The sequence below is a fragment of the Pleurodeles waltl genome, chromosome 4_1 (assembly GCF_031143425.1).
Source record: "Pleurodeles waltl isolate 20211129_DDA chromosome 4_1, aPleWal1.hap1.20221129, whole genome shotgun sequence".
NCBI classification, from domain to species: Eukaryota; Metazoa; Chordata; class Amphibia; order Caudata; family Salamandridae; genus Pleurodeles; species Pleurodeles waltl.
This window is the reverse complement of record NC_090442.1, coordinates 570,775,348-571,588,037: the sequence shown is the minus strand read 5'-3', so window position 1 is coordinate 571,588,037 and position 812,690 is coordinate 570,775,348. Positions and strand designations below refer to the sequence as shown.

Genomic DNA, 812,690 nt, shown 5'->3' with positions numbered 1-812,690 from the left:
AACCCCTGCTCAACCCCTTGGTAGCTTGGCATGAGCAGTCAGGCTTATCTCAGAGGCAATGTGTAAAGTATTTGTACACACACAGTAACACAGTGAAAACATCATAAAGTTAAGAAAAATAGCCATTATTTATCTGAGTAAAACAAGACCAAAATGACAAAAATCTTACATACACAAGCAAAGATACGAACTTTCACAGACTAAACCTTAGTATAGCGCTTAGAAAAACAATAGATCCAACTGGGGCTATCACAACATCTTGAGAGAGTGGTTCCCAACAGTCCGAAGCCACTCACGAGGGAGTGTGGGCCTCTCATTGAGTTGCACAGACCCCAGATACAGTACCTTGGACAATGAGGAAACAAAGACGTTGCATGGAGTTGTGGCGTTGAGGTGTCGTTGGAGCCAGTGCGGTGTCGGTTCCTTACTGCTACCAGGGAGGTGAGGCATTATTTCCTTACTGCTAGGTAAGGGAGGTGAGGCATTGGTCACTTACGGTTGTAGGGGAGGTGATGCAGCTTTGGTGGTGAGGCATCTGTCTCTTATGATGGGGGGAGAGGAAAGGGTCCAAGAAGCCAGTAGGTCAAGACACGAGATGTCAACTTTGCAGTGTCGAAATCACACCATAGGGCCACAGGTGCTGTATCGGAGTGACACTGCATTGGGTACTCAAGCTGTGGGCAGGATTTTGGGGACACTGTGGCAGCGTCAGGCCTGCGGCGTCAGTCACGATCATTGCACTCAGTGGGGACTACAGCTCTAGTGCAGGCAGCGGTACGGAGTCCGACAGCAGGCCAGTTCTGAAGTTGCTCTGGAGTCAATTTGCTTGTTTCTTCTTGGTTACACCAGAACTCACTCTAAAGGGCCCAGGAGCTGGATTTGGCACCACATGGCAAGTCAGGACTTTAAGCAATGGAACCAGGTCCTGGCAGGTGAACTTGTTGATGTCCTTGAGACGTCTTAACAAGAGGCAAGCTCAGTCCAAGCCCTTGGAGAACCTTTGGAAGCAGTATGTAGAAAGCAAAGTCCAGTTCTTTCACTCCCAGGACAGAAGCAGCAAAGCAACAGGCAAAGTGGCAGTCCCTCCTACAGCAGCCAGCTTTTCTTCCTTGCAGAATGTCCTTAGCCCAGAAGGATTCTAACTTTGTGGGGTCTTTGTATTGCACAAGGCCCTGTCTTTCCTGCCTTGGCCACAGACACTCTCCAGGGGGTTGGAGATTGCTTTGTATAGGGAGAGGCAGAGCCCTATTCAGGTGCAAGTGTCAGCTCCTCACACCACTAGCTCGGGATGATCCATCCAGGATATGGAGGGCGCACCTCAGCTCCCTTTGTGTGACTGTCTAAAGTGAATTCACAAACAGCCCAACTGTCATCCTGACCCAGACGTGTATTCCACAGACAGGCATAGGCACAGAATGGTTAAGCCAGAAAATGTCCACTTTTTAAAAGGGGCATTTTCAAACTTACAATTTAAAAAACAACTTCACTAAAATATGTATTTTTACATTGTGTATTTACAGACCTCAAAACTCCATATATATGTCTGCTCCCAATGGGACATTACACTTAAAAGATATTTCAAGGCACTTCCCATGTCACCCTATGGGAGAGCTAGTCCTTGCAGTAGTGAAACCCCAATCTAGCTTTCACTATCAGGACATGTAAAACCCACCAGTACGTAACCTACCTTTTACATACACTGCATCCTGCCGATGTGGCTGCCTTAAGCCTACCTCAGGGGTGTCTTACATTTAGTAAACGGGAAGGGTTGGACCTGTCGAAATGGCAGTTTAAAACAGCACACACAGACACCGCAATGGCAGGTCTGAGACATGTTTGCAGGGCTACTCGTGGGTTGCACAATCAGTGCTGCAGGCCCACTAGTAGCATTTGATTTACAGGCCTTAGGCACATCTGGTGCACTATACTAGGGACTTTCTGGTAAATCAAATATGCCAATCATGTATAACCAATCACCAATATCATTTAGACAGGTAACACTTGCACTTCAGCACTGGTTAGCAGTGGGAAAGTGCCCAGGCTCCTAAAGCCAGCAAAAACAAAATGCAGTACATAGTCAAAAACAGGAGATCAAAGGCAACATGTTTGGGGATAACCCTGCAAAAAGAGCCATTTCCAACAGGATTCCAGATGTTTAACCACAGCTTCCAACTCTGTGAGCCTGACATTAGTCGATATATTAATTATAGGTATTGATACAGTCAAGTAACCTCCTAAAGTAGCCCACTAAAGGTATCCCATAGAATGTGAGCGGGTGGGGGTGCAAGAGCGCACATTCTCTGTCAAATAATCAGGTATTTACCTTTTTAATTGAATTCAAATGTCTAGTTTCCAACTAGTATGTTGGCTAGCCTCCAATCCACAGTTCGGCTAGTTTATGGCTGCACAGTATCATGGTGATACAAGCATGATCTGAGATTGTCATAAATTCTATGTGTCTATCCAATTTGACTAATATGATCAGGTAGATTATTATTTAGTACATATTATGAGAGAAGGAATACAGTTAAATGCACTTGTGTCAAGATAGTGTATCGTCCAGCTGACTTTTAGATCAAATTGATCGTAAAGTTTCCACATCGGTTTGTGGAATTATGAAGAGCACATTTTGTTTGTCTATTTGCCAAGTGGCAAATTAAACTCTCTGTCAAGAATTCTTGTGGAATGGTATTGTTTCCTTATAAAGGCACACAAAAGATGATACTGCCAACATTCAAACCATAAATGTTGGTATAAATTTCCTTCTCATCATTTTCTAGTATAAAAATGAACTGTCTGCTTCCACAGCTATAACTTCTACTTTCCCTTGTTACCTGTTTGACATTTTTCCATTCTATTTGCTCCTGGGTGGGGAACACAATGCTTCATCAATCCAACTGTTTTTAAGATAATAGTTTCTTTTCATCCTATTTTTGTTTCCTGCAAAAAGATGATGCTCCCTTTCAGTTTGTAAAATTATTCAGTAATCTTCTTTCTTTTCCCTTTGTGTTGAGAGACAGAAATGTAAGTGACCCTATACCAAGTCATTACATTGACTTAAATCCTAAGGCCTAACTCCATTTATAGCACATCCGTCTCTATTTTTAGGTAGTGTAAGTCGCCAACTTTCCCAGTTTATGCAGGATCATTGCCCTTTCTGCTATTGATACAGATGTCGTCTGAATATATCTTTCTAAGAACTGAGAAAGTGTCAAGTCATTTGTCTAATGATATTGATATAAAACCCAATGCAACATCAGCCTGAGACAAGTGTTTACTTATCATCAAGGGCACATAAAAGCAAATACAGACATCTAGTCAAAATAGTGTACTGAATTGCTGTTACCCTAAGTAATGGTGCTTAATTTGCTGACCTCTGAAGGATTGAAGCCTGACACACATTGCCAGGATTTATAGTTGTGACCTCTATATCACCCCTAGTTGCAGAAAAAAGGGTTTAACCCAGATCATTACTTTAACCTCTTCAAAATAGTGGTTTAATTAAGGAGCCTCTCATATTAAGGTAGTGTGACAAGAACACCTAAGTCCTTTTGGGGTTTAGGTCTTATATATAAATGAAGACGTTGTTGGAAGCTGAGCACATTACCATTTCAGTGACATGATCATCTCATGTATCCTTTCATCTGAGATTGGACTCAACATTGGTGTTTTTATGGTTGGCTTTTTTTGAGTAAAGACCTGTTTTGTTCATACTTCCCCCCCCCCCTTCAAAAATATTAGAGGCCATATTATATATATTGTTTTAGAGCACAATGGGGAGTTGCATGTGCTTATAGTACCCCTGGGCTACATGGTATTACTGGAGGGACTGTAGACACTTTTGGAGCCCCATTCTGTAACATGGCTCACACTAGCACATCTTACCTCAGCGTGAGGTAAGATGCCAAGGGAGCATTGCCCCATTTAGATTGGGGTTTGGACCCATGTAAGTGAGGCAACCCTTTGCCTTCCTGCATCATAGTACAGATGTAGACCCAGGGGCAAAGAAGCTATTTGGAGGTCTCCCACTTCAAGGGTGCCACTTTGTTTTTGGATACGGGGGTCCCAGCAACCTTTCTCTCCCACCTCAGCTACCTTCCTGCAGGCATGTGCAGTCACAAGGGAATCCCTGCTCCTCAGGCAAAGTGTGGCCGTGTCATTGTCTCTCACGAAAGGCAGAGTGGTGAGTTCAAACAGCTGGTCCAACTTTTATTAAACTTGTCACAGAATGTGGGAGCTCACTTTTGAATGATGAACAGCACCATTTTTTTGTTATAATGCATGCTTCCCTGATCCACAGCTCATTAAGAGGGTGGCACACTACAAACGTGGACAGCGAGTATGAACTGTATTTCAGTCCCACAAGTCCCCTAATTTTTATGTTTGCAGAAATCACTGGGAGGTCTCCATTTAACCACCGGATCTGGCACTGCCAGCACCCATTGAGACGACTGGGTCTTCCTACTCTCGAATTGAGGTTTTGCAGTAGCCCTTACATCTAGCTAGTCTGAAATGCTGTAAAGTGATGAACTGGCATTGAAAAATATATGGAGTCTCACCAGTCTACATTTAAGTGCATCTTTTTGCTAACCCAAAAACTAACATAATTCAGTTTTTTTCATATGCCTTAAATATCTCATATACTTATATTCCAAAACCAGCTCACATTCTGGCTTAAGAGTTTTGAGCAATGATATTTAGATTATACCCAGTGGACTCTCCCATTTCCTAAGATTCTGTGCACTTTACCACTGCTGACCAGTGTTAAAGTGCATTTTCTGTCTACTTAAAACATGGTAAAATTGGCTTCTTCACAATTGGCATATTTAATGTACTTGATAGTCCCTAGTAAAGTGCACCATATGTGCCCAGGGCCTGTAAATTAAATGTTACTGGTGGGCCTGCAGTACTGATTGTGCCACCCACTACAGTAGCCCTTAAAACGTCTCAGGCCTGCCAATGCCGAGCCTGTGTGAGGAATTTCAAACTGCCATTTCGGCCCAAACCTATATGTAAGTCACCCCTAAGGTAGGCCCTAGTTAGCCCCAAGGGCAGGGTGCAATGCATTTAAAAAGTTGGACATGTACTTTTTAAATTTAACATGTTCAGATATGTAAGAGTTTTCTTTACTTTGTTTTTTCACTATTGCAAGGCCTATCTCTCCCTTAGGATAACATTGAGATTACCTTAAAACATCTTTTAAGTGTAACTACGAATTGGGAAAAGATAGACACATAGAGTTTGGTATCTCTGGACTCACAATTTAAAATCACAACTTATGGTGAAGTTGGATTTTACATTTTAAGTCTGAAAATGCCACCTTTAGAAATACACATCTGGGGAGGATGACAGCTGGGCTTTGTGCATCCCCTCTAGAAACTCACGCACGAAGTGAGCTTGGGTGTGACATTCCGATAGCCCACCACCAAGCTGATGGGCCATTAACTGGCTTGATGGGTTGGGGGGCGGGAGAGGCAGAGCTTAGCATTGCTTAACTTCGTCCTGAATAGGGATGTGCCTCTCCTCACACAAAGGGCTGCATAACCCACTGTAGAGTGTCTGGGCCAGGGAGGGTAGGGCAGGGACCTTGTGGACTTCCAACGGAAGTCCTGGAAGTTTTTCCCACTTTTCAGAACCAGGGCACTACAGTGTAAATACTGGACACCAAACCCCACCACATCAGATCTCTCCTCGAACTAAGGACACTCTGCCAGGGAGAAGGACTGCTGTGCTACCAGGGAGGGCTACCACTGTGCAACTGCATTGTTGTGTTGTCCTACTGTTTGCTGTGCTGTAGGAGGGACTGCCACTTTGCTGTTTGCTTTGCTTTATTGGCCTGCTGCTTCTGTTCTGCAGTAGAACGACTGGACTTGTTTTCTACATCCTTTCATTCAGAAGTCTCCAAGGGCTGTCTGGCTTGCCCGCTGTTCTTCTGCGGTCTCAGGGACATCAAAGACTGCTTGCAAATCTCTTGGTACTGCTAGACTATGCCATCTGTGAATCCTACCCTTGCCTGAGGTACCCCCTGCAGTCATGGGCCTCAGAAGTGGGTTCTGCAGCTGCAAATTTCAAAAAGCGACGCATCACCTTGAGTGCGGTAGAAATATCAGCACATTGTGTCCTCGTCAGTGACGCTTTTCTCCAACAAAGGTACTGTTCAGCGGACCTTGCGTGGGTTCTGTAGCCGGCCTACTCTCCATCGTGGTCAGCCTGGATTTTGAATTTGCACCAGACCCTCGCTATCTCAAGTAACCTTTTGACCGCTGTAGACTTCTAAGCACTGTTTCACATTTAATCTTTAAAAAAAACATATCTCGACTTCTACTGGTTGGATTTTTGTTGTTTTGGTCTTGTTTTATTTGCATAAATATTCTTTATTTTCCCAACCTGGTGTGGAGTCTTTTTGTGGTGTCTTTCCTTGTGTTACTGCTATTAAGTGTTGTACAAATACTTTACACATTGCCTCTTAAGTTCAGCCTGACTTCTCTGTGCCAAGCTGCTAAAGAGTGGGCACAGGTTGATTTGGGGTATATATCTGACTTACCCCGAGTAGGATTGTGGTCCCTACTTGGACAGGGTTCATATCTCCACCAGCTGGAGACCCAATTTCTAACACATAACAAAACATTTAATTTGGATTGACTGTGTAAGGAGATGTGGTCTTTATGTATCTGATCAAGGAATCATTATCACTACCTGTGGCACAGGTGAAAATGTGCAATAGTCAAATGTTATCAATCAATTCATGTAAAGCCATTCATATAAACATTTAAGTATCAGGAGAGTTCAATCATTTCTATGCTGTCCGTTCAATTATCACAGATTTCCTAGAATTGCTTGATAGCTGCCACTATTTATCACTTGCCACACTGGATGCTGATGTTCTACAACTAAGCCTTTAATTTGAAGTAGGATCACCCCTCCTCCCCCTCAGCTGGACTACTCACAAACTCCCTCTGCATCGCAGAACCAGGGCACCAGGTCTCCTACCTCACTCAAAGCCGCCTGCGTTTTTGTATTCTGCAAGAAAATGAAGACCCACCTCTTCACCTAGTACCAACCCTGTCTCTGCCCATAGAGCTCCGAGTCCATTGGCAGGATACCCTCTCGGCTCAGTTGTGTGCTATAGAAATAAACATAACATTGAATTTGGCTTAACTGTTAAGAAGATAGGGTCTTTATCTGATCAATGAATCATGTTCATTACAAGTGGCACAGATGAAAACGTTCAGTATTCAGATATCATCAATCAATTCATTTACAGCCATTCTTGTAAACGTTTACCCTGCTGGAGACTTCAGTTATCCCTATACTGGCCATTCACACACCTACATTGCAAGATTTCTTAGAATTGTTTGATAACTGCCATTATTTCACTTAACACATCGGATGTTGATGTTCCAGGACTTAAATTCAGGTAGGATTCCAAGTGTCTTGATATGAATATTGGAATCCAAAGATAAGATTTCTGATATTTAATAGTTCCATCTTTAATTTTCTTTATTTTGTATGGCCATCTTGAACATTTCTGGGATTCAGATAGACATTTGTGACACTCCTCGTGCATAATTCAGAATAATTCTGAAAATGTAATTGATGCAACAGGCTCTGCACAGTGCATTTAGAGAGAGAAATATTATTTTAACGAGTTTGCATCAGCATTTGCCATAATTGTGAGAAATTGGATAATACAACGGTTAAATCATTGGAATATGCTGAGCCAGAGGCATAACTTGCACAAAAAACACACTATGCTTTACAGATTGTAATGTAAATATGCAATTCTGTGAACTATTTACTCTCACAAAGACAGTGTTGTGCAAATGGGCAAGCTTTGCGATGGCGAAAAACAAAATTGCATTGCAACAAGCTAGCGGTACGAACCACCAATAGCTGCAGCTGTGATTACTTCAGATCAGAAGGGAAAGGAGGGGTAAAGGACAGTTCCATCTTTTCTTTTCTTTCACAAGTAAAGGTATCAAGAAGGTTATCAACTGCCTGTATTATGTACTTCCGAAAATATTAAAAATAAGGTCATTTTTAAAATTCACAGCAGTTCCTTTTCATTTAGTAATTCTATAAAACTCATGTGTTCCGATGAAGTTCCATGGTAGATTCTGCTTTTGCTTGAAGTGCAGATTCTTTTACTTGGCAGCCCTGGTACTTGTGATCTGTGGAGCAACTTTTCCAAGTGCTATCTGCTGGATGGACGAGCCGAATAGTAGCGAGTTTAGTGTTTCCCCAAGGTTTTTAACATCCGGGCTAACAGTCACAAATACACAAGCCTGTAATGGAGGACAGACAAACTAAGATGATGTATATAAACAGTGATGTGTTAATCCGTACATAGACACATAGGCATTAAATTAGTCTTAAATTCTGCATATATTAGAATACTTTTCATTTGAGTAAACCAAGCACACAATATCAATGTGTATTATTGACTAACACCTAATTGCAATATGGCACTTTTTGTTCTAGGGTTTTATAGCCCATAATATTGTCTTGCCCACTAAGGTCTCTATTTTTACAGCTAAGCAGGGCAAGTTGCGTTAGTGAGAATACACTGCATTGAGATAGTAGACGTTCCTATGCAAACCAACTTGGGGGGAATATCTTTGATGGAAGAGCACATTTTATAACAGGTTAAGGGTCTTCATTTTATGTATCTCTATTATTAAAGCTTTATTTGGCAGGTTCTTTAACTAAATTCATTTTCCCATGATGCGTTTCACTGAAACAGTAAAACAAAACGACACAAACCAAAATTAGGCTATAGAAGGACCCCAAAACACAGCCTCTTCCTCTTTTCTCACTGCTGCGATATTTAAGTATTAGAGCCCGTACAATTTGCTTTATACAATACTCATTTGTTTTTTCCGTGTACTATTATTTTCTGTGTATTATTTGTTAGTAAACACGCTGTGTGTGATTTTGGGTAAAGTCCTTGTCGTTTTTCTATTTGTTACATGCCATTTGTTTTCTTAAACATTTTCCCCTGGGCACTTTCCCTTCGTACTTGTGCATAGTTTATGAAGCACCAGAGGTTTATCTCCCTGCTGGAGAAGTCAGTATCTTCGCGCGTGGCTGCTTGAATCAGCGAGTCTCTACACAGGAAGTCCTTTTGTTTTCGTCCCGGAACAGGCATTTTAGGTTCAGCCAAGTGAGGCTCTTTCACTTACTCATTTTGGCAGTATTGTTTTCTGTAGTTTAACCCTTATTTTGGGTTTTTAGAGTCGAGCCTCTGAGAGCATGCACTAGCAAGATGCTGCTGTTAACATAAAGCGCTTGGAGCCCACCCGTTGCTTAACATTTTTTGGCGTGTATGGTACTCTCCCTTACAGCCTCGTAGTTTGTCACTGCAGGCCTAGCATCAATTCCATTCTTCCCTGTGGAGCAGGAACCCAACACTGATTGACTCAACTTAATCTGTGCCCGTCCGCTGCTCTCTATGTGACTGAGGTACTATTTTGTTCTTTTAACTTTTAGTGCCATGCAAACAGAAGATGTGACTGGCAAAAAAGTGCTCAGCAGGACAAACAAAATTACGAAGATTTATTTTCTATGATTAACTCTTTTATTTTGCCAGGTCTTTTTTTCTCACTTTGCACTCATGTTTTCTTTTGTTTTTGCTCATGTGCTCTATTCTCAAAAGATGAAGATTATCTTGTTCTAAATTTTGCAAAGCGAGATTGTTTTTTATGTGTAATTTCTAACATAATGCTCTAACACAAAATCATGCAGTTCACGCCACTCCTATCTGCCCCAGTCCAATCCACCCTCGTCCAGTCCACCCCATCCCACACCAATCCAGCCCACTCAATTGAGTACACTTTAGTCCACCCCACTCCAATACTCACACACCCCACTCCAATATGCCCACTCCAATCCAAAAAAATCTGCCCACCTCCAATCCAAAACAATCTACCCCACTCCAATCTGTCCCAATCCAAAACAAACTTTCCCACTCCAATCTGTCCCATTCAAACCTGCCCCATTCCAGTGTGACCACTCTAATCCACTCCTTTCCAGTCCAAAACAGTCTGCCCACTCCAATCCACCCAACTCCAATCTGCCCACTCCAATCCAGAACATTTTGCTCCACTCCAGGATGACTCACTCCAATCCAAAACAATCTGCCTCACAACAGTCTGCCTCACTCCAATCTGCTACACTCCAAGCCAAAACAATCTGCCCTCTCCAGTCTGCCCCATTCCAATCCATCCCTCTCCAATCCACCCCACTCCAATCCAAAACAATCTGCCTCACTCCAATCTGCCTTATTCCAGTCCACACCTGCTCCAATTCCAAACAATGTAACCAGTCCAATCCACCCCACTCCAACCTGCCCCATTCCAATGTGCTTGCCCTAATCTACTCCACTGTAATCCAAAACAATCTGACCACTCCAATACAACCAACTCCAATCTCTCCCACCCCAATCCAAAACAATCTGTTCCAGTGCAATCAATCCCTCTCTATTGTGCCCACTCCAGTCCAACACAATCTGCCTCACTCCAATCCAAAACAGTCTGCTCCACTCTAGAGTGCCTCACTCCAATCCAAAGCAATATGCCTCATTCCACTATGCCCCACTCCAAACCAAGACAATCTGCTTACTCCAATCTGCACCACTCCAATCCAAAACAATCTGCCCCACTCCAACCCATCCCTCTCCAATCTGCCCCACTCCAATCTGCCTAACCCTAATCTGCCCCACTCCAATCCAAAACAATGTGCCCAATCCAAACCACCCCACTCCAAACCATCCCACTCTAATCTTTCCCACTCTAATCCAACACAATCTGACTCTCTCCAGTCCAATCTACCTGACCCCAATCCACCCCACACCAACCCAGTGACACCCAATCCAGTCCAATCTACCCCACTTCAATCCACCTCGCTCCCTCTCTAATCCACCTACTCCAATCAAGTCCACTCCACCCCAAAACAATATGCCTCACCCCAGAACAATCTACCCCACTCCAATCTCCCTCACACCAATTTTCCCTCACACCAGTCCAAAAGAATCTGCCCCACTCCAATCCAAACAAATCTGCCCTACTCCAATCCATTGTATTTCACTCCAACCCAATCCAGGCCACTTCACCCCAAACCACTCCACCCCACTCCATTGCACCTTACGTCAGTGCAAACCACTCCAATTCATCACACTCAATCCATTTCACCTCATTGCAATCCAGCCCACCCCAATCCACTCCACACCACCCCATTTCAATCTAATCTACCCTATCCAGTCCACCCCACCCCACTGCAGTCCAATCCACCTCACTTCATTGCAGTCCAGTCCACCCTACTCTACTCCAGTCCACCCTACTCTTCCCCAATACAATCCACCCCTCCCCAGTTCAGTCCACCCCACTCAATACAATCCATCTAACCCGACAAACTAATGTCTGCCCCAGTCCAATCCGCCAAACTCCCATCCAATCCACCCCACTCCTATCCAACCCACTCCAGTCTAATCCACCCTATTCCGGTCCAATCCACTCCAGTCCACCCCTCTCCAATCCAGTTCACTCACCCTCCACCCCAGTCCACTTTAACATGCCCCACTCCAAACTACTCTATTCTAATCCACCCCAACCCAATCCACCTACAACAGTCCAATTCAATCCACCCACACCAAACCACTCTAATCCACCCACTGTAAACCACCTCACCCAATTTCAATCCACCCACTCTAATCCACCCCATCCAGTCCACCCGCTCTACTCAATCCAACCCACTCTATCCCAATCCAATCTAACCCACTACCTCAAACTACTCCACCCTATTCCACACCACTGCACTCTACGACACTGTACCACTGAACTGTACTCTCTTCTACCCAAACCTACAACCCTTTACTTCCCCAATCAACTCTTACACCCCACTCCCACAAATCCAGTCTACGACACTCTATCCCCCCCCCCAACTCCACTCTGGGATGCTCCATGCCACTAACTTTCAGCCATGCTGAACAGCAGCCGCACTGCTGTACAACATGGCAAAAGTACATTGGCAAAGCCAATCGCTCTTGCATAGGTGAGACCAACTGATTTTGTCAATGCTTGTTTTTTTGTGTGCAATTCTATCATTTTGTACATTTTTAATCATAATTACAAATGCAATCAAATATATTTGCCTCTTTCGCACATGAGGGGGTTTTAATCCCTAATTTTCTGTTTAAAGTTCCCAAAAAAAAAAACGTATTATAATTTTATAGTGTGATGCACTCAGGGGTTTTCATTCCCTAAAGACTGTATCTAGGAAAAAAGTGAAAAATATATATATATATATATATATATATATATATACACACCCATTTACATATATATTCACTGAAAAAAACAAAGGTTACAGGGATGTTATAGCTAGGTTCTGAATTTACTCGTACAAACCCATAGAAATTCAGCAATTATAGTTAGTTATTTCAATAACTATAACTCGTGCCCTAAGGTAACTATAACTAGCGCCCTTGCCCTGCACAGTTTTCTTATCAATAACTTTATTGCAAATGTTGCGATGATAATATTCTAGTCATGGTTATTGAAATAAGTCTAACTATAACTGCTGAATTTCTATGGTTTTGTACAAGTAAATTCAGAACCTAACTATTATGTCCCTGTAACCTTTGTTTTTTCAGTGAATTTCCATGTTTTTTTAACGTAAAGTAATTTTAGTTACTATACCTTAATCCAACCACTGCTGTGCATGGCCCTGCAGCCAAGCCCTAATAACCATCCAACACTGTGCCGTGCACAGTCTTTGGCAGTGCTCAACGGGGGTTGGCCACAGGGCCTGTCTATTTCAGTGGATCTGTGAGTGTATGCATGAGTGTCTGAGTGGTTCTGAAAGTAGGTGTATGAGTCTCTGAGTGGGTCTGAGAGGGTGCGTGAGTGGGTGCACAAGTCTCTGAGTGCATGTATGGGTGAATGAATTAGTGTATGAAAGTCTGTGAATGTTGATATTGCACATGATGAAGAAAAATCATTTTAAACCCATAATTTGACCCTAAACACCCCTACTTCACACCTCCACCCTGACCCCTTATATAACTTATTTCTATTTTCAGCCCTGTGGCCCACCCTGATTACATAAAATGGCAGCCACAACCTTCTTGTCAGGTTGTGGCCAGCCAATTACATCACTTATATTTTTGCGCGCATTTGCAAATATATATGTGATCTATTTGCGGCCAGAGATGTACAAACTTGTTGTCCCTTTAAAATCTCCAAAACTACTGCACAGATTTATACCAAATAAGCAAAAGCAGAATCTGCGTACCGAAGGCTAGCATTCTGCCAACTTTGGTGTAATTTGGTCCAGCGGTTCGGACTGTAGTCGCATCTAAAGGTCCCATGGGAATTAACACGGGAAATGCAACTTTTTTGACCCTCCCCCTTTTTCTTGGCCCCCACTTGATGGATCACCCTGAAACTTTCCATGCGCAACAAGAATCACCAGCACACTTTTTTGGGGGAAAATTCCGTGAAGATTTGTCAAATGGTGCCAAAGATATAGGCAAGTCAAAAAACGCTTTTTCCGTGGATACATGGTCCTAACTATAACTACCTACTGGCAGGTGCCAGTAGGTAATATATATATTATTTTGTTGTGCATATTGATTCTTAGCCATGTCCCAGGGGCAGAATGTTTTGTTTTTAAAGAGAACTTTTCAGATTTACTGGATTCCTGTGTATCCAAGGCTGGTATGTCTTCTTTTTGGGTGGTGGCATCCGATATAGACCAAGCTGTGGCCTATGTAATTTCTAACACATTCTGGGGGGAAATGATTGCATAAAACTAGACACTGTAATGAATTATCATTAATTATCCTCAATTATTGGTTCAGACAGTGCTCAGTTGATGGGTCAATTTAAATGACCTTTCGATGTGTTATGATGATGATTCCTATTATGATATTTTTTGCAATATTGATGATAATACCAGCCAAAAAAAGAGATAACACTGAGCTCATTCAAGAAGAATTTGTGGATGCTGGGGGTAAAGCGATCTTTAACCCTGGGCTTATGCAGCATCCTAATTTTAATTAACGGTTTCTAGCAACTTTTATTGACAAATATGTTGAAGCTAAATTTAAGTCTCCATTAGATTTCTCCACCACAATGAAGATGCGGGTTGAGTGTCCAAGGCCATCCATTTCATATACAGTGGCAGCAGTGCCAATCTTAGACCTCAAGATTGCCACCGTTCTTAGTGTATAGGGTAAGGACAGTAGAAAGGGAATAGACCAGGCATAGTCCTTATGCCAGGACTAGGTCTTGGATATCCTAGGCCCTCTCACCATGATTTAGACTCGGGAAGTTGTTTCCTAGTGGGCTTAGATGGCGATCGGTTTTTGGACAATGCCACAATTTATTTATCTTTTGAAAGATGTAAAAACCTTCTGTTGAGAATGGACCACAAATAGGTAGAAATGATTAAATCTGATGCTGGAGGTTTGGCACAGGATATACTTTTTAGTGATGAATGTGTAAGTGAAATAAATAATTGTTAGACCTGACAGCCTTAGGCTGGTCCCCCCTAACATTTTGCCTGCCTCCCTCCACTTTTTGGATACTGTTTTTGCTGGTTTTAAGACTCTGCACACTTTACCACGGCTAACCAGTGCTAAAGTGCATATTCTCTCCCTTTAAAAATTATAACCTTGGATCATACCCAATTGGATTATTTAATTTACTTTTAAGTCCCAAGTAATGTGCACTATATGTGCCCAGGGCCTGTAGATTAAATGCTAACTAGTGGGCCAGCAGCACTGATTGTGCCATCCACCTAAGTAGCTCCTTAACCATGTCCATTGTAAGGCCTGTGTGTGCAGTTTCACTGCCAATTCGACTTGGCATCTAAAAGTACTTGCCAAGCCTACAACTCCCCTTTTTCTACATATACGTCACCTCTAAGGTATGCCCTAGGTAACCCATAGGGCAGGGTGCTGTGTAGGCAAAAGGCAGGACATGTACCTGTGTAGTTTACATGTCCTGGTAATGTAAAACTCCTACATTTGTTTTTACACTGCTGTGAGGCCTGCTCCTTTCAGAGGCTAACATTGGGGCTACCTTCATTTACTGTTTGAGTGGAAGCTGCTGATATGAAAGGAGTAGGAAGGTCATATATAGTATGGCCAGAATAGTGATACAAAATCCTGCTAACCGGTGAAGTTGTATTTAATATTATTATTTTATAAATGCCACTTTTAGAAAGTGAGCATTTCTCTGCACTTAAATCCTTCTGTGCCTTAAAATCGACGTCTGGCTGGGTTTAGTTGACAGCTCCCTTGTACATTCACTCAGACACACCCTAAACACAGGATACTCAGCCTTACTTGCATACATCTACATTTTGAATGGGTCTTCCTGGGCTGGGAGGGTGGAGGGCTTGACACTTAGATGTCAAAGGACAGTAGCCTGCCCTCCCACAAAGGACTGCCACAACTCCTACTGGGACCCTGGCAGACAGGATTGAACTGAAAGGGAACCTTGTGCACTTCTAAGCCACTCCTGAAGTCTCCCACACTTCAAAGGCACATTTGGGTATTTAAACAGGGCCTCTGCCCCTACCAACTCAAACTGAATCAGAATCTGCAACCTGTCAAGAAGAACTGCCTGGCTGCCCAAAGGACTCACCTGACTGCTTTCTGTGAAGGACTGCTGCCTTGCTGTTGCCCTGCTGCCTTGCTGCTCTCTGGCGTTGCTGAGAAGTGCTCTCCAAGGGCTTGGAAAGAGATTGCCTCCTGTTCACTGAAGTCTCAGGACCAAAAAGACTTCATCTCTGCAAGAAGGACTCCTTGTGTGGCGAAAATCAATGCACAGCCTGCTAGAAACGACGCACAGCCTGCCTCATAGTGAACAATTCACCACACGCGGAATGACACAGCCCGACTTCGTAACAAGAAGATCTGCGTAGTGCCAAGAGATTCATCGCATGGCCCACTGCATTGACGCACAGCCAAGCTGGAATGACGCAGCCTGACTTCCAGAGAGGAATCGACGCAGCGTCTGCCGTGCAGTAGAAATTTCCACGCAACGGCCACCAGATCGACGCAGCCCCTGTAACTTTGTCCTGTCGGCGCCGGAAATCCAAGCATCATCCCCGGGGCATCCGAAAACCCCTCAACCTGAAGAGGATCCATGACCGAGCTTCGGAAATCGACGCAAAGCCTTCCCTGCGTGAAAACTAAACGACGCATCGCTGTGTGCGGCCAAGAAATCGATACACACCTCCCTGTTTTCCACGCATCTCCTTCTCTGCGGTTCTTTGCGGAGATTTTGAACGTAAAACAGGTACTTTGTGCTTGAAAGAGACATTTATTGTTTTTAAAAGACTAAAGACACTTGATATCACTTTTACAGCGATAGCTCAACATATACTTATTGCATTTTAATTGTTTTGACTTGCATTTTATCAGATAAATATTATATATTTTTCTAAACACTGTGTGGTGTATTTTTGTGGTGCTATGCTGTGTTATTGCATGATTTATTGCACAAATACTATACACATTGCCTTCTAAGTTAAGCCTGACTGCTCAGTGCCAAGCTACCAGAGGGTGGGCACAGGATACTTTGGATTGTATGTGACTTACCCGGACTAGAGTGAGGGTCCTTGCTTGGACAGGGGGTAACCTGACTGCCAACCTAGGACCCCATTTCTAACAATAATGTCAAAACTTTCACTACTCTGGAAAAGGCTCACTTCTCCCTCATGCAGGTGTTTGGTCAGGTCTCTCCTTGTGCTGGCAGATAACAGGGTCACTTCACCACCCTAAGGGCTATCATAGACCCAATTTAGACAACAGGCAAACTCCTACAGGGCTGTCTTCTTCCTGCAGTGATGAAGGGGTGGAAGATTCAGACCTTTCTCTGAACAGGCAACGGGAGGAGGAGATCCAGGTTAGAGTGCTCACCCTTACAAATGTTTAAGTTAGGGGTAGATTGACCTTTTGTTACCAAGAAGTAGGAGTGTCTTTCTCAAGATCCAAACTGTATGAGATTTTCAAATAGATTTTCTCTCTGCCCGTTTTCAGAACAGGCCTCCTCTACCAATGTTTTTCCACCACAAACAGGCTCTTTTGGTATCCAGGGAAACCATAGAGAAAAGCGTTTTACACGCTCAGGGGTTTGTGAGAAGAATTTCTTAGTTCCCAAAAAGAACAAGAAATTCAGCCCTGTTATAAATCAATTCAAAGTCTACATGCATTTCAAGATGGAAACCGTGGTGACTCTGAGGGACATATTGCTGTTAGGGGACTGGATGATGACGTTAGTTTTAAAGGACCCATCTCCAACAGTTCCTGTCTTTTACCCTCACAGGAAATATCTTTAGTTCCTGTGAGTAACTCAAGTGTTTCAGTTCACATCTCTTGCTTTCAGTCTTTTCTCAGACCCTTTGTGCTTTATGAAGCTTTTAAAACCAGTGACAGCCTTTCTCATGTCACGGGGAATCAGAATGGTGGTGTATCTGGATGATATGATCTTCATGACGCAGGACAGAACTCTTGATTATGCAGGTTCAGGAATCAGTGGGCCTACTCCAAATAAGGGTTTCGTCATAAATGTAGATTAATCCAGTCTGATACCTTCAAGAACTATGGAATTTGTAGGGTTTCTGGTGGATGCAGAGCAGGGTCAATTGAAACTTCCAAAAGCAAAGCTCAAGCCTATCTAGATGGAATTGAGAAATGTTTTGAGGTCTCCTTACATATTTCTACGTCATCTCGCCAGGGTTAGTGGGTGTTCTTGCCTCTTCGATACAGGCAATATTTCCAGGCTGTTACATTACCGAGCACTTCTTTGATTAAAAATAAGGCGTTTACGAGTGGGGTTAACTCATTCACAGATGGTTCTCATAGAAGCTTTAGAAGAAATAGAATGTTAGTTAGGCCATATGGTAGCCTGGAACGGTTGTACCATTTTCCAGACCTAGTATTAGAATCCAATGCCGGTCTTCACGGCTAAGGCGCATAGTGTGACAGTGTTTGTACTGGAGGATAACGGTCAGAGAGAGAGTTATAGGGTCAAATAATTTGTTTACAGCTTCATGTAGGCTCCTTTGCAATCTAAAGTTTGGCAAAAAGAAGATGTTCGAATCTCATGCGCATGGGAAATTTAACAGCAGTCAGAAGTAAACAAGTTGGGGGACACACAGTCGAAAACTTTGACACAGATTGCTAAAGCTCTGTGGGCCTACTGTCTTCAACATTACTTGTCTGTGAAGGCAGAGTACCTAGCTAGAGGAATCTCAAAGCTTATTGATATTCATGGAGTCTCTTAGACCACAGTGAATGTAAATGTTTTCAGGCCCTTATGTTTCCTTTGGGGTCCCTTTGATATTGACCTCTTTATCTCAAGGTTAACACCACAGTACCCAGGTTTTTCAACTGGAGGCAAGATCCAGAAGTACCTGCTTCAGATGCTTTTCATCAGGACTGGTTGAAAGGGACGCCTTATGCATTCCCCCAATTCCTTTTAATATCCAGATTTCTAGCACAAATCCACTGACAACAGGCAAGGGTGGTTGTGGTAATCCCTTGTGAAGATCCAAGCCTTGGTTCCCTCTGTTGCTAGAGTAATCGGTGGACCACCCAGTGTTCCTTTTTTAATGTCTGCTCCCATGCTGATGAAACCACATGGCCAAGTGCACAAACAAGTAGTATCCAGCAGGTTGAGGTTGATAGCCTGGAACCTCTTGGAGCATTTGGTGGATTGTCATAAGTTTTGGAAGTTGTTTCTAGTTTTATTGAGACTTCTTGGGGTAGGCGATCCCTGAGATCGTATAGATCAGCTTGGCATTGTTGGTATAGCTGGTGTTTGGAAAGGAATCATGATCCAGATGCAGGAGATATAATGATGGTTCTTACTTTTGTGGCCTCTTTGATAAGCACCCCTAAATCTTACAGAACAGTGAACTCCTATAGATTTACTATTTAATGAGGGCATGATAAAATAAAAGGGAAACCCATTGGGGAACATCGACTGGTTTGTGACTCATGAGAGGCATTTGGTTTACAAACCCTCCAAAATCTAGATACACTACAATGTGGGACACATCCAAAGTTCTAACTTCATTTGAATAGTGGACAGATAACAGTGAGTTGTCCTTTAAGTTCTTGTCTGCTAACTTGGTTACACTTTTGTGTCTGGTGTCTTTCAGAAGGGTTTCTGAGGTTAGAGCTTTAAATATCCATGAAGTTAGTTTTACACATGGGAGCATCTCTTTTCATATAGTTAGACAGAGTGTGCCTTGACACACATTTATTATCCTAGGTTTTCCTTCCACCCAAAGCTTTGCGTGGTGAGGTGCCTTACTATCTATAGATTGCACTAAAGATCTCAGAACTATGAAGCCACATTCTTTGATCGCCTTGCTTAAACCCTATTCTTCAATCTCCCCAAATATACGAAGTCAATGGGTTAAGTACGTCATGGTTCTAGCTGTAATTGACACAGATAAGTATGGTATCCACTCTGTTAGAGATGCAGTGGTGTTGAAGGATTATTTAGTTGATGCTAGGTTGGAGGATATCTTGAGGGCTGCAGATTGGTCCAGGGTATCTACATTTCCTACTTTTTGCAGTGGAGTGTCCTGATTTTATTAATGACAAGAGGTGGATATTATCACTTCTTGTCTTACCACACTAATATATCTTTTGTCTTTATGTTCTAGCTTACGCGGCCACTCCACCATCAAGCTAATCCTCAGAAGACTGGGATTGGATGTCACAACCAGGACTTTCCCTGGACTTCTCAAACTAATAATCTTAAATCGTGGAAAGACATACTTTGGCTGGGAATGGTGTTACGTTTGTTCTTTGTGTTACTCCACTTCATGCATGGACTTTATTACTTCCCCTTTTGCATCAGGAAAAGGAGGAGGCATTGTTTTGGGGTCATTTTATAGCCTCATATTGGTTTGTGGTGTTTTTCCTGTTCTTTGAAATTAATTATGGGAAATGTAGGTTTGTTAAAGAAGCTGTCAAAGAAAGCTCTCAGATTAGACATGCATAATATTTGCCTATTGCCCTTAATAAAATCAGAACTCTCCTTCAGAACCAGCTAGGAGAATCTGCAATTAATCCACGAACTACTAGGGTTGTTGTACTCACAGACGGGTCATTTCCCTGCCACCTCCCACATGCATCTGCACGTCGCTAAATAATGTCCTTCTATTCTTTTTCTCTGCCCACTCGAAGGAATACAAAAAACCTAACCTATTCCTTGGTTTTCTTTTTTTAATGGTTACCTACTGGTGTAACTGTGATGTAATAGAATGTTCTGCAAACTGGGTGTTTTTGTTGCATTCATTACAATATATGATCCCTTGTAGAATGCATTTACCAGACCATTTGCCATTCTCCGATATCTATTTCAACTGATCCTAGTGTCACACTCTGATGAGACCAAAAACTATTTCCTAAATAGTTAGAAATATTTAAAGAGGAGTGTGGGCTAGCTGGAAACCAAGTTGGTTGCACAGTAAGGAGCTCCAGTCAGTCATGGAGGCCTCTGGGCTCCAAATCTTATTGACTGGGATGTTTCTTGTTAATTTGGACAAGGGGGGAGGGTGGTTAGAAACATGCTGGTGTTTGCCCTGAGCTGGCTATGTAGTGATACAATCAGTGGATTCATCATTTGCTGCCCCTTCCTCACCACACTACATGGCACAGATCAGTGCACAGGAACAAAGTAATCATGAACCACATTTGCCAGACACCAACACTGGGGAATGAGACAAGTGCTATAAAGTGAACCACCTGTCCGGAGACAGAGACATGATGGCATTGGAGTAAGACATGCTTCTGGGCTACTCCATCTGCCTGCCAAGGCTTAAGTATATATTAGCCGAGTGCGGGCCCCCATTGGTGCTGCTGATGGAGAAGGGGGTCCTGCAGAGCCAGCTAGCTTGGTTAGGTGCAGATTTCTGGGTTGAGAGCGACTGCTGCGTATTGACAGGCTGGAGGTTCTACGGAGCCTGAGCCACACAAAATGGTGGGCACTGCATAGCAGTTGGTGATGGACTAAACAGTGGAGATGAGGCGAGCTGTATGCTGGGTTCCCCTTAACCCCAGAGCATAGGATGCATGAAGAGTGCAGAATTCCAGGTGGCGACACATGTGGGACACTGGACCGTGGGTAGGATAGGAGGCTGGGATGATCTGACCTGGGCCTGCATCTCTGCACTACTTAAAATGGCCCGGCACGGGAGAGGAAGGATCGTACCTTGAAACACGTGCTCACACTCCCAGCAAGTGCCACTGATGATGGCCAGCAGTCCCAACATGCTGTGCCCCAGTGAAAAGAGGGGACAATGAGGCCTGCTAACAAGGTAATTTATGGAAACACTCTTCACCTCCCTGCGCAAGGGTATTCAATTTGTCAAACGCTGGCCCATCCAGGACTTCAGGGGAGTCAGACCTGACTGAAGTGGTTGAGCAGGTCTCCATGCTTGAGGACAATGAAACAGCAAAAGGAGAGGAGCTAGAGCACCTGCCCCAGGAGGTGCTCCATCTTCAGGAACAGCAAATTGTTCTCCAGGCCCACAGAGACGACTTGGAGAACCACTCCTACCAGAACAATACTCGATTCAGGGGGGTCCCTTCAGGTACAGAGGGAGGGGACATTGCAAACTTTGTGATATCCCTCTTCTGAGATATCCTAAGTTCAACTTTAGAGGCAATCCTGTAATTAAACAAGGTACACAGGGTGACGCACGTTGATCCAAATGGGACCCCTTTTCCCAGACATTCTTGCTTGTGTCCTTGAGTTCCAGCTCAAGGAGCAAATCCTTTGGAAAGCGAGAGACGCCCAGCCGATCCATTTTTGTGGCCATAAGCTTGCACTCCACTAGGACCTCTCTGCCCTGACCCTCCCAAAATGCAGGAATGTCCACCCTGTCACAGAGTTTCTCTGGAGCAAAGGCATTTCATGTGGCTGGGGACATCCATTCCACTTAATCTTCTACTCGGATGAGACCCTATATGAAGTGAAAATGGTGGAGGAAGCCTGCTGAACCTCACAGAAAAATCGAAATGCTGCTCTCCACATGGATCCCCCACACCTGGTGCATGCCATGGGCCTCAATGGCAATGTGTCAGAAAATCACCCACTAGTCTTTGCTCAGACTCTGAGAACATTGCCTGAGAGAGATAAGCAGTTCTGGAAAGCCTTTCCGAAACTTGGTAGCTGACTCTGACTTGGCTTTTCATGCCTTTTGGAAGAACCCGCACATCCTGGGTGGCCGGCAGCGGAGGAGCTGGAGTGTGCTGAAGATACAGACAGATGAGCATAAGCCTGCCTTTTCTCTTGGAGCTAGCCATTGGACAGCTTTGGCTATCACCGGGTCATACTGGACAGTTCAGTTATTTTCCAGTTCTTGTTTTTCGGGTTGTTAGAGTTGTTCATGGGGCTTGTACTCACACTTCTGCACATCAACCTACATGGGCCTGGCTTTTCCATACTCCTGGGCCCATGGCTGACCTGGTCCCTGTCCGCAGGTTTGGACCCCAGTTGGATGGGCCACCACTGACATGCACATACATGAATGCCCAACCCTCCAGAGCTAAATGTTATTAGCTTCAATGTCCGGGGTCTCAACAGCCCAGACATTGAGACTGTTTTCTTTTTTTCCCAGAAAGCCAAACATTGATATGTGCACTCCAAGATTAGGGAAACAGGAATGCAAGAGTATAATACTGAGTGAGGCCTACAGTTTATTGTAAGTGGTAGACTCCACAAGTTTATATCAGGTCTTTCCACATCTTCTACAGAGCTTTCCTGCTTCAGGCTTCTATTGAGAACCAATTATCACTCGTTTGTGCTGATCTATCTATCAACCTAGGCTCATCCCATTACCCTCAGAGTACCCAGCGTCCATTATGTTGCATAGTTGCAACCACTCCCCATTACACAATAGCTTTAAACGTGGTATGGTTAGTGGGAGTTAAGCGAAAGGCGCTGCTATCCTTTGTGGAGCATAGCAAAAGAGACATCTGCCTTCTCTGAGAAACCCATCTGCTGTCTCAGGAGTGGCACAGATTCAAGTTCCACCACTGCCCACACCAATACTTTTCTTCTAACCACACTAAGGTGGGAGGTGTAGCTATATTATTCACACTTTCTTTATCCAGAATGATAGGGAATAGGGTGACAGACATTCCGAGGGAGGCTCCTAACGCTTTATTTCTAAAAAAAAAAAAAAAGGTGCTTTCCCTTACCATAGCATCTATCTATACTCACAGCGAGAATGGGCTGTATTTATCTAATGCAGCGTATTCCTGACCTTTTCCCCTGCGCTGACGCCCTTTTAACAGCCTAGCGCCAACACAGGCAGCCTTGCACCATGGTGAATTGGTGCCTGTTTTGCATGCAGGATGGTTTTAGTTCAGGAAGGAACACCTTCCGGCTCCAAAACAATCCTGAGTGGCTTTTTCCTCTTTCTGCGTGTGCTGCAGACTGCAGCACATATAGAAAGAGGAATAGGGAGGAGAAATAAATATATTTCTCCTTGTTATGCCTCTACTGGGTAGGCATAAGGTTTTGGTGCATTTGCCAGGTTTACAAGCCCTTCTAAATCTGGAAATGCGTCAAAATCCATTTGAGTTGTGTAGGAACACCCACCGCTGACCCAGGGCAGAATAAGACAACGCAGCAATTTGCTCTCTGTTGCCTTACTCCATATTTTTGAGGCCATACAAACCCATGCAAAGTGGCTTTGCATGGCTTCAAAAATATGACTTAGTGGTTTGCACAATGCATGTACCACGTTGTGTGGTGCAACCCACTCTTAAATATATCCCTTAGCCTCCATTTTAGATTTCCTTTTTAACTTTAGCTTTTTTTCTGAAGATGACTTTTACATATTTTCCTCTAACATAATTGTTAGGTATTGGGTTTCTAGTTGATAGTGGTATGCACCCTGTCCAAGTAGGAACCAGAATCCTAGTCAGGGCAGGTCAGCTATACCCCCTAAATTAACCTGTGCTCACCCTCTGGTAGCTTGGCACACAGCTGTCGGACTTAACGTAGGAAGCAATGTGTAAACTATCTGTGCAACACTTAATTACAGTAACTCACCGAAAGGCACTGTGAACAGACTCCACACCAGTTTAGAGGATATTTATCTGAGGGAAAGAAGACCAAAACAACAAAAATCCAATCAGTAGATGTCGATTTATGGATTTTTAAAGATTTAGGGGGTCTTTACAACCCCGTTGGTCAGTGTAAGAGTGGAGGTATTACCGCCAACAGACTGGCGGTACATACCTCCACTATTATGACATTGGCAGTTTGGCCAAAGCCAAACCGCCAAGTAAACACACTGACCACATGGGCGGCCGTCACTAGGCCGCCCATGGCATTTTGACCCCGCCCACTGCCATGGTTTCTGTGGTTTTTGTACCACCACGGAAACCTTAGCGGTAGGCAATATCAGTGCCAGGGAATTCCTTTCCTGGCACTTAAAGGGGTCTCCCCGCTCCTCTACCCCTCCCCAGAGTCCTCCCCTGCTCTCCCCATCCCGCCGCCCCACATATACACACACCTGTACATACACAGGCATACACACATTCACCCACGCATGCATACATTCATACACACTCACAGCAACACTCACAAACATACATCCAGGCACACACTCAATCACATGACACAACATGCACGTACACACACACTCATGCACACACGCATTCAAACACAGTCACACTGTCAACACCAGGGCAGTACGCGCTCTTGGCGACTAGAATGCAAAAACCAAGCACTCTCAAAACAACGTAATTTATGCATTGTGCTGATATGTTGTTGTTTAACCTTTTGCATTGCAGAGTTCAATCCTGAAGACTTATTTTTAATGTGCTTACAAATGCTATTAATTCGCAATGTATTGCTGCAGGCTTTCAGAGTGTGTTAGGGTGTGGTCCCTTTCCAGGGCCCTCTAGAGACTTTCCCTGCAACATGCCTGGGTGTGGTTGTGGGCTGGGCCAAGACTCTATAAAAAGGTGCAAGCCCAGCTCCACGTGCTCACTATTCAGAGGTCCCGGTGCAGAGCAGCAGCTACTTCCTGAGCCCCTGTCCCGGTGGCCTATTTGATCTTCCAGACATCTGACTTTCATTCTTCATTTGGAGATCCTTGTTCTGGGCGGTAAGACGGTGGTTGGGCTGGCCTCCCGACGTCGTTATCGAGAACTCTCATGTTCTTGGGCCTACTTCTTTTATGATTTGACAGAGTACTTTGCACGTGTGAAATATGTGCTTGACTGTTTGTGACATTTGCAGGGTGACTTGCGAATTGGCAAGACGCGCGATTCGTTTCATGATAATTTAATCTTGTTGTTCATTGCGCGCTACCATTTCTTGATATTTACATGGTGGCTTAAGAATCGGCAAAAGACGCGCGATTCGTTTCATTGTACTTTGATCTTGTTATTCATTGTGAGCTGTTATTTCTTGCCATTTACATCGTGGTTTACGAATCGGTAAGACGCGCGATTTGTTTAATGATGATTTGACTTTGATATTCATTGCATACTACCATTTCTTGGCATTTTACATGGTGACACTCGAATCGGCAAGACGCACGATTCTCTCCTCGAGTTTAATTCATGTTGTTTATTGTATGCCACTATTCTAAGATGTTTATCATGTAATATTCGAGTTGACAAGTTATGTGATTTATTTTCCTGAATCCATATTGTGTTATTCATGGTGCACAATCCTTTTATGGTGTTTACTATATATATATATATATATATATATATATAAATCTACAATATGCGCAATTTGTGTTGAAACATTTTAAGAGTACACAGAAGCTCAGAGTTTCTAGATGCAATATTGTATAGTCCTAGCATGCATTCTCAAAAAATGATTTATATGACTGGTTTAAAATGTAGTCAGAATGTTTTTCTGATTCTCATGTAAAGGAAAGTACTTGAATAAGAAAGTTTTAATTTATTCCATCTTGATTCCCTTACAGGTATCCGGCCATCTTGAAACTTAGTCATTTTAAACTTAATTCTTAGATTGTTCATGTTTTCAGAATAACTATGCTTAGAATCATAGTCTAGTATTGATTTCAGGAGATATAATTTTCATATTGTGTGTTCTAACCTTTTTCTTACTACAGGTCTCCTTCCCAGCTGTTTCCCTTCCTAATCCCCTCTTCCCCTCTTGAACTCTCTTAGCCTCTGTGATTTATCTATCAGAGTCTTGGAGCTGTTCAGTGGTGGACGTGTTGGGAACGTGCGCAGACCCCGAGGATCTGGTGACTCTGACACACACACACCCTCACATATTCACACAACACCCCCTACCCCACTCCTGTTGGAGAACCTGACTTAGCTGCTTGCAGGCGGTCCTCCAGCAGGAGACGGGATGCAACGCTGCTGCCAGCAGCAGCGTCCATCAGCAAAACACCGCCAGGCCGTATCATACTGCTGTCCGCCGCCATGACCGGAGCCGGAATTCTGCAAGCCCTCTGGCGGAATTCCGGCTACGGTCATAATGCCATGGACGGTCAGTAGCCACGGCAACGGTATTTTGGCGGCCGTCGCCATGGCGGTAGGTGGAATTTGCCGCCAATCTAATAATGAGGGCCTAAATGTGAAAACAGTGCTTAGAAGTCAATAACGGTCAAAAGGTTACTTGAGGTTGTGAGGGACCAGTGCAAATCCTAAATCCAGGCTGACCACGATTGAGGTAGGCTGGCTGCAGATCCATGCAGAACCCGCTGAAAAAGTGCCTTTGATGGAGCAAAGCTTCGACATCAAGGGCACGATGTGTCTGTATTTTCCACGCAGTCGGGCTCCACTGAACTGAATGCAATGCATCATCGCCAAGCTGCACAGAGCATCCTGGTCAAGCTGTGCAGGTTGTAAATTCAAATTCGCTGTCGTTGAACAGCCGCTGCGTCGTCAAAGGAGCGATGTGCTGATTTTTCACACACAGTTGAGGCGTTGCATTGTTTTTTGCAGAAACCAGCTGCAGAACCCACTTCTGAGGCCCAGGACTGGAGGGGGGTACCCCAGGCAAGGGTAGACTCACAGATGGCAGAGTCCAGCAGCCCAGGAGCGTTGCAGGCAGTCTTTGATGTCCCTGAGAATGCAGGAGAACAGGGGACAAGCCAACAAGCCCTTGGAGAATCTTGGGTTCAGGGATGTTGAGAACCATTCCTGTCCTTCTCACTGCAGGCAAGAAGCAGCAGGCAACAGGCCAACATAGTAAGGCAAGTACCAAAGTGTCAGTCCCTCCTACAATACAGCAAGCAGTAGGCCAAACACAACAATGCAGTTGCACAGTGGCAGTCCCTCCTGGCAGCACAGCAGTCCTTCTTCCTGGTAGAGTGTCATGGCTTCCAGTACAGTTTTGGTTTGGTGGGTTTGGGATTCAGTACCTATACCCAAACATGCCTTTGAAGTGGGTGAGACTTCTAGAAGGCATTTGAATATCACAAGGTTCCTGCCCTTCCTTCCCTGGCTCTAGACACTTCACAGGGGGTATGCTGCCTTTTGTGTGGGGAGAGGCACAGCCCTATTTAGGTGTAAGTGAGGCAGTGCTAAGTTCCACCTCCCATCAAGCAAGTTAATGGCCCATCAAGTCACACCTAAGTTCTCATTGTACGTTACTGTCTAGAGAGAATGCACAAAGCCTAGCTGTCACCAACCCCAGATGTGTATTCAGAGACAGGAGGAGGCACAGAATGGTTAAAGTGAGAAAATCCCAACTTTCTAAAAGTGGCATTTTCAGACTTACAATTTTAAATCCAACTTCATCATAAGTTCTGATTTTAAATTGTGAGTCCAGAGACACCAAACTAGACTTAAGACTTAAAAGCTGCTTCAAGGTAACCCGATGTTAAACTATGAGAGAACTAGGCCTTTCAGATAGTTTTTCACTACCAGGACATGTTAAACTTAAAAGTAGACATCCAACTTTTTTAATACACTGCACCCTGCCCTTGGGGCTGACTAAGAGCTGACTATGGCCTACCTTAGGGGTGACTCCCATGTAGTAAAAATGAAGTTTGGGCCTGGCAAGTGTGTGTACTTGCCAGGTCAAAATGGCAGTTTACAACTGCACACACAGGCTCTGCAGTGGCAGGCCTGAGACATGTTTGAAGGGATACTGTAGTGGGTGGTACAATCAATGCTGCAGGTCTACTAGTGGCATTTACTTTACAGGCCCTGGAAACACATAGCACACTTTTCTAGGGACTTATAAATAAATTGAATATGCCAATTGTGGATAAGCCAATATTACCACATTTTAAGGAGAGAGCGCTAATACTTCAGCACTGGTTAGCAGTGGTAAAGTGCACAGAGTCCTAAAGCCAACAAAAACAAGGTCAGAAAATGAGGAGGAGGAAGGCAGAAAGTCCAGGGATAACCCTGCAGAAAGGGCCATTTCCACCAATAAGAATGTGCTACACACATATTTATTCTTGGTAGGCATTGTCAACCTGTAGATTGCACATTTAGTTCCAGGGTTGTGCAATCAAATGTGATGCCTTTGTTTTATTTTTCTGTGCTTGTTGAAGACAACTCTTTTATTTTAGACAAACTAATGAGCTGTTCTGCACCTCTGCCACAATGTGATAAGGAAAGTGTTTTTATTATATAAACAGCATCCATGTTAGGCTTGGTGAGAGAAGCACTTCACACTGAGGTTATTATGAAACTGCAGTGAACTGACTGAGATGCAGCCCTTCTGAATCTGACCTGCACACTGGTTTCCTGACACATAATACCAAGGTATGTGGGTTAGACTAACCCAACAGCTCTGACAGAGGGTACTCCCGTTATACGCTCCTTAGTATAGGTATTATTGACATATAGGAGTAGAGTAACATTAGTAACAATTAACATGCTTGAATAGTTTGTACTTTTCATCAATTTAATAATGCTTATTACAAGTATGTGTCATTGGCTTAATCATTGCAGCTCATGTTTTCTTTACAAGAGTACAGTCATTTCCAAAATGTTTTAAAAATGCATTTTCATATCTTTTCTTGTTGACACCCTGGGCATGCAAAAGTAACAAAAGAAAGAGTTAGATCTGTTTCAACAAATTTCTTTGGAATCAGAGGGGTCATGTTCAATCTATGCAGATGTTTTCCTCTTTCTATGTGTGCTGCACAATGCAGCACACATAGATGAAAAACTAGTAGAAATATAGATATTTCTCCTCCTTAAGCCTTCTCTGGGGAGGTGTACAGTTTTGATGCATTCCCAGGTTTACAGATCCTTGTAAATCTGGGAATGTGTCAAAACCTACAACGCCTAAAGAACGCCCCCTGACACAGTGTAAAGCAAAGCAGCAACTTGAGCTACGTTGCCTTACACCGTATCTACAAGGTAATGAAGAGCCATGCAAAGTGGCTTTGCGTGACCTCGTAGATATGGGTCTGCACTCTCCGCTGCTGGAGCATTAAAAAAATAATGGACCAGCAGCTCAAGGGGCTTGCAAATATGCCCCATAGTCGAAGTTCTTGTTGATGTTATAAACAGTCCTACTAAACTTATAGGAACTGTATAACATGGTGCCACTAAAGTTCTAGGTCAGGTACTTATTTGATGGATCTCCTAAGTAGTTTTCTTGGTGTGCCCCAGGCTCCTTTTCAGCTTTATTCGGAGACATCCATAGTGATAAGGATTTATCCTTCTCAGCCTTATTAGGAAGTATACATTTATGGCTGTAGGTTGTTGATGCTTGGAATTTTAAAAGGATTACCACACTATTGTGTTTCCTTTCTTTGAACTCTATTCATTAAATCTGGTGCAACCAGCGAATAGTCCTGTTAACTGTAGACAGACTATCAGATAGAGACTTCTAGTTGCAGATTCCTTACCTTTGAATTTCCCTAGGCGTCAGTCTGGATCCCGAGATTTTTCTTCAAGCAGTGCCTCTGCGCGCCGTCAGGTGGCGTCGGTCGACTCTGCGGGCGTTGTTGGCATTGTGGTCGCAGTGATGACGTAGTGGTCGTATAGAGGTGCCACCCTGGCGTGCTGACGTCACTTTCCTTTCACGACTTTCCACGTCAGTAGCGTGGAAACATGAAGAACACTGAGAGTGGTGCGCCAAAACTAGGGCCTTTAAAGGGAAGTTCCTGTCCCTAGAAATCAGTACGCAGTGCGGGGAGGATGGGCGGGTCGGTAAGGAATCTGCAACTAGAATATGTCTCTACCAGTTATATTGTTACCGAAGGTTCTCCCCACTGAAGGAAGAGACCTTGCACCACCTCCGGATGGAGACTCCATTCGTGATCGACCATGCATTGTTGGCTGAATTTGTCCAGATCCAGTCTGATGCCTGGGGAAATTCAAAGGTAAGGAATCTGCAACTAGAATATGTCTCTACCAAATATATTGTTACCGAAGGTAAATAACTTGTACGTTACTCCTCACTTTCACATAGGCTTGCCAGTGGCAGTGGAGAAATTACCTTCTTGGTTGAGGTACACAAAGCTTATAAATGTGAAGTTTTTTTATTCCTGGGTTAATTTTTCTGTAGTCAGTGCTAGTACTCAGACATTTCACACATACACTGCAGCTCCATTTCCAGCTACTTGTAGTCCTTATGAATATTTAAAAATAGCATTAACTTACCAATAACATCAAAATTGGTTCCAAGGTGCCATCCCACATTCTCTTCAAAATGTGAGTCTGGGTCCTCTCAGTAATGAGAGGGCAAAGTAGCCAGCCTTGGCAGGATACACACCATATCCAAATGCAGAAGCATTAAATCAGCATCACACACTTGTTCTTTTAAATCTTTTGATTAGACGGTATTGACGTGTGATGCAATTTATTATGCATATGTTGACTACTGCCCCAGAAAGGGCTCTTCAAGGTGGGCAGCCACAGTTAGCTCTGTTTACTGTTAGTCCAGTTACATTTAATGCCATTATGAGTAAAATCCTTACTAAATGGGTTGAAATTTTGTTTTGGACTGCACAAAAAACAAATCAGCTTGAAGTGGTGTTTCCCCATTTTGGACCCCATGAAACATTTTGAATTTTCACTGTGTGTCTTCCACCTGGTATGTTTTCCCCAGTTGAAGATTGTACCACATGGGGAACTGTATTGGCTGCCATGCATTCCATTACATATGGTACCCCATCAATTGCTGTTTTGCCTAAGGTGCTTAGGCAAATTCTAAATGAACATGGGGCAGCCCCTGCCCTGGATTTGGGGATGAAACTATTTGACAATTCTGCCATGGTGTCCTCGGTAATTTTAAGTAATATTAAAAGGGGGCACCATCTTGCATTAGTTCCCATTGCAAATTGGGAACGAGAGCTACCTCAAATAATATCTGAAACCTACACATTGATAGGTCAGGATAGCTTGAGAACCAGGCCTAGTAAGCCACAACTTAAATCAAAATCTGGTATAAAAACTACCAAGCAGACACCTGAGACTTCTAAAAAAGGACTGGGATAAAAATAAAGATAAAACTAAAACACAGACTGGATCTCTGAAACCGGACTTCTCTGTGAAACGTGATAATTTACGTGACCGTGATACAATTAAACAGCCTGATAGGTATCAATATTCTGATGCTTGCCCTTCTCATTCCTTTCAAGACTCTTCAGACAAAAGGTCAGAAAGAGTGGGACAAGGCAAATGCACACATGAATATGATGTGAAACCGAAAAGGGACTCACAATGCTCCTCATCTCGTCATAAAAAAGGAAGAGAAACTTCGACAACAAATACAACAATTTAAAAAGAAGAAAGTGGTAAGAATTTCCACTATATATGCCGCAAATACTTAGAACTCTTCTTCTGAGCAAGACCTTGAAAAACACTGCTCTGCAGCGCAGCAGAAGTCACAATAGTTCACCAGACTCTTCAAGAGTTTCTCATGGCGAGACCGATAAATGACTATATACAAGTTGAAACTCCAGGGCAGTGATAAAACCTCCTGATAGACTTTATGATTTGGACATCCAAATCAATGGTGATATACTGCGTATTATTAAAGTAATTTTCTGGCAGAATTTGAGTAATGCAGATGACATTCTCTTGGCTGAGGTAGATTGGTGTTTGGTAGAAAAGTCCCTCAGGGGGAGCATGTAATACTGTCATCCTTTTCTGTTCTTGTTCCTGAAGAAGCTAAAGAATTCTTGTTGCTGCAGAATGGGCTCTTGTAGATGCCCCAGCATTATATCCCAATCAGGAACATTGGGGTAAGGATTTGCCTTATCATGTTGAACCTAAAGGTCCAGCTCGGAAGTGTATCCACAATACCCTATTAAACATGAAACTAAATGCCCTGGTAGGGAGATTTCCTCATAATTAGAAAATCAAGGTGTGATTAAGTTTTGTATCTAGCCTATAAACAAGCCATCCTGTAATTAAATCAGGTCATTCCTATTGTATAGTGTTAGACTAACCAGGGCTATAAATTCAGTTGTCCAAAATGTAATATTGCTTTTCTCAGTGTCCTGTTTTTAGGAAGGCAGAAGCCTTGCATCACACTTGGTAGGGACGAGTGCTCTCTTAAAACCACCAAATACCTTTAAAAAAGCTTCAATCATCTTTGGGCTTTTTAAACTTTGGTAGAAAATACATCCCAGATTATGGAAAATGGGTTAAACCATTGTACAATTTAATTTGTCTTGATTTTTCTAGTCAACCTTGGACCCCTGAACGCACTACTATTCACAGAACATTATTTACATGCTTGCATCTACACACTTAAAATACTCATGTTGAAACTACTAATTTGGTGATCCGCATAATTGTGGGTTCTAGTGGTTACACTTGTCACCTTTAATGAAAGTTTGCATATAAATTGCATTTATACTCCAGTGCAGAAATGTGTTTTGGTACAACAGAAAAAAGCTGACTGCAGTTCAAACAGTTGTCCTAAAGGAACATCTATTGGCTCAGGGGAAACGCATACTTGCGGTGTCTCCCATTCCAGCTTTAGGGGCTGTCACCAAGGCAAGCGTCCCTGCCCTGAAAGCCTTACATCAACAATGGATCCAGTGGGCCACTTCCCTAACAGCAGCTACTGGTGTAGATTATGTTTTTGACCCTACTTTAAGAAAACAGGAATTTCTCCAGTGTGATCAAGAATACTCCACGTCTAGTGAAATTATGCCTCTAGATAAGTATGTTTATGTAATATATACTAATGATTCATCCTAGCCTCCAATTGGCACTAAAGATAAATACTTGGTTGCACATGCTTCAGTAAAGGGTGTCATTAAAGATGGTGTATTTCACGGTACAAAGAACATATACAGAAACTTTGGGTGACTGTACCACTTAGCTTTGGCTATAGCACTGTAGAATATGAATCTAGAATTTTCCACAGAGTGTGTGATTCCTATTATAAGTCCAATCTTTTAATGATAATTTAGATTATTGGTACTTGAATGGATTCAGAGATTCTAAAGGTAATGCTATCAAGCGTAAGTTCGCCTCTCTGAAAGATGTTTTGCCACGGGCTCATGCCAGTCCCACATTGAGTCATCAACATGTTGGTGTGCACATTTCAGGGAATTCATTGATTGATGAAGCGGCCAATAGATGACATTATGGCTACAATCACTGCTTCGGCTAGTGGTGCACCCCTACCAAAAAGCTATCCAATAAAATACTCCTATCTGTTGAGCTCTCAAAGTATTCCCTTTGCCCGCATTCCTGGGGTGGGTGATTAAGTGATACTCAACCAGGACCACAGGTTAGAACTAATAATTGCTGCTCATGAAGGATTAGCATCTGCCCGAGCTGGTATGGCGGCTACAGTTTCCTTGTTACAGAAACACTACTGGTGGCATGATCACTATAAAACGACCAAAAATATGGCCTTTGTTGTGACATTTGTCAACAAATTGAAGGTTCCACGGCTGCACACCTACTGAAGACACAACTTTTAGTCTCAAATAAGCCATTAAAATATGTCTACTTAGATCATTGCAGACCACTCCATATGAATGGCACTTTGATTCATGTTCTCGATTTCTATGGGTGTGGCCACAGTGATCGGCTGACACTTGAACTGTTATTAAAGATTTGCAGGTCTTTATTGGTACATATGTAATGGTGTGATATGTGATGGTGGCATTCCACTTGGACCAGGGACCGGCTTTTACCTCTAAGGCTGACCAGGATACCATGGGCACCCTGGGTGATCCTGTACATTATTCTACCTCCTATCATCCTGAGGGAAATTCAGTAGTGGAATAGAAGAACTTGACTTAACTCTTTCTTAACAGATAGAGTATTAGGTTCAAGTCCTAGTTGGATCTATCACCTGTATGGAGTCCAGTCAGCTTTAAGCAATCTACTTAGAAACCCTTTGGGTAGTCAGATTCCCTAAGAGGTCCTTTTTGGAGTCCAAATGTATGTTCCAGATGTTGATAACCTTGGCACGCTGGCAGCAGTTGTGCCCTTCGACGTCAATGAACTTTCTACAAGACTTCTAAGATGAGCACTCGATTTTATCTTTTAAACGTTCTGCTACTGATTAAGAAAGGGACCTACAAGCGTCTTCTGGCTGGTTTCCTCAAGTTGGGGATTTAGTATGGGAGAAGATTGCAGCCAACAAAGAGTTTGGACCTTCCTTTCAAGCACGGGTGCCTGTCTTTGCTGTTCAAGGTATTCGTACTGTGATTTTGCCATTGCTTCCTAGTTGTACATAGAAACAAGATGTTTCCATTGATTTGATCAAGTTAAGTCATGTGGCCAGTTCTCCTCAATAGGCCATGAGGCTATATGGGTACTTCCTTGTCTCGCTACCCTGCAGGAGATCCCTCTACGTGCATTAAGGAGTCCTAATCTTTTTACTCCCTGGCCGGGGACTTCCAATGCTGAAAATTCACTTATTTGTGTCTACTGCCAATGCTGGATACATATCTGATGTGAGTTTACAGTTTTCAACTGCTGCACCTAACAATGAAATTGTGTATTATCAACCTCCTTTGAAGGATCTACCTGCTCTCCTGGCCTATTGAGGTCCCTCTTTTTATCAGACTGCCTCTGGTTATTTTGCCCACATTGATGATTTTTCCTCAAGTTCTTTGCATACCTCCTTGCATGGTGCACATGCACTGTTCTTTTGGTTGAAACAAACTCCAAATGTCATGGTCCTGCATTTGGATTCTTCTTAATTGTTTTTTCTATTCATCTGGATTGGGTTTATTAAAGTTTTCTTCCTTCTGGTGAATGGACACTATCTCCCAGATCACTCCCCTCCAGATATTATAGCTGAAGTGTTTATGCCTCATTCTTCTTCACATAAGGTCCAAAGAGACTTGACCCTTGTGAGCATTACTGCATTTCCTGTCTATGACGGTATTGTTTGGGATAAGGTATCCTATGTCCTATGACATTTTTAATCCTACAGAGACTTTGCAAATTCCTTATATCTTTAAGATTGTTGTGGACAATGTTATTACACCAGGTCCCTTTTATGATGAATGGAATGATGTGACTATTTCTAATATGCTATCTGAATTAGAATCATTAGATGCACATCACTATTTACACAGAGCTAGTAGTCTGTGTGCTGTGTTGATTACACACAATGGGAACACTGCCTCACACCGCATGTAGGTATTTCTAAAACATACTTTAAAAAGTTCACTTATTTGTCTGGTCATGTCGCTAAAGACCCAGTTTCCTTTTATTGTAAGCTTACACCTTACCCACTGACTAAAAAATGCTGACTTTATTTTCCAATTGTCCCTAAAGGGTTATGAATAGTGGAAAGACTGGCAGGTCCAAGGCATTGATGATTTATTAGGGCTTGTCTTATCCCTCGACAAATGATCTTTTAAAATAAGACTACTTGTGCTGGATTGGCTAATATTACAAATTTGAATACGCCAGACATTTCCTTCTGTTGCACAATTTTACTATTGACAACAGTACATTAATTTCACAGAAGAACAGTTTAATGAGATGGTGCAGAAAGGAACATTCATATCTTCACTTTCTGGTTCAGATGGGTGGTTAGTGTGGCCAATTGACACTAATAGCTGTAATTCCCATTTTTTAAACACAGAGTTTAAAGCAAGCAGACCAGCCGGTATATTCAGTCACAACACTCAGGTGTGGATACTACCTATAGCATAGGAAAGTTACGCTCAGCAATGGTTAGAACATTTCATCTTGTCTGGAGTTAAGGAACACTTATTTATCCTTTCTGCTGACCATTTACAACAATATTATAAGGAGGATTTGGAAAAAGCTTGGACTGTTGTGGATAATGGCATAGGTAGATTGTCAGTTCGTATTTATTCAATGACTAATAGTTTAATCTGCATTTAATATCTTACAAAATGACATGTCTATGCTTCAACATGGCCAAAGTTGAGATTCATTTTTGCAAATGAGTTGGACATTGCAAGTTTTAAAACCGGATAGAGTGCCATGGAAATATATGAATGCAACTGAATTGTTTTTGCCTTATAATTTATCACATATGCAGCACGTCATAGAAAAAAGGACGCGGCCTACACTATACTTAATATAGAACACTTTAAAAAACTGCATTTCACTGAGCAGAAACTCCATCTGCCATCTTGCTTATTCATGGTTTCATTCCTCTACCAATTTCTACATTTCATTTTACATCATGTCGGAAACATTATTAAGTACACAGATATAAGGCAATGGGTGAACATTTTTTTAAGGAAGCTTGGTCTCTTCCCTTTGATTACAGATGTGTGCGCAGGGACAAAGAGGTTTCTATTAGTGGAATTGATTTTGAATTTCTTTGGGCCACCCTTTAGTCTATAAAGAGATAACACTTAAATGAGTTTGAAATGAGTCCAAGACTAACTTAGCTTGCTATTTGAAGGAAGTTCCCATCCCACTGAACAAGTCAGTATTTTTGTTACTTTCTAATGGAAGCTACTTGATTTTAAACTATCAAAGTTGCTGCAGAATGAAACCAGGTGCCCCTCATGTAGTTACTGTTTAAAGGGTTGTGACTTGTTATATGACTATTTCATATCCTCCTACACTTACGACTTGTGGCCAACATTCCCTATTTCTAAACTTAACTTTGATGAGTTAAGCTAACTGAAAGACTTATTGTTTAAAAAAATGTGCCATTAACATCTGCTAAAGAGACTTTTGATCTCCAAGTTGCTTGATCTTCTTTGAAAGTGCCATCGTTTTTGTGCAGTAACTTGCCAAAGCATTTTGGTGAGCTTGTACACTGCATTTTTAATGCTTCTAACACCACTGGAGTGGCACACCTTTTGAAAGTGGTTGGGTCTGGATTTGTTTTCACGTTTCAGGCTGTACTTGGAGTAATTCATTCTTTATTTTATTCCTTGTTTATTTTTTTTGGATGCATTCTGCTTGTGTTTTTCTTGTTGATTGCTATTTTGGTTCTATTTTTGTTGCTCTGCAATAGATGTCCCACAAGAAGGCCAAATGGTGAGGTGATGGAATTGCCACAGATCCTACTGTGTTGTGAATGCATAATATAATACTTTGGAATGTCTTTGTTACTGGAACTGAACGAGAACTGGTCTTTGTCCTTCTGGCCTGTGTAGTTTCAGAGGGTACAGCCTGTGTTTCACTCTCTATCATGCTTTTTTGAGTGTGTTCTAGACTTATTCTCACAGTCTGTGTATATGAATCTGCTAGTGTATCCTTTACAGGTGAACCAACAGTGCTGTCCTATGTTGCTTCCTTTGCTGAAAGATGCCTATTATGAGCTGCTTTCACCAATACTGATTGATAAGTTTGCTTCAAGTTTTGTGGGGTTAGACTCCTCTTCTGAGGCTGCACTCCTGGCACCGATGCCTTTATCTTCTGCTGAATGGGCTGGTAATGACCATGTTTGCTCCTTGGAGCTTACTCTTCAGGCCTCTGTGGATCTGCTGTCTACAGATGTGGGTTCCTTTCTGGACCCTAATAACTCTCTGGATATGATGAACATTGCAGGGATGCCGTCCTGCAATTTGGGTGCCTCGTAGACTATTTAATTTGACACCTTGTTTTTTAAAAATTTGTTTTATTCATTTAGTTTGCATGCTTTTTAATTTGGCATTATTTATGGCTTTTAGTGTCTGCTTAGGTTATTAAAGTACTGTTATTGTGTAATGTCAGGCTTTGTATATCTTTTTAGTGCTATTCATTTTTATAGAGTAGTATCTTTTCCGACCAAGGTGAGAGTGTTGTAGGGCCCATACTTAGTCTCCATTTTAGATTTCCTTTACTTGAAATCTGTTTGTAAAGGTGACTTTTTACATATTTTCCTCTAATACGAGAACGTGCTACATACGCATGTATTCTTGGTAGGCATTGTCGCCCTGTAGTCTGCATATTTAATTCCAGGATTGTACAATCATAATGCAAACTAACGAGCTGTTCTGCACCTCTGCCACAGTGCGATAAGGACAGTGTTTTATTATTTAAACAGCATCCATGCTAGGTTTGGTGAGATGAGCACTACATGCTGAGGTTATCATGGAACCACTGTGAACGGTGACTGAGAGCCCTGCTGATTCTGACCATAATCCTACAAAGGAGGAAACCTGTTTACTTAGATCAGCTTCCTGGCACATAATATGGGGTTAGACTATCCCAACAGGTCCGGCAGAGGGCACTTTCACCATGCTCTCCTTACTATAGATACTGTGTCAGATAGGAGTAGAGTAACATTAGTAAAAATTACCATTGTTGAATTGTTTGTATTTTTCACCATTATAATATTGCTTATTACAACTATGTGTCTCATCTGCTTAATCATTGCAGCTCACATTTTCTTTAAAAAAATAGAATCATTACAGTAATTGTTTTGAAAATGCTTTTTTTTATATCTTTCTTGTTGACACATTGGGCATGCAAAAGTAGCAAATGAAAGGGTTAGATCTGTTTCCATGAATTCTTTGAGAATCAGAGTGGTCATGTTCAAGTGTACTAATAACATCTATTATCCTGGTCAGGTTATGGTTTAGATGTGGTACTGTGAGCTAGCCAAACAAGACTAACATTTACTGATGATATAAGTAGGCTAAGTCTCTATATTCTGAAGTTCTTGTTGATATAATACACATTCTAATAAAATTTTAGTCACAGTATAGCAGCTATACTAATTTGGGGAGACAGGTTTTGGGGACTTATGGTCGTTAGTACACCCGCACACAAGAAATTATATCTACTACTTCCCCACCCACAAAACCTACTCACGTCTGGATTACTTTTTAGGCACTCATCCCTTGTGTTCTAAAATACTGACAAGAACTATTGAGCCATGGGTGTTATCAGCCCACACCCCCATTTGTCTCACTATCCAATTTGCCCCCTCCAAGAGACAAGGGGACTGTAAATGTTGAGAGATAGCCTGTTGCACTGCCCAGACATGGTCATCAAGGGTGATCTCTGAGTACCTTCAGACCAATGACAAGGGGTCATCTCAGTGTTGATACTGTGGGAAGCACTTGGGCCCATATTTATACTTTTTTAGCGACGCATTTGCGATGCATTTTGATGCAAATTGTATTTTGCAAATTTGTGCCGCTTTTGCATCAAAAAATGACGCAAATGCGGCGCTACAAACGTATAAATATGGGCCTTAATCCTACGGTCAGAAGAGAATTTATCACCAGCTCTCTAGCTGACAATAGGGTAAGAACAGACACACAAAGGCAGCTGGAAGAGCAGGAACTGGAAACTATTCATGAACGCACTGGGGCGCCAAGAGTCTGGTACCAACTTGAGCCCATCTACGCCCAACTACTCAGCCTAGACATGGACAGGGCAGAATATGCCCTACTTAGATTACAACACATGTTCTATCTAGGTGGGGATGAATGTGGGAGACTTCTGGCACATAATCTTTGGGATAAACGCCAAGCAGAGAAAGTGGCTACGCTTGTTATCACCAACAAGAGCGAGGTCACAAAGGATACACACATCGCACAGCCTTTCAGGACTTCTATAAGTCCCTCTATGAGGCACAGTATCTGCATGATGTGGACATCCATGCCTATCTTCAAAGACCCCAGACATCGCAACTAACTCCCCAGCAAGCAGACTCACTGGACAAACATATCCAGACTAATGAAGTCATCTGTGTGACAGCCAGACTGATGCTACATAAATCTCCCGGCCCTGATGGCTTCACTGCCTTAAATTACAAGACTTTCTGTTGCATTCTTGCTCCTACATTCACCAAACTTTTTAACTCCGTTGTGGATAGAGGTACCTTCTACCAATCCACACTAAAGGTCTTGATCTCGGTCATCCCCAAGCTGGGGAAGGATGTATGCAATTGTGCCTCTTACATGCTGATCTCACTTACAAATGTGGATGGCAAGCTATTTACTAGCATCTTGGCAGCATGGCTTGGTCCCCTCATGCCAGGCCTGGTGTGCCCTGACCAGTCAGGATTTTAGCCCTCAAAGCCACTGCGGGGACAATACTAAGTAGATTCTCCACATCATAGAGAGGGTCGGGAGATTGGAAAGTGAAGCATTGCTGGCTATCTATGATAAAAAGGCATTTGAGGCTGTAATGAACGTGATCACAGTAGCATGTACAAAAAATGGGCACTTTTGATGACACGCAATCTCTATGGAGATAAAGGTGCTGCAGTTCAAAGTCAAGTTTATTAATAAATACATGTATGAAACAGATAGATGCCTTGATGAGCTGGATCGGCACGTCAGTGCTGGACCGGACTATGGCAGTGAACTTTGGCAACTAAAGTGTAAAGTACTGGGCGTAAAAGATCGCTCGCATAGAGTAAATATCTGGTTCCATCAAATATTAGAGTAAAAAAAGGCTCTCATACTCCAGCCCTTGGGTATACAGTTTTCCAGAATGCTTTAATTTCATATGACATGTACACTGTGGTCTAGAAGCTACCCTTCTAACAATAAACCAAGAGCTATTATTTCACGTCTTGATAGTCATCTGCACATGAGAACACTTTTACAAATGGTGAATAAGCATGGGTGCCCTTATACATATACTGGCATGACTGTGCACATTATGGCAAACATCTCCCACAGACAAGGAAGAAGTTCTTGCCACTACTCCCGTGGCTGCACCACCATTACATCAAATGTTAACTCCTAGAAAGGCAATTAGGATTGTGAAATTGAATCATTATACCTTTGAATTTGAGGACCCAGAAGAGCTAGCATATTTTTTGGACTCATCTCAATTGACATCCATGGAACCTGGCTCATTTTTGTGTAGATCACAAGAACATACATATTAAGGGGCACAAGTGAAGTACAAGTGCCCGAACAAACATCACTTACTCCTGAACGGAAGCTATACTCATCTGAGGTGCTTGGACGAGAACAGCCTTCAGCAAGTGGTAGAAGCACGATAGGGATAAGTTACAAATCTCTTTTGAAAGAGCAGACTTACAGGCTATTCAGAGTAAAGATGAAGAGCAGACTATAAGTATACACTCATTTTCAGCATTTCATGAATTTCTATATTTGTAACTGTTTCACATTTTGTTTTTTCCCCAGAAAAGCCAAACATTTATATGTACCCTCCAAGAGTAGGGAAATAGGAAATCATGAGTATAATATTGAGTGAGGCATACAGTTTACAGTTTGTTGTAACGGTTAGACTCCACAATTTTTTATCAGGACTTTACACATCTTCTACAGATCTTTCCTGCCCCAGGCCCTTATTGAGAACCTATTTTCACTCATTTGCTCTGATCTGACTAGCACCATAGGCTCATCCCATTACCCTCCAATTACCCAGCATCCATATTAACACACAGTTGCAAAACACTACCCATTACACAATACTGTTGAACCGGGTAATGCTATAGGCAGTTGACAACTGTTCCCATATGATTGCTGTCTATGAATGTAAACCGGTTATAGAACATTGTCAAAAGAAAGAAGATCCTAGACTATCAGAAAAGGAAAAATGCACTGATACAGGAATCTAATCTCCTGCCACACAAAGCCATTAATTGAAAAGTAGCTGGTAGATAGCTGCCGTACCAGTGCAGGACAGAAAAAAACAAGATAGCTCCCTAAACCCCTCCTGGAAATGCCGGGGTAACCATATTCACTCAGAAGTCTCTCCCACCTAGGTTTCTTCAAACATGAAAGATACGTCAATGTGAAGTTAAAATTGACGGATCACACATTTTCCTCACTGATATCGCCTATCGAGGGTCCTCACTCTAACAACTGTCACCCTTCTTTCGAGAGACAAGGTATGGTAAAGAAATTCAGAAATTCATCTTCAACATCAAAGACATCATCTTCTGAAGCTGCAAATATTTTTTCATAGCAAAAATCAAATGCCTTCGCAGTGACTTCAGGGTGAGTTTGGAGCTGTGCTTTTCCATTCCATATGGCCACTTCCTGTCATTGCAACTAATAGGCCTTTTCTGCCCTCTTGGTTTAGTATCAGTCGTGGCTCGCTGCACTTACTAGAGGTGGGGCGGGTGCGGCACTTGGGGGTGGGTGGGTGTAAAATGCAATAAAAAAAAAAAAAAAGTACCGGATCCGCCGCCGTGCTGGGCCTCTTTCTCCTGTCGCTGCAGGCACAAGCTCCCAGCCTGACCTGTGGCCAACCCTGACGCTGCTCAGAGCAGCATCAGGATTGGCTGGGAGTGCGCAGCCAGGGTGCTGTCAGGCAGAGATCACACTGTGCATGTGTGTTTGGCCGGCCCGAGACGGCCGGCCAAACACACATGCACTCTGAGGGGAGTGCACAGTGCACTCCCCTCACTGCTCGCCACCCCCCAATGCCCTGCCCCTTTCACAACCAGAGGATAATAATCATTGTTTATTATCCTTTAGTTGTGAAAGGTTTTGCAGCTTCTGCTGCTGGCAGGAGGGGGGAGGGCGACGCTCCTCCACCCTAACGGAGGAGCTAGTGCTGCTTAGTATGCATTTTAAGCAAATGTTTTGACTTCTGACTTTACAAAATCTTTAATCCCCAATACTAAATTAAGCCTTCACAGAAGCTGAATGAACAGGTTCCCTGGGCCTTATTCCTAACAAAGTGATCATAACACTCCTGCCTAAGGAAAGAAAAGATGCTATGTGGTGTAGGCCAGAGTCAGATTTCCTAAATTAATGTGGTTATTAAAGTATTGACGTTTTGTCTCATCCACTGGTGATGCTCCGCAGCAGAAGACAGGGTTGTCCGCTATCACCACTGCTTTTTCTGTTGGCTTTAGAACCTCTGTCTATTGCCATCAGAACATCAAATCCCATTGTGGGAATACCCTCCAAGGTAGGAACAATCAAGCTTTTATTTTATTTTTTATATACAGATGACATCTAAATGACAGAGACGAAGCCAACATCCACTATTCCAGCGTTAGTGTCTCTTCTTGATCTCCTGGGTTATAAGGTATATTAGGGGAAGTGCAGAGCTATCCTTGTGTCCCTATTGATCATTAAAGCATGCATAGAGAAATTCAATGTAAGGTGGGTTCCAAAGGGAATTAAATATCTGGGGGTATTTTTGTATAGGGATGTATTTAGTATGCCCCTCCCATTGACAGCCAAGACTCACAATAGCTTCCTACGATTGTCTCACCTTCAGCTGTCTTGTGGGAAAGTGTCAAAACAATTAAAACAGTGATAGCACCAATGTATGTTATGTTATCGGAATGCTACCTACATCAATACCCAAATCTCTAATGAACTGTGTAGATCATGATATTAAAACATTTTATATGGGGAGACTGTAAACCAAGATTTAAACTCCATGAACTATGCACATACGGAGAGAAATCTAAGGGGCCTCGCCTTCCTCATATTGGTACATACTACCTTGCACATCACCTATCCCACCATCAGAGTTGTTGGTATCTTAACCCACAGGGCCCTCCTAATTAGATGGCAGTTTAAAGGGATCTCCTATCTGATGATACACGTCAAGAATCTTGTAAAAATACGAACAGGTATTCTTACTATTATACATTGATAATTCTATCATTAAAATATGTTCTCACTGTGAAAGCAGACATGATCTACTTAAGAGCAACTCGTGGAAACACACTTGGGCACCTCTCTGGAACAATGTAAGTCTGACTATAGGGTGGACAGTAATACATTGCAAACAATGGAATGTCAAAGGGAATGGGTGCATTTATCAACAGTTTTCCACCTAAGGTCTTAAACATTTCCCTGATATGTGTACAGAATATGGATTTAAGAGAATGCACACCTGGCAGTACATGCAACTATCACACTGCATGCAAAGTAAATAAGGAATATACTCGGTGAATGTCTCGAATTTGCCAATCTGGAAATATGTAGAGAGTGCCTTCTCTGGGCCAAACGGTCTTCTACCAAACCAAGTACATTCAACACTCAGCTCATAGAGGCAAGGTTACGTTTTCATACTTTAAACTATTGCACATCTGATATAGGTCCCTTCCTAGACTACACATGACGGGCTGTTACCACACACTGTCTTCTGGAGATGTAGAGAGACTGGCTATGTCATTGTACACATACTATGAGGTTTTGTGAACCTAAACTTGTATTGGGACTCAGTGTGGCAGACGCTGTATGAACCGATGGTTACACCATTCTCCCTTTTAAAATTGGTGTTTCTCCATTGCTTGGCCGATTGTGTAATCCCCACAAAGCACAGACGGCTGGTGACAGCATTAGTCACCGCAACAAAACATGCTTTCTGCGGGAGTGAGGATCACCTGCCCCCCTGATGCATTCTGAATGGTTAAGAGAATTTCCAAAGTTGTGGACTCTGAGCGAATTAAATATATATGACCAAATTGGATTGTTTAAATAGATAGAAGAGCCTTTGTTACATCCACTAGAAGGGATCGGATGAATTACTTGAGACCCCTAGGCTCATATCCTACATCATTCTTATGGATACTTATCATGGGATGCTGTCAATCAGGAACTTGTTAGTTCTAATACAATCTTATCCTAATAGACTTTGTACTGTGGATGGTTTTGGATACCATATGGCATCTGGATATGATGTGTACACAGCTCAATTTGGAAACCACCAGTCAAAGCACGTACGATCCTTGTGTTGCCCAGAATATTTTCACATCTGTGATCCATGCCAGTGAAGTAGAACACTTCCAAAGTTAGGAGTAAGGGTGGGCAACATATTCTTTCTTCAAAGTATCTTTTGCTGGTGGCCTGAGGTATTTTCATTGGCATCGTGTAGTGAACCTCTTGCTTTGAGAGTTGTAGGAGAGAGTTGGCAGTATGAAGCCTAGAATAATCTGCCACACTGCTTGTAATATGCTGTACTTTTGTTGTCATGAGTTTCAGAATTTGGAGGGTAATGGCAGGTTGGTGGTGGAGGATCTGGGTTTAAAGTTGATTTTGGTCGAGTCTATACAGAGTCTTTTGGCAAGTACACCCGTGTGTTTTATAATGTACTGATATCCCATAGCATCTTTACACTTTAGTTCACCTGCTATCGTTTGACTTGGAACTTGTTCAACACTATCGCTGTGATTACACAGGCAAAATATGTTAAAATCTTCAGATTTGTAAACTGGTTCAAATTGTAATAAAAAGAAATATTGCATAAAAAAGAAATCTTTGAACCATGTTTATTGGTACTGTTCCAGTTTCCTCTTATGAGCATGTCATTACAGTAGGCTCTACATTTAATCTATATACCATTCTTAGTTCCCTGATTTCTGTTACAAGATGTAGACTTGAACCTGTATCTCGCTCACTTGTCAGAAGTTTCAGCTGTAATGGAAAGTATCCCACTGTTTTCTCTGTGTGTGGCATTTGTCTCCCTTTCCTAATTATACTCTTCAGTTCCTAAAAGCTTTCACTGTTCTATTTAGTCCGATAAAATGTATTCTGCATCAGTTTCCATATTCTAGTCTTCCCATTTCTCAAACCTTATCGGCCTGGTCGGATGCTGGAGCCACGTGTCCTGCTAAAGTGGAGTCTTGTGAGTCAGTTTACCACACTATCCCTTCCAATGAAGATCCCTCATCCAGCAATTTATGACTACCCTTGTTATGTGTGGGAGTGTCCGAGGAAAGGAGGAGCCATACAATAGTGCCTGCAGTTAGTCTCCATCTAACAGGTTTACCTCAAGATGAAAGGCCACGTCATCTCTGTGTACAGAAAGCTAATCATCTATATTGACTAGCTGGGCAATCATTTTATATAGGGCCAGTCTACCCAAGATGGGTATTTGTAATTTATTTAAGTTTATTATTTTACAGTTCATTGTTTCTAGTACGAAGGCCATAGTAAGGTCTCTGTATTGTTTCTCACCAAGGGTGATCTTGTTGCCCAAGTGTTTAAAATTGTTAGGTTAAAACCTCAGCTTACCTTTCCAGCTAGTCATTTGCCCCACCGCTGACTGATTTTATGGTTGATTTCCCCCATTTGACCTCTTTACCTCCAGAGGCTTTTCCTTACAGCCTGAGAATATCCATTAGTCTCTGTCCTTTCCACTGTGGGTAGTATAAGAGAAGCATATCCTCTGCATACAATGTTAACCGGAGATAGATGCCCCCATTCCATTGGAAGCCCTACGCCAGAGCATCACATCTATTCCTAGTGCAGAGTGGTTCTAAGTGCAAGGGCAAAAAATAAGGGTGAGATGGGAAACCCTGTCTCTCACACTGGTAAATCGCCAAGGGGCCTAATGACACTCGTTGTCCCTCTCCTTATTTCAGGCCATCTAGCTCTGTGAAGCAAAGACTTCTTACTAGGGAGAATTCTCATGCCTGGATAAAGCCATTGGAACCTGCCTGATATTCCAACCCAGCCTGAAGCCAATATGGTCCAGGTGTATGAAGGAGGAGGTTTCCTTGACCAGTCTATTTATTAGAACCTTGACAAAGATCTTCATCTTTGCATTGAAGAGTGAGATAGGACAATAAGTTGTGCACTGCTCTCGATGCCTGTCGGCTTCAGAAGGATGGAGATTGTTGCCATCTCAAAATCCTTTGGCTGGCTCCACAGTGTACCATTTCACTGAATAAAATTAGTGGATGTAGTGTCAAGAGTGAAGTAAACAACAGGGGGTGTGGCCAAGATGGCAGCTGCATCGAACACTTTGTAAAGAGCTCCGTGTTTGGCCTGTTTTATTTCCTTCATCTCACCCACCCTTTCAGCGTCTTGAATACTTGAGACTGCTGCCTCACTTCCCCCCGAGACGGGACAACTGTGCAGAGAACAGCGACTCGCCCACAGGGCTGTTGATGCGAAGGAGGTGCAGAGTGGGCCAACAAAGCAGGTCTGTGGCGTGGTCTACTGCGCTGCAACCTTGCGCCTGCCCGGTGGCAGTGTGACCAACTTGTCGGTGCCTACAGTACAGCCATCAAGAGAAGTGGGAATGTCTGGCCCCCCTACCGCTACATCGAGTACAAAGTGGCTCCTGCCACGGGCTCCCATGGTGATTGAACCCACGCTTAATATGAGGACACCAGGAGGAGGGGAGATGGCCTACATTTGCCTCTGAGGGACTATGGCTAGCAGTGTGGGCTTGCCTGCTCCCATCTGCCTTGCCATCTGCTGAAGTTGCGGAGCCTCTGGGTGGCACTGAACACAGCATTGGGCACTGCATCACATGCCTGAACCGAGTGGAGGGGCCCAACCTGTTACTTCATTGTGTTGGGGGCTCGCTGACAGTGGTGCCAGGCTGGTAATGGAGCACTGCAGTCTGGGATTGCCTGCTACCTGGGATCACCCCAATTGAGACTTTGAAAGCCTCCACTGTTATCTGTGAGCCCTGCGTGATGGCAGACGCTATGACGAATGATCCCAGACGAAGGAGGATGACCTTTGGGTATGTAAAGGGCCCTGGGTAGTTATTGATGCACTTTATAACTGGGCTGGGCCAACCACCAAAGTTAAATAGTACAAAGTGCCCCTGGGATACTTGATGCCACCCTCAACCCCCATACATTTATGGTGTTATCAGCGCAGGACCACTTACTGGCATGCCGGGCCCTAACGTTGCCCAGCCTGCTCACTCTCTGGCCTATTGAAGGTGTGACTGCTGATTGGACCCTTCAAGCAGCAGTCCATCACTGAATATTGTTGTGCACGAGTTTACCAGGAGCGGGGAAGTGCCCACCCTTGTTCCTGCTGTGGGGCCTAGAGGGTATGGATGTGAACAAATCACTCAATGATCGCACAAGGTGTGGAGGATTTTGTGATGCCTTAATTGGGAGACCAGTGGTGCACTAGTGTAGACTCTGCAATGCATGCTGAGCCTCTTTCCCCTGGACTGCAGCACAGACTACTTGAACTCTCTGAACCTATCCTACAGACAAGCAGACCGCAAAATACCTGTGGGGCATGCTACAGTAGTAGAGGTGCCTGATCTGCAGTTATGACTGCTAGTGGTGGGGTTTGATGGGGACCCCCCCAGTATATACTGCATGGGGGTATTCTTTGCTCTGGTGTGAAGATGGTTAAGCCTAAAGTCTCAAAACCTACATTACCTGAGCACTTGGGACTGATGCCCTTGCCGGTGACCCTGGACTGCACCTTGAGTGCTCTCAAGCAACTGGAGATCACTTTGCATGGGCACTCTACACAGTTTGAACGAGTCCTGCAGGCAATCATGGACACTAAAACATCCTTAGAAACTAAAATCAACAGTCTGCCAGGATGTGAACCTCCTTCGCACTGATAATCGTAAATTGAATGACAGAGTGGAAGAAACTGAGTCGTCCCTAGGCACTTTGAGACCTACCATTCGTGAACTGCAAGTGCAGATAAAGCTCCTGAGTGTAGAGGAGGTAACACTGCACTGGAGAGCAGAGGATGCAAACGGCAATCCATACGAAACAATGCTCGCTTCCTGGACTTCCCTGACCGTGTGAGGGCCCAAGCATGGAACTATTCATTGAGAAATAGCTGATGTAGACTGTGTTGGACATGATGCTGAAATTATTTTCGATTGAACGGGTGAACAGGATACCGGTCAGGCCACCAAGACCAATTTTCCTTCGCCTACTAAACTACTGGTACCATGACCTAATCCTCCAGCGCTTTCAAGCTCAGAGGCCCTGGAAATTTGAAAATGCCTCTCTCACTGTATACCCCGATTTCACAGCAGAGGTTCAACAACAGCAAAATTCTTATGCCAAATTTAAACAACGCCTACCTGACCTGAATATTAATTATGCACTCTGTTTCCAGTGGAGCTCAGGGTTGTTGATGGTGGGGAGATCCACATATTTTCCTCCTCGGAAGATGTTGGGACGTGGCTGCATGCCAAAGGACTGGCTCAACCTCTGCAGGAGGGGAAGACTGATGGTGACTGGCTCACTCCTCACCTCTGTCGATGGCAGCGCACATTGTCCAGGGCAAAACCCACAAAAACCCAGGCGGCAGAGAGGCAGGCCGAGGCGATACAGGAGGCCACCCAATACACCACAAACTCCTTTATGGTATTCAGGAAAGAACATCTCTAATTCTGCCTCCGATGCAGGGAGCTCCCACTCCCCATCCATGGACACCACCAATGGACCAGCAATCACCCCATGCACGGCCAACGACCCATGAAGGAGACACACAACCCACTTTACCGTAGCTCCTTGGTGTGTAACTTGATCCATGTTCTCTGAAAGATACTTTGCAGCCCAGCTGTTTGAGCGAGAACGGCTCATGCCTTGCAGGTGGACTGACTTTGAGGTTCTGTTGTAAGACTCTGAGAGCCCCGCAACCACATCCCGTTGCAACATACAAAAGTATCCGGTGCTGTGGTTGAGTACACTCATCAGGCAGAGCAATGCTGGTTCCCGGCAAAAGCTATGGATGTAGTGCTATTTATCCAGGGCCGACACTGCGGGGTAAGATACACCCTCAGATCCCACACCCTGCGGAAAGACTTCCACATGGACAAGTTCAACCCCTTGTATGGATTTAGGTATACACGTTACTGTTTTAAGGGGTCTGGCAAGTGGTTTGAATACTACCTGCCTGGGGAAGTGTTATTTAACACTGTCCTATGCATTGTTACATGTTTGTTCTGGCAGATTCCGGGGGTGTCCACTAGAGGGGAATGTCCAAGTGATAAACTGTTTTGCTTATATCGCTTGTAATGAGCACACACACTGACACAATATTTCCACACTATAATGTGCTCACATGTAACGTGCAAGGTATGGCGACCCCTGCCAAAGGACATAGAATCCATGCATACCTCAGACGCCACCATGGTGCAGGCAGGTTTATGGCACAACTTCCTTGGCGTTCGACCGGGGTGGGTATTTATATGGGTAGGGCGAGAGGTCCCCTACACAGTGGAGTGCTATAACACAGATGTGGGAGGGCAGGTATATGGTGTTAGAGGGCCAACTTGATGGTATGCCCTCAACTACAAGCTCAATGGATTTCTGAGTACACTCTCACCAGCTCTTTTTCGCAACCCAGTGGCCCTATGTGCGTGGGGGGAGAATTATGTCATGGATATTAGCCTTCATCAGTCTTGCCCACCACTGCCCGGGGCATCAAGTGTGAGGGTGTACCAAGGTTTTGGTGCATGGCTTGCTAACAGAGGGCTTAACGATATGTTATGCATCAGTCAACCATTGGAGCGTGAATACTCATATTATTCCCTAGTCCATGACCTCCACACAAGGATCGACTTGATCATAGGTATACCGTCCCTGAGGTGGATGGTGGTGCGGGCAGAGTATTTGGCTTGCACTCTGTCTGATCATTGTCCCCTCCAAGTAGAATTACAATGGGGTAGTCCACACCAGTGCATCTCCACATGGCGACTGCAGACTGAAGCACTATATGATCCTCCATTTTGGGAGGAGCTCTCAACATGTATTGGACAATACTTCAAGCAAACAAAGGCACCACCTCCATCTGCGCCATGGAATGGGATGTTCATTAGGTAGTGGTGAGGGGCCATTGCTTGTCCGCAACCTGGGGAGTGTGTCACCTATTGCACAAGGAAGTGCCGACACTGGAGTCAGAATTCTGCCTTCTAGAGAAGGAGGTTGCAGCCGGAACAGCAGAGCCCACATGCCTGTCAGAGTCACCAGATCCTCGGGGTCTGTGCACGTTCCCAACACGTTCACCACAAGACAGCTCCAATACTCTGATTAGAATGTCACAGAGTCTAAGAGAGTCCAAGTGGGGGAAAAGGGGATTAGGTAGGGAACAGCTGGGAAGGAGACCTGTAGGAAGCAAAAAGGTTAGAACACACAATATCAAGATTATATCATACTAATCATTACTGGACTATGACTCTAAGCATTGTCATACTGGAAACATGAATAACTTAAGCATGAACATAAATAACAAGACCTCAAAAATGTTTTGAATACCTGTGAGGGAATCAAGAAAGATTAATACAACATTCTAATGAACCACTCAATGAAATGTTCCACATGAATTAGAAACATCAGCCTTTTCTAGAATTACGCTTTCAAATTCAAGCATAGACTTTGGCATGAGGACAGGAAATAATCTGAATGATTTCTTATAACACCATATGAATAATACTTGAGAGACTTGGTATGCACATACAATATAACATCTAGAATTTTGAAACACTTTCGTTTTCTTTGAAATGCAGGAACATGAATTGCTCACATTACAGATTTCCACAAAGGTTTGTAACTGTCATGACATGATTGTGCACAAGGAGTAACATGAATTAGACACGAGAAATGAATCGCGTGTCTTGCCGATTCAAAGACCACCAAGTAAATGCCATGAGGTGGTAGCGCACAATGAACTTCGTGATTTTTAACACAAGAAATAAATTGCGCATTCTGCCGATTCGAATGTCACCACGGAAATGCCATGAAATGGTAACACATAATGAATATCATGAATTAAACACAAGAAATGAATTGCACACTTGCCGATTCGAAGGCCACCATGTGAATGCCAAGAAATGGTAGCGCACACTGAATATCACGAACTAAGCACAAGAAATGAATCGCGCGTCTTGCCGATTCGAAGGCCACCATGTGAATGCCAAGAAATGGTAGCGTACACTGAATATCATGAATTTAGTACAAGAAATGAATCGCACGTCTTACTGATTCAAAGGCCACCATGTGAATGCCAAGAAATGGTAGCGCACACTGAATATCATGAATTACGCACCAGAAATGAATCGCGCGTCTTGCCGATTCAAATACCACCATATGAATGCCAAGAAATGGTAGCTTACAATGAATAACATGAATTAAGCACGAGAAATGAATCGCGCGTCTTGCCGATTCGAATGCTACCTTGTAAATGCCATAAAATGGTAGCGCACAATGAATATCAAGATTTGTACTTGAGTAAAGAATCGCGCGTCTTGCCGATTCGAATGCCAGCATGTAAAATACCATTAAACATCAAGCGCACATTCACACGCACGAGAGCAAAGTAGTTTTATCATGCTAATTAGGCCCAAGAACTCAAAATCCTTCGAGAATGAAATCGGGGGACCAGCCCGACCTCCGTCTTACCGCCCTGATCAAGAATCACCGAGCAAAGTGAAAGGGCGAGACATGGAAGATCAAAGTAGGCCTCCGGAACAGGAGCTCTGGAAGTTGCTGCTGCTCTGCACCGGGACCTCTGAATAGTGAGCACGTAGAGCTGGGCTGGCTCCCTTACATAGAGTCTTGGCCCAGCCCACAAACCACACCCGGGCATGCTGCAGGGAAAGCTTCTAGAAGGCCCTGGAAAGGGACCACACCCTGACACACTCTGAAAACCTGCAGCAATACATTTCAAATGAACAGTATTTATATGCACCTTGAACATAAGTCTTCAGGATTAAACTCTGCAATGCAAAAGATTAAACAACAGCATATCAGCACAATGCATGAATTACGTTATCTTGAGAGTGCTGGGTTTTTGCATTCTAGTCCCCCGTAGAGCGCGCACTGCCCTGATGTTGACAGTACTCCCCTCTCCCAGATGCGCTCTAGGGCCTGGTTTGTCTGGATTGAGACGATGAAAATGCCTCACAAGTACTGGAGCATGAATATCAGATTCGGAAACCCATGAGTTACTTTCAGGGCCATAACCGTTCCATGAGATTAAGTACCATAGATTACGCCCTCTCAGTTTGGAATCCAACACCTTCTTGACTTCGTATTCTACTTCCCCCTGTACTAGAACTGGAGCTGGATGAGGGCGGTCCTTCTGGACTGCCTTTTTCTAGAGGGAAGTGTGGAACACTTGATGAATCCGTAATGATTTTGGCAATTGCAGTTTATAGGTCACAGGACTGATTTGCTGAAGTACTGTGTAAGGACCTACGAATTTAGGGTTGATGGGTGCTTATTCTTGAAGTCTATGGTGGTCATTACAACCCTGGCGGACGGTGTTAAAGATGCGGTAATACCGCAAACAGTCAGACGGACAAAAAAAGGGAATTATGACCCTGGCGGAAACCGCCAACAAAGACAGCCACTTTAACACTTCGCCCGCCACAGCGGTACAGACAAGCAGCGCGGCGGTCACCGCCAACAGACAGGCGGAAGACAATGTACCGCCCACAGTATCACAACAGGCCAATCCGCCACCTTTTCCGGGGCGGATTCACAGTGGATAAAAACACGGCGGAAACAGCTTTTGCTATGGGAAAACGCTCACCTTCTACACATCCCACGAGGAACGACGACTTCATGGACCCGGAACTCCAAATACTACCTGCCCTTGTCTTTCTGCTCCTTCACGATCAACAGCGACGTAGGCGCAGAAGATACCGGTGAGTACAGCACCTACAACACGGGGAGGGGGAAGGCAAAAGTTAGGGGGACACCCACCAAACACCCCCACCCTCGCATATTACAACATACACACCAATGCAGTCACAAAAAGAACAGTAACAACCCACAATCCCCCCGGAAGAATGCAAAGACAATGCGAATTTCGGTCAAACTTTGTAATGTGCCACTATACATGTCATACAAAAATATACAAATATATGTATTCTAAAATCACTCTTATTTACATATACAATCCGAGAAGTAGTGCAGATATGTACACAACAATGTCCGTGCACAAACAGTCCAAAAATGCATGGCCGAGGCCCACAATAGATACCTGACCAAAATCGGAGAGAACACTGCTGGGGCATCAGATAGAAACACTACAGGCACCTCAGGGGGAAGGGAAGTGGGGGGCACCTCAGCCACATGAATGCAAAGCCAGATCCACGACGGGGCTCCATGCCCATTGATGTATCCTGGGGAGTGCAAAGCCACAGTCTCTCAAGTCTCACAGGTGGGTGGTTTGCCCACTGTTCAATCCTGGGGAGTGCAAAGCCACAGTCTCACAAGTCTCTACAGTGGGTGGGTTGCCCACTGTTCAATCCTGGGGAGTGCAAAGCCACAGTCTCACAAGTCTCTACAGTGGGTGGGTTGCCCACTGTTCAATCCTGGGGAGTGCAAAGCCACAGTCTCACAAGTTGATGCAGGTCCATACTGGTACTGGGAGGTGACTGTTGCCCAGACTGGATGAGTCTTCCCCTTGAAAATTAGTGTCCTGTCACTGTCCCAGCTGCACATGGGATAAGGATGCCTGATGTGGTGGGCCATTCATTCCTACCCGGTGCATTGCCCTGTTCAGCGGTGCTTTGTCATGGCGGTCTTTGCCCTGTTCAGCAGTGCTTTGCCATGGCGGTTCAGGACTGTTCAGCGGTGCTTTCCCATGGCGGTCTTTGCCCTGTTCAGCGGTGCTTTGCCATGGCGGTTCAGGACTGTTCAGCGGTGCTTTGCCATGGCGGTCTTTGCCCTGTTCAGCGGTGCTTTGACATGGCGGTTCAGGACTGTTCAGCGGTGCTTTGCCATGGCGGTCTTTGCCCTGTTCAGCGGTGCTTTGCCATGGCGGTTCAGGACTGTTCAGCGGTGCTTTCCCATGGCGGTCTTTGCCCTGTTCAGCGGTGCTTTGCCATGGCGGTTCAGGACTGTTCAGCGGTGCTTTGCCATGGCGGTCTTTGCCCTGTTCAGCGGTGCTTTGACATGGCGGTTCAGGACTGTTCAGCTGTGCTTTGCCATGGCGGTTCTGATACGGACATTGGTGTGTGGCATGACGATCTCCATACTGGACATTGGTGTGTGGCATGACGATTTCCATACTGGACATTGGTGTGTGGCATGACGATCTCCATACTGGACATTGGTGTGTGGCATGACGTTCCATCATTGCCCAGCGGGGCTGTGGCATCCTGGCCCCACCTGGGCTGTGACTCCGGCGGTGGTCTCTGGACCAGTGACGATACTTGAGCCCTCCTGGGCTGTGACTCTGGCGGTGGTCTCTGGACCAATGACGATACTTGGGCCCTCCTGGGCTGTGACTCTTGCGGTGGTCTCTGGACCAGTGACGATACTTGGGCCCCCCTGGGCTGTGACTCTGGCGGTGGTCTCTCGACCAGTGACGATACTTGGGCCCTCCTGGGCACTGACTCTGGCGGTGGTCTCTGAAGGTCAATTTGACAGAGGGACAGTTTCTGACGAACACTGGGATGGGTAGCTGGAGGGGGTCTGGGAGTGGAGGAAGAGGAGGTGGTTGTAGGAGGTGTCACTTTAGCTGTTTTGGGTGCAGGTGCAGGTACTGGAGGCTGTCGTGAGGTGGATGGATGTTGGGTGAGTGATTGCCGGCGTTTAGGTACTTTGGGAGAGGGCGTCACAGACACACTGGGAGAGGACACAGGGGACGTGTAAATGGCAGTGGAGGTGGTGAGTGCAGGTGAGCGGCGTGTGGTGCTGGGTGTCCTGGTGCGAGTCCTAGTGCCTGTAGATGTGGTGCATGCAGGTGTGTGTGTAGACGAGACTGGGAGAGAGGAGGGAGAAGAGGAGGAGGGGGACACAGTGGAGACAGTGGATGTTGCTGTGTCTGTATGGGTGTGATGCTTGTGTGAGTGCCTGTGGGATGTGTGGTGCCTATGTTTGCCTGAGCTACTTGTGTGTGTTGACTTGTGTGCATGCTGGTCTGTAGGTGTGCTTGGGATGGGCTGGGATACCGGGGATTGGGTCTGGGTGGAGGAAGTTGGAGGGGGGAGACTGGACACAGGGACAATTGCTGCCATCAGTGCTGAGGCCAGAGATTGCAGGGTTCGCTGAAGGGCAGCCTGACCAGAATAAATGCCCTCCAGGAATGTATTACCGTGTTGCAACGCCCTTTCTACACCCTGGATGGCATTCACAATGGTAGACTGCCCAACAGTGAGTGACCTGAGGAGGTCAATGGCCTCCTCACTGAGGGCAGCAGGGGTGACTGGGGCAGGGCCTGAGGTGCCTGGGGTGAAGGTGATGCCCACCCTCCTGGGTGAGCGGGCACGGAGCGAACGCTGAGGGGCTGCTGGGAGGGCGGTGCTGGTAGGGGGGGTGGCGGCTGTACCTGTAGAAGTGGGGCGCACAGATGGTGCCACCACCACAGGGGAGCTCACATCGGCGGACGAGACTGTGTCGCTGGTTGGTGATCCGGTGGCCGACGTGAAGCTCCCCTCGCCCTCCGTCCCACTGGTGTATTCAGAGTCTGTGGTGTGGCCCTCCATGGCCATGTGGGATGCAGCTCCCTCGCGATCCGGTGCCACTGTACCTCCGCCTGTTGATGCTGATGTACAAAAGGACAGGGAGAGCAGGAAAAGGGGGGGAGACAGAACAAAGAGAGTTTTAGTGCATGGCATACAGCTACCGTTGGCGGACCAGACAGACGCAGCAGCCCCATGCACAACGCCGCGCTCCTGCCCTCTGCACATGCAATTTCATGGATATGGCCCACATGGCAATGGTGGAAATCTGCACACATGGATGCCACAGGGGCAACTATACCTCAACTCGCTAATTTTCTGAGGTGGGGTAGAGTGCCACATGGCCTACATTACGGAGGGGCCTTGCCTAACTAACTCACCCTGGACTACGGACACCCACAGCCCACCTCCCCCACCCAGACACCTCCACTGCACGCAAAGTCCACAGAATGAGGTTGTACTCACCCCCTTGTGTCTGCTGTGATGTCCTTAAGCGCCCATCCAACTCCGGGCAGGCCACCGCCAGGATCCAGAACATCAGGGGGGTCATGGTACGACGGGCACCCCTCCCACGTTGGGAGGCCATCCCCAGCTGAGCCTCCGCCGTCTTCTTGCTGTAGCGGCGAATGTCCTCCCATCTCTTCCGGCAGTGGGTGCCCCGTCTCTGGTGGGCCCCCAGTGTCCGGACCTCCTTGGCGATGGCACGCCAAATGCCCCTCTTCTGGTGGGCGCTGACCTACATGACATGCACAAGGGAAGAGGAACAGTCATTACCAATTGCACCATCAATGTGTGTGGCCCCCTCCATCCTCTGACCATGTGGCCCATTTATTCCCATACTTTACTGTAGTATGACTTCTGCCCCCTTCCCTCTTCCACCCAGCCCTGTCCACCTAGGCCTAGCCCCTACAACGTGCTCCCTGTGAACTAACCTGTTGGTCTGGAGGACTATAGAGTAGCGTGTACTGGGGGAGGACCCCATCCACAAGTTTCTCCAACTCCTGTGCAGTGAAGGCAGGGGCCCTTTACCCAGACGCAGCAGCCATCGTCGCTTCCAGACTTAGGTCACAGCAGCACTAGCAGTGTAGGTCCTCTCCTGTCGAAGGTCAGGTATCTAGTGATTGAACAGATAGAAAATGGCGGTGACGTCCACGGCGGGGCGCATCATCACCGCCGGCGCACCTGTTCATTGGCTCCTGGGACCCATAGGGTCCATTGTTAACCAATGCAGCATTGCGCCGCGCTCTACGACCGCCTACCGCGACAGTGTGCAACGCCAGCGCTGTTACCCCACAATCCCATTGTCCCACTTTAGAGGTCAGGCAGCCGCCATTTCAGGGACCCACATGGATTCATTTTCAACTGCGTCACACATAGTGAGGCCTACACTCAACACACATACAGGAAGGGTTTATTGTCTGGTGTACTCTTGTGTGTGACTGTGGGAACATACCTGGAGGAATAGTGACTGTTTCTTCGCTGTTGTCCTTCGTAGGCACCGTCAGCTGGGACATATGAGAAGATGGCGGAATCCGCTGGTGTACCGACCGCTGGTGGACCTGTTGACAATGGAGGAGCGACATTTAATTGTGACCTACAGGTTTGACCGTGCCACAATCCAGGAACTGTGTACCCAGTTGGAGCCAGACCTGATGTCACCAATACGCCATCCGACTGGAATCCCCCCTGACGTGCAGGTGCTGTCAGTGCTCCATTTCCTTGCAAGTGGGTCTTTTGACAACAGTGGCCATGGCATCAGGGATGTCCCAGCCTATGTTTTCCAACGTGTTGTCCGGAGTGTTGGCTGCCCTGCTGAAACACGTAAGGAGATACATCATTTTCCCTGAGGTGGAGGATTTGCCTACAGTGAAAGGTGACTTCTATGCCCTTGGACATATCCCCAACGTCATAGGTGCCATTGATGGGCCCCATGTAGCTCTGGTCCCCCCCCGCAGGAGTGAACAGGTGTACAGGAACAGGAAGAGTTATCATTCGATGAATGTCCAGATGGTCTGTTTGGCAGACCAGTACATCTCGCAGGTAAATGCTATGTTCCCTGGCTCTGTGCATGACGCCTACATCCTGCGGAATAGCAGCATCCCTGATATGATGGGTGAACTCCAGAGGCACCGTGTATGGCTATTGGGGGACTCTGGTTACCCCAACCTTTCCTGGCTATTGACCCCAGTGAGGAATCCCAGGACCAGGGCAGAGGAACGGTACAACGAGGCCCATGGGCGGACTAGGAGGGTTATCGAGCGCACCTTCGGCCTTCTTAAGGCCAGGTTCAGGTGCCTCCATATGACAGGTGGATCCCTATTCTACTCACCGAAGAAGGTGTGCGACATCATCATCGCCTGCTCCATGCTCCATAACTTGGCATTGCGGCGCCAGGTGCCTTTTCTGCAGGAGGATGATCCAGATGACGGTGTTGTAGCAGCTGTGGAGCCTGTGGACAGTGATAAGGATGAAGCTGAGGAAGACGAAAACGACAACAGGGAGTCAGTCATACAGCAATATTTCCAGTGAGACACAGGTGAGAACATTTTCTTTTTTACCATTACATTAACTTTCACACATCTACCTCTATCCTGTACCGACATTTCACTCACTATTTGTTAACTGATTTGTCCCCTTCCATTTCAGTTTCACAAATGTGGTAACCTACGTGTCAACTGTTTGCATCCTTGAAGGGCTTGTGATTTGTGACATAGGTATGTTAGCCTTCCAATGGGTAACCCATTATGAAACTGTAATTGATAATGCAGATTTACAAATCATAGACTGACTCCATTTTTTTTTAGTGTTTCAAGGGTGTTTATTTAAGTGCAAAATAATTAAGGGGGGTTGTAAAATGGTGATGGGTGATGGTGGAGGAATGTCCATGGCAGAGTCCAGTCTATTAGTCTCACAAGTACATTGCACATCTGGGCTTTGGAAGTGGAGCTGGGTCAGTTCCGATTTGGGCAGGGTAACAAAGTGGGACAGTGGGAGGACAATCAAGGTGGTCTTATTTCCTGGCGGGGGTCTTGCCATCTTGCTCTGTCCTGTTCCTGGATCTCAGGGCCCGCTTGTGTGGTGGTTGTCCATCTGCAGGGGATGGGGTGCTGGTGTGGTGGTCCTGTGGCGGGGCGTCCTGTCCACTAGCGCCGACAGAGGTGGTGGGCAGTTCGTCGTCCTGGCTAGTGTCAGGGGCCCCTTGGAGTGCCACGGTGTCCCTCAAGGTCTTTTGAATGTCCGTCAGCACCCCTACGATGGTGCCCAGGGAGGAGCTGATGGTCCTGAGCTCCTCCCTGAACCCCAAATATTGTTCCTCCTGCAGACGCAGGGTCTCCTGCAACTTGTCCAGGACCGTGGCCATCGTCTCCTGGGAGTAGTGGTATGCTCCCATGATGGAGGAGAGGGCCTCTTTGAGAGTGGGTTCCCTTGGCCTGTCCTCCCTCTGTCGCACAGCAGCCCTCCCAGTTCCCCTGTGTTCCTGTGCCTCCGTCCCCTGGACCGTGTGCCCACTACCACTGCCCCCAGGTCCCTGTTGTTGTTGGGGTGTTGGGTTAGCCTGGTTGCCCTGTAGTGGTGGACACACCGCTGATTGACCTGTCCTGGGTAGGGAGGTTTGGGCCCGCTGGGTGGGTGCTGTGCTGGTGTTACCAGAGGGTATAAGCTCGGTGTTGGGCTGTGGTTGGGCAAGGGGAACCGACTGTCCTGAGGCCCACGATGGTCCGGGCTGGTCATCAAGATCCAGTGGGGCAGAGCTGCTGTCGTCACTGTGGGCCTCTTCTGGGGGTGGAGTGGTGTTGTCTGGACCCTCTGGTGTGGTGACGTTCCTTCGGGTTCCTGCGGGGGTATAAGTACATGATTATTGCATGTGTGTGTTTCATGGTGTGCAATGGTTGGGTGTGCGTGAACCCCAGTGCAGGCATTCCTGTGGGGGGGCTTGTGTGCTGATGGTTGGGGGGTGTTCTGGGTCTGTGCAGTGGGCATGCTTTGGTGATGGGTGTCCATGCTTAGTTATGTCATGCAGGTCTTGGGGTTGGGATGGGTGGTTGGTGTCATGGGTAGATAGGTGAGGATTTGGGGTGATAGGGGAGGGTGTGATGGTGGGGGTGTGTGATATCATGCAGGTAGGGTGGGGGTTATGATAGTTAAGATTTGACTTACCAGTGTCCGTTCCTCCAACGACTCCTCCGAGGCCCTCAGGATGCAAGATGGACAAGACTTGCTCCTCCCATGTTGTTAGTTGAGGGGGAGGAGGTGGGTGTCCGCCGCCAGTCCGCTGAACCGCGATGTGGTGCCTGGATACCGTTGAACGCACCTTCCCCCGTAGGTCGTTCCACCTCTTCCTGATGTCCTCCCTATTTCTTGGGTGCTGTCCCACAGCGTTGACCCTGTCCACTATTCTTTGCCATAGCTCCATCTTCCAGGCTATTGATGTGTGCTGTACCTGTGAGCTAAATAGCTGTGGCTCTACCCGGATGATTTCCTCCACCATGACCCTGAGCTCCTCCTCGGAGAAGCGGGGGTGTCTTTGGCGTGACATGGGGTGGTGTGTTTGATGTGTGGGGTGGTGTATGTGTTGATTAGTGTGGTGAGTGTAGTGGTATGTGGTGTTTTGTGCTTGGATGTTGCGTGGGTGATGGTGTTGTGTGCCTCTGTGTGATGGGGTTGTCTGTTCTGTGCTATCTCTCTGGCCTTCGTTCGGAAATTGTGGTCGTAGGGGTTTGTGGGTGATGTGGGTGTGTGTTTTATATTGTGTTGGGTGTGTGGGAGTGGTGTGTGTATGTGTATCAGGTGTGCGTATATGTAATTGTCCAATGTGGCGGTGTTTTGGAGATGTGTGTGTATTTTGAGCGCGGCGGTGTGTACCACCAATGGAATACCGCGGTTGAAAGACCGCCGCGTGGATTCGTGGGTCGTAATGGCATGGGCGTGTTTCTGTTGGCGTGGAGGTGGAGGATTTGTTTCCGCATGTTTATCGCTGACCTTTGGTGTGGCGGTATTGTGTGGGTGTCTGAATTTTGGCGGATTCCGTGATGTATGTCATAATAGCTGTGGCAGTGTACCGCGGCCACGGCGGTGTATTGGCGGTCTTCTGCACGGCGGTAAGCACCTTATACCGCCAATGTTGTAATGACCCCCTATATGTTTTGTAGAAAGCCATACTTTATCACCTGGTTTATAAGGCGGTCCCTCACAGTGTTTCTTGTCATATTGCTTTTTGTATTTTTGTTTGGCCTTTTCTAAATGCTGTTGAATCAATTTCTGGGTTTGATGAAGATGTCGAATGGTTTCTGACACAGCTGGTGTAAGAGAACTTTCTTGAGGGATTGTGATGGGCAAAGTGTCAGGATGATAGCCAAACAAGCCAAAAAAGGGTGTAACGCCAGTAGAAGTGTGGAATGAGTTATTGTAGGCTAACTCAGCTAACCAGAGCATTGATGTCCAAGAATGAAGTGCCCTTTCTGCGTAAGCACGCAGGTATTGCTTCAAAGTCTGATTTAGTCTCTCCGTTTGACCATCTGTTTGAGGATGATGGCTAGTAGATAGTGTGGATGTCACTTGAAGTGTTTTGCACAATGTCTTCCAGAAATTGGAGGCAAACTGCGATCCTCGATCGGAGAGGATCATTTTCGGTAGTCCATGATAACGAACCACTCTATTCAGTAAAATAGTTGCCAGTTCACTGGAGGTGGGCAATTTCTTACAGGCAATGAAATGTCCATATTTCGTGAGACTATCTACTACCACCAAGATTTCTGAATGTTGTTGAACCACTGGTAGACCTGTAATAAAGTCTAAAGAAATGTGCTCCCAAGGACAACTCGGAGTTGGGAGTGGATGCAACAACCCTTTCCCTTGTTTTGAGCACAGACTTCGCAGTTGTTCACCATTGCTTTTACATCTTTTGTCAGGGTAGGACACCAAAAATAGCGTTGGATTAATTCAAGAGTTTTAGGAGCACCTGGATGACCTGCCGTAGGTTTAACATGTTACCAATGAAATACTATCTTGTGAAGTTTGGTAGTGGGCACGAACAAACGAGGGTCATGAAGTGGTAATCCTTGCTTGATTGACCTTGTGGGATCTGCTTGGGCCCATGCCTGCCATTTCTCAACAGTGAAAGAATTGCGGATGTCTTCAAAGAAATCTTCAGTTTTTATGATACATAGGACTTTGTCTGGAGCAATGATAGCTCTGGAGGTTTGAACTGCAGGCAACTTGGTAGACTCTTGGTGGGAGAAGGCGTCAGCTTTGCGATTGTCTTTACCAGGTCGGAAAGTTACCACAAAATCAAATTTGGCAAAAAACAGCATCCAGCGTAATTGCTGAGGAGTCAAACGTCTGGTGAAACTCATGAACTGGAGATTGCGATGATCTGTATATACTGTGACAGTGTATTTGGCACCCAACAAATGATGTCTCCATTCCTCTAAAGGCGTCATGAATCGCCAGAAGCTCTTTTTAAGCAATGACATAGTTCTGATCGGCTTCGTTCAACTTCCGAGACATGTAAGCTACATGATGAAGTTGACCAGTGTCTTTGTTTTGTTGTGACAAGACTGCACCTATTGCCACATCTGAAGCATCAGCTTCCACTATGGAGGGACGGTCCGCATCAGGATGAGTCAAGACTGGGGCAGTGGAGAAAGCTTCCTTCAAAGTTGAAAAGGCTTTGTCAGCTTCTGGGGACCATACATATTTTTCTTTCTTTCTTAATAGCTTAGTGATTGAAGCCACTGTCTGGGAGAAATTATTTATCAACCTCTGGTAAAAATTTGCAAACCCCAGGAAACATTGTACATCACGAACAGTCTTTGGGGTGGGCCAATCAGGTACGGCCTTTACTTTCTTTTCTGCCATCACCATAACTTGAGGGGTAAGGATAACCCCTAAAAACTCAACTGTGGTAACATGAAACTCATACTTGGTTAGTTTGCAATATAAATGGTGCTTTCGAATGGCTGCAAGAATTTTCTTGACATGTTGTACATGTTCATTTTCATTGTCTGAGTAGGTCAAAATGTCATTGATGTAGACTATGGCAAATATGTTGAGGTACTCTCTAAGAACGTCATTCAAGAAAAATTGAAATGTCGCTGGAACATTACACAGGCCAAAAGGCATCACGGTGTATTCAAAGAGGCCATATCTTGTCTTGAACGCTGTTTTCCATTCGTCGCCCTCTCTCATTCTGACCAAATGATAAGCACCTCGAAGATCAAGCTTTGTGTAGATTTTTGCTTTCTTTACTTGTTCCAGCAAGACCGGAATTAGGGGCAAAGGATATTTATTCTTGATGGTGACTTTGTTCAATCCCCTATAGTCGATACAAGATCGAAGTTCTCCATTCGCCTTTGGAACAAAAAACAAAGGAGAAGCTGCAGGAGACTTAGAAGGGCGAATTAAACCATTCTCCAAGAATTGATCTAGATACTTTCGTAAATGTTGATTTTCATGTTCTGACAGGGCGTATACACGACAGTTGGGGAGTATCGCACCTGGAACTAGATCGATTTGACAGTCATAAGATCTATGAGGAGGCAAGTTTTCTGTTTCTTTCTCATCAAATACATCTTTGTAGGATGAATACTGCTTGGGCAATTTAACTTCTTTCTCCGCGGCAGCGGCTATGTAAGAGTTGCAAACTTTTGGTACTTGAGACTTTTGGAGGCATTGTTCTTTACATAGCTTTGATGAGAACATGACCTTTTGTTCTGCCCAATGAATCTCAGGATTGTGATGAGTTAACCAGGGTAAGCCAAGGATAATTCAATACTGGGGAGCATGGATCACGTTAAGGATGAGTTTCTCTTTATGTTCTTTCCTTGGTTCTTATCCTCACAGATCACTGACAAGGGAACAGTCTGAAGTGTTACCAGATCTCCAGTCAAGAGTTTTCCATCTACTGCCTGGATGATTTCTGGGGTCTTTTTCTCAATACATGAGATCCCCCCATGCATGAACTAATTGGGCGTCAACAAAGTTCCCGGTAGCCCCAGAGCCTACTAGGGCCTTCTTGAAATAAGTATTTTTCTTTACTTGAACCTTGATGCCCAGCTTGTGATGTCTGGATTGTTAAGGGTCCACGGTGACACCCAAGAGCAACCCTTCTTTACATCTTGGGTGTTTTAGTTTTCCGACTCGACTTGTGCATTGGCTGCAACTTTTTGGACAGGACCTTGTTTGCTCTTTGGTTTGATGGGACATTCTTTGGCAAAATGACCCTTGCGCCCACAATAAAGACATTGCCCATTCTTTCTACGTAGGTCCTTTTAGTCTTTGGTCAATGGTCTCCTGATTGTTCCAATTTCCATAGGTTCTGGCGTCCTTCCTTTCTGAGTTCTTGAGTCTCTATTATCGTGAACACGCCAGGAATATTTTTCAGTATTTTTGTGTGTTCTCCTCCATTCTGTTAAACGATGATCCAGTCTTAAAACAAGGTTTATCAGGTCTTGACAGTCTGTAGGCTGCGGGTCTATTTGAGCTATAATATCTTTTAGCTCCTCTTTGAGTCCCTTGTAGAACAAGGCCGCTTGCTTTTCTTCAGGCCAGGATGTCTCGGCTACCAGCCGGTTAAAGTTGGCTAAATATGATATATTCCAAGGCACTTACTCCTACTTTCATTCATACCTTTATTATCCTACTTCACCGCACTGAGCTCATTACATTTTGCAATAACCCTTACGTTCCCTACTTCATTACTGTGAGAAATTGGGTTGTTAGTTGACTGGGGTGTGAGCCTTGGTCAAGCTGCAGCCACAATTTCTTGTAGGATGAAACACAAAAATTACTAAATTAATCTGTGCTTAACCCTGGGTAGCTTGGCACAAAAAGCAGTCAGGCTTAACTTAGAGGTAATGTGTATTTATGCAGCACACAAACAGTAATAAAGTGAAAACACAAAAGCAAATCCCAAACCAATGTACAAAAGTAGAGTAAACTTTCGTATATGATTTCACGCTAAAACGACCGAAATCAAATTAGTAGAACTGGAGTTATGAATTTTTAAAGTTGTAAGTGAAATCTACTGCCTAAAAGATCAAAGCAACAACCGAGGACATCTGGTCGGGCTAACTGGGTCAAACTCGAAAATTAAGCATTACCGTGATGGAGCACAGTTTGGATACAAGAAGTAGATTGGACCCGGTCAACTCTTACCTTCGGACTTAGAAAAGTTCTTGAAGAAAAATTTCGGAGAAGTTAAAGTCCGGAGGGGCAAGGCTGAAGGGGGTGTCCAAAGAGGGAGCACTTTTTGGCCAACATTTGTATAAGTGCTCAGTTTTGGAAATTGGTCATCTGGCACCTTAGCACCATAACCAAGAGTCCACGTCAGGAGGGACACCTCTTGTTATGTCCCAGTGGCTCTAAACTGGAGGCCAGCAAACTAGCTCTTGGAGCCACTTCTGGTAGTGTAAATGAAGGGCTCAACAGCAGGGCTGGCCTCGGAGGGTTCAATGCAGGCTCCAGGCAGCAAACCAGTCCTTCCAGGTAAAGCAGCAGTCTGGCCGAGTAATCAGCAGGTTACAGCAGCAGGCAGTTCTCTGAGAGACCGTCAGCAGGTACAGTAGTGAACTGAAAAGTGGGTCTGAATGTCCTATTTTTATACCATGGTGCCCTTCCCCTGGAAGGTGGGAGAAGCTTCTGAAAAAGTTATTTGAAGTGCATGGAATTTCCCAACCCCTCTGTCCTGGCTCCAAGCTGGCTGCAGTGACAATACAGGGTAGTGAAGCCCTTTGTGTGAAGGCAGAGCACAGGTTATTCAGGCGTAAGTGGGGCTGAGCTCCCCCAACCTGCCAGCAGATGGACCACTCAGGCATACCTAATCCCTCTATTGTGTGACTGCCCGGGGAGGAAAGGGGGGCAATTCACAAAGTCTAACTCTCAGTTACACCCAAACATGTTACCCAGGCTATAGGCAAAAAAGGGATAAGGGCAGGAAAGTGCCAAATTTCTAAAAGTGATATTTTCAAAATTGTAATGAAAAATCTGATGTTACCACTAAATATAGTTTACCATTACAATTTCATAGGTACCCAACATGCCATATCTACCTGCTCTCAATTAGCTCATGAAATGTAATAAGGGATCCCCAGTGTTATCCTATGGGAGGGGTAGACCTCACAGTAGTGAAAAACGAGTTTTGGAGTGTTTTAGTTGCAGGACATGTAAAACTTAAAATTATAAGTCCAACCTTTAAATTACACAGCACTATGCCTTATAGGCTACCTACGGCCTACTGAGGGATGCCTTATATGTAAGGCTTGGCCAGGAGGTTTAAATGCCAAGTTGACATAGCAGTTACAACACTGCATTCAGGCTGCAATGGCAGACCTGGGACATGTTTTGGAGGGCTATGTAAGTGGATGGCACAATAAGTGCTGCAGGCCAATAGCTTTGTATCTAACTGGGTTTCACACACGGACAATGGTTGAATTTAGGTCATTTTTTATTTCGAATATAGGAAACCCAAGTGCTGGACTGTATCAAATATCATTGATTTCTGTAATATTACTGTGGGTTCCATATTGTTTTGGACATTGTTTTGTCTTAATTTCAAGTTTTTTACCTCAATGTATTTTGAACTTTTTGTTGTGTCTCACATATAAATGATTCAAGTGGTACTTTTTACGGGGCTGTGCTTCTTCCATTAATAGTAGAGTTCCCTTTCAATTGTCCTACAATAGTCTATTTAAGCAATTGTGCAAACGTTTATTAAGTATCCATATATGGTCAGCTAGGAACTACTGTTTTGAAAAATGCAGGCCCACTCGTAGCATTTAATTTACAGGACCTGGGTATATGGTATATCACTCTACAAGAGACATATATGTAAATTAAATATGCCAATTAGGTACATGCCAATCAAACCATGTATGGGGGGGTGAGTACCTCTTCTAACCAGTGCTAGAGTCTAAAGGATAACAAACACAAAATCTTGCCAAAATTTTAGCTAATTAGACAAAAGGTCTAAGGGGGGCACCCTAAGTCTAACAACCACTATCCACAACCACAGTATCTTCAAATGCCTTAACAATTCTCTTTTTTGTCACATCAAGTTTGAATCACCCTTCCTAAGTTTAACCTTCAATTGAATTTTTACCACATCCACTATGTTATATTTCTCAACTACAATACCAGTTGTTCCCACATGTCTGTCTTTGCATATTACTTGTCATTCTCTCGCCTTATCTGCAGTCTCATCACTTTTGCAGACTTTTATCACACATCGTTTCCCCTCTCTCTTACCTCTGGAGGTGCAACACATCTTCCCTGAAGCAAACAAAACACAATTTCCCCCTTACCTCAATTGGGTGCTGTGAGTTAGCTTTACAACGTGTTCCTACTGCCCTCCTTAAAAACCAATTCATTCTGCAACAACATCTGCAAACACTCTTCCAGACCATGATTAAAACGTTTTCCTAAACCATTTTTCTAGGGTAATATAAAACAGTCCTGCAATGCCTTAGTCTTTGCTTCATCAAGTATAAACTTTTCTCAGAAACAAATTACGATCCATTATTTAAAAAGTACTTGCATAAAGGTTCTTTTAGAGAGAAGGCGAAATTACTGTAGCTTGGTAGATGTATTTACTATACAATATCAATTAATCAATAAATACTTTTATTCAGTTCATAAAACAGACAATACATGCATAAAATATATTAAAATCGTTAAAACATATAGGGGGTCATTCCGACCTCGGCGGTCTTTTCAATAGACCGCCGAGGGACCGCCGTACGGAAGACCGCCAGTGCTGGCGGTCTTCCGCATGGGCCATTCTGACTGGTGCCAGCGCTCCGCCCGTTTCCGGACGAAGAGCCGCCAACAGCCATACTGGCGGCAAGCGGGGAAGTGGGGGTAGCTCCAATTCCACCGCCACGCCAACAGAACACCGCCCAGCGAATCACGACCTGTGATTCGCTGTGGTGGTGTTCTGTTGGCGGAGCTGCCCGTTCCCTCCCGGAGGATCACCAGGAACAGGTAAGGTGATCGTCCGCTAGGGAAGGGGGGTGGGGGGGTGTTGTGAGTTGTGTGCGTGCATGGGGGTGTGCGTGTGTGTATATTGAGGGGGCGTGTGAATGCGTGCATGAATGCGGGGGGTGTGTGTATGTGCATGATGAATGCGTGCATGAATGCGGGGGGGTGTGTGTATGTGCATGATGAATGCGTGCATGAATGTGGGGGGGGGTGTATGTGCATGATGAATGCGTGCATGAATGCGGGGGGTGTGTGTATGTGCATGATGAATGCGTGCATGAATGCGGGGGGGTGTGTGTATGTGCATGATGAATGCGTGCATGAATGCGGGGGTGTGTGTATGTGCATGAATGCGTGCCTGTATGTGTGTATGTGTGTGTATATGTTGGGGATCGGGGTGGGGGACGGGGGTCCTGCAACCTTTTGGGGTGGCAGGGGTGGTGGGGGGGGTAGGGGAGGGAGTCGGGGTGGGGGTTGGGGGTGGGGGAGACCCCTATCAGTGCCAGGGAAGGGATTCCCTGGCACTGATAGTGCTTACCGCCATGGATTGAATGGCGGTCCCCAACCGCATGAAATCCATGGCGGTAAACCGGGGTCAGGCGGGTTGGAATACCGCCGGCGGTATGTGACGACCACCGGGCTGGAGACCCAGGTCTCCAGCCCAGCGGTCGTTACCGCCGTGGCGGTCGGAACGTGAAGCAGCGGCTGACCATGGCGGTCACCGCCATGGTCAGAATACATGAAAAAAGACCGCCAGCCTGTTGGCGGTCTTACCGCCGCTTCACCGCCGACCGCCAGGGTCAGAATGACCCCCATAGTATAAAAGTATTTTATAGGAGATAAAATCTTATTCATAGAGCACAATTTCCAGATGTGTTAGACATTTCCTGAAATAAAGGAGGCTACTGCATGATATACTTAGATATGTTCCATTTTATACAAATATAAACAGGCTGATTTACAACCACTAATGCTTTTACTCAACAATATTGGTTTTAAATAACGTTTTCTTGCAAGTATGTACAATTTACAAAAAAGTGCAAAGGGCAGGATTGATTGTTTTGTTCTACCATCACATGGACGAATCTGACTTTCCTTACACCGGCTTCCCATTTTGGGGAGTGCTACCATGTGAATGGCTAACCCCAACCAAAAACATGTCAAAATGTAGCAATGCCTTAAATTATGAATCAAGGAAAGGTATGTGCAATACCACCAACTTGTGTATATGACAACGTTGGACTGTACATTTCATAATTTCTTGTATTTTTCTCTGGCTTTCTTTATGATCCAAGAATAAACGTTTTTACTTCCCTTCTTTCAGTTGACATAAGAGTCTGAATTATGAAAAACAGATACAAGGTTATTAAGTTCTAAGCTCATTCGAATACGAGCTAGCCACTGAGCTTTTTGGGCACGTTCACCTTTGAGGCAATCCTTGACAATATCTTTGTTAAGCAAACCTTCAGCTTTAGAGCAGACTGCATGCCAGAGGAGTACTGATTTTGCATAAATAGTGTTTTCCAGATATGGAAAGCTCAGTTCATTATGCATGACGAAAGTCGAAACAGACCGGGGAAGAGCTAAAAACCTTTTTGAAAAAGTAGTTGTTTGCTTCTGTAGAACACCAATATCGGAAATACCACATATGCAATTGATTTATTTTTATAGACTGTCAACATTTCCTTTAGCAGTTTCTTGCCTAACGTTTATGCAAACCTAAACACCATCTCATTTAGGGCAATAAACTATGATTTTCTAACGTTCTTCAAATGCCCCACCCGCCAGCGGCATCAAATGAAATACCAAAACATATCCACTCTCTTAATATGTTTCTCATTTATTGTGTGGAGTCGAGTCTTGAGTTTCCCATGCCACAGATCATGACAAATGACTTTTTATGTTTATCCTTGTTAAACCAGGCATCCTCGATGTAGTTTCCCCTGTCTTTTTGCCTCTGCTTCCTATATTCTTGACTGTGTGCTGGACTTCGATTTTGCTGGTTTTTGATACTCTGGGCACTTTACAATTGCTGACCAGTGTTAAAGTGCAAGTAATATCTATGTAAATTGTGATTATGATTGTAATATAATCTGTAATATGGGGAAATAACCCATAACCAAGGACCCGGGTATACACAGTATCAGACGCAAATAGTCCCCAAGGGGGAACTGTTGTCCTTGACTTCCACTGCCACTCTTTTTATTGTTCAGGAACCCTTCTTAGAAGGAAATTCTTTGAAGAATATATACAATTTTATTAATTTCAAAACAAGAATGCCATAAAATCATGATACTAAAGGTGCCCCTATACAGTGACGGCGCAGTGCAGGGTGACAAGGTGAGAAAAGTGCACTGGTACTATATATAAATATACCATGAGACTGGAACAAATGATGTGTTGTGATAGGATATCTGTCCTTTGAATATGCCCATTCACATCACAAACTTTAAAAAACAGTCCTTCCTTATGTGTTCTGTCGACGTTTCAACCCTAATAACAAATTAATCAGACACCAGAGAATATCCAGTTATTCTCTCTTGCTCCAGGTTGAAGAGGCTTCTCCATCTATCAATTTCTGTAGACTCTTAATGGGCACCGATATATAAAAAATGAGAATGGAATTATGAGCCGGGAAGCAAACAACCGAGCTTAGTAAAATTGTGTATAATCTTCAAAGAAGTTCCTTCTAAGAGTGATTATGATTGGTCATCCCTGATTGGCATATTTGATTTACTAGTAAGTCCCCAGTAAAGTACACTAGAGGTGCCCAGGGCCTGTAAATCAAATACTATTAGTGGACCTGCAGCACTGATTGTGCCACTCACATGAGTAGCCCTGAAAGCCCTGTAAACATGCCTAAGACCTACCACTGCAGTGTCTGTATGTGTAGTTTTGCACTGCCAATTCGACCTGGCAAGTGTGCTGTCTTGCTATGCCAAAATCTTCCCTTTTAATACATGTAAATCACCCCTAATATAGGCCCTATGCAGCCCCATAGGCAGGGTGCAGTGTATTTAAAAGGTAGGACATGTACTGGTATGTTTTACATGTCCTGATAGTGAAATACTGCCAAATTCATGTTTCACTATTGCAAGGCGTATCTCTCACATAGGCTAACATGAGGACGGCCTTTAAATATCTTTTAAGTGCAGTCTTCCATTGGGAGCAGAGGGAGATGTGGAGTTTGGGGTCTCTGAACTCACAATCAATTTTAAAATACATCTTTTGGTAGAGTTGGCTTTTAGATTGTCAGTTTGAAAATGCCACTTTTAGAAAGTGGACATTTTCTTGCTCAACCGTTCTGTGCCTCTTCCTGCCTGTAAAATCCACGTCTGGGTCAGACTGACAGTTAGGCTGTTTGTGGATTCACTCTAGACAGTGACACAAAGGGAGCTGAGGTGTGTCCTGCATATCCTGATGGGTCTTACTGGGCAAGAGGGGGAGGGAGGAGCTGACACCTGCACTTGAAAGGGCTGTGCCTGTCTTCACACAATGCAGTCTCCAGCCCCCTAGAGTGTGTCTGAAGCCAGGCCTGGGCAAGGCAGGATCTTGTGAACAACAGAGACTTTCCTTTGAAGTTTGCCTACTTCAAAGGCAGAAGTGAGTATAAGTAGTGACCCATAACCCCAGACCTTTAGAACGCTACTGGATCAAGAGGAACCTCGGCCAAGGAGAAGACCTGAAGAGCTAAAGGAGGAATACTGCCCCTTTGCTATGTGTTCTTTGCTGGGTTGGCCTGCAGTTGCTGCTTCTGCCTTAAAGAGGACAAAGACTGGACTTTGCTGTGTAGCCTGCTTGTGAAGTTTCTCCAAGGGCTTGGACTGAGTTTGCCTCCTGTTATGAAGTCTCAGGGACATCAAAGACTTCACCTAACAGCCCCTGGTTTCATTTTCTGTAGACCCTAACTTGCCAGGTGGCACCTATTCCAGTTTCTGGGCCCTTGGGAGTGAAAGATGGCCTAAAAACAAGAAGAACCAGGTGCACCGACTTCAGGATCATCGCCTCTGCCCTACTCTGCGACGACACCTGCACCTGAAGCCATGGTTCCCACTGGAGTGTGACGACCGTGACTGACACTGCAGGCCCGACAGAGTCCAGAGTGCTGTGTCACCGAAGTCCATGACACCCTACTCCGCTGCGGGCCTGTAGTCCCGTTGTGTGACGCCGACCCTACCTAAGAGGTCGCCTATTGCATCTTGACCGACCTGATACATCGGCCCTGCCGGATTGGCAGGAACAGACGCCTCATCACCTCCCCTGCTCTTCAGTAAGGAACCGACGCTGCACCAGATCCAGTGATGCCTCACCTCTCCGACTCTGTGCACCGACTTGTTTTCTTCATTACCAGAGATACTGTACCTGGGGTCCGTGCTACTCCGTGACCGGCGCCGCCCCCCTTGTGAGTGGTGTCGGATTGTTGGGAATAACTCCGTCAATGACACCGTGATATCCCAAGTTGGAGGTATTGTGTTTCTAAGTGCTACATTGAAGTTTAATTTTTTTAAATTCATATTTTTGCTTGTGTATGTTGGAGTTTTGTCATTTTGGTCTTGTTGCACTCAGATAAATATTTGATATTTTTCTAAACTAGTGTTGAGTGCTTTTTTGGTGTTTTCACTGTGTTAATGTGTATGTTGGTACAAATACTTTACACATTACCTCTGAGATAAGCCTGCTTGCTTATGCCAAGCTACCAAGGGGGTGAGAAGAAGTTATCCTAGGTGTGTATCTCCCATATCCTGACTAGAGTGAGGGTGTCTGCTTGGACAGACTGCAAATGACTGCCAACCAGAGAACCCATTTTTAACAATTCTCATATCAATTTCTTCCATGTAAACGGTGAATAGATCAATCAATAGCTGTAGAACGTTTGGAATTCTGGATAAGAGCTCTGCATCATCTGCATATAACAAAAATTGGAACCCGTCTTGTTCCATTTCTGAGTGACTCAGAATTTGCAAGGTGCAGTTTCTTGTCAACCTCATTAATATATAGTGAAAAGAGGAATGGGCCACACACACCAAGGCATTACCCCTCTATTCACCTTGAAAGGCTTGGCACATTCCCAACTTGCTCCATAGCGGATTCTAGCTGTTGACCTTTCGTAGAACATGGCCAGTATAGAGATGATTTCCATCAGGCCTCGAAGCGATTTTGAAGTCTCCCAAAATTTAACATGATTGACAATAGCTAAAGCACTGCTAAGATCCATAAAACAAGAGATGTAAATGGCCTGACTTCGACTTGGTATATTTTCCAATGAGCAGGTTCAGGTTTATACACTGTTCCATTGTACCCGCACACCTCCAAAACTCACACTGGTGTGTCGGTAAGGGTGAAGTTGTCTTCTGCCCACATTCCCAACTTATCAAAAAAAAACACTACAAGTTACCTTCATGGATGAATCCAGGAGAGAAATGGGTTGATTGCATTTAAGATCGGTCCAGTCTTATCTGTGTCATTACCGAATCTCAAATTGTATTTACATAGTACACAATTCAGGGTTTTACCATATGGACTGAGCACAAAATGCCTTTGGCCCTCCCCCCTGTACGTCTAGGACCCCAGGGGATTCCTCGCACAGAGAGGTGCAATGTGTAGCATTAAAGTCACCGGCCCACAGGAGAAGCACGTCCCTGTCCCTCATGCATAAAAATTGACCTAAGTCCTTTCCATGTTAGTGACCACCTCAGAGTGGTTGGCGTCAAATCTGTTATCATAAAAATTAATTATTACCAAATCAGGGTAATTATCTACCCCCAGCAGACCAAACTGATATAAAGGTTAGTCTATGAAGGTAATTTTTATTTTAACAGGTACTTAGACCACGATAAAGACCTCCAACGAACCTTTCGTCCATCCTGTCATGGATGCTATGGATGGAATCCCAGGGGTAATAACAGACATAAAACCCTGATTGTCAAAGACATTAAACCCTGGATGTCAAGGTTTTCGGTCGTCCAAGTTTCATGCAGACAAATTACTTGATGTTTGGCTGTGAAATTAAGCCATGCACTATTATCCCCTTTTATTCATAATAATACAGGCAATAGTCCAAGAGGCAAAATATAATTTTACAGTATCCCTCGGTTGGGTTTTATTTCTCAATGATGGCACGTTGGGTGAGAGATCACCGCCCATATTAGTTTGGGATTCATGAGTTTCATTCTTTGATGGGCTAGAGGGCCTATTGTTTCCCCTTGCATGTCACTCTACTTCGGTGATTAGCTCTAATGCTGCGTATCTATTTACAGTCAATAAATTAAAGAAAGAAATGCCCGGTTGTCTTGTACGCATGTCTTATAGGATGGTTAGGGGGACAGTTTGTTGTATCAAATGGCCACAAAAGACTTAATCAGATAGCTTCCCCCACTGTGCTATGGTTTATAGAAATAATCTAATGTTACCGATACTGTATTGCCATAATGATTTTATTCCGGTCGCTTGGAAAAATAGAGCCTTTTTGTTAAAAAAAAAAAAAAAAAAGAAAAAAAAAAAAAAAGCTAACAAATTGGGGGTCACGAAAGTTTATCACTATACAATTTCCTGGATATGTTTTATTGTAGCTTGATCAACGTATCTACTATATACCTTTTAACTTCACCACTTGCAGTGCAAACTTTATTTTCTGACTCCTTTTTTATAATAGTTTGAGCTTACAACTTAACTCTACTAATGCAGTCTGTTGAGTAAATGGGCCTTTTTATTAATATTTATAAAAAACACATACCATTTTTTAATAAACCATTCTTTTTTCTTCCTCGATGTGTATATATTTTTGTATTCAATTCTCACGGTGAATTGAAAGCAAAAACATACATGTGAAAGGTGTTGTGTGTCTCCTTAAGAGGGTCCTAGTTAGGAGAAAACAGCCACAAAGGGCAGAAAAAACTTCCTGTGCAATATGAATAGTTCTTGATTGAAGGTGAAGAGCTTTACAGGTGTTGGTAATCTAGACTGCTTTATTTTGCAGAAAAAAATTATGCATAGAATAAAGAAAGAATCTGCCATAATCTTATAGCATTATTTTCCAGTCTGAAGAATCCAGTGGACAAATACAGCTGTAGAAAAAGGAGCAAAACAAAGCAGGGTCAAAAAGTACCTAAGTGATGAACTCAGTAAAGTATATGGAATTAGAAGCATTGTGACACGTCTTTCTCAGATCCAAAATGGTCAAGCACCATCTTAGACATGAAAGCACTTGCAGCACAAACTTGGAAAATGCCCATCTTAGTTAGGGATGACTATAAACTTAACCACACCATCGCAAGGAAATGGATTTGTCCTTTTGGAGCAGCCATTAGAAGAGAGATCGAATACTGAACATCCTGTTCTTGATCCTTCTGGTGTCTCTGATACTTGTACCACCACAGTTCTTCTCTGCACTCAGCCCAACACCCTGTGCCATGCACAGCAGCAGTCTGCTGCCAGCAGAAACCCTTCAGGTCTACCACAGCTATGGGCATACCAACGATGGCCTGGGCAAAGCAGACTGGAAATCCAGCTGAGTGTACTGCCTCTGCAGAACGAAGGACATTCTCTGGTGAGTTTGGTCTTTGAATGTAACACCAACACCAACACCATCACCACAACACCAGTTCAACCAATACCACCATCACTAATTCCACGTCACCTCCACCAATACCATTACTACTGATACCACCTTTACTACCAAGCATTGTCACAGCTGGAAAATCTAGGTTTCATGTGCTGTTGCATAGAAATATATTTCTTCACGCCTGGATTTGCATGTGTTTTTGCATTAAAAACAGACAAACAGGCTTTGCCAATGCTTGTGCTGTTTTACTGCAATAAATTCTCCCAACATAAGATGATGTTGCAGTTAAAACATAGATCTCATTCCCACTTCGAGTCAATGAACCTTTCGCAATCTGTTTTAGGGATGGGTCCAGCACAAGGTCCTGTTCTCGCTCAGTCTTCGAATAAAGCGAAGTTGAAGAAATGCCATCATTGTTAGAAGGCCGAGGGGTATTTCATCTGAGGCTACCACTTGAAATCAGATAGGACGGTGCCAATCAAAGGATCATATCCTACAAGCATCTTGTGACCCTGATCTGGTCTCGCATTTGGTCCTGGAATGCCCAATGTGTGAGGGATGTCAATCCCACAGCAAATTGCAGCCTTCATAGAGGCCACAATGACGCTATTTCAACGGATCCCTGCTCCATGTGGCACATATTTGAATGTGTCAGAATGAAGGTGTCCAGGTGGAATTCCACTTGACACCAACTGACCCCTTGGACCAATGGCAGTTCGTCATCAGAAGTTTTAGCCACCCGCAGACAGCTGCCTCAGTGTTATTTCTCTTGTTCCATCAGTTTGCACATTAAAGTCACGTTGATGATCTAAAAGCATTCGCCATGTTTGAATGTACCATTGTGCAGGTCGGGCCGCTGTGGTCAAGTTAACAAGGACAGTCCAATCTACTGTCACTCCATCACGATAGTATGCCCAATGAAGCAATGAGTGATGGCTGTTATCTCATGAATGATTTGAAGTGCGCAGGTCATGTGAATGAGTGGATAAGTGGGTATTAAGTGCTGCCATGGTTGGTGACACGCCAGGTGAGGATGGAAGAAGAAGCACCACCTAGGTGAGAGGTGCCTTAGATTCTTCATCAACTAAAACATTCAAATGACTGATCTGCTCAGCGCTGCGGGAGAGCCCGCACCCTCGCAAGGCTAGAACTTGTGCCACATAGGGCCAGATGTAGCAAAAATCCAATTTGCGAGTTGCAAATTGCGAGTCCTTCCGACTCGCAATTTGCAACTCGCAAATTGGTATGCAGAACGGTGTCTCAGACACCGCCTGCGAGTCGCTATGGGGTCGCAAAGACCCACCTCATTAATATTAATGAGGTGGGTCGCAAATTGCGGCCCCATAGCGACTATGGGCACTCGCAAACATGGAGGCCTGCTGTAGTCAGCAGACATCCATGTTCGTGACTGCTTATAAATAAAGCAGTTTTGTTTTTTTAAGTATAGCCCGTTTTCCTTAAAGGAAAACGAGCTGCACTTAAAAAAAAATCCGAAACCTTTAGTTTCGGTATTTTTTCAGGGCAGGTAGTGGTCCCTTGGACCACTACCTGCCCTGAAAAAATAATTTGTGGTCCATTCACAAAGGGGAAGGGGTCCCATGGGGACCCCTTCCAATTTGCGAGTGGGTTACCATCCACTTCAAGTGGATGGTAACTGCGACACCATTTGCGACCGCATATGCGGTCGCAAATGGTATTGCATACCACTGCGAATCGCAAATAGGAAGGGAACACCCCTTCCTATTTGCGATTCGGAAATGCATTTTGCGAGTCAGTCCCGACTCGCAAAATAAATTTCTGCATAGGAAACTGAGATTTGCGACTCGCAAACGGCATTTTTTGCCATTTGCGACTCGCAAATCGTTTCCTACATCTGGCCCTAATTCTCTTATCGCTAGTCAGCTAGAGCACTGGCTTGCAGTAGCCGCCCATCAATAGGAAACATTGCAGCTTTGTAACGTGAGCTTATTGTTGAGGAAATAAACCGCACTGTCACTTAATTATTTAAAGGCCAATATATGTAATCTTCACTATTAACTGCTTGTCGTGTTTTGGGGATATTTGAAATGTATTTGTCACCATCTGTGGAGATAGGCCCTCTTAATGCGTGCGTTGTAGTAAGGTGGCATACTTTAATGAAATGTTTAGGTATCACGTAAATTCTTTCAGCATTGTTTGGGTGGAGGGGCGGGTTGATGGTTGCGGTAATGCCCATGGGGCTACCTAGGGCCTAAAATCTTGCAGATTTACTTAACTTAAAAAAAGAAATTGAGCAGTATTTGTTTGTTGGAAAACTAATAATGCCGAGTTTTTCCTTTCATTAACAAAAGTCGTTTGCAGGGCTATTGGTACCTTATTGGCTAAAATCAAGAAAGAAGCCCAGTGATTTGTTAATCCTCACTTATTGTTAAAATCTGTAATTTTGTACCTTAAATGCACTTCTGCAGTTAAGGAGTGCTCCTAATAAGACATGTCACTGATACCCAGCTTATGACTCTTAATTTACCGACATTGGAAGGAAGGAAGGCCTGGATTCAAACTCATGACTTCAAGTACAATTGTCAGCGGCACCTATCGAGTTCACTAAGCTGTTCCATTCGGTGGTCCATATTACTGTGTCCGATCTCTTCAAAGACAGCGACATTTTATGTTTTCTTACAGTGTTAGGCAGCGCCATATGTAATTTTTAGGTTTCGGCTTCACAGCGCTTGCGAAATCTCTTGTAAATTAAAAAAATAAATAACTAAAAAGAGGCTTAGAGCCCGGCCTGCACTTACCTTTACTTTCCATTGGCTGGTTCCCATGTGGCTACTACATCGCTTTACTTACCCATTGACTGGCTCCCAGGTGGGTCTCATTTGCTTGCTTCTTATTGGTCAGGGCCTCCTCCTCACCTCTGTCTTCCTCCTGGGCATCTATGACTTCAGCAACACAAAAGTATGATGGATGGAGTGCTGAAACATTTCAAACACTCACCTCCAGTCACAGATCTGGGTTTTATCCATCGTTCTTTTGCTCACCATGCCACCCCAGTTTGGACCCAGCCATTTGCAAATCCGTCTTGATCCTATTCCCCATGGGAACAGTCCAGCCCGAACTGCCAGGCCAGGTCCTCCCTGCACTGGAAACAAGCATCCTGAGACCAGTTTAAGGGTATCAGCCAGGCTAGCTTGAATCCAGTGGCACATTAAGCATGGCACCCACGTCTGGGCATACCCTTCCCACTTCAGGCGACTTCAGCAACACAAAAGTATGATGGACTGAGTGCTGACACTTTTCAAACATTCACACCCAGTCACAGATCTGGGTTTTATCCACCATTCTTTTGCTCACCATGCCACCCCAGTTTGGACACAGTCATTTGCAAATTAGTCTTGACCCTGTTCCCCATGGGAACAGACCAGCCCCAACTGCCAGGCCAGGTCCTCCCTGGGCCGGAAACAAGCATCCTGGGACTGGTTTCGGGTATCACTGTTCATCAGCCAGACTAGCTTGAATCCAGTGGCATAGTGAGCACAGGACCCACATCTGGGCAGGACTGTTCCCATGGGGAACAGGGTCAAGAATGATTTACATATGACTAGGTCCAAACTGGGTGGCAGGCAAAAAAACAATGGATTAAACCCGGATCTTTGTGGCTGGGAGTGAATGTTTGCATTGTTCAGCATTCTGGCCATCATCTGTTCCTTTTGTTATGTCTTCATCCATGCCGTGCTTGGACCAAGTACTAATTTTTTATTTTTTATTTACTTTTGCAAGTGATTTTGTCAGCAGTCACTTATCTTCACCCATGCCCTCTCCATTGTTTTCAACCGTGCCACCCCATCCTACTCTTCGTTGCCTTTTTAAACCAGCCCTTCACCCCTCCCATTTCAATGTCATAATCGCAGCTGACGCAGCACTTAGAAGTATCCAACAAATATTGCATTGGTGTGCCAACAAGGAGGACTCTTGTCCGCCTACCCCAATCACACTGCACCCTCATCTTGCTCCAGCACCCCACCTTCTCTGCTGTTTCCCCAGCCACCTGGGGCTGGGGAAAGCTTAGATTCTGCAGCCCACCTTGCTTCAGAACCGGCTTCCAAACTGCTGTGGTGGCTTTCATCCCTGGGGGAAATCGGAGCTCCCTGGGTGACAAGAGTCCACACTGACGCAGCGCTTAGAAGCATCCAATGGATGTTGCCTCAGTGCATCAGTAAGGAGCGCTTGCTGCATAAAGCACTCACCCACCCAGCATCCATAGAATTTGGCTGAGTGTGCTTCTGTACCTTTTCTGCCGTTATTAGGACCCTTGACACATTCTTGTGTAGTAGGCATAGGCTACAGACTCTTCTATCAGCAGGCACCTACACAGCCTGTGCACGAACATTTCAAAATGAGAGGCACAGTGGCTTCAGAGCAACAACCCCAGTTTTACAGCTAACACCAACCTCCCCTCATCAGCTAGTTAACTCTGCAAGAAGGATGTGGTGTAACAGCCAGAGCTGCTAACCGTGGAACTGGGGAAACAGCTTAGAGTCTCGAAGTTGTCTCAACATCCTCTGATTCTGGGCAAATTACTTAGGGGTATTTTTATACTATGTTTAGGCCGAATTTGCGTTCTTTTTTTTTTACACAAATTTGGCGCAAACTGAACTCCATATTTATATTTTGATACTAGACACATCTAGTGTCAAAATATTTGAGATACCACTATTTTTTTAGATGGGTACACCTATCTTGCATTTCGTTGATGCAAGGTAGGTGCACACATCCAAAAAATGGTGCTATCTCAAATATTTTGACACTAGATGTGTCTAGCATCAAAATACTTAGCCATAGCCCCATATTTATCCCCCGTGCTAAAATGATGCACGGGTGGGAGGAGGGGCTAAATAATGCTGCAAAGCTTGCTTTGCACCATTATTTAACGCCTGGGTCAGACCAGGCATTAGGGGACCTGTCGACCCATTTCCATGGTTAAACACCATGGAATGGGCCCACAGGTGCCCACCACAAGCCCCAGGAACACCCCCACCCACCCCAGAGGGACACCAGAGGATGGGGGACCCCATCCCAGGTAAGTATGGTAAGTATAGGTAAGTATTATAAAAAAAGTTTACGTGCCATTGGGGCCCTGACATGAGTCCCCCTGCATGGCACTGGGTGCAATGGCTATGCCCAGGGGACCCTGGTCCCCTGTGCTGGCCACTGGGGTGGTGGGCATGACTTCTGTCTTTTATAAGACAGGAGTCATGTGGTATGGATGGTTTTGCGTCAGGAAAGGACCCTAGGCTGGTTAATAGCATTTCTTTTGCCTCTAACCAGCCTAGCGTAATTTTTGGAGGCAAGCCCCCCTTCACCTGTACCACCACCCCCACCCGGCTAACGTCATTTTTTTCTGACGCTAGCTCAACCTGAGTGCCGGTTTGTGGCATTCCATAAATTTGGCACAGAGCTGGCGCTTTGGAATGATGCAAGCCGACGATATACTTTTTGCCGCAAAACTGCGTTTGTGCAGTTTTGCGGCAAGAAGTATAAATATGGGCCTCAGTCTCTCCCATGCCTATAAACAATAAATGTTGATCTACTGCAATGTAACTGGTGCTTATAACATGCGTCCCAATACCTTTGGGTCGAGTCCACACTAGATAAAACTGCAAAAAATAAACTAAAGATTTCTCAAAATTTATATCTCCTTTCATTATACAGTAGAATCAAACACTTTAAAATAGAATTCAGCAAAGGCACAGTTTTTTTCTCATTTAACTCATCATTGCTAACAAAACTCTTCTCCAGGTCTTGCAGGAAGGGGGTACTTTCATTTTCTCCATTGTTCAGGTACCGGGCTTCTGCTGTATACAAAGCTTAGTCAGAAGCCTACCAGAGGGGGTGTCGAACGCAGGCCCATGAGGGTGAGATCCATGCCAGGAATTCAGGGTACCCACACAAATAAATGGACAAACAAGTAATATAATGGGAATTTATTTACTTAATAGGTGTTATTCTGAAAATCTGGCATGGACCCGGCGCCCCTGAAGGTACATTGGATACCCTTGCTTGACTGTGTCCTTCAATTTACATTAAAAAATGTGGTCATGCGGTTAATGCTTCCTCACAGGAGATGGTTTGGGGTTTGGTCTTAAATACTACATACCACAGAAGGTATCTCATTCAAAAAAGAACAGAGTGCTAGGTACAGGCATAGGGATTCTAAAAGAACCGTTCCAATATGTAGACCAAGCCCCAAAAGTATTGGAGTGCTTTTACAGGAGCACCAGTTATATTACAAAAGGCCAAGTTACTTCTTATTTATAGGCCAAACAATGCAACATTTATCAAGGTATTTTATTCAATCAATACACACCATCCATCATACAATGGTTGACATCCTCATGCATTGCTTCCAGTGGCTAGTACGGCCTCCCACTTACTCGAATTGCTTACCCTCCCCCCACTCTCTGTGCTCTTTTAAAAAATATTTTTACTGTACTATATAGTACCAAATTGCCCCAAAGGTATTAGAGCATTTTTACAAGAGCACCAGTTACATTACGCAAGGTTGGATTACTTCCGAGTTATAGTACTTTTTTGTATTTTTTTTTTAGTTTAAGCCATGTTGAATAACATATATGAAAAACAATTGACAAAGCCAAGAGATGTCACTTAGGCGACACCTATTGGCTTTGCCAATGCTTGTTCATAGAAGAAATTTTTAGGAAGGAATGTGTCTCATTTGCTTTGTTTCATTGGTTTACTGTTCCGCTGACTGCCGCCTTCAGCACATTCATAGGGCTTCTCTGGCAGACGGCAGCTAGCTCAAGCATAGGTGAATCCGAAAGATGTAGCACTGCTGTAACGCCAATATTAATTTATACAACAGATCGTGTATGCGTAAAACTGTTGTGCTTGAGTAAGGGGCTGGTTTCTGTTGTGTTATTCAGGATCTGTTATAATATTTGTAGGGGTCCTTGAAGGCTGAAGACAACACAATTGTAAATATAAAATTAAAGCTAGGGTTTTTTGAGGCTGTGCTAACAGCAGTGTATGCTCTATATAAAGTCATGTAACATAACACAACATACAGGTATTTTATTTCTATGTCTGTATGGATGCAGGGGACATCTGTTGATCTCTTGATTATCCATGAACCTTATGGCTTTGGCTGATATTGTTCACTTCCCTACAAAAACGGCAGAACAGCATGACTGCAAACCAGCTTCACTGACATCATCATGGACTTTGTCGCACCACTTGCCCTTGATGCTAGCAATTACGTCCTACATGGAGACCTGACCATCCATCTGGAAGACCACATCGACCCCAACTCAAAAGCACTCATCAAAGACCTTACAAGCATTACGTAACAAATAATGGTAGGCACCCATGTTGCAGGACACCTCCTGGACCATATTTTCACTATTTGACAACATCAGTGTTGAAAAACTCACGCCAGTCTCATGGACAGGCCACACCCCTATTAAGCTCAGCATCCCCATTCGGGCTCAGCGCAAATGCACCACTGCCAGACCAGCCCACCGCAACCGGAGCAGCATCACTGATAAGGACTGAAACACTGCTCTCAACACCCAGCAACCTCCCCAAAGCCATTAAGAATTTAAACAATTCAATTCAATCACCTCCTGCACCAACTCCCTGTGTTCCTTCAAACACAGAAACACAACAAGATCTAGACCCCAGGCCAGCTGGTACACGGAGGAACTCAAATTGATGAAATACCACTGCAAACAACTGGAGGGCGAATAGAGAATGAGCCCAGACAATACAGACAGGAGCACGTTCAAATCCTCCATGAGATGCTTTCACCAAATGGTCCAGACCACAAAACATGCCACTCTAGAGGACCGCATTGAAGCCAGAACCAGCAAAAGCTCTGCCAGTGTGAGGGATTTCACCTCATCAGCAGCTGCCTCCAGTTTGATCTACTCCTTGCAGTATATCTGTACAATCTCAATTCTTCAGCAACAAAATCACTACAATTTACAGCAACTTCAACCCACCTTGCTAACTGCCTCCTAATCTTATCCAAAATACCAATGGTAACCACTTGGTCCATCATCACCCCAGGAGACATTGCTGCCACCATGACATCCATGCACTCAGGAGCCCAATTGGACCCTTTGCCCAACAACATCTACTTCAAAGGACTGCAACCTACCAGTGCCATGCTCACACACATTTTGAATGCCTCCACCACTTTGGTGCCATTCCTGTCATCCCATTGATAAAGAAATCTTCAACTGACCCTTCAACGTTCGCCAAATACAGACTAATCTCCCTGCTATCATTCCTGGCCCAGGTCTTAGAGAAAGTCATGACCGAATACCTCAAAGACCACCACCTTCGCAACGCCACTCAGTCTGGTTTCAGACCAAACCACAGCATGGAAACCCATCATTGCCACCAGAAATAAAATCCACATGATTCTGGACAGAGGAGACACAGTGGCCCTCATCCTCCTGGAACGCTCCGTGGCATTTGCTATGATTTCCCACTCCATCATCATCCAATGGCAACACAACATCTGAATCCAAGTCCACACTCCAATGGATCTGCTCCTTCCTGACTGAAAGGACCCAGTCAGCCTTGCACTCTACACTTCGGATGGCAGCAACCTCATCGGTTCCACAAGGATCATCCCAGAGCCAGACCATCTTTAGGGCACACATTATGCCTCTAGCCAGCATCATCCGCATTGACAACATCAGCAGCCTATCCTACGCTGACAACATGCAGCTTATTCTCTTCTCCTCAGACAAGAAGTCCAGTACCAAAATCAAGATCTGTGCCTGCAGGACTGAAATTTCCCACTGGATGTAGAACAACTGTCTACAGCTTAACACTGACAAGACCGAAATTGTGATCTTTGGGAATAGCACTTCAACATGGGGCTCCACCGGGTGGCCAAAAGAGATAGGACTGACAACCACCAAAAGTACTGGGGTCGTCAATGGCAGCAAACTAGAAATGACTCCCCAAGTCAATGCCATCACCGCCTCATGCTTTCATACTCTGGGGATGCCAGAAAGATTTTCAAATGCCATGGCTCCGAATCAGCACCTGGAAAAACATTATGCATGCTCTGGTCACAAGCAAGCTGGACTACAGTAACACCCTCTATGCCGGGATCAACACAAAATTCACCAGACAACTGCAAACCATTCAGAACTCAGTAGCCAGAATCATTCTCAACTTTCCACACCACACTACCATCACACCACACCTAAAGGAGCTCCACTGGCTCTCCCTTCAGAAACAAGCACAATTCAAACTTCTCACCCATACTTTTAAGGCACTACATAACACTGACCCACCATACCTCAACAATCTCATTTGCTTTCACAAACTTTCCAGACACCTCCGCTCATCCGGTATCCTAATTGCACACATCCCATGTGCACAGAAAGCCATATACAGTTGTGGAGTCTTCCCCTACATACTCCTAAAGCATGGAATGGCCTGCACATAAGAGCCTCCTCCTCACTGCTTTAATTCTGCAAGAAACTGAAGACCTGGCTTTTTGAGTCATCCCTCTAGGCCCTAGGTTTGGCTAGGCTCACACCTGCTCAGTGTCAGGAGCACACATGGGCAGATTTCCAGCTTGCTGACATACCAAGGAACGGAACAAAGAACATCACAACAAGCATACATACTTCGTGGCAGTTACCTTTGTGCGGCTTCCAGTGTAAGCATGTAGAAAAATAACTCATCCACAAACTGGCTGTTGATCTAGTCTGTGATGTGACAGTGCCCCTGGATCACTACAACCTCTAGAGGTGCACAAGTACCACCATCACCTTCACTTCTACATATTGGTTTGCCTTTTCTTTTTCTCAAACAGTGCTGCCAGCAATTTTCCATTTCCTACCGACACATGTTAAGGATCCAACCACCTGATTCTCAGCCCCACTGCAAACGCTGCAACCATTTTCATTGATCAAAGCCTTCACCCATGTATTTAATGGCGTAGCTGCCATTGGTGCAGCAGGTGCAGTGGCACTAACGCCCAGAGCCCCTAAGGGGCCATTTTCCTTATTTGCACCAGAGCCCATGGAATCCTTGTAACTCTACTGCATTGATTTGAGATTTCCCCAGCACACCCTGTACAGTCAGGGACATCTTAAGGAGTTGGGGGGCCCTGGGACAAGCATATTTTGGGTGCCCGTTTGGAACATTTTTGAATTTATGATGCAATTTCAGCTCTTTCATACCCTCTTTGGCCGAGTCACTGTCAGTGCACAGACACGTCCAGATTTTAAATGTGTTTACACCTAATAATATGGGACAGTGACGTATGTTTTCAATATTTTAACACAGCAGCAGCTCACTAATATTATTGCAAATGATCCCTTTGACATCCTCCCATTTCTCTTACTTGAGGTGCTGTTTTGATAATTAAAGAAACTTTTTTATTGATGTTGCATGTAACACTTTGCCATGACTGAAAGCTTGAAATCACCTTTAAATCTTTTGGATCCCTCAAGGCAAACAAGCAGTTGCAATGCAACGAGTCTCGCATTTGCTTGAGTTAGAGCTATTAGCTTCATAAACTCCTAAATGGACTTTTCTTGGTACACAAATTACAAGAAACAAACCACAGCGCGATCGCGCTTTGTAAAATGCAGCGCGATCGCGCTGAAATTGAAAACGGAAAAACCGATCCGGAAACCATGCTGAAAACATTGCACCTCAAATGGTTTCGATAGTGTACCAGTGCTGTGTAGGTGGGCTAAACACCGGAAAAGGAATGCCGTATGCATGCCTTTCACAAATGAAAGCAAGCGGATTTTAAAAGGCAAGCCCACGAGCCAATGAAAGTGACTGACGTGACCTGGGCGTGGTTAGAAGCCCAAAGAGAGATTACAGCTTGGACAGAGCGCTTTACGCGCGCCAATAAAAATGAATCATGGAAAAAGAAAACAGAGCCTAAGTAAAAAGTCTCACAGAAATGGAGTCCCCCAAATTATAAAAGTAAGGACTGAAAAAATATAAAAACAACGGAAAAGGTGCAAAGCAGCACACATAACCAAAAAAACATTTATGCCTCTGACAGTGCTAAAATGTCTAACTGTAAAATAATACCCCACTGTTATTTTATCTTTCTCTTTATTTTGCAAATCCTGTTCCTTCTTTTCACTTTCTTTCTCCACCACTCCCCTCTCCATTTTGTCTTCCACATTAATGTGTTGTTTCTCTTCCATTGTGAATCATACCTGCCTTCTTTACTGCGGACTAGCTGAACATGGAGCCCTGCTGGGATATGAATAAAGTCCCTGCAAACTCGTTGCTATACTTTGATTGTGTCCACCATCTTTGATCGGGAAATGACAGGGTGAGGCTACAATGGAAATATGCATAAGTGCATAACTGAATGCAGACAAGAGTGTAGTGATACCTAGGTTGAAAGTGATCTATCTGACCACCAGGAGAATAACAGAATACACAGCACACTGAAAGGTGTACTGTTAACCCCTTTGTTGCCAGGCCATTTCTCCCTCCTGTGCCAAGCCTTTTTTGGGCTATTTGGGGCAGTTCGTGCTTAGGCCCTCATAACTCTTTGTCCACATACGCTCCCCATGCCAAATTTGCGTCCTTTTTTCCAACATCCTAGGGATTCTAAAGGTACCCAGAGCTTGTGCGCTCCCCTAGAGGAGACCAAGAAATTAGCCAAACTACAGCTACAATTGTTTTTTTTTTTTTAAACAACGGGAAACAAGGGCTGCAGAAGAAAGCTTGTGTTTTTTCCCCCTGAAAATGGCATCAACAAAGGTTTGTGGTGCTAAAATCTCCATCTTCCCAGCCTTTCAGGAACAGACAGACTTGAATCAGAAAACCACATTTTTCAACACAATTTTGGCATTTTACTGGGACATATCCCATTTTTTACTATTTTTTTGTGCTTTCGGCATTCTTCCATTTAGTGACAGAAATGGGTGTAAAACCAATGCTGGATCCCAGACAGCTAAACATTTCTGAAAAATAGACAACAATCTGAATTCAGTAAGGGGTCACATTTGTATAGATCCTTCAAGGTTTTTCTACAGAAAATAATAGCTAAAATAAAATAATATTGAAATTGAGGTGAAAAGAGAGCCATTTCTGTCCATGTTTTCTTCTATAACTTTTTCCAGCTATGGCAGATGTTTTAAAGCAATATACTGTTTTGTCCGCTGGACTCTTCTGGTTGTATGGATATATAGGGCTTGTAGGTTCATCAAGAACCCTAGCTACCCAGAGCCAATAAAGGAGCTGCACCTTGCAATGGGTTTTCGTTGTATACTGGATATATAGCAACTCAATTGGTGAAATATAGAGTGAAAAATAGGTATCAAGGAAACCTTTGTATTTCCAAAATGGGCACAAGATAAGGTGTTGAGAAGCAGTGGGTATTTGCACCTCTCTGAATTCCAGGGTCCCCATACTAGCATGTGAATTACAGGGCATTTCTCAAATAGACGTCTTTTTTACACACTGTCTTACAGTTGGATGGAAAATATGTACAGAAAGACAAGGGGCATGAACAATTGTTTTGCTATCCTGTATTCCCCCATGTCTCCCGATAAAAATGGTACCTTACTTGCGTGGTTAGGCCTACTGCTCGCGACAGGAAACACAAAATGTACACATCACATTTTTACATTGAAATCTGACATGTTTTTTGGAAAGTGCCTAGTAGATTTTGGCCTCTAGCTCAGCCGGCACCTAGGGAAACATACCAAACCTGCACTTTTTTTTAAACTAGACACCTAGGGGAATCCAAGATGGGGTGACTTGTGGGACTCTGACCAGGTTCTGTTACCTAGAATCCTTTGCAAACCTTTAAATATGGCAAAAAAACACTTGTTCCTCACATTTCAGAGATAGAAAGTTCTGGATCTGAGAGGAGCCACAAATTTCCTTTCACCTAGCATTTCCCAAAGTCTCCCGATAAAAATGGTACCTCACTTGTGTGGGTAGGCCTAGTGCCCGTGTCAGGAAATGCCCCAAAACACAACGTGGACACATCACATTTTCCCAAAGAAAACTGACCTGTTTTTTGCAAAGTGCCTGCCTGTGGATTTTGGCCTCTACCTCATCCGGCACCTAGGAAAACCTAGCAAACCTGGACATTTCTGAAAACTAGACACCTTGGGGAACCTAGGATGGGGTAACTTGTGGCGCTCTCACCAAGTTCTGTTACCAGGAATGTGAGGGGAGCCACAAACGTCCTTCTACCCAACGTTTTTGGTCCTCCGTTCTGCAGCCACCTGGGGAAACCTACCAAACTCAGACATTTCTGAAAACTAGTCACCCGAGGGAGTCCAGGGAGGTGTGACTTGCATGGATGCCCTAGTGTTTTCATACCCAGAATCCTCAGCAAACCTCAGATTTAGCTAAAAAAACACATTTTCCCACATTGCTGAGTGGGATCACCAAACCGGCACAAATTTTCTACCACCCAACGTTCCTCTCAGTCTCCCGGTAAAAATGATACCTCACTTGTATAGGTGGGCCAAGTGCCTGTGACAGGAAAGAGCCAAAAACATGTTGAAATTATGGGGGAACCATAGCGAGTCCAAAAGGGCAGTTTGAAAAAAACATTTTAGGCTGACAAGTGGGTCAGAATATTCATCAGTATAGATGAGACAAAGCTGGGTTTTAGGAATTTGGGGGATTCCTGCAGATTCAGGAAGGTTCCATCACAAATATGTGGGGAAAATATGTGATTTCAAGCAAAGATGGAGGTTTGCAGGGCATTGTGGGTAAGAAAATGGTGCGGGGTTCATGTGAAGTACACCACCCTGGACTCACTGAGACGTGTCTAGGTCTCGTAGATTTTTCTACATGGCAGGTCCCAAAGTCCAAAAAGTGCAGCCCTGACCATTCCAAGTGGGAAGATTTTGAGAGTTAGGCAAGTTCTCATGGTCCAAATGTAAAACCAAACCCAAAATAATCAAATATCCTCTTGCTTGCCGTTGGGATAAGATCTTTTAGTGTGTGGGGAGAGAGCTGAAAGGCTATTACCCCCTTTAGTTGGGGTGGGGGTGTAATCATGCCCATACTGGTTGGTAGCCACCGCCCCACTATTTTTTCTTTTTTTTATTCCCTGGCAACTATTAGGCTTTCTGCCCCACCGGGGAGTGGTTTGGGGGTAATTGCCCATTCTGCACACTGGTGGGCAGAACAACTTTGTCCCCATTTATTTGGAGTGGAGGTATGGCATCTGATGAGGTCAGCGTGCGATCCGCACGCTGACGTCATCAGATGTCATTGGGGGGGTCAGAGGTGGAAGGGGAAGTGGTCCCCTTCCATCCCTGCCCAGAGTAGGCACCGAAGGTGTTAAAGGAAGCAAGCTTGGCCATTTGATGATAATTAACATCTGTACTGCTTTTTTCATTCTGCATTGACCATTGCTTTGTGGCAAAGAAGGCTACACTCCTTGTGTTCCCTTGTTGCTTGGTGCATCCCTTTTCCCAAGAAATAGCAGTATTTAGTTATGATGGGTATGCAGGAAGCATGTAATGCTCATGAGCCCTGGCAGCGTGCATGTGCTTATTGACTTTGCCCCTTTAGCACATCTTCATTTCTCTGTCAATCTGTTATACTAAGGTACTGGTGAAGTGTGACATGGTGGGGTGGTAAGGGGGCCGGTGGATACAAGCAAAGAGTACAAATTATCCTTTGAAAATTAAAAGTCCACCTACACATCCTTACTACCAGGATTCATTGGCACAAGAGACCAAACCGGTATCCACTGAGGAGGGGGAAACGGCTAGGTTTTATCTCAAAATTAACCTGAAATCTATTGACTGAAAGATTGATTATATGAATGTGCGCCTTGATCACATGAAGGAATGGACCTGCAGATGGTCACACTGGGTGAAGCAGAACAGCGAGTATCTGACCTGGAGGATAAGTGACCTAAAGGCAAAATCGATAACTTAGAAAAATCAGTCTTGATCTCTAAACCAGATGTGAGAACCTCACCCGAGGCACACTCACACTGCAACAATGTGAAAATCGTACGCGTTGTGGAACCTTCCTCGTTTGAGAAGGCTGGACCGTTTGTTAAGCAGACGCTTTAAGATTCCTTCTTGATGTGCTTTATTGTGGAGCATGTGTAAATTCTGTAATAGACTACATAGGAAGTGGCGCCAAGTGACTCCTGCAGGCTCTGAGCCCAGCTCCCAAGCATCGGTGTGGCAGCATTTTCCTATACTGCCACTGAGTGGTGCTACTTGAAGGCAGTCTGTGAGCCTGATTCCATCATGAACCCTGATTTAGAAACTGGGCTACATTTCAGTATTCATCACAGACTTTACAAATCCTCTTGGAAAACAGAGTCACTCCAGATTCTGTTCTAGGGTCAACTTATCAACTCCTAATGCTTTATGGTACGTGTATGTCTTACCTGAGCATGATAACTGGAGAGGAACCTTTTGGTGAATCTTATACTGCAACTCTATGTTACCGCTTCTATCATGCCCATGTGCTCTCTTGCATAAATTCCTGCCATATTCTGCAACAAGATCTGATCCTTTTTCCACCCTGAGGTTTTGTTATCACCACTGGTTATTTCCTGGAACTTCACTGCACTCCTTCAGGCAGAGAGTAAGGGGGTGGGGGATTTTACTTGCTCTCTTCTGCACTGCGATGCCCACACCTGTACTGAGTTCTGCCACCATGTGTGGCTGTGACCTGGAAGGTGGGATCTAAGACTGGCTTCTGCATTCAGAAATTGTGCTTCAGCTGCTGTTATTGAGTGCTACCGCTTTTGTCTCCAGTTGTATACGCTGCTGAACCTTTGATAGCTTGAGAGGAGTCCTTTTTCCTGCAACTGGTTTCTGCAGTGTCCTGCCTTCCTGTGGCTGCCCTGCGTAGCATTGTGTGTCATGTGTTTTCTTGGATTCACAATCTCACCTTTCTTTCTGCTTACCCTTTTTATCCTCATTTCCTGACTTCTGTGTTTGTGTTTTTCTACCACATATTTGCTGAGTTGGCAGTGGGTCTCTTTGCTTCTTTGTTCTGATTTATTGTTCTGAATTCCTGTGTTATTCCCCATACCCACATACCTTGCTCTGAATTCTAATTCCAGTGTCCCTGTATCCAGTGAGCAATACTTGTCCCAGTGCCTGTTGCATACCAACTGCACATGATACCAGTGTTCCTATTCTTGATTTCTGAAGCCTTGTTCATATTTCCTTTTCAGGTTTTTCTACATGTCTCCTTGCTGTCTTATCTGATTATTTGCTCCTCTCTTTTTTATATTCCATTCCAGTTTCAGTCCATGGTCTGTTTTAGTCCATATCCATTTACAGTTTGACCTCTGGCTGGGTCTCTTCTTTTCCAGTATGGGAAAGACTTCTGTTGTGCCTGGGTCCTTTGACGTCTTACCTGTCTCAGTGTTCTCATTTTTGGTAAATCTTGTACTGAGGACAACAGTCCCTATAACAGCAGGCCCAACTATGACTTCGCTATGTGACTGTTAAAAGCAACCTGCTGGTGTCAATCCAAAAGAGTTTCCCTAACCTACTATAAGAATTATTGTCCAATAACATTATATCCCTTGTTCTGATCAAATCCTAGTTCTTTTCTATCTCCTGTCCCCTCTCTACTTGCCTCCACTTATAGCCATCTTCTCTCCTTTCTAGTTCTCTGACCACAGATACACCTTAAATAGGTTGGTATTTAACTTGCTCTATTACCTTGCTAAGTACTACCTCTAGAATCACCCATCTGTTCCTTTGATCTCTGACACCATTGAATGATAAGTGCCCTCAAAGGAAATCTGGATGTTCTCTGGCCTAATAAGGAGAACACCTTTACTATATAAACTTTAATGCTGTATGTTTTTACAATAAAAGTTCAATACTTGAAGACTAGCGCTGAAGTCAAATATCTTGTTTTGTTTACAGGAAACCTATGTTTTTGAATGGTCAACACATCTTTCTATGCCTATGCTAGAACATAATTGCTTGAGCTGGAACAAAGCAGGTGGCTGACGGTCGTACATGCAACCACCAAATGATCTTAGTGTTAATGGCATTGGGGTAGCTACAATATTGGTAGGAGTGAACACAGTGGAAAGTGAGTAACATTGGCTACAGTGTTAGACGTTGTTAATTTATGTTTATCCATAGTGTGAACATGCTTCATTCCTACTCTATGCCCAGGTGTGAAAGGTTTGGCTGGTTGGGAGCCCTCCACAATCGCACAATGTAAGATGAACATTTAAAATAACTCAGTCCCTCATAGGAGTAAGCTAGAATATCTGAGAGCTGAATAAGTGAAAAATGTGAGGTAATACTGGCCTATTTAGTCAGTGTTAAGGCAAATGTAATCCTATTACTGAAGACCCACTTGGAATTTAAGCGACAATCATTCTTTGCTACTACTACGTGAGGTTCATATTGCTATTTTTCTTCCTTTAGCACTATGCAAAAGGGGTGTAGCAATTCTCATTTGACACTGTTGACTTTAACTTGAAAGGATCCTACTTGGATCCTACAGGGAGGTTTTTTTTCTCACTTTCACAGTTTGTTGCCACCTGTGTACGTTTGTCAATATATATGTTCCAAATGCTGATCTGGGCGTGTTAATAGTAGAGGTTTGCTTCTCAGCTACCAGTTTACCTCTTGATTCCCATCTGGACAGGACTGCCAGCCCCATGTAATGTGAGATGGGTGCACCCTCTACTCTTCCTCCAAGAGGATTTTACCTTACTTGATGTATAGAGATTTAAGCATAATTTTGATAAAGTTATTACTCTTCAGCACACAACAGTTAACTAGCCGACCAGTGCAATTGTGATCTATTAGATGGTGAATATGGACTATAAGCTTCGCACCTTATCAGATCACTCCCCAGTTATTTTGGGGCATGCCCTTCTAGTAACAATATCTCGTTTGGCAAGCTGGTGTTTCCTATCATTTGCATTACAAGAAAGATTGTTTAATGAGAAATTTGAGCCTTGATTGTTGAATCCTTTGACACAAATCATTTGGGCCCGGTCAAGCTGTATGCCACAGTTTGGGAGGCTTTCAAAGTCTATATTCAGGGTATAGCGTGGTCGAAGCAGGCAGGAATATTGAGAGATATTCGTACCCAGTTTACAAATTGTGAAAGGAATACAGCTACTTTAGAAAGACAGCATTTAATAGATCATGATGGCAAAACCCTTGTTGAGATTCATAAGAAATTGCTTGAGTAAAGGGAATGGGCAGAATGAGAAAGTTAGAAATTTGGGGAAATATGCATTTGCGTTTGGATACGGAGAGGGAGAGGGGAGAATCCTGGCAAGTCATTGACTGGTGTACTTAAGCCTTCATGTCCCAAGCTCCCTTCACAAATTTGTCTTTCACTATATGCAATTGTGCACTTCTAAGGTGACTAAGAGCCTGAAGGACACCATTGAATACTTTGAGGATGTTGCTGTAGCATAGGTGGGGGATGACTTGAGACTGACACTAATCACTCCATTAAGCTTTGATGAAATCACAAAAGCTACAATAGTTGCCCTTGGGAGAAAGCCCCTGGATCAGATGGGCTAATTGCCAAATTTTACATGTGCTTTGAAGATATTCCAGTCCCACATCTGCTTGGTGTTTAAAATGAAGCCCTAGAGCTGGACCTTCCACCAACCTCCACCAGAGAAACTATCCTCCTCAACCCCAGAAAAAGGGCTCATATATATCAGTCATATGGCCTGCTCCCACTCCTGAACATGGTTAATTAAAATTTGGGCTAAGGCTACTTTGACTAGATTGGTCTCCTGCGTGGAAAAATTAGTCTCACCTGAGCAATCTAGGTTAGTTCCATGCAGAGCAACTTCTAGTAACCAAAGATCACTATTTGCCATTATGCACCCAATATACTCGGAAGTAGAGGTTGTATCAGCGTACTTGGATGCAGAGAAAACCTTTGACTCTCTGGAGTGGTCCTTTCTGTATAATGTTGCTGTACATATGGGACACCTCAAATAAATATCTGTGAGTACACGTTAGCCATTTCAAAGATAGCCTAGTAAGGGATAATTATGGTTTTATTATTGACAAATTGATTCTTCAGATTTAAAAAATGGATCAGACTCTTTCTGTTGATGACTGGTCTCATTTCTATTATTAAAATGTTTTTCTTCCAGAGTTCATCTATCTCTTTCTAAACATTCAGATTGTTTAGAATGACTCAATTTTTCAAAACATTCGATCTCTGCTAACCAGCCTGATATGGGTGGGCAACCAGCTAAGAGACAGATGTGAGACTCTTTACCATGAAGGAGAGTAGGTTTGGTATACATGACATGTTTACTTACTATCTGGTCTTCCAGACTTATTATGCCATCTATTGGTGTGAACCTGTTGAATGCTGGCCCACCTGGTAATCGAAGAGACCAGACTGAAACAGATGTGCTGGAGCGTATACTACATACCAAACTACCCAAACCGACCCTGGAGAGGCATAACGTCCTGTGTACACTCTGGGCCTGGAAGACCCCAGCTTACAAGGCAAGACACAGGTTGATATACTCCCCAGCAATCTCAGTGTTTAAAAATACACAACTTCCTTAAACATTTGAAAAGAGGGTAGGAGCCTCTCCAAAGATGAGGGGAATTGAGACTCTGTGGATGTCAGTATAAAACGGGTATCCAAACTATACAAGATATGAATGATTAATAGGGGACATGCTACACATTCGGCCAAAAAGCTGTGGGGAAAAAGACCCGAGCTTGGTGTTGGAGGACAAGGTATGGAAATTCTGTTGTGCTCAGGCAAGAATGGTCTCTATAAATTATCAAGTTACTACACTTTAAACGTATTACCAGAATATACTACTCCCTGGTGTCCATGAGTAAATGTGACCACTCTGTGATCCCTGAATGCCAAAGGTGTCACCACGACGCTGCATATTTTCTGTACCTTACCTGGTGGAAATAACCCTCTACTGGGACAATATTAATAAAGTAATATAAGAAATTACAGGACATACATTGATACTGCCTACCTTAATGGCCTTACTTGGGTATGGAATTAAAATTACAAGAACAGCAAGTAGACTAATTAATTTGTTACTTTTTATTCGCTAAGTGTAGAGTAGCTATGACTAGGATGCGGGGTCCCCCACCTAGGGAGAATGCTTGGATATGTGATACAGTGTACTGCAATGACGTTGCTAATTGTTATGCAATATTACTACCACCATCGAGTAAACCTAAAGATATTTGGGCCCTGATTCATACTTTTACAAGCAAAACTGTGCTTGCTTGTGAAAGTATAGCGCTGGCTAGCGCCATTCCTGGGCATTGGTGGCGCCATATTTAAGGAATGGCACTACCCGGCGGTAATGCCTGGTTAGTGTCATTGTAAATGGCACTAACTGGGTGGGGGAGGCATAGGGGGAACCGGAGGATGTGCGCCGAATAATGGCGCTACACTGTTTAGAGGCAAAAAAAGTGCCTCTAGGCAGAGGAACTCCATTTCCTGGCACACAACCACCATGGACATGGCTCCTGTCTTAGTATAGACAGAGTCATGCCCACCACCCGAATGGCCATGCCCAGGGGACAAATGTCCTCTAGGCATGGCCACTGGGGCCAGTGCCATGCAGGGGGCCCCAGGTTAGGGCTCCCGAGAGGAGAAAAAAATAAAACAATTTATACTTACCGGGACCTACCTGCAGTGTCCCTCTGGGGTAGGTGGGGTGTCCCTGGGACCAGGGAAGGCCACTTGTGGGCTCTTTCCATGGTCTTTGACCATGGAAACATGCCCACGGGTCCCTTAACACCTGCCCTGACCCAGGCATGAAATAATGGTGCAAAGCAAGCTTTGCACCATTATTTGACCCCTCCTCCCCCGTGTTTGATTTTAGCATGGGGGGATAAATATGGCGCTAAAGCCATAGAGTCATTTTTTGCACGGGAATGCCAACCTTGCATCCCATTGACGCAAGGTGGGTCTCCAAGTCCAAAAAATGACTTTAACTCCATAACTTTGGTGCTAGATGGGTCTAGCGCCAAAGTATAAATATGGAGTTAGTTTTGCACCAAATTTGCGTTTAAAAAAATGATGTAAGTTCGGCGCAAAACAAGGACAAGATATGTGAAAACAAAATGGTGTATTAGATCGAAGGGCACAATGACGACGCAAAAAATGTATTACATTTTGCTATGGTGGACTTCTGTCTTCCTCAATATGATCTGTTCTACAACAAGATGCATTTGTCACTATATGACCGCACTACGCTGCTGTTACGTTTAAATTAAAATGTAAATAAAGTTATAAAAATGTTTGCTCGAACGCACAAGAACACATTTACACCCCACTACTTTCGAGGTTCAGCAGCCATTATACTGGGTATGATATGCTCAGGCACGTTTACGAGCAACACCAAGGGACAGGTCATGGCTTCCTATGAGCTTTGAGATGCTACGGCATGCAGCACAACCCACTCATTGGAGTGGGTGAAATCCATGTTTTCAACCTTCAGTAAGCTAGGAGTTCTGCATCAACCTGCCCCGGATTTAAACAAAGTCGGAATGGAGAGAAATGCCCTGCAGAACAAGGATTCCTCAGTCTGCTCAGAGGGCTGCTCGAATGGGGCCTCCAGCACTGTCACCGGGTGGATATTGCAATTACCTTAATAGTAACTATAATAAAGTTAATTGCAGGCCTTTGCTAGTGTGCCTCAAAGTAACCTTCCCAGCAGGGGAGCTTGTGTGTGGCATCTGCCTGCAAGAAAGCCAGCAGGACCTTGCAGGCAGGCATAGCACACATCATTTCTGGCTGGGTAAGTTGCTTTAAGGTGTACTGTCAAGGGTCTGGGCAAAGCATTCACCTTTAGCAGAAAAAAACAAATATGGTTCTGACTATGTGACTTTTTTTTTCCAGTCCATGGGGTAGAAGGCTCCACGGGAAGTAAAATAGGGCGAATTTCTTATGTAATGCTTTCTGCACAGGCATTTTGTCCACCTCTGCTCACCACGGTCTGCGTCTCCTGCATGGGACACCAAAGGAAATGACATGTCCCCCTCTCCGCTGGTACAAAGTAAGATCACTTACGTAGGCTGCTGTAATCTAGTCACCTGTGTCTTTTCTGTGGCGTTATAAATGAGATGGCCCCAAACAAGGAACATTACCCTGCTAGGGCAAGCATTTTTTGTTCGGTGGCAACCAAGGGAAATTTAGCTGTACAAACTAGAGTTCTTAAATTACAAGCCCCCTCAACCTATGAATATTCAATTCAGGAAGTGGTCACCAGCCTTGCTCTAGCCCAATATTTGAAAGATCAATATAAATAAAGTCGCATTTTCCAGGAATTGTGTGCCTGATTCACAATGTAATGCAGAGTTGCTCTTGAATTTAGAGAAAGCACCTTACTTTTTTAAGAATTCACAGATTCTTCTATGAAACCGTGACTGGTGAAGAATCCCAAAGGAACTCACATAGTGGTGTTTTGCATGCAGAAATGCCAGAAGAAAGAGGAAATAAGAGCTACGGAACACACTAAATTTACCACACAGACCTCACAACACAGGAGGGGAGTAACAAGAGAAATAAATGCATTTCTTGAGTCAGCTTCTCAAATCTCTGAAGTCAATTGAAAAAGCTGCTTCAGTAGAGCACTGTTATCCAACATTAGCAAACAGGGGTAGCTTGCATGCCTCAAGTTCACATCAAAGGTTTACAAAAAACTGAATAAGGAGGGGATGGGGCGCCTAATTAAAATTAATTAAGCATGTCACAATTTTTGACCCCCTGTAATTGGCTACAATGACAGTCACAGTGATGGTGTCCTAAAACTGGGCAGAAGATAACCATCCCTATGACTGTATTTCAAAACTGAAACAATTTAATTGGTTTTTTTTTAAGCATCACCATGCTCCTTAAAAGAACCTGGACTGATGTAAAGTGAAAAAAAGATTTCTATTTTGGACATTTTCAGTGAAAATGGTGTGATCAGGAACACTGCTATTCCCTCTGAAGCTGCCCACCGATTTCCAAAGGTGACCCCTTTCCGGTTGTGAATGAAATGCCATTCTAACTTGGGGTCCGGTAAGAGACCGCTAGTTTTTTACTGCAATGATACATAACCTCGCTAAGTCGCAATTTAGAAGGAAAGCCCTTAACACGCTAAATCATATTTTGTCGCAGTAAATCACTTTGAACATCAGGCCACAAATTCAGCAACACATAAGGTTTATGTGGCGACATTTTACCAAAAATCACGCGGTGGTTATGACAGTTCCTGATAGAAAAGTGTATCCATTAGCCTCTAGCGCGTTAAAAATGTCTACCGTGCTGTGAAGTGTGACAAGCATTATGGTCATTGGCTATCAGGCGTTTCAATTCATAGTGAGAGGTGGTCGGATGAATGTGACAGCTACTGTAACTGGCTGGCAAGAAGCTGCTATACATCCCCGTCTATCACGTTGCTTTAAAATGAAACCTACGCTCCTGACATAATGTCCATTACTTTACCTTTGCGTTGCCGCTGAGTGAAGGCTGAAGAAGATGAGTCAGCTTGGAGTTTCTGTATGGCACATGCAAAGCATTAGTCTTCAAAGCTGTAAATACCTGTCAAAGTGAGAAAAAAAATATGCAATATTAGGTTTGGTAAATCTGTTGTGATTATCACACTTTTCAGAGCCCACTTGGCAGCAGCATACTTTAATGTAAACTTTTGATAAATTTGCCTCAAGGCACTTTTGTGAACCTTAGTGTGTGCATTGAGTAAATCGTGGACTGCTTGTACTAGGAATTGCAGTCCCGAGCAGCAGTTAAAGCTAGCCTGCACTGGCTGCCAATGCAGGCCAATCCAGTTTTAGATCGCAAGGGGGTAATTTACACGACATAATACTTAAAGAAGGAACCCTCTCTCGAACAGTACTGCAACAATACCGTGAGGAATTTAACCTTATTTTGCGAGACTGATTACAATGCTGACAAATAATATTAACTGTGACTTATTTTTTGTTGCCAGAAAAATTATGCCACAATCACTGCATCAGTCTTCCTCGTCACACCCCTCACTTAATTAGGTAAATCCTCAACCTGAGACAGGCAGTGCATTAGGCGGGTATAAACAAAAACATGTCTACTCCAAAAATGTGGCTTTTTAAAAAAAACATATTTTCAACTAAACACCCCTGCCCCTCGGTTTTATACCGTCATCCTTTTTGTCTGCCACTGTTGGAAACAGCTCTCATGGCCACCTTCTACAGCATAACTCTTAGTTAAGGCCTCGTTCATTGTCAGAATTTATACTCAATTATGTATAATCCTCAGTATTGCAAGATATTTTGCACAGTGCTCTTGTGGATGGACGATTGTCTCGGCCTCTGGACCTCTATCAGGTCTCAAAGCTTTGCTAATCATCATCAGCAGGTCTCAGGGGTTGGTTGGCCGTCTTGCGATGGCCAGCCCAACATGCGCAGTTCAGACGACACCAATGTGAGCTGTGTTACAGCCGGGCAGACTTTAGCCTGCTCAGACCAATCATGGCACTACTCTCAAGCTGAAAACGGCATAAGAGCAGCTCCAGGATTGGTTGGGTTCATTGGCGCTTGACTTCTGAGCCAAGCCCAGAGGCTCCGTGGTTTCTGGAAACAGTGAATGGGAGTCCCGGCATCCTGCATCTCTGGGGCCTTCCCTGTACACCGACGTCGGTAAGTACTTTGTTCTTATTAATTGAAACAAAGTACATTTTTCTGACTCTTAGTTAAAGTAATTTGATGGGGCAGACGTGTGAGACTGGAAAAGGGCATCAATCTCAAACGTTTCAAACCTTTCAAGTTCACACGCTATTATCACCCATGGAAGTAAAAATGTGGTTTCTAGTGAGTTGGTTTCGGTATACATCGCCATGCATTTGAAAGGCCTACTCATGCCACAGCTCTCTGAGTGCAGGTCACAGGCAAGTGGGGACCGATGTGACATTGTGACAGCGTTGCCAGCAGGTAACTGCCTGACTGTTCAATATCTGTATTTTTCTTGAAAAGCAAGAGGGTATAATCAGCATGGCTCACTGACTTCAGTGTTTGCTACTGACATAATGCAACTTCTGAGGATGGGCATCTTGTGGTGGTAGGACTGGTTCTTTGGAGCTTGCTGGTTTTCTTTGATACTTCTCCTCATGCTGGTTTCATACTCATTCGGGGCCCTTCGAGAGTGGTTGCTAAGGTAAACACTGCTACAGTGACTTCAGGGTAGGACAGACATTTTTGGGCAGCGAAAGTAAGGTTCCTAACTTCTGGAGCCTCTTCACACTGTTTGAGATTGAGCATGATCTTTCTTCTGTGGTAACGTACATTTTGTATTGTTAACATATCTTCAAAAAGGGTTTTTAACAAAGCATTAAGGGCCAGATGTATCAAAGGATTTAATCCATTCTGTGTCTGTGGGAAAATGTGTTCGTACATATGGCCCTAAGTGTCTATTACAACTTTATTGCAACTCTATTTCATGTAAATGCTGATAAATATAAAACCACAATTTCCAATAATAGGGGTCGAACATACGCAGGTTGCTAATGCATGTTCCGATTAAATTGTTGACACCTTGGTTTTGGACCTTAGAAAATGGATAATTAATATAGAGACTCCATTAAGTGGATGCCCCTTGGTTACTTTAAGGGCTGGTTTATCAAAATACAAGAAACCATTAAGGGAGGAGGGCTGAAATAGCCCCAGAATGTTGTTGTATTACAACAGCAAGCTCTTTATGAGATTTATTAATATCTTCCATCCATCTGCTATATCCAAACATGTTCTAGAAGGCTAGTAATACATCTAAATTCCCTTCTTCTATCAGAGAAAAGTCTTCTCTCTCCCTCACAGAATGGTCCAAAAAGACTTCAAACAAACGGTGCCTGCTTGTTGATTGGTGTCTCTGTTCAGTGTGGGCCTTTGGATAAAACAATGTAGAAAGGGTTCCTATCAATCAATCAATTAGTTTGTGCTTGTAAAGCGCAGCTACTCACTGTTAGGGTCTCAAGGCGCTTGGGGGGGGGGGGGGGGGGGGGCGGAGTGTAGCATATACTGGTGAGGTGGCTTAAAAAGCCATGTCTCTAGTTCTTTCTTGAAGCTGAGGAGGGAGGTGGTTTGTCTGATATGGATAGGTAGGGCATTCCAGCCGGTGGCTTCGCGGTAGGAGAAGGAATGTCCTCCTGTCCTGGTTTTCCTGAAGCAGGGTACTTCTGCGAGCGAGAACTGCTGGCCTGCTGCTTCGTTACAAACTAACCTCTCTGTGAGTAACTGTATGTTTTCTATTAAAACCTTCCTCTTCCATTACATAATTAACAAAATCTACTTTCTAAGCTCTTTATTCACTGATGAAACCATCTGATATACACCTGCACAGTCAAACACAGAATTAGAAAGCTCCTCACCCCTCTGGCTGCTAACAAATGAATCACATTTTTGGTTAGATGAGCTTTGCAAAGACTGAATAAAGTTCATGGGAGATTTATGGCATAGTCATAGTGCACATGAAAATAGAAATTTTGCTGGGCACTCACAAATTCTCAAGTGAAATTCTAAGTAATCAAACTATTCAGTGAGTGCTTGCCTACCCTGGGGAAAGAAACCGAGTTACACTGTATGCATGCTTTTAACGCACCAAAGTGCATTGTAGACATGAAAGAAAGACCCTCTCAATTGAAAGCCAATGGAAAAAGTCAGTTGTTATTAAGCTTCACTAATGTGCTTCATTAATCTATATGATAACTGTTAAAGCCATAAGTACAAGGGAACGTGATCATTCACATTACAAGGAACCCAGTAAGGTTACAATGGGTTTTGATGAATTTATTTGACATTACATGCGTTCTGCTTCCGCTTGACTTTATGATTCAGTACTGCGCTTGTGTCAGTCGAACTAGTCCAACTCATGCGATGCATATACGCATGAATACACATAATGCTCGCGGTTTTGAAATATGAGAACTGTGGAAAGCACAATGTTATTCAATGAAAGAAATAACAAAATAACATGGGCACCAAACAACAGTTGCTCATACGTGTAAAAATACAAAAGTGAAACTATCAAGTAATTCATAAACACAAATGTAAAATGATGTACTTCTTACTATTTGGTTTATGACCGTGAAGAACCTAGCATTTCCCCCTAAACATGTATACTGTGTAGTGTATGGTGGTAACTAGTGTATCAGTCTAATTGGAATATGACATGTGCGGCATGTGGCCATGAATAACAATTGTAATGTTTATAGGAAACATATAATTTCCAACAAGACCATGCGGAAGAAAGCTATCTAAATATTTTATCCTGAATGTTTCTCTCTGGAAAAGAACTGTTTGTATGTTAGTGTCTGAATTGATGGTAATCTTTTCAATAACGATAAAACGAAGTTGAGCAATGTTATGATTGTGGTCCAACCAGTGGACCATCAAACTGGAATTCCTGTTCCTGGTTATGATCATGCTTTTATGTTCAGTTATCCGAACCTTCACTTTCCTTTCTGTCTTACCAATGTATAATAGGCCACATGGACACTTGATAACATAAATCACTTTCTCCAAATTACAATCTGCTGAAAGGCGGAATCTGAGTTTACCTATTTTAGGATGTGAAATTGTGTTGCCGATGATTACATTTCCACAATGGATGAAATTATGACATTTGTACCTGCCTGTGTGGCCGGGGACTTGTGAGATGGAACAGCTGCACAGCATCTCCCTGAGATTCCTTGAGCACAAGTGTGCAAAAAGTGGTTTCTGGCTAAAGAGACCTCTGAAATCCGGTTCCATTTGGAGTAAATCCCACATATTGGAACATATAGTGTACACATATTGGAATTTGATGTTTTGACAGCTTGACTAATGCTATGGTCTAGCTGGTCATCCTGATTGATACTTGAATTGGACGTTTGTCCTTTATTACTTAAGCATCCAATTGACTATTTGACCTATTCCTATATTTGCTATTCGACTGGCGCACTTCCCTGCACAATATTTTTTTTTATTCCTTTATGATGACTTGCAGCTCGTATATTCTCCCCTTGCCACAGATTTGTGAATTTTCGGCTGTTATTCAAGGCGATATTGCTCCACTTCCAAAGATGCCAACTCACTCATGCTCCAGAGAGTGGACAATAGGTGTCTGTCTAGTGGTAGTTGTATCTTAATTAAGCATAAACTCTTCCTCTACTATGTCAACAACCTATCAGGATACAAAATGGTATCAGACATTCCAATCTCTCAGTGAAAATTACTTGTAATAAAATTCCTGATAGAAGTTTTTAAAGAGTTATTAAAGCTACAAATGTTATGACTTCCCTGTCGGTAAGAACTTCAGCAGAAACAACTACCTAGTTGTGTCATGGGAATGTTTTCTTCCGATCATTTCCCTGTAGTCAGTAAACTAACCAAACACAAGCTAAGGACAATGGCCCTAATTAAGAGAGGGTCAGTGTTTTCAGCCCTCTGTGTAAACCTGTGTTTGCTTAGGGATTGGCTTTTTGAGTGGGGTGATAGTTAACACACCCAGAAATTACCAGGTACATTAAATACCTCACCCATCTTCAACTTTCAGCATGCCAAACTTGCTGGAAGTTAACAAGAATATGATGTAGGGTACTTACTGTACCATGTGGATTTTGGTGTTAAGCACCAATCAATCCAATGTTATTCCTCAAAGGCTCGGAATAGCTGCTATTTATCGCACCCAATAAATAACGTACCCCACAGTTTCGTGTTTTTTCAGGTGCGATAAGTAGCACCTATACTCAGAATCAGACCTCAGATTTAAATGGCCAAAATAAACAGTGAATTGTTGAATACAGGTATTTTCGTCATCATTAGTTCTGGATTGCCCTCTTAGAATTACTGTGCATTTGGCCATTTCTCTCTGAAGCACAGAACAGATAATATACGAACAAAATAGTTACAGGGATTTAACTTCCACTATGGAGAAATGGTAAACGTATAGCGTGGGTGTGACAAAGGATGGACTGGACAGGGATTACCCTCTCTCCAGCTGATTCCAACTGAAGACGGGCGTCTGGAAGTAATATCTTTATGTCTTTCTCTATTTTCTAAAGCTTACAAGTGAAAACAGACTGCCGCTACAACAGGTGCAGCCACAATCGTCTCTTAATAATATGAAAACTATTTTAGCCTCTAGAATGTGTAGCATGTTACACAATCTGACACAATCAATAGGAAAACAACTAAACACAAATAGCAACCGTATTCTGAAACTAATGGGGCGAATCAGAGGATAAGAACGTTTGGCCTAGGGTTTTTAAGCTATCCTGTAGTGTGTACAAACAAGATTTCCTTGCCTGCTGAACTGTTCTTCCACACCACTGTAACGTTAGAAGTGTGGTGCGCCGAATATTTTGGCGTTGTATAGAGCAGATGGAACCACTGCACACAGTCAGCTTGGGTCCAATGCAATGTCAGATATTGATCAGATATGGTATTCACATACAGCTTCCAAACGGATATAGGGCTGTCTGGTTATCTATTCAGATAAAACTGCTCTTCTGGTATAGAAGAAGTATATGTTGCTGGACGACATGTCGATGACTTGCAGCAGAATCGGTCATCTGGAAATGAGTGTAAGACACATAGGGGGTCATTCTGACCTCGGCGGTAAAAGGCCCTTACCGCCGGTCAGAAGTCCGCCATACTACCGCCGCGGCCACGGTAAACCGCCACGGTCATTCTGACCACCAACTGTGAAACCGCCAACAATCCGACATCCAAGGAAGGCCGCCGCATCAGCGGACTGCGGAAAACTGGAGATGACCAAACCTCCACCGTCACGCCAACACAAACACGCCCATGCCATTCTGACCCACGAATCCACGCGGCGGTCTTTCAACCGCGGTACTCCATTGGCGGTACACACCGCCGCACTCAAAATACACACACAGCACCAAAACACAGCCACATTGGACAATTTGAAATACGCACACCTGAGACACATACAAACAACACTCCCACACATCCAATCAACTATAAAACACACACCCACATCACCCACAAACCCCCACTAGTTGGAAATCGGAGCGAAGGCGAGAGAGAGAGAGAGATAGAGAGAGCGAGCACAGCACTAGAAAACCCCAACACACACAGGAACCCAACTTCATCACCCACACCACATCTACGCACACATCACCACATATCACCACGCACATCACCACAAACACCACCCCACACCTCATCCACACCACCCCATGGCACCCCAAAGACACCCAAGGTTTACTGACCAAGAACTCCGGGTCATGGTGGAGGAAATTATGAGGGTTGAGCCCCAGCTCTTGGGCACACAGGTGCAGCACACCACCATAGCAAGGAAGGCTGAGCTATGGCAAAGGATCGTAGACAGGGTCAACGCTGTGGGACAGCATCCCAGAAATCGGGAAGATATCAGAAAGCGATGGAACGACCTACGGGGGAAGGTGCGCTCGATGATCTCCAGGCACAACATCGCTGTGCAGAAGACTGGCGGCGGACCCCCACCCACTCCACCCCAATTCACAGCATGGGAGCAAGAGGTGGTAAACATCCTGCATCCTGATGGCCTCGCTGGAGTAGGCGGAGGAATGGACTCTGGTAAGTCGAATCTCAACTACTTCACCCCCCCCAACCACCAGCATGCCAACCCCCCCCCTCACCCCCAATCCCAACCCCCCAGCACACAACCTCCCTGCCAATGTCTCACCAGCACAACCCACCCTAAACAACACCAACCCCTGAATGCCAACACAAACCATAGACAGCCACCACCAAAGCATGACCATTGCACATACCCATACACCCCCCCCCCCACCACCCTCACAACACCTCCCACAAGGGAATGCCAGCACTGGGGGACAAGGGCACTCAAAATGCACGCCATGGCACGCACAGAAACAATAACCATACTCCTTTACCCCTGCAGGGCCCGAACGCCAACACACCGCCACGGAGGGTCCAGATTTGTCCATCCCACCCCCAGAACAGGCCCCCAGCGAGGACAGCAGCTCTGTCGACCTAGAACCTGATGACCAGCCCGGACCATCGGGGACCTCTGGACAGTCGGTTCCCCACACACAGACACAGGCCACAGCAGACCCAAACCCCTCTGGGAACACCAGCACAGCTCCCACCCAGCGGGCCCATGCCTCTGTCTCGCGGACGCGTCAATCAGCGGTGTGTCCGCCACTACAGGGCACCCAGGCTGACCCAACACCCCAACAACAACAGGGACCTGGGGGCAGTGGTAGTGGGCACACCGTCCAGGGGACAGAGGCACGGGGAAACAGGGCAACTGGGAGGGCTGCTGTGCGACAGGGGGGGGAGGACAGGCCCAGGGAACCGACTCTCCAAGAGGCCCTCACCACCATCATGGGAGCATACCATCACTCCCAGGAGACGATGGCGACGGTACTGGCCAGGTTCACCGAGATCCAGGCACAGCAGGAGGAACGGTACATGGGGTTCAGCAATGAACTCCGGAACATTGCTACCGCTATGGGGACCATAGTCCAGGCCCTCAACCGGATAGAAACCACATTGCGGGACCATGTGGCACCGCAAAGGGCCCCTATCACTAGCCAGGAACAGCCTACCACCTCCGCCGGCGCTAGTGGTCAGGAGGCCCCCACAGAACGACGGGCCACCAGAACCCCACCTCCTGCTGAAGAACAACCACCCCGCAAGAGGAACCTGAGATCTCAAAGGAAGACAGAGTAGGATGCCAAGTCCCCCGCCAGCCTAATATCCCCCCGGATGTCATTCCACCGTCCCACAGTGTCACCTTGTCCAACCTTGAACTGCCCCTGCTCGATCCTTCCACAGGCATATGGACAATGCACCTGTGCGACCGAGAACTGGACTCTGCCATGGACATAACTCCACCCTCACCCATCACCGTTTTAATATCATGTACCAATATCTAGCACTAAAAATAAATCACTCATTGCACTGAAATCATTCAGGAGTCAGCCTGTATTATTTACAAATGTATAACACATTACTGATCAATAATGTTCTGTTATTCTTGTGATGACAACATACCAGTGTCAATAAGCATTAGTCCATGGGCCAACCAAGCAGAAGTCACACAGTGGGTCATACAGCACTGAAAAGGGAAGGGAAAATCAAACATCAGTTTAAAGGAACTGGGGGGAAATACACAAAGTAAAGATGCAGGGGGCTTTCAGTAAATGTTAAATGGCGTGGGTGATTCTTACCTGTGTGCTACTGAAAATACTGTTGGATAACTCTGTCCCTGTTGTCTGGGTCGTCCTCTTCGTCTTCCTCCTCTTCACTCTCCGCAGGCTCCACAGCTCCTTCAACACCACCATCTGGACCATCCTCCTGCAGGAAAGGCACCTGACGTCGCAATGCCAGATTGTGAAGCATACAGCAGGCCACGATGATCTGGCACACCTTCTTTGGTGAGTACATCAGGGATCCCCCTGTCATATGCAGGCACCTAAACCTGGCCTTCAGGAGGCCAAAGGTTCTTTCTATGATCCTCCTAGTTTGCCCATGGGCCTCATTGTACCGTTCCTCTGCCCTGGTCCGGGGATTCCTCACTGGGGTCAATAGCCAAGGCAGGTTGGGGTAACCAGAGTCACCAATTAGCCACACACGGTGTCTCTGTAGCTGTTCCATCACATAAGGGATGCTGCTATTCCGCATCACATACGCGTCATGCACTGACCCAGGGAACTTGGCATTCACATGGGAGATGTACTGGTCAGCCAAACAGACCACCTGGACGTTCATCGAATGGTAACTTTTCCTGTTTCTGTACACCTGCTCATCGTCTTTTGGGGGTACTAAAGCCACATGGGTCCCATCAATGGCACCAATTATGTTGGGGATATGTCCAAGGGCATAAAAATCACCCTTCACAGTGGCCAAATCAACCTCCTCAGGGAATACAATGTAGCTCCGCATGTGTTTCGTCAGGGCAGATAACACTCTAGACAAGATTTTTGAAAACATAGGCTGAGACATTCCAGATGAAATGGCCACTGTTGTCTGGAATGAGCCACTTGCCAAAAAATGGAGGACTGACAGAACCTGCACTAGAGGGGGAATTCCTGTGGGTTGGCGGATGGGGGACATCAGGGCTGGCTCCAGCTGGGCACACAGTTCATGTATAGTGGCTCGGTCAAGTCGGTATCGTAGTATGATATGGCGTTCTTCCATTGTCGACAGGTCCACCAGCGGTCGGTACACGCGAGGATTCATCCGTCTCCTTGCAAGTCCCAGCGGACGGTGCCTAGGAAGGACAACATGGAGCACAGAGTCAAGCAAATCACAGGTACGTTCACCACAGCATGCATAGCACACGATTATCTATGTATTGAAAGGCGTGTATGAGTGGCAATGCTAGGCCTAGGCCTGTGTGACGCAGTACAAATTATGCCATGTGGGCCCTTGAAATGGCGGCTGCCTGACCTGTGAAGTGGGACAATGGGATGTGAGGTCAATGCGCTGGCGTGGCACACCGTGGCGGTAGGCGGTCGAAGACCGCTATACGAAGCCGCATTGGCTAACATTGAAGCCTATGGGTTTCAGGAGCCAATGACGAGGTGCGCCGGCGGTCGCGGTACGCACCGCCGCGGGCGTGACCGCCATTTTCTATCTGCTTAATCACTCGAGACCTGATCATCCACAGGAGAGGACCTATACTGCAAGTGCTGCTGTGACCTCGGTCTGGAAGTGACAATGGCTGCTGCGACTGGGGAAAGGGCCCTTGCCTTCACGTCTGAGGAGTTGGAGAAACTTGTGGATGGGGTCCTCCCCCAGTATGCGTTACTCTACGGTCCTCCAGACCAACAGGTAAGTACACTGGGTGCACATTGAATGGGCTATGCCTGTGTGGAGTGGGGTGGATGTAAGTTGGTGGGGTGGGGGGCGAATGAGGAGTGCAACGCACGACAGATGAGAGCATGTGCCATATGGCAAGGTTGGGGAGGGGGGGCCAATCGCATCTAGCATGCAGAAAATTGATGAATTTTTCCTTCCCACCCTGTACATGTCAAATAGGTCAGCGCCCATCAGAAAGTGGACATTTGGCGTGCCATCTCCAAGGAAGTCCGGGCCCTGGGGGTCCACACAAGACGGGGCACCCACTGCCGTAAGAGGTGGGAGGACATCCGCTGCAGAACCAGGAAGACCGCCGAGTCACTGCTGGGGATGGCCTCCCAACCTAGGAGGCGTGCCAGTCGTACCCTGACCCCCCTGATGTCCCGGATCCTGGCGGTGGCCTACCCTGATTTGGATGGGCGCTTAAGGACATCACAGCAGACACAAGGGGGTGAGTATCAGCACATTCTGCTATCTCTCTGCGCAGTGGAGGCGTCTGGGTGGGGGAGGAGGGTTGTGGGTGACATTAGGCCAGGGCGCTTTCTGTAGTGTAGTCCTCTCCTTTAGGCATGGCCCTGTGCTCCCGGCCCCCAACTCTGTAGGGTGACAAGTACAGCTATCGATGGTCCAGCATCACACATGTGCGCGTTTGTCGTCTCTAGACCTGTTGTCCTAGTCAGAAGTACTGAGTAGTGTACCCCGAATGCGCGGCTTAGTGCATGAGGCTCCTGTGTCTGTCCTCTCCGCCAACGGTGTTGACATTGCATGCACTCAACCTGGTCTTCGTTTTTCTCCCACCCTTCTTCTTCATCTTCTTGTGCATGTGTGCATTAGCATCATCAGGCGGAGGAGAATTGGCATCGGAGCACGAGGGAGCTGCAAGTCACAAGGCCCCGGTGGGACCAGGAACAGACACCGAGGGCACCAGTGATCCGGAGGGCGAGGGGAGCACCACTACGGGGACCGGTGGTGACACCAGCGACAGCGACACGTCCTCGGATGGGAGCTCCCTAGCGGTGGCGGCAACAACCGGGCCCCCCGCCTCTCCAGGTACAGCCGCCACCCAGCGCACCAGCCCCGCCCTCCCAGCAGCCCCTCAGCCTACGCTCCGTGCCCGCTCGCCCAGGAAGGCGGGCGTCTCCTTCGCCCCAGGCACCTCAGCCCCTGCCCCTGTTACCCCTGCTGCCCTCAGTGAGGAGGTCATTGACCTCCTTCAGACCATCATTGTTGGGCAGACTACCCTTTTGAATGCCATCCAGGGGGTAGAAAGGGAGGTGCATCGGAGCAATGCCTACCTGGAGGGCATTCATTCGGGTCAGGCTGCCCATCAACGATCGTTCAATGCTCTGGCCTCAGCACTGACGGCAGCCATTGTCCCTGTTTCCAGCCTCCCTCTTCTGACTGCCTCCACCCTGTCTCTGTCTCCTGTTCCTCAGCCTATCCCATCCACACCATCAGACCAGCCTGCACACACCTCAACACCCAAGGGCAGCTCATCCAGACACAAGCACCACAGAACCCACAAGCATTCACGCAAGCAACACCCAGATGCAGACATTCCAACAGTCACTACCACCTCTGTGTCCCCCTCCTCCTCGTCTCCCTCCTCCCTCCCTGTGACGTCTACACTCACACCTGCATGCACACCACCATCAGCCAGTGCTTCCATCACCAGCACACCCTCCAGTCCAGTCCGCACACGTGCAGTCACCACCCCCACTACCATTTACACGTCCCCTGTGTCCTCTCCCACTGTGTCTGTCACCCCCTCTTCCAAGACACACAAACGCAGGCAGACACCCACTCAACAGCCATCCACCTCACGACAGCCTCCAGCACAAGCACCTGCACCCAAAGACAGCACACCTGACTCTCCTACAACCACATCCTCTTCCTCCACTCCCATCACCACTTCTCCTACCTTTTACCTTGGTCCCAAGAAAGTTTTCCTGGCTAATCTTGACCTCTTTCCCTCCACTGACCCACCCCCTCCATCTGCAAAGAGTCCCAAGAGCACCTCAGCCACCACCAGCCCAGCTTCGAGTGTCACTGTGGTGCATGGGTTCTGGAGTCCACCCTTTGCCAGCAGTGACACTTCCATCAGCAGCAAGGGGACAGCCAGCCCCCACCAGGCAAGAGGACCAGGAAGCTAAAGGGCCGCCGTGAGAGGACTGACACGGCTGCCCCCAAGGAGCAAAGTTCGCCCACTTCACCAGCCACAACATCTAGGGGAGGCAAGGGCCCGAGAGCCCCATCTAAGGAGCGAAAGGGCAGCAGGGCGGAGAAGTCAGCCAGCAGGAGCGCGGAGCAGGAGGGGCCCACAAGCCCCATCCCGGGTGTTAGGAAGAACACCAAAGGGCCCAGGACTCCGTCACCGAAGGGTCCAGCAACAGCACGGTCGGAGGGCGACTGAGCAGGGAGTCCAGGCCAGGTCTGGCTCCCTTGACCGACTGGACGAGCACCGCTGAAGAGGGCCCCGCCGGGCAGAAGAGCACCGCTGAACAGGGCCCCGCCGTGCAGAAGAGCACCGCTGAACACGCCCCGCCGTGCAGAAGAGCACCGCTGAACAGGGCCCCGCCGGGCAGAAGAGCACCGCTGAAGAGGGCCCCGCCGTGCAGAAGAGCACCGCTGAAGAGGGCCCCGCCGGGCAGAAGAGCGCCGCTGAACAGGGCCCCGCCGGGCAGAAGAGCACCGCTGAACAGGGCCCCGCCGTGCAGAAGAGCACCGCTGAAGAGGGCCCCGCCGGGCAGAAGAGCACCGCTGAACAGGGCCCCGCCGTCTCAAGCACCGCTCCGCTGGGCCCCGCCGTCTCAAGCACCGCTCCGCTGGGCCCTTCCTGTCAAGCACCGCTCCGCTGGGCCCCGCCGTCTCAAGCACCGCTCCGCTGGGCCCCGCCTGTCAAGCACCACTCCGCTGGGCCCTTCCTGTCAAGCACCGCTCCGCTGGGCCCTTCCTGTCAAGCACCGCTCCGCTGGGCCCTTCCTGTCAAGCACCACTCCGCTGGGCCCTTCCTGTCAAGCACCGCTCCGCTGGGCCCTTCCTGTCAAGCACCGCTCCGCTGGGCCCCGCCGTCTCAAGCACCGCTCTGCTGGGCCCTTCCTGTCAAGCACCGCTCCGCTGGGCCCCGCCGTGTCAAGCACCGCTCCGCTGGGCCCTTCCTGTCAAGCACCGCTCCGCTGGGCCCTTCCTGTCAAGCACCGCTCCGCTGGGCCCCGCCGTCTCAAGCACCGCTCCGCTGGGCCCCGCCGTCTCAAGCACCGCTCCGCTGGGCCCCGCCGTCTCAAGCACCGGTCCGCTGGGCCCCGTCTGTCAAGCACCGCTCCGCTGGGCCCTTCCTGTCAAGCACCGCTCCGCTGGGCCCCGCCGTCTCAAGCACCGCTCCGCTGGGGCCCTTCCTGTCAAGCACCGCTCCGCTGGGCCGTTCCTGTCAAGCACCGCTCCGCTGGGCCCCGCCGTCTCAAGCACCGCTCCGCTGGGCCCTTCCTGTCAAGCATCGCTCCGCTGGGCCCTTCCTGTCAAGCACCGCTCCGCTGGGCCCCGCCGTCTCAAGCACCGCTCCGCTGGGCCCCACCGTCTCAAGCACCGCTCCGCTGGGCCCTTCCTGTCAAGCACCGCTCCGCTGGGCCCCGCCGTCTCAAGCACCGCTCCGCTGGGCCCTTCCTGTCAAGCACCGCTCCGCTGGGCCCCGCCGTGTCAAGCACCGCTCCGCTGGGCCCTTCCTGTCAAGCACCGCTCCGCTGGGCCCTTCCTGTCAAGCACCGCTCCGCTGGGCCCCACCGTCTCAAGCACCGCTCCGCTGGGCCCCGCCGTCTCAAGCTCCGCTCCGCTGGGCCCTTCCTGTCAAGCACCGCTCCGCTGGGCCCCGTCGTCTCAAGCACCGCTCCGCTGGGCCCCGCCGTCTCAAGCACCGCTCCGCTGGGCCCCGCCTGTCAAGCACCGCTCCGCTGGGCCCTTCCTGTCAAGCACCGCTCCGCTGGGCCCCGCCGTCTCAAGCAGCACTCCGCTGGGCCCTTCCTGTCAAGCACCGCTCCGCTGGGCCCCGCCGTCTCAAGCACCACTGGCACAATGACAGTGCCGGATCTGTCTCGAGCTACTGTTCACGGTTCACTGTGCCCACCATGCCCCCTCCTTGACCGGTGGAGACTGTTATCCACCTGATGGACTGTGGCTTTGCACTCCCCAGGATGGCAGAGTGGGCAAGCCACCCACTGTAGAGACTTGAGAGACTGTGGCTTTGCACTCCCCAGGATGGCAGAGTGGGCAAGCCACCCACTGTAGAGACTTGAGAGACTGTGGCTTTGCACTCCCCAGGATGGCACAGTGGGCATGGTGGCCCCTTCGTGGATCTGACGTCGTGGACTCCTGTGGCTGTGGTGCCCCCCCGCTTCCCTTCCCCCTGAGGTGCCTGTAGTTTTGTCATCAGATGCCCCTGCAGTGTTCTCTCCAAAGGACTCAGGTCTCCTGTGTGGGCTTTGCCCTTGTGTGGATACACTTTGGCCCACGGACACTTGGAATATTGTTAGATGTGCAGGACTTATTGCCTCGGTTTATCGTATGCACTGGATATTGAATTGATTTTTTGGAATTGTTATTGCTATTTGACCGTGACTTATCAGTGGTTTTTATTTCCCATAAATTTCGAGTCACAATTTAATTATGTCCTTGCTTTTTTTACAGGGGTTTGGGTGGTGTCACTGTGACTTGTTGCTCTGCATTGGTGTGTACATGGTTTGGGGGGGTGGGTGTATCGCGTATGTGTGTGCACGTAACCTTTCGTCCTCCCCCCTCCCCTGTGTCGTAGGTGCGGTACTCACCGTTGTCGTCTGCGCCAGCGTTCGTACTCGTGGTAGATGAGCAGGTAGACGAGAGCAGGTAGGATGTTTAATTCGGGTTCCATGCTGTCCTCCTTCCTCGTGGAGTGCGTAGAGGTGCGCGTTTTCCCATTCGTAGTCTGTTTCCGCCGTGTTTTTATCGGCGGTGCTCCCGCCCCGGAAAAGGTGGCGGATTGGCCGGTCAGAATAGTGTGGGCGGTACATTGTCTGACGCCTGTCTGTTGGCGGTGACCGCCGCGCTGTTTGTCGGTCCCGCCGTGCCGGTCGGAGTGTTAATGTGACGGGCTGTGTTGGCGGTTCCCGCCAGGGTCAGAATTCCATTTTTTGGACCGCCGGCCTGTTGGCGGGTTGGCCGCCGCTTTATCACCGTCCGCCAGGGTTAGAATCACCCCCATAGGCTGGGTTTTGGGCTTGAATAAGCCAGGCTAGAAGGTGTGATGACGGAACCACAAAGAGTGACAAGAGCGTTACACATTTCACACCGGCTCTGGACTGAACTAAGGGCCAGATGTATCAAAGGATTTTACCCATTTTGTGTCCATGGGAAAATGTGTTCATACATATGGCCCTAAATGTTTATCCAAAATGCGAAAAGACAATTCAATGAAGGGTCCCAGGGAGAGCAGACACACAGTCTCTCCATGGGATCCTTTGAGACAGGAAGGACATCACGGGGACAGGGGATTAGAGGGGAGGGAAGCAGGGGAGGGTTCTAAGAGTGGTTATAAGTAGGTAGGCAAGGGAGGGGTCGGACACTTCCGAGCAAAATTGAACGTCTGTTTAGAGCAGGTTGCAGTGAGTGAGGCAGTCGATGGGGGAGGGTGGAGAGCCAGATGCGGGCCTGGCCACTCTTCTGGGGAGGGGGGGTGGGTGGGAGGAGAAGCAGGTGAAGGATGACAGTGTGGATAATAGGTGAATGAAGGTGTAGGATGGGTGAACAAAGCAAATTTGGGGAACGAAATGGAAGACTGAAAGGTGGGGCGTTTCAAAAGGGGCGGTACTGAAAAGAAGCTGCGAAGTTGGAATGTTTTAAAGTTGTTCAAACGTTTTGTTATTAATTGCAACCCTGTCCTAATAAATGGGCTTTTACACCATTCCTGAGAGTGATGGTGAGTGTGTCAAGAAGATCTCTATGCGCTGTAATGTACAATATTTATGACTTGCTGTATTGACAGATTTATTCGATTGACAAAGTGTCTTATGTCCGCCTAATTCAATATATTTATAATGCAGGATGTCATTTCTTTTTCTTGTCTTCTTCAATCTCTATCTCTTTTTCTTTTGTGTCTCTCTTCAGATTAACTTATTTCTATAATTGTTTCTGAATTTGTACAGCTCATTAAAGTTAATACAAAGTGTGTGGATTTGGAACGGTGCTTCCTGTATCTAAATGATTAGGATCTTGAAATCCGCTATGCACCCTATATATCCAATGCATTTCCATACGTCAACATTTTCATATGTATATTCATGTTGTTATGAGTAAAAAAGTTGCCCAAAAACTCGTACTCAAAACCAAAACAATTTGAATGAGTTATGCGAGTATAAGAAATTGTTCATGAAAACGAAACACTCCACACTTTAACCATGGGAATACAAAGACAGTACAGTCAGAAACCTGTATTTTTCAATATGTTTGAATGTCAATGTAACACTTCCAAATTCTGGGGCTGAAAATGAGCTATGGTCAAAATAATTCACTCTCATTTCAATAAGCACGAATAACGAACAATATGCAACAGGAGAATATTACAGTATTTCATATTTATTCAATAAAAAAAGAAAATCTAAAAAGTAAGTAAAATGTGAGGTGGTCCAAGATAGCTTCTTTGTATCAGTTCTTTTTCTGATCTCTTGCACATGTGTGGTTCACAGTCACTGGAGGAAGCTTCATGGCAGAAGTGATAGTGAGGTGGCAGATACTGAGATGCCGAAAGCATCCTAACACTAACAGCACTAACAGTGGGAGGGCAACGTGGTAGATCTACCACTGATGAGTCAAGAGTGAACCACAAAGTCTGGGCTGGCCTCTCACCTATGAGCACTCAGTGCCTGCATGATCAGGCCTTTCACTGCTGCGCATTGAAGACTAAATGGTTGACGCATTGTTCTCAACTGTGAGAAGCAAAAGTTGGTGAAGATCTGGAAAAGGTGATGTTAGAGAGGGCTCAGGAGTTAGAATCAGGTCTTTCAAAACCTTCGTTTTTCACTGAAAGAAAGGCATAGGGGAGCCGGAAAGTAAAGTATAACCTCAGAAAAGTCTGGGAGGAGACAAAAAAAGGATGTGATCCTTGAGACCTTGAATCACATTATAGAGGAGAAGTGGTGGTCTCCTTTGGGGAGCCTAGAAAAACAAGACCTTTCACAATGAGACCTTACACAAAACTTTACAGTGATACATTTGTGTGTCAAGCTAGTGGGTTTATTTCAACTCAAACAGTGTGTGGTGCACTGATTTTTCCAACTACCGAATTACGTATATGGTTCCACCAGTCAAACAGGTGTCTTTGTTAATATTGAATATAGGCAATTATTTGCAGTATACATATGGGTGAGCTCTTCAAATGTATATGTGTTACTGGAGAAATGCCACTTAGAACTTCACACTACTTTTTTTTATCTGTGATTGAAAACCTGAAGCATCAGTACATGGATGTTGTTTGTTAACATAATAAAATAGCCCATAAATACCTGGCCCAGTGAAGTTAGAGATTTGTTAATTGCTGCTGCCTCCACCAATCTTTGACCAGTTGCTTCCGTCTTAGAAATACGTTCCGATCCCGCCAGATCACACAATGTCAGGGTGCCAAAGGAAGCCACTCCCGAGATGCTGTCCATACCACTCACTCGCAACATCACCATCAGGTGAGAACGGGAACTGCATTTAAATTGCAAAACATGAAAAACATTGTCAGCAAAGTAGGGTCTAAATCTGGTTTATACAAAATTGCCAAATCAACGTTGAATTGAGGTGTTTCTCATTCTAGTTTGCTACTGCTTCATTAAACAAAGAAATGGCACATAAGCAATGTATAATGTTTTTCATATCCTGAAAATCTATTGGCTGGGTAAAACAGTCAACTACTATTAGAGATGTTAATTTTGTCTGCTTTAAAATAAATACAGTGCTGAAGGTGTCCTAAAGAGAATATCCTCGCCTGAGTTTTTATCCTGTACATTTTTTAATTTATTTCATGCACCTAACAAGCATTTGAATATGCATGGTTAATTCATAGACCAGAGACAACACAGGCACAACTCAGGTGACAACACAGTACACACTTCCCCGGTACTCCTCCATCAATTTGCCTTTGCCACAGAAGAGAGAATAAACTTGGTTCAGTCGCCACTGTTTAGGTATATTTAGGTCAAAGTTTCTATAGGAAAAGCATTTTTTGTTTAACTAAAAACTTTGGCGCCATTTGATGAATCGTCAGCTCCTTCCAGGAAAGTTGAGGAGGATCCATCTTGAGGGGCAAAGAAGGAGGGGTGGGTTGCAAAATCTTGATTTTCCATGTTATTTTCGATAAGAAAGTTCGGGAAGTGATATGGAAAAAATGGTGGAACAGAGTTACACCAAATCTGGCTGAAAATGAGAACATTCTTCAGAAAGTGTGCTCTTCATTATTTGCTGTAAACAAGACCGGCTGATTTTGAGACAATTTAATTTAAAGGGGTTCTTCGGGTAGTCATGAAGGAGTTACAAAGTTAAATATATATACAGACGGCCGGGCCAACAGTACCACAAATTCAGAGACTGGGGCATGTTGATTAGCCGAAGAATCTGATTGGCCAGCCACAACATAGAAGAAAATGCCACAGTGGGCATTTTAGGACTCCGGGAAATAGTATAAGGGAGCAAGACAGGGACACCCTGACCACCCACACCTATGGGAGGGAACCCAGAGGGATCCTCACGACAGGGGGCCAATTGAAAAAAAACGAAATTGCGTTGCGGATACTGCAGCACTCCTGCAGGACTTAGCATGTCCCTCCTGTGAGGCACTATAGTACTCCTACGGGAATCACTGTCAAGCCTCAATCCCCATAGAGCCACAGGGCCATGAAAGCTTCATTGTGTTAAACTTCCAGGATTACATGGAAGCACAGAAGTGAAGCTTGAGCGGAGGAACCACAGGAGTACCACTGTACCGCAGTGGCTGGAGTTATGTTGCCAGAGTTATCAGCTAAATAAAACTTTCACCCCACCATGCATTGCTTATGACCTCACATATTACATCATTCATGACATGTTAAATGACAGCAATGACAATATCACTGATGACTTCATCAAATTAATGTGACAGTTTGCAATACACTTTTCAAAGTGGTAGGTTTTCAGCAAACTACACCTAGATCCAATTTTCTAACACTTCTGAGGTGCTAAGGAGTGTAAAATTTCACAACATGCATAATATGAAATATACCTGTGAAATCACTTGCATTTAGTAGACATTATCATCCATTTTTAGTGGTATTCAGGTGTATTTGAAACATATTGGCTCTGTAAACACTAATCCAATCAACTACTTATTAAACCTTAAATACCTTTCGAAAAATTGTTTGGTCATTATTTCTTGATAAGAGACCAACATTGAGAGTTATGAATGCCAGATTTGGCCTGATTCATCCTTTTCTTTTTAAAATTAATCACAAAGACAAAACAACCACTTATGATGACCCTGCTGTCTTTAAATGGTTTGCACATAAATGTAGAGGAGAAGAGGTGGAAACTTTATTTATTCGTTTTCAGTATGCCTAACATTCTCTAATATATTTGTAGACTTTATTACAAGCTTGATGTTTGTCAAATAGATTTTGCTTTTATACTGATAGCTTTCCTATGTCTATTCTGCAGGTCCTGATTCATGAGTGTTAATATTGATGAAAACTGGTCAATGTACGCCATGATATGTGTATGCGTAACAACAAACTCATATCACTGTTGTCGAATCCAGCTGATATGATCTCCTCATCAACCCTGAGTCAGAAATACGTGGTCAGGCAAGTTCAACACTGGCACCTTCGCCGAGGACTGGAAACACGCCGAAGTACACCACCTCCTGAAGAAACCCTCGACCGACCCATCAGAAGTAAAGAAGATCCTCAGGCCCATCTCACTGCTATGCTACCTGGCCAAAGTACTGTAGAAAGCCACAACACACAATTGCGAAATTTCCTCGGTCAACAACTCTCTGGTCGGCTCCCAGTCCAGGTTCCGCAGCAACCACAGCACGGAGACGGCCCGTCTTGCAGCCACGGATGACATCCAATCACTTGTAGACCACGGCCACACCGAGGCACTCATACTCCCTTACCTCTCAGCGGCCTTCGACACGGTCTCCCACAGCACACTATGCACCAGACTCCACGACGTAGAAATCAGCGGAACAGCCCTGCAATGGATCCACTCCTTCCTCTCCAGAAGGACTCAGAGGATCAGGCTCCCTCCCTACAGATCTAAACCCACAGGAGTCATCTGCGGAGTTTCCCAAGGATCCTTTATGTGTCCAAGTCTTTTCAACATATATATGACCCGACTCGCAGCCAACGTCAGAAGCCACGGAATGGACACCGAGTCATATGCTGATGACACACATCTCATCATTTCACCCACCGAAGACCCGGACACAGCCAAAAGGAATTTCCACTCCGGAATGGAAGCTGTCGCTACCTTCATGAGAGAAAGCTGCCTCAAGCTCAACTCTGACAACACAGAACTCATCATTTTCAGAAACGCCACCTCATCATTGTACGACTCCTGGTGGCCCACATCTCCCAGCACCCGCCGTCACTGGCTGAGCACACCTGCAACCTAGGGATCATCCTTGATTCCTCCCTAACTATGACCCGACAGGTAAACTCAGTCACCTCCTCCTGCTGGCACGCACTCCGCAAACTCCGGAAATTTTTCAAATGGATCCCAGCAGACTGCTGCAAGACAGTCACCCACACTTTGGTCACAAGCAAGCTTAACTACAGCAACACTCTCTACGCCGGCACCACGACGAGAAACATAAAAAAGCTGCAACTCATCCAGAATGCCGCCACCAGACTTGTTCTTAACCTCCCACGCCAAGAACATATCTCCCTGCACCTGAGGACCCTCCACTGACCCCCAATAGAAAAATGAATCACCTTCAAGCTACTCACCCACACGTACAAAGCCATACATAATGTCAGACTGGCATACCTGAACCACCGCGTCTCCTTCCTCACCCCCGCCATATCCCTCTGCTCCGCTCAAGTAGATCTGGCCACTATCCCTCGCATTCAGAAAACCACTGCCAGAGGACGATCCTTCAGTTAGATCACAGCAAAGAGCTGGAACAGCCTACCCTTATACCTCAGACAAAGCCCATCGCTCACCATCTTCAGGAAGAACCTCAAGATGTGGCTTTTAGATGGGGCTCCACCCTAACCCCCCCTCAGCGCCTTGAGACTCTCACAGGTGAGCAGCCACGCTCTACAAAAACTGATTGATTGACTGCAACCTAGGCCTGAAGCAACTGATTGACAGATCATAGGTGGGGTAACAGGTAGGCTGTGGACAAACCCGCATACAGGAAAAACCCTGATTGATCACTCAGATAGGCAGTGACACCACAATGGTCCTAAGAGACAGGCCCCTAATAAAACACATTTGACCAGTGGGGTGTGTGTTCCCAAAGCACCATAAAATTAGACGCCACATAAAGTTAGGAACATTTGGCTAATCAGAACACAATACGCAGTGATCATGCGCTCCCCATGCCGGACATCTGGACATTTTATCTACTGACCCGCAGTATGTCCAGGTAAGGTCAAGACCCACCTGCGCACTTTATCAGATGATCAGATTTATGACTCCGTAACTAGGTCCTATATCGTTTTTCCAAAGAATGCATAGAATTGTTTTATGATGCTTCGAGAAATATATAAGGGCACTCAGAACCAATGTACCTCGAGAAAGTCATCAAACCCCAACTCTACACTGCTCTCCTGGCCACTGCGTTTAATTAAACAAACTTTTCATATTTTGCCAAACACCTCTTGTCTTTCATTTCCGTAAGGTAAATCCACATTCGAGCAACATTTGGTTTTATTTGTAGCCTTCTCTCCAGCATTCCTCATTATCCTAGATGCATGAAGTGACAACGTTTTCGTCTTCTGGTCTCCCTATCCAACTCTGCTTTTTTTTTGTATACCTAGATTGTTTTTCAGTCATCATATTTTTGCTGTGTATTGTCTAAGTTCTTCTTTTTTCATCTTTCCTGTTCTTTAAATTTTTGTATTTACCTTTGATATATTTTTCTTTCTTTTCTCATGGATTTCTCTTCCTTTGCATTTTGGCATTTTGCTATTTCTGTTCAATGATATACTTTAATATTTATCTCCATAGATGTATTTTTGCAAATTGTAGAAATGTTTGTTTTCATATGTTTATATTATTGGTATGAATTCAGGGCTGTAGTCTGAACTGATGAAGAACTATAAAATCTCAATAAAAGCCAGAGGGCTAGGTCTTATTTAGCTAAAGTAGAGACTGATAATTTATTTATTCAAAACTCACATCTTTCTGAAATGGAAGCCATAAAACTTCAGAAATGTTGGCTAGGCAATGTCTTCATTTCTCATAGTTTCCTCACAAGGTTGTGATGTGGATGGCAGATGGATTATCATTAGGTTATTAGTTGAAAGCATATCACATGCAATTTTTATTATTAATGGTTCTGTTTTGGTAGATAATGTATTTTGGAGTAACATTTCTTTGAAAATACTAGAATATGATGATGATTATTTTATCTTTAGTGGGACTGTAAGCAAGTAAAAGATCCTTTGTTGGATGGAAATTCAAAAGTTAAACTCATTCCCCATAAAATGCATAAACAATTTTATTCTGCTATTAACCATACGTCCTTAGTTGAGTTTGGAGGTTATATAATATGGATTCATGAGAATTTACTTTTTTCTCATCACCACATCACACTCAATTGTGAATCAGTTACTTACTCCTAAGTAAGAGTTTGACTCAGACACTACTTAATGCTGAAATGGGTTCTGCTTTAATACCAGAACACACATTTGTTATTTAAGACACTGATTTCATATATGTTCACCCTCATCCAGGGAGATTGCTAATCCTTAGTTATTACATTCAAATTGTATTTCTAAATTTGAAGAGTTCCCTAAAGTAAATCTCCATTGTTTAGGATTCCCTTAGCTACTCGTGATATCATTATTAACCATGATTAGCAAAGGAAAAATATAAAATTCTTCTAAAGAACATTAAAAAAATGAATATTGAAATTCTAAAAATATGGTCAGACCACTTTCCAATTAAATTCCTTTGTACGGATATGATCCAGCTGAAGCCTCAACCCATGGCTGCCAAATGTTCTAGAAAACTAGGCTTGTGTCAACATCAACTCCTTTAGTAGCTTCCAGGCTAATTTTTTGCATAACACTAAGGATATCCCCAATAGACTGGATAAGGGTATCCTGAATTGGCTGACTAATGCTAGTGACTCTTATGCTCCTCTGCGAAGTACCAGACCACCAAGGTGTCACAACACATCAAAAAGGTTCTCAGAGGACCTGAAGTCAGCCAAATTGGAATTATGAAAGAGAAATGAGGGTAGTAAGGGTGAGAGGCGCCGCACCTCTAGGCAGTAAACAAATAGTTTTAACAAAGTAAAGAAGTACGAGCGAAGTTCGGTGCAAAACGGCCCAGTGCCTTACTTCCCGGTAGGCACCAAAACGGGTACTAGAAGTACCCTAGAACAAAATGGGACAAGATGGCCACAGCACACAGAGAGTAATGTCCAACAGTAAAACAAGAATAGATATTCCTGGTGTCGTTCTGTAGGTTGGGAGAAGTATGAAGTTGAAACGAGTCTCAAATCCTGTTTGCAGATGGTGTCTTTATTTGTAGGTATTTGGAAATCATTGAGTCATCATGGAGATACAGCCAACACGTGTTTCGTCACACAGGTGACTTCATCAAGGCTGGGGCAGCTGGCCAATGTGGGTAAGTGGTGGTGCTAGGTAGTGAAGTAGCTCAGTGATCAGTTGAGTGAGCTTAGTACAGTCGTAAAGCTGTAATTAGTACGACCTCGCGACTACTTCAAGCTCACTGCTACTCTTCTTCCTGGTTATGGTTACAGGCTTATCAGGGCCTCCTCTATCTGCAGTATCACACAAGCTCTCTACCTACGCACCTACAGCTGCTTGGCGCAGCCATACTAATTACAGCTTTACGACTTTGACGCCAACCTGACCATGAAACCTCAATTAGGGATTGTGATTTACTCATGTTTTTTACAATTTAGGAAAATCAGAAAGATCAGTAAACTTCTATCTTTTGAGGCTCTTACGCAGGTTATCATTGCACTGGTCCTTTCTAGATTTGAATGTGCTAACTCCCTGTATCTGGGTCTCCCTAAGTGTCTAAACCGCAGACTCCAGTTGGTCCAAAATCAAGCAGCCAGGCTGTTGTTCTATCAACCCCATAGTTGTCAGATCACCCCCTTATTGAGGACCTTGCACCTGCTACTTGTAGAACAGCCCTCCATCTTTAAGGCAGGGTATCCCATTTTTAAAGCACTCCAGACTGTCAGTCCTACTCTTGTATCTTCCTGTATATAAAAACATATTCCTGTTTATAACTTGAGGTTCTGACACGCTAACCTTCTTACCATCCCCATCTTTAAAAAAAAAAGACAGGTGGCTCCAGGCTTGCTGTACTGGCTCCTCGAATCTGGAAAGCTTTTTCTCCAGAATGCAGGTTCTCCTCATGCTACACCACATTTAGGAAACTCCCAAAGATAGTCTGGCATATAAGTAATAAGCTGTTGCATGCTATGCTTTAGTTACCTCAGTGCCAAGAAACTGATCTGGTGAACATGCGCCCTATAAATATTTGTATTATAACATAACTTCACTTACTGCATTATTTGACGCAAAGATGTATTTTAATTGTCTCTCTACTGAGTCTGCCTCTGCCTTCTTATTTGAAAGTAGTGCTAGATAGAATGGTGGACAGAACAAAATGGGAAAACTACTAAAAGTTAAAAAAAGAAAGAACTAAAATTGAGTCCATATCAAATAATAAAGGTCAAGACTTCTTTAAAGATAAATACATTTTAAATGAATTTGTTACTTTTTATAAAGATTGATACACACCACATAATTGTCCAGATATTTCAATGAAGGTAATAGTTATTGCTGTTTCCTCATTGAAAGAAGGAAACACTCCAGGCCCTGATGGATTCACAATAGAATTCTATTCTCAATTCTATAAAATATTATTTCCTAATCTTTTAGCTTTAACTTTTAACATCCAAACCTGCACAGGGTACATTACAGGAAGCTACAATATGTTTATTGCCCCTAGGAAAATCAAGATTTGAAACAATAAAAAAATTATAGACCAACATCTCTAGTCAATACAATCATTTTTTCCTAAAATTCTATCCCTAAGAATTGATCCTATGTTACATGATCTGATAATGTTTGGAACAATATAGTTTTGCAAATCGACAATTCGGAATGGATAATGCTTACATTTTCTTTTCCATATAAGGCCTCACAACTAGATTATCCTCTACCAGCTATCACTTTAGATGCAGAGAAAGCCTTTGATAGGATCAGTTGAGATTTTATTTTTATGCTCCAAACTTTAGAATGGTTTGGCTTTCAACACAAAATTGCAAACCTTATTCCTTTACTATATATTGCCTATGAAACTGCCATTTTTGCAAACAGTATTATGTCAGGTTATTTCCCCCTAAAAGGGGGTGAGGGGTTATTTGTCAATGATGACCCTTATCTCCTCTACTTTTTATTATTGCTTTAGAACCCTTCCATACCAAAATTAGACAGAATAACAGTATTTCAGTATTTTTTTTTTGTGAAAACAATTAGAAAAGTTTAGTATATGTTGAAGTTATTCTCATGTAGTGCTCCAATCCTGATGTATCTCTTCTCATGCTTTTAGATCATTTCAAACTTTTCCATACTTTTAGGTTACAAAATAAGTTCAGACAAGTCAGAAACATTAACTCTTAGTAAACTATGTGTCAAGCAGTCTTTTGCTTCCGTAGAATTTTCTTGAAAACCTGATATAAAATTTTAATATATTTTTCAAAAGATGGATAATTTGACTTTGAGATGGAATCCTTTATTCCTTTCTGGGTGGGGAAGTTAGAATTCTAATAATATAATGCTACTCCCCTTGATACTTTATACCATTTCTATGATTCTGATTTAAATTCCCAATTATTATTTTATAAAAAGTGATAATATTTTCTTGAAATTCTTATGGAGTAATAATAGATCAAGATGAGCTCTGTCTTGATGAACAGTACCAGGATGGTGGATTAACATCCCTAACTTCAAACAGAATCATTCTGTCTTTTCCTTAAAATGAGTTGCTCACTGGGTCATTTATGATGTACATTCCCAAGCTCCTTTGTGGTTATGGATAGATAACTCTCTTATTCCTGCTTTCAATTTTAGAGAAATATTATTGTTTACAACAAACAAAGGTGTCTAATTAGTCACACCTGTAACCTGCTAAAATCCCTGTTGTTCCCTGTTAATTTAACAACCAATAGTTTTCACCAGCACTTTATTGGGTACAATATTCTTATTAGGATTAAAAAAAAAGCATTCTTATTGGAAATCCTGGAGGGATAGAGGAATATATTTCGCATACCAGCAATCAGACAATTATATGGTTCTCACCCTTTTAGACTTTCTAAAGAAATTTAATTTGCCAAAATTATTCCAAAAAACATAATTTACAATGCTTTGTCTGATTCACTCTTGATGTTACAACAAACTGTCACCTCTCCTCAGGACAACAGGGCTGATTTATTTATAGAATCCACATGCAATGGTTCTATAATTTATACACTTCTAGACTCTGGAACTGATAAAGTAAAAAAACAGAGTTAGCTTGGGAGATTGACCTGTTTGTTGGTCTACAGACCTATGGAATACACTTTGATTTAAAATTCACAAATCTTCTCAAGGAGCTAATACTACACAAACATGGAATTTTGTTATTGCAGTTTATTGCTCCCACCACTCTTTCTGACTAAACTTACCAAAGATACATAATCGTCCTGTTGATCTTGTGCTCACCAACAGAGTAATATGAAGCATATTTATTTGTCCTAGCATACACAAGTTTTGGGATCAAATTGCTAAGATGTTGTACGTCAACATTCCACTTACCTTTCTGTACATTTTTTAGGCAATGGTGGGTTGAAAACATCCATGGTCACAAACTTGTGGATTTATTATTAGCAGTTGCTTTCCACAAAATAACTTCCAATTGATAAAATGCACTTAATGTTAATTTCCAATCTGGGTAGTATGCTTTTCATTTTCATCATAGATTAGATAAGAATTATGTATCACCTGTGCCACCACCTGTCAAAGGGATATGTTATGGATTCATGTAATGATGTTTCTGAATTACTCAAGTTCATTAGCTCATAGTTAGGATATTGTTCTTGAAGAAGTCAACAAACCCCCTTCAATCCTTTATATTTATATATCTGTCTTTAAATGATCCTTACCACTGTGTAAATACAAGGATATTTTCCTCTTAAATATATGTCTACATAAATATTTTTTATAGGACTTAAACCAATTCTCCTCCCCTTGATTGATTGTATAACACCTTCTCACCTAATTCAATCATGGGAATTAGTGCTCTTTTCTTTTAATATTTCAAAAAATTAGGTTATTTGATTCAGACTTTTTGTATGTAAACATCTTTCTTTATGGATTTACTATGAAAACTTATAGGGATATAGGGATTCCTCAAATATAATTTGTAAAAAAAGATAGTATAGCACTATAATAATGACATCATGTAGCATTGTTTATGGATTTCACAGTTGGTTAGAGTGCTCTAACAGCCAAAAAAGAGCTCACAAAAAGAAATTGAGATGTGGCCTAATGGTCAACTCAACACCCTGTGATTCTGGACAAATCATTTAACTGCCCTATTTGTACAAAAAATTGTAATGTAATTTGGTTGTAATGTGAAGTGCTTTAATGTCCTTGGGGCAAGTTCACACTATAAAAAAACTACAAAAACGTAGATCATGGTGTCATCAACAAAATTCCATGTGTTGCAGAATTTGTATTTGATGAGCCCACTTAGTTCTAGATTGAGCATACATTTTCAAAGGACACAAACTAACAACCCAAAAATATAGTAACACTTTAATAAAAACAAGACTTTATATTTTTGACACACAATGGAATTAGCCCTTTTTATATAATAAACCTCTTCTCTTCTTCCAAATAACATATCAAGAAGTTAATGAGGTCAGCAGCAGCGAAGCTACCAAGGGCCAGATGTAGGAAACTTTGCGGGTCGCAGCGCTATTTGCGACCTCGCAAAAAGCGAAATGGTATGTACCAATGCAATTTCGGAGTTGCAAATAGTGATGCAACCCGTTCCCGACTCGCAAAAAATTGCGACCTGATTTTGCGAGTCGCAATTACGAAGTCGCAAATTGCGAGTCGCAAACAGAATGCACAAGCCAGTCGCAAATTGCAAATAGTCGCAAAAAGCCCGTTTTGCACACCCAGATTAGCACTGATTCTGAACAAGTGGTAACCAGAACCAAAGTATAAAAGGAGACCCAGAAGGCACACGGCTTTCTCACAATGGCTGCACTATGCGTGAATGCATGGAGGAGGAGAGTCCAGGCTGCCCAGCAGAGGAGGAGGAGGCAGAGACAGGAGAGGATATACCGAACCAGGCAGACAATATTTCAACAAACTGAGGATGAGATTTATGATAAATACAGTCTGAGCAGCACGGTTATCCTAGAGATCATTGAACTGCTGAAACCTCAGCTTGAACGCCTGCCAATTTGCGGCTGCGCCATCCCCACACATGTGCAAGTGCTATGCTCACTGCATCTCTTGGCCTCGGGTAGCTATCAGGGGGTGATTGCAGTGGCAGGTGGGGTATCCCAAAGGGCCCTCTCAAGATTCTTCAGACGTTTTCTAGATGCCATTCTCGCACACATGTCCAGATATATATATCTTCCCAGGAATGTGGCGGAAATTAACAGCACCAAGTTGGACTTCTACAGAATTGCCAACTTCCCCCATGTAATAGGGTGTGTGGATGGGACACATATACCAATTTGCCCACCTGCAATTCTGGAATATGTGTTCCGCAATAGGAAATGTACCCACTCAATAAACATCCAGGTGGTATGTGACACCCATAATGTCATTACTGACATTGTGGCTAAATATCCAGGGAGTACACATGATGCATACATATTCAGGCACAGTGGGATACACCAATGCCTAGAACGTGGGGAGTTTGGTGAAGGATATTTATTAGGTACTGTGTAGTACACTCTGATGTCTTAAATACATGTTACTGCGTAACCCTGTGATGCCCTGCTAATTTTGCCTCTTTTGTCACACAGGTGACAGTGCATATGCCCTGAGACTATGGATACTCACCTCATACCTAACACCTGGCAATCAGAATGAGACAACATAGGACCTCGGCGGACCAGATCTGTCATAGAGAGGACGTTCGGCTCGTTGAAGTCACGATTCCGATGCCTGCACAAAAGTGGAGGGGCACTCCAGTATGCCCCAGAAACTGCATGCAAGATCGTTGCTACTTGTGCCATCCTACACAACATTGCCACCTGACGTGGGCTATATCTCACCCCTGACTACACAGATTCGGAGGATGAGGAGCAAGAGCTATTACACCAACAGCCTGGGGATGGAAGCATCGCAATGGAGGGCAGACAGAGACGGAACCACATTGCAACCCACTACTTTGGCAGGTACGTGGCAACTGTAACAACACTCACTAATATAAGACACACATAGCCCAATTGTGTAGTACAACAAATTATCCCTTTAATTTCAGGAATATAATGAAGAAAATATAGTCAACTAAAGTGCATGAAGAAAGCAAAAAGTAAAGTCTGACACATTTAGTTCATGTGCCTCAGTCACAACCAAGATTGGTAGCTCACAGCCTCCTGCGACTACGGCCACCATGGCTCAATCCAGGTTGGTCCCCTGATCCTTGCCGGGCACTGCTACTCCACAGGATTCGTGCATCAGTGGCAGATACACTGCTGACACTGGAGATCTCCTCACTATCCTGAGGGGTATCGCCAATGACCCTTGCTGCCTGGCTGCTCTCGAGCAGGTCCATTGCATGGCTGATGCGCCCAAGTCCTCTTGCCACATCACCTGCAAAATGGCCAAGTTCAACCTGCAGCTTCGCTGTGCGCCTTGACAGGCAGGTTGTTGTGGTTGCAAGGTGCCCAATTGAAACACTCAGTCTGTCAAAACGGGAAGCAGTGTTGCGCTCCCTGCGCCTTGCATGTGCCCTATCTGCAACCATTTCCCTGACCAAGTTGTTTATGGAACTGGTAAGGTTTGCCATGTTTGTGTTCATAGCAGTGAACTGGTTGTCCACATTCGCAAAACCCTGGGAGAGTCCCAACAATTGTTAGTCGGTGACATCCTCCTCACTCGCTGACTGCATTCGGCGTTGTCGTCTCCGCACAGAGCCAGCTGACCTATGTGGTCGACTCGCTCTCATCATTGGCCCCGGTGTCACGTTGGCTGCCTCAGAATCCAGATCAGGCTCATCCATGTCCTCTGGTGCATGTTGGATGGGTGGTGTTGTCATGCACTCCCCTGCAGTTTCTGTGGCTGCCTCGTCTTGTGTGTGTGTGGCTGGTTCATCTCCCTGCACAGTAGGGCTGTTGGTGGGTCCTTGTGGGAGACCTGTGGGACACAGGGGATACACTGTCAGTGCCTCACATGTGTCTGATGTATCAGAATAAATATTTCTCAATATTTGGACTACTGTACTACATTGCCCATAATGCACTGTTCTATAGGTTGCAATATAGGAATGGAGCTAATCTGGAGGTGCATGCTTATGTGTACTGTGGTTGTGTGCATGTGCATAGAGTGGTGTAAATAAGTTAATTTTGGTACTTACTTTTGGATGTTCCTGGAGCTGAACTGTCAAGGTCTCCAATTCCAAGTACTGCCTCCCGCTCCAGAGTGGTCTCCACCATGGTCTCTATGGCTGTAGGGGGTGGCATAATAGATGGGCCTCCTCCAGTGCCATGCATCTCCCTCATACGCTCAGCCACCCTTTCCTTGGTCCTGGACCGGAGGTCTACCACCTTTTGCGGACCTCATCTACTGCCAGATTTTTTTCTTTTGGGTGTCAGGGACACTCATTGCTGCCTTTTCAAACGATACATTATGGTGCAGGCAGCACTCCTCTGTTAGCACCTCCAGCTCCTTCTCTGAAAACTTCAGTTTTCTGTTCCTGCCAGCACTGGGTGTCTCCTTGTCCTGAGATGCCATTGTTGAAGTAGCTCCTCTCAGCTGGGTGTGACTCTGCTGTTTGGGCTGGGTAGGCTCCTTCCTGTTCCATGGGGGTACTTCCTGGTTCTGATGTCATCACTCAGACTCAGGAAGTGGGTTTTTCACTATTTTATTTGCACCTTCGCAATTCGCAATTTGCAAGGTCGCAAATCACGGTGCGACTCCGCACCGAATCGCTATTTGGTATAGAGATTTTTACGTGCATCTCGTTTTGCGAGTCGGAAATAACGATTCACAAGGAGTTGCTATTTCCGACTCGCAAATCTTTTTGTTCCTACATCTGGCACCAAATGTTTTTTTCAAATGTAATTTTGAGAGAAAATCTGAAATAGTGATAAATGCCTCTTTTTCATGTACACTATTACTAAAGAGAAATTTGTGCTCTACTCAATGAATATTACATTGTATTTGTACAGTAGGTGCAGAAAATCAAGCCACTTATGGCAAAAAAATACTGTTTGTTGTGAATGTTAGCAGAACTAAAGGATGCTGTTAAATGGCAGGATGCCATTGACATTCCCTTAGGAACTTTTTTTAAAGGCAAAGTAAGGACAACCCCAAAGAAGGTACTGAGAGCAAACAGGCGTTCCAAGGAGGAAAAATATCTTCATGGATGAACAATCTGATATGAGCAAATAGACGCAAACAAGTTTAGGCTAGCAAAAATAACTGGAAATAATCCTCTGCTGGTAAAGGAAACATGAAGAAGGATTAAAAAAAGGGCAAAAATCGAAGAGGGAAAAAGACAATGGTGTCAACTAACAAACCATCATAAATAAGACTAAAAGCACTGGGATGGCCCCAGCTGGAAAGATTCTTCCTATGGATATTGAACCAGGCGATACAACATATGATTTATCATGTTGGAATACATGTTCTGACTCTTTATTATTGCATCTTTCACCTTAGACGAGGGCGAGCCCACATTATCAAATAGACAGTCCAAATCTCTTGTGAGAGCTGCTCTCTACTATCTATTTTTAAGTGTTGAGAAGCTAGCCATCTGGGAGTGTGGGCTGGGTTAACGTGGAGAGTTCTCTTTCAGGTGTGAAGGTGCAGGAACTACCACAGACAGCCATCCACGACAACAACAGTCCAAAAAGCAATAAAGACATGAAGTCTTGTGCCAAAGAGACATGTAATGTTGAAGTGTATGGTGTTGCATGACTGCCCTTGTAGCATGGTCAAGTGCCTGATCACTATTGTGCAGAGGAACAAACCTGTATATTACACTACATTTCATTACAACGTAAGCTCCTGGTGTTCTGCAGCCCCTTACATCGGCAATATTTCCTTAGCACTACTTTAAGTTTAGAACCATCTTAAGGATGGTTTTAAAAAGTATGTTACTTTCTGAGATCCTGCAAGTAAAGGGACAGTATGCAATCTGATGCAGATATCATACTACTCTCTTTCAGTACACATAAACCCACCAGAATAGGGACAACCCATGCTAATGTGCTAAGTATGTCAGTAATGTTGTGAACTCAACTAGCACTAAAAACAATGTTCTTACTGTGATGACCCCGAAAATGCTGACCATAAGTATAAGGGCTCACTATATGAGAAACAAGGAAGTTATGCACCTTATATCCATCACGGGTATAATAATAGAAATGCAATGGTGGCATGTCACTCACTCTAAGAATGTCTGACAGCTTACTGTTATGTAAAAAGAAACACAATTAAGAGATTAGAAAGCTTGAAGACATCTGATAGATGCTTTCCCTTCCCGCAAGAAACAGATATGGGATCTACAGTAGCTTAGCTGGTGGTTAGTATGTATGTGTCATGGGAGAACGTTCGAGGTAGGCAAAAAAAGGCCCAGCAAACATAGCAATATACAATGTTTCAAAAGCAAGTGTTTAGTTACAATGAGTGTGAGGGAGATGAGATACATGTACCTAAAGTCAAAGTCCCAGGCATTAGGTTCAAATTTGAGCTTCCGGACGACATGTATGATATGTATGATAAAAAGAGGTGCTACAATAAACATAGATGGAATCATGTGGTTGCTGTGTTAGTAACAAGATAGAGTTAGAAACCTTGCAGGCAAAAAGCAAAACAGATTAGGTACAGATTATTCCTTCGTAGTAGGAGTAATTTGCTACACTGCTTCAATGGGGGCCACCATTTCAACATACCATGCAATATAGAACAAAAGAGAGTATTAGAAGAACTACCCTCTAAAATCTCTACGGCCAATATCATTGAAACCTAAGCAGACCCAGACCGATGGAGAAGAATATCAATCTAGCAGCCTTTTTTTTTAAGCGCAACACTATCACCCCTAGCTGTATCTGGATGCTAAGGTTGCTGTGTCTGCATCGAAAAGCCAGGTCTTGAGTTGTTTTCGGAAGTCTGCCAGGGTGGGCGCCATTTGGAGGTGGAGGGGTAGGTGGTTCCAGGCTTTGCCGGCGATGTAGGAGAATGTGCAGCCCCAGCTGTGGGTGCAATGGATGAGGGGGGCATGTGCGAGGGCGAGTGAAGTGCAGCGCTTGTGTCTCGAGGGAAGATGGAAATTCAGCCGGTGGTTGATGGAGGAAGGTCCTTGTTTGTGGAGGGCTTTGTAGGCATGTGTGAGTGTCTTGAACTGGCATCTTTTCTGGTCAGGGAGCCATTGGAAATTTATGAGTTGAGGAGAGATGTAGGAATGCTTGGGGAGGTCCAGAATGTGTCTGACTACTGCATTCTGTATTTTCTGGAGTCTCCGAGGAGCTGGGAGGAGATACCGTAGAGTGTAGATCACGTTGCCTTAGTTGAGGCTCCTGTTGATGAGGGCTTGTGCAACAATCTTTCCGGCGTTTACTGGGATCCATCTGAAGATTTTGTAGAGCATGCAGAGGGTGTGGAAGCAGGAGGAGGCAACTGCGTTGACTAGTTGTTTCATGGTCAGTTGTCTGTCCAGGATTATGCCTAGGTTGCGAGTGTGGTCAGTCTGTGTCTGTGTGGGTCTGAGTTCTTCCAGCCACCAGCTGTGGTCCCAAGCAGAGGTGTTCTTTCTGAAGATAAGTACCTCAGTTTTGTAGGAGTTCAATTTGAAGCAGCTATCTCTCATCCAGTCAACTACGTTGGTCATGGCATTGCGGAGGTTGGTTTTGATATTAGGGCGGTCTTTGGTGAGTGATAGGATGAGCTGAGTGTTGTTGGCGTAGCAGATGATGTTGAGTGCATGAGATCTGATGATGTTTGCGAGAGGGATAATGTAGATGTTGAACAGAGTGGGGCTGAGGGATAATACTCAGGGCATCCGCATATGATGTCCTTGGGAGTTGAGGTAAAAGGAGGTAGACGGATTCTCTGGGTGCATCCTAAGAGGAACAGGATGATCCACTTGAGGGCATGTTGTTGAATGCCGATGTTGTGGAGTCTGTCGATGAGGATGTGGTGGGCGACTGTGTTGAATGCTGCTGAAAGGTTGAGGAGAATCAAAGCCACTATTTCTTCTTGGTCGAGGAGGGTTCTGATGTTGTCTGTCATGGCAATGAGTATGGTCTTGGTGCTATGGTTGGCCTAGAAACCTGATTGTGATCAGTCGAGTAGGTGCTTTCATTCAGTCATGTCGGTTGATGGTAGTTCTTGAGGTTGTTGGGGATGGCACAGGCCTCTTTAGGAGGGGTCTGATGTCTGCGTGCTTCCATCCATCTGGGGAGGATGCTGTGGAGATGGAAGCGTTGAGGAGGTTGGTGAGTTCAGCGCTTACTATGTTGGATCTGAGGTTGAAGAGATGGTGGGGAGTTGTTGGGCGGGGTGTACTGTGTTTTCTGTGGCAGTCGGGTTGGAGAATTCCTAGACGATTTTGAAGAGTTCCTTGGTGTGGTTGGTTGCGGCCTCGATGCGGTCCATGATGGCTGCTCTTTTGGCTTCCTTGATGTGCCATGGTAGTCGCGAGCGCTGTTTTGTGTGCGGCTCTGTCAGAGGGGTCCTTGGAGATGTTCCATCGCTTCTTACATAGAAGACAGTTGCACTTGGTCGTTCTGAGCCAGGGGTGTACCAGCTGGCTTGTCTTAACATTCTGGTGGCTTTTGCAGGTTTCAGAGGGGCAACTTTGTCAGTGCATTTGCTGATCCAGAAGAAATTGTGGACGGCCTGGTTGAGGTTGGCTGACATGTCTAGTGGTGTGGTGCTGAGTCTAGGTCCATTGGCTCTCAGTTACTTTTCCCCAGCTGCGGTGGGTGGCGGTGGTGGTGAGGTGGGTCTTAGAGATGGTAAAATGGACGATTGTGTGATCAGTCCAGGAGAGTTCTGTGGCATGGGTGAATTTGATTCTGTCACTGGAGACAATGGTGTCTAGCATGTGTCTGGCTCTGTGGTTGGGTTTGGAGACTAGTTGGGTGAGTTCAATGTATTTGAGGTTCTCCAGTAAGGATGTGGAGTTGGCGTCCTTTGGGGTCCTCGATGTGGAAGTCGAGGTCGCTGAGCAGCACGTTGTGGATGGAATCTATGGTGAGGGGGGCCATGATGTTGCTGATGGCATCCCAGAATGCTGGCCGGGGTCCTGGTGATCTGCATGCGAGGGTACCTCTGATCGTTGTCTTGGCATTGATGTGTGGTCGAAAGTTAAGGTACTCCATGAAATGCTTTGGGTCATCATTAGTGGCAGAGCATTGGATGGTTTCCATGTATATTATGGCAGTTCCTCAGCTGTGCTTGTTGGGGTGGTCCCGGTGTATCATCTTCTATCCATCGGTTGGCAGTGGTGATGTCGGGGCTGAGCCACGTAACAGTGATGAAGGCGACATCTGGGGTGAGGGTGGTGATGGTGTCCCAGATTTCCGTGGGGTGTTTGCTGAGGCACCGGACGTTGAGCAAGATGCAGTGTAGCGGTTCCGAGTTGATGGTGGTCTTCTGAGAGGTAGCAGTGTTGAGTCCTGTGTGGGTAGGCGGTACTGTGTGGCAGGAGAAACGGCAGTGGCAAGAGGCAAAAGGTCTATTGGTCAAGAGCAGGGAGGATGTGCAGCAGCAAGAGTCTTGGGGTCCGTTGTTGAGGTCCAGGAGCTTGTCTGTTCAGTTGCAGTGGTTGGTGGGAGGACAAAGGGTCCTGGTACTGAGTGTGGTCCAGGTGCCCACAGGTGCCGACGGGTTTGCCTTTGGCACGGCCACTATGCAGTCACGCTGTGGCCTTCATTAAATAGGCCACAGGGAGGGAGGGTTTGCGCTGGGAAAGCAGAAGCTGGGCAGAGCAGGAGTGGGAAAAGGGCAGAGCAGGAGGTGGGAAGAGGATGGCGGGGCAAGAATAGCAAGGGGCCTGGAGGCAAGGAGCCTTGAGGAAGGTATGCTGGTAGTAGGCACAGGGGCCTGCTACCCAAGTTCTGCTGGCAAGAGGTCTTCTGGCTGCTGGCAGTGGGCAGACTCCTAGGACAGGAGCAGCTCGAGGGCAGTGGTGGCAGTGGAGAGAGCAGAACACTACTTTTCAAACCCACATCTGTAAAAGAGCAGAAGGCCTGTTACCACACTACTTTTCAAACCCACATCTGTAAAACTTAGCAAAACTCCAGAACTATAAAGACAAGAACCCCAGTGGAACAAGTTAATCACCTGAGAAACCACTGAAGTGGTGAGACTATCCTGGCTGACTAATTCTAGAGGAGAATGTGTGTGTGGGGATATGGGATATGTACAAATCTATACACCAGACCATTACGGGACTTGACATCAAGCATCAGGTGCCTCTCCTAGTGTGGGCCACCACAACTCACCATGAGAAATAGAGTTTTGGTTCCCCCTGGAAGTGCCAGAACACCATCCCAAGCACTACCTCTCATTTTAGCTCAAAGCAGTATCCAGCTAAAATGCACATGACATAAACTATATTGTGCCTATTCGCTGGATTCAATGCCAAGGTTTGAATAAAGTTTAAATTATAAATTTCCTGCTGAGTTAACATGCTTAACTTGGGTTTGTTCTGTTAGGCAAGCAGAGGAGGGAGGTTCGTGTTACGGGGACATGGAGTCTGTGGTACTTTTGGCAAACATTACAGGTCAATCTGAATGTGCACTTCAGGCGCATCCAGTGTTCGGGTATGTGAATATTATACAACGTGCATCAAAAGAAATGTGCTGTATCCCATTTTAAAATAGCACTGTCATGCAGTGCGCGATAGGGAACAATTATGGCACATCAGAGACTCAGTACAACCTGATAATGCTCCCTACTCAATAGCTAGCAAAATTGCAGTTGTGCAGGTTTCTCCACTAAAGTTCAGTTCACACCATGCTCCTGTTTTCCTGTTTGTTCTCCGGTGGCATTGGTTTGTTTCAGTCAGAAAAGTTTTTAAAATGTGTTTCTTCACATTGAAACTCCTTCTTGCTCCAGTGGGTCTTCTTGGCCCTTGGTCTTACCTACTGTACCCCAATGCTACAGTAAATTAAATTAAGTGGGTTGGTAGATAGCATAAGGAAGGTATATTCATCACAACACTTCAAAATTATGCGATGTATGCTTCTCTAATGAACGTCCTCCGATTACCGTGTTCCAGTTGTGAAGTCTTAGGCCCTAATTCTAACCTTGGCGGACGGCGGAGGCCGTCCGCCAAGGTACCGCCGTCAGAACACCGCACCGCGGTCGAAAGACCGCTGCGGTGATTCTGACATTTGCCCTGGGCTGGCGGGCGGCTGCCAAAAGGCCGCCCGCCAGACCAGGGCAAATCAACCTTCCCACTAGGATGCCGGCTCAGAATTGAGCCGGCGGAGTGGGAAGGTGCGACGGGTGCAGTTGCACCCGTCGCGTATTTCAGTGTCTGCTAGGCAGACACTGAAATACTTTGTGGGGCCCCCAGGGGCCCCGCGGCACCCCCTACCGCCATCCTGTTCCTGGCGGGCGAACCGCCAGGAACAGGATGGCGGTAGGGGGTGTCAGAATCCCTCATGGTGGCGCAGCAAGCTGCGCCGCCATGGGGGATTCTAAGGGCAGCGGTAAACCGGCGGGAGACCGCCGGTTTACCCTTTCTGGCTGCGGCTGAACTGCCGCGGTCAGAATGCCCTGCGGGGCACCGCCGGCCTGTCGCGGTGCTCCCGCCGACCCTGGCCCCGGCGGTCTTGTACCGCCGGGGTCAGAATCACCCTCTTAATTCCCAATTTTCAATATTTCCCCTGTGTTTCAAGCTTCAAGGGTTGTAATTTTTTCTTCAAATCAAGAACATTTAGGTGTTGTGGAAATGGCTGCATTCTGGTGAGTATGTGTTAAATGGCAGGCAGTAGATATGGACTAATACATGATAAATGCACCAAATCTCTTACGAAGTATGGCTCAAATTCCAAGTTAATCATGAGCTAAAATGAGGATTGTGTGTTAATGAATTAAAAGGCTAAGAAAAGTTACACCCTGTTAAATTGATTAAAATTCATCAGTCCACGATTATGAGAAGTTAAGGCTGGTACTATTCTCATTCACAAACCACAGATGAACAACTAGTTAGACATGGGGATACAATTTGGGATACAACCATTTACTAATAGGTAGCATCGCAAATTGGCTGTACACAGAGGTTGCTAAACAATCTGCCGAATGGATATTCATTAGGCAGGTTTGAATTGGTGACACCATTGTGATTGGCTACAAATGCAGGGATGAAGGCCTACAAGGGACAACAGACTTCTGTCCCTGGGTCTGCTTTCCCATACAAAAACATTATTATGCTTTTAGATGCATATTTGGGACAATACCGGAAGAGAAGGCGTTGGTCCCATGGCTGAAGCCTGCTCTCCTTGAAACTGACGATGATTTCCTTTTAGAATAGCTTCTTTTTTGTGAATCAGGGGTCGCTAACTGATCAATTGCTTGCAACAGCAACTGTGGCTACAACCCATTGATGCATCCCTTTCCGAATTGCAAATAGGAGGGGCATGCTTCCTTCAGGCCTCCTCCTATTTGCAGTTCAGAAATGGTAGCATAAGCCTTTTTAGGGGCACAAATTACTTTTCCAGCTCATAAAAGGACTTTCGTAAATTGTAAAAAGCCCCTTTGCATTTGCAAACCCCATGATTTACAGTTTTATCACCATAGCTATCTAACAAGTAAAGGATGCATTTTCTCCACTGAGAGGATGCGACTTTACTAAAGCTCAAAATATCTTTCAAGCGCCAGGAAATCAATTGTATCATTGTTCAAGAGAATTGCTTTAATGTTTTTTATACAACAGATCTCTTTTAACTGAACCAAAACTGCGGACAGGAACTGACCAGAGATCTCATGCAAGCTGAAGAGGAGGGAACTTGGCTTACACTGATGAGTGTCATATTTACAGATGCCACATCCAGTACTTTTCTGAACGCCGGTGCTGACTGAGCAACCCAAGTGTCTCCATGCTCACGGCTGAATGAATAGGTGTCCTGCAATCTGCTAGGACAGCAGGGCAAGGAGAGTAAAGGTGGAATTGAGGAAGACTGCTCTTGTAAATCAATTTCAAAGCTGAGGCTTCTTCTTTGTCTAATTAGAGACAGCCATAGATTTCAGAAAGGAAGTGTTAGACCTGACAGCCCTAGGGTGGTCACCCTGTATTTTTTGCCTGCCTGCCTCCTTCCACTTTTTGGATACTGTTTTTGCTGGTTTTTAGACTCTGCACACTTTACCACTGCTAACCAGTGCTAAAGTGAATATGCTCTCTCCCTTTAAACATGATGACATTGGACCATACCCAATTGGATCATTTAATTTACTTACAAGTCCCTAGAAAAGTGCACTATATGTGCCCAGGGCCTGTAGATTAAATGCTACTAGTGGGCATGCAGCACCCACTGTGCCACCCACTTAAGTAGCCCCTTAACCATGTCTAAGGCCTGCCATTGCAAGGCCTGTGTGTGCAGTTTCACTGCCAATTCGACTTGGCATTTAAAAGTACTTGCCAAGACTAAAACTCACCTTTTTCTACATATGTCACCCCTAAGGTAAGCCCTAGGTAACCCATAGGGCAGGGTGTTGTGCAGACAAAAGGCAGGGCATGTACCTGTGTAGTGTACATGTCCTAGTAGTTTAAAATTCCTAAATTAATTTTTGCACTGCTGTGAGGCCTGTTCCTTTCATATGCTAACATTAGGGCTACCCTAATATACTGTTTGAGTGGTAGCTGCTGACCTGAAAGGAGTAGGAAGTTCATATTTACTATGGCCAGAAGTGGTAACACAAGGTCCTGTTGACTGGTGAAGTTGGATTTAATATTACTATTTTAGAAATGCCACTTTCAGAAAGTGAGCATTTCTCTGCACTAAAATCCTTCTGTGCCTTACAATCCACATCTGGCTAGGTTCAGTTGACAGCTCCCTTGTGCATTCAATCAGACACACCCCAAACACAGGATGCTCAGCCTCACTTGCATACATCTGCATTTTGAATGGGTTTTCCTGGGCTGGGAGGTTGGAGGGCCTGACACATGTCAAAGGACAGTAGCCTGCCCTCACCTGCCCTCACAAAAAGGACTGCCACACCCCCTACTGGGTCCCTGGCAGACAGGATTGAACTGAAAGGGGACCTTGTGCACCTTTACGCCACTCTTTGAAGGCTCCCCCACTTCAAAGGCACATTTGGGTATTTAAACAGGGCTTCTACCCCTACCAACTCAGACACTTCCTGGAGAAGAGAACTTGAACCAGAACCTGCAACCTGCCAAGAAGAATTGCCTGGCTGCCCAAAGGACTCACCTGACTGATTTCTGTGAAGAACTGCTGTCTTGCTGTTGCCCTGCTGCCTTGCTGCTCTCTGGTTGTGCTGAGAAGTGCTCTCCAAGGGCTTGGATAGAGCTTGCCTTCTGTTCCCTGAAGTCTCAGGACCAAAAAGACTTCATCTCTGCAAGAAGAACTCCCTGTGCGGCGAAAATCGTCGCACAGCCTGCCAGAAACGACGCACAGCCTGCATTGTGGTGACAACTTCACCGCACGCCGAACCGGAATGACACAGCCCGACTTCGCAACGGGAAGATCGACGCAGCACCAGCGTAGCGACCGGACATTCGACGCACAGCCCACTAGATCAACGCACAGCCAAGCCGGAACGACGCAGTCTGACTTCCAGAGAGTAATCGATCCAGTGCCTGCCGTGTGGTAGAAATTTCCACGCAATGCCCACCGGATCGAGGCAGCTCCTGTGACTTCGTCCTGCCAGTGCTGGATTTCAACGCATCGTCCCCAGGGCGTCCGAAAACCCCGCATCCCGAAGAGGATCCAAGACTGAGCACCGGAAATCGACGCGAAGCCTTCCCTGCGTCGAAAATAAATGACGAATCGCCATGTGGGGCCCGAGAAATCGACGCACACCTCCCTGTTTTCCACACACCTCCTCCTCTGTGGTTCTTTGCGGAGATTTTGAACGCAAACCAGGTACTTTGTGTTTGCAAGAGACAGTTATTGCTTTTAAGAGACTAAAGACACTTTGGGGGTCATTACAACCCTGGCGGACGGTGTTAAAGCGGCAGTAAGACTGCCAACAGGCCGGCGGAAAAAAAATGGAATCATGACCGTGGCGGAAACCGCCAACAAAGACAGCCACTTTAACACTCCGACCGCCAAGGCGGTACAAACAAACAGCGCGGCGGTCACCGCCAACAGACAGGCGGAGGACAATGTACCGCCCACAGTATTACAACCTACCAATCCGCCACCTTTTCCGGGGCGGATTCACCGTGAACAAAAACACGGCGGAAACAGGACTTCAAAGGGAAAACGCTCACCTCTACACACCCCACGAGGAACCAGGACGCCATGGAACCGGAGCTTCACATTTTCCCTGCCCTTATCTTGTTGCTCCTCTACCAGGAGCACGAACGCCGGTGGCGAAGACCACAATGAGTACTGCACCTACAACACAGGGGAGGGAAAAAACAGGGACACACACGCAACATCCCCACCCCCACCCTCACCAACGACAACACACACAGTAATACAGCATGATACATTAAAGTTACACCCCCCATACCTCCCGGAAGAATGCAAAGACAAAAGGAAATGAGTGTAACCATTGTAATATATTGAAATCCAGTACGCAAAAATATATCTACACTATAAACAAATATATACACCAAGAATAGTAGTCCAGGGATTGCTCCATTGAAGTCAGTGGAACACTGGGCCCACACTGCATGGGCGAGGCCCACACTCAATACCCGAACATGACGGAGAGAACACTGCAGGGGCATCAGATAGCAATAAAACAGGCACCTCAGGGGGAATGGAAAAGGGAGGCACCTCAGCCGGTTGAGTGCACGACGCCAAATCCACGAGGGGGCCCCATGCCCACTGTCCAATGCTGGGGAGTGCAAAGCCACAGTCTCTCAAGTCTCTACAGTGGGTGGTATGCCCACTGTTCAATCCTGGGGAGTGCAAAGCCACAGTTTCTCAAGTCTCTACAGTGGGTGGGTTGCCCACTGTTCATTCCTGGGGAGTGCAAAGCCACAGTCTCTCAAGTCTCTACAGTAAGTGGTTTGCCCACTGTTCAATCCTGGGGAGTGCAAAGCCACAGTCTCACAAGTGGATAACAGTCCCCACTGGTTCTGGAGGGGGATTTGTGCCCAGAGTGCTACATCCTGCCAAGGACTGTGTGGGTGGATGTGATACTCCACTGGTTCTGGAGGGGGCTTTGTGCCCAGAGTGCTTCATCCTGCCAAGGACTGAGGTAGTGGATGTGATACTCCACTGGTTCTGGAGGGGGATTTGTGCCCAGAGTGCTTCATCCTGCCAAGGATTGTGTGAGTGGATGTGATACTCCACTGGTTCTGGAGGGGGCTTTGTGCCCAGAGTGCTTCATCCTGCCAAGGACTGTGTGGGTGGATGTGATACTCCACTGGTTCTGGAGGGGGCTTTGTGCACAGAGTGCTTCATCCTGCCAAGGACTGAGGTAGTGGATGTGATACTCCACTGGTTCTGGAGGGGGATTTGTGCCCAGAGTGCTTCATCCTGCCAAGGATTGTGTGAGTGGATGTGATACTCCACTGGTTCTGGAGGGGGCTTTGTGCCCAGAGTGCTTCATCCTGCCAAGGACTGTGTGAGTGGATGTGATACTCCACTGGTTCTGGAGGAGGCTTTGTGCCCAGAGTACTTCATCCTGCCAAGGACTGAGGTAGTGGATGTGATACTCCACTTGTTCTGGAGGGGGCTTTGTGCCCAGAGTGCTTCATCCTGCCAAGGACTGTGTTAGTGGATGTGATACTCCACTGGTTCTGGAGGGGGCTTTGTGCCCAGAGTGCTTCATCCTGCTCGTGACGGACTCAGTAGCATCAGTGCCCTTGGCGCTCATAGGCCAGCGGTGCTTGTGGTGGCGGTGTCCTGTCCAGCGGTGCTTGTGGTGGCGGTGTCCTGTCCAGCGGTGCTTTTGGCGGAGGTGTCCTGTTCAGCGGTGCTTGTGGCGGCGGTGTCCTGTTCAACGGTGCTTGTGGCGGAGGTGTCCTGTTCAACGGTGCTTGTTGCGGCGGGGTCCTTGGCAGCGACTCAGCTGCTGGCGGTCCTGTCTGGCCCAGCGGGGCTGGTGCTGGCGGTCCTGTCTGGCCCAGCGGGGCTGGTGCTGGCGGTCCTGTCTGGCCCAGCGGGGCTAGTGGTCCTGTCTGGCCCAGCGGGCTGGTGCTGGCGGTCCTGTCTGGGCCAGAGGGGCTGGTGCTGGTGGTCCTGCCTGGCCCAGCGGGGCTGGTGCTGGCAGTCCTGTCTGGCCCAGCGGGGTGGTTCTGGCGGTCCTGTCTGGCCCAGCGGGGCTGGTGGTCCTGTCTGGGTCAGCGGGGTGGATGGCAGTGGCCTTCTGGCCAACGGGGCTGATGGCGGTGGCCTCCTGGCCAGCGGGGCTGATGACGGTGGCCTCCTGGGCAGCGGGGATGATGTTGGTGGCCTCCTGGGCAGCGGGGATGATGGCGGTCTTCTCCGCTGTGCTGCTCTTCCCAGACTTGCTGGGTTTATTGTGCCCCTTCCCCACCTTGGAAGGTGTCGCAGCTGACTCCACACTCCCACCTGTTCCCCAGGAGCGGCTTTGGTGGCTGGAGTCTTCCCCCTCTCCCGCCGGGCACTGGCCAACTTTTGATGCTTGACAGGTGGGAGACTGTCCGTGCTGTGGCTCCTTGCCACAATGGCTGCCCTGCTGCCTGGTGCACTCCAGAATCCAGTGACTACTGGCACCACTGGTCCCGGAGATGTTGTAGCTGAGGTGCTAGGTTGGGACCTGGAGAGTCGGGCCCTAGGAGACTGACGGGGTCGGGAGGTGAGGGAAAGAGGTCAAGGGTGGACAGGAAAAGTTTCTTGGGAACACTGGGATGGGTAGCTGGAGGGGGTTTGGGAGTGAAGGAAGAGGTTGTGGTTGTAGGAGGTGTACGTTTGGTGACTTTGGGTGAAGGTGCATGCGCTGGAGGCTGTCGTGAGGTGGCTGGCTGTTGGGTGGGTGTGTGCCTGTGTTTGTGTATCTTGGGAGGTGGCGTCACAGACACACTAGGAGAGGACACAGGGGACGTGTGAATGGTAGTGAGGGTGATGACTGCATGTGAGCGTGGTGTGGTGGTGTGTGTGTCCTTGTGATGGAAGTAGTGGCTGTAGATGTAGTGCATGCAGGTGTGAGTGGAGATGAGACTGGGAGGGAGGAGGGAGACGAGGAGGAGGGGAACACAGTGGAGGCAGTGGATGTTGGTGTGTATGCATGTGTGTGATGCTTGCGTGAGTGCCTGTGGGATGTGTGGTGCATATGTTTGCCTAAGCTTCCTTTGTGTGTTGATATGTGTCCATGTTGGTCTGATGATGTGCTTGGGGTAGGCTGAGGTACAGGGGTGTGGGTCTGGGAGGAGAAAGTTGGAGGGGGGAGGCTAGAGACAAGGACAATAGCTGCCATCAGTGCTGAGACCAGAGTCTGAAAAGCTCGCTGAAGGGCTGTCTGACCAGAATGAATGCCCTCCAGGAATGCATTTGTTTGTTGCAACTGCCTCTCTACACCCTGGATGGCATTCTAAATGGTAGACTTCCCAACAGTGAGGGACCTGAGGAGGTCAATGGCCTCCTCACTGAGGGCAGCAGGGGTGACTGTGGCAGGGCCTGAGGTGCATGGGGCGAAGGTGATGCCCACCCTCCTGGGTGAGCGGGCACGGGGCAAAGGCTGAGGGGCTGCTGGGAGGGCGGTGCTGGTAGGGAGGGTGGCGGCTGTACCTGTAGATGCGGGGGCACAGATGTGGCCGCCACCACAAAGGAGCTCCCATCAGAGGACGAGTCTGTATCACTGGTGTCAGCTCCTGTCCCAGCCGTGGAGCTCCTCTCGCCCTCCGTCCCACTGGTGAATTCCGAGTCCGTAGTCTCGCCCTCCAGGGTCATGTGGGATGCAGCTCCCTCCTGCTCTGGTGCCACTACTCCTCCACCTGATGATGCTAATGCACAGAAGAACAGGGAGACCACAAAAAGGGGGGGGAACGACAGAAGAAAGACATGTTGAGTGCATGCATTACCGCTACAGTTGGCGGACACAACAGACACAGAAGCACCCTGCACTACTCCGCGCACTTGGGGTCCACTGTTCAATCCCTGGGACATGGCCTACAAGGCTATGGCCAACATCTGCACACATGGATATCACAGGAGCTTGACTAGGTGTAGTTGGCACTGTACACAGGTGGGGTGGGGTGCCACAGGATCTGCCAGAAGAAAGGGACCTAGCTAGCACACTCGCCCTGGCCTAGAGAAATCCACAGCCCACCTTCCCCACCCAGACACCTCCACTGCACGCTGAATCAACTGAAAGAGAGTGTACTCAACCCCTTGTGGCTGCTGTGATGCCCTCAAGCACCCATCCAACTCCGGGTATGCCACCGCCAGGATCCTGAACATCAGTGGGGTCATGGTGCGACGGGCACCCCTCCCACGTTGGGAGGCCATCCCCAGCTGGGCCTCCTCCGTCTTCTTGCTCCAGCGGCGAATGTCCTCCCATCTCTTACGGCAGTGGGTGCTCTGTCTGTGATAGACCCCCAGGGTCCGGACGTCCTTGGCGATGGCACACCAGATGTCCTTCTTCTGGTGGGCGCTGACCTACATGAATTGTACAGGGGGAAAAAGAAAAGTTATTACCAACTGCACCGTCACAGTCATTGGCCCCCATCCCTACCCTTGCCATGTGGCACATGCAGTCACCGTTGTTTCATGCACGCCTCAATCTCCCCCCCATCTTTCATCCACCCCACTCCACACAGGCATAGCCCATACAGCATACACCCAGTGTACTTACCTGTTTGTCTGGAGGACTGTAGAGTAGCGTGTACTGAGGGAGGACCCCATCCACGAGTTTCTCCAACTCCTCCGTGGTGAAGGCAGGGGCCCTTTCCCCAGACGCATGAGCCATTGTCTCTTCCAGACTGAGGTCACAGTAGCACTTGCAGTGTAGGTCCTCTCCTGTCAAAGGTCAGGTATCGAGTGATTGAACAGATAGAAAATGGCGGTCACGTCCGCGGCGGTGCGTACTGTCACCGCCGGTGTACATCGTCATTGGCTCCTGGGACCCAAGGGGTCCAATGTTAACCAATGCAGAATTGCGCTGCGGTCTTCGACCGCCTACCGCGACAGTGCACAACGCCAGCGCAGTTACCTCACATCCCATTGTCCCACTTTACAGGTCAGGCAGCCTCCATTTCAGGGGCCCACATGGCTTAATTTTTAACTGTGTCACACATACCTAGGCCTTGCCTCAACACTCATACATGCAAATTTCGGATTATGAATCGTGTTCTGTGTAAGCTGTGGGTACGTACCTCTGAGTTGGTTGACTCTGTGCTCGCTGTTGTCCTTCATAGGCACCGTCCGCTGGGACATGTGAGGAGATGGCGGCATCCTCCGGTGTACAGACCGCTGGTGGACCTGTCGACAATGGAGGAAAGACATGTGATCATCACCTACAGACTTGATAGTGCCACACTCCTGGAACTGTGTGCCCAGTTGGAGCCAGACCTGATGTCAGCTATCCGCCATCCCACAGGAATCCTCCCTCTAGTGCAGGTGCTGTCAGTACTCCATTTCCTTGCAAGTAGGTCATTTCAAACAACAGTGGCCATAGCATCAAGGATGTCCCAGCCTATGTTTTCCAATGTGTTGTCCAGAGTGTTGTCTGCCCTGCTGAAACACATGCGGAGCTACATCGTTTTCCCTCAGGTGGAGGATTTGCCTACAGTGAAAGGTGATTTCTATGCCCTGGGACATATCCCCAACATCATAGGTGCCATTGATGGGACGCATGTGGCTTTGGTACCCCCCGCAGGAGTGAACAGGTGTACAGAAACCAGAAGAGTTATCATTTGATGAATGTGCAGATGGTGTGTTTGGCAGACCAGTACATCTCCCATGTGAATGCCAAATTCCCTGCGTCAGTGCATGACGCTTACATTTTGAGGAATAGCAGCATCCCTTATGTGATGGGGCAACTCCAGAGGCACCGAGTGTGGGTATTAGGTGAGCACCTGGAAGCAAGTCAGTGGGAATTGTTGCCTGGGTCTGGGGATATCCCTACAGGTTAGTGTGTCTCTAACAGTTGTCCCTCGCCATTTGCAGGTGACTCTGGTTACCCCAACCTGTCATGGCTACTGACCCCAGTGAGGAATCCCAGGACAAGGGCAGAGGAACGCTACAATGAGGCCCATGGGCGAACTCAGAGGATTATAGAGCGAACCTTCGGCCTCCTGAAGGCCAGGTTCAGGTGCCTCCATATGACAGGTGGATCCCTATTCTACTCACCAAAGAAGGTGTGCCAGATCATCGTGGCCTGCTGTATGCTTCACAACTTAGCTTTGTGACGACAGGTGCCTTTTCTGCAGGAGGATGGTCCAGATGGAGGTGTTGTGGCAGCTGAGGAGCCTGTGGACAGTGAAGACGAGGAAGCAGAAGAAGAGGATATCGACAACAGGAACTCCGTGATCCTGAAATACTTCCAGTGAGACACAGGTAAGAATACAAACCTGCCTACTACTTGTACTTTAACACTACTACCTCTCTACTGTCTGTCGTTTTCACCCAGTGTATGGTCACTGAGTTGTCACTTTCCCTTACGATTTCACAGATGTGGGTCCCACTGTGTGACATCTGCTTTGTTTCCTCATGGACTAGAGCTGTGTGACATAGGTATGTTGACATTACAATTGAAAGAGCATTTTGACACTGTAATTGCTAATACACTATTTCAAAATCACAGACAGACTCCAGATTGTTTTGTGCTTTAAGGGTGTTTATGTAAGTGCTCAATATTGGAGGGTGCTGTAAAATGGTGAGGGGTGATGGTGGGGGAATGTCCAGGTCTATTAGTCTCACAGGTGCATTGCCCAAATGGGCATAGGAAGTGGAGCTGGGGCAGTATGAGGATGGACAGGGTGACAAGGTGGGACAAAAGGATGACATTCAGGGCGGTCTCATTTCTTGGCGGGGGTCATGGCATCATTCTCTTCTTTGTCCTGGATCTCAGGGACCGTTTGCAGGGTGGTTCTCACTCTGCAGGGGGTGGGGTGCTGGTGTGGTGGTCCTGTGGCGGTGCCTCCTGTCCACTAGTGCCAGAGGAGGTGGTGGGCAGTTCATCGTCCAGGCTACTGTCAGGGGCCCCTTGCTGTGCCACAGTGTCCCGCCTGGTGTTGAGGACTTCCTTCAGCACCCCTACGATGGTGCCCAGGGTGGAATTGATGGATCTGAGTTCCTCCCTGAAGCCCAAATACTGTTCCTCCTGCAGCCGCTGGGTCTCCTGAAACTATGCCCCCATGATGTTGGAGAGGGCCTCATGGAGAGTGGGCTCCCTGGGCCTGTCCTCCCCCTGTCGCACAGCAGCCCTCCCAGTTACCCTGTGTTCCTGGGCCTCTGTCCCCTGGACCATGTGCCCACTGCCACTGCCCCCAGGTCCCTGTTGTTGTTGGGGTGGTGGTTTAGCCTGGGTTCCCTGTAGTGGTGGACACACTGCTGATTGACGTGTCCTGGGGACAGAGGTATGGTGCCCGCTGGTTGGGTGCTGTGCTGGTGTTTCCAGAGGGGGGAAGCTCTGTGGTGGCCTGTGACTGTGTCAGGGGAACCGACTGTCCTGAGGTCCATGATGTGCCGGGCTGGTCATCTAGATCCAGTTGGACAGAGCTGCTGTCATCACTGTGGGCCTCTTCTGTTGGTGGTGTGGACATGTGTGGACCCTCCTGTCCGGTGACGTTGTGTAGGGGTCCTGCAGGGGTATAAAAGGATGTTTATTGCATCTGTGTGTGCCATGGTGTGCAATGGGTGGGTGACCGTGTACCCCAGTGCTTGCATTCCTGTGTGGGACCTTGTGTGATGGTGGTTTAGGGGGGGTGTATGGGTATGTGCAGTGACCATGCTTTGGTGATGGGTGTCCATGCTTTGTTGTTGCATGCAGGGCTTGGTGTTGGGATGTGTGGTTTATGATATTGGGATATTTGTGAGGAGTTGGAGTGATGGGGGTGAGGGCGAGGGTGGGGGTATGTGATGGCATGCAGGTAGGGTGGGGGATATAGTAGTAATGCATTGCCTTACCAGAGTCCATTCCTCCATCTACTCCTGCGAGGCCCTCAGGATGCAAAATCGCCAAGACTTGCTCCTCCCATGTTGTTAGTTGTGGGGGAGGAGGTAGGGGTCTGCCGCCAGTCCGCTGAACCGCAAGGTGGTGTCTTGAGACCACGGAACGCACCTTCCCCTGTAGTTCGTTCCACCTCTTCCTGATGTCATCTCTATTTCTTGGGTGCTGTCCCACTGCGTTGACCCGGTCCACTATTCTTCGCCATAGCTCCTTCTTCCTAGCTATGGAGGTGTGCTGCACCTGTGATCCGAATAGCTGTGGCTCTACCTGGACAATTTCCTCCACCATGACCCTGAGCTCCTCCTCAGAGAACCTGGGGTGTCTTTGCCGTGCCATGGGGTGGTGTGGGTGATGTGTGGGGTGGTGTGTGTTGTGATGTGTGGGGTGATATTTAGTGGTGTGTTGTGTGAGGTTCGTGGAAGTTATGTGGGTGATGGTATTGTGTGCCTGTTGAAGCTTGGTAGTAGTTTGTAGTGTCTCTCTTTGGCCTTCTTTTGGTATTTTGGTCATAGGGGTTTGTGGGTGATGTGGGTGTGTGTTTTATATTGTAATGGTTGTGTGGGAGTGGTGTGTGTATGTGTATCAGGTGTGTGCATTTTGATTTGTCCAATGTGGCTGTGTTTTGTAAGAGTGTGTGTATTTTGAGCGCGGCGGTGTGTACTGCCAATGGAATACCGCGGTTGAAAGACCGCCGCGTGGATTCGTGGGTCGTGATAGTGTGGGCGTATTTCTGTTGGCGTGACGGTGGAGGTTTTGTTTTCGCCAGTTTATCACTGACCTATGGTGTGGCGGACTTCTGTGGGTGTCTCAATTTTGGCGGATTCCGAGCAGTGGGTCATAATGACCATGGCGGAATTCCGCTGCTGCGGCGGTGTGTTGGCGGTCTTCTGCACGGCAGTAAGCGTCTTTTGCTGCCAATGTTGTAATGAGGGCCTTTATGTCATTTTTACAGTGATATTCCAAACTATACTTACTGCATTTAATCGTTTTGACCTGCATTTTACCAGATAAATATGATATATTTTTCTAAACACTGTATGGTGTTTTTTTGGGGTGTTCTACTGTGTTATTGCATGATTTATTGCACAAATACTTTACCCATTGTCTTCTAAGTTATGCCTGACTGTTTAGTGCAAAGCTACCAGAGGGTGGGCACAGGATAATTTGGATTGTGTGTGACTTACCCTGACGAGAGTGAGGATCCGTGCTTGGACAGGGGGTAACCTGACTGCCAACTAAAGACCCCATTTCTAACAGGAAGCATGGACAAACTCTCTATTCTTGCCAAATCGAATATGGTGGTTAGCCAAGGAAATATTAACAAAGGTTCCCAATCCAAGATGAGGCAAAGTTCTTCCTGTTATGTTACTTCTGGTCATTAGGAGCCATTTCTACGGGTTGGATGCATTTTTTCTATATTGTTTATGCTCAGTTCTTTGCTCCTTTCCTTCCATTTTTGTCTCTGATTTTTACTCCTAGCCTTTTGATGATCTTCTGGAATTTTTTTGCTTGGATTTCTTGCTTAGCCGTTTCCTCCTTCCTGATCTCAGGAGGAGTTTATTGTTTTGCTGATATTCTTCGATCAAATCTTCACCTCCAATAATGTGCTAGAAGATTGTTGAGGATATTTCCCCTTTGTAGTGTTTCCCTCTTAAGGAAACACTGGAGACTTTGCACGCCCACTATTCTGTTCAGGGTGCCACCATAGCTACTGGGAGTTGCCATCTAATCACACAATCAAGAATGTGACACAGCGCCAAGTCCTTGACAGCATTTTATGTATTATGCCACAAATTATTTCTGGGTGATTCATCGTTTATTTAAAAAAAAAAAAAAAAAAATTTTATATAGTTGTGATAAGCAAAGGAGATAAGTTTAAAAGTATCAGAAATAATCCATCAATGACAGCCACGTGTCCAAATAGGAAGCAATCAGGTTCAGACATACAAACCATCCTTCCAAATATCAGCCACACCGTCTTAAAAGTCTTAAAAGCATATCATATGAAATAAAGTACCTGAAAATTTACTACATCCCCAACATTTATCCTCAAAAGAAATCTCACAGTCAATTAGCAGCAAAAGAACTGTGCAGTACTTTATACACAAAATGTTGTATTTCGGCAACTTAAGATTCAAATTCATATATTTCAAGAGACTGCCATGTACAATGGACACCAAATCAGAGTAGTTGAGTTGTAGGTCCAGTTTGTCTGCCAAGCAGAAAAAAATTGGGAGCTCTATACATATATGAGTGTATAATGATTTGATAGGTTTACTAAATTTGGATGCTGATAAGATGCTTCCTCTAGGAACGTTGGGTGAAGGAACCTAATGTTACCTACCTCATTTAGTACATAGGAACCTAATGTTACCTGAATAACAAACAAACCATTGTATGTTTAATGATTTCTGTGTCTTGAAGTTTATACCTCTCTTTGAGTCAATGCAATAATATGAAATCACCATTCCAAAATCATTGTTTCACTACAAATAATCACCTCTTTGTCCACGATTTTAAGAAGAATACCATTGTGATATCCCAAACATTCAGATTGTAGTATGGAGATGAGCAAGGGTTGATTGTATTATTGCTAATAAGTCCAGAGGAGTCCAGCCATTCGCTAAATGAGGATGAAGCAGATTTTAATATGATTCTCAAGTTCCATCTTCTTGCCAGATAAATAGTCTGATGCTCAAGAGGAGCTCAGAGATTAGTTACCCTTTAGGCATCCATGAACATCTTTCATCCACAGAGGAGATCCACTGTGAAACATGATGCATTATTAATCCGGATACTGACCCAGAGACGGGAATCAAAGCCTCTTAAAACATGGTCAGCTTTGAAGATAGCTCAAGGAAACCTGGGTTTCTTTCTTGCTCTCCTAAAATGTCCCTAAAGACTGTGTATGCCGATGAAAAATCCTGCTTGTGATGAGGTAGACAAGAGACTATGGCCCTCATTATGACATTGGCGGTAGATTCCACTTACCACCATGCCGACTGCCGCCAACATACAGCGGCGGTGGCGGATATCAACCAACCATAGTATGACACACATAAACCAATCCGTCACTATACAGCCACACACACAAGTCCACCAGCCCAAAGGTCAATGATAAACTCGCGGTATCCAAACCCACACCGTTACTCCACCAGAACAATGCCCATAACATTATGACCCACGAATCACCGCAGCGGACATTCAATGGTGGTAAACCATTGGCGGTATATACTGCTGCTCTCAAAATACACGCACACACATACAAATCAACACCACATTGGTCAATTTAAATAACACACACCTGACACCTATACACACACCACACCCACACACCCACACCACTATAAAACACACACCCACATTACCCACAACTCTTTACGACTACAAACCATTGCCAACAGAGAGAGAGACAGCAAGAGCACCCACACAACCAGAGCCACATACCACCATCACCTATACACCACCCACGCACCTGACAGCACACACCCCAACACATCACCCTACACAACCACACCACTCACACCACACTCATGACACCACAACAACACCCCAAGTTCTCTGAGGAGGAGCCTAGGGTCATGGTGGAGGAAATCATCCGGGTAGAACCACAGCTATTTGGATCACAAGTGCAGCAGATATCCATTGTAAGGAAGATGGAGCTATTGTGGAGGATCGTGGGCAGGGTCAACGCTGTGGGACAGCACCCCAGAACAAGGGATGGCATCAGGAAGAGGTGGAATGACCTACGGGGCAAGTTACGTTCCATAGCAGCAAGACACCAACTCGCTGTACAGAGGACTGGCGGTAGACCCCCACCTCCTCCCCCCACAACTAACAACATGGGAGGAGCAAGTCTTGGCAATCGTGCATTCTGAGGGCCTGACAGGAGTAGCAGGAGGACTGGACTCTGGTTCAATTCCCTATTACTACCACCCCCCTACCTGCATGCCATCACATACCCTACCCTCACTCCCATCACTCCACCACCTCCCACACACCCCACCATCACAAATGCATGGACACCCCTCACAGACCTGCATGGACACCTATCACCACAGCATGCAAACTAGAGAGAATCACCTAGCTCACCAAATAACAACTGACACAAGTAAAAGCTGGCAGGGCAAATCCAACCAAAGAGGGCAACACACCCATGCACAATATGTCACACATAGAAACAATAACACTGCATTTACATCCCCACAGGTAACCCAGCCAATGTGGTAAAGAGGTGCCAGCAACATCCATTCCCCCCACAGAAGAGGTCCACAGTGATGACAACATCTCTGGTCCCCTGGATCTGGATGACCAACCTGGCCCAACTGGGACCTCCAGACAGTCAGTTACCCAGGCACACTCTCACACCACCACAGAGCCTTCCCCCTCAGGAAACACCACCACACCTCTGTCCCCAGGACACGTCAATCAGCAGTGTGTTCACCACTACAGGGTCCCCAGGCCACCCCACAAACACAGGACAATCAGGGACCTGGGGTCAGTGGCAGTGGGCACACAGTTCAGGGGACAGAGGCACAGGACAACAGGGAAGCTGGGAGGACTGCTGTGTGACAGGGGGAGGACAGGCCAAGGGAACCGACCATCCAGGAGGCACACACCATGATCCTGGGAGCATACCAACATTCCCAGGATGCGCTGGGCCAGATTCTGGACAAGTTGCATGAGAACATGCGGCTGCAGGAGGGACAGTACCTGGGGATCAAGGAGGACTTGAAGGCCATCAACACCACCCTGGTCTCCATTGCAGGGGTGCTGGCAAACATGGCCAACAGTATGAAGGAGACAGTGGCACACCACAGGGCCCCTGACACTAGCCAAACCACTGAACAGCCCTCCACCTCCGCTGCCACTAATGGATAGGAGGCCCCGCCACAGGACCAACAGGCCACCAACACCCCTCCCCCGCAGAAGGAGAACCACTCCGCAAACGTTCCCTGCGATCCAGGCAGAAGCCAGAGATTATTGCCAAGACCCTCCAGGAAATAAGACTCTCCTGATTGTCACCCTTGTGTCCCACTCTGTCCCCCTGTCCACTTTAAACTGCTAGTGCTCCCTTTCTTATGCCCCGTTGGGCAATGCCTCTGTCATACAAATCGGCTGGACTGTAACCTGGACGTCCCTCCATCATCACTCCAGCCCATTGCACTAACTGTCAGGAATCCCCAAGGTGCCTCCTGTGTTATCTGTCAGCAACCCCAGGGATTAGGGTTACATCATATCTCTGTTCTTGGTTAAACCTTCATGTTTCTCAGTAAACATAGGGGGTCATTTTGACCTTGGCGGACGGCGGAGGGCAGCGTACAGCATGTATGGTGGGCCATGTCTGTGCTAATGGGGATGGGAAGGGGCATGGTGGGCCATGAGTGTAACAGGCAGGACCGTGGGGCTAATACCTTTCCCTGTGTCTATTTCCCTGCAGTTCAGTGCCCATCAAAAGAAGGGTATAAGGTGTGCCGTCGGCAAGGACGTGTGGACCCTGGGGGTCTATGTCAGGTGGAGCACCCACTGTCGGAAACAGTAGGCGGACCTGAGACGCTGGGCACGGAAGACGGTGGAGGCCCAGCTGGGGATGGCCTCCCAACGAGGAAGGGGTGCCCGTTGAACTCTGACCCCCCCGATGGCCCACATACTATCAGTGTCCTATCCGGAGATAGATGGGTGCTTGGGGGCATCACAGCAACCACAAGGGGGTGAGTACAGTGCCCTAATTTACAACTTATGCCTGGTGGGGTGGTATCTGGGTGGGGGGTGGGCCCTGTGGGTGCCCCTAGGCCAGGCCTGGCATTGCAGAGTAGGTCTCATGTTGTGCAGGATTCTGATGTGAAAGTCCGCCAACCAAGCTAGTAGGCATGCACTACTGGGCAGGGGTCTTTGGGTCTCGGGTATGCTGCAATTTGTGTTATGTGCATTAACATCATCTGGCGGAGGAGCAGAGGCACCGGCGACGGAGGGAGCTGCATCCCACAGGACCCAGGAGGCCGAATCCACCGACAGTGAGGGCACCAGTGGGACGGAGGGTGAGGGAGTACCACGGCAGAGACTGGAGGGGACAGTTCAGACATGGATTCCTCCTCCGATGGAAGATTCCTGGTGGTGACGGACACCTCTGTGCCCACCCCAGCTACAGGTACAGCCGCCAGCCCCATACTAGCACCACCCTCCCAGCAGCCCCCCAGCGAGTTTCCCGTGCCCGCTCACCCAGGAGGGTGGGCATTTCCTTTGCACCTAGCACCTCAGGCCTTGCCCCAGTTAGCCCTGCTGCCCTGAGTGAGGAGGCTATTGACCTCCTACGATCCATCTCTGTTTGGCAGTCAACCATTGTGAATGCCATCCAGGGGCTGACAGCTCAAATGCAACAGTCCAATGCATTTCTGGAGGACATTCACACTGGCTTGACGGCCCAACAGAGATCAATCCAGGCTCTGGCCTCCTCTCTGATTGCAGCCATTGTCCCTGTTTCAACCCTCCAACTTCCTCCACCCAATCCCATTCCCCTCAACCCCAACCTATCCCAACCACACAGGCAGAGGAGCAGGCACCCAGGACAACACACAAGAGTGGACATGGCAAACACAAGCACCACACTTTATCCCACAGGCACTCACACAAACAACATCCAGAATCAGACATACCAACATCCACTGCCTCCACTGTGTCCCCCTCCTCCTCGTCCTCCACCTCCCTTCCAGTTGCGCCTACACTCACACCTGCATGCACCACATCCTGATCCATTACCACCATTACCAGCACACCTATCAGTGCACACCCCTCACTGGCAGTCACCACCCCCACATCCATGCACACGTCCCATGTGTCCTCTCCCACTGTGTCTGTGCCCCCTCCTCCAAAAGTACACAAACGCAACCACTCAGACACCCAACAGCGATCGACTCACAGCAGCATCCCACCCATGCACCTGCACCCAAACACAGCAGACTGACACCTCCTACCACCACTCCCTCTTCCTCCACTCCCAAATCATCCCCCTCATCCCACCCCAATGTCCCTAAGTAGCTTTTCCTCGCCAACATTGACCTCTTCCCTAGCCCTCCCCTCCATACCTCACGTCTGGCCACGGTGGTCAAAACCCAGGCAAGCACCTCAGCCACCCAGTCCACGGACACAGTAGTGACCCCAGCTACTCCAGGAAGGAAAGGATCCCGGCCACCAGCCAGCCAGACGGAAAGGGTGCCTGCCCCAAGTGCGTCAAGGAAGGGTAAGGAGGCAGCCCCAGCTGCAGGAAGTAAGGGCAAGGGGCCTGCAACAGCAGGCAGTAGAGACAAGTGGCCTGGTGCTGGGACTCAGTTGGAGCCCCCACCACCAACCATGGTGGTGCAGCCATCCGAGGCTGTAGGGGATGGGTTGGAGCCTCCCCCCACCACTGCCAGCACCGCCACCAGCACCTCCACCACCAATCAGCAGCAGCCCCAGTGGGCAGCTGTCCAAGGCTGCAGGGGATGGGCTGGAGCTCCCCCCCACCACTGCCAGCTCCACCAGCAGCACCACCACTGACATCACTGAGCAGCCGTCACCGCCGGCGGACCGTGTGTAGTCCTGTGTCCATGGGCTGTTGTGCGGACTGGCCCCTGCAAATGCTGCGGGTATGACACCCAGGTGAGAGACTGTGACCTTGCACTCCCCAAGATCTGCATCACAGGGCACGGTGCCCCCTCCAGAGCCAGTGGAGAAGCCATCCACTCACCTCATCCTCCCCAGGATGAAGCTTACAGGGCACAATGCCCCCTCCAGAACCAGTGGAGAAGCCATCCACTCACCCCATCCTCCCCAGGATGAAGCTCACAGGGCATGATGCCCCCTCCAGAACCAGTGGAGAAGGTATCCACTTGAGAGACTGTGGCCTTGCACTCCCAGGACCAAGCACTGAGCATGTTGCCCCCTCCAGATCATGTGGGCAAATCACCCACTTGAGAGACTGTGGCCTTGCACTCTCCAGGACCAAGCACAGGGCATGTTGCTCCCTCCAGAGCCAGTGGGCAAATCACCCACTTGAGAGACTGTGGCCTTGTACTCCCCAGGACCAAGCACAGGGCATGTTGCCCCCTCCAGAGCCAGTGGGCAGAGCACCCACTTGAGAGACTGTGGCCTTGCACTCCACAGGACCCAGCACAGGGCATGTTGCCCCCTCCACAGCATGTGGGAAAATAACCCACTTGAGAGACTGTGGCCTTGCACTCCCTAGGACCAAGCACAGGACATGCTGCCCCGTCCAGAGCATGTGGGCAAGTCACCCACTTGAGAGACTGTGGCCTTGCACCCCCCAGGACAGAGTGATGGGCATGTTGCACCCTCCAGGACCAGTGGCGTTGTACCATCTTCCGGCTGAGGTGCCCCCCTCCCATTCCCTGTCCCCCTGAGGTGCCTGACTCTTTGCGACCTGATGCCCCTGCAGTGGTCTCTCTGTGTTGTTGCAGGAGTGAGTTGGGGCCTTGGACTTTGTGATGTTGCCCTGTGGCCCAGAACATTGAGGACTGGGCAGTGTCCCTTTATTTGTGAATATGTATATACTTTTTGATTTGGATGCACATATTACTACTATATTTATCTTATCACACTCTTTTTACTCTATTGTAGTTGTCCTTGCATTATTCCTGAGGGGTATATGTAATGTTACTGCATCTGCTTGTGTGTATGGTGTTGGGGGTGGGGGTGTTGCGTGTTGCATGTGTGTGTCACTCTCTTTTTTCTCCTCCCTTCCCTGTGTGGTAGGCAGCAGTACTCACCGTGGTCGTCTTCGCAGGCGTTGGTGTTCGTAGTGGAGCAGAACATAGAAGAGCATGGGGTACACATGCAACTCAAGCTCCATGGTGGCGTGGTTCTTTCCTGAGTCTCCACAGGTGAGTAGTTTCCCTTCTCTACAGTGTTTGCGCCAGGATTTTGATGTCATTGGTACCGCCCCGGAAAAGATGGTGGATTGGTGTGTCATTATACAGTGGGTGGAACATTGTCTTCCACCTGGCTGTAGGCGGTTACCGCCATGGTGCCTGTTGATTTCGCCCTGGCAGTCAGTGTGTTAAAGTGGCTGTTTGTCTGAGCGGTTTCCGCCGTGGTCATAATTTCACAGTTATTACCGCAGGCCTGTTGGCGGTAATACCGCCACTATATCACCGGCCGCCAGGGTTGTAATGAGGGCCTATGTATAGTTAACTAGATACAGCAGATTGTTTTTTTAAGGCTACTTTTTCCCCCTGCTCGATACTAGCCCCTTATATCAATACCAGTCCTTTAATCCATTTCATATAACTTTTAGCACTCATTAAGAGTTGTGGTATCCCCCTCAAGGAGCATTAACTGTGGGAGGGATACCGGACTGGGTCAGCATCGAGCTCTATGTCTATAGGCCCTGGTAATTCTGGGATGAGAGACATTGGGCACAGTTTCATTGAGTTTAGTTCTGCAGCTGGTGAGGCAGCTGCAATAGCAGGGCAGGGGCAGCAGGCAGGAGTCTGACTCCTACAGAGCCACACCTGGTGCAGACAATGCACACCTAGCCTCAACTCACACTCCCTGCGCTTGCACTGATACCACATTCCTGCTGACCCCCACCTGCCTCCCACTGACAACTTCTGTGTCCTTATTATCCCCAGAATCTCGAAGAACCAGTATAAATATTCCTAAGCCTGACTGATTCTTCCCTGTTATGGGCAGGAAACTGTAAGTGCTGGATTGTGGTGAAGATACACCAACTGAAATTCGAGTTTTTAGCTCTGCACCAAAATCCTGTAGCCCCGTATTGGGGTGCTTAGTTTATAATCCTTTTCCATTTGTTTTTATTTCTTTACTGTTTAGGGTGATAGCCACTAATACTATTCGGTGAAAGGCTAACAGGCTTAGCTCTTATTTGAAGTGTACAGTCTTTCTCAATTAACTTGTCGGAACATAGATGTTGCTTTCTCAAGAGACCCACTATTTACTTCATAATTTGAAGTACTGAAAAAAGAAGGTTTCGGCAAGTTATTCGAGCATCAAAATCTGTAACAAGAGGGGTATGTCAGTTTAATTGCACAAATGTTGTAAGAGAGTGGTCCAAGATTTCACCTCTGGCCCGTGGTTTATTCTTTAGGAAGTCAATATTGTGTTGGTTAATTTACTCTCTAACGTTTTCTCAGAATCCTTTCTTTTATCACTTGAGAGACCCGAATTATTTTCTAACGTACGACAGGATTATTTAACAGATACTTTTAATGTAACTCTGGTACTCGCACTGAATTATTCTTCTAGCCAACTCGGTGGTGACAATATCTACAACACAATGAGCCAGTTAGTGAGATCCTTAGACATCCCTGATGTATGGCACACACCACATCCCTCCGATTTATAATACCCTTTTCCTCTGCTCCCCATTCCAGTTACTGAAGGACTTATGTTTTACTGTGTCATCTTCTGATGCTTGCTTATAGAAAGTTACAATAGTACATAGGTTCGAGGTCTTTCATGTCTTTGTGTTACGCAAGAAATGTGACTAAAAATCATAACCAGAATGAGAGTCTTTCGCACTAAGGATGAACATTTCTGTCTGGAAGCACCACTGACCATCAGAAGCAAATAAATAAGCCAACAAGTCCAGTGACTAGCGTGATCCATTCATGATGCCATTAAGAGGGATTACTTCCTTAATTACCTTTCAGTGTTCATCTTTGTAGATGCAACGGTTCTGTTCTTCTCGCCCAAAGTCATTATTTCTCTAATATCAGCTTCTGTTGCAACTTCAGTTTCTGTCAGTCCATGCACCGTGACATTTTTCCCTTGTGTTCTTAGGTCCAAAAGGTCGCCAATGTTTTTCGAAAGGAGATCTTTGACAGTTTCGTTATAGATTTCCAACATAGAGATCTGGAAAGAAGTCATGTAATTTAAATTGTGATCTCTTTGTGATCATTCTATGGTGCTTACAACATATTTCACTTGCTCAGCGTGCCACCACACACTCTTGATGAAGGCTCAAAATAATATTATTATTAGTAGGCAGCGTGTCTCATCTAAAATACATCTTTGCCAAGACAAACGTCTCCAACATTTATCTAACAAACACAGACACTTGATATTTACTTAATGTATTTTAAAGAGGATCGTACTCAAATACTGTGTAGCCACATACACCCAGCATACATAGAGAAAATGCACCACCAGTTTGTTTTATGACACTGAAATGGAATTATTCACAGCATGTGAAGGCAATATTCCTAAAGAAGTGAGGGCCTATTCTAGATAGCTAGGCGATGAAAGGCACTATTTGTAACTACATGCATATAATTAGTATAAACTGATATCTCCAGTTGCCTTCCTTTCACTAGCTTTACTTTTGTATGCATTTTTATGTAGCATGAACTAGGCTCAAGGGCAATAGAGCACTTTAAAGGAGCACCAGATTACTTTATATGAGCCAGATTCACTTTGAGGCATTATTGTGTTTTTGTGTTTTTAGGAAGTTAAACTGATGTAGGGAAATTGGTTCAGTAGTTTCAAAATTGGCATCTCCAGTTTTTTTCTTTCTCATGTTCAATTATTCTCTGTGTGTTATTCTTTGTTTTGCTTCTTCTCAGTGGGCACCAATGGCATTTGCCCACTGCCTCCCTCTGCCACTATTGCTCGGCATGTTATAACTTTTACACGAAAGCAAACAATTTCACACATCTAAAACTCTGTAATATACCCTTGCTAGCAGAAGAGGGCCTCTCTTGCTGTATTGCATATGTGTCAGGAGGGGGTTGTTGCAGCCCGGCTCACACAGACACAATACATATCTGACATGCTGCTCCAGTGTCAGGTAGTGCAGAATGTTAGATAATGAACCATCAGGGCTTGTCAATCACAAACCCTCTTACCATATCAAAAGCTGGAATAGAGAAAAAAGCTCTGCCTCTGTACCTTCAAACCTATTCCGACTTTTGATTGGGTGGAAGCTCCTGGGCCTCCCTCTGGTATGCTGCAGACAGATACAGACAGACATTGGAGTCAGAAATCATAGGCCTGCCCCAGGTAAGTTTTTGTGTTTAGCAGTGTGAGTGTGTGTTTGTCTGCATGCTGGGGAGTTACTTCGTATGCCTGTGCGACTGTATTTGTGTCCATGCCTGCAACTCTGTGTCCGTGTTTACTCTTATTAAGTGTGTGTATGCGCGTGCAATTTTAAAGCCTGCAAATATATTTGGCCTGGGGTCCGAAAGACCCAAGGTCGAGTGCTGGAGCGTGCTTTTGGGCTTCAAGGGTCCTCACCACTTCTAAAATCCACCAGTCGCCACTGATGGACTGGGGTTATGGGGCTGCTGCAAATAGAGTACGGCCAAAGGACACATTTTGAACAAGTGTGTGCGCACCAAAAGGTTTACTCAATGGATACTAGGACAAAGGTGCTTGACTTCAGAAGGTAAACATTACAAAACCAAACTAATTTACTAAAATAAACATTTAATAACGGGTTGTTCGATATGAAGATTAGTAACCGCTCAATATTTAAATCATACAGAAAATTCACAGAAACAAATTGCAGTTAAATGGCAATTACGATTACTATCTAAAATGTATAAATGACTGACATTTGTCAGCAGTGGTGAGCAACAACACCATATGCCACCCTTATGACTTCCGAAATAACACCAAAGAAGATGTAATTGGAATGGTGAAGGGCCCTGGTATACCGAACACCCCACCTCCCAAAATCTCACCTAATGCGAGATTCCAGTACTTTCAGGCCCTCATTTCGACCTCAGCGGTCTTTTTTAGAGACCGCCGAGGTACCGCCGTGCTGAAGACCGCCAGTGCAGGCGGTTTTCAGTGCAGCGTATTATGACTGCTGGCAGCCCTCCGTCCTTTTTCGGACAGAGAGCCGCCAGCAGCCGTACTGGCGGTCGGCGGGGAAGTGGAGGCTGCTCCACCTCCACCGCCCTGTCATCAGAACACCGCCCACCGAATCACGTCCCATGATTCGGTGTGTCGGTGTTCTGGTGATGGGTAGCTGGCGGCGGAGCAGCCCCCATGGATCCTGTCCTCTCCCGGAGGATCAACGGACAAGGTAAGATGATCGTCCGTTAGTGGAGGGGGTGGGCGGGTGTTGTGTGCGTGCATGGGGATGTGCATGTGAGTATGTAGAGGAGGTGTGTGAGTGCGTGTATGCATGCAGGGTGTGTGTTGTGTGTATGGGAAATGTGTGCAGGTCAGTCTGTGTTCATGTCTGTTTGTATGTGTGCGGGTATGAGATGTAGTGTGTGTGTGCATGTAGGGTTGTGTGTATGTGCATGTTGGGGGTGGGGGGTCCTGCCACCTTTGGGGGGTGGGAGGTGTGGGGGGAGGACTCAGGGGTGGGGGAGACCCCTATCCGTGCCAGGAAAGGAATTCCCTGGCACTGGTAGTGCCTACAGCCATGGATATTGTAACGGTTCCAAACCACCTGAAAACCATGGTGTATGCAGGGCCCTGATGCTGCCGGCGGTCAGGTGATGGCTGCCGGGCTCGAGACCGAAGTCTCCAGCCCAGCGGTCGTCACCGCCCTGGCGGTCGGAGTGGAGAAGTAACCGCCATGGTCATAATTCCATTTTTTTTTCCGCCGGCCTGTTGGCGGTTTTACCGCCACTTCTCCCCCGTCTGCCAGGGTCATAATGAGGGCCTCAATTCTTTATATTGCACAAAGCTTACCTCTCCCCACCCAGCTAAATCAGATATTTTTTCACAGCCCAAGCCCTGTGCCCTAGATGATGAGGTGATCAGGCCAACATCCAGCACATGGTATGGGACTGCCCTCACTTTACGGGGTACTAGTATAATGTTGAAGGCTATTGAATACAAGGTGGGCAGAAATTACGTGGGTACAAATGAGATTTTAATACTAGGCATGTAGAAGCAGAAGGCAAATAATAAAGTGGCCACATGCTTCATGGACTTAGCATTGCTCCTTTCAAAAAATGAACATTACCAAAAACTGGAGATTGCAAACCTCCCCCACGATACAAGCATGGAGTAAGGATGTCTTCCATTTGTCCGAAATGAAAACAAGGGCGCTATCTTGGGAAGAATGACGAGGCCTGTGCCAAAAAAGACAATCTCAGACAGTTGGGAAGCGTTGGTCTGCATATTCTAAACATCTCAGAATGCTGATCTCAGACCCCAATCTCCCTAAAAACACAGTTTAAAGGCTTTAATAGAGGGATTCCATTTCGATCCCAGATGCTTCGAACACGAGCACCCACCACCCTATACACAACAGAACACAAGTGTAATGTCAATTAAGCAACCCCTCCAACATTCAAAAGTCCAGAGGGAGTGAATTTCACCACGCTTATGGGTCACATCACCATAGTCAGGAAATCCTCTCATGAGGTGAAGTTATCGGATACTTCTGCCCAGCAGAACAAATAGTAGTATTAGTAACCATATCTCTTCTATTGCTTCCCAGTGAAGATGTGGGTGGATCAGGGTGGGATATCAGAGGGGTGTTAAATATGGGGAGTTTTTGTAGTGTAGATTGACAACACCTTCAATGTCTCATATGTTGATGTATGTCATTGTTGTGTACGTAACATCCTGGCCCCTAAGCGGGACAATTGTAGTATTTTGTTTTGTATGAAGAAAACAATAAAATTCTTTTAAAAAAACCAAGATGTAACTGATGTCACTGGTGACATTACGTATGATGTGATGAGTACCATATATAAATCACTTGTTCTGATACATATTATATGACAGTATAAAACTGCAGTTGCACTGATCATACTTGGTACAATGTTATATAGCAAACCAAAAAGCTACGATACCATTGTTATACCAGTTCATACGCCATCACAATTATTATATGAAGGGTATATGCCGTAGAGGTACAGTATCAAATAATGATAACATGCAATTATTTTAGTTTTTTTACTTTAAACTTTTGTGTTTTTTATTTTGCAGTTTTATATCGAGTAAAGTTGATCCCAAGGTATTGGAGTGCTTTACATGATCACCAGTAACATTACACAAGGACATATTCATTTTTTTTTAGGTACAGGGAGATTAAGTGATTGTGAGAATGTCATCCTTTTAGCCCTTTTTAACCCCATTATTCTGACTGATACTGGTGCTAACTGACTGTGCCCTGGGCTCCGCTAACCAGGCCCAGGGCCAGTGCTCTGCTTAAAAAGGTATTTGGTAATTAGGGACATTATCAGAGATTTACATGCCCTGGTGAGGGAAAAACTGCCCATTTCATCTTTCCCCATTGTAGATGCTTAGCTCCATAGGCTAACAATGGAATATTTTATTTAAGTACAAATATTGTAAGGAAGGAGCTAAAAATGACATTCAGGGACTTAAAAGATTGGTAATGATAAATCCAACAACTCGCCACTGTTGAATTTATCATAACTAATACAGAAGAGAAGTGATAGGACTTTCTTTTTTGTGAGGCCAAATACAGCCTTCTAGCAGCCTTCCCTGATTGGTCAGCCTTAACAGGCTTAGCCAAGCTGATTTGATGAGGTGATAAGTGGGCTGCATAGAGCAGAGGTTATCTGGTGGGGGAGCTCTGTAGCTGCAGAGAACAGGCCAGAAAGGGGGTTGGATAAATCAAACTGGCCTTCAAAGAGCAGGACAGTAAGGAATGCCAGCCAGGCCTTCCCCCTCTTCCTGTACCCCCCAACCAGGTGGCAGACACAGTAATGGAATTTGCAGGAGGGGGAGTGTTAATGGAAAAGAGCAACACCAGTAGTTTGGTTTAGCCAGGTCTTACTCTTCTTGAATTTTAAAGTGCAGTGCTTTGTGGGGCAAGAATACGCCACACTTTGGAGGAATCTGTCATGCTTTTGTGTGGCACCCTGTACCTTATTGGACAGGGGTGCATCCCTGCTTGTCACCCCAGATCATTGAATAAATGTATGAGAGCTGCCTAACAACTGAGATCTGCTGCCTGAACCTGCACGGAGAAGGACTGCCCTGCTGGAACCCCGGTCTGTACCCCAAAGGATTAAACTCTGAATGACTGCTCCTGCTGCACACTGGGAACTACATCCCTGAGGACTTTGCCTTTCTTCCAAAAGGATTAAGGCGTAGACTTCCTGAAAGCAACAAGCTAACAGAGCTTCCCTGCACCATCTCCCTCAAGAAATCCTCAGGCTGGAGTGCGTTCACTGGGCTTTTAAAGATTTGGTCAAGTGTATTGTAGGAATTGTAGTTCCAAATTTCCAAGGACCATCTCAGAGGCTCTGGAGCCTTGGATTTGTGTTTTGGACACTTTAAACCCTCAAGGGGAACTTCATGAAGACATTCAAGAAGTCTGGAGGAACTTTTGGAAAAAGCTCCTTTAGTGGACTGACCCGACGTCAAGAGTCAAGCCGACTACCTTCAACCGTGCCCCGGATTTCAAGTTTGTCCTGCTGAAAACTTCAGAGCTTTAGACTCCCAAGATTTGACCGGGGCCTCACAGTGAAGCAATATGACGAAGTTGCATTGAAATTGGCCAGGTGGAGGGGACCGCACAACATCAAAAGAAAATCCTCCAGAAAAGTTTCTAAGTCTGAAGGTAAAATTTTAATAAGGGGCCTCCCGCTTAGTGCATCTGACCAGGGCTCTATTGTGGTCAGCCTTCAACTTTGACTTTGTCCGGGCAAGCGCGACCAGATGTCTCAATTTGGTGTCATAGATTTTTAAGCACTAGAAAGTGTTTAATCTTTAAAAATTCATATCTCCAGTTCTTTATATTGGACTTTTGTCGTTTTGGTGTCTTTTTAATGATAAAAATATTTCCTATTTTTACATATTGTGTGGGATTTCTTTTGTGTGTTGTGACTTATTTACTGTATTGGTGTTTTTAAATGCTTCACATACCTATCTCCAAAGTTAAGCATGCCTGCTTGCAGCCAGCTGCCAAGGGTCGAGCCAGGGGCTAATATATTGAGACCTTGACTGGACCTTATATTGCATTGGTGGCCTTATTGCTAGTGGCAGGTGCATGCTTACCCCTACTAATAATCCACCTTCCAACCGAATTACAGGATGTTTCGGATAATGTGAACATGGTCATGAGTATTTTTTTTTTTACTGAATAGATGAAACATCAAGAAATGTAAAACGATGAGCGTAGGAATAAAGAGCCATTGGCATATGGAAGTGCCAGAAAGAAATACTAGCAAGTAGAGGTGTGCACTAAATGGAGGCTGAGAGAGGTGTAACTGAGGAGAGATGCAGCCTGAGAGCAATGTGTCCAAGGAGGCATACAGGCAGAAGGAAGTACAGACTGATCAAGAGGAAGAGGTGCAAGCGAAGAAACGTGTGGACAGTGAGAAGTGTGACTGAGACAAGAATTGACTGTAAGAAGTAATGGCAGGGAAAATAAGAGCTAGGAATGTTTGGGGCTGGGAGAAGTGTGGCCTGGACATACATTGTGAGATGTAGGGGCAGTAAGTGGTATGGGCAGGGAGAGGTATGGACAAAAAAAGTAGAAGAAGAATAGAATGTAAGTGGAGGTTTGGACAGAGAGAGATGAGGGCTGGAAAAAGTAGAGGCGCAGAAAAATACAGATAGACAGAGGTACAGGCATATAGATGCACAGCAAGGAGAAATTTAGGTAGAGAGAAGTAGAGGTGAGAAGAACTGCAGGCAGGAGGGGGCATCGTCTTTCACAAAGCAATTCCTGACAGCATTTTACTCTTTCTATGTGTGTTGCAAAATGCAGAACACGTGGAAAGAAGAAAAAATAATGAGGAGAAATAAATAAATTTTTCCTCGTTACACCTCACTGGGGAAGGCATAGCATTTTGATGCATTCCCAGATTTACCATTCTTTGTAAGTCTGGGAATGCGCCAAATCCATGGGTGAATGCATGGGAATGCCCATGCTCCACCCATGGAACACCATCCCAGTGCAGGGCAACCAAAGGCAGCACTGTGTGCTCCCTTACATTACATTATATTTACTAAACCACATGAAGTGGTTTTGCATGGGTTTGTCAATAACAAAAATGATTTTGGGGTTGGATTTGTGGTGGGATTTTGGTCACAAAAGTGACTCAACTCTGATGCAAAATCTTAATAAATCTTCCCCTTTGTCTTTAATTAGCTTCCCACTGTGTCAATAGCATACCATGAAAGAAAGAAAAGCTATGGTTAACATTTGTTGTTTAGTGCTTAAAACCATGTTAACATTCACATGTGAGAAAAGACGAAAGAATGTGAACAAATCATAACCTTAGAATAAAGAGCACTAGGTATGTAACAACTTTATGTGACCAAAAAAATACCACTGTGTTTTTATGTTGTAAATACAAAAATATGTTATCATGACAGCAAAGTAAAACAAGTAAATGAACATTAGAGATACGTGATTAGCACTGTGTAGTGCTATAGGTCATGTCCCACCTGCTGTCTAATAAAAGATCTACTTCAGCCCGATCACAAAAACATAAAAAGAACACAAATGGGGCAAGTAGCCATCCTTGAAATGACATGGCCACAAACACAAATGTGTCAAGTAGCCATCCTTAAAATGACATGGCCATCAAACTTTTGGACACTTCCAGGCATAAACTGGAATCCAGCACTGGCTTATATTATGTCAGATCCACTTTTAATGCAGAAGTGACAGATCATCAACCTGAAAGTCAAGGATGGCCATCTTGGATTGGGAAACCAAGGCCTCAAAAAGGTAGTGGACATTTTGCAACAATCAACCTCAATCCCTCTTCTAGTGACTATCACCACCATCCCCAGAAAATACTAAGTAGGGACTCCTAACACCCTGTCGAGAGGAGGGTGAAGCAGGCTGCAACTTCCTGCTAACCCTGAAGTCCCTAGGAATCACCTGGTATGTCCTGACAAGCAATATGAACGGGACAACTGTCTTAAGATCTTGTTCATGGATGAAAGATGTTATCCCATGCAAGAGTTATCACTGAAACTGAGGACTTGTGAACATATTTTTTGTGTGTGTGTGTGTGTGTGTGTGTGTGTGTGTATGAAGAGCTAGGGCCTGATTGAGACTTCGAGGGACAGAAAGTGGGAGTTGGTTTCTGAAAAACAAATAACTAATGACCCCCACCACCTCAGAGTTTCCTCCTCTGGTGTAGGGGACATTTATTTATTTTTTGTTGTCCCTCACTCTTAAGCTTTACTTGCAGTGGACATTACCCTAAATATTTTGAAGCTGTCTCTGCCTAAACTTCCTAAAAAATCCAGCCAGTGAAAAACACATTTCCCAAAAATCTGAGCAGCAAGAGATTTGTCAGTGACAAGACAAAGGGATTGATTTAGATCTTGGTGGTAACATTTCAGCTGTAAGTTTCTCAACAGAAAACCCGTCCACCAGCTTGGCAGTCCACCCACCCACCTGATTTACATGTTGGGGTCCCATAGGCAATAGACCACCTATGTTCTGCTGTCTGCCACAACGGTGCCTTTGGAAATGGTGACAGGTGGTGGGACTGCAGCCCCTCTGACCACCGAGTAGATTTTGATGTGCCTTAGCCAACTGTGGCAGTCTGACTTCCACATCTGAGTTGGTGTACTGGGGGGGCAGGGGGGGATCGGGGATTAGGTTAAAACTTACCTTTTTGTTTCCTGAATCCACTTCCATTTTCAACTGTACATGAAGGGACAGGACCATCTGTTGCTGCTGACACTGGACCATGGAGAAAACACCCCGCATTGCCTGTGTATGGTGTGGGGTCACTACATATGGGCTTGGGACCACTACAGTCATATACATGTCACAGTAATTTTTTTAAATTACTGTGACATGCATATGTCAGGAACACAGTTGTGTCAGACATGGATGGGGACACACTGGTACAATATACATATCACACACATACACAACTGTCACAACTGTCAGAGTGGAGGGCCCTTGCGGCGCCCTCCACCCCGGCCCAGTGCCACTGCGTTTGATGTTGGCCTGCCATTCTGGCTACATGCTCCTTGTACCTTGGTCCCGGGGGGGGGCGCCTTTGCTCTCCCGTATGGACTCCTTGGTGGATTGCCTAGGTTTCGTCACTCTCTTTCTTTTCTGTTGGCCCTCCCGCTCCAATGGGGCTATGACCTGGTCATTCACCCACTGTTTCCCTTGTCTGGACTCTTACCGCCTTGTTGTTTCTAACATCCTTTCTAGGACCTTGTCAAATTCTGGGGATGAAGTTGCTTGTGCCCTGATCTTTGCTGGTCCCTTGCATGCCTGCTCCTCTTCGGAGTCCTTAAATTGTGTGGGGTGCTTCATTTCTCACTGTCTTCCCAGTGCCTGGCTCCTGTCCTGCCATACTTTTGCCCTGTTGCACCAGTGACACCCTTCACAGCCTGTCTAAACTAAGGCGTTCATTGTGACCGCGGCGGGCGGCGGTCGCCGCCCGCCATGCGGTCACCGCCGAATGACCGCGGCGGCCATTCTGGCTTTCCCGCTGGGCCGGTGGGCGACCGCCAAAAGGCCGCCCGCCGGCCCAGCGGGAAAGCCCCTGCAACGAGGAAGCCGGCTCCGAATGGAGCCGGCGGAGTTGCAGGGGTGCGACGGGTGCAGTGGCACCCGTCGCGATTTTCACTGTCTGCTAAGCAGACAGTGAAAATCTTTGTGGGGCCCTGTTAGGGGGCCCCTGCACTGCCCATGCCAGTGGCATGGGTAGTGCCGGGGCCCCCAGGGGCCCCACGACACCCGTTCCCGCCATCCTGTTCCTGGCGGTAAGAACCGCCAGAAACAGGGTGGCGGAAAGGGGGTCGGAATCCCCATGGCGGCGCTGCAAGCAGCGCCGCCATGGAGGATTCCCTGGGCCCGGGGAAAACCGGCGGGAAACCGCCGGTTCCCCTTTTCTGACCGCGGCTTTACCGCCGCGGTCAGAATAGCCCAGGAAGCACCGCCAGCCTGTTGCCGGTGCTTCTGAGGTCCCCGGCCCTGGCGGTCATGGACCGCCAGGGTCGGAATGACCCCCTAAGTCTATTAATTATCTTTGTCCTCATTGTTTTTCAAAAGAAGTTCTTATATCTAGATTACAAGTCAACCATCCACTTTGCTCGAGTTGTACCGAGTCACCCGCAGTCACCTTCTTCTGTAGGGCCCCAGTTCCTATTGGTTCCCTGAATGTACCGCAAGGCCCTGTTTGCTGCTCTGCTCCACCTGCTTCAGAGAGGGAAATAACCACAGACTCACTTGGAGTATAACCCTCAACATCCGCTCTGAGGACCAGTAACATTAAACTTTAAGCCACGAGTGACTTCTGTTATAAAAAACTTTTACATCGGCTCTTCCGAGTGCTACCTTGTGACTGCAGCTGAGGAAGCTGCAAGGCCCAGCCCTTCTCCGAACACATCTCCTCAGCATTGAGGGAAGGGCTCCTTTCACCTGTACTGCTCACCTCCTCTCCTCCCGACACTGGATCGGCCTCACAAGGTTCACCGGAAAGGAGCAGCGTCCAGCCTTCCTTTGGACCCCTCGGGTCTCCACAGAGCTTAGGGAAGGCGGGAAGGCCTCCCCACCAGCAATGCCCACCTCCTCCTCTTCCGACGCTGGCTTCGGCCACACGAGGATTGCAGGGCCAGGCAGAGTCATGTCACTGCATTCCAGTGGTCTGCTGCCGGCACGCCGCTCTTTCCGGGTTACCCATGCTGGATTGAACATTGTGTCCCACTTTTCACACTGCACCTCTCCTTCCGTGCCTCTTGAAGGTCAGTGGTGCTCCGTGGGCTGTGCAAAGGAACATCACTGTAGACCAGTGGTGCTCTGCCGGCGCAATGATCCAGGTTCTTCTGAAGGCAGTGTCTCACAACAGGTGAGTCTGAGTCCAGTAATCCGCAGTCTGAGTTTCGTTCTGTGTTGCCGCAGCCACTGCTCCCCTTTTAACTTGGTCTGCGGCGCTGTGGTTGGCCAAATTTTTAAAGATGCTGGCTGTTAGAAATGTGGTCTCTGGATGGCAGTCAGTTTGCACTCTGTCCAAGCAGGGACCCTCACTCTAGTCAGAGCATTGGAGATACACACTCACATAACGCCTGCTCACCCCCTTGGTAACTTGACACAAGCAGTCAGGTTTATCTCAAAGGCAATGTGAAAAGTATTTGTACCAACACACAGGTAATATTTATCTATATCAAACAAGACCAAAACAACAACAATCCAACATACACAAGTCACAATATGAATTTTCTAAAGAATAAGAGTATTACTCCATAGAAAACAAGTGAAACATTGATTTTACGCAAAATGTGGTTTGTGTCAAAAATAAAACCTCACAGGCGGGTGTGCATCGAAAAAGTCAGCGATGCGTTGATTCCTTAGTCGCAAGTGAGGCAGTGCGTCGTTTCTTCTCCGGTTGGGTCAGTTTTTATCTCCCTTAAGAGAGTGATACGTTGATTTCCCGATGGGCAGCTTGGATCGCGCAGGCCTGCATTGCTTTTTGAGGCCCAGTGATGATGCGTGAGAAATCCGGTCGCACAGTGTTGGAGAACCGAGGAGCATGGGATTGTTTCGTTATCAGAAGCTGCAGGCTGGTATTCCATTGTTTCTCCAGCTGCGATGCATCGATCTCCCATCCGCGGTGCAGGTGGAGCGTATATTTTAGCCGCAAAGGGGGTGACGTGTCATTTTTTAGCTGCTTTGCAGGTGGTGCATCACAGTTTTCCCTGCACGGGTTTCTGTGCCTGGATTTAAGTCCTTGTTCTGTCGTCACCTCTAAAGTTCCCAGAGACTGGACAGGGCCGGCTGAGGAAGTCTTTGATGGCCCTGAGACTTCAAAACTGTAGGAAAGCTCAATCCAAGCCCTTAAGATTCTTCACAAGCAGGAATAAACTACCGCAGTCGGGCTGGCAGTCTGCATTTTGGGACGCCGGAACCGCCGGAGGCCGTTTTTTTTTGTCCTTGTTTGGCATTTTTTGCTGAGGTGTGGCCCAGGAGGCACATTTTGTGCTCCGGGTCATGCCGCAGCCCCTGGCAGCCTGCCTGCCTTTCCCTCCCCACTAACCTACTTGGGTCCTTTCTCTTTTTTCTTCTGCCTTCATGTCTTCTTTTTTCTTGGTCTTCCATATTGTCTACTTCCTTGGTGTTTGTCTTCCCAGCATTCCTTTTTCCTTTTCCTTTTCTACTTGGTCTTTTTCTCATTCATTTCTATGTGGTCTTTCCCAATCCAAGATGGTGTTGGCATTTCCTTATCCATGGCATATAAGCACTGCAGGTCCCTCCTTCCTTGCGTTGCAAACACTTCCGTCTTGGTGGTGATCCTTGCTCCTGTTTCCAATTTTCTACTCACTCCTGCTTCTTTCCTGGAGTATTGACTTCAATGTTTTGCCTTTTTCATTTTTTTCCTCTTTTTTTAAGAGTTCCTGTGATAGAGGTTTTTTTCCCATTACTGGGGTTTTTCCTCTGGGACTCCTTCTGGAGGGTACGGTCTGCGTTGGCATTTTTCTAGTCAGCAGCACCGTGGCTACTAGACGGGGTCGCCCTTATCTTGGCCAGTCCAGAACCAGTAAGAAACCAAGCATCCTTCCAAGTACTGCAGCCTACAGCGGTAAGAGACGTGCAGACCGTGACACACCTCATACGAATCATGTAACACGGCGCCACCAACAATTTAGATCAGTTACTTTTTAGGCTTCCGTCTACCAGACAGTTCAGCTGTCTGGTTTGCTAAAGACATCTTGGAGATTTTAAGAAAGTTGACCTAGGAATGCATTCGGACTGTTGATTACTATTGCCTTTGTGGTTTGTAACTCACATTGTTTCTCCCTTTGCCCAAATCATGTTTACTGTATTCCAGCACAAACTTGCTTTCTGTAAACATGCATTTAAATCTTGTTCTTATCTTGTCACATTTGCTGTGCATTTAAAGACAGTGGTTAAATGTCAAAGTGTGTCTTCCAGGGACCTCAGAATTTACTTTGCTTTTGGCTGACTTCAAAGGGAGAGGATCGATGTGGCAATCTTGCTGGCTCTGGAGAAAGTGCCGGAGGAAGGCTTTATAATGTTAATGTTTTTCCTAGCACACATCAAAATTTAAATATCTGCAAATCAACTGTGCTGACAACCCAATCAATTTTTTTTCTCAGGATCCCTTGGTGCCTGTACTGTCAGCAGCTGAAGTCTGCAGGTCCATCAGCTTCTAAGTTGCAAAGCTGTATTGTATGCCCGGGACCCCCAGCTCCCACCCTTCTTCACCCTCAGTGGCATGCAGAGGTGGCATCCACATCCAGCTGGCGTCTGCCACTACTCAACTGATACCACTTACAAGGAGACATATTGCAGACACAGTATAGGCAGGGTGGGGACTTAGCGAAGCCCTCTCAGCTACCTAAACAACACCCATCTGCATTGTCAGTCCTTGCACATTAACCCAAATGCGGCATTTCTTTTAGGTTGGGGAAGAAATAAACTGTTGCACATGTTTCATGTATGGAAACAACTTGTACGTTTTAAACTACAAACGATTTTAATTTCCCATCCGCACGGACCCGGTCCCTTTGGTATGCTGCAGACAGATACAGACAGACATTGGAGTCAGAAATCATAGGCCTGCCCCAGGTAAGTTTTTGTGTTTAGCAGTGTGAGTGTGTGTTTGTCTGCATGCTGGGGAGTTACTTCGTATGCCTGTGCGACTGTATTTGTGTCCATGCCTGCAACTGTGTGTCCGTGTTTACTCTTATTAAGTGTGTGTATGCGCGTGCAATTTTAAAGCCTGCAAATATATTTGGCCTGGGGTCCGAAAGACCCAAGGTCGAGTGCTGGAGCGTGCTTTTGGGCTTCAAGGGTCCTCACCACTTCTAAAATCCACCAGTCGCCACTGATGGACTGGGGTTATGGGGCTGCTGCAAATAGAGTACGGCCAAAGGACACATTTTGAACAAGTGTGTGCGCACCAAAAGGTTTACTCAATGGATACTAGGACAAAGGTGCTTGACTTCAGAAGGTAAACATTACAAAACCAAACTAATTTACTAAAATAAACATTTAATAACGGGTTGTTCGATATGAAGATTAGTAACCGCTCAATATTTAAATCATACAGAAAATTCACAGAAAAAAATTGCAGTTAAATGGCAATTACGATTACTATCTTAAATGTATAAATGACTGACATTTGTCAGCAGTGGTGAGCAACAACACCATATGCCACCCTTATGACTTCCGAAATAACACCAAAGAAGATGTAATTGGAATGGTGAAGGGCCCTGGTATACCGAACACCCCACCTCCCAAAATCTCACCTAATGCGAGATTCCAGTACTTTCAGGCCCTCATTTCGACCTCAGCGGTCTTTTTTAGAGACCGCCGAGGTACCGCCGTGCTGAAGACCGCCAGTGCAGGCGGTTTTCAGTGCAGCGTATTATGACTGCTGGCAGCCCTCCGTCCTTTTTCGGACAGAGAGCCGCCAGCAGCCGTACTGGCGGTCGGCGGGGAAGTGGAGGCTGCTCCACCTCCACCGCCCTGTCATCAGAACACCGCCCACCGAATCACGTCCCATGATTCGGTGTGTCGGTGTTCTGGTGATGGGTAGCTGGCGGCGGAGCAGCCCCCATGGATCCTGTCCTCTCCCGGAGGATCAACGGACAAGGTAAGATGATCGTCCGTTAGTGGAGGGGGTGGGCGGGTGTTGTGTGCGTGCATGGGGATGTGCATGTGAGTATGTAGAGGAGGTGTGTGAGTGCGTGTATGCATGCAGGGTGTGTGTTGTGTGTATGGGAAATGTGTGCAGGTCAGTCTGTGTTCATGTCTGTTTGTATGTGTGCGGGTATGAGTTGTAGTGTATGTGTGCATGTAGGGTTGTGTGTATGTGCATGTTGGGGGTCCTGCCACCTTTGGGGGGTGGGAGGTGTGGGGGGAGGACTCAGGGGTGGGGGAGACCCCTATCCGTGCCAGGAAAGGAATTCCCTGGCACTGGTAGTGCCTACAGCCATGGATATTGTAACGGTTCCAAACCACCTGAAAACCATGGTGTATGCAGGGCCCTGATGCTGCCGGCGGTCAGGTGATGGCTGCCGGGCTCGAGACCGAAGTCTCCAGCCCAGCGGTCGTCACCGCCCTGGCGGTCGGAGTGGAGAAGTAACCGCCATGGTCATAATTCCATTTTTTTTTCCGCCGGCCTGTTGGCGGTTTTACCGCCACTTCTCCCCCGTCTGCCAGGGTCATAATGAGGGCCTCAATTCTTTATATTGCACAAAGCTTACCTCTCCCCACCCAGCTAAATCAGATATTTTTTCACAGCCCAAGCCCCGTGCCCTAGATGATGAGGTGATGAGGCCAACATCCAGCACATGGTATGGGACTGCCCTCACTTTACGGGGTACTAGTATAATGTTGAAGGCTATTGAATACAAGGTGGGCAGAAATTACGTGGGTACAAATGAGATTTTAATACTAGGCATGTAGAAGCAGAAGGCAAAAAATAAAGTGGCCACATGCTTCATGGACTTAGCATTGCTCCTTTCAAAAAATGAACATTACCAAAAACTGGAGATTGCAAACCTCCCCCACGATACAAGCATGGAGTAAGGATGTCTTCCATTTGTCCGAAATGAAAACAAGGGCGCTATCTTGGGAAGAATGACGAGGCCTGTGCCAAAAAAGACAATCTCAGACAGTTGGGAAGCGTTGGTCTGCATATTCTAAACATCTCAGAATGCTGATCTCAGACCCCAATCTCCCTAAAAACACAGTTTAAAGGCTTTAATAGAGGGATTCCATTTCGATCCCAGATGCTTCGAACACGAGCACCCACCACCCTATACACAACAGAACACAAGTGTAATGTCAATTAAGCAACCCCTCCAACATTCAAAAGTCCAGAGGGAGTGAATTTCACCACGCTTATGGGTCACATCACCATAGTCGGGAAATCCTCTCATGAGGTGAAGTTATCGGATACTTCTGCCCAGCAGAACAAATAGTAGTATTAGTAACCATATCTCTTCTATTGCTTCCCAGTGAAGATGTGGGTGGATCAGGGTGGGATATCAGAGGGGTGTTAAATATGGGGAGTTTTTGTAGTGTAGATTGACAACACCTTCAATGTCTCATATGTTGATGTATGTCATTGTTGTGTACGTAACATCCTGGCCCCTAAGCGGGGCAATTGTAGTATTTTGTTTTGTATGAAGAAAACAATAAAATTCTTTTAAAAAAACCAAGATGTAACTGATGTCACTGGTGACATTACGTATGATGTGATGAGTACCATATATAAATCACTTGTTCTGATATATATTATATGACAGTATAAAACTGCAGTTGCACTGATCATACTTGGTACAATGTTATATAGCAAACCAAAAAGCTACGATACCATTGTTATACCAGTTCATACGCCATCACAATTATTATATGAAGGGTATAGGCCGTAGAGGTACAGTATCAAATAATGATAACATGCAATTATTTTAGTTTTTTTACTTTTACTTTTGTGTTTTTTATTTTGCAGTTTTATATCGAGTAAAGTTGATCCCAAGGTATTGGAGTGCTTTACATGATCACCAGTAACATTACACAAGGACATATTCATTTTTTTTTAGGTACAGGGAGATTAAGTGATTGTGAAAATGTCATCCTTTTAGCCCTTTTTAACCCCATTTTTCTGACTGATACTGGTGCTAACTGACTGTGCCCTGGGCTCCGCTAACCAGGCCCAGGGCCAGTGCTCTGCTTAAAAAGGTATTTGGTAATTAGGGACATTATCAGAGATTTACATGCCCTGGTGAGGGAAAAACTGCCCATTTCATCTTTCCCCATTGTAGATGCTTAGCTCCATAGGCTAACAATGGAATATTTTATTTAAGTACAAATATTGTAAGGAAGGAGCTAAAAATGACATTCAGGGACTTAAAAGATTGGTAATGATAAATCCAACAACTCGCCACTGTTGAATTTATCATAACTAATACAGAAGAGAAGTGATAGGACTTTCTTTTTTGTGAGGCCAAATACAGCCTTCTAGCAGCCTTCCCTGATTGGTCAGCCTTAACAGGCTTAGCCAAGCTGATTTGATGAGGTGATAAGTGGGCTGCATAGAGCAGAGGTTATCTGGTGGGGGAGCTCTGTAGCTGCAGAGAACAGGCCAGAAAGGGGGTTGGATAAATCAAACTGGCCTTCAAAGAGCAGGACAGTAAGGAATGCCAGCCAGGCCTTCCCCCTCTTCCTGTACCCCCCAACCAGGTGGCAGACACAGTAATGGAATTTGCAGGAGGGGGAGTGTTAATGGAAAAGAGCAACACCAGTAGTTTGGTTTAGCCAGGTCTTACTCTTCTTGAATTTTAAAGTGCAGTGCTTTGTGGGGCAAGAATACGCCACACTTTGGAGGAATCTGTCATGCTTTTGTGTGGCACCCTGTACCTTATTGGACAGGGGTGCATCCCTGCTTGTCACCCCAGATCATTGAATAAATGTATGAGAGCTGCCTAACAACTGAGATCTGCTGCCTGAACCTGCACGGAGAAGGACTGCCCTGCTGGAACCCCGGTCTGTACCCCAAAGGATTAAACTCTGAATGACTGCTCCTGCTGCACACTGGGAACTACATCCCTGAGGACTTTGCCTTTCTTCCAAAAGGATTAAGGCGTAGACTTCCTGAAAGCAACAAGCTAACAGAGCTTCCCTGCACCATCTCCCTCAAGAAATCCTCAGGCTGGAGTGCGTTCAGTGGGCTTTTAATGATTTGGTCAAGTGTATTGTAGGAATTGTAGTTCCAAATTTCCAAGGACCATCTCAGAGGCTCTGGAGCCTTGGATTTGTGTTTTGGACACTTTAAACCCTCAAGGGGAACTTCATGAAGACATTCAAGAAGTCTGGAGGAACTTTTGGAAAAAGCTCCTTTAGTGGACTGACCCGACGTCAAGAGTCAAGCCGACTACCTTCAACCGTGCCCCGGATTTCAAGTTTGTCCTGCTGAAAACTTCAGAGCTTTAGACTCCCAAGATTTGACCGGGGCCTCACAGTGAAGCAATATGACGAAGTTGCATTGAAATTGGCCAGGTGGAGGGGACCGCACAACATCAAAAGAAAATCCTCCAGAAAAGTTTCTAAGTCTGAAGGTAAAATTTTAATAAGGGGCCTCCCGCTTAGTGCATCTGACCAGGGCTCTATTGTGGTCAGCCTTCAACTTTGACTTTGTCCGGGCAAGCGCGACCAGATGTCTCAATTTGGTGTCATAGATTTTTAAGCACTAGAAAGTGTTTAATCTTTAAAAATTCATATCTCCAGTTCTTTATATTGGACTTTTGTCGTTTTGGTGTCCTTTTAATGATAAAAATATTTCCTATTTTTACATATTGTGTGGGATTTCTTTTGTGTGTTGTGACTTATTTACTGTATTGGTGTTTTTAAATGCTTCACATACCTATCTCCAAAGTTAAGCATGCCTGCTTGCAGCCAGCTGCCAAGGGTCGAGCCAGGGGCTAATATATTGAGACCTTGACTGGACCTTATATTGCTTTGGTGGCCTTATTGCTAGTGGCAGGTGCATGCTTACCCCTACTAATAATCCACCTTCCAACCGAATTACAGGATGTTTCGGATAATGTGAACATGGTCATGAGTATTTTTTTTTTTACTGAATAGATGAAACATCAAGAAATGTAAAACGATGAGCGTAGGAATAAAGAGCCATTGGCATATGGAAGTGCCAGAAAGAAATACTAGCAAGTAGAGGTGTGCACTAAATGGAGGCTGAGAGAGGTGTAACTGAGGAGAGATGCAGCCTGAGAGCAATGTGTCCAAGGAGGCATACAGGCAGAAGGAAGTACAGACTGATCAAGAGGAAGAGGTGCAAGCGAAGAAACGTGTGGACAGTGAGAAGTGTGACTGAGACAAGAATTGACTGTAAGAAGTAATGGCAGGGAAAATAAGAGCTAGGAATGTTTGGGGCTGGGAGAAGTGTGGCCTGGACATACATTGTGAGATGTAGGGGCAGTAAGTGGTATGGGCAGGGAGAGGTATGGACAAAAAAAGTAGAAGAAGAATAGAATGTAAGTGGAGGTTTGGACAGAGAGAGATGAGGGCTGGAAAAAGTAGAGGCGCAGAAAAATACAGATAGACAGAGGTACAGGCATATAGATGCACAGCAAGGAGAAATTTAGGTAGAGAGAAGTAGAGGTGAGAAGAACTGCAGGCAGGAGGGGGCATCGTCTTTCACAAAGCAATTCCTGACAGCATTTTACTCTTTCTATGTGTGTTGCAAAATGCAGAACACGTGGAAAGAAGAAAAAATAATGAGGAGAAATAAATACATTTTTCCTCGTTACACCTCACTGGGGAAGGCATAGCATTTTGATGCATTCCCAGATTTACCATTCTTTGTAAGTCTGGGAATGCGCCAAATCCATGGGTGAATGCATGGGAATGCCCATGCTCCACCCATGGAACACCATCCCAGTGCAGGGCAACCAAAGGCAGCACTGTGTGCTCCCTTACATTACATTATATTTACTAAACCACATAAAGTGGTTTTGCATGGGTTTGTCAATAACAAAAATGATTTTGGGGTTGGATTTGTGGTGGGATTTTGGTCACAAAAGTGACTCAACTCTGATGCAAAATCTTAATAAATCTTCCCCTTTGTCTTTAATTAGCTTCCCACTGTGTCAATAGCATACCATGAAAGAAAGAAAAGCTATGGTTAACATTTGTTGTTTAGTGCTTAAAACCATGTTAACATTCACATGTGAGAAAAGACGAAAGAATGTGAACAAATCATAACCTTAGAATAAAGAGCACTAGGTATGTAACAACTTTATGTGACCAAAAAAATACCACTGTGTTTTTATGTTGTAAATACAAAAATATGTTATCATGACAGCAAAGTAAAACAAGTAAATGAACATTAGAGATACGTGATTAGCACTGGGTAGTGCTATAGGTCATGTCCCACCTGCTGTCTAATAAAAGATCTACTTCAGCCCGATCACAAAAACATAAAAAGAACACAAATGGGGCAAGTAGCCATCCTTGAAATGACATGGCCACAAACACAAATGTGTCAAGTAGCCATCCTTAAAATGACATGGCCATCAAACTTTTGGACACTTCCAGGCATAAACTGGAATCCAGCACTGGCTTATATTATGTCAGATCCACTTTTAATGCAGAAGTGACAGATCATCAACCTGAAAGTCAAGGATGGCCATCTTGGATTGGGAAACCAAGGCCTCAAAAAGGTAGTGGACATTTTGCAACAATCAACCTCAATCCCTCTTCTAGTGACTATCACCACCATCCCCAGAAAATACTAAGTAGGGACTCCTAACACCCTGTCGAGAGGAGGGTGAAGCAGGCTGCAACTTCCTGCTAACCCTGAAGTCCCTAGGAATCACCTGGTATGTCCTGACAAGCAATATGAACGGGACAACTGTCTTAAGATCTTGTTCATGGATGAAAGATGTTATCCCATGCAAGAGTTATCACTGAAACTGAGGACTTGTGAACATATTTTTTGTGTGTGTGTGTGTGTGTGTATGAAGAGCTAGGGCCTGATTGAGACTTCGAGGGACAGAAAGTGGGAGTTGGTTTCTGAAAAACAAATAACTAATGACCCCCACCACCTCAGAGTTTCCTCCTCTGGTGTAGGGGACATTTATTTATTTTTTGTTGTCCCTCACTCTTAAGCTTTACTTGCAGTGGACATTACCCTAAATATTTTGAAGCTGTCTCTGCCTAAACTTCCTAAAAAATCCAGCCAGTGAAAAACACATTTCCCAAAAATCTGAGCAGCAAGAGATTTGTCAGTGACAAGACAAAGGGATTGATTTAGATCTTGGTGGTAACATTCCAGCTGTAAGTTTCTCAACAGAAAACCCGTCCACCAGCTTGGCAGTCCACCCACCCACCTGATTTACATGTTGGGGTCCCATAGGCAATAGACCACCTATGTTCTGCTGTCTGCCACAACGGTGCCTTTGGAAATAGTGACAGGTGGTGGGACTGCAGCCCCTCTGACCGCCGAGTGGATTTTGATGTGCCTTAGCCAACTGTGGCAGTCTGACTTCCACATCTGAGTTGGTGTACTGGGGGGGGGGGATCGGGGATTAGGTTAAAACTTACCTTTTTGTTTCCTGAATCCACTTCCATTTTCAACTGTACATGAAGGGACAAGACCATCTGTTGCTGCTGACACTGGACCATGGAGAAAACACCCCGCATTGCCTGTGTATGGTGTGGGGTCACTACATATGGGCTTGGGACCACTACAGTCATATACATGTCACAGTAATTTTTTTAAATTACTGTGACATGCATATGTCAGGAACACAGTTGTGTCAGACATGGATGGGGACACACTGGTACAATATACATATCACACACATACACAACTGTCACAACTGTCAGAGTGGAGGGCCCTTGCGGCGCCCTCCACCCCGGCCCAGTGCCACTGCGTTTGATGTTGGCCTGCCATTCTGGCTACATGCTCCTTGTACCTTGGTCCCGGGGGGGGGGCGCCTTTGCTCTCCCGTATGGACTCCTTGGTGGATTGCCTAGGTTTCGTCACTCTCTTTCTTTTCTGTTGGCCCTCCCGCTCCAATGGGGCTATGACCTGGTCATTCACCCACTGTTTCCCTTGTCTGGACTCTTACCGCCTTGCTGTTTCTAACATCCTTTCTAGGACCTTGTCAAATTCTGGGGATGAAGTTGCTTGTGCCCTGATCTTTGCTGGTCCCTTGCATGCCTGCTCCTCTTCGGAGTCCCTAAATTGTGTGGGGTGCTTCATTTCTCACTGTCTTCCCAGTGCCTGGCTCCTGTCCTGCCATACTTTTGCCCTGTTGCACCAGTGACACCCTTCACAGCCTGTCTAAACTAAGGCGTTCATTGTGACCGCGGCGGGCGGCGGTCGCCGCCCGCCATGCGGTCACCGGTCGCCGCCCGCCATGCGGTCACCGCCGAATGACCGCTCTGCGGTCAGGAGACCGCGGCGGCCATTCTGGCTTTCCCGCTGGGCCGGTGGGCGACCGCCAAAAGGCCGCCCGCCGGCCCAGCGGGAAAGCCCCTGCAACGAGGAAGCCGGCTCCGAATGGAGCCGGCGGAGTTGCAGGGGTGCGACGGGTGCAGTGACACCCGTCGCGATTTTCACTGTCTGCTAAGCAGACAGTGAAAATCTTTGTGGGGCCCTGTTAGAGGGCCCCTGCACTGCCCATGCCAGTGGCATGGGTAGTGCCGGGGCCCCCAGGGGCCCCACGACACCCGTTCCCGCCATCCTGTTCCTGGCGGTAAGAACCGCCAGAAACAGGGTGGCGGAAAGGGGGTCGGAATCCCCATGGCGGCGCTGCAAGCAGCGCCGCCATGGAGGATTCCCTGGGCCCGGGGAAAACCGGCGGGAAACCGCCGGTTCCCCTTTTCTGACCGCGGCTTTACCGCCGCGGTCAGAATAGCCCAGGAAGCACCGCCAGCCTGTTGGCGGTGCTTCTGAGGTCCCCGGCCCTGGCGGTCATGGACCGCCAGGGTCGGAATGACCCCCTAAGTCTATTAATTATCTTTGTCCTCATTGTTTTTCAAAAGAAGTTCTTATATCTAGATTACAAGTCAACCATCCACTTTGCTCGAGTTGTACCGAGTCGCCCGCAGTCACCTTCTTCTGTAGGGCCCCAGTTCCTATTGGTTCTCTGAATGCACCGCAAGGCCCTGTTTGCTGCTCTGCTCCACCTGCTTCAGAGAGGGAAATACCCACAGACTCACTTGGAGTATAACCCTCAACATCCGCTCTGAGGACCAGTAACATTAAACTTTAAGCCACGAGTGACTTCTGTTATAAAAAACTTTTACATCGGCTCTTCCGAGTGCTACCTTGTGACTGCAGCTGAGGAAGCTGTAAGGCCCAGCCCTTCTCCGAACACATCTCCTCAGCATTGAGGGAAGGGCTCCTTTCACCTGTACTGCTCACCTCCTCTCCTCCCGACACTGGATCGGCCTCACAAGGTTCACCGGAAAGGAGCAGCGTCCAGCCTTCCTTTGGACCCCTCGGGTCTCCACAGAGCTTAGGGAAGGCGGGAAGGCCTCCCCACCAGCAATGCCCACCTCCTCCTCTTCTGACGCTGGCTTCGGCCACACGAGGATTGCAGGGCCAGGCAGAGTCATGTCACTGCATTCCAGTGGTCTGCTGCCGGCACGCCGCTCTTTCCGGGTTACCCATGCTGGATTGAACATTGTGTCCCACTTTTCACACTGCACCTCTCCTTCCGTGCCTCTTGAAGGTCAGTGGTGCTCCGTGGGCTGTGCAAAGGAACATCACTGTAGACCAGTGGTGCTCTGCCGGCGCAATGATCCAGGTTCTTCTGAAGGCAGTGTCTCACAACAGGTGAGTCTGAGTCCAGTAATCCGCAGTCCGAGTTTCGTTCTGTGTTGCCGCAGCCACTGCTCCCCTTTTAACTTGGTCTGCGGCGCTGTGGTTGGCCAAATTTTTAAAGATGCTGGCTGTTAGAAATGTGGTCTCTGGATGGCAGTCAGTTTGCACTCTGTCCAAGCAGGGACCCTCACTCTAGTCAGAGCATTGGAGATACACACTCACATAACGCCTGCTCACCCCCTTGGTAACTTGCCACAAGCAGTCAGGTTTATCTCAAAGGCAATGTGAAAAGTATTTGTACCAACACACAGGTAATATTTATCTATATCAAACAAGACCAAAACAACAACAATCCAACATACACAAGTCACAATATGAATTTTCAAAAGAATAAGAGTATTACTCCATAGAAAACAAGTGAAACATTGATTTTACGCAAAATGTGGTTTGTGTCAAAAATAAAACCTCACAGGCGGGTGTGCATCAAAAAAGTCAGCGATGCGTTGATTCCTTAGTCGCAAGTGAGGCAGTGCGTCGTTTCTTCTCCGGTTGGGTCAGTTTTTATCTCCCTTAAGAGAGTGATACGTTGATTTCCAGATGGGCAGCTTGGATCGCGCAGGCCTGCATTGCTTTTTGAGGCCCAGTGATGATGCGTGAGAAATCCGGTCGCACAGTGTTGGAGAACCGAGGAGCATGGGATTGTTTCGTTATCAGAAGCTGCAGGCTGGTATTCCATTGTTTCTCCAGCTGCGATGCATCGATCTCCCATCCGCGGTGCAGGTGGAGCGTATATTTTAGCCGCAAAGGGGGTGACGTGTCATTTTTTAGCTGCTTTGCAGGTGGTGCATCACAGTTTTCCCTGCACGGGTTTCTGTGCCTGGATTTCAGTCCTTGTTCTGTCGTCACCTCTAAAGTTCCCAGAGACTGGACAGGGCCGGCTGAGGAAGTCTTTGATGGCCCTGAGACTTCAAAACTGTAGGAAAGCTCAATCCAAGCCCTTAAGATTCTTCACAAGCAGGAATAAACTACCGCAGTCGGGCTGGCAGTCTGCATTTTGGGACGCCGGAACCGCCGGAGGCCGTTTTTTTTGTCCTTGTTTGGCATTTTTTGCTGAGGTGTGGCCCAGGAGGCACATTTTGTGCTCCGGGTCATGCCGCAGCCCCTGGCAGCCTGCCTGCCTTTCCCTCCCCACTAACCTACTTGGGTCCTTTCTCTTTTTTCTTCTGCCTTCATGTCTTCTTTTTTCTTGGTCTTCCATATTGTCTACTTCCTTGGTGTTTGTCTTCCCAGCATTCCTTTTTCCTTTTCCTTTTCTACTTGGTCTTTTTCTCATTCATTTCTATGTGGTCTTTCCCAATCCAAGATGGTGTTGGCATTTCCTTATCCATGGCATAAACGCACTGCAGGTCCCTCCTTCCTTGCGTTGCAAACACTTCCGTCTTGGTGGTGATCCTTGCTCCTGTTTCCAATTTTCTACTCACTCCTGCTTCTTTCCTGGAGTATTGACTTCTATTTTTTGCCTTTTTCATTTTTTTCCTCTTTTTTTAAGAGTTCCTGTGATAGAGGTTTTTTTCCCATTACTGGGGTTTTTCCTCTGGGACTCCTTCTGGAGGGTACGGTCTGCCTTGGCATTTTTCTAGTCAGCAGCACCGTGGCTACTAGACGGGGTCGCCCTTATCTTGGCCAGTCCAGAACCAGTAAGAAACCAAGCATCCTTCCAAGTACTGCAGCCTACAGCGGTAAGAGACGTGCAGACCGTGACACACCTCATACGAATCATGTAACACGGCGCCACCAACAATTTAGATCAGTTACTTTTTAGGCTTCCGTCTACCAGACAGTTCAGCTGTCTGGTTTGCTAAAGACATCTTGGAGATTTTAAGAAAGTTGACCTAGGAATGCATTCGGACTGTTGATTACTATTGCCTTTGTGGTTTGTAACTCACATTGTTTCTCCCTTTGCCCAAATCATGTTTACTGTATTCCAGCACAAACTTGCTTTCTGTAAACATGCATTTAAATCTTGTCACATTTGCTGTGCATTTAAAGACAGTGGTTAAATGTCAAAGTGTGTCTTCCAGGGACCTCAGAATTTACTTTGCTTTTGGCTGACTTCAAAGGGAGAGGATCGATGTGGCAATCTTGCTGGCTCTGGAGAAAGTGCCGGAGGAAGGCTTTATAATGTTAATGTTTTTCCTAGCACACATCAAAATTTAAATATCTGCAAATCAACTGTGCTGACAACCCAATAAATTTTTTTTCTCAGGATCCCTTGGTGCCTGTACTGTCAGCAGCTGAAGTCTGCAGGTCCATCAGCTTCTAAGTTGCAAAGCTGTATTGTATGCCCGGGACCCCCAGCTCCCACCCTTCTTCACCCTCAGTGGCATGCAGAGGTGGCATCCACATCCAGCTGGCGTCTGCCACTACTCAACTGATACCACTTACAAGGAGACATATTGCAGACACAGTATAGGCAGGGTGGGGACTTAGCGAAGACCTCTCAGCTACCTAAACAACACCCATCTGCATTGTCAGTCCTTGCACATTAACCCAAATGCGGCATTTCTTTTAGGTTGGGGAAGAAATAAACTGTTGCACATGTTTCATGTATGGAAACAACTTGTACGTTTTAAACTACAAACGATTTTAATTTCCCATCCGCACGGGTGGGAGCCGGACCCAACAAATTACGTTAACACCGATTTGCGTGAAAATTTAACACCTGGGTCAGGGAAGGTGTTAAAATGTGGCAAACACGCCACTACTTAAGGAAAACAAACAGAAGCAACATTACAACCCACAGGACAAGATGGAGGTGATACTGATACACCTTGCTAGATGGCGCAGAGGACAGCAACAACTCCAGCAATCACCACGACTACAACATGGCCCACAAAGGCAACACAGAAGGCAGGAGAGGCTCTTCAGAACCAGGACAACCCTCCTTGGCCTCAGGGACCTGGACATAACTAGGATTTATAGACTCAACCGGCAAGCCATACAACATCTGCTGCACCACATTGACCTGCAAATTGTAGCCAGCCTGCAGATCCTACACAACATACCACCTATAACAAAGCTGCTCACTGTCCTGCTCATTCCAAACAATGGGTGCACTGGTTGCTGGTGTCTCACAGCCGTCATTCTCTGCATGCCTGCCAAAGGTCTTAGACGCCATCATCACCCTGACACCCTGCCAAATCAGATTCCCCAACACCCAGCAAAAGCAGCAGGAGAACAAACAGGGGTTATATCAAATCCATGGCTTCCTGCATGTGCTCAATGCAATGGACTGCACCCACGTCTGGCTTGTACCACCTGCAGCAACAGAGCACTTATACTGGAATCACAAGCGCACGCATTCCATTAATGTGCAGGGCATAGTGTGTCGCATAGGCTCTCATTATCCTAATGAGACTACTGGATTTTGAGCAACAAGATCATCCACAATGTGGGGGACTGGGTCTAACCCACAGTAGATGACGCTTGTCACTCCAAATCCGGGTTTTGCTCCGGCTAACTAGCAGTGCCTCATCTCTCCCAAATGGTAGAGACAATTGGGCAGCCGAGCGCATGACATCTTAAGACTTCTCAGGGAAGTCGTGGTCACTCAGGTCACAACCGGTTCTCTCATACACAGTGTGGTCTCATATATAAATGACAATAGAAGCAGTATAAGTTTTAAAGATTGGTTTAATAAAACAACTGCATTTTAGATAGCAAAGCGTGAGCTGCAATAACCAGAGCTACACAACACAGCAATATTAAAATAGTGACAATGAGAGTGAAGCACAAGAATAAAGCTATCATAGTGCCGCTAGTCTATTCTTTCTCTAAGTTATATTTTCGAGCACAGCAACTTAAGCTCTAAGCCTGCCTTTCAGGTTCCCCCGGGAGGACATCGACCCTTATACCTGAGCAAAGGCCTATAATCAGCATCTGCAACGGGGCATTCTGCATACAGTTGTGGGTCCCTGGCTGGAATCTCCCTTTTGACGTGTACTAGGACTAGAAAGTGTTTTTATAACTAACACGCAGATGTTCTAGGAAAATGTCCCTACGTGAGGATGTGTATTTTCTACGAACGCTGGAGACTAAACTTCTACCACGTTTACCGGCAATATACCAGACTGTAGCCTTGACTGAAGCACAGGGCGATCAAGAATGCATTATTTGAGAACACAGTGCTGAACTAAGCTAAACAGTGTGATAGAAGAAATTAAAACAAGACCGTAAAAACTGGTTATTGTAAAATAACAGTGCAAAGCCGAATAAAATATATCTAGGGCAAAGTGCACAGCGGGCTAGTATGTTAAACTAACGTGCATGAAGCCATATTAAAAATAGCTACACTATACCCTCCCCTTGTCGGTAGAAAGTGGTTTAAGCCAAAGCTAAAATGCCCTAAGCTAAAATATATTTAAAACCCTACTTAATTCTGACAAGTTAAGAGGACACACAAGCATACTACTCGGCAATTTAAAAGATGAGCATGCGGCCAAGAGCCAAATTCAAATGAAAATTTCCAAATCAAGCATTAGTCATGGAAAGCAGGAGATCCTCCACCTCGGCAGATGACAAAACCGGTAAATCCGCGCCAAAGACCACTAAGGAGCAGGTGTGATCCATAGCCCCAGTATCAACCAAGGCGGCATCCCGTGCAGTGCCTATTAACGAGTTAATGGTAACTTCCTCCAGGAAGGGTAGCTCGTAATCAGCTTCTCTGAGCAAACGCAACCGCAGCGCGCATGTCTGGTAATGAACCCTCAACGAGAACATCAACAGGTCAGCATCAATCACTGAGGGGCGTTGCTGAGAAAGACAAACTTCCAGTGCATGTTCAAAAGAGCACCAACGGCACCGAAACACGGGCTGCACACAATCCAAAACCGGTGTGAATGACAGAGACCAGTCACACCCCAAATGTTCCAGGAGTGTTGCTCCAAACTGCTGCATCATGCGTTCACGACACAGCTGCGCCGATGGGAGCACCTTCATTTGTCCTTGTTGCGGCGGGACAGCCATTGCGGAAAAACAACAGCAACAGCAAAATGCCAGCTAATAAAGCCAAAGTTATTGGAAATCCCCCAAAAATGCTTCCAAAAATTGAGTGAATAGCCGAAGGTATCAAACCGAATATAGAGGAAAAGGTGTGAACAAAACCAATACCAACAGCTTTGAAAAAATGTGCTAATCCAGCCGTGCTGGACGCATTAAATATACATCCCACGAGTTCACCAAAGTGTCTCGGAAAGTTTGTACTTAACAGTTACTGTATTTCTGCCGACGACCTTGCCACTTGAAGTGCGTAGGTCTTACGTGCAGATGTAAGGGCTACATGCTTCTGAAACAATAAAGCCTTCAGTCTACTTAACTTGTCAAAATTCACCTTGGAAGTAGCAATGTGAGGCCAGATATCAGCTACCTCCCTAAATTTAGTGGGGGGAAACAACACATTCCCGCAGCATGTGACAACCTTAGAGACCGCAACAACGTAAACTATTCCGGCCCTCATGCCACAACAGTCTTCATTATTGAGGAGGACGTAGCTGCCGTTTGAAAGCACCTGGAACGTGCGTTTAATCAAGGGGACTGGGACTCCCTTCAGATAGCAAGCCAAGTTTGCAACCGAGGCATTACACGCCCCATGCAAGGACAGCTGCTTACAAATCATCGAATGGCTGACTGAAGTCTCGCATTCACTACCGCTAAGAAAGACCTCTTTCATGCCATTGAGGCATTTGTACGAGAAGGGAAGCTCCCACACCTCATGGATGTAACTATCTCCCAACTTTTCATATCTGCCAACCGGAACATGTTTCAAACAAGAAGTGAATCGTAATGTAGAAATAGGCAGATTAATAACCCCGTGTATTAACCACTCTGCCGAAGGAATTTCGGCTACAGTGAAAGGCAGTCTTTCTATCTTTTCAATGTTAAGCATGACATAAGTCGCTTCCTTCTTAGCCATTAGTTGTTGTTGCCGCGTCAAATTAAAGGAAAAAAATATTTCCCTGGCACTGATGTGCTGCCACGGGACGCCGCCTTCAATGTCTGAAGTGTCCAACCCAACTGCATAATGGACCTGGTCTGACTCTGTCCATGATATAAAGTAGACATATCAGATCGTATAATGTCTATAGCAGAAGAAACAATGATGTTAATTGTATATGTCCGGTCGGACAAGGTGTGAATCCCATTATCCACAACAGCTAATGCCTTTTTCAAATTATCCTGGTCTATTTGCCTGAACCGTGCTGCAGCCTCTTGTTGGGAAAGCCTCCATATTTCATTGTATACTTCATACAAGAAACGCTTCCTACGTGGTATCTTCGGGCATGACAAGAAATCTTGTAAGTCAGTGTTGTTAGACAGGAGACTGACGTGCGTCTTAACCGCGTCTAGTGAGGATGATTTTAACCACTGTTGGCACAATTTTCCTACACTATGGCCCTCATTACGACCCTGGTGGTTGGCGGAGAAGTGGCGGTCTTACCGCCAACAGGCTGGCGGTAATTTGTTTTTAATTATGACATCAGCCACTTCTCCGAACCGACCGCCAGGGCGGAGACGACTGCTGTGCTGGAGACTTGGGTCTCCAGCCCGGCGGCCTTCACAAGACCGCCAGCGGTATCATGACCCGGCTGACCGCGGGGTTGGGCACCACCATGAAATCCATGGCGGTAAGCACTATCAGTGCCAGGAAATACCCTCCCTGGCACTGATAGGTGTCTCCCCCAACCCCCACCCCCACCCCTGAGTCCTTCCCCGACATGCCCCACCCCCCTGAAACTCCCCAAAGGTGGCAGGACCCCCCTCCCCACCCTTACCCCTGACATCACTACACAGACACACACCCGACACGCATGCAGACACCACCAACACACATACCCGCACACACACGAACAAACATGCCAACAGACACACACACAGTCATACACGCACATCCACATTCAGATATACATGCACACATCCATACAGACATACATACAGGCAGACATGCACACATTTCCAAACACACTACACCCCCGCATGCATTCATGCACTCACACACCCCCTCTTCATACTCACACGCACCCCCAGCACTGGCGGTCTTCGGCACGGAGGTCCCTCGGCGGTCTTGTGAAAAGACCGCCGAGGTTGAAATGACCCCCTATATGTTGTAATTATGCCAGCATGTTCTGGTGATATATAGCGAGGATCTGACCTACTCGTTTGGAAACCCCCCGAGGAGGTGACAAAACGTCGATGACACCTGTTGGTATGTATTGGCCACAATAACCACCCGCCTGGACGTGTCAGTGAAGAATTAAACGTACCATTCTGGACCCACTCATTGAGCTCATTTATAGTTGTATTTGTGTATTTCTGCCAATTATCAAATTTTGCAGGGGCAGGTATACTGGGCATGTTTAATTCTCTAATTGTGGCTAAACCTAAACAACTCGTTTGTTGTACTGTTTCATTTAAAAAGATCATTTGAACAGGGATGAGACATGCTCTAAACAATGTTTCTCTACCCTTGGTCTGCCAATTTTTTGTTCCCCAAACACTTTTCAAATCAACATATTTTGACCACTATTCATAACCTTCAATTGATAACCGGGAAACAAAGGAGTCCGAATATATACATTTTGTGTTGGTCAATAACATATGTATATCCTTGGTGGGGGTTACCTTAAAATAATATGACGCAGCATTTTTTTGATGATGCCCAGAAAAATACGCAAACTTTTCAGAATAAGTTTTTGAACTCCCTTTCGGGGGAGTTGGGCAATGTTCCCATTGTGTATAATTAAATATCGTTTTTGGACTGCTCGCTTTATGTATGAAGTGGTGCCCATAATAATTATAGCAAAGCATGTCACCATAATTTTCTTTAAACTGGTAAGCATCTTCGTTGTCATAGACAGTATAATATTGCAATTCTGTCATCATAGAATCAACTGTTTTCACATCCCAATCATCAGATACAATGCCTGGTATGACTATATCGTTCATGGATAATTTTAACACATACGGCACTTGAATAATCTCAGTGGGACCATATATATCAAACATTACTTTGTCCCACACAATCCCATCAGGAATTGGTACTGCAGAGATGTTCACAAAAGACAAGCCTCTTCGAATCTTATGCGATGAAAAATGTGGTTTCAAAACCTCCTCCACCTGTTCAACCGCTGATCTCTCGGGAAGAAAATGACCATGTATCAACAAGAAAAAGGTAATGACAAAACCAATCCAAAGCAGGAAGGCTAGGACAGTCAGGAAAAGCCATACATAGTTCCATGGAAAAACAAAATATGTTTCTTTAAGCCAATGTATCAGCTTACGTGCACTCGACAGGTCAGCAGTCGAAGAGGCAAATGAGTCCGATAGACCGTCATTGTAGTCGGCAAAGTAACCAGAGGCAGTTTGTGCAAATGGCGTTGCCGTGGTCAATGGAGGAGTTGGTGTTTCCTGTCGTGGTACACTGTAGACAGCACCATCCGTCTGGCTTGTAGTCATAGTGACTTGATCAAATGTTTCTAAATTGCTTGTTGTTAGTGGAACTAATGCAAGATCATCATCCACCCTCCCCAAGCTCGGAGAGGTGTCAGTGTTAGAATAAACAACTTGAAGCAGTACTTCTTCTCCAGTAGTGAGAGGGATTCGGGAACTACTGGACGTTCCTCTTGGTCGGCTGTGTAGAATCGGCCACATGTTGTAGTTTGACATTGTCAATGGAAACAAAGCGATTTTCTTTGGCACCTCGCAACGGTGGTAGAATAACAGTTCTGGTACTGTGTATCCCCAACACAGGGACTGGTGCTCGATAAGAAGGGCCAAATTCTTTTTTCACTGTGACCTTTTCACGCACAAGATCCCCAACCCTGGGAATTCAGCTGGTAGGTGTTACTGGCACATCCTTAATTCCTGTGGAGGCAGCACTTTTAGAAGAGCTATCTTCACTGAACTGCTGTAATTCCTGTAAAACAGTGACACGATCATTTATGTCAAAAGGTGTTTCAGCTGCCTCCATGCCAGGACCATCAAGATCCGGAACAAGCATTCGTGTTCCGAACAGGCACTCATATGAAGTACGACCCCCCAGGGACCTTCTAGGCAGGTTATTTCGTGCTCTCTGAACTCCATACAGTTGGGTTAGCCAACTACGACCCGTACCTAAGACTATGGCCGTTAAGGATTGCTTTAAATCGCGGTTTAATCGCTCCCCAACACTATTTCCCTCAGGATGAAATGGGGACGAGTACTGGAGTTGGACCCCCAACGAAGCCATGGTGTCCCTGAATGCCCTTGAGGCAAAAGCAGGGCCCTGGTCCGAATGGAATGCCGCAACTGCATATGTACCAACAAAGACTCGCAAATCTTTAATAACAGTCCGAGCGTCAGCCGAGCGTTGTGGCCACACCCACACAAATCTGGAGCAGGAATCAACAGCGACTAATATATATTTGTATGCACTATCAGGTGTTAATGGACCGCAATGATCCAAGTACACACATTGTAATGGTCTACTTGAGATTAAGAGGGGTGTCTGTGGCGGGCGCTTAGCCGTGGAAACTTTAATTTGTTCACAGATGTCACAACTAAGGACATACTGCTTAGTCTCTTTATAGAGACCGGGCCACCAATAACGGGCCTGCAAGAGTGAAATTGTAGCCGCCACACCAGCATGTGCAGATGCCACCCCTTCATGCGCTGCTTTAATCAATTGAGGTCTTACATCTTTATTGGGGATGTCGCGTACGCCTACGCCTGGAATCTTAACCTCAGCGTTCAGCATACTTCCCATCAAGTATTGATATTTATTAGGAAATCCTTTAGGATATGGCGTGCCATCAACCGTAGCTTTTATGGCAGCCATAATATCTGTGTCTTGTTTAGAACTCGAAAGAGTCACTGCAGCTACAGTGGCGATGCCACTGCTGACTTTGCGGCTTCATCAGCCAAAGTATTTCCAGCAACGTGTATTCCAACGTGCTGATGTCCAAGTGTATGCACAACATGGTCTTTGGGTAGCGTCTCTTTTAGGTCTGCTACCTTCCCCCACAGAAGCCTGTGTTTTATGGTGTTGCCTTTTGAATCTCTGAACCCATTCAAACGCCAGTAATGCAGGTATTCATCAAAAGACTGGACGCAATAATATGAATTACAAACAATCAGTGTGAACTGTGTCGGATCCGTATGTTCTAGTGCCATCAGTAGAGCTTTGAGCTCAGCCAATTGTGCTGTATAATCCCCTAAGGTCTGTGTATAGGTATGTTGGGGACAGAATTTCTCCCCCTCCATATACCCGCACTCGACTGCGCATGCAGCAGAATATTGATGTTTAGTTCCAATCGCTGGTTGCGCAGAGCCATCGGTGTACATGACTACATGATATTGATCAATAGGCAAGGTGTCAGCGGGAACTGGATATTCTACTTCGTATTGTAGAAATTCTTGAGTTTGTAACTTTGGGTCGAAAATATAGTCTACATCAGTGGCTGTTAAAGACGTAGCCCATTGTATCCATCTTGGATGAAGTGCTTTTGCGTTCGGGACGCTAGCTTTTGTAACAGCCTCTAGGGCTGGAATAGGAGAAACGACAATAATGCGTTTTCCTTGGGCAAGAGGTCTTTCTTTAATAACAGCCATCTGCACAGCAGTGAGAATTTTCTCTGTGGATGCAAAGCGTTGTTCAGCAGCTGAATACAAATATGATTTGTATGCAATCGGGACTGTCTCACCATCATTAAATGTGACATAAGTAAAACTGATGGCCCCAGCTATTACCCTGATGACCAAATGTGTCTTATTGTCCCGTGTGTGTAAATGTTTTGCTGCTAGCATATCTGCCTGTAACTCTCGAAGAGTATGTGTATGTTCAATTGTCCAGAATTTGCTTGAAAAATCAGGACGTATTAACTCATTTAATGGTTTTATACGTGTAGCATAATCAGGAATGTATGTTCTGCCAAAATTTAGAAAGCCCAACAATGATTGAAGTTTTTTAATCGTATTTGGTGGTTGCAATTGTGCACATTTTTCAAAAAATTGTGGCGCTAGGCTCTTCCCTTCACTCGACAGCTCATATCTCAAGAACAGGACGCTGAGGAAGGCAATTTTAGACTTTTTGAAGTTAAACTTGTAGCCGATTTCGGCAAACCCTACAACAATGCGGGCTACCCGTCTTAAATGTTGTAGTAACTCGTCATCCGTGAGATATATATCATCCACATATGACAATGCTTCAGGGTCTATTTCGTGTAAAATAGCAGTCACACGAGCTGCAAACAGACCTGGGCTGTTCTTATACCTCTGAGGCAAACAACAGAATTTTTTCTGGGAGCCTAATGCGCTAAAGCTTGTTAAGTCCCTGCATTCAGGCGCTATATTCTGGCAGAAGAACCCATTCAAGATATCTAAGGTTGTTTTGTATTTTTTCTGCACTATGTTGCTCATTAGTGCAGTGCTATGTGAGTTTTGTATAGCATATGTACGTGTATGTCCGTTGTAGTCTAAGACTATTCTATATGAATGGTCTGGTTTAGCTACAGGGAATAAGGGATTATTCATTGGTGAGACACAGGGCTCAATCACGCCCTGGTATTCAAATTGTGTCAGTAGCTCTCTCACTGGTGCCCTTGCTTCATGTTTTATTGGATACTGCAGTTGTGGCTGAGGTTCACTTTTAATGGGAATGACATGGTATGGAGAGTCCCTATCCCACCCTACGTGATTTCTATATAACGCAGGTGCTTGTGCTAGGGCCCATTCTATAGAATAGGACTCAGTGAGTTCCTCTGGAACAAGGGGCGAGAAGGAAGATTTAATAATCTCTTCTCCATTTGGGGAGGTGTGGACAAAATCAGGCGGGCAATCTTGTTTGGCCAACAAAATATCATATATTTTAACTACGCGGTCCCAAAACATTGCATGTATAGTGCGTTCAATGTCTCCTTCCAGTTGTAGAGTTACCTTATACACCCTATCCGGCTTGGAGACACGCATGTCCGCTGTTTTTACTTGTATAAAGTCATCAGTTGCTTTCACCTCCAGATGCTCTAGAAGATTCTGGCAAACTATTGTGACCACTGCTGCGCTGTCTAGCAGTGCTAGAGCCCAGTTCTTGTTCTTCAAGAGAACCCTGTTCCTGAGTGGCATGTCTAACTGAGACAGCTGCCACTTTTTTCTTTTAAAATTGTTGTTTTTGTTGTACGGGTTTCTCTTCCTTCTTAACAGAAACCTCAGAAGAGCGTTGTGATTCCTGTCTCAGTTTCACGTACTCTGTTCTCCGCTCTGATCGCCAGCCTCTCTCATTTCTCTTTTCCGATGAGTCCTGGAAGGAACGAGATTGGCGTGTTTCCGTATATTGATATCTATCAGGTGTTTTTATATTCTCTCTATTCCTGAGATTATATCTATTCTGTGGGGTCTCCACTCGTGGAGATTCTCCCCTTTCTTTTTTAGGTGTTTGTTGTTTTTTCTCCCAGCGATTCTTATTACCCTCAGGTTGTTGTTTAGTATTATCTTTATTAATTTTACCCTGAAATTGAGGTTTTTGTGGTCTAGCACCAAGGCTATCTCGAACGATACTTGAAAATGTTTCCGCTATTATTTTAGGCAGCTCTTGCTCCTGATCCTGTGGCGGAACGTCACGGAGCCGCATGCGTACTGCAAGTGCAACTGCTTCCCCTTTAAGGTTACTTAGGATGATTGAGGAAACTGTGGCAAAATTGCCCATCAGTTGCATCCCTAAATATAGGGCCGGAGCAGCCCCGTATTCATCTTGAATTTGTTTAAGCACTTCCGGTAGGTTAGCTAGTGTCGGTGTACCGTGTGCCATTGTATAGAGCGTGGCAAATACCATGCCCCATGTGTTACAGTTTTCAACTGTAGGGACCATCCCAAAGGGCAAGCACATAGTTAATATTCTATGTTTATCCTGAGGTCCCATATGGGGAAATACTGCTTCCAGCGGATACATTTTTTGTGCTAGCCAAAACTGAGTCTCCTCTCGTTTGGCCGGGACTTTACCCATAATAGAATGTACAGTCACCGGATTTATACCTGGTGTTACTGCATGTGGTTGTGCTGGAGCAGCACGCGCTGGGTTTGTATTTAAAGTCTGCATCACAAATTGTACTAATCGTCTGTATATTGCTGTTAACTCTATGTATAAACGTTGAACCTCAGCTACTGCCATATTTGCAACTGCAGGATGTGGTGTATATGTGGCCAATAAAGGCCAGGTAGGACCTCCATTACTTAGTGGACCTAACCTTACTGGTAATATTGTATGGGGTAGGGTGCCATCAAGCCAATTATTATGTTCTTGATAAGATAGAGGTATCTCTAAATATGCGTACGCCCTGTATTGTCCAGGCGCGTTCGCAACTGTATATGTATGAAATGTATTTGTGTTCCCATCAACTGCTGGAAATGTGACCCAAGAGTAAAAAAGTTCTGTTCTATAGGATGCGTGGGCGTCCACCACAAACGTGACTGGACCACCCTGGTGCGTAAGGCCATGTGCTAGTAAATGTGCTGTGAGAGGTTGTCTCATGTTAAGAGCTATTTGTACAGCCTGGGGATTCGCCATCATAGAAACACTAAGAGTTCAGAGGAGGCACACCAAGATGGGTTTTTTTTCCTTTTAAGGTTCAAGCTTGAACAACCACCTGCTGAAAATAGGATTACCTATATGGTGGTGGTGGAAATCCTCAGTACCACGGACGTCTCCGTATACGGAACTGAGGGGTCATTTCATAAAAATGAGACCGAGATGTGCCGGTGGACCTGAAAATTAGAGCCTGACCAAACGTTGGCGGCGTCATGTCACGTAGGCTCTCATTATCCTAATGAGACTACTGGATTTTGAGCAACAAGATCGTCCACAATGTGGGGGTCTGAGTCTAACCCACAGTAGATGACTCTTGTCACTCCAAATCCGGGTTTTGCTCCGGCTAACTAGCAGTGCCTCATCTCTCCCAAATGGTAGAGACAATTGAGCAGCCAAGTGCATGACATCTTAATACTTCTCAGGGAAGTCGTGGTCACTCAGGTCACAACCGGTGCTCTCATACACAGTGTGGTCTCATATATAAATGGCAATAGAAGCAGTATAGGTTTTAAAGATTGGTTTAATAAAACGACTATATTTTAGATGGCAAAGCGTCAGCTGCAATAACCAGAGCTACACAACACAGTAATATTAAAATAGTGACAATGAGAGTGAAGCACAAGAATAAAGCTATCATAGTGCCGCTAGTTTATTCTTTCTCTAAGCTATATTTTTGAGCACAGCATCTTAAGCTCTAAGCCTGCCTTTCAGGTTCCCCCGGGAGGACATCGACCCTTATACCTGAGCAAAGGCCTGTAATCAGTATCAGCATCTGCAACGGGGCATTCAGCATACAGTTGTGGGTCCCTGGCTGGAATCTCCCTCTTGACGTGTACTAGGACTAGAAAGTGTTTTTATAACTAACACGCAGATGTTCTTGGAAAATGTCCCTACGTAAGGATGTGTATTTTCTACGAACGCTGGAGACTAAACTTCTACCATGTTTACCGGTAATGTACCAGACTGTAGCCTTGACTTAAGCACAGGGCGATCAAGAATGCATTATTTGAGAACACAGTGCTGACCTAAGCTAAACAGTGTGATAGAAGAAATTAAAACAAGACCGTAAAAACTGGTTATTGTAAAATAACAGTGCGAAGCCGAATAAAATATATCTAGGGCAAAGTGCACAGCGGCCTAGTATGTTAAACTAACGTGCATGAAGCTATATTAAAAATGGCTACACTACAAGTGGACCACCTCGGATTATTCATAAACATTTTGGCCAAGTATCCTGGGAATGTCCGTGATGCCTACATATTCCGTCACAGTACGATCAATGAACACTTCCAGGACGGATAATTCAGAAATGGCCTACTTGTGAGTACCCCATTGGCTAACTAATTACTGTTCACTGCACTTGAATGTGTTGGACTGCTGCAGGCATTGCTTGTGGACAGGTTGCATGCAACCAGAATGAAGTGGCACTGTGCCAATATAGACATGGGCTTCACATATCCTAACATTTAACCAATGCAAGTCAGAAGTACGGATAATCATGCACATCCATATCACTAAGTCACACATTTCATAGGCCAAGGCAACATCAGTGCCCCAGCATTGTGTCATGTATGATAAGGTTAAACACTGCCAGCATACCATTTGTGAGTGGATTGTGGTAACTAAGTATTACAATCCATGTATGGTGCAATATGTCAGAGTTTCACATTCATCAGCCCTGCCATTATGTTTACAAAGGGGGAATACCCGCCTTAGCGGGTGCAGGCAATGGACCATTTAATGACATCAGCCAACTGTGACACATCAATCATGGATTACTCAATTTATGTGAATTGCAGATTAACTATTTAGCCGCTTGTCCTCCACAAAGTGCCTCTGTGTGCCTTGCAGGACAAGCCAGAATACCTGAATCAGTTGTCTTGCAGAGCACAAGGGTTGTGTTATTTATCTGTCACCCAGATCCCCCTCATACCATAGAGTTCCATCCTCTACATATTGGCCACACGTGGTTGTTGCAGGGTGTAGCACTACATGAGTCTCAGGCCCAGTGTAAGAGTGCAGATGTATGGCTCTCATACACCAGAGTGACAGTCTCATTGTGAGTATGCAGTGGTGTGTCTGTTGCACTGTCCACAACCTTGATGAATACCTCACTCTTCTGAAATAGTACATGCTGCCATGTGATGTCCACTAATAGTGATGTGATACTAACCATGGTTTTCCATCCACATATTTCAGGTGGACCTCTCCCCACACCATAGGTGAAGTGGCAAGATTTGAGGACCCATATGTATCCAGTAAGTGTGATTTTGTCTGTCCCGTGTAGTATTGAAGTGTTTAATATGAGTGAGTCATGAGTTCAGCACCCAATGCTAGGAGTGATGAGCTGGAAAATGATCAGAAAGCAAAAGAGGATGGATGGTGACAATGTGTCACATTTAAGTGGTTCCCGGTGCACAAGCAAAGAGTCATATCTTGTGAGGCTTCTGGTGCTCAATGGCCAGCATTGTGTAAACAAGGTGATGACAAGCTACATGTAGCTCCTCATGTGACTTAGATGTGCACCATTGTGTATGTAATGGCACTGGAACACACCGTCATTCACACAACACAGTGATGCACCATTTTCTTGTCAAAGTGGGGCATCCCTGTATTGTGATGTACATGTAGGAATGTGTGGGCATTTGTCCACTAGAATGGTGGCAATAATCTTGTAGCCCACCTACGTGGCAACTAAATGGAATGTGTTAGGCATGCATGCAGGTCAAGTACAATCGTATTTTGGCATGGTTATGGGAGTGTGAGGAATGGTTCTGGCTGATCAGGTATTGATGGGTGTCTACACCTGGACACATGAATGTAGAAGTGAGAGACCTATGGATACCAGCCTCATATTTTGTCATCACCTAAATTACGGTCCGCCACATGACTCCATGTATGAGTGGGCATGCATTAGTGGATGACCTGGACTGTTGAGATGTTGATCTGCATGGCCATGCGCCCTGGTGCACAGGGGGTGGGATCAACAAATGTGTAGTAGATGTGATGCTCACTGTGTAGGTGACAGTCCTTTTGATCAGGTTTGCATGTTTACCTATCAACACTGAACCCTTATGGTAAACAAAATCATCCCATACTCACAATAACAGCATCAAGTTTCAGGTGATGTATGTTTGACAATTTGACACTTAAGAAGAGGAATAGTGGCCCTGATCAATGTGAATTTGAAGCTGCCTTAGCATTGTCATGCATGGTGCAAAGTCTAAGCACATCTGAATTTGTTTGTTTCCTAATCTTGTTGTGGATGGCAATGGTGTGAGGGAAATGGTGCTAAGGCAGTGTTGTGCTTTCATCCATCCATCAGGGCATTGTATCAGCTGGAGTTTGATCAGGAGTGCATGTGATATTCAATGTTGATAATAAGCTGATTCACTGTACATACTCCATACAATGCTGCATCTGATGTTTGCCTGTCTCATTCTTACAGCTGCTAACATGAACAAGGGCCAACTCCGTGCATTTCAGAAGAGGGCAGTGCTCTATAAGCACATTTTGGCAGTGGAATCTAGGTTCAGGAGGATGGTACCCGCTATCGCTCGGAGTGATCCACTGGTGAGTGGCGGGCATTCAGCCAAGGGGGGCCCACACAGGCCAGACCAAGCACAACTGCTGTGCAGGGGCCCACAGCTGCCAACATTACCATTGCTCCAGCTGCTGCACCCACAAGTTTCATGACACAGCCAACCTCATCAGCTGCCATCGACATGAGTGCCATAAAAGATCTTCAGAGGGATGAACAACTGGTTCTCCAAAATTTAGACTCCATTGTTCAGGAGGTGGCCAAGAAAAGAAATACCCTCAAGAATATAGAAAAAAAAGATATTAAGGGGGTCATTCCGACTCCCGCCGGCGGCGGTAACCGCCGAATGACCGCACCGCGGTCAAATGACCGCGGCGGCCATTCTGGCTTTCCCGCTGGGCTGGCGGGCGACCGCCAGAAGGCCGCCCGCCAGCCCAGCGGGAAAGCGCCTTCAACGAGGAAGCCGGCTCCGAATGGAGCCGGCGGAGTTGAAGGCGTGCGACGGGTGCAGTGGCACCCATCGTGATTTTCAGTGTCTGCGTGGCAGACACTGAAAATCTTTGTGGGGCCCTGTTAGGGGGCCCCTGAAGTGCCCATGCCATTGGCATGGGCACTGCAGGGGCCCCCAGGGGCCCCACGACACCCGTTCCCGCCAGCAAGGTTCTGGCGGTCAAAACCGCCAGAACCAGGCTGGCGGGAAGGGGGTCGGAATCCCCATGGCGGCGCTGCTTGCAGCGCCGCCATGGAGGATTCCTCAGGCCAGGGGAAAACCGGCGGGAAACCGCCGGTTTCCCTTTTCTGACCGCAGCTTTACCGCTGCGGTCAGAATTGGCCTGGATGCACTGCCAGCCTGTTGCCGGTGCATCCGCGGTCCCCGGCCCTGGCGGTCTATGACCGCCAGGGTCGGAATGACCCCCTATGTCAGTTCTCCCAACTTGACTCCCCTCCCTCCTATTTTTCTACTTTTATGTGTGGGTATTAGGGGGTTAGTTGTCAGTTAAAATAGGTTAGTGGGTTAATTAGGATAAGTAGGTTTGGGGGGGTTAATACTTTTATATTTGACTATGTGGGTTTGATGTTGGGGCTTTTATGTGTTTATTAAAAAAAAGTAAAAAATTAAAAATCTAAAAAATATATATTTGTTTAGTCATAGTTAGTAAATGTGTAGTTTAGTGTATGTTGTCCTGCATGTGTCCTGTGATGTAAGGGAGGTTGGGGGTGAATGTTTAGAGTGTGTAGTTAAATGTGTAAGTGTAGCATAGAGTAGGTAGGTTCTGTTGTGGGTTATGCATAGTTAAGATAGGTTAGATTAGGATAGGTGTTAATTACTATTGTTTAATTGATCTATATATCATAATAAATGTTATTGGGTACTCCCTTACTTCATGTGTCATATGCTTGGGTCTCAGGGTCTTCCCATGGTTGTGCAGTGCAAATTGCGTGTTGTCCTGAATCCAAATCCCTCTGTTGACATTTTCAACACCTCCTTATGACTGAGCTGTCACATTGGCAGCTACAACACATCTACTTACCTGTGCACCTGCCATCCAGTGTTCCCACCACTCAGGTGACTATGTTGACCATGTATAGGACAGGATAGGTGTGGGAATTCAGCTAACATTGTATGTGTGTTTTTTGGGGGGATGTTGGGCACTGCGGGACATGTTACAACTGCCTACATATCATTCCTATCCTGCTAAACCGACCAGTGTCAATATTAGATGAGTTTGAGTCCCTCTGTTTCACACCAATGTGTTCTAGTGGTACTCCCAGCTGACGAAATTGCATGATTACTGTTTCACACCCATTCTTGCAGTATGTAGTGGGTGAAGCATACATGTTTTCAAAATATATAACATATTCAGTGATTTGATTGTAGGGGATGAGGCCAACGTCAACGTACAACATGTAGGTACCATGTGCATAGATATGTGCCCACATATTCATGCACTCTTGTACTGACACTCTGTGACTTGAGACACGTTACACACATCAAAACACTAGGCATAGTAGAAGTGTCACAACACACATAACCATGCTGGTTGTGTAGGTGTTGTTTATTTACAAGTGTAATAGTGCAAAGTATATACAATGTCCAGGTCTGTGACCCCATTTGTGGAAGCCATCCAGTTGTGACACAACACAAGTCCAGGATTGAGGGACATGGCATGGGACATGTTTGGGTAAAGTGTCTTTCAGTGCACGAGTACATAAATTGCCAAATGGAAGGTTAGGGACAATAGCAGTCCTTTGCAGAGAGGTCAACACTGTGTTGAGGTAGAGTCAGAGTGCCAACACTAGCATGATGTCAAGCAAAGGACTAAGGAAGACACTACCCATGGGGCATGGGCTGTTACCGAGAACTCCTATGGGTGAAGATGATCTGTTCCACATCTTCATCCTCCGATATGTGTGGTGCCTCCTCTGCCCTTGATGGTGGTAGTGCGGAGGTAGAGGGGGACATACACACCTCAGTGGTTGCAGATGTGGGCTCCCAATTCCCGGCAGCTGCCATCTGTGGCACTACATTTGGCATCACTGCAGCAAGGAGTGGCTGCTGGTTTTTAAGTATAGTTGCAACATCCCTCTGGTAGGTATCCATGTCTGCACTGAGGGAGACCAATTCCACACTGCTGCCAGTTTGGGAGGGCAGTTGTTGTGGCCTCGCCCTCATGGCAGCAGCTATGTCCCTCAGACACTCCTGGACTCCACGCATTGGGGAGTGTGTGAGTTGGTTGGCTGCAGTCTATTCTGTTGCCATGACCATGCACGTCCGCATCCCCTCAAGGCTGGCTGCAATTGTTTGCATCCCCACCCGCACCTCGTTGGCCAGCTCCTGATGGACTCCCACCACTGTCCTCTCGAAGCTAGTGCCTGTGTCCTCTGAGTCCTCTGCTGTGTCGGTGCTGGCAGGTTGCACTCTTTGGGTGCTAAGTGGGGCTTTTGGGATGTCTGCTAATTCAATACTCCTCCTTGCGACTGGAGGTGGTGTCTGCATGTTCACAAGGACTTCTTGAGGGTCTCTTGGCTGATATTTGCCAGCTGGTCATCCAGGTCATCAGGGTACTCCAGGACAGGCAAATTCACAGGAGAGCCATCACCCTCTGAAATGAGATGGTGTAAAATCATTCTATCTGTATTATGGCAGTTGACAAGTCACATCACTGACTTGATTTTTGAGGCTCATTGTCATAATAGGCCCGTGTTGATGTAGAAATGGTGGAGCACGGTGCTGTGCAATAATAATCTGCGTTGCACTGCTTTACTTTGGTGACACAAGATTGCACCGTATATAAGTGATTAGGGGGCACCCCTGTGTTATCCCCATACTGGTGCAAGATTCAGCTGCCAGAGTAATTGTAGGCATCCTTGCACGAATGTATGCATTGAGTGGTGTGACTGTTAATGTGGGTGAAAGTGTCCCTTAATGCACATTGACAATCACCAATGGCATTTTGGCACTTCTTTGTGAGATGTGGAATGCAGTACACACCAAAGAGCCAAATTGTCACTTACATATGATTGTTTATGTGCATGGAGTTACACCTTCACGGTCTTAAAAGATCATTTCTGGCATTTTGCTCTTCATATGCATGCTGCAGATTTCAACAGACATAAGTAATTCAGAAATTATGGAGGTACAAATATATTCCTCCTCGTTACACCCTGCTAATCCACCCCGGGGGCTGGTGTAATAGGTTTGGCCCTACCTCAGGTTTACAATGTTCCATTTATCTGAGGCAGCATTGGAATATATTATGTATTGATGTGGCACGCCCACAGCAACACCCAGTGCACTACCTTCCACACACTGTCATGATCAGGTGCCTACATATTTACAAGGTTACATCATGCCATAAAAAGTGTCTTAATGCTACCTTGTCAATACAGCGCAGTGCTTAGCACCACTGGACCATCACTGAAAGTGATGCTCCAGTGGCGCTAGGGGTCTATGATGCGCCCATTAGTTCCAATAGATTGTTCCAGTACATCATAGCTGCAGTCTACAGCCCTATGGCCACACAAATGGAAGCCCAATTGCCACATTTGTCTGCACCATATCTTCTAAGTGTGTTGTCTATCCTTATTGTGTCTTAACGGCACCTTATCTTGTTCTACACTCCCTTTGCATCCATTTGCATGGTGTTGCCTTGCAATGTGTGTTGCTGTGCTCATGGCCCTCCTTGCACTATGATAAATGAGTGCTGCATGGTGACAGTACAGCTCATGTGACAAAAGCACAGGTTTGAACCCAGGGATGGCCAATATGGGTATGACATTTCTGCTGTGTACATCATTCTGTATGTGACAGTGCCTGATGTTAAATGGACATTGCCCATTCTGAGGAGTTGTACTCAGGTCAGGGCCTGAGGTAGGTTCACATTTCATGTGCAACAGTCCAAGGGGAACCTGACTGCCACTGTGTAATTGGTCACCCCCTACAGTACAGGTCGTGGTGGCAACTGTTGTCAATGTGTAATGCCCCATGGGCCAATGACCTGGACATGGCAGGTTACCAGCAGCTGAAAGACTGGCTATGGCATCTGTCCTGTGACACCAGACCAGTGATACATTCAACACTACCCTCCAGGTTTATTTCCAAATTTCCTCCAGCCTTTGCATGGCGGTGTAACCCCCATGAAATGGTTGTTGGTGAGGTGGTGTGGTGTGCCCCTGGCTGGCCCTGTACAGCCCATGTCATTGGCATGGGCACTGCAGGGTGTCCCATACCTTGGTCCTTTGCCCTTTCCACTGCCTGATTTGCAGGGCTGGGTGCAGCGTGTTCTGTTACACCCAATGCAGGCCACAACTGGCACTGCCTCTATTTGATCCATTTATATTGTCTAGTGTGTGCCCCACAGAGCTACCATGTGCAGACATATTACCAGCCGCCATCCCAATGTGTGACTCATGCTGCCAAGTGCAGTGGGTACACTGCACTGGCAGTCTTACCAACACTGGGCTTGCCCATGCACCATCCCCGCCATTATGTGAAAGCCATACTCCATGTGTTGTATGAGTGTGTTTATTTCCCAATTCCCATGTGTCTGACATGGTTGTGTCCAAATAGTTGTGGGCTCAGCCTGTGACTGTTGCAACCTACTGTTTGCTATCTGTGGTAGATATTTTGTGTATTGGCACATTACAGCTCAGCATCAATATGTGTGGTTGAACACAACTTCAGTTTAGTTGATCTCGGTAGTGGCATGTTAACAATGATTCCAGTCCAGCCTGCTATTCCGGCAGCACCTGTTCAGTTAATTGTTCCATGCACCCAAGGGACACCCTGACTGCGTGATGTAGGGATGGCTGCCTCATGTGGATTGTTGTCTACGTGTGGTGGTGCTACCGGCACACACCTGGGTACTGTTGGGACAGTTGCAATGACTAGTGTGCTGTGAGATGCAACACACATGTGTTTGGGCAATGAGGCAAGGCTTTTAGAAAATGTTACAGCAAGGGAGGCCACGATGTAGTTGCCTCAGGAATGATGTTGACTGATTTACCTGGTCTCTGATGTCTTGGTCGTGTTAGTGGTGTTGATGTGACTACATGCAAGAGATTTAGTAATATCACAACCAGTGGCACAGTGATTATACATGCCATCCACTCCATGTGCTGCATTTGTACCTGTGGGTATTTAGGCCTGGTGTTCTTAATATGTCCAGGTTGTGTATATTTCAATGGTGCATGGCACTCCCAAGGCGCAGGTACATGGGTAAGCTTATACTGGCATGGTGCAAGTTGCTTAATGTGCATTGTATCCCTCTGCGCTCCTTTGAAATACATTGTGTGAGTCCTATGTGCCTTCCCCTTCTTGCACTTGACATTTAAGCGTATATTTCCCCCATGCAACTTACCCTGCATTTGTGGTGTTTCCTGGTATTCGGCACTGTCCTGTCCTTGTATCCCTGTGACTACTTCTTCCGGGATGACTGCTGTAACCATCTCCAACATCTCATTCATGTCTTCTTGTGGTTCTGGACTCCCACCTCCAGTTTGCAGTGCTGCCTTCCTGTTCCGTGCCATTTTTTCCTTGGTCCTTCTCTTGCAGTCATGCCAGTGTTTCTTGCACTCAGTCACTGTTCTCCTAACCTCGGCCACACTGTTGACCTTATCCACAATCTGCTGCCAGATTGCCTCTCTCCTTCCAATTGGCAATTTGGAGGTGACGAAGAGTTGATTTTGATGCTCCGTCAGCTCTCTCACCAGTATTTCGTGCTCCTCTGCGCTGAAATAACACTTCCTCTTTTTCTTCTCTCTCCCCTGGGTCTTGTCTGTGTGATCCTGGCAGGTTCCTGGTTGATTGGGGTCTCCCAGGGGTCTCTCCTGGCTTCTGGGATCCATTTTGGGCCTCCTTTACACTGTTTGCGTCTCTTTTTGATGCTATTGCGGGCACAAATGGCGCATTTCCGCTTTGCGACGTGTTTTCATGTCGTAAACTGTATTAGAGTCATTTTTCCTCCGTTAACGTCATTTTGCCTTACGACAAGGCGCAATGGTTACCGTGGGAAAAAATTATTCTAAAACTTTTTTAGCGCCACCCAGCATCAAAGTCTAAATTTGGCGCTGAGTGGCGTTAAAAAATGGCTCTAGTCAACGCTAACCTTTTTGACATAAAACTGCATTAGCCCGGTTTTGCCTCAAAAAGTATAAATCAGGGCCATTATTTTTTTAAAATATCTAAATTATTATCAGAAATGACTTGTGAGTTGATCAAATTGAGAGCTGATAAATTTGATAGATAATACATTTTTATTGTTAGGTGCTCACTTTGGAATTGCCAGTCAAAGAATGTGGCTTGTTTTTTTAAATCCGATATACAGGTGAACATTTACTAAAGGGACACTAAAATTGCTCCCGTCCCCACATAGAGTAAAAAAGGCTCCAAATAATAAATGAAGAGTGATTCGCATTGGAGGTCAAATCAATGAAAACTACAGGCCTGGGTAAGGATTAAAATCCTATCTGTCTTCTGCAGACAAAAGGATGTGTCCCATCCCCTTTACCCTCTCCAGTCTGACACTCTGAAAAAGAAGTGTCCAAAGTAGGTCCAAGTAGGTGAGATCCATGTCAGTTTTGGAAGATAGTGGTGATTATGTTAAACCAGTTTTCGTTTATTATATCTAAATGTCTCATAAGTGGACAATCCCAGTCTTTGGCCCTCTTGGGCTTAAGTTGGACACCCCTCGCCTAATACCAACCATCACGTTTTTGTGGTAAGTCCCAATCTTAGTGAAAATAAGGATTGGCAAAGCCAATAGGCCTCGCCTAAGCAAGGGCTATTGGGTTTGTCAATATTTTGATGAGCCTTGATGACAGCCTTTGTTCATCCTGGCTGAAAGTACAGAAAAAAAACTGCTATGTACGTAGTGAGCACTTACCACGTCAAGGTGCTTTTTTCTATATTTTCAGCCATGCAGCTGTACAACATGGCTAAAACAAATTGACAAAGACCTATTAGTTTTGCCAAAGTTTGTGTAATGGGTGTCCTGGTAGTTTTTTCTAGTGTGCCCAAGGCTTTTTTTTCACTTGTAAACGGAGACATCTGTGGTGAAAAGAATTAATCTTCCTCAGCTTAACAGGAAGCACTTATTTATATCTGCAGGTTGTTCAAACTTTTTTAGAATATATTTATTTGTTTTTTTAAAGCAAAAAACACAGTTGGGCACCTTACAGAACCTGTACAAATACAAAGCATGTAATGCCAAGAACATCAAAAACATCAAGAACATCAGAGGGAGTTACATGAAAACAGTAGCACCACAAGTGTTGACAATACAGAATGACCAGCAGCAAGGAAAATACTATATTATATAAAATAATATTAGACAGACGGCATGCATGAACACATCTTATACATCACTCTGAGATAGTTGCCCCAGGATTTACGTCTCGCCTTCCTTAGGCCCCAAGTTATAGTGTTTATCCAATGTCCACAGACTTCAAAACATTTACTGGGGACACCCTCTTCTTTTGTGGGTAACTTTCTCTGCTGCCGTATACAGGTCCATTCCAGTCCTCCATGTGCTGGGACCTCCGGCACTCTCCAGTACTTTGCCATGTCCCTCTTTGCCACAACCAAACCCAGGTTCCAAAAGAGTTTAGCCCTTGGGATATCCACCTCAATCTGCATCCCAAGAAGTACATACTTTGGTTCAGTCGGGATATCTCCCCCCAGGAGAGCCTTGAGTTCCCAAAGCACTTTGTCCCAGTAGACTTGCATGACAGACATCCCCAAAATGCGTGCAGAAAATCAACCTTGGTTCCAATGCATCGCATACACTCCGGGGACACAGCGCTCCCCATTTTATGAAGCCTGGTTTGATCATAATGTACTCATCAGAGTATTTTAAACTGTATTAACCTTGACTTTATGGCTACTTCACATGGGTGCACCAGGGCCACCATCCAGTGTGCATCGTTCATCACTCCTTCATCTGACACCCATCTGTCTTGCAGTCTATAAATGTTTTTGTCGTATTATTTCCTGAGCTTGCCCATAAGTAGTCCACCTTCAAGTGGGGAATATTCAGGTATATATGCAGCTCCTAGCCCTTTGGCCATCCATGCATGACGCAGCTGTGCATACTTTAAATATTGGTCGTGATGGAGATGGTATCCCCTCCTAAGAGAGGAGAAGGGCATTAAGTCGCGATACTCCAGAAGATCCCCTATCTTCGAAATACCTATCAAATCCCATGCTTCAAAACCTTGCAGCTTCCTCAGTTCCTGCAACATTACTCCTTCCCATAAGGGAGCTTACCAGGCCACTTTAGTTGCCCAACCCATGCTTCTTGAGGCCTTACTCTAGGCCTCCAGTGTCACCTGTGTTGCCGGCAGCAGTTTGCCAGCCCCCCATACACATAGTGCAGAAGACAATGCGGCAGCAACCAGGCCTCACAAACATATAGGTCGGGTGGTCCAGAGGCCCAAATACCCATATATTTATCGATATCAGATGTGCGGCCCAATAGTAGGTCCTCACATCCAGGAGAGCAATCACTCCATTATAGGAGTTTTGCTGCAGCGTCAGTGATGCCACTCTGGGAAGCCTTTGGTTCCATAGCAACATTCTCAACTCCATGTCTATTTTGGTGTATATATCCTCCGGGACCTTATAGTATGTCTTCTGGAGGCTGTATAGCAATTTAGGAAGTGTGATCCTCTTAAAATGGCAGCCCTCCCCAAGATGGTCAGGGCCAGCCTACGCCAGCACTCCGCATCTGCCTGAAAAGTAGTAAGCATCCTCCCTAGGTTGGCAGGGAGACGTAGGTCTCTATCGAACATCACATATATTCCCAGGTATTTGAAGCCCACCATCTCCTGTCTCCACCCGTAATCTGCCCAGTAGGGTGATGTGGTATAAGGAGCCATATGGTTGAAACAGTATGGGCTTTCCCCAGTATATCTTGTATCCTAAGTAACTGCCAAACATCTCTATGTTCTGGAAAATGACCAGGATTGTGACTATGGGCTCAGTGACATAGAGAAGGATGGCATTCCTGTAAAGCCAACATCTCTCTTCCAGTTGACTAGAATCAGAGACCTGGAAGGCTCGTATATTAGGGTGGGCAAGGATCATACATGCCAGAGGCTCTACTATAAGGGCGAACAAAAGGGTGGAGAAGGGGGCATCCCTGCAGAGTCCCTCTCTCTATTGGGAATGCAGATGAGAGGACACCATTAAGCCTCACAGATGTGGTTGGGACTTGGTACAGCAATGCTACCTACTGCCTATACCTAGGGCCGAAGCTAAATTTCACCAGTGTTTGCTGAAGATAGGGCCAGTGTATTGCATCAAATGCCTTCTCCGCATCAAGCGAAACAAAGACATGGGGTTTCTCCCCATCTCGTACCTTTGCTAACCAATTGTGCGGCCTTCGTAGATTAAGTCGGGTGGACTTGCCCGGCTTAAGCCCAACTGGTCTCTATGTTTCAGTGGAACCACAACCTTAAGTAGCCTGGCAGCAAGAATCGTGACCAGCATCGTAGCTTCAATATTCAGGAGTGAGATCAGGAAATTGCACTCACAGCTGGTTTTAGGCTTACCCTCCTTATGTAGGGCAGATATGGTAGCACACTGAAGATCAGGTGGCACCACTTCCCCATCTCTTGCTTTTCGGAATAGGTGATGGGGATGGGGTCCCAACATACCAGCATATCTTTGAAAGAATTCAGCTGGGAGCCAGTCAGACCCTGGGGGTCTTCCCTGGTTTAAGCCTAGCTATGGCAACCTGGATCTCAGGTAGTTCAATATCCCATATGAGATCCGTATGGTCCTCTAGTGAAAGCACCAAAGTTGTCACTGTCACAAGGAAGTCCCTACTGTGGTCAGCGTCCAGCAGCGCACATGCTCAGTAGAACGCTGCATAGTATCGGGTAGACTCCTCTGCTATGAGTGCATCAGTCATGTGAGTCACTCCTTAGAAAGCCGTGACGGCTCCGACCCCAACGTGCCTCTGCCTCTTTCTCACTCAGCCACGCTAGCAGCCTGCCTGCCTTATCTCCAGTGTCATATAGGCGGTGATGAGTGTAGAGTATGCACTGCCTTGCCTCCCTTTGTGCCAGTTCCTGATATTCTGTGTGCAGCACCTCACTTAGGGACAGATTTATACTTTTTTCCACAAAACTGTGCAAACGCAGTTTTGCGGCAAACAGTATAGTGCCGGCTTGTGCCATTCCACAGCACCAGACAGCCGACAAATTAAAGGAATGGTGCAAGTTGGCACTAAACTTGGGCTAGAGTCTTCAAAAAAGATGCTAGCAGAGTGGGGGTAGGGGTGTGGGTAGGGAAGGAGGAGGTTGTGCGTCAAAAGAATGCCGCTAACCAGACTAGTGCCATTTCCTGGCACACAACCACCAAAAACATGACTCCTGTCTTAGAAAAGACAGGAGTCATGCCCACAACCCCAATGGCCAGAACAGGGGACAAGTGTCCCCTGGGCATGGCCATTGCACCCTGTGCCATGCGTGGGGCCCAAGTTAGGGCCCCTGATGCCAAAAAAAAATATATACTTACCTTACTTACCTGGGATGGGGTTCCCCATCCTCTAGTGTCCCTCTTGTGGAGGTGGGGTTGTTCCAGGGGCTTAGGGAGGGCACCTGTGGACCCACTCCACGGTGTTTTGCACCATTATTTAGCCCATCCTCCCACCCGTACGTCATTTTAGCACAGGGGGGATAAATATGGGGCTATGGGAATAGTACCATTTTGTAAATGGGAACGTCTACCTTGCATCTCATTGACGAAAGGTTTGGTGCACGCAGCCAAAAAATGGTGCAAACTCCAATATTTGGATGATAGACGTATCTAGCGTCAAAATATAAATATGGAGTTAAGTTTACATCGAATTTGCATTTTAAAAAATGGTGCAAATTTGGCAAAAACAGAGTATGAATATGCCCCTAAGTCTGAGGGCCTGTGGATCGGTCTGGTTCTGAGTGGAATCCTCCTGGTACCACAGCTTGTGCTCAATTTCTTCTATCTTTTCCACCTCATGCTGTTTTTTCCTTGCAAGTATATTTTGAGCTCGGTCTGTAAGAACTATTCATCTGTCTCCCATATAGTTGAGGCTGACTTCACTGATCTTTCGTTTTTGGCAGAACAAAGGGCCAGATGTATGAAAAAACTCCTTTGCGAATCGCTATTTCTGAGTCGCAAAATGCAATGTAACAAAATTGCAATTCGGAAATAGCGATTTCTTAAAAATCGCTAATGCAATTTGCGAGGCCCAAATACCGAATCGCAAAAAACTTTGCGATTCAGTATTTGAAAATCGCAAATTGTGAAAACGCACACCTGGCACAGCCTGATGACATCACAAGCAGGAAGTGAGTCAGCCCAAGCTGTTTCCAGGTGCCACGCCCAAGGAGCAGTGAGAGAGACACAGCCCAGCCCCAGGGAGCAAGTCTGTGAGCACGCCAGGACTTCACATCACCATGGCCAATGCTGCTAATGGGAAGGAGAAGGGAGAGAGGAAGAGAAAACTGAAGTTCAGTGAGCAGGAACTGGAGGTGCTCACTGAAGAGGTGGTGACGGGCTATGACCAGCTTTTTGGGAAGAGCTCCCTCCTGGTCCCAGAGAGTGAGAAGCGCAAACTCTGGGTGGACATACAGACCAAAATCTGCGCAGTGGGGGTTGCGCAGCGCTCAGGTGGAGGAGATTAGAAAGAGGTGGTACGACCTGCATTCCTGTGCCAAGGAGAGGGTTGCCAGCAGACTACATGAGGCAAGGAGCACAGGAGGCGGACCATACACCCAGACACCCTCCACCCCCATGGAAGACCTGGTGGAGTCGACACTGCTCCCAGAAGCTGTCAGTGGGGTCACTGACATAGACACATCCGGCACACCAAGCACCAGTAAAGGTAAGTGCAATGATGAAATGTAACCCCATATGTGTATGTACAAATGCCCCTTAGGAATTAGCAATTAGTGCAAAGCATTGTGATAAGTAGTCCATTCCACATCTGAGAAGCGGCACAACAATGCCTTATCGGAGTGGTAGTCCACAACCGAGAGCTGAAAGTAGCACATAGAAAGTAATTAAGTAGAGCGACACCCAGAAGAACACAACACCCACTACATAGTGATGTGATGTAACTGTACATTCATTTACATAGTGATATGATGTAACTGTACATTTATTACAATTGTGCAACATTTGGTGATACATACATAAATGACATGCTGCACATTGTCGTTGCTGATGGCCCAGGCCCAGCAGCATCAGCATGTCCCATTGTGGGGGATGCTGAAACACAGCCTCCATCAGACTCCAACACCAGCGAGTCAGTGAGTATTGCGCCAATCAGACGCAGGGCAACGGTTTTACCTCTCCCCGATTTGAGCCAGGACTCGGATGACATGCAGGATGAAGGCCACACTCCATCCTCAGAAGCCAGATCCACCGTAAGGCAGCAGTCCCTGCCCCAGCGTCACTCAACACCCCGCAGGAGGCCTCACGATGCAGGCACACAGCACGTGGAAGTAGGTGAGGGCCCATCATTCTTCGGTGGCCTGGAATCATCTATGCTTAAAGTGCAGCGCATGCAAAACAAGAACATGAGGCCAATGCACAGGCAGATGCAGGCACACAATGCCAACATGGGGGGGCTGCATAAGCAGTTGGAGTGCCTTAATACAAACATTTGCAAGCTGCATGAGGGAGAGATTACAGATGCGGAGAACACCAGGGAACTGACCAATGCAGTGAAGGAACTCTGTACAGAGATCAGGCATGAGAGAGTCAGCCACCGCAGGCATGAAAGGCGATTCATGGGGATGTTTAGTGGATTTTGTGGATCTGTCAATCACCTTGGGACATCTACTGCCCTCATATCACGGCGTGCTGTGGCCGCACAGGTGGAGGCAGCACACAGCAGTCGGGATGTAGCCCAGGGACTGGTCCAGATTACAAACGTTCTGGATACTATGCTAGCTAATCACAGTGCTACACCCAGTGAACTTGGACTAGGAGATACTGAGGAGTCATCTAGCCTCAGCAGCCTTGCAGTGCCCACAACGGATCCTAGGCGTCGCAGTGCCAAGCACAGCACTGCCACTGAGGCAGATACAAGAAGTGCCGGCGAGGCCACTGCGCACTCGAGTGGAATGCGTGGCCGTAGAAAAAATGACTTTGATGGCCACAGGGGACTGACTGCAAATGTTGATTTACAGTAAACTATGAAGACAATAGTGAGACACTGTAAATGGTTCATTTATGACACGTGTTTTTTTTTTCCTAGTGACACTTATGTTACCTGAAGTTAAGGTAATAAGGCCCGTATTTATACTTTTTGACGCTAAACTGCGCTAACGCAGTTTAGCGTCAAAAAATTTTGCGCCGGCTAACGTCATTCTGAAGCGCCATGCGGGCGCCGTATTTATTGAATGGCGTTAGCCGGCGCAAGCAGACCGGCGCTGCCTGGTGTGCGTGGAAAAAAACCACGTACACCAGGCAGCGCCGGCGTTGGGAAAAATGGCGCTAGGGCGTCTTAAAAATGGTGCAAGTCAGGTTGACGCAAAAAATCGCCTCCACCCGATTTGCGCCATTTTTAACGACGCCCAGACGCCATTTACATGACTCCTGTCTTAGTAAAGACAGGAGTCATGCCCCCTTGCCCAATGGACATGCCCAGGGGACTTATGTCCCCTGGGCATGGTCATTGGGCATTGTGGCATGTAGGGGGGCACAAATCAGGCCCCCCTATGCCAAAAACAAAATATAAAAAAAAAAAATGTATACTTACCTGAACTTACCTGAATGTCCCTGGGGTGGGTCCCTCCATCCTTGGGTGTCCTCCTGGGGTGGGCAAGGGTGGCAGGGGGGGTCCCTGGGGGCATGGGAGGGCAGCTGTGGGCTCATTTTGAGCCCACAGGTCCCTTAACGCCTGCCCTGACCCAGGCGTTAAAAAGAGGCGCAAATGCGGGGTTTTTTGAGCCGACCACTCCCGGGCGTGATTTTTGCCCGGGAGTATAAATACGACGCATTTGCGTCGCAGACATTTTTTTGGACGGGAACGCCTACCTTGCATCTCATTAACGCAAGGAAGGCGTTCACGCCAAAAAATGACGCTCTTTACTCCTACTTTGGCGCTAGACGCGTCTAACGCCAAAGTATAAATATGCCGTTAGTTTTGCGCCGAATTTGCCTCGAAAAAAACGACGCTAATTCGGCGCAAACGGAGTATAAATATGCCCCTAAAGGTGCTAACTACCAGAAGACATGTCAGTGAGGTTGTGTTGTTATTACTTACATCTGAAATGGTTGTGCGTGATGTCAGCACGCCTTTGCCTGCCCTCTGCTGCACTGGTCCTGTCTGCTGGCTGTAGGGATGGTATAAGATCATCATCCTCATCTGAGTCTGGATCTGATATTTCCACAGGTATGCCCCTGGTGGTAGCTATATTGTGCAGGATCGCACATGTGGTCACTATTCTACAGGTCGTGTCCGGGCAGTACTGTAGTGCCCCTCTCCTTTTGTGGATGCACCAAAAGCGACTCTTCAGCAGGCCAAAGGTGCGCTCCACCACATTGCGGGTTGCCCTGTGTGCTGAATTGTATCTCCGTTCTGCTGGTATTGTAGGATTTAGGTAGGGTGTCATCATGTAGGTGCGCACTGCGCAGGCACTGTCTCCTGGAAGGAACAGAGGGTATAATGAGTAGCTGAGCCATCTGACATCACACTGCCATCAATGCACCAGTGTACAGAGGGAAAATACCTAGTAGATATCCTTCACCAAACTCCCCAGCTAGCAGTCTTGTGTGAATCCCGCTGTGGCGAAAGATGTACGAATCATGTGTGCTCCCTGGGTACCTGGCCACGAGATCAGTTATGATGTAGGAGGCTTTGCATACCACCTGTATATTCATGGAATGTTGGTATTTACGGTTGCGGTACACATACTCTGTGGCCGATGGTGGACAGATTGCTACATGTGTCCCATCTATGGCACCTAGGACGTGGGGGAACTGTGCTATCTGGTAGAAATCCATTTATTTCTGCTGTATTTCCTGTGGGGTGTGGGGGAATCTGATGTACTGTTGTATCCTATTCAGCATGGCGTTAAGAAATGCATTGAAAAATCTAGATAGGGCACTCTGTGATACTCCTCCAGCTGCTGCTATGACCCCTTGATAGCTCCCTGAGGCAAGTAGGTGCAGGGAGCATAATACCTGCACATGGGTGGGTATGCTATTAGTCCTATGTGTTGTGCGCTGCAGTATGGGTTGTAGCTCAGCTATCAGGTCAAGTAACATGGGTGAGTTCAACCTGTACTTCTCATATATTTCCTCCTCAGTCTGGTCAAAAAGGGAAATGCGCACTCTGAAAATGCGCTCCTGTCTCCTCCTCCCTCTCCTCAAACCTGCCAAGATTCTCACTCTCCTCCCCATGACGTACAGTGCAGCCATTGTGGAAAATAGTCTGAGGCATTCTGGGCCTCTTTATATAGGTTGCACCTGGTTTCACTCTGTGGTAACTTGCATGTGCAAAAGGCCATTCTACGAAAATTAGCAATTTGCAAATTTTTAATGCATCGAATTGCGACATGGTTTTGCGTGTCGCATTTTGTGTCTCGCAATTTCCGACGTGAAATACCGAATCTGTATTTGCGAATCGCTATTCCGACTCGCAATCTGCGAACTGCTAATAGCGATTCGGTATTTCATGTCACAGATTGCGATACGCAAAATGCGACATGTAAAACCATGTTGCTTTGCAAAAAATCGCAAATTTAGCGATTCCTTGTTTTTGGCCTTCGAATGCCTTTCATGCATCGCAGACCACGTTTTTGCATTTGCAAACGGCCAAAGTCTGTGATTCGCACCGTTCGCGAATGCAAAATGGTTTGATACATCTGGCCCAAAGTTCCATATCTATTTGTATCTCTCATGCTCCTTCCACATCCCTCAGGTCCAACTCAATTAATTTCCATCCTGCTGCCCCCCACAATGCATTCTGCTCAAGGAAATGCAGAGGGGAAGTGGTTGGATTGTCCTGTAGCAAGTAGTCAGCCTTAACCACTACACTAACCTCGCCAATGAGGTCGAAAACATAGTCTAATTGAGAGAAAACCTTATGTACCCCTTAAAAGTATGAGTATCCACTCTTGTCAGGGTGACATTGCTGCCAAAGGTCTGAGAGACCCAGCATTGCCACACAACGTGCCAGAGGTGTGTCCTGTACTTGCACCACCCCTGGTCCAAGGCAGCAGCCATGACTTAATTGAAGTCCCCTCCCACTATGTGCAAGGATGAGTTCACTTCCTTTAGTCTAGACACCACATTCTCTAGTGTGGGGGCTTGCAGTCGAGAGGGGTGAATAAACGAAGACCAGGGTAATGTATGTCCTGCCCCAAATTCCTTGGACCCTGACAAATGTTCCATTTGGATCTAGCCAAGTTCAGGTTACCTGGAAGGGCCACCCCTCTGGAACTTGAGGTGAACCCTGCATGTGCCAGAGTCATGTATGCTCCCCTACTCAGAAAAGGACAGTGCGTTCCCCGTAGATGGGTCTCCTGAAGAAGGGCCACATTGGGTTTGAGTCTGCATTTAGATTGAGTTAACAGACCTTGATTCGCCTCGTTACCTAGCCCGTTGACATTCCACAACAATACTGAAAGTTGTGTATCATCTAGTGACCCACTTTGTGTCATGGACACCATAGAGAATAACAACTCATGGATCTCTCACCCAAGGTCTACTTCTGTAGGACCATTCCTGTCTCAACTGATTGTTAACTTGAAACAATAATAACATGCACCCCCCACCCACTACCCTACCTCCCACCACTCCCAGCAAGTTGACACCCACTGAAAACAAAACAGAACTACTAGCAAGCCAGATCAGAGAGGTCTGTCACCCACCTGCCCACCACTAATTCCAACAAATTAGTTTATTCAGCAGCCTTGCTCCTGCCTCTCCCAATATACACAACACATACCAAATGAGGGGGCTTTCAAAGAGCAAAGACCACACACAAAGAATAGTTACTCCATTTGTTCATGCATGGTTGCCCCCTGATGCCCTCCCAGACCCAGCCTGAAGTAAGAGTCCACAAGATCATCTGTCTTCCTGTTCCCCAGTTCAAAATTAGTATCACTCAAATTCGTCTTCCATCATATGCAGGATTGTGATTTCATTGCCCATGCCAAATGGGACCAGTGCCCCTGATGAGACACTTCTCCCTCTGGATCTGTTGTCCCCTCGCCCTCATCCTGGGAATCTCCCTTTCTCAGTGAGTGTGCCCCTTTGCTTCGCCTAACTCTGGATTTCCTCTTCTTTGCTGTAGACCAAAGTTTGGGTCTGGCCCCCAGACCCACTTGACCAGCGGTCTCCTATGGGTGGCACTGCACCGCTCGGGAGCTGGTGTAATTCTTCCAGCCATTGCCGGGCATCCTCCGGTGTGAGAAAATGAAAGCCTTTTCCTGGAACAGCACCTTAAATTTTGCAGGCAATAGTAACGTACTGCAGTTGTAGGGATTACAGCTTGACCTTTACTATGTCAAATGTCTTCCTCTGCTTCTGCACTTCCCTAGAGTAATCTGGGAGGAGCATAATGGTAGAGTCATCCTATTTGATGGCCCCCTTCTGTCTCACCTCTTTAAGGATCACATCCTGGTGCTGAAAGTTCAAGAACTGTGCAAGTATCAGGCATGGAGGTGCACCAGGTGGGGACCACCTATGAGTGCCCTGTTCGCCCATTCTGTGATGAATTATGTGGAGACATTTTCAGCCAAAAAGGTGGATCAGAATAACTGAAGAACTCCAACATATTACTTTTCTAGACCCCCTCTGCAAACCCCACTAATCTTAGATTGTTTCGCCTCACCTGGTTTTCGGCATCATGCACTCTTCATGCAAGGTCTTTAGTGATCCTCTTCACTTCCGCCATCTCCCACCCAAGGGTGTGGGCTGAGTCCTCAAGTTCAGAGATCCTTCCCTCAGCACTTATCACTCGATCCACAATGTTGCAGAGGTCTTGCCTCAGGAGAGCTACCTCAGACCAGATCTCACCAATCCTGGATTCCATGGCCATCTTGGAGGTTTGTAACACCACCAGCAGGACCACATTATCAGGCATGGCAGGTTTTTCCAGGGGAAGGGGTCCACCGCTTTAGTATACCAATCAATTTTACCCTGTTGAGGTGGTTTTGTGTCCTTGTCCTTCGCCATAGTTGCTGGGGTCTCTCCATTGTCACTGTTGCCCACTGCTGTGGCTCTGCACTTGAAGCCTCATCTCACAGTAATGTCCAGCCCCCCCCCCATAAAGTTCTCCAAAAGCCCCTCCCCCCAGTGGTCTCAGGGGAGGGGGAAGGTTCATTGCCCCCTATGGTTTGAACAGGCACACTGGAAGTGTCCAAGTGGCCTTATAGCACACTATGCAGAGGATAGGTCACATACCCCAGTGACGTTGCTTTCACCCCCAGGGGGTCTTCTCCCCAAGGCACTACCCCAGCCGACTTCCTAGTAGTCCTTGTGCAGGTCTTTTCCTCCGGACACCTGCAATGGAGGGGAGGGAAAAGCAAGAAGCAAGAACCAGCAGGATTTTCAGGGAAGGGCACTCCACGCTTTCCCCTTCATGATCATCGTCTCTGATGTTACTTTGCTCAAGCCATGCCGACCCTCATGGCAGACCTGCTCGAAGCAGTTCTGAGGCCTCCTTGCCACACAGGAGCCTCGCCGTCTCTCGCCAACTACACTTCTCCTCGCTGCCAATTCTGCACATTGGCGTCCACCAGGCACACAACCAGAGGCTCTACTGTATCTCTGGTGGCTCACTGCTGGAGAGTGAAGACTCCTGCACCTTTCTGAGGTGTGCGGAGGAGGACTCACCACTCTCAGTGCCCCGGACCGGGTAGGGAGGCCACCATGTTCCATCTCTGCAGCATGTCCTTGGCTCAGCAGTCAGCTCATCCCGCTACATAGCAGGCAGCAGCAAGGCATCAAATTTGCTGTTGGGTGGCACCCCACACCTTACAGGCCACATACTTTGGGGATCCATTGGGCCCCAGGGGCTCCAGGATTATGTAGAGTGGACGGAGCTATGCGAGGCTACGTCTAACCCGTCATCTTGCCAGCCATGCCCCCTCCCAGGCTGTTCAAGCTTGAACCTTTAAAAGGACTATTCCAATATAGTTTTACCTTTCTTTGAATTCCACTCATTAAATATGGCGCAACCAGTGAATATTCTTGTTAATTGTAGACAAGCAGTAACTTCCCATTTACTTGCACATGGGCTCGCCAACAGCAGGGAAGATTACACCTTCGTGATTGAGGCACACAAAACTTATGAATGCAAAGTATTTTATTCCTGTGTTAATTTTCCTGCAGTCAATGCTAATACACAAACATTCCATTTACCATTTATTTAATTGTTGTCAGCCTATCCGGCCTTAACAATAGTACACAATAAGTATCAATTCATCACACGCAATAAAATTACATTAAATAAAACATTGTAATAAAAGAAAGACTATACTTGAGTTTTTGATTTTACATGGCCATAGGTGAATCCAATATACCCTGCAATATCATAAAACTTGATAATTAGCCATGATTGGCATAAGACTCTTTAATTATTCTAAAAGCATTATAGATCTAAAATTTAAATATCCTATTCTTGCACTAATCATTTGGGTTCTTGCGATACCTGCCAGCAATATAATAATAACCCAGGACCTAGCCCGGTTTGATCAGCAACCTTCAACGGTTTCCCATATAAATGATAGCTAGAATAACACAAGTAATTATACTTAGGCCAACTGTGAGTACATTAATGAACGTAGCTTCCATGCTTCCAATATATAAGTTGAAACCTTCGCCACAATATGTTTCTCATCTGATCGCATACAAAGCACTTCCGCCTCATTACATTTCCTGATTCCGTATGATCTAAAAAGTGGACGTAAGTACAATTTGCGGAGTTTAAGCGTAAAATTACATAATAAAAGGAAGTGGGATAATGTTTCTTGACCACCATGAAGGCAAGGACAGCAGTCTGAACCGCGCTGTGAGACGGCTTGCCATCTGTTAGTCACCGCCGTCACTGGTAATGTACCCATACGAAATTTAAAATAGAGAGCCCTTTTTTCTTCCGGATAAATGCAGTCAATGAAAAATGCTGGTTTAAGCTCTTGATTGAACAAAATGTACCGCTTGAGTAGAGGGCTAAGTATCTCACACATACTCTGGGTCTTTTGGTCCCAGTATGCCTTTTTAATGACAGATAAACTTGGCCTTCTGATTTTCCCTGGATGAAGCCAGAGGTCTTCTTGGCCAATAGCAGCCAGGGTAGTTGAGATGTGTTTAAACCAAGGCAATTTTCGATGATTTTGTAGCTTCATGATGTCCATGAGTGTATCTCTGTATGGTTTGAGTTCCTCTTTTGCCCAGATACGGATCCAATATCTTATTGGGGCCAATGCAATGTAATCCTCGACCTTTCTCATTTGTAGATCAGTTCTCAACGCAATCATTGGTACGGCAGTGCCTAAGCAAAGTAATCGGCGTAAAAAATTATTCTCGGTTACTTGTATTAATGGGGTCTTTCTAAATCCCCAGATCTCTGCGCTGTAAAGTGCTGCAGTCCTTGCTTTGGTTTTATAAGCAAGCAGTGCAGAGCTCACAGAATGATTGCCTGTGGCTTTAGCAAATCTAAGTACCGCTCCAGCGTGCTGGGCCAAGGAGATGTTACTTTTGTAGATTTGTGATTTCCATGTCTGTTTTTCATCCAGTCTGCAACCCAGGTAGTCATAGGTAGTCACTCGGGCCAAGGGCTTGTTGTTTACCCTAAAAGTCGAATGCATCGTTTGTTTTGGGTTAAGAATCATAAACTTTGTTTTCCCCTCATTAATTACCATGCTCCTTGAAGTGCAAAATGATTCGAAACCCCTAAGTAGACGATGCATTGCTATCTCTGTTCTTGCCAGTAGTACAGCGTCGTCAGCAAAAAGCAGGATAGGTATACTTTCGTTGGCTAGTTTTGGCACATCCAGATTTAATTTCCTCAGATCTTGGCTTACCTTATTTATATAACAGTTAAACAAGGTTGGGGCCAAAACACATCCTTGTTTTACACCACGCTGGATTGGAATTTCTGCTGTATAATCATTTCTCATAGAATATCTAACCCTAGCAGTATTCCCTGTATGCAGTAGAATTAACAGCCTTAGAATTTTTCCCTGTATGCCCATTTCCGACAATAACTGCCATAATGTTTGGCGGTTGACGCTATCAAAAGCTGTTTGGAGATCCACAAAGACCAGATATAATGCACAATCTTTTAGGGTGGCGTATTTCGCGCAGATCATATTTAGCTTAAAAAGTTGGTCTATTGTACTTTGGCCTCTCCTAAAACCAGCTTGGTGTGTCGATATTAAATCTCCATCCTCCAGCCATTGATCTAAACGCAGCTGGATCAATTTGGCGAAGATTTTTCCAACGCTGTCAAGCAGTGAGATAGGCCTATAATTGCACACCATGTCCCGAGGTCCTTTTTTGTGAATTGGGACAATTATTGATTTCTTTCAAGAGGTAGGAATTACCTCGTGGTGCCAAATGCTGTTGAATATGCGTGTTAGAGCAGGCAGCCATAGCGTTAACTGATTACGATAGACGTCTGAAGGGATACCATCTGGGCCTGCAGCCTTGTACGGCTTTTGAAGGAGAATAACTTGTTTAATCTCTTTCTCGCTGAATTCCGGTATCAGCTCCATTGCGCAAGGGATGGCATGGGTTACTTGCATGGCATTTGGGCCGGGGAGTTCGTTTGGGACTAGTTCATTCTGGGTTCCATTTGTCGATCTAACAAACCTTTTTGATAATGCTACATAGGTCGTTTGAAGTGGAACTGCCTTGTTTGATCTTTGATTACTACCTTCCAGTCCTTGGATGAGGCTGGTTGAGTTATTTGTACTCCGGGATGCCGTCTTGACCTCATCCTGATACAAGGCGGTAAAATGCTCTACCCAGAGTTGTGGGTTGATATTCAGTTCTAGGTTTTTTGAGGGGCCTTCGCATCCCCATCTGACTATCTCCCAAAACTTTTTGCAGTTTCCTGCCGATATTGCCTGCAGGAGGGATTTCCAGAGCTTATGTGGAAATGTCTTCCTTTTATATCTTAGTAAGTTTTTGTACTGTTGCCTGCATTCATAAAAGTATTGCTCATTATGGTTATTCAAATGCCGATTCTTTAGTGCTTGCGATAAGGTATTTTTTAGTTTCAAACACTCTTCATCGAACCAGCCTTCCATCGTATTAGGGTTAGTTTGGGGATGCTTAATTCTTTCCTTTGTTGTTTGTAATAGCAAGTTGTTAAAATTATCCAGGAGGGGTAAAGCTTCATTAACTGGTAGGTTTAAAAACGTACTAAGTGATAGAAACCAGGTTTGACTAGGTACGCTCAAATAGGGTTCATCTACATTTGACCTTAGTATGTTTTTCCTATTTGGTCTCATGGTTATAGCTAAGCAATTTCCGTTAAATGGAAACTCAACCTTCCCCAGACTTGCGTCCGGATGGATTATCTCCATTAGCAATGGGTCGTGGTCACTCTCAATCCTGTCCCTTATTTCCATATCGATAACATAATGCCAGGCTTCGATGTTTATTGCCATATAGTCAATTATACTATGTCTTTTTCCAGTTCGAAAGGTAGATTTAAAAGTTCTGTCTGAGTTGGTTCTTCCGTTTACTGTGCGAATTCCGCCTTCTATTAGTACTTCAAAGATTAGTTCCCCTTTTTTAGAATCTTGACAGCGTTGGCTGAGGGGCGTTGGTATATTCCAAGCGTGATCTTCCTCTACTACTTGTTCATCCCAAAGGATAGAATGGGGTTTAGTGTTAAAATCACCACATATTAGTAGAAGGGTTTTACAAAACTGTGGGGGACGGTTGTTCGCGTAACCTAGTATTGGGTTCCTCCAACCCTTAGATCTTTTATTTAAAATATGTTCTTCGAGGAGCCGCACACCAGGCGTGACTTGGGCCCGGCTAATGGGAGGGAAGTACACGTTTACTATTTCAAGTGACCACTCCTCATGTTTTACTGCAAGCGACTGGATTTCCTTGCTTAGTATGGCATGGGTTACAGCAGAATTTCCCAATAGCGAAGTTCTGATCCAAATGATCAGACCTCCCGATGGTCTTCCTTTTTTTTGTTTGATAGCAGGTATGTAAAAAGTGGAAAACCCGTCTAGGTCAATGGCGTTGGTAGACCAAGTTTCTTGGAAGCAGCTGATATCTTGCTGTTTAATAAATTCAACCCAATCCTTATCTTCCATTTTGCTTTTTAGGCCTGCAATATTCCAGCTTAAGATTTTTAATGTAGGACGAGTACTATTTTTTATGTTTGAGCTGCCCATTTGTTGCTACAAATTTCTAGATGGTTGGTCTTCATCATTCTGCAACTGTGGGGGATGGCCCCTGCTGTTTCTAGGGGAGTTAACAAGCAGGCAGAACCTCATATTGCTCAGGTTTATTCGTTCAGGGAGTTGTTGTTTGGAACTAATTGCTCCCTGTAGTTTCGAACCAGAATTGCCTTCTACCTCTTGCCTGCCCGAAACATTTTGCTTTGGAGCTTTTTCAAGAAATATTATTGGATACGGTTCCTTTTGCGGAGTAGCAGTAGATATTCCCCATGTCTTCATCATGTTAGAACGTTTTAAAATCTGTTCTACTATCCAGGGTGAGGCCCAGACTGTTTCTGTTGATTCCCCGTTCTCCAATTCTTTCCTTTGCATAAATCTTACTGAGAGGGGGTCTTTAGTTGTTACATTCTGCAGAGCTGGCAGAGAATTGACCAAATGTAGGATGTTAGTCCTATTTAGAATGTCATGACTTCCTCTTGAGGAGTACTCGGGAATAAACGTGATTGTGGCTTCAGGCTCTTTAATTATTGCAGTGCGAATCTCGGTATGCCCTTTACCTCCCTGTGACCATCTTCCTTGAGATTGATTATCTTCCTTTGCTTTATTGTAAATAGTAGCTGCCCGACTAGTCAATGTTCGTTCTACCTGGCATTTTTCCCTCCCGAATTGCAACTCCTTGTTCCTATGTTCCTCATGAGGTTGTCTTTTTGGAGGCCAATTATCCTTTTTTCCTTTAGTTTCCAAGTCAAGCACCGGACGCGGTGGGGCAGGTGGATCAGTCACCCACCCTGGCTGGCTACTAAAGTTGTGGTTTCCCGGACTTGCCTGGGAGCAGTGTTTTACTTTTGACCGAGGTGCGGGAACCGGGGCTATTGTGTTATCCACGCACAAGGTTTTTCTTGTGCTTTGTTCGCTTCTTGTGCATTCTGGGCTCTCTGCCCTTCCGTTTTCACTTTTGCTGTTTTCTTGTTCTACCCCCTCGGTAATAAAGTTCAGAGGCTGCTGACGTTTTCCATTATGGACTCCTACTGTATTTGGATAATGCGCCAGAATTGAGTGTTCTATTTTTATGGCTGGGAGGTGCTTATCAATGCCGGTGCTTAAATTTGTTGTCTCTGGGCTCCATTTGTATTGTCCATTGGCTAGGGGATCGTTTGCCTCATTGATCCCGTGATTTGTACCGGGGTCTTTTTCTGGCCTCTTTCCTTTGTCTAAGTCGTGATCAGATACTTGGTAGCCCCTAGGACCAATGGGAATTCGGTTTATATGAGAATGGTGGGTGCAGCTTTTGTCGCACAATAATCCAGGATTTTTATTTATAAAACTAATATCTTTGTCAGTTGGTTTCTCGAGACTCTCTGGCTTGATGCACTGATCTTTAGGCTGCTGTTGAGTAGAATCATCGCCTGTGTTCCTGGTCTGCCCTGTTGGGCTTGCCTGTTTCGGCATATTTTGAGCCTTTTTTGCTGGTACTTTGTTGTTTCCTCTAGGTTTTTTCCATGTGTATTTCCATCTACCTGTTTGTTGATGCCCTTTACTCAGAGTCTTTTTTTTTACTATATTTGTGATTTCGATTGCTGATACAGGACTTTTGTTGATTCTCTCCGTCTTGTCTATGTGGGTTTTTACGTCTGGGTGCTCGTCTCGTCCCGTGCCAGAGGGCCCTTCTTTATCTTCGCTATCTATTGGTCTTTCAGTTAATCTCGGTTCTATTTTTGCTGACTCGTGATTGCATGCCTGTGTGTTTTTGAGACTAGATTTGCAATCTTCGATTATGTCTTTAATTACTTTCGGAACTTCCAGTAATTTTTCCAGCAGTGGGCCACAAGCTTGCCTGTCCATCTTGTCCATTTTTTCAGCCACTGCCTGATGTAACAGATTTTCCCTTATTACACCCTCTACTAAGGCCATCCTATGGTCTATGGTCTGTAATGAGTTAGTAAATTGTTTAGTTAGCTCAAGTTGATCATCAAATTTTTGAGACTGGACCATGATCGTTGTTGCAATTGAGTCCAATGTTGTGCATATAACTTTCATGATGCTTAGAATTGGTTGATCTAATGGGGGATCGTCTCTATTTCCCCAGGTTTGCTCACTTTGCTCATTATTTGTCTGGCCTTCTAGGTTCTTATCATCCTCTCCTCTATGACCTAACATTATACTACCTTCCAAGAGGTTTAAGTCTTCCGATGTTATACTGTTTAATTGGGGCTCTATACTACCAATTACGGAGATGTCAGGCGAGGAGAGCTCCAGACTACAAGAACTATGATCAAATCTACTCAATGTTAGGTTCGTTTTTACAATTTGGCTTCCATGATGAAGCTGTGGCGTAGAGAGCTTGTGTGAGCATTTCTGTGGTGATTGTTCTATTTCAGGCCCCTTTACATTTTGGAGGATTGTAGGTTCTACTTTTAGATGAGGTAAAGGGAATGTCAGTGGAGAGCTCCCAGAATGTAGTGGTCCCATTAGGGCTTCCGAATGAGGTGATTCATTACCTTTTCTTTTTCTTTTTCTTTTTCTTTGTCTTTGTTCTTCCGAGAAACTGCCCCATTCTGGGGAACTAATTAACCCCACTTCACTACCCACAAAGGAGTCGTTTGTTCCACAGGGTAGTCGTGATGGTCGGGCAGGTCGCTGCTGGGATGGACAGGAATCCTGATGCCCGGTCTCTAAGAGCTCCAGCTCGCCCTCCACATTATTGTCACCTTTTTCCCCTGATGGCTGTGATGGGAGGTTGCTAGCTTTAGAGCTTTGCATCTGCAGCCAATCAGTATTTAGATTTATATGATTGTAATAGTTGGTAATAGTATTTATCTTTGATTTAATTTTCCTTGGGTCCAGGTGCGTTGGTATATACTGTTGTCTCCTAAGTGGAGGACTTGCAGGGCCCCCCGCCATTTCACCTGCATTCAGTGATACATGCCCCATGTCATCAGAGTCAGTATGGACTAGCAGCATAGACAGCATAGGCCCTGGTGCCGCTTCGGGTGTCCCACCCGGTTCTTCTCCTGGTTTGCTTTCATCGTTGGGAATCCCATTATGGGCTTCCTCGGCTGCTGCGACCACTCCTTGGTTTATAAATTCCCCTCGGGATGACTTAGTGGCTCTAGGGTCCAGGTCTTGGTCTTGGTCTGACCCCAGATCTTGTAAGCTGTTAGGTTCCTGCTCTGATCTTTGGGGTTTCACTGGATTACCGAGTGCCTCGTTGGCCTGTCTGGCTTTCTTTGTTTTCCCTCTTGTTCCAACCATTTTTTTTTTTTATTGTTTGAGAAGATCGGGATCAGCAACTTCAACAATTTCTGGGATCTGTAGGATCTGTAGGATGCTTCTCTAGAATATATAGAGCTTGGCTTTGCTTGCCTTGCTGTGTGGTGACGCGCAATGTATGCACAATATGCACAATACGCCGTACAAAAGCGCGATGTTCGAATGATATCTGTCCCTCTAGCGCAGTTTACTGTGTCGATTAATGGCCTCCTCTGGTTCTCTGGTTCTCTCTATCTGGCCCCTTCAGATCCTCTCTGTCTCTGTCTCTGTTTGTCTGTCTGTGAAGGCTACTTACGCCTACTTGCGTTACTTATGCGTTGTTTATGCACTGCCTATGCATTACTTGATGCGCTACTTTGTATGGCCCACGCTCACGGCCAAGCCACAGGAACCACTTAGGTCACTTAAGTCACCCAAGTCACTTAAGTCACCTAGGTCGGGGTAATATCCTTAGGTTGGGTCAGATCAGAGAAAACTAGATATGGCTAGGTACCGCTGTGGTGGCTGAAAAACAGCGAATACCCTCCTTGGCTCACCTCCTTGGCTTCACCTAGTCCATGTGATGGCAGGGCAGGGCAGGGCTGCAACTCCAAGCTCCTCTGGTACCCCTCTAGTGCTCCTCTCGTGCTCTGGGTCTCCGGTACTCCTCTGGCGCTCCTTCTGGCTTCTGGCTTACTGGCTTACTGGCTTACTTTGTGTCCAGACCACGCCGTAGTCCGCACCGTGACAGCGTGACGGCGCTGATGAGAAAACAGGCAGCAGCCCTGGTTGCACCCGCCTGCTCGCAGAAGCTGCTCCCCCCTGCCAGCAGCTTCTGCCCCCCGGACCGTGCTCACTCGGCTTCCCGGCTTCCCGCGGCTGTTTCTCCTGCTAGCACGGGGAGCGGCTAGCAGCGGCAGCCCCCAGACCGTGTGCCGTGCGCCGGACGCCGGACGCCGCGCACCTCGCGCTCACACTTGCACTCGCGGTGAGCAAACCGCGACGCGAGCCACCCGGCACCAGCGCCGTGCGTCTGAGCTCCTCTCTCGTCTCTCTCGTCTCTCTCTCGTCTCTCTCGTGTGTCCACTGCGTCCGCCGGCAAAAGCGTAATCAGAGATAGGCATCTTGCACAGAGCGAAGCGGGAAGAGCCTCATCCCGTGTCACAGCGGGCGCTTAAGAAACGAGATGTGCCAAATTATCGGGTCAGGCCGCTGTCAAAGGCATTTCCTCTCCCTGGCCTCAGCTGCACTGTACTGAACACAAAAAGCAGAAAACATTCCATACATACACTGAGACAGATGTTCAAGCTGCATATAGATCTTATGAATCATTTGAAATACCATTAACATACAAGGAACATCAAAATTGATTCCAAGGGGCCTTCCCACACACACCACAACATGTATGACTGGGTCCCCTCAGTAATAATGGGGCAACCTAGCCAGTTTTAGCTGGCTATACACTAAATCCAAATAAAGGAGCATGAAAGAATTGTGAAGTGCTTTGTCTATATACTCATTTAGTTAGACTGTATCGATGTAACGCATTGTACCTTAGCTCCCAGAAATACGTGATCAGAAAGCTGCAGGTGGTGCAGAATGCTTCTGCCCGGCTTCTCTTAAATATACCTAGACACTTATCGGCTAAAGCGGCTATCTCTTCTCTTCATTGGCTCCCAGTGGAACAACGTATAAAGTTCAAAACCTTGTGTTGTGTCCCCAGGTCCCTACCCAATAGAGGTCCTCCTCTGCTAAGGTGCTTAACCTCCTTCCATATGCCCGCTAGACAGCTCAGGTCCTCGCCGGTGGCCTTAGCCTTAATTCCCAGAGTAAAAAAAATCTAGATGGGGTGGAAGCTCCATGGCTTATCTTGGAGCCAAACTATGGAACTCACTGCCACTCAGCCTTCGCCTGACCAGCCATGAGCTTTCTTTTCAGCGATCACTTAAAACCTGGCTATTCAGAGTATAACCCTTAGAGGTTCGCTACTAGCGTTGGGAGGCCTTCGGGTAGCCCTGCGCTGTATAAATGCCCATAACATAACATAACATTACATAACATGTCTAATACAGTTTGTTATGCAAACAGTAACTACTGCCTCAGCAAGGGCTCTTAAAGCTGGGCATCCGGTTAGTGTGCCTGCTATTAGTGTAGTTACTATTAATGCTATTATGCGCAAAATAAGTACCAAATGGGAGGAAATTTTGTTTTGGATTGCACAAAACACAAACCAGCTTGAAGCAGTGTTTACCCATATGGGACCCCAAGATAAATTTAGAATTTTCACTATGTGTCTTTTACTTGGAATGGTTCCATCACTTGAAGTTTGTGTGACAAGGGTACTGTCTTTGCTGCCGTTTATATCATAAACACATAGTACCCATCAATTGGTGTTTTGCCTGGAGTGCTAAAGCAAGTTCAAAATGAAGACTGGGTGGCCGCTGCCCTGTATCTGGAGATGAAATTAATTGGCAATTTTCCCTCAGTATCCTCAGTGATTTAAAGCAATATTAAAGAGGAGCCAGCATCTTTGGTGATATGCCAAGGTCTCACATTGGTCCCTCCTGTTGATCAGGAACGAGAGCTAAATTATTTCTGAGACCTATGCTTCTATAGATTGTGATAATTTGGGAACCAGACCTGGTAAGCCACAACCTAAAAACTAAATCTGATACAGACACCATCAAGCAGACACCCAGTTCTTCTAAAAAGTGCTGGGTAAAAAATAACAAAAAAGAGAAACAGAAAACACTGAGTGGATCTCTGCAACCAGAGTCCACTGAAAAATGCAACAATTAACATAACCATGATAGAATTAAACAGTCTGATAGGTATCAGCATTCTGATACACATTCTTCTTGTTCCTTCCAGGACTTTTCAGACAGAAAGTCAGAGAGAGTGGGACGAGGTGACAGGAAGAGTATGTGAAACAAAAAAAGGACTCATAGCTCTTTTGATATCATAAAAAAGGAAGAGAAACTTCCACAACAAAAAACACAATAAAAAAAAAAGAAAGTGGCAGGAATTTCCTCTAAACATGCCACAAATACTCAGGACACTTCTGAACAAGACATGGGCAACAACTCTGCTCGACAGTGCAGCAGAGGTCACAATAGTTCCCCAGACTCTTCAAGAGTTTCTGGCAGCAAGACCGACTAATTTCATACAGGTTGAAACCCCAGATCAGCAGCTTAGCCCTCCTGATAGACTTTATGGTTTGGACAACCAAATTGAGGGTGACATACTGCATACTATCAAAATAATATTCTGGCAGAACTTGCCTAATGCTTATGACACTTTCTTGCCTGAGGTAGATTGGCCACCTGAATTTGTTAGAAGAGCCTGACAGGGGAAGGATGTAATGTTACCATCCTTTTCTGTTTTTGTTCCTGAGGAAGTTAAAGAGGATGTAACATTACCATCCTTTTCTGTTTTTGTTCCTAAGGAAGTTAAAGAAGCGTATGCCGCTGAATGGGATCTTGTGCAAGCACCAGCATTATTTCGCAATCAGGCTGGGATAAGGATTCACCTTGTCACATTATACCTATAAGGTCCATCCCGCTAGAACAACCACAATACAATATTAAACATGGAGTTAAATGCCTTGTTAGGGGAATTCTTTCACAATTAGAATATCAAGGTGTGGTTGAGGCTTGTATCTCTCCCTTGAATAATTATTTTTTTCCTGTAGCTAAATCAGATCACCCCTATTGCATTGTCTTAGAATATAAACTCTTAAACTGTCATACCCTCACTTTTGCTATACAAAATACATATAGCATAGCTTAGATGAACAACACTGTTCTTAAAAATACAAAACTACATTGGACATTTCAAATGTTTTTTTCTGTCAAAATATGGCACATGAAAGCAGAGCTTTGAAGACCTTTACTGCTTTAGGGACCCAGTGAAGGTTCTGTAGGCTTACTCAAAAATATAAGAACAGTCCAGGTGTGTTTGACGCCAGTGCAATGTCAATTTTACATGACAATGACTCAGAAGTGTTGTCTTATGTTGTTGATATTTACCTCACAGATGATGATTTAAATACACATTTGGCCAGGGTGAATCACATAGTCATAGGATTTGCAGATTAAGGCTAAAAATTAAATTTTCCAAAATCTAAAATTGCCTATCATAATGTCCTGTTTGTAGGATATGAATGATTAAATTAAAGCAGAAGCCTTGCACCACACTTAAAGAGATGTGCTCTTTTACAGCCCCAAATACATTAAAAAAGCTACAATCACTTTTAGGCTTTCTAAATTTTGGTAGAACGTGTGTACCAGATTGTGAGCAACGGATTAAACCTTTGTATGAATTAATTCATCCTGATTTTTCAGTCATACACTGGACTACAGAACATACTACTATTCTTAGAGCGTTGCAAACAGACATGCTTGTTTCCAAGTGCTTACACACTTGTGTTAATCCCACTAACTTAGTTATGCGCATATTTGCGGTTGTACAGGCTACACATATGTCACCTTTAATGAAGGTGAAATTGTGCTGATTGCAAATAAATCACATTTGTATTCCAATGCAGAAATGTGTTTTGCAGCAACAGAAAAATGTTTGACTGCAGTTTAAACAGCAGTCCTAAAGGAAAGTCTGTTTGCTGAGGGGAACACATAATTATAGTCTCTTCCATTCCAGCCTTAGAGGCTGTCACAAAGGTGAGTGTTCCTAATGCTAAAACATTGTATCCAGGATGGATCCAGTAGGCCACTTCCATGACAGCTACTGATGCAGATTACATTTTTGATGCTACATTAAGAACGCAGCAATTTCTCCGGTATGAACAAGAATGCCCCATGTCAAATGAAAGCATGCCTCTAGATCATTATGATTTCATGATAAATACTGATGGTTCAGCCCAGCCCATGTTTGGCACGAAGCATAAGTACTTGGCAGCATGTCTTGCACTGAGGGGCGTCATGAAAGATGGTGAATTTCTGGAACAAAAAACGTACAGAGAAACTTTGGGTGACTGTAAGGCTCAGCTGGCTGAATTGAAAGCTTTGGTTCTGGCACTGTAGAATATGGATCCTGAATTCCTAACACCTATAGTGTGTGATTCCTATTACTGCGTCCAGTCCTATAATGATAATTTACATTATTGACACCTGAATGGATTCAGAGACACTAAAGGTAATGCTACCAAGCATAGGTTGCTTTGGGGAAAGACGGCAGCTCTTAAAGATGCTTTGTCACGGGCTAAATGTTATTTATACATTGAATCATCAATGTGTTGGTGTACACTTTGTAGGGAATTTATTGGCTGATGAAGGTGCAAAGACAGCTGTTCCTACTGTACTAATTGCTATGATTACTTGTTCACATACGAGAATAGATGATGACATTATGGCTGCAGTCACTGCTTCAGCTAGTGCACGCCTCTACCAAAAAACTTTTCAGCAAAAACCTCCTACCTGTTGAGTGCCAAAATATTCCTTTTGCTTGAATTCCTGGTGTGAGTGATAAAGTGATACCCAACGAGGACAGCAAGTTAGAACTAATAATTTCTGCACATGCAGGATTAGCAGCTGCCCATGATAGTGTAGTGGCTACAGTTTCCTTGTTACAGAAAGATATTGGTGGCAGGGTCTTTATGAACAAACTAAAAATAAATATCCTTTGTTGTGACGTTTGTCAACAAATTAAAAGTTGCATCATTTCCCACCCACCACAGACACCCCGTCGAATTTCAAATAAACCACCACAATGTGTTTATGTAGATCATTGCGGACCACTTAAATTACTTTAAATTTATATTATTGGCTGTTGATTCATGTTCTCAATTTCTATGGGTGTGAGTTATCAAGATCTTGCATGTCTTTATCGGTACATATGCAATAGCAGCATTTCATTTGGACCAGGGACCAGCTTTTTGTCCATAAGTCTTACCAGGACACCATGGGAACCCTGGGTGTTACTGTGCATTATTCCACCCCCTATCATCCTGAAGGAAATTCGATAGTGGAATGGAAGAACAGTGACGTAAAGCAATCTTTAACAGCTAGAGTTTTAGGTACATGATGTAGTAGGGCACATGAACTGTATGGAGGCTTTAAATAATCTGCCTAGCAGATATTTGGGTAGTCGGGCCCCCTATGAAGTCCTTTTTGGGGTCTCAATGTATGTTCCAGATATAGATAACCCTGGCACAGTGGCAGCAAATGTGCCCTTTAACATCGATGAAAGTTTTGCTGTTGTACAGGAATTACAAGACCTCCGAGATGATTGCTCAAAAGTAAATTCTAAATGTTTTGTCACTGACGATGTGAAGGAGCAACATCTGACTGGTTTCCTGAAACTGGGGATCTAGCACATGAGAAATTTGCAAATAAGAAAGAATTTGGTCTGTCTGACAGTGCTCCTGTGCATGTCCTTGCTGTTCAAGGTACCTCGAACTGCAATTTTACCACCGCTTGTTGGTTGTAAACGGAAACAAATGGTTTCTATTGATTTGATCAAGTTACATCATATGGCCAGGTCTTCACAGTAGGCCACGAGGGTATCTTGGTAGTTCATTGTCTCCTCTCCCTACCCTGCAGGAGATCCCTCTACACGCAGCTTGATCATATTACTCCCTGGCAGGGGATTTCTGATGCTGAACTTTCCGTGATGCCTGTTGGAGGTGCCAATACAGGATACGCTTCTGATGTGGCTCTGCAGCCTTCAACGGCTGCATACTCACATCAGACAATAAGATGTTGAAATTATATATTATCAACCAAATTTGGAAAAACGGACTGGCTCTCCTTCACCTCAGAAGGTTCCTATTCTTGTACAGACTGCCTCTGGTTATTTTTCTGACAATTATGATTTTTCTTCAAATTCTATACATACGTCCATGGTGCACGCGTGGAGTGGTTTTGGTTGAAAAACTTACTAGATTCCTCCATTGTCCTCCTTTTTGGATATTCCTTTCATTGTTTTTTCTCTTCATCTGGATTGGATTTGTTACAGTATACTTTTTGCTGTTGAATGGACACTATCTTCCAGATCATTCTTTTCTAGAACTAGTAGCTGAAGTACATAAGCCACATTCTTCCTCACATAAGATCCAAAGAGGCTTGTCCCTTGTGAACATTTCTGCATTTGCTGTCAATGACGGTATTGTTTGGGATAAGGTCCTGTTAGAAATGGGGGCTTTGGTTGGCAGTCAAGTTACCCCTTGTCCCTCACTATAGTCATGGTAAGTCACACACAATCCAAATTATCCTGTGCCCACCCTGTGGTAGCTTGGAACTGAGCAGTCAGGCTTAACTTAGAAGGCAATGTGTAAAGTATTTGTGCAACACAGTGATAACACCACAAAAATACACCAAACAGGTTTAGAAAAATATAAGATATTTATCTGGTTAAATTAAGGTCAAAATGATAAAGATTCAATAAGCATAAGTTGAAATATCATTTTTGTAAGTTTGAAAAGAGTCTTAGAGGTTAAAAATCAACAAATGTCTCTTGTGTACACAAAGTACCTGGCTCACGTCAAAATTACACGCACGGAGACCACAGAGGAGGAGATGCGTAGAAAAAGGAAGGTGAACGTCGGAGGCCCCGACATGGCACAGACGGTGTGTCATTTTTCCCACACTGTAAAGGCTCTGCCTCGATTTCTGGCGCATAGTCTTGGATCCTCACTGCGATGCGGGGTCTTTTGATGCCCAGGGATTATGTGTGGAAATCCTGGGCATACAGGATGAAGTCACAGGTGCTGCGTCGATCCGGTGGGCGATGCGTTGGAGTTTCTGTCACATGGCAGGCGCTGCATCGATTCTTCACTCAGGAAGTCAGGCTGCGTTGTTCTGGCTTGGCTGTGCGTCGATCCATTATGGCTGTGCGTCGAAGTTCCGGTTGCAACACAGGAGCTGTGCCAATCTCCACTGAAGGACCTGGGCTGCGTCATCCTGATTCGGCAATGCGCCCATTTTCTCATCGCTGGGCAGGCTGTGCATCATTTCCGGCAGGCCGTGCATTGAGTTTTTGCTGCACAAGGAGTTTCTTTGAAGAGAGGAAGACTTGTTGGCCCTGAGATTTCTAAAACAGGAGGCAAGCTCAATCCAGCCCTTAGAAAGCACTTCTCAGCAAAGTCAGAGGGCAGCAGGGCAGCACAGTAACAGCAAGGCAGCACTCCTTCACAGCAAAGCAGTCCAGGTGAGTCCTTTGGGTAGCCAGGCAGTTCCGCTTCACAGGTTGCAGGATCTGGTCCAGACGTGTCTGGTTTGGTTGGGTCAGAGACCCAGATTATATACCCAAAAATGCCTTTGAAGTGGAGAAGACTTCAAAGAATTGTTTTGAAGTGCACAAGGTCCCCTTTCAGTACAAGTCTGTCTTCCAGGGACCCAGTAGGGGGTTTGATATTCCATTGTGTGAGGGCAGGCCACTAGCCTTTGAAATGTAAGTGTCAGGCCTTCCAACCTTCCAGCCAAGGAAGACCCATTCAGTATACAGATAAGTGCAGGTGTGATTGAGTATCCTGTGTTTGTGGTTGTCTGGGTGAAATGTACAAGGGAGCTGTCAACCAGCCTAGCCAGATGTGGATTGGAGACAGGCTGTAAGGCACAGATGGCTTTTAAATGCAGATAAATGCTCACTTTCTAAAAGTGCCATTTCTAAAATAGTAATATAAAATCCAACTTTGCTAATCAGCAGGATTTTGTATTACCATTCTGGCCATACTAAATATGACCTGTTTACCCCTTTCTGATCTGAATCTACCATTCAGACAGTATATGAGGGTAGCCCTAATGCTAACCTATGAAAGGAGCAGGCCTCTCAGTAGTGGAAAATGAATTTAGGAGTTTTACACTACCAGGACATATAAACTACATAGGTATATGTCCTGCCTTTTACCTACATCACACCCTGACCTATGGGTACCTAGGGCCTGCCTTAGGGGTGACTTATATGTAGAAAAATGGGAGTTTAAGGCTTGGCAAGCACTTTTAAATGCCAAGTTGAAGTGGCAGTGAAACTGCACACACAGGCCTTGCAGTGGCAGGCCTGAGACATGGTTAAGGGGCTACTTATGTGGGTGGCACAATCAGTGTTGTAGGCCCACTAGTAGCATTTAACTTACAGGCCTTGGGCACATGTGCACTTTACTAGGGGCGTACGAGTAAATTAAATATGCCAATTGGGTATGAGCCAATGTTACCATGTTTAAGGGAGAGAGCATATGCACTTTAGCACTGATTAGCAGTGGTAAAGTTCTCAGAGTCCTAAAACCAACAAAAAAAGTGTCAGAAAAGTTGAGGGAGGCAGGCTAAAAGTTAGGGGATGACCCCCCTAGGGCTGTCAGGTCTAACAGGTCCTCTATGACATTTTTGGTCCCATAGAAACTTTGCAAATTTCTTACGTTTTTTAAGATTGACATGGACAATTTCTCCACCCCAGGTTCCATCTCCGATGAATCAGAGGTTTCAAATGCGTTATCTGAGCTACAATACTGAGAATATGTATTTGAATTCTGCAAATTATGGAGAAATATTTGTCTACCATCATCATGCACACCATTAGCTACACAGAGCTAGTACTCCACCTTCTGTTTTTTAATTATACACAGTGAGACCACTGTCTAACATTACCTGAAGGGAGTGCCCAACAATATTTTTAAAGGTTTCCTAATTTTTCTGGTCACGTACCCACAGACCTGATTTTGTTATTTTATTGGGTTACACAATCCCCAGCAAGGACAAATCTGTGGACACAAACAAAATTGATTTATTCTGATTCTTTTGTTTCCCAATTGACAATCAACGGTTATGGAATATTAGAAAAAAACATTTATTTAAAATCAATTTGTGGTTCACAACATTGGCAGGTCCAGGATATTGATGCTTCATGCAGGGCATGTCTAATTCCTTGATACATTATGTATTTTAAACATGAGTACAACAGACTACTTGTCTTGGATTAGCTAATACTAAAAACCTAAACACAGCTAGCATTCTCTCTGTTGCACAGTTTGACATTTGGCAACTTTACATTGATCTCACAGAAGACCAGCTAAATGAAATGATGCGGAATGGTACATAAAACTCTTCACGTCCAGTTCAGATAGGTGGTTGGTGTGACCAGATGAGAATAGTGGCTGCAATTCACACTTTTAAAACTCCTCCATTGGTTTTAAAGCTAGCAGCCCAGACCTTCTTTATGTTCAGTCACAACAGTCAGGTGTTGTAACTAACTATAATGTATGTAAGCTATGCCAGAGTAGAACATTCCTCCTTGTTCACTGTTAAACACCACTTGTCACATCTTTCAGATGACCTGGATTTACAAGATTTTTAGGTCTCACCTAGACAGAGCATGCGCTATCTCGTCAAGTCATGTTGTTTACACTTTGTGGGCTTATTGCCCACCCATTGCTTTTCATTTGTTATGCCAAATGTCCTTAGAAATTGCCTACTTGCATGTGATTAGTCTTTTGTAAATGTCCCTCCTTTTCAAGTGTTGTTCCCTCTCACGGAGCATTACCCAATTACATGTAGCATTATACTTTTGTGCTTGCAGGTTGCTTTTTGGCACTATTTTTTTCTTTGTCTTCTGCAAGTTTCTGGAACCAATCCTTTGTTTGTTCCTCTGTTGTCTGGAAAGGTTTTTTTTTTGCATCTGTCATCCGGTAAAGCTTTTTGTAAATTATTTTGTATTTTGCTTGGAAAGCTTTTTGGTGTTGTTGGTAAATCTTAAAAACATTGTCTCAAATATGTGCCTTCTGTGGCAGCTGCTTGTAAATGTAATTTATTTGCTTGGAAGGCTTTTGTATGATGTTATTGAAGCTTTCATTTAAAAAAAACAATCTATATTTTGTTTTAGAATAATATTATGAGAATCAACTTTGAAACAAAACATAACTGCAGTGTGTGTCACCTTTTCTTTGAACGCTATGCTTTCTTGCATTCTAATTGATTTGTTTTTGCTCACTTATACACACACAGCGCGAGTTGCTTATTTTCAGTTATTACAATTGTGACTGCAAGGCTGCTAGGCAGCATTTTATGCCTTTTGAAAAAGCTTTGTAACAATGATCTTCATCATGTTTATTTGCTTTCTGTATTTGTGTCATCTATAAAGCTTGAAAACCTATTTTCATGGCCATAAATTCCAAATTGCTGCGCAAGTGAGAAGCTGCGTAGCAACTTCTCACTTGGCCATGTTTTGTATTTTCCTGTGCTGGCCAGTGGGAGGAAAGCACAATCGTTATTTTTTTATTGTGATTGTAATTACAGCAAAGCAGTCTTTCTTTCTGCCTCTCTTTCCACCCATAGGACATTGCAATACATCAGAAATGTTTGTCAGAGCCTTCTGGTGTCTTGCAGTGGACAAAAGATCTCACTTGAAAAGAAGCCCACTCCGCATCTAATTTTTCTCTCTATTTTCATTCCATAGCTGAGTAAAATAGCTTGGTGACATCAGTGCCCACTACAAATCGCACTCAATCCAGATGTTGCTGACTCTGCCATTTATCCATGAGCTGGATGTATTGATTCTGAGAACTTAGAACCAAGATTGCACAAAAAAACTATGAAAAGCTTCTTTTTTGCTTTTTTGGTGCCATCCACTGTTAACTACCTCTTAATGAAAACCCAAACTTCTGTTATCCCCTCTCACCCCTGCATCCGATTGGCAAAGCCAATAGCTCGCTATGGGCGAGACCTATTGACTTTGCCAATGCTCATTTATTAGGTTCCGGATCTCCCCATTCTAAATGTTTCTTATATGCAATTTATATTGAAATGTGGAAATTTTCACAACAAGAAGCTGCTGAACTGTTACAGCAAATAGATAAGAGAAATTTAGAAAAAACATTGGCTGTTGTTAATAATGGCATGACTACCTTGTCTATTCAAATATATTAACTAAGTAATATTGTGTCATCTGTGTTTGATATCATACAAAATGACATGTTTCAGTATTACGTTTGTTAGAAATGGGGTCTCTAGTTGGCAGTGGTTTGTACTCTGTCCAAGTAGGAACCCTCATGCTAGTCAGGGTAAGGGAGTCACACAGCTAAGATAATCCTTGCTCACCCCTTTGTATCTTGGCACGACCAGTTAGGCTTATCTCAGAAGCAATATGTAAAGTATTTGTATACACAAACATACACACAAAACAACACAAATGTACTCCATACCAGTTTAGAAAAATAGCAAATATTTATCTGAGTAACACAAGACCAAAATGACAAAAATCAAACATAAACATGAAGATGCGAATTTTCATAGATTAAATCTTGGTATAGTACTTAGAAACACAATCACTGCAACTCATGACATCTTGAAGGAGTCATTTCCAACTGTCTGACACTACTCACGGAGGAGTGTGGGCCGGTCATGGAGTCACACGGACCCCAGGTACAGTACCAGGGAAAATGAGGAAACAAAGACGTTCCACAGAATCAGGAAGGTGTGTGATGCTGCACAGACTAGCGTCTTGGGCGGCCAATTCTGTTGCGGGCCGCTTTTTGGGCCACAACCTGCTTTTTGGCCAGCGGCATGGTCTAGTGGTCCTTTTTTGTTTTTTGCATCATGCTGCGCTCTTTCACAACCCCTATAATTACTCATCTGCTTTCTGGATTTCTTCTTTTCTTTTTCCTTTTCTTTTTTCTCTTTCCTTGGAAGTATCTTCTTCTTCCCAGGAGTCTGTGTTTCCTTCCCTGCATGCATTGCTTACTACTTTTACTATTATGGCTATTTTTCCATTCACCTGTATGTGGCTTTTCCCAAACCAACATGGCTCTTCTTGCATGTCACTTCCTGTTTGTCAGTATTTAAGCACAGAAGGTCTTCTGTTCCTTGCGTTGCAAACACTTCCATCCTGGTGGTGCTCCTTGCTCCTGTGTCCTGTGATTTGGACCCCTCCTGTTTTTCTTACAATTTTCTTGTTCCTGATTTTTCTTATGTTTTTTCCTGTGATCAGAGGTTTTTTTCCCCAATATTGTTTTTTTCCCTGTGGGACTCCTTCTGGAAGTTACAGCCTGCTAGGCGTTATAGTGTCAGCAGCACCGTGGCTACTGGAAAGGGTCGCCCTTACCCTGGCTAATCCAGAGCAAGCAAGAAACCAGGTGGTGCCCCGAGACTGGCAGATTACAGCGGTAAGAAATGTGCAGATCGTGACAAGGTGAGGCATTGCTGGAGCCAATTCGGCGTTGGTTTCTTACTGCTACCACGGAGGTGAGGCGTTGGTTCCTTACTGCTGAGCCATCAGTTCCTTATGGTTGCAGGGGAGGTGATGCGGCATTGGGTATCACAGATGTTGGTCAAGCAGCACTCGGGACTCACGCTGTGGCGGGACTTTGAAGGTGCTGTGGCAGCATCGGGCTTGCAGCGTCAGTCGCAGTCATTGCCCTCAGTGGGGACCACGGCTCTGGTGCAGGCAGTGGTGTAGAGTCAGACAGCGGCACTAGTTCTGAAGTCACTCTGGAGTCAAGGTGCTTGTTTCTTATACCCAAACCCACTCCCAAGGGCCCAGGAACTGGATTTAGCAGCACTTGGCAAGTCAGAACTCTCAGCAAGAGAACCCAGGTGCTGGCAGATGAAGTCTTTGATGTCCCTGAGACTTCTTAACAGGCAAGCTAAGTCCAAGCCCTTGGAGAACCTTTGGAAGCAGGATGTAAAACTCTCAGAACAGAAGCAGCAAGCAGCAGGCCAGCACAGCAAAGCAGCAGGCAGAGTGGCAATCTCTCCTACAGCACCCAGCTCTTCTTCCTGGCAGAATATCCTCAGTCTAGAATGATTCTTACTTTGTGGTGTCAGAGGTCCAGTACTTATACCCATTTCTGCCTTTGAAGTAGGCAAACTTCAAAGAAAAGTCTTTATAGTGCACAAGACCCTACCTTTCCTGCCCTGGCCCCAGAAACAATCCAGGGGGGAGGAGACTGCTTTGTATAAGGACAAGCACAGCCCTATTCAGGTGCAAGTGTCAGCTCCTCCCATCACTCTAGCTCAGGAAGACCAATGAGGGCATGCAAGGCACATCTCAGCTACCTTTGTGTGACTATGTAGAGTGAATTCACAAACAGCCCGACTGTCATCCTGACCAAGACGTGTATTCCACAGGCAGACAGAGGTACAAAATGGTCAAGCAGGAAAATGCCCACTTTCTAAAAGTGGCATTTTCAACCATACAATTTAAAAATCAACTTCACCAAAAGATGTATTTTTAAATTGTGAGTTTAGAGACTCCAAACTCCATACCTCTGTCTGTTCCCAATGGGAAATTACACTTGAAAGATATTTCAAGGCAATCCCCATGTTACCCTATGGGAGAAATAGGCCTTGCAATAGTGAAAAAATGAATTTAGCAGTATTTCACTATCAGGACATGTAAAACACACTAGTGCATATCCTACCTTTTAAATACACTGCTCCCTGCCCACGGGGCTGCCTTGGGCCTACCTTAGGGGTGACTTACATGTAGTAAAAGGGAAGGTTTAGACCTGGCAAGTGGGTGCACTTTCCAGGTCGAAGTGTCAGTTTAAAAATGCCCACAAAGACACTGCAGTGGCAGGTCTGAGACATGTTTACAGTGCTATACATGTGTGTGGCACAATCAATGTTGCAGGCCCTCTAGTAGCATTTGATTTACAGGCCCTCGGGATGTACTAGTTAATCAAATGCGGCAATCATGGGTAAACCAATCACCAATAAAATTTAGACAGAGAGCACTTGCACTTTAGCACTGGTCAGCAGTGGTAAGGTGCTCAGAGTCCCAAATCCAGCAAAACCTTAATGCAGCAACATAGTCAAAAACAGGAGGTCAGAGGCACAATGTTTGGGGCTAAACCTGCAAAAGGGGTAATTTTCAACAATGGTCAAAGCCAATGAATATTGATTTTGCAATTGAGTTGGAAATTGCAGATTTTAAAATCAAACAAAGTGCCATGGAAATGTTTGACTGCAACAGAATTGTTTTTACCTTATAATATGTCAAGTATCCATAAGATCATGGCAAACAGACACGATCTACACTATGCTTACCATAGAGCATTTAGAGAAACTGCCCCTCACAGTAGATGAAACACCATCAGATTTAGGCAGATACGAACAGATGGATGAAAACCTTTTACACAAAACCTGGTTTCCCTTCAGTTACAAGTGTGTGAGTAGGGACAAAGAGATTTTTCCTAGTGGAAACAAAATGCAGAATGTCCCTTGGTCATTCACTACTTTGCAAAGAGATAACACTACATTTCGTGTGCAATGCGGCCATGGTTAACTTAATGTTTTATGTAAACAGCGTTCCCGTATCCTTGATTAAGCCAGTTTTTTTGTTACTTTCTAATAGAAGTTACTTGATTCTGAATGACCAAAGCTGCTGGTATCCCTTACCTTTTAACTGTTTTCAAGGTTGTGACTTGCTGTATGAATATCTTATATCCTCCTACACATATAGGTGTGGAAATAACCTTGTGGCCAATGGTCCCTATTTCTAAAATTAACTTTCATAAGTTAATCTGACTGAAAGCTGTGGCACTACCATCTACCTGGGAAACATTTGGGGGCATATTTATACTCTGTTTGCGCCGGATTTGCGTAGTTTTTTTTTACGCAAATCCGACGCAAAGCTAACTCCATATTTATACTTTGGCGTTAGACCCGTCTAGCGCCAAAGATCTTGGAGTTTGCGTAATTTTTTAGCGTGGACACCTACCTTGCGTTAATGATATGCAAGGTAGGCGTTCCCTTCTAAAAAATGACTCTAAGGCATGTGCGCCTTATTTAAACTCCCGTGCAAAAATGACGCACAGGAGTGGGCGGGCCTTAAAAAATGACGTCCAGCCGCTTTTGCGTAATTTTTTAACGCCTGGTCAGGGCAGGCGTTAAGGGACCTGTGGGCTCGGAAGGAGCCCAGAGGTGCCCTCCCATGCCCCCAGGGACACCCCCTGCCACCCTTGCCCACCCCAGGAGGACGCCCAAGGATGGAGGGACCCATCCCAGGGAACTTAAGGTAAGTTCAGGTAAGTATATATATTTTTTTTTTTGTGGCATAGGTGGGCCTGATTTGTGCCCCCCTACATGCCACTATGCCCAATGACCATGCCCAGGGGACATAAGTCCCCTGGGCATGGCCATTGGGCAAGGGGGCATGACTCCTGTCTGTGCTAAGACAGGAGTCATTTCAATGGGGGTTGGGCGTAAAAAAAAAATGCGCAAATCGGGTTGAGGCCAAAATTTTGCCTCAGACCTGACTTGCCCCATTTTTTGACGCCCAAGCTCCATTTTCCCGTACGCCGGCACTGCCTGGTGTGAGTCATTTTTTTTTACGCACACCAGTCAGCTGCGCCAGCTAACGTCATTCAATAAATAAGGCGCCCGCATGGCGCTTTGGAAAGGCGTTAGCCGGCGTTAAAATTTTTGACACACAACTGCGTTGGCGCAGTTGTGCGTCAAAAAGTATAAATATGGCCCTTGATCTCCAATTTGCCTGTTCTTCCTCAGAAGCGCAATATCTCTTGGCCCTCAGAAATTCTGTCAAGTTCACACCATGAATGGCAGTTTTTTTATCTGTTATCTTTTGAGGTTTAGGAGAGAGCCCCAATCATCTGTATGTGCTATAGTGTAATATCTAAGCATTTTGGAGGCTGGCCAGTTTCTTTTTTTTCAGGACCACCATATATATATATATCACCTTTTTTTAGGGAGATGCTAGTAGACACTAAAAGGGAAAAAAGCAGAAATAGGAGTCCTGGAAAGACAGAACCAGGGAGCCCATAAGAGGATCTAGGCCAGGAGTAAGACCAGAGAACCGGAACCAGAATGACAGTACGATAGTAATTAACCTTTCAATAAGATACTAACACCCTCACAACTTCAAGTCCTTAAGAGGGGACTAGGTTTTGTACTAACACCTACTTTCCACTGCATTGTGAGCTAGTGGAGTTCTGTTGAAAGATTACACTTGAGGCCTTTTTTCAAAGCTAAAACAGAAAAGACTAAGGCAGGTGACATGGATCTCTCAAATAAGTCTACATTCTGCCCTCCTACTGCAGCAATCGCTATCGAGATTATGACATTTGGGCAAAGAGGTTGAGTCAATCGATGTCTCACGGTTTAATCCTTTCCATAACATTATTCTGAATGAACTGCTGAACTGCTGAATGATTCCAACATCATAGTAAAACCAGTGGATCAAGAGGGGCATTGTACTCCTCAATAAGGACAAATACATCAAGGAATGAATGAGGCTGCTGCCTAAGGAAAAACACTACAGGATACTGACAAAGGATCTAACAGCATCTCTGAGGACAATCAGAGACTAGTAGAGATGGCAGAGATGTGGTCCTGGTTTTTTTGTAAAAGAAGCAGGGCTCTTACTGAATGAGAACCCAGTTACACCTTTTTTTACATACTTCCAAAGATCCTTAAAGTTAGGTTTCTTCCACCAGGATGTCCCATAGTCTCAGGGATTAGAACCACTGTCACAATTTGCAGATTACTTCCTATGTCCCATTGTACAATGCACCCCAACCTATCGGAAGGACACAAGTGACCTTCTCAGAGTTCTAAGCGGTACACCTTTTGACCCTTCTCAGAATATGCTGGTGGGCTTGGACATTGGAAGTTTATACACTAGTCTCCCACAGAACACCACTTTGGAATGTGTTGAAGAAATTCTATACAATGAAGACTGGGGTTATAACATCTCTTAACACTTTATTCTTGAGTGTGTGAAGTTCGGCTGACTGAGAACCTTTTTTGAATTCCAGGACTCTGTCTACCTTCTAACCAATGGTACTTTGATGCGCAACACTTTCGCCCCCAGTGTGGCAGGTCTATAAGCCCATCATTTTAAGGATAGATTCATCTTCTATGACCGCAAACCTCATTGTGATATAATAATCCTCTGGAAACACTATATTTGAGGTCACACACTATAATGATGATGTCCTCTTGATTTGGGTAGGTGAGTTCTTAGTTTTGTCTCATGGATAAATACCTGTGACCAACGTCTGAATTTGACTGATTCAATGAGTAATATCGTCCTTCCTTTCCTTGAAGTTAGTATCATTCCGGAACATGGATACCTGAAAACAAAGATTTACAAAAATACTACTGACAGGAACAGTCTGTTAGAACTTGACAGCTTTCACCCTGTCCCTTGTGTGAGAATTTACCCAATGGCAAATTGTTACATATAGGAACGAATTTTAGTACCCTTATGGTTTTCAAGCAACAAATGGTAGAACTTTCTACCAGACTAAAACCCAGAGGCTATCCAGAAAGCATCATAACAAGATGTCTGAAGAGGGCAAGGAACTAACCTTGGGGAGCGCTCCTCAAACCTACACTAAAAAACTCCAAACAGGTTAAACGCATCATCAAAAAAAACTGGTGTCTCCTCAATTTGGGACAGCTACACTTTGAACAACCAAGGTTCACCCTTAGAAGGGGACAGAATCTAAAAGATTTTGGGGTAGATACAAGACCACAGGATCCTTTAGAAAAAAACTGCTTGTAAGGGAACAGTGGAGCCTACAACCTGTGATGGGCCTTTTTCCCCATGGCTTGTGCAAAGTTTGCCACTTAACAAATATGCAGACCCTGGATTGATTTAACCCTCGAAAAGCCATGGATTTTCAGGAGGTGTACCAAATGCAACACTACGCTTGTCATTCACATGGTTATCTGCCCCTGCAATTTAAGGTATATTGGTATGGTGTGCCAGAAAGAAATAACATTTGTTGTAGGAGAGCCACGACAAAAATAATCAACCATTTTATCTCAAATAATCATTTAGTGGATGATCAGTGATGTGTTGTTCTTGAGAACCTCAGTTCTTCCAGACAGAGAGGAGACAAGATTCTTTTTGAAAAGGAATAACAATGTATTTATTTACTTGAAGACATACAATGTGGGACTTAATGATGAGGTCCCTTTGCTGTCATTAAGCAGATAATTTGTCTGCCTATGCCCCCCTCCCTTCACCCCTTTCCTTTTGGAAAAGGAAAACTGTACATAAATGATCTTTACCCCAAGAGTAAGTTGTTTGATGTGATAAAGAATGGTCCTAGAAACACCTTTTGTGCACACCTTACACATCTTACATGTCCAATTTGATTATTAATGAACTTAAAGTACTTTCTTCTAGCTTGAGCTCATTGAAAAATGCATGTTGATTGTCTTGATCTATGTGCAATGATGGTGGTATGATTCTGCCTCTATAGATTATAAAATGATGAGGATCGCCATGATCAAGTATAAGCACACTTCACATAATGGCGGCATGCTTGTGCAGGGTGGTGTTGCCCCTCGAATAGTGTAGTGATTGAGTACCACATGACCATGTAACTTCCAGAGTGGGTGTAACTTTTCAAGCACCACACTGTTCGGCGGTCTTAAAAAGAAGATACTATCCTTAAAGCCTTTTAATATGCACGCTTTAGAGGTGTCACCAGGTTTAATGGTAGGACCAGGACCCTTGAGGAATTAGGTTTTTTGGGGGGACGAGACCTATGATTTGAACTTCACTTACATAGAGATGTACAAATCTCTTACCATTTTTTACTCTGTTCTTAGTGTTTGATTACAGGGCCAGCCCTCCTCCATTTTTACCCTGTGGGGCCTATTAAAGCTCAGTAGAAGGTATTTATGGGGATTGTAAGTTGCTTTAATGTGCTTTTGGTATTCATAACTCATAGAAATAATTTTTTGTGATTCTCTAAAACTCAGACACATTAAGTGATTATGACACTGAATGATTCCACCGTCACAAATGGAAATGTGATGTTTACAGTTACATCCTATAATGTCGGCCTAGGTCTTTAAACACTATTACACAGGATTACCAGAATATGTGACAATGGGTGTTGCTGCTGTGTGTTCATACTTCTTCCTGAACAATTTTCTATGCTTCTCTCATTTTTTGCAGGCCCCCACCAAACGTTTTGGAACAGGAGTGCATAGGCGGATAAAATGCATGAACGTGTGTGTTAATTTTTATGCCTTTAGATAGGTGTTATTATAGCAAATCAGGTGTCACATCCCAGTGTAGAATAGTGAAATGCAGGATATGTAAAATGTCTATGGTCCTGATGAAAGCCATCAGACCCAGCAAGTGCTGAGATGAATATAGCATGTTGACCACAACCTGTTGTTTGCTTGGGATGTCTTAACTTTGCCCCTTTGAGCATCACATTTGTTTTTAATCTTACCCTAGTATCAGCTTAGTATTAACATTTTTTACCCTCATTATGACACTGGCGGTAAATCCTGCTTTCCGCCACGCAGACGGCCGCCAACTTACCGCTGCGGTGGCGGATACCCATTCACCATATTATGACACACACATACCAATCCGACAGAATACAGCCACATACACAAATCCACCAGACCAAAGGTCAGTGATAAACTGACGGTCTCAAAACCCACACCGTTACGCCAACAGAACAACTCCCATCACATTATGACCCACGAATCACCATGGCGGACATTCAACTGCGGTAAACCATTGGCAGTACATACCACCACGCACACAATGGACACCCACATACAAAACAACACCACATTGGACAATTCAAACAACACACACCTGACAACCATACACACACCACACCCACACCACTATAAAACACACACCCACAGTACTCACAACCCTTTACGAATACAAATCAGTGCCACCAGACAGACACCAAGACCACTGCGACAACTAGACCCTCACACCACTCACACCCATACACCCCTTACGCACTCCACATCACACACCCCAACACATTACCCATCACACCCTCACCAACACACATCACTTAACACCCAGTGCACCACAAAGGCCATGGTGGAGGAAATTGTCAGGGTGGAGCCAGAGCTATTTGGAGAACAGGTGCAGCAGATATCAAAAGCAAGGAGGATGGAGCAATGGCAGAGAATCGTGGACAGGGTCAATGCCGTGGGACAGCACCCCAGAACAAGAGATGACATCAGGAAGAAGTGGAACGACCTACGGGGGAAGGTATGTTCTATAGCAGCAAGACACCAACTCGCTATACAGAGGACTGGTGGTGGACCCCCATCTCCTCCCCCACAACTTACAGCATGGAAGGAGCAAGTCTTGGCAATACTGCATCCTGAGGGCCTGGCCAGAGCTGGAGGATGACCGGACTCTGGTAGGTCAACTTTCAACAATTATCATCCCCATAACTTCATGCCATCACACACCCTCACCCTCACTCCCATCACTCCACTCCATCCAACACACTCCACCATCACATCACACTAATCCCAATGCCAAGACCTGCATGCTGTACCAATGCATGGACACCCCTCACAGCCCTGCATGGACATTCATCACTAAAGCATGCACAGCATAGGGAAATTAACAATCCCACCATACACCAACATACACAAGGAAAAGCTGGCAGGGCAACACCAACCATAGACGGGAAGCCAGGAATGTACAAATGTCATACACCTGAAGCACAATACATCATTTACATCCCCACAGGTACCCAGCCAATATCACTGGAGAGGAGGTGCCATCACTATCCAGTCCCTCAACAGAAGAGGCCCACAGTGATTACAGTAACTCTGGACTTCAGGATCTGGACAATCTACTGGCTCATCAGGGACCACTGGACAGTTGGTCACCCAAGCCTAGTCACAGACCACCACAGAGCCTCCCCCATCAGAAACCAACACCACAGCACCCACCCAGCATCCCCAAACCTCTGTCCCCAGGACACATCAATCAGCAGTGTGCCCATCTGTACAGGGACCCCAGGCCACACCTCAACCTCAAGACAATTAGGGACCCATGGTCAGTGGTAGTGGGCACACCGTTCAGGGGACAGAGGCACAGGCCAACAGGGACACTGGGAGGACTTCTGTGTGCCAGGGGGAGGACAGGAGCAGGGAACTGAGTCTCCAGGAGGCACTCTCCAAGATGCTGGGAGCCTACCAACATTCCCAGGACACGATGGGCCAGAGTCTAGACAACGTGCAGGAGAACAGGAGGGTGCAGGAGGGACAGTATCAGGGGATCAGGGAGGACTTGCAGGCCATTAACACCACCCTTGTCTACATAGCAGGGGTGCTGGCAGACATGGCCAACATCATAAGGGAAGCAGTGTCACACCAGTGGGCCCCTACCTCTAGCCAGTCATCTGAACAGCCCTCCACTTCCGCTAGTGGACAGGAGGCCCCACCACAGGACCAACAGGCCACCAGCACTCCTCCCCCTGCTGAAGGTGAACCATGCCGCAAACGTTCCCTGTGCACCAGACAGAAGCCAGAGACACTTGCCAAGACCACCACCAGGAAATGAGACTCTCCTGATTGTCCCCCTTGTGTCCCAATCAGTCACCTTGCCCACCTTGAACTGCCATTGCTCCCCTTCCTATGTCCCCATGGACAATGAACCTGTGCTGTAAACAGACTGGAACAATACCCTGGACTTTCCTCCATCATCACCCCATTCCATTGCACTTTCCCCTCTATATTTTAGCACTACAATAAACACCCTTGGATAAAAATCGACTAGAGTATTTCATGTATTTCAAATATGTATTGATTAAAACAGCTACAACCATTGCAAATGAACTGTACATACAATGATCATAGAATTATTGACCTGTAGCTGGCTTAAATGTTAAGTTGCACTGTCTCACCTGTGTGTCATTGAAAGTACTGATGTATCACAGATGTTCTGTTCACATCCCCAACCTCTGCCTCCTCATCCTCACTGTCCTCAGGGTCCACTGCTGCTGAAGGGGCATCTCCAGTCTCCTCCTTCTGCAGAAAAGGCACATATTGTCGGAGGCCAGGTTGTGCAACATGCAGCATACCACTATTATCTGGCAGACCTTCTTGGGAGAATAGCACAGGGATCCACCTGTTAGATGGAGGCACCGGAACCTGGCCTTCAGGAGGCCAAAGGTCCTTTCAGTGATCCTTCTGGTTTGCCCATGTGCCTCATTATAACGTTCTTCTGCCCTTGTCCTGGCATTTCTCACAGGGGTCAGCAGCCATGATAGGTTTGGGTAACCAGAGTCACCTGCAAATATTGAGGGACAGCATTTAGCCACACACTATCCTATATGTCCCACACCATAGGCATACACCAACAAATACTGGGTGGGAACCAGGGCTCACCTATTAGCCACACCCTGTGCCTCTGTAGTTGGGACATCACATTTGGGATGCCGCTATTCCACAGGACAAAGGCATAATGCACGACCCTGGATACTTAGCATTGACGTGGGAGATGTACTGGTCCATCAAGCACACCATCTGCACATTCATGGAGTCGAAACTCCTACGATTCCTGAACACCTGGTGTGGGGGCACAAATGCAATATGTGTTCCTTCAATTGCACCAATTATATTGGGGATATGTACCATTGCATAGAATCCGGCCTTTACAGTGGCCAGATCCTCAACCTGGGGGAATGCAATGTAACTGCACATGTGTTTTATCAGGGCAGACAACACTCTTGTTAGCACATTTGAGAACATTGGCTGTGATATTCCTGCTGCCAGGCCCACTGCCACTTGGAAAGAACCAGTTGCCAGGAAATGGAGAACTGATAGCAGTTGCACAAGAGGGGGGATCCCAGTGGGGTGACGGATAGCAGATATCAGGTCAGGCTCCAATTGGGCGCACAGCTCTGTGATTGTGTCCCTGTCCAGTCTATAAGTGAGTATTATGTGCCTGTCCTCCAGTGTAGCCAAGTCCACCCGGGGGTCTGTACAAAGGGGTATGTCTCCATCTCCTATTCATCCGCAGTGGTAGGTATCTAACGGATAAAAGGGTTAGTAGGATGTCACAATCTGAACAATGGAGCCACAACAGGAGTCTGCAATGTGCAAACATGTTATGGGACAGTGTAATTTGTGGAGTATGTGCCTATTTATCCTGTGACGCAGCATTAATCCATAGTTCTCTTCACCCCCCTGAAATGGCGTCTGCCTGTCCTGTGTGGAGGGACAGGTGGAAGTGAGGTAATGCCGCTGATGTCGTGCGCCGTGGCGGTAGGCAGTCGTGAATCGCCCTGCAATTCCTCATTGGTTATAATTGGGCCCTATGGGGTACAGTGGCCAATGGTGATCTACGCCGGCGGTGACGGTATGCACCGCCGCGAACATGACCGCTATTTTCTATCAGATTCCTCACTTGTTTCCTGACCTTCCATAGGAGAGGACCGACACTGCATGTGCTGCTGTGACCTGTGTCTAGAACCTACCATGGCCCGTGTGACCGGGGAAAGGGCCCCAGCCTTCACTTCTGAGGAAGACTGGTGGATGGGGTCCTACCCCAGTACGAACTGTTGTATGCACCTCCAGACCAACAGGTGAGTACACTGTGGGAATGATGCATGTGGCATGAATGCATGGAGTTGTGTGTGAAGGCCTCGTGTAAAGGGGGCGGGGGATGTTCTCTTGGCGGTGTACACATTGTGTGCTGGGCTACGTGTGTGCCAGTGGTGATGGAAACGGGTATGGTGGGCCGTTTTTGTGAGTGCCTGGACTGTTCTGTCTGTATTGCCTCTGCAGGTCAGCGCCCATCAAAAGAAGGGAATATGGTGTGCCATCGCCAAGGACATGCAGAATCCCGGGGGTCTATGGCAGGCGGAGCATCCACTGTCCCAAACGGTGGGAGGACCTGAGATGCTGGGCACGAAAGACTGCGGAGGCCTAGCTGGGGATGGCCTCCCAATGAGGGAGGGGTGCCCGTTGGACCCTGACCCCCCTGTTGGCCCGCATACTGGCGGTGGCCTACCCTGAGCTGGATGGGCACTTGAGGGCATCACAGCAGCCACAAGGGGGTGAGTACAGGGGCTATCATTGAAACTCACGGCTGGAAGGGTGGTATGTGGGTGGTGGTTATGTGTCAGTGAGTGCCCCTAGGCCAGGCCAGACATAGCAGCGTAGGTCCTCTGGTGGCTAAGGGTTTGATTGTGAAATACTGCTTACCTAGCTTGTTAGTATTCACTACAGGTCAGGGCTGCGTGGGTCCCAGGTGTGCTGCAGTTGGCAGCGTGTACCCTTCCTCATTCCTTGTTGAGTAGCCATTTCACTGGTAGTGCCATGCATAGTGCTTAGGCCTGTTCCCTGTGTGTGAGGGTGCCGTGTACGCCAACGGTGGTGTTGGTGCAGTCACTGACCCTGTGTATCCTTTGTCTCTCTCCCCCTTTCTTGTTTTCTCATGCTGTCCTTATGTACATTAGCATCACCTGGCAGAGGAGCAGAGGCACCGGCAACAGAGGAGGCTGCATCCCACAGGACCATGGAGGCCACCGACGCTGAGGGCACCAGTGGGACGGAGGGTAAGGGGGGCACCACAGCGGAGACTGGAGGGGACAATACAGACTCTGATACCTCCTCCGATGGGAGCTTCCTGGTGGTGGCGGACACCTGTGTGCCCACCATAGCTGCAGGTACAGCCGCCATCCCCCGTACAAGCACCACCCTCCCAGGAGCCCCTCAGCGAGTTGCCTGTGCCCGCTCACCCAGGAGGGTGGGCATCTCTTTCACCCCAGGCACCTCAGGCCCTGCCCCAGTCAGCCCTGCTGCCCTGAATGAGGAGGCTATTGACCTCCTGAGATCCATCTCTGTAGGGCAAACAACCATTGTGAATGCCATCCAAGGGCTGGCAGCCCAGATGCAGCAATCTAATGCATTCCTGGAGGGCATTCACACTGGATTGGCGGCCCAACAGAGATCGATTCAGGCTCTGGCCTCCTCTCGGATGGCAGCCATTGTCCCTGCTTCAACTGTCCCCCCTCCAGCTTCCATTTCCCAGTCCCTTTCTCCTCAACCCAAACCCATCCCAAGCACACAGCCAAATGAGCATGCACACATGACAACACCCAAGAGTGTCACACGCAAACACAAGTACCACACTTCATCCCACACTCACACAAACTCAATTTAGTTGCAGACACAATAGCATCCAATATCTCCACTGTCTCCCCCTCCTCCTCCTTTACCTCCCACCAAGTTACGTCCACATTCCCCCTCCTCCTCCTCCACCTCCCACCCAGTTACATCAACACTCACACCTGCATGCACTACATCAATATCCACTACATGCATCATCACCACACCAAGCAGAACACACACCTCACTGGCAGATATCTCCACAACATCCATGCACACGTCCCGTGTCCTCTCCCACCGTGTCTGTCCCCCTGTCTAAAGTACACAAATGCAAGAAGTCAGACACCCAACAGCCATCCACCCCACAACAGCATACAGCCCATGCACCTGCACCCAAATCCAGCAGACAAACACCTCCAACAACCACTCCCTCATCCTCCACTCCCATTACTCCTCCCTCCTCGCACCCCATCGTCCCTAAAAAGCTTTTCCTTTCCCAGATTGACCTCTTCCCTACCACTCCACCCCACCGTCCTGCACATATGGGCAGGGTTGCAAAGACCCAGCCAAGCACCTCAGCCAAACATTCCACGTGCCCAGTGGTAGCATCACCCACTCGTGGTGGAAGGGATTCCAGGCCAACATAGCTGAAGGGTGAAAGAGCCTGCAGCAGCTGCGAAGAAGGGGAAGGAGCCTGCAGAAGCTGCGAAGAAGGGGAAGGTGCGTGCACCAGCTGCAAAGAAGGGGAAGGACCCTGCATCAGCTGCAAAGAAGGGGAAGGAGCCTGCACCAGCTGCAGAGAAGGGGAAGGAGCCTGCACCAGCTGCAAAGAAGGGGAAGGAGCCTGCACCAGCAGGCAGAGGGGGGAAGAGCCCATCCACCAGTGCCAGGAAGGGTAAGGGACCCCCAACCCATGAGTAGGAGGAGAGGAGGCAATCTATTCCAGCAGAAACTGACAGCCAAACACCGCTCCCACCAGCAGCTGTCACAGAGCCACCACCGCCAGCCGTGGTTGTGCAGCCATCAGAGAGTGCAGAGGCTGAGCAGGAGCCTCCCACAACCCCTACTACAGTGCAGTCATCGGAGGGTGCTGGGGCTGAGAAGGAGCCTCCCACAACCACCACCACCACAGTGCAGCCATCAGAGGGTGCAGGGGCTGAGCAGGAGCCTCCCACAATCACCACCACAGTGCAGCCATCACCGCCGGCAGATGCCATATAGTCCAGCCTCAAAGGGCTGCTGTACAGCCTGCCCCCTCAAGAACCAGTGGGCAAGTCACCCACTTGAGAGACTGTGGCCTTGCACTCCCCAGGACCAAGCAATGGGCATGTTGCCCCCTCCAGAACCAGTGGGCAAGTCACCCACTTGAGAGACTGTGGCCTTGCACTCCCCAGGACCAAGCACAGGGCATGTTGCCCTCTCCAGAACCAGTGGGCAAGTCACTCACTTGAGAGACTGTGGCCTTGCACTCCCCAGGACCAAGCAATGGGCATGTTGCCCCCTCCAGAACCAGTGGGCAAGTCACCCACTGGAGAGACTGTGGCCTTGAACGCCCCAGGTCCAAGCAATGGGCATGTTGCCCTCTCCAGAACCAGTAGGCAAGTCACCCACTTGGGAGACTGTGGCCTTGTACTCCCCAGCACTGGGCATGTTGCCACCTCCAGAACCAGTAGGCTTGTTTCTGTATCCGGCTGAGGTGCCCCCCTCCCCCTGAGGTTCCTGCCTATTTGCCAACTGATATCCCTGCAGTGTTTTCTCTGGATTGGTGCAGGTTTCGAGTGGGGCCTTGGACTTTGCCCTGTGGCATTGTGGGCCCTGTGAACTATGGACTGGACAGTGTCCCTTTTTTATACATGTGTATGGATCTGTTTAATGTGTAAATCGGATTGTTGATTTTATTGTTGGACTGAACAATCATTTTCGTACATTCCCGTTGCCTTTGCATTATTCTGCAGATTTTTGTGGTCAAATTGTTTTTGTAATGCATATGGTTGTGTGTGTGGTTCGTGTGTGTGTCACTCTATTTTTCCTCTCACCCTCCCTTGTGTACTAGGCATCTGTATTCACCGTCGTCTTCCAGGTGAAGCATAACTTAGAAGATCATCGGAAAGACTTGCAGTTCGGGTTCCATGGAGTCGTGGTTCTTCCCTGTGTCTCCGAAGGTGAGCCCTTTCTCTTCTGTGATGTGTTTCCATCAGGCTTTTGATGGCATTGGTACCACCCCGGAAAAGATGGCGGAGTCGTGGGTCAAAATATGGTGGTCGGTACTTTGTCTTCCGCCTGGCTGTAGGTGGCTACCGCCGTGGTGACTGTTGTTTCCGTCCTGGTGGTCGGTACGGTACATTGGCTGTCTATCAGAGATATCACTGCCATGGTCATAATTTGGCCGTACTTACCGCCAGCCTGTTGGAGGTATTACCGCCACTTTATCACCCAGGGCCAGGGTCGTAATGAGGGCCTTTGTCTCAAAAAGGTGTGAGAGGTAATTTTAAGTGTATTACAGATCCTGAATAGGACGTCTATCCATAAAGTGCTCCCCCTTTTGTGTGGAGGTCAAGCCCAACCAAGCACATTAGGTGCTTCGGATGTGGACTCGATGATGAAGCATGTCACTAGGGGAAACTCTAGTAGGTGTGAGTCCTTAAAAATGTTTTAAGGATTTTCAGGCTAGGAAGGATTGTTATAGTGGTCCCAATCTCTTTTTTATTATTTGTGCTTACAATTTGGAAGTTGTGTGGTGGCACTTCTTTTACTTCTTACTCCCCTTTTTGATATATTAGTATTTAGCAGTACCAAAGCAATGAAGAAGTCAAATCACAGCACAACAAAAATCTCACAGCCAATTTCTAAATATCAGGGAATATTGAATAAGTAAAATCATTAAAATCCAATAAGGAGAACTGGCAAAAGGAATTCGTAGCATTTTAAGTTAGAAGCACCAAGTAATGGCAGTGTTTATGGGTGTGATTGACTGGGACCTAAAGACAAGTTGAGGCCTCTCCATTGCGCTGAAGGCCAACTAAGTCTTGTGGGTTGACCTGTTCAAAGACTAAAAGGTTTATTTTGCCAGGTTGAATTGGCAAGCCCCAGACATGTTTAAAAGGCTATATAAGTGGGTAACGCAATCAGTGGTGCCGGTCCATTAGTAGCTTTTCATTTATAAGCCCTTGGTATTTAAGTAGCCTGTCAACCATGCCTCATCCTTGCCATTGAAGCCTGTGTACGCAGTTTTAAACTGGCAATTTGGCCTGGCAAAATAAACCTTTTAGTAACAATGCAAGAAAGTGGGCTCAGAGGGAGCAAGTGACCAAACCAAAAATACACTGCTCCCAAAGACACAGCAGAAGGCACAAGGGTTGTTGGAGACAATGTATCTCTGTACTGACAAACAATTGTTTTATTAAGGACGGGAACCCTCTCCCAACCTTAGGTGTCATGCTTCATCATGAGTCCCTCCTCACACCAGGACCTATGGTACCTAATGTGGGTTACTACTCACTATAGCAGAGAGGAGCTATTTGGTTGTTTTCGAACAATGCAGGCCCTAATGATAATAGCAGTCTGGGTGGGGAGTGCATAATGCTAAGCTTGTGTAAAGTTAAATAAAAACAACTCTAGGTAGGCTGGAGTAAAGGTTTTATTCTGGCGCCTCCAAGGGTAAATTTTAATGGATCAAGGAGGTGAGAGAATTCACCCCAATGCAAAGGTGAGCAGCATGTTTCTGCCTGACTAGGATCTTACTATGAGGTTCCCATGCATTCTACAGGACCAATAATATATGTCACTCTGCAAACACCTATAGGTGAAGTGTGATATAGCAAAAAGTAATCAATAATTGATAAAAACAATGAGCCAAAGGACTTGTCAGGGGGATCCATTGTTGCCCTCACCCACAACAGTTGGGTGTTTGACTTTAACTTTTACCTTTTGTAGGACAGCCTGTATAACAGTGTCTTAAATGTCTGCTGTTTTCTAACTCAGCTGTGCCAGGTGAGGAAACTGTTTGTTGGACTTTGCCCTCTCTGCAGGGTCCTCCCCAAATTTGCATTCACCCTCCTGTTTTTCCAAACTTGTTTTTGTCGGCTGTTAGAACTCTTTGCACTTTACCACTGCTAATCATTGCTAAGGTGCTTGTGCTCCTTCCTTAAAACATGATAGAATAAGCTGGCACCCAATTGGCACATTTATTTTACTTGTATGTTCCTAGTAAAGTGGTATTGCATATACCCAGGGCCAGTATATTAAATACTACCAGTGGGTCTGCAGCACTAAATGTGCCATCCACTTAAGTGTTCCTTTAAACATGTTTTGGGGCTGCCATTGCAGAGCCTGTGTATGCAGTTTTAAACTGCCATGTCGACCTGGAAAAAACAACATTTTGCCAGGCCTAAACCTTCCTTTTTAATTCATATAAAAAAAAAAGTGTAGGCCCTAAACATCTTAGAGGGCAAGTTGCAGTGTGTTTAAAAAGTTGGACATGTACTTTTAGATTTACATGTCCTGGTAGTGAAAAGCTCTTAAATTTGTTTTTCACTACTGCAAGCCTACCTCTCCAGTATGATAACATTGGGTTACCTTCTTACGTTTAATAAGTAAACATTCAGTTGGAAGCAAGTAGTAATGTAGAGTTGAGTGTAATTGTAAAGTCAGATTTTAAGTCACAATCTTGAAAATGCCACTTTTTTCGAATGTTGTCATTTTCCTTCCTAGCCATTTGGTGCTGGTATCCTGGGTCCCCCCATAGGGCCTAAGGGGGGGGGCATGTATGTCTACCCTGTCCCCCTATATAATTTTTGTTTCAACTTCAGGACAGTCTCTGAGTCCTGTAATGGCTGCTAACAACATGTTTCTCATGTTGCTGGCAGCCAATCTGAGCAAATGATCCCAAGGAAAAAGGTCCCCTGGGTCTATCAGAACACTATTTTTGAATTGGCACTTCAGTGAGACGCCCAAGAGACTTTTGTGGACCAAACCATTCAGATATACAAATATTTTTTAACCTTAGTTTCTAAAAAACTACTGAATGGATTTACACAAAATCACAAAAAAGCACAATATGCAGACCAAGTTCTGGCTTCTTGCGAAATCTGGTGTCATTCTGTTCAGCTGTTTTTGTTGTACCTCTTCTTAATGAAGTCTATGGAAAATGCATGGAGATTTTGTGTTTTGGACCCCAGACCCCCTCTTTTTCTTGGTCCCATCTCGTCAGATCAGCCCTGAAACATTCCATGAACAAACTAATCAAAAAGAGCACCTTTTGGGAAAGTTTTGTGGAGCTTCATCAAATGATGCCAAAGTTATTAGCAACACAAAAAACGCATTTCCTATGGAAACGCTGACCCAACTATAACTACCCAGTGGAGCCTGCTACTTGGAAATGATGCCTTAACATGGGCATATGACAACACCATGTTGGCATCAAAGACATTCATTTTTATAGAATAAGACATGTTTTAGAGATATCATGGCATTTAGGTCATGTAATGACTTTTCATTACCAATGAACGCCTGTGCAGTATTTGTCAGTAATTTGTTGGTGTTTATATATGTTAAATATGAAACCTGTGTGGGAAACACTACAAACAACCAATGGTACATGGCTATTTTATGTGTACAAGGGCAACTAATAATGGTCTGTGTTAACGCTGCTTTTTATCTGTTTTATCATTCAAACACATCTGATGTTATCTGCTGAATTGGTACGCATTATGCATGATGTCACAAGCGATCATTGATGATGTAATTTGTGATATCACATGTGATGTCCTCCGTGGAGCAGGGAGAGGTGCAGTCACGATGTATAGTTCTGTGAGGATACCATACTATGTGTACATAGAGAAAAGCAATGGGTGAAAGTGGTGCAGGTTTGACAGTTTCTGGGCAGAAGGCTTACAATAAAGAAGATATACTCAGCTGTTTACCCTCTGGACACCATGCAATCTGTTTCATCATTGCCACGCCAGTTCTACCAACTAATACTAGTGCTTTATTCTCAAACCATATTTCACAGTTTTTACAGTATACAGATGAGTGCACAGTGTAAACCTGGGTGAAGGCACGGCCTTGACCCATGATTTTAGTTTGTGACGGTATCAATGAGCAGGTCACTGATTGCATTTTACGCTTAAATAATTAAACTATTCTTCTGTGACAATTGCCCTCAAAGTCCTAGGTAAGAGTTGATAGATGTCTATTGGCTGGAATGATTTCACAGCCCTGAGTTTACTGATTTGTTGAAAAATTGGGCAATTGTTTCTAAGCATTGGCCTTAGAATGTTCTCACATATTAATTACAATAGAGACCGAAACGTCATCACATCTGTGCTACTTGCCTCCGCAATATCAAGTCTGTTTCAGTCAATATACATCTGGCTTTATCACCAGCTGATTTACCATATGATTGTTTACGTCATTGCAAGAGTGGACAGATACTGCTGTGACCCTCCTCATTAACTGATATTTTGGACTACTATGGGTCACTCCGGTGCTGGATGCTAGAACTTGTGTAACCCCTTCATTATGTATGTGATACTACTTACTACATATTATGTTTCTTTGTGAGTAAAAATCATTCCTTTTTTTACACACCTGGTTGTCAAACTATTCTTTCTCTTTTCGTATTCAACATATGTTCTTTCTAAGAGAAGTAACATTGAGTAATTCTTTAGAAACATTTAATAAATAAGATAATGAATGATCAACTTTTTTGCTCTTTATTGCTTTGTTTGATATTGTTATTGTTTGATATTATTATGGCATGCCATGGTCATCAATAGTTGATTTAAGATATCCCTTCATGTCAAACAGGGCACGTATGCAGGATGACGAATGTAATTGTAAAGATTATCCTTGCCCAAAGAAGCCTGGAGACCTGGGTACTCTAAATGCTACTGTCAATCCTAGGGAATGCCCACTAGGCCTGTGAGAGGCTACCACTAACTTTGCGCTGCCGCTAGGCCATCCCCTTACTCCATGCATCAATGGTCACAACCTTTATACTTCCCAATAAATGGGCTAATTCTCTACATGCCTATAACATCCCCACAGAGTAAAGTATGCAAATTCACTTCACCTCAGATCCCCCGGTTTGCCAGAATATAGCAATTTTTGCAATCACTCTTTCCCAGAATGGTTGCATCTCAACACACGTCCAAAGTTTATGATGAAAAGTCCCCTATTCTTTAATATAATAGATACAATTAGCGCCCCCTATCTGACCAATGGTGAATACTCTTGAACTGTGGAAGTAAACACTATGTAGTATTTTTATTTCCAGTAGTTTTACACTATCTTGCATGATGCTGCAGGATGTATTTGCAATACATTGTTTTCCATTGGGGCTAACATTCACCCAGGATCTCTGCAGCTCCTACAGTAAATCTAATAGGCTATTGGCAAGGGTATCAAGATAGACCTCTTTAATCAATAATTCCTCCATCAATAGCCTAGCCTCAAATGGTGTATGAGAAGGCATATCTTGCCACTGCAAGTCACATTTTGTCACATCCTCAAGTAATAATAAAGTTCTACATGGGACATGGAAACTGAAACTACGTCTGTAGTTTGGGGAAGGCTTTCATCCCACATGTACTCAGTGTATCTCTCAGCTTAACTATCCCTATCATGTTCCAGGCTCTGTCCCCGTCCTGTGACCTCGCTGAGCATTTACACAGACCACATATTTCTCTTTTTAGTGTAATCAGCTTCCACTCCACCAGTTTTTTTGCTGCATCCCAAAACTATAGTGCCTCAGCTCTACTACTGGGAATAGATTAAGTATCCTTTATTTTACATAGGAAATGCCAGTCCATATTACTCTCCAGGGCCACCATATTCACTCCATCAATGATTCCTCAAAGAATGTTTCAGCCCATTTAATTATCACCATTAGATGAGCTGCCAAATAATACCCCCTCAAACAGTTTTATTCAACAGAATCTTGGGGAGCCAGACCCCCAGTGTCAAGTTTATGAAATGACATCAGCATGCTATTAACAACTGCCAATGTGAACAGAATGGAAAAAATGGGCACTCCAGCCTGATACACCGTCCCAGTGGGGCTGTCTTAGATACAACTCCATTTATTTACACTAAGCGGCTGTGGGATAAGCATGTAAGGGCAGGAATATTCAATTGATACCCATCTTTTGCAGGCTTTTTAAGCACTGGGGGCCCATATGTTTTTTAAACCATCAACAGATTTAGCCATGTCCACACAATTATGGAGACATCGCAGATTGGGGTGAGTCGATCTGTGATGAAGAAACCTGAATAAGGTGGATGAATGCTGGTGGAAAGGGATAGCTGAAACGTGCTTGCTAATACTTCGGCTAAAATATTTGTATCAAAATTTAGGCAGGGATGCATTTTTTAATAGATGAGTGCGATTGAACATGCTTCTTGAGTGTAGGATACAAGGTTTGTGAGAAAAAAACGTGTAATTACTTCTCTTGAAAATAGATCAATCTCTTTTGGATGCCACTTTTCCTGCCAGCGAGGACCACACAAAGCTATTGAGCATCCTCCAGAGAAATAGTCACAAAAAACCTCAGGCATGAAAAAATCTTCAAACAGAAGTTCCCTAAAACAATAGCACATGAGGTAGTAGAATATAGCTTATCCACATTTAGGATTGAAAACTCTGACAAGGTAAAGGTGCTATAAATCCAGAAGAGCAGAGAAAGAATGACTTTAAACAAAGCAAAAGAGGAATGCTAAAAGGGCTTCAAATGTACCAAATATCACAGACGCAAAATGTAATACAAGGTGGTAATGAGCACGGCATATAAGATGGACTCTGAAGCGTTGTGATGCAAGGACTGCAATTCACAACCATTTAAGTACTATTCTAAACTGGACATTTGTAGGCAACACAGAAGGATAAAAGTCAGCCATGATGGATTGGTCTGCATCTATAGAAAATATAAACTGGGATTTATATTCAGAGTTCTTAATCCCAAGCATGGTGCCTTCCTGATTCTCACACCTATGCATAGTGTTGCTTTAGCTCTTATTTGCCATCCAGGCCCAGAATTCAAGGCACTGGCAGACTGCATTACAAGATCAGCATGCCGAACAGGGACTGGACGTGACACACACCCAAAGTGCCAGAAAGACCCAACACAAGCACTCCATTCCTTGCATATTCTGCACTCAGGCCTTGGAGATCCAGCACAATAAGATGAGCCATGCCCTAACTTCAAGCAGTACCTTCCAGCAGACTAAGAGAAGATACAATTCCTCATATCCAATAATAAACAACCTTCAGATGTTGCCCTTTGAAACATCTGAAAGTCTAAAGGGAAAGAAAGATGTTTGAACAGCTTTGTTGCCCATCTGTAGAGCCCAGTGGATTCACCTGATTGTAGCCGGGCTATGGCCACCTTTATTTCTTCAGTAAGAGGCCTTCCTCCAGTCATGCTCGATCAGAATCAGAAAGCCTACGAAAGGTGAGCACACTTATGAATTGTTCAAAGACCATTACATCCTCCGATATCATACACGGATCTGCAACATTTCATAAATACACAACCCATTTCTATACCATATCATATAATTTTCTCCTCAGACGACTCTATCATGTCTATCCATCCATATAATTCCTCAATTCAAGACAGCCATGCAATCATTTTCCACACCTTCTTGTTTGTTTCGAAAAGCTTCTTTTGTATTTCCAGGTGATGTAGACTGACCAAGTTCATGGTAGTTTTCATTTATTCATGTCTCAGTCTATCTAGAGTATGGATGTCCTCATATTTGGTATTCAGTGATAGCTCTTTTTTAGATGTGTCAGGAGCAGTGACATTGTTGAATCTCTGTTGGGTTTGGGGGGAAATGCATACCTGTCTTCTGAGAAGCAATTTATAGGCATTCTCACAATGTAGTTTGGAAAGATATTAAAGCAATCTTTCCTATAAAAAAAGTGAAAAGTCATTGATTCTACTCTGGAGTTCCCAGAAATTTAAGCTCCATATTCCACTCCTTGATCTACCTACTTTTGACTAAAAGATTGTCATTACTAGGTGTGAATAAACAATCTGCCCTGGAAACTGGATAGTGTACCTACAGTAAAAGGGGCAATGTCCATCGGTGCTACATTGCAAACTCCAATTGTCCCTTATGCCCATCTCATTCACAAGTAAAGCAAGTCCCAGGGCTCTAGCATTCAGTCTGTATGCACATGATCTGTCAAGGATAAAGTCCAAAGCATCATTGAAATTCCCTTCCATTATGTGAATTAAGTAAGGTGGGTCATCCAACAGACCATTCAGGGCATGATTTCAAGTTTGGCAGACGAAGTAGTGTCCATAGGAATCGTGGAGGACATTACCTCCACAATCCTGAGGGTACGCCTTCCACCAAATTTAGAGATGCCCGCCAGCTATACGGTCATCTCTGTACAATGAAAGTAACCTCCATCACTGTGGTTACTTTCAGGGCACCAAACGTCTGGTCCATGGTCACTGCTGCGTTTTGCTGCCCAATACCAAACTACTGCCATTGTTATGTTTTTGAAAAACAAAAAACGAATGAACCCTGCACCCTGGGGGCTTTCTCCCAGTGTGTGGGGATCAATATTGTTTTTTTCCTGTCCCTCTCCGACACGGTTTTCCTGATGGTGATGGACAAGGAAAAAAAATACATTACACTGTCAACCATAAATAATGCCAATGATACAATGCCCTTCCTCTGATGACCCCATTCTCTGTCAGGCTGTGAGAGGAAGCATTCTGTCAACTGAGTGTTGTATTCTTATATTTACTTTCTACTGTGGTCTCTTTAAAGAACACAGAATGAGAATGTGATTACGTGAGAAGGAAGGAAAAGAATGTGGTGGGGGAACGCGTGGATTGTAAGTTGGAGGCGGTACAAGATGGACATTTTTGCATTCGCTTAATAAATATATAAAAAACTACCTAGTTCCTGTATCTTCGATTCAACAGAAATTGGCGATGAGGGTTTAGGACCCATTCAGGTTATTTCCTGTGCCACTGGTGCTGACTTCATCTTGTGAAAGTCGGCGAGCCATTGGTGTTTCAAGAAAGGACGTCTGAAGGAAAAGATATCTGTTTATCATACGGGGATTAACATACGACGCTAATTTGGAAGCGTGCCTGATTTGCTATAAGGGCAAGTTTTTTTTTGCCCTCGTTTTCTCCGATAACTTACGGGAAGCAAATCTTAGTAACTGTAAGGGTTGCTTAGCAAGCGAGGATGCTTTCCTGCGCAGACGTTCAATAAACGCTCGCCGTGTTCAGTTAAGGTTGTTTACAACCAAATGCGAGCACACCTTGAAGGTCGCACGCTGTTTTGAAAACACTTGCGTGTGTAATTTAGAAACGCAGTCTGTGCTATTTCTTTGTGGACATTTAGAAGGGCTGTTTTTTTTTTTGTAAAATGGACTATTTTTATTAACTTAAGCAGTGTTAGGTATTAAAAGCCTGCTATTTTTTTTTAGACTGTTTACCAGAGCAGAGATCTTCAATTTGTTGTATTATCTTAAATAAAAAAAATAAAAAAGGGACTATATATATATATATATTATAATAATACTGATAATTATTTGTAAATCAAAATGCAATTTGAGCAACCTGCAAAGTTTTTACAAACAAAAGGAGACCCACCCATTCCTTGGTCTAGGTGGAAGGAAGAATTTTTAACTTACCTCAAAGCAATTGATGAAGATGGAATGTCTCAAGAGAGAAAGAAGAACATTCTTTTACATTGTTTAGGCTCTGAAGGGCAACTCATTTTTAGGACACTACCACAAGCAATGGTTCAAGATGAAGAAATTGATGTATTCAATGATGCATTATGTAAACTGGAGAAAAGATTTAAGCCAACCACTAGCATTGCACTGAACAGATTTAAATTTTATACCAGAACTCAACTGGAAGGTGAAGCATTTGACTAATTTTTAACCAGTTTACGCAGTCTGTCTATGCACTGTAATTTTGGTCCCATCACGGATGAGATGATCAGGGATCAGATCATTGTTCATGAGAGAAGCAAGAGGATTCAGGAACAATTATGGGTGATGGGGGATCCGAAGTTACAAGAAGTAATAAATACGGCCAAAGCACTGGAGCAATCGGAAAAATGGATGAAGACTGTACAAAATGCTGAAAAAAACAACTCATCTAATTGTGATGCCATAGGAGCTATTGGGAATGGTAGTAACTATAGTAGATCCACGTTGAAGGGTAATACAGGAAACAAAAGGGAGGATAGGAGTAAAAGAACAGATAGAATGTCATGCTATAGGTGTGGGAGTTTGAGTCATATTGCAAATTCTACACATTGCCCTGCGATTGGTAAAGAATGCAACAAATGTGGAAAGTCTGGACACTTTGCCAGAGGTTGCAAGGACATTAAATGCGTTGGTAGTAATGATAGGAAAAAGATCTTGTATGTACAGGATGAGAGGGAAAATGGTGTAGTTCTTTCTGTAAAAAATGATTTTCTTGACAAAACCAAAAATGTTGTGAAACAGCCTAAATGTACTATTGTGGTTGAAGGGCGAGAATTGGAACTCATGGCAGATTCTGGTTCTCCTTGGACGATTATTACATGTGATTATTTTCTGGAAAAGTTTAAGTTGCTGTGGGAAGTATCTAGCTTATCCTCTTCAGACATAGTGGCAGAAGGATTTGATGGTTCTGCAATCAATATTCTTGGATATGTAGAGACTTCTGTGTGGTTTAAAGAACGTACTGCTGTAATTAAAGTGTACGTTGCAGAGAAAGAGGTCAATGTCCTGGGATGGAGGGATCAAGCTGAGTTAGGCATAATTCTGAACCCCAGGGCGATTGAACCTGTTATGCTGGTGAGTGTTGGGGAAAGGTCCAGTTGGATTGCATCAAAATTTCCCAAAGTATTTTCTGAAAAACTGGGGAAACTGGAAAACAACAGCCATAGAATTAAGCTTAAACAGTATGCTAAACCTGTTGTGCAGAAATTGAGAAATGTTCCTATTGGTATACGTGAGGAGTTGAGTAATAGTTTGGATGAATTGGTGAAAGATGGTGTTATTGAGGAGGTGGAGTCGTCTGAATGGGTTTCTCCCATTGTTTTGGCTCATAAACCAGACAAATTGTTGAGACTGTGTGTTGACCTGAGAGCCCTGAATGCTAATATTATAGTTAATTGCCACCCTCTACCAAATATTAATGAAGTTGTTAGCATGCTTGAAGGGGCTAATATATTCTCTACATTGGATCTGAGGTCAGCTTACCACCAAATTGAACTCACAGAGGATTCTCGTCATCTCACGGCATTCATCACTCCGCAAGGACTGTACCAATTTAAACGTATGCCGTTCGGATTAGCATCGGCAGCATCTGTGTTCCAGAGGGCAATGTTTATGATGTTCAAAGATATGGAAAAGTTTGTTAAGTGTTTCCAAGATGATGTTTTGATATATTCAAAAAGTGAACAGGATCACAGAGAACATCTTGAAAGAGTGTGCGAAGTATTCAACAGGAATGGACTAACTCTGAAATTTAAGAAATGGCGTTTTTTTGCAGAATCCGTAGAGTATTTGGGGCACACCATTTCAGGCAACGGGGTAGTGCCCAAAAGTTAGCTAGTTAAAGCTATTGTGGATGCTCCTAAGCCAGACAATTGTGAAAAACGTTTGTCCTTTGCTGGGTTATGTGAGTACTACAGCAAGTTTATTGAGAATTTTGTGACTAAAATGGAACCTTTAAGTGAGTTAACTCGTAAAAATGTAGAGTTTGTGTGGTTGGATAACCTGGAACGTGCATTTGAGTCTATAAAAAAAGAAATTGCGTGTGCACCTACTCTCAGACCTTTTAATATCAAAGCTCGGAGTGTGGTGACAGTAGATGCCAGTATGTATGGTATTGGGGGTGTATTGTCACAAAGAATTGGAAAGGATGAATGGAATGTTGCATTTGCTTCTCGCACTTTAAATGATGCTGAGAGGAAATATGCTGTTATTGAGAAGGAATTATTGCATGTGTTTGGGCTATTGAACACTTTCGCAACTACTTATGGGGTTCACGGTTTGTACTTCGCACTGATCACAAGCCGCTGGTGGGCATTCTATCCCCGGGTGGTGGTTGGAATGCAACTGCTCGTATTACAAGGTTAGTATCGAGATTGCAGGAGTATTCTTTTGAAGTGGAATATGTGCCAGGTAAAAGCAATTCAGTAGCAGATTGTTTGTCGCGTCTACCCCAAGAGTCTCCTGATAAGCTTGATAGAGGTGAATCCAGGGATTTGGATATTGTTTCTGTGGTGTCTGAATTTGTAGCCAATGAGTTTAAATCTGTGGAGGAGAAGGAATGGTTTGTAAAAGATCAAGAGGACTCTGTACCACAACAAGTAAAATCTTTTGTGAGATTGGGTTGGCCCAGGAAGGAAAGAATATTAGAAGGAGTGGTTCCCTTCTTTAAGATAAAAGAGGAGTTGGAAATCGAGAATGAACTCCTGTTTAAGAAGGGGAAATGTATTCCACCTGTAGGCATGCAATCTGTGATTTTAAGTTTGGCCCATCTTGGTCACCCAGGAATGTCGTCCATGAAAAGATTGATACGTATCTCTTTTTAGTGGCCTGGCATGGATAAGATGGCAGAAAGGATGGATAGGGAGTGTAGTGTATGTATTAATGCTGAAAGGATGCTGAAGACTGTTCCTGCGCCTTTGCGTCCTGTACCATGGCCAGATTCCCCATGGCAAAAGCTAGGGTTAGACATTTCTGGTCCATTCTCTTTTCTACCTCATGAAGCAAAATTTGCCTTAGTGCTTGTTGATTACCATTCCAAGTGGCCTGAAGTAAAGTTAGTACCTCACGTGACCTTGAGTGTGGTTGTTGAATTCCTAAAGGAGATATTTGCGAAGGAAGGCTATCCTGAGACGCTAGTGACTGATAATGGGGTTCAGTTGGTTTCGAAAGAAATGCAAATGTTCCTTAAGTACTACAACATCAAACATGTGACCACCTCTTTATATGAACCGCAAGAGAATGGTCAAGTGGAAAGGTTTAATCCTGTACTTAAGGATTGTATTGGATGGGCACGGAGTTTCGGGGGAGTTTGGAAGGATAAAATAAGAGAAAAATTGTGGTATTACCATATTACTCCGCATAGTACCACAGGTGTTAGCCCATTCCGGTTATTGAGTGGTAGAGATCCTGTGTCTAAGCTTTGTCCTTGGTGGTTCAAAAAGATAAGTGGCAATAGTGATGGTGGGTTGGATATTGAGAATGTTAAAAATTACGTGAAAGGAAAGCAGGAAAAAAGCAAGGAATCATATGATAAGAAGTGGAAGGTAAGAGAACCTATATTACGTGTGGGTGATTGGGTCAGGGTAAGGAGGCCAGGATTTAAAAGAAAAGACATGCCTAAGTTTGGTAGAGCCATGAAGGTGGTTAAGGTCTTTAATAAGAAGGTGGTTACACAGGATGGCAAAGTTTGGAATGTTAACAGACTGGCAAAGTGTCCTCCTGAACGAGATGGTGAATCTGGTCTTACTGGTTCATGGTCCGTAGTGAGTGAGAAGTCTGTTGAACCCATTTGTGCGGATGTGTTTGAGGGTGGTGCCAGCGATGTGGTTGATGGAGAAGGAGGTATTGTTGAAACTGATGGTTCTGTGCATAATAGAGTTTGGGGGAGAAATGTGAGCATTGGAAGGAGTGGTATGGATGATGGGGTAGAAGTTGATTCTATTGCATCAAGAGTGAAGCATGATGGGCGCATCAGACAGAGATCTTCACGGTTAGTTGATTATGTATAAATATCTATGCTATTTCCTCTTTAGTCTTAGTATCATCTTTATCATTATTGGTTTCATGTTTGACTTCCATTATATTTGTTATTTTGTTAAGGGGGAAAATGTGTTGTATTCTTATATTTACTTTCTACTGTGGTCTCTTTAAAGAACACAGAATGAGAATGTAATTACGTGAGAAGGAAGGAAAAGAATGTGGTGGGGGAACGCGGGGATTGTAAATTGGAGGCGGTACAAGATGGACGTTTTTGCATTCGTTAAATAAATATATAAAAAACTACCTAGTTCCTGTATCTTCGATTCAACACTGAGTCAACAAGGACTCCGATGAGGGAATACTTACAGTTTGCCATTTTCCAAATAAGGCAACAGACTCAGGGTTTGGAGGGCAGGGTACTCTGCCACATTTGCAGCAGAGCACCCTGTGTGCCAAAATCTAAATATGGCATTTAATGTTGTCAGTACTTCATTTGATGTTTTGAAGTGGGTACTAACACAGAGGACTCTAACAGTTGGGAGGCTCCACACACCTGTAGCCATAACATATCACTCATCTGGGTACAATCACTTTCAGATCACTACAAACAGCAGAGTCATCTTAAAGATTGAGGGGGCTCCATGCAATACATATTTTGGGGGCCCCTGTATGGAACAAATTTGAATTGTATTACCCATTTCCTGTTAATTTAGGCCTTTATGGTGCCAAATAATACTAATTTGTATGTTAAATCTGAACAGGGCCACAAAAAAAACAGTTGAAATGCATCCTTCATGGAACCTCAAAAATCCTTATGAGGATACTGGGTCGTGAGACAGAGTCAGAGGTAGATATAGGCAGAGAGGGAAATAGGTTTAGATAGAGAAATATAATAGACAGACACAAGAGAGAAAGTTCACTTTCTTAGGGATCCCCTTTGGAAGGTGGAGGACCTGGGCAATTGCTCACTTTGCTGATAACTTGAAACATCACTGCCAACCCACACATATATTCATGAAGTCTAATGTGTTCATGTGATTGTTTAGAGTTGTTTCATCAAGAAGCATCTCCTTAAGAGAAGGTTAAGGACCTTGAAGATCCATTAGTCCAGTGTTGCGTCTTTATGGAGAGGATTTATCAGTTCTGTGATGGAAAGACATCAAAAAAGCATATTTCTCCAGATTGATTACCTGGTATTGTTTCCTATCCCTATTTTTACCAACAGTGTTACTGGGAGCTAAATCAGTAGAGGGGGTGTGGTACCAATCTTCAGTCAAAGTATAGGATTAGATAATCACTTGTGGGGAGTCTATAGTATTGAAATATTTAGTGGCATCATACAGCAATGTGCTTCTAGGAGTTAGTGCTGTGGGTTTGCTGACAAACGCATTACCTACACCAACATTGTTATAGCACAATTTGGGAAGTGAGACTGCAGGGTCACTACAAATCAGGATTTTCCAAGGACCTAGCACACTGGGCAGGGCTAGACACAATAAAGCAAGCCCACAACTCAATTGTAATATACAAAGGAAGAAGGCACTTTGATAGGCAGCAAACAGGAGGGAGTGGTGAGTCTATTGATTCCATCTCTGGGGTTTAGGGAAGTATTGAGCTAGTGCAGTGGGGTGGGTCCTGATATCCAGGCTCCCAAAGCACTTTGTTTCACAAGCCATATCTGGATATTTCCATGGCTCTTCTCTTTCAGTCTATGTAGGGGCATAGCTTGGTCAGTAAGAGTGGAGGGGGTGTGAGCTTCAGATTTCCCAACAAGCACACTGCTTAAACTACATTATTGTAAGAGAAGCATGGCAGAAGGGGGGCCTTAAGGAGCAGAAGGAAGGGGGAGGAGCACGGAATGTGAGGGGTACTTATAACTCAATATTTTGTAAAGTAACCATTGTTTAAGACCTTTAAAACACAGACAAGAGTGTGAGTGTTTTTTGTCTGCATGTGTATGTCAAAATCCCAAATGAAATTCGACAAACACCTCACCATGACCAACTTAAAGCACCTGTACCCAACTATTTACCACAATTTATATTTATTAGATGGGGTGCAGAATCTTCTGCGCCAGCCTGCAGGCCAGATCTCTTAATTCCCAAAATATTTTAGAACAGGACATTTACTGGGAGATGTCACATGGTCTGGGAGCTTGGCTGCTATACATCCATCTTGTGACTTGCGTTGATCACTCCTCAGGTTCTCAGAATCTTAACAGTCACCTGCTAATGGTTTACTAAATATGGTTTGGGTGGATGAAAACAAAAAAGCTGCTGCTCTGTTTTGCAGCATTTATGCAATGTGCGGCTATACGGACACAGACTGTTCCTAGCTATGACACAAGCTACAGATCCAACTACACCTCACAATGCAGAGCAACACTACAGTACATATAATATTATTACTGAAATAGAATAAACATCACTAATGTCTGCTTTTATTAATGCCTATTATCAGCTTCATGCAGATAATCCAATTCTAATAAGAAAGAGTGTAGAACTGGGGAGGTTATCTTACAACTCAATCATGAAAATTAGATGTGCCTTTAAAAGAATGCTGGAGATCCTGGATACCTCCAACATTGCTGCTGCGTGATCTCCCAGATGTAGGTGGGTGTGAAAAGGGTGGCTTGCAAGGCCAAATGACAGCACTTTAGTAGGGCTCAAGCTAGATTTTAGATTTGATGTGAATTTAGAATCTGATTTAAGATATTGCATTAACTTTCTACACTTAAAACACAGAGTGAGGACTGTGTGTCGGATTATATATTGAGTCTTATATATGTAAAGAAGGTTTCTTTCAATCATATCTCCATTTTTTTCTTGCTACTGAGCCCGTTGTGATAAAAGCACCAAAAATGTAAACGATCTACAATTGGGTAGGTATCGAATAATGGTGCTATTGTTTAGCAGATTTCGAAGTCAACCACGCAATGGCAATCCTTTAATTAATTTGACGTTAAAACTACGTAGCTGCAAGCAGACCCGTTTCTTGGAGTGGGTGAAGCTTGTGATTACCCTAGGACCAGTTCTATGAGGGATGCATCAGGCATTATCTCCTGCTTTTGCTACCACAGACAAACTTTCCCATTCTTGTGATGTAGTGAGGCCCTGTCCAGATTTTTAATGGTGATTAAACAGTGATTACAAAGAGAATTTGCCTTACGTGTGCATGTTAATCATAGACCCAGTGCCAATCAAGTAATACCCTTCCGTTTTACTTTGGTAGAAAATGTCTTGGCTGACAATATTGAATTAGGCCTGCGAAGTCAGGTGAGCACCATCTCACCCCATTGATGGGACACGCTGCATTAACCTATAAGTCATTAAGGAATGGAAACCTATCGGAAAAGGCAAATGATTTTTTCGTATATGAGCCAATCATAATTGAACCATACCAAGGCCTTGGCAATATTATGTACAGCATTACCATTATTCTACGATGCAGATTAGTGGCAATACCACACTCTGTATCAGGCCTTTCTGAATTTTGCGGCTGGAATGGGGAAGAACATGTTGGACTCTGTGTTTCCCTGTGGAGTCTCACATTTTAATCTTCATTTTCATCAGGGACTTCACCTGCTTGTTCCCATTCAGTGTTCCTGAGTGTCTCATAATCGTGGGTTGGATGATAACTCCTGTTACCGGCCAAATCAGGATCTCTGGCCAACTCAAGATCGGCCCCATAGCAGAGAACACATGTTTATGGGACACCAAGATACAATAGAAATTGCTGAAGAGGTGATGTTGTAACCTGGATTTGGAGTAGGGAAGGAAGATTAAGTGTTTCTGAAAGTATAATATACATGAAGTATTATCAATCTAAGTGAACAGAAATAATGACTATGTATACGGAACGCAACCCAACTTAAGTGTTCATTTCTCCCTAATGGAACAGTACTTATTCCATCTCTCCGGAGAATGAAAGCTTGAGGCCAGCATGGATCCAAACTTATGCTCTGCGCATTGCACGGAGGTCTTTGACCCTGGTGACCTCCAGGTTACACATGAATGTCTGATACAAAAACCCATGTCTGGTGAGCATCCTTCTGCGACTGAAACTGATGACTTTCAGGTGACACGCAGTACACCGGACGCAGTTACTCGTGCTCATTTACCAGTTTTGGAAAATGAGATGTGCTGAAAACACAATCTCTACAGTGATTCTAGGGGGTAAGGACAATGAACATACAATGCTGGTAAGAACACCACTGAGAGAGTGGGATTGGCGCGGGTCATTTTTTTTAAGTGATCCTCATTTGAAACACTGACCATCATTTTACAGTCACTGCAATGCACTGAACTAACGATATAATGTGGAGTGTAACTAACAGGAAATTGAACCGGTGCCTTAAAGGTAAAGATACATTTATGCTCCACAGTGGCCTACGAGAGGTGATCAACTCTGGTTGTTTTTTTTCTGTCGGGAATGAAATGGCCACACATGTAGTTGTTGCCGTGGCAGCAAATACACTTGAAGTAACCAAGACTAGGACAGCTTTAATCACTAGACAATGAATTTAAGTTGCTGTTAGCTACTGTTAAGGAGTTTATTGCGATTCCTTTATTTTGTGTTTGTTTCCAAGCTATCAAAAGCATAATTCTTTGCAATGGAATTACTTATGTTTTGTAGAACACCCGCGTACGACTCAATTTTGCGACCTGGCAACAAGTCATTTACAGGGGTGTGGAAGTTGCTTGTGGATAGTCACAGAAAGGGCCGCATCTGGGCTCAATACTGTCTACAAACTGCCAAGGCTGCAGGTTACCCGTTGTCTCATTAATACATGCAGGGGAGAAACAACTACCAAGAGCGTGATCCCTAGATGAGACTGCACTTGGTACAGATATTATCATGTCAGCATCTAGAACTAGGTAAGCAATCGAATACATTTCAGTAGAATTCAAAAAGGTAAAGTAAGACCTATGCTGAATTCACTTCTTAGTTGCTCAGTTAAACTACACATTGGAGGCAAAACTACCATGTTTGCTACAAAAAAGAACATGAACGAGCTTACCTTTATTGTGTACCTAATAGTTTCTCTCTCATGGCAGATGTGTAAGAGGGCTCTGATGGACCTGAAATGTTTGGGGAAAAAAAGATAAGGCTTACTTGAGAAACAAATATGTATCATGAGAGCACTGGCAGTTTAAGAGGCGACTAACACTTGGAATATAAGCTTTTGCACTTTTTGTGTTGATATTGGTAACAGCCTTGTGTGTGTATTATTTTATACCACTGATCCTGGTTCCCAAAAAGCCACTCCTACACCACTTTCCCAGCACAAATATCAACGTAAGGTACCGACTGAGACCATTCAGCAAGACCCCAGAGCGTGTGGGAGCCAAGTTCCATGAATGTGTCACGAGTTCAAGGAAGGTTACCAATGGCCCATCAGAGGCTGTTCCATTTGCCATGACTCCTGTCACGGACAACTAATGGAATCAGTGTCAGGAATTACTCGGCCTGGATTAAGTTTGAAGCCTAAAACAGAACAAGCAAAAACGCGCTCGTGACCAGCCTCACCCAATACATGCAAGTTTTTTTTCAGTAACAAACATTCATATTTTTACTATGGGTAAATTGTGCAGGTAATAAATGTTAATGTATGTGAATTGCAGAAACAAGTCATATTTTGTTCTAAAATATGGCCGCAGGGCCCCGCTGTGGAGTACTCATGGTTAAGTATCATAAAACGTCATATAGTGATATGTCTCTGCACTTTTGAAAATGTTCAATAAACAAGGGAGGAAGTGTTCCTCTGTTAGGAACTAAACACAAAAATCATTTCTTTACATCTGATCCTGACCAATTACTGCTTTGCGCCACGGTGAAACAGAACGAAGTATTACCGTGATGAACAGAAGTATTCCATTTACTCGCGTTTCCTTTCTGGGATTCGCTCCTTTAAGGGTGTAAACCTTGTTTGCGCAACTCAGATATATTTGTTTTCGTAAAATTTTCTTATGACGTCAAGTTCATTGGAACCCACAAAATGCTTTGTGAATCTGCACCATTAATATTTACAGGAACTTCAATGTGAATTATCTCTGATTGCATCCTTTAGTAACACTTTGTAAATGTAGGGCCTGATGTACGAAAATGATATTTAGTGTTTCCTGCACTTTGACAAATACCAAATTGCAAAACAGGAATGACTAAATATGGTTTACGTACCTTTCCTATAGGCAATTACTTATTTGCAAGTGTTGGACTTTTTAGTTTATGTAGGGTCATCCCCAATCTTTTTGCCTCCTGCCTCCTATTTTTTCTGTCCTGTTGCTGTTGGTTTTTGAACTCTGAGCACTTTACCACTGCTAACCAGTGCTAAAGTGCATATGCTCTCTGTGTAAACTGTATTGTTGATTGGTTTATCCATGATTGGCATATTTGATTTATTAGTAAGTCCCTAGTAAAGTGCACTAGAGGTGCCAGGGCTTGTAAATCAAATGCTACTAGTGGGTCTGCACCACTGGTTGTGCCACCCACATAAGTAGCTTTGTAATCATGTCTCAGACCTGCCACTGCAGTGTCTGTGTGTGCAGTTTTAACTGTAAATTCGACTTGGCAAGTGTACCCATTTGCCAGGCCCAAACCGTCCCTTTTCTTACATGTAAGGTACCCCTTAGGTAGGCCCTAGGTAGCCCAAGGGCAGGGTGCAGTGTAGGGTTAAGGTAGGACGTGTAGTAATGTGCTTTATATGACCTGACAGTGAAATAGTGCTAAATTCGTTTTTCACTGTTGCAAGGCCTGTCCCTCTCATAGGTAAACATGGGGGCTACCTTTAAATCTAATTAAAGTGTAGATTCCCTTTGGGAGTGGATGGACACCTGGAGTTTGGGGTCTCTGAGCTCAAAATTTAAAAATACATCTTTTACTAAAGTTGATTTTAAGATTGTGTGTTTGAAAATGCCACTTTTAGAAAGTGAGCATTTTCTTGCTTATACCATTTCTGTGACTCTGCCTGTTTGTGGATTCCCTGTCTGGGTCAGTTTGACAGTTGGGCTGGTTGCACCTCACACTAGACAGTGACACAAAAGGAGCTGGGGTGTAGTCTGCATTTCCTGATGAGCCATCTGTGCTAGGAGGGAGGGGAGGAGTGGTCACTTACACCTGAAAGGGCTGTGCCTGTCCTCACACAATGCAGTCTCCGACCCCCTGGTGAGTGTCTGGGGCTTGGCCTGGGCAAAGCAGGATTTCACATTCAAAAGAGACTTTACTTTGAAGTAGGCCTACTTCAAAGGAGAAATTGGGTATAAGAAGGGCACCCAAAACCACAGACTTTAGAGAAACACTTCTGGAGCCAAGAGGAACCTCTGCCTGGAGAAGAGCAGAATAGCTGAGGAAGAAGAGCTGCCTTGCATGTGACTGTGCTTTTTGGAGCTATCCTGCAGTTGCTGCTTCTGCCAGAGTAAGAGGGCAAAGACTGGACTTTCTGTGCCTTCCATCTTGAGAAGAAATCTCCAAGGGCTTGATCTAGAGCTTGCCTCCTGTTGTTGGAAGTCTCAGGGACAGCAAAGACTTCTCTCTGCCAGCACCTGGAGTCTCTGGAGAGACTCCTACTCTGCCCTGTGGTGCCCATCCAGTTCCTGGGACCCTGACAGGAGAAGCTGGCAGCCTAACGAAAAGGAAATCCATGCACAGAGCGCCGTGCGGGGAAAAGATTATGTGACTCCGATCTGCGGCTTAAAAAATGACGCGCCGCCGGCTCCGAAGCTGAGAAACGACGCTCGCAGGAAACGCGACCGAAGAATCGACGCACGAAGCAGGAGAAATGACGCGCTGCATCGCTGACGGAGGCTGGGAGATCACAACCTGCGCTGCGGGGTTTTCGGATCATCGTCCGGCTGGATTTCCCACTCACGTACTGCTGTGCGTGGAAAAACAACGCAAGGCCGGCCCGGACCCGAGAGTGCTGACCGGATCGACTCATCGCTCTCCTGCGGAGAGAAGAAACGATGCGCCCGACCCGGCGGAGGGAGAAACGACGCACGGTCCCGCTTGTGAGTGGAATCAATGCCTCGCAAGCCCTTTTTGATGCACACTGGCCCGTGCGGGGTTAATTTTGACACACACCAGGTACATTTTCACGCTAGAAGCGCTAGTGTGTGTTTAAAACTACTTAAAGACGCTTTTGGGATTTTTATTGATAACTTGACTTGTGTATGGTGGATTTTTGTCGTTTTGGTCTTGTTTTGTTTAGATAAATATTTCCTATTTTTCTAAACTGGTGGTGTGTCATTTTGTAGTGTTTTCATTAAGTTACTGTGTGTGTTGGTACAAATACTTTACACCTATCACTCTGAAGTTAAGCCTACTGCTCTGCCAAGCTACCAAGGGGGTAAGCAGGGGTTAGCTGAGGGTGATTCTCTTTTACCCTGACTAGAGTGAGGGTCCTTGCTTGAACAGGGGTAACCTCACTGTCAACCAAAGACCCCATTTCTAACAGCAAGCATTCAATATTTTTAAAAAATGAATAGGAAATTGTGAATTGGTATAAGTCACAAATTGTGACTGTCCCACCAGCAGCGAGTGATTAATTCACCCATTTCAGGAAGTACATTTACTTTCAGCTGCACAGCAGAAACAGAACTTTCCCTGCAGAGGACTATCTCATAGCACCATGGCCAGAAGGAGCCGTACTAGGAGGTGGGCAGGAAGGGGAAGAAAAAGGTCATCTATAGAAAGCTGGAAATATTAGGGGAGAAGTGTGTCACTTAACATGACAAGCTCTTTGGAAAAACATCCATGTTTTTCCAGACAAAACTTAGAAAACATTTTGACGAGGACCAAAATGCATTAATGCTGTAACTGTCAGAAAGACGTCTGAAGAAGAGACTAGGAAGTGCTGTTATGACCTGCATTCCCACTCCAAGGAGAAGGTAGCAATCAGAATAAAAGAGGCCTAGCACAGAACCACTACCCTACCCTAGGAAATAACTAATTGAGACAACATGCCAGCCTGAAGTTATCTCAGGAGTATCCAGTACTGACATTTCAGTCCCTGCATCTGATGCTCCTGTTTAGATATTTAAAATGAGCTTATATAAATATATCAAGATTGAATGCTAGTTTTAAAACTTGAAAAATAAATAACACCGGGGGCTGCATTATAAATACGGCACACTTTCCCTATTTGCGCCATTCACACTTTTCAAAAGGTGTGCAGGTGCAAACACGGACAGTGCGCATTACAAAAAATGTGTGTCAGCTGCAAGAGGGGCAGTACATTATATTACAAAAAAATGTGCTGTCCCCAGGGCATTCACAAACCCGCACTGCCCTCGGAGAGGCACAGTCAAGTAAGATATGGAGCAGTTTTTCAAAAGCTGTTATGCGTTTCATAGTGCAGGCGGCAACCTGCTCACACTTTCAAGAGGGAAGAGAGATCTCCTTGCTGGGGGGTGCAGTGAGTGACTGCACTCACCTGCAGGGGCTTTCTGGGGGGTACATGGGACCCCATTTCCCCTCTTTAGAGGGCTACCTTTAGGAGCTCTACTGAAAGTGTGCCACCTTTTTGTGGCACCTCTTAAAAGCATTTTTGCCTCTGCGTCAGCATCCATAATACAGCATGGGTGCAGAAACAAAGGAGTCCCTCATTTGCAGGGGGCCATGCCACATGCAAATGAGGGAAGATCCTCTGATGATAGTGCTGGTGCACTATGTGCGTCAGTGCTATCTGTATTACAGAAAGGGCCGCACAAGCGTCTGGGACTCCTCTGTAATACCATTATGCCCCAGGGGCACAAAACGGTCACACACCACCTTTGCACCCCAGGGGCACAAAGTATAATATGGCGCCAGAAGTCTTGACAAAACGTTTTTTAGTATGAAAATACTCAAAGTAGTATTTCTTAAAAAAGAAGCATTAAAACGTAAGAAACTCTTACGTTTCTGGTTTTTGTAGTGTTCAAAAAAGTGCACTGTGAGTAATGTTAGCCATATGCATAACATCAAGACTTACATTCAGCACTTCAATGCTATTTATCTTAATAATGTTATATATATACATTTTTTAATTAAAACTTGAATGTTAAATTAAACAATGATGATTTTGTAGAGCTAATTTCTAAAACATGATGACCATTTATAATAAATTAATATTTTTCGCTGTCTTTCGACCTACAACAAATCAGCCTACTCATAAAAGACCACCAGAAACAGAGGATGCTGGTGAAACGTTCTGCAACCAAGAAGCTAAAACTGATGAAACTGATTACATTTCCTACAGAGACTGAATGTGCACCAATCAGCCAAACAGCATTAGGATACACTACTAGGAATGTTGCTTCCTCTGCAGTAACTCAGCAACAACTACTACCATCCCTTCCTAATTTAGAAAGAGAAATAAGAACGATAAGGCTCACTGTAAGGTCCAGAATTGGAAAAGTCCTGGAAAGCTCCTCTTCTCCAGCAAAATTCCATGCACTGGAACAATCTATGTTGAAAATGTGAAAAAAGCAGCACAGGGCTACCTCTGAATTAAGTATACGGATAGCAAAATTAGAGAGAAACATTTCTGAAGGCACAGAAGCCATTAGATAAGGCTTTGACCAGTTAACTAATGCTACAAAGGATATATTCACACACATGGCTGAAGACTCTACATTACACAGGCGTCACCAGGGACATGCGAATAATCACTTCCAAACATGTGGACATTCTGTTGAAACGTTGGTGACAGCCCCCTCAACTATGTTTTCAAAAACTGCTAAAATGCACCTGTAGTTAGTACACCACAGGGGTATGTAGCAAGGAGCCTAGTCCAAATAACAAACCCCTAAAAGGAAATGCAAATTGCTAAAACAGTCATTAAGGCATTATGGTCAGTTGGGGAAAATATGAGCGATACTTCCGTTGGTTAACTAGCTATGCCAAGGTGCAGTGGAAGTCTGAGTGGCGAAGGGCAAGAGAAGGCCACACAGTGTTCAACAGAAATACCAACTACTGGACGTCAACGGTTCATATAATAAAACAAACAGTGAAATAGCTTTCATGAAATGCAAACAATTCTATTTTTTTTTGTTTAAACCTAAATATGATCTCTAATAAACAAAGGCCCATATTTATACTTTTTGACGCAAAACTGCGCCAACGCAGTTTTGCGTCAAAAAAATTAGCGACGGCTAACGCCATTCTGAAGCGCCAATGCGGTCGCCGTATTTATTGAATGACGTTAGCCGGCGTTAGCCGCCGGCGCTGTCTGGTGTGCGTTAAAAAAAACGACGTACACCAGGCAGCGCCGGCGTAGGGGGAAAATGGCGTATGGGCGTCCACAAATGGTGCAAGTTAGGCTGAGGCAAAAAAATCGCCACAACCCGATTTGCGGCATTTTTTTACGACGCCCATCCCCCATTGAAATGACTCTTGTCTTAGCAAAGACAGGAGTCATGCCCCCTTGCCCAATGGCCATGCCCAGGGGACTTCTGTCCCCTGGGCATGGTCATTGGGCATAGTGGCATGTAGGGGGGCACAAATCAGGCCCCCCTATGCCACAAAATAATTTTTTTTAAAATACCTACCTGGACTTACCTTAATGTCCCTGAGGTGGGTCCCTCCATCCTTGGGTGTCCTCCTGGGGTGGGCAAGGGTGGCAGGGGGTGTCCCTGGGGGCAGGGGAGGGCACCTCTGGGCTCATTCTGAGCCCACAGGTCCCTTAACGCCTGCCCTGACCCAGGCGCTAAAATCCGGCGCTAATGCGGGTTTTTAAGACCCGCCCACTCCCGGGCGTCATTTTTGCCCGGGAGTATAAATCCTACGCATATGCATCGGAGTCATTTTTTAAGACGGGAACGCCTACCTTGCATATCATTAACGCAAGGAAGGTGTTCACGCAAAAAAATGACGCTAACTCCATGAACTTTGGCGCTAGACGCGTCTAACGCCAAAGTATAAATATGGAGTTAGTTTTGCGTCGAATTTGCGTCGAAAAAAACGACGCAAATTCGGCGCAAACGGAGTATAAATATGCCCCAAAGTCTATTGTTTAATACTCAATACGGTTTGTTTGGTATTTATTGAGAACTAAGTATATGATATATACCTTAAAAGTTTTTATTCCTGACATCATCCCTGTTAGCACGTCCCTCTGAAGCTCTTGCAGCATCAGGTCCTGGAGGTGGCAAGCGTGGGGGACTTTCTATATCATCTTCATCAGAATCGTCTCTTGCAGCATCACTTTGGAGTCTTTTACTTATGACTAAATTATGCAGCGTAGCAGAGGTAGCTATTATTTTGAAGCACATTGCTGGACCATACTCCAGACACTCCACTTTTATGCAGACATTGGAATCTGCCTTTAAGTAAACCAAATGTTCACTCAGTCGTGCTTCTTGATTGCCTGTGTGTAGCATTCTACCTTCTTTGCCTAAGTGTTCAGGGATGAAAGCATGGAGCCATGATCCATGGTGCTAATGCATATGTACTGTCACCTGCAATTTAACAAAGTTGTTTTAAAATTTCTGAAATACTTAAATGTCACCACTAAGATTAACTTTAAATAATTATCTAACAACCACCTGTCTCTAATCTCTACAATTGCTAGTCACTCATATAGTCCACAGTGTCTGAAGATGTTGCAGGTATGAGTGCTTCCAATGTAACGAACAGCTAGTTTTGTACTTACACATGTGGCATTAGGTACTACTTGAATATGTAATTACTTTTGGCTCTTTCTATTGTGATACACATACTCTGTTTCAAAGGGTTGACAAATTAGAAAATGTGTATTGCCTACACATCCAATCACCCGGGGGTAATGCGCTACTGCATTGAACTGCTTTTGTGTAGCTTCCAACTCAGCAGGTGTACTTGGAAATGCAATGTGTGAATTAATTCTAGGCATTATTGCGTCAAGAAAGTTTCTAAAAACATGCATAAGGAACTCTGTGAGATCCCTCATGGAACTGCAACAGTGTGTTGGTAGATGCCCGAAGTTGAAAGATGTAAGCTACACAAAACTGAATATTTGTAGGAACGGCACCACGGCATTGAGTACGCCTGTTTAGTACAAGGTCCGGATCATTAAGGAGTGACCTTTTTGTTGAACCTGTACCAAACATAAACCTTCTTATTTGTTTCATCAAATAGCCTCACCGTCCGTCTGAAAATCCTTTCTCTCCTCCTCGTCTTCCTCCTGCTCCTCTGTGGAACTTCAAGATTCCATCTTCCTTTCTACAGCATGGAATGCAGCCTTTGTGAAAGACTGTAATGCATTTTGACCCCACTTTAAACTTTGCACCTGGTTGCTACTTGCTTTCAAATGTGCAAGATGCTATGTTTTAACAAATTTGCTGTCGGCGAATGCTTTGTACATCGAAATATTAACTCACATTTTGGTAATCGCTTTTATTGGTTTGGTAATTGCCATTGTTTGCAAAAATAAAACCATCACTAAATATTTGTTGAGGTGTCCACCATTAGCTCTTCCTTGTAAATCAAAATCACCCTCTGTAGCTGTCCCTAACCAGTTTGTAACTGGTTAACAACTCGCTATTGTTTCGTACATCAGGCCTCTAGTTACTTACGCATTCAGAACTAACTACTGCCTTCAGTACCTGGCCCTAATATTTCTACCTGCCTTTTCACGAGAAAACGTGGGCACTAAACTGTGTGCATGTTATTTTCAACTGGAATGTAGGGCAGAATTATTTTCAAATTGTAAAGAATTCTTCGTGCGACCCTATCGACACTTTAAATATCACAAAAATAAGACAAATACGTTTTTCAACCAACATACTTACAATTCGTCTGCTTGCTGAACACTACCCTTGCATCTGCATCACGGAGCTGTGTACATGGTTTTGCTGAACACTTTTGGCTGCCCTTGCATCTGCATCACGGAGCTATGTACATGGTTCTACCGGTGCATTACTGTTGTTGACTCACTTACTCAGTGTGTGGTACAGAGCCATGACTGAAAGTTTGGCTTTGGCCAATGGGTCTGTAAACGCATCTGGTACATGTAGGAGCAATTGTCTACCCCTCTAGAGGACCCTTTTTAAAGACTCACCTGATATTTACTCCCGGCTTTTCTTGGGTCCCCATCATTGTGTAGGTTTTTCCTGAACCGGTCTGTCCATAAGCCAAAATGCTCACGTTATAGCCATCCACGCATGATGTAATAATGGGAAGCGTATCAGTAAACACATCTTCCTAGGAAGAAAGTCAATCTCAAGTTTATATTTATTTGAAAATAGCGACTTGAACATAATACCTTGTAGGTGAGTTGTAGCTTTTTACTAGTGACTAACGCCCTGACTGAGGACTTATACCCCTAAACCTTCTTTTACATTTCAGTCAGGGGTGTAGCTTTGGGGGGATGTTTGGTGTGTTACACCCCATCTAATAAATGGTGAGGTGTCTGTTGAAATTCACCAGCAAGTTTTACATACACACAGACAAAAACGCACACACAATCTCTCCCTTTCTTTGCTTTAAAGTCTGCAAAGATGTTGGTTATTTGACAAAATATTGGGTATGCGCTCACACAATACCCCTACCAATCCGTATTTGTCTCTCTGTCCACTGCCCCTTAACCCCTTAGCTGCTAGGCCAACCCCCAGTGCTGAGCCCTTTTTTGGCTATTTGGGGTAGTTCGCATTTAGGCCTTCATAACTTTTTGTCCACATAAGCTATCCATGCCAAATTTGCGTTCTTTTTTTCCAACATCCTAGATATTATAAAGGCGCACAGAGTTTGTGGGTTCCCCAGGAGGAGACCAAGAAGTTGGCCAATATACAGTGAAAATGCTGTTTTCTTCAAAAAATGGGAATAACGGACTGCAGAAGAAGGCTTGTGGGTTTTTTCCCTGAAAATGGCATCAACAAAGGGCTTGCAGTGCTAAAATCACCATCTTCCCAGCTTTCAGGAACAGGCAGACTTGAATCAGAAAACCACTTTTTTTAACACAATTTTGGCATTTTATTGGGACACACCCCACTTTCTCTATTTTCTGTGCTTTCAGCCTCCTTCCAGTTATTGAAAGAAATGGGTATGAAATCAATATTGGATCCCGGAAAGCTAAACATTTCTGAAAAGTAGACAAAATTCAGCAAGGGGTCATTTGTGTTTCCTACAGAAATTAACAGCTGAAATAAAAAATATTGAAATTGAGGTGAAAAAACTGCAATTTTTCCTCATTTTTTACTCTAACTTTTTCTTGCAATGTCAGATTTTTTAAAGCAATATACTGTTATGTTTGCTGCACTCTTCTGGTTGCGGGATATATAGGGCTTGTAGGTTCATCAAGATCCCTAGGTACCCAGAGCCAACAAGTAAGCTGCACCTTGCAATGGGTTTTCATTCTATACCGGGTATACCACAATTCATTTGCTGACATATAAAGATTGAAAAATAGGTATCAAGAAAACCTTTGTATTTCCAAACATCACATTTTTACGTTGAAAACTGACGTGTTTTTTGGAAAGTGCCTAGCTGTGGATTTTGGGCTCTACCTCAGCTGGCACCTAAGGAAACCTATCAAACCTGTGCATTTTTTAGAACTAGACACCTAGGGGAATCCAAGATGGGGTGACTTGTGGGGCTTTCACCAGGTTCTGTTACCCAGACTCCTTTGCAAACCTCAATATTTGGCCAAAAAAAACACTATTTCCTCACATTTCGGTGACAGAAAGTTCTGGAATCTGAGAGAAGCCATGAATGTCCTTCCACCCTTTTCATTATGTTTTTTAAAAAAAAAATAATTGTAAAAACAATTTCTTACACCCCTGGGAGGTGCGATCAGGCCTATTATTTTTAATACAATATTTCTATTACAAATGTCTTACAAACAAAAGGCATACTGTTAGACCTGAGAGCCTTAGGGTGGTCATCCCCCAACTTTTTGCCTGCCTCCCTCCACTTTCTTGACACTGTTTTTGCTGGTTTTAGGACTCTGCACACTTTACCACTTCTAACCAGTGCTAACGTGCATATGCTCTCTCCCTTAAACATGGTGACATAGGTTCATTCTCAATTGGCCTATTTGATGTCCCTAGTAAAGTGCACTACATGTGCCCAGGGCCTGTAAATTGAATGCTACTAGTGGGCCTGCACCACTAGTTCTGCCACCCACATAAGTAACCCCTTAACCATGTCTCAGGCCTGCCACCTTAACTTGGCATTTAAAAGTACTTGCCAAGCCCTAAACTCCCCTTTTTCCACATACAAGTAACCCCTAAGGTAGGCTCTAGGCAACCCATAGGGAAGGGTGCTATGTAGGTAAAAGGCAGGGCATGCACATGTATGTTTTGTATGTCCTGGTAGTAGAGAACTCCTAGATTCGTTTTCCACTACTGTGAGGCCTGCTCCTTTAATAGGATAGCATTAGGACTACCCTCATATACTGTTTGAGAGGTAGATTCTTATCAGAAAGGGGTAACTAGGTCATATTTAGTATGGTCAGAATGGTAAAAGAAAATCCTGCTTATTGGTGAGGATGGATTTTATATTACTATTTTAGAAATGCCACTTTTAGAAAGTGGGCATTTCTCTGCACTTCAAATCCATCTGTGCCTTACAGCCTATCTCTAATCAACCACAAACACAGGACACTCTGTCACACCTGCATTCATCTTCCTGGGCTGAAGGGTGGAGGGCCTGACACTTACATTTCAAAGGCTAGGGGCCTGCTCTCACAATGGACTGCCAAACCCCCTATTGGGACCCTGGCAGACAGACCTGTACTGAAAGGGGAACCTGTGCACTTCAAACCCACTCTTTGAAGTCTCCCCCACTTCAAAGGCATTTTTGGGTTTAAAAACTGTGCCCCTGACCCCACCAACTTAGACTTCTCTGGATCTACACCTGCACCTTGTCAGAAGACCTGCCTGGCAGCCCAAAGGACTCTCTGGACTGCTTTGCTGCAACAGGCTGCTGCCCTGCTGTTGCCCTGCTGCCCTGCTGGCCTCTGACTGTGCTGGAAGGACTCTGCTTTCCTCCAGAAGTGCTTTCTAAGGACTTGGATTGAGTTTGCTTCCTGTTTCCTGAAGTCTCAGGGCCCAAAAAACTGCACCAACTAGCTTTTTGCTAGTTTCCTACTTTAGCAACGCCTTTACGACTTCAGCGAAACCAGCTACGCCGCAGCCTGCTCCCGCTCCATGGACCTCGCTGCACGCCATGACTTCGGCCTGAAACGCAAATCTGATGTTGCCACGACTCTGCTGACATCACTCACGGTCATCGCGACACTGCAAAGTCAATATATCACATCCTGAAGGACCGGAACCAGCCACCCCGCCGGGTCACAAAGGATCGACGCATCACGGATGACATCATAGCAACTCCCCTGGAATCCGGACAGAACCGACGCCTCACCTCCACCTGCTTCGCAGCGTGGAACCAATGCCTCATCTCCTCGGATACCGTAAGGGACTCACGCCACACCAACTCCAGCAACCCCTCTCTCTGACTATGTGCGACATGCTTGTTTTTCATTTTCCAAAAGTGCTGTACCTGGGGGTCCAAGTGACTCCGTGACTGGCACCATTGGTGTCGGATTGTTGGGAATGACTCCGTCAACAACGCCGTAATAGCTCCAGTTGGAGCTATTATGTTTTCTAGGCACTTTAGTTGGAGTTAATCTTTAAAAAATCATAACTCTGCTTATGTACATTGAATTTTCATTGTTTTGACCTTATTGTATTCAGATAAATAGTCTCTATTTTTCTAAACCTGTGTTGTGTCTTCCTTTGGTGTTTTCACTGTGTTAAGGTATGATTTATTGTACAAAAACTTTGCACATTGCCTTCTAATTTAAGCCTGACTGCTCAGCGTCAAGCTACCAGAAGGTGGGCACAGGATAATTTGGATTGTGTGTGACTTACCCTGGCTAGGATTGTGGCTCCAACTTGGGTGTATACCTCTGCCAACTAAAGACCCCATTTCTAACGCATACTTTTCACAAAACAGATACACTTCAACTAATAAAAAAACATGTAGGTGGCAGAGTAAAAAAATTGTCTGAGGCAGTCTACTGCAAACCAGATTACCAAACTGGTTCTGGAAGGTTTGTATTGAGATTCAAAGGCAGGTATGTGCATTTAGGAAAGTTAAAGGTGGGAATAGTAGCTAACAGTGGGGCAGCAAATATATATTCCTAGCCAATCAGCTAAGAAAGTGTGCGATAACAAATGCATATTCCTATAATGTACAATTTTGGATGTCAAAGAAATTCCAGTTCAAAAGAGTTCTGTTTCTCTTGAAAAGCTGTGAATGTTTGTTTTTGATGGGTTGAATACTTTTTTGACATTAATCATCTGCAATAATACAATAACAAGGGATGCCTGGGAGGGATACAGTGCATCCATCAGATGACTCCGGAGGTGGGTGCAGTAAAGTAAAAAAAGGGGGGGGGGAATAAGGGACCTCGACAGGGGCTTCAAAAGGAGACAACATGAGATTGTCAAATGTAACAAGGGGAAAAAAAATTCAGTCTTGGAGGGAGTGGAGGTTTAGATGGAGTGTAAACAGTGGATGTAAACGGAAGAGAGAGGCTATGAGAAGATATAGGAGGGAGAGAGATGTTTTAGGGTGAATGGCACTGTGTAAATAAACTGAAGATGGTAAGGACAGGAGTGATCTTCATGAGATTAGAGAATGGATAGATGGTAGAGGATAAAAAACTCACAAAAAGGGGGCTAGAGAGATGGGTATGGTTCAAAGAGGAGATGAGGGGGATCAGGCAAAAGGCTTGAACATGGGTCTTGTGTAATCCATTGGGGATCTAGGTGGACTGAACCAAATGTTTCTGGTATCCAGGTGGGAAGAAGGGAAACAGTGCTGGTCGTAGTGGCCATCAAATATTCAGATCTCTGGTATTGTCCAGGGTGACTCATGGCCACCAGTCTGAAGTGATGGAGCTGTCTGGTGTAGTCCACTTGACAACTGCAACACAGTAATTTTTCTGATGGCAATGTGGGAAAAGGGGAAGAACAAGGGACAAAAAAGCAGAGGATGATGGTAATATATATATATATATACATATATGCATATATATGTATATATATATATATATATGTGTGTACATACACACATACAACAGTTGGCTTGTGCCTGCCCCTGGTTGTAGAAATGTTATAGTGGAAATATATTTCAGTTTTTTGGTGAGGCTGTTTCAGTCACTTATTTCATTTCTTTGTGGCTGAATGTATCCTTTGGGATACAGATTTTTGTCGTAAGTGGCTGTTGCTTTCTTGTGAGCCTTCATCTTCCAGTATATTTACAGTCATCACTAAGTAGTTATAGTTAGGACCTAGTTATCATAGAAAGAGTGTTTTTGGTTTGCTAATAACTCTGGTGCCATTCAGCACATCTTCACAAAACCTTTAAAAAAAATCATCCACCTCAGGGTTTTCCTCTGAATATTTGGGGTGATCTGTGAAGTGGCAGCTGAGGAAAAAACGGTAGAGTCCCAAATGCAACTTCCCCATGCAAATTCCATAGGAAGGTTTGAAAAGAGCTAAAGCTAAAACAGCTGAAAGGAATTACACCAAATTTGACAAGCTACATCTTTACCCAGAAAGTGTGCTTTTTGTGATTTGGTGTCATTCTATTTGGTAGTTTTTGAGAAATTAAGGGTCAACATGTACGTACATCTGTACTGCTGGGCTGAAATTTAAAAATGTGAGCCTCTGATTGTTTGAGCGAATGTTCTGACTGGCTGGCCACAACATGAAAAGAAATGTTGGGGCACCCACTAGAGGACTCAGAAACGTGGTCCTTTGTCCTGAATATGTTTTAAAAAAATAATATAAGAGGGCAGAGTAGGGATACGCTGCTCCCCTAGCAATCTTGGGGGCTAGGGCCTCCCGGGGCAATTTTTTTAAAAAGGTCTTTTGTCTTGATCCTGCTGTTCTCCAAAAGGTATTACGCTTAATTGGAGTCTTTTTTTAAAAAATGACCTCTGGGGTAAGCCAGGGCCAAAAACCACATTTAATATTTAAGATAATGGGAAGGGAGGCATGCACTTCCTCTGGTGGGTCATCTCTAGAGAAAAATGGGTGATTCTTAGTGTACAAGCCTGTCTGTTCTTGGTCTACTGAATGAACCAGCTAATAAATGTGGAGTAAGCATGGATGCTTTTAGTAACTCAAACCTTTCCTGTTGTGTACTGGACATAGCCATTGTTATTCGTTTCTGCAATCAGTAATCATAATTAATAGGAGGGCCAACAACTGAAGGCTAACGGCCAGAATTAGAGTTTGGAAGCTGGTTCTCTGTGTCACAAACTTGATGGAGATCCTTCCGCCTTATTAGAAGTGCACTTAATGCACCTGTACTAAGGCAGGCAGGATATTTGCCACATTTATGACAGAGTAACCAGTCTGCTAACCTCAAAATCAAGCCTTAAGTCATTAAATACTTTCAAAATCTTTTCAAACTAAACATTAGGAGTAACCAATCAAATTTTATGCGTCATATCCATGACACCACTTTAGGGGACCATGGGTTCTCTCAAAAAATACATATGTGCTTAAGTGGAAAGTAGTTATCTGGGATTTCAAATGAATCCCTGGTGATCACATACAACTCCTACACATATTATTAACATGCAATGATTTATTTCACCTCGAGTACAGAGGTATAGTGACTTATTATTTCATTTAGAGTATGGACATGCAGTAATTTATGCTTTCTCTTACGGTACAGACAAGCATCGGTTTATTTCATGAAATTCTCGTATTATACTGAATATTTTATAAACTCTGGCCAAAAGTGCACCCAGGACCAATCATTAGTACTACATGTAAATTAAATACCAAATTAAACAAATACCTGAGTACTTTGAGGAGAAAAGACTTTGTCAAAGGAAAACTTTTTTCTGCTGCCATTTTGGTTAACATGAATTTCATCATCTGAAGGAAAATCCAAACAGCTCTGTGACTGTGTATCCGGCCGGCATCTACAGAAGACCCTGATGTTCCCCCGCAGCTCCTGAAGCTGGTTGTAAAGTAGTTTCCTCTCTAGAGCTTCCCTTTGGTACAGAGCACGGAGTTCCTCTGTTTCCTTTGCTGCTCCCAATTCGAAGTCTTTCATTTTAAGTACAGTGTTACCTAGATCGTTCATACGGCGAGAAAGGTCTGACAGGTGGCGGCCAATAGAAACTTTAAGGTGCTGGTTGCAAATATTAAGTTCTCGTGCAACTCTCAGTAGGCTGGTGACTTTGTGGGGCTCCAAAAGATGTTTTGGAGGAATGGGCGCAGGCAAAGAAGCAGGGTTGTGGTGTATAAATGGGCCTTTTTGCAGAGTACTAATTATATCAAGGTCCTTCTCATGCTCATCTTCTAACTTTATCACTCTAGCATTTAAAGAGTCGATTATGCGGTTCAGACTGTGGTTCTCCTCTTGAAGATGCTTGCATTTCACATAGAAGTTTTTAATTTCCTTCTCTTTTTCTTGAAGTGCATGTTGTAGACATTCAATTTTCCTTTCCTTTTCCCAGAGATCGCTTTAAAGAATAACAAAATGCAAATTGTTACGACTACAGATATATTCAAGCAGTGCTGTAAGTGTAAAATTTGAGAAATAACAGTATACTAATGTTTTTGAGAACTGATCTACATTCGTGGCTTCAACAGTTCAACAATGCTTGTCTGTGACTACTCAGGCAAGACTGTGGAATACTGACAAAGATGGCTAACTTTGAGGAATGTGATGTGTCTGTAGCTGCACTCACTTACTGGATTAGATTGTACAGCTTTAAAAACTCTTCTAGCAGTTGTAGAACATATCATGTATTTTCTGCCACAATATGTTATGTTACAGATTAGCCTAAGCAGAAGTGGAGCACGCTCCTTGCAGCAAAAACCTGGAACAGCCTCCCCATGCACCTCCGGACCATCACCTCACTTCTGAAATTCTGAATGGCCCTCGAGACCTGGCTGCTCGAATAAGCCTCAGGGACCGCAAGCACCTGGATACTTTATTGGCTGATTAGCTGCGTTTTCAAAATCCTGATTGATTGATTGAGCCTATCACCAAAATTGAATCCAGACATAAGACACTGCATTACATGAAGTGCCCCAGGGGCCCAACAGGCATGTGCACCTGTTTTCTGGCCCCACCCGACGGCACTGTAGTATTGCAGAAGGGGCTTTAGACACTTGTGCATCCCCTTCTGTAATGCAGATAGAGCTGGTATACATGCGGCACTGGTGCTACCTTAAAGGGGCCTTTGCTCATTTGCATGTGGGTGTGGTCCTATGCAACTGAGGGAAACATTTTGCCTCTGCTCCTTTGTCATTTTATGGGCCTGGGTGCCGAGGCAAAGCGAGCATTCAAGAGGCAAAAACCATGAAGGGTTATTAAAATTTAAAGTGCAAAACAGGAAAAATGCAAATGCAAATGCAGAAGCAATCCCAATACGTCATTACAAATACATAAATATCAGTTAGCCTGAAGGCTCCCAATAAGAGAAACAATGCTATAATGAGATTAAATCGGGTACCTATACTGTCTCAAATGTGCAACAAATCAATAAGAATATCTGACAGCATTTCTAGTAGAGACCCAAAACCAAAAAGATCTGATTCACCCCCAAATTCAAGGATTTATATAGCCATTTGTAGCATAGGGAAATATGAAAATCACATTTCATATTTCTAAAACATCACATAATCCTACCATTTTAGCACTAACCCACCACATTAATATTGATTCACTCCTTCTGACCTAATGTCATCCGAAGGTGTCACATGAACGAGAACAACATAAAACAATTGTGAATGAAAGCAATACAGTGAGTTAGCAGGAAGAGCCTTGAAAAACACATGATGATTTCCTTTCAATTACAATAGCCTCATAGTAATACACATACATGCTATTATTAATGCACAAATATAGTTCAAATGTGGATTAACTTCTACTCAATAATGCTGACAAATAATAAATATCTCCTATTGAAATTCTTATTTTATAGTTACAAACGTGCTACAAATGTAATGCATTTTGTAGGACGTTTAAACTATTAATGGTCTGATAGTTAACAGATAAGGGGCCCTTTTACATGCTAAACATGTCTCAACCTCGCATTAGGGTTTTCCTGTTCTCTAAATCAAGTCCGATGTAAATCATCTTTCTCAGACAAAATACAAGTACAACTCATGCTTTGTTACTTATTTTCTCTGGCGTTCCAATGTTGAACACTCTGCACACTTTACCACTGCTATTCAGTGCTCAAGTGCTTGTGCTCTCTCCTTAAAATATGTTAGATTGGCTTATACCCAATTGGTAAATTTAATTTACTTCTAAGTCCCTAGTAAAGTGCCAGAACCTGTTCCCAGGGCCTATAACTTAAATGCAACTAGTGAGCCTGCAGCACTGATTGTGTCACCCACTTAAGTAGCACTTTAAACAAGTCCCAGGCCTGCCATTGCAGCCTGTGTATAAAGTTTTAAACTACCACTTCGACCTGGCAAAATAAACATTTTGTCTGGCCCAAACCTTCCTTTTTAGGTTTTGCCTGCTAGGGAAATCTATTATATTTAAAAAAAAAATCTGAAAAGGGCTGAAAACCCACCCATTACTTACCGATACTCACTATTGGCTGGCTCCCAAGTGGTTCCTATGTCTCTCTTGTTTCCTTACCTACTATTGGTTAATGCCTCTCTTTGCCTCCATCTTCTTCCTGGACTTTGAATCTTTGTGCCGTCCTGCAGTGGAGTCTTGCTCAAGTACTGCTTCCGGTGGCTCCTGTCCTTACGCTGCAGGGTCCTACAGTGCAGGCAATATTTTTTTAACTTTTCCACATGCACTCTTTGAGTGCATGTCCCTGCAGCCATCTCCTTCACCCCAGCTTAAAGTAAAAAGTCGACAAGGGACAAATGGTTGGGGCATACCATGCTGTTGTTGAAGTCCACGACCATGCTTGAATGGTTTTCAGCGAGGGCACCAGCAGTGTATTTTGCATACCGCATGTTTAACAGACGTACTCTTACGCCACAGACTAACAAACTGAATTAAAAAAATGGCATTCAAATGTCCAAATCAATTTCATTTCAGTTTTGTATGCGGTTGTGAGTGGTGGGAGGTAGGGGCGTGCTACTAATAAAAGAGATAGGTTGCCTGACATGGATCTCTGGCATGTATGCAAAGAGAGGCACAAAAACCACATACCAGTCCTCTGTGACTTCATGTAGAAGCTCCTGCTAAAAACAGGGAATATTGTTTGCCACGTTTGGCTGGTCTGAATTATCTGCAGTGTGCGTGCAGCAGCTAGCCAAGGAAAACTATTTTCATTTTCTATTTCTAACTGTATTTTCTGCTCTCTGTAGCAGCCGGCTGTCTTCATTTCCAAAGGCCATTAAAATTGGTAATGTCAGGTAGCAGGCGGCTTGCCCAGGCCGACCTCTCCCTATGTATGCAGCACTCAGTGATTTCATTGTTTAACAATTTCATTTGATGGAGTTTAATATTGCTTTTAAACTTGGCGAGCGAGTCTGTTCATTTTGTGCTCCAGCTCCCTGTAATTTCAGTCTGCACTTTACTTGTGTACGCTATACAAGGTTCTTGTGTGGGAGAAGTCAAGGCAGAGGGAAGTCAAATCTTCTGCACAATTATTTCTAATAACATATACCTGTCCCCATGGTCATACTGGCCTATAGGGTAGGTTGGCAGACATAGAAAGGCTGGTATGACAGGTCAGTGCATGGACTAGTTTTTTAGCTGTTTGTGGGCCTGGTTTATGGTCGATCGGGCCAGGCTTTAGGTTTCACCTATATGGCGCTTGTGCTGTGATAGGGAAATCTATTGTATTTAAATAACAAGCATTAGCAAAGCCAATAGGCTTTGCCCCTGCTAAATATATTGGTTTCGTTAATGTTTTTTAGACATAATACACAGCAGTGCGAGCTGCTGTTCAGCCTGCCTTATAGTTAAAAAAGGCTCTATGACACAATCTATGCTGGGTGCATCATAATGCTTTTTTAAACTTTAAGACATGCTGCACAGCAGCTTGTGCTGTTGTGTAACATTCTAAAAAAAATTACAAAATCAATAGATTTTGTAAAGGCGAAACCTATTGGCTTTTCCAATGCTTGTTAATATATATGTTACCCCTGAGGTACACCCTGGACAGCCCAGATGGCAGAGTGCAATGAATTTAAAAAGTAAACATGTACTTTTAAGTTTTACACATCTTAGTAATGAAAAACTATCTCATTTATTTCACTATTGTAAAGCCTACCTTTCCCATATGATAACATTTGAGTTACCTCATTACACTTTATAACTATAATTTCCAAATGAGACCATGTAATCATTTCATGTTTGGTGTCTCTGGAAGTGTAATTTTAAATCCCAATTTATCCATAAATCAGATTGTAAGTTACAATTTTGAAAAGGCTACTTTTAGAAAGTTCAAAAACAACAAGGTGATGGATGGAGTGCTCAAATTATTCTCAGCAACTGGCAATTGCTCTGGGTCACATCCTAATCCACAGTTTTGTGCCCACCATGCCACCTCAGTTTAGACCCAGCCATATGCAAATCAGTATTGACCCAAGTCCTCATGGGAGTAGTCCAGCCCAAACTGCCAGACTAGGTCTTCTCTGAACCGCAACATAAACAACCTAGGATAGGGAAATAACAGGCGTTCAACAAACTTGCACCCAGACTCTGCCATCTGTGAGTTTACCCTGCCAAGTGGGCTTAAGGTGCTTTGCCAACCACTGTGGAACAAGCCAAACCAATGCACCTCCTTTGCTGTGTGGTGCAACCCGAGCAAAACCGAAGAATCTTCGCTGCTGCGTGGATTGGACCCACGCAAAGACCTGCATCGCCGCCACAGCCCAAATCACCATCGGAACTGCTGCTGTGCAATATATTCTTGCGGCATGCCCTTGCAGCGCTCGTCGACGGCAGCCTCGATGACGATGCCGGACTCCGCATCACATCTCCTCGGAGCAGACTCATCGCCCGACTGCCCACCGCATCCTAGATGCCGGATTTCACATCTCAATCTCTGTTGATGAGATTCTTCACAATGATGCAGGCCCTCACATCGCAACTTCTACACATCTCGGGAACAAACGCATCGCTTCGGCTGCGCGACTCAACTTCAAGGCAGATCCTTGCAAAGCTCCCAAACCAGGATCTAAGGTACTGTGTTTAGCGGGCCTAACTGTGTCCCTGTAGCCAGCCCACACTCCATCGCAGTCAGCATGAACTTGTGATTTTGGCCTGGTCCGACGTGACCAGACACCCCCAGTTGGCACTTTGTGCTTTTTGGCATTATTTTCACTAGAATCTTTACAACTGAATATGTCTAGTTCTAATGATTGGATTTTTGTCCTTCTTGTCTTGTTTTATTTATTCAATTTTACTCTATCTAACTGGAGGTGGGATACTTTTTGAGTGGTGCTTTCCACTGTATTACTGTTTGAAGTGCTGCACAAATACTTTACACATTGTTTCTAAGTTAAGCCTGACTGCTCTGTATCAAGCTACCAGACGGTTGAGCACAGGTTAATTTGGTGCCTCACCCTGAAAAGGATCGTGGTTACTGCTTGATCAGGGCTCACACCCCAGTTAATCAAAAACCCAATTAAGCACAAAAGTTTTAAAAAAATGTAAATGTATTATTATTATTTTTTTTTAATATTGATATTTGAGGATATTATGCAATAATAATTTTCTTTCATAATCATTGTGAAACAAATTGGAGTTGTACTTGCATCGCATATCATTAACGAATAATACCAATAATGCAAAGGAGAGGACATGTTTAAAGGGATTCACACAATGGTGTTTGCCTAAGAGAGAGAACAAAGTAAAATGACATATATTGGCAGATAGGAACACCAGGGTCCATCCATTCTGTACATGTTTTGCCCAAAATTGGATTATAGTTTAAGTAAATATTCTCTGACTTCACTTCTGCCTCCTCAATCCTCTTTGGATCTTTTTAAATGTGTTTCTTTTTTACCTCAATAACTTTTATACAAGGATGATTCAATGTATTTGTTACTCTTTCCATGGTAAACTATTTTCTAATGTTCTTCCTGCATTTCAATTGATTAATGCGATGTTATGCATGACTTCTGTAGGAAGCCCATATTGATTAAACTAGATTCTAAATCTGGTAACTCACTTCAAGGATGTAGCAACAGTTGATAACAAAACTCCTTACCCACTGTTGCTACATCATAAAAGCCTTCCAGGTTTTATGGGAGCCTGTCAGCACAGTGCTGTCTTTTTAGGGTCGAGCCTGCGTCGCATGCACTTGCGCATGCGTATCACTAGCGAGACGCTTTAAGAATTAAAAAGGGCTCGGAGCCCTGTCCACATCACGTCAGTGTCTTTCATTGGCTCGTGGGCTTGCCTGTTAGAATCTGCTTGCTTTCATTAGAGGAAGGCACGCATACGTCATGCCTTTTCTGGTGGATAGCCCTCCTCCAGCGCATCGACCAAGTACAGAAAACATGCGAGGCTCGCTGTTTTCCGTCCGGCTCGTGGACTACTTTTTCTCTATTTTCCCAGCGCGATCTCGCTTGTTTACATCTGATTCTACCAAGAACTTGCCGAAAAAAAGCGTAAAATTGTAATAACCCTGCTTAACTTGGTGTTCTCCTGTGAAATAATACATCTGCTGTACTTTAGTTTGTCTTGATTATTTTCTGTCGAAGGACTGGGGATTAGAAACACACATTTTGTGTTACATATTCATAGAAAGTATTCCGGGAAGACTCTAAAGAAATGCCGCTTTGCTATTTGCTTTTAAATATAACACATTTAAGAGGACTACACTCAGCCCACACGTTACATTTTGCTCATTTTGAGTTACATACGATAAGGCTGAGCCCGTGTGCTCGAGGCCTTTGGCGTGTTCTGTGAGCGAAACCAGATGGACCCCGACCTAATGCTCAACGTTTCTTCTCCCCTACAATTGTGCTTTGTCACAACAGAGCATCGGAAGACACATTTGCCTAAACTGGCTTCAGCCACAGTCACAGTAAAGTGGGCCAGAAGGTCAGCTGCTTGCAGGAAGGATTATGGGCCTGTTTATTTTGCAATAAATCAAGACAACCGTATTCCTGTTCCTATAGCAGGGCCTTACTGTGAATGCGCATCCCCTTGGGTACCAAAGGGCTTGATTTGAGGACACCCGCATTCACCAGCCGAACTCCTTTTCTGGGGGGCTCCAGAGGTGGGGGCGGGGGGGGGGGGGTAGAATGCAAGAATGACTAGGTCTAAAAGCATCCCTCTTGGGAAGTCTATGAAAAAATTTCAGGATAATGTATGTTTCCATCCCATTACATAATGCGGTATTATGTGACATACCATCACCAAGGACACAGCACATAGTGCTAATGCATGAAAAGCAACATGTAGCAGTATGTATAAATAGAATTGACTGGCATCCTCCCTGTAGCAAAGCTAAATATAGCCCACAGCTTCCCTCTGTGGACTGGTTTCCATTTGCTGAAGGTCGATGATAGCAGCCTGCCTTCTTTTTCAAGGTGGTTTGGCGCCTTTTCAGAATCGCTGACCTTTGCACTAATAGACATTTAGCGCAGAATTATCAAACCCGTTTACATACATTCAGTACTGCTGAGACGATGTAGTGACAAAGCCTGATTGGCCGTACTGGGCATTGGGTGTTTCCTCGGGAGGCTGCAAGGGTCGGGGGCCGCTTTTGTTACTGGGGGAGTGTGTGGGGGCAGCTTTGTAGCAGTGCAGCAGTTTTAAAAGCACTTAAGAGTTCCTTATGTATCCAACTGTTTTCAGGCAACAATAAAAGTGCCCTTATTACCTATTTATTATATGTTTGGGAGAGGCTACCAAGCTCACAGCGTGCACACCCTCTGCCGAGGGACCCGCTCCAATCAGACCCGTGCATGTGCCCACTTTCTGACTGTTCCATTTTTTAAATGCAGTAAAATGTGTAGAATGGATGGTTATAGTACGACATCTTGCTCACTTTATGAACATTTGTAGCACTATATGAGTGTATTAGGTATCCCCAGTCTGTATTTAATAAGTGTGTATTATGGGAAATGCAGGTGGTAACAACTTCTGGCGGTGCTATCTATTACTTCTCTCCTCTTTCCATGTATCGAATGGGATAGAATACACGTGGGATGACATCAACAATACATACAGTTACAATATATTAAAACAATGCAAGTGTGGCCTGAAAATATATCATTACAAAGCACACCCTAGCATTAGTAGCCTAAAAGCCTAGAAAGAGCAAGGATGGTGTGATGATGTGCTTTTGGCAGATCTGACATTCCGATACAGTTGTAGGTGATGGCTTATCGTCATCATTATTTATTGCATTGGGTAAACTAAGCATGCCTCAGTTGTCAAATCAGAAAACTAGACTTATATTTTATGGTAAATACATATAAAATTGACACAGATTGATATTTTCATTAAGTGGTGCATGCACATTAAACACATAAAACAGTATCCTTGCCACATCACTATTTAGCTATGCATCTAGCACAGAAATCATCATCAACCTTTCAGGAGAACAAGACATTTAAATCTTCAGTGCCTCAGTTATCCAAAGGCAGGGTGAATATGCACATCAAACTGTGTCAACTCCAGCAAGAATAAGCATTTAGTATGCCTCTTGAAAGATATTGTTCAATTTTGTTTAAACGCGTTTTTACTGTTGCCAGTGGGCCTGGGTTCATTTGCTACCGAATGAAAAACAAATTTTTAAGCCTGTGTTTGCATGCATTGGTACATTGCAAGTGCTTCAACTGTCTGTTACAAAGATGAAGTATCCAAAGCCATAACCCTCTCGAGTCAAGCACATGTCATTGCGTCACCATGCAGAAGTATCGTAGCCTTTTTAGGGTTGAGTCTGCACTGCATGCACTTGCGCATGCTTATCACTTGTGAGAAGCTTTAGGAGTTAGAAAAGGGTCCGGAGCCTCATCCACGTCACGTCAGTGTCTTTCATTGGTTCGTGGGCTTGCCTGTTAAAATCTGCTTGCTTTCATTAGTGGAAGGCACGCATACGTCATGCCTTTTCTGGTGGTTAGCCCTCCTCGAACGCAGCGACCAAGTACTGAAAACATGTGAGGCTCACTATTTCCCGTCAGGTTTGTGGACTACTTTTTCTCTATTTTTGCAGCACGATCTCGCTTGGCAGAGGTCGAGCGCTTTGCATAATATCGACCCTGTTACATAGTTAATTGCACTTTTGCTGGTTACGTACATAATTGCACTTTTGCAGATAAGTTTCATTACGAGTGAACTGTAGCAGCGCAATCGCGCTATTTTTTTTCTTTTAATGTGGCAAGTAAAATCCAGTTGCGAGCTTACAACTGGTAATAGCTGTAACTCGGACAAATGCGAGACCCTAGTGCATTGCAAATGCTTGTTGCTTTTACTGAAAGCAGAAAACACAGCTGCAGGACGGGGAAGGAAGGCAGGGAAGGTGGTGGGGGTTGTTTAAGGATGGCAGATAAGGCATGTTTTTTCACACTTGGGTCAGGGAAGAGAGGCCATGTGATGTATGGCTTCCCATTATTCATTTGTCCCTGCATAGCAGCTGAAGGCAGAGGAAGATGAGTTTGAGGGCCATACATAACATCAAATTATAAATGGGTAAAAAGTGAATTACATACATTTTTTTCATCTCAGGGTTCTAAGTGACATCATAGACAACTCCAGCTTCGCTGAAGGAGACTGTCTGATGACTATCAGAACCCCTAGGTGAAAAACATCCTCGTAATTCACTGTTACCCGTTTATAATTTATGTGTCTATTTGTAGCAACGTTCTAAGCAGAGCTTTAAATGAAAATAGAGAAGTGCTGACACTCACTTTTCACAGTCACTGCTTGATCCTGAGAAGTTCTGGTATTCTCCCATTATATGTGCTACGCAGTGTTGAGAATAACAGGCAATATTCATTTCAAATTCATAAGTGCAGGTACCCAGTGCCGGACAGGACCTGCATAGAATGTTATCATTGTTTACCTGCACTTGTGGTCTTTAACAAATCAAATACATCATCCCTGTTGTTCGCAGCCTTTCCACTTGATTACAATTTCAGCCTCAGATGACTTCTGTTTTAAATGAGAACTGTATAATTAAATCTGAACGGAGTCTTCTTTCTTACCGTTTAAGAAGGGGGTCTTCAAAATATTGTTGTCCTTGAAACGAATTCTCTAGGCTATCACCGAAAATGGCTAAGAAGACAGAAATGACCTCATCGGGGTCATAGTTGTATTGTCGTAGAGCGGCAGTCACTTCTTTGTAGTCCGTGGTAGCTGGAAGGGCATTCTGCATGGGAGGAGAGCAAGGACAATGGTGTTGGTCAGCAAAAAGTGTAGCATTGAGAGCAGAAGGTATGGGATGAAACACTGTCCTGAACACACCAACACAAAGCTAGAGTAGCTCGCTGGAAAACCGGAGGAACTGGTTAATTTACGAGATTTGCAAGATCATGTTGTGAGGAGCTTCTATTCAATAATGTTCCAAACTTGATGTAAGGCAACTTAAAATGTATTTCTATGCATTCAAATAGTTTTAAGGGATCAGTTTCACCTGCGACAATGGGAATGCTATGTAGTCTAAGGTGTGAATTTTGCACATCATAGCTTATAATTTGTTGGCTTTGTGAACACATTTCTTGACAGTACTGCAACTCACATTCTTGTCAGGGTGTGGGCCAAAGAAAGAGCCATCAGTGCAAGGCAAAATTAACAAACATACAGCAAAAGATTTTGCATGAATCAGTTGATTTTGTGGCTAGCATTTGAGCCACATAAAAGTTTTTAAAAGCAGAAATAGTGCGTGTGAACTGAGGCAGTGCTCAACAGATGTGATGCACATAGCAACGCAAACACAGGCCTATAATCTGCATTGCCACAGACCTAATACATATCGATTAAAGAACCTAACTGACCAACCTAACGCCATATATGACCAGTAGCACAGATCGGTCAAAACAAATGCCAAACAATATATTCGTAAACACACTGATTTATTAATTGCAAGCATGTGATATTAAGATCAAATGTTATCAAATGTAATGCACTCCAAGAAGTTGGACTTTTGTAAGCCACAACTTGAAGTGATGGTACATAATTTCCGCAACATTTTTCAACTAAACATAACAGCGCAATAAATTCAGCCTGAAGGTGAGGTGCACGTCAAAATTAACCTAATGGATTTTGACATTCTATTGGTGTGCAATGTTCACATGATCTTGTTGGCAGAATGGAAATTTCCAGAACCAGACTGAGACATAGGGAATGAATCACCAGGCAAACATGAATGCTGTGATTGGCTGGCCACAACCTTACCAGAAAGTTGTGGCTGTCATTTTAGGTTACGGGATATGGTCCCTGGGGCTGAAAAATAAAATAAAAAGTGGCATAAGGGGTCAAGGTGGAAGTACCCTGACCCTAGGGCTGTGATTTAGGGGTCTAGGAAGGTCAAATTATCACCTTAAAATTACTTTTTTTCATGACACGCAATAGTTGCTAATACGATGTGGTGCTCAGAGTGGCACCCGTGTAACGTCACAATGAATTCACGAATATTAGTGAAAAAATAAATAAAAATCACACTCATTCATACACTAAATCATTCACTCACAGAATCACTCAGACACTCATGCACCCACTCACAGACCCACTCAGAGTCATGCACCTACTTTCAGACCCACTCAGACACTCATGCACCCACCTACGAACCCACTCAGACACTCACGCACCCACTCACACAGAACCTCATACACCCACTCACAGACCCACTCAGATCATCACACATCCACTCATAGATCTACTCAGACCCTCATGCACTCACTCACAGTCCCATTCAGACCCCCACATACCCACTCACAGACCCAGGCACTCATGCAACCACTCACAGATCCATTCAGACACTCACGCACCCACTCAGAGATGCACTCGGACCCACTCACAGACCCACTCAGATCCTCACACACCCGCTCACAGACCCACTCAAACACTGATGCACCCACTCACAGACCCACCCAGACACTCATGCACCCACTCACAGACCCATTCAGACACTTATGCACCCACTCACAGACCCACTCAGACCCTCTTGTACCCACTCAGACCCTCACGCACCCACTCACAGACCCACTAAGACACTGACACACCCTCTTACAGACCCACTCGGACACTGACACACCCACTCACAGACCCAGTCAGATCATCACACATCCACTCACAGAAACACTATGATCCTCACACACCCACTTTCACACCCAGACAGACACTCTCACACCTATCCTCACACCCAGAGAGACAGACTCTTCAGCTGTGTGTGGCTGGGTGATTATGGGGGTTGGCAGGAGGGCCTGCCAGCAGGCCAGGCCCTGTGGCCAACCTCTGCTGCGCACCGCTAAAGACTGTGCACAGGGTTGGGTGGTTATTAGGGGTTGGCCACAAATTATTTTATGTTAAAAAACATAGAAATTCACTGAAAAAACAAGGCTACAGGGATGTTATAGTTAGGAAATAGAATTAAATAAAACATAGAAATTCACTTAAGAAAACAAAGGTTACAGGGTCTTTATAGTTAGGTTCTGAATTTACTGTACAAACCACTTCAGCAGTTACAGTTGGACTTATTTCGAGCAACTATAACTTGCACCTTAAGGTAACTATAGCTCACACCCTCACCATGCATTGCTAATTACCCCAGACAATACAGCACTCATGACAATACCATCACTAAAAATATAAATAGAATATTAGTAGTCAAATTATTTAAGAACAAATTGTCCATGGTGGGGCACAAGTTATAAATATATTGTGGGGGTAAAACTAGAGTGTCACAGCGCTCCTACTCTCCTAAATCCAAATCTCCAAATATTATTTGCAATACACGGTGCCAAACATTGGGGCTATACCCTCCAATCTCCCCAAAACAGTAACACAGGGTTACCACAACATGAAACTAAATGTTCGCACACGTGTAATTTAACACAATTTGTTAATCTGTACCTATAAAAAAGATTTGTTAACACTACCTAAATTATCTTATTTAATGTAATCGACAATATTATATACATAACCAAAAAATTCATTATCATCAATCAAAAATGCAAATATGTTAATTAATAGTCTCAATTGTCCATGAAATTAAAGTCCATCTTAAATTGATCCTTGCATATTATCCACAAAGTCAGAGTCCATCCCAAATTTTATCCTCTTGTAATGTGTCCGTCCTGTTGTTCCGTTGCCAACACGTGTTTCATCCTGGGAGTACCCTTGGATTTCATCAGGACCTCCTATAACAATACATATTTATGTACTATTGTAATACAATAAAATAAATGAATGCCTAATTGCATATAATTAAATATAATTGAATGTGATTAGATATAATTGTAAACATATATGAGAAGTATGTAGTGGGAATCCAAAATTTAAAATTTAAATCTCAATTGTACCCAAAGAATTATTATGAATCTTAATTCTCCTCACAGTCATGTGCTAAAATTTCCCTGAGTGCATGTTAACACACCACCTTTTATGTGCCAATCATTTACAAATATGCAATCACCTCAGTGATTGTGCGTAATATATCCCTTTTAGCTCCTTAGACCTCGTGAGTCATGTGAACTAGAGATTAATTTAAACCCTACCTGAAAAAATATTCACTTATTCCATAACAGATAACTCGTAATAGACTGTCTCCTTTTTGATACTCTGCCCTGGAGGAATTGAATATAATTATATACTAAAAATATTATACCTGAATATATCGTGTTCATTACATTGATTTAAATCTTGTTAGAATGCTCACCGTATTTCTGTTTATATATCTCTTAGGAACGCGAGTATGCAATCGACTCGTATTTCATCGAAGCCGACGCTTAGCTGCTCCCGGCGTTTTATATCGCCAATCTCCTGCTAAACATCAAAGACGGACTGCTCTGTAAGAGCGTCCGTTTTTCTCAATGATAAGAGTAAAGCTGAAAAGCGGACTACACCAGTCCGAGAATATCTGACATCAAGCGAGTACACTGATAATGCGCAACCGACAAATTAAATGTCCTGCAGCTATTGGAGTCTATGTAATGCACCTTGATACATGCAATAGAGTATTGCTTGATATTATATAATATATAAATATCTATTACTAATATATAAAATTCCATACTGTCAGTGTCTTAAACTCCCTAACCTAACAAAGATCCAAATATTAACGTATATTCCTTGCCTCATAGTTTGTTATAGTTTAAAAGATCAGTATTTATACTATTTCTAACTGTGAACTAAATAACGAAAACGAACCACTCAATAGTAGCGTCTGTCTATTTTTCCTAATGACTTTAGTAGAGATAGAAAACAGACTAGCAAATCCCCGAGTTTTAATTCACACATGTGTTAATATCTAATTCTAAGTACCTTCAATGTACTACAGTTACATAAGCTTCACAAATAATGGCTACTAAACTCAATCTTAGCCTATTTCTCCTACTTACGTATACTATCTACTTATAGTACACCATGTTATTATATACAGTACATCTTATATACCTCCAACACCTAATTTTATGTTAATACATATACAGTACATCTTATATAACTCTAACACCTCATTTTATGTTGATATATGCACTTGTTACATATCTCCCAAATAATATTCCATTTCATATTCAGTATTTAGACCCTGTTCCACAGCTTGTAATTGTAGAATCCACTGAGATTCCTTTCTCCTGAGGGTTAACTCCCTATTACCTCCCCGAGGATTAGCCAAACAGTGATCGAAACCAAAGAATTTGAATGTTTTATATTGGGTCTGTGCATTACAAATCTTCATATGGGACGCTATGGGATAACGATCGTCCCCTAAATTAATAGCCCTCCAATGTTCCAAAATTCTCACCTTCAGTGGTCTAATTGTACTGCCTATATATATCTTATTACAACTACACACAATCATGTATACTACAAATTTTGTGTTTGTACTGCCATTTGATGGAGTTTGTTTTGACCAATGACTTTGTGTTTCACCACTGCGCATATTAGTTGCTCAATGTTCACCAGTAGCACATGGTATGTTTTGTTCAGTTTAGCCGCCTATGGGCTTTGACATTGCATTAGTCATTACATTCTGTATTCTGCCTATTGGCTTTGACATGGCATTAGCCATTACTTTCTGTATTCAATTTAGCCGCCTATGGGCTTTGACATTGCATTAGTCATTACATTCTGTATTCTGCCTATTGGCTTTGACATGCTGTATCCAGTCTAGCCGCCTATTGGCTTTGACATTGCACGCCTATTGACTTTGACATGATGTATTCAGTTTAGCTGCCTATTGACTTTGACATGCTATTAGATATTCTGCCTATTGGCTTTGACATGATATCATATATTACATTTTGTATTCAGCTCCGCTGCCTATTGGCTTTGACATGATATCATATATTACATTTTGTATTCAGCTCCGCTGCCTATTGGCTTTGACATGATATCATATATTACATTTTATATTCAGCTCCGCTGCCTATTGGCTTTGACATGATATTATACATTGCATTTTATATTCAGCTCAGCTGCCTATTGGCTTTGACATGATATTATACATTGCATTTTGTATTCATCTCAGCTGCCTATGGGCTTTGACATGATTTAAGACATTGCATTTTGTATTCAGCTTAGATGCTTATTGGCTTTGACATGACACTAGACATTGCATTTGATATTTAGGTTAGCTGCCCATTGCCTTTAACTTGGAGTTAGACATTGCAGTTGAGAATCCAAGCTGTATTTTTCCAAGCTGTGTTTTTGCACAAGATGTTTTTCTCACAGTAGACTAGACATGATAAGAGAGAGTACATGGGTGTTGTTTTTCTTCGCTTGAGCTTGGGAACAGGAGTAGTCTTGGAGACCTGGCCAGTCTCCAAAAGGCTTGCTCAGTTTCCCAGGTCTGAGAGGAGGGGGCACACCTTTGTAACGAATGTAACAGGCTGCAGAGAGTCAGATTCGAATCTGCCGGACCTCGTGCTGGAGCTTGGCGCCAGCTGCCAGCAATCCCGTGTAGGTAGATGAATCTCTTTCTCGCGGCTGACAGGGGGTCATCAGCTTGCAGACCTTAGAAAGATGAAGCTGTAAATAGTTTCCCACACGGTGAAGTATTTGTTTTGCTTTGCATTCAATATCTTATAAATATAACCGGCTGTGTATATTGCAAACTGATATATTTTGTTTGATTAACGCGGACTTGAAAGCTACTAATTCGTCATACCTAAAAATTGTGGTTGGGGAAGAATTAACAACAATAAAAGTCTTCTTTGAACTCAGAAGTGCATTTCTAGTGGTTTATGTTAGTGCTTAGAAACTAGATAAGAGGAAAGCACTACAATTGGTACCAGGAGTGGGGTCGGTCATTAAGAGGTGATTAAGAGGGTGTTGACGAGTTGGTAGATTTCTAAGTGCACACTTTAAAAGTGTAATTGTTTTTTTGTTGTTTGGAGAATTACAGGAATTGTTTTTGTTGTTTGGAGAATCACAGTAGGACGACAGACCATGTCTGAAAATGCATGTGTAGCTAAAATGCCTGATAGTGTTTTGAGAAATAATTTCTGTTGTACATATGTAGAAAAAGTGTCTTTTGGAAGTAATGATGACAGAAAGGTCTGGATACCTTTATCTGCTTACAGAGAAATGCAGGAGAAATGTAGGCAGTTGGAACATGAAAATAGGAATTTACGTGAGCAAATTAGCCAGGATACAATAATTCAAAATAATTCTGAAAGTTATAAAACTGCTGTTGTAGAAGAATCTTTCTTTTCCCATTCCAGTAATGAGGGGGTTAAGACAGCTCCGAGCTGCACTGAGTTTTCGTGTGAGCCAGGGTTTTTGGCAGACAAAATGCATTCCTTAACTGATAACACGGAGGAGAGAGCAAAGAATGTGATTTACGAGTTACCGTTGCAGAATGAAGTAAAAAGAAAGGTTTTAAAGGAAGAGACACCGAGTTTCATTAGCTTGTTTGATTTTTGGAAACAGAAAAGCCCTCATTTGAGAGAAATCCTAACACTTTTGTATATGGTCACTGTGAAAAATTATATGCAGTTGCGCGCTTGTGATTTGGCAAATGAAATAATGCAGACTTTAGGTTTCTGCGCAGTGCAAGAAGGAAATACTTATGTACATGTAATTCAAGAACAAGGGAAGAAAATAGTGCCCCTAGCTAGAATCATACAATGGATCTGGTACTTGCAAGACAGGGCTAGAGTACCACAGGTAAAAGAGTTATCAATGAAGTTGTGTGCACCATTTGAATTCGTGTCTACTGAAGATAAAAAGCATGTTTGTTTTACTAATGATTCATTGACTGAAATGTTGTTTTCTGGCACAGGAGAAGGAATGGAGTTGTATAATGTGTGTCAGATTTTAAAGCAAGAGCTACGTGAGATGTGTCATTTTTACGCTGATTTTTGGTCCATTGCTAATGTTTTAGCACCTAACTGGTTCAATTACCTTGCAGATGTTAATGAGAAAAAATCAGAGAGAGAAGTGTACACCCAGAATTCTGCCTTAGTGGGGATGGCTAAGTGGGTGCCCCAGAAATGTGAACAGCTGAGAGAAAAAGCCACTTACAGGTGGGCAGAGATGAGAGAGATGCACATTCCCCTAGATTTGATAAAAACTGTGCAGCACGCACAAAAGCAATCTGTCATGCAAGCAGTCACAGAGCAGTTGGGGAGAGGAAAGTTACCAGAACAGAAATGGCAAATTGATCAGGTTTTAGGGAGAGTGATTGCTGCAGATTACCAAGGAAAAATCGAAATTATGCTGATACCTAGAAAAGAATCTGATTCATTCATACAAATTGGAGACAGAATGGCCCAAATTGGCAAAAGTGCAGTGAATGGAGGTTTGTTAAAGAAGGAGTCTGCCCCAGCCCTTCTGACAGTGCAAGAAAAGGGAAGCTGTGGCGCAGCAGATAAAAACCTCAGTGCTGATGTGTGGGCTGAAGCCCCAAGTGATCCTCCAGAACCTACAGAAAATATAACAAAGGGCCTCAAAAACGTCCTGCTGATTATAAAACAGGGAAAGAAAGAGGAAGGGTGCAGTTTAAATGAAAAATGTTATTTGCAAGAAAAGTCATACTTGTTTCTTTTGCAGATCCTACCATGTTTCACCACTGTCCCTGAGTGTGCTGTGTGGTCCCCCTTCCGGTGTGTGCGTGTGGGGTCGGGGAAGGGACCGAACCCCCAACCTGAACCTGGCTGAGTAAAGTGCCAGCACCATGGATCCATTTTGCGCAAACTGCGCCTTCAGTTCAAGTTCAACTTGTTTGATTGCACTCTTCCATTGGAACTAAGCTGTGTTTTTTTTTTTTTCCCTTCTCGTATGGAACTCTGACTTTTGCTTACCTTCCAGAAGACCTTTCAGGTGGACCGTGCACCTTTACATGAGCAGAACTCATGCCACATCAAATTGCTAACACTGTTGAATTAGAGACTCACTCAGAGTACAAAAATTGCCCAGTCTTTTCTGTGTAGATGTATCTGATGTGAAAGGTTATGAAATCAATGTGTTAATTCACTTCTATTGCTTTACAGGGATTGCTTTGATCATTCAAATCTGACTTGCTGATAATGTTTTTTTTTTTGTGCTGATGTTTTTTGTTTTTGTTTGAAACAGGAGATATGTGAAACAAAAATTCATTGGTCAAAGGGCGGAATGTACTGCCATTTGATGGAGTTTGTTTTGACCAATGACTTTGTGTTTCACCACTGCGCATATTAGTTGCTCAATGTTCACCAGTAGCACCTGGTATGTTTTGTTCAGTTTAGCCGCCTATGGGCTTTGACATTGCATTAGTCATTACATTCTGTATTCTGCCTATTGGCTTTGACATGGCATTAGCCATTACTTTCTGTATTCAATTTAGCCGCCTATGGGCTTTGACATTGCATTAGTCATTACATTCTGTATTCTGCCTATTGGCTTTGACATGCTGTATCCAGTCTAGCCGCCTATTGGCTTTGACATTGCATGCCTATTGACTTTGACATGATGTATTCAGTTTAGCTTCCTATTGACTTTGACATGCTATTAGATATTCTGCCTATTGGCTTTGACATGATATCATATATTACATTTTGTATTCAGCTCCGCTGCCTATTGGCTTTGACATGATATCATATATTACATTTTGTATTCAGCTCCGCTGCCTATTGGCTTTGACATGATATCATATATTACATTTTATATTCAGCTCCGCTGCCTATTGGCTTTGACATGATATTATACATTGCATTTTATATTCAGCTCAGCTGCCTATTGGCTTTGACATGATATTATACATTGCATTTTGTATTCAGCTCAGCTGCCTATGGGCTTTGACATGATATAAGACATTGCATTTTGTATTCAGCTTAGATGCTTATTGGCTTTGACATGACACTAGACATTGCATTTGATATTTAGGTTAGCTGCCCATTGCCTTTAACGTGGAGTTAGACATTGCAGTTGAGAATCCAAGCTGTATTTTTCCAAGCTGTGTTTTTGCACAAGACGTTTTTCTCACAGTAGACTAGACATGATAAGAGAGAGTACATGGGTGTGGTTTTTCTTCGCTTGAGCTTGGGAACAGGAGTAGTCTTGGAGACCTGGCCAGTCTCCAAAAGGCTTGCTCAGTTTCCCAGGTCTGAGAGGAGGGGGCACACCTTTGTAACTAATGTAACAGGCTGCAGAGAGTCAGATTCGAATCTGCCGGACCTCGTGCTGGAGCTTGGCGCCAGCTGCCAGCAATCCCGTGTGGGTAGATGAATCTCTTTCTCGCGGCTGACAGGGGGTCATCAGCTTGCAGACCTTAGAAAGATGAAGCTGTAAATAGTTTCCCACACGGTGAAGTATTTGTTTTGCTTTGCATTCAATATCTTATAAATATAACCGGCTGTGTATATTGCAAACTGATATATTTTGTTTGATTAACGCGGGCTTGAAAGCTACTAATTCGTCATACCTAAAAATTGTGGTTGGGGAAGAATTAACAACAATAAAAGTCTTCTTTGAACTCAGAAGTGCATTTCTAGTGGTTTATGTTAGTGCTTAGAAACTAGATAAGAGGAAAGCACTACAGTGTTACAATCAATATGTGATTTGATATACACTGTTTGCCCTTTACCATCCATAAACTCTTTCTTGGGCTGCCATGCCCATTTGCAGACTGTACATGATCCGCACTTAAAAAAACCTATATTTCGTTTACCTAGCCAATCTAATTCCTTACTCGCTAATGGGTAACTAGGACTCAATATATTATTAAGAGTATTACCCCTTCTAAGTACAACGTCCGGTCTATTTCCTATATACTTATTAAGTACATCGTCCTGAGTTAGTAGTGACCAATGTCTCTTCATACTTTGAATAAGTATTTGAGATTTATCCGTAAAATCCAAAATTATTCTAACCTTCTGAGCCTCACCTTTTTTCAATGTACCTCCTTCTCTCATATTCTGTTTTAGAGTTTGTGTGCGTGATATTCTTTTCACTTTCTGTATCGATTTATCTATGATATGCTCTGAATATTTGCTATCTGGGGATTTGCTAGTCTGTTTTCTATCTCTACTAAAGTCATTAGGAAAAATAGACAGACGCTACTATTGAGTGGTTCGTTTTCGTTATTTAGTTCACAGTTAGAAATAGTATAAATACTGATCTTTTACCCTATAACAAACTATGAGGCAAGGAATATACGTTAATATTTGGATCTTTGTTAGGTTAGGGAGTTTAAGACACTGACAGTATGGAATTTTATATATTAGTAATAGATATTTATATATTATATAATATCAAGCAATACTCTATTGCATGTATCAAGGTGCATTACATAGACTCCAATAGCTGCAGGACATTTAATTTGTCGGTTGCACATTATCAGTGTACTCGCTTGATGTCAGATATTCTCGGACTGGTGTAGTCCGCTTTTCAGCTTTACTCTTATCATTGAGAAAAACGGACGCTCTTACAGAGCAGTCCGTCTTTGATGTTTAGCAGGAGATTGGCGATATAAAACGCCGGGAGCAGCTAAGCGTCGGCTTCGATGAAATATGAGTCGATTGCATACTCGCGTTCCTAAGAGATATATAAACAGAAATACGGTGAGCATTCTAACAAGATTTAAATCAATGTAATGAACACGATATATTCAGGTATAATATTTTTAGTATATAATTATATTCAATTCCTCCAGGGCAGAGTATCAAAAAGGAGACAGTCTATTACGAGTTATCTGTTATGGAATAAGTGAATATTTTTTCAGGTAGGGTTTAAATTAATCTCTAGTTCACATGACTCACGAGGTCTAAGGAGCTAAAAGGGAGATATTACGCACAATCACTGAGGTGATTGCATATTTGTAAATGATTGGCACATAAAAGGTGGTGTGTTAACATGCACTCAGAGAAATTTTAACACATGACTGTGAGGAGAATTAAGATTCATAATAATTCTTTGGGTACAATTGAGATTTAAATTTTAAATTTTGGATTCCCACTACATACTTCTCATATATGTTTACAATTATATCTAATCACATTCAATTATATTTAATTATATGCAATTAGGCATTAATTTATTTTATTGTATTACAATAGTACATAAATATGTATTGTTATAGGAGGTCCTGATGAAATCCAAGGGTACTCCCAGGATGAAACACGTGTTGGCAACGGAACAACAGGACGGACACATTACAAGAGGATAAAATTTGGGATGGACTCTGACTTTGTGGATAATATGCAAGGATCAATTTAAGATGGACTTTAATTTCATGGACAATTGAGACTATTAATTAACATATTTGCATTTTTGATTGATGATAATGAATTTTTTGGTTATGTATATAATATTGTCGATTACATTAAATAAGATAATTTAGGTAGTGTTAACAAATCTTTTTTATAGGTACAGATTAACAAGTTGTGTTAAATTACACGTGTGCGAACATTTAGTTTCATGGGGCACAAGTTATAGTTACCTTAGGGTGTGAGTTATAGTTACTAGGTGTAGCTTAAACTAGGGGAAGGGAGATCCTCCTATGGGCCCAGCTGCAATGAGACACATTCTGCAACTTTGTCCTGCAATCAGGCTTCCTGCCTATAAAGAGGCACCATGGGACGCCCATTGTCCCACAGTGTTAACCCTTTCAGCCTACAAGCAAACCTCACACATTCTGCCCTTCATGAGGTGTAAAAAGAGTTGCTTGTAAGTGGCTGAGAGAGAAGGGCTGCAGCCTGGGATCACTCTGCATATCTCAGATTCAAGAGCAGGATTATCTACTGAGATGGAAACAGTCCTGAATATTTAATCTTGTATGCAAGAAGAGCCTCGCAAATACTCTTTTTGCCCGGGCCCCTAAAATTGTAGAACCACCCCTACCAGCTCAACTTAAGTCCTGAAGACGTGCATTGTACTGCACCCTGGAGACATTTCCAGCCTTGTCTGCTCTTGTCTCCTATCCCAGGCCAGCAGGTAGTGCACACCTGTGACACACTAAGGGGGTCATTCCGACCTTGGCGGGCGGCTACCGCCATGCGCCCGCCAATGCGGCCGCACTCACGCGGCCCCCATTCCGACATTCCCGCTGGGGCGGCGGGCGCAAACCAAGTTTGCGCCCGCCGGCCCAGCGGGAATGAGGCCGCAACACAGAAGCCGTCTCCGAATGGAGCCGGCGGTGTTGCGGCCGTGCGACGGGTGCAGTTGCACCCGTCGCGCTTTTCACTGTCTGCTAGGCAGACAGTGAAAAGCTGGCCGGGGCCCTGGTAGGGGGCCCCTGGACACCCCTTACCGCCAGCCTCTTCCGCCAGAAACAGGCTGGCGGTAAGGGGGTCATAATCCCCAGGGCAGCGCTGCAAGCAGCGCTGCCCTGGTGGATTATCGATGCAGTCAGAATGGGGAAAAAAGCACCGCCAGCCTGTTGGCGGTGCTTTCAGTCATACTAGCCCTGGCGGTCTCGGACCGCCAGGGTCCGAATGACCCCCAAAGTGTGTCCCAACACACCACAGAGAGCTGCCCGGGCATGGAGTCTTACTCTGAAGAGTGGAATACCGGCCTGTATTTATAATTTTTTTGTGCCGCATTTGCGCTGCGTTTTGACGCAAAAGCGGCGCAAACTTACAAAATACAATTGTATTTTGTACGTTTGCGCCATTTTTGCATTAAAAAATGATGCAAATGCGGCGCAAAAAAAGTATAAATATGGGCCACCATCTTTTATGCCCAGAGAAGAGCATTGGTGCCCCCCAAGTGTTCATGAGCTGAACCGTGTCCTATCAGGTCTATAAATAATTTCTACAACTGCCAGCCCCCTCCCTCTTTAATGTCCTGCAAGCTCCACAAAGCACAAATACTGTATGGAACACAAATGGTCTTGAAGGGGTAAATATAACCCTAAATGTTCAGGGTAATGTTATTACATGAACCCACATATGACAGGTTACAAACCACAAGCTATATTTGGTTTGAATTAATGAAGGAGACACCCACGAAGGCAGGCCTATGGATATAATGGTGGCCAGAGGCTGTGCCCTAATGAAATACTGCCGTGTAGGGAGAGGGAGAGGTGGTTCACACTTACATATCAATAGGTTGTGGCCTGTCCTCACGCAAAGGGCTGATTTACCCCCTGCTGATCATCTGGAGCCAGGGCTGGGCTGGGCTGGAAGGAATTGTTGTGCACTTTTAAAGATTCCTTTGAAGTCTCTCACCCCTAGTTTTAGACACTCCATAGGACTTGTAATTAGACGCTGTTGGCTCAACATTCTGCACATTGCCAGAGGACTGCTGTGCTGCCAGGATGAACCACCATTTGTTTTGTTGTGCTGGCCTGCTGCCTGTTGGGCTGCTGGAGAGACTCTCACTCTGCAAACTTGACCTTATGTGCTGGCCTGCTGCCTGTTACCTGCTTTGGTGACCTACTATTGCTCTCCAAGGGATTGTTGCTTTGCCCCCTGTTCCAGAAACCTCAGGACCATCAAACATTTATTTTATCTCCCTGCTGCTGGTGTAGAAGACTCTATCAATTGTGAGTTCAGCAGCTGGCTGGGACCAAGGGTCAGAACGTGCCTGATCGCCAATCCGGCTTGCTCTACAATCTGCGCTACCCTTAAAGGAAATTAAGTGCCCCATGAGCAGTGCTAGCCTAAACACCATCTCAAACACTTTCTTGCTGCCCAGAGGATTCCATGCCTGTACTTGTTGAGTCAGCACATCTTCCTCTAAAGCTGCCACACCGGTTCCCAGCGTGGTCCTCCTTTTCCAAAAGACACATTGCCCTGGTAACTAAGGGCAGGACAGAGATGCAGGGATAGCTTGTCAGCTTGTCCCCCCTTCGCTAAGGACAACAACGACCAAAGACGCTGGCCCCATTCCTGAGGCCCATCGACACCCCTGCAACTTTGCTCCTTGCTTTGGGGACACCGGCACCTGGACCAGGCTGACAGCCCTGATGACATGGTACTATGAGCCTGACCGGCAAGGTCATTTCTTCCAAACTAAGCTGCGCACCTGCAGGTGGCAGAGACTCTCTCGATTCCCCAGCCCCGGGCCCTTTTCCTGACAAGCGAACCAGGACCTGACAATCGCCTACTCCAGCCCTGCGGCTAGGCACAAGAAAGCTTGGCTATTACCTGGGACTGGACCCAAGGTGGTCCTGGTAGTTGCACCACGCTCCTCACAGCCAGCTGCCCTGAATCCCTTTCACTGATATTATATAAACATTACCTCAAAATCCCTGCTAGAAGGGAGTAGGGTTTTCAGTTATTTAAAATGATATGCTCAAGGAAGCATATTTCGGGGAGTATACATGTGATTCCTGTCCTTTTGGTCATGTGTGGCTGACAGCCCAGAAATTACCATATAACTGCTGTTAGGGGCAGAATATGTAAAGCCCCGTTTTGATTTCTCAAATGTGTTAGAAAGACATCCTCTTTCACAAAGCAAAATTTGTACTGATAATATACTTTAATTTTTAAGCCCATTCAGTGAAATATAGTGTAATCTCATTCACAACTCAGAAATTATCTTTTGCCCTGCTCCTTATCATTGTTCCAAAAAAAGTCTTCATTGGTGTAGGGTACATGCAAGCTCTGCAATGTCTGCATCTCCTGAAGCCTTTGAAGGTAAAATTCAACCAAGCAGTTTGTTGCTTGTTTCTGAAGTGACTATGAACTACTAGGTCTTTATGAAATGTAGCCTTCCTTTAGGTTTGATAAGGTCCTAGCAAGTCTTTTAAATGTGGGTCATCTTTGATAAGAGTCCAGTGTTTTTGTATGATCCTCTTGATTGGTTGGCCACCTTGGTGTATGTCATAATCATTCTATTTCCATTTGATCATTATATTTTGGAATGTAGGAGTTCGTTTCTATGTATATTTGTTGACTTTTGTAGAGCTTGTTGTAAAAGTGTATTTGGGTACTACCTACTTCTCCATCTACTTAACATTTCTTTACAAAGTTTGAGAAACTTCGATTCTGTCAATTAATTTCTCCTTAATCTAGAAATTCCTTAATCTTAGAAATTCCCTGGATGGGATGGTCTATTCAGATTTTTCTTGGTGGTGACTGGTGGCTTGTACAATGCTGTTAGTAGCTGTTTCCTTGTGATTTTAACTGGTATGAATCCTTTCCAACCTAAATATAAATGGTAGCATCCAGCAAGGTAACACTCCTGCTGCTAATCTGAGGAGTGAGTTTCAAATTATAAGGATTAATATTCAGTTTTTTTTCAAAATATTGTTTGAACTCTTCTTTGGACCAGTTCAATTAGATAAACAGATCGTCAATGTACCAAAATCACATACTTGTCTTTTTTACAAATCTCTATTTGTTCACTCCAAACTCTCTCTTTTTACCACCATCTCATTGTGTGTTTCACATAGTTCTGTGAAAAAGACACTCCCTTGGCACTTCCTTGTTTTTTGTTGATAAATATATGGTCAAATATGAACACTTGATTGGTAGGCTGTGATAAAGACCTTCTGGTTGAAACGTATCACTGCCATTTTGTTCACTGATTTTTGTAATCAATAAACATGTTTGTACCATTGTTCCCATTACAGCTATCCTCCTGTAATAGGTTCTTTATCTCCGGTGGGAGAGATATTGGAATAATTAGATAGACGCCGGTTTGAGGGGATAAGTGATTTATTTAGACTCAATTAAGGTTGAATTTTATCCTTTCTCTTTTCCACAGGGTAACTTCCTGTTAGGGTCGTTCAACTCCTTGTTCTCTCTTTCAGGGTTCTTGTCACGGTCCCGCTGGGGTCTGATCCTGATTTGGAAGAGGTCCGGTCTTTCCTGTATGGATGTCGCCCAGGTTCCCCAAAATAAAAAGGAGAACGGAAAAACAGGTAAGTGTATAGGTAAAGTAGGATCTATATAGGGTTAATAGGGGGTGTGAGGATAGGTACACGTGAGGGTTGTGTTGGGATAATTTTCATTCCAGTGGTGAGCGTTGCCTTCCCGTGAGCTGTCTAGTTTCTCTCTCCTGTTGTGTTTTCTCTCTCTCTCTTTTCTCTTTCCTGGGTTTCCCCGTGTGGTTAGGGAGGGATAGGGTTAATGGGGTTTCCCTTGTATTATAGGGTTTCCCCTTCCTGGCAGGACCTCCCCGCTATCCTCCCCGTATTCCCTCTTAGCCCCCTCGTTCCCCTTAACCACTCTGGGAGGAATCCCCAGTCACGGTACGAAAGTACCTGTAAGGGCCACACCCCTCCGGGGACGTGGCCGGCTGTTCCGCGGTCTCCCGACTTCACTTCGGTGGGGGCGGGAGGCGCCCTGTGGTTTCTCTCCTTCTCTCGCGTTGTTGCTCTCGCGTCAGACTTGGTTCCGTCGGTCCTGGTCTCCGTCTTCTCTGCTCTGCGTTTCTCCCGTCTCTCTGCGCTCTTCTGTCTTTGGTCCGTCGTTCTTTTCTTTTCCGGGCAAGACGCCTTCTGCGTCTGACGTCATGCCCCCGAGGCTCTCTCGAGTGCCCCGGGGGTATGCCCTTACTGCCCCTGTGGCCGTACTTGGTCCGGCATCGACGGACGTCCGGCTACACATCCCCTCCCTTGAATGGGGCTGTTCGAGACCCAAAGGGCCCGGGAACCGGGACAGATAGTCAGCCTGACCCATAAGATCACCAGGGAGATGGCAAACCTGGAAGGAGAAAGGTTGAAGCTCCATGAACCACCTCAGAATTCTGGCGTTGGTATCTTTATATCTTGAGAGCCAGGTAAGAGGAGCGTGGTCCGTATACAATAGGAAAGACCTTCCTAGGAGGTAATATTGTAAGCTTTCGATCGCCCACTTGATGGCGAGACACTCCCGTTCAATTATTGGATATTTCTGTTCCCGGGGAAAAAGCTTGCGACTAATAAATACTACTGGGTGGCTTACGTCATTCCTATCCTTCTGAAATAGTACGGCCCCCAGACCCACGTCTGAGGCATCCGTTTGCAAGTGGAACGGAAGGTCTAACTCAGGACACTTTAAAACCGGTTGGGTAGTAAGACACCTCTGTAAGGTGTGGTAACTATGGGACTGTGCTGGGTTGAGACTTGCAATATTTTTGGGCTGACCTTTCTTCAGGATATCAGTCAGGGGAGCGGCCAAGGTGGAGTAGTGTGGTATAAATCTCCGATAGTACCCTACTAGGCCTAAAAATGAACAGATCTCTTTTTTCGTAGTGGGTGTTTTTATGCGTAGAATGGCCTCTACTTTATTCATTTGAGGTCTAATGATACCTCTCCCTATATAATATCCCAGGTAGGAGATTTAATTAAACGCTAGTCGGCTTTTGGAGGGATTGGCTATCAGTCCTGCCATTTGTAGCGCTGTAAGTATCTTGGTTAAATGAGACAAATGGTCATCTCAAGTTTCGCTATAGATAATGATGTCATCCAGATAGGCGGCTGCATATCTGGTATGAGGTTGTAGGATGGTATCTATGAGACGCTGGAAGGTGGCGGGAGCCCCATGTAACCCGAAAGGGAGAACATTAAAATGATATAGGCCTGAGGGAGTAGAGAAGGCCGTTTTTTCTTTATCCTCTTGCACTAAAGGAATCTGCCAGTACCCTTTGGTCAAATCTAGGGTAGACATGTATTTAGCTTTTCCCAGTTTCTCTAGGAGTTCGTCTACCCTTGGAAGGGGATACGTATCGAATTGGGATACCGTATTGACTTGTCTGAAATCAATACAAAAACGTATAGACCCATCCGGCTTTGGCACTAATACCACCGGAGAACACCAGGGGCTTTGGGAAGGTTCTATAATACCCAGGTCTAACATCTTCTCTATTTCATTTTCTACCAGAACCTTCCTAGCTTCGGGGATACGATAGGGCCGTAACCGGACTATCTTACCAGGTTGAGTTATGATCTGATGTTGTACCAACTTGGTTCTACCCGGTATCGGGGAAAACACATGGGTATGACCGTTGAGGAGTCGGGTTAACTGTCTGTTCTTTTGAAACGAAATTTCTGTATTTATCTGGGGTACCTCGTTTTCGGTAGGGCGGTCAGTGGGACACCATCCTATTTCCAGTTCCTTAACCGTATTAACTAAACATCCAATGGTCTGGCCTCCCATAGGTTCTTCCCATTTTTTTAGCAGATTGACATGAAAGATCTGGGACCTTTTGGGATTAGCCGTGAGTTGGACATTGTAGGTAACAGGTGTTTCCACTCCTATCACTTTATATGGTCCCTGCCATTTTGCCAACAGTTTGTTGTCGGAACTGGGGAGAAGCACTAACACCCTGTCTCCTTCTGGAAAGGTCCGCATTTGAGTATTCCTATTGTAATATCGCTTTTGCTTATCTTGGGCCCTCTCCATATGTACCCTTACGTTTTCCCATACTGTTTGTAAGCGGGATTTTAAGTCACTGGTGTATTCCAAGAGGGACTTTTCCCCATCCTCCTCCTCCTCCCATAATTCTGCTGCCATGTCTAATAGCGTCCTAGGCTGTCGGCCGAACAACAATTCAAATGGACTATGGCCCGTAGAAGCTTGTTCATGTGTCCTGATGGCGTATAACACTAACGGGAGTTTCCTATCCCAGTCCTTACCTGACTCTGAAATCGATTTCTTTAAGAGAGTTTTCAGGGTGCGGTTATATCTCTCCACCAACCCATCCGTTTGTGGATGATAAACCGCAGTCCTCAATTGTTTGATCCCCAGAAGCTGACATATCTGTGCCATCAAATTGGACATGAACTGGGTACCTTGGTCTGTTAAAATTTCTCAGGGAAAACCTTTTCGGGAAAAGAACCCTATCATGGCATTGGCAACACTCTTGGTGTTAATACTGGTGATGGGGATGGCCTCGGGGTATCTGGTGGCGTAATCTACCAATACTAGTATATAACGGTAGCCTTTGGAGGAAGGTAGGAGAGGACCTACAATGTCCATTCCTATTCTTGAAAAAGGTATGTCAATAATGGGAAGGGGCTGCAATGGGGCTCTTTTCTTTGGGCCAGGATCGATCAATTGACATTTAGGGCATTGCTGACAGAATTTTCTAATCTGTGAAAAGATCCCGGGCCAGTAGAACTTCCTTAACAGGTACTCTTCCGTTTTCTCCCTCCCATAGTGACCACCCCCCAGTTGACTGTGGGCTAGGTGTAGTACCTGCTGCCTATAAGGTTCGGGAACTAGTAGCTGTTTCTTTTCTTCTCTATTATTGCCAGTGATTCGATAAAATAGATGTTTAACTATCGTAAAAGACGGACCCTTGTCGTTGAGGGTTCGGAGTCGGGCATTTTTCCAGGCATTGATCAAACTCGGATCTTCTCTTTGACAACTGCAGAAGGTGGGAAGACCAGTAAGGGTATGGACCTGTGTAATTACCCTATCGTGGCTCGAGCTTCCTTGCACAAAGGATTTCCTTGCTTCTCTTTTTTCCCTTCTAGTAGGTTTGTATCGAACAACCGGAGGTTGTATTTGTAGGTTAGAGAAGGGAGCGCTCCTCCACCAGGCACTCATGTCCTCTATGTTCCTGGTACTATCCAGAAGTACCGAAAAGTCTTTGAAATCTGTTCCTATGATGGCTTCTTCAACCAGTCGTTCAACCACCCCCATCCTTATGGGGGTCTCTTTTCCTTCCCATGAAAGGGTAGCCCAGATTAGGGGATATTCTCTTGTTTCCCCATCTATAAAACAAATGGATACAGTAAGTCCCGGACTGAAGGTATGGCTATCCATTAAATCGGCCCTAATTACGGACTGACTGCACCCTGAGTCAATGAGGGCCACCGTTAATCTCCCATTGATAAAAAGTTCCTTCTTGTATTGGGTTTCTTTTCCCCCTGTAAAGAAGACTCTCCCCCTAGTAACTCCTATTTCCATAGGTTCTGGTTTTTCAGATTTCAGGGGACAAACCCGGGCGATATGGCCCCACTCCCCACAGCTAAAACATTGGGGTTGTTGTACATATGGTCTCTCAGGCCCTCGTGGTTTTCCGGGGTTCTCTGCTGTTCTTCGCGCCAGGGACGAGGGTTGTCCGAGGTTCTGTCAGATGGGGTTAGGCGGTGTGCGTAGGAGGGGTGTCTTGAACTCGAGGGAGCGGTGAAAGGCACAGGCTAACTCAATGGTAGTGTTCGTATCAGGGTTCGGGTGTTGTTTGATCCAGTTGCGGGTATTGGTGGGTAGGGCGTCTAGATATTGCTCCAAGAGGACAACTTCAATAATATCTTCCCTATTAGTCCCAATGGGTCCTAGCCATTTGAGACCCAAATCTTTAATCCGAAAGTATAGCGCCCTGGGATTCTCGGAGGGTCCCCACTTGGCTTTCCTAAACCGGATCCGATAATGTTCTGTGTCAAAGCCCACCCGCTCCAGGATACTCTTTTTAATGTCCTGATAGGGTGTTGTGCCGCCCGGGTTTACCGCTTGATAAGCTGCTTGGAGAGTCCCCGTTAATAAAGGAGCGATATACTGGCCCCATCTATCCTGAGGCCAGGTGGCGGAAGTGGCAACGCGCTCAAAGTTGGTAAAAAAGGCATCCGGATCTTCGCCTTCCTGATATCTCTGTAAGACAGAGCTGGGCACGTTCGGATGTACCCGGGTGGCCGCAATAGTATCCGTGAGGGTTTTTAGTGCATTCTCATGTACCAATTGATTGTTGGCCATGATAGTGGCCTGACTTTTGAGGGCGCTTTGGAGTGCCTCCCTCTCCACTTTTGCTTCTTTCTGCTGTTCCTCCCACACGATTTGCAGGTGTCTTTGTCCCTCAGCTAATTGCTGCATCATGTCTGCTATCGTGGGAGTACCCTCCATGGTCTCAATCTAGTTAGCGCATATTCCAATATCCCACTTCTGCCACCACTGTAATAGGTTCTTTATCTCCAGTGGGAGAGATATTGGAATAATTAGATAGACGCCGGTTTGAGGGGATAAGTGATTTATTTAGACTCAATTAAGGTTGAATTTTATCCTTTCTCTTTTCCACAGGGTAACTTCCTGTTAGGGTCGTTCAACTCCTTGTTCTCTCTTTCAGGGTTCTTGCCACGGTCCCGCTGGGGTCTGATCCTGATTTGGAAGAGGTCCGGTCTTTCCCGTACGGATGTCGCCCAGGTTCCCCAAAATAAAAAGGAGAACAGAAAAACAGGTAAGTGTATAGTAAAGTAGGATCTATATAGGGTTAATAGGGGGTGTGAGGATAGGTACACGTGAGGGTTGTGTTGGGATAATTTTCATTCCAATGGTGAGCTTCGCCTTCCCGTGAGCTGTCTAGTTTCTCTCTCCTGTTGTGTTTTCTCTCTCTCTCTTTTCTCTTTCCTGGGTTTCCCCGTGCGGTTAGGGAGGGATAGGGTTATTGGGGTTTCCCTTGTATTATAGGGTTTACCCTTCCTGGCAGGACCTCCCCGCTATCCTCCCCGTATTCCCTCTTAGCCCCCTCGTTCCCCTTAACCACTCTGGGAGGAATCCCCAGTCTCGGTACGAACGTACCTGTAAGGGCCACGCCCCTCCGGGGATGTGGCCGGCTGTTCCGCGGTCTCCCAACTTCACTTCGGTGGGGGCGGGAGGCGCCCTGTGGTTTCTCTCCTTCTCTCGCGTTGTTGCTCTCGTGTCGGACTTGGTTCCGTCGGTCCTCGGGTCCTGGTCTCCGTCTTCTCTGCTCTGCGTTTCTCCCGTCTCTCTGCGCTCTTCTGTCTTTGGTCCGTCATTCTTTTCTCTTCCGGGCAAGATGCCTTCTGCGTCTGACGTCATGCCCCCGAGGCTCTCTCCAGTGCCCCGGGGGTATGCCCTTACGGCCCCTGTGGCCGTACTTGGTCCGGCGTCGACGGACGTCTGGCTACACATCCGTTTTATAATTAAGGGATCTGCTAATTAAATGGGTCTCTCTCTGTAGATGTATATATTAAAAAAACACAATAAAATTCACCAGCTTTAGTTATCGCTGGTAACTATAACTCGTGCCCCAAGGTAACAATAACTTGCACTCCCGCCATGCACAGTCTTGTCATCAATGATATCACTTCAAATGTTGCATGTCATAGGACATGCCATCAATGATGTAATATGTGGGAAAATCAGTTGTGCATGGCACGGGTGTAATGAGGCTTGGGGAGGGGGGCCAGGCACTCCCCTCCCCTTTATCATTAACAGTGGCTCCTGGACCCAGCTTCTTTTTTGTAGGCATTCTGTGATCTCATGAGACTCCCCTGGGATTGCAGTTTAAATCAAAAATGATTATAGCCTCAGGAGATGAGTTGGGTCCCTCTGGGACCACCCAGTGGACATGGGGGCAGGTTCCCTTTACCCTGCCCTATTATATTAGTTTTTTAATTGAATTTCAGGACAGGGGACTAAGTACCCAAGTCATGTAACGGCTGCTGCAACATGTTTCCTCATGTTGCAGGCAACCAATCAGAGCACTGAATCCAGCGAGACGTGTACATGTCTCCCATTGCAGCAAATTGACCCAAAGGAAAAAAAGCCCCTAGGCTAATCATAACGCTTAATTTTTAAAAATGGGTCTGAGGGACTCTTGTGAGAGAACCTCAAACCCAACTGTCCAGGTATACAAATATTTTTGATCCTTAATATTTCGAAAACTACTGAACAGATTTACACCAAATCACAAAAAGCACGCTTTCTTGACCAAGATCTAGCTTCCTTTCAGCAGTTTTTGAGGTAGCGCTGCCTAAAGAAGGTTTATGGCTAATGCATAGGAAAGTTGGTTTAGTGACTCTACTTTTAATCTTGGCCCCGCTTGACGAATCACTCTGAATCTTTCCAGGTGGATGAACTTTTTTTTTATCAATCAATCAGCGACATTGAGCAGGGGACACAGGTCAGTCAAAGAGCCAGGTCTTGAGGTCCTTTTTAAACTGAGCCAGCGATGAGGACTGCTTGAGGTGGAGAGGCATCGTGTTCCAGGTCTGAGTGGCAAGTTAGGAGTAGGATCTTCCTCCAGCCGTGCTCTTCCAGATCCTGGGGATGGTAGCGAGGGCCAGTTGCGCTGAGCGGAGTTACCTGGAGGGGGTGTAGAAGGAGAGGTGGTGATTGAGGTAGGCAGGTCCGACGTTGTGCAGGGCCCTGTATGCGTGGGTCAGGAATTTGAAGGTGATGCGTTTGTTAATGGGGAGCCAGTGTAGGTCTCTGAGGTGGGGAAGATGTGGCTATGGCGGGGGATGGCCAGGATCAGTCTGGCCGTGGTGTTCTGAATTCTCTGGAGTCTTGTTTAGAGTTTTTTGCTGATTCCGGCATAGAGTGCGTTGTCGTAGTCGAACTTGCTGCTGACGACTGCCTGGGTGACTGTTCTCCTTGTGTCAAGGTGACCCACTTGAAGATCTTCCGGAGCAGGCTAAGGGTGTGGAAGCATGAAGAGGAGACGGCGTTGACTTTGCAGACCAAGGACAGTGATGCGTCAAGGATAATGCTGAGGTTGCGGGTGGTGTCGGTCAGAGTGGGCCACTTCCGAGGAAACTGGGCCACCCAGAATTGTCCCAGGCAGAAGTGTCAGACCCCAGGATGAGGATCTCTGTCTTGTCGGAGTAGAGCTTGAGGCAGCTGTCCCTCATCCAGTCGGCAATAGCCTTCATTCCGTTGTCAACGTTTTTTTTCGGCAGTTGATGGTTCATTGGTGAAGGAGTGAATGAGCTGTGTGTTGTCGGCGTATGAGACGAGTTTGAGCCCGTGGTGTCTGACAATCCCGGCAAGCGGGTCATGTAGATGTTAAAGAGGGTGGGGCTCTGGGAGGAACCCTGAGGAACTCCACAACTGGTTTCTGTCGGTTTTGAGGTGAAAGGTGGGATTTTGACTCTCTGGGTTCGGCTGGTGAGGTAGGAGCGGATCCATTTCACAGCACTGCAGCAGATGCCAGCATCATGTAGTCTGGTGCACAGGATGGTGTAGGAGATGGTGTCAAAGGCGGCAAAGAGGTCGAGAAGGATGAGGGCAGCTGTCTCACTGTGGTCCAGTAGAGTGCGGATGTCATCTGAGGCTGCTAGCAGTGCAGTTTCGGTACTGTGGTTGCTCCTGAATCTGGATTGGGAGAGGTTGAGGATGTGGTTGGCTTCAATGAACTCAATGAGCTGGGCATTGATCTCTTTTTCGATGACCTTGGCAGGAAAAAGAAGGAGTGAGATAAGTCTGTAGTTTTTCAGCTCCATAGGGTCTGCAGAAGGTTTCTTCAGGAGGGGCTTTATTGCCGTGTGTTTCCAGGCATCCGGGAAGGTGGCAGGTTTGATGGAGCAGTTGATGGTGTGGCATAATTCAGGAGCAATGATGGCGCTGGCTTGATTAAAGATGTGGTGGGGGCATGGATCCTAAAGTGCCCCTGAGTGAGTCATATTTATGATGTTTGGTGGTGTCCTCTGGGGTGATGGGGGTCCAGTGTTCCAAGATTGGTTGGTGATGAGTGTCTGTAGTGCTGGGGGTTGGTCCTCTGCTTGCAAATCCTTAATAGATGTCCTGGATTTTCCAGTGGAAGAAGGAGACGAGGCAGTCACAGAGGTCTTGGGAAGGAGGGATGTCCATGGTGTCTGTGTTGGGATTTGTGAATTGTTTGACTATGGTGAAAAGTTCCTTGCTGTTGTGTGCACTGGTGCTGATCCTCTCCAGAATGGCTGATTTCCTTATTGATCTGATGAGCTGGTGGCGGAATGTGACAGCATCTTTGAAGGCCTTTTTAGAACGTTTTGTGAAGATTCTTCAAATGATGTTAAAGTTATCCGCAAACCAAAAAAGGCTCTTCCTGTCAAAATGCAGCTCTAACTATAACTACCTAGCGGAAACTTAAAGGGACATTAGAGTTAGGTGAAAATTTCAGTTAAAACAATGTTTTAAGCAAACACAATCACTAAAAATAACCAGTTATAGCTATCTAAAATAACTATAACTCATGCCCCAAAGTAACTAACGTGTGCCTTCATGTTTCAAACCAATGTTAGGAGAGTTATGATTTTATTCCAAACTTTAGTTTTTCTCATAGTACAGCTAAGGCCCTTTACCATGAAAACAGCATTTCTTGAATGTTCCACTTTTAAATACTAGTCACTCTACCTTGGGGCTACAAGGCCTCCTTAAGGGTGACAAAGTATTTAAAAGTATGGTTTTTTTTCAAAAAAGTGTTGTAAAGAGTAGTTAGGAAGTTCTAAAAAAAAGTGACTTTCCATAATCCAATCTGGATTTTATCTTTGTGTGAGCTACAGTTTTCAGAGAGCTTGTGGATAGCATAGTCTCAAATCTTCCTGGGAGATTGGAGCCCAACAAAACAGGTTTCAGTGGCTTCTGCCACCTGGTTGTGAAAGACATGTTTCTGACAATTTTGCTCCCCAGATTTCTGGCTGTGCCAGTGGGGGTAGTGACCTTACCCAGTCCTGTTTTTCACCTAGATTGCACCAAGATCAAACTGGGCTTATCAAAAATGAATACTTCATTATGGCTTTATTTAGTTTAAGGGCAAAAGAATGCATCTATGAAGCAAATGCTGAAAGACTTTTTTAAATTGTCCCGAGTTGAGGTGATATTATTTTCTGTGGAGATCATAAGTTGTGTGTCATTAGCATATGAAATCACCTTAAGCCTCTAATGTTGGAACAACTTAGCCAGTAGTGCCATATAGGTATTTAACAATGTAGGGCTCAGAGATGAGCTCCTGGAACCCCACACTCAAGTTGTTTCCCCAAAGATTTGAAAGGATGCAGTATGACTGTCTGAGAGCAGCTGGTAAAAAAGCAGCAGACTCAGTTGTTGTCCAGGTTGCAAATACTAGCCTTCAACAGGTGGTGTAGTGCTGTGGAGTGTATCATTTATTTTAAACCAGATTTCATTGGTATTATATCACTTCAATAGTTCTTATACATATTCTTCTTGTGTTACATTATTTATGATACAATAACTTGGTCTCAGGAGTACATGATCTGGTTGACAGTACTCATTCAATATGCACTGCAAATTATAATAGTAACAATATTCAACTCCCCCCCGGTCCCTCGCTAGCCCTTTTAACCGAGAACCATGATTCAGCATTGATATCATTTCTGCAGGGTGTCTAGTTGTGTTTGAGTAGAGCTTAGGGGTGTTCAGTTGGAGCTAAGAACATTATGTATTTCTGGTTAGGGTTGAGTGTGTGTTTCGGTCTATGGCTGAGAATTGTAAGCTGTATTTGTCTTTGGCATTTGGTGCGCAGCCCTTGATGTTATTTACTGAGTAAATTCTAGTGTGTTATCTCTGATCTGAATGTGTCCATTATTATTTCCCAGTCGTCCGACATTTCCGGGGGTCTGATCCCGCTCTTAGTCTCCTGTTGAAGTATCATGCCTTCTGCAGTTGCCCACTTAAGTAATTTGTTTTTCCAGGTTATTACTCTAGGGCCCTTGGGGTTTCTCCAGTTGGTTGCTATCTCTCTCTTAGCTAGTGTTAAGGCCAGGTCCTAGAATCTGTCTGAGGCTTTGTGTTTAGTTGAGTGAGTGAAGGCGTGTAAGAGACAGTTATCCATGGAGCAAGTCGTGCTCTTATTCAGTAGTTGTGACAGTTTTTGGCAAACCTCCGTCCAATAGGGTGTCAACGTGGGGCAATCCCAAAACATGTGGCTGAACTCAGCGTCCACTAATCCACATCTCGGGCAGTTCTCAGTAGTTTTGTTAAAATATTTGTTTATGCGGGCAGGGGGTTGAATAGGCTTGGTGCAGGATATAGAAATTTATACGTTTAAATCTAGCGTTTCACAAAGCTTTGGGGAAGTTTCTCAGGATGTGTCCCCACTCTACATCCGGGATATCTCGATTGAGTACTTTTTCCAACTGTTGTTTATGATAGGGTAAGGGTTCTGTGATGTCTGTTCTTATCAGGGCATAAAGCGTTGATACTACCTTAGTTTTGTTGCTTGGGGATGACAAATATGTGCAGATTGCCTGTGAAGGGGGTTCAGTGCCCTTCATTCGCCAATGTTTATATATGCTGGCTTTTATAGCCCCATATGTTAGGAAATGTTTCACCGGAATGTCGTATTCCGCTCTGATGGCCTCGAATGTCATCAATTTGATGTCCTTGAAAAGCATGCCAACTGTGTTAACCCCGGCTTCTAACCAGTCTCCCAATTCGAGACAAGTTTTTCTCTGCGTTATTGCTTGCAGGGAGCTAAGGGGAAGCTCTGCAGAGTAGGGAGTCTTAGTTTTTATCTTACATAAGAAGGCCTTCCAGCACCTAGTTAGGATTTTTAGTTCTGGACTGTCTTGCTTCTCATCCCTGGGGGACCCCAGGAGTATCTCAAATAGTCTAGTCCCCTGTGGGGCGGAAATGTTTGCGTTCGTTGTTGCAAGTAGTCTGTCCGAGAACCAGAGCGCCAACCACTGTAGTTGTGCTGCTAGATAATAGGTCTCGAAATCAGGTGTTGCCAATCCCCCATCTTTCGACTGTCTTTGGAGTTTTGTCAAAGCTACTCTCCTCCTGCCTTTACACCATATGAATGAGTTTACCATGGTGTTTAATTCCCTAAAAAAGGTTTTAGGAATCCAGATTGGGAGAACTGAAAAATGATACAGTAATCTCGGCAACACGATCATTTTGTGAATCGCAATTCGCCCTGCCACTGCTAATGACAGTGTTTGCCAGAATGCCATGCAGGTTTTTATGGAGCGGATTGTGCCACCTAGATTATCATCTAGAATATCCCGGGAGTCATGGTAAACTTTCACTCCCAAGTACGGGAGCCCATCTGGTATCCATCTAACCAGTCCCAAATTCAGGGGTGGTGGTTGTTGTTTTTTAAGGGGGAGCAAGCCTGTTTTGTCCCAGTTCACCTTTAGGCCTGAGTGTTTTACAAAGTTAGAGAGCATTTGCTGTGCTAGAGGTAGATCCCTTTGGATGCCTTCCAAAAATATTAGGAGGTCGTCTGCATAGAGGGCTATATGGTGTCTCTCGTTTCTGGCAAGGATACCTGATCCCCCCTCCCCTGCCCTGGCCGCGGCGGCCAGTGGTTCCATCGCCAAGGCAAACAGCAGGGGGGAAAGGGGGCAACCCTGTCTCGTCCCGCGTTCCACTCTGTATCTATTAGGTATTATGCGCCCTGTGCTGACTCTGGCGGAGGGGTCAGTATATAGTAATTTCACCCATGAGATGTATTCAGGTCCTATTCCAAGTTTGGATATGACTTTATAGAGGAAATCCCAATCTAAGCTATCAAAGGCCTTTTCAATATCTACTGCCAGGATACCCGAGGTCCCGGCAGTGGGAGCTAAATCCCTCATGATGGCAATTAATCTACGGATATTCCCAGCCATATTACGCCCTGGTATGAAACCTGCCTGGTCTGGGTATATTAGAAAGGGCATCAGTGGGAGGAGTCTGGATGCCAGGACCTTGATAAGGATTTTGTAGTTGAGGTTCAACATGGAGAGGGGTCTATACGCTCCTACCCCTGTTGGGTCTTTGCCGGGTTTAAGAAGGGGGACTATGACCGCTTCTCGGGAGGATTTAGGCAGAAGGCCCTAGTCTTTAGCGCACTTAAACATTTTTTCTAATCTCGGAGAAAGGATTTCAGCGAAGGCTATATGAAACTCAGCAGGGAGGCCATCTGTTCCCGGTGATTTTCCTCTTGCCATTCCTTTCATGGCTTCATTAATCTCAGCTGGAGTGACGTTCTCTTCTAGTGTTTCTGTGGGTGCGGGTTCCCGAGGTTTTAGGTTTAGTTCCGTTAGATTTCAGTTTGTTCTCTATTCAGGTTGAGTCTTTTTTTGTATAAGTTCTCATAGAATGACATGAACTGGGCGTTAATCTGCTCCGGTTCAAAAAGTTGGGTCCCCGTCTCTGAGATCAGGTTCATAATGGGGTGGGGATCTTTCAGACTGCGAAACCACCCACGCGAGGAGTCTGCCCGCCTTATCTCTCTCCAAATGTGCCCTTGTCACGTAGTTTTTGTAGTCAAAGCATTTTAGGCGTTCAATGCAGTGTGCTACTTCGGCTCTATGTTCTTACATTAGGGTTTGCAGGTGTGGGTTCTCAGGTCTATCTTTCTCAGCCTCTCTTAATTTAGTCCCGGCCCGCTCTGTATCACCCAGCAAGGTTCTGCGTATTCCCACTGTCTCAGCTATACACTTCCCCCTCATTACTACCTTAAAGGCGTCCCATTCTATCAGTGAGTTGGATGTGGTGGCGTCATTATCTTCAAAATAGTGCATTGAAAATCGGCGGAGTTCGGCCCAGAAGGGAGCATCCTCCAATAATTCAGGCTTAAGTCTCCACGTGGGGATGCAGGGAACAGAGGAACCCCATTTCAGAGATAACAACAGAAGGTTGTGGTCCGATATTGTGCGGGACAGATATTCCATGCTTGATATTAATGTGTGTATATCAGGTGAGCAAAGGAAAGCGTCTAAGCGTACATGCAGTTCATGAAGACTATAGAAAAAGGTGTAGTCCCTGATAGTAGGGTGTAGCTTACGCCAGGCATCTATTAGGCCCCAGTTTGTTTGCCAAGTAGTGAACTGTCGTGCCGTTCTCACCAGTGGGGAGTTGGGCAGGGGAGGGTGCGATCTATCTACGTTGGGGTTGCCTACACAATCGAAATCTCCCCTCACTATCACCTGGAATTGTAAGTATGACGCTAGTAAGCTGGACAGTCGTGTGAAGAATTCTCCTTGATTTGTATTGGGAGCGTAAACATTAATCAGAGCCGATTCTCTCCCCTCCAGTCTGTCCTTGATCGCCACAAATCTCCCCTGGGGTCTATAAGGTTATCTGTTATTTGGAAGGGGACTCCCGCCCGGCTCCAGATCAGAGTGCCCCTCGAGTATGCCGAGTAGGTGGTATAGTATGTCGGTCCCCTCCATCTTCTCTGCAGGGCCCTACCCTCTGCCAATGTTAAGTGGGTTTCTTGGAGCATGGCTATTTGGATTCCCTTCCTTTGCAAGTATGATGAGATCTTATACCTCTTAACCACTGAGTGCATACCTCTGATGTTCCATGTAAGGAACTTATAGGATTTTGGCGTTGTCATGTTGCTAGGTTCTTCTCCCTAATCAGGTTATGTTTCAGAGGTCCTCGCTTCATTAAGTACCCCTTCATACTATTATAGTCCCTGAACAGTTCTGTATTTTTCGCAAGGGTTCTCGGTATATTAATTAACCCCAACCAAACTCCCAAAACAGTAATTACCCAACTCCCCATCCCCAGGACAAAAGTCAAAACCTCTCTCGCCCAAACTCGTATAGAAACTTTATCCTGTCCAACAACGTGGGGGGTGCTCCGGGATGGAATCCGAAGTTTAGCAAAGTGACCACTCCTCAACCCCCGGGAAGTAAGCATACAGGGATTCCTTATCCCCAAGACTGTGTTGAATACAGGTATTTGTTGGCTGGTGGGTTACCCTGTAAGACAATCAAAAGTCGTGGCCCTGAGTGTAGCTGCTGCATACTGTTTCTTGTTTCAGAAATTTGTGATTCCGTAGTTATGGTTCATGCTTGCTCGTCAGATGATGTTGTCTGATTTTCCTGGGGTCACGTCAGGGTCCCTCTTGTCGGATGCAAGCGAGAGTTCTGATTCTTGTTCTGATTCAGATTGCTCTATGTCTTCCTAGGATTGTTTAGGCGAGCCCTGCTCTGAGCAGCTGAGAGATGCAGTGGCTTCCATAGCTTTTTGGCGATCATTTAGAATTTCTAGAGGGGATGGGCTGTTTCATCTGATGGAGTTGCTGATGTTATATTTTCCTTTGCGGTTTATGTGATGCTTTTCCGGGCTGTGATTTTTCTCTCTGGATGATTGTTCATCGATCCAGCTCCATGTCTCTTCTGCAGTGTTGAAGAACTGTGTGCCAGCTGTGGTCACTATTCTTAATCTGGCTGGAAACAACATCCCAAATTGGACCCCCATTTTACAGAGTTTTTGTTTGGCTTCTCTGAAGGATGCTCTCTGTCTCTGCACCTCTCGGGAGAAGTCGGGGAAAATTCGGATCACATGGTTGTCGATCGTGCAGACTCCTTTTTTCCTGCTTTGGCTTAATAGGTAGTCCCTATCTCTGTAGTGAAGCAGTCTGGCTATTATTGGTCTAGCAGGAGCGCCCGGTGGGGGCGAGCGCGCAGGGACCCTGTGGGCTCTCTCTACTGTGAAGAACTGGGAGAGGCCTCCGTCTGCCACAGTTTCCCTCAACCATTTTTCAAGGAAGTCTACCAGGTTAGGACCTTCAGAGCGTTCAGGTAGCCCTATGATTCTGATATTATTTCGCCGCAATCTAGTTTCGGCATCTTCAGCTCTTAATTCTAGTTCTCTGATCCGTTTTTCCATCTCACGTGATATTTCGGAATTGTCCTTTATCTCAGGCCTTAGTTCTTCTATCTGTTTTTCTGCAGTGCTCACCTTCTCTGCCAGGCAGCGGTGGTCATCTCTGAGTACTGAGAGGTCAGACGCTAGTGAGTCTATTTTCCCTTCAAGGGCATCTCTGGAGGCAGTGATGGCTTGCATCACGTCTTGGAGGGTAGGTTCGTCTGATTCTTTCTCTTCTCCTGAAGGAGGTTTCCTCAGGTTCTCCCGTTCCGATGGTGTCTTGGCTGGAAGGTTAATGGTGTTGTCGGTATCGCGACGTCTGCCTGTTTTGCCCATTGTGTAAGTCTGTAGGTGTGCTCAGGGAAAGCAGTCCTCCGTTAGGTGATTATTGGCTGACTGGAAGAGAAGGAGCAGTTTGCTACCGGCGTTAGTGATTATCAATTCACCTTTTGAATTTCTTTTGGCGTGGGAGGGCAGTGTTTATTTCATAAAGGAGACTGTGTTTTGCTCTTGCGCCAAGCTGAGGACGCTGTTTTCCCCTATGAATCAAAGACTTGCGCCTGTGCGAAATTCTATGTCAGCTCAGGGCTCACTCTGGTATTGTTCGCTTCGTCCTTTGAACAACAGATTGGCTTCATTAGTGGACGGGATCATCATCTCTCCCAGGGCAACAATCAGCATCTGGACGTTGGGCACCGTGGAGTCTGGGGCCCCACGACGCGAGGTTGCACCTCCCAGCGCCTCCCAGGGAACGGCAGCCGGGCCTGTAGTTGCAGGTCTATTAGGGCAGTTCCCACAGGGATAAGAGTCAGGTGCTTCAGATATTATGCCCCTGGTCCCCGCTGTAATGCTGGGTCTCCGTTCTCCCCCTCGCCGCAATGGCCGTGGAGCAGCGCCGCTCACCTTGATGCGGCCAGGCTCGCTGTGTGCCGTCCTCCCCCTGTCCTCCACAGCCCCTGCAAGTCCCACCGCGGGGTATCGCCGTCTTCAGCCCAGCACACTGGAAGCGGGCCGGACGCTCAGTGGTACGGGCAAGGGAAGGCCCTTCTTCTATTCAAGCACGTTGCGTGGCGGAGCCGCGGAGCACCCGGCGGCCGCCACCCCGCGGAGACGTCCTTGCCGCGTTGTTTCCTGAAGTGCGTTCGTGTCGGGACCCGGGGCGGTAGTTATCGGGCTCTAAGGGCAGCAATCCGCATCTGGGCGTTGGGCACCATGGAATCTGAGGCCCCGCGATGATAGGTTCCACCTCTTAACGCCTCCTAGGGTAAGGCAGCCGGGCCTGCAGGTGCCGGTCTGTTAGGGCAGAACCCACGGGGATACGAGTCAGGGGGTTCAGATGTTATGCCCCCCGTCCCCGATGTAGTGCTGGGTCTCCTTTCTCCCCTTTGCCGCAATGGCCGCGGACTACGCCGCTCACCTTGAAGCGGCCATGCGCGATGCGCGCCGTCTGCTCACCGCCCTCCGCAGCCCCCGTTGGTCCCGCTGCGGGTTGTCGCCGACCTCAGCCCCGCTCACTGGAAGCGGGCCGGGCGCCCAGTGGTACGGGCAAGGGAGGGCCCTTCTCCTATTCAATTACATTGCACGGCAAAGCCGAGGAGCACCCAGCGGCCGCCATCTTGCCGAGTCGTCCTCACCGCGTTGTTTCTTGGAGCCCGTTCGTGTCGGGACTCAAAGCAGCAGTTACTGGGCTCCGATATCCATTCGGAGACAGCCGGGGGGAGTCACCGCACCTTCCGCCTCACTAGTGGTTGTCTTGGGGCAATTTGGGTTCCTGTAACCCCGAGGGTGGGGAGAGAGGTGCGGGAGCCTCACAGAGAAGCTGCGACCGCCATAGCGCCAAGCCAAGACCCTCCCTGCTGTGGAGTGTATCATAAACTGTGGTCAAGCAATATCAAGGAGGTTGATCCTCCTCCATCTAGAAAGGCTCAGATGTGCTCTGAGACCTCTAGCACGGTATATCCAAACTGTAACTGTGTGTAAAGGCAAATTGTGAAGGGTGCAGAATCTGATCTGATTTCAAACATTGTGAGTGCTGCTGGTTTATTAGTTCTTTTCACCATGATTTTGGCTGTGAAAGGGGGAAGATAAGTAGGTGAGAAAATTCACGAGGAATACTCCTATTGCAGATGTGGTCTCTAAAAAAGGGAGGTCTTCTAAACTAGGTTGTTTTGAAGTTATTGTAGATTGCTAAAATTTTGCCTTGAAAAAAATGATAGCAATTTTTCTCAAAGCTCTTAAGAAGGTGTTGGGGGAGAGCTGGGGGTACTTGACTGGCAAGCCTGTAGCTGAAGGCAGGAGGTGATAATGGGGAAAGTGTCTTAGCCGGGTTAGCTGCATCTGCTATTGTTGAAATGTTTGTGGCAGTTGTTTTTAGAAATTCTCTGTATTTGATTTTGGCCATGGTGTCATAGTTACTTCACCAGGTGTGTTCTAGTGCCATACTCTGGCGTTAAGCTTCAGTTAAATTATTTGAGTATCATGGAGAAAAAGGCATGTTATGGGACAACTTGTGCTGTTTAAACAGCATGACTGTATCAAATACTGATGCTATCCAGGAATGTAAGCTGATAGTGTCCCTGGAGAACATTCGTGAGTTTGTACTGATGGTGGTGGTTGAAATATTCACATTTATCTTAGATCACTTTCTGGGCAATGTTAACATTTATTAAGCAAGGGATGTTAGCTGCTGTGCCTTCTTGAAACAGGGCTGCAATGTGATCAGTCCCTTTAAGAGGGATGGGCTGATCCCCACTGATGTCAGTCAAGTTTCTGAGCATCCGGTCTAGCATGTGGCCTGCCCTAGGGGTCAGTGAATCTACTAATTGTGCTAAATTCAATACCTGAATTGTGTTCAGGAAAGTTGCTATTTGAATTGGCCAGATAATCAACATAGAAAATGAGGTCTCCCAATAAGTTGCATTTAACAAACTTAAGGCTATAAGGTGATTGGTGTTCTGCTACATTATTAATCAACTAACCCAGGCTATCAGCAAAAGGTAAATCAAGGAACTGAAAACTGAACATGTGGGGTTGAATGTTTTGAGAGAAAACCAGGCCCTCTGTGCTTCGTAGATTAAAGCTGGTAATTACCGAGCAGAACAGATGGGTATAAGACAGAGGTCTTCAAACTGGGGGGCCCCAACTGATCCTGGGGGGGCGCCAGACTTTGGCCAAAAGAAGCTTTATACAGATAACAGACCTTTGTTTTGAGCAGAAGCATGTTATTGCATTTTTAAAAAGGTAACAGTACTTAACTGCAATGTTTAAATAGGCTTAGACATATTTAAACATTGCCATCCTTATAAAATAATTGTGAAAAATTCTGAGGGGGCCCAAGGATTTTTATTTTCCAACTGGGGGGGGGGGCGCAGCATTAAAAGGTTTGGGGACCACTGGTATAAGAGATAATAACAGTCGTCCCGGCCTGAGTGAGGAGGACCATCTTGGGGGGCACTGAATAGCCTTTTGGGACTGCAATAACAGTGACAGACACACAATAGTTGTTTAAATATGTTTAGGTTAAAAACAAAATGTCTGGTTTGTAGGAATGTATTACATCTGAAATGTAGAAACAGTAGTTTGAAAACGATCTTGCATGGGTAAGATAACAATGCAGGGTTGTATTTTTAATTGAGCATTTAAATTCAGTTACATTTCCAAAATGTCTGCTGTAGACAAAAAAAGGAGCTCTACAACCTAAACAAGAAAAGAGCCAAGTCTGCATAACATATACATACCATTTAAATTTAAGGCATGATGTTCTTGTGTAGAATAAGTGATGGTGGCCTGTGGTAAGAGAGGACCAGGGAATTTTGGACCTGGGGGCTAACACTTTGCTGTTCTCAGCTTTGAAGTGGCCATATCTGTGCATCCTTGTTATATCAGGTCTCTGTCCTGGTGATTTAGGAGGATAGCCACTATGGGTTTTGGTGACAAACTTGATGGATGGGGTCCTGACAGCATCCTACGAGTGCATTCAATTGAGAACAATTTTGATACGGTACGAGGTTCTACTGTGTGTGTCAGCCACTCTTCCACGTAGAATTGGCTACTTTCTCCAGTTAACTACTAACATATCTTGTCTCTCCTACAGTGACCTTTTAATTCCTCTGCCCTATGATCAATGAATTGATCTCACTCTGGCATATCCAGGACCTGTATCTACAGGTCATCAGTAGCTGGCAGCAACACGTTGATCATTTCTTCAAAGGCTTATACCCTTTCTGTGAACTTACTCTAATTGTCTCTTAGGACAGAAAGATCTATTCCCACTGTGTTAATTTGCACTTTCAACAAAATCTTTGTAGCCTGTATGTGTGGTTATGGGTATTGTTGCCAGTAGAAAGCCTAGTGTATCCCCATAAACATTTTCTTGATGCCTGAAACAGGTTTCGGCGATGCATCTTTTCTTGTGCTAAAGGCCTTGGAGGGAATGCTTGGTTTTAAGGTTTGTGCATTGAATGCTTTGCACTTGCCCATGAAATACATGTGCATATAGGCTGTTCTGGTGTTTCTAGTGAGAAGTGCCATAAATAGTTGTCACCCTTATGACAATAAGATCAAAATTCAGTTTGCACAAAGACCAGATGGGGAGTAGTCATTGCCCTGCCACTTTAAGAATTCATTTGCTGACAGTGCTTTAGATTGTGACCTATATCCTGAAAAAATTATGGTGTAGGAACAAGATAGGGGTGGGATTTCCCCAATTCAAGAATCCTGATGATCCCACCAAGAACCTTCTTTACATAGCAACCACAATTAACAGGCAGGAGTTTGCATGGGTCCCTTCTCTCCTCATGAATACCTTCAGACGTACCCAGTGTGCACCTTTTGCAGTCTCAGCAGGTGGCATCCCTGAGAAACCAAGAGCTCGGAGCTGCAATCAAGGCCCTCTCTCAGTCCCCATGTGGCGGTAAATTCCTTGCCAAATCCCAATTAGCTCACCCTGCAAGGAGAGAGGGCTCCTGTGTCTTGTCCCTCAACCTTCTGGTGCTTGACCATCACATTTGGTAAGCATAACCACCTCACAACCAATGCAGCCCAGGTGGGATGGTACCACCTCAGCACATTTTGGTGAATAGTGCCAGGGCTTAAGTGGATTCCTCACACCATTGTTAGTGTCAGCTCTTCCACTTGTTTACGGCTCCAGGTCCAGATTGGCTGTCTCCATGAAGGTGTGTTAGTGAAGGGAGCATGAGCGGAAGATTGCTAGGCTCCTGCCCTCTGTCACATACTGGCCCTGAGCAAAGCAGCGGTCCAGGTCCCCTATGTACCCCATGGACCTGCGACTCATCCCTTCACTATACTGTTGCAATTTACATCTTGTTTTCCCTAATGGTCTAAGCCAGGGGAGTCTCCGTCGACCACATGTGCACTGAAGTGCTGATACTGCTTTTCATATCCCAGTAGCCACTCTCATTGATTTGTTTGTTAACTGGACAACATTAATGCATCCAGCAGCGAAAAATGCATTATGACTGCCAATGAGGAGCTCCAGGAGCAGTGGACAGTACCCCCTCCACCCCACCCTAAATGTGCTGGTTCCCTTCCTTCTGTTAATTAATGCTGTTAAAAATAAATTGGCAAATAATGTACATCCACATTCAACACTGATGTTGGGATACTACTCTATTTGTTTTAAATAAGATCACTGGAGTGGCGCCATTTCAAGATGGATGAATATTTTCCAAAATAAATTGCCATGCAAAAAGTTGTATTAAATTCAGAAAGTGTTCCATATTTCTTCGTTGCCGTATTATTAGTAAGGAATTTAAATATATCATTATTTCGTCTTTTGTAATCTTAAAAAGCACTTGGGGCATCTACAGACACTTCCTAAGAATAAAATATAGGACGTGTCTAAGAGTAATTCACATCTGAAGAAACAAATGTGTCAAATATAGTGTGTGAGTGTGAATGCCTCATTCGCAAAGCTTTCTTTTCATACAAGATATGAACTGTGCTAAGTGTTATTAAATTTTATGTGAAAAAATGCGAACATATGTGTTCACGATTCGAAAATGCGGCAAAACCTACTCTCTGGTGACAGACGTCTCCCTCAAAACCGTTCAAGTGTCTAACTTCTCTCACAAAAACTGTTTTTGCAAGCTCTTTGTCAAAGGAATAGTTATGCAAAGTTCCCACACTCTGCACCTTCGCCAAGTTGTGAACTCTGTGCAATGTGCAAGTTCAGTGGCAGAAAGTGAACTGTGAAAAGCCCTAGTATCACCCCACGTGCCTTTCTGTAAGACAGTGGTTCTTTGGTTATGTTTGTCTGAGCCGCTAATGTATAAAACCTGTTGAATCGGGGCCTTTGGTTCATGCAAATATGTTTAAAGATATTTCCCTTTCGATGTTTCGCAAATCATTGTTAGTTTCTTTTGTCTTAAATCTTTTCATATTTTGTTTACCTTCTACATACATATCATTTTCGCGTTTCCAATGCAAACTCTGCAAGATAAAATTACCACTGCAACGCTAAACGTTCTAGAAGCCTACATATTCCACATCCATCATTCAGGCCATAGGCCAGCAAGAGCAATGTACCTTTTATTAGCAGGCAATTATATCGAACACCTTAATTCCGACTTGAGGGTTCAAAGAGTGTTAAAGGATAGTGACCACAATACTACGAGGATGCATGCTGCCCTTTGCAACTCTCATAAATACATAAAATACACAAATATATACCAGTTGAGTGACTTTTTAACATGTCCTTTTGCCTCTTCCTTTTCTAAGACATTCTTCCTTTGGGTTCCTGATTTTGTTTTCCTACTATGTCCCAGGTCCAAGTCAACAAGAGCACAGGATTCAACTAACTTACAGCTGCAGTATCTTGGTGTAGGGTCCTGTATAATGAAACAGTCCCAAGTCACAATCAGTTCCCTTAAAGACTTCACTATAATGAAAACATGCTCCCCAAAATTTAGGGCGTTATTTTCATTACAACAAATCATTACGACCTTTAAGTTAATATGAATAAGCCTACTGTATCAGCTAATGTAAGCACAATAAAACCTTTAACGTTGTACTTGCTAAATTATTTTATGAAGCCCAGTTTACTCTGTTACCTTGACTTGTTGGATTCTCTGCTTGACGAAGTCCAAGTTCATTTCCCACTCCAGAGGCAATATAAGCCAAGCACCTGAATTGTCATCAAAGTACTTGCATACATTTGACCTCCCCTATGGAAATAAATCAGAAAATAAAATACCTCATTAAGTTTGATTACAAATAGAAACGTGTACATTACACTTTTTTTAAGTTTCCACAAAGCATAAAAGAAAGCCTGGTATATCCAGTGCTTAATGCGCGGTGGTGGTTGTATGTAGAGGACACTGGCACTCATTTTTGGAACCTTACTTTTTGTCTTCATCCTGTGACCCACAGCAAGAAGGAGAAAAGGCCGAAAACGTTGAAAGCAGAGCTGAAAAAAATCGTCAAGAGTGACATAAAGAGACAGAAACTGTAAGTTGGTGGCAAGTGGGGGAATAAAGACTAGCCACCCTGGAAAGCTGGAAACCCAGTCATACGGTAGTGTCAAGAGGAAGCTCCTAAGCAAAACTTTGGCCACTTGAATTTACTTTTACACAAATTAGAAACCGAGTATAGACTCAGAAAATGTGGTTCTTAAATATTGGAGTGAGCATGGTGGTTGTTCACTGTTAAGGGTGAGGCTTCTGAGGCCATTTTCCTGTGGGGAGATCCCTAGAAAGATTCCTTCTATACATTTCGGTGGTGTGCAACTTACTGCCACCAGAAATGTTTGTACAGTGTGGTGTAAAGGATGGACAGATTTGCATAGTGCACTCACTAAGCATGAGGCATTCCTGGCCATTGTTTGTGAAGGGTGGAGACCCACCTCCAGATTGATTTGGCAGGACAGGAGCCTTCAATCACCACATCTTGACTTTATGTTATAGGTGAAAAAGAGGGCTAATTGTTTAAAAAGTACATCAAGCAGGAAGCATATTTCGAACAATAACAGATCTCATTGATAAACATTATCCTTTATAACAGAGACTAAGGGCCTCATTGCAAGTCTGGCAATCACTAGACCACCAGACTCGTGGATGGCAGTCAGACCACTGCCAATGTGGCAGACCAACCGCCACGTTACAACCTGGTGGTTGGGCGTTAGGGAACCACCAGCTCCACCAGGATCGGAGATCCCGGCAGTCTGGGGGTATTGGGGGTATCTGCCAGGGCAGCGCTTCAAGCAGCACTGCCCTGGGGATTACGACTACCTTTTCCGACAGCAGTTTCGTGGCGGTACCACTTCCATGAAAATGCTAGTGGAGAATAGGTGCAGGGGACACCAGGGGGGCCCCCGCACTGCCCACACACTTGGTATGGGCAGTGCAGCACCCCCAGCCAGCACCCTCACAATGTTCACTGTCTGCTTTGCGAGGGTGCTGGTGCACTCTGTGCTGTACAGCATTGCCGCCAGCTCGATAATGAGCCGGAGACAATGCTGTAGGCTGTTTCCCAAAAGGCAGACGGGTGAAATCTCAGGTTTCTGCCCGCTGACCTAGCAGGAATCTCTTAATGGGGCCAGCTGGAAGGTAGCCACTATGGTGGCAACCTCCCTGTCGGAAGTTCAGCGGACAGTGTAAACTGTCCGCCAATCTCATAGTCAGCTCCAAAATGTATTTTTTCAACATTATTCTGTGACAGAACATGTGTTAAAATCCATATATCAATCATGTATATTAAAATTGATGTATATGAAAATAAAAGGATGCTACAACAAAGAAAAGCATTACTGTTTCCCCATGTTTTTTTGTTAATCTTGTTTTCCATCTTTGTGGCATTTATAAGGAGGAGCTCTTTCTCCAACCTTTTTTCACACCACCCTATTGCTCGTCCCATTTTAGGTCTAGTGCAGAGGTCTTCAAACATTATTGCTCGGATCTCCAGTGAAAGTAAGATGTTTTAAATTTGGGGCCACCCATCCAAACTTTATGGCAAGGATTAGGGAAGGATGAGGGGCAGGGCTGAGCGCAATCGTTGAGTTTATGAGATAAATTCATAATCCACAATAAATGTGACTTATAATAGGGCAAATTCAGCAAACAAAAACAGAAATTTACCAAAACACTGTGCTCCCCAAAATGTGGGTGTTGTGGGGCATTCACTCTCCTGGAACCCAGTCCAACTGCACTAATGATAGCTGTGGCTCCAAGTAGCATTCTATCTCTTACACCTCTTTCACCCCTTCCTCATCTTGCCCGGCCATTACTCCAATATTGAAACACGATCTCTCTCCCTTTTTTGGAGTTTTATGCAACACTCAGCCCAAGGGAATTGGGGCTCTTTAAATGAGCACCATTTAGATTACAAAAGGCCGGATTATTTTTTTTCTAGGCACGGGGAGGTTAAGTGATTTGATCAATCACAGATGTTGAGCTGATACCAGGATTTGAACTTGGTTCCAAAGTCAGCATTTCTCACCCTTAGGCCACATCGCTGCCCTTTTAGAAAAAAATGACCTCCAATGTATTGACCACATGTTTATGCAGCACAGGAGGTCTAAGCTCTAATGCTACCAAAGAAAATTACGTCCATACTCTTTCTTTTTTTTTTAGACAAAGGCATCCACTATGGGTTTTTGTGGCAAAGTGGTGGGACACAAAACAAAAACAGAAAAACCCTCCCAAAAAACATACCTGCTGTATATTTGCAACGCCACTCTTCAGGCGCCACTGCAGGCGTAGGCTCCCAGACTGCCCTGCGGCCAATCCTAACACTGCTCTCATGCTGCTGGCAGCATGAGAACAGCATCAGGATTGGCCTGAGCACCCTCGATTTGCGCTCCCAGGCAGACTGGGAGCCTGTGCCTGTTGTATCCCACCTGGCAACACAGCTCAGGTTGCAGATAGCTCAGTGCGCATGTCAGTTTAGCCGTCCTGGGACGGCTGGCCAAACCCACATGCGTAATGACAACAGTGCATAACACTCCCCCTCATGCCTGTCATCCCCCATGGCCACACCCTATATAAAAATAAAACGATAATAAACATGGTTTATTATTGTTTTATTTTTCAAGTTTTGCAGCTGCTGCTGCTCGCGGGGGGTGGGGGAGAGGCCATAGCGGAGGGGCTGCCGCTGGAGAAAGGCAGTCATAATTGTGATCCAGTGGGTCTCTCAGATCTCACTGCTCCTACACCTTCTTCATTAATGATAGCTACTGCCTTGCAAAGTGGGCTGCTTTGCCTGTCCTTTGTTAAAAACATAGGCTCTCAACTTGCCACATGCCCCTCGCTGTCATGTCTCAAATGCCCAAACTAAGGTGTCTCCCATGCCTCAAGTTCCCCCTCCTGTGGGCCCAATGCAACACTGGCACAGCAAATGTGCACTACCCCACTTAACACACCAATGTAAGCTAGGAAAGATTTTAAAAACAGCCATGATTGTGGTTTGGTCAGTGCCCCTGGAATTGGGTAATTTTGTGACACTGTATTTTTTATATAATTATGTATTGTTAGACTTTTCATCCTTGGCGTGGTCTCCCTTAACTTTTTGCATCTGTTCCCCAGGTTGTTGATGTGTGCTGGACTCTGTTTTTGTTGTTTTTGTTACTCTGGGCACTTTACCACTGCTATCCAGTGCTAAAGTACAAGTGCTCCTATATAAAGTGTATGTGTAATTGGATTTCCATGATTGGCATATTTGATTTATTGGTAAGTCCCTAGTACAATGCACTAGAGGTGCCCAGGGCCTGTAACTCAAATGCTATTAGTGGGCCTGCAGCACTGGCTGTGCCACCCACATTAGTAGCCCTGTAAACATGGCTCAGAACTGCCACTGCAGTGTCTGTGTGTGTGCAGATTTTAACTGCCAGGCCTAAACCTTTCCTTTTCTTACATGTAAGACACCCCTAAGGTAGGTCCTACGTAGCCCCATGGGCAGGGTGCAGTGTATGTTTAGGGTAGGACATATACTAATGTCCTGACAGTGAAATACTGCCAAATTTGTTTTTCACTGTTGCAAGGCCTATCTCTCTCATAGGTTAACATGGGGGCTACCTTTAAAAATGATTAAAGTGTAGAATCCCTTTGGGAGCAGATAGACATATGGAGTTTGGGGTCTTTGAGCTCACAATTTAAAAATACATCCTCACACAATGCATTCTCCAACCCCCTGGTGTGTATCTGGGGCCAGGTCTGGGCAAGGCAGGATTTCACAAACAAGCAAGACTTTTCTTTGAAGTAAGCCTACTTCAAAGGCCAAAATGGGTATAAGAAGGGAACCCAAAACCACAGACTTTAGATCACTTCTGGACATCAAGAGGAACCTCTGCCTGGAGAAGAGCTGACGAGAAGTGATGCCCTGCCTGTAACTGTGCTTTGTGGAGCTATCCTGCAGTTGCTGCTTCTGCCTGTGCAAGGGGACAAAGACTGGACATTGTTGTGCATTCCTGCTTGTGAAGAAATCTCCAAGGGCTTGTCTTGAGCTTGCCTCCTCTTGTTGAAGTCTCAGGTTCATCAAAGACTTCTCCTGCCAGCCCCTGGACTCTCTGCTGAGACTCTTTCCCTGCCAAGTGGTGCCATATCCAGTTCCTGGGGTCTTGGAAGGTGAAGCTGGCAAACCAAGACTGAAAATCCACCTCGCGGGTGGTAGCGCGCTTTACAAATACACTGATTGATTGATTGAATACTCTTTTGCTTTTAAAATCAATAAATTGACTTGTGTGTGTTGGATTTTTGTCGTTTTGGTCTTGTTTTGTTTAGATAAATATTTCCTATTTTTCTAAACCTGTGTTGTGTAATTTCTTTTAGTGTTTTCACTGAGTTACTGTGTGTGTTAGTTCAAATACTTTACACCTAGACTCTGAAGTTAAGCCTGCCTGCTTGTGCCAAGCTACCGATGGGGTGAGCAGGGGTTAACAGAGGGTGATTCTCCTTTACCCTGACTATAGTGAGGGTCCTTGCTTGGACAGGGGGTAACCTGACTGGCAACCAAAGACCCCATTTCTAACATTGGTGATCAGCGGTTGGGATTGGACTTGTATTTGTACTTGACATAAGGTGATTAAGTGTACACTACTGTTTTCAGTGCAGACCACTATGTGACCACATACTACTTGTCTTGTGATTCTGCTTTTTCTCTTTTTTGGATTTTTCCCTACTTCCATTTTGTGGTAATCGTTGATCGACTTTTAAACTTCATTGGGATCTTGTTTTCTGCCTTTGGAACTTTGCACTTCTGTTGACTTTTTCACCATGTCTCAGTCTGGAGATGCATCAGCTAGAGCTGTTTTTGATTTAGGGAAACTGGAGAGTTACACAGTGGCCCAATTGAAACAGTTCTGTAAGGATCTTCCCTGCCCCATTAAGAGCGCCACGAGGAAGGAGGAGCTGCAAAAGGCACTGAGGGCCTGGGTGGCAGCCAAGGAAGTCGAGGGGCACAAAGAAGATGAGGATGAGGGTGAGGAGGAGGAGGCGCAGAGTATTCACAATGGAATTGTGGGTGGGTGTTGGACTTTTTTGTTTATGCAGGGTCATCCCTAATCTTTTTGCCTCTTGCCTCCTATTTTTTCTGACCTGTTGCTGTTGGCTTTGAACTCTGAGCACTTTACCACTGCTAACCAGTGCTAAAGTGCATATGCATAAATTGAATGGCTAATTGGTTTCTCCATGATTGGCATATTTGATTTACTAGTAATTCCCTAGTAAAGTGCATTAGAGGTGCCAGAGCCTGTAATGCAAATGCTACTAGTGGGCCTGCAGTACTGGTTGTGCCACCCACATGAGAAGCTCTGTAATCATGTCTCAGACCTGCCACTGCAGTGTCTGTGTGTGCAGTTTTCACTGTAATTTCGACTTGGCAAGTGTACCCACTTAACAGGCTTAAACCTTCCCTTTTCTTACATGTAAAACACCCCTAAGGTAGGCCCTAGGTAGCTCCAAGTGCAGGGTGCAGTGTATGGTTAAGGTAGGACATATAGTAATGGGTTTTATATGTCCTGACAGTGAAATATTGCTAAATTCGTTTTTCACTGTTGCAAGGCCTGTCCCTCTCATAGGTTAACATGGGGGCTACCTTTAAATATGTTTAAAGTGTAGATTTCCTTTGGGAGCGGTTAGACACATGGAGTTTGGGGTCTCAGAGCTCACAATTTAAAAATACATCTATTAGTAAGGTTGATTTTGAGATTGTATGTTTATAAATGCCACTTTTAGAAAGTGAGCATTTTCTTGCCTATACCGTTTCTGTGGCTCTGCCTGTTTGTGGATTCCCTGTCTGGGTCATTTTGACAGTTGGTCTGGTTGCACCTCACACTAGACAGTGACACAAAGGGAGCTGGAGTGTAGCCTGGGCAAGGCAGGATTTCACATTCAAGAGAGACTTTGATTTGAAGTAGGCCTACTTCAAAGGAGACATTGGGTATAAGAAGGGCACCCAAAACCACAGACTTGAGAGCACTTCTTGAAACCAACAGGAACCTCTGCCTGGAGAAGAGCTGAAGAGCTGAGGAAGAAGAACTGCCTTGCCTGTGGCTGTGCTTTGTGGAGCTGTTCATAAATATAAAGCACACATCCAACAAATGTCCGCTTTGAAGTCCATCTTTAATCGTTGTTACTTGTATTACAATTAAATATTCCAACCATCTCTTGTCCGTTGTCACCAATTGCCGCCAACACGTGTTTTGTCAGGGGTGTACCCCGTGACTTTGTTACGGCTGCAATTACATATACATAGCAAGTTGCCTATCCATATTCAGATCATGGTAATATAATTGACATCATTTTATATCACCTCTTGTGCAAAGAGTGGGATAGTGATGTAGTTATTAGTCACTACTATCTAATATGGTGGAAAATAGTGGGCAATAGACATGATATGGTGCACCCATAAGACCCTAGAATTTGTACAATATCTATCTCCAAAATAAAATAGTAGTGTTTTTGTTGATTATAGCAGATGTCCCATATATTCTTAAAAGTGCATATATAAACATGTGCAATTGTATTTGACAGCTAACGTCTAATAAGTGTAAAATTTCATTACACCAAAGTAGTGCCCAAATTCAATACCTGTCGAATCCTTGCTAGTGTCCTTTTATGTTAGTCTCACTTTGATCCATTAGATTTTGTTGCTGCATTCTTCTCTTCTTGACTTCTGATACCTCTTGTTTTGTTAATCTCTTTTGTTTATATGGTAATGATACTCCGTAATCTTTTTGACTCAGTATAATATGTAGCCACAATATCTGTAAATGAAATCACACACCCCTTCCATTAGATGAGTATAACGCTAATGCCCTCTAGTGGATTAGCTACCTCAGTTCCTCACACACAGTGCGCTATTAATCAAAACGAGCTGTGACTATTTTTAGGCAAGTCCGCCGTGATGCTGGATAATGACGTAACTTGAAGCCTCTAAAGACTCTCGTGGGCATTGTCTCAAATACGTTGTAATGGTATAGTGTGAGTTAATCAGAGAGGCCCGCTGCATACTCACAAATAAATACAGCGTGGCTATATAGACCCTTTATGTTGTCAATAACTCTTTTTCAGAGTGCCGGAGCTATCCTGCAGTTGCTGCTTCTGCCAGAGTAAGAGGGCAAAGACTGCACTTTGTGTGCCTTCCATCTTGAAAAAAACTCTCCAAGGGCTTGATTTAGAGCTTGCCTCCTGTTGTTTGAAGTCTCAGGGACAGCAAAGATCGACGCTACTCCGATCTACGGCTGAAGAAATGACGTGCCGCCGGCTCTGCGGCTGAAAATCGACACTCGCTGGAAATGTGACTGAAGAATCGATGCACAGAGTTAGAGAAACGACGCGCAGCATCGCTGACGGAGGCTGGGAGATCGCAACCCGCGCTTCATGGTTTTCAAATCATCGTAAGGCCGGATTTCTGATGCAAGTACCGCTGCCTGGAGAAGAGCAGAAGAGCTGAGGAAGAAGAGCGGGCCTGCCTGTGACTGTGCTTTGTTGAGCTATCCTGTAGTTGGTGCTTCTAACCAGAGTAAGAGGGCAAAGACTAGACTTTGTGTGCCTTCCATCTTGAAAAGAACTCTCCAAGCCCTTGATTTAGAGCTTGCCTCCTGTTGTTTGAAGTTTCAGGGACAGCAAAGACTTCTCTCTGACAGCACCTGGAGTCTCTAGAGAGACTCCTACTCTGCCAAGTGTTGCCCATCCAGTTCCTGGGACACTGAAAATGAAGTTGGCAGCCTAAGAGGAGTTAATCCACACACAGAGTGCCGTGCGGGGAAAACATCGACACAACTCTGATCTGCAGCTGAAGTAAACGACGCGCCACCGGCTCTGCGGCTGAAAATCGACGCTCGCAGAAACGCGACCGAAGAATCGACACACAGAGTTGGAGAAACGACACGCAGCATCGCTGACTGAGGCTGGGAGATTGCAACTTGCGCTGCGTGGCTTTCAGATCATCCTGCGGCCGGATTGCAGACGCAAGTACCGATGGGCGTGTAGAAACAACGCAAGGCCTGCCCGGACCCGTGAGTGCTGACCGGATCGACGCATCGCTCTCCTGCGGTGAAAAGGAACGACGTGCCCCGACCAGACGAAAGGAGAAACGATGCAAGGTCTCGCTCGTGAGTGAAATCGTCGCATCCCAAGCCCTGTTTGATGCACACTCGCCCGTGCGGGGTTATTTTTGACGCACCCAAGGTACATTTTCACGCTAGCAGTGTTATTGTGTGTTTAAAACTACATAAAGACTCTTTTTGCTTTTCAATTGATAACTTGACTTGTGTATTAAGGATTTTTGTCATTTTGGTCTTGTTTTGTTTAGATAAATATTTTCTATTTTTCTAAACCTGTGTTGTGTCATTTGTAGTGTTTTCATTAAGTTACTGTGTGTGTTGGTACAAATACTTTACACCTAGCATTCTGAAGCTAAGCCTACTGCTCTGCCAAGCTACCAAAGGGATAAGCAGGGGTTAGCTGAGGGTGATTCTCTTTTACCCTGACTAGAGTGAGGGTCCTTGCTTGAACAGGGGGTAACCTGTCAACCAAAGACCCCATTTCTAACAGTGGGACTGTTCTGTCTGGGGGAGGATCTCCAGGGCAGGTAGCGGTGTCTCTTCTAAGGGTCTGACTCCTGAAGAGTTGCAGGACAGACAGGCAGAGAGGGCTCACCAGTTGGAGAAAATGAGGATGGCCATAGAGGAGAAAATGTTATTGTTGGCTCATGAGCTCAGCTTGAGGGAGCTGGATCAGAGGAGCCAGTCTAGTAGGGATGATGGCAGCCACATCACAGTGCAGCCTGAGAGGAGGGTGCACGCGCCTAAAGACCTTGTGAAGGATTACAAGAGGGAGGATGACATACTGCTGTGGTTTAAGGGGTGTGAGTCTGCTCTCCATATGAATCTGGTCCCTTAAGCTGATTGGTGGGTGGGTTTGTGGAAGCACTTTGAGGTAGAGGGAAGGGACACTCTGACATCCTTAGGGGATCCTAGGGGCTCACTTACCCTATCATGAAGGACGCCCTGATCACTAGGTATGGTCTCACCCCTGATCAGTATAAGGACAAGTTTAGATCCTATAAGAAGAAGGAATCCCAAACATGGTTGTAATGTGTTGATTCATTCGGCAGGTCACTGGATGGTTGGGTGAAGGGCAGTAAGGTGACAATGTATGAGGGGCTTCACAATCTGATTGCTTGGGAGCACTGGTACAGTTTATGTTTGTTCTGCTTTCCTGCTCTTATCTCATGAAAGAACTTACAGAACCTCTCTGGAATGCACTTCTGAGTTTAAAGAAGACATTTATTGTTATTATTACTTCACCACGAGGTTCCTGAGAGACGAAATCAGAAGGTTGGAACCACACGTTCAAAAGTAGTCGCAGCAATGAAAGCAAAATATATCAAAGTACTTCTCAGTTGCAATGTACACATCAAATACATGTGATTATATTATAGCATAACTTCAAAGCAAAGCATAAAAGTCATAATTGCATCACCGTAGGGCCTATTACTGCTTCATCTTTCTTAGGTCTGCAAGTTGATGACTCCGGTTCAACTGTGAGAAAGAGATTTTCTACCCAAGCGGGAAACAGGCAACTGACGTCTCGGTTCCTGTCTGAAGTCAAGATAGTTTCAATCTAACTCTGCTGTAGTCCAGAGTCATCCTTAAAGGCAAACTCAGTGTGAGAACCAAAGAAACTTGGAAAGTGGCCAATTCGCTGCGCCTCACTCGTTCTCAGACTGGATTGAGAGGTAAAAACAAAATCTATGTGCTCTTATCAGCTAAGGTCTGGTGTGAAAAACACAGCTTGGTCTACCATGTGGAAAAACACAGCTTGGAAAAACACAGCTCATCTGCAATGTCTCAAATGCAATGTCTAACTCCACGTTAAAGCCAAGAGGCAGCTAACCTAAATATCAAATGTAATAATGTCTAATGTCATGTCAAAGCCAATAGGCAGATAAACTGAATACAGAATGTAATGGCCAATGCCATGTTAAAGCCAATAGGCAGCTCAACTGAATACAGAATGTAGTGTCTAATGCCATGTCAAAGCCAATGGGCAGCTAAGCTGAATACAACATGTAATGTGCTCCTGGTGAACATTGAGCAACTAATATGCGCAGTAGTGAAACACAAAGTAATTGGTCAAACACAATTAATAGCATCACAATGTTTTCCAGAGCTGCACCAGCACCTGATTGACAGCAAGCTGACTGGCCCCCTGAAGCTTGCGCAGGAAGCAGACCGCTGGAAGAGCACCAGGGTCCAAAAGAGGTATGGGGGAGACCAGCCAAGGGTGGGCAGGGTCCCTCTCAGAAGAAAGGTGGGGGTAAGGGTAAACAGGGGGAGTTCCCTAAAGGGCCCCAATCTGATTCCCTGGGTAAGGATTCCCAGCCCCCCATTGAGAAGAAGCCATGGTTCTCCAAAAGAAAACCTGTGGCAGGGGGTCCCCCACGTAAGTGCTATGCATGTGACCAGGTGGGTCATGTGAGGGGGTGTTCCCAAATACCCCAAGAGTACACCTGCCCCCACTGGTGCACAGTCCCAGGGTTTGGCTGGTGTAGCGCTTGGGGAGGAATTGGTTCCAGGTGGGTGGGAGTCAGCTGAGATGACATTTGTCTCACTAGGGGACAGTGAGATGGTCCAGAGAACCCTAGTGCCTGAGAACACTAAAAAGTACAGGCAGTGGGTGACCATCAATGGACAGAGGGTGGAGGCTCTGAGAGACACAGGAGCCAGTATGGCTACAGTGAGGAGTCACCTGGTGTCTGAAGAGCAGATAGATCCCTGGGTACTTCACCAAGTAGTTGCAGTGGATAACTCAAAGCGCCTGTGCAGAGTGGTGCAGGTTTCCTTTAAATGGGGGGGGGGTCTCAGCTTCCTTGACAGTAGTTGTGAGTCCAACCATGCCTGTAGATTGCTTGCTTGCCAATGACCTGAAGGATTCCTCTTGGAAGGAGGTGGAACGCAGGTCACACTTGGAGATGTTGGGTCTGCCTGGGCGGGTATGCGTATCCACCAGGTTTATGGCAGCCTGTCAGGGTGATCAGGAGACCCTGGAGCCTGAAAGAGTGGCCCAGGCCTCTGCCAGAAGGAGGAAGGGCCAGGGGTGTGGGAAACCCGCCTCAGAAGTTCCCACGTTCCAGGAGGAGGCTGAACCTGAGGGGGTGACCCTGGAGCCTACAGGGGAACAGGTGGCTGAACTGGGTGAGGTCCCTAAGTTGTCACAGGGGCAGCAGGAAGGGGGGACCACCAGGGAAACATTCTGTGAGGCACAGAAGTCATACCCTACTGCGGAGGGTTTGCGGCAGCAGGCTGCAGACGAGGCGTATGGCAAGGAACCTGGATCACATTTGATTTACTGTGAGGATGGCCTCCTATATAACGATCCTAAGGTTCCTGAGCCTGGGTCAGCTTGTGTGCTGGTGGTACCCCAGTGCTTCAGAGCCTTCCTACTGGGTTTGGCTCATGATGTGCCTTTAGCTGGTCATTTGGGGCAGGACAAGACCTTTGAGCGGCTTGCCACCCACTTCTATTGGCCCCAAATACGCAGGCACTCTGATGCTTATTGTAGGTCTTGCCCAACTTGTCAGGCAAGTGGCAAGAGTGGGGGCAAATGTAAAGCTCCCCTCCAACCTTTTCCTGTTGTTAATTTCCCTTTGAAAGGGCTGGCATTGACATTGTGGGGTCTCTGGATCTCAAAACAACCATGGGCAACAGGTTTATCCTGGTTTTGGTGGACCATGCCACCCGGTACCCAGAAACTATTCCTTTAAGATCAATCACTGCCCCTGTGGTGGGCCGTGCCTTGATGGGAATTTTTACCTGCATGGGGTTCCCCAAGGAAGTGGTGTCCGATAGGGGTTCCAACTTCATATCAACATATATGAAGTCACTGCGGAAGGTGTGTGGGGTAACCTACAAGTTCACCACATCTTACCACCCCCAAAGTAATGGTCTGGTTGAGAGATTCAACCGCACCTTGAAGGGTATGATAATGAGCCTGTCAGAGCCCTTGAGGTGGAGGTGGGACGTCCTCTTGCCATGCCTTCTGTTCGCTTACAGGGAGGTGCCTCAAAAGAGACTTGGCTTTAGTCCCTTTGAGGTGATCTATGGCCACCCTGTGAGGGGACCGTTAAGTCTGGTGAAGGAGGCATTGGAAAAAGCTCCTAGTAAACCCCCCCCCCCCCAGGATGTATTCAGTTACATGCTGGCTCTGAGAAACCAGACTGCCCACTTCAGGAGTCTCGCACAGGAGAACCTAGAAGCAAGCCAGGAGGATATGAAATGCTGCTATGACCAGAATGCCACTCTGGTCCAGTTTCAACCTGAACAGAAAGTGTGGGAGATGGCAACAGTGGAGCCTAGGGCACTCCAGGACAAGTGGACTGGGTGATTTGAGGTGGTGGAGTGCAAGAGTGAAGTCACCTACCTGGTGAACTTGCACACTCCCAGGAACCCTTTAAGGATCTTGCATGTTAACCGGCTCAAGCCACACTTTGAGCGGAGAGAGTTGTCCATGCTCCTAACGACAGATGACGGGGTAGTGGAGGAGAGTGAGCCTCTTCCTGATCTTCTGTCTGCAGGAGAGAAAGATGGGTCTGTGGAAGGAGTGAACCTCTCCCCCTTCCTGACTGCAGAGCAGCAGAGGGACTGTCGCCAGGTGTTGGGACGGTTCGCCTCACTGTTTTCCTTGATGCCTGGGGTCACACACTTGTGCACACATGATGTGGACACTGGGGACAGTACACCCATTAAAAAAATGTTTACAGTGTGACTGACAACGTCAGGGCTAGCATCAAAGATGAGCTATCCAAGATGTTAACCCTAGGGGTTATTAAGCATTCCAGCAGTCCTTGGGCTAGCCCTGTGGTTTTGGTCCCAAAGGCTGCTGCTCCTGGTGCCACCCCAGAACTCCGGTTCTGCATGGACTACTGGGGTCTTAATGTGGTCAGTTAAGCTGATGCGCACCCTATTCCCCTGGGCTGGATGAGTACAGTGCCACCTACCTGGATGACATTGCTATCTTCAGTTCTACATGGGAGGAACACTTGCAACACCTCTGAAAAAGGCAGGACCCACTATTAAGGCAAGCAAGTGCAAAATAGGGCAGGGTTCTGTAGTGTACTTGGGACACCAGGTGTGGAGTGGCCAGGTGGCACCCCTACAGCCAAAGATTGATACCATCTGGGCTTGGGAGCCTCCCAAGACCCAGACTGAAGTGAGAGCCTTTTTAGGTCTTACAGGATACTATGGGAGGTTTGTCAAGGTGTATGGCACAATTGTTGCTCCCTTGACTGAGTTGACCTCCAAAAAGCAGCCCAGAAAGGTGATCTGGACTGAGTCTTGCCAGACGGCTTTTGATACCCTCAAGGCTGCCACGTGCACAGCACCTGTGCTCAAGGCACCTGACTGGTCCAAGGAGTTTGTTGTGCAAACAGACGCCTCAGAGCATGGTACTGGAACAGTACTCTCACAGCTTAATGAAGAGGGACTAGATCAACCTATAGCCTTCATTAGCAGGAGGTTGCTTCCCAGGGAACGTCGGTTGAGTGCAATAGAGCGTGAAGCTCTTGCTGTGGTCTGGTTGCTGAAGAAACTAAGGCCCTACTTGTTTGGGACTCACTTCCAGGTTCAGACCAACCACAGGCCTCTCAGATGGTTAATGCAGATGAGGGATGAGAATCCAAAACTGTTGAGGTGGTCCATTTCCCTACAGGGGATGGACTTTACAGTGGAACACAACCCTTGTACAGAACACGCCAATGCTGATGGTCTGTCCAGATTCTTCCGCTTTAGTGATGAGAACTCCCATGAGCTTGGGTAGTTGCTCCTCACTTTCATCTGGGGGGACAGGTGTTAGACTTTTCCTCCTTGGCGTGGTCTCCCATAACGTTTTGCCTCTGTACTCCAGGTTGTTGATGTGTGCTGGACTTTGTTTTTGCTGGATTTGTTACTCTGGGCACTTTACCAATGCTATTCAGTGCTAAAGTGCAAGTGCTCCTATATAAAGTGTATGTGTAATTGGATTTTCATGATTGGCATATTTGATTTACTGCTAAGTCCCTAGTACAGTGCACTAGAGATGCCAGGGCCTGTACATCAAATGCTACTAGTGGGCCTGCAGCACTGGTTGTGCCACCCACATTAGTAGCACTGTAAACATGGCTCAGACCTGCCACTGCAGTGTCTGTGTGTGCAGATTTTAACTGCCAATTCGACTTGGCAAGTGTACCCACTTGCCAGGCCTAAACCTTCACTTTTCTGACATGTAAGACACCCCTAAGGTAGGCCCTAGGTAGCCCCATGGGCAGGGTGCAGTGTATGTTTAGGGTAGGACATATACTAATGTCCTGACAGTAAAATACTGCCAAATTCGTTTTTCACTGTTGCAAGGCCTATCTCTCTCATAGGTTAACATGGGGGCTACCTTTAAAAATTAATAAAGCGTAGAATCCCTTTGAGAGCAGATAGACATGTTGAGTTTGGGGTCTCTGAGCTCACAATTTAAAAATACATCTTTTAGTAAAGTTGGTTTTAAGATTGTGTGTTTGAAAATGCCACTTTTAGAAAGTGGGCATTTTCTTGCTTAAACCATTCTGTGACTCTGCCTGTTTGTGGATTCCCTGTCTGGGTTAGTTTGACAGTTGGGCTGTTTGCACCTCTCTCTAGACAGTGACACAAAGGGAGCTGGGGTGTAGCCTGCATATCCTGATGAGCCATCTGTGCTAGGTGGGAGGGGAGGAGTGGTCGCTTACACCTGAAAGGGCTGTGCCTGCCCTCACACAATGTAGTCTCCAACCCCCTGGTGTGTGTCTGGGGCCTGGCCTGGGCAAGGCAGGATTTCACAAACAAGCGAGACTTTTCTTTGAAGTAAGCCTACTTCAAAGGCTAAAATGGGTATAAAAAGGGCACCCAAAACTACAGACTTTAGATCACTTCTGGACATCAAGAGGAACCTCTGCCTGGAGAAAAGCTGACGAGAAGTGCTGCCCTGCCTGTGACTATGCTTTGTGGAGCTATCCTGCAGTTGCTGCTTCTGCCTGTGCAAGGGGACAAAGACTGGACTTTGTTGTGCATTCCTGCTTGTCAAGAAATCTCCAAGGGCTTGTCCTGAGCTTGCCTCCTCTTTTTGAAGTCTCAAGGTCATCAAAGACTTCTCCTGCCAGCCCCTGGACTCTCCGCTGAGGCTCCTGCCCTGCCAAGTGGTGCCCTGTCCAGTTCCTGGGGCCTTGGAAGGTGAAGCTGGCAGACCAAGACTGAAAATCCACGCACAGACTGCCGTGAGGGGAAAAATCAACGCGGTTGAAAAACGATGTGCCGCCGGCTTCATGGCAGAAATCAATGCTCCATTGGCATCCCGGCTGGAAGATCGATGCACGCAGCTGGAGAAACGATGCACAACACCCGCTGACGGAGGATGAAAACATTGCAACCCACATTGCACGGTTTTGCTGATAATGTGTGGCAGGATTTTCGATGCAAACCTTGCTGGGCATGGAAAAATGACACAACACCTGCCCGGACCCAAGTGCTTGCCTGGATCGACGCATCACTCTCAAGACTAGAGTGAGGGTCCTTGCATGATCAGGGGTTAACCTGACTGTCAACCAAAGACCCCGTTTCTAGCATGCCTTATTTGCCACATAATCCATCATCTGCTGTGTAATCTGTAGATTTTAACAAAGAAATTGTCTCTTGCTCAAATGGGTCAAAAGTTACTAAAAACACAGTGAGACAGGTAGCCACACAATAAAAGGTCTTTTGCAAAGGTTGGTCACTTTTCTGTTGCTTATTGCTATATATGGGTGTTAAACTTGTATTAATGAGGTAAAACCTATCCCCAGAAAGTGTTAAAAAGTGGGAAAATGGCAAAATAATGAAGTAACACTGTCACAAAGTGTGCTGTACTGTGCTGTATAATTTATTTTCTTGCTGTATATTTTAGTCATCTATGGCACATGATTAGGTCCTCCAATTCCACATAATTTCACTGACCATGGATTTAGTTGGCCTTTCATAGCACTAAGTGGGTTATTACAACTTTGGAGGAGGTGTTAATCCGTCCCAAAAGTGACGGTAAAGTGACAGATATACCACCAGCCGTATTACGAGTTCCATAGGATATAATGGACTTGTGATACAGCTGGTGGTATATCCGTCACTTTACTGTCACTTTTGGGATGGATTAACACCTCCTCCAAAGTTGTAATAACCCCCTAAATCTTGTACAATTGGTTACATACCAAACATAAAGACTATTTGGGGGCTAGTATATGTTTTAATTGATGGGGTCACTTGGAGCTCCGCAGTGACAAAGATGTATTCTTTTTGAAAGGTAATGTAAGGGTGTTTCTAGCTGAGTTCTGGAGTATGTTCTTTTAATGCACACATAAAATGCTTCTAGGAATAGTCTGGAATAGTCTGATTACTTATTACTAAAACATATAGATATAAATAATGAGTTACATGTGCACAGTGCTTTTTTACAACAGGCTGGACCCTCGTAGCAGTATAAATACACAAGTCATTATTCCCCATCGCACCAACCAGGATTCAGATCTGTGACTCTGATCACAGACAGACACCTGCAGTGATTGCATTAGTTAAATGAGGTTTCTTAATGTAAAAGAATACATTTTCCGCAGATTATTTTAACCTGCAGTACCTTTTCATTTACAGTGTGTGCTTTTTAGGTTGAGCCTAGGTTTTGCACATGATCTGTCTGCAAGACATGCTGTATTCAGTCTATAGGCTGTAACCATGCCCACTATTGTCATTTGTTCTTTGTTGTGCTTGTCTTAAATGCTTCCTTTTTATTGGGCGTTTTTCTAAATGTCCCTCCTTTGTGTGCTTAGTTCCCTAAGTGAACATTTTGGTTGGCCATACACTATGTTCACGCTTCCTCCTGTGACAGCTTGTGATGGCCCCCTCCTCCTGTCTGGGCATTGCAGCCTAATTGTTTTTTGGTCATCTATAGCAATGGGTTCACACCACACCAGTGACAACACAGTGTTTAGAAAGGCACTGAAGCTTTCAGGTTGCGTTTGTGACAGTGCTCTCTCTCTCTCGCTATCTCTCTGCACTTCGGGCGTAGCGATAGCACTTTGTTCTTGGATAACTCTCTCTCTATTTCTCTCTCTACCTTTACCTCTCTCTACCTCTGTCTACCTATCTTTCCCTTTACCTCCTTCTGTCTATCTCTGCCCCATCTTGCTACCTCTACCCCTCTCTTGCTACCTCTACCAACCTCTGCCTCTCTACACTTCCACCTCTCTACACGTCTACCTATACCTCTACCCCTCTCTCTACCCCACTCTCTCTACTTACCTCTACCCCCCTCTTTCTCAACCTCTACACCTATCTCTCTCAACCTCTCTCTACCTACCTCTACCCCTCTCTTTCTCAACCTCTACCCCTCTTTCTCTCAACCTCTCTCTCTCTCTACCTCTACTCCTCTCTCTCTACCTGTCTACCTCCTTTACCTCTACCTCTCTACCTCCCTCAACCTCTCCAACTCTACCTCTCAATCTCTACCTCCCTCTACCTCTGTCTCCCTACCTCTCTAAACCTCTATCTATACATCTACTTCTCTCTCTACCTCCCTCCCCACCACTATCCCTCTGTCTCTCTACCTCTACCCCTCTCTCTCCCTCTACCTCTCTATACCTCTACCCATACCTCTCTTTACAGGTGCCCCTCTCTCTCTCTACCTCTAACCCTCTCTCTACTTCTCTACCTCTACCACTCTCTCTACCTCTACCCCTCTTTTTCTACCTCTCTTCTACCTCTACCTCTCCCTCTTTACCGCTACCCCTCCACGCCTCTACTTCTCTCTCTATAGCTACCCCTCTCTCACTACCTCTACCGCGCTCGCTAACCCTCTCTCTCCACCTCTACCCCTCTCTCTACCTCTACCCCTCTCTCCTTACCTCTACCCCTCTCTGTACCTCTACCCCTCTCTATCTTTATCTCTACCTCCCTCTACATCTATCTATCCCTACCTCTCTACCTCTGCCTCACTACACCTTTACCTATACCTCTACCTCTACCCCTCTCTCTACCTCTAACCCTCTACCTCCTTATAAATCTCTACCTCTCTACCTCTGTACATCTGTCTCTCTATACCCCTGCCTCTGTACACCTCTACCTCTCTATGCCTCTACCTGTCTATGTCTCTACCTCTCTACGCCTCTATCTATAGCTCTACCTCTCTCTCTACCTCCCTCTATCTACCTCCTTCTATCTACCTCTACCTCTACACCTCTACCTATACCTCTACCTCTTCCTTTTTGTACCTCCACCCCTCTCCACCTCTACATCTACCTCTCTCTCTACCTCTCTCTCTTCCTCTCCCTACCTCTACACCTCCCTCAACCTCTCTACCTCTACATATCTACTACCACACCTCTACCTCTCTACACCTCTTCTTCTCTCTTTATCATTACCTCTATCTCTACCCCGCTACCTCTACCCCTCTATATCTATATCTCTACATCTCTCTACACCTCTACCTCTCTACACCTCTTCCCCCTCCACAGCCCCGTGGCGCTAATTGATTCTGACACAGCGGGTGATTGTACCTCATTTACAAAGCATATTGGTAGTCTAATACAAACAGCTGGCTAATGCTCTGAACACCCCCCCCCCAGACGTCCATTAATATTTTCCATGTATGCGAGTATGGCGTCACAAACAAATCTAGGAGTGTTTTTTTGCTTGAAGCGGCAATGAGAGATGTAATTTCTTATTAATTGTAGGCCTTAAGTTAGTGAGGTCTGGGCCTAAGTATTGCACAGCCTCATATTAAACTGCAATGTCTGATTAAAATTGTGAATTGATGTTTAGAAAATAAAGATGCACAGTTCTAGCTGAGGTTGACCAAACATGTAGCATTAGCCTTTGACCTTCTCATGAGAACTGCCTGTAGAATCATGTTGTACTAAAAAGGATACAAATGTAGACTTGATGCATGAGACAGCGATGTTCCCAGGAGCTAACAATGGACGCCCTGACTAGAGTATGGATGGATGGAAGTAAGTTGCCTGACTAGTTGAACGATGGGAACGAAAGAAGAAGAACCAATCATTAACATGTGAAAGATAGTTTAGTTATAATCATAGATTTGAAGTTAAGCTCTAATTGGTCTGACTATGAACGTACGATTTTCAGACCAGTGGGAATGTGAGAAGTTCTTTAGGTGATTTTGACTTACCCCCATTGCACAAAGGAGAAAGTTCACTTTTTGGTATTTTTGTCATTTGCCCTCATTCTGGTTGGGAGCTGAGCAGTTCCTGATTACTTTATTCTTATCTTTAACTTTGAAGCTTGATGGCTAAATTGTTTGATGTTGCCCTTAGGAATTGCTTTAATGGTTCAGATTGCGTAGAGACTCCTGTGTCTGAACCATTTCCCTTTCATTGACCTTTGCTGAAGAAGATCAGACAGATGTCCAACTGATGAAGAGAATCGCAGCTTGCTGATCCATATTGAGGAGAGGTTTAACGAAATGTTATGTGTTGGCTATAGATATTATTAGTTGTTCTATGTACCAACCACTATTTGTTAGAGACATGGGTGGTCATTCTAACCCTGGCGGTAAAAACCGCCAGGGCGAATGACCGCGGTAGCACCGCCAACAGGCTGGCGGTGCACCGCTGGGCATTCTGACCGCGGCGGTTCAGCCGCGGCCAGAAACGGAAAGTCGGCGGTGTACCGCCGACTTCCCGCTGCCCATGAGAATCCTCCATGGCGGCGGAGCGCGCTCCGCCGCCATGGGGATTCTGACACCCCCTACCGCCATCCTGTTCCTGGCGGGTCTCCCGCCAGGAACAGGATGGCGGTAGGGGGTGCCGCAGGGGCCCCCGTAAGAGGGCCCCAAAAAGAATTTCAGTGTCTGCCTAGCAGACACTGAAATTCGCGACGGGTGCTACTGCACCCGTCGCACTCCAGCAACTCCGCCGGCTCCATTCGGAGCCGGCTTCATCGTTGCTGGGTCTTTCCCGCTGTGCTGGCGGGCGGCCTTTTGGCGGTCGCCCGCCAGCACAGCGGGAAAACCAGAATGGCCGCCGCGGTCTTGTGACCGCGGTGCGGTCATTTGGCGGTAACCGCATGGCGGGCGGCGCGGTTAGAATCACCGCCATAGTTAGATAATCCAAATTAATTTTGACTAAAACTGTTTTGCATGAAGCCCAAACATGCTATTCAAATCTGAAGGATAGATAGGTAGACCCTGTAGATGCTGACAATTTCTTACTAAAGGAATTTGTATTTCTTAATTTGCTGAAACTAAAGACCTCATTTTGAGACTGGTGGTAAAAACCGCTTACCGCCGTGGTGACAGCCGCCAAAAGACCGTCACTGCTGCTACCAGCCGTCTGCTGTATTATGACCACAGCCATATTTCCACCAGAAGAATGGCGGAAATCCGGCTGTGGCCATGCCAGCGGATGGTGGTAAGGTGGCGCTGCTACCACCAGCAGCGCCATGCCAGGTGAATGCCGCCAGCCGTAATATGACCCATAATACGGTGTTCTGTTGGCGGGCACTGCTGGTGGCAGCAGCACCCCGTCCTGTTTCCTGCCGGAGGACCCCCTGAATACAGGTAAGTCGGGTCTCTGACAGAGGAGGAGGGTGGAGGGTGTTGTGTGTGTGTGGGGGGGGTGTATGTGAATGTTTGTGTGTGCATGGATGCGGGTGTGTGTTCCATGTTGAATGCATGTGTGCATTTATGGAGGTGTGAGTGCGTGTATGTTGTGTTATGTGAATGCATGTCTGCATGTATGTATGAAAGTATGTACGCATGTGTGTGTGATTGGATGTATGCATGCCTGGATGCATGTGGGTATGAGTGTGTGTGTGACGGGGGAGCGTGAATGTAGGGCAACTGGGGGGGTGGCTTTGGAGAGGTGGGGGGGTGGAGGGGCAAACTGGAGTGGGGGAGACCCCTATCAGTGACAGGGAAGGAATTTGTGGCTTTAAGAAAGCCACGGAAACCACGGCGGTAGGCGGGGTTAAAATTCCACAGGTGGAATAGTGATGGCTGCCGGGCTAGAAACGGATATCTCCAGGCCAGTGGCTGCTACCGCAGTGGTGGTCGGAGTGGTACATTGACGGGTTGGCATCAGCCAACCCGCCAATGTCATAACATGGCGGTAAGCACCGCCAGCCTGTTGGCAGTATTTACCGCCATATTATCGCCGACTGCGGAGGTCATAATGACCCCCTAAATGTTTTTTATTACTAATGCAAAGTTATTCTTGCTATTGACTTATACCGTGATTCTAGAATATGTGACAATCAAATCGCTAGTTAAATTGAGATTCTTTAGAAGATTTGGTCAACCCGTGATATTTGTGTATGACTATCAGCTGATTTTGAGATTGACATACGTGCTCCTAGCATTGTTAATCTAGGGAAATAAATGTTAAAACGTTACTAAATGGTGTGGTTACTCGTGACCAAATGGGTCATGGTGTGTGACAATTAATGAGTTTAAAGAGTTTTGTTGATGTTCATTGATTATGATGTTGAAATATGTTTGAGTTTAGGGACTTATGGTGGAATCACTCCAAGAGTAGTCAAAAGGTTCATTGATCTATAACGCATCCCCTTCTCTATTAATATATATGGACTGCCGCGCTAACACTACATTTATTGAAATATCACAAAGGCAGGCTCAGCTTAGCCTGGTTTTGAGATGTGTTCTTGCTGAGGCAATATCTCCTGTCGCCACTAGAAGCATCATATGCTGGGGCTGTTAGGAAAGAAGTCAGAGGATATTGTTTTCTCAAGCACCAGGGAGAAGCCCTGCAAGGTCCCTGGATGACCTCCGGGTCCCGCGATCCACAAAAACTTCTGACAGGCCTGGAAAGGGAACACATTTGTTTGTACCCTTGTGCACTCGCTACTACTGCATGTTCAGTGTTCCACTTTTAGTCTGTTGCGATGAAGCACAAAACCAGAGGTAAAACCAGAGCGAAAGCCAGCGCTACGCCGATTTGTATTTAAGATTAATCAAAACAGAAATAATTTGACACTGAAGAGTAATTCTTGTGTTTTTCAGTGTTAACAGACTTCAAAACAAGATTTCTATCAGATCTGATGAAACTGCATTTCAGATTTCCCACATGTTGTGCTAGCAGATATAATCTAACTATCACCTGTGAGGGTATCCTGGCACTACATTATATCATTTGCATGATTAGCATTCACGAGGCATATTCGTACCTCAAAAACGTATGTCATGACCATTCCTCTCCCGGGGATGTAGCAGTGGTTGGTTCGCTCGCTGTCATCATAGTAGGGACCAGACACGTTGGCATTCTCCTTGCTGCCCAAGTTGGGTGGCTGCTGTAAGAGATATAATAGATATATATAGATATAAAGATATAAATATATAAAGATATAAGAGATATATATAGATGTAACAGTGTGAGAGGTGCAGCACATAAAAATCAGGTGACAAATATGGACAAAGGTTAGCATAGTTACAGAATTCTAACATTGGCTAACTCCGGAAGCGTACAAGAGTAGCATTGATCAGAAATTCTGGATCATAATTAAAAAAAACTCCCCGAGCAGTGTGTAGGAATCATTACTATGTGCACACGCTCCGGGCGTTTTCTTTTCATAGGCAATTTAGGCGGCTGCTTCTGGCGCCTCCTAGTGGGAGAACCACCGGGTTCACCAGTAGGGTGCCCTCCGGTGTTGTGCATCACATTTGCAGAAATGCACACTGAAATGAAGAGGGAAAGTGCATACAAACCCTTGTGAAAGGTGCCACAGTAGTCTGATTTGGCTCCATCTCATTGTTTTAAGTGTGAACCCTTTCTTGTAAGAGCGTTCAAGCCATCATTGAAGATTTTTCCGAAGGGCAACTGGTTCGATAATCCGAACACTTTTCCAAACATACAATGCATATTACCTTTCATTAATTTACACGTTTGCCTTCGATTAATATGTGACTTTCAATAAATCAGAATCTTACTTTAGGCATTTGTTGCTACTGTTGCGTGGGAAGGAGTTATGACGCACAAGAGACGAAGCCTTAAACGGATTATGACCCCCCTCCAACAATGAAAAAACACAGCATTTTGCACTTTAAGAACATAGGATCCAAGCCACGGAGATTCATCAATTGTATTCATTAGAAAACGGTAGTTGCCTCATGATTTAACCGAATTTTCCATGTATCATGTCACTAGAATACACAGTGAAGAAGTAAACTATATTTTTCTCATGTCAGTTTCACTGTAATCTAGTAGTAAAAGCTGGAATGAGTATTTGTAAAATTACCATAAGCAAATAACATGATGGCGGCACATTTATATCCACGTGCAAGACATACATATATGTATTGCATCTTGGTGAAAATAAATGTAGGTCAAAAAGCCAAGGTTAAGATGACATTATAGTTAGGTGATTAGGTCACGATGTCAGTCACAACATTAACGTTTTGAACTCAAACCACAGAAATTGACCTATTATAACCAGGCACTGCTTATGATGTCACATATTACATTACTCACAATATATTCTGGGATATCTTTTATGACATCATTGATGACATCTCAAATGACATCATTGAGGACATCATTCAAGCTTCTGTCGTACAAATTGCTCTATAAACGGGCATGGCATTAGAGCTATGAAAGTAAGTGCAAAATAGCTCAGAATAAAATGAAGCATCATTACTGCTATATTTATATGTACAACCACCATAGGTGAAGGAAGTTAGTATTCTGTGCAATATAGACCGTATATCATACCATACACTTCCTAGGTAGCTGGGTTCATGTTGACTATCAACCACAGATAAAATGTTAACCTGTACTGCACCCAGTATTCAATCTGCATACACCTGTTCAGGGAAAACCATGTTCCTCCAGATATTCTAGCCCTTTTATGTAGCTAATGCCCTAATATGGACAGTCTTCACCTGTATCAAAACCACTCACAGTCACTGAACATACATTGAGAATTGAAGTGGATATGAGTAGAAAAGTGGGTACTGTGAACAAAGTTTACTCAATGGAGAGAGTTTACTCTGTAACACACTGTTGGCAGACAGTGAAACTCTTGTGAGAAATACCACAGAGTATTACAAAGTATTTACTAAGAAGAGTGTACACTCTATGCAAAACATGTCAAAAGAGTGGCTGTTCACTTAAAATAACCAAGGGCTGAAGGTGTTAAAAATCATACCACCTGCAGCCTTCAAACTGTGGTGAAAACTTTACAGATTAACCCTTCTTCTGAAGCAAAACCAGCACATGTACATAGGTTAGTACCTCTTGCACACAGTCTTCTATGTGATGTAGAAATTGTCATGGTGAGAACATTCAGTCTAATAAATCAAGGCTGCTTACAATACTTAGGGCCTAATTATGAGTTTGGCAGTCCCATGGCGGTGATGTTCCCCTCAAGCGTATTACAAACCCCGGCAGGAACATTGTAATACGGGTCAGTGCTATGATATTAGCCTCAGCTCCCTTAAGGGAGCTGAGGCCAATATTGTAGCACCCCAGGGAGATGAGGCCAATACCGTAGCATCCCAGACAGTGAGCATTCCGACAGTGTGGCCCCCAGTTCACCCTTACCACCAGCCTTTCCATGGCAGTGAAAATGCCATGGAAAGGCTGGCGGTAAGTGGGGTTGTAGTCAGCCAGGTGGTGATGAGTTCAGAGCTGCCCTGGCTGACTACAACCCTGACCGCCCTCACCAAGTCGGGAACGATGTTCCTGGCGGGGACGGCAGGCTTCAGGCAGGTGCGCCCACCAGTCATAATTTGGTGGTCGGACCGATTGGAGTGCAGTGCTCCGACCATCACTTCAAGTGTGGCGATCCTGGGACCGCCACAGTTGTAATGAGGCCCTTAGTATGTAGTACATAGAATCTTTGTCCTATTGGAAAACTTTTTCTGCAAAGCCAAAAAATGAGTGGAACATGCTGAAAACAAGTTGTCAACAGTTACCTGCACAGAGTTACTCTTCAATGCAAAGATTTATCACATGCTCCATATCAACATACACCTATGATGCAATGGGGACACATATGTTTTGCAAACACTTATACCCGTTAGCTGGACATAGGCTGTACAATATTAGGTTGAAAAGTAATAGGGTAGTTGCCAGCCGCAATGCAAACTACAAAACAAACTAACACACTCTTTGAGCGATGCCATTTGAGATTTCATAAATGATGTCCTAGAGCATGCTGTGAGTGATATAATATGCAAGGTCATAAGCAGTGCATTGCAGGGGCCCAAGTTACTGGTTAATGTGTTTTTTAGTTCAAAACATTAATGTTGAGACTGACATTTTCACCTAGGCATAACATCACTTTAGCCTTTGTTTATTTTAGTGATTTCTAAGGTTTTCTTACTTCAACTTTTGGCTTTTTCAGTGGATGTCTATGTTTTTCTTAACATAAGTAATATTTTATGAACATACATAAAGCCAACCCCCTGCCACATCCAGTACCTATGGCAAACCCCGCCAGGCAGCAAATCCCCCACTGTGCATGGTCTTTGGCCAGCTGCCAGCCCCTAGGGTCAAACAACCAACAGGCTGCTAACCCCACGCTATGCACAACCTTTGGCCATGTATAGCAGGGGGCAGGCCTTAGGGTCCAGGCTCCATGTCCATCCCCCCAGCAGGCTGCCAACCCCATGCCATGCACAACCTTTGGCATGCACAGTGTAGGGTTGGTATTTGGGATGGGGGACCCCATCTTAGGAAGCCAAAACATATATATCAAGGGAGGGTTGTGTGCAGACCCCTCCTTGAGTGTTAGTTAGCCCCAGGGACCCACCCCAGGTCCGGTTCCAAAAAAACACAGGAGGGAGCAGCATAGCTCCCTTTCCAACCCTTAAAAGGCCCTGGGGCCCTATGACCCAGGGCCAAACACAATTAAACATGGGAGGGGATGTGCTGCACCCCTTCCTGAGTCTTCTTTGCCCCGGGGATCCCACACCCCTGGGGCCAAAGTCTTAGGGGATAGGGCCATGCAGCCAACCCTCCCTGAGCCCAAATTAGCCCCAGAGACCCAATCCCCTGGGGCCAAATACAATAAAAAAAGAGGAGGGGAGCAGTCGGCCCCCTTCCCAGAGGCTCTTTTTGACCCAGGGACCTCATGCCCTGGGCCTTCTCTTTTTAAACAGGGAAAGGGGGCGACATGCCTATATTTACCTCAGGAGCCCCATCCGCTGGGGCCTCCATCATTTATAAGTGAGTGTCCTGGTGCCCATCCAGGGAACCCACCAAGCACCATATTGTGGACCACTGGGGAGCCCCAGGGCCCCAGACGGCTTTTTTCATGGTGCTGGAGCTGGCATTGCTGACACTCATAGGAAGCAGCTATTTATGCTGCTCCCTTCAGGCGGGAGAAATTTGGGTTGTGTTTCCCTGTCCGCATCAGTGCGGGCAGGAAAACAGAACACAAGTCTGCTCCGAAGCTTCTGCTGGCTGGAAGCAGTCTCCATGTTTGATTCCGTTTGGTGGGAGATTTAAAAATAATCCAGTCGGAAGGGAGCAAAGATGTTTCCCTGCCTGAGGTAGTGTGAATGGGAAAACTACTGTGTACCGGGGGTAGGCTCGTATGCAATTTGAATCACAAAGCTAATCATGTGATATAGCAAAGAAAATCCAATATGGTGACGTTGCAACTGTATTGTATAACGTCTTGACATTGTTATGTATATTTGGTAACGTTTGATAAATGCGATCGTACACATTTGTAAATATAAAATAAGATGGTGATTTCTTGAAAATGTAATGATGATTGTGAAAGGTGGTCACCATGGTAAAAATTAATTGAGATCGAAAGTGATCGAATTATGAGGGTGAGTGTGAGGTATTTAAAGTGTTTTCAAAATGGCAACCGCAAGGTTGACAAAGGCGGTTGACGCCGAAACGCGTTCCGTTGCACGTCAATAAACTGATTTCAAGTAACTGTGGAGTGCGGTATCCTTTGTGGGAACCATGGAGGAGAGTGGAAATAATAGACGCGGTGGTGCACGTTTTATCTGGCACCCCTGGCGATCTGGAGAAGGAGAGCATGCCGCATACAGTGCTTATATACATATATAAATATATATATTTTTTCTTTTTTCACTAAAAAAACAAATGTTACAGGGACGGTATAGTTAGGTTCAGATTTTGCACACACAAAACCATAGAAATTCAGCTGTTATAGTTAAAGTTATTTCAAGTATCTATAACTTGTGCCCTAAAGCAACTATCACTCGCAACCCTCGCCATGCACAGTTTTCTCATCAATATCTTTACTGCAAATGTTACAGTGATATTATCAATGATGTCTTAGAAGATGTGATGAGTGATGTAATATCTGGGATAATTAGTAGTGCATGGTAAGGGCACGAGTTATAGTTACTTGAAATAACTATAACAGCTGAATTTCTATTGTTTTGTGTGTGTAAAATATAAACATAACTATAACGTCCCTGTAACCTTTGTTTTTTTCAGTTAATTTCTTGTTTTATTTTACATTAAGTAAGATGCCCATTGCACTGCACAGAGGGGAGGGTTGGATGCAAAGCCTAGCCTGGCATTGTGTTCTCCAACCCTCATTACAGCCCTGTGTGACCATTGTCCTGCCACTGCCCTTCCCGCCTGCACTGAACAGTTAGCTTGCTGCCACATCCACCTCCCCCCTATCCTCTTTTGTCCACATCCATGCTCCAGCCCCCTCCCTCCTGTCTTACATGGTCCGATGTGCTGCCACTGCTTCCTCCTTCCTGCCCTTCATGGACCGTTGTGCTGCAACTTTCCCTCCTGTCTGTCCTGTTTGGTCAGCTTGTTGCCCTTGCTTCCTTTCCCTCTGCTCTCTGCTCTCCATGTGCATGGCCCTGTCCCCTTCCTATTTCTTTCCATGTTTTTTTGTGCTACACTGCCACCCTACTTGCCCCATGTGGTGTACTGTTCTGCTGTAATGCCAGTAAGGTCAGTTTGGTGCCTCTGTCCATCTCCCTCCTGCCATCTGTTATCTGACTCCATGTCCCTATCCCATTCCTCCTTCCCTCCGTGATTTGATGTACCATACTTGCCAATACTTTGAACTTGGTAAGAGGGAAATTAAAAACAAAACCTGGGGAATTTATTTTCCCCATTGACTTACATTGAAAAAGGGAATATTTTAGACAGGAGGCAAATAAAATAAAGCCCTTTGGGGTTAAAAAAATATTGGGAGTCCCCTGCCTGAATTGTGTCTGTTGGCATTTATGGGTGTACTACCACTGCCTCTTCCTTCTGCCTTCAATGGTCTGTTATATTGCCACAGCCTGTTATATTGTTTTGCATTGTTGGTTTGTTGCCCCTGCCCCTTTTCATATGTGCACCATGGCCCATTATGCTGCCACTGCCCCTCCCACCTGTCCAGTGTGGTTAACGTGTTGAGTCTGCCCCCTCCTCCCTGCCCTGTGCCCCTGGCCTCTGCCTCCCCACAGTATTCTAATGAACCACTAGGTTGCTAACATTCTATATTCATTACAAAAGGGTGGCACGACTGATGTCATCTTGATGTAACCAAAACTGTAATACCTAAAGCATTTCCTTTAGAAATTATGAAAAGGAGGGGGTCTTATTCCCATAGAAATTATGGTTAGTGCTGTAAAAAACTAAAATAACGACCTATTTTCTGAGTTCTTAAATAGCAACAAATCTCTTTTAAATTATTTGCTATATTTATGTTCTTTTGTCCAGTTGATAACTTGATTATTTGTTACACTTAGGGGAGACGATGTGGCGTTTGGCCAGAGCTGTAGACTTTGCAACTGGAGAACCAGGTTTGAGTTTTGGCATCAGCTTGACATCCTATGATTTTGGGCAAATCACCTAATCTCCCCATGCCTAAAAAAAAAAAATTATGTGTCCAGGTGTTATGTAACTGATGCTCATGTAAAGCACTCCAATACCTTTGGGTCAAGTGTGCGCTGTATGAAACTGCAAAAAACAAAAATAATTAAGTGTTTTGCAGACTTCTGTCATTGGGCTATACTTTGGTTACATTTGGGTGATATCTGTGCTACATTTGGGCTCTTTTTTTCTCTAGTGGCATCTCGGGGGACGTATTTGTTATAAAGCTTCCTAATTTCCTCATTTACTACAGTATACTCAGTAGAAAATGCTTTCAGTTATCCACTTAGATTCCATCAAGATGGCGTTCATATATGCCACACTTTTGGCATAAAGTCAGAATGTTAGCACTCTAGATGCACATTAGAAGCTGCTGTTCACTAGGGGGTTAACTGGTAGTCTGCTTCTGGTGTTGAAAATGCATTTTTCAGTATGCATGCTGGAATGTTTTAATGAAATAGAAGAGGAAGATATTTGAGAACTCACTTGAAACATGTCCTAATTTTTCTTTGCACAACACTAGACATACTTTTTATGACAAAAAAACCCTTTCATTTTGTTCCTTTCTAAATGAAATGTTTTAAGTTTTACCAGTTTGATTCAATCAAGATGGCTTCAGTGTGGAACACTTTTATCATAAGTAAGACTGTTAGCGCTCGAATTGTTCTTTAAATCACTCTGAGAGGCTGCAGTAGAACACAAGGTAATCAAAGGACAGGCTGCTCCTGTTGTTAGTACATGTTGTACTAAGAATGTCAGACTTAAGTCTCATATATCTGAAAATATAGGGCCTCATTACAACCCTTGTGGTCAAAGACTGCCAGGGCTGTTCTGGAGTTTGTACCGCCAACAGGCTGGCGGTAAAAACTCGGAGATTACTACTGCGGCTGAAGCGCAGTGGTCGCACCGCCGGGACCGGTGGTTTCCCGCCACATTGCCCAGGGGATTACGAGTACCCCACCCGCCAGCCTTTTCATGGCGGTAGGAACCGCCATGAAAAGGCTGGCGGAAAGGGGAGTAGTAGGGCCCCCTGCCACAGCCCCATGAAGCTTTTCACTGTCTGCATAGCAGACAGTGAAAAGTGCGACGGGTGCAACTGCATCCGTCGCCCCGCAGTAACACCGCTGTCTCCCTTTGGAGCCGGCTCCCGTGTTGCGTCCGACATCCCCGTCGGCCCAGCGGAGATGTTGAAATGGCCACCGTGGGAGTGCGGCCGCCACAGCGGATACAACTTGGTGGGCGGTGGTTTCCGCCCGCCAAAGTTGTAATGAGGGCCATACTCTCATTTTAGCTTCTTGAGCACCTTCCATGATCTCCATGGGAAAATAATGAGAAAACTATTTCTCTCAATATGATTAAATGTGAAAAACGTTTTCTCTCAAACATGATTCATGAAATCCCATTAGAAGGCTTTTTCACAAGGAAAAATCACCTTAGAGCACATCAAAATTCCTAAAATGAGTATGATACCATCAACAAATGATTTATATTGTAACTAAAATCTGTTATCACCCTTCATACGTACACTTTTTTGTGACCCCCAAAACTTGCCATTAACTACAATGCATTTCAGCGGGATGCTATTATGTATATTGGTCCCAAGATGGCTGCCAGCACTTCCTAGTTGAAGTGCTGACAGCCAATCAGATCTCACCATGAGATCTGTGCTTAGGCTCCACCCAGATAGCTACATTGCTTTTTTCTTTAATAACTCCAAAACTACTGAAAGGATTTACACCAAATAACAAAAAGCATAAATAGTGCACAAAGATTTAGCTTCCTGCCAAATTTGGTGTAATTCTGTTCAGCGGTTCAGGCCATAGTCGTGCAGCTGCGGCTTCTCCGTTAAGACGGAAGTGTGTTGCTCCACTGCTCTCTTTGCTGGGACAACATGAAAAATAGAATTATAATAACACAGGTTATTATCATTTTATTTTTCCTGCTGAGTCGAGTCAAGACTGAGCCATTGTGATGACAGCAGCTGCAGCAGTGGGGAAGAGTGGTGAACACTGGTGCAAGTGTGCATGAGGGTTTCTTAGGATGGCCAAACCGACATGCACACTTGGATCTCTCCACATGAGGAGGAAACAAAGCACAGATTCCCAGGGCACACCTAAAGTCGAACCAGGTTGCTCAGGTCAATCACAGCGCTGCTGTGTTAATAGTTAATAGTATTACCATCATCAGAGCAGCCTGTGGATTGGCATTGGCGACAGGTAGCCTTGCTCTGGACTACCGGGAGTCAAGAGAAGAGGTGCAAAAGAGGACCCAGGCAGGTAAGTGTTTTTTTTTATTTTATGTTTTTATTATTTTTCTCCTCCGCACTGCCCCCATTTCCCCCCTGCACTGTCCCACCACTCTTTCTTCACTGCAGCCACCACTGTAGTAGTGTCTAGAGACCCTATGGGAAAATGCATGGTGAAAATGTGTGTTTTGGTCCTCCCTCTTTTTCTCAGCACCCACTTGACAAATCACCACAAACATTTAACACAGCAGCTGAACTTACTGTCATACTAGTTTTATACATTTTGTGTAGATTCGAACGGCATCAAAGTTATTGGCAAAACCAAAACACTTTCCCTTTGGAAACTAGGTCCTAACTATAACTACCTACTGGTGACTGCCAGTAGGTTTCAGTTATATATATATATATATATATATATATATATATATATATATATATATATATATGTGTGTGTTCCAATACTATCTGGTATTTAGAGCAATTATACAAATGAACACATTTATTACAACGGTGCAAAAGCCAAATTCGAACATATTACTACTGTGCAGTTAAAGTGACATGAGATAAACACTTTTTATTACCTCAGAGATTACTTGAAAATTACTGTACACACGGAAACAATTCTCATAATAGTCATGATATCTCTTAAGTGTGTTTTTCCTTGCTGTGCAAATATAATCCTTAGCATCCTGCTTTGATTAAATACATCTTTTAAAACAATTACACATGAAAAATACCATGGCATAAACCTTACATGCAGATACACCGAGTTTGATATGCTATTTATAACTTTTGTTGGGGAGGGGCATCAAGACTTAGTTGAGGCCTCGCCTCACCACACTCAACATTAATAATAAAGTTCACATTATAGAGAGCATCATTATATATATATATATATATATATATATATATATATATATATATATATCTCGAATCGAAATACATGATAGAAATGCACACCCTTATGCCTTCAGGCTTGAACTGTGATGAAGAATTACATGTACATTTGTGAATGACACATAACATAAGTGTTTAGTATTGGTTTTAGCCTTCAGTCTTCAGAGAAAGATAAAGTCAAATTAATAATGAGACACATAAAAAGTCTGGTTTTCGCAAACGAAGAGTTTGCTACATAGAAACGCAGCAATAGATACTACTGTGTAAACAAAAACTGCACATAGATATCAGACACTTATGGGGGTCAGATATATTTAAGTAATTGAGTAGCCACATAAAATAACAAGCACATGCAATTGATAATAGGCATGGGGACTATAAACTATTGATGTAAAGGTACAATAGGTCATGTAAAACATACAATAAAGTGTTCTCTGAACAGAGGGCTGTGCCAATAAACAATTGTTCTTTTTGTGTTGTAATAACAGAAGGAAAAATAAACCACAGGACTACATAACCCATAGTGCACCAAAAAGAGATCTAAACATTGGTGAAAGGAAAAACCCATGAAATGTGATATAATGAAATTGAAAAACACAAGTATCAAACTGCAGTTTCAAAATATAGGCATTTTTAAATGAGTTTTGACTTTTACACTTTTGGTTTTCAAAATAGATGTTTCCTTAAGAAATGAGGATATAAACATTGGTAACAGACTGATTAAATATGCTTGTGAACAAGGTCGGTGAGACTGAAACATGTTAAGCTTTCTTTTACCAGAACAAACATTGCTTTTGAATAAACATACCCCAGCAAAGTGACCTCTGAGTGCGGTTTTATCTCCTTTTCGGTCAACAAAGAGAAGGAAAGAAACCTTTGTGGATATATATATATATTCATATATATTCACTTACAAATCAAAGGTTACAGGGACGTTATAGTTAGGCTCATATTTTAAAAGTACCAAACCATAGAAATTCGCCAATTACAGTTAGAGTTATCTCAAGTAAGTATAACTTGTGCCCTAAGGTAACTATGACTCGAGCCCCCGCCATGCACAGTTTTTCATATTTTTTTTTACTGCAAATATTACATTGATATTATCAATAAGGTTATCAAAGATGTCATGAGTGCCATAATTTGTGGGGTAATTAGCAGTGCATGGCAAGAGCACGAGTTATAGTTACTTTAGGGCTCGAGTTATAGTTACTTGAGATAACTCTGTCTATAGCCAGTGAATTTATATGGTTTGGTATGCTTAAAATGTGAGTCTAACTATAACGTCCCTGTAACCTTTGTGTTTAAGTGAATTTCTATGTTTTTTAAAATTCTACTTCCTAAATAAAACATCCCTGTAACTTTGTTTTTTCCAATGAATTTCTATTTTCTTTTCAAGTATAGTAATTTTCATTACTATACGTTAAACTACCCAACCCTATGCTGTCCACGGCCCTTCAGCTGGGCATGGCGGGAGTTGGCTGTGGCCTCTCTGGGTGTGAGAATTTTGTGAGAGGGTGTATCTGGAGTGAGAGTGAGAGTGTCTATCAGAGTGTCTGGGTGTGAGAATGCATCCATCAGTGACGAGGGTCTGAGTGCGTACATCAAAGACAAGGGTCTGAGAGGGTCTGAGAGGGTCTGTGAGTGCGTGCATGAGTGTCTGAGTGGGTCTGTGAGTGTGTGTGTAAGTGTCTGATTGGTTGTGAGAGTGGGAGAAAGATTGAAAGAGATGGAGAAAAAAGTGAGGGGGAGAGAGATAGAGAGTTTTGTAGGCATTGATGTACAATATAGTTAGAATGACACATTTCTGCACAATTTAAAAATAAAAATTCATTTGTCATTTTTCAAAAGTAAAATCCCCTTTCATATGGAGCCTGCGCTTTGTTTTTTTGTTTTTTCATTTTTGCCGGCTCTGCAGCGAATCGCAGCAAATTTGATAAAAAAAATTATTTTTAGCCCTGGAGGAGGGGGGCTCTGGGACCCCACCACCAGAGCTAAGGGGTAAGGGTGTCTCTTCCCTGTCGCAGTTTCTTTTTGAACAAAACATTTTTCAGGGACTTGGCTGCAGAGTCATTTGATGGCTGCCAACACTTCCTGGTTGAAGTGTTGACAGCCAATCAGGTCTCAGCACGAGATCGGGAGAGGTCGCAAATGCTTCACGTCCCTAGATATACCATTTTTTTCCCCTTAATTTCTCAAAAACTACTGGCCGAACTAACACCAAAACATAAAAATGGTCTCTTTCTTGACCAGGACCTATCTTTCTGCCAAATTTGGTGTAATTCTGTCCAGTAGTTTAGGCGCTATCGCTGTTCAATTTTTCCTATGTAAAATAGAATTGGAAAAATTTGTTTTGGGACACTCCCTTTTTCTCGCCCCCCCCCAAATGGATCACCCCAAAACCTTCTAGTCAGCAGCTTAAGTGAGCATAGTATTTTCTTGAATAAATTAGTGAAGATTCGTCAAGCGGCGCCAAAGTTATTAAGAAAAAAAAAAAACAATCTTTCTATAGAAACTTGGTCCTAACTATAACTACCTAGTGGCAATCGCTACTAGGAAATATATATGTATGTATATATATATATATATATATATATATATATATACACACACACACACACATAAGGATATACATATGTATAAGGAGAGCAAAGTTAAGAAGGAAAATTCTTAACTTGCTGAATCTAATTCTGATTTACATTTTGTGGAAAGTTTTGTGCAGATGCCTCAAACTGTTCTAAGATTATAAGCAAAGCCAAATTTGCCTTTTCAATGGAAACCTAACCCCCATTCATAACTACAGAGCTGTTATCATCTACTCTTTTTTATCTATTTATATATAGATATCTATCTATATCTAGCTCTCATATGTATACACACACATCAGAGTTGGAACGTCGACAATGGCAAATCACCACAAGTCAGAGTTTGAAAAAGAGTATCTGAAATTCAAGCTGGAACAAAAGAATACGACACTTCAAGACCCACCAATGCATGGTGTCCAACAACCACAGAATGTTCCTGAATGGGTGCTGCAGCAAGTAGAAGAGGAGAACAATCCTCACTTGAAAATATCCGCTATGTATTGGATGGAATGCAAAATAGATGTGTAATGGAGAACTTCTGGATTGGGAATGGAAAGACAGATGACCACTCCAGAAAACTCAAACAATAAAAAAAAGTTTTAAGTTTATAAGTGGCTATTGTAAGGATTGACATTCCATCTCAACAGGTTTAACTACTGTCTAATGACAGAGTAAAGAACTTGTAGTGCCATGCCCACGTGGGAAAACAGAACAATGATTTATCCATGTGAAGGCTGCGGCATAGAATAGGGGCTTGTTCTGCTCTGCATCAGACTGAGAGGAAACAAAATGAAAGGAATGAAGCACTCTTAGTCTGAGTAATGAATTTATTAAGGCACTTCCCAAGTATCATAAACAAAAAAAATAACGTGAGCTTTTATGTCAAATGCAGCAACACGTTTAATTCTAAATATAATCACAGTAGTAGAATAATAACGATCACAGAAACAAAGAAAATGCAATACTTTAACGATGAATATTAAATATAAATATATATATATATATATATATATATGTATACATATATATATATATATATATATATATATATATATATATATATATATATAAATAAATGTTGTTTGAAATAGGGTCTTTGGTTGGCCGTCAGGTTACCCCCTGTCCAAGCAAGAACCCTCACCCTAGTCAGGGTAAAGGAGAAAGACACCTGGTTAACCCCCGCTCATCCCCTTGGCAGCTTGGCACAAGCAGAAAGTCGTATTCCAGAAGCAATGTGTGAAGTATTTGTACCAACACACACACACACAGTAATACTGTGACACACTACAAAATGGACACCACACAGGTTTGGAAAATTGTACATATTTATCTAAGTAGAACAAGATTCATCCAAAGTTGGTTTACTTGTTTTTTCTTGGTTTTTCCACAAGATTCTCCTTTCAAGGGCCCAGGGACTGGATTTGGCACCACTTGGCAGGGCAGGAGTATCAGCAGAGAGTCCAAGTGCTGGTAGAGGAAGTCTTTGATGGCCCTGAGACTTCAGAACAGGGAGCAAGCTCAGTACAAGTCCTTGGAGATTCTTCTCAGGCAGGAATATATCACAAAGTCTAGCCTTTGTCCCCTTTTACAGGCAGAAGCAGCAAGTGCAGAATAGCCCAACAAAGCACAATCACAGAGAGGGACAGCACTTCTCCTAAGCTCTTCAGCTCTTCTCCTTGGCAGAGGTTCCTCTTGGTCCCAGGAACAAATCTTGAAGAAATCTAAAGTCTGCGGTTTTAGGTCCACTACTTATACCCCTTTCAAGGAAAAGTCTCTGTTGTTTACAGGATCCTGCCTTGCCCAGGCCTGGTTCACACCAGGGGGTTGGAGATTACATTGTGTGAGGGCAGGCGTAGCCCATTCAGGTGTAAGTGACCACTTCTCCTGCCACTCTAGCCCAGATGGCTCATCAGGATATGTAGGCTACACCCCAGCTCCCTCTGTGTCACTGTCCAGGGGAGATTCACAAATAGCCCAACTGTCAGTCTGACCCAGACAGGGAATGCACAAACAAGCAGAGTCACAGAATGGTTTAAGCAACAAAATGCCTACTTTCTAAAAGTGGCATTTTCAAATTAACATTCTAAAAACCAGCTTCACTAAAAGATTTATTTTTAAGTTGTGAGTTCAGAACCCCCAAACTCCAAACCTTTATCTGCTCTCAAAGGGACACTGCACTTTAACAATATTGAAATGCATCCCCTATGTTAACCTATGAGAGACATAGGTCTTGCAACAATAAAAACTAAATTTGGCAGTATTTCACTGTTAGGACATGTAAAACACATCAGTACATGTCCCACCTTCAACATACACTGCACCGTGCCCATGGGGGCTACCTATAGCCCACTGTAGGGGTGCCTTACATGTAGAAAAAGGGAAGGTTTAGGCCTGACAAGTGGGTACACTTGCCAAGTCAAATTGATAGTTTAAAACTGCAAACCCAGACACTACAGTGGCAGGTCTTAGGCATGTTTACAGAGCTACTTATGTGAGTGGCACAACCAGTGCTGCAGGCCCACTAGCAGCATTTGATTTACAGGCCCTGGGCACCTCTCGTGCACTTTACTAGGGACTTACTGGTAAATCAAATATGGAAATCATGGAAAAGCCAATCACACATACAATTTACACAGGAGCACTTGCACTTTAGCACTGGTCAGCAGTGGTAATGTGCCCAGAATACCAAAAACAGCAAAAACAGAGTCCAACTTGCAGTTAAAACGTGAAAAGCAGAGGCAAAAAAAGACAGGGGAGACCACGCCAAGGATGCCAGGTCTAAAATACAGTGACTAGATATTCATGCATGTACACTGCAAAACTAAAAATATGAATAAAAAATGTATCACCATGGAGCTTGATACCGACTTCATTCCTTGGTCTGCCAACTTTAGGTCGTGGAAATCTGGGCTACCCTGGACAACTGAAACAGGAGAGAGACCACCTGCAATGGGATTGTTTTCTGGGGGAGGCATCCCTTTCCAGAGGAGTTCCTTTTTCTCCCTGTTGTCAAGCTTCTTCACCTTATATACTTTAAACAAACTTAAGAGGAAGGTTCTAGAAACTCCTCTCCCTTTGACTAAGTTGTGAAATTCACGCCTTGGCTATGTCAGGTCAGTGTTGAGAAAACATGCATCAGACTGGCCACATCTCACAGTGTTTTTGTTGCGCTGCGGCCTACCACAACGCACCGAGGCACTGCGTCGGAACATGGCAGCGGCCGCGGTTCATATTTTAGGCCGCCAGGCATGCCGCTTGCCTTTTTCCCGATATTTCCTCGCACGAGGCCCTAGGTTTCACATCGGGCCTCGGCGAGCTCGGGATACAGCATGGCCCGGGAATTCATTATGGCCCCATTTCCCCATTATGGCACATACCTGTTTTTTTTGTTGGTCTCTGTTCTTTTCTCTTCTGTTTTTTGTTCTTCTTTTATGGTCTGTCTCTCTTTTGGGTGGAGCCATGTTTTTGCTTCTTTTTCCCAGCATACCTCTTTCCTGCATGCATCGGGATCCCTATCTAACATGGTGACCTCATCTTTATCTCCTATGATAGTTTTTCCCAACCTAACATGGTGTCTTTTCTTTTCCTGCATGTCACTTCCTGTTTTTAGGTATATAAGGACTTAGACACTTGATTTCCTTGCGCTGCAACACTTCCTTTTGGTGGTGATCACGCTCCGTTTTTTCCAGTCTTTTTATGCCTCTTTCTGGCCTTCCTGTTATATTCTATTTTTTTTAAACTTACCTTTGCCTGTGCCTGTGCCTTTTGTTGTTCCAGGGAGTTCCAGCCTTTGAGGTTTTTTCCCTTTGGGTTTTTCCTCAGGGACTCCTTTTGGAGGGCACGGACTGCCTTGACGTTTCCTTGTCAGCAGCACCGTGGCTACCAGAAAGGGTCTCCCATATCTTGGCCAAGGCAGGACCTATCAGACAAATCTGGTTAGCGACGAGTCAACCGTGACAGTTTTTCCAAGACTGAGCTGTACCCTACTCTATCATAAACATTCTTAGCCTGGTACGTGCTTATCTTCAGTGCTCCCCTATGTTTTGTTCCTTTCTGTGGGGAGAAGAGCAAAAACAGTTTAACAAGCTGTGCACAGAAGAATACCTGTGCCATCAATGTGACAGTGTTTGAAGCTACTCTAAGCACAAAATAGAGTCAGCGGTCATGATGGAGTCGGTGGTTAAATACAGATAGCATTACATGGCTGGCCATCAGAAATACGCAGGTCGAGGAGATAGCGCAGGAAAGGTTATGGGGCTATAAAGTATGAGTCAGTATTAAACAGTTTGCCCAGTATCATTTTGTTATTGCAAGGTTCTAACTTGTTCATAGTAGTGCACACCTGGCTTTCTTTGTCCTTCACCTTTGTTTTGTTCATTCTTTCAGTTCCCCATACATTGTGAGTTTAGAGCTGTTTGTTTGTACCTTTTAATTTCTCTTACTTTTTGTGTTGAAAGTGGACTGTTCTACTTCTCTTGTGTTTGGGGGGTTGTATCACTGTCACCCTTGAACTCATGAGGATCTGTACCTCTGGAGAAGCAGATAAGACATCAAAGAACTGTTTATCTAATTCTGATTTAGGGTAGTGGTTTACTCAAGATCTAACCAGATGGTATTGTATGTTTTGCAGTATTATAGCCTGCAGAAGACCCATTTGTGCTGTTTGAGCAAACGCTTTATGCATCCTCTGGGAACTAGAGACTTTAACACCTGTAAACTCCAGTCCTTTTCTTTTGTTTTTCATACCTATTCCCCTTCTCCCCCCCGATAAATTAGGGAGGAAGTTAGGGATTCGATATCAACAGCCAGCTGTGCAACTTTACTTCCTGACTTCCATTTACCACCACAGTTGCCCCAACTTTCAGTTACAAAAAAAACTCTAAATCCTCCACAAAACCCACAAGAATTCCAGAACAAAAAAGTGTTTGAGAACCAATCAAAAAATCTCAATGAAAGAACATTTCTTAACTCCTAGGCCCTGCAAGGCTACTAGCGGTGAGTTAGGTGCAGGGCCTGGCCCGAGGCCAACTCCTACATCTCACAGTTGAAGTCCATGTTTTTCAGGGATTGGCCTCATATGGAAGGTTTGGTGCAGGGCCTGGCTTAAGGTGCCCTGCTGTGCACATTAGGAGTTGCCAACCCATAGGGGTTGGGCACCAGCATGGCGCCCAACCTGTGCAGTGTCAGCCAGCAGCGAAGAGTGTGCTTTTATTGAATTTGGATGTAGCATTTCATCAAACCCTATGAATTCATTTGTTAGGATTGGTTACTAGTCCTTAACGTATGCTGAAAAAACTATGAAATTGACTTACAGCGCAACAGTTAAAGTGCAATTATGGGTTTAAATTAAAACTGAAAAACCACTAAACTTCTCCAGTTCTGGTTAACTCCACAAGTCATAACTCACCCAACAGCCATGCAAAGCATAACTTAGATTCATGACCTCACAATATTTATACCAATAAGCAAAAACACCTAAAACCAAACAATATTAAATAAACATACATACACAAACCAATAAATAATGCTATCTTCATAGTAGAATCATTAACATTTTTAACAGTAAGATGCGGTAAGATGCGATAATTATCGCATCAGATAATAATGAGACACTGAGGTGTTCGGAATTCATGCTAAGTGATAATTGCATATTCTGAGCTTTTGTCCATAGCATGCAGATTTAGATTCTTATAAATAATGGGTCCTTTCCAATTGTTAAATTGTGGCAGGTTTGATCTGCCATGATTTAATAAAGGGTTCAATCTTTATCACACCTGGTAATTACCGGGTGTGATAAACATTGCACTATTTTGAATTGTGATTTTTCATCTAGGCCCACGTAAACCTACTTAAGACTTGCTGGAGTGTTGTAGGACCTCGGAAAGCCCCTCTTGGACATTTAAATATTGGCTAGCTGGCCCTCCCCAATTTGTGGATGGGGACCTACACAGCCAAAACATCTCTGGGTGATGATATTTTAGTTTTTTGAATTTCCATTCTTTTGCCATATAGCACGTCTGCGATAAAAAAACGAGATGCATACAAAATGATGGTTCCTATGAATTCAGTTGAAGAAAATAATTAATCACATATTGATAACAGCATGACAGTGAGTTAATATACAAGTATGTCTCTTCCACATCAGTGATAAATAGGTATGGAAAAACCTACCCACTCTGAATCGGGCAGAGCTAAATGGCATGTGGTAATTATGGTCCACCCTGTTCAGAATCAAGGTCTATGCATTCAAAATTAAGTACAAATATAGGGAATTCAACTGTAGGACATCCAGACTTAAGTAAAATGATGCAGTTCACAGCCCATTTGGAATTAAGACATGGTTCTGCCTACCAGAAGAGATTTTTGACATTTCAGAACGCTGTTTATTGTAGCAAACAGTAATCATTGAATTCACAAGAGATAAGGCAAACACGCTATTTATATTTGGGAGAATGAAAAAATAACATCTTGAGATTGTTAATTTCAAACATGCTTCACAATATGGAGAGTTTCATTTGATATTGCTTTCGCTATATTCCAACATTCTTTGGATAATTACTTTATTTTATATCTTGTGGTCCAAACATACCTATTGATTTTTAAAACATAGGTATTGGCTTGGTACATGTTGGAAAGTGGGTTATTGGTAAGGGCAGGTAGGTACCTACATTTAGCAATAGGCCACAATTCCCCACTAGGTCCAGTCAAGGTTTTAATAACTTAATCCTTGCTCAATCCTTGGTTGCTTGGCCCATGAGCAGTTAGGCTTAACTTGGGAGAAAGGTGTGTAAGCCATTTAATATGAACAAAACAGCAAATAAGTAAAACACAACACAATACAGATCTGACACAGTTTTATAAAAATAGGAAATATTTCTGTTGTGAAAATGACACCAAAATGACAAAAATCCAATCTAGGGAACCAGAGATGTAAATTTTTAAAGATTAAAAGTAAAACTAGCACTTAGAAGCAAATAGTGCTCAAGGGGTTAAAAAAGGTCACACTGGACAGGAACAAAGTCCAGAGTTCAGGCCACCCACGATGTAACACTGTTACACTTACTTTCAGAAGTGCTTCTTAATTCAAGTAAGTGGTCCACAGCACCAACAAAACGTTCAGAGGCTCTGGTTTGCCTCTTGGGGCCAGGGACTACAACCCCCACAATGCACCGCTTCAGCTTATGGAGCTTTTCACAACAGTTACTCCAAACTTCTGTTTCTTCTTCCAGAGCTCCTTTTTGGTCCTCAAAGAGTCCACAAGCTTGATCCAAGGCCCCAGAAGCTAAGAGTTGCTCCTTGGGAGTTAGGACTACAGTTCCCAGAATGCACCTGGTCAGAATCCTCACATGGACACTGGACGCTGTTCGGCTGGACTCTTCCTGCAAGTCTTGATGCAGGGGACTCTGGTCAGCTCCTTTGTACCTGTAGCTTATGGGGAGTTCACTCCTGGAGTTGCAGAAGCAAGGCAAAGTCCTTTTCTTGGTGAAGCTCAAAGTGTGCAGCCAGTGCAGTCCTTGTGAGTCCAGTTCTTCAGGTACAGACCAAGGGTTCACCAGGGCAGTTGTTCTCCAGTATCTTTTTCCAGCGGGGAATCTGAATCGTGGGGCAGCTCTGCCATATTTATCCTTGCTCCTGTGTTGGGAATCAGAGGGGTGCTTCTGTCCAATGGGATGCAGAGCAACACCCTCTGGGGTGACCACTTCCTGTGAAGTGTGGCAAAAATCAATCCCAGAGCGCAACATTCTTCAAAAATCCAACATGGAGAAAAAACATCCTTGGAGGTTAGATCTGGCTGAGTCCACACACTGGTGTGGCTAAGTCTGCCTTAACACACCCCTTTCACCCACTTCCCTAATCTAATCATTGGTGCTCCCATCTGTCTTGGGGAGCCGGAAATGGGGGAGGTCCAGTTTCTGTCCCATGTGGCTTTCCCTCCTTTAAAGACCAGTTAGGCTACTCTTCCCCCATCCTGTTCTGCCATCTCCTGCAGCAGTTCTCTTCCCACCAGATGCTTCCTTTGTCTGAGCCCCGGCCGCTTCACACCTCATTAAGGTAGCCTGGTTCAGGCTGCCAGAGTCTGACCAATCAGGAAAGGGCACTAAAGGGTTGAATTTTATAACTTTCAGAAAGAGTTCTAAAACTCTTTCTCGTGATAGTTATATTAAATTCAACATTGGCAACTCGTTGGATTTATTATAAGATTTAATTTGGTACCAAACTTGATATATTTATCTCATCTCTATTGGACATAAGATTTTTTTATTTTAAAATAAAGTCTCCCAGTGTTAGTCTATAGAGCCCATTGACTACAATAGAGAGAACAAATTTGCCTGTTTTTCCCTCACCAGGGCTTATAAAACATATTTTAGAAAGTCCCTGCTTATATTTACACTACAGCCAACCCTTGGGGCACATAGGGAAGACCAGAGGGGTGACATATGCAAAAATAAGGTCGTTTTTGACTTTGGAAGCACTTTGAATTCCAAAGTCGGATTTGGGGTTAATTTTAACTTAAAAGCAGCCAACAAGGCTTTACAATGACACTGGACACCACAGCAGTGCACCTATGGGTGCACTAGCTATACTGGGATCCCTAAACCTACATGGCCTACCTCGTACTAGAGACTTTTAGGTAGGTTGTAAGACCCAGTTATAATTAGGCTTTTTTTTCATATACCATTTTAAACAGAGCACTGGCCCTGGGACTGGTTAGCTGTGTGCAGGGCACAGTCACAGTCAGAAAACACCAGTATCAGCTAAAAATGGGAGCAAAGAGTAAGGGGGCTTCTCCAGTCTCCCAATTTTCCCACAGTACAATTCACTTTGCCTGGCAAAAGTCAACATTTTAGTGAACTAAATATAGAGAGATTCTGTCACATAAACACAGAATGGAATTTTAATTTTACAATGGCATCTGTTAAAAAATTAAAATGAATGAACAAGTGCAACAGGAAAATCTCAAATGCTCATAGTAAAATTATATAAGGCATACAGCATATATGGGCTTTGTCTTGCATACTCTCGATAAGAAATGTACCCTCAGAAACATACAGTTTACATTTAGTATTGTTTTTTTCAATAAAGGTCTTTTAAAAGTGGTGATCTTGAAAGGTGGTGATATGTTAATCCATAATCTAAGCGTGTGAAATTTATAGTCAAATCACTGAAATTAGTAGCAGAAATGTAATTAATTACAGTTGTCATGTGCAAATAGAGAGATTCTTGGCCTCTTCTCCTATTTTTGGCATGACAACTTTGAAATGTTTCATTACTTTCTGGAAACTTGATAGCTGGTATTAAAACCTCGGGGAAATTTGGACCAGCTAAAAAAGTCCATGCGTCTTTCCCTAAAATATGGAAACCCCTTTGCTAGCTAATTGACCTATTTGATGTTTGAATAAATGCACACCTTTATGTGAGTTTCTGTAAAGCCCACACAAATGGCACAAGCTGTATGAAAATAAAATCTCACGTTTATGCCATGGAGAAAACGTTTTCCACTCATAATTGGACCATGAACATGAGATAAGAAACAGGTGAATTCCCAGCATAATCCTCTGTGTTTAAATTAAAAACATTCTTGTTTTTAAATGTAAGTGCCAGATTTAACACTGTGTAGATCACCATCAACTGGGTCTTGCAAAATTGAACCCAGCTGCATGGTGCTTCATTCAGAAGTATGAGTTGTGCCTATGCTCACATTTAAATATGTTGCATGAGTTTAAGTGACAAGCAAGTGGCTGCAAGGTTTGTAGATGTGCAGTTTGCAAAAAGATATTTTTGCTAATCCCAGTTAGGAAATTCATAGAAATATCACTACATGTAACTAAGTAAAATGAAAAAATAGTCATGATGTATTGTTTATATATGCCTTGAAGGTAACTTTTATAAAATTGTCACAGTCCTGTCTTCAAGCTGATCGGTCAGTGCTTGTAAGCTTAATCTGTTTACTGTAGCAGAGCCCCATAGGACTGGAAGTTCATTTGGGCCATTCATATCTCCTTCCTCCATGTGAGGCTGACTATGTGACACTGATAAAAGGTCTGAGAGTACGTATGTATGTATGCTGTATTCCTATAGCGAAAATCTAGCCAAAGTGTAGCAGGCCACTGTTCAGTCAAAGACAAGCATTAAGTCAATGAGTCATAGGAGGGCTTACTGGTTTGTGAATTGTTAATGCATTGTGATGTAGTGTCCTTAAAAAAGGTGCATCTTCATCTCTTTCCTAAACTGGAGAGTGACATTGGGGTGGACCTAACAGATACAGAGATATTGTTCCATTTCTTGGTGCACAGATGGAAAAGTGCTGCTGCCTTGCTTTTTATTTTGTACACTTTTTAGTCAACAGTTTGATAGTGTCCTGGCTGCATGGGTGCTGAAAACTACCAGAGATGGTGAATTTGTCTGTAAGGTGAGTGAGGGTACTGGTTGTGATGGCGTGGTACATAAGACAGCTGGTTTTGATGATGGTGCTGGCTGCAAAGGGGATCAATTGAGTTCCATCAGGATGTGGGCAATTACGTCATTTCATTCAACCCTGGATGAGATGTGCTATGGTGTGGAGGATGTCATTATTGAATGCCTGTGGGAGACTGGGAGGCCATGCAGCAGTGCGTTACCACCATCCAGATGCAAGAGTATACATGGCTGAACAGCAGTTTTGAATTTGATTTCGGAAAGCAATGTGTCCCTTGAGGAGCACTCAGTTGTCAGAGTGGTCAGCTGGGGTTAAGGTTTGTTACCTAGTTGATGGAAGCTGAATTGATGCTTCTGTGGTGTTGAGGAAGGGGAGGGGTTTTAGTAAGATTGTTGTGTGCATGTTTTATATGTAGTCAGGGCACCAGATGTAAACTTGCAAATGTCCCAAGTGCTTGATAAGCAGGTTTGGTCCATGTATAAAGGCAGAAAAACCACCAAATACAATCAAAGAACCTTCAACAAGGAACAAATTGCACATTTTTCTTCCCTGTTCAAAATGGATTGATCGTCAAGGTACTTTTATGTGCATTTATGTATGTAACCTATTTTACCTACACATACCTACCTATAAGATATTTTGTTAGTCAATATTTTTTCTGCAATATTTTGGCAGCTCCATATTAAGACCTCAATATTCTGCTAGTAAACCAGATCATATGAGATGGACCCTGGATCATCTGTTGGTAGATTGAGTTTGGTTTGATCGACTTGTCAATAAAAAGATTTTACATTAAAATATGTGTGAAATTATGGAAGTTTCTTAGGTGAACAGTTATTGGATGTTCGTAATGTTCCATGATCTGTGTCCAGCTACATTACACTGAAGAGCGTAAATTTTGGGATCTCTAGGGCCATATCATAAGGACCCTGCACAGAGCCCAGCAACTGTTTTTATGCACTTGAGGTGTCAAATGTTCAATCATATAACTAAGAATTTCTCTCAGTTAATGCATGAACTTTAAACAATCAGAAACAGTGAACAGAGATTGCCGATTGACACTCTGTTTCCGACTTGCTTGGTCTAAAGTGCACACATTCATGTGAAGAAATGCTAAGATGTATGTTTGAACTTAAGACGCCTCAAGCACAAAACAAACAGGCGCTTAGACCTGGTCCAATATTTGGTAAGTTGTTCACTCTCACTGTGAAATATTTCAATATACCCAATGATAGCAGTCAGATACAGTCTATTACTCGCACATATATTGTGGTATGCCAGGTAAACTATGTTAGTTTCTTACATAAGGGGAGAGGGTGCACACTGCCACTCATCCCAGCACTGTTCACCCCATTGCATTCTGGTGAATGCAGTAAGCCTACTTCAAGGTTGCTGTAGTTTTTCACCAAAGTGGGCACAGGTAGTGCTGTTATCTCAAGATGCATATTTCTGGGTTTATCCCCTCATTAGTAGAGAGCAGAAGAAGTAGAGGGTAGTGAAAAAACTTCTGAGGTTGCTGAAATGCTGGCCAAATCTTCACAGGCACAGTACCACTCCACAGACACACAGATGCGTCCTAGGTGAGCTCATCAGCTTGTTGGCTCAAGGAAGCCTTTTAAACAGAAGGGAGGAGGGAACACACTAACTCTCATCCCAGCACAGTTCACCCCATTGCATTCTGGTAAATGCAGTACACTTACTTCAAAGTTGCTGTAGTTTTTCATCAAAATTGGGGCAGGTAGTGCTTTTATTTAATGTTTCTGGGTTTAGACAGCAGAGAAAGGCCATTTGGGAATGCTGAAATGCTGCCCAATTCTTCACATGTAACAGTTCCACTCCACAGGTGAGCGTGTCAGGTTGCTGCCTCAAAGGAGCCTTTTAAACACAAAGGGGGAGGGAGCTTGCTGATGAGCTTTGAAGATACTCATGTGTGCCTGTGAGTGGTACTGTGACCTGTGAAGATTTAGGCAACATCTCCAGCAACCCCAGGTGTGAGTTCGCTGCTCTCTACTGATAAAGGATGAAATCCCGAAACACATACCTGTACCTAGAGATGTACAGAACTATCTGCACCAGCGTTGGTGGAAAAATACAGACAAATTTGAAGCACTAATTGTGTACGACAATTAGCAAAGGGGTGAAGGGTGCTGGAATGTGAGGCAGTGTGCTCCCAAACCCTTTTCTGTTTAAAAGGCTCCCTTGAGCCAGTAAGCTGGAGAGCTTTGGAGATGCACCTGTGTGCCTGTGAGTAGTACTTTGACTTGTAAAGATGTAGACAGCATTTCCAGCAACCCCAGATGTGATTTCACTGCTCTCTACTGATGAAGGGCGAAATCTAGAAACATATACATATGACTAAAGATATACGGCAATATCAGCAACAACTTTGGTGAAAAGCTGCAGTCAAATTTGAAGTAAGCGCTTATTGTGTACAGCGTTTACCATAATGCAAAGGGGTAAACTCTGCGGGATGTGAGAGATGTGCTCCCAACCATGCTTATGTTAGTTTCTTCACAGATGACAGAAGGCATTGTCATTTATTTAGAGTTGGAATTTTAGTATTTTCAATTGAGCCAACAATTAAGAAGGAAGTTGCACTTTCATTCATCTGCAAAATATACGGTTTATATTTTTCACCAGACGATTTTTTTTGTGCACAGAGGGCCTACAATCATTTTAGCTAGTATGTTTTCATTTATGTAATACATTGTCTTGATGAGAGATAAAGGTAACTGAGGATTCAAGAAATCAAGGTCTTCAAAAATCTAAATAAATGCATACATTTAGCACAGGTGCTTCAAGGTGTTTTGCAGCATGCTCAAAAACTAACTACTACAGCAGAGTCTAAATTATTAAATTAAAAGATGTACACACTACCACCAAGACAGGACTGGCACACGGACCTCCTCACATGTAATTATATTACCTGATGAAACACACCATCGCCGTGCAAATGACCACGATGTTTACTGGTCTACCGAAAAACATCGTTTAGTTCTAAAACAGTTTGAAAAGTTCACACTTCAAAATTGCTCTTCAAAGCTTCTTCAAGTATGTTCAAATGTTTCTTCAAGATTTAATTCAAGTAGGTCATCTGCATTTCTATCGTGTACATTTATAATAAAAAAGGACAAAGTAGCCTCACAGCTACAAACACGACAACTGTAAATAATTTGAATAAATCTCAGCCCTGGACAATCCCTTGGGCAGCATTCTAGTACATATTTTTTCAACCACCATGCCACTTTAGACAAGGATGAACTGGGATGTGATGCGAGTAATTACCACTGGCCGAGATTAATTCAAATTATTGCAAAGCAGTACTGACTCTGCTCCTCTTGGGACTAGTCCATCCTGAACTGCCAGTAAGGTGTAGCTTGGGTCCTACAGGGCAGTCAGCATGGGACCCACGGCTGGGCATACCCATCCCAATTACAGCTTCAACTGCAACAATAAGGTGATGGATGGACTGCTTGAATTCATCTCAGCCATGGACAATCACTTGAGCCGCATTCTAGTGTATTGCTGTTCAACCACCAACCCACTCTAGAAAACGATGGACTGCGGCCATGAGTAAGGACCAGTGGCGGAAATTAATTCAAGCATCCCACCCATCGTTTTTGTTATTTTTAGTTTACTTGAAACAAATACGGACCACTAAATGTATAACAAAAGGTTGAAAATTACTACCATCCAAAAATGAATAAAATCAAAGTTAAATAATTAGACAGCCTCCAAAACAGACAAGACATTCTCAAACATGAAAGTACGAAGGCAATTACACAGTTACTGTACACACAAACATTACCACGCACACACTCACAGGTAAATGAAGAATAACAAATCCAAAGATCTCGAACTACTAACCGGCATGGTGCTTACACTAGGTGTCCGGCCGGTGATTCTCTTTTTGGTTCGCTTTATTACTAATGAAGCAATTAATTTATTACTAATGGGAACTGTCATGCAGAATGATTTAACATGTTTATGTCGCAAACAAAGATAGTAAAAATAATGGTGACATTTCATACGTTTTTATCAGAAAATTTTTGTTGTGTCCCATGTGCAATGTAATAAGCGAAGTATCGTTGAAATAGTATAAAAGATAGTGTGTCCCCGTTTTAGATATATCATATCACTGCTCAACATATGGAATAGAGTTCTGGCTGCTGTAAATTATGAGAATACTCCAAGTCACCAAGGAGGTCTGACACCATATAGAGAAAAAAGGCCAAAGGCTGACCTCCATTATAAAGAACTCGAAGATAACTTGTAATACCCTTTAAATGTGCAGCACAGAATATGTTATTTCTTATAATACATGGCCACACCATCACCCGCTCTAGAAACCACTAAATGTGTTGGTGTCTTGCTCTTACACGTTAATCGCAGAGATGAAGAATAAAAGCAGAATGTGTATGCCAAACTCAAACATACCAAAAAGCAGTTATTACTTTTTGCAAATTTGCAAACAGAATTATGAATCAGATTATTGTGATTCAGATTAACAAAACATGCTGTGGCTCAGATGCAAAGATTCGATTTTTCTGGTAAAGATGTATAGAATGAAAAATTCTCTCCTTTCTACTGATCAATGTTTATCTTCAGAAAAAGAAAAGGCATTTAACTTTTCGTAGTTTAAACCGTAGGTATAATGATGCTTTTATCCCACCTTTCATCCTGGCTGTTAGGTCTGGCAGCTGGCATTCTGACATCAGAACTCAGCTCTAATAACGTATTACAGTTGAGCAGCTATGCCATTTCTTTAGTACGGTGACTAGAAACGTCACAATTGGAATGGAATAAAGAAATTAGAAATTGACTTTTATACAGGACTACAAATTCTCATATATTATATTACTATTATTAAGAACATCTATCAGGCTCTTACGATTACATTGTCTCTAAGCACTTGCCTAGGGTGGCGTTGTCAAAGTGGGATGAACTTAAAAAAGAAGCAGTCTTCAAACCCTCCCACCTCTGGCAGTGCACCAACAGGCTGCTTGGGACAAGTAGTTTCTGACGGAGGAACAGAGAAAGTATATTTTTGTCTTGTAGGGTTTCATCTTATCTATACGATATTGTAGAATGATGATGGTCATGGACGTATGTAAAATACCGGGATATTGTAATCTTGCCTCCACTAAAAGCCAAAGCCGGGTGTTTCTAGTGAATGAAATGTGCCTTTTTTCTTTTTAGGTCAGTTGCACAACACAACTCAATGTTTTGGTCTTTCTGCAGTATGTTTTTTGATTCCTATACAAAGGGCATTCTTATAATCTGGCCAGTGGACTAAGGACTTGCCTAGCCTATGTCCCCATTGTGATATACTGAATGATTTTCTTTAGGCATACTGGGTGAAATAGCAGGACCTGCTTAGAGAGATGGTTGGCTAGCAGGACACCAGGATTTTTAACTGTATATTTGGAGGCCTGGCCTGGCTTGACCAAATACTTTAGGCATCATACCCACAGGATTGGTAATTTGTAGCCAGTGCTTGGTCTACCCCGAAAAAAGCCTTGATTTTATTCTAATTGACCTGTGGTGGATTGTGTTCCATCTAGATTTAGGCTTTGTGATTGCACCACCTGAGAGTTTCAGTTTATGATTTACAAATATGTACTGTTAAAACATATGTGTGCCACCAGCATAGGACTAGAACTGTATGCTGTTGTGACCTGATGACATACAAGAGAGACCTTAGATCATACTGAAGTCAGTGGTTCAATGACAAACAAGAGAGACTTGAGATTCATATTGAAGTCAGTTGTTCAATGACAATTCCTGTTGTGACTCACAAGTACATTTTAGAAAATAGGAAAACCAGCTAGCAGCAAGGACACTCATCCCAGCAACATATTTCAAAATCTGAATCTGGAAGCGTGGTTGTAGTTGGTGTTCTGCTTAGCTTCAAACTAAGAGGGAACGAGGCTAAAGAATGCAAAGAATGCAGCACTCTTGGGCCCATATGTATGCTTTTTGCCGCAAAACTGTGCTAACGCAGTTTTGCGGCAAAAAGTTTAGCGCCGGCTTGCTTCATTTAACAACGCCAGCAGGGCACTATATTTATTGAATGGCGCTAAACTTGGGCTAGCGTCTTAGAAGAAGACGCTAGCCAGGAGGGGATAGAGAAGGAGAGGTGGTGCGTCAGAAAATGACGCTAGCCTGGTTAGAGGCAAAAAAAATGCCACTAACCAGACCATTTCCTGGCGCTCAACCACCAAAAACATGACTCCTGTCTTGGGAAAGACAGGAGTCATGCCCCCCACCCCAATGGCCAGCACAGGGGACAAGTATCCTCTGGGCATGGCCATTGCACCCTGTGCCATGCAGGTGGGCCCAAGTTAGGGCCCCAATGGCACTTAAAAAAAAAAAAACTTACCTATACTTACCCGGGATGAGGTCCCCTATTTCTGGTGTCCCTCTGGTGTGGGTGGGGGTGTTCCTGGGGCTTGAGGAGGGCACCTGTGGACCCATTTCATGGTGCTTAACCGTGGAAATGGGTCCACAGGTTCCCTAACGCCTGGTCTGTCCCAGACGTTAAATAATGGTGCAAAGCAGGCTTTGCACCATTATTTAGCCCCTCATCCCACCCGTGCATCATTTTAGCACTGGGGGTTAAATATGGGGCTGTGAGGATAGCACAATTTTTTAGATGGGAACGTCTACCTTGCATCTCATTGACGCAAGCTAGGTGCAGTGAACATATGTATATTTATATATATATTTATGCATGCACACTGCGAAGCTAGATAATTAAGATAGATAATTAGATGAGTTCTTTATGCCTCAGCGCCATGTTTCCCCACCTTATATATGTTAAACAAAATCAAGAAGAAGGTTCTGGTAACCTCCCTCTTCCCTGAGAGTAAGTTGTGAAATTCAAGGGCTTGCTGTACTTTGTCACACACAAAAGGATTGGCCAGATTCCAATATGTATTTCCAAGACAGAGCTATACCCTTCTCTGCTGTTAACAATCTCATCCTTGTACACTCTTATCATCATTGCATCCCTCATTTTATGTTCCCTTCCCTGGTGAGAAAAGTGAAAACACGTTCAATATGGAAAACACATTCAATGTAGAGAACAAGCTGTACATGCAAAATACCTGTGCCACCGATAGGATGACATTTGAAGTTAACCTAAGCACAAAATAGAGTCAGTGGTCAAGATGGAACGGGTGGTTAAATACAGATAGCATTACAGTTGGTTAGTAACTACTTTCTCTAAAATGTTGCCACTAAAAATGAGGCCTGCAACAGATATAAAACTATTGGAGTTCATGGGGTTCCTGATCAGCAGCTTTAGAAGCTTATTCCAGATCTGCTGGAACACCACTCAACCTGGGGATGGATTAATGATTAATGTAACCCCTACGAAGAGCATATTATGACAATGCTTATGAAGTAATAGTGACTGTTCTTTTTTGCAATATTTGCTTAGATTTGTACAACCATTTTCTTCATGTCAGAATTCATTCTAGATCAGGGTTCTACTTGAATGAACATTAGTGTTTAACAAGATAAAGAGCATCTTAATTTCTCCATTCAATTTATGATTTATCACATTTAAGCCAGAAACATTTACTTTCTATTAACATGCAAAAGATAGATTATAAAATGTACCTCATTACATCCATTTATGAATCTTCCTTGGCTATACATCTCCTGTGGGAATGGTATCGGACCCTAAGGAAAAATAATATTCATTAAATGGTGATTATGTGTAGAAAAATCTAACTACATACAGAGTGAAGTCAGTATTTTCAAATGGTCCAGACGAAGGACTGAAATGCCTATTAAAAAGGCCTTAAAGACGTGGCACCTCATATATCAAGGCTTTACTAACATAAGTAGCGTTGCATAGTACCACAGCATCTCAAGTACTAACTCTTCTACCATCAACAGCAAGGATCCTGTCCAGTAGGGAAACTAGTAAGTTTTGTTCTGTAGATTGTAATAATTTAAGGTCCATTTCAAAGTCAGTCAACCACTGCCATTTGGACAGCTACCTCCTTTTTCTTGGTTGATCTATAAGGTTAAAAAGAATGTAAAGCAAGTCCACAGTGTAGGAGTTGAATTTAAGATAAAGCAATCACTATGCAAATATGTTACACAACCTATCAAGATTACACTGAAGCCCCAAATGTAACAATGCGAGCACAGGAGTTACTGACAGATTGCCAGGGACCAGAATATCAAATACCATCTCCTGCAAAATAGGGCTCAAATGGTCCTTTCTGTAATACAATACATGTGTCTGTTCTAGCAGCAAATATTATTCAGAAGAGCATTTCTCATTTGCCTAGGGCCAAGGACCCATGGCAATCAGGGAGCCTTTGCACATGCTACCTTTGTGATGGACATTTAATATAGCCTATAATGCACCTTCTGGAAAGGAGTATGGAAGGAAAAGCCTCCTCCAAAAACAAATGTTCTGTTACTGCACAATTACTGACAGAGCAATATAGGGAGCTCTGTGAATATCTGCTTGTAGACACCATGCACCTGGTCAATTTATGATTGCATCCCCCTTCGTGGGAGCCTTCAACGCTGTTGACAAGTACTGTAAAGCTTGCATGCACATAAACACAACCATGAGATTCACTAGCCCTTCTGCACCTTTTTGCCACCCACCCATCTGGTAGTGTGCTACCTTTGACAGCACAAACCCAAAAATATTGTTTTTTATGTCTAGGATGCATGTTCTAGATTTGTATGTGATACCCCAAATGTATTGGCCCATATGCCAAAAATGCACACAACAATCAACTTCCTGATTCAAGGAATCAGGAATGGTTGATTTTCATAGCAAATGGAGTTTGCTCGCATGAAAAGGATGCCAGTATGGTGAAATTTCCCAGTGGGCCAAAAGGCAGATTTGGGGGCAACAGTAAAACTTTGTGAACACCCACAAACTCATGTTTGTTGGTGTTTACAGCCTCAGTTAAAAAGGTAAAAGAGAAGCCCATAGGCGCAGCAGCAGGTCCCTGGGCTGTACACAGTGAGTTAGCATGTAACATCAACCGCACCACGGGCATTATGTGTTTGCAAAGTTAGTTTAATGGTCACTCCGTCCCTCGACCGCTTTAGAATTGCAAGCTATCAAAAAAATCGGGCACATCGGATTTTAGTTGTATATTTATTTCAAAGATTTTATAGAATTTTCTCCTTTTGTTTGTCCTTCTTTTTTACAGAATTTTATATATTGTATATGTAGGAAAGTACCATCTTGCCTGGCATGTTACCCCCATTTTTCACTGTATATATGTTGTTTTAGTTGTATGTGTCACTGGGACCCTGCTAGTCAGGGCCCCAGTGCTCATAAGTGTGCCTGAATGTGTTACCTGTGTTATGACTAACTGTCTCACTGAGGCTCTGCTAATCAGAACCTCAGTGGTTATGCTCTCTCATTTCTTTCAAATTGTCACTAACAGGCTAGTGACCAATTTTACCAATTTACATTGGCTTACTGGAGCACCCTTATAATTCCCTAGTATATGGTACTGAGGTACCCAGGGTATTGGGGTTCCAGGAGATCCCTATGGGCTGCAACATTTCTTTTGCCACCCATAGGAAGCTCTGACAATTCTTACACAGGCCTGCCACTGCAGCCTGAGTGAAATAACGTCCACGTTATTTCACAGCCATTTTACACTGCACTTAAGTAACTTACAAGTCACCTATATGTCTAACCTTTACCTGGTAAAGGTTGGGTGCTAAGTTACTTAGTGCGTGGGCACCCTGGCACTAGCCAAGGTGCCCCCACATTGTTCAGGGCCAATTCCCTGGACTTTGTGAGTGCGGGGACACCATTACACGCGTGCACTACATATAGGTCACTACCTATATGTAGCTTCACAATGGTAACTCCGAATATGGCCATGTAACATGTCTATGATCATGGAATTGCCCCCTCTATACCATCCTGGCATAGTTGGCACAATCCCATGATCCCAGTGGTCTGTAGCACAGACCCTGGTACTGCCAAACTGCCTTTCCCAGGGTTTCACTGCAGCTGCTGCTGCTGCCAACCCCTCAGACAGACTTCTGCCCTCCTGGGGTCCAGCCAGGCCTGGCCCAGGATGGCAGAACAAAGGACTTCCTCTGAGAGAGGGTATTACACCCTCTCCCTTTGGAAAATGGTGTGAAGGCAGGGGAGGAGTAGCCTCCCCCAGCCTCTGGAAATGCTTTCATGGGCACACATGGTGCCCATTTCTGCATAAGCCAGTCTACACCGGTTCAGGGACCCCTTAGCCCTGCTCTGGCGCGAAACTGGACAAAGGAAAGGGGAGTGACCACTCCCCTGACCTGTACCTCCCCTGGGAGGTGCCCAGAGCTCCTCCAGTGTGCTCCAGACCTCTGCCATCTTGGAAACAGAGGTGCTGCTGGCACACTGGACTGCTCTGAGTGGCCAGTGCCAGCAGGTGACGTCAGAGACTCCTTCTGATAGGCTCCTTCAGGTGTTGCTAGCCTATCTTCTCTCCTAAGTAGCCAAACCCTCTTTTCTGGCTATTTAGGGTCTCTGTCTTTGGGGATTCTTTAGATAACGAATGCAAGAGCTCATCCGAGTTCCTCTGCATCTCTCTCTTCACCTTCTGCCAAGGAATCGACTGCTGACTGCTCTGGAAGCCTGCAAAACTGCAACAAAGTAGCTAAGACGACTACTGCAACTCTGTAACGCTGATCCTGCCGCCTTCTCGACTGTTTTCCTGGTGTTGCATGCTGTGGGGGTAGTCTGCCTCCTCTCTGCACTAGAAGCTCAGAAGAAATCTCCTGTGGGTCAACGGAATCGTCCCCCTGCAACCGCAGGCACCAAAGAACTGCATCACCGGTACCCTGGGTCTCCTCCCAGCACAACGATCGAGGTCCCTTGAATCCAGCAACTCTGTCCAAGTGACTCCCACAGTCCAGTGACTCTTCAGTCCAAGTTTGGTGGAGGTAAGTCCTTGCCTCCCCACGCCAGACTGCATTGCTGGGAACCGCGACTTTTGCAGCTACTCCGGCCTCCGTGCACTTCCGATGGAAATCCTTTGTGCACAGTCCAGCCTGGGTCCACGGCACTCTAACCTGCATTGCACGACCTCCTAAGTTGTCCTCCGGTGACGTGGGACTCCTTTGTGCGACTTCGGGTGAGCACCGTTTCACGCATCCTTGGAGTGCCTGTTTCTGGCACTTCTGTGGGTGCTGCCTGCTGCTGAGAGGGCTCCTTGTCTTGCTCGACGCCCCCTCTGTCCCCAGACGCAATTGGCGACATCCTGGTCCCTCCTGGGCCACAGCAGCATCCAAAAACATTAACCGCACGATTTGCAGCTAGCAAGGCTTGTTGGCGGTCTTTCGGCGGGACAACACTTCTGCACGACTCTCCACGGCGTGAGTGATCCGTTCTCCAAAGGGGAAGTTCCTAGCCCTTGTCGTTCCTGCAGAAACCTCAGCTTCTACTGTCCAGTAGCAGCTTCTTTGCACCCACAGCTGGCATTTCCTGGGCATCTGCCCATCTCCGACTTGCTTGTGACTTTTGGACTTGGTCCCCTTGTTCCACAGGTACCCTTGACTGGAAATCCATCATTGTTGCATTGTTGGTTTGTGTCTTTCCTGCAGAATTCCCCTATCACAACTTCTATGTCCTTTGGGGAACTTTAGTGCACTTTGCACTCACTTTTCAGGGTCTTGGGGTGGGCTAATTTTCTAACCCTTACTATTTTCTAATAGTCCCAGCGACCCTCTACAAGGTCACATAGGTTTGGGGTCCATTCGTGGTTCACATTCCACTTTTGGAGTATATGGTTTGTGTTGCCCCTATCCCTATGTGTCCCCATTGCATCCTATTGTAACTATACATTGTTTGCACTGTTTTCTAATACTATTACTGCATATTTTGGTATTGTGTACATATATCTTGTGTATATTTGCTATCCTCATACTGAGGGTACTTACTGAGATACTTTTGGCATATTGTCATAAAAATAAAGTACCTTTATTTTTAGTATATCTGTGTGTTGTGTTTTCTTATGATATTGTGCATATGACACTAGTGGTACTGTAGGAGCTTCACTCGTCTCCTAGTTCAGCCTAAGCTGCTCTGCTAAGCTACCATTATCTATCAGCCTATGCTGCTAGACACCCTATACACTAATAAGGGATAACTGGGCCTGGTGCAAGGTGCAAGTACCCCTAGGTACTCACTACAAGCCAGTCCAGCCTCCTACATTGGTTGTGCAGCGGTGGGATAAGTGCTTTGAGACTACTTACCACTTTTGTCATCGTACTTTTCATAAGAGAAAAATATACAAAACAAGTTCAGTGTATGTACACCTAACCAAAAAGTTTTGCACTTCTTTTCTCACCTCTTTCTAAAGTGCTGAAAAGTACCTCTAAACTTTCTAAAAAGTTCTTAAAAGTTTAAAAAGTTTTTTTCTGTCTTTCTAAAAGTTCTGAAAACTTTTTTCTCTTTTTCTATCACTTAAACTCTCTCTAAAAAAATGTCTGGCACAGGCCAAACTGTTGATCTGTCCAAACTTGCTTATGATCACCTTAGCTGGAAAGGAGCAAGGAGTCTCTGCATAGAGAGAGGTTTGAGTGTAGGGAAGAATCCTTCTTTGGAATTATTGCTTAACATGCTTAGAGAACAACATAAGGCCAGAGGGGCCCCATCTGTTGAAAAAGTAGCCAATGGTTCCCAATCTGATCCAGGGACTCCCCTAGGAAAAGATTCAGGAAAGAAACTTCCTAGCCTGCCTATTACTAGACAGTCTAGCATAGTTGGTAATAATGAAGAGGTACACCATACAGATAGTGTTATCTCACATCATAGCAAAAGTATTGTTTCTCACCACAGTAGAAGTGATGTTTCTGTAAACCAAGCTGTTAGGGTGCCTTCTGTAAGGGATAGGTCTCCTTCTGTCCATTCTCACCACACTTCTGTTTCAAGGAATGTCCCTCCCACCCACCCTGATGACAGATTGTTAGAAAGGGAGCTCAATAGATTGAGAGTGGAACAAACCAGACTGAAGCTCAAGAAGCAACAGCTGGATTTGGATAGACAGTCCTTAGAAGTAGAGAAGGAAAGACAGAAGTTGGGTTTTGAAACCCATGGTGGCAGCAACAGTATTCCCAATAGTCATCCTGCAAAAGAGCATGATTCTAGGAATCTGCACAAGATAGTTCCCCCTTATAAGGATGGGGATGACATTAACAAGTGGTTTGCTGCACTTGAGAGGGCCTGTGTTGTACAGGATGTCCCTCAAACGCAGTGGGCTGCTATCCTATGGCTATCATTTAGTGGAAAGGGTAGGGATAGGCTCCTTACTGTGAAAGAAAGTGATGCCAATAATTTTACAGTTCTTAAGAATGCACTCCTGGATGGTTATGGCTTAACCACTGAACAATACAGGATAAAGTTCAGAGAGACCAAAAAGGAGTCTTCACAAGACTGGGTTTATTTCATTGACCATTCAGTGAAGGCCTTGGAGGGGTGGTTACATAGCAGTAAAGTTACTGATTATGACAGCCTGTATAACTTGATCCTGAGAGAGCATATTCTTAATAATTGTGTGTCTGATTTGTTGCACCAGTACTTGGTGGACTCTGATCTGACCTCTCCCCAAGAATTGGGAAAGAAGGCAGACAAATGGGTCAGAACAAGGGTGAACAGAAAAGTTCATACAGGGGGTGACAAAGATGGCAACAAGAAGAAGGATGGTAAGTCTTCTGACAAGGGTGGGGACAAATCTAAAAATGAGTCTTCATCAGGCCCACAAAAACACTCTGGTGGGGGTGGTGGGCCCAAATCCTCTTCTAATCAAAACAAAGAAAAGAAACCATGGTGCTATTTATGTAAAATAAAAGGCCATTGGACAACAGATCCCAGTTGTCCAAAGAAAAGCACCAAGCCTCCTACCACTATAACCCCTACTGCTACACCTAGTGTCCCTACTAATAGCAGTGGTGGTGGGAGCAAACCTACTAATAGCCAATCCAAGGGAGTAGCTGGGCTCACTTTTGGTAACTTAGTTGGGGTTGGTCTGATTAGGGAGACCACAGAGGCTGTGTTAGTCTCTGAGGGGGCTATTGATTTAGCCACCTTGGTTGCTTGTCGCCTTAACATGGATAAGTACAAGCAACTACCCCTAATAAATGGTGTTGAGGTTCAGGCCTACAGGGACACTGGTGCCAGTGTGACTATGGTCATAGAGAAACTGGTCCACCCTGAACAACACCTACTTGGTCACCAGTACCAAGTAACCGATGCTCACAACAACACACTTAGCCACCCCATGGCTGTTGTAAATCTCAACTGGGGGGGGGGGGGTTACTGGTCCAAAGAAAGTTGTGGTAGCCTCAGATTTACCTGTAGACTGTCTACTAGGAAATGATTTGGAGACATCAGCTTGGTCAGATGTGGAGTTGGAGGCCCATGCAGCAATGCTGGGCATCCCAGGGCATATTTTTGCTTTAACCAGGGCTCAGGCCAAAAAGCAAAAAGGACAGGGTGACTTGGATCCTGGAACAATGGACCAAGTGCTCCCTAAAGCTAGGGCTAGTAGAAGTAAAGCACTTCCTACTATCCCTCCCTCTACAGTGGATTCTACTTCTGAGGAAGAAGAATTTCCACCCTGTGCAGAACCTACACCAGAGGAGCTGGAAGCAGACACTGCTGAGCTTTTGGGTGAAGGGGGGCCTGCCAGGGAGGAGCTGAGTGTGGCACAGCATACCTGTCCCACACTAGAGGGTCTAAGACAGCAAGCTGTCAAACAAGCTAATGGGGATGTCAGTGACTCTCACAGAGTTTACTGGGAGGACAACCTCTTGTACACTGAAGCAAGGGATCCTAAACCTGGAACTGCCAGGAGGTTAGTGATTCCTCAGGAGTACAGAAAGTTCCTCCTAACTCTAGCCCACGACATTCCCCTAGCTGGACATCTGGGACAAATGAAAACTTGGGACAGGCTTGTTCCCTTGTTTCATTGGCCTAGAATGTCTGAGGACACAAAAGAATTTTGTAAGTCCTGTGAAACCTGTCAAGCCAGTGGCAAGACAGGTGGCACCCCAAAGGCACCCCTTATTCCACTGCCTGTGGTTGGGGTTCCCTTTGAAAGGGTAGGGGTTGACATAGTTGGCCCCCTTGACCCTCCAACTGCTTCAGGCAATAGGTTTATCTTGGTGGTAGTGGACCATGCCACAAGATATCCTGAAGCAATTCCTTTAAGGACCACTACAGCACCTGCAGTGGCAAAGGCCCTCCTGTGAATATTTTCCAGGGTGGGCTTCCCAAAGGAAGTAGTATCAGACAGGGGAAGCAATTTCATGTCTGCTTACTTAAAGGCCATGTGGAAGGAGTGTGGTGTGACTTACAAGTTCACTACACCCTATCATCCACAAACAAATGGACTGGTGGAGAGATTTAACAAAACTCTCAAAGGCATGATTATGGGACTCCCTGAAAAACTCCGCAGGAGATGGGATATCCTTTTACCATGCCTCCTTTTTGCCTACAGGGAGGTACCCCAGAAAGGAGTGGGCTTCAGCCCCTTTGAACTCCTCTTTGGACACCCTGTTAGGGGTCCACTAACACTTGTCAAGGAGGGTTGGGAACAACCTTTAAAAGCTCCAAAGCAAGATATTGTGGATTATGTACTTGGCCTCAGATCAAGGATGGCTGAGTACATGAAAAAGGCCAGTAAAAACCTTCAGGCCAGCCAAGAGCTCCAAAAGCAATGGCATGACCAGAAGGCTGTTTTGGTTCAGTACCAACCAGGGCAGAAAGTGTGGGTCTTGGAGCCTGTGGCCCCAAGAGCACTCCAAGATAAATGAAGTGGACCCCACATAATTGTTGAAAAGAAGGGTGAAGTCACCTACTTAGTTGACTTAGGCATTGCCAGGAGTCCCCTTAGGGTGCTCCATGTCAATCGCCTGAAACCCTTCTATGACAGGGCTGATCTCACCCTGCTCATGGCAACTGATGAGGGACAGGAAGAAGACAGTGATCCTCTACCTGATCTCTTCTCTTCCACAGAACAAGATGCTCTAGTGGAAGGTGTAGTTTTGGCTGATTGTCTTACTGCTGAGCAGAAAGATCATTGCATAAATCTCCTGGGTCAGTTTTCTGAACTCTTCTCTACTGTGCCAGGTACCACTTCTTGGTGTGAGCACACTATAGATACTGGAGACAGCTTGCCTGTCAAAAGTAAGATCTATAGGCAGCCTGACCATGTCAGAGACTGCATAAAGCAAGAGGTGCAGAAAATGTTAGAACTAGGAGTGGTTGAGCACTCTGAAAGTCCATGGGCTTCTCCTGTGGTACTTGTACCAAAACCTCATTCCAAAGATGGAAAGAAGGAAATGCGGTTTTGTGTAGACTACAGAGGTCTCAACCAGGTAACCAAAACTGATGCTCACCCTATACCCAGGGCAGATGAGCTCATAGATACACTGGCATCTGCCAAGTATCTAAGCACTTTTGACTTGACTGCAGGGTATTGGCAGATCAAATTATCAGAAGATGCTAAACCTAAAACTGCATTTTCAACCATTGGAGGCCATTACCAATTCACAGTAATGCCTTTTGGATTGAAAAATGCACCTGCCACTTTTCAAAGGTTGGTGAACACAGTCCTGCAAGGGCTGGAAGCTTTTAGTGCAGCATATCTGGACGATATAGCTGTCTTTAGCTCCAGTTGGGATGATCACCTGGTCCACCTATGGAAAGTTTTGGAGGCCATGCAGAAGGCAGGCCTGACTATCAAGGCTTCAAAGTGCCAGATAGGGCAGGGGAAGGTGGTTTATCTGGGACACCTTGTTGGTGGGGAACAGATTGCACCACTTCAGGGGAAAATCCAAACTATTATAGATTGGGTTCCCCCTACCACTCAGACTCAGGTGAGAGCCTTCCTAGGCCTCACTGGGTATTACAGGAGGTTCATTAAGAACCATGGCTCCATTGCAGCCCCTCTTAATGACCTCACATCCAAGAAAATGCCTCAAAAGGTATTATGGACAGCAAACTGTCAGAAAGCTTTTGAGGAGCTGAAGCAGGCCATGTGCTCTGCACCTGTCCTGAAAAGCCCTTGTTACTCTAAAACATTCTATGTCCAGACTGATGCATCTGAATTAGGAGTAGGGGCAGTCCTATCACAACTTAATTCTGAGGGCCAGGATCAACCTGTTGCTTTTATTAGTAGGAGGTTGACCCCTAGAGAAAAGTGTTGGTCTGCCATTGAGAGGGAGGCCTTTGCTGTGGTCTGGGCACTGAAGAAGTTGAGGCCATACCTGTTTGGCACTCACTTCATTGTTCAGACAGACCACAAACCTCTACTTTGGCTAAAACAAATGAAAGGTGAAAATCCTAAATTGTTGAGGTGGTCCATATCCCTACAGGGAATGGACTATACAGTGGAACATAGACCTGGGAGTAGCCACTCCAATGCAGATGGACTCTCCAGATATTTCCACTTAGACAATGAAGACTCATCAGGTCATGCCTAGTCTTATTGTCCTTCGTTTGGGGGGGGGTTGTGTAGGAAAGTACCATCTTGCCTGGCATGTTACCCCCATTTTTCACTGTACATATGTTGTTTTAGTTGTATGTGTCACTGGGACCCTGCTAGTCAGGGCCCCAGTGCTCATAAGTGTGCCTGAATGTGTTACCTGTGTTATGACTAACTGTCTCACTGAGGCTCTGCTAATCAGAACCTCAGTGGTTATGCTCTCTCATTTCTTTCAAATTGTCACTAACAGGCTAGTGACCAATTTTACCAATTTACATTGGCTTACTGGAACACCCTTATAATTCCCTACTATATGGTACTGAGGTACCCAGGGTATTGGGGTTCCAGGAGATCCCTATGGGCTGCAGCATTTATTTTGCCACCCATAGGGAGCTCTGACAATTCTTACACAGGCCTGCCACTGCAGCCTGAGTGAAATAACGTCCACGTTATTTCACAGCCATTTTACACTGCACTTAAGTAACTTATAAGTCACCTATATGTCTAACCTTTACCTGGTAAAGGTTGGGTGCTAAGTTACTTAGTGTGTGGGCACCCTGGCACTAGCCAAGGTGCCCCCACATTGTTCAGGGCCAATTCCCCGGACTTTGTGAGTGCGGGGACACCATTACACGCGTGCACTACATATAGGTCACTACCTATATGTAGCTTCACAATGGTAACTCCGAATATGGCCATGTAACATGTCTATGATCATGGAAATGCCCCCTCTATACCATCCTGGCATAGTTGGCACAATCCCATGATCCCAGTGGTCTGTAGCACAGACCCTGGTACTGCCAAACTGCCTTTCCCGGGGTTTCACTGCAGCTGCTGCCAACCCCTCAGACAGGCTTCTGCCCTCCTGGGGTCCAGCCAGGCCTGGCCCAGGATGGCAGAACAAAGGACCTCCTCTGAGAGAGGGTGTTACACCCTCTCCCTTTGGAAAATGGTGTGAAGGCAGGGGAGGAGTAGCCTCCCCCAGCCTCTGGAAATGCTTTCATGGGCACACATGGTGCCCATTTCTGCATAAGCCAGTCTACACCGGTTCAGGGACCCCTTAGCCCTGCTCTGGCGCGAAACTGGACAAAGGAAAGGGGAGTGACCACTCCCCTGACCTGTACCTCCCCTGGGAGGTGCCCAGAGCTCCTCCAGTGTGCTCCAGACCTCTGCCATCTTGGAAACAGAGGTGCTGCTGGCACACTGGACTGCTCTGAGTGGCCAGTGCCAGCAGGTGACATCAGAGACTCCTTCTGATAGGCTCCTTCAGGTGTTGCTAGCCTATCTTCTCTCCTAAGTAGCCAAACCCTCTTTTCTGGCTAATTAGGGTCTCTGTCTTTGGGGATTCTTTAGATAACGAATGCAAGAGCTCATCCGAGTTCCTCTGCATCTCTCTCTTCACCTTCTGCCAAGGAATCGACTGCTGACCGTGCTGGAAGCCTGTAAAACTGCAACAAAGTAGCTAAGACGACTACTGCAACTCTGTAACGCTGATCCTGCCGCCTTCTCGACTGTTTTCCTGGTGGTGCATGCTGTGGGGGTAGTCTGCCTCCTCTCTGCACTAGAAGCTCAGAAGAAATCTCCCGTGGGTCGACGGAATCGTCCCCCTGCAACCACAGGCACCAAAGAACTGCATCACCGGTACCCTGGGTCTCCTCTCAGCACGACGAGCGAGGTCCCTTGAATCCAGCAACTCTGTCCAAGTGACTCCCACAGTCCAGTGACTCTTCAGTCCAAGTTTGGTGGAGGTAAGTCCTTGCCTCCCCACGCCAGACTGCATTGCTGGGAACCGCGACTTTTGCAGCTACTCCGGCCTCCGTGCACTTCCGGCGGAAATCCTTTGTGCACAGTCCAGCCTGAGTCCACGGCACTCTAACCTGCATTGCACGACCTCCTAAGTTGTCCTCCGGCGACGTGGGACTCCTTTGTGCGACTTCGGGTGAGCACCGTTTCACGCATCCTCGTAGTGCCTGTTTCTGGCACTTCTGCGGGTGCTGCCTGCTGCTGAGAGGGCTCCTTGTCTTTCTCGACGCCCTCTCTGTCCCCAGACGCAATTGGCGACATCCTGGTCCCTCCTGGGCCACAGCAGCATCCAAAAACACTAACCGCATGATTTGCAGCTAGCAAGGCTTGTTGGTGGTCTTTTGGCGGGAAAACACTTCTGCACGACTCTCCACGGCGTGAGTGATCCGTTCTCCAAAGGGGAAGTTCCTAGCCCTTGTCGTTCCTGCAGAAACCTCAGCTTCTACTGTCCAGTAGCAGCTTCTTTGCACCCACAGCTGGCATTTCCTGGGCATCTGCCCATCTCCGACTTGCTTGTGACTTTTGGACTTGGTCCCCTTGTTCCACAGGTACCCTCGACTGGAAATCCATCATTGTTGCATTGTTAGTTTGTGTCTTTCCTGCAGAATTCCCCTATCACGACTTCTATGTCCTTTGGGGAACTTTAGTGCACTTTGCACTCACTTTTCAGGGTCTTGGGGTGGGCTAATTTTCTAACCCTTACTATTTTCTAATAGTCCCAGCGACCCTCTACAAGGTCACATAGGTTTGGGGTCCATTCGTGGTTCGCATTCCACTTTTGGAGTATATGGTTTGTGTTGCCCCTATCCCTATGTGTCCCCATTGCATCCTATTGTAACTATACATTGTTTGCACTGTTTTCTAATACTATTACTGCATATTTTGGTATTGTGTACATATATCTTGTGTATATTTGCTATCCTCATACTGAGGGTACTCACTGAGATACTTTTGGCATATTGTCATAAAAACAAAGTACCTTTATTTTTAGTATATCTGTGTATTGTGTTTTCTTATGATATTGTGCATATGACACTAGTGGTACTGTAGGAGCTTCACTCGTCTCCTAGTTCAGCCTAAGCTGCTCTGCTAAGCTACCATTATCTATCAGCCTATGCTGCTAGACACCCTATACACTAATAAGGGATAACTGGGACTGGTGCAAGGTGCAAGTACCCCTAGGTACTCACTACAAGCCAGTCCAGCCTCCTACAGTATACAATGCATTGATTGTTATAGTTTTTATTAACTAAATAATAAATATTACTACTACACACTACTACACTACTACAGCAATTTACACGTAGTTGATATCCCCAAAATGCTTGAACTGTAAATGTACTCCTAAAAAAGGGCAAGAATAATTGTATTTTTACTGGGGAAATGGGAACAAAACACTCCCCAAAACTGATAGGAGTGGAAGAAAAGATTTTTATAAGGTCAAACCAAAAAATAAATTTTGCACAGCAGCAAAGGCATTTTTGCATCCCATTTCAGCACAGGAAAATAGTTATATCTTAGAACCCCACTGAACTTAGCAACCAGGGTAGATTTCTTGAAGTGCTTTGGGAAATAGTTTCGAATTTTAAAAATGGACATTTAGGGCCTGTTTACGACCTTGGCCAATGGGATACTTAGTCACAAACGTGGTGTATATCCCACCCGCCCTTTGACAAGTCCCATAAGATATAATGGAACTTGTAAAATGCCGGACAGGATACCTGTCACGTTTGTGACGGATTATCCCATCCGCCAAGGTTGTAGTCAGGCCCTTAGTCTGAATACTCTTGTATTCCTATGGAGTATTTCATTATTCTTTGGTAAAGACAAAGATCTAAAGTAGTGAAAAAAATACATAAGGGCACACGCAGAGGTTTATATCCACCTTAAAGTACTTTTTCATTTTATTTTCATAAAGCCACAATTTCCAGTAGTGGGTCTGGAAAGATGTGCCAAGCGCAGACTTCAAGGCATTCTACTAGAAATGTGATGTGACATATCCTATGGGCTTCTATTACCCTAGTACAGAAATCTTCAAAGATGTAGACTCTGACATGTTCACATTTATTAATTTTTCTCTCCACAGGCATGACATTTTTTCTACATGGCGAAAGTAATTTCTCTCTCCATCCCCCCAGATTTCGGTCCCGAAAAATGAGTTATTAAAGTCCTTGGCTGGAGCACATTTCTGCCCGGAGTTTGTAAATAGTCATAAATGTACAGACTTACAAAGCAAAACACATCTTGCAATGTTGACTTTCCATCCCTTGTGTGCGGTTTACTAATGTGGGTTTCACGGCACACATGGAGGAGAAATTCAACACGGCTGACCGGAATTCATTTGTTAATTAAGGATAGTCAAGAACTGAAATATTTTAGCCTTAAAAGTAGGTTTATACCTCTGTGAATCGATTCTGAAGTCAGTGCATGTTTTTCCTAACAATCCATCATCACTTTACAGTAGATACCACACGAAAATTCTTACCAGATCATTTTATTTATAGTGACGATTAGTGCATAGCTTATCAGAAAAGAGAATTTACTTTTACTATGACAAATCAGTGCACAAAATGGTCTTACTTTTGCAAACCTTTAGTACCAACCTTTAGTACACTAGGTGTATAGGTTCAAACGAATATTTAGTGCATATAGACAGAACAAAGCGAGTGTTCAAACATTTTGTGATTGTGCAGATAGGGCATTTATTGGGGGTAGTGCTTAATTTGTAAATAAAAACGTGCTGGTGCCCAAAGCCCTTCTCTTAAGCAAGCGGCTGCTGAAATTAAATGTGCGAGCACGGAATACTGAGTCAGCGAAATCCTGAAGCCACCTCGTGCCTCTTCAGTCCATTTACAACCACTCCCTTCCCCTTCAGGTCACTCTTGCAGCTTTCTGCTTTCTCCCATTGTGACGCTTTTTCGTTTTTCTCTTCCTCCGTCTTTCCCATATGTTTTTTTGCTCGCAGTAAATGCTTGAGTTAGAAAAATAAGTGCAGGCCCTGGAATATAAGTGCCGGTGCTTCGCCCCGGAAACAAGCACAAATTAGGCAGTGATTAGGGGAACAGCTTAGAGACTGTAGCTGTGAATAGCAAGTGTTTCAAAAACGTGAACTGAGTCCCTTCTTTGGTAGCAGAAAAATGAACAATACAATGGTATATCTATTTCATGTTACTTTACAGACAATACAATGTGAAGTCATACATTGCTAATTTTATTTGCAGAGGATTGTTTCACATGTGGACGTTTAGCCTGAAAGCAGGTCTACCCTTGAGAAATGTAAGCTCAATTTTATATATTACTCTTACGCCTTCCAAATTTAAAATAAGGAAACATTAGTTGTATCTCGGAGCTCCCACGATCAGGTACCTCATCTGTAAACATAACAAGGGTTTCAGTCCCTAGCTGCCTCTTGAATTTTTATCCCACAAATTCACTTTACATCCTATGTAAGCTCATGAGCATCACACACAGGTGTCATGGGCTATTCACGTTTGCTGCTACTTAAAATGCCGTTTACTAGCATACGACTAGGTGTGATGGTTGGGCAAATAACCATCCTCTGTTTCGTTTGCTCAGGAAGCAGTTAGGAAGTGGGTTTCCTACTGCCTCGGTTTTTGAAGACTTTAAAGTTCATGATGTCATTTGGCAGTAGTTGGTCTGTATTGACCCGTTTGTCACGGCGGATTCAATTGCCAGTCTGGGTCCCATGTTTCTTAAGGCATGAAGCTGGCATCCACTACCTGCACAGGATAATGACATCAATAGGTGTCCCAACCAAATAGCTGTACTTCACACAGGGACATAGAATCATGTGTTGCCCTTCTTTTACATCTAGCCCTTCGGTTTCCTTGAGCCAGGACCATCTAATTTAAGACTGGGCACCAGCGACGTTTTTCTACTGCTCTGGCTGGTAATTGTTCTAGAACATACATGTCACTCTGGACTCACTTTCCTCAATGTTTTACTTATTGGTACTCCCTGGGCATTAGGGGGAACACCCTGGGAGGACACTTGGGGTTTGTGATGCCCATCCGTTGCCACACCTTATAAGCATCTTAGATTCAAGCTGAGAGAATATACCTATCCTCAAAAATATGCCCACTGTTCATGTATCAGACCTGTATTCCTCACACACATATACTGAGACCCCTTCATATCACTGCTATCCAAGCTTCCCAGGTCTACCTCACTGTTTTGCCAAATTACCTGACTCCATTGCTAATGTGTCCAAGCAAAGTATGAAAATTCAATCACTTTTATCCTCTTTTATTAGACTTGTCTTCCATTCCTAGATCCATTAAGGTACCCAGTCCAATCCTGGGTAAGCATCTCACTTGCTTGGCCAGCTCCAATTGAACAAAACTCTATGGACAGGCAAATGCAGCAATTTATTCATAATTATCGTTCACATCATACAACCTTGGAATATCTTTATGGGCATTGCAAGTATACCCATAGAAGCCAGTAAATGGGCTTACCATACTTGTGGAATTTTCTGGTCTGGGGTACTGCCTATTGTAAGTCCGCTACCCTCTGTTTTACTATAGACATGGCTATACGCTGTTCCAATTGTGAGCACATATATTCTGGGAATTACAAGACTGAGTTTCAGTTTCAGCTTTAGCTGGTGTAGTACCCTTGAATATGAAGTTGAGGCTGGAGTGAGATGGCCGACACCCTCCTACTTTCTCAAGGCAAATTCTTTGGTACTCATTGCCTCATTCCTCATCCTCTTCTAGGTGTGCTCTGAATAGACTTCTGTTCCTTCGATCCGTAGTGCTTTGACAGTATCTCCTTGTCTTTTAAGGATGCTGAGTGAGCAGCCCTGTTGGATGTATCCTACCGTTTTGTCACCAATGGTGATAATGATGCACACGCAGATAAACAGTAATCCATGAGGCAATGGTGGCCACTCCGTGGAGCATTTGAATCTATGTACTGGCAAGTCTTAGTTGTCCCTTGCTCTCCTGTCGGTGACAGTAAAAGAATATGAAAGATACTGCAGAACATCCAGTGAAATTAAGATTTAAATCCTCAGGGAAAATATTTTGTGAGCTGGTCTGCTGTAAACCTGTTCTTCCCTTTTGATGCATTTGGCTCTTTTTGCACAAAACAGCAAATCCAGGAGTAGGGACTGTTGAGGAAATGGTAGTTGCACCACATAGTTGCCAACTCTGCCTACCCAGTGATGTGATGCTTGAGCAAACTGAACTCTCAGGCATTGTTTACTAGCAACATTTACTTCTGCTGACATTAACTGTAGGCATTATGAAAATGTCAGTTTTGAAAAAATAAAAATATTATTCTTTTGTGAGATCACTTCCTGCTTCCAGTTTCACAACATAAACACCCGACTAAAACAGTCCAATCCTAGTAGAAAATACTACAGGACAACCTAAACTCAACTCCGTGCTGAGCTGCCTCTGTCTGGGGTTGACTCTATGTTTGGAAAGATTCTACTTCCGGATTCCCCACTACATATGACTCAACCATACCAAGAGAAAACATCTGCCTCTGCCTTTTCACAGCGTTAACATGAGTAGTAAGTTACTGAATATGAAGTGTTTTCCAAATCATACCCTAAATTATCTATGAGTGATGTTGTGACAAACGCACTTGCTCAAGCTTGGAAAAAGCATGTGACTACCATTCCTCTAAGTATGTAAGTAGGTGCCTGGTTTTGTCCGACTGCCACTAGAGAGTCTGCTGTCTGTTATGTCTTCTTACATTAATATTTTTATATTACTCATTTAGGTATACATTATTTTGGTATAGAACTATATTATGTATATACAATTTAGTTTATGTTTTCTTTTGTAAGTCATTTGTATTCTATGCACGCTCTGTTTATTTCTAGTCGGAGGATAGAATGAGTGGAGTTGCTGGGAGGAGAGAACTGGGACAGGACGTACTGCGTAACCATGTTAAGTTGTGAAAGGCGTTTCAACTTTAATAAATCATTCTGGAAATATTCAGACTACGACTCTACAAGATTGGCGGTGAGCTGAAGAGTCAAAACACCAAAGGAATCCCACGCAATTGAAAGGATTTTCTTAGTGTTGAAGATTGTGCACAGCTTAGCATTTATAGTACTGTTAATGTACTGAAACATCTCGTTTTCATACTTTGAAGATTTTGTTCTTTGGGAAGCACAGCCACGTAGTTCGGGTAAGGGTGATTATTTTACTCACCAATATGTTTGAAGCACCGTTATCTATTCACGCCTGCATTTTTTATACAGTAGCTGTTCAAGGTTGAGCTCGTTGTGCAATGTTGTTGTTCTATGTTGTTCCATGACATCATCACACAGAAGTCATACACAACATGTGGAACTGCTGTAGGATTAAAGGCAGTGTTTCTTTATGCCCTGCTGTGCGCGCGTTCGTCATAGTGCCGCACCCACGCAGGAAGAAGTCTCCAGACACACATTTCGCGTACCGTCATCGTACCTGCGGCCATTTTTATTTTAATGTAGTCGCATATCCAGTTACATGGTTAACTGCAACGCAGCGTTTCTAGCATGTCATCTCGCTTTAAGTGTACATTTTAATGTACATTTATTTCTTCAAGCTTTATCTGCCTGGGTCCTCCTCACTATACATTTAAAGCGCAACAGTAAGTGATTACTTTTATTAACTTTGTTTGCAAGGATAGCAACCATTTTACTTGGATACATTCAGCACGCCTTATTTTAAACACAATAAAAAGCGAACTAGTCCCATTGGGTGAAGAAGGGACACCGTTTTTGTGTGTTCAGTACATTTTCAGCATTGCGATGCAAAATGTTGCACTTCAACCTCCACAAACATTATGGCCAGCAGGTGGAAACCCATACATGAAATTGGTAGAATGAAAAGCTTATTTTTTAAATTTCCTAGAAACAATCAATGAAGAAGGGAAGATAAAGCCAGAAAGAAAAAATATTTTTTTGCATTCTGTTGGTCCGGAAGGATAAAAGGTGTATGAGGAGATGACCAAAGCAACAGGAGGTGGAGAGTCAAATGTGTTTGATGATGTGCTAAGATATTTTGATAACCACTTTGCTCCTAAAGTATGTATAGGTATTTCTAGGTATCCTTTTGTTCAAAGAAAACAGGAGGTGGGGATTGCAAATGTGATAATTTGCAAGAACAGCTATTCAGAGGTCAAGTGGTTATGCATACCTGTGATCCGACTATTCAAGAAGGACTATGGGTAAATGGAGATGCAGATCTTAAAGACATTTTGTCTATTGTTAGGAAGGCAGCTTTTTCTAGTCGGAGTGCAAAAACATTAAAGACAGGGTCAAAAGAGTCTTATGAGGAGGTGGTTAAAAAGGTTAAACACAAGGGTTGGAATAAAATCTAAAAAGGAGAAGGTAAGAGTACAAGAGCCTGTAAAGAAAGAGGGGTTAAAATACTTTCGTTGTGACAGTAGTTCACATTTAGGTTCCAGTAAAAATTGTCTTGCGTTAAAACAAAAGTACACAGCCTGTGGAGTGATGGGACATTTTGCCAGAGCTTGTAAGTAAAAGAAGAATTTTCAAGTGAAATGTGTGGATGAAGGTAGTGAAAGTTCTAGTAATAAAGATGACAATGGAAAAAGAGTGATGCTCTGTGGTGTAAACAATGTAGCTGACCAGATCACATTGAAAGACTCATTTGTTTTGAACATTTATGATAATATTACAAACAAACTCAAAGAAAACCAGTGTGCCTTATAGGAGGGGTAACAATGCAAATGTATGCTGATTCTGGGTCCCCTTTTACCATGGTAAATGTAGTTTGGAATCGTAACTTTAAAAAAAGGAAATAAGTTATTGGAACTGGACATTTGTCTGGCAGGGTTTTCCGATGAAAAAAAGAACAGTAGTGTTATAGAGTTTTAACCTTTAAATATCAGAACAGGAAATCAGTTGGACAATTGTACATAACAAAAAAAGGTCCCTCTGTACTTGGTTGGAAAGATCAGGGTGATTTACATATTACTCTGGATCCTAATAATCCTGAGCCTGTGATGGTTGTTGATGATGGAGAGAACATTGGAAAAGATATGTTAAAACAATTTACAAAAGTCTGCAGTGGAAAGATTGGTATGCAAGAAGGTTTTGAGCATCATATTGTTTTAAAAGCTAACACATGTCCTACAATACATAAAATAAGAAACAATAAGAAACATACCCATACTTCTCAGACAGGAGGTAGAAAAAGAGTTAGAAAAATTAGTGAGTGCTGATATAATAGAACCTACTGAATCCTCAGAGTGGATTTCTCCTTTGGTGGTGGCCTATTGTGCAAGCTCATGTGTTGAGTAGTTTTGATCCTGATTGTAGAAATGTGGTCGTTTTGGATGCAAGCAACAAAGGTTTAGGGGGTGTTCTAATACAAATTGATGAGGAGGGAAAGGAAGCAATAATTACATTTGCATCCTAAGCTTTATCACTTATTGAAGAAAAAATCCTGTTTATTGAAAAATAAACTCTTGCATGTGTTTGGACCATGGAACATTACCGATCTTTTGTTTGGGGCAAGAAATGTATTCTTTGTAGTGATCACAAACCTCTTGTTAAGGTACTAACTATGGAAAGACTTTACTAATCATCTGCAAGAATTGCTAGAATGTCAATGCATTTACAAGGTTTCAACTATGAAATAGTATATGTTCCTGGGAAAAGTAATGTATTAGCTGATTTTCTAACTTGCAGGCCAACAGATATTTAAGAGTGTGATAAGAATGAGTAGGATGAGTTACAAATTGCACTTATTCATGATGAAGGTATTTCATGTGTGAAAGGAGAAGTATGGAAGAAAGAATATACTAAGGGTAAAGACTTACAACAGCTTATTGAATGGTTGTTGAAGGATGGCCAAATAAATCTAAAGTTTAAAAAAACGTAAGACGATTTTGGGAAGTAAAGGATGAACTGTCAGTTGTTCATGGAACCATCTTTAGAGGTGATAGAGCAATTCCACCTTTTGTGCTTAGAAATAGTATTATGAAATTGTGTCATGAAGATCATTGTGGAATTGTGAAAACTAAACAAAGATTTAAGAATTGGTATTCGTGGCCTGGAATAGACATGAATATGGAGCAAACGGCCAGGGATTGTATAGTATGTGTCAATTATGACACATTTTTAGAAACATTAAGACCCAACATGTGTGGGCCAACCATTCCGTAAAAACCATGGCACTCTGTGGCTATTGATATTATGGACCCCATTGGTAGGCCAGCGATGTATATCATTGCCATGATAGATGTATTTTCTAGATGGCCTATGGTCAAGATCGTTGAGAAAATTGATTAATTTGAAGTGTTGACATTCATAGACAAAACATTTGTAGATGAAGGGTTACCCATTAAATTTGTTAGCAACAATGGGGTACAGTTTGTGTCAAATTTAGCAAAGGAGTATTTTGAGAGATTAGGTGGGAAACATAGAACTACGTCCTTATATAATCCAAGTGGAAATGGCATGACTGAGAGATTTAACAAGGTCTTGAACTATGCCATTCAAATTGCTTGTAAGAATGGGTGTGACTGGGAGGTTCAACATTTTTAAACTGTGTGGAATAAAGAACCACCGACCATGAAGCACTAGGGTTATCTCCTTTTGAGGTAATGAGAGGAAGAGGACCTAGGGCCAAATGCAATACAGAGTGCTTATTACAGACTACTGATCTCAAGGTATCTTTTGATGAAGTCAGGAAGAGATAATAAATAAGCATCAGCGATACAAGAAAGCTTTTGATAATAAAAGAGGTTCAAGTAGTTTAGGTATTTGTAAAGGTATGTGGGTTGAAATGAAAAAAACGTGGAGTTAAAAAAGGAGAGAATCAATTTTCAGAGACATTACAAGTTTCTAAAGTTTGCGTAATGCTGTTCTTTTTAGCGATAGAAAAGTCTGGAACCTCAGAAGAATTGCTATTTTTAAAGGGGACAGTAATTTGTACAAGCATAATTTTAGAAGTATAGGAGAAGAGAGAATGTTAAATAAGGCTGTTATGGATGAAATATTAGGGGATGAAAAAAGAGAAGTTGTTAAAAATGACAAAGGTAATGGTGCAAATAGTGTAAACATTTTTAGAGCAGAAGAGGATAGTTTGGAGTTGTCTGAGTCGAATGAGTTTGGAGAGAATGAAGAGAAAGTAGTCCCAACACGGGAGCAGGAAATGGTGGAAGAGGAACAGAAGGACAGAGTTTCTGATAAGGAATGCAAGGAACAGAGGAGCAGAAGGACATGGGTTAGATCTAAGTGGCTGGAAGATTTTGTGTGCGGAAAAGATGCATAATACTTCACAGTGGAAGTGAGTTTTAATTATCTAAAAAGAGGAAGATGTGTTATGTCTTCTGACGTTAATATTTTTATATTACTCATTTAGGTATACATTATTTTGGTATTGAACTATATTACGTATGTACAGTTTAGTTTATGTTTTCTTTTGTAAGTCATTTGTATTCTATGCACGCTCTGTTTGTTCCAAATTCGAGGATAGAATGAGTGGAGTTGCTGGGATAGAGAACTGGGACAGGACATGCTGTGTAACCGTGTTAAGCTGTGAAACGTGTTTCACCTTTAATAAATCATTCTGGAAATATTCAGATTATGACTCTACACTGTCCCAGATGGACTACAACAGTATATTTTGGAAAACTAAAGGTGTTCCTGATTGGGATAAAGAAGGTATGAACTGAGTATGGTTTGGGCTTGGAGTGGTAAGGTGATCTGTATCCACAAATACACCACTTCCTGCCATTCACACTGGACATACCTCAATAGTGCACAGTACATACAAAATGCCAACAGCTTTGGCATATAGTATTTCAGTCAGCCAGTCAGTAACATCTTGGCAGGGGAAATTCAATGAACACATCTATCTATTCTTTGGTGGCTGGAAAAACAGATCAAGCTGCTATTCTCTCATCCACCAACACAGACAAGTTAGGTGGAAATGATTCTGCCAGGTGGAGTGGCCAAGCGAGTTCCTCTTGCCCCTCCCCAGGTGGGATAGACCTTTTAGCACTCAAGCTAGGGGCCAAGGAGTGGAAGGAGTCTTTAGGAGCCTTCCCCAGTACCTTGCCACTCTTAGAAACAACCATTTTGCCCCTGCACACCAGTATAAAACCAGACACCTGTCCTTATTGGCAGTGTGTTCTTTTTCACCATTTACTCTAGGTTTCCAACTGAATTATCAGTTGGTGGTGGTAGTGATTGGACTACATTTACATGCGGCACAAAGTCACACATTGATACATGCTAAGCCATGCACCTGGAGCAATTTTCGGCATATGCTGTACTAGAAAATTTCTCTCAGCTGGATATTTGACCTGTCCATGCCAGGATTTATTGTAAGTGCACTGGCTTACATCTGATTACATAATGTGAGAAAGCAGAGAATCCATATGCACAACAATACTCGAGGTCCATAATGAACACATTCTGTTCAGTCATTATCTGCTAGAATGCCCATTGCAGGTCTTGTGCTACAGTTTTTTGCTTCTGATCCTGTTTCTCAAATGGAGTCTGTGGGCAAGGGGAGGGCCGTGCAGAGCACAGAGATTTTATGCTACCTGTTACGGTTTAACCCACCAGGCATAACCAAGCAGTGGGTATGCACCTGGTGCATTCTTATGTATTGCCCTCAGTGAGCCAGGTGTGCATACTGATAATATCGCCTGGGTCCAGCCTCATGCCCACATTACCCCCGGGAGGGTGCTGACATGAACTGTCATTAATTCCTTTGGGGCTTTTGATGACCTGTTGATGCCCTCTGTGCTGCCTTTGCAGTACGGAAGACATTAACAGGTCATCCACCTGACGCGTGGTGAAGGAAGGCCCAGTGTTCCCATCAGGTGATGTGTGGGCTGATGCGGAATTGCTGATGCACTGTGATCCATGAGTAAGGACCACTAGACACTGTAAGTGGGAGGGGTCAGCCCTCACTGACCATGGCCGACCCCCTCTGGATATAGATTTCTTTCACTGAATAAACAAAGATTATAAGGACGTTATACTTAGGTTCAGAAGTTACACACACAAAACCATAGAATTTCAGCTGTTATAAAGTTATTAAGTTACTGTAAGTCGTGCCCTAAGGCAACCACACCTCGCGCCCTTGCCATGCATAGTTTTCTCATCAATAATTTGACTGCAAATGTTACAGTGATATTATCGATGATGTCATAGAAGATGTCACGAGTGATATAATAACTGGGGTAATTAGCAGTGCATAATGAGGGCACCAGTTATAGTTACCTTAGGGCTCGAGTTGTAAGTTCTGGAAATAACGCCAACTGTAAAGACTGAGGGCCTGATTCTAACTTTGGAGGACGGTGTTAAACCGTCCCAAAAGTGGCGGATATACCACCTACCGTATTACGAGTTCCATAGGATATAATGGACTCGTAATACGGTAGGTGGTATATCCGCCACTTTTGGGACGGTTTAACACTGTCCTCCAAAGTTAGAATCAGGCCCTGAATTTCTATGGTTTGTGTGTGTAAAATCTGAACCTAACTATAACATCCATGTAACCCTTGGTGTTTTAGTGAATTTCCAAGGAATTGTTTTATTCTATTTCCTAACTATAAAATTCCTGTAACTTTTGGCTTTTTCAGTGAATTTATATTTTTTAATGTTAAGTAATTTTAATTACGTTACATTAATCCAATCACTGCTGCTGGGTTAAGAGTTAGTGAGAGGATCATATGAGAGCTTGCCCAGACTCTCCTTCATAAAGGTCATAACCTTCATGTAGACAACTTCTACTCAGGAGTCCAGCTGTTTAGTGAACTTTACAAAGCTGGCACTGTGGTTTGTGCAACCATCAAAAACCACAACAAAGTATTCCTTCAGGAGCTTGTTTTCATGAAGCTCCAATAATACCAGAGCAGTATGTTGCATTGCAACAAACTGCTTTTTGTCAAGTTCTCAGACAGGGTGGAAGTAGACGTCCTCACTACACTGCACAATGAGAGCACTTCTCCCTTCACGGTTTGGGGGCAGTTGGCAGACGTCCACAAGCCCTCTTGTAAGCCAGCGTGTAAAACACATTTAAAAATGCACTCTTAATTAGCATTACTACAGACAAATTCAGAGATGCACAAATATATGCTGCTCCTCAACTCAGCATATACTGTACATTTCAGAAATACACAGGTTTTCTTCATACCCATTCTCACTCTTTATATTCTATCACATAAATTGATCTGTATTCAGTGCACAATCAAAAGTCATTGTAAGGTGCAGCTCATTTGCTGGCCCTGGGTAGTCTGGGTTCTTGGAGAACCTACAAACCTTATATGTCCCTGCAATCCAGATGAGTATAGCGAATATACTGATATATTGCTTTTGGAAATCGGCCATTGTGACATGAAGTCACAAATGAAAACACTGTCACAAATGGCTGTGTTACGTACACATTTTTCATACTTTATTTCAACCATTAGTTTCTTTAGATAAACCTTAAGTGATCTAGGCCAATGACCCCTTGCTGAATCAAGAATGTTATCTACATTTAAAAAATGTGTAGCTTTCCAGGATCAACCGCCTGTTTCCACTGCAAACTGGAATCAGGCTGAAAGTACAAACATTTGAAAAAAATTAGCTACCTCTTAAAAAAATCCTAAAACAATAGTAAAAAAAAGTTTTTTTATATTGTGCTGAATGTTCCTGAAAGCTGGGAAGATGGTGGTTTTAGCACAGCAAAGCTTTTGTTAATGCCATTTTAAGAGAAAAAACAAACACTTTTAGGCAGAACATTTGTTCCGAAAAAATAGCTATATGTTAGCTATTGTTTAGGCCCCCTCCAGGGGAATCCACAAACCCCGGCTACATTTAGAATCCCCATCATGTTGAGAAAAAGCATGCAAATTTGGTATGGATACCTGATGAGGAAACAAGTTTTTGAAGAATAAGCACTAATCGAGTAAAAGCCTCAGCAGCTAAGGAGTTAAAGTGACTGTCCATAAAACTGCTTACAATTACACATCCCTCCCTAAATTGGCAGTGGAAATGAAAATTTGTACTGCACTTCTTCAGTCTTCGAGATTGCAATAAGGGAATTTGAGGATTTTAGTACTTTTCTGTGTGAATGAGGTATTTGTTGGAAGCTCTGCCAGTCAGTCTGTGAAAGCTACCAAAGTGCACATTTTTCTCAGGGAATAGATGTACACGTGCAATTAAATTGCGCATGCGCAGCATATATTGCATACTTGTTAATTAGTTTTGAGAATTTGCATGTAAAACAATATGTATGTTTCATCTTCTCTACTAGTACAGATAGAAAAAAATATTATTTGTATCTTTCTCTCTGTTTCATGTCTCAAGAATATAATCTAATTTAAGGCTTCGTACGATTAAGGTGCCAAAAATGCCAGATTAGGAGCAGGTGTGATATTTCACATATCCATTAACACTTTGTTGGTCCATGGCTTTTTAATGAGTAATGGGTTCATGAAACTTTAAGCAACGTGAATTCAGGAAGAGCTAATCATTTTTTAAGCATAGTACATCAAAAATGTTCTTACTTTTTGGTCGTCAAAGTAGAACATAGTACCGTCTTGAGTGAAGCATGTGTAGAGGGTGCCATCTTTGTGCAGAAAACTCTCAAAAGGCAAGGATAATTCTTCTGTCTCCTCACTTGTTCTCGCAAATGAAACGATCTTAAGACAATCAAAAAGAAGAGGCGTTAATGAGTGGGGCATTTCTATGAGATGTGTATTGTTCCAAATTCAATACCATGCGGTTTTGAGTTAGTGCATTTGATGTATGATAGCAGTACTGAACATGATGATAACCCTTAAGTGGGCCTTCGCCCTATCAAACACTTGACCACCTTACTAGGCTTCTTTTCACGTGATTGGGAATTTTCTCAGCTTCTCCCAATGCTACTCAGTGCCCCGTCCCTATGATCTGTCTCCCCTCCATGACAAATGTTCAGAAATACATTAAAAAAGCAACAAAAACATGTATTTATTGTTTTCTCCCAAAATGAAACGAACATCCTTGTACATGGTCACTAGCAGGTCATTTGAACATTAGGCGCACTACAGGTGTGAGACAGAATAAAAGCCATGAATAATGGTGGTGCCATAATCAGCATAAAGAAGCATCCCCTAAATCCGTGTAAATGCATCACAGATCCTGCTCCCTCCATTTCCCCTTTGATGAGGATGCATCACTCAAACTACCAGTACCATCAGCATCAGACTCACTCTCCGTGTCCCCTACAAAGCGTTCTCTCAGCACACCCTAAGCCTCTAGGTCCGCCTGCAGTTTGTCATCAGTTCTCACCTGCCTGAAGTGCTTCTCCTCAACCAGAGACCACTCTGATACATCCCGGATCCACTGAGCCTCCTCAGGCGTCCCCACACCCATCCAGGTAATGCCAATCTGCTGCCGGGCCAGGCCAAGGCTAAATGCAAAAAACAGTAAGCCATCTTGCATTTCTTAGGTCAAGCAATATTACCCAATAAGCAATGCTGTGGTGTCACACTGCAAAGCTGTGGTCCTATGCAATATGTCCACTACAGTTGACCAAAAGGACCCCCACGCTGCACCGCTCCATGCCAAGTGTATAAAGTCTGCCTGCCCAAATTTACAATGGGGATAAGTCGGGCATGGCCCCAGATCATACTTATGCAGTTGCACAGGGATCACATAGGTGCGATGCAGGAGGTGAGAATGTTTAGGCGGGAAGCAAGCATTACTAGACACTTACCAGCAATGTGCCATTCCTAGCCCACACTGAAAGGGATAGCACCCATATCTACCCCCCAACTCTACTGCATCTGCCAGTGTATGCCATCCATCTGAAGCTATTTATAAACCAGGGAGACAAGGTGCTACCCTGAACCCATCGTCGACAGTGTTCCCAGCACTACAGAATCTGGTGGCATTGCTGGAAAGAAGATTCATATCTGCTTGATCATGTCTGTCACTCTTGCATCCTGTAAAAACTGCCTCGCAACAAGACCAACCTGCTGCCATGCGTCCTCAAAGGAAATGAGGGTGTTGTTAGTATACACGCCCCCCCAACTCACAGACTCCTTCATGCTGCATCTGAATGTCATAGCCCCCTCCATCTGGCGAAATGGAGCAAGCACCCACAACGGGAGCTCGCTGTGAAATGGGGCCCTCTTAATCACTGCCCTAACCATCCTCTGGCAAATCGCGGCAGTCTTCCGCACAATGTAGGACTCCCCTTGGTACACCCTAGTCCACCATCACCACCTTCGGGAGCTCACTATCCTCAACCAGTTCTGCCAAAAGGTCCTTTTCCCAGTTTTTCCCTTCACCAACCAGCGGGCCGCGTGCTGCAGATGGGATGTGAAACAATGAAGTTCCAGGTTAGGTGCCCCCAGTACATGCTCCAGAGATCCCCTCATTAATGTCATTCTGACCACTCTACTCTGCTTCTCCTCCTACAAGAGTTACGTAAGAAAGGTGTTCAATTGCAGGAAAACCCCTACCCTCAACTGACACATCAAGCTCTGAATAGTGTACAGGCATGGCAGCAGCAACACCACTTTAGCCACGGCTATCCTACCTGTAAGCAACAGCAGCAGAGTATTCCAGAATCTCATCGATCCCTGTGAAGAAGTCAAAATCTTCTCCACATTGTGCTGCAATTGCTCTGTCTCCGTGTGCACCACCATCACCCCCCCAAATAGCAAAGCTGACCCAAAATGCATCTCAATCACAGGTACGGATGCCACCAGTGCCGCCAGTGGAAACAACAATGACTTTGCCCTGTTGAGCTTGAGACCAGATACCTCACCAAAGTCCTCCAAAAAAGCTGCATCAGTATCAACAAGGATTCCCTCTGGGCCTGTAGATAAAACAAGTCATCAATGGCATAAAAGGACACCACGTGCCTACTTTGCCCCAACTCAATCCCCCATCCACGCATGATCCGTCGGACCTGAGTGGCCAAGGGCTCCATCACTAGGGCAAACAATAGAGGTGACAGAGGGGAGCCATGCCTAGCCCCTCGGTCAAGACCCCACCGGCTCGAACTGTACTTTCCCACCCTAACCCACATACACTGTAGGTGTATCCATAACTGGAACTGCAGACCTGGAGCCATAGCCTCCATGACCCCAAAAAGCTACCCCCAAGTCTACTGTGTCGAAAGCTTTTTCAATATCAATGGAGGCCAATGCAATCTTCTCCCTGACACCCTCCACTTCATTTAGGATGTGTATCAGCTACCTCAAGTTCAATGTCAAACTCCAACCTGGAGCGAAATCCACACTGATCAGGGTGGACCAAACAATACATTACAGGGAGTAACTGATTAGCCAACAATTTACACAGAATCTTAATATCAGAGTTAATCTTTGTCAGAGGACGATAATGCTGCTGGGCCTGAGTTTTTTCCCCCCAGTTTGGGGATCATACATATAAGTCATTCTCTTATGCTAGACAGAAGCTGTCCCAGCTCCTCCGCTTCAGGAACGCCTTAAGCGGTTTCTCCATGAGTGCTGCTGGAAATGCTTGATAAAACTCAATGGGAAACCCATCACCCCTGGAAGCCTTGACACTTGGGAGCATCCATAATGCTGCCCACAGTTTTTCCAGTGTATTACCTGCCTCCAACTCCTCAGGCAGAGCCCCTCCCACATGGGGACCTCAAGTGGGACCCTATCTGGGTCTCTGCGGGTGCCACTGTACACCTTCTCCTGGTGTTACTGAAACACAGTCACAACCACCTCCTGCATAGTTGTCAGACCACCTGCCTCATCCCTCAGATAGAGCACCAACAGGACACTAGTCTCCCGACGCAGCAGCCAGGCCATAAGTCTGCTAGACTTGTCCCCCTCCCGGTGCAAGCGCTGCCTATATTGAGGACACGTATACATGTCCAGCCTGTCCAAATTTCCCTGCAAAGCTCCTTCACAACCACAGCTCCTCCGTTTGGGCATCCTTAGCCAGAGCACCAGGCCCCTGCACCAACTCAAGCTCCCCCTCCTCTTGGCACAACTCCTACTGAAACTGCCTTCGCAGGCCAATAGTCAGACCCAGACAGTGACTTCTGACAACTGCCTTCATGGCTTCCCATTCGGTTCATCAGGATCCAGCAGAGCCCCAGTTATCCTCCAAATAATCTGTCAAAGCTTTCAAGAGTGCGTCCCTATCCATTGTGTCAGTCAGGATGTCTGCTGGAAGTCTCCACAGTCCGGCCTGCCCCAGAGTCAGCTCACAGCACACCAGTAAATGATCAGACAAAAAAACATGCCAATGAGTCACCCCCTGTAAATCACCATGCGGAACATCAGCCAACAAGATCCTTCCAGATTGCTTTAAGTATTGTGTGTGGGAGAATAACAGGTGAACCCCCTATCATTCGGCCGGTGGCCCTCCAGGCATCCCAATGACCCAGATTGTCCATCACCTTGTGCAGCGCCTTCATCATACGAGGCTTAACATTGGGTCGAGGAGGCAACCTCTCTGTGTCCCCATCCAGGACACTACTGTAAGCCCCCAACCACACTGATGAACCATCCAGGCACAACAACACCACCTCCTGGATCTTATAAAATAATTGGGAGATCATCAACATTAGGGATGTGCAGATTTTTCAGGGAAATAGGCCTCCCATCCAGCCGCCCCTCCAGAACCACATATCTCCCCTTTATATCCGCCTCTGCATACGTAAGAGCAAAGGGGATCCCAGGGGCCACCCATATCAACACTGCCCTAGCATAAGTGGAAAATGACATGTGGAACACCTGCCCTTTTCATTTTTCTGCACTCTCCTGATACCCTAGTCCCTAGGGTGCATTTCTTGGAGAAACACTATGGACATCCCATGGAACTTTAAAAATGACAACACTCGGTGCCTTTTAATGTATGTACCCAAATCCCAGACATTTTGGGCTAGAATCTTAAGGACCCCACTCATACACATACAACATTCAAGCCCTCCAAGCTTCCCTTTGGTATTGTGTGCGACAGTCGGACCATATTTCCATAGAAATAACCATAACTACCGTAACAGTTCACATACAAAGGGGCCAGTATATCACAGTTCTGTATTTTCACTATGACCTCAAGTCTATGTCCAAAATGGCACTGAGATGTGTAGACTGGGTATCTGACTCCAGGATCGCCGTGTCTGCTGGCCCAGCTCAGTCAACTGTGAATCTCCCGGCCCAGCCATTTGCATTGTACCATCTTCCTGAATCGTGACCCTCTGCACATCTGAGGTCGAGGCCCAGGATCTGGCATCCCCTCGAAGCTCCCCATTCCAACTATATCTTCAGGTGGCCCTAAGGCTCTATGCTCCGGGCATGGACCTTATCCCACGGGTGCTTGTCCAACCAGTCCCAACCTCCTCTGGGTGCTCAAAGAAATGTGCCTTCCCATTGGCTAGGGCCTTAAGCTAGGAAGGATAGAGCAACATGTATTTGAGTTTTATGTTTTTCAACTTCAGCTTTACCTCAAGGAATGATTTGTGCTGCTCTTGCACCTTAATGGTGTAGTCAGGGAAGATAGCGATTGAGTAGTTTTCAAACTTAGGGACTGCCTGTTCCCTCTCAGCTTTGAGAATACCGTCTCTATCTCTGTAGTTAAGGATCTTGGCTATGAAGGCCTGAGTGGGGGCCACCAGCAGGCAGGAGGGGCACCAGTGCTTGGTGCACTCGTTCAATGACAAAAATGTTTGAGAGATCCTGCGGTTTCAATCGCTGGACCCACTGCTCCAGGAAGCCTTCCTCCAACATCCCCTCCACCTGCTCTGGGAAGCCCAGGATATATATGGTGCTGCGGCAGGAACACCCATTGCGTCCTCCACCTTAGCCTCCAGATCTTTTCTGCCCATTTGTCGCTCAAAAGCTGCCACTTCCTCACGGAGTGTCTCGATGGTGCCCTCTGCCATGGTCACTTTCTCCACTACTTTGCGTAGATCTACTCTGAGCAAGTTGACATTGATGGATACTGTCTCAATGTTATGTTCCAGAGCAGTGCATGAACCAAGAACAGTCTCCAGGAGATCAGCCAAAGAGGGCTCCACCTTGTGCTCTGGAGAAGTACAGCAGACCCCACACCCTCCCAGCAAGTCCCCCCCTGAGAGTTATGCAGTGGGGTCTTGTAGTGGGTAATTGTGTTAGTGGCTGCTGCTTTTGGAGGCCTGTCCTTCCCCATTGTGTGCCAGCCAGGGTCCTCCACTTTGCTTCCTATTCTGGTGCCACCAAGCACCCTTTCAGAAGTTCAATTGCTGCAGCCACCACAGGTATGTGCCTATAGTAGGTCAGACCCCGCCAGCTCAGAGGGGGGTCTGCAGAATGCCCAGTCTCCTTGACAGCTCCCGCCGGGAAGCACTTAACGGTGCTCTCCCCAGAGGCACATCACAGAAGTGCCCTTCATGCACCAAGGATGCCAATGCTGTCCCTCTGGCGACGAAGCCCAGTCCCACAACCTCTCAGGCACCCACCACAGTTCCTTGGGGGTATTACACTGCCACCACCACTGATCTCCACAGTCTCCTGGGTTCTCCAATCACAATGGGGATGAGCCACCTCTCAGGACACCCCTCCACTTGTCCAGAAGGGACTTAGCTGGCTATATTGTTCCCGACTGCTCCTCCAGTCCATACATTCTCACTCAAGGAGGCTCTCTTGTGACCCTATTCATTAGCTAGGCCTGGGCTCCTGCCACTATCCCCCTAGGCCCAGTGTACTCATGCCCGGATCCAGCCTTCCCAGACCCAGGCCATCCCCACTCTAGCCAATCAGGTCAAGAGAGTCCTCTGACCACGCTTCACTTGCCAGAGGGGGCAAATACTGCCCCCTGCAGAGCTCCTCACTGCCACTAGGGCTACCAGATCCTCTGAGGCTACATGTCATCTCTGAGTTGAGGTAGGTTGCTGCTGCACCAGTTAGGCCCCTGGCTATCCCCCACTAACCTGGGGAGCCCATTGATCCGTTGCCCCCCCAGTGATCAGGCACTGCCTCAGTCTCTTGGGACCCAGCACGTACAGCCACAGTGGAGCTCAACTTCTGCCCAACCACTACCACACCACCCAACTGGGACAATGGGGACCCGCTAGCCCCACATTTTACTCTGGGAGGCTGCTGCCACCTCCAGCCAGCTTCCTCTTAGTGTTGCCAGGCCCCAATCGGGCCCAGTGACGAACCACGGCAAACAAGTCTGCTGCTGCCAGCCAGACTCTCTGCAGCCAGCAGCTCATAGAGGTCAGGACCATGCCTCAGACCTCACCTGCTGGATCCGATGCCTACCCCAAGCGCCATCACATCCAAGGCACAAAAGGCTCCCCCAGGGTCTGGTACAGCAAGGAAGCCACACACCAGGCAAATTTTCTCCCCTCTAGGGTTACAAATAATGTAGGATGAAGCAGGATTTCAGGCAAGCAGGCAGGAGCCGTGGGGATTCACTCCCTGTCAGCCATCTTACCAGGCTGTGCCCCCCAATGTCCACCAATACTTTGTTTGCAAGGTCAGAAGGTGAGTCATCTCATCTTTGCACAAAGCCTTTGCATGGCCCCTGTGTTAGAAATGGGGTCCCCAGTTGGCAGTCAGTTTACACCCTGTCCAGGCAGGGGCCCTCACTCTAGTCAGGGTAAAGGAGATACACAGATGACCCCTGCTCACCCCCTTGGTAGCTTGTCAGGCTTATGGCAGAGGCAATGTGTAGAGTATTTGTACAAACACACATAGTAACAGTGAAAACACCACAAAAGGACTCCACACCAGTTTAGAAAAATAGGCAATATTTATCTAAATCCAAAAAGACCAAAACGACAAAAATCCAACAAACACAAGTAAAGATATCAAGTTTTAAAGTAAAAAGAGTCTTAATCCATAGGAAAAAATGGATGTGTTGTTTTAGCAGCAAGTACCTGATATATGTCAAAAATAAAGCCGCAGGGGCGAATATGTGTAAGAAAAGCAAGTGATGCGTCCATTCCTTACTAGCAAGTGGAGCAGTGCGTTAATTCTTTCTCAGCCGGGTAAGCAATGCATCATTTCTTTCCTTACAGTGAAGGGGTGCGTTGATTATGGACAAGCAGCCTCGGGTCCATGCAGTAATGTTGAAGATTTTGACACCCAGGTATGTTGCGTGAAAAATCTGGAAGCACAGCAATGGTGAAGTCACACTGACCTGCGATGCGTTGATTTCTGCTGCCAAGAGGCAGGCACTGCATCGATTTTACAGCTGCTCGGCTCCGGTGCGTGGATCTTCACTCAGGTTCTACCAGCTTCTCCTTCCAGGGGCACAGGGGCCCAGGGACTGGATATGTGGCACCAGTTGGCAAGCCAGGGGATATCAGCAAGAGAGCCCAAGTGCTGGCAGATGAAGTCTTTGATGTCCCCAAGACTTCTTAACAGAAGGCAAGCTCAGTCGAAGCCCCTGGAGAAACTTCACAAGCAGGATACACAGCAAAGTCCAGTCTTTGTCCTCTCTAAGGCAGAAGCAGCAACTGCAGGCCAACCCATCCCAGCAAAGCACACACAACAAAGGGTCAGTACTCCTCCCCACAGTTCTTCAGCTTTTCTCCTTGGCAGAGGTTCCACTTGATCCAGAAGTGTTCTTAAAGTCTGGGGTTTTGGGTCCACTACTCATTTTGCCTTTAATTAGGCAAACTTCAAAGGAGCCTTTGTAGCACAGAAGACCCTGCCTTATTCTTGCCCTGCCCCATCCAGAATCTAGGGCAGTGGTTTTCAAACATTTTTATGTTGTGCCCCCCACCAGTGTGGGGCAAAAAAATCATCGGCCTCCTTTCTGACCTTTTCACAATTTATTCTATTAAGTTGGCAATGTTTAAATATGTCTAGGCTTATTTAAACATTGCAGTTAAGTTCTGTCATCTTTTTAAAAATGCTAACAAACACATTTGGAACACTATTCTGGTCAGGTAGGCCTTACTAACATGCAAAGGTATCCACAGTGTGATTATTAGAAGTGGGGGATGTGAAGAGTATTTGGAGTCCCTTCCATTTTGACACATTCTCCCTGCTAGGATATAAATGACAAAAGATGTTAGTAATGGCCTGTTACAGAGCGGTTTACTGCCACTCATTGTTTCCTCACTTAAAACAAAGTCCTGTTATCAGCATAATGCTTCTTTTGGCAAGAGCCTGGCACTCCCCTGGGATCACTTAAGGCCCTCCTTAGGGTGGTCCGACCTCCAGTTTGAAGACCCCTGCTCTATATTGTACGCGCTCAGACACAGCTCTTTCAAGTGCAGGTGTCAGCTCCTCCCTCCCACTCTAGCCCAGGAAGACTCATCAGGATATGCAGGACACACTTCCGCTCCCTTTGTGTTACTGTCTAGAGTGAATTCACAAACAGCCCAACTGTCAGTCTGACCCAGACGTGGATTCAGCAGCCAAGCAGAGGCACAGAATGGTTAAGCAAGAAAATCCCCACTTTCTAAAAGTGGCATTTTCAAAGGTACAATCTAAAAAACAACTTTAGCAAAAGATGTATTTTTAAATTGTGAGTTCAGAGAGCCCAAACTCCATATCTCTATCTGCTCCCAATGGGAAACTGCAATTAAAAGATATTTCAAGGCAATCCCCATGTTAGCCTATGTGAGAGATAGGCCTTGCAATCAGAGGCGCAAGTAGCCCGAACTGGCTGGTACTTCAAACTGCAGAGGTCAAGACATGTTCAAAGCCAGTATTAAACCACACATTGGCAAACCCAATAAGTCCAACTTCATTGTTCTAACACATGCAAACAGCCTCAGTACATTCATGTATCTTCATGCTTTAGCACAATAAAGCCAGATCTACCAGCTTTGCCAATGTATTTACTGAGACAGTGAGCACTGCAGGAGCTCAGACTGTGGCCACCAGACCTGTGAGCATCTGTTGTCTGCAAGGTCATTGGTACCAAGCAATTCCTGTGCCTGGTGTGCATGTCTGCACAGAAAATAAATCACTAAATGTTTACTGGTAAGGTGTCTTTTCTTATGAAAAGCAACACAAGGTGCATAATAAACAAATACTTGCAGGAAACCAGAATATGGTTGTGGGGGATCTCCCAATACCATAAGAAAGTGCTCCCGCAGATGTTGAGAAGGAGACTTGTATGAATCCCATTAATGTTGTAAGGCGTGTACTGTGATATAGAAAATCCTGGGAGGCTTCTATTTGGGTGTCCCAAAATGAGGGGCGTTTGCCATGACCTCAAAAGGAAGGGGTATCCACAAAGCATAATAAGTTGGGTAACTGGTAACAGTGTTAAAAACAAGCATTTGTAATGCAAACATCTCATCTTTACTTGAGTTGGAGCTCTTGGCCTTGTAAATGCATAACTGGACTTTTTTTTGCTATATAACTTGGCCAACCCTGCTGCATATTTTGGTCCTTTCTGCCACATAATTCCAGTGGCCCTGCATATAACTAAAGGGCTAGTAGGCCTACTGGAACATTTTTTTCAAACTACACCCTTAAAACACTAACTACTCCCAGGTACAAAACAAAAGTTCTAGCCATAAGAACAGCAGTGGCTCCCCTGCTGTGGCGGAGGAGCATTCCCCCCTCGCCAGCAGCAGCAGCTGCAAAACCTTTATGATAAAACCATAATAAAGTGTGTTTATTATGGTTTTATCATAAAAGGGGTGGGGTCACGGGCGATGACAGGGAAGGAGGGGCGTGTACAGCACTTACCTCAGTGCGCATGTATGTTTGGCCACCATTTCGGGCTAGCCAAACACACATGCACACTGTGCTCTCTCCAACCCTGCACTGTGTTGGAGAGAGCAAGCAGAGGCTCCCACTGTGCCTTGGAGTACGCTTGCTGGGTGCTCCGTCCAATCCCAATACTGCTTTCATGCTGGCAGCAGCATTAAAGCAGCATAAGGATTGGCTGCAGGGCAGGCTGGGAGCCTGTGCCTACAGTGAAGACAACAGAGTGGCTAGGGTGGCAAGTTGAGTGGAGGAAGGTACTTTTTAAAATAAATTATATTTTTATTTTTTTGTAGGCCTACTACAATGATATTACAAAGAAGGCCTTTAAAACACAAACTATTCTCAGCTGTAAAACAAAAGTTCCAGACATGAGCGAGGTTAAAAAGACACTGAATGGTTGGAGGGGTTATTATTTTGGAGTCCCCACTAATCTAGTGTGGGGAACCAGAGGTGACCTAGACAAAAAATCTTTGTCCTGCTGAACATTGCCCTAGGGCCACCACAGGCTGAGCTATGGGCAAAAATGTTTTGAAAAAGAATGCTTGCAGAGCATTTTGGGGCGAGTTTCCCCAAGTGCAGAGAATATTGTAGCATTGGCTCTCCTGCTGTTCCGGCAGATCTGCTTTGATGATTTATGTGTTTTTATTTAGGTAAAGCATTTATCAATTACAAGGGTTTTCTGAAAGCTATGGAGCACAGAGGGGAGACACAAAAGCAAAATTGAAATGACTCCGAATAGCTAACAATTTAAACAATGTGATGAGCGCTCCAAAACTGCTGATTGAGTTTGCACGGTTTGCACTCAGACTTCCATGGCCACTATGAAGCGCAAAGGGGAGAGACACAAGAAAAAAGTAGTCCACCCTCCCGAAAGCATATCAGCAATCGTGCAATAATCCATGTACTAGAGTCAGTCTGCAAGGCGTAACAAAAGAGCCTCAAGGCGGGACAAATGTAAAGCATCTAACAATGACATTAAGGGGTTGTTGAAAAGCAAGCCCAGGAATGAATGAAAGTGATGGGCCTTAAATGGGCATGTTTAAAGCCCACGGAATAGATTACAACAGGTCGAAAAAAGCAGCCCTTGTGCGCTGCTATGCTCGACCTAATAAGCATGTATTGGTATTTATATAGCACAGACCTAGCTGGGGAGCAAGAGAGTGTTGTACATTATAGGAGGCAACATAAGGCAATGCAAGATTGTGTACATCAAATGGAGGATTACACCTATTTTTGACACACATTCACCCTAGTATCTTACACATTTACATTTTACTTACAGTGAAATTAAGTGATTTGCCCACAACTACACAATTTTCAGTCAAGTGCCAAGCTGACTTCAAACTGAGGTCCTCAAATTGTCAGCATAGCCACTAGACCACTCATTCCTTAATTTGTGTAATGAAACACTCAAAAACAGGTTAGGACTTCAGAATGTAGTTGAAATGCTTAATATGTTGGGCTTCATCAAACCTTGTAATCACTCATATTCTATTGATATTTTACCATGGGCCTTAGGTCATATTCCTCATTCTATCTAATGAGAAGATTGAATGCAAAATATGTTGGTATGTAGGTATCATACATCTACAGCACCTTGATTACACTGTCTCTTGCTTAAGGTCAGGTTTGTCTATTTACATATCACAATGGGTTAGAGCCATGTTTATATTTAGAGAGTGATGGGGGATACAGTACGAGTAACTGTGTAATATGGTCCAATATTACCAACAAGGGGGGGTCTGATGACATCATAAACCACAAGGCCAAATGTCAAGTGGTTTGTAAATGTCACTAGAGCACCATGTGGCAAAATAGGACTGTTTTACACATGGTATGCATTTTTATATATTACATACTTATTTTGAAGTGCCGCTAACTGCGGGCAATTAACAGAATGAGAATGTTTCTTTATCTGTCACAAATTAATTCTTAATAAAACAAGGGGCAATGGATGGGTCAGGAAATGTATGTAATTATGTGACTGCCGAGTTCACCGCCTAATTATGGATCTGCTGAGTTTGCCACATAATTTTCAAAATTTTTATTTCACTATAAATATTGTTTCTAAGTCTAATGGCTGGAAATAATATGGCCAGAAAATGTGCCAAATAGTTTTCATTTTCTATTGCAAAATTTAGATAACCTTGAGCAATGCTGCATAATTCTACTAGCAAGGACAATGTTAAAACTATGCATAGTGGTTTGGAGGCTATCAGAAAGACCAACTCTGTATTTCACGAGCAAACATTACATCATTTTCATAATTCACAGTATCTTGTGATACTTGACTTTTAGACCATTACTTTTTCTGCAATGAAAACACCAAAATGTGCACTTGCATTCAGTCAACAGTTTCTTTCTCTCTGAATGAAAGAGGGTTGGGCAAAGATACTGAGATGTAAATGTGCACATGCTGCATCGTAAATTCATCATTAGAAGTATGTTTGCAGCCATGTTTGTAAAAGAGCAGAAGCTGTACAAAATTATATGTATTATTGTTATGATGAGCATTGGCAGCACAATCCACTTTTGCAGGATTAGACTGAGACACATGAGGATCGCCAGGTGAAAAACTGGGTGTAGAAACATGCATGTGTGAGCTGCACCCCTCTCACTGAGCTCCTGTTGCACCACCCTGCACTCTCAGCTAGTGCGAAGCTCGTGTTCCTCCTCCTAAACAGATGCCTGGTGCTCTCTAACAGGAAGATGGGAGGTAAAGCTAGAAGTAAAATGAGATGCTTAGAACCTTTATCCACTGAGAACACCATCATCGGAGCACCCCCCTTCATCTGTGGTATCACCAAACCATACACCACGGATTTTTTCACATGCACTGCAGCTGCTGGATTAATGTTGTATGCTTTACACCCCAATCTTCCCACTTTGGGGTTGCCTGCTCCAGCTAAGCCCAGTGAAGTGACTGTAGAAGGATTGGCATTTTGATCAGCAAGGGAGGACAGCATTGTACATGATGTGCAGAAGCAGCAGTGGGCCAGCATGAGATTCATCCAGTGACCACAGTACTCAGAGTGACAGCAGAAGGGACTGTCAGGATATCATGGAAGCAACACTTGTTTGCAGTGACAGTAGCAGGAGTTGCAGGGATTGATAACATTAAAAACTGCAGACATTGAAAGCAAGACTCAGTGACTGCAGCAAGGCTCCAGTATGTGACATACGTAGGAGTGTTGCAGAAGTATCAGGATATGAAACATCTCTGTAGTATCTTAAGTAAAAACAGGAATGAAAGAGTGTGGCTACAAGTGCAGTGACAGAGAACGCTAAGTGAGAGTGGCAGCAGTACTCACACTTTCATTTACTGACTCATTTACTCGAATACTCATCTCAGCGGATTTAGATTCGAATGTATAAATGGAAGATGAGCTTACACTGCTGCTACCTTCAGTGAGAAAAGGATGTGTGTTTTGTTACTGTCAATGAGTACCAGTTCTGTTGAGCAAAAAAAGCTTGCACTTTAAGGATCCACTTTGTAGTGAATCTTATATTGCTGCTTTCTAGGTCCTAACTGTTTTGTAAGAGAGATAAGATTGATTTGCTGGCACTTCAGTTGCCCACCTTTTCAATAAGGAAAGGAAGCTTGCACTGCTGCTGCCACAGCTGTACCTGTTTTGTGAGCTATAGTGACACATATGCACTACTGTTATAGTTCTACCTTTTTTTCAATAGAAGGAAGCTGTTGCAAGTGCTATCTCTATGTACCTCCTCTATATATAGGCAACACTTTTTCCTGTTTCTCCTGCAGTGCTACATGCCTGGACCCTATTGTTTGTACTAGGGCAAGTGCCAATGTCATGCTACAAAAGTAAAAACAAATGAGTAGTGAATACTTGTTTTGTATATGATTCTACTAAAAGAGCATACTACCCAAAATATGTGAAGGGTTCACGTTTGATGCTCCATGTGAAACTCCTATTTCAAAATTGGCAAGACTACTTTGCACAATTCTAAACTAGCTGTCAATTGACTGTATGTCAATGTGTGCAGCACCTATACACCCACTGTGTACAATTTGTAAAAAAATAAATAATAATAAATAAATAAACATTCAGGTGACCAAAATGTTCCTTTGGTGAGTGGTGCTGGCAACCAGTGTCACAGTGAAAGCCAGACTTCTAGTGACAAAGTAAGCCAAAGGAATAGGTAAAGGGTGTTGCAAAGTTTGCCTTTTTGTGCTGCTTGTTCAAATGTCTCTCCAGTTTCACTCTCATTCCCTGTTCTTTCCTATCTCTCCTAACTTTATGTTCTCCTCTCTTCCCCTTTTTCTCTCCATATTCTCCCATACAGTCACTCTCTCATAGTTTTCACTACTCTAACTCATCTTGGTTTTCGGCTTGAGTCTTTCGCTCAAGCCGTACTCTCACTGTCATCCTCCCTCTGAGCTTCTCCTCACTCCCTATCAAGGACTGGCCATGTAGACACTAACTTGGGTGAGAGGCCTGTTGTACTTTCACAGAATATGAGTTGATGCCCTGTAGCTTAGAACCCAAAGAAGCTCAGCTTTTATGTTGTAGGAATGCTCAACTCTGCATGTGAACTCCATAAACTAAGTTTATGTAGGAACACAACACTGTGGGTACATGAACTGTCCTCTACCTGTGCAGGAACTTGGGTGTATTTGTGAAAGAGTTTATCTTTACTATATGATGGGGTCTGTTTGTGACAAGTCTCACTCAGTTTGTGTGTGTGGAAACTCATTTATATCTGTGACGGATCCCATTTATGACATCTAGGTGCTCCGCCTTATCCCCTTAGGAGAAATCAGCTTCAGCTTTGGGTTGCTCCCCATAAAAAAACAAGCACTGAAATGAGATTCTTGACCCTGAGATGTCCTGACCCTTTCATTAGTACTTATCACTTCAATAGTTTGGTGACCAGTAGTGCTTTGAAACCTTTTAAACCCCGGTTAAACCTTGTTGTGAACAAACTCTTATCAGTCCTTGCTTCCTTTTGGTCTACATTTGTAGCATGGAAAATTAGAAAGAGCCGGAAAAAACGGGTAGATGCAAGGAGACAGTGGTGAAGAAAAAAGGAGACAAAGGTAAATTGTAAGTGGTAGTAATCAGTAGGCGGAGAAAAATGAAACCAGGGTGATAGGGAGCAGGAGAGGATGCAGTGGCATGTGGAGAGGGTGACAATCAATCAAACATTTATAGAGTACAGAAAATCACCCGTGAGGGTCTCGAGGCCCTGGAGCTGTATGCTGCTGCATGGAGGAATGATCATTTGAACATTCCGTTTTTTAGTTCTCTTCTGATTAGCTGGAGTGATGGTGCAGTTCTGAGGTGCAGGGAGAGGTTGTTCCAAGCCTTGGCTGCCAGGTGCGAGAAGTAGCATCCTTTGTTATTGGCTCGATGGATCCCTGGGGTGTTTGCAAGGGTAGAGGGAAGCTGATCAGTGGTGTCTGGTAGGTTGGTGGAAGGTCAGGCGCTTGATGATGTATCCTAGTCCTTCGTTGTGTAGGGCCTTGTAGGCATGGGTCAGCATCTTGAACTGGCATCTTTTCTGAATCAGGAGCCAGGGTAGTCTTTTGAGATGGGGTGTGATGTGGGTCCTTCTGGGGAAGTTGAGTACAAGTCTTGCCGCTGAGTTCTGTATTTCATTTCATGGTTAGAGGACATGATGAACAGTGCTGAGATGCAGGTGCTTGTCTACGCCCAATGCAATGGAAGCTAAAATATACTATAGCACATGAGAAGAAAAAAATGGTCCTGTGCAGAAACGTAAAATCCATCCTTCAGGATGGAAATTAAAACAAGGGGAGTCACCTGATCTGTTGACCCACAGAACTACACTTACCAGTTTGAAGTTGGCAAAGGGTAGTGGATGGCGGTGTAGGCACCAGCTGACTTTCACAAGTGGGTCACAGCCAATATGCTTTTAAATTGAGACTTTGGAATGAGTACATGTCTCGGATTTGGAGTAGGGCACACTTCATCTCCCTTCAGCTCAAGATTTTCCAATCTCAAACTCCCTCCCACAGAGGTAGTAAGTGTTAGAAACGGGGTCTTTGGTTGGCAGTCAGTTTACCCCCTGTCCAAGCAAGGACCCTCACTTTAGTTAGGGCAAAGGAGAAATATACCTGGTTAACCCCTGCTCACTCCCTTGGTAGCTTGGCACGAGCAGAAAGGTTTAACCCAGAAGCAATGCGTAAAGTATTTGTACCAACATACACAGTAATTCAGTGAAACACTACAAAATGGACACCACACATGTTTAGAAAAATAGTAAATATTTATCTAAATAAACAATACCAAAATATGATAAAAATCCAAAATATACAGTTACAAATATGACTTTAGCAATTAAAAACACAAAAATTATGCCTCAAAGCACTAATGCTGCAATTTGATGTTATATGGCGTGACGGAGTTGTTTCCCACAATGCGACACCACTGGCGCCGTTTACGGAGTCACACCGGCTCCAGTTACAGATCTTAGCAAAAAGTGTGGAAAACAGTCCGGTGCACAGAGTCGGGAAGCGAGGCTACGACACTCCGATCTCAGAGAAGTTGTGCGGGGTCAGCGGCTGCGGTGATGTGAGGCCTTAAGAGTCGTTGGGGTAATTGCGCTTCTGCGAGGTCCACGGCTCCAGTTACAGATCTTAGCAAAAAGTGTGGAAAACAGTCCGGTGCACAGAGTCGGGAAGTGAGGCTTCTCTGGATCCAAGGCAGCGTTGGTTCCGGTGCTGTGGGGCAGAGGAGCCGAAGCATTGCAAAGAGGCATCGGGTCCTTACTGCGGAGCGGTGAAGGTGAGGTGGCGTCGGTTATAAGGTGTCGGACCCTTGCTACCTCCGGCAAAGACAAAGTCCGGTGGAGTCACGATGCTGCGGGTCAACCTCACAGATTCATACTCATGTCACAGGCTCCGCAACGGAATCGGGTGTCATGAACATCGGTGGTACGACACTCCGATCTCAGAGAAGTTGTGCGGGGTCAGCGGCTGTGGTGATGTGAGGCCTTAAGAGTCGTTGGGGTAATCGCGCTTCTGCGAGGTCCACGTCTGCAGGTGCAGGCAGTGTCGCGGGTTACATGCAGTGCCCTCCTTAGCGAAGTTGCATGGTGTCGGCCGGCATCGTTTGACAGAATTTCACCAGAAATTCACTTTCAGGGGCCCAGAAACTGGAATGGCACCCTCTGGCAAGCTAGAGTCCAATCATGTAGACTAAAAACCGGATGGTGAAGCCTTTGCTGTCCCTGAGGCTTCAAAATAGGGGGCAAGCTCTACTCCATGCCCTTGGAGATACCTCTTGAGCAAGAATGCACAACAAAGTCCAGTCTTTGTCCCCTTTCACAGGCAGAAGCAGCAACTGCAGGATAGCCCAACAAAGCAAAGGCAGGGCAGCACTTCTCATCAGCTCTTCAGCTCTACTCCTTGGCAGAGGTTCCTCTTGAATCCAGAAGTGATCTAAAGTCTGGGGTTTTGGGTCCACTACTTATACCCCTTTCTGTCTTTGAAGTAGGCAAACTTCAAAGGGGAGTCTCTGTTGTTTACAGGATCCTGCCTTGACCAGGCCAGGCTCCAGACACACACCAGGGGGTTGGAGACTGCATAGTGTGAGGGCAGTCACAGCCCATTCAGGTGTAAGTGACCACTCCTACCTCCACTCAAGCTCAGATGGCTCATCAGGATATGCAGGCTGCACCCCAGCTCCCTTTGTGTCACTGTCTAGAGGAGATGCACAAACAGCCCAACTTTCAAATGGACCCGGACAGGGAATCCACAGACAGGCAAATTCACTAAATGGTTTAAGCAAGAAAATGTCTACTTTCTAAAAGTAAATAAACACAATCAAACATTCACCCCTAGTCACAGATCTGGGTTTAATCCATCAGTTCTTTTGCTCACCAGGCCACACCAGTTTGGACCCAGCCATATGCAAATCAGTCTTGACCCTGTTCCCTATGGGAACAGTCCAGCCCAAACTGCTAGGCCAGGTCCTCCCTGGACCGGAAACAAGCATCCTGGAACCGATTTCAGGGTATTACCCTTCATCAGCCAGGCTAGCTTGAGTCCAGTGGCACAGTGAGCCTGGCACTCACATCTGGGCAAAGCCTGCACACTTATGGCAACAAAAACAAATAAACACAAATGATGGACGGAATGCAGAACCAACCAAACATTCATCACCAGTCACAAATCTGGGTTTAATCCATCAGTTCTTTTGCTCACCATGCCACCCCAGTTTGGACCCAGCCAGATGCAAATCAGTCTTGACTGTGACCCCCATGGGAACAGGCCAGCCTGAACTGCCAGGCCAGGTCCTCCCTGGACCGGTAGCAAGCATCCTGGGACCTGTTTCAGGGTATCACCCTTCATTAGCCAGGCTAGCTTGAATCCAGTGGCACAGTGAGCCTGGGACCCACATCTGGGCATACCTGGCACACTTATGGCAACAAAAGCAAATAAACACAAGTGATGGATGGAATACAGAACCAATCAAACATTCACCCCCGTCACAGATCTGGGTTTAATCCATCAGTTATTTTGCTCACCATGCAACCCCAGTTTGGACCCAGCCAGATGCAAATCAGTCTTGACTGTGTTCCCCATAGGAACAGTCCAGCCTGAACTGCCAGGCCAGGTCCTCCCTGGACCGGAAACAAACATCCTGGGACCTGTTTCAGGGTATCACCCTTCATCAGCCAGGCTAGCTTGAATCCAGTGGCACAGTGAGCCTGGGACCCACATCTGGGCATACCTGGCGCACTTATGGCAACAAAAGCAAATAAACACAAATGATGGATGGAATGCAGAACCAATCAAACATTCACCCCCGTCACAGATCTGGGTTTAATCCATCAGTTATTTTGCTCACCAGGCCACACCAGTTTGGACCCAGCCATATGCAAATCAGTCTTGACCCTGTTCCCTATGAGAACAGTCCAGCCCGAGCTGCCAGGCTAGGTCCTCCCTGGACTGGAAACAAGCATCCTGGAACCGATTTCAGGGTATCACCCTTCATAAGACAGGCTAGCTTGAATCCAGTGGCACATTGAGCCTGGGACCCACATCTGGGCATACCTGGCGCACTTATGGCAACAAAAGCAAATAAACACAAATGATGGATGGAATGCAGAACCAATCAAACATTCACCCCCAGTCACAGATCTGGGATTAATCCATCAGTTCTTTTGCTCACCATGCCACCCCAGTTTGGACCCAGCCAGATGCACATAAGTCTTGACCCTGTTCCCCATGGGAACAATCCAGCCCGAACTGCCAGGCCAGGTCCTCCCTGGACAGGAAACAAGCATCCTGGGACTGGTTTCAGGGTATCACCCTTCATCAGCCAGGCTAGCTTGAATCCAGTGGCACAATGAGCCCGGGACCCAAGTCTGGGCATACCGGCGCACTTATGGCGACAAAAGCAAATAAACACAAATGATGGACGGAACGCAGAACCAATCAAACATTCACCCCCAGTCACAGATCTGGATTTAATCCATCAGTTATTTTGCTTACCATGCCACCCCAGTTTAGACCAAGCCATATGCAAATCAGTCTTGACCCTGTTCCCCGTGGGAACAGTCCAGCCCGAACTGCCAGGCCAGGTCCTCCCTGGACCAGAAACAAGCATCCTGGAACCGGTTTCAGGGTATCACCCTTCATCAGCCAGGCTAGCTTGAATCTGGTGGCACAGTGAGCCCAGGGCCCACATCTGGACATTCCCGGCGCACTTATGGTGACAAATGCAAATAAACACAAATGATGGACGGAATGCAGAACCAATCAAACATTCACCCCCAGTCACGGATATGGATTGAATCCATCAGTTCTTTTGCTCACCATGCCACCCCAGTTTGGACCCAGCCATATGTAAATAGGCCTTGACCCTGTTCCCTATGGGAACAGTCCAGCCCATCTAAAAGTGGCATTTTCAAACTAACAATCTAAAAACCAACTTCACTAAAAGATATATTTTTAAATTGTGAGTTCAGCGACCCCAAACTCCACATTTCTATCTGCTCTCAAAGGGAATCTGCACTTTAATAATATTTAAAGGCAGAGCCCAAGTTAACCTATGAGAGAGATAGGCCTTGCACAGTGAAAACTGAATTTGGCAGTATTTCACTGTTAGGACATGTAAAACCCATCAGTACATGTCCCACCTTTAACATACATTGCACCCTGCTCATGGGGCTACCTAGGGCCTACCTTATGGGTGCCTTACATGTATAAAAAGGGGAGGTTTAGGCCTTGCAAGTGGGTGGTACAACAAGTGCTTCAGGCCTACTAGAAGCATTTGATTTATAGGCCCTGTGCACACATCGTGCACTATATTAAGGACTTACTAGTAAATCAGATGTGCCAATCATGGATAACCAATCATAATCACAATTTACACAGAGAGCACTTGCACTTTAGCACCGGTCAGCAGTGGTAAAGTACCAACAGTACAAAAAAACAGCAAAAACAAAATCCAGCACACAGTCAAAAATACAGGAAGCAGAGGCAAAAAGACAGGGGACACCACGCCAAGGATGCACCGTATAACACCCGGATAGATGGGGTTTCATTTCTGATACCATTTTCTAGACCAATCACCTTCATTCAATTTGATTCCAAACGGTAATGCTTGTTTAAATGAATTCAACTAATAATAATAATGCCATATTCACCCAGTTGAAAAGTAGCTATTGTGTGTGGTGTGTTTGAAGCATTCTAATGCTACTGTGTTTTTAAACAGTGGTACAGGGGATTGTAAACAGAAATACAGACAAGGCTAACAAAACTGAATGAAAGACTAATAATCAGAGACAGACGGGTCAACTGGCAAACCTGTTACATGCATTAGGAATTAATTACTTATGAGCATAGCTCTTTTATATGTAAATAATGCAATCTTATCTAGTATACAATCCTAGGAAGCCATCATTATGCATAACAGAAGAGATCTGTCGGCCCATTATAAATTTATTTGTCAATTATTTACTAATTTTTGCTATTAGTGGTGCTTACAGTATATTGTATACATTTGTTTTTGTCCTGCTAGACCTACCGATCTACTGTATTTTATGGTGGTCTGGCAGCTTCAATAAAGTACAGTGAGAGAGACTGGGCTTTGGGTCAGCCACTGGCTGATGAGTGTGTTGTGGGGAGTGGCGCAGGTGACCAAAAGCCGACTTACACTCTCTCTCGGAGTTTCTCTTGGTGCGCTTCCATTTATTTATTCTAGGCTAATACTGTCCCAGATGGAAAGACACGTTAACCAAAAGACAGATGGGGCACAAAATCAAAAAGCCATTATATCTACAAAAACACGCACACGCCCCGTCTACAACAATTAGCATGCCGTCTGCCAAGACAAATTTGTCAAACACACAAATACGTTCTCCATGTCAACAGTTTGTTTTATGCAGTAATTTTACAAACAAATGTCTGTATGCTTTTTTGTCTTACCCACCAGAACAAGCATGAAAAATATACAACCCTGCTAGTCCGCGCACCTTGAAATAAACAAACCTGCTAGTCCGCGCACCTTTGTTTTGCAGTTCACTTCGTACTTTTTTATGCCCAGTTGCTTGCTTGTCCTGGTGGCAATAAACTGTTATTTATCCCCATGCGGATTCCTTCATAGATTTTCAGATGGGCATGTCAGATGGCAGTTTGTCAACATCCGAAGAACTGGCATGCTGGCATATGGAACGGCAATTTGCTACTGTAAATTCAGAAATGACGCAGGTAACCTGTCAACGTGATGATTTCCCAATAATTACAACCGAAGCGAGGGAAATGTAACAGTAGACCAGACATATCACCCTCTGCTAGGGCGATTTTGTCAGAACACAATGACAAATTATTTCTGCAAAAAACATTGTATCCAATTAAACCGCAGTCAATATACCAGCTCTTCATCCTTCGATTGGAAAAAAAGGCAACACCAATTGTGTTTAATATTCCTTAATTTCTCTAACAACCTGCCAGACATTGTTTGCTGCCGTAACAGTTTTGCAACATTTAGCAGCCTAACAACCTGATTTCGAATACCGTCCTATTTTGTATATTATGCTCGGAGTAGATTGGAACTACTCCGTGCAACCAAAGATGTTCTTCAGGAGGTGGCAAATTTTAAACGTCACGACGTTGTGACGTGTGCGGCATGCGAACTATGATATATTTATTCCTAGTACAATTAGGACCTGTTGCTTTTTGTACACAACCACCTCTGGCTGTCCTCGGGGCATGCAGTAGCTCGACAGAGTTGGTAATCTGCAGACATTTACTGCATGTAAGCAGTAGGACTCAGGTGGGAATCTGAGAGGCAGGCTCTCTATTGGAAAGAGAGAGGTCGCCGTCTCGATGACAGCTGTGATTCTATGTCAGGACCGGAGGCTCCGATTATGCTTTCTCTTTCTTTACTGAATCAAACAGCAGCTAATCAAATACAAGTAACAGAAAAACTACACATCCCAGGATGCCCCAAACGGTGCGTAGGCCAGGGCTTTCTCAAGGCATTTATAGTAGGCCTCACTATCCACATATTATTGCAGGCGATGGATTGGATCTCTGGCTACCAAACTCTCCTCCCAAATATATATGGGATAATAGCTGACCTAATATTCACTTGAACAACTGCATAACGATTTCATCAACATTGCCTACTATAAATGCCTTGAGAAAGCCCTGGCCTATGCGCCGTTTGGGGCGAAACACGTGTCGGCTGACCTACGTTACAACACCCTGGACTTATGAGTTTCTACATTTTGTCTCTGTGTTCCTTTCAAAGAATTAAATTGACTTTGGAGCAATACTGATGACTGATGAAAATCCTTTGCTTAATAATCATACCTTATCCTTATAAAGGATCCGGAGAAGAACAATCTTATTTATTTAGTGGGTACCTCACCACCATTTGACTTACGTTTCGTTGTTGGAGGACTAGGGTCCATTGTCCTCTGGTGAAGTCCCAATACAACTAAAAGGCATTTATCAGGGAGTCCTGTGGTTTTTGGACCTCTTTTCCCTGTTTTTCACATCCCAGGATGCCTAACATACTATCACATGGTCCTATCCATGTCCTCTGCTATAAGTCCTTTCACCTTTGATGTCGCTTCCTCTTTCTTTGCTGCTTCGCAGCAGATAAGTACATGATTTGATTCTCTTGTGCATTTGCATGTTTATTTATTGATTTAGACTAGTATATTATTGTTGCTTAGCATCGCGATTCAGCGTGCTTCATTTATATTGCTTTGAGCGCTCGTATGCTCTGTATTATTGGCTTTTTGCCAAATTATCTCTGGCCCGTAACGAGTGGAGCGGGAGCGGAGCTGCTTTTGCAGTCTCCTTTTCATTTTTACTCGCGCGCGCGCACGTCTCGACGAGCCGATTCCTTTCTGTTTCTGAATCGATCAGCTCGTGAGAGGTGCGGCGAGGGCGTTCAAGTGCCCTTTTGTGTCAATTTCTTTGCTCCCTGACGCCCAGCAGAGTGACTGCTTGGGTTGTAAAATCAAAATTAGGCTGCAGCCGAGAGTGCCTTTCAGACAGCTCCCTCCACATTCTACTAAGGGCTCATATTTGTCTTTTGCCTGAACTGGGGTTTTGCACTCCCCCATTCCTTGATCCCAAATCTGTTACATTTAAAAGTATTTTACCTTATCAATCTGACCATGGCTCAGTGGGATGATCAAGGAGCAGAATATTATACAGATGATTTGAGCAATCAACTAGAAGTTGATATAGTTGAAGCCCTTGATTCCAGAGTTCAACAATCGGTAAATGATGCCCTGGTGAGAGCTTTGGGTCCCTTTTCAGGACAATTATTTGACTATGCTCATTCACAGGGTTGGACGCAAGAACAACAACCTCTCCCCGAGTCCAAAAAAGTGAAGGACAAAGCAAAAAACTTGGACCCCAGAGCAGAGGTTAGTAGACTGCACGCAGACCCCTTTGAAAAACTACGTAAGAAACGTAGTGGGGAGGATAATTACAGCTCAAAAAAGGAAGTCCTCCTCCCTTCCTCGTCTTCTGATAAAAATTCCTCCTCTGATGATTCAGATGATTCCGACGCTCCTAGACCTAGTAAAAAAGCTAGGAAAGCGCCTCCACCCTGTCAGGTTCTAGACTTCGATCCCACGGAAATCATTCACCCCAGAGCATCTAATTGGGTTCTTCCACCCGAAGTGGCTCAATATGTTAAATCTAATTTATGAAAAAGCTTCGATAAGGAAGTCAGATCACGCTTAAAAGCGGAATGCCCTAGACCTGACCTAGAGGGCAAGGTTTCTGAGACCCCAGAAATAGATCCCACAATGGTCACCTTTATGCAAAAAATTTCTAAGGACCCCAAAAAAGGTTTGGATCGCTCCTGGCGTAATTGCCAAGACAAGTTGTTGGACCTTTACAGGACCCTTGACCAAGATTCTTGAGATGGCGTATGTTGCCAAGGAATCTGGATCCCCGGTGGACACTGATGCCCTTATAGGATGGGCACAAAGATCCATTTGCCTACTTGGAAACTCTAATTGTGCTATTTCTGCGGAGCGCAGAAAATCTGTGTTAATGCGCATTGACCCTAAGTTGTCTGACCTTGCGTCTTCGGAAGCAGGACCTTCGGCTGAAGGACTGCTCTTTGGATCTTCTTTTATCAAAGACTTGTCCAAGTTTTGCTCCACTTTTTCTACGCTTGATAAGGTCTTTAAACGAGGCCTTTTTCTCAGGGCCGGTCGTTACGGGGGACGTATGCCTGGCCGAGGAACATACAATAGTCCCCAGAACTACTACCCGAGAGGCAGAGGTGGCTGGTACGGAGATCAAGACCCCACCTTCTACTCCACGCGCCCTAGGGGAGGACGCCCCCGTTTTCCGTAGAGGTCAACGCAGAGGGCAGCAAGGAGCCATACAGGACTCAAGTTTCACAGGTGAGCATTATTCACTTTTCTCAGGTCAAACTTGGGGGCAGAGTAGCATTATGCTTGACAAATTGGAAACGGATATCTGGGGATCCTTGGATTCTCCAAACAGTAGAGGGATTTCGCCTGGAGTTTATCAGTACTCCCCAACAGCTCTATCCTCTGGTACAAATGTGTTTTTCCCTAGCAAATCAAAATTTTATAGACAAAGAAGTACAAGCCCTTTTAGACAAAGGAGCCGTCCAGTTTGCCTCCCCTCACCCTTACGGTTTCATCAGTCCTATTTTCGTAGTAGACAAGAAAGGAGGAGGTCACCGGTTAGTCTTGAATCTGAAGGATTTCAACCATTGGATCCTATACAGACACTTCAAGATGGAAGGCACCCACATGTTAAGAGATATCCTTCTAGAAGGGGATTGGATGGTTCGTCTGGATCTAAAGGATGCATACCTGTCGATCCCAATTTTTCCTCCTCACAGGAGATTTCTGCAGTTCCAATGGAAGGGACAGTACTTGGAGTTTCTGGCCCTCCCATTCGGTCTGTCGTCAGCCCCGTGGTGCTTCACGTAGCTTCTGAGACCTGTGATGGAATGGCTCAGAGCCAAAGAAGTCGGATTGATTATATATCTGGACGACATTCTGCTGATGGCTCAATCCCCTCAAGTCCTCCTAACTCACTTGGATTGGACCATCAATCTTCTGCAGGATTTAGGTTTCCTTATCAATGTGCAGAAGTCATTATTGATACCCTCTCAGGTGATAGAGTTCCTGGGGTTCCAGATAAACTCCATATCTTGTCAACTCATTCTTCCCTCTCAGAAGATCCGCAACATCAAGAGGGAATTGAGATCGGTTCTTTCCAGCCAGACCGTCTCATTGAGGAATATTGCCAGAATAGTGGGCTTACTAGCTTCGTCTCTTCAGGCGATCTTCCCTGCACCCTTACATTACCGGGCACTTCAAAGACTCAAGATCAGACATCTGCAACAGGGTCTGAGTTACTCGGAACACATCCCCTTGACTGCCGAAGTACGATCAGAGATTCAGTGGTGGCTCCATCATATGGAGGCTTGGAACGGCAGGGCAATTTTCGGGTCTCATCCAGAAGTGGTGATAGAATCCGATGCCAGCAGATGGGGTTGGGGAGCACGCTGCAACTCCCTAGTGACGGGGGCAGATGGTCAGAATGGGAGCAAACTCTACATATCAATTGCCTGGAACTTCTAGCGGGATCTTTTGCCATAAAGAGCCTCTCCCCTCAGAAAACAGATTGTTGCATACTCTTACGGATGGACAATGGCTCAGCAGTAAGATATGTCAACAAACTAGGTGGCACTAAGTCCAGAATTCTGGCAGAGATTGCCAAAGATTTCTGGCATTATTGCCTAACTCAACGTCTAGTGGTCATAGTGGAATACCTTCCTGGGGATCAGAATATCATAGCAGACTGGAATTCCAGATACCTGTCGGATTCCAGCGATTGGAAATTGGACCCTCTGATTTTTTCACAGATAATCAGGGAGTGGGGCAGTTGCGAAGTAGATCTCTTTGCCTCGCGGATCAATTGCCAAATTCCAAAATTCTACAGTTGGCGTCCAGACCCTTGTGCGCTAAAGACAGATGCCTTTCTTCAGGATTGGTCCCAGTTTCGAGGTTATGCCTTTCCTCCATTCCTGATGATTGCCAGGGTCTTGTCTCAGGTGAGGAGACAGAAGACAGAAATTGTTCTAGTGACCCCATTTTGGAGAGCACAGCCTTGGTTCCCTACAGCTCTTCATTTAGCTTGTGCCTCTCCTCTTCTGATTCCGCCTCGTCTGAATCTTCTGTTGAGTCCGGAGGGCCTTCAACTGTCCACTGGTCTTGTCAGGGAAGTTGGCTCTACTAGCCTGGTTAATTTCAGGTCGAGATGGAGTACCCCAGACGTTTCGAAGCAAGCTGCGGAATACATTGAGCAGGCCTGGGCCGATAGTACCAATAAAAGATATGACTCAGCTTGGCACAGATGGTCTAGTTGGTGTTATGGAAGGGGTGCCGATCCAGTGGAAGCACACCTTGGTATGATTACTAACTTTTTAGCAGAACTAACAAGTTCTGGTCTGGCTTATCGGACAATTAATAACTTTAGATCAGCTATATCAGCAGGGCACGCTCATCTTGAGGGTAAACCCATTGGAGAACATCCATTAATTTGCAAGCTTTTGAGAGGTATACGTCTTTCCAAACCTCCTCAAGCTAAATATTCTGTATTATGGGATGTTAACATTATTTTGAAATTTTTGGATTCGTGGCCTACCAACAGGTATTTATCTCGCAAACAGCTTTCTGCTAAACTGACCATGCTTTTATGCCTTATCTCTTGCAAGAGAGTTTCAGATGTCAGAGCTCTGGATTTCGCTGGTACAGTTTTTTCCCCAGAAGGGGTCACCTTTTCAGTGACAAGGAGGACTAAAACAAATTACAGGTCAGTATCCTACCCTATTTACACGGAAAATTCAAAATTGTGCGTAGTCCAATGTTTAAAGGATTATGAAGTAGTCACAGAAGAATTTCGACAAGATACTAAAGGTCAATTATTAATTTATTTGCAAAAAACATTTAAACCAGTGACTTCAGCTACTCTGGCCAGATGGTCGAGATGGTTGATGAGTGAAGCAGGTATTGATACTTCTATATTCAGGGCTCATTCTGTTAGAGGAGCTATGGCTTCCAAATCTTTTGCCTTGGCTTCCCGGTTAGAAGACATTATGAAGGCAGCAGACTGGTCTTCAGAAAACACTTTTCGTAAGTTTTATCACAAACCAGTATTGGACGTAGGTACTGTAGTAATGGAACAGCTTTAAACTAGCATAATCGGAGCCTCCGGTCCTGACATAGAATACAAAAAATTCTAGCTATCGCGTCAAGAATTTTCAATTCTATTAAGGAAACGGAGGCGAGGATTATCCCTCCCTTTAAAATATAATGAATATTGAATGCCAATTATTGTGAATATTTATGATTATTGTAATTTTTCCCTCCCATTTGATTGTCTATTATAGAAACATCAGTTTATTGAGACATTTCATTTTGTTGGGATATTACCTGCCTGTTTTATTTTTACAGGTTCTGATCAGAAAAATTCCTGAAGCTCTTATCAGCAGGAATAGTTTGGTTTTCATGTTCTGCCTCGGCTGATTCCCGGTATCGAGTTGTCCAGGAGAAGGTTTATCCTGGAAGAGAAGATGTTAAGGTCGTTGGAGTTCGAGATGGCGTAAGAAGTTTCGTTTTCAAGTTGATCTTATCTGTTTGACCAAAGAAAGAGGAAGTGACATCAAAGGTCAAAGGACTTATAACAGAGGACATGGATAGGGATTGGACCATGTGATAGGATGTTAGGCATCCTGGGATGTGTAGTTTTTTCTGTTACTTGTATTTGATTGGCTGCTGTTTGATTCAGTAAAGAAAAAGAAAGCATAATCCTCGCCTCCGTGTCCCTAATAGAATTGAAAATTCTTGACGCGATCACTAGAATCTTTTTTATTCAGCTCAGACACTGCATAAAGAGAAGAACGTACAAAGGCAAAACAATTTCACTAATGATTAACTTTGGCTAACCTCGGGTATCTAGGTCTGAGTAGAAGTGCAATCCCCTGAGAAAATCTGAGTGGTGCACACAGTATGAGCTCAAACAGTGAATCGAAGCTCTCAGCGAACATAAAGGCTGAATAAGAGGAGTACGGGAGATCTCGAAACTAGAAGCAAATCAAGAACTTTCTCTTTGTATTTCCAGTCAAGTGTGATTCCTCAACTGGTTAAAAATTTGAGGAATTCAACTTGCAGGTGCCTCAGGCTTTAGGAAGCAAATTTTGCAATTTGATAAAGTTTTCAACAGGAGATCAATAGAGTCATTGACTGAAGGCCTGCTAGCCTGCCAGATCGGTAAAGGTCTACAAACCATATTGAAAGATCCCGGATAGCTTTCCAGGGATCTCCCTCTATATTAAGTGCATCAGCTGGTGTGCCTTGGGCACTTAAAGCACACTTGAATGTTGTGTGGGCGCTATGATTTTTCATTCACTCAGAATTCATTATTTGTATTTCACAAATAAACTTCCAAGTGTCGGAGTGTTTTTGAAACACATAAAATCCATGACCCTTATGATCAGGGAGTTTCTGCAGTCAGGGCCAATAATTATTTTTCCTGCTGAAGACTGTCATGTCTCATACGGCAGTCGCATAGTGGGAAATTCAATGATGGCCATTGTAAAAAAGCGTATTATTTGAGATGGGCAACTGCCCACCTCAGGAAATATTAACACTTTTTTGTTATGGTTAACCCTCCAAGTCATTACATTAATGAGCTCAGCCGCCTCGTAGCTATGATTCAGAGCAGACAGGCTTTACCATATGGCAATGTGTAAAGTATTTATGCAGTATCAAAACAGTAATAAAGGCATAACACCAAGCAATAAAATCCCAAATTGAATTTAGAAAAAGAGAGTAAAAGGTAATCAGCAAAATGACAAAAAATCCACAAAGGAGAATCAGAGATATGATTTTTCAAAGTTTTAAGTAAAAATTAGAGCCAAAAAGCTAAGCACCAATGGTAGTCTATGGAAAGGGTGGACCGGGCCAAATGCACTATTTGAGGCTGACTGTGAAGGAGCCCAGACTGGATACACCAAGTGGACTTGCCCAGGTAAAAATCTGAAAGTTGAAAAGTAAAAAATGTTTCAAAGTCCTAACCCAGAAAGGAAGTTTGACACTTTTTGAGAAGAAAAATCCTTCCCAAATGTTTTGCTGATTAAACTGTTGCCGCTGCTGTGGAACCAAAGGCTGGATGCCTGAAACAGGTTGGTCTAGCTGGATCTTTGTAGCTTTGGAGTCCCAATGCGGAAAGGGACTTAAGGCTAGATGTACGAGCATTTTTGAGATTGCAAACGTCCCTATTTGCAGAATCTGGCTGTTTGTGACCACAAAGATGCTATTTGGGATGCACAAAGCCCAAATTGTGATACCGTAACTTGTTACTGAATCACAGTTTGAGTTTTGCAATTCAGTATTTGGATGGGGCATGTTGAGGGCGTCCCTTCCTCACACCAAATCTCAATGGTATGTATGAATGTTTTGCCACCAAAATGCAGCCGCAAAACATTCACACTACCACAACTCAGAGTTGGTGGTAACCCATTCACGAATGGGAAGTGGTTCCCTAGGGACCCCTTCCTCTTTGAGAATGGTTAGGAAAATATTTTTGAGAGCAGGCAGTGGTCCTACGGACCACTGCCTACTCTTAAAAAAGTGAGACTTCAAAGTTTCATTTTTTCTTTTTAAATGCAACCCGTTTTCCTTTAAGGAAAACGGCAGTGTTCTTTTTTTTTTTTTTAAAGATTGCTTTATTTAAAAGCAATCACAGACATGATGGCCTGCTGAGTCCAGCAGGCTACCATCCCGGTGATGGCTGCAATTCCTAATGGGTTGCAAATTGTGATGGCTGCAATTCCTAATGGGTTGCAAATTGTGATCTACCTCATTAATATTCATGTGGTAGGTCTATTTGCGACCTACTACAAATCACAAATGAAACTCAAAAGAGTTTCCTACATTCGAAATAGTGATTTCCTAATTGTGATTCACAGGAAATTGCAATTAGGAAATCACTATTTCTCACTTTGGGACATCAAGCCCCTGAAGGTGCTGGGAGCCCTGAGTTGAATGAAGCTGAAATTCAATCTGACACAGTGAAACTGCCGGTCAGATCCTTTTTCTCCACAGGTCCTGCTGGAACTGTTGAGGAAAAGTTTTTCAAAGTTTCCAAACTTTCTTCTTGTGCCAAATCACAGAAGCATAATTCTAAAGCCCCTGAGGACTGGACATAGCCACTTAGAGGCTCTAAGGAGTCAGTCAGAGGCCAACAGCAGGGTCCAGACCAAATCCAGTTTCTATTGGCCAGCTGGGTACTTTAGAGAAAAAGCCTGTTACAGCTTGGTTTGTCCCTGTAGCCACACAGGTCAGCTAGATGATCCTCTTCTTTGATACAAGAGGGAGCAGTCCAGTCCTTCAGGGCTCCTCTCAGGTCACAGACAGCAGGTCAGTTCCTCTTCTGATCTTCTTCATGTGCACAATCTATTCAAAGGATGGTGCCTTGGGGTGCCACATTTGTGCCAGGCACCAGCTAGTAGGTGGGGGGTAACTCATGGGCACTCCCTAACTGTTAGACCTGGCATCCTTGGCGTGGTCTCCCCTTACTTTTTTGCGTCTGCTTCCCATGTTTTAACTGTGTGCTTTTTTGTTGTTTTTGTTACACTGGGCACTTTACCAGTGCTAAAGTGCAAGTGCTCCCTATGTGAAATTGTATATGTAATTGGCTTTTCCCTGATTGGCATAGTTGATTTACTAGTAAGTCCCTAGTAAAGTGCACCAGAGGTGTCTAGGGCCTCTAAATCAAATGCTACTAATGGGCCTGCAGCACTGTTTGTGCCACCCATATGAGTAGCTTCTTCAGGGCTACAAATTGTAAACATATTAGTAAAATTAGGAACCAAAATGCTCAAACTTAATGGTTGAACAATATAATAAAAGAACCCAAATTAATACCAAATGTGGAAGTCTCATGTAAAAGAGAAGAGACCCTATTGTATTAACTCACTTGAATAATAATTGAACCAAAAGGTAAAGAGCCCAGATAAAATTACATTGAAGTGCTCCCCCAGAAAGCACATTCAGATCTTATATCCTACCAACCTCCACCAAAACTACTCCAAATAGTGACATCATGCACCTCTAATTTAGTGCAAAACCACCCTTGTGTCGACAAATTTCTTTATAAAACTTCTTAATAATACCTCATATTTAGACAGTTCCTAAATAGTCCATTGATTGTTGTCCGTTATTAGATCTAATGTTGTTTATGTTTCTCTTTACACAGCGAACTATCCAGATCTATCACATGAGCAAAAAGCCAGGAAAAATATGATGTAATTAGATTGCACCCAATATATACAGAAAATGCCAACACGCGATGAAAACTTATTCACAAAGATCCAAGATCCAGACATTCTGTCAAGAGTGCTACAGGACTTAGAAGTTGAATCCAACAAAAGTATTCCTAGTGGATTGAAGAAGAAATCATGTTGGATTCCGAGATCTTGGAGTTTGAACTCCTTTGATAAGTTTTTTGGGTTGGTTTGTCAAGATTATGATAAATACCTGGCGAAGAATAATTATAGGCAATTCACAAAGAATTTGAATCCCGAAGAATTAGGTGCACTTCAATTACTTAAACAAGACAAGGAGACTATTATCAGGCAAGCGGACAAAGGAGGGAACGTTGTTCTTATGAACAAGAGTGATTATGATAATGAGATTTTATCGCAACTGAATGATATAACATGCTATGAGAGAATTCATGGGAATCCCATTCCTAATCTTACCTATACGATTAATAAGAGGTTACTTACTTGGATGGACAAGGGGCTGCTCAGCAAAGACGAATATCTCTATCTGAAGGTGGACCAACCTAGATATCCCTGTCTCTATACTTTACCTAAGGTGCATAAAGGTCTACATTTTCCACCTGGTAGGCCAATTATGTCAGGCATTTTAGGTCCTACCGAGAGACTTTCGGAATTTGTTGTTGAATTGGTTGTTTTTTGCAACCAATGGTATATAATTTACCTTCTTTCATCAAAGATACCACACATATTCTAAGTATCTTGAATGATGTTGAGTGGGAAAGTAATATGTTATTAGTGACATTGGATGTGGTATCTTTATACACTTGTATCAACCACGAGTTGGGACAGGAAGCTATTAAGTTTTTCCTTCACAAAAGATCGGCAAGTCTCTGGGAACACACTGCTATGCTAATTGAAATGATCAATCTTGTTCTTACCAACAATTTCTTTCTGTTCAATAAAGATTGGTTTCTACAAAAACAAGGTGTGGCGATGGGCTCCAAATTCTCCCCCTCCTATGTGAATCTCTTCAAGGGATGGTTTGAACATAAATGGATTTGGGGCCCTATGTCTGCTCAATGGCAAACATATATTGTTTTGGGGATGATATATAGATGACTGTTTTTTGATCTGGACAGGTGGAGAACAGAAATTGGTTGAATTTTGCAGTTTTCTAAATTCGAATGCTATGAACGTCAAATTCACATATCATTATAGCTCAGTGAGCATTGAATTTCTGGATGTGGAGATATTTGTTGCAAATGGTAAAACTCAGAGTAGACTTTATCGTAAAGCTACGGCTTGTAATTCTATCCTTCATGCTGATAGTTTGCACCCCAGACACCAAGTGGCTTCTATTCCTTTTGCAGAACTGGTGAGGGCTAGACGCAATTGCAGTTTGGATGAGGAGTTCTTACAACAGGTTGATGACATGGGTAGGAGATTTTTAGCACGTGGCTATTCAAATAAGATAGTGAAGAAGGCACAGTTTAGAGTTAAACGGTTGGAGAGAAGTGATACTTTGAAAACTAGAGATCGTAGGGAGATGATGGATAAATCGCATAAGGTTCGTTTTATAACAGATTTCAATGAGGCGTCTTTGATTTTAGAAAAATTTATGACCAAACATTGGAGCATATTGTTACAAGATGAATCAACAAAAGGTCTAATACCCGAAAGAGTACTAACAACGTATCGGAGAGCTAGAAACTTGAAGAGTATTTTATGTCCCAGCTTTACTACTAGTTCTTTCAATAAAATATGGCTTTCTACGAAATCAGTTGGTTTTTTCAAATGTGGTTGTTGTGGAGTATGCCGTTGGGCTTGCCACAACATCAGGGAATTTTCTGAGGGAGGTAGACAATTCAACATCAGCTCTCTGATCAATTGTAATACTACTTATGTTGTGTACATAATACGTTGCAAATGTACTAAGATTTATGTGGGGAGTACAATACGCCAACTTAAGACCAGAATTGGAGAACATGTTCGAGCACTCAAAAATAATGATGTAAGATACCCTATAGTAGCACACATTCTTGACTGCAATTCACAAACTGCACACAAGAGTTTTGAATTTTTTGGACTAGAACATGTCCCTAAAGACCCTAGGGGGGGTAATAGAGAACTAGCCTTACGCAAAAAAGAGGCACTTTGGATCATGAGGTTGAGGGCTGTGGAATCAGGTCTCAACTCCGATAGGGAATTGGAGTTCTTTTTGGGTGACTGAAATCTGCAATTTTCTTTAATTGGCATCTGTTTTGTCATTGCTGTTTTATTGCTAATGTACATGATATACTCTGATTGTATGTAAATGTATCCTCTTTCATGGAGGGTGTGTTACATAATTATGAACCAAAATTCTCCAACATAGTTTCCATGTCATCACAAGGGATATTTGTCAAATATGCCGTTGTGTTTGGTTTTAACTCAAACCCATACCAATTTAGATTAATATTATCTATTCTATGGTCTCTGGTGGAATTAATTTATCTGCACTATTTGTAATATATAGATTAATAGTTTTTTCTTGATTGGTTGATGTTAGAGGTTTTTTCTCCAATATTGTCGATCTATTGAAGCTTGTCTGTTTCTGTAGACGGACCTTTATTTAAATATATCAGTATTCATATGGGACTGAGTATAGTGCACTTGCGGGGTCTTGTCCACCAATGGTGAATTTAACTGACAGTTTAATAATATTTGAGATGTGTTGTTGACTTATATTATGTGATTCTGAGACGATTCATATAATTTTCCGGGTAGCGTTTTTGGTTGGTGCAATGCGACTCCATAGTGGTGTCTGGTCACCTTTTGTTTCTGATCGAACAGCAGTAGAGGTTAGTCTGTTTTATTTTCAGGATAGCGTTTCATGGATGCCCTGTAAGTGCATCTGTTTCCGATCGAACAGTAATAGAAATTAGTCTGTTCTCTATTTTGCATGAGGGCGTTTTATGGTTGCCCCGGAAGTGTATTTAACTTCCGGGTTGGGTCGCGCGACACAGTAGAGACGTGTACTCGCGGGTCGGCGTTTTCGAATTCATGACAACGCCGCCTTGGAAAAGACACCACAAATATTAGGTGAGCACCTGGGGGTGGTTTTCGGTCTCCACTAGTAGATTTTGTGTGTCTAGGAATATGAAACCAGAGCTCAGTTTTTTTGTACATTTGTCATTTAGGTAGTATGTTTCAATTTCTTTACAGTATAACATAAAGATGAATTTACCACAACATTGAATATACAGTATTACTTTTGGATGCTGGATTCCAGGTATTTTACACGGGGGCACGGTGAAATTCACATTTGTGAATAAGTTTTCATCGCGTGTTGGCATTTTCTGTATATATTGGGTGCAATCTAATTACATCATATTTTTCCTGGCTTTTTGCTCATGTGATAGATCTGGATAGTTCACTGTGTAAAGAGAAACATAAACAACATTAGATCTAATAACGGACAACAATCAATTGACTATTTAGGAACTGTCTAAATATGAGGTATTATTAAGAAGTTTTATAAAGAAATTTGTCGACACAAGGGTGGTTTTGCACTAAATTAGAGGTGCATGATGTCACTATTTGGAGTAGTTTTGGTGGAGGTTGGTAGGATATAAGATCTGAGTGTGCTTTCTGGGGGAGCATTTCAATGTAATTTTATCTGGGCTCTTTACCTTTTGGTTCAATTATTATTCAAGTGAGTTATTACAATAGGGTCTCTTTTACATGAGACTTCCACATTTGGTATTAATTTGGGTTCTTTTATTATATTGTTCAACCATTAAGTTCGAGCATTTTGGTTCCTAATTTTACTAATATGTTTACAATTTGTAGCCCTGAAGAAGTCGTTCGGGATGTAAAAAAGGAATTTCCCATGACGAAACACGTGCTGGCTGAAATTGTATTACCACGGATGGGTTTCTAATTTTTGCTGATTCTTAATTTAATGTTTGGATTAGATTGGACAATTTAAACTTGTATTAAAATTGAATGTTTGTTTCTCCAAGACTACTTATTTTGTTATATGAATATTACTTTTTCTTGTAAGTGGAGTGCCACACACTGCATTATCTGTTTGTTGGGTTTTTATGAACCTTTAGGGGATGGGTGTTTTCCCTTGTGCAGGCATCCCTCATTTCCTGTCCTAATTTGTGTGATTTAGGATCCTGAGCGCCTGTTTAACCCTAACATTTCACCCCATTAGCTAGGTTACACCCACATGAGTAGCCCTGTAAACATGGCTCAGACCTGCCACTGCAGTGTCTGTGAGTACAGTTTTAAACTGCCAATTCGACCTGGCAAGTGTACCCACTTGCCAGGCCCAAACCTTCCCTTTTCATACATGTAAGACACCCGTAAGGTAGGCCCCAGGTAGCCCCATGGACAGGGGGCAGTGAATGTTAAAGGTGGGACATGTACTGGCGTGTTTAACATGTCCTAACAGTAAAATACTGCCATATTTGGTTTCCAATGTTGCAAGGCCTATCTCTCTAATAGGTTATCATGGGGACTGCCTTTAAATATCCTTAAAGTGCAGTTTCCCTTTGAGAGCAGATAGAAAAATAGAGTTTGAGGTCTACGAACTCACAATTTAAGAATAAGTATTAGTGAAGTTGGTTTTTAGATTGTTAGTTTGAAAATGCCACTTTTAGAGAGTGACTCTGTGACTCTGCCTGTTTGTGAATTTCCTGTCTGGGTCAAGCTGGGCTGTTTGTGAATTTCCACTAGACAGTCACACAAAGGGAGCTGGGGTGCAGCCTGCATATCCTGATGGGCCATTTGAGCTAGAGTGGAGGGAGGAGTGGACACTTACACCTGAATGGGCTGTGCCTGCACTCACACAATGCAGCCTCCAACCCCCTGGTGTGTGTTTGGGGCCTGTCCTGGGCAAGGCAGGATCCTGTAAACAACAGAGACTCACCTTTGAAGTTGCCTACTTCAAAGGCCCAAAACCCCAGACTAGATTTCTTCAAGATCACTTCTGGAACCAAGAGGAACCTCTGTCAAGGAGAAGAGCTGAAGAGCTCAGGGGAACTGCTGCCCCTGCCTGTGACTGTGCTTTGTTGGGCTATCCTGCAGTTGCTGCTTCTGCCTGTGAAAGGGGATAAAGACTAGACTTTGTTGTGCATTCCTGCTTGAGAAGAATATCCAAGGGCTTGAACTGAGCTTGCCTGCTGTTCCTTCGGCCGGCCTATCAGAACTGACGAGCTTCCGGCCCATCTCGCTGCTACCCTACCCTGCCAAAGTACTAGAGAAAGCAATCAACACACAACTACCGAATTTCATCGAGGTTAACAACTCCCTGGTCAGCTCCCAATCCAGCTTCTGCGGCAACCACAGCACGGAGACAGCACTCCTGGCAGCCATGGATGACATCCGATTACTCCTAGACCGCGGCCACACCACAGCACTCATACTCCTCGACCTCTCAGCAGCATTCAACACGGTCTCCCACAGCACTCTGCGCACCAGACTTCATGACATAGGAATCCACAGAAGAGCCCTGCAATAAATGCACTCTTTCCCCTCCGGGAGGATGCAGAAGGACAGACTCCCGCCCTACACTTCCAAATCTACAGGAGTCAACTACGGAGTCCCCCAAGAATCCTCACTGAGTCCCACACTGTTCAAGGTATACATGGCTCCTCTTGCTGCCATCGTCAGAAGCCACAGTATGAACATCGTGTCATATGCCGATGACACACAACTCATCATTTCCCTCACCCAAGACCCAGACACGGCCAAAAGGAACTTCACTCAGGAATGGAAGCCGTTGCACCTGGATGAGAGAAAGCTGCCTCAAGCTCAACACTGACAAGACAGAGCTCATCATCTTTGGAAACGCCACCTCAGCTTGGGATGACTCCTGGTGGCCCACATCCCTCAGCACCCCTCTGCACCGACCGAACACGCCCGCAACTTAGGAATCATACTCCTCTCTATCTATGACTGTAGGAAGTTGGCTCTGTATGTGCTATTTCAAAGTAAGGAATAGCATGCACAGAGTCCAAGGGTTCCCCTTAGAGGTAAAATAGTGGTAAAAATAGATAATACTAATGCTCTATTTTGTGGTAGTGTGGTCGAGCCGTAGGCTTATCCAAGGAGTAGTGTTAAGCATTTGTTGTACATACACATAGACAATAAATGAGGTACACACACTCAGAGACAAATCCAGCCAATAGGTTTTGTATAGAAAAATATCTTTTCTTAGTTTATTTTAAGAACCACAGGTTCAAATTTAACATGTAATATCTTGTTTGAAAGGTATTGCAGGTAAGTACATTAGGAACTTTGAATCATTTCAATTGCATGTATACTTTTCAAGTTATTCTCAAATAGCTACTTTAAAAGTGGACACAGTGCAATTTCACAGTTCCTGGGGGAGGTAAGTTTTTGTTAGTTTTACCAGGTAAGTAAGACACTTACAGGGTTCAGTTCTTGGTCCAAGGTAGCCCACCGTTGGGGGTTCAGAGCAACCCCAAAGTTACCACACCAGCAGCTCAGGGCCGGTCAGGTGCAGAGTTCAAAGTGGTGCCCAAAACGCATAGGCTTCAATGGAGAGAGGGGGGTGCCCCGGTTCCAGTCTGCCAGCAGGTAAGTACCCACGTCTTCGGAGGGCAGACCAGGGGGGTTTTGTAGGGCACCGGGGGGGACACAAGCCCACACAGAAATTTCACCCTCAGCGGCGCGGGGGCGGCCGGGTGCAGTGTTAGAACAAGCGTCGGGTTCGCAATGGAAGTCAATGAGAGATCAAGGGATCTCTTCAGCGCTGCAGGCAGGCAAGGGGGGGGCTTCCTCGGGGAAACCGCCACTTGGGCAAGGGAGAGGGACTCCTGGGGTTCACTTCTGCAGTGAAAGTCCGGTCCTTCAGGTCCTGGGGGCTGCGGGTGCAGGGTCTTTTCCAGGCGTCGGGACTTAGGTTTCAGAGAGTCGCGGTCAGGGGAAGCCTCGGGATTCCCTCTGTAGGCGGCGCTGTGGGGGCTCAGGGGGGACAGGTTTTGGTACTCACAGTCGTAGAGTAGTCCGGGGGTCCTCCCTGAGGTGTTGGTTCTCCACCAGCCGAGTCGGGGTCGCCGGGTGCAGTGTTGCAAGTCTCACGCTTCTTGCGGGGAGATTGCAGGGTTCTTTAAAGCTGCTCCTTTGGATAAAGTTGCAGTCTTTTTGGAGCAGGTCCGCTGTCCTCGGGAGTTTCTTGTCGTCGTCGAAGCAGGGCAGTCCTCAGAGGATTCAGAGGTCGCTGGTCCCTTTGGAAGGCGTCGCTGGAGCAGAGTTCTTTGGAAGGCAGGAGACAGGCCGGTGAGTTTCTGGAGCCAAGGCAGTTGTTGTCTTCTGGTCTTCCTCTGCAGGGGTTTTCAGCTAGGCAGTCCTTCTTCTTGTTGTTGCAGGAATCTAATTTTCTAGGGTTCAGGGTAGCCCTTAAATACTAAATTTAAGGGCGTGTTTAGGTCTGGGGGGTTAGTAGCCAATGGCTACTAGCCCTGAGGGTGGGTACACCCTTTTTGTGCCTCCTCCCAAGGGGAGGGGGTCACAATCCTAACCCTATTGGGGGAATCCTCCATCTGCAAGATGGAGGATTTCTAAAAGTTAGAGTCACCTCAGCTCAGGACACCTTAGGGGCTGTCCTGACTGGCCAGTGACTCCTCCTTGTTGCTTTCTTTGTTCCCTCCAGCCTTGCCGCCAAAAGTGGGGGCCGTGGCCGGAGGGGGCGGGCAACTCCACTAAGCTGGAGTGCCCTGCTGGGCTGTGACAAAGGGGTGAGCCTTTGAGGCTCACCGCCAGGTGTTACAGCTCCTGCCTGGGGGAGGTGTTAGCATCTCCACCCAGTGCAGGCTTTGTTACTGGCCTCAGAGTGACAAAGGCACTCTCCCCATGGGGCCAGCAACATGTCTCTAGTGTGGCAGGCTGCTGGAACTAGTCAGCCTACACAGACAGTCGGTTAAGTTTCAGGGGGCACCTCTAAGGTGCCCTCTGGGGTGTATTTTGCAATAAAATGTACACTGGCATCAGTGTGCATTTATTGTGCTGAGAAGTTTGATACCAAACTTCCCAGTTTTCAGTGTAGCCATTATGGTGCTGTGGAGTTCGTGTTTGACAAACTCCCAGACCATATACTCTTATGGCTACCCTGCACTTACAATGTCTAAGGTTTTGTTTAGACACTGTAGGGGTACCATGCTCATGCACTGGTACCCTCACCTATGGTATAGGGCACCCTGCCTTAGGGCTGTAAGGCCTGCTAGAGGGGTGACTGACCTATACTTGCATAGGCAGTGAGAGGCTGGCATGGCACCCTGAGGGGAGTGCCATGTCGACTTACTCGTTTTGTTCTCACTAGCACACACAAGCTGGCAAGCAGTGTGTCTGTGCTGAGTGAGAGGTCTCCAGGGTGGCATAAGACATGCTGCAGCCCTTAGAGACCTTCCTTGGCATCAGGGCCCTTGGTACTAGAAGTACCAGTTACAAGGGACTTATCTGGATGCCAGGGTCTGCCAATTGTGGATACAAAAGTACAGGTTAGGGAAAGAACACTGGTGCTGGGGCCTGGTTAGCAGGCCTCAGCACACTTTCAATTGTAAACATAGCATCAGCAAAGGCAAAAAGTCAGGGGGCAACCATGCCAAGGAGGCATTTCCTTACACAACCCCCCCCCCAAACGAAAGAGGATGAGACTAACCTTTCCCAAGAAAGTCTTCATTTTCTAAGTGGAAGAACCTGGAAAGGCCATCTGCATTGGCATGGGCAGTCCCAGGTCTGTGTTCCACTATAAAGTCCATTCCCTGTAGGGAGATGGACCACCTCAACAGTTTTGGATTTTCACCATTCATTTGCATCAGCCATTTGAGAGGTCTGTGGTCAGTTTGAACTAGGAAGTGAGTCCCAAAGAGGTATGGTCTCAGCTTCTTCAGGGACCAAACCACAGCAAAGGCCTCCCTCTCAATGGCACTCCAACGCTGCTCCCTGGGGAGTAACCTCCTGCTAATGAAAGCAACAGGCTGGTCAAGGCCATCATCATATGTTTGGGACAAAACTACCCCTATCCCATGTTCAGAGGCATCTGTCTGCACAATGAACTGCTTAGAATAATCTGGAGCTTTTAGAACTGGTGCTGAGCACATTGCTTGTTTCAGGGTGTCAAAGGCCTGTTGGCATTCTACAGTCCGGTTCACTTTCTTGGGCATTTTCTTGGAGGTGAGTTCAGTGAGGGCTGTCACAATGGATCCATATCCCTTCACAAACCTCCTGTAATACCCAGTCAAGCCAAGGAATGCCCTGACTTGAGTCTGGGTTTTTGGAGCTACCCAGTCCAGAATAGTCTGGATCTTGGGTTGGAGTGGCTGAACTTGGCCTCCACCTACAAGGTGGCCCAAGTAAACCACAGTTCCCTGCCCTATCTGGCATTTGGATGCCTTGATAGAGAGGCCTGCAGATTGCAGAGCCTTCAAAAGGTGGACCAGGTGATCCTGCCAGGTGGAGCTAAAGACAGCAATATCATCAAGATAAGCTGTGCTAAAGGACTCCAAACCAGCAAGGACTTGATTCACCAACCTTTGGAAGGTGGCAGGGGCATTCTTTAAACCAAAGGGCATAACAGTAAACTGATAATGCCCATCAGGTGTGGAGAATGCTGTTTTCTCTTTTGCTCCAGGTGCCATTTTTATTTGCCAGTACCCTGCTGTCAAGTCAAAGGTACTTAAGAATTTGGCAGCACCTAATTTGTCTATGAGCTCATCAGCTCTAGGAATTGGATGGGCGTCTGTCTTGGTGACAGAGTTGAGCCCCCTGTAGTCCACACAAAACCTCATCTCTTTCTTTCCATCTTTGGTGTGAGGTTTGGGGACTAAGACCACTGGGCTAGCCCAGGGGCTGTCAGAGCGCTCAATTACTCCCAATTCCAGCATCTTGTGGACTTCCACCTTGATGCTTTCCTTAACATGGTCAGACTGTCTAAAAATTTTGTTTTTGACAGGCATGCTGTCTCCTGTGTCCACATCATGGGTACACAGGTGTGTCTGACCAGGGGTTAGGGAGAAGAGTTCAGGAAACTGTTGTAGGACTCTCCTACAATCAGCTTGCTGTTGGCCAGAGAGGGTGTCTGAGTAGATCACTCCATCTACTGAGCCATCTTTTGGGTCTGATGACAGAAGATCAGGGAGAGGTTCACTCTCTGCCTCCTGATCCTCATCTGTTACCATCAACAGATTTACATCAGCCCTGTCATGGAAGAGCTTAAGGCAGTTCACATGGATCACCCTCTTGGGGCTCCTGCTTGTGCCCAGGTCCACCAGGTAGGTGACCTGACTCTTCCTTTCTAGCACTGGGTAAGGGCCACTCCATTTGTCCTGAAGTGCCCTGGGAGCCACAGGCTCCAGAACCCAGACTTTCTGCCCTGGTTGGAACTCAACCATTGCAGCCTTTTGGTCATACCAAAACTTCTGGAGCTGTTGGCTGGCCTCAAGGTTTTTGCTTGCCTTTTCCATGTACTCTGCCATTCTAGAGCGAAGGCCAAGTACATAGTCCACTATGTCCTGTTTAGGCTCATGAAGAGGTCTCTCCCAGCCTTCTTTAACAAGAGCAAGTGGTCCCCTTACAGGGTGACCAAACAGAAGTTCAAAGGGTGAGAATCCTACTCCCTTCTGTGGCACCTCTCTGTAAGCGAAAAGCAGACATGGCAAGAGGACATCCCATCTCCTTTTGAGCTTTTCTGGGAGCCCCATGATCATGCCTTTTAATGTCTTGTTGAATCTCTCAACTAAGCCATTAGTTTGTGGATGGTATGGTGTAGTGAATTTGTAAGTCACTCCACACTCATTCCACATGTGTTTTAGGTATGCTGACATGAAGTTGGTACCTCTGTCAGACACCACCTCCTTAGGGAAACCCACTCTGGTAAAGATACCAATGAGGGCCTTGGCTACTGCAGGGGCAGTAGTTGACCTAAGGGGAATAGCTTCAGGATACCTAGTAGCATGATCCACTACTACTAGGATATACATATTTCCTGAGGCTGTGGGAGGTTCTAGTGGACCAACTATGTCCACACCCACTCTTTCAAAGGGGACCCCCACCACTGGAAGTGGAATGAGGGGGGCCTTTGGATGCCCACCTGTCTTACCACTGGCCTGACAGGTGGGGCAGGAGAGGCAAAACTCCTTAACCTTGTGGGACATATTGGGCCAGTAGAAGTGGTTGACTAACCTCTCCCACGTCTTGGTTTGTCCCAAATGCCCAGCAAGGGGAATATCATGGGCTAAGGTCAGAATAAACTCTCTGAACGACTGAGGCACTACCACTCTCCTAGTGGCACCAGGTTTGGGGTCTCTGGCCTCAGTGTACAGGAGTCCATCTTCCCAATAGACCCTATGTGTTCCATTTTTCTTGCCCTTGGACTCTTCAGCAGCTTGCTGCCTAAGGCCTTCAAGAGAGGGACAGGTTTCTTGTCCCTTACACAGCTCCTCCCTTGAGGGTCCCCCTGGGCCTAAGAGCTCAACCTGATAAGGTTCAAGCTCCAAAGGCTCAGTTCCCTCAGAGGGCAGAACTTCTTCCTGAGAAGAGAGGTTCTCTTTTTCTGACTGTGTTGCAGTTGGTTTCCCAACTGACTTTCCTTTTCTCTTGGTAGGCTGGGCCTTTCTTCCAGACTCCAGCTCTACTTTTTCACCCTGTGCCTTGCATTGTGCTCTTGTTTTTACACACACCAGTTCAGGGATACCCAGCATGGCTGCATGGGTTTTTAGTTCTACCTCAGCCCATGCTGAGGACTCCAGGTCATTTCCAAGCAGACAGTCTACTGGGATGTTTGAGGAGACCACCACCTGTTTCAGGCCATTGACCCCTCCCCATTCTAAAGTTACCATTGCCATGGGATGTGCTTTAGTCTGGTTGTCAGCGTTGGTGACTGTATAGGTGTTTCCAGTCAGGTATTGGCCAGGGGAAACCAGTTTCTCTGTCACCATGGTGACACTGGCACCTGTATCCCTCAGGCCCTCTACACTTGTCCCATTAATAAAGAGCTGCTGCCTGTATTTTTGCATGTTAGGCGGCCAGGCAGCTAGTGTGGCTAAATCCACCCCACCCTCAGAGACTAGAGTAGCTTCAGTGTGGACCCTGATTTGCTCTGGGCACACTGTTGATCCCACTTGGAGACTAGCCATTCCAGTGTTACCTGGATTGGAGTTTGGAGTGGAACCTTTCTTGGGACAGGCCTTGTCTCCAGTTTGGTGTCCAGGCTGATTACAGCTACGACACCAGGCCTTTTTGGGATCAAAGTTTTTACCCTTGTACCCAGGATTGTTTTGTGAAGAGGCTCTGGGCCCACCCTCCTGTGCAGGTTTTTGGGGGCCTGTAGAAGACTCTTTACTATTTTTATTTTTGGCTGTCTCACCACCTTTCCCCTGGGGAGGTTTTATGACCCCTTTCTTTTGGTCACCCCCTGTGGAAGTTTTGGACACCCTAGTCTTGACCCAATGGTCCGCCTTCTTTCCCAATTCTTGGGGCGAAATTGGTCCTAGGTCTACCAGATGCTGATGCAGTTTATCATTGAAACAATTACTTAACAGGTGTTCTTTCACAAATAAATTGTACAGCCCATCATAATTACTTACACCACTGCCTTGAATCCAACCATCTAGTGTTTTCACTGAGTAGTCTACAAAGTCAACCCAGGTCTGGCTCGAGGATTTTTGAGCCCCCCTGAATCTAATCCTATACTCCTCAGTGGAGAATCCAAAGCCCTCAATCAGGGTACCCTTCATGAGGTCATAAGATTCTGCATCTTTTCCAGAGAGTGTGAGGAGTCTATCCCTACACTTTCCTGTGAACATTTCCCAAAGGAGAGCACCCCAGTGAGATCTGTTCACTTTTCTGGTTACACAAGCCCTCTCAAAAGCTGTGAACCATTTGGTGATGTCATCACCATCTTCATATTTAGTTACAATCCCTTTAGGGATTTTCAACATGTCAGGAGAATCTCTGACCCTATTTATGTTGCTGCCACCATTGATGGGTCCTAGGCCCATCTCTTGTCTTTCCCTTTCTATGGCTAGGATCTGTCTTTCCAAAGCCAATCTTTTGGCCATCCTGGCTAACTGGATGTCCTCTTCACTGGAGTTATCCTCAGTGATTTCAGAGTTGTTGGTCCCTCCTGTGAGGGAACCTGCATCTCTGACTATTATTTGTGGAGTCAGGGCTTGAGAAGCCCTGTTCTCCCTAAGTAGGACTGGAGGGGGGGAATTTCCCTCCAAGTCACTATCTTCATCCTCTGTGTTGCCATCCTCAGAGGGGTTGGCTTTTTCAAACTCTGCCAAAAGCTCCTGGAGCTGTACTTTGGTAGGTTTGGAGCCCATTGCTATTTTCTTTAGTTTACAGAGTGACCTTAGCTCTCTCATCTGTAGATGGAGGTAAGGTGTGGTGTCGAGTTCCACCACATTCACATCTGTGCTAGACATTATGCTTCTAAAAGTTGGAATACTTTTTAAGAAACTAAAACTGGTTCTAGAATCTAATTCAAACTTTTACCAAACTTTTAAACTCTAAAAGAAATGCTAACAGGGACTAACACAAGGCCCTAGCAGGACTTTAAAGAATTTAGAAAACTTTTCAAATTGCAAAAATCAATTTCTAATGACAATTTTGGAATTTGTCGTGTGATCAGGTATTGGCCGAGTAGTCCAGCAAATGCAAAGTCTTGTACCCCACCGCTGATCCACCAATGTAGGAAGTTGGCTCTGTATGTGCTATTTCAAAGTAAGGAATAGCATGCACAGAGTCCAAGGGTTCCCCTTAGAGGTAAAATAGTGGTAAAAATAGATAATACTAATGCTCTATTTTGTGGTAGTGTGGTCGAGCCGTAGGCTTATCCAAGGAGTAGTGTTAAGCATTTGTTGTACATACACATAGACAATAAATGAGGTACACACACTCAGAGACAAATCCAGCCAATAGGTTTTGTATAGAAAAATATATTTTCTTAGTTTATTTTAAGAACCACAGGTTCAAATTTAACATGTAATATCTTGTTTGAAAGGTATTGCAGGTAAGTACATTAGGAACTTTGAATCATTTCAATTGCATGTATACTTTTCAAGTTATTCACAAATAGCTACTTTAAAAGTGGACACTGCAATTTTCACAGTTCCTGGGGGAGGTAAGTTTTTGTTAGTTTTACCAGGTAAGTAAGACACTTACAGGGTTCAGTTCTTGGTCCAAGGTAGCCCACCGTTGGGGGTTCAGAGCAACCCCAAAGTTACCACACCAGCAGCTCAGGGCCGGTCAGGTGCAGAGTTCAAAGTGGTGCCCAAAACGCATAGGCTTCAATGGAGAGAGGGGGGTGCCCCGGTTCCAGTCTGCCAGCAGGTAAGTACCCGCGTCTTCGGAGGGCAGACCAGGGGGGTTTTGTAGGGCACCGGGGGGGACACAAGCCCACACAGAAATTTCACCCTCAGCGGCGCGGGGGCGGCCGGGTGCAGTGTTAGAACAAGCGTCGGGTTCGCAATGGAAGTCAATGAGAGATCAAGGGATCTCTTCAGCGCTGCAGGCAGGCAAGGGGGGGCTTCCTCGGGGAAACCTCCACTTGGGCAAGGGAGAGGGACTCCTGGGGGTCACTTCTGCAGTGAAAGTCCGGTCCTTCAGGTCCTGGGGGCTGCGGGTGCAGGGTCTTTTCCAGGCGTCGGGACTTAGGTTTCAGAGAGTCGCGGTCAGGGGAAGCCTCGGGATTCCCTCTGCAGGCGGCGCTGTGGGGGCTCAAGGGGGACAGGTTTTGGTACTCACAGTCGTAGAGTAGTCCGGGGGTCCTCCCTGAGGTGTTGGTTCTCCACCAGCCGAGTCGGGGTCGCCGGGTGCAGTGTTGCAAGTCTCACGCTTCTTGCGGGGAGATTGCAGGGTTCTTTAAAGCTGCTCCTTTGGATAAAGTTGCAGTCTTTTTGGAGCAGGTCCGCTGTCCTCGGGAGTTTCTTGTCGTCGTCGAAGCAGGGCAGTCCTCAGAGGATTCAGAGGTCGCTGGTCCCTTTGGAAGGCGTCGCTGGAGCAGAGTTCTTTGGAAGGCAGGAGACAGGCTGGTGAGTTTCTGGAGCCAAGGCAGTTGTTGTCTTCTGGTCTTCCTCTGCAGGGGTTTTCAGCTAGGCATTCCTTCTTGTTGTTGTTGCAGGAATCTAATTTTCTAGGGTTCAGGGTAGCCCTTAAATACTAAATTTAAGGGCGTGTTTAGGTCTGGGGGGTTAGTAGCCAATGGCTACTAGCCCTGAGGGTGGTTACACCCTTTTTGTGCCTCCTCCCAAGGGGAGGGGGTCACAATCCTAACCCTATTGGGGGAATCCTCCATCTGCAAGATGGAGGATTTCTAAAAGTTAGAGTCACCTCAGCTCAGGACACCTTAGGGGCTGTCCTGACTGGCCAGTGACTCCTCCTTGTTGCTTTCTTTGTTCCCTCCAGCCTTGCCGCCAAAAGTGGGGGCCGTGGCCGGAGGGGGCGGGCAACTCCACTAAGCTGGAGTGCCCTGCTGGGCTGTGACAAAGGGGTGAGCCTTTGAGGCTCACCGCCAGGTGTTACAGCTCCTGCCTGGGGGAGGTGTTAGCATCTCCACCCAGTGCAGGCTTTGTTACTGGCCTCAGAGTGACAAAGGCACTCTCCCCATGGGGCCAGCAACATGTCTCTAGTGTGGCAGGCTGCTGGAACTAGTCAGCCTACACAGACAGTCGGTTAAGTTTCAGGGGGCACCTCTAAGGTGCCCTCTGGGGTGTATTTTGCAATAAAATGTACACTGGCATCAGTGTGCATTTATTGTGCTGAGAAGTTTGATACCAAACTTCCCAGTTTTCAGTGTAGCCATTATGGTGCTGTGGAGTTCGTGTTTGACAAACTCCCAGACCATATACTCTTATGGCTACCCTGCACTTACAATGTCTAAGGTTTTGTTTAGACACTGTAGGGGTACCATGCTCATGCACTGGTACCCTCACCTATGGTATAGGGCACCCTGCCTTAGGGCTGTAAGGCCTGCTAGAGGGGTGACTGACCTATACTTGCATAGGCAGTGAGAGGCTGGCATGGCACCCTGAGGGGAGTGCCATGTCGACTTACTCGTTTTGTTCTCACTAGCACACACAAGCTGGCAAGCAGTGTGTCTGTGCTGAGTGAGAGGTCTCCAGGGTGGCATAAGACATGCTGTAGCCCTTAGAGACCTTCCTTGGCATCAGGGCCCTTGGTACTAGAAGTACCAGTTACAAGGGACTTATCTGGATGCCAGGGTCTGCCAATTGTGGATACAAAAGTACAGGTTAGGGAAAGAACACTGGTGCTGGGGCCTGGTTAGCAGGCCTCAGCACACTTTCAATTGTAAACATAGCATCAGCAAAGGCAAAAAGTCAGGGGGCAACCATGCCAAGGAGGCATTTCCTTACAATGACCCACCGGGTAAACTCTGTGGCCTCCTCCTGCTGGCACACACTCTGCAAACTTCGGAAGACCTTCAGATGGATCCCAGCAGACTGTTGCCAGACAGTCACCCATGCCTTAGTCACTAGCAACCTCGACTACGGCAACGCCGGCACCTCAACTAGGAACATCAAAAAACTTCAGCTCATCCAGAACGCCGCAACCAGACTCATTCTGGACCTCTATCGCTGAAACACACCTCCCAACATCTGTGGACCCTCCACTGGCTACCGGTCGAGAAGCGAATCACCTTCAAGCTTCTCACCCACACGTACGAGGCCATACACAATGCAGGACGAGCGTATCTGAACAACTGCATCTCCTTCCACACCCCCTCCAGATTCCTCCACTCCGCCCAGATGGCCCCAGCCACAGTCCCTCGCATTGGCAAAACCACCACCTGAGTAAGATCTTTCACCTACACTGTAGCAAAGAACTGGAACAACCTCCCCCTACACCTCAGACAAAGCCCGTCGCTCACCATGTTCAGGGAGAACCTCAAGACGTGGCTCTTCAGATGAGGACCCTCCCCCTAGCACCTGGAGACCCTCACGGGTGAGTAGCCACGCTTTTCAAATATTGATTGATTGATTGATTTTGAAGTCTCAGGGCCATCAAAGACTTCCTCTGCCAGCACTTGGAGTCTCTGATGGAACTCTTGCCCAGTGGTGCCGCATCCAGTCCCCGGGCACTTGAAAGGTGAAGTTGGCAGAACAAGGACTGAAATCCATGCACAGAACACCGTCCGGGGAATGTTTCGATGCACCACCTGCAACGTGGATGAAATATGACACGCCACCTGGTTCGCCGCTGAAACCGACACCCATCTGCATTTCGGCTGGGAAAGTGACACATCGTGGCTTGAGAAACGATGCAACACATGCTTGTGGCTGCTGATAACGACGCAAACTCCATGCAGAGTGGTTTTCTAACACTGCAACCGGATTTCTCACACATCGTTGCTAGGTGTCAAAGTAATCTTGAACCTGCACAGATCCGAGCTGCCCCGTCTGGAAATTGACGCATCGCTCTCTTGCAAGGGAGAAAAACGACACATCGCCTACCCGACCGGAGAAAAACATCGAATGGCCTCACTTGCGAGAAAAGAATTGATGCATCGCTTACTTTTCTGACGCACGCTCGCCCATGCAGCCTTATTTTTGACGCAAACCAGGTACTTTGTGTAAAATCAACATTTCCATTGTTTCCTATGGGGTAAGACTCTTATTATTTTTAAAATTCATTTCTTGAATTCTGTATGTTGGATTTTGTCGTTTTGGTCTTGTTTGATTTAGATAAATATTGCCTATTTTTCTAAAGTGGTGTGGTGTTCATTTTGTAGTGTTTTCACTGTATTACTGTGTGTGTTGGTAGAAATACTTTACACATTGCTTCTGGGTAAAGCCTTTCTGCTTGTGCCAAGCTATCAAGGGGGTAAATGGGGGTTCCAGGTGTGTTTCTCCTTTGCACTGAATAGGGTGAGGGTTCTTGCTTGGACAGGGGTAACCTGACCCCATTTCAAACACTAACCAAACCGATTCCTGGGGGTATCCCGGACCACTTTTTTCAGCAGTTCCTGATCATCCTACTGCTAATAATCCTACAGTGCACCATATTCCCAAAATCCAAGATAGGAAAACCTTTCTCTCCTTGTGTACAGCATGCTTGCCCATCCAAAGGTGTGACCAAGGTAATGAACAGTCCCCTCCTCTGTGGTCACTCAAACCAGTTCTGAAGTAGCCTTTCTCCCACTGTGTTTAACGTCAGCCTGACTATCGGGTAAAATCCTAGGGCTTTTCAGGCGTCAAATAAGATTTGCAAGTGTCTTGGTGGGCCCCTCTCAAGTTAATGACATTCTTGGGTCCATGTTAACTGGCCTCCTTGCAAGGGGAAGAAAAAGAATCTCTCCACACCTAGGTCATTGTCTCTGCAGTTTTCACACCTCTTTCACATCTAATCCAGGCCAAGTACAGGCTGGACAGTTACTGGAGAGCTAATGTAAATTAGCTTTGAGCAGCTTCAGGCAGGGTAAAGCTAACTTTCTACAATTTACATTTCCCCCCATATTAAAAAAATATGAATTCACCAGTACATTGGATTTTTATTAAATGTAAAAATAGGTATTTGAATGGAGTATGTAGCTGGTATAAGTCTAAATTTCTAGATTAAAGTGCATTATCTAAACTTTGACTTTTCCTATGTGCCAGTTACAGCCTGTCCAGTGACAATGTAATTTTAGGCCTATTCATCAGCTTAGCATGCCATTTCTAATGTCACAAATGTGCTATTCCTAAATAATATGCACCCTACAAGGTGCACTTGGAGGTGACTTACTTAATATTTATAATCAAGTTTTCCTCTGTCATAAGGGTGATTTTGACAGGTCTGTGCAGCAGGGTTTAAGTTATTGCTGCCTGGCTACAATTGGTAGGCCTGAAGCCACGTTTTCCAGACCCACTCTGTAGGTACTGCAGTCCACCATTGACATTTACCTTCCAGGCCCTGATTACATTTTCTATATCATATACTAGGGAGTTAACGGCAAGGTAAATAAGTCCATTAGGTCGAGCACATTTAACCATGTTTAAAGGTGAAGCACAGGTACTTTTCTCATCTTTAGCAGCAGTAACAGTGCACGGAGTTCAAAGCGCAGAAAAGGCAGATTTCATACAGTCACCTGAGCATATGTAAGTCTACCACCATTGTGATTTGGCAGTCCTGTGGGGGATGGACCAATAGACGAAGGGTTTCCACTGGCAGAGCTAGCAGAGGTTTCACCTGCAGAAATCGTGTGGTTCTCTTGCTGCTAAATGGGCCAGAGAAATAATTATACTTTGATGGACAGCACATCTACCTTTTGTTGGCAGTTATTCCTACATCTGCCAAATTCTAAATGACATATCATGTCATCACATATTGGTATAACAAGCCCACTAAGCTTCCTCAGTAGTGTAACAGTCACCAGGGAATTCTTCACCAACCAGAACATTGTAAGTATCCAAGCACACAAGCTTTCAGGAGCAACTTCCCCAAAGCATCTGTCCACAGCATGCCTAGACCCAAGTATACCTGAGGTTTTTTTGAGACCACAGTTCTTAGAGCAAGTTCTTGTAGAACAGATTAAGGCAAGATTTTGGACAACCTATCTAGTATTTCTTGAGTAGGCAAAACCGACTTTAGTTTCCGACTTACCTTTCTTTTCAGGCATGGTCTGTGCTTAAATTGACAAATAATTCGTTCTTCAAGGATATAGCTTTTCCACCATTGGTAGCTACCCATAAAGCAATTTCTAATGTCCTCTAAAGGGTCTCTACTCCCCTTTCCCACACATATGATATATTTTCTGTTTTGAAGAATGCCAATTGCAGAGAAAATCTCCAGCATTTCTTTGCAGGCAATATCCAATGTGTTTGGGAAATCATGGGTCTCCCTAAACCTTAAGCCTAAAGGTTAGTATCTAGGCCTGCCCTCCTAAATCAAAGGCATTATAGCACCTTCCAGCAAAAATAGAAGGAGGTTATCAAACATGATGGGAACACCTTTCGGCCAAAGGGAGGCAAGCCCAAATCAGCTTGGTCCCTTGAGGTCCTACTACCACTCAATTAGAACCCTTTGAGGCACATTTACTAAATTATAGCACAACACAGTGCAGCAACTAAAGTTGCAGCATTGAACTGCGCTAGGTGGCTAGATAAGTGCAGGGCCGTGATATATGGCCTGTGATATGGCCTGTGTTGCTGTCTTCCCCTGCACAAACAGGCTGCCTAGTGCCATGCACACACCTTTGCACCATGGTGCAAGGGAATGTGTGCGTCATGGACTAGAATAGTACCTTCCAAATACAAAATTCTATGCCTAGACAAACTTTATAACATTTCGACCACTGGATATGTGCTGTAGTGTGCAGCACAAACACAAAGTGTGAAATGTTAGGAGAAATACAAAGATTTCTCTAACGTTGCACCTGCCTCGAGGAGACCTTACTTTTTATGCAAGCCCAGTATAACAATTTTAGTAGGCAGGGCATTGCATCAGGTCATGGGCGTACCCTTGACACAAAGTAGCACAAAGCAGCGCAAAACACTGTTTGTACCAACAAACTGTTCTTTTCCAGCAAAAAACCCTCAAGCGTTTGCAACACTATACATCACTTTGCAACAGTGAAAAGTCTTGTTAAATCTGCCCCATTGAATCTTGGGGCACAGGCAAATAAATCACTCCTGGACCTTCAACATAATGGAATTGGGTTTTTCTACAGCCTAGAAGATGTACATATCTAAGTTTCAACTCTGGCTCACAAGGCATAAACTATTTCTCTTGAACCATATTTGATATTTAAGTTTAGTTTTTAAAGTTGAGCATTTCAGGTAAAATTGTGCAAGCTCTCCAAAAGCCATCAGGCATGCTTTATTAATTTAAGGCCTACCCATGTATTTCCTTTTGTGAGATGGATGTGGTTAATAAGGATTGTTTAAAATTTACAAGACTGGTCATGTGAGACACTTGTTGGAAATAATTATCCATCTCAACAACATATAATTGAGCCCAATTGTTACAGTACAGAGTACTGAGTAATATGACACATGTTCACAAAGTAATTGTTAATATTTTATGTAGGTGTGTGTTTACAAAGTGTAAGTTGTGAAGCTAGGTCAGAGCCTTGATTGATGCAAGTGCTCAGCTCTGGCTGGTAGATAGAGTTCAATTGAAGGATAAGTCACAGATGATAAGTCTGCCATTTCTTCACCTACTAATTCTTCATCTGCTGTGTGCCGTTTAATAAATGAAACAAACACTAGAAATATCTTACAAAACAAATGAGAAGTACTGTAACAGCAGTCTAAATAGGAATTAAATCGGAAATCTTCATTTTTCGCCTTCTACCGACTTTGTAGTTTAAAACAAAAAGTAGAATGGGAATATGAAAAGTTGTCGGCTGGACTTCAGCTAGTTTAAATTTCTATTACCAATTTGTAACCTGAAAGCAAGCTCTATCTCGCATTTTGTAACATTTATATGCCTTGCTATTGCCTCTTTTGATGCATAGTTTTCAGCTGGAATAGATTTGTGCCTTAATTCAGGGGAGGCTGTCGATAAATAAAATGTAAAGTGAGTGGTCGGCTTATGGTGTCTTGGCGCATGCGTTGGCTCTTAGTACCAAACTTAACTCTTGGCTCAGCTCTAGCTTGACTCACCCTAAGAATTTGCTAGATTGCCCACTTGTAAAATTTAGTCAACTCTGTCAGGCCAGTGCCAACTTTAACAAATGCTTAGGAAAAGCCAATGTAGTGTCTTAGAACTGTACGTGTTAGGACACTGTGACTAGGGGCGTATTTATGAAGGAAATTATGTAATCAACCTGGGAGGTGTAAGGGGTGTGGTCTTGATGGTTATTGGGATATTGAGTGTTCAGTTGAATGTTGTACACTGATGAGTAAAGATGTTAACTACGAGCTCCATGTGTGGTGTGTTCTGGTGGATGCTACCAAGCTGGGGAGGGTGCGAGCCCTGAAGAAACATAAGTGCTCTCCCTGAGTGTTTGCACGAAATAGCAAACTGCTTGTGTTTGCCATGTGCACCCCAGCCAAAACGAAGAAGCCTGCATTTGGCATATGTGTAGTACAAGCATCTATCTAGCCCGTATGAGGCATCGTGGAGAGGTTGAAGGCCCAACAAGGGAGCATCATTGGAAAATCCTGCCAAGATATGCAGACCAGGCTAAGAAGAAGAAGAAGAAGGTGCTTCGCCACAACACTGAGCTATCAATCATACAAAGAAAATGCTAAAGGCAGAGACAACCAGGTACAACATAAAAGGCAATGACAATCAGAGATAATGCTAGAAGGCAATGATAACTAGGTACATCGTCAAAGGCAGCGACAGCCAGATATAATGCTAGAAAGCAGTGACAACTACTGTACATAAGAGAAGTGAACTTACTCTCCAGTCATATGACCTCAAAATCGGGGGAGGTGAGTCGAGAGCAAACACGGGGGTGTGCTTGCAAAGCTGATGGTCATGATAGGAAATACTGAAGCCACCTTCGGAATTGTGAATTTTTTCAGTGGCTGCCACAGGTGCATGGAATACAGTGCTGCAACTTTTCTAAAACCTTCGCCACCATTCGCTACTGCCAAAAAACAAATAATTAGACCACATGGAGCGAGACTTTCTATGATTTCATATAGATGCTCTGCAAGTAGTAAGTGATGACAAAATCGTTAATTGAAGAATCTTGCTGGTGACGGAGTAAAAGAAGTGATAAGAAAAGTTCACAGTCTAAGACAATGTCTTACTGTCAAATCAAAGAAACATTAGGTGCCAGGTTCACCCAGATGGCAACGGTGACTACGAAATGTACATTTTCAATGAAGTGAGACAAGCAGTTGGTGAAACGATGGATGAGTTTGTTGAAACACTTGATGAGTTGATCAAACATTGCAAATTTAGTGAATTTAATGACGAAGAAGCCATGCACCTCAGTCATTGATGGTTGCTCATCTGACTCATTCTGAAGATGCATGTTTCAAGATACACTGAGGCCCTCATTATCAGATTGGCGGGCAGCTAAACTCGTCCCGCCACCTGCCTGCCAGTGTGGTCAGACCACCACCTGCCCTATTACAGCTGCACTGCAGGGCCAGCGGGTGGAAACAGTGTATCCGCCCACCAGCCCTGTGATCAGAGCCTTCACATTGCAGCCGGCTTGTAATTGAGCCGGCGGCAATGTGGCGGTGCAGCGGGTGCAGCAACACCTGTCGCGCATTCTACCGGCCGCAATTCGGGCAGTGGAATGCACGACGGGCCCCCTGGGGCTCCCGACACCCCATTCCGCCAGCCTTTCCATGGCGGTACAACCGCCATGGAAATGTTGGCGGCATGGGGACTCGTAATCCCCTGGGCGGCGCTGTTTGCAGCATTGCCCTGGCAGATTACAACTGCTGGGACTGCCAGGCTGCTGGCTGGCGGCAGCCTGGCAGTGTTGGAGGGCCGACCATGGTGGCTCCACCCTGGTTGTAATATGGCGGTCCCACCACCAGCCCGTTAGAGGTGGGACCGCCACCACGAGTCTGGTGGTCAGTAGACCGCCAGACTCATAATGAGGGCCTCAGTCTAGAAAAGGTATTAATTGCTGCCAGAGCTGAGGAATGAGTTGATCGGCAAGCCGCTGACATGGAAGTGGAAACAGCAAAAGGTGAATCGGCTTTAGTCATGAAGAGTAGACATTAGCACCAAACATGTGCTAAAAAATCAGCATCCTTGAATAAGAAAGACTGTGTTCCTGATGTGGATTTTCATTTCCACACAAGAATAAATGTGCAGCATTAGACAAACATGTGCGAAAAGAAGAACCACTTTATAACCGTTTGTAAAGCGAAGAAAAACCCAAGTGTGTCACTGCAGGATGAGAAGATAGACACCAGAATGTTCGAGAAGCAACCACACCCACAGACAAAACACAACCTCAACTGTGACAGGTTGAAACTAAACGAAGTCGATCATCCTGCAAAAGTTAATCGACGTCACCATCGAGCAACAGTGAAGTGGGTGAATGTGCGATGATCATAGATAAAAGGGAGTGACGTGCACAAATGGGACTTGCCACTTACATTGAAGATGAAAAAGGGCAGAAACAAGTGAACTGAGAAAGCAAAATAACTCATGTGGACATTGCCCCTGGTCTGGTGGCTTAGTGGACTAATGCGCCCACTCTAGGAGTCTGTGTTTAAATCCAGGAGGGTTCTGAGGTCCATAAAATGAGTACCACTGAGTTGGGTAACAATAAACATGTGTCATTCAGTGCAAAGATGCCTATGGGTGAACGAATCTTTACAAATACATGTTATGTTATTGCCCCACAATCAAACTGACCGTCAGTGGTTGCCCCAAACATCGATCAACATCATGCCAGTTGAACAATTTCAGAGTCTAATGCCTGTACCACGACTAAAAGCATCAAGTACGAAGGTGTACACATGGGCTGCTTCTAAACTGTTGCAGAGTCAAGGATCATTCACAGTGACCCTACAGCATCAGAAGGCATCTGTGCAGGCCCCAATTCATGTTCTTCGTGGTACTCCATGTAGTGCATGCCTACTTAGCTTTACAACTGTTGTTGACATGGGGCTGATAACAATAAATTACAACTCAAATAAACAACTGGAAACTATGAGTCACTTCCCATCACTGTTTCACAGTCTAAGGCTCAGAATGGAGGAGCAACTTCATATTGATGAAGACATCAGGTCTGTTACACAGGGACAACGCAGGATGGCATTTCATCTACAAGAAGCGGTCGAGAAGGCGCTAGAAGGTTTTCTGAAACATGACATTATTGAGCGCTCTATTGGTCCCATGGTAGTCGCCCATCGTGTTAGTGCCGAAAAAGGACAATGGAGGTGCAGTGCACATCTTTGTGGACAGGCGCCAAGCCAACAAAATGATCGAGATGGAGAGACTTCCTGGCCCGCACGTTGTGGATATGATCATGAAGTTGAATAGAGCAATATTTTTTTCTTGTCTTAACCTGAACAAGGGCAACCATCAGCTTGAACTAGAAGAGAATTTCAGGTACATTACCCATTTTTCGACTCCTTTAGGTTTATTTGGATACAAAAGATTGCATTTTGGAGTGTCCTCTGCTGCAGAAATATTCCAATATGTTATACCTAGGATTGTTCAGCCTGTGACACATGCCTTCAGTTACAGTCATGTTATACTGATAATTGGTGCAACGCGGAAGGAGAATGATAAACCCCTCAATCAAGTGTTTCAATTTCTTACAGATGCCGGCCTCCCCTTAAATGCAGAGTTCAGTTGAATGTTGTACGCTGATAAGTAAAGACGTCAACTACGAGCTTTGTGTGTAATGTGTTCTAGTGCCTGGTACCAGGCTGCTGAGGATGCAACAGCCAGTAAGTCTTGGCTGTGGAGCCTGCTGGCGTTGCAAATGCTTTTTGCTATCCTCGAAAGCTACTGTGTATGTCCATACATTTGCAACAGCCACTTTGGAATGGCATGTTTTAAATTATTACAAAATGCATGAAAAGATGGCCATTACAGATTCACACACATTTATGATGAACATCTTTGAATGTATTTTGTTTTATTTAAACACATTCCATTCACATATGACCATTGTGAATACGTGTGCATCTGCAGCAGCTCTCTTTAAATTGAATTTGTTTAAAATTGCCTGTCTCTCATTGTAGGACAAAACCAAACAATTATATCTTGGAGTGACCAGAAAACCATCTTACTATGGCAGCCTGCCAATAAGGCTTCCAGGCAAGAAGATGAGGGAGGGTGGATGGAATTGGAGGGGGAGCACGGAGAAAGTGTAACAGAAAAACGTCCCTACCAATGTACTGCAAAGTAATGTCTAACATCAGCAGTGGAAGAATACATCAGTCAATCAGAATACTTAAAAGATAAAAATAGCAATTGTGATTCCAGCTGGTTCGTCTATGCACTACTTTGATAGAAAGGGAGTAAGCAGCAGAGGCCTCACAATCGTCGTTTGCATTTAACTCCATCGTTCGGTGCTCCTCAAAGATAATTTAGAAGGTGCAGAACGTTTGGGGTTTTGTTTTAAAACATCCCAGCACACTTCCTCTTCTGACATCCCGGAATATCACTCTTCAGGACGTATGTTTCTGCTTCTGAACTCCCCATTGGATACAGTAGGCAAATGTCACCATTTTAGGTGATTTCAATTGTCACTTTGATGTGACAACTCTTCGGCTACGACCCTTATTGACAATTTAGCTATTCTTAATCTTTCACAATTAGTACCCATTCCTGCACATTCAGCTGGTCATGCTTTGGACTTTATTTTTACTTATTTGAAGTCACCTCAGGTTTTGTCTGATCACGTTTATTCCTCTGATGCCGGCAATGGACTCCCATAGAGCTAGTGGAAGGGGTGCTGGAAGGGCAGTGAGATAAACTGCAAGGCACTAGACTCGCCTAGCTATTTACCTGTACATCCTCATTAATTACAAGGGATATTGCTATCTATTTAGACAATTTTAATAGCTGGCTTCTTTATGCGTTTGACAATTTAGCACCTCAGAGCTTACTTTGTTGGAAGGACCAGAAGTTTTCACCTCCTTGGTTCTCTCTCTCCTTGGTCACAGAAAAATCAACCTATAGACCGCTGGAGCATTTAAGGAGAGCGAGGTATTTGTAAGAAGAGAAGGTGATTTAAAAATCAGCTATTATAAATCAATTAAGGAAGCAAAGACATTTTATTTTTCTACTAGGACTGAATTGGCAAAAAATGACTAACATCCAATTTTTTAAATACCCAACAACTTTTTCCATCATAAAGCTAAGCTGTTTAACCCTGATCCCTCTCAGGACCTCTTTGACATGCAGGCAGATGTCTTTGAACACAAGACTGAAGCCATTCAACCAGGCTTCATTCTGAGTATGCCATCAATGGAGGACCTTGATACATTTCCAGGGGGACATTCCAAGAGGAGACATTTCTTAATGTCTTTCTCACTCAGTTGAAGCCTATCACATTGGAAAAATCTGAACATGCTATCTTACAATGTAAATCAGGTTCGCCCACCGATCTCTGTCCTCCACCTGTTTTAAGATGGCTAATGTGGTTATTAACTTGATCCTGAACTCAATTTGAAATCAGTAATTAATGACGGCCTCTGTGCCAAGTTAGCCCTAGTAATCCTCTGTTGAAGAAAGCTACTGCGGACCCTAAGACATCGTCCAATTTAAGACCTATTTCTTTGCTCCCTGCACTAACTAAAATACTGGAAACATTAGTTAACTCCCAACTTTTGCGTTATCTGGAACCATTTAAGCTTTTGCATTTTCTTCCAGCCGGCCTTATACCATGGTATTCCACTGAATCTGCACGCGTTTGATACGATATTGCATGGTGTCTTATTACAGCCTTTTGCACTGGAATTCAGAGACGTGCTTGGGCTTTGCTTCAATCTTTTTTTAGAGAATGAGAAGCAGGTGGTGACAATGGGCCCTTTTAGATCAAAGGAAAAAGCACTGAAGTATGGTGTCCCTCAGGATTTGTGCCTGAGTCCCAACCTGTTTACTGTATAAATGTCCCCTCTTTTGCGCTTATCAGATCATTTGGTATCTTCACTATGTCATATGCAGTTGATACCCAAATGATTTTGTCACTCTATAAGAATTCTTCCAGCTCCAAACCAAACTTTAAAAGCTGTCTTTCCCAAGCCATCAGATGGATGAACTGTAATTATTTAAAGTGTTACACAGAGGAAACAGAAATTCTCAGTTTAGGAAAAAACAATTGGTTCTCTGTCCTTGATTGGTGGCCGGGCGATCTTACTAAGTTCTCTTCTCCCACAGATGTACCTGGAATTTTAGGAGTAAAGTCAGACAACAATCTATCTTTCCTCCACCAGGTTACTACAGTCTCAGGGACTTGTTTTTATTTGATCAAATCCCCCAATTTCTTTTTTTGTAGTTCCTTACTTTCATGGCAAGGAAGACTACAGTTCATGCCTTGATTACTTCAAGGATCAACTACTGTAATAGTGTTTACCTGGGATTTCTAAATATCTGATCAACAAACTTCAGGTTCTTCACAATACTGCAATCAGACGTATTCCCAAACTTCCTTCATAGTAGTTCAATGGAAGGGTTATGAGAATTCCACTGGCTTCCCATAGAAAAGTGAACTTGGTTCAAATCTCTTACCATAGTCTATAGGGAATTCCATCAAACTTGTCCCGAAATTTCTTCAGGTCATTTTATTCAATATTACGTTCACAAAGTCTTAAGATCTGCTAATAATAAACTCCTGCAAATACCAAATTTTTAGCTGCAGACCCGTAGAGCCAGATCCCTCTTTGCACTTGGAACGAAGGCCTTTAATCAACTTCCTCTCTTTCTCTGAGACAAGCTTGAAATTAGGCCACTTTTAGAATATTGATTAAAATCCGGCCTTTTCCCAGTCCCAATGTGCTATCAATCTGACAGTAACAATTATTAGCCCCGATATGTCCCTATCGGGGAGACTGTTGCATTTTATAAGTGACTTATATTATTTCATTTCAAAAGAAAATGGAGGCCCCGGGAGTCACTGGACTGGCGGGCTGAGATCCAGACAAGACTAGCTAACTGGGGTAGGGGTGTTCTCTGAAGAGAAAGGAATTTCCAGAGAAGTGGTAAGCAAATACAATTAAATACCAGAAAGCTGAAAGGGAAGGAAGGACAGAAGCTAAGAACTGGAATATGTTGTGATCAGGAAACTGAAAGTCTGCCAAAGGAAATTATATGATAATACAAGTACTACAAGAAGAAATACAAGAGAAATGATAGATGAATTTTGATAAATTATAATATAAACACACAAGGAGAACAAAGGATAGCGGAGGAGGGAAACACAGAAATGGGAACTCTGCTCAGGGAAAAGCAAGACTGGAGTCAAAGTCAGGTTGAGATCTGGTAAACACAGAACACAAAGCAATATGTTTACATGTAACAGGACAGATCAGGAAGAGTGAAGACAAGTCTAGGAATGTAGATTATCAAAGAAACAAAGTGACAGGAGAACAAGAGATACAAACTGAATCAAAAGTCAATCCTGGAAACACAACAATGGGGACGTGACAGAGCACAAGGAGACGCAACATTGAATTACGTTGTGAGCTGCTTCCTTCTTGGCTCGCAGAGCTGAATTAGCTGGAGGTGCAGGGGAAGGGCACATATGCAGGGAGAGAGCCAAGTGCAAGGAATAAACCAGGTGCAAAGAATCAGTGAGCCAACTGTAGGAGGCTGGCCTGGCTTATAGTGGGTACCTTGTGGTACTTACACCCTGTGCCAGGTCTAGTTATCCCTTATTAGTAGAATAGAGGTGTTTCTATCAGCTTAGGCTGATAGAAGGTAGCTATGGCAAAGCTTAGGCGGAACTAGGAGACATGCAAAGCTCCTACTATACCACTTATATCATATAGCACAATATCATAAGAAAACACAATACTCAGAGTTACTAAAAATAAAGGTACTTTATTTTTATGACAATATGCCAAAAGTATCTCAGTGAGTACCCTCAGTTAGAAGGTAAGTAATATACACAAGTTATATGTACACAAACCCAAAATAGGTAAGTAATAGTAAGAAAAGTAATGCAAACAGTGTAGAATTACAATAGGATGCAATAGGGGAACATAGGTCTAGGGGCAACACAAACCATATACTCCAAAAGTCGAATGCGAATCACGAATGGACCCCAGACCTATGGGAGCTTGTAGAGGGTCGCTGGAACTATAAGAAAACAGTCAGGGTGTCCAAGATACCCCACCGTAAGACCCTGAAAAGTAGGAGTAAAGTACACCTACTACCCCAATAGGACACAATAGTCGTGATAGGGGGATTCTGCAAGAACCACAAACACCAGCAAAGCACTGAAGACGGATTCCTGGACCTGAGGACCTGCAAGGCAAGGGGACCAAGTCCAAGAGTCGCGATAGTGTCCAGGGGGGGCAGGAGCCCAGGAAACCCCGGATGAAGGTGCAAGAAGGCTGCCTCCGGGCGGAAGAAGCCTTGGATTCTGCAACAACGAAGAGAGCTAGGAACTTCTCCTTTGGAAGAAAGATGTCACACGGCGTGCAGAAGGTTGCAGAAGTGTTTCCACACAGAAATACTGCAAACAAGCCTTACTAGCTGCAAGGGTTGCGGTAGAGGTTTTTGGGTGCTGCTGGGGACCAGGAAGGACCAGGATGTCGCCCCTTGGAGGAGGAGACAGAGGGGGCGCTCAGCAACTCAGAGAGCCCCCATAGAAGCAGGCAGCACCTGCAGAAGTACCAGAGTAGGCACTTAGAAGATTTGTGAACCGGAGCTGGCTCAGAGTCACAAAGTAGGGTCCCATGACGTCGGAGTCCAACTCAGGGGGTTGGGCACTGCAGGACAGAGTGCTGGGGACCGAGGCTAGGCTGTGCATGAAGGAATCCTTGGAGGAGTGCACAGAAGCCGGAGCAGCTGCAAATCACGCACTACACAGGTTTGCAGTCTAGCGTGGGGAGGCAAGGACTTACCTCCACCAAGCTTGGACTGAAGGATCACTGGACTGTGGGAGTCACTTGGATAGAGTTCCTGTGTTCCAGGGACCACGCTGGTCAGGATGAGAGGGGGCCCAGAGGACCAGTGATGCAGTCTTTTGGTGCCTGCGTTAGCAGGGGGAAGATTCCGTCGACCCATGGGAGATTTCTTCTTGGCTTCCAGTGCAGGGGGAAGGCAGATGACTACCAGAGCATGCACCACCAGGAAACAGTTGAGAAAGCTGGCAGGATTAGGCGGTACAATGTTGCTGGTAGTCGTCTTGCTACTTTGTTGCAGTTTTGCAGGCGTCCTGGAGCAGTCAGTGGTCGATCCTTGTCAGAAGTCGAAGAGGGAAGTGCAAAGGAACTCTGGTGAGCTCTTGCATTCGTTATCTGAAGAATACCCCAGAGGAGAGACCCTAAATAGCCAGAAAAGGAGGATTGGCTACCAGAAAAGGAGGATTGGCTACCAAGAAAGGTAAGAGCCTATCAGATGGGGTCTCTGACGTCACCTGCTGGCACAGGCCACTCAGAGCAGTCCAGTGTGCCCCCAACACCTCTGTTTCCAAGATGGCAGAGGTCTGGGACACACTGGAGGAGCTCTGGGCACCTCCCCTGGGAGGTACTGGTCATGGGAGTGGTCACTCCCCTTTCCTTTGTCCAGTTTAGCGCCAGAGCCGGGCTGGGGGATCCCTGAACCGGTGTAGACTGGCTTATGCAGAGATGGGCACCATCTGTGCCCATCAAAGCATTTCCAGAGGCTGAGGGAGGCTACTCCTCCCCAGCCCTTCACACCTATTTCCAAAGGGAGAGGGTGTAACACCCTCTCTCAGAGGAAACCTTTTGTTTTGCCTTCCTGGGCCGGGGCTGCCCAGACCCCAGGAGGGCAGAATCCTGTCATAGGGGTTGGCAGAAGCAGCAGCTGCAGTGGAAACCCTGGAAAGGCAGTTTGGCAGTACCCGGGTTCTGTGCTAGAGACCCGGGGGATCATGGAATTGTCACCCCAATACCAGGTTGGTATTGGGGCGACAATTCTATGATCTTAGACATGTTACATGGCAATGTTCAGAGTTACCATTGTGACGCTATACATAGGTAGTGACTATGTATAGTGCACGCGTGTAATGGTGTCCCCGCACTCACAAAGTTCAGGGAATTTGCCCTGAACGATGTGGGGGCACCTTGGCTAGTGCCAGGGTGCCCACACACTAAATAACTTGGCACCCAACCTTCACCAAGTGAGGGTTAGACATATAGGTGACTTATAAGTTACCTATGTGCAGTGAAAAATGGCTGTGAAGTAACGTGGACGTTATTTCACTCAGGCTGCAGTGGCAGGCCTGTGTAAGAATTGCCTGAGCTCCCTATGGGTGGCAAAAGAAATGCTGCAGCCCATAGGGATCTCCTGGAACCTAAATACCCTGGGTACCTAAGTACCATATACAAGGGAATTATATGGGTGTACCAGTGTGCCAATGGGAATTGGTAAATTTAGTACCATATAAAAGGGAATTATATTCTTAGCAGGATCCCAGTGACACAAGGGCTGAAACAACATACATACAGTGAAAATTGGGGGTAACATACCAGGCAAGACCAGCAACCATTGTTGGTTCTTACACCAACAATTAAACAAAAGCTGAATTGGGTCTTGGAAAGGGCAAGACCAGCAAAAGCTGTAGGCACAAGGCAGGAAACAGGAAGACCAGGAATAGAGTACATACTGTATGTCCAAGAGAGAGAAATGTCCAGGATGCAGATATAAAAGGGACAAAATAACCAGAGCAACCAGGAAGCAATCTAGTGAATATAGAACCACAGGACATGATCTATGAAGGTTCTATTGCAAGAGGGAACTACAAGAACCATAATGCTTTACGGAAGCAGGAACAAAACCTGTACTGGAAAATGAAGCGAAACTAAGCATACTAAATGTATATATGTATATTGTCTTATATTGATGTAGAGGCTGGGCTTTAAAGGGCCATTAAGAACGACATCTAGTGGCTCGCTGGTAACATCCTGGCACCAGGATGCAGCAGAGTCCAAAACTCAAAAGTTATAAAAATGAAACAAAACTGGGGAAACAGCTTGTACAGATGGAATTTCTTACGGGCAGGCAGGGGGTTTAGATTGCGGTTTTGAAACAGACTTGGCGTGACATATTATCAACGGGAATCACAAACAATAAGCCCACTCATCTAAAGTTATTCTCTATGCCCAAATGGGGGTGGTTAACATAGAAAATTTAAAAAATGATCTCCTCATATTGGGGGCGGTCCAGTAAATTGGCTATTAATCTACAAAGAATGATGGCATTTGGGATAATGCAGGGGACCTACTATTGATGTCCCCGTTTCATTTTCTCCTTCAATATTACCATTCGCTGAAATCATTCTTGTTGGAGGGAACTTAAGTTGTAGAGTTTCAAGAGCAAATTATTTTGTACCTAGTTGTTTTTTTGTATTATTACACACCTCACTGCAGCATCTGCAAAAAGTGATGTATTAATTTAAGAAACTTAAGATATGCAATCCTTATTGACGAGTCAATTACTGTAATTGTTTTATACACAAATGCCTTGATATTGGGGGCTTGGGTAAGTTATACAGTGAATCAAAGTAAATACAATTGTGTTTTAAGTTTTTGATACACTTACTTGACAGTACCAAAACACACTGCCGGGACTGGTTCCCATTGTGTGATTGTCCTATCATAGATTGTGGTGGTTGTTTGACTTTGAATGAGCGCACACATGTATATATTTGTGCATGGCCTCACATGTCTCTTGTCTCTCTCTTTCAAACACACAGACACATGCATATTACTATAACTTAATTCCCATATTAAAATACCAAACTCATTGCAAAGCTTAATATACTCCTACATAAACACCTGTGTGTACAACAACACATACAAATATATATCTAAGGCTCAACTGAGTGACCTATGTATATTTATATCCATATGCCTATCAATCCCTTCCCAATAAATGCACATGCCTCTGTTTGTGTGCCCCCCAACATTTAGATTTCATCTATCTATGTCAAAGCAATAGAAGCCAGCTGCCTATGTCTAACAAAAAGGCTCCAGAACGCTCCTATAAGTAGCAAGACCAGAGCAATTATGCTTCTTCTTGCCCTTTCTCTCAGCCTGCATGCGCACACAGAAAGCCACAGTAATTTGTGAGACATGGATACGTTTCTACATATTGGTCTCGCATTGTCTATTTATTTTTTATCAATGCCAAATAAATGACTATATTACCTGAATCAGCAATGTAGTCTGCATGTCCCTTTAACAGATTATGTACTTGTGTGGTGCCCCTGTTCCATTCTCCTTTCCAGTCGCAGTCTCTCCCCTGTATGTATTACCTAATTGCCTTTTTGGTTTTAGAATGGCCCTGCATTTCAGGATTACAGTGTTGGCAGTTGTTGGTTGCCTGTGGCTGAAACTTCCCATGCCACTGGATTCAAGCTAGCCTGGCTGATGAGGGGTGAAACCCCGAAACCGGTCCCAGGATGCTTGTTTCCGGTCCAGTGAGGACCTGGCTTGGCAGTTCGGGCTGGACTGTTCCCATGGGGAACAGGGTCAAGACTGATTTGCATATGGCTGGGTCCAAACTGGGGTGGCATGGTGAGCAAAAGAATGATGGATTAAACCCAGATCTGTGACTGGGGGTGAGTGTTTGACAATGTTCAGCATTCCGTCCATCACTTGTTGTTTTTGCTTTGTCACCCTAAGTGGGAAGGGTATGCCCAGACGTGGGTCCCGTGCTTCCCATGCCACTGGATTCAAGCTAGCCTGGCTGATGAGGGGTGAAACCCCGAAACGGGTCCCAGGATGCTTGTTTCTGGTCCAGTGAGGACCTGGCTTGGCAGTTCGGGCTGGACTGTTCCCATGGGGAACAGGGTCAAGACTGATTTGCATATGGCTGGGTCCAAACTGGGGTGGCATGGTGAGCAAAAGAATGATGGATTAAACCCAGATCTGTGACTGGGGGTGAGTGTTTGACAATGTTCAGCATTCCGTCCATCACTTTTTGTTTTTGCTTTGTCGCCCTAAGTGGGAAGGGTATGCCCAGACGTGGGTCCCGTGCTTCCCATGCCACTGGATTCAAGCTAGCCTGGCTGATGAGGGGTGAAACCCCGAAACCGGTCCCAGGATGCTTGTTTCCGGTCCAGTGAGGACCTGGCTTGGCAGTTCGGGCTGGACTGTTCCCATGGGGAACAGGGTCAAGACTGATTTGCATATGGCTGGGTCCAAACTGGGGTGGCATGGTGAGCAAAAGAATGATGGATTAAACCCAGATCTGTGACTGGGGGTGAGTGTTTGACAATGTTCAGCATTCCGTCCATCACTTGTTGTTTTTGCTTTGTGGCTGAATGAACGACATGTGCTCTTGCTACTGTGTCCCAGTGTGTCATTTTTTTCCATTTGTGACAAGGGCCGGTTACCTTCTGATTTCCGTCTGAACATGGTACAATGATTTTGGGCTCCCTACTGGCCACAGTTGTGCCGGAGTCCTGAATTATCTGCTCTTGGTATGATATGGATGGGGGTGCTTCCTCTGGGGCCATCACCCATGTCCAACTGTGCTGCATTTGTTGGTTCTGAGATGGCTTAGTTCGAGAATTCCTATGTTTTGGTGAAAAAGGAGAATGGCACCAATTTCAGTTGAAATGCTCCTTCGTTCCAGGAGAGCCACTGTATTCGGTCCGATGCACAGAGCATCAAGTCAAACGTGGAGTCCTGGTGAGTGGGCCCAACTCGTTGTCAAAACCAGAACAGTGTTGCCAAGTACTACTTGCTGTAAAAGGAAGGCAACATTTTAGGATCACACTGACATGGCAGTTATCCTGACTGGGAACCATTCAATACATTTATTACAATGCTGTGGGGGGAGCTATTTTGGTAGCATTTGCACAGCTGTCATTAGAGCTTATTTTCAGTCATATCAGTCATACCAGTTACAGAAGCATCTTCATATGCTGGCTACATAACTAATGGAAGGAAGTAGATCTTTCATTGCTTGGAATGATAGAATACCATAGTCTTTTCATGTCTAGTCTGCCAGAGAAAACTAAGGAGATTCAGCAGTTGTGTTGGTAAATAATATATTTGATTTTTAATGGAGTAAGGAATGAATAGAGGAGTTTCAACAGATTAAGGCGGAGTTAAAAGAAACCCTTGATTTACAGGCGTTCATGCCTGGCAGAGAGGCAGGAGTTGTCTCAGAAAACAGTTTGGGACAGTTTTAGTTCAGCTCATCAGAATGAAGAAAAACTATTGTGTGTGTTTCTCGGGCATTAAAAGGGACTAAGACCAACTATTCTGCTACACAGAAGGAGGCACCTGTGGTATTTTTGGTCACCAAAAGCTACATAGGTTTTCTCTGGTACAATGCTTTCTGAGTTTGGACTGATCATAAACCCTTGTGAGAGACTGTGGTGAAGAAAGATTTAGAAATGGTCACTTCTAGAATAAGGTCAGTCATTTAGAGGAGTCTTTGAGGCCTTAAAGGACGGTCAAGGATTGGCTGGTGCGGAACGAAAGTGTTAAGTTAAGAGCCTGTCAGTAAGCAGTTCCAGGTGGTTTGCAAACAATATTTTTTGTTTAATTAATTCATGAGAGTCATCTGGAGACGGTTAAGACCAAGTGTTAGAAATGGTGTTTCTGGTTGGCTAGGGTATGCACCTAAGCCAGGCAGAACCCACCAACTCTAGTCAGGGCATGGAAGTTACACATCCAAGATAACCCCTGCTCACCCCCTTTGTAGCTTGGCACGAGCAGTCAGGCCTAACTCGGAGGTAATGTGTAAATTGTTTGCACAACACACACAACACATGTGACACAATATGTACACCACAAAGTAAACACAACACTGAGCTATGTAAAAATAAACTGTATTGCACAAAACATAATTATACCAAACATTACAAGTCAGTAATACCTTGCTAACTTAGCATTTGTTACACAAGTTACTAATACTCTGCAAGAATAAGGAGTTTTCACATTAGAACACGTAAGTACTCAGGATTCTACAACATAAGCAGCAGTCAGGAATCACAGTGAATAAATACACTTATCATAGAAAATATCATAAAGGCCTATATCAGGAACACTATAAAATTATATGGCAAGTCATGAAAAGAACCATACATCAGCCTATCATGCCCATAACAGAAAAATGTCTCAAATATATATCCTTAGAAAAAGGAGCCTGGAGCGTACCACCCTACCAGTGTCCCCAAAAGTACCTTATTCTGTAGGAACAGGCACCCCTAGTGCCTGAAAGATCGATCTAGGGCCCCCCGGCGCTCCTATGTGCTCAATGGGGCCACGCTTGGCTTCTAGGGGAGAGGGGTGGTCGGCACCCTCTCTGATGTACTTAATGGGACCCTCCTGGGGCCTGCGATTTCTGGGAGGGGCCCTGGCCTCCACTGGCCCTACCTGTAAGGGGGGGCCACCAACAACACCCAAAGCTGAGTTATGGGGGCAACCGCGCCCCTAAGGCAGTGGCCGGGGGGAAAGGAACTCCCTTTCCACTCCCCGTGCCTTGCGTCTTGTAGACAGCCTCCTGCGTCTTCGGGACGGCTGTCAAAACAAAAGTAAGTTGGAGCAGGGACCTCCGATGAGGCTTTCCTCCTGCTCTGGAGGGCAGCCGCATCCGACACGGTGCGCAAGCCGCTTTCCTGCCCTTCTCATGAGCAGGCACCAAGGACGGTACCTGCTGGTGCCCCGGGGGCACGTCTGGAAGTGTGCTTGCTCCTGTTTCTTTGTTGTGTGGTGTCCTGGGGGCACCGGGGACCGCGCGACTCCGGCGCACTGAAATACACAAAAGCCGGGTCGCAACAGTGATTTAGGAGCCCAGGTCACAAATTCTTTCAGAAAAGTGTGTAGGAGCACTCCAGGACCCCACAGACAGCGCGCTTCAATGCGCTATGCCCGGGCTGCGGCGGTAATCTCCTCACCACACTGAGCTCAGGTGAAGCGTCTCCGTCCCCTTACCAGTGCTAGAAGGCACTTTTGTGGAAAATTGCAGCACTCCTCTGGCTTGTAGGAAGAACAGGGGTCAGGGGCCACAGCACCCTGCTCCTGGAGACAAGAAGGGGGGGGGGAGTACAGGGCTGGCAGGCTCAACAAAAGGTCAGCACAAGGGGTGCAGGTGATGGCAGTTCCTCCTAGTGACCAGGCAGGTCACAGGTTAGCACAGCAGCAGCAGTCCAAGGTGGTCCTGGTGAGTCCTTTCAACAGCGTCTTGTGTCCAGTTCCAAGTAAGTTTTCTGTACCTATACTCAGTTTGCAGTGTCTCTTACAATGAGGAGGAGAGGGGGTTACAACCAGTTACAACTTGTTCTGGGAGTGCCCCTTCTCTCCTCCAGCACAGGCTCCAAATATCAGTGGGTGTAATTACCTAATTGTGCGAGGCACATGTCCTGCCTTCTACATACATGGCACTCTGCCCATAGGGCTAATTAGGGCATACCTTAGGGGTGACTTACATGTAGTAAAAGGAGAGCTCTGGGCCTGGCAAGTAAATTTAGAGGCCAGGTCCCTGTGGCAGAAAACTGTGCATACAGCCTGAGGTAAGTTTAAAAGGCTACTTCAGTGGGTGGCGCAAGCAGCGCTGCAGGCCCTCTAGTAGCATTTAATTTATAGGCCCTGGGTATAGGAATACCACTTTATAAGGGACTTATATGTAGATTAAATATGCCAATTAGGTATAAGCCAATCATACCAATTTTACAACGGAGAGCACATGCACTTTAGCACTGGTTAGCAGTGAAACAGTGCTCAGAGTCATAGCGTCAGTCAACAAAGGTCAGACAAATAAGGAGGCAAAAGGCAAAAAGTCTGCGGAATGACCCTGTAAAAGGGCCAGGTCCAACATCAAGGAAGAAAAGTAGTGCTGAGTTTTGGGGACTTTGGCTTGGAAGTAGAAAGGAGAATCAAGGAGGAATCTGAATGTTTGGAGAGTGGTAAGATTTTTAAGATCAAAACTTTTCCAATGGCTTGCAGCGTGTTGCAAGATGGACCCTGTCAGGGGGTTGCCATGGGCATTGTGTGACTTCTGATGGCTGCGAAATTCCGCCCATTCTTGTTTATGGTCATGGATATGTTTTTCAGATGGCCTGAGATTGCTTGTGCTGGTGACATTTCATCAGGGGTGTTTGTCAGGTTTGGGCATGAGGAAGTTCCCACCTGTATTCTGATGAACAGTGCCGTTTAGCTTTGGTTTTGGGAACTCAAAGATTTTTTGTCATTGTATTGTATAGTCCACAGTCACAAGTCTTTCATCCCAAGACCAATGAAATGGTTGAGAGGTTTGAACAGGACTATTAAACAAAGTTTTCAGCTGGCAAAATCCAGCTGCCTTGATTGGGAGAAAGAGATCAGGAGGCATATGGTTGGCACCCTTCAAACTATTTAGAACTATTTAGAAGTTGCCAGCTGAACACCATAATCCTTCCTGGGAGGATGGGGTGGAACCAGGGCTTGGTGAATGTTGCAATTGGATTTTGTCCATTCGGTATGCCTGGATGTTTTGCTTTTTAGATCACCCAGTTTTTGACTCTCTACTGTGGATAAGTCTCACTACATGAGTTTCACCCACGGCACCCACATGGCAAATGCACTGTGTGTGTTTATGGCCATTGTCCACCTTTTCAGATAAGATGCTGCAAGGGTAAGGGGCATTTGGCTGTGTACACATGAACATGTGTGCACATGCATGTGCACACTTGTGCGGGCTCCGTGTGGGAGACTACTATTATGCGCAGCCCGGTACTGCATACAGATAGCCTGGCACATTGGGGACTCTACCCAATTAGATATTCACCTGGGATAGGCATTATAATGTCATTGTACACTAATGGGGAAAGTCATTGTCATTTACTGTTTTGTCTGTAATCACAATTATACACATAGGAAGAAAAGTGGCAATTTTGCTTCCATTTGGCCAGCAGAGAACATTGATGTCCTGAATTGGAGTGTAACCGTTGTGGGAAAAACAATTCTGTCATTCCCAAAATGGTATCTGGACACTTTATGGCTCATCCAGAGTTTTCATATTTCTCTGGCTCAGGATCGGAGCCCAGGCCTTTTGGCACCCTACTGGGCAGAGTTAATTGCACTTCATTCCAGCAGCGGAAACAAAGTACTCCCCACACAAGGTACTGCGTGTTCGAGGCCCTCCTCCACCCGCAGGCATCCTCCTGCGCCTCATCCCTGGTGGCTAGTGGGCTCACTTGACCCGAGTGCCGCTTCCGCCGTCCCGTAAGTTTGTTTTTCAGCTTTTTTCCGCTTTTCTGCGCCTCGCCGCCGGCGCTTTTTGCCCCATTGTGCCCCCCTGATTGCTGTCTCCCCGATCGGGCCAGTATTGTGTCCATATTGTGTTTTTTCCTGCATTTGTGACTGTTTTTGCCCGATTTCTGTGCCTTTCGCCCCTTGTGCGCTCCTCGACCCCAGCCGCTGCTTCCCTGCGGCCCCGCCCCCCTCGCGCCCCCATTTGCTGCTCCCTCCCACCTCCCAGCTGCTCCTCCCTCCCCCCTCCCTTCTTAATGGCTGGCGCTGCGCGTCCGCGCCGCTGGCGCGCCGGAGGCGCGCAAGAGGCAAGCCTGTCTGCGCCCGTCCACGCCTGGACCGCGCCCAGCGCCACCCCCCCTGGTCCTCGCGCCTCCCGCACCCACTTCTCGGCCGAAGAGCTCCGCGCCCTCAACCCCGGGCCCTCCACTGAATGCTTCCGGGCATCCCCGAAGCTCACTAAAGGACCTTTCTCCTGTCGCACCTGCAACTTCTCCTGCACCAGAACGACGAATCCAACTACAAAAACTTTCAACCCCAATCACCTGAACTGCATCCTCATCAACACCCGCTCCACACGAAAACACGCCATCGAGCTCTGGGACCTGCTCGACACCACTACACCTGACGTGGCCTTCCTGACCGAAACCTGGTGGAACGACTCCTCTGCTCCGGACATCGCCATCGCCATACCGGACGGATACAAAATCACCAGAAGAGACCGGACCAACGGGATCGGCGGCGGAATAGCCATCGTTCACAAAGCCACCCTCAAAATCCACACCCACTCGGACGACACCCTCAAAACAGCCGAACACCTCCATTTCCAGATCCACACGGACCCCAAAACAACCCTCAGAGGAACCCTGATCTACCGCCCTCCAGGACCAAGAGCCCCCTTCAACGACACCATCGCAGACCTCGCAAGCTCCCACGCCCTAGCATCCTTCACTGGCTCCCAGTAGACAAGAGGATCACTTTTAAACTCCTTACCCACGCTCACAAGGCGCTTCACAACACCGGACCCTCCTACCTCAACACCAGACTCAACTTCTACACCCCAACACGCCAACTCCGATCCGCTAACCTCGCCCTAGCCATCGTACCCCGAATCCAGCGCAAGACCTCCGGCGGCAGATCCTTCTCTTTCCTCGCCGCCAAAACCTGGAACTCTCTCCCCACTCCGCTACGCCAGACCCAGGACCTCCTCACATTCAGAAGGCTCCTCAAGACCTGGCTCTTCGACCGCTAAACAGCCTCTCCACCCCCCCCCCCCCCCACCTCAGCGCCTCGAAACCCTAACGGGTACATAGCGCGCTTTATAAATACTATGATTGATTGATTGATTGACGAAATAGTGGCATGGGGTGCCCAAGTGGGACTGGGCACTGCCTCCAAAAAAGAAAGCAAAATACACAGGGGCTTCTGGCAGGGGCTTCTGGCACAGCAGGAACCTGCTGCTATAATATTCACTGCTTCCGAATGACCTGTGGGTCCTGACTGTTTTTGCACTAATTTTGTCATTTCTTCCTTTGTGGTGGCCCCAGGATGACACGATCACCACCAACATAATCTGGAAATGCACAGCCTCATTCAAGACAAACTTCAGGCGTTCCCACCCTAAATTGTCATCCAACTTCATCATAATCTCCCCTAATCTGAATCAGGTACTCCTTAATTCACAAAGCCATCTTCATACCTTTTCTGTCCCATGACATATCTGTGTATTTCTGAAACAAATAAACAAAGAAGTCCTCATTGCACAAGTTCTCCATGTTGTTGATCTATGCTATGCTGAGAGCCCTTTTAATTCCTGAGGGTCTTTATTGAATCTCACTACTAATTCTCTAGACTGAATAAGCACTCTTACAATAAAACAACAATTATAATTGTAGTTATCCAACTTACATTGTCATCGAATCTGTCTTTTCTCCTGGTCTCTTGCAGTAGGTGCTCAATTTCATCATCTGCTTCATCACTCGGGAGTCCAGCCGGCAGGGCCGGGTATATTGGTGAAGTGTCTCTGAGGCTGTTTGATGGCGAATTGTCCTTTGAGTGATTGGAGGCATGGACGCTCACAGTATTCGGATCGCCAATGGGCACCACGTTTAAAATATTGTTGGATGCTCCACTACCCATTTCTGGTTGAAGAACGAAAATAGATTTTTTTGGTTATCTTCATTGAGGCTTCATAACTTTTCAACATGAATAAGACAATATACAGTCACATAAAAATGTTGTATAAGTCTGATATCACGGTTTTGGCAGTCAGAGGTTTTAGTGAGAGAGAAATGTTCATGGTATAGCACATCTCCACAGAGAAAAAAATGCATTCAATTGGATGGTCAGTGCTGTGAAATGTTCTGCATCAGTGTGGCCGTTAGTTCACTTATTGTTTCATGATAGTACAAACTGGTCCTCTTCATTCGAAGGTTATTCTAATACCAGCCTATATGTTACAACGGGGCAATCAAGAGGCCCAAGATTTTGCATGTCAGACAGCCGACTTTTGAGGGGTGTGCCATATCTCACTCTGCCTCCATTCCATCATTATTTGGATTGCAACTAGTTTGAGAATGAGAAACACTATACTTTGCCTTATCATTTAACTTTTGAGTTAACTTTTGAGTCCTTCATGGAATAATGTGTTTCTGCTTTCAGAATACCGTGAATATTACAAGTAATCTTGGTCACATAATTCCTGATCAGCTGACAGAACCAAGTTGTTTTATGACATGATCTTTTCCAGTCAAAATCACATACAGCCAGTTAAGAAGCTGTTACCCGCCATAGATACCCTCAGGAACATAAATCACCAAGGACTCTCAGGAGCTATCTGAATTGAATTAACCTAAAGAGGTTGTATGATGGAACCACGCATTCCGGAACAATGCATGCCTTGGAACCATGACTGCGTTGTTTCCATGCATGCCCTTACAATGAATTTTGTTGTAAAAGCATGCCCAGTAAAGGCATGTGTGGAAAAGCATACCAAACAACATGCGTTGTTCTGTCATGGCACCGCCGACCCACCCTGAGCCCCAAAACTACCCCACACCTAATACCTAAACTACCACAAACCCTCCACCCGCCCTGAGCCCTAAAAAAAAAAACTAGACCAACCCCCCACCCCTATAAACTAAAGTACTTCGACCCACCTGCTCTGAATCCTAAAAAAAATAATTACAAATTACCCCTGCCCCATAAATCTAAACTGCTCCGCCACCCGCCCTGAGTCCTATAAAAAAGCCTATCTGACCCCCAACCCCTGCAGCTAAAAAGTAAACTACTCTGATCCCCCACCCGTAAAAAATTAACTACCCCGACACCCCCACCCCACCTTCCCTGAGCCCTAAAACCTCCCCCTAAAAAGTAAACTACCCCAAATGAGCCCCAAACAAAATTGAGCCCCAAACAAAGAAAATACCCGACAACCCCATCCCTGCCCCTAAAAACTAAAGTACCCTGACACCCCCACCCACCCTATGCCCTAAATCCACCATCACTGCTTAAAACTACCCACCAACCCTGCCCTAACCCTACTTACCTCACCGCGTGCTCTCCCGATCCTTCCTCCTCTTCTCTCTTCCCTCCTCCTGCCCTTCCTTAAACCTTCCCCACCACCTTAAAAATAAACTACCATGCCCCCACCCTAAGCCCTAAATTAAAAAAACCTAAACCCCCCACTTCCGTCCCTAAAAAAAAAACCAAATAACCCATCCCCCTTCACCCTAAGCCCTTAAAAAAATACCCAAACCCACCACCCCACCCCTTAGAAAAATAGCCTGCCCCAACCCCCCGTCACCCCAATCCCTTAATAAACCCCCCACCTCTGCCCCAACCCACTTACCTCACTGCATCCTCAGCATCCTCTCACGAACAATGCATGGCTTTTTCTGTGCCTTAAGGAGGCATATGCGTAGTTCAGCACATGGGTGGTTAAGGCACAGAAAAAGCCATGCGTTGCTCAGGCAAGTGTGGTTACGCTTGGGCGGGAAACGTCCGTGTCCTTAAAGATGCGTTGTTTTGGACGTTTCCCACCTAAAGTTGACACTTATTCGTTTACTTGAGGAGTCATATTAATGTATGTCTGGTCAACTTCAACTATGGAAGCCAGATTTTCAATTCAACAATGCTTTGTCTCATCATAACCTAAGCTTCAAGGGGTGTGATAGAGGTGACTAATAACATATAAATCTTACAGATATCTCAGAGATGAAACATGCCTCGAAGAAGTGAAGTTACACTGATGTTGTTTTTGCATGCCCCCAGATCATGCAAATAGTTTAAACCATTTAGAACCACACACCCCTACTCAAAGCATCCCCCAAGCACATATGGAACTCAGCGACCTTCTGAAAAATGTATCTTTGCAACAATCCTATTTCGTTTATTAAGCAGTAAGAAAATACATTTTATATGTTTGTTGTTTTGCTATTATGCACAACACTAAAAAGCTAAAGCTCACAAGTGGCCACTCCCATTCTGAATTGAAACACTGCACTTTGCTTGTGTGTGGAGGTTTCAGCCAGAGCTTTATTATTTCCAAGCTTGAACAATAGGTACCCCACTTCATCTTTATCAAGGTTCATAAACCATCCTGAATGCCCACCTGTCATATGATGATAATTGTCAATTATAATAGGCCTCAAAAATCAAAGTCATGCCTTTAGGCTACATGATCATCAAACAATATGCCATAAATCAAAACAGACAGGAGTAAAGCTGGCTTGTCATCAGGTCATAAATCATGCCATAAATCAAACATACAAGAATATTGCTGACTTGTCACAAATCCATAAATCATGCCATAAATCCTCTGGATGGTTACTGATGTCGCCTGGAGCCTTTGAGCTGGAGTTTTACCATGTGTGTGTGGGGGGTATTTCCACAATCTCTTTTAGGCCCAACTCGCTACCTTCGTCTCCTCCGTGTGGTCCACGACTGGCAGGCCTGGTCTGCAAGTGCCTTGTTCTGTGTCCCCTCCCCCCATCTCTTACCACATTACCCTGCGGTAAGGAATCGAAAGGTAAGGACCTGGTCTGCCATCATGGTCGGATATAGCCACCAAAGCCTCCTTAAGCTCCATTTATTTATCTCCTTTACTGCTGTGCTGCTCATGGGCAGCTCCCTCCTCAGGTTGCCCATTCTCTACTGGCACCCTGCCAGCTCCATGGCTGCCCATAGATTGGCCCAGACTACCTCTGTTTTTGAAAGGTGCACCCCACCCTCAAAGAAGTATTCCCAGTGCCTCAGGTTGATCAGGCCGTGCCTAATCGTTTCCCAACCATTTGCCCTGCAGTATTTGGCTGCCACCATGCTGAGTTTCTTTCTGGATTTTTCCAGAAGACTAGTGGACCAGGCTCCCCTTCACTTCTGCATTGGCACAATTTCTGACCGTATTAAGCCAGTGTTACCAAATAGCCTGGAAGCCCTGGTTAAGTTGTGCCTGATGGTCCCCAGAAACACCTTTCTTCCCAAATAAGCCAGGCCGTTCCCTCCTAGGTGCACAAAAATCAGGTGTGGCTCCTCCTCCCTGTGCCCACTAATGTGGGTCCTCCGAATGAACGAGTACGCCACAATACACATGTTTGTCTTTCTGTGTCCTACCAAGACAAATGGTGACAACTTGCTGTACAGTAGTTGTGGTATGGTTGTGGTGGGGGGTGGCTTTTGGAGGGTAGATGGCTCTAAGGCCCCCCTCTTCCTGTGGGATTCTCCCTTACTGCTTGTAGGCTGAGGAGCGCCACCTGCCTTGCCCTTTGATGCCCCAAGTTAAAATCCCCTGCTGGCATCCCTGCCTTGGTGAATACTATCTTTAGCACTGCCTGAAACTGAAAGCTGCGGAGGCACTCCCCATTGCTGTGCTTGTAAAGGGGGCCTCCCCCCACTGAGCGGATCGCCCATTATTCCTGCATCAATTGAACTGGGCACATATTTTTGTCTGACAGGCAATGTAGTTTTACCAGTGCCCCTTTTGCCTGCTGGTCAGTGCTGGACTTCCACAGTGTTACCTCAACGTGCCCTGTGCCTGGGCATGCATGTCACATGCTTGGATACAGACCCCCGCTGTCTCCTGTTTGGAAGGCACCATCAGCTTGCTCAACCTAAACACCCCAATGTAACTTCTGAAGCGTCCACGCATATTTTAGGCAGGACCCCTAACAGGCAAGCCAGGGTGCTGAATTCAATGGGCCGCCTCTTGCCCTCACCCTTCCCTTTCAGGTGCCTCCATCCCTTCAGTACTGCCTTGAGGTAGTGCGAGGTGGTGGGATCCTCCCTGGTGGCAAATTTGTAGAAATGAGATATCACAGCCAGGTGCACTTTTGCCCATGATCTAGTTTTGTTCTGCTCAAATGCCCACTTTACTAATTGCTTTGCGGCCTCCACTGTGTTCTGCACACCCCTAAATTATTCCAGCCCAGTGGCCCTCTTAACTATCTTTTTTTATGTTGGATACCTATGTGCTGTTGTGGGTGCAATGGCATGCTCTGCCAGCTGGGACATGTCATCCATCAGGGACCAGAGCACCTCTGGGAAACGGGACATTGCTTGCTCTGCTGTGAGAGCCAGTTCCTGTATTTTTCCATCTGGAAACGAGAGAGTGCATCCGCTTGAGCATTATTGACTTCCGGGACATGCCTCACTCTCACTTCCAGGTTGCCTGCCAATTGTAGTTTCCCTGTTCTCCTTAATAACCTCAACACCTAGCTGTCCCAGTGATGACTGCTTGCACCACTGCCTGGTTGTCTGACCATAGGGTCAGCTTCATGTTGCTCAGTCTTGCTTGCTATATTGTCAGTTCTACTATTATGGGGAACAACTCCAGGAAGGTTATGTTCTTGGTTATCCCTGCTGCTGCCCACTCTTCGACCCACTTTTTTGCACATCACTTGTCTTGCAGGATTGCTCCAAAGCCCAAACTGTCTGCAGCATTTGTGTGCAGAGCCATTTATCTGTCTTAGACCCAACCTTCCCTCCATATAAGCACTCCATTAAAATCTTTCAGGAAAGATAACTAGGTCGTCAGGGCTTGTTTTGCCTCTGCACTCAACAAAGCGTGGTGTTGTTTCTTGCGCAGCCCTTTAGTCAGCTGCTTGAGGTGCCTTGCAATTACGCTCCCTGCTGGGATCAACCCTGCAGTTAAGTTACATTTTCCTATTAGTTCTTGGAGTTCCTTTAGTGTGGCCTTCTTTTTCCCCACCAGCGCCTTAATCTTAATTGTGATGTCCTGCACTTTGCCTTCTGGGATGTGTGACATGCCATCGATGGAGTCTAGTTCTATCCCCAGAAAAACAACCTTGTTTGCTGGCCCCACTGTCTTTCCTGCGGCCAATGACACACCTAATTATGCTGCCAGCTGTTGAAAAGCGTTGAGCAGGCTTCCTCAATCCACTCCCTTTGGTTAGCGTATAAATATGAAGTCATCTAGAGTGGAGTTTGGTCACCCACCACCCCTGGTGCTTTCTGTGCAGCTTCCACTCCAAGAATATGCTGAATTGCTTGAAATACGCGCAAGATATAGAAACCCCATGGGAAGCGCCTTATCAAAATATGTCTCCCCTTCAAATTGGAAACCCAAGAGGTGGTAGCTCTCAGGCTGCACTGGCAGGAGTCGAAAGGCAGATTCAATGGTTGCCTTTGCCATCAAGACCCCCTGCCTCGCTGCACACTCCAAATAATTAGCATTGTCCACTGATGCGTAGCCAACTGCACAGTCCTCAAGGTTGATCCTGTCATTGACTAACTCCACTTCCAGGATGGACAAGTGACAAGTGGAGTATCAGTCTGTACTGGCTGTGCTCTTTTTTGGGTACCTTCCCGGGGGATACATTATCTGGTCTGGCGGGTGCCCCACACCCATGGAGTCTTCTACCTTACCCAGTTCTTTTTCTTTCAGAATCTTTTTGCGCACTATCTAGGGGTGTTGTAGTGCTGAGTGAAGGTTTTGGGCTTCCCCCACCCTAATGTGCCCTGTTACTAGTATTTTGAACACTTTCTCAAACCCATCACATAGTAGGTGTGGGTCTGCTCTATTGTCTGCTTTATTGTCATACTGGGTTGCTAGCTGTCTTAGCCTTTGGGTATTGATGTGAGATCAAGCTAGCTGAAAGCCCCCATACCTTTTGTGTCCTAGCATCTTACGGGCTACACCTTTTTCGCCTTATCTTTCTTGTCCTTCTCTCTGTCAACTGCTGGGTGTCCTCCCCACATGTTGCCCACACGTGCTTGAACTTACATGCTGGGCCCTAGATTAAAACAAAAATGTAATTGTAGATTTATATAGTGCGGCTTATCACCCGTGAGGGTCCCAAGGCGCTGTCCATTAGCACAGGGAGATTGAGTGATTTGCCCAGAATCACAGAACGTAGTGCCAACGGCGAGACTCGAACCCGTATCTCTAGCTCCCAAGGCAGTCGCTCTGTCATACTTGAAACATATCGCTGAGGAGCCCTTCGCTGGTGGCCACCCCTTTCCAACTTGAAAAGTATTTCTGCTTGAAGAAGGACTTCTGTTTGTCCTGTTGCCCCCTGAAGTGGATATACATTTTGTGAGCTGGGAACCAAGTAAGTAATACCTGAACTGCATTGTACTGAGTGAGGAGCAGTGTCAAATAGTCACATGGTCCTTGTAGAGAAGGGGAGCAGTACTTACTTTGAACCAGTGGTTTCTGCTGCTCGGCATGGCACATAGTTATCAACACTGGCACTTATGAGTGCGTGTGAGCATGTGTGAGTGAATGCGCGTATGGATGTGTTGGTGCATAGGTCAATGCGTCGTGCATGTGGGTGTGTATGCATGATTGCTGGGTGGGTGGCTGGGGGTGGTGTGATTCAAGGGAGGATGGGGCAGTGTGATTCTGGGGAGGTGGGGTTTGGATATTGCTGGGAGTTTGGGGGGTTTAGTGATTGGGGGGGCGGGGGAGCCTTCTACCGGTGACAGGGAAGGAATTCCCTGTCACCGGTAGCCCTACCGCCATGGTTTTCGTGGCAGTGGTACCACTGCAAAAACCATGGTGGTAGACCGGCTGATTATACCGCTGGCGGTCATGTGTGGACCACCGGGTCAGAGATGCACATCTCCGGCCCGGTGGTTCATACAACCATGGTGGTATGAGTGATGATGTGCCAGGTTGGCTGAGGACAACCCGCCACATTTGTAATGTGGTGGTATACACTGTAAGCCTGTTGGCGGTGATACCGCCACTTTAACCCTGGTGGTCAAAAGACCGCCAGGGTTAAAATGAAGGCCAATGTGTCCATATGAACATTGTGAGCCTGGTAGAAACAATAGATGTGATGGTGGTACCTCATTTGCCACAGAAGAGAAGCTCATAAGTACTATTATTTTGCTTACAACTTAGTTGTATAAATTATGCCAGAAGCAGTATTGACCATCATGGCTCCGAGGCAAATGAATAGTCTAGTAGAATAGAATATTTCATAACCCAGAAAATAAAATGCCATAAGAACTGCTGTTATAACATGGCTGATCCTGGAGTCACCATCATTCTCCTACTCAATCTCTTGAACTGTTGTACACTACTCCAAAGCTCCAATAACTGACACAGAATACAATGGCATGCCCTGTAATTGGATTAAGCCCTACCTTGAACAAAGGCCCAAATCGTTGTGCCTCTTCCTTTCTACTCAGCACCATTCACCCACTGGGTAGGTGTCCTCAAGAGCCTGATATCACCCATCTGTTCTTCAATGTGTACCTGCTACTCTCAGAGCACATCAATTAATTGAACCTCTCATTTCAGCCTTAAGTGGCCACTGTGAAGGATCATACTTTGTGTTGCTGTAGGCTCTAAAGAAATGTATTTTTCTTCTGCTGTTCTTCTATGTGGGAAACTGTGATTCACACTTTGATCACCTCAAGACTGGACTACATTAATGTATAGTACTTGGGTTTAACAGTTTTTCTCATTAATCAGCTATAGGTGGTACAGAATGCTCACCTGCTTTTAAAATCTCTTGTAGTGCCCACATTTGATATGACCTTACTGACTTTCACTGGCTGCCAATTAAGGAAATTATTCTCTTTAAGATCTTGGTGACTGCTTATTGACCCTTCTGTGGCTCTGGCCCTCAAAGTCTATCAGACAGATTTATATGTAACTGTCCCTCTCGTGTAATACATTCATCAATGCTCTACTTTCTGTGAGTCCTAAAATCAAACTGACTTGAAAAGGGGGCTCCTCCTTTTCTTTTTTGGCAATGCAAGCTTGAAATTACCTCCCATTTAAGCGATGCGTCATCAATAATGAATCTCATTATCACAAGCTTCTTAAAACATGGCTTTTTAGTCAAAAACTTGGATTTCTGGATCTGTTAGTTTCCTCTCTCTTCAGTGTCTAGACACACAAAGAAGTAGCTGTGCGAGGTATGAATGTTTCCATTCATTGATTCATTCACCTGTTGAAACCATGTTGATGATACATAGCTCATCCTGAAACTGGAAAAGTCAACTGGCAAAGCAGTAGACCTCTGTTTGAAATATATTTACCTGAAATTCAACACGTCCAGAATATAAATCCTCACCTGTGAGTCATGGCAAAATTATGACCTTACTACTTCTTGGCGCAAAGAGATTCCTTCCTGTCAAAGCCCAGCTCACCTGAGTTCTTGTTCAGTTCTGATGGAGGTTGAAGACAATCCGACCCCACCCTGAAACTACTTGTTCCAGCACACTAGTTTTTAAAACAGTGCACTAAGAACAGAAGCTCAAGGGAAGGGGGGAAGTGGATAAAATAAAAAAGAGAGACAACACCGTTCTTGCGTTTCCACTGTTGAAGTGCTGCACAAATCTGCGGCCCTTTCTGACTTCTGTAGAAACTGGTGCCTAATGAAACATGAACAAAGAACAGATAAGTGCAACCTATTCCTAAATGGGTTCCTGACTATCCCTTTATTTATTAGAAATTCTCTTCTAAAAGTACCTCTTGGATCCTGGTCTCTAGTTTCCAGGTTTGGAATGTGTTACTGCTCTGGGATGTGTTTTCTATTACTGTAAAGCTTCTAAAACATTAAACAAATACCGTTATCAGAATTACCAATATCAAACATTCATCATAATATAACTAAAGCCTAAATTCCCAATAGCAGACTCACTTTTCCCATATTTCCAGAATCTTTTATAAAACAAATACTGTACTTTTACATCAAAATACAGCATGTAATTTGTGCAAGTCCTTGATTTACTGTTTGCCTTGCTGCTAATGGTTTCCACTGTTCGATTCTTAAAAGTTCCATGAGAAAAAACAATGTTTGCTTCACAAAGTTCTGCAAAATATTCTTGTATCAAAGAGTTTGAATCACAATGTTCGTGGAAGGTATTTCGTTTCAAATTGTCTATACACGAATCCAGAAATTGTTGTCAAAGTTCTTTCAGGTAATAAAAAGTTTTGCACTTACTTGTTGCTGGCAAGAGATACTGATCAGTCTAACCTTGTCTTCTTTCTCTTTTGCAGGTTACTCATAGGAGAGAGGCTGAAGCAAGGAGGAACCGGAAACCGGAAGAAGGAAGAGCCAGAAGCTGCGCCCATTGAAGTCAATGAAAGTCTGTGCAGAGCTGGGTGTGGTTTGAAGAGCTGGGTGTGGTCCTCACATGCTGCACATGTTCTTGAAAGGTGTGCAGAGTTTCAGTTATTATGCAAATGAGTTGGATTAACACATGGCCTAGGGAGGAGTGTTTTAATGAAGCCTTGGTAAAAGCAAGGCCCAATGTGTAAACAAAACAGCACATTAAACAACATACACAGAAGCCTGGGGGGGGGAAGGTGAGATAACAAGAAAGGCTTTCAATAGTAAGTTTAAAAGGGAGCTATTACAGAACCCACTAGTGCAGTGAGAGGGGACATGCTCTTTGCTGTGTACAAACCCTAACAGTTGCCCCCCTCAAAGGCCCTCCTACAGGACGGGGTTTTCCTGGATTTTTTAAATAAAACCGTCTAATCAGCTGTGGGGCATGTACATATGATGCTGGTTCCCATGAATTCTCAGATTCATCATATCCTTTCCATTCTACTAAATAAAACAGACGTCCACTAATTCTTTTTGAGTCTTTTATGCTTTTCACTTCATATTCCAGATTTCCCTTAATTGGTATGGGTGGAGGTGGTGGTTCAGGTCGGGTGTTTGAGTTGTACGGCTTAAGCAAGGACACATGGAATGTAGTATGTACTGGATATTCTTTTGGTAAATCTAATTTTACTGTTACCGGGTTTACTATGGCAGTTATACTAAAGGGTCCAATGAAACGTGGTTGCAGCTTTCGGGATCCCTCTATGTTTAGGTTCTTTGTGGAGAGCCATACCTTGTCACCAATTTTATACGTTGGGGCCTCAGACCTGTGTTTGTCTGCTTGTCTTTTCATGCTTTCCTTGTACTTTAATAAATGTTTCCTGGCTTTGTCTTGTATGTCACCTAACCTCGTTAGTCTATCCGTTACTGTAGGCAACAGGGAATCTTCTAACAAAATGGGTATAGCTCTTGGATGATACCCCTGCAAGAAATAGAATGGTGAGCAAAGTAGAGCTGAATGCTCAGTATTATTATAAACAAACTCTGCTACAGGGAGAGCTTCCAACCATTCACTAGAATAATCAGCCAATAAACAACGTAGCGTTTGAAGTAAGGTTTGGTTCAGTCGTTCAGTCTGTCCATCTGTCTCTGGGTGGAAAGCAGTGGATAAGGCCACATCTATTTTCAGTTTTTCACATAATTTTTTCCAAAATCTGGAGTTGAACTGGCTCCCTCGGTCTGACACCACTTTGCTTGGCAAACCATGTAAACGCACAATTTCCCTTATAAAAATATCGGCAAATTCTGCCGCCGTGGGTAATTTCCGTAATGGTACAAAATGTGCCATTTTAGATAAAAAATCCACTATAACCAACACTGTTGTGAAGGATTTTACAGGTGGTAAACCTACAATAAAGTCTACACTCACAGTGTGCCAAGGTTGTTTGGGTGTTGGCATTGGTATTAACAAGCCGTCAGGAGCCTTATGAGAAGATTTATGTCTTGCACAAATTGGACAGGTAGTGACAAATTGCTTAATGTCCTTTCTTATAGTGTCCCACCAAAAGTGTTTTTGCACATTTTCCAGGGTTTTTACCCAACCAGGATGACCTGCCAACGGTGAGGCGTGATGCCAAATTATCACCTGTGTTTGTAATTCAGAGGTGGGCACTAACAGCATGTTGTCGTGATACAATAAACCTCGTTGTATTGTGTTATGGGAATCCTTTAACCAATCCTGAGGTGCTATTTGCATGTGTGCATTATATAGATCTGTGATGAAATCCTTCTGTTGTACTGGTGCCAACAACTTTTGGGGAGGAATAATGGGTTCTACTATTTTGTCTTGTTTCTTGTCTGAGGTATGTCTGTATCTAGATAACACATCAGATTGAATTTGTTGTGCACCTGGTCTATAGGTTATAACAAAGTCAAATGTGCTAAAAAAAATTAACCAGCGCATCTGACGTGGTGTTAGTGCTTTAAGTGATCCAAAAAACTGTAGGTTCTTATGGTCAGAAAAGATTGTAACTGGGTACTTGGCTCCCATTAAATGGTGCCTCCATTCTGAAAAGGCTACTTTGATAGCTAGTAGTTCCCTTTCAGCCACAGTGTAATTTTGTTCAGCTGGCAATAACTTTTTGGAATAGAAGGCTATAGGATGTAACTGGCCATCTACTGCATCTCGTTGAGAGAGAACTCCTCCTAAAGCTACTTGTGAAGCATCCGCTTCAACAAAAAAGGGCAAGTCAGGATCAGGATGTTTCAGAATTGGGGCTGAAGTGAACTTTTGTTTTAGGAGTTGAAAGGCGTGTGCCGCATCATCAGTCCAAAGAAATCGTTGCCCTTTCCGCAACAAGGTAGTTATTGGGGCCGCAATGTCTGCAAAATGTGCAATAAACCTCCTATAAAAATTGGCGAAACCCAGAAATTTCTGAATATCTTTTACAGAGGATGGTTCTGGCCAATCAGCAATAGCACTGATTTTCTTTACATCCATAGTTATTCCTTGAGGTGACAGGCAGTATCCTAAAAAGTCCACCTTGTTGACATTAAAAGTACACTTTTCTAACTTAGCAAAAAGATGATTTTCTTTTAACTTTGATAATACTGCACGAACATGTTGGGTATGTTCTTCTGAGTTCTTAGAGTAAATGAGGATGTCGTCTATGTATACTATGACACAAACGTCCAGGAATTTGTGTAGGACCTCATTTATAAAGAACTGAAAGGCCGCAGGGGCATTACATAACCCAAAGGGCATTACTGTGTACTCAAATAAACCAAACTTTGTCTTGAAAGCTGTCTTCCACTCATCCCCCTCTTTTACTCGGACCAGGTGGTAAGCTCCCCGCAGATCTAGTTTAGTGTATACAGTAGAATGTCTTAATTGATCCAACAACACAGGTATTAGAGGAAGAGGATATTTATTCTTTATTGTAGCCTTATTTAGTCCTCTATAATCGATACACGCGCGCAGGGATTTATCCGGCTTCGGGATAAAAAAGAGTGGAGATGACACCGGAGATGTGGAATGACGGATGAACCCAGACTGTAGTAGGTCATCTAGGTAGGTTCTTAAGTATTTGGTTTCTTCGTCAGTCAAAGCATATACTCTGTTATTAGGTAAAGGGGCCCCTGGGATAAGATCTATACGGCAGTCATAAGACCGATGTGGGGGCAGCACACTAGCCTTTACTGGATCAAAGACGTCTTTAAAGTCAGAATATTCAGGAGGGAGACTTGGTTCATCTTGTGTAACACTAGCACAGTGTAATACTGTGCTCTGTTCTGTACCTGCTTCTTGATAACAATTGGTTCTACAGAAAGAGGAATCCAAAGTAACAGTTCTATTCACCCAATCAATTTTTGGGTTATGAGTTGTTAACCAGGGTACCCCGAGAATCAAACCAAAATTAGGAGTATCTATCAGATCAAAGCTAATCACCTCTGTGTGCCCGTTCTGACAGACCATAACAAGTGGACTTGTTTGTTTTGTGATTAATCCAGAGGTCAATTCTGACCCATCCACTGCACATACTGCTTCTGGACAAGGCTTTAGGCACATAGGAAGTCCTAAGATTTCAGCTAACTTATTATCCACAAAATTTCCTGTCGCGCCTGAGTCCAGTAGGACAGGGAGAGAATGCCTCACTTGGGTAGTAACAATTAAAACGACCTGAATTATGAAATGTCTAGATATGTGCGGTACCCTGAAGGCTGCAGCATTAGAGGTTTGATTAAGATGTTTTCTCGAACAAGTAACCTCTCCCCTTGTCGAGCTTAATCGTTTCCCGATTCAGTTGAGGAGGTGGAGGAAACAGCACCCTTTCGTGGAGTTTTAGGCTTTACTGGACATTCTCTGGCAAAGTGACCTGCCCTGCCACAATATAAACATAATTGAAATTTTTTCCTTCTTTCTTTTTCCTCTGATGTGAGTGGACCTCTGAGTGTCCCTATTTGCATAGGCTCTGGTTCAGGGAGTTTATTATCTGTGTCTTTCTTCTCGTGTCTAATAAAAGTTAACCGTGATTCCAGTTTGTATTTATCTCCCTTTCTTTCTCCTAGTCTATGTTCTAATTTGACAACTAAATCTACAAAGTCCGAATAGTCTTTTGGCAAATCAACGATATGAGCCAGCGCGTCTTTTAACTCGTCTCTCAAACCTTTATAAAAAAGGGAGACACGCTTTTCTTCTGGCCACTGTGTCTCGGTGAGTAAACGATTAAAACTAGTGAGATAGGTCAATAAATCCTGGTTACCTTGTTTAAGATTTAAAAGCTCATTATCACTTGCCTGCATGAAAGTGTGTTTTGCAAAAAGGCTGGTCATGGTACGTTTAAATTGATTCCAATTATGGAGGATGGGATCATCTCTATCCACGAAAGGAATTGACCAATTGGCTGCTGTGCCACCCAAATAAGACAAGACGAATGCCACTTTCGTATCATCAGTAGGGAACTGTTGTGGCTTACAAATGAAGTGTAATTGACAGTGATTGATAAAAACATGGAATTTGTTACTATCTCCATGAAAACGTTCAGGTGCTGCTAAGGGCACAACATTAGGAACATTAACAGTAACCTCAACTGGGGAAGGCAAAGTTGTATGTTTTGATGGCGGCCCTGTCTCTGAGGAGGTTTTAAACAAAGGCGTAGAAGCTGTGTTCCACTGAGATCCCCTAAATTTATACCTGCTTAAATCCTGTTTTAAAGAGGTATTCTCCATCTTTAATCTCTCTATTTCCTCTTGCATATGTTGCAAGATGCCAGACACTGATTCATTATGAGCCAAGTCCTCATTTAGGGCCTGCGCCATATCCGTGACGTCAATGCCCTCTATTTCTTCCCCGGTATTCATCGTCCACCAGAACTGAAATTTTTTAAGGCTTGTGCTTCTGTCAAAGCCCAGCTCACCTGAGTTCTTGTTCAGTTCTGATGGAGGTTGAAGACAATCCGACCCCACCCTGAAACTACTTGTTCCAGCACACTAGTTTTTAAAACAGTGCACTAAGAACAGAAGCTCAAGGGAAGGGGGGAAGTGGATAAAATAAAAAAGAGAGACAACACCGTTCTTGCGTTTCCACTGTTGAAGTGCTGCACAAATCTGCGGCCCTTTCTGACTTCTGTAGAAACTGGTGCCTAATGAAACATAAACAAAGAACAGATAAGTGCAACCTATTCCTAAATGGGTTCCTGACTATCCCTTTATTTATTAGAAATTCTCTTCTAAAAGTACCTCTTGGATCCTGGTCTCTAGTTTCCAGGTTTGGAATGTGTTACTGCTCTGGGATGTGTTTTCTATTACTGTAAAGCTTCTAAAACATTAAACAAATACCGTTATCAGAATTACCAATATCAAACATTCATCATAATATAACTAAAGCCTAAATTCCCAATAGCAGACTCACTTTTCCCATATTTCCAGAATCTTTTATAAAACAAATACTGTACTTTTACATCAAAATACAGCATGTAATTTGTGCAAGTCCTTGATTTACTGTTTGCCTTGCTGCTAATGGTTTCCACTGTTCGATTCTTAAAAGTTCCATGAGAAAAAACAATGTTTGCTTCACAAAGTTCTGCAAAATATTCTTGTATCAAAGAGTTTGAATCACAATGTTCGTGGAAGGTATTTCGTTTCAAATTGTCTATACACGAATCCAGAAATTGTTGTCAAAGTTCTTTCAGGTAATAAAAAGTTTTGCACTTACTTGTTGCTGGCAAGAGATACTGATCAGTCTAACCTTGTCTTCTTTCTCTTTTGCAGGTTACTCATAGGAGAGAGGCTGAAGCAAGGAGGAACCGGAAACCGGAAGAAGGAAGAGCCAGAAGCTGCGCCCATTGAAGTCAATGAAAGTCTGTAAAGAGCAGGAGTGCCAGCGCTGAGGGATCTGTTCTCAGGTAAGCGGGAGGTAGACGAGCACAAGCACTGGGTGAGGCTCGGGGGATGCCTTTTATAGACAGGCCTGGGTGTGGTTTGAAGGGCTGGGTGTGGTCCTCACATGCTGCACATATTCTTGGAAGGTGTGCAGAGCTGGGTGTGGTTTGAAGAGCTGGGTGTGGTCCTCACATGCTGCACATGTTCTTGAAAGGTGTGCAGAGTTTCAGTTATTATGCAAATGAGTTGGATTAACACATGGCCTAGGGAGGAGTGTTTTAATGAAGCCTTGGTAAAAGCAAGGCCCAATGTGTAAACAAAACAGCACATTAAACAACATACACAGAAGCCTGGGGGGGGGAAGGTGAGATAACAAGAAAGGCTTTCAATAGTAAGTTTAAAAGGGAGCTATTACAGAACCCACTAGTGCAGTGAGAGGGGACATGCTCTTTGCTGTGTACAAACCCTAACACTTCCATCCTCGTTGGTAGAAGTGAAAGATTTGGGGACTTCGACCTCAGTTGACAAACTCTGGTTAAGCAAGTAGGTAAATTAGTTTTTTACACCATGTAAATTCTGTCACATGTCCTCACCTTGACTTTGCCAAGGGTTCAGGTCTCAAGATTTATAGTACTGCCACATCTTGACTATGCCCAGGTTCTCTACGTCAGACTCTCATGGCAACTAATTGGAAGACTGCCACAGTTAAACAATTTCTAAAACTGCGTCAACCTGACCACATTACTTGTGCCCTGCAATGACTATTCTTCACAAGACAAATCTCTTTTAAAGTTTTCATCAGAGCCATCAGGTGGTCCGTAGGACAGGAACTATCTTTCTACAATAGGAAAGGCCTGCTCTTGCTTATTCCACCTTCAAAAGAACTTCAGTTGGCAGGAATTGCTTTTCTCTACAAGCATGGTAGCTCTGAAAGACCCACCCAAATAAAATAAAATAAAGATAATCAGTAATCACCTAGAATTCAGAAAAAACAATAAAGAACCTTACTGTTCCCTAAAGCGTGGTTTGAACTGGCCTCGGGTAAAATAATGTACTGCTCTGATCCTTTTGCTCACACTCCTTCTCACCTCAACACAAGCAATAATGAACTGCTTAATAGCTGATATGGCATGACTAAAGCACACTTCCAAACCTCATACATGACACCAAACCACACTACTAGCAGACTACATTTCAACCAACAGTTTCAATTGTGGATAAAAAGAGAATAGATACTTACATAGCCATCCTGAAAGTTCTTCAGGCCTCATTGGCCTCCAGGAAAATGCTGTGTAAACACTACTAAATAAGAATATAATGTACCAGAGCTGACAAAAAAAACACCTGAAGAATGTGTTGCTCAATGCGCCAAGTCAGCTTAGAGAGTCATTGATGCTTAATGTTTTAGGGGTGCTGCAAAAGTGTGACAGTTGCTTATTGTGCTCAGTGTGCTAGGGATGCTCAAAGTGTGTGAATTGTCTAGGTGCCCAAGGCTGCTTATTGAATTAGGGCTGTTTAATGTGCCAGGGCTACTCAGTGTTCAAGGCTATGCATTATGCCAAAAATGTTGAATGCGCTGGGAGGTGTTCAATGCTTCTCATTGTCCCCATATTGCTAAGTTAGCCAGTGGTACTACTCAATATTCAATGGCCACCTGTTATTCCATAGAGTTTTATGCACTAGTGTGATTCACTATTCCAGGGCCCGAAATTGTGCCAGAGCAGATAAACACAGCAGATGTGCTAAACAGTGTGGTAGGGATGGTTAAATAACATGGGCTGCTGAATGTTCCTAGGGTACTGCTTACATTTTCAGACTTGCTTAGTATATCAGGACTTTTCTGTGGACCAGAAGTGGTCAGAGTGGTATGGCTGTTTTATGTGCAAGGACTATTAAACGTTTCAGGACTGTTCAATATGCCAAGGCTACTCAGTATGCTAGGGATATCTGTTGGAGTTGAGATTGAGCTGCGCGGTGAACAGGGGATGCTCATCATGTCAGTAACATTACTTAAATAGCTGATGGAAATACGTGTCCCAGGGCTGTGCACTTAATTAGAGTAGTAATACTATACTAATTGCTATTCATTCCATAATCGAAACATGTCATTCATGGCAGTGGTGTAGTGTCTATGAATGATAGAAAACACATAGGTGGTCATTATGAGTTTGACGGTCTTTTCCGAAGACCGCTGTGCTGGCGGCCACCAAAAGATGCCATGGAGGTGGAAAATCAACCGCTGTATTATGAGTCACAAATACAAGCCAGAAAGCAGCCACAAATCCAACACCGCCAGGCCGAACTACGGCGCGAGAGAGTCGGTTCCACCACCCAAATTGCCACCCCAACAAGATACTGCCCTCCATATTATGACCCGCAAATGCCAATGTCATAACAAAACTACCCCACATTGGCCATTTCAAATACACCACACCTGATACACATACAAACACTACACTCACCCACACATACAAGCATAAGACACAGACCCACACATCCCAACATCACACAACTTGCGGCCACTTACGACAAGGAACTGCACATACTCAACACAGCCTCCTGTACACTCCAAACACACATCACACACCACACAAGAGCATTGCACCCAAACACGCACCGCACTATTGCACTACAGACCACTAGCACTTAATCCCAAATAACCACACACCCTCCACCTCCCACAAAACCCACCACTCTGTGCATAACCCATTCACCACACACACATATCAACATCACCATGTCCCCGCAAAAGCACCCCTGTTTCACAGATGAGGAGTTGCATGCCATGGTGGACGAAATTGTTAGAATAGAGCCACACCTGTTCGGTGCACAGGTACAGCAGGCATACATAGCCAGTAAAATTGAATTATGGCGGAGGAACATCCACAAGGTGAACTCAGTGGGAAACTATCAACGTACAAGGGACAACATAAAGAAGACGTGGAACACCCTGCGGGGGAAGGTGCATTCCATGGCATCACAACACCAGATTGCTATCCACAAGACTGGCGGTGGACCCCCACCTCCTCCCCAAGAGTTTACATCATGGGAGGAGAAGGTCTTGGCTATCCTGCATCCAGATGGCCTGTCTGGAATCACCGGAGGAATTGAAAGTGGTAAGTCACCTATAATCTCCTACTGCTATGTACACCTGTATCGCCTGTGTCCCCATCACCCTATCACTCTCTAACCTATCCAATACCACACTGAAACCCACCCCCCTAACCACGCATACCCATTTTCCCTGCATGTCCACAACACTCAACTAACACTTTCCAACGTCGGCATTTTCAAATATAAGTAAAGCATGTTCAGCATGAAGCATTACCAATCCCACAATGTATCACCCTTCACTGACCTAAAAATGCACAACACCCATCCTATAGGTACACCTTCATAGGAAAGGATGACAAATACCAGTGAATAAGCAAGTCCCAAGAGCTAACCAAGAAATGGCAATGTCACTAATGCATCAATACTGATATGTAATCAAATGAATTAAACTCCATTTGCCGCAAAGCAATAAATAGACTGGCTACTGCCACTGCCATACCTGGGGAGCAACCATCCAGCACCATGTCCCTGGTTAGGCAATGTAGCAATGTGAGGCAGATATGAATAGCTCTTGTTGCACAGGTACCACTGCTAATGTCAGCCGGCAGCAGGTGCCATGAACACCCAGTCCTCCACCAGCAGAAGGCCAGAGTAATGACAGCAATTCTGGAAGTCTGGATCTTGAAGATCTCCCTGGCCCATCTGACGTTGGTGTCGATTTCAGTGATTTGTCCGGTGTAGGAGGCTGGCCTGGTTTGTAGTGGGCACCTTGGGTACTTACACCTTATACCAGTCCTAGTGAAATGTAGTAGTGTTCTAGCAGCTTAGGCTGATAAAGGTAGCTGTAGCAGAGCAGCTTAGGCTGACCTAGGAGACATGCAATGCTCCTGCAATACCACTATAGTTACACAGCAGTTATGCACAATAAAATACAATACTCAGGGGGTCATTTCAACCTCGGCCGTCTTTTCACAAGACCGCTGCGGGACCGCCGTGCTGAAGACCGCCAGTGGTGGCGGTTTTCCGCTCGGTGAATTATGACTGCTGGCAGCCCTCCGCCCTTTTGCGGACGGAGAGCCGCCAGCAGCATTAGTGGCAGTCGGCGGGGAAGTAGAGGTTGCTCCACCTCCAACTCCCCGTCAACAGAACACCACCCACCGAATCACATTACGTGATTCGGCGTGGCGGTGTTCTGTTGACGGGGTGCTGGCGGCGGAGCAGCCCCCATGGATCCCGTCCCCTCCCGGGAAGATCAAAGGACAAGGTAAGTTGATCGTCCGTTAGGGGAGGGGGGTGTTGTGTGTTGTTTGTGTGCATGGGGGTGTGCATGTGTGTATGTAGAGGGGGTGTGTGAGTGCGTGTATGCATGCGGGGGGTATAGTGTGAATGGAAATCTGTGCGTGTCTGTCTGTATGTCTGTATGGATGTGTGCGTGTATGTCTGAATGTGGGTGTGCGTGTATGACTGTGTGTGTGTCTGTTGGCATGTTTGTTCGTGTGTGTGCGGGAATGTGTGTTGGTGGTGTCTGCATGCATGTCGGGTGTGTGTCTGTGTTGTGATATCGGGGTAGGGTTGGGGAGGGGGGTCCTGCCACCTTTGGGGGGTGGCAGGGGGCTGGGGGGTGTCGGGGACTGACTCGGGGTGGGGGTGGGGTGTGGGGAAGACTCCTATCAGTGCCAGGGAAGGAATTCCCTGGCACTGATAGTGCTTACCGCCATGGATTTCATGGCGGTTCCAAACCCCATGAAATCCATGGCGGTGAGCCGGGTCATGATCCCACTGGCGGTAGAGTGACGGCCACCGGGCTGGAGACCCAAGTCTCCAGCCCAGCGGTCGTCTCCGCCATGGCGGTCTGATCGGAAAAGTGGCGGATGACCATGGCGGTAACCGCCATGGTCATAATTCCAAATTTTTTACTGCCAGCCTGTCGGCGGTAAAACAACCACTTCTCCATCAACCACCAGGGTTGTAATGACCCCCTCAGTGGTACCAAAGGTACTTTATTTTAGTGACACAAGGCCAAAAATATCTTAGAGGCAATACTCCTTCTGGAGGTAAGTATTATACACAATACATACACTAGAAACCAGAATCAGGTAAGTAAATAGTCATAGAATAGTGCAAACAATAGAAAATACCATAGAATGCAATAGGAAGAAATAGGCCTAGGGGCAACACAAACCATATACCAAGACAGTGGAATGCGAATCACGAAATTCCCCCTAGGCAAGTGTAGCGTGTAGAGGATCGCTTGAAGTGTAAGAAAACACCAAAAGTAAGTAAAATACCCCACCCCAGAGCCCAGGAAAGTAGGAGTAAAGTACTGCAAGTTTCCTTAGGACACACTACAAGTTGTGATTAGAGTTATTGCAAGAACCAAGCAAGACTGCAAGCAACAAATGGTGGATTCCTGGACCTGAAGACCTGCCAAGAGAGGAGACCAAGTCCAGAAGTCCAGAAGTCGTAAAGGATTCCATGAAGGACAGGAGCCCCTGCCAATCTAGAAGATGGTGCAAAAGAGCATTCTCCGGTTGGAAGAAGTCTGCAGAAGAGCACCACAGAAGATGGCTGCGGGTTCCTACATGATGCAAAGGATGTCCCACGTCGAAATGTTGGACGCAGGCGAGTTGCAGTGCTGGATTCGTCCAACAAGCCTTGGTTCAAGCAGTGTCACAGATTGCATCAAAATGGCGCTGTCTGGACCCAGGAGGGACTTGGGGGCCTCAACTCAGACTGAGGAGACAGAGGGGGGTCCCAACACTGGAGGGAGCCCACAGAAGACCAGGCAGCACCTACGGAGGTCCCAGGACATGGGGACAAATAAGGTGCAAATTGGAGTTGCTGCAGCACTACAAAAGCAGATCCCACGCCGCTGGAGAACAACTCAGTGAGTTTAGCGTGGCAGAATAGAGTGCTGGGGACCTAGGCCAGGCTGTGCATGAAGGATTCTTGCAAACAGTGCGCAGAGGCATCAGGAGGTAGAAATGACGTGTTGCTCAGGGTTACTGTTGCAAACGGAGAAGGCAAGCTCTTACCTCCTCCCAATGTGGACATCTGGACCTTAGGTCAGTCTGTGTCGAAGGGGTCCACCACCTGTGTTCCAGGGAGCACGCTCATCACCAGGAGAGGAGTCCCAGAGAACCGGTCGTCATCTTAGAAGGTGCCTGCTGGAGCAGGCAAGTGACTCCGTCACTCCACGGGAGATTTCTTCAGTCCTTCTGGTGCAGGATGAAGACAGGGAGTCCTCCGAGCATGCGCACCTTGGAAACTGTTGCAGTTGCTGTCTGGATCTGAAGTTGCAGAGTCACAGTAGCCTTCTAGGATACTTTGTTGCAGTTACTGCGGTTCTTGGAATAATCTCCTGTTGAACCGATGGTCAGAGGATGAAGCAGGAGTTACAGAGGATTCCTGGAGGAAACCTGCAAGCCCAATCTGAAGAGGAACCCACAGGAGAGACCCTAAATAGCCCTAAGAGGAAGATTGGCTACCTAACCAGGTATGCACCTATCAGGAGGGGTCTCTGACATCACCTGCTGGCAGTGGCAACTCAGAGATCTCCAGAGTGTCCCCACACCTTGTAAAACAAGATGGATAACGCCAGGACACATTGGAGGAGTTCTGGGGACCACCCCTGGGATGGTGATGGCCTGGGCACCATCTGTGCCCTTCAAAGCATTTCCAGAGGCTCTAGGAGGCTACTTGTCCCAAGCCTGTAACACCGATTTCCAAAGGGAGAGGGTGTAACATCCTCCTCCCAAAGGAAATGATTTGTTTTGCCTTCCTGGGACTGAGCTGCCAAGACCCCAGGAGGGAAGAACCCTGTATGTGAGGAGGCAGCAGCTGTAGCTGCAGTGCACGCCTCAGAAAGCTGGTTTGGCAGTGGTGGGGGTCCATGGTGGAGCCCCCAGGATGCATGGAATTGGCCCCCAATACCAGATTTGGAATGGGGGGACAATTCCATGATCTTAGGCAACTTACATGGCCATATTCAGAGTTACCATTGTGAAGCTACGTATAGCTATTGACCTAAATGTAGTGCATGTGTGTAATGGTATCCCCGCACTCACGAAGTCTGTGGAATTGGCCCTGGACAGCGTGGGGGCACCTTTGCTTGTGCAAGGGTGCCCTCACACTTAGTAACTTTGCACCTAGCCTTCAGTAAATGAAGGTTAGACATATAGGTGACTTATAAGTCACTTAAGTGCAGTGAAAATGGCTGTGAAATAGTGTGTGCACTATTTCACGGGGGCTGCAGTGGCAGTCCTGTGAAAGGGTTTGTCTGAGCTCCTTATGGGTGGCAAAAGAAATGCTGCAGCCCATAAGGATCTCCTGGAACCCCAATGCCCTGGGTACCCAGGTACCATGTACTAGGGACTTATAAGGGGGGGTCCAGTGTGCCAATTGGAATTTGTAAATGAGTCACTAAACTATAGTGACTAATTTGGAAGCAGAGAGAGCATAAGCACTGAAGTTCTGGTTAGCAGAACTTCAGTGACACAGTTAAGCACTACTGACAACACACACATTAGGCCACAAACTATGAGCACCGGGGTCCTGGCTAGCAGGATCCCTGTGAGACAGGCAGAACACACTGACAAATAGGGTTTTAACTATGAGCACTGGGGTCCTGGCTAGCAGGATCCCAGTGAGAGAGTAAAAACACATTGACACACACTCACAAACAGGCCAAAAGTGGGGGTAACCATGCTAGAAAGAATCTACTTTCTCACATCCGGCCTTCTATTTTGTGAGCTTCTGTTATTTCTGTTTTTTTAAGCCGTTTTTTACCCATGTGTATGCTATGTGTGTGCTGTGTGTTTTGGGAGTGGTGTGTGAGTTTTGGTTGTGCCTGTCTGTGATTTGTGTGTGCTTGTGTGTTTGTGGCTGTGTGTGTGTGTATCGGAACGGGTGTTTTGTACATGTGTATATATGCGTCGCAGACCGTGGCGGGTGTGTGTGCGTATTGCATGTGTGACTCTCCCCTTCCCTCCCTTATGTGCTAGATGGCTGTACTCACGGTTGTCATCTTCGTCGCTGGTCCTGTACTTGGATTGCATGATAGAGCATTGGGAAGACTTCCAGTTCTGGTTCCATGTCGGCTGTGGACTCCTCTGTGTCCCTGGAGGTGAGTGTCTCCTTATATACTGCTCTTTTTTGCCAGGCTTTTTGTGGCGGTCGGTCTGCTGACTCATAATATAGTGAGTGTTAAAATGCCTTCTGCTGGCCTGGGGATGGCAACCGCCGTTGAACGGCGGTCGGAACGCACTGACAGTACTGGCAGTGATATGGCTGTGTTTGGGTCAGTTCACTGCCATGGTCGTAATATGGCGGTCTTTACTGCCTCCCTGGCAGCAGACCGACCGCTACCGCCACGATGACGGTCAGGTGACCGCCAAACTCATACTGAGGGCCATAATTAGTTGATAAAGCATAATTCTGCTAAAGAATTGTTTTTGAAACCATTTGAAACCATAGACATTTGTCCAATTACAATACCCAAACAAGGAATATATATATCCTGAAAAAGATTAGTAGGCCTATTAGCGGTACGATTCAAACCCTATAAATAACTGACTATCAATAGCAGATTAAGAACCTTGAATCTTCAAAATTCACAGGTCCTACACCTTTTAAGAACCCTTTACCCAGGTAAGTATCTTTGCCTGTACTACCTCCATGGCTCATCAGCGTGGATTAAGAGCAAGTCCCATAGTTATGGCCTGGTGACCCTGTCCACCGTACCTACTGTACTGGTCTGTGCACAGTAGACAATGTTTGTGACTTACTGAGAAAGGCCATCTTACTGGAATTACACAGGGGAAATGCTCTAAACACTCTGGAATAGAGTCACAATTGTTTTTGCAAAAACTGGGATTAGGAGAACCTGTCTTTTAGACATTTTAGAATCCACAAAGTATTTTTCTCTGGCACTGAAGCAAATCTGCCATGCACAATACCTTCAAGGGTTATGCCAGGCACAAATGTAAGCAAGTCCTTTAATCATCCCTCTAGAACAGACAACAGTTTTTCCAGGTACGCTCTTCAAAATCTCCGACACCCATAGACAACTATGGAGTTCTCAAGTCTCAATACTCAATGTATTGATATTCAGCCTATACATAGAGACACTAAGAATGCTGCTCACTGACCTACCAAAATAAGAACGATTGGCAGGTGTCCTCCCCAACTATAATGGAGATTTTGAAACTCTGTTTTCACTCCATCCAGAAGTGGATATTCACTACTTACTTCAAATTTAACCCAACAAAAATTGAGTTGCTACATAATAATTGAAGTAAATTACAGCCATACGAGCAGGCTGAATGCAATGAAACAGGATAGACTTTATTTCTCCCTCAGTTTCAGTGCCAAATCCCTGGGATGCTACACTGACTGATCTTTCCATGGAAGATTGTGTGAACAAAAACCCCCAACCTGATAAATGTCAAATCAACCTCTTGCAATTGTGTTTTTGGCTGCAGGGTTTTGTACACACTTCACAAGCAACAACCACAATCCTTGTCAGGGTCAAAAACAAATGTCACTAACTTAACCTGTGGGTAACCCTCAGGTATCTTGGCACAAAAGCCTTCAGGCTTCACTTAGTGGTACTGTGTTGAGTATATATGCAGCACACAAACAGTAAAAAGTGAAAACACAACACAAGAAAAATCATAAACCAGTTTAAAAAACGAAACAAAATTTCTGTAAATTAAATGATACCAGAATGACCAGAATGACAAAATTCAAATCAGTTAAACAAGAGAAATGCAATTTCAAAGTTGTACCTATGTATAGCACCTAAAAGCACAAAACGCCTCTCGTGCTCATCTGGTCGTGCTAGACCAGGAAAACATCATCCGTTTAGGCTGACCGTAATGTAGCACAGGCTGGATACAGAGACCAGGTTAGTCCAGTTGAAAAAGTTACCTTCTCAAAGTCTGCCGCAAAGTCTGTGTGGTGGAGTAGGCCACAAGGAGCTAGGAGAATGTAGCAGACAGTCAGTGCTCTAGTTCACAATTCAATCAGGTGTCTCGAATGGTTGCTGCTGAAGCTTCGCTTTGGCGTCACCGCAGGCTGTCGTTGCTGTACGGTAAAATGCACATCTCACATTGCCAGCCGTCACTGGTAGTCACTGTAACACAAAGGGTAGGGTTCACTGGAGCCTCACATTTGTGGTCGTCGCTGCCCGCACAGTCTCAGCTGGAAAGGGCATATCTGCAAAAAGACCAAAACTTCAGGATTTCTCCTTTTCTGCCAGAGGAACCCACTCCAGTGCCATCCAAGTGTCCAGGACCTTTGAAGGCACCTCTTGGGGACCAAGGATTCATTCTAGCAGAGGCCAGCAGGGCTAGGTCAGATCCAGGTGCAGGTCTAGGGAGGTCCGGGTGCAGCAAGTCAGCTTGTCGGTTGCAGGGATCCCCCTGGAGCTTGTTGTATCTCTGTAGCCCAGAAAAGGAGGTCAGCCATCTGACCCTTGGAGTCACTCAGGTTAGCGTAGGTTGATGGACCAGGTCCAGTATTATTTTCTTGAAGGGCAGGGCAGGACTCATGCCTCTGGGCAGTCTGGTGGAGAAAAGGGCAGGCCTCAAGCAGCAGGGCAGTCCTCTGTGGATCATGGCTGGCCCCAAGGAGTAGGGCGGTTCTCTGGGAAAAAAGGCAGTCCTTTTTCTATAGTCCACAGTTCCAGGAGTGTACTGAATAGTTGGTCTGAGGGTCCAATATTTATACCAGGTGATATCCTTTGAAAGGAGAGAAACTTCTAGGCTACCCCCTCCCCCAGTCTGGTCTTTGAAATGTCCTTCCTTCCCCTGCTCAGGCTCCAAGTGGCCTAGAGTGACAAAAGGCTGATGTCAATTTCCTTTGTGTGTGTGTTTGGGCCACTCCTTTGAAATGTAAGTAGGGCAAGGAACAGCCCCACTCCACCCAACCTGGCATGCTTGAATTAATCTCAGCCAATGGTAGTCACTTGGGCCGCATCCAGTTTGGGCTGGACTGTTTCCATGGGAGCGCTGTCAAGACTGATTTACGTATGGCTATGTTCCTAACTGAGGTGGCAAAGCTATTGCCAGTGGCTGAGATTCAGGCAAGCATTCCATCCATCACCTTGCTGTTGTTGAACTTTCTAGCAGTGGCATTTTCAGAATTGTGACTTACATTTCGACTTTACAATTACAGAGGCTTTTAAATTATAAATTTCTTTAGACCGCACATTATATTTCTACCTGTTCTTAATTATAAATTAGCACCGATTACATTTACTAAGGTAACCCAATGCTATCCTATGAGAACGGTAAGACTCATTGTAGTGAAAAAGGAATTTGGGAGTTCTTTACTACCAGGACATGTAAAAACTAAAAATACACATCCTGCCTTTTAAATACAGCGTACCTTCCCTAAAGCAGTGTTTAGGGTCTACCATAGGGGTGACATATGTATTAAAAAGGGAGGTCTAGGACTGGCAATAGGTCGTAATGGCAGTTTAAAACTACACACAGACTGCAATGTTAGTCCTGAAACATGTTTAAAGGGCTACTTAAGTGGATGGCACAACTGGGTGTAAGTCAATATTATCATGTAGGAGACAACACAAGTGCTTTAGCACTGGTTGGCAGTGGCAAAGTACACAGAGTCCTAATGCCAATAAAAATAAATTCCAGCGAATAGGAGGAGAGAAGGCAAAAAATTTGGGGGAAGACCACACCAAAAGTCTCAAGTCTAACATACGTTCCACTGAGCTGAAAATGTGTAGAACTACCAATCCTCATAGGACTTCTCATCATTAAGGCAGAAGACCTTGATAGACTATCAGCACTGGATTGGTCAGAACAAGGGCTTTGTTCCACGGGAAGTCCATTCCCTGTAGGGGAATGGACTATCAGGAAATGGACTATCTCAGTAGTTTTGGATTTGTCACCCCTCATCTGCATGCGCCATCTGAGAGGCCTGTGGTCTGTTTGAACCCAGATGTGAACCCCAAACAGGTATGGTCTCAGCTTCTTTAGTGCCCAGGCCACAAAAAACCCTTCTCTTTCAATAGCACTCCACTTTTGTTCCCTCAAGAGTAACCTATTGATGAAGACTATAGGTTGGCCTAAGTCTTTTGTGTTTAGCTGTGAGAGAACAGCCCCTACGCCATGCTTTGAAGTATCAATCTGCACTATAAACTCCTTGGATAAGTCCGCATCCTGAAGTACAGGTGGAGTACACGTGGCCTTCTTGAGGATATCAAAAGCTTTCTAGTTGGCCTCTGCCCAGATTACCTTTTTGGTCTGTGTCTTGGAAGTCAGCTCAGTCAACAGGGCAACAATGGTGCCATGCCCCTTGTCAAACCTCCTGTAATATCCAGTGAGGCTCAGAAACACATTCACTTCAGTCTGAGTATTAGGGGGTTACGAGGTCAGGGTAGTCTCAATCTTGGCTTGCAGATGCTGCACCTTGCTTCTACCCACCAGGTGTCCAAATAGACACCAATCCCTGTCCTATCTAGCAATTGCCGCCACTGATACTCATGCCTGCCTGTTGCTGAGGCTGAAGCATCTCTTGGAAGTGAAACAGGTGATCCTCCCAGCTGGAACTAAAGACAGCAATGTCATCCAAGTAGGCAGTACTGAAAGCATTCATCCCAGCCAGGCCTCTGTTAACCAACCTCTAAAAGGTGTCAGGCATTTTTGTAACCCAAAGGGCATCATTCTGAATAGAAAGTGGCCCACTCGAGTGGGGAACACAGACCTCTACTTAGGCCCCTCAGTTAGAGCAGTATGCAAATACCCAGATGTTAATTCAAATGTAATGAGGACCTTGGCAGCTCCCAAACTATTTATGAGCGCATCAGCTCAGGGGATGGGGTGTGCATCAGTTTTTGTAACTAAGTTGAGGCCACTAGAGTTCACACAGAACCTCAGTTCTGGAGCAGTACTGCTCCAGAGGTGGCTTTGGGTATCAGCACCACTGAGGTGAGCCAAGGCCTTTTGGAGGGCTCAATCACCCCATTTCAAGTATCTTGGACACTTCCTTCTTCATGCTAGGTCTCACCTTATCGAACAGCCTGTAAATCTTGTTATCCACAGGCATGCTGTCCCCAGTATCAATATAATTTTTACACAAATGCGTGAGCCCAAGTGTTAGTGAGAACAAAGAGGTAAACTGCCCTGACAACTGGCAACAGTTCCTCTGCTGCTCTGGGGTCAGGGTAGGGGAGAAGTTGACACTTTCCACTGACCCATCCTGCTCCTTAGAAGATAGGAGTTTGGTGAGAGGTTCACTGCCCTCTTCCACCTCATCATTTGTCACCCGGAGTATACTGACTTCCGACCTCACATAATAGGGTTTGTGGTGGTTAACATGGAGTCCTTTAGGGGGCTCCTAGGGGCCTAGATGTCCCTCAAGTAGGTAACCTCCTCCTTTCTTTTATTTACTTCATAGGGCCCAGACAAGTGGTCTTACCAGGCTCAATGCTCCACTGGCTCCATAATCCACACTTTGTCACCAGGCTGAAACTCAACCATAGTGGCCTTCTGGTCATGCCACAGCTTCATGAATTCCTGTCTTGCGTCAAAGTTCTCAAAGGCCTTCTTATAGAAGCACTGCATCTGATTTCTGAGAGCCAACATGTAGCTAATCACATCCTGGGGGGGTTCTTGGGAGCTTGCTCCCATCACTCCTTCACCAGACTGAAAGGTCCATTAAGAGGGACCAATACAGGAGAACAAAGGGGCTGAGCCCAACTCATTTCTGTGGCACTGCAGTGTAGGCAAAAAGAAGGAATGGCAAGCGGGTATCCCAGTTCTGCCTCATGGGCTCTGGTAAACCCATAATCATGCCTTTGAGGGTCTTGTTTAACCTTTCAAACTTTCAACAAGCCCATTGGTCATAGTGATATGGTGTGGAGAACTTGCATGTTACCCCACATTCATCGCACAATTACTTCATGTAGGTGGACTTGAAGTTTGTGCCCCTGTATGACACTAATTCTTTGGGGACCCCCCTGGCAATAATCCCCATAAGGGCCCCGGCCACTGTATTTGCAGTTACTTTTCAGTGTCCTCTGGATATTTAGTGCCATGGCCCACGTAGACCAGGATAAACCTGTTGCCTGAGGCAGCTGTGAAGTCCAGGGGGCTCAATAATGTCAATGTCCACCCTTTTAAAGGGGGTGACAATGGCAGGTAAGGGGAGCTTTTAGCTCTTTCCCCTAACTCCCCAGGAGCCTGGCAGGTAGGACATGACCTGCAGAATTCATCTGAGTTCTCTAATCTGGATCCAATAGAAGATGGTGTTGAGCCTGGCAAAGTTCTTGTTCTGCCCCAAATGTCCTGCCAGGGAGATGTCATGAGCCAGACCCAGTAGGGAAGCTCTGATGCACTGGGGGACTAGCAACACATGGGTTGCCCCAGGCTAAGGAACCTTAGGTTTAGTATACAGGAGTTCATTTTCCCAATAGGCCAGGTGATCTCCATATGTATCACCAGCTAACTGAGCCTCATTTTACCACCATAATCCCTCAAGAATGGTGCACTCCTTTTGACTTTTGCAGACCTTCTCCCTGGATAGGGTTAAATCTGACTTTGCCATTAAAGAACCTTTTAAATTACAATTCTTTTGAAACCAAACATTACATTTGCATCTGTTCTGCTTTCCCTCTTATCTCATAACCGAGCTTACAGAACCTCTCTGGAATGCACTTCTGAGTTTAAAGAAGACATTTATTGTTATTAATTCCCCACCCACACGTTCCTGAGAGACAAAATTAGTAGATTGGAAGCACACGTTAAAAAGTAGTCGCAGCAATGAAAGCAAAATATATCAAAGTACTTCTCAGTTGCAATGTACACAGCAAATATAGGTGATTATATCATATCATAACTTCAAAGCAAAGCATAAAAGTCAAAATTCATCACCGTATGGGCAAGGCGGTAGGGCCTATATTCAGCTTCATCTTTCTGGGGTCTGCAAGTTGATGACTCCGGTCAACTGCGAGAAGGAGATTCTCTACCCAAACGGGAGGCAGGCAACTGACGTCTAGTTCCTGTCTGAAGTCAAGCAGATTTAATCTATCTCTCCGTAGCCCAGAGTCATTCTTAAAAGCAAACTCAGTGTGAGAGCCAAAGAACCTTGGAGAGAGGCCAATTCTCCTGAGCTCCCCGTTCTCAGACTGGATTGCGAGGTAAACACAAAATCTACGTGCTCTTATCAGCTAAGGTCTGGTGTGAAGAAAACAGCTTGGTCCATCTTGTGGAAAAACACAGCTTGGAAAAACACAGCTCATCTGCTATGTCTCAACTGCAATGTCTAACCCCACATTAAAGCCAAAAGGCAGCTAACCTAAATATCAAATGTAATGTCTAATATCATGTCAAAGCCAATAGGCAGCTGAACTGAATACAAAATGTAATGGCTAATGCCATGTCAAAGCCAATAGGCAGCTAAACTGAACACAACATGTAATGTGCTACTCGTGAACATTGAGCAACTAATATGCACAGTAGTGAAACACAAAGTCATTGGTCAAACACAATTAATAACATCACATTCCACTCTATGACCAATGAATTTGTGTTTCATATCTCTTATTTCAAACAAAAACAAAAAACAACTAATATCAACAACAAAAAAAACATTATAAGCAAATCAGATTTGAATGATAAAAGCAATCACTGTAAAGCAATGGAAGTGGATTAACATATTGATCTCATAACCTTTCACATCAAATACATCTACACAGAACAGACTGAAACTTATATACTCTGATTGGGATAATAGTGTCTCTAAAATAGCAATTTGATGTAGAATGAGTTCTACTCATGTAAAGGTGCACGATCCACCTGAAAGGTTTGCTGGCAAAAGTCAGAGTTCCACACGAAAAAACGCAGACAGTTAACTGTTAAGATTGCTTAGTTCCAGTGGAAGAATATAATCAAACAAGTTGAACTTGAACTGAAGGCCCCATTTGCGCAAGATGGATCCATGGTGCTTGTACTTTAGTCAGTCAGGTTCAGGTTGGGGATTTGGTCCCTTCCCCGATCCCACACGCACACACCTGAAGGCAGACCACACAGCACACTCATGGTCAGTGGCAAAACGTGGTAGGATCTGCAAAAGAAAAAAGTATGACTTTTCTTGCAAATAACATTTGTCATCTGAAATGTGCCCTTCCTCTTCCTTTCCCTGTTTTATAATCAGCAGGACGTTTTTGGGGCCCTTTGTTATGATTTCTGCAGGTTCTGGAGGGTCACTTGGGGCTTCAATCCACACCTCAGCACTGAGGTTTTTATCTGCTGCACCACAGCTTCCCTTTTCTTGCACTGTCAGAAGGGCTGGGGCAGACTCCTTCTTTACCAAACCTCCATTCACTGCATTTTTTAGAAGTTGGGCCATTCTGTCTCCAATTTGTATGAATGAATCAGATTATTTTCTAGTTACCAGCATAGTTTTGATTTCTCCTTGGTAATCTGCAGCAATCACTCACCCTAAAACCTGATCAATCTGCCATATCTGTCCCGGTAACTTTCTTCTCTCCAACTGCTCTGTGACTGTTTGTGGGACAGATCTCTCTTGTGCGTGCTGCACAGTTTTGATCAAATCTAGGGGAATGTGCATCTCTCTAATCTCTGCCCACCTGTAAGTGGCTTTTTCTCCCAGCTGTTCACCTTTCTGGTGCACCCACTTAGCCATCCCCACTAAGTCAGAATCCTAGGTGGACACTTCAGACTCTGAATTTTTCTCTTTAACATCTGCAAGGGAATTGAACCAGTTAGGTGCAAGCCATGTGGAAAACCAAACGGCGAAACCATTGGCAGTGAACCAAAAATCAGAGTAAAAATGACACATCTCAAACAGCTCTCGCTTTAAAGTCTGACACACTTTGTACAACATCGTTCCTTCTCCTGTGCTAGAAAACAACTTTTCAGTAACTGGATTGTAATCATTAGTCAGACACACACGCTTTTTATTCCCAGGGGACACGAATTCAAATGGTGCACTCAATTTCACTGGTGACTCTTTTACCTGTGGTACTCCCTGCACCCTCTCCACATCCTAAAAAGGGGCTTGTGACACCTGTTCATGTAGGGCTGCAGTGACTCTAGCCCTGTCTTGCATGTACCAAACCGAGTGTATGATACTAGCCTCCTGTGCCTGTCAAAAAATGTGAGATTTAGGTGAATTCATCACCCACTGCATGCTTGACATTTCAGTTTCCATACTCCAAAGTTCCAGGGGCACTCTTTTCTTCCCCTGTTCCTGATTTACATGTAAATCAGTGTTTCCCTCTTGCACTGCGCAGAAACCTAAAGTCTGAATTATTTCATTTGCCAAATTAAAAGCGCGCAGCTGCTTATATTTTGTTCCTAGTGGCTTCATACCAAAGTGTTACTCATATGATGGCTATACTGTTTCCAAAAATCAAACAAGCTAATGAATCTCGGTGTCTCTTGCTTAGTGCAAACAGTAAGAATCTTTTGTTTTACTTCTGCTTGTAACTGCACATTTTGCGACGGTACCTCTGCCATATCCAAATGAATTTTTCTTTGCGGAAGTGGTCTGTAAATAACATTCTGAGCTCTGTTCTCAGTATTATCAGTTAAGGAATGCACTTCAACTGCCAAAAACTGAGGGGTATTTTGTTCCATGCCTGGCTCACACGGAGGCTCAGACTGGCTCACAGCTGTCTTAACCCCCTCATTACTGGAATGGGAAAAGCCAGATTCTTCTAAAACAGCAGTTTTATAGATTTCAGCATTATCTTGCATTAATGTGTTCTGGCTAATTTGCTCACGTAAATTCTTATTTTCATGTTCTAACTGTATACATCTCTCCTGCATTTTTCTGTAAGCAGATAAAAGTATCCAAAACCTTCTGTCAAGAACAAAAGGAACATAATTTCTTTCAAAAGGCACATTTTCTAAATATGCTTTATCACAGCAGGAAAACATGTTTCTCAGAGCACCATACGGCAGTTTAACTTCACATGCATTTTCAAACATGGTCTGCCGTGCTTCTGTAATTCTCTAAACAACAAAAAACAATTACACTTTTAAATTGTGCACTAAGAAATCTCTAATTTCCCGACTCTGAAAACTGCTGACTATGCCACAATGTTCTGCTTTCCCTCTTATCTCATAACCGAGCTTACAGAACCTCTCTGGAATGCACTTCTGAGTTTAAAGAAGACATTTATTGTTATTAATTCCACACCCACAAGCTCCTGAGAGACAAAATTAGTAGATTGAAATCACACGTTCAAAAGTAGTCGCAGCAATGAAAGCAAAATATATCAAAGTACTTCTCAGTTGCAATGTACACAGCAAATATAGGTGATTATATCATATCATAACTTCAAAGCAAAGCATAAAAGTCAAAATTCATCACCGTATGGACAAGGCGGTAGGGCCTATATTCAGCTTCATCTTTCTGGGGTCTGCAAGTTGATGACTCCGGTCAACTGTGAGAAAGAGATTCTCTACCCAAACGGGAGGCAGGCAACTGACGTCTAGTTCCTGTCTGAAGTCAAGCAGATTTAATCTATCTCTCTGTAGCCCAGAGTCATCCTTAAAAGCAAACTCAGTGTGAGAGCCAAAGAACCTTGGAGAGAGGCCAATTCTCCTGAGCTCCCCGTTCTCAGACTGGATTGCGAGGTAAACACAAAATCTACGTGCTCTTATCAGCTAAGGTCTGGTGTGAAGAAAACAGCTTGGTCCATCTTGTGGAAAAACACAGCTTGGAAAAACACAGCTCATCTGCAATGTCTCAACTGCAATGTCTAACCCCACGTTAAAGCCAATAGGCAGCTAACCTAAATATCAAATGTAATGTCTAATATCATGTCAAAGCCAATAGGCAGCTGAACTGAATACAAAATGTAATGGCTAGTGCCATGTCAAAGCCAATAAGCAGCTAAACTGAACACAACATGTAATGTGCTACTGGTGAACATTGAGCAACTAATAAGCGCAGTGGTGAAACACAAAGTCATTGGTCAAACACAATTAATAGCATCACAGCATCTATTCCCAATCAAGAGTTAGCACTTATGAAGTATAATAAGGTAACCCAATGTTTTATATGGAAGAGGCAAGCCTCACAATAGTGAAAGATTGATTTAAGATTTTCAATACCAGATGTTGTCAAAGTTAAATACACGTCCTACCTTTTTAATACAATGCATCTTACCCAATGGGCTGCCTTAGGTGTGATGTATTAAAAATACATAGGTGTGATGTATTAAAAATAAGAAGAAGGTTTACACCTGGCAAATGTTTTTTTTAGCCAGATTAAATTGCCTGCAAAAGCAGCTCTGATTTTTTTTTTTAAAAGGCTACTTATGTGGGTTGCAAATATGTGCTACAGGGCCACTAGTAGCATTTAATTTACAGTCGCCGGGTACATATAGTACCACTTTACTAAGGAGTTATAAGTAAAAAGAATGTGGCAAATGGGTGTAAGCCATTTTATCATGTTTAAAGGAGAGAGCACAAACACTTTAGCACTGGTTAGCAGTGGTAAAGTGCACAGAGTCCTAATGCCAACAATAATACATTTCAGGGAACAGGAGGGGAGGAGGTAAAAGGTTTGGGGGAAGACAACATCAAGGCTGTTAAGTCTAACAATACAACTTCCAAAGGCCATACAAGCACTCATTCTCGCTTTCATATGTAGAGAAAATGACCCACTCACAGGACTCCATGGATCTGCATTCTCCCTGTTCAAAGTTGCCTTCCATGCAGTTGCAGGACCAGTCCCAGGTGAATGATAATTTCATCAGAGCACACCCACACTTCGCAACCCTCAATGGTGCCACATTCCAATGTTCATAAAAGTCAAATCTCTATGTGTCATCTACAGAGTTGTTCATGTGCAGAACCCTTGTGAAAAGGTGACAACCGTTCCTTCACAGGCAACACTCACAGCACAAACCATGTGATCCGAAAAATAGGAAAGCAAGCAGTCTCTTGGGAAACCTTATTTCCCATCCTTGAACAGCACCTCCCCTTCCACTCTTCTTAAAAGAACTCAAGGCAATTGTGATATCTTCTAATCCCCTATACCCCAAACTCACCTTGATAAATAGATGGCCCACGTTCTTCTCTGTTAAACTAGAAGCCCTAGATACCACCTGATTAACTGTGTCAATCTGTAAATTATGCACATATAAAAAAATAACATCTTTTTATGTATAATTATGTGAATTTGCCAATCCTGTTTACCTATTTACTTTGTTATACTACATTTGTAAACGTGCACATAGCTCTGTAAGATAGACACAGAAGCACATATGGTTAGGCTCTTTGTAAATCACTTGGAGGCCTCCTTGAGTTTAAATTTGCAGTATATAAATCACTCCTAAATTTAATAAATTATTAGAAGGGAGGCTGCTCTGCAACTATCATTGCTTTGGTAACCTGTCCCATGCAACTGCCCGAATTTAGGAGCAATTTTAAGAGGGGACACATCAGCCATTTGCTTCCACTACAAAACACCAGTGCCCATGCTGGCACGTGGGTTGCTCTACATTATTTTATTTAAACCACTAAATTTGGTGTATATTTTAAGTTATTCATATTTCACTGGACGAGCACACGGAATGCACTCACAACATTTGTGTCAATACACAATGACCTGTTGATGTCCGTTTAAACATCGTAACTAATACTGTTGGGATAGCCACACAAGTACTAGAGCCCTACAGGCGAGGTCACTTGTAATCCCCATCACAATTAAATAGAATATCAAAATACACCATGCAGGTAAAGAGAAATACCCTACAACTAACACATCCACAACAGATGCTGACTAAAGGAAATTACCAAATTCAAAGACCAGCAGAGACCAAAAAGTAATCCAAAGTAGGAGATAAAGAAATTGAATTATGGACCTAAACAAATATACTCAGACACCTTCTGTTTACAAGAATGTCTTTCAGCCCTGTTTGAAAATAATTTGGTCCTGAAGATGATGTACTACATTGTGGTTTTAGCACCGAAAGGCATGTTGACCAGATTAAACAATATAAAAAAGAGGTTTATTTAAATGTATACATCTGTTATAACAGGGATGGGATTGTGAACACTGTTTTGATTGTTCTAAACTGATTTGCTGGAATGTGTGGTGTGTGACTGCATTGTCTATTTATGTGTTTTTTTCTTCTAATAATTGGAGGGAACAAAATAAAGGAATATGTTGAAAGTATGCTGTATTATGTGATTTATATAGCAATAAAAAAATCTACTGAGTGAAAGTATCAGCATTTCCACATTGGATTCAGTCACATTGGCGAAGTGGGCAATTTCTTTCTCTAATGACCCATCACTTACCCCAACAAGACTCAAGTAATCCAATGCATGGTAAAGGAACTCATTGGGTCAGTATACACGAATTCCCGGATTGTGCAGCACCTGCACTGACAGCCTCGTCCTTCTGTGCACACAGGCCTATTTCTGACGCAGGATGTCTGTGTTAGGAAACATCTGCAATACACTTATGTCAGTAACTATTGTGATGTCTGAGCTACACTGAGATACATTATTACAGGGTACAGTTGACCTAAGCAAGCACGGACTGCAACTGCTTTTTAATCGACAATTTACCATGGACGTCATTTAGGGGTCACAATTGTGACCACCAGCTTGACCACCTGGCACTGCTCTTGTAACAACCCAACACCCCCTCTCCTCCCCCACCCCAGCCCGTCTCAAAGGTAGTGCTACTGTGAAAAATTGTAGCTTTTTATTCCACTCAGATTCAGGCAGTTGCTGTTTTGGAAAGCAACTGGGGTCCATAGAAACAGTTAACAGTTTCAACTAAAAAGGTAAACTGTTGACATTTGTAGAAATCTGTAGAGGGGTGTCTTTGTAGCAAGCTAACATGCCCCTCTGACTTGAAACATCAGCAAGCATGAGGGCGCAACTGCTCTGTGCTGTAGGTTCACAGTATTGGTGTCACACAGCACAAGAAAATTTGTGAGGCCTGAAACCCACGTGTGTCCATTGTTATTGGTTTTTTAATGAAATGATGGCATGGCTACTGCTTCTGCATTATATTGAAAGGGTGGGGGGGCGCACAAGGGCCAAACTCCGGAGGCACACTGATTTTTTCTTGCTCCAGAGCACGATGATATTGAGAACCATTCCACCCAAACTGCACAAGAGCTCAGAGGAATCACTTGTCACTACCCAGTGCAACCCCTAGAGGCAAGCAGCAGAGCGCTCGGACAGGGAATAGAAGGCAGGCAGCCGGTAGGAGTGGCCTTATCTGGCATTTATTAGTTGTGGAGTTGAGCAGCCAACGATCTTAACACTTGACATGCAGAGCTACATTAAAGCAGTACGTCAGTGCATATAAATGTGCTCAAATAGCTTCCAAGTAGCCGCAAGTCATTGGTGAAATCATAAGATGTGTGTCTTTGTAGCCAATTGTATTATTCATGGTGGATTTTTTACAAGTATGGTTATGATGTTATGGATGAAACAAAAAATTCCGACTACAATACAGTGCTTAATTTGTGTTTGTTGTTTCCGGTGCGGGGTACCGGCACTTATCTTTGAGGGCCGGCACTCTTTTTTCTGCCTCAAGCATTTACTGGGCGCAAAAGACACATATGGGAAAGACAGAGGAAGAGAAAAACGTAAAAGCGTCACAATGGGAGAAAGCAGAAAGTACTGTAACTATAGATAATATTGATGTAGGTTAAAGTGTTAGGGGACAGTTGCACTGTCAAGCCAGACCGAAACATTCATGTAGGTTAATGACTGCCCTCCTCCCATCCGTGTTGCTGCCAGAGATAGACAACACAAATGATTTAGGTACCTAAGGCACTTTAATAGCATTCTAATGTAATGGGTGTGCCCCTGAAAGTTGAAACTAAGCCAGCTGGATAAAGAAACAAAATGGCCATAGCTGCGGGATGGCAAGCACTTTTTTTGTGGAAGCACACAACTTCTGCCTAATCTAGACACCTACTCCTGACTCCTAACATGTGGGCTGAGCCAAAGCTCTTTCCTAGTGATAGGCACATATTTGTCAGGGGAGACCAAGCCAGACCATAATGTGGCCTCCTCGAGGCATGCATGAAGTTGGAGAAACTATTGATATTCTTCAAAACTCTCAGGCTTTGCATGTGTGCTGCCCCATACTTACAAATTGGCAAAGAGTTATACTTTGTCAAAGCATACAGTTCTGTGCTGGAAGGGTACCCTTCCAGTATTAACACTATGCTTGGTATCAAGCACACACCCTTGCACTATGGTGCTATGGTGTGTGTATTGGTGCACAGCAGCCTAAGGTACGTCACCAGCAGAGGAGAGAGCAACAGCACCATATGTTAGTAGATATAGGTGGTCATTACAACCCTGGCGGACGGTGTTAAAGTGGTGGTAAAAAATTTGCAATTATGACCGTGGCGGAAACCGCCAACAAAGACAGCCACTTTAACACTCCGTCCGCCACGGCGGTAGAAACAAACAGCGCGGCGGTCACCGCCAACAGACAGGCGGGAGACAATGTACCGCCCACAGTATCACAACCTACCAATCCGCCACCTTTTCCGGGGCAGATTCGCCGCGGATAAAAACACGGCGGAAACAGCCATTTCGAAGGGAAAACGCTCACCTCTACACACTCCACGAGGAACGACAACACCATGGAGCCGGAACTCCATATTCTTCCTGCACTAGTCTTCCTGCTCTTCTACGAGGAGCATCAACGCCGGTGGCGAAGATCACGGTGAGTACTGCACCTACGACACAGGGGAAGGGGGAGGCAAAAACACAGGGACACACACACTCAACACCCCAACCCCCACCCCGACCCTCACCCACTACAACACACACACCAATGCTTATCTATACATTACAGTAACACCCCCTAACCTCCCCGGAAGAATGCAAAGACAAAAGGAAATGAGTGGAACCATTGTAATATATCAAAATTCAGTAAGCAAATATATACATATATATATATATATATACAATAAACACAATATACACCACGATTAGTAGTGCAGGTATAGCACCATTCATAGTCCGTGGACCACTGGGCCCAAAATGCATGGGCGAGGCCCACACAAGATACCCGATCCAAACGGAGAGAACACTGCAGGGGCATCAGATCAAAATAACACAGGCACCTCAGGGGGAAGGGAAGAGGGGGGCACCTCAGCCGGATTAGTGCACCACGCCAAATCCACGAGGGGGCTCCATGCCCACTGTTACATCCTGGGGAGTGCAAAGCCACAGTCTCTCAAGTCTCTACAGTGGGTGGTTTGCCACTGTTACATCCTGGGGAGTGCAAAGCCACAGTCTCTCAAGTCTCTACAGTGGGTGGTTTGCCCACTGTTACATCCTGGGGAGTGCAAAGCCAGTCTCTCAAGTCTCTACAGTGGGTGGCTTGCCCACTGTTACATCCTGGGAAGTGCAAAGCCACAGTCACACAAGTGGATGCATGTCTCCACTGGTTCTGGAGGGGGACTGGTGCCCAGAGTGCTTCATCCTGTGCAGGACAGACGGAGTGGATGCAAGTCTCCACTGGTTCTGGAGGGGGACTGGTGCCCAGAGTGCAGCACTCACCCCGTGACGGTCACTGTTGCGTCACTGCCCGCGCCGCAAATGGGCTAGCGGTGCTTTCCATGGCGGTCTTTGCCCTGTTCAGCGGTGATTGAGTTGCCAGTGTCTGACCTGTTCAGCGGTGCTTTCCATGACGGTCTTTGCCCTGTTCAGCGGTCCTTGCCAAGGTGGTCCGTCATTGCCCAGCAGGGCTGTGGCTGGCGGTCGTTCATGGGTCAGCTGGGCTGTGGCTTGCGTGCCCTCCTGGCCAGCTGGGCTGTGGCTGGCGGTGGCCTCCTGGGCAGTGACAATGGTGCTGGCGATGGCCTCCTGGCTAGTGACTCTGGCGGTGGCCTCCTGGCCAGTCATGACGGTGCTGGTGGTGGCCTCCTGGGCAGTGACGATAGGGCTGGCAGTGGCCTCCTGGGCAGTGACAATGGTGCTGGCGGTGGCCTCCTGGCCAGTGACGACGGTGCTGGCGGTGGCCTCCTGGGCAGTGACGATTGGGCTGACGGTGGCATCCTGGGCAGTGACGATTGGGCTGGGGGTGGCCTCCTGGGCAGTGACTCTGGTGGTGGCCTCCTGGCCTGTGACTCTGGCGGTGGCCTCCGGGCCTGTGACGATGGGGCTGGCGGAGGCCTCCTGGGCAGCGGGGATGATGGCGGTCTTCTCCGCCGTGCTGCTCCTCCCAGACTTGGGAGATTTCCTCTGCCCCTTCCCCACCTTGGGAGGAGTCACAGCTGAGTCGACACTCCCCCCGGGACCCCTGTGAGCGGCTTGGCTGGCTGGAGTCTTCCCCCTCTCCCGCCGGGTACTGTCCAACTTCTGGTGCTTCACATGGGGGAGACTGGCTGTGCTGTGGCTCCGTGCCACACTGGCTGGCCTAGTGGCTGGTGCACTCCACATACCTGTAACAACAGGCACAACTGGTCCCGGAGATTTTTTGGCTGAGGTGCTAGTACGGGACCTATGAGTTGGACGGGGGGTGGTGGAAAATAGGTTAAGAGTGGACAGGAAAAGTTTTTGGGAGACAGTGGGACGGGTAGCTGGAGGGGGTTTGTGAGTGGAGGAAGAGGTGGTGGTTGTAGGAGTTTTGTGGTTTTGGGTGCAGGTGCATGGGCTGGAGGCTGTCGTGAGGTGGATGTGTGCCTGCGTTTGTGTATCTCGGGAGGGGGTGTCACAGACACACTGGGAGAGGACACAGGGGACGTGTAAATGGTAGTGGGGGTGGTGAGTGCACGTGAGAGGGGTGTGGTGGTGGGTGTGCTGGTGCGGGACGTAGTGGCTGTAGTGGTAGTGCATGCAGGTGTGAGTGTAGACTAGACTGGGAGGGAGGAGGGAGACGAGGAGGAGGGGACTCAGTGGAGGCAGTGGATGTTGGTGTGTCTGCATGTGTGTGATGCTTGCATGAGTGCCTGTGGGATGTGTGGTGCTTATGTTTGCCTGAGCTTCCCTTGTGTGGTGAGGTGTGTGCAGGCTGGTCTGATGGTGTGCTTGGGATAGGCAGAGGTACAGGGGATTGGGTTTGGGAGGAGGAAGTTGGAGGGGGGAGGCTAGACGCAGGGACAATGGCTGCCATCAGTGCTGAGGCCAGAGTCTGAAGGGTTCGGTGAAGGGCAACCTGACCAGAATGAATGCCCTCCAGGAATGCATTTGTGTGTTGCAACTGGATGGCATTGGATGGTAGACTGCCCAACAGTGAGGGACCTGAGGAGGTCAATGGCCTCCTCAATGAGGGCAGCAGAGGTGACAGGGGCAGGGGCTGAGGTGCCTGGGGCGAAGCTGATGCCCACCCTCCTGGGTGAGCGGGCACGGGCGAAGGCTGAGGGGCTGCTGGGAGGGCGGTGCTGGTATGGGGGGGTGGCGGCTGTACCTGTAGAAGTGGGGGGCACAGATGTAGCTGCCACCACAAGGGAGCTCCCATCGGAGGATGAGTCTGTGTCGCTGGTTGCAGATCCTGTGACCGCCGTGGTGCTCCCCTCGCCCTCCGTCCCACTGGTGTATTCTGAGTCTGTAGTGTGGGCCTCCATGCCCATGTGGGATGCAGCTCCCTCGTGCTCTGGTGCCACTGTACCTCCGCATGATGATGCTAATGCACACAAGAAGAGGGAGATGACAAAAAGGGGGGGGGGACAGAAGAAAGACAGGTTGAGGGCATGGCTTACCGCTAGCGCTGGTGGACAATACAGACACAGAAGCCCCCTGCACTACGTCACGCTGTTGGGCTCTACAGATGCAATTCCTGGGAAATGGCCTACAAGGCTATGGACGACATCTGCACACATAGGTGACACAGGGGCATGAATAGCTGTACTTGGCACTCTACAGTGGTGGGGTGGGGGGGCCACATGGCCTGCCTTACGGAGGGGCCTTGCCTACGGAACTTGCCCTGGCCTAGGGAAACCCATAGCCCTCCTCCCCCACCCAGACACCTTCACTGCGCGCAAAGTCCGCTGAATGATAGTGTACTCACCCCCTTGTGTCTGCTGTGATGCCCTCAAGCGCCCATCCAACTCAGGGTAGGCCACCGCCAGGATCCTGAACATCAGTGGGGGTCATGGTTCGACGGTCACCCCTCCCACGTTGGGAGGCCATCCCCAGCTGAGCCTCCGCCGTCTTCTTGCTCCAGCGGCGAATGTCCTCCCATCTTTTACGGCAGTGGGTGCTCCGTCTGTGATGGACCCCCAGGGTCCGGACGTCCTTGGCGATGGCACGCCAAATATCCTCCTTCTGGTGGGCGCTGACCTACAGGAATAGTACAGGGGAAGAAGAGAAGTCATTACCAACTGCACTGTCAAAGTGAGTGGCCCACATCCCTACCCTTGTCATGTGGCACATGCATTTACAGTCCTTCATGCACGCAGAACTGTGCCCCCTTCCTTCTTACAACCAGCCCTCTCCACACAGGCATAGCCCATACAGCATGCTCCCTGTGTACTTACCTGTTGGTCTGGAGGACCGTAGAGTAGCGTGTACTGGGGGAGGACCCCGTCGACGAGCTTCTCCAACACCTCTGCAGTGAAGGCAGGGGCCCTTTCCCCAGACGCACGAGCCATTGTCTCTTCCAGACCGAGGTCACAGCAGCACTTGCAGTGTAGGTCCTCTCCTGTTGAAGATCAGGTATCGAGTGATGTAACAGATAGAAAATGGCGGTCACGTGCGTACCGTCACCGCCGGCGTACATCGTCATTGGCTCCTGGTACCCATAGGGTCCAATGTTAACCAATGCAGCATTGCGCCGCGGTCTTCGACCACCTACCGCGACGGTGTGCAACGCCAGTGCAGTTACCTCACATCCCATTGTCCCACTTTACAGGTCAGGCAGCCGGCATTTCAGGGGCCCACATGGCCAAATTACCAACTGCGTCACACATACCTAGGCCTTGTCTCACAACACACTACAGGCCACATTTTGTGTATGAATGGTGTTCTGTGTAGACTGTGGGTAAATACCTCTGAGTTGTTTGACTCTGTGGTCGCTGTTGTCCTTCATAGGCGGAATCCTCTGGTGTACCTGTCGACAATGGAGGAAAGAAGTTTGATCATCACCTACAGGTTTGACCGTGCCACAATCCAGGAACTGTGTACCCAGCTGGAGCCTGACCTGATGTCAGCAATCCGCCATCCCACAGGAATCCCCCCTCAAGTGCAGGTGCTATCAGTGCTCCATTTCATTGCAAGTGGGTCATTTCAAACAACAGTGGCCATGACATCAGGGATGTCCCAGCCTGTTTTCCAACGTGTTGTCCAGAGTGTTGTCTGCCCTGCTGAAACACATGCGGAGCTACATCGTTTTCCCTCAGGTGGAGGACTTGCCTACAGTGAAAGGTGACTTCTATGCCATGGGACATATCCCCAACATCATAGGTGCCATTGATGGGACCCATGTAGCTTTGGTCCCCCCCCCCCACAGGAGTGAACAGGTGTACAGGAACCGGAAGAGTTATCATTCCATGAATGTACAGATGGTATGTTTGGCAGACCAGTACATCTCCCAGGTAAATGCTATGTTCCCTGGCTCTGTGCATGACACCTACATCCATCGGAATAGCAGCATCCCTTATGTGATGGGTCAACTCCAGAGGCACCGGGTGTGGCTATTAGGGGACTCTGGTTACCCCAACCTGTCATTGCTACTGACCCCAGTGAGGAATCCCAGGGCAGAGGAACGCTACAATGAGGCCCATGGGCAGACTAGGAGGGTGATCGAACGCACCTTCGGCCTCCTGAAGGCCAGGTTCAGGTGCCTCCATATGACAGGTGGATCCCTATTCTACTCACCTAAGAAGGTGTGCCAGATCATTGTGGCCTGCTGTATGCGTCACAACTTGGCTTTGCGACGACAGGTGCCTTTTCTGCAGGAGGATGGTCCAGATGGCGGTGTTGTGGCAGCTGTGGAGCCTGGGGACAGTGATGAGGAGGAAGCAGAGGCAGAAGACATTGACAACAGGGACTCAGTCATCCAGCAATATTTTCAGTGACACACATATTTTGGCGGGGGTCATGGCATCATGCTCTGTCTTGTTCCTGGATCTCAGGGACCGCTTGCGGGGTGGTTCTCCGTCTGCAGGGGGTGGGGTGCTGGTGTGGTGGTCCTGTGGCAGAGGGGGGTCCTGTCCACTAGCGCCGGCGGAGGTGATGGGCAGTTCATCATCCATGCTAGTGTCAGGGGCCCCTTGGAGTGCCACAGTGTCCCTCCTGGTGTTAAGTATTTCCTTCAGCACCCCTACGATGGTGCCCAGGGCGGAGCTGATGGTTCTGAGTTCCTCCCTGAACCCCAAATACTGTTCCTCCTGCATGCGCTGGGTCTCCTGAAACTTGGCCAGGATTGTTGCCATCGTCTCCTGGGAGTGGTGGTATGCTCCCATGATGGAGGAGAGTGCCTCGTGGAGAGTGGGTTCCCTTGGCCTGTCCGCCCCCTGTCACACGGCAGCCCTCCCAGTTCCCCTGTGTTCCTGGGCCTCCGTCCCCTGGACCGTGTGCCCACTGCCACTGCCCCCAGGTCCCTGTTGTTGTTGGCGTGGTGGGTTATCCTGGGATCCCTGTAGTGGTGGACACACAGCTGATTGACGTGTCCTGGGGACGGAGGTATGGGCCCGCTGGGTGGGTGCTGTGCTGGTTTTACCAGAGGGTGGAAGGTCTGTGGTGGGCTGTGCCTGTGTGAGGGGAACCGACTGTCCCGAGGCCCACGATGGTCCGGGCTGGTAATCTGGATCCAGTTGGACAGAGCTGTTCTCATCACTGTGGGCCTCTTCTGTGGGTGGGGTGGAGATGTCTGGACCCTCCTGTCTGGTGACGTTGGGTAGTGGTCCTGCAGGAGTGTAAAAGCATGATTATTGCATCTGTGTGTGTCATGGTGTGCAATGGGTGGGTGAGCGTGTACCCCAGTGCTAGCATTCCTGTGTGGGGGCTTGTGTGATGATGGTTGAGGGGGGTGTTATGGGTATGTGCAGTGGGCATGCTTTAGTGATGGGTGTCCATGCTTTGTTGTTGCATGCAGGGCTTGGTGTTGGGATGTGTGGTTTGTATTATTAGTACATTAGTGAGGAGTTGGAGTGATAGGGGAGGGGGGAGGGGTGAGGGTGCGAGGTCTGTGATAGCATGCAGGTAGGGTGGGGGATATGGTAGTTAAAGGTTTGACTTACCAGAGTCCATTCCTCCACCGACTCCTGCGAGGCCCTCAGGATGCAGAATCGCCAAGACCTGCTCCTCCCATGTTGCTAGTTGTGGGTGAGGAGGTGGGGGTCCGCCGCCAGTACGCTGTACTGCCAGGTGATGTCTGGAGACTACGGAACGCACCTTCCCCCGTAGGTCGTTCCATCTCTTCCTGATGTCGTCCCGATTTCTTGGGTGCTGTCCCACTGCGTTGACCCTGTCGACTATTCTTCGCCATAGCTCCATCTTCTTTGCTATTGAGGTGTGCTGCACCTGTGCTCCAAATAGCTGTGGCTCTACCCGTACAATTTCCTCCACCATGACCCTGAGCTCCTCCTCCGAGAACCTGGGGTGTCTTTGCCGTGCCATGGGGTGGTGTGGGTGATGTGTGGGGTGGTGTGTGTGGTGATAAGTGTGGTGATATGTAGTGGTGTGTGTTGTTTTGTGCGTGGAAGTTGTGTGGGTGATGGTGTTGAGTGCCTGTGGATGCTGTTGTTCTTGCTGGTGATGTCTCTCTCTGGCCTTCTTTCTGAACTTTTGGTCGTAGGGGTTTGTCGGTGATGTGGGTGTGTGTTTTATATTGTATTGGGTGTGTGGGAGTGGTGTGTGTATGTGTATCAGGTGTGTGTATTTCGAATTGTCCAATGTGGCTGTGTTTTGTATGTGTTTGTGTATTTTGAGCGTGACGGTGTGTACCGCCAATGGAATACTGCGGTTGAAAGACCGCCACATGGATTCGTGGGTCGTGATAGCATGGGCGTATTTCTGTTGGCGTGATGGTGGAGGTTTTGTTTTCGCCAGTTTATCACTGACCTTTGGTGTGGCGGAATTGTGTGGGTGTCTGATTTTTGTCGGATTTCGGGATGTGGGTCCCAATAGCTGTGGCGGTATTCCGCGGCGGTGTGTTGGCAGTCTTCTACACGGCGGTAAGCGGCTTTTACCGCCAATGTTGTAATGACCGCCATAGTGCTGTTGTGATTTCTGCTTTTCCCACAACGCAGTGCAGAAACTTGGGTTACTGCACTATGTGAAAACAGTAAAAAGCCCCTTTGTGTCTCCAGACGAAACACTCCATATAATGGCTACAAGTATGGCCCCTACACCCTGTAGTCCACAGTTGTCTCAATTAACATTGACTTACACACTTGTATAACGCACTGACTCTATAATATGTTTGTGATGTAAAGTGCTCTGACATGCTACATTGGGGTGGCTAGCTCAATATAAAACTCACTGACAATAGAGTTATCAGTGCCAAAGCCTGAAAGAGCTTGGTTCAAAAACAGACACACTCTGCAGGTGCTAGAGGCTTCAGAAGGAAGAGAAATGGGTTCACATTGAGAAACCTGCATAAGGGAGCAGAGAGATGGGCACCTAGTGGCAGGAGCACAACAAAGTAAATCAAAGGGCACATGGTAATGGTACTTACGTTGTCTTGCCGCTGCCAAAGGCAAGCCTGTCTGTGGGCCAGGCCAATGGCAATAACATCAGAGTTGGCCCGTAAGAGTAAATTGTCTGGGTTATCAAAGCTCACATAATGCAGCGGCCTGTAATGTCATCAAGTCAAAGATCATTCAATGTCATTTTCTGCAACACTCCAGGTCAAAGGTCACATGATGCTAATTCCTATGATGTCACCAAGTTAGAGGTAATGTGATGCCACTTCCTGTCATGTCACATAGGTGTCAAAGTGCATGGGAAGTCACTTCCGCTACCCCTGGTATTCTGATGTGTCGACATCCATGCAAATGACATGTATGTGTATAGTCTGCCAAATCACTAAGTCAGAGAAATCTACTAACGTTGTACATTTCCAGGCATACCCCTAGTCCTCCATGTCAGGAAATGTGCAAAAGCACATATGTTTATTTTTTTGATCATGGCAGAATTTTTTTTTGCCAGTGGAGAAATGCACTCATGCCTGTACAGCCCCACTAAATAAGTGAGTGTATCACTTTTATTTGTAAGTTCGAAAACTACCTGAAAAATGTTTTAAAATGTCTAAATACGTATTCGTTTTTCGGGGTAACTTTTCATGGCCCCTTTCACATTCTTAATCCTAAACATACAGCAGCAGAAAATACACATAATTTCCAGCATTGTAAATTCTGCTTGCGCTTTAAAAATTCCACTAAAACGGCTTTTGATTCAATAAATCAGGAAGTGGGTTTTTAGAATAAGAAATAGTTTGTGAAAGCAAGGTGCTATGTACCAAATCCTTTGTGAAACAGGCAATCTCTTATTTAGACCCTGTTGGGTGGTCCTGGGGCCCGAGAACCTCTTAGGTCAGCAGAGGTTCTGCGGTTCTGTTCCCTTACCAAGGGACCACTCGCCCTATTTTGATATTCCACTTGCTTGGCAGTGTAACCACCACTGTGGTGCTTGCTCTGAAGGCTGAAGAGTTTATTGAATGGATGACAATTTTTTAAATCTTCTAGGCAAACATTTTTGTTTTTCAAACAAACTCCTAAAGCAAAAAAAAAAAAAAAAAATACTAGTCTTGACAAACAGTGACTTTTTGTCATGTGCACTGGGACCATTAATTACCTTGCAGTGTGCCCTAAGACACACAACTTTAGTGATCGTTGCCATGGACTAAGTATGGCGGACTACCCATTACTGTGACTAGATGACTTAGGAGCTGACGGGCAATCAGTTCAGAGCCAGCAGAGGCTTCGCTAGGGAGATTCCTGCAGTTGTCTAGACTCTAAATGTGCAGCGAAAACCACATATGTGTTAGACATAGCATTCCCCAAAGTGTAAACAACCACCCTTAGTATTTTACAAAAAATACATGTATTATAATTTCGTCTTTAGTGACAGTTAATCACTTACTAAAGATTTGTTAACCCCTTGGCCGCCAAGGATGAAATGGTTACGTCTAGAGGCATGACGCTGAGGCGCCACGGACGTAAACATTGTGTCCTGAGACTGGCCCTCGGGGGGAAGCGCTATCACTCCCCCTGAAGGCCAACCGGGCAGGACTGGCTTCCCCTTCCACCCCCATACCCCCTATCATGATTGCGCGCTGACATCATCAGAGGGTGCCAGATTGGCTGGAAGCTATTTGCTTCCAGTGCGTTGAGGGAGAGGAAGGTGAGTTTCTTCTCTGGCCAGGGGGGATTGCATAGAAAAAGGCATCAGGGGAAAGGAAAGGGTTTTCCTTTCCTCAATGTCTCTTTCAGCATTCCTGCTGCACGATCGCATCCTCTAGACACAGGGGATTATTGTTTTTTGTGTGCTTTAAGTTGTTTTATGTTGCAGGGATTGGCCCCTTAGGCAAGGGTCACTCCCTTAAGGGGACATAATGTTTTTTGCCATTTGTTCCCCCTTTAGGGGCAGATCGGCCTCTTATTTTTAGACTGATTTGCCCTCACGGGGGGCAAAAGCCACTAGAAACCAGGAATTGTTTTTGTGTGGTTTGTTTGTGTGAGGGGACGTCGCCTTGGGCAAGGGTCGCCCCCCAAAGGGGATAAAGCACTGTTGGGCATGCATCTATTTTTTGAGGCCCATTTGCCCCCAAGAGGGGCAGAAGCCATTTAGCGCCAGGGATTTTTTGTGTGTGTGTTTTGTGTGGGGGGGGAGGCCCCATGGGCAAGGGTCACCCCCCAAAGGGGTCAATATATATTATGCCATTTCTGCTCCCTTGGGGGCAGATTGGCCTAATTTATTAGGCCATCTGCCCCCAAGGGGGGTAGAAGCCACCAAGACACCATGGATTTTTTTCCTTTGTTTTTTTGTGTTGAGGGGCGCACCCTTTGGCAAGGGTCACCCCCAAAGGGTGCAAAGCACTGTTGGGCAGTTCAGCCCCCCTAGGCATATCAGCCTATTTTTTTAGGCCCATTTGCCCCAAGCGGGGAGGCAGAATCCACTTAGCGCCAGGGATCTTGTGTGTGTGTGCTTTGTGTGGGGGAGTGGCCTCTTGGGCAAGGGTCACCCCCTAAAAGGGGCAATATAATTTATGCCATTTATGCCCCCCTAGGGGGCAGATCAGCCTATTTTTTAGGCCCATCTATCCCCGAGGGGAGCAGAAGCCACCAAGACGTCAGTGATTTTTTTCCTTTGTTTTTTGTGTTAGGGGGCAAAACACTGTTGGACAGGTCAGCCTATTTTTTTTAGGCCCATCTGTCCCCAAGGGGGGCAGAATCCACTGTGCGCAAGGGATCTTGTGTGTGTGCTTCGTGTGGGGTGGGTGGCCCCTTGGGCAAGGGTAGCTCCCCAAGGTGGGGGGGCAATATTATTTACACCATTTGGCGCAAGGGATTTAAAAAAATTTTTTGGTGGGGGCGGCCCCTTGGGCAAGAGATTCAGCACAGTACTAGTGCCCATTCCTGCCACCCTTGGGGGCAGATCGGCCTACTTTTTTTAGGCCCATCCGCCTCGAGGGGGGCAGATACCACTAGACAGATACCACTAGACACCAGGGAAAATTTCCAAATGTTTGGTGGCGGTTTGTGTGTCAACTGACGAAGTATTTGCATTTGTGATTATAACAGTTTATTTCTCCTTTTTGTTCTAGTTCAAAGCTTTTGCTTCCTTTGCTGTGACTCCTTGCGGTTTTGTCAGTGGTTGACCTGTGGTTTGCGTAGTTGCATGTTTTAGGTAAGTCAAAACAAGTTACTCCAAATGACTATTGTTGCCATGCATGAATGACATTTTGTAAGTGGTGTACTAAATGCAGGATTGTGTGTGAAATTGTCTTTAGATTAGTGCACAATGATATTTGTATTGTCTTCTGTGTAATTTTATTTTCTTTTTTTCTTTTTAGTGGGATATCATTGGTGATTGCTGTGGCTGTGCAGAGTAGTTGCTGGTGAGTTTAGGTCTTTCAGGCAAGTGAGTGGTATCGTTTTTGAGCTTATAACTCTTAGTGATAAAGCCACACTTTGTTTATTACTTATATTACACAGTGCTGGTTGTTGGTGGTGCATTTGTCCAGTTACTTTTCACAGGAAGGATCATGGCTAGTCATAGGATGACCACTCAGCAGGTTGTTGATGTGCTTTTTGAGTCATCTTGTGACCATGATTATGAGACTCTGCATCTGAGGGAGAGGAGGAAGTGCAAGATTCTGGAAGTTAATTTTTTGTCAGAGAGGAATCGTCTGATGATGAAGCCAAGCTGATGAAGTGCCTGTTTTAGAGGAGGACACTGTGCCAATGGTGCAGCAGCCAGCAGCTGAAAGGCATTAGAAGACTTGAACTCTGGGTTGCCCCAAACATGAAGCAGCCACAGTTGCCTTCCTTTACTGGTCTCCCAGGGTGTAGAGTGAATACAGAACATTTTTTGCCTGTCAATTTCTTTCAGTTGATTATGGACAATGTATTTTTTTAAGCGATTGTTGAGCAGCCTAATTTGTATGAGGAGCAGTGTTTGGGACAACGTTGCCAGACTTAGGCCACACTCTAGACCTAGCCAGTTGATTCCCACAAATCGGGAAGAGTTGAAAAAGTTCTTGGGTTTAACTTTTATGATGGGGCTGATAAGGGAGCCATCACTGTCTTCATATTGGTCTACTAGTCCCTTGATAGCAACTGCTATATTTCCTGCAAACATGAGTCGTAACCGGTATGAGCTTCTTCTTCGGATGCTGCATTTTATTGATAATGTTTTAGCCTAGCCACAAGATCACCCTGATTCTGGCCGTCTTTTTAAGATTAGACCTGTGCTTGATCATTTGTAGATTGGTTTTCAGAGGTCTATGTTCCAGACAAAGAAATGTCTGTAGATGAGTGTCTGGTCCTTTGACCTTTGTGGCCACTGGATCACTCTGGATCACTCCCCACACGTACAGTGACACCCAGCTGTCCCCGTGTCCTCCCCTCCCCGCCCTCGCTGCTCCCTGCTGGCCATCCCTGGTATCTAGCGGTAAGCGCCTTCTTGGAGTCACTGTGTGTGTTACCTTGTCCTGACTGTATTTACCGTGTCTACCCTGTCTTAACCACAATAGCCGTTTTTTGCCTTGTCTCTCTGTGTTTGGCCTTGTCTCCTCTGTAAATCTCAGTGTTTTGCCTTGTCTTTCTGCAACTCGCAAGTTGTGCCTGTCTCCTCCGTAATTCCCGCGTCTGCCTGATCTTGTCTGCTTCTGCCATCTGTTCTCACCTCGTTTTTCCGCTCCTACTGCGCGTATTCCTTTCTTTTTCACTGCCCTCTGTGTCCCCCTGCCCCACCCAGCGCCTCGGCTCCCCCGAGCCGTCTCCTTTCCCGCCGCTGCATCCCTGCGGCCCCGCCCCCCTCAAGTCCCCATTCGTTCACACCTCCCGCCTCCCGCCTGCTCCTCCCTCCCTCCTCCCATTCTTAATGGCGGTCGCTGTGCGACCGCGCCAGAGGCAAGCCCGTCTGCGCCCGTCCGCGCCTGGACCGCGCCCAGCGCCACCCCCCCGGCCCACGGAATCCCCGCACCTCCAGACACCACTACACTGCCAGCAACCTCAACGCACTCAACCCTGGCCCCTCCACAGCATGCTTCCAGTCCTCACCAAAGAACACCTACGGACCCTTCTACTGCCACAACTGCAGATTCACCTGCGACAGAACCACCAAACCTCCAAAGACCAGAACCAACCACCTCCGCTGCATACTCCTTAACACCCGCTCCGCACGCAAGCACGCCATCGAGCTCTGGGACCTGCTCGACACCTCAGCCCCGGACGTGGCCTTCCTTACCGAAACCTGGTGGAACGACTCCTCGGCACCCGACATCGCCATAGCCATCCCAGAGGGCTACAAGATTACCCGCAGGGATCGCACAAACGGAATCGGAGGAGGAATAGCCATCGCCCACAAGACCACCCTCAAGGTCCACACCCACACGGACGACACCCTCAAGACCGCCGAACACCTGCACTTCCAAATGCACACCGACCCCAACAACAACCTCAGAGGAACGCTCGTCTACAGACCCCCAGGACCACAGGCACCCTTCAGCGACTCCATCTCCGAACTAGCCAGCACCCACACACGCACATCTACAGACTACATCCTCCTCGGGGACCTCAACTTCCACCTCGAGAACAACAACGACGTCAACTCCACCACCCTGATCGACAACCTCGGCCTCAGACAACTCGTCACCACACCCACCCATGCAGCCGGCCATACAATTGACCCCATCTTCTCCACAAGCGCCCACATCACCTTCAACCACACCACCGAACTCCACTGGACCGACCACCACTGCATCCACTTCACCTTCCAGAAACAGGTCAAGCACCACCGTACCCCCCAACCACCCCGCCGCCACTGGAGCAAAGTCACCCAAGATCAGCTTACCAGCGCCCTTGCCCAGAACCCGCCCAACGACCCCACCGAACCAGACACCGCCGCCCACAACCTCAGACAGTGGATCAACGACTGCGCCAACTCACTCGCCCACTCAAAAAGACCTCCAACAACCAAGCCACAAAGAAAGCCACCTGGTTCACCGAAGAGCTCCAGACTACCAAGCGCATCTGCCGGAAACTTAAAAATAAATGGCTCACCGAACACACACCCGACAGCCTCACGGCCCACAAAGACGCCACGTGCAGACACCACCAACTAATCAGACTAGCCAAAAGATCATCCTTCAAAGACCGCCTAGATAACAACGCACACGACAGCAAAGAGCTCTTCAACATCGTGAAAGAACTCTCAAACCCCAGCACCAACATCAACGACATTCCACCCTCACAAGAGCTCTGCGACTCTCTGGCCACATTCTTCCACCAAAAGATCACCGACATCCATGACAGCTTCAACACCACAGCCAGCCCCACCACGCCAGACACCACCCCGCTAATACCACCCGCTCCGATCGCCTAACCTCCTGGGCCAACGTCAACTACACTGAGACACGCAAATTCATGAACTTCATCCACTCCGGATCTCCGTCAGACCCATGCCCCCACCACGTGTACAACAAAGCGGACACAGCCATCGCTCCCCAACTACGGAAGGTCATCAACATCTCCTTCGAAACAGCAACATTCCCGGAAAGCTGGAAATACGCCGAAATCAACGCCCTACTCAAGAAGCCCAAAGCAGACCCCCAGGACCTTAAGAACTTCCGACCCATCTCCCTACTCCCGTTCCCTGCGAAGGTCATCGAGAAAGTCGTCAACGCACAATTGACTCGCCACCTCGAAAACAACGACATCCTGGACCCCTCCCAGTCCGGCTTCCGACAAAACCACAGCACCGAGACCGCGCTCCTCGCCACCACAGACGACATCAGACGCCAAATGGACAACGGCGAAACTTCAGCCCTCATCCTCCTGGACCTATCAGCCGCCTTCGACATGGTATGCCATCACACTCTGATAACCCGCCTCTCCGAAGCCAGAATACAATATAAAGCCCTCGAATGGACCACATCCTTCCTCTCCGACAGAACCCAGAAAGTCCACCTCCCTCCCTTCCGCTCCAAAGCCACCAAAATCATCTGCGGCATACCCCAGGGCTCATCCCTCAGCCCAACACTATTCAACATCTACATGGCACCCCTCACCCAGGTAGCCAGCCAACACAACCTCAACATCATCATCATCTCCTACGCCGACTACACCCAGCTCATCCTCTCCCACACCGCCAAGTCCAACCTCCACGAGGGAATGCAGGCCGTTGCCGAATGGATGAGAAACAGCCATCTGAAACTGAACTCGGACAAGACGGAAGTCCTCATCCTCGGACCCAACCCCTCCGCCTGGGACGACTCCTGGTGGCCTACATCCCTAGGAACCCCACAAACACCTACCGACCACGCACGCAATCTGGGCTTCATCCTCGACTCCTCCCTCTCCATGTCAAAACAGGTCAACGCAGTCACCTCCTTCTGCTACAACACTCTCTGCATGCTCCGCTGGATCTACAAGTGGATCCCAACAGACACTAGGAAAACAGTGACGCAGGCCCTCGTCAGCAGCAGGCTAGACTACGGCAACGCACTCTACACAGGCATCCCAACAAAACAACTACAGCGCCTCCAACGCATCCAAAACGCCTCCGCCAGACTAATCCTCAGCATACCCCGCCGCAACCACATCACACCCCACCTGAGAGACCTCCACTGCCTCCCCGTTGAAAAGAGGATCACTTTCAAGCTCCTCACCCACGCACACAAAGCACTCCACAACACCGGACCTGCCTACCTCAACAACAGATTCAGCTTCTACACCCCCACCCGCCAGCTCCGCTCCGCTAGACCTCACACTCGCCACCGTCCCCCGCATCCAACTAAAGACATCCGGTGGCAGATCCTTCTCCTACCTCGCCGCCAAGACATGGAACACTCTCCCAATCAACCTACGACGGACCCAGGACCTACTCGCCTTCAGAAGACTCCTCAAGACCTGGCTCTTCGACCAGTAGCAGTTTACCCCCCCCTCAGCATCTTGAAACCCTAATGGGCATGTAGTGCGCTCTATAAATAGAGTGATTGATTGATTGGTCCTGTTCAAGGGTCGTTTGGTTTTTAAGCAGTACATTCCTAGCAAGAGGGCACGGTGTGGAATTAAACGGAGTGCAGTTGTTCAAGGAATTATTCAGAGTGGATACTGTTGCTTGTGGCACAATCCGCTCTAACCAGAAAGGCTATCCAAGAGAGCTTGTCTGTAAAAAACTTGAGAAGGGACAGTCTACTTGCTAACTACCATCCATGATAAGAGTACTCCACCTGTGGCTGTTTGGGGTCAAGTTGCTGAAGTGCGCAAACCAGTGTGCATTTAAGACTACAATAAGCACAGGGGTGGTTTTGATAGAGTAGATCAGAGGTTGGATCCTTACACTGCTGCTCGTAAGTCTTATGTTTGGTATAAGAAATTAGCGGTTAACCTGTTCCACTTGGCAACTTTTAATGCTTTTGTTGTGTTCAAGAATAGTTCTCCAGAGTCAAGGATGATATTTGTGAAATTTCAGGAGTCTGTCATAGCTAACCTTGTTGTGCTGGAACAGGCAAGAGTTCATAGAGAAGCAGTGGTGGAGAATGTTGCTAGATTGAAAGATCGCCACTTTGCTAAGCACATTCCTCCCACGGCCAAAAAAGACTTTCCTGCTAAGAGATGTAGAGTCTGTGCTCGAAGAGGTATCAGGAAGGAGACTAGGATGTACTGCCCTGATTGTCCTTCAAAGCCTGGGCTGTGTGTGGGTGGCTGTTTCAGGAGTTAACACACTCACAAACATTATTGGGAACTATCATGAGCGTAAACTGCCTGTTTTATATTTTCATTTGTCCAGTTTCACGGTTGGCATTACTGTCATGTATTTAATTCGAGTTTTTGTGTTTGTAGTTTTGTACTTATTTCTAATTAGTTAGTGGTTTCTTTGTTGTTTAAAAAAAAAGGGATGACGTTGTGCATGGAGTGGGGCTTGGCTGGGGGGGTGGGTGGAGGGGTGCTTGGCTTGCTGTGTGCATTGAATAGTGCTTGGCTGGTGGTGTGTGTGGAGTGGCGCTTGGCTGGCGGTGTGCACGGAATGGCGCTTGGCTCGTGGTGTGCATGGAGTGGCGCTTGGCTGGCAGTGTAAATAGTGACTTGTTGTTGGCCACTGCAACACACTGCTAACCAAACGCCAGTACACACACTCCCATCAGCTGGTGTGATTGCTGAGTCAGGCATGTGGGCGCATAAAAGTGATGGGCCCTTGAAAGGCGTTGTCTGTTGATGCGAGTGTTTTAATGTGCTGGGCCCGCGGCTGGAGGTGTGAATGGTCTTGTGCATGTCATGTATGAAAGGTGTGTGAATGGACTGTAAAGCAGTTGGTGCCTTGTCGCGGCTTTACAACTCACGGACTGTGAGTCATTGGTTCAGTTTTTGGGCCTTTCAGTTATTATCATCCTTGATCAATCGGGTGACATCCATGAAGGGGATGGGGACAGTTTTGGTGCTGTGGTTAGGTCTGAAGCCGGATTGGGCACTGTCAGGAGGTTATCTTTGAGGTGCGTGGCTGCTCTTTGTTTCTGACCTTCTGCATTACTTTCACCAGGGAGAGTAACAGGAAGATAGGCCATTAGATGACTAGTGTTTTAGGGTGCGCTGAGGTTTTCTTTAAGAAAATGAGAACTGTGGTGTGTTCCCAGCCTGTGTTGATAAAGTTGTTCATGAGCAGGGTGAAGGCTAAGCTGATAGGGTCCAGTCCTTTAGTGAATACGTGAAGATAACAGGAGTTTGATAGTGCTCTGGAAAGTATGGTGCGAATGGTCAGTGTGGTTTCTTGAATGTTGATTGGGGGTTCTTGGGCGTTGGAAGTAATGGGTAGAGCACATGTGAGGACGGAGGGGTCCATTGGGACTCGAAGTTGTCGTAGATGCTGGAGATCTTGCTGCTGGTGATGAAGGACAGATGGGTGCAGAGGTCTTGTGAAGTAATGACTCTGGTAGAGCTTGCTGCCTCAGAGGTGAAATCTTTCATGAAGGCAAATATTTGCTTGGTGCTGTTTGTGATGCGCTCCATGATGGTGGAGCTTTTGGTGCCTCTGATTTGTTAGTCGTATGGTTTGTGTCTGATCTGTAGTTGCTCTTTATCTCCATCTGCTTGCAGGGATACTTGGTAAGTTTGAGCTCTTCTGTGTAGTAGCTTTCTTGTGGTTTGTTTCTGGTGGCCTTAGTGATCTTGAGTGGGACCATGGTGCCTGGAAGAAAGGTGATTTAGGTGTTGAAGTTGGAGCTTCATTTGTTGAGGCTGTTGTGGTTGGGGGTGTAGGAGTTCTGATGACCAGGATTCTTCAGAGACCTAGCTCCAACCCTGTCAGAGTTTGGTGATGGCATTACTGTGGTGGTGAAAGATGTGTATGTTAAAATGGATGAAGGCGTGGTCGGACCAAGTGATGGGTGTGGGCTTATCCACTGTGATTTTGCTGAAGCAAGTGAAGATGGGGTCCAGTAGGGGTCAGGCAGTGTGGGTTTGACCTTCCACTCGCTGGGAGAGTGAGGTTTGTCAGGCCTGCCAGAAGGATAGCCATGTTGGTGGCGTCATCCAAGTGCTAGTTTAGATCAACAAGGACGATGAAGGTGCCGGAGTCTAGTATCAGGGGGGCAACAAAGCCCACTAGTGTGCTTCCAAAGCATGATGAGGGTCTGGGGATTGGTAGATAGGGTGTCACTCAGGGTGTAGTTAGTTTGAGGGTCAGGTGCCTCATGTTGCTCTTGGTGCTAGCCAAGGTAGTCGAGCACTGTTGTACTCTTTGAAGATAATGGCAAGTCCTCCTCAGAGTTGGTAGTTCTGTCCTGTCGTATGACCTTTTATCCAGAGGCCAGAGTGCAGGGGTGGGCTGCCGTGGCACTGTCAGGAGCCAGTTTGGGAGTTGGCCCGGTTTATGTCAGGAGTAGAAGGTCCGCTGTGAGGTAATGTAGGAGGTCTCAGATTTCAGTTGCATATGTGGTAGGAGCAGGTTATAAGAAGAGGCAGAAAAGGGAGGGACACTGAGCAACAGGGATCAGGAAAGTGTGAATGAGTGTGAGGTGTGGGATGTGTGCAGTGCACGCGGAAGGGAGGGTGAGGGAGGGTACAGGAGAAGTGGGAGGTGGAACAAGAGAAGGCACCTGTGACGTGGGCCCAGCAAGACTCTGCAGCAGTGCTGGGAGGTGAGTCTGGGGTTCAGGGAGAGGAGGGACGTGGAGGAGCAGCAGTGGTGAGCAGGCGGAGGACCAGGGGTCCTGGTGCCGGGAGCGACTGATGAGGGGATGGGTGCAGGCAGGCTTGCCCTTGGCATTCCTTCAAAGCATGCCCACTGCATGATTCTGCTTCACGTCTGTGCTGCTGCCTCCATTAGGTAGGAGGGGGAGGAGCTTTGGGTGGTGGGATGAGCTCAGACGGCAGAGAGAAGCACAAAGGGAGATCGGCATGGGAGAGAATGTGGAAAAGTCCGTCACAGGGGGACAGGACACAAAGGGGAGCAAAAGAGTAGGAAAAGGAGGGGGGAAAAAATGATTTTAAGAGAGCACTTGAGAGTGTAAAATTCAAGAAAGTGCAAAAGGGTTGAGACTAAAAGAGCCCAAAAGGCAGCAAGGATTGAGTGAAAAAGGCACACAGAAGAGCAGCAAAGAATGAATGAGAAAGAGTTAGAGATGGCCAAAGAAGCAGTAGAAATGAGTGAGAAATGCTAAAAAAACATCAGAAAAACTAGGATAGGAACACCTTGAATTCAAACTAAACACTAGTAGTAAGAATGTGATTAAAAAAAGAGGACTGTAACTCAAGTAATTTTATTTTTCCCATGAGGAGAGAACACACAGTTTCATAGTCCACTCACTAAAATATGGTGTAGTGAGAAAGTTATGAATATTGAAACAAGGAATCCTGCACTGTGGTGTTAGTACTCCTCCTTCACAAAATTGTTTGATGATAGTCAAATCATATACTTCTTATGTCTTTGTTCTCCTATTTGCCATTATGTGATTGAGGTGGGTGAGTCACTGAAGGCTCGAGCCAAGTTCAAGTGGTTTAGGCTCAGCTCTAGGTTCTCTTGGCTCCTTAAGCTGAAAATGAGCCTTGCCCTCTGTCTCCTACCAATGCTGTAACCTCATGTGCCACGAATTAAAGACAACCCATTACATTGTGATGTAAAAATAGAGAGGGAAAGGAATATCCATCTAATGGCTGAATTGCAAAATGTGAAACCAGAAAAACTGGGATCAAATCCTATCTTCCCCACTTAACCAAACTGTGTGAACCTAGACAATTATTTTATTTCGCTTGGCCTCTTTTTCCTCATTATCACAAATAAGAGCACCTTAATAACTTAGTCCACATAGAGGGTGTGCATAACAACTGACGCCTCTGGGGTCACTAATGGTTTTGTTGTCAGTGCAGGGAAGGCATGACTATTTCTAAATTCTTGTTTCAGAACTATCACTTTTAATAAATAAATACTTTTCAACGCAGTGATATAATCTGATGCACTAAGATTAAATGCTTCCTCGTGTTAATAAAATATACTTTTTTGAAATTTTCAGTCCTTAGCATATTTGTACCCATTTGTTCCACAATGTCTTTAATAAGCACTGCCAGTTCCAATATTGGCTTATTATGTTTGAAAGTGGCTTTTGTGTCGCTGATTGGTGTAAGTCACTAGACAGATATTCTGTCACTCATTTTTGCACCCATACATCTATTCAACAATGCACCGACTCATTCTTCCATTCAGTCTCTGACATGACTGCAATAGAGCGCACACTAACTCAACAATATATGCAAGATAAATTAAAAGAATGAAGTAGAAAAAAGAAAATATACTGCATTCTAATTATGGCGGTCATATGCTTTCAATAACAAAACTAAACATAACAGCGGGAATCTGTCTTGGAATTGTATTGTAAATAGTCAATCATAGTTTTAAAGTCAGATCATGGATGCCACATTTAGGATCAATGTGTTTGCCATCTTGGAATATTAAAACAGTGGTAGACTTTGGTTATCAGCACTCCATAATAATCTCAGGTTTAGGGGAAGTGGTGCGAACAACATGTTAGCCCTGAGAGGAGAGCTAGAGCATCCTCTTAAACAGTCACATAAAAGAGGAGAAGCAACACAAATAAAAGGGGGACTTTAAAAGGAGAAAAATCAGAACTAAAAGACTGGTCAACCAGCCCTGATACTGAAGTGCACTCATTTGTGGGTGGATGTGCAAATGTGATCAGAAAATGTCATTATTCACAGGGAAGGAGCCAACGACTGATGTAGACTTAACCACTACCCCATGCATTTCACTGTCATAGTTGGAAGCTGAGTGTAAATGACACTCAGACAGAACAATGGGAGAACAGAGTGGATTCAAGCTTCTGTGCATCTGTATGGATAGAAATGGACGTGTGCATTATTTAATTACTTCTTTAATTACACAATCCTGAGAGACATCTAAGAAGAGATACTATTAGGAATTATTACAGTCCAAATCTTCTCCATCCTAGTGTTTGTCAGAGGCAATAACCAACACCAAAATCACTCCCCACAAAGTTACATTGACAATTTGTGTAACAAAATACATATCTGGAGGCAGAAAAATAACAACCCACCCTTAAATAAATGTTGATTTCAACATATGTTTTTCACAATCAATATGTCAAGCCTAATATGTTTTCCATAACTTTTCATAATAAATGCACGATACCTATGGCAATAGAAATATTTTTCCTAGTGAGCCAATCAGGCCTTTAGCTGTTATCAATAATTTATAGACATAACCAACCAAAGCTTCTTGTACTAAGCATAAGCATCCCCATAAGACAACCATTAGCCATAAAATTACATAATATATTAAATTACATTTGGCAATGTGAATTACTGTCTCTCTTAAGACGGCCTAATAAGGATTCTGTCAGAGCGGGTAACCAGCACAAAAATACTTGCCTGCTGTGCTAATCTGTGAAATTCCATGTAACCAAATATCTATCTATAGGCTTTAATACAGAGTAATAACAATCTACCATGAATTACCTATTGGCTTTAACAGATGATTTCCACAATCAATATGTCAGGCCTACTTCCTATTTGTAATTTTCATTATAAACAATTAAGCCTAAAACCACTATCATTGGCTTGTCACCATAAGCAAATCAGACCTACTGCGTTGGTTCATAAGCTTTTCTACAAGGCATCCATCAGGTATTCAGTAATAAAATTACAAATATGTACAAAATAAAGTTGTCAACACAGTGCAAAATCTCCACTAAGAAAGCCTAATAAGGGTGCAAATTGTCTATCCCCATTGTTCATTCAGATAGGTCACCAGCATCAAAACTCTTGCCTACTACAGTAGTCTACAAGATTCCATGTAACAAAATTCCTTCATACAGACTTTAGCTCAGTGTAAGAACAGCCCACTCTTAAAACTCTTTGCCTTTAACACATAACTTTATGCAATAAATAGGTATGACCTACTTGCTCTGTCATAACGTTTTATGATAAACAGACCACATCTAAGGAATCTGACATAATTTGTCCCAGAGAACCGATAAGGCCTCTACTCTTTACCAATGGCTTGACACTATATACAAACCAGGTGTGCAGAACTGCACAAAAGCAGACAACCATCAGACATACATTTACACAAATATACAAAATTACAGTTGGTTAAACAATATACAGCCCCTCTCAAGAGGCCCTAACCAGAACCATCACAGTGAAATTCAACTCCCATGGTTTGTCAAAGAGGGTGACCAACACCATATTACTTGCCTACAATGGTACTCTGTGAGATTACTTGCAACCAAATATCTTTCAATGGCCTGCAACATATTATGACAATACAGTGTTAGAGGCCTACTGACTTTACCATATGGTTTTCAGAAAAAATAAGCCATGCCTAGTGCCTATGCAATATCTTTTCTTAATAAACATACTAGATCCATAGCATTCAGCATAACATTTTCCTGAACACCAATCAATCCCTGTTATCATTAGCTTGTCACCAGAACCAACTCAAGCCTACTGTACTGAGCACACACTTTAGGGAACCACCAGGCATACAGTCATACAATTCTAAATATGTTTAAAATTACAGTTGCAAAACAAATGAGTCTCTAAACATTGAATAACAGGGATTCTCACAGTGCAAATCTTCTATACAAATGGTTTGTCAGAGAAGGCAACCTTTGTCTACTGAGGAAACTTATGAGTTCTAAGTAAAAAAAGAAACCCTATCTGTCTGCTTTAATTTAAAATAATAACAATCCACCCTTAAACGGCTATTGACCTTAATTTATGCTTTTCATAATCAATATGTCAGGCCTACTGCCTTTACCGAGGTCCTCATCCTCGACTACACCCCCTCTGCTTGGGACGACTCCTGGTGGCCTGCCACACTGGGAACTGCACCGACAGCCACCGACCATGCACGAAACGTGGGATTCATCCTGGACTCATCGCTATCAATGACCCAGCAAGTCAACTCGGTCTCCTGCTTCAACACCCGCCACATGCTTCGGAAGATCTACAAATGGATCCCAACTGGTACCAGAAGGACGGTCACTCAAGCCCTCGTAAGCAGCAGACTGGACTACGGCAACGCCCTCTACGCAGGAACCACGGCAAGGTCCAGAAAAGACTGCAACGCATACAGAACGCCTATGTGTGCCTCGTCCTGGACATCCACCACCACAGCCACATCAAGGCCACCTGAGAGACCTGCACTGGCTCCCCTCAACAAGAGAATCACGTTCAAACTCCTCACCCATGCTCAGAAGGCACTGCACAACACTGGACCAGAATACCTCAACAGGCAGCTCTTCTTCTACACCCCAAACCCGACAGCTTCGCTCCGCTGACCTTGCCCTCGCCACCATCTCACGCATTCACAGAACGACTGTTGGCAGCAGATCGTTCTCCCACCTCGCCCCCAAGATGTGGAACACTCTTCCCACCCACCTGCGACAGACACAGGATCTACTTGCCTTCAAGAGACACCTTAAGACTTGGCTGATCGAGCAGTAGCAGCCCCCACCACCTCCCTCAGCACCTTGCGACCCTCACAGGTGAGTAGTTCGCTTTACAAATACCTTGATTGATTGATACCATAAATTCTCATAATAAACAATCAGCCATGTAGCATTATCATTGGCTTGTCATCATAAACTTAAGCCCATTGTTCCTCAATGCAGCCATCCAGCATACAGCCTTAAAAATACAAATGTATAAAAAATTACAGTTGGCAACGTAAATTACTATCTCTCCTAAGAGGTGGTAATAAACAGATCAACCCTATGAAAATTGGCATGCTTTTCCGAATGAACTGATGAAACATTTACCCTTCAACATTGGCTTCATGCTTTAGCCAACGCTGGCCCATTCAAGTGAACATACACTGACAAACATCTGGCATATAGTTATAAAATTAGAAATATGTAGAAAATTACAGCTTGCAAGACAACATAGAAACCTGCCCAAGAGCTAACAACAGGAATCATCACAGTGAACCCCACCCAGGGTTTGTCAGAGTGGCAGTGTCAAAACCCTTGCCAACTACAATAATCTGTGAGGATCCATTCAATAAATTATTTAGTTATCTAAGCTGCTTTATTAGTTTTGAGTGTGTGCCCCTGAAAGTTTAAGCTCAGGCAGCTGGATAAACAAATGACCAGAGATGATGAAGGGCAAGCATTTTGATGTGTAAGCAAAATAAACTTCTGCCAAATCAAAACATGTACTCCTGGCTCCTAGCGTGTGGGCGGATCCAAAGCCCCTCTCCTGGTGATTCTCCATATAATTTTCTGGTGATAGTTGCGCTGTCCAGCCAGACCATAAAATGAAGGTATTTCTAAAGGTAAGTGCTGCAGGACATTTTAAAGTTAACAAGTAAATAAGTGCTTGCCCTTTCAAAAGCTTTCCAAGTAACCCAGCAGCCCGGGAGCACCTGTAAAGCTTCACACAAACGCCACCCCGACACCGCAGCACTTTGAGTATACATACTTTACAGTCAACCTGTTTATGGCAAGCAAGGGAGAAATAAACAAGGGGAAACGCGTTAAGCACTTGAACATGATGTAAAAGTCACATTTACACATTCGTTCATCCTTTGAAATATATTTTCCTGATTTACTCGATCTTCCATATTTAATCAAACACTAAGCATGGAAAGGCGTTTGCATTTTAGAAGTCTTTACGAAAATGAGAACTGTACTCAATATTTATTTACCATGTGCCAAAGAGACTACTTTCAAAAGAGCCGGTTCCAGTTCCCTGTGTAAAGCATTAACGTCCTCAGCAAGAAAGGAGAAAACACTTACCCGGTGGGATGTGTCAGGAGTGTAAACGAAGCGGGGCCAGAGTCACATCTGGCTCGTGCTGAGTTGAGTGTTTTCCTGTTGCGACGCCTCGGGAGCTTGTGTTAGTTACCTGCCCACTCCCAGCAGGTGCTGGTTGCCTTAGCATCAGCGAAAGCGCCTGAACAGCGCTGCAGTGCCGAATCTTTCCTGCTGCGAAGAGGGTGCCTGCTGCTGCCAGCCGCGGGCTTTCAGGAGAGGTGGGGGGGATAATAGTAAAAACGACTTTTCCACAGCGCCCGCCGCAGGTGCAGGGGTTAATTTGAAACCACTTTGCCCCACGCCTCAGCAGGTGTATACGACTCTGTATAATTTGGGCAATTACAGTTTTGTTTTTAAAACCCCGTAAAGTGTGGACAAAACGCCAGCTGGAAGCTATGTTGGAAAGACATTTGGTGTGTGGGGGTGGATTGGAGAGGTGGCATATACAACTTACTTGGAGAGGGCAGTGTTATTAGTGCTGAACACCTCAAGGCAACCTTTTTTGATGAAACAGGTTAAATCAATGTTTCTTGTGTTTCTTTTTTTGGGCAGCTAAGTATGAAATGTGTATGCCTTACCACTCTTATTCTCTGACCATCAACTATTTTACCTTTACAAATATAATTAAACTTTGTCATACAAAAAAACATGAACACATATTCCTATAACTCGCCTCAAATTGTTTTTGGGGGCGGAATCCAATTTGTTCCACACTTCCAGCCAAATATGGCATTTTAGCCAACAACACTTTGGATACTGGGGTTTTGAACTAATTATGACTTAAACGCAAAACTACAAACCCCACAATGCAACTAGCTGATGTCTTACTGCCTCTTATCTTGTAGGCAATCACGGATTCTGAGCCTACAAGATATGGAATATCATCCACTGCCTGCCTAAATGAAAAGGCAGTGGATGATATTCAGATACAATGTAAGCATCTCTCTGCGAATGGGTTAACATTAACAGTCCGTGGAAAACAAAAGACATCTTTTACTTGAATATTGAGAGAAGTAAAAGTTAGCCCAGAATAGAGACACAGAGAAGGTAGAAATATTGACCTGGCATTCCCCTCGTTGCAAGCACATCCTTGGCCTAGAAGTTGGTGCAATTTAGTTGAGGCAACCTGCATTAAACAAGTGCAGCACATGTTCCAGGCCCTTCACACGAGTGGCCCCAGTGGCCTGGACAAATTAGAACCCAAATGGCCTCTTAAAGTGTTGCAAAAAACGTTAATCAAACAACGCCTCAGGGAAATAACGTTTTTAGACGAAATGAGGTAGATTTCACACGTGCAAAAGTCCAGAACCAAGTGCAATTTATGTGATTTGAAACTTCGTGCGTACAATACGTGCACCAAATTTGAAAGAAATGAAGATTGGACCACTTGGGGCTCGTTCAAAGAAGCATTTACGAGTACACGAAGTAATACTTCAGGGGTACTCTTTTACATACTATTAAATACCTATGCCAATTGGCTCTCAAACATCCAATTCCCTATTAGTAGAAGCACAGAAGACACAATCCCTTCTTTTTGTACTGACTGTATATGTAAATTCCCATTTAATTCCCATTTGAGATGTTTATGAAAAGGCTGAGAGTATGTAATAGAGTACTACTAATTTAAATACTCCTGTATACCTTTAAATAAATAAATAAAAGGTACAGTAATTTCCACCCCATCTCACCAAATGCCCCACTTTATTTTAAAGCCTTAGCCCTTATAGGATGTTTGGCCCCTGAGCCCGAAGTCCCACAAGCTACTACAGCATCAATGCAAAATGAAATCTATTTAGGAAAATGTAAGAGCCAAGCTTATTCTATTGTGGTGCTCTCCTTGCATCTTTCAGTAATATGTCTCCTGCTCAGACATTTCAGGAGATTCAAGCAAGAAAGCTTTGTCCTCCATCCATCATCACTCATTGACCTGCTGGATCACCCAGGGCTGTAGTATCTCTGACTGGGTGGGTGAACCTTGAAGCATAGGTTTACTGGCGTACACAGCAGTTTACAGGGTCTACTGAGCAAATAAAAATAAACAAATGATTTCATGCCAAACAAGATCAAAAGAAAGGGCTTGCGTGCAGGTGTGCTTTTAAAAAAAAAAAAATGTAAAGGCTTGTTTACAAAGTTCCATTGTATTTTCTCATTACTTCTCTTGATGACACCGAATGAGTTTTGGTTTATTTCGATTTTTTTACATTGTTCAAAGCTTATATATACTAAGTATAAATAGTAACGTTTTATTAGCAAAGCTTTAAGACTTTCTTATATCAGTATACAAAAATCAGTTCCTTTCAATAATCTCTTATATACCTAATGGCATTTCGAGAATAAATTACTCTTCATCAGAAGGCTCTTCAAAATGAAAGAAAGAATTTCGTCATACTTTCAGAAAATTAGTAAATTAATAGAAATTATAATGTTTTTGTAATATCTGTAAAAAATGAATACTACTATGTTTTGGGGTCTCCAACGAGTATCTCGTCAGCTACTAGTAGCTCATGAGCTACTCATAAGTAGCTCTCCTGTGTGTAGTCCAGCCTACAAAACTGAAAAGTTTATATTTAAACAAACATGTAAACTTGTCTGATGTGGTCAGTATTAAAATTCTAATAATATTCGTAGCTCTGGAAGATTTTCATCAACATAAGTAGCTTTTATTACAAAAAAGTGTTGGAGATGAAAACATTTTCACTGTTAAGCCAATTCCTGCAAAAGGATACATAAACAGCGCCAACCTTCTAATGTAAACAAAGGTTGGAAGAGATCCATTCTCCTGTGTGTGTAACACAATGTCAACTAGTTGCTCCTGCGCCCTGTATGGGGTAGAGGATTGCAAGTCATCCCTGTTTGGTTAGGGTATGGTTGTGGGATCCTTAAACTTGTGTATTAATGTTGAGTAGCACCATGTACCCACTGCCGTTCGGTCGGGGATACCTGTCTAGGAGATACAGTCATTTATTTCAATGGTACTTCCGCTCACGAGCATTAGCACCCTAAGCTTAAAGTGAACTAAAAAAATTTATGTACATTATGAATAGGGCTCCCGGTTTTATGGTATTTATTTTTGTAACATTTCCATCTGTATTTATCCATATTTATTTTTAGGCCATCTTATTGGTATTTGTCCTTGTTTATTTTATTTTCAGAATAAATGGAGTTTTAAAATGATATATTTGCACATTTATTTAACCCTTAGGGATGCACTCAAACATGGATGCCTGTCGCATTTTACCAAATTAAGCAGCCATATATAAAAAACACTACACCCATAGATGAATAGTAGCACTATACTACAAATATTTGTTACAATATGCTTGTATTTAAGGAAATCTGATCCTATTTTATTGCTCTCTTTGCTGTCTGTCTGGTCAGCTTTTGTCTGGAATTCATGAAAGACAGCATGGAGAGTTTTTCACAAAAACAAAATTTTCAGTACTTTTCCATTTTAAAAATAAATATGGACAGGAAACACATTGTTTGCTATCTGTAAAATTCAGTGAAAACGGAAAATTGGGAGCCTTAATTATGGAATATTACTAAAATGTCTAATAATCAAAAATGAAATTAAACTTTATTTTGTTTAGCTATAAACCTCAACTAGGAGACTGAACCATTCTTAAGGAGCAGAGAGAGTACCAGTAAGGTTCTGTGAAGAAGGGAGTGCAGATTAAAAGGAGCAACATCTATTTTTCATGGAAAACTAGACACTCACCATTTCTAATGATGATCCTGAAGCAGCAGTGTAAGCTAGAGTATGGCAGCGTGTCTGAAATACAGTAGTCACGGCACAGGCACCTAAAGCGTAGGTAGCTAAATCTTAATTTAACAAATCCCATTAGTGAGAAACCAGAGCAGGGCGATTTAGCTGATTTTAACAGAGTGAGTAAATCCGACAGGGTCATATCTAAAGTGCTGAGCATGGCCACTACTACTTGAAAACCTCTGGGGAGATCTTAAAGTAGTGTTTGAGAATTTATGAATTCAAAATAGTCTGAGTAGTCACGTTTTGTAAAAAGAAATATGAACATCCAAACAATGAGCCTAATCAAATTATTTTTGAGAAAATTAGAGGACTACCACTCAGAGCCCTCAAGATGCATAAGAAACACTGAAAATGAAGCTAATGGCGGCCTGATAATGAGTTATACAGCACTAACCATACTGCACACCTTGGGAAATATTGCATGTGTTTTAAGGTAAGCAGGACCCTAAAACCGCTTGCAAAACATACCAATGATTATTGAGTATGGTAAATAAAAAAGTGTCCTCAGGCCTTCTGATGGATGATAGACAAGAACTTCTCTACCCCAAAACTGTTGGCAAAAAACAAAACAAAAAAATCATAAAAAACATACAAGAAACTATTGCACACTTACAAATAAAGCATAAGTGCTTCATACGCACACCAAACAATAAAACAAGCAGGCACATCATGCACACACATATATAGAGACCTTCCTGCACACAAACCCAAATAGAACCACCTGCTCAAAACACAAGTGATGCAATCAAATACCCACCCTGGGTGCTCTCTTTCCAGTCATTGTTATACTGCCCAGTGACATACATGTGATGCTTAAGCATTCCATACAACAGGAGGCAGACAACCAAGCAGCCAAGCATCAAAAGCAAAGGCCACTCTTAAGACATGATCAAAGGTGGCACCTAATGCCAGTTCATCTACAAAAAGTCTGAGTACTTGGGTCAAGTGTTGCTGTGATGCTACATATTGCATGTTTTGAGCTTGTCCCTGCAGTCGCTATCAAAATCGGCATGCTCTGCTGGGCCCCTGCTCACTGGTCATCCATGGACACCCACCAACACTTGCTGATACTGGGACACAGGGACCACCTCCCAGAAGCTGGGAATCGAGTGAGTCATGGTGGAGATAGCTGCCATGGGCATTAGAACCCAACAATTCAGCTTTGCTCTGCTGTCAGGGGTGCCTCAGTGCGGAGTCAGACTTGTCCGTGGTCAGCCCTGAGATTTAGGAGAGTTGATGGTGTGGTGCTAGCGACAAATTCGGGGGTGGGTGGTAGCCATCAGCTATGGATAACTCCATTACATTATTGATGATCATGATCATTTGAGAATTATATCTGACAACCCTTCTGGGCTCAATCATCACATACTTATGTTACCCTCTGTAGGTTCCAGTCTTATAAAATCCCAGTGCCCCCAGCAATCATCCTAACAGTATTCAAGTTGCGGCCTACTTTAATTGATGAGCTTCATATATTGTCATGAATATTGGTACATACTTAAAGTCAGCTAAGCTGACCTATTTGATATCCTCTATGGCTATTGTGTGATCTGCCTGCAGGAATCATAGAAATGTTCATTTTTGTCCTGACAAACTTCTCTACTTTAAAAAAAGTTGCAATTAATTAAAACATAGGTAGGCCAAGTGGTGGGCTTCTAAACTATTGAATAATAGCCTTAGTATGAAAGGAAATGCCTTACAGAAAGTTTTACAGAAAGCCTCAAAGGAATTTTTGGCATTGTTGCTAAAAACTAAAAGAAATAATGCTATTTTGATCATCAGCATCGACCTTCCACGATCACTAAAGAAAAGTAAATGTTCATACAATGCTGTTCGCGAACAACTTGACCAAATGCTAGAAGAGTATGCCATTACCATCACCACTGTAACTGGAGATTTTAATGAAGACCTACTACCGTTGTGTGCATCAGAAGACGCAGACTATGAAGCACACAATATTGATCCTCAAATAGCAAACAAGAGTAAAATCAAGAGACCCACTGACTCTCACCATCTGCCTAACATTTTATCAGATTTGGGATTCAGATCATTAAATGGGAGATTCCCTAATGATCGACCTCTAAAACCACGGTTCTTAACTGAATAAAATTACTTCAACAATTGACCATACGTGCATTCATTTTGCTAATTTCCAATTTGTGTAAAATGTTTGATATATCTGGACAGGAAAGCAACCATAACTTGCAGCTAACCTTAATATATTTTAATCACAAACAATATCAGATCTTCTCATCATTCAATAATAAGAACGTCTTCTCCATCAACAAACATAAAATACAATAGAATCAAGGATTGAGCCTTAAATTATCACCCTTTGCCACACAACCATTTATAGCAAATACTGTTTTGCTGACTAACAGCTCAGAACTTACACCACAAATTTGGATTCAGCACTGGGATTCTCTCTTAAATTGAACTCTTTAGTTTATTTCTTCCTGTTTATCAAATAACAATACTGCAAGGATCGACAACTGTATTCTCAATAAAACCAACAAATCAACATGTCTAGATAAAAGGTCCCATTAGAAAACATTAATACATTTGCCAAACAACCTTAAAACTGAGGCTTGAGATAAGTTAATCAAACAATACAAATGTTGGTACAAGAAAACTAGTGAGGGCTTTAAAGCAGTTCATGAAGATAAAGCATGGTTTGAACTTCCCGAGGCAATAAACCTGATAAACAATAGGCTCTTATAGGCTTTGTGACAAAAGTAGATAAATATAACTGTGATTTTTTTATTTTCAATAAACAATGGAAAACATATATTGAAATACTCACTGAACATTTACCAGGAAGCTTGTAATCTAATAAAAACAGTAGGCTAAATAGAGCGGCTGGCGCAAATGGGATACCAATAGCAATATTTAAAACTGATTTGAGGCTTTCGAGTATTTTACAAAATAGCCTATTTTGAAGATTGTTAAATACCAGACAGATTCCACCGTCATGGAAAGGGTCGCTTCCTAATCCAATCTACAACAAACATTGGCTAAGTCAATAGGGCTCGCCCATGCAAGATCTGTTGGCTTTGCCAATGTTATTTTTAGCCATGTGGTACAGCAGAATCGCTGCTGTGCAGTATGGCTGAAAGTAAAAAAAAAGTGCTATTATTAGAAATGGGGTCTCTAGTCGGTAGAGATATAATCCCTTGTCCAAGTAGGGACCACAATCCTAGTCAGGGTAAGTCACACACAGTTGAACTTAACCTGTGCCTACCCACTGGTAATTTGGGACTGAGCCGTCAGGCTTAACCTAGAAGGCAATGTGTAAAGTATTTGTGCAATAAATGATACAGTAACACAGTGAAAACACCACAAAAATACACCACACAGGTTTAGAAAAATAGATAATATTTATCTGAATAAAATACTGTTAAAACAGTGAAAATCCAATGAACACAAGCAAAGTTATGAATTTTTAAAGGTTAAATTTAACTAAACTGCCTAGAAAACACAATAGCTCCAACTGGGGCTATCATGGCGTCGTTGAAGCAGTTGTTCCCAATAACCCAACACCACTGGTGCCAGTCCCAGAGTCACATGGACCCCCAGGTATAGTACCTTTTGAAAACAAAGAAGAAGGATGTCGCACAGAGTCGGAAAGAGGCGTCGGTAGAGTCGGTGCGGCTTCAGTCTCTTACGGCTTCTGAGGAAAGAGGTGTCTGTTCCTCGTTGTGAAGCAGGTAGAGGTGAGGCGTCGGTTCCGTCCGGATGCAGAGGGAGATGATGCAGCGGCAGCCACGATGAGTCGATTCCTGGTCACCCGGCGAGGTCTCTGGTTCCGGTCCATCATGACGTGATGTGTCGACTTCAAAGTGTCGTGATGACCCTGAGTGACATCAGCGGAATTGCGGCAACATCGGCCTTGCGTTGCAGGCCACGGTTGTTGCGTGCAGCGAGGTCCATGGAGCGGGAGGAGGCTGCGGTGTTGCTGAAGTGGGTCCGGAGTCAGGTACTAGCAAAAAAAGCTAGTAGTTTAAGTCTTTGCTGTCCTTGAGACTTCAGAACAGGAGGCATGCTCAATCCAAGCCCTTAGAGAGCACTTTTGGGCAAGGCAGAGTCCTTCTCAGCAAAGTCAGAGGCCAGCAGGGCAGCAGGGCAGCAGCCCTTCTCAGCAAAGCAGTCCAGATGAGTCCTTTGAGCAGCCAGGCAATTACTCTTGATAGGGTGCAGGTGTAGGTCCAGAAGTGTCTGAGTTAGTGGTTTAGAGACCCAGTTTATATACCCCAAAATACCTTTGATGTTGGGGAGACTTCAAAGAGTGGTTTTGAAGTGCACAAGTTCCCTTTTCAGTGCAGTCCTGTCTGCCAGGGTCCCAGTAGGGGGCTTGGCAGTCCGTTGTGTGAGGGCAGGCCTCTAGCCTTTGAAATGTAAGTGTCAGGCCTTCCACCCTTCCAGCCCAGGAAGACCCATTCAATATGTAGATGAGTGCAGGTGTGACTGATTGTCCTGTGTTTGTGGTTGTCTGGGTGAGATGCACAAGGGAGCTGTCAACCATCCCAGTCCAGACATTGATTAGAGATAGGCTGTAAGGCACAGATGGTTTTTCAGTGCAGAACAATGCTCACTTTCTAAAAGTGGCATTTCTAAAATAGTAATATAAAATCAAACTTCACCAATAAGCAGGATTTTCTATTACAATTCTGGCCTTACTAAATATGACCTGGTTACCCCTTTCAGTTCAGAATCTACCCCTCAAAATGTATATGAGGTCAGCCCTAATGCTAGTCTATGAAAGAAGCAGGCCTCACAGTAGTGGAAAATGAATGTAGGTGTTTTCCACTACCAGGACCTATAAAACACCTAGATACATGTGTACGTACATATACGTCACCTTAGGGGTGACGTATATGTAGAAAAAGGGGAGTTTAAGGCTTTGCAAGTACTTTTAAATGCCAAGTCAAAATAGCAGAGAAACTTCACACACAGCAATGGCGGGACTGAGACATGGTTATGGGTCTACTTATGCGGATGGCACAATCAGTGCTGCAGGCCCAGTAGTAGCATTAAATTTACAGGCCCTGGCACATGTAGTGCACATTACTAGGGACGTATAAGTAAATCAAATATGCCAATTGGGGATGAACCAATGTTACCATGTTTAAGGGAGAGAGCATGTGCACTTTAGCACTGGTTGGCAGTGGTAAAAAGTGCAGAGTCCTAAAACCAGCTAATACAATGTCAGAAAAGTGGAGTGAGGCAGGCAAAAAGTTAGGGGATGACCACCCTAAGGCTGTCAGGTCTGACAGCTATAATGTGTCAATACTGGCCACATCAGGGCACTTTGTTTTTAAATTTCAACAATGCTACACAGCAGCCAAGCTGCTCTCCAATATGGCATAAAACCTAATGACAAAGCCAATATATCTTGCATAGGCAAGACCTATTGGCTTTGCCAATGCTTAGGAAAAAGGTAAATTTTGCAAGCAGTATTGGGGTGAGGGTGGTTGGACAAGCAATGGTGGGGTGGGAAAGGGGCTGGGAGTATGTGGCAAGCAATGGAAGGGGGAGGATTTTGAAGGGAACAGGGAAGCAACAACAGCAGGAGGGTGGGAGGTGAGGGAGAGCAGGCAAGCAATGATGGGAAGATGAGGGAGCCGAGGTAAGCACCAACAATGGGAGGGATGGCAAACAACAATGGAAGGGCAAGCAAGAGCAGTGTGGCTCGTATAGCATCATAAATGCTGCAGAGACACTGAACATACTTTAAAAAAAATGGTAAATACTGTGACTTTTAGAGCATAAGCTGTGAACTCACTGGATCTTGCTGTGTAAGAGCTGCTTTCTAAACTGCCTGTTTTCTCTGAAAGTAAGCCAACGGTTTTTCCTTATTGCTTGGGGACAAGGTGGTCACACAGCTTTTGGTGCATACAATGGATGGGTATGCCTTGTGGGTAAACCAGTCAATCCTTTGCCATAAGGTGGGTTTAGGTTTGTCTATTTAGGTGTAAAATAACTGGATGTGATCTTATTACAAGGTACAAAGTCCCTGTTTCCCAGCTTGCAGTGTGAAATGTTCATTCACCTGCATTTCAAGCATATATAATGAATTGGTTATAGAGCAAATATCATCCCAGAGGACGGGGTTATGGGGGAAAACAACAACAGGAGGCAGACAACCAACAACTGGCAAGCAACAACAATGAAGAAGCAATGACTAAAGTGGAAGCAGGAAGACAAAAAGTATCAAAATTCAAAGTGAGTAGCAGAAGGACAATAATAAAGCAATTAATCTTTATTTGGTCCATACTCCATCAGAGGGACAAAAACAAAGAAAGTGAAACCCACATGTGCTGACCAAAAAGAAGCAGGGAAATGACAACAACGATAAAGCCAACCAAGGGTAAGCAAAAGGGGGGCTCCAAGGCCCTTTCAAGTATGTTTTTTAAACAAAAGTTCTTGCAAGTGACAGAGCATGTGTTGTTTCAGACAAAACCTAAAAAGAGTCCCAAAACTCAGCCTATAAATTACCATTTTATAGCAGTCTTTCAAGATGCAGGCAAATTATTTGTAAGCATCTTATTGCAGAGGCAATGGAACAAAACCTCTTACATATTAACCAAGCAAGTTTTTTAAATGGATATTCTACTGTTGACAATATTTTGGTCATTATTCTGTTAGCAATGAACGCAATCAATAAAAAGAAAACACTCTACGTTTGCTACATAGACTATAGTATTACATTTGATAAAGTAGATCATGGCTGATTATCAACTAAATTAACTCACTGGGGAATTGATTACTCATTGTTACACCTTATTACAGTCTTATATAGCGAAACATGACTGCTGGTCAAGTTATCAAAAAAGAATAATTTACCATCTAAGATATATACATACATTGGAATAACACAAGTATGTGTCTTAGCACCATTGCTGTTTTCATTATATATCTCTGAATTAACCTTCTATCTAAACACCTTGGAAGGTCTGGCTCCAAAAACTTAGTGATCATCCTATCACTCAGCATATGCAGAAGATCTAGTAATTTTCTCCCTAACTCCTGCTGGATTTCAACACCAACTATAAAGATAACATAATTTTAATTCTGAGAATGGGCTTTCGGTTAGTGTAATGAAAACCAAAATTATGATTTTTGGTAAATTCGCTAAACAACCAAGATAGAAACTTGGAGATGACTTAATTGATTCAGTGAAAGCCTATGACAAGTTATAACGGAAAGAACACATATTTAGGAAGAAATAAAGATCAGTTTTCCCAACTAAATCTATCAAAAAATGTGCATACATTTATGGTGGTAGCGCAGAAGCTCCATCAATTACAGTCTAAAATGCCAAATGAACTCTTTTCTTTTTTTTTTTGGTTTAATTTTTTTTATTGAAGAATATAATATATCCCTTCAAAGCCTCTTTTTTTTATACCATAAATGATTACACATTAGATGTATATGCTTATACAATCTAACAAATATTCTGGATTCTGGACACATCAGTAGGGCATCTTTCACTCCTAGAGGCCAGGTTACTAGGGTCCAGACAGTTAGGGACAGGTCTCCCTCTGCCAATTCCCAAATCTCCTCTAAGTCCAACCATTCCCAAGCCTCCCACCCATCCTGAGGATAACTTAATGGAAAGGGAACTCAGAAAGCCGAGGATGGAAGAGACCAGACTGAAGCTTGAACAGCAGCAGCTGGCCTTAGATAGGGAATCCCTAGACATAGAGAGGGAAAGACAGAGATTGGGGTTAGTTTCCCATGGTGGCAGCAGCAGTGTTTCAGATAGTAATCCTGTTAGAGAGCAAGATTCCAGAAACCTGCATAAGATAGTCACCCCTTACAAGGAGGGGGATGGTATTAATAAGTGGTTTGCTGCACTTGAGAGGGCCTGTATGGTACAGTTGGTCCCTCAAAGGCAGTGGGCTGCTATCTTGTGACTATCTTTCACTGGAAAGGGTAGGGATAGGCTCCTTACTGTCAGAGAAAGTGATGCCAATAATTACAAAGATTTGAAGGATGCACTCTTGGATGGATTTGGCTTAACCACTGAACAATAGAGGATTAAGGTCAGAGACACCAGAAAAGAGTCCTCTCAAGACTGGACAGATTTTTTTTGACTGTTCAGGGAAGGCCTTGGAGGGTTGGTTACATGGCAGTAAAGTTTCTGACTATGAAAACCTATACAATCTGATCCTGAGAGAGCATATTCTTAACAATTGTGTGTCTGATTTGTTGCACCAGTACTTGGTAGACTCATATCTGACCTCTCCCCAAGAATTGGGAAAGAAGGCAGACAAATGGGTCAGAACAAGAGTGAACAGAAAAGTTCATACAGGAGGTGACAAGGATGGCAAGATGAAAGATGGTGAGAAATCTCAGGATAAGCATGGGGATAAAGGTAAAACTAAAGATCCTTCTTCAAATCCTAAACACTCTTCAGGGGGTGGAGATAAATCATCTTCTTCCTCTTCTTCACAACCCACACACATTAAAAAGCCTTGGTGCTATGTGTGTAAAAATAAAGGCCATAGGCCATGGGATAAGTCCTGCCCAGGTAAACCCCCTGAGCCTACCACCACTAATACATCAAACTCTAATGCCCCTAGCAGTGGTGGTAATAGTGGTGGGACTGCTGGCAACAGTCAAAATAAGGGTGTAGTTGGGTTCACTTATGGGTCCATCATAGAAACTGGGGTTCAGTCCCAATACAGTTTCTGTCACACCTGGTGGCATTGACCTTGCACTAGCTGCTTGTCCCCTTACAATGGATAAGTACAGGCAGACAGTTTCAATAAATGGTGTTGAGGCTCAGGCCTACAGGGACACAGGTGCCAGTATCACTTTGGTGACTGAAAACCTAGTGTCTCCTGAACAACACATCATTAAACAACAATACAAGATTATTGAAGTCCATAACTCCACTAAGTTCCTTCCCTTAGCTATAATTCAGTTTAGTTGGGGTGGAGTTACTGGCCCTAAGCAGGTGGTAGTATCACCTAGCTTACCTGTAGACTGTCTCTTGGGTAATGACCTAGAGGCCTCAGGTTGGGCTGATGTAGAGTTTAATACCCATGCAGCCATGCTGGGTATCCCTGAGGAATTGCTTCCTCTCATTTCAGCTGAAATGAAAAAGCAAAGGAGAGAAAAAGGCCTGAAAACTCAAGATCCTTCTCCAACAACAGGTAAAAAGGGCATCAAAGCATCCCCTACCCACCCTGCCATTCAGGATACCATTCCTGTGGTGGGAGAAACCTCTCCTGAGGTGGCACCTGTACCAAGGGAACCATCAGCTGGCACAGCTGTTCTCCCTGAGGTGGAAGTACCTCTCTGTGGGATAACTAATATTGGTGAGAAAAAGTGCACCATTTTAGTTAACATGGAGCATCCCTCCAACCCTCCCAGAGAAACTTTAGTGCAGCAACCGTGCATTGCCTCACAACACTTAGGACAGCAACCATGCCCTAGTGTGGAGCTTATAGGACAGCATCCCTGCCCGGCTCCAACTCACAGGAAACAGCATCCCTGTTCTCTCTTACAGCCATATGGACAAAGTGTTTGCCCAGCTATGGCTTTACTGAGACAGCATCCCTGTCTGGCATTCTCATCACTTGATATAGGTCCAGTGGACAATTCCCACTGCTCTAAACTTAAACATACTAATAGGGACTCTGAGAATATGACTTCACATTGTTGGCTAGCTAAAAAACTTCATACAGGGTGGTTTACATCCCAGAAGGGAAGTAAGCATATAGTGGATGATAAAGATAGTAACCAATCTATTGCAGAGCTACTCTCCACTTATCACCACTTAGATAATAAAGACTCAACTGGCCAAGGTTAGCCTTATTGTCCTTCGTTTGGGGGGGGGGTGTAGGAAGGTAGCCTCTTTCTAGCCTTGTTACCCCCACTTTTGGCCTGTTTGTGAGTATATGTCAGGGTGTTTTTACTGTCTCACTGGGATCCTGCTAGCCAGGGCCCAGTGCACATAGTGAAAACCCTATGTTGTCAGTGTGTTTGATATGTGTCACTGGGATCCTGCTAGCCAGGGCCCAGTGCTCATAGTGAAAACCCTATGTTGTCAGTGTGTTTGATATGTGTGGCTGGGATCCTGCTAGCCAGGACCCCAGTGCTCATAAGTTTGTGGCTTTGTGTTCCCTGTGTGGTGCCTAACTGTATCACTGAGGCTCTGGTAACCAGAACCTCAGTGTTTATGCTCTCTCTTAGCTTTAAAATTGTCACTGCAGGCTAGTGACTAATTTTACCAATTCTCATTGGCACACTGGAACACCCTTATAATTCCCTTGTATATGGTACCTAGGTACCCAGGGTATTGGGGTTCCAGGAGATCCCTATGGGCTGCAGCATTTCTTTTGCCATCCGTAGGGAGCTCAGACAATTCTTACACAGCACTGTCACTGCAGCCTGAGTGAAATAACGTCCACGTTATTTCACAGCCATTTTTCACTGCACATAAGTAACTTATAAGTCACCTATATGTCTAACCCTCACTTGGTGAAGGTTAGGTGCCAAGTTACTTAGTGTATGGGCACCCTGGCACTAGCCAAGGTGCCCCCACATTGTTCAGGGCAAATTCTCAGGACTTTGTGAGTGCGGGGACACCATTACACACGTGCACTACACATAGGTCGCTACCTATGTGTAGCGTCACAGTGGTAACTCCGAACATGGCCATGTAACATGTCTAGGATCATGGAATTGTCACCCCAATACCCTTCCCGGTATTGGGGGGACAATTCCATGCATCCCCGGGTCTCTAGCACAGAAGCCGGGTACTGGCAAACTGCCTTTCCGGGGTCTCCACTGCTGCTGCTGCTGCTGCCAACCCCTCAGACTGGTTTCTGCCCCCCTGGGGTCTGGGCAGCCCAGGCCTATGAAAGCAGAACAAAGGATTTCCTCTGAGAGAGGGTTTTTACACCCTTTCCCTTTGGAAATAGGTGTGAAGGGTTGGGGAGGAGTAGCCTCCCCCAGCCTCTGGAAATGCTTTGATGGTCACAGATGGTGCCCGTCTGTGCATAAGCCAGCCTACACCGGTTAAGGGATCCCCCAGCCCTGTTCTGGCATGAAACTGGACAAAGGAAAGGGGAGTGACCACTCCCCTGACCAGTACCTCCCAAGGGAGGTGCCCAGAGCTCCTCCAGTGTGTCCCAGACCTCTGCCATCTGGATTCAGAGGTGTTGGGGCACAATGGACTGCTCTGAGTGGCCAGTGCCAGCAGGTGACGTCAGAGACCCCTCCTGATAGGTGCTTACCTCTTTCAGTATCCAAGCCTCCTTTCTTAGTAGCCAAACCTCCTTTTCTGGCTATTTAGGGTCTCTTCTCTGGGCTATTCCTCAGATAACGAATGCAAGACCTCACCAGAGTTCCTCTGCACTTCCCTCTTCGACTTCTGCCAAGGATCGACAGCTGACTGCTCCAGGATGCCGTCAAAACTGCAACAAAGTAGCAAGACGACTACCAGCAACATTGGAGCGCCTCATCCTCCCGGCTTTATCGACTGTTTCCTTTTGGTGCATGCTCTGAGGGCTGTCTGCCTTCACCCTGCAGTTGAAGCCAAGAAGAAATCTCCTGTTGGTCGACAGAATCTTCCCCCTGCTAACGCAGCCACCAAAAGACTGCATCACCGGTCCTCTGGGTCCCCTCTCATCCTGACGAGCGTGGTCCCTGGAACACAGGAGCTGGGTCCAAGTGTCTCCCACAGTCCAGTGGCCCTTCTGTCCAAATTTGATGGAGGTAAGTCCTTGCATCCCCACACCAGACAGCGAGCCTGTGTACTGCATGATTTGCAGCTGCTCCGGCTTCTGTGCACTTCTACAAGGATTCCTTTGTGCACAGCCTAGCCTGGGTCCCCAGCACTCCGTCCTGAAGTGCTCAACCCGCTGAGTTGGACTCCGACGTTGTGGGACCCTCCTTTTTTGACTCTGAGTTCACAGAACTTCCAAGTGCCTGCTCCGGTACGTCTGCGGGTGCTGCCTGCTTCTACAGGGGCTCTCTGAGTTTCTGAGTGCCCCCCCCCCGTCTCCTCCTCAAAGGGACAACATCCTGGTCCTTCCTGGTCCCCAGCAGCACCCAAAAACCTCTACCACAACCCTTGCAGCTAGCAAGGCTTGTTTGCGGTATTTCTGCGTGGAAACACTTCTGCAACATCCAGCACGCTGTGGGACATCTTCCATCCAAAGGAGAAGTTCCTAGTCCTTTTCGTTGTTGCAGAATCTTTGGCTTCTTCCACCCGGAGGCAGCCCTTTTGCACCTTCATCTGGAGTTTCCTGGGCTCCTGACCCCCCCCCCGGACACTATCGCGACTCTTGGACTTGGTCCCCTTCCTTTTCAGGTCCTCAGGTCCGAGAATACGTCTTCAGTGTTTTGCTGGTGCTCGTGGTTCTTGCAGAATCCCCCTATCACGACTATTGTGTCTTTCTGGGGTAGTAGAGTAACTTTACTCCTACTTTCTAGGGTCTTGGGGTGGGGTATTCTGGACACCCTTACTGTTTTCTCACAGTCCCAACGACCCTCTACAATCTCCCATAGGTCTGGGGTCCATTTGTGATTCGCATTCCACTTTTGGAGTATATGGTTTGTGTTGCCCCTAGACCTATGTTTACCTATTGCATCCTATTGTGATTCTACATTGTTTGCACTACTTTTCTTACTGTTACTTACCTGTTTTGGGTTTGTGTACATATAATTTGTGTATATTACTTACCTCCTAAGTGAGGGTATCCTCTGAGATACTTTTGGCATATTGTTACTAAAATAAAGTTCCTTTATTTTTAGTAACCCTGAGTATTGTGTTTTCTTATGATATTGTGCTATATGATATAAGTGGTATAGTAGGAGCTTTGCATGTCTCCTAGTTCAGCCTAAGCTGCTTTGCCATAGCTACCTTCTATCAGCCTAAGCTGCTAGAAACACCTCTATTCTACTAATAAGGGATAACTGGACCTGGCACAGGGTGTAAGTACCACAAGGTTCCCACTATAAGCCAGGCCAGCCTCCTACATCCATTAACTATACAAAACAGCAACAAAGAAGCTAAGATGACTTCTGCAACATTGTATCTTCAGCTCCTGCCAGCAACTGCAACAGTTTCCAGGTCGTGCATCCTCCGACAATTGCCTGTCTTCAGCCTGCACCAGAAGAACCATAGGAATATCCTGTGGAGTGATGGAGTTTTCTGACCCACTGGCACTTTGAGAAACTTGCACTGCCCTAACTCCAGAGCTCTCAATCGTGGCCGTTATAAGCACCTGGAGGAGACTCATGTCAAAGTATGTACTAGGTATGGGCAGTATAATACACAGACAAAATACAGAAACAAAACATCCTGGAAACAGCAAACACTATTAGGGAATGCAATACTAAAACATGTGAATTCTAAACATGAATTAAATCGCTGATGTGGATTACCTTACCCTTTTCTTCAGTCATTGCTCAGAAATCAATCAGTTATTTTACTGTAAAGTTAAGGACATTAATAAAGGGCCCTATAAGAACCCATTTCATTTTCCATTTTCAATTACTAAAGGCCCACCCCACTTAAAGCCGTGGTCTTGGTTTTGGAGTGTCAGTGCCTGGATTGTGGTGGATGGCACTGAATCCTGGCTGTTCCTAAAATGGCCATCCCATTTTGCATACACCTGTTTCTACCACGTACAATTTTTACCTCATCTGGTATTTAGTACACATTGGACTGTGTCAATTTTGCAGGGTGCAGTACAATCTCAATTGAGCTTCAGCCAAATAAATTTTATGTTCAGTTGCGGGGCTGCCACTGTGCAGAGCATCAAAGTCATAATCAGTGCTTCTAATAACTCAACTAGAACTTCTATCCTGGTTTCAGTGCTCAATTTGTTCCGTTGTATACTGGTACATCACTTATTTTTAAACACCAACACTATTTGTGTGACTACAACACATGGTGGTGCTCTCAGTTTACCTTTGAGCACAGCATGTCAGTGGAGTGCTCAGCAATTCAATGTACTAAAACAAAATGATACAACTAGCACTTCCAGGCTGTCCCTACAGGTTGGTGTGCTCAAGAATAGTAAAAAATGCCACACTGTAATGGTTAGAATGTAATGTTTACATTGGCATACATCGGCAGTGTTAGGAGTTGTGGATGACGTCAGCTGCGGTGGAATAGCTATTCTGAAAGGTGCAGTATTTACAGTGCTTAATTATTTAAAAAAACGTTAATGCCAGGACCCTTCTCACGGGTGCTTTAACCACCCTTTTCCACTGACAACACTCACAGTGACAGTACCAACACAACTACTAACTATCGCACTCCTACAGTTTTGACAATTCAGACTATTCCAGGCCCCACAAAGCTATAAGAATGTCGTGGGTGGCAAGTATCATTCATTTTAATCCATATTGAATTTTTAAACACTGCTGTTTTGCTCACCTCCAAGTTAGACAGACAGCGCCACATTGTATTGGATCATCATTAGTGCCGGTGTTGAGAATTAAGTGCTGATGCTGAGCACTGAAAGCCACTGCTTAAAATTAAGCACTAAGGGCCTCATTCTGACCCTGGCGGTCTATGACCGCCAGGGTGGAGGCCGGCTGAAGCACCGCCAACAGGCTGGCGGTGCTTCATTTAGTATTCCGACGCCGCGGTCGCCCAGCCGGGTCCGGCGGTTTTCCGCCGGATTTCCGCCGGATTTCCCCCGGGTGGGGGAATCCTCCATGGCGGCGCTGCTTGCAGCGCCGCCATGGGGATTCCGACCCACTTCCCGCCAGCCTGTATCTGCACCCGTCGCACCCCTGCAACTCCGCCGGCTCCATTCGGAGCCGGCTTCCTTGTTGCAGGGCCTTTCCCGCTGGGCCGGTGAGCGCTCTTTTGGCGGTCGCCCACCGGCCCAGCAGGAAAGCCAGAATGGCATCCGCGGTCTTCTGACGCCGCCCGCCAGGGTCAGAATGACCCTCTAAGTGCCAGATGTACAAACCTTTTTTGGATCGCCACTGGTCTGATTTGCAGAATCGGGCCATTTGTCACCAAACAAAGCATTTTGGAATATACAAAAGCCTATTTGCGGTTTGTGATTACCGAATCACTAATATGTTTTGAGATTCGGTGTTAGAAAGAGGCATGGTTAGGGCACTCATTCCTAATACCGAATCATACTGGCATGTGTGAATATTTTGCGACCAAAATGCTGTCACAGCGAATCACAAAAATTCATTACTTGGTAATCACTAAAACACAAAACACTAACTTTTGTACATCTGGCCCTGAATAATTAGCATGAAAATTGAAGTGAGAGCCTACTGTTCCACTGATTCAAATACATCAGACCCATTTTAAAAAGCAATGTCTTTTGCAATGTAGAGTCTTTCGGTGGATTGTTGAGTGATGGACTATTTATCAGAGTTTTATCATTCCATGTTCTAAATGTTGGACATTGTGAACAACTGGCATCTCTAGAGGTGGCCAGATAGGGCCCCTGTGCTCCATCTTGATTTGTCCTTGCCCCTCTTGAGCCCTACCACCGGAGCTGTTGAATGTGCCAAGAGGCAACACAGAAAAATAAACAAACATTGCACCTTGCAACAGTCTCTTTCACTGGATCAATGTTTGCGTAAAATATTTAAATCTGACTTTTTATGTATATGTGAGGTTTAGGACGTTAAATGAGTGGCTTGTTATCTGCAAGTAATTCTTCCCTTTCTCACAGCGTAGCTAAACCTGTTTGTTTCTTGTTGACCCTAGCAGCTTTAAGAGGCAATTAGCATACCCTTACCTGCTTTATTACAAAATAACTTAACATTTATTATTATATTTCACACCCAAACATAGATCTAAACTGTTATGGAAGCAGAAATGTTGTGGAATGATGCTGCTTGACATAGTTTAGTACAACTAGTCCCTGCAATGTTCTGAGTTTTCACCCTTTAGCACTGACATTTTGTAGCTTTGGGTGGGTTCCATCCTCTTTTGAACAATTTCCTAACCAAGCCTTATAGTCCACACATTCATGCCCTGATTATGAGTTTGGCGAGCAGAAAAGCCAAACTCCTGCGGTCGAGTTACCGCCCATGGGGCAGCCCTCCTGCAGCCTCTCTTTCAGAGTTTCTGCACGCTGGCTCAGTGGGAAACAGCCCACAACATTGACGCTGGCTCGTAATTGAGACAGCTGCAAAATTGCGGTGCATCAGGTGCAGCAGCACCCGTCGCATTTTTCACTGTCAGCTAAGTTGTAATAAATATAAATAATGCTTAGTTTTAATTTATTTTAGTTAGCATAACTAGCCTTCATTCAGAGACCAGCCTGAAGTCAGCCTGCATTGACATTCGTTTAGCGGTTACAGAAATAAATGTGGCTTTTAAAATTACATAAATGAGCGGTCAGCATGCATGTTTCTCCTCTGTGCTTTTTGTTTTCAGAGTTAAATGTAAAGAATTTTGTGGTGCTGGTTTTCAGCTAAACTGAAATGTTTTAATTTATATTTCTCCAGAAGGAAGCCATATGCTGAATGTTCCTAGAGATGCAACATATTCAAGGTCCTTGGCCTGGGTTTGCTCAAAGCAGTTGTACTGTGTTTTGTTTTTCTCTTGTTGCATAAATGTCACATTATTTATCCTCATTTCCTATATATAATTATGTAGGTGTACGTTCTTTGATGTTTCACATTTTCTTGTTTTACTATTGGTCTGTGTGAGAGGTGCTTTATTATTACAGCCCTTTTGTGTCAGATCTCATCATGGTAAGAATGTGTCTTTTGCTGTCTGGAACCTTTATAATGTGCCCTTTTTAGGAAATGGGCCAGAGTTTTCTTGCTTCCTAAGCCATGGAGGACCCATGTTAGTCTGTCCATTTAATTATTAAGATTTGTTCTTGCCTTACGAACTGTCATCGTGCTACTTATTTATACCTAGACTTTCCTTGACCTTTGAACTGAGCAGATGTATGCTAGTCATCTTGCTGAATTATATTTTGGTTCTGGCTATTTACTTGATTTGGAGGTCTCACAATTGGTATTATTTGAAGTTTTATTGATGCTGATTATAATCTTACTATACTAACTAATGTTTGCCTTCTGTATGATGGTTAAATTCAAATGAACTTTTATGGCTTTGACTTTGAATTTTGACTTGTAAAAGGTGTAGTGTCCTCCTCAGCCTGGGTACCCACCAATGACTATGCCACACATGGAGCTGAATATTACACGTCTTTATTCTTCTGCGTGTAGCTGTGAACTCAACATTCTAAACCAAGCTTTAATTGTATTCAGTTCTAACAACTACATCACACTGCTATGGAAACTCTTCAGAGCCAAAAGGGTTCCGTCATAAAACATCCGAACCACTACAGGCCCTCCTCAGTTAAACAAAAATGAGGTTTTTTTTACAAAATCTGTATACATATATAAGCACGTACAACTATATCTCTTCAATTAACCTTCTTGGCACTTTGCTCAGTCAACCTGATTTGTTACTAGAACCTGGGAGCTGTCATCCCCAGTGTCAGAGATTTTTAAAGTTGATGAAGAGGTAACAACAGTCACTGAGTTCTCAGATCCAGTCTTTCTTTTACCATTTCAATCTGAAGGCTGATGAATCAAAGGCCTAAAATGAGAAGAGTCTCTGGTGACAGATTTCCCAGGGTGCTGGGCATTCACCATGTGTCTCTTGGTAGACACCACATGGAACGGTTCAGGATCATATGGAGCATCAGATTTCCTTCTTTGCATCTGTTGGGCGATTAACAAATCTCCTTTCGTAAAAGGGATATTCTTTGCATTTCACTTGTTGTCTGCCTAGGCTTTCATTTTTTGCTTGTTAACCAAGTTCCTTGCATGAATTGTGTTCTCACTGCTTTCTCTCTTTTTGGGCCATTAAGGCAACTTGGTTGTCATTACTCTCTTCAACATCAAAGTCACAGGAATTTTGCCTGTAGTCAAGTGTGGTGCTGCATTGTAAGCTCATGGGGTAGAAGTTAATACAGTCTTCAAACTGAGCTTTTGAAGAGTTGCACATTGTACTGCTTTCTTTAGAGTACTCATAAAATGTACAACAAGTCTGTTAGCCTGCAGCCACAAAGGTGCACTCTTCTGATGCTTTATATTGAGATGCTCCAGTAATTCCATGAATTCCTGACTGTCAGACTTCAAAATGGCTCGAAGTTCCCATGTCACACAGATGCCATGTAGTCTTCATGAGTTGTGGATGAGAGATCTTCGACTAATTGAAAACGTAAATATTAGTCCCCAATCACCATCAGGTGTTGTGCATTGTGGAGTGGACAGAATACGACGATGGCTATTCTCTCCCATGATTGCTTGGTAAGTTCTGAAATATTCAGAATATGTTGAGTAACATTTTTAGAATGGCAGTTGCATAGATGACAGGCCTTGAGTACTTTTTCAACCCTTTCGTCTAAATACAGAAACCAAACTCGGTCTCAGAGAGCTCTTTTTATGGCAATGATACCATGATGTAATTTGTGAGTCGGTTCAATTACTTTTTGTTGCAGACTCTCTTGGATCAGGTTTCTCAACCCTTGCAGTATAACTCCATCCTGAGATATATAGACAGTTAATCTTTGACGTTTCTGTATTTTTGAAATTCACTATCATTGGTGAGAGGTCTGACATGTAATTATGGCCCTCATTATGAGTCTGGCGATCTTGAGACCGCCAGACTCATGGTGGCGGTCGGACCGCCATGGTCTCGGTGGTCCGACTGCCACATTACGACTGTGGTGGAGCTGCCACGGTCGGACCGCCGACACTGCCAGGTTGCCGCCAGCTGGCAGCCTGGCGGTCCCGGTGGTTGCAATCTGCCAGGCCAGCGCTGCCCTCCGGATCACCAGTCCCCATACTGCCAGCCTTTCCATGGCGGCCCCTGCACTGCCCATTCACTTGGAATGGACAGTGCAAGGGCCCCCATGCACAGCCCCATAGCACATTCCAGTGCTTGACTCCAAGTCCCCTCGGGTAGGTTGCTTCCCCGCCGCTGCAGCTCCACCTGCCCAGGCCCCTGCCACTTCCTTGAAGGTCTTAGGTTTACCTTTGCGCTTTTCTTCTGAACTTCCTTTCCTCTCCTGTTGCGCTTTTCCTCTGAATTTTCTTCTGAATCTCCTTTTCTCTCCTGTTGCGCTTTTCTTCTGAATCTCCTTTTCTCTCCTGTTGCGCTTTTCTTCTGAATCTCCTTTTCTCTCCTGTTGCGCTTTTCTTCTGAATTCTCTTCTGAATTTCCTTTTCTCTCCTGTTGCACTTTTCTTCTGAACTTCCTTTTCTCTCCTGTTGCGCATTTCCTCTGAATTTTCTTCTAAATTTCCTTTTCTCTCCTGTTGCGCTTTTCTTCTGAATTCTCTTCTGAATTTCCTTTTCTCTCCTGTTGCACTTTTCTTCTGAACTTCCTTTTCTCTCCTGTTGCACCTTTCCTCTCAATTTTCTTCAAAATGTCCTTTTCTCTCCTGTTGCGCTTTTCTTCTGAATTTCCTTTTCTCCCTTGTTGCGCTTTTCCCGCTTCCCTGCCGCTGCCTCCTGTGTGGCCATGCCCCCCCTGCTCCCATTCGTTGTCCTCCCTCCTGCCTCCCGCCTCCCAGCTGACCCCTCCTCCCCCCCTTCCCTCTTATGGCAGCCGCTGCGCGGCAGAGACAGCGACCCTTGACCCTCGGGTAGGTCGCTTTCCCGCTGCTGCAGCTCCACCTGCCCAGGCCCATGTCACTTCTTTGAAGGTCTTAGGTTTACCTTTGTACTTTTCTTCTGAACTTCCTTTCCTCTCCTGTTGCGCTTTTCCTCTGAATTTTCTTCTGAATCTCCTTTTCTCTCCTGTTGCGCTTTTCTTCTGAATCTCATTTTCTCTCCTGTTGCGCTTTTCTTCTGAATCTCCTTTTCTCTCCTGTTGCACTTTTCCTCTGAATTTTCTTCTAAATTTCCTTTTCTCTCCTGTTGCACTTTTCTTCAGAATTTTTCTTCTGAATTTCCTTTTCTCCCCTGTTGCGCTTTTCCTGCTTTCCCTCTTCCCGCTTTCCCGCCGCTGTCTCCCGTGCGGCCCCGCCTCCCCTGCTCCCATTCATTGTCCTCCCTCCCGCCTCTCAGCTGACCCCTCCTCCCCCCCTTCCCTCTTATGGCAGCCGCATCTGCGCCCGTCCGCGCCTGGACCGTGCCCAGTGCCAGAACCCCTGGCCCCCACAGTACTCAAAACACCCGTCTGAGATACGACGACGCCTCCCTCAATGCCCCCAACCCCGGACGAACAGCCACCTGCTACCAAGCCAGCCCTAAACATACTCATGGACCCTTCACCTGTCAAGCCTGCAAGTACACATTCCACCGAGCCTGCAGACCTCCTACCGGCACTCGCACCAACAACCACCTCAAGTGCATCCTTCTCAACACACGCTCTGTCCACAAGCACGCCATCCAACTATGGGACCTCCTGGACACAACAGCACCAGATGTCGCCTTCATCACAGAAACCTGGATGAACGCCTCCTCGGCTCCTGACATCGCCATAGCCATCCCTGACGGCTACAAGATCGCCCGGAAGGACCGCATCAACCAAACCGGTGGAGGAATCGCCATCATCTACAGGAACTCCATTAACATCACGACCACCACCGAATACACCCCCCTCGCCGCCGAACATGTACGCTTCTAGATCCACACCGACCCCAGAACCACCCTCAGAGGAACTCTCGTCTACAGGCCCCCGGGCCCACGCGCCCAATTCAGCGAAACCATCACAGATTTCATTAGCCCGCATGCCCTAGCCTCAACAGACTACATCCTCCTCGAGGACCTGAACTTCCACCTGGAGAAAAACAATGACAACAACACCGCCACCCTGCTCGACATCCTCGCCAACTTCGGACTTAAGCAACTGGTGAACACCCCCACCCACACCTCTGGCCACACGTTTGACCCCATCTTCTCCGCCAGCAACCACATATCCTTCAGCCACTCCTCTGAACTACACTGGACTGACCACAGATGCGTCCACTTCACCTTCAAACGGGAGACCCACCACCATCGCACACAACAAATCCCCCGCAGACACTGGAGCAAAATCTCCACAGAGCAGCTCCTCTCAACACTGAACCAAAACCCACCAGCTATCACCACTGACGCCAACAACGCAGCCCACAGCCTCACACAGTGGATCACCAACTGTGCCGAAAACCTCGCTCCACTCAAAAGCCACCCAAGCGGGACCAGCATCAGGAAACCACCGTGGTTCACGGACGCCCTCAAAGAATCCAAGAAATCCTGCCGTACCCTCGAAAAAACCTGGCGCAGAGAACGCACCACAGAAAACATGTCAGCCCTCAAGATCACCACCCGTGAACACCACCAGCTGATCCGCTACACCAAAAAGACATCATTCAAAGAGTGACTAGACAACAACACCCACAACAGCAAAGAACTCTTCAACATCGTCAGAGAGCTCTCCAACCCCAGCGCCAGCTCCAAAGTCATCACGCCCTCACAAGAACTCTGCATCTCCCTCGCTACGTTCTTCCACCGGAAGATCGCAGACCTACACTACAGCTTCGGACCCCAGACCCCGCCGCCCACCACCGAACCAACAGCCCCCACCACACTTCACTCAATGCCTGGACCCGCATCAGCTCTGAGGAGACCAGAATCACCATGAACACCATCCACTCCGGCTCCCCCTCGGACCCGTGCCCCCATCACATCTTCAACAAAGCCGACTCCATCATCGCCCCCTATCTCCGGAGCATCATCAACAGCTCGTTCTCATCTGCCACCTTCCCCGAGAGCTGGAAACACGCGGAAGTCAACGCCCTCCTGAAAAAACCCACGGCTGACCCCAACGACCTGAAGAACTTCCGCCCCATCTCTCTCCTCCCCTTCCCGGCCAAGGTCATCAAGAAGACCGTCAACAAGCAGCTGACCAACTTTCTTGAAACTAACAACTCGCTCGACCCTTCCCAATCAGGATTTCGGGCCAACCACAGCACGGAAACCGCCCTCATTGCAGTCACCGACGACATCAGAACTCTGATGGACAACGGAGAAACAACCGCCCTCATCCTCCTGGACCTCTCGGCTGCCTTCGACACCGTGTGCCATCGCACCCTAATAACCCGCCTCCGCTCCACTGGAATCCTGGGACAGGCCCTTGACTGGATCATCTCGTTCCTCTCCAACAGAACCCAAAGAGTCTACCTCCCGCCCTTCTGCTCAGAACCCACTGAGATCATCTGCGGCATACCCCAAGGCTCCTCGCTCAGCCCAACCCTCTTCAATATCTACATGAGCCCCCTCGCCGACATCGCTCACAAACACAACATCAACATCATCTCCTACGCCGAAGACACCTAGCTGATACTCTCCCTCACCAAAGACCCAACCACCGCCAAAATCAACCTACAGGAAGGAATGAAAGACGTTGTGGAATGGATGAAGCTCAGCCGCCTAAAGCTGAACTCAGACAAAACGGAGGTCCTCATCCACGGACAATCCCCTTCCGCCTGGGAAGACTCCTGGTGGCCCTTGGCGCTAGGCACCGCTCCAACCCCCTCAGACCACTCACGCATCCTCGGATTCATCCTGGACCCCCTCCTCACTATGACCAAGCAAGTCAACGCCGTCTCGTCATCATGCTTCAAAACCCTTCGCATGCTCCGAAATATCTTCCGATGGATCCCTGCCGAAACCAGAAAGACAGTTACCCACGCCCTCGTCACAAGCCGTCTGGACTAAGGAAACACCCTTTACGCAGGGACTACCGCAAAGCTACAGAAACATCTTCAACGCATACAGAACGCCTCTGCACGGCTCATCCTCGACATACCGCGCCACAGCCACATATCCGCCCACCTGAAACACCTGCACTGGCTCCCCGTCAAAAAAGAGGATCACCTTCAGGCTCCTCACCCACGCACACAAAGCCCTCCACAACATGGGCCCCGAATACATCAACAGCCGCCTCTCATTCTACTCGCCCACCCGTCAGCTTCGCTCAGCCAGCCTCGCCCTCGCCACCATCCCACGTATCCGCAGAACCACTGCAGGAGGTAAATCCTTCTCCTACCTGGCAGCCAAAGCATGGAACTCCCTCCCCGCACACCTAAGAACTACCCAGGACCATCTCGCCTTCAGGAAGCGCCTCAAGACATGGTTTTTCGAGCAGCAGTAACCCCCCACCTCCCCAACGCCTTGAGACCCTCTCGGGTGAGTAGCCCGCTCTATAAATGCATTGATTGATTGATTGATTGATTGTTCACTATGAGGAGGCACATTGGCTTTTGGACTGCGAAAGATGGTCAGTACAGCTTGATGATCAGTTAGTGTAAAAGGCTTTCCATACAGGAATACATGGAAATGTTCACAAGCCCATACCACGCCTAAACTTTCTTACTCAGGTTGTGAGTAAACACGTTCTGCTAGGGACAACCTTCTAATAGCATATGCCACAATATGCTTTTGGGTGTCCACTGGGCTGTGCAAGCATAGCACCCAACCCGACTGGGCTAGCATCAACAACACACTCTGTATGAAGCGTTTTAAAATGGGATGTTTGATTCTCTTAAAATGTCTCTCACATTATTGTCACCATTGAAATGAAACAATTTTCTTTGTCAACTCTCGTAATGGAGCACTTACAGATGCAGTCTCGTGTGTATCTTTAACAGTAACTGGCCATGCCAAGCAATAAATGCACCATAGAAACATCTCGCGGGGGATCAGAATTTGACAGTGCTTGTACTTTCACAGGACTGAGTGTCATACCCCCAACAGAAAAGATATGGCCAATTAATTTTAGCTTTGTCTTCTGGAACTCACACTAATTTGCATTCAAATTTCAAACCAACATCAGCAAGTAAGCAAAATGATTGCGTGAGAGCTCTATCTTGTTCCTTCTGTTTAGCTCTGAAAACCAATATGTCATCGCTATAGTTGAATGGATTCACAACAGTCTGTATGATACATCAAGTGTCTCTTTGAAAAGTGCTGCAGCCGAAGACACACCAAAGCTATGTCTTTCGTATCGAGGCAGACCACCTTGTGTAGAAAAGGTTGTAATGTACCTGTAATTTTCTTCGAGTTCCAACTGATGATAATCTTTTCTTAATTCAAAATGAGAGAAGACCTTTGCACCAGTTAATTATGTTATCCTGTTAGTAATGTCTAGACCTGAAGGTCATTCTTGCTCAATTGCCCTGTTTGCCTGATGCATGTCAATGCATATTCTCTGCACTCCTTTAATGTCCTTTTTGGGCACTACCACTATGGGAGAAACCCATGGAGTTGGACCAATAGAACACTTAATAATGTCATGCTTGATGAACGATTAATGTTCTTTTTCAATAGTTTCTTGTAAGTGAAAAACAATTTATCTTTGTCTCTTAGCAAGTGGATGGACATCCTCATTAATATGCAGCTTTACTTTTATAGTCTTAAGCTTTCCTAAACCATGGAACAACGGAGGGAATTGACTTACTATTTCATGATGAGCATTGATGTTGTAATTCACAGAACTCAGACCCATATCAGTGGCTGTGCTGTGAGTAGACAGGCACTTGACGCTGTACCTTGAAGCACAAGAATGTGTGCTTACAACCTTGCTTCCTTGTGTTTCATTGTTGCTACAAATGAACCTTGACTTTCCCTGGGTGTTGATGTAGCCCTTGTATACACTTTGGTTTTCGATGGCGTAAGCCACAGTAATGGATATAGTTCATTGTATTTCTCTTTATGCACTATGCTTATCGATGCACCACTGTCAATAAGGAAAGGTATACAACAACCATTTATTTTTTAGGTAATCTTTTGATAGTGTTTGTTTGATTTCAGTGCTTTGGCATGTCAACTATTCTTCGTCTGACATTTTTCTTCACATGTGGCCAGTTTCTGAGGTAAACGGAGATGTGGCACAACCATCTTCCTTACTTTCACTTGATACTGAGGTGGAAGAACTGTTTGACAATGATTTAGATGACAATCAACTTCTTTCAGTGTTGATTTGCTCCAACTGATGTCATCTCTTGGCCTTGTGAGTGTGCGTCAAGCGTTGCTTCTGGAACGTTCTGGCAGCCATTTTGTCTTTGCACCGTGGTGCACTTACTTTTTCCTTCCCTTTATAAACTGTCACAAAATAGTTCTCTTTTCCACAGCCTTTACATGTCTGTCCAATGGCGGAACATTTATCTTTGTGTAGAAACAAAATCTGCATCTAGAACTTAATTTCTTTTTACATGTAGACATCACTTTGTGTCATTCAGTCTTTTGCTTTGACTTACTTTTCACACTCATGACTGATTCACTCTGGGCACCTCCGGCCTTCATGTCATCAGCTTGTTTTTCAGCACGCTCTTCAGCTCTGGCATCCATTAACATTTGCTCCAGACTAAGAGTTTCTCTCAGCATTTGTTGTCTGAATGAATCTGACTAGCATCCATCAATAACTCTAAGACGTATAGCTTCTTCATCACTTAATTAATTTACCTTACAGTAATTGATGAGTATTTCAAGTCTCTCCACAAATTCATCCATGGTTTCACCATCTCTTTGATGCTTTTGACTGACAATGTGTCTTTCGTAATCAAAGTTTGGTATTGGAATTTGAGATTCAACGCTTCTTTATTCTGACGGTATGCAACTTCTATGTCAGATCTCAGCATTTTCTTAATGACTTCTTTCACACTATCACCAGCAAGATTTTTGAGTTAGTTGATACCTTCTTCTTGGTATCCATCAGAGCCCTTTTACTTTCACTTTTGGAGCCATATGGAGTTGTTCTGTGTGCCACCTGGCAGCTTTGGTGGTATGCTGCTTCAGGAATTGGACAGCTCAGTAAGCACAACCCCCGTACTTCTCCATGGGTCTCTCCACCCGGTGCTGAGGTCATAGCACTCCACTTAGCAAGACTCTGGTAAGTGTAATGACAATATTTTTCCTTCTTACTTGTTGTGTCAGCCAGCGCTTCTATATGTTTTATTGGTTTTTGACCACAGCAGTTCCTTTTAGAGCTTCTTGTTGATATCTGTGCATAACTGTCATTTGTAGTAGCACTGTATAATATACAATTTAATCTTGCATGACAGTGAGGTACCTTTCTGTATCTCCTGACTAGCAGGTTCTTGGCTAACAACATGTTTAATTGCGTTCAACTGCTTCACAGCTGCTGGAACTGCACTTTGACTCCACATGCATGAAGAGCTGAGCTGTACTTCGATAGTGACATGTGGCATGCATGAGCAGTTTGCTTTGACCAGGGAAAACTCTCAGGAAGAGCACAATCATTCTTTGGGTTACTTATCCCCTATCTCATCGCCAGTAGTAGCCGGGACCGCCAGGCTGCCGTTTATTCTTCTGTGTATAACTGTGAACTCAACATTCTAAACCAATCTTTCATTGTATTCTGCTATAACAGTGACATCACACTGCTACAGAATCTGTTTGATGCCAAAAGGGTTCTTTCATAAAACCTGCAAGACAATACAATAGGTTTTGTTTAATGGTGAAGGGGTGTCGTATTTGTTTAGACTCACACAGCCCTGGTCCTGCAACCTTTTTAAGTTATTAGGTAAAAGCACTGACATCTGTAAAAAAATGGCTTTCAATGAACTGTCCTTGTGCGAGAGAGGCATGGGACATCCCCTGTCCCTTCCACTACCTTTGCTATTATCCTGCATTACCACAAGGAAACTATAAACTTACTTATCTGATTTACAGAATATTTATTAAAAGTCCAGCTCTTTTGCTCCATGCACCATCTGATTGTTAAAAGTAAACGTTTACCCTTCTGTGCTGGTGCAGGGCAATGGAGTGGCATTTTAGCCTGGTTTGGTCTCTCAGCCTAAACCCCACCAATGCAAGTCCAGATGACTGGGAACTTCACAGACCAGGCTACCATCAGAAATGCAATTTTAAATATCTCTACAATTTGTGTAACTGCCCACTGGCTCCCTGAACATAGGGAGCAGGAGCAGGAAAACCTGTTGATAAGGGGAAATGTGAAAAAACAAAGTGGATACGAATAATGTCCACAGAATAAACTCAACTGTATAGTACATTTTCAGATGTGTTCACACCAAACACAAAAAACCCCAGCAAGATAACCTTAAATAAAGTTCTGGGAAGTCACTAAACAGACAAAGCAGGGGTTAGATTGTTCAATGTCAATCTCTCCCAGTCTCTTACGTGACTGGCACCAAATAGGTATAAATGCTGGAAAGTTTCTAGCAGGGATAATCTGCTTACACCGAGCAGAGATAAACTGCACACTATTCACAAGTGGATTGGCAACAAGCCATTGCACACAACAGCAAGAACGTTTATGGTTTAACTCAGTTTTAATGGTTTTCACATCAAAGTGCAATATAACAATAGCCCACCCACATCCACTGGCCGGTGGGGAATACGTAAATAATAACAACCCAGGTCAGAGAGAGAGCAGGAATAGAGACTGCAGAGAGTAGAAGGATAGGCAGAGAAAGAGGAACAAATGCTTGACTGAGCCTAGAGAGTAAAGAAAGTTTAAAGTTTACAATCAACGTCATCCAATGACATCTCAGCAGACAGAGAAGGATCAAATGTTGCCTTCTGTGAAAAGACTTAGAAGGGATATTAATGGCAAACCATAAAAACATGTTCAAAGTTAGCAATTTTACAGAAGATGCCCGGAAGAAAAAAAGAGAATAAGGATAATAAGGGAAAGACTGATCCTAACACTAAGGGGGTCATTCCGACCCTGGCGGTAAATACCGCCAGGGCCGGGGACCGCGGGAGCACCGGCAACAGGCTGGCGGTGCTCCCTTGGGCATTCTGACCGCGGTGGTTCGGCCGCGGTCAGAACAGGAAAACCGGCGGTCTCCCGATGGTTTTCCGCTGCCCTGGAATCCCCCATGGCGGTGCAGCTTGCTGCGCCGCCATGGGGGATTTCGACCCCCTCACCGCCATCCTGTTCCTGGCGGTTCCGCCCGCCAGGAACAGGATGGCGGTGAGGGGTGTCGTGGGGGGCCACTGCAGGGGCCCCCGTAAGAGGGCCCCACTTTGTATTTCAGTGTCTGCATTGCATTGCAGACACTGAAATACGCGACGGGTGCCACTGCACCTGTCGCACATCCTCCACTCTGCCGGCTCCATTCGGAGCCGGCATCCTCATGGAGGGCTGTTTCCCACTGGGCTGGCGGGCGGCCTTTTGGCGGTCGCCCACCAGCCCAGTGGGAAACCCAGAATGACCGCCGCGGTCTTTTGACCGCAGTACGGTCTTCTGGCAGTTCCCTCCAGGCGGGCGGCTCCCGCCGCCCGCCGGGGTCAGAATGACCACCTAAATGTTGTTTTCCTGACATGAAAACAGCAGGACGATAACCTGGAAGAAGGTGTTGACAGCCTGGAGTAAGAGACTAGATATAGAAAGCCGACAGGAGGAGAAGAAGGTGAGGAACAAGGACGAGAAAGCAGACGGATGGAGAGCAGTGGAAGACCAGGAGTGAGATGAGTGATTTGAAGCCAAGTCCTGTGACTCTGCCAGAAACGGTATAACACCCGCCATGACTCTAGAGAGTTGTGGCATCTGCGGTGAGTGGAGGGGACATAATAGAAAGTGGGACGAGAAGAAAAAGAAATACTGTGTGTGGGCACTTTATGAAGGTTTTCACTGATTTAGATAAGTGAGGAGCTACTACACTAAGGGCCAGATGTAGGAAGCGTTTTGCATGGCGCAAACTGTGGAATTCGCAGTTTGCGCCATGCAAAGCGCACATCGCGATGCACATTCCCATTTTGCGAGTCGGTACTGACTCGCAAAATGGGAATGCGACTCGCAAATAGGAAGGGGTGTTCCCTTCCTTTTTGCGATTCGCACCGCAATGCAAAATTGCTTTGTGACCGCTAACGTGGATAATAAGGGAAAGACTGATCCTAACACTAAGGGGGTCATTCCGACCCGGGGACCGCGGGAGCACCGCCAACAGGCTGGCGGTGCTCCCTTGGGCATTCTGACCGCGGCGGTTCGGCCGCGGTCAGAACAGGAAAACCGGCGGTCTCCCGCCGGTTTTCCGCTGCCCTGGGAATCCCCCATGGCGGCGCAGCTTGCTGCGCCGCCAAGGGGGATTCTGACCCCCTCACCGCCATCCTGTTCCTGGCGGTTCCGCCCGCCAGGAACAGGATGGCGGTGAGGGGTGTCGTGGGGCCCCTGGGGGCCACTGCAGGGGCCCCCGTAAGAGGGCCCCACTTTGTATTTCAGTGTCTGCATTGCAGACACTGAAATACGCGACGGGTGCCACTGCACCCGTCGCACATCCTCCACTCCGCCGGCTCCATTCGGAGCCGGCATCCTCATGGAGGGCTGTTTCCCACTGGGCTGGCGGGCGGCCTTTTGGCAGTCGCCCGCCAGCCCAGTGGGAAACCCAGAATGACCGCCGCGGTCTTTTGACCGCAGTACGGTCTTCTGGCAGTTCCCTCCAGGCGGGCGGCTCCCGCCGCCCGCCGGGGTCAGAATGACCACCTAAATGTTGTTTTCCTGACATGAAAACAGCAGGACGATAACCTGGAAGAAGGTGTTGACAGCCTGGAGTAAGAGACTAGATATAGAAAGCCGACAGGAGGAGAAGAAGGTGAGGAACAAGGACGAGAAAGCAGACGGATGGAGAGCAGTGGAAGACCAGGAGTGGGATGAGTGATTTGAAGCCAAGTCCTGTGACTCTGCCAGAAACGGTATAACACCCGCCATGACTCTAGAGAGTTGTGGCATCTGCGGTGAGTGGAGGGGACATAATAGAAAGTGGGACGAGAAGAAAAAGAAATACTGTGTGTGGGCACTTTATGAAGGTTTTCACTGATTTAGATAAGTGAGGAGCTACTACACTAAGGGCCAGATGTAGGAAGCGTTTTGCATGGCGCAAACTGTGGAATTCGCAGTTTGCGCCATGCAAAGCGCACATCGCGATGCACATTCCCATTTTGCGAGTCGGTACTGACTCGCAAAATGGGAATGCGACTCGCAAATAGGAAGGGGTGTTCCCTTCCTTTTTGCGATTCGCACCGCAATGCAAAATTGCTTTGTGACCGCTAACGTGGTCGCAAAGCAATTTGCAGTTAGCACCCATGTCAAGTGGGTGCTAACTCATTCGCAAAAGGGAAGGGGTCCCTATGGGACCCCTTCCCCTTTGTGAATGTCGGCAAAAATATTTTTTCAGAGCAGGCAGTGGTCCATTGAAAAAACGAAACCAAATGGTTTCATTTTTTATTTTGTATTGCAACTCGTTTTCTTTTAAGGAAAACGGGCTGCATTACAAAAAAAAAACTGCTTTATTAAAAAAGCAGTCACAGACATGGAGGTCTGCTGTCTCAGGCAGGCCACCATCCCTGTGAGTGCAGGGAATCGCAAGGGGGTTGCAAATTGCGACCCACCTCATTAATACTAATGAGGTGGGTCTTTTCGACCCCCTTGCGATTCGCAGAAGGTGTCTGAGACACCATTCTGCATATGCTTTTGCGACTCGGAAATTGCGAGTCGCACCGACTTGCAATTTCTGAGTGGCAAAAGCATATCTTGCTACATCTGGCCCTAAATCACAGGGGGCACTTCAAAGGTTTGGCCAACAACGCTAGACAGCAGTATAACCACAAGACATTGCGCCTTAGGGGAGGAAAATTAGAATAAGTCGGGTCTAATGGGGGATACATTTGATTTTCTCTTTTTTTTTTGGGACCCCTGAGTTTGTTTTTTTCTCTCTGGATGTTATTTCGTTTTTACCTGCGTGGGGTATGCTAGGGACACTACCCACATGGTGCTGCACAGCCAGGTAGAGGGGAAACTCCTGTTTTATCCTTTATACTTACTGTGGATAATCTCTTTTTTTCCTGAGAGCCTCCAGTTGAAGTCATTGCTCTGAAAACTCGACACTTGTGAGAAACAGAAGAAAGAAGAGATTGCAGCATCATTCAATGAAAATCCTCCCAGACTTCAGACCCTATCCAAAGCTCCCCTCCTGTGGAGACAATCCATCAGTACAATCCTGGATATATTTTGTTTTGAAGACTATAAGTCAATAAGAAAATCGCCACAATTTCTCAACACACAAAGCCTCCAAAGTTTTATTTCTGACTCAGCCTCCCACACTCTTCACCAGACCTGCTGAAGTCTGACTAAAGGCGAAAAAACACAGGGCAGACAGATGGTCATCACCCAAGGGGAGGGAAGGTGTACTGAAATACATGGAGACCGCATGAAGAACTGTGTCCAGGCAATGATGAATTAGGGCAAGTTTGCTATCCGTGATGATTTAAAATGAATTCTCGGGGAAAAGCATTTTAAATGCGGGCCATCTGGAAGCTAGGGGACGTGTGATTTTCATTCCAATGAATTCAATTATACTCGGAGCCACCGGAAATATACAGCAGGGAAGGATTAAACTATTTAAAAAGGGTGCCTAAATTATATGGCAAAAAAAGGGAAATTACCATGATAATGTGGCACATTTTGTCATGGTATTTCCTCATTATCTTGTCAATTTTGTATATATTAATACTGTTTAGGTAAATGGTTACCTTATTAGTATCAGTCTGACAGCCGAATACAGAAATAAGCAAAATAACGACTGGTCAAACTATGCAAGGGCTTTCAACTGCGCAAAAACACGTTTTGCTGCAACTGTTGATCCATTTGAGCCAGAAGCATTATTTTTGTTAAAATCTGCGGATTATTAAGCAGATGTGGCAACTGTGACAAATCCATAACTATGCAAAAAAACGACAATACTGCCAAACCACATAATTCCAGTGGTCCCGAATATACCGTCTAACAATATTGACACAGAATGTGCCTGGCTAACACCGCCTAAAGGAAGTATGACTGAGATTGAGGGTAGAGAATGATAGAAACAGCGTCACGGTTTCAGATCTAAAAAGGCACAGCAGTGACAATGGAAAAAAAAGTTTTTCTTACCATAAGACAGACATATTAAAAGAATGGAATAGAAAACGAACAGTTAACATCTGCAGGCAAATTAATCACACTTGAGGAACGTGCCATAATAACCCTCAATTAACTATAGAGCCTTGCATCCACAGTTACCCCCTAATGTCCTTGATGGTCCCTTGTACACTGCACCGAAGAGAGTGGCGCTCCTGAAATCGGAGCTTTTAAGGCTCATTATGAGTTTGGCGTGCATGAGAATGTCAAACACGTGGTGGTGGTAGGACCGCCGCAGATATGGCTCCCTTAAGGGATCCGAGGCCTATATCCTAGTTCCCGCCAGGCAGCTCAGTGGGGATGTGTGTTGCAATGTTCCCACCGGTCAGCCTGGCAGAAACATAGTAATACGCTCAGGAGGGATGTCACCACCATGGTAGTGGCGTCCTCCCTGTGAGTTTGGCGGTCCTGTGGTTGGACTGCAAAACTCATAATGATGCCCTTAGAGATTACATTACTCCTGCATACCTCTGTAATGGAGCTGCCCCCAAAGACAAGGCTAGAAAATAGATAAGGTGGGTTAAAAGGAAACCTATTCAATATAATTGGAAATGGTAAAATAATCCTAGTACATAGGTATGCCCAAGTAATAAGATGTTTTCATTTTTTGTTTCATACAGACGATAAGGTAATTTACCTTTACTTGACACACACATAGCTTCGAAATAAACACAGGGTGGGAGCACAATGCCTTAACGTCCCAGCACCCTGTTCACTCAGATGCATTCTGCAGTGCATGATAACACTTACTTCCATTACGCAATCGTTTTCACCATAACTGGAAATGGAACGGTCTATCAAGTTTGCACCACTTGGCTAAATTTTCCAAAATATTTAGGACTAGACTGATGGAAGGTGAAGTTTTGCTGCATTGCATGAAAAAATATTACCACTACACGGCAAAACTTTTTTTTTTGTGGGCAGTGCTATATTTACAATGCATTGTCATATCAGTGCAATTTTTGCAAAGCAAAGCTGCATGATAGAAAGCATCATTGCATGATGCAAAGAGCATTGCATTGTTCAAAGAGGGCATTGCATCTTGCTACACTTTGAAATGTGGTGCTAACAATGGTGCAAACAATGGTGCTACATTTTGGTTTGTTTGAGAGAAGCTGAGAAGTCACAACAAGAAGGACTGGGTAACCATGAGAGTACAGGACAGAGGAAGCGTAAGTTTACCCAAGAGGGGGTTTTGACGAGTGAGAAGAAGAAGACCTGTTTGTCACCTCAAAACTCCCACTAGCCAAAAAGTTACCATTTGTCAAGAGGAATTCTGGCAGGATGGAGAAGAAGTGTGAGAAAATGTGACATGACTACAAGTGTAGGACTAAGAATCACCTGATTCAAAACCTAATGGCAAATGGTACAGGTCTAGACATCCAGCAGAAATGGACGCACAGGAAGGAGCAGGTAATGATAATGAAAAATTGGTTTTCTATAGTGATTACTAAAAACCTCCTAAATGTAATCAACAATAGAGAGATAAATCACTACTGTAGGGCCATGAATAAATGCAATCCCATATTTATATGTGTTAGAAATGGGTTATTTGGTTGACAGTCAGGTTACCTCCTATTCAAGCAAGGACCCTCAATCTAGTCAGGTTAAAAGAGAATCACCCTCAGCTAACCCCTGCTTACCCCGTTGGTAGCTTGGCAGAGCAGTAGGCTTAACTTCAGAGTGCTAGGTGTAAAGTATTTGTACCAACACACACAGTAACTTAATGAAAACACTACAAAATGACACAACACCAGCTTAGACAAATAGGAAATATTTATCTAAACAAAACAAGACCAAAACGACAAAAATCCAACATACACAAGTCAAGTTATGAATTTTTAAAGATTAAACTCAAAAATAGCGCTTAGAAACACAAAATGTTTCGATGAGGTGTTAACACAGCGTCGTAACGGAGTCGTTTCCAACAATCAGACACCAGCGGCGCTGGACACGGGGTCACGTAGACCCCCAGGTACAGTACCTTGGTGAAGAAATGAAAATGAGCCGATGCACAAAGTCGGGGATCGCGGCATCTGTGCGAAACATTCAAACCGCGGACTTCGAGCGGTGTTGGTCACGACGTGGTGCGGCAACTTCCATGGAGTCGCGAACTTCAGTGGGGCTGCAGCGATGTCTGGCCTGCAAAGGTCATCGCGTTCCAGCAAAGATCACGGAGTCGGTTGCAGGCGGCGTCACCGGATTCAGCAGTGGCGTCGGTCCGAAGTGATCCAAAGTTGATTTCCTTGAATTTTCACCAGCTTCCCTTTTAAGGGCCCAGGGACTGGATAGGGCACCACTTGTCAGAGCAGGAATCTCTCCAGGGACTCCAGGTGCTGGCAGAGAGAAGTCTTTGCTGTCCCCGAGACTTCAAACAACAGGAGGCAAGCTCTAAATCAAGCCCTTGGAGATTTCTTCACAAGATGGAAGGCACACAAAGTCCACTCTTTGCCCTCTTACTCTGGCAGAAGTATCAACTGCAGGATAGCTCCACAAAGCACAGTCACAGGCAGGGCAGCTCTTCCTCAGCTCTTCAGCTCTTCTCCAGGCAGAGGTTCCTCTTGTTTCCAGAAGTGTTCTAAAGTCTGTGGTTTTGGGTGCCCTTCTTATACCCAATTTCTCCTTTGAAGTAGGCCTACTTCAAAGTAAAGTCTCTTTTGAACGTGAAATCCTGCCTTGCCCAGGCCAGGTCCCAGACACTTAACAGGGGGTTGGAGACTGCATTGTGTGAGGGCAGGCACAGCCCTTTCAGGTGTGAGTGGCCAATCCTCCCCTCCCTCCTAGCACAGATGGCTCATCAGGAAATGCAGGCTACACCCCAGCTCCCTTTGTGTCACTGTCTAGTGTGAGGTGCAACCAGCCCAACTGTCAAACTGATCCAGACAGGGAATCCACAAACAGGCACAGAAATGGTATAAGCAAAAAAATGCTCACTTTCTAAAAGTGTCATTTTCAAACACACAATCTTAAAATCAACTTTACTAAAAGATGTATTTTTAAATTGTGAGCTCAGAGACCCCAAACTCCACATGTCCATCCGCTCCCAAAGGGAATCTGCACTTTTATCAGATTTAAAGGTAGCCGCCATGTTAATCTCTAAATTGGACAGGCCTTGCAACAGTGAAAAACGAATTTAGCAATATTTAATTGTCAGGACATATAAAACACATTACTATGGTGGTCATTCTGACCCTGGCGGTCTTTGACCGCCAGGGCGGAGGACCGCGGGAGCACCGCCGACAGGCCGGCGGTGCTCCAATGGGGATTCCGACCGCGGCGGTAAAGCCGCGGTCGGACCGGCACCACTGGCGGGGTCCCGCCAGTGTACCGCGGCCCCATTGAATCCTCCGCGGCGGCGCATCTTGCTGCACCGCCGCGGGGATTCCGACCCCCCCTACCGCCATCCAGATCCCGGCGGTCGGACCGCCGAGATCCGGATGGCGGTAGGGGGGGTCGTGGGGCCACTGGGGGCCCCTGCAGTGCCCATGCCACTGGCATGGGCATTGCAGGGGCCCCCGTAAGAGGGCCCCTACATGTATTTCACTGTCTGCTGCGCAGACAGTGAAATACGCGACAGGTGCAACTGCACCCGTCGCACAGCTTCCACTCCGCCGGCTCGATTCCGAGCCGGCTTCATCGTGGAAGCCTCTTTCCCGCTGGGCTGGCTGGCGGTCTGAAGGCGACCGCCCGCCAGCCCAGCGGGAAAGTCAGAATTACCGCCGCGGTCTTTCGACCGCGGAACGGTAACCTGACGGCGGGACTTTGGCGGGCGGCCTCCGCCGCCCACCAAGGTCAGAATGAGGGCCTATGTGTCCTACCTTATGCATACACTGCACCCTGCCCTTGGGGCTACCTAGGGCCTACCTTAGGGGTGCCTTACATGTAAGAAAATGGAAGGTTTTGGTCTGGCAAGACAGTACACTTCCCAAGTCAAACTTACAGTTAAAACTGCACACACAGACACTGCAGTGGCAGGTCTGAGACATGATTACAGAGCTACTAATGTGGGTGGCACAACCAGTGCTGCAGGCCCAGTAGTAGCATTTGATTTACAGGTCCTGGGCACCTCTAGTGCACTGTACTGGGGACTTTCTAATATATCAGATATGCCAATCATGCATAAGCCAATTACATACACATTTTGTAAAGGAGCACTTGCACTTTAGCACTGGTTAACAGTGGTAAAGTGCCCAGAGTAACAAAAACAGCAAAATCAGAGTCCAGCACACAATAACAACCTGGGGAACAGAGGCAAAAAGTTAAGGGAGACCACTCCAAGGATGAAAAGTCTAAAACGCGTCCCCCCAGCTGAAACTGGGGAGCAACTACACAACCTCATGGGAGTTCTCATCATTAAGGTGGAAGAACCTGGACAGACCATCAGCATTGGCGTATTCTGTACCAGGACGGTGTTCCACCGTAATGTCCATCCCTTGTAGGGAAATGGACCACCTCAACACTTTTGGATTTTCAACCCTCATCTGCATTAACCATCTGAGGGACCTGTGGTCGGTCCGAACTCGGATGTGAGTCCCAAACAAGTAGGGTCTTAGCTTCTTCAGTGCCCAGACCACAGCAAACGCTTCACGTTCTATGGCACTCCACCTACGTTCCCTGGGTAGTAACCTCCTGCCAATGAAGGCTACGGGTTGATCTAGGCTCTCTTCATTGAGATGTGAGAGTACTGCTCCAATACTATGCTCTGAGGTGTTGGTTTGCACAACAAACTCCTTGGAGTAGTCAGGTGCCTTCAGCACAGGTGCTGTGCACATGACAGCCTTCAGGGCATCAAAAGCATTCTGGCAAGCCTCTGTCCAGATCACTTTCCTGGGTTGCTTCTTCAAAGTCAACCCAGTTAAGGGGGTAACAATGGTACCATATCCCTTGACAAACCTCCTGTAATATCCTGTGAGACCTAAAAAGGCTCTCAATTCAGTCTGGGTCTTGGGAGGATCCCAAGACAGAATTGTGTCAATCTTAGGCTGTAGGGGTGCCACCTGGCCAGTCCCCACCTGGTGTCCTAAGTACACTACAGAACCCTGCCCTATTTGGCACTTGCTCGCCCTAATAGTGAGGCCTGCCTTCTGCAGGGCCTCTAACACTCTCCAGAGGTGTTGCAGGTGTTCCTCCCATGTGGAACTAAACACAGCAATGTCATCCAGGTAGACAGCACTGAACTCATCCAGCCCAGCCACCACCTGGTTGACCAACCTCTGAAAGGTAGCAGGGGCATTCTTCATCCCAAATGGCATCACTTTAAATTGAAAGTGTCCATCTAGGGTAGAGAATGCTGACCTCTCCTTGGCCCCCTCAGTTAGGGCAATCTTCCAGTACCCAGATGTTAAATCAAACGTACTGAGGTACTTGGCAAGTCCCAACCGATCAATGAGCTCATCAGCTCGGGGGATGGGGTGTGCATCAGTCTTGCTGACCGCATTGAGTCCCCGGTAGTCCACACAGAACCTGATTTCTGTAGTGGCACCAGGTGCAGCAGCCTTTGGGACCAATACCACTGGGCTGGCCCACGGACTGCTGGAGTGCTCAATAACCTCTAGGGTAACCTTTGGATACCTCATCCTTAAAACATGCCCTGACCCTGTCAGTCAACCTGGAAACCTTCTGTTTAATAGGTGTACTGTCCCCAGTGTACACATCATGTGTGCACAAGTGTGTGACTCCTGGGATCAGGGAAAACAGTGAGGAAAACTGTCCCAACACGTGGCGACAGTCACCTTGCTGCTCCTCAGTCAGGGAGGGGGAGAGAATCACTCCCTCCACTGACCCATCTTTTTGTCCTGCAGACAGGAGGTCAGGAAGAGGCTTGCTCTCCTCCTCCACCCCATCATCTGTTGCAAGGAGCATTGACAGCTCAGTCCGCTCAAAGTGTGGCTTGAGGCAGTTGACATACAGGACCCTTAAAGGGTTCCTTGGAGACCGCAAGTCCACCAGGTAGGTGACTTCACTCTTGCGCTCCACCACCTCAAATGGCCCAGTCCACTTATCCTGGAGCGCCCTAGGCTCCACTGGCGCCATCACCCACACTTTCTGACCAGGTTGAAACTCGACTAGAATGTCATTCCGGTCATACCACTGTTTCATATCCTCCTGGCTTGCTTCCAGGTTCTTCTGAGCGAGACTCCTGAAGCGGGCAGTCTGGTTTCTTAAAGCCAGCATGTAGCTAAATACATCCTGGGGTGGTTTATTAGGAGCTTTCTCTAAAAGCTTCCTTCACCAGACTCAAAGTTCCCCTCACAGGGTGGCCATAGATGAGCTCAAAGGGGCTAAAGCCAAGTCCCTTTTGAGGCACCTCCCTGTAAGCGAACAGAAGGCATGGCAAGAGGACATCCCACTTCCACCTCAAGGCCTCTGGTAGGCCCTGGATCATGCCTTTCAAGGTACGGTTGAATCTCTCACCCAGACCATTACCTTGGGGTGGTAAGGGATGGTGAACTTGTAGGTTACCCCACACACCTTCCACGGAGACTTCATACACGTAGATATGAAGTTGGTACCACCATCAGATACCACTTCCTTGGGGAACCCCATGCGGCTAAAAACTTCCATCAAGGCACGGCCCACCACAGGTGCACTGACGGTCCTTAGAGGAAAGGCTTCTGGGTACCGGGTGGCATGGTCCACCAAGACCAGGATGAATCTGCTGCCCATGGCTGTCTTGGGATCCAGAGGCCCCACAATGTCAATACCAACCCTTTCAAAGGGGGTACTAACTACAGAAAAAGGTTGGAGGGGTGCCTTACATTTCCCCCCACTCTTGCCAATTGTCTGACAAGTTTGGCAAGACCTACAGTAGGTATCAGAGTGCTTTCACATTTGGGGCCAATGAAAGAGGGTGGCAAGCCTGTCAAAGGTCTTGCCCTGCCCCAAGTGTCCAGCTAAAGGCACATCATGAGCCAGACCCAGTAGGGGCACATCATGAGCCAGACACAGTAGGAAGGCCTTAAAGCACTGGTGTACCACCAGCACACGGGCTGACCCAGTCTCAGGAACCTTAGGCTCGCTATACAGGAGGCCGTCCTCCCAGTAGATTAGGTGTGATCCTGGCTCCTCACCAGCCGCCTGGGTTGCAGCCTGCTGCCGCAGCCCCTCTAGAGTAGGGCATACCTTCTGTGCCTCACAGAATGCCTCTCTGGTGGGCCCCCCTTCCTGCTGCCACTGTGACAGCTCAGGGACCTCTCCCAGTTGAGCCACCTGTTCCCCTGTACGCTCTTGGGCGTCACCCTCAGGCTCTGCCTCCTCCCGGACCGTGGGAACTTCAGGGGCCGGTTTCCGGCGCCCCCTGCCCTTTCTCTTCTTGGTGGTCCCCTGGGCCACTGTTTCAGGCTCCAGGGGCTCTTGACCACCCTGACAGGTTGCCATTGACCGGGTGGATATGCATACCCACCCAGGCAGACCCAACATCTCCAAGTGAGACCTGTGTTCCACCTCCTTCCAAGGGGAATCCTCCAGGTCATTGGCGAGCAAACAATCAACAGGCATGGTTGGACTCACAGCTACCTTCAAGGAACCTGAGACCCCCCCCATTCAAAGGTAACCTGCGCCACTCTGCACAGGTGCTCTGAGTTGTCCACTGCAACTACTTGGTGAAGTACCCGGGGATCTATCTGCTCTTCAGACACCAGCTGACTCCTCACTGTATTCACACTGGCTCCTGTGTCTCTCAGAGCCTCCACCCTCTGTCCATTAATGGTCACCCACTGCCTGTACTTATTAGTGTTTTCAGGCACTAGGGTTCTCTGGACCATCTCACTGTCCCCTAGTGAGATAAGGGTCATCTCAGCTGGTTCCCACCCACCTGAAACCAACTCCTCCCCAAGCTCTACACTGGCCAAACCCTAGGACGGCACACCAGTGGGTTCTAGTGTACTTCTGGTGCATTTGGTGTCCCCTCTCACATAACCCACCTGGTCATATGCATAGCACTTACCTGGGGGACCACCTGCCACTGGCTTCTCTTTTGAGAACTATGGACAATTTTCACTGGGGAGTTGGGAATCCTTCCCCTGGGAATCAGTTTGGGGCCCTTCAGAGAACTCCCCCTGTTTGCCCCTACTCCCCCCTTTCTTCTGAGAGGGACCCTGCCCACCCTTGGCGTGGTCTCACCCATACCTCTTTTGGACCCTGGTGCTCTTCAAGCGGTCTGCTTCCTGCTCAAGCTTCCTGGGGTCAGTCAGCTTGCTGTCAATCAGGTGCTGGTGCAGCTCTGGAAAACATAAACTGTACAAGTGCTCCCAAGCAATCAAATTGTAAAGCCCCTCATACGTAGTTACCTTACTGCCCTTCACATAACCATCCAGTGACCTCCAATAAGAATCAACATATTCCAACCATGTTTGGGATTCCTTCTTTTTGTAGGAACTAAGGGGGTCATTCTGACCTCGGCGGTAAAAGCCGCTTACCGCCGGTCAGAAGGCCGCCACAATACCGCCGCGGCCGCGGTCAGCCGCCACGGACATTCTGACCCACAACTGCAAAACCTCCAAAAATCCACCCTCCACTGCAGTCCGCCACATCAGCGGCCAGCGGTAAACTGGAGAAGACCAAACCTCCACCGCCACGCCAACAGAAATACGCCCATCCCATTATGACCCGCAAATCCACGCGGCGGTCATTCAACCGCGGTATTCCATTGGCGGTACACACCGCCGCGGTCAAAATACACACACCTTTACAAACCCCTACCACATTGGACAATTTGAAAGGCACACACCTGAAACACATACACACACCACTCCCACACATCCAATACCATATAAAACACACACCCACATCACCCACAAACCCCTACCAACAAAAACCAGAGACGAAGGAGAGAGAGACACATCAGAGAATAGATAGCCAGACACACAGAGGCACACCACAACATCACACACACCACATAGAAGCACAAAGCACCACACACCAACACACACATCATCACATACACCACCCCACACCTCATACACACCACCCCATGGCACCACAAAGGCACCCACGCTTTTCGGACCAAGAACTCCGGGTCATGGTGGAGGAAATCATAAGAGTGGAACCCCAGCTCTTCGGCTCACAGGTTCAGCACACCACCATAGCAAGGAAGGCGGAGCTCTGGCAGCGGATCGTGGGCAGGGTCAACGCGGTGGGACAGCATCCCAGAAATCGAGAGGACATCCGCAAACGATGGAACGACCTACGGGGGAAGGTGCGCTCGATGGTCTCGCGACACAACATCGCAGTGCAGAAGACTGGCGGGGGACCCCCACCCACTCCACCCGAATTCACAACATGGGAGCAAGAGGTACTAAACATCCTGCATCCCGATGGCCTGGAGTACACGGAGGAATGGACTCTGGTAAGTACAAGGCCAACCACTTCACCCCCCCCAGCATGCTAACCCCCACCCTTACCCCCAACCCCCCAGCACACATCCTCCCTGAGAATGTCTCTCCAGCACAACCCACCCAACACCAACCCCTGCATGCCATCCCCAAACTATGGACACCCATCACCTAAGCATGACCACTGCACATACCCATCCCCCCCCCCCACAAAACACCCTCACAACACCTCCCCCAAGGGAATGCCAGCACTGGGGGACAAGGGCACCCATAAAACGCAAGCTAATGCACACACAGAAACAATAACCATACCCTCTTACCCCATGCAGGACCCGAACGACAACACACCGGTCAGGAGGGACCAGAAATGTCCATCCCACCCCCGGAACAGGCCCCTAGTGATGACAGCAGCTCTGTCGACCTGGACCCTGATGACCAGCCCGGACCATCGGGGACCTCTGGGCAGTCGGTTCCCCTCACCCAGACACAGGCCACTGCAGACCCAACCCCCTCTGGGAACAACAGCACAGCTCCCACCCAGCGGGCCCATGCCTCTGTCTCTAGGACAGGTCAAGCAGCAGTGTGTCTACCACTACAGGGCCCCCAGGGTAACCCACCAACCCAACAACAACAGAGACCTGGGGGCAGTGGGAGTGGGCACACCGTCCAGGGGACAGAGGCCCAGGGAAACAGGGCAACTCGGAGGGCTGCTGTGCGACAGGGGGGGAGGAGAGGCCCAGGGAACCCACTCTCCAAGAGGCCCTCACCACCATCATGGCAGCCTACCACCACTCACAAGAGACGATGGCGACGGTACTGGCCAGGTTCCAGGAGATCCAGGCACAGCAGGAGCAACGCTACATGGGGTTCAGCGACCAACTCACCAACATCTCAACCGCTATGGGGAGCATAGTCCAGGCCCTGAACCGTATAGAGGACACGTTTCGGGACCATGTGGCATCACACAGGGCCCCTGTCACTAGCCAGGAACAGGAACAGCCTACCACCTCCGCCGGCGCTAGTGGACAGTAGGCCCCACCACAACGACAGCCCACCAGAACCCCACCTCCTGCTGAACAACAACCACCCCGCAAAAGGAGCCTGAGATCAAAAAAACCGACAGAGTAGGATGTCAAGACCCCCGCCAGCATCACATACCCCCTGAAGTCCTCCCACTGTTCAACATTGCCACCCTGTCAAACCTTGAACTGCCCCTGCTCCATCCTGCCACAGGCATATGGACAATGCACCTGTGAGACTGAGAACTGGACTCTGCCATGGACATTACTCCACCCCCACCCATCACTGTTTCACTATCATGTACCAATATCTATGCACTAATAATAAATCACACATTGCACTGAAATCAATCAGGACTCAGCCTGTCTTATTTACAAATGTATGACACATTACATATCAATTACGTATTTTTAACATTGTGAATTACACATACCGAGGTAACTTAGCATTAGTCCATGGGCCAACCAAGCCGAGGTCACGCAGTGGCTCATACAGCACAGAAAAGGGAAGGGAAAATCAAACATCATGTTTATAGTTCTGGGGGGAAATCGACAAAGTTGAGATGCAGGAGGCTTTCAGGAAATGTAAAATGGCATGGGTGATTATTACCTGTGTGCTACTGGAAATACTGTTCTATTACTCTGTCCCTGTTGTCTGTGTCGTCCTCTGAGTCTTCCTCCTCTTCACTCTCCGCAGGCTCCACAGCTGCTTCAACACCACCATTTGCACCATCCTCCTGCAGGAAAGGAACCTGACGTCGCAATGCCAGATTGTGAAGCATACAGCAGGCCACGATGATATGGCACACCTTCTTTGGTGAGTACATCAGGGATCCCCCTGTCATATGCAGGCACCTAAACCTGGCCTTCAGGAGGCCAAAGGTCCTTTCGATGATCCTCCTAGTTCGGCCATGGGCCTCATTGTACCGTTCCTCTGCCCTGGTCCGGGGATTCCTCACTGGGGTCAGTAGCCAAGGCAGGTTGGGGTAACCAGAGTCACCTATTAGCCACACACGTTGTCTCTGTAGCTGCTCCATCACATAGGGGATGCTGCTATTTCGCATAACATACGCGTCATGCACTGACCCTGGGAACTTGGCATTTACATGGGAGATGTACTGGTCAGCCAAACAGACCACCTGGACATTCATCGAATGATAACTTTTTCTGTTTCTGTACACCTGCTCATCGTCTTTTGGGGGTACCAAAGCCACATGGGTCCCATCAATGGCACCAATGATGTTGGGGATATGTCCAAGGGCATAGAAATCACCCTTCACTGTAGGCAAGTCACCCTCCTCTGGGAAAATGATGTAGCTCCGCATGAGTTTCATCAGGGCAGACAACACTCTGCTCAAAATCTTTGAAAACATGGGCTGAGACATTCCAGATGACATGGCCACTGTTGTCTGGAATGACCCACTTGCCAAAAAATGGAGGACTGACAAAACCTGCACCAGAGGGGGAATCCCTGTGGGTTGGCGGATGGGGGACATCAGGGCTGGCTCCAGCTGGGCACACAGTTCATGGATAGTGGCACGGTCAAGTCTGTATCGAAGTATTATATGGCGTTCTTCCATTGTCGACAGGTCCACCAGCGGTCGGTACACGCGAGGATTCGTCCTTCTCCTCGCAAGTCCCAGCGGACGGTGCCTAGGAAGGACAACATGGAGCACAGAGTCAGGCAAACCACAGGTACGTACAGACAGCTTGCACAGTTAAAGAATGGCAGTGGGTTGAAAGGCGTGTATGTGTGGCAATGCAAGGCCTAGGCCTGTGTGTCGCAGTCAAAATTAAGCCATGTAGGCCCTTGAAATGGCGGCTGCCTGACCTGTGAAGTGGGACAATGGGATGTGAGGTCAATGCGCTGGCGGGGCACACCGTGGCGGTAGGCGGTCGAGGACCGCGGCGCAAAGCCGCATTGGTTAACATTGAACCCTATGGGTTTCAGGAGCCAATGACGATGTGCGCAGGTGGTCGCGGTACGCACCGCCGCGGGCGTGACCGCCATTTCCTAGCTGATTGATCACTCGAGACCTGATCATCCACAGGAGAGGACCTATACTGCAAGTGCTGCTGTGACCTCGGTCTGGAAGTGACAATGGCTGCTGCGACTGGGGAAAGGGCCCCTGCCTTCACGTCTGAAGAGTTGGAGAAGCTTGTGGATGGGGTCCTCCCCCAGTATGCGCTACTCTACGGTCCTCCAGACCAACAAGTGAGTACACCAGGTGCACATGGAATGGGCTATGCCTGTGTGGATTGGGGTGGATGTAAGTTGGTGGGGTGGGGGGCGAATGAGGAGTGCAACGCACGACAGATGAGAGCATGTGCCATATTGCAAAGTTGGTGGGGGGGGCCAATCACATCTAACATGCAGGTCATTGATGATTTCCTCCTTTCCACCCTGTACATGTCAAATAGGTCAGCGCCCATCAGAAGATCGAGATTTGGCGTGCCATCGCCAAGGAAGTCCGGAACTTGGGGGTCCACAACAGACGGGGCACCCACTGCCGCAAGAGGTGGGAGGACATCCGCCGCGGAACAAGGAAGACCGCAGAAACACTGCTGGGGATGGCCTCCCAACCTAGGAGGGGTGCCAGTCGCACCATGACCCCCCTGATGTTCCAAATCCTGGCGGTGGCCTACCCTGAATTGGATGGGCGCTTTAAGACATCACAGCAGACACAAGGGGGTGAGTATCAGCACATTCTCCTATCTTTCTGCGCAGTGGACGCATCTGGGTGGGGGAGGAGGGCTGTGGGTGACATTAGGCCAGGGCGCTTTCTGTAGTGTAGTCCTCTCCCTTAGGCATGGCCCTGTGCCCCCGGCCCCCACCTCTGTAGGGTGACAAGTACAGCCATTGATGGTCCAGCATCACCCATGTGCGCGTTTGACGTCTCTTGGCCTGTTGTCCTAGTCAGTAGTACTGAGTAGTGTACCCCGAATGCGCGGCTTAGTGCATGAGGCTCCTGTGTCTGTCCTCTCCGCCAACAGTGTTGACATTGCATGCACTCAACCTGGTCTTCTTTTTTCTCCCCCCACCCTTTCTCTTCATCTTCTTGTGCATGTGTGCATTAGCATCATCAGGCGGAGGAGATTTGGCATCGGAGCACGAGGGAGCTGCAGGACACAAGGCCCCGGTGGGCCCAGGAACAGACACCGAGGGCACCAGTGATCCGGAGGGCGAGGGGAGCACCACGACGGGGACCGCTGGTGAGAAAAGCGAGAGCGACACGTCCTCGGATGTGAGCTCCCTAGCGGTGGCGGCAACATCCGGGCCCCCCACCTCTACAGGTACAGCCGCCACCCAGCGCACCAGCACCGCCCTCCCAGCAGCCCCTCAGCCTACGCTCCGTGCCCGCTCGCCCAGGAAGGCACGCGTCTCCTTCGCCCCAGGCACCTCAGCCCCTGCCCCTGTTGCCCCTGCTGCCCTCAGTGCGGAGCTCATTGACCTGGTGAGGACGCTCATTGTTGGGCAGACGACCCTTTTGAATGCCATCCAGGGTGTGCAAAGGGAGGTGCAACAGAGCAATGCGTACCTGGAGGGCATTCATTCGGGTCAGGCTGCCCATCAACGAGCGTTCACTGCTCTGGCCTCAGCACTGACGGCAGCCATTGTCCCTGTTTCCAGCCTCCCTCTTCTGACTGCCTCCAGCCTGTCTCTGTCTCCTGTTCCTCAGCCTATCCCATCCACACCATCAGACCAGCCTGCACACACCTCAACACCCAAGAGCAGCTCATCCAGACACAAGCACCACAGATCCCACAAACACTCACCCAAGCAACACCCAGATGCAGACATTCCAGCAGTCACAACCACCTCTGTGTCCCCCTCCTCCTCGTCTCCCTCCTCCCTCCCTGTGACGTCTACACTCACACCTGCATGCACCCCAACATCAGCCAGTGCTTCCATCACCACCTCACCCTCCAGTACAGTCCACACTCATGCAGTCACCACCCCCACTGCCATTTACATGTCCCCTGTGTCCTCTCCCACTGTGTCTGTCACCCCCTCTTCCAAGACACACAAACGCAGGCAGACACCCACCCAACAGCCATCCACCTCACGTCAGCCTACAGCACCAGCACCTTCACCCAATGACAGCACACCTGACTCTCCTACAACCACATCCTCTTCCTCCACTCCCATCACCACTTCTCCTACCCTTTACCTTGGACCTTAAAAGCTTTTCCTGGCTAATCTTGACCTCTTTCCCTCCGATGAGCTCCCCCCTCCATCTGCAAAGAGTCCCAAGAGCACCGCAGCCACCACCAGCCCAGCTTCGAGTGTCACTGTTGTGCATGGGTTCTGGAGTCCACCCTTTGCCAGCAGTGACACATCGATCAGCAGCAAGGACACGTCCAGCCCCCCCCCGGCAAGAGGACCCGCAAAAACAAGGGCCGCCGTGCGAGGACTGACAGGGCTGCCCCCAAGGAGCAATGTGCGGCCACTTCACCAGCCACACCATCTAGGGGAGGCAAGGGCCCGAGAGCCCCATCAAAGGAGCGGAAGGGCAGCAGGAACGCGGAGAAGGTGGACCCCACATGTCACATCCCAGCTGGGAAGGAGGACACTAAAGAGGCCAGGAGTCCATCCCCGAAGGGTCCAGAAACGTCACGGTCCGAGGCCGACTGAGCAGGGAGTCCAGGCCAGGTCTGGCTCCCTTGACCTGCTGGATGAGCACCGCTGAACAGGGCCCGCCGTGCAGAAGAGCACCGCTGAACAGGGCCCCGCCGTGAAGATAGGCACCGCTGAAGAGGGCCCGCCGTGGAGAAGAGCACCGCTGAACAGGGCCCGCCGTGAAGATAGGCACCGCTGAAGAGGGCCCGCCGTGGAGAAGAGCACCGCTGAACAGGGCCCACCGTGCAGAAGAGCACCGCTGAACAGGGCCCGCGGTGCAGAAGAGCACCGCTGAACAGGGCCCCGCCGTGAAGATAGGCACCGCTGAACAGGGCCCGCCGTGCAGAAGAGCACCGCTGAACAGGGCCCCGCCGTGAAGATAGGCACCGCTGAACAGGGCCCGCCGTGCAGAAGAGCACCGCTGAAGAGGGCCCCGCCGTGAAGATAGGCACCGCTGAAGAGGGCCCCGCCGTGAAGATAGGCACCGCTGAAGAGGGCCCCGTCATCTCAAGGACCGCTCCGCTGGGCCCTTCTTCTCAAGCACCGCTCCGCTGGGCCCTTCATCTCAAGCACCGCTCCGCTGGGCCCTTCATCTCAAGCACCGCTCCGCTGGGCACCGCCGTCTCAAGCACCGCTCCGCTGGGCCCTTCATCTCAAGCACCGCTCCGCTGGGCCCTTCATCTCAAGCACCGCTCCGCTGGGCCCTTCATCTCAAGCACCGCTCCGCTGGGCCCTTCTTCTCAAGCACCGCTCCGCTGGGCCCTTCATCTCAAGCACCGCTCCACTGGGCACCGCCGTCTCAAGCACCGCTCCGCTGGGCACCGCCGTCTCAAGCACCGCTCCGCTGGGCCCTTCTTCTCAAGCACCGCTCCGCTGGGCACCGCCGTCTCAAGCACTGCTCCGCTGGGCCCTTCATCTCAAGCACTGCTCCGCTGGGCCCTTCATCTCAAGCACCGCTCCGCTGGGCCCTTCATCTCAAGCACCGCTCCGCTGGGCCCTTCTTCTCAAGCACCGCTCCGCTGGGCCCTTCATCTCAAGCACCGCTCCGCTGGGCACCGCCGTCTCAAGCACCGCTCCGCTGGGCACCGCCGTCTCAAGCACCGCTCCGCTGGGCCCTTCTTCTCAAGCACCGCTCCGCTGGGCACCGCCGTCTCAAGCACCGCTCCGCTGGGCCCTTCATCTCAAGCACCGCTCCGCTGGGCACCGCCGTCTCAAGCACCGCTCCGCTGGGCCCTTCATCTCAAGCACCGCTCCGCTGGGCCCTTCTTCTCAAGCACCGCTCCGCTGGGCCCTTCATCTCAAGCACCGCTCCGCTGGGCACCGCCGTCTCAAGCACCGCTCCGCTGGGCCCTTCATCTCAAGCACCGCTCCGCTGGGCACTGCCGTCTCAAGCACCGCTCCGCTGGGCCCTTCATCTCAAGCACCGCTCCGCTGGGCACCGCCGTCTCAAGCACCGCTCCGCTGGGCCCTTCATCTCAAGCACCGCTCCGCTGGGCCCTTCATCTCAAGCACCGCTCCGCTGGGCCCTTCATCTCAAGCACCGCTCCGCTGGGCACCGCCGTCTCAAGCACCGCTCCGCTGGGCACCGCCGTCTCAAGCACCGCTCCGCTGGGCCCTTCTTCTCAAGCACCGCTCCGCTGGGCACCGCCTTCTCAAGCACCGCTCCGCTGGGCCCTTCATCTCAAGCACCGCTCCGCTGGGCCCTTCTTCTCAAGCACCGCTCCGCTGGGCCCTTCATCTCAAGCACCGCTCCGCTGGGCACCGCCGTCTCAAGCACCGCTCCGCTGGGCCCTTCATCTCAAGCACCGCTCCGCTGGGCACCGCCGTCTCAAGCACCGCTCCGCTGGGCCCTTCATCTCAAGCACCGCTCCGCTGGGCCCTTCATCTCAAGCACCGCTCCGCTGGGCCCTTCATCTCAAGCACAGCTCCGCTGGGCCCTTCTTCTCAAGCACCGCTCCGCTGGGCCCTTCATCTCAAGCACCGCTCCGCTGGGCACCGCCGTCTCAAGCACCGCTCCGCTGGTCCCTTCATCTCAAGCACCGCTCCGCTGGGCACCGCCGTCTCAAGCACCGCTCCGCTGGGCCCTTCATCTCAAGCACCGCTCCGCTGGGCCCTTCTTCTCAAGCACCGCTCCGCTGGGCCCTTCATCTCAAGCACCGCTCCGCTGGGCACCGCCGTCTCAAGCACCGCTCCGCTGGGCCCTTCATCTCAAGCACCGCTCCGCTGGGCACCGCCGTCTCAAGCACCGCTACGCTGGGCCCTTCATCTCAAGCACCGCTCCGCTGGGCCCTTCATCTCAAGCACCGCTCCGCTGGGCCCTTCATCTCAAGCACCGCTCCGCTGGGCCCTTCTTCTCAAGCACCGCTCCGCTAGGATGAAAAGTCTAACAATATGTTTTACAGTTAAACAGATATTACCACATTGCAATCTTTAAGTTATCAGGTAAAATGATGTTGAAGGAAACAAATCAACCATTGCATATTGGAATAGTGTCTTGGTGTCTTCATGACATTGGATAGTCTGTGTTTGAGGTCATATAAGGTGTCTTAAGAAAATGTGTCTAAAGTCCCCCCCAAAGAGTGGATAGGGCACGAACATTTGATTTGCAGCCCAAATTTCCATTGGGTTAATCACAGTGGTTGGTGTATTTTAGGACTAGGTAACTCCTTAAAAAGGTCTATGTGTTTCCACCAATTGAAGCTCAGCCTTCTCAAGACAGGGCACAAGGACATGAGGTGATGAAAAACGATTGAGATGTCTTTAACACTGCAGTTGAACTGTCTATTGTAGCAAAACACATTCTTCAACCAGGCAATCGGGCGATCGTAACAACTTTAATTCTTCAAACGGCCTGCTCACTACATTCCTCAATTGGGCCCTGGGGCAAATGTCTGGGTTCCCTATGTGCATATAGCAGCAACCAATTTTTTGGAAAAGACAGGAAAGCCCAGGTGGCAGCAATAATTGGCCCAGAGAATGGTTGGTGGACTTACATGTACCAACACTGTCGACCTTGCGTACACCTCCACATCATAGGGCGAGCTAAATTGAATATTCAAAATGTGTTTCTTATGCACGCATTTGTGTAAATTTAATTTCAGATAAAAGGTGGGCTTGCTAGTGTCCCCAGTCGACCAGAAAAAACAAAGTCATTGCAGATATTGCCCCTGTAGGTTCCATGGCTCCCATATTTTAGACCATTTCTGGGGACAGCCCAGTCCTTCATAAACCATCCTCTCCACCAATCCATACCCCACTTCCAGTCTCCCACCCATGGCGGCTGTTCTGCCTGCGACGATCATGCAATATTGCATTGGGCAACCGAGACCGAATGTCCACCCAATTCATGCCATGTGAGTCATGTCCATTGCACTCCAAACATTGAGGAGACGCCATTTTGCAGAGACAGTCATTGTTCTTTTTTATTATCTTTTTTAATGAAAGGTGTTTTATATTTTTTTTAATTTTAGTTGGGACCTACACTTCATTCTAAGCTAACATTTAAAAAAAGGAAAAAGAAATGTAACTGTCCTACATGAAAAAGTTTGTTGGGAATCATTTTACCTCAATTATATTATGCACACACTGGTCACCATGTATATGTTAACACTGCAAGGATGAATATTTACCTATAGTCGAGTGGTGTGCCTTAATAATACTTATAAACAAATTTGTGACTATATTTTTCACAGTTGATGTGGAACAGCACTAAAATAACCCCTTGCATTACTCAAATCAAGTCTGTGCTGAGACGAAGCATGTTGTAAATGAAAAAAATATATCACACTACATATTATTTATTGTTTTAAAATGTATAACATACTTTTATTTTCTCTGCCTCACAACAAAGTTATATGTTCTTCACAATGCATTGTATTCTATCTAAAATAATATTGATCCCTAAGTAATACAATTAAGATTTGTATGTAAATCTTCATTGCCACACACACACAAACAGACACACAGACACACACACACACACGACTTTGGCACCATAATTATTGGTATGATTACTCAATCATATATAATCGGCATAGGATGTAACTGGAAGGGACTCGTTTTCACATAAACTATTACCTACACACAACAGTCACTGAAATAATATATTCTCAATAGCTATGCCATAAATATAGGATATATGATGGCTATATTTATCATTGTAACTAATAAAAAAGCTTAATGGAATGGAATAGTTCTAGGGCTATTATATAATATTATCACAATGTTCACCTTGAATTTTGGTTTCATCAAGATAGACAGGTCATATTAATTTTCAAGAACCATACCTTTTTCAATCTAGGCCTATGGCTATGCCTCCATCATATATTACTGTGAGATGTTCAATGATACAAAATTGCAAACCTTAATCTCGGTTGTCCATTCTTGGACTTGGACCTATCCACAAGGACACCCCAAGATTTTAGCCTTTTAGCAGGGGTATGTGATAACATGCAGGTGGGTGGGGGATATGGTAGTTAAAGATTTGACTTACCAGAGTCCATTCCTCCAGCTACTCCTGCGAGGCCCTCAGGATTCAGTATAGCCAAGACCTGCTCCTCCCATGTTGTTAGTTCTGGGGGAGGAGGTGGGGGTCCGCCACCAGTCCGCTGAACTGCAATGTGGTGTCTTGAGACCACGGAACGCACCTTCCCCCGTAGGTCGTTCCACCTCTTCCTCATGTCATCCCGTGTTCTTGGGTGCTGCCCCACTGCGTTGACCCTGTCCACGATTCTGCACCATAGCTCCATCTTCCTAGCCATGGAGGTGTGCTGCACCTGTGATCGGAATAGCTGTGGCTCTACCCGGATGATTTCCTCCACAATGACCCTGAGCTCCTCCTCAGAAAACCTGGGGTGTCTTTGTGGTGCCATGGGATGGTGTGGGTGATGTATGAGGTGGTGTGTGTTGTGATGTGTGGGGTGATGTTTAGGGGTGTGTGGTGTTTTGTGCGTGGATGTGTATGAGTAATGGTGTTGTGTGCCTCTGTATGCAGGTGTGGCCTTTGCTTTTCTGTCTCTCTGCTTCTTCCAAATTTTTGGTTGTAAGGGTGTTTTATATTGTATTGGGTGTGTGGGGGTGGTGTGTTTATGTGTATCAGGTGTGTGTATTTCGAATTGTCCAATGTGGTTGTATTTTGTAAATGTGTGTGTATTTTGAGCGCGGTGGTGTGTACCGCCAATGGAATACCGTGGTTGAAAGACCGCTGCGTGGATTCATGGGTCGTGATAGTGTGGGCGTATTCATGTTGGCGTGACGTTGGAGGTTTTGTTATCGCCAGTTTATCACTGACCTTTGGTGTGGGGGACTTGTGTGGGTGTCTGGATTTTGGCAGATTCCGAGCTGTGGGTCGTAATGGCAGTGGCGGAATTTTGCTGCCGCGGCTGTATGTTGACGGTCTTCTGCACGGCAGTAAGCAGGATTTATCGCCAATGTTGTAATGAGGGCCATAGTCTACATAGTATAGTCATTAATGTAACACAATCAATAACCAAATTAAAGGATGTAACATTATATTTAGCGTCTTTGTAGCTCCTGGTGCCCAGCCTAAGAAGATATCATACCAATGGTGCTTAGTGACTTGCTGGATGCGTGAAGCAGTGTGCATAAGCTGTTTGGTGTCTATGGTCATCTGTATGGCGGTATCCTTAGTATATTTAGCTGCCATATCAAATTTAGCAAATATGGCTTGTGCGTAGTGCCTCTAGTCTGGGTAGCTTGACAACAAGCAGCATGTTCCATTCTAACTGTGCTCGCATTTGCGTCTGTAATGTGGTTGTGGTGAACTTAGTCGGTCGGTATAGGATGTGAGTGCTTATGTCAGTAATGCTGGTAATATTGCACATACACATTACTTGCTCTCCGGTGGTTTGTACAAATCCGTTAATGAGTAAGGGATGATTAGTAACGTAACATATACTCTCTGTCCCTATCTGATATAAGTCTGTGCCATTAATAGGATAAGGTAACCATTCACATTCTCCCAGTATTGGGTGAAGGCATGAATCTAGCACCCGCCCAGTGTGGGTACATACCCACCTCTTAGACCAATCTGCACATCTAGTGGGATCCATAGTGTGATTTGTTTGATCAATCCACTTTTTGTCAGTGTGAGGTATCCACCATTCTTTACCTACCACTATGGGGAGCAATATAAAGGGGCACCATATTTCAGGAGGAAGATCTTGCTATATCAAAATGAGCATAACACATTTCTCCTTCACAGTGAAACTATATGGGCTTTACTCATATTTCCTCAGGCAAATGCAATTGTTGTCTCCAATATTCACCCTGAAGCTGTCCCCATTCCGCTTTAAAGTCTGCATACCATTGATTAACAATGCTTTGCCATAGTATGTACTAGATGCCCTTGGACACAGTTTTGTGTGTTTTGAAAGCTTTTTCCAAATTGCTCATAAGTGAAATTATGCCATTGCCAATCACGATACAACCCTCGCAGGATCTTCCATACTTCTTGTGAGTGTGTGGGCCCCCATTAAGAAATTACTTTTATGGCCTCTTCTGTACAATATCCTGTAGAGGATAGCTTATTTCTAATGGCTTCAATATCAAAATAATTCAGGGCCCCTACCCCTATTCCGGTGGCCCCGGCTATCAAGGATCCTAGATCTCTTCTAATGCGTAGCTTTGGCAAGGGCCATAGCTGTGGTGTCCATGGTGCGCATAATGGATCATACTTTGAGACATTCCCCTTGGCAATATTGATCTGTAACACATTACGGTTAATTATGCTTGCATGTAAAGCTTGCTTACATCCTATCCTATATCGAACTATGGAAACGTTGCCTAAGTTGCTAACCATGCGTCTTTCAGCTACATAAAACATGAAGGGTGGTGGTTTGGAATATCGAGCTCCTTTGGTTCCATTGTTCATTGTAACAACCACCATATGTCCTGGTAAAATACTTTGTTTATCAGAACAATCATAGGGTGTGCACGGAAATGCCTGTGCTGGTGTAAAAGGTACAATGGTATCACAATATTTACATATCATGTTTAGTGTATAATTCAAAGCCTGTACTGTTGCTGGCATCCCCTGCAACTCGTTTAGTCCGTTGGCATGTCAGATTTGCTGTCCAGTTACCTTCCAGGTCACAGCTTTGGCAGCCATCCACTTGCCTCCAGGTACCTTTACGTTGCAAAGTGAACTCTTTCCTTGGTCATCAGTTACGTTAGCGGCTTGAGGTGAACAAGTGACATGAAGGTCCGTAACGACATTCTCTGCTACATTTGGTCGAACCCAAACACCTCTTCCGGTTGTAATTATGACCGCCAACAGGAACCACGTCATCGACTCAGATGTCATCATTTACTACTGTCGGGTAAGTCTCACTGCAGGTACAAACACAGGTACATTAGAGTTTTTTAAAAGTACAATATACGTACTCCCCACCCCTTGACACAATATCTCTCCTGCCTCTGGCTTTTTCCCTGGATGGTGCACCCATACTTTTCTTCCTGTGCTTCCAAAACCTCTTTCACCTCTCTGGGTGTTATTGGGGGGGAGGGGGCAGATCCTTCTTCAATGTGGGGGGGTGTACACTTGTTCACAAATCAATTGTGCAAGTCTGTCATGTGCTTGATATGATACAGCAGCATCTTCTTGGTTCAACAATACTACTTTAACTTCTCTATAATCTGGGTCTCTGACTCCCCCTAGTACCGACACTCCCTTGATGGCTAGGCTGGATCGAGGGGCAATTCTACCATATGTTCCAGGTGATAATCTTACTTCTATTCCTAGGGGGACAGTTTTCACCTGTCCTACAGGTACTTCTCCATCCTCTGGAGCAAACAGGTCCAGTCCTATACTGCCAGAAGTAGCCTGCAAAGGTAATCGAGTTTGAGGGTTCGTTTTCCAGACAATCATTGTATGTGTGGTTTCTTTATCATGCCCTGTCATCCGAATGAAAGGAGTCTGCTGCCCAACTGGTCTGTTGTTCAATTCAAACAAGGCTTTGTCTAAATTGATACTCCACCCTTTTAGAGTCTGTTGTGCTGATAACTTTTTTAGCTGTTCTTTCAACAATCCGTTATATCTCTCAATCATGCCTACAGCTTGTGGATAATAACTAAGGTGCAAAATCCACCGAATTCCCTGTTCCTGCGCCCAGTCCTGCACTGTTTTTCCTGAAAAGTGTCTGCCTCTATCTGTTTGGATCTCATCAGGTACCCCATAATGTTTTATCAGGTAGTTTAGCCCTCGCAAAGTGGACTTACAAGGCATACCCAACATAAGGCCAGACTAGGGCCCGTATTTATGCTTTTTTTAGCGCTGCATTTGCGCCGCTTTTTGACGCAAAACGGCGCAAACCTACAAAATACAATGGTATTTTGAAAGTTTGTGCCGTTTTTGCATAAAAAAACGACGCAAATGCGGCGCAAAAAAAGTATAAATACGGGGTTAGGTGTCCACCATGGTCAATACGTAGCTTTTTCCTCCTTCTTTTGGTAGCGGCCCGATATAGTCCAATTGCCACACTGTAGCAGCTGCAGTTCCTCTTCTGATATGGCCGCTAGGCTTCTTTTGCAGGGGCATTTGTCTAATCTGGTTGCATGTGGGGCACTCCTTTACTGCTTGTTGCACTTGTTCTTTAGTAACTGGAATCTGTCATTGCTGTGCCCATGCATAAGTGCCATTCTCTCCTAGATGTCCAGATGTTGCATGAGCCCAGTTTGCTAAAGCAGCTTCAGCTTCCTCATTGATGACCACTGTTCGTGTTTTGGCCATCTGATCTGCGGTATTGTTGAATAGAGATGCAAGTGAGGTGTCCGATGGGCAATGGCATCCACATGTCCCACATAGATTTGACATTTTTGCCCTTTTTCCCACATCTCTTCCCATAGCTGCTCACCTCCCCAAATGGAGGTGCCTTTAATTTTCCATCCATCCTTGCACTAAGTCGGGCCCAGCTTACTAGTCCTTGGTAAGTGGCCCAGCTGTCAGTGTACACAAATGTTTTCTCTCCGATGGGGGCTGTTTGATCACTGCTGATACCCCCTGCAGTTCTGCAAGCTGGCTTGATCTATTATCTCCTCCTCTCAGCAACAGTGTTTCTGTAGCAGACTGGAATGCGACTGTTTGCCATTGCCTTTTTCCTTGATGGTACCTGGATGTGCCATCTGTGAACCATGCATTTTGTTGTTCTTCTTCAGTAAGTTGTTCAAAAGGTGGGGCTGTTTTAAACAGTGAAGATTCCATTTCAGAGGGTTCTGGCGAGGGGGCCATTGCCTGCAAGTCCACTGCCCCTAGCATATCTTCTTGTAACTTCTACACTCCTGCTGGCCCCGGCTTTGCCCTCTGCTGCAGGTACCATTTCCACTTTACGATGGTAGACTCCTGCACCCTGCCTACTTTAGTGCCAACCCCTCCTTCTCTTATCCAGCCTAGTAAGGGGATCCGTGTTCCTAAGGTAACTGGCCGGTCACCAGTTATGTGTTCCGTTTCCACTAGTGCCCAATTTGCCCCTGCTAGTTCTTTCTCTAACGGGGTGTAATTGCTCATGGATGGTGTTAATCTCTTTGACCAGAATCCTTGTGGCACCCTCTTTTTCCCTTGTCTCTGCCATAGGCTCCACATCACCACATCATCCTGTACTATCATTTCCAGCTGAAATGGGTCTCCTTCTGTGATGGGACCTAACACAAAATAGTTCTGTAATGCATCTTTTGCCCCCTCAAAGGCCTCTTGCTGTTCAGGTCCCAATTGGAAAGTATGCTTTTTCCGTGTGACTTGATATAATGGTCTCAGTATTAATCCTAAGTAAGGGATATGTTGTCTCCAGAATCCCATCAAGCCAATAAATCGTTGTGCTTCTGCCTTAGTTGTAGGAATCTTTAGCTGCTGTACCGTATCAATCACTTTCTGTGGTATTCTTTTTACCGGCCCTGACCAAATAGCGCCCAGGAATTTCACCTCTTGTGCAGGGCCTTGGACCTTTTTTGGGTTAGTAGCCCATTCCCTCTGCTGTAAGTACTCAATTAACCTTTCCAGTGTGTCTGAGACTTGTTCTTTGGTTTCCCCAGTGATCATGATGTCATCAATGTAATGTGCAAGTTGGGTGTTCCCTGCCGAGAAGTTGGCTAAATCTCTGGCTATTAGTCCATGACACAAGGTGGGACTATGTACGTATCCTTGGAGCAACTTTCTGAATGTGAATTGTCTGTTCTGCCAGCTTATTGCAAATTGCTCTTGACTGGCCTCATCAATGTCAATTCAGAAAAAGGCGTTTTCTAAATCAATTACGGCATGCCTTTCCCCCACATCTTTGCTCAACTGTTTTACTAGCGTGATGATGTCTGGGACTGTGGCTGCCAAGGGTGGAGCCACTTTATTCAGTTGCCGATAGTCGACAATCATTCGATAGGTATCATCTGGTTTCTTTACGGGCCATATAGGACAGTTAAGTGGGCTCACAGCCGGCCTTTACACACCTGCCTCTAGCAGCCCCTGAATGGTTTCTAAAATCTCTTTATGACCTCCAGGTATGCGGTACTGTTTAATGCACACTGGCTCCTTTGGAGGAGGCACACGTAATGGGCTCCACTTTGCATGCCCAACCAGAACTGTCATAGATTTCTTTATATGTACGCTCCTCACGCCAAAAGTAAATGTTCCCCATTGCGTATACATAGTTTTGCCTAGTAACAAATCCTTGCCAATAATGTGTTCTGGTACTTCAGCTATGAATAACTCTGCCGAGAACGGGGGTCCTTTACCATTTGACAATTTGAGTTTAACAGGTTTGGTCTCTGTCTCAGCATCCCCGTAACCATTAATGATCACACCCTTTCCTGGCAGCCACTTAGGGTTTCCATTTATCAAAGTTACTTCCGCACCTGTGCCATAACATGTTGTGTTCCTTTTTGCCAATAAATGATAAGAGGTACATATGGCTGCCTGTCCCCGGGGCTTACCTCTTGCACTGCTCTGACTCCCGGGTTTGGCCTGACCTTCATAATAAGGGGTCTGGGACTTCCCAGCCATCTCTGGACAAGTCGGGATATAGAGTTGAGACAGGCACCTTCCTACTTCTCCCTGATTCTGTTTTTTCTTTCTCAGACTCTTCCATTGGTGGTGCTGAGGGCTGCTTTTCGTTGAATGCCTCCTTTTCTTTCTGTCTACGCTGCTATGCTTTCCATTTACTAAGCAGATAAGGGGTAGGCTTCCCGTCTATCTCCTCTTTCTTCACCCCCAGCTTTCAATAAATCTATCCACATTTGTCGTCTGGTCACTTTAATTGTAGTCTCTCCTCCCATATACTTATTGTCTTGCCCCATTGCTCTTGCTGATTTTTGCCTGTCAAGCCCTTCCAATTGTGCCATTAATAATACCACATCCCCCACTGGTCTTCCCTGAGCGGGTCCCAGAAGAGCCAAGAAGGCATCTTTCATATGCGGAGGGGCATTCCTGATCAACCGTGCCCTGATCCCTGCTGTCACAGGTTCAACTTCAGGCCCTAAAACTGTTGGGAATACACTACGTTCTGCATCCCCATTTCTCGCAGTTGTTCATTTACCTCTGAAATTGTATGCCAAGGGCCCCAACTCTCTTCCACATCTATAGCAGTTGGGTACAATTGCTTCACTACTTCCATCAACCAACCCATTAGAGAGAAAGCTTGTTGCCCCTGTGCACCTCGTAACCGTTGCACTAACATGGCATGTGTAGTTACTGATCCCATTTTCAAAAGTTCATTTGGTGATAAAAATGTACCATCTGCTCCAGTGTCCCACAATCTCACCAACCATTTAAACAAAGGCTCTGCAGGCATCTGCCTAAACATACGGGTTATCTCCAGCAACTCACTCTGTGTATAATCTCTTACCAAACGGGAATTCTGTATTTGCCCACCATTCACTCCCTTTGATTTATTTTGCATGAGTGGGAGAACCTCCATTACACCACACGCCAATTATGAACACAAATTAGCTTTACTAGAATTTCAGGAAAAATGTATGCATTTGGCACATCAATGAAGTAGAATGAAAACCAGCAATGAAGAGCATCTATTTATATATGAGCAAAGAGTTCATTGACAGATATAAGCTCTGATTAACTGTATATGGAAACGCATATTTCAATTACTGCAGCAAGCTCACATTAAGATGTTCAGGAAGCAAAATATAAATGAGCTGAATACTTCAGATTATAAACATAGTGCAAGCATAATAATCAATCATAATAGAGCCGAGAAACAAAGGCCTTCCTTCCCTGGGTGGAACTTAACTTAATCCACAAATGCTGGGAAGCCCTCTACCGCCCGCTTGGACCTCTCTCCCCCTCGAGCGTCAAGGTCTCTGAACAGCAAACCATGGAGGCAGCGCTGTGGGCTTGGCGATGGCAGCTTTCACAACCTCATCTGCGAGCTTCAATCCCCTCACCCGCGCTTCAGTGCTTAAATAACCTGAAGCTTGGATTCCTTCCCTTTCTCGCATCTTCTAGCTATGTTATCAGCATGTGTCCCTTGGCTGCTCTGCCGTTCCCTAGCGATTGTTTTTTTTCTGTCTTTTTCCTGTACTCCCGTTCCCAGGGTTAAGACAACCTTCGTCTCTCTCTCTCTCTCTCTCTCTCTCTCTCTCTCTCCTACACATCCTGCTTCTTACACATGCAGCTGCGAATAATTTTATCTATGGAATGTTGGAAAACAAACTTGAAAACGACATCGTGGACTTTTCCACGTTGTTTCAGGTTTCAGCAGGCATCACGCTCATCTACACTGTTCAAGCTAATTAACCCTTTGCGTCACAATGTCTTCAGCACCTTTCCCTATACTGATCACCATGGAAGTGAGGTTTTGGTCTACATAAATCCATATCATGCACCATGGAAGGCATTTTCATATTCTGCTTTGAAAAATGTTTAAGGTGAACATAGCTGATATTCTGCATGTCTCGTTTAGTGAGAGAAAAGTGCTGCAGTGCAGATAAACATTAGATAGAAATGATCCAGACTGTGCAGAGGGAGGGAAGGAGACATTCCATAATTTAAGTTTTCTTTAACAAGTAAAATACAATGATACCAGCTAAGCCTCTTATTTAAATGCTCACTAACCCAAATGCTAACCTTAGTGCTTCTATTGAAACTATGGAATTTAAAGTGCAAATAGTTTGCAGACTCTTACCTCCCACCTTATACATAAAGTGCCATTATTTCCTTTGTTATTGTCTCTACAGCATATAAAAGAGTCAAAGGACCCTTCATTTTTTATATAGCTATGAGATTATTAAAATGTGCATATCCTGTCCCTACATAAAGTGCCTATAGTTCATTACTATGGGCATAAACCGTATTTGATATATGTGCAATATGAGCCTTTTCAGTCAAATTTGCTGATATAGTTCTTCCCAGATAAGGGTATAACTTTACTACTTCTAAGGCAGAGTTATTATAAAACCACTTTTTGCCAGTTGAGCACCCTTTTGGGCAGAACTGCACGATAATGGTCTTGTTCATACTGACGTTCAAAAGCTGGGTATCAGAGTAGGAGTCCAAAATGTCAAGATGCTTCTGAAGACCTTTATGAGTCATGTCTAGCAGAACAATATCGTCCGCATGAAGCAGTGTCCCCAAAGGATAGGCACCTCATTTTGGGGCATCCCCACCAGCCTTGCTCAGCACATGAGGCAGATCTGCCATATATAAAGAAAAAAGCAAAGGTGCCAATAGAAAACCCTGATCAGACCATCTCTGGTCAAGATCTTCGGGGTCATGCCCCGCCTACCACCTAGCATAACATGATAACAAGGGCCTGATTCGACCTTGGCGGATGGGATACTCCGTCACAAAGGTGATGGATATCCTGTCCGCCGTATTACAAGTTCCATTATATCCTATGGAACTTGTAAAACGGCGGGTGGGATATCCATCACATTTGTGACGGATTATTCTATCTGCAAAGGTTAAAATCAGGCCCCAAGTGTCTGTGTGAAGGGAGCTAATATGTTTTTAAAGTCCCCCTGGAATACCCATGCAAGTCAGCTTTTTCCAGAGGGTCTGCCTGTCTATGCGGTCAAAAGCTGTTGAAAAATGTATGGAGGCCACATAGACAGGCATCCCCTCAGTTGCAGTTCCAATAGAAGGTGGATCACAGTTTTGTTATCTAGGGTTAAGTGACACGCTCTAAAGCCTGCCTCTTCCAAAGGCATAATATTTTTTTCCTCTTCCCACTCCAGTGGGTTAGATATGACACATTTAGTGAAGATCTTTCCTGTGGCATCAAACAAAGTAATCAGCCTGTAATTACACAGTAGATTTACAGAGTCCTTGTCATGTGACAGCAGTATCACTCCAGTATGATAACAATAATGGAAAAATGCTGTTAGGTAGGTTGCCCAGCGATTCAGATCCAGTTTTTTTTACGGTAATAGGTAATTGGCCTGGACCTCTTGGCCCAGTATTCCTAGCTGCTTTAAGATAGAACACTACTTCCTGTCTAATGTTGGGGGAGAAACAGCCCTCCGCTGATACCCGATTTAGGGGCTCAGTAATACCATTACAAGGAAAATCACTATTTACGGCATAGAGGGAAGTTATATATGCTTGCTATTCCATACTGGTAATATTTTTTCTCTTTGGCTTAGAAAAAGAACCACTATTTTTCTCTATAATTTTCCTAAAAGCTTTTGAGTTTTTGCATTTTACTGCTTCTGCAATTTTAATCTAAATATTATCACAGCTATGGCCCTCATTATGACATTGGTGGTAAAAAACGAATACTGCCCTGCTGACTGCCCCCAACATACCGGCGTGGAGGCGGACATCCGTCCGCCACATTATGACATAAGATCCAAAACTGACAGAAAACAGCCACAACCACAAATCCGCCAGACCCACTGAATGTGATAAACTGTCGGTAACACCACCCATACCGTTATGCCACCAACACAACGCCTTCCAAATAATGACCCACCAATCACCACAGCAGACACTCAACTATGGTAAACCATTGGTGGTGAACACCGCTGCGGCAGTTAAGGCCACCTAAAGACAAAACAACACAACATTGGCAGCAACAACAAAAAACACACCTGACACAAATACACACACCACACACACCAACAGCACTATGAAACACACACCCACATCACCCACAATCCTTTGCTGACAAGACCGCAATAGCTAGCCACGCAAATCACAGAGACAACTTCACACACACACCACAACCACCCATTCATCTGTCACGCACCACTCATACCACACCCCACCACATTACTCTACACCCTCTGCACAACACACACAAAACACAACACCCATGTCCCCACAAAGGCACCCCCATTTCACTGATGAGGAGTTGTGGGTCATGGTTGAGGAAATAGTCAGGGTAGAGCCGCAGCTATCTGGAGCACAGATCCAGGAGATATCCATTGCAAGGAAGATGGAGCTATGGCGGAGGATCGTGGACCATATGAATGAGAACGCCGTAGGACAGCACCCACGAACAAGGGACAACATCAGGAAGAGGTAGAATGACCTACAGGGGAAGGTACGTTCCATAGCAGCAAGGCACCAGCTTGCCATCCAGAGGACTGGGGTTGGACCCTCACCTCCTCCCCTACAGCTGACAGCATGGGAGGAGCAAGTCTTGGCAATCCTGCATCCTGAGGGACTCACTGGAGTTGCTGGAGGACTGAACACTGATGAGTCAATTTTAGTACCTATCCCCCATACCTGCATACCACCACCACCCCTCACCCTGAAACACATAACTCTGCTCCATCCAGCACAGTGCACCACCACAATTAACTAACCCAAATGCCAAGCCCTGCATGCCATACCCACTACATGCACATCCTTTCAAGCCCTGCATGTACACCCACCACCAATGCATGCACAGCATGGAGAACTAACAATCCCACAATACATCACCATACACAAACAAAGGTGGCAGGGCTACAGCAATGATATGATGAAGCTAGGGATGCAGAATATGTCACAGACATGTAGCATAATACACCACTTATATCCCCACAAGTGCCCAGCCACTGCCAGTAGCAAGGAGGTGCCATGGCTACACAGTCCTCAACCAGAAGATGTCCCCAGTGATGGTAGCACTGGAGTATTGGATCTGGATGAACTCCCTGGCCCATCAGGGACCACTGGTCAGTCGGATACCCCAGTCCACTCCACCACAGAGCCTCCCCCCTCAGTATCCAATACCACAGCAGCCACCCAACATCCCCAGACCTCTGTCCCCGGGACACGTCAATCAGCAGTGTGCCCACCTGTACCAGGACCCCAATCCACACCTCACAGGCAAGACAATGAGGATTCTGGGGTCAGTGGCAGTGGGCACACCGTTCACGGGACACAGGCACAAGGACACTCAGAAGACAGCTGTGCGCCAGGGGGAGGACAGGCCCAGGGAACCGACTGTTCAGGAGGTACTCACTAATGTCCTGAGGGCTTACCAACAATCCCAGGACAAGATGGGTCAGGGGATAGACATCATGCAGGAGAACCAGCGGCTGCAGGAGAAACACCACCAGGAGATCAGGAACGAATTGCAGGTCCTCAACACCACCATGGTCTCCATAGCAGTGGTGCTGGGTGACATGGCCAACATCATGAGGGAGTACACATCACACCAGTGGGCCCCTTCCACTAGCCAGTCAACTGACCAGCCCAAAACATCTGCTGCAGCTAGTGAACAGGAGGTCCTGCCACAGGACCCACAAGCCACCAGTGCCCCTCCCCCTGCAGAAGGTCAACCACCCTGCAAACGTTCCCTGGGACCCAGACACCAGAGACACTTGCCAAGACCAAGACCACCACCAGGAAATGAGACCCTCCTGAATATCCCCCTTTTGTTCCACTGTGTCACCTTGTCCACTTTGAACTGCCATTGCTCCCCTTCGTATGGCCCCTTGGACACTGGACCTGTGCTACAAACAGACTGGACCAATACCCTGGACTATTCCCAACCATCACACTTCTCTATTGTACTTCCCATTGTAGAACTATTTTCAAGAAAAACCCTTGGACACAACTTATGTAATAGTGCTTTATCTACAGGTAATGTACAAAGTAACAAACTGTAATGAACTGCATGATCCTGTGTAAATGTCCAGTAACATGTCGACCCATCCAACAAATGTGTCTCAGCAGTCTTACACATCACAGCAGTACACTGTTGGAACAACACCAACATCTGCAATAAAGGAAGATATTGGTGACAGTCAGGTGGAATGCAAAGGGAATGACTGGCGTCATGCTGCAGTCACACAGTACAACACTAAAATGTAGTCTTGCTTAGTTCAACAGTCTTACCTGTGTGCCATTAGAAGTACTGCTGGATCAAATGTGACCTGTTGTCCACACCCTCTTTCTCCTCCTCACTGTCCTCAGTGTCCACTCCTGCCACAGCTGCATTGACACCTCCCTCCTCCTTCAGATAGGGTACATGCTGTTTTGTTGAAGTAAGCCTCAGCAAGGCCTACTAGTGCAAGGGGTTCACCTTTCTCTGCACAAAGTCCTCAGACCATGTAGGAAGAAGTTGGCACCGGAACTGAAATAAAAGACAAAGGGCCTCATTCTGACCCTGGCGGTCTATGACCGCCAGGGTGGAGGCCGGGGGTAGCACCGCCAACAGGCTGGCGGTGCTACATGGGCAATTCTGACCGCTGCGGTAAAGCCGCGGTCAGAAAAGGGCAACCAGCGGTTTCCCGCCGGTTTACCCCTGCCCAAGGGAATCCTCCATGGCGGCGCTGCTTGCAGCGCCGCCATGGGGATTCCGACCCCCTTCCCGCCAGCCTGGTTCTGGCGGTTTTCACCGCCAGAACCTGGCTGGCGGGAACGGGTGTCGTGGGGCCCCTGGGGGCCCCTGCAGTGCCCATGCCACTGGTCACTGGCATGGGCACTGCAGGGGCCCCCTAACAGGGCCTCACATAGATTTTCAGTGTCTGGGTGGCAGACACTGAAAATCGCGACGGGTGCAACTGCACCCGTCGCACCCCTTCCACTCCGCCGGCTCCATTCGGAGCCGGCATCCTCATGGAAGGGGGTTTCCCGCTGGACGGGCGGGCGGCCTTCTGGCGGTCGCCCGCCCGCCCAGCGGGAAACTCAGAATACCCGCTGCGGTCTTTTGACCGCGCAGCGGTATTCTGAAGGTTCCAGCCAGGCTGGCGGCTTCCGCCGCCGGCCGGGGTCAGAATGACCCCCAATGTTTATTAACCTCATGAGGTGGTACTACAGTTCAAACAGCACCCTTAGGTAATGTCTGAAGTAGCACACTGAACTGAGAGAGCATGATCCTTTTATACCCACGCAGGGGCTAAAAGGAGGTGGTACAATTATAGAAGCAAGACTTGTATACATGTAAGGTCATGTGGAAAATGCACAGTCGACAGGTAGGAGGAGCTAACAGTTTTCAAGGACTAACAGCTGCAGACCTTACTGAGCATGTTCGAAAGTGGGAGATGCTAAATATAACTTGTCACTAGGCAGATTTCAAGAGTAGTTAACAGAAAGGTAGGACAGAGCACATGGTGAGCACATGGCAGCATGTGGCAGAGAAAATGGCTGCCATGAATACAAAATGGATTCTGCGAAATGTTCACAATAGTTACTAAATACAAGATGTCTTCTGCTAATGCTTAATCTAATCGCTGCTAAACTACAACAGACGACCCTTTCAGCATTAGCTGAAGACATTCGTCTTTCTGGGATAATCTAAATATTCATCTTGTATATTTATGCTCATCATTTCAGCTATTTCTTTATCTAACATATGTTGTGCTTTCATTTCTGTAATATTTCTTTTGGTAGGCATACAAGCAGTAATACACATGGAGCCGAACATTGAACCACACTGAATACAGATACAGCATGTGAAAAATATTGCAATCATTACACACAGGATAGTCAGTAGTTTCCAGCCCCAGGCGGAAACAAGAGCCCAAAACCATCCAGAAAAAGTCCAAGTACCAGTCTCTGTGTGGATTTCTGCAGCAATTTTATGCAATTTAGATATTGCATCATATACTGAAGGTGAGTGATCAGGAATGAAAACACAGCAGCTACTACTGATGATGCGACATGCACCTCCTCGGTCAGCTAATATTACATCTAGTACCATACGATTTTGGAGCGCTACAATCCTTGCAATTTTGAGCTCCTCCGTAATATTACCAAGTGCCAGAGCTGCCTGATTGTAACAGCTTCCACAACCCTAGTCAATCGTCTCACTTTCCTACTGTTTAACGCAGCACCCACAAAGGGGAACAACCCTAAATTAAAATCAACATATTGTTGCAGGCTAGTATCCGTTTTGTCTACCTCATTTGTACTTATTTCCCTTTTATATCTATTGTTAATGATGTAATTGAACAGTTTTAAATCTCGGTGATATTATGCAGGGGCCAAAAACACAGGGGGTAATAGAAAAGATACATAACACACACCTGACCACCCAACAGGTAGTTGGTAATATCCATAGCTACCACAAACAAAATATGTATTACGTGAAGCTGTAAAACTACTATTATTTACACCCTCAATAGTTAAAATCAAGGTACAATCGCTTATCCCTACTGGAATTCACCCAATGCTACGTATACATAAATCTGCTTTAGTTTTTGTAACAGAAATCACAAATTGTTAATTCTTGTCAGAGTCTCTTATATTTGTGAAGACATATGGTATTGAAACATTGTCCGGTTGATACTCTTCCCATTCCCATTTAGTTCCTTTGGCTTGGGGATACCCATCTTTGTCTTGGTAGCATACTTTATTAAGGCGAAAAAGAAGTCCGCCCTCTGTACGTTTTCCAGATGCAAACAAAAGCGTGCACCAATCTTGACAAGAACCATTGTGTGAAAAAGGAAGAGGAATGAAAGGTGTTCCTCCTTTCTTTTGATGCGCAGGTATCATTCCACATACCCAACAGTTAGTAGTATTTGTAGCATTATGAGTATGATGCAACATCTGAATGAAAGTATTATTGAAGTACGATTGACGGTGCTTCTGCTCCTGATAGGGAAGCGTAAAGTAATAGTGATCCTCTGGTACTGGAGTAGTGGCAACAAAAAACTCACGAGCAGGAGCCTTCTTTTCAACAAACCAGGTGATTGTTGCTGTAACCACCAAAACAACAACAAACCCCATAGTACTAATGATCAGTTTGTTATTCATTTTAGCAACAGTGATAATCGACCCTTTCAGAAATGGATTAAAAACAATCGTTGGAGCTCTTATCCCTGGGCAGCCGCTGATTTCTTCAACACAGGCCAAGACGGGTGTCACTACTCTAATGCATGGCTGATCCCCCCCCCCTTGCCACATTGGCTCTCCGTTTCACTAACCCAGGGCGGTAGCTCAACCAGTTTTTCTAAAAAAAAAATCAGATTATTTCCGCGGTCTCAAATTATATCGCGACACTCCAGAAGTCGTATGGTCTGGGAAGACCTCTGCAGATTCGTCAGGTGATGTAGCACGGCCTTTCTCCGTAGTCAAAATCTCTCGATGATCGGTCAGCACAGCAGGTTCCACCAAGGTAGGTAGCACTCTCTTGCAGTGAGTACTATGGACCCAATTCTTTCGGTTCGTCACTCGAACTGCTGTCCTTGTCGCAAGGAGCACCTGTTCTGGGCCTCGCCACCTTGGTTGCAAGCTGCTTGATCTTTCAAAGGACTTAATCATCACCTGGTCACCAGGTCGGAGTTCATGGCCTTCACCTGTAGATCTGTCAGGAAGTGCTTCTCGAACCTGTTGATGAATAGAAACCAAATTGTCGGTTAACTGTGCCAAATAATCATTCATCAGGACACAAGGTACATCATAGACAGATTTTGGCTTAGGAACTCCCCAAATATTCATTGGCCTTCCGAATATTATTTCATAGGGGGTCAGGCCTGTTCGAGAGTGTGGCACTGACCTAATAGACAATAATGGCAATGGTAATGCATCTGGCCAAGTTAAGGATGTGGAAGCCTGTATCTTCGCTAACTTCAGCTTCAAAGTAGCATTATACCTTTCCATCAACCCTGCTGATTGTGGGTGGAAAACCGCATGGAACTTCTGTTTGATCCCTAATCCTTTCAGGACATACTTAATAACTTCCCCAACAAAATGAGGTCCGTTATCACTCCATAAAAGTCTGCAAACACCAAACCTAGGGAAAAATTATTTCAAAAGCACCTTCGCTGTGATAATGGCAGTATTATCCTTTGTGGGGTACGCCTCTATCCATTTACTGAAGGCACAAACCACCACCAAGACATACTTTAAATTGTTGCAGCATTCAAGCTGAATATAATCCATTTGTAGAACTTCAAAAGGTGCAGTTGGTATATCAAACCCTCCCGCAGGAGTACGTGTCCCTTTTCCAGGATTGTATTGTAAACAGATCACACAAGACTGTACTACTCTCTTAGATGTACTGGAAATTTCCGGATGCTCCCAAACTTGCGTAAGCAACTTCGTTATTGTTGACGCTCCAACTGTGCCAGCCCAAGTGCCATCTGAACCATAGGTTGTACAAAAGCAATAGGCAATTTCCATTTATCCATCTGCTTATTCCGCCAACAGCCCCAATCATCCAATTCTCCATCTTCAGACCATTGCTCACGTTCTTTCACAGAAGCAGATTCTGTATATCTAATACGTCTTGTCTAGCATTATGCCAACGTTCAGCTTGTGACTTCACTACATACATAGAAGTAGTACTTCGCTGCATCGCAGTCTCACTTGCTATGCGGTCTGCAAGAGCATTACCTTACCCTATCTTATCGGTCACTTTCTTATGTGCACTACATTTCACAATAGCTAGTTTCTTTGGATATGTCAATGCAGTCAAGAGGTTATGCACTAATTCTCTGTGCATTATCTGCATCCTGTGGGATGTGAGAAAGCCTCTCTCCTTCCAAAGCAAACCAAAATCATGAGCCACTCCAAAACCATAGCGGCTGTCTGTATAAATGTTCACACATAAGTCAGTACTAAGCTCACATGCTCGTGTCAAAGCTATTAGTTCAGCTGCTTGAGCTGACTTCTGTGGTATACGAGCTGTCTCCACTACCGTGTGTATTGTGGTGATTGCATATGCAGCTGAGGTCATACCATCTGGCAACTTCAAACAAGACCCATCAACCCACAATTCCCCATCTATATCTGGAAGGGGCGTATCTTGTAAATCAATACGACCCTTTGTCTGTTCTTCGGTAATGAATATACAATCATGTGTTTCTTGTGACTGAGGCTGAGTCACCGGACATGGCAACAAAGTGGCTGGATTTAGTGTTGCACATCTGTTCAGTGTAATGTGAGGAGCCAGCAATGTCAACTCATATCCTGTTATACGGGCGCTAGTTAAATGTTGTGTCTTTGTTTGATTTAAAAGAGCATCAACCGCATGGGGTACTAACACCAACAGCTTATGTGACAAAACTATCCCTTCACTCTGACGTATTGACAAAGCTGTTGCGGCAACTGAACGAAAACACCCAGGCAACGCTCGAGCGACAGGATCAAGTACTGCTGAAAAATATGCACAGGGACGCTGCTTATCGCCATGTGTCTGTACTAAAACTGACAATGCACATCCATCTTTCTCATGTACGTAAAGTGCAAAAGGCTTCATGTAATCTGGAGTACCTAACACTGGTGCGGAACAAAGGGCTTGTCGCAGCTGCCTGAAAGCAGTCTCACATTCATCTGTCCATGGGAGGGGCATTGGAGTATCTTTAGTCAAAAGTGCTAGCAAAGGTTTGACAATGTGTGAAAACCCTAAGTAGAGGGTACTGGTGTGTCTAAAATAGCTTGAATACGATCGGATGTAAGTGCACGGCCCTCCTTAGACAAAAGGTGACCTAAATAGGTTACCTTTGGTCTACAATATTGCAATTTCTTTCGTGACACTTTATGATGGTGTGAAGCAAGAGAAGAAAGTAAGGACAAAGTGCACTTTTCACATTGCTCAGGGGTATCCGCCGGCAAAAAAATATCATCGACATATTGTATGAGAGCCACACCTTCAGGCAAAACAAAAGAATCAAGTTGTCGTTTTAACGCTTGACTATAAATACTTGGACTCTCCGTATAGCCTTGAGGAACTCTGCAAAATTTAAATGATCGTTTATTCAAAGTAAAACCAATCAAATATCGGCTGTCAGGATGAATAGGGATCGAAAAGAATGCATTCTTCAAGTCTATCACAGAGAACGTAGTTGCTGTCGGGGGAACCAAAGTGAGGAGTGTTGTGATGTCAGATACCACAGGATATTGTGGTATCACAATCCTATTGACTTCTCGTAAATCAATAATGAATCGGTAAATCCTAGTATCAGTATCCTTTTTCAGAATAGGAAGAATCGGACTGTTACAAACATTATACAGAACTTCCTCAACAACTCCAACTGCAATAAGATCATGCACAATTCGTGTGAGTGCTTCTTCGCCCTCCTGTGAAATTTTGTATTGAGGCAAACGTGGCAATACAGCTCCCTCCTTGACACTAATATGTACCGGTGGAATAATAATTTGTCCCACATCAGTATCTGAAGTAGCCCACAAAGTACTAGGGAGTGAAGCTAATGCAATATCCTCTTTAACAAGACAAACTCTTTCCATCACAGGATGATTATCATTTGAAAATAACACGCACCCCTTCAGGAGAGCATCGTATTGTAGCCCTGAAATACTTGAGCATATCAAGACCCACAATATTGTCTGGTGTATTTGGAGAAAGCAAAAATGGACATGGAGCAGTACATTTATGAACATGGAATGCAAGTGGTTGTGACAATGGGCTAGGGGAATGTGTTCTATCGAAACCTATCGATGTAATGGTTAAGCCAGACAGGGGAGCCCTTGGAATCAATTGTTTAGACAAGGCGCTACGAGTAGCTCCTGTATCAACCAGAAACTGATCAGTAGAACCCAAAACATGTGCTGTAACATAGGGACCCCTCTGATCTACTGGAACTTCAACTGATTCCTTACCCCATCGTAGGTAATCCTATTCATAAGCAGAATCTTGGAAATCAGGCTGCACATGGTTAGACATCTGGTATTGGTTCCGTCTATCAAAAGTGTTAAACCCATCCTGCCCTCGTACATTAGCATCAATCCTAGCATGATCATTCGTGCTTCTTCTAGGTCCTGAATATCCTGAGCGATTTCTCATTTGTCCCCGACCACGTGAACACTGCTGAACACGTAGTGCTGGACGATGTGCAGCCCAATGCCCAAATTTCTTACAATACGCACACTGATCAACAGACAAATTCGAACGAGTGTAAGAAGAACCATAAGATCCACGTCCACCTTTATCACTACCTCTAAAAGGCGGACCATAAGCTTGAGCCAACATAACCTTCGTCTTTAATTCTTTAATCTTTTTATCCTCGCTACCTTTTGCTTCTAATTCCTGACGTTCATAATACTGAGCCATAGTCAAAAGAGAAACCGGAGTAGAGGTAGTCCATGAACTTTCACTAGCTTTTAGACGACTAGCTATTCCTGGTAACAGATTTGCGACATATTTATCGACAAACAAATGTCTGCCCGTATCATCTGACAATAACTGACCGCTAAAATCATGAAATGCTTCTTCAAAGCGTGTAAAGAAATCAGAGACCGATTCATCTGCCTTTTGCTTACAAGACGCTAAAACAGTCCAATCTATCTTTTTTGGGGGAATAATCGTTTTTAACTTAACTAATATGGCTACAGGAAGATCTAGAATCAACTGTTATGGCTTTTTCGCAGGTTCCCTATCCCCGTCCATCTGTTCTAATTCTTTCCATGACGCCCTAAAAACTGCACGATCATCAATTTTACGAACAGTTCTCCACATATCTGGCGGTAATAGCAATCCGAAAAATAAATCAATGTCAACCAAAGTCATAGTACAAGAACTAATTGCTCCCTCAACTTCCTCATAAAAGGCGGCTGGATTTTTCCGCGGGTCAGGTAATGCTGTTTTAAGTGCCATTACATCTGCCCTATTCCAAGGAGTATACACCCAATTATAAATAAAATAACCCTTAGCATCAACAGAAGTTTTATCATCACTTGTACCCAATCCTTTAGGAGGAACATACAAAGGCGCGGCCTCCCGCATTGGTTTCGCGTGAACTATCATAGTCTTATCTGTTCCGAAGATGGAAGCTTGCACCCCACCGGTCAGAGATGTCTGTGCAACTACGTCCACATCCCTTTCTCCTCTTGCAAGCGGACTGCCGTAACACATAATTTCACCAAACGCCTGATTGCATCAGCCACCTGGGAGAAAATAAAAAGACCATCACGCATTTGCTTATGATCAGCTGCTACATCATCGGGCTCTAACTCATCAGAATATTTCCGATATAGTTCAGTAACCTCTGAGCCAAATGCCTCAGTAAAATATAGCTGCTCCTTTTCCGTCCACCCTTTCATGTTGTCTAAAAGTTCAGAAGCAGAGATAACGCTACGAACTGTTTTACGAGCAATAGATCTAAGCTCAGACGCACGGTCAGCAGGCAACATAGAGCGACTGTCTCGCATCTTCTGTTGCTCCGAACTGGAGACCTTAGCTAACTCATGAGGGGCAGAAGGGACGACATACGGAGGTGGAGGGCGATCTAGTAACAATAAATCATCATGTGGTTTATTAAGGATAGGATAGAGAGGTTGCCTAACGGTGTATTGGCCAGTTACCTGTAATTTACGTTCTTTCTCTTCTAGCTCCTTTAAGTCATTTATTTCTTTCTTTCTCATTTCCAATGCTTTCACATATACATTCTTCCGCTGCTCTTTCTCAAGCAAGGCTTGCTCACGCTTCACTCGTCCACGCACTTCTTTCTCCCACATTCGTACACAGTCAAACATATCTTGCCTAGACTTTCGCTTACACATACATTGTTCCACATACTCAATCTTTCGCAAATCAAATGACCCATGCATAGGCCAACGTAACTCAGGATCCACACAAGTGTATTCATTCCATAATGTGCTGTACATTATAGAAGAAAGACCATTTTTAACATACATATCTCTATTTGGCGGCCCCTCTGGGGGTGCCGGTTGCGATTCTTCCAGTCTCAAGTTGGTACCATTACAAAAGCAACACATCCTACGAAGTGCGCTAAAAACAGGCATGCCAAAAATAGTGCAAAATATGCAATATTATAATCAAAGTAGCACTTAAGGTGCCGTTCAAATCAAAATTAAATTGGAGAAAATTCTCCTCATTACCTGCCTATATAAATTGCAATTTATATATCAATTCAAAGGATACAAATTGACTAGTCACCCAAAACACGAGAGCCACAGTAATTAGTGCTAAACTACATTACCAAACAAAGGCATCAAAATCCCACAGCAAGTGCCGTAAAACGTCTCTTACAAATCACAGGGTGTCCAGGTTCCAACTGCCAAGTTCTAAAATCGACCAAATGGTCACTGCATGACGAAAGAACAAAAAGGATCTCAGTCGAGGACCAGCGCCACCTGGATGGTTAAATCAGAAAGAAGGGAAAAACGCTGTGGTTGCCAAGACTCGGGTCTCCTCACGCATTGATCGTCCACAGCGAGATCCCAATCCTTAGTTGCGACCAATCTGTTGGGCGTCCGAGTAACCGATGAGTCCCTGTTCAGGTGCCAATTTGTTGAAGTAAGCCTCAGCAAGGCCTACTAGTGCAAGGGGTTCACCTTTCTCTGCACAAAGTCCTCAGACCATGTAGGAAGAAGTTGGCACAGGAACTGAAATAAAAGACAAAGTTTATTAACCTCATGAGGTGGTACTACAGTTCAAACAGCACCCTTAGGTAATGTCTGAAGTAGCACACTGAACTGAGAGAGCATGATCCTTTTATACCCACACAGGGGCTAAAAGAAGGTGGTACAATTATAGAAGCAAGACTTGTATACATGTAAGGTCACGTGGAAAATGCACAGTCGACAGGTAGGAGGAGCTAACAGTTTTCAAGGACTAACAGCTGCAGACCTTACTGAGAATGTGCGAAAGTGGGAGATGCTAAATATAAATTGTCACTAGGCAGATTTCAAGAGTAGTTAACAGAAAGGTAGGACAGAGCACATGGTGAGCACATGGCAGCATGTGGCAGAGAAAATGGCTGCCATGAATACAAAATGTATTCCGCGAAATGTTCAAAATAGTTACTAAATACAAGATGTCTTCTGCTAATGCTTAATCTAATCGCTGCTAAACTACAACAGTCTGAAGGCCAAATTGTGCAACATGCAGCACACAACAACAATTCTGCAGGCCTTCTCAGGGGAGTAGCATAGGGATCCACCTGTCAGATGGAGGCACCTGAACCTAGCCTTCAGGAGACTGAAGGTCCTTTTGACAATCCTCCTAGCATCATTATACCTATGTTCAGCCCCTGTTCTCTGATTCCTAACAGGGGTCATGAGCCAGGACATGTTTGGTTAGTCGGAATCACCTGCAAGAAGTGAGGGACACACATTAGCCTTGCACATTGGCAGGGGGTATGACTCCTGAAGCCATACACAGACTTACATTGGGTGGGGACTCAGGCTCACCTATAAGCCACACTCTGTGCCTCTGTAGTTGTGCCATCAGCTGTGGGACACTGCTATTCCCCAGGACAAAGGCATCATGCACAGACCTGGATACTTTGCAGTGAAGTGGGAGATGTACTGGTCAGCCAGGCACACCATCTGGACATTGAGTAAGTGGAAACTCTTCTGATTCCTGTACACTTGTTCATTGACCTTGGGGGGGACTAAGGCAATATGGCAATCTGGGTCCCGTATATGGCCCCAATTACATGTGGTATATGTCCCATTGCATATAATCCAGCCTTCACAGTGTGTAAGTCATCTATCTGGTGGAATGCGATGCAGCTGCACATGTGTTTGAGCAAGGCAGACAAAACCCTTGCAAGCACAATAGAGAACATTGGCTGTGACATCCCTACAGCCAAGCCCACTGTCACCTGGAAGGAGCCTGTTGCCAGGAAATGCAGCACCAAGAGTACCTGCACAAGAGGGGGGATTTCTGTGGTAATACGAATAGCAGGTAGCAAATCAGCCTCCAATTGTGCACACAGCTCTGTGATTCTGGCCCTGTCCAGATGATAGGTGAGTATGATGTGCCGGTCCTCGAGTGTAGCCAAGTCCACAAGGGGTCTGTACACGGGGTGTTTGCCTCCTTCTAATCCTCTGCAGTAGTTGGTACCTAAGAGACCCAAATGTAGGAAAGGAGTGTCAACAGGAACCATGAACACAATACAGCAGTGTACACAGAGCATGTTTGCATTTTGGACACCGGAACTGTGTAGGTGAGTACATTTGACTACAATGACGCACTTACTAATCTGTACAAGTGTACCAGCATTAGAAAATGGCACCTGCCTGTCTTGTATTCAGGGACAGGTGGAAGTGACCCTCCTCATCCTGTGGGAAGCCAGCCACCTCCTCATCATGTGGGCAGGAAGCCCCTCCAGAACTAGTGGGCAGCCAGCCCCCTCATCATCCTGTGGGCAGGAAGCCCCCTCCAGAAGCAGTGGGTGAGGAGCCCCCTCACAATCAGTTGCAATCCCCACCCAACCCCGCCCCTGAGGTGCCTGCCCATTTCCAACATGATGCCCCTCAACGGTGGAGATCCAATGTCAAGTTAGTGCTTGAACTTTGCCCTGTGGGCATTAGTCACTTTGGACTGGCCTTTGGGCATGCATTTATTAATTTCTGCAGTTGTGAATGTTTTTGCATTTTTCATATTCATACAAAAGGAATACAGTGGTTGGAACTGTTGTATGTGTCCTGCTTTTATTTACTCTGGGGTTCTGTTGCTGTTTATTCCTGTGACTGTGTTACTGGGTATGTGGTGTGTGTATGGTGTGTTTTGTGTGTGTGTGAGTCACTCCCCCCTCTCACCCTTATGTGCTAGGTGAATGTACTAACTGTCATCGTCTTCATCAGTGTTGGCGCTCCAGGACGGCCATGGCGTGGTACAGCATCGGAAATACTTGCAATTCAGGTTCCATTGTGGACGCGGACTCCTGTGTGTCCCTGAGTTTCCACCAAGCTTTTGGTGTTGTTGCTACTGTCCCGGAAATTGTGTGCTGTGTCATTATATGGTGGGCAGATCCTTGTCTTCTACCTGCCTGTAGGTGGCTACTGCTGTGCTCGGTGGTTGGTGTGGTACATCGGTTGTCTATGGGAGGGATCACCGCCATGGTCATAATTTGGTGTTCATTACTGCCAGCCTGTTGGCGATGATACTGCCACGTTAACCCTGGCGGTCAGAAGACCTCCAGGGTCATAATGAACACCTATGTCTTTTTTGAATTCTTATCCATCTCCTTCTTCTTCTTTTTTGATGGAAAATCCATTTATTTTGTTCTTTACAATAAAAAATAAATTGCCTTCTTTGCAAATGGTTAATAGCCTATTAAAGACAAACATTATTGGATTGCCTTATCTATTTTTTGCTAGGTCTACCTTCTGGAATCTGGGTTCTTCTCGCCAGTTTTCCCATATCCTCCTCAAATATATTTACCGGCAGACAGCTAGAAGTGGAAAGATTTTCAACGATTTTCCCTAATTTAACTGTGAGCGACTGTTTATCTCTCTTGGTCCATAGGAACTTCCCATTAGCAACACTAAATAACACAACATCACTATCAGAAATCTGCCATGAATTAGTTTCCTGAAGTTTCCCATTGATGGTAAGAAGAAGAATATTGTGGCCACTCCATACGTTCTTTCTTCACCTTTATATCAGAGACATAGGGAAAAAACTAATAATTATCAATTATCATAGCTGATTTAGCCGGAATATGGGTGAAAAGAGCTGGAATATCACCCTGTAGTCTCCCATTGAAGACAATGAAATCATGCTTCATAAATGCCCCCAGGAGCAAAGCTCCTCTTTCATTAATCCTTGGGGTAGGAGGGAACAAACTAGCTGGAATATTAATGGCGTGCACCCATTCCTTGTCTGTAAAAAGAGCAAGAGAATGATTAGAAACAGTTGTATTCAGGTCTCCCATAATTAGAACCTACTTTACACATAATTGTGCTGATGTAATTAAAAAACTCACTTAGCAGATATATATATTCTTGACCTGGTAAGATGTACAAATTAACCACTATAAAATGGGAAATAGAACAGGGGACCCCAATTCTGCTCTAGGATTTCAATACAATGTAACACGTTTTATTGATAAGGATATATTTCATATCGCCAAGTAAAATATATGGACAAATTGGTGGCAATACCACCCATATCATGACCTCTCTTTGACTTAATAGCCGGACAGCTAATTACAAAAATGTTTCAATTTCAAAAGCAGCCATTGCCCATGTTTCTTGCAGACAAATTATTGCAGGACTTAGTACATCCATATTCCGAATTTTCCCCAAATTATTTCAGCAGACGTCTATATTCCATGATATGATTTTGATAGAATGGGACATACTACTAATCACCCCCTTTCAACAACTTTGGGGCAGAGGTTTTCCCGATGTTTAGCCTACTAGCTAACTAAGCCCACTGAGTAATATTTTTACTTTTGGACATCATGCCCAATGTCTGATCATTACATGAAACCACCCTAGAGCCAGCATTACAAGAAATTAAAGTTAATTTGGCATTAATAGCCTTCTCTTCCTGTGATACAGAGCGTTCCACAATGAGACGTGGTATTGATAAATAATCCCCCCCAACCAAGAGAACTTTATTTTGAAGAGGAGAGGGAATTATGTGTATTCCTTGAGACATAAAAAAGTCACAATTATTCAAAATTAAATTTGCAATAGAAGGCGGCTTAAATAAGAGCCTAATTTTCTCCTCGAAGCCAGAGTCTGATAATTCCACCAACTCCACATCACTAATCCTTACCAATTCAAGTTGGTCTACCTACTTGAGCCAACAGATTTCACACAAATGATCGATTCAAAGAGCAGGTGTCGTCCTCAAATAAAACAATAATATCTAAAGATGTGATTTCCTCTGTTGTATTTAGCCTTATGTTCTGGGACATTTGATAACTTTTTTGGCCAATTTCCACTTTATCCGAAGCTCTACGGGGCACAAAACCCATTACAGCTGACATCAGTGCCACAGATGGATTCATTATCTCCTTTTTAAAGTCTTTCAGGTCCCAGAGTGACTGATCAGATGGTACGTAGATACTAGAATCAGAGGGCTTCTTTTCCACATCCTTTCCACTCTGACTCAGACTCCTTTTGCAATGCCTCCACATTTCAGTTACTTCAGCCACCAGAGTTCCCAAAAGGGTCCACTGACAATTCCCCAACTCTGCAGTACACTGCTCCTTTTTCTCAGGATCTATTGCACTTACAGTGGAGGAGCTCTCATGAGGAAATTTAATATTTCTAGCTCCTCTTTTACTCAATTATCTTATTTTTATTTTAGACTTTTTTTGATCTTTCTTTTTTTTACTAGGAGTTGTAACTAGAGTTTGTTGGTTTTGAACTGTCTCATTCTCTTTTTCTTTCGATTTAAAAATAGGAAAAACTTCAGAATTCATAACTTGTGCGGAAGAAACATCAAGGCCCTCATTATGACATTGGCGGTAAATCCCGCTTACCGCCAGGCTGACGGCCATCCAACTTACCACGGCGGATATCCGTTCACCATATTATGACACACACACATCAATCTGACAGAATTCAGCCACATACACAAATCCACCAGACCAAAGGTCAGTGATAAAGTGGCGGTATCAAAACCCACACCATTACTCCAACAGAACAACACCCACCACATTATGACCCACGAATCACCATGGCAGACATTCAACGGTGGTAAACCATTGGCGGTACATACCGCCGCGCTCACAATGGACATCGACAGACAAAACACCACCACATTGGACAATTCAAACAACACACACCTGACACCCATACACCCACACCACTAAGAAACACACACTCACATTACCCACAACCCTTTACGATTACAATTAATTGACACAAGACTGACACCAAGACCACTTAGCCACCTAGAGCCACACACCACTCACACACATACACCACTCACGCAGTACACATCACACACCCCAAAACATTACCCAACACACCCTCACCAACACACCTCACATAATACCCATGGCACAACAAAGACACCCCCGTTTCACAGAGGAGGAGTTAATGGCCCTGGTGGAGGAAATTGTTAGGGTAGAGCCACCGCTATTTGGAGCACAGATGCAGCAGATATCCATCGTAAGGAAGATGGAGCTATGGCGGAGAATCGTGGTCAGGGTCAATGCCGTGGGACAGCACCCAAGAACAAGGGGCGACATCAGGAAGAGGTGGACCGACCTACGGGGAAGGTACGTTACACAGCAGCAAGACACCATCTCGCTATACAGAGGACTGACGGAGGACCCCCACCTCCACCCCCACAACTCACAGCATGGGAGGAGCAAGTCTTGGCAAAACTGCATCCTGAAGGCCTGGCCGGAGTCAGAGGAGGACTGGACTCTGGTAAGTCAACTTTCAACAATTATCACCCCCCATACTTGCATGCCATCACATACCCTCACCCTCACTCCACTCACTCCACTCCATCCCACACACTCCACCATCACATCTCTTCAATCCCAATGCCAAGCCCTGCATGCTGTACCAATGCATGGACGCCCCTCACAGCCCTCCATGGACACTCTTCACTAAAGCATGCATAGCAGAGAGAACTAACAATCCCACCAAACACTAACATAAACTAGTAAAAGCTGGCAGGGCAACGCTAACCATAGAGGGGAAGCCAGGGATATATAATATGTCATACTCATTAACCATAACACGTCATTTACATCTCCACAGGTACCCCAGCCAATGTCACCGGAGGGGATGTGCCAGCACTATCCAGTCCCCCAACTGAAGAGGCCCACAGTGATGACAGTAACTCTGGACTTCTGGATCTGGACGGTCTACCTGGCCCATGAGGAACCACTGGACAGCTGGTTACCCAAGCCCAGTCACATACCACCACAGAGCCTCCCCCATCAGGAAACAACACCACAGCACCCACCCAGAATCCCCAAACCTCTGTCCCCAGGACACGTCAATCTGCAGTGTCCCCACCTGTAGAGGGACCCCAGGCTACACCTCGCACTCAAAACAATCAGGGACCTGAGGTCAGTGGCAGTGGGCACACGGTTCAGGGGACAGAGGCACAGGCCACCAGGGACACTGGGAGGACTGCTGTTCACCAGGGGGAGGGCAGACCCAGGAAACCGACTCTCCAGGAGGCACTCTCCGAGATCCTGGGAGCCTACCAACATTCCCAGGACACGTGGGCCAGATCCTGGACAACGTGCAGGAGAACAGGCGACTGCAGGAGGGACAGTCCCAGGGGATCAGGGAGGACTTGCAGGCCATCAACAACTCCCTGATCTCTATAGCAGAGGTTCTGGCAGACATGGCCAACATTATGAGGGAGGCAGTCTCAAACCAGTGGGCCCCTGCCACTAGCCAGTCATCTAAACAGCCTTAAACGTCCGCTGCCGTTAGTGGCCAGAAGGCCCCGCCACAGGACCCGCAGGCCACCAGCACCCCCCATTCAGAAGGTGAACCACCCCGTAAACGTTCCCTGTGATCCAGACAGAAGCCAGAGACATTTGCCAAGACCTCCACCAGGAAATGAGAGTCTCCTGATTGTCCGCCTTGTGTCCCACACAGTCATTCTGTCCACCTTGAACTGCCATTGCTCCCCTTCCTATGTTCCCTTGGACAATGCGCCTGTGCTACAAACAGACTAGAACAATACCCTGGACTTTCCACCATCATCATCCAATCCTATTGCACTTTCCCCCTATATGTTAGCACTTCAATAAACACCCTTCGAAAAAATTGATTTCGAGTATGTCATGTATTTCAAATATGTATTGATTGAAACAGGTACAACCAGTGCAAAAGAACTGTACATAGAATGAGCATAGAATGAATGACCAGTAGCTGGCTGTTGTGCTCACACTAGGAGTATTTGCCATATCACCAACATCTGCAAAATGAATAGCCAGAGGGAACAGTAAGTGGGCATAGAATTGGGAAACACCAGCATGCCAATGCCACACATAATACAACCAAAGTCATTGAAATGTAAAGTTACACTGTCTCTCCTGTGTGTCATTGGAAGTAGTGACAGATTACAGTTGTTCTGTTGTCCTCATCCTCATCCTCTGCCTCCTCATCCTCACTGTCCACAGGGGCATCTCCAGTCTCCTCCTCCTGCAGAAAGGGGACATGGCATCTGAGGGCCAGGTTGTGCAACATGCAGCATGCCACTACTATCTGGCAGACCTTCTTGGGTGAGTAGCACACAGATCCACCAGTTAGATGGAGGCACCTGAACCTGGCCTTCAGGAGGCCAAATGTTCTCTCAGTAATCCTTCTGGTTCGCCCATGTGCCTCATTATAACATTCTTCTGCCCTTGTCCTGGCATTCCTTACAGGGGTCATCAGCTATGGTAGGTTTGGGTAACCAGAGTCACCTGCAAATATTGAGGGACAATATTTAGCCACACACTATCCTATATGGCCAACACCAGACCCATACACCAACATATACTGGGTGGGAACCAGGGCTCACCTATTAGCCACACCCTGTGCCTCTGTAGTTGGTCCATCACATTTGGGATGCTGCTATTCCCCAGGACAAAGGCATCATGCACCGACCCAGGGTACTTAGCATTGACGTGGGAGATGTACTGGTCTGCCAAGCACACCATCTGCACATTCATAGAGTGGAAACTCTTACGATTCATGAACACCTGATCATTCTGGCAGGGGGACAAATGCAATATGTGGTCTGTCAGTCACCCCAATTATATTGGGGATATGTCCCATTGCATAAAACTCGGCCTTCACAGTGGCCAAATCCTCAACCTGGGGGAATGCAATGAAGCTGCACATGTGTTTTATCAGGGCAGACAATACTCTTGTCAGCACTATTGAGAAACTGGCTGTGACATTCCTGCTGCCAAGCCCCCTGTCACTTGGAAAGAAGCAGTTGCCAGGAAATGGAGCACTGATAGAACTTGAACAAGAGGGGGGATCCCAGTGGGGTGACGGATAGCAGATATCAGGTCAGGCTCCAATTGGGCACACAGCTCTGTGATTGTGGCCCTGTCCAGTTTATAGGTGAGTATTACGTGCCTGTCCTCCAGTGTAGCCAAGTCCACCAGGGGTCTGTACACAGGAGTATGTCTCCATCTCCTATTCATCCTCAGCGGTAGGAATCTAAGGGACAAAAGAGTGAGGTGCCTGTCACAAACGGAGCCACAACAGTAGTTTGCAATCTATATACATGAAATGGGTCAGTGTGACCTGTCCAGTATGTGCCTATTTCTCCTGTGACACAGCATTGCTCTATAGGCCTGCCCCCACTGAAATGGCGTCCGCCTGTCCTGTGTGGAGGGACAGGTGGAAGTGAGGTAATTCCGCTGATGTTGTCCGCCGTTGCGGGAGGCAGTCGGGAACCTAATTGATTAATATTGGGCCCTATGGGGTACAGTGGCCAATGGTGAGCTACACCAGTGGTGACGGTATGCACCGCCGCGGATGTGACTGCCATTTTCTTTCAGATTCCTCACTTGTTTCCTGACCTTCCATAGGAGAGGACCTACACTGCATGTGCAGCTGTGACCTGTGTATGGAACCTACTGTGGCACGTGTGACCGGGAAAAGGGCTTCAGCCTTCACTTCAGAGCAGTTGGAGAGACTGGTGGATGGGGTCCTACCTCAGAGTGGACTGCTGTATGGGCCTCCAGACCAACAGGTGAGTACACTGTGGGCACGATGCATGTGGCATGCATGTATGGAGGTGTGTGTGAAGGCATCATGTAAGAAGGGAGGGATGTCCTCCTAGCTGGGTACACATTGAGTGCTGGGCTATGCATGTGCCAATAGTGCTGTAAACGGGTAAGGTGGGCCATGTGTGTAACAGGCTAGACTGTTTGTCTAATGGTGTTCTCCTGTCTATATTGCCACTGTAGGTCAATGCCCATCAAAAGAAGGGTATATGGCGTACCATCGCCAAGGAGGTGTGGACCCTGGGGGTTTATGGCAGGTGGAGCACCCACTGACGGAAACGGTGGGAGGACCTGAGACGCTGGGCACGGAAGACCCCGGAGGCCCAGCTGAAGATGGCCTCCCAACAAGGAAGGGTTGCTCGACGAACCCCGACCCCCCTGATGGCCTGCATACTGGCGGTGGCCTATCCAGAGCTGGATGGGTGCTTGAGGGCAACACAGCAGCCAGACGGGGGTGAGTACAGTGGCTATTATTACAACTTACTCCTGGTGGGGTGGTATCCGGGTGATGGTTGTGTGTCAGTGGGTGCCCCTAGGCCAGGCCAAGCATAGCAGCGTAGGTCCTCTGGTGGCTAAGTGTCCGAAGGAAAAATACTGCCTACCTAGCTTGTTAGCATCCACTACTGGCCAGGGCTGCGTGAGTCCCAGGTGTGCTGCAGTTGGCGGTGTGTGCTCCTCCTCATGCCTTGGTGGCTAGCAATATCACTGGTAGTGCAATGCATAGTGCGTAGGTCTGTACCCTGTGTGTGAGGGTGCTGTGTACGCCAACAGTGGTGTTGGTGCAGTCATTGACCAAGTGTATCCTTTGTCTCTCTCCCTCCCTTCCTTGTTTTGTCATCCTATACTTTTGTGCATTAGCATCATCTGGTGGAGGAGCAGAGGTACCGGCGACGGAGGGAGCTGCATCCCACAGGACCCAGGAGGCAGAGTCCTCCGACACTCAGGGCACCAGTGGGACAGAGTGCGAGGGGAGCACCACGGCAGAGACTGGAGAGGACAATACAGACTCTGATACCTCCTCCGATGGGAGCTCCCTGGTGGTGGCGGACACCTCTGTGACCACCCCAGCTACAGGTAGAGCCACCACCCCCGTACCAGCACCGCCCTCCCAGCAGCCCCTCAGCAAGTTGCCCGTGCCTGCTCACCCAGGAGGGTGGACATCTCCTTCGCCCCAGGCACCTCAGGCCCTGCCCCATTGAGCCCTGCTGCCCGAGTGAGGAGGCTATTGACCTCCTGAGATCCATCTCTGTAGGGCAGTCAACCATTGTGAATGCCATCCAGGGGCTGGAAGCCCAGATGCAACAATCTAATGCATTCCTAGAGGGCATTCACACTGGATTGATGGCCCAACAGAGATCGAGCCAGGCTCTGGCCTCCTCTCTGATGTCAGCCATTGTCCCTGTTTCTACCATCCCCCCTCCAACTTCCAGTGCCATTCTCCTCTTAACCCATCCCAAGCACACAGCCAGACGAGCATGCACACAGGACAACACCCAAGAGTGTTACAGGCAAACACAAGCACCACACTTCATCCCACAGGCACTCACACAAACACCATCCATCCACTATCTCCACTGTCTCCCCTCCTCCTCCTCCTCCTCCGCCTCCACCTCCCACCCAGTTATGTCCACACTCACACCTGCATGTACTACATCATCATCCACTACCTGCATCATCACCACACCAAATAGAACACCTCCACAACATCCATGCACACGTCCACTGTATCCTCTCCCACCCTGTCTGTCCCCCCCAAGGTACACAAACATAAGCACTCAGACACCCAACAGCCATCCACCTCACAACAGCATACAACCCATGCACCTGCACCGAAATCCAGCAGACAAAGACCTCCAACAACCTCTCCCTTATCCTCCATTCCCATTAGTTCTCCCTTTTCCCACCCCAATGTCCCTAAAAGCTTTTCCTTTCCACCATTGACCTCTTCCCTACCCTTCCCCCCCATCCTGCATGTATGGCCAGAGTATCAAGAACCTAGCCAAGCACGTCAGCCAAACAGTCCATGGGCCCAGTTCCATCAGCACCTACTCGTGGTGGAAAGGATTCCAGGCCACAAATACTGAAGGGGAAGGAGCCTGCACCAGCCATCAAAAAGGGGAAGGAGCCTGCACCACCCAGCAGAAAAGGGAAGGAGCCTGCACCAGCCAGCAGAAAGGGGAAGGAGCCTGCACCAGCCAGAAAGAAGGGGAAGGAGCATGCACCAGCCAGCATGAAGGGGAAGGACCCTGCACCAGCAAGCAGAAAGGGAAAGGAGCCTGCACCAGCCAGGAGAAAGGGCAAGGAGCCTGCATTAGCAGGCAAGAAGGGGAAGGAGCCGGCACCAGCAGCTGTCACAGAGCCCCCACCGCCAGCCGTGGTTGTGCAGCCATCTGTGAGTGCAGGGGCTGAGCAGGAGCCTCCCACTACCACCACCACAGTGCAGTCATCGGAGGGTGCAGAGTCTGAGCAGGTGCCTCCCACTACCACCACAGTGCAGCCATTGTAGGGTGCAAGGAATTAGCAGGAGCCTATCACTACCACCACCACCACAGTGTGGCCATCGCAGGCTGCAGGGGCTGAGCAGGAGCCTCCCACTACCACCACCACCACAGTGCAGCCATCGCAAGGAGCAGGGGCTGAGCTGGAGCCTACCACTACCACTACCACAGTGTAGCCATCGCAGGGTGCAGGGACTGAGCAGGAGCCTCCCACTACCACCACAGTGCAGCCGTCACCACCGGTGGACGCCATGTGATCCAGCCTCCATGGGCTGCTGTGTGGCCTGTCCCCTCCAGAACCAGTGGTCAAGTCGCCCACTTGAGAGACTGTGGCCTTGCACTCCCCAGGACCAAGCAATGGGCATGTTGTCCCCTCCAGAACCAGTGGGCAAGTCACCCACTTGAGAGACTGTGGCCTTGCACTCCCCAGGACAAAGCACAGGGCATGTTGCCCCCTCAAGAACCAGTTGGCAAGTCACCCACTTGAGAGACTATGGCCTTGCACTCCCCAGGACCAAGCACAGGGCATGTTGCCCCCTCCAGAACCAGTGGTCTTGTTTCCGCATCTGGCTGAGGTGCCCTCCCCTCCCACTGAGGTGCCTGCCTATTTGCCAACTGATGCCCCTGCAGTGTTCTCTCCATGTTGGTGCAGGTAACGAGTGGGGCCTTGGACTTTGCCCTGTGGCCATGTGGCCCCTGTGGACTGAGGAATGGGCAGTGTCCCTTTTTTGTACATTTGTACATCTATGTTGCATTGGCAAATTGTATTTTTAATTTTGTGTTGATCTTATTACAATCACTTTAGTCAATTGCTGTTGTCCTTGCATTATTCTGCCGATTTACGGGGATACATTGTTTTTTTGTGCAGCTGGTTGTGTGTATGGTGTGTGTGTGTGTGGGGTGTGTGGGGTGCGTGTGTGTGTCACTCTTGTTTTCCTACCCCCCTCCCTTGTGTGCTAGGCGGATGTACTCACCGTTGTCGTCTTCGCCGGCGTTGGTGTTTGTGGTGGAGCATGACGTAGAAGATCATCGGGAATACTTGCAGTTCTGGTTCCATGGCAGCGTGGTTCTTCCCTGTGTCTCCAATGGTGAGTCCTTTCACTTCTGTAATGTGTTTCCCCCAGGCTTTTGATGGCGTTGGTACTACCCCGGAAAAGGTGGTGGATTGTGTTGTCATAATATGGTGGGTGGAACTTTGTCTTCGACCTGGCTGTGGGCAGCTACAGCCGTGGTGACTGTTGTTTCCGCCCTGGCGGTCAGTGTGGTACATTGGCTGTCTTTCGGGGATCTAACCGCCAGGGTCATAATTTGGCAGTAGTTACCACCAGCCTGTTGGCGGTATTACCGCCACTTTATCACCAACCGCCAGGGTCGTAATGAGGGCCTATATTTCCCAAAAATTATTTTCGGCTGAAAAGGAGTTCTAATAACGACAGATCCACCTCAACCTTTGATTTATTAGTAGGTGTTGGTAATTTTGATGTAGGACAGCCTTCTTGGAGGGCAATATCAATCTTATTTGTAATATTAACTTGACCTGTCTGCATACTTGTTAATGAGTCAACTTCTGCACATTTAGTTGGAAGTTCTTTCAAAATTCCTGATAAAATATCCAACATACGATCTGAACTGCCCGTAGTTTTTCCAACAATTGCACAATAGAGGCAAATATTCTTTCAATACATTGAAGAGTTCTGGAGAAGCTGGCATAGTCACCAGATGGATTTGCTGATGGATTGAATGATAATTCTGAGTCTGCAAGAAGAGTTGACCTTGATGAAAGATTTATACTGGGAGTACTACTAAAAACTCTGTGATAAAGGCACAGCTCTTTCTGAGATACTTTTAGTAGACACAGGTGAAACAGCTTTATAAGTTCATATCTCTGGTAAAGTATATTCTAACAACAAAGAGGCATCACCAGGACAGTCTCCTTGTAGAGCATTCTGTTATTTTTCAAGCTGGGACCAGATAGATCCAGGCTCAAAGTGCCATAATTGCAATGACCTTTAACAGCTGGGCAGAATCTTTCTAGGAAGAGTAAACAATGTATTAATAGAGACCTTACTCTGTAGAAGGCCCTGGGAATTACCCTTTAAATCCTCCACAGAATGGTCTAATTGTGGATTTGTTTTGTTATCAGTTGTGCCTGACTTATCTTTCAATGGAAAAAAGTCAAATTCCATTTTAAAATGCTCTTCCCCCATCTCTAAAAATATGAACGGACTGTTGATTTCTCCTTTAGGATACCCAAATGTGTTGCCTTATTCCTTAGTAGGTTAGATTTAGTCCTTTGGCACACCTTGATGAGATTAGTGTTCCTGATCTCAGTTTATTTTGCTGTCATATACACCACCAGCAAACAGCAGTCAGCAGTTAGCAGTCAGCAGTAGAGGACAACAAATGCTTTAGCTGGCCAAAGATGTTAACCATCTCACTTCCAACTCACTGCCACTAAGGTGTAGGGGAATATGATATAGAAAAGACAAAATCCTGGAGAATCCAACTGTAAGAAGACCACTGCAATACCACTGCAAAACAGTATGGTACAGTACAGTACAGTATGGTGCCCAATGCAATGGTATGATGTGATGTGCTCAATATAGTAAGCCTTTGTCTATGTCTCCTCGCTTTTAGAGAGCAAAGCAGTAACTGAGACTTACCTCGTCCTATGTCATTCACCTCCCAATTTACTCCTTTGACTCTTCATACTCCTTTGGAAAGAACGGAGGAGTGGGCAGGTTGATGGATCGAGAGCGGGAGTGCGGGCACTTCCCGGGCCAATAAAAGGGAGCAGTGCAGGAGGCCTCACGGGCCTCGCTGGTCCCCTTTAATTCCTCGAGGCTAAGGCTGAAGGAGAAGCTAACCCAATAGAGTCTTATTAGAGAACCAACAGACTGGCTGAAAGTAGCAGCAGAAGCCCCCGGGCCTCCTCAGTTTTTCACTTGTAGCTCTAGCACAGCACCAGGACTAGCTTCATAACAACATCAACACCCCTCCTACACCAGTCTGGCCAATTTTGGCCCCTAATGGGCCTACCAATGGGGGATTCAGGTGGCTGAGCCAAACAATGAATGGAGTGGGAACAGTGGGTGCAATGTGGTGCAGTGCTACAGCAGCTTCAGCCACTACTGTCGCTTTGGCCACCTGCAGCATGCACCTTGACTCCGACTCTGGTTGCGGCTGCTCCTTGCGGATTCCGTCACACAGGGAACAGGAAGCCTGAGCTCTATTCTTACTGAATGTCTCCAGTATGGTCTCTCCACCTCTCACTCGGTCCAGGAGTTAGCTCACATCTGATTCACGGAGGTAATTTATGTATAAGTCTCTAGTAAAGTGGTATAACATATACCCAGAGCCTATTAAATGCTACAAGAGGGCCTGCAGCACGTATTGTGCACCAACTTAAGAAGCGCTGCAAAACATGTCTCGGTGCTGCCATTTCAACTTGGCAAATAACCTCTCTACCACAACTAAACTTCCTTTTAAATACATGTACTTCACCCCTAAGGTAGACCCTAAACAGCCCATAGGGCAGGATGCATTGTAATTAAAAAGTTGGGCATGTACTTTTACATTTTACATGTCTTGGTAGTGACAAACTCCCAAATCTGTTTTTCAGTACTGTGAGGCCTCCCTCTCCCATTGGCAGGGCCATAAGAATTATGCGTCAGGAAAGGGCCAACTAATGCTGTAAGGTTGAGTACATTTTGCATAATGCAGGAGATTTCTATTATTATCACTTAATTATTTCATCATTTGTAAACTTCTTAACAATGTATGGGCATTGGTTGTGTCTTATTAGTCTCAGTTCAACACCTAAACATAGCAATAAGCAACAGAAAGGTGACCAGCCCAGCTCTGTAAAGGGCCTTTCACTGTGTGGCAACATGTGTTGCTGCATTTTTAGCAACTTTTGATCCATTTAAAATAGACACGTTTTTTTGTTAAATTCTGCAGATTATGCAGCAGATGATGGATTATGTGGCAAATCTATAATTATGAGAAAATTGCCACACTATTGCATAATTCCAGTGGCCCTACCCGAACGATAATATTGGGTTACATTATTAGATTCATTATGTGCTAACTTTTCATTTGGAGCAGGTAGAAAAGTCATGTTTGGAGCTAGAGAACTTATAATTTAAAATTCTACTTAAAGGCAAAATCATATCTTAAGTCACTGTTCTGAAAATGCCACTTGTAGAAAGTTGGAATTTTCCTATCCTAACTATTTGGTGCCTGCAGCCTGTTGCTAGGTCACATGATTGGGTGTAGTTGACAGTTGGCTTCTGTATATTCCTCCCACATAGCTGGTGAATAGAGGGATTAGGTGTGCCTAAATGGGCCATCTCAGCCACTTGCCAATCAACAGGCTGTACATAGAGAACTTCACACTAGCCTTTTGTGCCTGCAGACAGACTGGGGCAAGGTCAGGGAGGCACGAATTTCCAAGCACCCTTGAAAGGGATTTTTCTAGAATTTTCTCCTACTTTAAAGGAGGCTTTAGATTTAAAAAAAGGACTCTCAGACCCACTCTTCAGACCACCTCTGGACCTGTGGAAGACTAAGATGAAGGACTACTCTGCTGCAAAAAGGACTGCACTGCTGCCCTGCTGTTCTGCTGCCTGTGTAAGAAGGACTGGACTTGATCCTTGAATCCAGGACCATCATAGTGACTCCAAGGTCTAGTTGGCTGACCTCCTGATCAGGGCCTCAGGGACAGAAAAGGAACTCTGCACCTGTTGTGTGTCATAACCCTCTCCCCACCCTCTAAAGTGGTACCCGCCAAGTCCTAGACCCTTGGAAGTGGGGATAAAGGTGCTCTCACAGCCCAGCTATGGTCCCCATCAGAACCAAAGCACAGTGACATGAAGCCCTACAATGCCTCGCTGCACAGCTGCCAGCTTCATCGGAATTGAAGCTGAGCAATGCTAAGCTCCACAGAACTCAAGACACAGCTGCCAGTTTGATCGGAACTGACAAACAGCAATGGAAAACCCACAAAGCCTCACCGCACAGCTCATCAGAACTGACCCACAGCAATGTAAATCTTCGCAACACCATGCAGATCACGCACCAAGGACATAAGGTGCAATCCTCAGTGGGCCAAACCTGGTCTTGTGCTGGCCTACAGTCCATCTGAGTCAACCTGAACTTGTGGCTTTGTCCAGTCCAAGTTTGTTTGGTGGAGATATGATCAAATTCCTGTTCAGCAAGAACACATCTCCAAAATCGGTGGGAAGCACGTTCAGGCGGTTCTTTTAGTAAGCTGTCCATCTTCCGTGCAAAAGGGATAACACAAATCTGGTCTCAGAAGCAGATAACAAGAAAGAACCCACATATCATATTCACTACAGGGGATTTTGTGCTAAAAAAGCAAGAATACAAACACCTCCTTCGAAGTTTACTCAAAACGTTTCACAGAGAAAATGCAGAGAAAACACACTTGCTTTGTCTTGACCATGCACACAAATTTAGGATGATTACTTTCAACTTGGGCACTTGCATTGTTTATATCTGTAAATGCTTCTTGTTGAGGTTCATTTTCTGTGAAATTAGCATTTTGCCAGAGTGAATCCTATCCTGCATATTTTTCTAAGAAGAGGCCAGCGTTTTCTGCAGAATGTCTACTCAAGTGGATTACTTTCTCCTGGCTAATTAGTAAGTGCTATCTCGTGGAGTAAATATATAGTGCATCTCCTACACTACAGCTGCGTAGAGGACACTGAGGTAATGTCCCTAGTTCCCTGCCAATGTGATTGTTCCTCAAGAGTCTTTGTCACATAACTCATAAAGGTGGAACTGCAGAGAAAACACACTTGGATGATTACAGAGGTAAGTGCTTCTTTGTTTGTTGGCCAATGCATGGAGTGCAGGGGGAGCCAGGAGGCCCCCACGGTCCCAGCTCCTGTGGAAGCCTCCATTGCTTCTGCATGAAGGTAGCTGCTTAAAATGCAGCTCCCTGTGTGCAGGAGCAATAGTTTCATCTCCCCCCCCCCACATGTTAGTGGACAGGGAACAAGATGAAAACTCTGCTTCCAGAAAGCAGGAGCATTTTCACAGCTCCTGCTTGCTGGAAGTGGAGATGTTTTTTTTTGCTTGGCAGGAGCTGTCACAGCTCTCACCTGGCAAAAGCAAACAGCGCCCTCCCGAGGGTGGGCACCTTGGGAGCACCTTGGGAGCATCCACCCCCCTGGTGGCGATCTCCAGTTGCCATATATGGATTCATGAGGGGGCCATGCAGCCCCCTTCCTTCTTTGTAAATATTTATTTAACCCCAGGGAGGAGGTGGTCCCTGGGGCTTTAATTCTTGTTTCCCTGGGGAGTGCAGGTCGCTGGGGTCCAAGCGGCCCGCTCTCTATAATTGTTGTTGCTGCAGAGAGGTGGCGGTCCCCGGGGCCCAGGGAGTCTAGGCAGCCCTCCAGCATCTCTTTGATTGTTGTTGCCCCAGGGAGGTTCCAGTCTCCGGGGGGTCCATGCAGCCCCCCTTCATATGTTTAATTGTTGTCCAGGGAAGGTGATGGTAATGGGGCCCAGGATGGTCCATGCGGGTCCCTCTCCATTTCTTTAATTGTTGTTGCCCTGGGGAGGTGGTGGTTTCCGGATCTTCGGGGGTCCATGTAGTCCCCCTGCATTTTTATTACATGTAGTCCCGGGGAAGTGATGGTCCCCGGGGCTTTTGAAACCTCTTCTTTATTAATAATAATAATAATAATAATAATAGTAATAATAAGCATGCCCCCTGGACCTAGCCCAGCTGGGGGAGACCACACTTGCTTGTTTTAAAATTCACTGTGAAATTTGCGAATATTCACAAATTTTGCTGTGAATTTAAAAAAATGCTTTTTTGTATTGGAGGGATCCCAGGGGGACCACTGGATCAAGACTAGGGGTATTCCTATCCTGCTCCTTTTCTGTTTTTTACATTTCTTTGGGAATTGGCTGAAGTTGAGTTCCAAAATGGCTGCCGACACTTCCTAGTAGAAATGTTGGCAGGCAATCAAACCTCACCATGAGATCGGGATTATTCACAAGGAATTTGCCCTTCCAGATATACAAATTTAGATTTCTTTTAATATCTTAAAAACTACTCAACAGATTTACACTGAAAAGCATGATCTATGGACTACAATCTACCTTTCTGCCAAATTTGATGTAATTCCGTTCAGCGGTTCAGGCTGCAGGCATGTCTAAAAAATCTATGGAATTAAGAAACATACTTTTTTTAAATCTCCCCTTTTCCTCAGCCCCCGCTTGACAGATCACCCTGAAAATTTCCATGCACAACACAACCCAACTTGACACTTTTTCGGAAAAATTTAATGAAGATTTGTCAAAAAAAGTTTTTCCTATGGAAACTAGGTCCTAACTATAACTACTTACTGTCGACCGCTAAAGGTTACAGGGCCGTTATAGTTAGGTTTCTGATTTTACACACATAAAACCATACAAATTCAGCAGTTATAGTTATAGTTATCTCAAGAAACTATAACTCGTGCCTTAGGGTCTCTATAACTCGCTCCTCTGACATGCACAGTTTTCTCATCAATAATTTGATTCCAAATGTTGTGGTGATATTATCAATGGTGTCATGGAAGATGTCATGATTGAGCTAATAAATGTGGTAATTAGCAGTGCATGGCGCGGACATTAGTTATAGTTATGTAAGATACAAGTTATAGGGGGTTATTACAACTTTGGAGGTGGTGTTAATCCGTCCCAAAAGTGACGGTAAAATGACGGATATACCACCAGCCGTATTACGAGTCCATTATATCCTATGGACCTCATAATACGGCTGGTGGTATATCCGTCACTTTACCGTCACTTTTGGGATGGATTAACACCTCCTCCAAAGTTGTAATAACCCCCATAGTTTCTTGAGATAACTATAACTATAACTGCTGAATTTCTACGATTTATTTGTGTAAAATCTGAACTTAACTATAATGTCCCTGTAACCTTTGGTTTTTTAGTGAATTTCAATGTTTTTTTTCTATTTAATTACTATAATGTTCCTGTAACTTTTGGCTTTTTCAGTGAATTTTGGCCGTGTATAGTGGGGAGTTTGGCCGTGTATAGTGGGGAGTTGGCCGTGTATAGTGGGGAGCAGGCAACTAACACATCCACCCAACCTCATGCTGTGGGTCTGTTAGTGAGTGGCTGTGTGGGTGAGTGAGTGTATGAGTGTGTGACTGCATGCATGAATGGCTGTGTGCATCTGTGAGTAGTTTTGTGGGTCTCTATGTGAGTTGAGGGTGTGTGATTGGCTGTATGGGTATGTGAGTGGTTGTGTGGGTGTGTAAGTGTGTGAGTGGGAGTGGCTGTGTGGGTTTGTCAGTGGGTGTGTGAGTGGCTGTAAGGAAATGCCTCCTTGGCATGGTTACCCCCTGACTTTTTGCCTTTGCTGATGCTATGTTTTGATTTGAAAGTGTGCTGAGGCCTGCTAACCAGGCCCCAGCACCAGTGTTCTTTCTCTAACCTGTACTTTTGTTTACACAATTGGCACACCCTGGCATCCAGGTAAGTCCCTTGTAACTGGTACCCCTGGCACCAAGGGCCCTGATGCCAGGGAAGGTCTCTAAGGGCTGCAGCATATCTTATGCCACCCTGGGGACCCATCACTCAGCACAGACACTGCTTGCCAGCTTGTGTGTGCTGGTGAGGACAAAACGAGTATGTCGACATGGCACTCCCCTCAGGGTGCCATGCCAACCTCACACTGCCTATGCAGTATAGATAAGTCACCCCTCTAGCAGGCCTTACAGCCCTAAGGCAGGGTGCACTATACCATAGGTGAGGGCACCAGTGCATGAGCACTGTGCCCCTACAGTGTCTAAGCCAAACCTTAGACATTGTAAGTGCAGGGTAGCCATAAGAGTATATGGTCTGGGAGTCTGTCAAACACGAACTCCACAGCACCATAATGGCTACACTGAAAACTGGGAAGTTTGGTATCAAACTTCTCAGCACAATAAATGCACACTGATGCCAGTGTACATTTTATTGTAACATACACCCCAGAGGGCACCTTAGAGGTGCCCCCTGAAACCTTAACCAACTACCTGTGTAGGCTGACTGGTTTTAGCAGCCTGCCACACTCGAGACATGTTGCTGGCCACATGGGGAGAGTGCCTTTGTCACTCTGTGGCTAGTAACAAAGCCTGCACTGGGTGGAGATGCTTATCACCTCCCCCTTGCAGGAGCTGTAACACCTGGCGGTGAGCCTCAAAGGCTCACCCCCTTTGTTACAGCACCACAGGGCATTCCAGCTAGTGGAGTTGCCCGCCCCCTCCGGCCACGGCCCCACTTTTGGCGGCAAGGCCGGAGGAGATAATGAGAAAAACAAGGAGGAGTCACTGGCCAGTCAGGACAGCCCCTAAGGCAACCTGAGCTGAAGTGACTCTGACTTTTAGGAATCCTCCATCTTGCAGATGGAGGATCCCCCCAATAGGGATTGGAATGTGATCCCCTCCCCTTGGGAGGAGGCACAAAGAGGGTGTAGCCACCCTCAAGGACAGTAGCCATTGGCTACTGCCCTCCCTGACCTAAACACACCCCTAAATTCTGTATTTAGGGGCTCCCCTGAACCTAGGAACTCAGATTCCTGCAACCTAAGAAGAAGAGGACTGCTGAGCTGAAAAACCCTGCAGAGAAGACGGAGACACCAACTGCTATGGCCCCAACTCTACCGGCCTGTCTCCCCCCCTTCTGAAGAAACTGCTCCAGCGACGCTTTCCCCAGGACCAGCGACCTCTGAATCCTCAGAGGACTGCCCTGCTCTAGAAGGACCAAGAAACTCCAGAGAACAGCGGCCCTGTTCACCAAAGACTGCAACTTTGTTTCCAAAGAAGCAACTTCAAGACAACTGCGTTTCCCGCCAGAAGCGTGAGACTTGCAACTCTGCACCCGACGCCCCTGGCTCGACTTGTGGAGAACAAACACTTCAGGGAGGACTCCCCGGCAACTACGAGACCGTGAGTAGCCAGAGTTGCCCCCCCTGATCCCACACAACGATGCCTGCAGAGGGAATCCCGAGGCTCCCCCTGACCGCGACTGCCTGACTGCCAGATCCCGACGCCTGGAAAAGACTCGGCACCCGCAGCCCCCAGGACCTGAAAGATCAGAACTCCAGTGCAGGAGTGACCCCCAGGAGGCCCTCTCCGTTGCCCAGGTGGTGGCTACCCCGAGGAGCCCCCCCCTTGCCTGCCTGCATCGCTGAAGAGACCCCTTGGTCTCCCATTGATTTCCATTGAAAACCCGACGTGTGTTTGCACACTGCACCCGGCCGCCCCCGTGCTGCTGATGGTGTACTTTCTGTGCTAACTTGTGTCCCCCCCAGTGCCCTACAAAACCCCCCCTGGTCTGCCCTCCGAAGACACAGGTACTTACCTGCTGGCAGACTAGAACCGGGGCACCCCCTTCTCCATTGAAGCCTATGTGTTTTGGGCACCACTTTGAACTCTGCACCTGACCGGCCCTGAGCTGCTGGTGTGGTAACTTTGGGGTTGCTCTGAACCCCCAACGGTGGGCTACCTTGGACCCAAACTTGAACCCCGTAGGTGGTTTACTTACCTGCAAGAACTAACAATTACTTACCTCCCCTAGGAACTGTGAAAATTGCACTATCTAGTTTTAAAATAGCTATCTGTGTTTTTATTGAAAAGTATATATGCTATTGTGATTATTCAAAGTTCCTAAAGTACTTACCTGCAATACCTTTCATGCAAAGTATTACATGTAGAATTTGAACCTGTGGTTCTTAAAATAAACTAAGAAAATATATTTTTCTATACAAAAACCTATTGGCCTGGAATTGTCTCTGAGTGTGTGTTCTTCATTTATTGCCTGTGTGTATGTACAACAAATGCTTAGCACTACTCCTTTGATAAGCCTACTGCTCGACCACACTACCACAAAATAGAGCATTAGTATTATCTCTTTTTGCCACTATCTTACCTCTAAGGGGAACCCTTGGACTCTGTGCATACTATTCCTTACTTTGAAATAGTGCATACAGAGCCAACTTCCTACAGTGGCTGTATGGGTGAGTGAATAGGTGGCTGAGTGGTTGTGTAGGTGTGTGAGTGGGTGTATGAGTGGGTGTATGAGTGGCTATGTGGGTCTGTGAGTGGGTGTGCAAGTGGTTTTGTGCGTCTGGGAGTGGGTGTGTGTAGCTGTATTGGTTCATGAATGGGTGTGGTAGTTGTTTTGTGGGTCCGGGAGTGTGTGTGTGTGTGTGTGTTTAAATGGGTGTGTGAGTGGCTGTATGGGTTTTTGAGTGGGTGTATGTTTTTTGTAATTGTGGTGTGGATTCACAGATCTATAGACGATTCACATGGGGGTCTACACTGAGTGCCATGGTAGATCCACGGATCCTTGCACACCCCCCAAAAAAAAACAAATTTCCCAAAATTTTGGCCATGGGAAGTCCCTCACGGACCCCTTCATCAGTCCTATGCCCTCAAGGTACCGCTACCTTGATGCTTTCTATCACTTTTCAGTTTTATCCACCCTTCCTGGACTGAGTCCGATACACAAAATGGAGGGTGCAACTTTTCTCTCAGCTTGCGGCACCAATCATGGCATTACTGTTGGCACGTGGATCCCCCGTCTCTACATATACATAAATCTTTTTTCTTCAATAACACAAAAAGTACTGAACTGATTAATGCCAAATTACAGAAAGCACGCTTTCTGGACCAAGATCGTGTGTCCCCTCTTATTCTTATTTGTAAGGATGTGCTTCCTTGTCCCCTGATTTTATAAGGATATTCCACCCATACCTAGGCCACCCGGGGAGAAAATTAAAAAACAAGAGCGGGAGACCCTGCTTGTCTTTTTTTTACAATTTCTGGTATGGATTTGCAGATCCTCCACAAAGTTGTGGCCAACATTTTAAAAAAAATGTTTTTGTGCCCTGTCAGGCCTCACCACCAGGCCCAGGTGGTCAGGTTATTCCCACCCCATGTTTTTTATTTTTTTTAAATGTTCTTGGGACATGGCTGAGTCTGTCAGATCCGCGGACACTAGATATCTATATTTTTTCTTTAATAACTCCAAAACTATTGAACAGATTTACACCAAACCACAGAAAGTCCTCTTTGTGGACCAAGATCTAGCTTTCTCCCTACTTTGGTATGATTCCGTTCAGCGGTTTAGTCTGTAGCGGTGTCTAAACTCCCTGTGGGAAACTGCATGGGCAAAATCGATTTTGTGACCCCGATTTTTTCTTAGCCCCGCTTGATGAATCACCCTGAAACTTTTCAAACTGCAGCTGAAGTGAGTGGCAAAAGAGTGAGGGGGGCTGCTGACTACTAAGGCTCTGTAGTCTTGTTTGCTTCCATGCCTTTTTCAATCACTACCATACACTCCCTGATCCTTTATCTCTCCTTGCAGGTCTTTCTCATTGTAGCATTCTCCCTTTGTCACTGTTTCCTGTATTTTCTTCCCCTTAACCTCACCATTTTCTCCCTTTGTCTCACTCACTCAAGTTCAAAGTCTGGTAATTTAAATATGTCAGAGCCCTCTAAAATTAGTGCAAATGGACCCCTGCTTCACACAAATTAAACACAAATTAAGCACTGCTTAACATAATTTAATCTTTTAGAATCACATTAAGGGCCTGTTACGTCTTCGGCGGAGGGGATTACTCCGTCCTAAATGTGACGGATATCCCGCCCGTCGAATTACCAGTCCATTATATCCTATGGAACTCGTAATACTTTGGGAGGGATATCTGTCACATCTGGGACAGAGTAATCCCCTCCACCGAGGTCGTAATCAGGCCCTAAATTGGATATCTGACCCCATCACAAAAGACAGTTATTGTGAGATTTAATTGATCATTGCAAACAGGAATGAAAGGAATATGTAGAAACGTATATATGCGTTTTTGTAATACTGTGCAATTATCCTTCCTATGGATTTTCAGAATATAGTTGCAACTATTGTAAAATTAAATACATACATTCATTAAGTGTAATGTTAACTAGCATATAATTGAATATTTTCAAAAAATATATTGGCAGACAGGCTAAATTTGAAAAAGCTGAAGAGGCCTGTTTTGCAACTGAAGCTGACACCTGTAAGTACATTATGTATAAAAAAAGACTGCTAATTATAATTATTTCTATATTACAAGCCTATTCATTTTTTAAATATTTCTTTGCCCTTTGCAGATTAAAACAAAGTTCCAACCATGATTATTAGGAAAGAAAATTAAGACCCAGCAAATATATCTCTGTCTCATACTTATTCCTAAGAGAAAAACTGGAGGAATAAAATCATACTAGTTCAGAAGTAGGCTGTCCTGTTATCAGTGTTTATTGATTTCAGTGGTGATTACTCAGGGTTTTCCAAATCCTTTTGTATTTATTCAGCTGTCTAGCCCCACAATAGACAAAACGTCACAAAATAATTTTTGTAGTGATTGTTATTAAGAAAAGGTAATGCAGGGTATGTGGTATCTTCTCATTTGCTTTTTATCCAGCGGACTTAGTTAGTCTGTTTTAAGTATAGAAAATCTGTGTATTGCATTCTCACTCACCGATTTCATTACTTTCTTTCGCATCTCATTACCTCAAACTCACTTTGGCAGGGCTCTGGACTGGACTATTAATGGATTCAAAATGTAAGAGTGCTATATACCAATGTTTTAATGCACACATTCCCTAACACAGTTGAGGGTTCATTTGCCCACTCCTTACAGAATATTATGACATTGTAAAGAATATTATGACATTGTAAAGGTAAATATCACATACATTTGTAGGCCAACATTCTATGACACCTGCAAGGTAATGCAAAGTAATGTTTAAACATGCTTGCCAATGCTTTTCTGCACTCTTTGCCTGACTACAGTAAGGTTGAGCTGTACTTGTGCGAACATTCATAGCTGCCAAGTATTCCCATGGCAAATGTCCCACTTTATGTCAGCCCTGGCCTTTAAATGGACATTGCATTACATTCAGTGACTTGGAAATTTTCTGTTAACATTGCAACTGTAGGAACCAAAAACAAAGCAGTAAAGTACAGTTGAGAAGAAACCGAGTATTAGCTGAAGGTGCCACACATAACAATGGGACATTTTGCAGCTGTACTTAGAATTTTCATTGGTATGTGGATAGTCTTGCGTCATGTTTTCACCACTATCCCATGTGCATTGTCACAGCACTCTACACTTTGCATTGAATGTTTAAAGCATGAGGTGTTCAACAGCTAACTTGCTATCAATACTGACATGTTAGGTTTTGTGTCTCAAAGGGTTTTACCCATTCTGTTTCTACGGGTAAATGTGATGGTATATTTTGGCCAAGATTCTCATCAGCCAGCCACTGCACCAATCAGTGAAAGAATTAAGCACTGACAAAATATCAAATATGATTTAAATATTCCCAGATGTGTTACAATGTCGAAAAAAATTATAATTAGATATAAATTTGTTTCCAAACCCCCAACTTTAATCCAAGCACACACACATGGAAAAAAACTAAAAGAAACATAAACACAATTTTTGTGACATCCCTAAACAACAAAACTCAAGCAGAATAATCTTAGATCATTCTCTCTTGCTGCTATCTTGAATAACAAAGCTACATTGTGTTGCCCACTTGACGAAGAACCAAAAATAACAGATTTTCTCTCACTTTCCTTTTTGTAAATGGCATTTTAGTTTGTGATTGTGTAGGTGTTTGCCACTATTTATATGTATAAACTGATAAGGCCAGTTTCAGTTTTGTGAGGAGGTTTATCAGTTACTATTGGTTTAAACCTAAAACTGGATAGCCTATTCATGACCAAACCATTTTGACATACAATGTGCAAAATGCCAGCCATACATATTTTTTTAAGACATAGGCTGTTGTAAGGCTGTAGGTCACAGGTTTTGTAGTACACTTCGATAGTTGAATACATTATCACTGTTATGTTGGATAGCACCATGTTGCTATGAAGATTACTTTAGGACCTCAAGTTGGTTAATAAGTGTGGTTAGAGTCAATGTCATTGTATTAAGCTGATCAAACCATTGCCAAATATTGGGACTGCAAAAGTGGATTTGTTTAATTTAAATCTACTGAAAATGGACATTAAGTTAAAAAAAATGTTTTATTTTATTTCAATAATTTTGCTCCAAGTGCAAACTTTTTTTAAATTTATGAAACAGCATTGAAGTGCTAGGAACTTAAGGCTTGATGTGTTTTGTTCCTTAGAATATGCAGTTTGGATATTTTGACATGTTGCTAATTGTTCTTCATGGACGCAAACACTGGTTGGAGCTTTGCCTTGGAGGGAGTGGCTACATCTCCCAGAGTTGATGTGTGCTCCAGGGGAAGGAGGAGGAAGAGGCAGACACTGCTACCAACACTGGGAATGTCTGCACCCATCAGCAGCCAAAAGAGGCTTTGCTGAACCACCACTCTTGATTTATTGCCCAAGTTATTACCTCAGCACTGGTCACGGGAAAAAGTAAAAGCACAGTATCTGCTTCTGAGGGTAAGAAGTGTTCTCCCTCCTCTTCAACAGTAAACTTTTTGATCAGTGCAATAGGTGCATTAAGTGTTGAAACTGACACTACTGACGAACAATTGGTGGTTCTGATTCAGATGTGAACAGTGATCCTAGAAAAACTCCTTACATAATTTCAAATAGCAATCACTGTACTTCACCTAATCTGGTGACCATTGAGGCTGATGTCCGTGGTTCCACTTAATCTGACTTGCTGGATACTGTTTCTCCAGCAAAGAAACAAACAAGTGCTCCTCAAGTAATTCTCATAGGATCAAAACAAGGACTACTCTTGTTAGCAACAGGCCCACATGTGTGGCCGTGGTTAAGTCCTGTTAAGTACAACCTGTATCTGATCTTCCCCTGACAAACTTAGAAAAACTGATTAAGGATACGTTTTGTTTGAGATGGTTTATGAGAGACTTTTGACTTTTGAGAAATTTGTGTCACGCTTAGCCTTGCACTTCGTTTCTTCAAATACAAACAAGACCGCCACCTATCTAATGCCATAGTCCACCATACCTAAATCACATTTGTTGCCCCTCCAAGAGACTGGAACTTGTCTTAAAATAATACACGTAATCCTGCAGTCAAAACTTCAATGCACATTATAGAGAGTGTACCATTAGACTGTAATTCAGATACCCCAGTATCATTTACAGGGCTGACTCATGATTGTAACATCAACCCTTGTAAAGCTACACTCATTGAGCATAACAATAAATATAATACTAAGCAATTACGTGCTTATTCAAATTTTATCCCACAACTCAGTTCATCCCTTAAGTCCTCATCTGTTTTACATCTTCCTCTCGAAACTATTCCATACGCCCTGATTTTAACTGATGTGCAACAATGAGCCTGAACACTTTAAAAATCATATAAAACTCAAGAATAAGGTTGTTCATTAGGTTGAATCTTCAGTTGGTGGTGGGTGCTAAATTTATGATAACATCACTATGGCAAGACGTGTTTCTTGGGTGTGGAACAGCAAAACATTGTGGTTTGGTGATTGCATTGTGATCAGTTTCAGGCAGGGTTGGTTAACAGGCAATATAATTTACAAACTGTCACTGTTCATTTCCCTTAGAGCATGATCGGACTATTTCGTCTCAGTTCTGTTTATAAACCACCCCTTCACAGACAGTTCAATAGCAATTCCACAGTTTCAGTGAAGGACATGCCTCTACCTCATAACTTCTGCTGATATAAATGCTGTGCCACTTGTGTGGTTGGGCCTAGTGCCAGCGACAGAAATGGATTCAACCAGTGTCAATAGGGGTCATCACGCAAAGGTTTCCATTGTATCGGTTTGATACGTTCCTGTCACTGGCACAAGGTCCAGCCACACAAGTGGTACCACATTTGTATGGCACAAATAGGGCAATGCTGGGTGGTAGGAATTTTATGGCTTCCTGCGGAATTCAGAGGTTTCTATCACAGAAATGTAATTTCAGGCAACGTTTGAGGTTTGCAGGGCATTGTGGGTAAAGTCACCTGATGGGATCCATGCAAGTCCATGCAAGTCACCCCATCATAGATTTCACTAGTTGTCTATTTTTCAAAATGTACAGGTTTCCTGGGTTGCCCTAGGTGCCTTGCGAGCTAGGGCCCAAAAACCACAGCTACCCACTTTGCAAAAAACAGGTCAGTTTTGTGTAGAAAATTGTGATGTATCCATGTTGCGTTTCTGGCCTTTTCCTGATGCGGGCGGTAAGCTACCCACACAAGTGAAGTACCATTTTTATCAGAAGACTTAGGGGAACACAGAATAGTAGAACAAGTGTTATTACCAATTGTGTTTCCCTGCATTTGCACCTTCCAAATGTAAGACAATGTGTGAGAAAGAAGTAATTTTGAGAATTACCCTCTAATTCACATGCTAGTATGGGTACCCACAAATTCAGAGATGTGCAAATAACTCTTGCTTCTAAACTGAAATACATAGGTTTCCTTGATACCTATATATATATTACCATATGAATGGCTCTATACCTGGTAAACAATGATAAACCATTGCAAGGTGCAGCTCAGTTATTGGCTCTGGGTATGTCAAGTTCTTGGAAAATCCACAAACCCTAAATATCCCAACAATGGTATATAGCTTTTGTGAATCAACCATTGTGATGAGAAGTTACAAATCCTTCAAATGTTAACCTAGAAAGACTCAGAAGTAGTTTGACTACCACGTTAGGCTACTCATCATAATATTTGGTATGCTTTAAAAAAATGTCAATTCAGAGGTCGTGATCTGCAGACTTTTATACTAAAAAGTCTTGAAGGCTATGAAATTTGCAATTCAGGGAGAGGCATGAGAAAAGCTTGAACCAGAATGTGCACCAAAGGACTGACGGCATTCGGGAGAGTAGTTAATACACCATTTTTTGAGGGCAAGAAGTGTCCGTCACTGGAGATGAAAAATCTATTCTGCCCCAAACCCGTGTCATTCTCCGTTGTTCACTACAATCCATCATCCACCTCACCAATTGTATTTACCATTGAAAAGATTGTGTGATTGTGTGCTGATGGAGATATATAATAATAATTTAGGCGTATGGGCCCCAATTTTCCCAAATACCCTAATTTGTGCCTTAAGCTCTAGAGTTCCGCCATTTTAGCCTCAATCAATTGATGTCCCTGTCATTAAGGAAGGAGAAAAAAGAGATCCTGCTTGTTACAGACTGATCGCATTAATAGATTTGATTGTTATAGAGGAAGGTCGAGTACGCAAGGAAAGATTGGTTCAATGGGCTCATGATAATAATGTTATTTCAGATCTTCAGTTTGGGTTTAGGCAAGGCCTGATCACCATGAATTGATGCCTTAATTTGTATATTCTCATTGATAAATATACAGTTGCCAGAGGTCTATGCATTTGATAGTCTGCTAATAGAGGAATGCCATGGCCGATCATGCTGTTTTTAGTAGATGATGATGCTGTTGTTAATTTTCTACATTAACTTCATATAAATCTCCCTTCAAGAGTAAGATATGGGGACAGGGTGAATGCACAGAGTCACTGAATTTAAACAGTGTAGAGCGACAAGGTTGAATTTTGGCATTGTTCCTTTTTATCTTAGATAATAACCAGCTAGAAAACATCTTGGTTATTAATGGTCAAGATATACCTTAAGTGGCTTGGCACCCAATTTCATTGTTATTTTATGCTGATGATGCTGTCTTGTTGGCTAGGTCAACAAATGCTTTGAAGAAATTATAGGAGCCTTTGCTGTCTTTTTATGGACCACTGAGCATTCAGTAAGAGATTCTCAAAAATATTTATAATGTAATTGGTCCCTAATAAGTAAATCTATAACATTTAAGATCAATAAGAAGACCATTAGCAAGGTCAAATATTTTTCTAGCTTGCAACTCCCTTCTTATAATCTCAACAAGTGGCATCATCTGCTGACTCGTTAGATCTGATTTATTTGAAATTCCTCCTCACTTATGACAGAAGACACTTCCCAGGAAAAATCTTTTTTTTAATAATTTTAAATGTATCAATAGAGAAGATAATCATTTTCAAAAATCCCCAGTGAGATCTTATTCAATATTTAAAACTGCTCCAACTTTGAAGCTGTACCTCACCCTGGTGCATAAAATAGGACAAAGGATTCTGCTGACACTATTCAGATTGAGTACTGTAATGGGTCTGCACTTCTTGACGCAGATATGCTAATTAGAAATGATTAATAAATGCATATATGTTATGATTTATAAAAGTTCATAGAGAAATTAATCATAGAGAAAATTAATGTGCACAAATTTGTACTAAAAGTACTAAGAATATGTGAAATAATGAAAGTGTAGAATAATAATGTAGTAATATGTCATATTGAAATGTATAACCTATGTTTTGCATTTTATTGTAGAATTAACTTAGCCAAAGTCGTGGCTTAGTTTTACCAGGCCTCATGCAGAAGCTGAATTATTAGAGCATGCTGGAGAGAAGCCGAGAGAGTAGACTGACCTTGAAAAACCCTAAGTTAAAGTTTGCTTAGCTAGAATTTTCTGCAATGTACCGATGGACAGGAGATGATGGAATCAAATTTAAACAATTACGTGAAGAGTAGACAAGATGTACTTTCCCAGGACTTGAACAATAGAAGCACTGACTGGAGAAGAAGATGCAACATTTTCGATACCTGATGAGCCACATGATGAGGGCATTGCACAGTGAACCAATCAACTAATTGGGATTGGAGAAATATTAGAACCAATAGATTTGTAAAATTAATATTATAGGTTAGAGTCATATCTGCCGACTTAGTGACCAATTAGGAATTAGGGGGATGGACTGAAAAACTCAAATAAAAAGTCATGACCTGGGGCTAAAATTTCAGATGTGAGGGGAGAATTGATGACGTCAAGAGACGCAGTTCGAGATTCTGTCATTGGGCTCATGCTCTTGAGAGCCTGATGTGTTGCTGATCGATTGATGACCTGAAGACGAAGACTGACTTTGTTGCTGATCCATTTCGTGGATAGGTAGCTATGACAATGTGACTGATTAACGTTTATGCCTTTCTTACTAGGTACCAACTGCACTGTTTTTATAGTTTTTCTCTTAGCTAGATGTTTTCCAAATTCATGTTTTCTAAATTGTTTTTGCATGAAGTCCCACATGCTAAATGCTAATCTGGGTTAGGTAAGGGTCCTTTGGGTGACGTTGACAGCGACAAGTGATTGACAGACTGATTGCTGAACTATGCTATTAATGCTGTTATATTCATCCTTGTTGGCTTATGCTGAAGCATTCAAGCACATGTTTTCTCAAGTTCTGATTAGATTATGTTATTGGTGGTCATTAATGAGCTACTTCTGAGTTGATTGAATAAAGTTTGATCTAACCTGATGACTTAGTATTGTAACTAATAGGGAAATAAAATTGATAAAACGTGTAATTGAGTTGTGGTTATTCATGAAATGTTGATATATTGTCTCATGCTTAATGATCCTCCTAGTGGTAGTTGATTGATTACATTGATAATTGATGTTCATCGATTACTACGTAGCTAGGATACTCCATGCGATCCAAAAGGTTCATCGGCCTATACGCATCCTCTTGTAAATTTACTTACTAGGGACCAGGGGCGCTAGCAGTTTTTGTAGCAGCCTGATGGTTAGTTTTCTTGGAGAACTAGTTATGTGGTGACCGATGGTTATGGTGGTAGTTTAAGTTAGGGTTAGTTGTTAATTTTTCTGAGGTTTGATTTTTGTTTTTCTTAAATGGCAATTGTAGCAAAGATGATGTCCCCTTAAGCCCAGAAATGACTTTCCCAGATCCTGGATCCCACTAGTAATGTTGGGTATATTCTCGGCGTCTTTGTGATAGTGTGAAAATATTTGGTTGCGCTTGCAAAGGCTTATGCAAATCGCAGGTAAATTGTGAGGTATGTGAGGAAAGTAGGGAGTTTGGGGCTCATTCTGAGCCCGGCGGGCGGCGGGAGCCGCCCGCCTGGAGGGAGCCGCCAAATGGCGACCGCGGAGGCCATTCTGGCTTTCCCGCTGGGCTGGCGGGCAGCCCAGCGGGAAACCCCTCCCCATGAGGAAGCCGGCTCCGAATGGAGCCGGCGGAGTGGGTATGTGCGACGGGTGCAGTGGCACCCGTCGCGTATTTCAGTGTCTGCAAAGCAGACACTGAAATACAAAGTGGGGCCCTCTTACGGGGGCCCCTGCAGTGCCCATGCCATTGGCATGGGCACTGCAGGGGCCCCCAGGGGCCCCATGACACCCCTCACCGCCATCCTGTTCCTGGCGGTCGGAGCCGCCAGGAACAGGATGGCGGTGAGGGGGTCGGAATCCCCCATGGCGGCGCAGCAAGCTGCGCCGCCATGGGGGATTCCCAGGGCAGCGGAAAACCGGCGGGAGACCGCCGGTTTTCCTTGTCTGACCACGGCCAAACCGCCGCCGTCAGAATGCCCTGCGGGGCACCGCCAGCCTGTTGGCGGTGCTCCCGCATCCCCGGCCCCGGCGGTCGGAATGACCCCCTTTGTGTACTCCAATTGAGGTATAGTGGGAGTATATTGACAAGTGTAGGAGACACTTGGTTATATGTTGTAATCTGCCGGTTTAGTAGGTTGATTGGGCGTGGTCAACAAGTCGGTGTGTAAGTTAAGCGAGTAAAAGAACATTTTTCGACTGAGATTTGGCGAGTACTATGTGCACCAGGACAGACCCATTGATCAGTTGAGAGTGAAATTAGTGGGTCGAATTTCGCTTGCAAATGTGGGAGACTGAGAAAGAGGAATAGCTACATGAGCGAAAGGGCCATTAGTGAAAATCCGCAAGGTCTCTGAAGCGATTGTGTACCTTCCCTATAGTAAACCAGCAGGTTTGTTTTGGTTATTGGATTTTTGGTTACTGCTCGTAATATTTTGCATTAGTTCCGTGTGAAATGGAGTTCAGAAGGACAAGCCACAAGACTTTGTCAGTCGCAGTATGTCAGTGTGATGACAGAGTGAGCCGCGCTGGGGTAGGATGGTTAGTGAGAAGAGTTGCAAGCAGATTGGCAGCCGTCCGTAAGAGGCAATTGGTTGAGTAGACGGGTGAAAGGAATCTTGGGAATAAAAGTCATTTCCTTATTGAATCGAATACACAAAAGATAGTGTTCAGAATTGCCATGAAGGGTGATTCTTGCATTAAGGCAACAGTTGGGGAGCCTCCCCACCGGAAAATTCTCCAGCATTTAGTGTGATGGAGGAGCGAAGTGACGCGCCATGTCTTTGGTTAAAGCAGTGGTGAAAATTGACAGAGAAACAGTAAGCTTTAGCGTTTCCAGAGCATGGAACGTTTAATTTGAGAATTTTGAATCAGTTGCGAATGAAGTTATATGAGACGAAGACACTTCTGAGACAAGCACAGTTTGAGGCTTTACCAGTTTGGGAACTTGTAGCCAGACAGCAGCAAGAGATGAAGTTCCAAAGGAGAGTAAGGAAGGTAGAAAAGTCCTTAGCAGAAGCAAGGTGGGATTGGGAACAGAAAAAGTGGAGAATGACAACGTTACAGGGGGTTAGGTTGTTTCCTGCTATTGCAGAGGAAGATGAGTCAGATGAAAAAGAGGATGATGACAATAGTGAAAAGGGTTCAAGAGGGAAGAAGAAGAAAAAGACTTACGTAGACGAAGACGACTCAGATGTTGAGGATAATATTACACACATATTTAGGGATCGACCTCCGCCATATGCAGTGCATGAAGGGGGTCCAAGTACTAGCTCTGTTCCGACTGCTCCAGCACAAGTAATGGGAATAGTGGGACCAGTGCAGACAGATAGTGGACAGATACAAGGGGTAGTGCAGAGTACTCCTAATGCAGTGACTACTTCGGTGGTTCAAGCGCAAATGCACCCCCCATTGATGCAGAGAATTTATCCAGATGTACCAGTTCTTGAGTCAACTTAGAATTTAGTGGTGCCATCAGAGCAAGTGTTTTCAAGGCCAATGCAAGACTGAGCTGACTCCAATGTTGTTGCCTCAGGCACAGACACAGGGTTTGCCGAAGTTTACACCAATGACAGGGACACAGTCAGATGTGACACCAGTGCTGAATCAGAACATGGGCGTAATCCTTCCACAAAATGCAAGTGTCAGAGCAGCACCAGATGCAATATCACTGCCGATTACTGTTGGTCCAACTGTACCATTGTTTGTGCAAAATAAAACAATTGCAGGAGAACAGGGTGGAATGTCACAGAGCCCTGTGAGGAGGGGAGTGAGTGATCATGTGCAGGTGGTATCGTCTATGGGTCAGACCTTTGATGGATCTAGACCATTAATGGATCTTAGTCTACTTGTTGTGCTTCCAGATGCGGTAAATGGCCCGAGTGTAAGTCAGAGCTTGAAGCTTTTGACACCACAGACTCCAGGTGCAGTGGTACAACAGGTACCATTGCGAATGCAAGTAATATCTCATTACAGGGATTGACAGCACAGCAATTGAATGAGTCGTTGGACAGTTTGAATACTCCTCAAAACACTTCCAAGGGTGAAGAGCAGATAAACCGTGTAAGGCTGGCTACAGAAATAACCGAGCTAGTTGAAGGGACGATAGGAGTGAATAGGTTAGAATCTTATACAGAAGAAGAGCTGAGATACTTGTGTCTGAGAACTACGAGAAAAGTGGGCAAGATACACCAGAAATTGGCAGACTTGGCAGATGAGCATGACATAGAAATTGAGAAAACAAAGCATTTGAAACAAAGCTACAGGTTAGACTTCGAGGCAAAAGATTTTGAGCATATGAGGTCAGCAGTAATGAAGGCGCACCTTAAAGAATTATTGCAGAGTGCTCAAATTTGGGGAGCATTAGAAAAGTGGGAAGGACGATGGGCAAAGAAGAAGGGTAAGCAAAAACGAGATTCACAAGAAGGGTCTGAAAGTGCTCAGAGGGAAAAGGATCCAGTAACATTTTTACCGATGAGGAAAATTCCAGGAGGGCAGTTTGTTCATGTTCCATGGCACAGGAGTGATATTCTGTCATTCACAAATCATTATCCAAAACTGAGAGAGAAACCGGTTGAGTGGTACCAGCAGACAGATAGATTTGTGAAGTTTTCTAAATGTTTATAGGAAGACCTGAATACCTTGTTGGAAATAGTGGTTCCAGCGGATTTGTGGGTTGAATGTAAGAGAGCAGTGGATTGGCCGACAAGTGAACCGGAAAGGGATAGAGTTACAGGTGCACCATCACGTGAAATGATGAAACATTACTATAAGGTGATTGAGTTCCTGAAAACGAGAATCTCGCCTAACAATATTGACTGGCAGTGGATCGACAGGACAGTGCAGGAAGCGAAAGAGTCAATACATACCTATTATGAGAGATGGTTGAAAGCGTTTAAAGAGTACAGTGGTAAAGAATCAATTGAGCCGAAAGACATGTTGCACTTTGTATTCAGGTTTGTCAAAGTATTGAGACCAAAAATAGGGCAGATGAGTAAAAGTAATTTGATTTGCTGGCAAGTGAAGCCAATTGATGAGGTGTTGAAGTATGCAAAATACTGTAGTGATGAGATTGAGTTGAAGCAGAAAAAGCTGAAGGAGAAAGCGATGGTGATGCAAATCAAGGCAGCTCAGACAGGAGTGCAGGGAGTTTTAGTGCAACAGATACCGCTGCAGCAGGGAACTGTCATGTTCCAACCTCAGATGAGAGGTAGAGGTCGTGGAGTCAACATGACTTGTGGTCCGGATTTGAGTACTGTAGTGGTTCAAAATGATGTGCAAGGGATGAAAAAGATGTTTCCGTGTCATCTGTGTGGAAACGTGGGACACTGGAAGTGGGAGAGTCCATTGATGGTCCCGGATGGTGTTGTTCGGCAAGGTGGTGATGTAAATACATTTCAAACTGTGAAAGTCCCTACAATGAGAGGACTTAATCCAAACGTTCAGAACCAAGTGTCGAATTTTCAGCCCATGCAGCAGGTGCAAATGCCACTTGCACAACTGACACAGTTGCAACCAATGCAACAGCAGGTTCCTATGGTACCTAGACAGCAAATGCAGATATCTCAAGCTCGATGGAACAGCAACAGATGATGCTTACTCCGCAGGTCACAGGTCAGAGACAAGACAGTAGTAATGACACAGTGCACCAATTCCCATTACATAGTGAGAATGAAATAAACAATGAATGAATGAGTATTAGTTCGGATGAAGAGCCATGTATGCTCGCAGCATCCTTAGAGGTAGATCAGAGAGGGCCTTTTGTGAATGGAAAGGTGATGGGTCACAGAGTCTCATTCTTAGTGGACACATGAGCTACATGCTCTACAGTGAGAAGTGCAGAAGTTCCGAACTTACCTCTTTCAGGCAGAACAGTTCAGATTGTGGGAGTAGTAAACAGAGAGTTGACAAATCCGATACACAGATCCAGTACAGGTTCAGATTGGCAACTTCCAGGGACTGCATAAGTTTGAAGTCTGTGTCTCAAGTCCAGTTTCCCTACTGGGGAGGGACTTATTGTGTAAGACTAAGGGGGTCATTACAACATTGGCGGAAAAAGGCACTTACTGCCGTGCAGAAGACCGCCAATACACCGCTGCGGCCGTGGAATTCTGCCACAGCTATTATGACACACAGCTCGGAATCCGACGAAATCCAGACACCCACACAACTCCGCCACACCAAAGGTCAGTGATAAACTGGCGATAACAAAACCTCCACCTCCACGCCAACAGAAACACGCCCATGCTATTACGACCCACGAATCCACGCGGCGGTCTTTCAACCGCAGTATTCCATTGGCGGTACACACCTCCGCGCTCAAAATACACACACTTCGACAAAACACCGCCATATTGGACATTTCGAAATACACACACCTGATACACGTACACACACCACTCCCACACACCCAATACTATATAAAACACACACCCACATCACCCACAAACCCCTACGACCAAATAATCACGAACGAAGGCCAGAGAGAGAGAGAGCACAGAATAGACAACCCCATCACACAGAGGCACACAACACCATCACCCACACAACATCCACGCAGCAAACACCACACACCACTACACATCACCACACTCATCTCCACATACACCACCCCACACATCACACACACCACCCCATGTCACGCCAAATACACCCCTGCTTCTCCGAGGAGGAGCTCAGGGTCATGGTGGAGGAAATCATCCGGGTAGAGCCACAGCTATTTGGCTCACAGGTACAGCACACATCAATAGCCAGGAAGATGGAGCTATGGCGCAGAATAGTGGACAGGATCAACGCCGTGGGACAGCACCCAAGAAATAGGGAGGACATCAGGAAGAGGTGGAACGACCTACGGGGGAAGGTGCGTTCAACGGTCTCCAGGCACAACATCGCGGTGCAGCGGACTGGCGGCGGACCCCCACCTCCTCCCCCACAACTAACAACATGGGAGGAGCAAGTCTTGACCATCATGCATCCAGAGGGCCTCGGAGGAGTCGGTGGAGGATGGGACACTGGTAAGTCAAATCTTAACTATCATATCCCCCACCCTACCTGCATGCTCTCACACACCCCCACCCTCACCCCCTCCCCTATCACTCCAACTCCTCACTAATGTACTAATAACACAAACCACTCATCCCAACACCAAGCCCTGCATGACACAACTAAACATGGTCACTCCTCACTAAAGCATGCTCACTGCACATACCAAGAACAACCCCCTAACCATCATCACACAAACCCACACACAGGAATGTTTACACTGGGATACACAAACACCCACCCATTGCACACCATTACACACACACATGCAATAATCATGCTCTTATGCCCCTGCAGGAACCCGAAGGACCGTCACCACACCAGAGGGTCCAGACAACACCACTCCACCCCCAGAAGAGGCCCACAGTGACGATAGCAGCTCTGCCCTACTGGATCCTGATGACCAGCCCGGACCATCGTGGGCCTCAGGACAGTCGGTTTCCCTTGCACAGGCACAGCCCAACACTGACCTTCCACCCTCTGGTAACACCAGCACAGCACCCACCCAGCGGGCCCAAACCTCCCTACCCAGGACAGGTCAATCAGCGGTGTGTCCACCACTACAGGGAACCCAGGATAACCCACCACCCCAACAACAACAGGGACCTGGGGGCAGTGTTAGTGGGCACACGGTCCAGGGGAAGGAGGCACAGGAACACAGGGGAACTGGGAGGGCTGCTGTGCGACAGGGGGCGGAGAGGCCAAGGGAACCCACTCTCCACGAGGCCCTATCCTCCATCATGGGAGCATACCACCACTCCCAGGAGACAATGACGACGGTCCTGGACAAGTTGCAGGAGACCCTGCGTCTGCAGGAGGAACAGTATTTGGGGTTCAGCGAGGAGCTCAGGACCATCAGCTCCACCTTGGGCACCATCGTAGGGGTGCTGAAGGACATACAGCAGACCATGAGGGACACCGTGGCACTCCAAGGGGCCGCTGACACTAGCCAGGATGATGAACTGCCCACCACCTCCGCCGGCGCTAGTGGACAGGACGCCCTGCCACAGGACCAACACACCAGCACCCCACCCCACCCCCTTCAGACGGACAACCACCACGCAAGCGGTCCTTGAAATCCAGGAACAGGACAGAGCAAGATGGCAAGACCCCCGCCAGGAAATGAGACCACCCTGTTTGTCCTCCCACTGTACCACCTTGTTACCCTGTCCATACGTAAACTGCCCCAGCTCCACTTCCTATGCCCATATGGGCAGTGCACCTGTGAGACTAATAGACTGGATTCTGCCATGGACATTCCTCTGCCATCACCCATCCTCTTTTTACAACCCCCTCACATTTCTGAGCACTTCAATAAACACCCTTGAAACACAAAACAATCTTGAGTCAGTCTGTGATTTACTAAATATGTATTATCATTGACAGTGTCATAATGTGTTTCCCATTGTAAGGCTAACATACCTATGTCACACATCACAAGTCCTTGAGGATGCAAGCAGATGACACGTTGGTAACCACACCTGTGAAACCGTAATGGAAAGGTACAACTCAGTTACCAAATAGTGATTGAAATCGACAAACAGGATAGAGGTAGACGTGTGAAAGTTAATGTAATGTTAAACATGAAAATGTTCTCACCTGTGTGTCACTGGAAATACTGCTGTATGACTGACTCCCTGTTGTCGTTGTCTTCTTCCTCAGCTTCCTCCTCATCACTGTCCACAGGCTCCACAGCTGCTACAACACCGTCATCTGGATCATCCTCCTGCAGAAAAGGCACCTGGCGTCGCAAAGCCAAATTATGGAGCATGGAGCAGGCAATGATGATCTCGCACACCTTCTTCGGTGAGTAGAATAGGGATCCACCTGTCATATGGAGGCACCTGAACCTGGCCTTCAGGAGGCCGAAGGTGCGTTCGATCACCCTCCTAGTCCGCCCATGGGCCTCATTGTAGCGTTCCTCTGCCCTGGTCCTGGGATTCCTCACTGGGGTCAATAGCCAGGAAAGGTTGGGGTAACCAGAGTCCCCCAATAGCCATACACGGTGCCTCTGGAGTTGACCCATCATATCAGGGATGCTGCTATTCCGCAGGATGTAGGCGTCATGCACTGAGCCAGGGAACATAGCATTTACCTGCGAGATGTACTGGTCTGCCAAACATACCATCTGGACATTCATTGAATGATAACTCTTCCAGTTCCTGTACACCTGTCACTCCTGTGGGGGGGGACCAGAGCTACATGGGTCCCATCAATGGCACCTATGACGTTGGGGATATTTTTCCAAGGGCATAGAAGTCACCTTTCACTGTAGGCAAATCTTCCACCTCAGGGAAAAGGATGTATCTCCTTACGTGTTTCAGCAGGGCAGACAGCACTCTGGACAACATGTTGGAAAACATAGGCTGGGACATCCCTGATGCCATGGCCACTGTTGTCTGAAAAGACCCACTTGCAAGGAAATGGAGCACTGACAGCACCTGCACGTCAGGGGGGATTCCAGTCGGATGGCGGATTGGAGACATCAGGTCTGGCTCCAACTGGGTACATAGTTACTGGATTGTGGCACGGTCAAACCAGTAGGTGACAATGACATGTCGCTCTTCCATTGTCAACAGGTCCACCAGCGGTCGGTACACCGGAGGATTCCGCCATCTTCTCAACTGTCCCAGCTGACGGTGCCTACGAAGGACAACAGCGAAGAATCAGTCATTATTCCTCCAGGTATGTACCCACAGTTACACACAAGACTACACCACTCACAAAACCCTTCCTGTATGTGTGTTGAGTGTAGGCCTAGCTATGTGTGACGCAGAGGTAAATTAAGCCATCTGGGCCCCTGAAATGGAGGCTGTCTGACCTCTAAACTGGGACAATGGGATTGTGGGGTAACTGCGCTGGCGTTGCACACCGTCGCGGTAGGCGGTCGTAGACCGCGGTGCAATGCTGTATTGGTTAACATTGGACCCTATGGGTCCCAGGAGCCAATGAATAGGTGCGCCGGCGGTGATGATGCGCACCGCCGCGGATGTCACCGCCATTTTCTATCTGTTCAATCACTAGATACCTGACCTTCGACAGGAGAGGACCTACACTGCAAGTGCTGCTGTGACCTCGGTCTGGAAGCGACGATGGCTGCTGCGTCTGGGGAAAGGGCCCCTGCCTTCACTGCACAGGAGTTGGAGAAACTGGTAGACGGGGTCCTCCCCCAGTACACGCTACTCTACGGTCCTCCAGACCAACAGGTTAGTACACAGGGAGCACGTTGTATGGGCTAGGCCTGGGTGGAGAGGGCTGGTTGGAAGAGGGAAGGGGGCAGAGTTCATAGAACATTAATGCATGGGAATGAATGGGCCACAGGGAGGGGGCCACTCACAACGACGGTGCAGTTGGTAATGACTGGTCCTCTTTCCTTGTGCATGTCATGTAGGTCAGCGCCCACCAGAAGAGGGACATTTGGCGTGCCATTGCCAAGGAGGTCCGGACCCTGGGGGCCCACCAGAGACGGGGCACCCACTGCCATAAGAGATGGGAGGACATTCGCCGCTGCAGCAAGAAGACGGCGGAGGCTCAGCTGGGGATGGCCTCCCAACGTGGGAGGGGTGCCCGTCGCACCATGACCCCCCTGATGTTCTGGATCCTGGCGGTGGCCTACCCGGAGTTGGATGGGCACTTGAGGGCATCACAGCAGACACAAGGGGGTAAGTACACTCTCATTCTGCGGACTTTGCGTGCAGTGGAGGTGTCTGGGTGGGGGAGGTGGTCTGTGGGTGTCCCTAGGCCAGGGCGAGTTCGGTAGGCAAGGCCCCTCCGTAATGTAGGCCATGTGGCACTCTACCCCACCTCAGCAGAGTGCCAAGTCGAGGTATAGTTGCTCCTGTGGCATCCATGCGCGCAGATGTCCACCATTGCCATGTAGGCCATATCCCAGAAATTGCATGTGCAGAGGGCAGGAGCACGGCGTAATGCAGGGGGCTGCTGTGTCTATCTTGTCCGCCAACGGTAGCGGTATGCCATGCACTAAAACTCTCTTTCTTCTGTCTCCCCCCCTTTTTCTGCTCTCCCTGTCCTTTTGTACATCAGCATCATCAGGCGGAGGTACAGTGGCACCGGAGCACGAGGGAGCTGCATCCCACATGGCCATGGAGGGCCACACCATGGACTGAATGCACCAGTAGGACGGAGGGCGAGGGGAGCTTCACGTCGGCCACCGGATCGCCAAGCAGCGACACGGACTCGTTCGCCGATGGGGGCTCCCTTGTGGTGGCAGCACCATCTGTGCGCCCCACTTCTACAGGTATAGCCGCCACCTCCCCTACCAGCACCGCCCTCCCAGCAGTCCCTCAGCGTTCGCCCCGTGCCCGCTCACCCAGGAGGGTGGGCATCACCTTCGCCCCAGGCACCTCAGGCCCTGCCCCAGTCAACCCTGCTGCCCTCAGTGAGGAGGCCATTGACCTCCTCAGGTCACTCACTGTTGGGCAGTCTACCATTGTGAATGCCATCCAGGGTGTAGAACGAGAGTTGCAACACGGTAATGCATTCCTGGAGGGCATTCATTCTGGTCAGGCTGTCCTTCAGCGAACCCTGCAATCTCTGGCCTCAGCACTGATGGCAGCCATTGTCCCTGGGTCTAGCCTCCCCCCTCCAACCTCCTCCACCCAGACCCAATCTCCTGTACCCCAGCCCATCCCAAGCACACCTACAGACCAGCATGCACACAAGTCAGCACACACAGGTAGCTCAAGCAAACATAGGCACCACACAATCCACAGGCACTCACGCAAGCCTCACCCACGTACAGACACAGCAACATCCACTGCCTCCACTGTGTCTCCCTCCTCCTCTTCTCCCTCCTCCCTCCCAGTCTCGTCTACACACACACCTGCATGCACCACATCTACAGGCACCATGAATCGCACAAGGAGAACGAGCACCACAAGCCGCTCACCTGCACTCACCACCTCCACTCCCATTTACACGTCCCCTGTGTCCTCTCCCAGTGTGTCTGTGACGCCCCCTCCCAAAGTACACAAACGCCGGCAATCACTCACCCAACATCCATCCACCTCACGACAGCCTCCAGTACCTGCACCTGCAGCCAAAACACCTAAAGTGACACCTCCGACAACCACCTCCTCTTCCTCCACTCCCAGGCCCCCTCCAACTACCCATCCCAGTGTTCGTCAGAAACTGTCCCTCTGTAAAGTTGACCTTTTTTCCCCCACCCCCCTCCAATTCATCAGTCCCGTCGTACGCCTCAGCCAAAAAGCCTCCAATACCACTGGTGCCTGTTCAAGGTTTGTGGAGTGCACCGGCCACCAGGGCAGGCAGTGTGACCCGGAGCCAAGGCACTGGCAGCCCACCCCCTGTAAAGGCTCTAAAATTGGAGAGTGGACGACGGGACTGTGTGAAGACTCCTGGTGGGAAAACAACTCACATGGGTTCCAAGGGGATTGGAGAGTCAGCTGTGACTCCACCAAAGGTGGGGAAGGCCAGAGGAAGTCTGCCCAGCCTGTTGTGAGTGTCACGGCGGAGAAGTGCGCCATCATTTCCGGCGGACGAGACACAACCGCCAGCACCATCGTCACTGGTCAGGAGACCACCGCCAGAGTCATTGCCCAGGAGGGCCCAAGTATCGTCACTGGTCAGGAGACCACCGCCAGAGTCATTGCCCAGGAGGGCCCAAGTATTGTCACTGGTCAGGAGACCACCACCGGAGTCACAGCCCAGGAGGGCCCAAGTATCGTCACTGGTCAGGAGACCACCGCCACCGCCGGAGTCAGTGCCCAGGAGAGCACAAGTATCGTCACTGGTCAGGAGACCACCGCCGAAGTCACAGCCCAGAAGGGCCCAAGTATCGTCACTGGTCAGGAGACCACCGCCGGAGTCACAGCCCAGGAGGGCCCAAGTATCGTCACTGGTCAGGAGACCACCGCCGGAGTCAGTGCCCAGGAGGGCCCAAGTATCGTCACTGGTCAGGAGACCACCGCCACAGCCAGAGTCAGTGCCCAGGAGGGCACAAGTATCGTCACTGGTCCAGAGACCACCGCCACCGCCGGAGTCAGTGCCCAAGAGGGCACAAGTATCGTCACTGGTCAGGAGACCACCGCCAGAGTCATTGCCCAGGAGGGCCCAAGTATCGTCACTGGTCAGGAGACCACCGCCGGAGTCACAGCCCAGGAGAGCCCAAGTATTGTCACTGGTCAGGAGACCACCGTCACCGCCGGAGTCAGTGCCCAGGAGGGCACAAGTATTCTCACTGGTCCAGAGACCACCGCCTCCGCCGGAGTCAGTGCCCAGGAGGGCACAAGTATCGTCACTGGTCAGGAGACCACCACCGAAGTCACAGCCCAGGAGGGCCCAAGTATCGTCACTGGTCAGGAGACCACCGCCAGAGTCACAGCCCAGGAGGGCCCAAGTATCGTCACTGGTCCAGAGACCACCGCCGCAGTCAGTGCCCAGGAGGGCCCAAGTATCGTCACTGGTCAGGAGACCACCGCCGGAGTCAGTGCCCAGGAGGGCACAAGTATCGTCACTGGTCCAGAGACCACCGCCATCGCCGGAGTCAGTGCCCAGGAGGGCCCCGGCTGCCACAGCCCAGGTGGGCTATGATGGAACGTCATGCCACACACCAATGCCCAGTGTAGGGAACGTCATGCCACACACCAATGCCCAGTGTAGGGAACGTCATGCCACACACCAATGTCCGTACCAGAACCGCCATGTCAATGCACCGCTGAACAGTCCTGAACCGCCATGGCAAAGCACTGCTGAACAGGGCAAAGACCGCCATGGCAAAGCACAGCTGAACAGTCCTGAACCGCCATGGCAAGCACCGCTGAACAGGGCAAAGACCGCCATGGCAAAGCACCACTGAACAGTCCTGAACCGCCATGGCAAAGCACTGCTGAACAGTCCTGAACCGCCATGGCAAAGCACTGCTGAACAGGGCAAAGACCACCATGGCAAAGCACAGCTGACCAGTACTGAACCGCCATGGCAAAGCACCGCTGAATAGGGCAAAGACCGCCATGGCAAAGCACCGCTGAACAGGGCAAAGACCGCCATGGCGAAGGACAGCTGAACAGGGCAAAGACCGTCGTGGCAAAACACCGCTGAACAGGGCAAGCACTGGGTAGGAATGAATAGACCACCACATCAGGCATCCTTATCCCATGTGCAGCTGGGACAGTGACAGGACAGGAACTTTCACGGGGAGACTCATCCAGTCTGGGCACCAGTCCCCCTCCAGAACCAGTGGAGACCTGCATCCACTCTGTCTGTCCTGCACAGGATGAAGCACTCTAGGCACCAGTCCCCCCCAGTACCAGTGGAGACCTGCATCTACTTGAGAGACTGTGGCTTTGCACTCCCCAGGATGGCACAGTGGGCACCCCACCCACTGTAGAAACTTGAGAGACTGTGGCTTTGCACTCCCCAGGATAGCATGGTGGGCACCCCACCCACTGTAGAGACTTGAAACACTGTGGCTTTGCACTCCCCAGGATGGCACAGTGGGCAAGCCACCCACTGTAGAGACTTGAGAGACTGTGGCTTTGCACTCCCCAGGATACATCAATGGGCATGGAGCCCCGTCGTGGATCTGGCATTGCGTTCCTCTGGCTGAGGTGCCCCCCCTTCCCTTCCCCCTGAGGTGCCTGTAGTATTTCTATCTGATGCCCCGGCAGTGTTCTCTCCGATTGTGGTCAGGTATCCTTTGTGGGCCTCGCCCATGCATTTTTGGACTGTTGGTGCATGGACATTGTTATGTACATATCTACACTACTTCTCGTAATGTATATAATTATGACTGATTTTCATATATTTCTGTATATTTTTGTATGACATATATATTGCCACATTACAATGTTTGACCTATTTTCGCTTTGTCTTTTCATTCTTCCGGGGGGATTGTTGGTTGTTACTGTGATTTTTGTGAATGCATTGGTGTGTATGTTGTATTATGCGAGGTTGGGGGTGGGGGTGGGTGTGTTTGGTGGGTGTCCCCCTAACTTTTGCCTCCCCCATGTCGTAGGTGCAGTACTCACCTTTGTCTTCGGCGCCTACGTAGATGATGGTCGTAGAGGAGCAGAAACACAAGGGCAGGGAGTATTTGCAGTTCCGGGTCCATGGAGTCCTCGTTCCTCGTGGGATGTGTTCAGGTGAGCGTTTTCCCATTGCAAAAGCTGTTTCCGCCGTGTTTTTATCCACGGTGAATCCGCCCCGGAAAAGGTGGCGGATTGGCGGGTTGTGATACTATGGGCGGTACATTGTCTTCCGCCTGTCTGTTGGCGGTGACCGCTGCGCTGCTTGTCTGTACCGCCGTGGCGGGCGGTGTGTTAAAGTGGCTGTCTTTGTTGGCGGTTTCCCCCAGGGTCATAATTCCCTTTTTTTGTAGGCCGGCCTGTTTGCGGTATTACCGCAGCTTTAACATCGTCCGCCAGGGTTGTAATGACCCCCTAAATGTTCAATTAGTTGTTCAACTGCTGGAATAGAGATTCAGACAAATAGCATTTATGGGGAAGAACAGGCATCTGAAATTGAGACTGAAAGTGTTAACAAAGAGTACCCATTGATTGAGTTTTTCCCGATGTTTACTGTGAAAGAATTACATCCAGACTTGCAGGGAACAGTACAGGAAAATGTGTGGGACCTGGCAGGTAAAGACGTGGGCTTAATCAAGGGAGTGGAGCCGATTAAAATCACTTTGAAACTGAATGTAGTGTTTCCGCAGGTTCCACAGTATAACATGGCACAAAATGTTATGATGAGAGTGGCGCAGATAATTGGAGATTTTCTGAAACAAGGAGTTTTGAAGGAAGTGTTGAGCAGTCCATGTAAATCACCGATAATGGGCTTAAAGAGGCTGTGTGAGAAAGTACGCATTGTGCAGGACTTGGGAAAAGTGAATGACATGGTGGTCAAGTGTTGTCCTGTAGTGCCGAATCAGCAGTGATACTGTTTCAGATTCCTTGTGATGCTGAGTGGTTCACAGTGGTTGACTTCTCACAAGATTTATTTTCTGTGCCTCTTCATGAGGATAATCAGTTTCTTTTTAGTTTCAAATTCCTAGACAGAGTCTACAGCTGGTGCAGGCTTCCACAAGGGTATACGTAGTCACCGTCTCTGTTCAATCAGATCCTGAAAAATAATTTTGAGTCATTGGAACTACCGTACCAATCGACTCTAGTGCAGTACAATGATGATTTGCTAATTGCGTCCAGGAAAAGGGACGAGTGTAAGTATGACTCAATTGCCCTGTTAAATCATTTGGGAAAATTTGGACATAAAGGGGGTCATTACAACCCTGGCGGACAGTGTTAAAGCGGCGGTAAGACCGCCAACAGGCTGGCGGTCTTTTTTTCAGTATTATGACCATGGCGGTTACCGCCATGGTCATCCGCCGCTTCTCCGTTCCGCCCACCAGGGCGGAGACGACCACTGGGCTGGAGACCTGGGCCATCACAATACCACCGCCGGTATTTTGACCCGGCTTACCGCTGTGGATTTCCAGCGGTAGGAACCGCCATGAAATCCATGGCGGTAAGCACTATCAGTGCCAAGGAATTCCTTCCCTGGCACTGATAGGGGTCTCTCCCATCCCCCAGCCCCACCGACTCCCTCCCCTACACCCCCACCACCCCTGCCACCCCCCAAAAGGTGGCAGGGCCCCCCTCCCTACCCCGACCCCCAACATCACATAACTCACACACACATGACATGCACGCAGGCACCACCAACACGCACACACACCGACATACATGCCTACATCCACACACACAGTCAGACACGCACACCCATGTACAGACATACACGCACACATCCATACAGACATACACGCACTCATTCCCAAAACACGCAACACCCCCGCAAGCATCCACACACTCACACACCCCCTCTACATACACAGACGCACACCCCCATGCACCCATACAACACCCCCCTCCCCTAACAGACGATCGACTTACCTGTTCCGTTGATCCTCTGGGAGGGGACGGGAGCCATGGGGGCTGCTCCACCGACACCACACTGCCAACAGAACATCGCCGCGCCGAATCACAGGACGTGATTCGCTGGGTGGTGTTCTGTTGGCGTGGCAGTGGAGGTGGAGCAACCTCCACTTCCCCGCCGCCCGCCAGTATGGCTGTTGGCAGCTCTCCGTCCTAAAAAGGACGGAGAGCAGCCAACAGTCATAATACATTGAGTGGCAAACCACCACTACTGGCGGTCTTCCACACGGCGGTCCCTCGGCGGTCTTGTTAAAAGACCGCTGAGGTTGTAATGACCCCCAAAGTGTCACCTTTGAAATTGCAGTACTGTGAGAAGTCAGTGAAATACTTGGGACACCAGACTGAGAAAGGGTCAGGGAGAATCTCCAGAGAGAGGATTACAATGATATTGTAGAGAAGTCCTCTGACTTCACAGAGAGCTGTCAGGATGTTTCTGGGAATGGTAGGTTATTGTCGACAGCTGATTCCAAATTTTGCTGCGATTGCCAAATAATTGCAGCAGCTGACACACAAGGATGTTACAGATCCCATAACTCTAGATGAAAATCAGATGAAAGCGTTTACTTAGTTGAGAGAGAGTTTGTGCAGAGCTCCAGCCTTGGGAATGCCTGATTACATGAAGCCATTCACATTGTTTTGTCAAGAACGTGTTGCTTGTTCTTTGTCTGTTTTGTCAAAGGTCCATGGAGGTGCTTATCACCCAGTAGCCTATTTTTCAGCTACCTTGGACCCAGTTACAGCAACTTTAGCAGGCTGTTTGCGAGCAGTTGTCACAGTTGGTCAAAGCCTTTCTCAATGTGAGGGAGTAGTGATGGGATACCTTCTGACGGTAATGGTACCTCACTCTGTTGAGATCTTACTGACAAGGACAAAAATGCAATATTTGTCTGTTGCCAGACTGACATGGTATGAGACAAGCATTCTAGGTGCTTCAAAGGTAACATTGAAAAGATGTACAGTGTTGAACCTGGCAACATTACTTCCGAGTGATACTGTTGAAATTGAAAAAGAGGAAGACATCGAGCATGATTGTCTTGAGGTAACTGAACTGTGTATAAAACCAAGGCCTGATATGAGAGATACTAGATTGGAAGAAAATGACCATATTGTCTTTGTTGATGGCTCATGTCTCAGAGATGGTACAGGGAAATTGAAAGCAGGATATGCTATATGCACAATCAGAGGTACATTAGAAGCTTCCTGGCTTCGAGGTTTATATTCTGCACAAGTAGCAGAATTGGTAGCTCTTACTAGAGCACGCCATGTTTCTGCAGGATTGAGAGTCACAATCTGTACTGACAGCCAATATGGATTTGGAATTGTTCTTATTTTGGTCAATTGTGGTTGCATAGAGGTTTCCTGACCTCTACTGGTACACCAGTAAGAAATGGCGACAAGATAAAGGAGTTGTTGTATGCGATACAGTTACATGAAGAAATTGCTGTGGTAAAATGCAGTGCACATCAAAAGGCACAAGATTATGGTGGTCATTACATCCCTGGCAGTCGGTGTTAAAGCGGTGGTTAAACCGCCAACAGGCCGGCGGTAAAAAAAATGGAATCACGACCGTGGTGGAAACCGCCAACATACTGTAGACAGCCACTTTAACACTCCGACCGCCAAGGCGGTACAAACAAACACCGCAGCGTTAACCGCCAACAGACAGGTGGAGGACAATGTACCGCCCACAGAATTACAACAGTCCAATCCGCCACCTTTACCTGGCGGATTCACTGCGAACAAAAACACAGCGGAAACAGGACTTGGAAGGAAAAACGCTCACCTCTACACACCCCACGAGGAACCAGGTGGCATTTATCTGGAACCCGAGCTCCAGATTCTTCCAGCCTTTATCTTCCTGCTCGTCTACCAGGAGCACGAACGCCGGCTGCCTGCACCTACGACACAGGGGAGGGGGGAGGGAAAAGAGAGTGACACACACATGCAACACCCCCACCCCCACTCTCACCCACAACAACATACACACTAATACATGCTGCAACATTACATTTACACCCCCCAAACCCCCCTTGGAAAAATGCAAGGACAAAAGGAAATGAGTCGAATGATTGTAATATAATCAAAGACATAAGGGGTCATTACAACATTGGCAGTAAAAGCTGCTTACCGCCGTGCAGAAGTCCGCCAACACACCGCTGCGCCCACGGATTTCCGCCACAGCTACTATGACCTACAGCTCGGAATTCGACAAAATTCAGACACCCACACAACTCCGCCACACCAAAGGTCAGTGAGACAACTGGCGAAAACAAAACCTCCACCGTCACGCCAACAGAAATACGCCCATACTATCACGACCCACGAATCCACGCGGCGGTCTTTCAACCGCGGTATTCCATTGGCGGTAGACACCGCTGCGCTCAAAATACACACACTTCTACAAAACACCGCCACATTGGACAATTCGAAATACACACACCTGATACACACACACACCACTCCCACACACCCAATACAATATAAAACACACACCCACATCACCCACAAACCCCTGTGACAAAAAATTCAGAAAGAAGGCCAGAGCGAGAGCACCAGCAAGAACAACAGCATCCACAGACACACAACACCATCACCCACACAACTTCCACGCACAAAACACCGCACACCACTACATATCACCACACTTATCACCACACATTCCACCCCACACATCACCCACAACACCCCATGGCACGGCAAAGACACCCCAGGTTCTCGGAGGAGGAGCTCAAGGTCATGGTGGAGGAAATCGTCCGGGTAGAGCCACAGCTATTTGGAGCACAGGTGCAGCACACCTCAATTGCAAGGAAGATGGAGCTATGGTGAAGAATAGTCGACAGGGTCAACGCAGTGGGACAACACCCAAGAAATCGGGACAACATCAGGAAGAGGTGGAATGATCTACGGGGGAAGGTGCGTTCCGTGGTCTCAAGACACCGCCAGGCGGTCCAGCGGACTGGCGGCAGACCCCCACCTCCTCCCCCACAACTAACAACATGGGAGGAGCAGGTCTTGGAGATTCTGCATCCTGAGGGCCTCGCAGGAGTCGGTGGAGGAATGGACTCTGGTAAGAAAAATCTTAACTATTACATCCCCCACCCTACCTGCATGCCAGCACATACCCCCACCCTCACCCTCACCCCATCACTCCTACTCCTCACAAATGTCCCACTATCACAACCCACCCATCCCAACACCAAGCCCTGCATGCAAAAACAAAGCATGGACACCCATCACTAAAGCATGCCCACTACACATACCCATAACACCCCCCCCAACCATCATCACACAAGCCCCCACACATGAATGCTAGCACCGGGGTACACGCTCACCCACCCATTGCACACCATGGCACACACACATGCAATAATCATGCTTTTACACCCCTGCAGGACCACTACCCAACGTCACCAGACAGGAGGGTCCAGACATCTCTACCCCACCCACAGAAGAGGCCCACAGTGATGACAGCAGCTCTGGCCAACTGGATCCAGATGACTAGCCCGGACCATCGTGGGCCTCTGGACAGTCGGTTCCCCCCGCACAGGCACAGCCCACCACAGACCTTCCACCCTCTGGTAACACCAGCACAGCACCCACCCAGCGCGCCCATACCTCCGTCCCCAGGACACGTCAATCAGCTGTGTGTCCACCACTACAGGGAACCCAGGATAACCCACCACCCCAACAACGACAGGGACCTGGGGGCAGTGGTAGTGGGCACACGGTCCAGGGGACGGAGGCCCAGGAACACAGGGGAACTGGGAGGGCTGCTGTGCGACAGGGGGCGGACAGGCCAAGGGAACCCACTCTCCACGAGGCCCTCTCCTCCATCATGGGAGCATACCACCACTCCCAGGAGATGATGGCTACGGTCCTGGCCAAGTTTCAGGAGACCCAGCGCCTGCAGGAGGAACAGTATTTGGGCTTCAGGGAGGAACTCAGAACCATCAGCTCTGCCCTGGGCACCATCGTAGGGGTGCTGAATGAGATACTGAACACCAGGAGGGACACCGTGGCACTCCAAGGGGCCCCTGACACTAGCATGGACGATGAACTGCCCACCACCTCCGCCGGCGCTAGTGGACAGGAGGCACTGCCACAGGACCACCACACCAGCACCCCACCCCCTGCAGACAGAGAACCACCCCGCAAGCGGTCCCTGAGATCCGGGAACAGGACAGAGCACGATGGCAAGACCCCCGCCAGGAAATGAGACCACACTGATTGTCATCCCACTGTCCCACTTTGTAACCCTGTCCATATTGGAACTGTTCCAGCTCCATTTCCTATGCCCATATGGGCAGTGCACCTGTGAGACTAATAGACTGGACTCTGCCATGGACATTCCTCCACCATCACCCCACACCATTTTACCACCCCCCTCCAATATTTAGCACTTCAATAACCATCCTTGAAGCACAAAACAATCTGGAGTCAGTCTGTGATTTTGAAAATGTGTATTAGCAATGACAGTGACAAAATCCGTTCTCAAATGTGATGTCAACATACCTATGTCACACATCACAAGTCCATGAGGAATGTAAGCAGATTACACACGTTGGTAACCACACCTGTGAAACTGTAATGGAAATGTACAACTCAGTTACCATATACTGGTTGAAATTGACAGACAGGATAGAGTTAGAAGTGTGAAAGTACTTGTAGTAGGCAAGAATGTGTTCTCACCTGTGTGTCACTGGAAATATTGCTGGATAACTGAGTCCCTGTTGTCAATGTCTTCTTCCTCTGCTTCCTCCTCATCACTGTCCACAGGCTCCACAGCTGCCACAACACCGTCATCTAGACCATCCTCCTGCAGAAAAGGCACCTGGCATCGCAAAGCCAGATTGTGAAGCATACAGCAGGCGATGATGATCTGGCACACCTTCCTTGGTGAGTAGAATAGGGAACCACCTGTCATATGGAGGCACCTGAACCTGGCCTTCAGGAGGCCGAAGGTGCGTTCGATCACCCTCCTAGTCCGCCCATGGGCCTCATTGTAGCGTTCCTCTGCCCTGGTCCTGGGATTCCTCACTGGGGTCAGTAGCCATGGCAGGTTGGGGTAACCAGAGTCCCCCAATAGCCACACACGGTGCCTCTGGAGTTGACCCATCACATAAGGGATGCTGCTATTCCGCAGGATGTAGGCGTCATGCACTGAGCCAGGGAACATAGCATTTACCTGGGAGATCTACTGGTCTGCCAAACATACCATCTGTACATTCATCGAATGATAACTCTTCCGGTTCCTGTACACCTGTTCACTCCTGTGGGGAGGGATCAGAGCTACATGGGTCCCATCAATGGCACCTATGATGTTGGGGATACGTCCAAGGGCATAGAAGTCACCTTTAACTGTAGCCAAATCCTCCACCTGAGGGAAAACGATGTAGCTCCTCATGTGTTTCAGCAGGGCAGACAACACTCTGGACAACACGTTGGAAAACATAGGCTGGGACATCCCTGATGCCATGTCCACTGTTGTTTGAAAAGACCCACTTGCAAGGAAATGGAGCACTGATAGCACCTGCACTTGAGGGGGGATCCCTGTGGGATGGCGGATAGCTGACATCAGGTCAGGCTCCAAGTGGGTACACAGTTCCTGGATTGTGGCACGGTCAAACCTGTAGGTGATGATTAAATGTCGCTCCTCCATTGTCAACAGGTCCACCAGCGGTCGGTACACCGGAGGATTCCGCCATCTCCTCACATGTCCCAGCTGATGGTGCCTAGGAAGGACAACAGCGACTACAGAGTCAAACAACTCAGAGGTATGTACCCACAGTCTACACAGAACACGAAACGTAATTCAAAAAGTTGTCTTTATGTGTGTTGAGTCCAGGCCTAGGTATGTATGACGCAGTTGAAACTGAAGCCACGTGGGCCCCTGAAATGGCGGCTGCAATGCTGCATTGGTTAACATTGGACCCTATGGGTTCCAGGAGCCAATGACGAAGTGCGCCGGCGGTGATGATACGCACCGCCGCGGATGTCACCGCCGCGGACGTGACCGCAATTTTCTATCTGTTGAATCAGTCGATACCTGATCTTCGACAGGAGGGGACTTACACTGCAAGTGCTGCTGTGACCTCGGTCTGGAAGAGACAATGGCTCGTGCGTCTGGGGAAAGGGCCCCTGCTTTCACTGCACAGGAGTTGGAGAAGCTCGTAGACGGGTCCTCCCCCAGTACACGCTACTCTACGGTCCTCCAGACCTACAGGTGAGTACACAGGGAGCAAGTTGTATGGGCTATGCCTGGGTGGAAGGGGCTTGTTGTAAGAAGGAAGGGGGCAGAGTTCTGCGTGCATGAAGGACTGTGAATGCATGTGCCACATGCCAAGGGTAGGGATGTGGGCCACTCACTTTGACGGTGCAGTTGGTAATGACTTCTCTTCTTCCCCTGTACATGTCATGTAGGTCAGCGCCCACCAGAAGAAGGATATTTGGCGTGCCATCGCCAAGGACGTCCGGACCCTGGGGGTCCACCAGAGATGGAGCACCCACTGCCATAAAAGATGGGAGGACATTCGCCGCTGGAGCAAGAAGACGGCGGAGGCTCAGCTGGGGATGGCCTCCCAACGTGGGAGGGGTGCCCATCGCACCATGACCCCCCTGATGTTCCGGGTCCTTGCGGTGGCCTACCCTGAGTTGGATGGGCGCTTGAGGGCATCACAGCAGACACAAGGGGGTGAGTACAACATAATTCTGCGGACTTTGCGCGCAGTGAAGGTGTCTGGGTGGGGGAGGAGGGCTGTGGGTTTCCCTAGGCCAGGGCAAGTTCCGTAGGCTAGCCCCCTCCGTAATGCAGGCCATGTGGCACTCCACCCCACCTCTGTAGAGTGCCAAGTATAGGTATACATGCCCCTGTGTCATCTATGTGTGCTAATGTCCACCATAGCCATGTAGGCCATATCCCAGGAACTGCATCAGTAGAGCCCAACAGCGCGGCGTAGTGCAGGGGGCTGCTGTGTCTGTATTGTCCGCCAACGGTAGCGGTAAGCCATGCACTCAACCTGTCTTTCTTCTGTCGTCTCCCCCCCCCCTTTTTGTGCTCTCCCTGTTCTTGTGTGCATCAGCATCATCAGGCGGAGGTACAGTGGCATCGGAGCACAAGGGAGCTGCATCCCACATGGCCATGGAGGGCCACACCACGGACTCTGAATACACCAGTGGGACGGAGGGCGAGGGGAGCTTCACGGCGGTCACAGGATCAGCAACCAGCGACACGGACTCGTCCTCCGATGGGAGCTCCCTTGTGGTGGCGGCAAAATCTGTGCCCCCCACTTCTACAGGTACAGCCGCCAACCCCCCTAGCAGCACTACCCTCCCAGCAGCCCCTCAGCCTTCGCCCCGTGCCCGCTCACCCAGGAGGGTGGGCATCACCTTCGCCCCAGGCACCTCAGCCCCTGCCCCTGTCACCTCTGCTGCCCTCAGTGAGGAGGCCATTGACCTCCTCAGGTCACTCACTGTTGGGCAGTCTACCATTTTGAATGCCATCCAGGGTGTAGAAAGGGAATTGCAACACACAAATGCATTCCTGGAGGGCATACATTCTGGTCAGGCTGCCCTTCATCGAACCCTGCAATCTCTGGCCTCAGCACTGATGGCAGCCATTGTCCCTGTCTCTAACCTCCCCCCTCCAAATTCCTCCACCCAGACCCAATTCCCTGTACCCCAGCCTATCCCAAGCACACCATCAGAACAGCCTGCACACACATCAACACACAAGGGAAGCTCAGGCAAACATAAGCACCACACATCCAACAGGCACTCACGCAAGCATCACACACATACAGACACACCAACATCCACTGCCTCCACTGTGTCCCCCTCCTCGTCGACTCCCTCCTCCCTCCCAGTGTCGTCTACACTCTCACCTGCATGCACTACTACTACAGCCACTAGGTCCCGCACCAGCACACCCACCAATATACCCCGCTCACCTGCACTCACCACCCCCACTACCATTTACACGTCCCCTGTGTCCTCTCCCAGTGTGTCTGTGACGCCCCCTCCCAAAGTACACAAACACGGGCACACACCCACCCAACAGCCATCCACCTCACGACAGCCTCCAGCGCATGCACCTGCACCCAAATCAACAAAAGTTACACCTCCTACAACCACCTCCTCTTCCTCCACTCCCAGACCCCCTCCAGCTACCCGTCCCAGTGTTCCTAAGAAACTTTTCCTGAGAAACCTTGACCTCTTTCCCACCACCCCCCCTCCAATTCATAGGTCCCGTACTAGCACCTCAGCCAAAAAATCGCCGGTACCAGTGGTGCCTGTTAGAGGTCTGTGGAGTGCACCGGGCACCAGGGCAGCCAGTTTGACACTGAGCCACAGCACAGCCAGTTCCCCCCATGTGAAGCACCAGAAGTTGGACAGTGCCCGGCAGGAGAGGGGGAAGACTCCAGCCGGCAAAGCCACTCAGAAGGGTCCCGGGGGGAGTGTCCACTCAGCTGTGACTCCTCCCAAGGTGGGGAAGGGGCAGAAGAAATCGCCAAAGTCTGGGAAGAGCAGCACGGCGGAGAAGACCGCCATCATCCCTGCTGCCCAGGAGGCCACCGCCAGCCCCATCGTCACTGGCCAGGAGGCCACTGCCAGAGTCAGTGCCCAGGAGGGCAGGTCAGTGCCCAGGAGGGCAGTCCCATCATCACTGGCCAGGAGGCCACCACCAGAGTCAGAGCCCAGGAGGGCAGCCCCATCATCACTGGCCAGAAGGCCACCGCCAGAGTCAGTGCCCAGGAGGGCAGCACCATCGTCACTGGCCAGGAGGCCACCGCCAGAGTCAGTGCCCAGGAGGGCCCTGGCAGCCACAGCCCCGCTGGGCAATGAAGGACCGCCATGGCAAGCACCGCTGATCAGGGCACAGACCGCCATGGCAAGCACCGCTGAACAGGGAAAGCACCGCTGAACAGGGCAAAGACCGCCATGGCAAGCACCGCTGAACAGGGCAAAGACCGCCATGGCAAGCACCGCTGAACAGGGCACAGACCGCCATGGCAAACATCACTGAACAGGTCATAGACAGCAAAGTCAAGCACCGCTGAACAGGGCACAGACCGCCATGGCAAGCACCGCTGAACAGGGCAAGCACCGCTGAACAGGGCAAGCACCACTGAACAGGGCAAAGACCGCCATGGCAAGCACCGCTGAACAGGGCAAGCACTGCCAACTCAAGCACCGCTAGCCCATGTGCGGCAGGGGCAGTGACGGAACTGGGACCGTCACGGGGAGAGTGATGCACTCTGGGCACCAGTCCCCCTCCAGAACCAGTGGAGAACAGCATCCACTCCGTCTGTTCTTAACAGGAATGAAGCACTCTGGGCACCAGTCCCCCTCCAGAACCAGTGGAGAACAGCATCCACTCCGTCTGTCCTTACCAGGATGAAGCACTCTGGGCACCAGTCCCCCTCCAGAACCAGTGGACACTGTTATCGACTTGAAAGACTGTGGCTTTGCACTCCCCAGGATGGTCCAGTGGGCAACCCACCCACTGTATAGACTTGAGAGACTGTGGCTTTGCACTCCCCAGGATTGAACAGTGGGCAACCCACCCACTGTAGAGACTTGAGAGACTGTGGCTTTGCACTCCCCAGGATTGAACAGTGGGCAAACCACCCACTGTAGAGACTTGAGAGACTGTGGCTTTGCACTCCCCAGGATTGAACAGTGGGCAACCCACCCACTGTAGAGACTTGAGAGACTGTGGCTTTGCACTCCCCAGGATGGTACAGTGGGCAACCCACCCACTGTAGATACTTGAGAGACTGTGGCTTTGCATTCCCCAGGATACATCAATGGGCATGGAGCCCCCTCGTGGATCTGGCATGGTGCAGTCATCCGGCTGAGGTGCCCACCCTTCCCTTCCCCCTGAGGTGCCTGTTGTATTTCTATCTGATGCCCCAGCAGTGTTCTCTCCGTTTTGTTCAGGTATCTGATGTGGGCCTCGTCTATGCATTTTGGGCCCAGTGGTCCACGGACATTGAATGGTGCATTACCTGCACTACTAATCGTGATGTATATTTTGTTGAAAGCGTATATTTATCTGTATATATTTGGTTACTGTATTTTGATATATTACAATGGTTGCACTCATTTCTTTTTGTCTTTGCATTCTTCCGGGGGGTTGTCACTGTAATGTTTGGATATGCATTGGTGTGTGTGTTGTAGTGGGTGAGGGTCGGGTGGGGGTGGGGGTGTTGCGTGTCTGTGTCCCTGACTTTTGCCTCCCCCCTCCCCTATGTCGTAGGTGCAGTACTCACCGTTGTCTTCGGCGCCGGCATTGATGATGGTCGTACAGGAGCAGGAAGACTATCGCAGGGAGTATTTGGAGTTCCGGTTCCATGGTGTCCTCCTTCCTCGTGGAGTGTGTAGAGGTGAGTGTTTTCTCTTTGAAATGGCTGTTTCCGCCGTGTTTTTATCCACGGTGAATCTGCCCCGGAAAAGGTGGCGGATTGGTAGGTTGTGATACTGTGGGCGGTACTTTCTCTTCCGTCTGTCTGTTGGCGGTGACCGCCGCGCTGTTTGTCTGTACCTCCGTGGCGGTCGGAGTGTTAAAGTGGCTGTCTTTGTTGGCGGTTTCCGCCACGGTCATAATTCCCAGTTTTTTCCGCCGGCCTGTTTGCGGTCTTACCGCCGCTTTAACACAGTCCGCCAGGGTTGTAATGACCACCTATATGTTTTGTTCAGTTTAGCTTCCTATTGGCTTTGACATGGCATTAGCCATTACATGTTGTGTTCAGTTTAGCTGCCTATTGGCTTTGACATGGCATTAGACATTACATTCTGTATTCAGTTCAGCTGCCTATTGGCTTTGACATGATATTAGACATTACATTTGATATTTAGGTTAGCTGCCTATTGGCTTTAACGTGGGGTTAGACATTGCAGTTGAGACATTGCAGATGAGCTGTGATTTTCCAAGCTGTGTTTTTCCACAAAATGGACCAAGCTGTTTTCTTCACACCAGACCTTAGCTGATAAGAGCACATAGATTTTGTGTTTACCTTGCAATCCAGTCTGAGAGCGAGTGAGCTCAGAAGAAATGGCCTCTCTCCAAGGTTCTTCGGCTCTCACACTGAGTTTGCTTTTAAGGATGACTCTGGGCTACAGAGAGGTAGATTAAATCTGCTTGACTTCAGACAGGAACTAGACATCAGTTGCCTGTCTCCCGTTTGGGTAGAAAATCTCTTTCTCGCAGTTGACCGGAGTCATCAACTTGCAGACCCCAGAAAGATGAAGCTGAATATAGGCCCTACCGCCTTGCCCATATGGTGATGAATTTTGACTTTTATGCTTTGCTTTGAAGTTATGCTATAATATAATAACATCTATTTGCTGTGTACATTGCAATTGAGAAGTACTTTGATATATTTTGCTTTCATTGCTGCGACTACTTTTGAACGTGTGCTTCCAATCTACTAATTTCGTCTCTCAGGAACTTGTGGGTGGGGAATTAATAACAATAAATGTCTTCTTTAAACTCAGAAGTGCATTCCAGAGAGGTTCTGTAAGCCCGGTTATGAGATAAGAGGGAAAGCAGAACATTTTGGCTTAGTCGTCAGTTTTCAGAGTCGGGAAATTGGAGATTTCTAAGTGCACGATTTAAAAGTGTAATTGTTTTTGTTGTTTAGAGAATTACAGAAGGACGGCAGACCATGTTTGAAAATGCATGTGAAGTTAAATTGCCTGATGGTGCTGTGAGAAACATGTTTTCTAGCTGTGATAAAGCATATTTAGAAAATGTGCCTTTTGAAAGAAATGATGTTCCTTTTGTTTTTGACAGAAGGGTTTAGATACTTTTATCTGCTTACAGAAAAATGCAGGAGAGATGTAGGCAGTTAGAACATGAAAATGAGAATTTACATGAGCAAATTAGCCAGAACACATTAATGCAAGATAATGCGGAAAGCTAAAAAACTGCTGTTTTAGAAGAATCTGGCTTTTCCCATTCCAGTAATGAGTGGGTTAAGACAGATGTGGGCCAGTCTGAGCCTCCGTGTGAGCCGGGCATGGAACAAAATACCCTCAGATTTTGGCAGTTGAAGTGCATTCCTTAACTGATAACACTGAGAACAGAGCTCAGAATGTTATTTACAGACCGCTTCTGCAAAGAAAAATTAATTACATGGCAGAGGTACCGTCGCAAAATGTGCAGTTACTGGCACAAGTAAAACCAAAGATTTTAGCGTTTCTTACTGTTTGCACTACACCGAGTTTCATAAGCTTGTTTGATTTTTGGAAACAGTATAGCCCTCATCTGAGTGAAATCTTAACACTTTGGTATAAAGTCACTAGGAAAAAATATAAGCAGCTGTGCACTTTTAATTTGGCAAATGAAATAATTCAGACTTTAGGTTTCTTCGCAGTGCAAGAGGGAAACACTGATTTACCTGTAAATCAGGAACAGGGGAAGAAAAGAGTGCCCCTGGAACTTTGGAGTATGGAAACTGAAATATCAAGCATGCAGTGGGTGATGGGTTCGCCTAAATCTCACAGTTTTGGACAGGCACAGGAAGCTAGTATCATACACTGGATCTGGTACATGCAAGACAGGGCTAGAGTTACTGCAGCCCTACATGAGCCGATGTCACAAGCCCCTTTTCAGGATGTGGAGAGGGTGCAGGGAGTAACACAGGTAAAAGAGTCACCAGTGAAATTGAGTGCACCATTTGAATATGTGTCCCCTGAGGACAGAAAGCATGTTTGTTTGACTAATGATTCATTGACTCAAAAGTTGTTTTCTAGCACAGGAGAAGGAACAGCGTTGTACAATGTGTGTCAGACTTTAAAGCAAGAGCTGTTTGAGATGTGTCATTTTTACACTGATTCTTGGTTCACTGCCAATGGTTTAGCCATTTGGTTTTCCACATGGCTTGTACCTAACTGGTTCAATTCTCCTGCAGATGTTAAAGAGAAAAATTCAGAGTCTGAAGTGTCCACCCAGAATTCTGACTTAGTGGGGATGGCTAAGTGGGTGCACCAGAAATGTGGACAGCTGGGAGAAAAAGCCACTTACAGGTGGGCAGAGATGAGAGAGATGCACATTCCCCTAGATTTGATAAAAACTGTGCAGCATGCCCAAGAGCAATTTGTCCCACAAGCAGTCACAGAGCAGTTGGACAGAGGAAAGTTACCAGGACAGATATGGCAAATTGATCAGGTTTTAGGGGAAGTGATTGCTGCAGATTACCAAGGAGAAATTAAAATTATGCTGATAACTAGAAAATAATCGGATTCATTCATACAAATTGGAGACAGAATGGCCCAACTTGTCAAAAGTGCAGTGAATGGAGGTTTGGTAAAGAAGGAGTCTGCCCCAGCCCTTCTGACAGTGCAAGGAAAGGGAAGCTGTGGTGCAGCAGATAAAAACCTCAGTGCTGAGTTGTGGGTTGAATCCCCAAGTGACCCTCCAGAACCTGCAGAAATCATAACAAAGGGCCCCAAAATGTCCTGCTGATTATAAAACAGGGAGAGGAAGGGCACATTTCAGATGACAAATGTTATTTGCAAGAAAAGTCATACTTTTTTCTTTTGCAGATCCTACCACGTTTCGCCACTGACCATGAGTGTGTTGTGTGGTCTCCCTTTGGGTGTGTGCGTGTGGGGTCGGGGAAGGGACAGAACCCCCAAACTGAACCTGATTGAGTAAAGTACAGACCCCATGGATCCATTTTGCACAACTGGCGCCTTCAGTTCAAGTTCAACTTGTTCGATTACATTCTTCCACTGGAACTAAGCAACCTTAACAGTTAATTGTCTGTGTTTTTTTGTGTGGAACTCTGACTTTCGCCAGCAAACCTTTCAGGTGGACCGTGCACCTTTACATGAGTAGAACTCATGCTACATCAAATTGCTGTTTTAGAGACACTGTTCAATCAGAGCATATAAGTTTCTGATGTGAAAGGTTATGAGATCAATATGTTAATCCACTTCCATTGCTTTACAGTGATTGCTTTGATCATTCAAATCTGATTTGCTGATAATGTTTTTTTTAAATTGATATTAGTTGTTTTTTTGTTTTTGTTTGAAATAAGAGGTATGAAACAAAACTTTATTGGTCACAGGGTGGAATGTGATGCTATTAATTGTGTTTGACCAATGACTTTGTGTTTCACCACTGCGCATATTAGTTGTTCAATGTTCACCAGTAGCACATTATAAGTTTTGTTCAGTTTAGCTGCCTATTGGCTTTGACATGGCATTAGCCATTACATGTTGCGTTAAGTTTAGCTGCCTATTGGCTTTGACATGGCATTAGACATTACATTCTGTATTCAGTTTAGCTGCCTATTGGCTTTGACATGATATTAGACATTACATTATATAATTAGGTTAGCTGCCTATTGGCTTTAACGTGGGGTTAGACATTGCAGTTGAGACATTGCAGATGAGCTGTGTTTTTCCAAGCTGTGTTTTTCCACAAGATGGACCAAGCTGTTTTCTTCACACCAGACCTTAGCTGATAAGAGCACGTAGATTTTGTGTTTACCTCGCAATCCAGTCTGAGAGCGAGTGAGCTCAGGAGAATTGGCCTCTCTCCAAGGTTCTTCGGCTCTCACACTGAGTTTGCCTTTAAGGATGACTCTGGGCTACAGAGAGGTAGATTAAATCTGCTTGACTTCAGACAGGAACTAGACATCAGTTGCCTGTCTCCCGTTTGGGTAGAAAATCTCTTTCTAGGAGTTGACCGGAGTCATCAACTTGCAGACCCCAGAAAGATGAAGCTGAATATAGGCCCTACCGCCTTGCCCATACGGTGATGAATTTTGACTTTTATGCTTTGCTTTGAAGTTATGCTATAATATAATCACATCTATTTGCTGTGTACATTGCAATTGAGAAGTACTTTGATATATTTTGCTTTCATTGCTGCGACTACTTTTGAACGTGTGCTTCCAATCTACTAATTTCGTCTCTCAGGAACTTGTGGGTGGGGAATTAATAACAATAAATGTCTTCTTTAAACTCAGAAGTGCATTCCAGAGAGGTTCTATAAGCTCGGTTATGAGATAAGAGGGAAAGCAGAACACCCAGTATAATTGTTTCATACTTAGTTAGGCGTGCATTTATCATATGCTGAGTCTTTGTTTGGGTCAACAGGATTTCAACTGAATGTGGGACCATTACTGTTAAAGGATGTCCCATCACTATACCTTCACACTGAGTGAGGCTTTGACCAACTGCTGCAACTGCACGCAAACAACCCGGTATGGCTGCTGCTACTGGGTCCAAAGTAGCTAAAAAAACTGCTACTGGGTGGTTTGCAAATCCATGGACCTGTGTCAGGACAGACAAAGAACAAGTATCACGTTCATGACAAAACAGTATAAAAGGCTTTGTGTAATCAGGCATACCTAAAGCTGGTGCCCTGCACATGCTTTCCCTCAGTTCCATGAATACCTTCATCTCTTTCTCGGACATGGTTATGGCACCCGGGCCATCCTAAATTTCCTTGACAGTCAATCTCACCAAAGGTTTAGAGATAATCGAGAAGTTGGGAATCCACTGACGACAGTAGCCCACCATTCCCAAAAACATCCTAACGTCTCTTTTGGTTGTCGGGGGATTCATCTGCAATATGGCTGTCACCCTTTCTTTGGATATTTTCCTTGACCCTTTTTCAATCAGGTGACCTAAGTACTTCACCTCTTTCTGACACTACTGAAGCTTCTTTGGGGACACCTTATGTCTGTTTTTCCCCAAATAATTCAGTAACGTAATAGTATCGTACCTGCAGTCATCTTTTGTTTTAGACGCAATCAACAAATCATCAATGTACTGTACTAGAGTTGAACTAAAAGGCAATTCTAATGATTCCAAGTCTTTCTTCAATATCTGATTGAAGATGGAAGGTGATTCAGAAAACCCTTGAGGAATTTGACACCAACTGTAAACCTTGTCCAGGAATTTGAAACTGAAAAGAAATTGGCTATCCTCATGAAGAGGCACCGAAAAGAATGCTTGAGTCAGGTTCACGACTGTGAACCATTCTGCATCACACGGAACCTGAAACATAATCACGGCTGGATTTGGCACTATGGGGCAGCATTTTACCACAATCTCATTGATTGTTCTCAAGTCTTGAACAATTCGAACTTTCCCACAAGGTTTTTTCAGACCCATTATTGGTGAATTACACGGGCTGCTCATCACTTATTTTAGAACCCCTTGTTTTACAAAGTCTGCAATTATCTGCATCACCTGTATGAGAACATCTTGTGCCATGTGGTACTGCGGCACCTGGGGAAACACTGCATTCTGCTTTACCTCTACTTTGACCGGTTCTACTCCTTTTATTAGTCCCACTTCTTTTCCTGTCAGGTCCCATACCTTTTCTGTCACTGTTCCCTGTAATTCGGCTGGTAAGTCAGTCACTGTGAGCATCGGAATAAGGTTATCAAAGGGTACTCCTCATTTGTGGTCTCCGTCTCTGACTCTGAGATCTGACCATCGTCCCCTTCATCATCACTATTAGTCTGCACCTCAATCCCTTCATTGGAACAGGTGATTGAACACCTCGTCTTACACAGTAAGGGGGTCATTACGACCCTGGCGGATGGCAGAGAAGCGGCGGTATGACCGCCAACAGGCTGGCGGTCTTTTTTTTTTTATTATGACCGCCATGGTCATCCGCCACTTCTCCGTTCCGCCCGCCGGGCTGGAGACCTGGGTCTTCAGCCCGGCGGCCGTCACTATACCGCCGGCGGTATTTGACCCGGCTGACCGCCATGGATTTCATGCGGTTTGAAACCTTCATGAAATCCATGGCGGTAAGCACTATCAGTGCCTGGGAATTCCTTCCCTGGCACTGATAGGGGTCTCCCCCACCCCGACTCCCTCCCCTACACCCCCTACCACCAATGCCACTCCCCAAAGGTGGCAGGGCCCCCCTCCCCACCCCGACCCCCAACATCACATTACACACACACACACACACACACGACACGCACGCAGGCACCACAAAAACACATACAAGCACACACACCGACATTGTCACGGTGTAGGTACTCCTCAGACTCGGTGTGATGCAAACAAGGTCCACCTCCTGACACCACCAAGTCACCGATAAAAAACCACAGTGCATTGGAGTAATCAAGCGAGGGAAGGAAGGGGAAGGATCAGCAGGGACGGGATAACTGTAAAGAAAAATACACAGTGTTAATTATCACATTGTCTGTCTATTCTCATAAGGTCTCACTAAAACCAAAACGACCTGGCCTGCCCATAAACTCATAAGGGCAGAACTAGTCCAAAGCCTGACTATGTTCCATCAGTATCACCAATGGATGCCCCAAGCCAACTACGGCCACTAATAATCACTTAAGGGTCTCACCGCCCCTCCTCCTAAACAATACTACAGTACGTATAAAGAAACAAACATGAGGAGAAAGAATAAGGTGAAGAAAATCTATTTTGCACTTCTTCCTATGATTCAGTTAACCCACTGAGCCTTTTGTTAATGTCACGTATATTTGAAGAAGTAACTCGTTCATCTCTCAGTGAATGTTGACAAGAATTATTTGTCCCGGCTGTTTGGAATCCTGCAAACAGTAAATCTCATTCTGAATTGCCGCCAACAAAAAGCCAAAAGATTATGGCCCTCATTCTGACCTTGGCGGGCGGCGGAGGCCGCCCGCCAAAGTCCCGCCGTCAGGTTACCGTTCCGCGGTCGAAAGACCGCGGCGGTAATTCTGACTTTCCCGCTGGGCTGGCGGGCGGTCTCCTTCAGACCGCCAGCCAGCCCAGCGGGAAAGAGGCTTCCACGATGAAGCCGGCTCGGAATCGAGCCGGCGGAGTGGAAGCTGTGCGACGGGTGCAGTTGCACCCGTCGCGTATTTCACTGTCTGCGCAGCAGACAGTGAAATACATGTAGGGGCCCTCTTACGGGGGCCCCTGCAGTGCCCATGCCAGTGGCATGGGCACTGCAGGGGCCCCCAGGGGCCCCGCGACCCCCCCTACCGCCATCCGGATCTCGGCGGTCCGACCGCCGGGATCTGGATGGCGGTAGGGGGGGTCAGAATCCCCGCGGCGGTGCAGCAAGCTGCGCCGCCGCGGAGGATTCAATGGGGCCGCGGTACACTGGCGGGACCCCGCCAGTGGTGCCGGTCCGACCGCGGCTTTACCGCCGCGGTCGGAATCCCCATTGGAGCACCGCCGGCTTGTCGGCGGTGCTCCCGCGGTCCTCCGCCCTGGCGGTCAAAGACCGCCAGGGTCAGAATGAGGGCCTATGTCTCATAAGATCGCCGTTCCTTTATTATGGTACCTCAAAAAGTAAAGTGCTCCAATATATAACAGTCACTCACAACCTGGCCGTAAGGAATGCAGAAATAAAGAAAGGCGATAGCCTCCGGCAAGTAGCACAGCTTGCCGCTTACCACCTCCTTAGTACTTGGATCTAGAACGGAGGAGCAGCTAGGAACACCTTCTGCCGGTAAAAGGTCAGATTCCAGGAGGGGGCCCTGATGAATCTCATTCCTCTTTTCCGGCCGCCGATGATTTCACCCCCCCCTGGGGAACGCCGTCCGCTCCGACTTCGTTGAGGCTCCGACCTGCCTCATTAGCACAGAATAACGCACACCCTTTCCAGGGTGCGCTGACTTTTACGCGATCTCTACCGCGCTGGGCTTCATGGGAGGTGTAGTCCCTAATGACTACAATCTCCCGATCGGCCCTGTAGGCGCCGGCTAGCACCTGACAGTACGCCCACCTCCAAAGCGCCTCCTAGGGCCAGGTTTAGTGGGATGACAAGCATGAAACCGTTGCACCGCCCTAGGGGCATGGACATTGCCTTCCGGCTCCCATGAATCCTCCTCGGCCTCATACCCCTTCCACGAAACCAAGTACCATAACTTACCCCCCCGTAGTTTGGAATCCAACACCTTGCGCACCTCATACTCCAGCTGCCCGTCTCTAACCACCGGAGGCACCGCCCGCCGGGTCGCTGACAGAGCTGGCTTCAAAAGGCTGCAATGAAACACCGGATGGATTCTTAAGGAAGCAGGTAAGTTGAGACGGTAAGCCACAGGGTTATCTTGCGTACCACCTCATAAGGACCAATGTAACGAGGATGAAAGATGCTACGCATCTTAAAGCGTATATACTTGGTGGAAAGCCACACTCGATCCCCTGGCTGATACACCGGCCCCTCACGCCGATGTACATCACCCCATTTCTTATACTGTTCCTTGGCTTTATCCAAATTAAGTCGTATTTTTTTTTGCATGGATTGTAGGTTCTTAACCATAGCATGGACAGTAGGTTGATCCGTGACATCCCGAGGTATGATTATGGGCAACATCTCCGCGTGGAACCCTGTGTTAGCACGAAAAGGAGACTCCCTTATCGAGCTATGCCAAGCATTGTTGTACGATAGTTCGGCCAGCCATAGCAATGACACCCACGATTCCTGGGCGTCCTTTGCATAGCACCTCAGATATTTCTTCAGGGTTTGGTTGAGGCGCTCCGTCTGGCCATCGGTTTGTGGGTGGAAACTGGTGGATAGGGCGGATTCAATGCGCAGAACCTTGCACCACATGCGCCAAAACCTAGCAACGAACTGGGGGCCTCTGTCTAAAATAATGGTTCTTGGTAAACCATGTAACTGCACCACTTGAGACAGAATCAGATGGGCGGTCTGACTTGCTGTAGGTAGGTTTCTACAAGGGAGAAAGTGACCCATCTTGGTAAGACTATCGATTACCACCATGATAGCATTGTACCCCTGATCCATTGGCAATCCTACCACAAAATCCACGCTGATGGTTTGCCATGGTTTTTCCGGAGTGGGCAAAGGCATCAGCTTGCCCTGGCTCTTCGCGTTTTCTCCCTTGGATCGAGCACATATCTCACACCGAGCTACCCATGTCGCAACGTCCTTAGCCCAACCTTTCCACCTGAAATGTCGTTGAACTATTTGCGCAGTCTTGGTGTACCCCGGATGACCAGCTGTTACCGCATCATGACACCAATTGAAGGCTTGCATTCGAAGTTCAGGTGTTGGTAAATACAAACGATTACCTTGCAACGGTATTCCATGCTTAAGAGTACGGTCCTGACTTACTTCGGCCCACTCCTTCCACTGAGCAGCAGACTTATGCTTAGAGACCTTTTCTAGGAAGTGAGAGATATGAAGGGCACAAAGCACTTTTTCCGGTTGGATGATTGCTTCATCAGGTCTTGAAGTGATGTTCCTCGCGTCCCTTTGTCTAGACAGTGAATCTGCCTTGCGATTGTCGACCCCAGGACGGAAGGTTACTACAAACTCATATTCTGAAAAGAACAGCATCCACCTCATTTGCCGCTGGGTAAGCTGTCTAGCCTCCTTCATATACTGCAGGTTTCGGTGATCAGTATATACCGTGACCGGGTGTTGGGCCCCCCAGAGATAGTGTCTCCATTCCTGAAATGCCTTCTTGATGGCTAGTAGTTCTTTTTCTGCCACCGTATAGTTGAGTTCCGCAGCAGATAGCTTCTTAGATAAAAACGCAACCGGATGAAGCTGTCCCGAGGTCTTGTTTCTTTGGGATAACACAGCCCCAATGGCTATATCCGAGGCATCTGCTTCGACTATAAAAGGTACTTCTGGCTGTGGATGCTGAAGTATAGGCGCTCAGCAGAAGGCCTGTTTTAAGAAGCAGAAGGCCTCCTCTGCGTCCTCTGACCAAACAAAAGACACACCCTTTCTTAGCAACCTTGTTATAGGTGACACAATGTGGGAAAAATGACAGATGAATCTTCTATAGTAATTGGAAAACCCCAGGAAGCATTGCACGTCTCTCACACTAGTGGGCACTGGCCACGCTTGAACCGCCTGTATTTTTCTTGTCGACATGCAGAACCCTTCCGGGCTTATATCCACCCCCAAGAACTCAACCTTCTGTACATGGAACTCGCATTTGCTCAGTTTGCAATAAAGATGGTGCTGTTGCAATGCTTGGAGTACTAGGGAAACATGTTCCATGTGCTGCTCTAGGGAGGTAGAATACACCAATATGTCATCTATATAAACGATCACAAAGTGGTCTACGTATTCTTTGAGAACATCGTTCAGAAAGTACTGGAAAGCCGCCGGGGCGTTACACAACCCGAACGGCATTACCAAGTATTCAAACAGGCCATAACGGGTCTTGAACGCCGTCTTCCATTCATCCCCTTCACGGATTCTGACCAGATGGTAAGCCCCCTTCAGATCCAACCTTGTATAGATAGTTGCCTCTTTCACCTGTTCCAATAACACAGGAATGAGGGGAAGAGGGTATCTATTCCTTATCGTGTTCTTGTTCAGCATTCGATAATCGATGCAGGTTCTCAACTCTTTATTCGCTTTAGCTATGAAAAAGAGTGGAGAAGCTGCCGGAGAACAAGATGGTCTAATGAACCCGATTTCCAGGAAGCGGTCCAGATATCTTCGCAAATGTTTGGTTTCTGGGTCTGATAGAGCATATACCCTACAAGAAGGAAGGAGTGCTCCCGGAATCAGATCTATCTTGCAATCGTATATACGATGGGGTGGCAATGTCTCCGCCTGACCTTCGTCGAACAAATCCTTGAACTTGGCGTAAACAGAGGGCAATATCACCGCTTTCTCCACCACTGTGGCCAACTGTAACCCTTGAGCCAACGCTAACGCGGGGGGGTTATCATATAAGGAACAGACTTTCTCACTCCTCAAGGACTGAAAACTAACCGTCTTGGTTTGCCAATCGATAACAGGATTGCTTTTTCTTAGCCAGGGCATTCCCAAAATTATTTCATACTGAGGAGCCTCTATTATATCTAGCCTGATTATTTCTCTGCGTGCCGGAGATACTCCACTGAAAACCAACCCCACATCCTCAGTTTGTTCAGTAAGGGGTCCAGACTTCAGTGGTGTACCGTCAACTGCCAACACTATTTCGGGGTTCTTTCTTGGAATTCTCAGAAGTCCCAGTCTCTTAACCACCCCTTCATCTATGAAATTTCCCGTGGCTCCTGAGTCTATCATTGCCCACACAGGATGGGTTCGATCTTGGGACACCAGCTCTACAGTTAACAAAAGGTGTGACGCCTTTTCTTCTTGTGGCAAGAGGGTTAAAGAAGTCAACCGGAACCCCGATAGGGGTTCTATAAAGGGCAAATCCTCTTTCTCTGATATCTTCCCTGACGTCACTGCGGCCTTTTGAGTGGGGGAGTAGGAGAACCTTTTTCTTGGTTTTTGGGGACACTCTCTCACATAATGACCCTTCCTGCCGCAATACATGCACAACCCCTGTACCCTCCTACTCTCTTTTTCAGCCCTTGACAGAGGTGCCCTAACGGCTCCCACTTCCATAGGTTCCCCGCATACATCATGGGAATTAGGAATTGGTCGCCCCTCCCTTTCTGGAATGACTGGCCGCCTATCACCCGCTCTACGCTCTCCCCTTCTCTCTGCTAGCCGATGATTCAATCTCAAGGTAAGATTCACAAGTTCAGTACACGTGGAAGGCTGTGGATCTATTTGGGCTAGGATATCCTTCATGTCGTCTCTTAATCCTTGATAATAGAGAGACATTCTCTTCTCCTCTGGCCACTCTGATTCCGCCACCAGTCTATTGAAGGTCGTAAGATAAGTAACCAGGTCAGACCTCCCCTGTCTCAGTTCCAGCAATTCTCTATCAGCACTAAAGGTGGTTGTTCTGTGATCAAACACCTTCTCAAAGGCCGACCGAAAGGCATTCCAATCCGATAATAATGGGTCATCGTTTCTAACTAACGGCACTGCCCAGTTAGCTGCATCTCCCGAGAGATAAGAAATAGCGAACATTACCCTGGAAAGGTTAGAGGGAAAAGACGCCGGTCTACATGAGAATTGAAGAGACAACTGCGTTAAAAAAGCCTGAACTTTCCTGGGGTCCCCTGAAAACCGTTCCGGACTGGCCAAAGGGATTGGAGGGGAGACGTTCACGGTTACCTGCGGTGTAGATGCTGAGGCATCGAAGGGATTCCTAGTAAGCCTTTCTACTTTGTCCTTTAGGGCCGCTGCCTCCACCCTAGAATTTGCCAACTCTTGCTGCACTACCACTAACGCCTGTAATACATCATCCATAGATGCCATCTTTGCATTACACCGAGCAGGAGGAGTATTATTCGTGGGTGCGTTATTCTGTCACGGTGTAGGTACTCCTCAGACTCGGTGTGATGCAAACAAGGTCCACCTCCTGACACCACCAAGTCACCGATAAAAAACCACAGTGCATTGGAGTAATCAAGCGAGGGAAGGAAGGGGAAGGATCAGCAGGGACGGGATAACTGTAAAGAAAAATACACAGTGTTAATTATCACATTGTCTGTCTATTCTCATAAGGTCTCACTAAAACCAAAACGACCTGGCCTGCCCATAAACTCATAAGGGCAGAACTAGTCCAAAGCCTGACTATGTTCCATCAGTATCACCAATGGATGCCCAAAGCCAACTACGGCCACTAATAATCACTTAAGGGTCTCACCGCCCCTCCTCCTAAACAATACTACAGTACGTATAAAGAAACAAACATGAGGAGAAAGAATAAGGTGAAGAAAATCTATTTTGCACTTCTTCCTATGATTCAGTTAACCCACTGAGCCTTTTGTTAATGTCACGTATATTTGAAGAAGTAACTCGTTCATCTCTCAGTGAATGTTGACAAGAATTATTTGTCCCGGCTGTTTGGAATCCTGCAAACAGTAAATCTCATTCTGAATTGCCGCCAACAAAAAGCCAAAAGATTATGGGCCTGATTCTAACTTTGGAGGACGGTGTTAAACCGTCCCAAAAGTGGCGGATATACCACCTACCGTATTACGAGTCCATTATATCCTATGGAACTCGTAATACGGTAGGTGGTATATCCGCCACTTTTGGGACGGTTTAACACCGTCCTCCAAAGTTAGAATCAGGCCCTATGTCTCATAAGATCGCCGTTCCTTTATTATGGTACCTCAAAAAGTAAAGTGCTCCAATATATAACAGTCACTCACAACCTGGCCGTAAGGAATGCAGAAATAAAGAAAGGCGATAGCCTCCGGCAAGTAGCACAGCTTGCCGCTTACCACCTCCTTAGTACTTGGATCTAGAACGGAGGAGCAGCTAGGAACTCCTTCTGCCGGTAAAAGGTCAGATTCCAGGAGGGGGCCCTGATGAATCTCATTCCTCTTTTCCGGCCGCCGATGATTTCACCCTCCCTGGGGAACGCCGTCCGCTCCGACTTCGTTGAGGCTCCGACCTGCCTCATTAGCACAGAATAACGCACACCCTTTCCAGGGTGCGCTGACTTTTACGCGATCTCTACCGCGCTGGGCTTCATGGGAGGTGTAGTCCCTAATGACTACAATCTCCCGATCGGCCCTGTAGGCGCCGGCTAGCACCTGACAGACATACATGCCAACATCCACACACACAGTCAAACACGCACACCCACATTCACACATACACGCACACATCCATACAGATATACCCACAGACATACACGCACTCATTCCCAAACATGCAACACCCCCGCAAGCATACACGCACTCACACACCCCCGCTACATACACACAACCCCATGCACGCACACAACACACAACACCCCCCCACACCCCCATCCCCTAACGGACGATCGACTTACATGTTCCGTCGATCCTCCGGGAGGGGACTGGAGCCATGGGGACAGCTCCGCCGACACCACACCATCAACAGAACACCACCACGCCGAATCACAGGACGTGATTCCGTGGGCGGTGTTCTGTTGGCGTGGCGGTGGAGGTGGAGCTACCTCCACTTCCCCACTGCCTGCCAGTATGGCTGTTGGCGGCTCTCCGTCCGAAAAAGGACGGAGAGCTGCCAAGAGTCATAATACGCCGAGCGGCAAACCGCCACCACTGGCGGTCTTCTGCGCGGCGGTCCCTTGGCGGTCTTGGGAAAAGACTGCCGAGGTCAAAATGACCCCCTAAGTCTCTTCCCAGTAGGGATACAGGACTCGAGTCACAGACTACAAATCTATGTAATCCCTGGAAGGTACCAATCTCAACTTGGACCAGATCTGTAATCGGATTTGTCAGAAACTGATTTGCTACTCCTACCACCCTTATGGTACGCCCCGAAAGTGGCAATTTTGGAACCTCTGTACTTCTGACTGTAGAGCATGTAGCTCCTGTATCAACTAGGAACGAAACCTTATGACCCATCACCTTTCCTTCTACATAAGGACCCCTCTGATCTACTTCTAGGGACGCTGCAAGCCTGCACTCTTCACTATCTGAACAATCATCCGACCATTCATCGTTTATTCCATCCTCACCACGCAATGGGAACTGCTGTACTGTGTTATTTTGACTCATTGTTTGACCTGTGACCTGTTGAGGAAGCATCCCCTGTTGCTGTCCCATTGGAGCCATTGGTATCTGCATTTGCTGTCTAGGTACCATGGGAATCTTCTGCTGTACCTGCTGCATCTGTGCTGGTTGAACACGTGGCATTTGCATTTGTTGCATGGGTTGAAGACCCTCCATCTGCACCATATTATTCTGGAAGTTCGGATTTTGACCCCTCACTTTTGGACCCCTCACATTTTGAAATGTACCAACATCATTGCTTTGTTGAACAGCACCATCCTGCACCACCATTGGGCACTCCCGCTTCCAGTGCCCCACACCCCCGCACGCGTGACATGGTGACATCTTTTTCACCCCGTGTACATCATTTTGAACCACAACAGTATTCATATCTGGACCACGGTTCACAAAACCTCCTCGACCTCGTCCTCTCGGTTGTGCCTGAAACATTCCATTTCCCTGCGGTTGCTACTGTACCATCTGCAGTATTCCATTTCCTTGCATCCCTGCCTAAGCTGCCTTAATTTGCATCACCATCACCTTTTCTTTCAGCTTTCTCTGCTTCAATTCAATCTCGTCACTACAGTATTTTGCATACTGTAACACCTCATCAATCGGCTTTGCTTGCCAACAGATCAAATGATTCTTAATCATCTGGCTAATCTCTGGTTTCAACCCTTCAACAAACCTGAACACAAGGTGATTCATGCCTTTCGGTTCTATGACCTCAGTGCCACTGTAGTGTTTGAATGCCTTCAGCAACCTCTCATAGTAAGCATGTATCGACTCTTTTCCCTCCTGTAACGTTCAATCAATTTTCTGCCAATCAGTCACTTTCGGCGACATCTTCTGCTTCAAAAACTCAATCACTTTATGATAATACCTCATCACTTCCGAAGACGGTGCTCCAGTAACCTTGTCCCTTGCCGGTTCCTCTGTCAGCCAATCCAAGCCTCTCTTGCACTCAAGCCATAAGTCAGCTGGAACTATGATCTCAAACAGGGTATTCAAGTCTTCCCAAAGACACTTCGCAAGCTTCACAAATCTGTCCGTCTGCTGGTTCCACTCTATCGGCTTCTCCCTCAACCTGGGATAATCATTTGTGAATGACAGAATGTCACCTCTAGACCATGGTACATGGACTAAAACTCCTCCAGCTGTTTCTCTCATTGGTAACATCTTTATTGTCCCCGTGTCTGGTGCAGCTTTCGCCTGCTTTGGTTCTGGGCCGTCACCTTTCTCTTTATCTCTTTTCTTTGCCCATCTGCCTTCCCACTTCTCCAATGCTCCCCAAATTTGAGCCCTCTGCAGTATCTCTTTAAGATGTGCCTTCATTCCGGTAGATCTCATATGATCGAAATCTTTAGGCTCAAATGCTAACCTATAGCTCCTCTTCAAATGCTTAGTATTTTCTATGTCTATGCCGTATTTGTTCGCTAGGTTTGCCAACCTCTGATGCACCCTGCTCACTTCTTTGGTTATTTTGGGGCACAGATACCTCAATTCTGCGTCCGTGTATGACTCTAATCTGTTCACCCCCATTGTTCCTTCCACAAGTTCTGTGGCTTTTACACCCAGTCTCACAAAATTCAGATATTCTTCTCTTTCTGACCTCTCTGCGGTCACTGTAGTAGTCTGGGGAGTGTTGAGCTTGTCTAACCACTCATTTAATTGTTGCGCTGTTAAACCTTGCAACAAAAAAATTCCAGACTGCATCACTGGTGTCTGTGTCGTATTTGTACTCATTACCTGTGGGGTTAGTGTTCCCAACCCTGCTTGCCTCATTGTCTCCAAAGGAACTCCAATCGGACTAAAGTCCAACAAGGATCTAGACCTTTCGGCTGTCTGTCCTCCCTGTGTCATCCCCTGCAAGTTTCTGGTAGACCCTCCTCTTATGGCCTCTTGGGTCAGTACTCCCTGGTCACATATGCCAGGCTTAGCTTGCGAATACAGCGGTACTGGCGGACAGTAATTGGCAATGATTTAGCAGCTGGTGATTGTCCAATTCCCTAACCCTGTGGAGCATTAACTCCCACAGCTTGATTCATCATGGGTGCTGTAGCTACTGACTGCGGTCCTGCAACAGAAGTGTAATTCGGAACCACCTGTTGCCGCGGTTGGGGCAGCAATTGTGGAGTTGGCTCAATTTGCACTAACTTTGATCTCGTGTATACTGGATCAGGCGGCACTATCAAACTCATAGTAGTCTCTAATACTGGGACATCAGGATAGAGCCTCTGAATTTGTGGTGGCTGCAACTGTATCTGCGTATCTGGCGCAGTGGGTATACTGACACCATTCTGTATCGAAACCGTATCACTTGTCTGCACTGTATTCGTGATTCCCTTATTCTGTGCCGGATCTTCAGAACCTGCATTAATACTCTGTCCATTATCATTTATGGCATATGGTGGCGGGCGACCATGTAACAACTGATTAAGAAAATCTACATCGTCTGAATCATCTGTATCTGCCCAAGACCTCTGAGTCTCCTTTGGTTTACTAGAGCCCTTGCCTGTCTTACAAGTGGCCTTCTTTCCCTGTGCCTCATCTTCTTGAGTTATTTCCGGAAACAGTTTAATTCAGTCAACTATTCCCCTTCGCCACATCTTGATCTCACTATCCCATTTAGCCTCCGCTAGAGTCTTTTCTGCTCTTTTCATTCTCCTCATAAATTTCTGCTGCCTATGTTGTATGCCCATTAAATCCCAAACCGATAATGCCTCATACTGGGCTGGTCTCGGGGGCGGCTTTTGCTCACGTAACACCCTCCGCAAATTTTCCAAAATCCTTATATTAAACGTTCGGTACTCCGGAAACGCTAAACATCCCTCCTTCTCTGTCAGTTTGCACCACTGCTTTAGCCAAAGACATGCGACTCCCTTCTCCTCCATTACGATATAAGCCGGAGTATCCTCTGGCGGTCTAGGCTCCCCCACACTCGCTGCAATGTATGTATCTCCCCTCAAGGCACACTTCAGAGCCTTGAAAAACTTCATTTTTTGCGTCTTTTATTTTGTTTAGAATCTAATCAGGAAGTGACTTTAATTCCCAGAACACTCTTCGCCTACCTTCTCAACCAGTTGCCTCTCACGGACGGCTGGCAACCCGTGCGCGATCCCTCTCAGTAGCTGACCTATCCCAGCACAGCTCAAATTAAGTCACACTCACACACTGCAGCTGACAAAGTCTAGCGGCTTGTCCTCCTCACACAAAAACGAATGCAAAATATTGCGAGCACCTTAAACAACAAAAACCCAAATTTGCCAGTTTACTACAGGAAGGGTAACACAATTGCTTCAGAACTTTACAGAGATTTCACTTGAAGCCTCGGCCGCTACTCTCTCCTTCTCAGCTCCCGCACTCGCAAGCAGAATTCAACCCGCAAATCCTACTCTCGACTTATCAATGGTTCGTTCTAGTGCACTTTAGAACTTGCCATATCTCCATCGAAGGTTTCACTCACACAATTCGACTCAAACTCGACTTGTCAACCACGCCCGATTGACCTATTAAACCACAAAAATTACAACATAAACCAAGTGTCTCATACACTTATCAATATACTCCAGAGTCTTAGACCACGCCGGGTCCGTACATCACCAACAACCACAGGGACAATTTTTTAGCACAAAGCGCCACACTCACATGAAGTTCGCCGACTTCCCTACTCTCATACTGCAGAGTACGCCGACTCCTACTAAAACAACATTACCTGGCCTAATTTCATACAAACTTCACAAATCACCTGCAATATGCATAAGCTGAGCAAGTGCAAATTCTATTTCACACATACTAGAACGCCGAGAAAATACCCAACTCACTTAGGCAGGCTCCGAGATTCCGGGAAAGTCATGGGGAATTTAGAAACACACCATACCTCCAACTTGCATTATTTCGAAAAACACTTTTAAACAATGGTTCCTCGTCCTAGGGCCCCACAGGGCCTAAACCGTTGCTCTGCCACCAGAACTGATAACACGTCCCATTCTAGTTAATTTATTCTCTCTGGGACTCGTTTTAGGCCAATTAATCTTTTGACCCTGATTGAAGACACCTTAGGATGAGATAACTGATCAACATGTCAATCAACAAGTCCATAACATTATCAATCAGACTCAGAAACCACCATGACCTTTCAGTCATGAATAACCACATCAGTTTAGTACGATTTTGTGATGTTTATTCCCTATTGATTACAATTCTACTATCAAGTTTATTAGTCTCATAACCATGAAACACATCAGCATTGTCATAATATGGCAACTCAAATAAGATTTCATCAAAGCAAAGATCACAAACATTAGAACATAGCACGACGTCAAGATAGGTTAACCTTAGCAGAGTATTATTAGCGCATTATTCAACAAAGCATTGATCCAGTCATTTGTCCTTTTGCGTCCGTTTTAGTGAACCCCATAACTAACCTCGAATTAGCATTGGCATGTTGGGCTTCATGCAAAACAATTTTGTAACACAAATTTGGAAAACATCTATCTATGGTCTCTGTCAAAAGAAGCAGTTGGTACCTAGAAAGGAAAGGTAAACAGACAAATACAATTTCATCATCATATAGTTACCCTCCGTAATGGGTCAGCATACAGAGTCAGTCTTCGTCCTCAGGACATCAGTTGATTCGCCATTAGACAGGGAATTCAGAAAGTATGGGATGGGCAAGATAAGGGCGAGGATGGTTTGAAGAACCAAACAGCAAAGTCTCTAGGCAAAGTGACAAAGTGTCTGGGTCATAGCAAAAGTTTGCAATAGCATCTCTTTCTTGGCTCCTTGTGTCAAAGGTTTTTATCCCTTTTCTGTTGTACAGTCCCCTAATTTCTAATTGGTTAGGGTTGACACCCCACTATCTCCATCCAATGGGTTTTCACTGTTACTATCAAAATTTGTCACCCCATAACAGTTCTCACGTAGTTTATTGGCTCTTGTGATTGACGTCTCCAGCGGGTAGAATGTCCGGTATGATTTCATACTCTCGTGGTCACTGGATCAAGACCGTGCAGCCACACGGGGCTCGCAACATGAAGTCTAAATTTTTTCAATTTTATTTTTATTTATGATTTGGAACTCAACTGAGGTCCACATAAAAAGGGGAACAACAAAAGAGAAAAAGAAAAAAAAAGAGGAAAAAAGAATTTGATCTGGCTGAAAACCATATAAAAGTTTATAGTATAAATAAGCCAAGAATCAAAATTACTATTTATACTTTACAACCAATCAGGTACAAAAAATTTAAATTAAAAGATATATACAATAAAATATTACATCAAAATCCTATGTCTGGGGACCGACTTTGTATATACACACTCAATGAAACTCCAATTCAAAAGAGGTAAGAATACCGGACTGTCGGAAGACAGAACCGTGTTAACCATAGTATTGGTGGTATATACCTGTGCAAAAACAGCATTTTCACAATCCAATCTTGCGCTCTATCAAAAGGGGCCTGCTTTCTTCAGTCCCACATATTAAATCATAGTAATATTATTATTATTATGAACAAGTTAAAAACAGTGATCCTATTAATTTATTTAACCAAGCCACCTGACTAGCCCTGCTACACAAATTTCTTAAAATAAGTTTAAAATACATTTGAAAAAAATAAATATTTTAAAACAGAATCTTTCTTTCGGAGGATCATACAGGGCTTGGAAAAACTCAGACACTGACAACAGAGAGAGCTGAAGACAAATTGGTTTTAACCATTTACGCCGAAAAGGGGCAAGAGAAGGGCAAACAAATAATACATGACGTAAGTCTTGAGATTCTGCCGGACAAAAGGTACACTCCTTTGCAGTACCATACCATTTTGCTAGTAAGATGTTCAAAGGGAGCAATCCCTGTCGAAGCAGCGACCAAAAGCGCCTAACGCTATGAGGGATGTTCCAAATGAGATACGGTTGGATTTTTTTATTACAAGAGTGTTAACTATGTTCGCAAAGGAGCTTCTTTTTTTACAGCTCTCCAAGTCTTGGCGGAAGCTCAGGGTCCACGAAGCAGTCTTCAAAGTCGCCCTCAAGTGCAATGGGGAAAATTCTAGGACTTGGTTACAATCTAGCTCCAACCTTTCCAGAGCAATGGAAACATTCTTACAAAAGGCAAATTTAGCTTTACTGTTATCTAAAAAGAGCTCTTTCTTTAAAAGTGATGTTATAGTGTTTTCTTCGCTCTTTAAAATTGAGGAGGCCAATCGTATAACCCCCGCTAATCCTTGAGCATACGCGCAACTAAGCCCCATTTCCAGCCTCAGAGCCGCCACTGAGGCTGCTGTGTTAACAGATAATAATTTTCTGAAAATTTTACCTTCTACTTGATTTAGGAATCCCCATTTGGAGATGTCTATGAGTTGCACCCCATATAACAGGGATGCAGGAATTTTAACTCAATACGCTGATAAAAGGTAAAGGAAATGCCTTCTCCCTGTGGCTGTATATAGAGCCCCCAAACCTCTTGCCTAACCTTCAGCCTTTGCTTTATTAGAGGCAATGTGGGCAACATCGCTAAGGTTCCCGCTCACGATTTTCCCTAAGAAGGGATAAGATTTCACGATTTCAAGATTTTGATTGCCCAATATCCAACGATGATTGGGGAAGGTAGTCTTTTTTTCCCAAGAGACAGAGAACCTTACTTTTGGATACATTGATCTTCAGATAATGAGAGTCAGAGTATTTTGACAAACGCTGCAAGCGATTCTGGAGGCCTTTAGGGGTTAAATAAAAAATTAAGATGTTGTCAGCGTATAACAGGCAGCAAATTGGGCGCCCACCCACTAGCGGGGGAAAACCATTACCCTTAGACAAAAGGGAAGGGCGATCTGAGATGTAAAGGGAAAAAAGCAGGGGAGCCAGTAGACAGCCCTGTTTTAACCCGTTAGATGTACAAATCTTTTGAGATAAACCTCTATCACCCCCAAGGAGGATTCTACACCAGGTAGGAGTGGAAAGCTATTATTAACTCCAGGAGGGGTAAAGATATCCCCAAGCTACATAACTTAGACCATAAAAGATCTCTATCTTCTTCATCGAAGGCCGTGGAGAAGTCTATGAAGGCGGCATAAACAACCACACCTCTCAGTTTAACATATTTTTCCGTAATAGTTTGAAGCACCATGATGTTATCTAGGGTACTATGTTTGCGCCTGAATCCAGATTGTTCCAAGGGGATGATGTTATTCTTCTCTGCCCAAGACATCAGTCTAGAGAGCAGACATTTGGTGAAAAAGTTTCCCACTGCATCGAGGAGGGCGATCTGACGATAATTACCAGGACAGGATCGGACGCCCTTTTTATATAAGGGTACAATTATGCTACCAACCCACGAGGGAGGAATACATCTAGAGAGGAAACATCTTCTTAAGACCACGTATAAGATCTTAGACCAAGAGCTCCTGTCCTGTTTTATAACTGATAAACGAAGTTCGTCTGGCCCCATTGCAGCGGAAGAACGCATCTCACCAATAGCACAGTCGATCTCTATTATTGACGGGGGAGAGAGAGTAAGAATTCCTGGAATTTCTGGGAGCCAGAAGGGTGCAACCCCATTGGAGGCATACAGGGAGGAGATGGCTTCTGACCAGCGGGCTTCGGAGATTGCAGAAGGGGAGGGACGGATTCTTGACCCACAACCTTCACCCACTAATGCCCAAAAACAACTTGCCTGGCCCTTTATAGCGGCTTCCCGGAGCTAGATCCAGAGCCTGTCCCCCACTTCTTTTGCAAGACGAATCTTCAGCCGCTTCTTTCTCCTTTTTAATGACAACCCTGATTTTCCTTTCCTCAGAGAAAACTAAATACTGGGCCCTGACCAAGTTATTTATTTCTTATTTAAGTCAAGCAATACGCGGGGGATTGTTTTCTGGGCTACTTTATGCCCCCCTGACAAGTTGTTAGCCACCAATTGCTTCAGGAGATCAGAAAAGTTTAGCAACTCAATTCCCTCCCAATTAATAAGATTAGCAACCACGGGAGTTAAAATTGCAGAAACACCAGCAATCCTCTTAAAATTCCATTGGGTCCTCCCAGTCTTATTAGAAAAACTCTGGGTAAACCCACCAGATATCCAAGAGTCTAATGACAATATGGAAGTTTCTAAGGTGATAAAAAGCAAATTATGATGGCTATAAGGGGTACTTATTATCCTAAGATCTTCCAATAGACCAAATGAGGAGTAACCCAGTACTAAATTGTCTAGAATGGCCATTCCCCCCGGAGAAATATGCGTAAAAGAGGCAGGGGAATCCAAAGTGGACCTGCCATTAGCAATAATACCGTCGTTTTTACCCCTTTTGTTTGTTTTAATTAGAGGGGGAAAAATACAGTCTGGGATACGCAGCGCTGTTTCTCTCTCTACGTCGCGCATTTGACATAGGGCAAAGTTGGAAATTTTGCAATTTAGATCTCACATTAGTGCTATCAGAGGAGGGAACTCAGTATCTAAGGCGCCCCCTATAAAGGCAAATACCCTTTCTAACAGAGAATCGTACGCGGCATCTGGGGGCACATACGCATGAATTAATAACAAAGAGGTAGGACCTCGCGAGGTATTATGCAATCAAATTGTGAGAGCCATGAAGAGGTTGCTGAGGTCTTTATAGCAGGAATAATCCCATTTGAGGGTGTTGGACAGTAAACAAGCTAACCCCCCTTTAGCATGTCCCCTTCGAGACGAAGAGGCCTTACAATCAACTACAAAATAATTATCCCACAGCAAGTCCGTGTCTGACCAAGTCTCCTGAAGATAAATTAAATCTGGTTTGAGTTTGCTGAGGTAAGATAGTTTTTCCCTACTAAATTTTACCCCGGCTGCATTCCAGGAAATTATTTTTAAACCTCTATTAGGAAGAAGGCTGGAGTGGGTCCTTGGGCTCCCGATCTTGTGCAAGGGCTCCCGGGAGCCAACCCCAATCTTCCAGGGCAGAGGTGGCTAGAAGATTCGGAGCACGTCGTGTCTCCCGCAGTAACATCCGCCTATCCTTCCCTGTTAAGGACACTTTGAGAGCCTGTAGATCTACTCTAGGTCTATAAATCGTAAAATCAGTGTCTTTAAAGTGGGCCGGGGGATGGGGCCTCTCGGAGCTTTTAGTCACAAACTTTTCCCCTCCACAAACAGTGTGGGACAAGAATGGAAACACATCAATCCCCCGACACTGCAGAGAGTCAGCATGAGAGAGGACCAGGTTCGCCATGTGCAATGAGCAGAAGGCGACCCTAGCCCTGAGACCACCGCTGACCATCCTTAGGGAGATAATATCAATATCTTTGCTGGAGATGTGATTCAAAAAACTGGATTCAGAAAAGCATCTTAACAAGGTGGACCTATTTAAAATTAAATCGGGATCAAAAATGGGGAAAAAGTCAATGCTCTGAGAATCCGAGTTACAACCTGTTGAAGGAGCTCCTTCCCTGGACAACAAGATAGAGGATTCGATGGAAATGGTCTCCCGTCTGGGGGGCAAAAATGGGGAGGCGGTTGGATTCAAGGCTGGGATAGTAGGAAGGTCGGTTAAGTGCATGCTTACAGGACCCCTATTGGTGAAATTAGGCCTACGCGGAGAGGGCATACTAGTCTGCATCGCGCATGGCTCTATACGAATTTGAGGAGAGATTGGCCCATCAGTTATCGCTTCGGGAAACAATACTTTCCTTCTTTTTTTCTGCTGATTCGTTGATTTGGTTTCTTCAATCTCTTAGGTTTTTTCCCCACATTTGGCAAAAGTTCTCCTCTTAGAATCTTCTACTGAGGATAACAACGGGGGGAAATTATGGGCCCTTTTTTTTGGTTGACTGTTCTTTCAAAGATGGGGAACACCTTCGTAGGGGGCTGGAGGCTTTGTGCCAGGGGATTGCCTCTCAGAGTGGGAGAGTGAAAAATAAATCGAATGAAGTCCACAGGACTACCCGGTAGTGACTTTACATCGCTATAACGGAAGCTTTGGGAGCTTCCCACTTGAGTACCCACATCCTTGCACGAGTGCACATTTTGGGGTGCCCTGGGGGAAGTCCTGGACGCCTTCTGATCAACAAGAGACTGTAAAGGGGCAATGTTAAACTGAGTAAAATCAAGAGATATGGCCTCCTTTTTATCTTTAGTCATCTCCACTAAAATTGCTGTTACGGAGTCAAAGATACAGTCTGAGCCCCCTTCGAATTTCTCCAAAAGCTTTCAAATGGAAGCAAGGAGGTTTTCCAGATTGAACAAAGAAGCTGAGAGCCTGACCTCAGATTCCAAAGGTGGAATGGGCTGGATTCCACTGACATCTAAGGCCGGCGAAGCAGACAAATGAGATTGGATATATAATGAATCTTGTAACAACGGAGTACTATTAAACAGCTCCAAACCCAATGGAGTCGAAAGGCCCTTGGACCTAGGGATCATAGACAGAGGCGAAGGATCTTTTGTTTGGGGGCCATATCTCTGAAATAAAACTGGGTCCAAGTCTGGCAGTGTAAAGTCACAGGGTCCGATAGCAGAAGATGCTGTAGGAATAATAGCAGCACTTTCCAGAGAGTTTTTCGGATCCAGGTCAGCTTGAAGAAGAGAGCTGACTGGCCAGGCAGGTGAAGAGGAGGGACAATGCAATGGCTTTAGCTCGCTCCAAGCGGGCCAAACAGACACAACAGACTCGGCAATGGGGGTTATAGGGCCCAATTCCAAGACCCTGGTTACTTTTTCCTGGCTTGCTTCTGCCTGGAATGGCTCACTTAAGAGCTCATCTGGGGACTCCATAGGTGACTCTGAATCCAGGGGTGCAATGGAGATGACTTTGCTTCTTGTTTCCAGTGATGAGGAGTTCTCTTTACCCCAAAAGGCGAGAAGATGCTTCTGCGATTGTCCCTTCAGCAAGAGTGCCGAGTTACCCTTGTTCCATATAGGGTTGGATTTAGTTTTAGAGCAAGACCTTCCTGAAAGGAGAAGACGACCTGAACGGAGCTTCTTCATGGTCATAATAGAGAGTACCCACACTAGGGGCACAAAAAGGCTAATACAGCAGATTTGCGATTTAGGGCGCAAGAGGACAGACTCGCTCTTTACAAATTTCCACGGCTTAATCTCCAACTGACTCAGACAAGGCAGGCTTAATGGACTTAATGAACATCCAGTGCCAACCAGCTGCCCGTTGTTCCTTGGTGCGCTTTGTACCTCAGCTTACCGCAGAATTGGCTGCGTCCACGAAGAGCAGTGCCTGCTAGACTCCGGCCCGACCCACCTCGCGGTATCTTTGGCAAGAGCAGGAGCGTCAAGAAGAAAGTCTGAGTCTTGAGAGCAAGGGCTGCTGATGCGAAAGCAGAAAGACTAGATTCTCCCTCCCCCCCCCAGCAAGCCGCACCGGGAGAGGCCGATTCGACAGTGATCCGCAAGAGAGGGCCCAGGGAGAATAACACCTCAAGAAGTCACGGGGGAGGGTGAGCGGCTAGCTGCCGCGACGGAAAGGCTACCAAGTACCCAGGTCCACACAATGCAGACCCGGAGTCCTGTCCCAACGGAGTCCCAGTCTGCTTCCCAATAATGCGGGCGTGAGCAGGCGTGCTGTTGTGGGAGTCTGAATACCAAAGGAATAAGTCCTGCTTCTAGAAATACAGGGGTGCAGGGCTCTCCCTCGCCCTCGCCCCCGCAAGCTGCACCCAATCAGGCCTCCTCAGTGGCAAACAGACAAACCAACAAACGAGCAAAGCCGCGGGGAGAGCCGCTCACCTGGGCTGGCAGACAGGCAGGCACGATGCCCTACTTGCGGAGAGACTAGAGGACCGATGTATTCCTGCAAGGACATCGCACGATGTGCCGAACGATGCACCTCCCAGCCGGTTCACATCCTTGCTTGCTCTCCTCTCCTCTCCAGCCGCGCCCTGCTCAGCTGCGAGCCACCCAGTACACTCTTGTGGTCCTCTCAGATCTTCAGTCAGTAGGTCCATTGTCTGTTGCATTCAGCAAAAATGTTTCCTTGAGCAAGTCGAATTTCGTGAGAATGGATCTACTACGGTTACACTCATCTTTTAGCTTTGGAAAAGTACGAGTACATCTCCTTCAGCAAGTCAGCACACTGCACGTTAGAAAAACACATTTAATATGAAACCGGACAGCTAGGCCTCGGCTCATGCTAACTAAGGCCTATTGATTTATTAGCAAAACCTTAACATATAAATCTTAATATTAGTGCAAGATCATACATTAACGTATCATTATTTTATTATTAGTCAGCTTCATTAATCATAGTAAACGTTGATGGCCACTCCCTGTGGGCACATTTCAAGCGCGTGTTTAGCAATAACACATTAATAAATTTTCTATGCGGCATTATTATGCTATAGTTCATAAACATTCCATGTTAATTTTGAGTATAAGAGCTACGCTCTCTCACTACCAATATTTAATAACAACAAAATCTCACATTCTTTTTCTGCGATGAGCGATTTGTTGATTACTGTCAAATGTTACAGTTTTCTTTTTCATATGCTGCCCTATTTTACCCTAAGTTATTCAGAGGGCTGACATTTTACCCTTCATTCAAATCAATTTTCCCACAGTTTATTATTTATACTGGCATTAATTTTGTATGTACTTGGATCAGCATAGATTTTGCTGCAAAGGGGGACCTATATGTATCCATAACATGACAATATAATGTATGTTTTAATGTTATACAAATGGAAAGTGGTGGACTTGAATTTAATAATGAAGTGCATTCAATGTATTGTTAGGAATAACATATACTATGGGCCTCATTACAACCCTGGCGGTCAAAGACCGCCAGGGCTGTTTTGGCGATTGTGCCGCCAACAGGCTGGCGGTACAATTTTGCCGATTACGTTCCGCCGCGGTCACACTGCCGGGACCGGCGGTTTCCCGCCACGGTCGTCCCGGCGGTTTCCCCCCACGGTCGTCCCGGCGGTTTCCCACCACGGTCCTCCCAGCGGTTTTAATCCGCCAGGGCAGCGCTGCTTGCAGCGCTGCCCAGGGGATTACGAGTCCCCTTCCCGCCAGCCTTTCCATGGCAGTAGGAACTGCCATGGAAAGGCTGGCGGGAAGGGGAGTCGCGGGCCCCTGGGGGCCCCTGCACTGCCCATGCACTTGGCATGGCACAGCCCCACACTGCTTTTCAACAGCGCGACGGGTGAAACTGCACCCGTGGAACGGCCGCAACACAACCGGCTCCATTAGGAGCCGGCTCCCATGTTGCGGCCAACATCCCCGTCGGCCCAGCGGGGATGTCAAAATGGGCACGGCGGTTACACCATGGCGGGCGGCGGTTGCTGCCCGCCAAGGTTGTAATGAGGCCCTATGTCCCTTAACCATTATAAATAAAATATAATTATTGAGTGCATTTTCATAACCATCCCGATGTTAATGAAATGTGTTTGGATTCAAAATTATAACAAATTATGTGATGTGTGCACTGATGTTTTATAGTTTAATGTTGAAATACATTCCCCAACCATACTTAAGATCATGTATTAGTAAAGTCTGCATTCATTTTGACTGTAACATGAAGCTTCATTTAAATGTATATAATTGACATTTATATAAATGTAGAACTGAATATGGCCACAGTATATCATGAAATTAAATGTGCATTACTGAATAAAATGTTAACATTGACATGACTAGGCCTGAATTTCTTTAATGTGAGAAACTGCTTTACATTTTCTCCTAACGTGTCATTTTATTGCAGGTGCATTCACACAAAATGTTAGTTTGGTAATAGATGTGCTTTTGTTTTACTAATAGAGACTCTGAGATAAGAACCTTGGGAAAAGAACATGAAGAAATTGAGAGAGAGATGACTGCCTCTTATATATACATGTTGCAAACAATGCTAAGAGGACCAAAGATAGCAACGTTCTTAGGACAGCTCTGGAAGAGAAAGTCAATTTAACAAGTCACACTGAGGGACAGGGTAATACAATGTAGCTAGTGATGGCATGGTTGGAGTTGTTAACTAACACAATTGTTTAGTATTAACTAGGGCTTTCACTGATTGATTTTAGGCAGACTTTCCCTGGACTGTGAGATGTACAGACCTCTGACATTCCCCATGCTTTGCTGAATGTGGCTTACGTTTACACTTAACTCTAAGACTGAGCTTCTAAAATGCTGACACCTTCCTCTTAACCTTCCTATTCGCCTTCCCATTCATTTTTGCCTCATTTCAGGCTTTTTTCTAGATAGATCTTTCCTTTTTAACAGCTTAGACTCTTAGAGAATTCCCAGATTGAGCAATAGATTAACTTAGATGCTTTTAACTGGCACTCATGTGTAAAAGAAATGACAAGCGGTTGTTTTCTGAGAACCAAATTTTATTACAGATATTCTGTATTGCTGTAACTGAATTTTTGGTTTGTCTTATGCTAATTTGTCTAAACTTCTTCAGAAGATTTGGCTACCCAATTATTATTCTCTATCTTTACGGTATGTTTTTGAGATTTGTTTACATTAATCTGAATGTTAATTTGTAATAAAACACTTTAACTTTATTTTTGATTTAGGGCATCATTCTTAATTTCCAAGTTAGTCCTTCCAAGGAAACACAACGGACCACCCCCTCAAGATTAGAGCATACAAATATTCCATCACAGCTGAAACCAGAGGTTGGTTTTTTCAGAAAGATAGGGAACTAGGTTGTCCCATTATGAAATTACTCAAACCCAGCCCAAATTCTAAGCCAGTTCAGAGGATTGATGGAGTTCCAGCATTGTAACAACTCAGCTGATGTGTGAGGGTTGAGTGTTGCATTTGCTTATGCTTAGGCTGTGATGTTTTGCAGTGATTGTGAAGTGTTTTGCAGAGATACTTGAAGTTCTTGTGTGAATGTGGGACTTATTGTAAAGAGGTTGAGATGGTTATCGGGTCTGTGTGATGCTATTGATTAAGTTTGACCATTACTTTGCGCATATTAGTTGCTCAATGCTCACCAGTAGCACATGGTATGTTTTGTTCAGCCTAGCCGCCTATTGGCTTTGAAAGGGCATTAGCCATTACTTTCTGTATCCAGTTTAGCCGCCTACTGGCTTTGACATTGCATTAGCCATTACATTCTGTATTCTGCCTATTGGCTTTGACATGCTATTAGATATTACATTCTGTATCCAGCTTAGCTGCCTATTGGCTTTGACATGATATTATACATTACATTTTGTATTCAGTTCAGCTGCCTATTGGCTTTGACATGATATTAGCCATTGCATTTTGTATTCAGCTCAGCTGCCTATTGGCTTTGACATGATATTAGACATTGCATTCTGTATTCAGCTCAGCTGCTTATTGGCTTTGACATGACATTAGACATTGCATTTGATATTTAGGTTAGCTGCCTATTGCCTTTAACGTGGAGTTAGACATTGCAGTTGAGAATCCAAGCTGTATTTTTCCAAGCTGTGTTTTTGCACAAGATGAACCAAGATGTTTTCCTCACACTAGACTAGACCTGATAAGAGAGAGTACATTTGGTGTTTTTCCTATCGGCTCAAGCTTGGGAAGAGGAGCAGTCTAGGAGATCTGACCAGTCTCCAAAGGCTTGCGTAGTTTTCCCGGGTCTGAGAGGAGGGGGAACGCTTTTCTAAGGGTGGCTCAGGGCTTCAGAGAATTAGATTTGAATCTGCCTGACTTCAGGCTGGAACTTGGTGCCAGTTGCCAGTCTCCCGTGTGGGTAGATAATCTCTTTCTCGCAGTTGACTGGAGTCATCAACTTGCAGACCCCAGAAAGATGAAGTTGTAAATAGTTTCTCACACGATGAAGTTTTTTTTTTGCTTTGCATTCAATATCTTATAAATATAACCTGCTGTGTACATTGCAAATATATTTTGTTTTCATTGAACGTGTGCTTGAAATCTATTAATTTGTCTCTTACGAACTTGTGTGTGGGGAAGAATTAACAACAATAAAAGACTTCTTTGAACTCAGAAGTGCATTCTTGATATGTTCTGTAAGCTCTGATTACGAGATAAGAAGGAAAGCAGAACAGTCTGTCAAGGCTTAAATCCTGGGATATGAGAGATATATGAGAAAAGACACTTGTTTTCATTCTTGCCTGCCATTTAGCGGTAGTGATCCTGAGATGTAATTGACAGTACCATCAGAAAGGAACTTTCTTTTGTGAGATTGTGAGAGATTGGTATAGTGAATCTCAAGTGAATAGGGAGAAACTGTAGCAATCTGAGTGAGATCCTCTGGTCGAGGTTTCATTCAAGAGTGCATAAGAGTAGGTCGGAAAGTGAAGCTCCGAATTGTTTTTGAAGTGATTGAGTACCCCGAAACTTTAGAGAGGAAGACAAAGTTGTTGTCGAAAATTGCTTACATTTGTTTTTGCACTTAGATTTTTGAGTGAGAGAGTGACTGCAAGAGAAATTGTAAAGGAGGGTGAGCCGTTGCAAAGAGTGACATTGACGTCACTCAGCGCTATGCTGGTATAGGTCATTTGGTGTAAAGCTGTGCTGGTATTGGTGGACTACGTCACAGGGAGTCACGCTGTTATGGGTTGTGAACGCCGAACTGAGTGCGGAATTACTTACTGATTTTATACGAAAAGTCATTGTGAAAATTGCAATTTCTTCGAGAAATTAAGGGCCAGATGTAGGTACAAAAAAATTAGTGACTCGCAATTTGCAAGCATGTGCGACTCGCAATTTGCGTGTCACTAACTGGAATGCAGGTACAATTTGCGGGGACAAATTGTGACTCGCACCCGGAGTCGCACCGCAGATAGCGAGTCCGCTGTCTGTGAGGTCGCTTTTTTTTCATGAAAATTGATTGCAGGTGCTGCAGAACACTCCAGAAACCACTCCAGAACACTCTGGAAACACTTCCTGGCACATGATGATGACATCACAGCCAGGAAGTTTACAAATACACCTGGGAGGAGGGAGGACCACACCCTTTTAAACTGCTGCACAGCTAACAGAGCAACAGCAACCATGGCTGACACTCCCAGAAAGAGGAAACTGAAATTTGCTGAGAAGGAGCTGGAGGTGCTCACAGAGGAATGCTGTCAGCACCATGATGAGCTATTTGGGAATGCAGCCCTCAATGTGCCAGACTCTGCCAAAAAAAGAATTTGGCAGGAAATTCAGGAGAAGGTGAACTCCCTGAGGGTCAGCCACAGGAGTGTCGATGAGATAAAGAAGAGGTGGTATGACCTCCGCTCCCGGACCAAGGAGAGGGTGGCAGAAAGGCTACGGGAGATGAGAGGCACAGGAGGGGGACCAGCTTCCATACCACCACCCACACCCCTGGAGGAAAGGGTGGAGGAGACCCTGGAGCCGGAGTCTGTAACAGGATTCAGAGAACTGGACACCTCTGAGCCCAGAAAAACAACCGGTGAGTACCATGTGATATGCCTGTACCCCCATCAATGCCATACCCCCACCCACCATGTACACAGGGGCATGCACAACCAAGATAGCTCCATTTCAGAGTTGCAGATACCAGCATGATGCATTATGGGCAATGTAGTCAAGTAGGCAGTTAATAGGCAAATGTTTATTAGGAAGAATGCAACCAGTGTTTTCCCCATGTCCCACAGGTCTCCCACAAGACCCCACCACCAGCCACAGCAGCCAGGTGCCACTGGTGAGCCAGCCCCATGAGGGGACAACAGGTGCAGCCACCACTCCCACCTGCACCACCAACACCATCCCCTCTATGACAACACCCGCTGCAACAGTGGTTTCAGAGCCTGCACCAGCAACAACCAGGAGTGCCACAGCACATATCACAGGGCATCCACTGCTGCGCAGGTGACGCAGGATGAGAAGAGCAGGGCTGCAGGCAGAGTCAGGGCATCCGTCCACCACACTGACAGAGGCACAACTGCTACGTGGTCAGCGCCTGCAGAATCAAAGGTTAGGGCGGATTAGTGGGGTTCTGCACCGCTTCGTAAGGAACAATGAAAACAGCATGCAGCAGCTTCATGTACAACTGGACGTAATAGGCAACAACACTGGTGACCTAGCCCTGTCCATGCGTGAACTGGTGGCTGGACTGCTTACACAGAGCGAGGGTGCGCGGCGCAGGGACCGCCAGCTGCTCCAAAGGCTGGACAGGATGGCCTCCTCTATTTGCAGACTGGCAGTGAACACTACTGGGCTGTCAAGGAGAACAGTCGGCCTCCAGGTGGAAATGGGCCACTTTGCGGGTGATGTGGCAAGGGGCCTGGGCCGGATCACCCATGTGATAGACCTCATGGAGGCGCGGCAGGAGTCCAGGGGTACAGGGGACACCCCACAAGACAGCGAGGAGGGCTCCACTGTCAGCAGTGTCTCTGCTGGTGACACCAGGGTGCTCCGGAGTGGGAGTACGAGGCAGAGCACTGCTGAGCAACCTGGTACCAGCCAGGCTGGCAGAGGCCGCCGTAGGCAATAAACTAAACACTGTCCCTGATGTTGGGGCACATGATGGCAATGTGTCCCATGCCAGGCGGGCTTCTTGAAGTCCCTGAACAGTTTTTCATTGTAAATAGTTCGGTTTTTGCACATATTAAATAATTGTTTTGTTACACTTAACAAATGGAGTGTTTGCTCAATTGGTGAGTATGGTAGAAGTTGACACGTACCTTCCAAAGTATTGTGTTGCGATGTGTTCCCGTCTCAGTCTGCCTTGATTTGCGATGCTCCTATTCCCATGATGGCGATGTGGTTGCTCTTGCTCTTCATTCTCAGAATCCGGGTCTGCAGGGGTAAGAGGTAGCCCACGTCGGGTGGCAATGTTGTGCAGGATAGCGCATGCGACAACTATTTTGAATGCCGTTATGGGGTATACTGGAGGGCACCTCCACTTCAGTGGAGGCATCTGAATCGTGCTTTCAGCAATCCAAGGGTTCGTTCGATCAGGTTCCTGGTCCTCTTATGTGCACTGTTGTATCACCTCTCACATTCATTGCTGGGTGTTAAGTACGGAGTCATTATCCATGGCCGTAGTGCATATGCACTGTCACCTGTTGGGCACAAAAAAGTACACTGTTAGAAAGTCCTGGTTGGTGTGCACATTGATCTGTGTGCATGTCTACAAGGTGTATGCAGCTCTACCTAGGAGGTATCCGTCTCCAAACTCCCCACGTTCCAGGCGTTGGTGTATCCCACTGTGCCTAAAAATGTAGGAGTCATGAGTACTGCCTGGAAATTTAGCTACAATGTCAGTGATGACATAATGGGCGTCACAAACAACCTGAATATTGAGTGAGTGGGTCCACTTTCTATTGCGGAACAGATATTCCAGGTTTGCAGGAGGGCATATTTGAATATGTGTCCCATCTGCACACCCTATGACATGGGGAAAGTTGGCAATCCGGTAAAAGTCCAGCTTGGTGCTGTTGATTTCTGCCTCATTCCTGTGTAGGTATATGTATTGGGACATGAGTGTGAGTAAGGCATCTAGGAATGCCCTGAGGAACCTTGATAGTGCACTTTGGGATACCCCACCTGCCACAGCAATGACCCCCTGATAGCTCCCCGAGGCCAAGAGGTGCAGTGAGCATAGCACTTGCACATGCGTAGGGATGGCGCAGCCGCGCAGAGTCTGGCGTTCTAGCTGTGGTTTGAGTAATTCAATTAAATCTAGTATAGCTGCGCTGCTAAGTCTGTATTTATCATAGATTTCTTCCTCAGTTTGCTGGAAAAGAGTCTGCCTTGTTCTGTAAATCTTCTCCTGTCTCTGGCTCCTCCTCCTCCTCAGCTGGGCTGCGTGGGCTCTCCTCCTCACTGCTATCAGGTATATCTCTGCCATCTTGAGTAACCCAGATGCCTTCTGGGTCTCCTTTTATACTTTGGTAATGATTACCACCTGCTCTGAGTTAGTGGTAAATGGGACATGCAAACTGGGCTTTTTGCGACTAGTCGCAATTTTCGAGTTGCTATTGCATATGGTTTGCGACTCGCTAATTGCGACTTCCTATTTGCGGGTCGCAAAATGGGGTTGCAAATTTTGCGAGTCGGTAACGGGTCCCATCGCTTTTTGCGAGTCGGAAATGGGATTTTTGCATCCCATTTCCGATTTTGCGGAGTCGCAAATAGCGATTCGGGCCATTTGCGACTCACAAACGTTTGCTACATCTGGCCCTAAATTCTTTAAGGCCTTGCAAAATTTGATGAAGGGAGATGTGATTATACCTGTTTGAGTGGGAGCGTAGACACTTCCTAAAGGTACGTCAGGTCATTATATTGTGACAAATGTAGTGCTTCACACATGTCTTTGGCTAGAACAATGGCACAAGGTCACTGAGAAAGAGGGTGGACTGGCATTTCCACGTTACGAAACACAATATGAACACAGCGGTAAACACCGTGACTGCCGTGGCAATGGCGAACAGAGGTCCGCCATTGGCGGTGAACAGAAACCCACCATTTATGATGCAAAAATCAGAAACCGCCAAAAATCTCCCCGCCACCAGTCACCGCCAGAACGTTATCAGCGGAAATGCTGGACCTCCCACCCTGACACTGCAGAGCACACAAACTCCCCACCCTCCAAATAATGAAGCACAAATCACTGCGGCGGTCAGTGGAAGCCGAATGACCATTGGCGGTACAGACCGCCACGGGCGGCAAGTGGACCTAACAGTAGGAAATCCCCCAATGGCAAGTTTGAAACCCACATCCACAACACTATAAAACACTCACAGACACACCCCACAACCCTTTGCAACAAAGTTAGACCAACTAATACAGAGAACCCCAGAAGCAGACACCGAACACCACAATACACGATACATACACCCAACCACCCTCACCTAGATCCACACAAGACACCATTCACAACACACACCATGGTACCCCCCAAACACCCACGCTTCACAGAAAGGGAGCTAAGGACCATGGTGGACGAGATATTGAAAGTCGAGCCACAATTATTCGGGGCACAGGTCCAGCACACACCCATCACCAGGAAGATGGAGCTATGGCAGACAATAGTCAACAAGGTCAATGCAGTGGGACACCATCCACGCACCCGGGATGACATCCGGAAGAGATGGAATGACCTGTGTGGGAAGGTCCGGTCCATGGCATCCACGCACCACATTGCAGTCCAGAAAACTGGGGAAGGACCTCCACCAATACCACCGACTACACAGACTGGGAGGAAAAGGTACGGGCCATCCTGCACCCTGAGGGACTCACTGGACTCACTGGAGGAATGGACTCGGGTAAGTCGTCTACATTTACCCCATATCCATCACACCTGTAATGCATGAACCACCCCATCCCACCCCTCCAACACCCACCAGGATCACTACCCCACCCAGGCCACAATCACCACATCCAGTCCCCCTGCATGCCCACAAACCCACTAACAGGCCCACATCCCTCCCCCTGTGCACAGCTACCCACCCCTGCAAGGAATCACAATGACCTACAGCACCCACAATGCACCTCCACATCCAAAGCAAAATGCAATGCTAACCTCACAAAAGCACCCTGCATGGCCCCAAAGTGTGAAAACCTGCACAAAACTGTCCAGTCCTGTGCACCCCATCCGATCATGCAATTGTAACAGACATGTCCATTCCCCCCAACAGGCACCACCACCTATGTCACCCTGACGGACAGGACAAGGAGTGGCAGTGCCCCACAGGGAGACAGAGGCACCTCCCAGGACACCGGGATGGAACCCTGGACATTGATTATCACCCTGGCCCCTCACACAGTCCTGGACTGTCATCATCCAACAGCCCCACCCAGGACACCACTGACACCCCTACCACACAGCCAACAACATCAGCCCAGGGCCACTGTCCCCACACCTGTGTATCCAGGACACAGACTGGTGGAACACATGGACAGAGGCCACAGTCACCCCCTACCAAAAGGCAGGAAGACGATGGCCCCAGTACAAGTGGTACCGCCAGACCTGTGCAGGGGACACAGGCACAGGGGGCTAGACCCAGTGGGAAGGCATCAGTGGCCCAGGGGCGAGGCCATAGGATTGATTCAGCAGCCCAGGACGTGATCTCTGAGGTCCTGGGAGCATATCACCATACCCAGGACAGATTGGCCCAGATAGTATCCACCCTGGAGCAGAGTCAAAGGATGCACCTAACACACTCCCAAGAGGCCAAGGAGCAGTGGAAACTGCACAATGCTACAATGGCCAGCATAACAGGTGCACTGCTGCACCTTGTCCCAACACAGCCTGAGGCCCACACAGACCAGGAAGCCCCTACTACAGGCCAGGCTACAGACCGGAAAACAACAGCATCAGCAGCAGCTGCACATGTTCCACCCTCTCAGGACACACAGGGGACATCCATCTCAACCCATACAGGCCAACACCAGGCACCCAAACTGACCCTCTGGCCCAGATATGGCACCGGAACACCTGCCAAGACCAAGGTCCCCTCAAAGAAGTGACTCTGGTAAGAACTGTCCTCCTAGTGTCCCACTGAATCAGTGACCAAACTGTGTGAAAAGAACAACAAACTCTTGTAAACATAGATGGACCTACCACTACTGCCAACAAATACTGCAACCATGTTGCCATATTGTACACCCACCAGTAGCCCACCCCCATCACTGTAATCTGCACGATTTAATCCCTGCACCAAATAAAACACCAGTTCACCTATTACAATGTCCCCTGTTATTATGTTTCAACAAAGTGAAGTATGGATGCAACTGTATTAAAACTCATTTATTATTATCTGAGTAGCAGGAACCGACCCCTGCAAGGAATCACAATGGCCTACAGCACCCACAATGCACCTCCATATCCACAGCAAAATGCGATGCTAACCTTACAAAAGCACCCTGCATGGCCCCAAAGTGTGAAAACGTGCATAAAACTTCCCAGTCCTGTGCATCCCATCAGATCAGGCAATTGTAACAGACATGTCCATCCCACCAACATCTGTAGGCACAACCACACGCATAACATGTTGTTGTGCCTACAGATGTGTTGAACTATTATACTATAATATTGCCTGTCCTATGCAGACCTCGTCACAGTGGCAATGACTATTGACCCAACACCCCCATAGATGAAAAGGCACACTGACAGTATGTTGCACAGACATCAATCTCATCCAATAGTCCCACATAGTTACTGGAAGTAAAGTTGTGTCAGTTGGGTCCTGGAATTTACATCTCCCCCCTCCTCATCATCACCATCACTCTCATCTCATCTCTAAGGAAGCTGGTCTGGATATACAGCACCCTCCTCCTCCAAGAGGGGGATAGAATTCCTCACAGCCATGTTGTGCAGCATGCAGCAGGCCACCACTGTTCTATACACCTTTTCAGGCCCATAGGCCAGGGAACCGCCAGAGATATGTAAGCAACAAAATCTCACCTTCCGGAGACCTATTGTGCGCTCTATCACCCTCCTAGTACGTCCATGGGCCTCATTGTAATTCCTCTCTGCATCTGTTCCAGGATTTCTCCCTGGTGTCAGAAGCCAACGCAAGTTGGGGTAGCCAGAATCACCTAGAAAATGGTGCAAAACAGGACTGTCAATGACAACCCTCAGAGGCAGACAGCCTAGCTGTCTGCTATGTGGCGATAAGTGTCAGAAACACCTACCTATGATCTGTCCTCTGTCCTCTTATAGTGGTTCCATCTTGTGTGGCACACTACTGTTCCTTAGCACAAAGGAATCATGGACTGATCCAGGGAACATGGCATTCACATGTGAGATGTACTGGTCTGCAGTACACACCAATTGAATGTTCATGGAACAAGTTCTTCCTGTTTCTGTATACCTGTTTACTGACTCTTGGGGGGATGATAGCTATGTGGGTGCCATCAATGGCACCTATTACATGGGGTATGTTGGCAAAGGCATAGAAGTCCGACTTGATGGCAGGGAGGTCAGCACTTTGGGGAAACCTCACATAGGACTACAGGTGTCGTATGAATACATTCAGGAATCTGGAAAGTATAATGCTAAACATTGGCTGTGAAAAACCTGCACCCATGCCCACTGTCACTTGAAATTAGCCCATGGCCAGGAAATGGCGTGCAGAGAACACCTGCACTTCAGTAGGGATGGCATGCTGATTCTGATTAGCTGGTCTCAGTGCTGGATCCAGTAATGCACAAAGTTCATCAAGAGTAGCACGAGTGAGTCTGTAATTGATAATGATGTGACGGTCCACCATGGTCCGCAAATCAAGAAGTGGTCTGTACACAGATGGGGCCCTCCCTCGCCACAAGGGTCTGTACCTAGGAGGAGTTGAAAACACGTGTAAGGAACACACATACATCTGCACACATTGTTTCTCATTCAGCACTCCTGTCATGATTGTCGACGACACAAATGCTTAGTGTGTGTGACATTACAGCAACATGACCACAATGATATATCAGGACTGTTCAGGTGAGGTAATGTATATTGTTTCATGCCTATGGGTGTTTAGGGGACAATAGGGTCTGCACTGTGCTGATGAGGGTTTTACAACTGCATAGTTTAGGCCAAAATGTCTGCCCAATGTAATCCAGAAGTGTTGTGGTGGAAGTGACGTCATACCGCTAGCAGTTGACGTAATAACGTAAGGCTGTGTTTACCGCCGTGTGCAAATTCATTGGTTGACATGGTTGTCAATGGTCATTCTTAGCATATCATGATCGCCGCCGGCGGTGACAGTGCACACCGCCGCGATGCGTACGCGAACTTGTCACTGCAACTTCACTTGACTCCCTGATCTCGTGCATGCAGGTACTCCACTGAGTGTTCTGCTGTCTCCTGCCTCTGGTCATGGAAATGGCACATGTTGCAGGGGAAAGGGCCAATGCCTTCACCAACGAGGAATTGGAGAAGCTTGTGGATGGGGTCCTGCCCCTGTACGCCAAGCTCTACAGTTGGCCAGAGGTACAGGTGAGTAGGGAGACTGGGGGGCATGGATGTGTTTAATGGTGGTTGGTGGCTGCATACATGTGTGCACTTGTGACACTGTATAGTCCAGGGTTCCTCACATGCTGCGTGTGTGTGTGTGCTATTAGGCTGTTTGAAATGTCCATCCCATAGTGGACGTATAGCCAGCTGTATATTATTGGCCATTGTATGACCTCAGTGTTACTTTTTTTGTGTGTCCCTTATAGGTAAGTGCCCACCAGAAGAGAGGACTTTGGCATGTCATCACAAAGGAGGTGCGGACCCTTGGGATCTACAACCGGCGGAGCACCCACTGCAGAAAGAGGTGGGAGGACCTGCGCCACTGGGCGAGAAAGATCTGTGAGGCCCAGCTAGGGAAGTCCTCCCAACGAGGAAGGGGTGCCGGTCGGGCAATGAACCCCCCTTATGCAACACATCCTGGCGGTGGCGCACCCGGACCTGGATGGGCGCTTGAAGGCTGCACAGCAGTCACATGGGGGTGAGTACATATACCCTTCTTTGGCTTCTTGATGGATGTGTGTGTGTGCGTTCGTATTTATGATGTCTAGTGGCAGGGACTCTGACTGATGTCCATCTACATAATGGCCCCTGTGGGGAGTAGGGGTATAAGTGTCAAGTCTGCAGTACGTCAGGTCCTTAAGTTCTGTTGGGAATGGCTGTAGAGCAGGGTTCTGGCAGTAGTCAGGGGCATAGCCATGTGTATAGTCGTAGGTGCTGCCTGGTGTAATATTTTCTGGATGGGTGTATGTGTGAACCACTTATGTACCTCCATTTAGCTATTTACAAGTGTCTCTCCTGTTTTGTCTCCCCATCCCTGTTCTCTTGTGTTGTCTGTGTACATCAGCATCATCTGGCAAGGGAGCTGAGGCACCGGCGTGTGGGGAGGCAGCTACCCACGGATCCTCGGAGGCAGAGTCGTCCGACGCCAAGGGGACAAGTGGGTTGGAGGGCGAGGGGAGTACCAAGGTGGAGGCAACTACCACTGGAGGTAGTGACTCCGATACCTCCTCCAATGGGAGCTCCCTGGTGGTGGCGGACCCTAGTGGGCCCACCCCTACTTTGTCATCTTCCGCCACCCCATACCATCACCGCCCTCCCAGTTGCTCCCCACTGAATTGCCTGTGCCCACTCACCCAGAAGGGTGGGCATCTCCTTCACCCCAGGCACCTCCTCCCCTGCCCCTGTCAGCCCTGCTGCCCTCACGGAGGAGGCTGTTGACCTCCTGAGAACCATCTCTGTAGGGCAGACAACCATTGTCAATGCCATCCAGGGGCTAGCATCAGAGGTGCAGCAGACCAATGCCAATCTGGATGGCATTCACGGTGCCATGTCTGGCCTACAGAGATCTTTTCAGGCTCTGCCCTCCTCTTTGATGGCAGCCATTGTTCCTAGTCATTGAGTCCCCCCTCCAACCACCTCTACCCCTTCCAGCACCCCACTCCCTTCACCCGTTCAAATCACACATTCTGACACGCAGGCACATACCTCAACACACAAGAAGCACACTTCAAAACACAAGCACCACACATCCTACCACAAGCATACACACAGCCAACATACACATGCACACACACCAACATCCACTTCCCCAGTGGGTCCAATTTTGCTGATCCTATTCCTGCAGTCACCACAATAGCACTCATCCATTCATGCACCCCAGACACCACAACTGCACTCACCACAACGACTTTATTTGACACATGCAGCACACTCACCAGATTTGCAGACACCCAGACAACATCCATTTACACTGGCACCCTGTCTTGTCCCAATGTGTCCACCCCCCTCCTCCCAAGACACTCAAACGCACCAAAACACCCAACCATCACATATCCACCACACCTCAGCATACTGTTTAGTCACCTTCACCCACGTCACACACACCTACACCTGTCACGACCACTCCCTCCACCTCCACTCCCACGCCTTCCTCCAGGTCCACCCCAATTGCATCTAAGAAACGTTTCCTATCCCGTGTAGACCTATTTGAACCCACTGGCCCACCCCATCTTGTCCCTAAATGTGCTCACCTCCTTGCCCTGTACACTCCTCCCACGTCACAGCCCGTCCCTGTCCGCTCTTCTCATTCCTGTGCAACCTCCTCTTTGAGGAAGAGACCTTGTGCTGGCCCAGGAACATCTGCCACACCCCAGGCCGTGTCTGCTCCACCAGCTGCTGTCACAAAACCTAAGCCCCCTCCAACATCCAAACAGAAATCTAAGCCCCCCCAGTCGTAAGCCCCTACCACCACCACCCCTGCCCCTGTTCCCTGAGGTGCCTAGATGCCCCATTGTTGCCCCTATGAGGTGGAGTACCGTTGCACTTGTGCGAGTCATGTTGGGGCCATTGTGGCCCATCGGACTTCTTTACCTCTGGGCTGGCCATTGGCCTTATATGCACTTCTGTTGCTCAGTGAGCAGAATAAAGGTTAATATGTGGCCTGTGTTGTTTAAGGCACACTCTGGATCCGTGGTCTCTCGTTTCATTGTTTGAGGGTGTTGGGCACATGTATGTACTTTGGGCAGGTTGGATTTGTCTTGTGTCGGGTAAGTACCTCTTGCTGGGAGGTGTATGGCTTGTGCTGCTGTGAAGGCTTGTGGGAGCATTGCAGGATGGGTGGAGTGGGTGGGTATGTAACTGTGCCCTTTCTTCCCTTGTTTAGTAGGTTGCAGGACTTACCGTCGTCGTCTTCGTCGGCGGTCTTGGTCGTGGAGATATATGGCAAGATCTGCAACTCTCTCTCCATGTCTGTTTCGGCGTGTTGTGTGAGCCTCCGGTGAGTGTTTCCTTACATTTGGTTCATTTCCGCCTGGCTTTGCGTGGCGGTGGTTCCCGCCCCGGATCTGATGGCGGTCTAGTGCTTCATTATTTGATGGGCGGGTAGGGCCTTTCCGTCGGCCTCTGGGTGGGCTCTGCTGTCGTTGTCAGCACTCCTCTGCTGGCGATGAGTGGTTTTCAGGATGCATGTGTTTCAGTTGGTTCATTATTTGGCGATTAGGACCGCACGCCTGTTGGCAGCTGTTACCGCCACCGCCGGCGGTGCGGTGTTTACCGCTGTGTTCTTAATGAGGGCCTTAATTTGATAATCATTGAAAATTTGAGTCAAGTTCCATATGAAATTAAACCGCCTCCTAGACCCACACAATATGAAGCACTTAATGCTTGGTAACACATAGCTCATCAGAGACAGAAAGATAAATTTGAGGGAAAGGTCAGGAAAGTGAGGTGTATTTCTGCAGATGTAGGATGGGATAGTCAACAAAAGCTTGGATAACAGACATAATTGAGGTGACTAGACTTTATCCTGCCTTGACAAGGGAAGGAGAAGGGAAAACTAAACCAAAAGAAAAGAAAAAGAAAGAGGAGATAAAAGACACTAAGAGTAGGGGTATAACAGTGATAGTGATTCGGACGACGATTTCATAAATGAGATGTTTGTTGAATGGCCCACCACCTTATAAGATGATTCAAACAGGAGTGGCAACTGAGACAATAGGTCATGAGAATGTTTATATACCTATCACACCAGCAGATATTAATTCAAATCAAACAGGAGGGAATTTAGGCATGGCAGTCCTTCAGAGTCTGAATGCATTAACTACCCCGGACGCATTGACTGTTCCTGTTACAATTGGTCCTGTAGTTCCTCTGTATGGACTGGGAGTGACAGAGAATAACACACATACAATGACTGTTCCTGTAGAAAGCGGTGTCCCAGGGATTTACATTTTAGGGAATATGACAAATGGGAGACTTCCTTCAGTCCTGAGGTAAGCAAATACTACACGCATTACAGGCACAGATATAACAACAAGTCAGATGGGATTTTCCCTCAATGCAAGGTTTCAACAGTGATCACTACCATTTTTTGTACCTAGAACAAACACTATTCTAAATGCTGACTGTAGTACTGTTGGGATATGAATTTGTCAAATTCTGCAATCTCCATTGTAAATATACCAAACCATGCAAACCCAAGTTCTTCCTGAGGAGAAATAATATTAAATACCCCAGCAGAAAAAACAGGTCTGACGGCCCAAGAATTAGATGCTCGCCTCCAGGATATAAACATTCATGAGAATGGAGGTTCAGGATGCAGTGGGAGGACATTTCAAACTCCAGGGAGAGAAAGGGTCATAGATGTACCTAAAATTAAAGTAGAATAGAATGAAATGATACTGGGAACACCAAGAAGACAAACAATTGTTTGTGTGCAAAGACATTATGAGACGTGCAGGACAAGCTCATGCAAGATTAGCTAAATCAGCCTGAAGATATTAGGTGGATTTGAATAGGTCCAAAGCATTAGAGAGAAGCTGTTGCTTGAGCTTTAATGATGAAGATATTGCTAACATGAGGCTGTTGGGAATGAAGTTGCAGATCAGAGAATTAATTGGCTACATTTGGAAATGGAGTGAATTAGATAGATGGGAAGGAGGATGGGTAAAGAAGAAGGATACAAGGAAAGTAAGGCTAGATCTACCCTTGGCTGGAGCATGAGGATGAGGAAGATATTCAAATGCTTACTATGAGAGAAGTTTCTGGTGAAGGATATGTTCATAGCGTAGGAGTGATATTGCATCATTCACAAATGATTTCCCAAAATGAAAGAGAAGCCTGTGCAATGGCATAGACAGGTCAAATGATTTCTGAAGCTTTCAAACGTTCTGTGGGAAGATTTGAACACCTTGTTTGACATTGCTGTTCCAAGTGATTTATGGGTTGAATGCAAAGGACCTGTTGATAGGCCTGAAAAAGAACCTATGAGACATCCAGAGATGAAAGTTCCATCTCCAGCAATGATGAAAAGGTATCAGATGATTTCATTCTTGAAATTAAAAGTGTCTCCTAAAGACATTGATTGGATTAAGATTGACAGAACGACCCAAGAGTCCAAAGAGATACATTCCTATTATAATACATTAGTATAGTGGTACAGAGACTATTAAGGCAAAAGACATGGGACATTTTGTGTTCAGATTTGTGCAGGGATTGAAACCTGAAGTTCATATAGTGATTTAGCAGTATTTGATTTGTTTGCACAGTAGGCTGATGAAATTCTGAGATAGGTAAAATACTGCAGTGATGAATTGGAGATGAAACAGAAGAAATTGAAGGACAAGTTGATGGTGGCACAGATGAAAGCTGCACAGAGGAGTCAGAATCCACAGTTTGTAGAGACTATAGGTGATATGCAGGGAGTGTATCAGCAGGGAGTTCCGGTGATGCAAGCAGGTAATGGATTTCAACAGCAGGGTACAGGACATGGTGTTCCAATAGACCAGAGTACAGGAGTGGATGTGGGGACTTTGAAAAGGACTAATCAGTGTCTGGTTTGGGGTAAAGTGGGCCATTGGAAGTGGGAATGTCATTTTAATCCACATACTATGGCAAATGAGAATAAGGTACAAAATGGAGGATTTGTGCAGTCTCAAGAAACCAATCCGGTCTAGTCACAGCATATACAGCAACAGCAAATGCAAAAAAAAGTGCCCCAAGGTCAAGTGATTCAAGTTTCACAAGCCCCGGTGCCCCATCAAAAGGCAAATGTTTCAAGATATAGTTTGAATCAAGCTCCAAATACAAATACCAATCCCTTTGTAAATCAGGGAATCTTCCAACAGTACCCCATGATCACAACAGATGAGGATTACAATTCTGATCAATCCCAAAGACAGTGCCTGAGGGGAAGGAGGATTGCGTACTTGGTGCATCCTTTGAGGTAGACCAGAGTGGTTCATCTTTGGACAGTGAGGTGAATGGCCACCCTGTGTCATTTATATCAACACTTGTGCTACCCCCTCTATGTTGAGAACAGCACAGGTTCCCTACTATCCCTCTTTGGAAAAAGAAGCCAAGTTGTAGGAGTTGAAAATAAACAATTGACTAGCCCTGTGACAGAAGCCGTACCTGTAAAAATAGGGTCCTTTGAAGCGAATCACCAATTTGTATTGTGTGATTCAAGTCCTGTGAGTCTGCTTGAATGTGACCACTTATACAAACTTAGTTGCTCCATCTACTGTACTCCAAGAGAAACAGAAATATAGACTCATGATGAGGACGTTGCATTTAGGATTGCAAATTAAACCCTAGATATCAGACTGTATCCCATGCTGACAAGTGAAAATTTACCTGCAGATCCGAGAGCCACAGTATTTCCTAAAGTCTGGGACTTTTCAGGGAAAGATATAGGTCTCATCAAAGGTGTTGAGCCTGTACCAATAACTGTGAATCCAAGTTCTGAGTATCTGAGAATCCCACCATACAATATGACCCCTGAAACAACTGCTGGGATTACTCCAGCGATTCACTCCATGATTGAGTAAGGAATACCTAAAATGATTATGGGGAGTCCATGTAACTCTTCCATCATACGACTGAGGAAACCCAATGGAGAGTACTGCTTAGTCCAAGACCTGAGAAAGATCAATGATATTGTAGTTCCCTGGTGTCCCATGGTACCGAATCCAGCTGTAATTTTGTTTCAGATTCCATGTGAAGCTGAGTGGTTCACTGTGATCGACCTTTGCCAAACATTTTTCTCTTTACCATTGCATGAAGAAAGCCAGTTCCTCTTCACATTTCGGTTTGGCAGTTGTGTTTTGGCATGGTGCCAAGTCCCACAGGGGTATACTGAGAGTACTTCAATATTCAATCAGATTCTGGAAAATAATCTGGAGACCCTAAAGTTGCCTTATCATTCAGTTCAGGGTTGGATTAGAGCTTGATGTGTCAAAAGAGAAGAGGATGATGTTTGTGTTACAAACGATGGAACACCTGTGTTGCCAGAGAGATTGTTACCCTCAATGGCAAGATATTACCAAGGTCCAGCTCATGTGTGACGTTATGCAATGGTGAGATTGTTTCAAAAGACATGGTTCAATCCTAGATTTAGGCTGATTGCAGAAGCATTGTGTCACAAATATGTTACATATCAATAGATGAATGTAGGCAAATGAACTGCAGTAACACTGTGCCACATGGGGTGATCAGGAGGACCTTCCAACAGAATGCAGCTAGATTTCATTGAGTTACCTGTGTGCAATGGCCTGAGATATGTCTTGGTGATTGTATGCATTTTCTCATTTTCTGTCAAAGCCTACCCGACTATGACAGTCTCACAATAGCAATGTTGTAGAGAGAGTTCATTCAATGTTTCGGGTTCCCAACTTCTCTGGAGTCAGAAAGAGGAACTCATTTAAAAAATGAGGTCCTGAAATTACTGTGTGCAGCATTGCAAGTGGTGCAGAGACTACATTGCAGCTATCGACCAGAGGCTTCTAGTCTTGTTGAGCACATAAGCTAAATGCTAAAACCCAGACTGGCTAAAATATGTGCTACCACTTCTTTAAATGGACTGATGCATTGCCTCTTCTGTTGATGAGTCTTCACAGTACTCCAGATAGGAGAACAGGACTCTCTCCCCATGAAATCATACTACCCCTGCTCTCTTTTCTGAACCTACATTGAGACCTTTGGCTTTGTCTTCCTATAAGCAAGCATGCTCTTTTTAAGTTTTTCTGCTTGGTCCATAAATCCTTGCATGGAAGTGGCCCAGGATACCTGCAAAATAAGCTGCAGCCTTACATTCACAAGCGTAATCTAAGATCTAGTGTGCAGCTGTTAATATGCCTCCGGAATATTCGTACGACCAGGTATGGGGGCCGCACCCTTTCTCTTTAGGCCCCCCAGCATTGGAACCAGCTACCACTATATCTTTGTTCTTGTGCCGATTTAGTTTTATACAAACAACTTTTAAAAACATGGCTTTAAAATATTTAAATTTCAATAAATTCCTGACCCTTATGATGCTCGTACACTGAGAGACCCCTTCAGGGATGATTCATGCGCTTAGTAAATGTAAATAACATAACATGGGAAGAGCAATGAGGTTACTAGCTGTGTCTGCAAATGTGCTTCTGAACTTTACAGGTGACAAGGTTCTTGATTACTGCAAAGGTCTGGCTGATGAGGTTCATTCTATATCTCATCAGGTTGGAGAGGCTACAGCTCAGCCTCAACAAGAACAGTGCCGTGATTGCAGCCTCAGTGACTGAGGTATGATGAAGAAGCTTGTGCGCAAGACGTACTTGGAGCAGTACTCAAAAATCATAAAAATGTTTACTAGACCTGCTTGACTCATACACGGGTCTCAAATTGTGTGATCCAAGGCAAATAGTTTACAGACTTGCCTTTTTCTTCATTCTCACATATGATTGCACCTTCAAATATGTGAGCTCAGCATTTCTGCAGTACAAAAAAACTTTTGTTTGATTAAGTAGGCTAATGTTTGCTGCATGTACACAAGAATCTAGCTCACATATAGGGGACACATGACCCATACTTAATTTTCTTTTACTAACAGCATTGCCATTAGGGCAGGAGTGTTTTTCTGTTTCTGTTTAAAAATTCACTTTCAATAAATACATTACTAAACCAAGATGTGATAGCTTATTGTCATCTACACACAGTTCCAAGAAACATTTCCACTAACTTGCAGCTTTACTGATAAAACTATTTAGTGTATTAACAATCTGTGAAAATTGGGTTTCAGAAAATATATCCTTTGCACATCAACACGGAAAGTATTCCGATTTGTGTCCATCCTATTGAAATATTTTTCAACACACAGAAATACAACAAAATTGGCTTTCACAACTATGAAATATATTTTGAAATGTTTGTACAGTAGACTTAGGCCCTCATTACAACCCTGGAGGGTGGTGTAAACGTGGCGGTAATACCACCAACAGGCCAAATTATGACCATGGCGGATAGATCTCAGATAGACAGCCACTTTACCACACTGATCACCAGGGTGGAAACAAACACCACAGCGGTAGCTACCTACAGCCAGGCTGAAGTCCGCTCACCATATTATGACCTAGGAAACCGCCACCTTTTCCGGGGCGGTACCAACAACATCAAAAGCCTGGTGGAAACACTGCACAGAAGTGAAAGGACTCACCATTGGAGACACAGGAAACAACCACGCCACCATGGAGCCCGAACTGCATGTCTTCCCCATGATCTTCTACATGCTGCTCCACCACAAACACCAACGACGGCGAAGACGACGACGGTGAGTACAGCCGCCTAGCACACAAGGGGGGGAGTAAAAAGAGAGTGACACACACACGCACAACACACACCAGACACACACACACGTCATACACACAACCATATACATTACAAAAACAATTTGACCACGGAAATCTGCAGAATAATGCAAGGACCAAATTAATTTACTAAAGTTAGTGTAATAAGATCAACACAGTATAAATAAAGATATAACCAATATAACAAATATTTACAATTGTACAGTTCAAGGGACACTGCCCAGTCCTCAGTTTGCGTGGGCCACATGGCCACTGGCCAAAGTCCAAGGCCCCATTCATCACCTGCATCAACACGGAGAGAACACTGCAGGTGCATCAGTTGGCAAATAGGCAGGAACCTCAGGGGAACTAGGGACTGGGGGGCACCTCATCCTGGAGATGAAACAAGAGCACTGGTTCTGGAGGGGGCAACATGCCCTGTGCTTGGTCCTGGGGAGTGCACAACCACAGTCTCTGGAGTGGGTGACTTGCCCACATGCTTTGGAGGGGGTAACATGCCCTGTGCTTGGTTCTGTGGAGTGCAAGGCCACAGTCTCAAGAGTGGGTGACTTGCCCACTTGCTCTGGAGGGGCCAAATTCCCTGTGCTTGGTCCTGCAGAGTGCAAGGCCACAGTCTCTGAAGTGGGTGACTTGCCCACTTGCTCTGGAGGGGGCAACATGCCCTGTGCTTTGTCCTGGGGAGTACAAGGCCACAGTCTCTCAAGTGGGTGACTTGCCCACTTGCTCTGGAGGGGGCAACATGCCTTGTGCTCTTGATCCTGGGGAAGCTGGGGTTGGTGGGTGTCTTATCCACTGGTTCTGGAGGGGGCATCGTGCCCTGTGCTCATGATCCTGGAGAGGCTGGGGTTGGTGGGTGTGTTACCCACTGGTTCTGGAGGGGGCATCGGGCCCTGTGCTCTTGATCCTGGGGAGGCTGGGATTGGTGGGTGTGTTACCCACTGGTTCTGGTGGGGGCATTGTGCCCTGTGTTCTTGATCCTGGGGAGGCTGGGGTTGGTGGGTGTCTTACCCACTGGTTCTGGAGGGGGCAGCGTGCCCTGTGCTCTTGATCCTAGGGAGTGCAAGGTCACAGTCTCTCAGGTGAGTGTCATACCCACTGGATTTGCAGGGGGCAGGCCGCACAGCAGCTCATGGAGGCAGGACTGCATACCATCCGCCAGCAGTGACAGCTGCTCAGTGGTGGTAGTGGTGCTGCTGCAGCCGCTGGTGGGGGGAAGCTCCAACCCATCCCCTGCAGCCTCGGATGGCTGCCCACTGGTGGTGGTGGTGCTGCTGCTGCTAGTGGGGGAGGCTCCAGCCCATCCCCTGCAGCCTTGGATGGCTGCCCACTGGTGGTAATACTGCTCCTGCTGTTGGGGGAAGGCTGTAGCCCATCCCCTGCAACCTCGGATGGCTGCCCACTGGTGGTGGTGGTGCTGCTGGTGGGGGGAGGCTTCAGCCAATCCCCTGCAGCCTTGGATGGCTGCACAACCATGGTTGGTGGTGGGGCCTCCATCTGAGTTCCTGCCCCAGGCCCCTTGCCCTTCCTGCCTGCTGGTGTTGGCTCCTTGGTCTTCCTGGCAGCAGCTGGGGCAGGCTCCTTGGTCTTCTTGGAAGCAGCTGGGGCAGGCTCCTTGGTCTTCTTAGCAGCAGCTGGGGCAGGCTCCTTGGTCGTCTTGGCAGCAGCTGGGGCAGGCCCCTTGGGCTTCCTGGCAGCAGCTGGTTCATGCTCCTTACCCTTGAGGCTGCCTTGTGCAGGCTTCTTCACCCTCAGGACATGTGCCCTGGATCCTTTCCCAACACAAGTGGGTGTGGTGACTACTGGGCATGTGGACTGGGTGGCTGAGGTGCTTGGCTGGGTTTATGCCACCCTCGCCAGACGTGCAGGATGGGGGGAGGGAAGAGGTCAATGGTGTATAGGAAAAGCTTTTTAGGGACATTGGGGCGGGAAGAGGGAGAAGGTTTGGGAGTGGAGGAAGAGGGAATGGTTGTAGGAGGTGTCTGTCTACTGAGTTTGGGTGCAGGTACCTGGGCTGGATTATGTGAGGTGGATGGCTATTAGGTGAGTGCTTGCATTTGTGTACTTTAGGAGGGGGGAAAGACACAGTGGGAGAGGACACAGGGGACGTGTGCATGGCTGTTGTGGAGGTGTCTTCCAGTGAGGTGTGTGTTCTGCTAGGTGTGGTGGTGATGCTGGTAGTGGATGATGGTGTAGTGCATGCAGGTGTGAGTGTTGATGGAACTGGGAGGGAGGTGTAGGAGGAGGGAGACACAGTGGAAAATGTGGAGGTTGGTATGTCTGCATCTGGTTGGTGTTTGTGTGAGTGCCTGTGGGAAGAAGTGTGGTGCTTGTGTTGCCTGTGCCCCTCTTGTGTGTTGTCTTGTGTGCATGCTCGTCTGCCTGTGTGCTTGGGATAGGTTGGGGTTGAGGGGATTGGGTTTAGGAAGAGGAAGTTGGAGGGGGGAGAGTGGAAACAGGGACAATGGCTGCCATCAGAGAGGAGGCCAAAGCCTGGATTGATCTCTGTTGGGCCGCCAAGCCAGTGTGAATGCCCTCCAGGAATGCATTAGTCTGTTGCATCTAGGCTGCCAGCCCCTAGATGGCATTCACAATGGTTGACTGCCATACAGAGATGGATCTCAGGAGGTCAAAAGCCTCCTCACTCAGGGCAGCTGGGCTAACTGGGACAGGGCCTGAGGTGCCTGGGGCAAAGGAGATGCCCACCCTTCTGGGTGAGCGGGCACGGGAAAGTCGCTGAGGGGCTGCTGGGAGGGCGGTGCTAGTACGGGGGTAGCGGCTGTACCTGTAGCTGGGGTGGTCACAGATGTGTCTGCTACCACCAGTGAGCTTCCCTCGGAGGAGGTATCTGTGTCCGAACTGTCCCCTCCAGTCTCTGCCGTGGTGCTCCCCTCGCCCTCCGTCCCACTGGTTCCCTCACTGTTGATGGACTCTGCCTCCTGTGGGATGCAGCTCCCTCCATTGCCGGTGCCTCTGCTCCTCCACCAGATGATGTTAATGCACATAAGGACAGGGTGACAAAATAAAAGGGGGAGAGACACAAAGGATACACTTGGTCAATAGCTGCACCAACACCACCGTTGGCGTACACAGCACACTCACACACATGGTACAGGCCTACGCTCTATGCATTGCACTACCAGTGATATTGCTAGCCACCAAGGCATGGGAGGGGCACATACCGGCAAATTCAGCACACCTGAGACCCACGGAGCCTTGACCAGTAGTGGATGCCTACGAGCTGGGTAGCAGAATTATCCCTTCAGGACCCTTGCCAAAAGGGGACCTATGCTGCAATGTCAGGCCTGGCCTAGGGGGACCCACTGACACACATCCCCCATCCAGATGCCACCCTACCATGTGTAGGTTGTAATGATGGGCACTGTACTCACCCCCTTGTGGCTGCTGTGATGCCTTCAAGCGCCCATCAAGCTCAGGATAGGCCACCACCAGTATGCCGGCCATCGGGGGGGTCAGGGTTCGACGGGCACCACTTCCTCATTGGGAGGCCATCCCCCGCTGGGCCTCCGTGGTCTTCCGTGCCCAGCGTCTCAGGTCCTCCCACTATTTCCGACAGTGGGTGATCCGCTTGCCATTGACCCCCAGGGTCCGCACGTCCTTGGCGATCGCACGCCATATACCCTTCTTTTGATGGGCGCTGACTTGCAGAGGCAATACACTCAGGAAAATTGAATTAGTCAAACAGTCCTGCCTGTGACACTTATGGCCCACCATACCACTTCACATCACCATTTACATACACATGGCCCAGCACACAACCTGTATGCCGCACAGGGAACATCCACCCACCCTCCTTATACAAGGCCTTCACACACAGAAGTCCATGCATTCATGCCACATGCATCGTGCCCACAGTGTACTCACCTGTTGGTCTGGAGGCCCATACAGCTGTCCGTGCTGGGGTAGGACCCCATCCACCAGTCTCTCCAACTCCGCTGAAGTGAAGGCAGGGGCCCTTTCCCCAGTCACACAGGCTGTGGCAGGTTCCAGACACAGGTCACAGCAGCACATGCAATGTAGGTCCTCTCCTGTTGAAGTTCAGGTAGCAAGTGAGGAATCAGATAGAGAATGTCAGTCACGTCTACGTATATCACCATTGGCCACTGTAACCCATAGGGCCCAATGTTAACCAATGAGGAGTTGCACAGTGGTTCCCGACTGCCTCCCACAACGGCACACAACGTCAGCGGAATTACCTCACTTCCACCTGTCCCTCTACACAGGACAGGCAAACGCCATTTCAGGGTGGGGACAGGCCCTGGTAAATTACTGCGTCACTGTTTAAATTTGGACATACAGGACAATTCTCACTGACCCATTACAATTTGTCAGCTTGCATCGTACTGTTGTTGTCCCATTGTTCAGTTTGTGACCAGCTCCTCACTCTTTAGTCCTTTAGATTTCTACCGCTGCAGATGAATAGGAGTTGGTGACATACCCCCGTGTACAGACCACTGGTGGACTTGGCAACAATGGAGGACAGGCACATCATCCTCACCTACAGGCCTGACAGGGCCACAATCACAGAGCTGTGTGCCCAATTGGAGCTGGACCTGATATCTGATATCTGTCACCCAACTGGGATCCCCCCTCCTGTGCAAGTTCTATCAGTGCTCCCTTTTCTAGCAACTGGTTTTTTCCAAGTGACAGTGGGTTTGGCAGCAGGAATATCACAGCCAATGTTCTCAATAGTGCTGACCAGAGTGTTGTCTGCCCTGATTAAACACATGTGCAGCTACATTGTATTTCCTCAGGTTGAAGATTTGGCCACAGTGAAGGCTGACTTCAATGCAATGGGACATATCCCCAACATTATTGGGGCGATTGAGGGAACACATATTGCTTTTGTCCCCCCCGTCAAAAGGAACAGGTGTACAGAAATCGGAAGTTTCCACAAAATGAATGTACAATGGTGTGCTTGGCGGACCAGTATATCTCCCATGTCAATGCTAAGTATCTTGGGTCGGTGCATGATGCCTTTGTCCTGAGGAATAGCAGCATTCCAAATGTGATGGCCCAACTACAGAGGCACAGGGTGTGGCTAATAGGTAAGCCCTGGTTCCCACCCAGTAAATGTTGGTGTATGGTTTGGGCCCTATGGGATAGTGTGTGGCTAAATGTTGTCCTTCAATATTTGCAGGTGACTCTGGTTACCCCAACCTATCCTGGCTACTGACCCCTGTGAGGAATGCCAGGACAAGGGCAGAAGAACGTTACAATGAGGCACAGGGGCGAACCAGAAGGATCATAGAAAGAACCTTTGGCCTCATGAAGGCCAGGTTTCGGTGACTCCATTTAACAGGTGGATCCCTGTGCTACCCCCCAAAAGGTCTGCCAGACAACAGTGGCATGCTGCATGTTGCACAACCTTGCCTTCAGATGCCATGTACCTTTTCTGCAGGAGGAGGAGGCTGGAGATGGCCGTGTGGCAGCAGTGGACCCTGTGGACAGTGAGGATGAGGAGGCAGAGGCTGAGGATGAGGACAACAGAACAGCAGTGATCAGACAATATTTCCAATGACACACAGGTAAGACAGTGTTACTTCACATTTCATTGTCATTATTTTGTAATTCTTTGGCACTGGCATGCTGTTATTTCCCCCTTCTATGCCCACTTACTGTACCCTTTGGCAATTCATTTTTCAGATTTTGATGCCTTACAATAGCTCCTGGTGTGATCACTGCAGCCAAATACAGGTCTTTCATAGGTGCTCATTTACTGGACAGTTGAATTGCAATGTTTGTACATGGTTAAACGTATACATACTTATAAAAATTAACATACTCCATACTTCTTTTTTTCCAAGCGTGTTTATTGAAGTGGTAAGCTATTGAGGGCAAGTGCAATGGGATGGGGTGATGATGGAGGAAATTCCAGGGTATAGTTCCAGTCTGTAGCACCATGGGGACTTTGGAAGGGGAGCAATGGCAGTTCAAGGTGGACAGGGTGACAAAGTGGGACACAAGGGTGGACAATCAGGAGAGTCTCATTTCCTGTCGGGGTCTTGGCAGTAGTCTCTGACTTCTGCCTGGATCACAAGGAATGTTTGCGGGGTGGTTCTCCTTCTGCAGGGGGAGGGGTGCTGGTGGCCTGTGAGTCCTGTGGTGGGCCTCCTGTCCACTAGCGGCAGCGGAGGTGGAAGACAGTTCAGATGTCTGGCTAATGGCAGGGACCCGCTGTTGTGAGACTGCCTCCCTCATAATATTGGCCATGTCTGCCAGCACCCCTGCTATGGAGAACAGGGTGGTGTTGATGGCCTGCAAGTCCTCCCTGATCTCCTGGTACGGTCCCTTCTGCAGCCACCTGTTCTCCTGCACATTGTCCAGGATCTGGCCCATCGTGTACTGGGAATGTTGGTATGCTCCAAGGATCTCTGCAAGTGCCTCCTGGAGAGTCGGTTCCCTGGGCCTGTCCTCTCCCTGGCGCACAACTGTCCTCCCAGTTTCCCTGTTGTCCTATGCGTCTGTCCCCTGAACCGTGTGCCCCAATGACACTGACTCCAGGTCCCTGATTGTCATGGGTGTGAGGTGTGCCCTGGGGTCCCTGTAGAGGTGGACACACTGCTGATTGACATGTCCTGGGGACAGAGGTTTGGGTACGCTGTGTGGGTGCTGTAGTGGTGTTTCCAGATGGGGGAGGCTCTGTAGTTGTCTGTGACTGGACTTGGGTAACCGACTGTCCAGAGGTCCCTGATGGGCCAGGTTGGTCATCCAGATCTAGAAGACCAGAGTTGCTGTCATCACTGTGGGCCTCTTCAGTTTTGGAACTGGATATTGCTGGCACCTCCTCTCCGGTGACATTGGCTGGGATACCTGTGGGGATGTAAATGCTGTGTTATTGTTTCTGTGTCTGACATATTGTGCATCGGTGGCTTGCCCTCTATGGTTGTATTTGACCTGGCAGCTCCACTTGTGTTAGTTGGTATGTGGTGGGCTAGCTGATTCTCTCTAGTGTGCATGCTTTAGTGATATGTGTCCATGCAGGGCTGTGATTGGTGTCCATGCATTGGTATGGCATGGAGGGCTTGGCATTGGGATGAGTGAGATGTGATGGTAGGGTGTGTGGGAGGTGGTGGAGTGATGGGAGTGAAGGTGAGGGTGGGGGTATGTGATGGCATGCAGGTAGAGTGGTGATAGTAGTAAAGAGATGACTTACCAGAGTCCAGTTCTCCTCCTACTCCGGCCAGGCCCTCAGGATGCATAATTGCCAAGACTTGCTCTTCCCATGCTGTTAGTTGTGGAGCAGGAGGTGGGGGTCCACCGCCAGTCCTCTGTACATCGAGTTGGTGTCTTGCTCAATGGAACGTACCTTCCCCCGTAGGTCGTTCCACCTCTTCCTGATGTCATCCCTGGTTCTTGGGTGCTGTTCCACGGCGTTGACCCTGTTGACGATCCTCCGCCATAGCTCCTTCTTCCTAGCTATCGATAGCTGTTGCACCTGTGCTCCAAATAGCTGTGGCTCTACCCTGATGATTTCCTCCACCATGACCCTTAGCTCCTCCTCTGAGAATCAGGGGTGTCTTTGTGGTGCCATGGGTGTTGTGTGAGGTGTTTAGGTGAGGGTGTGTAGGGTAATGTGTTGGGGTGTGTGATGTGGGGTACGTGAGTGGTGTATAGGTGTGAGTGGTGTGTGGCTCTGGTTGTGTCAGTGGTCTTGCTGTCTCTCTTTGGTGGCAATTGTTTGTAGTCGTAAAGGGTTGTGGGTAATGTGGGTGTGTGTTTTATAGTGGTGTGGGTGTATGGGTGTGGTATGTATATGGGTGTCAGGTGTGTGTTGTTTGAATTGTCCAATGTGGTGTTGTTTTGTTTGTGTGTGTGTATTTTGAGCGCGGCTTTATGTACCGCCAATGGTTTACCGCCGTTGAATGTCCGCCATGGTGATTCATGGGTCATAATATGATGGGTGTTGTTCTGTTGGCATAACAGTGTGGGTTTTGATCCCGCCAGTTTATCACTGACCTTTGGTGTGGCGGAATTGTGTATGTGGCTGAATAGTGATGGATTGGTGTGTGTGTGTCATAACATGGTGGACGGATATCCGTGGCGGCGGCGGTATGTTGGCGGCAGTCAGCGTGGTGGTAAGTGAGATTTACCGCCAATTTCATAATGAGGGCCTTAGTCATTTAAATGTTGCATGTTAGGAAACATCTGACACCCTATAACCTTTTATTTTATACTCTAAACAGCAGGTCACATAGTTCACCTTACAAAGTCCTGGAACTCTGCATTCAAAAGGAAAATGAATTGTAAGACAAACTGACTTTTGATATCTCTCTGTGAGCACAAATGTGACATGAGAACAAGATCTAAAGGCACCTTTTATTGCATCTGCTCTTTCTGACTGAACAGAACACCTGTTCTTTGTCAACTTGCCAGATGGGGCGAGTAAGTCCTAATAATAACTCAACCTGATCAATTAGGACTCGCCATAACGAGTGGTCGAGTAGATTTTCTGAGCCCTATGGAGCCACAGTGGAAAGGTCCATTCCAAGTGATATTGATCACTGTGACAGCTGTGAAGTGTGGAGGTCTCCCCAACTGGGTTCATGCAGCACACACTTGTAGAGTCCAGTGTCCCCTTGATGATACAACAGCACCTGTCCCTGAGGGGCCGGTTACAGTGATACAAAGGAAGCACGAGCAAGTGACTGAGACAGCACGTTTTTGGTCTGAGTGGGGTCTGAGTGAGTCAACAGGTGAAGTTGGTACAGAAGGGTCACATTCAGAGATGTTGACTAACGTAATAGTAAAATAAGTTGTCCCTGGCGACCAGTGGCCAAGAGGACAGACTGTGCATGAAGTACAGGTTTCATACAATATTCCGGAAGAGACTGAGGAGTTTAGTCAAAGTAACAGTGATGGTGAAGGGCCAGTTGTCCTTAGATCAAAGAGAGCAAGGGTACACTGTCGGAGCTACTCCTCACCTGAATGGACATATTTTGCTGCCAGTGACTGGGAGAGTGGATTTAGAATCTTTAGTTATAACAATTTGAATCCAGGTGAGCCTCCTTGAGCTGAAAGTTGTGGCAGAACTGAGCTTTGAAATTGCATTGCTACTAGACAGACTGAGACATTGCATCCTGGATGTGATTACTAGTGAATTTCAACTGCGCATTTATTAGAGACATTGTAGAGAATAAAGAAGAATACCAAGGTTCGAGTCTGCAGAATTTACTGCAGGGTTGTCATTTATAAGAATATGGAGTAGGGCTACGGAAAACTAACGGAGAGATTGCAATTAACATTTGAACTTTGTGGCAAGGTAAATTGTTTGCTGCTTCTTACTCAATCAAGAGACTATTGCCATTGCTACTGTTGCATTTTATTAAAATGGCCTGAAGTGTAAGAGAGACTATGAAACCTAGAAACAATAATTGTAAATGCAGATACATATGTAAAGAAGTGTTAGCTGTAACAATTATAGTAATGACTTCTTTGCTTACAGAATTGAATATGGGACCGCTAGAAATCGAAAAACATTCATGCAGTGAGACCTGACTACACCAAACAGCATGTGCAGGAAGAACAAAGGTTGTAGACTGTCAGCACTCTTACATCAGATTTTGATTACAGTTTTCTACCTGTGCTTGTTTTGATACAAGTTCTACAGAACATTATTTCTGAATTTGATATTTGATATTGTATAATAAATGTGATTTTAACTGAGAATACAAGATCACATTGGCATTATTTTTTTGTTCCCAGAGTATTTTCTTTTCCATTGTTAGTTAGGAGTCTCTGTTCCTTCAAAAATATATAATGACCCTGGTCCCTACTAATCCTTGGGTTCCTGTGTGTTTTGTAATAGAAGAATTTGGCCAGCAAACAAGGTCAGTATTCAAGGGTTTAGACTTTGGCACAAATCTTTCATCACATGTGGCCCATCTATGGGAAGAAACAAGAATGCAAATGCATTTTAAGTTTGGCAGACAGGCCTGTCAACATGACAAAGCCATACAGCAAACTTACAACAATTTTTTTTATTTTCAAAAAGAAAAATCCGAAAGTGAGATTGTTTTATTAAAAGTAAAAGAAAACAATGCCTCCCTCAATATATGAGCCTCCTCCCATGGTGAGGAGGACACTGAGCACTCTTCAATGCCCCTTTACACTTTCTTGGCAGTGGCAAACATTGAAAAATGGCTGCATGTCCACCAATCTAAATTAAGTGGGCATACAGTCTCACAGTAACAAAGTTGCTGTTGAGAGAACTCATTCCACGCAAGAGTCCCTGCATGTCAAATTTGGAAAAGTCTGCTTGCTCAGCCGTTCCTATCAATGCAATGTAAGTTTGAGGGACAGGTCCATAAATATGACGGAGCTGTACTGCAAACTTGCAACTATATTTTTTTTGTCAAAAAGAAAAATCCCAAAGTGGGATTGTTTTTTTTAAAATAAAAGAAAACAATGCCCCCTTCAACATATGAGCCTCCTCCCATGGCGAGGAGGACATTGAGCTCTCTTCAATGCCCCCTTACACTTATCCTGGCAGTGATGAACATTGATAAAAGGCTGTGTATCCACCCATCTAAATTAAGTTGGCATACAGTCTCACAGTAGCAAAGTGTTGCGTCGCCGCCCGCCGTGGCGCAAGCTCAGCGTTCAGCTCTGGGCACGGCTGCGTTGCATGTTTTTGGCAGCCAGGTGTGCCAAGCCCCTTCTGTTTTGTATTTCCTCGCATGAGGCCCCAAAGTGGGCATGGGGCCTCGGCGAGTTTTGGGCACCATGCGCCCTCGACATTAGGAATGGGCACCCCTGACCCCGCCCCCTCACTTTCCTAGTGCAGCCTGTTCCTTTCTTCTTTTTCTCTTCTTTCTCCTTTTCATATTTCTTTCCTTGTTGTTACACTTAGCAGCCATGTCCTTCTTTATCCCAGCATGCCTTTTTTTTCCCTGCATGCTTTAGGACCCTTTTCCAAACTGGCGCCTTTCTCTATATTCTCCTATGGTTCTTGCCCAATCCAATATGGTGTCTTTTTTCTTTCTCTTGGTCATTTCCTGTTTTAGGGTGTATAGGGAGTGTGATTCTTGTTCTCCTTGCGCTGCAGCACTTCTTTTGGTAGTGATCTTCGCTCTGGTTGTTTTTTCTCCCGTTTTTTTGCCTTGCTTGTTCCAGTTCCTTCCAGTATTGTTTTCTTGTTGGAAGACTTACATTTTTGCTTATTTTTGTTCCAGGGAGTTCCTGCTATAGAGGTTTTTCCCTTTGGGTTTTTTTCCTCTGGGACTCCTTCTGTTCTGGATGGCACGGACTGCTTTTGGCGTTCTATCGTCAGCAGCACCGTGACTACCAGAAAGGGACACCCTTACCTTGGTCAAGGCAGAACCTACAAGGATCAAGACCACTCTGCAGTTCCAGTTGGCCAGAATCATAAACGACAAGTAGCCCGTGACAGATTGCAGCGTCAAACGAACCAGAGTTCATCTATCAGAATGGAGAATACCTCAACGGCTGCTGCAGAACCCAACCAGTCACTACTCTTAACCATTCAACAGCAAGCTCAGGAACTGCAACAACTACGAAATTAAAATGCGTCTTTACGACAAGCCTTGGTGTCCCGAACCACAAATGTTCCCACTGTCTCTGCTACTATGCCACGTTTTTGAGGGCATCCAAATAAGATACGAGAATTCCTCGATGCTCTGACAGTCTATTTTTCCTTCCGACCAAAGCAATTTGCGCAAGATAAAACAAAAGTGGGTTATCTAATCAGTGCCCTCTCTGGTCCTGCGTGGCCTGGGCGACTCCGTTAGTAGCCTCCAATGACCCTGTGCTGTCTGACTATTCAGCTTTCATCTCTGCATTTAAACAAATGTTTGAACGCAAGTCGTCAGCAGAGGAAGCTTTATGTGATATTCAGCAAGGTACCCAAGATGTTCTCCAATATATGACACGCTTTAGACAACTTGCAGCAGAGACGACGTGGGTAGAACGTACTCTTGTGACTCTTTCGTAGAGGTCTTTGAGATGTAAATAAAAGACAAACTAGTACATTCAGCTAGAATGGAAGATTTATGATGACTGATGAACTTAGTGTGCTCCATAGAGTATCATCTACAGGAACGCCATCCAGAAAAGAGAAAAAATCGTGGACATTCTCATGCAGGAAACCCACGTATAATCGTCCATCGTTCCGAAGAGTCTCGACCTGAATTAAGAGAAACAACAGAAGGGGAACCAATGCAAATAGACACCACTTGTGGCCCTCTCAATAGAGAAATAGACGGAGAAAAGGATTATGGGGGTCATTACGACCCTGGCGGTCGGAGACCGCCAGGGGTAATGTAGCATCCGTACCACCAACAGGCTGGCGGTACGGAGGCCCTTATTACGACCGGCGGCGGTTTCCCGACGTTTTAGCCCCGGCGGTGCAAGCAGCGCTGCCCTGGGGATTATGACACTCCTACTGCCAGCCTGTTTCTGGCAGTTTGCAGCGCCAGGAAGAGGCTGGCGGTAAGGGGTGTCCTGGGGCCCCTGGGGGCCCCTGTACTGCCCATGCCACTGGCATGGGCAGTGCAGGGGCCCCCTAACAGGGCCCCGGCCAGCTTTTCACTGTCTGCATAGCAGGCAGTGAAAAGCGCGACGGGTGCAACTGCACCCGTCGCACGGCCGCAACACCGCCGGCTCCCTTAGGAGCCGGCTCCTATGTTGCGCCTCATCCCCGCTGGGCCGGCAAACCCAGCGGGAATGTCGTAATGGGGGCTGCAGGAGTGCGGCCGCGCGGCGGTTACCGCTTGGCGGGCGGCAGTAGCTGCCTGCCAATGTCGTAATGACCCCCTATGTCTTTATTGTGGAGCTGCTGGCCACCTGCTTCGTACTTGCCCAGTCCGTCCTGTGAAGTCCTCGGGAAACGCCAATTCCCGTTCTCTTTGAGAAGGGAGGGGATATGATTCTTTGAGATACCTTCAATTTGTTCTTCTAAAGAAGATGCAACTACCCTGTTTTTGTTACCTGTTACAGTGCAGCTGCCAAAAGGTTGGGAAGAAAGAGCATTGGCATTATTGGACTGTGGAGCCAGTGGAATCTATCTGGATGAGACCTGGGCCAAGAAACAAAAGATTCCAAGACTACCGAAGGATATTCCAGAACAGGTTCATACTGTAAATGGATCCTTATTAGCGTCCGGTCCTTCCATTAGTACTACTCCTACCCTATGCCTACACTTTGGAAAGCATCAGGAACATGTCTCCTTTGATTGGATCTCCTCTCCTAATCATACAATAATATGAGGAATACCTTGGTTTACACGGCACAATCCTTATATCAATTGGGAAACCAGAACTATTTCTCTGTCTTCTAAATTCTGTCAAGACCATTGTTATGCCTCTGAAACATATTGGTCCCCAAAGAAGATGTTATCCACACAATTTGAATTAGGGTCTTCCATAAACTCAATTCGGGGGTACCTAACCACTATCCGGATTATATAGACATGTTCCAAAAACACACAAAACCAGTATTACCTCCACATAGAGACTACGATTGTACCATTCTCCTGGAACCTGGAGTGGTTGTCCCCTTTGTTAGAATGTACTCTCTTATGGAACCTGAAAAGAAGATATTCAAGAAATACCTGCAAGAAAATATAAAGAGTGGTCTCATTGAACCATCTTCTTCTCCCGCTAGGACTCCCCTCTTCTTCTTGCCGAAAAAGACCGATATCTACTACTCTCATCAAAGACATATTGGAAGCAGTAAGAGGGTCAAAGATATTTTCAAAGTTAGACCTTTAAGGAGCATATCATCTTTTAAGAATTAAGGAAGGTGATGAGTGGAAGACCGCTTTTCGCACACCTTTTGATCATTACAAATATAGGGTAAAATCCCTTTGGTCTAACCAACGCCCCCTCATTTTTTAGAGATTCATGGATCCAGTATTTTCGGCCCTTTTAAATCACACCGTTGTAATCTACTTAGAGATTCATGGATCCAGTATTTTCTGACCTTTTAAATCACACCATCGTAATCTACATAGATGATATCCTGATATATTCCAGACACCCGGAACTTCACACCAAACAAGTAATGAAAGTACTAGACAGGCTTAGGCAACAGTAACTCTACTGTAAACCCGAGAAATGTGAATCTGACAAAAGAGAGGTAAAATATTTAGGATATCAAATTAGTCTGGTCGGTATCGCCATGAATTCAGAGAAAGTTCAAGCCATCCTAGATTGGCTATCCCCCTCATCCATCAAAGAAACCCAGTGTTTTTTAGGACTGGCCAACTTTTATCGCCAATTTATTTCAGACTTTGCTTAACAAGCTAGCCAAATCACACAGACTCTTATAAAAGAGAATTTACGAAACTGTTTCATCTGGATGGGTGTGGCAGAAAACACCTTCCAAAACCTAAAACGAGCTTTCACCCATGCGCCTATACTACAGCATCCGGACACCAGCAAACAATTTATCATTGCCATTGATATTTCAGAAAGAGCTATTGGGGCAGCATTATTACAAAGAAAGGATGACGACGGATTAGAACATCTGATATTTCATCTGTCCCATGTGCTCTCTGATTCTGAGCAAAATTACTCGGTGTTGGAAAGAGAACTTCTAGCTCTAAAAACAGCTTGTCAAGAATGGAGACAATTCCTTATGGGTTCTAAGGAACCATTTGAAGTGAGAACATACCGTCAAAATTTACAGTGCCTACGAAACTTTCAGTGCCGGAACAGTCGGCAAGCCTGTTGGGCTTTCTTCTTTAGCCATTTCGATTTTTATGTTACCTATATTCCAGGTTCTCAAAATATCTTGGCGGAAGCCCTGTCTCTACGCTACCCTGAAAGTACTAATACCCCTTCACAACACCTCATTGAACCACACAGAATTATTGGTCTAATCCAGTCTTTCCTCGATAAAGTACGGTCTGAGAACTCAACCCTCTCAGAATTAGAGATGAAAGAGCTACGTCCAAAATTACACAAGAGTAAAGGGTACTACTACCATAAAGATGTGTTATTTCTACCTGCTAAGATGGTGCAAAGAAAAGCACTACAAATGTGTCATGACTCCCCTGTGGCCGATCATCGTGATATCAAAGCAACGCAGGAATTACTCCCTCGTTCTTTTTTGTGGCCTACACTTAAGCAAGATACTGAGAGTTACGTGTTATCTTGTCCCATCTGTGCCCAAGCAAAAATACCCCATACGAGGCCTGCAAGACTACTTCAACCTTTACCCATTCCACCAGTCCCTTGGCATACTGTATCAACCAATTTCATGTGTTCATTACCACCCTCAGCAGGAAACCAAGTTATAATGATGACTGTAGACTCATTTACTAAGATGGCTCATTTTACTGCCTTGAAGAAGCTACCCACATCCAAAGAATTAAGCCAAATCTTCATACAAGAGATCTTTCATCTCCATGGCCTCCTTCAAGTTATTGTTTCTGATCGTGACCCTCAATACATATCACGTTTTTGGAAGCATTTCTGTAAAACCCTAAATATCGAGGTAGCCTCACCTTCGGAATTTCATCCTCAAACTAATGGGCAAACAAAATGCCTGAATCAAGGACTTGAACAATATCTTTGCTGTTTTTGCAATACCACTCAGAATAACTGGTCCACGTATTTACCCATTGCTGAACTTCCATATAATAATACTGTATATAGTGCCTCAAAAGGCACTCCTTTTTTCTGCTTATATGGATTTCATCCCAAATCTTTTCCTGCTAATCCTAAAACCTCTTCTACACTTCTTGCAATCACCTCCTTTTTCCCCAAATTATGTAGAATTCCAAGCCTTATACGGTCTAATCTTTTGTTTACTAAAAGACAAATGAAAAGGATGGCTGATAAGAAACGATGTGAGGCTCCATCTTATCAAATCCAAGACAAAGTCTGACTTTCTTCAGATTTTTACCCCTCCGTCTATGACAAAATAAGTTCAAACCCCCCTATCATGAACCCTTTTCAATTCTTCAGAAAATTAATCCAGTGTCATTCCATCTTCCTTTGCCTCGAACATGGAAAATCAATCTAGTATTTCACATCTCTCAACTGAAGCCCTATAAGCCTGACCCTTTTCATAGGCAATTCACTTGTCCTCCCCCTTTGTTAGTGAATGACGAACCCAAATATGAAGTCCAAGAAATATGTGATTCTCGTATATTCAGAAACCATCTCCAATATCTTATCCATTGGAAGAGCTATCCTCTTACTGAGTATTCTTGGGAAGATGCTTCTTCTGTTCACGCCCCACTTTTGATCTGTCGTTTTTTTCATTTGTATCCACACAAACCTGGGGCTCTTGGGGGGGGTCCTACTGTTGCGGCCCGTCACTGCGGGAGCTGAGCGTTCGGCTCAGGGGTGCAGCCGTGGTTCATGTTTTTGGCGTCAGGGCATGCCCCGCCCCTTCTGTTTTGTATTTCCTCACACAAGGTCCCAAAGTGGGCATGGGGCCTCGGCGAGTTTAGGATGTGGCACACCCTCCACATTAGGAATGGGCACCCCCGACCCCTCACCTACCTGCTGCAGCCTGTTCCTTTCTTCTTTTCTTCTTTTCTCTTCTTTCTCCTTTTCTTCTTTCTTTCCTTGTTTTTACACTTAGCAGCCATGTTATTCTTTATCCCAGCATGCCTTTCTTTTTCACTGCATGCTTTAGGACCCTTTTCCAAAATAACGCCTTTCTCTATATTCTGCTATGGTTCTTTCCCAAGCCAATATGGTGTATTTTTTCTTCCTGTTGGTCATTTCCTGTTTTAGGGTATATAAGGAGTGTGATTCTTGTTCTCCTTGCACTGCAACACTTCCTTTAGTGGTGATCTTCGCTCCGGTTGTTTTTTCTCCAGTTTTTTCCCTCGCTTGTTCCAGTTTCTTTCAGTATTGTTTTCTTGTTGGAAGACTTACCTTTTTGCTTATTTTTGATCCAGGGAGTTCCTGCTATAGTGGTTTTTCCCTTTTGGTTTTTTTCCTGTAGGACTCCTTCTGGAGGGCTCGGACTGCCTTTGGCGTTCCATCGTCAGCAACACCGTGGCTACCACAAAGGGCCGCCCTTACCTTGGTCAAGGAAGAACCTACAAGGATCAAGACCACTCTGCAGTTCCAGTTGGCCAGAGTCATAAACGACGAGTAGCCTATGACACAAAGTTGTTGTTGAGAGAACTCATTCCATGTTTCGGGTTTCTGACTTCCCTGGAGTCAGAAAGAGGAACTAATTTCAATAATGCAGGCAGACCTTCAATGACCCTTTCTTCATCAGAGGAGTTTGACCACGATGGAGGCAGAGTAGTCTCCGCTGTTGTTAAACTATGGTCCACCCAAATCAAAATTGGACGGGCAGATCATAATGCTGACAGAACTCGTTCACTGTTGCAACGGATCTCCCTCTCCGCCAACATTTAAACCGGGCAAAATTTTGTTATTGTTGTGTTATTTAATATGGGGTAGGATCTTATTGCACTTTAATAAATATAGTTTGAAATCATTATTTGTTTTTCCCTTCATCAATGTAATTTTTATGGGTTTATATATTAGATGTTGGAATTTATATTCAATATATTTTGCTTAAAGTATTCTCAATAGCTTATCATTTACATTACATATAATATTTATATTATTGGTTGGTCTTTCTCCATATGCCGGATAAAGCTACTTTAGTATTTTTGTAAACATCGCGTCATAATTTGCTGTGGGGTGATGGCTGATATATATTTATATATATATATATATATATATATATATATATATATATATATATATATATATATCGGTCACCACTAGGTAGTTATAGTTAGGACCTAGTTTCTATATTAAAAAGTGTTTTTTTTAACTTGCCTATAACTTTGGTGCCACTTGATGAATCTTCACGAAACTTTGCCAGTGAATTTCCCAGACACGTCAGCCGATGTCTTGAAAGATTTGGGGAGAGAAAAAGGGGTGGTCCCAAAACACATTTTCCCCTTCATTTTTCCATAGGGATTTTGAACAGCTATAGTGCCGAAACTACTCAGCAAAATTACATCAACTTTGTCAGAAAGGTAGGTCTTAGTCCAGAAAGCAACCTTTTTTTTGTTTTGGTGTAATTCCGTTCAGTAGTTTTTCAAAAATAAAGGAGAAAACAAATTTGTATATATACGGACGCAAAGAATTTGCGACCTCTCCTGATCTCGTACTGATATCTGATTGGCTGACAACACTTCCACAACAGAAGCTGTTGAAATGTTGTCAGCCATCTTGGACTTAGTCACAGAAAAAAAAGTAAAAAATAAAGAAAAGGTGGCAGGGTATGAACACCCAGACCCCTTAGCTCTAGTGGCCGGGTTCCAAAGAGACCCCACCCCAGGCTAAAAAGCATTTTTTTTTATTTTACGGCCAGAGTTGGGGTGGATCTGTAGATCCACAGTAAAATTAAGAAAAAAACAAAGTGCTGACTTCCGCCCTTCATTTTTTTAAGCCCCCGGGTGGGTCAAGTTCGGAGGGGCCTTTAGTTTTTTGGAGTGCGGGTGGCGCAAGCCCCAGGGATCACCATATCTCCAGGGCTAAATCAAACTGGCATGGGTGAGGCCCATCGGCCTCTCCCCATTCCCCGGGGACTACCACCCCCGGGGAAAAAAAGGATTGTAGCGTGGGGAGAGCCAATGACCTCCTCCACAACCCTGGAGTGAACCACTTCCCTGGGGCTTTATTTTCTTGACTTGCGGGGGGTCTGCCCAGCCTCCCCTCTGCCCCAGGGATCACCACCTCCCCAGGGCATTTGTGGTCTTGTTTTGCAGGGGGGAGTGTGGCCCCTCCGCACCCCGGGGATCACCACCCCCCGGACCTAATTAGTATTTAGTGCGGCAGGCATGTGGCCACTTTGCTGCCTCTGGGATCACCACTTCCCCGGGACACAGATAAGAAATAGTGAAGCAGGTCCGTTTCAGACCCCCTTTAGCCCCGGGGATCACCACCTCCCCGGGGCTATGATTGTTGAAGTTAAGCCAAGCCACAGCAAACAATTCGGTTTTTGACAGTGTGACCTGTTAAACAGGTTCCCAGATCCTGCTGTCAAAAACCAAAGTTTCATCTCTGCCCTTGCAGGCGTGAGGGAAGCCTTAAGGCTTGCTCCATGGTGCTAGATAGATAATTTTTTGAAACTAAATAAATAGGTAAATAAAGACATATGTGGGAGTACGGGGAGCACTTGAGGGCTCCCTCATGGTCCGAGATGGCCTATAAAGAGCTAAAAAAACAAAAAAACAATAGCGACCTTCACACTGAGCAGTCAGTGTTCGAGTCTAGACTCACTGCCCTCTTTAAAAAAAAAAAATACAAATTAGTTTTATTTTTTAAAATGACAGATACATTTTTATGTTAAATTGTAGAGAAATATCTCATTCTAAGTATGTCATACATCAAAGCCTAAAAAATTCATCTGAACAAGGCTACGGCTGAAACGCGTTGGGAGGAACAATCTGTATGACAGTAAAAGTTTTGATCTCACTGGAAGTGTCCTGACCTTTCTTGTTATGACAAGAAATTTGCTTCAGTTTATTTATGGTGTTTCCCGAAACCATGGTCGGACCGCCACTTTTTGAGCCTCGGTATTTCGGGTTTCCTTAGTGAATATATATATATATAAACATCAAAACGCTGTCAAAACCTCTCGGGGACCGATGTCCCATGACGAAGAGCAACAAGCCGTGGTTCCAAGTTGACAAGAACGTGCTTAATTCAATTAAAAAAATGCAATCCTGACGCGTTTCGGAGCAGAAGCCCCTTGCTCAGAGGTCATATCCAGTGCAAAACACTACATGCTCTTAAATCAAAAGACAACTAAACAACATCAAAAAAGGACTCACAGGTACTTGTTGCAAATATGTTGGCCATTTTGAAGTGGAATCCATACACTACAGCCTAATCACACTCCATTATTCAAAAAAGAAAATTAAATCAAATTTAACATCACTACTCACATACATGAACCCAAACTATAAAACACATTACATATTACATATTCCTAATTCATATGCATACGTATGTTTCCAGTTATATAAATATTTACATTTACACAGATACCTAAAAGTGCTTTCCTGCCATCCTGTCGGCCATATTTAAACGGTGTCCTTATGTAAACTCAAATGGGCTTGTGTGTCTATATAATAAATTTTAAAGGAGCAAAAAACAATACTTAACATAATATTCACTTTCAATAAATTTGTTTGTTATGCACAGAATCCCACCAAGAATATATGATTAATAAATATACTCATCTAGTCTGAGAGATGTGCTCCGATAATGCTGATCGCGCCTTACACTTCCAGCACAAACCACTTTTTTCTGTCTCAAAATTTTGGACATCCTTGATCGATAATAATAGCTCTTTTGCATTGCCACTTTTTCTGTGTACCTGTAACAGTACATAAAGAATATATATAAAATATATAAAAGTGACACCCATTCTCACACCTAGACAGACACGCTCACACCCAGAGACTGTCACACCCAGACACACATTCTCACATCCACTCTCACAGCTAGACAGGCTTACAACCACTCACACACCCAGGGAGTCTCTGTCACACTCAGGCACACACTATCACACCCACTCTCACACCCTGAGAGACATTCTCACACCAACTCACACCCAGACATAGTCACACCCACTCTTACACCCTAAGAGACATTCTCACACCCACTCACACCCAGACACAGTCACACCCACTCTCAGACACTCTCACACCCACTATCACACCTAGACAGACACTCTCACACCCACTCAGACGCTGTGACACCCAGACACACGCTCTCACACATACTTTCACACCCATATATACACTTTTACACCTAGTTACACACCCAGACAGACACTCTCACACCCACTCTCACACCCAGACGGACACTCTCACACTAAGACAGCCACTCTCACAACCAGACAGTCACAGCAAAACATACCCTCTGACATCCACTCTCACATCCAGCTGTAACTCTGACATCCACTGTCAGAGCAACAGAGACAGTCTCACACTCACTCTCACAGCAAGACATACCCACTCACATGCACCCTCACACTCAGACAGCAACTGTTGCACTTATTCTGACACACACACACACTCTCACACCATCTCTCACATCAAGGCAGACATTCTAACACACACTCTCACATCCAAACAGGCACTCCCACACTGACTGAAACACCAACAGAGACACTGTCATACCACTGTCACAGCAAAGCATACCCTCTCATATCCACTCTCACACTAAGACACACACTGCCATACCCACTCTTACACCAAGACAAACATTCATACATCCACTCTCACACCTAGGCAGCCATTCTCAGTCCCACTCTTATACCAAGGCTGACACTCTCACATTCATTCTCACAATCAGACAGACACTCACACCCACTTGCAGACCAACAGACAGATGTTCTCACACCCACTCTTACACTGAGACAGAGACAGAGACTCTCTCACCCACTCACACCTTTACAGACAGTTGTGCAATGTTTCGTGGCCGCAACCTGCAAGGGAAGGTTGTGGGTGCCATTTTGTTGTTTTGGGCAAGAGTCTCAGGGCTAAATTTGTGGTCAGCAATTTAGGTGAAGGGGTCAGAGTACACATTCCCTAACCCTAAAAGTTTATATGAAAGTGGCAGATTACTTAATATTGGACTAGAAATGTCTGAAATTATATTTTTTGGGCAGTTTCGGGATTCGTGGATGGATCAGCAAATCCAAATGATTTAAAAAAAAAATACAAATAAAGAATTTTAAAAATATAGTAAAAAGGGTTGGGGTGTACTTGATAACTACATGTGTAACAGGATGCAAGCACACGCTGACATATAGAATAACACACCCAGCCACACACTAATGCATACACTAACACACACAGACACTCAGTGATGCACACACTCACACAACCACACAGACACTTATATATACACTGACAATCAATGAAACCCTGATGCATACACTAACATACCCATACACACTCTTATCTATATACTCACACACCAAGGCACCCCCAAACATATATGCTGACATGCACACACACACACTGATGTATAGACTGACATACCCACTCAAACACTGATGTATACACTGACATAGCCAGGGGCACACTTATCCATCCACTCATACACCCAAGCACACAGTGATCTGTACAGTAACACACCCACGCACACAATAATGTGTAAAGTAACACACCCAGGCAAACACTGACACACACAGAAAGTCCAGGTGACCACTGATGCATACACTGACACACCTAGGCACACTCTGCTCTACACACGGATACATACAGGTACATACTAATGCAGACACTGACACACCCAGATAGACAATGATGCATACACTGACACTCCCAGACAAACACTGATGCATTGACAAAGAGTGATGCATACACTGTTAGAAATGGGGCTTTGGTTGGCACTCAAGTTACCCCCGTCCAAGCAAGGACCCTCATTCTAGTCAGGGTAAAAGAGAATCACCCTCAGCTAACCCCTGCTTACCCCCTTGGTAGGTTGGCAAGAACAGTAGGCTTAACTTCAGAGTGCTAGGTGTAAGGTATTTGTACCAACACACACAGTAACGCAATGGAAACACTACAAAATGACACAACACAGGTTTAGAAAAATAGAAAATATTTATCTAAACAAGACCAAAATGACAAAAATCCACAATACACCAGTCAAGTTATCACTGAAAATGCAAAAAGAGCCTTCATGTAATTTTAAACACACGCTAACACTGTTAGCGTGAAAATGTACCTTGGGCGCACCAACAATAACCCCACTCGGGTGAGTGTGCATCAAAAACGGCTTGCGATGCATCGATTTCACTCACGAGTGAGACCTTGAGTCGTTTCTCCTTTTGTCGGGTTGGGGCGCATCATTTCTTCTCTCCGCAGGAGAGCGATGCATCAATCCAGTCAGCACTCTTGGGTCTGGCCAGGCCTTGCGTCGTGTTTACACACCCAGTGGGGTTTGCGTGAGAATCCAGCCACACAATGATCCGAAAACCACGCAGCGCGGGTTGCGATCTCATCAGCCTTCATCAGCGATGCTGTGTGTCGTTTCTCCAGCCCCGGGCGTCGATCTTCGGGTCGTGTTGCAGGTGACCGTCGATTTTCAGCCACGAAGCCGGCGTTGCGTCGATTTTTCAGCCGCAGATCGGAGTCACGTCGATCTTTTCCCTGCACAGCGTTCTGTGCGGGGATTTCTTCCTCTTAGGCTGCCAGCTTCTCCTTTCAGGGTCCCAGGAACTGAATGGGCACCACTTGGCAGAGTAGGAGTCTCTCCAGAGACTCCAGGTGCTGGCAGAGAGAAGTCTTTGCTGTCCCTGAGACTTCAAACAACAGGAGGTAAGCTCTAAATCAAGCCTTTGGAGAGCTTCACAAGAAGAAAGGCACACAAAGTCCAGTCTTTGCCCTCTTACTCTGGCAGAAGCAGCAACTGCAGGATAGCTCCACAAAGCCCAGTCACAGGCAGGGCAGCTCTTCTTCCTCAGCTCTTCAGCTCTTCTCCAGGCAGAGGTTCCTCTTGGTTTCCAGAAGTGTTCTAAAGTCTGTGGTTTTGGGTGCCCTTCTTATACCCATTTTCTTCTTTGAAGTAGGCCTACTTAAAAGCAAAGTCTCTCTTGAATGTGAAAGCCTGCCTTGCCCAGGCCAGGCCCCAGACACTCACCAGGGGGTTGGAGACTGCATTGTGTGAGGGCAGGCATAACCCTTTCAGGTGTGAGTGACCACTCCTCCCCTCCCTCCTAGCACAGATGGCTCATCAGGAAGTGCAGACTACACCCCAGCTCCCTTTGTGTCACTGTCTAGTATGAGGTGCAACCAGCCCAACTGTCAAACTGACCCAGACAGGGAATCCACAAACAGGAAAAGTCACAGAAATGGTATAAGCAAGAAAATGCTCACTTTGTAAAAGTGGCATTTTCAAACACAGAATCTTAAAATCAACTTTACTAAAAGATGTAAGGGAAACTACACTTTAATCAAATTTAAAGGTAGCCCCCATGTTAACCTATGAGAGGAATAGGCCTTGCAACAGTGAAAAACAAATTTATCAGTATTTCACTGTCAGGAAATGTAAAACACATTACTATGGGCCTGATTACAACTTTGGCGGAGGGGGTTAATCTGTCCCAAATGTGACGGATATCCCGCCCGCCGTATTACGAGTTCATTATATCCTATGGAACTCGTAATACGGTGGGCAGGATATCCGTCACATTTGGGACGGAATAACCCCCTCAGCCAAAGTTGTAATCAGGCCCTATATGTCCTACCTTAACCATCCACTGCACCCTGCCCTTGGGGCTACCTAGGGCCTACCGTTGGGTATGTCTATATGTAAGAAAAGGGAAGGTTTAGACCTGGCAAGTGGGTACACTGGTCAAATCAAAATTACAGTTAAAACTGCACACACAGACACTGAAGTGGCAGGTCTGAGAAATGATTACAGAGCTACTTATGTGGGTGGCACAACTAGTGCTGCAGGCCCAATAGTAGCATTTGATTTACAGGCCCTGGGCACCTCTAGTGCACTGTACAAGGGACTTACTAAAAAATCAAATATGCCAATCATGGATACGCCAATTAAATACACATTTTGTATAGGAGAACCTGCACGTTAGCACTGGTTAGCAGTGGTAAAGTGCCCAGAGTAACAAAAACAGCAAAAACAGAGTCCAGCACACATCAACCACCTGGGAAACAGAGGCAAAAAGTTAAGGGAGACCACGCCAAGGATGAAAAGTCTAACATACACTAACATACACAGGCACTCACTAATCACACAACAGAGCACACCCTGAAATGTATGCTGACATACCTAGACAGATGCTGATGCATACACTAACATACCTAGGGAAATACTGATGTGTATGCCTAAGAAAGTCAGGGACACACTGTTCCATACACTCATACACCCAAGCACACACTGAAGTGTAGAGTAACACAACCAGGCAGACACTAAAGCATACACTAACACATCCAGGCAAACACTGACACATACAGTGAGACATCCAGGCACACACTGATGCATACGCGGACACACCCAGGCACACACTGATATATACCATGGCATACCCGGGGATACACTGCTCTATACACTGCTACATGTAGGCACATACTAATGCAGACACTGACACACCCAGCTAGACACGGATGCATGCATTGGCATACCCAGACAAACACTGATCCATATACTGACATGCCTAGGCAAACAATGATGCGTACACTAACATACCTAGACACACCCTGACAGGTATGCTGTCATGCCCAGACAGACACTGATACATACACTCACATACCCAGGCAAACACTGATGCATACACTAACATAGCCAGGTACACGCCCATCTATACACTCATACAACCAAGCACACACTAAAGTATGGACTAACACATCCAGACCAGACACTAATGCATACACTAACACATCTAGATGAACACTGATGCATACACTAATACACCCGGGCACACATTGATGCATACACTAGCACACCCAGGCACAAACTGATATATAATCTGATATACCGAGGGACACACTGTTCTATATACTGATGCATGCAGGCACATACTAATGCAGACACTGATACACCCTGATAGACACTTATGCCTACACCACCGCACCCAGATTAACACTTATGCATACACTAACATAGCCAGGTGCACAGTCATCCATACATTCATACACCCAAGCACACACTAACATACACACTAACACCCCCAGGCAGACACTAATGCATACACTGACATGCTCAGGCATACATTGATATATAGCCTGACACACCCAAAGACACATTCGTGTATACACTGATACATGCAGGCACACACTTATACAAACATTCCCATCCTCAGGAACACACTGATACACACAGCAACACACCTAGGCACATACTATCAAACACACTGACACACCAAGGCACAATCTAATGCATAAACGGACACAAACACAACAACACTGGTGCATACAGTGACACACCCAGGTACACACCAATGCATACATTAACACACCCAGGCAGTCAGTTATGCATTCACTCACACACCTAGCCACACACTGATGCATACGCTAACACACGCAGGTACACATTAATGCACACACTAACATACCTAGGCACACATGGATGTATACAATGACACACCCCGAAACAGACTAATCCTCACAGACACACACACAAGCACACGGTTATCCATATACTCAGACACCTAGGCACACACTCATGCATACACTGGCACACCCAAGCACATAATGATGCACACACTGACACAACTAGGCACACATTAATACATGGACTTACATACCTAGGGACACACTGATACATACACCAACACCCAGGCACATACTGATGCTCACACACCCAGACACACAATAGTGCATGCACTGACACACCTCGGTACACTCTGATGCATACACTGACACACCATACACCCAGGCACACACTGATGCTCACACTGACACACCCAGGCACACAGTGATGCATTCACTCAGACACATAGGGACACACTAATGCATACACTGCCACATTCACACACACTGGTGCATACACTGACATACCTAGTGACACACTGATGCACCCACTAACACACCCAACTAGACACTGATAACACACAGACACACTGAGGCACACACTGATGCAAACACTAATACAACTAGGCACACACTGATACATACACTGTCACACGTAAAGAACACACTGATGCATACACTAACACACTCAGGCAGACACTGATGCATACATTGAAAAACCCAGGTACACATGAATGCATACAGTAACAGTCCTAGAGACACACTGATGCATACACTGACACACCCAAGCAAACTCTGATGCATACAGTGACAGACCTAGGAACACACTGATGCATACACTGACACACCCAGGCACACACTGATGCTCACACTCACACACCCAGGCACACGATGATTGATGCAAGCACTGTCACCTCTAGGTACACACTGATGTATACACTGACACACCCAGACATACAGCAATATGTACACTGAGACACAAAGTAATACAACAACACATATCTTAATACATACAGTACTATATAGAGTCAAAAATAAAAACACAGACACAGATCTTTGTGAGAAATATGGCGGTCATCCAAAACTGTTGCATAATAAAAAGTAGTGTTTTCTAACAGTAAAATAAACTACAAAAAAAATAGTTCAACAATGGTGGCTTTTAACCTTTTCCAACATAGTTACACTGTCTCCATTTTTCTTAATGACAAGTTCTTGGCACTTGCCACAGTGAATCGCCATCTCCTTAAGTTCTTTGCACATAGATGCAATGGAGATGTTTGAAGCAGCTTGTCCACCAGTAGATGTTGATGGCTGAGGATCAGAAGTGTTAGTAGCTAGGTCCCTGAGCCTGCTCAGGTACACACACTGGTGGTAGCTTTTGATATGCTTCCACATAGTAAAAGTGGCATTACTGTATTTTTTGTTGTGCCCCTCGAAAGATGTTTGCCACATAGATTACACTGGACAAACCTGGCAGAGGCTTTTTTGTCACCACTATGCACAATGTACCACCCCCAGACAACACTCTACTTTCTGATACCTTCTTCATGTTGTCCTCCTACATCTTCTGGGGCTTCGGATGTGCTAGGTTCAAGAGCTTCTGACATTTTTCTAGTACAGCTGAAATTCTCCAACCTTCTTCACCAGCAGAGAATCAAAACATAACAGTGTTGTGTTTGTGTTTTTTAATGTTGGGAGGGATTCATATGAACAAATAGAAAGGCAGATTTATTTCATAATCTCGGACTCCGCAGACTTTAACTCTACCTCATGGATTTGTCGAAATATTTAAAAACTTTATTTATGCACAAAAAAATACACAGAACCGTTTAATAACTCCCAAACACGTGTATTTTTTTACTGAAAGTTAATTTGGAGACTCACATAAGCATAAGACATTTTTTTTTTTAAATCAGTGAGTTCTCGGATCAAACTCCGTGGATTTCTTCAAAACATCACATGATTGCATAAAAAATCACAGAATGAGCTCATGCGACAATCCAGATCCACGGAAAATCCACAGACCCCCAAAAAAATTGCAAAAAATGAATTTCTTCTTGTACTTCATAAATTATACATTGTGTACTGTCCTTATAGCAATGAAATTGTTTCTTTTCTTTTATATTTTAACTTTATTGTCTATACATAGATCCCCGTTTGCTGCATATTTCACGAGCGACCGTCACATTAATACTCGTTTTTCTTAAATTACATGAATTAATATATAAAAATTCAGAATACTTTACGTTAAGGAAAAAAAAGTAGAAATACCCCCCAAAAAACACATGGTTAAAGGGACATTAGACTTTGTAAATATAATTTATTTTGTAAAAAACTGAAATTCACTGAAAAAAAAAACAAAGGTTACAGGAATGTTGTAGTTAGGAAATGGAATTAGAAAACCCAAAGCTTGTTTTAAGAGGAGCCTATAATGTTTCTCAGCATGCAGGAGTGAGATGAGTGAAAGATTTCCTTTAATACTCAATAGCAATTTTATTGCTGAATTTTAGATTGTTGTCTTGCACCCTATGTATGTGCACTAACTCCTAAAAGATGTAAAAATTAGCTAATCCCTCATTAGCTTATTTAACCTTTTTATAAGCCATAGTATATGCACCCATAGAATGAAAGTTCAAATATCACTTGTGGACTGCAGCACTTATTATGCTATACTGTGACAAAGGAAAAGATTGTTTCAGGCCTCCCATTAAAGCTCGACTGCTGCAGTGTAAAAACTGCAGTACAATCTTTTAACATATCCCTTTGTAACAGTTGAAAATCTCCCTTTGAAATGTTAGTAAGTCAGCCCAGTATAAGCCTTGTAGCCCACAAGATAAGGTGCATGCTATATGAAGGTGGGACATGCTGAAAATTATTGTTTCCATGTGCCTACACTAATAAGGCCCTGAAATCTATTATCACTGTGGCAGACCCAGGTATCCTATGTGGAAAAGATAAACGGAATACAGGTTAAAATACTAGTACTGTATATCAGTATGGTATCAATTATAAAAATAATTAAACCACTATTTTTAATACTTAGCAAAAAATCAAATTCAATAGTGAAATTGGACTTTCAATAAAAAGTTACCTTTCCCCTGCCTGATGTTCCAGGAGGCTAATATGCATTGTCTTTTCGGAAACACCCAGTCTGTATTTGGCCTGAATAATGTGTGAATGAGGTGTGCAAATCCTCCCAGGAGTAAACAATACGATGATCTGAATGGGCAGACATTAAACCCCAAGAATATTCAAAGATGGTGCTCTGGCCAACCTGTGATAATACACTGACAAATCCTACTTGATAGGTCTGTTGATCCACATGTTACACTTGGGGTGCATGTGAAAGGAGTGAAAGGAAGAGACCAGGATGCCAATGCAATTTGTGCCTATCCTCTCTCTGGTTGCTGAAAGATCCAGCTTTTATCCTACTAGACCTTTGTCTTTGGGTTTGGTGTGGGACAGTGCCTGCATCACATGGGATTTTAGGGCCAGATGAGAAAGATAACTGGTGATTGTGCTATGACATTTCCACACACATGCCCAGCCATCAGATCCATGTTTAGTGTTGCTGATGATTTTCACAATCTTCAAAATACCCATACACATGGCATTTTAGGTCAGTTTGCAGTTAAATACCAGGAAATACTGCAAAAGTAAGTAGGTATGTCATGGCCTGAGAGCCTGTACTCCATGGGTCAGAGAATAAAACATTAGTGCCTCATGGTGTCCAGCACCCACAAGCTGGTGAACCCTACTGAACTTGAGCCTCGCCCAGCCTTCCTCAGTACACTGCTGAACTTACAAAAGGATTCTAGATGGGCAGAACTTCATGCACTTGGCATTTGTGACCTGTGAGAAGGACCTGAGGAGGTTGCACCCTCTTCCACTTCAAATCCAAGGACAGAAATATCTCCAAGAATCACAGGACTGATGCCCTGGAAGTCTCCAAGAATACAGAAAAGCTGAACAGGACATTTATATGGATTATCTCAGCAGACCAGTGACAAATGGACCTTGATTTGACTTCCCTGTTGCCCTCTGATTGACAGCATGGGCATCACTAAATGCTGCCTCCTTAATCATTGGGACTTTAAAAGTGCACCACTGTGGTTGTTTAGGCATCATGAGAAGTTTGGGAACTATTTCAAAACCTTTGCTCCAGAACTTCAAGAGAATTGACTGTAAAAAGTATCTGACCAGCAGTTCCACTGCATCAGGTGGAATGCTAGGTTTGTCCTGTGCAGATATTTTGCTTCAGAAAAATAACAAAGTCCTTTTCCAGATTAAGACTTAGAACCTTTGTTGAACTTCCCTACATTCAGGCCCTCTATCGTAGTTGGCTTCAAATTGCTCCCAGGTTCCTGATCTACCACAACCATTGACCACATTTGGTGCTTCGCACTTCTTGATCCTATTTTCTCAATCAATCAATCAAAGAAATTTGTAGAGTGCGCTACTCACCCGTGAGGGTCTCAAGGCGCTGGGGGTGGAGGGTGGGGCGGGCCGGGGAAGGTCACTGGTCGAACAGCCAAGTCTTGAGGTTCCTTCTGAAAACTAGTAGGTCTTTGGTTTTGCGAAGGGAGGTGGGGAGGGAGTTCCAGGTTTTAGGGGCGAGGTAGGAGAAAGACCTGCCTCCTGTAGTGGTGTGCAGGATGCGGGGGACTGTGGCTAGGGCAAGGTTGGCTGATCAGAGGTTGCGTGTGGGAGTGTGGAAGTTTACTCTTTCATTGAGGTAGGTTGGGCCGGTGTTGTGGGGGGATTTGTGTGTGTGGATGAGGATCTTGAATGTGATTCTCTTGTCTATGGGGAGCCAGTGTAGGGATTTGAGGTGTGGTGAGATTCGTTCGTGTCGGGGGAGGCCGAGGACGAGGCGCACGGCTGTGTTCTGGATTCTTTGGAGTTTGCGTTTGAGTTTGAATTTGAGTGTGGTGCCGGCGTAGAGGGTGTTGCCGTAGTCCAGTCTGCTGCTGATGAGTGCGTGGGTGACTGTCTTTCTGGTCTCTGGGGGGTATCCATTTGAAGGATTTTTTTAGGGTGTGGAGAGTGTGTGGAAGCAGGAGGAGGTTAGAGCATTGATTTGCTGTGTCATGGAGAGGGCGGGGTCGAGGATGATGCCGAGGTTGCGTGCGTGGGTTGCGGGGGTGGGTGCGGGGCGTAGGGCGGTGGGCCACCAGGAGGCGTCCCATGTGGTTTTTCTCCTTTATCGTTCAAAAATATCCTGTTTCCCCCTGTTGGATTTTTGTTATTTTGGTGTAATTTTGTTGATTACATTTTACTCTATTTTTCTATATTTTTAAAAAGTAGGGTTTTTATTGTGTTTTTGACTTTTTGATTGCGTTGGTACTTCTAAATGCTTTACTAATTTTTTCCTAATTTCAGCATGTCTGCTCTGTAATATAACTACCAAGGTTTCAGCTCAGGTTTAAATTACTGAAACCTTTGACTGTACCTAACAATATACTGACTTTGTTGCTTGTGGTGGACACCAATCCATCCCAACTTATAAACCACTTTCTCACACTCCTTACAATAACAGAAATTCTGTTAAGGATTCCAAGTTATGTTCTCTAAACCCTCTTGCTTCGTGTCAGGATTTGATGTCAGGTACAAGCAGGGAAGATGGGGTGAGGTAGGAAATAGGATACTATTTTCCGATATAGCGTTAGAGTGACCTGATATTGCCAAGGATTCAAGTGGAAATTCTCTTCTGTTCCTTCCTTTTTAGCATTTTTGCCTACCTTGTTTATCTCCTATGTGTTAGTCTGCCTTGAGTGAACAATGCCAGGAATGCTTTCAGCATGCTGAACCGTTAGATCCGGCAGCTCTTAGTGTGGCTTCCCTGTATTTTTTGCTTCTGACCTCCTGTTCTTGGATCCTGTGCTGTAATTAATTTTTGCTGGTTTTGATACTCTGGGTACTTTAACACTGCTAACCTGTGCTAAAGTGCAAGTGCTCTCTATTTAAAGATATTAGTGATTGTTTTTCCATGATTGGCACATTTGATTTACTGTTATGTCCCTATTATATTGCACCATGTGTGCCCAGAGCCTGTAAATCAAATGCTACTAGTGAGCCTGAATCACTGATTGTGCCACCCACATTAATATCCATGCAAACATGTCTCAGACCTGCCATTGCAGTGTCTGTGAGTGCAGTTTTGTAATTCCAATTCGACCCCAATATCCTCCCTTTTACTACATGTAAGTCACCCCTAAGTTAGGCCCTGGGTAGCCCCACTGCATTGAAAAGGTAGGACATGTACTGGTTTGTTTCATATGTCCTTTTAGTGAAATATTGCCAAATTTGTTTTTCACTACTGCCAGGCAAATCTCTACCATAGGTTAACATGGGGATTGCCTTTAAATCTCTTTTAAGTGCAGTTTCCCATTGGGAGCAGATAGAGACCTCGAGTTTGGGGGTCTCTGAACTCACAATTTAAAAATACATCTTTTGGTGAAGTTGGTTTTTAGAGTGTAAGTTCGAAAATGCCACTTTTACAAAATGGGCATTTTCTTGCTTAACCATTCTGTGCTTCTGCCTGGCTACTGGATACACATCTGGGTCAGATTGAAAGTTGGGCTGTTTGTAAATTCACTCTAGACAGTGACACAAAGGGAGCTGAGGTGTGTCCTGCATATCCTGATGAACCTTCCTGGGCTAGAGCGGGAGAGAGAAGCTGACACCTGCACTTGAAAGGCCTGTGCCTGCCATCACACAATACAGTCTCCAACCCCCTAGATTGTGTCTGGGGAAGGCAAGGAAGAGGAAGGGCAAGTAAAAGACTTCCCTTTAAAGTATGCCTAATTCAAAGGCTGAAATGAGTATAAGCATTGGTCTGCTGACCCCACAACTTTAGATTACTTCTGGATCAAGAGGAACCTCTGCCAAGGAGAAGAGCTTGATTGCTTGAAGAGGACCTGCCACTCTGCCTGTTGCCTTGCTGTGCTGGCCTGCTGCTTTTACCTTAAGACGGAAAGGACTGGAAATTGCTGTGTATCCTGCTTGTAAAGATTCTCCAAGGGCTTGCACTGAGCTTGCATCCTACTAAGAAGTCTCAGGGACATCAAAGACGTCACCTGGGCACTCCTGTTGAGGATCCTGATCCAAATGGTGCCAATCCAGTTCCTGGGGCCTTGGGAGTGAAAGCTGGCTTAAAACAAAGAAAAGCCAGACACACTTACTCCGGATGACTCAAGAACTGGTGCCACTGCACGACTCTGCGCTACTTCCTGCAATTCAAAGCTGTGGTCCTTACTGGAATGCGACAACCCCGACTAACGCAGCAGGACTGGTGTCAACTCAGCCTCGCTGAAGTCCCGCAACATTGTGAGTCCAGTGTCACTGAAGTCTGTGACACCCGACTCCACCATGGCACCGGTAGCCCCATGGTGGACCGCGACCCTGGGAGGTTGCCCCATCGCATCTTGACCTGCTGGATTCATCGACCCCGCTGGATCATAAGGAACCCAACGCCACATCACCCATTGTGTTTCTAAGGTTTTTTATTAGGATTTAGGCCCTCATTACATCATTGGCGGTAAATGCCGCTTACCGCCTTGCAGAAGACCGCCAACACACCGCCGCGGCCGCGGAATTCCGCCACAGGTATTACGACCCACAACTCGGAATCCGCCAAAATCTAGACACCCACACAAGTCCGCCACACCAAAGGTCAGTGATAAACTGGCGATAGCAAAACCTCCACTGTCAGGCTAACAGGAATACGCCCACACTATCACGACCCACGAATTCACGCAGCGGTCTTTCAATCGTGGTATTCCATTGGGGGTACACACTGCCGCCCTCAAAATACACACACATCTACAAAACACTACCACATTGGAAAATTCCAAATACACACATCTGATACACATACACACACCACTCCCACACACCCAATACAATATAAAACACACACCCACATTACCCACAAACCCTTACTACCAGAAATTTTGACGAAGGCCAGAGAGACAGCACAGCAAAGACAACACCAGCATGTAGAGGCACACAACACCATCACACATACACATCCACGCACAAAACACCACACACCCCTAAACATCACCCCACACATCACAACACACACCACCTCACACATCACCCACACCACCCCATGGCACTGCAAAGACACCCCAGGTTTACAGAGGAGGAGCTCAGGGTCATGGTGGAGGAAATCATCCGGGTAAAGCCACAGCTATTCGGATCACAGGTGCAGCACACCACCATAGCTAGGAAGATGGAGCTATGGCGCAGAATCGTTGACAGGGTCAACGCAGTGGGACAGCATCCAAGAACACGGGACGACATCAGGAAGAGGTGGAACGGCCTACGGGGGAAGGTGCATTCCGTGGTCTCAAGACACCACATCGCGGTTCAGAGGACTGGCGGCGGACCCCCACCTTCTCCCCCACAACTAACAACATGGGAGGAGCAGGTCTTGGCTATACTGCATCCTGAGGGCCTCGCAGGAGTAGCAGGAGGAATGGACTCTGGTAAGTCAAATCTTAACTATTACATCCCCCACCCTACCTGCATGCTATCAAATACCCCCACCCTTGCCCTCACCCCATCACTCCAACTCCTCACAGATGTCCCACTATCACAAAGCACACATCCCAACACCAGGCCCTGCATGCAACAACAAAACATGGACACCCATCACCAATGCATGGCCACTACACCTACCCACACAGACCCCTAAACAATTAGCACACAAGGTCCTACACATGAATGGAAGCACTGGGGTACAGGGTCACCCACCCATTGCACACCATGGCACACACAGATGCAATAATCATGCCTTTACACCCCTGCAGGACCCCTACCCAACGTCACCAGACAGGAGGTTCCAGACATGTCCACTCCCCCCACAGAAGAGGCCCACAGTGATGACAGCAGCTCTGTCCAACTGGATCTAGATGACCAGCCCGGCCCATCTGGGACCTCGGGACAGTTGGTTCCCCTCACACTGGCACAGGCCACCACAGAGCCTCCCCCCTCAGGAAAAACCAGCACAGCACCCACCCAGCAGGCCCATACCTCTGTCCCCAGGACACGTCAAGCAGCAGTGTGTCCACCACTAGAGGGAACCCAGGCTAACCCACCACCCCAAGAACACCAGGGACCTGGGGGCAGTGGTAGTGGGCACACGCTTCAGGGGACAGAGGCCCAGGAAAACAGGGGAACTGGGAGGGCTGCTGTGCGACAAGGGGAGGACAGGCCCAAGGAACCCACTCTCCACGAGGCCCTCTCCAACATCATGGGAGCCTACCATCATTCCCAGGAGACGATGGCAACGGTACTGGCCAAGTTTCAGGAGACCCAGCGGCTGCAGGAGGAACAGTATTTGGGGTTCAGGGAGGAACTCAAATCCATCAATACCACCCTGAGCACCATTGTAGGGGTGCTGAAAGAACTCATGAACACCAGGAGGGACACTGTGGCACAACAAGGGGCCCCTGACACTAGCCTGGATGATGAACTGCCCACCACCTCTGCCAGCGCTAGTGGACAGGAGGCACCGCCACAGGACCACCACACCAGCACCCCGCCCCCTACAGATGGAGAACCACCCCGCAAGCGGTCCCTGAGATCCAGGACAGAGAACAATGCCAAGACCCCCGCCAACAAATGAGACCACCCTGATTGTCATCCTTCTGTCCCACTTTGTCACCCTGTCCATCCTTAAACTGCCCCAGCTCCACTTCCTATGCCCCTTTGGACAATGCACCTGTGAGACTAATAGACTGGACTCTGCCATGGACATTCCTCCACCATCACCCCTGACCATTTTACAACACCGTCCACTATTTAGCACTTAAATAAACACCCTTAAATCACAAAACAATCTGGAGTCAGTCTGTGCTTTCACCAATGTGTATTTGCAATAACTGAGGGAAATAGCAATGTCCATTGTATTGTCAACATACCTATGTCACACAACTCTAGTCCATGAGGAAACATAGCAGAGGTCACACAGTGGGACCCATGTCTGTGAAATCGAAAGGGAAAGTGACAAATCAGGGTCCATACACTGGGTGAAAGTGACAGACAGATGAGAGGTAGAACAAGTGTATCAGATGTAGGAGGCAGTGATGTCTTCTTACCTGTTTCTCACTGGAAGTATTGATGGATCACGGTGTTTCTGTTGTCTATATCCTCTTCTTCTGCCTCCTCTTCTTCACTGTCCACAGGCTCCACAGCTGCCACAACACCTCCTTCAGGACCATCCTCCTGCACAAAAGGCACCTGTCGTCGCAAAGCCAAGTTGTGCAGCATACAGCAGGCCACGATGATCTGGCACACCTTCTTTGGTGAGTAGTATAGGGAACCACCTGTCATATGGAGGCACCTGAACCTGGCCTTCAGGAGGCCGAAGGTCCTCTCTATAACCCTCCTTGTTCGCCCATGTGCCTCATTGTAGCGTTCCTCTGCCCTTGTCCTGGGATTCTTCACTGGGGTCAGTAGCTATGACAGGTTGGGGTAGCCAGAGTCACATGCAAATGTCGAGGGACAACTGTTAGACACACACTAACCCTTAGGGACAAACCCAGCCCAAGACAACTATTCACACTGTATAGGGTCCATGTCCTCACCTAATAGCCACACATGGTGCCTCTGGAGTTGCCCCATCACATAAGGGATGCTGCTATTCCTCAGAATGTAAGCATCATGCACTGAGCCAGGAAACTTGGCATTCACTTGGGAGATGTAGTGGTCGGCCAAACACACCATCTGCACATTCATAGAATGGTAACTCTTCCAGTTTCTTTACACCTGTTCACTCCTGCGGGGGGACCAAGGCCACATGTGTTCCATCAATGGCACCTATGATGTTGGGGATATGTCCCAGAGCATAGAAGTCACCTTTCACTGTAGGCAAATTCTCCACCTGAGGGAACACAATGTAGCTGCGCATGTGTTTCAGCAGGGCAGACAACACTCTGGACAACACGTTTGAGAACATAGGCTGGGACACCCCTGATGCTATGGCCACTGTAGTTTGAAAAGACCCACTTACAGGAAATGGAGTACTGACAGGACCTGCCCTAGAGGGGGGATACCTGTGGGATGGCGGATAGCTGACATCAGGTCTTGCTCCAACTGGGCACACAGTTCCTGGATTGTGGCACGATCAAGTCTGTAGGTCACTATCACATGTCGCTCTTCCATTATAGACAGGTCCACCAGCGGTCTGTACACTGGAGGATGCCGCCATCTCCTCACCTGCCCCAGCAGACGTGCTCTATGGATAAGAACAGCGAGCAGAGGGTCAGCCAACACTGAGGTACAAAAACACAACTTTATTGGACACATTTGTCAATCAGCTATGTGCCTGTCTTAGTGTGTATGCAAGGCCTAGATATGTGTGACACATTTAAAATTAGTGCCATGTGGCCCCCTGAAAAGGCAGCTGCCTGACCTGTAAGGTGGGACAATGGGATTTGAGGTAACTGCACTGGCGTTGTATACCGACGCGGTAGGGGGTCGAAGACCGCAGTGCAATCCTGCATTGGTTAACATTGGACCCTATGGGTCCTAGGAGACAATGACGATGTACGCCGGTGGTGACAGTATGCACCGCCGGGGACATGACCGCCATTTTCTGTCTGTTCACTCACTTGATACCTGATCTTCGACAGTAGAGGACCTACACTGCAAGTGCTGCTGTGACCTCAGTCTGGAAGCGACAATGGCTACAGTGTCTGGGGAAAGGGCCCCTGCCTTCACATCGGTGGAGTTGGACAAACTAGTGGATGGGGTCCTCCCCCAGTACACGCTACTCTACGGTCCTCCAGACAAACAGGTGAGTACACTGTGAGCATGCTGTATGGGCAATGCCTGTTTGGAGTGGTGTGGATGGGAGATGGGGGGATGAGGCGTGCATGAAACGACGGTGAGTGTATGTGCGTCAGGGCAAGGGTGGGAATGTGGGTCAATAACTGTGATGGTCCGGACGGTTATATTTTCCCCTTTTCCCCTGTACTATTCCTGTAGGTCAGCGCCCACCAGAAGAGGGATATTTGGCGTGCCATCACCAAGGAAGTCTGGACTCTGGGGGTCCACCACAGACGGAGCACCCACTGCCATAAAAGATGGGAGGACATTCGCCGCTGGAGCAAGAAGACGGCAGAGGCGCAGCTGGGGATGGCCTCCCAATGAGGGAGGGGTGCCCGTCGCACCATGACCCCCCTGATGTTCCGGATCCTGGTGGTGGCATATCCGGAGTTGGATGGGCGCTTGAGGGCATCACAGCAGCCACAAGGAGGTGAGTACACTCTCATTCAGCTGATTCAGCGCGCATGGGAGGTGTCTTCAGTGGGTTACCGTAGGCCAAGGCGAGTTTTGCAGGCAAGGTCACTTCGTGAGGCAGGCTATGTGGCACCCCACCAGTGTTAAGAGCCATCTACCCCTAGTCAGGCTCCTGTGACTTCCATGTGTGCAGCAATCGGGCATAGGCCTTGTACCCCATGGCCCTGTGATTAATTAAGGAACTCTAAGTGCATGGAGTAGTGCAGAGTGCAGCTGTATCTGTAGTGTCCGCCAACGGTAGCGGTATTGCATGCACTGAACATGTCTTTCTACTTTCTTTCCCCACCTTTTTGTGGTCTCCTTGTTCTTGTGTGCATTAGCATCATCAGGCGGAGGAGCAGTGTCATCGGAGCAGGAGGGAGCTGCATCCCACATGGCCCTGGAGGGCGAGACAACGGACTCCAAATTCATCAGTGGGACGGAGGGCGAGGGGAGCTCCACGGCGGGGACAGGAGCTGAGACCAGCGACACCGACTCCTCCTCTGATGGGAGCTCCCTTGCGGTGGCGGGCCCCTCTGTGCCCATCACATCTACAGGTACAGCTGCCACCCCCGTACCAGCACCGCCCTCCCAGCAGCCCCTCAGCGTGTGTTCCGTGGCGGCTCACCCAGGAGGGTGGGCATCTACTTCGCCCCAGGCACCTCAGCCCCTGCCCCAGTCAGCCCTGCTGCCCTCAGTGAGGAGGCCATTGACCTCCTCATATCCCTCACTGTTGGGCAGTCTACCATTCTGAATGCCATCCAGGGTGTAGAGAGGCAGTTGCAACAGAAAAATGCATACCTGGAGGGCATTCATTCTGGTCAGGCAGCCCAACAGCGAGCTTTTCAGACTCTGGCCTCAGCACTGATGGCAGCCATTGTCCCTGTGTCCAGCCCCCCTCCAACTTCCTCAACCCAGACCCAATCCCCAGAACCTCAGCCTATCCCAAGCACACCATCAGACCAGCATGCACACACCTCAACACACAAGGGTAGCTCTGGCAAACATAAGCACCACACGTCCCACAGGCACTCACACATACCCATGCAGACATACCAACAGCCACTGCCTCCACTGTGTCCCCCTCCTCCATGTCTTCCTCTTCCCTCCCTGCCACGTCTCCACTCACACCTGCATGCACTACATCTTCAGCCACTATGTCCATCACCAGCACGCCCATCACCACACACCGCTCACGTGCACTCACCACCCCCACTACCATTCACACATCCCCTGTGTCCTCTCCCAGTGTGTCTGTAAGCCCACCTCCCAAACTACACAAACGCAGTCACACACCCACCCAACAGCCATCCACCTCACAACGGCCTCCAGCCCATGCACCTTCACCCAACGTCAGCAAACAAACACCTCCTATAACCACTTCCTCTTCCTCCACTCCCAAAACCCCTCCATCTACCCGTCCCAGTGTGTCTAAAAAACTTTTCCTGTCAAACCTTGACCTCTTCCCTACACCTCCCCCACCCCTTCCGTCCCCTACGGCCCCCCTTTCCAGGTTCCAACCCAGCACCTCAGCCACCACATCACCGGGAACAGTGGTGCCAGCAGTAACCGGCTTCTGGAGTGCGCCAAGCAGCAGGGCAGCCAGTGTGCCAAGGAGCCAGGCCAAGGACATTCCCCTACCTCAAAAACTAAAGAAGTTGGCGATAGCCCGGAGGGAGAAGGCCAAAACACCTGCCACCAAGGGCTCTCCCAGGACTACAGTTGTGAGTGGCAAGACAGCTGCGCCACCATCCAAGGTGGGGAAGGGCCAGAGAAAGAAAGGGAAGTCGCCGCCAACCTGCACGGCGGACAAGACCGGCACCGCCACATGCACCGCCGCCACGGGCACCGCTGCCCATGACACCGCCGCCGGCAGCATGCTCACTGAGCCACCCACCAGCACCGCTGCCCAGGACACCGCCGCCAGCAGCACGCTCACCGAGCTACAAACCAGCACTGCTGCCTAGGACACCGCCGCCAGCAGCACGCCCACTGAGCCAGCCACCAGCACCGCTGCCCAGGACACCGCCGTCAGCAGCACGCTTACTGAGCCACCCACCAGCACAGCTGCCCAATGAGCGCTGCAAGCACCGCCACTACTGAGGCCACTGCCAGTACCGCCAGCGGCCACGCCACATCTTGTGCCACTGGCACCACCGCAGACATGGCTGTCATCCCCAGTAGTCAGTCGTACATGGCTGGTGGTCAGTTCCAGGGGCCTGGACAGCTTCCATGTTGGCCCACCGTCAGTGGAGTATCACATCCACTACCTCAGTCCTCGGCAGGATGAAGCACTCTGGGCACAAAGCCCCCTGCAGAACCAGTGGAGTATCACATCCACTACCTCAGTCCTTGGCGGGACGAAGCACTCTGGGCACAAAGCCCCCTCCAGAACCAGTGGAGAGGTACATCCACTACCTCAGTCCTTGTCAGGATGAAGCACTCTTGGCACAAAACCCCCTCCAGAACCAGTGGAGTATCACATCCACTACCTCAGTCCTTGGCAGGATGAAGCACTCTGGGCACAAAGCCCCCTCCAGAACCAGTGGAGAGATACATCCACTACCTCAGTCCTCGGCAGGATGAAGCTCTCTGGGCACAAAGCCCCCTCCAGAACCAGTGGAGACTGTTATCCAATTGAGAGACTGTGGCTTTGCACTCCCCATGATAAAGCAGTGGGCAAACCACCCACTTGAGAGACTTGAGAGACTGTGGCTTTGCACTCCCCAGGATACAGCAGTGGGCATTGAGCCCCCTCGTGGAGCTGCCGTCATGCACTCATCCGGCTGAGGTGCCCTCCCTTCCCCTCCCACTGAGGTGCCTGTTTTATTTCGTTCTGATGCCTCTGCAGTGTTCTCTCCGTTTGGATCGGGTATTGAGTGTGGGTCTCGCCCATGCATTTTGGGTCTGTGGTCCACGGACTATGTAGGTGCAGTACATGGACTTGAAATCTTGGTGTACATATTTGTTAATAGTGTATATATATTTTTGACTAATGGATTGCTCCTGATTACAATCGTTCAAATCATTTCCTTTTGTCCTTGCGTTCTTCCAAGGGGAATAGGGGGGTGTAAATGTAATGTTGCAGCATGTATTTGTGTGTATGTTGTTGTGGGTGGGGGTGGGGGTGCTGTGTGTTGCGTGTGTGTATCACTCTTTATTCCCTCCCCCCTCCCCTGTGTCGTAGGTGCAGTACTCACCTTGGTGGTCGCCGCCGTCGGTCGTGCTCCTGTTAGAGGAGCAGGAAGAGAATGGCAGGTAGAATTTGGAGTTCAGGCTCCATGGCGCCCTGGTTCCTCGTGGGGTGTGTAGAGGTGAGCGTTTTCTCTTCCAGGTCCTATTTCAGTCGTGTTTTTGTTTGCGTTGAATCCGCCCCGGAAAAGGTGGCGGATTAGCCTCTTATAATGGTGTGGGCTGTACATTGTCTTCCACCTGTCTGTTGGCGGTGACCACCATGCTGTTTGTTTGTACTGCCGTGGCGATCGTAGTGTTAAAGTGTCTGTCTATGTTGGCGGTTTCCTCCATGGTCGTGATTCCATTGTTTTTGCCGCCGGCCTGTTGGCGGTCTTACCGCCGCTTTACCACCAACCGCCAGGGTTGTAATGAGGGCCTTAATCTTTTAGAATTCATATTTCTGCTTGTGTATGTTGGATTTTTGTCGTTTTGGTCTTGTTTGATTTATATAAATATTGGCTAATTTTCTAAACAATTGTGGAGTCCTTTTGTGGTGTTTTCACTGTATTACTGTATGTGTTTGTGCAAATACTTTACTCATTGCCTTTAAGATAAGCCTGTCTTTGTGCCAAACTACCAAGGGGGTGAGCAGGGGTTATCTTAGCTGTGTAACTCCCTTGCCCTGACTAGAGTGAGGGTCCCTACTTCGACAGGGTGTAAACTGACTGCCAACTAGAGATCCCATTTCTAACATGAACATGTGGAGGTCATCTCAGTACAGCACCAACACCAAGCTGAGGATTAACCAGAGCTGTGTTCTGTCCACATTCTTGTATTGATCAAATTGTTGGCAGATGATAAAAAGTGACATCACTAAATTTTCAGTCTTCTGCACAAGTAACCTGAGAAGTATCTTAAACTTTTTCTGGCTGCAAACCATCTCAAACCAGGAACTGTTCACCAGATGCATGCAAGAGAACATGAACAGCATTATTATATATATATATATATATATATATATATATATATATATATATATATATATATATATATATATATATATATATATATATATATATATATAGATGGCAAATGGAAGAGAGACAGGCCAAAGGACACTTGGAGGTGAACGGTGAAAATAGAAATGAAGACCATGAACCACAGCTAGGGAACTGTTCAGAAACATGCCCAACTCAGACAGAAGTGGAGTTCCTTCATTGCTTCCTTCATTGCTGCCCTACATTCCATTCAGTAACGGGCAGTAAGTAAGTCTGTCTTGTGGAATCCTGTCAGTAGAAGTATTCTGCTCTTTGGTGACAAGGGTCAACACCTGTATCCTTATCCGTGCTTGCTCTCAACATAGCAACCACAGTTAAGGGGCAGGGTAAGCTGACTACATTTCTGCTCACAGGCTCACCTGCTGTGAATAACTTGTATTCTAATATTGTGGTATGTCTCCTTATTCAAGGAACCTCATGTTTACCATCCTACCATCCATTTGGTGATGCCAGGTTACCTTGAAGCTAACTCCAATCCAAACTGGGCATTGCTAAAACTGCCCTGCTAACTGCAAAAATGTTATGCCGCTCTCTTACCCTTCTCCCTTTTCCCCTTTCTTTCTCTTGTGTGGTGCGGAAAGCTCTTGCTACCTTCAGAGAGATACAGGGAGGGCCGGGAGTTGCAGTGAGCATGTCTTTGCTTATAGTTGAGAATTTCAAATTGAAATTAAACACAGCCACCATCAAAGCATCTTCAATTTCACATAGGATGGTTGGTTATACATGTTGTTTACATCATTCGTTGAACGATAATACTACTGATATAATTCAGTAAGTACAAAGTAGGAACACGAGATCTGACAGAAATTTTCAACTCAAAAGTAGATAAAGATTTAGGTACTGATTCAAAGTTTTTAGACTTTGTTTATTTATTCAATGATAATAGTAGTGATTCTGACCATGTCTTAAACAGATCTTGATGATTCGAAATATTGCAAGAAACCGCAATTTCAATTTGATTATGCCTTCTGGAAATTTGTTTTACCAATATTTGCCAGAGAACAGAAATATGATTTACCAACGCCTAGGACTAAATTTGTCTCTAAAGTAGCAATAAAACTGATAATTGAATATAATGACCAACTAAAGAAGATGGGAATACAAGTAATATTTCTAAATCAGCCCTCTGATCTAGATTTCTTCTGTTTAATCAGCCACTATTAGCAATGTTTCCTCCTTCCAGGTCCAAGATGGAGACTATTTCTGAGAGTTCCAATTTAAATAATCTTTCCCAACAGTTGGTCCTTTGTGACAAAGGAAAGTTAGAGGTGAAAGATGATTTGCTTCAAGTGAAAGAAAGGGTTGAAATCCAAATAGGTTAAAGGGGTTCATGGGAATGGCTGCAAGCAATATTAGGAGTGATTTTGAGAGAAAGCATATATACAATCTCATGCACTTCATGTTTATAGTTTATAAGACACCTAACAAACCACTAGAATTAAAATGGATTCATAGTTTGTAATAAACAACCAAATGAAATGGAACAAAGAATGCTCTCTTAGGGTGGGCTGGCAATTCTATTGAATACAGATTTATTAATGGAATTTTCATATTTTAAATACTACACAGCATTATCTTTTGGGAGTTAGGCTGACATTACGAACATCTGTGGGAAATAATGTTTTTCAGTGTGTACACATATCCTAGCCATAGCTACAATAATGAGGTCATTTAAGTAACACAACATGTGTACATCATTTGGACAAGTGAGACAAAATGCGATCATCTTGTGATGGGAGACTTTAATGCCAAGATCTGAAATAATCTTTCATTGATAATTTGTAGTGAAGATAAGAGGAGGAATGGAATATTCCTGTATCAGAGATATCAAACAGAAAGGTGGATAATCGAGGAATGATATTGCTTGGCACTGTGTTAGTTCTATGAGCAGTCGTCCTCAATGGTAGAACACATTGGGATTATTCAAATAATTTGATTGGCAATGGGCATTCATGGCATGCCATTATTTAGTAGTATCATACAATCTATTAAATGTTGTGAATAGATTATGGTACTCCCTACTGCTATAAGTGATTATGCCTTATTACAATGTCTGTTTAAATTTAGAGATAGAGTGGGATGTAAGAGGAAAAGATCTACTGTTGAACTTTAAACTTAAACATGCTTATTTGTCCCCATACTGAATAAATTATGGAGACCGAGTATTAGCAAAATCCAAGACAGACTTCGGAGAGAATCTCATTGTGTTATTTGAAAACTTTGTACAGCAAGGCACAGTTAATGACAATGGGTAAAAGAACTTTTAATGTTAATAAAAATTGATGAAACTGAATAGGTTTTAAATACACTAATTCTATTTCAAAATGAAAACCCAAATCAAAACTCAAAAAAATACATTTATAGATTGAGGAAAAAACTAAGGCCCTTCTTTAAGTTCGGCAGAAGCAGACAGACTTGTGAAAATGTATTGGTTTTACTATCTTTAGCCATGGCTTTTTGTCTGCCATATTTTACACTGGCGGTCTGACAGATTAAATATCTTCACCCACCAACTGACGCATTTTATTTACTTCACTGAATTCGGGACAGTTGAAAAACAACACTCAGACTTCAAAAAGAAAATGCCTCATTAAGCTTGTTTAAAGTCTACTTTCTGCCAGCAAAAGCATAGTAGACAATCCTGCACACCTGGGCGTGAGAAAAAAAGGATATCTAGACAAACCCTGCCTACACCCTCTAAACAACCTAGTCAAACAGCACCAAGGCCTGGGAGCTCATATGGCACTAATGGAAGACCAACTTCAGAACACACTACAAAACAGAAGGTAAGCACAACTTAGAAAAAATATTTTTAAAGCATAATGCTAATTGTTAATGTTATTATACATAAGTTCACCAAAATATAGCTCCAAAAAATATCTCCTGTCTCCCTGCCTGGCACACGCTTTACACCACCCCGTCATATAAAACGCTCATTTAACACACTTTTAAACCCCCTGTCATATAAACATTCTTTTACCACAGGGATTATCCCCGCCACCATAATCCATAAATTAGTGCACATTACTTAGAAAAATACATGGTCAGTGTTAGACCTTTCAGCCTCAGGGTGGGCTTCCCCTGCACTTTCTGCCTGCTTGCCTAATCTTTTTGCTGAATCTTTTTCTTGACCTTAGGACTTTGAGCTCTTTACCACTGCTGACCAGTGCTAAAGTGCATGGGCTTCTCCCCTAAACACTGTAACGTTGGTGTATACACAGTTGGCATATTTAATGTACCTGTAAATCCCTTGTAAAGTGGTATATCAAATAACCAGGGAATGTCAATTAAATGCTACTAGTGGGCCTGCAGCACTGCTTGTGCCACCCACACAAGGAGCCCTTTAAACATGTTTCATGCCTGCCACTGCAAAGCCTGTGTGTACAGTTTTCCTGCCACTTCAACTTGCCAATTAAAACCCTTTGCCAAGCTTTACACCGCCCTTTTTATTACACATAAGTCACCCTGAAGATAGGCCCTCGGTAGCCCAAACGGCACGTTGCTGTGTAAGTAAAAGGTAGGTCATGTACTTTCAAGTTTTGCATTTTATAGTAGTGAAAAACACCTAGATTCATTATTCACTACTCTGAGGCCTACTCCTCTCTTAGGTTAACATTGGGAATCCCCTATTACACTTTTGAACTGTAATTCCTGATTGAGAAAGAGTAGCTGTCATGTTTCATATCACTGGAATGGTAGTGATACATCCTCTTTACTGATAAAGTTGTATTTAACAATACTATTTTAGAAATGCCACTTTTAGAAAGTGGACATTTCTCTGCTCTTACAGCTCTATGTGCCTGCTGCCTGCCTCCAATACATGTCTAAGTTGGATGGCAGTGACACTTTGTACATTCCCACTAAACAGCCACAAACACAGGAACATTAGGTATGTCTGAGCACTCATCTGCATTCTGATGGCTCTTCCTGGGCAGGAAGGACTGGGAGGGGCTGATGTATCTGAATAGGTAATGCCTGTCCCCATACAAAGGACTGATTGTCCCCTACTGATATTCTGGAGACAGGGCTAGAAAGAAAAAACCTTTGTGCACTTTAAAGCCCCCTTTTTAAGTCACTCCCTTTTAAAAGACACAACTGGGTATAAGTACTGGGTCTCTGAAACCACCAAATCAGACACTTCGGGATGAATACCTGGAGTCTGTCAGAAGAACTACTGTGCTGCATTATGGACTGTTACTCTGCTGTACAGGTGACCTGGAAGGACTGCTTTTCTGCTGTGCTGCCCTGCTGCTCTCTGACCCTGCTGAAGCAGAGTTGGACTCTACCTTGCAACTGAAGTGATCTCCAAGGGCCTGCTGGTTTGCCTCCTGTTGCTTGAGACTCAGGGATCTCAAAGTCTCTACCCCTGCTCCTGTGCCTGGTTCACTGGAATTGGACCCAGATACTTGCACCAGAGTAATCAACGCATCTCTAGTCTGCTTGGAGCAGAATCAACGCATCAACCTTATTGTGGAAGTAGAACCGGTGTATCACTCTTGGAATCAATGCATCACCTTGAAAGCCCAACACTTGGAACCACACATCGCTGTCGCAGCAGCTCAGAGAGATAGACCCATCACCTCAAGTACACGGAGAAACCTGGTGCATCGCACTTTGGAACTAATGCATCTTGCCTCCTTGGAACTGACGCATTTGTCCTTCGAACTGAAGAATTGCCACCACTGTGTGAAGAAAGTAGACGCATCACCTTGACTGTGTGCCCAGTACTGACGCATCACTTGAGGCATTGTTCATCTGCACCCCCATCTCGCTGTTACGATTAGGCTCAAGGTACTCTGTTCACTGGGCCTACGTGGCTCTTGTCCCCTGCCTGCACTCCATCCCGGTCGGCCAGAACTGTTGACTTTGCCTCGATCCAGTGCAACCAAATAACTCTCATTGGCGCTTATTGCTTCTAAGCGCTAGACCCTCTTTTTATTCTTCAAAAATGCCTAGCTTGACTTCTACTTATTGGATTTTTATTGTTGTGGTCTTGATTTATTTTTTAGAATTATTGTCTACTTTTCCAACCTGGTGTGGAGTCTTTTTGTGGTGCTTTTGTTGTGTTACTGTGTGTTGTGGTCTTCAAATACTTTACACATTGCCTCTTTGGATAAGCCTGTCTGCACTTCGCCAAGCTACCAAAGGGTGAGCAAAGGTCATCTTTTAGTGAGTATCTGACTTACCCTGACTAGGGTTGTGGTTCCTGCTTGTACATGGTGCATACTCTGACAACCAGAAACCCAATTTCTAACAGCCAACCAAAGAAAAAATGACAATCTACTATAACTTACATATTAATATATTTTTAGAAAAGAGTCTAAAACTTGCAATGACTAAACAAAATTAGTTGATTTGCAAAGCACTTCTAACACATACCCCAAATATACATTATAATCAACCTCCAGTGTTCCTTGTTAATATATTGCACACATACCTAAGGACAGGCTAGAGACCTGCATACTATACACTGCAGAAAATATTTAACATTGGTATATGCACATTCAATAATTAACACACTGTAAATGAAACACAAAATCTCAAGGCTCTACGCCAAATTGTGACCCAGATAACAATGCAAGTAAAGCTATTGACACCCCCACCCTTCATATCACCCACACTATGCCCTCACACTAGCACTACTAGTGCCACTCTAACACATGGAAAAAATAATTAACTTAATCTTCCACATTGCAACATCTTGGAAATTCCAAGATTTGGAAACTGGATCAACTCATTAACCTGTGCAACATATGGAAATCCACAGTCATATAGCTGATAGAATATAACATTTTTATCAAGACTCAATCCCACTAATAAATTCGATAACATGATTTTAATTTTAAAACAGTAAATCAAAAAATTCTTCCTCTGCTGGATAAATCTAAATGAAACCAAAAAAAAAAGCTAATAAAAAAATGGGGAATCATTTATTTTTTAATTTAACTTATCTTAAGGGCAAATGTGTACTAATACAGTATATAATAGGTGGGGGTGTCTTAAAACCAAACCAAACATAAAGTTAGGATCAGTCTCCAACCTGGATGCTTGCCTCCCAACACATTGATGTTCCCTGTCAGGGGACTGTCCATCCTTTGGCGCAGATTGTGTTCTACCAACCTACTTTATGAGACAGTATGGAGTTTTTAATGTTGTGAGCGAAAAACAGACCAGCAGGTAAGGTGAATTCAGGGGAGTCAGATTGTTGTATTGATATCCCAGAATCATTGGTGCCGGAAGAGCCATTAACACCCACAGAAACTCTCTGTGAGGCAAAAAGTGCATGTTCTCAGGTTGAGAATGACAGTATCCAACCTTAGATTGACACCCTGTAGGGCATCCAACAGCTAAGACACCCCAACAAAGATGTCTAGTCAGTACAGGGCCTCCACAGACACCAGTGCCCGTGAAACGGAAGCAAGGGGAGAAGTGGTCTTCAGTATGAGGCACCACCTGGTTCTATGAATGCCTCCTTGCACACCTCTTTGTCGGCCTACATAAACATGCACAAGAAATTTAGGAGCTTGTCCTCGACCTCAGGCTCGATTTTTTATTTATTACTGAAGCCTGGCTTAACCCCTAGTGTAATCCAAACATAGCCACAGCTCTTCCCCCCAGATATATGATCCTGAAACGGGAAAGAGCAAAGGGCCAAGGTGGAGGCGTTGCCATAGTTTTCAAAGAATTTTCAAAGCAGCTTTTTGAACACTGATTGCCTTAAAATTAACCTGTCTATTTCAGTTGCCCTCTTTCCTAGCCTCATTCGGAGAGGCACTTGCCCCATTCTTACTACACCACGCTAATTTCTTCATTCTGGGCACGTTCAATTACCATTTTGACCAGAAGTAGCCATTTTTTTAGATATTTTAAAGATAATAGGGCTCCCTCCAGTTATGTCCGCCCCCACCCACATGCTATGTAATACTCTTGATGGGATCTGTACTAACCACCCCTGCTTAACACCTGGTGACCCCATCATTCAATCATGGTCAGATCACTTTCTGATCGTGTTTGATCTTACAACATTCCCAAGAACGACCTCCCTCGACCAAAAGACAAAATCCTGATTCCCCTATGAAAATGGGGAACTATGAAAACCAAACCTAACCTTTGCTCTAGTCTCTCCACCACCACCCCTACTCTCAACGGAAGGTTTAACAAATAACTTAATTCCTTCAATTTATGGCTTTCTAATACTGCCAATGAACTTGCACCCCCGATCCGCACCTTCTTGCACAGGCCAAAACACTCTGCACCTTGGTTTTCTCCAGCCTTGGAGGACCAAAAGCAAACAGCTTAAATGCAAGTGGTGTCAAGCTTACAATCTGGATGACCTGTTTCGATTATTCAAATCAGAGAGGCACAGAAAATGTACCACAAGGAAATCAAGGCGACAAAAAAACATAATTTTTCCACTTAAGTCGAGGAGGCCCAATAATGACCGTAAAACCATCTTTAAAATTTCCAAAGTCTTCTTACGACTGAAAGTTCGTTCAAGAGATATTCCTCCTATTCAGGTCCCAGGAAACCAGATCTCTGCTTTTTTTTTAGAATAATATTCAGGCTATATAACAGGAATTTCACCCCCTCCTCTACAACTGACCTTCTAGCCACACCCTGTCCCAGCAGTCCTAATAACACCTCACAAGTCAGGTTGAATACGATCCAGGAAATTTCCCTTCCAATCACATCAGGCCATCCTCTCTTGTAAATCTGGCTCTCCATATGACCCCTGCCCGCCCTCCATACTACATGCAGCAATAGACATTGTCAACCCGGTAAACAATCCAGAGCCTTAATTTATCCCTAGCCACAGTAGAAGTCCTCTCCACCTGGAAACTCGCAGTCGTAAAACCTCTTCAAAAACTTTCTCTAGCAGACCCTTACAGCATCACAAACCTCAGGCGAATTTCCCTACTGTAGGAAGTTAGCTCTGTATGTGCTATTTCAAAGTAAGGAATAGCATGCACAGAGTCCAAGGGTTCCCCTTAGAGGTAAAATAGTGGTAAAAATAGATAATACTAATGCTCTATTTTGTGGTAGTGTGGTCGAGCAGTAGGCTTATCCAAGGAGTAGTGTTAAGCATTTGTTGTACATACACATAGACAATAAATGAGGTACACACACTCAGAGACAAATCCAGCCAATAGGTTTTTGTATAGAAAAATATCTTTTCTTAGTTTATTTTAATTCTACATGTAATATCTCATTCGAAAGGTATTGCAGGTAAGTACTTTAGGAACTTTAAATCATAAAAATTGCATGTATACTTTTCAAGTTATTGACAAATAGCTGTTTTAAAAGTGGACACAGTGCAATTTTCACAGTTCCTGGGGGAGGTAAGTTTTTGTTAGTTTTACCAGGTAAGTAAGACACTTACAGGGTTCAGTTCTTGGTCCAAGGTAGCCCACCGTTGGGGGTTCAGAGCAACCCCAAAGTCACCACACCAGCAGCTCAGGGCCGGTCAGGTGCAGAGTTCAAAGTGGTGCCCAAAACACATAGGCTAGAATGGAGAGAAGGGGGTGCCCCGGTTCCGGTCTGCTTGCAGGTAAGTACCCGCGTCTTCGGAGGGCAGACCAGGGGGGTTTTGTAGAGCACCGGGGGGGACACAAGCCCACACAGAAATTTCACCCTCAGCAGCGCGGGGGCGGCCGGGTGCAGTGTAGAAACAGGCGTCGGGTTCGCAATGTTAGTCTATGAGAGATCTCAGGATCTCTTCAGCGCTGCAGGCAGGCAAGGGGGGGATTCCTCGGGGAAACCTCCACTTGGGCAAGGGAGAGGGACTCCTGGGGGTCACTTCTCCAGTGAAAGTCCGGTCCTTCAGGTCCTGGGGGCTGCGGGTGCAGGGTCTCTCCCAGGCGTCGGGACTTTGGATTCAAAGAGTCGCGGTCAGGGGAAGCCTCGGGATTCCCTCTGCAGGCGGCGCTGTGGGGGCTCAGGGGGGACAGGTTTTGGTACTCACAGTATCAGAGTAGTCCTGGGGTCCCTCCTGAGGTGTTGGATCTCCACCAGCCGAGTCGGGGTCGCCGGGTGCAGTGTTGCAAGTCTCACGCTTCTTGCGGGGAGCTTGCAGGGTTCTTTCAAGGCTGCTGGAAACAAAGTTGCAGCCTTTCTTGGAGCAGGTCCGCTGTCCTCGGGAGTTTCTTGTCTTTTCGAAGCAGGGGCAGTCCTCAGAGGATGTCGAGGTCGCTGGTCCCTTTGGAAGGCGTCGCTGGAGCAGGATCTTTGGAAGGCAGGAGACAGGCCGGTGAGTTTCTGGAGCCAAGGCAGTTGTCGTCTTCTGGTCTTCCTCTGCAGGGGTTTTCAGCTAGGCAGTCCTTCTTCTTGTAGTTTGCAGGAATCTAATTTTCTAGGGTTCAGGGTAGCCCTTAAATACTAAATTTAAGGGCGTGTTTAGGTCTGGGGGGTTAGTAGCCAATGGCTACTAGCCCTGAGGGTGGGTACACCCTCTTTGTGCCTCCTCCCAAGGGGAGGGGGTCACAATCCTAACCCTATTGGGGGAATCCTCCATCTGCAAGATGGAGGATTTCTAAAAGTCAGAGTCACCTCAGCTCAGGACACCTTAGGGGCTGTCCTGACTGGCCAGTGACTCCTCCTTGTTGCTTTCTTTGTTCCCTCCAGCCTTGCCGCCAAAAGTGGGGGCCGTGGCCGGAGGGGGCGGGCAACTCCACTAAGCTGGAGTGCCCTGCTGGGCTGTGACAAAGGGGTGAGCCTTTGAGGCTCACCGCCAGGTGTTACAGCTCCTGCCTGGGGGAGGTGTTAGCATCTCCACCCAGTGCAGGCTTTGTTACTGGCCTCAGAGTGACAAAGGCACTCTCCCCATGGGGCCAGCAACATGTCTCTGGTGTGGCAGGCTGCTGGAACTAGTCAGCCTACACAGACAGTCGGTTAAGTTTCAGGGGGCACCTCTAAGGTGCCCTCTGGGGTGTATTTTGCAATAAAATGTACACTGGCATCAGTGTGCATTTATTGTGCTGAGAAGTTTGATACCAAACTTCCCAGTTTTCAGTGTAGCCATTATGGTGCTGTGGAGTTCGTGTTTGACAGACTCCCAGACCATATACTCTTATGGCTACCCTGCACTTACAATGTCTAAGGTTTTGTTTAGACACTGTAGGGGTACCATGCTCATGCACTGGTACCCTCACCTATGGTATAGTGCACCCTGCCTTAGGGCTGTAAGGCCTGCTAGAGGGGTGTCTTACCTATACTGCATAGGCAGTGAGAGGCTGGCATGGCACCCTGAGGGGAGTGCCATGTCGACTTACTCGTTTTGTCCTCACTAGCACACACAAGCTGGCAAGCAGTGTGTCTGTGCTGAGTGAGAGGTCTCCAGGGTGGCATAAGACATGCTGCAGCCCTTAGAGACCTTCCTTGGCATCAGGGCCCTTGGTACTAGAAGTACCAGTTACAAGGGACTTATCTGGATGCCAGGGTCTGCCAATTGTGGATACAAAAGTACAGGTTTAGGGAAAGAACACTGGTGCTGGGGCCTGGTTAGCAGGCCTCAGCACACTTTCAATTGTAAACATAGCATCAGCAAAGGCAAAAAGTCAGGGGGCAACCATGCCAAGGAGGCATTTCCTTACACAACCCCCCCCAAACGAAAGAGGATGAGACTAACCTTTCCCAAGAGAGTCTTCATTTTCTAAGTGGAAGAACCTGGAAAGGCCATCTGCATTGGCATGGGCAGTCCCAGGTCTGTGTTCCACTATAAAGTCCATTCCCTGTAGGGAGATGGACCACCTCAACAGTTTAGGATTTTCACCTTTCATTTGCATCAGCCATTTGAGAGGTCTGTGGTCAGTTTGAACTAGGAAGTGAGTCCCAAAGAGGTATGGTCTCAGCTTCTTCAGGGACCAAACCACAGCAAAGGCCTCCCTCTCAATGGCACTCCAACGCTGCTCCCTGGGGAGTAACCTCCTGCTAATGAAAGCAACAGGCTGGTCAAGGCCATCATCATTTGTTTGGGACAAAACTGCCCCTACCCAATGTTCAGAGGCATCAGTCTGCACAATGAACTGCTTAGAATAATCTGGAGCTTTTAGAACTGGTGCTGAGCACATTGCTTGTTTCAGGGTGTCAAAGGCCTGTTGGCATTCCACAGTCCAGTTCACTTTCTTGGGCATTTTCTTGGAGGTGAGTTCAGTGAGGGCTGTCACAATGGATCCATATCCCTTCACAAACCTCCTGTAATACCCAGTCAAGCCAAGGAATGCCCTGACTTGAGTCTGGGTTTTTGGAGCTACCCAGTCCAGAATAGTCTGAATCTTGGGTTGGAGTGGCTGAACTTGGCCTCCACCTACAAGGTGGCCCAAGTAAACCACAGTTCCCTGCCCTATCTGGCATTTGGATGCCTTGATAGAGAGGCCTGCAGATTGCAGAGCCTTCAAAACCTTCTTCAGGTGGACCAGGTGATCCTGCCAGGTGGAGCTAAAGACAGCAATATTATCAAGATAAGCTGTGCTAAAGGACTCCAAGCCAGCAAGGACTTGATTCACCAACCTTTGGAAGGTGGCAGGGGCATTCTTTAAACCAAAGGGCATAACAGTAAACTGATAATGCCCATCAGGTGTGGAGAATGCTGTTTTCTCTTTTGCTCCAGGTGCCATTTTTATTTGCCAGTACCCTGCTGTCAAGTCAAAGGTACTTAAGAATTTGGCAGCACCTAATTTGTCTATGAGCTCATCAGCTCTAGGAATTGGATGAGCATCTGTCTTGGTGACAGAATTGAGCCCTCTGTAGTCCACACAAAACCTCATCTCTTTCTTTCCATCTTTGGTGTGAGGTTTGGGGACTAAGACCACTGGGCTAGCCCAGGGGCTGTCAGAGCGCTCAATTACTCCCAATTCCAGCATCTTGTGGACTTCCACCTTGATGCTTTCCTTAACATGGTCAGACTGTCTAAAGATTTTGTTTTTGACAGGCATGCTGTCTCCTGTGCCCACATCATGGGTACACAGGTGTGTCTGACCAGGGGTTAAGGAGAAGAGTTCAGGAAACTGTTGTAGGACTCTCCTACAATCAGCTTGCTGTTGGCCAGAGAGGGTGTCTGAGTAGATCACTCCATCTACTGTGCCATCTTTTGGGTCTGATGACAGAAGATCAGGGAGAGGTTCACTCTCTGCCTCCTGATCCTCATCTGTTACCATCAACAGATTCACATCAGCCCTGTCATGGAAGAGCTTAAGGCGGTTCACATGGATCACCCTCTTGGGGCTCCTGCTTGTGCCCAGGTCCACCAGGTAGGTGACCTGACTCTTCCTTTCTAGCACTGGGTAAGGGCCACTCCATTTGTCCTGGAGTGCCCTGGGAGCCACAGGCTCCAGAACCCAGACTTTCTGCCCTGGTTGGAACTCAACCAGTGCAGCCTTTTGGTCATACCAAAACTTCTGGAGCTGTTGGCTGGCCTCAAGGTTTTTGGTTGCCTTTTCCATGTACTCTGCCATTCTAGAGCGAAGGCCAAGTACATAGTCCACTATGTCCTGTTTAGGCTCATGGAGAGGTCTCTCCCAGCCTTCTTTAACAAGGGCAAGTGGTCCCCTTACAGGATGACCAAACAGAAGTTCAAAGGGTGAGAACCCTACTCCCTTCTGTGGTACCTCCCTGTAGGCGAAAAGCAGACATGGCAGGAGGACATCCCATCTCCTTTTGAGTTTTTCTGGGAGCCCCATGATCATGCCCTTTAATGTCTTGTTGAATCTCTCAACTAAGCCATTAGTTTGTGGATGGTAAGGTGTAGTGAATTTATAAGTCACTCCACACTCATTCCACATATGTTTCAGGTATGCTGACATGAAGTTGGTACCTCTGTCAGACACCACCTCCTTAGGAAAACCCACTCTGGTAAAGATACCAATGAGGGCCTTGGCTACTGCAGGGGCAGTAGTCGACCTAAGGGGAATAGCTTCAGGATACCTGGTAGCATGATCCACTACTACAAGGATATACATATTTCCTGAGGCTGTGGGAGGTTCTAGTGGACCAACTATGTCCACACCCACTCTTTCAAAGGGAACCCCCACCACTGGAAGTGGAATGAGGGGGGCCTTTGGATGCCCACCTGTCTTACCACTGGCTTGACAGGTGGGGCAGGAGAGGCAAAACTCCTTAACCATGTTGGACATATTGGGCCAGTAGAAGTGGTTGACTAGCCTCTCCCACGTCTTGGTTTGTCCCAAATGTCCAGCAAGGGGAATGTCATGGGCCAATGTTAGGATGAACTCTCTGAACAGCTGAGGCACTACCACTCTCCTAGTGGCACCAGGTTTGGGGTCTCTGGCCTCAGTGTACAGGAGCCCATCTTCCCAATAGACCCTATGTGTTCCATTTTTCTTGCCCTTGGACTCTTCAGCAGCTTGCTGCCTAAGGCCTTCAAGAGAGGGACAGGTTTCTTGTCCCTTACACAGCTCCTCCCTTGAGGGTCCCCCTGGGCCTAAGAGCTCAACCTGATAAGGTTCAAGCTCCAAAGGCTCAGTTCCCTCAGAGGGCAGAACTTCTTCCTGAGAAGAGAGGTTCCCTTTCTTTTGCTGTGTTGCAGTTGGTTTCCCAACTGACTTTCCTGTTCTCTTGGTAGGCTGGGCCATTCTTCCAGACTCCAGCTCTACTTGTTCACCCTGTGCCTTGCACTGTGCTCTTGTTTTCACACACACCAGTTCAGGGATACCCAGCATTACTGCATGGGTTTTTAGTTCTACCTCAGCCCATGCTGAGGACTCCAGGTCATTTCCAAGCAGACAGTCCACTGGGATATTTGAGGAGACCACCACCTGCTTCAGGCCATTGACCCCTCCCCATTCTAAAGTAACCATTGCCATGGGATGTACTTTTCTCTGATTGTCAGCGTTGGTGACTGTGTAAGTTTTTCCAGTCAGGTATTGGCCAGGGGAAACCAGTTTCTCTGTCACCATGGTGACACTGGCACCTGTATCCCTCAGGCCCTCTATTCTAGTCCCATTAATTAAGAGTTGCTGTCTGTATTTTTGCATGTTAGGCGGCCAGACAGCTAGTGTGGCTAAATCCACCCCACCCTCAGAAACTAGAGTAGCTTCAGTGTGGACCCTGATTTGCTCTGGGCACACTGTTGATCCCACTTGGAGACTAGCCATACCAGTGTTACCTGGATAGGAGTTTGGAGTGGAACCTTTCTTGGGACAGGCCTTGTCTCCAGTTTGTTGTCCATGCTGTTTACAGCTATGACACCAGGCCTTTTTGGGATCAAAGTTTTTACCCTTGTACCCATTGTTTTGTGAAGAGGCTCTGGGCCCACCCTCCTGTGCAGGTTTTTGGGGGCCTGTAGAAGACTCTTTACTATTTTTAGTTTTGGTTGTCTCATCACCCTTCCCCTGGGGAGTCTTTGTGACCCCTTTCTTTTAATCACCCCCTGTTGAAGTCTTGGACACCCTTGTCTTGACCCAATGGTCCGCCTTCTTTCCCAATTCTTGGGGAGAAATTGGTCCTAGGTCTACCAGATGCTGATGCAGTTTATCATTGAAACAATTACTTAACAGGTGTTCTTTCACAAATAAATTGTACAGCCCATCATAATTACTTACACCACTGCCTTGAATCCAACCATCTAGTGTTTTCACTGAGTAGTCTACAAAGTCAACCCAGGTCTGGCTCGAGGATTTTTGAGCCCCCCTGAATCTAATCCTATACTCCTCAGTGGAGAATCCAAAGCCCTCAATCAGGGTACCCTTCATGAGGTCATAAGATTCTGCATCTTGTCCAGAGAGTGTGAGGAGTCTATCCCTACACTTTCCTGTGAACATTTCCCAAAGGAGAGCACCCCAGTGAGATCTGTTCACTTTTCTGGTTACACAAGCCCTCTCAAAAGCTGTGAACCATTTGGTGATGTCATCACCATCTTCATATTTAGTTACAATCCCTTTAGGGATTTTCAACATGTCAGGAGAATCTCTGACCCTATTTATGTTGCTGCCACCATTGATGGGTCCTAGGCCCATCTCTTGTCTTTCCCTCTCTATGGCTAGGATCTGTCTTTCCAAAGCCAATCTTTTGGCCATCCTGGCTAACTGGATGTCCTCTTCACTGGGGCTATCCTCAGTGATTTCAGAGGTGTTGGTCTCTCCTGTGAGGGAACCAGCATCTCTGACTATTATTTTTGGAGTCAGGGTTTGAGGGACCCTGTTCTCCCTAGATAGGATTGGTAGGGGGGAATTGTCCTCCAAGTCACTATCCTCTTCCTCTGAGTTGCCACCCTCAGAGGGGTTGGCCTTTTCAAACTCTGCCAAAAGCTCCTGGAGCTGTATTTTGGTAGGTTTGGGGCCCATTGTTATTTTCTTTATTTTACAGAGTGACCTTAGCTCCCTCATCTTAAGATGGAGGTAAGGTGTGGTGTCGAGTTCCACCACAGTCACATCTGTGCTAGACATTTTGCTTCTAAAAGTTGGAATACTTTTTAAGAATCTACAACTGGTTCTAGAATCTAATTCAAACTTTTACAAACTTTTAAACTCTAAAAGAAATGCTAAACAGGATCTAACACAAGGCCCTAGCAGGTCTTTTAAGAATTTAGAAAACTTTTCAAATTGCAAAAATCAATTTCTAATGACAATTTTGGAATTTGTCGTGTGATCAGGTATTGGCTGAGTAGTCCAGCAAATGCAAAGTCTTGTACCCCACCGCTGATCCACCAATGTAGGAAGTTGGCTCTGTATGTGCTATTTCAAAGTAAGGAATAGCATGCACAGAGTCCAAGGGTTCCCCTTAGAGGTAAAATAGTGGTAAAAATAGATAATACTAATGCTCTATTTTGTGGTAGTGTGGTCGAGCAGTAGGCTTATCCAAGGAGTAGTGTTAAGCATTTGTTGTACATACACATAGACAATAAATGAGGTACACACACTCAGAGACAAATCCAGCCAATAGGTTTTTGTATAGAAAAATATCTTTTCTTAGTTTATTTTAAGAACCACAGGTTCAAATTCTACATGTAATATCTCATTCGAAAGGTATTGCAGGTAAGTACTTTAGGAACTTTAAATCATAAAAATTGCATGTATACTTTTCAAGTTATTGACAAATAGCTGTTTTAAAAGTGGACACAGTGCAATTTTCACAGTTCCTGGGGGAGGTACGTTTTTGTTAGTTTTACCAGGTAAGTAAGACACTTACAGGGTTCAGTTCTTGGTCCAAGGTAGCCCACCGTTGGGGGTTCAGAGCAACCCCAAAGTCACCACACCAGCAGCTCAGGGCCGGTCAGGTGCAGAGTTCAAAGTGGTGCCCAAAACACATAGGCTAGAATGGAGAGAAGGGGGTGCCCCGGTTCCGGTCTGCTTGCAGGTAAGTACCCGCGTCTTCGGAGGGCAGACCAGGGGGGTTTTGTAGGGCACCGGGGGGGACACAAGCCCACACAGAAATTTCACCCTCAGCAGCGCGGGGGCGGCCGGGTGCAGTGTAGAAACAGGCGTCGGGTTCGCAATGTTAGTCTATGAGAGATCTCGGGATCTCTTCAGCGCTGCAGGCAGGCAAGGGGGGGATTCCTCGGGGAAACCTTCACTTGGGGAAGGGAGAGGGACTCCTGGGGGTCACTTCTCCAGTGAAAGTCCGGTCCTTCAGGTCCTGGGGGCTGCGGGTGCAGGGTCTCTCCCAGGCGTCGGGACTTTGGATTCAAAGAGTCGCGGTCAGGGGAAGCCTTGGGATTCCCTCTGCAGGCGGCGCTGTGGGGGCTCAGGGGGGACAGGTTTTGGTACTCACAGTATCAGAGTAGTCCTGGGGTCCCTCCTGAGGTGTTGGATCTCCACCAGCCGAGTCGGGGTCGCCGGGTGCAGTGTTGCAAGTCTCACGCTTCTTGCGGGGAGCTTGCAGGGTTCTTTCAAGGCTGCTGGAAACAAAGTTGCAGCCTTTCTTGGAGCAGGTCCGCTGTCCTCGGGAGTTTCTTGTCTTTTCGAAGCAGGGGCAGTCCTCAGAGGATGTCGAGGTCGCTGGTCCCTTTGGAAGGCGTCGCTGGAGCAGGATCTTTGGAAGGCAGGAGACAGGCCGGTGAGTTTCTGGAGCCAAGGCAGTTGTCGTCTTCTGGTCTTCCTCTGCAGGGGTTTTCAGCTAGGCAGTCCTTCTTCTTGTAGTTTGCAGGAATCTAATTTTCTAGGGTTCAGGGTAGCCCTTAAATACTAAATTTAAGGGCGTGTTTAGGTCTGGGGGGTTAGTAGCCAATGGCTACTAGCCCTGAGGGTGGGTACACCCTCTTTGTGCCTCCTCCCAAGGGGAGGGGGTCACAATCCTAACCCTATTGGGGGAATCCTCCATCTGCAAGATGGAGGATTTCTAAAAGTCAGAGTCACCTCAGCTCAGGACACCTTAGGGGCTGTCCTGACTGGCCAGTGACTCCTCCTTGTTGCTTTCTTTGTTCCCTCCAGCCTTGCCGCCAAAAGTGGGGGCCGTGGCCGGAGGGGGCGGGCAACTCCACTAAGCTGGAGTGCCCTGCTGGGCTGTGACAAAGGGGTGAGCCTTTGAGGCTCACCGCCAGGTGTTACAGCTCCTGCCTGGGGGAGGTGTTAGCATCTCCACCCAGTGCAGGCTTTGTTACTGGCCTCAGAGTGACAAAGGCACTCTCCCCATGGGGCCAGCAACATGTCTCTGGTGTGGCAGGCTGCTGGAACTAGTCAGCCTACACAGACAGTCGGTTAAGTTTCAGGGGGCACCTCTAAGGTGCCCTCTGGGGTGTATTTTGCAATAAAATGTACACTGGCATCAGTGTGCATTTATTGTGCTGAGAAGTTTGATACCAAACTTCCCAGTTTTCAGTGTAGCCATTATGGTGCTGTGGAGTTCGTGTTTGACAGACTCCCAGACCATATACTCTTATGGCTACCCTGCACTTACAATGTCTAAGGTTTTGTTTAGACACTGTAGGGGTACCATGCTCATGCACTGGTACCCTCACCTATGGTATAGTGCACCCTGCCTTAGGGCTGTAAGGCCTGCTAGAGGGGTGTCTTACCTATACTGCATAGGCAGTGAGAGGCTGGCATGGCACCCTGAGGGGAGTGCCATGTCGACTTACTCGTTTTGTCCTCACTAGCACACACAAGCTGGCAAGCAGTGTGTCTGTGCTGAGTGAGAGGTCTCCAGGGTGGCATAAGACATGCTGCAGCCCTTAGAGACCTTCCTTGGCATCAGGGCCCTTGGTACTAGAAGTACCAGTTACAAGGGACTTATCTGGATGCCAGGGTCTGCCAATTGTGGATACAAAAGTACAGGTTTAGGGAAAGAACACTGGTGCTGGGGCCTGGTTAGCAGGCCTCAGCACACTTTCAATTGTAAACATAGCATCAGCAAAGGCAAAAAGTCAGGGGGCAACCATGCCAAGGAGGCATTTCCTTACACCTACTTACAGCTTTAACAAAAGTGCTTTAAATAACAGTAAATCATCAACTCGTCACCTTCCTTAAAAAGTCTAACGCACTTCACTTTTGACAATCTGGTTTCAGACCGAAGCCTTCCACAGAGTCAGCTCTACATGAGGTTTTTTTGAAACCATTAAAACCATAAAAATGACTCCGGCGGTGTTTATAAAGTTGGATCTTCCCACAGTGTTCAACACCATTTCCCACCACATCTTTCTACAGCAAATTGAAAACATTGGTATTTTGCATAAGGCTTTGGCTTAGATTAAATCATTTCTGATTGATACGAGACAAACAGGCACTCTGGGACAATTCTTCTCTACTGAAACACCACTCACCATGGAAGTACCGCAAGGATCTTCCCTTCGTCATGCCCTCTTTAATATCTATATGGCTCCCCTTAACGCCCTTATCACATCATATGGAACTGAGACCACCTCCTATGCCGGTGACACATAGTTAGTCCTCTCCCTGGACAAAAATAATTGATCTCCAAATTGAGTTTCCAAAACTGTCTCTCTGATATCAGCCACTGGATGCAAAACAACCACCTCAAATGCAATACCAACATAACCAAAATCTTACTCTTTCGCAAATCCAATCCATTCTCCCCAGCTCAATGGCCCCTTCTGCCGGCCACCGTAAAATTTGCTAAAAATCTGGGGTCAAATTTGAGTCTGCCCTTTCTTTCTACACTTGAAGCTTTGGCAGTGGCAGGCATGTGTTTTAACCTAATCAAATCCCTACAAACGTTCTTTCAGTTTCTCCATCAAGCACACCAGGAAGACCATTGCATTAGCCTTAATCACCTCAAGACTAGATTTTTGCAACAGTATTTTTGCAGGCTGCCCCAAACGACTAATACACAAGCTCCAGATGGTACAAATGCTGCAGCAAGACTGGTGCTGCAACTCCCAAAACAGGGCTCTGCCTCAGCAGCCCTGATGAAACTGAATTGGCTACCTATCCACAATAATACTGTTTACGCTTCTACTACTAGTCTTCAAAGCAGTTAACATCTCTGGGCTTAAATATATTATCTCCCAGTTCTGCCAATACAAGACACATAAACAGGGCTCTGCCTCAGCAGCCCTGAAGAAACTGAATAGGCTACCCATCCACAAGAATACTGTTTACGCTTCTACTACTAGTCTTCAAAGCAGTTAACATCTCTGGACTCAAATATATTATCTCCCAGTTCTGCCAATACAAGACACAAAGAACATTGAGATCCTCTGAACCTAACCTTTTAAGGCCCCCGTCTTACAGACTCGAATCCCAGGGGGTCAGATCGTTCATGGTGTTAGGGTCCAAAGCCTGGAACCTACCCCCTATCTCTCTCCGGTTCAATGATACCAAATAAAACTTTAAAAAATGCCTTAAACCCTGGCTTTTTCTTGCCCCTGATGCATTATACCTGTCCCTCATCTAACTCAGTTATCATCTTACAGTCCATACCCACACACTCTCACAGAGGGAACTATGTCACTGCCCTGCAAAACCCCAGGATGCTCAATTGAAAGTCACAGTGAACCATACAAGACCAATATTCATTCATTCCTTTATCAGAAATCACAACCTCACCTTTATCTTGTGCAGATGAACAAGACAGGGCTTTCAAAAATGTTACCCACAGACTTGTATCACCCTGAGCCACTCAAGCACGCATGTAATGCGTACCATACTTCACAAGCATATTGTAAAATCCACTCCACAGAATTCCTCTTCTTTTCACACGTTTTCTTTATTAAGGTTGATCAATCATAACACCTTCAGCAATCTTCAACACATCCTTTTCTCTCTACTCTCCAGATCCCTCTCCCAACATTCTATCCCTGACCTCAGCTTACTACCTCATCACATTCTACATTTCTTAAAGGAGGTACTACAATGAATACTAATACTATAATGATCTCCACACACCTCCCCCCTTTCATTAAAACAAAAATAATCAATATGAACCTAATATAAATAACTATATACAATAATGTAAAATATCATACAAAACATTTCAACGATTAAGTTTGCAAACATTCCCCAAGTCCCATGTGGATCCATTTTCTAAGACCACCACATTTTCTTTTACATTCGATACACGTTGAGGAGGAAAATATTTGCTTTCTCCTTTGAGAACTATACCCTTCTTCCTTACCACCACCCAATCTCCTTTTTGTATTGTACAAGATTTCACACCCATCCTCCTATTGTAATATGTGGCATATTTTTCCTCCTTCTTTTCAACTCTTGCCCTTATTGACTCTCTATCAACCATCACTCTGTTATTACTAGTCTTCAACCACACCGGGCACTCCAATAGACCAGGTTCCCTTCCCTTTAATGATACAAAAGGTGACACTCCTGTTGTAGAATGGGGAGACGTTCGATAAGTCCATATCATTTTACTCAACTCTTTTCTCCATGGAAGTCGATTCGCCAGAGATAACTGTATATTTTCCATTATTAATCGGTTTACCCTCTCCACCAGACCATTGGCTTGCAGATGGAAAAGAGCTACCCTCTCATGTTTGATTCCAACTCTTCGTATATAATCAGTCATTTCTGATGATATAAATTGCACCCCATTATCGGTTACAATGCATTTTGGAAAACCTTCCTCCATGAATACCTCCTCAAAAAATTCTATCACTACTGAAGTTTTCACATGCCCAACTACCTTAGTAGTGAACCATTTAGAATGATAATCTACTAACACCAAAATATATTTACACCCTACTCCCAAACTAGACATAGGCCCAATGAAATCTATAGCCAATTTTTCCCACGGACCACTAGGAAATTTCACAGGAGCCAGGGGTACATGCCTCAACACCTTGGTCTTATCGCTATTGGCACATGCCACACAATTTTTTACTGCTTCTTCCACTTGCTTGTCCATCTCAGGCCACCAAAATGTCTGTCTCACCTTCCTTTTCATTGTTCCCCTGCCCAGATGTCCTCGATGGGTAATTTCAATAATGTGTCTACGTATATTAACAGGTGGAACAAGTTGATCTCTTCTTAATAATCTCCCATTAACTATACTTAGTTGATCTCTAATTCTAAAGTACCTTACCAAATCACAATCCAGCTCATCACTATTCTTCCAACCATTAATTACTCTCTCTTTCACGACTTGCATAGTTATATCACTAACTTCTGCCTGTTCCCACTCTTGTGCTGTTATAGCCATCTCTCCTAAAATGGTACTCACCACATCTTTTGACTCCATTTCCTGAAACTCACCTTCATCCACTGGCGCTCTAGACAAGTAGTCTGCCACAACATTCTTATCACCTTTCACAAATTCCACCGTAAAGTTGTATCCCAATACTGACAACAACCACTTGGAAATTCGCGGGGTAATACTACCTTCTAAACCACGCCCCCCTTTAAAAATGTAGGTAAGTGGCTTGTGGTCAGTTTTCAACTTAAAGGGTAAACCCCACAAATAAAATTTGAAATGGTTTATTCCCCAACAACAGGCTAGGGCCTCCCTCTCTAACACGGAATATGAAACTTCGGCACCCTGCAATCTCCTGGATGCAAAACCTATGATGCGTTCTTCACCATCCTTAACTTGAGTTAACACAGCTCCAACACCTACGTTACTAGCATCCGTTGTTAAAAATGTTTTGGCACATGAATCAAATATTCCTAAGGTTGAAACCTTCAAAATATGATCTTTTAGTTCTTGAAAAGAGCACTTACAACTATCATCCCAGACATACACTACTCCCTTCTTCATAAGTCTCCTTAATGGTTCAACCATTTCTGTAAAGTTCTTAACAAACTTGGAGCAATATTCTGCAAGACCCAGAAATGACCTTAACTCTTCTTTCGAACCCGGTTCAGGAGCATGCTTAATTGCAGAGACAATGCTCTTCTTTGGCCTAATTCCACATTCATTTATTGTGTGTCCCAAATATGTCACTCCCCTTTTTCGAATCTGACACTTTTCTCTTTTAATTGTTAGGCCATTCCTTTTTAACCTGTGCATTACTTCATGAAATAAAAGATCATGATCAGATTCATCCTCCCCTACAATTAGTATATCATCTTGAAAACATAATACACGACTCATGTCCCAAAAAACTCGTTCCATTATCCTTTGGAACACCGCAGACGCAGAAGCAAGTCCAAAGGGCATTCTCTTATATCTAAAAGCTCCTAGCGGTGTTACAAAGGATGTTAAATGTCGTGAATCAACATGTAGGTTTATTTGATGGTACGCCGACGACATGTCCAAAACACTGAATGTATTACCCTTCGCCTTCACTGATAGCATTTCTGTAATATTTGGAAGAGGTTGACGATCAACCCATATACATTTGTTGAGGTCTCTGAGGTCAATGCATAGACGGATTTTACCATCTTCCTTCGGTGCAACGACCACCGGAGCCAACCATTCCGACGATTCTATCGGTTCGATGATGTCCTCTTTCAACAATTTTTCCAATTCTTGTTTCAATGACTCCCTCATTAAATTTGGGACATTTCTTACCTTGTGTAAAATAGGTATCGTATTTTCTTTTACTATAATCTTATGCACAAATCCTCTTAAAAGACCCAATTTAGGAGAGAAAACTTCAGGATATCTTGCAACTAATCCATGTTCTATAGATTCTGTCACCACACCAATACCTATCTCCTCAGTAAGTGACACAGGTTCCTTTGCGTTTGGATTCAAAATTATTCCAAGGTCCTTCTGATGGCGCCAACCAAGGAGATTTGTACCAAAGTCTGTGATGTACACTTTCCCTTGAATGATTCTTTCCTTGAAGGAAATAGTCATACAGCACATTCCTATAATCTCTATTCTTCTCCCTGCATAACCTACGGCTCTTATATCGGGAATTGTTAGATTCTTACACGAAGAATCTGTCCATCCAGAATCAAATACTTCCTTTGAGATGAGGGTGAATAGGCTTCCCGAATCCACCAACAAATTTACCGGAAAACCATCTAACATGGCTTGGATATGCGGCTTGTCCAGTGCTTCAGTGCTCTCCTTTTTCACCCCTTGAAGTGAAATCACCTCACAATTGTGAGAGACCAATTCTCCATGAACCGTCAAGATTATATCCTCCATGGTCTCACATACATCTTCTACCTCCTGAATCATCTTGTTATCCATGCCATATTTGAATCTGCAAACTTTGGCAAAATGCCCTTTTTTCCCACAATTGCGACATATAGCATTCCTGGCAGCACATGTTTTACTGGAAGCTATATGCCCTGGGGCACCACATCGATAACATTTTATAACTCTCCATTCCTGTGTTTTACGTCTTTCGTCTTTACTGATTTTTACATCGTCACCATTCTTATCACATCTATTCCATCGTGTTGCACTGCGAGGTTCCTCTTTTTTATTAACTTCTGCCACAACTGCATGTTCAACCTGTATAGATTTTACATCCATTTCTTGCAGCCATACAGCCGCATGCTCCATTTTCTTAGCAATCAGTATTGCTTCCTCTAAGTTTGGATCCTTCATCAATAACTTTTCGCGTATTCTTTTGTCACTCGCACACCTCACAAGCTGGTCCCTTATTAGGGAATCCAGCAAATGATCGAATTCGCAAGATAGCCCCAGACCTCTTAGACTGGCTACATAGGATGCAATGTCCTCATCTCTTTGTTGTACTCTAGAAAAAAACTTATGACGTTGCAACACAAGATTCGTCTTTGGAATGAACTGTATGTCTAACATCTGTATAGACATTTCAAAGACGTTAGAAGGCTGACCGTCTCCCATTCCTAGCGATACCTCTGGTAAATTCTCATATATTCTTCTTCCCTCAATTCCAAGATGATGTAACAATATGGCTTGGCGTCTCGGAGGAGCATATTGATCACTCCCAATAGCTAACATATACGTGTTAAAAATCTTCTTCCATTGTTTCCAGGGTATGGATGGATCACCTGGAGTTGCTAGGAACGGTGGTGGCGCTGATATACCTTGATCAGCCATTATATATATATTCCTTGCACTATTCACTTGTCACTTTTCCAGTTGGATATGTAAGTTATTTTCACTTGTGTAAATTATGTATTTATTTTCAGATTTTCATATATTCAGTTTACAAATGAAATAAATAATAAAATGGTGTAACTTCAGTCTTTCTTCACCCTTTCAGGAATGAAATAGTCTTTTTTTTTCTGTTCTTTTTTTTTTTTTTTTTTTCCACTTCCTCTTTCTCCAAGTCCTACTTCCTTTTTTTTTTTTTTCCTCGTTCGGAGATGCAGGTAAGGTTTCCTTTATTTTATGCTCCTTTTCTTCGCACTGTATAGAAATGCGAGTCAAACACGCATTTCAAATTAGCGTGCGCTAGAGAAATGCGAGGCGCGCTGTAGAGAAATGCGAGTTAAACACGCATTTCAAATTATCGCGCGCCAAAGAAATGCAAGTCAAACACGCCTGTCTGTACGCGTGTTGATTAACTCGAGGCGGCGTACTATGACGCACGCCTACCCATTTCCAACGCGTTGTGAAAGCGCGTGTTGAAAGCTGATCTTTCAATCGCGTCTTTCAAACGCTGAGCACGAGCAGTCTTTAACGGCACAGTTTCTAAAACGATTTCTATAATGACAAAGTATCGCGTATTGACGCGATTTTAGCATAAGAATTGCCGCTTTTAAAGCAGTTTTAGAGCATGAACTAATATTATGAACTTTGAAGTTTTAAGTACCTTTTTTTTTTTTTTTCTTTCTTCACGTTTCCTCGAAGGCCAAAATAAATAACTGTTCATTATAATCCAGGAGTGAAGGTGTTCTTTAGCCTGTCTCCTGCACAGGTCCTCGTCGCCAATGTAAAATCCACTCCACAGAATTCCTCTTCTTTTCACACGTTTTCTTTATTAAGGTTGATCAATCATAACACCTTCAGCAATCTTCAACACATCCTTTTCTCTCTACTCTCCAGATCCCTCTCCCAACATTCTATCCCTGACCTCAGCTTACTACCTCATCACATTCTACATTTCTTAAAGGAGGTACTACAATGAATACTAATACTATAATGATCTCCACACATATATGCACACATACATGTGCATGGGATCCAGGCACTAGGGTACCAGGTTCACTGTTAGCAGCAGAACTTTGGGTGAATGTCCAGTAGGCTCCCCTTCACATGTCAGAGTGAAAAAAGCCTGGTCACAAGTGAATTACTGCAAAACACAGTATGCTGTGACAGGGACCCGTGACAGGGACAGTAGTCTTTGTGTCACTACAGAGGGCTTGCTTGTAGCGACTCTCCAGGTCGTGGACAGATCCAGACCTGTCACAAGTCAAGGCCAGCCCTTGCTTTTCACATACATCCTAGATTAGAGTGAAATTGAGGCCAAACCCCAGGAAACCAGGCACTCTCAGTCAGGGATGTAGAGCAGGGAACTGAGGAATTCCAGATGATTCAGCTGCTCTGCAGGCCTTTCACTGTGGATCTGTTCACCTCACGCCTTGCTTCTTCAGTTGGAGGCCAGACCCGCAAGTGGCAGTGATGGATGCATTCCTGCAGGACTGGAGTATGGTGGCAGGGTATCCCTTTCCCCTTCTGTGATGCTGATAAGAAATAACAGCACAGGTCAGACGACAGAAGGTGAATCTGGTGGTCATCACACCATTTTTGGAGATCTCAAGTTTGGTTTCCAGTGATGATGATACTTTCTTGGGATTTTCCAAAACGTCTACCCCGGCAACAGGAAATATTTTGGAATCCCCTAGGGAATCTCCACCACATGATTCTGGAGGGGAAGTTACCTCTCATGGCTTGGAGGATAACTGGACTCAGTGGAAAGTCAGAGGACTTTCAGAAGAAGCTCAAAACCTCTGGTCCAAGGCTTGGGAAGACAGGACATAAAATTCTGCTTGGGTAAGATGGCTGTGCTGGTTTGTGCAAAGGAATACAGATCCAGTGGATTCCCAAGTTGTACACATTTTGAATGTTTTTGTCCTCTTTGGTCAAGGACAGTCTGGCATACAGGTCGGTGAACAATTTCTGCTCTGCCATTTGGGTGGGTCACCTTACATATAGAGGGTTTCCTGGTGGGAGAACACCCCATAGTTAGAAAGCTAATGTAGGGTGCAGGATTGTCGATTCCCCCCGAACTCAGGTGTTCCTCCCTATCAGATGTTAACAAGGTTCTTAACCTTTTCCTCTCATGGAAACACAATAAGTACCATACTAGGAAAGAATTATCATGTAAGTTGGCAATGATGTTGTGTTTAACATCTTCAAAACGAGTGTCAGATGTAAAAGCTCTGGATATTACAGGTAGAGCATTCACCCCAGGTGGGGTTACCTTTCATATTTCTAGGAGAACGAAGTGTAATTCCAGTATTGTCTTGTATCCAGCATTTGAGGATGATCCAAACTTATGTGTGATCAAATGCCTTAAAGCTTATGAGGCACTGATGGAGGAAGTTCATCTGGCGGGGGAATGCCAACTCCTAATTGCTTCATGAAAACCATTTAAAGTGGTTTCTTCCCCTTCCATAGCCTTGGGGTGAGGGGTGTCAAGCAAGCTTTTTCTTTTGGAGCTCGCCTGGAGGACATCTTGAATGTTTCTGACTGCTCATCAAATTCTCCATTTAAGACATTCTGTTTCAAGCATGTAGTAAATATCGCTACACTGGTGGTAAGTAAGCTTTGAACAAGAGTAATCTTCATCTCAGGTCCTGCCATAGAATATAAAATTTCCTATCTGTTGCACTGAAAATTTGGAAAGTTTCAGTTCTATTAAGGACTTGGAGGGGAGGATTATTGCTACCCTTATCAAGATATCTTACGTACTCTCCCTTGGGAGCTCTGAAAACAGATGGAGTTTTGGAATTTGCATGGTACAACTGTGTTTATGATTTATGATCTGTGGATGATTGATTTTCTGGTGGTAATGTTGTATAATGTAGTGCTTTTCATTGCACCAATGATTATGCAACAGATTTGAAGATATTTACACTGGTTTGCTGGCATGAGTTACAGGATTGCTTGTCCTTTTCATGGAATGAGGCTTTCAAGCAAGAATTAGCCAAATATGTATGGAACTCACAAGTCGGGAGGCATCTGTTGCACGAAGAAAGAGGGAGCGTAAACAGTGTCAGTGGACTATGTTTAATGGACTGTTTATAAATTGGTTATACTGTGTTTTTTCTTTCCCTTAAGGTTCTTGGGAAAGGTGTTTTTTGTTCTAATAAGGCTGCTGTAATAATTAAAGTGCAGAAAGATGAGCATAATCCTCACCTCCGTGTCCCTAATAAAATAGAAACTTTCTGTTATGAAAGCTAGGAACGTCTGTATTTTTGGAAGAGAGTGACAATCTATTATGAAGTTTCTATTCAATGACCTTAACTCTGCACAAAGACTGATATCACCAGTTTTTTTAGCACCAACCACTGCTGAACCCCACTCAGATGAATCAGTTGGTTTCATAATACCATCCTTACATAATGTGGCCAATAACTCTTTCTGCTCCTTCCTAACCAATGATGGTACATGCTGCACTTTATGGGTTACTTTAATTAAATTTTTCTTTAGCTTGATATAATGCTGGAAGCCTCTTACACATCCCATGTGTGCACAAAACACTTTTCTGTGCTTCTACAAGACCTCTACTTCATAAGTCGTCTCCATTTTCCATATTTAAGATAGGCATGTCACCCAATGCGATGGGTTCAGAGGAGCCTAGTCTGAGCATAATACCAAGTTTTCAGAGATCTTGTCATCCCACTATATCCCTTTATTTCTCAGCAACATAGATCTGTTTTTATAGTAAGCCCTTTAAATTCAAGAGTATCATTAAAGTATCCCAACATGTTGACGTTGCATTCACCAAATGCTTTAAGATTGACGTATTATTCCAATGGATTTACATTCTTCCACAACTTATAGAATGTGTGATCTGCTAAAAAGGAAATTGGCGAACTTGAATCAGCCATTATATGTAACTGCACATTGCCTATATGAGCTATACCTTACGGCTCTTCAAACCTGCTTGGTTTTGTGTAATCTGTAAGAACAATGTTAGCACATAATTCTTCATTAAGTTCTTCAGCAGAACTCACTTTCACGTTGGATGATCTGACATGTTTACAAATCATTCCAAAATAAGTTATATTCTGACATTTCTTTCCAATTGCAGGACATCCTGTATTGTTCCCTACGTGAGTTTTAGACCCACACCTGTAGCATGTGATGTTTTTTTGTGTTGGACCTATTAAATGTGTTTCTGTCATGTACCACAAAAGATGTTCTCCGCCTTGCAAGTCACTTTTCTTTTCATGTACAGTGCAAACTGAATGGAACTATCCGATGATATTATTCTAGTAGACATTTGACTTCCTAGTAGGGGGATGCATGAAAAAATAAAAAATAGGGTCCAGCAAAAGGCGAAATATCGGGGGTGATAACTCAGGAAAGGTGGATTTTTTGCATACTTTCCTCTTCTAAAATGTTGTCAGGCATGCACTAGCGCAGAGTGCGAGGGTCATTTGGAAGAAACCAATAGCAACATAATAGTGCAATGAAAGCAGAAAGTGAAGAATTTTGTTTATTCCCCTGGATCATCTCTTGGCAAAGGTTTATGGAAAATAAAAGCTCCTCGGCGGCCTGCTGTCG

The 812,690-nt window shown here is 45.7% G+C and overlaps 1 protein-coding gene across 1 annotated transcript; it reads right to left on the bottom strand.

Annotated features, from left to right (window-relative positions):
- Nucleotides 1-7,275: 7,275 nt before the first annotated feature.
- Nucleotides 7,276-556,462, bottom strand: LOC138287930 (kinesin-like protein klp-3). The gene is made up of 14 exons (XM_069228961.1): nucleotides 556,437-556,462; nucleotides 492,089-492,321; nucleotides 418,462-418,596; nucleotides 392,291-392,353; nucleotides 361,877-361,999; nucleotides 339,273-339,386; nucleotides 300,622-300,785; nucleotides 290,318-290,990; nucleotides 283,554-283,696; nucleotides 274,560-274,620; nucleotides 160,151-160,359; nucleotides 117,292-117,478; nucleotides 99,411-99,506; nucleotides 7,276-8,285 (listed from the first exon to the last, which is right to left on the bottom strand). Exons 2-14 carry the CDS (start codon nucleotides 492,317-492,319, stop codon nucleotides 8,145-8,147), a joined length of 2,340 nt encoding a protein of 779 aa, XP_069085062.1. The 5' UTR covers nucleotides 492,320-492,321; nucleotides 556,437-556,462; the 3' UTR covers nucleotides 7,276-8,144.
- Nucleotides 556,463-812,690: the final 256,228 nt, after the last annotated feature.

Coding starts and splice junctions, on each gene's coding strand:
- LOC138287930 (XM_069228961.1), bottom strand. CDS start 492,319: ATGGGTAGTGGAGCATCCAACAATATTTTAAACGTGGTGCCCATTGGC. Junction 392,354..418,461: donor TCTACTTTGACGACCAAAAA/GTAAGAACATTT, acceptor ATTTTTCCTTAG/GGTCCGATACCATTCCCACA. Junction 283,697..290,317: donor TTTCTCCTCAAAGTACTCAG/GTATTTGTTTAA, acceptor CTTTCTTCCTAG/GAAGATGTGTTTACTGATAC.